Source organism: Anomalospiza imberbis, chromosome 1, assembly GCF_031753505.1.
Source record: "Anomalospiza imberbis isolate Cuckoo-Finch-1a 21T00152 chromosome 1, ASM3175350v1, whole genome shotgun sequence".
Taxonomy (NCBI): Eukaryota; Metazoa; Chordata; class Aves; order Passeriformes; family Viduidae; genus Anomalospiza; species Anomalospiza imberbis.
The window spans coordinates 4,313,347-5,466,779 of record NC_089681.1 but is presented as its reverse complement, the minus strand read 5'-3'; the positions used below and the strand labels follow the sequence as shown (position 1 = coordinate 5,466,779).

Below are 1,153,433 nucleotides of genomic sequence, written 5' to 3'. Positions count from 1 at the left end.
AGTTGTTCCTGAGCCTATTTATTTTTGTTTCTGTCTTGAACAGCTACAGGAGCTGGCCTTTTATCCACACCAGCAGAAATAGATAAATTCAGTAACAGACATCCAGCAAGAAAACATAAGAACTTCAGAAACATTCTGGAATTTAATCAGGCTGAATATACACTAATAAATTAAAAATGCTTGGGTATGTTTTTTTTTTCCAAACTGAAGCCAGCTATTCAAAGTGCACCCTGACAAGCCTGGATTGCTGATCACAATGGGACTGGAGAAAATTCAGTTATACAGCCAAGGAGAATGTCTGTTGTCACTAATGCCACCGGAAAGACCAGTGCCCTCTCTCTTCTGGTTTGAAGAGTCCGTGATCTTAATCTGAGGAGACTTTATTGGTTTTGTAGGGAAGTGTTTTACAAGAAGATAAATGACTATCCAATGTTTTCCCTATACACTATTTATTCTGAAAGGTCCATCATCTTCCCTGCAAATAAATAGAGGATGTATCATCCCTTCTGCTATGGTATCCACCTTCCTCATCCTCCACTGGTTAGGAAGATTACTCTGCCATAGATATGGAAGCCAGGGGAGCTGCAAGAATCTCTGAGTAGCAGCAGATGAGCCTTGACTTTTAGCAATAACCACCATAAACCACGTCACTCCAATGTGGGACAGCACAGAAAGGATCATATTCCATAATATTCCTCAAATTATGACTCTGAAGAGTAACTTAAGTACATGTTCCTTCTGTCTGCATATCTGTCTGGGAAATTCAGGGCGAATGATACTTTTGTTTTTGGGCATTTTCATGCAGGAATGAAAAATTCACAGCCATACCAAATTCTAAAGGCCAGCTTCAGGCAGTTCACACACCCAAACACAAAGGGCAAGAACAGTTTCAGTACCTGAATGTGCAGCTGTTGGCTGATGCAGCCCCCAACCTTCCCGTGGTCAAGTTGGCCACCAGGATTTCATGAAAGCTCCTGGGTCCCATCATGCTGGGCACAGTCTAAATACCAGTGAACATCAGCCTCTCAAACATTTACATCCCAAATAGAAAATGCAGTCTGGGAGAGGAAGTGGAGGCAGCAGAGGGGAGGTGATCCACACCAGTCCCCACAGGAGGTTAATTGCAGCCATTTGGGTAGTTCAGCTTTCCAGCTCCCTGGCTGGTGTGGGCTGTGTGTTTCTAACCCTTTGGACTCTGCTTCTTTCTTATCACAAAAGTATTTTTCTTTGGTTTGTTTTTGTTTTTTTGTTTTAATTATTATTTTATCTTAATTGAGCTGGATGGCACATGATAACCTTGGAAAATGCAATCCTGAGCCAGCCCTGCCTCCAACGAGGAGCTGGTGCTCCTGAAGGCTCCCAGGGCTTTGCTCTCCCAGAAAGACCAGAATGATTTCCCCAGCTAAGTTTTAACAGATCCTTCCAGACAGTGATGTTTAATGGCTGTAAAGATTCAGCAGTCCCAGTGTCACTTTAAAAAAGCAACAAAACTGGGATATATGAGTTTTCCGGAAATAAAAATCAAATAAAATGCTCCATTTTGCTGTTAACATTGTGATTTGAGCTAAGCACAGCACTATGAAAACTAGCTGTTTAAGATACTATGTTCTTTGCTACAGGACTTTTTATTTACTTTTCCAGGGTCCTTTCCACAGATAACAGTTCATAAAACAAGTTCTTCAACCCCCTTGAAAATGGGCTATTGATTTATATTTTCATTTAAAATTACGTAGTTTTTAATCCTTGATGTGTTTTTCTGTTTTTTGTCCAGAGTTCACTAACTCGCACTGAAGTGAACAGATGAGAGATATGTACTTACACTTTGGCAGAGAAGTGCTGAGGTGGGGAGTTTTCAATAGCAAAAAGAAAGATGGAAATGCCTAAGCAGTTATTTTAATCAATTGTTCTTTCTAATGAGAGCAGCTCGGGGGATGAAGTAAGCAATTCAACATTATGTATTAATGTTTAAAATTCTACTAAATCAAAGCTTGGAACACACTCTGGATTGGAAGTCTAACAAAAATAATTAATATATGCCAATACATTTTCACCAAAACCTTTTGGGAACCCCAGCTTGTGTAGATTGCCATGAATGTGCAGATTAACATGGATGTGTAAATTAAATTTATCTCTTTTTTTTTTTTTTAACACAGGCTTTAAAATGTCTGAAAAGCATTGTGGAAACAGTAGTCAACATCTCTGGGTCAGTGCAGAGGGTTGCTGAAGGATTTACCTTTTTACATGGGCAGATAGTGTTGGACAAGGGGTAGAGGTTTAGATTAGGTATGTGCTGGGTTAGGTCCTAAAAAGAGGAGAGGTTTAGATTAGATATGTGTTGGTTTGTGTCCAGCCCAAGATATTAGGAAGAAATTCTTTACTGTGAGAATGGTGAGGCCCTGGCATAGGTTATCCAGAGAAGCTGTCACTGCTCCATCCCTGGAAGTGCTCAAAGCCGGGAGCAACCTGGGATAGTGGAAGTTGTCCCTGCCCATGGCAGAAGGGTTGGAATGAGATGCACTTTAAGATTCCTTCCAACCCAAACCACTCTATAATCCTTTGGTTATGTGATTCTTGCTGACTCCTCTGACCTGCTTCAGAAATATCAGCAGTAAAACACTCCCTCAAGAGATAACCACACACTCACTCTCTTGCTTATGCTTGTGTGGACACACACAGAGCAACAAGAGCTCAGATACATTTCAGACTCTCAAGCCTGTGCTCTGTCCTGGTTTTTCAGCTGCCTTTGAAAATGAAAGATTCAGAAATTGACTCAGGCACAAGTGGGAATGTCTTTTGAAAGATTACTTGGGGAAAAAAACCAAGGCTTTTGCGAGACAAGTTAGAAAGCAAAAAAAAAAAAAATTCAGTTTTTTGAAAGAAACATTATACACAATCTTGTTCTAAAGTATATGTGAGGAATAGCAAAAGACAAATTGCACTGAAAACTGAAATACAATGGAGATGGGGTAATCAGCTTATGGGTTGCTTTCATACAATAGAGAAAACCATGCATAATTTTCAGAGACACCTTCAGATCTCACTGCCCTCGAACAATATCCTTATGTAGGCAGAGGCTCTTCAGAGCAGACCTAGTCTGTTTTTTGCATTCATTTGCACCTTTACAGACATCAGTGACAAATCCGATCAGAGTTCTCTATTCTCATGAAAATAAGAAATAATTTCAGCTGCATCTGTTACACTCTGCATGTTAAATTACAAATTTATCACTGTCTGCACAAAAGAAGTCTAGGTGACCTCTTGCTCCTATGTACAATAATTATGTTAACAATTATGATATATACACAAATTCTCTTTTACAGGCAATGACAGTTTTTTATGTGGGTTTGACTTCATGAACTGCTTGCACAAGGAAGGGGCACTTATTCTCCTCCTTTTTTAAAAACTTTGCTCCTGCTGAAATGTTGCTGAAGAGAGAAGTTGAGAACCTTGAAAGTGGGTGTGAAGAGGAAAAGCAGAGGGCACTCTCCTTTGCTAAATTCACACTTTTATGGTAAATAATAAATTAGACAGGAAGGTAGCCCAAAATACCAACAGTGTCTGCACAGGTAAATTTTTGCTGGCTAAGACTTCATAAAAAATATCGCCATTGCCCGGAACAGACAGATCAGATTTAATCTCCCATACAGTCTCTCTCCAGAACACTGCTTAACTCACACGTCTCCAGTGTGAGGCCCAGGGAACTGGAAAAGAAAGAACTAGAAAGAAGGAACCAGAATGCTCACTGATACTTTTTATAGATTGATGATGGACTTCTAAGCTGTCCCACTCAGAGTCTTGCTATGGGAGAGGAGGGAGCATACCTCACAGGGACATGGAATTCTATTACTCCATTGTTAATCCAGTCAAAAATTTTATAATTTAAACCAAAACAAAACTCCTTTTTAAAATATTTGTGCTCATTCTATCAATGGCTGTCTATCTCATATGGCTGACCCTCTCATCCTTACTCAGGAAGAATGGGAGGTGTGTTGTGACATGTTAGCAGTACCCTGAGATGTCTGTCACAGGCAGTATAATATCTGTGGTGGGGCTTCCTTCTTCTCCTTTGGGAGGTGTATGATGCTAATGCTGATACTTTGCTCTCCCTCAGTTTTGGGTCTGCTGGGGTTTATTTTTATAAATTTTCTTAACACTTTTTTTTCCTAATTATGCTCATTATGCAGCTTTTCTCTTTTTATCTCCAAAACTAGCCTTTACCAGAGCAACATAGGGCTGCATTTCTGCAATGACCACTGACTGATCTTTAATATTTGTGCTTACAGTTTGGGATCTCTGTTATCATCCTGTACCTGTAATCTTTCACACCATGTTTTATTTCAAACTTACAGGCTGTTCAATTTGCACTGTAACTCTTTTTTATCACTGTCAACTGAAGCATATCTAAAACAGACATGGACCATAATTACCTGACTGCTAGACAATTAGAGTTGTTAAAAAAACAAAGTTAAAGAAATAAAAGAAAAAAAAAATCTACTCAGCATGACAAACTAGCCATCACTCTGGACTGACTAAGCCTTGATAGTAAAGTGCAAAGCCTATGCTTTAACTTGTATCAGCAGAATTCAGAATTACCAGGCTGCAAAGTCTTCCTGCTCTACATATGTCAAGACCTGTCACAGGAAACTCTAGAAGAAGACATTTCTTGGGATGTTGCCACTTGTAGGCCCCAGCCATTTGATAAGCCCTGGCAGCTCCCGTCAGCTCATCTGTGGCACCAAAGCATCCCTGAATTCATGTCAGGTGGCTGCTCCTTGGCTGCTCTCTTGCTGCTTAGCTCCAGTCCCAGGATGAGCAGGAGGATTTTAAAATCTCCCCACTTTCCAAGTGTATGTCTGCAGCCTTTAGTCACCACAAAAGACCCTCTCTAACCTAATGGATTAATCAGGAGGTTGGTTTACCAGAACTTAGCATTGATCTCAGCTTTCTGTGTAACCACCTGCCTCTCACTGCAATACAATTCTGTGGTTACATTTTGGTGCGTCAGTAAATCATAGAATCAAAAAATTGTGACATGGGTTGGGTTGGAAGGGACCTCAAATATCCTCTTGTTCCAGCCCCCTGTCATGGGGGGCAGGGACACCTTCCACTACCCCAGTTGCTCCAAGCCCACCTAACCCAGCCTTGAACACTTCAAGGGGAATCCACAGCTTCTCTGGGCAACCTGTTCCAGTGCCTCACCACACTCACAGTAAAGAATTTCTTCCTTATCTCTAATCTGAACCTACCTTCTTTCAGTTTTAATCATCCCCCCCTTTACTGTTACTACATGTCCTTATAAATTATGCCTTTCCTTGTACTACAAACCTAATAAAATAATACTTCACCTTATAATCCTCTTAACTGACTCTTCCTTCCGTCTGTTTCTGTCTCACTACAGTACTCCAGTCATTGTGTGGGTGCAGGCTGCCATGAAGCAGACACTGACTTTTCAGCAGTTTCTTTCATTTCTATTCATAAATTTGAAAGTGTTACACAGAACAGCTCCCAAAGTCTTTGGCCAAGAAACTTTCACTGAACTGAAAGGTTAAACATCACATACTTTGTCTCACTAACTGCATATAAATTCACAGAATCACAGAATCAAAGAATAAGCTTCTCAGGGTCTGTGGTGTCGAGGTGACCCCAAGATTGTAAAAGTCCATGTTCTCCCAGCCCATGCAGCCAAAGAGGGAGTTGGAATGTGTAGGATCGGCTTCTCAAGGTTGTTTATTTTCTCTTATCGATAACATTCTTTCTCTGACCTGCTGAGCTCTGTCTAGCAAGTCAGCCACAGCATTCTGTCTGCCCTCTAGGGTGGTATTTACATTTTATACTAAAAACTATGTGTACTATGTTTACAATATTGTGCCAATATCTATCATCAGTGTATCTCTACCTTAAATCAATAGAAAAGTGTCACCATCACACCAAGATATGGAGGACAAGAAGAAGGAGAAGAAGGTGAGGACACGCCCAAATCCCTCCATCTTGTCCCCTTGAACCCCATTCTAAAAAAACCCAAAATTCTACTTTTTCACCCTGTGTTAATTCAACTATCACACTATTCAAACCCTTGTGGCTTGTAATTCATCATACAAAGTTGGCAGTTTTTTCCACGGGCTAAAATCGAAGCCACAGGTGTTTTTGACTTCGTGCCAAGGTCTCCGAGCCCCCTGCCAGGGTCTCAAGACAGCCAGGGCAGCCAGAGGGATGTCCTGGACTCCGACATAAGCTGAGTTGGAAGGGACCCACAAGGATCATCAAGTCCAGATCCCAGCCCTGCACAGGACCATCCTCAAGTGTCACACCATGCGCCCAGGAGTACTGTCCAAAGACTTCTTGAACTCCAAAAAATTAAATTTGGTTTCCTGGACCTATTAAGTTCTTGGTACTTTTCTTCTGCTTTTATGAGAGGAAAGTCAAGGTATTAAAAAAAATCCTTAATTGAGACTTTCCATGCCACAGATCAGACCACACAAGCAAATAAGTAAATAATAAATCAAACCAAGCTTGTGATTTGGAAGTTTCTCTGGAACTTTTGGATGAACATACCCAGAATTACAGAATCACAAGAGCTCTAGAGACCATCAGATCCAATCTCCCTGCTCCAGGCAGGGTCAGCTGGAGCAGTTTGCTCAGGGCTGCATTCACATCGCTGCAATGTGACTCACAGCACAGCTCAGAGCTCCGGGGCAGTGGGCATGCTGCTGGGCAGTTTGGCCATGGAAATCCTTCCAAAAATCCTTCCATTCCTTGCATGCTTGATGGCAGTGCTAATATTTAGTTTTGTATATTCTTGTGTGGATACCTGCAGAATGTAGGAGAGTCAACAGCTTTATGAATCCCTGGATGCCTTCACTCCTCCTTTGGTGAGGGGCATGACCTTGCTGTTCCCCTCTGCACAAGGACTGGGTGAGAGCCTGCCGAGCCCAGAGCCTTGTGACACAATGTCACTGATCCTCCTGTGCTGTGACTTCTTCTGACCCAATACTGCACTTTGGAAATATAGCTCTGGATAACTTCCACCCTACTCTAAAAGAATGCTGTCCTTTGCAGTCAAAATGCCTGCAGGACTCTCTGATGTCTGGTACAGTATATGTGATATACTCAGGAGATGGCCTGTTGTCCCCAGGCTTTCATTCTCCTACAGTGCTGCTTTAACCGCTGTGGTGATGTCTCATTTTAGAGATGACAGCTTCCCCTTCAGAGGGCTCACTGAACCACATCCCATTCAGTGTTTTGAGAAAGTAAAAGGATGTAAAAATTTGGCCTTCTTCTGTTTGCCATGTTACTGTGTTGTCTTTTGAAACTGTTACTTGCTGCTTATTATCCTTAGTGCTAATATTAAGACATCACACTTGAGCTAAGTAGTTAGAGGAAGGAGAGCATCTATGCTCTTATTAACTAAAATAGCTAACAAGCAGAAGCAAATGCTCACTTGTCCCAGCTTTCTCCTGTTTTCTGCTATTTACCTGTTCAAATGCTGTTTGGTGGCCTCCAGGGCACAGAGGACTGAAGCTGAACCCTCATCCTTTCCATCTGAGTGTTTTATCAATGTTCACAATGAGAGTACTCACAAACACCCATCCTCCTCCAAATTTCCCACACAGAAGGAGGGTGCTGGGACTGTATGGGCTGACACAAAAAAAAATCCCATATAAAGTCATTATTGATGAGTGTGCAAACAGCAGTTAAAACACTGTGGGGATCCTTGGAGATTTATAACATGCCCCATGTTTGACATCCAGATATTTTGTTCTTTCTTTGTACTTTCTCAAACACATCTTCTGTGATGGCAGTTATCTGCTGGAGCTGTTTTCCTTATCTTTTGTGGAGGGTTGGACTGGATGGAAATCTACAAAATGCATCCACATCTGATCTTTGGTCAGATCTCAAACCACAGTTGCTCATCAACAGGCACAAACAAGCTTTTCCATGTTCTGGAGATGAAAAGTGCATTTATTCTTATTAATTGTATTATGGTCCTCAAAACCAGACATCCACCTTCTTCATCAATATTTTTCTACTCCACTAGAATGGATGGATTAACCTCCAGGTAAGCAGGGCACAGCTTCTCTGTGCCCACCTCAAAAGACCTGAGAAATCCCTATTGCAGATTTTCTCTTCCTGACAGTCTCAACACCTCCAGCAGGGACGCTTTATGTTTTTAGAGCTTTACCTCAATGTGATTGTGTTTCCCACCTGTTTACTTCCTTGTCTGAGTCTAGCTTAAACTGGGTTTTGTTTATTTTTTCTCATCCAATTTACATTCTTGTCCAGATGACTTTTTTTTCCATCTCCTGCGTTTCCTTCACCCTGAGCCTCTGCATTTATTCCTCTTTACTTGTTGCTTTTCACATTGTTTAGACAAAGTGTCCAAGGTCTGATCCCTTAGCAACTCCATTCTGTCATCAGGACAACAGTAGACCAACAATTGATCCAGCTGTAGTTGAATATAAAGAGCTCTTGGCATCTCCATCCTGCCCCTGCCCTCTGCTTTTCTAATTCCAGCAAATCTCTGCTGTCTCAGGAGATGCATAAAACTCCCTTCACAAATGTCTGCACTTTACATACAAAGAAATATACTCTATACATCTTTGAAATTGAAATTACAAATGAAAATCACTATCCATTCCCATTGGACTAATACAGGATTGATTGCTCCACACAGAATATTATCTAATCTGACCAAAAAGAACACAAATGACAGGTGGCTTAATGCTTTTCCTGGGATACTATGACACATCCTGATCAGTGTCTTTGTAAGGAGTTTGTGCTGATAATCAAATTCATGTTATCAGTTTTAAATTCAACCTGTTGCTCTGAGTTATTTTCCGTCGTACAATCCTTAGTCAATTCATCATTTACATAATGAAGTAAGGAGAGGAAATTGTTGGCTCCATTAGAATGTTTGCTGGTTTATAGGTGTCTAATCAAAGTCTCCCTTGAACTGAAGAGTTTATAATCTCTGTAGGATTTAAGATGAGGCTGTTGCACTGAGGACTCATAAAACAAGGACAGCAAATTCATATAATGAACCAAGCTCAAAACCAGGCAAATTATCTTTCTGAAACCTGATGTGTATTGATTGATTATGAAAATATTTACAATATTAAAAAAAAATTGATTCTATTATTTTCCAAGGCCAAAACTGCTATCCTTTTGTGTTTACACCTACACAGTCTCAGTCTCAAGAAGTCCACAGTGTAAATAAAGAGATAAACAAAGATACAGAGATATCCCAGCCTCAACTACAACTTTCCTCAGTATTACCTTTGAGTCTTTATGAAACAAATTAATGTCTTCAAATATCTTAATGAGGAATTCAATCTGGTGTCTAACAGAGTGATCCACATTGAAGCAAAACACAAGTGGGCAACTGTGGGTTTTTGGAACTAGATGATCCTTGAGGTCCCCTCCAACCCAAACTCTTTTGTGATTCTATGATTTCCAGTTATAATAATGAATGATTAGAGTGAGTGATGCAAGGTCACTGTTTCTGTCTTTCTTGCATAAAGATCATCCATTCCCTGAAAACTCACTATACAGATATGCAATTTTACCAGTCTAAGCTCTTAGCTGGGCTGTCCCTGGATTTCAGTCTCATGGTAAGTGGGTGAAGGGTTTGACTCCTTCCCCATATCCCCAAAATGCTCCTGAAAAAACAATGGCATTGCTTTCCTGGGTATCCTTCTCCAGCCCAAAATCTTCCTCATATCCTACAAGTTCCCATTTTATCTGTTTAAATAGGTCCATTAAGTACTTGGACCCTATAAAATTGCCTTTTAGCTGCCTATGGCTGTATAGATCTGCAGTGACAAAAGCAACTGCTTTCAGCACAAAACACTATTTACTTATTCCTTTAAGGTACAAAGTTTTCAGAACAAAGTGTGACAACCACAGTCAGGCTAAGTGCAAGAGTATTAAGTTCACATTCATAAATTCACATCCTTTCATCCTTTAGAGGTGGGAATCTCACTCTGTCACCACACCTTTGTCTCCCTGACTTTCCGTGAGACAGGGAAACTGTGGGCCTTTTACTAACTCACATTAGCCTTACTTACCCAAGCTCCTCCCTTCTTTTCAAGCACTGTTAAAATCTTAGACCCCCCTTTGATTTTTATGTCATTTTCTGCTTTGGAAGAGTAACACTTTCCAGCTGAATGGAGCCATCTAGGCTGGGGAAAATTTCTCCCTGTAATTCATGACCAGCTGTTGCTATGTAAAAGTCCCTAACTATGTACCTGAGCTGCTTCATCTGTGATGGATTTATCTTTCTTACTTGGTACAGTGCCTTTTTGCTTCAACCAGAGTAGAGAAAAGGGAAAAAGGAAAAAACCCAAAAACCATCTTCAAACAGATTATCAATTTGATTGAAATTAATGGTGCAGAGAAAGAAGAGCAGGTCAGCATTAAGTTAAATAATATTTGAGTAAGTGGAGTGCCTGCAAGCCAGGGGGGACTGATAAGCTGCTCTGCAGGGTACATCAGTAACTACCAAAAGGAATCACTGCATTATAAGAGATTGTCTTTAAGATCTTGTGGAGGAAAAGCAACAGAATAGAAAAAAAGAGCAAACAGTGCTGTCATGGAAAGAAAGGTGAAATCCAGATGAGTCAGGCTAACTTTGACGCTTGGAAAGAAAATAGACCATATAATGAAACAGTTGATACATAGGTACCTCAAGGAAAGTGATAAAGAAACATCCAACACTGATTTGTCAAAAACAGATTGCTTCCACCCTGCCAAAGACAGGACAATGTTACTTAGTAAGGAAGGGGAAGCACAGATCTTTGACATTTCTCACAAATGTGCTCCACCATCATTGTTAAAGTTGTAACTTCTTCAGCTTCTCACCCTGTAGAAATGTAGCTACATGACTTTCAGCAACTTCCTCAGGGTAGGCTGTAACTTTTTCATTTAGTCTAAATTTTAATGATTTTTTTTTTGTTCTTTTAACATTTGTAGCCTAATTTCCCAGATTATTGCATTCCTGAGTTAATGTAATGGTGATTAAAGTACCAGTGCTGCTTCCTTGAGATGTACCTGTTTACCCAGTCTGTGGTGCCAAGGGAATGATACAGCCTCAGCATTAAAAATAACTCTGAAACAGATGCATTTCTTGGAAGGAGAACATTTCCTTGTGCACAGAGAAAAAACATGCACATATTCCTGGACAGAAAAACATCCAGAGGCAGCTCAAACCACATTTATCTTCCATGTGTGGACAATGGAGATGAGCCCTATGAAGAACCAACCAGTATAGCAACAGAGCAGAGCAAATGGGGGAATTACTCATTGTCCATGGGGTTGTGCATATTTTTAGTGCTTGGATGATGCCCTGTGATCTGTAAACTGCAGATTGCTTTTTCCAGGCAGGGGAATCAAGGTTATCTCAAAGAGAGGCAGATTTCAGTAAATGTCCTGAAGGCACCTCCATCAGTTAAATTAAATGTAATCTGAGAAATCTAACTTGCACAGTAGCAGAAACAACTCCACAGGACTCTGTGGTTCCTTAGTCAACACAGTCTGTGACTCCTGGCAAGAGATTCAGCTCACCCTACAGCAGACACCAGGGTTCAGCACAGTTGTACCCAGAGACATGAAAAAGAACCTGATGAAAATCCTGCCTGCTGGGACTGGTGTCCAGAGGTGAGGTGATATTCCCTGGGCACCTTCAACAGTCCTGGATGCTTTCCTTGGGCACTCAATCCTTGCCATACCTCTGAAGTGGCTAAATTAAGACACCCTGCTGACAGGCAGACAGCTGTCTGTGGGCACAAATAGGTAGGACTTCATCTGGGCTGAATTCCACCTTTGTTCACAGCTTCACTTTTGAATGAAATCAGGCACTTGCTGTTAATGCAAGCCTGGAGAGTCCCCGCAGGGAACCGTTGTGGAGCAGCCGGAGCATCTACACAAAAACAGATTTCACAGAGTCTGAATTCTGTACTCAAACCCTGTGACACTGCTGCAAACAAGGCACATGGCACTCAGGGACTTCCTATACACCATCATTTACCTACGACCCCTGGGGGAATTACTCACTGACAGGGTGGAGGCTCCAGCAAGAGAACTGTGTCTGGTGCTCAGCACTGCTCTGTGGGACAGAGTTTGACAATTTGGAGGGAGCCCAGAGCAGCAGGAGTGATTCAGGAGCTGAAAATTATGGATGATGAAGAAAGAATGAAATCATTTGGTCGTTGGCTGTGTGTTAATCACCTTCAAGTGTCTTAAAGGTTGATATCCAGGTAATTCTGATTCACTGCTCTCAGTGTCCATGGAGGGAAAGAAAATCTGAGTGGTTTCAAGTACAGCTAACAGGAAAGGGAAAAGAGGAAACAATTTTTTTGACATAAAGGACAGTGGAGTTCTTACACAAGTTGCTCCAGAAGGCAGTAGATTAAGCTAAGAAGCATCTAAGATGTTTTGCAAAATTCTGCTAGTAGTGGCCAGATTTTAATTTTTCTGTAGTGTGCAAAGGTGAATTCTTCTCAACCGTCCCTTCTCATTCTACTTATTTTATAAATGTATTTCAAGCATAGTCGCTAATAATTTAATTTTGTTGAGTTAGACAGATGAGAACACAGAACCGAACAGGGAAATAGGGGTGCTCCTGCATTTCGTCCAAAATAAGAAAATCTTGTTTCCAATTTAATGGTCTTTCATACAGACTCTTCCATCCTTACTACAATTTGGTAAAGTCTTGATAGCACCTATAAATACCTCTAGTGACGTTGTCTTACACATGGTAAGAGATCAGGGAAATGCATAGTCAGGAGAAAGAAGAGGAACAAACAGAAAGTGAAAAGTGGTAAAAAAAAAGAAGGAATTGGTGGAAGGAGAAGTGATGTAGAGATGCAGAGTAAACAATGCAACACAAAAGATGGTAACAAGAAATATCCTGTGGCAAAAGAAAGCAGAGAGAAAGCAAAGAAAAGTGTACAGCAAGCAGGTCAGGGATGTTGCACTAGCACAATGCAGTGTTTCCCTCCCTTGACAGGGAGGGAAACAGGAAGTTAAGCATTTTTTCCATTCAAAACAGGTAGTAGGTACCTGGCCATCCACTGCTTTATTGAGCAAGACAAAGCCTGCAGGTGAAATGTTGTCACTGGTTCAAATGAGAGAGGAATAGCAGAGTGGGAGAGAGCATGGAAGGTTTAACCATCCTATGGGGAAGGGAAGACAGAGGGGTGCCAAGAAGGCAGTGCAGGTGAGCTGAGCTTGCTCCAAGGCCCTCGTGGGTCTCACTGAAGCCCAGGACAGCCTCACTGCCCACAGTGTATGGTCCAGCACAAGCCTGACACCAAACTCACACACTTGTGGCAAGAGAGGATGTTTTTTCCTCCTGCAAATGGTGAGGAAACTCATTTCTGTGAGGCACAAATTATTCATCTCAGCTCAGTGGCTTATATTCCAGCAGGCACTGCTCTCTCCAGGGCAAGCATGATTGCAGGGTGCACCATTCCCATATGCTTTCCAGAAACACATCCATTTTTCCAGGAAATTATAATGCCTGAAAACACAGCCTGTATTTCTGCAGAGTGCAGCAGCAGCCAAAAGTCAGATTGAAAAGGTGACTGGAAGAGAATAGTACCAGGCACTGTGTTGTTATCTTCTGTATATTGGCATGTCATCAACAGTTCAGGTTTGCAACTCCCTCAGGCTACATTAAAAAGAAAAGAAAAAAAAAAGAAGAAGAAATAGAAAAAGGAAACATTATGACAAGGAAATCTCCAACTTGCTATTCGAAGATGGAGCAGTTAGTAGGGGGATGGAAGGTTGTGGTCACCCTCCTCTGCAAAAGTCTTGAGAGGAGAGGTATCAGTACATGAAAAGTCTAACTCTATTAGAAACCATGCAGAAACACAATTTTTTTCATTCTCAAACATTATCCTGCTGTGTGTGTATACTGATCTCCCACTCATGGCAGTATTTCTGTATCAGGCATATGGATAGTACCAGATCATTCTCAATGACTCAGTATTTACGTGCAAAATGTCATGAACATCTGAGAGTGTTTTACACCTGGAATGCTATATTTGGCAGCACTGAGTGACTCAATTTTGCCAGCAATGTTAGCAACAGTGAGAAAAATAAATGGCAATTTTAATTACATTTTATAGATATTTTACAGCAAGAATTTTTATTTTGGCAAATAAAGACATCTGGAGTCTAAATATTTTACCTTCTCTGCTCCCACTGCTTTAACATGGCAGGGAAGGGATTCTATACATTGCTGTTTCCATATGTATTTGCTTTGCTATTCACAGAGACATCAGAAGTGTAACTCCAGTCAGAAACAACAGCAGCTCTGTACAGCACTCACAGGCTCTGCTAAAGGCAGATGATGCTGCAGAGGTTTTTTTTAGGGTGAGGTTAAGCTGTGCACAGGACAGGGAGGACTCATCAACTGCAAGTGATAATTTTTACCTTCCACAGTCCCCAGTGACAAGGCACAACAAGAACAAGAAAAAAAAAAAAGCTATGGTTTGGGGCTTTATTTAAACCATGATCTTTCTAAAAGAAGAGCTCACAATTTTTCTCTCCTTCATTGCTAAATATACTGTGTGCTATTAAAAAAAAAAGTCATTCCATGTGCTGGAGACTATCCATGAGGGACATTACTTTAAATGCTTTCCTATTGTTGCAACAAAGAAACCATTAGATCCCACTGCAGAGTAGGGAGGCAGGGAGGCACACCACCTCCTCTCCTGAATTTATGATCTGGGAACTAATGCTCTGTCTAATAGAAATAGTTAGTGACTAATGAAGAAATAGAGAATGCAGACAAGCTTGGCTATACATTGGGAAGTTCATCAGTATGCATTTTTCCATAATGCTCAAAGATATTTCCCATAAGAAGGCAGGAATCAGGCTGTAAGATATGAAAGCATGAAGCAGATATCTCTACTCCATTTACCCTGAATACTCACCATCACAAAATATCCCTGGACACTCCAGAAACCATAACTTATGCTTTAAAGTCTGAACCTGGAATAAATATTTCATTATGCTCCTAATGTCTAGCTTCAGTGAAGCTGTACTTCAAAATCTGGGATACCAGATTTCACATGGGAAAAAAACCTTCCCTTTGGAGATGTGGATATATAGGTTCATTTGCTTTTTAACCATGGATGTGGGAAGAAGTAGGTCTGCTTATACAGAATACTCCTTTGCAGCTAGTTATGAAATGGGAGACAGCTGATTTTAGCAATGTTCAACAAACTGTGTTAAAGGATTAAATAAATAAATTTTAAAAATACACTGTTCCCTGCATTCAATTAACTGAAATTGGAGGAAGAGACACACATGAATAGCAGAGCAACTAATTTAGTCCCATTTGGCTGAGTCAAAGCCTCAGCAACATCCTGTGTGTCATTTACCTGGCTTGGTGTTGCTAGGAAGCCTTTGGCTAAACCCAAATTTTAGCTGCAAGGTTTCTAAAGCACATCAGGCCACGTAATGGACAGAACTTGAGTTGAGCAGGGATAAGTTAAAGTCTTTAATTTGTTCATTTTTCCCCCAATTTAACTTTTTCTTAAGCAAAACCAGGTCAACCAAACCAGGAATATGCAAACTAAGAGTCACATATCTTAAAAAAAAAAAAAAGTATAGAGCCTTGATTACCTGTCTTTACACTGAAATTCACCATGTCCAGCTGCAGCATGTTTGCCCAGATAGTTTCCCAGCTTTGGAGACTATCCACTACCACACAGCTGAATCCAAATTTCCATCTGAAGGTTTTCATACACACACAAACAATACCAGAGTACAATACAAAGGCCCCTTCTCCAGGCTGAGTGTGAGGTAAAGGTCTGTATCTGTCAGTTAACAGGTCACCAATTATCTCCTTTGAAAAAAAAAAAAAAAAATCCTGTCTTTGGATCTCATAGAAAGGATACTAAAGACCAACAAACCATCCCAGATTTGCAGGGCTAAACTGAAGATGGCCTTGGCAAAGACTTGAACACTGCCCATCCCTGTTTACCTGTTGCCATGATGTCCATCATAATTTTGACAGCCCTTTCCCAGTCAAAGCTGGGCTGACTTTGGAGCTAGCAGGAGCAAGAGATACTTCCAACAAGCAGTTTGGACCGGGCCACCCTGCTCACCCACAGAAGCAAAGCTCAGCCACTCACCAGAAGGCCAGAAATAGCCCTTGCCTTGTTCTACTTGCTAACAGAGATGGAGCTAAGGAGGATGACTGCTCTGACCAGACAGCTAGGGCAGTATGGCTTTGATTCCTCAGTCTGGTAAATGATAAATTAAAACTCTGTCTCTTCTCCCATAGGATGCCGTCAGGAGGCCTCTAGTGTTCCATATTCCAAGTTTTGGTGTCTCAGCCAGCAGATCTTCCCCCACCATCCACTTCTGCTGCCTCTCTTTCCAAGCATTCTATCAGGGGAAGCATTGGCATTGCAGTACCACACTCAGAATCAAAAAGGAGGGCTCAGGGAGTGGAAAGAAGGATGAAAATACTCTGATGTGACTGGACTGGATGAGAAACTGGTAAAGTAAAACCTAATCAATCTTCTGAAACGTGTAGTTGAGGGTAGAGGAGGGGTTAGTGCCAGCGTAGAATAAATCTGTGTAATTTCTCATGCCTTTGCAAAATACTCTCCAAAAGTGCTTAAGGACTTCTTGCACAGACCCTGACTGGAGCCACTCTGGTGCCAAGCAGGCAAAGACCTGCCGTGGGGTTCAGGCTGCTCTGGGCTTGTTTCTCCCAGCCATTCTCCAGAGGAAGGTTTCAAAGTCAAAGCAATCAGAGCATTGAAAAGTGCCATTAGTGCAGAAATATTCCTGGGTTTTTGTGAGCTGCTGCTCTGCACACTGACTCTCCACCACCTTCTAGAGACACTGCCACTGCACACAGGGAAGTAAAGGGAACTGGGAGATGAACTTTGAGTGAAACCCCAAACTCCAGACATCACAGCTGCTCAAAGAATCTGCCGGTCCTTTTAAATCTATTCAATAACCCAAGTAGCAGAGGAATCTATCAAAAAAAGGAGGATTTTTATATATGCAAATGAACTCTTCACTGCATGTGCCCTTAGCTCAAGTGCCCCAGATTCATCAATATTCATCACTGGACATGCAACTCCTGGGGCTCACTGAGCCCCTTAGCAGGATAAACCTGCAAGGCAGGAGCTTGTGCTGGATGCAGATATTCTGTCAAAACACCAGATCAGCCAAAAATGATGGAAATGCAATCAGCCCTGCTCAGATCCTCCCTGCTCTTCCACCACATTTACACTGGGCACAGTATTGATTCAAGCCCATTATTTTCAAGCATCATTAACAGTACAATGAAGAGTGATAAATTATTATTTTAATGGGAATATAATGGTATAAAGATACTTTTGAAGTAATTAGATTCTCAGCTTTCAGAGTTTGGAGTGTCTTTTTCCCAGCAAGCTCATGCAATGCTGAACTAGTGAGGCTTGGGACATGCCAAGGGAGATTGAGAACTGCCTGAAGAAATACTGGCAGAGAAGGGACCAGCTCCCACAGAGGGAGGAGTTGTCTTCAGGATTTCTGCTTGGTTACTGCACGGAAGGAGCAAGGGATTGGCAAGAGGGGAGAGCAGGAGACAAAGTCCTGGTTATAGTATTGGTTAAGTGTGACTAATAGTCCCTAAAACTGTTCCTTATTATTTGCACAGTTCCCTTTCCCTTTCGTGACACAAAAATCATGGGAATGGGTTTCTGAACTGAGGTGCTCATGGCTTTAAACCCCATTGCCTGCCTAAAACAGAGATGCTTATGACATCCTGCTGAGCACAGGCATAGGGCTCTTGTGTGCCTCAGTTTACTAAAAGTGGATGGGACCCTCTAAAATCTTTGCACATACACACTCAAGCCCATTAAATCTAGAGTATTCCTGCACATGAAATGCTCTTCACTCTCTCCAGCACCCAGAAAGCTACAAAGGAAGGTGTAAGCACAAGGGAGAGTTTCCCAGCCAAACCAGGCATGCTGCTCACTCCAATACCTCTCAGGCCCTGGATGCTGCACTGGGAGAGAGGTAGTGCCTGGGTAGGCAGAAGCCAGGCTGCTCTGGAGGTCAGCATGCACTAATATGATAAATAACCTGATGACCATGAGGCTCCAAGTTCAGGGTGCTGGTGTCACCAAGTGCTTTTCCGTTTTAAACAGGAATAGAGCATCAATCAGGTCAGGGATGGGAAAACTTAAAACTCATTTCAGTAAATGGCTCCAGAGCAGACACCTTGTACAATGATAGGAGATGTTCAGGTAGAAGGTGCTGTTAAAGCAAAACAAAGTATTATTAAAAAGTCTAATTGTTTAGCTGTGGGGATTCAGGACATCAAATTGAGTTCCTTCTCTCTCAGTCCAAATTATTGTAAACAGACGTCTGGATTTGACCAAGAATGTCTTCTGAGTTTTTAATCTTCAAAAAATCAACTGCTTTTCTTGTTACACAGTGATTTATGCAAGGATTATCTCCTCTCATTAGTCTCTCATGATGATTAAAGACTGAAGTAATGACCACTAACTCTGGGATTAAAGCTTAAATGTCACTGCCTGAAACCAAAGACAGCAAAAGGTGGCTGCAGGAATACTGGTGTGTCACTCTAATGAAGATGAGGGAGCAGCAGCCAGACAGTGATTAGAACATGATATGGGGAGCATTCTGGGTGGAGACCAGAAGGGACCATGTGTCAATTAATTAAAAATTAGATTGAAGAAGGCTTGAGCTGCAATCTCTTTTCTGTAACTGCAGCAACTGGTTGGCTGAGGAGAATCAGCTGACATTGCATTAAGGCTTGAATTTTTCTAATGCAGAGTCCCTCAAGAACAGCTAATGCAGTTGACTTTTGATGAGATGTTTAATCAGAAGCAAAACCATTTGTGAGCCTAAATAAAGAGGTTTCCCCGCAGTGTAGCCATAGTTTAGCTACTTTGCACCTTTGCAGCCTTACAGATTGTAAGAACAATTAACTGCAAAACAATTCAACCTGTCTTAAAAGTCTAGAAAGGTATTTGTCCAGGTGTCCCTCTGTCCTGAACAGAAAGAGAAGGAATTCAGAGTTTAGGATGAGCTTAATTGCCCTTTGGAGGTCTCTGCACCTCGCCATTGACTTCTCTCTTGGAAGTTCACTTAAGGTTTTAGATAGTTCTTGAACTTAATGGAAAAATGTTGTGGTTGCTGCTTTCATAGAGATTCCAGCTATGGATGCTAAAGAGGACCTCACTACATTTAAAACTGTAACCATATAATTCTTGGTAGTCACCTCTTAAGTTCTCGAAAGCAAAATGGGATGGAGCTGGTGATGTGGTGGTGGTTTGTAACAGGAGAGAGGTTTGCCATGTAGCACTGGCTAGTGCAAAAGAACCACCACACGTCCACAGTGCCCAGAGCCTGTCCAGGGCCCCATCAAATCCTTAGGGGTCAGGTCTGCCAGACTCCATGGGCTGAAGTCAGTCCCTGCACCATCTAGCTCAGTGTTACAACAGCACCTGCAGACTGCAATGCCACTTCCTAGAAACCCTCTGGGACAGTCGGAGTTCTGCAAAACCTGGCACAGAGGGGTCCTGGTACGTAACTGAGGTTTTCACTTGCTGCAGTGGTGCAGAGATCTCCCAGTGAATGTTTGGAAAACATGATGTGGCAGAGAATTCAACACATCTGTTGTCCTGCAGTACATAGGTAGATGCAAGGTCCATAGTGCAGAGGTTCTCCTCTTAAATAACACTTTCACCAATGGGTAACACAATCTTTGCTGTGGAGATCACTCTCACCTTCCCACACAGAAAGGACCTTCCCAGTTTTGCTGCTTGACCCTGTGCTGGAGATGTTTTTTTCATAAGGAACTGGGGGGTTGGGATACAGTTTTTCTCTGGCAAAACCATCTTTTTCTGGACACATTCCCTTTGAAGCTATTTAATAAATACAACACAGCCCTGTCATCTGGTACATTCAAAGTATTGCTTCCTCAGAGGGATCTTTATTAACCAGAGTTTTAAGAACATCTCTAGCAATGAAGGATGACAAATTAATTATATTAACATTTTCAAAGAGCCTGGAAGTGCCTGCTCTATATGTTCAAGTAAATTAATATTTAGTATGATCGAGAAGAAGAGACAAATGTCACCACAGGCCAGGGCATTTTAGAGTCCCACTACTTCTTCACTGGCACTCATGATCTGCATGGGAGTGGTGAACACCCAACTGGATGTGCACAAACTGCTGGATTTGCTGGTGATGCTGATCACTGAGGATTTTCTTTTTCTATGAAATGGAATGGTTCCAATGACAGGGACAGGGAGATGTTAAAGAGAAACAGGGTTTGATTTTGGTTGGAGTTTATTTTATTTTTTTGGTTGGTGGGTTGGTTGGTTGGTTAGTTGGGGGTTTTATGTATTTAATGCAGGAAACCAATGTGAAAATTTCAACGGAATGTAGCAGACAAGTTCAGGACAGTTGAATTTTGTATGGAAGGTACTGTGAGAGTTGGTACAGGTACATGGGGCTGGAAGAAGAACTGTGAGTAGAACAAAAAACTGGAGACAAACATGTTCAGCAATGCAGAGAGAAGCAGCCAGAGCAGGGATGAGCAAGAGCTGTGAGTACACACAGGGCAAGGTAAACAGGTCCTTCTCTTTGCTCAGATGTAACTCCCTGCACAGCCCTTGGCAGGAGGAAGACACATGATCAGCCTTCCATTTCACCTCTGCACACATCATTTACCCCATCTGCAACATGACAGAAATTAATATTCCCCTATGGCTGGGGAAGTGAATTTTTGATTGCTGGAGGATCTTACAGGAGTGCAAAGTGGGTTGCTATGAACTGTGTGTGTGTTCATTTTGTGGCTGACACACTTTCCCCAGGCAAGGCAAAGGAGAGGTGACTGGGTGAGATGTAGGACACAGAGCACAGCAGACATTTTCAAACCAGACCAATGTTGCCACATTTTACTGATTGCTAGCACCCAGGAGAGTGTGCCAGATGCCCATCGAGGGCACAGAAACCTCCTTTCCCTTCCACAGAAGTGCCTGGCTCCTGTAACTTTGTACTTCCCAGGAATTTTCCACCTGCCCAGGTTGCTGGAGTATACACAGAAAAGAGGTATTATGGAGAATTGCTAAGTTAGGATGGGTGGTCAGAAGATGTATTCCCTGCTAGGAAATCTTTTCAGTGACTCCATGAAACAGTTTGCAGAGGCATAGGAAATGACCCTCTCCAAGAGCTCTGCACTCCAGGGTGGCATGAAAAGGTTTGGTGCAAGAGATATTTCTTGTGGCCTAGAGCAGAACCTGTGGTGTCCAACGGGAAAAACATTTTGGGTAATTATAATATTTTGTTTTATACTCTGGGAGCATCAAAGAGACTGAAACGGATCACAGACACACTGTGCCCATGGAAAGGCTCCTCTGTGGACCACAAACTTACTCTGAATATGAGGGCCCAAGCTCTGCAGCACTTCTAGAGTTTTCTGAACCTGGTATTTCTGATTGGGGAAATCCTTCAACTTTTTGAGTGCTTCTCCCCATCTTTCTGCCTTCTGTGCACAGGGTGCCCCAACACCAGGCCCGGGCTCTGCAGGGAGAAACCTCTGACCAGCACTCAGCCTTTCGAGCTGCCAAAGGGCCTTTCAGCAGGGCAAAGAAAATGCACTAATTCAGATTTATATGGCATTAAGGACAGCTTTAGGTGCCTTTGCCATCTAGATTAGAAAGAGTGGAGAACCTTTGCAATGGAGAAGTGGTTTGGCAGCAGCTCAGGCCCGTGGGGATAAGTGGAGGGAAGGGGAGAAACCAGACCAAAACTCTCACCAAAAGGTAAAAATCTGAATCAATAACCTTCCCTCCCTTCTCCCAGTCAATACTTCCCTCCCCAGAGATATCACCTGATATTTTTCAGCTTCTTTTTCAACATCTCAAATCAATTCCTAACTTCTGCCTGGCTCTTAACAGGAATCTCAGAGGTTTTTAGACATAAGGCAAAGGCAAGGCACTCAAAACTGTCCTTTGGATAACAAGCTGATTCACAGCAGCTCCTGCTGAACAGGCACGTGGGCAGCAGTTAATGCTCTTTTCCAGTCAGCAACTGCACTGTGCTTTTGCTTCTGCCAAAAGGCTGCACTCTCCACTACGTGGAGACTTATAGCAGGGCTCAGGTAAATGGAGATGAGTGCTTTTATTGTCTGTATGAAACCATGCAAATGCAGAGTGCAAGTTACAAGGTGATGGAAAAAGGCTTCATTCAACAAGACAGAAGAGCTAGTTCAGGAAGTAAATAAAATGTTAGCACTTTCCCTTGTAGATATGGTGATAGAGGGGGATATTTCCACCTGCGAATGTGGTTTCCAGAACTGACAGTAAGACCCCACAGAAATGTAGTTGCACAAGTTGCAGAAGAGTTTAGTGAGCAGAAGTCCCATCAGAACAAACAGGAAGACTTTAAATAAAAAACAATGGGAAATGGAAAGACACAGTTTAACCCCTGGAGCCCCTTTGACTGTGGTTAAAAGTTTCTGTTGAAGTTAGGTACCAAGGCTCACACACACAAAAAAAAAAAAAAAAAAAGAGAGAGAGAAAGTCAAAACAATCAGACTCTGTGGAATCAGACAATCCAATTAAATAAAGGCATTTCTGCCAATTCCCTGCATTACAGATCAAGAGATAGCAGATATTACCCAGGCTTTCTGATAGATAAGATTGAACTTGCCCATGTAGGAAGGCCTGGGAACTGAAAAAACTTATGATCTCTGGTTTTTATCCAACACGATAAGTACCCCCAGGAACGCTAGAGGAAGAAGGTCAGTGAGGTGGCTAATGCTTCCTTTGAAAATCAAGAGCACATTCTTTTGTAGCTGTAGACTGAGAACCCAAAAACAGGATTGCATTTTGAAGCAAGGCTATGGATGGAAAAGAACCTGAAAGTTTGTTTCTGGAAGCAAGACTCATACAAGTCACCCAGTGACTTCAGCAGGATTGGTCATGTGAATAACCAGTACTCAAAAGCATGGGGTAAGCCTCTGGTTGGATAAAAAGCAGGTTAAAATACCATTCATTAGGGTGAAGAAAGTGAGGTTAATTTAATTTAATCTAAAACAATTTTGTATCCAGTTAAGGGGCAAGAATACATCTCTACTGGCAATTTCCCAAAAGTGTCATCATCAGGGTAGTAGTTTAAGAGATTCATATGATATTATCTTTAGACATAAATAAAGTGTTTAAGGATTTTAATGGAAATTAAGGCATGGTCAGGGATATGAATGAAGACTCCTGACTCTTGTTGACTTGGGCAAGTCGCTAATGCTCAACACCCAGACCTGGTGTGTGATGGGATCACAACCTCCAGAGGCAAAAGCCAATAAGTAAATTGACAACTGAGTAGACACACTAATGATTAACTCCTATAAATGTAGTTAGTTGTGAAGTTATTAGCAAAAATGCCCAGAATCTCTTAGTCCGGCACTTTTAAAGGTAATCCTTGGAACCAAGCACCAAATTGCTTTGCAAATTAGGAAGATTTGGCTATAGTAAATAAAACTAAACTCAGGTATAATCCATGTCTTCTCCTTAAAGCAGGATTGGGTGCACATAAGCTATTCGCACTTAGTATTTGTTCACACTGTTCCCATCTTTCCCAGTTCTTTGTTATCCTTACTGTTACAAAACATTTTCATCATCTAACATTTTTCTGTGATTTAAGCCTTCTACCTCTTGCCCTATATACCCTGGGAAGGGGAGTAATATATTCTGTTACTTTCTGCATCAAGAGTAATTTCTATTTTCAGACACTTTTCCTCCAAGTTGAGAAAACCCAATCAATTTTTTTTTTTTTTTTTTTTTTTTTTTTTGGTCACTGTTCCCAAAGGAAAAATGTAACTTAGAGGAGTCTGGTAATTTCTATAATAAATTTTTTTTCAGTATATGTTTTTTTTTTCCAAATCAGCGGCAAATGAAGAGCAGTAGGAATGGACTGGTCATCATCTTTGTGGCTTCATTCTCTTGTCCTCTCTAAGATGACTCCACTGGCCTCCATGGGATTTGGCTCCTCACTCATTTCCTGTCCTGCTGTCCTTCTGTCCTCACACACCAGCGCAACCATGGCTGTGCCCTATGGACTCAGACCTGGAGAACTTCCAGCACTGCAGAGCTGCTGCTCCCCATGTGTGCTGCCATTGGATCCCTCCTGGCTCAACTCTTAACACAAATTTCATCAATAATTTGGGCTTGGCTCTGCACTTGCCTCCTGGGCACCATCTGAGCTCCAGTGTTCCACCACTTAGCAGCACAAAGCAAACGGGTGTTACTGGAGCACAGACAAACCCAGTTTAACCATTTGCAATGAAGTGCTGACAGAATGAGACAGCTCACCACAAATGGCATTTTTCACAAGCATTGTCAAACAAAGAAATACAAGTTATTTCAGATTTTCCTTTATTCTGTTTTATTTTACCTTGTTATTCTTTTTCCCTCTCCTTCTTACATGTTTCTAGCAGAAGATTTTCATCCATGGAGGTGAGACTCTGAAAATCTTCAGCTGAAAAGAAATGGGATTTCAATAAAACTAGAATCCTTTAAATTTATGAAAAGGTAACAATGGTTTTGAAATACTACAAAGCTTCACAGCTAGTAGTCTGTATTTTATAAGTCAAACATGTCTCAGCAAATTTACAACCACATTTACCAGCCTGATTTGCTGCTACAATGAGTTTAATAAAAAAAAAAAAAACAAAAACAAAAAAAAAAAAACAGCCAAAGCAATGGAAATTCTAGTAAGAAAATACATAAGACCCTTTATATGGCCCCGTGTGGGCTTGCTGAAGTACTAATATTTTTAATTACTTTCACCTAGGCTGACTTGATTCATTATGATTAGCTCAGAAACAGGGCATGATGTCATCAGTGATCCTTCAGGATCAAGAGAACAAACACTTAATTTTTATAGATTCTGAGGACCAGTACCAATTGTTTGCTTCAGTGTTGAGACTCTCAGGCCAGCCACAACATCCCTTGTGCTGCACCATGCACATAGTGACAGACTCCCATGACACTGGTGTGCAGAAGGTGTTTGGTCTCACAGCCCTGAGGTGGGACAGGGTGGGTCAACCAGACACCTGATGTTGAACAAAGCCCATTCCCAGTGCCTGGGGACAGGTTCTCACATTTGTTATTGGATTTCTTATTGGTGCAGCAATACTTAAACACCACAAATCATAGAATGATAGAATCTTAGATTGCAAGAGACCTTAAAGTTCATCTTGTTCCAAGCCCCCTGCCATAGACAGGAGCACCTTCCACCAGCCCAGGTTGCTCAGAGCCCATCCAGCCTGATCTCAGAATGAGAACAAAGGTTCATTGGGCTAGAGAGTGTGTGGGCACACGAAAAAAGATGGAGTGTACCCCAAACAGGCAAAATTAACAATTAACCTCTATATTTCATTACAGGGAAATAACATTTAGCCCAGAGCAGTAGAGGGATCCTGGAACTATTGCCACCACAAGCCTGGGCTTTTATGAGCATTTCACTTCCATCTCAGACCCAAAAAATGACAGAGTTCATTTCCCCACCTCTCTGGGCTGCAGCCCACACCAGCTCCTTCGGCATTTGCTCCTGCCCAGAGCAGAGAAGTGCAGTGGGCCTCCACCACGTCACAGACTTTTCCTTGATGAGATGTAGGCAATTACAAGTGGAGAACAGAGCCTGAACACCATCAGACTGTCATTGATTCCACTTTTTTGCTGGGTCTGTGCTCACTAACCTGGCACTGTGGAGCAGAGACTTCTGACTAATTTGAGGAAGCATCATCAGGCACAATTTATCACCTTGGGGCGAACATGGCTACAGCCAGCCTCCACAGTAGGGGTTGTGCAGAGGAGGCACTGACATCAAGGAATTCATTTTCTCATATGAATTATTGGTATAAAGAGACTCCTACACTGCCAAGGACCTGAGATGAGAACCACAAGCACGATGACAGCTCCTCTGTTATTCCCCAAGGGTGCCATGTCTGCATGCCCAGCACTCACACTGCTGCTTCTGCAATGAAAGCACAACCCGAGACTGGCATTTGCCAACAGCTGTCTTATATGGATATGCTTGGCTTGATCACTTGCACAGTCAGCCTAAGAATAGCTTCCTCTCTAACATCTGATTTCTCTTAAAGGATAAAAATAAAACAATCAGAGCCTGGATATAAAAGAGCAAAGCGCTGAACACTGCACTGCATGCATCTATGTTTAATGAAGGAAAATTTCACTTTACAAGGGGCATGAGTTATTTGTGTCAACCATATCTGGCCTCAAGATCAGTATCTAAGCTGCCACTTCTGGTCTGACAGCTAAATGACTTTTCATATTACAGAGTGCTTCAGCACTCCGATCATCCCTGGCAGTTCAACATTCATCACGACCCCAGTGGGTTTGCAGCCTATGACAAGCTCTCCTAGCCAGTGCCCAGGAAGGATGCAGGGACCATCACAGCCAGGATCATGTTGAAACAGCTTTTTGGAGACAGGCATTTGTCTCAGAGCATGGGTTGTGCCATGTGCTTGACCTCAGTGGCCAACGACAGACCTTGGCTGGTGTTAGTTGTAGCTTGAGAGTCCTGGGGCCATATCAGGCAGCGTGAGGAAGCTGCTTTGTTTAGACATACAAAGGTCATGATGTATCTGTTCAAGAGCACTGTGGATAGCCCAGTTTAGACTTTCCAGTCCAAGTGCTGAGGTCCACTGCTACTGGACAAAATTAGTCACAATACTTAGCCCAGATGAATTGAATGTAGTCTATAAATAGCTCTTGGTCCCTCTCCTTCTCCCCTCTGTATTTGCAAACTTAATTCTGTAAGCACTTCTCCCATACTGAATCCTCACAGGATATCTGCAGTACATCATACCACTTATAAAATAGATATTGTTTTTCTTCAGAAACAAACAAACAAGAAAGCAAACTAGTGGGAAATCAAATGTGATCACCATTTTTCCAAGGACAGTAAGACTGGAGAATTCACAAAACAAGGAGGAAATGCTGAAATCAACATAAATTTTTATTGTTTGGGGTTTTTTATGCCACAAGCAACAGACCTGTCTCTGCTGTGCCAGACCACCTGTCACCTTAATAAGATATGTTTCCTGGTTCAAAAATAGAATACAGCTTGCTGAAGTCAGACACAAATTAGCATGTATGCTGAACAACATGATTAAAGTCAAACCTTCTACCAACTGCTGGGGGGCATAGTGCAAAACTCTGAGTGCTCAGAGCAGGATATATCAGTGTCAAGCTCCTGACAAAACCCGGTCCTGCCACGTGCTCCCTGGCACCAGGAAGGGCTGGGAGCCCTGAAGGACAATCAGCAGAGCAGGTCAGCAGCCCAGCATCAGTTCAAGCTGTAATGCTACAAGACAGGCTTGTGAATATATTGAATATGAATGAAACTCATATTATAGGAGGGGGAATGTGATACTTGGAGATCTGATGATCAGAACCTGGTCTTCGCAGGAAGAGGTCCTATCACCTCTGGTACCTTGCAACCAAGCCACTTTTGCCCCACCAAACCACAAGAAAGGTGCTTCTAATCTTACCAGCTCCTGGTCCTGAATCTCCTACACATTTGCCACCAAAAGTAAATCAAAATCAGCAGGACCCAAAGGTGGAAGAAGGGAATTGTCATCTCCACTTGATTCCTGAGACACTGGACACCAATAAGCAATTTGACAGATGTCACATGAATTGTTTCTGTCAAAACTGTGACCTCGGTGAACTCCTCCTGAGTGCCAGCCTGATCCCCTCAGCAAGGGTCTGGTTGTACCCCTTGAAACGTGTTCTGTGGCAGGTGAGTTTAACTTGATTTTGGTTGGAAATTCTTCTGTTCTTCTCTTTCCCTCTTCTTAATTACATTTGATTTTTCTTCAGAAGAGAATTCTTTTCCACGGTCCTATTTTTATGGAAATTTTAATGAGTCACTTGGCATGACATTAATCACTGAAGTTTTAAAGTGTCTTCAAATTGTATTTTCCTTCCTCTTGAATACCAGCCACACAGTTTTGTTTACACTGAAATGCTAGGAAAAAAAATCTTTCAGCCTATTTTCCTCAGTACTAATTGGGGGTTTATTATTGCTTCATTTGCTTACAATTGAATCAAACGAAAACCTCCATCCCTTTTTCATGGTGCTGCTAATTGAATTGAGTGGGTTATAATGATATTACTGTACATACACAAATTAATATTTTTTAAATAAATAAATGAACATTAAAACTATGTCTCTAAGGACAGAGATTAACTAGTTGTCTGCATACTTTTCTGAAAACTTTTTATATCTTTTCTCAAATAAATGTGCACAGCTCATTTCTGTATTCAGCTTAACACAGAAATCAGCCAAAGGTATTACTGCTGTAAAGGTCCAAGAATGGGATTTTCCAGACAACCAAGGAAGTTGGAATGCCTATTTGCAATGGAATTCTATGGGGATTTTGGCACTTAATTTCCACAGATCTCAGAAAACAGCACTGCATCTGACTTCACAACTGGCTGATCTGAGCAGCCACAGACGGGACCACAGGCTTTACCTTATCAGTTCAACACTTCTCACTAGTTATAAACTCAGCATTTATTTTGTAAAATTGCTATCTCAAACAGCCAGTGTTGCCAAAAACCATTTATGGTATCTGGTGATGATTCGTGGAGCATGTTTTACAAGGTTCTTATCACCGTAGCTCCAAAACAGCATCTTGTTGCTTCATCTACATCAAGATGAATCATTGATGCTGATCTCTCAAGTTCCTCTGTAGGGTGTTGGAGGGGACAGGGATGTGTATGTGGGGGTACATATTTCTTTCGATCTATAAAATTTTTTGTTCAGTTGATTTGTTTTTAGAGACAATATTTTTTGCCAATTCATGGTCTCATTTAATCCCTACTTAACTATAATGTTCTTACCTAGAGTATATTACCTAAATATATAAAGCAGGAATATGATAAAGACAACAGCTCTTTATGGGTGAAAAATTGTACCCATAGCCATCTTTCCGTTTGGTACAGCACTTCTTGGAGAAAAACTATTTTTATCTTTAAATGCACTGCAGCTATTTCATGGACAATCAGTGCCAAGGTCTGCCCTCATATCATCTCCTTTAAACTCCCAAGAACTCCAGGAACAGCAAGAGGAATACTTGAATTATACAAGAGTACACATTTAACAGAACAAAAATTGGGATTGTCCAGCCTGGAGAAGAAAAAGTTTAGGGGAGATCTTATGGTGTCCTAGCAGTGCCTAAAGAAGCCAAAAGAGAGATGGAAAAGGACTTTTGATAAGGGCGTGGAGAGACAGGACAAGAGAGACTGGCTTTAAACAGAAAGATGTTAGATTTAGATTGGATCTTAGGAAGTAATTCTTTATCTAGGGGGTGGTGAGGCACTGGAACAGGTTTCACACAGAAGTTGTGGATGCCCATCCCTGGAATTGTTCCAGGCCAGGTTGGATGGGGCTTTGGGATAGTGGAAAGTGTCCCTGCCCATGGCAGAGGGGTTGGAAGGAGAAGTTGTTGAAAGTCCATTCCAACCCAAATCATTCTGTTTCTATGATTCTATGAAACATGACACCTGAAGCAAAACAAAACAAAACAAAACAAAACCCCCAAAAAAACCCACCAAAAAAAACCCCACCATGGATGGGTAGGAGAAAATTAATTGGTAGTATGTATTTTCTGGTTTTCTTTGTACTAGGTTTTTTGATTAAAACCACCACCTTAAATGGTGAAGCAGTAGACTTAGAGCAAACCAGTGAAGATACTTTCTCAGAAAGCTCATAACCAAATGACCAACTTATTGCCACAGGACATAGCTGTACCTAAAATGGGGAAAATGTCCATGTGTGGTTTACAGATGTTTACAGGGGATTCATGAAGCTGCTGAGTACAATGATCTGGATGAAGTCAGTCAGATTATTGTCTGCTACACATGAGGAGGGAAAGACACCCTTGGCACTTGTTATGTTTGAAATATCCTTTCTCTGAACTTCTCTGGGGCCATGAACCAGGCAGCCCTTTGTCATGGTGGTTCTTATGTGAGCTCTCATGTAGTTTTTATCTTTAAAGACAATAGATGAAGGGCACTCTCTTGAAGTTTATTTAAATGCAGAGGTTCTAGGTCAGTAGCTATTTAATCCAGTCCTCCTGAGAGATTAAGTGTTGGGTTGGTTGGGTTTTTTTTTTTTTCCCTCTTTGAAAGATGTAGCATATTTGCAAAAATGTACCTTGAATATAAATGAAAAATATCATGTTAAATAAATTGCAAGAGGATTTGCTTCATTGAGTTTGTTTGTAATTTACTATGGAATTACTACTGGAGCAAATCTATCGGTGACACTTTATATTTCACTGGAACAGCAATCTAAATAAGATGCAATACAGTACATTGAATTTTTATGTACTTACCTGTAGTTGGATAATAAAGCATGAATTATGACATAACTGTACTTCAGTACTATAGTTAATAGTCTATCATGTCAATTTTAATAACATGCTCCATAGAAAGATGCAGCCTGAGCGCTTTTAAAATTAAAGTATGTTTAACCTAATGTTCCTATATTAATCCCCTAAAAGCTTGTCACTAACTTATTACTAGCCCTCTTTCCTTGGGTACATATATAAATTGTTGTTTAGTTATTGAAAGGGCTGCTCATCACAAGTGCAATGCTGCAGGCATTAAGGTTTCTTTTATACCAGATCTTTAAACGCAATTTATTTATGTTTCTTTAAAAGCAATTATGTACATTTACATTTCACAGCAGTTCAGAGAAGAAACATATTTATGCCACAGGATAAAGACTGACATATGCTTTGGTCCTGGTTTTGTCTTATCTGACCATAGGAACCCAAATCATAGAATCATAGAATGGTTTGGGTTTAAAAAAGATCCTAAATATCATCTAATTCCAACTTCCAATGGGGGCAAGAACAGCACCTACTTCACCAGGTGGCTCAAAGCCCCATCCAGCCTGGCCTTGAACTGAATTGCCCAGAGAAAGGGCCTTGTTGCCCCTGTTGATTAAGGACTGAAGACAGGAAAACAGGAGAAGAAGGTATGAAGCCTCTACACCTCCAAGGCTTTGCTCCTACCTGGATGCACAATTTCCCCAAACCTACCCTGGAAGGGACAGATAGAACACCAGGCCTTGCCTGAGGCAGCAGATGTTGTCTTGTACATTGCTCCAGGGTCTGGGTGTTACAGTGTCTGCTTCTGTTCACCAAAAGGTTGTGTTTATTCCTAAGCATGAAGAATGAGTTATATTAGTGATACAGAAAATGTCACATGGGTAGGAAAGCCTTTACATTGCTCCTGCCTACTCTAGTGGCAATAATTTCACCCAGCAGACAAAAACTGCACAGAAAGCTTTCTCACACTTTTCTTCAAATGATGTGAAGCTGGAGCTGCACAAAGCCAAGGCACAGAGCTGGTGACACAGGTGCTGCTGGCAGGAGGTCCTAGGCACCAGCTGAGCAACTTTTGTCGTGCTCTTTGAAGAAAAGATGCTGTCTCGTTTGTTTTCACCTCCCTTTACTAAGACTAAACTGTTTCATTTTTTAAGGCACCAAGACTCCCTGTCTCCTACTGACTTCAGCTGGAACAACATCTGTGTCTCCCTTCTGGGGCTACAGTGTCACTTCACCAAGGTAGAAAACTAACTGCAGGCACACGAATACACAAACTCTTCCCTCAGTCTCTTTTCCAGTAAAAGTATCAGGCCATAACTCCTTAGGGATCTTTCCTTCCCATAACTGACACCAAGTTAACCTGGACATTAATCACATTAATATTTATTCCCTTGAGCACACAGCTCTAAGACAGGGAATTGATCATCCACTAAAACCTCTGGCCTGGCCAGAGGATCCCAGCACAGTGGCCTGGCTACAGACATTTGGTGTGACATGGATTTAACCACAGGGAATACACGTCTTGTCAGATAACTTGATTTCCCCTTGGAAATTACTGCACTGTTTATACAGATATCAGGATCTGCTTGGAGACACTGTGGGTGGCTGACACTGTGGGGACCCAGCACTGCTGACCATCTCCTTTTTCCTTTTGTTTGTAATTCACAGCAAAAATCCATAACCATGTGAGCTCCATGTACCAGACACCTGCACACAGACATAACTCCTCTCAGTTCTTTGATCATACAGTAGATCCAGAATAGTTCCTCCCATGCTGCACTGCCAAGAGAGTGTGAGGTTCAATGTGATCTCATCAAGTCCCTTTTTGCTCCCAGAAAAAACACCACCTCCCCAAAAGCAAACTGAAGATGCCGTTAGTGTAATCAAAGCTGCAACCAGCAGCTCACTGTGGTTCAGGGCCTTGTCACATTAAGCAACACAAAGCAGATAGATTATGTGCTATGTTTAAATACAAGGAGATATATATGAATAAATAAAATCATTAGTAGCCAAGGCAACTAATTGTGATGGAACTTTTTGTTCATAATAAATACCAAAATAAGCTAAAGAAGTGAAGAGACAAAAAAAAACCAAAAAAAAAAAAAAAAACCTCAACCAACCACCCAGCCACAAAGAACACTGTTTAGTAAAAACACTCCTTAATAGTACTTCCATGGCTGCCCCATCCCAGCTGCAGAATCTGGCACTTGCCCTTGTTGAACTTCATGTGTTTGGTGATTGCCCATCTCTCTGATTTGTCAAGGTTTCTCTATTAAACAGGAAAAAATGCCCAGAAATTCTATTTTTCATTTCTCTTGGAGGTCACCTGCCTCATCCTTTTTCCTTCCTCTCAACAGATTGAAAACTCTGCTGCTGCCCAAGAAGGGGATCTGATATGAAATAGTGGTGAGAAATGTGAATGCTTGAAACAGCTTCATTTTTTTCACCTGCCTTAAAATGTCTGCTGCCAGACCCAGACACAATCACAGCTGAGAGTACAAGAATTCCTCAAAAGGAAAAATAACACAGGGAACTATCACCTGTTTGCAACTATCTGAAAAGGGCTGTTTTCCCTTGGAAAAAGGGGTAGGAACAATTTAAAAAAGACTGGTCCATCAATGATTATTACCCTAAGACTTGGTTCTATCAGACCCCAACCCCAGCTTTCACTGACCTCTGCCTGCCTTCCCACGTAATAATTCCTATTATTCCTCCACTCCTGCTCTGAACACGTATTCCTTCAAATTTGGTGTGGAAAGCTGTACACAGTGCATTCAGACAGTATTTCACCAGCGTTTTAAGTCATAGGGGTTCCATCTGGCTATGGTGAATTAATCCCCTCTTCTGACTAATATGTCTTATCATGTGTGTGCCTTTCCATGGCCACATCAAATTGTTGACTTGCAGCCCAGCTTTACTAGTCAGAGCCTTTTCCCCCTCAACAGGCACTCTTACTGCCTAATTCTTTGCTTTCTTGCTCCTATCTCTCACTTTTTCTCCTTAAAATCCATACTGTATCTATAAATGCAGCTCCAAAGGTGAACCTGAAGCAAACCAGCTACGCTCAGAGCAAGTACATTTCTATATTTAGCAGCAAACATTTCGGCTGTGCTGTCGCAGAGTCTTTTTGAAGAGCTGCACCTTCAAAGAGGTTTTCACAGAGCCACTGAGCCAGAAAGTATTGAAGGGGTGTTGTCTACAACTCAGTGTTGTCAAGCTTTTAATTCTTAAGATTATAGCCGGAGGCAGAGCACAGGGACATTTGCATGGTTATATCGGTTTCTTTTCTTCCTAGAAATTTAAAAAAAGGAACACAGGGTGAAAAATTAATGCCAGAGCTAAAAAAAAACCCCAGTGCTTCCCTGTAATAGCACTCTCTCTCTCTCTCTTTCCCATATATGTTTTTTAAATAAGCACCAAGACACATTTCATGTCCATTGCCAGGACTGGTAGTTTTTAACACCCGTTTGAGTCTTCTTTTCCCCAAATAGAGGTGAATATCTATATCCATGCTACTTATAGCAATGTAAACACATTCAATGGCATTCTGCTTACTTTAAACTGCCCCTGACTCTTCTGCTAGCGAGACCAGACTTTATATTCACTCCTGACTGATCTCACTGAAAGTGCCACATAAGCCCAGCCACACCCTCTCAGGAGAGGCTGTAGATGTTGGAATATGTCTCCTTGACATATGCAGTGTACAAACAGGGTTTTAAACTCTGCCTTTCACAATTTATTAATTTCAATATGGTTCACTGATTTTTCACAGAATTTCACAGAATTTTTCTAGGTTGGAAGAGGCCTTTAAGATCATCGAGTCCAACCCATGTTCTAACACCTCAACTAGATCATGGCACCAAGCGCCACATCCAGTCTTTTTTTAAACACATCCAGGGATGGTGACTCCACCACCTCCCTGGGCAGATGATTCCAGTATTTGACCACTCTTTCTGTGAAAAACTTCTTCCTTACGTCTAGCCTGTATCTCCCTTGGCACAGCTTGAGACTGTGTCCTCTTGTTCTATCTGTTGTTGCCTGGAGAAAGAGACCGACCCCCAGCTCACCACAGCCACCCTTCAGGAAGCTGAAGAGAGCGATAAGGTCACCTCTGAGTCTCCTTTTCTCCAGGCTACACAATCCCAGCTCCCTCAGTCGTTCCTCATACGGCTTGTTTTTATCAGCATCCATGGGGTGTTTGTGAAGATACCCTCTCTGATGTGAGTCCATGAACAGGGCAGTTCTAAACCAATGTTAAAAACACATGATGGCCTCAGCACACTCCACATTGAATAAGATGGAGGAGGAAAGTGGGAATTAAAAATATTGTTAATTCTGGAGACATTCATAGTGCAGAAGGTTTTAATTCTCAGGTGGTTTTAATGTCAATAACCATTTGTATGCTGCCAATTTGCATAGCAGTTGTATGTGTCAGACACAAAAAGCATAAATTGACTATCTTAATCCTCTGAAGCTTAAATAATTTTATATTTACTAGTTAACAGCTAGTTAAAGAGAACAACAAATTTTATATTTTCAAGTAAACAGTCTCTGAGGTTTCTCATAAAGATAGGCATTTGCTTTTTAAGTATCACATATATTTTTTTCTAATTTTATCCCCCTATTTAATATTTACACCATTTTTTACTTCCCTTAAAACTGTCACCCCAAATGTGGATGGATTTGAGCAGAATAAAGATATTTTTACATCTCCCATATCTCAGTGAAGAACCATCTTTGACCAAGTGGCCATCAATGTCAATGAGACCTTTGCCTAGTTAAGGATTTCACTGACATCCCAGGATTTTTTTCACAGATGGCAGGGCACTCCACAGACTTTATAGGCAAGTAGCAGTACCACTACAAAGCCAGGATTATTGGCTCAAACACCCCTTTCTCAAGGAAAAGAGTGTTTCCCTGGGTGTAAGAGCTTTGAGGAGATTTCAGGGGTTTCTGCCCCATTTTTAGCTTTTGCCATGGTTAAGGTGAGGAATGTACCACTCTTGATTGTTGAGAGGTCTTCCAGCAAAAGAAAGATGTATTTGGGGGTCACATGGCAGCAAACCCGCCCAGATGTGTCAATATTCTGACCCATTTCCAGTTGCTTGTCACAAGTGATGGATTATTCCAGTGGCAATGGAGAATGGGCCATGCCAGCAGAGTGACTTGCACTGTGCCTGCTTTAGAGAAGTCCTGTTGGAACCCAGCTGCTTTTCATTTTCCTGTCCTGTTTTCACATGTAAGTCAAAGGGTAGAGAAGGCAGGAGGAAATTTCCCTGTTGTCATATGGATGATTTGTGGCTCTTTCATCTTAAAACCTACACATGACCCCTAAAACAAAGAGAATATTAAGCCTGATGAGCCAATGCTCTAAGCTGACCTGTGTTGTTCTGCAAAGATAGGAATTTGCTGGTATTTTCAAATGCAGAAACATCTGCAGAAGTGGGTGGAAGGGAAGTGCTTTGTCTGCACAGATAATTATTGGGATTGTTACATGATAGATGAGATGATTTTCTCAGTTCTGTGTACAAGTTCATAATGAGTCTAATCCCCTGAAGTGGTGTGACATCCAGTTGCTACAAGTAAAATGAAAGACTGCTCCTGTCTGACTGTCAAACAGAAAATTCAATGGCCTTTTCACTCCAGAGAGGAAAACAAGAACTTTTTATTCAATATTAATTTCTTTTTCCCTGTCCTGTAAAAGATAAGGATCAACATCAGCAAATTTCTGTTCACAAGATAAAGTAGGTGCTGAATAGGATTTATGTGCCTACACCACACCCTTGTGATTCCAGTGTGCTGCTTTTCAAATAATTTCATAAACACTTCAGTTAAAAAGAGGGTTTCTTTTTCTTTATTTCAAGACTTTTTTTTTTCTGGATTATGGGTCTCATATATTTTAAATATTTTGAAAAGAGTATAAAATATTTTAATTGATTTGGTTCTCAGTGGAAGGATATGTATATAAAGTGTTCTTCAAATCCATTACAAGTGAAGGGGGAAAAGGGAGAATTTTCTCCCTATCATAGATCAACATTTTGAGTTCACTGTCCTTGATTTTGTTAAAATGCTTTTTATCTCCTGTTACCTTACTTTTGTGCTTGGAATGAGGCATTATTCCTGAAATTCAAGTAGATAAAGTTATTGAGTGTATCCAGTGTGAGTGGAAAGCATAATAGCAAACTATAAAAGTAGAAAATCTGTTTATATGAGTTATGTCACAGCTCCTCCCCATATCTTTCACCCCTTCTGGAGGACAGCACCAGCTCCAGATTATATCACACTGCTGAATGTACTTGAGCCCACTCATGGTAATAGGGTGCTTGTTCTCCTCCATCTCGTGTAACTGATGTGTTGTGCTGGCATATTTCTGGCATATTTCTGGCATATTCTATGTCCTATGATTCCTAGGAATTTAAGAAGAGGATTGAGTGTTGCCATGTTGATAAAAACGTCCACCAGTTTCACAGAAAATTCAATTAAATTGACATCTGTTGCATCAAGTTTCACAATCAACTCCAGCTCCTCTACAGTAGTTCCAGGTCAATAGTGCTGTTAGAAATTACTTTAGAACACCAAAAAACCCTGTCACAGCAGAACTCCCACATGTTCTTGACTTAGAACCCATGCCCTCTCTTGCCACTTTCCCATTTAAGTTACATAATGTTGATAAGGAGCCAGTTACATGTCATAATGTTCTGGTTTAACCCCAGCTGGCAACTCAGCCCCTCACAGCTGCTCCCGCACGCCTCCACAGCGAGATGGAGGAGAGAATTGGGAGAGTAAAAGTGAGAAAATTTGTGGGTTGAGGTAAATACAGTTTAATAGGTAAACGCCTCATGCACAAGCAAAGTAAAATAAGTAATTAATTCACCATTTCCCATGGGCATGCAGGTGTTCAGCCATTCCCAGGAAAGACAGGCTCCATTACAGGGACTGGGGAAGACAAATGTGAAGTATTTTCAGCATGCCTTGTAAATCAAAAGCATTTTCCTGTTTTTTCCGGAGAGAAATCTTTCAGATTTGAAAACCATTGGTAAGGTTCTTTCCATAAAAAAGATACACAGCATCAATGTTTTATCCAATAGAATAGATCAGAGATCCTGGTGAAATTTTGGCTTAGCCAGGGTGTAACTGTCACTGAATCTTGGCTGTTTCACCTCTTTGAACAAAGCAGAGAAACTCAAGGAGACAACTTATCTGTGGCTGTGGTTCAGATCTGTCTTCACACAAGCTAACAGATAGAAAGAGCAGATTTATGTCACTTTCAGCATTCTCTTATCTCTTTAAGATCCAGAAGAATAAGAGATTCATGCTTTCTCCCACTGGTTGTAAATAACTCCCTGAAATTTAGCAGATCAGAGATACATTTGAAGGCTAAAGTCGCTACACATTCAGGTAGGATGTCCTTGAATGTACAGTTCCCAGATTGTTTTGCATTAAGGCTCCACCAGGACACCCATAAGTTGAAAATTGCTTCCCTCACATGGGAAATGGTGTGCTCAGATTTAACTAAAAGCCACATATAAGGATGTTATCTGCTAAAATTTAAATTCCTGTCATGCTTATATTCAGATATTAATAAATCATATATTTCTTAGAAAATAAATCCTACATGGGAGCACAATCTTCCCCCTTAAATCTATGAGCATCCTTTTAGATCAGAGGAAAATATGCTGCAGAAAAGTTTGCTTGAACCTGCATGGCTCAAAAGCTCTTACTTGGTATGCACCTCATGCACAGAATTTCCTTCTGCTGAGAAGTACATGGAGCATAGGCTGTATCTGGTTTTAAATTGTTTGATAGCACTTCCATTGTTCAAAAAAAGATTTTATGACATGTCCTTTTGCTCTGGTGATGATTTGTTGTTCTCTTGTGTTTCATTGAGCTATTATTTGTAAAGTGTTTTGTGATGCATTGCATGAAAACTGCAATCTAAGCAATTTTATGGGCTGAGGTGACAATTCAGGTATCAACAGGCAAGAATTAATGATGCTAATTATTCAAAACAATTGTTTCTTTCTTTAAGTACTTTGTTTAGAGGGAGGGGTGAATTGAAATAAGTGAGTGGATGTTGTGTATAAGAGATGCAAGCATTTCTGCTGATGGAAGATAAAAGAGGAAATCGAAGAACATGAAAAATAGCTCCAAATAATATCTATTGGAATAAAACTCCTATATGTCATGTAAATTACTTAACAAAATAGGACTCTGCATGCTACAGAGCAAAACTAATAGCACATCCAATAATCCATTTGCCAAATATGCAAAAAAGAGTAAAAAATGCATCCTTTATCACCTTCACCACTGACTCTAAACTGCAGCAGGTTTGCTGAAGTGGACTGTGCTATCCTAAGATTTTCAGATAGAGGAACTTGTCTATTGAACCCAGCTCTGCTCAGAGCAATCTGTTGATAAAGTATTAACCCAGTGAAGAAAACATAGTTACTGGCTGAAAAATATCCAAGAGGTCTCCTGTCTCTGGGACAGGGACAGGCTCTCCAGGACCAATATTACATTGTAATCTATAATTCTGGATAATCATTGTTTCATTGTTCGCAGCAGCATGGTACTTCCATGTTCAGTCAAATCTATAACTGCCAGCATCAAGTGTCACTCAAATGTAAGGTGAAATGTGATATATTTTTCTGCTTTGCTTTGGGGTAAAGGATGCTCCAATGTGTTGTTGTTTATCCTTGATGGTAGGATTCAATCTCTATCAAATCACTTTTCCCTTGAGAATATGGGGTTTTTTTTTAATTTTTATTAATAATGGATTTAATAGATTGTTACCTAAAAGTGCAGGTTCTCTTATTTCCTGCAAAAGAGTGCACATTTAACTACAGAAACCTGACAGAGCTAATGACTTCCAGTTACCACATGAGATACTGTTTACAAGATTAGAACTAAAATAGGCAGCTACCAAGCAGAAGAAGAATCTCTTTTTACTGATCTACTTGCTTTTCTCCCTGTGATTTCCCCTAACAATTTAGGTACCCACCAACTTGATGACAGAGGAGCTCATGCACATTTCAGTACAGAAAGAAAGTACACAAGAGAGAAATTTTTCACTGTGAGGGCAGTCAGAAAGGAAACAGGGACAGGCTGTCTGAAGATGCTGTGCAGTCTCCATCCCTAGAGATGCTCAGAACCAAATCAGACATGGTCCTGGGCACCCTGCCCCACTTCAGCAGAGGAGTTGGAAGAGATCTCAAGAGGTCCTTCTTAATTTCAGCCATTCTGTAATTCTATGAAATATCACTTGAAGGATCTCAGTCTGTAGTGACCTGATTTGAGTGGTGGGCTGCAGGGTGCCCAGGATTCCACAGCTCAGAGATTTATGTTACTGGATATTGTGATTTAACCTCAGTGGGCAACTGAGCACCACACAGACACACACTCAGTACTCTGGTCATGCAATGGGGGACAGAATTGAAAAGGTAAAAGTGCAAGGACTGGTGGGTTGAGATAAATTCACCAAATACAACAAACCCCAGAAGAATAATCCATTTTTTTTTTAACTTTTAGATAATGTGTATTTTGGATTCCAATGTCTGGCACTTTAGAAATACTCACCAGGAGACTTACCTTTTTTTCCCCCTTGTCATCCTGGAATGAGTTCTACATGTATTGTTTCTTTACATGAGAAAACAAGGATAAGATCACACACTGAACTGCAATCTACTTTGTTGTTCAAACTCCCCATTCCTCTGCAGTGGAGTTTTACCTGTGATGATCTTATTTAAGGCAGATGAATCTACTCTCTATCAACCTATAGGACAATAATTCAGAATCAAATGCAAGTCCCCATTCCTGCTTGTGTTTACCTCACCTCACCAAGGTCCTCTGCAGAAGGGAAATGTTTGCACAGAGGATCCCAGTTGTCCTGGCTGCTGCATCATCTCCTGTACTGCCACTAGGATTAGGAGGTGGAGAAAACATGAAGCACTTTCTCTGTCAGACTGTAACTTTAGAAAGCCAAAAGCTGTGTAAGTGAAGTGCCTTCTCCTTGTGGTTTTGTTTATTGCCTATGTTAACCAGATTTGTGGAGACAGCTTGGGGAGATAAACACAAACTTTCTGTATTAGACTACTTCACTTGTACTTTTTCTCTCTCCTGTTAGTTCCCCAGGCAGTGCCTGATAAACCAAGAGGTTTACTGGTAACTGCAACTTGCAAGAAATGTCAGTCTTCTTTACATAAAAAAATGCCTTCAGCAAAGATGTGTATGTTTCCATACAGTGGGAACTTCCAGTTTCACCTGTTTACCCCCTGCTTCCCAAGCATGCATAAGAGTCTCTGTATTTCTGTGCTGTCATGAGAATGATTTCTTCACATTGTTCATTGGTGACTAAATCCTATGCAAAATTGAACAACTTGTGGAGAAGACAAATCCAGTGAGAACACAAAGTGAAGCCCCAGTTTCCTCTCTCTAGGCTTCACATAGGAAAAGAAGATGCTGCTCCACAAGGTAATGAATCCAAAGCATGACCTCTATGTCTGTGATGTTCCACTTTTCTTGTCTCCTATGAGGGCAGAAAGAAAATAAGAATTGAGCTGAGGGACACACAAAGGTCTGACACAGGTGGTTAATTGCCTGCCCTGCTTTCCCCAGCAGCTGTGGGTTCAGCTTGAATATCTCTGAAGTATTGCTGCCTTTTGGAAACCAAGCTAAGTCACAGCTTGTGGGTGCAGGACCGTGGACCAAAGTATGACCTGGTTACTAATAAAATCAGGTAATTATTCCCTGATGGTTAGTGTGTATTCATTGTAATGTGTATCTAATGCAAATTATTCAAATTATTTAAATTGTGTTCTCTCCTCCCTACGCACACTTAGCTCCCATTGACAGGGAGATGAGAACAGGACCCCTCCTCTTTCACTCATTAGCAAGTGTTACAAGGATTATTCTGGTCGGGGAAGGTTTCTGGTGCTCTGCAATGATGTGTCTGACTCATCCCCTATTGTAGCAAGTAGGGAAGGTTATTTTTGCAGTGTTAATATGGAAAAGCATGTGGAAAATGTAATACTTCAAAGAGGTGCCTTCTTTGGGAAGTCATTGCTAATTAGGTGGTACGTGGGTGTCATCTGGATCTCAGTAAACTATAGGTCATGCTAATATTTTAATTCCCCGAAGATTTTAGCGTAATTAGGGGGGAATAATTAGCATTTCACCTTTCATTGGAAAATTGTGATTAACTGTTTACCTATCTTTTTAATGATTTTCAGGTTTTCTAGAATTGCTAAGTTGCTTATTGCTTTCGAAGCTGTTTGCCTAATGACAACCCGAGGGCATGTGGAAATCTTATCGGCTATCACAAAGGGTCTCCATCCTCTGATCCAGACAATTACTGTCATCATCTCTTTATGCTGAAATATCTTATGCTGAAATGTCTTTATCCACCTGAGATGTGAACCATATTGTGCTAAATTCTGCATCTCAATACAGAAAGACAGGTGCCCTGTTTAACATGAGCAAAAATTGGAAAGGAAATAGTAGTTTTAACTATTTTGTAGAGAGTCACTTACATGATAAAGCAGATTCAGGACTAGAGAGCTGAAGGCATCAGACTGACAACACTGTTCCTCCCAGCCAGAAGTGTAAAGAGTATTTTACTCTCTTCCCAGTAGGTTTTAGAGAGATTAATCCCAGGATACCACACGGCATCATTTGATGGAGATACATGGTCTGCACAGACATGGTGAGTACAGCAGGAGACAGGAAAGTGAGCAAACTCTAAACCAGATAACTTAGGTACTTATTACACCATAGTCATAACTCAATCCCCCTGGGGCTCTGGAGTCATCTCATGATAAACTCCTTGATGCTATTCAATCACATGCTCTTTTAGGTATGTGCCCAGAGCCACAGTCACACTTTTGATTGACACAAGTTTTACACATATTATATGAAGCTTTTCAGTTCCTCCTATTGTTGGGTTGTGTGCAATATGAGCCAACCCCAGCAGAGCTGTCCTCTGAGGCTGCTACTCCCTCACAGAGTATCTGTCCCTGTGCTTGTGTTATGGACATTGCTGTCTTGTGATCAACCATGGAATGCAACTTTGGAATCAAAATTCCCTGAATTTTGCAGATTTATACTTCCTGTGAGAGAAGTACAGAATCAGATCATTTTTACAGAATAACAAAGTGCTTTTTTTGCCCTTCACCCAAATGGACAGAAGTTTAACCTCCAAGGACATCTGCCAAGCCATGCAAGAGGTCCATCCATGATCCAGACAAGAGTCCAGGACTCACTGCTCACTCTGATAGACCCATGAATATAAATTCCATTAGAGCCAGGGAACAAAGCCTCTCCACATTTAAAATGAGTTTTTAATAACACAGCTCAGTGTATCCTAACATAACCCAGGGTAAGGATCTGGAACTCCTGAAGCTCCAAGGCATGGCTATTTTGCTGGTATTCATGCATTATAAACCAATCTAATAGTCCTCTTGCATCCTAAGGGGACAAAGAGTTTTATTTTCTGACTTGATGTGTAAAGCTGACAGACACTCAGCAGCAATACTTGTCCCAAAGTAGGATGTGAATGTCATTCTGCAAGAAAATGGTACTGCCCTCATCATGATCTACCATGGCTTTCCTCTCCTCATCTGCAGGCACAGAGAGTACATCATCCTCAGGTGTCACATTTCTGTTAGAAACACACCCTGGTTCCCAAAAGCCTTTGAGTAAGTGGTTTAAGTAGCACAGAGTGAAGCCTCAGTATTTTTGATTCCCTGATGACTTCACTGCTTTTTGGGCTGACTGTGGGATGCCCTCTTTGGGGCACTCCAAGGCACTTTGCTGTGGGGTGTTTCAGCTGGTGCCAGCCAGCAGGACCAGACAAGCCTCAAGTGGCAGTGAGGGACCTGCAGCCATCTCCTGTTCAACGCTCTCTGGAAGCACCAAGGACCATATGTTGTTCCTGGCAGGTGCAATCAGCAAGACTGAACAGAGAATCTGGCAGTGCCCTGCCCTCCCTGAAGCACCACAGAAACTGGAGGAGTTGCCAGCCATTGACAGGCAGGGGATTCAGCCCAGAGCCATCTGTCCACACTCACTTTCTGCTACTGCTCTTGCTGATGCCCAGCAAGTTCCCACAGGCCTGCAGAACGAGCTGCGCTTGACCTCACAGAAAAAAAGCTGGAGCTGAGAGAGAAATGTGACAAGAAGCTTGGAACTTTCAGTTTTCAAAAAGAGGTATGGATGTAGGAGAAAATTAAGGAGAAGAGGAAGAACAACCTGACCACCTACTTTGCTGGAACAGAGATATGTGTCACCATATGTGCATGCTGCAGGGCTTCAGGGGTACTGTGCTTGGAAGAGAGGCGACATCATCATCCAAAAAATTAATAATAGTGGTGCAGATAAAGACTGTGGTATAATTACTGACATTAAAAGCTCAGCAGAGAAGGTAAGTACTGAAGGTGACATGACAAGTTCTGCTGACCTTCCTGGTTTAGACATGATTTTGCTTAAAACTCATCATTGGACTTCCCAGCAATGTACATAAACACATGTGTACACTAGGAGCTGGGATAATGCTGAGGGAAGTTTGCAGGATATGCTGGGGGAGCAGCAAGCCGTTCCCATACACTAAATCCCCCTTTAAAATAAATGCATAGAGGTTTCCATCCTGAAACCCTGACTTTCATACCAGCTTGGCAAAGCAACTCCAAATTTGAGAGAGCAGGAGTTTCAAAAGGATGAGGAAAAGTGAAAGATAAAAATTTATATGTGCTCCATGATAACAAGACAAAGCAAATCAACCCCAAACACCAGAGAAGGAGCCAGTGACTGGAACCATTCCCAGAGGTGGTTGCAGCCCAGGCCAGCTCCATGGAGCCATCTCCTTTCTCTCTACTCAATGTTTCTGTGTGTTTGTGAGAAAATCTCTGAACCATATGGGAGCAGGAAGGGGACACTGGCTCAAACTGGCTGTAATTGTTACCCAGGGACACTAGATGGAGAAACGCCTTTAGTGATAGACAGTAGGTGAGGGGCTGTGTCACCATTCTTACAGGAAAAAACACAGGGAGTAAAGTGCCCTCCACTCACCATTATTGATGCTGTTGGCTTTAAGTTTTGCTTAAAAGCTTTCTGTTTTCAGATCCCATTACAGCTCCATGCAGGCCATTAGTTAATTAAGTTATTCCACCAGAGTCTGTCAAAGCTTGGATCTGTTATTACTGCTAGCTCTCCCAGGTTTCCCCTCACCTCTCTCCCCTTCACCCCTCATCACTGGCAGATTGCAAAATACAATAAAAAGCAAGATCCTGAGTAGATTAAAGAAGTTATTTTATCCTTGATGAGGCTGAGCCAACATCTTCCCTGTGCTAAGTACATCAGATCACTATTTCCACACAACAGTGCAACACATAGCTTTCAAAAAACTTACCAAAAAGATCATCAGAAGTCCTTGCCTAATTTTTGTCCCAAACAAACATGCTTCTGCCTTCCCATGACACACTTCCTAGGAGTAGGAGTTTACTTATAACAAGATAAATCCTCAATATGGAGCAGGCAAGCTATCTGTGCATTGTACCAAGAAGGCACTGACATTCTCCAAGGCTTACAGAGGAAGATACAAATTAGCAAAGCCAAGAAATTACTACCCCCGCCTCTGTTTGCCCTACTTGTGTGCCAACACCAATAGTTTTGGCTGGAAACAATCTCCTATGGAACCCATAAATTCTTGCTTGAGCTCTGGGGTGTCTCATGGTGTCTGAGCTGGTAGAGCTCAGAGTAACTCCAAAAGTGGAAATGATGGACCTATTGAACAGAGATTTTTAGCATAGTGGCCTGCCGGTGTGGATCCCGAGACCTTTATTGTATTTGTGTTCTGCACTGTGCTCTGTCATTGCACCAGCCTGGCTCTACACTTGATTTCTGCCCAGCCCTGTATCAGTTTGATGGCCCTAATGAGCTACTTGTTGATGCTCTAGACTGATTGTCCCAGTGACAGCCTGTTAATTAAAATCAAAGCGTGCAAGAGAATTCTGTTTGTGAGTAGGTATCTACATGTAAAACATGCAGATGGTACTGGTGGCCTCTGAAGACTCTCTAGATGCAGCCCCCAAATGAAGGGACACAAAGGGCTCTGATGCACTCATTGCTGTGTGGAAAAGTGTGATGGGGTGGAGTTTCAAGGCCTGAATAAAGAAATCAGGACTGTTTATTATCATGCACTCAAATAATTGTTTCTATGGAGAGTCATATGCAGAGGATTCTGAAAATCAAGTCAGTCTTAGAGAAAGACCAAGTTACTTTGATAAAGTATCAGTTGTTACTACAGAGAAGAGTGGAGTCGATGCAAATGATGAGGCTTGTACTTGACTCAAGTACAGGATTTTAACAGGCAAAATTTGACTCAGTGTCACTGGCTTGAGGGATATCACAACATCCTCCCAATTCTGGAATAATCCATACAGTTACTCACCTTGCTCCTGCTAGCTGCAGATTTTACTGCTGATAAAACCACGCTGCTGTACTTTTCACATGCAGCAGGCTGTTTGTTCTTCAACAGAAAGGGCATGGTACAGTCATCACCAGGTGATCCAGGTCTCATTTTACCCAGTGCAAAAGCAGAAGCCAAAGGCTGCTCAGCAAAGGGAAGAAGCAAACTGCTTTTGACAAGAGACAACATTTTGTATTTAGACTTCTTATCAGAAGATGTAACAGTTTGGGAATTTGCTTCTTACATTTTCTAAGAGTGTATTTTTAGCCTCACTGACTAACTTAGCTATCCTTTTTCCTTTCTTAATGTGTTCATGGCAAGCCATAGACAGCAAGGATGCAGGATAATCCAGAATTTTTCCCTTATCAGGTGCAAGACAGAGTCTTCTTCATCAAACACCATCCAAGGTGTGGAGGCTTTATCAGTTAACTGCCCTACAAATTCATGAAACTAATAACTTGTGGCTGTAGAGCAGTTCCTCCCAAGGCAGAAAAATCACTCTGTGTGGGTGTGTTTGAGCAGGAGGAGAAAGCTGGAAATGTCAAGAGGCTAAGCAACAATTTTCTTGATTTTCTGAGAGCCAAGTTTTTTATTATCAGCTATTGGAACTATGTCAAGTGGACTGAATACAGACAGGACAATGAAGAAAGTCTGAACTTAACTGAGAACACAGAAAAGGGAAGGAAATGAAAGTTGAAAGTGGCAGCAGGGACTCCAGCTGCATCAAAACTCAGTTCAAGATGCCATAGGACCCTAAAATTCCTCCAGAGTTGATCATGAAGTTGAGAGCAGCCATTGCTGCAGTCCTAAATGTTTAACTGAGCTTGTGATACCTTGTGTTTAAAGAATTAGTGAAAAGCAAACCAGTTTGGAAGTAATCCTTAAAATAAGCTCTTGCAGTGCTTTAGGACAGATTCTTCTTATGTGAAACTACTGAGACTTATCATCATCTTTCTTGTAGGAAAACGGGGGCAAAATGCAGAAGGTCATGTAGACTTTCTCCTTGCCCTAAGACAGCATATGGTCTGCCTAAAATAACATCAGACAGACTTGCAAGAGGGAAAAGCTTGAAAAGCAATACCAAACCTCTGAAACCTGTAGGCTTAAAATTAAGCACTGCATTCGCTCCATAGGCACCACATCTTAGAGCTGTCTGAGTTGGGTGGTATTCAGTGCCTGGACATAGGAAAGGTGCTGTAACTTGTGATTCTTAACACCTCCTGTGTAGCTGCCAGATGAAATGGCAATGGTAAAAGTCTAGGAACCAGCCAGGAGTGCCTCATCAAGACATTTGTCCTACAGCACTGGAAGGAAACATGTCTAGAAAGAGGCAGCTGGATGGAATTTAGCCCAAAGGACTGGACTTGTAGCAAGAGAAAATAGAAGAAGCCAAGTTGCTACACCCCAAAGAGACAGCAACTTGTTCCCAGCAGTTTGGAAGCTATTTGGGACCACTGAGTATCCAAGCTGTGTATTTTGTTTTTCTGTTAATTTGGCCCCATTTGCACTGCTTTGAGTACAATCAGCCTCATGGCACTGGGACAGCAATAATGCTGCAGCTGTGATGAAACCCACCCACGTGGCCACACCCATGGTCACAGCAGGTTGGGCACGTTCTGGGGAATGGTTCACTGTGGTCATAAACGAGATTGGGCCTTATGGATCATTTCTTGGATCCCTATGGATCATACAGACCCTATGGATCATTTCTTCTGCCCCTCCACAGAGAGGCTAAGTGTATTTCTGGTCCTATAAGGTGGTAGTATGATCCATTCATCAGTGGATCAAAATGACAGACATGACTGAGTAGGAAAAGACACAAGTTCTCTTTCTCACTCTGCCAGGAAAACAACTCAGCCTCTTTGCCTCTATTACTGTTTCCATTTTTTTTTTCATCTTCAAAAGTTGCTCTTCTGGAGCAGGTGCTGTTTTTCAAGAACATGCCACTGGTGCAATGGCTCTGAGTTTGTCCCTTTTCCTCCCTGAGGTCAACTACATCTCTCTCCCATTTGTGTCCTGATGCCACCCTTCAACTGTGCCAGTAGAGCACAGGGGGAATGATGAAGCTGGGCTGTGCCAAAGCATCTCCTCCCCTTTCCTTTTGTTGTTTAGTGTTTGGCACATTTTCACAGAAACAGAAACAGCTGGGGGAATGGGGCACTGGTGGCAAATGGTCAGGCCCAGGAGGGGCAAAAGGAAGAGAGGTGGCTGGGGGTTCTGCTGCATGCATGTAACCATGCTCCCGCTGTGTCTGCAGGGCCTGGTCCCAGGGCCAGGCTGCAATCTAATCTGGGACTTCTACTGGTTAGTAACATGGAGTGATGGGCTGTGACAGATATTAAGCCCATGAGCACGTTGATGCTCAGCATGCAAAGCCTTTCTCTGTGAGATGGATTTTCTCAGGCCACTGTGAAAAGCCTGACTGATCTGAGAGTGCTGTGATGTCACCCCAGCCAACCTGACCCCAAATGCTCGCGAAACAAGCACCAAGTGCCCTATTTTGCATTGCCTGTAACATCCCAAAACAGTGTCTGACTTCTCAATTAGTCCGAGAGAGGACTGCAAACTTGAAATCCAAACTGATGGACTGTGAAATCCATATCACATTGTCACCCACAGCACACTTTCTCTGCTCTGCACTGAGCTATAAATAGACTTTCATTATTAGCAAGCAGACAAAGGCAGCCTGGAAGATGTTCCACGCTGACACTACTCCTGGCTTATAGATATTTTTGTTTTCTCCTTGGTATAATAGTGAAGATGGGGACAAACAGGGAGGGGCTGATCAACAGCAACAGTGCTGAAATCACTTCTTCCCCTAACCAAGATTATTTCTGGGCTTTGTTTGGGGTTTTGGTTGTGGTTTGTTTTTTGTTTTTTGTTTTTTTAACATTCTCTCCCCCGGAGCCAAGAGGCTCAGAATACATTACCCAGTACTACAGAATGCATTGCATCCACCTCCTCACTTAGGTCATCTATTTAAGCTCCTGGAATGTGATTATCAACTCCCAAACAGTGCAGTCATTAAGCCCCTAATATTTTCTTTCTCCAAGTTTTGTTTTTTAAAAAAAGTAAGGAAGTTGATTTTTGCTTTAACCATTTCAATATCTTACAGGAGCTATTAACTTGGAAACATGGAAGGTACTTGAATTTTCTGGGAGGAGGCAAACCCTGACATGTCTGTCTCTATCACAAATTTCATCTTTGTGAAGAAAGAACTTGTATGTACCTTTCTAAAAAAAAAAAATAAAACCAAAAACAAATCCGCTGCAAAAGTGTCTGATCACAAATACTGTTGAGACACAGAAGTTGTGACCTGGAGGCATAAATCTGAAGATTTGTGTTCTTTAACCACCATACCTAGACACCTTTTGTGTACCTTTTTTCCCATGGTCCTTTCTTCTTTCACAAAAAAAGGAATTTACATTAGTAGCTGAAATGAGGAAGATGGTTTGCTTTTCCTGCTCATTCATACTTTGAGTCTAAATACCAGTTTTGCCCTTCCCATGCCCTGGTCCCCTCTGACATGCAGCAGCTCAATTTCTGCTTGGTTCCCTGGCATTTACAACAAGGTCAATTAAACAAGACATTGGCCGTCCATTATTTGTACAGTAGGAGTTTATGCCTGGACTAGCACAATGAAACGGCTTGGCAGAAAACCCAGGAGGGTTTAGTTTTGGATCACAGCAGGCTGAAGTTCTGAGATAGCTGTTCATGTTCATTTGTTCTGCAAGCTGCCCTTTTGTATCTCAGCTTTCTTTGAAAATGAAGCAAACCCCCAAATGTCCATAACCCTTGTGTGCTGTGCCTGTGAAGAAAATCTCACTCACAGGGTGTGTGAGGGTGTTGTTCCATTAATTTTTCTTTCCCAGAGCAGAGAAGTTAGGATCTTCCTGGTGCCCTTTTGAGCCCTGCTGGTCTTTTCTTCCCCATGGCAGTTGTTTTCAACTCCACAGCTTCTGCTGAGCTGTTAAAACGGTTTGTGAGGCTTTGCTGGAAATTGGTTCTTTGGGCAACGGGAACAGAGGAGTATGTTGAAGCCAAATCACTGTACTTAGCCTACTGTTCTGGTTTGAAAGCAAAACCAGTGAGACTCCAAGTCAGAAATACAATTTATTGGGAAAAGGGAAAAGAAACAAAATACATGCAATAGTACAAAAGGAAGACCACTGACAAAGTCAGAATACAACCTGACACCCCTCTGGCCAGTGTGTTGGTAGCAGTCCACATTGGAGTGGCTGCAGTCCTCTTGGAATGGCAGATGGGGTTCTGTTGAAGCAGTGGTCCTATAGAAAAGGTGTAGTCGTCCAGTGGAAACCCCAGGTGTGTCCTCTTGGAAACCTGTGGGAAGGCTGCCTGCCTGTCCAAAAATCCCAGAATATACCTAGGTGGGAATGCTTAGCTCCTCCCCGCTGGGCAGGGCATCTCACAATGGGCTGATGTCATTCTCAGTCATGCAGTGAGTCCTTGATCACCTGTTAAACAGAAACAGCTCCTGGAGGGAGTTATCTCTGAGTCATGTGGCAAGACATTGATGGGCCCATTAACAGCAGATAAGGAAAACTGCCCAGAAGACAACTGCTACACAGATAGTGATAGAAAACAACCCGCTTCTCAATCTCAGACACCTACCTGTATAAAATAATCAAGGTTTTAGAAGTTTTGGATTCAGTGATTCAGTTTAATGTATGTCCCATAGTGGTAGCATTGTAAAGGGACAGGACACTGCAGCTTGGGAGCATGGACATATCATCACACTGAAGGAGCTGGAAAGAAAATGCTAGGTATTACTAGAGCAACAACCCTGAATAGGCTTGGAACATCAGCTTAGAGAGAAGTAATCTGTCCAGTCATTTTTAGGAAGTCCTGCCTGAGTGGTTAATAAGCATATAATCAAAATAATTCTGATTCTTCCTGCCACAGAGATGTGGGAGCCACACATCTGTGGGTGACGCCTTCTGTGGGGTGCCTCAGTGAGCAGTGCAGGGAAATTCAGCTAAGAATCTATTATACACTTATTCAAATGTTTCCCCACAAAATCTAAATTCAAGGACCGTAACAAAACTCAGCACTATACCATTGAAACCTGCATTTTTGATTTTTTTTTTTGTGTGGTTTATTATTTGTGGTTTTCTATGGTACTATTCCTGAATTTCCACAGGTGATGAAGACAAGTTTCCTAGTTTCTGAAGGCGTACAAAGCCATGACCAACCATAATAACTTTAATTTGCCTAACCTTTTTTAAGAAAAACTAAAGTCTAATTAAAGTTTATGTGATACAAAGACACTTGGAAACTCTATAGTGCATGCTTGCTGTATAATGAAATAAATATCAGGACAATCAGGAATATTAGCAGAATAACAGATGCTCCTGAGTCATAATAACAACTGTAAAAAAGGGAAGATACTGGATGTTTTAAATCTATCAAGTGCTATTGCTTTGTGTATTGACACAGGTAATGAGTTCTACAGAAAGAAAGCTACACTTGAAAGCCTTTAACACTAAAAGCTTAATTTAGTGTACAATGAATAATACAGGGAGCCCATTCATGGGTCGATCAGAATGGGATGAGAGAGCACCAAAGGAGCAGACAGATCATGTTAATAGGAAGCTTGAAACTTATTTAAAAATCTATACTGTAGTTAAAATTAGAACACAAATTGGAACTTGGCATTCTGTTGCTCAGGAAATTGGTGATGGGATACTAAAGCCTTGCACTTCTCTCTGTCTGGGCCTGGTTGAAAGAGGACAAAGGCGATGACAGCCACAATGTCGTTTACCACAGGAAGTCATTAAAGAAACTACTAACATAAAGAAATCAGCCTTTTCCAGCTATTCACAGTGTGGTGTGTGCTGTATTCCTCTATTAGTCCAAGTGTAGAAAAATATGGCTCAAAATATAGAAGCAGATGTAATTATCTTCTTCATGACTCTTTCAAGGATTGATGACAATTTTGACTTTTCTTTTTCTTCAGGGGTGATTTCACAAGTACCATTCAGCCTTCTATGGCCAGTGGTTTCATCTGGATCAGATATACCACTGAGACTTCTGGGTTAAAGAGCTTTTGGCCAAGCATGATGGGGTCCAGTATCCCTACCAATCAGAGATAAAGGTCAATGGGCAGGGTTTGTCCCTTTCCCAGAGGTAAGCTATTCTTACCCCAAAGTCCATCCTTACACTCAGGCAACATTTTTCAGGACAGATCCTGAAAGATAACAGGAGGCAAGGAGAAGAAAACTGTCTTTTGGAGGGTTGATGCCTTTGAGTTAGGGCAGAGCCACCATCCAGGGGCAAATATCTCACTTCACTGTTACATTTTTCATAATCTTGTACTGAGACACTGTGGCTCTTTCCAAGCCACCCATTTCTCTATATCTGAACCACAAGCAGTGGAAGCAGAAAGCAGTAAAAAGACATTATAAAACCCATTATTTAGGGAAAAAATACAGCGGACAGCAGTCTATGTCTCACTACAAAGGGACCAGAGCAGCTGAGTGACTTCCCCCAACAATCTAACACCCAGGAGAATGATCCCACAGGGAGACCTCAGGAGAAGCAGACCATCAGGTGGATTTATATCCTGAGGAAAAGGTGTCTGGAGATTCTAGGAAACATCCCTGGAGTTAATTTTGGAAATAAACCACAGTAAAGAAATTAACAGTAGTTCTTAGGATAATAATTTCCCACATTCACAGGAACAATGGAGAGTGTTTAAATAACTTTTTGTTATTTTAAAACATATAAAAAGTATTTTAAAATTTTTAAAATCTGTGTTCTGAGCAATGCCTTACGCAAACATAATGATTTTTTTAAAAATAAAGTTTTAACTGGAGGAATAATCACATTTTTTTGTCATTGTTTGATTGCATATTTTTTGCCTGTTGAAGCCTGACTTCCCTGGCTGACAATTTAATTATTAGGGTAATGTGATGGATAAAGGGACTTGCTCTGTGGTGCTTCCCACTTGCTAAACATTTGCTTGCAATAACAGCTGCAAAAAATGCCACAGTTCCTCACAGCAAAGATAATAATTTCCTTGTTTTCAGTGTCCCTAACCCTTACCATATGAACTTTTAAAGAAAAAAGACCTTTGCATCACTAACTGCATCTTATAGCAGTCAGAACTCTATGAGGCTGCAGATTACTGAAAGTACCACCCTTGAGCTGCTCTTGAGTGGCCACGCATAAAACCAATCTCTTCTACTTCGTGGGGATTATTTGAGGGGTTCCAGAAAAGCACTTGAAGAATTTTGATCACAGGTCTACAGTGCCCTCCAAGTAGCATTTCTTCCCAATCATTTTTTTCAACTGTTTGATCTTAAAAAAAAAAAAAATTAAAATAATAAAGTCAGTAGATGTGAGGCTCCAGAATAACCACATAATCAATAAAGACAAAACTGCACAATCAACAGAGACAGCAGCTGACTAAAAATGAAAAATCTTGAGCAATAGGACAACAAACTTTTCTGCAGATGTGATATTACATGCTGTCATAACAATTGCAAAACATTGCAGAATGATCTTCTCATGCTCGGAAAGAAACTGAAAAATAAATTGCTATGTCAATAAATAAATAAAAAAATAGCATGGTGGGTCTATAAAAAAAACACCCAAAACAAACACCTTTGCTACTTGCATTGCCAGTGCAACGTGTGTGTTTCTGGTTATCCCATCTAAAAAAGGTACAGAAGAATTTGAATTACTGAAGAAAGAGTCAAGAGAGGTGATCAAAGGTCAATAACAGCTCTGACCCATGACAGAGTCTTTAGCCTTGAAAAGCAAGAGATTTGAGTCAGCATGGAGTCATTGCACAATAGCTAGTGAGTACCAGATGAGATGATCAGTCAGAAGATTTACTCAAAGTGTTTGCTCACACAGTGTATAATTAAATCATGGAATTCATCACACTAGGATGCTCTGGAAGTTATAAATAGGTTCAAGAAGCAATTAGGCACTGTGGAAGAAAGGATTATCAGGGCCTGTTAAACTCAAAGCAGCATGGGAAAACCTCAAGCTGGAATCTGCCTGAAGGTGGAGGAAAATGCCACAGAAAGAGGGCAAAATCAGCCCATTCCTGCTTTATTTTGGTATTCTTTCACTAGGCATCTTCTATGACCATGGGTGGATGCAGGTTATTGGGCTGAAAGGACTACCATCTGAGGCAGAAGATCTTTGGCATATTTACTCTAGTCCTGGAACTTCAAACACATCTGCACATGAGATGTTACAACAAGAAAGTCCCATTTCAGGCCTCCTTCAGTGGGATGAGCAAGAAAACCAGAATATGTTTACAGTAGGGAACAGCATGTTCTGGAAGGACAGGAAGAAAAAAGGGTTTTGTATTTTGTGTCAAAACATGTGCATCTCCCAGGAAGTTCAGAAGTGGTGCAGGTTTGCTGCTGTGTCCCTGTGAGTATGAGGGACAGCAATGGAAGGAGATGCATCTTCTGTGGACTGTGAATACCTGGAGGAGAGCTTGTAGTGTCAATAAGGAGTATCAAGTGCCCAAATATTTGCTGGGAAAGCGTGGTGGGTTCAAACTATCTGCAACATCCTTGAAATTAATCAGGAACATATCGAACAGTAAAGGAAATTATAAAGAGACAAAGTTTTTTTGGATTTAGTTCTGTCTAGTAGAGAGGAACTGGAAAAGAATCTGAAAAGGGGAGGTGAAAGGTGAAAGGGCTGTAAGTCACTATTCTAAGGAAAAAATGAAAGAGTCCGAGAATTAAAGAGTAAGGATAATGGACTTACAAAAAAAATTTAAAATAGCAAATTTCACCAAGCCCAAGGAACTCTTCTAAAGGGTCTCTTGGGAAGGTAATTTAAGGGATAAAGGAGGGCAGAAGAGTTGTCAGTTATAGTAAGAGAGTGTATTAAAGGCACAATAGCAGCCTATCTTGAGACAGGGGAAGGACAGAGAGCACAGTGAGAAACTATTACAACTGCATCAGGAGTACTTTAAGGGCCTGAAAATAAACTAAGAAAAAGAAATAATGACACAAAAGGGAAAAAATATCTATCATTAAGGATGAGGGATAAAAACCTCAGTGAGGGTTTGGGATTAAATGGGTTGCAGGTTGAAAGGCTCATAAAGAGTAACACAAAAAGGTCTTTAAAATACATTGAAAGTAGGAAAAACCATAGGAAATTACTGGTCCATTACTTTACAGGGAATGAGAATAAATAGTACATGATCCAAAGAAGACTGAAGAATTCAATGCTTTGCTGCAGACTATGTTAAAAAATTATGAACAGCTACTTAAGCCAATTAATTTTAAAAAGATGATAAGAGGACAAAGCTCAAACAGAAAATTATTAGGTTAAAGACTATGTAGATAAGATAGAGTTATTGAAATTCATAAGGTGTCATGTCTTTCAAAGGACTTTGAAGGAGTTCACCAAAATAATCTGTGAACCATTTACAATTACCTCTGAGGACTTGAGGAAGACACAAGAGAGGCCAGAGTACTGAAGCAGAGAAAGGAGAGAACCTAAAGGAGAGCTCCAAACCATGAGGCCAGTCAGCCTCACCTTCATCCTTAAGCTGCCTCTGGAAGGAGTCACTGAACAATCTACAAGCAGTAGTAAAAAACAGTTGGTAAGAAACAGCCATCAGGGATTTGAAAATAATAGATCATGTCAGATCAACCAAATTTCCTCCTTGACAAGGCAGCACAAGTGTTGGATGAGAAGGCAGTGGTAGATTTGTTCTCAGATTACTTCACTGAGGCTTTCTTACAGGCTCATGTAACATCCTACAAGAAGTTGAGAGGAAAACAAGACAGAGAATATTTCTAAAATGTTTTTTCATCATTGTGAATATATCTATCCACACTCCAGATGCTATTTTTTCTGCCCTGAAAATGTCAAACATTCAAAATTTGTTTAGTCTGTCTATCTTAGCTGCTTTGAGGACAGACAGCAGGACACAAAGCTGCCATGAATTAGCTGCTTCAGAAAACCTGGCCTTTTCCTACTGATAAATGTGAGGCAGCTGAAGGTGCCTTGCCCCTCTGTATTTATAATCTTTTGCCTTGGATGAGAACATATAACCTCTTTCTTTCCAATGACAGATCAGAAGATGCAAAAAAAAAAAAAACCCAACCTCCCTTGTCTGTCCCTCTGTATTTAGGAACTGGCTATTGCCCTGGTGAAATTAATGAGTTGTTTCCAGTCATTAAACCTTTCTCTTTAATGAACCCTGTACACAAGGGTGAAGCTGAGATTACAGACATGTCTTGGATTCAGGTAAATGCAGCATTTCAACTGTAAATTGCAGCTTGCTATCAAACTCAGAGAGCATTACAAGGGCTCCTCTGGGGGTCTTTCATGCATGTGGCTCATTCAATATTACCTGTAATACTTTGGATGCTATTATAGAAAAGACACATAAAATTTGCTGATAAAGCCAAGCTGAGAGGTCTTGCAGGGATCCCAGAGGGCAGGACGACAAACAAAAATGGTCTTGGCATATTGAAGAATTGCTCTGATATAAACAAAATCAATAAATAAGTGTTCTGCTTAGGAAGGAGAATTCCAGTGTAAAATAAGAAATAACTGGCAAAGCAGCAATGCTGCAGAAAAGAAGTCAGGTTGAGAGCTGAGTACTAAATAGGACTCAACAATGTGCTGCTGTAGCAGAAAAGGCACATCTCATTCCTGACTGAATTGACATATGGAAGACACAGGAGGTAATTAGGATTATTCTCCTTTATCTTGGTGGTGAGACCTCAGCTGGAGTGTTGTGTCTAGGACTGGGCATCCCACTAAGATCTAGAAAGATTGGAGAGAGTCCACAGGAAAATAGCAAGGATAGCAAGTTTAAAAATGGCCTGTAGGAAAAATGGTTTTCTTTTGTTTAGGAAATCATGACATGATTTATAAATGATAAAGAGAGCTATATCAATGGTCGCCCAGCCCATATAAGGTTATGGAAGAGGCCTATCCAGGAAGGAAATTTTGCAGAGTAAATGTTTTACATTAGAGTGATAGACTGTGCTAATGAAGGGCAGCAGAAATCCCTGAGAAAATTTGGACAGTTCCTCCTACAGAGCTTTTAAAGAACAGGTTAGACAGATACATATCACTGATAAGTTAAAGATGTAATCAATCCTGACCTTTTTAGGAATAAATATCCTTCCAGCCCCCCATGTCTGGATGAAGAAAGGTCCTTTCCCTTCTTTCTCCCTCATGTCCAAAAACTCTATTTCTGCACTTGGGAGGGAACCCTGTAAGTCAAAATGGAGAAACCAGGAAGATATCACCTGGCTGAACACAATTGAAAACCAGGAAAGAGCTGTAACACTTTCAAGGGATGGGTGAAGGCTGGATTCAGAGGGAACAGAGCCTCTCTGCAGCTCTGAATCAAGCAGTGGATATCCAAGATTTTAAAATCCCTTTTGTCAGCATCTTCTGGCTTGCTCTGGACAGCTGAGCACAGGGAAGACGGGCCCCTCCTCACTCAGTATGCTTTGGATATTCTTCTAATCTTCTGGATACTTTATTGTATGTGGCCGTAAGAAATTGATAATTTCTGCACCACACTCATCCCTTATTCCTTGAATTCAAGTCTTGTCACCTTTTTCCTACCCTGTGGCTCAAAGAATAAGTAAAAATGGGAGCATATAAGGAAGTTTTCACACACAAAATTGTCAGAAAACAACACAAAAACCAATATTCAAGGGATATTATTTGAAAATATCATCTTTACTCTGTAAGTAAAGAATTCCTTATTTCTGAATGCCTACTAAACATAATTTTTTGAAGTTTGTCACCATCTTAACTGCTGCTCCTTTCAGATTCCCTCATTTCACGTCCCGTCTCTCCCCAAATTATCTACTTAAGGAGCAAGTAAAACCCATTTCCTGTAGGTTTCATCTTGTCAGCAGAATGGCCTGATTTAAATCATGTACATGAATGGCAATTGCAGTACTTTAAAGCTGTGCTAGCTACTTCTTCCCAGGAACAAACCAGAGGTTATGTTACTCTTCTCTAAACAATGAGAGGGGGCTTTGGACTTGCCATGCCTCTTCTTGTATCTTACCCCAGGCAAAGAATGGAATATATAAGGGTAAAATTTTGTTTTAAATGCTTTTCTTCCCTGAAAAGCCCATCTTTCATTCTGGAGTATATTTAGAAAACTAAATGTCACCAAAGAAAACATTCCTTGAAAAGACAGTTCTAAACAAGCTTTGCTGAAATCAGCTTCCCTCAGATTTCTCAGATTTTGGGACATGTTGGTTCACTCGTTGATAGAGTCAAACTTTAGGAAAAGATAAAACTAACTGTAGCATCTGATGTAGCTGCTCTCCTAGCAGCACATACTGTGTTTTGTTAACCATGCATGGAAGAGAGGGGGAATCTGATTTGAAGACTAATCTGGGGTTCCTGCCTAACACAAGTTCTTTGCATTGCCCTTACTGAATTAACATTTTCTTTTACAGCTTCATGCCCTTTGCCACCACCATGGTTCAGCTGGACCACAAGACTGATCCCTGGACTCACAGGACTCCTGCAGTTGAGGCTGGAGTTGTCCAGCAGTGGGGGAGTACAGCAGATCAGAAGATGGAAAATCTAATCTGGACGGTTGGACTTGATGATCTTGGACATCTTTTCCAACCTTGCTGATGTATGATTCTATGATTGTTGCATTGGAACACCCATGAAAGTGCCCAGTGGGTGCTCAAAAGGGATCATGTCTGCATGGACAATGAGGATTGGTGTATAATCCACTGCTCTAGGACCATTCAGGTTTAGCCCTGGGATGACTAGAGCTTTCATGGTCAACTCTTCTATAGTTCTAAAGAAAATTAAAAATATTGAATAACAAGCTAACAAAAAAACAAACCAAGTAATTAACCTTGTTGGACCCTTCTGATTGAGGATATTCTATGAAATAACTTAGGTGAACATAGCAGACTTGCAAGCTGCACTTGAATGAAGCAAAAGGCTTGGCCAGGGTAGTGAGCTCTTCAGAAAACAAAACACAGTTCAAAACAGTGGCTGGCAAGAGTTGCAATCAACGTGAAAGAAAGAGTTGCATTTCCCAGTCAACAAATCCCTTCAGTAAACACTGGCAAGAACACAGTTTACTCAGAGCAACTGAATTCCAAAGAAACACATGCTCAGGCAGAGTTGGGAATGTCAAATAAATCAGAGAGGAGTTGATTCACTTCTTATACATCATACCAGTGCAAAAACGGCAGAAATTTGGAAAATGTTTTTAAACCGGGAGATGAGAATATTAGGTGCATGAGAAAACTGAAATCAAGGGTTCTGAAACAGAAAGAATCAAGTCTTAAATAATTAGCTCAGGACTTAATTTTCCTTCAAAGCAGGTTTTATATTAATAAGTTAGGTTTAGCTGGATTTCAATACTATTAACTCATTGCCATGACAGTGATTTGCAGTAGTATCCTTATTCTGCAAGGTAACACAAGCAAAAAACTAAATAAGGCTAAAGCTTAATCTTCCTGAAGCAGCTGGACATCCCAGGGGAGCTCAGACCCACAAACATCCACAGCACAGAGCCAGCACAGTCCTGCCAGGCTGCAGATCTGAGCCAGCTTGGGCAGGTCTGGCTTCAGTGGTTTGCAGCCACAGCAGAGTTAATCCATGTCCTGGGTAATCCCCTCACATGTAATTAAGAATTGACCATATCCTGGAACAGCCTGAGGAAGGTCCACAACACCCTGCTCATAGCAAGCCTAATTCTGAAAATTCAGCCACAAGGACATAAGTGCCCTCACTGCAAGGTGTTTCACTGGAGACCAGAACATGCAAAGAGAAAAGAGGGAGAGCCACTCTGCAAAGCCAGAAAATTCTCTTCTGGATGGAGTTAAACCACGTAGCAGATAGGTCTATAGGGCACTTTTAGTTTGCTTTTATTCAGGTGTTCTGCATGAGAAATAACAAGTGTGCTCATCAATGCCATGTGCTCTCTGCATGGCACCACGTAAAAGATAAATATGTATATATCTCTCAAAGATCTGGGAAACTTCAATAGGACATGATGAAGAAACTGCAATTAATATTTAATATGGAATAAACTGGGTCAATAACTGAATTTTTGCTGGTATATTTACTGTTCAATGGATTAAATTCATACAGAAGAAATATTAAAGTACTTACCCAATACCGGATTAATTATAAGTGTCTTACATTCCCTGATCCTACATTTTGGACATCAATGCCTTTACTAAGCAAAGATTCACCTAAAATTCTGAGTGGGAAGGGCCCCAGAATAATCACTGAGTTTGACACTTAAGTGAATAGCCTGGACAGGGACTGTCCCCCAGCCTTGGTGTTATTAGCAATATATTCAAAGAAAAAGACCAAAGAGTTCCAGAAATGAACAATGTTTTCTGGAATATCAATTTTCTGGACACTCAATTTGAGATCTTTCAAAAAGATCTTGAGATTCCCCAATGTATTGAGTCTGCTCACACCTGAGAACAATCAGGAGTTCCCACTCCAGACATGGTTTCAACCAATAAAATGAAGCACCAAAATTATTAGAATTTTAGAAATAATTGGGACCTAAAACAAATAGTCTTTAATTTCAGGAAAAGGAAAACAGAAAGCCTGGCAAACAAAGCTGGACTCAAGTATCTTTTTTTTCCCCAAGTGCATGTCTTCATGAAAGTTTCTTTTTGGAGATGGGAGGCTTTTTTCTTTCTCTGATATAATTCTCAGCACTTAGGAAAGCTGCCAGCAGCTGAGGAGCAGCCACGTTTCACATGCTTACCTTGAACTTCATTTGATAGGGCCCAAACCACTGCGCTCTTTGATTGGATTAGGAGGAGTGTACTGCAGCACTGCATCATTACCAGGATTTAGTTGACCTCTGGGAAAATGTACTTCTGACGTTCCCATCAATCTGGCCCCGTGTTTTTTAGCTCAGGCAAGAGAGATGCAGAGGGAAGCTCCAACACAGCAGCCCAAGCCAAGCCTCTGTGCAGGATCTGTCCCCTGAGTGCAGAGAGCCCAGGCACTGACCCGCTTGCGTGACTTCTGCAGCCACAGGACTTTGCACAAGGTGAGTGGCACCAGCACGGGAGCGGGGAGCTGAACCGGGAATAACGCAGGCAGGCAATGTGCTGAGAGTCATGGAAGGAGGATGGAGGAGGGAGAGGGGGCTGTTGGACTGTGAAGCTATTTGTCAAACACATGAGAGAAGCCTTTTCTTTTCTTTTACACATTCTTCCCCTTACATTCTCAAACAGCCTCCATTTATCAACATATGAAGGATATTGATTATAAAAGAAATATCCAGTCCACAAGGAGATGAGGCTGAAGCCACTGCAGGCACTCAAAACATGCAAGGACACCTTGGGTTTCCACAGCCTACAGCTTTGATCTCACAATCAAGGATATCAGAAAGAAGTTCTAATCCCTCCCCCTTCCTTGTAACCATGGAAGCTTTGGAGTTCTGCTTGAGAGAAACCCTGGGTTACAATGGAGAGACAATCACAGAATGGTTTGGGTTGGAAGGGACCTTAAAGATCTTCACATTCCAACCCCCTGCCGTGGGCAGGAACACCTTCCACTAGACCAGGTTGCTCCAAGCCCCATCCAGCCTGATGGATGAACACTTCCAGGAATGGGGTATCTACAGCTTCTCTGGGCAACCTGTGCCAGGGCCTCACCACCCTCACAGAGAGTTAAAGAATCACTGGAAAAAGCTACTCTCCTTTTCCCATGGGTGTGCCTGCGCTGAATTCCCTCTCTGAATGTGAGCAAGGGGGTGACCTTAGCACTGATGCTCAATTAAATCTTTGTCTATCGAAGATTTTGGTTGTGGCAGAAGGGATTTTGGGCTAGATCTGTAGATGGGTTTGGTTTGGTATTCTTTGTGCTTTTCAGTTTGATGCATTTGGGTGAGACAGGCAGGACAGCTTTGTTTCTAAATGGTTTTAAACAAGTTCATGGTTTGTTTTTAATATAGAAACACATGGTTGTTATGGAATAGGTTCACAATAGTGCAGGCAAACTTTGAAATTATTTTGTGAAACCCTCAGTTTATATAAGATGTGCTATTTATCTATGTCATGAAAATATTTTACTTTTTAAAATCTTTTTAAAAAGTTTGGCAGCAAGCTTATGTTTTGGACTGAGTTCACCACATGCATCTTTGAATGGGATTGAGGAGTGAACTGAGCATTTGTCTATGTCTCAAAGACTTCTGTTGTGGCAGAAGGATTCTTGGGACAGACCTTTAGTTGGGATTGGTTTGGGTTCTTCTTTTAAGAGAACTCTCTTTTTTTCTTCCTGTGATCTTACTCTTTGCACTTGCTTTGCTGTCCTGAGATTTTTTATTATTTAGGACAATTCCCAGGTTTCACAGGGAAGTGTGGCTTAGTGGAGCTGGTTGCAGTAAGGGAGCACAGACAGGGTAAAGGATTGTTTCCGTTTCTCGTTTTCTGAGTGGTGCAGTGCCATGGGAAGGCTGGAGCTGCTCCTTTCTCTCCAGACCAAGACTTCAACTGTGTCACCCCCAGGACCTCCGTAGGCTGCAAAATTCCAAAGAGCTCCAATGTAAATTTTCACAGGATTCCCAGTCCCAGGACAGCTCAGAGCTCATACAGCCAACTTTGATCTGAAATTGGCTTGAAATTGGCTTGAAACCAGAGCCTTCACAGCTATTTTCATGGTCAGACAAAGAAGAAACATAGTGGAATTACCCCAAACCCTTGTAATACTCATTTTGAAAATACATGTAGTCAAATATTCCTTGAAGGTTACCATTAAAGGGTTAATTTATAACTTATCTTTTAATAAGCATTCTGAAATTAACTTTTAGAAAGCACAGCAACCCAATATGTTGCCCACTCCACAGTTTTTCACAATTAAAAAGTGCTTCTTATCCAGGTGCTAGTGTCTGTAAGATACTTATAGAAACAATTAATTATTTACTAAACCTTTAGCTGTTTATAATGAAAAATTCATAAGAAAGTGTGGTCATAAACAGACTAAGCCAGCAAATGCTTCAGTAGATGAAGAAAAAAAGAAAACTAAAAGTCTTTCACTTCAGGCAGTCTAAGTGCCTTTTCACCCACCAGGTCATGGTGCAGAACAGAAAAGTTCCTTTGTCCTACACCAGTGTGTAGGATGCTGCTCCTACAGCATGGAAGAGGGACACATGCCATATCTTTGACAGCACATTCTCGAGTGCATTGGATAAATTTGCATACAGCAGTCAGCTCTGGACAATGTTTAAAACTTTTTCCAAAGCTTGTCACACAGCCAGCAATATCCTGATACTGTGGCATGCAAGAACTTTCTCTTGCATAGCGACTTCCCATACTGATAGAGCACTCCCAGGTATCCTCATTTTTGCAGAGGGTGAAGTTGCTTCATTCTCCCTCCATGACACCACTTAACCAACTAATTTTTGTGACCCTCAGCATTACCCATTAGTGGGCTCCAAGCGATTGTTTTGTTAGGTATCATGTATTCAAAGTCAACAAAAAGTACCAAATGCATAAAATCACTGTGGTTTTTTTCTGATAAAAGTATTCCTTTTATCTGAAAATGTGGGTGTGCCACCAATTCTTCTCTATCATAACCCAGAAGAGACAAGCTACTGCCAAAGCTTTGCTTGACTGCCTTCGTCATCAAATCTGATTTTTTTGTCACTGGCGCTGTCTGAAAAAAGCATCTACACCACATGGGGCAACCCTAAATGAATACATCAGTAGAAGGCTGATGAAAGCTTTGTAAGGTTATTATGAGAAACAGAAAACAAAAATGTAGGAGGTATGTGCAAAAGCAAACATTAAAAAATAAAGGTAACCTGAAAAATAATATTTTTCTACCCTGATCATCAGGCAAGATGTATGAACTTGGTTGATGGCTTTTATAGGAAAAGTACAAGTTTCTTTATCTCATGTTCTTCAAAAGCTGCCAAATTGACAACAAACATCCAGCACCTCTCAGCTGCACCCAGGATAAAAAGAGGAAAGAAAGGCACAGGAATCTGACAGATGTTGAAGTACTGGTGGCATGTACAAATAAAGTCATCAGTCTTGACCATCATAAAATCATAGAATCATTAAGGTTGAGAAAGATCATCAAGTTCGACCTTTCACAAAACATCACCACATCAACTAAACAATAACATTAAATGCCACATCCAGCTGTTTCTTGAGCACTTCCAGAGATGGTGACTCCACCACCTCCCCGTTCCAATGTTTAACCCTTTCAATGAAAAAAAAAAAATCTTCCTGATATCGAACCTGAACCTCTCCCAAGGCACAGCTTGAGGCCTTTTCCTCTTCTGCTGTCTGACACTGTTTGCCTGAGAAAGAGATCGACCCCCACCTTGCTACAAACTCCCTGCAGGGAGCTGTAGAGAGCAGCAGGGTCTCCCTGAGCCTCCTTTTCTCCAGGCTAAACACCCCCAGCTGCCTCAGCTCCTCCTCACAGGACTGACTCTCCAGACCCTTCACCAGCTCCACTGCCCTTCTCTGGACTTGCTCCAGCACCTTTCTTGCAGTGAGGGGCCCAGAACTGCACACAGCGCTCGAGGTGTGGCCTCCCCAGTGCCCAGCACAGAGGGACAGTCACCGCCCTGGTCCTGCTGGCCACACTAGTGTTGACACAGAAGGCCAGGAGGCCACCCAACCCCTTGCCCACCTGGGCACACAGCGGCTTACGTTTGGCCACTGTCAGCCAGCACCCCCAGGGCCTTTTCTCAGCTGTGCCATCTGATAGATGTACTCTGTACCAATCTCTCACTGACTCATGCTCCCAAAGAGCTGGCTTTCACAGCAATAGTGATTTTACATCTGATTCTCCTCAAAATGTTAATCAACGGCTGCATGTTGATGTAAGTTTTACATGACCTTGTTTAGTTGACTAGCCTAAATGTGCAAACTACCTTATTTGTTCTGCCCTTTAGTTCATCTTTTGCAAAGGTATTCACAGTTCTCTAGGCAATGTACCAAGGCACTGGGAGGTACAACCGGCACATGAAACACGGATATTTAAAGCAGTATCACTCTGACTAACTTGTATCCTGCTATTTTGTTTCTTTTTTAAGCCCATATTCTTCATTTGTGAAAAAGAGTCAGCAAACAGAAGTGCTGATATTTCTGCAGGTGGCTGCAAAGACTCCATGAATTATGCTCTCTCTCTCTCTCTTTTTCTTAGAAATTCTTCCTTAAGAATGAAAGACACGTTCTGTAACAGAAGGCAGACCTTGCCACAGATATTTTTATTTTCTATGGATGGGTGAATTTATGATTCCACCAATTTGTGCCCCAGGTGTAAATGAAGAAACTTGGCTCAAGAAAACTCTGTACTCATGTGGCTACGCCGTCTTAAGTGTTAAAGCTCTGCTTCAAATTAAGGTTTTTCACCTTCTGTGGAGATGCCCTCCTCAGTGCTTTGTGTGGCTATTTGGGACAGAGCCATTTCATTTACTTCTGTTGACACTGCTCTGTTTTGCATAGCTGAATTAAGACCTAATGAACAAGAAAAAATGGGAATTTCTCCATAACACAGTAGTTTAGGCAATCACCTGGGATGCTGGACACTTTCTCCTAATTCCTGCTCCAATGAATAATTATTTATGCTAAAATGGAGCAGCTTCAATATGTGTAAATGAGAGAGTCACATCTTCATTACTGGAGAGGCAGAAGTAGCTCCTGGTGAAGGTTGTAAAGAAAATGCAAGTGAGGCACATTCACAGCAGTTTGCCAGGAATCTGCAATAATCTGCCAGCTGTAGTTTGGCTGGATCTTCCTTTTATGTTTTTGTTTTGGACTTCAGTCCAAGAACTGTAACAACTACAGCAGTAGGACAACATCCTAACTCTGTGCAAATCTCTAATAGCAAAAGTTTTTCTTTTTTAATGAACATTCACTCCATGCTTTATTCCTCATTTTCTTTGCTTTTAATGCTATTGCTTTATTCTGTATTTTGAAACATTGTACAAGGACAGAATTAAGATTTTTTTCTTCCATTTCTGCATCTATGACTGTAAACTTCCTTTGATATAAACAGCCACTTCTAATTTATTTTTACTATTCTCCCTTTCAAGGGCTTCTCAGACACCTCTCCTGATTCAAGGTCTACCCTCCCTATCCTCACCCCATGCCTTCTCTTCCACAGCCCTTGATTAGTGTGCCATAAAGTTTTATTCTCCTTTTTCTTTGTGAAGACTGTAATCTTGACTCACACTTCACACTGTCCTAGCTCCTGGCCACATCCTTGCTAACAGTTTCAAATCAGTCTGGTCATTAATGATGACTAGTTCAACATAATAGATCACAACTCTCCTTAGATCTCTCTTTGGACACCCAACCTTCTTTGAAGTTGGAAAATATTATTCCTTCTATTTTTGTTCCTGCATAAAATGCTGTAATATTGTGAAAAGGTAGAACTGCTTTCCCAAGCAGCCAGCTTAGGCTTCACATCTTCACCAGAACAAACTGCACATCCTTCCTCTCTCTGCATTTCTTCTTCTATGATTCTGTGAAAACTTCTGTCAACAGATGAGACATGCTTTGCTCTATTTCTTTTCAGACTCCCTTCTCATCTGACTCCAAAGCCCTCAGGACTGTCCAAGTGCTTTCTAAAAGCTCTCTGTACCATCATCATTCCCTCTCCTGCCATTTTTGCTCCCCCTATTCACTGGGAATTACAATAAAACCAAATGGAAACTCACAGCTCTGTTGGTTTTTGAGAGTCAAATGTTTGCAGAAGACCAGATGAGGCTCTTTCTGCAATCTGGTTCCCCATTCAAATTCAGGACTGTCTCTCTTTCCATGGCACTGAGCCGGCCTGCAGATGCTGCTGTTTATTCCTTATCTCCTTTGTGACTTTGGCACTCAGATCTTACATTCCAGCAGTTTTGTGCCCCTTATTCAGGCAGCATTCTCATCTATATGAGATAAAAACTATATTTATTTCATGTACCTGAAAAATACTTGGCTTCCTCTGGCCCAAATTAAAAAAAAAAAATATATAATGCTAAAATTCCCTCTTAAAATGTTGCAATTTTCAAGACTTTTGTTCACATTCTTTTGTTTAAGCTTCTTATTCCTTTTTTTCTTTTCCTTCTGGACATGCTTATCATTCCTTTTAATATGTTTTATGTCTCTGAAGATGAAAGATATTCAGACATTTTTTTCAAAGTTTGCCAGAAACTGAAAAAAATCTTCTGAAAAAAATCAGAAGATACAAACCCTCATTTCTTTTCTCTTCCTTTATATTTTTATGCCATTTAACTACTTCAAGAAATACATTTCTTACTTTTTTTTTTTTTCCCCAATATCCCAAAAAGCAAAATACATAGACTGGACTGCAGCCCCACAGTCCCTGCTCTGCACACCCATCTTTCACTGTGGTCAGGTAAGGATTTGTAGGAATGATAGATGAGAGCAGCAATCTCTGTATGGTCACACAGAGTCTCCATTAAAACAGGACCTAGTCATGCATTCATTTTCTCCCCAGATGAAAACAATTTGGTCAACGCTGATCCACTCTAGATTTGAACAGGTTCTTCTAGAAGAGAAATGATGGAGATAACAGGACATCCTCTCTTTGAAAAATTATTTGACTAGTTAGTTCCCTTTTTGATCCAGCTGTTTGCTCAATTCCCTGTGGATCTGGCTGAGGAAGGTGGATACAAGGACAGGCTGGAGCAACCCAAACACCCTACACACAAATATAAGTGGCTTGCCTTCTTTCCTCAGCCCTTATCTCATGACATCTGTCAAAGAGAAAACCTTTCCTCAAGCATATTCAGACATGGTGAATGGACCAACATGGCTTTGTTTTTAGAGTGATTCCTTGCTCTTCTCATGCAGAGCATAGGATCTAGACAATACCAGGTACTTTGGCATTTCCTGCTGGTTTGGATACCTTTCTCTGTGCATACATGTTGATTTTCCAGTGTTATCAACGGACAGTGTAAACTCAGAGGATTTTATATGGTTGTCCTGTAGGTCAGAAATCAGACATTGGAAAAAACCCTTTTGTTTTCTTCTTTCTAAATCAGAGTTTTCCTCAATCTCTGTCCTAAGGGGAAAAGTATTCTTCACAGGGCTGGCAGTCAAGCCTGATATCAAATTATATGTCAAAAGTTATACTGCACTCACTATTTTTTTTTTACATGTTTTCATGTCCACATCCCCCATTCCTATAGATGAACATGTACCCATGACAATAAAACACCCAGAGAGCTACAAAATCAAGCACTGAAAAATGAGCAAGTATCAGAAGTGAAGGTTTTTATGCAACCATAATTTCATACAAAATCACACAGATTAGTTGAAGTTGGAAGGTGAGAGGAACCTCTGGAGATATCTAGTTCAATCAATCTGCTGAGTGGAGACAGGTAAAGCAGGTCTCTCAAGGACATGTCCAGCTGGGGATTGAATATCTCCATGGATAGACTTGACCACCTCTTTGTGCAAACTGTTTCTGTATTCAACTACCTTCACAGTATAGTTTCATTCTCTTTTCCAGCTTCAGTGATTTTCCTCCCATCCCCATCTAGTTGTTTCTAAATTCTTGAATTCTGGTGTTTTTAGCAATTTTTGTCTATACCAAGTTACTGTGAATTTTGCCAACCTTCACAGCCACCATGCAGTTATTACATTAATACCATTAATGACACCATCAGCATTGCCTGTCAAATATGCAGACTGTGGAGCAGATTAATCATGCTGATTTTGTTGAAAAAAAAAAGTAAAGTTACCTTAATTCACTAAAAATTAATTAAAAATTCAGGTGCTCATTGCCCAAAGCAAATTATCATGAAATTCAATGTATACTCATCTGCTTCAGACTGGCAGAGTGTAAGACAGTGCCTGAAAATTCTAATAAAGTCTGCTGGTGCCTCCCATTGTGGTTATTCTTTGTGTCCCAGCAGTGTCTGAAGGATCCAGTGACACCCCACATTAATATGCATGTTGAGCACCTCCTACAGCATTAAAATAACTTAAGTGTTGGTTTTCTTGTTAGATCCAAGCTGAATTATTGAAAAATTTTGCATCTGCTCTGGCAATTCCTCCAGGACACACCTTTCTTCAGAAACAACACACAACTAGCAGATGTCCAAGTGCACGTGTCCCTTATCTCAGAAAATTTTTCTCTGTCTACTAAAACCTCACCTCCACAGTTGTGTTCAAGATGCTGCTGTTGGAGTTTTCCTCCTGCTCTGTGACCAAATATGTCACCTCCTTCCATCCCTCCTCAGTAAGAGAGGTCTTGGAAGGATCTCTTCAGTCTCCAGGTCCACAAACCTCCTGCAGTAGGACACACACGTCATCTAATCCATTCTGGAATCCGTTCTGGAAATGGATCAACCTTCCCTTTGAAACAAGTTACTTCTCTTTTTCATACAACCCACATTCATCCCCAGTATGTCCAATTCCTTGAATATTTGTGTGTCAGTTCCCATTCTTTCTTGCTTCATTAGAGAAGTTTGACAATATCAATTCAATCACTACTGAAATCCAGAAGGAGGAAATAGACTTTCTTTTACCAAGAAGGCAACCATCAGGGTTTGCCATGCTTCAGATGCAGATAAAGCCACTTACCATTCATATTTTACACTGGCATCCTTGTCTAATTATTCTTTCCTTTGAATTTTAGAGTGTGATTAATCAGGTAAAGAGTTATTCTTCCATTAGCACTTTCATATTGTATTCATCAAAGCACCGAAATACAAGCCCATGTAACATGTTGAAAATTTCCAGAAATAAAAGAAAAAAAAGATTTCAAGATCAAGAGATTGATGCTTCGCTGATAGTGAGAGCACACATGAATGAATGAAAAGATGAATAAATGTATGAGTAAATTACTACAGTAAGATGTTTAAGTAAAGTGGTAAGAGAAATGACTTAACATTAAACTCATTAATTCTCTGTCTAACCAGCTTCTGCTATACAGGGTGACCAATTACAGTTATTTTCCAGTTCTTAATAGATGATTAATTACATTTTAGTCTGGCTATGAAGCTATTATACCATTACAGACTCCCCTGGTATAACAGTCATGCTATTTAACTGGCAAATGCAGCCTCGGGCTGCAATTTCTAGTTGTGTTAGGTCAGGTAGACCTAAAATGCTATTGAAAAATAAGGTCATAGAGTAAATAAAACACTGAACTGTGGAAGACTTCATTACACTTTTCATTCTGATAGTTCTATTCCAGAAATTCCATGGCATGACAAATGATTTGAATAGGTGTGTCATATAAAGACTTACACATCACCTTTATAACTTTTATTATTTGAAATTACTCTTTTTATGAAACTTTCCAGACTTGGCGGAGCAAAGTGTCCCATCAAGCATTACTGGGGCTAGATGGGAGGTGCTGCAGTTAGTCATTCACAAAATACATTAAGAACAAAGACGCTACAGCTCTAATTATTATGAATGGATCATTAAATCCCTTTCAATTGCAATGGGAAATACAATCTCTGAATAGCAAGCATCTCCTGGAAAAAAAAATCTGTTCTATGAAGTTAAAAAGAAAAGATCCATTCTGATCTGAATGTGAGAATGTGATAGAAGGTGAAGTACATTTTCCTAGTGAATGCCAGAATTATTAAGGCATTAATAGCTGTTAATGGGGGGAGGTCTGGGATGAGAGAAGTAATATTTATAAAAAAGGTAATCTGCAAAAATGAAAGACAGCTGTGGATTGTCAATTGTCATATTTCAGAGGTAGATTTTACAGCATTAAAACTCTTGCGGGCAAGCATGAACAAGGTGACCTTAGGGAAATTTCCAGTCATTTTCTGAAAGTCACTGCTTGGAGAGGAGGACTCCTCTTCCACACTGTAAAGGGAGCTGGTGGAGGCTCCTTCTCCAGCACACTTGAGAAGACATGATTGTGTACATAACAGCAGCCCTTTCAAACAAAGGAAAAACAGCACAAAAGGAAAACGAGCCCAAAGGGAGGAACTGAAGATGCAGAAAGCAGCAATAATTCCCAAAATGCTATAATAAACCTTTCATTTCAGCTATTCTGTTCCAAACTTCAAGCACTAGAGTGAGACACATTACACAGGGGAAAGGCAGAGAATGTCTAGTGGAAGTGACAGCACATGCCAGAGCTCCTGCTTTAGTGAAACTTATACAACATTCCCACACTTAATGTGGACTGAGGAAGCAGTTACACAATGGTTCACATAAACTATTAGGGCCCTATTTCCCATAGGACCTTCTGGTGAGCATAAGCCTTAACAACTTGAATAAATATAACCCCATATTCCACAAGGAACTCTGTTAATAACACCAACCACTGCCATTGCAACCAGTTAGTTCTCTGCAAGCTCTTTAAATACTACAGCCATCTCCATTACTACAATTACTGTGCTAATTTACATTTAAAAGCTTTAGGAAATACTCTTGATGCCTAATTTTTCCATAAGAAAACTACTGGGTAACTTGACAGAATCCTAATCTCAAATCCAGATTGCTTTCTTCATTTCTCACCCTTTATTCACCCTTCATTTGAAATCTATTTAAGAACTTGAGGTTAGATCTTGCTTCTCTTATTATTTTCTTCTTTATTGCTGCTCTTCAGACACTTAATTCAAGATGAAGCATGTGGCAAAAAACACAGGACAAATGTGAGTGCAAGACATGAAATCTGTACTTCTCATTGTAAGAGAGTTTACAAAGAATGTAGGAAATGCAGCCACTCAAATCACTGCCAGGTATGCACAGGAATAAAATTGTGAGGACTGGAAGAAATACTGGGGAGATTTTGACATTTTCTGTCTGATTTCTGGAGAAAACAAAGCTAAAGCCATTGTGCTGTGTAAGTGAATACAAGCACAAATTTGTGTCTCAATTTCCTGACTGTAAAGAGAGCCTTTGAATGACACCCTACCTACTGGTCATTGAAACCTGGCCTCACACTTACTAAAAATTAAGGAATATAGTTCCCCTTACTAATCCACTGGAAACTAGACTTTACTGTTCATCTGCTCATGAAAACAGTTAATTTGACAAGTAATGAAGTTCCAGTGTCATCACATTGATGTGAGTGAGGTCATGCTGGAAGATACATGGAAACCCCATTCAAGTAGAGAATGCTGGACTTCAGCTAAATTTAAATTTGCTCCTGATTGTCTTTCAGCTATGAGTTCATACCTCAGTGCCATAAAGGACATCCAAAAAAGGTTGCCAATTACTTCCAAGTGAATAATTTATTCAACAAATTTAGATACTTTCCTTTCATTAAGTGTTCCCTGTGAATACAGAAGAATTATAATACAATTGTAATTCTTTATGTTAAAAATTCTGCTGCATAATTTCTGCAAATAGTTTCTGATATGAAAAATGAGGACATTCTTTCAACAGTCCAGTAATCATAGTGACCATGTTTATCTCATGATCACCAGGTAACATTCTTCCTGTCTTTGTTATATCCTTTGCTTGTTTTATTCCAAGACTGCAAAAAGCATCAATCTTCTCTTGTTTAACTTCATGCATGACTTAATACAATGGAGCTGAGCACTCTATATCTCACGGTAATATGAATAATAATTCAGGGTATGATCTCTTTTGTCAACACACATCAATCTCAGCTATTATACAGCTCCTCTAAGACAGGTAGCAAAGCACCTCATGGTATCCTAATAACATCCATTAGACACAGGAATTCTAAAATACCCACTTATTGCTGTGGAGGAAAAGATCATGTATAAAAAGATTAATTCAGGCATCCATTGTAATGCTTAACAAGAGAAGAATGTTTTCAACCATCTAAGTTAGGCAGCAATCAAGTCAGTGCAGGTCAACAGAGAGTGTTAAACATCTCATAAGGGGAGTTCAGAGTCAGCTACAGCACTCATGTCTCTCCAGTAATGCTTTTGGGGCATTGCATGGCTGTTGGTGTATCATTCCCAGCTGGGATGAGTTTTCAGAACCATTAATTACTCATTAAAAATACTCCTCCCCCTTCCTCTCTGCCCCAATCCACAGAGGTAAGAGGGATGAAGTGGGAGGAACAAAAAAACTGAAAAAACATCACAGGAAACCTAATGGTGAACCAGAATGAAGGTGGAAATCCAATAGGAAGTTTCATTTTCCTCATGCATTCCTGTATATTTGACTACGTTAGCAAGCAGGCTGGGTCAGGGATAATATTTGCAGATGGACTAGATGATCATTGTAGGTCCCTCACTTATGAGTGAAACAGTCTAGTCTATTCTATTTTAATCTGTAAAGGCTCACAAATTATGGGAGGGGAGGAAATGTGGTTTTGAAAGCAAACTCTAAGTAGCCAGTAAGAATTATAGAGCAGGACTCCACAGGAACATCCTCTGAACCATACCCAGTATCAGCCACACACATGACTAGAACCAAAGTCCCAATGCCAAGCTGAAAGAAGCTGTGGGAAGAAGAGTAGGGATTTATTAGGATCTATAGGAAATTCTGGACAGAATGGAGCAAGCTCAACAGCAAAATAGAATCAACCTGCAAGTACCATAGGGTAGTCCTTATCAAGTGATGGGTCAAAGCAAAAGGCACAAAAAAGATGCAACTGGAAATCATGAACCTTCACTTTGAAATGCAATTGAAGACACAAAACCTCCCTTTCCTCAACAAGATATATCACAGAAATTAAAAAAAAAATAGGTTGTAAGCAACAAACAAACCCAGATCCATCTAAAAACCAGGCAGAAAAACTGATATTCAAGCCCAGCTTAAATAGCTTGTGGTTCTTTGCAAATGCTTAAGTGCCTCTTAAGTGTCAATATTGAGTTAAAAGACACTTAGGAAACAAATGTAATCCTGTAACAAGGTGGTGATGTGCTTGCTTATTCCCTGAAAGGTCTGCCAAAGCAAACACAAAAAGGGATGATCACAGCAGAAGTCAATTCAGCACTTTCTTTCTACAGTAAATGTGCTCAACTCAGGTCCCACAAGTGGTTAGTAGTATTAATACTTCTGAAACTCCAGTAGTGCCTCTGGAGAGATGTAAACAATGAGTACTAAAGCATGCTCATTGGGCTTCCCATTGCATAAATATGGGGACCCATAATATATGTCCAAGGCCTGGCAGTTTCTTCAAGATATTCCCAAATCAGGTCCTATCTCCAGCTCTCATAAAATGTAGAGTGGTAAAATAAAATTATTTCTTGCCAGACAGAACACGTATAATTCTATTTTCACCAAAATATACCAGATGAAGTCTCCAAAAAAGAGCAATTTAGGTTTTGTCATTTGCTTTTTAACATGGAATAAACCCTCCTTTCCTCATTTCCTGCAGAAAGAGTCATTTTGCTAGTTGGTCCTGGCAGCTCCAGTCAGAACCACCTACATTGCTCTGCTCTATCCCACATAATTTCATGAGCCATCAACAAAGTGCTGCTCCTCACTTTGTATTGGCAGCGAAGTGCTAATTACAGCCAGGCGTTCTGCTACTGGTGGGAGAAGAGCACGCAGAGGTTTAAGGATTGCCTCAGAGAAGAGGGAGCAAATGTACTTCTGCCTTCCCTAGAGGAGGATTATTTGCAATCAGCTCTAGACCTTAAGGATGTCTTTCCTGCACTTCCTGCAGGTCCTGCCAAAAGCTGCACACAGAGGTAATGGCTGCAGGAGGCAGATCAGAGAGCCTAATGGCATGGTTGTCCCTGTGCAGAAGCACACTGTGGCTATCCTCTCCCTGCTTGATGAAAAGCAAGGTTGGGAACGATCTCAGACGACCTCAGCCCTCCCTCTTCCAAGCTTCCCATCCATTCTCCCCTCAAGCTCTGCACACAGCTTGGAGGCCATCCAAGGACAGAAAGATTGCATGAGTATAAAACCCACCTCAAACTGATCTAAAGAGTTTGTTTCCCCAGGTGAACAAGAGCTCTACCACCAGCTAATGCTCTATCAGAGGCATTCACTACATGAAATGTTGTTATCACTTTGCATATAATAAATATTCAAGCCACATGTCTCTAAGGCACGAGGTTAAGGTGCTTAACATTTGAGTACACATCACTGAAAAAGCAGGTTGGTACTTTGGTACTAACTCATCTCTATTTTTAGTCTTAACACAGCTATAACATCCCCAGAAGCCTGACCACCCTGCTGTGATTAAATATCATACTTGTACAGTGAACTGCTGCCTAGATATTAGAGCAGGTATATTTATTTTAAACCTCTGATCAGCATAGTGCACCCTTATTTTCATTCTAGGCTATTTAAATAGCAGTGTCATTCTGCTCCCTTTTCATATATAACCATGCAAAGAAATTGCTAATGGTGATTTACATTTTTATTGGAATTAGTGGAAAGACTTACATAGAAATAATTGGGAGTTATGATTCCTGTCACATCATTGAAAGTTGTTGGACAATGAGGAAAAGTAAGCTTGAAGTGCTAAAATATAGTGAGAGGACAAAGATAAGTCTTCTAAAGATTTAAGATCTGAAATAGCCAGACACATCAGGATTTCATTTGGGAGTTTACATTTTGAAACATGTTCATACATCATATTAAACATCATAGCATACAGGACATCTCCAGATACTCATACCCCACCATTTTCTGGCTGCTCCCTAACCACCACTAGTCAATCAAAAGTCTGTCAACCCTGATCTTTTACATGCTGTGAGGTGCTTCAAGCAAGCCAAGGAATTTTGCTGTGACTCAGTTATTTTGAGAATAAAATCCATTTGCCCAAACACAGCCTCCTGACTTGCTTTGGGTGCTGTGGGTCATCCTGCTGCTGCTCCAGAACAGAGCAGCTCCTCAGCCAGTCAGATTTGGTACAACACAATTCCTGCCTGCAGCTATGGTCTGTTCATGCTCTTACCTCACAGTGATTTAACCAAATCTGAATTCTAGCAAAGACAAAAAGCAATGGATTAACAGGATGCACAGTCAGCTACCACAGTTCCAAGAACTTGCAATAATCCATTGTGCAGTCTGACCCTTTCCATCTCCCTGAAAACAGTGGAGTAGTCCAGCCCAAATGACTCCATCTCCTCAGCTTCTGCACCAAGCCTGGCCTCAACCACTCTCCAAAGTGGCACAAACCCTACAGAGAGGCAGGCTATGAGAAAAAACACTGTATGAGGCTGTGAGATTCATGGCTATCACATCAGAGATTGTCTATGCAGAAAACTGGAGCTGGTGTTGCTTTCTGCTAGCAACAGACTGAAAACTGAGCACACAGCTGGGGTGTATTATTGCAGCTTGTGACAGCCAAAAGCTTTTCCTTTTCCCTTCCATCTAGTCCTCCTGTTTGTGCCAGCCAACTTTTATGCCTCATCCATCTAGAAAGAAGTCAGAACCACTCACATGGCTCTGAGTGGGTACAACTATTTACTTCGTACAACTGGCACAATTGCAGATGAGATGTCTGAACACAGACTCTCTTTATATATCAGTTATTACTGGTGGTTGCCCCAGGCACCATCCAACCACAAGTATCTCCACTCAGCCCAGGTGGCCAGGAAGGGCAATGGCATCCTGGTTAGTATCAGCAACAGTGGGACCAGCAGGACCAGTGATCATCCCCTGGACTTGGAACCAGTGAGGCCACATCTTAAATCCTGAGTTCAGTTCTGAGCCACTCAGTTCAAGAAAGGCTTTGAGGTGCTGGAGCATGTCCAAAGAAGGGTAACAGAGCTGGGGAAGGATCTAGAGAGAATCTGAGAGCACTGAGAGTGTTTAGCCTGGAAAAAATGATGCTCATGGGGAATGTTCTTGCTCTCTACAACCCCCTGAAATGCGATTGTAGCCAGGCGGGTGTTGGCCTCTTCTCCCAAGTAACAAGTGACGGGCCAAGAGGAGTTGAGATCAAATTGTAACAGGGGAGCTATCAATTGGATATTGCGAAAAATTTCATCCCTAAAAGTGCTGTCAAGCATTGGAAGAGGCTGCCCAGCAAGGTGGTTGAGTGACTGTCCCTGGAGCTATTTAGAATGCATGTAAATGTGGCACTTATGGACATGGTTTAGTTGCTGGTTTAATAATGCTGGTTTAGCAGCTGGACTAGATGTTCCTAAAGGTCTTTTCCAACTGAAGATGTTCTATGACTCTAACTAGGTATTAATGAACACTGGACAAAGCCTCAGGAACACCAGCTGCTTTAAACACCAGTTGTATTTTTTTTACAGTAACTCTACCTAGTCTCTCTTCCTTTGCTCTAAACATTTAAAATACAATGCGTCTCCAGTGCTGGATGGAGGGTGGCTTGTGTGATGGAAGTCCTCTGATTTTCTCATTCTGTTGCAGATGTTCAGGTCAAATATATAAGCCAGAATGCTACGGGCAGTTGGTAGGCAAACAAACAAACAAACAAACAAAACAGTAATAAAACCCTCTGATTTTTCAGTTGCAAGATACCAATCACAGTAAAATACTGGCCCAGTCATACTGGCTTGGCAGAAGCTCTTCCCCTTGTGTGTCTGCATTACAAGCAAATGGTTGGTAATGATTTGTGTGCATGCAACACTTCTAAGTAATTAAAACAAACCTCTGTCTGCTGCAGAATATAAATGTGCCAACAAATTAACCCAACCAAGCCAACTTTACCCAGGCTCTGTAAATTTAATGCACTGAATATTCCCTTGTAATGGCCAATTGCTAGGAAGCCAGCTGGGTAGCCACTTCTTTAAGGACAAGTAACTCTGGCTGAGATAGCCCTGTGTGTTACCTGCTGTAGTGAGTGCTTGAAACATGGGACTTGGGTTTTATATTGATTCTATCCATCAATTATTGCTTGTGAGGGAAATGGAAATAGTAACATGAATGGATCTAGCAACAGTACCTTGAACATCTCTGTTCAATTCCTTCATCTCTAAAATGACATCACCAAGTTTTCTTCACTGGAAGGAAAAGTGATATAGGTGAAACATCCCTTGTGATGGTCAGAAGATGAAGTTTGTGATTTTCAACCTTGGTGAGAAGAGCCCACTCTCCAGTGAGGGATTGTATCACTTCAGCTGGGACTACACAGAGTTTGTGACAAGGTGAGGGCAACTGAAAAGCAATGGTATAAGGTTTTGTTTGCTGGCTTCTGACACAAGAGACAACCACTGCTATGAGCATCTGCCTTGGGAGAGGGTAACAGCTGATATCAGTATTGCAGCCTGGAGATACCAGTAGTTCTTCCATTGTAATGGTTTGCATAGGTCAGTGTGGGAGGTAGGAATATGCAGGTGAAGTGTGTGACCTCTAGAAGAAGCAAAAAGTCAAAGGCCATGTGTCTTAGGTTGGAAATGGGGGTGTGTTTTCTATTCCTATCTGTTAGAGGTGGGGCAGTTATCTTCTGTTAATTGGGCAGTTTTCTTTACCTCTTCCACAACCAATCTTCCCTCCAGGAGATCTCTTCTGTTAATGGGCCATTGAGTCTCACTGCATGGCTGATAAAATTGCATCATCCCACTGGGAGATGCTCTACCCAGAGGGAGGAGCCAAGCATTCCTACCTGGATAGAATTAGAAATTTGGAAGACCACAGCCAGCCTTCTCCACTTGGTTCCCAGAGGAAGACCAGGCCCATCTACACCACCATTGGACCTTCAGAGGAAGACTACACCCTTCTACAGGACCACTGCTCCAGCAGAACCACACCTGCCACCCCAGGAGGACTGCAGCCACCATTTAATGGGACTGCCATCAACACCACGACCAACAGAGTGTCAGGTCTGACTCTGTCAGTGTTGTTTTGTATTACTGCATTTTTAATTTTATTTTCTTCCCTAATAAAGAACTGTTATTCCTGCTCCCATATCTTTGCCTGAGAGCCCCTTAATTTCAAAATTATAACAATTCAGAGGGAGGGGGTTTACATTTTCTTTTTCAGGGGAGGCTCCTCGCGCCTGGCTCTCGGTGGCCACGGGATGGAAGTTGGCCGGCTCGCTGTCCCACTTGTGGCCGCAGGGCAGATACGTGTATGGCTGCCTCCAAGTCTCTGCCGAGACTGCTGCGTGTGGCAGTGATTGCTGCGGCGTGGGTAGCACAGCAGAGGCACAGAGCACGAGGAAACCGAGGCAAAGGAAGAAGTCTGAGTCTCCAAATATTTAATGTAGAAGTCGGGCAGAGCAAGTGACAAATATGAACCTGAACAGATTACTTTTATAGGGTAGAGGGAACACGGGGATGACACAACCTTTGACAAATCAGAGGGCATTAGGGGAGGGGTGCAGGGTAAGGGCTGCCCAGTAGAAGCCAACATGGGGAGGGAATAAACCTTACAACCCAGTTCTGCTCCGAGGAAGGGATGAAAGACAGGGAACACTCAGGAACCAAAGGAGTGTGCTATCTTTGACAGACAGGGGTAAGACAAGGGAACAACGGAGGTATACAGGTGGATTGACATGTGGATTGACATACATTTTGGCTAGGAAAACTGTGGTAAACAACACTGGACTCAACCATTAGGGAAGCCAAATGGGGTACATAGAATGAACCACTATGAACTTATAGCAAGGAATATTAAAACATACTACAGAAGAACAAACTGTAAAATAACAGACTACCACCGCCCCTGCCTTCCTTAGCAGACACCTGTCTTTTCAAACCAAGATACCATGCATGTGTGCACTTGTGTGACAGATATTTTCAAAGTAACTTTGAACTGATTTTTGGTCACAGTTAAGAAAATAATTCTCCCAGACAAACAATTCCCTGCAGAAATTAAATAGAATTCTTTAATCTGCATGGCATGGCAGAAACAATACAACGTTTAATGATCTTTGCTAAGAATCACTGTTCCTTTACATAAGAAAGAAACATTTTCCTTTTTTTTGGTATTTGCTATTGATCTTGCCCCTTGTCTTTTTGCCCAATTTGGCATGCATTTGAAATTGTTCATTCGTGTGTCTCACAAGCTTTGATGTCTGTGTAGTTTGGAGGAAATTGCAAATCACTGTTGTAAGTGCACTTTCTGTATTGTAGTAATTGCCTCTAATTGCATAGGGGAAAAGGGCCTCAATCCATCCCACCAGTTGGATGCCAGTGCCAGCAGGAGATTCCCAGAGACTGCAGAGGTCAACAGAAGGGCCCCTGAAGAGCAGCACAAAGGAATTCCAGCCACCCCAGCCAGTGAGCTGGCCCAGGGAATAAAAAAGAGGGGTTAGAGCTGTGCACAAACCTGTAGGGCTGTGATCTTATTGGCACCACAGGGACATGGTGGGATGGCTCCTGTGACAATGGAGTGTTAGGATGGAAGGATACAGGTTCTTTAGGAGGAACGGACAGGGGAGATGAAGAGGCAGTGTTGTCCTCTATGCCAATGACCAGCTGGAGTGCAGGGAGCTCACCTGGGGATGGATGAGGAGTTAACTGAGAGCCTACAGGTCAGAATTAAAGGGAAGGCAGGGACAGGTGACATTATAGTGGGATCTGCTACAGGCCACCCAAACAGGAAGATCAAGTAGATGTAGGAGAAGCCTCATGTTCACAAGCCCTGGTCCTCATGGGGGACTTCAAACACTCTGGTATCTGTTGGAGGGACAACACAGCAGGGCATAACCAGCATAGGAGGTTCCTGGAGTGCATTGGAAGGGCTAGTGGGGAACGTGAAGTTCAAGGGCCAGCCTTGGCTGCAGTGACCATGAAATTGTGGAGTTCAAGACCCTTAGAGCAGCATGGAGGCTGCACAAACTCACTGCCATGGACCTCTGGGGAGAAGACTTTGACCTCCTCAGGAATCTGCTTAGTAGAGTACTGCGGAATAATACCCTGGAGGGAAGAGGAGCCCAAGAAAGCTTGTTAGCATTTAAGGATCACCTTGTCCAAACTTGGGAGCAACACATCCTGATGAAGAAGTTGGGCAAAAATGCCAGGACACAAGGATAGATCAACAAGGTGCTCCAGAACAAACTTAAACACAAACAGGGAGCCTGCAGAGGGTTGAAGTGAGTACAGGTAATCTGGAAAGAATACTGAGAAATTTTCCAAGCAGACAGGGATTAGGTTAGAAATAGTAATACTCTTACAGAAATAATTCTGGCCAGAGATGTTAAGGGCTGTAAGAATCATAGAATCATTGTACAATGGTTTGGATTGGAAAGGACCTTAAAAACCATCCAGTTCCAACCATCCTGCTGTGGACAGGGACATCTTCCACTAGACCAGGTTGCTCAAAGCCCCATCCTGCCTGGCCTTGAACACTTCCAGGGATAGAGCTTCCACAGCTTCTCTGGGCATCATTTTCCTGTGTCTCACCATGCTCACAGTAGGAATTTCTTCCTAATGCCCAATCTAAACCTATTCTCCTCCAGTTTAAAGCCATCACCTCTTGTTCTATCCCTATATGCCCTTGTCAGAAGTCTTTTTCCATGCCTCTTGCAGACCCCCTTCAAGTATCCCAGAGAAGTTGGAACTAGATGATTCTTAAGGTCTCTTCCAATAAAACCCATAATTCTGTGAATACACCAGAGGACAAATTGCAGAGTTTTGAAGAATTCAGCACCTAGACTAACATAAGAAACAAGCGTGGGTTTATAGTAAATGTAGTAGAGGACAGGTAGCTGGTTCAAAGCTTAATTTCTTAAAATATATATATAAGCTTCCATTTCTCCTCAGAGCAAATTTGTTGAAAATTAGGTAGCAGCAGGTTTGTATCTTTAAGAAACATTGACAGAAAATTAGAAAATAATGATTTTCATAAACTTAGATGAAGTGTTCACCTTTCAACTCTTCCAACACACATCTTTAACAGGACTTCTCCGAGGCACACACTGTCGTTATCAATTCAGTTCAATTGCCAAAGAAATCACTTGCAAATGTAATTTATATGTTGAATAAATATCAAGGTTATTATACAACTACAGAAATTAGGTTAAACCACTGCCCTCGTTCTTCTCTCTGTAGGAGAATTTCTCACATCTCCCTTTATATCTCCCCATTTATTCACACATTTTCCTTTAGATATGGCAAGATTCATTTCAACTACAGCCACTGAAAATCTAGGCTTGTAAGATTGCCTTGTATATTCTTGCTATTTTCAACAAAGAAGGACTTAGAAGAAGATAATTCTCTTCACAAGATAACTCACAGAATCATAGAATCACAGAATCACAGAAGGGTTGGGGTTGAAAAAGACCTCAGATATCACCTAGACCAACCCCCTTGTTAAGCAGGTTCACCTAGAACAGATTGCACAGGATAAATACCCTGGTTTAACATGCTGCTGTTTTGGTGGAATGAATTGCCCTTTGAAAGTGCTGATTCCTCTACCTTGTCTACAGGGTGAACATAAAAGAGTCTCTTAAGCCATGTATCTACCTCCTAAATGGGTAAATTAATTCCAGTCTCTGGCTTTCTCTCTAGCCAGGTCCCAATTCTATGTTCTGCTTGGCTTTTTTCCTCTTCCCTCCACCAATTATCCATCCACTTAGGACCTGATCTCCTGGGTAATCAGTTCCAGCCCTCAATCATCACAGGAAGTCGTGTCATATCACACTAGTTATGCATTTATCAAACTCCCTCTTAAAATTAGTTATGTGATCTGTACCTGCTACTCAAAGAGAACAACCGATCTGCATTAATCTCCTTCCTCCAAGGCTGCTTCTAATTCCCTGCCTAACCATATTTATGATCAATTTATACTCCATTTGTCCTTTGGCTTCTATCTCTTCCTGGAATTTACCTGCTTGTAGATATTTATAAGCAACAATTACATCCCTTTCTAGCTTTCATTTTGCTAGTCAAAAGAAGGGATGCTTTTAGATATATTTTTTTAACATAGTATCTCTATTCTTCCATCCTAGTAACCATATTCTAAATTTATTAACCCTCTTGAGAGATATTCTTTTGAGAGATATAAATTATATTCCAGGTCAGTTGTAATGGTACTAAAATTTCCCTCTGGATATAGAGAAATCCCATCTACAACATCCCAGAATGTTTTCTCCTGGCAGCCTGGCTCTGGTGGGTCATAATCATTGTGAGACAATTAAAGGTGTGCATCTTCCCTCTCTTTTGTTTTCTGCTGTGAAGACTTGGTTTTACAACAGACCTATAAAACTTCTAAACCTTTCTCCAAATTTCATCCTATGGCAGTTTTTCTAGCCTTCATGAGAAGAAAATTCTTTTGTATTTTAATCCAATGCTTGATAATGAACCCTAGCCATTTTGTCACCACTTACTTCTGCTGATGTGATCTTATTTTATTTTATCTTTGGTAAAAACAACAGATGCAATGAGCTGTAAGAATTAGCTTTGAATGGCTACAGAAATAATCTTCTTAATGTAATGATTCTCTTTTAATTATAAAGTATAAGATGTAAATTTTAATTATAAATTATAAAGTTCTCAAATTCCATTGCAATAATTTCCTAGACCTATTAGTTCCTTTAAAAATCTTTACCTCCCCTCCATAGTTTTCTATCCAGGCTTCTCAAATGTCTCCCTGAGGTTCTCTTCTGGGAAGAATCTGGCCTTTGAGATTGCCAGACCCTGTTTACTTAATAGGCAAATTCTTCAAAATGTTTTTGCAATATTTTAAGTGTATTATGCACTGAATTTTCCCGAGAAAAACTTTAATATGGAGCCTACAACCACTTAGAAAAGGTACCTGGATTTTTTATGTGCTATACTAGAGAAAAAAGTTCAAATATACAACATAGGAGCTCAGGCATTCCCAGTGTGTGACAGAGCTCAATTCATTTAGCTGAGCAGATATTTTTTGTTGAAGTTTTTTTATGCTCTGGTGACTGGAATAAGAGAGAATGAATAAATTTGTCACTAGTCATCCAAAACAAGATTGGATATATATCTTTCACAGCCAAATAATAGGACTGCTAACTTAGGTCTAAAATCTTGCCCTCACACTTCAATCAGTTTCTCCAAAAGACTTTCTGAGCAAAAAGAACTACATCACTATTCATAATTTTATTATTGCCTCCTTTTGTCATCAATCAGTTGTCTCTGAAGTCCACTCAGTTTTAATATCTCTTGAACAATTTAAATCTCTTCATTTTATTATTAATTTTAAATTATAAGCATTGAGACAATCCATTCATGTATTTTCTACAGAAGAGTTTGTTTTCCTTTGCATTTGGGGGAAGGCTGCTGAGTTCTCCCCCTCCAAACTAAATCATATAGCTAATCGATTTTTGGTAACAACTTTATTCTAACATTGTCCAAGCTGGCCTACAGAAAATAAAGTATCACAGAATCACTGGTTAATTTGATTTGGGAAGGACCTCTGGAGGGCCCTAATCCAACCTCCTACTCAAAGGTGATTAAGCTAGACCAGGTTGTTCATGTCAAGTTAAGTTTTGAATTACTTCAAGCATCTATCATGGCCATGAGATCTGTGAGATGTCCTATTCAGTGAATCTCAAATAAAAGCATAGTCATTAGCTAAATAAAGAAAGAATCAAAAAAAAAAATCAAAGGAAAAAAACACTGTTGTAGAAATTTAGAGGATGCTGGGACAGAGAAGGTTCAGTCTAGCTCTCTGTTGGAATATAATGACTACATATGTACATATCACACACATCACATGGATATGTATATAAAAATTACAAAAGGGAGATAATTGAGCAGTAACATGAGGGCAAAAAAAAATTGAATCACTGCTACTCTGCATCTAAAACAGATTTTGCAAAGTTGATTGAGTTAAAACAGATTTGCCACAGAAGACCCTTCCTAAAAATGTATGCACCAGAATCATGAATCTCTCTCCCTTGTGCTGCATTAAGTATGGTGTTTTTTATGATCTCTCATTTTTTTAAGTCTTCATTTTACCTTTCATTAAACATTACAAAATGTGTCTCATCAGAAAGCATTGCTTTTTATGGCAACATTTCAAGCTCAGTAACTGAGGAGACTTTAATCTGTATCTATTTTTATAGTGCAAGTGCATAAACAAATAAGAAAGCGAGTAGGCAAGGATGCTTAAGGTGCTTTCATAAGAACAAACTTCATTAATATCCAATTTTCAAGAGAAGCAACTTGAAACCTGTGTAAATATTTTATTTGCAGACATTAAAAAGAAGCTATAGGGCAATTAGCAAGACCTTGGTTCTGGAAAGATAGTTTGGAGTCTATTACATTAGTTTGAAATCAAGCCTTCCATCAAATATTTCTCCCATGCAGCTGTTGAGGGGAAGTTTGTCAAAGTTTTAGCAGGAAGAGAAACACGGCTATAGAACTCAAATCCAAAGATGAGGCTCAATAAAGAGTTTTGGCTGACTCTTGGGAATTATTAGACCACAGAGTCTCTGAGTGATGGACTTGGGACTTGAGTCTTACCCTTACTTTAGACAGTCATAAAATCACCCAGTTTTTCAATAACAGCAACAATGAAAAAAAACTCAAACCACCAAAATACTGAAACCCAGCTGCAAAAAGAGCTACAATATCTGTCAGTTTAAAGTTGATGATCCCACATGCCCTTGGTCAGGATACAGCAAGGGTGTCTTTAAAGCAACTGTCTTGTCTTCCTCATGTGAGCAGACAGAAAAGAGGGAATCTACAGTTTCTCCCATCATTATACTCTTGACTGAGGTTGAGTTGAGGTTGAATTGAGTCCTCCTGTGGCTCACAAAGCCTGCTGGGACTTTCTCTGCATATCTCAACACAAGTGTTTGTTAACAGCCTCGCAGGCCACTTTTGTCTCCTTTAGCATCCAAAGGGCTACAAATATGGTGAAGGGCCTTGAGGGGAAGCCTCATGAGGAGTGGCTGGGTCTGTTCAGCCTGTATAAAAGGAGACTGAGGGGACACCTTGTAGCAATCAAGAGCTCTCTAACAAAGAAAAGAGGAGGAGCAGCAGCAGTCGCTCCCCTCTGATGACCATGGATCAGAATCCAAGGAGTCCAATCCTGGCACTGAAGGCTTGCATTGGATATTAGGGAAAGGTTCTTCACCCAGGGGAGGGTTGGGCACTGGAACAAGCTCCCCAGGGCAGTGGTAACAGCACCAAACCTGACAGAGCTCAAGAAGTGTTTGGACAACACTCTCAGGCACAGAGTGTGACTCTTGGGGACTTTCCTGTGCAGGGCCAGGACTTGGATGATCCTTGTGGGTCCCTTCCAACTCAGAATATTCTATAATTCTCTGGTTCTATAATTTCTATAATTTCCCAAGAAACTAGTTTGAAAAGGAGAAATTTTTCCCTTGTTAGCATCTTATTCAAATGTAATAAATTCCTCTCTCTTAATAGGAAGAGTTTATTTGAATAACTTTGAGTCCCATTTCTTCCATTATTCTGTGGTGAAGGAGACTCATTTTCCTCCAAAGAGCAGCTTTGACTGTCTTGGTCCTTATCTTTTCTCTCCAAGCTTTGCTCATCATCCAGAACAGTCATTTCACTAAATTATCAGTTTCTATTATACATGAGCTACTTCTACTTGGCATCAGAATAACTTTTTTTTTCAGTAACTAAAAATTTTAACTGATCAAATGAAAACACTGAGACAATTATTTGAAAAGAATAACCAAAGATGACAATAAAATCTGGGCTATAGCAATCAAATCATGATGTAAGTTGACTCCCAAGATAGGACTGCATTAGCTTATATGGGAAAAAAATGTTTTCAATATTAATTACTGGTGCTTTTTAACAAATTTGGCAGTAAATCCAGTTTTAACAATAACTAACTGCACAGTCATTAATTCTGGAACTTAAGCCAAATGTAGTCTTCCATACTGAGGACATCTGTGATTGTGTCCTTTGGAATTTGTTCCCTGTGCATCTTATATAAGTGCATCAGAAATATTCCAACTCTCATCCCTTTGTTTTATTTACAGGACATGAGAAAGCAGACTTGGAAACCTATCAACTGAAGCTGAGAGGGAACAGTGAAGAGGAAAAAAAAAATTAAAAATAGTTCTGATTGACTTGTTTCACTGAAAAAAAAGGAATAGAAAAAAAAAAGAATCATCTTTGTAGTCTTCATTTGTACATGAATAAAACAGAAGACACAAACATGCAAAATACATTCAGAGAAAAAAGCTGCTAACAAGGATTTGCTAACTGTTGGATATTGCGGTTTATTGGAGCAATGAGAGTCTCCAAATTCTCTGCTCCTTGCAGTTGAAAGAGCCGCTTCCCAAAATAGTGCTTCTTCCCCAAAGCTGCCCAAATCCTCTTCCACTTCCAAGAAACCACCCCCAGCTCACAGCTTCTTTGAACACAACCCAGATCCTTGATTATGTATGTCAGTACATACTGATTTATTTGGATATTTTTGTTCTGAAAAAGAGGAGCAACCTCTGCTTTCAGGCTGGCTTACCTTGCCCTCATCATGCTTGGCTTAATGGTGAAGCAAAGGAATATTTTTAGGTACTGAGGAAATGAAGAGTGAAAGATTATGCAGGATTTCCACACTATTCCTTCCTGAGTTAATGCCTAAGTGCTTCTCAGAAGCCTGCATAGATCAAGGTTTTCCACTTACACTTGTGCTGTTATGTCTTCTATTTACTATAGTATATATAGTTATTGCCACAAAAAAAAAGTGCAAGGCATCCAACTTCAAAAGACCTCCTTAAATGGTGCTGACTGTGTACTTTACTTGCAGAAACCACAAAGTGGAACAAATAAAAAGGGCTGTTGTAAGACTTGCTAAAGTGGTTCAGGTACTTGCCATAATCATTTTGCAGATGGAGATAAGCCTGAAAGAACATTAAAGTTTCACAGCAGAGATGTGATGTGGAGTTGAGTGTGTCAAAACGTTAAAAACATTTTGGATTTTTTTTGCTTATGTTGTTTTGAGACTAGGTTGTGAGATATGTATAAATCATTCATATTCTATTAAAATAGAGCCCTGATTCACTTATTGAGGATTTCAACAGATTACCATACCAAAGCACATTTTCTGTCCCGCTTCCACTCTTCAGCTATGTGTCTTCTGTACTCTGTATCATCCTCTTCAATACGATCGCAACATCATTTTTGAAACCTCAGCAGTTCACAACTCTCATTTTCTGGTATTATAATATCTTCCTTCTTTTCAAGCAACTGTCAAAACATAATTCTTACTTTCTGAAATCCTTTTCCTTTTTTTTTTTGTTGTAGAATTTTTATACAAACTGATTTTAGTTAAAAAAATAGCAAAAGCACTACATAAATGCAGTTCTTTTGATAATTTAGTAAATTTAAATTTCTTCAAACAAACATATGCTTGGTATTCCACATTATCGTCATTACAAAATTATTTTATCAAAAGTATTTGTGCAATTTATGAATTAAATTAAATGACTGAAAGATAATGAAAATTAACAAAACTCAATTACATCATTATAGGCATAAAGAAAATTATAGTTTCACATAATAAAACCTCCCATATTTTAGATAGATTTTGATTAGAATTAATAACTTTGAGAAGGTACCATTTAAAATAAATTCAGAGCATGGTGCTGGGAATCGAGGAACCTGGTTCCAGTTCTGGTATTCTGTAAAAGTGTGGTTAGGGAAAATTTGAATCTGGTCAGGTTAATATTTATTTTAAACCTAACGTAAGTGAGAAAGACACCCATATGCTTTGATGCTGTTGGATTTTTGTCTTCAAACACCTTCACTGGTAAAGATTATACATCTCTGTGGTGTCAGATATTGCAATAATGAAAAATGCTGATATTGTTCAAGGGCATAATATAAATGCAGAGAGAAATCCAACCACATGAAGTCTCTGCCATTATTTATACTGAACGCTGAAATTATTTCTATCTTGGGTCAGGCCTACCTTTTTAAATATTTCACTGAGTACTTTTGACTAAGTAAAATATTCATGAATGTATTTCAGAATAATTGAATCTAATTTAGGTTGTAACTTAGAGCTCTTCTATTCAACAAGTCTCCCTCTTCTCCTGCTTAGCTGTGAATTAAAGAACTGTTTCCCAATCTGAAAATGTTTCTGAATGTTAAACAGATTGCACTGAAAAAATTCTGCTCATTATTTTCCTGTGAATGTGTCTCAGACATCCAAGCAGGTTGCAAAGAACCAGACCATGTGAGCTTACACATATGATAAATAGTGATGATTTGAAAGGAGCAGTTTGCAAACAGTGCACAGATTGAAAAGTTTTCATCAACGGTATTTAGCGAAAGGTTATAAATAACACAGATATTCATGAAAGTCAGGAAACACATCTGAATTAAAATGGGATTTAAACATATGAAGCTTTCAGCTGGAATTTCATCTTTAAAAGGTTGTACCTTTAACATTGTGAGATCTCTGTGCTCTTTGTGGTGACTAAATATTATCATTTCATGCCAAAGGGTTAATTTCCTTTTATGTATAGTATAGGGGAAGGGAGAGTGATTGTACAATGCAGGATATCCCAACATTCTGGTATCAAACACCTCCTTTTCTAATGGAAAGCACATGGACCTCCTAAATGCCAACAGAAGGAAACAAGTCAGAGCAAAAGACAGTGTGCATTTGTCTTGGTTTGGAAAGACAGGTGTCTCCTAAGGAACGTAGGAGCCTCCCCTGAAATGGAAAAATGTAGACCCCCTCCCTGCAAATTGTTATAAATTTGAAATTAAGGGGGGACATCAGGCAAAAATATGGAAGCAGGAATAACAGTTCTTTATTAGGGAAGAAAATAAAAAGATAAAATAAACAATGCAGTGAACCAAAACAACACTGACAGAGTCAGAATACAACCTGACACCCTGTTAGTCAGGGCATTGGCCGCAGTCCAATTGGGAATTATGGCTGCAGTCCTCCTGGAGTGGCAGGTGTGGTTCTGTTGGAGGAGTGATCCTGTAGAAAAGGGTGTAATCTTCCTGCAGTGGAAGAGGCAGCTGTTCCCCTGGGAAATCCAATGCAGGAAAAGCTGTGCTGGTGTTCCAGAAACTCAGGATTATACCCAGGTAGGAATGCTTGGCTCCTCCATCTGAGCGGAGCATCTCACAATGGGATATTATAGTTCTTATCAGTCAAGCAGTGACATTCAATAGCCCATTATCTGCAGATGTCTCCCCTGAGAGAGGATTGGTTATGGAAGAGATAAGGAAAACTGCCCACTTAACAGAAGACAACTGCCATACAGATGGCAAATGGAATACATCTGGCCTTTCAATCTGGCACAGCATTACAGGTTTGTGTAGCCTGGATTTTCGTAGAATCTTAGAATCATAGAACCATTTAGGATGGAAAAGATCTCCAGCATCATCAAGCCCAAACCATAGCACTAAGTGATATGTCCAGTAAATTTTAGGGTGAACTTCACACCACTTCTCTGGGCAGTTCTTTCCAATGCTTGATAGCCTTCTCAGTGAAAAAATTCTTCCTGATGTCCAACCCGAATCTCCCCTGGCACAGCCTGAGGACATTTCCTCTTGTCCTCCCACTGGCTTTCTGGAGAAGAGGCCAATTCCCAGCTGGCTGCAACCTTCTGTCAGGGAGTTGTAGAGAGTGACAAGGCTGAGTCTTCAAGCAGTGTCAGGAGCCAGCCATGACAACACTGCAACAGGCAGCAACTCTGGGTACACACAAGTCCCCTTTAATCTTAGGGTTTCCTTCATTGCCTGAAACAGACCACTGAGGTTGAAAAACAGATGAGTGAAGGCAAACAGCAGCTTCACAGGACATAAGTGGTGATATCTCTTTCATGTTAAATTTTGCTGTGCTTTCCCCCAGGCCCAATGCTGAGGAGGCAGGATCACACCAACGTGCCAACTCCAGCATCACAGACATCCAGGAAGCAATTAGGCACTGTGAAGAAGCTGCAACAAACAGCTGGTTTCAGCAGTTTTCCAACTTGACTTTCATTTCAAGGTGAAAGCAATGAGCTGGGCTCTGTCAGAACTGACTTCAGCTTGGTTTCACAACCATTTGAAGACTGATGTGCCAACAGTAATGCTAGCAGTAAAACTGGTAAAACATTCAAGGGCTTCTAACATTGTCACAGTTTGATTCTAGAGCCCAAATTAATTCTTACTGAAAAGCTGATCAGAAAATACTCTGACTTTTTATTAGGCTTGGATAATATCTAAACAGACTGTAAATGTATATACTATCAGTTGACCAGACCTCAGATGGGTGCACTTGACCCCTTTAACCAAAAAAGGTAGTTTGGTACAGGCTCCAAAGGAGGTAAAGCCTGACCCAGAACCAGGCCAATAACTCCAAGAAACACACAAAAGAACAGGGAGACCCAGACAGCATTGATGAATATGAGCTTGGAGCACTGATCCTGAGATTAACACATGAACAGCAGGTGCATCTCTCATTTATCAAGGAACAAAGACAGTTGTGGGTACAAAGACAGTTTTGGGTACAAGGAGTCTCATGGATAACTTTCCATTGGACACAGTTTGAGTACAACCCAACCACTTTATTCCATAAATATGACATCCTTCACAAGGGCAGCAAACCAGCCCTAGAAAAGCTCAAAGTTTTAATCAATGGATGGAATTTGCCTAAGGCAACAGGAGTCAGTGTCAAAGCTGGCATAAAAGCACATCTGTAGAAAAAATGTTTAGAACTTCTTGCAACAGAAATTTGCCATAGAAATTGTCAGAGAACTCAATAGGAAACTTTGAATGGATTAGTTCCTCTTCAGACTGGGACACAAATGGTACAACAAGGTTGCCATAAGGTTGCCTTAATTCATCCCATAGACCTTGTTGTGGTCGTTTCTCTCCACATGTGAGTATGTTTATTTTCCTCATGTTTTTTTAATATCACTGTTGGCTTCATGTTCTTGAGGCTTCAAATCATTATTTATGAGACATTTTTCAATTTAAGATTAAAATTTACAGAGCAAATTAAACACTGGATGAATACCTCCTGCTTCCAGAAAGACCTTCAATAGATACATACATATGTTCACATTTCCAGGTGGTAGAAATTAACCTGGCTTCTGCTAAACTGGTTAATTTAAAATGCATAAAACATTCCAGAAGCTCAGGAGAGAGCAATGTAATGAATGTGGTGTTATATGCTCAGTTTGATTCTTCATCAATATTTATTTGCTCTCTCTACCTTGCCTTCTCAGACTAAAAAACTTTTAAAAGTCTTTTTTCATTTCAAAGATGAATCTGAACCAAACTCCCACCTCAAATGAGAATCTCTTTCCTGCATCTACTTTCAAAAGTTTTCATGTCACCGTCCTTCATTGCATAGAGGAAAGCAAGTGGAATGTCTGTTGGAGACATTCTAGTAAAATCAATTTAGCTCACACAGAGTGGCTGCAATAAAATAAATGTTTGTTTGTGGTGTTAAAGGATCCATGAGGAATTGTGTCTCTAATTTTCTCACTTCTGACCTTCTCCCTCTGCCTTTGCACACTTAGTAGCACAATCATTTCTTGTGTGTTTGAAAGCTTCTGATCTTTAACACCTTTCACATGCCTGGTCCTGTTTTCTCCTCTCCTCACCTGCTTGAGGCCCAGTAACCTCTACCTCTACGTTTATATGTTTCTCATCATTCATGCTGAGAAGGTTGCATTGATACGACTGCAATAATATTTTACAGCTGGAGATACTGTTTCATGTTCTGTCTGTGCATTTATGATGAGTTCCATATCCCTAGAATCTGTACGGCCAGGACCGTCTTATTTTTTCACATCATTGCCACAGATTTTGGGGTCCACAGGGAAGTTCCTCCTGTGATAATTTTGCATCAAGTTAGAAGAGCAGTTCTTATATGTCTGTCCCATATGTGTCATGGTATTTGGGGACTGAAACTCCAATCACTTTCTCCACCAAGATTTGCACAAGGCCTGATGTCTGCCAGCCTTGACTTTCATGCCCAAGCCCCACCTATGGGTTTGGGCTTTATGGTTCCCATGGGCTGAGTCCAGGCTTCAGACTCATCAAGTTGGTAAAAATCACTAAGAAAAGAAGTGAGAACAAGACAACCTAAATGAGACCAATGCCTTTACAGACATTTTGAGAGGATGATGCCTCTTGTTTCTGAGCCAGTGGCTGCGGATGACCTTAACACCCAGTTTTTCCCTCTTCTGGGAGCACATCAGGAATTTCCTAAACTGGGAAACTCAGAGCATAAGTCATGCTTCAAACAGGACATGCACTCAAAGAGATATGAGATTTTCCAAGCAGCAATTAAATAACCCTTTCAGTCAATAAGGAGACAATTCCCTTATACTCTGCTTATATTACACTCTTTTCCTTTTACTGCTTATAGTTTCAGGATTGCAAAATAATCTCTCTTGTCCTGGAAAACACTTCCATGGCAGAGTGAAATCTCAGACAAGAAAACAATTTTCATACACCTCTCCATTCAATGTTCCATAGCATTCAGAAAAAGTGGAACATTAGCATTTGTCACCATTATCAGAGCATTTATAAATTGGCTTTTCTGATAAGGTTGCCTAATGGTTACAACCACCTTGTAATGAAGGTGTCTTCACCTTCACTGTAATGTCTTTAACTCCTTGTAATGAAGGTGTCATAGCTCTTCCACTATGGAGAGCAGCCATAAACCCCTTTGAAGGCCTCTTGCTGGGTGAAGAAGGACAGTTTGACAGACCTTCACTCCAGGTAAGTTCAGGTTTACAAAAGGAGAGGTCACCCAGAGTCCTCCAAGGGCTGATTGAAATTAAAGCTCTGGGATGCTGTCACTCTGAATTAGACAAATTGTCTAGAGCAAAATCACACCATGTATCATGGAGGGGAAAACAGAGACAATTCAACATAGAAATAAACTGCAGGACATTTCCTTGTTTCATAGATTTTGGTTTCAAGTTTTCCATCTCCTGTCCATTTTCAGAAGCTTAACAAAAAAGCTTCACAAAAAAGGGCATAATTCTCTCTCTAAAAGATAAGAGATTTTCTACTGTTAAAATATTAAATAATTAACTGATGACTTAAAAAAAAAAAAAAAAAGACTAATTTCTCCTAGAGTAGCTATTGTACAGCAATCCCTGGATAAAGTTTGAAGTACACCAAGAAAAAAAATGAAAGAAAGGAAATTGAAAATACTTTGAATGAAAAAAATCTAATTACTTTTTTTCTATGAAAACTCTCTTTTACTCCTCTTACAGGCACAGCAATGCTTCAAAGAGAAGTCTATCATGTAATGAGTCACTTGGCAGCACCAGCAATCTCTCTCAAAGCAGGAAAAAAAAATCAATCCTCTCTGGGATTTTAGGTCAAGAAACTTATACTTTTATTTTTAATGATTCCTAGGATTTCTTTGAAAACAAAGCAATGAAAGGGGGAAAAGTAAAAGAGAAGCCAGGCAAACTCTTGTCTGGTCCTCACTGGTACACTTGTGCCTCAGCTCAGCCTGATACCTCCCTGCCATGCCTTGGTGATAGTGCTGGCACCAGCCTGTTTGCTTCTGGGTGCCTTCCCAAGCACATTCTGCCAGTTTTGCCCTTGAATTGGATTGCTTCTAAAGCCAGGTGAGACAGAGCCTGGAGACTGTCAGACACCCGTGTGCTGGAGCCCTGCTGCATGGGTTTTCTTTCCAGCTACTAAGGCTGGTTACATTCAGCTGCATTACCTCATCTGTCTTGTTTGTTTCTTGACTATATCCAGAGTCCTTGGGTAATGTTTTACAATTTCAAGAAGGTGGTGTCGGAGCGTTGGTTGGTAGGACAGTTGGGACGGAGACGAGAGATCTCTGAAGTCAGGTCTTGGAACATGCAGTTTATTGCAAAGGGCATGGGTGCAGGGGCCCTGCTTAGAGCTGCCAGCCGCAGCTCGGAGCAGGCCCGAAAGAGCAAGAGAGAGAGAGAAGCAAGAGCAAGAGAGGGCAAGAGTAAGAGTAAGAGTAAGAGTAAGAGCGCAAAGTTCCCATTGCAATACAATAAATCTTCTTCTATGCTGAATATTCTAATTTTCACTAACCAATCTAGTACAAGATACAAATCCTATAGCATTTACATACAGCCTATAAGAATCATGACATTACCATACTGTGTTACATTTTAAACCCTAAAAACTACTCTTTGGACCCCTTCTCCCAAGCTAGTAGGGTCTGCTCTGACTCTTGGAGCTGTCTGCAAGCAGAGGGTATTTTTTCATCAAAAGGGGATTACCTTCAGCCGGTCATACCATTGTTTTCCAGTTGTTCAGTAACTAAGACTTGGTATCTCAAAGCTTGCTTTCATTTCAATCTCGCTTATAGTTTCTATATTCTCAAAATCTTTTGCCAGGCAATCATATTTATAAGGCTTTCCTGTTTCATCTTCTCCAACAGGTGGGAAAAAGGAAAAATTTTCTTGTCTCCCACCTAGGGCTCACAAATCTTCATGCAATATTTAAAAGCCCAAGAATGCAAATTTTGACTGAGTTTCTCACATGGTATTTGAAGGTCACAGTAATACCATGGTGTGTTACATCCATAGTGTCTCCAAGCATCCCAAAAAGGAACAATCACCTCAGGTATTCACACTGGGAGGGTTATATAGGAGCAAAAGTCCTCAGAGGAACTGAAAGAGCTGCTGCTCCTTTCATTGCAAATCTGCAGCTGCAGGAGATATTTAAAAACATCCTTTCTGATCAGAGCTGCTCTTGCAAGTTGGTGTAATCCAAACTGGTGCTCCCAAACTAGAGTACATGTACCTCTCCCAGGTCCTGTCTGTGTATATCACCATTACTTCACAAGTGGAGAGGAGAGGCCCAACAGGTCTGAGTGAGGGACAACTCCCCCATTGCTTCAGGTCCTTGCTTCAGGTGCATCAAACCTGCATTGCCCCACTATCCTCTACTACTGTGGAATCAGTCTCTGTAACCTGCTCTGTCATTTTTTTCCCAGGAAAATATCATTGATCATAATCCCCAACAGGAATTTCACTGGTGCTCGAACTAGTCCCAGGTGTTTTTTTATGACATAGGAGTAGTGTGGTGGAGGAACAACAAAAAATTCTGAGCCATTGATAAGACAATTTTCACTTCCAAAGATGAAGCTTAGTGAGCAAACTGCAGTCACCAACAGAACAGCCTTTCCTCCAGATTTATGAAAAGAGATGAGTATGACATAGTGGAGTCTGTAACTCCCTTCACAGCACTGTAAAACAAGCCATTTATTCTCTAACATCCTCTAATATTAATTCCTTTAATAACCAAATTGCCAACAAAATTAAGTATGACAGGTCCATTTCCAATCCCTTTAATGATCCTCCTGTTTTGCCATCCACAGTTGCCTGCCTTTATCACTTTCTCTCTTGAGCCTTGGCTCTGACACCTACAAGCCTCAAAGGCTTTATTTATGTTAATTATCAAGGAAGTTTCCTTCTAAGTGAATAGCTGGATTATCTGACTTTTGATTTAATGGCAGAGTCAGCTTTATACACTCTGATTCACTGTAAAAAATATGATCCAAGAGAAAACTGGTCTTCTGAAATGCATGAGCTGACAGCAGTGCCACTCTGAGCTGGGATTTTCAGTGCTGGCTGATGTCACACACTTGAAGCAGGTACTGCAGCTTTGCAGCCACCCATTTACTTTTTCCATTTACTTTCAGGTTTTCTTTGCAGTCCTAACTCTCTTTGTGGCATTACTCATTTTTTATCTCCAGGGAGTAACTTAAGGCTGCAGCTTGCCCCAGAGACATGATGCAAAATGCAGCTGATGTAGTTGTTTGTGTGTGTGTGTTTGGAACAAAGCAGAAAGAGAAAGGAGCTTGACCAAGTAATTTGGAATTTTATTGAGGGACATATTACAGATTTAGCCAAGCTTGCCCCTCTCATAGCCCTGGGTGTTTCCTGCATGCTATCTGCACGTACTTCAGAGTACATGCTAGAGGTAGAGGGAGGATCTGAAGAGTCAAAGGGGACGCTCAGAAGTATGTTAAAAGCTGAAGGCACATATTAAAGGTCTCCACAAAGACTCGACATGCACAAATCCAGACACTGCAATTTAACCAGCATGCAGTTACTCATCCATTACTCATTCACTGGCTTCTCCAAATATATCATGGCTGAAAGTCCCTCCATTCCCCTTGTATAGGAAACCATGCTCTACTGATATATGTGCGAGGTTTTTCTGCTGCCTTCTACAACTCAGCCATACTAAACCACTCAGCCCTATTTCTTAGGCAGGCCAGTGAAGGTAGAGGTCCATATTTGTTTGGACCCATTTTTAAGACATGAGACCCATTTACTCTCTGTTGTATGCACAACCCTGACATTTCCTTCTCATCCCTCCGTTTCCCCCACACAGCCAGATGGCCCTGAACAACAGCCAACTGAGTCATCTGTAGAAACATCAATTAACACCAACACCTGGAAGTAAAGCTTTAGCAGATTAGTTAAGAACATTGTGAAGGTCGATGTACATGACAACTTGTGTGCTCACCTCCCTCATCTTCCACCAAAACCATCTTGATGAATTTTCAGCACAACATTAGGACATGGTAGCCAGGTTCTCTGGTAATGAACACTGGTCAGATGTCCAGTACTTTCACTCAAGTCTGCTTTTCATGGTGCTGTTACAGACAGCGTCATTGCTTCTGTTTCCCTTGCTCCACTTGTATTCCTACATAAATATATATAGATATATATGGGAATTTCTATGAGGGAGGTGTCACTGGTGTACAGGAACCACTACAATGGAGGCCTCAGTAAGTGCTTAGCAGAAAAGGGAGGCTGCAAGAATGCAGGATGTCTCCAGGAAATTCCAGTACATCTGGAATGCCTGTCAAGAATGGGTAGAAAAGTTGAAATATCAGAGATATGGTCACCCTGAATATTTCTTGCTTACCTAACAGATAACATTGTCTTAATTCATAACACCACTAAGCAACAGCAGAGGTTCCAGCTTCTCCTAATGGTATATCTCAGAACAAGCTGTGTTTTTCTGAGCCTCTCACAGAGAGGTCATTGCCAGTGGACAGAAAATGGGCATTAGTGATTTTGAACATTTTACCAGCCTCTCACAGAAGTGCTGCATAAGTCAAACAATGACCTGTTTATCTGTGCTGTGCCCCTGTATGAGAAGAGCACCAACAAACTGGAACATCAGTGCTTGGAATAAGAGAATAACTTTTAAATTATTTATGATTTAAGCTAGAAAACTTGCTAGTCAGATGGATCTGCAACTGAGCAAACCAAGGCTGACCTGAGGCTACAGAACCTGTGTCAGCACACTGCAGAGGTTTTGTTGGAGATTGATTGTACTATTTCATTGCCACAAAATCATCTAGTAAATTCTTAAGATTTTTTTTTTTTAATTATTATCACTCAGTCCAGACATACTCTGGTCACTTTCTTATCTGGTGCTTATATATCAGCTTTTGGAGTTCAAGACTTCTAATAACTTGCCACAAGATATTAAGCTTTATTAAGCATTTTTTGCTTTTGAGAACAGCAGGCAACTTTTCCAAAATTATGGGAGACAGGTAGCAGAATAAAAATACCAATCATAGGACCACAGAATCATAGGATACTTTACATTGGAAAAAAGCTTTAAGAACATTTAGTCCAACCATTATCCCAGCTCAGCCAATCCCACCACTAAACTGAGTCCCTGAGAGCCACACCTACACATCTTTTAAATACCTCCAGGAATGGTGACTGAGCAGCTGCTTCCAGTGGTTGACAACCCTTTCAGGGAAGGAGTTTTTTCTAATATCTAAACCTCTCCTGGCACAACTTGAGGCCAAGTCCTCTTGTCCTGGAATGTGTGAGCTAAAGGGCTCATATCCCTCCTCATTAGTGTATTCCCTGATAAGTGATTATTTTTTTTTTTTCTTATGGTATCCTTAAAATAAATTATCTTATTTCAGCATTACTCTATTTACTCTAACTCTGCTTATAAATTGTACCATTTCATGTCTAAGTAATAAAAATTTCAGATGAAAAAGTGTCAAATAGCAAATCCAATACAATTGTTTGACTTTCAGGGCAAAGACCCTGCTTTACTCACAAGTCCTATTTTACTTTCCTGAATATGGTCATCTAAATGAAGACCCTTTTAATTACTATTCCCAATCATTGTGTATTATAAGACCATGCTTTTAGGTAAACTGAAATTCACTGGAGAACTTGCAATCATTTTTTTTGGCAGATTCAGGGTGTGGAATCCCAGATATTCCTGTCTGGTAAACACTGGACCACGGTGTGTGTTCACATCTTCTTTGCTAGACATAGGCTAAGCTGATTGGTTTCTTGTGGATTCTAGCGCATCAGCAAAATTTTAAGAACTTCAGCACTTTCTCTTACTTCAGATATACAGTTTTCATCATGTAAACTCTCCTACCATGAAGTCCTCACCAAGCAGAATTTTCTCCTAGTTGCTTTCCATTCCCTAATGTCCATCTAGGCTGTCCTTATCAAGGTCAACTTTAATTGGTGACTGAAGATTGAGTACTTTCATTAATCATCTAGAAAAGGGAGCAAACATCATATTAATGCAGTGGATTGTTGACATGAGGTGGGAAGAGGTCACACTCAAAGGAGAAGGAGAATTAAATGCTAAGGAGAACAAAGAAATCATTTGTCTTCATGAAAAATACCCCTTTTTAACTCTTCTCCAACCTTTTCTATCTACTTTATTTCTTAGGTTTATTTTCTAAATCAAAAGGTCTTGTTAGGCATAGGTCATACTTTACTTTTTATCCTGAAATACAATATTTATAATCCTAAAATCTAATCTGGAGCCATTATGAGGTTTTTTTTGAGAACAGTGAAGCCACTGGCATGGTACTGCATTTAACCAAGTAACCTCTCCTGAAGGGAGGTTAAAATTGAAATTGGTCTCATTTTACCCCATCTTTTATGCAGGTGCAAGGACAGATCAGGCTTATATGGAAAAATGGATTCAAACCAGAATGGCATGGCAATTTGAAAGCAAAGCTTTTGGATTTCATTTTTGTTCCCCTTATAGGGAACTCATTCATAATATTTTAAACCAGATGTAACATTTTGTCACACCTGTTTGTAGCTTTTCACACAGACCTTACAAATAAGAAGAGACAAACTGGAGAACAAAGAAGAATTGAGTCTAACATATTTCACAGATTACCTGGAAATAACAACCAGTGTCCCCTTGGAATGAAAAACTGCATGGAAATTACTGCTGCTACAACATTTATTCCTGCCTGTATTGCAATTTTAGCACCCAATTTCTATGCTGACTATCATAACTATATATTGTATCAAGTCCAAGAGAAACAGATAAATTACCTCTTTAGTCTTCAAAAGAGGGCATCTTTGGAGACCTTCTAGACAACAAATCAGAGGAAGATGAAAGGAGTGTTTTACACACGTAAATGAAAGTGCAAGAACGGGTCAGGGTTTTTTTAATGGTCTGCTTTGTACAGTTACTCTTCGATAATGTTTTCCAGGTCTCAGTTGTGTGTCAGTGGTAAACACAAAGGTATCGTATCAGGGTACAAGTGAGACAAAGGGGAAACATTGCCAGATAACTAATTGCTTGGAGGGTAGGAAATTCACTGTAAATGTGTATGAAGCTGCAATTTATTGCTGTAGCCAAGCGGATATTCTGAAGATGCATCTTTTTCATACATTCCTTTGAGAGAAATTTATAAAAGACTAGTTTTCAAAAGACAAGAGAAAAGAAAGCCATGAGATCCTTGACACATTGTGACTTATGGTTTTGATTTTGCAGCCAGGCTTTCATTTTCCTTCTACCCTTCCCACATCACAGCACATGTGTTTCAAATGGGTCTCAAGGACAAGAGAGGAACGGATATGATAACAGCTACTAAATTTCGGGTTTATATTAACAAGATTGGAGATAAGCAAGTTTACCATTTCATGTAAAAGTAGACTATCTGTGTATTACACTGCTAAGTATTTCACAGATCCATCAAACAACCACAACAACCTTATGACTGATGCTGTCCCACTTTTTCTCCCTGTACATCCCTGCTTGGTGTAGTTAGAATTGCTTTCTGGTAGCAACATCCCTAAGTATTTCAGGGGACACCCAGCGTTTTCCATGACATCTCCAGAGATCTTTCCTTTCATACTTAGCTTAGACTTCCCAGCAACTCCTCCTAGGAATATATCCATGAATCTTACTTCAGTAAAGGCTGTTGTGTAACTTGGTAGTTTGAAAGGTCTTTTCATTGATCACAGGTACTCCTCTTTATCCAATTTTCTGCTCAATACAATGACTGGGGTGTGCTCTATCAGACTCACTCTAGTGAGGTGCCTAAAGATTCGTTGACCCCTGCAGCACTCCCAGCTGGAGGTAAGTTTGGTTTGGAATGAAAGGCAATTAGAGAAGAGAGTTCCACCCAGCTTTACCACAGGTGATTGGGTAAAGAAAAGAAAAATGCCATTGCAAGTGTTGCTTGTTTGTGTTTTACTTTTTCATCACATTAACCTATGGAGGGAATGTAGATCCTCATCCTGTTTACACAAAAATTAATTTGTGCAGCACCACAGCTGCCAGCAGAGTGGGTCAGGAGCTTTTTCAGAGATGAATTGGGCAGATAGAATCAAGTCCACCACAAACTACTTAGACAGCAATACAGCTGAAATCCCTGAGATGCAGCAACCCTGAAGTTTTTTTCAGAGAAACACCCTAAAAATCTGTTGAGAGGACTTTCCTTCAATGCACAGTTCCTAAACAAACAGACTCCTTTTCCATACCATTCTTCTCAACTGTTTGGAAGAATGTTTGGAATAAGTATTTCAGGTTTTTTTTTTCCTGTTTGTGTTGGGCTTTTTTTATTCCTATAGGTCTTTGAAATGTCTTAGACTCTATGCTTATTCAATATATACTTTTGGCTGTTGTCAGAAATGATATATCAGAGCATTCTGGAGAATGTCCATGACCATGTGATATCCTAATAGCAACCTGAAAATGTGAAGGCCAAGACTCATATGTGGCTCCAGAGGCATAAAGAAACTTCGTAATGCTCCTCCTGCCTTTACAATACCTTCTATAAGGTATAATACATTTAGCATTTGTAGCTAAAGGAGGCCTAGACATGATGTTTCAGTATTATTTTAAGCCAGATCCGCAGAACCATCCTGCATGCAGTGGATCAGCTTTTGCTGGAGTGAAAACCAGAAAGGAATGTGTATCACAAGCTCACAAGGGACAAGATGAACATCTAACATCAAGCTTGAAAGATTTATCTCAGGCTTCACATAATTTATGGGGAATTTCAATAGATACTTTTATGGCATTTAACCTTTATTTTTATTAGATACTTTTACTCACAGAAACTTGGAAAACCCCTGTGCTTGAAGATGATAGTTTTCCCAATTACTTGGTTTTGAGAATTATCAGATAAAATCAAGTCCTTAAAGCAAAAACTAGCACTGTCTGAACTTTTAATTTGATACTCTTGTTATTGTAGTTTAAAATTATAAACTCAGTGTAAATTAAAATAACATCCTCTATTTGCTAAGTGGCATAGGATAAAAGCCAAATGCTTTCCAGCATGAGTCTACAGAGATTCTGGAGTTTTTTTTTCTGGATACTAAAAATCTTTAGTCCTCTTTAATTATTTTTTTCTTTGGCAGATTAAATACAAGTTTTCATGTGCAACTGGGCAGTACAGAGACCAAACATTTTTTGCTTTCCTGACATAAAATAAGTTTGTGGCTCATTTCATGTTTGCTCTGTTTTAGAAGGCACAACCTGGCAACTGAGGCACAGCCTTGGATGCCCGGTGGCAACCAGATCTCCAGAACAGGCACCTGCACTTACCATAGTCCTAATGGCAAAAAATGGGTGTCAGAATTTCCTATTCTATCATCCTCACCTGTTTCAAACCCTAATGAAGAACTGATTTACAAAAAAGTAGAATATTACTCCCACTTACTGCTCTCATTGTCTTGTATCCCTTGTCCTTTGGAAATCCTTGGATGCTCTATTGACAGAAGAAAACTGCTTAGAATCAAGATATGCCAAAATGAAAGAGAAGCATAGTCCAGATACACAAATTATCTTTTTCTTTTTAATTTGATCCCAAATTGTTGTCAATCTTAAACAGAATTCCTATGGGGAATCATAGAATCACAGAACGGTTTGGGTTAAAAGGGACCTTAAAGGTCATCTCATTCCAAACCCTTGCCATGGGCAAGGACACCTTCCACTAGACCAGGCTGTTCCAAGCCCCAACCAGCCTGGCCTTGAACACATCCAAGGATGAGGCAGCCACAGCTTCTCTGTGCAACCTGTGCCAGGGCCTTACCACCCTCACAAAGAAGAATTTCCTCCCAATATCCAGTCTAAACCCACTCTCAATTTAAGCCCATTCCCCTTTGTCCTATCACTCCATGCACTTGTCAAAAGTCCCTCTCCACCCTTCAGGGGGGACTCAGCAGAGCAGAGCAGAGGGGCAGAATTCCCTCCCTCACCTGCTGCCCACGGTGCTTTGGGTGCAGCCCAAGACATGGCTGGATTTCTGGTCTGCAATAGCATGGCTTACTTTGCTGACAATGATCTTAGTCTTGAAAGTTATATATTTGGAGCATTTAAAAGAGCTTTCTGGGTTTTTTCACCCTCTCCTATAACCACCTCCAGACCCTTAAGTTACAGGACATATGACTTCTTGCTTTAATTTTTCCATTTTTCAGCATCCCAATGGCTCTCCTCTATACTTTCTTCACTCAAGAGGGGATGTATTCAGCAGAAAAGTTCTTGTATGTAGAAATCACTTCACTGCAGTTCCCAGTATTTAGGGAAATAGGCAAATTACAAAAGCATAACTGTCCGTTCTAGGCTGAAAAATTGAGAAAAAAGAAGTTTGTGAACACCTGGTAAAATTTATAGTTGTGGATGCTTTAGGGAGTCACAGTACTTTAATTGCAATATTGGAATAAATGTTGTGCCTAATATTTCAAATATTCCTCTTCTCCAGCTGAGTACTAATCTTTCTCACCTGTGATGATGGGTAGGAATTGAACATGTTCATGGATAATGAGATCTTTGATCACGCAGACAAATGATGACTAAAGTCTGCAGTTGGACAACCAAGCTAGGCTGAGACCCACAATTTAAACACAGAAAGATTGGAATAGCAATTGCAGAGGATTCTAAAGCACTTACAGCAAAATCACAGTGACCTGGAAACTATACTATCTTCTTCTAACACAGATAAATTCAGGGAGGTCCATAGGTGTCTACTGCACCACAGATCAGGCCACCTGAATATAATGGTTCCTTTGGATGTTTTATGCTGGAATCTGTGAGCCTGCAGTTGATCCTATTCCTCATAATAATGTATAAATGCATAAGTTTAGCTCCTTGTGCTCTGTAGTGCATGATTAAATCAGAAATGCCAGTTATGATGCATGCAGCTATGGTACTGGAAGGGGAGAAAATTCAGCCTGTGAGATTAGAATCATGGTAAAATAAAGAGGAAATGTTCTCCACTACCAGGAAAATCAATAATTGGAATTTACTCTGAATGCTTCATTGATTACTACATAACTTAAATCACTTTTTAAGAACACAAATGTGAATGGGGAAAATAAGTTAGGACTCCTCTGGAAAGTGTCATCTTGTCCTGCTCCCCTGCCTTGGTAAATGGATCTGATTCCATTTTGCACTTATATATTTGAAATCCCTTTCTATCCCGAAGGATAAAGCCAATCTGAATTACTACTTAACAGAATTGCTACAAGAGTGGCATGAATTTCTCTTCCACTGAGTATGAGAGACGGAAAAAATGAGCTGCCATTTATAGGAAGGATGTTACTTTATTTGAAATATAAGTGATTCTAATTGGTTAGACTATGATGTTATTACTTCTTTATAACAACCCTCTGAAGTGTTAAAATTCCTTTTTTCATCCAGTCTGATGAATCTGTTGGAAGAGGAACTTCTAGGAGACAGACTCATACAATTAGTAACTCTGATGTACCATGTTTGGAGGAACTGCTCATTTGTGCTATCCTCCAAGCATTTCTAGGCAGTTCTTACCAACATGATCCCATAAAGGACATAAAAATTCAAGTTGAAGGAAGTGTCACCTTCACCCCAGGTACTCAATCTCTCCAAAGAAAAATAAATCTATTATAACAATGCCAAAGAGGTTTCCACAATCAGACTGAAATCCCTTCAGGAAGGAGAAATAAATGTTTTCCCTAACAATTGCCTTGAAACCACCACAGATGGAACATCCCTAAGCAGTGTACACTGCTCTCCTTTCCAACAGTGAAAACAAGATGAGCACCAAGCAACATCTAGACACATTGTGCACTGTGCCTGGCAGTTTTAAGGTCATGTAGAGATAGCGACTCATTAGAAGCTTACCTATTAGTCCTCTTAAACTCTGTTTTTCAGAAAGTGCAAAGTCATTTACAGTGAGGAAAAAAAAATCTCATTAGTGACAACCAAAGCAGGACAAGTGACCTATCCTTGGCCTTTTGTCCTTGTAAGCATAGGTGCCCCAAACAGCTTCCAACTGTTTTCAAAATATGTGTGAACAAGTAACCATTCCAACATCTATTTTTGAAATCTTTGGCTCCACAAAAAAATTAGCTACATCCTGATTTCAGTGCCTTTGTAGCTGAGGCTAATGGTGTGTTATGAAATGAAGGTTGTCAGTCTTGGGGAACTTCCAGATGACAATCTCTCCAGTCAGTAAGGGGTATCAATAAGTTCCTTTCCAAACAGCATATTTTATGCTCTTTGGTTTCTGAATAGTTATAAAAGGCAGGAAGGAATTTTGTAGAATAAGAAAGATATGTCTATAAAATCTTATTGGGTAGCTGATGTGCAAATTATTAATATAAAAATTACAGCAATAGGCACATAAATCCTTTCAATTAGGATATGAGTTATTGTCAGAGAGTAGGACAGAATTACAGAAAATTTCCCATCATCAAAAAGAAGCTATTATAGGTAAAATGATATAGAATATTGTTTGGAATTACATTAAATTATGCTGAAATCTTTAGATCACTTTCCTTTTACACTGAGTTTATTTCTTACACATTCCAATATGTAATTTTTGAAAGTGCAGCTTTTTAGAAAAGAAGATATTGCAAACTGAACAGGACTAAAATTTAAAAGTCGCAATATGTGCAGATATTTTATTTTAACTGGTGGCAGCTGTTTCACAAAGTGAAAGGCTGATCAAGCCTGTAATGGAAATAAAAGTCATGAAATGCAAGTTAGTGCCATGGAAGGGAGAGGAACAAAGCAAGGGACTCCGAGTAGGATGAGCCTCAAGTGGCCCCTGCTGTAAACATAGATTTAGCTAAGCTGTATGAAATGGGGAGCTATTCACTCCTCTCACCAAAGCAAGAATTAAGTAAACCAAAAGTGTGCTTAAGTTTACAGAATTTATCAGGGTCCCCATTGTGCTGGCCTGTATCTGATTACTCTATTTTTTATTAGGATATTAACCCACAGTTTCTGCCTTGTTTCAGGGATCAGGAAGGATCTGGTGAGAGCAAACCAAGGGAAACCTGTTCTTTCCACCAAGAGACAGTGCCTGAAGGGCACCATGTAACCTTTCTTTTTCCACTTCCTCTGACTCCAATGTGCAAAACAAAGTTAGCAAAGCTTCAGGTCAGAACCCAGTGTGAAGCTTTCCTGCACAGCAGACAGTACAGATTAAATCAAAAAGTTAAGGTAGGGACCAGAACTGAAGAGACTGGTAGCTTCTGTGTGGACATGGATTCTGTTTCATTCAAGCCCTAATTGAAACATTAATCACAGTTCATTAAATGTCTTTGAACTGATATTTCTCAAACATTCCAGTTCCCCAAATTTTCCACGTGTCATTGTTTAAAAATTTTAATTTCTTTTTTGACTGGTTGCCACAGAGAAAGATAAATGACTAGCCCTGGAGAAGGATCCCATGGTACATTGCATGCTGGGACTTTCACAGCAAGTTTCTGCTCCAGGGATCATGGCAGACACAGTGAGCTGTAATTATTGATGGCACGTCTCTGCCTCCCCTTATGTGTTCCCTCTACAGAATTATCGACAGATATTTGGCATTCTCCATCCCCCAACCTCCTTGTTCTGTACCAACAGAAAGGGCTTTCCACCCCCACAAAGATGATTGTCATGCTTGGCACCTGCTCCACACTGCCATGAACCAACCAGATTTACTCATTTTGAAATCTAATTAAATCTCTTACTGCCTTATTGGATGAATCATTTCATTTTTTTAGTGACTTGTCCTAAGTTTCTTGCAGATCCTTCTAATACAGAGAGAAAAATAAACCAACAAACAAAAACATAGAAACAAAAGTACTGGCACTGAAGTTTTGGGTTCAGTTTGAGCCAGTGTCTTGTAGTCTGACCTTGGGAACACAGTAAGAAATCTGCCATTTCCTCAGCCTTGTTCCATCATCCAACAGTGAAGGTGATCCTAAATCCCTTTTCTGTGACATTGAAGGAATGACTTAAAATCTGTCAAATTCATACAAATGTTCAATTTCACTTTTCATGCTTTGGGATTGGGCCCAAAGGCATCATGGAACAAGAAAAAAATTCCAAAGACAGTAACATAGTTCCAGTATAATGTCCACTGAAGTCTCAAGTCTTTTGGGATTTTATTTTGTTGGTCTTTTGGGTTTTTTTTTTTTTAGGTTTATTGGTTTTTTTTATATCCTGAGTTAGAAGGCACCCACCAGACTCATCGAATCCAACTCCTTGCCCTTCACAGCACCATTCCCAAGAATCCCACCATGTGCCTGAGAGCACTGTCCAAACACTTCTTGAACTCTGTCAGGATTGGTGCAGTGACCAATCCTGGGGAGCCTGTTCTGTGCCCATCCACCCTCTTGGTGAAAAATGTCTTCCTAATAACCAACCTAAACCTTCTTTGGTGCTTCTTCTTGGCATTCCTTCATGTGCTGTCACTGGTCACCAGAAAGAAGATGTCAGTGCTGCCCCTCTGCTTCCCTCATGAGGAGGTTGTACCTGCAATGAGATCTCCCCTCAGTCTTCTCTTTTCCAGGCTGAACAGACCAAGTGATCTCAAGTGCTCCCCATTCCACTTCTTTACTCTTCACCACAGTGCTGCTATGCGAAAAACATTGACTCAGACACCTAGGAACAGCCCACCTTGGAAGAGCCTACCTTTCCTTGTAATTGTCACATAGATGGGTTCTTTGGAAATTGCCAACCATTTTGTCTTAGTTTGTCTTAGTTAACCACGTGCACAAAAAACCTATAGACAGACTAATTACTTATCATCCAAAAATATTATGGAATTTGCATTGTCTACTCATACTGAGTCCTGGGCCGATACTTCATTCCTCAAGGTGTGAGGGAGGCCCTTTGCCTGTGAGGAGACACAAAATATTTGAAGTGAGTATTTCACTGACTTCCAAGGGGAATTTTCCACAGGTATATTGCTTGCACTGACTCTTTATGTCTGTGTGCATAAACTTGTGCATATGTTATAGCAAATCTGGGAGAAATTCTGCTTTCTTAGATGTTTAAGTACCTTGGATGTTGAAGTAAGTTAGGCCTGTAAGAAAGCTTGTCTTATGACTTAACCTTACTTAAATGCTGCTAGGTGTCCTTCTTTTGCTAAGTTGTTATGTTCAGCATAAGTTATAAGTTATGTGCTTCTAAGTGTTGTTCTTTTGTTAAGTATTAAGTTTGACATCAAAGTCATAAGTTAGGTTAAGTGCTGTTAAGTGTTATTCATTTGTTAAATTGTTAAATTATAAGTTAAGGTATAAGTTATGTGTTGGTTCTTTGTTGAATTGTTAGGCTTAAGGTTTAAGTTAAGTTAAAGTACTGTTAAGTTTGGGTGCTGTTAAGCTTTTAGACTACATTTCTTTTTATCCTTATTTTCACTGTCCTTGTGTCATAGGCACCTAAACACACCCACACCCACACCCACCCACCCACCCTTAGATAGTTCTCAGTGCAGTTCTGCTTTGATTGCCTGGATTTTATTTGGTTTTGTTGTTGCTTGTTTTTCCTTACTGTGCCTTAAACCTCCTGTAAGTTGTTGAGTGAATCTTATCAATGAACTTTGTTGTGCTGTCTTTTAGTATTAAATCTGGTTTTTACTCATACCTTTGCCAATGATTTTTAAGTGATCTCAAACACTCACTTGTAACACTCCCATTCCATAAACTTCCATGTGTCCCCTGTCACCTCTCACCTCAAATCTTAGCTACAAATACTTTCCAGCACTACTCTAAATTTCCCTATTTTTTACTTTTTCTTTTTCAATACCAGGTCTCTTCCCTTAAAGTACTAAGCATTATGGAGTATCATTTGTATAAAAGGCAAGTTTCTTTAAAGTTATGTCCAATTTTTGCTTTTTTGAAGATGGAGGTGTTTTATACCCAGAGACTCATGGTTTGAGGATGGATGTAGTTTAAAAGAGGTAAAGAGAGCCAGGCACACAGCCAGTTTTAGCCTACTTTTGAGAGCAGACACCAGTACTTAATGCCAAGTTTTTGGACTAAATATGAACAGGATCAGACTTTTCAACCTAGCAAATTTCAATGAGGTATATTGACTACCAAATAAAAAATACTTGCTGCACCTAATATCTAAGTTAGAAATCATCTACTGTATCAAATGTTGAAGACTTTGCCTGGGCAGAGCACATAGAAATCATTTGATCGTAAGTAATACAACAAAAAGGAGTTTTTAAGATCTGGGTAGAAGTTAGGCCATTTGTATAGAGGGCCTATATTTGGTAGGGCTCATGGGCAACAGTGGGAGTTCTGATCAAAAACCTGACAAAACACCAGAAGAATTGACAGAGGGAGAGTGGTCATGGGGGTGAGAAAGAGTTGGAGTCCAGCAATGGGGGACTTGTAGGGAAGCAAAAAGTTCTGCAGAGCTTTGAAGAGAATGACAAGAAGGTTTAACATGCTGGACTGCTGATTCAGGAGCTGACAGCCATCCTCTGTTGAACAGGGTTGTGTTGTACTTTCTCTTCATTTTCAGCAACAATTGTCACTGTTCATCCCTGCCACTGCAGTGCTATAAAAAGCTAAATATTGTTATTTAAACACAGAGGGAGGGAGGGAGGGAGGGAGGGAGGGAGGGAGGGAGGGAGGGAGGGAAGTCAGACAGGTTTAGAAATCCACTGTTATAAAACCAGAAGAAACAGTGCAGGAGAGAGAGCCTAAAGGTGAGATTGTTCCCTACTGTACAAAAGGCTCCACCTGTGTCATCCCATCCCACTTGAATTCTTTCTCCCCAGCTTAAACAGAGCTATTATAGGGCTATATATAACCCCAGTGCCTGCATAATAGTTCATTTTGGTAGTGCTGCACCATCATCCTCATAGCTGTTTAGCAGCACAGGATATCAGTCAAATATAACACAGGAAAGGAGATGATTTGAGGATAATGCATGAAATAGATAATACAATTGCAAAGCTGTTGGGACTTAATTATGGGATGCAAGCAACCACTGCATCTGCACCACAGCCACCTGGGAACACAACAAAATGAATTATTTTCCATGTGCACGTCATATTGATGACTCTTTTCTATTGACACTCTTGATAGTGGCAGCAAATTAGATTTTTCCCATTCCAGTACATGCTAACTGAAAGGTAATTTCAAGTCTGTGCATATTCACAGACTAAACTACAATCTGGCAGCTTTGAACAAAAGGAAGGAGAGAAGAACAAAGCTTTTGGCTTTTTTTAAATGCTACTGGCTTCCTTGTGTAACAGACTGTTAAATCCTATTAGTAAGTTTCCCCAGGAGTAGCTACAATAATTGAGGAATGTGACACTCTTGATTGCTGCGATGCTTAAATATCCTAACATTTTGTTTGAGGACAATATTTTAACATTTTTAGATAAAATCAGTTGGAAAACAAACTGTACCACCCTTGGGGCTTCTGAAGCCACCGAGTCAGACCAAACCCTTGGATGCTCTTGTGGTCACAGAGCCTGATCAGACATCAGAGATGTCAACGGACAATGTCACCTGACAGGCTTTCAACAAAGCTTCTCCACGTTTCACTTCTCTTGTTATTTAACCTACTGGGAGACGGAAAGTCCCTGACAGGGGAGCAAAGAAAATCCCTCCTCACTGATGATTGCTTCTGTAGAATTGGCATATGCCTGTGTTTTGGAGGTCCTTCTAGTTGTAAACAATGAATCACACAAGGAAACTCTTTATTTAGCTCTTGACTTGTTTCAGCCATGACCTGAGCTCTTCTGTTTTAGTGCAAAAACATTCAACATTTTTTAAAACGAGTGGTTTGGCTTTAGCTCCATCTCTAGGGGGAAAAATAAAAGGTGATCAATTAAAAAAAAGTGTTTCATACTGACCAATTCAGTTCTTCTTCAGTACCAGAAAAGATATAGCTTTCTAAACCAGGTTTTCATATGTGCTCAAGCTGAAGTCAACGCTCTGCTTGCGAATTCCTTTTCTATAAGAAGGGAGATATTAATAAGGATTAAATAAGAGATGGTGTATAAAAATCACTGTAGACATAAAAACCCACTTCAGCATCATATAACATTAACAACTATTCATTGAACTGGGGATATTGAAGCAGCTCTTAATTTTTCTGAACCTAAAATTCTTCCTTGTATAAAAATGAACACAAAAGAAAGGCAGCAAGAAATTGAGCATGATTATTTTCCAATAGCCATTCATTCAAAAAAGCATAACATCTAATGGCATTGTGTTGGAAGAGCTGAACTAAATTGCTTGAAAAGACGAAGTGCTGCTTAGAGAGTCAAGGGTTTTTGACGGTCTATCATTTTGTACTAGTTTAGCTCAGCCTTGCTTAGTTTAGAGAGCTGCCAAAACTCAGTTTGGCAGTGATATTACTGAGTTTGACAAGTTCTCCTTTTTCCTTAGGCTTTTAACTAAGTAACTGTAACTCACTGATTGTTTCTACCAATGTGGCAAGCTTAAAGATTAAGTATTTTCCAGTAATGGATATGAAGGGGAAAAAAATAAAATACTGATTACTTGCAAATCTAAAGTAAAGATTAGTCAGGCAAGGGCATAAGGAAGAAGAGAGAGCTACTGTTCTGTTGTATTAGAAGAAACATATATAATTTACCTAAACTGTAAGCACCTAAACATGTGTTACGATCCACCTGATGGTAACAAAGTCTGTCAAATACCACCTCTTTCAATATGTTCAAAATATCATAGAACCCTATGGTATAAAGTGAGTTAAAAGTGACCCACAATAATCATCAAGTCCAACTTCTGGCACTGCACAGGACACCCAGGAATCCCACCATGTGCCTGAGAGAGTTGTCCAAATGCTCTGTCAGGCTTGGTGCTGTGACCATTCCCTGGGGAGACTGTTCAGGGCCAAACCACCCCCTGGGTGAAGAACCTTTCTCTAATATCTGACCTGAACCTCTCCTGACACGACTGCAGGCCAGTGAGCATCTGCCCCTCTGCAAACTTATATTTAGCTTCTGTAGTGTATAGTTATATTCAAAATAACCACTTACAGACATTGTTTTCCTATGCATGCTTTCATAAGTGTGGTTTTCAGTTGATGTTTTCAATTTTTCCATATTTTTTCAGACACTTTTCAGTATTTTATAGACACCATTAGTGTGTCTGAACCTCACTGCACATTCCAAGTTTTCTTCACAAAGTATACTACAGTTAGCTGAGATTAGTAAATTTTATTTAGTCTTCCAGAAGATCCATCTACCTGGATATCTATACCCGAAATATGCCAGCACCTCTGAAGGCAGTTATGTTCAGGAAAAACCCCTCAGAAGGCAAGTGAATATGTAATATCTCCATTATATATTATTTTTATGAGTGATAGAAAGTGCTCAATGGGCAAGGTTTGAACTTGAGCAGAAGCCCAAGCACAAAATGAGTTTTTAAGGAAATGTTTTCCTCCAAAGACAAAAAAGATCAAGACCTCAATCAATGAAAGCAATTTGGAATACTACAGCCTTGCTGAGGGTTTTTATCACACCTGGGAGAGCTGAGAAAGTGTGCTGAAACAGAGTGAATCTCTTCAAGGTGAATAAATATATGTGTGGATATTCTCAGTTCAGTCAAAGAGAAAAAGAGAAGGTTTTTTAACCAGGCGAAGAGCCTGAGAGACAGTTGGAAAGAAATATAAATAATCCTCTATCTTGTTGTTCACATTTTTTGAAGATATGTTCTGCCACTGTGCGTCATTCACGGCACACCAATGGTGTGAGATGTTTTTACTCTAGGACCAATGAAATTAGTTTGCACGATGCTCTCTATAAATAGAGCGGCACATTTGAAATAAATCAGTTCATTCTCTTTGCCTTTGATTTGGAGTCTTCTCGTTACCGTCCTGCTCTACAGCGACATATATGCACAGTCATAGAAGGACTCCTTATTTTCCTACATTGTTATTGTATAAATTATTAATTCCATCAGTACATATATCCTCAAATTTTACTGTAATAAATGTCTGGGGTTGAGGGTTTGCAAGAACGAAGCTAGCCAGAGAAAGTTTTCCAGAGAGATTTGCAAAAATAGAAATGGGAATGAATCCTTCACCCCATATCGAACCAAGAGATGTCAGAGGTGTGCTCCTCATCTGGGAGCGTAGGCTGCGTCCCAATGGGACATCATTAGCCAGGGCATGGGACAACTGAATCCCTCTGAATGTTGTGACAGTCCCTTTGTTTAAACAGGTATCATTCAAATGTGTCTTGGTAAAGTCTTCAGCATAGCCCAGAGATGTAGCTCATATTTTTGTGTATGCCTCAGTTAAGTTTTGATACTAGAAGACAGTGATAGTGAGAAAGAAAAATATCTGCATTTAACTTGTTTGACAGCCCTCTGCCTTATTACAACCCTCAGGAATTTCTGATCATTGCAACGATCATATTCTAGTAATTTTTTAACACTGGTAAATGCTGATCAAAGACATGCTTCAGACAGAGAATGTCTAGTAAATGAAGGCAGATTTGAAATGTTCTCTAGAGCTCACAGGTTAGGACTTTTTCTATATGCTTCATTGCAGCCCTTCAATAACACACACACACAAATAAATCAGGCAAATCAATCCCTAATGTGCTGGAATTATGCCAGTAATTAATCTGTTTGACTACTGGGACTGAAAGAACAGTTGGGAAAATGCATCCCTTTTCACCTGAAATAGCAATGTTGTACCTTAATTTCACAAGGCTCTAACGGCTCTGTAAATATTATTTTGTAATTTAGTCATGACAGCTGTAGTTCTAGTCTTTGTACTTGACCTCTTCCATAACATGGGATGATTCATTGTGCTTTAGTCCTTTTGAAACTTTTATCTGAAAAAAAGGACAAAGCAAAGGGAAACAAGGGAAGAGGCAACTGTGACTTTTTAACCTGGAGAAGACTTCCTATTAATGCATATAAATACCTGAAGGAAGGGTGCTAAAAAAGATTTAGCCAGGCCCAGTGTCAGACTCAGGGACAATGGGCATAAATTGAAATGATTGAGGAAGTTCTCTCTGAACATAAGAATACATGGTTCTTACTGGTCACTGAGGGTGACCGAGCACTGGCACAAGATGCCTAGGCAGGCTGTGAAGTCTCTGTCCTTGGAGATATTCAAAAGTTGATTGGACATTTGCCTTCTGGGCAACTAGATTTTGGGGGACCTGTTTGAGCTATGGAGTTGGACCACATGATAGTCAAAGGCCCCTTCCAACATCAATGATTCTGTGAGAAAAGAGAGAATGGAGGAAAAAACTGAGAGAGAGAAGGAGGGGAGAAAGAAGGAGAAGGAGAAGGAGAAGGAGAAGGAGAAGGAGAAGGAGAAGGAGAAGGAGAAGGAGAAGGAGAAGGAGAAGGAGAAGGAGAAGAAGGAAGGCTGGTTTGTAAAGACACAATCAAGGGCAAATGCTCAGTTGGTCTAAATCAATCAGAGGAACTTGTCTAATAGTACCTATTTATTTTCTCTTCAGCAAACGCATTCTCTGTCACATCATGTGGGAGCTCCCACGCAGTTCCACATTTCTCCTATTCTGATCAAGGATGTATCTCTCTTTGCTTATACAAGGCACTGACTGTCTTCAAGATACTAAGCAACCAAAAAGAAAACAAATGATTAAATGGATCTGCTGAAGTAAAAAAAGAAATATTACATTTAGGACCATCTGACCCTCCATCTCCTAGCAGTTAGAACATACAAACTATTAAAAACCCGGGCTAGTGCCTAGACCAGCTGATCTCTGTTCCCCATGTTCTCTCAGAAATTAAAGTACACATCCTGCAAACTAGACATTCATCACCTACCATTTAAAACCCTATTACTTTATTCTGATTTATACTTGATCAGTAAAATAAGAAGTACATTAACAATGAAAAAACACATAAATGTCTATTAATTTCCTATTAACCCATAGCTGTAAGAACGTACATCACACTGCAGCCTATTTCTAATTAACAAAGCATTAGGAGTGCAAGAGAAATATAGCAGAACACCTGATCATTAAACCATGATGATTACAAACTATTAATGCCATAATGACCCATCTTCCTTGGCATTAAGGAGTTATAACTATGGTAATTCATCTATCCAAAGATATTATACTTAAAAGCTTATGAAGCTATGAATGGTCATGTTTTTCATATACATAGAAGCATTATTGGTTTGGGTAGATCTTTGGAATGTGAGTGACAAAATTAAAACATTTTCAATCTGTTGGTTCATATTGGTTGCCTCCAACCTTCTTAATAGAGATATTTGTCCAAGCATTATTCTATTTATTTTCAAAAGTATTTTAGAACACAAAGAAATTTCCAATGAACTAGAGTAAAATTCTTATGACCCAATATTTTAAAAGAAAAATGTGATTAACAGTAATTGCAGTGCTAAATTTTTGTCTGACATCTAGCCAGAGGGAAAAAATAGCCTGAACAATATGTGAATTGATTAATCCGAAATTTAAATGGCAATATGTAAATCAGAGAATCATAGAATCACAGTATAATCTGTGTGGGAAGGGACCCACAAAGGTAATCAAGACCAGCCCCTGGGCCTGCACGGGACAGCTCCATGAGTCACACCATGTGCCCAAGAGAATTGTCCAAACTGCTTGAACTCTGCAAGGCTTGGTGCTGTGACCACTGCCCTGGGGAGCCTGTCCCAGTGCCCAACCACCCTCCAGGGAAGAACCTTTAACTAAGAGTGATAATAGATATTTTAAAATAATATAGTGTATTTTTTTTTTCGTAAGACAGCAGGCTTGGATGAAAGACAATAGTGTCAAAACAGTAGAAATCACTATGGTATTTGACTTTACACCAGAAACAACATGTACAAGAACCAGAAGGATATGAAATGAATATGTAGATGCTGAACTTTTTACCACCCGTTGACTGATAGTTTTTGACATGAAATTGCAAACAGAGTGTATATTTAATTGGGTTTCTAAGCAGAAAATATTGAAAAGAGAGGTTACTGAGACACACAAAAAGTGTGCTTTTATCAACTGTCAAGCTACTTATGAAAGAATAAAGAATATATTGGCCCCTTTCCTCTTGGAAGTTAGTAACTTTGGAAAAAATCATGATTTTTGAGTGTAATATAGTCAGAAATGATAACATGACTGTTGGATACATAAATTTGAGTATTTCTGAGTGCAGGAACAAAAAATACACAGGCTCTCGATTTGATAAAGTATCACAGGTGTAGGATTGCTCCTTCTAGTTCAGGTCTCTACTCATCCATTTCAGGGTGGTTATCAAAGTTTTAGAAAGTTCACATGGGTAACTTACACTGCCCACCAGTTATCACATACAGATCTGAAAAGTGATTTAAAGATTCCTCTATCTTTCAGGTAATCACACAGAAAGATCTAACCTAGACTAAAAAGCTCAGACAAGAAATAAGTCATGAACTGTCAACAGGTGAAGTACTTAACCATCAGAACAACTTATCAACAGCTATGATGGATTTTATATCCCTGGAAAATTTTAAATAAATAGTGAATGTTTTTCTGAAAGGTCCATCACAATTCAAGGAGAGTTAATGGTCTTGAAAAAGGAATCACTTAACGTCTTATGGCTTGGTTTATGCATTTTACACTGGATAATTACTATAGTTTCTTCTAGCTTTAAAAGCTGCTACAGTAGGAAAAGAGCAAGATATTCAAGAGTTGAAACTTGGGTTTGAGGGCTAGAATTTAGCATTTTCTTATTTACTTGAGTGGATGACTTGAGTGTCCATGATGAGACAGTGACTTGTGAATTCTGTCATATTTACTGTTTCCAGTATGTTTAGACAGGGAGATCCATCACTGCTCTAGCTTATTTTACATTAGTAACCTGATGCTGATTTTTTTTTTTTTTTTTGAAGGCTGGAAACCAGAATCCTTAGTTTCACAGAGAATCTTGACTATAACGTGAAGTCATGGTCCTTCAGCTTCTCTTTGAAAGTTCTGAAAATGGTCGAGGGAAAGCTTAACCATCTGTTCAAGCATTCTCTGTTACAGATATTGACATTTGCTAAAGGCAGCTCTTCTTTTCCAAAACAGCTCCCTGCTGTCCAGTCATTACCACTCCAAACCAACGAAACCTTGTGAAACCTGGTTGTTTAACTCATCCTTTCCATATAATTTGGATCTCTGTCCCAAGTAGCCATTTTTGGTTTTCAGAAATATCCTCTGAGACCATGAGAAAAAGGAAATTGTACATTCTCTGCTACAAATGCCCAGCTGTTTATCCAAACTCATTTCACACAGCTTCTACCTGCTTATCTTTACTACTGGAATGGTAAGGTCTTGGCTGTAAAGACAAATTAATCAATTAACTAATGCAGGGTATCTTATTGTGAGGACCCTGATTTAATTTATAGACTCATAACATTGTATAAGTTGGAGGGGATGTTAAAGATCATTTCATTCCAGGCCCTCTATGATGGGCAGGGACACCTTCCACTGGACCAGGTTGCTTTAAGCATCATCCAGCCTGGCCTTGAACTCTTCCAGTGATGGGGAATCCACAACTTTTCTGGCCAACCTGTGCCAGTGCCTCCTCACCACTCTCACAGGGAAGAATTTCTTCCAAATATCCAATCTAAGTGTATCCTCTTTCAGTTTAAAGCCATTCTCTCTTGTCATATCATTACATTCCCTTGCCAAAAGTATCTCCAGAAATCTTGTAGGCTCCTTTTAAGTACTGGTAGGCTGCAAAAAGGTCTCCCTGGAGCCTTATTTTCTCAAGACTGAATAACCCCAGCTCTCTCAGCCTGTCTTTGCAGGAGAAGTTCTCCAGCCCTCTGATAATCTCATGGCCTCCTCTGGATTCACTCCAGTAGGTCAATGTCATTGCTATGCTGAGGATCCAGGTGGAATCTCACCAGGACAGAATATTGGGGCAGAATCACTTCCCACAGCCTGATGGTCACCCTTCTTTTGCTGCAGCCCAGGATTCAATTGGCTTTCTGAGCTGCAAGTGTACATGGTTGTTTTGTTTTATTGCCAAGAGTCAGTAACTTATCAAAGTTCACGGGACTCACACTGTGAGAAATAACGCAGAGCACATTAACATATCTTTTTTCCCTTAAGTATTCATTTAAATCAAATAAATCCACTCTAAAGCCTAATTTTGACTCTGTCAGAGATCTTTTATTATGTTATTATGATCACATGTAGCAGCATGAAATCAGTGATGTAAATCTATACATAACACACATTAGTTAATGGTTTTGTAAGTGTATTGAAAACTCAATCTGCTTCCAGAGGTTTATAGTGCTTCAACATTTAAATCTGTATCAAAGCATCCTTCCCACAAGCAGTTTAATGATGACCAGTTTGGTCAAACTTTGCTGTACATCTCATCTACAGTGCTCAACGTATTCTAAAAGGCCAAGAATATGCCAAACAGGAATTATTAAATATCACTAGTCTAGGTGCAAAAAAAGCTTTACAGAGATTAATAAAACTACAATGGTAATAAAGCCAAACCTTTCAACTCACGGGAAAATAATTCCTTTTATAACATTTCTGATATTAAGGGTTATTGGGGCTGGAATTACTTTGTCTTAGTTATTGATTTCCAAGCCTTTGTGATTACTGTTCTTTAAACATTGCAGAGTCATACTGTGCTTTGCTGCACACTCTAAACCATCAAGCAGCTGAAAGGCCACTGGAGTCCCAAAACCACAGCATTCCATGTGAGGTCTTTTTTCCATCTTCAACTGACACATGAAACTTCTGTTTAGGCCCCCTTTCTTTATCAAAAGAAAAATTACATCCCACCTACCTACCTCCTTCTCTCCCTCCCTCCAGCTTGCTATTCAGTAGTTATTATCGGTCTTTGTAGACAATTATTTCTTCCTTTACATTAATCAGTAGGAACACAGCGACTCACTCCACCAACAAACATGAAAGTCCCGCTAAGTCATCTGCCCTTCCCTCCACTGGAGCAGAAGGTAGAAGCCTATGCTCAACTGGCCCAGTTCTTGATGCTCAAATCTCTCTATCTCCTCTTTTTTTTCCGACTAATAGGCAAGTTTTCATGGAATTTTCTCCTTAACTGAAGATTTAGAAGCTCTCATTTTCACTTCTAGAAATGGATAAATGAGCATTTCAGAGAATCATGATTTCACATAGATGAAAACTACACTGATGAAAGACCCTTCTGTATTGTCAGGGTAGTTTCAAAGACAGTTTTGGTTTGTCTTTTCAGCACAGTAAGAGTCAGGCTCAGAAATCTAAAACTGTCACAACGTCCATTAGGACCTGGTTCTCATAAAGCCAGAGGCCGCAGTCTGGCATGTGCTGGGACCATGATGCCCATTTGGAGCAGGGAGCTGCACCAACATCCTACACACAGAGAGACATGGAGAACATGGCACAGAGAGTAAAAGCTGCAGAATAGCATCCAACACTTTTTCTTGTGCAGAAAGCAAGAGTTTGCCATCTCCAAGGCAAGAATGCATGAAATTCCAGCTGTGCTGCACTCTGCACATCAATTCTTCCCATTGCCCTTCAAACTTGAGAAAAAGGAGATTTTTGTTTGTTCTCCTTCAAGAGCTATTCTCTTGATTAAGCAGCTCCTTTGCCTCCCCTGAATGAGGCTACACTTGGACAGCAGGTAAGGGGATACTGATTTTACATGAAGCCTGTGACAGGGAGATCCTTGGCCATAAAGGGCATAGAAAGAGCATAATAATTATTATGGTCTTTTCAGTGGTCATTACGCATATAGAATAGAAGAGAGGAAACTGTGGTATCTAATGTGGTAGAAAGAAAACTGAAGCCATTACAGATATCTTAATTTCTGCTCAGTATTTCGCAGAAGAGTCTTACCATGCTTCAGCCTCTCAGTCAGGAGAAATTACAATGCCCTATGAATAATAGATGAAGTGCTATTTTGATGATGTAAATTAGTATTAATGCAGAAGATTATTTTAATAGTGTGCATAAATGGAATTTTCAGTGCTGAAAGGAACCCTAATTAAATCTGATTCTTTCAACCATTTGCTGCTACGCCACTCAGCATTTTGGCAGGGGGGAGGCTGTTTGTTTTCTCTAACACTTATTTCTGTCTCCTCTTTAAATCATTTATTGTTATATTTAGTCACTACAATCAAAAAGTAAAATAAAACCCTAATGATGAAGTCAAACAAGAAGCCTTTAATAATGCAGAGCACGCCGTACCAGAAGGAAAACATGCCAGTACCTAGGGAGAGTCATACTGGGGACAGGCATGCTTTAATGCTAGGAAGCTGCAGAAACTACTTTCCATTCCTCTTGTTTGTTTGTAACAAAACTTTGGAATTTCATCAGCACAGAACAGCCAAGAGCTGTTCCTGCAGAAAACCCAAGGGATTTTTCTGCCTTGACCTTTGCTTTGCCCGTTGCACACAACACATACAATGTGTACTGCTTAGTGATATACATTCACCATTACCACATAATTGGAACACTACATTAGATCTGGCTCGGGAAAAACAGACAGTCACATCACATCTTTCAAAGTTTTTTTTGTCCCACAGGAATTTCCTACTCAGCAGGCATCTGCCCAAAGCCCTGCTCGTATAAAGAGTGACTTCCCTATTTGGACTGACCTTCTGCAAACTCAAGTGCTTCTAAATAATGTTTTCAAATCCATGTGCAGGAAAAGAATTATATCAATGAGATTACTGTACAACCTGTCACGTGCTGTGCTAGTCTTTTGAGTAATATTTATGACCATGTATTGTGCTATAAAACATAATGAACAATGACAAAATATCAAAGGCATATTCATCTGAAGAATCATTATTTATATGTTTTATGACAGGGCTGTTCCATAATTTATTGTAAAGCTGCTTGGTGATGTAAATACATTGTGCAATAGTTTCTAATATATGTTCACAATATGTTATTGCAGCACTGAGATTAAAATCAGGTGTTTATTACTGAGGCATTTTTAATCTGGTACAAATCATAAAGGAAAAGCCAGTAGTGACTCACCAGCTTGGTAAGAATTTGACTTAATGCAATACTTACATAAGAACAATAGTTGTTGTCAAACTGGAAGGCCATTGACAACAGACTGCAGAGCTTCTGCATTTAGGACACTATATGAGGCTTATTTCAAGTTCATTTCATTTGCTTTTGTTCTGGTGATATGGATACAGATATAAATGCCCGTTTACAGATAAAAATAGTTTTTTGAATCACTCCTCTGGATAAAGAAAGCCATGAGGAATTTAAGTTTTTGTTGCTCTCCTCGGCCTTCAATGACATCTCGCTCAGGTAGGAATAGAGGTTATCACCCCTGCATGTCCAGGCTTTCCTCCTCCATAGATGCCACTGGCTCCTCAAACGTGTCAGCAGAGCAGATGGCATCGGTGCACCTCACGCAGGTTCTGAAGAATTGAGAGAACTACACACACAGGCCATGGAAAAAAGCAAAGAGGGGAAAAAAAACACTGTGATCAAGGCACAAGTGCCTTGTGTTGTACATATCTATGCTCCAATCAAGTCATTCCTGTTTCTCCTCCTGAATCACATTTTTCTACTAAAGAGAACATAATTTTGAAGTGTGCGGTCACCACTTCTGTCTCCTCCAGATCCATCCCGCCTTTTCAAGGATGCTCACAAAATGTGCCCCCTGACCTCTTGATGGCCAGCTCAGCTTGCTCTGGGAAGGCAGCACTGCTCACTTGGCTGACTTGCCACAGCACAGGTTTTTGGGGATTCTCCCCACCACCCCCTTGATCGCATCTAACCACAGAACTAGACAAGGAGAACAAACAAATTAATTGACCAAGTGACACCTGGGTCAGACTTCGGTGTAAACACAGCATAAAGTGTATTGCAGAAAAAAAGTTCCCTGAGCAAACCAGTTAAACTCACAAATCCCAGTGGGCTTGGGAAATGCCATTTCAGGTCCATCACCAATAAATCTGTTTCAACACTAATATCTGTGGTCACATTTAATTTTCTTCTATGACTTGTGTTGTATGAATGGGTTGTGCTTCCTCTGTGATGTTCTTCAAGGGCCAGCACCAGCGTGAGATTTTTCAGTAAGACCTCCACCTTGCACAAAAATGGGAGGTTAAAATAATATGTGGCTAATAATTAACTCATCTTTTCATAATTTTAAATTCCTCATAACACCATATTAAAAAAGAAAGTGCAGTCATAGACCTAAAGGTATATCATTGCCATCAGTGTCATAAAATTGCCCTCAGAGAAGCAATGATGAGAACTCCAGCATTGCATATTCTCAGCCAGCTTTCAGGATTTGTAATGTATCACTGCTAGTTGTGTGCAGTCATTAAGGAGGTCATCTGACAAGACAGACCTGAACTTGGACTTCAATATTTTCATCATGGAAATTTAAGCTTCACTCAGATGCGTTGACCTGAAAGAGGCACTCAATCAAAAGGGATCTCTGCTCTGAGAGAGAAAGCTGAGGTTTTTCCAGTAATGGCTAAAAATATGGATGTAGTGGCTGTGCATTTAATTGCACATCTGTTTGCAAGGTTTTTATTTCCATTCCAGTTCACTGACATTTATTTTCAAGACACTTGCAATCTGATTAGAAATCTAGCAGTCACAAAACCAGGAAAGAGGTGTGTTGTAGCTGAAGATAAAAAGTGACATCTTAAAATGCTCCTTAACATTTTCCAAATACTCTGAGTACATCATCTTAGGAAAGCTTGTTTTTTCTTTGACTTTCTTTTGAAATGTAGAGAATTTTTTTTTTAAACTAGGCTAACTTTGAACTTCATATCTAAAGCACTCACTGATGAAATCATTTGTGTCTGTTTTACTTTCACCTTGAATTTCAAGATTAAGGTCTTTACATTTGTATGTTAGCTCAAATATTAAAGCCAAAAACCAGACACATATAGAGGACCACTGAGCCCTTCGTACTGCTCACCTCTCTCATGCAAGTAGTGGCATATTTTTGGAAGAAGATTTTTAAAACTTGTCAATGTTTTTTATTGCAGTATTGTGTGGAGAAGGTGGGCAGCTGTAATGTGCACTATTAAAAGATAATTTTGAAAATGTAAGTAATTAACACGACAGGGATTCAATTTTCTGTCCTTAGGATGGTCTGTGATACCAAAGGAGTGCTATTAACCTTAGCAGGGAATTAGGGGTCCTGGAAAGATATCTCTTTCCAGTCCAGTATCCTCATCAATCAGGCAAGAGAAAACCACCAGATGCTGCTATTGGAACAAGCTGAGGAATGAGCATTTTCATGTCTTCCATTTACCTTGTGAATAGCAAGAAAATGTTTCCTTTCAGTTTCTTTTGTTAGAGTTTTAACTAAAATTTCCATGGACATCATTCAAGTGAGTTCTGGGCTGTGTTGACAGCAGCTGATGACTTGTCTAAGAGGAAGACAGTAAGCATGGACTATCCAGTTTTTTCCAATTTCTTCTCAAATTTTCCTCTTACAGCTTCAATTTATATTGCTGTCAAACTCCTAGAAATATGAATACCATGCATAAAAGTCAGAATATATATTTATAATTTTCAGACAATAAGTTTGCTGTTGCAAGATGACCCTCTTCTACCAACTCAATATCTTCATTACATTTCTTTTTGGAGAAGATTTCTGGTGGAAGGTTGCAGCTTCACATTAGATTCATAAACATGAGTAGGACCAACACCAGCCTCAGATCTCGAGGTAAAGCAGTTCTTCCACACTGGCTGGCCTCCTGGCTAGAGAACCTTCCTCTCCACACATCTTGGTCTTCCAAACAGCTCGGAATGATGCCATCTGCTTCCTTTTACTCATGATGCAAAGTGGCAGGGCAGGGGGCACAGCTATCCAGTTTTTCCTCCCCTGACACCTAAATTGGAACTGCTTATTTTGTTTTTCCAGATCTCTTTCTTTGGCCTTATTTGTGCACCTTCTGTCAAAAGAATGCTGGACAAGCCTCTGGAAAACCAAAAGGCAGGTATCCTGAAGTAGGCACATTGATGGATACTCCAGAAATTACTTGTCTTTAGCTGTCTGCATTTCTAAAATTCAAATAATGATTGTTACTTACCTTGAGGGCATACTGGGAAGATTAATTCATTAATTGTGTTGAGAAAGCAGAACAGTATCTTTTGGCTTCTAATTTAAATTCAGTAGCCAATGTTAAGTTCCTTAATCAATATGTAGAGATGTGAACAAAAAAGATTTGTCTTTCAAAGGAGTTTGTGTCCATTCATCTCTCAGCAAGAACTCTCCTACTCTCTCTACTTTTAATTGACTCAGTTGAGAATTGGGAACCAAACCTCTGACCACTATGATCTAAATTTGTGGTTTTCAGAGGAAAAATTCAGCCTAAATAATGTGGCTATTATACTCCCCACAGCAGCGGCTATCCATGTTAAACTGTTATTCTCATTAACTTTATTATAAGCCTCTGCAATCAGAAGATACTTCACTAATGGGAGCTTTCTGAGACCACCTCTGCTCTGATTAAATGTCTTTTGTGCATATTTGCAATTGCAAACATGCATACATATATATAAATGTTACAAATGTCCATGCCATACCCTTACCTCTGCAGAGCAATGGAGTAATTTTATCTCCTCATAAAACAGACAGTATATTGTTTTTTCCTTTCTTTTATTTCCTCCCCATTTTATGGATCATCTGACATAGTATTTTCATATTATAGGAGGACTGGCAAGGATATGGACCTACATGTCAAATGTAGCTTTCCCCACTCCTCTTATTCTCTCATTTCTGTTTATATGTCAGCTTCATTCCTTTCATCTTCCTCTGAAATACTTGATGCTTTGAGGTGATGTCATTGGTTTAGAGCATTTTAGAGTGTGAAGACTAAATTGTTAAATATAATTGTTAAATAATCATTCTTCAGGGTTTCTGCCAGCTGCCTAGAGAAGTGATGAAAGAACTCCTTCCTTCTTAGGTAAAATTTTCCCTTGGGATGTTTAGAGGAAGATTTTGCCTCTCTCTGAATCACTCCAGATTCCTACAGACAGACATAGGTGATAAGTTATCTCAGAATCACAGAATCACAGAATCATAGAATCAATTAGGTTGGAAAAGATCTCTAAGATCTACAAGTCCAAACTTTGACTGAAAACCACCATGTCACTAGATCATAGCACTGAATGCCACATCCAGTGATGGAAACACCACCACCTCTCTGAGCAGACCATCCAAATGTTTGACAACCCTTTCTGTGAAGAAATTCCTCCTGATGTCGAACCTGAACCTCCCCAGGCACAGCTTGAGGCCATTTCCCCTGGACCTGTCACTGGTTTCCTGGGAAAAGAGACTGACCCCTACCCAGTTCCTGTCAGGGAGTTGTAGAGAGCAATAACGTTTCCCCTGAGCGTCCTTTTCTCCAAGCTGAGGTCCCCCCAGCTCCCTCAGCTGCTCCTCATCAGACTTGTGCTCCAGACCCTCCCCCAGCTCTGTTGCCCTTCTCTGGACATGCTCCAGCACCTCAATGTCCTTCCTGAACTGAGGGACCCAGAACTGGACACATGATTGGAGGTGTGGCCTCCCCAGTGCCCAGCACAGAGGGACAGTCACTGCCCTGGTCCTGCTGACCATACTATTGCTGACACAGAAGGCCGGGAGGCCACCAGCCTTCTTGCCCTCATGAGCACACACCAGCTCATGTTCAGAATGCCCCATGCATCAAAGTGGTGCAGAGTGCTGGAGTGGGATTTTTGCTTTTGTACATATAATTTTGCATTCCCTGCCCCCTATAAGTACTGGAGGATGTCAGGCAAAGCCTTTGGTCTGCTTTGCATACCATATTACAGCACTGGCTATTGAATTTTTATTATAAGTCTTATCATAGAGTGTTATAATGCTGTATTGGCCTGTGAAGGCATGTGGAATAAATTTTTATAGACTTTTCTGTACTACACATTTATTATACACATGTTAATAATTATAAGGAAATGAACTTGTTGAACCAATGAATCCAGTCCAGCATTTGCATGTTCACTTTGGTGTGACCAGTCTTTAATCAGCCAAACACTTCCAATGGATTTTTCAACTCTCCTGCAATTGATTTGTGAGCAAATACAACAATTTGGACAAGTCCAAGTGGTAACCACTTGTTGAAGTGGTGAACTTGCAGTACAGTCTGCACTAAGCTAAGCCACTTGAGTCCAGCTGTAGAAACAATCCCATTTCAGGGAGCATTTAAACACACAGAATAATTTCTTGAGATGACTGGGATTATGATGGATTTGCAAGGATTCCAAGACAAACAGGACACTGGGATAATGCAGTCAAGGCCTCCCATGTTTACAATTAATGGAGCACCAAGGATCGGCGTGACCAAAACTTCTCTCAGATACATCAGAACATAGGGAACTCATTAAGCAACCAGGCATAGATTTACTAGGTGGAAAAGGAAAAGCACTACCTCAGAAAGCATTCTACACTCCTGGCTGTGGTGTAACTCCAGCTTACCATCTGATTTGATGAATTGACAGCACAGATGGATCTTGCCCCACCCCAGGGTCACTTCCAGTTGTGTTGGGGTTTTCCAGACTCATTCTGAAAGAAGATCTTTTAATTTCTATGGGTTCCATAATGCTAAAGGTCTAGCGGCTTGGAGGATGGTCTTATTTTTCCTCACTGTGTGATACCATAGCAAGTCTCTTAGTTTCTTTCAGTTCTATTTTTCTACACTATGAAATATCACACAACTCTACCCACCACCAAGCTGAGGTAAAAACAAAGCAGTTTGTAAGAGTAAAAGTCACTTTTGTTTCTAAATACTCCCACACTTCATATATTGTGGAGGGGAAATGGAAATTAATATACCAGGCATTTTTCTTGGTTTCTGCTAAGATTTTTACACTGTTTTTAACCCTTTAAGGTACTAGGTTAATATCTGGGCAACTTCTGGCCAGTGAAGGTACTAGGTTAATACCTGGGCAACTTCTGGCCAGTGGGAGACTTGAATCCACAGCATTATTAGAATGAGCTGTAGCTCACTTTACCAGAAAACAGAAATTATTAAGAAGCAGATAGGGCACAAGCAAGACTAACCTTTTTATACTCCTTTACTGCCAAAATATTGTTCTTGGTAGCATCTTTCTCATGCTCCTCTTTATTTCCTCTTGTATGGTCAACAGCAGAAGCCCAGAGTGCAAGTCAGGTGATAAGATTTCTCAGCAGGGTCTGAAGTCAAAAAAGATCCAGAATCCCTGGAGCCAAAGCTGCAAAGATCTGCCAAATCTGTGCTTAGCCTAGCACTCCTACAGGAAATTACTACCTGCCCTTACACCCTGCTTTCCATCTGGCTTCCCTTTGGTTCCCTAAGCAAAAAGAAATCAAAGTTCTTCACTTATAATCGTATAAGCGAGATGTCCATGGCACTTTGAGAATTATACTGTATTAAGTAGTCCACACACTCCTCAACAAAGTAGCTGAGAGGAAAGATCTTGAAAGGCTTTGTATTAAATATGTGAAGACAAGAGGAACACATCACACTAGATGCTGATAAAAAAAGGCCATATCTGAACATATGTCCATTTGACATATGTCCATTGTTCATTTGACAATAACCATTGTCAAATGATTAAAGAATCACAATTTTTTCACTTTGGAAGAATGGATAAATAAATGATGTTTAAAGCTTTAAACAGTAAGATCTGTGGTCTCACCTTTTATTTATTCAGGGGCTATTTATCTCCAAGTATATTTCCCTGTAACTAAAAATGGTTCCTATTAGATTCTATTCCTTTCAGAAAAAAAAAAAAAACAAAAAAAAAAAAAAAAAAAAAAAAAAAAAAAAAAACCACAAAAAAAAACCACCAAACATATCCAGCCTGGGAGGAAAGCCAGAATGTTGAAAAGATATGATGAATGAGTGTAGACATTAGCTGAAGCAGGAACACTGAACAAAAAATGCCAGGCATTGGCATGATACTGTTTTTATTGTCACTAGAGAATCTGAAGGCTGCTACTGGTTAAAAGAGCTTATTTTTTTAATTTATTTAATACTTAATTCCATATAGACTGGATGCTGGCTATTTTTAATTGAATGTCTATCGCTGTCACACCAGTACCCAAACAAACAGGCTGGAACCCACAAAAGATACAGGGGCTGGTTTTGGTTGGTTCCTGAGATGAACAAGGGAGCTGCTCCATACTGGCTCCCAAAACAGGAAGCCAACGTTTTCTTTTTCCCCATGCAAGCTGAAATCTGCAGTCAAGAGAGGGTAGTGGAAAGCTTTTCCTCACTGGAAAATTTTCCTGGGTCACAAATCCCTTAGTCATTCGAAACTCAGCTCCAAAGCACAGCAAAGTTTTTTGGTGATGTTTCCATAGAACTTCAGGTTTTGTTCAGTCCTGCAAACATTGCGAAATACACCACCACGTCCTTGACATTCAGAGATCATGTGGGTCCTGGGGGAGACTCACAAGCCAATAGAGGCCAGGTGGGATGTGCCAAAAAATCTAAGATGGAGCTAAGTACTGAAGTTTAAGCAGTGGGCATGAAGTGAATTACGAGCAGAGTTTTGTCACAATCCCTTCATGCTGCCCATTCCAAATAAAAAGCAGCTCCTTCCACCAAATAGCAGTAAACAAAATTTGCTCTGTCCTGCTCACAGTTACCTTGATACAAATCTATTGCCAGGCAAAGGTGTGCAACTGTGCTGGTACAGTGCTACAGCAGGAAAATCAGTCTCCCAATAAATCCATTCACAAGCTCATAGATCCTGGGTCTGACACACATGTGGCCACTTTGATGCCCAGCCAGTGTCAGCTGGACTCTCCCTGTCCATCACTCCCTGTCCCTGGTATGAACAGCAGACATTTTCTGTAAGAGCTGCCTGCCTGGAGCAGAGAATAAATTCCTGCTCACCTTTAATCTCAGAACTTCAATTCTGAGCTTGGGTGATATCTGTTAATAGCAAGGCTTCTGGAAGAACTTAGGTGGATCTGGAGGCACATAAATGTCTCAAGCTTGCTGGGTGCTCTTTCAGCAGCCTCTGTATCTCCATGTCAACTGCAACTGTACCTGAGTGGCCTGGGTTCTTTTCCTTGGTCTTGCCTTCCATCTCTGCTCCTCCAAGGACTCACTCATTGCTATAATTTCATTTATCTGCTCTTTATGCAAATAAGAGATGTGTTTTGCAGAAGGGTGAATTGTTCCCCCTTTTTTGAGGAGTGCCTTAACAACACTGTGTTTAGACAGGTTTCCATAGGAAGGATGTCCCCCCAAGGAAGTATGAGAAATAGAAAAACTAGTGAGACTAACTACAGGGTTTTTAAAGCATGCATCTCTGCTCAGAATGAAAGATGCATATAGATTATAGCTATAAACAGAGCTCTTCCTGAGCTTGTGCAGAGCTCAGGGCAGATCTGACTCCTCTGCAGTTCCTTCAAAAGACATGGCAACAGATCTATCTGCTCAAAGTGTCCTATTCAATTAGAAAGGGGGTAAATTCCAGCATCAAGGGGATAAATTAATTTTGTAATGGTCTATATTTTGTTTTTATAAGCACTGTATCTGAAAAACACCTGAAAAAATACCAGGAGCAGAATTTCTCTTAAGATCTAAACCATTAATGCATGGAGCTCAACACAAGCCAGAATTAAAAAAAACTGAGAGGTTTTAAGATCCGTGGCTCCACTGAAAGCCCAGGAGCTGCTCCTGCATACCTGTGCAGGGTTATTAATAAGGCAAACATGTCCAGAGCCATTTTGGCTGATGCCTGAGCTGCAGAATCACCACCTGTCAGCTCCATGACCAATGTGGCCCCTGATAGCAGACTCAGCTCAGGCACACTTAGCTCACTGTCTGGGATGCATTTAGCCTCTTTGTTTTCTTTATGAGATGAGGATTTGCCAGCCCTAGTACTTCTATATACTGACAGCTTAACTGCTGATGTCAGATTTTGCTGAGAAATGAGTTAATTTATGATTGCATGAAATGTTTGTCAAAAAGACAAACCACTTGGATCTGTTGGCAGTATATAAAACTATAAATACTAGAGAACATAGTGACAGGAGCCAACATTTATTAAAATTATGGCCTGTAATGTTTTCAATAACCACTTTCATTTGATTATTATTATTATTATTATTATTTCACATTGGGAGGTTTCTAACTCTGTATGATCCAGGCAGGAAGAGCATGCCTAGAATACAGGTGGGCAGCAAGTTCCAGCATGAAGGACTCAGAAAACAGAACATGTAGAGATGGGAGAGAAGTCTGTGTTCACACCTAGTCAGACTTCTCCACAGGTGAGTTCCACCACTTCTTCTGACAGAGGTGCTGCTCCTTATACAGGGACTTTCTGATGTCTTTACTGCAGATTCTTGGATAGTAATCACGTTGGAGTAACACTAAGAAAATGAAGAGTAGGATGTCTTCCTCCTGACCTTCTAAAGCCACTCTGCAGAACTGAACCCTTCTTGGGTTTTTGCCAAGGGTCACAGATGCATTTGCCAACCCCAGACAACTCCTGATCCATGAAGTCATTAGGGATCTTTGTGCAATTAATAAGGTAGGCACTCTTTATGACAAACTGTTCTTTTTCACTCCCACCCTCCTCCTGCCTGTCCTGCCTCCTGTTTTGGATCCCAGATCACCCCAAGAAACAGACTTCCCTTCGGCTGTGCTCTGTCCTTGCTGTTTTTGTCACTGATCAGGACTCTGGTGGACCAGTCCTCAGACTTCTACACAAGAGGGGCCTTGCTGTAGTGAATCTCACACCTAATGGCCCTTAAATAAAGAGCAGAAAAAGAATTAGATGTCTAGAGAAAGCAAGTAATTTCCTTGAAAGGAAATTATGGCTGAACCGGTGACAGATATTAGGTATCCTGACATAAAACTTAGCTCCATGTCCACTAATCCTGCCACTTGGTCTTTTTCTCCCCGACCTCACATGTCTTCCATATTCATTCTTCTTGTATACTCTTCCCTTTTCACCTGGGCCTTTCTCTCACTCCTAGGGAAATTTCGACTGCGTGCTCTTCTACCTTATTCTCTGCTTCACTAAAGGATTTTCCTGCTCCTGGCCCCCAGTGAAAATAATACTTTGGATTTCATTTCCTCACATTTTCTTTAGAGTTTGCATATTTCAAGCTGCCCTTGACCATTCTTGTCCAGAGCACAACGAGGAATGAACCACCAGTATGAGACTGGCAAAATTCCAGACAGACAGCATAGCACAGTCACTCCACTGTCAACACGTGAGCCTTTCCACAGTATTTGCTGCAATTCTCTGTTTATCTTGACTTCAAATAGATTGTCCAATCATTCCTTTGAGGGACTGTAGCATATTGCTCAGCACTAGACCTTTGTCATCTGTTGATACAATCCTCTTTCCATGCAATATGCAACTCCAGTCAGGCTCCTCTCAAATCCCATTCATGGCAATGTCATGAAGATATTTCAATTATTGAGATTGCTATGAATTTGTGTATTGAACAATACTAACCTCTTCTGTTAATCTCAATATTAGAAAAAGCTTAGAACATTATTTCTTTTACACTAAAATTTTAAAGTGGAAGCATGAATTCTAGGGAAAGACTGAGTGGAAGATATATGTTTATTTTCTACATTTTGAATTGTTGGGCTCAATTCAGTTGCTCAAAATTGTGTAGTGGCTTTTAAGATGCCATTGACATCCAGGATTGCTGCACAGGTATGCCTCAGGAGCTACAAGACAGGCAGGATGTGTTAGGAACTCTGAAGTGGTCCTAGATATCTTTCATCAGGCATGGTGGCCCCTTTCCTGAGCTGAGCCTAAAACAGGAGTGTAGCAGGGCAGAATTTCAAGCTTGGCTTATCACATTTCCCAGTCTCTTATCTCCTGCATAGCTGGCAGGGAACAAACTGACATCACTGAGACCCCTCTGTCCCTTAGATCCTCAGTTGCCCTTAACTTCTGCTGCAGAAGAGGAGCAACAACTCAGCATCTTAAAATATCTTCTTTAATCCCTACAGCCAGCTGGGGTAGAGATCTGAGCAAGAAAAACCTGTTCTGATAGAATGTTTTCTAGGCTTTTCAGGAGAAATACTGGCCATCACAGATCCTTTTCTGGCTTGCAGGGAGAAATTAGTAAAATAAATGGCCAGTATAATGATGTGGTCCCTTGATCTTGAAAGCATGAGCAGTCAGGTATAGAAATTGCATTAGCATGAAACAGAGAGAGCTGCAGCAGTTAACCTCTTCCAGTCCTTAGAGGGTCACAGTAATGCTAAATATGATCTCCTATTGTGAATATTGTCATGAAAGAGCACTCTGAAGACATCATAGAATTTGTAAGACTTCCCAGAGATAGTCAGACCAGTCAGATCCTCAGGGGTATGTCAGTCACTCATGTTTTCAAAAGCATTTGTGATGCTAAACATTTCTCAAGAGGTCTGAGTGTCTCTCTACACAAGCTGCTTTACCAGCAAACTTTCACTTTTCCTGAGGCTTTTACCTTAATACAGCAACAATCTTCAGTCATTCCATTTTACAGCACTGGGGAAATGGGGTTTTGCTGCCAACAGGAGCACCAACACTGAGCAATTCTACTGGAGTTATGCACACACAATCACAAGGAAAGATATTGCCTAACAAGCAAAGAAAATTAATAGGTGCTCTTAATTACATGATAGATTTATCACGATCTGTCAGATTAGCCCTAGCTAAGGGCTTAAATTCCACCCTGTTGCTCACTCCTGCTCTGCCACTGCTGCCTTTGGCCCTTTCCAGAACTTGTTTTCCCCCCAGCACCCCCAGACTGGAAGAGGTGGAACCACTGGAGCCCAGCGGGACCATCTGTGTCTGATACGGGGTAGCCCTGGACTCTCCTCACAGAGACCCCCCTGACCTCCCTGCAGCCCCAGAGCCAGCACCTGGGCTTGTGCACCTGGTACACATGAGAAGAAAAATCTTAAAATAGAGCTAAGACATTTCAAGTTTAAGGAGAACTCTGGTTGAGCTTAAAAATAAATTATAAGAAAATGATAGTAGCAGAACAAATTGAAGGAAAATTATATAAATAACGAAAATTTACATTTTGTGGGTCTTACAGGATATTCATAACTTCATTGCTTAAAGACAGGACTGTAGGGTAGGTTCAACTTCATCTCTTCAAACTGTGGTCTCACAGAGATGAACTCCAGAGGTTCCTTGTTGAGTAGAAAGTGCAATGGCAGAGCTCTGATCATCTTCAGTGGGTGAAGGTCAGGAAAAATCCATGAGAGCTTTAAGCAAACACAAATAAGTATAAATTTTCTTCTTTACTGGGAAATGAGCCTGCTGCCCTTCACTAACCCCAGCTCAGTATCAGAGTATGGCAATGAGGCAAGGTAGGCAACCACTGCACAGCAAGTCCTTCTCCTTATGTGGACAAAGACTGCTTGAACCAAGCCACAAGGATCGGTCATAACCTCTCAGCTTGTTCCTCAGAGCAACTGTGAGTCAGAGCCTTAATTTGGTTTGCCCAGTGTTTGGTTCCTGCTGTGTTGCTGGGGCTCAGCTGAGTCGGATGCATGGAGAGTGGATGAAGTAGTTCTCAAGTGGAGAAAAAGCAAGTTTAAAACATGGCAGAGTGAAGAATACACTTTTGACAGTCAATCTGTGGTACTCCTTGCACCTGGAAGCCCTATTTGATGGGAGGTAATAGATTGGCAGAACACTTTAATATCACAGGCAAGCTGGGCGTCATCAAGAAAGATTCCAGATGCTGAAAGCAGAGGGAAGGAAAATGTAGCAATGGAGTAAGTAGCCCAGCAATGCCTCCTTCCTCCCTCAGTTTTGACAACAAGGAAATTAGCTTTGAAGGTTTTCAATACCACAATATGACTGAAACTCAAAGAAAACAACTCTCCTCTGAAATTTATCACAGTGTTTGCAAATTCCCCGCCCTGGATAGGGCAGGCTTCATCTGCCTGCTCTATTATCTGTCTCCCGTGCAACTGTGGATATAAATTCTGCTTTAAAAAAAAGAAATAATAAGTGTTTTAGAACTTGTACTTCAGCCAAGATTCAATGTACTTTTCAATGTCAGCAAATTGGAAAATCTCAGTGTAAGTTGAAAGTTGAAATAAATGAGCTCTGAGATCTCTGCTTCGCTGGGAGGATTTGTTTTGTCTTTTCTTTTTCTTGGCTGCTTGTATTTTTTTTCCTGAGATTTCTTGCTTCTTTCCTTACCATATCATGAGCAAAAAAAAAAAAAAAAAAAAAAAACAACAATACAGCATTTGATGGTACGGTCTGTTAAGGAAGATGGAGAAGAGGGCAAACTGACTGCCCGGGTAAAGGCATCACAGATAAGCACTTTCTAGTGAAAAAAATGGGAAAGATCCAGCTGCCTCTGCAGGTTCCAAGTCCAAAGACTCATTTCTAGACACAGGAGCCTGGACTGCTTACAGAGACTGCATTGTGAAGAGAAGGCATTAAATTCTATGAGGCAGCCCACAGGAAAAACAAATTACTCCCCCCACCTTCTGCACTGACCCTCTGTCTCCAGCCAAGATCTCCCAAAGATTCATTCAGCCACTGTGAGATTCAGAATGGCAAATTCCATTTTGGTGGGTGGTTTTATAGTAGAAACCTTGTACTTGTTAAAGTCCTCAGGGTGTCAGCACAGGGAAAGGATTTTTTTGAAAGGGATCGATAAAAGCCACACATGAAAGCCAAGAGCACACACGCTAGGAGATGGGAAATGCCAAAGGCAGATTAAACCCTCTCATCTTCAGGATCTAAGTGTCTAAGTGCAATACTGACATAACCACCCTCCTTAAGATAGGAGCCACCTTTCAAAGAGACTGCTGGCAGTGCAAGGCTCAGCCTGGAATGCAGATGTGGAACCCCATGTATGAAACCTCTGGGAATGCAAGCCAAGGTGGATCCCAATAATTTTATTTCCCTGTGAGCCATTTTTTCTCAGTATGATCTTGTCCCATACTGTTCCCCTCTTATGAAAGGTGAAGAGCCCTGACTGGGACAGCACTCAGGATCGTGGAGTTAACACCAGGCTGAGCAATGCCAAAATCTTATCAACGGTTCCAGCAATAAGAGGATGTTATTTTGAAACCGTGGGGGGAAACACACATGGAAAAACAAGTGATGGTGATGAATTTCAAGGAGTAATTTAGTGCTACTTATAACAGGAGAGCACAGTCACTCAGACTGATGAACAGTTTAATTAAGAGTAATTTATGAATAACAATTCCTTCTAAATAGCCTGTGTACATGTGTGTGCGTGTGTTTGTGCAAATAGTGAATCTGCTTCGGCTCTTGGTAATCCTGTGAGTGCTTTGGCAAGGGGGCTAATGAAACATTAAATACAGAGATCCATATGTCTGACAATGCTTCATAATAAGAACAGGAAATGAAGTGTAAAAAAGGGATGGGATATAAATGCACTAAATGTTGCTTGTTTTTCTGCACTCGTATGAAAAGAGTGAGCCTCCAATGAGTGGAATTGTACCCGGCAGCACCAGAGGTGTTTCAGATGCATTCTTTGATCAGTCATGCTCCTGAAGCAGAGAACATTTTGTCTTGCCTTAGTTTTAAGTATCACACACCAAATTCCTTGTTGCAAGATTATTAAAAATATTTTTATCTGTCATAGCAAAAGTTATGAATTCCCTGAGAGGAGAAACACAGAAAAACAAATCCCTCCTATGATCTGTTTTAAAGCAGTGGTTGCAAACCCAGCATCAAGTTTTTATCTATTTTTGTCCCTGGCTCTTATCTCTTAAACAAGTGTTTCTAAGGAGTATTAGATTTATAGTGCTGATAATGTGTAGAGCAATGCTTCTTGGAAAATTGAAGAAGGAAACAAAGGAAGAAAACACAGTGGGTTTAATTTTTTTCTTTCTTTGCAAGGAACACTCATTAAGAACTCTGCTGAGAGATTACAATGGTTTGGTCGGTGTATCTTTTTTTCCCCCCACTCAGATATAAGATGTACACATATGAGAACATAAATAGCAGTAGAACTGAAGAATTGCATATTTTTTACTAACCCTAGAGGAACCACTACTGCAGTGCTGAGTGCAGTTTTTTCATCTGCATTCTAGGATAACTAGAACAGGGGCTGACAGATATGACATGGAGAAACACCACAAGAGAGCATCTAGGGTGGGCTTGGAAGTCAGGAGAGGCTTCTGTACAGGTTACATGAAGACTTATCCCACCTTCTTTTACCTCTGTTTCATATCAACATCTCCCACTTTCTTTCTCTAGTAACTTGGGAACATCCAGTTTCACTTTCTTCAGTCCCACTTTCTTCCACACAAGTAATTTGCACCCTCTGGTTGCTCCAGACCTTCTGTCCTTCAGCCATTTATCTTCTTGTGACCATGTGATTTGTTTATTTCCTCCCCAAAAAGACTTTCAGCCCAGCTTCTTACAAAATAGCCTCTGCTAACACACTCATAGCCACACTCAAGTTCCAGTGCAACATGCAGCAAGAATTCCTATGGCCCTTCACTTCTCTTACAGCTGTCCAACCTTTCTTCATTTCCCACCTTCAGAGCCATCAGAGCACTTTTGCCAAGCTGAGCGTGCTCAGCTGCACAGGGGTAAAAGAAGATGGAAATGGGAAGAAAATCTTCCGTGAGCACTACAGAGACACTCAGCCACTCCCTTCCAGTGGGATGGGGAGGGAATCGGAAGGGTGAAAGTAAGAAAATTCATGGGTTGAGATAAAGACAGTTTGACAGACAGACAAAAACTGTGTGCACAGGCAGAGCAAAATAAGGAATTTGTTCTCTAAGACCCATCAGCAGGCAGATTTTTGAATTTCCAAATCATGTAATATTCTGAGTTGGAGTGGGACCCACAAGGATCCACAAGGATCATCGAGTCCAACTCTTAAGTGAATGGCCCACACAGGAATCACACCCACAACCTTGGTGGTATGAGCACCAGGCTCTAGCCAACTGAGCTCATGTCAGCCAGTTCTAGGAGAGCACAGCTTCCTCTCACATAATGGTGACTGAGGAAGACAAATGTCATAACTCCAAACCACTTCCTCCTCCTTCTTTCCAGCTTTATATTCTAAGCATGATGTCATATGGCATGGAATATTCCTTTGGACAATTCTTAAAATCATGGAATCTTTCAGATTGGAAAAGATCTTCAAGGTCATCAAGTCCAAACACCACCTCGTCAACCAGACCAGAGAATTGAGTGCCACATCCAGTCTTTCTTTATACACCTCCAGGGACAGTGACTCCACCACCACCCTGGGCAACCCATTCCAATGTTTGACCACTCTTCCAGTGAGAAAAAGTTTTTCCTGTCCAACCTGAACCTCTTCTGGTGCCGTTTGAGGCCATCTCCTCATTCTCTCCCTTGCTGCCTGGTAAAGAGCCCACTCCCGCCCCTTTTGGGTGGTTGTAAAAACTGATAGTTGAGTTTATCTCTCCTGGAAGTTCAATATCTTATACATCACCGTGTAACCTACACTCTTGTTATCACAAATCAAAAACATGACACCAAACCAGCTACTGTGAAGAAAACTAACTCCAAAACAGCAAAACGCACAATAATGAGGTTTCAGCCTATCTTCCCAGTTAAGTGACACAGATGTTACACGGGTGTGGAAGAGGAAGAAGCTTTGAGGGAGGTAAACAGAAAGAAAAGTGCAGTAAAAATGCAAAACCCACATAGACTTTTATCACAAAAGGTGTCTATGCATTTCATAGAGCATGAGAGGAACAGGTTCTTTACTTGTAACTTAATGATTGAGAATGATTAGGCTAAAGAAACATCCACTAGCCTTTATTTTCTTCAAAGGTGTAATTAGGTAGCTTCTAAAGACCTTTCTTTGGCATTGTTTTCAATTATTTTTCTTGGGTCTGCTTTGGTTTTTTTCAGTGTCTGAGACTCAGGCAGCTCCATAAAGAGATACAGACAAATACAATAATAAATCTGACTTCACTTAGTCCTCTATCTAGAGAGTTACTTTCTTGAATAAAATGAATCAAAACTTTTTTGGAAAACTGATTTGCTCTACCAAGTATTCATAATATGAGTAACTCAGATTTATTTCTAGCCACATTCTTCTTTACAGCTGCAGTAGAAGATGAGAAACAAGAAAAGGCAATATATATATCTACCTGTTCACATGCAGTAGCTTTGGGTACTCAGCAGTAGCGTCCAAAAATAGCCCACAGAATGGGGAAAGATATAAATATATAGATATACAGATGCATAAATACATCTAAAGCTTCAGAAAAAAAAAAAGATTCTGTTATTTCAAATAGTGCATCTGGGAAGGGAAAAAAAAAGGATGCACCTACATGATTTATGGATTCAGACTTCTCAAAAGTAGAGAACAGCTGAGTTCTGAAGTGCACATTTTTAAGGGAAGTGAGGAATAGAAATGGCATGATGAGAAGATGTTATAGAAAGAGGCTTCAGTGGCTGGGTACCAGCTTGGAATTTTGTTGGATAAAGTGAGAGACAGTTCATATTTCACTGACCCCAGAACAGAACATAGACAGGGAATGCTCAGTATTAGCAATGCCCTGGTGCCTAAAGGCCTGCTGGCATTAGTGGGATGATAAAGCAGTTTACAGAATGAAAATTCTTCTGGGGAAATATTGATCAAAAGCATCTGCTGTCCTCATTGCTTATTGCTGAAAATAACTGCTTGCTTTGTAACCAAGCAAAGGAATTTGGTGAATACAGGATTGCATAAGGTCTACAAAGGCATATTAAATGTGGGATAGGTACTCAGTATGAGCTCCAAAAGAACCGAAAAAGAGAATTGTAAAGGATTAGGCACTCATCTTTCTTTGGTTCTTTTGCAAGTGCTGTGTGGCACCCTTACTCTTGTCTGTATGCAGAAATCCCTTAAGAAACACCCCAAGCTTTAATCACAATCTTTTAAATTACATTTGAACCTTAGATTTCAAGTTTGAAGATTGGAAATGAATCATGAGCAGAATTTTCCCTTCATTTTTCAGCTCCTCTACGAACCTTCCCTTCCCCCATCTCAACACCTTCAGTGAGACACAGGCTATACTTGCAGAGAAGAAAAAGGTACCTTTCATTTTCTGGAGGAAAGCAAGCAAAAGTGAGCCACCGAGGCAGGGCAGAACATGTTCACTGATCTTACACATTTTGGCTGATATCTTTGTCCCTTGTGTTTCTGCCTCAGCCTTCTCTCTTTGTCCTCAACTTCCACTGCAATCAACAGAAAGTCTCTTATCACAGCCTGTTATTTGCAAACAGCAAACTTGGAATGTTTAAACATTTTCCCTTAAATGTATGTTCTGATTGTGGAAAAGCCTGGTCCTTAGGAAATTTCAGCAAAATTGCTTCTGCTGTTTGAAGGAATAACACAAAGGGAAGAAGCAGATATTAAGTATTTTAAAGGAAATCTAGGGAAGTAGATCTTCCATAGACTTAAATTATTTCACTGTTTTCATGGCAATTCTCTAGCACCCTCATGCTCACCTCCACACTTCAGTCTACCAGCAGTGTCCTGTCCACTCTCCTTGTGCCTGGTGAGCTGCAGTTTCAGCACAGTAGATTATACAAAGTCTTTTGGTCCTTCCAGAACTTTCAGTCTAGCAAGGACACTCCATCCCAGGTTTTGAGTCAATTTTTTTCCTGAGGTTTTTTCTTTTGGCTGGTAGGGACAATTATGGGACTGAAAATAGGTTGACACCCAGGCAGCCAAGAGGAGCAGAAGGGCCCAGAACGCAGCTAGGAGTGAAAATGTGATGAGGTGCCAGAGGACTGTAAGGAAGGAGAAGGAAAAAGCACTGGGATAAGCAAAAGATTGATTTCAGGCAGTGCTACAGTCCCCAGAACAGCAAATACAATTCTCTGAGCCATAGGATTGCCCTGGGATCCTGCAGCTTGCTGTCATAGTCCCAATGAAAATGGGACAGAAGGGAAAACATGCAGCCCACCTGCCACATCATCACCAGCCCCTGCAGAACCCTCACAAGTGTATGCAGGCTGGTTCTCTGCCATCCCACACAGCCAAAGGTGAATCTCTCTCTTCTCCTGCGAGACAGAGGGTCGACTACTTCAAGAAATATGCCTTGAGGGCTTCTGGAAAATTACAAATGAAGTTCTCAGATTGACAAGTCTGTAAGAGACACAGACACAATCTTGTGCTGGGAGAGAATGGCAATAAAAAGCAATCATGCTTTTATACTGCTGAGCAGAGGCAGTAGGCATTAAAAAAATGCTCATCCAGCAAACTGAAATAGCGAAACACATTTTTTGTCAAAATTCAAACCACCTCCAGAAGTAAATTAACACTAGCCAGTCCTGAGCTCCTCACCCCATCAGAAATGGCAGTGTTGCCATATTGTTTCAGTAAGCTTCAAATACTGGAAGAGAGACCCCTTAAAAGTAACCAGATAATTTAAAGATGTGGTGGTTGTAAGTGCATGAGTTGTGTAGATGGGGAGTTTTTTGCCTGAGCTATTTTTAAAGACCATCAGAATTACTCATCTATAGTTAGCACTGCTAGAAAAATTATCTGTCCAGTATATTTCAGACAGTATATTTCAGTCTAAAAAGGAATCTGAGCACCATGGAGAAAGTAATGAGTGCTATTTTGTACTCCACTCTGTATATCAGGCTAATATTTGATCCCACCTAGTCAGTGACCAGTGAGAATAAAGATTTCTTAGTAACGCTTGGAAATCTCAAGACCTGTGACAGGTAAGTTATGATTGCACTCACCATGGAGAAGGGTAAAAAGAAGCCCTGAGGAACCACATTGCCAATGCCAGAATGGAAAATAAAGGTTGTCAGAATTTAGAATAAAGATTGATGTCCAAGTGTTCTGCCTGTGGGTGAAGCTCACTAACTCTGCCTTCAATATGAACTTCAGTAAGCCAGAAGAACTGGTTTACTCTTATTATCCCAAGAAGCACATGCTTGACCAAGTGCATATATTGTGAAAGAGCATTATGTTGAAAACTAATATCACCAAGCACAGAGCTACTGCAGGAAAAGCAAGTGTGTGCCAAAGTCTTCCTTTCACCTTCTTTTGTGATCTGAATGGAGGTTCCTGCTTCCTTCCTTGAAACACATCCACTTAGCATTCCTGCTTTTCCTATGACTACCAGTGTAGAAAGAGATCTGGGGTATTTTTTAGTCAGCACAAAAAATTCAAGTTCCTTAATGATTATGTTGATTCAGGCCAGGATAGAGTTAATTTTCTTCATAGTGGTGATATATTTATGATGAAAACGGTGTCAATAACCCAGGGGTACTTTACCTATTGCTAAGTAGTGATTGTACAACATCAAGGATTTTTCTGCTTCTCCTGTAGTCCTGTTGTCCTGCCATTGAGTAGGCTGGAGTGCACAGGAAGCTGAGATGGGACACAGCCAGGATAGCGGACAACAGCTGACCAAAGGAGTGTCCCACACCATATGGCTTCATGCTCAGCAAGCAGCAGCAGACAGAAGAATCTTAGAGCCATAGAATCACAGAATATTCTGAGCTGGAAGAGACCCATCAGGATCATCAAGTCCAACTCCTGGCCCTATGCAGGATAGCCCAGGTGTTACACCATATGCCTGAGAGCATTGTCCAAAGACTTCTCAGGTTCTGTCAGGCTCTGGGCTGGCACTTCTCTGGGGAGCTTTTTCCAGTGCCCAACACTCTGAAAATTTTCCAGCCATCCAACCTAAACTCCCCTGACTCAGCTTCATGCTGTTCTGTCCAGTCTTGTCACTAGCCAAGAGAGTGAGGTAATCAGTCCCTGCCCCTCCATGTCCCCTCGCGAGGATGTTGAAGAACATAATGAGGTCTCCCCTCTGTCTCCTCTCCTCCAGGCTGAAAAGACCAAGGAATCCCAACCATTCCTCATATGGCTTCTCTTCCAGACCCTTCACCATCCTCATTGCTCTCCTTTGGACACTTTCTAACAGCTTAATGTCTTTTTTAATATTGTGGTGCCCACAACTGCACGCAGGACTCGAGGTGAGGCCACACCAGTTCAGAATAAGGAAGAGAATTTGGCCATCAGGTTAAAATTTATAGGGGTTAGAAGATACTGACTAACAGTCAGTGTGCCCACACAGACATCTTCCCTACTCATTTCAGTATAAATTCAGACTAAAAATTAAAAAAGGTGTCACGATTCCTACCTATTTTCCTCATTCTAATTTAGAGAAACTATTTTTGTCAGGACACAGAAGCTATCATCACTAATATCCAAGATCCCCTGGGTATCTTTTAGAGAAAAGTGACTGCAAACATCTGTATTTGGCATCCCTGGAGGCTTAGAGTCCCACGAAAGTCAATACCCAGCTCTCAATCTGTGTGATCATATTACTCATTAGAAGTTAACCAAAAAGGCAAGCCATGGGCCTAATGAGCCACGAATACTGTTCTAAATTGTTTGGGAAGAACAGCCATGGGACAGACACTTCTGGTTTTGTTTACAAACTTTTTCTAGGTGCATTTTGCAAAAAAAAAAAATCCCCAAAAAAGAAAACAAAACAGCAGCAAATTTGGTTTACTTTTTATGCATAGGGCAGTGGAATGAGGAAGACACTAGGACTCAGCCATCTACCCTACTAGCAGTGCTGTTCACAAAGAAATTACTCTGTTCTCACAAGATTATGAGCTTGGCTTTTAATAACAGCTTTTATGAAGTGGTGGCCCCTTTTCCCACAGGAAGGGACCTCCATTCATGTAAACTTTCCTTCACAACAGCATGTGCTAGGAGTATTTGATTTCATCTTCTCTTTTGCCTTTTCAATTGAAGGCTGATGATGCCAAGTCTTTGCTGTTGATTCTGTCAGCTGGGACTTGCTCTAAGAAAAGTCAACTAATATGTGACTCACAACTGTGTGACAAAACTTCTCAGGAATACCAGTGCTGTCTTCCAGCCTGCTTTGTTCAAGTAGACAGGCCTTTTTTGAAGACATTGGGAAGATGTGTTTTCTTCTTGTGCCTCCATTTACCCTAAACTAGACCAGACAAGACCAGAACATGCCATTCTACATCCAGTCTTTACAATTTGGTCACCTGGTTCCCCCATGCCTGAAGTACATTTTATTACCATGGAAGACCTCAACCCAAATACAGAAAATATTCAAGAAGTGACTGTATATTAGCTCTGCTGAAGGTTTTGATTAGGCAATTCATCATGTTCTTAGCAAAAAGACCCATCAGTGTGTTCTTGTCAAAGAGCTGCCAGTCCAAATCCTTGCTTTCATAGTCCTCTTGTATTATGAGGGTCTCGAAATCTTTCTGTCATATCACAGCATTAGAATGCACAAGATCTTTCTAGATTTAAAAAATGCATTAGTACTAATCTCTCTCTTTCCCTTCCAGTCTTTCTCTTTCCCCTCACCTGTGCAGTTAGCCAGATGGTAACTAAGGCAACCTGGATTTATAGTGGGATGTGCAGACCATAAAGTCTTTTATAACTCTCTAACTCATAATATTTCTGCAAGAAGCTGTACATCAACAAGCCAGGAGGATAAGTGCCATTCATGAATAATACAGCTATTCTCCATGAAACCTTTACTGGGTTACATGGAATCTCCAAATCTTCCTCCAGATACAGACTTCACATCTCCCATCTCCAGAGATAGCCTAACTTCAGGTTTGCTATTTTCACCTCATTCTGCCTTTAAACAATGAGTTAATCTCCAAGTAATTTATTTCCAAAATTCTATTTTATCATTGTCAAGCAAATATCTTTGGAGAAATCAATTGTGTTTGTTATAAAAATTAAGCCCCACAAAATTTGGGATGTCATCCCATTGTTACCTATTATTGGACAAGACTTTCTGCAAGAGGTAGTTTGAAGTCTGATGTCTTGCACAGCACTAACACTAGAAGACAGAGGTGGGATCTGCAGGAGGTGGGAAGTCATCCTTGCAGGGATTCATACAGTTGTGGATTATATGAATAAATTGGGTCTCACAAGCAGAATATATCATTCCCATGTCCTGAAGCAGTGGAGTATAAACATCCCATGAATGCCCAAAGCAAAGGAAGACAAATTCATGTCAGGAGTGCACTTGAGGCAAAAAAATATTCATTCTGTTCTTCTCCTCAATGCAGCTTTTTTGAGACCTGCTTCAATACATCTTATGGGCCACAAACAGAGGGAGCAGAAACAAAGCACGTGGTTTCCATTATGCATCTGGACAGCATCAGCCTAGAACTAGAAACACTTGTCTTCTTTTCAGATTGCAAAATTAAAAGACTCAAAAGCGGGCAGAGAGCACCCTGGGAAAGGTTATTCAAGGTTGTCCAGCTTTGGAGAAGGAGATTGTTTATGCAAAATATTGCAATGTCCTCAGCAGCTAATCCAGTGTCGACCTGAAGCCAAGGCAGTTGTTGAACTCAGCTCAGCAGTGTCTGCAGGTGACTGCACTCAGTAATGTGAGGGGGCCCTGAACACCTGAAGGGCCTCATACAGTCCTAGAATTCCTGGGTGCAGCAAAGCTCACATTCAACCCAAATCTCCAGAGCAGCCTCAGTCATTCTTCATCTGTCTGCTCCTGCCTCATGTTGCTCTCCCTGTGATTTATAGTCACAAGATCTTTATAACCAAATACATCTGGTGCTGTCTTGCAGTGCTAAGCATTGCTTCCTGCATATACAATACAGATTTTGCTTGTCCTTACCCTGGAGAAAACTCTGAGAACTGAAAGATATGCGCAGTGCCAGGGCATGTCTGTGTAGACAGACTTAGCCACAATTTATCTGCTGCCCTTCCAGATTGTTCCCAGGGTCACTGTTACCACAGAAGCTTGTAGAGCACCAAGGGTCATAGACTCAGAACCACAGAATGATTTGGGTTGGAAGGGACCTTAAGGATCATCTAATTCCAACCCCTCTGCCATGGGCAGGAACACTTCCCACTAGATGAGGTTGCCTAGACCCTCATCCAGCCTGGTCTTTCTTCTCAGTTATCAGAAACACTCCACCAGCAACACATTCCTTCCCAGGCACTGCAGCATCCACCTGCTGACAGCAAGAGACAGTGCAGGTCATCACCAGCACACTGAGGCTGTCTTCCAGATGTTTGACCACTGTACTAACCAAAGTGTGTGTATGGATGCCTGGATGATTCCCATTAATGAATGAGAACACCACCTTGCAGAAAATACTGAAACAAAAACCCTGCAGTCAAGAAGCCTCCTGTTTTTATGAATGTGACAATATCCTTTCTATTCAAAAACCCCTTGGCTGAATGTTGTTTGCAGAGACACCAGAGCTGGACAGAGCTTTGAACTCTGAGATGTCGATCGACGTCAGCAATGGTTTGATGATGAAGTCTGCAGATGTGATGCTCTGTGAACCAGGGAAATAAACCTCCTAGGATCAGGCATAGAGATGAAGCTGAGAAGTTGCTTGAGAAGCAGAGCAGTCAGTAGTGTAATGACTTGAAAGCCTGGAGATCATGCAAGCGATGATGTCTGTGCTACACACAAGGAATTCAATCCCTTCTTCCAAATAAAGGCCCTTGACAGACTGTGACAGAACATTATGGACAGAGAGATATTGTGCATCTGATGCCTTCTCTTTTATTGTGCCCAGGATTATGAACGGTAAGTCATTTAGCCCACTTTAGATAAGCATCACTTTCAAATCGGATTATAATTTGCAGAGGCACAACATGTTCAGGGCAAAACCATGTCAGACATCAAGATAAGTACTCCAGGAGGCTCTGCTGCATGGTAGCTTTGCAGACAAGGAACTAGGGTACTGGGAGCATTGTAGTAACACAAGAACTAACATAAGAGGCCCTTTTTAATTCAACTGGAGACAAAGGTGAGCTATTAGACCTCCCAAGGCAACTGCCACAGAGAGCTGGGGAAAGCTGTGCAACATGCAGCTCTTCATGGTTGCTCATGCTGCTTTAGCACACATATACATTATTAATGCTGCTATTTTTAGGTTTTATTTTCCCTTGTGCTGTGTGGAAATCTAAGCCATTCTCCACTGTGCCAGTAACTGTCCTTTGAACATATTTTAATTTCCCATTTTCCCACATGAAGCATTTGCCTATGTCCAGAAGAACAAATAAAGTGAAGAGCTGCCAGCTCTGACTCAGAGGGGTGGGGGATGCCACAGGCAGCTTCCCACAGGAAGCAAAGGTGAATGTTTCTCTCGCACGACATGCAGGCGGTCTCAGGCATTCCTCATCAGCTTCACAGAAATTCTGGAATATTAATGAAAGAAATGCAGGTCTCCCTCCTGCCCCTGCTACTCTCAGAGACGTTGATGAATGAGTCAGTGATGAGCTGCTGCTGCCGCTGCGTCATCACTGTAATCACTGGCGAGAATCCCCAGTCACAGGGAGAAGCTTTAAGCCATGGAGCTACTCCTCACCAGAGTGCTGAGGCAGGCAGGGCAGGATGACATTCAGCACTGGGCTCAGAAGCAATTCCCTGCTAGGATTAAGCTGCTTTGAAGAAGAGGTCTCCCCTTCCCCTGTAGGGTCTTCCTTGCCAAGCTTTGCATCCACAGCCTGATAAGAAAGGAGAGTTTTGACTGTGGCATTTAAGCCTCTGATGTCGTTGAAAAAGAAGGATGGAGGTGCACAGACTCACAACCCTGGTTCAGTTTTATGCCCAGGCAGATGTACAAATGCAGGAAGATATTGGGAGATTTGGATCCAGTTATTTGTTCTGCCAGAGGTTTGATTGACTTGGTTAAACCAATGGCACTCATTTCTTAGAATGAGAATCACAGAATTATTAAAATTTAAAAAGACCTTGTCAATTAAACCATGGCACTAAGTACCACATTCAGTCATTTCTTGAACACTTTCTGCGGAGTTGGTGACTTCACCACCACCCTGAGCAGCCCATTCCAGTGCTTGACAACTCTTTCCATAAAGAAATTCTTCCTGATGTCCAACATGAAGCTCTCCTGGGGCAGCTTGAGGCCATGTCCTCTTGTCCTGTCACTAATTTTCTGGCAGAAGAGGCCAACAGCACATGGCTATAACCTCCTTTCAGATGGTTGTAGACAGTGATAAGGTCTCTCCTGAGTCTCCTTTTCTCCAGGCTATGGAATGTGTTTACAGAGATCTGCATGACTCCCATTAATGGATGAGAACACCATTTTTCAGAAAATATTGAAACAAAAACCCTATAATAGAGAAGACTCCTGGTTTTATGGCTGTGACAATATCCTTTCAATTCAAAAACCCCCCTGGCTGAATGTTGTTTGGAGATACACCAGAGCTGGGTAGAGCTTTGAACTCTGAGATGTTGATGTCAGCAATGATTTGGTGGCAAAGATTGCAGCTGTGATGCTCTGTGAACCAGGGAAATAAAACTCCTGGGATCAGGCATAGAAACAAGGCTGTAGAAGATATTTCCCCATAGCCTTGCAAGCACTCTTAACTCCCGTTCAATCACCAACATACTGAAAATCACTGATCAGGTGTCGCCTAACCTATGTGCCTTGGGAATGCAAGTTTCCTCAAGAGACGTGGTCCAAAAAAACCCAGTATTTGTCCATTAACTTCAGCTGGTGATCCACCCACAGAGCCAGGCCAAAGCAAGGCTATGGAACTGGTGTCTGACACCAGATTTGTTCATCTCATCCCTAGGTTTGAAGTCTGGTTATGGAATTATCTTTTTGAAAGTCTTACAGCACAGGAACACTGGTGAATGTTTAGGGCTTTTTGTAGGTACAAAGGGGAAGAGAAAAGGAACATAATTTGCATCATCTGCATCTTTCTGAACTCCATGGAGTTATTCTGTGGAGCAGGAGACTCCTGCTTCTGGTGTTCTGGTGTCTTGTATTCCTAAGAGGAAATGCTCCAGGGCTTATTATCTGACTAAGTGGGGTCTTTTATTATTATTTGAGCCAGGATCCTTTTCCTTGACCTAAGTCCCATTTCACTTTGGCACCTGCACTTGACTATTGAATTTTTCAAGGATTCTCCATTTCTCTATTGATTTATGAGATGAGAGGGAGTGACAAACCTGACTAATCACTGTGTATTTCAGTCTGCAACATCAAACTTTCAGAAAGGTCAAGGAGGCCAAGAGAGTCATGGTCCCCTAAGAATTATTTTGACATGGAAACTGAATTTATATTAGCCAACTCCACTTACAGCAGCTTGAATTCCTGCCTGTTTCAGTTTCTGGCCTTCTGGTCCACCAGCAAGCACAGAGTCCAGAAGCACAGATCCATTGTAGTGAGTGTTTCTTCATATTGTTCCTGAATTGAAAAAACCTCCTGTTTCAGTTCATTGCCTAAAGCTAATTTCTTCTACAGTCCTGAAGTTTCCTGGGCCATCATAAGCAGAAAAGAAGACACAAAGGGGTTTGTTGGCCCAGTCTCCCACTCTGTGTGAGGGAAATGCTAATCCTCAGCCTTAGGGTACTGTGAGGGGTTCATTAGATCATGTTTACTTAGTGCTAGGCATTAATTATTAAGTCAAGCTGCCATTGAGGGGAACAAAAAGCCTTGGCTTTTTGAATAATAGGGCAAGCATTTCTTGGAAGACTCCCACTGCCTCTTTGACAGATGCACAGTGTGACATGGCATGTGGGAAACTGCAACTGTGTTTTCCTTTAAGTCACATAACTAATTAAACTCATGAGATATCTCAAGCCTCACTGAGTAGTGTGGTGTTTTGGAAGGGATGGTGCAAAGCTTTGTGAATAGCTGAAACTCTGAATGTGAGGATTGACTGATGAAGAGTAGAAAGACAACATCACTAGGAAGCAAATGGTGAGTATTTGTCTTCCAGCAATTTTTCTTGTGTGTGTCAAAAAGAGGAGACACAAAGAAATCAATATTTCCCTTTCATGAAAATCCCTAAATAAAATTAGGATTCTACTGATTAATTTATTAAGCAATAAAAAAACCCCAGCCCCTTTTCAGTACAAAGTCAGTACCTTCACTCTGTAGCTGAAGAGAACATGGCTGCAGGTTTCCATTTGCTTCACAGATACCTGGTAACTTGTTGGATGAAACCTTCTCATGACCAAGAACACCTCATTACCCTAAAATTTTCTGAAGACTTTCCTAAAACACAGAAACAACTGGGACTGTGCCATACCAGTAGCTACCATTACTGCCCAGTTCTGGGGTTATCTCCTTTAAAGTGAAAACAATGAGTATCAGGGGTCAGAAAAGATCCTGACCTGGCTGTTCTAAGTACGCACCATTTCTCAGCACAGCAGGTGACTCAGAATACTGTAAAGGGCAATGTTTTACAAAACAGGAGTATATTTCAACTTGGAAACACAAGGAGCTACCAAGTAATTGCCTATATGGGCATCGTTTCTGCTCTGAAAATTTTAAGTGATCTTCAGAGACATATTTCACATCTTTGCGAACATGGATATGGTCACAATTTTATCACAAACTCATATGCTCTGATGCAATTGCTTACTGCCCAGCACCACCTGTCTCATCAGGTTATTTATCTTCACACACCCGCCACTCCACCCTCTTCAACCTCATTTTAAAGGCAACCCCACAGCAAAGCTCCAAAGTGACACCCCCAGAAACCCCTGCATGGATAAACCACAGCCATCAAAGATGGTGTTGGGCAGACAGTGCCATTTTTTTTATTCTTGCCAGGGGAGTTCTAGTGCTCAGGAATAAGGTGGGAAATGTCTTTACTGTGATTATTGCTTATTCTTTTACCACTAGCACTACTGGTTATGCTGTATCACTTGTAGTAGTGGTAGTATTGGCATTAGTAGTAACAATAGTAAAAGGAGCATTAACAATAGTAAAAGGAGCATTAACGATAGTAAGAGGAGCATTATTCTTAGTAGGCAGAGCCATGACTTCAACTTTTATCTGAAAAATAAATCTCTTAAGGGATCTCAGTTCAGTTGCACTGGCAAAGCCAGTTCAGTCTGAGGAGGGGGGCTTGCTGGTGATGCATGTCTACCGGAAGCTACTCTGGCATCCCTGGCACATTTCTCACAAGTACCAGAACGCTATCATACAGCAACAGCACTTAGTCAGAGCTAACCCAGCAACATCAGAGATGGAAAAACAAAATGCACTTCAACAAGTAAGGGAGGAGCACCAGGAGGCCCTCACTTGAAGCGTGCAGGCTCTGCTCAGATTTACTGTCACCAGTTAACTGGTTCTGTAAGGCACCACTTATGTGTAACTGATAGGTAGTAAAAAGAATTATTTGATGATTATCCCATTGCCTTTCCATTACTGGCCTGACCTGATAAGAAGCAGCTCCCCTATCCATCACAGTTGTGACTGTTCTAACTGAACTCATTTTTCAGACCACTATCAGTCAGCCTCAGCTATTTTTACTCATAGATTTATGGGGCAAATTCATCCCCCAAATTCAATTTTCTTTGATTAAAGCTCTTCAGAATTTTTCTTTTCATCCTTTCTCCATTGTCTGTGAGTTATGCTTTACCTCCTCTGTCCTGGGTGTAAGTCCCAGAAGGTTATCTGCACCTGCAGGGATATTGCATTGCCTTCCTATATTTCTTTTTAACTATTGAAGTTATTATTTTCAGAAATAATATTTTTCATTCAAATGTCACTGTAAGCTCCAGGAAGCCCTAAAACAAGGAAGAATCTATGTTTATGTATGTAGGTGGGTTTTCCTCCTCCCCAGTAGACCTTGGACCAGCTGGTGATCTGGGAATTTCTGCAGAATTGAGGACATCGGTCAATTACATGCTGGAGGATGCTCCCATTCACTTGCATTACTGCTTCAAGTATCCATTAATACTTGCAGCAGGCTTGGATACTGATATCTATGTTAGACACTTTGCATCAGTTTAAATAGCAAGTGAAAAAATAACTTCCACAGAAAGGAAGGGAGTGCTTAGGGGAAAGAAATTAAATTCCCCAATAACTCAAACACCTACTCAGTCAGAAAGGTCCCATCCTCCCCATCCCTGTCAGCCCTATGCAGGGATGTTGCCGCAAGCCCATTTCCCAGAGCTGAGTTTGGTTCTTTGGGGAAAATTTATCCATCTACTAGTGCAAAAGCTGAATATTTATCTTGCAGAAGGGAGATAAACAAGGTGAAATGCACAAGTCTGGGTGAGGCACATTATACTCCTTGGACAGCCTGTATTGCATTTAAAAACTAGACCAAATCCTGACAGGGTAAAAAATAATTTTGAGGCAGAAAACTCAGCTCTACCCATAAAATAGTCACTGAGCAAGAAAAATCCAATATAGTCCAGAATTCCACATGCCCAGACACCCAAAATTTGATTTTGGCTATGAGGTCTTGGTTTTAACTCCCCTCTGCTTACAGTGCTGCTTGAATTATTAAGTTAAAGTGCTTTAATGATTTTGAGTGTTGCATTTTACTCCTCTCAGGCAGCTAAACCTCAGCACCTTCAGTAATTCGACAAGCATTCAAAGTAAAACACATCTCTAAACCCCCTTTGCACCACATAATGAAGTGGGGAAACTGAGGAGGGATGTTATCCAGTGCTGCCAACCCTGGTATTCAATGGTTTGGAGCCAGACCCATCTCCAGGGAACAGGCTGCTGAGTCTCCTCTGCTATTTGCATGGGTATAGGTGACTTGAATCATAGGGACAGATCAGGAGGTGTTAGTTTCTGTAGAGATGTACAAAAATCATGTCAGACCTAGAACTGGTGACTTGGAAGTTCTCTGACACCAAGGAATGCCTCTGTCCATTGAATCTGCAGCTGGTGTTTGGGGTGGGTGGTGACCCCCAGCTCAGCAGTGCTGGGTTATGTGAGCATTGACTGGACCCCAGGAGATCTGGCTCTGGCTTTTGTCTTCAGGACCAAAGGACCAGGGTCCCACGTGGTTTCAGGGGAAGCCTGTAAGGTAGAGATTTATCCTCTCATTAGTGCATTTTAAACTAGTTTATTTTATCTAGCCTTTTTTCCTCAAAGGAGTAGCTTTTGTTTTGATTTTAAACACCATAACTGCTTTTAAAGGAACAAATCTCAAAAAACTCCATAGAGTAATATTTCTCTACAGTGGCCAGATAATTCCTACTTCCATAGCAGATCTTAATTCTTTATAAAACTCATTGTCCAGTGGTGGCTGAAGACAGCAGTAGAGCACCACCCCAAACAGTCACTCCTGATACTGTGTCATCATAACGTGCTGCTGTGCTGAAACACAATAATCCTCCCAAATCCTCCCCACCCAACAAGATGTGGCTGCAAGATGGACTTGTTTTAAAACATTTACAGAGGTTTACATGTGTTATGCTGATTCGCCTCCTCCACATGGCAGCAATTTGGTGGTAAAAGCAGTGACTTTGAAAGCAGCTGGTGGGTGTGGGAAGTGGGGAGAAGAGCAGAAACCCTTTTGCCAGAGGGCACAGGTAAGTGTTCATAGTGATACCACACACTAAGAAAAGGCTTGAGGTAAAGGCTTTTCAGTGATGAATCCAGCCCTTGCACAAGGGCCCTCTCCCCTGTTCCTTCTCCTCCCATCCCAGCAGTGCAGAGCAGGGCTGGGTTATTCACCAAGGAGCTTCCTGAGCAGAGCCCACCCAGCTGCACTGGCAGTGAGCTGCTCCCCACCCAGAAAGGGGATGCTCTGGGTCTGGTACATCCCTCCCCTTGTCCCACCCCCATTCCCACTCATCACCTGTGTGCTGAGTCCCACCCTCCCTGCCCTGTGTGAGAAGAGACAGACATGGAGCCAGTTCATAACCTCTCCAGTGCTCCATTTCCCTGGGGAATGCTGCTCAAGGAAATTATTCTCTGTGCCAGCATATTTGGTTCACTCCAGGGACAGTTATCTGCACATCTCCTGAAGACCATGGGAGCTGGTTTCTCTATTCTGCAGTGCTGTGGACCTTTGCTAGGACTAATCCTCTGCACTGCACTGATCTGTTTCTCGCTGAATTGGCTTTGACTGATTAAGGATGTAACTGTTTCTCGCACTATCATCAACCTTCTTAGCCTTGGCACCAAGAAATGTACAGAGACACTCAGGGAAAGAGCTAAAAGTCTCATAGTATGTGCATCCATAATCAGGACTGATATATCTAACTACTTTTGTTTTAGTGGTAACAGAATCTGCTCCAAAACTGCCTTATGGAAAAGCAAGACTGTCTCTGTGGCAGGTGCTGCACTCACTGACATTTTTTCTCAGACAAATTGAAATAAATGAACTGCAGCCTCCCTAAACCCAGACTATTCATGGGCTGCTCCTGCTCCTTGGGCTCTGGGCCAAGCTACTCTTCCCAGGAGAGGACCATGCTCCCAAAAAACTGTTTTAGTGGAGTGAATCTCTTCCTGCTGTATCAGCCTGTTTTCTATGTCTCTGCAGTGTGACCTTAGAGCCCTTGCAGACTCAGTGGTCCCAACACAAAGCTCCTGGGTCTGCTGCACATCAAAGACCTTCTGGCTCCCTGGAGGCCATGAGAAGATTCTCCCTTCTCCCGTGTACAATGCTGCCAGGCAGCCTGTGGCAGGTGAGGAGGGCTACATTCCCATTTTCTTGGGATTTGCCATGAATTGAGTACTGTTAGACCATCTCAGTATTTTTATTTTAAGGCCTGGCATGACAAAAGGATGAAAAGTCTTGGTATTAGCCCATTATCTCTAAATCTCTTCATTTCAAGCTGCACTAAGGTAAGAACAAATAGTAGTAATACCAGACATAGTGTGCAGTGCAGGAATAGATAATGCAGTTCACAGAGACGTTTCTATAAATATGCTACTTTCTAGTCTAGCAGGTTTCAAAGTTTCTTTCACACTCTGTGATTCAGCTAATAAGCTGAAAGATGCTTCTCAGGCTTCTTATTCAAGGACTTGCACAACCCATTCACCATCTGGCTGCCTCACAAAAGGCAACCCATGCATAGATCCCCTTGCTCTTTCATAATTTAAGTTTCCAGTTTCTTCAGATGCAACACTTTCTTACTCAATCAAGAGGAGTGTTGCAGCATCCTATCCCCACACCACGGCCTGGCCCCACTAGCATTTGGCAGACTAATGTCTTTTGGATATAGCCTAGTGTGACTTCTGTTTGCCCAGATGGACAACACAGTTATTTAATGAATATTCCTCTGGTCAGGGGATAAATTATTAAGTCACTGTAGAAGAAAATTGTCTCCTTCCCCCACAACAGCTATAGTCAAATGCCAGAGTGAAGCCTCATCATTCCTCTCTAGACCCCACAGGGCCATGTAAATTGAGGACCACATTTTATCTAGCTAAATAAATGTTACTGATGTAACTGATAAATGTAACTGATGTGCCCTACGGTTACATTCTGATCAAGACTGCACTGAGCTGTTAGGGAATTTGTGATTAAATGATCCATGAATTCTAGTTTTGAGGGAAATCAGCAGAACAATTCTGGTCCCACCCTACCCCCCCACCCTCCAATCACATGGCAGCCCAGCTGGTGACATTCTTTTTGGCAAATATGAGAATGTCATCAGAAACTACTGGGTCTGAAGAGAAACTCTGACCAGAACTCTCACTGGACAAACTTTCAGTTCTTTGAACATTGAGTGCAGGTAGCCCATTACTGTCTCTGTGAGCATTACTCCTTCCTTTGGCATATAAATTGCAAATGGACAGCTTATATCTTACCTCTTTCAAAGTGTATTTATTCTCTAAGATCTTGGACATTATTGTCCATGTGCATTTTCAAAAGCTCATTTCTCTAAGTCCATAAGATAATGCATCATGATGCTAAAGGACTTTGCTCAAGACCATGTCCCTTCAGATTTTGAATACCTCCAAGGATGGAGACTCCACAGACTTACTGGGTGACCTGTTCCAGAGTCTATGCTCCCTCAACTTTTCCCTCTTTCACAGAGAAATATTTTCTCTTACATTTAAATGGAATTTCCTCTATTTCAGTTTCTGTCATTTCCATTTGTTCTGTCCCTAGACACCACTGAGGACTTCTTGGACACTGCAAGATGGCTCCATCTTTTTTATTTCATTTCATCAAATATTTATACACATGAGCAAGATTCCCCTGAACCTTCTCTTCTCAAGGATGACTATGTCTCTCTTTCTGCTTCTATGTCAGGTGCTCCAACACCTGACCCATCATTTTGGCCCTTTACTGGACTCACTCCAGCATGTCCACATCTCTGCTCTGCTGAGGAGCCCAGCACTGACACAGCATTCCTGGGGTTCCCACCAGTGCTGGATGGAGGTGAAGAACCACCTCCCTTGATCGGCTGGCAGCACTCTGCCTAACACAGCACTGGAGGCTGTTGGCTTTTTCTTTTTGTTGCAAGGGCACTTTTCCAGCTCCTGTGCAACTGGGACCTCTGTGTTTTTTTCTGCAAAGCTGCTTTCCAGACACTCTCTCCTGGTGCCTGAGGTTATTCCTCCCCGAGGGGTAGGACTTGGTGTTCCCTTTGTTGAAATTCATGAAGCTCTGTCAGCCCATTTCTTCAGCCTCCTGAGGTCACTCTAAAAGGCAGCAGAACCCTCTGTTCTCTCAAATTTAACTCAAAATTTTGTGTACATAATGTAGGACACCTGTATATCTCAACCAGGACTTCTCAATTCTACTCCTAGAGTCAGAAGAGTGAAAATTAGATATCCCACAATGTAACTTCAGGGGTCTAAATTCCTTATTAGTTGTGGTTCTGAGAACAGCTCTCCCTGTCATATCTCATTATCCTCCAATGCTCACTGAAAAGACCATATTTAAATATCAAAGCCCTGGTGCATACATTTTATTTCAGCCTCTGTGTGTGTTCATATTATTAATATTGAAATTATGAGATCTCAGCAGAGATGGCAAAGGTGTCTCTCTGCCTCACACTCTCTGCACAGCCCTCCACTCACATGTCATTGCTTCTACAAATATGAAAGCTCCATCCCAGTCCTCCACATGCCACAAAAGTATACCAACAACGAACTTTGAAAACAAGCCACCTTGCAGCTCATGTCTTTTTAAAAAAACTCTGTTTGGTTTTGTAATTGTCTAATTGGCTTGGCTCACTGAATGAGATTAATCTCTGAGAGAAGGAAGAGAGATTCTGCTTCTCCCTTTACAGCTGGAGGACAGCATGAGGGCAGATGAGTGCTTTTGTGAATCTAGGACACATTTCTCTTCCTCCTCTGCCCTTTGCAGGAGCTGCTCTGGAAGGACCTCATTAGGAATTCTTACTCATGGCAGCTTCAAGCCATCTGTTGCTACAGAAGAAAGTGTTTGCTGCAAGCATTTCTTTTCCTAAATAGTTACAGAACAGTTGGTGCTGTCTGGTGTTTGGGGTACTCCTGGAGGGTGGTCAGTGTTCAAACATGACCTGTCTAGCCAGATACTTCCAGTCTTTTTCCTAAAACACACCCAGCCTCCAGACCTGGATGGATCACAGTGAATGTCAGCTGAATCTACAAATGTCTTTCCTGAAATCAGAACAAACTTGGGCTCTTTCTAAATTTCTTTTCAACAGCTAAAGAGGTCTCAACCAAATCATTTGCAGAACTCAGATATTGCCAGTGACATGGATCACTGCCCACTTCAAAAGCTGTGGTTTTCTTTTGCACTAGAGATGAAGACACAGCTGCTTTATCATGAGATAGAGCTGTGCCAAGTGGGTTTCAGTCTCACTTTTCTGATGGGTCATTCAGCAGACCAAGAATTTGTTCTGCCCTCCCGGAGCTTTAGACCCATGGGGATCCTTTAGTGATAGGTTAAAAGCCTTAGCAGGACCTCAAACCCCAGCTAGTGCCTCCCTCTCTGGAAAAGTGAGCTCATATTCTACTTAAACTACTCACTATAATCAATGTCATCATTTGTTTTAGGAACCCCTCACAAAAGGAACCATTCCCAGCCTGTGTCAACTTTTAGGTAGAAGCACAGGGAAGGTGGGAGCATCCCAACCAGCCTCTTCCAGGATTAACTAAAGAAGGAAACGAGCTCAGTAATCAGAGTCACTGTTCAAAGCACAAAACAGTGGCTGTTTCATGAGGGACTGATGGGAATACAGCAATGAAAACATGAAAGTAATAAATTAAGTACAGTAAGAACAAAAACAAAGGGAATGCACCAGACTTTTTGGGACCCATAGCAGGACAGACTTTGACTTGTAGAATTCAGAAAATCAGCTACTTTTCCTCTTGGTAGCCAGTTCAGAGTTACTATAACAGGTGGCCTATCACTATAGGTGAACTTGTAAGGGCTGAGTAAGATCTGATCCAAGGACCTCACTGTGAGGAGAGAGCTACAGATGGCTTCACATTGTGATGTGGAGATTTTCATTTATTTATTTGCCCCCACATAAACACCACATCTCCCCACTGAAGGATCCTAAGGTTCTGTGAATGCTGCTGGGGCAAACCTGCCCCTCAGAGAACAAAAACTGTCATTAGAGAGAAGAGAGGTCTTAGCTGTAAGGAACTGGCCAGGGATTGAGGGCAGTGTGAATGTTTCCCAGCTGTGTGATAGGGATGCATCTTTCAGAAATGGCATGTAATTTGTGATTTTGTAAAATTATTATTCCACTATACTTATTTTAATGTTCATTTTGTTTATTTTCCCACCTAGATTATAACAAGGAATTTTTTTTTTCTATCTAAAGGCTTAGGACTTCAATGCATACTACTACCACCACCACCACCAACAGATCACTACATATATTTTCACTGTTACTGCAAAAAACAATCCAATGCCTGTTATAACTCTGATCCTCTGATTCATTGATTCTATTCTACACCCTTTCCTGAATCAGTGAGTCTGTATAAATCAGCTTTTACCATGTCCTGTTCCAGGCACAAGGCTGGACTGGATGGTCTCCTAAGGTCCCTTCCAAAGTGAATTATCATATGATCCTGTTATATTGCTCAACTGGTTAATGATGCTTGGGTGACACATTTTATCAGAAGAGGTGACACATTTCTGGGTTTTTTGGTATCAAAGGCCTCCAATTACTGAAGTAAACAGTAAATACAGAGCTCAGTCAGGTGCATTCTGATGTGTCAGCCAAGGGCAACGTTAAATCTGAGGAGAAGGGAGCAGTGGAGAAATTTGGCTTTCCTATAATTATAAAAAATCTATGAAACAGAATGATCTGCAAAAGGATGCAACAAAAGTAGGATCATTTAATTTACCTTTCCTACAGACTAGGCAAAATATACAGTGTGAAAGGAAAAAGGAAGCTTCTTGAAGTGCTGTCGTGGTTTGACAGGGAAGTGAATTCTTTCAGGAAGTTGGGTCAAACCAATCAGTGGAATCAGTGGTCAAGTTTGGATATTGGCACCTAAAGTGGCCACTGAAGGTGTGGATATGCCTCTGAGAACACAGGGGGTTAAAAGCAAAAACTCCCAAGAGCTCACTCTCTTTGGTTCCGGTCAGGGTGCAGTGCAGATCTCCCCTGCCCAGCTACGGGCTGGGTGGGGGAGGGGAAGCCATGCGGCCTGGTCGAGGTGAGCCGAGGGGTAGAAGGACCGGAACCGAGCCAGCTCCTGTGGACAGAAGGGTGGAGAGAAGCGGAGATGCCTTTGTCGTCGTCCCCCCCCCCCAGAGGGATGAGACAGAGAGTCTGGACAGCACCTGTAATTTTGCTGGCGGAGGAGAAGGAGAGGAGAAAACGCGCTCAGCCTTGGCCTTGAGAATCGGCTGCTGGGAAGAGATTTCAGCCATCCAGGGAGTCTGAACTTTTAACCCTTTCCTGGGAAATGAACGCTTTGTAAAAGATTACTCCTCCTTGATTTGAAGTAGAAGAGAGACAGTCTGGGATCCGAGATGATGGAAGAGGAAATTTTTGAGTTGGAAGGAGATGATGGAGTGGCTTGTGGCTGGACTTTTCTTGTTAGCCATAGACTGAACCAAATTCTCCTGACAGAAGCTGCACTTAGGGGGGTGCGTTGGTGAGCCAGGAGACCTGTTTCAGTGATTACCAGCAGAGGAGTGGAGACAACAGAGGAGAGTTGAAGAAGGTGTGGAGAGGCTCTCTGTCTTCGAGGAAGAAGAAGAGGAGAAGAAGACCTCTGTTCTTGGACCCTCGGCCCTAGGGGAAAATGGGGGGAACTGTAGTCCTGAGATGAGAAACTGAACTGTTGTCTCTTTTGGTCCATGGCAAAGCATCCTTAAAGGAACCCTATGAGCAGTCTGTCCATGCACGGTGGTGAGAGCGCTGTGACATGGAAAGGAGAGTGTCACCATGGCAGATTTTCTCTGGGTGGTTGCCATGTGTGACATGGAAACACAAGGGTGGCAGTTGTGTTTCCTGGGGGGTCTGTGGCACAGGAGAGACTCCTGTCTCCCTTGAAGGACTGAGTATTGATTATCTGAAGGGTGGCAACTTGATCAGGATCCTGGGTGGTGTCTCACTGTTGGGTTTGTTTGGAAATTAGGTGGGAGGAGGAGGGGTGTTTTGGAAAATCTTTATCCAGGATTTAGTGTTTGTGGTTTTATAGTAGTAGTAGATTAATAAAGTTCTTTTCTTTGTTATTAAGCTTGGGCCTGCTCTGCTCTGTTCCTGATCACATCTCACAGCAATTATTTAGGAAGGTGTATTTTTCATTGGGGCGCTGGCATTACGCCAGTGTCAAACCATAACAAGTACCCATGACAGGGAAACATAAAATAATGGAACAATTTAGAGTGGAAATGGAACCTGATCATCTAACCTCTGAATAAAGCAGAGCTAACTTCAAAATTAGATCAAGCTGCTGAAGAGTTTTTCCAGCCAGACTTTGATTATTTCAAGGTTAGCACTGGAGCAACCTGTTCCAGGACTTGGCCATTCTCCTTGTGAGGCCTTTTTCCCTGGATTTCACTTTCTGTTGCTGCTCATCCTTTTGCTGTACAGCTCCAGCTGGAGTCTGGCTCCATCCAACCACCCATTCCATGTGGGAATGGTCCCATCTTTTTAGTGCTGGTACAGCTCTACTGAAAATCAATTGAATTGCCATGGTCTAAATTAAAGGGACAAATATACCTTTTCCTTCTGTGGATTCACATGGTGTTGAAATTTTCTCCTCCTCTGTGTAATAATTCTACAGTGTCCCCATGTCATTCCCAGCTCGCTTTTCTTTATGCATCGATCTCAGCATTACCTTCCATGATGCAGACAGAAAGAACTGTTTAATACCTCATATCCCAGCATCTACTGTTGGTACCTCACTGGGATATTGCCATGGAAACAAGGGAAGTTTGAAATAAAAGTGAATACACTCACTTTTCTTATTTTTCAGTAGGGACTTCAAAATTTACTGCAGTGTAAAAAAAGCCGTGTGCCATCTGCTTATTGAAAATTGAATGCAAATATTTCTTTTCTTTCTTCTAGAGTAATAAATCACTGCCACGGTGTATCCCCTCAGAAGTATCCCTAGAGGTGGTGATGAGTTTTTGTGTAACTTCCTGTCCAGAAGTTAAGATAATAAGAAGCATCTTTGTCCTTCAGCCAGGGATGGAACAGATAAAGAACAGACTGAACCCAAATGGAAGGCAACATGTACTGGAGACAAGCAGAACTGTGAAACCAGCTGCTGGAACAGAATTTAGGCTCTATAAGTTACACAACCTCATGGCTATTTTTGGGGAAAAGTAATTTTTTACCTATGATAGGACTATGTAGGAGAGTCTTCACAAACACATCAGTATCATTTTTCCTTCTGTGGTCATTTTTTCTGTGTATCATTTGAGACAAGCACCACTGAACTGGAGGGCTGAGTCTTCTGTTTGCAGCAGAGTGAGGCTCTCAGCTCTCATGGCAATGATTTATTCGCACTGCCTTCTAATAAGTGGCACTAGAGTATGGTTCTTGATAAAGTCAATGGAGATAAGGAGCCATAACATTTAATTCAGCTAGCTGGAGAAGATGATGGGTCTGCGTAGGGCACCATTTCTTCCTGCTGACATCTGTACAGGATCTCAGATTCCCTTCATGTTAGTGCCACAGCAGAGACCTAAGTCCATGTCAGGAGGTGGTTGAAGGAAGATCATCTCTTTTCACATTCTTGATCTCTCTTCTTGTATTGAGATTTCTGCTGAAGAAAACTTTTGTCAAAATTTTGCATATTGGTTTTATGACCCAGACACTTGCCTGTCAACAACCTGTCTCTCTGAGGTGGCGTTTTGCTCTCTGAATTGTCATCAGTGTTTTGCTATACAAAGGAAACTTCCTGTCACTGGGGGAGATAGTCCAGACACACCACTGAACCTCTGACAGCTTTCCAGGGGAGAGAAAAGATGTGGCAATGCTGATGAATGCAGTTCTTTCTTTGCCCCTTATCTCAACAGCCCTTTCCCCAGTCAGTGGTTAAAGATATAAAGATATAAAGTTATATATAAGTGGTTAAAGATATAAAGCTTATATCTCCTTATGAATTTCCATGGGCTCAGGTTGGCCAGGAGAGGCTGACTTAAAACTTTTCTTTAGGTACAGGGTCCCCACTTCCTCTAGAAGCAGAGGGAGCAGCACAGCCTCCTAGGTCTTGCACTCTGCATATAACTCTGCTTAAGCAGCTCACGGTGCTGCAGCCTTTGCAGGGCCATCCATCTCCTGTCTGACTTTGCCTCTCCCAGAGCTGTTTCAGGGAAAAGGAAGCAGTTGCAACGACTGTGTCTTCTGTTGCTGTTTCTCTGGTAATCAGACAGCTACACCAATAATCATGTCCTTACAACCCTGGCTCCTGCTTATCACAGGCTTGTCTGGGAAGGAAAGCCTGCTGTGCCCTGTTCATTCAGCCATCCGTCACCCGGCCGTCCTCAGTGATTAATGTCTCCCTACCTGAGCCTGCACAGCTCTCCCTGGGAGGCACTGAAGCTGCTGCATTTGCAATGTTTTGGGCCCACTGGAAGATGGGTATGAATGATCATTACTAGGTAAGTCTAGGGTGCTATGAAAATGTCCATAAATGACTAAAATTTACACAAGATTTATTTTAAGTGTGCTTAGATTATGCTTTTTTTTAAGCTTCCTCCTCATTCACAGACACCAGGTCAAATCTTCCACCATGTCCATTTGGAGAGACAGATCCATTGCGTCTGGAGAAGTGTTGTTGATACTGAAAGACTATATTTAAGTCATTGCTGTTATATCTATGGGATAAGTCTTGATTGCAGGTGTCTGCTTTGTGTTAAACTGATTCAAACACAGAGTTCCAGTCTTGTTCAGGCTGGGAGGTATTTCAAGAGGTCTGTTGCCCAGACTCTGAAACAGAGATTTTTGGAGTTCACTTGAGTTAACAAAATGAATTAAGCATTTAAATTTTAGCTTGTAAAATTATGTGTTGAATTTTAACCTTTTACTTAAAAGAAACCTCTGCCATGGTACAAAGGGCATAGGAAAATGCAAATTGCTGAAGCTTCTCGCATAAAGAACAATACCAGAGGAGGCAAAGTACCCAGATAAAGGGGCTCCTCTGTCTCCAAGCCCATCAAGACTGACAGACATACTCAGATAAGCACCAAAGGACCAAAAGCGCACGCGCAAAGGAGAAAAGTTCAAAAGTTCAGTCATGAGGAAGACCACCATCTTCAGCCTCAGAGACCACCGAGAGACCCCTGCGCAACCACCACAGCAAACCACGCAGGCCCAGAAGGGCATGGACCTATTTAGCATGAGAGGCGAAGACAGGCGGGGCCAGGGGTTGGATATGCATGGCAAGGTTGTGCAATGTATTGCATATAGAACACCTTTGGGAATAAAGGTGTGGGTCAGACTGAGGCTTGGGGCACAGGTTTTTGGAGAGATATCTCACTTGTGCCAAGCGCTGACAATACATACACACTTCATAACTACACCAGGTTGTGGAGTCTATTTATTTATTCCATGTATCGCTTCAACTCCTGCTTAAAATTGGAACACCTAAGTCAGACCAAGTTGTTTACAGCTGTTCCCACGTGGGTGCTGAGGTGGGTTAACCTTGACTAAGAGAAAAACTCCCACTCAGCTGCTCTTCCACTTCTCAACACGACACAATGCAGGGAAAAAAAAGCCAAAATCAAGATCCAGAAATCTTGTGGATTAAAATGAAGACAGGGAGATCACTTATCCCTTACTGTCATGAGCAATGTAGACTCAAAACAAGATAACTAATTTCTTGCAAGTTAAAAGTAAATTTGGATTATGAGAAACAAACTGAAACAGCACCTTCCCCCCATACTTTTCACAGTCCTGCCTTCACCTCTTCATTCCCAGCTCCTGAGGAGAGGAATGGGAATGAGGCTGAGGTCAGTCCTTCACTTTAGTGACCCTTCACTCCTCACATTTCCCTGTTAGAAACCTGCTGGGTTGGCTAAACTGTCTTTAGGTTATCAGTCTGTGTAAGGATGGACACTGTGAAAAGGTCTTTGAAGAAATATAATTTCTTATACACCAATTTCCTACAGAGGATTAGCTGGAGTACAGCAGGTCATGTAGCTCCCTAGTAAATCTGAGGTAGAATAAATGCCTCTATGTATTTGTCCAGAAACACACACTCCATCAGAACTGACTGGAAACTCCACACAGCACAGCCATGGGCTAAGGAGAGACCTGAGTCCCAGTTTACAGCTCACCTGCTACACAGCAGCTCGGTAGGACCCTGACCTCACAGTGGATGTGAGCCCTTGTGCTGTCTCTCTGGCTGTGGGACATCTGGAGGGAGTTCAGGAACATCTCCAGATCATCATTTCCTTCAGCTCTTCCATTAAAGGCCAAGATATACAATTTTTTTTTTTTTTTTACTGCAGGATGACTGAATCATTCTGTCTCTCCAACTCAATCAGCCCTGGATGATGTCAGATTATCTAATGAAGCACAGGGAAGAAACGGCAAACTTGAAAATTCATCTGCTAAAAGAAACTACATGGTCACTCAAAGGTGAGACCCTTGCTCCCACTGTCAACATGGGATGGATTTAAATGATCAAAGGCAGGCTAAAAGCATCTTGAAATTATCCAAGTGCAATCAATTGTATTTGGGGTGCCACTACCCAAGGACCTCCCAGAGCTCACTCTTTCACTCAAACAGCATCTGGTCACCTCTTGCTCTTCTTGTTAGCAGATCTGCCAGACTTGACTGACTTGTTTGCATTAGGACTCATGACAAGACCAAGTCTGGCAAAGCACTTTTGGCCTACAGGCTGCTGCAAGCAGGTGGAGGATGTCCAAAGGACAACAAACACTTTGTGATTTGTGTTCTAGATTCCTCCCTCTCTCTCTCTCCATCCCTCTCCCTTGGGGGAGCAGACACTAATCATTGCCTGCAGCTCTGGGTGATTAATTTAAATGATTTAGCACCTGGGGATTAACCTTCACACAGAGATCGATGTTTTGGCTGTTTCCTACATTATTACCCTTACAGCAATTACCTCCCACAGATACTTGCTCTTGTGCTAATGAGCCAGAAGCTATTAGAATCCACGTCTGCTATCTACATGTTTTATAGTTGCAGGAGGGTTCTTGCTTGGTGACCACAACTTCTGAATGGGTCAATTTACAACATAAGTAGAAATTACTTTTCTGAAGACATTTCTGGAAGGAAAAAAGAATAGGGATAGGCAAAATCATATTAGCATTATGAAGAGAATGTGTCATGAGCATGAAATCAGGGCCAAGGAGAAGAGAATCAGACTCTGTTCATTGCTGCCCTACCACCCCCTTTATTTTTTACCACATCTACATTCAGCTGGGTCCTATCTCAGTGGTGTTGGCTTTTACACTACCACCCATCCGTTTGTCCCATAGCACCCCACAGGCTCTTGCACCAAAATATGGATTATCTTAACCCATCAGTTCAAATATTCCTATTGTTTACAATAAAATAAATTTAATTAGTTGCTATCAGAATAACTGTGAAATGCAGAGCCCATACCATGTCAGTCAGAGCCCATGTGCAGCACAGAGAAAAACCAACAGACAAATACAAACTGGGATCACTTCTACCGTGCAGTGTTTCACAATGGCAACATGAATCTAGAATTGAGAGACATTGTCTTCCTGCTTCAGCTCTGCTCCTTGTCTCCCTTTATCTCTTGGTAAAATTATTTCAACTGTCTTAGCAGCTCCCTTTTTATGCATGGAATTTATTACATTTTACGAAGTAGAAATAACAAAAGAAAAGCACAGTAATAGTTATGCTCACTAAATATGAGCCATCAAGAAGCATAACTCATAGTTTGTGATCAAAGTCACTTGGGTTGTGAGTTGGACTTTTCCCCTCTCATTTCTGTGTATAACAAAGCAAACCTCTGTCCTAAAACTCCACAGATGTCAGCATCTTGCAGTTTGCCTCTGCATCCAACTATTCAAAATGCAGCTGGTAACACTCATCAGACACTACAGCAGTGAAATGGATAAAAGCTGTTGCTCCCAATCCACTGGGCAGCACAGAACACCAGAGGATGGAGTAAACTCTTCTTCCTTGAAAAATCAGCTGCTGGCTTTTGTGGAGAGAAGGTCCACGACATACCATATGTTCTCCTTTTATTCAAACCTAACTTTGAATATTGCAGCTGTTGGTTGCTCCCTTTGGAAATACTAAGTTCATTCATATGACCTGAATTTCCAGAGTGAAACTGGGGTCTGTTGAGACACAAGACCATTACTGTAGAAGGTATGTAGGAGCAATATTGATATTAAAGTAGAGGGTTTTCTCCTGCCTCTCAGCCTTAACTAGAAGGTAGAAGAGAAAGATTAACTCAGTACAGACTGGGGTGGTATAGGTTAGTAGTTTCTATCTCTAGCATTGCCACCTTCTTAGAAACCAAGTGACACATTCCTACCTTAGCCAGACCTGGGAAAAATAATCCTAGACCTAAGTCAGGACAGGTCATCTGAATCTATGACAAGAGTTAAAGCCAAGAGTTTTCATCAACAGCCACTATGAGTGGCACAGTGCATTGGCTTTTTCTACAAGAACATTTTCTTCCTTTTCTTCAACAGTCAGCATTTCCCAACAGTAAAATGCTGGAGGCCAGGATAATCTGAATATAAAGTCATGAAATGGTTGGGTTTGAAGGCACCATAAAGATCATCTAATTCCATCCCCCCCTGACATGGGCAGGGACACCTTCTGCTATCCCAGGTTCCTCCAAGCCCCATCCAACCTGGCCTTGAACACTTCCAGGGATAGGACATCCAGAGCTTCTCTGGGCAACCTGTTACAAACTGGTTTAAACCCAGAAGAGCAAAGAAAGCTAAGCCTCTGTGAATAAAATGGATCAGACCCAGAAAGGTTTGAAATATACCCAAAAAATGTGATTAAAACCAAATGAGGTTAGATGTTGGTGCCAAAAAATGAATTTATTTGATTTAATAGTAAAAGAGGCAAAGAGAAAGAAAAAGAAATAAAGAAATTGGGAAATAAGTGTGCATGGGGGGTGGGGGCACAAGGAGAGAGTGACAAGGGTTAGGTGGAAGCATGTCACCCATCTGAGGGTCCCAGCAACCTCTCGTTGCTCTTCTCCATCTGGTCTTGGTGGTGGTGAGGGTCCCCTGTCACTGCTGCTGCACCGTGCTGTGAAGTATAGAATCCCATGGACTGATATTCATTTTGGGCAGGCAGGAACACCCAGGTGCCTCCCTTAAGGGGGCTGCATTTGACACTGTCCCTTGCAACATTGGGGGTCTGTTTCATCATCTGAAATGCTCTGGTGCAGGGTCTGGGGACTCCTTTGGAGGGGTCTTTGATGGGCCATGACACCCCCTCTGCTGTGGATAAGCTTCTTCCTGGGGGGAAGGGACTCCTGCAGCTGAGCTGGTCTGCACAGCAGATGAGAGGCCACTGGGCCTCTGACCAGAGGCTTTTCCACCACACACCCCAAACCTCTTCCCTCCACCTTTTGGTGGAGGGTTTGTGGGAGCCTGGCAGCTGATTGCCCCAGGGCTGTGGTCTCCACCCCGAAGGTGCTAAGATTGTGCTCTGTGAAGGCATTCTTCTCCCCCAGCCCTGAGCTGTTGCTTTATCTTACCTCCATCAACCAGCAGTTCTCAGTCAGAAGGCCTGTTCAGGGTGTGGTGGTCTTCTCTGCTGCTTTTGTAATACAATTTTGCTATAATAGGCAAAGGTCCTTCATGAAGATATTTAAGCCACAAATTACAACATTCAGTTTCTGACACAACCTCTGCTATGGCCTCACCACCCTCATGGTAAAAAGTTTCTTCCTGATATCAGTTTAAATCTCTTTCAGTTTAAAGCCATTCCTCCCTGTCCTATCACCCCCTTGCTTCTCTCCAGCTCTTCTGGTAGCCCTTTTAGCTGTGGGAGAGGCACTTAAGTCTCCTTGGAGCCTTTTCTTCTCCAGCTGAACCACCCTGAGTCCTTAACCTGAATTCACAGCAGAGGTGTTCCAGCCCTTTGGCCATCTTTGTGTCCTCTGGACTCACTCCAGCAGGTCCATGTCCTTATGTTGGGTGCTCCAGAGCTGGACACAGTGCTCTAGGTGGGGTCCATGAGAGCAGAGAACAGGGGCAGAATCGTGTCCCAGCAGAAAAATAGTCTTTTATACCTCTTTCAGTGGCTGAATTTGGACTGACACACTGATTCCAGGTCTTCCAGAGCTTTTGTTTCCTTTTAATCAAATAACAGGTTTTTTCCTGGCTCTGAAGATCCTAGAAATATGTTTGGTTTTTTTCTTTTCTTTTCTTTTCTTTTCTTTTCTTTTCTTTTCTTTTCTTTTCTTTTTTTTTTAATTCCTAAACATATTTTTTTAATAATAGAAATAAAAATATTATCTTCTCTCAGTTCTTAATGTTTTATTTTCTGTTCAATTGTATATTGCTTTGTCCTGGGAGAGCAAGAGAGCACAACAGGGAAGAGCTCATTTATCTCTTCTCTACTACTCATTGTTTTGTATACTTCCAGCACAATTCCCTCATTTGTTCCCTCTTAAAAGTCACTGTTTTTACAGTGGACAAGCTGAACTAAAGATATTGCCTTAGGTGAGAAAGATGCAGAGATTTGGTCACAGCATGATTACAGACACAAACCTGTTTTCAGTGACTGAAATATGTGGTTTGCTGTCAACCAGGTAAAATATGTACTGAGCAGGCTCATGCATTTTGTTGCAGGATGCTTAATTCCTTCCTTCCTCTGAGACAGGACCCACGCACATGGCAGCAGCCAAACCCTAAAAAATCAGACTTTTATTCAAATTTATAAAAATATCTATAGATTAAAAATTGAAGCTTGTTTCTCTCATTTTTACTTCCATTCCCTGAAGTCTGACATTCCTGTAGCTGTTAAGCTCAACATGCAAAGTCCTCTTCAAATTCTCCTGCATTACCTGGAACCCTTTAAAATATTGCCTTCTAGTCTATATTATTGATTGCTTAATTAATTATTCTGAAAGTTTTTTGGAAAAGGAGCAAATGGGGTTCAACACTACTTCGGCTTTTCTGTGCATAATAAAATATGTTTTCCAATACCACTCCAAAAAGAAAGAAATAGTTGAACTTAACAGCTAATAGAGACGTTCATAGATTGAAAAGGACCCTAAAGGTCACCTAGTTCCAACCCCCTGCCATGGGCAGGGATGCCACTCTCCAGACCAGGTTGCTCAGAGCCCCATCCAGTCTGTCCTTGAACATTTCCAGGGATGGGCCACCCACAACCTCTCTGGGCAACCTGTGCCACTCACTACTCTCCCAGTAAAGAATGTTATCTGATGCAGCCCCCAAAATCATGTGAGATTGCTTGGGTATCTTTCTCTCTCTAGTTACTGCTGGTTTTCTCCTTTCTATGCCATAAGTACTCCTGTCTTCACTAGAAAAATGAAGACGTCACATGCATTTTTTTCATTCTTTTAATGTAGGCCAGGCACTAAATAAAAATGTGTAGAACACTGACTGTGTACCAACACACAGGACTTCTTGGCTCTTCACTCATTTGTAAGTGAGACTCATAAACAGCAAAAGCAGATGAAGGCTATGACAACAAACTCATCTCACGGTTGCTGTAATGTCTCATTATGGTTGGTGGGGAGGCCCTGGCACAGGCTGCCCAGAGAAGCTGTGGATGTCCCATCCCTATAAATGTTCAAGGTCAGGCTGGATGAGTCTTGGAGCAGCCTGGTCATGTGGAAGGTGTCCCTGCCCATGGCAGGGGACTAGAATGAGATGATCTTTAAGATCCCTTCCAATCCAAACAATTCCATGATTATATCGGAACACATAGTTGGTCAGTGTTTTATCACTGCTTGTTGTGGTAAATTTGCTACAACCAGCTTTTTATTCTAATGGTTAACTAGTCTCACTGTTCATGTAGTTGTTTCCTTTCATTAAGGCTGCTGGAAGGAAATATAAAACCTCTCACTCTCTGTCACTGTGCAGCTGGGATCAGTTCTGGCCACAGCATCAGCAAGAAGAAAAAAATGGAATTAATCCCATTAGTGAGATTTTTTAAAAATGTGAAATATTAACTCTGGCAACTTTTAAAATCCTTCCATTAGTAGCAGGGTGTAGTGAAGACCGTGTAGGAGCAGTTGTGGTGGTGCATCTTCCCCCAGACCACATTACAATCTGAGAAAAGCTCATCAGGCCTCAGTATTGATGAACAGCACCTGGGATGAGCCCTCTTGAGTTTATCAGGAACACGGTGTGCTCCCAGGAACTTTTGCTGTCTAATGAGCCCCTGCTTTTTTTCTTTTTTCTTAATGAACAGCTTTGGAAAAGTTTTTTTTTGCCTAAGTGGGATGATATCATTGTTCTCAGACTTTCAAAGAAAGACACCAATCTCAATTGCTGCCAGGATGAAACACTGTTATGACCAAAGCCCAAGACTTTCTTGTGGCCCAATAAACAGCAGCCCAAAGTGAGACCCTTTGAGCTCTCCTGGCCCACAGAGGGCTGTGACCAGCACCTCCCTATGAGTGGACACCTCTCTGAAACAGAGACCTCTCAAGTTTGCTGCACTTGGGGGATTACAGAACAATGACAGATCCTGGCTTGATACCCCAGTTCCTCAACCCTTCACCTGCTGAGAACATACAAAGGCATCTGAAGTGAGGATTTTGCTCCTTTCAAGGGGAATTTTTCACAGGTGCCTTGTACAGGCTCTTCATGTCTGTCTGCATGCAAGTGTGCATGTGCCATAGCAAATGTGGGAGAAATGCTGCTCTTCTGGATTCTTTGATACTTTGGATTTGTAGGTGAGGCCTGTAAATTACTGTTGTGGCACAGTAAATCCTATGTGAATGCTTTGCTGAGTTGTTTAACTTAAAAGTTAAGGTGTTAAGGTGCTGTTAAGTTTCATTTAGGTACTATTAAGCTTAAATACCGGTACTGTTGGGCCTTCAGGCATATTCCTTTTTACCCTTACCTTTTCTATCCTTTTGTGTCACCCCCACCCCACCTCCACAAGGATAGTTTTGGGTTTATTTTGGTTTGGATTGATTAACTCTGGTTTTTTGTGTGCTTTCCCTCGGTGTGCCTTAATTATCTAGGAAGTGGCAGAGTGAATCTTGCCAATGAACTTTGTCGTGCTGTCATTTTATATCAATCCTGTCTTTACTGATAGCTTTGATGGTGATTCTTTAAGTGATCTTAAAACATTGGTTCACAATAAAATCACATCATTAGGACAAAGTGAGGGCCTGTCCCTGGCTTCCCTTTTGACTTACCTGGATGGCAACAACAGCATGAGCTGCCCAGTGCTCCATCCCAAACAAGGAGTCATCCCTGTGCCTCAAGGCAATATCTGCCAGCTAAAATTAGCACTGAGACCAACTTCCCCTCTTTTATTAGGCAGCACAGGATTAATCGTTTCATGTGCAGAACACTGATCTCCTTAAGTCAGAAGAAGTCACACTTTTCAGTTTGATGTCCTAAGATCCTGCCCTTTAGCTCCACAAAGCTAAGATGGGGGGAGTCTCAACAGCTGACTCCAGCCCACCATGCACTGACTCTGCCCTTATGCCTCCTCTAAGCCATTTGTTTTTGCTTATTCTGAACTGCAGTCATGTGGGAACAGCAGCGTTGGGTATTTGATGAAGGTTCATACTTCACTCTGCACGTACTTTTGTCAAAAAAGCTTTTATTGCAATGCAAAATATCTTCTGTATATGACATCTTTCTGCCCCCAACCCCCTTAAATTTAATGAGTAATCCTTTCTGGGTTTGTACATTGTGATTCTTGTGTGTATGTATGAATATATATACATATCTATATATCTATCAATCTATAGATATTATATTAATACAGTCATATATAAATCTGGACCTATATCATTTTATATATACACATATCACTGGATATATGTATGTGTGTGCATATACATATACATACATTACATATACACTATATACACATATATGCACACACATACATATTGTATAATCATAAACATCTGTTGGTTGTCAAGGGACTTTTCTTTAACAAAATAAGTTCCATCAGTGGATTTTACTTCTGTAGTGCAATTTTACAGGAAGTTAACATTTCCACATTCAATATAAAAGAAACAATATACATTTGAAAACGTGCCATAGGATTTTTAATGAAAAAATTAGAAAAGTGCATTATTTTACAACACTACAGTAAATGATTCTTTTTTTTTTTTTCTCTGTAAAGACATTGTAAAATATATACAGGGTTGCGTAGTGCATTCATTACAAAAAAAAGATGCAATCCCTTGCATAAATTACATATTGTACAGGGGTTCGCTGTCTACTTGGACTTGTAAACATTTGTGTGATACAGTTTTCATTCTTTAAGTAAGCTGCAATACATCTTATTTTCCTTTGACTGTTGTTGCATTCTGACTCCAGTACGGCATTCTAAGGCCATGTGTGAAGGCATCCTCTCCCATGACGGAGAAGGCCAGGAAAAGAAATGAAAACACAAAAGAGTCTTTAATTTGGTTCTTTGTAATCAAGTTATCACTAGTTTAACAAATCACATCTTGACGCCTTATGACCTGATCGCTCTCATTTGCTAGGACCAGCTCAACAACTATGGTGAAGTTTAGAGGTCTGAAATGAGCAGAGAAAACAGCTTCCAGGAGGTAAATTCCAAGTGCAGTCTCCACAGCCAAGCAGCTCCTCTTTCTAGATGGCCATGCCCCTAATGCTCTGTGTGCTGCACAGAAAATGTATCAACCAGGGTAGAAATTTAGATTTTTGCTCTATCTCAGGCTGTTGAGGGCCTTTAGAATGCCGTCAATACACTGTCGGTAAGTCCGCATATGCACATTCAAAGAAGTACAAAAATGCACCAAAAAGTGTCAAGAGATCCAAAAGAGACACAGCATCAACACACACTCACAAACACACTCATACACGCACGCTTCTGTCTGAGCAGGAAGGCTCAGTCTCCAAAGTAGGATTCACTATTTAATTTCAACATGTATGTGTGTTTGGAAGAAATCCAAGAATTTCCATATAAACTCCTTAGGTCCCAAATTGAACACTTTTATCCCTGTTTCTCATAGATGAACAGTTTGTTGAAGTAAGAAATTGCACCTTGAAGAGACAGTATCCACATTCTTTTGGCCTACTGGAAACAACTGTTAAGCCCCCCTCCCTTTCCCCATTGACCTATCCAGCTCCAATTCATTTCCTTTGCCACCATGTCACTAGGATCAAAGGTTTTACTTGATAATCCTCAATGGCAACAAACTACCACACAAATCTTAACAAGTCAAGGGAAGAAGGAAAAATAAAGCATTTTTTTTTCTTCCACAGTTCACTCCTGACCTTGCCAAAAAAAAAGAAAAAAAAGAAAAAAAAAGAACAGATGGATTATTGGTTGTATTATAGGCAATGTGCATTCTGTAAAAGAAAAACAGATTAGGTTTGCATTCTAAAGAAAGAGCCATTGCCTCATAATTTCTGCTTATTTCTTAATTGTCGAAGGTTTGTAGTAGATAGGATTATTTCTGAAGCATATATTAGCTTTTTTTTTTTTTCAGACAAGGTCAACCCAACAGTACTTACACCCAAATGAACTTTCTGTGCATTAACCAAATTTGTCAAAGTCCTGAAAAGCAGTGTTCAGAATGGTACCCAAGAAATTACTTAATAAACCCAGCTGCTAGATTAACTGTCTTAAACCTCTTATGACCTGGACACTGGGTTCCCTCTCTTGTTACGCAGGTATTACACTTGTCCTCCAATCAGCTGAATAATATTCCTGCACTAAGAATTTATACAGAAACTATCTGCCACAGTATAAATGCTGCTGAACAGTGGAAAAAGAGGGAAATTGCCATGAGAAGATCATTAAGTTGTGTTGAGCAAATTAGTTGCGTTGGTCAGTGGTGACCACACAGGATTTTGCTCTTCCCAAGAGAATAAAAAGGGCACAATATCAACAATCAAGAGGAATTTCCCATTGCTGTCTCTGACTGCAGTGCCTCTCTAGGTTGGGCATTGAGAAGATAGGCTAGAAAGGATATTTTTCTGGTAAACATACATGGCAGTAATGAATTCTTCAAAGAAAAAAGAAGTCGCATGGAAATATCAGGCACCACAGAGCAGCTGAAGCTTCAATGCTGAAAAAATTGAAAGGAATGTACAGTGAAGATAAAAAACCCAACTAATTGCATTGCTAGAAGGATCTCACATGCATATCTTTTGCCCCACTTGGCCAATCTTTTGGGAAGACAGCAGCTGCTAGAGAAATTGGAAGAATTTGACAAAGTTTTGGTGGTTACAACCAGAATGAATTGCTGTGACCTGGCCCCCAGATCCATTTGGATGACTGACATAATGAAGACAATGGTATGTGCCCACTGCTGCATGCTGAACAAGAAACTTCAAACCACCCATTTCACCATTCAGAAGGGGTTCTGAGAAGTGCTTCAAATCAGAGAGGTGAGATAAAGGTGGTAGATACTTCACAGGAAGCATTAAAAGAAACAGCTGTAGATCTGTCTGAAGGCACTGCCACCCAAGTTCCATGTCTTGGTTTCTAAGGAGAAACCTTAAGGAGAAACCAGCCCTGAGCTCTTGCCCAGTGTGCAAGTGAGATTTCAGCCCTGAATTCAGTGGGAATTAAGAGCCTCACTGCATTGGTGCTGAGCTAAAATCCCTTCCCCAGATTCTTCCAACACCAGCTCCAGTCAAGATGCCAAGATGATGCCTGTCAGTAGGGCAGCTGAGGCATGACCCCCATGTCAGAAGTGATATTATCAAATAGGCCATTTGGAAATCGTTTTGTAGAGTTGCAGTTTCAGGCTCTGGGAGGCCAAAATCACTTACACAGTCTACTTCAGATTAATTAAATACTTTTATCAGATTAATTATCCTCTGAACAATAATTATAATTAAGGAGTTTCATACCCCCTCTGCAAGGAGAGCCAGCAATAATGAATAAATGTTACTTCTCTAAAGGTCAGTTTTGATGACATTTTGACATGTAGAAACTGTCCAAACATGGTCAATACAAAGAGGTTTCTTTGCTATATTGTGACCTCCTGAACTCAGCTAGAGAAGATTAGAATTTCCCACATATTCCTATGGCTCTGGGGAGGTGCTATCAAAGACAGACAAGAATACCACAATTCAGGTCTTTTGGATTTGCTGCAGGCTGCAGGAGGGTTGGCGTAACTGATCTCTTCCATGAAATAGGAGAGGAACGGTGCCCTAGGAGACACAATTTTCCCTACTTTCCCTTTGACACTGGGGTTGGTAAGGTGGTCTCACCACAACAATCCACTCCACTATGAACCAGCCCTGGTCCATCCTTTCCACACCTCCTGCCACTCCTGCGTGGGAGGATGCCTGCAGATGACTGGAAAACGAACTAAAGCCAGAAGGCCATGGCTCTTTCTTAATCTGAAACTATGCCATGAAACTCACCAATGACCTACAGACAATGAGCCAAACCACTGTGGCTCTTTACCTGCTCATATAATTTGTGCTGGCTATTCTCCTGAGGGCCTTCTCCCAAACAAACACACTCCAAAATTCTCCTCATAGGCTAATGCATTGCATCCCAGCCAGGGAAGAAACAGATCTCACCCATTCAAGGTTATCCACGTTGTGTTTCCTGCTTAATTCCCTACATATTGCTTTTAATCAATTTTTAGTAGATTTCTTTTGTCAGTTGTAATTAGAGAGGAACATTTCCTTCTCCAGGGTGTAGTTGTGTAGCATAATGCTTTTCATTAATAGATGAGGGGGCAGAGCACAGAATGTGGTGATCTTGGGCCTGAACATACGTCCATGAAATGGCAAGCTAATGAGTTAATGTCTGAGTGGGAAAGGGGGGAGAGGGTGTAGAGAACGCCAGAGGGTGGCTGTCTGTGAAATGGATCTCTCTTCTAGCCTCAAGTGTAGTGCTCTGGATACAGCAATTACTGCAAGCTGTTCCACAGGCCAGATAAACAATGAATCAAAGCCAGGATGGTGGTATCAGAACTCATGCATGAGAAAGATGCATTATGGAGCATAGTTTCAATTATTATATTTGCCAGCTCCACTTGTGAATTTGCCAGCTATGATAAATGTTATCATCCTGTTGTTTGCTCTGCATTTCTCAAAGTGAACTAAAAGACAACGCAGCTTGGAACTGTGAATATTAATTACCAATAAAATTGCAGCATTAATCTTTCCTCTCCTACCCCTCCCTTTTTTTTTTTTTCCAATCTGTTGTGGATGTTAATACATGGCAGCACTCCTTACCCTGTCAGAAAGCACGGTGAAGGAGGGCTTTGAGATACTTATTAATTACAATATTCATGGAAGGAGAGACAAATGAAGGCTGAAGGCTCCAGGGATAGTATTTCCAGCCTAAAATTAGCAGGCAGCTTTGAATTGACTGGCAGCTTTGAATTGACTGGATTCCATAAAGCAAAATACAGCTGCATAAAATATACAGGTTGACTGCTTTCCCTTAGGTTTAGGAAAGATTGTTCATGGTGAGCAGTAGTTGGAGGCACTGATAGAGTATCTAGCAATAGACAGAAAAAGGGTTCACATTCCAGTATCAGGAAAAGGGTATAAATAAGGACTCATTGCATGACACCCAAATCAGTTGGTTTTAGAGGAAGGCCCTGCCTACCCAGGCTTTAGAGGAGGAGAGAATTTGCTCATGTTCTCTTGTACTTGGGAGCACCAGGAGGAGGAAATAGCATCACTAATATAACATTAGTTATATTGAGACCAGCACTGCTTAGGATGGGCTGGCTGAATAAAATCTTGGTTTAAATGGAGACAGCAGCAAAAACCTGACTGGAGAGACAGGAAGTCCATGAATTGCCCCATCAGCAGTTATCAGTGGAACACTGGGGTAGGCTTTGACTGAGTAGAGGACAGTCAGTCTCCCAGACTGATTCTACACAGATGAAAGCTCAACAGTCCTTCAGCATCACCTCACAGCCATTTCAACTGGAAACAACAGAACTACTCCTGCTTCTGAGAACAATTTCTTGTTTTCCCAACTTTTTTTTTTGCCTTCCTACTACTTTTTTGGGAGTGAAAGTTGCTGTGCCATATTCATAACATGCATCTTAAATACCTGAAAACTGCATTTTGGCAAAGGATTTCATCAGTTTTTCATGGTTTTAATTCAGCCTCTGAGCTCAGACTAACTGGCATAACAGTCCCAGGGCACCTTCCATGCATAATAAATTTCTCTGTGTCCAATGTCATTATTCCGTTTGCTTCAATTTTGGTGAATTGTTATGATAGCCAATCCTTTTTCTACAATTTATCTTGCTGAAGTTCCCAAAATAAAGTTTTATATAAAAAGTTAGATGACAGCAGGCTGGTCAGAAAGGCATTATTTTCTTTTTCAGTTCCGTGAGTGTTACACACCTCTGGCTGATGAAAGTAGCAGTGGTGTGATTCTCATGGTAATTTGTGCAATATTCCAGTCAGTAATAGTGTCTTGTTGAAATATGCATGAAAAAGTCCATAACATTAGTGTAATGGACACACTCCAACACATCTCTCTCATCCAGCTTCCTCATAAAGATTTTAAATGACTGTCTTAATTAGATCTTAATATTAATGGGAATATTACATAAAGCTAAATGAGGACATAAACTTCAGCTGAAAGCTAATTCTACCCAAACCTCCGCCCTCTGGTCTGCACACACAAAAAGGTTTTGGAACACTTTCATGCTCCATCTTGGTTCTACTAACTGCTCCTTTTTAAGCTTTTAGCAACAAATCAAGCTTTATTTTTTCCTTAACAAAAACTTCCAAATCTGTCAGAGAAAACAAGGAATTACCTTGCTTAGGTCAGATTCACAACAATTTTGATAACTGCCCTGGCATTTCATTGATCAAAGCACTAGGGAACTAATGAGAAAATGTACAATACAGTAGATTAACTTGGTCACTTCATTCTTTTTCTTTTCTTTTCTTTTCTTTTCTTTTCTTTTCTTTTCTTTTCTTTTCTTTTCTTTTCTTTTCTTTTCTTTTCTTTTCTTTTCTTTTCTTTTCTTTTTTTTTCATTTCTTTTCTCTTTTCTTTTTCTTTTTTCTTTTCCTTTTCTTTTTCTCTCTTTTTTTTTTTTTGTTTTTTTAAAATAATGTCTATTTCCTCCTAATGAGCTGTTACAGAGAGTTCAAACAGAAGTTTATTGCTGGAGGTCACTGGACATCTTCTCCATTCACTAACAACTAAGAAGCTATTTTGGACTCTCCTAGGAACATCCAAACACCCCTTCTGGGGCTGCCCCACTACAGGATCCCTGTAAAGCAGGTGCATGTACAAAGTTCTGGCAAAGCAGTGCCTGTTAGATCAGTCAGGATATTCCTTACACAATAATGAAGACCAAGTGGAGATTTGTGCCTGCATTGTTCTATTAAGTTTCCTCTTGTTTCCATATCACAGCACGCGCAGTCAAAGCTATTTTGGTGCTTCACTGATCAAACTGATTTTTCCCTTTGATGATAATATGAAATATTATAGCATAATAGGGTTGTTATATAATCAAAGTCGACAGCAGGGAGCTAAATTTGTGTTGTTTTGATGAAGAGCACATTAGTGTGACATAAATAGACTAATATGATTTATTATTATTATTTCTAATGCTTAATAATAGGGAATGGTAGGGGAAATGAGACTCTGGGGAATGAGAGTGCATCACAAAGTGATAGCAGACTTTAGGATGTCTAGTCATAAGCAATACCACTACTACCTGCTCATAGCTGAATTTCAAAAGAGCAAGTAGCAAACAAGAGAAGTTGTTCTGAAAGAGATAATATCTTAAGTGGAATAAACCCAATAATGTACTAGCCAAAATAGTCTGTGAAAAGCAGTTTTGTGAGAAGAAAACATGTAGGGCAATAAGAAGTCAGAGACAGAACTGACAAAAGTCAGCTCACCTTTCACTGACTGGTTTTTCATGTTTAACTGAAAAGCTGGGATTAACCTTGGACAAAAGCTTCCCTTTCATGATTCAGTCTGTTCCAGTTCCAGACAGCCCAAGCCATTATTCACACATCAGTCAAGAACCATGAAAACAAATAAAGAGAGAGGCAGATTTTGCCTCTTGTTCTGATGTGCACATATGAGGGTTCTTGTGTCTGGCTGCTCGCAAAGCAAAGTCCTGCAAGAGTTTCCTTGCAAATAAAACATCCTGCTATTTCAAAATCCTATGTGTGGCAAAAATATAGGTTGGACAGAACTGTGGGCTCTTCAGCCAGAAAATAAAACAAATAAGCTTATTTGAAAATCACAATGAATGCAGACACATTCAGACAAAATATTTTCAAACATACACACTCATTATAGCTTTTAAATTTAAAAGTATTTTTACGGACATCTACTCTGGCCCCTTCATATCAACATACACAGATTTCTTGAACTACATCTACAAACTTCAACTAAGCTAAAGCAGAGCTATTATAAAGCCATTAAGTTTAAATGCAAAGATTTTAAGTGGCAGATAACCCATGATATGCTGAGGTAAATTTCTCCCCGGGTTAAACACCCTGTGTATTAAAATTGACTTTTCATTTATGGTTCCAGAGGGAAGATTTAGTAACAAATCAGCTAGAGTATGTAAAGATTTCAACCTCTCCAGTTCAACATGTTTTATAGGACATTTAAGGATGATTTTTATATGCAGCAGAAATAATAGTTTCTTCCTTTCTTAAAGGAAAAGAAAAAAAATCTGTGCAATGTTTTATAAGTTGCAACTGCTTTTTTTCTTTTTAAAGATTTTTCTAAATGTCCTGTTACCAAAATTCTCCTTTGCCAGGCACAAAATTCAACTCAAATTCTGCAAAACCCCAAAATTTTCCTGCTTCTCTCCAGTGTCAAATACACCCAGCAGCTGTACATGATATAGAGGTGCATATTCCAGGCATACTTCTTATCTCCATAGCAGGAAAAGAGACATACTTTTTTTTTCCACTTCTGGGATAACAAACAAAGACGAAAAAAGTGAATTTGGAGAGCACTGTGAACCCTATGGGCTGTCGGGGGAAGCAGCTTTGAGGTGTCAAACACTGAGGTGGTTTAACACATCCTGAAACTGCTTTTTTCGGTATTCTCGCTTTGATCCTTCTGCCATCAGCATTTGCCCTAGGACATGGTACTGGCGGCACAGCATTGATGCACCCAGCTTGCGCCACACATTACTCTGAAAAAGTCCATCCTCATCCATCCTCATTAAGAATCCTGTTAGTTCTTCACCAATCTTAATGGAGGATTTCATGCCACAGCAATTTCTAAACCCAAAGGAAGCTGCATAACGGAGTCAAAGTCATGGATAACTTGCTTGTCATTTACTCATTGAAAGACAGATGTGGAGAACATGAACATATTTGATAGTTAATCATGTAAAGCCAAGGAGAAGAAAACAGAGGAGGAATGACAGTCCTTATTTCTCCCTATTAATGCTCTTTATAAATGTCTCTTTGAGAAGGTATCAACATCCATCAGCACACAGAGCTCAGAGCTGGGCACACACCATCTAGTTTTAAGAGTAAAAAAAGGATTATTGCTTTTACATTGAGAGCACAAAATGGTAGAATCAGCAGGAGGTGATTAGTGCCAAAAAGAAATGGGTTTTGTATGGCAAATTAACACAGAAAGCGATTCAAAAGACAGAATTAAATCAGAGACAAAGGTGCAGGTTCATAAAACTCCCAGTCCTACTCTTGTAAAATCAAAGATAAATCTCCAAAAGCACTAAATCCCATGTAATCACTGAAAATTCCTATTCTCTTAAAAGGGAGCTGGATCAGGCCTCTAATTAAGTTCTGTAAAGTCTGTTTGGTCCAGATGAACAACTGAGAGATGGACAATGTCCAAGGAACAACTTTATGACATGGTCTCAACATCCTCCACTACAACTTGCCAACACAACTGCTCGTGCTGTTACCCTTCAAACACTGGAGTAAAGCTATTTTTGCCTGTTACTGCTAAATGCATTTTGCCTTTTCCTAGCAAAAAAAGCAATATCACATCTAATCTCACAAGTTCCCAGTGAGCCAAACACAAGATACTGTCCCTTGAATTCTTCCTGAGACCAACAAAGGCTTTCCATTATTTACAAATCAAAAGCATTTAGAGACAATCATCTGTATTTTTTTATTTAAAACAAGGAATGCCATGTCACTATTATATAAGAAAAAAATATACATCCTCCTATTTATACCCATCTTAACCAAGCATTCCAAAAAATATAAATCCTATTCATGCAGGTAATTGCTGCACAAAATAATAATAGTAATAATAATAATAATAATAATAATAATAATAATAATAATAATATATAAATAAAATTCAAATAACAAAATACACTCTCCTGTTCCAACAAATTTTCCAATTTATCCTAGGAATTCTCCTTGCAAATTGTTGGAACAGTTGAAAATTATAAAATTAAATATAGTTAAATTAATATGATTATTTGCTTTTGATTATTAGTTCCATTGCTAGTTTTTCTTGTGTTTTTATTATGCATACCAGTTTTACAAAGTGCATGCTTTATTTTTTTTTAATTTTGAACTGGCAAGCTAAAATGATCCATCTTCTCCTGCCTTTTTTTTTAATGTTAATACAATCTAAAATCTAGCATTAAAAAATTTACCATGATACACCTGGTATATTGACTGCTTATGGCGCATGCTTCTCTTGGCAAAAAAAAAAACAAAAACAAAACAAAATTGGCTCCCCTCCCACCCTCCCTGTTCCTTTTGGAAGCAATCTAAAAAAGCAGGCTGGAACACAATTGCTTCAAGGGCAAAAGAAAAAAATAATTCCTGATGCTTTAATTTTTGTCACATGGCACTGGTAGTGGAATTGCACGCGCGCACACATGCACACACACCCGGCACTCACACAGGCACACGCACACACACTGCAACCTGCTCGTGAGGAAAAAAAGTTTGTTAAGTCAGGAGTGCCAGTGGCACATGAAGGCTCCCAGCTGTGTGTGCAACTTTGGATTTGGTACCCACTTCACGTCACCTTGAATCCTCTGATATCCACCAAGGGGGTAATGTAAGGCATACTTTGCTGGAACAGTAATAATCCATGCTTCATGCTCAAGAGCTGAGTCTCAGAGGAGGACTGGCTTGCTCTACTCCCTTTGGCCTCGCTCCGTCTCACTCGAACAAAATACCCAAAACAACAAAGAACTGGGAAAAACAAGGAAAGCAAAATAAGACAAATCCCTTTAAATGGACTTTCGCCGTTTCATCAGCCTGTGGTTATCTGTAAAGCTGTGCAACCCAGGTGAGATGGAGCTGACAGGAGATGGGAAAAGGCTGTTTTTTAATGTGCTTGGCGAGATCTCCTCTATCTTGTAAGAGATGGAGTGAAAGTACTGGGGGTTCAGCTTCGAGCTGAACGAATTTTGGTGGGACACCACCCGGCTGGTGTACTCGTGGGACCTGTAACACATGCAGGAACAAACTGACTGAAGGTCTGTTACTTCGGCCTTGTACCGTGGCCGACCATGCTGGGAGTCCTCTTGGATGTGGATAATCATGCTGTTGCGGTTCCCTGCCAGGGACGCCCGTTCCTCGGCATCCCTCCTCTCATCCTCACTGTTCATGGTCAAGAACCTGAGAACAACCAGATTTAGAAATGCCCCAATGACTGTCAACCCCACTAGAATGTACATAAAGCTAAAAGCCACGTAGAGAGGCTTTTTTTGAAGGGCCCCTTTGGTCTGGAGGGCCACATAGTCTCCAAACCCTATCGTAGTCAATGTTATAAAGCAGTAATAGTAAGCATGGAAAAAGCTCCATTCCTCGTACTGGGAAAAGGCTGCTGCTCCAATGCAGAGTGTCCCCATGCAGGAGAAGAAACCCACAGTGACCATGTTTTCCATGGAGACCTCGGTGCTCCTCATGCCACAGCACTTTTTGATGCGTTTCAAGAGGTACTTGACGAAGGTGTTCATGCGCTCGCCCAGGCTCTGGAACATGACGAGTGTCAGTGGGATCCCCAGGACTGCGTAGAACATGCAGAAGGCCTTCCCCGCATCCGTCCCTGGGGCAGCATGTCCATAACCTGGGAGGGGGGATGGAAACACACGACACTCAGTAGGGCAGGTGATAGCCATGGCTCCCCCATCACGCAAAGCCACGCAAATAGCTCTGACGCCACAGCCAGATCTAGAGCTGAAGGGACACAGCAGTCACACCATCTCCCCATATCTCCTCACCCACACCCTGTGTCTGAAGTAAACAAGGCACAGAACAACAACATTCACGCATTTGTGGGAAAGGTGAAAGAATGAGCAACACATTCTACCTCAATGTTATACCTCAACAATGCTGAGTCTCCTAAACAAGGTTATATCGCATTGATTAACTGAAGAAATTTCATGTCTGTTCAGTGTCACAGGCAAAAGTGGAAACTTTGGAAATAGATGGACTTTCCCAGTGTTTTTGAGAGTAGTTGGTGTTGCTCTGTCACAAAACCAGAGTATTGTGATGGCATTCAAATTTTGTGTCTATTGACAGCATGGAGTTAACAACATCCACAAGGACCACCAGCCAAAGAAATTCCTTTTCAAACTCTCCCATACTAAATAGGTCTTTCTCCTAGACACCTAATGAAAGTGACTCATTACTGGAACACCATAGGAATTTAGGGATTTAATGCCCATTCTTCCATTACTTACTGAAAGAATAAACGACTTACCAGCTTGTGCCATAGTTTTACAGCTTTGACAGTTAGTATGGCAAAGGCAATTTCATCAGGATATTAAACTAATCCAAGAATAGACGATGTACCACATTTCATAGCATAGTTTTCAGACAGTAAAATCATGGCTAAGCCTTTATTCTAAATCAAACCATAAGCGAGGGGCTGTTTTGATTTTATAATTATACCTATTCAGATTACATTGCTTTAAAAATCTACATTTCTTACAGCTGAGATTTTAAAAGACTGTATCAAAGTCTCCAAAATGAGATGGCTGGGACACACTTGGCCTTTGTGTCCATTCACCACGTGGGTACCACTATCTAGAGCCCCTTTACAGTCAGTGAGTAGAACTACGTACTTCATGAGGGCAGTTCCTGTCGTGAGATGACAGAGATTTCTAAAACAGGTCAGTGAGTTATTCTCAGGAGACAGCTATTTCTCTACAATCATTATAATAGAAATCTTGGGACAGAACTCTGTTCAAGATTGATATACCTACATTTATTTATCTGCATGTGTTCTATGTGTCCAAACTCCTGTTATGTGGTAAAATGTTGCTTGCCACACTGTTATAGTCAATAAAAATTCTATGAAAACAGCCAGTAGTGAGTTATTTCACTGACCACCCAAGTCTGGCAAGATGAAATGACAGTTTTGACTGTTCATTGATCATGTTCATTAGGTCCCCATTAGACTGACTAGACATCTGTTGACTACAGAAGAATTTGGGCACCCACAGCACTGGCAGACAACTACCTGTAAACAGCCAAATGAAGATATCCTAATCATGATAGTCACCTTGAGTGACTGTCTCCAGTGTAGGTTCCTGCATTGGAGATATTGAGGGTTTAAATCAGTTTTCCAGAAAGAATAATCTAGCTTTATATGAGACCCCTGAGATATCAGGATACCCATAGGTGGCTGGCAGATAAAACACAGGGCATTCAGCAGACCCACACTCATACAGATCTGAATCTGGAGGACAGATCTGACATGAGATACCACTGAAGGAGGACCACTGAGGAGCCCTGCCCGTCACCTTTAGACTCAGGTCATGGACCTGCTGCTCTGAATTTGTCTAATTCTTTTTCTAAACTGTTGACACTGCACATAAAAAGCAGTTTCGAAATTACCTGGAAAGGCAAGTGTCTTCACCAGATTGATGCTGGGTTAGTTCCACCTGATGGTCTCTCAATAAAGGCTATAATTGCCTCTCATTACTAAGATCAGCTTTTGAACTACAGGGGTGTTAATTAAACTAGGGACGTCTTCCTATTTTATAGCTTTAGTTACAGATGATAAAGAGAAGGAAAGTTTCCAAAAATGTGATTTTCCAGATGGTTGCAGACATGGCAGTTGGTGGAAACAACTTTTACTTTGGGTTCTAAAAAAATATTTGGGGTGAAAACAAGTTTCTTTTGCTCTCACTATATCCTTCTCATTAAATATATCCCCAAGAATCAGTTTAGGGACGTAATAAAACATTAATATTATGTGTTTGCATGTTATCTCACAGTTTAATTTCTAAGATTTGTCACAGACTCTGTAATTATTTATCTTATAAGATACAAATATATTCATATCCCTGTTTTACAGATAGGGAAGCACAGACACCAGCAGGCTTTAGTTTCCCTCCAATTCACATATGGAGATAGAAAAATCCAGAAATTCTGACTTCTATTCCGCCCCAAGTCATACTCACATTCCTCAATATCAGATAAATGTCTCTTACTGTATTTTTACCATGAATATGGGGTAAAGAAAAGACTTTATTCATGAAGCTGGAATAAGACTCTACAAATAGATTAATGTATAGAGGATTAGAGTCACATATTTATCCTATACAACATGGCTTCAAGGAATTACCATTGCCTCAAACACTCTGAAATGAGGGGTATGAAAATACACCAATGACAGACCTAACTCTCCATTACTTAAGCATTGCAGAACCTATCCAGCACTTTACAGAGTAATACATGGAAAGGAAACTGCAGCAGTGCATGTTCTCTGAAAGTCAGTATTTTTCAAATCTAAAACAAGCCATTGTCTTCTTAACATCAGAGACTGCTTCTGGGAAAAAGGGGAAGGTGAATAATTGCCAGAGGAAGAGGGGCACAAAGGAGCAATAAGGCTGGAAAAGGACACAGGTTACAGAGTCAGTCTCCAGGTAGTTGGGTTTTACTTGCATCAAGTAAAGGCAGAAGCAGAAGCAACTGCCTTGGTAGCAGATTCCAGCTACCAAAATTCTTCCTGATCTCTACACGAATGTCACTGCCCTTAGCAGAGTACAAAGAGATGACTTTGTGTCATGATTAAGAAACACAAGGATTAAAGAAAAACAGAAATGTTAATGATGACATCAGGGCTTCTCTCTCTTCTGTGGTGAAGAAGAAAGATCAAACAGAAGACCTTAGTACTGGGTGCAGGAAATACATCTCTTAACAAGCCACAGAGCTGAGGTAAGAGTGAGAAAGGTATAGATGGAGCTTGAACCACACCTGAACAAACATTGCCCATCTTACTCTAGTATAGTAACTGGTTTGCTGAGGTACCACAATACAGCAACGTGACCACAGCAGGCAGCTTTGTCTGGTGTTTAATGAGATATCATTTGAATGATCAAGGAAAGTCTAAATAACTCTCACTCTGACTGGAAGCAATGTCATTAATACTCTCCCTCACTTTCAAAACCCCTCCCAGCTGCTTAGGCTTTCAAGACAGAGATCATCTGGGCTGGCACCAAGAAGAATAGCTTGGTACAAAGAAATGTCATGTTTCAGTGTTACTCCCGTTCTGGACTGTGAAGCACTAATACACCACAAAATCCATCTCCTCCCAGTCATGGAGCAGCTGGGCTACAGACACCAAGCAGAACTGCAGGAAGGTGTAGGCAAGGAAAGAAAATAATCACACTGTAAGAGGTAGCTCCAAATCAGTACTCTGTTTGGATCTTCCCTGCCTTTGGTTTTTCCAGGCCTCGTCCATTCTCTGATAAAAACTCTCAAAAACATGTGCACCTACATGGAATTCTAGAAGAAAAGAGGAATTTTATTTTCTTCTTTGCCAGAGTGTAGCTATAAAGGTCTGAAGAAAACCACTTAGAGACTTCTTCAATACTAATTTTTCTATGGTGCCTTTCAGATGAGACACAGAGAGAAACCACTCATTACAATCTCTGTGAGGTCCAGCTGGGGACAACCCCAGTATTTTTCTATGGGTTTTAAAGAGACGTTGTCCTGGTGTACCAGCCCACAACCAGAACACGCAGAGGAACTCTGTGCACAGCTACCAACAGTGACCACAAGCACATGGCTGAGGAAGAGCAGTGTAGGAATGCTATAATTGCATGTGAGTTTTCCCCCAAGAATTTATGTACCCAGCTTCATTATTTGGTGCTCAGGGATTTCTTAAGCCAGTTTTTGCTGGGTTTAGTAACACAAAATGGATATCTCTTCCATGAGCTTGGGCATTGTCCCTTCCATGTCTCTAACATCCTGTGGCAAGAAGGTTCATAGAACAACCATGTGCTCTCTAAAAAAATTGCCATTGCTCCTTTACTTCCCTTTCATTACTATCATTTGATGGCAATGGTATCTCCTCCTTTTTGGAAGAGACCAGGAACAATTGTTCCCCATTCCCCTTCTTTATGTCACTCATGATTTTATAGACCTTTTATTCACAAAAATGCCATGTTGCATTCAGGCCCCAAGCAAGTACCTCTGGCAATTTGCAGCCTCATGTGGACAGAGCAGCTTGCTTAGATCTAGATCAGTGATTTCTGCACCACACTCAGTTGCAGGGTACAGACCGGTCTGTAACATCTGTCATGTCCTCCAACACGAATTCCCTGAAATAACACTTTGTTTCTAGAGCAAAAAGAGTCTTAAACAAATGCATGCCATTGTAATGATACAGTCTGCTTGGAATAAGTAAATCCATAACAAAAAGAAAACATTATGGGAAAAATCCTGAATATATTCAGTGTGTGGCATCTACATAGTAGCCGTCTCCAGCACTGCTAGGCAGTATCTACTCTAGCAAACTAAACTGGGCTCAAGTTCTGCCAGGGGAGCTTTAGCTTAGATACTAGGGGAAAAAAATCAGTGAAAAGGAATGTAAAGCATTGGAACAGATTGCCCAGGGAAGCAGTCAAGTGTTCAGAAAACATGGGAATTTGGTACTTGAGGACATGGTTTAATGGTAAACATGGTACTAGTGCTGGGTTGACCATTGGACTTGATCTTAAACATCTTTTACAACTTTAACAATTCTGTGATTCTGAGGACAAATTCCACCGCCCCATGATGTCCATGCTCTATGATCAGCCCAGCCCATTATGGTTTTCCCTGGAATAATCAGCACTGTCCCAGGCAAAGTCCATGCCTGGTCCACACATGGAGGTTAACACTGGCCAGAGTCCACTGGAATCAAGCAGTGGTGCAGTACCTGTGTTTATCTATTTCTGGCACTCAGTGTGACATCTCTGTTGGCCTCTGTGTCCTACAAAACACAGGTTCTGCTTCACTTAGTAGCACAGATAGAGCCTGCATGGGTTTTCTGAATGTTTTTCTGTGTTGGGCTCTGTCAGAGATTGAGAGAGGTTTGTCTCTATATGTGCATTGGTACCAGGCCAAGTACACGGCCAGTGTTAAAAAATAAAACCTGTGGCAGTGGTGAGTTAGTTATAGGTTGTGCTCAGGCCAGAGTGTATCTGCAGAGCAGCTTAGCCTCATTCACATTCACACTCACTGTGCAACAAGTCTTAGATGTCTTGAATCTCAAAGCAATGCTCTACATTATTCATGAGGGATGCTCTATTTCTCTTAGGTGGAGGTTTCTCTTCTCATTCATCTACACATCATTCATCCCCATGATGAGCATTTGGGCCAGGAAAGGAATTAACTTCTCCATCCCTGTGACTCAAACCCTTCTTACTCATGCTGGCAGCAGCCCAGGCCAGGAGATAAAGCAGAGAGGATAATGGCACCTGTTCTTCAGATGGGCAAGTGTAATTCAGATTAAAACATCTTCCTGATGTCACACACTTCACTTCAGAGGTTCATCTACGTCAAAGGAACCGCCACAAGGATCAGGCTGTGTCTCTGCCGGATTTGCTGCTTGTGCTTTCAGCTTTCAGCAGAGAGAATAAACAACGTGGCCTTTATGGTGCAGATGAAAGAGATTTTCAGGAGGGATCAGAGAGATACTTCATCTAGCTAACTGGTAGTAACTCATTCACCAGGACAAAGACTTTCTCCTGTAAGGTAATCAAGAGCTGCTGTTACCTGGATGAAAGTTGCTGGCACATGGGCACCACCCTCCTGGCACATGGGCGCTGCTGACTGCTCCTTCTTCTCTCTCCCATGTCTGGCCTCTCCCTGAATCCTGCTGCCTTTCTCTTCAAACACCTCCAGGACCTCTTTTTTTCTTTTATTCCCTTGTCAGCTGGTCTCACTGTAGACTTCAGCTGAACAATCTCTCTTAGTTTTGCACATCCCCTTCCAACCTCAAAGACATCATCCCCTTCCATGCTCAAAAGACAGTCTCCAATGTCAGGATAAAGCATGGCACATGTCTCCCTACAGGAACACATAGCAATACATGATAACATCATCTCCTGTTGTGAAAACAAGGACATCACAGGGGAGGAAAAAGAATCTGACATGCCCAGATGCAATCTCAAAGCCTAAATCCTTCAACAAATTTGGCATAGCCTCTCATCCTGGCTCATCCCTGGTCTGTTACAATTGCTTCTATGTCTTGGCTGCAGAAGTAAGGCCATGCCACCTTGGAGATTGCACTCACTGCTTTGTTTTACATCAAACCTGCAGGTCTCCTATTCTGAGTGGCAGGGATGCAACAGGCTTCCACTGATTTTTTTTTCTCCCTACCACAAGGACAGACTTCTTTTCTTCTTGATCTTGAAATCAAACTTCCAAGATGTTCAGGGAAAACAGCTTCAAAATTACTCTGATAGGAAAAGCAGGCACAGGCAACATGCAGCAAGGAAATGAGGAAGAAAAAGAAGAAATGTCATCTCTCTGTGATCTCTGGGATCTGCTGAGCAGCAGGTGAAGACAAAGGCAAAGCCTGTCTTGCAGGTAGAAGGCCTTTCATGCACATCGTGAAGTGGGACAGACAAGAGTTTGTCCTTTCATGCACATCGTGAAGTGGGACAGACAAGAGTTTGTCCTTTCATGCACATCGTGAAGTGGGACAGACAAGAGTTTGTCCTCAGGGACTGCTTCTGCAGCAGTGCTTCCTGTGAACTCATCAGGGATGCTGAATCTGCTGCCTGTCAGCACAGCCAGCAGCAGACCTGAAGGACTCACCCAAAACTGATGAGACTGATAACTACTGCTGCCACTCATTCTTCTGCCACATTTCCTCACTCCCTCTACTATTCTGGTCTGCAGCCATCCCACATTGTTCTTTTAAAAGTTTTAAAGTCCCTTTAAAAGTTTCCTATGCCTTCTGATGTTTGCATATTTCTACTGGAGTCCTCATGCACTGTTCATGTAAATAATGATTGTTTTGCATTCTTCTTTGTGGGAGGAGAGAATTGAAGGACTGTTGGTTGAACCAGTGTGGTTGGAGAGGTAACAATTTCATCCTCCAATCTACTGTCACTCTTAGAATTCTATATATTGAGAGGTCAGAAATAAAAGTTACTTCCTTTTGCTGTTTGGATCTTAGTGTGCGTGTGTGATCTATTTTGTGTCGTAGTGCAACACCACATTATCTCCTTCCTTATGGAACCTGAACCTCCTGCTCTGGAGCATTAGTGGCAGCAATTTTTTCCCATAGCTTCTCTTCCAGCCACACCAAGTTGCAGTAACTACTGGCATGGTAGATGCTCTGCATCACCCCAAATGCCTGTTGGCATCAGTTCCCAGCCCTGACCATTACCAGATGTGGCTAAACTATGTTCCATTTGGAAGACTTAACTCTAGGAAAAGTACCAAGAGTGCTTGGGCAAATGCTTAAGAACACAGCCCTGAATTCTTACAGCCTCAATGGAGCAGGAACTGAAGCTATCAACTGTAACAGCATTCTGGGCAGTCCTCTTGAGGGTGGAACTTGGGAAGACAGTTATGTTTCTCACACTGACTGACTATAGGGATCCGAAGGCAGAAATTTAGTGAAACACAGCCATGCTTATTTCTGATTCAGGGTAGGAATTAGGACTTCTGGTTTGGCTGGTTTCAGCTGAAGATCACATGCAATACAGTCAGGTGTTCTCTGTAAGAAGTCGACCCTCTTGAAGAGATTTCCTTTGGATTCTCAAAGGATCAAGGCAAATAATGTATCCCAGTCCCTGCAAGGCTCTTAGTAAGGTCATGTTCATGAGACACTTTGGAAAATCCTGTTTCAGAGGTTCTCAGACTGCTTAGACTGCACTTCCTTCCTTGTTCCCTGCCTGGACTCCACCACTAGCATGTACAATGGATGGCCTCTCCTCTTCCCTGCTGGATGCCTCCCTGGGGAGGTGAGGACACAAATCTATTCAGTTCCTTGGGGCAGAGCAGTTGGAGGTGCTGCTTATTCAGCACCCCTCTTTTCAGAGACTTGTGCCCAGGTAGTTTCAACATTCCCCCAGGTGGAAAGAACTAGGTACTTCTTTGCTTCCTCTGGAAGAGATCTTGTATTCCTCCTGGACTTAGACCCCAGCAGGACACAGCTCCCCTCCTTTGAGGCCTATTGTTTCTGCAGAATGCAAAAACATATATTTGGTCACATTTGGGCCTTTCAAATACCCACTGGGTTATGGGAGTAAGGAATAGTTTTATGGGTTTAAACCAAAGCTTAAAAAACTTTCATTTTTCTAATTAGTTCAGTGTTTTTCTCATTTCATGGTAAGGATGAGCCATCTATATCCATATCTCTGCCCATCTGTTTTTCCTCCACGATAACTTTGAAGCTGCTCACCAATTTCCACCACTTAGAAGAAACTGTAATATGAACTTGATAGTGATCTGTTCTGCTGGGCCTGCCATCTGGCCAATCTGTGAATACACATAAAAGGGCCTAAAAATCAACACACACATAGTGCAGGCTCACCTGCAGCTGGGATCAGCTCCTTCTCTGGCCAGTTACTGCAAAGAAACAGGAGCTGGAGGTCCTGCAAGGTGGGGTGAGATGTAGAGGCATGGGAGAGAATGCAGGAATAAGATGTCTCCATCACCTTATAAAACAGCCTGTGATGGAAATCTGCCTGCAAGGATGAAGATGCAAGTCAGGGTTCAAGAGAACTGGGGATGTTTTTGAGTTTACAGGAAATCAGGCTTGACTACCGCTGCTCATCAAGGAACATCTTGTTTCTCGCAAAAGACAAAATTTGGAAGATGTTGCTTTAAAAAAAAAAACACAAATATTTGAGACATCTGTTTGCTTGTATTTGTTATTGTTTTACCTTTGAATGTGAATATTTCCCTTTTTTCTGTTTAAAATTTACACTACAAAGGGGTTTACTAAAAAAGCAAGTAAGAGAAAGTGGAAAACTTCAAATGGCCCCATGAAATCACAATCTTCTTGCTCATCTATCTGATACAGAAGATCTGATTATCTCAAACCTCCTCTTGTTGAACTTAGCCTCTATTTTTACTTCTTAGATAGGAGATGTCTGCAGTCCCTGGCAATTATTTTGAATAAGGTAACAGAGCAGTTGAGGCAACTTCCACCTGGTTTACCACCTCCCAAAAAATCAAAGATGCCAACACTCTTCAGTTCATTTTGTAACAGAACAGTATCTCAGCTAATCCCTAAAATATCCTCTACTTCAGTAAAGAGGCTGGAAAGAGAGAAGAGGTTCCTGTGCAGCTCTGTGAGGAGGCAGCCATTTAAGCAGCAGTGATTCTGGTATACCAGATTTGTGTCTGGTGTACCGTTCCTGACTCCTCCCAAAATCAACAGCAGCTCTGTGCTGGATTTCCAGCTGGGCAGCAGTTGACAGTTGACTTCTGAGTCAATATTTTCCCATTAGCTCTATTTTTGCCTGTCCCTGCACCCTTTTTCTCCCCTTCCTCCTCTCTGTTTGGTTCTCTGAATCAATCAGAGGACTGACCTGAGGCTCACATCATATCTAGTCCCAATACAAATCATGCCCAGAACAAGTTCTCAATCTGAAGAGAATCGTTGCAACCACTAGGAAAAGACTTTATCAGGTCATGTTATCCATTCCCAGGGGATGGCATATGATTGTTCCTTACAATACATTCTCCAGGGCTTTGTCCAGTTTTGTTTAAATGATTGAAATAACAGGGTGTTTGCTCTCTCCCTTAGGAAATTTTTGCCCTGTCCAGTAGATCCAGCTATTAGGAAGCTCTTTTTTGATACACAGCCTGTACTTTTCTTGTTCTGTGCTCCTTTTTATGACATTGTTCTTTTGTAGCCCTCAATCCAACAGCCCCATTTCTCTCCATCATTGCTCACTCCTTTATACTTCTTGGAGGTAGTCACAGCTTCATTCCATAGTTAATATGAGTTATAAACAGAGCTCTTGGAGGCAGAATCATGCAGCAAGAAAGACAAGAGGCATTCTACAACACATACACACGTACATCTATGATTCAGATTTTTTCTCTTCAGAAGCAGCTGCTTATATGATCACTTTTATTGTACTTGTCTGTGACCACTCGTGCTTTTCAAAAGCTTTCAGGATCTTTGCTAGAACTGTGCACAGCCTTTCTAGCTGCAGAACTGTGGTATCAGGGTTATCAGTTCCCTGGACTGCAAAATATTATCCTTTTTGCATAAGTAGATGTGACTGACTATCACTGTAACATTATGTCCTCACTGCATAGCAAACTTTACTTGATACTGTCATTTCTTTACAACACAAAGGCTTTTTGCACTCCATGGATGTGGTTGCAAAAAGCATTTTTTCCTTATTCTCCTATATAAATTGACTTCTTGGGCAATTTTAACAGTTTTCTGTAGCTGATTTTTGTTGCTTAAAGTTTATTGGCAATGATCCGAATCTTCTCCATGACGGGGAGAAGACGAAGGACTTGCCACCTGCAAAGCTGGGAGGATGATCCAAACAGCACTCTGAGGGATCCGGGGGAAATACATCAGGAAGAAGCACAAGGAATAATATCTTAACAAAAGACCAAAAATTAATGGGTTTCTTCTATGTTGTGATGATAAAAAAGAAGCATAAGAAACCTCTGATTCCACTTTATTCAAAGAATTAGTTCTTTTCAAACTACCAGGTCTGAGTCTTAGTAGGGTTAACAGGATCCTGCCCTCATCTCTCAGTCTGACACTGCCAGGGCTTGAGAAGCTGTATCTGAACAAAAACTCTATTAAACAAATATTACCAAAGGCCGGCACAGAGCAGTGACTGAGATCATTAATGACATAGCACCCACGTCCTCTGAAGCTGTGATGTCACTGTCCAGTGCAGCTCACAGAGTAATGTTCGTAAATCCCTGTGACATCAAATGCTGCCAGGTCTGGTAAAACACAGCACACCCAATAAGAGACATGGGGTGACAGGAAAGTGGTTCAGATGTGTCTGCATTGAAGTAAAAACTTACATTTTTCCTTCGACAACTTTCCCCTTTGTGCAGCTAAGAGACACACAAGAGCACAGACAACTTGCCATGAGTTTGCTCATGGACCTGTTTCAATTTTGTGCTGTTCCTACTGCAGATTTTTCCCATGCAGAAGATAAAAAAGGAGTATTTTTCCAACTTAAAAAAATATTAATAAGTCCATGGTATTTTAAACAGATTTTCCTTTTTGCTTTTGAGAAACCAGGACTTTTCCCATCCTAAAGGGAAGCTAAAGGGAGGGTTTGTTATTCCCACTGTGCTTTCTTGCAGTCCCTGCAAGAAAAACATGCCAGCAAATCAATTTAGAGACATAACTTTGTCTAGATCAGAGCTTTCTCTATTTTAGTCAAAGTTATACAGATACAAAATCATTTCTTCCAGGGAAGTCTCTGTGTCGGCAGATGAACAGCTGAGTCTGAAAGAACTAAAAATTCCTCTTCCCTCTCCTTCGCTTGTGATTCTCTGTCCCTTATGACCACAATAAGAAATTAGCCAGAATGACACAAGTTTTCCTGATTCTAGAACTTTGCAATCATAGATTTCTTTACATCAGTTACAGCATTTATTGTACCCTTCTCTGAAGAAAAGCATACCCAAACATAACTTCTGAATCTGGCTGGCTACAGTTTTGGCCAAGGTTATCTTCCCTGCAGACACTCTAATTTTGCAGCGGTTTTATCAATTGAAACCTGGTTTTAATGATCTAACAGCAAAAGTCAGTGGAATCTGTTGTAATTTCTCCCATTACATCACATATAGGCTGAGCAGGATTCAGTTGGATTTATAGATAGATTTCATTGAAAGCACTACATGGATTTCATTAAAAATAAAGAAAAAATAATGCTCAAATGCTTTGGCTTCAGTTTCTTTTACCAACGTACATGTTTTGGTTTTTTTTGTATTTCTCTTGCTATTTTTCCCTGCCAAAAAACCTTATGCTTGAAAATACAAGCAAAGAGAGATGCCCCAATTATCCCCTACAAATTTTAAAGTCTTTTCTGTCAGTTATCTTTGAAAAACTCAAATCATTCAACCAAAACTTCTGTGAAGGAAGAAGTTCAATTCTAATTGAGAAAGCAGTTTTGAAGCTGAAACCAAGAAAGTTAGTGGAAATATATCGCCCAGTGGTACAGTCCTGTCCAGCTTTCCACTGAGCCAGTACTAACTTTGAGACTCACCTGCTCTTGTACATTAAGGACAGAAGAGGTGAGCTAAAACATGAAGGTCAAAGTTTTGCAACGTTGTTCAGCTTTGGCTATGGGAAGATTTGCTGGAATTGCTGTATCAGGGTCATTACACCAGCCTAACTCACTGGGCTGGCACTTTCAAATGAAGCAGCCTCATACATTTTTCTGATAGCAACTTTGATCTCGCAGAAGCAAGGACACACCAGGAGCATAGAGACCTTGGTACCTTTCCCCAACAAGACAAAGCCAAAAGCAGTTCTCATGGGATGCTGTTCCAGGCATCAGAAACTGCCCAACTAAAGTCAGGAAATCGAGCCTAAGAGATATTAAACCCAGAACTTGAGCTCATTGTGCATTGAAAATCTCCCTCCTGAAAAACAGAGGTACACCTCAGGGCTCCCATCTCCACTAATCAAGCTGTAAGGCTGTCCCTAAACTCACTGCTCTTACAGCTAAAAGCTTTCCTGTTTTCAATCCAAACTTGTTCAAGGTCTGATTCTTCTCATGAAAGTTTTCAGCTCAAACAGCAACCCACCCAATTTGCCTTTCCTACAGACTAATAAAGATGAGCCATATCTCACCAGCCTGGTTTGTTTATTTGTTTTTTCCAATGAGGAATAAACCAGTCACAGCTAGTCTGTTGCATTAGACAAGGTCACTTTGATAGCATTTTGCACCTTTCCAGCTTGAATTCAATTTTCTTGGACATCAACAACCCAAATTTAGATACAGAGCCACAGAAATTCAATGCTGCTTTTGTACAGACTTCAAATTGTATTTCATACAACTTTAGACAGCTCTTGTATACAGAACTGACACAAAACCTGAAATGAAGTACTGCATCTCAAACCAACCTGTCCTCAGTTTGTAGCTAAAAATCCATAGGATCTTATTTTGTCTTACAGTGATGAAAATAGAGTAATTTTTCTTGGTGTCTGTGAACTCACAGCACTGTAACTCAAGTACACATGATTTCATGATTTAACCAGAGGCAAGCATGAGCTAAGTGAGCTAAGCTCCGTGTAGCATTAAACAGATGGATGCTAAAAGAAACTTTCCATAAACTGCAAGCATCTCTTCCATGAAATGAACCATGAAAAGCAGAATGGGGTTCATGTGCAATATCGAGTCCTGAGGCTGACAGACATATCCCAATTAGTTATTCTAAAAGTGGATCTGTTCAAACTTCTCAACACATTTCCAGTGCCCAGAAAATCCTTTTGCTGAGACCAATCTGAGCTCTTTCACCTCCCCTTTTACTTCTTTGTTGTTTGCAGACATCTACCTTTTCCCCACCAGCCCTGATAAGCACAGCAAGCAGCGAGATTGCGGGAGGCAGTAGAGTGAGACACCATTTAATGCACCTGATTAGGCATAATCAGAGCCATCCATCACTTCAGTTTTCTATTCCCAGCCAACGGGAATAGTCAAACTGAGTGGGAAGAAATGGGAAGTCACTTAGAAAAACTTCTTCAAACCCCTCACCATTTATCTTCTGCTGGGTGGAAAACAATGACCAACTATATTATTTTAATATCATAACCAGTGTTTTTTATTTTATTTCATCACTGAACTCCTCCATAAAAGGTGGCTCAATAAATCAGACTGACAAACTACTTCATGGAAGATTTCTGAGCAGTCATAAACATCATTTGCACAGTTTTTATACCTGAGAACTTCCATTGTGATCCAAGCCCCTGCAGTGGTAGGGGCTATATAAATGACACATGAGATGGTCCCTAACTATTCACAATTCTGCTCTGACGCACCGAATTACCATCTGCACTTTCCAAGCATGGATACCAGAGAGGGAGAAGGCTTAGTCATGAAGAATACAGATCAGTCTAAGAGTTTAATATCCCCACAAAGAAGGGTTTTGCAATGAGAGAAGTTATTAGTCTATTCAACATGAGAGAAAAAACACTTAGAAGGGTTATTTCATAAAATCACAGAATGGTTTGTGTGGGAAGGCACCTTAAAGATCATGTTGTTCCAACCCTCTGCCTTGGTCAGGGACACCTTCCACCAACCTTCCACCAACCTAGAGCAAGTTCCACAGGACTCCATCAAACCTGGCCTTCAACACTTCCAGGGATGGGCATCCACAGCTTATCTGGGCAACCTCTTCAGTGCCTCACCACTCTCACAGTGAAAACTTATTAATATCTAATCTAATCTATGCTCTTCCAGTTCCCTCTTGTCCTATTTAAAACTTCATTGACTAAAACATTCTCCAGAACTATACCTGTTGTGATTTAAGTCCCTATTTCAGCCTCATTTGTGGGCTTTGAAGCTTATATAAATAAGGAGCAGCACTGCTGAGGGTCTACTGAAGACCTAAAAGACATAATGTCCCTCCACTTGTTCCATGCATCTCCAAGGGGCCTGTATCTACAGTGGGATTTATTTATCATCTCACTCTTGTCAGTCTGGGATTTGAGCTGCAAACATATGCTCAATTTTGGAGTATCTCTAATTTTATTAGAACAGTTTTGTGGAAGTCAAGTTTCCTCAACTGCACATTTCTGGGAATGAATATATATTATTATGCGGTGGGTTGACTTTGGCTGGCCACAAAGTTGCTTTCTCACTTCTCCTCAACAGAATAGGGGAAAAAAGTAGGATTGAAAAATCTGTGCCTTGTGAGGACAAGTTGATTGATTAACAGTTACATTCATGGGCAAAACTTGCTCAGCTTGGGAAAGAGTAATTTCATTTGTTGCCATTTATTCTCTCACAAGGTCAGTGAGAAAAAAGGCAAATCCAAAACCCCCTTATCCCTACTTCTTCCTTCTTCCCATTCTCAACTTCAGTCCTTCATTCTCAACTCTTCTCTCTCCTCCTCCTCCTCTCCCAGTTTGACAGGAGGCATGAGGATTGGGGGTTTTCATTGGGGGTTGTTAAGTTGGGGTCAGTCCATAACACTTTGTTCCTGCCATTCCTTCTTGTTTACACTCTTGCCCTAGCACAGGGTCCCTCCCATGGGATATGGTCCCTACCAAACTGCTCCAGCGTGGGTCCTTTCTCTGGGCTGCAGTTCAAGAACTGCTACAATGTGGGTGCTTTCCACAGGGCACAGACCTTCAGGAACAGACTGCTCCAATGTGGGTGCCCCATGGGCCACAGGTCCTACCAGCAAACCTGCTCCAGCTGGGCTCCTTTCCATGCCATTCCTGCCAGGAATTCCTGCTCCTGTGTGTGCCTGCCAAGGGCTACAGCTTCCTTCAGGGCAGATACTTCTGCTCCAGCACAGAGTCCTCCAAAGCCTTCAGGGTGGGTTATCTGCTCTGGGGTGGTTCTCCAAGGGCTGCAGGTGGATCTCTGCTCCCCCATGGACATCCATGGTCTGCACCAGGGGAATCCCAGCTCCGGGACCTGGAGCACCTCCTGTCCATCCTTCTGCACTGACCTTGGTGTCTGCAGAGTTGCTCCTCTCTCATATTCTCACTCCTCTCTCACAGATGCTGTCTGACATTTTTTACCCTTTCTTATATCAAGGAGATGTCACCAGCATTGCTGATGGGCTCAGCTTTGGCCATGGTGGGTTCCATATTAGAGCTGGCTGGAGCTGACTCTCTCCAACATGGGGACACTCCCCATGTTTTCTCACAGAAGCCAACCCTGCAGCCAAAACCTTTCCACATAAACCAAATACAGATCAATAGCTATTTTACATTTGCTTGGTTGGTTGCTTGCAACTCTTGTAAGTAACAGCTTCACTTTCAGACTTGCTACCTCATTCATTGATGGGTTTCAATTTGCCTTGCAAAGCCATAAACAGTTTGATAGAGCTGTTGTCAGCAGCTTCAAGTGCTCACACTGAGTCTGAAGCTGTTCCTGAGTCCTGAAGACCTCTGACTCCCCGGCTGTGTAGCAGTAGCAGCAGCAGCAGCAGCATTATTATAAACCTGGCAAGTTTTATCTCTGCAGAGGACCAGCTCTCAGCTTCAAAGAATCTGTCCCAGGGAGAAGACTCCAGTAAGAACCAGCACTGCTACTGGGTAACCAGGCAGACAAGGACATGGCCTAAAGACACAAGCTGAACATTTCCTTCAAAACAACATCATCAAAAAAGTCTTCGACTACACTGAATCTCAGACTTCTGTACTCATTGCCTGATTCTCCCATCAGTTCCTTTCAATTTCATTTCCACGCTTCATCCATTTTGTTGCTCCATATCCATTCCTCTTCCTTGCCTGCTCCACCAATAGATCACTCCATTGCTGTTCTCGTGCTTTCACCCTACTTGTTTTCATTTGCTGTTATCACCTTTTTTTGGTTCTGTTTTCCTCCTCTCTGTCACCTACTTACTTTCATTCCCATCTGCCCCTTTTTCATTCTCCTCTGTCTAACTACAGCAAACACCTGCTTCCAAAGGCAATGCACAATATTTAAGAGAACTCCATAACTTGTGACCACCCTATGCAACAGTTCTGTGATGATAATTGCCAACTATAAACCATCAGCCTTATCTCAGCCATCAAGTTAATGCTGGCATGGGGCATTATGAAATTAGCCCTTCTTGGCAAAGCTGCTGGCCTTTAGCTTCCACAAGAACACAATTAAATGGTATTTGTGCAGTCAAGCTACAGCAAAGCTAAGAGGAGACAGACATCAGGAAGTTATTAGATTAGGAAGTAAAACAACTACTTCTTGGTTAGATCAAGCATTCAAACACATTATATAATATTTCAAAGGCAATGCAGGCAAAACAAAAACCTCTCAGGCACTTTGCCTCCTTCCCTCCCTACTAATCTAGGCTGTGAGGAAGCACACATCATAATAGCAAATGAGGAAAGTCATTACCAGACCTCCAGATTTTGGGTTTGTTCACAAGGTTACTTGTGCCACGCTGGGTTAACTCAGTGGGGACTCCAGAGCACAGTCACAGCTTGAAGTCCTTCCTAATTAAATACACACACATACACCATAATCAGAGCTCTTTCTTCACCCCAGGGCAGGATCTTTGGCTCATATAAGTCAGCAGAATGCCCTGAGGAGCTACTTTGATTTATATTGGCTAAAAATCCAGTCCTAGAGCCTCTGTGCATAAGAGGATATTTTAGAATAACTGGTGAGTATCTGAGCTTAAAGAAGCCTTCTCACACACAGATTTACACCCTGCAGACAGGCACTTGTATGTGCATCATGGTAGCTCAAGTTTTACCCCTTCTTGATATCAGCTTTTGATTAGAGATGGGCAATGCTCTGAAGCTGGTGTCCACAAGCTCCATCCTGCTGGGGCAACCACCCCCTCATGAAGTGATACAGTCCAAAGGAAACAAAATCAAGCAAATTCGCTGGGCATGCAACTTTGTCTTCACAGATGTCACCCTAATCATTGCATTTGGCATGATTTTGGAGGAAAGCTATAAAACACAAACCAGTTTCTACTCCCGTATTTTTTTCCACCAGAACCTGTGACAGGGTTTGCTCATGTAAATTAGAAAAGTTAAACAATTGCTCAGCACCTTCTAAACACCTGTGCCATGTCAAAAGTTAAGCAGTAATATCACCATCAGGGAAACAGGGATCTTAATGAAGTTCTTCTTTAGAGGAAAGGAGGTGAGAAACACCAGCTTTAGGGTAGGATCTGCAGTCCTTTGGAGTCTGTCAAGGCCAAGTGTCCCAAGCACTCAAATCATTACACAGTGAAAATACATCCTCTAGGAACCAGGTTCAACTTCTGACAACCCACACAAGGTTTACATGTGAATCCTGCTCACGACAGCTCTGTTTCTCCACCCACCCACAGCCAAAGGAGCAGACAGTCTTAATTTACTGCTCTTTAAAAACAGATGCTGGCCTTCAATTTATCTCCATCAAGAGAAAAAAAATACCCAAGCTCCTCAAATGAAATGCCCTGCAGGATTTTGCCTGAGCAAATGTGAGATGGAGATTTGACAATAAAAAAGACATTTCATTTGTCTTATTAGTGGCTGACTACTGTGGAAGGTGTTCAATCAATTAGACTGATCTTGGCCTCCTGAATTATTGATAGAGAGAGCTGGATTACACTCTAAAATGCTTTTAGTTTAATTGCCCAACCCATCATTGCTTCATTTTCCTTTTCTTATGTATATAAATTTTTTGTTGTTGTTGTTTTGTTATTTAACCAAAGCAGTTTGCCAGCAGCTGACTCTGGCACTTTGCTGCTGTTGGAGGGAGTGAGCGCCGAGGGTGCAGCAGGCAGGGAAAGGTGCCAGCATCTCCAGAGATCAAGTGGGACCTGGGGGAGAACAGTGGCTTCCCATGATGAGAGAGACATGCAGGGGAGTCAGGGGGGCTCCTCCTTCACCTCATGCCCATTCTGTGCATATTATAACTCTTGGTCCTTTCCCATTCCTTTATCTTCGTACACTGGCTCCACTTCACTTTCTGCCCACTTTCCTTCCCTTGCCTTGCATGCAGAATACTAAAATCACTGATCTTGGAAAAGATCAAATCCTACCTTCAACTAAACACCACAATGCCCAGTAAACCCTATTACAAAGTAATGCATCTATTTGTTTTTTGAACACTTCCAGGAATGGTGACTCCACCACTTCCCTGGGCAGCCTGTTCCACTGCTTAACCACTCTTTCAGTGAAGAAATTTACACAAATGTCCAACTTGAACCTCCCACTCTCATGCAATTTGAAGCAACTTCTCCTCATCCTATTGCTGGTTGCGTGGGAGAAAAGCCCAACTCCACCAATTCCCATCAGGAATGCAATTGAGCACAGGACTGTCTTGGCCATGGCACTATCCCCAGCACCATTTGGGTGCCAAAATGGCGCTTCTTACCCCATCCTGACCATCATGGTTCCCCCCAAAATTTCTTAATTTTCTTTGCTCATTACCCCTTTCCACCCTCAATATCTTCCAGCCTCTTCTTGTGCCCCATTCCTCATCAGCTCTTAGACACTGCTCTCCATTTCCCAGGCTGTGCACATCATCTCTTGCTGAGGCACCAGGACATGAACAGAGACAGAATCACTGTGTTCAAGAGTGCTCCATATTTTATAGACTAAGAAGAGGTTAAATGCCTTTAAAGCATGATTCCCTGCTACTCTTTTGCAGGCTAATGTAGAGTAGCGAGAGAAGCACAAATGGAGTTATAAAAATATTGAAGTTTTTTAACAGTGAGAGAGGAAAAAGGGAAAGGAGGGTGGGGAAAAGAGCATAATGAGATGGGAAAGGGTATAAAAAAGAGATTAAATGGCCAGACCAAAGAGGGGAGAAAGAGAAAGGAGGATATGAAGAAAGAGGAAGAAAAGGGAAAATAAGAAGGGAATAAAAAAGATGAGGAACCTTGCCCACTGAAAATGGCAGATATGCAATGTGGATGTTTGGAAGAACAAGAATTCTAGGTACCAGATGTGAAAGAGTATTTTTGTGACAACAGGAACATGATATGGTCAGTACACAGGCTGAGGGATATGATCTGAGAGGGAAATAAAGGCAGTAACCACAAGGCTGCAGAGCAGGTGAATAACACAGGTGAATAAACCTCATATGGGTTTAAAAGATGAGACCATGCACATAACAGGATCCATCTGAATATAATTCCTTTACCAGGAAGTCATTGCAGATCTCTGACAGTAGATCCAGACATGACACGAGATCTCTTGGAAACCATTCAGAAGATAAATTCTGGAAAATGTGTCATTTTGTGTTTTTCTAGATGGCAAGTGAAGAATTACTGTTATGATGATATTTTAGCTCAGCCCTTTCTGGATGTAATAGGCAACAGATATTTTCCCCCTAAAATAGCATCAGAACAAGCAAAAAGCAATTTTATTTTAGACTTGGTTTAGATCAACAGTGAGGACATTATGGAAAACTGTTTGATCAGATGTTCACTGCTATTGTTGAAATTAAAAGAAGATTAAAACCAGGTATCAGAGCCCTTAATTTCTGAAGCACAAGGGTGAAGAATTAACAAAGGAGCCTGAGATTTCTCCATGACAAATTCACAAAGAATACCAAGATTAGAGTATAGCAATGTTTATTGCAATACATCTTGCAACTTATTGCAATATTACAATAATACTTATTGCAAGGGAAGAATTGTCAGAGACATTTTAAGAGGAGTGGGAAAAGGATAAATCAACAAATCCATGTCCAAGTCTTTATATGTAGGAATAATATGACAATAGTCAAATAAACATTCAAACAACAGAAGAGGGCTCTTTAGATAAGTAAGGAAGGAAAGCATCTGGGTGACAAGGGTAGGATGAGTATGAGCTATACATTAGAATAAAGCGTTGTTTTTGTTTCCAGCAGAAAGAAATTTAATTATTGCTGGAAACTGGTAACAAGTTCTGAAAAACTCCCCATGTTCTAAAATGTATAACCTAACTATCCCTATGAAAGAAGAAAAAAAGAAAATAAAAGAAGAAAAGAGAAAAGAAAAGAAAAGAAAAGAAAAGAAAAGAAAAGAAAAGAAAAGAAAAGAAAAGAAAAGAAAAGAAAAGAAAAGAAAAGAAAAGAAAAAAAGAAAAGAAAAGAAAAGAAAAGAAAAGAAAAGAAGAGAAAAGAAAAGAGAGAAAGAAAGAAAATTGCAGGTGTGTTTCTTATTGTACTTCAGTGAGATTAATTAACATGCTCCACAGGGAATCCCTCATGAAAATGAGGAATCTCAGATCTCAGCAGGCTGCAGACAAGGGACAGTGGTTGGGCAACTGGCAGAAGTGCCAAAGCCTTGCAGGAAAGAGGTCCCATCCCTGCAAGCACATGTGGAGTTACTCACAGTGGGGCTGATTTTAATTAATATTTCCATTACTGGGACAGAAGCAGGATGCCAGGGATGAGATGAGCCAGATAGCAAAGCCATGAATACTTGTGCAGTGAAGGAAGGGTCTGTGGCTAATATCACCAAAAAGGGGAGCTGGAGCACTGGGGAAGTTTGCCTGATCACCAAACACCCATGCCCATACAGAAGATGTCTTTGGGGAGCTGCTAGCCCCTTTCCAGGGGGTTCCCACAAAAAGACAAATCATGTGGAAAAAAGGAGATGCTTTGCTTACATCAAAGCATCCCAGAGAAGGATTTCATTCATAGTAAATCTCCCTCCGCAGCACTGGCAGTTCCAAGGGGCTGTTTTTGCATTTAATCCTCTTGATTGCCATTAGTCCCATTTTACCATGTTTTAAGCACAGAACTGAGTTCAAATGTCCTTTGAAACTACTGCAGTGTCTCATCCTGTCTAAACTTGTCTCTGCCTGAGTTTGATCAGTGCTGGGACACATCCAGAGAGATTCAGTCTCACACTGGACTGGCCAAGGAACATGCACCCTGGCAACACCACCAGACTTGGGTTAGCCTCAGTCTTTGTGGTCCTGTTATACCCCAGGTCTCAGATCCTGGTGTATTCCAAATTTTGTACATTCTTCATGGCAGAATTGCAGAGATGCCAATTGCCTTGCCATGATGAAAATTCCTGGAAGCAGAACAGTCTCTGCATTCTGAATTTGAGGGGGGAATGTAGGTATCTGTGGGACTCAAGGCATTTGAGATTTTTGGGGAATATTACATTATAGTATATCTGATACATAATATACATATAGTATATAGCATATCACATCAATTTTATATAGTAGATAATGTATTATATATATTTGGGCATAGTATATCACAGCTTGGACAGGTGTGCTCTTTTCTGGGTAAAAAATTGACCAGAGGGCTGGGCCCAGAGAGCAGTGGTGAATGGAATCACATCCAGTTGGAATCTGGTCACTAGTGGGGATCCTTGAGGCTCAGAACTGGGGCCAGTCCTGTTTAATATCTTTATCAATGATCTGGACAAGGAGATCGAATGTACCCTCAGTAGGTTTGCAGATGAAACCCCATTGGGCAGGAGTGTTGATGTGCTGGAGGGTAGGAAGGATCTGCAGAGGGATCTGGACAGGCTGGATCAATGGGTTGAGGCCAACAGGATGAGGTTCTGTCCTTGTTTCAGCTGGGATAGAGTTCATTTTCTTTCTAATAGCTGGAACAGTGCTGTGTTTTGGATTTAGTACAAGAATAATGTTTATAACACGATGATGTTTCAGTTGCTGTTAAACAGTGTTTGTCCCAAGTCAAGGACTCTTCAGTGTGTCGTGCTCTTCCAGGAACAGGTGCACAAGAAGCTGGGAGGGACCATAATCAGTACAGGTGACCTGAACTGGCCAGAGGAATATTCCACACCACAGAACATCATGCCCAGTTTATTAATTGGGGGATATTGACTGTGAGGCACTGGTTGCTGCTCAAGCACTGGCTGAGCATCACTCAGTGGGTGGTGAGCAATGTTGTTGTGCATCACTTATTTATACCGAATGCAATTTTTTTCTTCCTCTCCATTTCATTACAATTACAATTGTAATAATTGCAACCACATTACAATTTTTATTATTGTAGTTGTTCTTATGATTTGTGCAATTACTATGTTTTATTTTGTTTCAATTACTGAAGTGTTCTTATCTCAACCCATGAAGTTTACGCTTTTTCCTTGATTCTCTTCCCCACCAGGGTGGCAGGAGCGGGGGTTAATGAGCACCTGTGTGGTTGCCAGATGGGGTCAAACCATGACAAGGTTCAACAAGACCAATGCCAGGTCCTTCACTTCAGTTACAAGAAGCCCCTGCAGTGGCTCAGGCTGGGGCAGAGCGGCTGGAAATCTGCCTAGCAGGAAAGGCCCTGGGGTGCTGGCCAACAGTGGCCAAATGTGAGCCAGGGTGTGCCCAGGTGGGTAAGAAGGCCAGTGACATCCTGGCCTTCTGTGTCAGCACTAGTGTGGCCAGCAGGACCAGGGCAGGGATTGTCCCTCTGTGCTGGTCACTGGGGAGGCCACACCTCGAATTCTTGGTTCAGTTTTGGGCATCTCACCACAAGAAGGACATTGAGGTGCTGGAGCGTTTCCAGAGAAGGGAACAGAGCTGGGAAGGGTCTGGAGCACAAGTCTGATGAGGAGCACCTGAGTGAGATGGGGTTTTTCCACCCGGAGAAAAAGGAGGCTCAGGAAGGACCTTCTGACTCTCTACAACTCTCTGACAGGAGGCTGTAGCTGTAGGTTGGTCTCTTCTTCCACCTAACAAGTGTCAGGACAAGAGGACATGGTCTCAAGCTGTGCCATGGCAGGTTTAGGTTGGGTATTAGGAAACATTTCTTCACTGAAAGGGTGGTCAGGCATTGGAAGAGACTGCCCAGGGCAGTGCTTGAGTCACCATGCCTGGAGGTATTTAAAAGACATGTAAATGTGGCACTTGGGGACATGGTTTGGTGTTGGGGCTTGGCAGTTCTGGGTTAATAGACTGGATGATGGTAGGGGTCTTTTCCAAATTAAATGACTCTGTGATTGCATTAATGTAGTGATAAAGGAGAACCTGAATGAATAAATGAATATTTGGTTAAAAATTACATAAATTTTGTTTTTATTTTAAATTGAGATTTAAAGAAAATGAACCACATTCCCCCGAGCATCTTTCAAAATCGAGTATGACTTCCTTCTTACTGGTTTGGGGTTGAATAATTTTGTATTATGGGGGAATCCACACACAAATATAAATTCTTTTTTTTAGCATTTAATTTGCAAATTGAAACCCTGGTCTTGGCACAGTGCTCCAGCAGAGTTCACTAAAGGATCCCTTTGCAAAGCCAGGTGTAATGAATGCAGTTTGGTGTCACCACGGGGCAGTGTAGCCCTGTCACTGCCACACCTCCTCACTGACGGAGCCCCCCAAACACCCATAGCCACAGTCTTACCCTGAGAGCACACAAAGAAGCCTGACACAGACCTAAACTCCTCCTTGTGCTTGAAATATCAGGACAGATATGCAGGAGAGGTTTTCTTACACAGAGCTACTGCCAAGCATTTTCCAACACATACCTTCATATTACTTTAACTATTATGGCCATGACCCAAGGCTTTTCCTGGGGATCAGAGAACAACTGAATGTACTGAGCACACAGACCATTAATCCCAGACTGACAATGGTCAGTTTGAGCATCACAGCATACAAGATTCCCTACATCCTTGGTTAGGGTCTCCAGGTGCTACCACAGTATATATAAATACTACAAAAGCTCCTTTTGCATAGGCAAACATAGAAGAAAAAAAAATGTAGAGGGGAAAAAAAAAAGAAAACAAATGGCACCCTCTACTCCTTGTGGGGAAAATGGGGGATGCACAATGGATTGGCATTGGGGAAATGGTGCAAAGGGGCATCAGGACTCTGGGGAAGGCCCAGGATTTTTTTCAACATCCATCCTCTGCTCTCTCACAGCTTTGTGCTTTGCCCTCCCGGGACGCTGAGGGAAGCAGGCGTGTGCCATGAATGGAAGCCACCTGGGACCACGCTGGGCTGTGCTCCTTCAGCTTAATAGTCCCTGTCACTGCACTGCCTGGATGGGAAAGCTGAGTTTGATGAAGTCCCAGTGGCTGAGATGAGGTCTTCTCCTGCCAGCCTTGGATTTTTCACTTACCTTCAAAGTAGATGAGTGGAAATATCAGAGAAGTGAATCTCTTACCTGCACTGCTCAATGAGGCTTTTATGATATTCCCTATTCCCCTTGGAGAGATGCTTAGTACACTCTGGGGTGTTGAGGTACATTCATTTCCATTTCCAATTTTCTTTTATTTCCTATCCATCTCCTGGATGCTATAAGCACACACTCTCTTCTTTCTGCAAACAAAAAAAACCTTCCTCCCCAGCCATTTCTTCACAAAATGCCTTCCAGTGACCCCCAGCTGGCTGCTCCAAGTTTCATCAGCACACCTGGGGTAGGAATGTAACTTTTCAGATTCCTCTTCCTCTCCTCCAGCACCTCGAACAACCTTGCACCTACTCGTACTCGAGCACCTTGTATCTCCAGAAAACTCTGCTTCCAGCCACCTTTTCAACAGAGATATGGTTTATTGTCCCCTAAGTAGCCCTTCACAGTTCCTCTTCTCAATCAGCACTGGGTAATGGTTTCCTAGGGATCATAATACTTAGCAGCACAGTAATTGAATGATATTATTAACAGCAGTAGCATCTGTGTTGTCTGTTTAATTAACTGGAGAGCAAATGAGGCCCTAAGAGTCATTAGTCTCATCCTTTATTGTTTTTCTAATGATGTGCTGCTTCTTACTTGATAATTGGCTAAGGATCCCCTTTACCAAAAAATTCACTTTTAATAAAATAATAACAAAACAACTCTCTACACTCCTGAATGACAGATATTACTTCTTTCAAGCTACAGATTAAATAACTGTAAACTTCTGCTCTAAATACTCCAAGTCCACCACCTCTACTACTCCCTGAGCAGCAGAAAGGAAAGAGGAGAGACCATCCCATGTTTCAAGGAATGAGAGAACAAAGCTCTAAAACACATTTTACTTCTGAGAAGCTGATAACAAAAGCAAAGTTCACCCTGTGGTCATGCCTCTCTGTAGGGGCTGAAGGAGGAAAGACCAGCTTTGGGGACTGCTGGACAGAGGAAAAAAAAAATAAAAGATACAATATGTCAGAAATGTCAGAACTGATCACAACATTTCATTCCATCTCTGCACTGAAAGGGATGAGGACCAAAGGAAGCAGACGTCCTCTCTATCCACAATTGGGCTGAATTAATGGGCAATCTGGCAACAGCATTTCCCATTTCTCCACTTGGAAGCTTCTTGCATAGGTGGGGCAGCCATTCCACAGCAGCCCCAGCACTCATGCAACCCTGCCCCCACACAGACGCAGGAGTCAGATATGGATGTGGAATCATCATTCCCTCCACACTCATCTCACAGCCATCCTGTTTGGGCTGAGGTTCATTGCTTGACAGCTGGTTATTGGCTTCTCTGCAAGGGGCACATGGAAATTTCCATGAAGATGATCTCAACTGCAGTTATTCAGCTTATCAGGAAGCATGGGCAACTGGCTTTAACCAAATTAGGAAAAATCCCATCTCAGACAGGAAGGAGATCTTGCTCCTTGCATGCCTAAGATATTTGCTCCTGCAAACTGTGTAGGTTAAGCTGAACAGTAAAGGATGTCAGATTCAGCCATATACAGGTCTGGGGACATACAGATGTGTGTTACAGATCCTCTTCAACAGCCAGGTGTGAGAGTCTTAACATTATGTAGCTTTTCTTTAACTTTACCTTGTGTAGCCGGCTAAACTCTGCTCTGGTGGCCACAACACCAACCACCAACCCCCACTCTGCAGCAGGTGGCTCATGGAGGCTGCAACTGAATGTCTGACAAAGCCTATCTTCACACCAGCATCACACTAGCACCTTTGTATCCTCATGGACTTAGGGCCCTGGCTCTCCAGCTGCTAATTTGGAGACCATTGTGCTCAAACATGGGCCTTATGGAAGACAGATACTGCCTCCTTTGATGTCATCAGTCAGCTCCACCCAGATGGAGAGGAAGGACTTGGCTCTGTGGTTTAGTTCAGGTTTAGGTGTGGTGTTTGGGAGGTACTTTTCTACTGACTTTTGTGGGTCTGGGAACCAACATGGGACCTCTGAACATCAAGTCTGTGCTTGGTTCCGAGTCCCAAGTGCATCTCAGTGCACAACACCACCAGTACCAAGAGGACAAACCTCATGAACATCACACAGCAGTGTCCCTCACCATGCAAAGTGCTCCAAGAGCACCCCACTTGAGCAGGGATGTTGGACCAGATGATACCACTGGTGTCCCTTTACACATCCATCACTCTGCAATTCTATGTTTAGGACCAAGGATGAGGCTTTGAGTGCAGCTATAGAAGGAGAACTGCCTGTAACTCCATGATCTCAATGCAAAATCCTCTAAGAGTCATTGCCTACTTATCTGAATTGTCATTAAGGAGAAAAATAAATGCATTTGCTCCTCTGATGGCCACATTTAGTTCAGTAGTATGTTTCATCAACCAACTTCTTCTTGCATATATTGAATAAATACTGAATGAAGAATGAGCAGAAATGGATCCTGGGGTGTTAGAGAGATTGGGAAAATGACTGTGGCTAAGAATAAATACGCACATCAAATGAGAGAGGAAAGAAAAGAAATTGTAATGTCTCTTGTCACCACTGGACCTATTCATCTCAGGACAAATTCACAGCTACTCCAAGATTTGCAGATTTAAAATGGTTTTGTTTCTCAGGAAATTTCTCTGGAGCTCCAGGCTGACTCTTCATGAAACCAACTTCTTAGTTAGGAACTACTTTTTTTTTAACAGTTACAGATATTTCTGTCTCTGACTTGTTCACCTGGAAATTTTGCTTCTTGCTCACAAGGGACTTATTTGTAATCCCTGATTTGCTGCCGTTCTCTCAGTCCCCGAATCCTGATGCAACAGCTGTTGGCTGACTCCTTCTCAGTGCATGAATGAAAAATAAATGAATGAACACATGAACTTGTGGCTTTCTGTAAATTTAGAATACAGCAGCTCCTTCATACTGATTTTAACAACAGGCACCATAAGAAGCCAAGAAATCTGCTGTTTGTTTGGAGCTGCTGAAGTGACTGCTGAAGAGACCTTAGATATTTCTTCAGTTGGGTCTGAAGAACCATTACAATGTCAAATACTTTTGAAAAAGTGTGAAGAATCTCCAAAGCTGTGAACTAAATTTGACAGGTACAATATCTCTTGTGATTCAGATGGAGAGAGAGACCCCCAACCATGAGACAGCTTCCCAGGACTTCCCAGTACTTTGGGTACAGCAGGTTCCAGTACTCATTGGAAAAGGATAAAAAGGAAAAGGATATAAATTGTATATGTATATATGAACTTCAGAGATGGTACACTTCAGACAAAAGCCTAATGTTAAGAATAATTTACTTCAAGTCAGTCACTAACAAACTAAGTGACTACAGAGAGTCTTGCCTTTCCAAATCTTCTGTTTATTTTCTCCATAAATTAAGAAGAGTGGTGTCTGTCCATCAGTTAGTGAAAATAGTTGTGGGATCTCTGAACAGCAAGCACTAGACATAAAAATGCTCAGATAAACCCTGCTGATTTGTGATTTTTCTCATAAGAATCTTCCTTGTGATAGCTGCTTGGAAAGCCATCCCACTGGATTCTCTCAGCTCTTCTGTCCATATTATTTATGGGCAAAGTACCCAAGGTTCTCACAACACAGCTTCACATGCATTCATATCCCACCAGACTTGCTCACACAGATTTCTTTCTCCAGGTGTCCATTTGCCCTCATCCCTTCTGTGCACTTACCTAGTCACACACTGCCAACCAAGTGCCACACATCTCCATGGGAGCTTATTCTTCCAAGTAACACATCTGACTGCAGATTTCTCCTGTACTCAGCCTGGTTTTGTTTGAAATCTTCCATAACTCTCCTCCCCACCCCCATTACTGCTAAGCCAAATAATTTCCCCCCTTTCTTTGGTTTTTACACCCATTACATTTTTGTAGCTAGATAGCATAAGCCCTTTAGCTCATCCCTTGGACATGCTTTCCAGATTTAATCCCTAACTAGTATTTTACAGTGCCTTCCCACTGTTTTTTTTTTTTTTTTTTTTTAATTTTAATTTCCTGGTATTTCCCTGTAATTCCAGGTTTTTTTTTTGTTTTTTTTTTTTTTTTGGTTTTTTTTGTTTGTTTGTTTTTTTTATTGTAATGACAAAAGAAGGTCCAAATATCTGCCCTTACTAGAACTATAAGTGAGGACCTCCCTTTCTTAATAGGGTACAACACCTTCAGTGTCATCCTTTTTTATTCCCAGTGCCTGTACTGGTGGTTTCATCTCCCCATTCTGCTTGTGCCTGCAGGGAATATAGCACATTTTATATCCTGGTCTGAAGCCATCTACTTCTTTCCCAGCACCTACAGCATAGCTGGAAGTCATGCCAAGAGTCCAGGGGGATTCACATACAAGCTGGAACCTCTAAATTTATCTATGTATCACCTTTCCATTCGCATTCTGCAGAGTTCAAGGCTAAAGCATATCATGAAAGGAAATGAATAAACAGTAAATAATCCAGCTTTGTGGGAGGGATCCTGGACAGTCCCCTAGGAAGGTGCTTTCAAAGGAAGCCCCAGTTTCCTACCAAATAATGAAACAGGTGGCCATGCCACACACTGTGGAAGAGCCCAGCCGTTGCCAACAGACATTGCAGGGAACCAGAAATCCTGGCTCACAGTCTCTGCTCTCCACATGAAGCCACTGAGCAAAACTACATAATCCACTTAAGCACAAGTCTCATTTTATGATCTCTGAATGTAACAAGGTAGAGATCAGTGGCCTCATTGCCCATTTTTGAAAGGTGCGTGGGGAAGAGCGGACTGACAGAGTTTTAAAGGGTGCTCCTTGCTGCATTTGTTGAAAGTGATCATAATAAAAATGAGGAGAGAGCAATTCGCAACACAAGAAATACATTAGGCACCATAAACACTATACTGGAATCTGCAGGACTTTACCCAGCTGGAGGTTGAATTTTAGGTAATTGACTTCCTGAAAACCTGTTCTTTGCAAAAATTACTATTTCACTGGCTGTTATAGGCAAACAGATAATTCAGCATATTTAGCAGATATACTCAGGTGCATCTGTGGGCAAGGGGACCAGTAGGAAATAACCACCCACTGATGCAGATCAGGGCTGAGCCCCTAACTGTGGCAGTGCCACCGGGTGTCACCTCCCATTCCTCACGTCACCAGAGCTCTTCCCAACTGACAAATTAGGGACAGTGCTCTCACATTTTCTTGTGTTTCATCTGGAGGGCCGTGTCACATTCCTTGCTGCTCCTGGCCATGCAGGACATGGCTGTCACAGCCTGTCGAGCCCTTCACTCTCTGGCTCCTGGCAGCCTGATCTTCTCTGGCCTTTCTCAGAGAGGGGCTCCAAACCAAGCGAGGACAAAGTCTGACTCAGGGTAGGGAAGGTCAGCCTCTGTCGTGCCATGCTGATGACGCTGTGTTGAAGGCTCCTGGGATGACATTAAATCAGTCAGCTTCCTATTTGTTTTTCCAGAAAGAAATGTCTGACAAGGAATAGCAAGGATGTTTTGATGGCTGAGCATGATCTCTGCTTCTTCCTGGCATGTTCTGGCTAGCAGGTTTGGCCACCACTGATTCCAAGTCTGGCCTGCATTTGCCCTATCCATTTTCTCACTCCTGCCTCTTTCTTTCCCATCTTCCCCTCCCTTCCCCTTCCCCTTTTCACAGCAAGCTGTGTGCTCCTAGAGTGCTTTCCATGCACACAAGACAAGCACAATCGACTTTGAAGTTCCTGAGGTAATTGTCCAAAAGGTTTCAGCCCCTCCAAGGTGCTGCAGGAAAACTGGCCAGTTCCAAAGACCAGTTCTAGCCCCTGTGCCCCTGATCTGTACTGGCTGCTGGGCTTGCACGGGCAAATCCTGAATCTTCTCACATGCAGATCACTGACTAAGATACTTTGGCATAAAACCTTGAGGCAAATACTGCCTTTTGAGTAGATCTGACAGATTGATCTATTGATTGATTGATCTATTGATCAATCTATTGATTGATCTATTGATCTAATAGATTGATCTATTTTCCCAGTAGGGGTGTGTCACATTCCAGGTGATTTCGAAAGGACCACCATTCTGCTAGATGGGCTGATTTCCCTACTCAAAATATCACCAACTCCTTTTTTACAACAGTTTGCTTTTACAAAGCAGGCACTCTCAGCTTTTGATTTAGCTTGTCGGAGACCCTGGTACAGCTTCCCCCATGTTCTCTCCATGGCCACCCAAAGACACCAGGAGAGATCAGGGTGAAGAAGATGAGGCTACAGCTACATTCCTATTCCTGCCTCCTCTACCACCTCCAAAAAAGCACTTCCAAGTCTGTGGTAACCAGAGACAAAGATGACAACCTTACAGCTACACATACATACATACCTACATTCATAGCTATGTAAATACATATATATACATATATATGCATAAATAGCTATAGATACTGTAGGAACCAGCCTTGCCACCAGCATCCTTCTCTCAACAAAGACATGACTGGTGTTGCAATGGGCTCAAAGTCTACAGTAAAACATTTTGCTGCCCATACAGCCACCCCTGTATCTCAGCAGCTCTGAAGCAGGAACAAGGCTGTGGAGGGGGGAGCACTGTCAGTGAATGAAGGAGTCTGAAAGCCTGTGGCCAAGTCAGGAGCAGAGCCCAATCTGACAATTTTGCTGGCATTTAAATCACACAAGCATTTCCTTCTGTTTAGCCACAGCCTAATTGTCTACTAAGCTGGTTAGCCTTGCTTTTTGCCCATGTCCTGACTCCAGATGACAGTCTCTTGCACAAAGCAACAGCATCTATCCAGCTTGTACTCAGCTTGCCTCCTCTGTGCTGTTCTTTAGGCAGCTCTCAGTGACTGCTGATCTCACACAGATTTACCGAATCATTTTGTAATGCTGGGTGCTCTTTGCTTGGTAACCTCACAGCTGTCTTGGTGGGAACAAGTCCTTAATCTTTGCTGATATACAAGCAGTATTTTTCTAAGCCCAATGCAATGAACCCCGTTGTCAGCCACCAGCCGCCAGGTTCTTTATAACAGAAGAAATGTCTCTCCAGTGAAAAGCAATCAGTTTACACATAAAGTCCCACCAAAAAACTTAGCTATATGTTACCATAAGGTAGATTTGGATTTCTACTCTGCCTCTACACAGGAAAAGCTGTAGTCACCTCTGTGCAGCTCCACCTGCTTAGGTACCTGTTAGCACTATCTGTGCCACATACCACATCAAGGGTGGCCATAAGACAAAACTCTCAACGTTCAGCATTCTTGCCAAAATCTGCCAAATATTGGTATCAACAGCCATGGAGGGCCATGGCACACAGGCTGTCACTTTTAGTCATTTGTTTAGCAATGGTCTCCAAAAGCCACAGGCATAAACCAATGCCCTTTAGGCCTGGGGCTTTGTGGGTGCTAAAGCACGGCATGCTTTGGATTAAAACACATAAACTGTAACTGGCACACACTGACAGATGTTGGCAGATGAGTAAAGAAATGACTACTGTTTTCAAAGGAGGAAATACATTTTCCTGCTTTTAGAAAACTTGGGCCAGCTAAATCAGTCAACAATAGTGCTGTGTATGAACTTTCATCACAGAATCACAGATTCACAGAATGATTTGGGTTGGAAAGGGCCTTAAAGATAATCTTGTTCCAACTCCCATGTCATGGGCAAGGACACCTTCCACTAGACGAAGATGATCCACTCCTTATTAGCCTGGCCTTGAACAGCTCCATCATTAAATGCATAAGAAAGGTTTAGGGAGCAGTATTGCTGACTGAAAGTTAAGCACAGGATTAACCTGCCTGGGCTAACACATTCCCATCACAGTCCCATGTTTTTGGACTTTGAAAAGTGCTGTCACATGTTCACAAGGAAGTAGAGACACAGTATTCACATATTGTCACAGTAAATGACATGTAAGGAGGATAAGCCCCACTAGGCTGTAAACTGGGTGACCTCTCCTGAAACCTATGGAAATCAAAATTTTGCACAAAACACGGAAAAAAAAAAGGCAGGTCTGCTTCATCAACATACTTCTAGTAGCACCATTATCTGATAGTACTGAGAAGCTGTCTTTATGTAAAAACACTTCCATAATGGGTAATCAATATTCTGTCTGGTAAGCTGCTTTTCTTTATCTATGGAGAAAGCATTTTATGTTCCAAAATTGACTTGTGGATGCCCCGTGCCTTGAAGTGTTCAAGGGCCAAGTTGATAGGGCTCTGAGAAATGTGGTCTAGTGGAAGGTGTCCCTGCCTATGGCAGGGGGCTGGAACTAGATGATCTTTTTAAGGTCCTTTCTGACCCAAATCATTCTATGATTTTATGATAAATTCATAACCAGAAATGTTATTGCTGGCCTAGAAATTAGCCAGCTATAACTCTCAAACTTGACCTCATCCACCGAGCAACAAGCTGATCTGCATGCCCATCAAAAGATGTAATAGGAGGTAACAGATCGATTTCAGCACCTACCATGACAAGAGGACAACATTTAATTTCCCTGACCTCTGATGAGCCAGATTTCTTTCCCTGTCATATAATCTGCAATAAATAACCCATCAATCCTTTTGCCGGGTGGCTGCTGCAGAGCTGCCCAGCCTAACATATGCACTTGACTGTCCCTGTTGTATCATTTCACATTAGTCCACATTTAAAAACATATATTCCATTGAAAATCTCACTTGGAAAAAAATCCCTCACATCTCAAAATCTACATTAGCCACCGTCACCACTGACTCATCCCCCTGCAGCAAACACAAACTTGTCCTGGATAATCCTGTCTCATCTCCCTTTCATCTCCATCACTGTGCTCCACTGCCCTTCTTGTTAACCACTTCACTGCTGCCCTCGGAGTTAATTTTTGAGTGTTAGCTTGAACAGTCTCTCAAAATTGGTTGAAGGGTGGCATGAGTCAAAATAAAAAGTCAAAATTTAGTATTTCAGCAGAAGAAAGGAGTATCATACCAGCCCACTGTAGAACTATAGAATGGTTTGGGGTTGGAAGGGTCATTAAAGATTATTTAGTTCCAACACACCTGCCAAGGGCAGGGACACCTTCCACTAAACCAGGTTGCTCAGAGCCCCATCCAGCCTAGCCTTGAACACTTCCAGGGATGTCATCAAAGCAAAAACAGAAGCAGCTGCTCTAAGCACTGCTTTAGGCAGTGCATAAGGAGAGCTGCGCTTCGCTTGACCAGGGAAAAGAAACAGTCTTTTTTTTTGCCACCTTTGAGCAGTTCTCAGGACACAAACATTTGGGATCAGCATTTGGGAATCCAAAACTCATTGCTGCATTTCTATCATCTTTGATTTTATCAAATATTATTGTTTTATTAGAATAGAAGTATAGAATGAAATTGATAAATGATCAGAAATAGAGATATTTAACTTTTGAAACAGAGAAGGTACTATTTTACAACTTGCACTTAGCAATTTAAACTGATAAGTGCTGAGAGTAATCCAGGTTCCCTGCCAGGCAACCCACTGAATTTGCCTCTAAACACAATCTAATTTCATACCAAAATTAAATATTACTTGACCACTTCCATGCCTGCAACAGATGAGGAGAAAGTGGTGGATGAGCAGCTCTACCTCCCATAGACCCCTTCAACAGATCACTTATCTCACACTGCATGGAAGACAAAGATGGCAAAGTACTCACATTTCCCTGCAGGCATCAGATGCCTCCTCCAGCCCCTGGAGCCCTCCCTGGGCAGAGCAAGGAGGTGGGGAGGAGTGGGAAAATGTGCTCTCCTTTTTGGAATGGGCATAAACTGAAAAAAGCCTCCTGGCAGATGAGTACATTAGTGAAGCACAACTTAGCAAGCAGGGGAAATGCTTCACTGAGACAAATGCAATGTCCCTGAACCCTCCCTGAGAGTAAAGCAGCCAGCACCAGGAACAGCTGTTCACACCAAAATGTTTTTCACCTTTACCCTGGGTAACCTCTGGGTGATCACTGAATCTTGCCTTGATGCTGAGAGAGGATGTAAAGGCCAGGTCCAGTACATTGTGCTCTACATGACTGATAAGAGACTTCCAAATTGTCTAAAGTAGTAATTTGGTGATAAAAATCCTAATAATATCCTGCTCCCTTCAACCTCAATACACTATAATCTTATTTAATACATTGAGGGGAGGGAAAAAAAAGAAAGAAATCTCATAGTGAGCAGGCACCAGTGGGAATGTGGGCTAGGAAAGGATATTACAGTATCACTTCAGAGAGCACCATAAATAAATCTTCACCCGAGATGGGTGGGCAGATGAGCACAGTGCTCCACACAAAATTGCACTGCTCTACACGACAGTGACTCATCAACTTCTCCACTTCTGATAATCATTCCAACCAGGCTTTCACTGCAGCAAGGAAAAGAAGCCAGAGAGGGGAACCATCTCTGAGCCTGGCTAGAAAGCATGGTCGGCTGTCAGAGCCGAGAGCTGGGACACACAGGTCTGGATCCTGCCTCCTTTGATCATTTCCTGATGCATAATGTGGATGGTGTCCAAAGGACAATGCCTGTGGCCAAGCTCTCCAAGGCTGGGCTCCACAATATGAGAGAGACATGGGAAGACTGGAGTGAGTCCAGCAAAAGGCCATAAAGGATGGGAGTATCAGGCACAGAAGAGGCTGGGAGAGCTGCAACTGTTCAGCTTTCAAGAAGAGAAGGGTCAGGGAGAATCTTTTCTATGTGTATTAATATTCGACAGGAGACTGTAAAGAAGACAGAGTCTTCTCAGTGGTGCCCACTCAGAGGGCAATGGGCACAAAGTGGTATACAGGAAATGCCATTTTAACATGAAGAACTTATCTACTATGAGAATGGTCACTCCTAGAACAAGTTGCTCAGAGACTCTCCTTCCTTGGAGATATTTAACTTCTACCTGGATATGGCACTCAGGAGCCACTGTCTAGCTGGCCCTACTTGAGCTGGGGACTAGGTGGTCTCCCAAGGTCTCTTCAAGCCTCCATGACTCTGATTTCACAAGTCTCACCCCAGTTCATTGGCTGTTCAAGATTCTTAGTATCACCTACATATGGAATTAGCTGCTTAAAAGCAGATATGAGTTCAAATACCTTGTGGGACTCAGTAAATGCAAAATCCAGTGTATTTACTCAGGTGTCCATAAGTTTCTGAGTCAATGTCTAGCCAGCAAAGCTACAGAGGCTGGGTGTGTAGAGCTCGTTTTATTTGTCTCAAAAGACATTAATTCAGCCTATGAATGAAAGGTTTCCAGTGAGGACCCCTTAGTCCCTGTAGGGGTGTTCTCTGGAGGCTCTCCATCTGGCAGAGACCCTCTCAGACCGTCACTCTCCCCACTGGATTGCAAATTGTCAAGGATTCCATATGAACACTTTCTATAGTGCCTATCACCATAGTAACCAGGCATTGTTCAGGAATACATATGCAAAGCAACACCCTCATGTACATCATGGACCATTCTGATTTTCTACTGTAGTTATAGAATGCACCAGGTATAAGATACATTCACAGAGAACCAGATGGATTGAAGACTCCCAAGACAACCTGCTTGTTTTTAATTTATTGCCAATTTAGGTTTTCTCCCTTCTATACAGTTCTAACAGGTCTCAGTTTTTTGACTCTATACTAGGAAGTTTTTAGTTGTTTTTTTATTTATTCTCCTTTACCTTTTGGCTAATGAATCTACCATCTCCTTGTAGAACTGGGGCTGCCTCCTCTGCTCCTTGTACTATTTCACATTGCTTTTAAACTCAGGTTTGGGTAGGACTGCAACAGGCAGAACCAAGCCTTTAATCTTCCTCCTTTGCAGACTCCTCCATGCAATTCCCCTGAATGCATTATTTGGGTTGGTTTGTTTGTCTGTTTAAGTCATTTCCCTTAAGAGAAACATCACTGTTTTGTCTCTCCACAAGCCTAGACAGGTAATTGTATCTCCACAGAGCCCAGGATAAATGTGCATTCTGCAGCTTTGCTATCATTTTGTTTTCCTATTTCCACAATCTTCTGTTTGCTTAGAACAAGGAGACACCGAAGCCAGTTGGAGGCTTCCTATTGATTTCCAAAGCCGCTGGGTTAGGCCTCCATTTCCCAATAAATTCCACACTCCAACTATGCACCTCCTCAGGCTGAGAGCAAAATCCAACCAGCCTTTCCCCATATGTCTTTTCCACCTTTTTCTCCCCCAAGATGACAACTTTGCAATTAGCCTGCCAACACATAAACCAGAAAAGGACTTCAGGCAGCCAGCCCCTTAATTGGCAGCTTTTCTTCCCCAGAAGCAGCATTGACCCCAAGGCTCAGGAGGTTCCCGGGAGAAGCAGTGCTGTGTGGATTAAGGGGAAAGCTACAACTAGGGGCCATCCACCCTGTTTATAAGCATCTGCTGGCTAAATCCCAGCACCATAGCAGGGTGAGTGAGTTTTGTGTTATCCATGCTCCCTTTGAAATGTCTCTCTGTACTCACCACCTAGAACCAACCTGTGGGGTGTTTTATGGCAGTAGGACCAAAAACCAGGACTTTGGCTGCAGCAAATCCTCTGAGCTCGGCTGAGGTTATGCAGTTACACCACCCCACGCCAGCTGAAAACAGAGCTTAGATTTTAGCGTGGCTTTAAAAATAATTGCTCTACTCCACACCAGGGAAATTATTTCCCTGTGATGGGAGTTGCCAGGATAACACTGAGGATTACAAGGACATAGATACATTGTGATGTTACCCCTCCACCACCTTATCTGGATACCTCCAGTGACTACCATTGATTATAGGTTTTTATCTTTGTTTCCTTCCTTTTTTTCTGTCTCTCACACAGCATTTCTTCTCTCTTGCCCACTTGCACCTTCTACTAAATGGAGAAGGGGAATTTGACCAGACAGAAGTATGTAACACAAACCCTGCCACTCCTGCTGCCGTGCTCTTCAGCAGAAGAATAGGGTAATTAATACTCAGGGAAAGAAAGAGCTATGCACAGCAATACATATCACTTGCTCTGGAAATTAGGAGCAGCATTTATACATGCAGAACAGATATTTAAGGATGTTCACAGAAGCTTTATGGTTGTCTCCAAATTCTGGAGAGCTCAAGTCATGATAATTAAAGCACCTGGATTTCCAGGTGGGAGGATCCTAACCTAAATCCAGTTTTAATACCTTACAGCTCTCTATAGTGTATGCAGAACAATTTCTCTGTAAGAAAGCATGTACAGTATGAAATTTAGATTATGGGATACAAAGAATTCCTCAGCAGACATTTTCATTCTGCAACTCTAAGCCCCATGCAGTACTTAACCCATGGCTCCCATAAACACTTCTGTAGAACCACCTTGGATCTTGCATGACATCCAAATTAGGATTATCAAAGGATAATTTTAAGTCAAATTAGTCCACCAACTCTGCCAGTTAAAGGTTCTCTTCAGCAAAGGCAGGGAGAAAACAGGTAGAGAGAAGACCCAGGCAGACAACCCACACGAACCCCAGGGACAGCAATAAAAGGCAAGGGGAACTGAGCCACAGGAGGACAGAGACAAGAACAGGAATGATCTACAGGCTTTGTGCAGCATGAAGCAGCGCATGGAAAGCCAAGGAGCTGCTGCTGTTTAGCTGCAGCAAACCACTGCAACATCAGTTGGGTTGTCCCAAGGGATATGGGGAAGGAGGACGACCATCCTGGTACACTGATGTTGAAGGGGGCAGTTTCATGTCACATCACCAGAGATAAATCCAGTTTAAAAGATTTCCACACCTCCATCACATATTTCTGCCTGCCTGCCTCCATCCCTTTTCCTGCTATAAGATACACCACAGTTCCTCTGTTCAAGCACCCACGCTTTTAGGAGGATAAGTAAACAAACATGTTTATAAAAACAAGTCAATCATACCACATGATTTCACCATAACCTACTTACCTTTCCCTCACCTTTAAGCACATGCATATGCATTTTTAAGCTACCTTTAGCTAAAAGCTAAAAGCTAAAGCTATAAAAAAGCTATATATTAAAAGCTAAAGCTATATAGACCACATCCAACCAACACTGGACAGGCTAGAAGAGCAGTAAATTTCCAAATTCAGCTCTTGGTTTGGATGTTCACTTGCCTCACACCCCTTGCTTTTGAATGGTGTCTATCTAGATCAGCTTTTCAGACAAGGAGCTTTCTCTTCACATCACCATGAAACTTGCTTGCCCTTCAGCAGGGGCACAAAGGGAAGCTCTAACTCTCAGTTATGGGTCTGCAGCACGAGGCCATGCCCCCCCTGTTGACATTCTTGTAAATGCAAGAGAGAACTGTACATTACCACAGAGCAAGAGTTCAACCCTAAGGCTGCATTGCCTTGGAGGGATCTTGCTTCTGTCTGTGGGGCAACCTTGGAAACTGAAGGAAAAGCCAGAATCAGCTGCTCATGCTGGATATTTAGTGTAATCATGCTGCAGGAGCAGGAAGTTTTGCATCCTTGGCCCTGGGTCTAGGGCGCTGCACATTGGGACAAACTCTCAATTCCTGGTGAAACACATTCCAAGAAGGAACAAAGGTTTTCTCTTGGTAATTCCACACCTTCCTACTTCTGACTTACCAAACATAAGTTGGTAAAATAACTACTGCACAGGTGGTCAGGGCATCCTATGGGAGAAGTATGAATCAAAGTGCCAGGAACTCCTGAGGGTAACTGTGCCTCCGTGAAATAGAACTGAGCATTCACAATGTCAGCACTCTAAGGAAATTATCTATGCTTTTTTTTTTTTTTTTTTAATTTCTAGATTGGCAGAATGAAAGACTAGGAGATAGTAAGGAAAGACCAATATTAGTTGAAAGTTTTACATGCCTGGCAGTGAGGGCACATGCACATGTGGCACATGTGTGACTGCTCTTGTCTCTCTGGTCTGGCTCAGTTATGCCCCTTCTCAGAGTCCAAGCACTTTGAGGCAAACATCTCCAGCCAGATATTTCCTGGATCCCTCCACTGACTACACAGTGCCTCTAGGACAGACTCTGCTCCTCCTTTTTCTTCTAGGCTTATTCAGTAGGCCCACAGCAGCTTTATGCCCAATTAGCAAAGCAATACCTCTGCAAGGCAATGTGGTCAAGCACAACCTCCCCTGGCTTTCTGGTTTTGCACAATTCCCTGCAGTTTAGAGTTGTACTTCAGAGCAGTTCAAAAGCCAGGGGTATGCTAAAAGTCCCTGCCCAAGGTGTTTCCAGGGTGCTCTATGGTGGGTACAAATTCACTGCGTCCTGGCCAACTCTGGCTGCCCCAGAAACCCCCCAAAGGTGCAGCAGAGTGGATGGAGAGGTGCAGTTTCAAAATGCCCAAAATCTCCCAGTGACCCATCATCCTTGGGTCACTGACATGGTCATTACAGCTTATCAAGTCAGTGCATGCCTAAGGAAAGGTCTGAGCCACACATCCACACACACCAGTGAAATCTGCAGACAAAAACCACCTTGATGTGATTAAGGCTGAAGAGCAGTGACTGCCTTCAACCAGACTCTCCTTTTTTCCTAAGGTTTTCAAATTACACACAGTATTTCCAAAGTGGTTTTATTAAAAAGAGAGACTGATGCCTTTTAAAAACATATTTAGGGACATTAGAAAGTCCTTATCATTATTAAGAGAAATGTACGTTGGAAAAGAATGTGCTTGATTCATTTTAGAAATTATCCATGATTAAGGATTACTATTTTTGGATCATTGCTGGCATGAATTTTCATAAAAGCCCTGAAGTAAGGCTTATTCCCTACAGAGCACCCCAGAAACACCTGACCTGTCCACAGCACGTGTGGATGTTAATTCTAAACACAATACAATAAGACACAGTGACAAACAGGCAGGAGGGGGGAAAAAAAGCCTCTTTGAAGAGTCAGGTTTCTGCTTTACAGCTGGGGCTGGACTCCAGGAAAGCTGGAATCAGCTGCTGTCATTGAAGTTTGCCATGGTGTGACCAGGAAATTTTCTGTGCCTCAGGTCCCCAGTGACAATTGAAGGCTGGAGCACTTCCCTGCCTTCTCAAGCAAAGGGGAGATGCAATCCCTGTGTCACATTTAATCAGTGTCTTAAGTGCTTATTTAGCATCCAGATAGCTCTTCCTGGTCCTGTTTGCTACCTCTGCCATTAAGAGTGCTGTGGAAAAAGGAGGTAAGGCAAGAAGACAGCAGGTGACTTCTCAGCACCAGATGAAGGACTCCAGTTAGTGTAGGGCTAGGCCAGCAAGCACCATTATGGGAAAACAGGCAGATCAGGTGCCTCAGGTGATCGCATCTTAACATGAACATCAAGTGACTTCAGCAAAAAAAATAGAGAGCACACGTTCAGTTCTCCAGCAACTGATCCCCACTGACGGCACAGGGCCCTGACACCTCGCTCACAGCAGCAGCTCTACCCATCAGTAAGCACCTCACAGCTGCCTGGAGCTTGCTGCCTCTCCCAGACCAGCCCATGTGTGCACAGCAACATCCCAGCCTGTGCCACCACACCCAGGAGTGTCAGGTCACAGGCAATTTCTCATGGCATTCTTCAACTTTGCAGGGATTTCACAGTTCTTAAAAAAAAATTAAAAAGAAAATCTGAAGTTTTGCTGCCTAAGAGATGGGATGAATAGACCTGTCCATGTTTCATTCCCAGCTTCAAATGCTTCACACTGAATGAAGACTGCAGTCACAGACAGGCAAAGCCTCACACCCCTGCCCAAGCATTTCAGATTGGTCTGGGACACCACACTGGGCAACTTCAAGACAGTCTGACCTAGAGCCCCAAACTGCCAACAAATCTGAACCCTTTGCAGTTTGGAAGGAGACAACCCATGTTACAATCACTGCAGAGTGAAAATGATTTTGTGCAGAGCAGCACTCGTGAGCAGGGTGGTATTTCCACAGCATGACATCCCCTTCCATTCCCAGTTTGAGATCAGTTTGTAGCTTGAATGTTCACAGCCCAAGACATTTCCTTTCCTTTCAAGTACTTTCTAGATCCTGAAAGTACTAAATCCTTAATTTAAAAACTACATATATATATTATATTATTATATATAGGCATACATTACAAAAGTATACAGCTGCCACCAAGAAATACTTCCTCCACTGAGGTCCACAAACTTAAAATACAGCCTCTGCCATGCAGCTTCTGAACAGTTCTGTGAAACAAACTGCCTTTTACTGTCTTTGTAGTTTTCTGTACTCATTACTTCATAAAAATGATTAAAATACAAAAAGCAAAACCAGAAAGTGGCAGACAAGCTCTTCCCTTTGTGTATTAACCCTAGAAAATACTTCAGGTCTAACTTATCTTCTTTCCCTATGGATTAAATTGCAACATTTTCCCTCAAGCCTGTAACGAAAAACTACATGTTGCTGATCACTGTCATTTTTTTCCTATTTGTACTACCAATCACTTTTAATCATTTACCAGCAATCCTGGCTAACTGGAGAGATCCCAGTTTGCTGGAGGTTAGCAAATGTTGTGCCCATTTATGAGAAGGGGCAGAAGCAGGATCCAGGGAACCTCAGGCCTGTCAACCTGACTTCAACACCAGGGAAGACTATGGAGAAGTCCATCTGGAGTGCCATCATGTGACATGTACAGGACAACCAGGTGATCAGGCCCAGCCAGAGTGGGTTAATGGAAGGCAGGTCCTGCTTGACCAACCTGATCTCCTTCTATGATAAAGTGACTGCCTGGTGGCTGAGGGAATGGCTGTGGATGTGTCTACCAGGATTTCAGTAAAGCCTTTGACACCATTTCCCACAGCATAGTCCTGCAGAAACTGAATTCCCACAGCTTGGATGGACATGGTCTTAACTGCGTAAAAAACTGGCTGGGTGGTCAAGCCCAGAGAATGGTGGTGAACGGTACTACACCCAGTTGGCAGCCACTCACTGGTTCCTGCTCCCAGGGCTCAGTGCTGGGGCCAGTCTTGTTTAAAATCGTTATTGGTGATCTGGACTAGGGGATCAAGGGCACCTCCAGTAAGTTCACAGATGGCACCCAGCTGGATAAGAGTGTCACTGTGCTGGAGGGTAGGAAGGATCTGCAGGGGGATGGGGACAGGCTGGATGGATGGTGTGAGGCCAGCAGGAAGAGGTACAAGAAGAGCCAGGCCTGGGTCCTGCCTTCATGCCCCAAGAAGCCCCTGCAGTGGCCCAGGCTGGGGCAGAGCGGCTGGAAATCTGCCCAGCAGGGAAGGCCCTGGGGTGCTGGCCAACAGTGGCCAAATGTGAGCCAGGGTGTGCCCAGGTGGGTAAGAAGGCCAGTGACATCCTGGCCTTCTGTGTCAGCACTAGTGTGGCCAGCAGGACCAGGGCAGGGATTGTCCCTCTGTGCTGGTCACTGGGGAGGCCACACCTCGATTTCTTGGTTCAGTTTTGGGCATCTCACCACAAGAAGGACATTGAGGTGCTGGAGCGTTTCCAGAGAAGGGAACAGAGCTGGGAAGGGTCTGGAGCACAAGTCTGATGAGGAGCACCTGAGGGAGATGGGGTTTTTCCACCCGGAGAAAAGGAGGCTCAGGAAGGACCTTCTGACTCTCTACAACTCTCTGACAGGAGGCTGTAGCTGTAGGTTGGTCTCTTCTTCCACCTAACAAGTGTCAGGACAAGAGGACATGGTCTCAAGCTGTGCCATGGCAGGTTTAGGTTGGGTATTAGGAAACATTTCTTCACTGAAAGGGTGGTCAGGCCTTGGAAGAGACTGCCCAGGGCAGTGGTTGAGTCACCATGCCTGGAGGTATTTAAAAGACATGTAAATGTGGCACTTGGGGACATGGTTTGGTGTTGGGGCTTGGCAGTTCTGGGTTAACGGCTGGACTCAGTGCTCTCAAAAGTCTTTTCCAGCCTTAACAATTTCACAATTCTTTGATTCTACCATTCTTTTTCTCAACAAAAGGGTGATCAGACTCGATACAGCAGGTGGCACAGATGAAGCATTAGTTCATCGGATTATTATTAGACACATCATTATTATTGGACACAGCTTCCTCCATTCATTCCTTAACTCAGCTGAGCAGGCTTTTCACTGTTGCAAGCCCTGCTGTGTGCTGCCTAAATCCCTTCTTTCAGTTGCTAGCAATTATGTCCCTATGTCTAGAGGGTTAAATTGAATGCAAAAATCATCAGAGTGTATGGAACCTTTAAATCAGTCCTTTTGAGCAGCACTGCCTTCTGCTTGGTTATACTGAGATTCACGTTGGCAATTTTAATGGTTTATTAGGCTTTTATGGAGTTGCTTTTATTCCTCACAAATCTTCATGAACCTGATTCTGAGTGGAACTTGTTATTAACCTCTTCCCATGCTGAGAATTGAACTCTTGGCCCTTGTCTTTCTGTCCCTCCTCTTCACCACTGCTGAAGCTGTGCCTCTGCCTTCCTTCCTCCTCTATACTCACCAAATCCCATTAATAGCTTCTTGTAATGCATTTTTTTCAAAAGCATCTTGAAAATCTAAATTAACTGTATTTGCCAGTCATCCATTATCTGCTCTGCTCTTAATCTTCCCAAAGAAATTGAGGGGTTACTAACAGCAGACACGTAACATTATTTGCATTCAGGTGCTGGAGCCTTCTAAGACATCACCAAAGATTAGGTGGCAATGTGCTAAGCTCTGCTTACACCGAGTGAAAGCCCACATCTCCGTTCATGATCTTAGTAGATACAGAAATGCCAGTGAAGGGAGTAATCCCTACCTTCACCAGGATGGGAATGAAAGAACATGTGATTTTACCCTTAAAATCCATGGAGTTTTGCCACTTTCAACTTATATTTGCCCTGGTGTTTTACTGCCTGTTCTTTACTTAATTTCTCAGTTATTCTTTCAGCAGTTGAAATAAGACTGAAAAGTCTATGATTCTTTGGATCACCCATAGTTCATATTAAATAGATGGATACATTGGCCTCTCTCCAGTTCTTCCTAGTCAAATTATCCATCATAAATAGTATTTATTATGAATAAAGCCCAGTTTTGGTTAGCAGAATGTTTGGGAGCCATCCTGATTTTCTTTAAATGTATTGATTTTTTTATAAGCACTTGGCAAATAGACTAAGAGATATTTGCAAATAATTTCCTTTTACTCTTTACTTTTAGTAAAGTTCCTAGTTGGTTCCTAGTTGGTTCCCAGTGTCTACAATCTTTTGTAACAGTTTTATCAGAGAACCAACAAACTGCAGTGGAAAATCATTGATCAATGTAAATTGATTGAAAATAATTTAAACTGATAAATTGAAGACTGGAAGATATCTTCCCAAATCCTTTGGGGCTCTCAGCATACTTGCAAACAACATTAATTGAACTAAGCAAAGCATAGTGAAATCAGAGCTCAGTCACAAAAACCCAAGCCCAATATTTTAACTGCAGCATTATTTTGTTTCTCCAGCTGCCTTTGATGCATGGTTGTGCATTTTCCATGTGATACTGAACTGCTCAGCTCTTTCAGAACACCTCAATTTTCCCCACTGCCCTGATCTGTGCTTCTTTTCTGGGACCTGGCCCTTAGGAACCAAAGCTGCACCCAGCCAACTTCACCAGGGTACAAGAGAGAAGTGCCCATGATGTGCTCCCTACTGAGCAGCAGCCTTAAAATCCCAATTTGTCCCAGTGCCATATTGATTTTGGCTCCCTTTCTCGGTCTCTCTGTTGTCCTCCCCCTCTAATTATCCTATTGGCAAAGCATGAGCAAAGAAGGAAAAATTCTACAAAATGGGATCCTGGATTACCTGCAGCCCCAGTGTCAGGAAAGTCTTTTAGTTGCTCTGATGTGATGCACTCACAGGGGAGACACTGTGTCAGAAACACTCTGCCTCACAGATCTCTGCTTGTGGGAATAGTTCAATGACACTCAGAAATTAAAACTCAGAAGAGGAAAGGGATTCCCTCCCACACATCTCTTCTCACCCTGTCGCCCAAACCCTTTCCAATATGAACACAGCTTTGGAGTGAAGATTGATGCAAACAAGTGATTGAGCTCCTCTGCAGTCTGTGCATTGCCCGTGATCGCCTCCCTTTCACCTTGACTGTCTAGTATTTAGTGTCACCACAACCAGTCAGTGACTGGGAAGAAGGAGATGAATCAAGTGTTTATTAACCCAAGCAGGAAATTATTTTGAAGGCTTCTCTTGGAAGAGATCAGAGGTGATCAGACTTCTTTACGAGAAGCCTGATCAGCCCTGCATGAATGAAGCCAGTAGGAGGGGTCCCCACTGCAATGGAAAAGGGATCTGTTGTTTCTGGCTGCCTTGCAACAACACTCCAAGTCAGCAGCAGGAAGGCTGGATTTCACATTCATTTTTATACATGAATTCACCGATAAATTGGGGAGCACATTACCACCTTCGATTTATTGTTATCGTAAATTTTGTGGCTGCAGAATGGAACAAAACACAACAGTTAGAGTCTTCATCTTAGGAAAAGTGATGTTGTGCAGCCTCCCTCAGTACTCCCATATGGCAAAGCACAAAAGCTGAAGGGAGTGGGGGAGAGAAAGAATTATGGAAGAAGGGGAAATACTTGATCCTGTTTGCACGATGTTCACTGCCCCATAAAATCTAAAAATTTTTCAGGCTCTGATTTATTGCCACTTTATGTACCCAAGTTTTCCCCTGACTTCTATCAGTAAAGTCTTTGAGGTTTCTGGTGACACAGTTCAACAGGAGCCAGACAATCCATGTTTTATTAGCCAGTACTCAATCAGCATGTGTTAGGAGAATTTTCAGCTGGATGTCTCACAACTAGCTGTCTGATTTACCCTGCAAGCAGATGCTCCATCTTTCACAAGACAAACAGCTGCCTGACCATTCTGAGGGTTGGAGACCACTAATCAGACCCCAGCTGACTTGGGCTATCTCCTTTTCACCCATTACCCTTCTGTCAGGCAGCATGGCCCAAATCTCCAGTGCTAGTGCCTTGCACACAGTTGAAGGACATCAAATTCTCAGCACTGACAGCTTTAATTTGCAAGCTTTGGCCCCAAAGCATTGTCTGGATTTGGCTTTTTGTGTCCCAGCTTGGTGATGCACAGGTGAGACAGTACATGGTGGAGAGGGTACTGGATCTCAGAGAGGTGGAAACAACCTGTATCTCCAAGAGCACAGGAAGAGGTGGGCCCAGAGATGTGGGACAAGGAACTCCCATTGCTGCTACTTTCATTTTATCAGGGAGAAAAGGGCTGCCCAGGGGCCAAGCTCTGAAAAGCCTGCCCAGGTTTCACTCTTTACTTACTTACACTGTCTTCAAACTGGAAATCTAAGCAGGTATATGGGGAGGTCAGCTCTCCTCATGTCTCTCACTCTGCTTTTGTATAAGCAAATTTATATCAGATTAGGTTTAAAATAAGACTGACATATGGCTGTCATGGGGGTTACAGCTCACACAGGATGGTGGGTTGTTAAAGCGGTGAAACAGCACTCAGCCTTTCACTGAAGGACTTCCAATTTCTATAAACACCAGGCAACCAGACCTTCTGACACCAGGGAAGGCAGTGAGCTGTTTTGGAGGGGGAGAAATTACCTCTACAACCATCAGGGCAAGTCAGGATCAGAAGTAAGAGGAAGACACAGCTGAGATAAGTCTTAGCCTGGTGCTACAACCAGTCTTTCCTCTTTGGGACTGGGGAGACTCCCAGTTTTCCACTGAGCACAACATGCAGGGCTATGAGAAGACACATGGTATAAAACCTGCATCTTCACATGAATTTTTGAAGTCTTTAGGTTAATATTCACCTAATGGAGAAGAGCTAGAATATTCCCTTCCTTCAAACAAAAAGAAGCAAACTCAGGAATTTTATGAAGAAGGAAAAGCATCAATGAAGAGAATGAAATGCTGAACAGTTACAAGGCCACTGCTATGCCAAAGAGACCCCTACCTGATGTGAAACTGGACAGATTAAGGACCTTTTAAGATTAGATGCGTTCTTCATGTTTTCAGTGAAGCCCTCAGCTCTGCATTTTGAGAGCAAACAGATCCAACACCCAGCCGCATTTGGGATGACACCGAGTGCGTGCAGAGATCAGCAGATCTGAAAAGAACACTGCAGGGAAAGCTGACTGACCATCAGCACACAATCTCATCTTCTGCAGAGACTCAATGTCCCCTGCCTGGCCATGGCATGACAGGCCTAGAGGACTGAGGTCAATGTTTTGCAGTCTGACAGTGGCTCAGGATGTCAGCTTGTAAATTTTCCATGGCCTATCAGCACCTCCACCAGCAACACTTCACTGGCCTGGCCTGCATTAGCCTCTTGACCTAGAAGGGACTTTTGTCTTTGCTGTTACCCTCCCTCCCATCAAAACTCATTTCCCATTATTCCACTGCACTACATGGTGTCAGCAGTTCAGATCTCTCCAGGAGAAGGAGACATCACTGGAATTGCAGATATTATTAAGCCACTGCTGGGTCAACTGCAACCGTGCAGAGTGTTTCAGTGGTGCAGCAAATGAGTCAGACATGTTGTGCTGCTATTTTGGGTGCACTGCAAAGCTCCAAGCAAGTCCACATGGGATGGAGGTTGAGAGTCTGTCCCTCGGATAAGGACATAACTACCCAACCTGAGGTGCTGCCAGGTTCCCTCACTGCAGGAAACTTCCTCTGTCAAAGCCCATTTACAGGAGCAAAGCACAGTGAAACATCACTTCAGAGATCCTGTAGCTCATCTCCAGCCTGCACATCCTCGTCTCATAGTCTGGACTAGCTTCATGTTTCCATGTGGAGCTCTGGAACCTGAAATATCCTCTACCAGAGACTACTTATACAGGAAAATATTGGCATGGTCATACACACCTGTAGTTAGATAGATGTAATTCCTTTTGGTAAACTGAACCTTAATTTTACAAAGAATCATAGGATGGTGGAGGTGGGAAAGGACCTCTGCAGGTCATCCTGCCTCCCCCCCTCACAGGACCACCCAAAGCCAGCTGCCAAGTCAAATGGCTTTTGAACTTTGCCGAGGAAGTTGGCAACTCCACAACCACCCAGGCAGCACTTTGTCAGCATCACAGTAAAAAAGGCATTTCCTGATGTTCAGATAGACCTTCCCATAGTTCTGTCACTGGGCACCACTGAAAAGAGCCTGGCTCTGTTCTCTCTGTATCCTCTCTTGCTGTGTTTATACACCTTGATGAGATTCCCCCTGAGCTCCCAGCTTTCACAGCCTCCTCATAGGAAAGAACTCCAGTCCCTCAATCACAATTGTGGTCCTTCTCTGGACTCTCTCCAGTATGTCTGTGCCTCTTCTGTACCAGGGAGACCAAAAACAGACACAGGATCCCTGAAACTACCCCCAACCCCAACTCAAGATCAGCCCCGTTTGATTACCGAGCAGGGCTAAATGAGCAACTGACCCCAAAGAAACTAGTATCATCTCCCACTGTAAAATATTCCTAAATCTTCCCATCCCTTCATCTCTTAGAGACAATGTTACATCCTCTGGCTCACAGGCTTTGAAGAACAATTTGGTATGTGAGTCAGAGGATTAGAAAATTCTCTTGCCCCCATCCTGCAGCTTCAAGTGAAGTTGAAGTTTCTGAGGCAGATTCAGGCATCTTTGTGCTTTGCATTTACCAGTTTCTTAGAGTCACTTTAATTTTGCTGGCTGAGACCTTGGCTTTGATGTGGGTACCAATTCTTGCACAGATGCTTATTTTAAATAAAAGGGCACCCAAGACGTTGGCAAGTCTATAATTCTGTCATCTGACATTTAAATCAAAATCAATCTTTCTCTATGCTCGTTAAAGATAAACAGAAAAGTCCTAAGGTTCTCCAAGTCTCTAACCTAGGTGGGAGGAGGAGAAATCATGACTGTCCTTGCTTTCAGGAGCATCAGCTAACATTTCCCCCTCCAGTCCTGGCAAGCTTCCCTCTACCCGAGGAGGCAGAGGTATGACTTTAATACTGAACCCACCCGAGGTACTGCCCAGAGCCACAGGCGAGGCTGAACGTATGGACTGGATTCTGTTTCCATGTTAGCACACATGAGGGTTAACCTCAGCAAGCTCACAGAGAGCCTCAGCTCCAGCAATCACCTCCATGCAGTTACTTGATGGGATACCTAAAGCACCAGGAGGAATTACAGCACAACAAGACACCGGGCCTCCTATGGGAGAGGCAAACCCTTCCCAGAGCTGTTGCAGCATAAGAAGGGGTGAGGCATCCACAAGTTCAGTCACAGATATCAGTCTGTTCATTTTTGCACTGGATTTGGTTCAGGTTTTGGTATGGATGAAGCTATGTCTGGTTTAGACTCCTCTCATTTTGTTACATCAGAGAAAGGCAAAAGAATTAAGACCTAAGACTTAGGTCTTAATGAAAGTGCAATGAAATCCCAGTCAGAGGACCAAAACCACAATGGTATAGGTGCCAAAACCAAAACCATGGTATAGGTGCCATGGTGGCTGCTTTCACTTTTTCCTGTCCAGAACATTGGTAAAATGCTATTATAACTAATCAGCTGTGTGATTTATACCACCTTTTGTGCCTGTGAAAATCATGGTACAAGATGAGAACCAGGTTACCATGCACTGACTCACAAAGAAATCTCCCTTGATTGCACAAAAGATGGGAAGCTGCTCACAAACATTGCACTAATCAACAACCATCAGATTTATTAGTGTCTCTGAAGGGTCTCTCATTTTGCCTCACCATGCATTTCACATTTCCCTTTTTCCTGGAATCCTAAAGCCTCCAAGAATATTACCTGTCACTCACCTCACATCTATTTCCCCATAATTCATGGCTTCCTCTGTCCTTTCCTGTAACCCCAGGCAGTTCAAGGTTGAATTCTGTAATAACTCTTCTCTAGTCTGAACATGTCTGACACCTTAGTGTTGGTCTCAGGTTGGTTACATCTGAATAAAAATGTGTTCAGGCACATTACAAAAAGGGAGGATTTGTGAAAAATACATGATGTCTAGAACAATGACTTTTGGGGGTATGTCAATGAACTGATCTGATAGCAGAAGATCCCTCTGAATTCTTGTGAAATCCATGAAAATAATCATGTTATTGCAGAAACATCTTATCTGCAAGCACCTCTCTTAAGTAACAAAACGTGACACTTTTCATATGCCCAGAAGTTTGAGGCCCACCAATATCCTGTAGTTTTACCCCTTACCCAGACATCTGACCCTCCTGGGGTTTTAAGAGATTTTCATTATTTCTTTTTTCCTGTGAAAAACATTACAGATCCTAAACAAAAACACTGTTTTGCAGAACTACCCAAATTGTCCTGTCCAAAAAGCACAGACAAAACCAAGGCAGCAGATGACAGTCTGCATAAATATTTCCATCCATGGAAGCAGTTTCTGACATATTCTTAAAGATATTGTGGGGTCTCTGAGGGTCAGGACTAAATCTGTCTATCTCCAGAGGATCCAGCAGTGGACTCCTGGCTGCTGAGGATGTCTTTGTCAGACCTACCAACAGAAACACAGGGCTGAAGGTGTTTTTTAAAAGTCATTTCAGTGGTGTTTACTGAGCAGAAATCCAGGGGAATTGACTTCAAGAAACTGGCACAAGATTTGTGCCTTAGGATCTCAAATTGTGCAGTCCTTCCAGAGATGGACTAACCAGGTACCTCTGGCAGAAAGGAGGCTGAAAAAATGGCCTGAGACCCATAACGTGCTAGAACTTGAGTATTTATTTATCCAAGAGTAAAATATGTAGGGTCCTACTACAGATCTCCACAGTCTGCTCCAAAATTAATACATGTGTCATACTTTCATTATTAAGGAAAGCAGATAAACTATTCTCTCCTGGTCTGTCTCCTCTCACATATGCTATTTCTTCTTACACGATTACAGGGAATAATCTTATTATGACATTTCGACTGAGAGTCTGCAAATCTCACAATCTCTAGTTACAGAGTGTCAGCAATTAAAAAAATGGCATTCAGTTTCTCTGGATATCTTTTACACATGCTGAACAGAGAATAAAATAATTTATTTGGTTGTAGGAAGTAACTCCATGAGGGTAAACAGCCCCTTTCTCAGCCCCAACTCTGCTCTGGACTGTCTCAGAGCTGGTCCTGGGTCAGTATGGCAGCACTCAGGGAAGACAATGATCAGGAGAATCTCTTTATGGCAGACCTTGTTCTCCCTTAGCAAAAGATTTAATTCAGCTTCAAGCCTTCCCTTGGAGCTCAATTAAATCTTCACAGCCTGAAGCAGATGAACTGCTCCATTTGCCCGTGAGTGTAGCTGTGACAACATCCTTAAAATCTTCACAGCAACTGTTCTTGAAAGAACAGACCATGTTCCTCAGATTACCGGGGGGGATCAGCTGTGGGCCTAATCCCTCTCTTGTAGCAGCAGCCAGAGGGCTGAGACTGCAGAAGCCCCATCACAGGGGTCACCTCACAGTGGCTGGAAAAGGCTGCTACAGAGAAACCCGACTGTGCAGGTCCCTCTGGTCAGGAGCCAAGCTGGAGCTCTTCCAAAGAGCACTGTGCAGAAAGCTGGGGCAAGATGGGAGTAAGGAGGAAAATGATGGGGGAAAGGTGACAGACCAACCTTGCTACTCTTACCACATGCAAATGACAGAGGTGGTTGGTGCTGCTGAGTACACTAAACCCCTGAAGACAGTCAAAACCCCAAGTCTCAAACCCCTGCCCTGTCTTCAAAGGACAATTAATCCCACCTTCAAGCTGGAACAACCTCTGCCCATGCCTGACACTGCTTACAGCCATGCAGCCAGAGGAATGGGAGCTGGAGACGTGATGGCAAAGCCACTTAAATAGAATAAATATCGTTAATATGCAAAGGAAATGGTTGGCAGGCTCCGAACAGGAGAGGCGTTCTCGCATGGTAATTGGGCTTGGCTGCAGCTCACAGCATCACACCCAGCCTGCCTTGCTCACAGAGGCTTTGCTGGTGCAGATATAATGCCTTCACTGTGCAACACTTAGCAATACCCCAGGCTCATAATTCAATGGCTGATAAACCCAGCTAAGCAGGGCCTTGGAGTGAATTGTTCTGAACATCAGCTGATTTTGCCACTGGCCAATTAATCCAAATGCAAAATTGTTGTGCACAATTATTATACACACAACAGCATTTCATTACTTGAGTTAACAGCTAACACTTCTGGAGGTATTTCTTCACTCCCAGCAGCAACAATCATTAACAATCCTCAGCAAGGATTCAGGAAGGCAGGCAGTAGGTACTGTTACAGAGAAGGAAACAGGCAGCAGTTTTAAGCCAGTTGTCTGGAATGACCCAACAAAACAAAGGAAAGAAGGAGGTAATCTAAAAGGATTTCCATCCCAAATCTACCCACTGAACCAGACTGTGAGGTCAGAGTCTGACCTTTCAGAAAGGTTTGCCTGTCCTTCTAAATGTTTATAGAGAGAAAGATAAAGACAGGATAAGATCAGTGTGGCTACTCTGGCAGTTCTGACTTCTCACATGGCTTCCAGGAGAAACCTCCTCCTTTCAGCTTTTGAGAACAAGTTTTAATTTTGCTGCAGGTGCCGGAGGCTGTTTTTATAAGGAGGACAGATTTACCGGAGCACAGAGCTGCTCTGGCTGCCCCCAGTCTCCTTTACTAGTCCTCCAGTCCTGAGAGAGGACTCCATGGGGTGCAGTTGAAAGGCCTGTGAGGCTTCCTGAGCTTGGCAGGTAGTGCCAAAAATGAAGATGGTAAGGCAACAGTGAGTTAGTCACCCATTTGTGTAAGAAGTCATTCTTATTGTATATAAATTAGGGAGCTGGGGAGCAGCTCTGCAGAAAGAGATTTGGGCTGGTGGCAAATTGAATGTGAGTCAGCACTGAGTCCTGGGAGTTTTTCATGGACAGGGTGGTCAGTCATGGAACAGGTTTCCCAGGGAAGTGGTCATGGCACCAATGTGTCAGAGTTCAAGGAGTGTCTGGACAATGATCTTTCCTCATATGGTTCAGTTTTTCATAGTCCTGAGAGGAGCAAGGAGTTGGAATCAATGGCCTTTGTGAGTCCTTTCATAACTGAGAGTCTTGAGTTTATTCTAAGATTCTGTGTCAGTCCTTCTAGGACTACTGATCCCATGTGTCAGACTGGTTCCTACTGAGAACATGGGGTGGGAGTTAGAACATGACTCACTGATACTCCTAATTGAAAAAGCAAACTGCAAGATTGATTTCAATTTCAAACATATCATAATTTTCACCTAACATTGTAGTAGCACCCTTACTAGAAAGAAAAAAAAAAAAAAGAAAAATATCAAAAGTCTTTGTTTGTCTTTGCTAGGATTCACTATTTAATTTCCTCTTCCCACCAAACATCATTTTGCTGAGGATACTAAAAGTGGTCTCTTTTGATTATGATAAAGTAGCAGCACTTCTGAATAGTCAAATAAAAGGAGAAAAGGAAGAGAAATGAATCTGTTGATGAAAAACTGAATGATTCAGACAAGGGAATTGATTATTTAAGTCAATTCCATCAGAATGTGAATGTCACTGTTGCTCTTCAATTTCTCTTCAATTTTGCTTTCTTTTATTGAAACCTTATTGTCTGTAAAGTAAAAAGAAAATCATTATCTTAACAAAATATCAATAGAGACTTAATTCTGGATCATTCCTGTGGATTTCTTTGGTAATTTTGAACACTTTTTTACTACATACTTAAAAGAAGTACTTCAACATATATTTTCTCATGATTCTTATACTAAAACCTCCTTGAGTTAGAAGCAGTGTGTCTATCTAAAACATAGTGTTTTATGCTTTTTACAGTCTTTGAGATGAAAAGTATTAAAGCATCATTTTCTTATCCCATTTTATTAAACATTTTTAAATTGGAATAAAATATGATTTATACTTACACATTCAATGAGGTACAGGAGTTGGGAGGTTTTATTCATAGTCATTACACAGGCCAAGTTTAACTAGATACTGGCTAACAAACAGCACTTTGTGAAGATAACACATTATCATGAATGAGTTCCATATATACTGAAAAGCTTTTACTTGGTATCATTGTCCTTTTAATCTAACACAGCATTGCTGATTATGATATATAGATGTTGTCACCACAACCCATTTATTTCTTTTTTACACATCACTGCCTGAAAGTCTGTTAATTTTTTATCATTTACCAAAATTTAGAAAATGTACTTTAAAGAAGAAAAAGCAAGGCACTCCAACTCCATCCCCACTGAGCTCCATGGTTACAGAGGAGGTGGATAAGAAATGCCAGACCAGCCAATTTCAGATCAGTTCTGCTCCAGTAGATATTTTTCTGCAACAGATGTCAAAGCCTCTCTGATGTCCACCAGCATTATTCTGCTGTCCAGTAGCTGCAGTGACCCCAGGGCACAGCCTTCAGGGGGCTGAACTGACATCAAAAGTAGTGGCTGAAGAACACGGTCCAGCACTCAAAATTCCTACAAAACTCCCACTGATTGGAAAAACATAATGTGTCTACTCTTTCTTCTCATGCTGATGGAGAACGTCCCAAGAGCATCTTGGAGATTTGCCTTGGGTGGCACGCACAGCATGGAGCTCCACCAGAAAATATCTGCTTGCCACGTGGAACATGCAAGTGTCCTGAGAACATTTTTACTGACAGGGTTGCTCATCACAGCTTGAACTCAGACTCCCCAGATGGTCTCACACTGGCTCCCACTCTCCCTCAAATTTAGATTAAACAAATTTACTATCAAGTGAAGAAACTCCTCACTGGACAAGAAGAAACCACCTCAAATGCTACTCCCTGCCCATTAAAAGCATTGAAGTGACTTAAATCATATTGGGTGAGAGATTTCAAGCCTTTGCTCAAGCAGGACAGGCACAGTCAGACTGCATAAAATGGAGAGGGAAATACAAGAAAATAAACCTTGGTAAATACACAGTCCATTGTAAAAATCTAGCCCAGGTGCCAAAAACAAATCTAATAGAGAATCCATCAGTCTGAGCACGTCCCAGCTGAATACATAGCACACTAAAAAGGAGGAAAGACTGTGTCTACAGCAAAGCAAATAGAAGCTGAGAAAGGAAAATGCCACCATTCTGAAATGGGAGCTCTTTACAAATAAATTGACACCCCCACAGCTCCTCAGCTGCACTTTGCTGTCTGCTCACTGATGTACCAGGGCTTGGCCAAGGCCTTGCTGACAACATAGAGATTTCTGTTTTCTCCTTCATCTCAGCAAGGCCAGTGACACCATCTAAATGTCACTCTAATGTTAACCAAACACAGTAACACAGGCTTGGGAGATGAGTTCTGACAATGGATTAGCTCCTCCTCCTCCTATAATCCTTCACATGAAACGTGTAATTTGAAGACCTACAAAACACCAGTTTTGTGGCTGTGTCATCCCTCTCCTCCACAGCACCCACTGGGTTGCCGAAAAAAACCCTCAAGGCTGACCCCACAGTCCCCACACTGCAGTGTAACTGATGTTGCTATTCTCTGCAGCTCGTTTTTCCTTATCAAAATAACCCATCATTTTGGGGAAGAGGGAAAGAGGAGTGGGATGATAGGAGGAATTGATCCAAAATTCCCCAGCAAATCCAGAAGAAAAACACAGGCTTAATCAATCACATCCCTCAAACCTGCAGAAATCCTAACAACACAGCCAGAAATAAGCGTTACCTAGAAACATGAGAATGCACTCCCAAGAAGTGGGAGTTTGGTTTGGCCAGGAAACCAGAGTTAATAGGAACATCCAACAGGAGGACGCACAAAAGGACTAAGCACAAGTGTCCCTCCTGCCTTCTATACCCTCCCTTCAGTGATGGCTTGTACCGAACCAGGCAGCCTAAATGACAAGTGTCTCAGTCACTCTCAGCCACTGGCAAATCTCTTTTAACCTGAAGCTTCTCCTAAAAAAGCCAACACCAAAAATAAAGCAGATAAAATTGTTTAAGATACAGTTTTAGGCATTTTGTTTCCTTTCCTCTTTTTGTTCGTTTGGGTTTTTTTCCTGCTATCCCAGAGTCCACAACAGGTTTAACCACTGATTGACAGAGAGTACCTGGCACTGCAGGTTTTTGGTTTTGTTTTTTTTTTTTTTTGCATTGCAGGTGGTAATGGACACTTTATTCTGCAAATAAAACCCAAAATAATCTGTCAAAAAAATTCTACAAAGCACCCATAGAGAGGGGAAACAGAGAAGGGGGCACATTTGTGCTGAAGATCAGAGAATATTTACTAACCTATGGCTTTACTGGGGAGAGAAACAGAGGGAAAAGAGGTGGAAAAAATAAGAAAAGAGGCTTTGAGAGGCTGCCGGTGCAGGCAGTGAGCGGGATGCTGGCGAGCCTCTGGGGGGAGCTCGGGAACCGCGGTTCCCCCCCACGGGGCCGTCTCTGCCGTGAAATTAGGAAAGGAGGGGAACCTTCTGCCCCTTTCCCTCTTGCTCGATAAAAAAAAAAAAAGCATCCTTTTCCCCTGGAAATTCAGTTTGCAAACGCAGGTATCTGCTTGACAGCGTTTTGTCAGCTTGCTTGAAAGAAATAGAAAAAGGAGGGCTAAGCAAACCCCAGGCAGCCTCTACAATGTTGCTCTCAACAACAGGGTCTCTTTTGGGTTGTACCAATTGTGCCTGTGATTGAGACCATGCACAAGGGGACTCAAAGCTCCCCAGGGCATCCCAAGGCACCTCAAGGCACCCCAAGCACTGCCATGAGTACCAGCCGTGATACTGAAGTTGGTGGCACATTATCCATCAGCTCCTGTGTCATCTCTCAGAGCCTCAGGAATTTTGAACAGCTTCTGAATTAATCAATCTCAAAATCTTCTTCCCTCATCAGTCGGCACCCATCCCATCTAATTCCATCGGTATTGTCACTGAGGACTAGAGGAGTGTGTTCATTTGCTTCTGTGACACAAAGTTCCTCGAACACCTCTTGCTCAGAAAAGTCTACAGGGAATATGCATTAAGCATCCCCTCACAGAAGGGAGGAGGTAAACCTGTGACCCTCCTATCCCCAAAGTCCTTGCCAGTCTGTGGGATTTAACTCTGATGGTCCTTGATGCTAGTTAAACTGAGTTTGGGAAAATCCATGCTTCCTAAAAGCAGAGGAAAACAGGAGGTTACAGGCCAGTATGTTCCTCCTCCACTTCAGTCTCAGCTACAGACATGGCTTCTGGTTCCAGAAGCCCTCCATTCATTGTGGAACTTTCTGATGTAATTGCACCACTCTTGCAATCACACTTTCATCAAGAAAGGCAAAATTAAAAACTTAAATCACTGATGAAATATAACCAGCATGAATGTCCTGGTGAAAAAATGAGAGGCGAAATGCTCGTTTGTGATTGTTTATCCAGAGTACTCCCTGGCCCAGAAAGGGAGGATAACAAATTGAATGAGAAGGAACTCCAAAGAAAGGCATGAGCAATTATTTCAGCATTGGAAAGAACTGGCTAACAAGGGGAGATTAAATCAGCCAATTACACATATTCTTGTATTAAATATAACCTATGCTGAGGATTTACAGCAGCCCCTATATGTTGGAAACATGCAAACACTTTACTAGAGACAGTAAAACCACCAAGAACTGATGGAATTTATGAAATACAAAAGGCCAGCTAAAAATTAGGAGCTGCCTCCCAACTCTTGGTTTATACATCAGTGGAACAGTCTGTCGAGGAAAGCGATCTTTCCCAGCAGAAGCAAAGATTTAATTTAATGAAAACGTAGTCTCTAAGAACAGTCTGACATCTGCGAGGATTCAGCCGGAATCAGTGGAGGAACCTTCAGACTCCAGCGTGCAGCTTCACACTCGCTGCTTAACATAGCATGTTTGCAAATTGTAATGCTGCTGTTACAACTGATACTGTGCAATTTTTCAGCAGCTCTACACTAAGGGAGGAAAAAAACATCGCTCCAGCTACAAAAGTGACAGATCCCTCGCTGAATGCTTTTCATTCCTTTTTTCTAATATTCATCCACATGGATTCACAGTCCCTTTCTCCTGCCCTTATGATCCTCTGGAAGGGAAAGGGTTGGAGACAGTCATTAGGGGTCCGAAAACTATCATGGCTGGTTAGGAGGCAGCTTTGCAGAAAAAGATCTGGGGTCCTGGTGGACAGCAAGTTGAAGAGAAGCCAGCAGTGTGCCCTTGAAGCAACTAAGGTTGACATACCAGTTGCATTAGTAAGAACATAAGGGGCAGCTCAGGAGAAGGGAGAGCTGTATACTCAGAGGTGCACTGCAAAACAGGAGGCAATGGTGACAAATTGCAGACAGAGAAACTCAAGTTTAAGGATCAAAATCTTTACAACGAATACTTGACAGGGGCAGAGAAGCTGTGCCATCTCAGCTGGGTAAAAATCTGCCTTGGAGATGATCAAAACACAACCAGATAAGGCTCCAACCTAACTCAGGATTTGGGCTAATTGGAGGAGAGGCTTGGACTGATGCCCAACAGGACCTTCCATCTTACGCCATTCTGTGGTTCTACATAAGGAGCTCACTCGAACCAAAACAGAGCAAAATCAGGAGCAATTGCACTCAGAAGCACAAAATGGATTTAGAACTGCATCAGAAACAACCCTAAGAAATCATTCTCCTTCCCCTCCCCGTGAGACTGTTAAAGACTCCAATATCCACCCAAAATCTCAGAGGCACAAATGGAAATCTAATGCCACCTTTGCATGCTCACCTTTGAGAATCACTCTCTGAGCTGCTGCCTTCAGGACACAGCACTTCCCAGCCTAAAGATTCTGTATCATATGAGTGGGAATTCCATACAATCCTCCAAAGAGAGGAATAATATCTACAGACATACAAACAGGAGCTTGCCTTCTTTACCACAAAATAGGCACAGATGCATCAGCATCGATGACCCACCATGGTAATCTTTAAATATGAGTGCAGGAACCAGGAAAAAGCAGGTAAGCCAACAGTTACCACCATGTCAAAGTTAAAAACAATCCTTTTCTCAAGGTGGCAATTCATTCTTCTGATTTTGTTCAGAGGGACAGGTTTTTACTATCCTTAAGGCCCGTAAGGTCACTGGAGTGGGGGGGAATGAACTGGAATCTAAGCTGGCTCACGTATCACCAATAAAGATGCTTCCCATGTGCTGATTGCAGGATATTACTGGAGACAACAGTTGTGAGGGAGAAAGCACTGCTTTATTTCCAGAACCCAGCTAAGTTTATGTGGTTGGCAGTAGGGAAAAATAGCATCACTCCTGTTGTCTTGAAAACAGAGCAAACCCAGCCTCTAGAAGTCATTGAGAGGGAATAAACTTGGAGTCCCAAGATGCCTTTTAGAGAAGAACTTTATAATGGATAAACACACTTTGGAATGAGGCATTTTTCCCACTCCACCTTCTTTGTGTCGATGTTATGTTTCTACCAGGAATAAGGAACTTCCCACAGCTTTTTTTTTTTTTTTTTGGTCAGTTAAAGAACCAGCTTTTGCTGAGTGCCCTCATCCCTACCTCACCAGGGACACTTCTGGAATCCTTATGGCTTGAAAGCCAACTAAGAGTAAATGCCTCCATATCATAACCTGGTCCCAACCCATCACAGAGGTGAACTGTCAGACTCGTTCAAGTTGGCTGAGTCACAACATCATTGCTTTCATCTTCGTGATGAGTATCAGGGATAAAAGAAAAAGCACTACAGTTACATTATTCCTGCTCACAGAATATTGGAAAGTGTATTACATTACTTCTCACTGGCTGAAACAGAGTACTTGGCTCCCTGAAGATTTTTGTAATGAAGTTCCTACTTCAATAGCCATGGGTATGTTCTGGGGAGTCCTCATCTGCTCCTCAGGTCCCACCTGCCTCCCCCAGTGTCCAGGATGCCTGCCACTGATCCACAGCCTTTAAAACAATTTCTTAGGCTCCTTTCAGGGTTGCCCTGGCTTACAAGTGGGCACAAAAGTTAACTTCCTCAAGCAGATGTAATAATGAGACATATTCAGATTACCTTCTGGGGCAGCTCAGCAGTAATGACTCTTCCAGGAGCAGTCATTGTCCTGCCTACATCTAAAGCAAATTTGTAGGGACAGACCTGTTTCCATCCCTTGAGCTGTACAAGGCATTCACTCTTTTTCTTTCTGCCTGCTAAGATTTTACCAAAGGATGCAGAACTCAGGGTGCACTTCTGAATTCCCACTGCTTTTCAGGCAGTGAAGGAGCCTTCACTCATTTTGGGAACAAAATTGACTGCACTGGGTTTGTACTTAAGTTTAGCTCTAGAAAGAGTTGCTGCTTCTGCTAGGAGACACACAGGACACACAGCTGGATTCCCTTGCAGCAACAAGGACAGATATTGAATATACAGCCATTTCACAGTATTTTTTAGTTAAACTCTCAGTTCAGTCCTTGCCCCCCCTGCTTAGGAACACACCATTTTTGTCACAGAGCATTCCTTTGGACCAGCATGAAATGTCAGGCTGAAAAGCACCATCATTAGATTGAGTTCCATTCACAAAGGACTCGATCCCACCATCAAGCTTCGAAAAATACTATTTCCTTCCCTATCCCTTGAACTTGTTCCTCACTTTGCATCTTACTGAGCCATTAGCAGAGTGATAACATGAATCTCACCCAAGTCTGTCTTTACTACCAGACTGGTCCATCCACTCCTGTTCTCTTTGGAATAATGACAGGTACAAAGAAGGATCATGCCAGAAAAAGAGACCGACATGAAAACCGAGAGAAACTCATGCAAAAACCATCACAACTGTGCTGTCAAAAACAAGCAGCCACATTCTGCCACAGTCCTATTTCCTATTTAGGAAAATAGAACTTCATTACTCAGGAATAAAGAGTCATAGGGCAGGAAAAGCATTCTTATGCTAGGATTAAATACTCTCAGTTGTCTGTGAAACCTGAAGCCCAAGTTTTTCTGGGAATATTATGAATGTCTCAGGCTAGTGGCCAATTTTAGAGGCTATTGAAGAGTTCAAGCAAGCATTAAGTGGCACTTATTTATAGCCATAACTGTTCACCTACTATGTGCTGTATTAACCCTTCAGCATCACAGCATCAGGTAGAAATTCTATGAAATTCATGCAACATAGGCTAAGGATCAAAAAGGCAGACTGGGACAGTGGAGGGTTTGGAGGGTTAGAAGGGGAGCAGTTGGCTTGAGATATAGTTTAAGAAAAAAAAAAAGTTATGCATGGGGCATGAGTCTGTTAGTGAGTGCTACAGCAAGAAAAAACAGCCTGCAGACCACAAGGCTACATTTTTTCCAAGACTGGTTCAGACCATTCTATCTCCTACTCTACAAACTACAGATTCTTTCCTTCATGCTTTGTTAAGCAGGATGATTTTTATGGTGTTTTCTTCCTGAACCACAAGCCAGCATAAAGAATAACTGATAATAAGCTATCTTTTTGATTATTCTGTTGTATAAGCTGGAGATACTATTAAATAAATGCCATTTATGACCTGTTTGTGGCCACATGAGAGACCAGGCATTTCTCTGATGCAAGAGAGCTTCCACCATGCTCTCATGCAGAAGACCCCCATTACTGCCTAGCACATAATGGGGCATTTCTGGCTCTACCTGATACCAATCAGCTGCACTATTCCAGACCAGCTGCTTCCTCACAGCTCAGAGCACTTTGTAGTGTAAGCACTAACACAGTAGAGCAATAACTTGAGATGATAATTTAGGTTGCTGCTCTTTCTTAAGTGTCTGGATTTTTACAGGCTGTCTACCTTAATTCTCTCTTTCCCATTAAAACCTCTTTGGGGAGAATGAGCATGAATTTGTAAAAGAAAAAAAATCCAGGAATTTGGAGAACAGTAACAGGTGCATACAGAAATTGAAATAACACATTAGTTCACTGGATTTGAGTTGGGCTTCTAAATCCCCAGCCAAGCATCTATATATTATGTGCTCCAAAAATGCAGCACAAGACAAGGAAAGGATTCATTCTGAGCGTAGACTGCACATGCAGGGGGAGTAGGAGGCACAGATAACTATAGCACTTGTAGGAAACTCAAATTAAGTGTAGAAGCAGAATAGTCCTGTGGCACCAGGTACAGAAATGTACATAGTTTTTGTCAAGTTTAGAGAGTAAAACTCAAAACCTTTTCTCAGGGGCTTGAAAGATGTGGTTGCCATGACTGTCACAGTATTTTATTCAAATTTAAAAATCGAGAACCAGTTCAGGGTACAAAAACCATCAAAGGCTTCCTCCTCATCTGATCACCATTCTACAGCATCCCTGCTCTCTCCCTTCTCCTTTCTCTTGCTGGATCCTTGCCGATAGAATGGCTCATTTTTAACAGCAGAGAAAGTGCTCATTCCCCACCTTCTCCTGCTCCAAGTAACCTCTGTTTATGATCCTGGGGATGCCTAATGTGTGTTAAGTGTTGAGTTGAAAAAGGAGTGTTGGCTTGGCTCTGCACACATGCCAAACTGCAGCTGTTGTGACTGGAAGAGCTCAAAAATTCACGAAAATTCAAGGAAAAAGAAATTAAACAGCAGAGGCACCAGAAGAGTGTAGGTAAGCTTACTTGAGCAGCAAAGAGAGCCAGCCCCAAACATGGAGACACATCACCTACAATTCAAACCAGCAACTGCAAGGACACATTGATTTGTCTTTATGGCAGATGGGAGCTGGGAAAGGGAACTTGTTGGGAATACCCTTCTTTTCCTGGGGTATTATGCCCCAGTTCTGCACCCAGGCTCCCAGAGAGTTCTGCCACCGATTCCAGACCTACTCAACCCCTAGGGCTGAATGAATATTGAATTTGACTGTGCTGTTCCACCCACAGCATCTCCAAGTCCAGGAGAAGAGCAAGCACACACCTTGCCCATGTTCTCGATGAGTCCTGTAACTAATGTGTTCCCTAAAAAGTCTCTTTTCCCTTTTCCCTTCACATTTCCATTGCAGCTGGCCATGTGCCACGACAGGGAAAAGCAGCACAGGCAGCAGCACAGAGCCTGTGACAAATCACTGCAGAAGCAACGCAGCCCTGAGATGCCAGTCAGCTCTGCCATCTCCAGACAAAAGCAACAAGGAAGACAAGCACTGAGATATTTCTATTCCACTTTTGATTTTGCCCTGGGCACTGCAGACTTTTCATGGACTCACAGAGATTGGTCTTTCCCTTACCAGCAACAGGACTCATCTTTCCAAGCTGGTCAGCTTGGTGTGCCTTTTGCAAAAATAACACCACTAGAGCAATTAACATTTCCTCTTTACCTTTTTAGTCAAGGTAAAAGCATTCAGCCTGAAGAGTGTGGCTGCCATCATAAAAGGCTGTTGTGCTTTTCAAGGGGCAAAGAGGATCCTTGAAATAGCTGAATACACACAGGCATAGCAAAAGCTTTGTAAGTAACTCACACAGTGAGGTATGGAAGGCAGCACATAAGCAGGACCAGATTGAGGATCCTGGCAATGCACATCCTAAAAACAGGTGAAGGGGGCCAGCAGCAAGCCATGGATTTTCCACCCAGGAGCTGAAAAGGAAATTGTAAAGTTCCAGGCAGTACAAATTAACCATCTATTTTTGAGCTGCTAAATTTGTTGCAAGCCCTGAAGCTTTTTGCCTGTAACAAAACAGAGCCAGGTATGGAAAAGGTGAAGAAGCATTGTGCTACAATACCCCAAGATGAATTCCAGGGTCCTGATATATTTGGCATAGCATCCCCAGGAGAGGTGTGTGTCAGCACATCCAAGACAGCAGCCATGCCATGGTCCTGTCAGGAGACACTGCTGTGCCTTCTAGCTGGCCTCTTTTCAGCACGATGAAAAGATGATGCCACATGCCAGGCGAAACCAGTCATGTGGATGGCTAAAAGTGTCTAACACATGGGGATCACGTGGAGCGAGATGCAAAGGAGCAGCTACAGGGGGAGAATCAAGAACACAGCCAACCCTACCCTCCACCTGCAGGGCTGACAGTGCCCAGCCCAGAAGGCACTCGGTGGAGCATGAGGAACTCTCCATTTCTGCAGAAGATGCTAAGGCAGGTGGGATCATATGAGGAATAGATAAAGAGCCCTTGGCACGAGCCCTGGAGGGGGGCTGGGTGAGAGGGTGACTTTGAGCAATGTGAAAACCTGTCTGCCAGAAGTTGGACTGAGATCCACCAACTCATTCCACACAGCTCCCCAAACAGACACACTTCCTTTTCTTAGAAGCACAGATGCCTATATATATTTAAATCACTGCTCTAGTCAGGGGTTGTACTAGCTGTAAATTTTGAAATTGGGGGGAGGGGAAAGGCACTGAATATTCCAGTATGTAATTTTCTTTTTTTTCCTCTTATTAGATTATACCCTTGTTTAAGAACTAACTGTTCTTTTAGTTGGTGTCCTTTTGGCAACCATCTCTACCTAGCAAGACGTGGGTGTGTGCACTCCTCCAAGTTCGCCTGTACTTGCATAGCAAGTTCAGATGAAATACAGCACAGAAATTGTATTCCTGCAGTCCAGGAGCAGGAGTATTTAGAGCAATTAATCACTAAAATGAAGAAAAGGCAATGACTGGCACGGTAGAGGAAGAGAAAAAAAATGTTAACTTAGAGCACTACTGAAACGTGCTCAAAATACACAATCCAGGGAGGAAGCAGCACGTCTGCCTCAGCACTGCACTGACGGCAGCTGAACATCACAGGCACTTTGGAGTTGTGTGCTCACCATCAAAATTCTTCTCCGGGGCGATGCGGCCGCGAGAGCGGATTTGGCCGGTTCCTTCCTCCCCAAGGTAACTCAGCTCTATCTGGTCACACAAGAAATAGCGACAACATTTGGTGCTCCCCGAGCGTGGTTTAACCTAGAGAACAGCTCCAGAAAGGTTTGTGTGGCCCTGCCCCAGGCTGAAGATAGAAGCATCAGCATGTCTGCCACACATTGCAGCAGCAGCAGCTTCCCTCCTTAGAGATCTGTTTCGAAACACCCAGAGCTGGAATGTGGCCACAAATTCAGGTGAAGTCATTAAGAAACCTCTGAGGTTGGAAAATTAGTATTGCAGATTATTGATCTATGGTTTTAATGACATAGGTCTAGCATTTCCATATTATCTAATCCTGCTGAGGCATAACTGTTCCCAAAGCCAAATACCTCTACAGGTCAGAACAGCACAAAGAGTTTTATGACTCTCTCAGCAGAGTTTTAACCCCAAAGATTGCTAAAGTGTTGGTAATCATTAAAAAGAACTTTGCTACTAATGAGGCTGATGCTAAAAGCAGAGAGCACACAAAACCTGTAGGTTCAGGCAAAACACTGCTGGGATGCTTTGATCCTGCCTGTATTGGAACTTTGTGAGCTGTGTGAACCTCTTATGTTGTATGAGGCCATAATACAGATAGCTGTGCAGTGCAAATAGCCTGGGGACTTATGGTAGTGATTATCTCTGGAGGCTTAAAAAATAAAATACACAGCTTCAGACTCTTTCAGAAAGGACAGTGCATCCTGCATCCAGATCCCTACAATCATACATGACATAAAGAAAACCCTCAGCCAAGTCAAATTACCACCACCAGGGAAGGTCAATCAAGTTGTGCCTGTTCTAAACTGCACTTGCATAAGCTGGGATGTTCTATACCTGCAGGTTACTCCATTCAGGGGGGATATCTTGGAAAAACTTTAAAGGGCAAGACTTCAATTTTGAGCAGCACAAAACCTCAAGAACTTTCCCCTTTCCTCTCTACTAACTTCTCATTTTCCCACATCTCCAAGCTTTTTATGACCACAAAACCCTGTCCCATCTTTCCCAGTTCTCTTTTCTCATCACCCACTTTCCCATCTGCAATGCCACTTGTGCCAGCTGTGACTACAATTTTTTGGTTTCTTCAAAACACATCTTCAGGCATTTTTCCTCACAGCATCTTGGATACAAAACATGTCCCTGAACTAACCCACAAGCCCAGTATCTTTCTTGGGATAAATTCTTTATCTGATCAGTGATGGTGGCAACTAAGAGCAATTAACAGAATATAACTGTTATTATTTTCCTCTCCCTTCATCCTACTACTTGTTACACTCATTTGTGACCTGTCTCAAAGTAACAGAAATTTTTCTAAAGCATAGACTTACTCCTGTATTTTACAGGTATTCATCAAGTGAAAATCAATGTGAATTGGTACCTCATGAGTCAGCAGGCAGAAAGAGCAGTTTCAGTGTCTATGTACAAGAGACAGTAGCTTTCATTAATACTCCACATGCTGACTTACTTCCTCAGGTGTAACAGGAGAAAAAATCTTCCCAGGGATGTTTGTGTGACAGATAGCTGAAGAAGTGGATTACCAAAGGTTTTGGAGTTACCAGGTACCTGTACTCCTTTTTTTATAAACTGTCCTGAAAGTCATATTTTTGTAATGTTCTTCAATGACTTCACACTCCAACCAACCTGTTTTCTAAACCTATATTTGGCAGGTATGAGGTTCCTTGGCTTGGAAAGCAGCCTCCTAAGTGCAAGAGCTACTTTTGAAAATGGAGCTTTAGTTCTGTGGTCTCCTAGACACTTTTTTGAAATTACTCTGAATTTCATGCTGGTAGGGAGCCCAGTGCAGCAGGGCTTGAATCCAAGGACAGGACCAATCATCATGACTGGCTCTCAGTTTCAATGAGTGGCAAATCAGAAGAAAACTGACATCAAATCCAATTGCACATATAGCTGTGCTATTGTCTCTGCCAAGTGGTGAGGCACATGATTCAGCACATAGAAGTTCACCTTCTACCCAGGTGGGTCTTACAGTCTGTGCTGAATGTGAACCACACCAGCAGCAACCCACTTCAGAGGGCTACATCTAGCAGAGGAATGGCTGCAGCATGTTGTGATTTTGGAGTGAAGATGCACTCCAGCACCTGGAAGGCTTTAGAAGAGAGCACACAGACACAAAGGACAAAGTTGCTTGTAAGGTGGGTGCCTGCACTGAGTTCCCCATGTCAGTGGCCCCCAAATTTTTTGAAAGAACCATCAGTGATGCCAGATTTGGTGTGACTGTCTCACCTTTCCCAACACATGCTAAACTCCAGTCCACTGCACCACTGCTTCCCTACCCTTTCCTGAAACTACTGTGTTGAAGAAGTCCCACAGCTTGAGCTCAGATGAAATTAGTGGTGGGTGAGAAAGAGGTGGCACTACACACATAGCAGGGTGACAGCTTCTGCCCTGATACACCCTGCCATTATTGCTGTCATGGTCATGGCCACCAGCCATGGTGCTACCATGCAACAGCTGGCCCCTGACTCCAATTCGTGTTGCACTGGGACCAAAGCAGAACCAGCAGCCAAAACTGCACTATCTCGAGTGCTGTCATGTCTCTGCCAGGCCCTTGTGCCCCAGACACCTGGAGGCCTGAGCTTTGTGACTGTGCTCAGCTCCAGTCCTCCCAAATCCAAGCCAAGTCCCTTGTACACTATCCATGACTACCTCCTCACTCCCAAACTTAGGAAACATTCTCAACAAATTTTCCCAAATAAATGTCTTGCAGTCTCAGTGAAGTGGCATCTTCTAACAAAAAATACTTTATCTCCAGACCTCCATCCAGCTCTGAAAAGCAGCTGTGAAAAGCAGCAACTGATTTCATGTACTGTTGTCCAGCTGGATATATAGAGCAAGTTGATCTTGGCACATGTTTTTTCCCCTTGCTAGGATACATGTTTCAGATTGGTAAGTGGACTCAGTCACTAGCCTATTCTTTCTGGCCCCTGCTTTGTTTTTTCTAGTTATTTTGATCCTCTGCTTCAGTACAACAAAGGAAGAGAGTGGAAATTTTCCACTACCCCAGTGTCTGGTCCTGAGCTTGAAGTCTTCACAGTGACATGAAGATTGGAGGATGCTTTGCAGCTGAACAGAGACCTCTGTTCAAGCAAAGGTTGGTCCTTCATTAGATCAGCCCACGGGTGAAATGAAAGTGTGGTGACATTAGTGAACACCCTACTAGAAGCAAAGAAAAGACTGCAGACCCACAGATGAGTCACAAAATCTGTCTGTTCCAGTGCTCTAATTACATTGCTCATCCAAGAAAAGCCTCTTTTGGAGCCATTAGGTCAGAATCTGTTCTCCCCTAGCTGTAAATCCCTCATAACTTGGTGAAGTCAATCGATTTGTATTGGTGTAAGCAAAATCAAGCACAGTGCACTTGCACAGCCTTTGATCTTTCTGTCTCTCTCTCTGAACACAAGCCCATAGAATGCCATTAAAGAGACAAGAAACCCAGGCCCCTGGGTCTCATGCATGCTGCAGGCACTCTGAGCAGTGAGATCAACATCAAGCACTGCAGGGAGGTGGAATAGAAGGCAGAGGAGAGACAAGAACCCTCTGTATCCCCTTCAGGATGAAAGGCTGTGAACCTCTCAGAGGGCCTATGGACACTTTTTAAAGTGTTGGAGCACATCGCATTAAAAGAAAATAAATTATCTGTCCATCTATCAATCTATATTTCAAGTAATGTTATCTTTCTAGAGGAAAAGCAAACACAGGGAGGCACAGCTCCTGTGGGTGTCCAGCACACTCAGCACAGCTTTGCTGATACATGGCACTAAAACTCCAGAAGACCAAAGGCCACCAAAACCAAACATTTCTCTTTCAGGAAATCACCTGAGTGTAGGATTCCAAGCAATGGTCCATTTTGTCCTAATAGTTGTTTCCAGCTTCTTCCTCTTCTTCAAAGTCTCTACCAATGTCCTGTGCAGGAAATCTTGCCAGCCCCTCCTTGCCAAAGAGCTCTGCACTGTGAATGGAAGCAAAAGTCACCATCCAAAAGACACAGGATGTTCCCTCAATATTAAGTGTATTATACAGGCAACCAAAGAATGACACTGGTCACAGGAGCATTTCCTCCTATTAAATCTCACACAGCTTTTTCTGAGATGTGCTCTTCTGGTTAGGAAGAGCATCAACCATCTGCTTAGTCTGCAGCCTCAACTCTTGCTTCCTGGATATATAAGAGTACCAAGTTCTCAAGGGAACAGGAGAAGAGGGAATGCTTACAGCAGCCAAGGGCAGCTTGGCTTGAAGGATTTCAATAGGGAAGCCCACAAGAATAGCTTGAATACTACTGATTGTTTTGGAAGACATGAAGAGCAAAGGAAGGCTGTGAGGCAAAGGCTGGAAAGCATTAGGATATTTCTGTCTCTCGGACTCCCTCCAAGCAGAAGAGCAGCTAAGGAAGACAAAGCTTTTAGAATGCAGAAAGCTGAAAGGCTGTCCCCTCCTCTTGGACATCCTGAACCTAACATTAGTTCTCACAAAGTGATTTCTTTAAGTTAGTGGAGATGACTAAAAAAAAAGGAGTTTTCTTCTATTAGTGTTGCAACACCAATTAATATATATTGATTTTGTATTTATATTTACATTTCTTTGACTTTTTTAATGTTCTTTTGGGTTCAAGGGGAAAATCTCTTCTGTTATTTAACATAAATTTCTTCCAGGCCTTCTATCCCAGGCCTTGCCTTCAACACACCGTGTCCAAGTTCTGAAATTAGGTCCCCTGGGTTCTACATTTTCCACAGCACTGAAATGTGCACAGTATGATGTAGACAAAGACAGAGATATCTGTAATGGCTAATATGGAACTGTATTGATTTTGTTGGTTATATGATCTTTGTTTACTTTTTTAAGCCCTGTTTGAGAACATTTTCTATTCCTTTCAGGCTACTGACATATTTTCCATTTGCTACAAGAGCTAATATCGATGCTACACCATGTGTGCGTAAATTTGTTGGGTGAGTAGGAGGAGATGCTTCCTTCAAAATACAGGCTCTCCAGACCACATTCTGCACACATTTATCTTAGTTTAAAGTCAACAAATGCACCAAAACAACCAAGTTTTGCAGGATTTACAGAGAAAAATTGATCGGAATCTGTTCCAGTCTGTCAGGATCCACCATTTTTTGTCTGTTGGGAAAGCCGTGGGTGTTCTCTCCCACACTCTGTTGTTGGAAGGGGGTGGGAACACAATACCACGTGGGAATAAAAAAGCAGCTTTACGGTGAACTGATATATGAACAGGAATTAACAGGGTGGTGGGAAGGGGATGAATCAGCCAGTCCCAGGGAAGACAAAGAAATTTTTCAGACACTACCCTGGATCTCACCCACTCAGACACAGCATCTTTTCTTGGCCCCTGTGATACATCACTTCTTCCTCTCACAAAAACCTAGTATTGCAGGATCAAGAAAACCTATGAAAATGGCCCTGCTAGGAGCAAATCAACTGATCCTACACCCAGCCAGTGGTGCACAGTCAGGCCATGAGTGCCAAGTCAGCCCAAGGTAACCAGAACTGCTTCTGTGTAAATCAAGTTCAGCCCAGTGCTGACGTCTAGTAAATATGAAACCCAACAAAAGTTTGGGCATCTGCACTTCCAGAATTAGGGAAGCATTCATTCCAAGCTATGGAAGATAGAAGAAATACATGGTCATTATCTCTGAGGTTATCTCAACACCAGGTATCTATGTCACTCTTATGGTAAAAGACCCAGACTTGAAGGCCATGGAGGGGGAAACAGATTTTGAAATGCAAAAATGGAGGCTGTACAAAGGTTTAGAGGGTTCTTCTGGGGGGAAAAAAAAGTGCATTTGGGCTGAAATCTATGTGGTGAATTATCTGTTCTCCCCCTGGTGCAGGCAAGTTATTCCTCTCACTTTAATGGACAATTTTATGGCTGCTAATAACATTTGTAGCTTAGATAATGACAAGGATAATCAAATCTCATGCTTGAGGGCATAAACTGATTGCTGAGGGGGTTAGCAACAAAATCGCCATTGCCATATATTGCACAGGTGTATTATGGGATAGATTTCCTTCCTCCAAAGTAGAAAGGCATTGGTGTCTGCCAAGATAACAGATTGGATGATTGTCTGTGCCATGGAAATTTCTAGTTTGTATGCATGGGATTTAGGGAAAGAGGAGGAACCTCTTTGTTTCAGCATTACAGAATATTCAACCCAAAATGCCAAGTGAGCAGGGGCTGCAAGATGAATATTGATGCCTGTCCTAGCAGAACAGCTCTCTTAAAGCTAAATTCAGCCTTGACCATCACAAAGTCCACTGTCAGACAGTAAATGCTGCTGTACATTCAGCACAGCATTTAGAAACATCCATTGAGTGCATAATCCCAGAAGCTGAGCATTGGGGAAAACCTCAATAAACCATTTGACCTGTTGCAGGATACTCAGATCCTTAGTCCATCACTTAGGGGTTATTCAACTCAGCAGGCAACTCCTGTAGAGCAGCTCTCAGCCACCCATTCCTAGGAATACATGGCTGGAGGGGCCTCAAAAGGTAACTGAGCCCTTTAGAAACAGAGGCAGGCTGAAGTATACCAAACCCGTGTGTTTTGGACAATTGTTTAACCACTTCTGACAAATATCCCACTACTGGCACTCAGGAGATTCCTTACAGATCATGTTACAGCTGTTTTCACAGATGAGGATCAACCTACATCTGGGTATGTATGCAGAAAAAACGTATCAATGTCCTCTTTACAACAACCTTTCCCATGTTTGAAGCTGTTATTATTCCCCTCCTTCATGTATTTCATATAGGCTAAACAATCTCTGTCCACTTCACACTGAATACAGGTTAATTTTTCTTCCACTTAAAACACTGGGTGCCCAAAACTGCACTCAGTTTCCAGGCTGAAGCCTTACCACTTTATCAGCATGATGTTGTAGTACTTGCATCTAGTCAGTTTATATCATTTTTTATATGTGTCTTTGATATTTTCTTCTTCAGTGTAATTCTGTGCACTTGACTTTATTGAATTTCATCATATTGATTCCAGACCATTTCTCCAATCTAACAAAATCGTTTTGTATTCTGCTTCTGCCCTCACAGTGCTAGCCACCCCTCACAATTAATGTGTGTACTCTCTGTTCTACCAGACAAGCCATTAATGGGAAACTTGAATAGTACCAGCCACAGGACAGACCCCTGTATGACTGCATATGTTATGTCCATCCAATCTGACAGAAAACCAGTGATAAATATTTCTGCATGTTTATCCTACTGTAAAATTATCTGGTGGCAGATTTAGCAGATCTGTGGGTTTGTATTTTGTGCCCCATTTACACCTGCACAGTGTATGTGTTTTTCACACATACTGATAAGCCCAGTCACTCTCCAGCCTCTGGTCCACAGTGTGTGTCCATCCACATTTTGCACCCACCTTGCAGCTCAACCCAGTCTAGGATTTTCTACTGCAATTATGAGAACCCAGTGCTATTATCATGCCACATATGTAATAAAAGTCACAACCATCAGCTATCTGCTGGAATAAAAACAACCCAGAGAAGTCCAGTGTGAGTTACTCAAGAAGAACTTGGAGTTGTTCCAGCTTGTCCCTTGTTATCCCCTAGGTACTTTCACACTGATTAACAGCTTGGTCAAATATCTTTCTGAAGATCAAATTTAGGTTGACTGAGCACTAACTGCCCATGTTCTCTCCTGTCCCTTTTTTAAAGATAGGCAGCATGTTTGTTTTTCCCTGCAACAGCCACTGGTAGGGCTGTTCAAACAGCAGCCATAAAAAGCTGGTGACACTGCTAACACCGAACAGTTGCTGTTAGAGAAGAGGTTTGATTCTTATCCTGCTATTCAGCTGGAGACAGAATAGTAGAATGCACTGATAGTCCCTCAGGGAAGCCCAAACCTTCAAAAAAAAGGACAAGATAAACATACATAGATCCCAAGCAAGATCCAAGGCAAACTTCAAACAGCCTCTGTGTGTAGGGAACCATTAAAAATGCAGGACAAGGAGGCCAGTCCATACCTTGCCGCAAGGCAGGACAGAATGCACGGGTCATTCCTGACAGATGCTTGTCCATCCTGTTCTGCAAGACCTAGCAAAGAAGAGCCCAGAGCACCCCCCACCAACACATTTCTGTTTCACAAGTATCACTGCTAGAAAGGTCTTTTTTCTCTGTTGCCACTCTAATGCTTCCTCGCTGTTAACATTTCTCCTTATTCACTGTGCCACACTCAAGGTCCTCAGGAACAGACTTGGAGTTTTGATCAGATTTGAAATGCTCCACAGGCTGTATTCTTGTCAAAGAGACCATGGAAATAGTTTTTAACTCCTTGTCACCCCACCTGCAGTCAGGTTCCATCTAGTTATCCAGTTCAGGACCACACATGCCCAAGAGCCAGCACCTTTCACCATGACAGCTATTGCTGGATACTCAGAGCGAAACTTGCATCCTGTGCCTCCTCCTCTTCAATACCGCCAGCCTTTACTGTGTGTGATCCATCTTGGGAAAAGAAAAACCTCCTCAAACCTTTAAAAAGAAATCTATGTTACACCAAAATGCCAACAGCATACCAACATCATAAGGATACTGATTTCAAACATCAGAGAGCAACAGCAATGAAGCAAGTCTGAGACTTTATAAAAATTGTCTCTGGTGCCAGTCCAGCAAGTCAAACCAGACCTGAATGCAACCCACACAGCGTAAACTATCACAAGTACAGGAGTGGTACAAGGCCTTCTGAAAGAAGATATAAAAGGGGGTGGATATCTGGGGAGAAAATAAAAAATAAGCCATTCTGAATCATACCTAGTGCTTTCTGCTCATTAAAGTAAACCACTTGGATGGGCAGCACATTCAGTAACTGACTTGTAGCACTGCTAATTTGCCTGTGTTAGCCTACATCTCTAGGTATCAGCTCCTGCTCTCTCCTCTGACTGCCAGAGTGCACTCATTAAGGCAAACACATTGCTGCTGAAGTACTAATTGTTTTGAAAAGTGCCCTTTAAATAACAGGCATTTCACTACTAGGCAGGATGTGTTTTAAGAGATTAAGCCTTTGTTGCCAAAAGACTGGATGATCATTTTTTGTCAGAGAAAAATACCAGAAATGAACAAAAAAGCTGATAGGGCATCAGTACAGACTGAACTGCAACCACCTCCTTCCTCTTCTTGGGATCTTCATTCCCACATGGAGCAGCAAAAGAGGGGAGAAACTCCAAAGTAGAGAGGTTGGGAAGATCATTGAATTATCAATATATCAGTTGAAAGGTCAACTGAAGTGTTCACATCAAATCACTGGGATTTCCTGGTGCTTCCAATGGCACAGATCCAGTGTTGCTGTTTTAACTATCAGTTGCCTAGAACCAGCCCTATGTCATTTCTAAGACTTTTAAGTAATACTGAAAAAAAAAAAAAAAAAAACAAACCAGAAAAAAGAGGAGAGGAGAGGAGAGAGGAGAGAGGAGAGAGGAGAGAGGAGAGAGGAGAGACAAACCAAAAAACAAAGACATATTTGGTGTCCACAAGCAAACGAACAATAGATCAGGAACCTTTTTAGAGGCCATGTCAAAGTGATGGTGGGTAGATAACTTTAAATGTTGGAAGAGACTTTCACTCCCCAAATGTTGATCTCCCGACTACCACATTCCAAAATATAGGGGTTTTTTTCCTCTTTGGCAGTCTGAGGCAATCCAGTTTTTTTGAAAGCTTAGTATATGTGATGATCCTGAATAATGCTGAAAGAGGATCCTTCTACTGTTTCCAGTTCTCAGCAGAAAATACAATATGTTTTATTCTGTAAGGAACTCTTCTAAAATTCATGGTTTACTCTGGAAGCCCAAGAAATCCCCAAAGGCCAGAAAAAATGTGAGCAAGCATTGAGACTTCAAGGCACCTCTAAAAGTATGAGATATTTTTCTGATGCAAGATTGTAATGGAGAGCTCAATTATCTTTATTTCATTAACTGTTTTTAAATATTCTTGATGAAGTATCTTACATGACACAGCCTGCATGCAGAGCCTTATGGTCAAGGCTTCACGTACTGCCTGGTGCTGGAATTCATTTTATTGCAGTACAGTATGTTATATGTATCCAGAGCAAAGTTAAATTAAGCACCAAACTGCAGATTTTTTAGAAATTATTACTGCTGCAAACACTGTTTGCACTGAGTGAAGTCAGCCTTGTTTCACCATAACAGTTCAAACTACTAGCAACTAACAGCAACTATTCATTAGTTCAAGTAATGGAGATATATACTTTTGAAATAGGAATATTTGACACTTTTTCCTACTATGTCTGGTCCTGAGAAGTTCCATATGGGTGTGAAATGCAGCAGAGTGACAAATCAAAACTCAAGTGGTTTAGGTTTGTTACAACATTTAATTTCTGACACAGTTCCCATAGCCTGTGTTGGTTTAAACATAGGAGGAGGACATCCTCTCCAGAGGACAACAAAAGAAAAGAGAGTGGAAGAAATAAAATATTCTATCTCCACCCAAAACACCCCTGTAATGAGTTAATGGCAGCTGAAATTGCTGACATTGCCAATTGCCTTGGGAGTGAATCTCTTTATTTCTACCTTCCCTTCAATATGTCAAGAATATCCCTAAATTGGAAGTCTATGAGCATTCCTTTAGAGCTAATCCCCTGCACTACACAATTAGAGAGAGCTGCAGCAGGTTTCATTCATCAATCTCTGCCCTCAAGCTCTCTGAAATTTTTCTGCTTGAGAAGGAAGGTTCTCTTCTATGATGGGAAAGCAAGGAGACAATCAGCTTCCCATCAGTTACATTTTAACCCCACTACTTGCCTTGGTTTTCTCTGAAGCTCTTTTTTCCTTCTGGTGCAGTGAATTGAAAGGACAAAGCAGTTTGCTCCCTCCTAATCATCCTAATAAGTAACAAATACATGAGCCCTTAATAGAGAGATTCCTTTCACTGGCGTGCCCTAATCACCTCCATAATGAAAGCAGTTAAAGAGGATATTGAACCCTTTAACCAACTGATAACTGCCTAAGCCTCCTATGGCAATTGGCCAGGTATTAATAAAAAAAAGTCATTGAACTCCCTAAAAAGAAAAAACTGCTAAGAAACTTCAGGGATTCTTCCCCTGAAACAGAAAAAAATATAACTGCACGTTACACTTAAGGAAAAAGAAGCATCTCAGTGGATCAGAAGATGATAGACCAGAAGAAGTTGTTAACTGTCTGGGAGTCATGAAAGTAAGGAAAACACACAAACAGCAAGAAAAGAACCACACATCACCAAAAAAAAAAAAATTAGAATAAAAACATCAACATTCTTCCTCAAGATTTCTCTTTGCTCAAGTTTGAGGTATGCAGCAGACATGTAACTTCAGCCTTTTGCTTTCAATTAAAAATACACGAATCAGCATAAATGTCAAGTCAGCTTCATGACTAAAATGAGTAAATCTGAAAACTGCTTTTAAATACTTTTCTATTAGTTGGTTTGATATAGAATGTAGCTCCTTGCATTGGAGAATTCTTGTCAAATAATGGCCTGATCCAAAACAACTGTGACTCAAAATATTTTCTCTGTTACTTATAATAAACCTTGGATCAGGCCTTTATTTCTGGGTTTGGGTTTTTTGGTTTTTTTTCTTTTTTTTTTTTTTTTTGCCAAATATTCTTTTATAGAGGAGGTGTCCATAGACACTCTCACTTTAATCAAAGGAAGTGCTCTAGCTACAACACCAACAATATCAATTTTAGTTGTACCTAATCAAGTCAGAGATACCTGGTGGGTATAGGTAGCATGGAAATCTACCTAAAATCAGCAGACTCCATGGACGATAATCCTGAGAAAATAACAAATTATAACTAATTTGCATTGCAGCAATGCCCATGGGTGAAATTTCTGAAGGAGTCCATGGCTTCATCCAAATTATCCAAAAAGAGGAGAATAGACCTGCTACACAAAGCAAACATCATTTGCAAGTCCACAGTAACCTCTCGGTTCAACTTACAGGCATCAAGGACTCATTAATTCTGCATCACCAGTAAATGTCTTTGCTAGTATCTGTAGAGGGGAAGGGGATCTTTCATGTGGCCTCTAACTATATCCAGCCAAGGATCTTCAGTAAAATCCATAGCAAGTGGATACCTGATAACCTAAAGAGCCTTTGACAGAAGACACACAGTAATAACAGAGATAATTAGCCAGAATAGCACATGAACCTTCATGAAATAAAGCTCCAGGTTCTGCTATTACTGCATGTCAGAAGACCTAGGCTGCAGGGGTTTGCCATTATCACCTTATGGATCTCTGGAGTATCCTTATGGATCTCTGCCTTTGGTTCATCTCCACTGTTCCATCTGGCTGTAAACTCATGCCATGTCGTCCAAAAGAGAGAGAAGTGAGCAGTTTGGCAATTAGAAATAGCTCCCAACCTGAATCTTCAGTAAATAATTTTCTCTTCTTGTTTCTAAACTGAGGATAATTTTTACACAGAAGTGTTGTGAAGATGAATCACCTAATGTCAGTACAGTATTCTGATTATAAAGTTCTGTGCAGCTCCAGCTCAAAGCCATGAGAAAGGATTTCAGCATTTTTGGGGGAATATGCTCCAACACTGAAGGAACTGAGCATCTCAGCTCACATGGCATTCGAGGAAACACAACAGCATTCTCGGCTGTCCTTCGTGCCAGACCAGCAGCATCTGTCCCAAAACTCATGGTGTCCAACAGGGAAGCTCTCCATTAATCAGTTTTCCTTTGGTCAAGCCTCATAGTTGTGAAGCTGTCCCAAGAAAAAGCAAAAGGTTTTTATTATTTTTATTTGAAGCAGGCATAAGCCCACTGACAACAGCTAAATTTCTTTCCTTATTCTTAGTCAAAAATACCTCTTTCACTCCCAGTTCTGCCCGGTGAACCTCTGCTTGCTATCCTTGTATCAGCAGGATCATCTTCTCCTTCAGCTAACTTCTTTCCCAAAACACCTACCAACACGTGTAGATTCTAACCTTGACTGTGGGCTAACAAAGATATTTCTATTCTGACACTTGCAAGGGTCCATAAATGGGTTTACTGGCTAGAAAAATAATCAATAAGCAAAAGAGTGGACATAAAGTGGACAAAGAATTTCAAATATCTTTGGTTTTTTTTTTTTCTCAAGAAAAACAAGTTAACCCAAGAACTACTAGGTCTCAAACAGCAGGGGAAAAAAGGACAATTCAGAAAATCATAGAACATATGGCTGATAAAGACTTTAAGAGGTCAGCCAGTCCATTTTCCTTCCCAAAGGCAAAAGGAGCTGCAACTTTTTCATTCCTGGGAAATTTTTGTGTTATCTCTTTTTAAAGCAGTCTCCTTAAGCAGTCTCTACCTGCACACAACCATCCTGATGACAGGGAAGAGTTTTCTTCGTGGTTCATCTAAATCTCACTTGCTTCAGGTAAAGAAAGAAGTTATGAGTAGTTAGGAGGAAGTGAAAGAGCACCAAATCCTTAAAAACTATAAGAAACTAATTTCTCCAGTGTTGTTATATTAAGGAAATCTTCAGACACCTACACCTAGCTCAGTGGCCAGAGGTTTCTCAACATTTCCCCAAAACTCTTACTATTATGTTTACACTGCCAATAAGCCATACTGTGGGAAGTTGCAGCTCAACATAATTCTGAGCTGTAATTTTTACTAGTTTGTCAGTGATTTTCAAAAAGCTTTTGCCGAAGTGCCTCTGGCAGGAATCTGAGGAAACATTGCAAAACCAGTTTTCAAGAACTCAAGAACTTTATCCACAAACATGAGAAAGTAGCCTCAAAGTCTCCTTTGCTGCCAGAACACTATTTTGCATATTTTCTAATTTTCATCAGACAAAGAATATAGTGTGAAACAATCTTCCAGACTATTCTAGTTTTGCAGGGGAGAAAAATCCTACACATAGTCCATCTTCGTGGGGTTCACTGTAGCAGACCTCCTTCTTGCTTTGGAGATACCACCAGCAGATAGTCAGGTCCTCATCATCCATTATTCTCCACTAAAGCTTCAGATGGCATGAATGAAGTGGTTTGTTACTTCAATGTATCTACAAGCATTTGTCTCACCAGAAAATCTTGCTCTCTGCTTTCACCTGAATTCATTAATAATTGATTGGCTCAATCTACTCTCTGCTTGTTTGGGTTTTTAACAAGATATGACCTTTATGGTCCTGACAAGTCATGAATGCCACAGTTAATTGACCAAAACATTTCTGTCTTTACTCTTAATCTCTTCCCTTACATGCCTTAAATTCTTCCTTTCTTTTCTTTCTTTCCATTGCAGGTTGTCCATCTGCCACAATTCCCTACTCAAACCTTTTCAATGGAATGGCTCTAAATATTACCATCCATCAAAAACCAAGAGCAGACTCAAAACACCAGAGGTTACTATTAAAAGAGAAGCAACAGACAAAATAATTCACTTGTGAGAACACTTCAATCTTTTTTAAACCCAAATTAGCGACATCATTGTCCTACCAAGTTGGTGTTTTTACACCCATTTTATGGAAGGGTAAAATGATGCAGAGAAAGAACACGGAGACTCAACCGCTATCCCAAAATGGATTTAAGCATGTGTTTGCTTAGTTCATTAATGCAGGTTCAAACTCCCTGTCAGGACACCATCTGCCAGAAGTATGAAATATCCTCATCTGGATGCAGACAGCTCCTGAGTGTTTGGCTACTCAGCAGCCAACCAGCTGTCAATAGGTGGATGTTCCATTCACCATTACAGGTATTGCATGACATTCTTAAAAAAAGTATTTTATCTGAATAGTTCACTCACTGCTTATAATAGGTTCTGAAAATAGAGGCCTAAAAGCTAGAAAAAGAGACTCATAGTTCACAGCACAGACTGCCTTAATTTTACTCCCCTTACAGTCACTTCTCAGGAAAAAATAAATTAATAACAATTTTCAATCTGTTTGTTGTTTCAGTTCATTTTAGGGTGACACAAGCAGCTTTCAGTTCTTTACATTCTGCACAAGCCTCCAGAAATATTGAGTGTTTACTAGAGTTTGGTAATGTTAAATCAAGTACAACTATCACCCTTTAAGGCCTAAATGATAAAGTGATATCCATATCAATAACACATTTTGACAGTGTTGACACCTGCTACAGAGAAGCAGTTTAATGACCTATAGAAAAGTGCATTAAAACTTGCTAGAAATCCTAGAAATAACCCTTTATTTTTGGAAGGTTGTGTTTTCATTCATAGTATCAAGCCTTTTGATGAACTCTGTGGCATATTCTACATCTTGAAAAGACAAATAGCTGGATGAAGAACTTCATTAAACCAGTCTTTTTCATCATTTTGACTGTGTGAGTGGAAATGGATAGGAATTCATACTAGCTCACTCTGAAACAAGAACAATCCTGAAATGAATGCAGCACCTGGTGAGAGCCAAGAAAAGCTTATTAGCTGGTTTTTTTTTAATCACCTAAAAACTTTTACACAATTCAAGCATAGCCAAAACTTTTTAAAAGCTGGGGGAGAAGAAGGGGAGGGGGGAGAGGATTTTCTGCTAATTGACTTTAAGAGCAGACTCATCGAATGTTGTAGCATCTGCTGTTGTCAACCCTTCCATTGTGATGTTGGTTTAAAAGAAAAGGAAAAAAGAAAAGGAAGGAAAGAAAGAACAAGAACATTGCACCTGAGGAGTAGAAACACATGTTTTGCCCCAGGTTAAAAAAAAAACAAAAAACAAACAAAAAAAAAAAACTGTTTGCATACACTTGATTAGCTCTCACCTTTTTATTTAATACTCAGCTTAACAAGTGAGCAACAACCCCCAACCACCCGCCAATAAAACCTAAGTACCATAGACTAGAGGAAATGAGAGTCTTGACCAAATCTCAGTGCTTTGCCTCACACAGGAGATTTTCAGGTTTTCATGGTCCCTTCCAAACAGGTCTTTAATGATGCGTGTCCACGGGAAGCAACAAGCTGCAGAGCTTGCCCGAGGAGGGGAGTCCGGAGCTGCGGTGACAGGCAGGAGCCGAACCGTCAGCAGCACAGCCCGAGGGCTCCGCCGGAGCTGTCCCTCCGGCACTACGGACTGGGGACACGGCCGGAGCTGTCCCTCCGGCACTACGGACTGGGGACACGGCCGGAGCTGTCCCTCCAGAACCACGGACTGGGGACACTGCCGGAGCTGTCCCTCCAGCACCACGGACTGGGGACACTGCCGGAGCTGTCCCTCCAGAACCACGGACTGGGGACACTGCCGGAGCTGTCCCTCCAGAACCACGGACTGGGGACACTGCCGGAGCTGTGCCTCCAGAACGACGGACTGGGGACACGGCCGGAGCTGTCCCTCCGGCACCACGGACTGGGGACACTGCCGGAGCTGTCCCTCCAGAACCACGGACTGGGGACACTGCCGGAGCTGTCCCTCCGGCACTACGGACTGGGGACACTGCCGGAGCTGTCCCTCCAGAACCACGGACTGGGGACACTGCCGGAGCTGTGCCTCCAGCACCACGGACTGAGGACACTGCCGGAGCTGTGCCTCCAGAACGACAGACTGGGGACACTGCCGGAGCTGTCCCTCCAGAACCACGGACTGGGGACACTGCCGGAGCTGTCCCTCCAGAACCACGGACTGGGGACACTGCCGGAGCTGTCCCTCCAGCACCACGGACTGGGGACACTGCCGGAGCTGTCCCTCCAGAACCACGGACTGGGGACACTGCCGGAGCTGTGCCTCCAGAACCACGGACTGGGGACACTGCCGGAGCTGTCCCTCCAGAACCACGGGCTGGGGACACTGCCGGAGCTGTCCCTCCAGAACCACGGACTGGGGACACTGCCGGAGCTGTCCCTTCAGCACCACGGACTGGGGACACTGCCGGAGCTGTCCCTCCAGCACCACGGACTGGGGACACTGCCGGAGCTGTCCCTCCAGAACCACGGACTGGGGACACTGCCGGAGCTGTGCCTCCAGCACCACGGACTGGGGACACTGCCGGAGCTGTCCCTCCGGCACTACGGACTGAGGACACTGCCGGAGCTGTGCCTCCAGCACCACGGACTGAGGACACTGCCGGAGCTGTGCCTCCAGAACCACGGGCTGGGGACACTGCCGGAGCTGTCCCTTCAGCACCAGAGCTGTCCCTTCAACCCCACGTCTCAGGGGCAATGGGGCACCTGTTCCATGGTCTGGGGACACTGTTGGACTTGTCCCCTGGCACTGGAAGGGAAGCGCCAGCCTCTTCCCGGCTACTGATGGGCCATAGCCAACCATAAACACCTTTGATTAAATTAAAGCCACAGTAGTTGAAATCAGCACAGCAAAGAGGTAATCGCTCCAGACATGTTGCTAGCCTGGCAATATCACAAAGTACAATTAAGTTAGACATAAATTAGTCTGCAACCATATGCATATTGCTCAACTTTGTGGTCCACCGATTCCTATCGCTGTTTTATCTGAAGGGACATTTTGTGGAGATAGAGGTACCCTTCCAGATTAGGCAAGGTCTTTGTTCATTCTCTTTTAAAGGTCAGCCTGCAATGATATTTAAGACACACTTTTGCAGGAGTACGTACTGAGTACAGCAGGTTCACCAATGCACATCTCACTGTATGTGCTTCTGGAAGTCTGTCCAGAAGGTTTTAGAGGGAGAAAGATATATATCAGAGCATACACAGAGATTTGAAAATAAATAACCAGCACAAAATATTAATATTACTATTTTAGATCACTTTCCTGTACAAGAAACATAGATAAGAACTCTTATTTTTCTAAGACATTAAATGAAGTCGTGTTTTGGGGTTTTTTCCATCCGTGAGACAAATTAGTTCAGGATAAATAAGAAATTAAAGAAAAATCTTCCATGCTTACTTTTACAGACGAGCAGTAGATCAGATAACATCATAAAGCTACTTTAGTACTGAAGAGATGGTACAAAAAATAGAATTGCATTTGGCAAGATGAAGAGAGCAACTATTAATAAACTTTTGAACGATGGATCAGATATCCTCCAAGAGCACAGCTTCTCAAGTGAACAATTGTTACAGAACATCTGTAACTTTCTGCACCATTCTTTATTATCAGTCTTCCTCCCAGTGGTTCCCTGTTGCTATACATATTTTTAAATTTAAACCATTCATACATCCCAAAGCACCTCTGCCTACAGAAATGCATTTTATTCTTTGCATGCTGAGGTATTCCGAGCTTCCTAAAGAAATCCCAGCCCTCTGAAGGAACAAATGCTACAATTTCCCATGCAGGTTGTACTTGTTTATGGGTACAATACCATCAAAACAGCAAACTGCTGTACAAACAGCCCTTTCTACCTGTCACCAACAGAGCTTAAGAATGCAGCAAGTATTGCAGGCAGCTCCTAGACAGGAGTACAGGGCACCCTGAGTACACAGGCATGTGTGTGGAAGACTTGTAACACAGAGGAGCACAACAGAGCAGTATTCACTTAGCACACACAAGAGGCACGAGACAGGCTGAGGAAGAGAGACTCAGTGGTCAAAGGAGGAAAGTTCTGACATTGTAACAAACAGCGGGAAATACAAATCATCAGCCAAAGTTGCATTCTACTTTATATTCTATAACCTGATAATATATGCATTTGTATTAATATATCTAATAACAGAAAGGTAGAGGAAATTAACCCTTAAACATCTTATCTTTGTAAGGGCAAATAGGCTTTATACTGTCAGATAGTCTTTCAAAGGAAATTTTTACTGCTCCAGGTAGAATATAGTCAAATATAAACATAAGCAGACACTTTTCAAAGGGCAGTGGACAGCATGTTCTGTTGAAAACTCAGTATCTTTCGGTGGCAGTGTGAAAATTTCTTGTAACAATCCCTACATGGCAAAAAGAACAAGTCCTTCTGTATTAAGAGAGCTAATTTCATGTCCCATTATGCATAATGCATTATCAAACAGTCACTGAGTTAGAGGGGTCTTTTCAGACCTCCACAGATATTAGAAGTTCTGGGAGAAAAACATTATTAACTGCCTTAGTAAACCCACCTTAAGGAACACAAAACCAGCATGAGTAAAGCTGCTGATCCAGCCAAAGCCAGAGTTGTAGCACAGTTCTCTGTGCACTCCACAGCCTCTAATCACCGTGGTATTTATTTTTATGGCAGAGAAGCAAACTTTGTGACAAATTTTCAGTTTTAGCTGTGGGAAGCAGGGAAGTACAAAATGACAGCCTGTGGCTGTGTCCACTGACTGCCCCTTAACTGTCCTGGGAAGCAGGACATCTGGGAAGCTGGGTAGCATGGATGTGACAGCGGGCATCATTTTGCCTGTCAGACCATGTGCCCACAAAGGGGAAATGCAGACTGTGACCTGTTGTCACATCAGATGCTCCAGTTGCAATAAAAACTCCAGGAACACATTGTCAGTGCCCAGGGTTTGAGCACAGCTGTGGGAACCACCACCACTGCCCTTGCCAACTGCAAAACAAAGTTTGCAAAAGCAGGTCTATCCATGCCTGGCTACATTAAGGGCTTTCCCAGCTGATCCAGTTCCCATGCCCTCCTCATTTTCATTCTCCTCCAGCTGCTTTTTGCCTAAGTTTTCCCTGTGTCTTTTAAGGTGGAAGGAGTGCGACAACAGGGCCCTCTTCCTGAAGGGAACCCCAGGAGTGTCACTCTGCCTCTTCCCTATTCCTCCCTCTCCATCCAAGCCACAGCACCATGGTAGCCACCTGGCTAGTGCCAATGCCCTCAGCCAAACCAGCCACACTCTTCTCCAATCACACACAAGAGACAGAGAATCCATCTCCAGGAGAAGAGGTGCGGGACACCGTCAAGTCCAACAAGTGCCCAAGAAGAGCATTAAATTACGTAAAATGGGAAGGAAGAAAAAGACTCGTCCAGCACAGACACCTTTGCATGCCACAGCCTCCCTGCCCCTCTCCCTTTTTTCCAGCCCGGGAAGTTTTTGCCCCAGCCCCGGCCCTGGCCCCACAGGGGAGGGGAGTCACTCACCGATAGTCGTGATGACCGTGATGGCAAAGTAGAAGGAGCCGGCGAATTTCCACTGGACTCCGGCGCGGTGCGGCTCGGACTGCATGATCACCAACTCCAGCTGCCGGTAGTCCTCGCTGGTGATGTTGTACTTTCCTTTGAGCCGGATCTCCTCGGCTTTGAGTTTCTCCTCCTCCCGCATCTCGTTGTCGGACTCCAGGGCATCAAAGACGGCAGCCCCGACCAGCAGGTAGGTGAACGTGCAGATGATGAGGGACAGGGTCCGCACGTTCTGCCTCTTCATGGCCGCCAGCAAGGGGCGAGTGAGGGGACCATGTCCCCCCCTGGCCGCCCGGGGTTCCGACAGGCCGCAGCAGCTACAGCAGGGGAGCAGCTGCCGGGGGGGCCGGCGGCGCCCGCCGCCGCTGCCGCTGCTCCGGGGCAGCTTGTGCTGCGGCGGCGGTCGCTCCCCGCCCGCCTGCTCGGGCTCCTGGGAAGAAGAGAGGCACAGGAGGCTGCTGGAGCGCCGGGACCAGGTGCCCTGAAGCCGGGAAACTCTGCGCAGGACCTGCCCAAACCAAGCCGTCCCAGTGCGCAGGGCCATCCAGGGCACCCCCCGCTCCTCCCCAGCACCGAGGCCAGGGGCAGGGGGTCCCCGCCGAGGGGCCGACGGCCCCGGCACGGAGTCCTGCGGCGGGCGGGTCCCCCCGCGAAGTTGGAGCGGCGGCGCGGGGAAGGGTCGCCCGCAGCCCGGGCGGGGCGCGGCGGGAACGCGGAGGCCGCCGCCGTCCCAAGTTTCTTCAGGCGGAGCGGCGGGGCCGGGGGGAGCCGGGCGGCGGCAGCGCGCCCATCCGCGGAGGAGGAGCGGGGCGAGGGTAGGAGGGCTCCCGGGCTCCGGCCGTCGGGAACCCGACCCGACCCGGCCCCGGCTGCCTGCGGGAGCGCCGGCCGGGAGGGTCGGGACGGGCTGGGCGCTCTATTCCTTCCGCCGCGGTGCGCGGAGGGCGGCGGGGAGCCGGGCAGCTGCTGCCTGTGCCGCTGCTGCTGCCTCTGCTGCTGCTGCTGCTGCTGCAGGTGGCCGCGGCGTGGGCAGCGGAGCGGCGTCCGGCGCGGCGAGGGCGGCGGCGGCGGTGTCAGGCGGCGGGCGCGGAGCCGGGGGCAGCATCCCCGGGCGCGCCGGGCCGCGCCGCCGCTCGGGCGGGAGGCGGGGGCGCCGGGCCGGCGGCGTGGCCCTGGCGGCGGGGAGCCGGCGCTCCGCGAGCGGGAGGAGCGGCGCGGAGCCGCCCCGGCCGGCGGGCGGGGAGGCGGCGGCTGCAGCCGCGGACCGAGCACCTGCCCGGGCAGCGGCGGAGTGGGACGGCGGCGGGCGCTGGCTCCGGCCGCGGAGCGCCGGGAAGAGAGGAGAATCGCCGGCGGCTTCCCCGGGGAGCGCGTGAGGGCAGCTCGGCCCCAGGCGGACACAAAGACGGAGGCGAGAAGAAAAATAAGACCAAAAAAAAAAAAAAAAAAAAAAAAAAAAAGGAGGGAAAAATGAAAATGAAAGGGTACTTTCACGGCTGCTACCCCGGCGGTCGGGGCCGGGGCTGCTTTATTTAGGATGGTTGTTTTAGAACAAAGCCGTTAAGAAAAAGAGCAACCGTCCTCCTCCTCCTTCTCCCGGGCTCTTGACATCATCTCGGGGAGAAGAGAGCCCGCGCCCCGCAGCCATCGCCTGCGCGCGTGTGTGCGGGTGTGTGTGCGGGTGGGTGTGTGTGTGTGCGTGTGTGTGCCCGTGCCCGTGCCCGTGCCCGTGCCCGCTCCGGCGCGGGAGGCGGGATGCGGGATGCGGAGCCCGCCCCGACCCGCCGCGGGGAGCGCCTTAACCCCCTCGGCGCCGCCCCGGCAGGGAGCGGCCGCGGAGCTCCCCCGGTGCGGCTGCGGCTCCCGCCCCCCTTCCCCGGGCTCAGCCACGCCCCGGCCGCCGAGCGGGGCCGGGTGGTGGCGGGGTGGGCTTGTGCCGTGCCGGCAGGGACAGCCCGGAGCCGGTCCCACCCTCGAGCCGAGCCTCGCGTAGTGGCCGGGACGGATTTGTGCCACCTCCGCCGCCCCGGAGGACAGTGGCTCCGTGGACCCACGCACAGCTCTACCGCACCGCGGCTCCGCGCACCGCCGCCCCTCCAGAGACCGCCACGTACAGCCCCGCACGCCACCGACACACACAGGCAGAGCCATGCACACCCCGAGCTTCACACCCCATCGCCCTGCACATCCCGCGTTGCACACTGAACACGCACACACACAGCCCTACACACCCCGAGTGTCACACACCATGGCCCCCATGCACCCACCTGCACAGCCCTACACACCCCAAGCGTCACACCCCACAGTCACACACACCACAGTCACTCACCACACCTGCACGTCGTGTGCTGATACTCCACGCACACAGAAATCCACACATCACAGTTCCACTCAGGCACCCCACACACACTGACCTTGGCACACCAGAGCCCCACACATCAAAACTCCCTCAAGGTCCCCACCCAAATGTGCCACAGCATCACACACTCCAAAACCTGCCCACACCACGTCCCTCCACACAGCAAAGCCCCTTCCCCAGCCTCAGCATATCCCCCAAAACACAGGCACACGCTCAGACCCATCTCAGGGGTGGAACTGGATGATGTTTAATGTTCCTTCCAACTGAAACCACTATGTGATTCTATGCTCATTACATACAACCTCCATGCACGCAGCAAAATGCTCCCAGTGGTTCAGAGGAGCCAGCCTGGCTCCACATGGTCCATCTCCAGCCCCATGTCTCCTGAGTCACCACTCTGTGGAGGCTGCAATCCCTCAGGTCCTCTAGCCACATCCTTGCCTTCTCATTCACCAGGTTTCCAGCAGCAGGTGTTACCACAGGAGCCAGAGGCTGCTTTTATGTACTCTCTGAGACAAAGCTGACCCTGCTGGTGTTGCCTCGCTCATAATTGTAGGCATCCTCCTGCATTAGAGCTTTTCAGCCTTACCCAGTGAAGGCTGAGCTGATCCTGATTTCTCTGAGCCTCAGGTTACATTCCCTTGGTTTAGGTCTTTCTCAAATCCTAGGACCACAGGGCCCATTACTGTAATTCTCCATCCATAAAAGCAACTCTGTTTGTCTCACTCCTGGCTATACATTGTCTAAAGCTTTTGGATACCCTTCCTGAGATATGAGGGGGCAAAGGGATCCCCTCAGTGCCTTGTAGGTGGATCAGATCAGAAGTCAATCTCCAAGACTGAAGCCCTCTGAAATGTGCACCCCAAGCTGAGTGGATGAGACCAGTCACAGGGCCCTTTGGGAGTCTCCTGGATGCAGGGAGGAGGAAGAATTCATTTAATCAATTCAGCAAACAAGAGTTCACCCAGGGCAAATTCTGAATCACACCACCTGAGAGTTACCAGAATTGTTAAAGCACAACATGGAACAAGGTCTCACCTGCCAAAAGAAGTGTGTACAGATCAGCAAAAAAGGGAAGTAGGGGAAAGGTGGAGAAAAGAGGAAATATCTAGTTTCGATCAACTCCTTAAATATAGAAGTCTGATTACCTTTGCCCGTTTCTGATTCCTCAAGGGAGAGCCAGAGAAGAGGAATCTATAAATAGTTTGCAATGCACAGAATCCTATAGCAAAGTTGCTGGGAAAGATCAATAGCATGATTCAAGGAGGGCTCCAAATTGCATCTCAGGGGAGGGAGGTGCTGAACAGAATTGATAAATGAGTTGCAAATGCTGTGTGTGTTGTGTGTATCTAATTAACAGAGGGTGACTGGGATCAATAGCAAGGAAGGAGATGGTCTAAAAATAGGACTCAGGCAGGGACTGCAACCTGCGGGCAACAGCTTGGATGGAAATGTCCCCTGGAGTAATTAACCTTTAGCTAAAAGTGATGGTTAACATGAGGCCAAAGTGGGGCCTGTGGGCAGCTGAGAAGGGATGAGGGCTCCGTGGGACTCAGGGCACAGAGCAGGGTGACATTGTGGGGGTACAGGCACAGCCAGGAGCTCAGAGCCTTCCTTTGGTCAGGTGACAGTGACAAGATGCTGACTGGTGTGGTGCTTTCTGGAGAAATATTTGAATATTGACGTTTTACTGGGGTTTTGGAATAGAAAATGCATGCTGTTCTGTGTACTCACAAATGTTTCAACATTGCCTAGAGAAAAGTAACAGTCATTTTTTTAAACATCTATTTACTTCCATAAGAATCTTCAGTTTTATTCTTTTTTGCTGACCCTGTTACCAAGGAAGTACCCACCACTCTGAGGACCAGTCTTTGCTCATCCAGACTCAACACCATATACATATTTGAGCCATAGAGAAAATAACTTGCAAAGGGGAGTGTCCTTCAATCCTTCCATCTACAAGAGAGCTGTCAGGCAAACTCCAGGGGAAAAGGATTGATGTTGGGCAGGATGCTCTATAGCTCAGCTTACAGGCTTTGCTGGAGTGACAGGCTTCAGCCAAGTGAGAGGCAGAGACATACCCAGGAACAGAAAGTTCATTTGCAGACTGAGTGCAGGATTTGGACCTGGGGTGTACAGCATGACCAAAAGAAAAGGAAACTGTAAAGAATCTAGAAAATATCTCTGGCAGGAAATATTTGGGAAGGGGGATAGGTGGTGAGTGAAGAGTTTTTCTTTAATATAGACAGAAGTGACTAAAATTCCTGGACAATAGTTTTCTCCATAAGATTTAAAAATTTTTAAAAAAGTATTTTATTCTGCTGCAGATGGAGCTACCAAAGGAGTAAACTATGTTTAGTCACCAAAAGGAAGGTTAACTCAAAGGGACAACACATAACTTAGCTCCTCTTGGGTTGTGTCTAATTTGTGGGAGAGAACACAGGTTGGAAGACAGCTCTGAGATGTGCAGTGGATGCCCAGGCTGCTGACAGCTCTGCTATCCCAAAGTTGCACCTACTGTCTCCACAAAAAGCCAAGTAGAATTTGAAATTTCCCATGTTTTAGCTAAGAGGATATGGGTGCTGTTATGTCACAGCAGCTCTCCTGTTTTACCTTGAGTTCACTCTGCAACAAAGGCAAGAGCCAGCCTCAAGGCACTTGGATTGGGAGTCGCTCTCCTGTCCATCCTTTGGACCTGACAGAGGTTCTCCTTGAGAGAAATCTAATGTCTCTCTGTGCAAGAACAGGCTGAGACATCCCAATCCATGAACCATCTTCCAGATGAATCACAAGAGTGACAATGAACCAGAAAAAGAAAAAAACCCCCAAAACAAGAAAAATAACTGAAAAAAATATGATCAGTACTAGAAAAAAATACCTAACCTGCTTATTTTTCAACACAGGTTATTAAGAAACCATTTTCTTTCTCTGAAAATGGTGGCATGAAGATGACCAGAACAGCAGTTCTGATTCAGACCAAGGTTCGTTGAGCCCAGAGGCCCCTCCTCCATAGAGATTGTACAGGCACAAGGGAGAAACGCAAATGGAACAAGTACGTGCAGTCCTTTTTCATCTCCTTAAATACTCTCCCAACCTCGGACTACCTTAAATCAGTGGATTTCTGAGCTCTCATTTAGTCGTTCTATCCAGTGACTCATGACAGATCTTTTTCCCAAGCACTTGTCCTCCCTTTTCCTGAATCCAGCTGAAACTTTTTGCCTCCTCAGCAAAAATTCAAGCTAAGGGCAGGTTGGATGAAGCTCTGAGCACCCTGGTCTCATTGAAGATGTCCCTGCCCATGTCAAGAGGGTTGGAATGAGATGATCTTCAAGGCTGCCTTCCAACCCAAACTATTCTATGGTTCCATGAAAAATTCTCATCCTTCCCAAAGATGAATGGATCGATGGATCTGTTATTCTGAGCAGTGAGAGTGCTTCCTTTTATCTGTTTTGTCCAAGTTTCCTTCAGTGGTCCCCAGGCCCCAGGCTGGAACACACACTGGAATTTCTCCATGCCATCAGGGCTTGGTAAAGACTTTGAAGTTCAAGAAGGTAGCCCTATTTTTAGCCACTCTTCCCTGTGCAGAGCCATAAAATGACATCTCCATGTGGCTCTCCTATCTCTATTATGTAAGAGGAAGAGGGTCCGTGTGTACAGGTGAGCAAGGCAGAGGTGTAGCCCTGGCTCACTTTGCCCTATAAAATGTCTCTGGCCCTTTGGGGGATTTCTTTGAATTACTACTATAAAAGAGTCACTGTGTTGAATTTTGCTGTGGATGTTGTTTTAAGTGATAATTCACAGAAGGTGGTCACACACAAGGAGTAGTTGTTTCCATGCTGTTCACATGAGAGGAGGGCCGCAAATCCGTAGCAATTCCAAGATCTAATGAGACTGGCAATATATAAGAAAGACACTGCAATTCAGTCATTAAGGCTCACCAGAGGTCCCCCATAAAAATTCTTCCCTGCAATCTACAAAATTCATTCATTAAATCATCTGGCCATGAATGAAGTCTGTCCTTTACAATGCAGCTGCAGCAGTGAAGTAAACATTGCAATTTTAAGAACTGGGAAGATGCTCAGTTAAAAATGCAGTGTCTGACTCAAAGCCTGTCATAGCTTTTCTATCAGTTCTGGTGGCCTCTGGATCAAGCTGTTACCAGGAATACAAAGATTATGATGACAAGTATTAATAACTGGATTGTAAGGAATCAGACTTCCCTTTAGTTTCACAGGCTCTGTTCATGTCCTTTGCTTCCGCCAGCTGTGTGCATTTGCACAGTCACTGAAGTGTTTGTGGACCATGGACTCAGTCAGCTGAGTGCAAGAGGAAGCTGAGCTCGGGTTACTGGGTGAATGCACCTGTGTCCTTAGAGCAGTAGCTCAGGAAAATGATGGAGGAGGGAACCTTCCCTGTGCAGCTCTCATTTTATTCTTTGTATCTTCCTCCCATTGATGTTCAAAGGAGTGCAACCTCTGTTGGATACACTCGGGCAGGACTCACATGATTCAACAGCGTTCCTTTCTCCAGGCAGTGTTTGTGCAGAAGCAGGTGGAACAGGGGACTGGGGCTTTAATTCTTGCCTCCATCCCCCCTGTGCCTGCAACATGACAGTCCTCTTGAAAGTAATCAGCAGTGACAAAAAACATGCACAAAGAGTCTCACTGACTTAGGCAGAGGGTGCTTGTGTGAAGCAACTTCACACGTGGGGAAAAAAAAAGAATCAGACCTACGCTTCGTATTTTTCCCACACTTGTTTCTTTTCACAGGGAATTCGCTAATATTAAATCCACCTAGGTGGCAGGAATGTGAGCATCTGGTCCAACCTAAATAGTCTCTTCGGTTCTATTTTTATCCCCATGTATCATTTTTATTCTGCAGAGCCTGTACGTGGCAGAAAGGGTGAGTTCACTTCTCAGTGTGCAAGCCAAAGGTCTCTTCCAGAACTGCTGTGAGGGATTTGGAAGATATTTCACTCAAGCACAGAATTTATATATAGGAACAAAGCTTTCATTAAACATGAGCAGCCACGGGGACAGCATCAGTCACTGATGGTAATGTATGCACGTCTTGTAGGCACACTATAGAGAAGTGAGCTGCTCGGAGAAATGAATGCAGCAAAGGTGTTGAGTATGGATGCATTTGTTACTGAATCGACTCCATCTAAGTTTCCTGAGCCACTGTGACTTCCAGGTCTATTTGTAGATTACCAAATGCTCACACTGTGACTGTCGCTTTTGCATTTACTGCAGCTGATGCCTCAATGTGATATTTAATGCATATTTTAAATGAATAATTCCCATACCAACCTGTCCCTGATGGAGAATAAGTCTTTGAGGAAAACCCTGGCAAGGTAAAAAGGAAGATCCCTGAACAGGTACAGCCCTCACTGTTGTCACCAGAGGTAACTGAGCTGCAAAGATGCAGAGCTCTGGGAGAGACATCTTCCTGCAGCAATGGGTACTGTATTTTGGTGCAATAATTTCTGAATGAATTGGTGGAAAATGTGCATTTCATTAAAATCACCACTGAAGAAGCAAAGCAGTTGCGGAGGGGGCTTGCAAGCTAGTGCAATAAGCTGCAACTGTTACTAATGGAATGCCACAGTAAAGGCAAAATAGGAGCTGTCATATATATTTGCTGTGGAATTGTCTTTTTCTGCCCAGAAAAAAATTGCTTAGAATATTTAAACAAAGCTGAATGAAATGTGAATGAAATTTTCTGGTTTATATTACTTCTCTCTTTTGATTGTTTGAGCAGCAGGATCCAGCCTTTATCTCCTTGGAATAAATGGTTGATGTATACTCATCTTTTTTATTTGGAAGAGATTGAGTGGGGTCTTCCACACCTCCTTCTATTTATTTTTTTTCCTATTTGAGGACACATGAATGCACTCACCCTTCAGTTACCTCCATAATTTCCACAGTGCATTTTGTTCTAATGTATTTTTTCTGGCCTCTATTCCCATTGTTTATTACCTGACTGCCTCCCAGTAATGGAAACACTTTTCCCGGCCAACGTTTTCCTCCTGCATATACCATTGTTCAGGTAGGGAGCTGAGAGTTTCACCAAAGCTGCACAGAAAGCCTGTGGAAGGTGAGGTACCCAGCTGCAACCTTAGCCTAGATCTGACACAATCTTCCATGGCACCTGGTGGGGTGTCCCCTTTGCCTCCACTTGCAGCTCTTGCCAAGCTGCCTCAGTGGTCCATGGCCTGAATATTCCAACACAATCCCTGAATACTCCAGTTGTGGATGCTACTTTGAACTCTACCTAGGATGCCTTAAGGCCAACCAAGCCAATCTGTTGTAGAGCAAGTGGAAGAAAAGCTTCTTCCCTCATCTCCACAGACATGCTGGAAGTGTCAGCTTTATCTCTACAAATTCAGACAGTGGTTGGACTGACTAGCAATTAAAAAGCTGGTGCTAAACATTGTTACTACTGTATGTGACTGTGTTGAAATGGAAATAAGACCATAGCAGCAGCTTAAACCTCAGCTAATTCGATTACATTTAGCTGTGTGAGAGTCTCTTACGGATATTTTCCAAAATAAATTCCAACCTGTATATACACAAAAAGCTGAACTGTTTCTTTGAAAGGAAGATTATAGTGTTACTGGTAGAGATCAGGCAGGATATTTACTGCAGTGGAAACCTTTCCTGAGAAACTCAGAGTCAGGGCAAAGGCGGTACCAGCTCATGGAGACAATTTCCCACCACCTCATATTATCACTTAGTTTGAAACTGGAGGAGGGAAGGAAAGTGAACCTTTAATAACTGCCCAGATCTAAAACCAATTTCACTGCTCAAGACAGCTTGTAAACACACAATATGCTTTAAAAAGGATTGATGCTGTGCACATTTTCCTGCTGCTGAAGTCAAACAAAGCTCTTAAACAGCTTCCATTTTTGAGGGTGTGTAAATGGCTACATTATTAAGAGCCTTCCTCTGTCTGAAGATGAGAGATTTGTTTCTTAGCTCTCTTACACACATTTAAGTCAGGAATAACCCACTGAGAATTGACCTGGTATACATTTGTTATGAGAAAAGAATAGAAAAAAGAAGTCCTGTATAAAAAAATTCTAACAAGCATATAAATTATGATGATTTACACTTTTGGGCCAGGAGTTGAGATTCCTTTTAAAACCACAATTGATTGATGAAGCCTCACAACATGCCTGTGATTCAGTAAGTACTACACTCAGTTTGCAGATGGTTGCTCTGAAGCACTGCATTGTTATATGGTTACAAGCCCAACAAATGAATTAGTGGCAGAGCATGAACCAAATGCAGATTTCTATATCCTGATTATTACAGAGCACTGCTTTGGGATAGCATTTCTTCCTTGTGGCTGCTCACAATACAGCAAGAATTTCTGTGGTTTTGTGTCTCTTGGCTACAAAAGTTGACAACTTAGCACGGTACTGCTGCCTTTATAGCTTCATGGTGTCACATCTCATCATCCTGAGACATGTGGTTTTTTTTGACAATCCACAATACCCCCAGGGGTCTAATACTAGGCCTGGTATTTTTTAACTTAAACCTAAAATACTTGGATAAGGGGCAGATGCCTCCTCAGCAGGTTTGCTGATGACACAAAGCTGGGAGCAGTGGCCAATACCCAGAGAGCTGTGCAGCCATGCAGAAAGACCTCATCAGGTGGGAGAGATGGGCAGGGAAGAACTGTCTGAAATTCAACAGAGTAAATGGATCCTGCACTTGGGAAGGAGTAATCAGGCACCAGCACAGGCTGAGAGCTGATCTGATGGAAAGCCACTCTGCAGAGAAGGACCTGGGGGTCCTGGTGGACAACAGCTGTTCCTGAGCCACAGGGCCCTTGTGGCCAAGAAGGCCCATGGGATCCTGGGGTGCATTGGGAATAACGTTGCCAGCAAGTCAAGGGGAGGTGATCCTGTCCCTCTACTCAGCCCTAGTGAGGCAGATTCAGAGTGCTGTGTCCAGTTATGGGCTCAGTTATGGGACAAGAGAGACATGGAGCTCCTGGATCTGGGCCACTGGAGGACAGCAAAATATGATTAAAGGACTGGAGCATCTCTCTTACGAGGAAAGGCTGAGGGAGCCAGGACTGTTCAGCCTCAAGAAGATACAGCTGAGAGGAGACCTCATCCCTGTGTGCCAGTGTCTGCAAGGAGGGCTCAGAGCAGGGCCCAGGCTCTGCTCGATGTGCCCAGCAATGGCACAAGAGGAACGGGCAGGAACTGATGCCCAGGATGTTCCACCTGGACATCAGGAATAATTTCTTTCCTGTGCAGTGACCAAGCACTGAACAGATTGCCCAGAGAGGGTGTGGGGTCTCCCTCAGGGGATATTCCAAAACTCTCTGGACACAATCCTTTGCCTGTGCTCTGGGATGGCCTTGATTGAGCAGGGAGGTTGGACCAGATGAGCCACTGTGGTCCCTTCCAGCCTGACCCATTCTGTGATTCTGGGATTCTGTGATTCTGGGATTCTGTGATGAGTCTGTGATTCTGTGATTCTGTGTAATGCATTTAAGTCACTGAAGTAGAACTTTAAAAACTGTGCTTACTAGAAGGTTTAGAGATGTTCAACTGCCAACCAGGCTTCTGTAAGTCCATCCTGAAGGACCAGTCAAGAAAAGGGATGGCTGCCACTGATGGCTCACACTATAGATGTGCAAAACAACAAAGATCAGTGATAAGGGCAGAATTCACAAAGAGAACAAAAGAATTATAGCAAAGGTCATCATACAGGGAATCTAACCAAGATGGGGGGAAAAGCAGACTGGAATGAAGATGTAGGAGATTGAGAAAGGAAGTGAACAGAGAAACTGGAGGCTGAGGATGTGGGGCTAGGAGGGAGATGGTACAATCAGTCATTTGACACTGGGCAGAAAAAAATTGTGGTCAGAACTCAGAAAATGTTTATCAATGTCCACTTCAGCTGTGTCTGCAGCTTTTCCAGCTGTCTGGAGACTCTGGATGAATCCTCTTGGCATTTTTTCTTGAAGGCAACAAAGTAGAGGAGGGAACAGATAGCACCCGCATTTTATTTTCCTCAGGGGGACAGGCAGTCTGTCATGCAATGTTCCAAACCCAGGGGATTTTTGGGAAAGGCACATTATGTCCAGTGAAGTTATCACTGGCATGGTACTGGCATAATAAAGTGGACTCTCAGACTCGAACTCTGTCCTGAGCTGTGTGCCTTGAAGATTTCTGAGCACATCTCTTGCTAAGGCTTTTTCTTGCATGGACATCACACTGCAGAGACTTTTGCCTGTGCTTGGATGTCAAGAGAAGATATGTGAGAAGAAAAAAAAGAGCCAGATCTCCACCAGCTCTTCAGTTTTCTGTTTCCAGTCTGCCTTAGTGCAGCTGAAGAACTCTTGTGTGTGCCAATATCTGGGGGGCATTAAAGCTAAAACACCTCCCAGCCATTCTCCTGAAAAGACAGTTTAGGAGGGAAACTTGCTGTTTAAACAGACATTCCCTGAGATTAATTTTATGTCTGCAGTGGATTCATTTCTCTACTGCTAAACTATAGTGGAAAGTCATCTTTGCAAGTGTCTGCAGACGCCTGCCTGCAAAGCAGAGCTTTGCATAAGTTTAGGAGCTTTTCCCCACCAGCAAAGCAAGCTGTCTGACTGCAGACACAGCTTCTGCTGGATAGCCACACTGCTTTTAGGACTTGGTGCCAGCTTAGCTAGAGAGTGACTGCTCACACCTCCCCACACCCCGGGGCAATGTTGCTTGGCCAGTGAAAAGGTTGTGGTTTGTGGTGGCCAGACAGCGTGACTGGTGCTGGCCCTGGTTCTCCAGTGTGTGCTCAGGGCACTGCTGGGCTCTTCCTCACTGAACCTGCTCTAAAGTCACATGTAATAACCCACAAGAGTTGCAGGTGAAAAGTTTATGAGACAATGGCAAATGATATTTTTGCATTGCTGAGTCATGAAAAGGAGATGGGGAAGGAGGGGCTCGGGACTTTTTGGTTTTCTCTGAAGATCAAGCCTTGGCAAGGTTAAATAACTTCTGACAGATTGAAAAGACCCATTGGGCAGATTTTAAAGTCTTGAAAAGGCCTTTTCTGAGCAGACTGAAAAGGCAGAAATCTGAGCTCTGAATATGAAGCTGCTTGATAGCTTCATAAGACCACTTACTATCAATCTCATCCTCTTAGCACAGCAGAGGATGAGACAGCAGGGCACATGATTGAATGTTTTTCATATATTGTGAAATAAACTGCACTCTACTTCCTACTGCAACAAGTGTCAGGTGTGCAAGATAAAATTGGGGCTGAGGTACGCTCCAGACCGTGGCACATTCTGCATTTCAAATATACACATCACCATCCCTCCACAGGCTACACAAGATTGAATTCATCACAATTTCCAGCACACTGCTAAGTAAAACAGAAGACTGGTACACTACTAATAGTTAAGGCTTCTTATAGCAGCCTCATCTGTTATCACATCCTCCGCCATCGTTCAGCTTCTCCTCCCACCTCGCAGTTACTCTGGCCCTCGTACTCTGTTTATCTTGCTCTTCCTCTCCTGACTCCATGCCTCTTTCCATGCTTCTCATTTTCCTGGATTCAGTTTGCCTGCTGATCCCTGATGCCACCAGCTCACACAAATCCTCACTTCTGTCATGACACAAGACAACAGCTCAGGACAACCTCCGTGTTCCGGGCTCTGTAGCATGGGACAGATCTCTGCAGTCCTCTGGGCTACAGCTTCTTCACTTATGGGAAGAAGAACCTTACAACCTTACTCAGGGCTTGATTCTCTGTGTGTCTTGATGTCTGGAAAATCAAAGCCTGGGTTTGGTGGAAATGACTGGTTTCACTGGCAGTTTGCATGCGCAGAGAGTGAGAATGAATGAAAAGACATTTAGGATTTAGCCCAAAGCATCTATTATGAATATGTCATTAAATCCATCCTAGCACAACTTCTGCAGTTAAGGAATAGCGTAGGAGCTCCAGGCCTGACCTGGAGCTGAATCTAGGGGATCTGAGGAGAGAGGGAGAATTTAATTCTCTGTAAGATCACTATTAACTGACACACTGTCATGATGCTCTGGAGAAGAGAGAGGGGATGATTACAGAGGGAGAGCAGGAGCCACAAAACAGCACTTTTATTTTTCAAAACCTTCACATAGCTTGGCAGAACAAATGACAACAGAAGTTAAAACAGCACTTTTCAATTTTCCATTCTTTATTTCCACATGATTCTTCTGTGGAACTGCAATTGGGATATTTATTTCCCTGTCTTGTGCTTTTTCAATGCAGAATGTCAAATGGTTCAGTAACAGATAGAAAAGCATGGCACTTATCTCCCTATAAATATAAGAGTGCATCTCTGCAGGACTAAATCCAGGTATTCATGATGCTCATAGTCACCATTGCCCTATTACCCAAATGCCTTGCATTAATGGATTTCTCCTTGCATCACTTGACTGAGGAGAAATTCAGTGCTGAATTACTGCCCTCATCTTACAGACAGGAAACTGCATCTTAAGAGAAATTACAGTATTGCCCACAGGAAACCTGTGCAGATCAGAAACCTCAACCAAAAGCAATGCAGACACAAAGGCCAAATCTGCTCCCTCCAGTACCTATCCAGCACTTATGGGAACCAGATTTCCTTGAGACTGTCCCCCAGTTAGGCCCACACAAACAAGATTTTAAACCACTACATGATAAACTCAAAACCAAACCAAAATGTTTAGCTGACAGAAGCTGGACAAAATGCAGCTTCAAAGCTGGCAGCAGTGTCATTTACACCTGCTGGGAATTTGACCCAATCCATTCACTGCATCCAATTACGCAGACGATAAACCACTGAAATTGTCAGATATTATATTCCTTTAATGGAAGAGCAAAGCAGTCCTCTAGAATGTAAGATCTTGGGGAATTTCTCTCTGCTGGATTGGGAAGAAAAAAATTCTCAACATGAGGCAAGTATTCTCTTTTTGCAATACTGCTAATAAATTTATTAGAAACAGGGAATTTCTTTTGTAAGGAAACGTTGTCATGAGATATTTCTGATGAAGAAACTTTCCTCCAGCTCTGAATTCCCATCAGATACCATTGAGGATCTCCTGATGAAGGTGCTGATTAACAGAAACTTTCCCAAACCCATGTTAGGTCTGTCTAGGAAATGGCAACACTGGGCCCCAGTTCTTATGGTGACTTGAATGCCTCAGCTTTTGGGTAAAGGTGTTGACACAGCTCACTGCAGTCAGCTTACTTCATGATAAAGACAAAAAATGGTTGAAAAGAAAAAAAAAATTGAAAATCTGGCTCTGCCATAAGGTTTATAAAGCAGAAGTTCATCCACCTTCAAACACAGCCAGGCTTCTCACAGCCCCATGTCCATCCAAGTTCTAAATGAGCACCAAACAGGGAGTGACTTACACCCCTGCCAAGTCTGGGCACCAACATTTTGGCCTTCAGTGAGACCAGTGTTAAAATTTCTGTGTCACAAGTTCACTTAGGGAATTTAGATGATTCATATAAAGTTCACACACCTCATAAAGGGCTAAAGCAGACAAAGAACTCAGCCTGTGGAGGAGGAGGTACTTTGGTGCCACAATGGTTTGCAATTGCAGTGCTTTGGTAATTCTGCCCAGCCTCTGGTATTGAAGGGACTGTGTAATCCTATTTTCCTTTCTCTCTTAGAAACCTGTTCTCTGCTAACAGTGTTGGAAGCCTGTTGTAGCTGTTAGCCTGTCACAGTGAAAGTATGGCTTTATTTATTTAAACAAACCAACAAACAAAAAGACAGTCTGGGTCCCTGCTTCTCTTCCTGTAGGAATTTGATCAAATTTAGCTTTACAAATGCAGAAATAATTCCATTCAGAAGAGAATCCAGAGATACTGTTGTTTGTAAGATATCCAATGCTTTGTTTCAGAACTGCAGGAAATAGAGGCTCCATTTTTCAGCACCGAGATTTTTCCTGACTAAAAAAGCACATGGAACCTTTTCACTAAACTTTTCATGTTCTCCCAGCCTGAAGGTTTTTCCAGCCCTCTCTAGCTCCAGGTCATGTCCTTCTAGTGTCTTGTCAGCTTTCAGATTGTCTCACCTTTTCATTCCTATTTTCCTTTGCATTTGCTCATTATCTCTCCCTTCATTCTCAGCAATCTAGTCCTTAGTTAAAGTAAATGTCAACTTTTCTCTCTACTGGCATGAAATGATATTTTAACATTTATGCTCTTGCTTTGCCTCAACTCATAATTACAATGATCAAATTAGCTATTTCATTAAAGTCAATGGCCAGACTGTTAACAGAGCCCCTCTTTCAGTATAATTTAACATCAGCATACAGTGCAATGAAGGTGCCTAGCACTTAACACATGCCAGCTGGAATAGTTACCAGTTAGCTCTGAACCTAACTGAAATAATTTGTCACCACTGAGCCAGAAGAGAATGCTTTACACTGGTTGCTGTAGTTTAGCATCGGGGGCCAGGTATTCCAGTGCCTCCATTCAACAACATCACACAATTTGTCTTAGCTCCTGTTCCAGATGCCTGAATTCATCACAATAACTGATAGGAACCAAGATTGCTTTAACCCACCTTCCTGCCCTCCTGGTCCACATGGTGGCCCTTTGTCTGGTCACAGTGTTGGTTAAAAGAGATTCAAGGTCAGTAATGGAGATCCCACTGTCCATGAAGGGTCAGCACCCAGCACTGCTCTGCCTGTGGCCTCCTTTTCCCTGTGAGACCTATCACAGACCCCTAATGCATGATCTGGATAGAGCAGTCAATTTAAAACCACTTATTGACTCAGTGCCTTGGAGAGATCTATGAGGGTTACAGAAAGATGCTAAAACAGCTGTACTCTAATGAGAATGGGTCTGATTAGTGACACACATGTGCCAAAAATTTCCTTGAAGAGCTAGGTTAGCACACACAGGAGAATAAGGGCTTTGGTATTTAACAGGGTTTTTTAATCTTTGCCTATGCAGAAATGAATCACTTGATACTTGTTTTTTTTCAGAAATTAACATCTCAGTACTGATAGCAATAACAGAACTGAGTGTGCTTTCTGAGACATTTAGTGTCCTTTTCTGAGTGTGTCCCATAAAGGGTAAAATTAATTTTACACCAACAAGTCTGAATATTAATGATGAAATTGAGGTCTTGCTGTTCCCAGTGTGGGAAAGGGGAGATGGGACAGAGGGCTGAGAAGTCCCTTGGACAGCTAAACTTGGTGTTCAGCTGCCTTCAGGAGGATGGAAATCTACCACCTCAGTGCCCTACAGCAGCATTAGCAAACCCTGTGCCTCAGAGCTTCAGCGTCAGCCAGCAGGCAGAGTGCTCTGCACCACTGGCACCATTAAAGCCCATAACTCTGTAACTGTATATCCCCAAAGTCTGTGCTAATCTCATCTGAAAAATCCTCCTTGGCAATTACAAGCATTGTAGGGACTGCAGTAAACCACTCTGAAGTTACCCTGCTATCACATTGCCTTTGCTATGGCCCGTGGAGAAGATTTGCTTCCCACAGAACAAAGGCACTGCAGTTTCAGTGGGACAGGGTGGGTTTTTGCTTCTTTGTCTGTGGTGGTCTATATGGGAATCTTTTAATGCCATGGTAGTATTGGAAATTGCAGAAAGTCAAGGATATTTGAGACAGGTTCTGTGAGGATTGCATGTGCACACAGTAGTGGCGTTGGGGTGAGGGTATTTTGGAGAGGAGAAGAACTTTGCTGCAAGAAGAAGCTTTAGAGACAAAACTATACCGTGCATTAAATATGTCTGTTTACTCTCTTTACTTTTATGTTTTCATGTGTCCTATCAAAATGGCATCTGTGCTGATGAATTTTGCCACTGGAAGCTAGGATAATATCCCAATGATTAATTTTATAAGTAGCTCTCATTCTGACATAATTTTATCCAGACAGGTATTGCTTCCAATATTCCATATTTGCTTTTATTGAGGCCAAAGACTTCATTAACTCCTGGTGTGTGCTTATAGAAAGGATAGAGACAGATTCTTTTCAGGGGTGCAGAGTGAAAAGATGAGAAGCATTAGACACAGGTTGCAGTAAGAAAAAATTCTGCTATTTGCAAGAAAGCATTTTTCACAATGTTCCAGGTAAGCACTGGAATGGGTTGTCCAGGCAGGCTGTGCTTTCTCTATTCTTAGAGGAAACTTACAAGCAAACTGACCCAGATATAAAATGAGTCTTAGAGCATAGAGCAGGAGGTTGACCTAGAGGCCTCCAGAGGTACTTCCTATTATACAGTAATCCCTGATTCTAAAATATATTTACAAGAAAAATTTATTTAATTGAAGAGTGTTTAGGCAAAGAGCAATAGTAATTTTAAATTGCATGGAAGATGGATCTGAAGGCTTCTGTACTTGAGCTCATGATTTTCTTCAGCCTTTGAGATGAAGAGTTACCAGGTTCCTTGTGAATGACGTCTTTTGGAATGCAACGTGTAATGCACTTCAAAAAGCTTAGACAACAAAATATAATTGAATCAATCAGCAGACAGACTCGGAATTTGGTTTCAGATCTGTTTTTCCAGAAGATTTTACTCTTAGATTTCCTGCCAACCAATGATGGAAAAGAAACCATACACATAACATATGTGTGTAGGCAAAGCTACTTGACCTTAGTCAATCATACATTCATAGAAAAGAGTTCATGATAGACACAGTGGCAGAAATTGTTCATCTTCAGCACATAATTTTAGTCATAACCTATTAATCGACAATTTGTATAGAAAAGAAAAAAAAAAAAAGAGAAAGGAACAATAATCAGAGAAATTATTGATGGCAATTTGCTCTCCCAAAACTGCCTGTTCTATATCCTCCATTAATATTACCCTACCTCAGAGCTTGGAGAAAGGAAGGCTGATGTATATTAGCCAGGCTACTATGTTAGCTGTCACTCAACAAATGAGGAAATAATTGTATTTGCAAACTCTGCAAGCAGATCACTGTAAGCAATCTTCAAGAACATGCACTTTGAATTCACTCTCAAATAGCTGTTGCCATGTTGGCAAATAGAAGTGGCATGGTTTAATTTAAAATTTGGTTTATCATTGCTTTGATTGTGGACACACGTGTTTGCCTTTTATTTTTTTTAATAAAAAGCTAAATTATTTGCTTTTCACTTAAGTCTGGACAAATATTTATAATGACATCATTAGGTCATTAAGGCCTAAATAACAACTAAGTTCAGACAAAAACTATAAACAAGTTTGTATTTGTACTTTAAAAGCACCTGTTCTATCTCAGCCATGATACATGAGGACTTTGCCCCACTCTGCCTTCCTCCAAAACTTGATTCTATGATTCTAATGTTGGCAGAAAATTAAGTTTTACTCTGGGACACATAGGTTGCACTGTGATTTAAAGGAGAACTGAAAATACAGTTAAAAAAGAAGACACTCAATAAAATTTCTTCATTGGATATATGGATCAGACAAACATCTGGATGTGAACTCTTTTCAACAGAATTTCCTCAGATGATCCTGGTTATTCCTGAGCTTCATGACATTATTGAACAGAGAACTCTCTCTCTCTCTCTCTCGTCATTCACTCACAATCTGAACATTAGTGTCTTCGAATATGCCCTTAGCTGAGCTCCAAAAATTGCAGCAAAGTATTAATCTATTGGACTGTGTATTCACAATTCTGCCAAGAATTCTGAAGGGCTCACTGTGCAGTTTCTATGATTTCCAACTCAAGCAGAAGTAAGCAGTGCTCTGAGAGCTGATCTGGTACTCCTGAACTGTATTTCTCATTAGTGGATCATTGTTATCCCGTGTTAGCACCTTCTGCTCCACATTCCATGTTCAGCCTGTCTCTCTCACAGCTAGATCCGTGCACAAGTCCACTTCTTTTCCGGAGGCAGCAGCTTTTTCAGGTGCGACCCAAATTTACTTCTGCACATTATGCCATTCCAGACATTGGACAGAAGAGGATTCCTAAGAAAGAACTGAGTCAGCATGTGCTGACATTTGCCCATCTTCTGTGACTTTTCATCCAGGAATTCCTCAACAGGCATTGTGTGTGTGCATTTAATAGTCCTTAGCACGTTTTCCTCTATGAATCTGCCTAATCACATCATGTGGTTTCTTGAACCCACATAAACTTATAACAGTATCCCATGGGAAGAAATCTCACAGCCTAATTATATATTACACAAGGGACAGTATCCTCTTGTTTTTGGCTCTGAACTTTTAGCCTGGTGGTTTCATTATTATCCCCTAGTTCTGGTATTGAAAGAGAACATGAAATAAGCTATAATTTTCTCCATACCACTCAAGTTTTAAAAGGCCTCTTTAAAATTCCTCCTCTGCTGCTCATTTTTAAGGGAGAAGATTCTTAGTCTTTTAATCATGCCTCACACAGTTATCCCTTTCTGTGTCACCCTTTCCATGAAATTCAGGTCTACTGCACCTTTTTGAGATAGATGGGACACAACTCCATACAGTCATCAGGATGTAAATAATGTGGGGTCACACCAGTACAATGAAGTTCTCTTTTATGATGTCAACTCCTTTTTCCAACACATTATTTGTAATTTTGACCCTTGTGGAGCAGCACAATTATGTTTTCATGCAAAGTATTCCTCTACTCCCAAAATGTTGCTTCTAAGTGAAATAACCAACTGCTCTGCATGCACTCAAACACTTCTGTATCTCTTTTTGTCTAAGCCCTGCAGATTTTCCTTCACTTAGTTATCCTAAACCTGACCCAGTGGTTATTCCTGCATGTTGATCCCCCATAATCATAAAATCACTGAATGGTTTGGGTTAGAAAGGGTGTTAAAGATCATCCAGTTCCAATCCCCCTGCCATGGGCAACAACACCTTCCACTATCCCAGGTTTCTCAGAGTCCCATCCAGCCTGGCCTTGAACACTTCCAGCTTCTCTGGGAAACCTGTGCCAGGGCCTCACCACCTTTACAGAAAAGAATTTCTTCTTAATCGAAACCTTCCCTCTTTTAGTTTAAAGCCATTCCCCCTTGCCCTATAACTGCAAGCCCTTTTCAAAACTCCCTCTCCAGCTTTTCTGCAAGTCCTCTTTAGCTACTGAAGGAGGTAAATTGTGTCTTCTGTTCACAATGGTGGAGGATTGCTGTGTTTTTGCATCTACAGAACTCCCATATATCTGTAGTTAGTGGAATATTTTCTTTGCACAGAAAAAAAGTGAAAGCTTCCAGAAGTGCTGCTTCACAGAGGGGCTTAAAATTTACTGGCATGTTATAATGGAAAGGATGAAGCACCACCTGCAAAACACACACAGAAATGTTCAACTGTGTGAACCAGAACTTACATTATTTCTCTCTACTGAACATGTGTATAAATCAGGTTATTGCACACCATCCACCACATGGACATGCATTTCTGAGAAGTGCACTTGCAAGACCTGAAATGAAATTAAATGAAATTAATCAAATGAAATATGGATTAATGATTCATTTGCCAGAATTTTGTATGGTACATAACAGAGAAGGCACAGACCAACATCATCCATGAAAGAATCAGAAAAAGCAGATGTGCAAGCAACCAAACAGAAGTATAACAAGGTCAAGCTTGTTTCTCTGTCTCCCTGCCCAATGGCAGCAGTGGGAATGAAAACATATGTGAAAATTCAAAAATGTAGAATTTTTGTGAGAAAAAAAACAACAGTAAGGCTACCCAGGCTGAGTGAGCAGAATGGAACTCTGGATGCTCTTGAACTGAGCTACATCTTTTATTTTCTTCAGCCACTCTGTTTTGTTCAGTGCCCTGTTTTGTTTTGGGTTTTTTTGGGGTTTTTTTTTTTGGGTTTTTTTTGGTTTGGTTTTTTTTTTGGTCAAATACTGTTAAAAAAGATGTGGTATAAGCAGTGATGGATTCAGTGAACCACAAAGCAAGGTGACCACCTGAGAGCCCCTTCAGTTACATGACAAATATTAATGTGGTTAATTTTGAGCCTTCTTTAAATGCATGTCACCCATCATTTCAGAACATCTCTGAGCCCTTCAATCTATGGAAAACAATTTTTTAAATCATACCATAAAAACAGAATCCTTGAAAGGTTACCTCTTAAGCTTATTATCCAGGCAGACATTTCAAAGTTTTGCAGAAGTGTGTTATGTATAAGGCTCTATAAGACCTAACCTTAGTCCTATATACAAAACAGACTAGTGCTTGACCGAGAATTCATCTAAACTGGCAGATCAAAAGTGGAACTAGAATTCTTCCTGATCTCCTTGACTATCTTTGTGTACTGTTCTTCAAATCCAGTTTTTGCTGGAGTATGCAGAGGTTATGACAGGGCAGCAACTATGGATACGAATTTGCCACCGACCATGGGGAGTGTGGCCATTCTGCAGATGGCTCCAGCTTAGACCATGCTGGCACTGGTAGTTCTGTGATCAGGAAATGGGCAGAGTTCTCTAAATGCACATTTTTTAAGTGAAAAGATTATTTTTCTCCTAATAATTCTTCAATACTTCATTTAAATAATGATTTTGGATAACACTGGGGAGCCATGAATCTCAGTGTCACAGAGATTGCAGACCAGCCTTCTAGATCTTTCAACAGAAAGGCTTATCATCTTTCAAAACACCTTAGATCCACAAAATATTTCTATTTTGTGGAGTTTGTCTATTTCTAAATGTGAGGTTTTCTGTCTGCATCTGATGAATGGAGAAATTAATTTGGTGAGCTCAGAGAATACTGGAGAAAAAAATCCGTGTCTTCCAAACCCCCGAGCTGGCAAAGAATTTGCTGAGGACTTCAGCAATTTGCAGCTGGCCAAAGGCCTGTTATTTATCTAATTTATTGACAACAGTAATATTTTCTTTCTTTAGGTATCAAGCTGAAAGGTATCATAGTGTCCTTGGGCTGTAGCCCTGTGAAAGAGAGCAAAGATTGGATTTGCTCACCCCATGTCTTCCACAAAACTCTTGACAAGAGTTTTCCACTTACCCTAAAACCAAATAGTTCTGGGAGATATAAATACTTGGTTACCTGGTTTAATGTATGCCTGGAAGTTCCTCCACACGTGATATCGGACTTTGTGTCCTTGGAAATTCCTCTGGGATCTGACAAGTAAAATTATTGCAGAAATTCTGAATTCTGTGAAATGAGCTTGGCTAGATATTAGCCAGTCAGCCAGAAGAAACTGAGGTCCTGGAAAGCTCAGGCAAGTATCTCATCCAGCTATTCAGAGAGCTTACTGAATGCTGGAAATCTGTGCTCACTTCTCTCTTCTGCCTGAGAAAAGAACCAGACTGGAGGTCATGTCTGCATAAATGCACCTTTATGACTTCTAGTCTTTGGGTAAGCTGAGGGAGCAGCTCCATCCATCAGCTCTGTTGAAGTTTTTTGTACTGTAATTTAAAAAAATACACTCAGTACAGGGACAAGAATGAAAATGAATCACCATTGAGTGATGAGTGTATTCTACTGGGAGGGAAAGAGTTTGAAGATCCAGCTCTTCTTCAGAAGGCTGTTTGTTTTATCTATTTGTGTGATGGACACTTCATCTCACATCCCAAGGCTTCCTCACTCCAGCACTGCACCAGTTACCTGCCAATCAGACTATCAGATTAGTACACACACTTTTTTTGGATGCCACCTCTGGTTTCCATAGGAACTGTTTTAAGCCTCATCTTCTCTCTCAATTAGAACTTTTTATAATTTCTCCACCCTTATGAAATCATTTGTGGTTCCCATGGTAATCACTGAAAATTTGTTATCGCTCAAGTACTGCTTCTTAATCAGAGGCTTCACCAATGGCAATGTCCTGCTGGAGAAGTAAAAGGTACAAGAAGGTTCTAATCCTCTTTTGGATTAGAACTCTTTTGGAGTAGTGTGTCCTTTGCTCATCCTTAAGGCCATGCACCATAGATCCCTTCTGAGCCTCCTAACTCTGACATCAAGGTTTTGGTCACAGTGGAGTTCACTACATTCACTGAGTGTGCTGCTCTGTCCCCATTTTATTGATTGCAAGGATGATGGGCACAGACTTGCATTCACTTTTTCCAAGGTGTTTCCATAGGTCAGGTTGTCTCAACAAAGCTTGTTGGAGAATTCAGGTCTCCTTTGCTGAATTTACCTCCCATCTAACTCCCTTTTCACTGGAGCACCATGCACCCTCCTATGGGACAGGTGCCAAAAGTCTGAATGCCCCATGTACATTCATTTCATGTTCAGGTGTTTAGCACACCAGATAGTCAATACAAACCAAATTATACACACACACACACACACACATACACAGACTTCATTTGTAGCACATTTTATTCACTCTCCTTCAAGCCTACAGCAATTCCAATTCCCATGACTGTAAATATGCTGATGCATGATAATGTCCTACCACAGTCCAGACTGAGGTTTGCTTTGACACTAAAAGCAGAGGTGCAGCTGATCTCAGTCCATTTTTTTTTTTTTTTAATCAGCCCATGTTGATCCTTCTCTACAACAGCTCTTCTTGGAGTCCTGCTCTGAGCCTATTATCAAGGTTCAGAAGCAAGTCCCATGGATGTTATCCTCTGGCCTTTCTGACTCAACTCCAGCATTTTAGCAGCTTCTATCTTTATCCATCTGGGATGATAGCAGACAACTTTCTGTCAAATACTGGTTGTACTTGCCTCTTACAGCTGATTCTGGACTTCTCCCTGCACTGAGTCATAACAACCAAATTAACTGTGTTTCAAATTTTGGTTTAATCTAAAAAGCAGATATGTGTGTCTATATCTTCTGGATGTACAAGGCATCACTTGATGTGGTAAAATCCCACCTCCATCTGTTCTAGTGAAACCGGGACCTCACCCAGGAATTTCAAGTTGAGAGGGCTGTAACCTTCTCAACTCAAGTTGAGGGTTAGTCCCTCAAGTTGAGGGACTGTAGCCAGCTATTATAATTTCCAGCCAGCAAACACCACATTGAATTTCTCCTTCCTCTTTGAAATAGGCAATACTTTTTGGAAAGATAGCCAGTCTTGACTGAAAAAATCAAAGTCAAAGGACACCATTTTTCCTGTACAGTAGTTACTGTAACTACAGTAGTTACTTGCTGGAGATTCATTTTTTGTTTGCAGTAAAATATGCCACATGAGACACATCCATCTTGTAGAAATCACTATCTCGTGTATCCCTGTGTATTCAATTCCCTTTTGGTCCTGCTCCCTCAGCACAGTATATCAGCCCACAGAGACATATCAGACTTTTTTTTGGAAGAATCCTATTGTGTACTTCAGATGTGGAATTTCTTTCTCAACTGACATTAATCCGGGGTCTGAGCTGGTGGGATGTGATCCTGATGTGACTATGTGAATATCACCATGCACTGGAGATTGTGTTTGTGCTGGGACCTCACCTCTGAAAGGGGGAATGCTGTCTGCAGCACTGTAGAAAGGGTTCATTGATGGGCAAGGTGATAAATAACAACAGCCTCATGGAGAATTGCTCCATTTTCTTCATCAGATCAGGTTATTTCCTATATCCATAGAAACCCAAGGTTCACAGTCTGTTCATGTCCCAGGTCAGGACATGAAGCTGTTGGAGCAAGTCCAGAGGAGACCACCAGGATGATCAGAGGGATGGAGCAGCTCTGCCATGAGGAAAGACTGGTCAAGTTGGGATTGTTCAGCCTGGAACAGAGAAGGCTTCAGGGTGACCTAATTTCAGGCTTCCAGTACATGAAGGGAGCTGACAGAAAAGATGAAGAGGGACTTTTTACCAGGGCATGCAGTGACAGGACCAGGGGGAATGGCTTCATACTGAAAGACAGTAGGTTTAGATTAGATTTCAGGAAGAAATTCTTTACCTGGAGGATGGTGAGGCCTTTGCACAGGGTGCCCAGAAAAGTTGTGGGTGCCTCATCCCTAGAAGTGTTCAAGGCTAGGCTGGATGGGGCTCTGAGCAACCTGGTTTAGTGGAAGGTGTCCTATTGCAGGGGGGGTAGGAAATGGGTGATCTTTAATGTCCATACCAACCCAAACAATGAAATGATTATATGATTCTAGGACTAGTACTAAGCAGGGTAGGATTTCATTTTAAAGCCATATATAGTATTTAAAACAACAGAAACTCAGAGTTATTAAGACACTTCAGAATTCAGAATAAACTTCTGTAGCCTTTTGTATTCAAAAAAGCATTTGTGAAGCATTTGACATTTTGGTGTGACAAAAAGGTTAAATGAATACCTGATAATCATGTAGCTGAACACTGGCATCCATTTGATAAAAATATAAAGGCATTTGGAAGCTATAGCAGATAAACAGCACCAAAAAACATTTCATTTATATGTTGAAAGCCAGTGTGATGTCACACTTTTCAGAGGCCTTGCAAACAATGCCTCAGAAGGAAAAAAAAAAATGTTGCAAAGGCTTATTAGCAGCTTTAGTAGACACTAACAGTAACTCCAGCTTGGAAAGAAAATGAGAATAATAAATAAAATAGAATTTTGTTGGCACTGCCCGAGAAAGTCAGTAACTCATTAGAAAGAAAATTATTTTTCCAAAAATATCAGAGTTGCGGGTGGTTTCAGCTGAGTCTACTGTCTCCCCCTGAACAACACATTTTACTGAAAGAGCATGTGTCAAAAAAAAAAAAAAAAGAATTAAAAATCTCAAAAATCTCTTCCAAGTGCTTTGGAGGCTCCTGAGAAATACTGGAATGCTGATGGCTCAAACAATTAGGGGGTAGCTAATGAAGTACAAAGTAACAACCCAGGTGCAGAGGATACAGCCCCACCTCCACCTGGGGCTACAGCTGGGTGTTGAGCAAGGTAAGGGAAGAGGCTGATAAGAGGCAGATCTGATGCTTTTTATCATGCCAAATTCCTTACACAAATGGCTCAGCTGTGAAAACTTCCCTCTGGGAAAGTGCACATGTAGCCTGAAGGTTCTCCCCCCTTCTGATGGGCCACCATTGACTCAAACTCTGCTGCCTTGAGAGGCAGCTGTGGCACCTTGGAGGGCATTATGGACCGTCAAAGACTCACAGATTGTTCCCTGATCCACAACATTACATCATCCAGTTTGCACTCCTTGCATTCCTGGGCATTCCTACCTGAACCTGAGTGTTTATAACCCATGGAACTTCAGTGTTCCCTTGGTTTGCTCCACTCCTGACAGATCGAGTCTGTGACCATCACTTTGACCAACAGGCACTGAAACTGCAACAGCCAAATCTCACTGTGAGGTCCATAGGTAGTGAGATTCTCCTATTCGTTATACATTTCTTAAAGAGATATTTTTATGCTTTTAGATTGCCATATTACTATAGATAATAATAACCAAAATGGCTACATAACTGAGTTTCATTGCAACCAAATTGTTCTGAAATAAACCCTACATATAGATACTTACAAGCACCAATCAGTGTTTTTTCACTCTAGTCCACCTCAAGGGACCTATTAACAAGAACCTGGTTTGCCCTTGCCTTCAGGGGTGGGTCACAGCAGCTCTCAAGGCCAAGCTCTCAGAATCAGAAAGTTTAATACATTTATCAGTATCCTGGCCCTGGGAGATGGGGAAGGGCTCTGTATACATGCTGTTTGTGTGAGGATATGTTTCACAGACAGTGATATAAAAAAAAGAAATACCTTTGTAATGGAAAACCTTGAAGAAGATCAAAGGTTTACCACATTTCCACATCTTCTCTTTTCCACTTTCTATGTTCATTTCTTTGAAAATTATTGTCAAAATTGACCTGTTGACACAAAGGGAGCTGATTTGGGCCCACCACAGTGTGATGTGTGTAGCACAGCCATCCTGCTTCCACCCCACTGTGCACTGCTTATTTCTACCTCACCCAGCCTTAGCTTTACCCCCTCAGAAGTACAGCCCAGACTGATGCAGAAAGAAGACAAAAAAAATCCCTAGAGGTTGCAAAATCAAACTTTTAATTAACATCTAAAATTCTAGTGGAGTGCTAGCATCTTAAATTGCTGGTGCTTAACAGCATAAGCAATTTCTGGTGCCTCAGCAAGGTTTGGAAATAAGAACTGGCAGAGGCAAATGGTGCAGATGAATATGCACCTCATTGACATGAAAAAAGGATATTACAGCTATTTCTTACCTAGAGGTAAGTTTTTCCAAGGCTGAATTAACAAAATGACAGTGTTCTGATTAGATTGCCCTGTTAGTTTTGCACTAAGGTCACTTGTGAATCTCAGGATTTTTCATGAAAATTCAGGCAACAAAATTCCTGCTTGATGTTCAGAATCCCAGATCCAACAGGCAGCACTGATTCCTTGCTTTCATTGTTTTTTCACTCAGCACACAGTGGTGAGGGGTTCTTCTGTCTTCTCAGAACTGAAAGCCTTGAAGCCCCCCAACCCTCCCTGAAGAAGCAACATAGTCCATCATCCAAAAGCCATGGACAGGGGGTTCTTTCCATTTTAAAGCAAAGCTGGAGCTCTCACAGATGTCATGCTCTTTAACAGAGGCACTGGGATCAGTGTTTTCCTCAAAGCAAGATGTATCTTGCCCTTTGTGTCATGTCTGTAATTACAAGCTTCAGAAGAAGAAGTCTTCACACCTATTGTCAAAAGAAGAGGGGGCACAGTCTTCATTGGCCTGCTGTGTAAAAGCACAAGAGGACTGGTCTGCTCTCATTTCAGGAGGAAAGGGGAGGTCTGAGTTCCTCTCACTGCCTCTGTGCCTGTTAAATGTAAAGTGTGTGATAAGTCCTTGCAGGAAGATCACAACCAGATCTGGATCCCAGATGGACTTTGGTGCAGATTCTAGCAGCAGAGCAGAACCTGGAAAACATTGCTGTAAAATAGCCACTGATAGATGCAGGTGCTTCTAGGGTGAGTTGAACACGGGATTTGAAGCTCATAATTTTGGGCTTGGAATCTTGCCTTCCATGTTTATATACCTACTGCAAGAGTCAACTCCAACTCTTCACTGTCCAATAGTACCTTCTGAAGTCAGTGAGTCTGCTGAAAGAGCAGATAACTTTTTATTCAGATCGACTTCTGAACGGAATCACCAGGCAGCAGCCAAGGAAGAGGTGAAGTAGGATTCCAGTCAACAGCCTTAAGTCAGCTTGGGCTTCACAGGTCTGATGAATTTCTCTGGAGGAAAACCCATCTCCACTGGATTCTGCATTGTCTCAGCTGTAGCTAAAATCCCAGTATTGCAAATCCCTGCTGTAAAATTCCAGTTGCAAGAATAAGTGTGCATTTACTTCAACAGAGCATGAGAGATTCTGCTGAAGATTTTACAGGTGGTTTTATTTACATTTGTGTCAGGGAGGTCAGAATCTCATCCAAAACATTCTGGTTTTTGTGTTGACTAGCAAAAATGTTCACACTAACTAAATCTATCATATAAATCACCTTGACAGTCCTCATAATTCAACATAATAGGGTTCTTTGCAGAAAGAAATGTCTCTCAGCTGATGCAAGAGGATGGACAAGATAACCTAAGAGAGTTCTATGTCTATGAAAAATTAAATTCCTGATCTTTTTCTAATTCCATTGAATTCCACACATTCAGGAGCAGTTATATCCCAATCATTACGGAGATTTCCCTCCATTAGCTGTCCCAATCTCTTTGCTACTCAGTAAGGTGCTGCAATCTCCTGCTCAACATTTTCTGTCTTTATTTTCTTTGCTCCAAGAGTCATTATTCTACATTTATCTGCACTGAACTGGATTTGTCACCTTTTTGCCCAATTACTTAAGTGATCTAAGACCTTCTGTGTCTGACTGCATTGTTCTTCATGTTTACCTCTCCTCGCCCACTCCTGTCACCCAGAAGTCTTGCTTTCAATAATTTCCAGTCATGTCTGCAAATAAGAAAGCATTTAAAGAGCCACAGTATAACACTCATAGTGAAATGCCTTCTCACTTGAAACACAGAAAACAGACACAATTTCAGTATGTTTTACACATCTTAGTCTGATGCCTTCCTGTCACTCTCTGCTACCCACAGCCTTCAGATGCAAAAGGCAACTTGAAGCTGCCAATGCAAACATTAATTTATGAGCTGACTACCTCAGGGTCATAAATCAAAGGAATATCTTCCACCTAACTGGACTTCCTAGGCTGTAAAATAACCCTATGGGTACATTGGTGGCTGTGAGGCTTAGTAATTATGCAGATCTTTTCTGCCAACTTGAAATGGTAGGGAAAAGGAGTGATGCAGTGACTTCCTTCAGAGCTGCAATTTCCCACTCAGCTAGAGAGAACCCCTTCTCCTCACTGGTATGGCACATTCTAGGATAAAACCAAGTTGGTCAGGTCAAGGTTTTCCTCATTCTCAAGGTAACATCTCTGCAAATCTTCTGAGAGAGATGTTTTTGAGTGCAGAAAAAAAATGTTCAGATTTTTTTCCAAAAAATGCATCAATATCATTTATATGTTGAATTATCATTTATGTGTTAAATATCATTTATATATTGGCCTGGAAAAACTTATTGGAATTACATTTAGCCACTCACCAACAACAGATCAGTGCAGAATTATTGCCTTGCTCTTTAAGAGTTTAAACAGACTAGGACAAACTTTGGACAAACAAGAAGAAGCCATTAGAAAAGCTAATAAAAAATAAAGCATCTGTCATTACAGTATTATTGCTTCTAAGGTGTTTTCTTCCTTGGCCCTGTAGATATTTAATACAGAAAATCCTATAACATCTTAATTTCTAATTTTCTGCTCCAAAAATTCCCTTTCGCACATAGGTCAATGGTGGGTGAATGAGCCATTAGAAGATAACTTACCTCCCAGTTTGCTTCTGGATCCTGGTCTTTAGATTGTTCACAAGGCAGAGCTTACCAAGAGGAGAGACAGAGGAGGACCACTAGGTTGTGTCCCCCCACCAGAGTAAGGGTAGGTAGCTAAAGAGAAGCTGAGAGCTCAACAAATTTCCTCGGTAGCTCTGTTTGGCCACTTCTGCCCTAAAAACCAAGCAACTGAGATGAACAGCCCATATCTGGAAACTTATCTGGCTGCAGGTTTGGAAAGTCTGGAGCATCTCTTGAGCTGAACTGTATCAAGTTTCATAAAAATGTGACCAAGCACAAGAAGCTTATCTAAGTGAGAAACATCAGGCCACAAGGCACCTGAGTTTCAAGACAGAAGAGATACCTTCCTGATGTATTGCCAAGAGAACCTGTTTTACAGTTTTAAAAGATATACTCCAGCAATTACAGCTCCTTGAGACCTTCAGGACTGACCCATAACACATTTTACAGTGCCTTTTATAATAAAATAACTGGAGACTATCACCTTTCTACTGGAGTAGTTAAGATGGACATAATGGATTTGTCCACATTAGAGTTGGAGTGGAGATCAGGATTTGCCTTGGAAGTGAATTTCTCAGTCACACTTGCTGCACTTCCCTACACAGAATGGAATTGCACCTGAAATTTATTTCATTTTAGATTAAACTGAACCAAAAGAACTGAACAACCTCAGGCACTTGAGCCACAAATGGTAATCTATGAGATCAGTCTACAGACACATTGTACTGTGTGGATGTCAGATATCCAGGCTGGGTTGCTTATTATTTTATTGCTATGCTGGCAGTTTGGATCTGAATTACATTTCCCAAGAAAACACACCTGCTTACACCTATAAGGTCATTGCCACCTCCTGATGGTTTTTATACTGACATGCAAAAAGTCCCTGTCAGAAAACACCAGTGAGGACAGGGTGGTGTGGGAATTGTGCAGTCTTGTGAACTCTGAAAAACATGTGAGAGGAGCTAGGGAAGGATGTTGCTACTGGAGAAAAAAAAAAGGTTAAAGGAGATATAGGGAGGGACAGTGAAGTAATGAAGAAAAGTTTAGAGTGTGAAAGTGAGGTAAACAGTAGAAAGCTACAGAAAAGATCAAATGGCAGATAAAGGAACAAGTTGTAGGCTGCTAGAGAAGAGGATACATTTTAAGGTAATTTCTGTTCCATGCGGATGGACAAAACCAATTATTTTTAGATTCAAATGAAATATCTTGTTTTGGACATGGACAACACTGTCTTCCCTTTTCAAAAGGCATGAAGAATATAGTGTGGGCTAGCCAAACTCATTTGTTTTGGATGTCTGTTTCATGGATGGAAAGGAAGGAGTAGCACAAACACATGGACACACACACAAACACCCAACTAACTCACCACAAATTGTGAGTACACCTCCTCCTATTCTTCACTCTGCTCACTGAGCTTTGTATTTAAATCAGGTTGCATAGTCTTCCAGTGTAGAAATAATTTCAAAACTATTACTTTTCTTCCCCTGAAACCCCTCAGCATATTTTTTTCAGCTTTAAAAATGAACAATCTTCACTTCTACCTGTGAATCTGAGAGCAGGCAAGTGTAGTAGAGAAGAGCAGAAGTCTGTGACACATCCTTCACTTGTGGTGATCAATAAATGAGATCTTTCACCATCTGCAGCAGTTCATTTCAGTCTTAATTCTTCCTCAAGCTTCCAAGCTTACAATGCCATGGATGAAAGGACCTCAAAGTAAAATGTGTGAGGAGATATTTTCCCTTCCTTCCTTGACACCCTGCACAAACTCGCAAAGCCATGATGATTGTTTGCATCATTATGAGCAGCAACATTCAAATGACAAACATTATAAAGCTACAATGAACTTGTTGAGGCTGCTGGAAATGCCTAGAATTGGCCAGTGCTACTGAATCCTAAGTCAAGCCTTTTCATTTGTTTTTTTTAGGGCAAACTGTGGAGATATTGAAGGGATTGGCGAAGCCCAGCATTTATTCACAACTGAAGACTCTTTCCCTCCTTCCCTCCATCCTAATGGGGAAAGGAAGCCAGATCAAAGCCCTTCCCCTTGGTTCCCCTCCTCTCTTTTGCAGCCAGGGCTGGTAGAAGATGCAGCAGAGCCATGCTGCACCCAATTAAGGGTTGTAGCAGTAAACGGACTCTCCAGCAGCACCAGGGATTGTCATGTTCTCAAGGGCAGTAGCTAACAAACAGCTGAGAAGTTTCTGGATGAGCAGCAGTTCACAGAGGCTGCAGCAGAGGTTATCAGTTTGGTCAGCACCACTGTCTGTCAGCAGAGCTCTCTTCTCCCAGGCTCTCACTGCTCTGCAGTTGCTGCTCATTGAGAGCCCAGGTCCCCCAGCACTGAAATGCAGACAGATGAAAACCAAGAGAACAGGGGAGCACAAGCCATGTGTCAGGAGACCAGGGAATTTGCTGGTTGTGGATCTGCATCCCCAGTCTCTCACAAATTCACAGAACTGCCCATTTTTTATTGTTGTCCTTAGCAGATCTTTAGGAAGTATCTGTGTGGATTGACTGTCCTTTGCTCTTTCATTGGATTTTGGAGTGGAATATCCAATAACAGTTATTTCTTGTGCTGAGGGGGTCAGAGTATGTACACCTCTAAAGAAACAGGACTTAGCAGTTCTTGCTTTCCCTGCCTGTTGGAGAAGAGAGGATCATCCTCATGCTTAACTCTTTCTGGAGCTCACACAGAAACTGGGGAAGGAACTGAATTTAATTTAGCAGGCTTGGGAGAAAGGATAAAGTAGAGTCTCGAGGCACAGTTGGTTCTTCACCAATTACCTCTGGAGTGCCATTTCAGCCTTTTGAGCACTGGGTAATGCCCATCCTGAACGCAGATGGGGTAGGGAAGGTCAGTGCATATGCAAAGAATGGCTACCTGCAGGCTTGCCTGCTGGTTAATAAGGCACATCCAAGTTAATTTAACAAGCCTATTAGTTCAGAGCATCAGCAGAACTTGAATCTAGGAAGTCCAGAGTCACAATATAAACTGATAATTGAATTTGTCATATTCCATTTAGACCTGTATTTTAACTGTAGGCAATCCCATCTGAGTTTATGTAAGTCCAAGTCTTATATTTCCCCCTAGAAACAATTTCTATGAGTATTCTCAAAATATTTTAACTCTTAGCTTTTTTAAAAAAATACTCTTTTTTTGAGAGATAATTTTTGTCTATCACAGAATTTTTTTCTATCACAGAAATATGTGTCCTTGTTTAAAGGTTTAATTTTATATAGCATTGTATATTTTTCTCTTAATCCTTGCAACAGTAAAAATTTTCCACTGGCACTTCACTGCATCTGGCTAGCTTGATGCTTTCGGAGGTTTGCAGTTTCTGTCTTCTTTTGTTTATTCCATTAAAAAAGTTGGAATTGGCCTGAAGTCCCTAGTAGCTTGAGTTAATTTGGGAAGAAATAATGTCAAAAATTCCACCCAGAAATGATGCTAAACAAATGTTCAGGCAAGAAATTTCTCCCTGTAAATATTTCATCATGACAGATTCCCAGGACACGTTCCTGCTCAGTCCCTCCAGTACTGGACTAATCAGTTACAAAATTCAGACAAAATTCATTTCCACTAAGTTTTCCTGTTCACAGTGTAGATGTTTGCACCCAAGTGTTTGATCTCCCATGGAGAGCTCGGGGTTCAGGGTAGCTCTGACCAAAGATGATCATTGCACCAAGAACAGTGAAATTTATCATGCCCTGATCTCCACTGACCATATGGGACAGCTCTGCACTACCTTCAGAGGACATGGGGCTTGCTCAGGTGGGGCTGGAATGGCTGAAATGCAGAGTAACATATTTAGCCATGTGTATTTTAGGGAATTTTACACCCAGTGCAAGAGAGGAACATGCTCAGGGTGGGTGGCATTGTAGCAGGCAGACTCCAACACATCCCTCATGAGGATGTGCAAACACATTTCAGCAGCTAATAATTAAAATTAATGGAGATGAATTTTAATAGCAATAGCAGAAGTCACATTCCTGGCACAAGGAGGATATCATGTCTGCTGTGGAACATCTGGATGCTCCACTTCCCAACAAATCCCAGGAAACTAGGCAAAAAAGCAGTTTTTCCATTTACTCCTTATATCTTACAGACAAATAATTTTTGCTAAACTTAAGGGAGAGGTTTTTGGGGAAATAATATTTTAAAAAAACCTCCAACTAACAAAATAATAATTAAAAACAACAACAACAACAACAAATCAGAAAGTCATATCTCATAAATAGACAGACAGAGTATTTCATTCAAGGCAGTTAAAGCTATTCCATGGTTGTACAAAAATCGGACAAAACTTTCAAAAAGAGGAGTAATACAGAAGTGGCAGTGTTGGGAAGCATTATGGGCTGCACTGTGAGCTCTGACTGTAAAGGCTCAGCTAAGATTTAAAGCCTCTCATTAAAACTGCTCCCATTTGCTCCTTCATTTTGAGAGGGACTTTTCCATAGACAAGAGGTTAATAATAAGATACTGGAAAGGGTTCAGGAGGTGATTGTGTGGCTTAGGTTAAACAAAGATTTACTGTACACAATCATTTGCTGCTCTAATTGCATCCAAGTGTATCTATGTTTGATTACCCAGGTTTTCTTTCACAGCACCTTTAAATTGTTGTTCCCCTACATGTGAAATGAATGGGATTTGGTATCTAAAAACACTGTATGCTGTGCAAACCACTAACAAGGAAGATCTTTTTATTACGTATTTAATGGGATAAAGATCAACATAGGTTATTACATAAGAACCTCCCTTAGTCGGAAAGAACATAGCTTTAAAAAAAAAAAATAGATTTTTCTGTGGAAAAGCCAGCTTCTTGGATGTTTGTGGAACACTTTACTTACAAATTGAACCCATCTAGGGAACCACTGTCTTTAGTTTTATTTAGCCCTGAAAGATCTTCTCATTCCAGGATGGGTAGGCAGGGCCTGACATTAAAATATGTAAGACTGGAGGGATACTGAGTCCTCTGTGTCAGTCTGTGTGGCATTTGGTTGCATAGATCCATCCCTCTTCATTGCACAGAAGTCATGAGAGCAGATGCATCTGATTTACTTGCTTTCCCTCCAGAAGGGCACATCTTGGTGTGGAATATTGTCCTTTTTTTTTGCATCAATCAGGATGTTGCTGTAAGAAACAGCCAAGGACCTTGAGACAATTACTAAATGAGTCTGGGAAGCTGTTATGTGTCTCATAATGTTGTACCTAATGATGCTCTCCATGGCAATTAATAAATATAACAACTTTTTTTTTTTTTTTTCAAAAAGCTACTATTTTTAGAACTGAGAGACCCAAAGCTTGATATCTACTTACCAACATTTAGTCTGTACCTGAGTGGAAGTGGACAGAGGTGCAGGACAAACAGGGCTGACAGACACATTCAGCACACTGACCACTACCTGAATAAGCTGAGCCACAAGTCCAGTGCACCCAGAGGAATGCCAAGAGGAGCTGCAGCATGAAACCAAATGGTTTCTTTTCAAAAAACCCCAATGTAATTATGGAGCTCCACAAGCTCTAGATGAGGTCTTGCCTTTTTAAAGAACTCTGTGATGGGGAAAGCTACAGAGGGAGCAACAGGTTAAATGAACAGGCAACAGCAGCTAAAATGCAGCCTGAATAGATGAAAGGTATCCCATGATGGAAGCGAATCTCCACTTTAAAAAGTTTAGCCCTAAATATGTCCTTGACTATGTCAAAGAACTTTATAGAGCCAGAAGTTTTTCCCCTTCAACATCTTTCTTTTTAGCTAAAATTATACCAGTAGTGCATCATTATATTATCACAATGGTGTATTTTTTTTCTTTCCCTTTCTCTTCTCTCCCATACACAAAATCAATAGAAAGAAATATTGAAAATGCCCTATTTTCCGTCTTTTATTATAAAGAGACTTCTGCAGCAGCCAGAGGTTGTGGGGTTTATGATTAAGCAACACTGTTAACAGGGCCTAGACAGAAAGGAAAATGAAATACGACAGAAGGTTGAAAATTATAACTGAATTTAGGGCTTTCTGAGCCTTGATATTTCAATATTGAACCCTTTTTTGAGTCTCTCATGGCCAGTGAAACAAGTTAATGGTGCTAGAAAATGAAAAGTCCCTTTTCTGTTTTGTCTTTCAATAATTTAAGGGCACCTCCAGCAACCAAAACAAATATATTTATCATTGCACACAAAGCCTTTAGGCATGAACTTTAAAGAGGAACATTAGTGTCAATGCATCTGGTACGCTGTCACTTTCCAGTTTAGTTTAACTCTTGCTTGCCCTTTTTTCCTGACACTTGTGTCTGAAGAGACCAGTTTGATGCTGGTTTTTTTTCAGAAAAGAAAAACAAGTTAAATAAATATTATTTATATAAAAATACACAAGCATGCGAAAATCTCTTGGCAAAATTCAACAGTTTGACTATGCAGAAGGTTATATTCAACAGTAATAATGGATGCACTGGATCTAAGACCTGTGCAATAACATTACCTCTTCACTCCTCATCAGTCTGTTTGCATGTGGGCAGGGTGTTTCTTTTCACTATAAAGAAAAAGATTGTGCAGATGAACGACAAAATAACCCCTGGAAGGAATTTTCCCAGATTAATTAATACATGAAGGATTAGAGCAGCAGCCGTTTGTAGACAACAGGACTGCAAGCTTAAATCTGGAAGGAGTGAAAAGATAAAACCATGCATATCCATCCTTGTGTTTGATATCCCTTCAGAAGCCACATTTCATGGTGGAATTATATTATGGGGATCAGGCAATGTTTGCTTTGCATCATTACATCCAGCAGCCCACTCTAGATCATGAAGCAAGTCAAGCCAGCAGTAAATGGGAAATATTACTCCTCTGCATGTTACCAAACAGTCCTGCAAAGGTGGATCCCAAAGTTCACAAACCCATTTCTACCAAAGGAAAAATCAAGGCAGAGCATCTGGGACAAGGTCATGCAGTAAAGTCATTGCTCAAGGCAGAGTGAGATGTCAGCACTTTTGGCTCCCAGGGCTGTGCTCTGAGTAGTGAACCAAACCCTCCCATTCAGCAAGAAGTGAAATGTTGGTGTCTGAGGAGCGGGGAGAGTTTACCTTGGCACATCAGCAGCCCTGCAGGTTAATCAGGGTAACATCAGCACCAGTGGCACTCCCAGAAGCCAAGGGATGCTGAGCTGCAGCTGCAGTCTTGTGACAGCCTGCAAGGGTCAGAGAACACCCAGACTATGGGAGCCAGCCTGACCCAAAGTGGGTGGCCCACAGGGGAAGAGCACATCAGCATCCACAAGGAGTCCCTCCCAAAAGCCAGGCTGATCTGTGGGGCAGAGCAGTCACCCCAGCACATCCTCACTTCCATCCAACAGACATTTGTGAGCAAACCCAGTGCAGCCAGTCCTGGAGCCAAAACATGCCTGGGAGCACTGATTTTGCTGTCTTTAGCCTTAGTTTCAATAATCAGTTCCCTTGGCTTCAGTGGCATCAGCCATTATTTACCTTACTGTGAAAGAAGCAGCAACACAGAGGAGGTTTTCAGTTTCCCACTGGAGCTTCTGTCTTGGACACTGTCTCGCAGCCAGGCAGAATTATCAATCTCTTCTCCCAAAAGCTCTCCTCTCAGGGCTGGAAATCTTGAGATGCTGAAGGTCAGGAGATTTAAGGTACATTGGCAGAGCTCTATATCTCCAGCTTGCATTATTCTGGGTGCTGGCCAATGCTATCAGTCTCTTGCCAAAAAGGAATAGCTATTATGGCATTGATTTTCTGCCACATAAAAAAACAGACAGAGTGACTTCTAGTTACATGCAACAGTAGAAAATGCTCCAGCCTTTTACTGCAAAAAAAGGCTGTGTCTTGGTCTGTGTGTCTTGGTCTGTGATGGCTGAGTCTGGACTAAAATGTTTTCAACACCAGTTCTGCACAGAGGAATTAGAAAGTGCCAGTAGAAACAATTGGTATGTAAAAAGCAGATTTTAGAAGTTGGTACAGATAGATCCCAAATACCAGAGGTTCCCAGTGACAGCAAGAAAAATTGTTATAAAGCTAATATTTTTGCTGGAATGGTAACATTCCACGGCAGGTTCAGATCTGTAGGCTGTATCCATCATAGATAGATAGGGCCACACCACAGCAGTGATTTTTTTCAGTGTTTCTCTGTTGAAAATTTTATCTGCTTATTAACAAACACAAGCCCAGTCCAGGCAGCACCAAACACTTCAGCTTTAAACAAACAAACAAATTCCATAGTGACAATAAACATTAGTCACTAAGTAATTCCTAAGCTTTGTTGACTATCCAGACCACTTGGCCTCTGAGAATATTTTTTCCTGCTGAATTTCTGATATACTCATCCTGTTTTGGATAAGAACCTATATAATCCAAGTTTTTTGTTTTATTTTTGGCATGTCTTTTTTTTTTTTCCTAGGACTTGGCCAGAGTGCAGAGGAAGAAAAAGTACAAAAGAGATGGAGAGAGAGAGAGAGACTTGACAGTAAAACACAGGAGATATCTAACCTGCTCTGAACCTTAAATAATCATCTACTTCAATTCAGTTTGAGCCATTGAGGACATGAAGGGTCATGTTTTATTCTTATTTCTGCAGATTCAAAGAAGTCAGTGATAGCTTAAGCTCCCATTATACAAGCCGAAAATTAACCTGAATTCATTGCATCCAAAAGCAGCCTAATCCATTAAAAAAAAAAAAAAAGAGGAGCTAATTAATTTAAAAATTCACAGTGATTTCTGCTGCTTGTGGTTTGCAAATAATGTTGGACCTGTGCCAAAGAACAGAGAAAACATGAATACAATCAGCACTTTAATTCACAGCAGCCCCAGTTTAGGAGGGTGCTTCTGGCTTTATCCAGGGTAGGTGAAATAACCTTCTCTTAATTGCTTTAGTTAATCTCAGACAATCACGACAAACTGTTTCCCAGCTCTTTTACTCTTCCAAAGGAAATTCAGTTTCATGCACTTGGTGCATTTTTGGAGTCGTCTTCCGCAGGAACAGGGTTTGGACTTGCTGGTCTTTGTGGATCCCTTCCAACTCAGCACGTAGTATGATTCTGGGGTTGGTTTGACCCTGTATTTTCACACAGATCTGGTTCTCACCATCTCCCTGGTGGTACCCACAGCAGCACTTGCACTGGGAGATTAATTCAGCTGGAGAAAAACCTTCATGAATGACTGTGGGCAGCTACAGATACTCCTTCAAAACTTTCCACGCATCTAAGCTCAAATGTATTTATCCTTTCCAGCAAGCCTGGCAAAGGGTGGGAGGAGTCAGTATTCCCAGCCCCAGCATCCCCTCATGCTTGGGCTCTCAGTCCCATGAATGTGCCAGTGTTGAGCCAGTAACTCCTCTTTGAAATGTAAAAACGGGGTGAGGCTGAGGTCACCACCCCGCTCTGTGCAGAGCCTCACACCTTCATCCACAGGAGCTGTTTCTCAGCCACAGCTCCAAAGGTTGGCTCCTGAGCTCACCCTGTATCTGTGACTCATGCCCTCAGCCCCAGCAGCTTTTAATTCAATCCCAGGTGTGCTGAGCACTGGCCATCATCACCGATATATGTGAAATGGTTGTATTAATCTAGTTACAACATACGAAGGTAGAACAGAGTCGTTTTGCAGTAATGAATCACAGTCATGGAGATTTGAACATGGGGATTGAAAAGGAAATTAAAGTCAGTTTTCCTGTATGGCTCATTCTCCGGCCCAGCATTGCTCAGACAGGAGAGGGATTTCTTTCTGTTCATTAATAGCAGGGGCAGATCTAGCACTGCTTCCTGTGGACTGTACTCTGTCCTGGACACGATGCCACTCAGGATTGGTGTTGGAAGTTCCCCAGCTGCTGCTCTGCAGTGCCTGTGGCACCAGTGTGTCTTCTGTAATGCAGAGAAAGCATCAGCTTCTGACTTCAGGTGTAATTATGCACAAACCTAAGGACTTGGATGAACCATGCTTCATTATAAAATACTCAGTGAGAAAGAATCCTGAGTTAAACCCCATGGATCCTACCTGGTCATGATAGAGAGGGCTCTTCAGGGGTCCTGATGCAGGAAGAATAAGGATATACCTGAGCAGCTACTTACATTTGTAAGAATATAACAATTTTTGCTTTTCTAGACCTCTGAATAATGGGCAACACAGTAATCATATTAAAAAGGACTTTAAGGGCATGACCAGCTGCATTCAGTGTCAAGCATAACAGCCCTTGGAAGTGCATAGTCATACTTTAACTCCTGCTATTATTTGCCAAGCCTGTGTTTAACTCAGACAGAAATGTACCTTTTTCTCACCCAGTGCAATATTTCCATGTTTAACCATAACTTCCCACAAGAGCAGAAGGGCAGGTTTTGCACCTTCTTTCACTAATGCAAAAGACACAGGCTGATAAAATTGTCTCAAGGTTTCACATGATTGTTGCCTTCAAAAAGCCCAGAGCCAGCTTTTGCACAGATGTACCTCTGATACTTTAGGTGGAGAACTATCCTGGAAAAATTTGCTTTGCTGACTACTACAGGACTCAGGAGCTGTAGGGACCAATAAAGCAGAGAGATCTCTGGAGAGTAAACAAGGTGAAGAAAGAAATACAACAGAAAGATGAGAGAGATACTCTTGCACATGCCACTGAAGGGTGACAGCTCCTTTCCTAGATAATGTCACTTAGTCCTAGCCAAGGGCTATTCTTTTGATCTTACAAGGCTGAAGAGGTAGAATGAAGCCAACAGATCTGGGAAATCACAGTCCTAGAAAGGGGGAAGACAATATTAGATTAACACACCCAAAATAGATTGTTGACATCCAGAAGAGTTCATATTAGATTCATAAATAACTTTATGCAAGGCAAAACTTTATGAAAGGCAAAACTTTAGTGTCACCGTATGTTTACAGTCTTTACTGTGTAAATCCCCTCTGCTCTGAAGGTTTTTGTTGCTCTAGCAACAAAATGGAGAAGGAGTAAAAAGAGAAGGGGGAATAAAAAGGAAGGAGCAAAAAAAGATATTCTAATTGATAGAAAGTTTAGAAAATCAGAAAAAAGGACAAATAAACTGAAAGAACTTGTGAAGTTTTTTGGAGAAAAATACAAATATATATCAAGAAGTAGAGCTGCAACTTCTCAAAAATATTAAACACAATAGCTTTCAAATTAGTGTTTTCACAGCTGCAGGCTACAGAGTTTATTGCTTGCAGTATGAAACCTAATGATGTGATGAGAAAAAAGTCTGAAAACTCTTCCATCCAGCCCTAGACAGACTGACAGCCCTAGAGATCAATGTCCATTAGTAAGTTGCTGACTTCATGCACAGCAAGGCAGAGCATGAAGTTCTCTGGTTCTCTTCAAATTTGGCTTAATTGGATCACCTACAGGATGAGAGGATAATTTAGCATGCATGGTCAGCCACATCTTCATTGTACCCCTGAGCCTAGAACAAAGGCTCTAGCTAGGAGGGTGTGGACATCTAAGCAGTAAGATGCCCTGGGACTATCTGTCCATGTCTTGAGTCCCTCTGATCACACAGGAGAGGGCAACTGATCCAGTCACTATTGGTCTGAACTGTCTCCAGTCCTGTGGCTTAGAAGAAATGCCCATGTCAGACTCCTTTCAATGAAATCTTAATGAGACTTCAAAGGGAAAGGACCAAGCTTCTACCTCCAAAACATTCTCCTTAGGGATTTAACCTAACCCAGCTGGAAGTAATGGGAGTTTTCTATAGTTTCAGTTGGTGCAATATCGAATCTACGTGGTCAGAGACAGGTTAGGGTCACAAATCACAGGTTTTGTGTTTTCTTCCCCTTATCATTCAGGAACCTTGTCCTTACACAGGAACATCCTCTATCAAAGTCTCTTACTGGAGTTTGTGTCTAGAAAATTAAAAGAGGCCTTTGTTTTTTTCATGATTAACAAATCATGCTTTAAAAAAAATAAATTAAGCCATCATGTGAAATTTCACAGATTTTCATTCGCTAAAGTAACAAGAAAAGCTACAAAGAGTTTCAACGATCATTCAGAGGGGATAAGAAATTTCATGGTTTAGAAACTGGTTTCTCAAAGGAGGAAAGAAGCAGTTCTATCATCCCATCTCATCTCAGAGAGACCCAGGGTCACTTTTATCCTCTAACTGCACCCCCACCACCACCCACCCCTGCCATGGTTTTGGTCTCTGGCTGCCCAAACAGATCTGCTGGCCCCTGTGCCTCAGTCAGTCCCTGCAGACCCTCTGGCCCCACCTCCATCAGCTGCTTCTTTGAATCTATTGACCATGGTGTCAGAGTAATGAGGCAGGAGTTGTGCAGCCACTGACTCCATTATCTCACACAATATCAGGAGTGAAAAAATGGCTGCTGGGTTTTTTAATGGTCTGCCAGAAGAGCCTTGTCGATAATAATTCTTTAGTTGGGTTTCCTGGAAATTACAGCTGTCTCCTCCGCTGCAGCATCTTGCAATTCTGTGGGAAATAGTTCTGAAACAGCTTCTCCAGCCTTAGAAAAAAAAAAGAATAATGGAAAAAAAAGCAAATTTGTCGATGTTGAACATGTCTTCCTCTCTCTTAAGCAACAATAAACGAGACTCTCTGGTTTCCTATCTCTCACTCCTGCCTTATTATTTAGGAGTCAGTACTAGCAAGACTCTCTCTGGTTCTCACTTACAGTTTTGGATTTATTTGACTGATGCCAGCACACTCCTGGATCCCTGACTGCAGCTCACTGAAGCACATCTCAGCAGCACCCTGTGACATGGGGCTGTCTCAAAGGGACAAGCAGCTGAAAATCCTGATTCTGTCAGGTTCCCTCTCAGCCCAAGTAAGCACAGCATCAGCACATCCTGCCCCCCACAGAGCCTTCCTAGGTCCCATGCAATGCTCCAGAAGCCTCACACAAGATGCAATAATCGCCTAAAAATCCCCGCCCCTGCTGTAACTGAGCCTGTGCTGGGTTCTGTCCTTGTTATGAGAATTCTCTGTAGCACTGTTAGCAGCTTTTTTCCCCATATTATTCTTGTACAAAAAAAAAAAAAAAACAACAAAAAAAACCCCCAAAAAACCCCAAAAAAAAAAAAAAAAGAGAGAGAGACCCTGAGTCTCTCTGCTGGCTTGTTTAGTGCAAAACCAGTCTCATTTGAAGCTTGTATGAAATTTCTTGGGCAGAAGAGACTCAGCTGGTTTGAATCTGAGCTCTTCCTTTGACTTCAGTGGACTCATGCCACATTACACCAACTGCAGCTCTGATTTGAGGTATTTAACTAATTTCTTCTCTGGATGTTGTGTTGGCCATCTCCTGAGATATTTCTTGCAAGTTGTCCTTTAGTTTGGGTTCCAGGGAGTAAAAAACTCTACCTTCTATTATTTTAATTACAGGGAAAACACTTCTAGGCATTTCCCACCACTAATCAAAAGAGACAGACTCTCTCTTACCTCAAAATCTTCGGTAAAAAACATGTCAGGTAAAGCTGGAACTGCAAACAGTGTGTCAGTGTGGTTGCCTGGTCATTTGGCAAGGGCAGGGTCTGAGGGGGAGGGGTGGCCAAACTCAAACGTGGCACCTGTGTTGTGGGTCTCGGTGGTGGGAAAACAGGGCTGCTTTAGACCTGACAGACAGCAGACAAAAAGCCCTGCATCACCCCTCAGCCAGCTGTGCAGCATGATATATTCTATTCAAGGAGCAGCTGTGAACCAGGAGGAGCAGTCTGAGGGCAGAGCACCTACAAAACTTCCAGACAGAAATGTTAATATCATCAATAGGATCCAGGGAACTCACTGATTGGACATTCTGTGAGAAGAGAAAGAATTTCTGTATGGCTCGAGTCAAAAAAATGGAAAATGAAGGCAGAAAGCATGCCAGTAGGATGGCCAGGAATCATGGAATCATAGAACAGACTGAATTGGAAGGGACCCACAAGAATCCTCGAGTGGCTTTACAAAGGACAGCCCCAAGAATCACACCATGTGCCTCAGAGTGTTGTCCAAACACTCCTTGAGCTCTGTCAGGCTTGGTGCTGTGACCACTGCACTGGGGAACCTGTTCCAATGCCCAACCACCCTCTGGATTTTCCAATATCCAACCTAAACTACCCCTGACACAGCTCCAGCTGTGTCCTCGAGTCCTGTCACTGGTCACCACAGTGAAGAGATCAACATCTGTTCCTCATCTTCCCTCTCAAGGAAGCTGTAACTGCAGTGAGGTCTCCCCTCAGTCTCCTGCTCTCTAGACTGATCAGACCAAGTGTCCTCAGCTGCTCCTCACACAACTTCCCCTCAAGGCCCTTCACCATCTTCATTACCCTCCTTTGGACACTCCTTAGTGGCTTTGTATCTTTCTTACATTGTGGTTTCTAAAACTGCACACAGGACCTGAGGGGAGGCAGGGAACACTGGGAGAGTGGTTTTTGGGTGGTGCTTGGGGGAAAGGAGTGTGGGATACATAGGAGAGCTACAGGAGGGAAGCAATGCTGAGTCCTTAGCTGGTGTTGTGTGTCTGCCATAGCAGGGAAAGGCATCCAAAAAGTGGCAAGTAGTGGAAGGTAAGAGGAACCACAAAAGAGGGTGAGGGAGAGGTGATGGGGAAGGGATTCAAGATGGAAAAAGCAGATGGAGATATTTGTTCAGAAAGAAAATCTCCACCAATGCTTAGGAAGACAAGAGGAACCACTTCCAGAAGAAAAAAAAAATTAGAAAACAAGATAACTTCCTCTGAATCACGGAGCTTTTAGAGAAACTATGAATGACAGGACTCAATACAAGGTTGATTTTTGTGTGAAAACAGCAGCTACTTGCAAGGCTTGCCAACCCCTCTCTCCTGTCCTCCAGCCAGCAGGCCAAACACATCATGTTTGATGTCATCTCAGTGCATGCAAAGCCAGAAAGGGCTAAAGATCTACTGTCTGTAGATCTCTAAACATTGACCATCTTTTAAACTTGACAGTCAGTCTGTTTTAAAACTGGTAGCCACACAGCAAATCTGGGAATTCTTTGCCTCATCTTTAATTCTACATTTCTTCCTGTTTTTCTCAGATGGGGACAGACCCCTCACTGGTGAAGTCTCCCATTTACTTCCAAGCATTCTGTCCTGGATCACAGTCCCTTAAAAAGGGTTAAACTCAAACCATTATAAAGCAAACTGAATTCAACATGCACATATTTGCCAGACAAATTGAATTTGCTTTCACTCAGTTAATTAGGATAAGCATCAATTCTCACATCAACCGTTTTGCATTCGTACACAGACACAGCCTCCTCTTCTTCTCCCTGCAATTGCCAGCAGAAGGCCAGCAGATTTGCTGACATACACCTCGTGGCTCCTCTGTGGCTCATTCAAAACCATCTTCTGGTTCTCACAAGACTCCTCTTAGACTCTGATATCTCACACCTCCAGGAGAAGGCATCTCTGTTTTCACGGTCACATCTCAGGGCTTCAAAAGAAAAACCTACCAAAAAAAAAAAAAAAACAAAAAACCAAAAAAAAAAAAAAAAAAAAAAAAAAAAAAAAAGACCAAAAATTGATCAAGAAAGAAGAAAGTTGCTAAAAAAGAAAACTTTTTTTTTTTTTTTCCTTCACCTTGACCCAAACAGATGGCTTCAACCCTCTTGTAGACCAGCATAGATTAGTTTAGGAAATCAGGAACAAGAAGTGGCCTAGAAAAGACCCATCCTAGGACTTGGTGGTGCTATGGTTGTTACCCCATCGCAGTGGCAGGGATAGTCACATGGACCTGTCTTTCAGTGTCCTTCATTATATGCCAAAGCACAGAGCCACAGGACACTATTAACTGATTGCACTATTAATTTATCATTATTATCATCCAAGGTTTCCTGTTTGCTGTATCCTAAGGCACTCCCAGAGAATGGTATTCAAAGAGGGGAGCTCAGCTCACAATGAACATCTTTCTTTTTCAAAATTTAAACATTATATCAAATCTTCACCTTTTCTTCCCCTTCTCCCCAACACGTTCCAGAGGCCTGAAGTGCAATATTATTGCTTTTAGCTTCACTAAGATCTGCAGAATAAGGCCAAATTCACTCATCTACCCTCATCGACTTAGCCCAGTTCTTCTAAGATAGATGCAAGCACACAGGAGCCTAAAGCACTGCAAAAGCTGAATCTTAATCAGAGATATTTGGTTATACCAAGATTCCAAGAACATCCTTACCTAGCGGCAACCTTTGTCTTTCAACCCTTCTTCCATGTGTTTTCTTTAGAATCTAAGTCCATGCAGCTTCTTAATCAAATCACAAAACAATCAGATCGTGATCACATTTTAAGGGATAAATAGCACATGGCCAGCATTAATCACTCATTACACCCCATGTGGGTGGCTAATTCCCAAGGACTTCCAATAAAATCTAGAAAGTGCTATGTTTTCCCTAGAACACAGTAGCCTTCATCTGAATCAAATGGAATTTTTCTATCACGTCTGATTTGTTAACACTGTAGAGCTCAGAATAGATACTGGCAATGCTGCTAATAAAAGCATTTTAAAGGTATTATCCTCATTGAAGTCCTATAGGATTTTATTAAAGCTAATGCAATTCCCCCAGACTCTAATGGTTAAACCACACTTTTCAAATCATCTTACAGGTGTATGATTGCCATTACTGTACTTATTGGTTTCCTTAAATACCAAAATATATCAAGGAGTAAAAAGAGATTCTTTAAGCAGGTACATTTCCCACAAAACATTGTATTAACCACGCTCTAGCATAGCTCTAAAATCAATAGATTTCTATCTGGGAGACAAAAGCAGGAAAGGTCAGGGGGTGGGTTATTGTGAACTGGTTGGTGATCAATCCTGCCTGAAGACATGACTTTCCAGTTCCCATACTACAGAAAACCCCAGCCCCCACTGTATTTTGTTGTGTTATGCTTTTCCCATTATGCAATGTAGTTTTAAGAAGAGCACCCTACAGATTGTGACTGCTTTGCTAATATTCTCATCAAGCCAAAGTGTTCAGTTGCTGCAGCACAGTGGGTGGAGGGGGGGGGATATAATCTTTAAAAATAGATCCTAAAGTCTTTACTTAGACTGCAAAAAAAAGTTCTTAAAAATATTTAAAAGAAATCCAAGCTACCACATACTCCCCCATTCATCTGAAAGTGATTTGTTGGCAAGAATAGAAATTTGGTTTCCAAGGTACAGTGAAAGAGCATAGAGACAGCCTGAGGAACGGGATAAATATGCCATATTTCTCAGTTACACAAGGTGCTGTAGCTAAGGGGAGAGGCAAAGGGGGTACCAGTATGAAGCTGCTTGCCAAAAACGCCCCAGAACATTTGCATGTAATGCCTTGTGTTGGAAAGTGGAGTACAGGTGTGACTCACTGCTGAGGCAGCCGTGCCAGCCGCTCTGCACAGACCCTGCAGGGCTCAGAGATCCTTTACAGCTTGCTCAGACAAATTCCATGTGCCAGCTGCTCCTTGAATGGGGACAGGCTCCCTCCAGCTTTCACAGAAGGACCCAGTGACACTTGCATTGCTTGTGATCCTTCAATGGGTCTGAATCCTGTGGGAGTTTCTGGCAGCACTGGTGCCTTTGCTGCAAAACTCAGTATTTAGAGAGATGCAGCCCTGCATGGCCCTTTCACAGGCTGCCAGCTCTCCTTGCCTGCAGAAACACAGCCAGACCTGCCAGATGTACCAAGGGACAGGGAGGGTTTCCATATGCACCTGAGGCGAGGAGAGTTGGGTGTAGGGGCATGACAACCAGATCCTTGGGGTGGCTGCTCCCTACAGAGCCCCTTGCAAGAAAAGGGGGATTTAACTCCACCTTAATTTGCACACAGCTCCGAGGCTCCTGCTGAGCCTGGGGCAAAGCAGCAGAGGCTGTGGGAGAAGGGTTTGGCTGAGCAGTCACTTCACATGCTGAGTTGCTTTGTGGGAGTCACAGCCTGTGGTGGGATGAGTTTCACTAAGACTGGAGAGTTCTCAGGGCTGTTTTCCATTGAGATGTCTGTTCTCATGCTCAGCCTGCAGACCAGAGGCTCTCAGGTGGATGCCCACTCATTGTTCAGGTGCTGGGCTCCTGTTGCAGCTTGGTTTCTGCCAGTTCTCCACACAGGGCCCCTTTTGCTCCTGTGCACCCAGAGGGTCCTGGAACCCAACTGCAAAGGGTACACTGCCACCTCAGATGGCAAGGTGGACTAAACTGGATTGTGAACGAGTCAAAAATGAGAGATAAGAAAACAACACCAGTGCTGGAGAGGAGAGAGCAATGTGCTTCAGGCTGCCATGGCTGGAGTAGCCTGGGAAGGCTCCAGTACGTGAAGTAAAGACCAGGCTAACTGTGCTGACCTCATTGTGAGGTTCGCTTTGTGACCCAGCTTTCTCCAGACACCAAAAATTGCTTTAGCTATCAATCAGTCAATCAATCAATCAATCAATCAGCCTCATTGATGTTAAACCTCTACCCTTTGTGGAATATTACCTGGAAACTGATACAAAACAATGGATAGTGGCCATTCAATTTCATTCCAACTTCTTCCCTTCAGGAGTAAGAGATCTCAGCTCTGTCTTATGCAGAGAAGTCCCTCAACTCATATTTCCCATTCCACAGCCCATGTGAGCTTCTCCTCAGGCTTAAGGTGATGTGAAGGTCAACCAAGGGCAAGGATATGCCCTGGATTCACTACAGAGAAAACACCCAAAGACACTCATAGATACATATTTTCTTCTCCTGTGAAATACTTTTGCATTCCTGGTTTATCCCATGAAAACTCCCAGCCCTGGACCCTTTTTCCAGGTGGGCCCAGCTGGAAGCATCTACAAACTCCTGTGGTGGGGTGGGAAAAGACAACAAATTTCTGTGTGTCCTTCCAGCCTGTGAGAATGCTGGGGGGAAGAATGAAGAGTTTGAAAGATAGCAAGACCCAGACATATCCTTCTGTGAACTGCCTACAGTGTAGCCAAAGCTTCTTGCAGGTTATTTTGAACTGCATCCTGTAAGTCAATAAAAGAAAAAAATAGACAGAGAGAAGACACCAAGCACACTTCTTGTGCCTCCACCTGAAACCATAGCACAGAAATGTCCCAGCTCAGTGCTGCTCTGCCTCCTGCATGGCAGTGGGCTGAACAGCACTGATCTACCCTTTGGGCAGAGATATTTCTCAGGGTTACTTTTTGGGGCTGAGAGACCCCTTACCCAACACCTGATATCTAGAAAGAGATAATAAATATTTCACATTGGGCTTACAATATATTGTATGCTAGCACCATACATCCAGCTATAGATTAAGTATTTGAAGTGAAGTAAGTAGCAGAGTGACCACTTTTTAAATCACTTTTGGAATCGTTGTCAAATCACTGTCTAAACTATCAAATAATCACCGAAATCACCATTAAATATCTGCCAAATCATTGTCAACTCCTTGTTAAATCACTGTTTCACTAACATTCAATTATTGCTTAATCACCAATTGATTTTCAGTCAATCACCAATTAATTTCCATCTGATCATCATTTGATCATTAATAAAAACTTTAAGTTAGCCCCATAGCTATGCCTTCTCATAATTCTCCTCTGACAGAAGTCTCAAGGAGACATGGTAAAGTAAAGCAATTTTGGCACATTTAGCCCCAGAGTCCCCAGCTGTGCCCAAAGGTCACCTCACTGAAACATCACACTCCCTGTGGAGCATGGAACTCTATTGAAGCTGAGCTGGAAATGCATATGATTCATAATACAGATAGCATCTAATGGTTGGGTTATTTTCCTTTAATAAACCTTTCCTGAACCCAACAATTTTTCCTTTCTGTGTCCCCACCCCTCATCCTGCTTCCGCCAATAAAGGCATTTCCTATTGCAGCCACAGGAATGCTCCATCACATCCATGCCAAAATTTCCTACAGCCTTCCCAACATTTGTCCTCTGAAACGCCTGAATCTGCATGAAGGCTTTCACACAGCTGAACAGTTGTTCTCACAGAACAAGTAGGAGAAGAGTTCAGCAAGATGTTGAAAAGTCAACCACAATCAACCAGCAGGTAGCTGGGTCAGCTCTGCTCCTCCTTCCCTGACAGCATTTGGTGTAAACCTCTGCAGGGAGTGTAAACCTCTGTCTAACCTGGACTCAGCCATCACAAGTTTCAGCTCCAGGCTTTTGTTTTGAATTCCCTAATTTTCATGGTGTGCTTATTGATTTGAGCCAATAAAGCATTGGGTAGATCAAATAGCTTATTAACTTTCAGGAGAGTTACATTGCATCCTGCTTCCATAATTTAGATATTTTTTTGCAGAGCTATACTAGGTTTGGGTATTAAACCACCTTTTTAATTTTTTTTTTTTTTTTTTTTTTTTTTTTTTTTTTTTTTTTTTTGTAATGAGTATGAACATGGGTTATTCCTGGGTGGAGGAACATTATTGTTGCAAGCCTGGACTGTGCCCAGTCTCACCTGGAACATGGGAGAAAGGTGTAGCTCTGGTGATGTGGTGGGTGCTGTCATTTGTGTTTTGCTCACTGGAAAGGTCCCACCCAAGCCCTGTTTGCACTCAGTGAGCATGAGGTGTCTCTGCTGTAGAGATAAGGGGGGGAATGGGTGACATGGGGATGGCACTGCAGGACTGGCAGTGCTCGTGTGGCCCAGGCTGCAGGATCTGGCTGGAGGTATCAACACAAGTAAGATTTCAGGCTGTGCTGTGCAGCTCCTAGGGGAAAGAGCAGCACTGCTTTTCAGAAAGATTCTTTTCCATTTGGTTTTTACTTTTTCTTGCCAGTAAAAGATTCCTGCAAACACTGAGCTTTTAAATTAAAGGGTGTTAATGAAAGTGTACCTGTGGTAACTGTTACCAGGTCCCTTGTACATTCAACAGTCGCATTAAGATGATTTCTTATTATCTCTAAATCCATTCCAGAGGTATGTTCTTGCTGTTACAGCCCTCCTGTGCACCATTGCAGGTGCAGGTTTGCTGCCCAGCATGGCAGATAAAATACAGTCCAACTGTGTTGCTACAGCCCTGGCTTGCTTTTCAATTTCTTTTTTTTTTTTTTTTCTGAGACAGAGGAGCTGGGGCTTACCATGAGTCCTGCTCAACCTTGCCTGTGGATAAAGCATGTTCTTGTATCCACATCCCCTGGGCATTCCTAATGCAAATGGATACTTCACCTAAAAGGAGAGATCTTTTGTTCTAAGAACAGCAATGCAGTTTTCAGCTGAGACTGTGCTGCGTTGTATGAAACAATATTAAACAAGACAGAAATGGAATATTATTTTGGTATAGACAAGGCTGTCGCAGCCTCTCCAGTCCCCTGAATGGATTAGGCAGGGTTTACTAGCAAGGCAGACTGTCCAAAATATATTTGGTGCATTGTCAGTCACAGGCAGCCCATGAAATACACATTTTCATACAGCAGTTGTTTCATTTTGATTGAACCAGGCTTTCGTCCCTGAGCTCTTCTCTCTGATACAGATGGGGAGTTTTGCCACTCTTTTAGTTTTGGTCCAATCCTGAGTTATTGATTGTTCCTAATTCACAATGCCTTGGCTTTTCTTGAGGGGGATATTTATTTACTGAGTGGTCAGGTCAAATACTAGAAGCAGCTTCCTAGAGAACTGGTCAGTTCCCCAAGCTTATCAGTGCTTAAGAATTATTTGGATAATGAACTTAATAACTTGTTTTAATTTTTGGTCAGCACTCAAGTGGTCAGGCAGTTGGACTGGATGACCATTTTAGGTCCCTTCCAACTGAAACAGCCTTCCTTCTCTTCTCTTCTCTTCTCTTCTCTTCTCTTCTCTTCTCTTCTCTTCTCTTCTCTTCTCTTCTCTTCTCTTCTCTTCTCTTCTCTTCTCTTCTCTTCTCTTCTCTTCTCTTCTCTTCTCTTCTCTTCTCTTCCCTTCCCTTCCCTTCCCTTCCCTTCCCTTCCCTTCCCTTCCCTTCCCTTCCCTTCCCTTCCCTTCCCTTCCCTTCCCTTCCCTTCCCTTCCCTTCCCTTCCCTTCCCTTCCCTTCCCTTCCCTTCCCTTCCCTTCCCTTCCCTTCCCTTCCCTTCCCTTCCCTTCCCTTCCCTTCCCTTCCCTTCCCTTCCCTTCCCTTCCCTTCCCTTCCCTTCCCTTCCCTTCCCTTCCCTTCCCTTCCCTTCCCTTCCCTTCCCTTCCCTTCCCTTCCCTTCCCTTCCCTTCCCTTCCCTTCCCTTCCCTTCCCTTCCCTTCCCTTCCCTTCCCTTCCCTTCCCTTCCCTTCCCTTCCCTTCCCCTCTCTCTTCTCCCTATTGCTGTTGCTGGACCCACAAGCACAAGCTGAGGGTGCCTGGTCCACGCTCTCCCTTGCTCGTGTCATCGGGGTTGTTACACATTCTGGCTGCCACTGCCTGCAGCTCCAGAGCCTCCTTTCCTAATGTGAGCTACAGTATCCACAAGACAAAGGCTTGATAACAGTTTTAGGAGTTGCCTTTTTATCTTCAGGTGGAAGTGAGAAAAAGAACTGCTGAAGTGTTTCCTCCTGGGAAAGACTGTGGAATAAAAATAAACTTTGGGTCAAAGTAAGCAAAGCCATTACTACACACGTGTGAGACAGTTGTCTTTCACTCCCGAGCTCTGTGGGCTGGTCTGAGGAACTCTGTCCTTCTAGGCAGCAAGAATCTTCTCCCAGATCCCATCCCTCCCTCCCCTGGACACAAGCAATATTTCGGAAGTTCTGAATATGGCAGAGAGCCACCACTGCTTTGGACTGCCATGGAGCTGGGGGGTGGCTGTGCCCATCTGTAGCGCCAGGGCCTGATGTGCCCTTAAGTGTTTGGAAGAGGAGCTGGGAACCCCATCAGCAGTGCTGGGTGAGATGTGGCATTTAGCAAAGCTAAACTTGCTGCATGGCAGCTTCACATTCAGCATTTCACATGTGGCACTGGGACCGAGTACAAAGATGTTGTCACTAAGCAACAAAACAGGGATATTGCAGGAGATAGTGAGGTGATACTAAACCTCCTCTCCTCCTGCCTCCTCTCCACTGCACCAAGGCCACCAGAACCAGTCTTACCTCTGTGGTGGTGGGGAGCCAGCAGTAGACAAGAGTGTTGTGGATTAATTCAGACCAAATGTGCCAGGTGTGAAGGGAGAGCCCAGACAGGAGTCTTAATGTTCTCTCAGTGCCTGACCTTGGAATCAGGCAGACAGCAGAGCAAGGCAGGAGGTGGACAAGCCCTGAGATGCACTTGAACACAGAAAGGGAAGATTCCATCCACAGCACAGGACTTGAGACTCTCTCTGAGCATTCCAAACCCAGAAACCCAGAGCTTGAATGAACAGGAAAAATGGTACAGTCTACTTGCAGAAAAGAGACACTGACAACAATGAGGGGCTATGAAAAAAATAATTCTGATGTCAGAAAAAAATACCCTGACACTAAAATTCTAAAGAAACTAAGGGAGAAAGAGGTTTGGAACCAAGCAAGAGAGAACTGAGCAAGACTGGTGCTGGGGCTTTTTTGGTATTGAAAGCTGACATCTGCCTGGTCTGTGGTCTGTCCCCAGCATTGCTGTCCTTTGCATTGCCACCAAAACGACCAGCCAATGTCCCCAGCATGACAAGAAGAGGCAAACTGACCTCAGTGATGGTGATGCGTGGCACATTTCCATTAGTGTCCTGCATGTGCAAACAGAGCGTCACCTCCCAGCTGCCAAAACACTGCTGCCTTATCTACAGCACAGCCAGGGGTGCAGGGAACAGAGAGAGGGAAAATATGACCATGCTCATTCAGGAACAGCTCAAAAAGCCTCTCAGCTGAAGGTCTCGTCAGGGCAGGTTTGCACAAAGCTGAGATAAAGCTGCAGCAGGTTTTCCTCTTCCCCCGGACATTTCACATGGGTGCCCCCCAGGAGAGCTGTATTTCCCCATCATGTGGCTCCTTGCTGACAGGCTGCCTGGTGCCCTGCTCACCCACAAGGTCACCCTGCACCTGGCCCATGGTGGGTGTAATGAAAAGGAAAAATACTGGGAATAAGACATATTGCTCATGTTTGTACCACAGAGCCTGAAGATTCCATGTTTAAAAACCTGAACCCCATGGAACTGCATTATGGATGGGGAGGGAAAGGGGTTTGGTTGGTCTCATCTCCAAAGAAATGAGTCTCCTGTGCTCAGAATTGGGGTTCACAGGTGTGTCCCTGGGTCCTTTGAAACTTTTAAACACATTTGCTAACTTCATCCATGTTTGATGGGACAGGACATAGGGATTTATAGAACAAGGGGGGATGGCTTTAAACAGACAGAAAATAGGTTTAGATTGCTCATAAGGAAAAAAATTCTTTACTGTGAGCATGGCGAGGCCCTGGCAGAGGTTGCCCAGCAAAGCTGTGGATGCTCTATCCCTGGAAATGCTGAAGACCAGGCTGGATGGGCCTTTGAGCAACCTGGTCTAGTGAAAGGTGTCTCTGCCCATGGCAGGGGGCTTGGAACAAGATCCTTAAGGTTCCTTCCAGCCCAGATCATTCTGCAGTTCTGATTTATCTCATCTGAATGCACTGGTCAGATAAGTGGATGTCTCCATGTCAATTTATAACCCTGGCCTCTCTTTACAGCCACTGGCAAAAACCAGGCATTTCAGGTTGGAAACTTTTCTGATGCAGGATGGATGTTTCTTTACAGAGCCCCCTTGCCCTGTGGATTTTTTGGGAAGCACAGATCTTGTGGCTTCTGTTCATATCCACTATTTTTTAATAAAGAGGTTTGTGTTAAGGACATCACTGATCCCTCCTGTTGTTTCTCTCAACAGAGCTAGTATGACCCCGAGACCCCAACATGGACAAGCTTTAGAGGATGTGATTTCATATTGAAACCAACAGCAGCAACATTTGGAGAACTACACAAAAGGGAAAATATTGGTAGATTCAGCCAATACTTGTGTTGAAAATAATATTCCAAAGCATTTGCACCTATTTTGTCTTATTTTTGTGTGACATTTAAATGCACATTATCCATGGGCTTTGTTCTGGCACCATATGCAAGTGCCTAATATTGATACTCGATTCAAATACTCCAGAGCTGGGCCAGGTCCCAGTGCCATCCTGAAGAGACTTGTGAAGACACAGCCCTGGCCAGGACTTCAGCCAAGAGTGGAAAGACAGGAGCATCTTCTTTCTCTTCCACTTGTGAAAAGAGTCTTGTGAGACTCAGCTCTGCACAGGAGTGAGAGATGGCATAGGATGTCATCAATGGGATGGGATGGGATGGGACGGGATGGGACGGGACGGGATGGGATGGGATGGGCAGGCTTTATGACTTACTCCAGGGTTATGGAGGATGCCATGCTAGGGAAGGAAAATTCTTACCTGGCCTGCCTTGTACTGAGGGTCTGCAATGCATCTTCTCTGGTGACATCTTCATCTGGTGACATCTGCCGTGTAAACAAATGGCCAGAGTTGGATGTAGGGTTCATTTTAATAAATTATCATGTTCAAGTCTGATTTCATGGCTCTTCTGTTCTTCTCTTTACTTAATTTACATTCACATTACCTTTGCACTTGTGCTTTCTCCAGGGATCTGCAGACACCCTGGCTGGCAAGGTGACATCCTGCTGGGGTGACATCCTTCTGCATCCCTGGAGTCCATACCCCAAAACACACTAAACACATTTGCAGCAGACACAACCACATCCAAATACTGTATGTGTTCCATAAAACATTTTAATTCTCAGGAGCCTGTGCCCTGTCTCAAGCCAGAGGTGAGGAAAAACAATCATTATTAAACTGGTGAATTGAGAGTCCGAGGTGGGGGAGTGGTGGGTGGGGGAATCGGTGGTGTTGTTTTGTTGGTTCGGTTTGGGGTTTTTTTTAGGAACAAAAAAAATCTGAAAGGGGAAAAAGTTCCCTGTTTCACAGTTCCTAAGGTCACACTTCATATTAAGGTTCCATTTAGAAAGAGTACATAATTCCTTGATACATGTTGAGGTGATTAATGAATCCTTTACAGTGTATTGCTATTGAACTGCTGGTCTCCAGAGCTGTGATTTAACCATCTGTAATACCTGCAGCTGCCATGGACACGGCCATCGATAATGCTGGAACACAAAGTATTTGTGTGCATAACGTGCTTACCACATCTAACATTTATGAATGCTTTATAAACAATTTATAGATGAAATCTTAATATACAGCATAACCTATTTTTAATGTTGTGGCAGTTACATAACCTGTTTCACCTTGATTCATCTCAGTTAACTGCAGGCACCAGGAGGTGTCTCTCTCTGTAGCCCTCTGTACCATTTCCCTCTGCATTTTTTCCCCTCCCTTCCTCCCACTGCTCATTTACCCCTGTTCTGCCCCAAAAGTTCTGGTCTGGGATGCTGCAACCTCACAGGCTCCTGTGTGATGATGCAGCTTCACATCAGCAACTCACTCACGTGCGCATACACTAAAGAAAAACACTCTCCTGCCTTTTCTTTGCCCTTTTCAACCCAAACCCATTGCATGGGTTCAGCCTTGTGTGGCCACACAAAGAGGTGAATCAGGCAAAGGAATGGGGAGGGAATGGCATCTCTGCTCTGGATGTGAACTGTTGGGAAAGGTGCTGGAAAGAAGATGCCTTAATCAGACCATGGCATCACTTCAGCCACTGACCTGGCCCAGTTTGTAAGGACATGGGCAGACCATGGAAAGCAGAAGGGCCCAGTTTCTGACACAGATTAGTGATGACATCCTCATAGTCATTAACAAGATGCTCATTGTTAAACTGTTTCAAAAGTTGGCCTGATTTCTCTCTGGCAGTGTCTCAATTGCTTTGTTCAAGCTGAATCCGGGCTGAAGAAGGGCTGAAATTGCTCTTCTGCAGCCACAGCACCAGAGAATGCTGGGCTGTAACAAGTTCTCCACAGAGCATCCATTCCAGAAATGGTGCTGAGCTGCCTCATTGTTAACACATGCCTTCCCTTACGTCAAGTGATTCCTGAGCAGCTCCTGAGGAGTTTTCCTGTGGCTGTGAAGATGGAGAGGCTGGGAGGATGTGCAGGTACCAGCCCTTGGAGGAGAAACACTTGGAAGAGCAGCTGCAAGCAGGAGGTGGCTGAGCACTGCTTTGCCTGGGGCACAGTGCTGGGGACAATGTGGCTTCCCAGGCAAGTTGTGCATCTGATTTACACCTCCAGAGTGCATTTCTGTGGTTTGTATAGCCACACACTGAGCACATATTGGCCTGGAAGGACCTTCTGCACTCTCAGACTTGTACAAATGCAGTGCCAGATTTTGGTGAGCTGCCTTCTCCCTGTGCCAGGGTTCCAGGGAGCCAGTGGTGATGGCCCATGCAACACAATGGCATGTGGACCTCCATGTCAGATTTGCAGGTTCACATGAAGATTGCACATCTGGGCACAGGGTTAGCAAATTTCCCAGGGACTGTGTGACTGAATTAGCTGTCAAAAGAGGGCCTATTAATGTGTTATTAATGTGTTTTTATTGATGTGTTTAACATTAGGCACATGCTTGGATATCTGCTGAATCAGGAACACAGGGACAGGAAGTGAGCAATGTGTGTTAAATGGCATGTCACCTACACACAAAGTCCCACTGGTGTTATGGAACTGATGCATGGTGAATGCAGTGGCCTAAAGTATCCTTCCAACAAGAAACATCAGATTGTAACAAAACAGACAAGATCCTGTTCAACTGAAACAGCTCAAGATGCTTTAAGGAGAGCATCAAACTCCAGTTTAGTAGCTGAAATTGGGTTTGAAGCATTTTTTCCCCAACATGAACAAAGTGTTAGAAGGGCTCTAAGAGTGATGCAGAGGAAGGAAAAAAAAGAAAGGGACAAGTTGATCCTTTCTGTTGAGACCAAACAAAGAAAAACAGAAAAGTGCAGTGAGTGGAAGAGTCAGTGGGAAGGATGAGCTGAGAAAGAGCAAGATGAGAAGCTGAGAGCTAAAGAGATGCTAAACAACCCAAGAACCCTGACCTAACCCCAGAAGGAAACAGCTATCATGGAACACTTGACACAAAAATTTTGTTCAGATCTTTTGTGTCTTCTGTATTAAGAAAAGAACACAAGTGTTTGAAAAGCTCTGTAATGCAGCTACCTGCAGGAAAGCCTTCAAATCCTCCTTGTATCCACACAGCTGAGCTGCAAGCTCAGAGCTGCAGAAGGTTTGGTTCCATCCCAGGAGCTGGCAGCCAGCACTGCTCTGGGGTGTGCAGTGAAGCAGGATGGATGCACAGCCCCACTCCAGGGACAAACAAAGTGCCCACACCCAGGAAGGGAGGCAGAGGACTCAAGGAAGGGAGGGTGCAGCTGGCTCTCACTAAGGAAACCTTAAGAGCTTCTAGACTGGGCATCCAAATGTAGGAGCCCCGGGACTGACAGAAGGAGCTCAGACAAGGCTGGGCATCAAATGGTTTTTAAGTGCTTGCAGTCAGTCTTCCAAGATGGTCCTTCCAGCCTTTGAGCTGTTTCTTAAAGGATGGAAAGGGTGATAGAATCATAGAATGCTTTGGGTTTGCAAGGAGCATTTACAGGTCTAGTTCCAATCCTCCAGCAATGAGCAGGGATATCCTCAGCTGCATCAGGTTGTTCAGAGCCCTGTCCAATCCAGCCTTGAATGTTTCCAGGGGTGGGGCAGCCACCTGGACAACCTGTGCAGGGCCTCACCACCCCCAACATCAGTACTGGGACACTAAGGCATTTCACAGTCACAGATTAAGCCAAATCGGAAGGGATCCACAAGAATCAGCAAATCCGACTCCCACCCCTTCACAGGACCATCTCCAAGAGTCCCACCATGTGCCTGACAGCACTGTACAAACACTTCTTGAGCTCTGTCAGGCTCTGGGCTGTGACCCCTTCCCTGGGGAGCCTGTTCCAGCACCCAGCCACCCTCTGAGTGAAGAATCTTCACCTAATATCCAAGCTAAACCTCCCTGGACACAACTTCTGGCCATTTGTTGCCTTTCATGTGAGTGCCTCTCCCTCTCCTCAGTGGACAGTGAATAGGCACTGACACAGGAGCCACACTATGGAGCAGACAGGGCTCACCACCTCTGAGTCCATCTAGGAAGAGAAAGTTTGAGTGAAGCTGAGATTTCAGTTCCAGGGTCCACCACATTCTTTCGGAGACACAATACAGAATCAAGAGATATGCATCATTATCAGCAAAAACACACAACACAACCAAGAGCTACAGAGTAAAGAGACTGGCAGAGGTATAAATAACAAGCCACAAGTATTTATTCAGTTAAAGTTACATAACTTATGCTTCTCCAGTGCATTCATATATGGGACCAACATCTGCTCTCAGCAATGGCCATTTAAATTAGGAATAATTTATTGCAACCACTGGTTCATATGAGATTTACAATGAACAGTTCAGCTCATCATGTTCAAAATAATTGCTGGGTGTTTCAGAGAAAGAAAAAGAAATTTTCAGTACCAAGAAAGGAAAGCAGATAAGAAAAGTATCATCCTTCTTTCAAGCAGTACAAGGACCAATCCTGACGGCAACCCCAGTGATTTTAAGCACCTTTCCCTCAACCTTTCTCCAAACTACACTAACCCTTAAATATCTTCCTTCTGGACAAGTTAAAAGTGATCCCCAGAAAGAAGAACTTCTTGTTTTTCATCTCCCTCACCAGGACAAGTAGAAGTCTGAGAAAATTGGGGAAGATATCATTAATGCCAAAAGCAACTAAGTGTCCAAGTTGACAAGGGACAGAGTAGTCTGCTATATAATGAACAGATAGACCTTTAAGGGTCAGCTCACACATAAGAACTTACATTTATGCACACATGTGGCAGATTTATAATGGCATATTGGATACCTAAAAAATATGCAGCCAGCTTTTGTTATAATAAAACCTGTTCCCATTCCAACAGCTTCAGTGGGCTGTAGATAAGGATCCTTTATAAGTAAAAGGCACAGGAATGTTGCATCCCAGGACAGGCTCCACAGAACAAGACCCTCTCTTCTCAGAAAACACTGTCAAAAATTGGAGAACAGTCCCTTAGCTGGATAAATCGAAGCATTCTGACTGCAACAGCATCTACTTTACTATATTTTTATTTCAATGTGGTCCTTATAAAGTCTTAGTTGTATTCCTAGAATCTGTAGATTATCTTCTGGGAGAACTGAATAAAACCCAATTTGGATTTTACTGCAACAGTGTTGCGCAACATGGTACAGACACTCATGTCAAAACCAAGGTTTTACAGAGAAGATGTACTGGTTTCAGTTCCTGCTCTCTTTGGATCTTATTTTTCTGTGTGTTGCCTACCCAGTGACAGAAAATTCAGCCTCACGGCCCAGTCTGGTCAGCCAAGCTCCACCAACACAGAAAAACAGGCCCAACTCAGGTGTGGGACCCTCCTTCCAGGGGTGTCTCAGGCCCAGAGCCAGTGCCAGTCTAAGGAACAGTTTTGTTACTGGACCTCACTGACAGAGCAGTGAATCATTGCAAATAAATCTTCAGCAGGGCTCAGATTTTCATCCGGTCAAGACCGAAAACTTCCACTTTCAAGGCTGAGTCCAGAGCCACAGCTCAAGCACAGACACAGAGAATAACACTGCCACAACACAGGTTTTTAGAGATAATACCCTGCATACACTGGAAATGCAGCTACCATGCTACAGCCATAGTTCCCTCTGGTTGGGAATATATTTAGGATGAACAGTCACTTGCAAACATGCAATGAATGGTGTTTGGAGCACTGGCTTTCCTGTGGAAAACACCAGTCACATCTAAAAGTACCCCTGGGCATGATGCAGAGAGCCAGAACTGAGCAGGAAGGGTTAGGCCAGGCATTCAGTGGGGGCCCATGTTTGCATGAATTCTAAAGAAACAAACAATCTGCAAAGAGGTTGTGCAAGTAGATTTAAATCATGTAGAGCTCACCTGCCACATCTTGGTGTATCCACCCCCAAAGCATACTACCACCAAATTTTACTATGTGTTTAAGAAAAGACTGAGATAGGTTTTAAACATATGGTCCACGAAATAATGTATTAATCATACAGCTAAGACATCTCCCTGCTTTACATGGGGTAAAAACATGTCTCACTATACCAAATTGGTTAGATTATCAGTACATTCAACAACTACTTTCACATTCAGGAATTCCATGGCCTTAACTGCCTAATAATTAAACTTAAAAAAAACCCCAAACTTTAGGAAAACAAAACAAAACAAAACAAAAAAAAAAAAAAAAAAAAAAGGAAAAAAATTCAGACATTTTAAAAAGCAGTATATTTGTTTGAAAAATCTGATAAGAAGAGTTTGCAAAAACTCACAAAAAGTTATATTAATCTCATTAATTCTGGTGGATCTTTAAGAGTCTGCAAATATTTCAAGTGACTATGACTGTGTAAAACAGAACTGTGAAAGCCTAAATTCACAGCCAAGCCTTAGGCAGCCCAAAAGTTGGCTTATTTATTCTCTCAAGGACAAAACTCTTCTGCTCTTCCTCACCCTCTCTCCTTTCTAGTTCATAGATCTGCCAAACTAAAGGCAGTGACTTTACCAGGAGCAAGTGGCACTGGGCTCAGGGGAGGGAGACAATAACTGGAGGCTATTCTTACTTTCAGTAACACACTAAAAAGCACCACTACTGCTATTTGATACCAAAGACACCAAATTCTCAGCAAACAAATAAACAAGAGCAAGCCAGTGAACAAATCTAGCAGAGATCTATATCCCAAGGGAACATGCCATGGGTCCAGCATAAATCAGGAGGAATTTCATACAGATACACAAATCTTATTGAAAAATGATCAAACAGGATTATTCAAACAGGATTTAAGACCTTCAAACACATTGCAAAATTCAGCCCTTCAGACTCTTTCAAACCACCGATATCAATGGAGTATATTGAAGTATAATGCATATAGTTTCAAAGGTTTTCTGGAAATAGAGGAAAACTTCAGCATAGTTATAATGTCTCTCTCTCTCTCCCTCTGAAATTAGCTAAAGCAGCTGTCCAAATCAGAAAATGTTGAGCTGTTCCTCCAAAGTAGAGACTGTGTCCTGGGGTTGGACAGAAACAAGCTGGGGTCAAGCAGAGGATGTGCCAAGCATTGCTGTGTGCTCTGGGTAATCAAGTAGCACACACTGCATTTACAGCCTAGCTGGGGCCACGGGCTCTGTGGCACGGATGTGGACACTGGGAAGGCAGAGCCAGGACAGAGGCAGCTCCCTGCTGCAGTTGTCTTCATGGAATTTGATATTCAGGTAGAAATCGCCCGTGTAGAGGAAGAGAAGTGCTCCAAAGTACACAGAGTCTTTGGTTGGCTTTACCTGGCAAAGAGAGTACAAAAATCAGTAGAAATAAACCATCAGCAAAGCAAATTAATTGCAGTTTGCAATTCATTAACTCCTTCAAAGGATCTCCGAGTACTCCAGATTCACATCTTAATAATGCTTTCATACAAAAAGGAGTAAAAACGTTACTTTAAAAAATTAATCCTGTTATTCACTCATGCAGTAGACCTGTGCCAGAGCCCAAAACAGAATATGAACCTTTAGGAGTCACTGATTCCAAAACACAATTTGTTTAAGGTAGAGATCACCCTAAATCTCTCCTTGAACTGTATTTACCAACATCTCTATTAAAGTTTTAAATCACATCTCCGAATTAATGTTAAATACATGTTTTAAACACCATTTAACAGATTAGTAATAAGTTCATTCTCACTTATTACTGAGACACAATCTGACTGCAAATTCTAATCAGGAACTTAGGTGACTATCACTGAAATAATGAAGCTTAGCAAGAAACTTCCCAGAAACAGTAGCAATCCTGATTTTAGTTGTCCAAATTAAATATACAGAGTTCACACTGCTTCTACATTTATGTATCTTCCTTCATCACAAATCCATCCACAATCCATATCTTCACAACAAATAATATATCTCAGTCCATCATTTCAGCAAGACACTTCAGTAATTTCTAACTTTAACACTCCCACCACTGTTCAGCATGTGATAATGTTTGAATTAGTATCTGCTTCCACAAGATGTTAAATCCAGTTTCAGGATGCCTAGAACTGAGTTAAAGTTACACGAAATGCAAAACACCAAATCAACACAAAGCCATTCCACTGGATGGAATTTTTCCAAAAATTGTGAAAAGGCAGCTTCATCTGAGCAGAAAAATCCCAATAAAGGCTGAGGCTCTGAGACAGGTGATCAGGGCTGTTGCCCACTACAAAAAATTTCATTATATGGTAAACTGGGACATGAACAATGGGGTGTGAACTGGGATATGCTTATGGACACCCTTTGCTGAAGAACAACTTGCCACTGATTGGGAAGACCAGAACAGGGACGATGGGAAAGTCATGGTGGGGAAGAGGGGGAAGGCAAATGATCAACAGAAGATTTCAGGGGTGCAGGGAACTCAAGAATATTTCAGAGAGCTGAAAACTTCCAGTCACCACCTTCCACGAGGCAGATTCTCTGTAGCTTTCAGAAGTGAAGGGAACGAGCTGTTTCCATTTCTCCTGTTCTAGCTGTTTTTTGGACTTTCATTACTGGGTTCTTTAGCCAGGAGACATGCGTCCTGTATAGCCCCCTGGGCTATCAGTCTGCTTTGTTGGACTTCCCTAAACTGGAAGAAGTCCAGAGAGGGGCCACAAAGTTGCTAAAGGTACTGGAGCAGCTTTTCTATGAAGACAGGCTGAGAAAGTTGGGGTAGGTCAGCCTGGAGAAGAGAAGGTTGAGTAGAGGCCTCACAGCACCTTCCAGTATTTGAAGGAGCTACAGGGAAGCTGGAAAAGATTCTCCATCAGGATCTGTAGCGACAGGACAAAGAATAAGGGGATCAAATTTAAAGAGGGGAAATTTAGGATACATATATGGAAGAAAATCTTTACTGTGAGGGTGGCAAGGCCCTGGCACAGGCTGCCCAGGGAATCTATGAATGCCCCATCCCTGGAAGTGTTCCAGGCCAGGCTGGGTAGGGCTTGGAGAAACCTGGGAGAGGGGAAGATGTCCCTGCCCATGGCAGGGAGGCTGGAATGAGATGAGCTTTAGGTTCCCTTCCAACCCAAACCATTCTGTGCTTCTATGACTCTAAATTGCAGCTCCTTCAAGGGCCTGTCTGTTCACAGACAGCAGCCACATCCTCAGAGCTGGAGAGCCCAGGCTCCCTTTGGTTTTGGTGCTGAGCACTTCTGCTGACCTACAGCAAACTTGTATCAGCATCGTGTCACCCACGTGAAGGATCAGAGCAGCCACAGCTGTTCCCCTGACCCCGTCCTTGGCATCTGCCCTCCTTGCTGGGTACAAGCTCCTGCCCTCTGGCACTGCGTCTGGACACGCAGAACAACATCCAGCCATGTCCCCCCTTGCTCCCTTCCCCTTCTCCCAGGTCTGCCTGCCTGATTTCTGCCTCACTGGAACTGATATGGACTTTCATCCAGAGGAGGGCAGAGGCAGGCACTCATGCCAGCAGTGGGTGCAGGCAAACAGCAAATGAAGCCTCCTCTGCACCCTTAGCTGTTTCAGCCTCCTGGTCCATTTTTCCTAATCTCACTGCACCATGAAGGAATGTCTGTAAGAGCACAGCTCAGAGCCCTTGGCAAGCAGGAAGGTGGCTTCAGGCTCATCAGCATCAGCACCAAACACCACATTCATGGTTTGGGCTCTACCCACATCTGTTGTGCCACCACCACTCTATCAACACTTGTGGTTTGGAGAAGAAACAGGGAAGCAAAATGAGCTTGAAACCTTCGTCTTGCTCAAGTGCAAGTGGCTCTGCAGAAGTTACAAGATAGACTCCTTCAAAATAGGAACCAACTTTGGAATATAAGGCTGTGTCTCCAGTGGGGCTGCCTACAAAGATTCCCAAAAGATCAGACATTCAGCTGCAGCAGTCAGGTCAGTAGAAGGTCACATCCAGCCCAGCTGCTACACCAGGCACAGGACTAATTTTGAGGTTAAACCTACATTTAGGAGTCCAAGGTATCCAAACTCCTACTACAAAAGGAGGATACCTCATCAATGAGACAGTGGAGCAGGCACAGAATGGTCTCCCTAGGCAGCCAGAATAGAGCTGCCTAAACACAGGTAATGTGATGGCCTAAGGCACCGAGACACTTCCACAGGAATGGGAAGATGCCCAGGATGTCTTACAGGATTTCTGGCAGCATCTGGTGGCTGGTAGCATACCCACAGAACCTGTGTGATGGCAAACATCTACTTTTAGGACACTAAATCTCAGCCCTGTGTTAATGAGCCAGGTTCTACCTGCTGCTGACCACACCTCCATGGACTCAGGGGAGCTTAGTGGGCCAGCACCCCTGGTAACAGCTCCTCATTCAGGTGTCTCAGTCTGGAACTGAATCCACCCAAATGCCTGTAAAGTGGATGTCCACATCTAAGCCCGCTGTTCAACACAAGGGCTCACCTGATCAAATGCAGAATGAGGCAAAATGTTCCCTAAACTGCATAAGCTCTGATGACTTGCTCAGCCACTCAGAGTGGCCTGTTCAGGTGGTCACCTCCAGAGCTGGCAGGACACACCACCCCACAGCCTGCAGTGCCTGACCCAGCTCAGCTATGAGGAGCACGACTCGTGCCTGACCCAGACCAAATTCATGTTGTCCTCCAGTCCAGCAGCACACAGCTCTGGTGGTGCCACTGCCCAGATCTGTGTGTGTTGAGCCATTCATCAGGATGCTGACATTCCTGAGTCAGGACAGAGTTAAAACAGGTTTTATTAAAATTCCACCATTCATGGAAACAAAGAGAAGCAGCTCGTACCTCAGAAAATAATGAAAGAAAATCAAGGAAAAAAGTCCACATTACTCCTTTGTTCCACCAAGATAGAAGAAAAATTAAGTTTCTGGCTGCATCCTAATCCTTCCCTGATTTAGACTACCATGTGGGACTGCGATTGCTTAGAACTAATTACTACTTATTTATACTGCTGTAGTACTTAGGGAGCTCAGTTGGAGATTAGGGCTGGTGCCAGCTACTGCTCGCTGCCCCAAAGAGTTTACAGTGTGAATAAAACAGTGCCAAGAAAAATAATTTGTTCCAGATGGGCCACAGAGGACCTGCCAGAAGTGAGCAAATGTTCACCATGGCTTCTGAGCTGATTCAAAATGACCATCTACTAATGAATTTCTCCTCATCTCCCACTACCAATCACTTGAGCTTGTGCATGATAACACACACAGGAAAAAATCCTGCTTGAGGATAAGTAATGGCACAAGCAGGGAAAACAAGAGAGGATGGATTGCTGGGAGTTACAGGATTCTCCACAGAAGGCAATATTTTAGGTTTTAACTTGGCAAAAAAAGCAACTCTGTCTGATCAACTAATTATTCAACAAAAAACAGAGGTAAGAACTAAGAAAATTTAATAATAGGGCTAAAGATAAACTTTATGTTGTGAAGCAAGATAAAAAAATAAATAAATCCACTGCATTTTAATGGTAAGTTCCACCATGTTAACTCATATTTCAAAATCACGCACTGAATAAAAAATGTCAAATATTTAAGTCATAATGGAGAAAGTCACTTTTTCTGTCAAATGCAGAGAAAAGTAAGGTTAGCCAAATTAGAAGTTGTGCTTAAAAATGCAGACTTTACTTAATTTAAAATGCATGGAAATAACTCAATATCCTTCAAAATTTTCCAGAAAAGACTTTACTTTTTGAAGGAGCATATCCAGCACACACTTTGTGACACAAACCCAGGCTGCTCCATCGAACTGAGGTAAAAGCAGAAAGAGGTGAATAAGCATCATTACATTGCTTCCAAGATAAATCTTCTAATTTGGACTTCAAGCCACAAGAAAGGGAAATACAAAATTGTGTGACTTTTACCCTTTCAACAATTTATATTCATGCTGCAAAGTAGCATGTGCATCCTGAAAATTCCTGTATATGTCCCCTGTCTTCCAGGTAGCAGCAGAAACTGCTTTGAGACTTTTTAGTCTGGAATCAAAAATAACAGCGAATTTTTGAACATAAGACTTAATATGAAACTAACATTTATGAAGGCAGAGGGATCTGTTGGGGGTTTTTTGGTCCCAATAATGAAGTTTCTGCATGACAACAGAGTGAATTCTCAGGTTATGAGGAATATCTGCCCTTGCTGTAATACCTGATGCTCCCACTCGTTCTTGACCACGCACCAGTGAAACACCAAACCAGACTTGATTCTCCATCCTTCCTCCCACCCAGCTCATCCCTGCAATAAATCATGTCAGCATCCCTGTGCCAATGTCAGTGTGAAGTCAGCCCAATTAACTTAAACTGCTGACCAATGTAGTTTTTGCTAAAATGGACAACTTTGCACAAAAACAAGTGCTCACAGTGTCTGTCCTGAGGGGCCTGCAGGGGGAGAGGGGAGCATCTTTCACAAGCAGCTGGGAAAGGGCAGCACCTCAAGCCACTTCCACTAAAGAAGAAAAAATAGTCAAATGCCCATGACCTCAGGTTAAAAAAAAGATGGGGACATTTTTAACAGCTTCCATACAACAGCATTCAGTTGAAAACCAGTAGGGAATTGGGTCCAGTATCTCAATTTTTGTTTATAAAAAAGAGAAACTCTGGTTGTCTTTCATCTCACGCAGCCATGAGCTTCTTTGGTTTTTTAACCAGCTCCTGTCTGACTTTTGGCCAAACTCAGAGCATAAGCACAATTCTGAGCATGGTGGTTCTTCCCCAAACCATCAAATGCACAAAACAGGGCTTCCCCTCGTCCCCCCACAAACAGGTGGAACTTTCTGAAATCTATTTTCTATTCCTAAATTAGTTATTATAAGGGAAGAAAGGGCCTCTGGCAGACATAAAGGATTTTCCTACAACCAGGGCTCGACGCCCCAAAGAACGTGACCAAGCATTTTCCCTAGGAGCCTGTGTAGTCAACACTACACACAGTGAAATGTAACACTTCTTGCCTAAGAGTCAACATTTTGTTCATTTCACCTTTTTGTATGGAAAGGAGGACAAGCAGCAGAAAACAATTCTATTTTTGACTTCTTGGGGATTGTGTTTACAGGAGAAATGTCAAAATACTGAGCAACGGGGCAAAGGCAGGGACCGTAACGTATGAGAAGGCTGCCTGGGCAGTAACCAGAGATGTGACCTCCTGACTTTTTGCCCCATAGGAGACTCAATCAGAAGGTAAGGATACATCACACTGACATCTCCCTTTTCCCTCATTAGCCTGGAGGGTCAGGCCCTTTGGCAGCTGGGCATCCAAACACCACCACTCTGATTAAAAACTCCACATTGTCAGAACCAGAGTCAAAGAAAGCCATCCCTGGATGATTTCTGTTGGCATATTTAAATTATTCAGCTACCAGAATGCAGTTAGCCCCCATTAAAAATCAAGCTGATGGTATATTTCATGCTCATTACCTTTTAGAAATATTTTCTTCTGTGATGTGTAATTGAAAAATATGCATGGTGACTATCTCTGTGATTAACCTTTAATTTCTTTCTAACTAAGGTTCACTTATATATTTAATTTTGACAGGTACATTTTATTACCAATCTGAAGAGCTGACCTAAACAAAGGTTCTAAGCACTATCTCAAACACTCACCCTATTCTTCATGTTTATTTCATGAGTTACCAGAAATGCTGCTCATTCCATTCTGCAGCATTGCCTGTGAATTTTCATTCCAGGTATATTGTTGTTGTATTTTTGGGAGGGAAGGATGTGGGAGAGAGTAGTGTTATCTATATTTTCAGCGTCTTGCCTTAGAAGCGAAAAGCTCCTAGACTTGAATTTTCTAGAGAAATTGAGAGAAAAAACATAATTGTTTTAAAAAGGGGCACTTTTTTTTTTTTGCCTCCTTTTATGCATTTCTTTATGGTTATATAACAGTGTGCTAAGCATCCAGGAAATGAACCAGCTCATCAGATTGGCCATTAATGCTTAGCATTTTCTTTTTGCAGTCTGTTGTGTTTCCTCAGGACCTGACTAAAACTGATTTGCTGAGTTCCTTGGCTCAGCCTGGGGAATGTTTCTTATGGACTAAGGGAAAAAAAAAAAAAACAAAAAACTATATTTAAAATCTATTACTGCAGGCTGCGCTGGGAGACTCAAGGGACTGGCAATATGGTATTGAACATTCAATCTAGGATAACCTGTTCACATTCAGCCAGATCTGGAGTGACCAGAAATTGCTGCCTCTGATAATTTACTAGTGGTGGTTTACATGGTAGGAAATTGCAGTCTTAAACCATTTCTGAGAGACCATTCCAGATGAACACAGCGGCACTGTTGGCAATAGCTGCCATAATCATGGGGGCTTTCCAAAAATTAATCTGCTTTAAAATGCACCATAGAGTAATGAAGCCCCTTTCAAATGCACATAATTCAAAATCCTGATACTTGTGATCAAACAACTCACAGTGTCGATGTAGAAGGTGTTGGAGCCCACGAAGGTGATGGCATCCTGCAGCTCGTAGTTGTGCACCCCATTCTGGTAATCCTGGTAGGGCATCATGGTCAGAGCAAAGGGCCCCACACTGTGCTTGCTCCAGTTGGTCAACTTCACCTGCAAGGGGACAGGGTCCCCCACCTGGCAGGTCACCACAACGTCACAGTCACAGACCTTGCCATCAACCAGGATGTCTGCAAATCAAGGAAACGAGTCCTCATTAGGCTGGACACCTGCTTCAGAAACAGCATTAATCTTGACAGGAGGCTCAACAAGGAAAAAGTAACCTCAATGAAACCAGGAGTGTGGGACAGTTCATTCTGGAAAAGAAAACCCAGTGTTGTGCTGTTGTGCAGGGCACCTACTTGAGAAAAACCAGCTCATGAGGGCCAGATATCTGTCCACAGCTGTTGAAAGAGCTATGAAAAAAACCCAATTATGATCTATACAGAGGCACCAGAAGATATTTTTTAACCACCTCCCTTGAAGGCCAAAGCCACAGATCATTTCTCATGGTTCTGCAAGTCAACAGCATTGTGGTGAAGGGAAATACAAACAGGAACCATCAATACAAACAACAGCTAGAGAGATCCAGGCCTGGAGGCTCATGTTCATGTGTTACAGCCAGAATAAATCCTTCTGTATGGAAGTGAGCTTTTGGAGCAGGACAGACATTGGCAGAATTTGCAATATAATACATAAATTAAAGTACAAATTATAAGGAAAAGAGGGGTTTTAAAATTATACTGAAGTACTACAAGCTTTTTCATTCTTTGCACTTTAAATCACTCTGGGATTTCTATTTTTAATTTTCTACTTTTCTTTCCCTTACTGGGACAGCAGAAAATATAAAGCCTCTAAATTGGTTACTGCTGGGACAATGACAGCCAGAGTAATGTGTCCATTAACCTTGCCCATTTGCTTATACAGAACCAAAATGTTTCATTACCAACACACTATGAAATTGCCAGTCCAATTCCCTGCTCTGAAAGGGTTCCCAGTTGTGCAGCATTACTGTATTTTTCAGATGAGGGTTATCTCCAATGCACTATTAATACAGGAACATTTCTATTTCACTATGGGTTCATGTTCAGAGATAAGAGAAAGCCCTGGGCACATGTAAGAAAGCATCCTTTGTGTGAATACCTATCCCCACAATTTCATATGCCCATGAGGCATTTCCATCACTCCTGCTCCTCGTCAGTTGCTTGCCTTTTGACATATATAATATTATTCCTCTGCATTGGATTTACATTAGTAATACCCTCTCTTCAAGGAAAGACACTATTTTTATACTTCAGGAGTTTTCACAGAAAAAAGAAATTACACCAAAGTGATTTTTTTAAACTTAGTTTTGTTTTGTTGCCTTAGACAAAAATTACAAAATGATGCATGTTCTGGTAATGTTCTTTAGCCTGGCAAACTGAACAAGCCTCAACACAGCCACTGGATAAAAAACAAACTAAAGTTATTGCCATAGAAGAAAAAAGTTCAGAAAGGTACATTTATTCCAGAGGTCAGGCCAGCAAAGCTTAGGTACCCAGATGAAAACCTCTCCTTGACCAAAGCTGCCCAAATGCAGCAGCATCGGATACAAGAGGTTTAGCAAAAAGAGCACAAAAAAACCCTTCAGTGTTCAAGCTGAAGCTACCCAAAACCAGTGTTGGTGTCCCAGCTGGAACAGCCCCTGCTCCAAAACTTTTTTTCTTTTATTTTTTTTTTTCTTTTTTCTTTTTTTTTTTTTTTTTTTTTTTGACAATTAGAACACTGTTGAATAGTCCTGGAGTGCTGTGTCCAGTTCTGGCTCCTCATTACATGGACACACTGGGGAGACTCCAATGCAGGGTCATGAAAAGGATTAAGGGATTGGAGCATCTCTCCCATGAGGACAGGATGTGAGCACTGGCACTGCTCAGGCTGGGTAAGACTTCAGGGGATCTTAAAAGTGTGGATGAACACCTGGAGGGAGAGTGGAAAGAGGACAGAGCCAGGCTCTTTGACTCAGTGCTGCCCAGTGGCAGGATCAATGTGCACACACTGAAACACAGGAGCTTCCCTCTGACCACCAGGAAAGAATTTCTTTACTGTGAAGGTGACCCAGCACTGGCACAGGTTGTCCAGGGAGGTTGTGGAGTCTCCATCCCTGGAGATACTCAAAAGCCATCTGCACATGGTCCATGGCAAGTGGCTTTAGGTGGCCCTGCTTGCACAGGGATAGGACCACATGATTTCTAGAGGTCCCTGCCCATCTCTGTCATTCTCTGAAAGGAAGTGGTAATCACCACTGCATCTTAGGGAAGGGCTAGAAAACCTTTATGGCATTGGATTTCTTCTGCAACAGCACACTCTAATGCCATGGGCTGTCCTGCCCAACATGATTAATCTGCTTCTTGCAGTATTGCCCTAAGATCATGGAGGTGAAGCAGTAGTTATAATAGTATCCCATTATCAGGGATTAACTGACTTGGGTTTCCCAAAACACAAAGAATGTGTGTTTGTGGATAACCTTTGTGCTTCCTCATCTCCCAGCACAGAGCTGAAGTCCAGTTGCTTCCTTCTAAAGCAGTGCATTTATATCAATTCATACTTTATATCAGTTCATGTTTCCAAGCTTCTCCCTGCAAGGTGACTCCTTTCATTAACTAAAAAAAAAACAACTCACTTGTTTTCTGCTTCCTCCATCCAGTGGGTTTTACTGCTATACAAAGGATTAGATCCCCAGACCAGCACAAACCTTTGCAAATACTCCCTAAGCTTTGTGGTTGAATCTATATTTTCAAGCTGCTCATCAATTGCCTTTTAGCTTCAATGGTCTGCTGTAGGAATTGTAAATGAACCCTTTGCCCTCTGTCTCTACCTTTGTATCTAATAATAGCTCAGACCATTTCTTTCTAGTATCTTCATGAGAAAATAGAAAATACAAACAAAAGGGAAGCATTTAAGTCTGGCTCAATCTGATTAGTTTTTTTTTTCATTCCTAAAAAAAAAAAAAAATTCAATTCTTTTAGATTGATTTAAAGGGGTGTGTGTGTGTGTGTGTGCACATGTTTGTGTACATATTGAGAGATGATTTCCTTCTTTCCCAGAACACACTTCCCTCCTGCAGTACCAGAGCCAAGGATCTCAATGAGACGTCAGATGAGAGAGCACACATGGCTGGCGTGCAAAATACTATGGAAAGGAGTGTTTAAAAACAGCCCCCTTTCATCAGGGAGAACAGCTTGGTTTGACAGGCAGCTTTACTCCCTTCCTGACACAGAAAACATCTCACGGACCATACGGATTTGCTTTAATATTTTCATCCATGAGCAGAGGAAAAGCCATGTGCACAAGGTCCCATTTCTGCAGATTCAGCTCACTCACACAGATGGCATATAAAAGCTGAGACTGCTCACACCACTGCTGTGAGAGTGAATCATTACTGGCTTTGGAGTACAGGAGCTCTGAATCAGAAGATGCAGTCACTAGCACAGAAATCAGTCATGGCTGTATCTCCATCCTACAAAGATTCAGATACGAGAGAAACAGCACTTCAGAAAATTAGAAGGACCAAGTTTAATTCCAACTGCCAACGTAAATTGCATTTTAAAAGTGGCAGCATAAAATATGGATGACAGAAGAGGGAAGGGGGGAAGCATAAAGACCTAGCAATCTCCCAAACTCCTTCTAATTAAAAGTTAAATCATTTCTGAAGTAATGCAATAAGCCAATGGAATGCTGTCCTGCCCACCCCTTTTCCTGTTCATTTACCTACAATGCCCACTTGTGTTGGCATCCTTGGGTGCCAGAATTACCCTGCAATGCCTGACAGCCAAGGAAAAAGGACAGACCTTGTCTCTGCCACACATTAATGAACAGGCGCAGGACATGTTCTCTTTTCCCTCTAGAACATTTCCTAAGTGATTATTGTATGAAGGGAGAAAATGTTATCCAGCACATTTTGGAAGGTGGAGGATGAGGCTGCTACAACCACTGAGAAGGGTGATTGGAAAGCCTTGCTTTTTCATTGACAGCCTTTGACAAGCCTTTTAGGATCTCCATGAATTAATCTTTAAGATGGAAATCTGCTTCATGGCCCAGCTGATGGGTGATGCTTATTGCCACCACAGGAAGTCTGTGACAGACCATTATGTAAAAATAATATATAGGTAGTCTTATAATGTCTTTCTTTCAGGACCTCAGAACTCTCAAGAAAAGGGAATGAATGTTACTATCAGGAAGACTGTGACTATTCCATAAGAAAAACATCATTTACCATCACCTGACAGGTGCACTTCTGTCTACATCACCCAAAGGAGCTGCTTGGAAATGAACACCAAACATGAATAATATTTTGTGTTATTTACTCTTCTCATATTAACACACAGTAAATTGTTCTTGCCACTTTGTCAAGTTCCCATGCAAGAACTCACAACTTGTTGGTCCCCCTGTATATCAAGAGTCCTGAGTCATGGCTAATTGCATTTTCACACCCAAGTCCCTCTTTGCCACTGTCAAAGTTTAATTTTGGAAAGCCAAATACAAATACATTTAATCCTAGTGGAAATGCATATTCCAGCAATGTTTTCTCTCCTCACTCATTTCTAAGCTGATTTTACAAATCAGGCTGCAGAGAAAGGCAGGGTGGTTTTGCTGATCCTTACGGGGGGGGATGGAGAAATTTCCATTGGATATTTCCCTTTAAACTGGATGTTGAATCCCCAGCTGATGCACTTGCACTGGCCTCTGCCATTCTCTGCAGCTGGGAACTTGGGCCAGGACTTTGAGCAAACACCTCACAGAGGAATGGCTTTGCACAAACAAGTTGGCCAACAAAACACAAGGTGTCAGATGTCCAGATGAATAAATACTGCTCACACAAAAGGTGAAAGAGATCTTTAAAACCAGAAAAGCAAGTCATGTTTGCTGTTATAGTTAGGGTACTCTGTCAATCAACCATTGCAATTGTTAATTTAAAAATATTAATTTTTCTCATCTTGGTCTGTGAACCAGGAGAGCCATGGCCTGGGATGGGAGAGGAGCAGCAGCATCACTGACATCTCTGGATAATGTCCATCAGGTACTTTGATGGAGGAAAGTCAAAGACCCAGAGCCCATGCTAGAGTTGCTGCAATGAAGATCTCATGGAATGATTCTGTTTTTCTGTGCTCAAAAACTCTAAAATGGTGATTAAAATGTTTGTCCAGGCCAGCTTTCCTTCTAATTGCCTTAAAAGAACAAAGAAAGGGCCAGTCATGGTGTCTGGAATAACTTCTCTATATTTATTTTCTTTCCCCTTAACCCTTTTCGCAAGAGTATTTGTTCAGGACTTTGAAAGGAACTTAACATTGAAAAGGGAATTCTTTTTGAAATCATTTATTTGGAAATAGGCTTAATCAATTCTCTCTATTCCTGATCTTACAATTTATGCAGCTGCAAGAAAAGCTCAGAAAGGAGGAAAAAATCTGTACTCTCTGTGCAGAGCAGTTCCTGCCTGTCTCCACACAAGCAAGTTTCCCATCCCTCCCCTCATGCTCTGTGTCAAGTCAGCAACAGATTTATCAGTCTGGTTTTTGGGGCAGTCCAGAGAAGCAGGTGACATGTGCCATTCTATTAAGACAACATGATCCCCGGATTTTCTTGTGTCTCCTCTAAAGTATGAACCTAAACACTGTTTCTGTTTCCCCTCTTTGCACTTGTTCTCCCTAGTGTAGACCATTTTCCCTTCATTTTCCAAACCGTTCCTGCAAATTATTTGCACACAGAGAGGCAGATTTGGTTACATTCATTTGTGCATGATGAGGTCCTGCAGCACTTTCAGAGCTGAATACATCCATACAAAAGATATTTCTATGAATATAAAGACTGTGTTCCCTGTCACTTTCATCAGGAAAATGCTGAATGGTTATTTAATAGCACAAGACCCTCTTAGCTACCTGCATTAAACCTTCTGTCTATGATTTGGACCTGCTCCCTGCACCAAACCTGAACACCTTAATTTGGAATATCATCCTCATATTAATTCATTGTTATACTGACACAATAGTGAGGCAAATCCAGCCCCTGCTGAACTTCCCTGCAGTCAGTAGTACCAGAGCACAGAGGTATGCAGATGTTTGTGTTGTAACAGGGTCAAACTACACAGATATCTCACCTTGTCAACCACTGCTAGTCCTGTCCTAAAAACTGCCCTTATACTTAGAGCCTGCTTCTCCAAACCCCCTGTGGACCTGAAGAGTTCAGCTCCTCTTTGGGTCAAGGCCCTTGGATAGCAATGAATGAAAAATACAGAAAAGGACATTAATAAACTATTGCAGCTTCCTGCAAGTACCAACAACCCAGAGACCTTCAGCCAACATCAGGGCATGAACCAGAAAACAGGAAAGTTGGCAGAGGATGGGATAACTGGACATGCATATAGGCTGGTAAAAGAGGCAATTGCTTTCACAAGACCTCTGAGCTGCCCCGTTCCTGGCAGACTTCCCATTCCCAAACATTTTAGAATTAAATTAAGGACACTTTTTTTTTGCTCCAAAAGTAATTAAAAAGAAAAACACATTTAAAATATAGTTCTAGCAACAATGAGCAATTAGTGTTTGATAATTGTCCATGTCTTCCTATTTAATCACTCTTGTGCAGTGCCCAGTATGCTGATGACAGATCCCAACTGGTCCCATTATCGCTCTTGCCAAATTGTTCCCAGTCTGTGTCTGTTCTTAACTCTATGATGGCAACGGGCTGAGGATGCTACAGCATCCCCTGAGACTCTCTTGAAAAAGAATTCCTCAACTTTGTCATTTGTCCTGAGTAAGATTTCATCCTCCAAATCAGTGCAATGTTTATGTCTAATTTTAAACTCCAAGACATGTGACCAGCATTCTGTTTTAGCACTACTTGATCTTGGCTATGAACATCTACATGTGGTACAACCTTCTTCCATTAACCCCAAAAAAAAGGGTCACGCTGGCTGAGGAGGGAAGCATGAACGTGACTCGTGCTCTGGGGTTTGACTGCCTCCAGCTTCTGCTTGGGATCTTAAAACCTGAATGCACATTAACCACAGATTTATTTCAGAAATGTGTCAGTTCAGTTTAACCTCCCTGATTTTGGTGGGAGTTATTTTACTTCACACATGCCTTTTATGACAGACATTCCTCCTTCCCTAAGAAACTGCTGGCACATGGATGGCACCTGCTTGTCTCATCCTCTGGCAGCCAAGATAACCTGTGATTTGGTGCTTTGCCCAAATTGCTATCAAGTGAAAATCACTTCAGAGTTTATACTGCTTGTGCCCAGTCCTAATCTAAATGCACAAGGGCAGATCCCTAAGATTTTAAGATGCTCAAAGCTCTGTGTTTTCCAGTAAGCCTGAGCTGCTTTTGACTTATTTTAAAATATTCCATGACATGGCCCCAGCTTGCTTAAATAGTCTCATTTATGAACATGGGCCAACCCTTTTTTGTCTGTTAATCACAAGCAGGTTTGACAAAATTTCTTATTGTCTGCTACACAGCCTGGAGGTCAGGCTGGCATACAGTGTGTGTCTTGTGTTTGAAATGTCACAAGCCTGGGATTTGCATGTTATTTTAAGTTATTGAAAACTTTATTTCTATAGCTTTTTGGTGTCAGGACTACTTTCAGAGCATTCTTTTCCAGCCCTGTAGGAAAAAAAAAAAAAAAAAAAAAAGAGAGGGGAAAAAAGCCCTATAATACATTTAAACAAAACAAAAACCTATTAGGAAGTATTGTTTAATACTGGTAATGGTATATTGGCAGCTTTGTGCAAAACCTCTGCAGGAACTGAACTGAATCATAGAATACCTTGAATTAGAAGGGAACACACAAGGATCATTGAGTCCAACTTCTGGCTCTGCACAGGACAAACCTAAAAATCACACCATGACATGACTTAACTCATAGTTTACTGAAAGCAAATCACCTCTTTCCTCACTGCTTGCTTAATGAGACTTTAAATTTTCTTCTTTTTGCCTGTCATTCTGCATTATGGATGTTGGACAAACCCCTCCCTCTGTAGAAGAGATTTTGAAAAGCCTCATGCCAACTTTGTCAGAGTGTCTGACTCGTGACTGCAAAAGTTAATGGCAAAAAAGGAGCCAATAGCACTTTGTGCTGTTTTGGGAGCATGTCTCAACCTCAAAGCAGGTTTAGTCTAGACACTGGATGGATTGCAGACCTCCAGGGAGTGTTACCTGCTCTTCAAATGAGTTACAAGGGAGGTGATTGTGGCACGTTTGCCATGGAGATGGCAGTGAACTACAACTGCTCACAAGACAGGTAATGCCTGTTTAACAGCAGAGACACAAAACTAGGCCCCTATACTCAATTTTGTGCGTGTAAAGTCAAATATGTGAGTTCAATCACACAGCTTACTTACCCAAAATCTCATGGAATTAGGCAATATGGAAGTGGATTTTTTTTTCTGTATTTTCAACCATTTCAAGTGGAAACAGTATTTTCTGCATTACCCATTCAACAAGCACACAGTGGTGCTCTGGATTCTTACAGAGGTAACACCTAACAGGGAGGATTTTGGGGTTTTTTTTAAGTTTCCGGCTAAACTAATCCTATGTGTAGTATAACTGTCTTTTTTGTGGCCTGTAGGAAGAGATCTGTGAGGTACTGTCTAAAGCAGAAGGAACTCAGTTGCAGGTGAGAAGAGAGATGAGACAGCAGCATCTTCAGATGCACAGTCACCAGTGCAAGATGTTTCAAGTAAGTAAAAAAAAGTTATACTGACTATTTGAAGAAAAACTGTGGGTCTGTGACTCATTTTCCATACTTGTCTTAAAAAATAACCATGATACACTGCATGAGATGTCCAGGCCATAGGAATTTTTGTGTCTTCGTAGATCAGCCACAGCCTGGTACGAGATAATGTATAACCCCCTATTTACAGGCAGGTAGATGATTTACCACATTTCAGTGCCTGTGTAAACATGAGCAGGAGGACACTGAGCCTCACAGGCCTCCTTTAGCCCAGCCACGACTGAAATGCACCGAGCTGAGCTAAATGAGGGCATCAAACAAGGCCAGGCACAGACACTGCCACCGCGGCACTCCGTGCAGGGCAGGCGACGTGTGGGTACAAGACCACCTGTGCCCAATGCCCACACTCTGCGGGTGCCCACCAAAATGAACACATTCTCCATGAAGTTTCTTTGAATTTCACTCACAGCGTATTTCAGTCTGATGACTCTTAATTGCTTCGCTTGCCAATGGAGTGTCTTCATTTTTTCCCATTTTCCTTATGTATGATTAGTCCACTTTTGCATTAAGGCATGAGACAATAATCCAGGCAGATGTGAGCTGGAAACCCTTAAACCCTACTATGAGATCTTTATTGTGATTGCATCCTGCTTCTATATCATGACCTGTCTCAAATTCCAATTTGAATGAACAAAAGAACTGCAGTAACAGATATGTGTAGATGGAAGTTTACAGTCATCCTCTGTGACACAAATCTATATTTTTCCTTGCTAGATTGGATATGAACACTCCAATAACAATCAAGCTTAGAGAAAACAAGAAATCTTTAAGCCTAGAGTCATCAAACCAAACTACTTTTGGCCTTCCTCGGAGATATTTCTGTTAATAATTTACTACTTCTAAAACTGAACATGCTCAAAACCTAGCTTCTGAATTTTTCATGAAGTCCTTTTCTCCCCATACCTGTCTTAATTTCAGAAATAAAATCAGATTCCTTCCTGCCAATCTCAGCTTCCACTTTGACTTGATATCCTCTCATGACTCATACCTCCACAGCCTGTGATTAAATCCTGATGCCATTTTCTAGAAAACTTCTCCAAGACTGACCTTTTTGCTCAGCCTACACTGCCAAGCCCTCCTCTGAGATCTAACTGGATTGTACACCTTAAAAATTAGTGTCACTTCATCTCTGCCTTTGAGACCTTCAGACTTTCTATTCTCCTGAAGCCCTTGCACCAAATATCATCCTGTAGGTCCATGGCCTGGCTATGTCCACATGGCACCTTGCATGGATCTCATTCCCAGCTTTCTAGGTATGGCAGTAAAGCTCAGCCCAGGCTAAATTCCCACCTAATGACCCATCTTTTCCTGTGCCAGCAGAAACCCATTGCTGAGGTCACACAGCAATAACCACAGAAACCTGGTGATTGCTGCAGAGGTGACAAATTGCGCTCACTGCTACCTGAGGGCTACAACCTGTGTGCAAAACTACTCCTCTCTCATTACTCTGTTATATTATTTTTCCTATTCCTCCTCCCTGGTCACTTTTTTTTTTACATATACCATATACATCTTCATAGCATACAACGCAGACATACATATTTACATGTGTGTGTATATATCTATATAGAGATATATAGATATAGATATAGGTTAGATATAGATATATAGATATATAGATATATAGATATATTGATGATATAGATATATAGATGATATAGATAGATTAGATATAGACATAAAATGCTGGACTGTAAGCATTCAGGGAAAAAGACTTATAAGCTCTTAGGGATCACAATATTCATGCTCCTAATAGCTTAGCAGAACAATTTGTATGGCACCTAGAAGTACATAGACCTAATTTCCTGGGATTTGAAGATGGCACTGCTAGAAAATCATAAAGAATTAAATAAAAAAAACCCCAAACCTAACCCTAAATAAATAAAAAAAATATTTAAGTATCTCACATCTCAAATCTGGTGGGGCAAGGAAGTGAGCACTACACCAGGTTTGCATGTGGGGATAATGAGACATTTTAGGGAGGAATTAACCTATACTGGGAAGTGAAGTAAGGAGTTCTCACTAAGCAGAAATTAACTAATAAGCTACCAGATAGGACTAATACGGGAAGGTAACTTCCAGAAGATAGAGAAAAACATCTTAATTGTAAGTCTTCAAAATCCCCATATTGGCTCACTGAGGTACCAGCTCCTTATGGGAATAACTCTTACACTAAACCAAATGTAAAGCCTGAGGATTTACAGGACATGCAGGAAGAGTGCAGAGAGGATAAAAGAAAACCCAACCACAAGGAAAAGTAAATTGAAATAAAAATAATGCTGTTTAAAGGAGAATTCTCTGAGAAAAGACTTAAAGTAAGAGCCTAGAAATCCTTTCTTTCCCATCACTGCATTTTGTGGGAAAGAAAACCTCAAATATCAGCACAACAGAGTGCACAGAGGATGAAAATTTTGTGTTTAAATAAAACTGCAAATATGACGTTGTGGGAAGAGAAGAAAAGAAACACTGAGTTCAGCTAGACAGAGTAAAAAATTAAATCCTCTCCATACTCAAAACTGCAAGGCATGCCTTGGGCTTCATCTGTCAAGTGCTGCAAAGCATTCCTGCAAACCCCTCTCCTTTCCATTGACAACCTGGGTGCCAAAACCTTTTTCCTCGCTCAAGCCCTGCAACTGTGCTCCAGCCTGGAGAGCTGCTGGGAAAATGAGCAATGAGCAGGTGTCAAATTCTGTCCTTTTATCTCTGGCTTTAAAAGACAGACACAATTATGTGCAAATCAGCGTAGTGCGGCAGCTGATTAAGTCCCTTTTCTAAGAATTATTTTCCCAAGGCTCTGTGCACAGGCCAGCCAGAGTTATCAGCTCATCTGCAGACACAGTATGGTGGCTGCTCCACCTTCTAAAGACCCACAGACATAGAAACAGAGACGAGAAATTATTAATTCCTCACCCTCCACGTCAGGCAAAGAGCCCTGCATTGTCTGACAAGGCCTCTCTGGCACAATCTCTTCCTGGTTTATGTATTTTGAGACGATGTGGGTACGTTTGATACACATTACTAGAATGCCTGGGAAATGAAATGAGTTTGTAAAGTATAGGAAGTTAAGAAAGGTGAAAAAACTAAAGGTGAAAGTCTTCAAAATTCAATGTATGGAAAGACTTTATGGCTTCTTCAGTCTATCTCTGAAGTCATGTATCGTTCTGTGATTTTACATGTGAAGTGCAAAGAACTGCATCGTGTTTCAACCTCCAAAACAGGAACAGAAAATCCTCCCAAGCCCTATCACCTGCTGAGACCAGATTTTTAACTTTATAAAAAATCCATGGATTTACATGACTTAGGGCTCTGGCAAATGGCTTTTACTTAGCCATGCTGGAAAATAGTGTTGGGGGGGTTAAATTAAAAAAAAAAAAAAAAAAAAAAAAAAAAAAAGGGTAAAAGGATAAAAGAAAAATAGCTTTTGATGGTTTGAACAGACCTAAGAAAGGAAGTTGCCCATATCATATCAAAAGGAAATTTTCCTTGAGGTTTTAATACAAAGCCTGAGTGTACTTCCAGGGATCCTGATTGCCAGCCCAGCCCCAGAAGTTGTGTCCCTGGAAGGGCAGTATTACATAAAGCCTCCTGATGCCATCTACATCAGTGCTGCTGTTTGCATAAGCACAGCTCCAAACTGTGTATGTGGGATATGCCCCTCAGTGCTAACTTATCATCCTTACATCCAAACCAAGAGAGGCTTTATATGCATCCTCATTATGCAAAGAGGAAAGGAGAGAGGATCATTTTGTCCTGATCCTTTCTAAACAAAAGAAGTAGAAGTTCTCAGTGCCAGGGAAATTTTTTTCAGAATTTTTCAGGTCTCTAGCAACACTTTAGCCTATGTTTTTCCAAAAATATCTTTGAAGTAAGAGCGTGTAGAGAAGCTCATTAGATGCTTGGAAAGTATATAAAGCAAACAGTGACATATAATGGAAACTGTTCCCAAGAGCATTTGGATTTCAGCAAGTACATGGAGCTGGGAGTTAACCACTCTATTATGTGGGTTGTCTTTTCCAGCATTAATTTGTGAAAAAGTCCATCTTTTACACACTTGCAATCCAAACAAAAGAACAAATTAAGAGAACCAAGCACAGAAACCATGCTGGGCAATAGAGCCTAGACAAATGCTGCCAGTAATCTATATTCACATTGTATTGCACGAACTGACCCAGAATTAACTATGGCTGCACTCTCTGGAAAACTCTCTGGAACAAATGAAGTTCTCTCATCCATTTCCATTAATGGCATTAGCATGCTTGGTGGCAAGACCACAGCAGAACAACTGGATAAACAGCCACAAGGAAGCAGTAACAAGCGACAATAGAACGGAACTATTTTTACACATAGGTCCTGAATAGATATTCCAGTCCCTCTTGTAAAGCAGGGGTACAACTGAGCTCACTCAGAGAATGCAAACTGTGCTTCCTGGCTTTAGGCTTTAAAATGGATGTCAAATGTCAGGATGGGAGTAGGAAGAAAACATCTTGCAGTCAATATATAGAAGTTCTTCACATTTGGATACCTGAGAGCTTTAGGAAACTTCATTGGAGATCTTAATCTCCTTGAGGTTCACTGATCAAATACGACATGAGCCCATGAGCTCCAAAGGACTAAGTGCTGGCTCCAGGCTCAGCAGATCATCCTGCTGGTATGTCTTTGTGCACATCTAGAGAGCTCTTTCTTCACTCTTCAAATAAAGATGGAATTCCCAGAACAAATGAGAATGGGCGAGGATGTTACTATGAGTCAGCAAAATGTCCTGACCCATAGTCTCAATGTTATTGCTAGAATGGAGGAAGGGTGCAGGTGGTTTCAGCCTCCTACCCACAGCTACATAATCACCTATTAGGAAACCATTCATAGACCTTTCCTCTGAAGGCATTTTTTGGTTGACCTCATTCAGTAAGCAGCTCTTAAAATCCTGTCTTGAGAAACAATGGCATAAGATGATAATTTTGGAAGATCACTGGCCAAATCCAAGTTATTACTTCTTGCATAAATGTATCACTGAGTCATATCTAGTGATAAGAGCACAGAATTACATGCTAATATTGTAGAAACACAGTGAGATTTCATTAGATTTAGTTATCAAATTGATCAATAGAGTATCCCTGATCAAAACAAATGAAAGGAATTCACCTTTCATCACCTTCATGAATTAATCACCTTCATGAGAGGTTTGACTTTGAAAGCATTTTAAAAATTGCATCAATCCTAAAGATCCATCAGAGTAGAATAATCTGTTAAATTAAGCATTTCATTCAAAACTACAAAGTTCAGTTCAAGCATTTTAGAAGCTCAGTAGTAAATATCTACAAATGTAGATTTTGCTAAATGTAGGTTTTACTAAATTTTCTTATTATTTTCCTCTTTATCCACATTGTTCCTGACCATTTTTAATGTCTCTTGCATTTGCCTCTGACAGCATCTACAGTGTGCCAGGCCCTACATGAAAACAGGCAAAATCTGTGCCCTTAAATAATCCCTTTGTCACATAATGACCAGAGAAATCTCCATGTATGCAATAAGCCCTTTCAAATGCCACATTCAATCTGCCTCAATGAGAAGTAGCTGTAATAGGAGGCAAATGCTCCCCAACAAGTTTGCCAGCTGTTGAAGCCAAATCCAGATGTTGTGCTCACTGATCTCCAAACACACAACCTTTCAGGAAGACAGAAACTCATTCCCTGTCTTAAAATTGCTGAGCCAAGACCTTTATCACCATAAAATGCAATAAATTAACTCTGCTCCTGGGGTTCCTTCACAAGTACAGAACAACAAACTCACAAAACAAAGCACCAAAAAATTACAGTAAAATAGAGGAGAATTGCGTTTGACAGGAACGATCAATTCCAGTTGTCTTTAATGACCTGAATGATATAAAACTCAGCTGTAGCATCCACCCTCTTGATTTCCCAATTCTATTTGTAGCTGGGCTTCATTTTTACCTTCCAGAGCATGGCAGCCTCAAGGAAAAAATGCTTTGTATGAGCAAAGGTTTATTTCCACTGACACTTTTCTTTGAAATCTAATATAAATAAATATCACTATCTCCTCTGTATAAAATACTAATAAAATTGTTAAATTGCTTGACAATCAGGCAAGCTTGAGCTACTCTTAAACTAATCTAAGTATTTCTCTAAGAAAAGAAACCCATTTCTGCCACAATGTGTCAATGCTTGTTATTAACAACAATCTGAAAATGAATTTTTCTTGAAGGTGTGGCACTAACAGGAACTGAATATCCTCTCACATCAAAGAACAACTACCGGTAAAGACCAGCAGGAGGTCTGTTGGCATTTAGAAGTTTTATTTAATTTTTAACATCTCAAAGTCATTCAGCAGAATGGATTGCTGTCTTTATCATCCCAAAGCACCTCATTAAACAAGTGAGTTAATCAAGTATATTCTGCTAATGAGAAAACATGATTAAAAAAGTTCAGAGAAGTGGGAATGAGGAACAAAATGCACAAGAATAAAACATCCTTTCAACCCAGAAACATGCCCATGGTTCATAAAATGAAGCTGCAGTTTGGTTAAAAAAATATAAGTGATAATTATGTCTTCTGTGAGTAAACAGTAAATAACCTGGTCAAAAATACTGGAGAATACTTTCTGATAGGAGTCCATGGGGATAATTTCTGTCCTGACTATGGTTTGATGGTGTAGAAAGGAAGAGTCTTCCAGCTTTATGATAAGATTCTGTAATTAATATACAGGACTGTATACCCTGTATGGCTTTGGCATTTGGGCTATTTGCATTTATTGAAAATTGGTATTAGGACCTTGCTGAACTCCTGATAGGTATAATTATCTGTGTATGCACCTAGTAGGTTTACAGGGAAATACAAGTATTCACACATTCCAGGTATCAGATTCATTTTTAATATAGCTAATTGATTAACTATCAATAATAGTTCATAATTGATTAATAGCTGGGAGCTATCTATACATAACAGCTACATCAGGCACATTTAACCATGGCAATTTCCTTTGCCCTTTGACTACACATTTGAGAGTTGCTGTAGCATTTCAGATCTTGGGAGTTCTCATACATTCCTTGCCCATCCCTGTCCATAGCTCACTAAATATAGAATTTTCTTCTGAATTATGCCTGTCCAGAAGGACTCCTTCCTATTCCAGTAACAGCTTTTCTATGCCTAAAAGTACAAGATCTGGTAATACCTGGAATATTTCTACCTGATACCAAGATAGAAAAAGGTCTTTATTTGCTCAGTCTGCCTTTCCCCTGCAAATGCAGGAGTATTTCATGCACGTATTTACTCATGCATTGTGAATTCATGGACTCACAATAACCCCAGCAATATATCTAAATATTTGAAAGCAACTGTGGCAGAATCGCTTTGGAAAATCCTTCTGAGAATGGCATGATGTTCATTTTCTTGCAGCCTGCTGAAATATTTACACAAATCTATGTTCTGTGATGCTATTTGCCTGTTAATAATACTGAGCAGCAATCTACCTTGCCTAGACTTCTCAAAATGGTCCTAAATACTTGAATCCTGTAATGAGAATATGCATTGTCTGGAACTTTAGACTGTAATGTTCTCTTGGATCATTTGCAAGCATGGCTTTATTGCTTGGCCATGGCATGAAATGCCATCAAAGCCAGCAAACACCATTTCCCTGACTGCCCACTCACCAAGTTCTGAGCAGAACAAAAATATGACACAGGCTGTACTGAGAGCCCTGGAAAACCACCTGCCATCTTTGGCTCTGGGAGCTGAGAAATTTGTCCTTTGCAGTGACAGGAATGGCCTTTCTGTTTAGATTTCCAGGAGAGAAAAATACAGCTGTTAATTAATAAAACAGCCAAAGTTTATCTGCATGTTGTTCCACTAATAAGCAGAGCCAGTATTAAAATTGCAGCTTTTTCAGCTTCTCTGCTGACTTGCAGAAAGAGACCTGGAGCAATGAAGGCAACAGTGATTTTATGAAGTGTGTCCTAATGCTTCTGAAAGAGTTAGATCAGATTATTAGATTCAAAAAGATCACTCAGGTTAGGGGGAGATAAAAATTCCTTTCTTCTCCAAAGACTAAAAATTTGTTTAATTGTCTGGTTGCTTTCTCTTATATTTCTCTCCTTTATCTTCGCTGCATTGCTGTCACAGGTCTGTTAAATTGGAGGACCCAAAAGATGCCTCAGGAAAGAATTAATCCCTACTGAAAGCAGGTATCACATTTCTAACACACCAAAGAGTAGTGATCACAACACAAGGGCTCAAAGAAAAAGACTCAAAAGTGGCAAAATAGCCTGGCTTTATGTCCTGGCCCATCATTCTGGTCATATGACCCTGTCTTTGGATCCTGGCCCTGACTGCCTATGTTTCATTGAAAAAAAAAAGTCACAGATGCTACTTAGAATCACAGAACTGTTTTGGTCTGTAATGCTGTGCCCCCATCTCCATCCATGACCATGGCCTTGGTTTTCCTCACACTCTGCCCTGCCACCAATTGGTCTCAAATGCTCTCCAGCTTCTCCTAAAATACCTGTTATCAAACCCAGCTCTTCAGAAAGGCACATACCTCAAATGAAGAATCAAAATTCAATTTTATCGTCTAACTGCTGTCAATACAGACATGCAAAGAAATCTCTTATTCTGCATTCTGCATATTTTATCTCAGAAAATTTTGTTAATAATGGAAACAACTGGTCTTATTAGCTCTTTAGGGAGCAAGGCAAAGAACAGGCATAGCACTGCTCTCCCCAGCAGGTAGAAATGGAGAAAAGGCAGAGCTCTGGTGCTTCTCAAATATACTGGAAAAAGCTACAGATGTCTTTTGCAGTGCAGCTTTCTCAAGTAATCTTCTACAGAAACACAGCAAACTTTCTTCCCTGTAAATTCTTTCCAGTCCCACCGAATGAGCTCGATAAAGCAAAGGAGAAGAAATAGCCAAATTTGAGATTGAAAAGACAGGTAATCTCCAACTGTAAGAACACTATGATTGCTCCATGTACAGTAATTCTTCTGAATTATCCAGTCTAGTTTCAATTTAAAAATGATGAGACTTCTGCCATATCCTGCAGAAAATACCTCCACAGTTCAATAGATCTTACTGTCAAGGCTCCTTCAGTCTCAGTCTAAATGTTCCCATTCTAATTTTACCCCATTACTCTTAGTTATAGTCCATATTCTGGCCTCAAAGTAATTCCACTCTCACATGGTGTTGGTATCCTAATATTTCTATCCTCCTCCACCCTCTGGCAAAGGAAGACATTAGAAAAATACACTAGAATAAATTAAAATTGTCAGAAAAGCCAATGAATGCCAGATAATTTTAAGATAAATACAATTAGAGCAGTTAAAAATGGAGGATGAGTATTAGATTACCGAATGCAGCCCTGAATACAGGATACCTTAAATTAATCCAATATTAGATGTGATCTAAGACAAAAGGTCAAGAAGAATCTTGCTTATCTTCTTTAATTTAGAATTTCCTGGCCTTTACACAATATCTAAAAATACTATACAGCAGCACCCAAAGGTGTGTTAATTTATTTCTCAGAAACCCACTTAATTTCTTTTTAAAAAATGATGCACTTTGTCTTTCAGCAAACTTATCTCCAGTGGGAAGACCTTGGACAGGACTTAAGTTGCCTGTCAAGCATGTGCTTTCTCCAAGCTGAGTGGGAAATATTTCTGTGCCTGTCCGCAGTCAGGTACAACTGCTGCATCCAGTCTCATTTCAGCTGCAGTTTCAACAAACACACATGGGAATGCGGTACTGGAAGAATATTTAATTGTGTTTGTTTACCAACAGTGTTGATGCCAAGCAGCTCTGCCTGGCAAAAAAAAAAAAAAAAAAAAAAAAAGGATTAAATTTGATTTTTAATAATTCCACAACTCTGATAGGAACTGTGCTACAAGAAATACCATTTCAGACATCAGAGGACAGATGGTCTTAATGAAACAGCAATACATCAAAATCGCAAACCTGTAATTCTTGTGAAAGTTATTTTAAAGGGAATAATAAACTTAAACACATATTCCCAAAGTCAGACTATGTACCATGACTGTGATCACCAGCAGTCTCACTTCAGTTTAGTGTGGTTTTTTCTAGTTTAGTTTTCTTTGTGGTTTTACCTGGGTTAGTTCAAGATACAAGGAATTTCACTTTTTTTCAACATAGGAGCCTCAGGCAAGAACATTAAAGTTGTTCCTAAACTTTTTACACTAATAAATCCCAGTCAATTTCCAAAATATCTAGCAGGCTTCAGTGTGTTACAGTCTGCCTTTACTTTAAACATTTTTCTGAAGGACTGAAAAATTGCTTTGGAAACATCAGACAGCTCAGTCCAGAATGAACTCTGTTCCTTTGAATGACATTGATTCAAATATCTAGACTCAAGAAAGCATTTTCATGTAACGAAACTTTTCATTTTGGGGTCAATTAAAAATAGATTCAGGAGCAAATAAGGTTCCTTAGCAACTTAAACAAAGCAGGCAAAACCAGCCATTGCTAACCACCAAGGGAAAACCAAAGTGTCTCATCTCTTTGCTAAATTACCTTCGTTTATTTCATTAGCCGCCTCTTCAGGCCTGTTGTATGAGGGACATTTGTTGCCTTGTGTCATGACTTTAGAAAGGATATTTTCATTCTGCTAACCAGAAGGAGGAAGCCAGGCTGTGCTCAGGTGTCCCCTTTTTTGTCATTGGGGTGACTCTGCCCTTTGCTCTCGTGAGACCCCACCTTGAGCTTGGGGGTTCCCAGCACAGGAAGGACCTCGACCTGCTGGAATGAGCCACCAAGTTGAGGCAGGGATGGAGCACCTCTGCTGTGAGGAAAGGCTGAGAGAATTGGGATTGTTCAGCCTGGAAAAGAGAAGGCTTTGGGGTGACCTAATCGTGGCCTGTCAGTACCTGAAAGGACCTTACAAGAAAAATTGAGACTTTTTACAAGGGCATGGAGTGACAGGACAAGGGGGGATGGCTTCAAACTGAAGGGGAGTAGGTCTAGATTAGATATAGGAAGAAATTCTTTACTGTGAGGGTGGTGAGGCACTGGCACAGGCTGTCCATAAAAAAATGTCCCATCCTGGGAAGTGTTCAAGGCCAGGGAGGGAGCTCTGAGCAACCTGGTCTAGTGGAAGGTGTCCCTGCCAATGTCAGGGATTGAAAAAAGGTGATCTTTGAGGTCCCTTCCAATTTAAACCATTCTGCAATTCTGTGTTTTTCTTTGTGCTTCTTTGGCATCTCATTCAAGAGGTCATTGCTTTGCTATTTTGGTTTTCAGGCACTATGAACACCAAGCACTTCAATAACAATACTCTGGTTTGTGTGGAAAAAGTAGTGTATACAGCAACAATTAAGACACCTTTTACTTGGAAACTGCAGGGAAAGAGATCTGATAGACCATGAATAAATGAAAAAAGCTTTTATTCATGATGATAAAAGCCTGCAGAGTCCAGAATATCTTTCTCAAAAATTTCTTTCTTCTCAAGATATGTCTGGTAGACTGTAGCTGGAACCATATGCCCCAAACACTATTTGGATTCTCACTAATCTTTGGAAGGTCAAAGGGATCAATTAAGATTTTCAGAATTTTAATCCAGGGCCAATTAGTTTTGCAACAAACTCTTAAACCAGGTCTGACTGGCATAATTTGGATATCAATTACAACTCTTTTGATTCAGATTTTGCAAATAGCCTCCTGAGTCATAGGCTGTGTTTAAGAAGCTGCACTCACTGTGTTGCCACACACTGCAGGAAAACATACTACTTTTTTGGTTATTAATTACTAGTTAAGTGATTGCTATTTCATATCAAAGTGAGAATTTAAAAGCCTCAAATATGTGTATGACCTTACAGACTTAGACTTTAGAGAGAATAACTGGCAAAACCAGATGAGAAAGGCAAAGAGACCACAAAGCACTGGGAAGAAACCAGCCACAACTCCCTGTTTATGACAATCTATTTTAGAATCTCGCAAATATTTATTTTCTCTTCAGCTGGAAAGACAGGTTGAATCAGGTCAAGGGTTTATTATTTATGTTGATACTATGAAAAAAAAAAAAAGCCCTGCTAATAAACCTCAGCTCTTCCATCCTATATATCACAGTGACTTCTGTCTGTGAGAATGAGAAATTTCCTTGAATTTCTTCCTCATCTTTCTTAAGAGAGAAAGGTGCCTGAGCCACTGCCAGCAGAGCAAAGCAGAGATGTGCTGCTGATGTTTGCCTCTTCCTCGAGCAGCGTGCGCCAGCTTTCCTCCATTCCTATCCTGCACCCAGGCTGAGATTTTGGTGAGCAGAGTAAATCCACTGAGCCCTGGAAATGACAGCAACATTTTCCATCACCTGCTGGCTAAAGGAAAGGCTGCTTTGCCTTGGTGTCCTTCTGCAGTATTTTGTATCATTAAATGTTAGACCACAAGGACTGGTAATGGAGAAGCAGGTGGCTCATGCCCTTCTCCTGTCTTTCTACCCATTTTCCAGGGGATAGTTCCCTTTTTATCCTCCTCCTTAGCAAAATAATTCTGTGTGTGCCTCAAGATTCAAGTAATTTTTAGATGCTACATCAAGGCACTTACACTAAGTAGCTCATCAAATAAAGGGTTTAATAACTGGTATGAAAAAGGTACATAAGTATCACTCCAGACTTAGAAGACCAGACTTTGTTTGGTTTTTTTCATCATCGTAGCAGAAAAGTATCACCTGCTAAAATAACAATTATTATTATTAAGCATGGCTATTAACATAAAACTAAATTTCCTTTGCTTGACTAACCTATGGCTTCCTTTTCTCCAGCATTTTACCTGCCAACACAAAAAGGCCATACACACTTCACAATCATTTTAAACTGATACTTTCAAATTTTTACACTATTTTAAGGATCAAATTAAATTTTAGCCATGTAAAGGTGAAAACTCAATGAAAGTCATAAGCCAAGTTGCATAGGGTCTGATCATGACATAATGGGGAGAGCTCAGGGAAACACTGTGCTGCAAAAATGTGTCCTTTTCCCCCCAAAAAGGCCTGGGCACTGTTGTTGCAGGTTTTACATGGAAGACATGAAGCCAAGAAGCTGCAACTGTTTTTAGAAAATCATAGAATATCCTGACTTGGAAGAGACCCACAGGGATTATAGAGTTCAGCTCCCGGCCCTGAACAGGGCAGCCCCAATAACCACCAAGAATCTACAATTAAAATTACAATTTTCAAGGGAGAAACAGAGTTGAGGGGTGGAAGAAACCCTTTAGTTTACCTCCACTTCAAGCTGGATAAAGCAAGCTTTTCCTCCCTCCTAATCTGTTTTGTAATAATGCTTACACAGTGCAGAGAATTATTTAATCCTGCCCCAGCAGCCACTGTGCTGGACTGGCACAGGAAATGCACATCAGTGGCCAAAGGGAGGATCAGATCACAGCCCCCAGGTGCCTGAGGGTTTATCCCTGAACAAGCACCCCAATTCCTACCTCCAGATAAACATCCCATCCCTATCCATTACACAAAATTTGGAAGGGAGATGCTCCTAACATGAATAGCAGGGCTAAGGCAATATTCGCCCCTACCACGGTGTTAGATGAAGGGCAATTTTCCCATTTCTCCCATTGCTTCCAACATTTGCCATGAACACTAATCCTGAGGGTGGAACATCCTAGCTGTTAGGGCTCTCAAATGCTGACTAGCCTGCTCATTTTGACTAATAAAAATGAAAGCAAGCAGCACATTGAATGTATCCAGCCATTCTATATTGCTCACAAATCCCCCTGTATTAACATCTCATCTACAGTGCAATGATCTACAATTTTACAGCTTTCCAGCAGCAAAATAAGGCACTGTTTGGAACATTCTGTAGAGTTATTTCACATCAAAATAATGGTACATTTGCAAACTGTTTTTCAATCCCTGGATAAGTTTTATCCATCTACCCCTGAAACCAATCTGTCTCAATTTTTTTTAGCTGATCCTCACCTATACAGCAGTATAACAAGCTCCAGTCTTCTACTTGCAAAATGAGTCTGTGATGAGGTATAAAGTTACAAAGGTACAGAGGAGATTTCCATACCGTGGCATAGGTAAAGAACGGGGAAGAAAAAAAATCCCATTACTTCTCATATTCAGCTTTTTTTCTCCTTCTCTTAAAATATCCCCTGATGTGCCTCAGGAGTTGCAGGGAGAAACTCGAGTTGCACAAGCATGGGATGTACAACTCAATTACCAAGATCTGAAGGAAACTCGTGTCCTCAGACAGCATCTCTGAGGTTCCACCATGAACACTGCCTGATCTAATTAGGAAACACTCAGCATCTTCATGGCAATTACTAAAGAAAATAATTATGACATGATATGACCACTGTCTTCTTTCAGCTGGAAAAACAGCATAAAATGACAGGAAATGGAAGTCGGACAGGAATTAATAAAACAGCCTTGGCCAGGAAAGCAGAGAAGAGATGATTCCATGAGAAGGTACAGGGTTTTTTGACTGGAAAATGAGGAAAAAGTAGCACATTGCAAGCAAAGGACGAACAGAAAAAGAGTCCATTTAGTCATAAATGAGCCAGGGACTCACCATAATAAAACACGTTATGCTTGCAGACAGATGCCTACCACAGCTTGTCATAAGAAAAGAGCTTTTATGGTGCCACAGTTCAGTTCATGGCTGTCCTACTGTCACATGCTTGCCCTCAAGAGATACCAGGTGACAATGCACTGACAATCCTACACCCATGAATGGCATGAATTAAATCTCTCCCAACACAAAAACCAATCTGAATCATTGAAAATACTTTGAAGTCTCCACAGGAGTTAATCTGGTGGTTACAAGGGAGAACTGGAAAGCAAGATGCTCTTAAGTGTAGCTCTAATTACTGATCTGCATGAATTTTATCACGTGAACTTAACTGCCCTGCCTCAGTTTACTGATGACTACCATAATAAAGGGTGGCTCTGAAGTAATCAAAATATGGCAGACACTTTCCAAAACAATGCAGTTGATCAGTGCAGGGCTCGTGCAATGCAGGGGTGCGAGTCTTAATTAATGTTTATAAAGTGCCTGAAGAACCTGAGAGAGCTGGCGCCGAGGGAATAGAAAGTATCATTACACTTATTTTGCAAAGAGGCATGAATATGTGATTATAATTTTATTACCCACGCAGATTTATAAGGAGGGTTTGAGCACAAAAGAAATTAAACTTTTTTGACACTTTCTCTGCAGCACGGGTTCATTATCAGAGCCGTGTATCGAATTAAAAATGTAGATTTAACAACTTACTCTTAAGATCAACTGTGAAATCATACCCAAACCTTCACTATCTTCAAGCGATGTATAAGCAAAACACTGTGTGACAAGAGTGTTTTAAAAGTCAGGATTGTTATTTGCTTACAGCATGACACAATCTCAGTACTTTCAGAGCATTCATTTACTGTAGCAGCTGTATTTTCCCCTATATTTTGATTATCTTGACATTTTCTAATCATGAGAGTTATAAAATTTAAAATTATATGGCAGGCTTGATAGGCTGCAGATTCACAACCTCAAGTGAAGTTACGTTTTTAATAAATGTTAAATTGCATTTCTACAGAAGGAGAGCTGTGTTTTGGTTAATTTTTGCTTTTTGAATGCTACCACAAATTTCTTCTGATAATACAGTGGTCTGAGTGACAGCAGAGAGATTTTTCTTTTCAATAATGCTTGTTAAATATTGACCAAAGATGCCAGTTCTGTCTTTCACCATTGAAATGAATTCATTTTGGCACAGTAACAGCACGGATTTTTTTTAGTATGGTTCCTAGTATGACTCAAAAGTTTCTAATCTGATCTTAGAATTTCCACAGATTTCTTTTTCCTCAGCAGCTCTATCAGTTTCAGGCATTTTAGGCAGGGTCTGAAATTTGGCTGGGGAGGTACAGCTGCTTTAATGTAAAGCACAATGATTTTCCTCCTCAACCCAAATTCCTATTAATAATACTCTCTGTAAAATACTGTCCTCTGTATTTGTAATCAAGCATTTTTATCCAGATGCCCTCCATGTTCCTTTTACTGAGCAGTCCCATTTCCAGTACCAGGTTTCCCTCCCAAGCTCCATGTCCAGCCCAATCTCTAAAAGCTGCGAATCAACTTGAAGGCAACTCTAAAACTCCTTTGCTTGCAGACAGATTTATGGCACAACTGAAAACAATTCTTTAGCATGACCAGATTACCTACCTCTTACCCTCTGTTCCTTCTCAGAAATTATTTGCTAATAATATTGGTCTATCACATGGTTTCAGTTAGGAATTTAAACTTTTAGTTTAACTTTTGAAGAGAGAACACTATCAAGCCTCACTTCTTTACAGATATCATTTGAAATAGTATATTTTTAAATATTTATTTAACTGCTTAATAAATAGACATAAAGGATTAAAAAAAAAAAAAAAAAGAAAGAAATATTACTGAATATCCTGGCAAAGAAACATGCCAATGTGGGATTACAGTACTCTGTCCTGAATCTACAGTTCTACACATTGTACAATGGTGTAAAAGACTTCTATGTTTTGACAGATAAAATGTAAAGATGAAAACATATTCCAAGGCAGTACAATTCATAGGTTTTCAAACTGTAAATGCATTTTGGCTTTGAACCCCCCTAACATCACAGGGAGGAATGTGACCACTATTAGCCCTAGAAGCATGATGTGAATTTGGATTTGAAGCTCAGCTCTCAAAAGTGGTGTTTGTGTACAATAAAGTTTTATTGTCTCTGCTTAAACAGCAAATAAAGTAGGTGTAGACATCAGGTGGATAAAAAGGACTGAGATCTTCAACCATTTCTCAGAAGACAACTCTTAGCAAATCTGCACTGAATACCAACAGCGAGCTTAAACTGAGATTAAAGCACTGATTTCAGTGCTGAGACTCATGCCAACCCTTGCAGCAAACACATCTGAAATATTATTCCTTAGTCATATTTTCCAAGAGATCACAGGTTTAGTCAAGCTGACCTACAGCTCCTCCAGAAAGTCAATGTACTGAGAAGTCTATTACTTTTACTCATCTATGTCGCTCCCCATGGATCATCTCAGGAAAAGAGGTCGCAACGCAAAGTCTGCATTCTGCATATATTTACAGTGACCAAGCTCTTTGTTTAGACACAGAGTTTCACTCAAAATATAGCTATCTCAGAAGGCAAACAGCAAGGCAGAAAGGGAAAACAGATTATCTCTATCTCTGCAGCAGAGCCGAGTGAACTCCCTAAAATACTTAACCCATGAATAAAAGTTCTGATGGAAACATCATTACCCAAGACCTTCAGAGAGACCATCGTGGGATGACCAAATGGTTACAGACACAAGGAGCTCAAAGTTAGATTGCCTTTGAAGTAATCTGATCACATCACTCTGTACAGTAATAAAAATGCAATGCCTTGGAGAAATAAAGGAAGAAAAGGACTATTTTTCATTCTTTTTTGGTAGATCCTGTGGTGTCCTAGTAACAGAACCACATCCCTTAAACTAACTGTAAAGCTTATGGTGCTGAAGCCTCTCAAAGCCACTGCAACTACACATGTTTTGTAGCATAGCAGAAATAACCTCATTTTACATTCTGTAAGGAGAGGAAGGTGGTTTAGAAATACATCCATTTATGTACACATTTCTATTCTTGGCAATTTAAAAAGATCTACACAGTCAAAAGAGGATGGTGGGTAATAGAAGAAATATCCTCTTCTACATATGAACAACCAGCCACATAAAGCATAAAAATGTGGATTGAGCACCAACTCCTGTTTTTTTGGATTCTTAGGTCTTAATATTCCAGCTGCAATGCTTCAGGCTGACTTTGGATATACATAGATGTGTCCTCTCCTAAATTTTAAAAGAAGCTTTCAAAATATTTTGCTGTGTAATAGCAGCAGGATATGTACATTTCATAGCTTGGATCTCCAATTAGACTGAAAAAGCTTTATGAAGGAAAGGTCATTAGCCCTACTTGATCATGAGAAACAGGTACAGAGGGGGCAATCAATTTGCTAACAGTTGCACCACCACTAAATCTATGGGTGGGAATAGGATCCCCAAACTCCTCAGCTCTGTCCCCTCTGATACTGCCTCTAACAACAAATTTTGTCGTCAACACACATAAGAAATAATTGTTCCAAACTTCAAAAAAGTAAAGAACTTAAAGCTAGGTAAAAATAATTTTATTCCATTTTCTGAAGAATGTCACCTTTTGAGGTTTGTTTTTATTTCATTCGTAGTTTATTCCCTTTCAGCATAGCAACCAACAGACACATCACTCCTTTGAAGTCACTTTCCCACAGTGGCATTAGCTACATAGACAATTCTTATCTCCCCTTCAACAGGAAAGGGTGAGCTGTAGTAGAGCTGTCTGGAATAGATTTAGGCTAATAATTGCTATGTCTCTGTAAATACTGTAGTGTATCTACTTTCACAGCTAACTTTCAAAGCAACACAATAAATAATAATGGATTTTCTAGGAATCATCAAAGTGGAGACAAGGAAGTACAGCCCTGCACAAAGCACACTTCACGAAATGAAGCTGACAAGAAAAAAAGGAGAAGTGAGTGAAATTCTGATGTCAAGGTGAAGAGAAGTAACAGAGAGGTTGGAAGAGTGGAGCCCCTGAAATGATCTTCCAGTTGAAGGCCAAAGAGGTTCCAGAGGGAAAGAGAAAGTGGTCAGCCTCTGTCAGCAACAGAGTAATGGGACAATGAAAAATAAGCAAGGTTAGAAGGAAACTTTGCTGGCCATCACATCAACATTGGCCAAATGTTGCAACTGGATATACCAGAGGTGGGGATGAGCCACCATGCATCCTTGAGGCATTTGCACTCTGTGCAGGAAGAGGGAACAGACCAGACTTTCACTGGGTGAGTGGCCGTAGCTTTGCTGCAAACTGGCAGAACGTAAATGGCACCTGCCAAAACCCAGCCACAATCTCTCATCACTCCATCACTGGTGATCCTGCACCCCAGAGGCACATCCTGGACAGCAGGAAAGAACTGATCCCCTTTGTCTGCAAGGCAGCTCTGCAACACTTGGTCAACACTTCTGTTTATGACAGCTGCTCTGGTCAGGTCTCTGACCGTTTCATCTACCATCCAACATGCTCTGACTGACTGCTGGTAACTTGGACGAATTTTCAAACTTTGTTTCTGCAGCTGCCTTCAGTCCAAAAAATGCTTTACTTCAGTTAAACAAGTTTACCATGACACTGACTTTCCCTTTGCTACTATTTCTGATTTAACCAAACAACTTATTTTTCTGTTGCTTGAATCGTCCTTAAAACATTCCCACAAGTGTTAAACCTACCTATCCTAAAATATGTTTAAATTAACACAATGTATGAATGACTGAAATTGAGTACTTAGAAAATTACCTACATGGAATACAATTTGCTACTGAACTACATGAATTCGTTACTCATTGCTGCTCTTTTCAGAATAAACGTTAAAGACCTTTCCAAAATATTGGTTTATGAATAAAACCAGCTATTGTCTGACTATGAACCTGTGAAGTCTTTTCTATTGTCCAGTTTGAGCTGAAATCCAGATTTTTACCATCCAGCATCTGCCTGGTCATTCTCTTCTTTCTTTCCTTCCTCCACCTGCAAGGGCATCACATCACTTAATCTCTGCCAACTGTACCAAAATGCTGTGGCCTATTCTGTCTCTGGACGATTTCCAATACTTTCAGAAAGCAGATTGCAGTGTACGAATAATTGCAGTTAAAAAGACTACATAGCTCCAGTAGCTGTTATTTATTCATTTGACATTCTTAAACATACACTTGGAATACCTACAGAGTTTCAACAAAGCTTCAGTGAAGTCTACACCTGCACTTAGTTTTTCATCCCTGTAATTTGCAGGTCGGTCTTGTGGTTTCTTTTATTGCCAATAATTAAGTGATTCAAGGTAGATTATTTCACTCATGAAAATTTACATTTTGCTCCAAGGAAACATGCCCTGGGAAAGTTGTGCTGCAAATCCTTCCCACTTGTTGTCTCTTCATGGAAACTCCAAGCACATCCCCAGAAAACAAGTACCTTGTTCCTCACGCCTGTGTGCTGCTTCATCAACATAAAGGAAAAGAAGGAATGTGTTTTTTTACAGAGCTGTGGAGTCAGTGAGGCTGGTAGGGACCTCTGAGCATCATCCAGTCCAACCTGTGCTCAAAGCAGGGTCAGCCACAGCAGTTTCCCAGGTTTGAATAGCTGCAAGGATGGTGAGTCCCCAACCTCTCTGGACAGCCAGTGTCAGCTTTCAGACACTCTTATTTATAAAAGATTTCTTATGTTTAAATGGTATTTCCTGAATTTCAATGTGTGCCCATCACCTCTTGTCCTTTCACTGGATAGCACTGAAAACCTGGCTCTGCCTCTACATCCTCCCATCAGATATTTATACACATGAATAAAATTCCCTTCTCTGGGGTGGCTTCTTCCTGCTGTCCAAAGAAGGCCTCATGTCCTTCCTTCACTATCAGTCTGTGGTAAATGTTCACCACTGCACCAGCTGCATTGCTCTGTTCTCTCAGAGTGACCCAGCAGCTCCCAGCTGATCCATCATCCATGTCAAGGCAGAGTTCCATCAATTCTTCCTCCACACTCATGCAAAGTGCAAAACCTGCAGTGGATCCTTGCTACCCTACCCTGCCATTCCTGTTCCTATTTTTTGCCCCACTTGGCCAGGCAGATGCTGTTTCTCTGTAGCCACCTTTGATTCCCAAAGAAGATCCCACTGTCATGGAAGCTAGATCCTCATTGCTGACAACAGTGCTGACCTACAGAATTTGTCCACTCCTTCTCTGGTCCTCCCCACTTAAGGAGAAAACAGAAAACAAAAATCTGAGCTGCATATGCTCAGTCACAGGCTGTGAAACCATCTGGAAATACCTGCTATGCTCCAGGTTTCCTTGAGTGGATCACTGGTGCCCACTTGGAAGTGGACAATTGCCCAGTGGCTGGACAGGCCTCAGCAGTCTACAACACCCTAGGACTGAGCCCCTGGTCATCAGAAAACATCCCAAGAGTGGTCAGGCTGAGAGATGGGGGTTACAGCTCCCATGGGAGGGAGTCACCTGCTGCTATCAGCCACCCTGCTCTGGCTCAGATGCTTCACTGGACAGAGCTCCCAGCCCTTCATCCACACCCAGAAGCTGCTCTGGAGCTGCAGAGCTGCAGGTGGAGCAGGAGCCTTCCTCCAGAGGCCAGAAGTCACAAGTTCCTGAGTTGTCATCAGAGAAATCTTTATTTCCCACTCTGATTACCAGACTCCCAGCACACCTCTCAGTACTGTTGGGAGCTCAAGTTTTTTGTATCTTCAGCATCTTGGAGAAGAACCAGTCACAGTCTCTCTGGACCACTTCTGAACCAGCTGCTGAGCTGTGCTTTAAGGCCTGCAGCTAAATGGGCTTCCCCATAGCACCTGCTGAAAGGGTGCTTGATTTTCTCCAACCAGGAGTCAGCTGGAAAAGGAGAAACTCAAAGCACGCGTTGATCAGGAATGGCTGGAAGAAGCTGTTAGAGTCTGCTGGAAGTAATCCTTTCCAACCAAAGCCAGCACTACAAAAATCCTTGAAGAGCTCCCAGGAGACCTCTGAAAGCCCTAGAGGTTCCCAGGAGACCTCAAAGAAAGCACAGAAACTGTTCATCTGTTGGCTGCCTCTTTCAGCTGCACTCACCTCCTGAATTTACTGCTGAAAGCATCCTTTTTTTTATTTGGAAATAGAGAGAAGAGTACAACTTTAAGGATAAACAATACAAAAGCCATCAAGTGGAACCTTCTTAGCTTGTAGTGGAATAGCGTTGCTAAATCCTATCCCATCGCTGGCCCAGACAGTGAAAATTGACATTTAATCAGAAATACTGCAAATTTCTAGATTGCTTTGACATTATCCATTTTTCTTGGTGCCTTTATTTTCCTGTGCAACCAACAGCTGTTACAAATCTCTGTGTAAAAAATAAAATGGAAATACTTTAATGATTTTTTAAATGTGATGTGGGAAACAGAGAAACAATTAAGTTTGCAATGTTGCAATTATTTAAAACCCATCTACCGAAACTCAAACTTCCAAACATTAAGGAGCCACTATGGTAAATCAATGAGGCATTACATAAACTCTACAAATGAGGTGCTGATTGGAAACTCCACTAGAGAAAACAGTATCTGAACTTCCCATGGAATAGACAATGTGGGCAGACAGATGACTGATTTCTGTTCTATAATGCTGACATCACTAGTCGAGAAAGAAAGCATTTGTAGTTGCTCTTGTAGCAATGGTTGTTACTCTCCTAGGACTACAGGTGAAAGTAGAGATCAGTGCATTGCAGTGCTGTATTTATGCATGTCCTGGGTTGACTGTATGATGCTTTTATCCCCAGTCGTCTGTTCCGTTTATGCTGAATAATAAGTTTTGCACCTTTAAGACTTGTTCCAGGAGTGAAGGTGGGGGAGAAGAAGCGCGGAGTTTGTTTTAAGAAACGGCACTCACTCCTCCACATTCCTTCTCCTGGACTGTGTTGTCTGCGGACGGATGGACAGCGGGACAGAGCTCTCCTCTGCTTTTAGTTAGTTTTAGCTAGCTGAGGCAAAGAAGTTCCCTGGACTGTGGCTTTTCCTTTTCTTTGGATCTGCTCAAACCTGCTCTTGGCTGAACACCCAGAAGAGCTCCGGCAGCTCACACCTGTGGCCCAGCGGGCTGGGCCTGGGCCACGGCATTTCCAGTGCCGGAGGGACTGAGAAGAGACTGAGTGAGCCGAGCTACAGCCCACGGAGGGGACTTTCTGAGTTTGTCTCTCTTTTGGAGCGGCAAGAAGTTTTATTGTTTAATATTGTTTAGGTTTTCTTGTTTAATAAATGGTTTTTTCCACTTTTTTCCAAGGAGGTATTTTTCCCAAACCACTGGGGGGAGGAGCCGATTGAATCTGCTTCCTAGAGGAACCCCTTTGGGGGTTCTCTCCCAAATTTGCCCTGACCAGGACAATGCATTTTTGCAGTAAGTGAAGAAATATCTTATTCTCATCCTTCTATCTTTCACATTTATAAAAGAAAAAGTAATTTCAAGGATACTGATAACCTACAGCTTCTTTTTCTTATGGTTGATTGACTCAACATCAGCTTCTTTTGTGAAGAGGAGGCTAAGGGGGCTATAATCTCAGCCTACCACTATTCCAAGGGTTTGTAAAGATGATGGAGACAAGTGCTTCTCAGTCATGAGCAGATCACAATTTGGAGATTCAGACTGGAATATCAGGAAATGACTCTTCACTTGCAGAGCAGTGAAGTGCTGGAAATGGTCATCAAGGGACCAAATCTGTTCCTTGGTCAAATCTCCAGCCTTAGAGGTATTTGAGACTCATTACAGGCAAAGCTGACCTGATACACTTTGGACTGCAGGACTTCCAGCAGCCCCGTCCAAGGGACATTCTCACCTCCTATAAAAGGGGCTTTGTGGTGCCTGCAAAGGTTTTTGCCCAAACTGCAACCAACTCATTAGTGCCTCTGCCTCATTCTCTTAAGTCTGTCTCCTCTCCTCCAGATTTCACAAATTTGCAAGAATTTCATTGTCACTGAAGTCTCTACCTCACTATCAAATTGCATAAAAAATTGGTAAGCAAATTCAAAAGACAATTGGGGAGACTGAAGGAGAAAAGAAATTCAGAAATGCAAGCACACTTGCTCTTTTTTCCAGACAGGAATGATCACACATTTAGTTTTCGTTTTGCTCTCACAAAATGGTTCCAGGGGCCAGTGCCTGCGGTAATTCCTGTCCTTTTCAGGATGTCCTGAACACAGATGTATGAAGGCACAGAACTACCATTCATCTTCCCAACACATGTAAAGTCGTACTCTCCAGAACATTTCTTTTTCTGAGACCTATGGTGCCAACTCTGCCAGACAGGATCCCAGACAGGGCAGACAACTGCTCTGACCTGCTATTGTGATTCCTGTGTTCTGGCTCCCATGTGACATTTATTTCCACAACCTGATCTGCAAATCCAGATGAGGATATAGGGCAGGACAGAGAAGATGGAACAGCACGTTATGACCTCCTGGTGGTGTTTCTCCTCATGTAATGACTGAGTCAAGAAAAAAAGTTACAATGTCAGACTGCAAAATGCTGAAGCTGAGATCAAAGTCAGCAAATAAAAATGTCAAGAGAAAGATGTTCCTGTGCATCACAAATAGCAGCACTGTCAGGCAGTGAGTCCAGTGGGACAGATCTAGCTGCCCATGTTAGGAAGTTGTTAGGACAGAAGCTGGAACACTTCATGCTTCATGTATTTAACTGGTCATTTCCACACTTAATGATTAACACAATGTGCACCCACACAGTGCATGAACGATGCCTGAAATACCAACCCCTCAAGTGGGTTGAGAAAAGACAGTTTTGGCTTGCTTGGAAGAGATTAATTGTCCATTATACACTCCCAGGGAGAGCTGCTGTCCCAATTGCTATGGGAAGAAGACAGACAGAACTCCAGTGAGTCTTTTGAGCTCTGACTCCCTCATAAAATGTCTTTTATTTACCACCACCTTTCACCAAAACCTCCTCAAACCTTCCATGTAAAAAAAAAATACCAAAAGTCCTTTGGGTTTCTTAACAGCAACCTCTGTCCTGATAACAACCCTAAATGAGAGAGAGTTGTTTGATCTCTCTTTTCTTTCACTATTTGACAAGGTTGGCTTCTGCCTGGCAAGTGAGAGCAGCAGCACTGCGAATGCCTTCATTAATTTCTTCTTTTGGAAAGAAGTTCAGGCCAATTTCTGAGTGATGGTCAAGGCTTGTATGGGCACCATCTGTCCACAGTCACATCCCAGAGGCAGATCTCTGTTGTCACAAATTCCTCGCCAACAGCTGAACATGTCCAGAGCTTTCTGACCCACCTTACTCCTTCCATTTACAGAGGAGGAAATCAGAAGTTATGTTGAGCCACTCAAACCAGGCAGATCTTTTTATGCCCATCTGAGCCAGTGGGATTTCAAGAGACTGACAGCATTCATCTGCTTCACCTCAGACGTATCTGATGAGGTTTCCCTCTGGATTTGGGACTCTGTATTGTGTATCACTCATCTTTTCTGCGTCTTACTCCTCTCTCATTTTCATTGTTCTAATTATTCCTGTTTTTGTTGGTGGGATTGCTATTTTTATTATCATATTTTACTTTTTTTCAATTATTAAACTGCTTTTATCTCAACCCATCGATCTTACCTTTCCCTGTTTTCCTCCCCATCCCCCCGGGGAGTGGGTAGTGAGCGAGTGCTACACAGTTAAACTGCAACAGAGATAACGACAGTACTTTGCTCATATTCTTTAAGACTCAGAGTATTAGTCAGCTAAAACCCATTAGAAAACCACCCACAAACTTTCCTTTTTTTTTTCTTTCTTTTTTTTTTTTTTTTTAATTGGGAGGCTAAAATCATCTTTGTCAGAGATATGCAAGAGAATTGTGAAATGCATGTAGTATTCTGGTTTTCTTAGCTTTTCCTATGCTTCTGAGCTCAAGCATCCCCATTTTCTCTATTCTTTTTCTCTTATTTGCACAAGTTTTTTTATTCACCCATGAAATTCATTAGACATTATTGAACACAACTCTAAGCACAACACACACCAACTAACGAACAGGGGAAAAACCCAAACAAGGATGAGTGAGCATAATGACTCACATGGGACAATTAAAACGTGTCTGTAGTTATTATTAGTGCTGAAATTTTACAGCATGACAATGAGTTAAAACCAACAGACTAAAAAAAAGCAAAGCCATGCAAAACCACCTTGACAACAAGCAACTATAAGAAAAAGATAAAGAGCAATAGTGAAGTGAGTTCTGCTAAATATGTTAATTAGCTTCACCATTATCAGCTAAACAAAATCCTATTTGCAATAGAAGACCTTTTTTTCTGCAGTTCATTTCACTTATGTTTTGCAGGTTCCTGACTGAACACAGGATTTTCCCATTGTGCATGACTCAATCCTTGCCCAGAAATATGCATGGGCACTGGGGAAAGCACCATTACTTCCTATTTTTCCTTATGTTTTTTCTCCTAATTTTTACCTTGAAGTTAACCAGATTTTCATGTTCCTCCACTGCTATTAAATTAGGAAATCATAGCCAAGCAATGTGCACACTTCCATCCTTTTGGGTTTCCAGCTGTTTCAACAACTCTTTTTTGTTAAACTATACAAGAACTTCCTTCCATTCCTAAATTCAGGGATTTATTCAGAATAATCTGCTCCCAGTAGCTAATTTAGGCATCACAACTGCTCTTCTGTACTGACAGCACAGCCAGCCTGGTCTGGCAGCACTGGATTGTAGGTGGCCTGAATCACTGATCACTTTCTCAAATTCAGATGCTAAAGATAGGCTCCTGTAGAAAAACAGTCTGAATATGGCCCCACATCTCTGCCAGTTTTTCTCCCATGATTTGTGTTTGCCCAGCCCTGAATCTCTCAACATCTCGTCAAGGATGCTGCAAGAAACACTCATCACTTCAGTGTCTCTTTCCTGGAACTTGCACCACAACCATGTCTCTGCTTTAGTGTCTATCCCTCCTTCTTAATGCATCCCTTTATTTAAATTATGCAATCCCTATTTGCAAATCATTTGTAGATCCTGTTTATATTCTATTTAATAAAATTTACAGACTGTTTAATAAATTAAATAAAATTTACAGACCTGCTTAGAACGAGGCTGGTGCTGCACAAAGCATTACTGACCATGTAATCCAAATGCCCTCCCAATGGGACAGAAATGCTCTCTTATTCAAGCCATCATCTCTAGTTGCCTAAGACTTTTTTTTCCCCTTAGCATCTCTTCAAACTTTTCTGATTTAGTTGAGCTGACTATTAATTCATCTACTTTCTATTTGCCAAGCTTTCTTGCAGTCAAAGCAAACACAGTCAGGTGACTGACATGAAATTTGGTCTGAAATACAAATGGCTGTGAGAATTTTAGTGCTTGATTCTGCCAGCCTTCATTCTAAGAAGAAATCCTGATTTATAAAAAAGGTCACCTTTGAATGAGCAGCGGCAGTGCTGATAAAAATCTGCAGGACTGAGCCTTATAAATGCAATTTTTTGCAGGTTATTTAGAGAGAACAAAAACAAGCAGACAATCAGATTTAGACATCTGTTTTAAAGACAACTCTGCAAATTGTCTGGAGACCAAAATAGATTATTAGCAGGAAATGGAGTTTTCTTAATATTGAATTTGATCCTGCCCTACTGAAAATCAATGGAATTTTGTTGCAGATTTTCATGTGAAAGGGACTTAACAAGCAACATATACAAAAGCAGAGGTACAGGAACTGTCAAGGAGAAAGCTCAGTTAGGATAAACCTTCAATTTCAATATAAAACTGTTCCTGCTTGAGAATGAAAGAGAAACATGGGAAGAGATAAATGTCTGATTTGAGTGGAATTGCTGAATGCAGTAGTGGAACCATTCAGCTTTCTGCATAATCCATGAAGTATAAAAACTGGAGGAAAGCAAAGAAAATCCAAAAGACTTAGGTCCACAAGAGTGTGGTTCCATGCAGAAGTGTTCACATGGAAAGCACCTGTGCTTCCCTTAGTGATGCAATTTTCATTTTTGTATCTTCAAACAAAAATATCAGAATATTTTACCCATGTCAATTAACCCAGAATCCTTCTGGGACACACATCCTTATTATACCCATTTTTACAGACTACAATGACACAGAGTTTGACTCATTAAAGGCCAGAAAATGAGTCAGCAAAGGAAAAGAACCCCAAAGCCCCAGTCATCCATTGTCTGTGATAACCACTGAATAACCTCTCTCTTCGTCACTACTCAGCCTTGGGAATAAAGTCACTTATCTGAGAAATAAAACTATTCCTTACTTGATGTTTGCCTTTCTCTGTATGTTTGTTTTCCGCTATGATTGCCTCCCAACATTTCTCAGCCTTGCACACAGACTGATGCACTTAATTTTGACAGATACAAAATCCGTCTTAAATCTGCTGCAGTGTTTATACTGGGATGCATAAAAATGACTTTGTGAAACAGAGCCTTGGAATAGAAAATGAGATTAAAAATATTTTGCACAAGAAGACTTCTCTAGGCTATGAGAATAAGGCTATACAAACTTTATTCTCCTTCTCCAGATTGCCTAAAGGGGCCCCTACAGCAGAACTATTATCTTTAATCTTGTTTTCGCTTTTCAGCATGTATTTTATTTTCTTCTCTCTGCTAACAATACTCTTAGCCTCTTAATAGCTCCTGAGTTCACCTCCTAAAAAGATATTCTAGGATAAGCCTCATCAGTATTAGATTTGCAAAGGTTTAGAAACAGCTTGGGTTCTCTCTGCTAACAAACACTTAGTGATAAATGCCTTCTCAAGGAGTGTATTGCACAAGTGATTTGGTCAGTGTATGAGCGAGTTTGCTTTACAAGCATGAACTTCCCTGGCCTGCCAGTATTACTGCAAAATAGAATCATTTTCCTAAATGGTTTCATTAAAGGGACATTGTGAGGCTGAATAGGAGCTATTGAATGAAAATGGACAGAGTGCATTTTTAGTCATGCCAAACCAACCAGTCTGTGGCATCAGTCACAGAGGTTTCACTGGGAAAAAAAAAAAAAAAAAAAAAAAAAAAAAAGGTCTCCATCGCTTTATTTGGAGTTGAACTCATTTGCAATGATCCTGAAAGATTCACTGCCACTGTGGCTACAGAGCCCTCATCAGCCATCATTGAGCCAATCTGTCAGAAGAACCCAGGATGAGTTATTGTCTGACAATGCCAAGACTTTCATTTGCTGTGGAAAATCATAATCTTCCCTTTCCTTCAAACAATTCCCATTCAATTGCCCTCCCCCCCACACCTTATTCAACCCATACAAAGCCATGATGGGAATATCAAGAAGGAAGAGCAAGCCACACAGAGCAACCACAGCCTCTCCTCGAAGGGGTGTCACTCTGAGCAGCAACGAATTCTGCATTTTAATGAAAACCAGGAAGATGAGGGCCAGGAGAGCATCATGTGAGACAGCTGTTGCTATTTTTAATGTACAGCAATGCTGGAGCACAGACTGTCTCCCATGCTTTGGGATTTTCCAACTTTCTCTGGAAGATGGGAGGATGGGATATCCTGAAAGAACTCCACCTACAGAGAAATTTAACATGGCCCACGGGCATGGGCACCAGGATTTTTCTTGCTTCTTTTTCTGCCTGAAGCCCACATCTGAATTTCTGGAAGACTGAAACATATATCCCTAATGTCTTCAGGCTGGTAATATTGTAGTTGAGTGACACTTAGTGGGCTGTGACAAAAAGAGTTGATGATCTGAGCTTCATTTCTGCTGAATCTCTGTGTGCACTTCCACATAGGAGGGTTTTTTGGTCAGGTACAAGACACTTTTTCCTCAGACCTGTCCCATAAAACAACTGCAATTGCAAAGTCTTCCATATAAAAGCCATATAAATGAATACAGCCATTCTCATCAATAGGATTCATCTCCTCACACTGCAGCTGTGCAAAAGCAAGATCCTCGCTAAGTTCATGGAGATAAATACAATTCCAAATGTATTTCCACTCCATCTGTCCTGGGCAGCTCTTGTAGGTTGGGAAGAACTGGCCTGGGACTGTATATCTCACTCCACTGACAGTGGACAGAGCCTGGACTTTCAGGCATTTCAAAGTAAAGGAGATTAATATCTATACCTATACCTATAGTTCACAAGTGAGCTAATTATGCACAAACTCCTACAGCCACAACCTTAACAGTAATTCAGTGGGCTGCTTTTTTTATTGTTATCAATATTTTGAAGGTGTTTTTCTAATGCCAAATCCATTTTCAGATAGCACGGGCATAAGAACAGTTGAGAAATATGTAGGTGTCACAAGCGTAGGTGGGGTTTCTGTAATTCATCTTGCTTCATATCCACTGTAAAGATAAATATCAATGCATGGAAATACTCTTGGAATTTGTTTATCTTGCTGCTGATTCATGGCTTATTGGTCATTAAAGGGAAATCAGTGGCATGAAGTTATATTTCTGTGTAAGCAACAAGCAATGCCAAAATATAATGAGGACAAGCAGATATAAACTTTCAATGGCCTAGGGAAAACAAATGATTTAGCAAATGCATGGTGTTATGCACAACATCCTATAAAATAAAAGGAAGAAGAGAAAGAAATAAGAAAAAGGAAAGAAAGAAAAAAGCTGCCTTATTTCCCTGGACTCTCAGCCACCTTTCCTTCCAGCTTGCTCTACATTACAGATCCCACATGCATCTCTGTCAAGACAGCCTATGTGAGCTCACTGAAAGCTCGTGTCATCCAAGCTGGAGCCTGAAACAAAACTGAGAGACCAATAAATCATGCTACAAAAGAGAAACTCACACACCACATAGTGGGCTCTTATCTCTTTCCTCTTTTGATTTCCCAGTGCTTTTTTTTGGTCTTATGTGATGCATCTTGCAAAGGCATTCGGCAGATCAACAAAGCTCATGCACCAAGACAATTAATCCTCACCATCCTTAGTGTGACTTGTGCTAGCCATCTAAATCTAAGATCATTTTCTTTGTGAAATGGGATTGGATCAAAACCCTGATATCAGAAAGCAACTGAATTTTCCAGAAGTTCACCAGAGTGAATATTCTTGATATTAAGAGTTCCAGAATATGACCTCAAATATTTATTGATGGAACCTATTCATTCCACAGATTGATTGAACCTTCCAAGTACTGTGGGATTTTTTTTAAGACTTAATTCTGGTGTTACCTGCAATAATAATATATTTGTGCAACAGCTGTACATCTGTGTAGTTAATGAATTAACAGAGCTGTATCAGGCCAGTCATTCACTGTGTCTGCTTGTCTAGATACTGAATTTGATAATAAACTGTGCTCTTAGCAACAGGATGAGTATTTCAGGATGGATATATTATGAGAAAAAAAAATAAACAACTAAATGTGATGACTACTGACTACAGCACAGTCAGGGGTGGGAGAAGGACTGATCCTTGGAGAGGGCTTTAACTGAGCTAAGCAGGAAGCTTTAGCTACACACAGGGTATATTCATAAAGAATAAAATAAAAACAAATTGGCATATTCTACCCAGTGTTTCACTCCTGTTCTTAACAGATAATGATCAGTTCTAAAAATACATCAGAAAAAAGGCAGTCTGGGTACCCAAAGGTTTCTTACATCCACAGAAAACCTTTCAGAGGAGCCTCTTTGCTGTGGTGACAATCATCTCTATGGAGGATTTCAATCTCCAGCATTTCCAAGAGAACAATCTTAACCAATCTTAACAATCTCAAATGTTCTCTTCCCATGCAAACCATCACTACCACGGCAAAACCCAAATTCATCTCTGAGCAAATATTCAAGCCATTTTGCTGTGCTGTTTTTTGGGGGGGGTTGTTCGTTTGGTTTGGTTTGGGTTTTTTTTTTTGTTTGTTTGTTTGTTTGTTTTTTTTTGTGGTGATTGTTTGCTATTTTTCTTCCTCTGTACTTCAAATGAGTTGCCCGAGAGGCTGTTCAGAGCAGAGTACCACACTCCTTACTCCAAGTCCTGTGCTGTCAAATTTCAGATGTAATTACTCCACTCTGACCCCTGGAAGTGAGAGGAGTGGGCAGAAAAATCTCAGTGAAAAACAACTCAGAAGTGGGTGATATTTACAGGCAAACAGTAATTTGCCAAACCTGTGGTTGGGAGGCAATTTCACACATTGCTTTCCAGGATCCAAGGGCCTCTGTACCATGTTTTATGCAACTGCAGCTGAAAGCCTTTTGCACAGTGTGAACTGCCCAATTTAGTGCAAATAAGTTAGTTTGCCTCCTATATCAATACCTGCCAATGTTTTAGCATAAAAAGAAATGAGGATATTATGGCTATTTCTTTTTCAGACAGCATCTGGTTGGCTATTGTGAAAATGCTAGGGTAGTTGTTCACATCCATTTTCCATTTAGCCTAAATTAGCCTTTTAAATTTAAAAATACCCTAGATTTCCCTAGTTTATAGTTTTTGCCTTTGACACTATTTCTGAACTGATGGAAACTTCAATCAGAATGTTCTTAACCTCTGACAAATTGAATATTGGGAGAGAATATTAAGAACACAAAAACTAAATAGATTTTTGGAAGGGTGGTAAAAGGCCAAAAGTAAACTAGAATAAAAGATAGTTGGAAAAAAAATAGGATTGATTTGTCAGACTGAGATCTGATTTAGGGCCAGCACTCATTGAGAAAGAGTACCTTCTGTTATAACAAAAAAAGAGGTAATGATTAATGTTAAAATAATAGTTTCCATTTCAATTTGTGTGGGTACAAGTAAGTTTAAAAAATGTTATGCCTTCACAGTGGTAAATTAGTGCATTTTGCCCACACATATCTTTAAAAAAAAAAAAAGACAAAGTCATAAAAACCACAATTTCCCTTTTGCAATGCCTAGTCACTGAGCCAGGTGCAAAGTTTTAAGGCTCAGGATTCTCAGCCTCGTGTTCAGACCCCAGAATTAAATGACATCATCTCTTCTTTCATTTTCTTGAACTCAAATTCAAAAATACCTTCTACCTCAGGGTGCCTATTTCATACAGTCACAGATATAACATTTTTACAGGTTACCTGCTTTTAAATCCTCACTCTGGCTGAGACAGGGCTACAAAATCGAGCTGACCCAGACAACAATTATTGATAATCAGAGAGTTTCCTGCTTTCAGATGGGATGGAAGAACAGCAGTGACAGCCTGTGCCATGGCACTTCACTGTCTGTCTTTCCATTTGTGATCTGAATCTGTGTGTAATGTATGTGATTCAAAGATAATGGAAAATCTGGCTTCAGAGAGAGATCACTGAAAATGTGGTATTTATTTTTCTAAAAATATTTCAGTGAGATGAAACCCACGAGGGTGAGCCCTGAGATCTAGACAATATTTCCATTGAGAATTTAATTTTGAGGAGGAGGGGGAAATAATCTAAAAAAATAAAGGTAAATTAATTAAACCTAGAAGATGCTACTGATGATTTGGAGCAAACAATAAAATTCAACAGGATTTTGATGACAGCCCAAAAATCAGCAAAATGCAACTCACTGAAGAGTAGGACAAAATACTAATACACAAATCTTTGAGAGATTTGCAAGAGAATGCAAATGTAAAAATCTAGCTGCTAAAAAAAGAAACTACCCAAAAAGCTGGCTTGGGGACCAGCAGCTCTGGTCCAGACTGGGTAACCAGGCACAAGTGGCTTGTAAAGCAAAATACCAGAGGTTTCTCTGGGCTGTGCTGATGCTCAAGAGAGTCTGGGAGAGATCACTCCATCCCAAGCAGTGCTGCTGGAGTTCCAGCACCAGCACAGCTTTGGGTTTGGCCCACACTGCAAGACTCAGCAGAGGTCAGTGGGAGAAGAGGTCAGAAATATGGTAGGAGAGGTAAGAGGCTTTCACTTCACCAAGAGGGAGTGTGTTTAGTTATGCTAGTGAACAGGAAAAAGCTGTGAGGGGGACGCCAGCTTCTACCAGAAAGGCTTTTAAACAGGATGTGAATGGAGACCACAACAGGGCTCAAATGTCTAGTGGGAATCTGGTGTTTATTACATCTTGAAAGTCTGTTTCAGGTAAGATTGTAATTAAATCTCAGCTCCCAGAGAGACATAAATTCCTGCTTCTCATATAAATTTTTAATGCACTTCCATTATTAAAGCAAATTTTATTCCAAGGAGCTTTGCCTCTAAAATTAATCAAAATATTTTTGTTGTACTCCAGATGAAGCAAACGCAGAATTCCAGCAGCCTAACATTGAAACCAGACTTCTATAAATAGACTGTGTGGAGCCTGATTTGCTGCAAGTCAAGGGTATAGGTCACATATCACATCTCTCCAGGCTGATCAGCATCGGTCAGGTATTGCTTGAAAGGCAGCCCAAGATGGAAAGCAAATAGATTGATTCAGCACCGAGCTCAGAAACACACACTGCTATGAAACGAGAGCTGAAATTATATGAAATGCACTGATTTCTCTACACATTTGAAAACAGAGTTTGAGGTGTCTTTTTCCTCCCCTCTCTGTTTATCATTCTGCACACAAATGCTGAAAATAAAGCATGTTGGTTATGAATAGGTGGAAGTTGTATCTCCATTCCAAACAGAAATACATCCTAAAGCATCTCTCTTGGTTCTTCCCAGTTTGGGCAAATTAATTCCTGTCCACAGCAGAGGTGTTTTGCATGGCCAAAAACAACGAGAGCTCCAGCTGGGAGCACTAAACCTAATGGGCCATGCCCATGGTCTACCCTCTGTGCTAAGGCAAAGCCCAGCAGAAGACCATGGAAGGGGATTTCTGATTCTGGAGCCAGTGTCAAGGCAGAGATGTTCAGCACTCAGACATGGGCAGCAGCACTCAGACATGACCCACTGAAGTGATGAAGAAGGGATGAAGATCTAAGAGATGCAACAGCAAGGCACAAAAAAAGTGTTTGCAGATACAGAGAGGCCTTTTGCTTGCCCCTCCCAACTGTTTGTGGGGTTACACAGAGCAATGCTCACATTCATGAATTTCATGCTATGGATTTTGTTGAAAATAGGCTTAAAAATACTATCCCAATCCTCCATCCTTTTATTTGGTACGTGAGAAATAGTCACATACCTAAATACAGAGCAAGATGCCTTTAGTGAGAAAATCTTTCTCCTTGAGAGAAGGAATTTGGTCCAAAAATCAATTTTCTCATTAATTATTTGTATCAACAGAAATGCTGACACATCAAACAATTTACTTGGCTTCTTGTATATTACCCTCAGGTGACAGCCTTTTGCTCAGTGCCCAGAAAAATATTTCAAAGATTTCAAAGCTGGTACTTTTGGGGACCTCTCCCCCAACTGCAGAGATGAAGCAGTTCCAGGCACCTGGCATTCAACCACTGAGCTTCACTCGCTGCTTTCACATCCTTTTCTTTCAACCACACACTCAAAAAGGGCAGAGTCATTTTCTAACCCACTGCTTCAGAAATGGAGAGGAGAAAAAAGAACATTCATAACCTTTGCTTGAAGGTTTGTCCCACAGAATTTCTTTTGTGAGACTGAGAGAAAATGGGAGAGTAAAAACCTCCATGGATGCTACTTTGATCTTACACCAGGAGCCCATAACACTCTCTGTCTGACTCCATTTTGGCTAGACAGGACTGGCTTTCCTCAATGTAGGAGACAGTAGAGGAGTTAGGTCACGTGCTTGGTTCAATTCCAGCTTCAATCCAAAGTTGCTCTTGACACAAAACCAGAGAAAACTTGGCAGCATCATCTCCCAACCTTGGGTTGAGTCCCGAGCAAAATTCCAAATGAAACACAAGGTCCCAGATCTGCATGGAGCCAATGAGAGAAAATGCTGGCACTGATGCTGGCAAGACAAGCAGCCAAGTTTTGCTGATATCTACATGGTGCTTCTCTTTCAGCTGCCCACAAAGAACTAATATGGCTTTGTGTGGGCTATTTGCCCTGTAAATTGGGATCTAAAGCCAGTGAGAGGGATGTCATGGGAAGCAAAACTGGTGTCAATCCTTGTGGCAAGGTCATGATCTCCCAGGCCACCAAGAGATTGGAGCCAACCTGCACCAGGCAGTGTTGAAAATCCCAACAAAGAGAACCAAAAGGAAAATTTCAAGAATGACTAAACAGTTGATCACATCAAAAAAAAAAAAAAACAGCTGTGTTTTAGCTCATGAGGATGGATGGATGGATGGATGGATGGATGGATGGATGGATGGATGGATGGATGGATGGATGGATGAATGGATGGATGGATGGATGGGTCACTATTCAAATTGTCTCTGTGTAAGACAGAGGACTGGGGGCTGATCTTTCCGGAACATTTCCGGCACGATTAGGCCAAAATCACCAGAACTGTGACATCTTTGCTCACATCAAGCAGGACATTTTCACAGGGGTTGAAACAGTGCTCAGAATGAGTAAGGATGCCAAATTGCCACTTGATGCTTTCCATGATTCAGCCCTACCTGCTCCCCGAGATGCAAGTCAGGACTGGTAACCACCCAAAGTCAAAGCAGCCCTGCACAGGCCTAGGTGCCATGAAATCATAGCACAGATTGCACTGCACAGACACTAAATAAGCCTGTGACCAGCTTTTTCATCATATACACTCACTTTTTCATTAGCCTAAACTAAATGGTGCCCACAGAATGGAGTCAGACCTCACGGACAAGCGCTCAGGAGGACAATGTTCTCAGTGCATTACAGACTGGGAGGAAATTTTTCATTCCCTGGAAGTGCGAAGAGAATCAATAGCTCATTTTTCATGTTATGGTTATTATGCCCAGTGCTTCACAGGCATTGTGTCATATACAGCCTCTATAGCAACGGCTCAGATTCCTCACTCCTGTTTGCTCTGTCAGTGGCAGTAATTGCAAAAAATCCCCAGGGCTCAGGAGTGTTTAGCTCCAACTGGGAAATACAATAGTGGACCCAGTAAAAGTAAAGTAATAAAGAGAGGCCACACAAATATGAAAAGAACTGCAGCATGACACCTTTCCAGTTCCATTAGAGTGACTACCCCAGTGGCAACCCAGGTCCTCAAAGAAAGTGTGTGGTAAGTGGTTGGGGTTTTATTGAAAGTGCCTTTCACCATTCTACAAGAATTGCTCCTGAGCACTGTAGCAACATCACAACACTGCACACACTGCTTGTAGACATCCCCTGCATTCCTTGAGCAGGAGGAGGGCTGGGAAGTTGATAAGAACATGGAGCATGACTCTCCCCTCCCAAGCTCACCTTAAGGCCAGGGCAGGGCAACCTCATCTCTGTATTCAACTTTAATCAACCTGTGAGTGCAGAACGGACATGCCATGAGTATAGAGCTAGGAGTTGAGGGGAGGGAACAAATACTGTGTGGTGAAACACACCAAGCTATGAATCCCCCAGACACAGAACTGAACATACTTTTGGTGTTGGTTTGCAAAAGAGCCTGCGACCTGACAGCTAAGAGAAATATTAAGACAGCAACACCAGAAAAAAAAGCAAGCAGCTTGCTAAATACACCTGCAATGGGCTTGTCTTTCAGGTAAGTGAAACATGGCATTGAGTATAAAATGGTTCCTTGGTGGCAAAGACTTCTAAGCCAGTTCAAGAATTGTAGAATTGCTTGGGCTAGAAGAGACCGTTAAAGGTTACCCAGTCCAACCCCCCTGCAACGATCAGGGACATCTACCAGATCAGGTTGCTCACAGTCCCATCCAAGCTGATCTTGAATATTTCCAGGGATGAAGCATCCACCACCTCTCTGGGCAACCAGTGAAAAATTCCAGAAGCTTGTGGGTCAAGGGCTGATTCCAAGAGTACAATCCAGGGACTGGACCTGCAGCCCCCTCCCTGCACTGAGCAGGACTGAGATTGCAACAATGCATCATCAGTAGGTAAAACCACCCTGTCTCACAAAGACCTCATCCCGGCTCAGAACGATCTAATCTCAGCTCACATCCCCTATGACAGGTGAGCAATGCAGTGCTGGGTGAATTCTGCTTCCCAAGGATAGGAAGAGCCAATATGAAAGGATCAAAAAGCAAGGTTGGTATGCGCAGTTGGCTGCCACAAGCCAGTCCCCCCTGTGGTAACCTTCCTGACACCTCCTGCTTAAACCACCAAAAGGCAGAAGAATCATGAGGCCTCGCTTTCATGGGCTGTATTTGTACTGAAAATGGGCATGGAGTGAATTTTTGCCCTTGTGCTCCATGGGAGAGCTCTGTCCCCAGTGAGCTCCCTCAGGACACCCACGTCAGGCTGTGACAGCTGTACCACCCCAGTCACACCCCAGCCTGCTCTGTCCCTGCAGCAGGTCCCTCCTGCACGTGCCAGGCTCTTGGTGCCAGGGAGGAGCAGGAGGCAGTAACTTCTCTCACTTCACTGGGGAAGTGAAAAAACAATCTGAATGAAGAAGGTGTTGAAGAAAGACTCCCTCACCTGGCTTTCTTCATCTTCCACTGACTGCCAACTTCTGTTCAGGGCTTCCTTTCATTCAGTTTAGACTTATAGAGGAGATATATAGAGGGATATATAGAGGAGAATCCTTTTTTACGAGCTGCCCTGCAGAGACAATGACAGGATACACTGCCACTGTTACCCCTCTACCTTCCATTCCTAACCTCTATAAAAATTCCTCTGACAGCTTGTGTAGCAAATAGAAGTCATTTGCTACACCTTCAATTCACAACTATAAAATTCCAGAATTTCTTATCTCTGCAAAACATACATATTCATATATATATATATATATATATATAGTCTTATAAATATCCTTCAATGTAAAGAAAACAAGAATATTTTATTTTCACCCAGATATACAGTAGGCAGGTTGAAGCTAGATCTAACAAACCTTTGCAGCCTAAATGGAAGTTGCCTGGTTGTATTTACAGGAATGTGGAAAACATTTTCATCAAATTCCTTATAGACGAGAAATGAAAAGCACTGATGATTGAACAGCAGAAAAAGAATGAGAAAGCTGGTTAGACTCTCATTTTCTCCTGACTACACAAGCAAATGATCTATCAATAAAACTAAAAGATAAAATTGATAGGATGAAGCAGCACACACAGACCCTAATTCAATTAACCTGCAGAAATCCCTGCCAAGAGTATCAAACCAGGGCTGATTTTCATGTGTATTAATACAGTTTTCACTCACTAGATTTGAAATGTCAGAATAATTTATAGCACCAGAGCGCAAACTGATGGCTGTCTCTGATCAAAAACCTGCAGCAATGTTCCACCACTGTTTACAGTATTTACAATTGCTGATACACGTTTGTCTTCTGGTACCAATATTTAGCTTTGGCCACTGCTGGAGCAAAACCAATTTGGTCCTGAAAAGATATTCTACTATTTGCTTTATTCAGTGTCTCTAAAAGGGCTATCTCTGCATATAAATAAAGGGTATTTGATGAAGGTTTTGCAGGCTCAGTAGTGGTTAGTTTTACCATCAGCCTGTGCTGAAGTGGTAATACATGTGCTCGACCCAAGTTGTGTTGGGCACTGTATTTCCAGGCAGTGAAAGGGGCTGGAATGCCAAATTTCATTAATTCACTTCTTCCAGCAACTGCTTTTAAAGGATTTAGCATGAAAAGCAGAGCACAAAGCTATCAGAAGAACACTGCATGAGTAAATAGAAATTGAAGACAAATGAGTTCCTTGTGAAATACTGCAATCACTTCTTTAAGCAATAAAGAGGTGGTTTGTTAAATAATAGACTAGAACAAGTCCAATAAAATAGAAACTGTCAAAGTACCCTTTTCAAAGTTGCTACATAATCTTCCAATTTTGCTTTCATTAGTAAACAGTAACAGATGATCAGATTCTGTCATCTTGTCTGGACAATATCTTAGCAGCATTTGAATACATTACAAAATGAAAGAATACCAGCAGAAGAAAATTTAATGTAATTACCACTTTCTGAAAATAGATTGTGCATAACATTCACTTAATATAGCTCAAATAAAGTGAGAAAGAAATCAAGGATGGAGAAACTGTTTCCTATTTAAGACCAGATACAAACAGCTTGTCCTAACCATCTCTTCAGCATCTACTTCCCTTCCCTGTGTGTTGGACCAAATGAGCAAAAATATTTCTGCCAAAAGTAGCAGCATGTTACTGCCTGACCAGCAGCCTCAGCCTCAATCAGCCCAAGGATACTCTGGCTTCACTGGCTGCAGACCTTGAGTCAGATGAATCCTCTCCCACAAACACTTTTTCCTTCACAAAAATAGAATGAAAGGGCAGAAAGTGAGAAATTTGCAGTAAATTGTGTCCCAGTGCAGCAGCAGCTCTGCCCTTGCACAATGCCCTCCCATGAGCACACAGAGAATATGTTTTCCTGGAAGCAGGAGAATAAAAAATGCCCAATTTCCCTCAAAAGCTTATGATTACGGTCGCATGTCCTGTCCCTGGCTCCCACCCAGTCTCTTGTGACCACATCAAGGGTACAAGAAATCCTCTCTGTCCCACTGAGATCTTTACCTCTGCCAACTTGTAGAACATAATTAGTTTCTGAGATTTCTGTCCTGTTTCAAATACTGTTGAAATCAATCACTAACTTGAAAAATTACTGGGGACAGGCATACAGACAGCATTGCAGATACCAATTTCCTTAGGAAATAAAGCTAAAAACCAACTTCCTGCCTGTACTGCCAGACAGAAATCCCCCTTCCTTAACCTCATGTGTCTCTAGCTCTACCTACAGCCATCCTAACTTACAGCCAAGCTAAAGAAACAAGGCACAGCCTTGGTTACATCAATCATTAACACCAGAGCAGCTGATAACGAAAGTGCACAATGTCCATGTATCTGTTAATCATTAGAACTGCAAATATCCTTTGGCCTTTTTTTTTTTTAATTCTCAACCAGCAGAGAAAAAAGGCACAGTTTTGAAGGAAGAAGTACTACATGGGGGCCTTTCTCAAAGCCCTTTACCCCTGATTACAGAGAATGTTTTTTGACCTTATCTCAACTAGTTGGGCACAAACTGAAAGGCAGAATGGAAAAAAATGAACCATCACCTGGGTCACCATATCTGCTCAGGAAACTGATATTAGAATCTGCTTTCATTTAGCTGACATTGAAAAGGTGCTCCACTCTAGCAAAATCAGCATGACATCCACTGGCAGAGGCTAAACCTAGAGGAATTAGAATGGGAAATTAATGATGAATCATAGGGATGTCTGACTTTTAAAGGACATGGAAAATTCAAAGCAAAATATGGTATTTGTCTGAAAATCCAGTGGCACATCAACCAGAATTTAGTGGGTCCAGTACAGAAATGAAGAAGTTAAGTCGTACATCTGTGATATTTAGGAACAGAATGGCCACAGCAATTCTCCTTCAGACCCAGTCACCAGATCTGTGAAAAAGAAGGAGATAAGAGAAGCAGGATGCCTTAAAGAAGAAGAATACACTGGTCAAGAACTCTGATACCAGGTTTTTGCAAAGAGATTTCACGCACAGTTTGTCATTCCAATATTTCCTTGATGTTTCTTGAACAGACATGGGCAATTTTTGACCTCCCTGTACCTCAGTGCAGATGCCCATGGCACTGAGAGCACCCAGTGACACAGCAGAATTCTGAAACCCTGCATTTGGGGCAGAGCCATGCCACGGGTGTGCTGGGTGCTGGGCAAACTGGTGGCTCACTGTGAGCTTTGTTTTTACCACCTGTCAAGTGTGAAGGATGCCCTTGGGGGTTTTCTGTTTACTGCTTCAAGGTCTACTGCTGAACAATATTTCAGCAAAGTCGTGTTACATTTAACTCAGGAAACTTTTTCAGGGGTTAATTGTAAATCTTCAATACAAAAGATAAGACTGTCATTTTTTCCTAAAATAATAGGCTCACACTATAGCAGGTATCTGCTTTGGAAATTAAACACCTTACTCAAAGTGAAGGCAAAATCCTTTGAAAAGAGAACAAAAAGCTTACTTTTTTTTTTTTTTTTTTTGACTGCTAAGTTCTTTCAATGCTTTTCTTTTACTCCTCTGCTGAAATCCAGAATTAAAACAAAATTCTAAATTATGTATCTCCAGTTTTATCAATTGACACCTTTGATTCTTGTTTGAAAGGTTGCTTACTTGTCACCCCCCATCTGAAAAGAATATACAAGATTTCTGCTGCATTGATAATCTACATGCCTATTGTTAGGAATAAATTTCAGGAAAGGTTAGATGACACATAACTTATTGGGAACCACTCTGTAGGATTGCAGGCAAGGTTACAGTAATGTCCTTTCAACAGGATAAATAACATATCCATTCACTACGAGCCAACCCTGTCATGTTACTTCATTTTAATCAGCCCTTTTATGATACAATATTCATGTGGAAATTGGGCTAAAAATACCCCCTGCCAAGGTGATTGAAGAAATAAAACTGAGAACTTTATTTTGCATATTTTAAGATCAGGTTTTGTCCAGAAATAATGTGGCACATTAATTGAGATTCATGTGGGGAAGAGAGGGAATGAAAGCAAGGGGAGGGAAGGAGGAGATGGGCCAGGAGCTATTGCCTGTCCATCAATGATTAACCAGCCCAGGCTAAAGCTAACACCATCTTCTTGCACTCCTCAGAAGCAGTCATCCAGCACCTGTGATTGCATTCAAACAATAAAAATTACAAAGCCAAATGCTGGGCTTGCAGGCTGGACCATGACCACTCAGCAGCATCCACAGAAACACAGGTGGCCAAGTCAGCCCTCGAGCTGGTCCTGGGCGGGTCGGTGGGCAGACCTGGCACAGATGTGCTTTCCCAGGAGAGGAAAATATTGATCCTGGGGATGTGCAAAGGGAGGAGGATTTCCTCTAGCTCTAATCCCTACCACACACACCAAGAGTCAGCTGCCCAGGGAGTCATTAAGAAGGAGAAAACAAATCATCTTGAAGAGGTTTATGAAGGAAAGGGAGAAGCAGTGACTTTGTGTATGAAAGCCACGCACAGCCATGGCATTCCATGGTCTCAGAGCGATTCCCCCAATGGGTCTCATTCTCTGCTTGCTCAGTTTACAAATCAAAACAAGATATTTCATGTTCAGCCTGCAAGCCCAGCCTGGTGCACTGAAAGATCAGCCAGTGACCTTTTCCCACCAGTATTCCATCCTCATCCCTGTGCCGAGGAGTCGAGAGACACAACCAAGCTCTGCTTGATCCTTCACTCTCATATTGGCTGTGTCACGCTGACAGTAAAGAAATTTGTATCTGTCAGGTTATTAAATTGATCTAAGTGAAAAGAATCACAGGGGACTGAGGCTCTGATGAGGTAGTTCTCTCCACAGCCACATGCTGAAAACTCCTTCTCCTTTTTCCCCAAATCTTTCAACCAAGCACATGCAAACTCCTGTCAATCAAACTCATCTGAGGCTCAGTGTATTCATCTTCCACAGGCAAAAGGACACATCAATATAATGGAGACCAGGACCAGCCCTGGCAGTTCCATACCAGTGGTTCTGTGAAGCTGGAAGCTGTTTTTTAAATAACTGCAGCAGTAATTTTGGCTTTTTGCAGCTGAACTGAAATATATGAGAAGTAACAGTACACCAATTAGATCAAAATTGACTATCACACTGCATACAAAAATTACAAGATGATCCTTTTCTGCTTTTTTATGTAATAATTCCACTCTACTACATTGTCATAATACTCTGCAAAGAACATTCTCATTCAAATAGCCCCCATCTGACATTAAGAATTGGACTTTTTCATTTCAAGTAAAAAAGAGCCTCTGTTTCCTCTAGTTATTTTCCTTTTCCTTGCACAGAAAGAAACCGAGCATAACCAGAGTGGTGCTTCTGAGCATGAACTTTTACAGGGTTTTATAAGGGATCTTTCTCAGGGGTCAGTGCCACAGCTAACACCATTTCCCATCTACACTTGGCTGATCAGATGCAATGAGCTCTCAGCAAGTTTGCAGATGACACCAAACTGGGGAGGAAGAGCTGTCAAGGTGCTGGAGGATTTTGCTGCTCATAGGGACATCCAGAAGCTGGAAGAATGGGCTTCCAGAAACTGCACAAGGCCAGTCCTGCATTTGGGAAGGAACAATCTCAGGACAGGTGTCCAGGCAGCTAAATGCACATTGGATGGCTGCCCTGAGAGCCCAGTCTGCAAGTTCTCTGCTCAGCTGCTTCACCTGGGATACAATGTCCAGTCTTGGAATGCCCCCAACACAAGAAGATGTTGACAAAGTGCAATGAACTCACATGGCCGGGGACTGGAGCACACAATGGATGTGGAAAAACCTCAAAAAACTGGGAGAGGAGGCTCAGGGGCTGCTCACCATCAATGCCCTGACAATAAGGGGAGCTTACACAGAAGGCAGGGTAAGATTTTCTCAGAGATGCAGAGAAGGAAAGGGGAAATGATTAAAAGTTTTAATGAAGGAAATCTTGATCAGAGATATGGAAAAAAAAATGCAGACCAGCAGAAATCTCCCTATCCATGGAGATTTGCTCAACATGCTGGTGCTAGCCATGCAATATGACTTAACCTTGGAAGTTAGAGCTCCTTTGAGCAGTTGGCTTCCAGAAGACCCTTCCAAACAAAAGTTTTATACGGTGCTCAATACCTAAATCTCCATTCTTGAACTTTTATTTTTTTTATGATGGCTGCTACAGGAAAAGGCAGGCAAGAGATCAGCATTCCACCACTGCTTTTCAAGAAAAGAGAAGTAAGGGTACAACTTAGACTTGGCACAACTTATCCATATCTTTAAGGACTTCAGAAATGGAGAGACAGAAAGAAAGCCAAAACCTACTGGTTTTAGAGATGAGGTGACCTCCCTGTTTCTTCTGGTGTTAAGAGAAAGAACACCTTCAGCTTCCACACCACCAGGAGATCTCAGGCTGACCAAAAGCAGTTGATCTGCTGTGACTCAGTTCCCAGTTTTCCCTCTGAGGGAATGAAGAAATAAAATCCAGAGGGCAATAGCAAGCACAGAGACAATTATTATGTTCTTCACAACAGTAGCTGTGTCTCTATTTCATTGTGTCATGCTTAGATCACTTTGAAAACCAGCACCCCTGCTATGCAGCCTGCTGCACACGGGGAGCTCATTGTCCAGCAGCACAACTTCAGCAGCCAAACAGTGGCAGAAAATCACTCCTGCTTTTCAAGTTTAAAAATTAGAGATCAAAGAACAGGGTGTTTTCTAGGTCATGGTGTCAGATTCCAGAGCTCACAGTTAACCACAGGCTTCCTGAAGAACAGCACAAAGACACAAACCTGCACAGTGGTTTTATCTGGTTAGTCCAGAGAATAGTTTCTCTACAGGCTGGGCTGGGGAACAACAGCTCTAAGTGTGCTGAAAACTTCCTATCTTGTACTTTTAATAGTAAGTAGTTAAGCATCTGCACGTTTTGCTAAGTCAACAACTTTTTGACAAAAGAGACAGCTTTACTCTAAGAGCAGTAGAGCATGGAAAGAAAAAATGTTCTTGGGATAGTATCCTAATTTTAGTATTTTGCCTCAAAAACAAGTGTGTCTTAATGACCTCAACAAAGGTTTAACAGAGAATTTACACCTAGCAAAATTATTTTAAAATTTCCTGAATTTAGACTACATGGAGTTAGATTAATTCCATTAAAATATTCAGGAGGAACATAAAATCATTGTAGAAATAGTCCCTGACAGAGTTCTGGTGATCAGGACAATAAAAAAGGAAAAGCAGCTATTTGAGTATCTGTGTCTCTTCTCCTATGACTACTGATTGAAACAGTAATTGGGCAGCAAAAGTAAAATTACTTTTTCTTTTTATTCATAATAAAGTCACTCATATACTGGTATAACAACACTTATTCTGCTCTGAGCTTTTAAGACATTTCCAGGGCATTAAGATGATGTATGAAATACAAACTCTTAAAGGGAAATTTTAAAGCATAAATAAATAAAATAAAAAACCCAACAAAGCAAAATGAAACACCTACAGTTTTAGTGCCTTGCAGCATCCATCCCCAAAACTTGAAATTAAGGAAGCAGCAGCCGAACTAAGAGTTGACCATTTCTTTGAAAACTTTCAATGCTGGGATCATAGATCAAGTTTCATTTTTATGGAAGATACGTCCTTAGCAAAGAGGCATACCTAAATTTAGGCATTGAGCCAAATTTACCAACTGGAATTGCTTTATTCTATTAAGCACAATATACACAGGCCTTCCACATGGGATCTCTAGTAAATAACTCCTAAAGAGGCAGTCTGGAAACACTAAGAAGGAAAAAAACACAGCTTCTTTGTAATAACAGAGCACCCCAAGGAAAGGTATTTCTATACAGGTAGCAGAACATTGAAGGAAAAAGGAAAGCATAAAAATGAAATAGAAAGTTTCTGGTTAATCTATCAGAACTCCTTTACTAATTTTAACTCAGTGAGTCAGAGAAATGTCATTGCTCTATTGACTAATCTGTTTGGAACATCAAAACAGCTTTGCTTCTGTTATTGATTTACTTTGTTAAGTGATTAATTAGTTGGGGTATTGCATTCCTCTCTTTTCCTCATGCATTATCATTTTATTAAGATATCCATGGGTGCAAAGCTTCACAGAACCCCAGAATATTCCGAGTTTGAAGTGACTCTGCTCAGGGCACCCCAACAATCCCACCCTGTGCCTGAGAGCATTGTCCAAACACTCCTTGAGTTCTGTCAGGCTTGGGGCTGTGACCCCTTCCCTAGGGAGCTGTTTCCAGTGCCCAACCACCCTCTGGGTGAAAAACAATAACCTTTTTCTAATATCTAACCTAAATTTGAACAAGAGAAACTCTTTGGGTTTTTTATCTCTGGAAAGACATTTCTGATAACTCATTGCCCAAACAGCAATATCTAAGTGAACAAGAAATTTAGGAAGAAAAATAACATTAACATCTTCAATTACTTCCTTTAAAGCTTTGAGACTAGAACTAGACATGCAGTTCTCAATAAATGATGCTCTAGCACCAATAATGTTTTTAAATTGCTTGGGTGAACTGAAGCAATTAAAAAAGGGTAAAAGCATGGTGCAGTTCCTTCTCCTGTGCACTATGTGCACTATTTTCTTTCCTGTACTCATACACAAAGAAGTGTGATAACTTCCATTTAAACTGAAGGATTAACAGCACCATGGAGCACATATTCATTACTCAGGAGAAAGGATCTTTGAAGACAAACTAGCCACCATCAATCTCAAAACCCAAGCTGACCCTAGTTACACACACAGACTTTGTCAGCACCCCTTTATTTCAGAGTTAGAAAGACTCATTCTCTTATTAATATGATCAGGCAGGAAAGTTTATATCAAAGCTATAAAAAGTAACATTTTTAAGAAAACAGAGGCCTATGAATTTTTCCACAAGCTAAAACAGGCCTTTAAAGCACAACCCAAAATCAGATATACTAGGTACTACTTTAATCATTAGTACTCTGGGCCCCCTACAAAATATCCAGAATATTAAGAAAATTATCCTAAAAATTTAAAATAGGAAAGTTGTCAGTCATGCAGGGGGAAAACTGGCAATGCTGGGTTCAAAAGGGGGAAATTGGGGAAGAGAAGAAAACCTGTTATTCCTGAAATGAAACTTTAGAAAGCAATTTTTTCTCTTCCTTATTTCCTGCAGAAATAGCTCTTCAAAGGCCATCTTCATGCTCTTTGGGTGACCTTTCTGCCATTACATTTCACTGCCTGCCCTGAAGGATATCTTTTTAATATCTTGTTAAACGGGGAGGGAAACGTGCAACGAGCAAAACACTCTGAAATGGAGGCACTTCTGCTTCAGTAAATACTTTGAGGATATATAAAGTGCAAAAAAGGGTCTCTTCTTTCCAAAGGCCAGAGATATTTATAGAGTGCTTTTTATCAGTGTGTAGGGAAAGTGGTTCCTATACAGTAAAAGAAAACTAAACAAGTGAGGGTTTTATTGACTGCTGTACATACTGTCAATGAGAATATCATTATTAGTGCAACTAAACCCATCATTTTAAAATAAACCAATAGTGGCCAATCCCCTAAAGTCTTTGAACACAGCCTGACATTTTATTAGGGATTCCAGAATGCAGGAGGAGAGGCATTGCCCTGATCAAGCATTAAATGAGATACTCGGCTGGGATCATCTTTCAGTATTTCTATGAAATAACACACCAATCCCATTCACCTATAATGAACAGAAAAAGAACTTCTTCAAAAACTTATAGATGATATTTCCTTTCTTACCCTCATTTTTCCTGCAGTGAGAATTTGTTAAGCTTTTGTCACCTAACAATGGTTCCCCCAGTTCCTCCCCTTCTGTGGGACACAGAAAACTTGAAAGTCTCTTTTGTCTAAAAATTTTGTGCTACATTTTCTGCAAAAGACACCAAATTACCTGTATTCAGATAGACTGCATTTCATATGTATCTTTTCTTTGGAAGAAAACCCTGGCTAAGATTAACAGGCAAGCAGAACACTGGTTACTATTTTAAGGGCATTTTAAGGGGACAGAAATCAGGCTTTGACATTAGAACACTGCTCGAGTCAGAAAGTTTATTTAAAAAATAAAATGTTGGGAGAAACAACAATGCAAAATCCCAAGGTCTTTAACAGAAAAGATTTCTAATTCTCCACTTTCATCCTTTCTGATCTGTTCAGCAGCAGCAATTGCCTTGTGTGGTCCCTTCTGCTCAAATGTGCTTGACAGGAAGGTTGTCAGGTTAAAAATTACCTTTTTTTAAAAGATAACTTTAAAAATAATTCATTCCCACAAATCATTGGGACAGCCAGGGAAGAGAAGCAGAAAAGCAAAGAGGGAGAATTTACCACCCTCTGCACTCATAAAATGGATACTTAGAATCATCAGGACAGTAAATGTCTCCAAATTCTCCACTTCGTAGTCTGGGGCACCAAGCCCATGAAGCAAACCAGAGTTATGAAATCCAAGACCTCTGCAATTCCCCTCCAGCATGGCATTTCTGGCAATGTGCCCCCTGTAATCCAAGGCACAGCTCAGCCTAAACCTGGTGTGTTGCCCCAGGCAGTTTCCAGCCAATTTGCTGATACAAACCTGTATTTCTCTGGAAAGTGCCCAAGAGGTGCCTGAGCTGAGGCAGTGCTGTTAGAAAAAGCAAATTCTCTTCTTGCTCATAATCCTCCACACCTGGTGATCATTCAGTGATCAGCCTTGACTCCCTAGAACTTACTGGAAAGCTTTTGGGCTTAAAACTATGTTTCACTTCCCTTTTTCAACATGTCTATCAAGTAAAGCTTTTTAAACTGCCTAATGCCTTCATTCACTTGGACATTATCAATTTAAGCTTTAGCTCTCAACCTTAGACCAGACTGTAAAATAAACTTGTAAAATATTATTTCATTCTCCTCTAAATCAGCACTGGAATAAGAGGTAGAAGAATGCAGCTGACAGGAACTGCCCAGGACATCTCATCAAGTAATTTAACAGAGATTCAGTGATAATCACTGAAAAAGTAATTTACTAAGTTATTCAATATTATGCTATTTATGAGTTACTGCTCAAGTATTTATAAATACTGAGGATAGTTCATCAAAAGACATTAAAATCCAAGAGATGCATTGTTCCCTTGAGCAAAATACCCATTCTATGTATTTTAACATCTTTATGCTAACATTGTCACTGAATCTATATATCCTTTTGAAAATAAAAATATCTTCTGCTTTCAAATTACAGCTCTCCCCACTGACGTGATTTTATACTTTCAATAGTATAAATTGCAACTTTCAATAGTCTGAACTTAGACTACAGATTTATTTTAGGGTTTTCAACATATGCTTTGACACACAATTAATTAAATTGACATTCTTTGCTATTATCCTTATACTGATGTGCTGACAAGTAAAAGCAAAACTTTTAGCACTTAGGAAAATATACTACTGGTATAAAGAGACATTTGTTTGGACTAAGAAATTATATCATGTAAATTAGATGGTTGTGAAGAGTTAGAGAATTTCGGTTTCTAGCAAAACATAAGGCTCAGGTTTTCTCTCTGGGACAGGCGTGTTCTTTTACTAGATTTTACTGCTGTATTATATTTTGATGGGAAGGTCATTCTGCACCCAAAAAGTGAATTATCTCATCTCTGGGCCTAGAGTTTGGATTTATATCTTGAATTATGTCATGGCTGATGGACACAGGTGCCCAGCTCCAGAGTCCTGGTTCCCCAAAACCCAAACCAGGGTCCTCTTGGAGTGCACCATGGCTCCCTTGCTTTTTGCCACCTGACTACTGAGAAATATAGAATACAACTCTATGACAATCATGAGATTTAAAATTTTTATTAGTCAGAAAGCATTTTTGAAGGTGACATTTGAAGACTCCATTTAAAGCTTAGATGTACACGAGATTGTCAGAGCAGAGTTGGGCATTTGGAGATTTTGTAGTGACAATACAATGACTTTAAATAAGCAAATTTAAATCATTGTCAAACAACTGCAGTATGAAAGTGTTGAGATGTTTCCATGCAGTTCTGTGTGAAGTATCATAAAAACTATTTCACACACACCCCTCCAGCAGCACCTCAGCAGCTGTTCCAGGCCAGGTTGGATAAGTTTTGAACAACCTGGTCTATTAGAAGCTATCCCTGCCCTTGGCAGGGGATTAGAACAAGATGAGCTTTTCTGTCCCTTCCAACCCAAACTGTTCTGTGATTCTGTTGAAGGAATCAAAAAAAGTGCTATTCCCTTACAATGCTGTGAGACCAACAGAAAGCACTCACACAGTGTGTAGATGGAACATCTCCACACTCCACATCTTTAAAGTCCCATCTGGACAGTTTATTTAATCTTCATTTTTAGTGCAGCATAAAACCCTGAAAAAAAGAAATGCCCAGAATGGGGGCCCTGAGGAAGCAGCACAAACTGCCTGTGGCTAGAACGACTCATCGTTTAGACCACGGAGGGAGGACAGAGATGGAAAGCCATAAAAGTGATCCATGAGATCGAGTCTCTGGAAAACAATGTGTTCCTACAGCAAACCAGGCTTTCATCACACAAGATGTATTTCAGTATGTGCAAAGCCACTCTGAAAATATTGCTTATCCTATTGAGCAATCAAAGGGATTTTTTTTGGGGTGTAGTTGCTCGTCATTTCTGTTCATTGTACAGATGGTGGAAGCACAGCAGACCTTACCCCATTGTTAAGTGTCAGCTTAACGTTGGCAATCCTCCCCATCAAACCCTGACTGCCACACGAATGCACCTCACCAGGACATGAGGCTGGAAAAGTGAAACCAGAGATTTTAGAAAGCCCTCACCAATGTACTAATGACCTCTCCTCTCCCCAGAGGACCAATCCTCTATCAGTAAAAGGAGATATAATATTATGGCAGACCTGAAGAAAGAAAAAGTCTCACTTGTTTTTTATCATTTGTGACTTACAGATTAACATTTGTTGGTCAAGGAAAATGCAACACACTGGAGGATCTAGCTGTACATGCAGAATAAGCTCCCATCATTTGTGTTAAAAAATTTGCCTTCCTTACCCCAAATTTGTCTTCCTTTTCTCTTACCCCACTATTTCAAAGAAAAAAAATATATTTACCCCAAATTTGTCTTCCTTATCTCTTACCCCACTATTTCAAAGAAAAAAAATATTTATACACACATATTTATTTATTTATTTATTTATTTATAATCTTGCTACCTGGGGATACCCAAAACCTTATTTAAATTACTGGAGTTATGTCCAGAATGCCAGAATGCATAAAAGTTTGCAGAGCCCAGCTCAGAAATGAGTAAGGGAGATTGCTGCAGTCTTCATTAACATGCTGCATTTCAGTTTTTGTCTTTCCCTTTGGGTAGTCACAGGCACAGCATTTTCTTCTGACTTCATTAATTTTTGCTGCTATCAGGTTTTGATTACTTTCCTCTAAGACATGCTCTTAAAGCCAACCAATACAGTCACATTCTAGCAAAATCAGACCAACATCAAAGAAGCCTGTGTTTATGCCATGAAGTCCACACAATCCAAAATTATCCCCTCAGTGACAGCACCAAATCATCACACAGGGAGACAGGAGTTTCTCCGCAGCACGGGATGTCACAGCAGGGTTTTAATTTGCCCACTGGAAAATCCATTCTCAAGTGTTTACACAAAAGTGGAAAGATAATAGATGTGAGACACTGGAGACAGATTGTATCATCTTTTCATGAAATTCATTCATATTCCAGTTCCTCCTTGCATTCAAACTGAACAGTCTCACAAAGCTGTGCTGTGACAGCTGTCCCTGCTCACAGCAGCAGCTCCCTGGATGTCTCACCCAAGTGCCCGTGCCAGGCCGTGTGTACTCAGAAAAAAGAGCAGATTATGCTCATCTTTGTCATCTCCCTGCTCTCTTTACTGTCAACAGCTGGAGCCTCTTTTTTGGTGTTTAGATGATAAATTTACTGTATCTTCTCTGCATGCCATGTCTACTGCAATAAGTCTGGGACCTGTACAATAACAGCAACACCAAAAAAAACCAAACCGAAACCCAAATCTAAAATATGTTCTGTAAGACTTTCACTGTATTATTATTGCACTATAGCCCACAATTATTGCCAGCATAGGACTATACACAAGTAATGTTTGCTAGGTAGACACTTTTCCACTATGTGTTTTTAAAAAGTTCAGATAGATATAGGAGTGTATTCTAAGAGAGAAACAAGTAACCACATAAATCATTAACTGATTTATTTAGGAAGGGAACAAACTCCCAGAGCACCAGGCAGAAGTTAGTTCATCCCCTGAGATGAATTCAGCTTCCTGAACTATGTAATTGTCTTTATTTGTCACTATAGAAGTCTTATTAAAATTCAATTCAAACTTCTATTAAAATTCAACTAATCATGACATCAAACACCACTGTCTGAATTTATACAGATGCCTAAAGGAAAGATAAAGGCTAAAAAGCCTTATCTCCTTCAGTGTTAGACAACAGCCTGTCAGTCAGTTCACAAGTTTCTCTCAAAAGAAGTTCATCCCCTTGAAAAGGGCAGTTTAGTATGTGAAGGGAGCAGAGAATGAGAAACTCAGTGTAAGAAGTCACAATAATTGACTGGGAAGTTCTGAAGAGAACAAAAAAAAGCAGATTTTTCTTGTTCCCTCCACTGATTAAGCAACAGAAATGCTGTCACAAATCACTGGTGCAGCAGGGATTTACAGGAGGAGGAATCCTTCCAGGTCAGATATTATCCCTGGAAAAAAGTAGAAAAAGGAGTGAAGTCTAGCACAGTTTCCTCCATCACTCACATTTCCATATCTTCTCCTTCAAGACTTCTTAACTCTTCAGGACATTAAAAAAAAACCAAAAAAAAAAAAAAAAAAAAAACCAAACCAAAAAAAAAAAAAAAAAAACAACAAAAAAAACCCAAAAAAAAAAAACCTCTAAGTGTTCTTGAAATCCAGAAGGTAATTTGTCCTTCAGTAAGAATTGATATCATTCCTCTATGTTATATTAGATATTCCATCATGCAGTTCCCCTCACCCATCCACAAAACACCACCCCAAAATCTAGCTGCTCTTTATAAAATATGCGTATGGCTACTGTTTCTTTAAGGTCCTGATGAAGACAAAAGGTTTAATAGACAGCATTGCAGAGGAGTTGTAGAGGTAGCAGGAAAAAAGTCTCAGAATACAGTTATACTGGATTTAAAGCAAGGTCAGAGACTTTAGCTGTACAGAGAAATTACTACATATTTTGCAAAATTAAACAGAATTCTGATTAGTAAGGAGAGGAAGACAGGGCTAAAAATGCTTCTTTAATGTCAGCTACTGAGGGATGGTAATGAGCAGGTCTCTGAGTGTGCTGAGACACAGACCTCCTTGCACAACGTCCATCATTTGGAAATGTGCACCCATCAAACCCCAGCACTGGGGAGCAGAGAGCAGCATTTCCCTTAAGGCCGCCTTTGAAAGGCATCTTCCCACAGGCAGAAAAAAGCAGAAATACCATAAACTCTCTACAGCTTACAGACCTTCAGTATAAAAGGATTGTTCTGGCACTTTTAATGAGATCTCAGTATTTTTCAGATGCTTGAGGCCAATTGCCCAAGTAATGTCCACACAGAACAACCAGAAGCTCCCTAGAGATGGAGAGCTTGGAGAACTTCCAAAGACAAAACTGTTCTTACTCAAAACAGTGAGTAATCCAGAATCATATGGATTATGGTCTGGATTATCTGGACCTAAACATGCTACTGAAAGGGCCCACCATGATGGACAATTACCATGTTACAGATTCATACCTAAACTTAAAGAAAGCAGCCTCTGAAGTTGACATAACCCAGGGAAAATGGGAAGAACAGGAGGGCTGAAGCTCCCTGAGAAACATGTCAACAAAAATGTATCAATAATGTCTTACTCTACTGGAGGTACAAAAGCCTGAGATACTGTGGAGCCCTCAAAGTGCCCTTTTTATCCTCTTTGTGCATCCTTCAGAGTAGAGACTCCCTGCATGGTAATGGAAGGAGAGGCACAGCATAAGGAATTCCAGATGAGCTCCTGGATGGGTAATTTGCTATAAAAACCCAAATCCTGCCACTGCCTTGTTCTGACAGGACACCCAGAGAGAAGTGAGAGGGAATCTTTCAGCTTGGACATCTTCCAGTCAGTCAGAAGATATTGCAGAGCCAGATCTTTTTCCCTGCACAGCGCAGAGCAGCCACATCTGGGGCTTTTCCTCCATCCACTCAACTGGGATTTGAGAAGCCCCAGTTGCCTTCCTAGAGTTGGATGCAAACAACAGACAGGGTGAAACAGAGAGGCCAGTTTGTCCATGGAAAGAATGCAGCCTGGCAGGAAGAAAACCTGGAGAGCCAATGCCCTGCCCTGCTGCTTTGGAAGCAGCAGCACAGGAAAACCCTTTGGCCAAGATGATAAAAGTAAATTAGCATTGCCTACTTCGTGTTTCCTTAGCTGGACACCTTTCCACCACAAGCACCAGAGCATTGGAAGATTATTTCCTCTTGCCACTGGAAGCTTCTACCTCTTCAAGAGCCTGTGCACAGCCTGCCAAGCAGACCATGCAGACTCCTGACATTACAGATTATTGGTTTTCCCACTGTTTGTTTTCCATCTCAGCCCTTCATAATGCCATCAATTAAAGGCTAAATTTATAACTGGTGTGTTTTTTTGTAAAAGAAATTTACTCAACACTTCTCACTTGTAATGTGATTATTTTTTCTTACGGTCTCCTGAAGTGTTTCATGAAATTAAAAATTGCAGTTAGCTCCAAGACAGGAAAGAAATGCTGCAGCTTATTCTAAGCAGCATGGCATCAGCCCCCAATTACCTTAAAAAATATTTATTTAATATGTCAAGGCTAATTGTGGCAGCCCACCCAACACTTTCAAATAAATAATTAACAGCTGAATTTGGAGCATGAGGTAATCAAGTTATACACGGCATATGACATGTTAAAAATGTATTGGTTTTATTTGAAAAGAGAGGAATCTTTGCATGAAGAGTATGCTATTTCTGAATGTGAATGTATATGTATGAGACAGGAGAGGGCAAAGCTGGAGGAAGAGTTATTATTCACTTATAGCCCTAATTCACAGAAATTTCAACAGAGAATTTATAGATCAAGTAATCTACTTTTCCTCTCCTCCTAGTAAACTAGAAGTTAGGAAAGTAAGAGAAAAGTGGGAGAGCATGTCTGATTCTCTGTTTCTACTCTGATATGCATTTAGTTGCACCTAGGAAAGTTTAAATCAGTCCCAGTGAGGTCCTATGTAGGAAATAGTTTATGGTTAACTCTGAATTTCTCACAGCATCTATTCTTTTTCTGTGAAGTAACACCCCAGCCTATTCTCACTCTTAAATTGGCTTATGATTTTGGATTAACAGACTAATTGGTTATTCCAACAACTCAATGTAATACAAGAAAAGTTAAGTTCTATTTCAATGTGCCAAGGAGGAAAACCACCTTCTCAAAATGCCAAAGTCAATACTTGGGACTGTATTGATATTGAGATGCAGCATCCATCTGGATTACCAAAAATTACTTTATGAGAAGTCACATTAATCAAAAAAAAAAAAAAAAAAAAAACAAATACAAAAGGCAGGGCAGGTTCATAGGACACTACTCCTGTAGCTCATGATTAAATGATGCATTAAAAAGTTGTGCAGATCTGAGAGGGGCTGTCGAAATACTGAGCTTTGTGGTTTCACACACAAGTCCACAAGTCAAGCTTCCATTCTGTCATCCTTGCTAGAACTGGTGAACCTTTACCTTCCCCAAATACCAGCCACAAATGTGTTGGAAGCCTCATCTTCTCTCTTCACTCTGGCAGAGAGTTGTGGTCAGTCTCTAGGCACGTTTTTCAGTGTATTGCAGGGATTGTTCCAAGTTTCTACATAAGATTACTCCAGGTTTTGTACAGGTTCTCATTAAAGGGACCTAGCCCTATTTGTATCAGGATCATAAGAGGCAAACACAGCACAGAACATGGATTATTATATGGAAATGTCCCCATTATACTCACAGGTACTGGAATCTAAAGTCTGTTTAACACAAATCCTGGAGGTGTCCCAGAAAGCACTGAGTGACCCAGGGGAGGATACCCCCTCTTCAAGACTGAAAAAAACCTGCTTCTCTCTAAGATTTTTGCCTGATTTCCTTTTGGAATTCCTTGGGAAGAGCAATCAGCACTACACTCTCAACAATTTAACAGACCAGTGCCAAGCCATTGTCCATTACTTCCTGTGTTCCCATTTTAATTAAATTTATTTTTGTTGTAATAGTAGAATACAGAGCTGAAATAACTTGAATTTCACTCTAAGATTCTTTTATTCTTCATTAAATATTTTGCAGGCTGGTTTTTTCAAATTAACACCAGCGTCATGTTAAAAAGCACTCCACCACTGAAACCCTTTTATGCAATGCTGTTGCCTGAGGAGACCAAACACATGGAACAGGCAACTCATTCAGGAGGTGACTTTGTGCCAGTGTGTGACACAGCCAAGGAGGGACAAGATTTGCTTTTAGTTTTTTCTAACAAGAAGTTCATAATTGATCCTCTCCACATGAGCCAGTGTTTGAAGAGCTGATCTTTCCACGTTGAAGTGAACCCTTGATATTTTATATGGATAAGAATGTATTTTAACTATGCAAAATAAAATATTTCAGCAACAGCAGATCAGGGGGTTGAATTCACCAGAAGTCACGGAGCTTTCCTAATCTGCCTCCCTAGAAGAGAATTCAGAGAGTTTTTTGTCAGTATAAGGTACAGCAATCCTTTACATTAGAGGATGGTGTATATTGCCCCATCCTTGGAAGTGTTCAAGGCCAGGCTGCATGGGGCTTGGAGCAACCTGGGATAGGAGAAGGTGTCCCTGCCCATGGCAGAGGAGTAGAATGAGATGATCTTTAAGGTCCCATCCAATCCCAACCATTTTATCTTTTTTATCAAATAGGTAATTTTCCTTCTAATGCCACACTGCATTAAAAATTGTGAAATACATAAACAGGCGATAAGCAGAAATGATTAATTTACTTTTGCATTTGCCATTGGTAACATTAAACCTATAACCACAATGCTGTTCTGATGTCAGAACAGAATGCAGGATGGTAGGGATGCAGAAAAGGGGGAGGGGGGGGAAACCTTGAAGGTTGGTTCATTTTCAGTAACAGACTTTAAAAGCCTAATCTGTTTAGTTTATCAGAAAGGTTGTAAAAATTACTTGACTAGGAGTTTCTCTGTGGAAAGAAAATTAAGAGCAATAAAGGACTCTCTAGTGGGGAAAATTGTTACTAAAAGTAAGGGCTGGAAGCTGGAGCAGAAATTGAAAATAGGCAGGGAACAGGAGGATTACTCCTACCCTGACCTCTTCTTATAAAGACCAGGGCCTTTCTACAACCAAACCTAAGCTTCTGAGCACAATGTATTAGCAAGGAGGGCCAGATAAGCTCCCAGAACAAGGAGGAGATCAGATTGAACGGCACCTTCTCACTGAAGATGTTTATAAATCCCATGGAGTCAAGCAGATCCATTTGCAGTGGTTAGTGGGAAAGGAAGGAACGACAGCAATGAGCTGGGGCTTAGAATGGGATATAAGAAAGTCTCTTGTCAAAACTGGGGAAAGAATCTGCCAAAAAGTGCACTCAGCAGCTGTGAAAGGCAAGGCTGGGAAGCCTGGGTGGGAGGATCAGGAGTGAAGGATTTGAAGGGTGAATGCAAATAACTGCAGCTCAAGCAATTACTGAAGGGACACAAGCAGGGAGTGACAAGAGCAGGATGGTTTCTTAAATCAGGGAATATGGGGGATGAGCCCCTCTCCTGAGACAGGGATTCAATCCTTCATGGTTTTGCTTATGTTCCTGCTCTTTAGTCCCCTTCTGGGGTGAGCAATGGGGGAGGGCAGGAGTTGGGGTAACACATAAAGATGGAGGCAGAGCAGACAGAGACAAAGCAATAAGCCTAAAACACAAATATAAATTTCAGCTTTTCTAGATATCATAGATATAAAATAGATAATATCTGAGTTGGTTTTGGAAAAGCAGGCAGTGTCTGACAGGGATCTAATTTTATTGGGTCAAAATAGCCATTAACAAAGAGTTCTCTACAGAAAAGGAGATAATTTCCAAAGATGATCTTAAATGCAATGCTTTATAAAGAGACATCAAGTCCATATTAGCTTGTATTGGATGTAAAAGGGAGGAAAGATCCAGTCAGAGGTCTGCAAGAACTAGGAGTTTTTCCATCTTCTTGGACTCAGAGCTTTTCATAAAACTGATTGACTGTTCACCCTCTCACATATTTATTCATTTGGCAGCCTGGTTTCCCAGAAAGCTATCTCAATTCAACAAGGCCTGTGGAGCAGAGACAAAACCTGGAAACAGGGAATGATGGATGGTTTGCTGGTATGGCAGTGTAAGAATGGAATGGTAAGGGCCTCATCCAGACATGCTCACAAACAAATAGAAGAGCATAAAAGTATTCACTACCAGCTAAAAAAGAAGGCAGCATCAGAAAACAAATGGGAGCTAAAGGAAGCCAGGCAGAGCAGCCTGAAGACAGAGGAGATGAGGAAGCAGGAAAGGGAATGTCTGAATTGGTGCTAAGCACAAAGATGTCATCCCTCAGAAGACAAAAGCAGCATGTTAATCTTTGGATCATGCAAGAGGCAGAAGCCAAAACCAGTCTGCAGCTCCTTTGAGCAGAGCATGGGCATGAAGGCATTGTTGCTGCCCCTGCTAAGTGGAACTCAAGGTGCAGCCTCCTATTCCATTTCTGTGTTATGCTTCCTGTATTGTTTTATGTCATTTTATGTCATTTTAAATAACTACACCCAGTGGGTCTCAGTGCAGGCTGGTCTGTGGACCAAGAGATTACACTAACAGCTGTTTCCCTCATTTTCCTTTTCCACATAAAATCATGTTGTGTGAAGTTATAGCTCCCCATGCAACTCTGAAGAATTTCTGGGAGCGACTTAGCAGTGGGCAGGGGTGAATTAGTTAACACAGAAAACTTTCTCCAAATTTCTTCTTGGACTGTGAGCAGTACCCAAGAATACACATGGGAAATACAGGACCATTAGGCTTTCTGAAGCTTTGTTGTGTGAACTAGAGTCTGTCAGATCCTACATCCCAGTCCACCTCACGGCCCAGTTCTGTAGTCCAGTTTGTCTGTGCAGATGTTATGGGAAACTGTGCCAAAAACAGCTGTCCTGAAATCCAGGGCAGTGAAACCACCATTTTTCTCAACTCCTCAGAACCTGAACTCCACCATCCCATGGTCACTGCAGTCAAGGCTTCCCTTGACTTTCACAGCCCTAACTTCACAGCCCTAGTTCTTCTCTGTTTAAAGGGTCAGGCCCAGGCAGATCATGCCCACCCACCAGCTCCTCAATCACCTGTGTCTGGAAGCTGGCACCAATGTACTTCATGAAACTCCTGAATTACTTTCGTCCTGCTCCGATGTCCTTCCAGCAGTTTTTGGGATGGTTAAGGTGCCTTGTGAGGAACTTAACCAGTGTCAGTGTCAGTCCAGGTGAGGCTTCTTCCAGCTCCTTGCATAGGGACACCCAGCACAGAATCTGCCCTCTGAACCTGACCCAGCAGCTCCCAGCTGTCTCTTCACCAGTTCATGTTTACATCCTTCTGTCTAAACATATTGCGCTACTTACAGCTTTGTTTTCTGTTTGGGATTAAAACCAGAGAGTGACAAAGTGCTCTGGTTTATCTTTCCTGCTAGCAACATTCCGGCACTTACCAGTGGCACTTGCAGGGATCCTGCTTAAACTACCTCAGCTCCACATGGAGAATAAAACTAGAAAAGGCTGCAAAAAAATATTAAGAAAATATTTAGAAGGGAATCACAGATGGAGATGTTTCTTGGCCATTGGTATTGTGGAGTGTCCTTGACCTCACTAAAGTTCCTTCCTTTCTTCCAGGACCATTCGCTGTGAAATCAGCACATGTTTAGATTTGCATCTCTGTAGCCAAAAGCATGCTCTTGAATGTCTTTATTTTCCGTTGCTTTGAGAAATTCTGCAAATAAAGTGTTGTTTTAACAGTTTGCATGAAAACACAGCAGTGACTAAGATCCATTACACTACATTTTGAGCCCAGACACCTAGAGAATTAGCTAAATGTGCACAATCTACCTCCTACGTAAGTGAAAATTATGGTTAACTCTCTTGAAGTCAATGCAGTTAAGTCAGTGTAAGGTAAGATAAGCAGGAGTAAAGTCTACAGCATTATTTTAAAAAGGAGGAAATACAAAAAATAGAAGTAAACAGACCACAGTCTTTCTGCTAGAAAGCACAAACAACCACCTACACGAAGAAACGTGGAGTAGGTGTGTGTTGGCCATTATTGATATAATTAGGATCTGATTTTAAAAAATATGTTTTTACAGAGGAGAAGTTACATAGTAAAAATGTGTGTCAGCAAGTTATGTCATTTTAGTTATGTAACTGAAAATTAGGCTTATGTACATGACATTTTTTTCTGTAGATAAATCTCACAGGATGCAGAAGATGAATATTACAAAATTTAATGTTGCTCTTAAAGCTATAATTTCAACATTTGACATCCTAAAAGTTACAAAAATATCAGAGCTTTATTTGAAAGAAGACACTGTTGGACCTTGCTCACCTTTTTTAAGGTGTTTTCACCTAAACAAGGTAAACTGAATTAAATAAACCATTTCTTTCTCAGATAGCTGTGTACATGAAGAAGACTGGGATGAGCCCTGGAAGTTTTGAGGCAGAGCTGGTGGGATGGAATGGGAAGGGCTGAAGGAAAGAAAGGTGAGGATCAATGGAGGCTGCAGCGGCCGGCAGGCACTGAAGTGCAGGAGCAAAATGTGACCAGAGTGGCCAATTAAAAGAGATGAAAAACTGCTGGAAAAAGAGCCATGCATTAATTTAAAAAGCCTGACTGTGAAGTGAACATATTCTAAGCTAGGAATGAAACTAAGTTTGTGGATAATAAAAAACACTGTAAATCTTATTAAGCAGGAAGTCTAAAGAGGCTTTTCTCTAGTTTTGTACCTAAGAGTCTGAAAATCATTGCATTAATAGATTAGCTTACAGAAAGGTAGTCATTCAATATCCCAGTCTTATCCATGGGGAAAAAATTTCTTGAAGAATAAGATTTATAAAAACCACTGATGCCAAGGCCTATAATTGGAGAAGAAGGATGGTTTAGCCCAGAGTTGGGATAACAAATGCTAGCCCAGGGAACTCAGACATTGAGTTCAATGGGGATTATAAAGCTTAATAAAAGGCAATAGTAGTCAGCTCTGGCTCATTTTTTTCCCAGCATTGAGACAAGAAGTAGTTGCAAGTGCTGGCTGCAATTGTTCATACTCATTGAACAGTTTCTCTCTGGCCCTAATCAGAGTCAGAGGAAATGTCCATACCTAAAATGAGCTCTCACTCCTCGGTCCAAGTGGGACTGAAAGGCTGCATGTAAAGAAACAAATCAAGAAGGCAGTTCACAACTGCAAGATTTAGTCACATTGCTCTAGTCAAGGACTTGGGGGACCCAGGCTTCTTTCCCTGCTCTGCCACAGTGTTCTTGCACACCTTGAGGCATGCCATGAATTCTCTCCCCTTGCTTCTCAGCTGCACAGCAGAGATAAAAGTTCCTCCCTAATTTAGGAGAGTGCTGTCAGCCAAACAAAAAAAAAAAAAAAAAAAAAAAAACAGGGGGTGCTCAGACATAACCACACTGTAAAAAGTCAAATCTCAAAATTAAAAATTCAGGAAAGGACTTGTATTCAAAACAATGTTAAAGTACAAGCTAAATATACAGGTTTATTTAAACCACTGTGGAATAATTAAAAATTTAAGGGCACTTCAGTTTCAGCACATTTTTATTCACTGTCCTAAACAACATTTCGAATACAGCCAAAGCATGTTCATTAATTCCTAAAGATACACACAAAATCCTGAAACTGTCAAAAGAAAAATTAGCTGAAAGGAGTCCAGGAATTCAAATTCCAAACTACTCTGGCAGAGTTAGCACAGCAGAAGCAAGACCCTACTGGGAAGTAAGAGGAACTTTTGATTTCATACAATTTTGTACCAAAAATCCTCTAACCTATAAATCAATTTACCAGCTCAGTGTAATGCAAGCTGCAAACTTTGTCAAGTCTTAATTATTCCTAAGTATTTAATACTTAAATCAAACCAAGCATAGTCTCAACTACTGTGACTCCCTCAGATGAAACAGAAAAAAATCAGTTTTCCAAACCATCACTATATTATAATCAACCTCCTTTTTTTCAGGTGTTGAAGGATAGTCTCTGCAACCAGATATCAACATGGAGAGACAGTTAAATATTTTTCTATCTGCTCTTCACTGCTGAAATTTAATCTCATATGCTACATGCCAGCCATGAAGGTATTAGAGAGCTTCATGTCCATCACTTTTTAATCATATGCCTGTTGTCCTTTCAACCTCTCCTAGTAAAAAACCCCAGACATTGGATTTATCTTAGCAGCATTTTGGAGTTCTTTTTGGTTATTTCCTATATATCAGCAAACACTGCCTGCCAGGTTGTTTGTCTGATAGCCTCGATAATCTTAACAGTTTTATTTTCTCTAATGTTATGCTTTGGTTTTGGTTAGCAGAGCTGTTTTCTACAACTCTCTGTAACATCAAACATGATCAAAACAGGGAAAAACAAGTGGACTTTAAGCTAGTAAAGAAGCCTTAACCAAACTGATATACTGGCTTCAATCTGAAGGGTTCACAGATTTTTTTAAATTATTATCACAGCATAAGCTCTACCCAATATCCCACATACACTCAGCACCTACTAGCAGAGACATACACCATTTTACCCTGCATTTACAGAACAGCAATTTTAATTGACCAGAAAAGAAGCAGATTCAAGCACAGGATGTCTGCACCAGTCTCAGTGGGGTGTTCTCTTGAAGTGATATTGGTACAAGCCAGCAATGAAGTCAGAGGGCACCTCTGTGTCCCCATTTCTGATGCTGCATCGTTGGCACTGGCTGAACAAGCTCCTGTAGTGTCAAGATATGGAACAATTCCATATTTCTAGAATTTAAATGTAAAACATCCTTTTTTATCTACATTAAAAAATAGGGGGGAAAGGATAATATGCCGTTTCCTTCTGGTAATATCCTTTTTAAGCAAAACTAATATATTCCTAGTTGAGAAGTAATTACAAATTTTTGCTGGTTCCAGATTTACTTAAGTTCCTCTTATTTCTCATTACCCAATCTTTGCAGATATTAGACTTATTGTCATTGATACCTCTCCAGAGGTTTTCTGTCAATTTCTGGTGAATTACCAGCACAATGAACAATTTCTCTGTACCATTAATATTACAGAACACAGAATAGTTTGGGTTGGAAAGAACCTCACATATCATCCTGTTCCAACCATCCTTGCATGTGCAAGGACACTTTCCACTAGACCAGGATGGTCAGAGACTTTTTATTATAATTACCATTCTATTTTAAAGGAAGCACACAATCCATACACTGCATAACTTCACGTTGTAGAAAATATTGAGGTTTTTTTCTGGTTGTTTTCTATATGCTGCAAAAGGCTGATTTTCCTCTGCTGTGTCATTCTCATTAATTTGCCTCCCAGGTTTTCCCATTTATTAACAAAAGGTCTGAATCACCTGATTGTGAACAGTCAGAATCCCTACAAGAGGTTTTCTAGGGATCCACCAAGTCTCCATTCCTAAACCACACGATTTCAAAGAATGTTTCCCAGAGATAATGACAGTTACAAAATGAGTTTTGATGTACTATCTTGGGATAAGTGGGAAACGTTCTGGCACCCCCTAAAAATACATTTTTGTATCAAGAATAGTAATGTCCTGGTAACAGCAACTCTAAAACTTTTTCCCACATGAATCTCCATCTTCCTTCAGCTGTTGTTTATATCTTTGTAGTGCCTATGTTGCATCCTTTGTCATGTTTATAGTCCTTGTAGACAACGATGGAGACCATAACTATTTAAGGTATCAAGTAAGGAGTTATTTTCCTTTACAAGTTTTAAAATTGAAGAAGTTCTTGAGAGCCTTGGATCCCCTTCTGGCCCCAGTGGTTCTTGGGTTTGTACTTTTTGTTTCAAATGTGTAGCCTAACATTGAACCCTAAGCTGATCAGAGATGTAAATCAACATATTCTCCTGAAATTCTCTTAAATTCACAGAAGTCTTCATTCAAAATTGGAGAAAAATATCCTAGCACTGACTGAAAGCAACTTCCTGGTGTGGTCCCTTTGCACATTAGAGCATCTCAAGGCATTGTATCAAGAGAACATTTCTTCCATAATTTTATTTCTGTGACTACCAAGGTTGCTCCAAGCTGTTCTGAGTGATTATCTAGCACTCATTTTCACTTTCTTAATAATAAGTTGACAGCATGCAGCAGATAAATTGATTCACACAGCCACAGAATTGATAAATTCTGAACTGGAAGAAGATTGCTGTTGCCATGCAAGTCAGCAGGAATCCTGAGTTTGCATGCTTTCCTCCTCCTCTCTTTTCCACAAGCTCAGGCAGAAGGGAGTTTGTCAAGAAAACTTTGAGAGGGATAAGAACAATTAACAAAGGCACAAAATGCTTTCACAGAACAAATAAAAGAACAACTGTGTGTGTATATCCAGGGAACAAAAAAAGCTGTATCAAGTTTTATCATCTAAAGCTCTTTTAAGGACCACATCTGTAGTGTGTCCATTCCAGAAGGGAAAAGGACACTGCTCACAAGGTCTCAGCAATGGCAGGAGTGGGAATAAAGCAGGATGGCTGTCAAATGTCTCCAAACCTCCCTCAGGTGCTTCCCAGGAGTCCTGTCAGCTTCACATAAATGTGGCTTTCCCAATAGATTCCACATCTAAGATAATGAAAGAAAAATAAGGAGACCTCAACCAAAATATGTTCACATGTAAAAAAATAAGAATTAACCATGGTAGGTCCCACATCTCTATTTTGAGCCAGGCCATTAAGTGGAACCTATGAAAAGCTTCAATGTCCATCAAGATTCAGAGTCATACAAGAAGCCTTAATTTCTCCATTTCCTGACTCCTTAGGGATTTGACTTTGCCATTCAGTCTTGCCTTTCCTGGCCTAACCCTCTTTCAGCCTCATTTTCAGAAATCAGAGCCACACACTGACTCCAACAGCAAACTGGCTTGGGGGTGTCTCATAACCAACATGTTTTGATGATGAATCAAAGAAAAGCTGACCAAGAGCCTCACTGCTGAGATTTACAGCCACACAAATCAGGGCCTCACCTTGAAACTGTCTTGAATAAAGAAACTGAAATTCTCCTTCCATCTGCACAACCTGATATTGTCACATTACAGCTGAGGATCCTGTGCCCCACTTTGTGGAATAAAGACTGTTTTCAAGCAAAATGCAGCTTTAGACTACTGTGGTATTTTTAGTGACTAAGAAAAACTACCAAAGGGAATTCCCAAGCAGTAATGCAATTTAGCAGGCTAATACTCACTTGTACTTTGAAAAAAAGCCATTAAATTATGTCAGTATAAAATATGCTGAAGAAAAATTTGTAATGGGTGTACACAAACAACTGACACAAACATATTTAAGGAAAGCTGCCACGCAAGGAGACAGTGTTAGGGTTTAATTTCAAATAAAATCAATTTAAGGTACTTGATGTGTCCATACAAAGGCAAAGGCTTTTCGTAGTGAGAACAGAAGACAAAGTATTGGGAAGAAACTATTCACTGTCAGGGTGCTGAGGCCCTGGCACAGGTTGCCCAGAGGAGCTGTGGCAGCCCCTGGATCCCTGGAAGTGTCGAATACCAGCTTTTATGGGGCTTGGAGAACCCTGGGATAGTGGAAGGTGTCCCTGCCCATGACAGAGGGCTGGAACTGGATGATCTTTATGGTTCCTTCCAACCCAAACCATTCCATGAATCTCTTTTTATACAGCCACTCTCAAGGAGCTGATGTTCCCAAGGAGTCCGTCCATACTTTCTAATACTTCCCTCACCTCTCAGACTTGAAGTGAATCTTAATTGCTTCCTAATTAAATCAGGATGTTATTTTTCCCTACATTTGTCCTGATTTAAATATTTGGTTACATACTTTCTAATTAAGACAAGATATTATTTATATGAGAAGTCTGATACTTCATTAATGATGCAAAGCAGAAAGCTGCAGCTCTTTCCCATGGAGCAGTCTCAGATCACAAGGTTTTCAAAATTGTAACTTAAAACCTGAAAGCCTGAGATTTATTCCCTCCCTGTTGACCTTAATAAATAAAATCTAAGAATTTCAAAACTTGGTGTCTGGAGTGAAGGAGCCTTTCTTCTTCAGAATATTCCCTCTAAAGATTACTTTTTTGAGGAAAAGCTGAAACAATTTCTGAAACTGTGATGGGTTAATTTTCCAGAAATGAAGCTGCACTGAAAGCAGCAATGAAAATTGACATTTGACAACAGTATTACATTATTTAGTGCTGATATTAAACAAGTAATATCTTTTGCTGCCACTGCAAAGCTTTATATTGCATCTATCAAGCACTTTTCAGGTTTCCAATGCAGTTAAAATGCTAATCAAGTTAAATAGTTACTGGGCACATCCTGATTTAACGTTTGCTTTGATTTCAGTACCGGCAAACTTCATATTTCTTTATTGGGCCTGAAGTTCAAAATACTGCATGGTGTCAGAGAGGAGGACAAGGGCCATAAGAACCCAGTTATCAGAAAAATGAAGCATCAGCAATCAAGGGTCTAGAAATCAGCCTATTTGGACCCAAGTTAAACAAAAAGCCAGAGGTAAGGAGAAGAATGCTAAACCACACAGACTTCCCATTTGCAAGATTAAATAAAGATAATGAAATAATGATTCTTCCTCCTGCACAAACTAAGTCAGCCTCTGATCTCTGAATACTAGAATACTATTGTTATTATGCTGCATTAATATGCAATATAATACTTTTCCACTATTTTGAACACTCTGCAGGAGTCTGGTGGTTAATATTCCATTTTAGAGAAGGCAACTCTGTGATAGGGATGGCAAATAGCAGGCTCTAGACCACACAATAAGACAGAAGCATCTATTAAGGTAATTGTTTCATCCTCAGGATATTACAGCATGCTAACATTTCCCAATGAAAATTCAAAGTCTCAGCCCAAACACAGCATGAAAATACAGTGCCCAGCCCTAGCTCCTGGACAAACATCACAAGCAGCATTTTGCTTGGATACATGCAGAAACCACACAGACTCTGGAGTGGCCAGCAGTGCCTGCCTAGTGAATCATTCCATTTTTGCAGGCTCTCCAGCTACAACAGCAAGAGCCTGAACCACCTGTTTGCAGTATAATGAGCTATTAGCACCTTTGCTTCAGCAATTCGCCGATGAGAGGTGTCCCAGCACAGCTCTTTGGGGCTGTAAATGAAAATCCTGCAATTGACAGATGCTACCACTACAGGGCTGTCTGCTCCCACAGCCAAATATGTTGTTGCCCTGATTATTAAACTCTATAAACCCCACTGGGGAGAGTCACGGCCATCTAAGCAACCCCTATAAGGATCATCATCTATTTTACAGCTGATTTGTGTGTTCCCTGTTGAGAAGTAACACCATGCTTTTAACTGCAGCTGCTTGCTTGTTGATCTCACCCACTCAGAGTGTGGGTGTAAGAGGAGGACTGGGATGAGCCAGAGGCCCTGGTGGGAGGAGGACACTGCACTTGTTCTGACCAACCCTTTCTTTTGTTTCTTTAATCAGTAGAATCACAGAATCATTAAGGTTGAAAAAGACCTCCAAGATCATTGAGTCAACTTTTGACCAAGCACAACCATGTCAACTAAACCACAGCGCTGAGTGCCACATCCAGCTGTTCCTTGAACACCTCCAGGAATGGTGATGCCACCACCCCCCGGGCAGAACCTTCCAAAGCCTGACAAACCTTTCAGTGAACAAATTCTACCTGATTTCCAACCTGAATCTCCCCTGGTGCAGCCTGAGGCCATCCTGTCACTGGTCACCTGGGAGAAGAGGCTGATCCCAACCTGGTACAACCTCCTGTCTGGGAGTTGTAAAGAGAAATGAGATCTCCAATGTTCACATAAAGAAAAGAGTCAAATATTGAAGACAAGTGTGTCTAAATATTTGAGATAATCTGGCATAGAAAGTATTAACAGGAGTTTCTTCAGTAGTTTCTTCCAATAAGAAAAGGCAGCCTGAAGGCAGAGACATGCTAATCAAGGTATTTAATGAAAACTGAAGAAGGGGAAAGGCTGCTGCAGAGCACCTCTCGCTGCCACACAGCAATCCACTGTCCAGCCACAAGAAAGGAAATAAAATCTCAGTATTGCCCAGGGGATGAAGATATGGTTCTGCTTGAGGGTGGAATAACAGACAAGTCATATTTTGGGAAAAGGTGGCGAAGGGAGACAAAATCCATCCTGAAGTAGGAAAAGGAGATGCCACTTAAAACCTATTAGAAATAGTGAAAATCAGTGACTATAAAAATTTCTCTGACATTTGGCAGGGAAGGAAAGCTCCCCAAGAGATCTTATAACAGCTGAGAAACACAAACATGCCTACATTTGGTAAGATAAAAAATTTGAGTCCAAGTGATTAAACTGATTTGCCTCAGGCCATATAAAAGTTTCACAAAACCTGGGTGTCCACATAGAGACCTCCACCAAAAGCCAACCTCTGCAGGGGGAACTTCTCTGGCTTGGTCTGCAAGAACAAAGTAGCAACACAAACTTTTTCTGATCCTCATCCAGATCATCACACTACACAACAGAGTAACTTTCCCTGTGAAAGGACTGGTACCTTCACTTGTATTTTTTGGAGCTGATCTGATCTCCACTGATCATCTTTTTTTTTTTTTTTTTTTTTTTTTCAGTAAGAAAAAGTCAGCAGCAAAAATAAAATGCAATGAATTTGTAAGTTTTATGTCATGATTTTTTTCTATTTTTTTCGCCTAGATTATGATTTTGTCTGTGACCCAATTCCTAAATATTATACTCTAGATAACCTCTAAATTTTTCCTGGAATATCTGTCTTCTTGATAACTATAAAATAAAGCATATCAAATACAAGACCAAATACCAAAAAAATCCTCTTCTTTTACCAGATCCATTCTCATGTTCCATAGATATAAATAGAGAAGAGATTTATGTTTTCTCAGATAAAAAAAAATACAAACCAAAACCAAAGAATAAGGTATTTTTATGATATATTTTGGAAAGAATTAAAAAATTACAAATCAGTGGTTCATGTTTTAATTGTACATCTTTTCCTGATACTTTGAGAATACATTAGCTCAGCAGTATCTGTAGTTTACAGTAGCAATTAGCATCCTGGGGAGTCAGCCACAAATAACAAATTCATAAACAAAGTAGAATTAATCAAGGGAAAAATTAAAATAAGGAGGAGCTTGCATAATCTTAGGATGACAGAACATCTAAGAGAAGCCCTTGCTCCAGGCAAGGATTAGTCTGTCAAAATTATGGTCAAATATTTAAACATTCTTCTTTTTCCTTAATGGTTTCTGAAGTTAATGCAAAGCAATGATATAATTAAATAATAACTGTATTATGGCCTGTCTAACAATTAAATTCAAACCATAATCACCTCGCTAAACTTCAAGATGTCCTTGCAAATTTTTCATTTCAGTAGGAGAGGGTACAGGGAGATGCTCTTACCCATCAATGCATAGGCAGAGAAAATAATGGACAGCAGTGAACAAAATCCCAAAGCTAAACTGTTCCTAAATGGAAAGATGTGGAAGAAATGTCTTCTGCCATTACATGATTAGATTATCAGACCTACAGCAAGTAAAAATCAGCCCATCCATTATTTCATGTACACAAGATGGAAAGGGGTGCTGCACGGGAACAGCACAGAGCTGCAATCTCACCTCTGCCAGCTGAAACCTGCCCTTCCTAAAAGGGAACACCAGGCTGGCTTTGGTCAAACCAGACTTTTCTCAGGCAGTGCCCCTTCACTATCATGTGCTGGATATCAGGCTACAGCAATAGACACAATTCCCACATGGACTTCTTCAACTGCAGTGAGGGAAGAGGATGGACAGAGAGAAGGCAAAAAGGTCACTTTTCTCATTTACCTTTTCTTACAGGTAACAATTCCCAACAGAATCTAGAGCCACAATTCTGAAATCCCAGTCATGCTGCTGCATGAGGCGACCACACACTTCATAGTCTGCTAAAATTATCTGCCAAATCAGGCCAAGACCACTGGCCAGCCCTTCACCTGGCTCTGTGCTGGAATCTCAGACTGGACAGCAATGCATTTCCACTGATTCTTCTATTCAACTATTCATATTATCAGGGGATAATTTCACTGGCAATATGTTGGGTTTTTTTTTTTATTGTTCCCAATCCATGACAGTCTGGAAAAAGCACTCTTTAAGGAAGATATTTTTAACAAAGCTGAGCACGAAATAAAACAGAGATGGGGCTACAGCACTTCTGACCAGGAGACAACTCCCCCAAGAACACCAAGCTCAGAGATGTTTTACCAGCAGCACACAGTCTACAGTTTGGGTTTTTGTTTTCTTTAAGCTTACCCATACTTTGTGTAACAGTATTTAACGTGCATTTTTATAAGGAGAAAACTCTTGGAAGAAGAGTCCATGCAGTCTACTGGAAGGCTTGCTGTGGTAAATCTAATTTAGTGCTGAAGTACTGACAAAGACAGAAACTTCAGGAAAAAAAAAGCCAGAACCAGAAAGAACACAGACAGAACAGAGATAGAATCATCCAAGCTTGTCAGAAAGGCAGGAAACACTGTCTGTCTTGGACACACTTTACTTGAGTATACCTTACAAACTTACAGGAAAATTCACAAGTGCAAAGTTACATCCTTAAACAACAAGATGAGGCATTATTGAAGTGCTATGATTTGTTTTGCATCTCTGTCTAAAACAGTTTCCCTTTAGAACATCCCGTTGAAAGGCAGAGAAGGGCTCTGAAGTGTTATTTTCCTAACATTTGTGAGAAAAAGCCTTTGTACTTAATATTGGTTGAGACCCACAGTATTTTAGCATTGGAAAGCCCGCTTAGATTGCCCATCTTGTACATGAAAGCCTGAGAACAATTCAAAACCAGCAGAATTAATACAGTCTTAAAAGAGAAAAATCAATGCAGCATTTGTACTTCTTCTTTTTTTGCCCCCTTGAGCACCAAAACATTCACTAATTAGACTTCATAACACTGCTCCTGGCTAGGTAACAATTATCACTTCCATTTCACAGGTTGCTAACAAAGGAGTTTTGCTCAATTAGAAGTGAAAGGATCAATATCAGGCCATACCACATCTCAAAAGGACAGAGGCCACTGCAAACTGAAGTGCCTCAATCCACTGGGTGACAAGATAAGGTGCAATTAGTTATGCATTTTCTCTGATCAAAGAGAGAAATTTCTAATGGACTGCCCTGCTCTGGCAGAATGTGCCACTGTCTTTCCTTTTTGTAACAGCAAAATTACAGTGAAAAGAAACAATTTTCTACAAAGCAAGTCCCAAACACAACAGAGCAGAAGCTATTTTGGCAGCTAATGCTCAATGTTTCGTGCTGCCTTTATTCTTAAGGCAAAGGATACACATTTCATCAGCTGCAAGCTGAGAAGTGGATCTGTACACAAAATTAAGACATCCCATACCTTAACAGAAAGGAAAGCAGATGAGTCACTTTAAATTAGAATCAATGGGAACAATAATCCTACAGCTAAGTCTTGATATTTCTCAAGTGCTTTCATAAATTTTCAGAAGGGGCATTTCTACCACTTAAACTTATACAAAGCAAGGGATCAATATTACAAGGGTTTCTGTATTGCACCAGAGAGATTTGAAAAAATTCAACTTGCTTCTGTGCTTCAGCTCTTCCTATCTAAATTCTCTCTGTTCCCACTGGCCTTCGGAGACACACAGCAATTAAATGAATAAGCTCCAATTTTTCAAAATATTTGCAATATTTTATTATTTGCACCATTTTATGCAAGTTATGTATCTTAAAAGTGTTTCAAGGATATTTATGAGCTCAAACAGAACTGATGCAGGGCTGTAAATCCATGCTGTCCATGAGGACCTATTTTAATTTCCCAGAGCCTTGTACTAACCAGGGCTAGTTTACAAGGAGAACTCAGTACTGGGCAGGTGTTTCAATTCTTGGCTACAAAAATACTTCATCTTCCTGCTCCTCCCATTTCTTTCAGTCTCTGGCCTTCATTATAAATTTCTGCAAGGTCTTCAGAAAGCAGAGTTGGTCTGACAATCAAACAGAAAGCCTGAAGCTCTGTGGAATGTCCTGCACAGTAAAACCTCCTGTGCATTGTTACAAGAACCACCTTGCCCCACAGACTGCTCCACTCAGTGTGTCTCTCTCACCACTTGGGACAAGACCCAAAAAGGCAGCTGGGCCATCCTGGCTCCAGCAGGGAGGTTGTCATTGCTGTCAGCTCAGGAGTCTGTGTTCCAGTCCATCATCTGGCCAAGACTGTGATGCTCTTATAAACAAGGAGACAGATTATAAACTGACTTGATGTAGTGTAATGATGGAAGTGACATACGTGGAAACAACACTTTCTCTCTTCTGGCTGTGTCTCATAATCTCTCTCTGCCTTCCCCCATGACTTGATTTTTTCTATTTATTCTCTTCCATATGTTTCTGTATAATGGAGAAAGCACAAATAAACTACAAAGTACAAAAAGGAGAAGAGACATCTCACTATAATTATAAATCTTGTTGTGTGATGCTTTGTATCTGTTGAGCATTTGGAGAAACAGATTTTAAGAACAGGTTCTATTAACAATAATGGGACAAGTTTCCAAAGTAATACAAGCTGGTGCACTTCACAGGACCAAAGGCTTCCATTATAGGCTTCAGGCAGTTTTTCCCTTTGCCGTGCTAAATCACTAAATCTAAGGAGTAAAATCTGCAGCTTTTGCCTACTTCCATAGTGACAAATGCTAGAGAGTAAAACTGTCCAGGCACACCAGTAGTGTTGCAGTGAAATAATAAACTGTACTGCTTCCAAAGCAGAGTCAAATTCTTGATCTCTAACACTGTTGGTTCAGTACCTCTATAGGGTGTCCACTAAAGTGCTCAAAATAGGCAGAACTACCCCAGAGAAGTTAACTGATGTCCAAAAGCATATTTAATTTGGCATAAGCAGAACAACAGAGGTGCATGTGAACTATCAGCACACCCAGCTTAGTTATTTCCATGAAACAACAGATTGACAGTAATGGGTTTTATAATGCTTCTCATTAAGGAATTCTTTTGGACCTCATGAAGGAGTAGCTGTGCACCTGTGTTCATGGGGATTCCTGAAGCCAATGGAAAAGATAACCCTGAGGTGTGAAGGGGAATGTGAAAAGATAACCAGGTGACCTTCTGTGATCCCTTCACACCTCACCCATTCTGTGATTCTGTGGTTATGTATTTTCCCCCTCTATCCAATTAACCTGGTGATCATTTTCATGTAAGAATTTGCAACCAGGCTCTACTTTTAATATGCAGAGTGCTAGAAAACACTCGTGCTAAGACACTTTGCTAGATATATTTCTAGTTATGCATGCAAATCTACTGAATTTCACAGAAGCTGGTGTACCAAACCTCTGCTTTACCAACATACATCTCCAATGCTCTTTTTTCCCTTAGTTCTTTAAATAATTTAACATATGAAATTGGAAGGTGCTGGTTTTTTTAGTAAGTTAGAACTTCTTCACAAAGCTCAAAGATGCTCTCATGACATTGGATGGGACAGCTGGAAGCCAGCAACAAGCATTGCTGCAGCTCTCTCTTAGCAGGCACAGAGAAGTTTTCAACACATACTGAGGATGAAGCAGATACTGCTGTTGAAAAGCAAGTGCTTTGCTTAAGTTTGCTTGGTAAATTTCAGAAATGTTATCATTAAAAAATTGAAATTAACTTTCAGTTGCTTGGGCTCTATATTCTGTTTCAAGTGTTTTAGATGCAGTGGTCTGGTTTTCATAAAAAAGTCTAAATTTTTGCTTCAGGATGTTTCTGTATGATTGCCAAGTCTCCCTTTAAACTAATCTCCCCTCCCTTCCCGTCTACTGTAGCATTTATCATTACTGCACTTATTAATTTTTAAAGGCTGCCCTTCTTCACAAGAGCTAAATAGGAAAAAATGGGAAGGTGGAACCATGACAGATAATATAAATCTGGAAAACAATTTCCTTCTCCATTCACAGCTGCCAAAACTCAAAATACCCCCCTCTTTATGACTTCATGCACTGCTGGTGACTTACAAGTGAAGAAGAATTAGTTCCCTTGCATTTCAACAAATATGAGGAACAGCAAATTGGCATGGATGCTTCTTTTCAGTAGCAGTCATCTTGTCTGGCCAAATGCACTTTTTCCTCCTTCTGTGGAGACAGAGAGATCTCCTGGCTGGCCCCTTTCCTACAGAGCAAAGCAATACAAATCCAGACGAATCCCGTAACTTCCAAGCATTTTGTCAGTTCTGAGCCTCCTGCCAGTGATCAAACCCAAAAGGTTTCCTGCTGAAAATATCACCTGCACTGAGCTAGGGATTGTGCTTTTCCAAGATCTGCCCCAGTTCTTTTCCACAACAAAACTGTTGCCATTTATTGTTATAACAGTTTTGTTATTTAGCAAAAGAAATTCCTGGACCAAACCCCTCTCGGTGCTCCCCTAAGGTGGTACTTTAATATGGATAAAAGAGGCTGAATAGTCTCAACAGAAATTAGAGATTGGGTTGCTTTTATACAAACCACTATCTTTGAGATCATGTTGTGGCCTACAGGACATGTGGTGCCATTTTTTGATACAAAGCAGTTGCTAAACTGCCGAATTTCTACCCAAAAGTCTTTTGGTTTGGATTGGTTTGGTTTTTTCACATGCAGTCACATTTGAAATAATAGTTTAAAACCCTATATGTTTTCTCTTTAGTCATAAGAAAACTTTCTTTAAAAGAACTGCAAAGTCTAAAGCAAGAAAAAAAATATTACAGAATCAGAGAATCACAGAATGGATTAAGTTGGAAAGGACCACAGTGGGGTCATCTGGTCCAGACAAATACTCCAAATTCTGTTTAACCATTTAAGAGTTAATTTATCCCTTAAAGTTCCCTTAAAAATAATTATAAATTATTAAAGCCTCTAAATGTATTCAAGCTGTGGTTGATGGTGCTCTATACAACCAAAGATATAACCTGAGCTGTGAGATCTATTTGCTTGTGCTTATTTAATAGTAAGAAAAATACTATTTCTGTCTCCCATTCTGTTCAAAAGTAGATGAACAAGTTTTATTCAAAGTTGAAAAGCCACGTATTAGTCTTCAGGCAGATACCAGGATGAGAAAAAATTCTCCTCAGAGGAAAAATTCAGAAAGGTTTAATGTCACAGTCAAAGAATTAGGATGGAAATATTCATGCAACCCTAAACGTGAAGATTTCTGCAGCGCTTTTTGTAATCAGTGCGGATGTATTTAGGTAAAATCTAATTTTGTAGGGAAATCATAAATGCCTCATTTTCCCAAGAAGCCTGAGGGAGACTGTATGTACCAGAGATAACACAGAGATTGTATCAGAAGGCAATATCTTTGGATATAAATAACATGAGGAAGCACAGATGCAATTTCATCAAATATCACCTCCCGGGAGTACAGACAAGACTCAACCTCTTTCCTGGAGCACATTGAGCATCATCCCGATGCATTTAGAGGGCTCTGGATAGCAGGATTCACAGCTCTCCTGTTGCCATGTTTCAAAATGTGCCCCTCACCTGCCAGGTGGTGTTGGGATTTCTCTGGGTACGCTAGGACAGGGCTAAAAACAGCTTTGCAAAAATAGGAAATGGTGCTGGTTTCAAAGTGTTTTACAGCACAGGTCTGTATCCCCATCTGCAGCCCAGTTCATCTCTCCAGCTATGAGGCTGGATGCTTTAGCTCTTGGCTGGGAAGAACCACAATATCTGCAGCTTTTCCTAATATGGTTTTATTTCTCTCAAGAGAGGACAGAAAAAAAATTGCCATAATTTGGTAATTGTAAAATGCTGTTTGGCCCAAAAATTACAAGAGAAATGCAAATATTTCCATGTTTTATGAATACTAAAATAACAACTATTAACCAAGTAAAAAAACTGGCATTTTATCCATCATTAACAGGGATACTCTCATTACTTGAAATAAAATACTGATGTTTCCTCATTCTCCTATTTCAGAGAAAGGCTGCAACGCAGCTGTTCTAAAAATACTCTTTCTTTTTAATTTTTTTTTTTTTTTGCTGAATCTTCATGATCACCTTTAAAATTTGTAGCCATAACTTCAATTTAGGATGTGGAAGAACAGGACAGTTCTGAGTACTGTTTCAGATCCTGGCAAACATCTTGGAAATAATAGATGAGCATCCAAAACCACCAGCTGAGGAAGTGGTAGAAATCCCATTGCTAGATCTCAAGAGTAGATTAAAAATAAATACAAAGAAAGAAGTCAGCTTTCCACAGAGATGCTGGAATAGGCCAGGTTTTGTTTGAGTCTCAAAAGTTCAGGTCTCAAAACCTGATAGAACTCTAAATGTGATTCCTTACATTAATATCCACTCTCCAGACACATAGAGCTCAATGCCCACTGGTCTCCCTCTCCTCAGGACACTGGTAATGTTTTTGTGAACCAAAACACATCTACTCCAGGCCCCCTGACGGGACCACCCTACACAGAGCACTTTGCATATGCAGGTACATGACCAGCAGCAGGGCTGGGCACTCACCCAGGAAAAGAAATTCTGATTTAGCCCCATGTGCCACTGAGTGTTTCTTTAACACAGGCAAATCTTGTTTTCATTCTGCACAACATTTTAAAGACCAAACTTTCTTTTTGTTGTTCTGCTGAAGAACATTCAAATCATATCAACAATTTGTGTCTTTCTTTTTTCTGCTTTCCCCATCACTATGTTTCTTTTAAAAAGAGATTAAAATAGAGTTTTTCTTCTCATAAGATCAGTTTTTCACAGGGAACTTCCCAGCTTTAGTGTTTGGTCAGGCTGGCTCTTTCCACCTTTCTCTCTCATCCAACAGAGACTCAGGAAAAGAACATCAGAAGTCAAAACACAAATGGAATAAAGTCCTCTTCTGGCCAGTTGTGCTGGGCTGATCCAGTCTCACCCACACGTAAGGCACCTGCCCAGCAACTTCAGAGAAATTTACAGGAGACTGAGCAGAAATTCTACCCCAGTCTCCTCAGACCTTGGAGATGCCCATCCTTCACTGCTGCCAGGTTTAATGACTGAGACAGCCCAAAAAGCAGTAATTCATCACAGGATTCCTCCAGGGCATTTAGAGAGGGAGATGGAAGAGAGCACTAGGATCAATGTTGAGAAGAGACCAGTTTCACCAACACTAGAGTGATGAGCCACCACAGAATCCAGATGGTATAAAGTCAGAAGAACTGGATTATCTTTTAATTGTGGCACTTGCAAGCATCTCTCTTGCAAAGATGCAAAGTCATGGCAGTTTGCAGCAGTGGTTTCTAAACACTTCCAACCACAAATTCTCCTGCCTGAGCAATGAACTCATTTTCATTTACTCTGCCAGGGTCTTTCTCCTATTCTGAGAAATGCTGGTCTAATGGGGATGCACAACATAACCCATCACACTCAACTCATTTCTGGGATGCTGTATGACCTAAAGGTTCCCACCAGACACAGGATGGTTTGACCTCACCTCTTCTGTGGAGATCAGAACCATAACTTAAATCAAATTCTGATGACAAGGCCCTAACCCGAGGTAGAACACATGAGTGTGTGTGGGAGAGCAGCACAAATACTCATTGGAACGTGGTTTCTCTTTTTAATATTTTATAATTTTTTAGTGGATTTTTGCTTCCCCTCAGCAACTGACTTGCCATTAAATAAAGTCAAATATTATTATTCTCCACCAAAAATTAAGACCTCAATTGTTTGCTGGGCACTGCAATTAAAGCAAGTCTAAGCAGACAGAGCAGCTCACAGTGCTCTGCCTTTCCTGCATCCATTTGTTAAGTGTGTCTGATTAAAAAAAAAAAATGAAACCCCCAAATGCAAATTTTACCCATGTGAAAACACCCTACATTGACACCAACTAGCTGATTAGCATTTTAGATGCAGTAAAATCGAAAGGCAACTTCATACAAGTCTTTCAAACCTATTTCTCCAAAGTAAATCCAATGGCTCAGTAAGACTCTATAAACTTTCCTTCCTCTACCAAAGGAATGGGTTATTATTTCAATTAATAATGAACATGTGGTAGAGATGCACATTTTTACCTTCAGAGAAGCAGGTGAGACTGTGGGAGGGCTGTGGAGCCATTTTGTCTCTTGTCAAGTATTTTCAAAGATGCTTGACTCCAGGTGTGTTCAACTCAGCTCAGAAGACCCAGAGGAGCCTGGCCTGGGAAAGGTGAGTGGCAGGAACCACAGGAAAGCTGGTAGGACAGATTTTATGTTCCTGTTTCATTTTACATCTATTGTCAATGAGAAAACAGAAAAAAATGGAGGAGCCAACAACCAGATTTTATCAAGGTTTATTGCCCTAATCTTACTTTTGAATTTTGTACTCACAGGCAACACAATAATGAGGTGTGTTTATTGGTGGAAGGGAGACTGGGCTCTGTTTAGCACTATAACAGACTGAGAGACATTGCAGTGTTATGTCAGGAATGCTTGGTAGAGACTAAAATTAAAAGCAAGCCTCACTAAATCTTAAAAATGGGATTGCTACATCAACAGCTTGATGTATAGCTTCTATTGTTGTTCACAGATAATAGTTATTTTCTGTACCTATGAAGTGCTTTCTGTATTAAAGTACTCCTGCCATCATAAAACACTTGTGAAAATTAACAGCCAACTTCTCTTCTGCACTGAATATTAATTACTGTATGAACATTTCTTGCCACACAGCTTTCAAAACATCTTCTCTCCTAGGATATTTAATTTCATGTGGAAAGCAATTTTTCATCAGCCTACACAAATTAGTGAATGGAGAGGACATGGTGCATCTGACTGCCTGTTTGAACTCCAAGCAAGCGCTCTCCCCACTGCGAGTAACAGGGCTTGAAATGAAACATTAATTATGTTTTTTATTTATAAACAGGAATTGATCAAAGGACAGATATGGAGTGGTAATGGTAGATGTCAGTGGGTTTATCAATAAATGTTAGAGCTGTGAGGCAAATGCTGGACCTGGGTTTAGTTAAAATGAAATGTTTCATATATGTCACTGGAGTGAGCATTGTCAATACTGTCAAAATGGAAAAGGTTAAAATACAGGTATGAATGAATATAGAGTGATCAGATTAGAGTTACAGCAAGCATGGAGGTGAGAGGGATTATTATCAAAAAGATGTTCAGAAGGAGAGAAAACTCTTGAAAGCAACAACTCTAGAGCCCCCAGAGAACCAGTAGACAGTAACTCAGACACAGCCTTAAACTGGCCAAGACAGCAAGGTCACTGGCTGCTTATGGAATACATATATTAAACCAAATTAGTTATTCTTGTTTGTCACAGAGGACTTCACATCAAAACCAGTTCATACACTTCAACACATCTCAGGGCTGGAAAGGTTCAATGAGATTTCTGAGCACAGTCAACATTAATCATTCAAGAGCTGAAGTGCCTAAATTAGTATGAAAGATACTGCAGCAAGTGCAGCTCGGCCAAATAATAATTAAATTACTACTGTGAAGAAAAGAAAAAAGACAGAACGACAGCACTGTACAAGTACTTGGTTTGAGGAAGGGGGGCAGGAGCCAGCAGAGGTGCCTCCTGCTGCATTTCCTTTTGAACATTCCTCTGTTGGATACAAGGTGAATTAAAACCTCTACTAGCTATTTTCTCTTTTTATATTTAGCCCTAGAAACATTTATAAACAACACTAAATCTTTGCTCCTACACATCCAAGTTGAGGTCACTGCAAAAATGTTTCCAAGATCAGCTTTCTCCTACCCTACTGAAACTTTACAAGGGATTTATAAATCTGTTCATAAAGCACAGTCTAAAAGTTCATACCTTATTTCCCTAGAAAAAGCAATTGAAATGATGCTCCATGCTATAAACTAATTAAGTTGTTGCTTCCTTTCACAGGAGTCAAATACTCAAACCTCTCATATTATTTTCATTTTCTTCCTGCTTCTAATTGCTATCAGATAGCCCAAATAAAACATTTTTTCTGGTCAAAACCTTAAAGAAAGAAAAGGGAAAAATATATCAGCTTATTAAGTTGTTTTTATATAAAGACCCTGTCTTGTTCTTGATAGTATGTCTATAAATAATTAAAATACATGAACAGCAATAATAGCAAAATATTTTTCTTATAAGGCTTGAACTCAACTTTCTATCACTATGATGAGCCTCTATTTATCTTGCCTGTGGTAATACTTTATAATGATTACACAAAGAGGTCTATTTTAGGGAGGTTATATCTTTGATCTCTCTTTATATACATAGAAATCACTTGCAGCTGACAGATCCATTACACTTACACATGATACTCTTTGCCTGCAAACAAAATACTTATGGAATCATTTTGTTTCGTGTAGTAAATTGTTTTCCTGCTTCTCTCAGCACATGTAATGGAATCATAGAATGCTTTGGCTTGGAAGAGACCTTAAAGATCATCTCAACCCACCCCCCTGCCACAGCCAGGGACACCTTCCACTGTCCCAGGGTGCTCCAAGCTCCATCCAACCTGGCCTTGGGACACTTCCAGGGATGGGGCAGCCACAGCTTCTCTGGGCAGCCTGTGCCAGGGCCTCACCACTCTCTGGACAATGAATTTCTTCCCAATATCCCAACCAATCTTGTCCTGTGTCATTGTGGAGACGTTCCCCCATGTCCCATCACTCCAACCCTTTTCCAAAGTCGCTCTCCAACTCTCCTGCATGCACTAGAATGGGCTCTAAGGTCTCCCCAGAGCTTGTTCTTCTCCAGGTTAAACAACCCAAACTGTCTCAGACTGAGTCAGAAATAACTGAAAACACACTGTGAAAATCCAAGACAGCACTGGTTTCTCAAGCAAGCATGTAGAATTCATCACATAGATGTGTGTTATTTAGACTTTTTTTTCTAGCAACGGACACATAAATACATCCATTTTTAAAAATCCTGCCTGCAAACAAGGCATTTTTAAGGCTGGTAGAGTTTGTTGGAATTTTCTAGAAAGCAGAGAAAGTTAGAAAGGTGAAGGTGGCTTTTTTTAGTTTGCCTTATGGAGGAAGCACACAGCCAAGCCCTTTGGAGCACAGGACTTGTTACCAATACTGCTGAACCCATATTGCCTCCAACACCACCTTTCCCATCATGTGCTTCACCCCCTCCTTCTGAGGTCTTGTCTTATGTAAGATCATTCAATTCTTCATGTATTCTCAGTCAACTGAAGAAGTTCCAGGAATTCTGGACCAAATAAATTTCCAGATGCTTTTCCCTCAAAGTCTTCAGTAAATGCCTTAAATAGGTCATGTTCATTATGTGCTTCGCCTGAAAATAGTGACAGTGGTAGTGACTGGACCACAAGGAAGACACACAGGGACAAAGCCAAGATGCCTTGATGTCTTCTATCAAATTTGGCCTACATATTCCAAAGGAAGAGCAAGGTCAAGACCACTGGGAAAAGGAGTTTCACAGGACCCATGTACCAAGGAAACAGTATCATCTCAGTTTCTCATCAACAAACCTGTCCATATCTAAGTGTCAAAAAAAAAAAAAAATTCCTCTGCCTTGAACTTTGATTCCTGAACAAGAACAGCTCATGGGTTTCTCGTGTTTCAAAGGGTTCTGGAAATGCTGTGCTGTTTTATCTTTATTTATCCCACACAAAATACATCCCCTGATTTAAGTCAGATTTAAACATGGTATTAAATGGGGAGAACTGCTGTTAGGATGACACAGGCTTATTTACATTAGTCCCAGATTCATCCCAATGATCTGCAAGCAGTTTCCTCTGATTTGATGAGCAATATTGACAAGATAGAATGAATGCTGCAAAGCACTTATTTATGTGCAAATAAATATGCATTTGCCACCAAGACTTTGTACCATAAAAGCTCTAAACTCCAGAGACAGGGAAAATATGTGCCCCACTGGGGTACAGGCTCTCTGCTAGAGTGTGACTACATCTACTCTGCTGGCAGAACTAGATTTAATAACGTTCTTCTCCCTCCCAAGAATGTTATAAAGCTGCATTAACATCCTCAGGCAAAAGTCTCCACAAAAATGAAAAGGAATATTGTTTCTATTTTAGAGATGTGATAAAACCCTATAGCCAGCCACCTACATAGTAAGTACTTCCATTCATCTTTGTAGCTGAAAGCCCAACATTCAGATCACTTCTAAGTTTAGAATAAAGTAGTATGGGAAGTTAAACACTTGAGCAAATTCAGGATTGCAGTTACCTTAGTTAAAGTGCAATCCTGATTTATCACCCGATTCTTACTAGGAATCTTTCTGTCATCTTTCCAGAATGAATACAGATGACTGCACAGAAGGCTTAAGGCATATAGCAAATAATATGTACCACATGGATTTTGGAGAAGACATCCTTTCATGCATATATCAAACCCTAAACACTTCATTAAGAGACAAATCCACATCCAGTAGAATGGAAAAGAAACCACCAGAAAAAGAAAGGTAAAAAATCATTTCAGCACAAGGATTCAAACAAGCAGACCCAAACTGCACTTCCCAAAATAATTTAAATTTGTATTTACGACACTGCTTTAGGTCTCTTTGCTAAACTACCTGAAAAACAGACCACAGAGTTCATGCACAGAACTTTCAGCAAAGCTCTTATTTTATTGCTAATGTGGAATATGAAACAATAACTCATTGTTCACAACCAGATACTATGACAATGAGCAAATTTAAAATAGTCTCAGCACTGGTATCTGCAGCAGCAAGAACTGGGCACGTTACCAGCACTTGCTGTACAACTGCTGCCTTACAGTTGTACTAACACTTAATCCTTACCTCTTTCACTTATCTGTTACAAAGCCTAAGTGTAAAATGGCACTAAATGCAGTGTGAAAACACAGTAATTCCCAGTTGTCTTATTAAAACATTGACAAGGTTGCAGTGAGATGTGCTGGAGAGGCAGCTCTGCATTGTAATAATTATGTGGTGGAAGGAAACCTTGTCTAGAAAGTGAGTTCATTGAGATGATATCTTCATATTTCTTCTGGCTGATTACCTGTTCAATAAATAAATATATTCCTATTTTAAATAAAAATGAAATTTGTAGTCTCTTTCATTATTACTTAATCTCCACCAATAAAAGCTTTTCTGTAAAGGAAGGGCACAGTACCGGGCAGAGATTCACCAAAATCTTTCCAAATGCTGTAATGTCATAGTGGCAGCACAAACTACCCATAAAAGCACTTAAGCTGCCAGTGCCCAGAACAGCACATAAAACCCAGGAAACTTATGGGAATTACACTGGTACTTACAGAAAAGCTTACTACACAGACAAATTCCTAACAACATCAGAAAGCTCCATCACTGTCACCAAGCTGGATGCATCATGGACAGGGCCAGTGTTTAGGTGACACTGTACAAGCAGGAATAATCCACTTGAGTGACATCTTAATTAATGGCTCTTGAATTGCTGGGGAATACATGCATTTTTCAGATACTTCAGAATTTTTAAATAATGTGGTGAATCCATTACAACAACCTGCCTGAAGTTCCTGCAAGTCTTTGAAAAGTTCCTGTAAGTCTTTCTGGTTACTGCTGTGGTCTTTAATGCTGCACTGTCCCCTACACCCTTGGCAGACAGCAGCACGTAGGCAGGGGCATGGCATTGCTGGGAAGCTGGAAGATGCTGTTCTTAGCAGAAAAGGAACATGGTGAAGTGGGTGAAATGAGTAAAAATGCTGGAACTGATTTCAAGCTGGAGTTGCAGAGCAGCTGCATCTGCATCTGGTCTCCTGTCTCCTCCATCCAGACCTGGACCTGACTCCTGAGCTTCCCGGCTTGGCCCTTGAGCTGTCTCCAGGCTGTGGATTTCCTGGGCTGTGTGTGATGCTGAGCAGAGCCTCTGGACCCACTCCTGGCTCAGTCTCTGTGTGCTTTGCCATCACCTGTTCCAGGTGGAGCCACTGGCCACCACGGCACCCTCTGGCCTTTGGAGCATCACTCCTCAACAAGAGGCACTTGAAATCCTCACAAAGCTTCCTGAAATGCTGCTGAGCACAAAGCAACCCCAGGGAAGGCAAGTTAGGATCATGATGTGACACAGCAGTCGGTGCCTTGTTCCATGACTAAGGGCTGACAGATGTTGTCTGCTCCTTCACAGTGATCTCATTGGAGTAACACCGCAAACCTGGAGGTGACATTAAACACTACCTGTGCCCACTCCTGGAACAAAGAGCTATTAACTGGAATTCTCATTCTTACTAACAGCAGCATAATTCTAATGTGAGGATGAAAAGGTCCATGTTCCTGGTGGTCCTCAGGTTTGTGTGAGAGGCAAAGACCATCATTTCCCAAAACATTTACAGTGACAAAACTACCAAGATTGTAGAAATTAAAAAAGGCTTTTATTATAACTATCATTTTGTTATTTTAATTCTCCAGACAAATTTGGAAGACAAGTTATACTCTGATAAGACTTGTATAATCCTTTTTGCTCCTGGCCTTGTCACCCATCCTGACTCAACCAGCTTCCCAGGAAAGGAAGCAATTTACAGTAGGGACATCGTTCCATGAGAACAGGGGTGGAACCATAACTGTGAAGTTTTTTGAGAAGCAGCACCAACATGGGCACATGTTATCAAGTTATCCATGTGCCAATACAAAGATGAATCCACTTTTTTTATCTTTTTATTTTACATGTGGTGCCGGGCAACAAAGATGGAGATCCTGCTGTAAACTTGTATCCGAAATGGATTTTGAGTTGTAAAGTACACTTGGACAATGGGAAAACTCGGTGACAACTGTGGTTCCTTCAGACTGTTTTTGCTTCTAGCTCAAATGTTTAACCTTTTCCTGTGACCAAAAGGGACAGTAGAATGCCCTTGCCTAGAAAAACATAGTCTAGATATAGAACATGCAAAATTCAGATGCATCTCTGAGATAATATTAAATCCACAAATTTATTTGAAAACTAGATTCCTTATTCAAAGGATAATTCATAAATGCCTTCAAGAATAATGATTCAATGCCATGAACATGGAATTAACAACACAAATCCATTGCTCATTTGTGACAATTACATGGTGAACAGAGATGAAATGTCTTCCAAACCAAAGAGAGGATTTTTCTAAGATTAAAAGTAATATGTAGCTTTAAGTGGGTTAATATTTATGTTAGAGCAGTGTAGCAAATCTAAATACACAAAGAGATGTAACTCAAGCTTTAGAGAAAACTGCAATTTAAAAATGAATTAAAATCAAATTAATCTTTGCCCTGTCCCAGTGTAATGACTTAATTGCAATTATGAAATCTGTAGCAGAAAATAATTTAAGTGAAGAATAAATTACACATATAACTGAACAAAGGCAGAGAAAGCTAAAGGAGAAGTACAGCAACTCAACAATAAAAGGGCTTTGCTTGAGGTCAGTGCTTATTATTCGCATTAGAGGTACTTGGGAGTCAGCTGCATAGCAGAAGAAAACAATTTTATAGCAAACTTATGAAGTTTTGAATGAAGTAGACAGGCATCTGGGAAAGGATATTTCCATAAACAAATGTTGACACGTGACAGATGGATAGAAGGGCTATTTGAGGACTACTGTATGCATTCATGCTTTTCATACCACATTTCTCTTTCCAGGCTTCCTAGCAACAGAATTTCTAACTAAATCCCTCAGAAACCACATGTTCTCTGAAGGACTCACTACCCTCCCCCTAAAAGAGCATTTGTGGGGGGAATTCAAGAAAGTCATTCAAGAAAAGTATTAAACAAATGCTCCTCCTGGTTAGCAGAGAAGTACACGAGCGATCTGAGGTGGTTGAGATGGAAAATTTTTAAAAATATCTTCCAGACAGGATTTTTTTCCAATTATGCCCCATTTTGTTTTATTAAAGCTGAGCCCTGAAAACATTTCCATTACCCAGGAGAGGACAAACCATGCATGGTGAAGGTGTGATTCCTCAAAGGTTTTACAGGGAGAATTCATGCTCTCAGGGCATGAGCCAGGTAACCACTGGCAGCAATGCTGAAAGCTGTGAGCACCTGTAGCTGTAAGCTCCTTGTTGGCCTCTGTTTCGGCTTTTACATTTCCTCTGTCTGTCAGCAATGCTGGAGATATTGTCTGAGAATATCGGCTCAAACATCTTGAGGTTCAAGACCTGAAAGTGACATGAAGCAGCCCTGGAGGACAGGGCAAAAGAGAATGCCCAGGGAGTTGACTATGGAGCAGGAAATTTAAAATAATCAAACCACACAAGGTCTTCAAGGCATTAGACTACACATTTCCCCAAATGACAAGCATATACTGCTTGTCTGCAACTGAAAAATAAAATTCTGTAGAAAAAATCACTAAAGGATGATGGTAACTTCATTTGCCAAAGGAACAGTGAAAAATAAAAAGCCAAACTATTCTGCTACAATCTGGTATTTCTGTAATTTTTTTTTCTAAATTTCAGAATGAAAGATGTCAGAATTGCACTGGAGACAGTCCTAGTAAGCTTTGACCCTGACTCCATCTCACATTTTTAACACATTGCAGCAGATATACCACTTGGAGCCATTAATTCAACTCAGAAAGAATATTTGGGAGTATCCAGGACAATGAAAACAAGATAGGAAAAAGAGTATTATTGTTAAATGCATTTTTATTCTGGGTTGTTGCCTTGGGGTATGCTTATTAATATATTTATCTGTTTTTTCCTTTTTTTCCCCCAATTGAAGCCAAGTAGGTTTTTATGGCATCTCAACACACACAGTTCAAATAGGGAGACACTGGATAGGAACACATACAAGTTAAAATCATGGTCTGCCATTAATTCACTAACAGAGAGCTACATGATTTCCCAAAGAGCAAGGCATGCATTTTTAAGCCACAGAGTGTGAATTTATCACGGATTAATCTTGATTCACTGACATATCATACAGATCCTTTCATGATTTAACCATGCATCACATATGTGAACTTGCTCAAGTGCCAAATAGTCCTATTACCTCAGCATGTACTTCCCTAAAAATCTTGAAGACACAAAGATGTTCCTAATAAACTCCTCACATGTGTCTCAGGCACCTCTTCAGCTTCCATTTTAACAAAGACATTTTTTTAGAAGGCTCAAATGCCCTATTTGATTGTCCAGTTTACACTGAAAACTTCTTATTTGCCACATAGCAATTTGTCTGGAGATTAAAACCCTTCAAATGGATAATTAGCCCTGTGCTTGCTCTTATGTCCACTCCGGACATGCTTTCTACAGAGTCAGGGCAATGCTTCAGCCCACAGCCAGTTCCAAAGCCCTTTCTTGGCACATTCCTGTTATTTTAATACATACACCAAGAATCCGCAGGCTGTCAGTTTCTCTCAGAAGACGCAGGGATCAAAGAGAATATTCTTTTCCCTCTAATCAAAACTAACACAGAGAAAGTATTATGCTAAAGCCTGTATTGACTGTAGTCTTTTTGAGTATAGTCAGCAAAATGTGGAAACACAAATCCCTGGAGGCAGCGTGGACACCGATGGCTGTGGGAGCACAGCACATCTTGGACCATTCATTTACCCGAGTTCTTGCTCAACATCTCAACCTCAAACACCCCATTTACTTTCATTAGATTCAGCTCATTTTTTATGCTCTAGTTTCAATAATTCATGTACTGGTTTTGATATATTATTGGGCATGTTGTCTTTTTTTCTTTTTTGCCATGGATTTGGCCGTGTCCTTTTATTGCCATGGGACTTTTTGCCATATATTCATTATGATATGCGTCATAATTTTTAGAGAATCTATTACTCTATAGTTCACTGAGATATTTCTTAACTCCTGTCACAAGGAAAACTGTAAGTGTTAGCATTTAAAAGATGCAAAAATCCTCACAAACTTCTGGAATAATTTATTGGATTTATGCCACTTGGTGCTTTTAAATCACAGGGCTGATGACGGATGCATTCCCCTCCCAAATAATGACTGGGCTCATGACACAGAGGTTTTTCATCTCAGACTTCCAACATCACAGCATTTACAAAACTAAAGACATCTCTCCATCCATGGTCACTCCCCTGGCAGACACCTCCAGCTATGTCAAGTCTCTCTGCGGCGATGTTTAACTTTTCCTTGGGTTTTTATTATATAAAAACAACTTTTAGTGAAGATGTATTTGGCTACTTTACCACTGGGAAAGGAAAGCAATAAGGAATGGTGCATTCTTGACTGCTGCATACCTTCAGGGATCAGGTTTATAAGAACCACAAATTAAATGCAACAGATAAATGAAACTCCATCTGCTGTTGAGAAAACCAAGTCTCATAGCCCCGAATCCCCCAAAAGAAACTGTACAAATTTGTCTTCTGAATTAACATCAAAGGTTGTGGGGAGCAGACACGTACAAAATCAAAATATGAATGTAACACTGACTTTGCTATGGTTCTACCTGGTAAACTTTTGGGGGAAAAGAACTGTGATTTATTTTGCTGAATAGTAGGGCATAAAGTGATGCTGTTTGGGTTTTGCCTTTTTTACTAAGTTCTCTGTATTCTTCACACATATATTTGTAGCACTGTAGCCTATTGTATTAGTGACTTGTTTTCCTGTACTTATCCTTGGTCTTTCCTTAGGCAGAAAAATAAAACAAATTCCAAAACTTCAAGCTCCAGGAGGTAGAAGGCCCTCTACTAATTTGGTTCTTCCTGGGAACTAAGCCCAAGAACAACTCATGGACTTTGAGATCCATTCTCACGGACAAAGTACAGCTAGTGCTGAAAGGGGGCTCCAGAGAAGGGGCTTGACCTGGGTGGAATTGCATCACTACTTGTTCTCCTAACTGGTGCTTTTTATCAATTCTGCTAATTCCCTAAAACCTGTAAAAATCTACTTTCCCTGGGGGAAAGTGGGCATTTGTGGACATCTTTCCATAACTGCCCCTGAAGGCCTTCATTAAATATCCCCTTATATATTACTGCCTTACTAAAATTATCTTGAGTTTCATTTTCACGTGGGGCAAAAGGCAGCAATAGCAGTCAAAAAGACCCCAGTATGTCCCCAAGTAGAACTTCAAAGACATTAAATCAGTGGCTTAGTTTTGAGTGATTAAAGGAAAACACACGAAATAAAATGTATTTGATGTAATACTAATAACAGCTGCAAGTACCTGGATGGTGAAATTCAGCTTACTGGCAAACATTTGAAAAACTATTCAAATTTACTCACCTATGTTTATCACAACATTCTGAACCAAAATGTCAATCCCTAATTTAATTTTGCTGAGGAAGAAATCAAGTCACAGTTCAATGGCTCTTTCAAGGCCCAAAAGGCCTCAGTGAGAAGTTCCCATTTACAATCTCCCATCACTGGATAACCCATTTCCTTAGTAGGCAGCTCAGTAAAGTACTTTATTTAATTCCCTTCTCATTCAAAATATCAGAAGCTGAAACTTTGCTCTTCATTTTGTGTTACAGATTAGCACCTTAGTTTTTGCTCTCTTTGAGGGAAATCCCAATTATGTTTTATTTCCCAACATCATAAATAAAACTGCAGTTTCTTACTGTATTCCTTTACTAGTTTCCTTTAAGCTGAACTTAAAGTTTACAGCTTGGCTGTGAAAAATGTAACTGGAGTAATTTCTTCCTGAGGTGACAATTGGAAAAGAAGAAAAAATTACAGAGGAGGCACATGGACTTTTAATTGACTATCATGACAATTGTGTTACACCAGAGATAGTCATTTAAAGAGAGAGTCCTGGCAAAAAGACATTAAAACAACTATATTTTCTATGTCTTGGGTATCTTTCATCAGAGTTTCTCAGTGCATCTGCAGTCATTTATTAATTAAACTGTAAGAGCTCCCAGTGTCATCAAGCAATTACTGCTTATCTCCCTTATAAATACCAAATCAGGGACTGGGACAGTTAACTCTAGGAAGATTTTCAATATGTCCTTCCCATCTGACATTACTTTTATAAATGAATTAGGTTTCCTAGGTGGATATTTGAGGTACTGATGAGTTGTATGTGAGGCAGAATGAGATGTGAGGGACAAGCTGGTGCACACAAATGATTGAACATCCCAGGCAGCTCAGAGCCAAAAGCACTGCAGAGAAGTGAACTAAAGGAGTTCCAAGATAACTCCAGCCCTCCCTACCTCAGAAAATGCACAGCAGCCCCAAGGTCCAAAGTTCCTTTACAAGGAGAACTATAATAATGGTTGAAACTCATAATTTCATTGATTTACACAACAGATTACATCCTTATGTACCTTTTTTGACTTCCCTGAACAATGCTTTCCTCAGGATTTTGGTCAAGATTTTTATTTTTTTTTGGACCCAGATGCAAGCCTGTCATAAGATCTTCTTGTAGCAGTAATGTCACACCAAACTCTCTTGTAGAATCAAAATGCAGTTCTAACACTAAAAATATAAAGTCCTTCCTCCTTTAAATAAATACAGGGCATGAATTCTCCTCCTGTCTGCTCCTGTCTGCTAATAGTCACCTTTGTAAAGTATTTTAGATGCAGTTTTTATGCTGGACTCTACTCATTATGCTTTTAATGTCCAAGAATTCTGAAGCCCTTGTAAAAGCCTTATGGTTTAAATAAGAATGTGTTAATTACTTCAGTTTAACTTTAATTAGACCTTTGCCACAAGTCAGAATTAAAAAGAGGAGGCTGCCTTCCTCTGTCAAGTAGGTGTTTTAATCACCCAGAATGAGCAGAAGTATTTCTTTGGGGCAGATAAGTACAATAAACATTGAGAGGTTCCAGGGCACAATGGTTTGCATATAATGCAACAGCCTTTTCAATTCAGGAAGCTGAGATTTGTATCTACATAGGACAGCAAAATTAATTTGTAGGCCTCAGTGTAGCCCTCTTGGACCTAATCAACATTCCAAACCTCTCTCAGAAACAGTACTTGAGTAGTTTCTTAAATGAGAACCCAAACAAAATAACTCTGTAAAGCCTGAGGTGACAAAGCTCAAAGGGAACAGTCATTTTGGTTCATGATTATGTTTTCTATAGAAGAGGAAACAGAAATGCATATTAATGAGAATGAAGGGTTTGGAGAGAGATGACCTCTTCTCACAAACTTTATCTCATTTATTTCAGTAGATATTGAAAAGAGTCAGGCCACCCCTTTTAGCACTGTTCTACTATTTGCTCCAACTTTTCACCACCTACTTCCAGACAACAGTGAAGATAGAGAAACTCAAATTCTGTTTCATCTTCAGTGCTTAAAAGATACTGTGGATTAAGATCTTTTACCAGCACTAAGCAATGCATGACTCAAAAATGAGTTCCATAAACATCATCCCTCAGCAGGCTCCAGAGCAGATCTAAAGCCATTGGTACAATATGATACCTCAGCCTCCACCTGCCTCTTTATGGAGCCCTTTAAGTGGTACAGATAAAGAAAAAAAAAAGTATAAAACATGTTCATACTCACAATTTTAATCAAATGAAAATATTAAATTGGGGACATCAATCCCCTTGTTTTAGGCCAAGAGAAACCATGGTCAGAGTGTAATACCTAATGAAAATGAAGTTTCTTAGAAACATAAAGAAACCTAACCAAATCCCATGTTCATTCTAATTCTCCTTGCAGTGTTTGAAAAGGACATCTGAGAAATTTCACTTGTGTAAGTTTGATGCCAAGCAATAATCAGCTGTGCAATGAATGGAGCAAAAGTGATAACTTAGCAGAGCCCAAGTGAATCAGCGAGGTGATCTTGTCTTAGCCTTTAGCCTTAAGCAGTCACTTGGCACATGCATGGGATGAGGCCTTTTTCCCATTTCTCATACAGAACAGAATTTCCTCCTATCAGCAGAAATGCACATTTCTCCATCCTTTAAAAACAATTTCCTTTGTGTCTCTCTATTCTGTGTGAGCACACTAAAAACTCCAACAGCAAGACAACAATCTCTGCTCCTGTAAAATAAACAGCAGGAAGCTTCCTAGCTTCTCACATTCAACAGTAACAAATTTATTTTAGTCCAGCAGACCAAAGACACATTCCTGCTAAAGCGACCCTTGCTCGATGGAACAGCAAAGCCATTTTCAGCACTGCTGACTCCTATTTTGAGCTGCATTGCATCAAACTGCATTATGTGGGGAAGCAGCCTACAGAAAGCACAATAGCAAGCTGGTCTCTAGGGCATCAACACCTGGCTTTTCATGGACCTCCCTAATGAAGAGTGTGGCACATATGTGAAGGCAGCATGAGAAATCATTGTGTTACAGAGGCTTGCTGTGAGCCAGACATCTGAGCTACTTGAAAGTCCCAGAGAGTCTTTGTCTGAGAAAACAAGTAAATAGCTCTTTTTATATGGCCTTTATTGGAATAATTGATGTTGCTATAGAGAACACAGTCATAAATTCGGTGATCATTCTCTCAGAAAACCAAAACAATCTTTCTAAGGAATAGTGTGAAAGCAAGCACAGTAATTTAACAGATGGATTAAACATGACCATAACTGCAGAGAGAATTTACCTTGCAAATTAAGAGCCTACAGGTCTAAATCTATACATTTAAAATGGTACACAATGCTACCTTTCCTCAAAGGCAGTTCCAAATATCAAGTGAAACCAGAACTTTCAGATATCATACACTTCAAACATTGACTTTTGACAGTTTGTACTTACACAGGAGAAAATCATCCCAAAGAACTGAGGTTCCAATTAAATCTCAAACTTTTTTTATCTGAGAATTTAGTGGCCAAAAAACTCTTTCAACTATGGGCACAGGAACAGAAGGGATTCAGGATACCTTTTTTTTCCTACCCAAAATAACTTTCAACAGATTTTCACAAAACTCCTTGTTATCCATCCTTTTGAGTACAGATGCCAGTGACTCCATGGGGGGGAGAGTTGGGAAAGCACCCTTAGAGGCACTTTTTGCCCTTTTCTTGCCCTTTCTTGCTTGAGTTCTATCTTGGCAACCACTTGTTTTTCTCTGAGTAGTGGACTAAGTTCACAGTTCAGAAAGAAGGCAGCTTGCTCAAGGCATTCTCCATTGGGGAAACCATCCACAAGCTACTTACACTCTCTCCCCCTCCTGATAGCAATTAATTTAAAAAAAAAATACATTTAAAAGGACTCCAGACTGCAAGGTTGAACCCATTATTATCCAGACAAAACCACTTCAACTGGAGCTTTCAGCTGGTTCTTTAAAATCCCTTCTCTCAAGATGGGAAGATGTAACAATTTTCCCACCAGTATGTCTCAGAAGTGTGAAATTTCACTCATCTTTACATCCTCTGTCAGAAGGAATCTGTGGCTTCAGAACACAAAACATCAGCAATGTTATTTTATGGAAGTTCATTTTTGTGGAGATCAGATGCTGAATTGCATTTGAGACTCATGTAGACCAGCACTGCCTCTGCACCAGGTACTCAGAAGGAAAGGAAAGAGCTTCATCCTCTGGTAGAGTGGAAGGGGGAGAGACAAAAACTGAGAAACAAACTCTTTTAATTCTTCTGCCATGGTATCAAAAAACCTAGCATTTAAAAAACCCTTGAATTTTCCAACAGAGGCTGGAAAATGGTACTAAACTTTTTCAAAAGTTTCTTCATAAAACACCAATGAAATAGAAAGTGAGTACCATTTTTAAAGTAAAAGTAACTTTACCCATTTCCCAAAAGTTTCTCAGTTTTCTGAAATGCCACTCAGGTCAGCATAAAGTGATTTAATGAAGGTTCCTCTGCACCAAGGCATTCCTTCCCAAGCAGCAGGGAGAAGTTGGCAATCACCCCCTCAGCATGCCAGTGGCACAAAATAGGATTTTTATGGGTCTGCAGACAAGATCAGACAGAAAGAAATAAATTCTCCCTGGATGAGCCAACGGGAATTGCATGTCAGCACTTTATGAGGAATCAAATTTCCTTCATTTACTACAAATCACATTATATTCCAGGAATTCCTATATGAAATAGTCATTCCTCAGGCAAGGTCTCCATTTACTCTTGCCTGAGGTAGACTCTGAGTCAGATCTTCAGAGCTGGGCTCCTGGGTGTTGGTGACACACGGGCAGGGGGAAAAGCTTCTCCCAGCCACAATGTCACATGCTGATGAAGGGCAGATCCCCTTAATTTCAACAGGAACAAGGCTTGGGCCCATCACTTCTGCCTTTTAGAACCAAAATGCACAAATAAGCATCTCAGGGAGTACTTTAATTGGCAGCTTTCTCTGAAGAGAAGCCCTGATCTGTTAGTAAAGTACTCTTGGTAAAAATTCTCACATTTCTTTACTCTTAAAGGGTAGAAAATCGAGTTTGTAGCTCTAGTCTGGCCTGCTTCCAAAACTTGAACATCTGCAAACTTTAAATCCCTGTTTTTCTATAAACTCAAAACAGGCTTAACCAGGAAAGAGTTTGTACTGATTATTGAAGCCAAAACAGTACTAAAAAAGAACGCTGAAAATTAAAACTAAAATTAAAACCTGAAATACTAATTATTAGTTTACCCTTTACTGAAACAACAATGCTTTGTAAGAACATGAGCAAAAATAAGAGTAATACCCAAAAAATTACAATTCTGCTTCACATTTTGGGATTTTGATTTGTCAACAAGGCCCTTTGACTTTAACAGATTATTCAAAACCCAGGAAAAAACCAAAACAATAACTGTATTTCCTGGGGAACTTGCCCAAAGTTAAGACATTTATAATTTCTGCATTTTAATGAAACAAACAAGACAACCTCATCTATTTTTCAGGGTGTTAGAAAGAAAACAAACAAAAATTCTCCACTGCCTTAAGCTTTCCTTAGTCTGTCCAAAAATCATGTTAGATACCTCTTCACTTCACAGTTAACCCTTGAAAGGGAACACTATTGATAACAACTATGAATATTCAAGACCTTTCCTTTTTCCTTTCCTTTCCTTTCCTTTCCTTTCCTTTCCTTTCCTTTCCTTTCCTTTCCTTTCCTTTCCTTTCCTTTCCTTTCCTTTCCTTTCCTTTCCTCTTTCCTTTCCTTTCCTTTCCTTTCCTTTCCTTTCCTTTCCTTTCCTTTCCTTTCCTTTCCTTTCCTTTCCTTTCCTTTCCTTTCCTTTCCTTTCCTTTCCTTTCCTTTCCTTTCCTTTCCTTTCCTTTCCTTTCCTTTCCCTTTCCTTTCCTTTCCTTTCCTTTCCTTTCCTTTCCTTTCCTTTCCTTTCCTTTCCCTCTCCCCTTTCCCCCTTCCCCTTTCCTTCCCCTTTCCCTCTTCCCCCTTTCCCTTTCCCCTTCCCCCTTCCCCCTTTCCCCTTCCCCCTTTCCCCTTTCCCCCTTCCCCTTTCCCCCTTTCCCTTTCCCCTTTCCCCTTTTCTTATCATTTGGGGTCAAAATCAAACAGATGCTGAGGATCATCAATTAACCTGAATCACCAAAGGCTGGAATCAAAGGACATGCACCAACCTCCTAGAGGTGATGTGCTTTATGCCATGTTCTGATATTCATACCCTTAAAAAGCAAACCTGAAGAGAGATGGAGTTTGAAGGCTCAAGGGGAAAATGGACATCTACTCTTTTTCACACAACTATTAATGATCAAAATGTTTGGGGCTGTGTGCAGGAAGTGTTCCTATAGAATGTCCAAGGCTTAGAAAGAGCATTATCTGGCACAGAAACACACTTCTGGTGACAGAAACCCAAATTTTACTAGCAAAAACCTCCTCAACAGAACCCTAAATATAATGTGGTGGAAGTAAAAGATAATTTCTGAGAAATTATTTCCCAGTGGCTTCCACCAGAGAAAGGAAAGCAAGATAACTGAGAACAGAGCATACAGACCTGCCTTTGCTCTAGTCCTGTGGCAGAAAGACATACATTATTCTCAAATTCAGTTTAACTTATTTTCTGTAAGTTCTAATTACCACCAGTACTTTAATTACTGCATTTTGCAGAAGACCCCTACAATAACCATTGAAAAAAGTCATTAAAGCTAATGAAAAATTCAATTCCAATGACTTCACTAGGTTGGCTTCCAAATTCAGCTTTTAGAGCCTTGGAATAAAAAACTTTGACAGTTTACATCGTTAAATAATTGAATGTCATATAAATGTCCTCTTTTAGTCATCATTCATTTAATTATCTCCACTGTTGAAATAATGCAATAAGCCCATGCTGATCAGTATGACTTAGTACTTCCAAGTCCAGATCTAAGAATACAAAACTAGTTATAGTATTTTTCCTCCAGAAAGGTCAATTTCCATTTCAATGTATATCTTCTAATGTACATGATTATTAGCTCCTACTGTTGGGTTCACCATTCAACTCAGACTATAAGAGAAATATATTTTTACATATATAAAAAAAATGAAGAGGGTAAGAACTACTGAAATAACTGGGGATTGAAAAAGAAGGAGATAGTAAAAGCCAGATCAAACATTAGGTTTTTTTTCTCTGTATGCTCTACAAAGAGATTATTTTCCCTTTTCCAGTAACTTGTCAACCTTTTGTCCCTGGAGTGTAGTTGGTATTTCTTGTTTAAAACTCCATGGTAGCAAACTGATCACAGCCCAGATGTGGGATTTGAAGGTAGAAATACTGCTATAAATTTTTTTTGAAGTGTATGTGTATTAAAAGTCCATATTGGAGTTTGTAACATAGTGGTATCTGAGGTATTCTTAAAATACACAATGTACAGAAAACAAATATTTTGTGTTCTACTGATTAGTACAGATCAGTAAATGTGTATTTTATTATGATTTATTGGTCAGTAATAATTTCCCCATTTAATATAATTTCAAGTAGCGGTATCTCTCTATCACATCCATATACCAAAATATTTCAAACTACATTTAGAGGAACTCACAAATATGGATATATTTACATGTGTGTGCCACTGCTACACGTTTCTGTCTGCAAAAGGGAGATGCTGTATGTGAAACACAGGTACTGTTCCTCAAGGCTGTAAAGTCACTTTTATTCACATTAAAAATAATCAAGCACGTGCTGTCTACCAGGAAGAATCCTCAAGCTTTTCCAATCCAAAAGGGACATTTCTGCTTCTTGCAGTTGTCCACTTGCAACAAAAGAAACCTGAGACTTAAATCACCACCACTTCCTTTTAAGTATTTAATCTTCCAGCTTCATTCATCCCATTCTCTGAATTGTTTTCAGCAACTATAAAATGCAGAGTAACAACAATTTTTTAAGGAGAGCAGCTTCACTGGAAGCATGGAATCAATAATCAACCACGAGTCTGAGCCTTTGTGACATTCTTCCAATATTGTACTGCCTCCAGTGAGCGATGAATGAAAAAAAGTCTAAAGGAATCCTACATCCTTCTCTTTGATCACTGCAGACTTGTATCGAAGGAGATCTCAATTTAGAAAGAAAATAAAACAGAAAAAATAAACCAAATCTGTACAAAAGGTCTTGAAATATAACAGGCACAATTCTTGTCATCAATAAGCATGGACTTCTTTAACCTTCTCTGGAGAACTCAGCTTGTGGCATTAAGCTTGCACTGGGAAAAAAATGCAAACTGTAGCATTCTTATTTTCAATCTAAATCATGCAATGGGATGAATCATGTGCCTGAGAGTGGAGCAGAGAAGCTTGTCACTTTGAAAAGTCACTACCTAGGTATGCTGGCTAGAATGATTTCCCTCCAGCACTACTGAGTAATGAGAACAACTGAACTTCACCTTCTCTCATGGCAGAGCAGCGACTGCTCCTGCCAGTCTGCCTACTACACATAAAGGACCTAGGGCAAGAGGAATATTACCAAAAAAATTCAAGAATTCAGAGAGCGGTCCCAGCCCTGAGGAGACCTGGCACCAAGGATGGTTGAGCCCATCCAGAGACCAGGATGTCACTTCCACAGGCTGCACCACCTCTAACACACCCACCTGCCCCAACTCAGGGAGAAAACAGAATTTCTCAGAACTTGGAGTGTCACCTATACAACACATGCCACCAGAATCCTCCAATTTATCTGTGCTCACATGGGAACAACTTGTAGAAAACCATCAGGTGCTGAGTGCTGGTAAATCCAGACTCTTCATGTGAGTGCCCTCAGTGATTACTGAGTTGTTCTCCCTGTTCAGAAAAGCAACCTGGTTCAAGTCTGACATCCAGCTTCAGGAGCCAGTTTGGTGGATCATTTCTTTGTCACCACCAGGTTTTTTCTACAATTTTCCAACTCTACTCCTTGAAAAAGACATGCAAAGATTGTAACCAACAGCCCAGATCCTTGTCTTCCTACAACAAAATACACTGAACTCCCTCCCAATCCTTTTAACACATTTTTCTAGCCATCTGAGCATTTCTGAATCTCATTCAATTTTTCAAAACTATTGCTATTTTTCTTTATATCAACAAGCTAGGTGTGACTATGATGGTCTAAAGATGTAAGTACATCAACATCTGCTCACGTGTTGGGAGCCCATATAGCTTTAACATAACATTTAAAAATCTTTATTATAAAAGCATTACTTGAGAAAAAAGGAAACATAAAAATAACCTACAACTGAAAATGTGCAAAGAGTATATATAAAATGGATATATATAGATAGATATATATATTTGGATTACCATATTCAGGTTTTATCCAGATTTCCATAATTCTGTTACATAAGATAACTGGGGAAAGACTGAATTCAATGCACTGTACATGATGTCTGCTGCTTTTAACAATTAAATCTTGCTGGTTAATGCTCAAAGGTTTCTTTGTAAGGAACAGGCCCAGCTCAGAGAAGAGGAAGGGCATAGACCACCTCAGCCTGGGAAACTGAGAGCATGGACAGTGAGGTAAACCTCTAGGAGATAACAAGTCTTCCTTTCCATGCAAACACCTAAGAAAAATAAAAATGTCCACAGTCTATCATGACAAATTTATAAATAATTCTTATTCTGGGCTGGCAAGGGATAGCTGGTTAAAAGACACACATCAAACACATGCAACTGAGGCAGTGTGACACACCATATGGGTGTAGACAGCCTGCAAAACCTGCATTATTCCATGATGCAAATTTCTTTCAAATCTAAAACATTTCTGACATTGAAGTATTTGTCCTGCTTTAATGGTAATTTCAAGTGAAGAGCTTACAACATGACTACAACAGCACAGTAGGAACCAATTGGAACCTTTTGACTTCACATTTTGCAGGAGTCATGTAAATTAAGTAACTGGTTATCAGTCTCATAAGCAGCTCTAAATTCACTGATACCTGAAAAATGCTTCAGGTAATCAACAAGCTAAGTGAAAATATTTCTGTTTTATAGACTTAGTTGCTCCCAGATTTGAAAATAAGCATTTGGGTGCAGTGAAATGAAAGAGGCAATTGGAAACCAATTAGCTGAACTGAAAATGGAAATGGTTTCAGCCCCAGATCTGCAATCTGCATTGAGACTTGCATCAGTGTTCCTATTATATCTTATGCTTTGAATTGCGCTTCATGTGATGAAGAGCTGCAAACACTCCCTGGTTTAGTAGAACTGGAGTATTTTGATATTTATCAACAATGGCAGCAACACAACCACCACCCACCTTTTGGGTTATTTGCATTCCTAAGTTTACAGCTGTTTAGGCAGGTGGGATTTTATCTATTTAGAGATATCAGATTCAGACTGGGCATTTTCACCCAAGGCTGCTCCTCCACACTGTTAGAAATAAATTTACCAATGGGATTTACCACAGCTAATACAGCCAGAGAGGACACTAAAGAAAGCCTCCCTGGGCTTCCCACTTCCCTGGAACAGACATTGGAAAAGCAGATATTTGGTCACAGTTCGGCTTAATACATTGTGTTAAGGGGCAGCACATGAAACACAATTATTTTTTTGGAGCTGCAGAGACCTGTTAATGAGACATGGCAACGTAGCCTGCTTGCTCTGACTTAATGAACTTTGCTGTAATGGTAACTGGTGAGTGATCTCCCATTCTTATTCCACCTCTTACTCTCTTCTATCCTGTTGAGGTAGAGGAGCAATCCATAGGCTGGGGGGACATCTGGCAGCTGGTTACGGTCGCCCTACTACGCACCTCCCCCAGGAAATGACTGCTCATGTGCTAGATAAATTAAATTCTGTGTGTACATCCCTTCAACACACATCTAGAGTTCCAGTGTCACAGACTTCATCCTGAATGCACATGGTATTCCTCAGAGACTATCATGTGGCTACAGCCAGACAGAAATACTCCATATGGTGTTGCTACTGTACCTATAAAAAGTCTTTAATGAATTCTGACTTCATTCTGCCACAGAAGAAGTATGGAAATGTAATGCCTGCCACATTTTGTTGCTCTCAGCCTCTCCTGCAGTCTGTCCTCCTGTGTCTTTTCCTCTCTCGTTCTGCACGAGGAGGCTGTGCTCACCTCTTGCAGGCATCTAAGAACATCCATTGCCCATCTGTTTGAGTTTAAATCAAGCTTTTTTCTTCAATCTGTTGCTCATGCTGCCCATTGGCTCTTGGAAGAATTATTCTGCTTTATCCCCTCCTTGAAGCATTTCCTTGGCTTCACAAGGGTGGTGCTGTTGACATGTTAGAGATCACTGCCCATTGTGGTGAGCCACAGCATCTCCTGGTTTTCTTGTGTCCTCCCCAGCTCATTCAGTAATTTCCTTTCCTCTTTCACACAGATGGTTATTTCTGGACACAATCTCTTTTTTTTGTCTCTTTGCTTGCAGTGCACCAGTTATTCAGCAGGATTAGCAGGATTTCTAGGTTCCATGCTTGTACAAATAAGAAATAATAATTAACTGATTAGGAGCTTGGGAAAATAAATAAGCAATTTTTCCATTTTTATAGATGGTATTTTCTAATTTGTTTTACAACTTTAGCACTTACTAAAAATGCTTTCAAAAAAGATATTTTATTTTAGGTTTCTCTTTATTTTTCCTCTTTTTAAAAGAAAAATTATCCTAATATTAGCACTAAAACTATTTCTAAACATTAGAAAACTATCCCTATACATTAGACACAGACACATGGAAATACAGTCTAGCTTGAAGATACCAAGGGGATTTTCATTGTTGAATAGCAACAATTTATATCTCTGGCTAGTGGCTGGCTTTCCAAAATCCTCACCAGGATTCATAGACATGGACAGAAAAAGCAGCACTATTTTAGGTTGCTGGAAGAAGGCCATTAGTCACCATGAACACTTTACAGCTGGTGTGCATTGCAGGGGCTGTTGACCAAATGAACCTTTAAAGGAGAGCAATTTTAAGCCTACTAAATTCGGACACATGCCAACTCATGAGGAAAAAAAATCTTGGGAATTAAGGAGAAAAAAGCTCTGTTAAATCCTACAACTTCTTGCTCAACATGTGCAAGAATCCCTCCTACAGCCTCAAGAATATGGAGAATCCCATGGAAGGGCAAGTTGAATATTGTCCATTTAGAAGGTGCTAATGAGCTCAATCAGTTCTCCATACATAGAATAAAGGGAGTTAGGATTGTTGATTTTATAACTGGGGGTTTTTCTAAGTTTCTGGATGCATAATTTCAGGTGATATTTTACTTGAATTGTCTGGTGGCCAAATGTGTCATGAAAGACATTCAAGCTTAGTGAGAGGAGTAAAGGAATTCCAGGCTAAGCAGTCAACAGGAAACAAGAGAAGGAAGTTATGAGGCCGAGGCAGTTTCAGCTGAATATTTCATTTTGGCGTAGGAAATACACTGAGGAGTTCAAGCTTATGAAACAGAAAAGGATTGGTCTGTATTTTCCCTTTTTTTTTTTTTCTTAAATAGTGACAAAGGCCCTGCAGTGATGGGACAACCACAACTTTTCTTACAAGATACAGAATTTTCCTTTTTTCTTTGGCTTTAAATTACATTCCTTTGCATCACATAAAAATTCATGGTCTATACTGCTGAAGAGCAAAACTGTAACAATAGAAAGTAGGTATTGCAGGGGAAACAAAGGAAAATTGCTACTATATTTACAGAAATTCAGTATAATGCATTACAGCTACCTTTGGCAATGCTCTAGAGAGAGCCCTACAGACCTGCCAACAGAGGCTTCAGCTCAGGAGATCTCATTTGTTTTGAAAATGATCTCTCTTTATCTGAGTAGCATCTGATTTCTGGTCTGCAATTTAAAATAAAATATAATAAAGAAAGTTACTCGACTCCAACACCTCCAAAGACCAAGGGAAACAGAAAAGCAAACAAACAAGAACAGTTTAGTAGCCAGTTTCATTTACTTTCACATTTTCAGAAAACAAATCAGTGTTTTAATATTCCAGGGGCAAACTACAGTAGTTGAGCTGTCAGATTTCAAGACACACTCCGAAGCTGTTCCTCCTCTCAATTTTGTGTATTAAACATCCCATCTGGTTTGGGTCTGATCCAGTAAAACTAACCTGCATCCTTCAAATATCCTTCAAATGCTGCATGCTGGAGTTTTAATGATTTTATGAATATAATGTGTATTCTGCTCTTCCTACTCAATGAATTGAGAGCTTGCTCATATTTCGGTGTTTAGCAGTTTGTGTGCTCCTTAAATCCTGCCCTCAGACACATTTAGGAATATTACAGAGCATTCCAGGTTTCCCAGAAGCAAATGCCATTCTGAAATTTTATCTGAGATAATAAACATTCCCTAAATTACTTTAGTGCACAAAGCAACTATTTAAGTAGAGTTCTTCAAATGGTATCACCTTTTGGTATTACTGATCTCATCTCATTTATAGTTTATATGCACAGTGCTTGCACATTCCCTTCAACATTTAAATATTTATATACCAGTACTGCTCTGGGAGGGAACACATGCCAGTGGCTGTTTGCAGGATGTAAAGCAACATTTGGATTGGTAGTTAGTGCAAACCTTGCTTGACTTCTTAATAACTATCCAGATTTCATCACCATGACACCCTAAAGCACGTGGCATGGCTGGAGCTGTTCCAGTGCCATGTTCTGCAAGTCACAGAGCTGGGGAAAAAAACCCCAAACTTAGTTCTTTAATACAAGAAGCAGAGCAGAATTCAGCTGAGCAGAAGTAGCTGGGATTCAGCAGTTTTACACCTCCCTCTGCTCCTTCAAGGCTGGTGAGGGACACAGACATTCTGACCTAGACAACAACACAGGCCAAGCAACTCCAACCTTGCCAGTGCCTCTTGCTACACATCCAGTATTAAAGGCAGCCTCATAACAACAAGATAAGTCATGGACAACTACACAGGGTAACATGAATCTTGTCCTTACTCATTCTGTTTGAATACATCTTCCTTTCACCAAATATCACCTGAGATAATTTTAAAAATACTTTTTTTTTGATGTTTATACAAACAAATGAAGAGTGTCTCTAATGAATGCAAGGTTGCTATTTACTTTCTCCTTCACTACTCAAATCACAAATCCTGCTTTGAATGGAATAGATTTGTTGATTTGTTGGTTCTCTTCCACAGCCTATAGCAGCCTTTCTTCCAATAACCCTGCTTTGCACCTCTGATGCCAAATGGTGGTTTGGTTTTGAGGGGTTTTTTGTTGTTTTTTTTGCTGTTGGCTAGAAATGGAAAGGGAAATAGTAGTGTGTCATAGTATACCTTCATCAAACAGTAAAATGTGATGCTAACCCTTCATGCAAACTTTGGGCAGACCAGGAATTAGGAAATTACAGGCACGATCTTCCCTCTTTTATGGGTTTCATGGAGCTATGCAGGTCAGTGGGAAAAAAGGCAGGAACATTTGTAATTTCTGCAAAGATAATCTGAGATTTCAGGTTCTTACATATCAAGTGAAGTGACTTTGCTGCTGTTCATGGTGCAGAGAGGCCAAACACCAACCCAGCAGTTTGGCTTAGAATAAATTCAACAGGGAAGTTGCTCAGATTTATGAATGTTTCCTAGGGGAGTTTGTCCCTGATTCACAGACATTACCACCAACAGGTAATATTATATCTTCTTCTCTGACCTCTTGTATGTCCCAGGACATATAATTTCATTTCCTTCTCCTACTGAAACTTCGGTCCCTTGAGTTTGGACACAAATCTCCCCCACAGGTTTCAGGAGATAAAGTTTATGGTTTTACCTTTCCAAGAAGGCACAGATGAATCTCTCCTGAGAGATGCTGGAAATTCAGCCTTTTAAAGGAGCTCCAATGGCCTCAAACACTAAATTTGTATAAAGAAATAAAGCCTGACCAGGCAGGTAAGAGCCATGGCAAGTCTTACTGGGTTAAACTCCCTCCCCAAAAAAGTACATCCTCACAGCTCCTATTATTCCCTTTAAGGCTGACAAATTGTATGATTTCTGACTGCAGAACTAGAAGAACTGCTGGAGAGATCTTTACATACATAGATACTCTATTCCATATTGTCCTTCCCATTTTCTCCTGAAGGAAATGGAAGACAGGGATGGAAGGGGTGATACCTCAGCAGGAGCCAGTTACTCTGGTTCTCTTATTTGCCTCTTGTATCAGCAGAAAGCTAAAAGAAGTCACTGTGGCACAGGGTTAATGGCTCAAAATGGACTCATGCCTTTGATTTTCTGGCTTTGCTTCCTGAAACATCTACTGGCAAAAAAAAAAAAAAAAAAAAAAAACACAAAAACAAAACCAAACTTTCCTGAGAGAGCTCAGCAAAAGGACTATGCAATTCCAGGTATAATTCAGAACTAGAAAAACACGCTGCAGATACAAATCATTATCTAGAAATAGTGATTTAACTGTTTCAAAGACAGGAATTTTCCTCTAAATGAGAAGAACTAGCAATCAGGAGTGCCAGGAAAACTGATGGAGGCTCTAAAGACCTGAAGTTGAATGGTAGAAGCAACACAACTTCCTCCACTATGGTCCATAAAAGAGTTGATTTATCTTTTTAAATATGAGCAATATGTAGAATGCTACAAATGAAGTTATTTGATGCAGTTAATATCATTAATAATAGGTCATAAAGTACAATAGATTATATACTATGCTATTATAAATAAAGCACAAATCCAAGGGGGTGGGAAACCATTTGACAAACTGAGTAACATCCTTGCTTGGTTCACAGTAGAGTAAGGAAGAACCACACTGTGGTCACTTCTGCAGGGAAACTTCCTGCATGGCAAACTAACAAAGCAGAATCTAAAATGGGAATGTCTATGGGGTAGTAAGAAGGAAAAAACCCCAGAATCTTTATAATAATTATTTCTTTGTTCTCATTCCCCTCAGTCCTAATGTTGTTTTTATGCAACTATTTGCATTTATTAAATTATAATTTATTTCAGATCAAAAGGAAAACAAACATCTGAACACCTTGTTCTGAAAGAGAAAACCAATATAACAAAGAAAATTACTAATATGATAAAAAATTTATATCTATCCAAGGCAGAATATCAATCCTGCTGCTTCTGGCTTACATTCAATCTCATGAAGAGGCGGAATGAAAAATTTTAAAAATATATTAACAGGTAACACTACCCCTGTTAAAAGCAGGATGCCAGGGCCAAAGGAGCCTAAACAAAAGCACACTCTGAAAATTTTGTAGATGCAGGAAGGGTAAGCGGAGTAAATATCCATTTCCTCCCTATTTACTTTTACCAATGAAAGTACTAATGGACAAAAAGGAGTCAAGAATAGCAAGTCCTTGGGTATTTATTCATTGCATTCATAGCCAGTGACAATCAGGTGCCTTAACTTGGTCTCATCGTGACTGGCAAATGGTCACAACCAGCTGACAAAAAAAGCAGAGAGAGAGCCAGGAAAAATCTCTCACCTCCCCAGATTTCAGCAGCTCCAGAATCACTCCCAGCGTTGTAGATCACTGATGTGACTTGTGGATGTTCACAGCTCTGCTCCACCCCCCCAGCACAGCTACAGGCACGACACGAGCGCTGCTCTCTGTTCTCAGAGCCAGCTCTGCAATGTGCACAGAACTTCCAGGGCAATTATGTTACACGATGCTCTCAAATAAATTCAATTATTAAACAACACCATATGTCACTCCCCTCCAGCTGGAAGCACAGCATACACTTACTTTGGTAAAAAGTCAAAACCTGCTGGAGGAAATAGTATTGGGTGTGACTGAAAAGCCTCATTCTCTGCTGTGGGATGGGGTGACAGTGTGATTATAAGTTTGGGTAAACTTTCACCTCCTCTCTGAGCACTTGCTCAATTTCTCTTTCATTTCACTCTCCCACCTGCAAAATGTTTGCCTATGTAAGTTTTCACCCCTGCTGTTAAAATTACCTTCCTAGCCTGATAGTCTGGAAATATCCTTCCCTTCCTCCTAAGTTACCTAAGCTATTACTGCACAGAGTCATCCCCTCCACCCAACGTGTCACCTCTAAAAACAGCACGTGCATGTTCTCGGCTCTTGATCCTTGCTTTGTATCTTGGATTTTATTCCTTCTTGTGGCCCTTTGCTCCTTCTTGAAGCCACCAAGCCCACAGCCTGTATTTTCTCCTCACTTTTGTTCTTATTGTTTTGCTTTAATCCTCCCCCAGTTTTCCACAAATGGAGCTGAAGAGTATCTACTGCTGCAAGGTTTTCCATTAAAAGACTTTTCATTACAGGAAAAGCTCAACAATTTCCAGACAAATTGTATATAAACAACTATAAAAATCTGAAACACTTAACATGTTATAATCTTAAAACCAGTGCTTTATAACAAGAACAAATTTTGAATTCTTAAAACTATATTTTCCTCCTGTGCAGAAATCATTACCTGCAGAAGTTTTACAATTTCCTTTGGGGTTTATAAGGATACATATTATGATAATAAGGAACAGTGGCAGCATGGATTGGCAATTTAAAAGCAAGTTCAGGTACTTTAAAGTCTGTAAGACACACATACTCTGGTATTAATCTTTTACAACAGCCTGTTAATTGCATCCAAATAGTTTTTTTCATTTCTGAATTTGCCTTTATGTTTAAATTGTTACAAATCTAAAAAGGATGAGGAACACTAAAGAGACCTAGAGCCTAGAGTGCCACTGCTTGATGCCAGAGTTTGAAGGTGGACAAGTCAAAATTTTCCAAAAATACCGGTCCCTGTTCACTCCCTACCTGTACTCTGGTTGTGAAAGAGACACTCCATGGAAGGGAGGAATTACCTATGCTATTCCCAACAGAAATGCCCAGGAAGGTTCACAGCTCTGGACACCACATGGGATTTGGCAAATAAAATAGAGTGGCTCAAGTGGGAAACAGAAAATGCAGAGGAGATAAAAAAGAGCCTTTACAAGGGGAGAGGCTCCTGACAAGCTGGGATCAGAAATCCTATCTCCAAAACTGAATCAAAGAGGCACTGCAAGTACAGGCTTTATGCCAGAGATAAATGCATTTACAAGCTACACCTAAGACAAGACCAGTAAAATAAAGATTATTGTAAAAAAAAAAAAAAAAAAAGTGCCTTACAGAGAACATGAAGAAGAAGAAAAGCTGTGTGTTATAAGGTTTCCAGAGGAGATATCCTATTAAATATTAAAGTAAGCCCATTATCCCCTTCTGCCTGCTAAGAAATACACTGAACACTGTAGATACAAGATCACCCACCAATTTAAGGTGAAGAGGCTGGAAATAAAAAACAAGCAATAACCTTAGAGATTCAGACCCTTAAAATTATGAAAAATTTCTCAGAACTGGAAGAAAAGGATAAAGAAGAAATACATAAAACCCAGAACTGGCTACCAGCATGGCTATGATGAAAAACACCCTTAATTGATAAAGCTTCCAATCCTAAAACCCAGGCACTGAATGCTATCTGACAAAAATCTCATTAGCCCTGGAATTTAAACACAAGGAGATCTAAAACTTTAGAAAGAAAATAGGGGAAGGAGAAACAGCAAAAGACAAGGTAAAGAAAACAGTAGGATGCTAAGTTTAAGGGGGAAAATGAACAATGAAGCCATTCACTTCATTAGGAATAGCAAGAAATATCTGATAACTAGTTCAGAACAAACAGTGAAAGTTTTTTGGACATATTTTATAAAGGATTATGTGGAACAGATACATCTTCACATAAAAGACAACCAACCCTGCTTTGGATTGACATCAGCTTCAGTAAAAACAAGAAGGTGAGAGGATAAGGCTGGATAATCCAGTTATACTTGAGTTCATATCTGAAGTTTACATGCTTTAAAAGAGCTTAAAACATTTATTAGTAAGTCTCTTTTATAAAATCTAGCAAGTAAAAACATTTCCTTCTCCCACAACTAAGGAGAGTTGTACACAGGAACTGGAACAACAGCTTGTTATATAAATCCGTTGATAAAAAAGTTGATGCAGAAATGCTTACTAAAATGCCAACAGATGTAATAAACGCTATACTAATTGGATTTATGCACTTAGAAAAGGATTTATGGTAAACAAAAAAATCCACAACTGCAGGTAATCATAGGAGGTCCTTTAGGCTGCCTCAAAATATGCATTAAAAAAATCACTCCCTGTGATACAGGCACTGAAAAGTACAAATGGTTTCAAAGACTAATTAGATAAATCAGTCTGAGAAAGTTCAGCATGACCTAATAAACACAAAGCTGTGGACCCAACCTCTACCTCAAAAAGTGCCCAGGATGCAGTTTTCTAAAAGTAGAAGGGCACTCATGTTGCTTTAGGCTTGACATTTTATTCCCTAAAAAACCCTCAATGCTACTGGCCACGGTCAGAAGAGGGGCACTGGGTTGGGGGACACCTCTGGTCTCATTAAAACAGCTTTTGGTGTGGCTGCTCTTTCTACACCCCAAAAAGCTGAAGAGAAGAATTGAAGTGCTCTAAGAAAACGTTTATTTTTCAGTTTAACCTGTGGGCACCTGTTTTTGGTTTGTATGAAGGCCTTACACCTGCTGCATGGAAACACAGGAGGGTCAGTGTGAGACTTTCTGATATGCGACATCCCACAATCCCAGACACAGGGGATGCTACAGAGAAGTTCAGCAGTAAAATGCAGGAAATGCCTTGTTATTTATAGGTAGGCACCAGACAGAGAACAAAAGGGGCAAAAGAGCTTCTCAGGTCTGAAAAATTCAGATCACTCTGTCTAGAAAACAAATGAAACCCCAGTTATTTTCCCATATGCCTTCACTTCCCTGCCTAAATATAAGAAATTGTCATCTTCTCCTACTAAATAAGAGTTTTAAAGGTGGTATGATCTGGGTTCCAAACCTCCCTGGTAAAGTATAAGAAATCTTACTAAGAAAAATATACAATATCCCAATTTTCCAGTGTTCTCCAAAGAAAAATGAGAAATAAATATGAAAGAGACCTCTGCTGACCCCCTTTTGAGGGACTGAAATGCACAGACCAATGGTTATTTTTGATTGCTTCTAGACTACGAACTTCTCAAATGTGGAAGGGATGAGCTTCTTCCCTTTCTGAAAACTTTCTGTGTTCTAAGAAATCCTCGAGCTAAAAGCAGACTTCAGTTCCACCTCTCAGAGCAGCCAACTTCCTAGACTCTGTGTTGCAAAGGCTGAAATGCAGCCCTGCTCTGTATTTTAAGGCACTTAGAAAACATCCAAACATGCTCGGGGTTTAAATGTGTTTGCCACCTAACACAACAAGTATCAACAGTAAAACAATGCATAAAAGCTATCATTTGTCCTCTCACACCAACATTAGTCTCTACCCATGTGGCCTTACAATCTCCCCTGTTCAGCCTCAAATTATGTACACTGAAAAACATGGAAGTTTTCTATTTCTTCCCCAAAATGCACTATTATGTTAAATATATCTGCTGATGAAGAACTCCATATTTTTTTCCTTTTTTGTCTTTTCTCCTGCTGAACTTCCAGCATCACGTGACAGCTTCCAACAACAGCTGGGCCTCTAAACTTTGGGAATAAATGATTTCTTTGGTGTGAGTAAGCTTTCTAGAAGAGATAATCCTTTTGGGTTAGACCAGCTACCTTGGCTGGCTACCACAGGTGTCCAGAGCTCTTCCCCACATCCTAAAGTAAAGTAGAGCAGTGATAATGATCCCATGAGTTAAAGATTGGCCTCATATTGAAAGGCATTGAGAAAGCAGATTCTACCAGGCTCCAGAAAGTGATGAATCCTCTGTAAGGACATTTTCACCATTGGATTGGGAAGGTGTCAGTGAAGCCAAAGAGGTGATCCTGTATAGAGGGCAGCAGACATTTTCTTAAGCTTGTGACTTGCCATGATGCGAATCTAGGACCTATGTTTCTCAAGACAACAACTGAAAGGGCTTTTTTTGGCCTAAAATAAGAGAGTAAATCCATAAGATTTTCCATTTTGTATCCCAATGAGGAATAACTGAGCGACTTCCAAATCACTGCTTCCAAAATACGAAACCATTTGAGATGGCCTGATGAGAAAGAGGCCACTGAGTGACCACTAGCCCCTGACATAAAGGATGTACATCAGAAAGAAATGGGGACAATGACACATAAGATCAACTTGCAGTATAGCTTGTCCAACTATGGTATTTCTTTTTGCTTTTATTTGTGCTGCAGACAATCTTTATTTTACTCAAATCTGCCACATGCAACCAGGCAGTGGCTTACCCAAGAAATGTGCTGTACTCACTGCTTAACACTACAGGACAAATCATGTGAGCCACAAACACATTTGGATACAGGACTGATACACCTCACTCTAAAGATTGTCCTGGGCTCTTCCAGTCCTATCCCATAGCCATGTGCTGAAAAGCAACCTGAATTCACCCCAGCTTGGTACCTCTGTTTGAGGTACCTCTAGTTGAGGTGTCAGGGAACAGGTTGGACTTGATGATCTTGAAGGTGTCTTCCAACCTTGTGATTCTGTGATTCTGTGATTCTCTGCTGTGACAGCCAAGATCTGGAAGTTACTGCACTGCCTATGGCAAAGCAGAGCTCTCTGCTAAGGCACCCAAGCAGGAACCTTGTCCAAACAAAAAAAACCCACATCCCCCTGACAGAAACATTTTGACAAACACCATTTACACAGCACAAATGTGTGATTTTAGGGGTTTCCTCCAGGCATTGGATGAGTCAGCTAACAGAGGCAATTCTTTTTTGGTGGGAACTTAATTCTGTTCTAAGCCCTCTATACCAGACACCACAGCCAATCTTCACGACCACTGGGTGCTGGTAAATGTGGTCAGTCTAGACTTACATGTAAAAATCTGCCTGCAGAGCTACTTGGGATAAAAACATATTGCTGTTAATCAAGACAATGAAAACAGGGCAGATTTTGCATATAAATTAATTATTGGAAATAAAAAAAGGGGTACGGGATATTATAACTTTTCTGCATTTTTTAGTCATTACCATTTATTCAGTGACATAAAAAAGCTTGACTTCTACACCTGGATATTCATACAGCAGTTGAAGGGGTCACCAGCAGGGGCTTCCTAATTGCAGTGAGAATTTCTCAACCTGTAGAACAGAAGGGACCATTTCAGATCCACACCTTGCCTTCTCCCAGTCCAGGAGTTCCACTAATAATTCCCATTGCCAGACATATTTTGCTGTCATGAATGAAGCAAGGTCAAAATGAACCCCTTGAATGTGGGTTTCCTTCGGAATTTGTATCCAAACTGATGGGGTACACAAGTGGGAGAAAAGCAATAGCAAGGATGAGACATCATTAAACAAACTATGTCCTTCAAGGCATGACACTGACACCAACATAGGTCCTAAAAATTGAATTCTGTCACTTATGAGCAAAACAGAGTACTCCATTTTGTAAAAGGGTACTCAGTAGTATTTAACATCTAAAACAGTTTGACTGCAGCACACACAAGACTGGACACATCAAGCACCCAAGATGTCACCCAGTGAGGGCAGCTTTGGAAAGTCGAACCTGTTCGCCAAGTTTGATAGGGAGGAGTTGAATCCTGGCCAATATGTTCTCTTCTCTCATCATTCTCTTCTCTTCTCTCATCAGAAAAATTTCAAGAGTCTCTCTGTATGCCCAGTACAGCAGTGCTTTGTTTTCACATCAAACCCATAAAAGGGTGTGAGAGTTGTGGTGCTCAAAGCTTGTTTTGAGCTAATTCAAAGGACACAAGAGAAAAGGCTGCAGAGATTATAAAACTCTGCTGGTCATTTTCAACCAGCTGTGAGATCTGGCAATTGATTAGAAACCTTAGCTGAATATCGATGACTGACTCAGGAAACAGAAGAAGGAGACAACTTTTAAAAAACTGGAATTTCAGAACATATTAAAGAAACCCTCTTTTTCTTCCACTTGTAAGTTTGAGGCCTGGAGGTGACCCTTCAGAACAACATGCTGTACTTACAGAAAAATAAAGTTTTATATTTTTATATGAGGCTAAAACAGATCTAAGATTGAAAGTCTACAAAACTGAAAGGAAACATATGGCTCTTTTAAACTGTTATTAGCCTCATTCAACTTTATCATTAGCTCAGCTCAGAGGTTAACACATTACATATTTCAACTTAGCCAGTCATATCTGCTACAGGCATGCTGAATAAATATCATATAAATCACAGAGCCTGACAAGACTTATTAAGAAAAGCTGCTAAATTGACCTATAAATATAATGTATTACAATGCATCAGCTGGTGTTGCCACTTTCTTGGAAACAGTGGAAGAATTGGGATAGTTGTCTAATACCCTCTTAAGAGTTTTTTTACATGACTATGGGATGAATATTCAAAAACTTAAACCCAGGGAAGTAATCCCACAATCAATGTTTTACACCTGAGTTAGTCTTCAATAATATGTTTAAATTCACAGCAAGACTCCAACACCTTCCCCTAATCTTCTCTGATCTGTCTGCAGCAACAGTTCACCTCTTTGACAAGTGCATTTACAGTTATTTTAAAATCACTTTTTTGAAATCCAGCAGTTCTGCAAACCCAATTTGCTTTGAATCTCATTCCCTCTTTGCTGGGGGAAGCAGAATTTAATATTCATGATCTGTGCTCCTGTAAGGAAGTATTTGCAATTCTTCTGATACATGTTACTGGGTTAATCATATTTTCTTTCTTGAAATGTATCTTTTGTTCCCACAAAGGTAATGAAGAAGAGTTACTCATCTCCATAATGAATCTTGAATTTTAATTAAACCTATTAACTGAACATATCAAATGTTTGTCACTTTCAAAGCAGCACAAAAATTACACTTAGCAATAAATATTACTTATTCCCATATTGCCCTGGATTACATTGCAGCCACAGTATCTATAACAAGATCCTTGTGCTACTTTATTCTATATTAATATGATTTATTATGTTATAACAATGTATTTTATTCACTACTCTGCACCACCAGCCGCACAAGGATAAATTGTGTTGTAGAACATGCTGGCATGTTCTGTACAGTACACCCTGAAATAAATGAGTCTGCAATGACAGACTTTCATGGGAAAGGCACACTTTCCCTTATCTCCCTTAACTTTGCATAACACGCTCAAAATGCATCTCCTATTCTGCAACAAGTCTAGGCAAAAGAACAATCCACATGAATAAACATAAGGATGTAAGAAAGCATTTCAAAGATCAGAGAACAAATTAGCAGGGTTGGGATATCCATTGCCATGGTACCTGAATATCTGATAAAAGTACACAGTTTGAAGGACGCTGGAGATGAGAAGCAGACACTGCTTGGAAAAGTACTCCTAGACTAACAGCCTTTCCATGCTGGGAATCCATACTGCCGTGCTTAGCACAACAACTCTGATCTCCTCTAAAATCTGCTGCTCCGTGATCAGCCCAGGATCTAAAACTGATCTAAAACTGATCTAAAACTGAACCTGTGTTACTATCTCCTCACAGAGCATCACCAACAGCAAAGATCCCAGTGCCATCAACACCAGTTAATTAACACAGCCTTACAGTTCTTAATGCCTCCAAGGGATCTGCAGACACCCAAATTATCTCCAAATATTCACCTTGGGGATAAAAAATCCATTCCTCAGGTACAACAGGATCTGAAGGCTGAAAAAAATGCTGGCCATGCCCTCACATCCCAAACAGCTTTGCCTTTGCTAAAAGAAATATATCATGTTAATGCATTATTCACTTAACTAGCTCCTGTATTTCCTTACATCCATTTTTTCCTTGGAAACATGGCAAGAACACCAAGAATGTTTATAAAGTGAGACGTCATGATGGATGCAGTACAGGTAACTGCATCAAAGGGAACAGAAGAGCATGTTTGCAACAATCCAGCACAGCCCTTTCAGGAAGGCTTTAAAGTCTCATGATGATGATGCACAGGCATTAGTTGGCTGTCTCTGGTGAACTGCCTTCCAGGGTCCCAAGGAATAAAAGCAGAAAAAACACTTTGCCACACAACTCAGCAAAAAAAAAACCAAAAAAACATAGAAACTACATAGAAAAATCTACAGAGCCATGAGCAAGCTTTGAAGAGTGGCAAAAAGTTCCTTTCTAGATAGCTCCTTTCTAAGTAAAACTGGGAAAAAAAATCAGGTTGTTTTATTATTATTGTTGTTATTATTATTACTATTATCTGATAACTCCAGCTGACATAAACACAGTCAGCTTTCTGCACATTAATATGCAAGTGTGACAATGTCATTCTAGTTTTCATTACTATTTGTCTGTAGGGCAGGAGAACAAAGCACATTAGCATTGAGATATTTAGCTGTTAGAAATCAGTGCTTTCACTCCTGTTTTGATGTGCTTGGTGGAAATGTAAATATATAAGTGTTTTAATCAAGGAGGGGGATGATATGGAATATTCCCTGTAGGTACAAGATAAATAAAAATTAACTGCCTTCACAGTGGGCTTTAGATTGTAGCATAAAGCACCCTGGTTTACTCTGTTAAAACATAACACAAACAACAAACAGGACTCTTTACCTGGTCTCCCAAGCAAGAAAACATCACATGAACCATCTCTTTTATATAATTTTTGTCAGTCAGCATCATCCCAGCCTTCTGAAGGGCTGAAATACAGAACACTAAACAACATGAGAGACACTACCATAATTCACAATCGTAGTGGATATATTCTTGTTCCATTACACCAAATATTGATTTACTCTGTATTATTACAAATATTATGGAAGCTGCTTGACACTGATCTGCTTTGCATGCTGGTAATCAAAGAGAAAGAAGTGTATTGACCAAATCTATAAAGAGAAACATTTTTTTTGCAATCAGATAATTGCCAGAGCAAAGTATGATGATGCTAAAGTTATAGAGATAAGGACAATCATGGATGTTCATATGGAAAAAAAATCCATCTAAACCCCTTTCTCTCCTGATTGACTAAGTGCTAAAGCCAAGGTGGTCACATGGAAGCACTTGGAATTATTTGGAATTTCAGTGATACCCATAACTTGCAGAATTACAATAATATGCATAAATAGCCCTTAGAAAGTGACTGAAACAGTAGAATTAGGAAAAAATACACAGGCAGTGCCATTTATCTAGATGAGATTATAGTAAATGAAAAGAGAACAAGAGTGGTATTTAACACTAAAACCAGATGAACATGGATGGGGACAGAAATAACAAGTTTTGGCCAAAGGGAGAATCAACCTCAGGCTGGCAAAACTGAGATTTCCTCTGCATTGTCAAATGCACCGTGAACTCCCTGGTTCAGGCTCCAAGTAGTAGAAATGACAGAGGATAGACCTGCAGCTGTTATGGCAAAAAACCCCGAAGGAACTCCAACAGGAGACACTGCTGGAGACCAGGGGAGGTGGGAGGGAGGGGAGGAACCAGACAACTTCTGCCAGATGCCTTGGGGAGACTTTCTCGCTTGCTCCAAGTGACAGTCACACATCCTCAGCTGAGCACAGAGGCACATTACACATCTATTTCCATGGATCTCAAAATGATCAACTCCAACTTCCAGCCTTACATAAGTGCTTTGCCTCCTTGCTCTCCAACATTCCCAAAACGTCCTCTAGGAGGTTGAGTGAGTTGGTCAGGAGACTCCACAAACCACTTTTTCTCAGTTATTTAATCAAGCTGACTGTGGTCTTCTGTGGCCAGTCCAGCATATGCATAATTTCATACAATTATTAAATGGTTTGGGTTGGAAGGGACCTTCAAGATCATCAAGTTCTAACCCCCTGCCATGGGCAGGGACACCTTCCAGTAGACCAGGTTGCTCCAAAGCCCAGTCCAACCTGGCCCTGAACACTCTCAGGGATGGAGCATCTACAGCTTCCCTGGGCACCCTGTGCCAGGGCCTCCCCATTCTCACAGGGAAGAATTTCTTCCTAATATCCTGCCCTCTGTCAGTTGGAAGCCATTCCCTTTGTCCTATCACTCCATGCCCTTGTCCAAAGTCCTTCTAGAGCTCTCTTCTTGCTCCTTTAGGTACTGGAAGGTGTCCTAAGGTGTCCTCAGAGCCTCTGCCAGGCTGAGCCCCAACTCTCTGAGTCTGTCCTCACAGCAGAGCTGCTCCAGCCCTCTGAGCATCCTCGTGGCCTCCTCTGTACCTGCTACAAGAGGTCAAGGTCCATTCCATGATGGTGGCCTTTGAGCTGGATGCTGTGCTCCAGGTGGGGTCTATTGATATACAATAGATACAAAACATCTTTTCAGCATCTTAACAACACACAAAACACTGCTCCACATAATCATTATGTGGGTACGTTTCTACTGACTTTTAATAAACATCTTATATACAATTTGATAATTTCTACAGCAGTAACAACCCAGGACAGTCTTTGGAAACTCCATCCAGGCATCCAGTCAATGCTGCTGGGCACTCAATTCAGACTAGACAAAGCAGGATGATCCTCCAATGAAAAAAAAAGGCCAAAATTTGGCTACATTTTTGTTACAGCTATTAGACAGTCAACATGCAACTCCTTGCAGCTGATAGGTTTAATTAGCCATTGTCTGATACAGAGCCAAAACTATTTTAATCATCTGTTTTAAATAATTTTTTACAAATTTAAAAAGTACTCTGATCACAGAAAAAAAAAGAAGGTACAAGTAGCATTCATTCTCAAAGCATCTAGAGTGGTGAAGGAAAACCCCTCAACTCCTGCAGGAAGAACGATTTTTTTAAGGACAATAGTTTAGACATGGAAATAGATCAGAGCAACTTCCCAGGACTTGCTCTGTGTGTCCAAATATAGACTGCCTTGAAATTCATCATGATACTTTATAGCCACAGAACTGATTTAGGAAATTCATACCATTCTGTCTGGAAACATTTGGAGAAAGGAAGATAAAGAGATAAAATCTACAATTACAGCCAAAAAGGAACAAATTATTTTCTGATCACTGTGCACATGAAGTTATCAACTGAAATGCATGCAATTACATTAAAATAATTCATATTAAAAAAAAAATAGACCAAAACAAAAAAGCAAAACAAAACAAAACAAAACAAAACAAAAAAACCCAAACGAGAAAGATTAGATGACTGGAGTCTCCCACTAAAGATACAAATTCAGAGCAGTGTAAAACTTCTAGGAACAAAGATTTCTCCACATGTCCATGCAAGCCAATGTGTGGAGAAGCACATCTGTTTCTGATGAACTGATAGCAAGGATGTAGAAAGGATGCAGTTACAGATCTTCCAGCCTTATACAAATACAAACCTGTATTGCTTCTCTTCTTTTCCCTCTCCTCTTAAATATTCATTTACAGTAGGCAAGCAAACACTGTAGGCTAAAAGATGCTTGTTTTATTTTTCTCTACAGAAGACACTGAGCAAGGATGCTACAATGATGATTCACTTCAAGAAAGGCAGATGGATGTTTTTGGTCTGATGATCTGATGTTGCACCACATACCAATGTTGATTAACTATTACTGCTTAGCATATGAAAAGACAGAGTCCAGAAGCACAGCCCATTCATTACTTTGCTAGTTCACATGTACTTTAAATAAGTATTTTAAAATGCTGCATCCTATCAGTGATGGATACAAAAAAGTGATCATCAATGCACAGGCCTAATTATGCTTAATTTTCTAGAAATGACATGAGGGGTAGAATTAGGGAAACATTTTTCCTCCGTGCACCAAACCATGCAGAAGGAATTTAAACCCAAAGAAAGCTGCTCCTTACTAATCTGCCTTGTAAAACAACAGGTCATCCATCCATACATACATATATACATGCATACATACATACAGGCACCAGAAATGATCTGAAAACTGTTTCTCCTCTCCCATTTCTTTGTCTTCCACAATGAAACTTTTCTGTTCTACATGAACATCAAAAGGTTTGCGTTGGAAGGGACCTTAAAGGTCAACTAGATCCAAGGTTACTGCCATGGGCATGGAAACACCTGTTCTGATAAAACTTCCCCAACATACACAGAACTCCCTGTGTGTAGTTCACAGCTCAGCTCAGGCAGGGTTCACACCAGAACAGACACTCCACAGGCCATGGAGCATTTTTTGCTTGTTGTGTCAGTCTGAATTTCTGCAGTGTGCACGTGCATTCTATTGGCTGACAGGAAACAGTCTCAATGTGGGGTGTCCACCTGCATACTCAGGGACTTCTCTTTCTGGCAATGAAGGCAGAGATGAGACAGAAGTGGGAATTTTATGTAACGCAATAATAAAAGAAAAGCCTTTGGTAAGAATATAATCAGATGAGCTATATTCCTCAGGAAACCCTTAAACCTGAAGGATTAAAAAGTGTAAAAATATGGACATATTTCTTTGGGAGGAATCAATATGTGCTTTGCTGTAGCTGAGGATTAATGCACTGCCTCACTTTTAATTAAACCTATTCCACCCAGACAAGTTGATGTACCTTTTGAGCTTCAGTTGGTGCAGAGGACAAAAGGAGCCACAGGGTGTTACCATGATCCTTTAAAGTGGACAAAGGGAAAACCACATTCAGGAAACCACAGAAACACAAAATGGCTTGGGTTGGAAGGGACCTTCAAGATCATCCAACCTCCTGCCATGGGCATGGACACCTTCCACTAGACCAGGTTGCCGAAAGCCCCATCCAGCCTGGCCCTGAACACTTCCAGGGATGGGACAGCCACAGCTTGCCTGGGAAACTTGTGTTAGTGCCTCACTATTCTCACAGCAAAAAAATTATTCCTAATATCCAATCATCTCTTGACTGAATATTGGATATTGATTGGTAGCCTCTTTTAATTTAAAGCCATTCCTCCTTGCCCTATCACTCTGTGCCCTTGTCCAAAGTCCCTCTCCAGCTCTCTTGGAGCCATTTTAGGGAGTGGAAGGGGGCTCCAAGGTCTCCATGGAGCCTTCTCTTCCTCAGACTGAACAGACCCAACTCTCTCAGCCTGTCTCCATTGCAGAGATGCTCCAACCCTCTCATGAACTTTGTGGTCTCCTCTGGGCCTGCAGCACAATTTTGGGGGCCCCAGGGCTGGATGGCATCCATATAAACAGGGCACTGTGATTAGGTATTACAGTCCTGCCTTCAGAGGTCCTTTATTTTATAGATTTTGATGGCTTCTGCCTCATGAGCTCACTAACATTTTAAATCTGTGCCTTGTGAACAACACAACTTCCACAGACCTTGAAAATACACGATCAGTCCTGAAGGGCCAAGTGCTCCCCACTCATTCTGTGGCCCCTACATAAATGGTATTTTGAGTGCTTAATTCCTTGCATACCAAGCTGATGTGGAGAGCAGGAGCACCTTCTGAAGATGACTCAGCATTGACTTTCCAGGGAAAGGTGTTCTGATATTGTATAGTGATGACAACAGCACCAAGTGTGGGCACAGAGGTATTCACATCATATACAAGAGAAAAAAAGTGAAGCATCAAGAACACGATTAAATGAATAGATCAGACAGCAGAGTCTATTTTTAAAGTTCCAATAATAACCACCTATGATAAAAAAAAATAAAAGTGCTTTAGGAGATCAGCCCTAACATCAGCTGCCCAGTGTGTTCCTCAGCTTTAGGGACACAGACAACATAGAATGAGAATATAAAAGCTATTTTGGTCATAGTTTTATGTACTTTAAGTTCTTGCTTTCTTGACACAATATAAATCATCCATTGACAATGTAGTTCTGCTGCCATACCTTTCCCTATCAGAAAACATTTGCTTGATTTTTTTTTAATTGATTATCCTGAGAAAGTTCCAGGACTGTCTGCCTGATTTGGGATGAGTTTGCAATGCACTGAGATGTAGCAGTTTGATTATAAGGTGTAAGAGCTAAGAGGTGTAACCACTGAGCACACAGCAGTTACTCTTCCCATGGAGCAGTGCTATGGATGTTATCCAACTGCAAGTACAATCTAACACATGAACTCTACTAGTTGTAGAGTCTGCAAGCCTAAAGGAGGGTCAAAACAAAAGATTTTTAAAAAATAGTCTTTCCTCCCTAACTGCCAAATTCTGAACTTCTGTTTCAGTTCCTTGGAGACAAGCAGTAGTATTTCTGGGTTTGCAGAAGCAGCTCAGGAATGTGTGAAATATAAGACATGACTGGACAACATCCATGCAGCTCCATGCTGCACTTCAGTCTGCTGCCTCTTCCATGCAGAGCAGAAGAGCTTTTGCAGAGCTTGGGGGAGGGTGATCCGTGCCAGGCCAAGTGCAAACCTCTCCCAGCCCGTGACATGAGCTGAACACATCACTGGCAGAGCTGCTGCCCGAGCACCGAGCGCAGAGTGCTGCCTGAAGCTCTCTCCTCCTCTTCCAAATGGATTAATTTTTAAAGATAACTTGCTTTTCTCTTCCAGCAGGGAAAGAGTGGGGACAGACTTCCAAAAATAGGCTAGCCTGTCACAACTGCTAACTGTCACACAGTGCTGAGATTGGAGCTGATCTCTTGGGGAGGCGGCTGAGAACAGAGGGGAGTAAGGAAGCAAAGAGAAAGAGTAATTTCTCTTTCCATAGCCCAGCCAGAATGAAAATGAATAGGCAACATGTAATCAATCACAAAAAAGTCATAAGCCAAAAATCAGTCATTCTGAGTAATAATACATAAACCTATCAGTTTACCAGCATTTATTAGCACAAGTGCTATATTCTGCAGCATCAAAAATGATGCCCAAATGTACTTTCTGACCAAGGTCTCACCAGGAAAAATACAAGATTATTGCCCATTTAAACAAATTGATCCAGCAAATTAAACAAAAATGCTCTCTTTAAATTCAATTTTCAAAATGCTGTCCTAAAAAGGCTCCTGTACATGTGACCTCTGCAGTACATAGACACTGAAGTCACAAGACGACTAGAAAAAATTATGTTTAGACATTTGTGAGATGAAGCTCCATTCAAATTACACAAATTGAAAGCTTATTTAAAAAAAAAAATTATAATAAACCCACTTAAACCTAGGCAGAATTTGCCCAGTACCAAATATTTAAAGTTAGAAGTGAAGGTAGGAAAAAACTACAACTGCATCATTATTAAATGGATGAGAACATAATCTCATTCAACAGTGATCTTAGCTCTGTGCATTCATTTTATTAAGAAGTCTGAAAAGGAATATTTAAAAACAAAATCTTATTAAGACAGTCTTCATCATCCTTGCTGATGTTTTTTCCTTCCCACAGCATGAAAGAAATGTATTTTTTTTTCTGTACAATCTTTGCCAATAACAGACTAATTGTTTTTCATTGCCTGCCTTCGTCACATGTTGTTGTGGAACATTAAGTATGCACTTAGTTGAGCTGCAACACCAGGTGTTTTCTGATGCATCTGTGTAAGATGCTAATCTCAGCATCAGGACAAAAAAGTAAAAGATGACATAAAATTGGACATCATCACTAATTCATGAATTTAATTTCCCTTTTTAGGTCTAAAACACAGCCCACTTGTCTGCAGACAACAACAGCCTTTTGTTGTGTAGAGTCATGAAACACTGATTTAATAAGACAGAGATAGTGACTGAAGAAGATTATTTGATTTTTTGAATGATGACCATACCTAGAGGCCCTGGGAATGACACAGCCATGATTTCAGAGGCTGGGTACAAACCGTGGGCTCTGCCTGACAGACCCTTCTTTCTGTGTGCTCACTTCTTTATTTGTACTTCTGAATACCACTCTCACAAAACAGAACAGGCATGGGAGCTAAATTTTATTATTATACTTCCTGAATACTATATAAAACATTGCTCTGCTCCAGACATGAATGTGCAGTGCAAACACCAAGTATTATCACTTTCCATGGATAAACACTGTAGTGCTCCTACAGAGCTGCACACCCAGGGGCAAATCCCATGCCCAGAGTCCAGGAAGGGACAAGAGAGCAACAGCTTCAATTCCTGCTCCTCAACAGAAAATTCTTCTACTAATTGTCTATGATAACCTAATAAAACAAGGTTGATTTGATAGGGAACACAGACGAGTAAGGCCTGTGATAATGCACACCATCATTACAGTCATCATAGATAACTGAGGGCTCTTACACAGGTGTATCACAGCTTTGTCCTCCCCTCCAAACTTCAATTACCAAATTAAAAGCCTACTTAAAGAAATAATAACCAGTGGCATTTTTTTTCCTTAATGTCAGATATAAAATTAATTCCAGTAAACAACACTTGAACTGAGAGTCTGAAGAACAGCACATAAAAAACATGACACACCTTTTCAACAAGCCCTCACTGGGAGCCCTTTACTCTCACCCAGTGTTTATGAGAGGTTTTTATGAGAGTTTCTGTGGGGCTCATCCCTACCAGAGCAGACAGAGCGATTACTGTCAGGGAGAGTGCTCTAATAACACACGTGGCACCACTCTGGGAGCCAAAACATCGTGGCAAAATATCAGCCAGATCACAAAACAGCCAGATAGGAACAGAACAGCAGCTCCCTCTGGTACAGCAGGAGAAATCATTCTGCATCGAGGAGGTGACTGGAGTCCCAAGGCAATTATTTTGTTATCTAAAAGTGGCTTTCAAATTCAGACATTCTGCCCCAAGACCTGAGCAAAAGCAGCGTTTAGGTGGCTGCATGGAGGTTCGCCACAACAGTTTTCAATATTAACTCTCTTCTAGTACAAGTAGCTCAGGGAGAGCCAACAGATTTTATGTGTATCACTGACTCTTTGATCACCTCCTAATGGAAAACTAGACCTAACTTGGATCTTCTCTTTTTGTGCGAAAGATACCCATGAATTATTGGTGGGTTAATAGAAAGAAGGGGGGAAAAGGCAAATATCTCTAATAAAGTAGTTATAAAAGACCATGGCTTTAAACCAACGGATTCTGCACAGAATAAGGCATCTAGAAACAATTACTGGAATTTCTTCCCTGATCTGAATCTCCTCAAAGATAGTTCTTTCAAGCAGATGGCAAAGAAAAAAAACACTGAATGTACAACATGGCCATTACTTATCTCCTGAAACACCTTGGCAGCCTCAAAAATTGGCACATCCCATAACTCCAGCTCAGGGACTGACCCTCACTGAGAACATCCATCTTATGTAGTCATCCTAATGAATGAGCCAGTGTCAAGAAGCAAACTTTGCACTGCTGGGGAAAAACCTCTCAATTCCACATTTCTGGGTGCGCGGGCAGGATGGAAAAGATAACTCTTCGGGGCACACAAAAAAATCCTCTTCCACTTATTTTCTCAAGTCAAATCTAAAGGCTTGCCAAATTGCTTGGACACTAACATGCATTTACCAAAGCAAAATACTGATTCATTGCCCTCACTGGAACAGAATGATGGTTAATACTTTTTGCCAATTATCTGTTCCTACCTTTCCATTACTGAGATGGCAATGCATGTATCACAAAGGGGTTTTGAGTGTGTGACAAAGAGTTTTGGCTACTGAAAAATAGTGCTGCACAATTTGCAAACTCAGAAGGTTATTTCAAGACAAAATTGCCATGAAACACTGTCATTTAAATAATGAATGGCTATGCTTGCTCGCTTGATTTCTTTCTTCTAAAATAATTTTTCTTGCTTTCTGTCAGTTGGCAACAAATTCATCTTAACATTTGCATTTCAAGCAAGAAGAGAAACCCAGACAGTTGCTCCAAAAGGACTGGAAAAAGTACTCTGAACTCTGTATGTTCAAAGCTATCAGCGCCATCCAAACTTAGCCATTAGTAGTTTGCCAGGAATTCAGAAGGAACCTCAACTTTGCTTAGAGGATTTGGAAGTTGCTCTGCCCTCCAATTTGAAAAAGCTTTTCAGTCTCATCCCAGTCTGCAACATCCATTCATTCGGATGAAAACGGGCACCTCATTCTGATCTCTCCCCATATCCACAAAAAGAGACACAAAATGTCCTTTGCATAATTTATGAGCAAAATTGCTCACATGGGGTCATGTTTGTAGTTGTTGCACTGGGATTTTTTTGGTGGTGCTGTTTTGTCACCAACAGTCACCATGGAAATCACAGGTCAAGTATTCAAGAAAAAACGGCCATCCAAGAATCATCAACTAGGTCCAACTCTCATTATTATTCAGCAATAAACAAAAAAAAATGGACTCCATTGCTACCAGAGCTCCTGTTTGCAACAGTCTACCTTAAGCAAAAGAGAGATGTGGAAAGAAAACCTATTTCAATTGCTCACACCACTACAGAGAGCAAGGCAATTTTGGGCAACAGATTTTAGCCCTGTTAGAAAGGAAGAATACAAAACTAGAGCATTTGTTTGGGCAGAATGGAAAATAAAATTAACACCTCCCCACCAGGTTTTGTACAAATATTGGCTATGAGATGCCTATGAAGCCAACTGGTCAGCATTTTGTCTGATAATTTGAGTTTGCAGCCTCATGGACACAAAGCATCTCCTTTAGAAGCCATCTCAGCTACTTCTTTGTGCACTGTGGGCATTTGTCAGAAGTCCCAGGCTGAAAGGCTGCAGCCTTGGCACGTTCCCCCTCAAATGGAAACGAGCACAGAACAAGTCTTCCTAACCCTAAATTCCAGCCCAAAGGCAGCCACACCATCCTTTTCCTTGCACAGACAACACTGATCAGGAATAGCCTGGGATTTTTTTTACTCTAAGGTAATAATGATGTTAAATGTATTTACTTCACTGATTCATTACCACATCAGAATTCACCATACATAATTTACTGTGCATATTGGCACTTAACTAATGGTATGTAACATTAAGAATCTGACTGGGACCTGGACACAGGATTTATACAACTTCAGATACTCACACACGTGTATAAATGCATTTAGAGAGACAATAAAGATCTCCACGCACATTTCCACTCTTGACTCTCAGCTTACTGGGTGGGATGCTTTAAAAAACTGTGTCATTTTATATCTGCCTCTAAGACAGCTTCCTTGTGAAGAGAGAAAATAATCAAAGGGTTTAATTTTTTTTAATCTTTTCCTGAGCATTCAGCGATCCCTCAGTGAATTATTTTCACTGCATTCAAACAGGCAAAAAAATCCACCACTGGATAACTCCTAACTCCCTCCCACCCACAAATAAATCCTAACTGTTGCCCACTTCCAAACACAAAAGAATAATAAACAGCAACACCACAGACTTTTAGCTTAAGCTGAAATGAAGAAAGATGTAACATTCAAAACTATTTTAAAATATGGGCAACATAAAAACCACAGAAGAAAGAAGCAAGATACAGAGGCACTTGTTAAAAGATATTTCACTGAGAAGTTCTATGAAAGATTAGCATTGAGGAAATGCAGATGTGAGAAAACAAGAAATTTCTTATCCATATTATTTTAAATGGTACAATATTTTTGTTATACACAAATATATATATTAAGACTGGTGAACTTGTGAAAGCAGAGGGTGGGTGAGATGACCTCCAGAAACTGTCATCTTTGGAACTAAAATTATTCTATGGAAAGGAATAAATGACTTTACAGGATAAATCCCTGTGGAGAAAACATCTTCCTAGGTACTTGAATAATTTATAGCAGCATGGTGCAATGGTCACTCCTGTGACCATTGCTGTATTCAAAGAGTCCACAATTCTGCTGTATTCAAAGATTCCACAAATTCAGAAGTTTTAATCATTTTATATATTAAATTCATGTCTCTGCATTAACACAGCCTTTCAGAATTAAAAAGGTTTTCACAGTAGCATATCAAGTGGATGATTTTAATGGTCTTTCAAACACAGTGCCAGGCAGAGACTCGAGTGACACAACTTTGAGGAGAGAAAGTGAATTTAGAGGCAGCTATTTATGTCTTCCTTATACTCCACTTTATTTCAAAATATAACACTAGTTCTGAGGGATAATAAATGCAACAATTTAACATTAATGCCTATTGCTTGAGTCTCTAATGAAGAAATTAAGCCCCAAATCCATTTGCAGCCTCATACACAATTGCCCTTTGCATTTTTTATCCATAAAGATGCTCTAACTCAGAATGACTTTTGGCTACATTTTTTCTCAAAAACTAAAATAAATACCAAGAGAAGCTAGCAACATTCAAAACAATCATCCCTGAGCTGAAAACACAAAGATAACAACCCCAGACAACAGTTATTAAAGAAAATAGGCAGAAAGCAGTCCTGTCATCAAAACCTGGAGGGCCACAGCCATCATCACAGACAGCTACAGCACCCAGGAGGTGACAAAGGTGTGTATGAAACCTCTCACAGCTCTGAGTGTACCCAGCACCTCCAGCTGCCCATAACCAAGCAGGAAATAAACAAAAGCTAGGTAATAAACCCTGCCTTAGGGTACAAAACGTGGTGCAACTTTGTTCATGGGCATATTTATACATGCACACCTCATTAGACAAAAAATCCTTCCAGTTTCCAAGATGTGCTCTACAACCACTGCTCACTGTCACAACTTCCGCTCCTTTCTGAGATGTTGCATTTTTTTAACTCCTGTGAAATAAACTCATGGACAAGAACAGTCCAGATCCAAAGCCAGTTTTTACCTGGCTACTGAGAAGTCTGGTAGGAGCTCAGCCTGGAGCCAGAACTTTGTTTGAGATGTTCTGCACAGAAGTGCAGAGTTCAGCACCTTCTGCATCAATGTATCAGGACCCATTTTAGCCTAAAATAAACAGCTGCAGGCTCCCAAATCAACAATTCCAGCAACAGCCTGGCAAACCTGGCAGTCGGATTTCAGTGATCGCATTCCCATCTTAAAATACTCATCTCTGCTGTGTTTTACTATTTGCAAGGATATTCCTAAGACTGAATATTTGGTAAACCAAGTGATAGAAATTTCTTCCTTGGGTTTTTCTCTGTGTGTTCAGATCATTCTGCACACTGTGTGTAAGGATGCCTTTAAACTCAGCAGCAGAAGGGCTCATCTCTCATGCACCACACTGCTCTGAGGAGACACAGCTTTTTTTTCTTCGGGTTCATAGGACCTACTGGTCTCAGAAGGACAACTTAGGCACAGACTTTAAATGTGCCATTCATTATCTCACAAGAACATAGCCAGTGATCAGGACCTTGCAGCATGTTAGCTCTTCCCCACACAATTTTCTCTATTTTGTTACCCAGAAAGTAATTCACTGAATGTACTGATTTTCCTCTTGGAATCGGCATTTATTTTTAAAAAACATGATTAATGGGTCTTAATGTAGCAGCAGCTCTCACACTTGACAGAAAATAAAAACTCAACCCAACATGCTCAACTTTAAAAAATGCATAAGGGTAACTAGAGCAAAAACAAAGTAGTTATCTTCTACAATGGCATCTCAGGTCTGCTCCCAGAAAGCATTAGCAAACTAAGATATATTTAGTAAAAATTAAGGTGGCATTATATGTCTGATTTATTCAAAAACCTCAGAGGAACTGAGGGGAAAAAAAAACTTTTACTTTCATCCCTGCTTTTGTGCTTCCTGAAATGCTAGCAACCATGGCTACCAGACGTCAGTGTGCTCTCATTTTCATCACCATGAACTACCAAAAAGCAATACATTCCCACTAAACTTTTTTCCCCTCTCTCTCTTTTTTTAAAAAATAAGCTTCACATAGTTCAGTATCAGCACAATGGCAAGGTGACCCCACATATGCTACCCTTTTTGCCTAAGGACTTGTGAAATCAGCACTCCTTAACCTGCAGGGCAGATTAAAATCAAAAGCTACAGTGGTAAAAATTCACAGAAACATAAAATCATAGAATATCCTGAGTTGGAAGAGATCCACAAGGATCATCAAGTCCAATTCCTGGTCCTGCACAGTACACCCCAACATTCCCACCATGTGACCAAGAGCATTGTCCAAACACTTCTTGAGCTCTGTCAGGCTTGGGGCTGTGACCACTGCCCTGGGCACTGATCCAGTGCCCAACCCCTCTCTGGGTGAAGAACATTTTTCCAACACTCAACCTAAACCTCCCCTGGTTTAGGGGAGCTCCAGCCATTCCCTTGGGTCCTGTGACTGATCACCACAGAGATCAGTGCCTGCCCCTCCTTTTCCCCTCATGAGGAAGCTGCAGACCAAAACTGGGCAGCATCAATCTTAAACAACCTTAGGACATTGGTCTTCAGTAACACCTGGGCCAGCATAATCTACTAAAAGAACAATGAAGCTCCTTTTCTTCAGTGTTCACTTACTTCGGAGACAAGAAAATTAATAAACAAAACATGTAACCCCCTGGGAGATATGAACAGTGGTTGTACTTGCTGGGAGGTGAATTTTGATTACCTTCAGACACATCCTGGTTCTCCCATCCCAAGCAGCAGCAGCATTTGTGGGATAAGAGGCTGCCTGTCTACTCTCCTCCCTGAATAAGCATCTGCAGCAGCTTAATTATCAAGTTACAAATAAACATATTCAGCTTGGTGCATACATTCAATTACAGATAATGAGCTCTAGACAAAAGCTATTGAACTATAACTGAAATTCTATGAGCCGGTACACAACAAACCAAGATTAAATGATATGGACTAAGGACAAGGAAAAAAATATTCTTCCCTTAAAAAGCATGCAAAGTAAGGAGATTTTCTGGGGAAAATCTTACAAAGAGGTAATTGTCAATACCTATTATTTTCTCTAGTCTCATCCATTTTTCATAATGTTCCAGCAAAAGTTCAAGTGGTACTCAAATTCTTTCACTCTGACTGTTGCTGTTAAAATGAGATGTTTACAAATAAAACCTTAGTGTTTGCTCAAAGTCCAACTTTATATTACCATCAGGATGAACCATAATGTGCCACAAGCCTGCAAATGAAAGCTAAAACAAAGTGAAGCCTGAAAGGCACATTTTGGAAATTTCTGTAATTGTAAACTCTGTAGAGATTCACCAAATAAACTCCAAGTATTAGAAAGTTGGAAAATTCAGACATAGAGTTTACTTTAAAGGAAATGAAAACATCAAGGGTTCAGACAGGGAGAGATGAAGTCAGTGGAAAACCCTGACGTCTGTCCAATGCGTCAGGCACGGTCAGGAGCTGCACAGATTAATTTTCTCCAGCTTCAAGACAATTTACAAATGTACATAGAGTTCTTTGAACACATTATGACTATAAATGGCTATGAGAATATTTTGCTCTCTCAGTTTTCTGACATATGGGAGTGTTCTTTACATTGGCTTTTTTCCTTATAAACTGAGTTTTCATTTGCAATGGAATGAAGATTCTAGGATTCTGCATGCAAACCTTATCAGAAATACAGTTTCTTTATCTCTTCAGAAAGGGTCTGTTGTAGTGTTCCATGTGAAAGGTTTGCTGTAATCCTTCATCCTGGATTTAGTTTATTCAGATTCTAAATATAAAATAATCTGGAAATGCTAACAATTGCTTCTGCTCAGTATCTGTCCAGTGGCTGCAAGTTCATCACAATTTTTTTATTTTGGACACGTCAGTTCAGACTGCACTCTCCTGATAGCACAAAATTAAAAGCTCAAGTGCTGCCTCTGACTTCCAGCATAGCAAACCCAGACACAGACAAGCAGGATGATTACAGATCACAGAGGGCTTTTGGAAGAGGTGTTTCACTTTGCTACCTATTGCTACAGAAAATTGATTTCTCTAACCACAACCTGTAGCAAGCTTCCACAAGACTGCAGCTATGACCTTACAAGCATCCCGGTCAGCCCCTGGACAACCAGGGAGGGAGAGCAGGCAACACTGAACAGATTCCAAAGCTGACTTCTTCCACATCAACAAGATGCTAAGAACTTGCTACACAGCAAGAAGAGAGAGGTTTTCCTCCTTTCCAGGGTAACTGCAAATTAATGTGATCTGCCAACAGCCAAGAAAAGTTCCCCACATACAAAAGAACATCTTCCAGTAGACCTGGAGCATGTTACCCTGACAAAACCCAGCTGCTTTCTCATAACTCAGCTGTCAGATGGCCACTGTCTTGGAAAATATTGCTCTGTGAAAATACCTGCCTCCATAACCCACTGTCACAGTATTCCATATACAGTGTTTCTGCATCTCATTTGGAGCCACCACACTCTGCTGTTAGGGCTCTGAGGTCACTTTCTTCCCCTCTTTAGTGTTACATCTGAGGACTGGAGTTGTATCTGGAAGTGGCCACAAGCCTGGCAGAGTTCAGGGAGTGTCTGGATGAGGCTTTAAGTCAAGTACATATGGTTTAGTTTTTGGTAGCTCTGAAAGGAGCAGGACTTGGACTCCGTGATCCCTATGGATCCCTTCCAACTTGAGATTTTCTATGTTTTTATTATTCTATAGAACCCTTTTTCTGTTATGCAAACTCCAAAAACATCAACTGACTCCTGTCATTCAGGACTTACTGTAGGGATGAATAAATTTTTCTCAGAAGATTTAGTCTGAATGATTACACAAAGTGAGAAAAACTGGGCTAGACAGCAAAAACAGAACAAAAGAACACAGAGATTTGGGTGAAAAGGAGTTGAATTTGCTTCATGTTCCTGCAGCAGCCATTGGCTGCTGCATGGCAGTACCCAATGAATCACACTTTCTAATGAGGTGGGAGTCAATCTTTTGCAAGGATAAGCTTTGGATTTATTTTGTCAGGTATTTTTACAGCATAGGCCATGGCTTGTCATTTCAAATGATCTGGTTCTCTCTCAGCTGTATCAATTCTTCTGCTCCAATCTTGGCACTGAGGCACTTGATGTTTATTACTCAGTGCCTGGCACAAACTGTGTGTCCTGAAAGGTGAAACAGTCACACTCTGTGTGCAGCTAGCCTCACACAGTCTGAGGTTAAACTCAGCAATCAGTGTCAGCAGCTGAAGAACAGATCATCCAGCAGCTCTTCTAGAGGGTCAGGGATGGGTAATTGGAAGGATGGAGATCATGGTGCAGGAACTCCTGAGGAGACAAAGCTCCTTGAAGGACAAGTGACATCTGACCTGACCCACTGTTGGCAACACCTCTCTTTGAATGGGAGATGGGACTCACGACCACCATGGGGTCACCAAAGTGTCGGCAGCTCAGTGGAAACCGAAATTATATGAACATTTTATAAATACCCAGAGAGAAAACTTCTTCCAGCCCCATAAAAAAGGCTGCTCTAAACAATGTAATATTGAAGGTCAGGAAGACAAAGCAATCACTATAAACACAGAGGGGATTAACCAAACAGATCCTCAGGCTCTGTTGTTGCTGTTCCCAAAAATACTTTCTGCCCCAAGATGATGTCTAAATCTTATCACCAGGCTGATTAAAACCCATCCTTTTTGGTGAGCCATATTTAAATCTGTTTTACACATCAAGGTAATTATGGTGTCTCCATGTCTCTATGGTATATTTCTGAAAACTATTTTCTACTTATGACAATCCTGTTAGAAGACTCCAAAAGAACACAAACCAAAAAAAAAAAAAAAAAAAACCAAAAAAAAAAAAAAAAACCCAAAAAAACCAACAAACAAAACCAAAAAAACAACAAACCACAAAGTTGCTACTTTAAATATTGTGCAAGCACACCAAGCAAAAATCAATACCTAGACATGTCTTGGTTCCATTACAATTGATATGTTCTTTTAAATAAACTATTATTAAGACATAATTCTAGGAGTACTCGTGCTTCTAACAATCTCTGCTCCCAAAAAGGCTGCACAGCTTTTTCCTTCCTCAATTCTTTCACATAACTTAAATAAAACAGAAAAGCAATATATCTGCTCAGTGAAACTACACGGTAAATTCCATTAAATCTTCCAAAAGCAAGACAACAGATAAGCACATGAAAGCTCTAAAGTAGGAAGAGACATTTCCTGGGACAGGCAGCAATGGGAAGAAATTGCAAAGATTCTTGTTAAAAATATTTTTCTTGAACTTAAATCTAGTTGTCACCAATGATCCAAGCTGAGAGAATGCTGAAAACTCTTCCCCTAGTCCCACCAATTATCTCCACTTCATTCTATTTATAAACTGTGCTCATTTGTGCATTTCTTGTACAGAAGAAGAAGGGAACTTGAAGAAGCCAGAGATGGTCAGAACCATGGCAAACTAATGTGGCATTTATTCTGCTATGAATAATATACAGTGATGAACAGAGACAATGAGTGCCAAAGTGCCACATCTTTGTCAAGAACTGAACTTCCAGCTCCTGGTCACTGTCGCATTTTCAGGATGCAATTTTAGAAAGAATTTTATGTTATACTTGTAAAGAGTTTGAGAAAAATCACAATGCAGTTTTAGAAAGAATTCCCAGTAGTAACATCACCATTTAACTACAAAAAAATCTACAAGATTAAGTCTTCTGCCACTGCAACGTGACAATGTCTGATGCAAACACTTTAAGGACGAAGCAAATTTATAAATGAGCTTCAAAACCTCCGAAGCTCTCTCGAACAAAAAGCAGAATTGAAACACAAAAGCTGAGGGCCAAGGCACACAAACTAAAGAGAAGTGCAAGCAAATAAGGTTTGGTACAGGATTTTCATGGAGTTACAGTCTGGTCAACAGAGGTTCAGGAAATTAAAATCATCCTTTTAATATGAATTTAAACAAACCAGTTCTGATAAGGAATCTAGGTGATCTTAAATGTGAGCTAAAAGTGCCACAAAATATGTTAGAGGCCACATGAAGAAAAAAGAGGGCAATTTGCTTAAAAGCTGAAAACATTAAAGGAAAGCAGAGAGTGTGGAACTTGATTTGAGAGGTGAGAGCCACACAGTTTGGAAGTGAAGCCAAAGCTCTTGCTATCTGATCAAATGAAGAGCTGGAACCCATGTGTGGGTGTTTGGTACAGTCAAATACACAAGTGAAGATGCTCACTGCAATGATTTCAGCTCACATGGTATCAGAAGGGTACAAAGAGTGTCAAGAGGGTCTATTAAGAACATTTATGAGAAGCTGAAGGACACTGCCACAAATCCCTCCAACAACCTGAATTCCCCAATGTCTTTTGCATCCTGCATCCAATGCCTGGGCATGACAGTGGCTGAAATAACACTGGGTGAAATAACCCACAAGGGCACCTTAACATTAAAAAAAGGCCCAATTCAAAATGCACTTGTGAAAGAAGCTGATGTTACTCCCCTTGAACTGGATTTGGGGGATGCTTGCTCTGCTGTGGGGAAGAAGTAAAATTCAGACAGCCCAGCTAGTACACCCCACAGCCTCTGTCATTAATGTACACTACAGTGAAATTCTTAAATAACTAACATTAAATGCATTTTCTGCATTTTCTCTAAGAGTCAGGTAAGTCAAAAAGACATACAGCAAGTAAACTACAATAAAGTCATACCCCCAACATCTTGAAATAATTGGTTTTGATGACTATCTCACTGTCCACATTTAATTTTTTTTAAATGTCCAAACAAGTGAAAAATAGAAGAGGCAGCACAGTGCTGTTGTTTGAAGTAATACTTGGAGGCAACTATAAACAGATCCACGTTAGAGTGTTTCCTCCCATCATCTAATTTCAGACTGGCTGGAGTCACACACCTGAATGGGAAGTGTGAAGGACACCTGGGCTGGTGAGCTGCTGCTGCTGCATGGGCCCCACAGATCCAGGGAAGCTCCAGAGGGGGCTCAGAGCTCACCTGGGGGGACATGTGGAGGTGATAGGTGCATATTTACATCCTACCCCTGACTGAGAGCAAAATCCTTTCAAACAGCAGGGAAGCAGTTTTGTTTCACTGAATGCCACAATCCTAATTTGTCTTGAGTGAAATGCAAGTGTCAGCCTTCCTGAAGAAACAGTCACAGGGTAAAGAACTGGTTCTGCCTTTCTTGGATACTCCTAAAATGTGGGAATCTGCTTCTTCCCCTGCCCCCAGCATGAAAAATCTTTATCAGAACACCACGTTTCTCCCACTGTTACATCTTTGGGACAAAAAAGTAACAATTACACAAGAAAAAAGGGAAAGACAATGAAAATGGCTGTGATGCTCTGCATTGCCTTCCAGGTAAGATCCTCCAAGCCAGGTATGCTGAAGAATCTCTACACTGTGGCTCATGATAACAATTTTGCTTTTAAACACACATGGCCAGTCTTCCAAAAAAATCATGCAACTGGTGTGGTTCACCATTCCTGTAACAAATCACTCCTGCTCCCATCATTCAACAGCTTTGTCCAATCTTCTCTTTATCACTTCAGATAATAATAATAATAATAATAATAATAATAATAATAATAATAATTCCTCTGCATTTTTCAGAAGTAGTTTGGCCACAAAAATATTCACTTAAATAATCAGCAGTGTGATCTCTCCACTGGTACACATGTATTATTCATTACTACGTAATCTAAACAGCTTGCTCCACATGCCTGGGGCTTCTTTAACTTTCCACAAAAAGGCTGACAGAGAACTTTTTCCCCATTTTTAAGCACCCACAAATTCAGTTTCGTCTATATGCTAAAGCTTTTCTGCTTCCTCTTCCCCCAGCTCCTGAACATAACAAACCACAGGAAAATCCATCAGGAAAAAGTTTGACTAAATGATTTCTAAATTCATCACCAGACAATAATTTCAGTCTGTTGTTGGGATATGAGTAAACCTGACTCTGTTTGCACTCTTCTCCTTCTATGTGAGTAAAGGACAAAGCAACTAAAATAAAATTTTGACCTGTTTTCTGCACAGGAATTAAAAATCCCCCATGTATGATAGCAAAACCACTTTTGCTTCAAGAAGCAGAAATTTAAAATGGGTAAAATCCTTACACAAATACTTAGAAAGTGAGTAGCACCCCAGGAGAAGGGGAAGGACAGAGAAACATGAGGAACTTCATCCTGTTTAGGACAATCAAGTTGGCACAGGCATCTTTTTCAGGGAAACCTCTTGAGTAAAAACAAATCAGTATGACTCACTAGATCTCACTCACCTTGTAGTCACCAGATGCCTTTTCACTGCTGAATTTTGGAGCTCTCAAATGTAGATTCAAGCAGAGTAATGAGTGTTGCCAGCCTCAGAATAGCTTATTTCTACTTGCCACTAATTCCTACAATCGTTTCTTCCTGAGGTAAACTCATCATATGAGCTACACTGAAACAACTCACCAGAATACCTTCCCCAAAGCTCTGCAGTAACTGATTCCTGCTATTGCAAAGGAAACCGGGCTGCAAAGCAGGGCTCTTCTTGAGAATGAAAGCCATTTTTTTCCTCCTTTCCTTACTTTAACCACATCTTTATCTTCCCCAGCTAGGACCATGTGAGTGCTGGCCGTCAGCTCAGTGACCTTGCCATTGCAGTGTGCCACGTTATTTCCCCAGGGATAACATGCTTTCTTCTAAGCCCTATGGGATGAAGGATTCTGGGCTGCCACCTCCAAAAAATTCTTTTCTTTCCCATCCCTTTTCATCATTGTCCAGTAGCTCAGATAGAAGCCAAAACAGTATTTCCAAATAACTTTGCACATGCTGCCAATCTGTCGTGTCCCAGTGTGGCTGAGCAAGTGTGTGAGGATTGACTCTGCACCTCTAAACTGCATTTAGTGTTCTCATACACCAGTCAATAAGCAATTCACTCACAAGCACATATTAAAATGACATTGATACAAACCTCATGAATGTGATTCAAAAGCAATTGAACAGGTGAACAGCCAGGTGCCAGCTGTGTGCAGCCCATGAGAAGAAACATGAAGCATCTTCTCAAAAGCCTAAGTCTGGATTCTACTGGCAAATGGATTTACAGGAGGTATTTTGCCTTATGAATTTATTTCTAAATTCAAAACAGCTATTTTTGATTAGCCATCAATAATGCAGGATGCCTCAGAAATAACAGTTATTCTTTCCATTCCACTATGAAAAGTGCCAAGAATAAATCCTTCCATTTTTTATGATAACCGAGTAATGGAAAAATTCTACTAACCCAAAGCATATTGCACTGAATCTCACTAACTCACTGATTCCAGCAAAGAAGCCTTTCAATGACAGCTCAAAGTCATATGGCCAATCAGGCAAGAAAAACAAAGTACTTCTAAAAATCAGAGCCTGTGTTTATGGTCTGTCAATTAACAGATGACCAGGTTTTTAAACAGGCATTAAGTAAATATTCTGACTTGCTTTTAAAACTAAAAAGACCTCTTGTTGATTATATTAACATCCTCCACTATTTGACATACAGGCTTGAACAGTGTTTTACCACATATGACAGTTCAGGTCAGGTCCCAAGGAAGCAGGTTGTGAAATTCACATCGGTGACAAAAATAACTGGGTCTGTAACACACCTTGAGAACTGCCAGAAATGCATGATTCTTATGAAGAAGCGTGATCTTTTTAAGCATGACTTTTGATGTCGTACAGCACTGCCCCATATGTCCAACCAAATGCCATTTTTAAACCCTGAGGATATATTTAGCACAACATACATCATCCTACTGTCGTCATTCCACTGAACAAAGCAGAAGACAGGATCGTGCTAAATGATGCAGCCTCAGCTTGTGTCAGGAGCACAGCAGTGAAAGGACTGCAATACCAACGACGGCTAAAACACAGCCAAGGAAGCTGAGGAAATAAGATGGCAAGATAGATATCAATGGATTTGAATTGTGAAGTCAAGAATAAAGAATGGAAACATAAAACATGCTGACATACGAACTGTATCTGCTCCTGACTAATCTCTGCTCCCCTGCCATTTGCAGAAGGCACCATCTGATCTTTCAAGTTTCTGCATGCATGATGAGCTCTTGGCTACAGCCTGGGCTGGTACAGCCAAATCTTTGTGATTCCACCTGGGCAGGACAGGATGCAAGTTATCACTTCCGACTGGCACCATTTCCTATGCCCAGAGTGACCCTGCACGACAACTCTATGCCTCATTACACCAGCCAAGAAATTAATGTACATCACCAGCCCTGTAAAGCTTACTGTCTTCTCAGCAGAAGCTTGAATTCTTTGCCACAATTCAGAACAACTGACAAGTTTTTTGTTGGGTTTTTTTTTTATTTTTAAGAGCAACATTTAGTAGAGAATAAAACATAACTGTTTTGGAAAAAAACCTACAGATATCTTTTGTTATTCTGTACTCTATGTCCATCACAACAAATCATTTGTTCATCTCATCTTCCTGCTAATAAACTGCCTTTCTGATGTCTTTGGAGCCTCATCAATCACTTTGTACTGGTTTGTAAAGGATGAGACCCCCTTTCCCCAAAAAACAAAAGGAGTGCACAATCCTTTACTGCACAAAGGAGAATCAAAAAGCAAAGCCAACTAATTCAGCCTGCACTGAAGGACAGAAGCAAGCAAAACAGCTCTTGGCATGTACCTGAGTTTTAAAGTAGGTTTTAGAATTTGAGTTTTGTTCAGTTTTTAGGGAGGTATAGAAGGTACTTAGACACACTTCGGAGGGATACTTCACCATCAGATACTGCTGATCAATCCTAAGGGAATCATTTTGGTTTTACCATTTACCCACAACAAAAACCAGTCTTTGTGTTGAGCAGTATAAACAAAAATATCATCTAGCAAAGAACCAGCAGAGTGAAGCAGCTTTAAAATCAGGAGTTTGAGAGGAAAGCAAAGCACAGCCAGGGCCTCGTGCAGGAGTCCTTGATGCACTTCAGGTGTCCACACCAGACAGCTGCTATTTCCTACACCTTTTCTCCAGAACTTGCCTTAAGACACAAAATAACTTGTCCAAGCTGCTAAAAACCACCAGAGCAAACAGGAGAAAGGCCAAAGGGCGTGTGTGCTCTGCCCCTCCATCCCCTCCATCACAAGGTCACCTTCACTAAGCAAAAGCAGTTAAGCACTGGGGTAAATTTGGACCTAGCTGCTGCCAAAAACAAAATCATTAAGGTTGGAAAAGACCTCCAAGATCACTGAGTCGAAACATCAGCCTAGCAATTCCAGGTTCACCACTAAACCATGTCCCTAAGCACCACATCCACACCAACCAGCAAATTCTTCAGATTCTTCCCTATATTTCAATTCAACAGCATTTGGGGTCCTTTTCTTAACATTTTTGTAAATCTGATAGATCTTTAAATGACATTTGAGTTCTCCTCTATTTTTAAATTTGGGGTTGGTTACCTGATAGGTTAAAATGTAAATGTAGTGAGAGTGAACAGAGATAAACAAAAGCCTAATTCCACAGGGATCAGTCAAAACATACTAATAAATGCAGGGAATAACAAGTGAATTCATAGTACAGGTGTGCAAGAATGGGATTCTGCTCTCATCTGAGATGATTGCCTAAAGACTTGACATTAAATGAAATTTCTTCTCACATAAATCACTTCAGTCAGAAAACACATGCACCATTCCAATATTTGGAAAGGAAGTAGTTAATTTTGTTTTATTCCTTGAATGTCCCAATTAAGACATTTCTACTAAATAAGGAAGGCATTTTCAGTATTGATTTGGGGGATTATTGTCAGCATTAGCTTGATTAGCTTGAACACAGTTCATCCAGTTCTTCAAATCCAACACTATCAAGGTTAGACTAAAAGCAAAATTCATAGGTAGACTTTCTTGAATCTCTACTGTACCAAGGAAGTGAAAATGTTTCTCTCTTTTCTCCCCATGACAGGCACATTATTTCCCTTGTGCATTTTCAGAGAAAAAAATAGAAAGAAAAAAAATGCTATTTTCATAGAATTGTCTAACATAGCAAGCTCATTTTGGAAGCCCAGCTTTGCCCAAAGGACAAGCCAAGGCAAGCCACTCACCTGCTTCTCTGGCAAATCTCTTCTCATCACCAAGAATTTTCTGGTCCATAACAGATTATTGTGCTGTGTCAATCTAGGAGATCATGGACTCACAGACTTTAGAATGGTTTGGTTTGGAAGGGACCTTCAAGATCACCTAATTCCAACCCCCTGCCATGGGCAGGGACACCTTCCACTACCCCAGGTTGCTCCAAGCACATCAGACAACTCAGGGAACGTCATGATTTCACAGGACTCGTGTCTGCAGTGAAATATCCCTCCTTTCTGGCCTGGTAGTTTCCCTTTGCAAATACTAGGCCTGCACTTGATTTTTATGAAGATTTAGTGCTCAGCTCTCCCACAGTTTGCTCAGAGTTCATGAATCCTGAAACTTTTGACATGCATGGGAGATCATCCCTGAGGGGCAGGTTACCCACTAGATCCTGTGCTACGTGCTGCTACAATTAAACAAAACCTCAGTTTCTTCTTCTCAGCACTTGTCTTGCAGAGTTTGCTGGGCAGTGGAATCCCCAGAGCTCCCACAGCTGCTCATTCTCTGCCTACACCTCTGACACACCTCAGGGGACTTTGAACAGTGGTCTTCCTATAAGTGAGAGAAAACCCCAACTACCAAAAAAACTTCATATTAATACAGGAAAAAAAAAAAAAAAAGCCAGAGTGTGAAGATAGATGAATCCAGGTTCTCAACCACTGAGAGAGATGACTGAGAACTGCCACCAGTGCCCAGGTCTCAGCACACCTGAGGTTCACATGAAGGTCTCCCATCTCAATTCACACTTAACATCATCTTGGCAATCTCTTTGCAATCTCTTCAAGGCTTCAGGGGGTGAAATATCCAAATTCCAATTGGAAGAAGATCTACAGAGTAAACAGGGGATTGAAAGCAGGACAAATGGAGGAAAATCTCTAATAAAGTGGGAATGAGAGGATAATCAATTTAGAGACGGGCAACACTGTGTACCAAGTAGCTTGTCAGAAAAACCACCAGTGATAGCAGCAATTGCCAAATATTCCAATTATTTCTGCCAAAATACGGCACAAATAACAAATGACTGAAAACTAAAGTAAAGAATCAAAGCACAGAAATAATCTCCTGGTCATGACAGCCAGTTCCTACAGATAACAAGGGCTGAAAATTTCAGGACATGAGAATAATTTTTAGGGAGTCAGACTGACACCTGGGACTTTAAATAGGGAATATATTCACATAAGGAAGGGTGGAAGGGCAGAACACAGCTGACAGTCTAAGTCACACAATTTTTTTCCTGTAGCACAAATATTTAGATATGCTACCCAGAATGCCCAGACCCAGAAAAACATTCTTTATTAAGTGTGGCTTGATTTACTCTGAATCCAAATACATTTTCTCTTGTTATGCTATAAAACTGAATACCAAAAATACAACAGCACTGCAAGACAAAAGCACAAGTACTGCATGTACCATTTACCTTGTGTATATACATTGCCTGTGTGTACCAAGATGACATCTACTTTTTCATCTAATTCCAGGAAGTATGAAATATTTAAAGCATGGTCAATCCTTCCATCCTAACTACAGCAAAATGAGATGTCCCGTGAAATGAACTTTGCCCTCCTCCTATCTGTTCTTTTATGACACCTTTGCTGAAGAAGCTTCCAAGTCCTTAACAATATCCTTTCTGAAGCACCCACTCCTGTTTGGAGAAGTTCCAGGATTCAGGGTAGCATTGAAACATGGGGCATCACTGCTTTGAGAGTAATGTGCTGAGATGAAACACTTCACCTGTGTTTAGGCAATACTTTTATTTAATCACAGTCACTCAGAGCTGCCTGTGCCACAGCAGTGTGAAAGGCATCACACCACTGATCCTGATTTTTGACGATGACAATATGTTTAGCAAGAAGATGTGTGAGGAAATGTTTAGGCTGGATATTAGGAAAAGGTTCTTCACCCAGATGATATCTGAGCATTGAACAGGCTTCCCAGGGTAGTGGTCACAGCACAAAGACTGACAGAGCTCAAGGAGCATTTGGACAACTCTCTTGGGCACATGGTGTGACACTTTGGGGTGTCCTGTGCAGGGGCAGGAGTTGGACTCAATGGTCCCTTTGGGTCCCTTCCAACTCAGGATATTCTATATACCAGCCTTGCTTCATTCTACATTTATCTGCTGCTCAGACTTTGCTGGCTTCCAAGTCTTGTTCCATGCCTTCAGAAGCTTTTTTTTTTCCCAGTACAACACATTCAATTTTTCCTCTTGCCCCTCCAGATGTACATGCCATCAGATAAGGACTCTTCTTTACCATCTTCTCAGGCCATTGACAAATAAATTAATGCCCAAATTCTTACATTTTATATGAACTTTTACTGGAAACTGGTTCTGAAGCACTTCAAAACACTTCAAACTGATTGCATAAACTATAGAACAAATTCTGCCCTTCCCTTCATACGTAAAAAGTTCTGCTCCTATAATAAGAGACAGGGCATAAACCATGGTGATATGATGACTTTCAAGGCTTGGATGCAAAATGTAGAGGATAGTTAGATGTCTGTGCAGAAAAGACACCCTCATTTTCTCTTGGGAGCTCTCCTGTGTCCCCAGGGGAGTTAAAACAAAGTCTACTTACTTCATTCAGTCTTTGCTGAATAGTGGAACACATGAAAAGGTTCCTGGATAAATTTTGAGGAGAAAGTCACACTTCTCTGGATGTTTAAGGACCTTTGAACTGTCTTGTTTTGGATTCCTGACTTTAAAAAAAAATCACAATTTTAAAAATAAAATTCAAATGAAAAATGAAAAGGCTTTGGTTTAATTATTAAGGATTAGATAAATTGCCTAACAGTCTGAAGTGCTGAGCATCCAGCAAATCCCAAAATATTGTTTGGCACTGGACTGACCATAATTTCTACATGAATTTAGGAACAGAACTGCATGGGGTTGGGTTTTGGGTGAGTTTTGTTCAACTCCCTGGGCAACTTCACAGTACAAAAGATTTTACCATTCATAATTCAGCACTACAATATTGGTAAAATTGATTTGCATTAATCTATTTGTAAACCTAAAAAATCCAATGCTACTAGTGGAGCCCTTATGAGTAACACAGTAGTGTCATACTTATGGAATTGCTGCCTTCCATACTTGAAAATCATTCAGGCAAAGCCAAATAACACAGTAACATCAATATTACAACTGGGAAAAAAAAAAAAAAAAAAAAAAACAAAAAAAAAAACCACCAAACTGAGACAAACATCAAACCAGAAATAAATTGTACATGATTACCAAAAAACCAGTAAATAGCCTATAGAAATGGAGGCTCCAGGGGATGCTGCCATCTACAAATTGCTTTATTTAGGATTAGCTGATACACAAAAATGACTGAAAACTTGCCTGTAGAAAGGATATTTTAAATGGTTTTAACTAGCCATGTGAACATGTTTTGAAAAGCACCAGCTTGTGTAGGAGTACACATGAGCAATATGGCAATTTTGTGGTTGGACTCAATGATCTCAAGGGTCTTTTCCAACTTAAATGATTCCATGATTCTATGATTGGTGGTGTGCAGCTATGGTGCTTCTCGTCAGATGGAAAAGACACAGGACCAAAACAGTCCTTGGCATCACCACTTATGGGAACAACATCAAAGCACAGCAAAGACAGAGACACAACTCTTAATTAGCTCTGTCTTACTGTCCTATTAACAAAGGTGATGAGCCCCAACAGGGCAGAGAAAGGAGCTGTTTCATACAGGTACATATGAAAACTCTTTGGCTCCTTGCCTGGCACCTTGGGGCTCTAGGCTTGTCCCACATTTAAAACTCTAATTTCAAGATTCTGAGGATCATTTTTAAGAAGTTTCAACGAGCTGTATTCAGTCCTTAATTTTTGGCACTGATGTGAAGGCTCCATTTGGTGATGCATCTGCAGTGCCGGGGAGGTGTTTGAAAGGTGGGAGAGAGGGTGATTTCCCTCCTCCAGCATATGCTGTGATTATTTGGTGATTTCAATACACATTCCAAACACCAGCTGTGGTCAACAGGACCTTCTGTTTCTGTGTGTGTTGTGTTTCTGTGAGAATCAAAGAACGGTTTGGATTCAGAAAGGCTCTTAAAGATCATTGAGTTCCAGCCCCTTGCCATGGGCAGGGACATCTTCCACTGTCCCAGGTTGCTCCAAGCCTCATCCAGCCTGGCCTTGGACACTTCTAGGGATAGGGCAGCCACAGCTTCTCTGGGCAACCTGTGCCAGGGCCTCATCACCCTCTCAGTAAAGAATTTCGCCTTAATATCTGATCTCAACCTCTCCTCTTTTAGTCTGAAGCCATCCCTCTTGTTCTGTCACTCCAGGACCTTATCCAAAGTCCCTCTCCAGCTCTCGTGGAGCTCCTTTTGGGCGCTGGAAGCAATTGTAAGGTCTTCCTGGAGCCTTTTCTTCTCCAGGCTGAACAACCTGAATCCATAGTGAAGGTTCTGTATCACTCCCTGATCATCTTTGTAGCCCATGCCACAAAATGCAGCTGATCTCTGTGTTGGAACATTGTCAATGGGTGGAATTCATCCTCAGATACACAGATTTTTGCAAAGCATGTATTTTTTATCATCCACTGCACCTTATGGAACTTTCAGGTGTAAAACATACCTACAAATGCTCCTTTCTAATTTTAAGTGTTTTTTATGGTCTGACTAGGCTAATTACCACTGAACAGCATAGCAGCTATGTCCTGGAAAAAAACAGGTAAACTTTTTTTTAATCTTTAGGCCCAATCTTCTTTACATGCTTTTGCTTCACTTTGTTTCTAAATAGGCAAAAATAAAACTTGTCTTTTCCCTTTTTTTTTCCTGGAAATTCTGGCAGAAACTTTATTCTGTTCCCCTTTGTACTAAATACTGTAGATAAATAGCCTGAGAACAAATAAAAAGAAATAATTCATCCTGTGATCCTGGATTCTGCTGACACCAAACTTTTTCTAAGAATATGCATTTCCTACTCACAGTACTGTTAATTCCTGCAGCACTCTCATGTTTTGTTCATTAACTTCCTTTTAGCACTACTGTAGAGTCAGGGAAAAATATATGCAAATGGAGCAGAAAACAGAACAGGGACTACAGAAGTTTGCTAGTTTAACATGAAGCTCCAGGAGCAATAACATTTTCAAACAAATGCAACACAAAATTCTCCCACACTGCAGTGTAACAATCAATTTGTTTGCCCAGAGAACTTCTAAAGCTCTCATAAGAGAAGAAAAATCTGAGACATACACCTCAACAATATCAGGAGATGGAAATCCGTAGCAAAAGCTCCCTACAGCAAACTGTAGGCAAAAAAGAAAACTTCCAACGAATAGACACAAATTCATTTAAAAGCAATATGTCCTTATTTCAGTAACACTGACCCCTTTTACATGAGTTTTCATGCAGGGAATGCTCAAAATAAAGTACCAAAGTTGGGATTATTTTGCAAAGGGAAAAAAATACTCAAAAGGGAAGGTTTCTGGGAAAAACTGGAAAGTCGTACAAACATGGAATGCTCCAATAATACCTTATTTCACAAGCAATCTACTAAATCTCATCACCAATCCATGAACTGCACAATAAAACTGTGAATAAAGCCACGCTTCTATGAATGTGCCTACAAATTTATCCATTTTCACAGAATACATGAAAACATGGACACATTTGAGAGGAGGGAGAGGAGTTCATAGAGATACAGAAATAAAGTACAATTAAGCCATGAATGGTGAAAATACCACCTCTGATATTAGAACCTGTTTCCCTTAAATAAAACTCCCTGCAAAGATGTATTTCATTATAAATTCTAGAAGTTTAAAATAAATGGCTTCCCTGAAAGAGAAATCTTTAATAAAGACAGATGCTCTGCAGATGCATTGGTGCCTGTTCATTTTTCTTCCTTCTAATTAAAAGACCATTTTAACTCCTGGTTGAATTTTTTCCCATCCCAGTGCAGTGTATTCCAGAGGGCTGAAATAACACAACTTCACACACCCATCCAAACAGGATTTCACATCTGCCCAACAGGAACTTTGCCTCAGATTCCAATTTACTCCATAATGGATTACATGGCAGAGATTCATTCAGCTGATTTCCATAATGACAACAGTAGCTGAAAAGAAGTACTTGCCCACTAAATGGAAATGTGACATCAATATTAAAGTAAACATTCGAGTCTGTTGAATACTTTATTGGCAGACGCACTATTTTAGCTTCAAAATAAATTTTCCCCAATAGCAGCTTTTATTTCATTTCAAATCCATCAGCTCTTCTGGCTGCTAATTCCCAGAGCTGCCCCTTCAAGTTTTTAATCTTATCTTCCTAGTGTGAAAGTGCTACAGACCAGCACTTTTAAACACAACAATGCAACAGTTTTTGAAAGCTATATAAATCGTGTGAAAGACTATCCTATTAATTCCCTTTCTTATTACCATTTTTTCTCTTTTATTTACAGGGCTTGGGGACTTGAAAATTCAGTTACTCTGAGGTAAGGAAGAACTTCAATTTCACTGGGACCTCCCCTCTGGCTCTTGACATTTTCAGAAACCTGTGGGACAATACCATTCGGGTCAGCCCAGACATGGAAATTATGCTAAGCCTAAACCAGATCAATTTTAGTTTGTAGCTCTCAGATAACGACTTTGTGCTCAAGGCATTTTACAGAGACACCAGCAAAACAAGATATCTACCTTCAGAGTATCAGACTGGTAGTACTAAGAAAACCCTGGCTGGAAAACAGGTTGGTAAATTGATTAAAGAGCACCAGAGGGTAGAGAGGCAACTGGTTGCTTTATTCTGCTCACAAGGACCAGAATCTTTGTGCCAGGTACGAAAGAAATTACCCTGTGAGCTGTAAATAGACAACTTTCCTGGTTTAGATGCAAACATCTGCAAGTAACAGACACAGAGGAACTGAAAACAAATATTTATTAGATAATTACAGAGTTCAAGCCTAATGTTTTATGAGACTTTTGTTTTTTAAACATTAATTCTCCAAGGAGATAAAGGATTAAGATGATGCCACATGCCACTAATAAGCCACTGCTGAAATGTTTTATTTATCTCTCTTTGAGTTAGAAGGATTGATCTAAGTATCTGGAAGTTATGAATATTAAAGATAAGCTAAAAAACTTGTCTCTAAGGTAGCAAGTTCTTGCTGATAATACAACCTTTTGCACCACTCTAATCTGAGCCATAAAATTGCACCAGCCATCTGGATCAGGATCTCCCTAGACCAGCCTCCTTTTCCCTCTAGTGGTGCAGTGGCAGCTGGAAGCACTCTAAGAAAAGATTTGCATCTCTCCAAGCCCCTTAAAGGAGATGCCACACATGAAAACTCTGTGCTTGCCTACTCCAGATAAAAAACTGAGCTTGCTGCAATAGATGATCCTACAAACATCAACATCTGCCTGGTCAACTCACACCACCAAATGACCTCCACCAGCTCACCCAACCTCTTGAATACCCATTTGAGACAGTGCCCCCATCCCATCCATCTCCCTGAGCTCAGACATCGATGGCATTCTGTGCCACCAAGACACTTCTGGAATTTCACAGGCTCAAAAGTTTCTTGCCTGCATCCCATCCAAAAATAAACCTTCAAAGATATGAGTACCCTTGAGCTGTGCTCAATTCCTCCTTGTCACACATTTGGTTTGCTCAGAGAATTAATTGGCTTTGTGGAGCATGAAGAAACAGAAATGGCAATATGTACCTCAATTAGACTCTATTTTTAAAATAATTTTTAAACTTCATAAATTATGAGACTTTAAGGACTTTAACAAGTTTGCTTGATTCACTTTGATCAAACAAGGTTAGGGACTCATTATACCATACATGCAGCTGTTTAACAACGTTAAAATACACCATCAAGTCAATCTTTCTCTAAGTGACTTCGCAGCACACAGCAAGCAGATCTAAAAAGCCCTGTCATTTGCAACTGGCAATCATCATTCTGGCAGCACTGTAAGAGGCTTTCTTAATTCCACTGGTGTTTAAATTCATGAGCCAAAACTCATCATAAATTGTTTTTTATGGCTGTCAAGAACAATGATGGATATTCTCTTATTTAGCCTTTTGTGACTTATTGGGAGCCTTTGAGTGCCTGAGAAGTGTTTGCTACACTGAACGGTAGATTGAGACTCTCCTATTTTTATGTTGGAAAGACACAGCACATAAAGTAACAACCTTAGAGCCTGCAGTCAGAACCCACTGGCTCTTTATAAGCAGACTTACATCAGGTCTTATTTATTTTTATAGAAATTCTATTTATTAGAAATGTTTAGCATGGCGAAAATAGAGGGTGAATACTCCAAAAGAAAATGCCACCTTCTGCCAGAAAACTGAGGCTGCTTTGCCATGCTCTGCCAGAGCCTAAGGGGAATATAAATGGACTGAGGAGGAAACACATGATGTGTCACTGATAAAATAATCTGGCATTACAAAAGGACCAGTAGCTACGGCTCCACCAAGAGATCAATAAAAGTGCAAATAGCAGCCTCTTTAGAAATCATTGCTTTCCCTCCAATATGTGGTGACAAACTCTGTGACAGCATTTACTTCATGCTATCAGCCTCATTAAATAAAGCAGGCTGTCCTCATCCACCCACAAGGCCAACTCCAGAACTCTATGGAAAATATTGATTTTTCTTGACTATGTTCAGGTCAACGATGCAATGCAATGAAACAACTTAAGACAACTATTCCCTTTCTGGCTCATAATTAGAGACTTGAAACCCCGTTTCTTGGTCTTGGTCTGAGATCTGTTATCAATTCACTTTGACCTCAGGCAAGCAAATTTCAACACTGGGGAACTTGCTGCTTGCTGTAAAATGAGCAGAGTTAACTTCTGTCAGAAGGCTGGTTTGCTGGCTTTGAGACTTTTTGATCCTTTAAGGTTTAATGATGTGATAAAATGCATTTCAGTTTGAGTTTGTTAGATAAAACACATCCTCAAGTGAAATCATTATATGTGAATAATTATGCACCCGAGGATCTGTGCCAGGAATTGAGCCTCCCTGTATGTCAAGGAAGAGGAACAGGCTCTCCAGAACAGAATCTCCAGAGACACCCTGCACCATCAGAGCAAGGAGTTTTTTCCTGCATTCCCACTCCTGGGAGGACCCACAGATTTTCCTGAAAAGGATGAAGTTTTGAACAGCAAAGAGACACTGTGAGAGAATTAAATCCAGAAAACAAGAACAAGAAATTTGAATTTCTATGTTTAGGTAAGACACGGAACTATTTCCCTGCTATTGCATGGACAAAAATCAGCCTTATCCTGCTATCTACTCTCTATATATCCTATATATACTGCACAAAGGATGGAGTCCTGAGGAAGCAGTAGAGATATCAAAGCTCATCTTGCCAGACCTTCCATATGGACCCATCCTAAAGGAACGAACATAGAACTTCGTAATTTTTTTCTATTTGGATTATCTAATCTTTTTTTGATTAGTTTTACCATTAATAGTGGGCATGTATAAGCACCACATTTTCTTAACTCCACACAGCAGCTGATAGCTGGGGTAGGTGCACCCTGCAACAGCTACCAGAAGAACCCTTGAGTCACACTCTACACACACAGAAGGAAAAAAGTAATCTTCAGGTTCTGAAATATATTAATATGGAAACAGTTCAATGTTATAAGAGAAGAAGTGGGAAAAAATTGCTGGCCTCTTCAGCAGTGTTATTTAGTCTTTTATTGCTCTGCAGATTTAGACAGAGACCTATGGGGGATTCCTGTGTGATTCCAAAGAATTTGGAGGAGAATCCTCTTCATCCTAAAGTGCTCAGACAGGCCTCAACAATAGAATCAAGCGTTCCCATCTTTCCAGACTAGGACCAAGCAAACATTGGTTATCCACATTATAAATTGAACCTGTTTCCCTTTCTTTCCTCATGCTGTCTGCTTCAATTTTTGAAGGTGACAGCATAAGAAGAACCTGAGTTTTGTGGCATTTCATGACGTTATAACCTCTTTCTAGTTTAGGAGCTGAATATTGAAGGCTGTACCTTGCACACAAAAGATACACAAAAGATACACAAAATCATACAAAGTCCTTGAGACATTTGGAGTTTGAGGCTCAGCTTTGAAGCAAGAAGAGCTACCATCTTGTTTCCCATTTTTGAGAGTACAGCCCATAACAGCAGTGTGCTGACTGCTCTTGCTTAACTCTGTGATTTCAAGGTGATTTACTTTTCTTGGGCACTGCACACCCACCTGCTGAGAGTTAAACAAAATTTCCATCTTTCTGTACCATTTGGATGATCACATAGCTCTCAAAAGAACTATGGTGCATATGTACCAAAACTATCCATCCAATCACTTGAAAGTAAATCTTGTTCCCTCTCTTCCTTATGGAAAACAGAGTAATAAAGGGACAGTTTTTGAGTCCAAATGTTGGTGCAAACTCTATGTACTTTTTCAGTTTTGGCTTAGTATTTTCCCAGCAGCTGCATCCCAAAAATTGTGCGCATGAGCTACACAGAATCTCAAAAATATTTCGTATTGAAAAATGCTATTTAGTAGTGAAGTATCAAAAATACTGAAATTTAAATCTTTAGATATGATTTTTGCTAGATGGCATACAAGATGCCCATTCAGGTTGTTAAACTGCCTCTTCAGGATATATTTATAGGATTTGTATGAGCAAAGAGCTCCATAGAGGCAGGGAGCTTGATTCCCATGGAAGAACACCTGCTCCTTCACCCTGCAGAGCAAGGCACTCACTTGGGCTCTTACGAAACCTCCTGGTCAACATTGGGTTGTCACCAACTCATTTCATACTTTAGGTCAAGGCCACCATCCAAAAAGTGACAGGAATCCAATACATAAACAAAAATAATAGAGTGGTTTGGATTGAAGTGACCTTAAATATCATCTCATCCCACCCCCCTGCCACGGCCAGGGACACCTTCCCCTAGACCAGGCTGCTCAGAGCCCCATCCAACCTGGCCTTGAACACCTCCAGGGATGGGGCATCCACAGTTTCTCTGGGCAGCCTGTGCCAGTGCCTCCCAACCCTCACAGGGAAGAATTTCTTCCCAATATCCCATCTAAACCTTCCTTCTGTCATTTGAAGCCATTCCCCCTTGCCCTGTAATTTCATGCACTTGTCCAAACTCCTCTCCAGCTCTCTTGGAACCCCTTTATGCACTGGAAGGGGCTCTAAGGTCTCCCCAGAGCTTTCTCATCCCCAGGCTGGACATTCCCAGCTCTCTCAGCCTGAGCCCCAAAGTCATCTTTAACCTTGTCACCAGTACCCATGCCGGCCACAGTGGTGTTGAACCATAGGCTGATTCACCTCACTCTCCTGGAATGATTCAATCACAGCATCAGCAAGAGCACACAGGCAAGAACTCCTTTTCCATCTCCAAACCACAAGTGCTGTCTGAGTGTGGCCTTTAGTACCACTGGAAGAGCTCTGGGTGATCCATCAGAACTGGGTTTTCTCCAGCAGTGAGAAGACAGTCTGGGAACACAACATCCCATTGTAAAGGAAAGGCTTTTTGGTTCCTCACCCCACAGGTACTTGACACCCGCATGCTGTGCAAAATCTTTATGTCCTGGTGCAAACAAAACCACTTCAACTTACAAAGGACATGAGATTTAAAATATAGGACTAAGATTTTTGTTTTTTAATGTTACAAGAAGCAGCTCTCAAAACTGTTCAGAACAGCAAATGGCCACCAGCAAAAAGAAAGCAGAGAGATAAATAAAACTGCATCACCAAATGAAAGAGCAGCTCCTAAGTCTCTCCTTTTTTGGGTGCTTTCACCATAACTTGTTGCCATGAGCACACTAAGCCTAGAACATTGTTTTCATACTGATATGGAAAAAAACTGCATAAAGCACTACTCATAATGCAATGACAGTATAGCCAGGTTATTAAAACTGTCCTTTTATTTAGCTTTATGAAATTGAAGGAAAATTAAGAGGTCCTGAATACAAATACAGTTCCAATGTACTACACTGCATGCAGGAGAAGAGCAGAGGCAAAAACATGAACATGATGAAACATGAACAAGCTGAACTTCTTTTTTAAAGCCATCAGGATTTGAAACTGATCCAAAAAAGTTAGTATTTGATGAAATTTGAAATAGAAATAGAAGCTTTTAGAAAAGGCTGGTATATAGAATCTCTTCTTTATTTGCCTGCAAAAAGCAATAGGATTTTGTGAAGGGCCCCTGGCTCACAGTGTTGGAAGGATTTTTATCACTATCCTTTTCCTTCTGGTTTGTTGTGTTATCACACCTAGTGATGCTAAGTGGCTGTATGAAAGCCATGAAGTCTGGTATATGGGGTGTAAAAGTAGACAAGAAAAATGAGGAAAATAAGAATGTGATGGTTCAGCTCAGGTCCTCCTATCAAGGCAAAGCATCAGCTAAATATAATAACAGCAGCCTTAATTACAATAGTCATCTTCAAATATTACACAGCTTGACAAAGCCAACCAAGGGACAATCAGGGGGGTCAGCATCAGAGCTGGAAGCAAAAAGACAACTCACTGACTTTTAGGAAATTTTAAAAAAAGCAAGTGTTAACATGCAAAACACTAAGACTATTAAATATTTCAAGATCTTCTGTATTGTCATTTGTCACTCAAATGCAAGCTGCCAGAGATGTGGCTGTGGTTGATCTCAACAAATCTTAAGCTATTTTTTGAATGAACTTTTAAAACACTTTTTGGAACATCTCTCAGGTTGAGAGATTAAATTCCAACCTGATGAGGTTGGAATTTAAATTGAATTCCAACCTGATGAGGCTTTGGAGTTCTTTGTTTTCCCATTCTCCCATTTATCCTTAGATACTTCCCTGTTCCTCAGCATGTGGTTTCTGAAGAAAGGGTAAAAATGAAAACTTTCTATTGCTCCTTTTTCTATATTCTGCAGAACCTTAAACATAACTTCACCATTTTAAAATTAGATGTTAAATTTGTAAAGCTTACTACACATTCCTCCTTCCACTGCTAATTAACAGCTTAAAATAAAGACATTCATGTTCTTCAGCTCTGCTGGAACACAATTATAGAACAAAACACTGTAGAAATGTCGAAGTCACAGAGACAGGCTGTTACTAAAATGCAAAACCTAGCAGGAGACTAACCAGCAATGTCAATTTGTCTATGAAGAAAATACTGGACAATTGAAACTTAGAAGATATTTTGGGGACCAAAACCAGGATATCTATTGGAAGGAGAGTAAAAAATAATTGGAAATTGGTAGCAAAATTAGTCAAAGCAAAGGAACAGCTCTTAACAGCATTAAATTTTTGTACTTTACTTCAGTCCTACTGTACATAACAGCTACAAAAAGCAGACTGAATATTTATAAGTGAACTGGCAAAGCAGCAGTTTTGCTGTGTCTTTTTCATTTAAAATCATCACAGTTCAAGAAGTGGTTCAAGGATGGAAGAAGTCTCATGAAAAGACCTAAAATCTTGGAAAAGAGGCAAGAATCAATCCGGTCATCCTAATGGAAAATGTTAAACCCAACAACTTTCAGGCTGATAGTTCTGACAAATATTATTTATGTGCATAAAAGTAAAAGCTGTGTCCTTTTCTGTATGCAGCAATCTCAGAAACAAGTTAGCACTACAGACTCTGGGCCAGGGTGTTATACTCGAGGATTGAAGGACGAAGCACCTGGCAGCCCAGGATGCACCTGAAGTGACAAGGTGCCTCAAACAGGGGGAAAAACTACTGATATTTAGCTGCATCCATCCAGTGAGGGCTCAAATTCCATTACATAGAACTGCTGTACTTTGCAATGTTTGAACCACAAGCCTACAGAACATTATCATTAAGAGAGAGCTCCAGTAGTTTTCATACAATGATAAAATGGTTTGGGTTGGAAGGGACCTCCCATGGGCAGGGACCCCTTCCACTACCCCAGGTTGCTCCAAGCCCTGCCCAGCTTGGCCTTGGACACTTCCAGGGATGGGGCAGCCACAGCTTCTCTGAGCACTTTTCAGTTTACCCCACAGGTCTGAAAAACCAATCACTTCCCCTGGCATACAAATGAAACATGAGGAATAGGTAATCTCTAAGCAAGTGAAAAGGCAAGTGTTTATTTTGGTAACTGATGCTCCACACAAAGAGCTGGGCGAAAGAAACCCTCTAAGACTAAGCTCAGTGTTTCAATATAGACATTTTTTTTTTTTTTAAGTTTTAGTTTTACCTGATTTGTGCCTGTACAGGCAACTCCCTCATTTCTGGAAAGCTGTAAGACAACACTGGGCTACTTTAATATAAATTCAAAGACAGGCTTCTGTTATTTTTTCTGAAAGTACTGCAGCATGTACCCAGATACAAAAAATCTGCTATTTGACTTCTTACATAAATTGAATAATAACAGCTAAATTATTTCCAAATATTCCAAGAAAACTTCCCATTGTCATTCAAGACAGTTTTTTTAAATGTCTGAGCATTATTAAATGTCTCAGCATCTGCTTTTGATTTTTTGGTTTAAAAGCAAGCTTCTGGTAATGTTATATTCACATGTCAAACAGTTCTATGTGTTGTTCTGTAATTAAGCACAATTTAATATTGGGTAATTAAAATACCAGATTGCTAAGAACTGAGCTTCTTCAATATCTTATTTTCAATTAAATTGAAATTCTAAATAAATTCTTAATTGAAGAACAAGCAGTAAAGAAAGCCAATTTTTCACTCAGCACTTACTTTTCTAAAGTTTTTCTAAAACAATGCCAATCTGATTCTGAGGCTGATATACTTCCAGTATAAACACTGCATCCTCTCTTACAGTTTTCAGATTTTAAAAATTACATATCACAATTAAAAAGCAGACCACTGAAGCTGAGTACAACACAGGCCCTTGATAGATCAGTGGTTTCTGGTATTATGTCTCCACCCTTTTTGCCAATTGCAACCACTCAATCACACATAAGAACACCAAATCCTTCCAGAAGAGAAATGTGTGTTTTCCATTTTGCCTATTGTTACAAACTTTTGCTTCCGGTAGGAAGACAGAAAGGTAAACATGGAGGGAAAAAAAGAAATCAGTCAGTATTCAACATGTTTGTGTACATGAGAAGCCATTGTTTTAGATTTTTTCTTGAAGTACTATTTCTCAACTCTGCTGATGGAATCAATAGCAACATCTCAAAATCGTGACAGATTTTTAAACAAGTCATTGATTACAAGGTTTTTATGTTTTTTCTTCTACATTAGAAAGATACGACTAAGGAATACTAAAATTCAAAACAAATATACTAATATGAAAGTAAACATTAATTTGAGAGTGAGCTATTAAACATACAGGAAGCCAAGGAAGAAGTTCTGGTTATTAACAAAATAAAATATTAAAAGGAATAACCATATTATCCTCTGTTCCACCCTAGAATAATACTTTATCAGCAGTAAATAAAAAGGAAACTGAGAAATTTTCAGCCTTCTGCTTGCACAGCTTTAGTTAGACACAGAAATCAAGGTGTGGGCTGAATTTCACTGAATCAGTGAATTTATACTGACATAAAACTGCAATGAGACAGAGCTGAATGGGAACTATATTCCTGCAGGCTCAGCTATTTCACCTTCTCTAATAATACCTGTAGACCACTGAGCTGTTGACATATTTTTTCCCACTAGTAAGAAATGCTGATGGTAAGGGTAAATGTGTGTATATACATAGAGATGAAAAAAATTGTAATTACTTCCATCTATATCACTTCCTTACATTTTTCTCTTACATTATGACACCTCTCCTGCAATTTTAATTCTTTTTTTTTTAAAGCTCATTTTTTATTCAGACTGACTGCACCTCTTCTCAAAGTTGGTTTTTTCTTTTTTTTGTTTGGTTGGTTGGTTGCTTGGTTAGATTTTTTTGCAAAGGGATATCTGCAGCATGAATATTGTTAGGGCTTGGGCCCATTGAGTTATCTAACTTTTTTATATTCATAGGGTACACACAGGACTAGAGATGATCCATTCTTGGTAGCACACTCGATGTATCACACACACATAGCATCAGAATATGGAATAACAACAACCTCAACCACAGTTTTTCATTGTTATTCACTACATGTGCAGGGAATCCATTTGTTTCAAATTCTTTATGAATTCAACTCAATATGTTGCAAAACAGTCCTGAAAAAGCCTCAAGTCAAATTGCCTAAAGTAAATAAAGAAAAGCAAATTACTTTAAATTCTTCACCTCTACACTTCCTGCAAAAACACAAGGTTGTGCATATTGCCAAGCATCTTTTCACAATAATCAGTTTCAGAGAAATTGGAGATAAAACAAGATTAGCAGACTCTTGCATCCACTCCCCTGAAATATTAACAGCTTCTGCATATTTTCCAGTGTTTTCAAGCAGAGGAGAGAGTCCCACACGTTTGGGCACAGAGACCACTGCTAAAGGTGACTTTTCATGGGCCAGCTGGTGCCTTCCTGCCAAAGTGCTTAATCAAAATCCTGACTGGGGGTAGGATCCAGCTCAAGAGCAAGACATCTAAATTTAGTCAGCTGCAGGTAGTTTGTTCACATGCAGTTGGCATTTCCAGCCCCATGGAATGGAGATGGAGCTACCAAAGCTAGTGATGTGCAGGAGGAGGAGGAGCACCACAACAAAAACTCCTGGGAAGTGCTCTACCACCTCCAACCTTTCACTGTTTAATATCAGCAGGCACCCAATCACACTGAAAAATCCCTTTAAAAATATCATACATATCATGCAAATTTTTGCACGCATATTATAACAGCATAATCTACCATATGCATTTGAAATTTCTTTGGTAAATTATAAGACATTTTCATGTGCTCCAGAAGTATTTTATTTCTGGCAACTTCTCCCACTATTAAATCTGTAGATTGATCAACATCAGGCAATAAATTTGGACAGTGTTCATCAAACATAAGAAAAAGTCCAACCTGTTTGGATTCTCACCTGGTTATTCTCTTGTTAAATGTAATGCTAATTAACGTACCCCCCCTACATCTCACATTCCAGGTTTAATAAAAACACCTCCCTTCCCACTCTTCCACTTGCATAAGAGGCCACAATTTAATACCCTCAAAGAACAGCTGACACCTTGCGGAAAACTTAAATAAAACATTCAATTTTGAAGGAGTTTTCATCATGTCATGTATGAGTTTTTTTGTTGGCTTGTTCATAACATCAAAATACTTGTTCAGGCAACACCTCTTTTAAAAGTCCTGTTCTCAAAGAGAGCAGTGGTTTCTACAGCAACCAGATGTGAAATCTTAAGTCCAAGATTAGCACATAAATAAAGCCAAGTGTGAAGGAAAAGGTTCCTTTCTACTATAAAGAACCAGAAAAAAATAGCCTCAATGAGGTCTAGTGAAAGAGCTATACATAAATATGAAGTTTCAGGAACTTTATCAGCCACATCAATTTACCAAAAATTTCTTCAGCAGTTATATTGAATCATAAACATCCTCATCCTGTGTGCAACAAAAATTCTCAAAGTCTGCTCTTGTATCACATTTATTTCATGGATGTTCATAACTCAATATCTTTAATGTCTTTTTTCCTCTATTCTCCCCTTTTTGGCATAACCAAGCAGAGTCAAATCTTTCTGGAGGCTCCAGTGTATAGCAGTGTGCAACATGGAAAAGAATCATATTTGGAGGAAGACCCAACATAAGGAGCACCACCGGGGCTAGAAAGATGGCTTTATCAGAGGAACACACATAAACTAAAAAGGTCCATGTGTCTGGACAATAACTGGAGCATCAAGATGTGGATGAGATGACAGCACTGAATGAGAAGAGAGCAGGGAAGGGTGCTAGGAACATTTGCAAGGCAGTCATGGGGTTATACTTTTAAGCAGAGATTAAGCAGCTAATTAATTGATTAATCAAAACAATTAGCTAGATGTCAAATCACCACAGCGGCAAATTTAAAGTCAATTAATTCAAATATTCAAAAGAACAGCAAATAATTAATAAGGAATTAAAGAGTTTGTTAATTATGTGGCAGTAGATTAGTTATGCAGAAAAGTAAGTGAGAAGCAATTAATTAATTATGCAGAGAATCAAATGAACCACAAAATATTTATGCAAAGAATCCCCACAAATGGGCAGTTTAAAAGCAGATGGTGGGAAAATGCTGGGGTATGTTTAAAAAAAATATTTAGTAAGTTTCAATTGCTGGCATCTGTAGTTAGCTGAGCTATTAAGAAAACTGTTTGAAACAAGAATGGAAGTCAGGACAGGAAGCAACTGACTGAGGAGGATCAGGTTGTGAAACAGATCTAGGGCAAAGACTCATCGAGACTCTGGTTGTTATTGACATCTCCAAGGGGCAGGTCTGTTTAGAAACACAGGACAGTGAAACTCAAATGGATACTGGAAGTAGACCTTTGTCAGATTATTTTATTATCATAATGCCACCATATGCTTTGCCTCTCCCCTTTGCTCACTGCCCCAGTGCTGCACCCTGCACTGTGTTCAGTTTGGAGTAGAAGTTAATTAGGATTCATGCCTTACATTCATGTGTAAATTGTCATGCATACAGCTGTAGTTTCAGACAAAAATAACACACTGCACGAACATTATCTCTAAAATTTAACTCCCCCAACATGCCTTGGTTAAAATTGTAAATGAGCTGCATAAGGGAGCTGAGAAAAAGGCTCTGTTTACATCAGTAAAAGGGAGTGGGATTCACATTGTGGTGTCAGTGTAGCTGGAATGGAATTTACACAGATGTGATGCTACAAACTTATCTAATACTAGGCCTCAGTAAGATGAAATGTGGTGTCTACTGAGAAGAGATATTTCACTTCAAATGCCTGATTTATTACTCAGAAGACTGAGATGAATTTTTATCACTTCAGCTAATGCTGACTTATGGGGAAAAAGCCCCACTCAGATGGAAATGATCACAGGGCTGGAGCACCTTCCTTATGGAGCCAGGCTAGGAGAGCTGGGGGTGCTCATCTGGAGAAGAGAAGCTCCAGGGAGACCCGAGACCCCCTTCCAGGGCCTAAAGGGGCTCCAGGAGAGCTGGAGAGGAACTTGGGACAAGGGGTGGAGTGACAGGACAAGGGGAAATGGTGTCAACCTGAAAGAGGGCAGGGTTAGATTAAGTTTTAAGAAGAAATTCTTTACTGTGAGGATGGTGAGGCCATGGTACCATTGGCCCAGAGAAGCCATGGCTGCCCCATCCTTCCCAGACAGCAAGATAAAAGCTTTTCAAATGGAAAAAGAACTGCTAGTATTTTTCCATACTTAGAAAATCTAGCCTGAAAATTTTTGTTCAGAATTTTAAATTAAAGAAATCTTTTCAGGAAAAACATTCACCCCGTTCCGCTCACACCCGCAGAGTTTTGGAGAAGACACCGTAAAAGCCTGACCTGAGGTCTGGAGCTCCAACATTAAACGCTTCAGAAGTTGTGTGAAATTTGGGATAGAAGCACTATTTGTTAAAGAAACATTTCACATGTTCAGGAACATGGTCAGAAACAACGCAGAGTTTTGCAGATCTGTACAGAGCAAAAGTGGAATAAATAAATGGGGACAATAAACCACCATATTAACCTCTTTTTCATTTAAAACTGACCCCCACTATCACTTCAAGACAAGTCTCAACAGAAAGAGACCATCACCATAGCTGAAAAGGCCATTGTGCTCGCTTAACAGCTGCAATGAAAATCACTTTTAGGAACCACAGCTTTATCACCTGGATGTTTTCTGGAAGTGTGTTTGTCATTTAGGGTGACTACCAGACAGGTTATATGCACTGCAGTGAAAAGCAAAGTAATTTTTATGTTTCTGACACACACCAATTACTGAATGATGTCATATTATATGTCATTTACACATAATATGTAAACTCATCTTGGTATATAAAGGCATTTAGCAGAATTGGAAGGTATACTTTTACAAGTGCCCTCTCTCTCAGACTTCTCTCCAGGCACTGTGGTAGCCCCTTGCTCTGTGAGATGCTCAGTCATAAACAAGAAAGAAAATAAAACCAGTAAATGATACTTAAAATTGTATTAGAGATAGAGTGGAATGATATTCTTGCCAAGTGGGGGAAAAAAAATCAATATTATTTAACACATTTCTAGATTGCCAACCACCACAGCACATAGGAGCTTACAACAATAAAAATACATTTCAATACAGTACCAAGAGTGAGCAGCAACAGAATCGATCAAAAGCTAAGTAAAATGCATGAGGCTTTGGTTCCAGCTGAGAAAGCTCTCCTGTCCTCCCAGAGGAGCCTGCATAAAGGAGAGTGGGCTCTGGCTAGAAATTCTCATGGTTACAGCAAAACTAAAGAAAGCCAGGCTACAGCCAAGGTTTAGTATCAAGAAAAAAAATTTATTAAATGGAAGGGAAATAACTGAATGCACAGTATTTCAAAGTGACTCAAAGGTAACAAGAGATGGAAATGCACCCCAGTTTTATTTTCCCAAAAATAATTCTGAATTCATTGCAAGACTCCACATTTAGAGCTAAGAATACATATATTAGTGAGGGACAGTCACAAGAGATTTTTTTTTCCAGGAAGAAAAACCTAAAGCATTCAATGAAAAAGCCTATTGACATCAAAGATCTTAGAATACCACTTTACTCTGCCTAAGGAGTCACTTAGAGCAATGAGCATTTCCTAGATTTACAACTGAATTTTAAGTGAAAAATTACTTTCTTCCAAGTGTTCATTCATTAGTAAATGAGAAATAAGAAAAAATGTCATTGAAAGCCTTCTCATACAGTGCTTTATCTGACTGGGTAATTATTCAGGCAAATACAGCATTTTACACACATCCTTAGTATCCCCCACACAAAATACATGTCCACATTGCTGTGACTCTTAGCAGCTCTGAGCATATGAGGAAAAGAGGGAGGCAGCATCAACCTTCTGATTTAGATAAAGGCTGATGAGGTTTTGTCAGCTATCTCTGCTAGGAAATGATGTTCAGACAAATTCTGAGGTATTTTTCCAGATAGCTGAGAGGCAAGTCTGAGCTACTGAGTCAATTTGGGTGTCCAGAAATTCAACCCCCAGTGCAGGTGCACATCAGCTCCATAGGCAGGAATTCCACATAACCCAGCAAGCAATGTCCAAAAGCGTGTGCTGATGTTGCCATGAAGCCCAGAGACCTGTGAGGGAACATGCAAATGCCACCCAATGCACAAAGAAATTTCTCTCCAAGAAAATCCTGTAGAGGAACATGCAGACATGTGCTAAGCATCTGATACATACATTGCAGCTGTTCCCCACCTCCTGTGCAGCCAGAGGCTCTGCTGCTCTCCCCTCTGCCTCTTGATGGTTGCAGGACGAACAGATCTCCACATGGTGCAGAGAAATGCAGGAGGGCCCCAGCATCACCACAGAACAGCCAAGGCGAAGCACAAGGTTGGTACCACCAGGAAGATAAGGAGAGAGGCAGGGGAGGAGGGCTTTTAGCCTGGGGAATCTGCAGCTGGAGGTTCACAAACCAGAAACTGGAACCCAGGCAAAAATGGCCTCTATCCCATTCTACCCGGCCACAGCAGTGTTTTAATCAAAGTTAAGCTCCTCAGCCCAGTGTCTGATTCACTGGATGAAATTAGGTGCTTTCAACCCTCAAATTAAACAAAACTTGATGAATTTTAGTATTAGGCCTGGCAGTGTGACACTACCCAGAGCAGTGACATCTTCTCACAACCCAAAACCTGGCTTTGCAATATGCAAAAGCAGAACATCTCACATTCCAGACCTCCAAGTGGCCTCATGCCTTTTCCAGTTAGGCAGTCTTTATTAATATTAATAGTACAAAGAAACATATGAGCCAAATGCTTTTATTGCTTTCCTAATCACCTTTATTGATATTTGCATGGAACCTGACTGTTTTCTCAGTCCGACTGTTTTCTCAGTCCATCTGTTCCTGCTGCTCATTTATAATGTGAACTCTTAATTCTGCCTTGTTAGAAGTGGCTCATATGGAGGTAATTATGTCAGAAAAAACAAAGGGTTGTGATTTCTAGGGGAGATTGGGAAGCAGAAGCTACTAGGCTTGCTATTAATGGCATTTCTAATAATCCTTAAATAGAACTGCTTGTGCATACAGACCTTTTCAGGATGTATCGACTGTATAAAAAAGTCAAATAAATGTTATGGTAAACTAAAAAGCTAATCTTTTTTAAAAAGAGTAAAAATATTATCTCTTTTAACCTTTCTTGAATGCAACCAGAGCAATAAGCAGTAAGAGCTATGGTATTTAGAAGACACCAAGCTAGCTTCACTACCTATGAAATGTTTAATTACACTAGCCAAGAAAGAATAATTTTTGACAGGATAAATTATATCTCCTCTATACCACCATGGGAGCAGCCCATTAAAACATTTGTAATGTAGACTATTGATCATGTGCTTCGTTGTGCCACAGTAAATCTGAGATTCAAGCCTGCTTCACACATCCTAATCCATATGTCCAATTTTATTTTTGAAATAAATATATATGAGAAGGACCTGCAAATTCCCTGAGCTCAAATCAGGCCTATTCAAGAATCTATTTAATTAATTGTAGTTCATTTTTCACTGGGAAAATAAAATGATATGTGTAAGATATTCACTACTTCATTAGCAACTTTCACATATTTCTAGTTTGAAACTCATTTCAATTTGCCAAGATAAATGCCTTGATTTTTACTCTCTGCTTAGTAACAGCATGCAGGGTAATAGAAGCTGGGAAAGGCAGCATTTTCCTTTGAGCAAATTCTACTCAGCAGGATCCAAAACCTTAACTGGAGAAAATCACCATAATTTGTTGAACATTCAATGCTCAAGAAACACTGAGCCCCACCTTTCTGAGAAGTTCTGAAAAAAACCCAAAAACTCAAACAAACAAAACCTGTACTTTTTTTTATTAGTGTGTTAGCCTGCAGAAGTTAAATTTGATTAGGGTAGTCAATAATGCTTGGAAAGGGTGATACATAACCCCAAAGAGCTCTTTCCTAGAAAACTGAGATGCAATGAATGAACCAGGCACAGCCGCAATGCAGAGCTCTCCCAACAGCCAGAGCTGAGAACTTCCCTACCAATCCTCCAAACAGCAGCTGTGATTTCTTTTTCTAATTACAATTCACTCCCATCTCCCCCCACCAGCCCAAACTAATTTTAACCTAGCTTCTTGTTAATTAACTCTGTTAATTGCTAATGAATCTTGGCAGATTTAGGAAGTTTCTGCAAGCACTGGCTCTAATTTCTGTGTCTAAATGCACAGTCATCCTAATAAAATTAATAAAAAATCCCTCCCTCCAGCCTTGACATACTTCTAATTCAAAAATCTATCTTCTCTTTACCTGAAATCTGGCTGTGAAGTCCCAGAAAATTCTGAGAAAATCACTGCTGAATATACTGTAAGCCAGAAATTAATTGAGCACACCCCACGCTATAAACCTCTGTTCTTCAGGATATTTTCTCCTGAGGGTCTCTGGATACACCATAGTTACTAATTTCTGAATTTATTAGGGGAAGAAAAATAACATAAAAGTGCAAACTAATTTCATCCAGCCCTGTAAATGCATTACTAAGTACTGAATCTTCTCTGAGATTTGGAATTTAATGAATTTAATCACCTGTAATGGCATAGAGCTGAATTTAGCCGCAACCATTATTGAGTCAATGGAAGCCACTGGGATTCTGCTTCATTGAAAGCTGTTTATTTATTTATGCTTTCAATTATTTGTTTACCCAAATAGTTGTTACCGAGCTAACTATAGATTTCAAAATGCTGGCTTTTATGATTTTAAATTAGTTTTTAAACACTTATTTGTACATTACAGCAAAGCAGCCAAAGGATGCCATCGCAGTGATGTTTTATCAGGATTTTAGAGAAGGGAATCTTGCATCATCTTCCCTTTAATTAGCCAGGATCTCCCACCCCAAGAAGCCAACACCTTGCACTGAGAAAGTGCTGTGGATACCCTTTATAAGCAAATGCTTGTTGAAAACAGTTGCAGAATGCTGCTGCACAACTCAATATTCAGGTTTTGTGCTTTGAACAAAGGTACAGAAAATAAAATTAGTAGACAGTAGCATCCTCCCCACTCCTGTCTTGCCCTCCTTCCTCGTTCACTTTGCACACCATCTGGAGCAGGACAAAGGGATTTTAGGATATTACTTTCTAGAGAAGCACATGCTTTCCTGACATACTGTTCACTGCAGGGATGATCCGGCACTACCTAGAAACAAGTGACCTCCCCCAGAAGTGTGGAAATCACTCCAAGCTGTGATTCCAATTTGTGCTAATAGGTATATCCAGGGGAAGCCATTCCCCCATGCCTCCTTGCTGCTGTTCTCAGTACAGGACCACTTCCAGTGTGTTCTGCAATGAGGTTTGTTAACCACAGCTCTGCAATAAGATTGGTGAGAAAGGAAAAAAAAATGAAAGTATTTGAAAGCAATTTTAGAGTGAATTCTGCACCCACATAATAACAGCACTGGGCCCTGGGAAACAGGAGCTGCCAACTCAACTAGAAGGTAACTTAGTAAATAGGAGAGTGAAATTGCTGGAAAATAACTGCTAATAGGACTGGGAAGAAAAGTGACAACTTCATCTGTACCAAGACTCACATCCACAGGAACATGTATGTCTGACCTGCAGCAGAACAAGTAGTTCACAAGTCTTAGTCCACAGGGTAATGAAAAGCTCTAAAAGCTATAAAATTTTCACTCACTCATTACAAAGTGACAAACATTACAGTGTCAGAAAGGTGTCATCACTAATTTGTCTCTGCACCTCTTTGAAAAGATATGTTGTGATTTTAATGTATGTCTAAAAAATACACTGTGTTTGTCCTCTCTATTCAATCTTTAAACCCAGTTTTCATGATTTTGTGTACTGTTTCAGTTTTTCCTAGTGGAGTTCAGAAACAATACTGAAGATTTTCCCCCTCAAATCCAGCATAAACTCTTCTTTCAGAAGCCCTTCAGAACTGAGAGACCACAACTTCCAGAAGAGAAAGGACTGAACTAGCATTAATACAAGGGGAAGAAGCAATTGGGGAATAAAACCCACTCTAATTCAAAACTGTCTTCTGAAGAATCTTCTTCACAGCTCATCAGTCCAGAACCCTGCCAAGATTCTTCATTCTCTTAGATCCTAATCTCCAGCATTGGGAAGAATAGCCAAATACATCAGCAAACCAAAATTAAGTGTGAGTTAAAGTAGCAAGTAGACAGAAGCAGCTCACAGAATGCATCCTCAACACAAACATGAACAGCAGCAGTTGGGATTTGCCAGAATTGTCACAGCATGTGACTCCTGCCAGATTCCCTGAACAGTTTTAATGTACAGCCATAGAAAATTACATGTCATTTCATACTATAAGAGAGCTCTCAAGCTTTAGGTCCAATGTTATATTAACTTAATAAACTTCAATATATGTATTTCCACAGTGGAGTTTCCTCTGTACCAAAACTCTAATAAATGTACCAGTCATCAATGTACCAGGTGGATTTTGGTCTAATTACCATTTAAACTGAACTTTTTTTTCTGAAAAAAATATTTCACACACTCATTTTTATTATTTTTCCTTTTGGCTACTTCCAAGAAGATATAAATTCAACCCTTAACACTAATAAGCAGAGTCTCCAAGGGTTCCACTTACACCTGCACAAAAAGTATCAAATAAAAGTCATTGTATCCAGCTAAACTTCGCATCTTGTGTGAGATTCTTTGAATTTAAGTACACATGGTTAAGTATCTGTTAAGTATAATAAAACAGCTTACAAATAATGTGCTGGTTTACTGCTAGCCTGCCCCATTGCAGGAATACCTTAATTTATTACAGAATCACAGAATTATTTGGGTAGGAAGGGACCTTCAAGATCATCTCATTCCAACCCCTGCCATCATTTCTGTAGGAACTTTCCTCAGATTGACAGAATTTGGCTTTCTCTTAAAATAAAAGGCAGAACGACAAAAACAATAAAAAAAACTGCAATCTGAATATATCAATGCAGCTGGTAAACAGCTCACATGATGACCATTAAAATCTATCACTAGAACACTACTGAAACTATTGTAATATAAACTTTTGATACATTATGCTGTCTAGAGTTTTGTTCCACCATGGCAGCATACACTATCGTACAATTTAAGAAAATACAGCAAAGGATATTAAATACAGCAGCATTGATCAGACAGTTCTGCCATAAAAAAAAGGACCATAAAACTGAAATATGTAAACATTACTTCATTGTGATGGCCAGCCTAGGGCCGTAGAGCAAACCAACAAAGGGAAATTGTACTTATGTGCATTTAAATATGGGGACTATCAGATGATCAATAGTTACTTGCTTGCTATTTTTCTGTCTAAAGAATCATAACACAGTAATGGCTGCAGAAAGAAAAAAAAAAAATCATTGCACAGCTTCATAAATTTTCCTAAAAGAAAAAAAAAAAGGCACTTTTCATTTATGAGCAATGCCTCAAGGCTGATGGTGATTCATCCTTAAATGTCCATCTAATCTCAAAAGAGGGGCTGAATCTCTCCCAGCCAAGGCACTCGTGAGCCTCCCTCCAAAGCAAAGAAGGTGAAGGGAGTTCCCTTCAGCACCTGCTCAAGTCCCTGCTCAGTTGTAACTTGGTGGTGCAGAAGACCAAAGACCACCAAATTCTTTGCATGCAGTTCACTGGAAAGCTTCGAAAAGAGACGTGTTTGGATATTGCTGGAAAAGAATCCATAGCTTTCTAAAATTATAGCTCGCTTATCAGTTCTCCACAGCAGGGAAACACACAGGGGACCTGTGGATTTGAAAAGATTAACACGTGATCTGGAAAATTATTGACTAGCATAGGGATGAAGTTTGCTGTCAACAGAAAATCATTTGGAATAATCAAAATCAAAAGTTTGCTGCAGCCTTGCACAAGGCACCCAAGCGATTGGGAGATAAAATGAGAGCCCCAGATGCACTGCTGGGGGGGAGGAGATAAAGGATATGAGAGTGAACTTAAGCCCAAGAAGAAGGGAAGGGTAGGGGGAAGTGTTTTAAGACTTATTATTTATTTCTCATCATCCTACTCTGATTTCATTGGTAATAAATCACATTTTTCCCCCAGTCAAGCCTGGTTTGCCCATGACAGTACCTGGTGAGTGATCGCTCCCTGCCCTTTTCTCACCTCATGAGCCTTTCATTATATTTTCTCTCCCTGTCCAGCTCAGGAGAGCAGTGACAAAGTGGCTTTGTGGGCACCTGATGTCCAGCCAAGGTCAACCCACCTGGATAAAGCACCTGAGGGATGGGTGATGAAAGAGCAGCTGGAATGCAAAGGCAAGCAGACAGCTCTGGAGCATGAGGGAAGCACTGACAGCTTCTTACTCATCACCACTCTGTGAAGCAATCTGAGCTACATGACCAACAGCTCTGTGAGAGCCACAGCACACAACACAAAACAATTATTATTGTGAGACAATAATAAAGAGAGCAGAAAAAAAGAAAACCAACAAAAAAATAAACTCCCCCCAAAAACCCACAGCACTTTCAACATGAGAAAAAAGCCAAGCATTTTCATTATATAGCTGGTAGAACAGGAACTGATACAGATGTATAAAATCAGGAATTACAAAATAAAGATGACAAGGGACTAATTCTTCCACAGTTCCACATGACACAACTGGGACACGAATAAAGTTATCAAGTGACAAATGTAAAGCAAACCCTCAAAAATACATTTCAGACAGCACAGATGAGCTGTGGGACTTTACCACCACCAAATGCTACAGGGGCCATGAGTCCAGAAGCCCACAGAGACATCAATCTCACTTCTGTAGCATCACACCATTAGCAGCTATTAATTCACTGTAGCTGCAGATGAGAAAGTCCTGAACGTGTCATTCCCAGAAGCTGGGAATGTAAATCCTGGACATGCATTTATGGGAAAGGATCATATAGCACTGTCCCTGCTCCTTACACTCCCTTCTGAGCCACCAGCTGGGATTGGAAGACAACTTGTGCCATCAGAAGAAATAAATCTGTGTCCTCCTCCTGCAGGGCTGCTCCTGTGGGCAGGTGAACAAACACCTGCTGAAAGGCCCAGAAGGTGAACTGGAGTGTCCCAAGGGGAACACAACTTAACTGGGAAGTTGAAAGGACACTTTACACAACCCCAGCCTCCCAGCATTGAACTGGAGTGTCCCAAGGGGAACACAACTTAACTGGGAAGTTGAAAGGACACATCACACAACCCCATCCTCCTCCTCCCTGCTTCTGTCTGCAAAGGAGAGTCTGATTTTGATGTACTGAGTAGTCACTTCACTGTTCCTCCCAGTTTAAGTACTCCAGTGCTGTGGGAGCCTTTCACTTTCCTATTCAATTTACTGAGCCTTTAATATCACAGATCTATCTTCCTGCTCCTGGGGAACTTCAGGCGGTCACTTCTTCCCCAAGAGAATATATAAGGGCAGAAATGTGGTTTACAATACCAAATTGTCTAATGTTTACAATCTGTTTCTGTGTAAAGATGATCATTTTTCCAACCAATATTAAAGGAGAAATACAACAGATAGCAAGGGCTGGAAAAAGTCTCCTCTCTCAATTTAAAATCTACAGTATTTTACACAAAAGAAATTTTAACTGAAAGGAAAATCTAAGTGCTCATTCATCACTGGGCAGAAATGCTGTTATGAGTCTCCAAGTCTAGGAGCTGAAGCTGTGAGAGGCTGTTCCAAACAAGTTAAAAATGTTTTTTTAAAGTACTGATATAAAATTCTGCTGCTTGGTATTTCCATTATGACAACTTCCAAGAAAATTTTAAACCTGTGATACATATTTAATAACATGGATACCTTACACATCAGTAGCTTCTGCTGACACTTTATCTTTTCCCCTCTTTTCCTTTAATAATATTTAAATTACAGAGGATGATTTTAAAGTATCATTTCCCAGATCTTAAGAGTACTACTGTTATTGTCTAATGGGTTTGCCAGCACTATTCTGATGAGATTTTGGGGATGATTCCTACTGTTGCAGTTGAGTTTAGACATTTGAACAATCTGTAGGTAATTTGTAGGCAACTACTTCAGAAAGATGACAATTAAAAGACAGTTATTTGGAGAACACTCAAATTCCCATTATTTTCCTTTTTTTTTTCTCTTTGTAATCAATATGCAAATGTAGGCATTTAAAACCAGATGAGAAATAGAAAAAATGGTGCATGTATAAATAAAACAGGCACTGTGATTACACGCCCCTTTAAAATAATGAAATGCCTACAAAATGCACGGTCATAGTTTGTCTACAGTTTTGTCACCATCATAATGGAAATAAATCTTCTGAGGGGATCTGAATTTTACAAGGAGAGTAGGCATGGGGCTAGTTAGAGATGAAATAAAGACAAAGGCAGATGGTTAAGCATGGAAAAAAGGCAAGAAGCTTGATGTAACAGAAGTGATGGACAGCGCCTAAAAATCTAGAAACAAAGGGACTATGAAAAATCAAAAAAATCAAAGTATATGTAAGAATAGTCTGTTCCAAACAAGACGAGAAAAATATTTGAAAGCCAAGAGAATATAATTTCTATGGCAGTAAAATGAAAATGAGAAACATCAGAAGCAGACCTAAAGCCTCCATCTGATGATTGAAGCTGACATCGTGTTTGTGTGTCCAAGACCACTATAAAAGAATTCCATTAAGTGTTTAAGAGATAATAAATTAGAAATATCTCTATCTAGTAACACAGAAAACTTATTTCTAATCACATAAATCACTCTATTGTTCAACACATCCAGTACCAGTTTATTTTTATAATACGGTTGACTATCTTATAACATGGATAAGAAAAAAGACATTTTTGAAGCCTGTATTATCCATTACTACCATAATTCTGAGTACAGCTTCCAGCTTGAACAGTTACTTGTTTCAACACTCTTTATCATATAATTTCAGAATTCATTTTATCATCAGTCTTCAATATGAGAATATCAATCAAGATGCAATTTTCACTGGAATCACTATGAATTATGCACTAAAGGACTTGCCTATAATAAAATTGATGACTTCAAGAGTTTTTATACTGCTAAAAGATTTTAAACCACAAGTCTTAAAGTTTTATGCACACATTGGGTGGCAGGAGGTTAAGTGCCTTTGCTGACTATCATGGATTTATAGTCTCACAAATGCAAAACAACCAGCTATGAAAAGACTGTTTGCAAGGACTGATACCAAACAACTACATCCTAGTCAAAAGGGGAAAGTCTCTTACACTTGATTAACATAAGTAATGAGCTAAAACAAAAATAAAATCTAAAAAAAAAAAACAGGCTGTCATATCACCTCCAGGTGCAGTTTTATCTAAGTGATCATAAGGACCAAGCCAGTTCTCAGTTACAAAGGGCAAGAAAAGCCCTGATGTACAAGAAGAGATTGATTGATTGATTGATTGATTGAATGATTGATTGATTGATTGATTGATTGGAGTTCATGCTATTCAAAAAGGGACATTTGTAAGTAATGTCCCTGCTGCTTGGAAAATGTTGGAAAGTGCAAATTCTCCATCTCAAAACAGCTGTAATGATGCACATTTAAAAAGTCAAATCTTCTCTCCAGAGAGAGTGCACAGAGACATTTTAAACATTTACAGAGGGAGCAGAGATTTCCACAGCAACCAAACAGTGCCTGTTAATGAAGAAATCCTCAAAATCCCAAACATTATTTGAAAAGGAGTGTAGTTTTCAGAATAATCAAGTAATAGCTTGCAGTCGCTTTGAAATCAATTTTTATATGTCATTCTGGAATTGCATAAACCATAATTTCAGAGAAAACAGTGTAAGACTGTAATAATTTTAAATTTTAATTAAGAAAAAATACTAAATATAACTTTTTCCTCTAAATCCAGGAAACTTTAATTACATGACCTGAAGGGCAGTTCATCTGAAGATATGACTTTAGAGGTAAAATTCTTGTTGTCACTCACCCAAAAATTAAAATCTTAAGAACTGAAGTAAAATCAAGATTTATCTCTGAGAACTTAAAACCACACCCATGGCATGGATGATATGTTCCAGTCAGGGAAACATTCAACACCTGTGGAAGCACCTAGAAATACACTGTCCAACATTCAAATGGAAATTAAAATTGCTTCAGGAAAATATTTCCTGGGTTTTATTCACATGGAGGAGGGAGCACTAAAACTCAGCAGCATCAGTTGCTGTATTTTGCAAAGATAAAAAGAAGCAGCAGAGTAAAGTTCCCCTTCACCACAGCTACAGTTGAATGTCTCCCAGAAGTACAAATATTCAGTAGTTAAGAGGATCTAATCAGCTCCCAGGACCCACCTCACCATTTCATTTTCTTCAGACTGCCAATAAAGATGCCAATTACAGCTAAATATAACAGAACAAGATATGCTCTTGTGAAGTACAAAGAAAGATCACATCTCATTTCAAATTGGTCATCAAATAGCTAATAAATTCTAATGGGCTTTCATTGCTTTGATTTTGATTACAAGAGAGTAAACTGCAGAAAAAAGCTTTCAGAGCAGTTGTACCACAACTCAGCCAACTTTGCCAGGTCTGGGAATGTGATAAATACATTTTTTTTTTCATAGAATTAGAGAATCATGAAGGTTGGAAAAGACCCCTAAGATCAACTATTAACATAACACTGCCAGGTTCACCACTAAACCATGTCCTAAACACCATAATGTGATTTTAAAAGATACATATGTTGAATTTCCTAACTTTCCCCAACATAGCAAGAGTAGGGTTGATAACCCACACCATCCTAAATGAAACTGTGAAAATTGAAGTAAAATGCACAGCATTTCATTTTTTCTCCTTCAATCATCATGGTCTGCTCTGAAAAAAAAATAACAAATAAATAACACCCTACACACATTTTACCTGCTCTACTTATTGCCAAAAGTAATCCATCTTTACACAGTGGGCAATTAAATATTGAATATAAAAGGTACTGACACCATTAGAGCTTCCCCCCCCCAGCTGAGTAGCAATGTGCAGAGCCTGCAATTTTATTTTTACAGAAGGAAGTCATATACCCCTTAAGGCTGCCATAGCACAGCTGCTAATCTTGAATACCTCTCTTACATCTGGATCAGTAAACTCCAAATGGGGATGAATAAACAAGATAGGTGGAGGATTTTTAAAAGGCAAGTGAAACAAAAATAGAAGGATCTTTTTATAGTAAGAAAACCCTGGGGGAGATCTCACCACCTCTTCTCTCTGCTGAAAAATGCTATTTGCTTTTTAATTAAACCTTCTTCAGTCTCTTTTTGCAGCCCAATTTTCCCTGAGCACCAGCACGTCTGAGGAGATGAAAAATGCACTGAGTAATGAATTTTAGATTTGAAGAAGTCAGCTCTAGAAATAAAAAAGGCCTCCACACATAGCCAAGATTTGAAGGTGAAGTGATTTAATGGCTGACTCGACTTATTATAATTATCATTATTCATGTTGTGGTGCCACCCAGAGGCTTTGTGTTAGGTACCATACCAATAATACAATTTCAACAATAAATCTGTTTGCAGAACTGTGCAGGGCTTGAAGACACCGGGCAGACTTCAAGCAAGAGGAAGAGCAGAGGCATGGCTAGAGGTGGGAAATGAAGCTCCAGCAGGTACCAGCACTTTATCCAGTATGGGTTTACTTGTTAACAGGAAATCAAACACTTCTAGGGAAAATCACCTGGCACAGGTCACTGTCCCTGGGAGCAAGGGAGAGAGGACACCAAGAGTGACAAATATTGCAGCAAGACACCCATGATAGAATGGGATCCACCCACCTCCTTCTCCTGTGTTGGGAACCTTAGCATTTCAATAGGTATGGCAGGAACAGCACAGGAAGAAGAAAATACAGTGTACATTGCAAGCTGAGGGAGGTGGAAGGTCAAGAAGAGAAGTTAGGGCCAAAAGGGAATAAAACCAGAGATGGCATCATGAAAGGCACCAGGAGCAAGGGAGGTGGCTGTGGAGCAGATGTGAAGGGTTGGTATTATGTGGATAGTTTATAATGAGTCAAAACAAAACAAGAATGCATGGCAATGTTGGTATAATGGAATGGCAAAAGGCAATTTGATGCTTCAAGTGATTATCTTTAGGCTTTTTAATTTTAGATTATTCCTTGCCCAGTGGCAATGCTACACTTTCTTCATAGTGAATTTAGCAAAACTCTTGGTGGACAGCTTCCCAGCACCTTTCTTACACAAGAAAACCCACTCTTTATATAACTCTCCAAATTAATAATTAAAAATAATTATGTATAAATTCTGATGAGACATACCTAAACAAGATCAGAGTTGTAGGATGGGGAACAGCTTGAAAATGCATGTATAGAGGAGAGGGAGGAGTCAAGTTATTGTCAGTCAGAAGTGTTTATTTCTATGTCTCAAATTATCCAGGCCAGACCCTTCACTCTGCCAATCACAGAGCTCATGTAAACTTCTCACCAAAATTTAAATGCAATACAAATGACATGAAATTCAACTCTGCTAAATTGATAGAAATCTGACCTTAACTGCAACAACAGCAAAAAATAAGTCAGTACTGTTCTACGATGCTGTGCCTGGAAGCTCTGCAAGGTTTACTTATGTTTAGTAGCAATCCTCAGACACTTTTCAAAGGATATTCACATCTGTGATGATGACAACTGTAAAGAGGTTTTGACCTGTGTATTCATCAGATCCAACTAAAGGAAACAATAGTATCACTAAAATAATTCCAATTATTATACCAAAAATCATGCTGTTTCACAAGTACCTTCGGACTTGGCTGTGGGACTGTAAAGCAAAATATTCTGTATTTGCCATGAGAACCTAAAATCAGCAGCAGTTATATTAATGTATATTTTCTGCTTCACTTCCTTTGACTTTATTGCTGCTCATCATTCACAGGGTTTTTTCAGTCCCAATTTGTGCAATCAGAAGGTTATCAAGCACCAAAAAATGTTTAACTGTGTTTATTAAAGACAGGTGTCCATTTATTCTCACAAGCACTACTGGTCAAATAAAACATAACTGCAGCCACTAAATCCCAGCCAGCCCTGTAAGGACACAGAGTCAATTATTTCATCCTTGTAAATTAAAGACTGGAAACAGCATACCAAACAACTAAAAGCCTAACAAACAGGCTGTCTTCATTACACTTTGTATCAATAACAGTTGTCAAAATGAAAAGAACCAAATTCAAGCTTCATTTGCTTCCCACAAGCCATTAGGAAATGTGTAAGTTTCTGTTTTGATATGTGAAGGAAGCCTTTATAGTCTCATAAATGTAAAAATAAAAGAGCTAATTTATGCACTCACCAACAATGGAGGATACAGCTTGACAAGTTTATATGCCTGAACACACACCCACCAATTAAAACGGTGAGGATGGGTGATCACATAGATTTCTGGTGTACCACACAGGGCAACCTCACGAGGCTGTCATGAAAATCAGATGGTCTAGTTCCTGGAGAAGACATCTGCTCCATCTCCTTTTCCCACATGAATGTCTTGCTACACCTAATGATTTCTGAGACATTTCTGTCTTTTTGGACCTCAGAGGCTTCCACAGTGAAGCCACCACAGCCTCCCAAGACAAGCTCTTCCCATAACTTTATGTTTTTTTGGTTTTTTTCCAAACACACTGTATAAAAATACACTTTTCACAGAACTGTACTTCAAACTTTCTTTTTTTTTTTTTAACCAGGAAAACAAGAAATTTGTTATTTTTGTGTTGTGCTTAACCCTAGCCAGCAACTCAGCCCCGCAGAGCTGCTCACTCTCCCCCCTCTCCGGGATGTGGGACACCTGGAAGGGTAGAACTGAGAAAACTCATAGGTTGAGACAAAGACAGTTTAAGAGGGAAAGCAAAAGCTGTGAACACAAGCAAAGCAAACCAAGGAATTCTTTCACCCTTCCCCATGGGCAGGCAGGTGATCAGGAAAGCCAGGCTCCATCCCACAGAACGGTGACTTGGGCAAAAAAACATCACTCCTTCCTCCTTCTTCCCCCAGATTTTACTGCTGTGCACAACCTGACAGGGTTTATGGAATATCCCTTCGGCCAGCTGGGGTCAGCTGTCCTGGCTGTCCCCTCCCAACTCCTGGTGCATCTCCAGTCTCCACTGGCTGGGCAGAGGGAGGAGCAGAAAAGGCCTTGATGCTCTGTAAGCAATACCTAAAACATCCTCATGTTATCAACACTGCTTTCACCACAAATACAAACCACCTTACAAGCCACTGTGAAGAAAATTAACTATCTCAGCCAAAATCAGTACAAGAAGTAACATATTAGAGGGCTGTCATGTACATCCTGGTCTTCTGTCAAGTCAAAAAAAGATTCTCTCCTTCTGCTCTGAGATCCCTCTGTGCAGATATCTAATCAAAACCGTGACTGAACTCTGAATTTTCTGTGTACCCTGCTAGAAAGGAACACCAGAGAATCAACAGCGGCTTCTCTCCTGAACTCAGGAGCTCGTCCTCGTTCCTATAAAAATCCTTACATTTTTCACTCTAGTTCTTCAAGTAATTTCTCTCCCAGCTTTCCTGTATATTTAATGTCTTCTAGTCCACCAACAGGGCTGGTAATGAAAATACTCATCAGAAAATCTTTGCTGAGCTCCATTCCACACATCCTGCCAGTCTCAATGAATCACTCATAATTTTTCTACAGGTGGTTTTCCAAGGAATTCCACATTCCTGTACAGAAGAGTAATCCAAACCATGTGTCTTCAGCTTCAAGTATCATGAGAAGGAATGCCAAAAACCTTACTAAGCTCCCCAAAATACATAACCTGGTTCTTCTCTCTCCATAGAGATTGTCACTTCCTCCTGTAAAACCAGATTTTTTTTTCTTGATCATTTCCTGCTCATTAATTTTATTCCCTTGTTTGAGGGTATTAATGCCTTTAGTTGGTCTTTTTCAACTCAAAAGGATAACAACAATTTTCATCTGTGTAGAAGTTCCAAATAATGAGGTGGACATACCAACACATCAGAACCTGTATTACTGTCAGTTTGAGGAGCAGCACACATACAAAATTCACCAGAAGTGCCAAAAAACAACTCCAAGTAGAAAATGCATCTGTTTGAAAGAGCGGAAAAATGGCACACATCATATTCTTTACATTCCAGCCATTGCAAATAGGTTGTTGCCCACTTTAAAGTGTGAGTGCAGTGCTCATTCTTGGTGCACTCCTGATTTACGCCTCCTTTTGCACAGAGCACTGTGGATCTGCTATATGAGACTATTTCAGAAAGACAGTAAAAAATGGCTTTATAGGAAAACTGATATTTTTTTGACTCAAGGTTTCTTGCCTGGCAATGGCTGCAGATTAAACTGGCTGAGTGTGCACTCTAGCAGGCCATTTTTTCAATTATGTACCTTCACAAACCCTCAGGTTGATATAGGTGTCATAAAGAATGAACACAATACACCAAACCTAAACAAAGTATTATTTAAAAAGATACAGATTTATGTTCCTGAACAAACACTAGCAAAAACCAGCTGCTTTTTAATGCCATATTTTAATCAGATTCTTAGTCTGATTAAGCTGGTTGTTTTGAACAGAAAATCAAAGGGAATGAGAAGCAGGAGTAGCACAAACAGACACATTCTAGTTCAAAAATTGGGATTTCCCAGGTGAGTGAAGCTCTACATTCACTATAGACAAAAATTAGCATGAGAATATTAAGGAGAAACGGGGAATGTTATTGCAGAACTATTTAAAAACTTGGTTGTACACCCATCATTTCTGTGAGCAGGCTTTGTAGAAGTGCAGGGATTTTAGAAAGCTGAGAGATTTTAGAAAATGCAGACTCCTTTCTGATGGAAAAAGAATTCCTTTCTGCAGAAATTCAGATGAAAGTGAGAAGAAAAGCATTTTTGTCCTGCATTTGTAAATTAGAATTCACACTTGTAAGAGCTGAGCAAACAGGAATTTTTATACTCTCACATCACAAGCACAGGTCTCCTTTAACACAGCTCACTCCTGGAGTTCTCACACCAAAAAGGAGAGGAAACTTTGGGGTTTTGTTCATGAATGCTGAGTGAGGTGCTAAGAAAGTATATCTTCAAGACAACAGTTTTTGACGGAAAGCTGCTCAGCACACACTTCCCACTGCATGGGAAGGACAGAGAGAGGCTGGAAAAGCAGTGAATATTGGTCCCCAGTTCTGGTTTTTCCATACTTATTCCAGAATGCTGAAGAGCCCAGTGGTAGCTCTTAAAAACCTCATCTTACAACAGTAAGAAGTTATAAATATTCAAGGAAAATTTCAAGAAGGTCACTCTATTTCCCTGTCAACACAACAAAATGCCAAATGCACTAGCCAGAATTTCAGAGGTTAAAATTTTATCAGGTAAACTTGACAGGTTTGATACAAAATTCAGAGATAACCATAGTGACCCATCTTTACACATCCTTCTGCTCCCAATCGTTTCATATACCCACGACAAAAATTGCAGCAAAAATAGAAGTAGCAACAGTTTAAAACTGCAAGACACCAATCCTTCCTTGGATTAGCAAGAAAGAAATAATTTGATGAATCAGTACTTGCTTAGGAAAACCTGTGATAGAGATGTGCTTCTCATGTGTGATGATTAATCTCATCAGGACAGATGAGAAGAAAGCCTTTATTGATAAATAATCTTTTTTTTTTCATCAAAAGTTTTGTGGTGAAAGGAAGCAGACCTGAAAAAAATAACATATCCCATCTGGTTTAAAGCATATGGTTATAATGCTACTGTAACAAATCTTGCTTAGATCCAAGATATTGCACACTTCAATACTTCTCCCTGTGCCGTAGAAATTAGTTCCAGGAGAAAATCAACTGACACAAAGTGCTTTTATAGCAGGATGACATTTATAAAAAATTTATGTTCTGCTAATTTATTGGCTGGGGCAAAACATGGAGCAACTCAGCTGAGTTTGAGTTTGATGGCAATGCTTGCAGAGTGGAAAAGGCAAAACTCTTTGTGTATCTCACTCAGATTTGCTCAAATGTATCAGGTTCCATAATAAAACAAGGTTTAGTCAATCACACCGTCTCCAAATTAAGTTGTCTCTTTCCAGTAACTTTTTTTAAAACACATTTTATTACTTCAGCCAAATTTGACAAAATGAGCAGAGTTCTTAAAATATAATATTCTGAAGGGCTTTCTCAAAAAACTAATGTTATAGAGGTGTGGAACTTCACCAGTTCTCAAATTAAGCTACATGAAAGAAGAAATCAAACACCAAAATTTTAGCTATTACCTCCAACACTTTCATTTTCAAGTATCCTCCTTCATCCCTGCCTACAAAGGAAAAATGACATCAACCTCCCTGCATCTGCAAAATGTCACCTTCCAAAATCAGGCACACCACAGTTCTGCTCTCCCAGGATGTTCCAACATGGGGCTGGGGAGACACCTCAGCATCATTTGTGCAGAACACTCTGGCAAGGTAAAGCAAAGATAACATTAATGCACACAAAAGCTGTTACTTGCTTTTTATTTTGCTTTCCAAAGTGGCTGAAACAGAAATGGGAGATATCAGAGTTGGTTCAGTTATGAAACATCATCTGAGAGTCCACAGCAACTTTTGTGTTCAGTTTCATTCTTCCACTCATGGAACAAATGCAAAAGAAAAATAGTATTGTTTTTAATTAATGGAAGAAATTTTCCTGTGTCATTTTAAAAAGCAGCATATCAACATCACAAAAAAAAAAAAAAAAAGTCTCTTGAATCTCTCTCTTTATAACCAACAAAAAAACTAGAGACAAGATGTGGGAATTCAAACTTTTCATCTGCTGGTTTCCAGCCAGATGTCTCCTCCTGTGCTGGAATTAGAAGTAACTAATACCTTCTATTAGTTATCAATTTTAAATCTTGTCCGGTCATTTGGGGAGTAATTTTTAAAGTATTTATAAATGCATTTTATTTCAACTCTCTCTTTCATTTTTCTAAGGATCTAATTTGCATTTCTTTTGTCATTTCATCATGACAAAATCCCATTTATTTAGACCTCTATTGCCATGAAAATGACAAATTCAAAATAAATTTACTCAGCTAAGTTATTTTAATTAATGAACACAATTTGGACATTTTTTTAAGCAGTCTTAAAGAAAATACTTCAACTGCTCATTCCAGCAGCAGTCTACAATAAGCAGGCACATTATTAAAAGCAGAGCTCCAGAGTGAGGTTACCTTTGCCAATATTCTGCCTAAATCTGGGAAAGAAACCTTGCAGAACTTTTGATTGATAATTTCCCTTCCAAGGTGATTGATGCTGACCTTTCTGCCAAGGTCTGAGGTGCCATTTTCAAACCAGAGACTCCTTCCCTCAACATCCAGCAGTTAAGTTAATAATAATATTTTCCTGAGAACTAAACACAGCATCCTGTAATATTTCATATTTCCAGCTCCAACTCTTTTTCCACCTTATGACATATTCTCAAGTCAACACTTTATGCTTTCCCTTTTCTTTTTTCCCCAAGAGGAATTCATGATGCTAATGAACACTTGGAAAATAAAACCCACATATTAAGTGCTCTCTCATCCCACCAATAAAATGACAGCTCAGAGTCACTGGTTCAGCATCCTGGAAATACTGAGGGATTATTCCACTTGGCACTGTGTAAGTGTATTAGACTTCAAGCAATACAAATAATGGATTTAAACATAACAGAACATAATTTTTTTCTTTGTTTCATCTACACAAGCCAGGGAAAACTGATGACTTCCAAACCTGCAGATCAGACAAGGCCACTCTTATTTCAGGAGCTAAGATTACCAAATGAACTGAAAAATTTGCAGAACTGTGTGTTTCCCCAGAAAAAAACTGTATCACCAGCAAAAGCATCCACCAGCATTGTTTCACCACCTCTCAAAATTTGCCGTAACTAAAAATAATGTTAAAAATCCGTACTTCAGAAAACAAGCTGAAATTAGACTTTCTTCTTCTAGTTCTTAGGAAAACTGATTTTCAAATAAGGAAGTAAATACTGTTTTCCCTAAGCCCATGACACCCTTCATACCAATGACACAATTTGCAATAGGTCTGCAAGGCTGGAGCACTGCAATAAAACTCCCCTCAGCCTTCCCTAAATATCTGGGGTTTGTCAGAAGTGTTAAGAACTGGACTGCTTCCTCAAGAAAACAGGATTTCTTTATCTTGTCCGTTCCTGACAACTTAGGATGCAAAGAACACAGTGGCCTCTGCAATAATCCCTTTTTCTGTGCTATGCAAATGCAGTCACTGCTTTCCCTCTGACACCCCAGACTGAGACATGGATAGGATTTTTTCCTGCAATTTTTTTAAAACCGTGGTTGCATTTGACATTTACTTCAAAACCAGGAGCCCTCTCAGTCACCCTCTTCCCCCTTAGCTCCTGACAGAGCCCCAAAGAGAAGGAGCTGACAGGGGAGCTGAGGAAAAAGTGAATTAATGCATACAAGAACCACCTGCTTTGTCTCTCCAAATCTCTCAGCTTCATCAGAGCCCAGGGCAACACTGCTTAATGTCAAAATTACCCACTCCCTTTGCTACCAAAATACATCAGTGCTCTGAAACCAGTGAATAAAACCCATTTCTATTATTAATGTATATCTCATTCATTTTTATTGCCATCAACATTTGAAAACTTTTTGCTTTTTACTTTTCTCTCCTTGCAGGAGCACACATTTCCTAGGAGTGCAAACACTGACAAATTTAAGGTAAAAAAAAAATGAAAAATAGATGAACACATAATATAATGGAACATCCACTGGGATGAGTACAAAAAGATTTATAATTTATTTATATTTTATGAGAAAGAAGATTTTGCTATTTGCTTTGGGAATCAGGAGAAGCACTTAGAATGCCTCCTAAACCAGCACAAGTGAAACAGCAAGAGCCTGAAGCAGCTCCCACATTCCCACTCTATCCCCTGACTTTACAATATATTGTTTTCACTTCTACTGATGCTTACTCCAGGTAACATCACTTTAAGCACCTAAAACAAAATACCACACACATGTTAACAAACTATGCACCTTCCAGTGTAATTATGAAGGAATTCTCAGACTCGCATTCCAAAGTTAATATCTTATTACTATGGCTTCATAAAAATTAATGTTTAAAAAAAAGAAGAAATTAATATGAAAAAACAGATGTTAAAATACATACTATTATCTACTTTTAAAAATTTCTTCTTGATTGGCAGTTCTGCAGGCACACAGTTTGATGTGTTCAGGGAGAATCATCCCAAGTCTCTGCAGCTGCCACTTGCAGGCATGAGGATCGTGCAGCAGTGTGGGAAATCCATCCTGCTGCACTGAGAGAAGTGCCAGGGTGTGATGGAAATCAGAGGACCTGTCACTGAGGTCAAAGCTCTGGTACATAAATTCAGGAACAGGGAAGGCAGCCAGTACAGTACAGTAATCTAAAGCTGATTTTGTCAATATTTGGACAATTTTGGATTTTTTAGAAAGCTTTCAACTACTTTGCAGACATTGACAGAGAACCTTGTACATGTGTTGTATTATTGTGCCCCTAACACTAGAACAAATCTGGGAGTGATCTTCTGACAGTGGTGAAACTTTAAACCTGAAAAGAAGAAAACCACTTGTTTTAGTGGTTGAAAAACCCCCTTTTTTCTACATTGCCTGTTGAAGGAAGGCTAGACTTTGTGCCAAGCCTTCTGAGCAGGGTATAAAAAACCCAGTAAAACACAGTGTACAGGGACTATCCCCACTCAGGAGGCCAATCTCAGAATGCTCTCATGGGAAACCACTGGTTGGATGTGAATCCATCAAAGATACCCCTGGCAAGACCAAATTTCAAAGCTTCAGCTGTGCATGGCTGCTGCTAACCTGCAGTTCTGAAGAGAAACTCTGACATGAGAACCATTCCATTTTTCCACACTGTCAAGAAGACAGAGACTACACACGCAAGGTTTAAAATATTGACAGTTCTATAAAGGTTTCCAGCATTAAAAAAAAAAAATTCCTGAGTACAGGCTAGGATGATTACTTGACATCAAAACAAAATCATCTCTGATTTATTTCCCATGTTGCACGGCACATCAGCAACGACCTCAAAAATTCAGTATTATCCACCTAACCTTCTGACCAAAACAAAGGAACTTCAGACACTACCTGAGATATTGTTGAAAGGAGTTAAAAAGTAACTCAAAAACAATTGATGGATGGCTTTGTGAACTTCTATGATACTTAAATAAGGATAGATCTTGCTGGAATTCTTCTCTAAAGTGAGGGTTGTTTTGTGCAAGGGAATGGACTGACCGCTGACCATAATAGAGAGGAGAATCCTTTTATTTTTATTTTTATTCTTTTCCTGAAAGGTTCATGTTAAATTCCTTGTCTTGGATAAAATATTACTGTATCAAATAGTGAAATTGCAAGAACATGCTGCAGTAATAAAAGCCCAGTTTGCTGCAGGAGCTAGCAGGGAAAGGAAGGACAAATACAATTGGAAAGGCTGAAGTGAGACAGGACAGACACAACCCTCAGAACTTCTGGTGGAAATAAGCACCAATTTTCCTACAATTTGAACCAGAAATTTTCTTTGAATAGAATTTAGATTTAATTTGAGGTCCTTTCCAAACCAAAACATGCCATGATTCCGTGGCATTGCAGGGTCACTCTCACACCAGGGTCTGTACATTGGCCTTGGCTGCAGATGCAGGTGACCGAAGGAGGTTATCACTCATAAAGATTCTGAATGAAATGAAGATGTTTCCAAACAATTCTAAATGAGAGCAGGGAGCCTGTTGCTTTAACACCAGCATGCTCTGACGGTGAAATAGCTGCCCTTTGCTTAACTTTAAAAATGAGGTAGAAATGGAATGTTAAATTGAGCATTTTATATAATAAATATGATTTTGTTCACTCCAGCTTCCTGCAGTTAGGCAGGTGCCTAGATTTATGCCCTGGATGAAACCACTACATTGAACTTCATTTGATAAATGTATTAAACTTTAGTAAGTTTGATGGAAAAAGATAGAAAAAAAATGCCAAATGAGGTGAGGATTAGCTGAAAGTTGGAGTTTGTATGTAATCACCTGCTCCTTCACTCCACAGGCAATGCAAACTATGGTACAGCAGAACCTCCTTGTGCCCTTTTAATCCTTACACCCCCTACATGATCACTCATGTGGTTTGTAAAATATTTCAGTATGAACTGATTCTTGATACTACATATATTTCCACTTTCAACTTCTGTTCTCTCAATTCAGTTCCTAAAAGATGAAGAATGGGGAAAAAAAAAATCCACATAGGCATGGAAATTATTTTTAGTCTGGCCACAGAAAGCAGTAGTGCAGAGAAGATAAGCTCTCCTGGTATGTCATGAAAGAACTGGGTGCAGACAGAAAAATTAAAATACACAGCCTCTAGAAATACCTTTTTGATAGCTTTGCTGCAGTTACAGCCTGCCCAGAGCCCACTAAAAAGCCCAAGACAACTCAAGTCAGAGCAGCTCTGTGTGCAGCAGGAGCATCCCTAAGAAAGAAGAGCTCACTCAAGTGTGAGACTGTTTCTGGTTTTAATTCTGATTTTATTATAGGTCCCCTTTAGGATCTGTCTCTTCAGGTCTGTGTCCCATTTGCGCACAGGGTAAAAGGAACTGCACTGTCAAAGAGGGATTTATAAATTAGGGAAGTAGTGGGAAATTTCCTAAAGGTCGACTTTCCTGCAAGAAATATAAAGGCAAAAGCAATTTTTCCAATGAAATGAGAGAAGGGCTGGTCTTGCAGGATAAGGGGTAGAATAAGGAGCTGGCAGATAAGGGCTCTACTGCTCTGCTCCTGATTTCTTGGAGCAAAATTTGGGAAATTTTTGACACAGTGTCAGAATTTTCCCTTAGAAATATCAGCAGAACCCCAGAAGGACTCAAGGTCTGGATATTTTTGGTTTATCAACAAGGCTGATGGAGACACTGTGTGACCTAAAGGGTCTCTGGCAATATTGGATTGATGCTGTACAATTATTAAATGAAAACTGCTGCATCATTAAGACATCTCTCAATATGAAGCATTTTTAAATGAAACAAGTATGATTTTAATTCACTTTCCATGGTATGGCTTGCAGTAATATCTGCCAGGTGTGTTTGACAGCCAGAGTGGGTAAACAACTGAAACCCAGTAAAATAAACCTAAATTAAGTCTGTGCTGGGGTACTTTTTATAGAGAAAATGGCTTTTTTTCACTTGCTTTCTTAGGCAGAACAGGAACTACGTAAAATTAGAGGGATGTAACTATAAAAAAGCCACAGGGGAACTTGGCTCAGTGTGTGTATCACTTTACACTTGGTTTTTAATCATTATTTTGTAAAACATGTTCTCACTGAAAATTATTTTTCTGAATACAGTTTTACATTTCTTACTTTCCTGGAACCACGCAATGAACTTCAAAAAATACTGGTGCCCACTCACTCAGCCAGAATTGGTGTAAAGTTAAATATAAATACACAGTGAGCAGGGGAAAATGCAGCCAATCTCCTCTTCTGATACAAGACTCAATGACTCTAAACTGGAATGTATAAGCAAAAATAGTGGAAAATAAAATTGTTTAGAAAATAATCAAAATAATTCATAACTATAAATGCATCATATTTGGTTTTTTTTAAGGCATTGTAATTTTTTTTAGTTCTGTATGAATATAAACATGCATAATATCTCATTTAAAGAGAGCAGTTTAAAATATGTATAATGATTACTGGAGGGAGAAAAAGTCTTCAGAAAAAAAGTCTCCTTGGGATTAAATGCTTGTTAATCAATTTGATTTGTATTTTCAAAAGCTCTTGTGCTAGCCATCATGTACAGATGCACTGCCAAATTGAAATAAGAAGTTGGTTAAATTCAAATGGATTTTTGCAATTAAGAGCAAAGAAAATTAATTAACCCAATACATACAATCCTCAATATTGTTCCAAAATACAGAGATGCAGCTAATAAATTTCCACATTCTTCTTTTCCAAACATTTTTTAACTCGTGGAACTGCAATCCACAACTGAAATTGGCCCATAAGGGAAACTGTGTCAATACATGAAAACTGATTTTCCATAATCTCATCAACAGGCAAACGCCACAGCATCTAACACCAGGAATAACCTGACATTCCTGAACTAAAATCAGATCACTTCTTGTTTTCCACCATCATCATCCCCACTGAGTTCCTGAGCAGACAAGATGAGCTACACAGAGTATTCTTCAGGCATCAAACCGAGTAAAAATCAACTTGAAAGTTTACAGTCAAGAAAGCCACCCTCTTCCTAAGCACAAACTTCTTTTCAGGCTTCTCTGCATCACAGGAAAACTGAAAGCAAATTTTGCAGCTGAAGTCTCACTCTGAAAATCTTAAAATAAGATTTGTAATTTGAAACTGGTTCTTATGGAAGGATTTGGTTAAGGCTGGTGAGTAGAGTTTAAAACCCTCCTTGTAAGCCTGAAAGGTCTTGGATGTTCCCCTGCCTAGAGATCAAAGGACTGGGCCAACCTTATCAGCTGCTGCAGAACTTTACATTTCTGTTGAAATAAGCAACTGTTGTGGTCCTCCAGAGCAGAAAGAAATCTCTTAGAAATCTGCATCAAAACTCAAGTTCTGGATCTGCTGCTGGTCACACTTGGGCTGAAAAGGAGCATTGTGCATTAAATTATATTGAGAAGGTAAAACCTGGGGGTTCCAAGCTTAATTTGGAAGGGATGTTAAAGATCATCTCATTCCAGCCCCTGCCATGGAAGGGACACTTTCCACTGTCCCAGACTGCTCCAATCCCCATCCAGCCTGGCCTTGGACACTTCCAGGGATGTCACCAAAATGAAAACAGAAGCAGCTGCTCCAAATGCTGCACTGGGAATGCACAAGGAGAGTTGTGATTGGTTTTGACCAGAGAAAATACATGAATTTTTAAGATTTTTTTTTCCCTTCAAAGCAGCTTTCAGGCCACAAGCATAACAGCATGTGGGAATCCAAAGCTCATTGAGGCATTTCTGTCACACCTGATTTTATCAAATACGGTGATTTCATTATAATAAAAATATTGAATGAAAAATACTGAATTCCCTGTCTATACTACAGAGATTTTCAGAAACATCTAGAACAGAATTTTTACTTGTCTCAAGTTCATATCTTTCAATCTAACTTTTAAAATTTAATCTGAAATGAAAGGAGAATGATTTTTATTTTATTTGCTATTTTGTCAGGGATTTTAAACCTGTATAAATCAACCTCTTCTATTGTAATTATCTACACTCACCTTAAAGAAGAATTACCCCTTGGGATTTTTTTTCCTCCATTACAAATGATTTCAGATTTCATAACAACTGGAAACATTCAACACTTTTCTTTCCCTCCTATTGCAACATCATACATTGTTGTCCGTGTAACTTTCCTATTTTTCTACTCGGGATTTTTCTTGTTAAACCTTGTGGAGCTGATTTTTGAGATTAGGCCTATCCTGAGATGAGCTGTTTTTTCTAACAGCCTTTGTCACTGAAGAGAACAGAAAAAAATTCACCTCAGAGTAATTTGGAACAATGGAATTAAAGATCTACAAAACAATTTCAAGGGACACAGGTCAGCACAAATGCCAGTATTATGAATGGCCAAGAAAAATAGAATGGGGAGAAGGAGATGGGGAAAGAACAGGCCCTTAATTCTGGATTGCAACGAATCATTAAGATTCTTTCTGTGGCGAAGAGGGATCCCTGCTTGTTCACTGGGGCTGATGAATGCCACCAATTTTGGTTCAGCTTCACTTTGCTAAAGGGCTTGAAGAAAATTTCAGTAACAATAAACAGAGCAATAATGTCATTATGGCTCTTTTCTCTTTCTGAGTTGGAAAATCACAAGTGTGTATAATAAAATTCAGCAAAGAGGGATGAAGGGTACTCCAGGTGACCTGGGGATGATCATTCAAGAAACAGGTTATTGGAAAGCATTGTACTGCCAGCCTTTGCAGTGCATGCATTATTTAGATAAATTCACTTTATTTACCTCTAAATGTTATGCAATTCCTGTGTGCAGCACAAGAATTTATAAGCTAATTTGCTGACTTTATTTGTCCCTGTTTGCACTGAAAGGACCACATCAGTTTGTTCACTCACAGATTCAGAGTTTGGGAAGAAAATGGTTTCAGGAAAAGACAGTAAATTATCCTAATTATTCTATTTTTAAAATACTAAAATTTGTTTTCAAATCCAGTAGAAATCCCTTCAGCTGCCTGTTGCCAGTTTAGAACTCAAGGTCCATGTTTCTGCCCTCTTCAGCATTGCTTTCCCATTTATCCTTTGTCACACAATTCTGGTGTGCTTAAGAATATGGAAATATCACAAAGACAATTCTAACAAAAATATGAAGTCCCAACACTGCCCAAGGTTCCAGTAATACAAAGAGCTGTTTCTTTACAGTGCTTCTAACTTCCTATTTAGTTTTGAACAGTTTTATTAATTCTCAACAGCCATACATCAGACTTGGACAAAGATGGTGTGTGTGTACCTTGTAGGATTTATGAATTACTCTTTACGAAATGTTTGTAGAATTCAGTACAAAGCTTAATTAAGAAATACAGAAGTTTAAAGCAAACACATTATGAATTGTATACATTTGCAAAACAGCTAGTTAGAGCATATTTTCATCCCTTAAGGATCTGCTTATTGCAGAGTAACCAAAATATTCATGATACCTAATTACTTCCTTAAAAAAAAAAATGAAGACCCAAAAAAAAAAAAAGTGCTTCATTTGAAATATTAATTAGTTTCAATATTTCTTTAGGGCTTTTTTACCTCTTTTTTGATACTCTAGATTGCTCCATTTAGTGAAAAGCCAGAATGCAACAGCAACAAGTATATATGCAGTATCTGGCCATACTCTCTGTTATCCATCTGTACCTACACTTACTTTATGTTTGGTCAGTAACACTTAAACACACAAGATGTGAACTGAAAGGGCTGCTCCCTCCTCAAACATGACTCAGAATACTTGGTGTCCACACAAGGTCCTGAGGCTGGAGATGCTTCACAAAACCAGCAAGTTAAAACTACAGTGAATCCTTTTTAAATTCTCTTTCTTGTATTTTTCCCTCTTTTTTTTTAATATATGGGTTTAATATAACCATATTCAAACTTTAATTTGGTATGCCTGGGATGGTAAATAGCAATGCACCATACTCAGCTGTTATTATGAAGAATGAGTTGCCCATAATCTGTGTAATAGAACAACTCTTGCTAATCCATCAAGCACTTTGCCAAGGACACTGCAGGGAAACCACAAGCCCCAGTCCCTGGATTTCTGCTCAGGATGGAAGCATTTGCTGGGATAAGGGAGAATATAATTTGTTGTGATTAACATATTTCAAATAAAATAAAAGTCATTCCACAGCAAAGCTCTTTTCTGTCGATCATTTTTTTACCACTGTTAACACTTGAAAGCTGTGAAGTTTGCTGGGCCCCAGAGTAAGTTCCTCCCTGAACTTCAGTTCTAGACAGGCAAATCAAGAATGGATGATTTGACTGGAATGTGACACTGCACACAGGTCTGAGTGGAAGCTACAGAAGGGCACAGTCCACCAAAACCACACCTTGTCAATCAGCTTCTCAGATTGTTCTGAAAATCTTTTCATTTGCCAGCACCAAATTCTTTCAGAAATTCATTGAGAATTTACATTTCTTCCCTCTTTGAATTCTGCAGGAATTGTCTTCAAGCAATAAAATCATATTGCCTGCCAGAAAGGCAAAAAAAAGCCCCACAATAAACCAAAAAAAGCAAAAAAAAAAAAAAAAAAAAATCCCAACAACCCAGCACTTCTATACTGCTCATAGCACTGCAACATTTATGAACCAGTGAGCTTTAATGAAAGCTGCAGCATTCAGCTTTTCCATGAAGCGTGATGAGCTTTCCATAAATTGCAGCCACGTTTCTCCTAGAGAGATATGAATAAAGTCTATTTATGGAATATTCAGCAAGTGGTTGCAGGGTGAAAATATTACTTGTTTCTTCAAAAAACTAAATTACCAAATTTCTGTATCCTGGATTCTACAATCTTTTCTTCCCCTCCAAATCTGAACTTCTTTTCACAAATACACACTAACCATATAAACTAAGCTGACCCACATACAGCCTTAGTGCATTTTTTGTACATGCAAACATGCAAAAAGTACACTATAAATACAAACACATTAAACTGTGTCTTGAAATATAAACAGCAGCAGACATTTTATGGAAAAATGTGAAAGCAGAACCAGAAAATATGGACATCTGTGAGTGAATACCAGGATGATCAGGGTAAAGGAACAAAGACCACTAAATCTTGAAAACTCCCAATTCACCTTGGCCAATTTGATTTAGGTGACAGGTATATGTGCCATAGTGTGACAACCACAGGTAATAATTATCCACCCAGAATTCATTATGTGGTAAAATCCTATTTCCAAGGAAATCAGATATGCATTAGTCTCATGTTTTGCTTTAACTTGATATATACAAAAGTTGTATGTTCCTGGACAAGCAGGGCGTAATTCCAAAATTATTTTTTCATAACTTATACAAAAGAATGGGTATAATGAGGAGCCAAAAGCCCTTTTCTATAACATCAGACATTTGAGTCAAGCTAAAAGGTAAGAATAACAGTCAGCAGTGTATTTAAGTCAGGGATCCAAATATTGCTAATGTTGAAACAAATGAATGACTGCCTTCAACAGACAATTAAAACTTTAAAAATCACCTGTTTTGAAAAGGTCTGAGGCTGTTAAAATTCCATGTGCCTTTTCTCTCTTGGAGTGATAAATGCAGCCATCAGCTGATAGGATGTTCTACCATAGGTTCTATTATTAAGCCATGTGAAGAGGCATTGGCAATTATTACTAATTTTATTTTAGGCATCAGTACAGAAAAATAGCTGGAAGAAGTTCTTTTCAAGAAGTTCTCTCAGTCTGTCCAGACAGATAAAATGCAGCCATCTTCCCAAAGAAAATGTGTGAGGTTTCAATACCTTGAAAGGTCAACCATTCTCACAAAATTAAGTTCTTAGAAGTTCTGGTGTTATTTCTTGGAAGGAAAACCTAAATAATAATAGCATAATGAAGTTAGCTAGGCAACAAGCTTCCAGGAAAGAACTGACTTTCTAAAGAAAATATTAGAGAAAAATTGTTAAAATCTCTAAGATGGAGATTTTGATAGAAAGCATTCTCAGGGTGCCCAGGAAAAAATGGGAGTAAAAATATATAAAAAGCTATTACATGTACTACAAAACTTATTTATATGCATTAATAGCAATAAACACCCCAAATCTCAGGAACAATGAAAAATACAAACATGTAACTGTAAATACCACAAATTTGCCCAATGGGTTCAAGTTAATCTGGATTATTTTCAGTATATGTGCTGATCAGGATAAACACTGGACACAAATACATGCTGCTTTCAATTAAAGCTTATTTTGTGGGGTTTTTTTAAATAAAAATCATGTTGTCACACTTCCAAGATGATGCCATATACTTTAGCAGATGAAATTACACAAGGAGAAAACAGTTGTCTATGAACAAGTTTTCCTGTGTTAACCTTGCACCTTTTTAACACCTTAAACTAAGGCAACAGATTCCGAGCTCCCATTCTAGAAAAGCTTTTTAACCCTCACAACTTGTTTTTCCCTTTCCTCTCTGTAACCCTAAGTCCTTCCTCTCACCTTAAATTCTAAATATAAATAATGTAACTACTGAAGAAAAGATTCAGTGCATGTAAGAGACCTCAGCAAGAGATCTGTGAGGGAATTAACTGGGAGTGTTGGGGTGGAAACACGGAACCAAACCTGGCTCTAGCGCACATGTTGGGGCTGGGAAATTACAAAACAAGGATGGTACCACTCCTTTCCAAAGCCTGGCTTGGCATTTCTTTTTAATAATAGGACTGGACCTTCTCTGAGTGGGGTCTGGAATAGCTGATGGCATAGCTCCAGTCCACCTACATTCTTTAAAACTTCAGCAGCTCACTCACAATACCCCTTTGACAAAATTAAACCAAACCAACCTCTCCAAAGCATCACAATAGATTTACAATAAAGGTGGTAGACAAAACCAGATATTCTGAGAGTTGAAACTTCAAGATTTTTCAGAAATTTATTCCTTCCCTTTCAGTCCTTCTTATTTAAGGGCCTCCACCTTTAATCTAAATGCTATATTCTGAAACTCTGGGTTTATGTATTTAGGTGTGTTCGCAAAGCGCTTCAAAAGTGGAATGTAACTACCAGGAGTAATTTTATAACTATCCATGTAATACATGGCATTTTTCATTTCTCTTTATTCCGGTTCCAAAACATGCAGTGACAGTGTTAAATGAAAGGTGTTACGGTGCAGTCTCTACACAACACAGAGAAGAAGGTTTAGATCAGATATTAGGAAGAAATTCTTTACTGTGAGGGTGGAGAGGCCCTGGCACAGGTTGCCCAGAGAAGCTGTGGCTGTCCCATCCCTGGAAGTGTTCAAGGCCAAACTGGTCAGGGCTTGGAGCAACCTGGTCCAGTGGAAGAGATCCCTGCCCGTGGCAGAGGGGTGGAATGAGATGAGTTTTAAATCCAAATCCAACCCAAACCATTCTATGAATATATAATTCTACAACTCTAGGAAACTAGAAACAGTATAGATACTAAATAAAGTGTTTCCATCTGTGATTCAAAGCAAACTTCATACACAAATAAGAACTACACAGACCTCCATAACCTCCCACATCATTATGTGGGTATCAAATTTAATTCCAATTCTGTATTTCCAATCCTCTGGGACAAAGCAGAAACATCTGTCTTTATTTCAGCTGCCAGTCTAACAGTATGCTTTAAGATAAATCACCCTCTATGAATAATTAATACTGCTTTCTCAGTCAGATTTGTGATTATTAAGTCATTATTTGTTTGTTTTCAGTGATGATTAATCTGTTTTCCCTTCTCATGCTTAGTCATACAACTCTGGAGGAAAATGAAACCCTCAGATAACTTGCAAATTCTGGTTAGAACTGAGCAGTGAGAAGAGCTTTGTATTTCAAAAATCCAGCTGAAAAGGTACACAGCCCAAAGGGTATTCTGCAGAGGGGTTTCCTGTGCACACAAAAAACCCTGGGTTATAAATTGCTCCAGCACTGGAAGATGTTGAGGTTGGCACGCTGAAGCCCAGACACACAGGCATCGACCATAAAACACAATTTTAATGAGGATCACATAAAGAAGGGTTGGGATAGGAATGAAGGGAATTTCATGTCCTTAGCAATCCATTTCCTGTCTCTTTTTGGCATAGGATGATCTGAGTCTGCAATTGTCAAAGCAATCAAGACAATCATCCCACCAACCTTTCCAATCACTGATTCCATAGAAAACCACTGGCATTTCTCACTGGGTTTGTCTTCTGTCAGACTGGTCTGGTAGATCAGTACAGAATATCTGCAACAAATCAGGTAGTAAAAATACACTAAGTAATTGAGGAAATAATCTAGAGGAAGACTTGGCAATGATGGGTGAAAACTCCTTAATTTGCCTTACCTGGCATCAATACAAACAGCAGAGCCAAAACTCAGTACACAGCTGGGAAGTGGGGGATGGACAAAGACTGTAGCAGTCCTCATCTTAGGACAATAAAAAAATTCTCCTCAAACTACACTTGAGGAAAGAGAAGGAAAGCAGCAGGTTGCAGGATCAGGAAGACACTGGGTATTTGACATCCCATCTGAAGTTCCTCTGAGCCTCAATAATGGGCTTGGAATAAACTGAGCACAGATTTGTGGATCCTCTATCTGCAACTAAAAATAAAACCTCTTCCTAGAGGTGGCTTCTTGCAATTCCAGGATCAGGAAGGTCTCTGGATATAAATATTGCTGTGATGTTGAGGGAGATATTCAGAAGTCCTCTCAATTGGAAGGACAGAAGCCTAATTCCACCTCATTGCCAAACCAGTGACAGGCAAATGCAGCAACAAAATAAGATCTGCCAAAAAGGCAAAACCACAACTGAAAGTCTTATGCTCTGAACTAAAGATACTGACAGCAAGTCAGTACAAAAAACATTTGCTTTGCTTATTAACCAGGGATGTTGCCAGAAGCAAAATACAGTCACATAGTTTTAGTTTAATTTCAAAATGGTTGTGAAAGTCCCAGGTTATTAAAAACCCTGAACAGGACACTCTGTTCTGACCAATCATTTCCCGAGCTTTATTCACCACCATTCGCTCCCAGGGCTTTTTTCAGCCAGTATAATGAGTCATTCACTGGTTAAACCAGGAGGCTGTGAGACTGAGCTTCCCACTATATTACTGTCTTATTTTGTAGCCTGAGGCAAAGTAATGATCTTTTCTCAGCCTGTCTATATGTAATATGCACATTATGCTTCTCACAGGGATATGATATGTTCACTGTTGATAAAAAACATCTCGGCGTCCTCAGAAAAAGAGCATCATAAATCCACAAGAGGGAAGCAACAGGGGGAAAACAACTGTCTTCCTTTACCAGTGCAGCTGGACAATTTAGAAGTTGCAAATAACTGTTTACTTAGAATTATACCATTCTACAATATCAAGTTCTTCAATTTTTAATTTTTTTTTTAATCTTCCCAAGAGAGCTTCCAGCCTTATTAACATAATGTTGGCCAGAAGAAGAAAGTCAGAAGTTCATCCTGCCCTCAGAGAAAGATACTCATTTGACCATTCCAGGACTTCTAATCTGGACCCAGAAGGGATGAGATCTTCCACATCATCTCATGAATCCTGAGAGAATGGGAACAGCAAGATTTGAGCTCTGTCAGCTCAGGAAAATCACACAAGCCCAAAAAAAAGATGGAGATGCTGTAGAGCATCTCCAACAAGCTGAGTTGAAAAGCAGGTGTGGGAGAAGGAGTTCAGGAAAGCAACCAGATAAAATGGTGAAGATAGACTTTGCTTCTGCAGTTAAACAGACTTGCTCATTTATTTTATCACCATTCCACTGGAGCCTTGGTCAGCAATGCAGTAGCAGAGACTGATAATGACATTTCGTCAGAAAGGCACAGCACGAAAGAGGAGTTCCAGCAGTTCCACAGGAGAATTTTGCAACCTTTTTTTTTTTTTTTTTTTTTTTGGAACTAGTTAGACACTTGACCTATCAAAGATGTTATTTGCTCATAATCATGTTTCATGTTTCTAGCTCATATTTCACTTTGTTCTTAGATGCAAAGCATGATGTCCAAATTAGACATCTTCACAGGCTGTGCTTCCCCACACCATACCAACATTCTCCTTCCATGGTTTTAAAAACCTATTTGAATTATTCACTGCACATTTCTGAAGCTCAGAGTTATTGGGTGAAAAGGCAAAATTATCCCTTAGTCTTTAATTTTTACTACCTAGGAACAGATTGATTATGTTAGAAGTCACAGGCATTCCCTTCAGAAGCATCAAGGAATGTTTTGAAAGGAATTGTTTTGGCCTACCAAAATGCAACTTGGCAGAAACACAGTTCTCCCTAATGAAGTCTTGACTTATTTATTTATATTTGTCTTGAACACAACACAGAAGAATTCTCTGAATTAACAAAACCAGTATATGTTTCTATGTAGCTGCATAGGCCCTGCATGGAAGAAGCCTGAAAGGTGTATTTATGCAACAAACAAATCCCATATGTGGGCAGGCAATAGTAACAGAACCTTTTATCACATCTTATCTGCTTTTCCAGCATGTCAATGGCACACAAGTGAGAATCTTGAACAAAGAGGAAGATTTTACACTTAGACATACTCATTTAATCAACAACAAGAACAACAAAGTTAATTTCCAGCATGCTTTACTCTTTCAGTATCCCAATTTAGATTTTGGCAACGTGAATTGCATTGGATCCCAAATGCTGAAATGCCACATAGAGAAAGATGCAGCCAGACAAGGCAACCTTACAGCTCTTAATTCCTTACAAATCGTGAATGACACCCAACCACAAGCAGGAAACCACAGCATAAATGAATCTTAAGACTCTTCCAGAGATTCATGAGAACTTTAAACAGATAATAAAACACATCAGCACTTACCATCCACCAGCAGCAAGTCATTAGCTGCAAATGAAATACATTCACTTAACAAATAGGACTGGAATCACAAGTCATCCTGGCTTTGCATGAGGGACACAGCATTAGCATTGACAAGACTCCCAAAATGAGCAAATTTAAAGGACAGGACAATTAAAATGTTAACCACTGCCTGCAGCCTTCTTTGCAAAAGTGTTTCCAGCATTGCCACCATCAAACAACTGCTGCTTCAGATGGGAGTGAAGTGCCAAGACCTTGCACTTTGTTTTAATTTGAACTGGATCTGCAGCATAGGCTGGGTATATACAATAAACTGAAGTCACAGATTAACTCAAGTAGATAAGCTGAACTCTCCAGACACTGCTCTGTAACAGCCAATAAAGTGAAGTGAAAAGATGACACCCTCAGCAGTACATACACAGTTTTGCACCCTTCCCACACCTCCTGAAACAACTCAATCTGTCTCTAATAACAATCCTTGATATTTCAGATATTGCAATGAGATTTAAACTGAGAAGCCTAGACTGGAACTTCAGCTGTGTCAGGAATCATTAATCCTTTTATAGAGTAACCAGGAGCCAAATCCATTTTGTGATGACAGACTGCAAATAAAGGGACTTGCAGGGCCATCAAACATGCCAAGAGCATCACTGCAAGATGCAACGTAGGTATATCAGGTCAGAACTATATCATTTCCATATTTCATAAGGTTTGCCAAGTTCCAAATTAGAGGCAACCACATAAATCTCAAAACATGACAGCAAGAAGATAAAAATTCCCCTTGGTTAACAAACAAATGAAGACAAGAGTATACAAGTCTCAGATAAAGCAAAAAGAAGAACAGATGAAACATCCCTCAAAAAGAAAATCATTCAGATAACAGTAATTATAGGCAAGTATTCTTGTCTTCACTACAGACACAGCTTTGACATTTCCACTCTCTCACAAAAACTATGTATTTAAAGTATGAAACCAGTAAAAGACAACTGCCAACTGCTGCATGTCCACTGACTCTATGTCAGTACAGGCTGGAATTTCTTTATTATATTCAACCTATCTCTGCACAGGAAAGAAATACAGGGGAGAATTTAATGATTACAAAGTGTTTTAGCAACAGACTTGTATTGAGTTTTTCAAATTTACAGCAAATTTGACTGTCAGTAGATACCAAATTTACCAGTCTTCAGTTTCAGGCCAAGGCACAACCAAGCAGGAGCATTTGCCCACTGGACTACAAAAGACCTTTCTTTTTACTAACCAAAAACACCAATGGTAAAAAAATAAACACCAGAAAACCCAAAACAAACAAACAAACAAACAAACAAACAAAACCACAATAAAAAAATCCCCAAACAATTTTAAAAAAGCCCTTTGTCTCAGAAATATTTGTCTAATAAAGGAAACTGGGTGCTATGTGAACAGATAACTGTGAAAACAGCAGCTGTGGGGGAAAAAGAAAAGGATGTTATAGTGATTGGAAAATTTCAACAAAGACACAACCACTAAAGTAATTACAGCCAGTCTATGCCCTAACAGGAGTGAAATAGTCTAAGAAAGCAAGAGAGATTGCAAACATGGGATTGCTCAGGACTAATGAGTATGAAAAGCATCAAGATTAACTAGAGAGGTGGAGGAAAACTCACATACAGCAATACTCTAGCAGCTAGAGCACTAAAATCATATGCATTTTCACAGAAAATAAACACCATTTTATTTTATTCTAGTTCTATAGTCTGTGACCTAGAACTTACTTTCTTTCCCCACAACACCTGGGCTGTGAAAGGTACAAACCTATGAAGCTGTAATAGATGTGAAAGCCATAAACAAATAACTTATTAATCTGCAGTTAAGATCAGGGATTATGAATTTCTGTCATTTTTTATCACATTCTCTGCTGATTCTTTTGGCAGTCCAAATGAGCCTCTCTCCACCTATGGTTCCTGTTCTTCTGACTGGCTCCTTTTTCACATGATGGCAAAGTTGAGTTAAGAGCTGCCTCCTGTCCTCCTGTGTGCCCATCCCTGGGGGTGCAGGACACACTGACCCAACCTCCCAGCCTGATCCCACCCCAAACCACAAGCTACTGTTTTTTTTCTGGTTCAGTTTTCATTTGTTTTTTCCTGCTGTTTTAGTGAGTTGAATTGAGTCACTGTGCCATGAAGTGACACAGCCAGAAACACCTGAGTTTCTTTCACATAAGAGAAAGAGATAAGAAATAATGTGACTAAGCAACATCTGGCAGTTTTGATAGGAACAACCCATTACTGCCTTGTCTTTTCACAAAGCCAAACCCTCTTTCCTCTGTCTTTCCCTTCAGTCAATGCCCATTTACCTAAATCTCATTCAATTATGAAAAAAAAAAAGTGGAATTGAGATCCATTCAGTTTCCCCAATTCTTTTTTGACAATTTTTCAATTTTTTGGTTTATTTAAGTAGTGAGGACAGGAGCTGTCTGTTAATGTGTGCTCACTCTGTGCTGCTGCCTGGCACAATTCTTGCAGAGGGAACAATTTATCAGTTATAACCACATGGATTTAGCCAAATACTGCATATACAGAAAGCTTGGCAAAGACAGTGTTAAAAACTGGTTTGAGTATACAGAAAAAGTAGAATTAAAATAATTTCCTGATATGAAAGAAACTGTTTTAAAAGGTATGGGATAATGGACTCCATGTATCAGAAGATAGGGACCTTCAGCAGCAAGACCTTGAATAAATTCTCAGAGAAGTACAAATTGATTTCATTATACCCTGAGAAGAAAGTATACCCATTGGTGTATTATTGTACTCATACTTTTCCTATGCTACATATTTGGTGAATAAAAGGGTTACACATCAGCCTATTTTTATTAAAATATGATTACAGTGCCTGTGTCTCACCAAACAGGAAAAAAAACTCCAAACTCATATCCTCAGAAAAATCTTTTCATTTTTATAAGCCATCTGTCAACAGGCCATTTCTTCTCTGTCTTCCCTTTGATCATACAACCCTAATTTTCTCATTGTGGCAATTAATCTTTTTCTCCCTGATTTTTATATAAGGATATTAGAAAATCCTCTGAAGCCACCACACTGTAGTCTCAGCTAATATATGCAGACTGGTATTCCTACAATTATGCTTTTTTTCCCCCCACTCCTTTCTCCCTTCTCCCTTTCACATATCATCTATCATACCTTGTTTCAATAGGACCACATGATCTTTTTGTGCTCACTCAGTACCTACCCAGCGAGCTACAAGCTGTCCTGTGCCAGATATAATCACCCACCACCCACAATTCTGCTCCTCAAATTACCAACAGAAATGTCCAGGCTCTTTTTCCTTTGGCAAACTCCACACTGATTTTATGCCTCCCGTTCATGCACTGCACTGCTAAAAAAATGAATGGTGTAGATGTCAAGCAGAAAAGTGTGTGCCTGAAATCCTTCACTACTTCAGCAGATTGTCTTTTGCTCACATTAGGTTTTATCTAATTTAATAAAAAAATAAATTAAAAAAAATAAAAAAAACCCAACTTTCCTAGAATGAATCTTTTGAAGAACGGGTATTGAGACAGTCTTTGGGAAAATAAAATCATCCTCCTAAGAAGAACATTTAATGTGATTGGATACATCACTCCCCAAGCCTTCATTTCATGCACAAAATCCTTTTGATGCTTTATACCTTTGGTGTCACAATAAAAATATCTTCTTATTACCGAGACACGATAAGAGAGTAAACAGCAGCTGTGTGATAGCACTGATGTAGCAGAACAAATCCCCCTGAGGATCCTTGACCTTTCAGCCTTGCTTTTCAATGCTGCACCTAAAAATAGCTTTTCTCCACTGACAAACATTACAGCTCCATGCTGCAGAATAGCAATGAGGAGCTTTATGCTCTAATGGCTTTGCTATAAATAGAATCTCTTCAATGCTAAAAGCTCTTCATTAAAAGGATTAGTGACTACAACACACAACAGGAACAGCCAATACCAAACCTCAGGCTTTGTAGCACAAGCTGATTTTAAATTTACTTGATTTTAAGGTTTATGAAGTGACTGTGTAATCTGGTGAGTAAAACAGAATGAAAAAGAACCCCCTCCCCCATTCCAGGCAATGTTTTGGGGGCTGATTTTGATATAAAATTAATAGTTTGAGGAATCAGCTTCCTACTATTCTTGTTTTCTCCAGTTCAATGCCAAATTGACTGTATAATGCAATGTCAAAATGGAGCCCAAAGTCCCAACAAAACTGATGTCAATGCTTGAGCATAACAAATGATCAGTTCTCTGCTAGAGCAGAAAAATTCCCATTCCTGCCTGGCTTCAAACAGGGACACAAATTCTCCCAGGGCTGGGCTGTGGCTGATCTGTGCTGCAGCAGGAGTCACATTTGGGGACTGAAGCAGGAGGGTGACAAAGGCAGGGATGACAGGTGAGCAGCAGAATGGGAATCCCACTTCCCATGTCAGGGTAAATACTTAACAAAGCCAGCATTAGGGGGTTACTTTGAGATACACTGGCAAATACCATTGGTGATGCCTCACAAACACCCAGGTATGGGAAGAAGACCAAAGACAAAATGTAATTATAGCAGAAATAAGGCACATTTTTAAAGTGACGAGTTATCCCAACATGGCAACAGTAAAATGCTGACCAGCAAGTCTGAAACTGCCAGGAAAAAGATAAACATTACTTGCCAAATGCAAGATAAACTGACCATCTACAAATATTAGAAGAAGACAAGCTTGTCAAATACTCTGTTAACAAAAATGTGTCTGAAGCCTTCAGAGGTTTTTAAACTTCACTGATACAAATGGTGGTGAATGTGTAGTCAGTCAAGGAAACTCAACCCCCCTGAGACTGATTGTTTTTGAAGATATCCAGTAACTTTGCATATCCACTGGAAAAAGGAAACTATCCAATTCCCAGGTGCAGTTTATTGCTCCCACCTTAGCCTGGCCTGCAGAGCCACCTCTCCATGAGCCACACCAGCCATCCACCAGCAGTGCTCACAATTAACCTCACAAATGGGCAACTGCATATTCCAAGCACTGGCCAGTCCTGGGCCCATACAAGCAAGACTTCAGCCTCAAATAAAAGGCTATTTCTTGGAGCACCTCCATGTGTACTGGACATCTTATCCCAAAACATCCATCAGATAGAAGGTGATTGGAAGATATTTACTGAATATCAACCCACTGAGCTTCTTAAGGACAGGAACATCTGTCTATGGAGCCATTCCATATTTTTAACTGACAAACCAGTGCACCATCTGATTGCCCATCAATGAATTCCACTCATGGGTCTTTGATTTTTTTTTTCCTAAGGTTCTGCAAACATGGTCTTGCTTCAGTACTTTTAATTTGTTTGAATTAAAGCAGATGTGGTAATGTTATTCATTTTTTTTTTTTAAATAAAAGCCACAGATCTAAGTAGTTGAAAGCAATGGCACATTTAGCTATATTCTGGGTTTTCCTCTTTTATATTTGTTTACTTTTAGAGAACAGAAATTTTATCAAACATAAGCCAAATTTAGATCACTAAAATAACTAAGGATGGCTTTTCCCCCTCTGACATTTAGACAAATAGGACATTTTGATTGCCTGCAAAAATTGCTAATAGGCAGAACTGCATACTTTTTTTCATTTAAATTAGAGGATTTGCTACTAACATGCCATATGCTGCGTGATATGTTTAACAGAATGTTACACTTCTAATTGCATACCAATCAAGGCCTCATATTTTTCAACAATTAGCAGAGTAAAGTATAAATTTCCTCGTGTCGTTGGTGCTTTCAGGCATCCAACAACGCCTACAATATTTTAATCCACACTTCTTCGAAATCACAAACATGATTTCTCTTCAGTGAGAGACCTCCAGATACAGGAGAATGAAAAGGAGAGGAGGGGGCAGAGGAGAAAGAAAATTGTATTTCTACTGACAGCATCATCCTTCTGACTTCCCAGGATTTCCCACAAAAGTCTAAGATATTCAACCCCATAAATGGGGAGAGGATCTTAGCTGGGGTTTTATGTGAATCTGTTCATAATGTCTTGATTGGATGATGTTTATATATATATATATATACACATATGTCTGTACATATATATATAAGTAGAAAGAAGCCCGCAGCTATTTTTGACATCTTAAGGATCTTACAGAATGAATTTATCTGTACATTCAAAAATCACCCATTTTCAGGGGTGAAGAAAACAGATGCTCTCTAGTCTTGGCAATTACACCTAGTTTGAGTGGAGTATAGGAATGGAAAACTCAGGAAACAGCTCTCCAGGTAGATCTTGGTAACCTTCATTTTTAGGCAGCAGAAGGTATCCAATCCTGATTTTCACCATACAGTTTTCAAAAATTTCAAGACATTTTATGCTGATTATAACTCATTTTTTATTTGTATCTATCAACTCACTTGCTGATACTCAAATTTCAGTAACAATGATGAGTCTCCCCATCACATAATTTAGTATTTTAATGGAGCACGAGTGAGCTACCTAATGAATAGTAAGATGGCTTGGATTCATTTTAATCCCTGTTTCAAAACAGAAAAAATCCCCAATGACTTTTCTCGTAGACATTATCACAGATAAGTGAAATTTTACAGAGTAAAATATTTACTTGTGTTTATTCCTGTGTTTGCAAACTTTAATAAATTCAGTTTTCCATCAGAATATGAAGTAATAAAATTAAAGACTGGATAATCACTTCTTATAAAGGTTGCTGTAATGTACTATTACTTGGCACATACCATGTAAACAAATTTAATTTCAGTGGAATGCTCAGGGCCAGTGGAAACTTTAGCACCAGAAATATTTTAAGCTGCAAATGTATCTCCTGTTTCATCACTGTTATCTCGGAAAACTTCTTCACACAGCCTCCTCTCTAGATTTTTACCTGCCTGGAAAGGCATAGAAGTCATCACAGTATTATTTCAGTTTAAAGCTTCTTCTCAAAGGTGGTTCAAAAACTTAATTACTGCAAGTTTATGTATAAATAGTACCATCCAACAGTATTACCTAATGGTATACTGGGAGCAAATATGAATCCTCTTAGCATGAACTTCTGGGAATAAAGACAATAACTGAACACTCAAGGGTCACATTTGGAACCCGTGCCACTGAGAAATCTCCACAATCCATACAGAATACAGCGAGGTTCTAATCAGAGGAGTAAACTATAATGTGAGATAATTGATGAGACAGCCAGCCTGCTTCAAAAGCTCAAAGGAGCAATGTTTTAGAACCTACAGGCCACTAAATCTGAATAAAATGTAGTTCCTGGGCTAAATGACATCTGTGGTTTTCTGCAATTTTTTGGTCCCTTCACCTTTAAATTTAGACACGTAACAATTTTCTGCTGAGTTCATACCATCAAAATAGCCAACTTAACTTAAGGTTTGCTGATTATTATGGTATATTGGCAAACAAACAGCTCCACAGTCTGAAATTTCAGTTGAATGACAGAGGTAAATGCCATCTGTGGTATTTTACATAAATTAGGTAAAATGACTGGATTTTTACCAAGTTGCCAGCACCAGAGGAATACAAAAGACATTTCAAAGGATAATGAGAAGGATTCAGAATGATGTCATACCATATATCAGAGCTGTTGGTAATTTCACTCAATACATAGCCTAAGAAATTATTTATTACACTAACAGAAGGGTTTGTGAAGGTTAATTCTGCATGATGAACAAGTGGCTGGATTTGTTTTACTCTTTTAAAATAACAGAAGAGTTTCATTGTCTGCCACCGTGCCTTCTGAAGAACAGCTTCCAGATTATCAGTGCCAACCTCTATTATGAGCTGCCTCCTCTATCAGATGTGTATCACTTCATGTCACACTCCTGCTCCCTTCTGCTCATTTTTACTTGTCTGATTCATGCACAGCATTCTCAGAGGTACAAAACCATGTACTGTGACAGCCACAAAGCCAAAACAATTCCTCACAAGCAAACAATCCTGTATTGCCTCTTTGCCATTCCTTGTGTCATTCCAGATTTTTTTTTAACCTTTGTGTAGCATCTATTTGTACTGCAGGGAATTCTGAGTATTACTGACTCCAAACAACTGCACTACAACCTTCCCAAAAATGCAGTTATTGTGTAAGGAAAACTAACATAAATTTGAAATTCACTTGCACATCTGGGGTTGCTAATAACTGTTAAATTTCCAGCCTGTAAGGCCGACACTGTTTTATTACACTATTGGTCATGGTGCTGAGTACTTGAAACTTGAAATTTAATCAAAATTAACTTCTAATGATTTTGGTGGTTTAATTATTCTGTATTTAATCAGAGTGACTACATTATTATCCATCTTAAACATTCAAGATCCTCCTAGAGATACACAAGAGAGACACAGCAGCAACTTGTCAAACACTGTGCTGTAGCCAGGCACCAACAATTCTCACGTTGGTCTTAATTCACAAACCTTAGTATGAGCCAGAAGGTTTAACAAGCTGGATTTACTCCATCATTGCCTGTTTCAAACTCCTCCTTGTGAGACAGGCAGTGTTGGTTTCAACAGCTTCCATCATGTTCTGTGAAATACTAAATATTCACTTTAACTTGGTGGTTAAAGAAGGACAACAGAGAGCCTTGGAAATGATAGCACAGATTCACTTTAAGGTGGATCATTAAGGAACCATGTCAGGAATAATGCTACTGAAGATCTAAGCTTGTCAAGCAGATCTAAGAAAACAAAAAACACACTTTATACCAGACGCAGACAAAGGCTACTGAGATAATTGTGGGGTGAGAAATAATAATTAAAAAAAAAAACCTCTGCTATCAAAGAGACTGGGAGAGTTAGTCCTGACTGCTGTCTCAAGATGCACAAAAGAAAGAGCAAGAGCGATAAAAGGCAAACATAAGAGACTGAGAAAAGCTATTTCAACTAAAGAACAATATTGACATGAGAACAAAAGAGCTGGAAATGAGTCACAAATAAATTTAATCTTGAAATTCCTATTTGCAGTAAGGATCTCAGACAGAGCTCAATAAGTTTACAAAAGGCTCTCCAAACAAAATTATATTGAGACACCTTCTGCAGTCTACTGAATTAAATAACATGAAGATGTATATTTCATGTTATGAGATTAATTTAAAGCAATACGAAGACAAAGCACAATCTACTAAGCACTCAAGAGTAGAAATCATCTCCTTCAAACACAGCCGAAATGTTCGACAAAAGCAGTTCATAATTAGCGAATGGTGAGCGCATTGCTGATTAATACCTTCATTAGGAACAGATGTTCAGAAACACACTCGTTGATCCAGCAAAAATACATACAAAATTATAGTTGCTAGGAAAACAGAAGAGGTCATTTTGACTCTAACAGGCAAAAGTTCAGGTTGTTCACTCCAACTGACAGCTGCTCACTGACCTTATTTCCATCCCAGCCTCAGATCTGAGATCACATTTCTCACTCATTTTTATTTTCTGTGCTTCACAACTGCTTTTTGACTATTTGGTTAGTGAGATAAACCTGGATGTTTTCTTCCTGGAAGTGAAGCATGTATGGGAAAAGAGAGCTGATGCAGTTGTTGGGAGTTAAGCACCACAAAGGAGCTCAGTGGACAGGCCAGTGTGGACACCCATCCCTGTGGGGTCAGCTCCTGTTTTGGGGGATTTATGCCTGGGCCTCAATTACTGGGCACAGCGAAGGAGCTATAAGTATGTCTCATTTCAGAGAAAGGTTCCAAGTGGCCTAATGCAGAGCTGCAAAGTCGTATTTTACCCAGCCTGAGCTCTGAGTAAGGCCAAGCCCCGGCCAAGAAGCCCTGCCAGGTGGGGGCTGCTGATTACACGCCAGCAGGTGAAATCTCCAGCTGAAATCTGCAGCTTGTGAGCAGCCTCAAAGCAGCTCTGAGGCTTCATGTCCTGCTAAAACAAATTTACTAAATGCTTCCACAGCTGGGAGCACTGATGGAAGGCTTCCCACCAGAACCACTGAGGCTGGTGGCACCTGCTTCTGCTCTCAAGTTTCTGATTTATGGTCTCCAATGCTTTTCATACCTGGGTTTTTCCTTTGACTTGAACAACTCAACCCCATCTTTCACTCAGAAAACTGACAGTTGACTCTTTATCAAAGCACAGAAATGTAATTACCCTCTGACACATCTTTTAATTATTGACTATTGCTCCTGCTACCTTTTTTTCTTTCCTGAAGTTTTCACATGAGGCAACCAATTACTTCTCTGCGTAATTTCAAATACTGTTGAGATATTTTACCCTTTCCATATCCTACTAACATTTTTAATTGAGTCTTCCTTATTTCATCTCATGTGTCTGGCCTTGATATAGAAATTCTGTAACAGCTCTGTATGTGTCTGGTATTATTGAGCCACAACTTCATATGACACTATGCAAAATGTAATGAGTAATAAAAACCAACTTGAGTATCATCTGAAAAAGCCCTTTTGTACAAAGCCATCCTAGAGAATGCACTTGCTCAGCTTCCCTTTTATATTCTGAGATGGAAAAAAAATGTCTCTTCTCCTCCTGTAACTTTTTCTAATGTGTCTACAGGTAATGAGAAATGTTACTAAAGTGACCCTGAATTTATGCTTAGTAAGGAAACAGATATTAAACAAAAAGTCCAAGTTCCCTAATAAGTACACATTATGAACAAATACACGCAATTACAGCTCAGGAAATATTTTCTGTTTCACTGGCTTCTTTTGTAAAATCAAATCTATTAATTATTCAAATCAAATAAATGAAATTAAGTTTTATTATTTAAATTAAATTTATTAAGTATGTTAATCTAAAGGTCTGGGATAGAAAATAAAAAAACCAAAAGTAATATCTAGTTCTGATATTCTTTTACTAAAGGGACAACGGGGAAATGAAATAGGCTAAGAAAAATGGAGGAAAAAAATCTCATATGCTAAAAAATAGACAGCTAGATGTCAAACTTGAGAGAGACTGAAAAGGAGAAAATGAGAGGACATGAAAGAGAGCACTTCAGTCGAAGCGTATGTTTCTTCATACAAATCTGTCTGCTCTGATCTCTGTTTGTGCTGCTGAGGTTTTGACAGTTGGAAGCCATTAATTTCAGAATTACAAGGCTTATTGAGCTGGATTTATGGTCTTTGCAGTTGGTAATTCACTTCTGCTTCCTTGATGAAGCAAAGGACTACTTCAGAATGAACAATGAAAATGAAGCCAACTTCCCTCTCCTCAAAACATCTGGAGAGCTTCTGCTGATGGAAGGTTACACAGGCCTTAACCAACGAGTCAAAATACATGAGGTGAGGGAAGAACTCGTGGAAATACTTGGAAAAATTTGCTTTTAGTTTAAAAAAATAAGAGGGAAATGTTCCATTTATCTTGATTAAGTACAAAATTCAAAGTACAGCAAAGTACATGAGCACTTCTACCGAGAAGACGTCATGGCCCAGTCCAATAACAAATTTTCTTGGTGAAAAAGGACCTGATCCCAAGCACAGCATGGCCAGTGAGGCAGCTGTTTTCATTTACAGCATTCCTGGCTTTCAGTGCCAAGCATGTTCAATGGGTTTTTAAAGTGAAATAAAACAAAAGCTGAGAAGTGTCAGCAGCCAGAGAAGGAAAGCCCAGTGTCAGCCTCGGGACCGAGGCCTCCCCTCCTGTTTATTGCCCCAAATCAATCTCACGTAAAACCCGACCTACCCAAGCTGTTCAGAGTAGTCCTCCACTACAATTAGCATATTTTCCATTTCTCATTCTCTACACTCTTAACTGTACAAATGTTGGGCAATTAAAATCTTGCCTGATCAAAGCATTTTTTCTTGCTTCTCTTGTTAATACACACATCTTCTGATCTAATTTCCATTTTTACAGTTGTCCACAAGCTGAAACATATTTTTTCTAAATTTTTATTCAAATGGTATTTTCTATATTCATCAAAGTAATAGAAATCTATTTCCCTGCAGATTCACTAATATTTTTTCATCAACTACCTTACAAGACAGCTTTTTTGTCTTTTCAATCTTCTTCCTTACAATTATCTTCACACAGTTCTTTTTGAACATGTAACCCATTGTCATAATTATTACAGTAGCTTTTCATTTTTTAATTTGGATGTTCATTTAATCTATTATTCAATTTACTTCTAACAATACCTAGAAAATGAAGTACCTTGCATAACTGCATGACAATTTATCATCATTATGGTGTTTCACCTGTTATGGCTTAACTGAAATGTTGTAAGGAATACTCCTATAAAGAAGTAAATAAGGCACAGCTGCTCTTTTTTTTTTTTTCCTTTAAGAATATAATGGTCTTCTAAATTAAATATTGAACATAGTCACTCAACACAAAAAAATGTATTAGGCACATTAGGCATGATCAAGCTTGAATGAGTTAGTTTTCCTTCTTCCACAATGTCCTATTTCTTTTTCTCTTTTTTGTATCTGATTAAACACCAGTTTTTGGTACTTTCTTCTCCACCAGTATTTCTACTGGAAAGTTATTTTGAAACCCTTAACGTTGTGCTGAAAACCACCTATGCTCCCATGCCAAAAGTTGCCCTACTTCAGCAATTTTTCTGCTCTCCTGGTCTTCTGATGGATTCCTGGAGAACAGCCAACTTTTGATTTGGCTAATTAAAAAACTGCATCTCAGAGATACTGCAACTCAAAGCAAGCAGACTGTAGATTTTCTAAGCAGTGAACACAACTCACTCACTAGATTTTCTCAACTTTGGAGAATTGATCCAGTTTTATTCAGTGTAATATCTTTGTAGTATAAACCTGCTAATAGTCTTCATTCCTAGATCACCTCTGAAATTTTACATTTTCTTGTTCTGGTTTGATTTGAGCTCTTCTGCTAAGAAATTTCATTGGATGTTTGGACAAATGTCACATACATATTTCCTCACACCTGAATTACTCTGGTAGCTCAGAGTGACACCTAATTAAATAATTTCCAATTACTTCAGACAGCTGAACATGTAGCAGATTTCTGTGTCACTTGTCTCTGAACCTTTTTTGGACTACATTTCATCCATTTCATTTATGGCACTTGGTTTTTGAGATTACTGAAATATTGTAGAAATTCAGAGGGAGACTTTTGACCAAGACCTGGTGGTGAGACAGTGGAACAGGTTGCCCAGAATATCTGTGGATGATCCTAGACCAGTACTTAGACTTCTCCATTAGTAATTATAATCTCATTTTTCTTCCCAGTCTTCTCATTGCTTTGTTAGAAGTGGTGGACCTGAAGCTCCAGCTGCAAGTCCCTTCAGAAATCTGATATGAAGTAACCACTGGCACTCACACAACCTCTCTCAGGCCACTCCCTAAGAGGTTTTGTTGATTTATTTTCACTTCAGGGTGCTCTCTTTATTCTTAGCATCTTTCCTTTGCAATCTCTACCGATCTGGTTGTATCTGAAAACTTTTCTGTACGAGTTTGTCTTTTCAGTTTTGAATAATGAAGGCTTGGGTAGGAATTAGAAACAACAGCTGCTTCAGAACACATCACACAATAGTGTGTTTTGACATGAGAGACCATTATTCCTGTGCCAGATGCCCCGGTTTCATCAAGTTAGTCCATTTTTTCTGAGTACTACCCCAGTACCTCAACACTTCCCAGGAACTAAAGCATGTTGCTTGCTTGACATTGCCAAAATATCCTCCAAAACAGCCTGCACACAAGCTGCTAAGATATGAAAGTATTCCCACCTCTCTTGGATCTTAAAAATAAAAATGAAAAACCTGAAGATTTTTCTAAATGGATGAGAAAGGTTGGTTACCTTGCAAAATCCATTTATCACCAGATTTTTGGCTGTCCTGTGGATCAGACTGTGATTTTCTACCTTACAGACAGCTTACTCTTGAGATTTCCTGGCTAATGCTCTTGGTTTCATCTTTCCAATAATGACAATGGCCAGACTACCTAACGCTAAAATAGAAATGATCATAGAATATTTTATTTTGGTGAACAAACACAGTAATATTCACCATTTTTCTCAAGGGCAGGCCCTTATATACCCTGCTGATTAGTTTGCATTTCCAAGCCTGTATCTATATAATATAAATTTTCCTGTCTAGGGCCTAGGAGGGGTTTGTTTATTAAAAGAGAAAGTAAAACTACTTCCTTACAGTTCCCCATTAAGTTCAGTCTTTGAAAACATATCCAAGCCAGCCTTGGAATTTCAAATATGGAGCAGCAACACTGTAGGACTGCCCTGGCTAAAACCAAGTCTAAATAATGGTCATGTGTGCAGAGATCTGGCTCATTTTGAATAAGCCCATGGGGACAAGATTGTCCAAGGGACATCCAAAACACAGCTTAGAGGTGCATCATTTACTCACTGGTAGACACTACAAAATATTTTCCTGTGTATTTGGGATGCAGTGATCTCACACTGCTGAAATCCCTTAATCACATGAATTATGGAAAGAAAGATTTAATTATTGTCTAAGGTCAGGCTTGAAACTACAAAATAAAATCGGTGTGCAGCTTCAGTAATTAATGTTAATATCTGCAAAACATAAAGCTGTGAAAACTGATTATGATCTGGTGCTAAGACATACAGTTAATTATTAAGATAATTTATTTTTACAGTAATGCTTCCAAAAGATGCTTTGTGAAACTTAACCAGACTGAACTTCCAAACAAGCTGTCATGAACCATATGTTCATAAAACATTTCAAAAGACTTTTAAACCAACATCTTCTATTGATTCCAACTACCTCCAAGGAACAATTTAACACCACCTTCACTTTTGAGTTTTTTAGTTTTCTCTAAGTACATTATTCTTACATGCTGTAGGTAGGCATAGAATTTATTGTAGGCCCACAACAAGGTGTAGCATTTTCTACCAATAAGCAAATAATCAAGACTTTGTCTACTGCCCATTCCTTTTCTTATTTATGACCTGAGCAGCACCCAGCAGCGGTGACTTTAGTTCTCCTGTAATCACACACTTGGAAATAAAATGCACTGCATTATGAAAAGGCATCCACGTACATTTAAACACTAAAACTGTACTGAAAATCACTTTTTTTTTTTTTTAAGAAGAAGGGATGAATAAATGAAATTAATGAATGAAATAAAAGAGTGAATGGAAGCAAAATCTATTTCTGGACTTTTTCCAAGGTGAAGCTTGACAAATGCATGTTTCTTGGAAAACTACTGTTAGTAATATTAGAGTTCATGTATGATCATTGATTTTCAGTTATTCATTTAGTTGCTATGGAGAAAGAAAAGCATTTGCTTGATATATTAAAACCTCTAGCAATTTTCAGTGTCTACAGTTCTAAGTTCCTAAACCAATTTTCTCCAATAAATCTTCCCTCTTATACACATGAGGGTCATCAGGGAAAGATTTCTATACCCGGTGCTTGCAGGCAGTGAAGGAAGTTAAGTTTATTTCTGTTTATGTAGAAGAATTCAAGAGAAGTTTCTGTTGTGAAAATTGTTTACAGCATATGAAGTGTCAGGAGCCTCTTGTTTCAGAGGAACTTCTCACTGAATGCAGGAATATCCTAAGCCCAGCCTGTTCCAGGGTCAATCAGGAGCCACTTTCAAACTCAGTTCAAGTTCAAACTCTACTTCAAGTTCAGTAAAATCTCTTGAGCACACATTTGTACCTAAGATAATTTTGCTACGGAAATCAGACGAGCACCATCAAAACTGAGAAGTGTTCGGTCCAGGGATTTTGCTTGCTTGCAAAGTCAGTGGCATAAATCAAATAAAGATTGAAAAAATCCTGCATGGGCAGCAGCTACAGATGACTCCATCAGATCATTTCCAACCCCAGCATGGCACATGCCTTTGAGGAGGCTTAGTTCTCCTCATTAAACTTTGCAGGCTCTGTTTCCTTGATTTGATGGTATTAATGTATTCACCTCAAAACCACATCTATGCCTAAATTTGGTTTGTTGCCCAGCTGTGAAAAGAAAATATGACATAAATTTTAGAGAACATTGAACCTGCTGGTGTTGAGCAAGATGATGCTTTTCAATTACATGTGATTTACTCACCTGCCTCACAGACAACTTCATTTTAGAGAGATGTCCTAAATCTTAAAATCAATTCTAACAACGCATTAAGAACTCTCACTCCAGCCTTTGAAGTATTTTCTTTTTTATGATTCCTCATGTCTTAAATATTTTTCCCTTCCCCAGTCATTAAATCATATGAAATCAAAATAAACTCTTCACTACAGATCACTTTTTTCCCCTCTCTATGACAAATTTCAAAGGTAACTTCTTACTCTCAGACCAGAATTTCAATGTCACCGACTTTTGATTCTACTCTTTGCCTTGTATTTAATGAAAAAAGGACAGGATTGTCAAATTTACATGAAAAATTGTTCCAATATGCTTTCATAATTCTAGAGATGTAATATTAACTCTTATATGAATTAAATATGCCAATTTTAAAAGGACTGTTGGAGTACCAGCTTCTACAAATCTGAATAAGAGCCAGTAATTTTTTTAATCAAAACCATGTTAAATATTCATTCATGTTTCACTGTGAGCACTTATAATACAGTAAACCCTTCAATGTGACCATAAGTATAGCAAAATCCTTGAATAATCATAGAATCAATTTTATTGCATAAAACTAAGCTAAATTTTTAGCCAATTTATGCAAAGGCTATGTCACAATGATGGCCGGTAGCAAAGAATTCATATTAAAACACAAATTATTGTCAACATATGGAAAAACAAAACTCAAAGCAAAGCCAGGTTGTAAATACAAGCAGTGTAATGATTAAAAGAAAAAAAAAATCCAGCTGATACTACAATATTACAGTATTTTAAACTCTTAAAATGTTTCCATGCCTTTAAGAATTGAATAGGAAATACATTCTGGCACTGAAAGAGAATTTAAGTCCAAAAGACAGTGTGTCACACTGTCTAAGTGCATGTTCAAGGCACACACATCCCCTGGCTGTCCAAACATTTCAACAGCTCCTTATGACTCCCACCTACCAAACAATAACAACGATCTCTTAATTTCTCCTGCATCCCACAAATTATTAAATAAAAAAATCATTCTGTATTGACTGGAGGGACTGCAGGAGCTGCAGGTAGGGTTACCTGGCTACAGCATTACCAAAGATTGAACTACTGAATATTCAAAATTATGGTGAACTAAAAGAAGCTAAAATGTCTCCATTGTCTTTAATTTACAATTTTTGCTTTTGTTTTCAAGTACAATCAGGCATTTAACCAAAATGTCCTTTTCAATAATCTCTGCAGTAAACTACAGCTTCCACACGGACATACTTTGTGTGTTATACAAAATAGTATTCATTAGCAATTTAGGACTGGGAAAAATTAAACAAAAAATGTTAAGTAGACTTCTGCAAAATGGAACTTTCTACCAGGAAATATCATATGTAAATGGTGGCAAACCAAGCATTCAAAATCCCATAGGATCTCCCTTTCCCTGCTTTGCTTAGTGTAGAAAATTAAAATGTACAACACCATCAATCAACAGACTGTACTTCAAAAGATTTTGCAGATATGAAGCAGAGAATATCACAAAGTTTTGGCTGAAAACTCAAGTAACTGGGACTCTTTAACTGAATTAATCAGCAGCATGAGAAATAAGCAACTCCACAGGAGATTTAATTGTAAATCAGTGCTATGATCATGTTTTTCAACCAGTGCATCAAAGATCACTATTCAGGCAGGAATGCCAGGCACAATTCTATGATTCAAAAAGCCTCTTTTCCTAAGAAAACAGTGGAATTTGGCATAGAGAGAATTAAAAGGAGCAAACCAAGGGTACAGGGAAAGAAGAAAAACACATTTTTCATCCTTGAAGTGATGTCCTGTGCAGAAGTGCCAAAGGAAGGCTTTCCACCACAGAGCCCAGGTTACAAACCTGCTGATGGTCAAAGCCACTCTGCAGAGCCAAGAAGTGACCACTGGGCTCACAACACACACCTGAGAGAAACCACTGGTTTTACTGGTGAGGCCCAGGGCAATCATGGCCAAAACCCTTCAATCATACCAAAAAATGCTGCCAAATCTTTGAATTCTCTGAAGAACTGAAGCCAGGTAAGCTTGATTTCAGAGGTAGCTGATTATGGCTAAAGTTGGACATACAACAAACTACTTTAAACCATTTTTGATCTTCTCATCTGTAAACAAAGTGCTCACAGGTTTTAACATATGAGTTGAGGGCGGTCAACATGCTTGAAAAAGACCAAACAATTAAAAGAGTACACAAATAATGGAGTCTGGGGTCATTTCAATTTTAATAGTTAACACAGGCAATAGTGATGGATCATTGTATCTTAAATTTGCTCCTCATTAGGTCATCAAAGTATTAAAATAGAGTTAAATAGAGCATAGAGTTAAATTTGCTTTAAAAGCAAAGGCTTTGGCAACAATTTGCTGATGACCTGGGGACTTTATCTGAAATTTGCAACTCACATGGAAGTGTTGGGGATGAAACATCCCATGTTCCAAAGCCTCTGAACAAGCCTTGTTGAGAACCTCAGACAGAAGTCACATTATTACGACTCTTCAAAATTAAATTAATTTAGTTTTTCATTGTGGGAACATCATTCTAAATGGAAAATTAAGGCAAGTAATTCTTCCCTGCTACCCAGAGTAAAAACATTTTCTGCACCTCAAAAGTTAGTAATGCAATTGTCTGGACTATAATAAGAAATATATCACAAGGACATTACCATTCATATGAAAAAAAAAATCAGATCAATTACTTTAAAAACACACACTGTAAGAAAAAGGGGAAATTTAAATAGCAGCCACCTCTCCTACAAGACAACTAGGACTGAAAATTACAGGAAGAAGTGCACAGTCAGGTTTCATATTTACTATCAACGAACAGTGGTACTTAAAATAAAACAGATATCAATTCTACATTTATCTTCAGCTAAGGAAAACAGCTAAAGGAAAATAAAATTCCTATCAAATCCTCCACTATCACAGACTGTCAGTAAATGAAAACATTATCATTCTCATGCTGCTGAAAATTACGAGCCAGTAGATTCTCTAAAAAAGATCATCAATCCATTTTGACACCACTCACCCCACTGGAGAGGAGCCAACTGCAGATGCTCCAGGACCAGCTGATTAAGAACCCCTTCCACACTTGCTTCCCCTTCACGCTTCAAGGAAGGGTAAATTGGAATTAAGGAAAATTTTGTTTCAGAGAGGAAAAGGGCATATGATATGCACAACTTTTATTATTGCAAATCAAAACTGCAATCTACAGATTCATTAATGTGGTTTATTAATCCATAAATTGACAGTCAGTAAAAGTACAGCAGTCGATATCTTCTGAAAATAAAAATTTAATTCCACTGAAGAGTGTTAAAGCAAAGGTAAAATATACTTGAATATACTTGAACCATAATAAAACACAAGGGTAAAAAAGTCTGGGAGCTGAAAAAATGCAAAACCTTTAAGTATGTGGTGCAGGATGGGAATTCATTATGATAAATTAGGAACAATCTGAAAACAAAGAGGTTAAAATTTGATAGGGCAATAGAAAACAGAACAAAATTGAACAGGACAACAGAAAACAGAACAAATGTCTGCCAGGATAGTCCTGACTGCTGACTTGGTGCCAGTTCCATGGGGGTGCAGGGTACTGTGACAGTGTCACTACCAAGGGCAAACATCAGACCAGAACCACAGACACAGAACCTGCAAGCTTCCTTTTCTACCCTGCATGAGCTCAGAAACAGGCCCAGATTGAAAAGGAACAAATTAGGAAATAGTTCTAACTCTTAAGGACAGCAGAGCACTGAAATAAACTGTTGTGGACAGAAGAATCCCTTTTGAAAGGGCTTCAAAACAGGTTATACAAGTGCTAAAACACAAGCATAAACAATATCCAATGTCATGCAAAGCCAGTATTATCCATTTAAACAAATTAGTAATAATTTCATGAGATGAGTCAATAAAGATAACTTTTATTTGCAACAGCAAGAAAACTGGATTTCTTTATTTTAATTCCCTGACTGCAGAAAGGCACTGGATTCACAGGGCTTGGAAGCACATGCAGATGTCAGCACCATCTTGTATCCAGGCATGTGTCCCACCATAATTAAGGAATGAGCTCCTAGTGAGATTCATCAAGATTTCAACCAACTACTCCAAAAGTACTGGAGCCCTGGTCCTCAAAAATATATCAAAAAATAACAGAATATCCAAGCTTTTATCAACAGCTTCTAAATGTGATCAGTCCCTTTTCTGTAAACTCTGGAGAGGGACACACATCATCTGACTGCTGAAGTATAGACTCACCTGAGTCAGTTAAAAGAAAATTAACAAGCACTGCAGATAACTAATTTCTACCACAGGACATAATCTTGCAGGGTCTCCAGGAGATTTAAAGAAAAGTCTTGAAAGTTCAGAACAAAAGCAAATCTAACACTGATTGAGACTCAAGAGCTCAGAGATGATAGAAGAGGAAAATCAATACCACATACAGGATTCTTGCCATCATTTTTAAAAATATTCTCATTATACCCTGAAAAATGTCATAAATAGCACATTTTTTTTTCTCTCCTAAAGAGACCACCAATAAAGAATTCACAAAGCCCAAAGAGTCTGAAAGCTGTAAACATCATTAAAGAAAGCATCTATTTGGAAAACCGAAGGCAGCAGAATATCACCTTAGAATAGTGCTGCTGCTGAAAAATGAGACTCAGAACACCAGTGCAACTAAAATAATTTCCATAAAACACACTAGAGGGTAGAGAATAATTTGAATTACTTCACAGATACAGCAGATAAATAATTCTGTTAACTCATCTTTAATCTAAAGATTGTAAATGAGAGGAAACACTAATAAAAAGGCAGTATTTAAAAGATGCTTTAAAACAGAGTGGCTGCCATTAACTGTAACATTAAACTAACTTTTATGTAATTTACTCACAACAGACTCACAGTGGTGCCTGGAATATCACAAATTTTCACTGTTTACAGCTTCGTGGAAAGCTTAATGTCTCGACTAACACTATAAAGTTACTACAAAACAGGTGATTCTTTATTGTTGGCAAATGCTATCAAAGCAGATCCATGTATTCAGAGGTAGAATATTCCTCCTGGAACAAAAAACCACAGGAGGCAGTGAGGCACATCTGGGGTGCTGTGTCCATTCAGGGCTCCTCAGGACAGGAGAGATGTGGAGCTCCTGGAGCAGGGCCAGTGCAGGACAAGAAAAAAAGGATTGGAGCATTTCTCTTGAAGGGAAAGGTTGAGGGAGCTGGAGATGTTCATCCTTACAAAGAGAAAACTGAGAGGAGACCTCATCCCTGTGTGCCAGTGTCTGCAGGGAGGGCTCAGAGCAGGGCCCAGGCTCTGCTCGGTGTGCCCAGCAATGGCACCAGAGGAACGGGCAGGAACTGATGCCCAGGAAGTTCCACCTGGACATCAGGAATAATTTCTTCCTGTGCAGTGACCAAGCACTGAACAGGTTGCCCAGGGAGGGTGTGGGGTCTCCCTCACTGGAGATATGCCAGCACTGTCTGGACACAATCCTGTGACACAATCCATCCTCTGGGATGGCCCTGCTGGAGCAGGGAGGTTGGACTAAGTGACCCCACTTTGGTCCCTTCCAGCCTGAACCATTCTCTGATACTATTGGTGGTTTTCTGGTCACACATTTCAGGAAAAAAAAAAAAGTTAGAAATCAAACTGAATGGCTCTTTGCAAAAGCTAAAAAATGTAAAAAAAAAAAAAAACAAACCACACACAAACAAAAAAAACCCAAAACCAACCCACCCAAAAAGCCCAAAAAAAAAAAAAACAAAAACAAAAACAAAAAAAGGGGGTGGCAAAAAACAAAACAAAAACAACAACCCAAAAACCCCCATGAAACCAACAAACAACAACAAAAAAAGAAACTCACCAGAAAAACCTACAAACTGATTAACAGAGAATATTATGCAATAACCCAAAAGCTGTTTAAGCTCTCACAGCCTAAATTTTCAGATAAATAAACTTCCTTATTCCATCACAAGCACCAAGCTCATTTTTAGCACACTGCTTATTGTCACCTAGCGGCAAAATAAATTCTATAGACAAGAAATAGCTCAGTGAGTGTTCTTGTGTGTTAATCTGGAGGTTCAGGGTCTTACTTTTTTATTTGTCAATCTAATTGATGTATTGGTTTATCTTAGATACATGGGCATGGATTGTAGAACTGATGAGAAATTTCAACTTTCACAATTCTATGTGAAAGGAAAATGTAGCATTTAAGTGGTCATTGAATGAAGCAGCAGAAAGGAGCCTGGTGGCGAAGGAAGGAAAGGTGCGATTGAGATGCAACCAAAAAAATGAACTTGTTAAAACATAAAGGAAGAAACACATAAAGGAATTATGTGTTAACATGGACCTTCAGACAGACCTGGATCATGGAATTCCATCTCACTGATCTCTGTCTCCTGACTTTATTATCAGGCAATTCCATAAAATTGTTCATTATAGGGCAAATACGAAACTGAACAACAAACTCATTACCTTGGAGATTAAAAGTGACCAAAATATGCAATAAGAAAATATAACAGGAACAAGAGAGAAAAGCTTAGCTCCAGAGTTTGCCTAAGACAAAGCCTTTAGAAGTCAATGAAAGCAAATTAGTTGAACAGGGGTTGCCAAGATTTCCTTTTATTCTTAGCTCAAAGTCAAAGCTGATAAAAGACACAAGTATAAGATCCAGGACTTAAAAGTCATTGAAAAAGACTGCACAGATAAACACGAGTACAGACTGCCAAGGTTAAGTCTGACCTTGCAGAATCTATCTACTTAACCAAATCTCCACACATTTTGCTGAGGTCTCACTGCCATCACAAACCTGCTCTTCTGTTGGAGCCACATAGCTGACCCAGACCTCATTTCCTAAATTTAAATCTTTGTTATTAACAGCACAGGCACCAGACAGGATTCCAACAGTTGACTTCCAGCTTCCAGCACAACAGTTCATATTTAACTGCTCAAGACATTTTCATCTGCACAATCAAATCAGCCCCAGTGGGGCCTCAGAGCTAACAAACACACAACCACCACCAGATGCTGTTTAAAAAAAAAAACAAAACAAAGCAAACCTAAAAACCCAATTTTTCACAGTTGACACCCTTATTTCACGTTTCTGTAGCAACAGATTGAATATGATATAAACTGTTTCATACCAAAAACCTAAATGACAGTCAAATGAACCAGTTATTTCCCCAGGGAAAACTTTGGTCTTTTACACTCTCTGGATTGCCTCATGCGTAGCTGGGTACTCACAATTAGAACACAGTCTGTTAACTAAAACCTACTACTTAAAAAGACAATAGTTTTAAAAAATGGCTTCTATCTGGAAGTTACTCATGTTTTTTCTCCCTACAGCACTCCACATCTTGCATCCTAAAAGAAATTATTTTCAATACATATGTCCTTTGCAAATAAATGCGGGTGGGAGAATACACATAATCATAAAAAATAGCAAATATTCATAAATAAGAATTATACTAATTAAAAATAAATCTACATGAATTGAACATTTTCCTTACAGCAGTTGCCTTATTTTAAGCTTTCTGCTTGATTATTACTGTGGAATTTTAATATTAAAACTAATTATAAGCAGTTACTTAGGGTATTAAATAATAGTTATTTTTGCAAACAATAAGAAGCAGAATAGAAATTTAAAGAAACCTTTACTGATGCACAGAAGTTCCACAGGATGTAATACTCTCATAGCTGATGATTCATATTTATGATCGAGATAAAGTCATCAAAAGTGGAATAGACACAGAAAAGTGAATCTCAATAAGAGTTATCAGTGATTTGCTGTCAAGCAAATGAGATGACTCAAGGTTCTGTCTGATAGATAATAATTTCAAAATTCTGACTGGCTGCTTTGATGATGAAATACAAAAACATTCATAATTTTAATGTATTTGGAAAAGATGTCAGTGTTCACAAACCTAATAAATGAGTGGAATTTATGAAGATCACTGAGATGAAATGATGAAAAGTTCCAAGTACCGCCCTGGAAAAAAATCAACAAATCTATAAATAAAAGTTGGGAATAATAATTCAGCTAGTTATGCTGGACCACATAAACAAAAAAAAGTCAATCAGACAATAGAATTAAAGAATAGTTCTCAGAGAAAACATCATCTTTGAAACCTGGAAGGTACAATTTTATTCTGTGAGAAATTTCACCTGCAGTATTGCCTCCAGCTTTGGATTCCACATATTGAGAAAAATAGACCTGTAGTGCAGGACAAAATCAGCAATATGACTGAAAGAAAATGTGCTTTGAAAGAAATTTTGGCAATTAGGTTTAAATATGGGAAACAAACTGAAGAGAGGACACAAAATACAATTCAAAAAATGTAAGGAAACATTGCAAATAGGACAGACTTCCTATACATCACAGATATTAAGGCTGAAGTAAGAAGAAAAGGTCTAACTATTAGAAAAGTTAAATATGGAACATGATATTTAAGGTGGCACTGGAAGTCTGTCTCACTTTTTTAAAGGTTGTTAGGGCCAGGTTTAGAATATTTTCAAGAAAATGACCCCAAAATGTTATAGTCTCATTTCACTGAAATAGCAATTCCTTCACAGTACATTAGAAAATTTCTCTGGCTGCAATCAAACCTGGGGATAGCAGAAGATGGATGAAGGAAAGAGTTTAGTTTTCACAAGTCATTCTCTGACCCAGCCCTCTGCCCAGCTGCACAAATCACAGAATAATTTATTTTGAAAGGCAATTCCAGTCACTGTCCAGCCCTGTGCTCAAAGCATGGAAAATATTGAAATTGCACCAGGCCGTTCAAGGCATTGTCCAGAGTTTTTTAATGTCTTCAAAGACAGCAATTTTACAGCACTTTTGGACAACCTGTTCCAGTATCTGAACACACTCATTGTGAAAATGAATTTTCCTAGTACCTAACTGGAATTTAGCAGTCTCCTCACACTAGACCTTGCTCCAAGGGTCAGATGAACTTTGTTGACTGCTGTAACTCCCAGGCTTTGAAGAGGCTGCTCCTGGATGCCCAGCAACTCCACTGGGACCAGGGCCAGCATCCCTTCCAATCCTGCCTTCCCCAAAGTCTCCTCTGCTCAAGTCCAGAGTTGTTATCCTGCCATGTGCCCTCCTCACTTCCCTCAGGATATTGAGCTCCATCATCCCAGGACAGCTGCAGCCAAACTTCAAACACTCCAGCTGGATCGTTTGTTCAGGGAGCAGATCTCACACAGCACCTACCAAACCAAACCATCCGACACCTGTACACAAAAACTGCCCTGAAAGTATTTCAGAAATAAGCTCATCTGCAACTGGAAGACTTCTTCCAGTCCTTAAAGAAAAGTTCATCCAGCTTTGCTTCTTGTTTGGGTTGTCTGTAACAAATGCACAGCACCTCACTCTGTTGGACAACTCTGTCCTTGGTCAAAAAGCTTTCAATTGTCTCATCCCTCCTTTCCTAATAATTCTCTGTGCACACTCTAATTTCTCTTCCACATGCTTCTGCAAGTCCTGGTATAAGCATCTGGCGTGGGCCTTAGATCACACCTCAGGGCAGGTTCTGTGACATGACCTCACCTCAGCCCATCCCTTTCCCATGTCATTGCACACAGTCAGGACAGAAAAGTTATCTGGGGAGCTCTAAGTAGTTCAGAGATGATGGATAACAAAGGGATCACTTGGCATTACCATTCAAGAGACTTGCAAAAATGCCTCCTCTAGTAGGAAATATCAGTAATTCTACTCCTTTGTAATTTCGCAAATACTTTTCCTCTCTTGGCTGCACTGAGGCCGACTCCTGAAGGAAAACAAGGTCAATGCAGCTGAACTATCCATCCATTTCTCTTCCTGTCTGTCCATCAGTATAAACTCTGCTGACCTGTGTCCAATTACTCTGATGGGAGAAAAATATCTCAGAAACCAAGTTTCTTAAACTTAGCAGAATGGAGAGTAGAATATATTTTTTTTATTATTATTGACTGGTTCACACCTAAATATGGCTGCAAGAAATAAAAGGATGAAGCCAGAGAGGTTCAGGTAGGACATGAGGAAGAATTTCTTTATGGAAAGGGTGGTCAAGCATTGGAAGGGACTGCCCAAGCAGGTGGTGGAGTCACCATGCCTGGAGGTGTTCAAGAAAGGACTCAGTGTGGCACTAGTGCTGTGGTTGAGTTGATGGCATTTGGTCCAAGTTTGAACTTGATAATTTTGGAGGTCTTTTGAGGTCTTTTCCAACATTAATGATTCTACAATGCTATGACAAAGTCTAACTCTAGTTGGGACATGACACTTGGAAAAGAATGTACACATTTCTTCAAGGATTTTTAAGCACATGTGAAACTTGTTGCCTTTCATTAATTAGACAAGTTTTAGTTCCTGGAACAGAGAGAAAAATCATAGCAAGTATAAAAGAATACAGAAACTAATGTCTGCACTGAATTTAACACACAGAACCCACACAATGTTCTACTGGCGTCTAAGGTACTGACTTTCATGTCAGCCACAATGGTTCTAGGATCAAAACTGGGGTTAAATCCAGAACACAGAATGGATGCAAACAGTGTTGCTCAGCAACTGGAATGAGTGAGGATGAATTTTTACACCTTGATAAAACGATTACAACTATGCACTCAATTCCAGTCTAAGAACTCATCTGTGCTATCACAGAATATTTATATCTTCGCATAACACAGACATTTTCTAAGTGAGTTCTTGTTAAATATTGACATTTTTGCATAAAAGGAGCTCTTTGAAATGTTGCTTAGGGAGTCTGGACTGAACCAGGCATTAGGAATCTCATTTATGTCTCAAGCCTTGCCTTTGACAAATCCTGATCTGATTTAACCATCACAGGATGGTTAAGGTTGGAAGGACCACTGGAGGTCATCTTGTCCACCCCCTGTTCAAGCAGAGTTCTCAGAGCACAGGGCTCTGTCCAGGACAGCTCTTTAATATCTCCAGGGAAAGACACTCCAGAGCCTCTCTGGGCAACCTGTGTCAGCGCTCAGCCACCCTCACAGGGTAGAAGCTCTTCCTCACAATAATTAGTAATGAAACATTTCAGATCACTGGATAAAAGTACAATTAAAAGTACAAACAGATCAAGCATGATTTGATTGCCATTCTTCTCTCATCTCCTGCCACCCCCTATCATGTGAATTTGAGGATGATCTGAGTGAAAAATATATAAATCTCCAGGGAAGTGCTGAGTACCATCACATGGCTTGGGGGACTGTTTACTGTACAGAATGTTTCCTGAAGAAAATCATGAGAAAGTGTATTTTTGACAAGCCAAGCACAAGATTTTTTTATAGAAATCATGAAATTTATAGCGACACCACTGGTTTATTTTAACTCTAAACTGAATGCAATTTCTTATTAATAATCATAAGGCAATATTTTACTGCATTTAGAATTATTGTGGGGATTTGATGCTTAGAAAGACTAAATCATCACACAAGTCCTGTCTAAGCCTTAAAAACACACCTAAGATTAGATACATTACTAAATCTATAAAGAGGACTTGGGAATAAATTATTCTAATATGTTCTAATTTACCCAAATTTAATTAAATATATGCAAACTCTCTAAATCCAGCTTCATTAATTTCTTCATGATTCAGTCACTCAGTGTGGGGGAGAATAGAAAAATTTGACCCCATGAATCTACTACTCAGCAATCCTAACTACACTTCCTCAGTTCTCTAAAAGCTGGGAAAAACACACAGGATTTATGACATGCCCAGTGACTCAGAAAAAGCCATTATAGAATGACCCAAGCATTGCCTAAATAATATACAGCACAATTAACCTTAAACAGTCTATAATTATGATAAGCTTCATAGTTCTAATTACTTTTCAGTAACACTGCCATGAAGTGAGTTGAATTATAAAATAAAATGTATCAGAGGGCATCTATTTATATACTTTTAAACCAAGTATTTATGAAAGGATATAATTTTCCAGCAAATATCCAGCTTGCTGTTAATCTCCAGACCTCTTGCTTGCTGCCTTTCTTCTTCCAGCTGCTTTGCATTCGCCAACAGTGCCCCATCAGTTGGGGATTCTGGGAAGCTCTCAAAATTGAACTTGTCCACTTGGATAGCCATGCTGTAGCAAAGGAAAAGAAAGAAAAAAGCCAACAACATCATTCTTGCTGATATGATTTCCGCAGAAACTGCAGACCACTGTGAACACAGGCACTACAATATCAATATATTGGTTTCAGTGGCAGCCAGTCTGTAATTAATGATATATAAACCATATGGTTTATGCTACTGAAAACAGAAGCCTAAGCCTGTTGATGGTAAAAATGTTTTACAGATCATCAATCAACATCTTAATGACTTTGTGAGTGGTGCACAAGACATTTATTTTGCAGTTGCAAGCAGATGACCTCGTGGTTCTGCAGAGGTTCACCTGCCTCCACTCTTAGTAGATGCTCAAGACTTGCTGAAAAAAGCAACAAGACTGGGCCAAAAGCTGAGGAATATTCTATTTAAAGTTGTTTATTAATACCAAACCATACAAAAGGGAAGAAGAGTATTATAAATGAAAGTGTCTCCTGAAGTGAGCTGTAACACACTTGAGGAGCCCACTGGTTTCACAAGGCAACTTCCTCACTTTTCCCTGCAAAACTCAGGAAGGAAAAACAAAATAACCACAGAAGCACAGCCTTAATGTGGCCCTTGACTTATTTTTAAGGACACACTTCTCTCCTGCTTTGTGCATCTTCATGTATTACAGACTGTATTAATTTCAATATCACAGTAAAATTCATTGGTAGCAAATGGTTAAATAATTGCTTTATTAAATGTACGGTAAGGCATAAAAAGTAATCAAATTAAATATAGTACACTATAATGCATACTAAATACTGATACGTTAAATTAGAATCACTAATCTAATATAAAAGGGAATTTAGACCAGCTCACATCACATGAAATGTGGTTATGGAAGATTTAATATACTATGCTGCCAAAGCAGCTTTAATTTCCTGAATTGTCTGAAATAGAAAAATAATTAGGGAAGAATTAAAATATATTGCTCTTGAGATGACTTTGCATTTAAGGAGACCAAGCAACAGCTTTGAAAACCATTCAGGATGAAATGCAACTACAAACTGAGAAGCAGTCTGGAAAGGACATTTCACAAAACACAGGATTACTATCATCCTTTTATCTATTTCTCCATAAAAAGAGGGAAACATATTCCATGAATGTTGCCAAAAGGAAAACACCAGTAACAAATGTCAACAAGAAAGAGTTTTGAAATCCCTCCAGACCAGAAAATATTTTCTATAATTCTCATTATTTTAAAAGAATCTTGACCCCAAAAGAAACTGGGGTGAAAATAGATGGCAATTACAAGGAATAATCTAGAGCTTGTGAAGTTTGCAGTAGGAAGATGAATTCAAATAGGCTTTATCAACACTGAGCAAAAACTGACATCTGAAGAAAAGCTTCTGAAGTTTCCCCTTCACCATTCTAGTGGAAGGCATCCATACCCATGTCAGGGGGATGGAACTAAATGGCCTTTAAGGTCCCTTCCAACCCAAAGCATTCTATGATTTTATGACAAAAAAGTTCAAATACAGCACTCAGGCAAAGGTTTCTATAAGCTCCCACTTCTGCAGCCTCCATCTTTGCTGATCCTCACATCCCAAAGGCGGAGGAATTAATCTGTTCCTCTCTAAGGGGGGGTTTTGTTTTGGCTATTTTTAATGCAGTAAGAGATCATTAGAAGTTCTTCATTTGCATGCAGCATCCATCAAGTGCTGGGCATATTCAAAAGCTAAAATGAGTTATAAAAGTGGATCACAGTAAATGCCAGAAATAAAGACTATAATGAAAAACACCCAGATACAATCTGAAGAGTGGCTTCTGAAAAAAAAATTACCAGGCCTGAAACTATGACTAACAACATCAATTCTTACTGGCATTGAAGTATGATTTGATTCTGCAATGGCAGGATGGATTTCCTGGATTTTGCACAGGCAATGCACATGGACCGCACAACTGGAATATTTTGAATTTCACAGTCTTTGTTTCCGAGATCACTCCACCCCTCTGTGGCACATGAGCAGATGCAAATCCAGTACTTCATTTCTATGACAGACACAATAATGCTTATATTCTCCCAGAACTATAGTTCGTTTCCTATAGCCATATTTTAACAAATTGTCTTTGCTTCTGGACAGTCAGAAGTATTTAGAATCTATCTCTGAAGGGACCAGGAAAACAGCTCCCATCTAATTAGTGTTGCACTTTTCTAAGTGATTGATATTTGAAAAAAATATTCCTGCCTAACAATATTTAATATGCAACTGCAGCATTCAGATTGAATTCCTCTGTTGAAGGATCATTGCTGGCAGTATGGTCAGTATATTAATTTTTGTCTGGAAATTAAATATGCATGTAAGCACTTTGTACCCCAACAGCCTCCAATAAATCCACATCAGCTTTGGGAATACAGCCTAGATTGCTCTGAACTGTTCATTGTTCATTTCTGCTTGAAGTAACTTTTATTAAGCTCTAACAGGGCTCTCAGTACTCAGAGACTCTACTAAGTTTTCAAATCTTCTAACTCTGTTTTTATTTGTAATGTTTATACTGTATTTAGCACAGTGGCACCTCATGTCACATGAGAAGCTACAAAAACACCCCCAGCGACACACTTGCCAGCTGGAAAGTGAAGAGTCTGAGTAAAAGAGAACTACAGAGAGGAAAATATCCCACAAAATAGTACTATGAACACAGCTCTAGGTAGGATATATGAAAGCAATAAACAAAGATAAAATGTTTCAAAACTATAATTCCTCTCAAAGCAAAGCACAACAGAATTAAATCCTTGCTCTTTTTCTTAAACGTATCTGCCTTTTATCATGCGTATTCTGCTTCCTCTTGGGCTAAAAATATTCATTTTAAGTTTTGTCTCTGCATTTTTTATGTGCAATATTGCTTCAGTATTTTTTCCTCAGCCTATGGAATAGTACATGGGAAGGCTTTGCACAAGAATCAAAACAAAAAATAAATACCATAACCTAAATCAGTCATTCATCCTGAAAAATGTACCCTTACTCAAACCCAGCTTCTTCACTTTCTTTTTAAATATGAAGATTTCTCCCATCTCAAGTGATGCATTTCACCAGGGAGGTTTAATGAGTGGACAAAAAATTCCCAGAGCCAGCTGATGGAATGAGAAAATAGATAACCTGGACAATGAATTACATCCACCAAGTGAAAAAAGGATCTTTTTCAATTTTTAAGTGATCTCTAGAGATCACATGGACCTCACCCTGAGGAAGGAGAGGGCAGTGAAAGGCAACCTTTTGAACATCACCAACTTTGTCACTGGGCTGTGCATCAGAGTAATGAGACTGAAATGTATTTTAGCCAAAGAAGACATTATTTGCTGTCTTCTGCAGTTACTTTGTGACCTGTTTCCTGTCAAGAGTTCTCTGCACCTCTCCCCAAATTTGTCCTTGCTTGTTGTGATATACAAGAATCTATGGATCTATATAGGAAAAGGTAAAAATAGACAATTCAGTCTGAAACAGGCATTCAATTTATTGCAAACAGCCAGGATAATGATGGCTCACATCGTGCAAGGGCACCTGTTTCTTGCCCTTCACAGTAATTATATATCAGGGAAAACAGATCTTGAAACTCAAAAGTTCAGAAATAAACTTGTTTCAGGAAAAGAGACTAGAATTCCATTTTAAATTCTTTGCCTCATGGGGAGCTATTGAAATTTCCTACTAGATGAGTTTTCAATAAATAATGAGATATTTGTATAAAAACACTGCATTATGCAAAAAAAAAAATTAAATATCCAATCTTGCAAATGCAAAACAGGTTTTGTTTCTCTCTGGCCAAAGTTGTCTGAGCAGGAGGAGGAATAAAGCAACAACAGTATTCATGAATAATGAAACAACCTTGTTTTGAAACTACTGGGTTTTGTCACGAAACCAGCCCAAGCTGTTGTGACAGCTCCTCAGACAACTGAGCATCGTTACAGGGATGCAAATTATTCAAATACAAATGAAATGGATGAAGAGGAGAAGGTCAGCTCATTGGCAATGCTGATGATGTGTCTGCACGCTATCATCTCACGTCATCTGTCAGGATGGCTTACAGGGAAAAAAGTGACAAACCTCCTGATGGCACAGCCAACATCTTGATGACAGTCACCTAAAGTCCCATTAAAGTCACACTGCAGAGCTACTAAAGACACTGGACAGCTCATTTCACCTCTTCTCAGAAAAAGAGTTGCAACTTTACTGGAAATCCTACCCTGCCCTGACAACAAAATGTTCAGCAGAAAGGATTTGCAGGGAGGAAAACAACTTCCTGCAAATGACATCACGACTGCTCCCGAGCCAGTGCCTTCCAAATGCCCCTTTCCCAAAGCAGGGCCAGTTAAAACCAAGCAGCACTGACATCTTCACAGAAATGGCAACTGGCAGAGAAAATTCACAGGTGAAAAACTGAGTAAGGGAGCATCGCTGGGCGTGCTGCAAACTCCTGCCTTTGTTCCTGGGAGGACAGTGGGCAGGTCCCAGGCACATCCCATCCACCAGTGACGCACCTCAGATCTTTCCATGTCCTCCTCTAAATCTATAAAGTGAAATTAATTATGTGATACTTTCCAAATAAAACGGGGCTAAGAGCAGGCCTGGTATTAAAAGAAAAGCAGCAATCTAGTCAACATAAGTAGATTTCATCTTTCAATAAGTAAATAAAACACTGCTGCTTAGCTTGGAAGAATAAAATATAGAGATAGTCCTTATTTAATTATTCTTAGGAAGAAACAATATAACAGGAACCCAAAAACTCTTCCTCATAGCTAACTGCCTATTTAAATACTATCATCCACAGAGGAGTTTGCAAGCTGCTTCCAAAATGAAGCTGACAGGAGGCAGTTGGAGACTTTATTCAATATTATGCTTCCTGTTCATGCTACTTTCTTATATAAAGTACACAGTAGGGACACCATGCCAGACCATGTTACTGCCACTTACGCAGAATGTTTATGTGCATGAAGAGTCCCTGTACACTAAATGATTTTAAATTTCAGGAAAACTTGAAGTGATGATGATACTCTTGTTCTCACATTCAAGAGGAAAAAAAAATGCATAAGGCAAGTTTCTTTTTAAAAATTTGCCTGATTCTTTCATTGTGTAATCTCACTTGTAATGTATAACCTCATGTTTCAGGTGCACATAATTCCACCCTAAATACAAGTCCTGCAGTTGATACCAAACTGGATGTGATGCCCCAGTATTTAATAATTTACATGCAAAGAGGGACCTCAAGAATCAAATCTCTTGTGAGGTGAACACATATGTATCATTGGCTGGAAATAATAATGTAAAGTAATGCAAATTAACATATACCTTGTGTTTACTCGTAAATACTTCACAGATTTAGAAGCACAATCTGTATTTCACTCACTACTATAAAATACAACTGTAAAATTCAGTAGCACAAGTGACCCACAAGTAATGGTCTCTCCTCCTGGCCTAAAACTGACTGCAGAAAGAAAAACGATGGCTTTAATATCTCAACCTTGCAGAGCAGAAGATAAATTTTTCTATTAATCTTGAGAAAGGTCAATTAAATTTAAAAATTTGCATTTAGAACTTATTTATTTAAAATAATTGAAGAGGAGATAAAAGTCGAACTATAGTGCTGAATATTCAACAGCTTAGACTTATCTGAGCAACAACATTAAAGACAATAAAAAGTTAAACCAGGAAAGAATTGTTCCACTGGATATAATGTAATATTTGAAAATGGAGCAGTGCTAAGAGATAGTTTGCTACATAAATCTTCTGCTTATATGTGATTATACTATGTGTGCTGGGCATATAGCTTCTTAATTCTTAACTCCAAATCTGAAAACCATAAACTGCAAATGAAGAGGCAGGACAATTAACTTCAACTTGCCTTTTTTTGTACTTGCCCATTTAAATAATTTGGACTCCCATGGCTATAGCCATGCAGCAAAGCTCTTAGCTACCTAAAGAAACAGGAAATTTAAAATAATAATAATTATGGTTATAGCCTACTTTATGAATACACAAATTTCCATAGGGGCATAAAAGACCATTAATCAATAGCCTTTCATTAGGAAATTTGGAAAAGCCCAAGTACAGTAATACTTAAAGATTGAGTTAAATATCCTTCCTTTAACACAGCTGAAATACACAAGGATTTCAAAATTCTCTTTATCCAAAATAATGCCATACTGCACCTCCTACCTCTCTCTCAGTGGAATACCAATAATCAGAGAAATAAATGTAAAAATATATACGTTCATTTTCAGCTGCTCATTTGTGTAATTCATTATTGCCTTCATATGGCAGGAAGTTCAGAAGAAAACATATGCAAATTAAAACCATGGAATTTTGTGCCAGATATAACAAACAAGACCAAAAAAATCTCAATTTTACAGTCATGCAGTTATCACTCCAGTTGTCTGAATATCCTCAGGAAAAGACTGAGAAGATTGCCCAGCCCAAAATACAAACAGCAAAAATAAGAGTGGGATGAGGTCAGTACTTCTGTTCCAAACATCTTTACCAGGGAGCCTCGAAAGAAGGAACCAGGTGCTCACCTGGTGCAAATCTGACTTCCATTCTGAATCTGCTCACGCTGAGCACTGGGGAGACAAAACCACCAAATGTCTCTGTTCCTGGAATGTCCCAAAGAAACCAGAAATGCTGGTCATGAATCACCCCTGGATAGTTTCCCAGCCTAGGCTCTGTCCTGACCCAGCACTGATGGTTTTTGCTGGTCCCAGAACCCTGCAGGATGATCCAAAGGAGTGGAGCTGGGGGTGTGCAGCACCCCAAAACACTCAGAGTGATCTCATAGGCTCCTGCATATGACAAACCTGGAGCACCAATTCACTTTCACGTGAAAAAAAAAAAAGAAGACAAAACTGACAAAAAAAGAAAAATTCCTAAATTCCCAGTTCTCCTCTTTTAAAGGACTATGACTGTGACATGTGGCACCCAAGTGGAAGGTTACTTCAGAGAAGATGCTGAGATCCTAATCAAAAACCAAACTAGGGAGAAAAAACCCCCAGGACAGCCTGTACATCTGGGAAATTATTCACATGAGAGGAGTCCATCCCAGTGACTACTCCAGGGAAAATGCAGAGATACAGAACTTTACACACAACATAAGAAAAATGTAAGTTCTTCACAAAGGAAATGATTCGAACATTTTTTGGGTAGAATCACAGGATGCATGAATGCTCTCAGTGTGCAAGAATACACATTTCACCATGGACTGTCACTTCAAGATAAAATTAGACTTTACATTCATAATGAATTATTAATTTACCATCTACTTGCTTGTCTTCTCTTTTTATACACAGAGGTAATATTTTCCCTTTTCCCAGAGCACTGCAGTAGAAGTTCACCTCAAGATGATTTAGTGTAATAAAGAAATTCTTTTCCAAGTCACTGTTTTCCCAGTATAAGCTGTGTAATTTTATCACACCTGCAACCTTCACATTTTCTGTTCAGAGCACTCACTCTTTGGTGAGTCTCTTGAAGAATCTTTTATTTCAAGCTAACCCAGTCCATTGACTATAAAATATTTATTTTGCCACAGCCATTGATTCTTTTCACCTCCAGAGTTGCACAGATTCTATTACAGATTCTCAAGTCCCATATCCAAGTTTTGTGAGTGATGCCATACTTAAAAAAAGAACTCTAGAATCTCTGCCAAAGAGCAAATCTGGGGGAACAGCCAGGACCCCCTCAGTTTAAGAAACCAAAGCACCAGAACAACAGTGAACATCTCCCAGCAAAGCAATGTGGTCCATGAGGTTCAACCTACAGACCTTATTCTTTAACTAGTGACAGGAATAATGTTCACAGACATGAGTGGGAGCACAAAAGCTTTAATCATGCTCCAGAAATCTCAGCTCACAGTGAGCGTGTGTCACAGGTTCCATGGCAGTCAACTGCTCAGCACTAATAACAGAAATGATACACATCTCACTCACCCACACACAATTTCACCTAAACCATTTTTTTTTTCCAAAAATCACTGTATATATTAGAAGTTTATTTAATGCTTTCACCAGCAATGACACCTGTATGTGTGTTTAGAAGCATGCTCAGAAACAAGCTATTTTCAGAAAACAAACCAGCAGGGATTGTTCACCCTGGAGAGGAAAATGCACTGAGGAGACCTCAAAGCAACCTTTCAGTACTTAAAAGAGGGTTATAAGAAAGATGGGGACAGATTTTTCATCAGAACTTGTACTGATAGAACAAGGGATAATGGCTTTAAACTGAAGACAATAATGGGTAATAAACCAAGGTGCTGCTTCTACTGCTTCTGCTGCTCATTATATTCAGCCTTTGGCTCATTATACTCAGCCTTGGGTGCAGCTTCAGCCACATGCAGAGCAGGGGTTGCCTTCACTTTCATCCCATCGCGTTTATGTTGATTTACCCTCGCACACTTTGCCCCACATATTGCTGAGCTGTGTCTGATGTGCTTTACCAATTTATCAGAAAATGAGCAGAGCTCTAAAACACCTTGTAATTTTAGCCAAAACTCTCCATGTGGAAATCACCATCCCAAATAACTGCCCTGCCAGGTGCCCTCCTACTCAGTGAGCCTTGAGCTTGAGCTCCCTTGGGACAGGGCAGCAAAGCCAAATGTCCACCAGACTCAGATCTGAACACAGCTGGAAATTCAGTATTTATTTAATTATTGTGATGGAATGATACTCATTTAGGAGCAGTTTCCTGCCTCATTAACCTCCCTTGGTCAATTAGGGTGGTATAGAGCACATATTATATATGGAAAATGGGTCCTGCTCACGCGTGGCCTGATGTCCAGGCAGCAAGCAACTCATCTTCAAAGACCTAAAACAAATCAAAGAAAACCACTAAAGTCAAATGAGATCAAGGGGATTTTTACTCCTGCTTCCTGTGGTTCAGAAATAGTTTGAACATAGTGGTCTAAATTTTGGCCAGGGAAATTTCACCTGTTAGCAAAGTCATGCTTGGGAAGCTTTCACAGAATATGCAGCTGTGTAAAGGATCCCAGAGGTAAAGCCAGGAGATTGGGTTCTGTGCCACTTACAAAGCGACTTTTGTCAACTTCATATACACAAATCTCTTCTATGAGAATGGATTTTTTCACTACATTTGGAGGAAGTGAGGGAAAAGGAACTATAAATACTACAAGTCATGAGCAGCCAGCTAATGGTGTCTGCAATAGTCACCTCGGTTTTAAAAATCGACTTGTCCGAGCATCCTTTGTAATCATGGCAAGCACAAAGCCTCCAGCTGTGGAATAATTTAAAACAAAACCCCCGAAATATGACATTTCCATTACAAGTTTACACTGAAGGTATAATTTGAAGTCTGCTACTAAATGTCTTCAGAATTTTCATGATTTTTAGAAGAAAGTATTCTTCTTAAAATAAGGCATACATGATAAAGGAGTGATAAAACTTTTTATTTAAGTATTTAATTCATATGTACTTGAATTAACTCTTTGGAAATGTTTAACTTTAAAAATATGGAGATTTTAGACTAACCTTTATAATGCTTCAGAAACTAAGAAGGGATTATTTCAAGTAAAACATAAACATGGTATTATAGAAGCTTTGGCAATGTTTTAAAATATTTAAATATTGAAGGTGTTCTTTTGTCATCATTTATGTTTAGCATAGAAATTTTAAAAGTCTTTTCATTCACCCATATCTAAATTTTCTGAACTAAGAAACAATTTTATCAAGATTCTGTTATTCTCTATTTATTTGTAATATTCCTTTACATATAATAAAAGTCCAGAAGATGATGGTATCTAAACTTCTGCCAGACAAATTTTCCTTTAGGAAAAAAGGGAAACTGTGAGGTAAAATTTGAATATATCAAAACAGAAAAGAGTGCTTTGCTATCTCTTTTATGAAAATTACACCTACTTTTCACTCATTGACTAGATTTTTCTGACTATAAAAAACACAGGCATATCTAGATTTAGGCATTTATTTTAAACTGAATTCCTGTTTAGGAATCAGATTTATTCTTTACCTTTAAAGAATGGCAAAATGATCACAGTTTCACTTCCAGCTCATGGAAGAGTTGAAATTCATTTTTATATAGATCACCAACATGATTTATCTTAAAATCATGCTGTGCCATCAGGCTGCCAGTTCCTGCAAAGAAGACAGAACCCCCAAAAAACCACAGAGGGCACAGACATTAATATACACAGAGCTTTGGGTCTATTTGACAGTTCAAAGGAAAAATATTTTTTTGTTCTTTTCCATCTACAAAGAGCAATATAACACAGAAATTCCAGACCCAGATTATCCCAAAAGGATAGACTCGTATTACCAGACAAATTGTACCCCAAAATTGTGTAGAAGTTTTTATAAACCTCCCCATCCACAGCTGAGAAGTCACCATGGTTCTGATGCACTGATTTGCCCTGAGTTACTCAATTAAACAGTTATAAATGGATTAGGAGTTAATACTAAAACTGAAAGTACATTATTATTCAAATAATGGTTGTATATATCCTATGCTAAGCAAATAATGCTGTAAATACACAAAGCAAAGATTATACGATCTGCTTTGCTCCCAATATAAGCCTTTCACACAAAAGATTTCCTTTTATTACTTACTATTCTCCATTTCTCTTCTTCCATACAACTACAAAAGAGATGCCATCAAGCAAGTAAATCGAGGAATAAAGCTGCAGAGATTTTTTACTCCCATTTATTCCCATTGAGTCTCCCTCGGGGATATACAAATTGGAAATTGCTAAATTGTCATCTAATAGGCAGAAACAATGTAGGCGAGACCAATTAAGTAAAAGGCAGAAAGTTGTATTACACATGTAATTAAATTAAATTCTTTGACTAGACTACATTAGAATTATTCCCAAAAAGGACAAAACTCAACTTCAATCAGCACATGACACATTGTAGGACACGTCACTAAAACAGTACATTAGGAGTTTGGATATTACTAAAAAAAGCACTTTTCTTAATTGTAAATCAAGTTACTTCCAGGTGGTGGGAAACTGGCTAAACAGCAGCATTCCCTCCTAGGTATGCAAGACTTTAATGATGCGTAATTGAGTACAAAGTCATAAAAAGTAGTTTTCTTCTCTTTTTTTTTTTAGCTGTAATATCCTTCAGCTGGGTACCTACACACATTTTTTTTTCTTACAGAGATCGCTAGAACCCAGGAAAGCACCAGATCAAATCACCACCTTAGCTACCAAATATGAGTGACAATAACTGGGGATAATTTGGCTTGTATTCACAATCATCACCAAAAGGAACAATGCAGTGGGGAAGAAAAAAAGTGCAGTGCAAACTATTCTGACCCACTAGGTTTGGGTTCATCTCTTGCCATTCTCAGCACTGAGCCCAAAACATGCTCGTTGTAGGCACCAGCTCAGCCTTCTCCTTGTGCCACTGCACAACCCCTGGAGCTGGAGCCCAGGCTGAGATGGAAATAAATTCCAAAATACTGGAGCTGCAGTCCAGGCTGAGATGGAAATAAATTCCTGTAGTCCTGGACTACAGGAAGCAGAGGAGGAGAAACAATATTTACCTCTCTCTATGGTGCTTTTCCACACTTTTCCTTCTGGAAACTGGCTAAAGCAGGCAAAAAGCCATCAGCACCCCATTTTGAGAAGAGCACTATTTAGCTAAACTATTAATTGTTCATCTAGATAATAATCAGAATATCAGGAACGGAATGACAGCTCTAAGTACAAACTGCCTTTTGGAATTAAATCAATTCTGCGATTGTCCAGCAACCAAGGGGGGCAAACATTTTCACAACCTCTGTACCCTAAGCCAAATTGGTGTTTTCCTCCCAGTAATTCTCAATAACTCACTTTTTATCTTTTTTTATTATGTTTCTTAGATAATACAATTTCAATGGCAAATCTGTGACTTTGTGTCTAAAGTTCCTATCCTATAGGAACACATTTGCCAGGCAGGCTGGGAAACTCTGGTTGAAGCACTATCATTATTTCAATATTGGAAAAATCAGCTTATTGTTTATGTCATACACATACACAAATTAAAATGGAGACTTGGAAAGGAAAAAAGTGATTTGCTTTCTTGATTGAATAGCATGGAAATGCAGAAAATGAAAAAAACACATGGCTTAAATTGCCTTAGGAAAAAATTAACCCGTTTATATGAAAAGAACAAACTGTTTTTAAAAATTATAGATATTTTTAAATGCTAATTATTTGTATAAACCAGTTCCTGTGCACAAGGGATCAAATATAAGTGAGTTAGTGTAGCTGACAGCAGCAGTGAGAAAAGCAAGAGGCCATGAGAAAGACAAAAACCAGGGCTTGTTTTGGTGAGCCTGTTCTGAGGACAAGTAGTACAGACATAACCCACTGTCTAATGTCACCATGTGCTTGCAAATATCACTGTACAGGAGTCCAGCCTGCACAGCCTCTCAGATAATGTCAGATAAATGGCAAGAATTGCTCTCCTTCAAATTACAGATGGATGATTCTTCCCAGAAAGGGAGACATAAGATCAAAACACAAGAGAGAACACAACAAAGAAGCTGCTCTGAACCCACATGGAACGGCCCCAGAAACAATGAGCACTGACATGAAAATATTCCTCATGTAAATTCAAATTCCATCATTAGAGCCTGTGTACATGTATTTATTGCCTGCTGTCACCATGTAATCGGCATCACTAATCATCTCATAGCTTACTCTCATAAAGTTCTCTATTTCATATTGGAGATCATGACTGAATACTCCGAAGTCCCAGCCTATTTAAGTCCTTGTGATTCAGAAAGAAAATAAGTGACAGCTTGAAATAAGCTGCTGGTGATGCATCTTAAGAGATGCTTTCCACCAACATATCAAGAGGTAAAAACAAAATATTGGTGAAGTGTGATGTGGATTTATTGTGCCTGACATTGTTGGGCTCGGCAGAGTTGTTGTAGGAAGAGATGGGGTAAAGGCTGCTCATAAGTAACACAAAACATAATAATAAGAAGCAGGTTACTGCATTGTTTAAAGAACACAGCATAGCTCAGTATTTTATGTAGCATTATTATTGATATTTAAAAAACATCTCAATGACTTATGCCAGATTTCCCTTTTCAAATTTATTACTTAATGAGTCTAGACCCAAATGAAAAATAGGACTTCACTCAACGTTCATCATGATGCCTCTGCTCTTCTACCTTAAAATTAATAGTTTTGAATTTCTTAACATTCACCTTTCATTTCATTTTACATACATACTGTGCTTTTCCCTCCAGTGGATAATAAATAATATACAATATAGACTGTAATGCCTGGGAATAAATCTAAACTGAATTCAGGGGGGGAAATGAAACAGAGTTGTTATATTCATGTCAGGATGCAAAACCATAAGGTCTGATCAAGCAGCTAAAAAGACAACGCTTGTAACAATAATGGGCATCAAATATGTAAGGGAAAAAAAAAAAAAAAAACAAACCCTAAAGATTTCCAAGTGCATGGACTTAAAAATGGTGAAATATTTACTCAGTCTACCAACGTCACCGCATTCTTTTACTCAAATTTCCTCCAAAAGTCAGTAGAGTTCATAATGCAGTTTCTTCTCTAAGGGTGAATACTCTGATTGTTTCATGATTTTTATTGTCATAAGCCTTTCTACAACAATAAATTACCCTTTCTTAGGACAGCTTTAGGAGAGATGCAGGTTTCATGATGTGAAGGTATAAAAAACATTTTCTGTTTTGATGTACCCTTTTTATTACAGTGGAGAAATCATCTATTCTCAATCTCAACTCTATTAATAATTAAAAAGGGGTTTTCTGCAGCACAAAAGCATTTTCAAAATATTGACAAGTCTTTAGACAACACCTTTGCCCTGCCCATAAATGCTCATTGCTTAAACTGAGTTAACTTGAAGCATAATAACACTTTGTTTAATATGCACTTATATTCTAAAAAACTATCCTAGAGTTTATTGGGTCACTGACTCCAAATCAAATTTATTTTGTTTATCATTTTATTCCTTCCTTCCAGTCTTCTAATCCCCACACTCAGATTATTAAGGTTTTTTTTTTTTTCTATTTGTCACTATCAATAACAAACTTTTCCAAAGTCACTGTTATTCCCAGAAGAGGAAGAAATGCAAAGAAAGGACAAAATTTGGCCAAGGAACAAGAATTCAGTTAAAAGTTCTGTAGATAATGCATGGTCCAGGCTATAATGACTCTCCATATCACACTCCAGCACCCCAGTAGATAATCAGTTTTTAGCATTTATAAATATGAAAATTTATTTACCAAAAATTGGAAGTTCTTTTAAGATGCCCATGTCCACTTCATGTTCTGCTTGCACTCACCTCTGATTTAAGTCACCTTTTTAACATCAGCCCTATAACCTCACTCAACATCTCACTCAAACTCTGATCCATCCACGTGCTGCTGGAAAATCACCCAAAAAAGGGACATTGTAATTCCCTGGCCCCCTCCAGCTTCTCTCAATGTTCAAGCTGAATTCAATATAAAAAATGAGAAAGATAAAGGGAAAAAATCAGCTGAGTATTGCAGGTCTTACAGAGTTTGTCATCAACTCCATCAAGCTGGTTGTTAAATCATTCTCTGGCCTCTCCACCACCATTAAGAGAGGAGTTGCATCTTTTCCTGCTGTCAGTGCCTGTCTGGCTGATTTGGGCTAAATTCACTGCTCAGTTAAGTGCAGAGAGGCTCCCAGACCATGCAATTCCATCCTGAACTTTAGGGCATTTTTGTAAATCAAAAGATCAAACAGCTGCTGGAAACTCATTTATGATAATATGAATATAATTACTGCAGCTTCAGTGAGCTCTTCCAAAGGTATTTTTAATAAGAGCTGGAACTGAGGTAAAGCATCCATCATTAATCACAGCCAGTGAATTAGACACACAGCTGGGCTGGACCAGTAAAGCACCCACAGCAGAATCCAAGCTTTGGTTGGCATCCCCCACACATGAAATTCCAGGTGTATTCAGTGCTGAAAATTAAGTAAACGACATTATTTTTGATGTTACTTCTTCTGTTTGGAACACAGAAATGGCTCAAGGCACATCAAGATGCTTTGGGCTTCACTTTCCACTGTGAGCACTCCCCAGGACCTGGAACACAATGGAGCCCAGAGCTCCAATGCACTTCCACGGAACACAGATCCTGTCTCCTAACCAGAGAAAAACCTAAGCAGGATAAGGGCTGAAGATGAAAGGCTCCTTTTTGCAGATGCTGGCCATGACTCATCATCAAACAAAAAGCATGGCTCAAATTAACTCCAGTAAGTGAAACAGCTGCACAATCATCTCTAGAAATCTTTGCACCTGTTTGAGGTAATGACAAAAAAAGCCCCTTTACTTAACCTGAAGTGCCCATATCCACTGGTGCAGAGACCTCCATATGCAGCTTTGGAGTTACAGAGAATCCAACTATACATCCTGGTACAGAGAGAGCTTCTCACCTATAAAAAACTGATTCCATTTACATAAGAACATGCAAAATATGAAATGCACATCAGCCCTCCCTCCCCGTCCCCCAAAGATGGATGGATACACATCAGTTTTCCCCATGAAGGGATATAATTTTATTTCAACCTCAATCACAATACTTAACTTGAACCACCATTTTCTGACATTCAGAGTGAGTCTCTGTATTCTGTTCTTCTCAAGTGAGAGGAAACCTTGTGAGGAAGACACTGAGTAGTGTTTCCAAGCAGCTTTCACAAATCTTTTCCTAAGGATGGAAGAAAAACTGGCAGGCAAAGCAGTTGTTCTCACCAGCAAAGCCCACCAGTGCTGTCTACACTAGCGTTGAAATACCCATTAACCTGAGGGAAGGTGACAAAGAGCACGGTTCCTGCAAGATCTGGGATGCCATCGTTCCTGCTGTGTTTGAACAACGGCCCCCATGGCACATAAAGGGGAAATACAATCTCCCTGTGAAGCTGTAGATCCTTGCAGGAGCTCCATCACAGAGTCACAGAACTGATGGCAGCTTTTGCAAAGCCAGGTGAAGCCTCAGAGGCCCCCATTAGGCACAAGGAACTGCATCTTTCTGTTCTCCAGCTCCTTAAACAATTGGATTTCTCATTGGCAGAGTGCTTTGTCTCTTTCTCACTTCTGAGAAAACAAGATCTAAGCTTCAGGACATGCTCACTGCACCCACCTGTGACACAGCAGTGACATAGACCTGCCTTAATTCAGCACGTTGGCTTTAAAAGGTGTGTTGGGAATAATGCTGTGGATGGGAAGAATTCCAGGTATCTCAAGGATGCAGAGAGATTATACACTTCCATTAACATAACTGTGTTACCAAGAAAAGGCTTGCAAGGTGTTCGTGGGAAGTTTGGTGGAAGCTTCATGGAAAGACTGAGACTGAGATTTCCCTGGAATTACTGAGGAACAGTGGAGGCTGCAGGAGGCCATTGATGGCAGAAAGGCTCACAGGCACAATCAAAGCTGAGGAAGACAATTTTCCTCTTTGGCTGGAGTTGCTAAATGCAGCTTGACTGAAGTCTGCTCCACCTCTCTCTTTGAACACAGAGACCTTCCTCAAGACTGGGTGTTCTGAGACTTTTGTTGTTTTCATTTGAATAGAGGAAACAAAGGAAAGATCAAACATCAAAAATTGAGTGAGGCCATCAAAGCCTGGCAGCTTCAAAGTCAACACCCACAAATTCAAACCCCCTGTACATATTTTTTGTCAAAGCTCTCATAACACAAGCAAAGCAATATTCTAGAAGAGAAAGCAAGGATAATAAATGCAGCTGCAATGTCATGTTAAGAACGACACAGGTAGATTAATCTCCTCCCACAGATACCCACAGATTTTAAGAGCATTAATTAATTGAGAAGTTGAAGTATTTGGCGACAAGCAGAAGGAAACATGTCCCTGTTAGAAAGAATACATAGGGTGATCACTGAAAGAGGAAAAAAAAAGCCCATCTATATCTATATCTATTTTAACAACACAAAAATGTGTCAAAAGCCAACTACACAAAGAGAACTGACGTAGTTGCTGTAAAGCATTTTTTCCACAGCCAGTTTTCATTAACAGAAAAATACCTGCAGATCCTAGACTTTGATCAAATAACATGTGCAGAAGAAGCACGATATTTTATGAGAATCCATGACAAGCTTCTCTCAATCCCATCAGGGAAAAAACCCAGAAAGAAAAAACTCAAGTCATTGCTGGTGAAACTTCCACTCTACCAGTACCTTGCACATCAGTCTTTCTCTGGGCAGTTTCAATTGTAAATTTATTGAAAAATTAATGATTAATGTGCAGGTAGTTATGTTATCTATTTTTTTCTTCTGGTTTAAATTGCTGATTCAAAACTTAGGCTAGTTTAGGCAAAGCTGGGGCTTGGGTTTTATGCAGTGGTTTTCAGAAATGTCTACAAATATAGCATAAAGATGATACACAGTACAAACTATACCTATTTGGGTTTTTTTAAGGCAGAAAACCACACAACCAGACCAAAGCAGCCAGAAGCTGCTTCCCAGCAAACACAGAGTTGCACTGAATCATTAAGCCAGCACAAGGCTTAAAAGGATAAAGCTCAGCTTTTAAGTGCAAAGTAGAATTCAATTTTAACCACTGAGCCATGACCACTGCCTCTTTAACAATGCTATAAAAGGCTACTTGGCTTTTCAAATTTAAAAAAGTCAGTGTCACATAAATACGCTCACAAAAGATCTAAAAATAACTTTAAGCTGCCCACCCTCAAGGTCAGAAGGAGCAGATGCAAAGAAATAAAGCTCTACAAAGAGCTTCCAATAGGAAAATACTACTGACAAAAGTGAAGGTGCTGCCACTGGTCCACAGCTATTTCTTTGCAGTTCTTCTGTCAACTTCTGCTGAGTTGTACCCATGCAGTTCTCATCAGTGAACAACTCTGCTGGTATTGAGAGAACATTTATTCAAACTTACCCCCTGAAAACAAACTTTTGTGCGAGTCCTTTCCACTCTTTACAAATGATGCACTGAAGGAGAATAAAGATGGATATATTTGAGGTGCATTAAGGCAGAAACCAGCAATTTTCAGCATTTCGATGCAGTACAGAATGGCTCATTACCATGAATGCAGAGGTCACAAACAATGCTGATCCTGCTACATCAGGAAACTTCTCCAAGTGGATCTGCTGATGGATTCCTCTCCAGCTCCTGATGGAAACCAGATCATCACAGCCCAACCATTCCTTTAACACATTTCACACTTCTCAGAGTAGAAAAATTAGAGTGGAAATAGTGGCAGTGATGGGGGCTCAAACTGCTGTGAGAATTTCCTTTTTTTGGCTGTAGCAGGTCCACACTTGGCAGAATGTCCTATCCCAAGGGAGAGAGCTGCTCTTTGTGGACCTTGAAAAACAATCTAACCAGACCATCAATAAGTGTGCTCTGAACACCAGTGAAGTGATTCCCTAACACAACAGTTTAGGGATTTCAGTGATTCTGCTTTGAGCTGAGTTTATGTGGCATGAAAAGATGAAGGAATGAGCCTGCTCTCCTGTGATTTGAAAGTCTGATTAAAGGAATCTAAATATTTCAAATCTGATGTTTCAAGCATGCTCCCATCCCCTGAAGCTACACCTTTTTATGGTTTAATTACTATTATGCCTATTTTAAGCTTTAATGTTTTCCTTAAGAATAAGTACAGAAAGTATTCAATTACTGAAGTAAGAAGTCATGGGCTGAAACAAAGCTGTAAGAAATACTGCAGCCTGCCAAAGGTGGTAAGTGCCTCTGATTATCCTTGACTGCATTCCCTGGGCGCAGCATTTCATTAAATTGCAATGCTCTTTTTTAAAAATAGATTTATCACCATATCCTGAGGGTCTTTACTATTTTTAGCTAAAGCTATGCACAAAAATACCACTTTCCTCACTAATTATATTTGATTTTCAGTGTTACTGGTAAGATTTGTTAAGTTTGGGTAATGCAACCTGAAACAAGTAATGAACATTAAAACAGTTTTTAAACTCATTTTCATGAATCTCCCTTCAACTGGATGAATTAATAGCTTCCTGGAGAAACTACAAAATGCTTTAAAAATAGGTATTAAATTAAATTATGTGAATTTGGCTGTTGCATCCTGGAAGAAGAGCAATACAGTCAACTGTGGATCTATGCCAAAAGAAATTAGTTGAAAGGTGAAGAAATATAGTAGAAAGGGTGGTCAGGCACTGGAGCAGGCATAGCCAGGGAAGAGGTGGAATCACCACCCCTGAGGTGTTCCAAAGACAGGCAAATGTTGTGCTTAAGGACAAGGTTCAGTGGTGGATCTGGCAGTGCTGGATTAACATTTGGACTCAGAGGTCTTTTCCAAGCTTAAAGATTGTGTAATTCTATGAATGAATGAAGTTTTTTTTCACCATGTGTTAACAAAATTCTTCTAGCACACACCAGGTATGTATGGAGAGAAAGTGTTTGAAGCAACTGTTTAATAATGCCTGATGAAAAGCTGTGGTTGGTTTTTTTGGGGTTTTTTTACTGAATATGATATAAGTAAAATAGCTGACTATGTAGTAAAAACATTGTGTATTTATGTGGGTGGAAATCTTAACGAAACATTGAAAAAAGTAAGTTTATTTTCAAAAAAAATTTTTTCTTGATGCAATGGGCATAAATGGTTCTGCTCCATAGAACAGTTTTCTAACTGGGGAAAACCACAGGAAAACTGAATTTATTTAACTGTTAACTGAAACTCAGAAAATAACATTTTCTACAAGCTGTCAGATATCCATTTCCATTCTTCCTTGGCAGAAGATTCATCAAACATCAGTCAAAACAGAAAAAAAAATTAAACAAATACTGTATCTGAGGAGAAAAGTTGTGAAATTCCAGAGATAAGCTTTAAAGTGTGACACAACTACAGAATAATTACTTCTAGGAAAAACACAGAATTATCTCATGTTTCCACAAATCAAGATGTTCTTCTAAATGAAAAGCCTAACTCAAATATTGGTAACTTTTTAATAGTTTTGAAATATTTTTAAGCTGAAAGAGGAGAGATTTAGATTAGGTATTAGGAAGAAATTCTTAATTGGTTGGTGAGGCCATGGCGCAGGTTGCCCACAGAATTTGTGGATGGCCCGTCCCTGGAAGTGTCCACGGCCAGCTTGGATGGGACTTGGAGCAACCTGGGATGGTGGAAGGTGTCCCTGCCAAGGGCAGGGGGTGGAACTGGTTGATCTTTAAGGTCCCTTCCCACCCAAACCATTCCAGGATTCTGTGATCCTTTGAAGACTAAGCACAATCAATGAAAAAGATGAAGATGTGAAAAGAAAGAAATGAGGTTTGACCTGGTGTCCCAAATCAACAACTGACTGAAAATAAAGCTAAGGCCACAAGGAAAAGGAAACTATGTGACAAAAATATTCAGTATTTTGTATTCCCTCCTTAAAATAAACACAGCAGTGTTTTCAAATAAAGACAAGTCCAGCCCAGGGTCATGAAGATGATTAATGGATATGAATGTTTGTCATACAAGGAGAGAACCCAGAGGAAAGAAGGGTCTGAGGATTTTATCCATAAATTCTTGATGGGAGCAAGAAATAAAGAAGCCAGACCCAGGCTCTTCTCAGTGGTGCCCAGTGCCAGAACAAGAGGCAATGGACACAAATCAAAATAAGGGAAATTTCACCTGGACACCTATAAACTTTTATTATTGTGAAGGTGGTCTGACACTGGAACTGCTCAGAGAGGTCTGCAGTCCGTGACTGTGCCTGTGATTCTGTGACCTTGCTCATAAAATTATCAGTTCTGTCTTTAGACTAGTTAGGAAGACTAAGAGGGGAAAAAAACCAGTCTGAAGGTTATTCCAGAATGTCCATCCTCCAATATGTCCCGAGTCCAGATTTTGCTTCCTAATAAACAATTAGAAAGTAATGGGGGAAAATCTTCAATTGAAAAATAAATAAAATATTCCCAATTACTAAAGAGGCTGAAAAAAACAGAACAAAACATTCAGGGGATTGCTCTAGATGAACAAACATGTCGTCTGCAGAAGGACAGCATTTCTATTTATCAGGTGGAGTTTTGTAGAGTTGGGTTGGGTTTTTTTGCATTCAGTACTTGAAGGATTGCTTGCATATGGCACAGTTAGCTCAGAAAACATGTTTAACATAGTGGAAGAGAAATGTACACAAGAACGTCTGGGATCATTTCCTGCTCATTATCCCTGCCCTCACAAAATATGGAAGTTTTCTGGTACAGTCATTTCCTACTGCTGTTTCAATTAATTTCACCAAAATGAATTCTCTGTAAGGAAATCTCCAACCTTCAGCTACTCCCAATGTCTAAACAAAATACTGCCAAAAGGGAGAGGGGGGGAAAAAAAGGAAAATTCTCTTTTGCTTCCAAAAATATGTTTAGTTGAGATAGGGAGCAGCTCAAGGTGAAGGAGTGAGAGAAAATCAGAGACTAAACCAGGAAATGAGTGAGAGAGAGAAGAGGAATGAACTGCAAAAGAAGCCCTCAGGAATTTTATAATTCTGGGGTTTATATGTGGCTACTTAATGCACCCAGAATTGATACAAGGCAGACAAAATACACATTCCAGTTCAGCACCTGATGGACATAGTCTTCAGAACTTGGAACCTTAGCACCCAGGGAAAAATACAGAGAGAGCACAAACCCAGGTGAACTCACACAGGTCCTCTGAACCAGCAAACAGCTCTCCAAGTGAGCTCTGAACTTCACAAAAGAGAGTTTTTACGATGAAGCCCAACCATCAAAACAATTGCAGAAATGCATTTTACTAAGACTTTTATTTACTACAGTGTTTATGGCTGCCAGTTCACTCTACAACAACATTCTGTACCAATAAATCACTTTGTTTAAGGAGTTCTTGATGAACAGGAAACTGGGTCCTAACAGGAATCTCAAGTGCTAAGTTCTGTCACAGAAGGAGGAGGCTGCTGGGTCAGAGAGTTTTAAGGAATATCAACCATAACACACCAGGACAGCTCAGGTGAAACATCATTAAACTCCAGATGAGGAATTTGCTGCAACAGTAAAAGTTTTATTCTCTTTCCATCTGAGAAGGTCAAAGTTAGTGCAGATAAGCTCAGTATAATTTATCTTTTGGAAGCATCCTGAATCACTAACAATTGGGATTCAACATACTCCTTCCTAAATTACATTTCAGGGATGATTTTCTGCAGCATTCAGGGGGGGAAAAATCCTCCTTGATTACCTTCTCAGATTTTTGATTATCTTGCAACAGATTAATATGCGGTGCTTACATGATTTCCTGCCCATGGCAGGGGGGTGGAATAGATGATCTTTGAGGTCCCTTCCAAGTCAAAGCATTCTGTTATACTATGACTTTATAAATCAGTTAAAGGAACTCAAAATAGTATGTTCATTATGTGACATTGATTCACTCTTCATGAGCAGACAGCTCTCCTCCACCAGAACTACAAACCTTCTTATTCTCATGTTCTCTCTCTAGCTCATCAAAATGTTCCAAAATCTCTCTAGCAAATACCTGACTCAAGGATCACAAAAATACTGACAACAGCCAGTTGAGTAGCACAGAAATAGCAATAACAAGAAGATTACCAAAACAAGTAGAGCACTATTCCAGCTTTATGCCAGTATGTTCAAAACAAGTTATTTTAAATTAATTACTACTGGTGAGTAAAAACAGAAAAGAGAACTAATACCCCATCATTAAATCACACCAAATCAGCTCATTTGGGTATTTTTTTAAATTTACTTTCCTTAATTTTTACTTCCTATACTTGCACTTTTATTTCACCAACTAGGAAAAAAGAAAAAAAAAAAATTGTAATATGACTCTCCATCATTATCAGGCCTTTTCTGGCTCCTGGCTGTTTAATTCCTTATTGATTCTTTCTTTTTTTAATCATATCCAAAATTAAACTGATTCTTTGCCTGCTGAGGACAAATCTGGAAAGAAATCCATGAATTTGCTGAGCAGCATAATAAAGACTCTTCTGTGTCACAGACAATGCTCACTGTAGGAGCAAACCTTTCCTTTACCTTGACAGATGCAATGCAAAATGGGGCTCGGTGTGAAATCAAAATATTGAAACTGTCAAATATAATCACTCTTCTGGCACATCATGCAAAATTGAACCTTTCTTTTATGGACAAGAAAGATGGTTCATTTCTTTAGCAGACCAAGGTCTCAGAGATGATTCAGACTCGTGCTGAGGAATGCAGAGCCTAAGGTGGAAGATGAGCACAAAGCAGAGACCAAGCCCAGAGCAGAGAGGAGGAGTTTGCACCTGAGAGGGGACAATTGTCCTGCTGGGCACTGGACAGGTTACAGGCACAAATCTCCTCTTGGTGCTCTTGTAACAAGCACTACAAAAGGAGGATGTTGTGCTTTTTAAGCTCTCAGTGAGACCAACTCTTCTGCCCTGATGTTTTCTGCTGTTTCACTGATCTTCCTGTGGCACAGGAACCCAGGTTCCTATATTCTCATTTCTTTCACTTGTTTTTTTCTTTCTACATATGCACTTTATTAGACTGTGACCCTAGAATGCAAGTTTCTTTCCAGTCTAAGAATTCCCAGTGTCATCTTCTTCATCCCTGGCCAGAATCTCTGTGTAAATCTGAAATGACTGAATGCGGTATACAAACTTGGAAATTTATTTCCCTAGATCAGTTTTTCATCTTCTTCAATCTAATTACTGCTTCTTGCATTTCACAGTCTCAACAAAGATTACAAACACCTCAACACCAAATATGACCACCTGCATCATTATTTCCAGAAATATTTAATCTTTATTTCCAGATCCCAGACATTCTGATATTACTGCTTCTTTATCTTGTGCATGTTATTTATGTTTTCTAAAACTGCTTCTGGAAAGTCAAGTTTTGTTTCCCTCAGGTTATATAATTTATTTCTTTACCATGCTCTGTACTTATTCAAGACCTTTGACAATAATTAGTTTTGCTTTAAACACTAAGAGAACAACACTGGGTTTGGAAACTTGACATATTTATTTCTGACTGAAGCAAGGAAAAATGTTTAAAAAACAATGAAATACATGTGTAACAGTGAAGGATTATTATTAAGAAAAAAAAATCCCAGTCAAGTAGCAGAACACTGCCATAATATGTATTATTTATATTGAATTATTTTAAACCCCTGTAGGTTATTATTTCTGCGCAAGAGTGTAACTTCAGTGTAAATGTACTAGACACCACACTTAGCAGTGAGTTTAATTTGTATTATCTGAACCAGACTTGAAAACTGATGAATTTCCAAGTGATCAGCTCTCAGCATGTTTGTTTCTCAGTGGATTCAGAAAAGCAAATTCGATTCACTATTATTTTTTAATGCAATGTATTTGCAGCCAAGGAATTGCAATTGCACACTTCTCATGGAATCAGGAGTGTTCATAATCAATAAGGAGCTAAAATAAAACATGCAACACAACCAGAGGTACCTGTAAGGCATCACTGATGGATTTGCCAGGTACTGACAGAACTTTTGGGAGCTTAAATCAAAACTGCACTTGTTTCAGTCCAACCATTCAAGGAGCTCATGAGAGTAAAAGGGGTTAATAGAAAATTACAACTCCTTCCTCAGATTTGGTGTCCAAATTCTACTGAAATAACTTCCTACTGCCTTGTTCCATGCAGTATTGTGACTAAATCAGTTTTTAATTGGATCCAACGCGCAGCGAAGGTACCAAGGCTAAAACTCCCACCAAATTCCAGCATGGAAATCAGGAATGCAGGACCTGTTCTTCTTCCAAGCAAGAACTGAGAGCCCAGGACACATTAAATTTCTAAAGGTGCCCAAACACTGGCACTGGGGGATATTCCACACCTAAGAGATGGCAAAAATTATATTCTATCTTCTTCAGTTTTACTTTTCATTCCATTTGCAATCATTTGAAGTGAAGTACAGCACAGAATACTCCATTGGCTTACATCTTCTACTGTGAAGAAGCTAGAATCTCATGTTCACAGAGTAATGCCTGCAATTTCTACCATTTTTATTTAAATAATTCCACAGTACTCCATGCCTAAATGAGATTTTTTTTTTCTTTAAAAATCTAGCCTAATGTTTCATTGCTGTAATTCCTGTATACATTTCTCTGTCATGCAGTTGCTACTTCTCTATCTGAATCAGCTTAAAATAATCAAAATATTCCAAATAAAGCAAAGCAAATAATCCCTCAGTACTCTGTAACACTACACTTGGAGATTATCTCATCTTAACTAAAGAAAAAGACATCTACACTGCTTGTGTTTTCTCAAGCATCCTGCCTGTGAGGCTTAGCTGTAATTTGGATGCCACACAAATATGTTCTTGTAAATAAAGTAATTCTGAAACCTGCTAACCTTTTTAAGATCCAAGTATTTCAGTCTTGATTGGCAACTATTCAGTCTTCATGCACAGATGGACACAACCTATCTGTAGTTTTTCTTCAACAAAAAAAGTACAATATTTTGCCAGAAAAGAGGGTACAAAAAAACCTTAAACCAAACCCAGATTTTCTTTTAACAGTATTGAGATACTGAGGTATCTCTCAGAAGTCAAAAAAGTTAAAACCCTAATAATTTTTGATCTAAGAGCTCAGAGACCCACCACAAGCACTGCCATCATTTTAAAGGGACAAATTTACTTACACTTCATAAATTAACCCTCAAGTTAGAAAACTCTTGATTATTTTTTAATTACTATATGACACTAAAAGAAAACTCTGAACAGGAAAAGCAGCTTCTGGTTTTCTAATATTCTTTCAACACTCCTCAAGTAAAGGATAGGAAAGGTAAGGAATGTACAAGATAAAACTCAAAAGCCTTCAGTGTGAAAATATAATTATGAATTATACATTATAAAATATAATAATGAATACAAATATAAGTCTATAAATACACACACACACACACACACACACACATATATATATATATATAAATATAACAGTTTGCAAAAGAGTGAGGCACCCATCTCTGCCATGGGTCAAACCTGGATTAAAGAGAACTGCAGGAAGCTCACCAGTAAATGGAGATAGAACTTTATTTTAAGACCTGATAATGATGAAAATTCCCCCTTAAGATACTTAAAACCAGTGTATTTGCTAGGGAAGAGAAAACCCGTGAAAGAAGGAGAATGATACAAGTGAAAGAATCTCCAGATATTCTGGATCTAGGCAAAAGGCAAGGCAGATTTCACATCCAATCAACAATGTCAACAAAACCACCTTTAAAAAGGGATAAGGAAAAGGTCAAAGAAGCTGAATGTGATATTGGAACTATTTTTTATCATGGAAAGAAAAAAAAAGAATCAAACAAAACAAACCCTTTTTAAAAGCAACAGATCTGAAAAGGTAAGGCTGAGAAGTCATCAAGCTGGACCCCAGAAGGGCCAGGTTTTCTTGGGACACCACATTCCTTGATCATTATCATTTCAGGGAGGACTTCCAGCATCTCCATAAGTCACTCATCAGCTGTTCTGTGTGGATCCTTCCTACCCCTTTCATCACCCAGGACCAAGTCCCATCAGAGGCAGAGATAAATGCCTGGACTTCTAAAAGTGTTCTTCAAAGAGTTGGGAGCAGAGAGAAACAGCAGTTTAAAAGGAATCATATCTGAGGAAACTCAGTCCTAAAGAGAAACAGTACACTTAATACTGGGATTCTGTTCTTTGTGAAGTTACTGTGCTCCTTACAGTCAATATAACAACTTGTCTCAGGTGCAGATAAAACCTCAGAATCTTTTATTAAAAAAAAAAATAGTAGAGGAAAGCTCAGGAAGTATTTGGTCAAAATCCTTCCCTCTGAGAAATTTTAGCAATTACTACATTCTGTACAGCACACCTGTGCTAGGTGACCCTGCTTGAGCAGAGGCATGGCACTATCTGACCTCCAAAGATCCACTCCAACCTAAGAGACTCTGAATGATGCTATGACAACACATTTCATTGATATTTCTGATGGAGCATTCACACCCAAACCAAAATGGTCTTAAAGTTCCTGAGTATTTAAACTACACCTAAAGCTTGGAATGGCTCAAGCTGTCAGGAGCATATGCTTCATACTTTAATACATGAGGATGGAATTTAATGTAATTTTAAACAAGTGCATTTTTGCTGCAGGTTTTATTAGAGAATTACCCTCCATGAGCTTTCACAAGCCTCTTACTGTGAGCCATTCATAAATGGGATTCACACTGCAAGAAAGTACGGAACTGTGTCAACAGCATGAGCACTTCATTTAGTTTCTAACTCTGCTTAGTTCTCCTGAAATATCCAGGTCTAGAATTTAACACAAACTGCAAAGCAAAATCTGAAAAAAACACCACTGAACACTTCTGGCAGGTCAACTGAAATTCCTTTAGAATCAGGTATATTACTAACTTCTATTAAGACTTTTTCTAATTCCTCCAACAATAACAAAACCAGTAATTATGACTTATTAAATACATTCTGTACATTTAAGTGAAATATATGAGAAAACATTTGCTGCTACAACTTAAAGTACTATTTTCCTCTTTTCCATAATTTTGTATTACCCCTTAATCTTCTGTAATTCCTGCAAAAACAAGTATTCAAAATAAGTACTCATCAGAATCACTTTGTGTCAGGGAGAAAACACACACAGGAAAAAGGCATCCCACTGCCAATGGATCTATGATCAAAATGAAGATATAAAACTGCTGAGAAGAATAAAAACCATAGTCAAAAAGTCATAGTCAACACAATATAAAAGTCAACAGAATAAGAAAAAAACCTTCAGCAGGTGTTCAGCTACAAATTCTAAGCAGCAAATGAGTATAATGCTGCATAAAATTCAAGTTTAAATGCCTCAAAAGCTTGAAAAATTATCACAGCATGTGAATGCTGTTTTATTCAACCCACACTTAATTTCAGATTTCCAACAGGGCTCAGGTATTTCCAGGACAGACCACTGGAAGAAATTCTTTGTCTTGAACAACGTTGCAAATTTCTACATGACTGCAAGTCATCCTTTTAATTTCAGATCACCATTGCTGATGTATTTCAAATAAAAACTTCTGGAAACCTTGAAGATGCTCTATCCAATACCCAGCTCTGGTCCCAGTCTATTTCCATCTCCACTCAGGCAGTGCAGGTTCAGCAGCTGCCAGGGCAGTGAATTCAGCACTCACCACAAACCCAGAGGAGCAGACTGTGCTCTTGCTCTTGGCCCTTTCCTGCCCAGAGTATCACTCTCTCCTTGGTCTCTCAGGCTCCAAATCACACCTCACATCTCTTTAACAACATACTCACAGCATATGGGTAAAAAAAAAACATGTGAGAAGGGCTTTGTTATCCCAGGTCATCTGTTAGATGAAATGGCCAAAGTTTCCAAAAAATGAGCAAAATGCCAGCTCTCAATTCTGTTCCTGTTCAGACATTCCAAATGAAGAATACAGGAAAATCTGGAAAGCTCAACAGTGTGTCAGGAACTGTCGCATCCAAAACCTCAGGGAAGAGAATGAGGGCTCTACAAAGTCCATTGAACTGGCTTCACAGTGACAAAATACAAATTCTGGATCCCACAAAGGTCTGCTAACTTCATTTTAACTTACATGAAAGGCAGACTTACTGTCAACAACATATAAATCCTGTCCATCTCCTTAGCACAGAAAAATCCTTCATCTTATCCTTCATGCTAAAGAAGAATTAAAATTGCTGAAAGCCAATGACAGTGTTCCAGATTTTTTGTTTTGTTTTGGGGTTTTTTGGGGTTTTTTTGTTTGTTTGTGGGTTTTGTTTGTTTGTTTGTTTTATATTGTAAAAGAGGCTTCTGCTCAAAGTTATATACAGGAAAAAAACAATGGCAAATGAAACACAGCCCTGCAAAGCCATTGAGGATGTATGTAATTCCCAGGCCTCCATTATTTAATTATTTTTAATATTTCTAGCTTTGTAGCAAATTGCCATTCCCAGGCATGAAATTACAGTACTTATAAATTTCTGCTGAGGAAGCATAGGAAGAAAATGAAATTGTTCTGAGCATGGGAAGAAAATGAAATTGTTCTAACCAGTTCTAGTGCATGATTCTTGGACTTCAAAGCAATTGAATGCATCATCCTTGGTGCTTCAGAGTCAACACTGAATAAACATCTCTTGTATCTTCTGAGCTTGCCTTGTGCTAAACTTAAGTGCTGATCTACATCAGGACTGAATTGATATTACAGTGAGAAAGCTCAGTGTTTAAAGGTTGGGAAGTTTTTGAAAAGAAGAGTTCTTCTCTTACATTTCAAAAAGAAGGAAAATATCAAGTGACTGCTGGCTGCAGCTTTGGGTGAACTCTGCCACACAGAGAAGGGCTGAGTGCAGAACAGTGGTTGAACATGCATCTGTGTGCTGCACCTCACTGAAAAACTGAGAACTCTTCCTTTCCTTTCCTTTCCTTTTTCCTTTTTCCTTTCCCTTTCCTTTCCCTTTCCTTTCTCCTTTCCCTTTCCTTTCTCCTTTCCTTTCTCCTTTCCTTTCCTTTCTCCTTTCCTTTCCTTTCTCCTTTCCTTTCCTTTCTCCTTTCCTTTCTCCTTTCCTTTCTCCTTTCCTTTCCTTTTTCCTTTTTCCTTTTTCCTTCCCTTCCCTTCCCCTCCCCTCCTCTTCTCTTTCCCCTTTCCACTTTTTCCCCATTCCTCTTCCCTCACTGCCATGGTCTGATGTCCTCTCACTTTGTTGCTTTCTTTAAGGCCACATTTTGTACCCATAACTGCAATCCCATCTCCCTGTTCAGCAGAACTGAAGAGCCTGCCAGCCCCATTCCAGCTCAGACTCCTCCTCTCTGCTGCCCTGGGCCCATGGAATGAGCATCCTGGGAGGGCTCATCAGGTCACTGCTCTCTCCATCCTGGGCCTGGAAAATGGAACTGCAGTCAATCCAGCAATTAAATTTCCACTTCTCAGCCACTGGAAGTGCAGCAGTCATCCTCTAATACACCTACAGGAAATTAAACAATGATATCATCAGCCTATGAATAACTTTTAATTCAACCTGCTGCAGCAGCAGATGCCAGGTAGCTGCATCTGTACCAATATAGCACCTGTCCCAGGTACCAATATAGCTCAGCACAAGGCAACTCTTCTGTTTATTAGAGGCTTACTTTAAATTAGCTTTTCAGCTCTTCGGGATATGGCTTGTTTCCCTCTATCTCTGCTGGTAGTAATATCTGCTAATAAACAACATGACTAATATTTGATAATAATAGTAGAAGTCTGCACGAACCAAACCCGTGTCTCAAGAGCACTGATATTGTTTCATATCAAAACATTTGGAGGATAAATCTGATAACCTTTTAGTTACCACTGGAAGTTACGATTTAGATTCGTTTTTTCACACTAAGGAGCACAACGGAGTTTAGCTGCCAATTAGTCCTACCCTGTAAAGCATTTTCTCACTAATTCTGCTAATTCATTCCACTAAGGATCTGGAACTTAAATGGAGGAGGAGGGGATGAGTTAAAAATAGCAGCAGCAAAAAAAGAAAATTAAAAAAAAAAAAGCCAATTAGTAGGAATTGAGGAATTGCCACAGTAACCTTTGTCAGGATAAATTTAAAGTGTAATGCTCCAAGATAGTTACTATGGTGACCATGGGCCCTTGCAAGGTACCTCTAATGAGAAATGCAGTACCTGTCACACAAGCAAGTAGATGCAGCAGCAGCAGCCCAACAGGCTATTGAAAGACATTTTTCTTCCCTGCTCCCTTTTTTCAAAGAGCAGCAGGAAAATAAACTGCTACTCAAGTAGCTTTAATATGTGTATTTTTTCAATTTTTTATTTTTCCCCACTCCTTCAGCCACTGAACTGTTAAGATCTCAGTGTAAGATTTATCCAAATTGAACAGATTAGATTTACAGACATTACCCACACTTTGCCTACTCTTTGCAAAATAAATTCAACTCACAAGTCACCCAAAAACTCCAAGGAGTGAAAGGTTTTTACCTAGAAAAATTATATAGACACAGGTTTAGAGTAAGAAAACAAGAAAAATGTTTGTGAAATATCTTAATAAATTCTCTTATTTGCCAATACAATGTGCAGTTGTTATCATTAAAAAAATGTATTTTACTAGAAGGAAACTATCTCAGATTTATATTTGGTATTTTCTCCAAATACACACAGACAAGTACTCAAGAGTGAAGGACTTAAAAAATAAGGTTTCTCTTTTTTCTGCACAAAGTTCACTTAATTTCCAGTGTTTACAAGCAAAGTCTACTTCAAATCTGGGCTGTCACTGCCACCACAAGCACCCTCATTGAGGACAAGCTCGGATTAACTTGTTACAGTACACACAAAATGACACAGTTCCCATCAGGACCCTAAATAACACATTCAGGACTGTGAAAAAATAATAAAATGTGTGCTGCAGCAACTCCTGGGTACCTGTCAGAGTGCTGCAGCCAGCTCCGGGCTCCCCAGCACAGGAGAGACCGGAGACCTGCTCAAGGGGCTCCAGTGAGGGCCATGGAAATGCTCCCAAGGCTGGAGCCCCTCTGCCCTGGAGCCAGGCTGGGAGAGCTGGGAATGCTCCAGGGAGACCTTAGAGCACTTTCCAGTGCCCAAAAGGAAGGGAGAAAACCTGAGAGGGAATTTTGACCAAGGCCTGCAGTGACAGGACAGTGGTTTAAAGTGGAAAGAGGGCAGATTTAAACTGGATTTTATGATGAGGGTGGTTCTGGCACAGGCTGCCCAGAGAAGCTGAGGATGCCCCAGCCCTGGAAGTGTTCAGGGCTGGACAGGGCTTGGAGCCAGCTGAGGTAGTGGAAGGTGTCCTTGAGCAGGGATTGGCAGTGGATGATCCTGAAGGTCCCTTCCCACCCAAACCATTCCATGTTTCTACAATTTCAAGCCACTCACTGAATGGAAAGGTTTGTTCAACAGCACCCCCAGCCTCAAACCTGGGCACCATCACCCTTCCCCAAAGCCTGGGCCAGCTGTCAGTGGTAACTCAGCTGTGCTGGAGCACAGGAACAGCCCCGGTTCACACCAGTGTCAGCCCCTGCTGCCACCCTCACTGTTCACACAGACACACTTCCCTGCAGCTTTCCACTCGTTTTCTTCTTGATCAAGTCTGGTTTTCTTCATACCAAACTGAATCTTCATGCAGTAAAATAATCTTATTCATGCCTCTTCTTAATTAGCAATAAATTACTAAACTGCATTTTTTTTTACCTTTCTCAATGCTAAAGAGGCAGCTTCTCTCCCTTTAAACACTGCAAATTAAATACTAAAATCTTTCTTTAAGTAATACATCTAAGCCCAAAGCACTCAGGAGAACACACTGTGAAAACCAGATCAATGGTAGCTTGTGATTTAAATAGGTTAAATGTGGGTTTGGCAACTTTGCAGCCAAGCTTTTGCATTGATATTAGCAGGTGTTAGATCTCCTTGAAGCTGCAAAAGCTCTGCCAACTCATCAGGAGATGCACAACTCATTAACTCAATTTTGATATAAAAGATAGGGCTCAGAAGCTTCCCTGATGAAGTAACCCTGGAAGGAAACTTTGGTGGTGAGTATAATTTATATGTTAGGCCCTCACTTGTCAAAGGAAAAAGTTTTAGCTGAGATAATTCCCTGGCTGGGATTTTACCATACATTTCACAGCCTACTATTAACAAAATTAATATTCTGCCATGTGTTCTGCAGAGCTGACATACATTTCAGGTTCAACTTTTTTTTCTAAAGACAATAAATAAATACTTCAGGAAAAATATTCCTGACCTAGTAAACTATTAGAGCAGGAGTCAGAGAGAAAAATTTTGTCATGCAAGCAATGACTCAGTAGATTCTTTCTAAAAGAAGCTTTGTTTCTGAAGACTAACACAGACAAGAAGAAAAAAAATCCATTTTAATTCTATGAAAGGCACACTAAACCACTGGCCCAACTCTGTTCTGCTACACTGAGTCTATCTAGTTGCAACAAATACCTGAATTTATCCAGATTATAAATGTTTTGTTGAGTCAGCTCTTTCAGCTGACTAAAAATGTTAAAGCAAAGGTTGCTCTCCTGCTTGTCCACTGCCTTCCCCTCTCAGTTAAAGCACAGACCTAAAACCACCTGCTTGGCATCAGCACAATTCAAGGGAAAGAAAACTCTGAAGAGGAGAATAAGCAACAGGGGAGAGGAGAAACAGAGTGTTTGAAGCACCCAGAAGAGCACCTGCCATTGGTGAGGAAAATCTCTATTTCATCCCAAAATATTCTACTACAAACAGCCTCCAACCAGCTCCTCTCCTCAGCAGTGCAAATCCTGCAACAACTGCATGTGTGCGAACACTCCAGAAGCCATCAGGTTAGGAGTCAGGAAAAAATCTGTGGACAACAGCAAAATCTTCACCAAGAAGTAAATAATTCAGTTTGTGAAGACAAGAATCAATAAACCAGTTTCCATTTAACCACTTTAACAACAGTTACACCAACCAGCAGTTTTATCCTGTAATTGGGTGAGGGAAAAAATATACTATCAATCATCTTGGACTATTAAACTTGAAATACTTTCATACTTCATTCTTCTATTCACAATGTGTGCTTGCTTTTATCTTCTCTTTTTTTCCCTCAAGTGTAACACTGGATTCCTCTCTCATAACAGGCTCCCTTTTGCAAATATTTTTTTTTCCTAGCACTTCCTTTAAATAGTTTTCAAGTATCATCTTCCAATTTGGTGAGATCATTTCAAAGAAGTGAAAACATCCTGCCCAGTGCTGATACAAAACATTCTGCTCAAAAAGATGCTTGTTTAGTGTTCAACCACTACTGAGCCAGAGGTAGGATTTTCACAGATGTATTAAAACCTGGATCCAATTCCTAAGAGGTAAAAGGCAGCCCTGAGCTCATCATCCACTATTTAAAGCTCAGATTTTTTTCCACCCTGTTCCTCTCTTTGGATTTATTAAGACTGAAGTTCACCTGACACTTCATCATCCTGTCCTCTCTAACTCCTCACATCAGCTCCCTCCTTCACAGTCCAGTACCAGGGACCTTCGCAGCCCTCTGCTGCTCACTCCTCTTCCAACACAGCTCCAAACACAGCTGAGCAGTTCAGGGCCCAGCCCACATTCCAGAGGGGATCCAATGAGGACCTGAGCTCTACAAGTTATTACTCCCTTTGTTAACTAATTAATAACTTTCCCTTCCTATCCCAGAGCAGCTTGGGTTCTCTATCAGCTTCTGGTGGGAAACTCCTTCCCATGTCAAGAATAACATCAATTAGACCCTGCTCACCCAGAAACCTGTTCATTCCTGACCAGAACTTCAATGGATTTATGAGCTACATCTTCCCTGCACAAAGCCCTGTTAACTCCTTCCTAGCTGAGCAAACTTACTGGATGCAGATGTACACATAAATCTGAAATTAACATGTAAAAAACCTTCTTCAGCACAAGTCACCTTCTTTCCTAAGGGTACTTATTTATTATTTGACATATCAAATCTGGAATGTTTCCATGATGTCAGGATCTTTCATAGCCTGATAGTACCATATAAGATAAGGAGAAATTTGGTAACTGGATATGTGGAGGTTTTAAACACGCCTCCTGCACTAGGCAGAAATCAAGGTCCTACACAACCCAGACTGAGAGCTGCTCTCCCACTGAGGGCCAGGAAATCAAACAATTCCCAGTGATCTCATTTCAGGATTGTCAATGATACTTCAAAAATCCAAGGCTAGAGCAAAATTCTTCATTGTTATGAAGAATTAGAAAGAATGTGCATTTCTGAAAACCTCAAACATGGCAAAGCTCTCACTGGAAGAGTGGGCTGGAGTGGACAGAAAAAGAGGTTGAAGGAGAAAGATTACAGAATTTACATCCCCCTGTTCCCTGCCACGATTAGACACTTTTATAGAGCAAATCACAAATTGTATTCAAACCTAGCAGAATACTGGTTTGGTTATTTTTAATTCAGGACCTATAAATCTTTCCATTATTTCAAAGAAGGCTTCAACCTTTTGCCTGTGATCCCAGTTATTATGGTGGCATTGGTGAGGGGGGAAGAAAACAGAATTTCCAAATCAGTATCTGGTGACACATTTTTAAGTGCAAAATGAAAATGTCATAAAAGGTTGGCTTTCTATACTACAGCATTTACTTAACATCTTTCAGTGATCTTTTCAAATCACTGTTGTTTTAGCTTTTGTTTCCAGTTAATGAGGGCAAAATTAAATGGATGTCAAGAGTAAGAAGTAAATTCAAGCTGATGAAGCACTAATTTTAAATGAGTGTTCTCTTTGAAGGAAATACTCACAAACCAGCTATTTTAATTATACTTTTGATCATTTAAAACAAATTAATAGAAATTGTATATTTTAATTTCCAACTTCAGGAAATCCATGCTGCACCCTCGTGATCTTTTACAGAACATCAGAGAGCAGGCAGGAAGCCAAATCTGGGCAACATCGGAGTGTAACTTTCATAAATCCTCTGGCCATTAAGGCAGACGTAACTGGCAGCCACTCAAGACAATCTTCTTCCATCCCATTAGCGCAGCCACCGTGTCACCACAGCCACAAAACACAGCCAAGGGCTCCTCAATACAGGGAGTGCTGTGGTCTAAATTAATCTATTTATCTACAGATATCGATCAAACCAGGTGTGACCTGGAGCTGCACCTACACCCAAAAGCTCAGTCTCTTACTGGCAGCATAAACAAAAAATGACCTGAAACGTGTTAGGGAGCTTTTCCACAAAAAATAATAATGATGGTTAATTGGGAAATGGACTAAAATTATTCAGTTACCTTCACCACTTTGTCCTGCAATCTCTAAAGAGTCTAAGTGCACCCAGATACTCTTCACTGCTTATGTCCAAGTGTCCCAATATCATAATAAAGCAATTTATTAGACAAATGAATTCCACAGAGTTTTTCATCTGTTAGATGAACATACAAGGCACCAGGTTTAGGTGACAGTGAGCAGAAAAAGTATTGCACCTAACTCAACCTATGGAGGAGGACTGTGCAAATTCACATTGCTCACAATAACGTGCTATTTAAAGTAAGACATGAGTTAGAGGTCAAATCCTTACCAAAAAGTGGCACTAGGCCATCTGTAACAGCAGAAAAAAACAAGGAAAAAAGGCTAAGGAAAAAAAAAATTGTCCTCCAGAGAAGGGTAAAAAATAACCAAGACAGAGTAGGACAAATTTTGGAAAGACAGGAAGTCTTGGAGGACAAAAGAAAGCAACAGAGGAAGCAGTTCCTATGGACATATGCCCATCACACTGCTGGCTTTGGAAGAACAAACAAGTTTACCAATAAGTAGGTAGATTTTCAAATCAAGGAATAGTGTAGGTTGGGAGGTTCCTCTGGAAGTATCCACTCAAACCTGGAAGTTGGCTGTGGAAGTTGGCCATGAAGCCCCACACTCACAGCACAGCACCAGGCAAGTAAATTATTCTTTGCATTGCTGCTCCCACCCAGGCACAGAGCTCAGGGCAGCTCCCCTGCCTGCCCTGCCTTGGGCACTGCATCCCACTGGCTAAGAAAAAATTCTGAAACAACCTCTGCAACAACAATCTCCGCAGCCTGCCTTGAATTCACTCTGCAAGGCAAGTCTGACAGAAATTTGGGCTGTGCCAGCTGTGCTGCCTTGAATTCACACTGCCAAGGCAAGTCTGACAGAAATTTGGGCTGTGCCAGCTGTGCTGGAGCTGCACAAATGCACTCCCTCACTTGTCAGAGCTCCTGTGGAGGGCACCTCTTTCTGCTTCGTGGTTGTCTGCCATCGTTTCACTCAGGACTCCCATGTTTCTGACAGGGATTTCACGAGGAGAGACAGAATATCTCAGGTGTGCTGACCACAGGGCAGGTTTGAGACAAAGCAGAAATTTTGATTAAGTATCCGTCTCACAGAAATACAGACAAACGTGGGGAGAAAAAAACAGTGTTGATTAATACAACTTTCCTTTCTCCTTCAGTGTTCAGAAAATCTACTGGAAAAAGGACAAACCCCAAAGTTCCACGGAATGTTTTCTTCCTGGGAATATTGGTATTTTTGTATTTTGTTCTAGCAGGGAGATTAATTCACGGTGAAAGGTGGATAATGTTCACCTTCATCTCCCACTTTTTTCCATCACCTATCAATGTTGAAACATGATTTTCTAGAACTACAGTCTGAACTTACTGGTTTGAATATGTGTGGATTAAGGGCAAGTACATCCAATTTCCTTCAGGTAAAGGTAATTTTTCCTGTTTAGCTTGTTGCTCCATTGTTATCTAACAAAAGAAACAATTATAATTTTTCTTATATTCTTACTTTTTCTTCCACATTCCTTGCACAAAAATGAAAACCCAATTAAAAAGTATTAGCACTTCAGTCAATTTTTTTTAACAGGCCTGCATTTTCTCAAATGCTTCCACAACTGTGCTTAGCACCCAAAAATTTCAATAAAGAAATAATTTTTTTCAAGTATTGAAGAAATTATAAAAGGAAAAAGTCTGGCTTCTTCTATGTGAAAAAAGGTTGTTTAAAAAAAAATTATAAATATGAATCCTGAAATCAATTACTCTGACTTTTTTTCAAAAGACAGCTTTTGAACCCTGCAAGTCCTACAACCTGTAATCTTCTTAGGATTTAAGGGGAAAATGAAGATGACTGGTCTGGATTTTGAGTGATTTATAGTTCATTTAAAACTGGAACAGCAAACTCGTGCTACATCTGTGTGATATTTTGTATAAGGGCCAAACTATCCAGCCACGTTTATGTTGTACCCTATTAAACTTAATAAATCCTGTCAGAGACAAACTTGGCCTGAGCTCACAAAGCTCCTGTTTCCCCAGCTGCATACACAAAATATTATAAATAGTGCAAATTGGGTCTTCTGAGGCCAAGGCAATGTTCAGAGAGGTCAGAAAAACTGCCAGGCAGGCTAGATCCAGTGAGTTAGTCACCCTTGATTTAGGAAAAGGCAACTGAAGAAGTGGGAAAAGAAAAAGAATCTTATGGAAAGTCATGTAATACCAAAAGAGGTGCCTACCCAGTGCAGTATCCCAGGGTTGATACAATCAACACTGAGTTTTGGGAAGGGATGGAAAAGAAGAGGAGAAATTACCCCCTTTTCTCAGACAAGTCTGAGAAAGCTGACCCAAAGGAAGCTCTTCATACCAGCAGCTGGAGAAGGAAAGTTCAAGTCAAATACACATTTCTTGACAGAAACAAATGCTAAATTCAAATGCAAATCATAGGAAATAGATTTTCTGCACATTCCCTATGGAAATACATCCTAACTGTTCAGAAGAAAAGGATGATATTGGGAACAGGACAGGGAGAGGAACAACAACATATTGCTGTAAAACCTACAACCTGCATTTTTTTTCACCATCAGCTACAGGGATAGAACACTGGAAAAGGCCTTCCAGTTGGGAAGTGTGGCAGCTGCAGGCAGATCTTTGGCAATTCCATGGAGGACACCTCAGTACCAGCCTTTGTGAAGGTCTTTGCCTCCCCTTCTCCATGAGGGAGACTGTCTGATAATGCCTAAGGCCTTGAAATCTCTTCATTTCTAGATGCATTCAGCTCAAAGTTCATTTTTTATTCCTATGTTCCCTTCTCTCAACCTTTATAGGAGAGCCCTCCTCTGTCCCCACCTCATACAATGCATTAATAATGCCTTTAAATTTTACTGCACTTGTCAAAGCAAAGTCAAAGGCTTTTCTTTTCACCGCTCACCTGCGTCTTCTCCCATTTCATCTCCTCTTTGTCCTGCGTGTGTGACCAGAACTGAATATCAAAATTCCCTCCTATCACTCCCTCTTTCTGTTTGCCTCTCCCGTTCTCAGATCACATTTGGGTTTTGCAGTGCAGTCACACTGAGGATCCCTGTGATCAGCCCCCAGCCCTCGCCCCTTACAAAGGGAGGGACGCGACCAGGCAGGGACACGACTGGAAGGGATCTCCAAAGAGCATCTGATTTTCATGGGATGCAAATGGATTCCTTGAGTGCTTCAGCTACAAAGCAGTCCAAAACTGAAACTTCTCTTTATTGTTTCTTCTATTGCTCTTTCCTTTTTTAAATTATTGTTTGTTATTTTGCCATTCTATAGTTTTTGCAGAATCCTCCTGTAGCATCTCCAGTTTTTGCAAAGTGCTTTGAAATAAATATGAACATCATAATTGGTTCATACTATGGACCTGACCAGTGCTAGATGCATCACCCTTTCCTACCCAAACAATTCCTTTACAGTTTTTTTTTTTTTTTTTGTTGAAAATAACTAATCATTCACTCAAAATTATGTACTATGTTTAAAGATTGATTTGGCTATTAGTTGAAAAAGGCAAGCCTTAAAAAAACTCAAAGTGTATGAAACAACTGTCAATTAGGAGACAAAATAAAAACTATCACCCTGACAACAAAGGGTGATTTTCATGTTTTAGTTAATACAATTTGACTTGAAGGTATCTCAGAAATATCCAGCTGGCCATAGATTTAACATGAAGACCAAGGGCAACTGCTGTGAAATTTTATCTTCTCTTGACAGCAGGCAAAGCCTTAATCATAGCAGCTTTGTCTTTAAAACATAAACTGTAACAGCAATGTATGGAAAAAACCATTAATCTCCCATACAGACAACATGCCCTGTCATAAACAGACACACAAATTAAACAGTGACTTGGCAGCTGTGAGAAATAACAATCATCATTTACTTACATATGGGTTATAAATTTATTGGGGCAACTTTTGGTTCAAAAATGGGTCAGAATTTTTAATTCTTGTTCCCTTTGAAAGAGGACTTATTTCAAAGAGTTTTCAAAATGTGCATTGTTAACTAATACAGCAGAAATTGCAGTGTACCACTGCACAGACTTCACAGCTCAATTAATCAACACATTTACATCAAATAATTAAGCAGCAGAAATGGCCCTCATAATTAGTATGCACACAAAGGACTTTTAAAAGATTCTTTCATTTCCATGGATGAAAGAAACAGCAGACTATGGGATAAAAGGTATAAAAGTGAAAATAATACTTTTTTTATTCAATTATTCTTGTCTCATTAGAATGTGACAGAAAAAATCAAACCGGGTGAAGTCAATACACACAAAAATTCACTTAGCAAAACTGAGCAAAATACCTATAATTCTGCTGACTACAAAAAAAAAAGAACCAAAACTTATTGTAGAGTATATGTGTAAGCAAACACACTCATTTAACCCTGTAACCCTGCTAAGAGGCAGGGTAAAACTGCTGACCCAGAAAGGAAGCCTGAACTTCAGTGTTGACTTTGCTACTGCAGTATTTCTTTAGCTTACTTTTAATTAGGCAACTTCCAATTTAAAAAAATGAAAAGGCCAAAATTCCATCATGTTCTTTCACGTCAGCATCCCCTGGGTCACCAGCACTTGTCAGGACTTGTAAATTTTGCAGAAAAGCCTTTCTGATTTGAATTACCAACAGAACTATTTCCTCATTTACCACGGCCTGTCCTGTTTGCTCTTCATTTCTCAGCTCCTCACACCAGTCCTGTCCTGGGCACCCCAAGCTTTAATCCCCATGCTCCTGACAGCAGGGCCAGAACAGGCTGAAAAATCCAATGTGTGAATGTGCAGAGCCCAGGGGTGGAGTGCCACACATGGGGAAGGCTTCAGCAGCTCAGCTGTGCTGTCCCACAAGGACAGAGGAGAGAATTGATCTGCTCAGACCTTCCCCACCATCAATCTTCCCCCAGTGCCCCAGACACACCGTGCACAGAATGGGGATGGAAAGGCAAGGCAGGGTGTGTGGTACAAAATGAGATATCCTGGGGCACACAACGAGATTACATCTATTACCATAAATTATGAAGTGATTTAGGCATAAATGAGGGCTGTCATGAAATTTAATTTTAATGGTTTGATAATCAAGTAAGAAACACAATAATTACCGTACCTAGGGTTTTTCAATAAATTCAGATCACTGCTAGTGGCAACACTTTTTTGTTCACAGACATTAATACAATTCCCTCCCAGAGCTGTCTGCTATATTTTTCCATGTCAGAACAACCTGTTGATTGCCTCGTTGCTGGGATAAACAAGCTCAGATTTCCCACTGATTACATTCAAAACACTTGCACTTCGCTCACTGCAAAACTCCTTTAACAGTGCAGCTGACTGCTTCAGGAAACAGCTTTTTTCTTCCTCAAGAAACTGGAGACTCAGCTAGTCCAGAAAAAAATCTCTGGAGGCTGAGCTTTCCAAAAGCAGACAGGAGAGAATTTGCTTCCCTCATCATCATATGTCATATGTTCAACTGGAGAGGTGGACAAAACATGTCGATACCACTGGGCGATATTTTAAATTAACTGAAGACATTGCCAATGCCTCAGCACCACTCACTGCAGCCAGAACTTCCAGAGAGTAACTTGGCTGACATCTTTTCATCAGGACACCAGGTGTCCAGTGCATTTCCCTGTGGATATTAAAGTTTAAAAAGAAACTCCTGCAGGTGTAAAGCAGCAAAAATTTATTTGAGTTGGAATCTAGCTTTGTAATGAACCCTAAAATTATTTTCAGGATTTCAACAAACGACCGCCCAAAACTCTTGCTCCTCTCTTTTCTTCAACCAACCTCACAGGAGAGGGAGGACAAATCTCCTGTATTTTCCTTCTCTACTCCAAAGAAATCTTGTTCTCTTGTCTCCCCATCATAATCTCGTGGGAAAAAAAGACTTCAGACTAAAACATGTCACTAATTGTCCCACAATGGGATATGAAGGAACATTTCAAGCCATGTGGAAAGCAGAGATGGGAATATGAAGTCTCTAATTAACATCTTGGGATATAGGGGGAAAAAAAAGGCTGATCCTTTCATTTGTTTGTCTGCAAAACAAGCAATGATGAAAGACAGAAAGATAAGTGAACAAAATAATCACTGAGCCCAAATTATCATTTCTGTCTATAAAATAACAGGGAGCAAAATGTTTCTCTATCCTAAAATAGAGGGAGAAGAGTGTCACTTTTCAGAAACACTGCTTATGTGTATCTCCAAGAACAGCTACAATGCACACAGTAAATAATCCCAATTATTGGCTTTAAAAGTACAGCAAATTGTAAGTTTAAGCTTTTCTGAAAGCTAAAATTATAATTTTCACTAGTCAGCAGAATAATCTTACAGTAGAAAAAGGCATCTATTTTCCAGATAGCCTTTTAATGGCCTAAAGGATGTCTCTTTTCCTAAGTAGTGTAATATTAGTTTTTCCTGACATATGCAGTGTTATTGTAGCAGCTATTATTGCCCTGTCTCTAAGTTAATTGAAGCAAACTGCCTTCCTGACCTTAAAATAAAAGTATTGTGCACTACTCTACACATTTGATCCATTTTACATGAATACAAATAAGACAGAGAACAGGATAGGGTTGGAACACACCAAATAATGTGGACATTAAAAAATGGATCCCAGATACTGCCCTTGATGGGCTCAGAAAGATTTGGCAATGCCAGCACTGATCTGCTGACAATCCCAGACTTTTCTGGCATTTCTATTTCCATCTCCTCACCCTTCCCATTGCCAGGACCATGGTCAATTGTACAGCTTCATTATAAATCAAATATATTACTGAGTGTTCTAGGAAGTGCAGCACCCAGGAACTTCCATCAGCATTCCTCATTTTCCATGGGAGCAATGCAAGAATCCCCTGCAAATTCCCCCTCAGGAGGGAAAAACTTACATTCTACAGTGACCACTCTGTAATGTGGAGAAGAGAAGCAACACATCAACACTTCCAAGTTATTTTACTTTCTAAACATCCCAGGTGGGAAGCAAAAGAAGCCAGAGTAAGCAGGATGCAGTATTATCCTTCTTTGTGGGTCTGGAGGCAGTGACTATGAAAACACTTACAGTCCCCAGCAATAACAAAAGGGACAAAGAAAACAATTTCCTGCCGCCTCCACTCTGTCAGGATGGGAGATTTCAAAGTGAGGGTGATGAATGGAGACAGAGTAAATTACACAAGGAAGAGAAAGTGACCAAAGCTGGCAAAAAGTCGTAATTTAAATACAGGTGGAATGAGGAAAACATTAAGAATGAGGGCAGCATCAAAAAAGGTACAGGGAAAATGAAAGAAATAATGAACTTGATTGAAAAGCCTCTCTTGAAATATTAATAACAAAAGATATCCAAAGGAAAAAAGTCCTAAAAGGAGACTCTAAAAGAGGGATGTGTTGAAAAGCTTTGTTTATTTGGGTTGAAAACCTTGGTTCAAAAGCAGATTCCAGGGAATGCCTGCCCTGTATTAAAAAGCAAAGATCTGGAGCCATTGCTTAAAAAGGGAAAATATTTCTCCTTTTTTATTTTTTTTTCTTTTATTTTTCCCCAAAGAGCAACAAAACCCTTTTCCTAGGGGTGGGAAGCTAATTTTAAAGCCCAGTGTATGTCTCACCTGCTTTTCTGTAGTAGATCTATTGGAGTAAAAATTAAAACTCATAGCAACATAGGAGTCATATACACAAGTCTACAATAAAAAGCACTCACTTTCAAGAAATAGATAATAAATGAGTTTAGAAACAATGGCAAACTGTGCAATTTCTAACCAACATAAAAAACTTATTTGGCAATAAGAATAAAAATAACTTTAAAGGTTTAAATATCTGCAACACATATACAATCTCCTTTGATAAATGACTGTTTCAAAAGACTTACTGAAAGAGTTTATATCCATTACAATGTAATGATTTAAGGGTATTTAAATTTAGATTTAAATCCATAGGAAAATAAAATTCAATCAAAGGGATGCAAAGAAACTTTATAATCTGATTTGTAGCTTAATTTCTATCTGTTATATATTGTCCCAAAAACTGGGAATGAAAAATTTCAAGGGGTCTGAAAACTACAAAAACAATGCAAAAAAACATGAGGCATAAAAATAAAATTATAGAACAACATAGATAGGAACAATAATATTTTGGTGACTGTCTAGACTGCTTTTTAAAAAAGAAAAAAACAATTCTTTCCAAATAAAAGGAAGAAGCACTGTATGTTACTGATGTTTTTGTCCACTGCTTGGAAAAGTAAAATTCAACCTGAGTTTGAGTCAACACGTTTCCACTTGGTTGTGCTTTGGGAGTCACCAAGGCAAAAAGCATTCCAAATGTGCTGCTATTTTACCTATTCTGTAATTCTTTTTGACAGCTGCATTCCTTGCAATTAACGTGGTTTGTCTTTGAACTTGATATTCATCCAGGGATTTGCAGACATGAAAACACCTCTCTTTCACCAAGTTTCTCAGCTGCAGGCCTTAAAGAGTGCAGCACAACTCTCCCAGAGAAGAGAGCAGTGCAGGGAGCCCAAGAGCAAGATTCCCTTTTCCACATTATCACCTTTCCAGGATGAAATTGGAATTCAGATGCAATGATCATCTGAAGGAGATTAACCAGGCAACCCTGGGCTGCAGCCAGCAGCAGGAATCTGAGGCAGGTGTGTAATGGCAAATAATGGTTAATAATGAGCTCTACATCACTCTAGTAGGGTTGTAAGAATCAATATCCACAGCAGCCTGCTTGATCTGAAATATATTTTCCCACAGAGATTGGAATTGCTTTTTCTTCAATTCTCTTTTTCTTTCCTGTCGTTTTCTTTGTAGGAAAAGTGAGGAAATGGCTGGGGAACCACGTAAAGAAAATTCGAAACTGGGAAAGGGTAACAAACTACTGAGATCATGTTTTAACACCAGGATTACATTCAGAGCACATGGAAATTACATTCAAACGCTCTACAAAAGTTAAATAAGCTGTACACCTCAGCACCAACTGCTCTGTATTTCATTATTTCCAGGATCACTACGTGCAGAGCCCAAAAAAATTTACTTGAGATATTGCTAAAACTTAGTGATGCACCTTCAAGAAAGAAAAACTTTCATGTCCTTTGACACATAAACAAAATTTAAGAAGAACAACAGGCACCTAAATGTCATCAATTGTGTACAGAAAAATAATAGGGCTAAACCTGGGCCCTTTTGGCAGAGCCAGCACTCACCGCTGACACTCCCCGGCATGCAGAATCAAATCTTCATTGTTCCTGGCACTGATGGTCAACTCATGCTCTGAGGCATTGAAGACATCAAGAAGGAGGTGACACTGCCGGGTGCTGTTCAGATGGAGGGGAAAAAAGCCCAATTTCAGTGATGATATTACTGTATGTTTATCAAAATTAGTATTTATACATGGATATAAATATATATACAAAGAATACATACATTCACATAGAGGTTTTATCTCCTCCTCCAATTCTAAGAACACCCTTATCCTTCAAAAGCAACCTTTTTAAAAATAGATTTTTTTTTTGCTAGAACTAAGCAGAAGGGTACATCCTAAAGAGAAGCAGTCCCATGACAATTCTGACCTGCACAGTATCAAGCCCCACAGCATTTGTTCACCTCTCTATATTCTCACTTTGCAGCTTCCACATTCACTTCTGTGGAGAAAGCCACAGAGATTTTTCAGTTCTTTAAGCCTTCACATAAAAAAAAAGAGTTGTATTATTTTAAATTACCTTGACATTACCTCTTTAATACACAAATTTGCAAGCAAAAATTTAAATAGGTTTAAGTCCATTATAAAGGAGAAATTCCATTTCCATGGCTTGTCGACAGACCAAAACAAGCTGGCAACTGGAGCACTTAACCTTGAGAAGAACTTCTCTGAGAGGGAGAACTCTCTCTTCTCTGTAAGACAGGCAAACACAGGCCCTTCTCACAGAAAAACTGAACATTTTTTGGCTACTGTCCTTCAAATCCAAATTTCCCCAGATGCATTTGATAGAAATACACCAATTGCATTTCTGGTAACCTCAGAAAATAATAGTGACAAAGTTGCAGAATAGAAACCTTACTGCAAAAGTTCATTCCAATAAACGTTTAAAATTATAATTAGTATTTGTACAAAGTCTTATTAATTACGTTAATAGTAATAAAAATAATTTTCTATTTTAGTTACTATTTAATAAAATGAAGTGTTAATATTTTCAATTTTTTTTTTCTTCTAATTAATATTCTGGAAAATTTTATTCTAATTTACAGCCTTTTCTTCCTTGTGAGACTAAGCAGAAATAGCAGCACTGATGATAAAAATATAATACACATGAAAATTTATTGGAACCAGGTACCAAAATGCCAAGTCCTACCAGACAGCTGTATTAACACTTTATCAATCTATGTGAAAATCAAAACTTCCCAAGAGGCTGCTGAACAACCCAGAAATATCCCCAAAAGGGAAGAAAGAGGAATATTAGTGGGAATTGTCAGAGCCATCCTTCAAAGTGCATGAACAAGCTACAGTTGTGTATGTGGGGCAACCAAGAATGTTTATATTATTTATATTTGTATTTATATTTATATATTTATATTTATTTACTGCACAGTAGTTTACAATTGAATTGAAATACTATTCCAAAGGCAATTAAACTCAGAGGTACAAGAGTTTAAGAACTGTTCTACTCTGAAACAGGTTCTCTAGTCCATAATACAACTCTTCTGAAAATCAAAGATGCCCCTTGCAGAGCACACCCAAGAGGAAATGTTTTGCCAACCCTTGGGTCAGAAACACGCCCAGGAGGTCGAGGTTGAGGTCACCAAGTGACAATAATGTCACCTGCAGCCAGGCACTGCAGGACAAGCAAGCACTGCTGGGGTCAGGACCAAATCTCTAAGCAAAAACAAAAAAAGCAAAAGTGGGGGTGGAGGCTTTTTTAATAGATATTTGAAGAGATTTCTCTCTCTTTGGAAAACCCCAATGACTACTGAGTATAGAGGGGGATGCAGGGAGGCAGCTGAGTGCCTGAAGCAAACATGTCAAAACTCAAGAATTTAGAACAAATAAGGAGACGTGGCTCTTGTTAGAAGGTTCCTTCCTCGGAACTCACAAGAAAGAAATAACTGGAAGGGCAGTGCTTGAGTCAGTTAGCAGGAAGGACTAGAAAAGAAAAGAGGGAACAACTTTTATCAGCTTGTACCTCATCTTTGGCAGAGTGGGACAAGACCTGTGAAGTCTCAGACAACCTCTGTATCTCCAGCAGATACAACGTGATGGTCTGGAAGAGCAACTTCCAATGTCGATTAGTTTTAAAAACTTAATATGGAAGGAATTTGTTATTTCTGCCACAGCAAACCCAAACAAAAAACATTCAAGCCTCCTGCAATATCTTCTGGCAGCAGAGCCAAAGCTTTGCAAATAAAACAATTCATGCCACAAAGGACTTACACAAGCAGCTGCCCTTCAGGACTAAACAACATTGATTTTAAAAATTCCTAAATATGAATTCTTGAAAATTATTCATCACCACAACATTTATTTCCTCGTCTTCCAACACTATACAAAATAGACATATAGAAAAACTTTAAGTTAATTCTCAAGGGAAATCTTTAGGTAAAAAAAATATGAAACTTGAAGTTACAGAATTATTACAGTACCTTGAAAACTTAGAAGAATAAGATAATAGTGTGCAAGAACTGAAAGTAACATTAATACTGTAGAAAAGGTAGCACTAGATCTTCCGAATAAATACAGAAGAGGATCAAAGAGGCAATGAAAACCAAGCACAATTAAAGGTTTTTTTGTTTTTTCACAGCAATGAAAACCAAGCACAATTAAAGGTTTTTTTTGTTTTTTCACAGCAATGAAAACCAAGCACAATTAAAGGTTTTTTTTGTTTGTTTTTTGGGGGTTTTTTTTTGGGGTTGTTTTTTTTTTTTAAATTAAAACAGGAAGCTTCGAACAGAAGCTGCATCCAAGTAAGGAAAACAAGAAAGTATAAGCTCTGGAAAATCAGATATAATGCCAAAAAAATAGTTGAAAAAAAGAAACCCTGAAGTTGTTAAAAGAACATTTTGCTGAAGATCTGAGAACTAGCAGGAAGGGTTTTTTTCTTTTTTTTCTTTAACATTCTGCAATCAGTAAGACTGTGTAGAACTCATGATGCTGAGTTACGAAAGTTCCAGGAAACCAAAGAATTAACAAGAAAGCCAGAAATTAATACCAATTTTCCCTCCAGCACAACATAGGAAGGCCATCCTTTGCAAGACAGGAATCAAAGAAGCTATTTCAGTGTCAGTAAAGGAGACTTGAGAGGCAAATAATTAAATAATATTTATGCAAGTGTGATAAAGGAACTCCAGTAAGATTTTGCTGAACTCCTATACCAGAAAATGTCAAACATCAAATTGTTTTAAGGATTTTAAGGCAATCGACCAAATCTTACCCCACTAGAGCTGACCTCAACACTATGTGAATCAGGTTTTTTTAAAGTCTGCCAGCTTACAAAATAAACCCTTAAAACACTCAAAATAGTGAATGGATCTAAAGTTGATTACATGATACACCATCATGGCATACTGACATGTTTCGCAGAGAAACACCAGTCATAAGCCACGGATTTCTGGGACTGGGAAAGACCTGCCCATATACACACAATTTACTCTCCCTTTCCCAAACTATCCACCACCATGTGATAGTTTACACTAAATATTTAATTGGTGGAGGAGGGTGGATTTTCAGTCCTCTAAGATTGGTTAAGTAGGTGTTAGTTACCATTCATCCCAGAGAAGGCAGAGAACCCCACCCCCCACATTTCACACATTCTGAAGGGTCACCACTGGCTTCCCATTCTTTTTTAGGGGTCATTTCATTGTTACCAGCTCCTTTTGAAGGTTTTGGATGAACACATGCAGAATAAATCAGTTTCTGCTTGGGTGGGGTGGGTTTGTGGTTTAGAATGGTGTCAGACACACAACATGAAACCATCACCAGCTGTGCTGGACCATGAACAGACACCAGGATACAGAACAAAAGTTCATGAAAGGGTTTGACTCTTCTTCCCATGTAATGGGAAGAAAGGAAGTCTGGTCCAATAAACTCAGCCTACCAAAAAATCACAGCACCCAAACATTCTTCCATTTTGATAATCTTCCTGATTTGCTCATGATGCTTGCTTTTGAAGAATCTTCCATAAATGTCATGTTCAAATTTTCTTTTACAAGTGACACAAAACTGCAGAAGGTTGTAGAGGCAAAAACTAGAATTTGAAGGAAATATTTTCAGTAGATTGGTTTATCATCTGAACATCTCAGAATTACAAATTTAATCAATGCTGATATCAAAAAACAATTAAGAAATCTTTTTTAATTGAAAATTGAGTTAATTCAACAATGTCTTAGAGATGTAGTGTACAAATGAATTTCTGTTATCATCTACTGTAGAACTGAGAACACAGCACAAGCAAAAGTTAGCAGCACAATGAATCATGCTGCATTTTTAAAATCTTACTATGCCAGTTATGGTTCCAAAAACAGCCACAAAACTAGGGCCATGGGAACTTCAGGCAAGTGACAATGACACTGTGATCTAAAAATCTCTTTCAGGAGGACTGTGATTACTTGAAATGACAGCTGAGGATATTCTTCAGTAACACTGAACACAGAATTAAGCCCCAAATGCAGCTGCAATGATGGCTCACTTCAGTGAACAATCTCTGCAGTTCTGTCTCCAGCTTAGTTTAAAAGTCACTTTAAACAAGAAATTCTCAAGAGGGCTGGCAAGTTTTCTGCATCCTGACTCATCTCCCTTTCCCATCAACTGAAATCATGGAGTATTTTCATATCCACTTATTTTTTTTCTTTAAACAGCCATTGCTACACAGAATGGGACAGACAGGGAAGAGAAGCTTTGGCTCTGGTGACAATGGTGTGACAGATGACAACCCTGTCCTCCAAAATCCACTGACCAACACGAAGAGCAGCACAGCAGAACAACTATCTACACCACCTTTGGTGATGCTCTTGTGTCTTCAGTAGGGTCTCTTTAATTTAATTTTTAATAAATTATCTAAAAATGGAGTTCTCAGTACTAACTTCAGATGATTAAGTCAGTTTCTCCACCTTTCTGGCAAAAGGTCTTTTCACAAATTCCAAGAAGCGTCCTCATCTGACTTCTCCCGGTTGTAAACTTTTCACTTATGCTAAATATTCCCAGCACATCTATAAATATTTGCAGATGTATGTTCTGACATCTTCACGTGTCAAACCATAGATATTTAACATCTGGATCTCAAAAATCAATTCTCTCAATCTGCAAGCTACTTTCTGCTGCTCTTTCATGATCCCACTACAATGTTACACCATTAGCAGAAGTTAAATACCTCTGATTACCAAGATAATTTAACTATGGGATGTAACCTCCCACATGTCATGAGTTACCACTCAGTAGAATCTATATTGAGCTCAATGGTATATAAATAAGGAATATATTTTAGAATGACATCCACTCCTGAGAACATTAATATAAATCCACTGCTTGACAGATTTTCCTAATGATTTGTCAGTTTAATTGCACCAAATGAGAGCTTTATTTGCTTTATTTAGTTGAATTTGCCTGGTTGCCAATTTGACTGACTTTTATTATTAATATTTTTCATTAACAAAACAGTGACTTTAATACTAATTATTTTCTCCGTGTAAAAACATCAGCTCAATTTAAACAGGTCACATCTTAGTCCTCCTCCAAACCAAACAGCTTCCTCTTCAAGCATCCAAAGAGAGGTTTTCCTCCACCTTTTAAAGCTCTATGACATTTTGAACATCAAAATACTAAGAAAAAGAAGACTATAAGCAGCTGCCTATCAGTAGGTGACTGATTCTCATTCTGAATGTAGCAAATGTGAACATTTAATTTAAAAATCTGGCTATATAAAACCAACAAGGGTTTCAGAAACTGCTACATAACTTCTTATCATATAACAAAAAAGTCTGTTAAGAGCACAGCCGAACAACCAATGCTGTTTACTCTTTCCCTTGCATAATTTGTAAATATACAATAATCAGGATTTCTGATCCAAACCTTACATGTTGCAATTTATTGTAGTGAAAACAGGGGCAACCTTGGAAAGTGAAATGGAAATTCTAAAAATTATGTCTGATTTCATTAAGCCTCAAAGTTCTACCCACCCAACTGAGGACTTCCTGAGAACCCTCACCACAGCCAAGTCTTCCCTGTCTCCAAACCCTCAGTGAAACCAAGTTGGAAAAACTGCATCCTAACTTGAAATACAGAACATGAGAAGTCTCAGACGAGGGAGCACTCTGCTGACTCTGCTATGAACTGATGTCTTCTGGAAAAAACCAAATCATTTCATCCAAGGATGTACATTAATGACACAAAGGACAATTACCTTCGACCTACAGTTAGATGAACTGGCATTTTGAATTTAAGTATCAGACCTTCTACTATTCCTTTTTTTTCCCTCTGATTTAAACACAAGAACAGAGTCTAAGGCTCAGCGCTTGCCAGAAGAGATCTGCAGCTGATGTCTCAGCAGCTGTATGGTGGCTTTAAGATTGAAAGGAAATTATTCTGCCCCACAAAAAAAAAAAAAAAAAAAGATTAAAAAATTACCTTATCATCTTGAATTTGTAGAATTTACAGGTAAGAATATAATTACATACCTGGATTCCCAACTTTGCTTAAAAGTTAAGGCACCATCCCTGAGGATTGACTTTATCTACAAATTCTGACTGTCTCACCACATTTGTAGTAAGCAAGATCAACATTTTCTGGCCTTTGAAGGCTCTTATTTAAGACACTTTTGTACTGATGGCACAGTGGCAGGGGACACAAGAGGACCAGCAGGCTCCTCACAGTGTGCAGAGCACATTACGTGAATCCTTGTCAGACCTGCAGTATTTTTTCTCACATTTTTTCATGCTCTTTTATAAAGGCAATAAGGAAGGACATTCAGTGCCCATGAAAACTGGCAGATAACACACCTGAGAGAAACAACAGGCATAAAGAAGATTGTTCAAGACAACCTAGATAAATTTCAACAGCAGACTTGCTTAGAGCTAACAGGATATCAAAATGAGGAGGAGAGTCACACAAAACTATCATCAGAATGTTTCCTTACACTGAACCATCTGCAATCCATCTCCACTGGCAGTCTATGGTCAGATCATGGGAACCTGCTGGGAACTGCACTGCCTGGAGGCCTGGAAGCACAGCAGTGTTTGGGGCTGAGACCTGGTATGGAATTACTTCACGTGGTAAGGCAATGACAGGAGACAATGAGGACAATTGTACTATGTAGATGTATCTGCATTTTATGGTAAATAAGTGGTTAAACAAGTAGATCCCTGAAGCCCTTCAAGATTTCATTGAGCTGCAGGACAGAGTGGAAGAACTTCCAACCCCTATACCCCATTCCAGGGTATTCCTGATGATGCTCTGAGGACAGTCCCCTCCCTGCACACACCAGCAAGCAGAGCCAAGATCACAGGGAACATGCTCAGAAGGAATATTTCCCAGCACAAGGCTGCTCTACCAGCCCCTCTGGGTGCAGGCAGCTGGGGGAGCACAGGGTGACACCCAGGGATGGACCTGGAAGCTGATGACAGGTTCTTCAGGGATGTTCTGTCAGTTCTTCACTGAACATCCTCTGTCCCAACAGCTGGGCTAAGATCTGAACCAGAATTAGGTGTGGGGAGAGCAGAGATCTGGACCAGAACTGGGTGTGGGCAGAGCAGAGATCTGACCCAGAATTGGGTGTGGGCAGAGCAGAGATCTGACCCAGAATTGGGTGTGGGCAGAGCAGAGATCTGAACCAGATGCAATAGCAGATCAGGCACTGCGGCGTGGTAAAGGCTGCATCCACCCCATCTCAACCCCACAGAGCAGCACAGACAAAGGTTAAAAGGATCTGTTGTCATGACTAAACAACTGAAGATATATTTGAGATGTGGTTAATGAAGCTTCTCCCCATGAGGCAGGAACCTGTGCATGAGTGGAAGATATAATTTTGCTTAGATATTTAAAAAAACAAAAGCCAAGCCAAAATCCCCAGTTGTTTCAGTGATATTTCCCATGCATTTCTGCTCCAGCAGCTAAATAGAAGAAATAACAATTAAGTTTGGAAGACTTCTACATAAACCATAATCTTTATGTTACAATGGGGGGTGAAGTGTTTTCATTAACATCTTTCCTGAGGTTTTTTTACTAAAGGCCTAAGGGAAGAATCAATGCTCAAAGTTTTTTTGGTTTGCTTTGACTTTTTAAGCCCAGGAGTTAGTAATCTAATGTTTCGTACTTTTGTGGAGGCAAAAATGTAAAATAAGAACAATAAAATGAAAAAGAAAAGGAAAAAAATTAATCCAGATAATGAAAGCAATGATAACTTCCATTCTGAAATGACAGCTAAGGAAGTAAATTAAAAAATACAATTTCTTGTAATGACTAAACAAAAATAGCTCAGCACCTCAGATAGTGCTTAAGCAATGAAGTCTCAGTTGTAAACCAAAAGGAAATCAGAGTTTTTACCAGAGACAGCAAAAGCAAAAAAAAACAAACTTATAATTTGCTGTTGCTGTGTGTCAGATATTGGCAGAGATGATCAACAGTAAAAAAATAAATTTTGTTTCCTCTAATGATGAACAGTTATCCTTAGCACATTGGGATACACAATTCTGCCATTTTTCACTCTAAATTATAATATTAAATGCCATGATTTCTCCTTCTGATGGAGAACCTGCATAGGGATGCACAAGAGCAAATGAACCGCGTTACAGATCACTAAAGCCAACAACATGGAACAAGCAGTAAGAGATAAGAACACAAAATCCATTCATGACTTAGCAAACAGTATATACCTGAAGTAACAACCAAAATATAAAAAAGCTTTCTGATAGGTCTGGCAAGAAAACATTTCTAAGAGAAAAATTACAGTCTTTTTCTCCAATTCAGTAAAGCTTTTAGGCACCCTTAAAAGCAGCCACATCTTTAACTACATCTCCAATCATCAAACCACTGGAAGTTTCCACTGACTTAACTGATCAGAGTGGTGAACAGGCAAAGGATGAAGCAAAGACACACAAGGTGAGTTGAACTGGAGCCACTAAATACAGCACCAGCTGCCACACTACGTGGGAACACAGAACACACTTCTGCTAACACAGAAACTCTGCCTTTGCATCAGCACCTCCATCTCTGTGAAAGGATTTCAGGATTAAATGCTGGCCCCACATCATGAACTCCAGAGAGCAGATTGACAAGGCAGGGGTAGGATAACCTTGGCCTACACAAAACACAGCTGGGGAAGCCAAGCACAAAAAGCCAAAATCCCAACAAGGGAGAGTCAAATAAAAGCATCAGGTTGCATTTGAAGCTTTTATGGAAGGTTTGCAGCTTCACCACCAATCCACCCTGTAAGGAATTGCAGTGAACCACAGAGTAGTCTGTCCACTAAAAATATACATTTTGAGAGTATGGAGAGCTTTTTTGACACTGAATGGAGGGAACTAGGCATTCAAATAATAAATGAAATCTGGTTATTTTAACCTCTATAATGAGTCTTTTGGAAAACTATATTTAGCTGATGCTGTGGTACTTCCAGGTTGTTCAAGAGAGATCACTTATTCAATCTTGAAAACCTTTCAAAGGCTGAAGAATATGCCATTGCAGGGATGAAACTGAATGTCATTAAAAAGGGGCCCAGAATTTTGCAAACAGTTGTTCTGGATACTGTGTTCTGCCTTTGCCAAACAGCATCAGATTTGCTTTACTTGAGCAATTCATAAAATAATAAAACTATGTTATGTTACACTTTCAAGCAGCAAAATGCTCAGGAAACTTGCTTACTAATAGAGCCATATGTTTCATAAAAGCTGGACACAAATGACTCATTAAAAATAATCTTGTCTCATTTTTGAACATTTTCTTAAAAAAAAACTATTGCAGTGTTTCAGTATCTTTGCCTAACCTAAAATTCTCTTGCTAACTGCAAAGGTCATTATTTGCTGTATCCCCTGTGGTGAAGAACAGAATCCCATCCCTCTTGGCATTAAAAACTCCACTCCCTTGTCAGTCATCTTCCCTTCAGCAGGAGCTGAAGTTGCTTTAAACATATGCTTTAGCAAAAATCCCATCCTATCACTCTTCTTGCTACGGACTCTCCAACTTTTCTTCATGTTCAAGCCTAAAACTTTCCTTGATGCTTTTATTCTTCTGCTCACAGCCCTGTTTTTCAGGCTATGTTGCTGCTACAGGCTGTCCATCTATGTTTGGACACTTCTGCCATGGTATGATACTGGTGACTCAATTCTTTCCTTTGAAAATTAAATATTCACCCAGTATCTCCTAGACTGGCATTTCCTTCTTGCCCATCTTTAAATTTCTGAAGTCTGTCATGAAAGGATCCCAGGCCCAGCAGGAATCTCTTGGATCAATTAAGTTCCCTCTCAACTATTATTATTATTGGTGTTGCATACACAACTGCACTGAAATAATCTCAGAATTTAATCAAACCAAATTCTTGTTCCCACTGTGCATAGAGGGTTTTTTTACAATAATCCTACTAATTATTAAAACTGATTGCATTCAGTGGCTGATAAATTTTACTCAAACAGATTTTGATTATCACAGCATTTGACCACCATCAAGCGTTGCCTTGATTTTAATATTCACTATGACATGTGAAACTACTCTGTGGTTTACAAGAGAAAACAAACACCAAAAAAGAATCTAGTCACAATTTATTTGTAACATCATTCACACAGGCATTTTCAGTAAGACTCTGTTACAAAAACTCCAAACTCTGTAATACACAACACACCACAAGTGCTAAGAGATACAGAAAGAAGTCATCAAATTGTACAATAAACATGAGATTTCCAGTCTGTGCTAAAATACATCATCGTGAGAAAACATCTGAACCTCAGAAGCTGCTGAATGCACATGAATTGCTTCAATAAACTCCTAGATGAGCAATTTAGAAAATTTCTTCAAGTAATTCTTTACCTACATGATGCTGATGATATTAAAAACGTTTCCAATATGCTCTTTAAGTTGTGTTCAATAGAACAGAGCCAAGGAGGGAGGTACCAAGAGTCAGGGCGAGGCTCACCTTGTCGCTGGCAGGGTACTGATGCGAGTGAAGAAAACAGAGGGCTCCACCTCCACATGGAGGCCCAGGGCAAGGTTCCTGTAGTATCCTTCAACATGTCCTGGTCCACCAGAGTACTTGAAATTCAAAATGGCTTCCAGGGTCTAGAGGAATAAAAGTCAATTCCTTGTTAGCCATTTTTCAGTACTGTGCATTTCACAAGTTCAATTAAATTAGGCCACAGAAGTGATTTGCAAATTTGCTTTCCTAACCCATCCATTCTGTTATCTCAGGAAAAAAGGCAATCTAACAAATAACTGCAGCTTAGGCAAACAGTTGCTTAATCCTTTTGAAAACTAAAGAGTGCAGCACAAAGTCAGCTGGACTTCCTTTACATAATTCCTTGCCATATCACATTTAACATCCAAAAAAAAGAAAAAATTGCTTAAAAGAGTTAGGGTTTATTGAATGCTCCACTCCTTCATACTCTTGAAAAATATTCACCACTTCACTATCTAATCAAAAGGAAAAGCTTCAAAGTTTGGAAGCAGATAAAGATTATACAAAGCTAAAAGAATCTGGTCTCTCAACAAGTCACTGCAAACTTACTCTCACGTCCATGAACTAACAACACCTAACTGCATGCATCTTGTCTTTGTGTTCATCTTATAGGAAATGGCTGGTTAATAAATATTAAAAATTAGGATGATGCTCTAGCATGAACCCTCTGCACTCATTGCTCTCAGCAGCACTGAGCCTTTACTTTTGTGAGGAAATTTGGGGCTTTGTGTCTTTCCCCTCGATGAACAGCATGGGAGCAGCTTCCCAGCACAGTCCCCACGTCATCATCATGTTCAAGCTCAGAACAACCCTTTGATTGATCCAAAGAGATTATTCTCCACCTCCTCTTTCATTATGTTCCTGAAATATCATTTGCTGGAAGCAAGGTGGGAATTTGGGAAATGTCACTGGATTTTTTTTATTTTTTCCATTTTTATTCTGGTCCTTGGGCAGCTGCTACTGCCACACCTCAGAGCAAGGGCAGAGGCAGTGCCAGCCCTCCAGCCTGAGATGGACAGCACATATTGTGCTGAAGCCTGTATCTGGAAGGACAGACACTTCTTAAAATGCTTTAGAAACAACACCAATTTTGCCTTTGTTTGGCTTTTAGCTCATTCTTTATAAAAAAGGCAAAAAATGCCAAACCTCAAGTCAACAATTTATCCAGAAAAGCAAATCTATTTGTCAGACACCATCAAGCCTCAGAAAGGTAAAAGCACTCTGCCTTTCAACTGAAGAGTCACAAAAAAATTTATGAGACCTGTTATTTTTTATCATGAGCTCTAAGGAACAATCTAAGGATTTTCCAGCTTACAAAAAACTCCATTTCTGTTTGATACCATTCTGTTTATAAGTCTGGCCAAAGGAAAAGAGACTGAGAGAGCATAATTTTCTTAAAATAACCACATTCCAGTGATTTAACGAATACCAAAATCAAGAGTTTAATGTTCTGTTGCATGTGTGCACTTAACTGTTCTGCCTATTTCCAACTTGCTTTTAAGTGGAATAATTTTAATTCTTAATTTAGTTTCATTAAAATTCATGAGAGTCATCTTACAATACAAATAAAACCCTTCACTGGGCACTCTGGATATACCCATCTACTCTGTTTATGTCAATTCCTAATTTGTACTTAATGAACTCAAGTTTATATTATGTCAGAAGAGCTAATCAATATTAAACACAAAAATAAAAAAGCACAAACCCATTCAAAACATACTTCATCCTAATTAACCAGCTGGACCATTTCAGAAAAATCAGAGCCAGGCTCTGTAAGTGCAGTGATCTGACACTACTTATGTTGTAACGTGAGAATGGACTTCCATTTCAATTAGGGCATGGTGAAAACTCTGTGCATGTTCTGCATTATTGCTGTAATGCTCACAGAGTCCTGCTGGGAAAAGCTCCATGGCTCACTCTGCACAGGACCATGGAAGAAAGCTGCTTCAGCAGGACCAGCCCCGTGTCATTACAGGTAAGCACTCAACAGATTTCAGCTTGAAAGGGCACAGAGCATCACTATTCCAGATTCAAACTCCTTTCCATCCTAGACCAAGTGAAAAACCACCAGAAAAAAGGCTAAAACTACAACCATTATGTGCCACTGATGAGCAGGAGAGTTTAAGGGCACTATCATAATTTTGGTCCCTCGTTGCAGTGAGGAATTTGTGGGGGAAATCCTGCTGGGTGATGCTGTGTCTCCTGAAATCCCACTGGAGAGAACAGGGAAAAGGAAACCCAACCATCTTCTGTTAATTCAGACAGCAGCAGAATATCCCTTCTCACCCAAAATGTAAGATCTAACTGGGCACAGTAAACACTGAGGTGACAAGGGATTCTGACAACTGCAGAACACCCAAACCTCTGTTCTTTCTCTGGCCATGATGATTTGCAGGAGACATGAATGTGTATGTGCACACAAAGAAAATCATCAGGCAGACTTTACATCAGGACTGTAGATGGATCTGTAGGGGAGGAGCATGACTGAAGAAAATAATTTTTTTTCAGGAGCCTTCAGGTGGTTAGAGAAAGTTTCATTGCTTAGGATTTATGTAATATGAACAGAAAAAATATTTCAAAACCCCTCAACAACAACAAAATTCAATCTCCTTTAAAACCTCAAAAATTACTTCATCTATAATATGAAAGATTTTCCATCTCTATGATAGAAAAAAAAATAAATCCTACTTTCATAAACCTACAAATTTAAAATAATTGACCACTCTCTCCCACAGCACCTGCAGAGAATGGCCCAAATACTAGAGCCCCCAATTTAAATAATGTTGTACCCTGACTCCTTGTGAAACCTACAGAAATCACAACCTGAGCTACACATTCTCTTCATCCTTACAAATCCCAATAGCATCACTTAGATTTCTCCAAATTGCAGCACTGCAGAATGAAAAGGAGATGGCAAGGTATCCCTGTGAATGTCATTCTGCCAGCAGATGATCCATAAAAAACAAAGGGAAGGAAGGAGGGAGTACACCAGGCTCTCAGGGCAGGCAGGAAAAGAAGCCTTTTGCTAACTATTGAACACATCTGAAATTCAGAAACCTGTGGACTTTGGGGGATTCTTGTTTTTAAGGCAGAGCTCCATTCTGGAAACTCAACAGTAAATATTTACTGTGATGGCTCTGTCTTGATAAATTTTTTATTATTTCATTGGTCCTTCCTTCTATTGATGAAGAAAAGGAAACAAAAATGTTTCTGCATCTAAGTTCCAAATGAGAGATTCTTATCCAACAGCACCCACTATCAATGACACCTACCAGAAATATTCTGCAGATAAATTATCAAAATTTGCTGGTTTGGTTTTTCATGCATTTTTTCCTCAAAGTATTTTCAGCATAGAGCTGGCACCAGTTTGTTCTCTCATAATAAAATTTAAAGCAAAGTTAGAAAGGGACTGAGGTTTGATGCCACAAATGAAAAGCATATCTGGGCACTAAAGTTTCCTCACTCACTGGCAACAGTCATCGCCCACCTGCCAACACCTGAGTGGTGACTCTGAGCAGCAGCACCTCTAATACTGATTTTTAATGGCCAACTCAATTGCAGTCCACAGCTCAGAGCAAGTATTTCTACTGAACTACTACCACAGTACTTCCTCCACAGAAGCAGAGAGTCACATCTAATGAGAATTTCCACCTAATTCTATAGATTATTGCTCATGAAGAAGCTGGAACATTACTGAGACCAGAAAACCCCAAAACAGGCAATGATAAAAGAAATAGAGAAATGAATGGAGGAAAAGCTGTGTGAAGGGCATTTCTTGTGCTGCCAAGTGAAATGTGGTGCTCAGTTCTTTCTCTCTGCTTGTTCTCAACTGAGGGATGGTTGACTGAATACCAGACTCAAGAAAATTTGCCCCCCTAAAAAGTGCTAAAAGTTCTGTGTGGCAAATAACACTATTTTAGCTCAGGAATTTTCTTAGACCAAGAGCATGTTAAGGAAGTATAAATCAAGGATATAAGGGCCCACCTGCAGAGATGCAATCACTATATGCTCTATGTAAAGGAAAATAAAACTTCCATAGAAGAACACAAAGCTTCATCATAATTTGTGAGCAAGGCTCACATACACTCTGCTTTCAGGTCTTCTCTAAATTCCCTTAGTATAGTAAAAATGACACCAAGTAGATCTCAGCACTTAATAGAAGACGAAATGTCAGTGCTACAGGCAGTTTGCTCCCAAGGAACTGCAGATGCTGACTGCAATGACTGAAGAAATACCAGACTGTAGCACTACAGACTCCTCCTTAAATCTACAACATTTAAAAACTAAGGGGAAAAAAAATAGCATGAACACCAGACTCAAAAATATACAAATTCAGAACATAATCTTTCCATTTTAGTTTCTGAATGGCTTCTAGAACACAAGTCTCATTAATGAGTATAACTTCTTATGCAATTAGGGCTTGAAATTTGAAAAATAATTTATTCTAGGTGTGGAACCTTTCAATACACCTTCTTTGGAAAGGAAAAAAAAATACAGATTACTTGCCCAACTGTAAACATGATTTATTCCCAAATCCTATCCTGGCTCCTGATCTGCTTCTCACCCAAATTCCCATTAGCAGCACTGGCTCCACACATTACTGAGTGTTCAGCCATTTTTTCTGACTTTAGCCCATTTTCTCACCTGTTGCCTTGTGTTTTCTGGTTTGGACGTGGGATTTTTTTCCTTAAACTTACTATAAACCCCAATTTTGTTAAGTTCTCTCTGCCTCCCTCTCTCATTCCTCTTCTTCTCTGGCAATTCCACTCTCATACTCAACTCTGACCAACAATCAGTAAAATCCTTATCAGTAAAAAAAGACAAAAATGTGCTACTTCATCAGTTCCATCTCACAAAAGGCACCAGAGGATCTGTCTCAACAAAATTAATTTCTCCATTTCTTCTATTGGGTGGAATGCTGAAAATCTTTAAAGAGCTTTGTGTAAATAAACCATGGATCAGGAATTTCAGCTGCTGAGCTGTAACTAATTAAATGATCTGGCAGTAACAAGGAGAAAGCGAGTTTCTCCAATTACTCTTTGAGTGTTACAATCACACTCTTTTCAAGGGCAGCAGGTGAGCCTGGCAATGCTCAAGCTCCTGACAACACCAGAGATGTCCCCAAAAACATGCAGTACTGGATCAACCTCAAAAAAGTCCAGTCCTTCGTGCTGCAAGCTTTTAATGCAAGCATGTGGGAAATGCTGGTCCAGGAACACACTTCAGACACAAATACAGGGCACGGGACACAGCTGAATCTTTTTCAAGGAAAAGGCAAAAAAATGAGCATTGGGAAGGAAATGGAGATGACTAAATAGCTGAAACCAAGGAAGATGAGACTCAAATACATCAAGCTTCCACTTTGTAGCAATTTGTGAACACAAGGACTGTGTCTATGTTTAGCACTGAGCTCCAAACCCAGCCATGGCATTTGGAAATGCACACAGCTCTCCCTGTGTATTCATCTGGCTATCAGAATTAATATAGATTAGCACTTTCTTGAGCTTTATTTACAATGGTCTAACAAAAGAATTCCTGTCATTTTTGTTTCTTCCTCTCATCACTGAGTCTACAGCCGATGATTCCACACGATAACCTGACAAAAAATAAAGTCTGTATTTAAAAAAGAGGCTTAAATGATGATTTTGTGTAAAAAGAACGAGGCTTAATAACAGTGTTGGGAGAAGTAAGTGGTGCCTCTATGTCCACGGGCTGAATATCCTCCTGCCCACCTGTTCTCAGGAGGATAAAAGGGAAAAACAAAACACTCCCACACTGCTGAAGAGGAAAAACAGACACAGTTCTGGTTAGCTTCAAATTCTATAATTCTCCTTGGGAGGACAAAACTTCCCAAACTAATAGGAAAAAAAATCTGCCACTTAAATGACAGCAGCATCATGTCTATTCATGCCCAAAGAAAGAATAGCACTGCTGGAATCTGGGGTTTGAGATCTGCACAACTCCTTAGCATGGAGTCTCTGGACCCAACTCCCTGAAGGACTTGGATCTTGATATCCTCAAAACTTCTTCCATGCAGGAATTCACAGCATTCCTTTGCACTCAGACCTTCCTTTACTTAAAATGCTGGTATTGAAAGGACTTTTGGGAGGAGAAGTGGAGTTCAGCAGCTGCTATGAGGAGTGTATCAAGACTTTACACCCCACAAGAGTTAATTCAAGGTGAGTATTGTGTCAAAATTGAAAACAAATTGTTTCTCTCTAATGTCTTTAGTGTCTGGCACAAACTTAGGCTGCCCAAGAAAGGTCCGTATTAAGAAATGAAGATAAGAATTTGAACACGCCAACAAATTTTTCTGCCTGTAGAAAACACTACCTCATTATTATTTAAAAAAAACCTATATTAAATTGAATTTTTACTTGAAAGTAATTGGTGGGATGAAGTTCACAGCAATATCACAGAATTATAGATTCACTAAGGTTGTAAAAGACTTCCAAGATCATCAAGTCCAACCATAGACTTAAGACAGGCAGGGAGAGACCCATCTGCTTTGCAGAAAGAGATTTATTCATTGCAGTATCGGTCTCTTCATTCATGGCTAGCCTTTCTGATACACAAAATGTCCTTTAAGCTTTTTGCATTTTCACAGATGATATGACCGTCCTCTTTTTTTTTTTTTTTTAAACATATATCCTATGTTTTTAAAGAGAAATTTAGCACCCAAGAAAGGGCAGAAACCACCTATACTTTTGTCTGCATGCCAAGCCTGAAGCAAATCTGAATGCACTGAAATACTTCATTGATCAAGGTAAAATTCCTAATTTTGCCCAAGTAAGAAAAGGAGACTCTCCCTGTAGATACTGTTCCTCAGCGTACCAAGCAGTGCAGTAATTGATAGCAGGAGCCCTGAGACATGCATTATAAAAAGGACATACATATGTAATGATCTTGTAGTGCATATGTAATCATCCTCCTGGACCCAACTGCAGCACACACTCTCCATGCTAATTTTTCCCTTCTGTATTCCATTGAAAATACACTTGGCAACTACAAAAGCCAGGATAAAATTCTTAACAACTGATTAAGCAATGAAATAAATTGTGCCTTTGCAGCAAGTCAGACCTTTACATGTACGAATACAAACAAAGCCCACAGTGCCACTCCTGTCAAGCTTCTCTATCAGTCTGACACCCAATTCAGTGATTTGTAGCACCTGTGTTAACAGGTGACTTTACACACCCAGTTTGGTGAACAAGGTGCCTGTTGTGTGCAGCTCTGGTGCAGTGTTACTCAAGTGACTTTCAGCAGCAATTTTTGCACCACACCAGAGTTTATGGAGCTCATCCATCCACATTTCTGTCTAGTTAAACCCCTGAACAATGAAAGTGCTGCATCTCTCAGCAAAAAATAGCACAATGGCAAGTAGCTGAAGCTAAATATAGCTCCTGTAGGCATATACTGGGAATTAAATAGTACATTTTACCCCTCCCCAACCTTAAATCAGTAAGCTTCAACAAGGAATCTCTAGTGAATACACACAGGAGCTCAATAAATCCCCCTTAAGCTTACAAGGCATATTCTGAATCTGTGCAGGCTAAAAATAGCCATGTTTATAATGAGAATGGAGATGTGAGCAGAATAATATTAAGTTTAAAAGCAGGCCTGGTGTAGTCATTCTGCATTAACAAATAGGGTGAACCAGAGGTCGCTCTGACAAACAGATACACAGGCTGACAGATAAAATATAATATCCAGCAATCTTGTACTGAAGAGCATTCATCTCTCATTAAACTCTGCATTTCCTAATTGACTATTGCAGCCACACATTCACAAGTGATTTTGTGCACATTTTTTAGCTGGAATACAAGTTGTTAGTTCCTAAAGACAGAAGGGAGGAATACACAGCATAATTCCCCTGGACAATATTACCTCCCAGAGTTTAAATCCCCTCTGGAAATATTCAGGAAATACATAATTATTTTTGTTGTATTAATCACAGAATTCTGCCTTCTTTAATTAAAGGAAAATTGCACCCAGGCCTCCTGGGTCCCACTATTGCAGCTGGATGCCCAAGGGGCTGATGCCCATTCTCAGCTGCCTCAGAAGTTTTACCTCCCTCAGCCTGGGTCCCAGCACTGCTGACCACAGCTATCACAGCATCTCATTTTTGCCTGGGCTACAGATGAGAGATTAAAAATAATTTAAACACAAGTAACTTTTCTGTGAAACATTCCCATAGAGAGTTTTCTGTCTGCTGACACTAAACTGCAAAACGTGTTGGATAAATGTGCTGGGGAACAAGGCAGCCCTGCATGCTGGTCTTGGAGGATGAGAAGGAATGGAGAGGCAAGTCAGAACACATGTTCCTTAATAGCCTCTCTGATTCTGAAATCACAGAATGGCCTCAGTTGGAAGGGACCTTAAAGACCATCTCATTCCAAACCCCCTGGCATGGGGACACCTTCCACTAAACCAAGTTGTTCAGAGCCCCATCCAGTTTGGCCCAGAGCACTTCTGGAAATGGGGCAGCCACAGCTTCTCTGGGCAACCCATGCCAGGGCCTCATCATCCTCATAGTAAAGAATGTTTTTGCTTTTATCTAAACCAAGCCTACTCTCTTTCAGCTGGAAGCCATTCCTTTTTGTCCTGTCACTCCAGGCCCTTGCAGTCTCTGTCCATCTTTCCTGTTGGCTCCCTGCAGGTACTGGAAGGCCACAATGAGGTCATCCCGAAGCCATCTCTTCTCTTGAAGATCCCAGTTCTCTCAGTCTTTCCTCACAGCAGAGCTGCTCCAATCATCTTGGTGGCCTCCTCTGGACTTGCTGCAACAGCTCCATGTCCTTCCTGTGCTGGGCCCCAGAGCTGGACACAGCACTGCAGGTGAGGTCTGACCAGAGCCGAGGAGCAGAATCTCCTCCCTTGACCAGCTGCCAACAGTGCTTTGAATAAATCCTGCCCTGACTCTGAAGTAGGAAGGTAGAAAGAGAGAATAAATGCAGGGACATATGTTGATGAAAAAATCATAGACATATACACACCCTTCCAAGGGGAAATTTCTCTATGTGGAGACCACCTGGTTCTCCCAGCGATGGCTAGGAATGTGCTGGGTGCTGTAAAGCAGCATCACTGCACGTATTTCCTCACTGAAGCCTGTTCAGATCACCCTCTAGGAAGAGTCCCCAAGAGTAAAGGCACAAATGCTGGCAGATCTCTTCTCACTAAAGGCACACACCAGTCAGAGGTGGATAAAACCAAGATGTGGACATAGCAAAGATACAGCATAAAAACCCCACATGTCATGAAACCCTGAATGAAATTACATATAAACCTAGTCACAATTCAGGAAGAACTTCAGTAAAACTAGAAACAAGTGCTGAAGAAGTGACTCCCAGCTGGGACTGACACCTCTGCTCTGCTGCTGCTCATTCACAGGCAGGTCACCTCTCACTTTGGAGAGAGTGAGCACAGGACTTTCTTTAATGGCTCCACACCACATCTGGCTGCTCCAGACTCGGCAAACAAGCATTGCCTCCCAGAATATATTCCCAGGTTACCAAGTGAGATTTTTACAAAGCTCTACAACACTACTAAGGTCTGCAAATGGTGAGTGCAGGGTGAGTCCTCCTCCAACCTTCCCACAAAAGCAACACGACCAAGCCTAAAGCAACAACCTCAAGTCCCTGGGTAACAACACAAAGTTATTCAGTTTTGTTTTTTCATGCCAAACATTTGTACACTGTTTCACTCTTCCTCAACTCCTTCCCTGTTCCTTCTATTTCCACCATGCCCTTTGTGAGAAAAGAGAGTAAGATTGCACACAAAGAGAGGCAAAGAAAAAACATTTTGGTTTGTTCTCTATTCATTTACTTTCTAATATTCTGTTTGCCTTTGTAGAGCATCTCAAGCTTCTACAAAGCTACCCTGCACTGCAATGATTAATTCAGAGCCCATCGCTGTGCATTTGGAATTAAGACTCCAGATTCTTCATGTGCATTAACTTCACTGTGCACATGTGGATCAGTGCTGATCTTCACCTCAAACTTTAACCCCCCACCCCTATTGCAGGATAAGCCTGTAATCCCTAAGAGCTGGTTTCCATGTGTGCTTGATGATCCTTGGCACATTCCTAATCACCCTAATGCCCAGATCCTTTAAGAGCATGCACAGGCACAACACAATCCCAAGGAACTAGGCAGGAGACCACCCTGCAGTGTGCAAACAAGCCACTTATCCTACCTTGAACCAGCTCAACTCATGATGGGAACTTCACTTTCATCTCACAGCACACTTACCTCTCTCAAAGAGCTTTTTGTCAGAGTCTCTGGGAGTGTTTTAGGAATCAAGTGAGCAGTATCAATGATTTTCTCTTTTTTCAGGAGCTCTGAATATGCTTCAAAGAACTTGGACAGATTTGCTTACCATGATGCTGCCCTTCATTAACAAAACCCATTTCAACAGTACTCCAACAAATGTATCCTATAATAATACCCTAAACCCATAACAACATATGTACCCTAAAACGCAATATAATAACCCTGAAACTCTGCAGTTTCATTTCTGGTTTTACCACGTTTACCAACAGTCAGTATAAAGTAACTGTTTTAATTGCTCTGCTTCTGCAATGGCAACATACACCTTGTCAAAGTTACAAACTTTTGAACCACCAGAGAATATGAAAATAATATTCCAGACTAAGAAGGAAGAATCACATGCATCCCTCTATGGCAACATGGTCTTACAGAGGTCCAGAGTTTCTATTTTACATCACAGAGATCCATCCCATACAAATGGTTTCATGAAGGTTTCAAATCCACTCACTGTTCAAAACACTCTGCTGAAGCCAGCTCACTTCACTATGTGTATAATTTTTATTCAGAATATTATTGTATTACACTGTGAAGAAAAAATATACTCACACCAAAAGATAAAAATCTTCCTCTTCAATAACTGAAGTAACTTTAAAAGAAACAATGCATCCAGCAAACCAGAAAAAAAAAATCAAATTCTATAAAAGATTCTTGGAAATTATCAGATTTTTATAGGAGAGCTCTTTGGAATTCTTGGGTTAAACAATCCTCATTTTTTTCAGGAATTCCTCTGATTAGAAGGGATAAGCCCAATTAGCGAATTTTCAAAAGTAGAACTAAATGAAGAAAGGGGCTTTAAAAGAGGAATGCTTGAAGAACTTTATCTATAGATCTGTTTATTCAGCACAGACATTAACACATAAATATGAGAGACTGAGCACTTCAGATTTTTCAGCTGCTGCTTGGGTTGGAAAAAATTGCTCCAGTAGCACAATCACTTTTAAAATCAAGAAAAGTTACTGAGCTGAATTTATCACTGATTTAATGAGTTTAATGTGGAATGAATAGTGCAAATTCCTACTCCTTAATATGATGATCAAAACTAATAGAATGAGAAAATAGTGAAATTAGTTTTCAAGAACTAAGACTTCAGAAATTAAATCTGTCCTCTAGTCTGGCTAGAAATGGGTTCTTCAAGTTGCAGAAAAGCAGCACTTTCCAGTCTGATATATTTTTCTTCTTTCCCTGGGCAGGCTCTTTGAAAGTCAATCTGCCAAGCAACCAAGCCTTTAGTCACACCAATAAAACACACAGTCAGTGCTCCTATAAACTCTCTGTATGTGCTTGCCTCAAAAGTTTCCCCTCAGGACAGGGAATCTGGACTTAGCTCTTCAGTAAACATATGAAAAATAATTGCAGATATGAGTCAGATATAGAGTTGACATGAAAATTAATTTCCACTCTTCACTGACCCCATTCTGGCACAATTCAGCCAGGTGGACACAGCCTCTGCTGGCTGGCTCCAGTCCCACCTGCACTGAGGATTCCTGAAGGCTAAGAATACACTTTAAATTCTGTGATGTTACCAAAAATACAAATTTTCCAGAGGCAAAGGTCACAAAGCAAATGAGAGGTGTAACAGAGTGCTCTCTCAGAAATACAGATTGATAAAGGACTTGTCAGTGACAATTTGACCAGTCTGCAGCAAGTGTTTGGTGCTGATTTCTGAGCATGGGCTTAGACAATACTTGAACCAAGCCTGTCCTCCAGCTGCCACTACTGACACATCTGTGTTATTCACACAGAGCAATAATGCTCTAAAAATAACAGATCATCCTACAAAAATAACATTAAAGATGGATGGATGGATGGATGGATGGATGGATGGATGGATGGATGGATGGATGGATGGATCTGGATTTTTTGCTTGCAGCAATGCAGAATCCAGTTTTGCTTTAGCAGTATCTGGACTTTTCAGAGGAAAGTTTGTACTAAACAATCACATCCACATGCTGTTTTTCTGCTTAGTCTAGTTACCTGATGTTTAAACCACTATTTTGATTTTATTTAGGATGCTAACTTGATTCCCAGCCTAAGGGGTTAGCACACCCTTAAAACCATTACAAATGCTTACTTAAAAAACACACTGAGTCATCTCTGAGCACTTCATAAATATGCAGCAGGAAAGTCCCAAACAGTGACTCATAACTTCAGAGGTTTAAAACATAATCATGCATTTTCCAACTGTTACTCATACTCAATTAAATCCTAAGCGAAACCCATCCTTGTTCTGTGAATTCCACTTGACCACCCATTAACTTGGCAGAAAAAAAGAGCACAATGGGAAAATACAACCAAAAGCATTAAACTGGGAAGAGTGCTGACTCTTAACAGATCCTATGGAAACACTATTTCATCTAAACATACACTGAATATTCTTCACCTTACAACTGATGTCATGAGTGGCTTTTGTCTTTACCTTATTTTGAATTAATGACTGAGGAAAACAAACAAACAAAAAATGAAACAAATTTGACAAATTTGTTTTAATCTAGAAAAAACAACATGCAACAATCTCCAAGTTTCTTCTCCATAAAATTCTATTTGTATACACTTATTTAGAGATGCAACTCAAGAAACCTGACTCACTCCTGGTCAGACAATGCACTGAGATGCTCTAGCAACCTATTCCTACAGAATTATGATGCTAAGAATACATGCTTAATGAGCTACTCTGCTAAACAACACCATAATACTTCTATTTCATCCTGAAATTGATTTTTTTTTAAATTTGACATAACTAAAAATGTTATTACTGCAAACATTGTGATTTCTGTAAAATTAAGAAGAACTCCTTATAATTTAATTTTCCTAAATCTTAGTAAAATACTGGCTTTGTTAGAAATCATTTCACCAAAAGGCAAGTTAATGTATCCACACTGTAACAAACGCAGAGGTGTTAATGCTTCAATTTACAGCAGCAACACCAGCTAAAAGACAGGAATAATTTTTGGTATGATCCCAGGCAATTACACAATAGTCCGTAGTCAAAAGAAACAGAGTCTCCTATTCTTGAAATATTTCTATAGAGTACTAAGCTTTCAGTCAGAAAAAAGACAGTAGGGAAAAAGGACAATTCAAATAACTATGATAGAACAGCAATTTGATTTTTGAATTCAATTTTATTTAACCAGAATGATGGGTCTTTGTTTTATTTAAAACCAAATTTTTTTTTGTCTTTAGATTGTTTGGGAGATTTCAGGTGTTTTAAGGTTTCTTGGGTGGGTTTTTTGGGTTTTGGTGGGTTTTTTTGACAGGAGTAAATATATTAGAATTAGATTTTTTTAGAAATTAGATTAGTTTATAAAGTGTCAAAATACATAATTTCAGCCATCCAGAATTCATTCTATGCCCACTTTTTAAGCTCAATAATTAGAACACAGTCAGGAATTGTATCATTGAAAGGTCAGGAACTGTTTGACAATAAATTTGTATGACACTCTCTTTAACAGAAGAAAAACAGTAGCCAAAAGTTGCTTTTAAAAGTCAAGCAACAACTAAGCATCAATACTTGACTCCATATTCCTGCGTCTACATGACAAGTGTCACACCCTGCTTTAAAAAATATAATAAGATTATAAAGAATCAAGTTGTTTCTTGTCCATCTCTAAGATTTTAATTTTATCACACCAAATGGTAAACAATCTGTTTGGCAACTTTTGATCTATTTTTACCAGGTAGCAGGAGCATAACTTTTTCCTATTGAAATAAAGACACACAAGAAATCAGTTTAAATATATCATCATCACAGCTTTAATATAGGAGAAGTGTAAATTACTCCTAAGGTCTCTGCTTGAGGGTTGATTGGTAATTGTTTGCCTAAGGCAACCCACCTGCATTCAATCCAGGTCAGAAAGAAAAAGCTAAATGGTTTTAAAAAAAATGGAAATTAACTTTTCTAAAGTAGACAAGAAACCCTAATGAGTTCTGAAAAATGAAATTTATTAGACTTACATGTAATATTACAAATGTTTGGTAATACACTTGTGCCAAGATAACCGCATTAAGCTCAAAATGTTAAAAAGAATCATCCAAGTTTAAAATACCACAGGATAATATGAAGCACAACATTATGATGGGACCTGAAGTCAGCCCACTTCTGGAATAGAAACTGGGCTTCTGTCTCCTACCATCCTCTCTTTCTATCCACTAAAAGTTATAATATTCTGAGAACTGGTACCATTTAAAAATAAATAAATGGAAAATTTAACAGAATTTTTAAAGCTTTGTAAATAAGTTTCCCCTGCCCACTATAATCTTACACTTTTTAAATCAGTTCACCTTGGTGATAATCCACCATGGGACATTATGGGGACACTTTCAGGACTTTGTTTGTCTGGATCAGGAAGATGCTTTTGTGGTCAGTCTCCTCCTTACTCTGATTCTTGTCTTTATTCTTGAAGAATAAAACTAGATCATTTCTGGGTGAATTACGAGGGCTGCATCAGGACAACCACCAAGCAGGGTGATCCTTCCCCTCTGCTCAGCCCTGCTGAGACCCCTCAGAAGAGCTGTGCCCAGTGCTGGGCTCCCCAGCCCAGGAGAGACACAGACATTGAAGCAAGTCCTGCCCAGGGTCACCAAAGGCTGAGGAATTTGACCACCTGAGGAGAGACCGGAGTATTCTGCCCGGATAAGAGAAGGCTCAGGGAGATCACACCCATCCATATAAACACCCAGTGTGATGGCTAAAGAAGATGGAGCCAACTGGGATCCAACAGAAAGATGAGGAGCAATGAAATACAGAAAATCCCCTTCAGTCACAAGGAAGAGCTTTACTATTGTTAGCACAGACAAATGCTAGAACAGGTTATAAAGTGTCCATTCTTGGAGAGATCCAAAATCTGAGTGGACACGGCCATGAGAAAACTGCTATAGTTGACCATACTTTGACCAGCTGTGCTGGGCCAGACCATCTTGAGACATCCTTTCCAAAAAAAGGATCCTGTGATAGCAAATTGGAAGGTGCACTCCATCCACTACCAGACATTCAAGTCCATAAGGTCAGGTTAGAGACATTCTGAAATAAAATCCACCCCTCCTTAAAAGCACTGGCAGCACAGACACCTTATCCCCAGCACTCCCTGCTTCATTTTAAAACTCTGCAGGCTTTTTTGCCACATTTCTTACAAATGTAAATCCATTTTGTCACCAGAGAGAGATGATGATCCAATTTTTGCAGCTCCAGCGAGTGTCCCTGGCTGCTGAGGTCTAACATCCTGATGGCAGAGCTTCCATCCTTTCAGCCATTCCTTTTTCCCCCTTCTCAGTACTCACTTGCTGAATCTCCCCTTGTGAGCCTTCGGATCTGCTTCCACAAACTGAAAATTCTTTCCCTCTCCAGAAGGCTCATGTGGGTTTTCTGCTTCCTCTTTCTACCTCTGTCGGGGTCGGGATTGAAAGCACTTGAGACAATAGTTCGTGTTCAGACTCAGGTGTTTATTGTTTCTTATCAATGCTACAGCCTCAACAGCAGTGAGTTCTGCAGTCTTTCATTAGCAAGGCACAAAATGGCCAAAGATCTTGTTACAAGGTCTGTTAAGGCTAAACTATCCAATTAAGACATGACACCTAAATTATTTTCCCTTTTAACCCAGTAGCTGATCACTCAAGGCCTGCAATATGGACTTTTCTGTCCAATTACAAAACACCACTCAAACTCATGAAGAAGAAGGAAGAAGAAGGTAAAGAAGAACAATGTGTCTCCAGCCTAACACCTCCATCTTGCTTCATATTTATAACTATATTCTAAAACCCCAAACTCTATGTTTTCCACCCTGTGATATTACACACTTCTAACCAACTACACACCCATAATCCCAGTGCTATTAATCAATTTGGAAACCTTCTCCACCACCTCAGGTCAAATGCAGTGCTCTCTTGTGGGTCTGTGCCTTTCAGCACAGAAAGTTTAAAATTCTCAGCATCCAGGGTTCCAACAGTTCAGAACAGGCAGCAGCCAGGACACAGCAGGCAGGGATCTTCCTGCCACCTTCTCTGCCACCCAGGGAAGCCCTTGGAACAAACACAGCCCACAGCTCCTCTTACCTGAACGCCTCTGAGTTGAGCTGTGTAACACAGGTGAGTGACTGAGCATTTTTAAAGGTAATAATAAACTTCACCACTTTCAAAAGTGCTGGGGACAACAGTCTGCACCATTCCAAGTATACCCCAAATTCACAAAAGTAACTTGTTCATGCTCCCAGGCACTTAAATGCAGCTTTTGTGCTTGATTGATGAAATCCATGTCCATCACCACCTTGAGCTTCTCTCCAGCTTTTCTGCGTGCTTCATTAAGCACAAGTAGAAGAACTCCCAAGCTTTTCTCAGCAGGGTTCAGCCACCTGCTTCACTGAGCTCTGATGTGTTAAGAGAAATATACAAGATTTCTTTTATTTCCTAATTTTGCTCTAGTTTAATCCTTTCCAGCTACATAACATAAAGAGATCCAAGGGTAGGACAAGCAAGTGTTCATGTAAGGTTTTATAAAAACACAGTACAGCTAGACAGCATTTCAGCCTGTTTCCCATTTAATATTTCAAATCATTTAGATAGAAAAATGAGAAGGAAAAGTGAGAAGACAACTCTTATAAATTTAAATAAAAATGGGGTTGCTTTTGACATACATAAATTCCACCTTTTCCATTTACAGGATTGCCAGTTGTCTTGAATTTTGTCACAGGAGACTCCCAGTTTTGATAGACCTGTCATGTGCCCTGTCAAACAAACTTACAAGATATTGTAAAATGTGTAGAGGGAAGTATCTTTCTACTGTGGTGTGGAGATGACAGCTTTATGAACGATGTCAAGGAAAAATGTTGTTCTACAGAGCAAATATCTGGCAAGTTGTTATACACTGCTCACCCACTGCCCACATTACTCAAATGTTTCAGGCCTTGCTCTCCCTTTCTTCCTGCTTCAAATTCAAATCTTTTACTTTTTCATAGGCTATTTTAAAAATATAAAGAAAGGCCAACACAATTAACAACTTAAGTTTGGTATTTGGAGAGAGAATAATTAGGAGGTTTAGCCATATAATGGAGATTATAATAGAAACTTAAACTACAAAAGTCCTGTTAAGTTGCTGCATGTTTTCACTGATTCTCTTAAAGCAGTAACACCATGTTATGTGTAGTCTCATATTTTGAAGTGCTTCTTTGAAACATCTGATGCAATAATCAATGCATGAGCATACAAATATAAATCAAAAATAAATCCTGGCTTGCACTAAGAGTTCTAATACAAATCCACTCCCTAAAAAGTTACAAATGAGTACAATAATGTAACGAATAGATGCTTTATACTCCAGATTTCTTGCAGCTCCCATTCTTGCTAGGATGCATCTTCAAAAATATTTAAGGTAGCATGTTTTAAATGCTCATTTGCTCTTCTGTCTTTCAGTTTAAAAAGTACTACATGACATGTCTGAAGTTTTCCATAGTTGGACACCTGTTCACCTGCATTTACTGAGATTCACTGCTATAATCTAAAAGGAAAGAGTCTTTATCCTAACTAAGATAAAATTCACCAATAGCACAGTCTGCAGAGAAAAGTTCTCAGTTCATACTTCTAAGAAATGGCCACATACAGCAACAAAAACAGGATATCTAAAGAACAGTGCCAGAACACAAAATACTTCTCAAAATACCCACTCTCTCAGTCACAAATAGTATGAGATTCCTTGAAAATGATAGGAGAAATGGGTGTGAATGTCTTTTTCTGCACAAAATAAAGCTGAATTCTACATATTCAGTAACCCTCAGTGATCCTCTCTTCTCTGATCCTGCTGAAGGTTTCTCTGAATCCAGAAGAACTTTCACCATCTCCCTCTTGCAAGTGTTTCTTCACATCTTCAAAGACCTCCAGTATGCCAAGCATATGGACTGTGAAGCACTGACTTCAAAAGCAAAATAAAAGCCTGGTCCCCAGTCTATGGGACACACTCATGTGTCCACTAATTCTGCATTACTGTTTCTAGCAGTGTCCAACAGAGCCATCAGGCTTAGCAGTACACTCTGTCCCAGATCTGCAATTCCGAGGAAGTACTGGCATCATGTTTGCCATCTGTCAATCAGTGCACAGGCACAGAGATGGCTGAAAGCAGGAGGTGACAAACTGCAGTTGGCAACTTAAACCATCACAGCACTTCCCAAGGTGCTCAGGGTGCAGAAAGTGATTTTTTTTTTCATTCCCACCACATTATTTTCCACATAAAATTTTTCAGCCTGGAAAAGGGAAGGCCTCAGAGGGACTTAATTTCAGCCTTCAGCACCTGAAGGGAGCCCACAAGAAAGACAGAGACACTTTACAATGGCTTTTGGTGACAGGACAAGGGGGAATGCCTTCAAATTGAAAGAGAGTAGGTTTAGGTTAGATATTAGGAATAAATTCTTTACTGTGAGGATAGCAAGACAGTGGAACAGGTTGCATGTATTCCATGATTTTATGAAATTCTTTGTTATTCAGTGATATGTTTGATCTATTAATCCATTTTGCTTTAAATGTTCCCTGATTTGCAGCAACGTGCCACCTTAAAAAAGATCACTGTGAATTCAGTGAAATGCCCATCATTGTAATGCAGAGGAAATAATCAAAAACCGTGAATTATGTTAACAGAATTTGTAAAATTATGTTCTGCAGTTTATCATTCTGCTAAGGTATGGCTGAGGTATGGCACTAACTTCAAAGTTCAAATATCCACAGCCTTGTCTAAAAGATCTCCTTTTATCCCACAACACAGTGAGTCTTCCTCACTTCTGGAATACCTGTCCTGCACTCATCTCTAAGCCTGCAACTATGTGACAGGTAATAAATTCAGGATTAATCTAATATATTTTAAGTCATTATTAATGGAATTCACTAATCTGCCTATGCTTTTAAGTGGTTGTACCACTTAAAACATTAGGAGAGATGTGACAGACAATTCTTGCATGCAAAGTTCCAGGTTGCTCATTTATCCACACGTGTGGAATTTTTTATTTCAGTCAAGCTAAGAATTTGGTGTCAAATGTTTTAATGTATAGAAAAACTACTCAGAAATTCAGCTTTGTGCTGCTGCAGATACACAGCACCACATGGAGGAGAACACAAGGAACAGGAGAAAGTACTGTAGTTCAATTTCCTGCACCTAAAAATACCTAAAAATCATTATCTCTGAAAGAACAAAACTTCTTCCTTGTAAAAAAGCCCAGTACTCCAAATATGCCTGCAAATGTTCTCACTTCAAATTTTCTGAGTATTTTAACAGCAAATTACTCATTAAATTCACAGCTAAACAAACTTAAATTTGGTTCTGCTCTTAAAACAGCAGTTCCTTTGAATGATCATGATGGATGGTGTAATAAGTGTTTTACACAGCAATATTTTCGTGTTTTAATTACACACACACTCAGCAGAGCTCCCAGGTGTCTTTTCCTGCACCAGCTCACAAAGGATCACTTTATCCACTGTTACTTTGTCCACAGCTTGAGAGTCTAAGGATTTTTATCAGGAATATCTGACAAGCAAAAAGCCAACAAGGAAGGCAAAAGAATCCTCTCACTTTTGGGTGGAGGCTATTTCCAGACCTCGAAGGCTGCAGGAGGAGGGGCAGCCAGCCCAGAGCAGACCCCCCCCACTGCAGCCCAGGGATATTTCCAGGTGGATTCTGCCCCTCTGCTCTGGGATTCCCACCTGGGATGCTGCATCCAGCTCTGGGGCTGCCAGCATGAGAAGGAAGTGGAGCTGCTGGAGAGAATCCAGAGGGGGCCACAAAGAGGCTCCAAAGGCTGGGACACCTCTGCTCTGGAGACAGGCTGGGAGAGCTGGGGCTGTTCAGCCTGGAGAAGAAAGAGAAGGCTCCAGAGAGACCTTAGAGCCCCTTGCAGTGCCTGAAGGAGCTACAGGAGAGCTGGAGAGGGACTTGGGACAAGGGATGGAATGACAGGACAAGGGGGACTGGCTTTTAACTGAAAGGGAGTAGGTTTAGATTAGATACAGGAAGAAATTCTGGGCTGTGAGAATGCTGAGGCTCTGGCACAGGTTTCCCAGAGAAGACGTGAATGCCCCATCCCTGTCCAAGGCCAGGTTGGATGCAGCTTCTGGTTAAGTGGGAGGTGTCTCTGCTCATTGGACTGGGCCAAAATCAACACCACCAACACAGGTGGAGAGCTTACACACAGAAACACCAACCCTTGGCCCTGCACAACAAAAGATTCCCCGCGATTATTCCACTTTCTGGCAGTGTGAAGTCTTGACTCTTGCCTGTTTCTGTCCTTATCACCATCCATGAGCTTTTACATCTTTCTCTGCCCCCATCCTACTACTGAAAGGAAGCCACTGGAGGAGTGTCTGGCAGCCAGCCAAGGTCATCCCACAATACTGGAATTGTCTATAAAAACATAGTTTAAATGTAAATTTTCTTCTTACTAAGCCTCAAATGGGTAATTTTCTTCTCTCTTATAATGGCCTCAGAAAACAACTGCATTCAGTCACTCAATACCATTCTACCATGAACAACTCACTTCTCTCCTGATTTCTTTTTTGATATCATTTGATGTCAAAATTTTGAGCAATTCTTGATAGGAGTCTAGTGTACTTGTTAACAATAAATTATATACTGGAAATAACCTGAAAAACTCAGAAGTTCTGATTCAGGATCACAACAGGAACTCAAAAAGGCTAATCAATAAAATACAGCATGCAGAAACTTAACAATATATTCTTGAACTTGTAAAGACTGTGAAGAACCAAATCTTTCTGGGTCTTCAACCCTATGGCTCATCCCAGTTATTATATTTTTATAACCCAAAAATTAAAGCACTCAGCACTTCATGGATGTCAAACTGACAGATTAAAATTAACAATAATTAATTGGTGTGTTCCAAATAATAACTGCTCTCAGTATTTACTTTAAATTGTCTTTCCTAACATATTGCCATTGAATCCTTTATTTTCTGTCCGTTTCAGATGATTAGTTCTCCTGTTCCAGCCCATGTGTCATCATGGAGAAGTGCTGACTTGGTCTAAATGCAAGCAGCTTGTCAGAAACATCACCAAATCTGAGTTAAATATAGGTGGTGAACCATAGTAAATGTGTCACTTACATTGTACTGCACCCTTACAAGTTCCAAAACCAAAAGAAACTATTCACATTTTATATTTTTATTAAATAGAAAACAAAATGTACAAAGGGTCAAGTTACAGAAGATTTCAGAAGCGCATTTGAGCTGTGGAAATAAAGAAAATATAGTTTAAAAGTCAATAACACAGTCTAAAGAAAGGAAATCCTCCATCTTTAAGAAGGCAGCTCTCTTACTTTGGGACAAGGCAGTGATTTTATATCCTAATATTTAAATACATTGCTGAAAGAATTCTATTTCTGCTGAGACATAAAACCCGATTGTTTTCACACACAGAGAAGTGTTAACCTTCATGGTTTGGAAAAATTTCATTTGGACAATTACATTCCAACTAACTACTCCTGTGATTTCAAATGTCTAAGAGTCACCAGAACAAATGACACCACCTTAGCTCTTAGATCAGAACATGAAGAACTAGAAGGTCACTGGGATAAACAGCAGTATATGGGTAGACAGTTTTAAATGTCAGCAAGGCAATTTGTGTAGGATATAAAATGCAACTGAGAATTAAGCAGCATTTTTGAAAATTATGCTGAAAAGTTTATGGGATCTTTGGTTGAGTCGCAGGCACAGGTTCAGGACTGACTCACTAACCCATGAAACTAAGTTTTAAACAGTGAGTCCTTATTTATTAATAAAAGCTGCTTCTGTGTTAAGTGGAGTTGCTTTCTATAATTTGGCCAAACCCTGCTTTATGTGCATAACATCTGTTTTCAGACATCAGAGAGTGGAGTAAGGATAAATCTTCAGTATTCCTTACAAGGAATACTACAAGCACACAGGAAATACTGGATCAGAGGGAAACAGGTAAACAACAAGCCAAGGAGTTATAAAAAAGTTCATACAAAATAATGACTGACCAAGTGCAAGATTGAAAACATTACCTAAAATAGCCTTGAAAATGGGTACACTCAAAGCAACACATTGCTTAGAACTTATTAGGCAAGATTAAAAAATAGAACTTGCTTGATTTGTTTGAAGACTTAAGACTATAATATCAAAGGTAGGATTTTAGGAATGTTTGAAAAGAGTCAGAGTAGGAAGTGGGTTTTTTATAACATTTATATTTTTTTCATATAGAAACTTTCTCTGTTTAAATCAACTCCATGCATCAAGTATTGGAATGGAACCAAGGTGTTTCAATTGTTTAAAAATTTGGGCAAAACAAAGACTTTGAAATAAATGAAGAAATAGACAAGAAGAAACTAAATCCTCTTTTTGAAATATGACAGGAAAGTTTAGCACTTACGCTACAGTTTTTTAAGATAGCAGCCGTTCAATAGACTATATCTGATAAAAAGAAGTATAAAAGTACTTCTTTTATGGTACAAAGAAGTACACCAGGAAAATAAGACAATATTTTCTGACTAGATTTATTTACTTGAGATTACTTTCAAGACCTTGTATTGCCATTGGTGAGATAAAATATCCTGCTAAAATAAGCTATCACTCCTCTGAAAAATAGATAGAAGCAATGAAACAACACTTGACTGCTTGACATCCAACTGCATCCACCTAGCAAACCACAAGCATCTTGCTGAAAAAGTTTCTGAAGTCCTCTCTGAGGAGTTAATGCACTTATCCCAGAGTAGATTTATAGATATTTTGTATATTCTGTAGTAGTACCTGTGTATCATGTTTATCTTTTGGAATAAATTGGTACCTAATGTAGTAATCCTAAAGGTTGGTTTCCTTTAGAAGGGAAGAGATTATCAGTCTGGTTCTTGATGCACCTCAAACTTACACTACCACTTCCATTTGATATCACAGACATTAAAGCCAGCCTTTCAATGACTCCTCTAAAATTACCCTACTTTTTAACCTTTGATGGTAAATTCACTCTTCTTTAAACATGAAATCCACTTTTTCCTTTCGTTAACAATATATTCCGTAACACTTCATTCTGTTGAACACTTCAGTAACAGGTAAATAAATGCACAACCCATCTTAATCCTAAAATACAAAACTACCTTGTAAAGAAAGAGCTAAAGACTGTAAGCAAATGCTGAATTATTTGTTAGCTCACCCTTAACACTTCTAAAAAATTATATTAGACATTTGCAGCATGACAGTGATTTGCTCTGCAATATGGTATCTCCTTATGAAGACATTTTATATTTTTATTATAGAGATTTTTAAAAAGCTTATTAGTACTTTACTTGTAGTGAATCCAATTCATTCATCTGAACCTCAGAAAACACACCTATGCACTGCTTAGGAAAGAGGAATTTCCTAAATGCTCACAGTCCTCTGTCCAAATCCACTTAAGGTGAGGAGAAGCAAGTTTTGCCTTGATCCACAGCTACAGAAAGAAATTACCTTCTAAACATGCCCCAAAGTGAGATTAAAACACAAACAACATTAAATGTTGGGATCCAAAGCGATAATTCAACTTTATTTTTTCCCATAAAGGAGGAAAGAAAGACAGAAAATAGGAAAGTGGGAGAATGCCAGGAATGATGAGGAGAAGCACAGGAAAGGGTTACCCCCACCATGGCTCCAGCACTGCTCACACAGTGCCATGGGGGATCTCCCTGGGTGCCACTGGGCGCTCCCCAGGGCTGCCCAGCCAGGGAGCAGAGCCAGGGCAGCAGCACCAGCACCAGCGGGGTGGAGCAGCCTCGTGGGCGCAGCCAGGACAGCAAGGACTCCGGGACTTTGTAGATTTTGCAGCACCTGTGCCTGTGGAATCCTCTCCCTCAGGGAAATCCCCAGGGCCTTGCCTTGGAAGAATATATCATCGAGTTTTCCCCACCTAGGCTGACAGAGAGGACTCAGTCCATGGTGCTCCGCAGCACCACTGCCAGTCTACGCTAGATTAGGTCTGCCATTGGCCAGCTGACACTGCCCACCCCAATTACTCATCCCTCATCCCCCCTACAGGTTGCTGCCCTTGGCCCTGCCCTTTGCACCGCCCTGTGCCTCAGGTCATTGGTCACTGACCCCACACTTAAGCCTGTGCACACCACATTGTTTTGTCTTTGTTCCTGATCCCTTCAGTGTGCTTTGGAATAAACCTTTGCTGGAATACATCATACAGAGACCCTTCCTGTCTTTCCTCTGCTGAGCTATCTGTGGCATGTGGGTGTGCATGGGCTCGAAACAGCTGTTCTGGTGGCCTTACTCTGAGCAGCTTCTGAAGGAGACACTTTGAAGAAGGTTGCAGCATTTCTACCACTCTGCAACATGTGGCAGGTTGGGCACTTGCTTATTTTGAGGGCTTTGAGAGTGGCAATGTCACATCCACCTCACAGCAGTAGGATGTTCATGCAGAACTTCCTCTCTGCTCCCCAGAAGTTCATTGCCTACCCCTTGGTATCCAGGCTGAGTTTGCCTGATGGATCAGGAAGTTTACTGCTTGCTCACCTGATGGATCAACTACAGGCTCTTTTAATGATCTTCAAACTGCCTGCCTCATTTTCTAAATAAAACAGTTTCTAAGGTTTTTGCTAGAGGCAGTTCAAAACCTTAACTTTCAGAGAAAAGGCAGTGGAGAAATATTCCTTACTTTTTACTTGTTCACCACATCCCCAAAAGTCTGACAGGTTATTTACAGGAAAGCAGGATCACTGTTTTTGAGGTTCTCATCTTGATACTGAGAAAATAACTTCAAAATCAGACATTCAGTCTCACAGAACTTTAGACTTTGTAAAATACCTTTATGCCTGTCAGTGAGCTTAGATAAAGTTACAAGAGAGCAGAAGAGCCCTATTCTCTGCCAGATCCTCATTCATAAGGTCTTTTTGACCCATTCCCTTAGTACTTCAAGGCAAGGGCATTTAAAATTCAGGCAATGAGAACAATACCTGGAATGTTATTAATGCAATGATCAGTTAAATCTGACTAATAATTAAGCAGGCTAGTGAAAGCGTATCTAATTACATCGCTTATCAAATTAATGTTCTGATGCTGTCACACTGTTTAAAAACTACTTTTCTTCAAAGCAACAGCTTGGTGAGTTTTTTCACAACCAAGCCAGTACTTTAGACCTGGTGTTTTCTTGACCTTTCACATCTACAAACCTGTAAGATCTTGGAGTACAACGAGTCCCAAACCTATTTAAGTTGACTGAATTAGGACGTGGCACTGACTGCAGAAATCACAGCCCAGTGCAATATTGCACAGGACAAAGCCAGGCAATCGTGCAGGATGTTAATGTGCAGTCTCAAAAAAACAAAGCAACTCAGCAGAAAAGAATGCAGGCTCAAATGAATTGCCCAGAATATTGGTTTTGAAACATTACACCTGTCTCCTATTCTCTGGAGAGATATCATGTTATTATATATGACAAAGTCAATGTGAATCTTAAAGGATTGAGAGATGTAATACAATATTGAGACAAAAACAGGATCTGGAAAATTGGGGGTTTTAATGGTTTTGTTAAGCAAGCTCATAGCCAATAAACACTGTTTCCAATAACTGTAGTGGCTGAAATATAACTGAACATCTGTATAACTCCCAATTAGTACTGTCTCAAAAAAAACCCTACTAGCACAAACTGTCAAAGGGACAAAAAAAATGAGAGAAAAATAAATTAAAAGACAGTAAGTACACCCACTGACAGAAACGTTCTTCGAAGTTATGGCCCAGGGACAACTACCACAGTACAGAAAAGGAGAGCAGTGTAAGCCACTGAGCCAGAACAGAAAATTAATAATATATAAATAAAAAGACTTGAAGTTCCTGTGAAAAATCATATCTGGATAACCAAAGAAACAGACATTTTGCAGAAGATCAACTGAATTCTCCATCCCAAGTCAACATAATTCAAGAGGTGCAAAGTCCAGCACAAAAACAGCAGCAAGCATATCTAGGGATTCCCCATCCCTGGAAGTGTTCCAGGCCAGGCTGGATGAGGTTCTGAGGAACCTGGGATAGTGGAAGGTGTTCCAACCCCCAGGGCAGTGGGCTGGAACTGGTCCCTTCCAACCCAAACTATTCTGTGATTCTAAGTACATGGCCTAGACAGGAAAAAAAGGCTCCAGCCTTGAGTATTTCATGGTGCAGAAAAATGTACATTATAAATACACATTAAAGTGTTTTCTGTTCAAAGCCTCTTAATCAAAATTTTAATTTTTCCATAGTATAGCTAGAATCTCCAGCAAGTTTTTATTTGCTATTTTTGCAAGTAATTTAACCACTTTTTGCTCCTTTATGGTAATAACTATGTACCTGGTTATTTCAGCAACGAGAGGAAAAAAATCTAATCAGAAGTGTCAACTGTGAGCACAAAATTATAGCTGAGTCCCCTAAACCCAACTAAATATGACCTTAGAACCAACAAGCTCTCACCATTTTACATCTGGAAATTGAATGAAAGATATATTAATATTACTGTGCACATACTGCAAACACATGGTTACACAGGAAAAAGTGATTTGTTTTTCTAGGTTATCTTGAGTAATTATGTACAGGAATATCAAGAACTGACAAGTAAATCAGGTGACTGCTGACATTTGGGACAATTACTTCAAATAATGCTGAAGACTTAACAAAACACCATCAGCCTTCATATAAACCAAGACTAACTGAAAAACATTTAACATGTGGAAGGATTACACCTAAACACATTACACTAAAACATACAGCTTAGCCTCAAAACTCTGCAGAAACACTGATCTCATTGGCTATACCTGGACAAGTTGGACATCACTAAAACATGCACGGTAATTTTTAAGTATTTCCTCCCTGCAACATTGAACAGACAAAACCATTCAAAAAAGCCAACATTTTCCTTCATATATTATCAAATGATTGAGAGTTTTCATGCTTAAGAAGGTTTTATGCAATATTTCATCCTCAATAAAATTTTCCACTGTTACTATAAAAACCTTTGAAACTTCCAAATTACTGACTTAGGAAGGCAGTTTTGGTCCAGAGTGTATCAGTTATAGTGTCTTCTAAAATATTTATAACTAATAGTAATTAGAAAGAAATGGTTTCATGTGTAGTAAATCACTTAATATATTCTGTGCAAGGTTAAAACTTAATAAAATATCTGCTCTGGCAAACTGAATTATCATCTCCATGTAGATCACTCTGCTACTTCAAATTAACAAAAGGGAAAAATCAGTCTTCTTTGAATTAAAATGTCTCTGTCAATAGTCTGATTTCTACAAAGGTAACCAAACTAGTGCTCAGTGCACTTAAATCTTTCACAAGCAGTAAAAATAAACTTCATAAACATATATACCATGTATAAATAAAATAAATGCTGCATCTTTCCACACTTCTGGTATACACTGCTTAACTTAGCCATGTTCAAATTATCCATAGTCAAAAAAATGAAATACATCTCCATAGGCAACCAATACATTCCTATAACCATTTCATCTCTGCAAGGAACTGCTGTATACAATTTAACATTTCATTTCAACACTATCTAGGATCTTGATAAGGAAAAATAAATGAAGGAAATGGGAGAATGTATTGTTCAATTTCATACCCCCTGTTTAGTTGTGAACTTTTAGAAATTGTAATCAGTTAATGCAGTTGAAACTGATCATGGAAGTTTTTAAAAAAAACAAAATAGCAGAATGAACTAGAAATTATGAATAATTAATCCCTATACTAAAGGCCAAACTATTTATTTAAGGGACTCTGTGCTGAACTGAGTGTCCATGATCAATAAAGTTACTGGTTGTCTTGTCAATATGTCCATTGCATTTCTTGTCCCTGCTGTGCCTGTCAGCATTCTGCACTGTTCAGCCAGGTAATTAACAACAGCTATTGTTAATTTGTTTGTTTTAATTCAGAGTCTTCCACAGATTTCCTACCTTTGGCAGTTTACTGAAAAAAGTTTTAAAAATGTAAGGGGATAAAAAAATATGGTTTTCTTCTCAAGGTCCAATACTATAACGTACATTTATTTTTTTCATTACTTTATTGCTTGGTGACCCATCTGCCATATGGTACTTAAGTCTGTAGCAGCCTAAAGAAAAAAATAAATGCCCTGTTGAATAAAGCCTTAAAATAAATTATAACTGCATGACACCCAAGAAAGCAAAGGCATTTTACACTCTGTACCACAGATGAATAAAGAATTCACTCCTACTTTTGCCAGTTGTATGCTAATGGTGCTCATTACTCTTTCCTTATCATACCTCTTAAAATCCTTTTCTAGAAGAAATATCACAATTGCAGAAATTTTAACAATTCTACTGTCACTATAATCAGTTTTAGTTTCCTGAACTAGTTCATTAGACCTGACAGCTGATGGCAAAAAAGCATAAAACGTTAAGATACTATTCAATTTATAATCAAAGTCATTCTGATATTAGAGATTTGCCAATTCAACCCAAACATTACAGAATGCCAGAAGCTGGTTTAAAGTTTTTTAATCCATGAAAGTTGTCTACTTTTTATATGGACCACAGTTTTTAGTTACAGCATCATTTTTTTAAAATTCAGTTTTGTCTTCCATCTGAAACAGCTTTGTGACTATAAATGAAACCCCAGGAAATGAATTTAGCCCTGCTCAGCCAGATGTAGCAGATCTTCATCTTCAATCAGGTTTTTGCTGAAATGACCCTATTACTTGTCTCTCCGAAAGCCAACAAATAAATTAGTGATGCAGATTTGGATTAAAATTTGGTTATTTCCTATTTAGTCCTTTCTCCTAACTTGTAGAACTCAGAGAGTCTTGACAGAAAACATCAAATAACAGCTATTAAATCATCAAAAGTTCAATGTGCAAAGGATGGGAACAGTTTTCACTGGAGACAGGAAAAACTTGAAGAACTTGCAGAGAAAAGAGGAAAAGCTGCCTATGGTTTCCTGCAATAGCAAGGGCTGGAGAAAATTAAAGGCAGCCTGTGGAACTTCTATGAGCAGATCTTCTTCCAGAAGGGCCGAGGCATTGCTTCTCTGCAACCTTCGAGGGAGCATGATGGAGACTGGATGTTCTATCTAAGTCCCTCCCAACTCTACTTTCTGTGGTTTGTGTAGCATCTCTTATGTAAACATGGACAGGAAAATTCATTAATGGCAGCAGGAATAGTTGTTTAAGAAGTCAGTATTGAAATTGAGAACAAACTAACTGAAATCCTGCTTTTCTCTGGGAAAGCTGCTTTCCCATTAGGTCAAATAGGAAGGTTTCTAAAAATATTATGCTACAAAAGCTTATCATGAAGCAGTATTAATAACTGAAGCTACCTTATCTTAATAGCATACTCATAAAGAACCTAACATTTGCTTTTGGTTAACCAAGAATTTGAAAATAATTTTGGTTTTACTGATTTAGGTCTGCACTGATTTTACTGATTTTAGCTGCAATAAGGACATCAATGTGTTTGCCAGCTACAGATCAGATAACCTCACCTCTCAATGAAGAAAGATGACAGAGTAAAGAATAATGAAAAATATAAAATATAATTTTGTAGTAATGTTCTGTCACATCAGCAATCTCCTGTCTATGATGGAATCTGCATTTTTTCAAGTTCTAAACTTTGTCTGTATTACTATGTTAGCCATTCACAAGATCAAGCAAACACCAGGTACCAGAAAGCATTTCATGAATCTAAAATATTAAAAGAAAACTCTGGTGTTATTGTTAACATTAAGTACCATTCCTACAACTTTCAGAAGGTGAATGACTAATACAACCACCAGGACTAGCGTGCACATTTTTCTCATCAATATTTAAAAAGTAGTATTATTTTATTTTTTAAGGAGTAGTGATCTAGCACTCAAAATAGTCTGGAGATATAAATGCTTCTATATAGCTGAGAGACTGCCTTTTCTTATGTATGAATTTATTACCAAAACCTCTTAGTGCAAAAATGCTTACACATTTTTTAAAATATTACAGTCTAATAATGCTGTTAATAAATACATAAAGAAATAGCCAATATTTGTCTAAAAATTCCTAAGCAAACAGTTCTGAAATATGACACAAAAAATAATACTCTTTATAAAAAAGATAGCACAGCTTTTCAAATATAGGACATTAACCACAGCCCTGCTATCTTCTTAGTCTAAAAGTGCATTTTCACTGTTTTTTTCAGCATTTCAGGTCAACTCTGATCCTGCTTCAAAAGTTAGTTTCCACAGTGCATTCATCTGTGCTTTCAGTTATTTTGTGAATCACAAAGTAATTAACCTTTATTCAGCACATTTCTTGTTCTGTGACAGGCATGGCATTTCTCCCTCAAGCGTTTCCTAAAAAAAAAAAAAAAAAAATTTCTACTCTTCTGTTCCCAAAAATGTATAAAAAGACACACTGCTAAAAGTATACCAAAAGACAAAAATGTAAGAACGGTCAAGGAAAAACTCATCTCTTCTATATGCCTGTAATATTGCTTATTGGTAATTAGGTCAGAAAATATCCTTTACAGAATGTTCTGGTCACTGCCAGGAGGTTCTTGGGAAACAGCTCCTCTGAACACCCACCAAGGAGCAACAGAAGCCAATGGCAGGAGAGGGAACAGAGATCCCAGCCTAAGGGGGCACTGCCAAGCCTGTCTGGGGACTTCCCCTGTACCATGAGCACGACAAAAGCAAGGACATCTCCACCCTGACCACCAGGCCTTACGACCCATGGTGGCATTGTGCCCAGAGGCCATTGTTATGCTGGTCCACACGGTGACTCAGAGGGAAACAAATCCCTGCAGTGGTCACTCCCAGGAGAGCAGCTCTCTGAGGAGGCAGCAGCTCCCCTGGAGGCAGCAGCTCCCCTGGGTGACTGTGGGCAGTGGTCATTAGAGCACTCCCACAATGCTGAAGAGGGAAGAGGTGAATGCCAATGGCGAGCCCTGTGAGGGGCAGCCACTCAGTCCAAGCAGCAAAAGGTGAGGGCCGGGGATGGAGGGACAGCCTGCAGTGGGACCTGGGGGAAGCCCTGGGGCAGAGACAGCCAGGCCTGGCACCAGGCCATGCTCTGTGGAGGGGCCGGTGCTGGGATGGGGCAGGCACAGCAATGGCCCAGAGGCAGCGAGCCCAGCTGGGAACCCGGCCCAGCCTGGCTGCTATGGCCAGCACCTGCCTTGGGGCCAGGCCCGGGCTTGCAGGCACGTGGGGGACACTGCGCTCACACAGCTCCCTCCATCTCGTGCCTCCTGCTGCTTCCCACAGGTGACCCCCAGGCAGCTGCAGGCAGTTCAGCGGGTCACCTGGACAAACAACACGCCACACAGCAGTGACACATGGCCACAGAGACTGTCCGTGTCAGACCTGATGCCTCTCCATGGCCTTCAAATGCCACTGGCACCTCCCGACCAGCTCAGCCCTAAAATGCAAACAGCAGCACTGGCAAGAGTCAAGGTGCCCCATCTGCCAGCAGCAGCAGCAACAGCAGGACCTGAGTCTTCTCCCAGAGGCACAGCACGTAGCAAATGGCCACCAAGAGCTCCCGCTACCATCAACAATAGGCACTTTGGCTATTGGCGGGGACTGGAAAACACTGTCTCAGGCAAGGAGTACAAAAGGGTCAGTGGCAAGGCAAGGCCATGGCGTGCCACCTGTGCAAGCCGCACGTGGTCTGCTGCTCTGCACTGCGACCCAGCCGTCTTGGAAGCACCCGGGGCACTCTGAGACAGTGCAGCTCATCCAGGTGCAGTTAGGGCATGGGGGCAACACCTGCAGTGACCTGCTTGCAGGACTGGGACCCTATCTGCGGGAGAACAGGTCCATCAAATCCACCTCGAGAAACCCAAGTAGTGAAGCGCCTGCCAAGAGCCAGAGGGAATTAATCGGCCAGCCGAGCAAACTGTATGTCGCAAGAATACAGTAGATGATGAGGCTATGATGCATCATCTGCCTAAAAAGGAAGGAGCTGGAGGAGATGGAAGACAAAGTCTACGAGGAGATGTTTAGAGCCGCCTTCTCCTCCCTGGAGGACAAAGAAAGGCCCGTGAAGTCCAAGTGCATCCTCAGCGATGCATCAAGCCTCCCCCTGGAGCCAGGTGCAGGCCCCTCGGTCCTGCACGACATTTGCAGTGTGACCGATGACGCCGCAGAAGAGACACAAACCTGCTCAGCTTGTGTCTCTTGACCAGTTGTTGGCCGAGCTCTGCCCTGTCGTGGACAACTCACTCTCCTGCAGTGCTCTCGTCAAGGACTCCGCAGAAGAGGCAGAAAACGACACGGAGATTGCACATCCTGACCTGCTGGCAGGCCTGTGCTCTGTCTCTGACAATTCGCCATCCTGCGCCTTTCTCAACAAGCTCCTGGAAATGTGGGAGGAAGAGGAGCTCCATGACAGTGCAGCGGCAGGAGAGAGTGACAGCGAGCTGGAGAGCCTGTTATCTCTCCCACTGCAAGAGGAGGAAGCAGAACCACCAGCTTCTCCTGTGGACAGCGAACCCTGCATCCAGCACCGCAGCCAGCCTCTCCCCACGGCATTGCTCGAAGACTCAGCTATGTCAGTGGGTTCTCCCTTGCCTGCTGAGCCTGTGGTGGAGGCCGACAAAGCAGGCACAGAGGCTGGCCATGCCCAGACCGCCCCTCCCCAGGAAAAGCCCTGCGGGGATGAGCCGCCGGCAGGAGCTTGCCCGGTGCCTGCCCAGCCCCTGGCCTGCAGCGTTCCTGCGGGCCCCGCTGGCAGCGCGGCCGTCCCGCAGCCCCCGGCCCCACGGCGATGGCACTCCATGGCCAAGACGGCCCGGAGAGCTCTGCGCTGCCTTTTCTCCTGCAGCTGCCTCAAGGGGCAGCCGGAGGAGTGAGCCCGGGGCCAGCACCGGGACGGTCACCAGACACAGGTTCACCCTGGGGATGCCCAGCTCCCAGGGGCAGCAGCAGCTCCCGGAGACAACGGCACCATTGAGTGAAATAAATTTGATGCACTGAACGGATGGATGGTGCCCAAGGCAACCACTTGCCAAAGATAGGTCCTGCTGCCAGCCCCTGCCCTTCAGCCCCAAGTCAACAGCAAGGCAGCCTGGTCAGACAGAGCTGGCTGAGCAAGAAAGACAGCGCTGCCTTGTGCACTCCACACAAGCTGACTTTAGGCCCGGGATGCCTTTTCAGGTGATATCCCAACCCTGCCCCAGCCTGCATTCGGAGTTGAAAAATACTCCTTCGGCCTCAGCACTGCAGGTAAATGAATTTAAACCCATTCTCTCTTCACATGGCAAATAGGGAAACGCCTCTCTGGATACCTGCAACAGGGCCTGGAGAAAGGTGTTAACCCCAGATGGAACGACCTGGGGAACTCACTTCAACAAGAACTACCAGGACCCCCAGTGCAGAAGCACAGAGTGAGGGAGATAAAAGGAGACTGCTGGAACCAAGCATCATGGACTGTCCTCTGCTTGATCCCTTCCCCACGCCAGCCCTACTCTTTTCCACACCCCAGAAACATTAGGGTTCCCCATCCCACCCCTACTCTTCAACTTCTCTCTGTCACTTTCCTCTGTCCAATCCATATAACTCTACCCCAAAATTCTTGGTAAATAAAATCCCCAAAGTTAACTTCTGTAGATGGTCTCGTTGGCACCTTAATTGGCACACAGGAATCTCCCACTAATCCCATCTCAACAGGGCCACACATCTGCACACAGCAATCAAGGTGTGTTGGGCCTTCCCAGTGCCCAACAGGAACAGTCACTGGCCTGGTCCTGTTTGCCACACTAGTGCTGACACAGAAGCCCAGGATGCCACTCTTCTCCAAGCCCTCTTAGGCACCTGCTGGCTCACACTCGGCCACTGTCAGCCAGCACCCCCAGGACCTTTCCTGCTGGGCAGATTTCCAGCCACTCTGCCCCCAGCCTGGGCCACTGCAGGGGCTTCTTGGAACACAAGGGCAGGACCAAGAACTTGTTACTCTTAAACGTCACCCTGCTGGCCTCAAAGCATCCAGCCAGCCTGCAGAGCCTACCTAACATCCAGCACATCGACACTCCCACCTGCCTTGTTCTCATCACAAATTTACTACTGAGGGTGCCCGCGAAGCCCTTACCCACACCCGCGGGACAGACACTGAACAGGACTGGGCCCAGGGGACACAGCTACTGACCAGACACCCAGTGGATGTGACACCATTCCCCACCACGCTCTGGATGCATCAATCCTGACAGTCCTTAACCCAGCAAAGAGTGCCCCTGCCCAAGCCCTGGGCTGACGGCTTTTCCAGGACTGCGCTGTGGGAGATGGAGTCAAAGGCTTTGCTCAAGTTCAGGGAGACTCCATGCCCCGCTTTCCCCTCAGGCCCAAGGCAACTCCCCCTCAGCCCAAGGGACATCAGGTTGCTCAGGCAGGACCTGCCTTTCCTAAACCCACACTCGCTGGGCCTGATCCCTCAGCTGTCCTCTCTGGGCCCTGTGATCCCCCTCACCATGATCTGCTCCAGAACCTTGCTGGGCCCCGAGGTCAGGCCGACAGGCCTGCAGTTCCCCGCATCCTCCCTGTGGCCCTTCTTGGGCATGGCTGTCACACTGCCACCTCCAGTCATCAGGCACCTCCCTGACTGGCCAGAACTGATGACAATGAAGGATGGCAGAGGGGCTTAGCCAGCTCTTCCAGGGGCTCCCTCAGCACCCCTGAGGGACTCGGGGCCAGGCCCACAGACTTGGCAGCGTCTACGTGGCTGCACAGGTCACTAAAGACTTCCTCCAGGATTGCAGGGGGTCTGGTCTGCTCCCCGTCCTTGTGTGCCAGCTCAAGGGACTGCTTGTCCTCCAGAAACCCATCTGATTGTTGAAGGCTGAGGCAAAGAAGGCATTCCATAACTCAGCCTTTTCCTCAGGCCCTGTGACCATATTCCCCTCATCCTCACATCGATTAAGGAGGGGTGATTTTCCTTGGTCCTCCTGTGTTCCTCAACTTCTCTAACAAAACCCTTTTATTCTCTTTAAAAGGAGTGGCCAGATGAAATTCAAACAGGTTTTTGCCATCTGATGATATTTCTACCTGGGTTTTTGCCATCTGATGATATTTCTACCTGGGTTCAAAGCTGGGACACATGGTGGGCTGGGTGGGAAACACCCTTTGGCACGGCACAGGGCTTCTTTGGGGATATTTAGGGGTGGATCACACAAGGGGGGATGAGAGAGCTTCAGGTCAATGAGAGAAGAACAAGTGTGGGCAAATCGAGGGGCAACGGCCTAAAGGCCTTCGTGACCATGGACATCTGCATGGAAACGGCCAGGCCTCAGGGACCACGGGCGGCCATGCCAACCAGGCCTTTGTGACCCGTGGTGACATCGTGCCCAGAGACCATTGTGACTCAGGTCCATGTTGTGGCCACCGGGGCTATAAATACCCTGCAGCGGCCACTCCCAGGACAGCAGCTCTCTGAGGAGGCAGCAGCTTCTCTGGAGGCAGCAGCTTCTCAGGACGCAGCAGCTCGTCTGTGTGTTTCTGGCAAGGAACACTGAAGATGCGGAAGCAGCAGGAGGCGAATGCCCACGGGCGGCCCCATCAGGGGCAGCCACTGCTGTACAAACGGCATGGGGCAGCAGCAGGGCAGGGCCATGCTATGCCACCCGTGCAAGCCGCATGTGGTCTGCTGCTCTGCACTGCAACCCAGCCGTCTTGGAAGCACCCGGGGCACTCTGAGACAGTGCAGCTCATCCAGGTGCAGTTAGGGCATGGGGGCACCACCTGCAGCGACCTGTTTGCAGGACTGGGCCCGTATCTGCGGGAGAACAGGTCCATCAACTCCACCTCCAGAACCTCCAAGTGGCTAAGAGCCCGCCAGGAGGTGACGAGAATTCCTCGGCCAGCCGAGCAAACTGTGTGTCGCAAGCGGTGGTGCCCGGAGGATGATGAGGCTATGATGCTTCGTCTACGTAAAATGAGGAAGGAGCTGGAGGAGATGGAAGACAAAGTCTACGAGGAGATGTTTAGAGCCGCCTTCTCCTCCCTGGAGGACAAAGAAAGGCCCGTGAAGTCCAAGTGCATCCTCAGCGATGCATCAAGCCTCACCCTGGAGCCAGTTGCAGGCCCCTCGGTCCTGCACGACATTTGCAGTGTGACCGATGACGCCGCGGAAGAGACACAAACCTGCTCAGAGCTTGTGTCTCTTGACCAGCTGATGGCCGACCTCTGCCCTGTCGTGGACAACTCACTCCCTTGCAGTGCTCTCGTCAAGGACTCCGCAGAAGAGGCAGAAAACGACACGGAGATTGCACATCCTGACCTGCTGGCAGGCCTGTGCTCTGTCTCTGACAATTCGCCATCCTGTGCCTTTCTCAACAAGCTCCTGGAAATGTGGGAGGAAGAGGAGCTCCATGACAGTGCAGCGGCAGGAGAGAGTGACAGCGAGCCAGAGAGCCTGTTATCTCTCCCACTGCAAGAGGAGGAAGCAGAACCACCAGCTTCTCCCGTGGATAGCGAACCCTGCATCCAGCACCGCAGCCAGCCTCTCCCCACGGCATTGCTCGAAGACTCAACTATGTCAGTGGGTTCTCCCTTGCCTGCTGAGCCTGTGGAGGAGGCCGACAAAGCAGGCACAGAGGCTGGCCATGCCCAGACCGCCCCTCCCCAGGAAAAGCCCTGCGGGGATGAGCCGCTGGCAGCAGCTTGCCCGGTGCCTGCCCAGCCCCTGGCCTGCAGCGTTCCTGCGGGCCCCGCTGGCAGCGCGGCCGTCCCGCAGCCCCCGGCCCCACGGCGATGGCACTCCATGGCCAAGACGGCCCGGAGAGCTCTGCGCCGCCTTTTCTCCTGCAGCTGCCTCAAGGGGCAGCCAGAGGAGTGAGCCCGGGGCCAGCACCGGGACGGTCACCAGACACAGGTTCACCCTGGGGATGCCCAGCTCCCAGGGGCAGCAGCAGCTCCTGGAGACAACGGCACCATTGAGTGAAATAAATTTGATGCACTGAACGGATGGATGGTGCCCAAAGCAACCACTTGCCAAAGATAGGTCCTGCTGCCAGCCCCTGCCCTTCAGCCCCAAGTCAACAGCAAGGCAGCCTGGTCAGACAGAGCTGGCTGAGCAAGAAAGACAGCGCTGCCTTGTTGAATCCCAGAGAAGCTGACTATAGGTCTGGGCTACATTTTCCAGAAGCATCCCCACCCTTCCCTCAAGGCTTCGTCAGGCGCTGAGAAATTCTCCTTGGGCCACAGCCTTGCAGGTAGATGAAGACAAACCCATTCTCTCTTCACATGGCAAATAGGAAAACACCTCCCTGGATACTTGTACCATAAATTGGAGAAAGGTGTTAATGCCTGATGAATGACCCAAGGGCTTCACCTTCACGAGAACCTCCGGGACCCTCATTGTAGAGACGCGCAGGGTCAGGACGGACCGAGAGGATGCCACTGGAATCAAGCATCTTGGACTGACCTCTGCTTGATCTCTTCCCCTCCCCACCCTAGTCTTGCTCTTCCCTGTATCACCCCACCCTCCATCTTCCCCACGCCATCCTCACTCTTCACCCTCTTTCCTTCTTGCCCTCCTCTGTCCAATCCCTATCTCGTTACCCCGATGTTTCTTGTTAAATAAAATCCCCATTGTTAACTTCCATAGATGGTCTCGTTGGCACCTTAATTTGCGTACAGAATCTCCCACTAATCCCATCTTAACAGGGCCACACATCTGCACACAGCACTCAAGGTGTGGCCTCCCCAGTGCTCAGCACGGAGGGACAGTCACTGCCCTGGTCCTGCTTACCACACTAGTGCCACTGGCCTCACTGCCCACCTGGCCACACACTGACCAATATTTGGCCACAGTTGGCCAGCACCCCCAGGGCCTTTCCTGCTGGGCCAGCAATGCCGTTGTGGCCAAGAAGGTCGCCAATGGTATCCTGGGGTGCCTTAGGAAGAGCATTGCCCTGCTTGATCAAATGATCCTGTCCCTCTACTCAGCCCTATATAGGGGCATCTGGAGTGCTGTTTCCAGTTATGGGCTCCTCAGAACAAGAGAGACTTGGAGCTCCTGCAGTGTGTCTACTGGAGAACAACAAATATGATTATCAACAAATATGATAAACTCTGAGAGCTGTGCCTGTTCAGCCTCAAGAAGCCCCACCTGAGAGGGGGCTTTTATCATTGTCAGGAGGGTGTCAGAGGATGGACCTTCACAGTGGTGCCTAATAATAGACAAGAGGCAACAGGCAGAAACGGATGCAAAGAAGTTCCACCTCAATATGATGAATATTTTTTTTTTACTTTGCAGTGACTGAGCACTGAACAGTTTATCCAAAAAGGGTGTGGAGTCTTCCTCACTTGAGATATCCCAGCACTGTTGGGACACAATCCTGTGCCATATGCTCTATGATGACCCTGCTTGAGCAGGAAGGTTGGACCAGACGACCCACTGTGGTCCCTTCAGACTTGATGCATTCCATGATTCGGTGACATTCTAACACAGACTGGCTTACCCTGAAGTGTACAAAGTCTTATTTAAACAAATCAAAGTCACCTCCCACTCCTTCTAATGGAGAACAAAAAATATTCAGCATCCACTAGGAAGGTAACATTGCAGGACACAAGAAATCCATGACATTTCTGGATTGTGAAGAGGGTAATATTTTGCCACACATCTTGGACAGGCCTGTTTTCTTTAATCTTTTGGAAACTTCCATCCACCTAAAGAAGTACTGTTGCTATATGTCAGATTACTTTTACCTTGGTAAAACACATACTTTTTGTACTGATCTGCTTACCTGGCACTTTAAAGTAACCGGAGCATTCTTGGCTGTTTTTTTGATCAAGAAGAAAGATGGATACTGTTTTGTTAAGGCTATAAAAATTAGTTCCTTGTACTTATGAGTCAGAGCTTTCTGAAGCAGCTTACTCCTTTTTCTCATAATGGAGCATTCAGCTTTCATCAGCAGTGCTTCCACTAACAATCCTAAAACCAACAGCCTAAAAAAAAACATGAAGAGCCCTTACAAGGAGTCTGGCAGCAATAATCTTCTCTTAAATACAGACAGACCAGATAAATGCTGAGCTGGCCACAAATTTTCAGACAAACAAGAACTTGCTAATGATGGATCTTGAAACTAAGAGGAATGGGGCAACTGGACAACCAATCATTTGCAGGATTTCTCTTACAATATAACAGTGCCAAGCTCTGCTAGAAAAAAATGTAGCAGGGAACTCAAGGTTCCTGGAAGAGTGGATGTGGATGCCAAAATTTACCTATCACTATCAGAAGACATTGAGAAGTTTTGAGAACCCCATTCAGTTAACTCATGACCTCAAAGAAATCTGACCAAGTCCATCAGTCTTCTTTAGAAGACCAGGATGAAGAGAAAGGCCTTTGTGATGTTAGGCAGAACATCCAAAAACATGGCCCATGCCTGCATGGTGAGAATAACATTTCTCCTCTTTTCCAAAGACCAAGTTTCAGAGGTTTTAACTTGTACCAAAGCATTCAGGAATTACAAGACTTGATCCCTTGGATCTCCTCATAATTGTCAATGTTCTGTATCAGTTTTTAAAGAGATCAAAAAAAAAAACAAGAGATCAAAAAACCAAACAAACAAGGCATAGCCTGTCAAGGAATGTTTTGCAAAATAAAGTTCCACTTTGTCTAAGTACATTAAAAATTTCAGCCACAGTTTCCTAAAAATTAATTATTTCTATGCACACATGGGGAGAACTCTCGATGCATGACTCCAATACACAGAATTGGTTACCCCTTTATGAAATCAGTAACATTTTCAAAGATTAAGTAACATTTTAGGCTTACTGAGTTTTTGATATAACTTCATATCTCTTTTAAATCTCAGTTCAAATACAGTCTATTTGCTTGAGACTTTTAGGCATTTATTTGCTACCAAAAACATGTTATGCAGAACAACTCAGTACAAGGGCATATGAACTGTTGTCGGCCATGCACACTTGTCGATAAGTGAGTGATGGAAATTATTATTTCTTAAATGGAAAGCAACAAATATGCCAAGCAGAAGATGAATGACAGCAACTCAATCTACAAACCATATCTTCAGAATTCTATCTGTTCTCAGTCAAGAGAACAGGAAACTGAGATACACAAATGCAAACAAAGTTTATTTTAGGACTCCAAGCAGAAATAAAATCCATTCTGAGAGGTGATGCTCTTTGCAAAAGGCTGTATATAATGTGTTCTTTGCAAAACACCAGAGGAAGGTACGTGCTGTATCACAGATACTATCAGTAACTGGAATTCAATACACCCAAAGGCAAAGCCACAAAAATGGCATTTGATGCCACCACCTAAAACCAGTATCTCATAAGTAAAATAAAAGGAGAAAGTTGCATTTAAAATTAGCATTAAGAAATATGACTGGATGCCTCCTCTTCTTCATATCTGAAAAGCAAAAGCAATGTGACCTAAGCCAAGCATCCTATGTCTTAACAACTATACAGCTCCACATCTTCCTGAAGAAACAAATTCTTACCTTTTCATCTTTTCCCCTTAGCCAACCAGTGTCATCTGCTACAGTTAGGATGAGTTTCAGCCAAAACTCTTAGTCAAAACCAGATTTCAGTGACACACTAATCATCTAAAAAACCTGACCATCTGTGTTTCATGAAAGAGAGACGTAAAAATGAGTATTAGCAGCATACTGATGAAACTGCAAACCAATCTGTCACAACCTCCTTTGCAGTCTCACATAAAAAGCACAGTTGGCAGGAATCTAAAAAATTCCATGAGAAAGCTTCTGGAAGAGAAGAAACAACTGCTTCAAATAACTCAGTTGTCTGGAAGAGAATAAAAAAGGGAGTAATTAAAGCATGGAACTGCCGAACACTAAGATAACATGGAGACCTGGCAACCATCTCTCATGGCCAGTGAAACCAAACACAGCACTTGTGCTTCATATCCCCCGTTGGCAATATAATACTACTAAGCAATAAACCCAGTGTGATTTCTGCATGTTTGGAGGAAGTAGATGAAATGTACTTGAGAACTTGACAATGATCAAACTTTTTTTACCTTCACAAAGGACTCCATACCACTCCATAATATAAAGCAGGAACAACTGTCCTTTATTACCAGTGAGAATGCTCTCCTGGCTCATATTAAACTTGGCATCCACTGTGACTACAAAGACCATTTCATCAGAACTTTGCATTTCTCCTTGCGGAACTTCTGAAATTCCTATTGGTGCCAGCCTCAAATTTCCCAAGATACTTTTACACTCAATCTCTACCACTTACAATGTTTACTCAACACTCAAGACTAATCCAGGAATTTGCTGAGGACACATTCTGTTTCACCATCTGGATTTTTCATATATTGGATGGTATCAGCCTCAGCATCATCAAAGAATCAGCCATTTCTGCCAAGACAAAGAGGTCAATCAAGCTTGAGCTGAGGTTGGTAACTCCACACTGATTGTGCTCAACCACGTTCTTCTCTTTCACATATTTGGAAAAGCTCCATCATCTTATCAGAAACTCAACTAGGCTGAACAACTTATGCAACCCCAATTCTGCCTCCTTATCTTTCCTTTAGATAAAATACTAACTTTTTTCAGTCATCAGGAGCCTTCCTGAGTTACCAATCTCAAACCTTTTGTCCCTTTAACGTAAAAAACTCTGTCCTTCGCCAGACTTCAAGAAAAAATTGACTGCATCACTTAAAAAATCACACCTGGATGCCATCACTTGTGGAATGCTACTTAACAATAAACTAATACTTTCCTTCAGAATTCTCCTCTCTACCAAGACACTTTTTCATGCCCTCCAGCATAATCTTTACAAATTTTTTGGGTTTTAATATACCTTCAGATATTTTTTCTTTCTCTTTCTATATGTTCCCAGGACTAAACACCAAGTTTTCCCACAAGAAGCTGGGTATCTGCCTCATTTCTAGACACAATCAGGCACATCACAATTCTAGTATTGAACAAGAAAGAAAACTTGCAGCATGATTCTCATTTCTGGTGCAAAATTTAAGCAAACCCATGAAAAGAATCTGGATTTCTGTTCGTCTACTCCTTACCATCTTCACTATTAGAAAACACAGACCACATGCCTTCGCTGATTACAACAAAAGCTACTGCCAAGCACACCAGTTAAACCTGTAATTGCTACCAAAAAAACCACCTGCATTACTTGAACATTTTTGAGGGTTTTGTTGAAAACAGGGCATAAAGCAAAATTATTAAGGAACAAGCCGTTGCATTATATTTTTTTTAATAAACTGCTCAGCAAATTCATGAGATTTGATAAAACCTGCTTAACAGAACAGCAAGAAGCATGAAAAAATCCTCTGAGCAGTCAAACCAAACAAATTTGGTTTTTGAATAATGTAGCTCTGGGTCTTAATACAGAGCTTTTGTTACTGGAACAAATCAGACATTCCCATAGCTCTGCATCCTACAATGGACAGCAGTACCTGTCTGAGGAGAAATATGACAAGTAAGGCATGAAACAATCATCACTCTCATCTATACTCAGTATCAAACAAGTTTTTAGCACAGACACTGCCTTTGGACCATCTGGACAGCAGGCTATCTAGCAAATCCAGTTTCCTGTTTCTCTTGTTCCATGTTGAACCTGTCTTTTGTCATGGACTTCCTAACATTTAGCAACAATGAATTTTACAATTTTCATTATGCACATTGTGAAAAGAAACTTCCTTTTGATTAGATTAAAATTTCACCACAGCTGAAGAAATCTATTAATACTGGCACCGTCTTCTTCTGAATATTAATCTTACTACAAATCTTCCTACAAAAATAATTTTAGTTTCCATTTTTAGGCAGGTGTGATATGTATTTCATGTCCAACATATAGCAGAAAATGGATACATTCAATGACAATGATGATGCACTAAAAAAGCATACTGATATTTTTATGATTATAGTCATTGTATAAAAATCAATATAGCTTTTTTTTTAATCTGTAATCAAACAAACAAATTTAATGGCAAATTAAAATCTACCACTGCTGTCCATGAATCACAGAAGCCCCTTCCCCAACTCCACATCAGTGAAACCAGACTGGGTCCTCTTTTCCAGCATGGTGGATGATAACAAGTCATCCCAAGCCCTGTTCAACCATTGTTCAGAGCCTATTACTGCTACTCATGACCCCACAGTGCAATTCCCTGCAAACCTGACAGCATAAGCAGAACAAAAATAAACCAAAGATCTCCAAAGTCCTGAAAGCTCCACTACCACACAGGTCTACACTGTCTTCTCTGGTGACTTTTTCAGTCATGCACAGTGCTGCAGTAAAAGGTTCCTTACAGGGCAGGCACTAAAAACAGAGTCTGTTCAAAGGTGGGACCTGATGGCCTCACTCCAGTCACATCTTCAGCCTCCTCCACGCTCAGACAGAGCAAACAAAGCAGCTGAGTCCCGGGCTCTGCATTAATGCTTAGCAAATATCTACCCCAAAGAGTCACAGAGTCATGGAACACTCCCAGAGACGAGGAGTGGGACTAAGAAAGCTGCAGAGGACCTTGAGTCATGTGGGGTTTAGGCTCAAATGAAGGCGCATCCAAGGCTTCCACAGGATACCCAGCCTCAGCCAAGCTGTGGTGCCAGGCAGCCACGGCTGAGGCTCCGCAGCAAAGAGTGTCTCACAAGCCCACACCTGGATCACAACACACAAATGTCCAGCCATGGGAAACCTTTTACATCAAACCTCACCAGAACACAGATGAATCACTAATTTGGTACAATTCTGTTATTTCTCCAAAGGCCCAACACTAAGCTCATCAGCATAATGACTTTCTACAGCACCAAGTGTGTGCCCACACATACTCATGCTGTACTTGGTGTCAATCCATTACCAATCCAACATGAAATAAACCCCACTGAAATCAAACAGCTTAACAATAAACACCAAAAAAATGCAGTAAGAAACCCTCTTACAGTTTGTTTCACACCCAGACTTCAGAATATGTAATACTCAAGAAGTTATTGCAATTTTTGTCTGATTTTAATTTTCATGTGCTTTTCTGCCCGTATCATTTCTTTGATTATCATGTCTAGCTTTGTTCTTTCTTGCAGTGTAAAAACGTGTTGGGATATTGAAATGTTACTAAGTGTGTACAGATGTATAGCTTCTATTTGAGCAGCTCAGGGACTGGTAACCATGGCACTGCTTCCAAGAATAGAATTATCATCTGTAACAGCACTCGTGCTGTGGCAGTTGACAGAATGGTTATAAATATATCTATTAACAGCCTGAGCTGAATCTTTAAACAGCACTATAGGGACAGCAGTTGGCTAAAAATAGCTTGACAATATTACATTTGAACACTTGTCCTCAGAAACACTTTGTCACATCCACAGAGCGAATTTCAATATTTTTTTCCTGTATGAAGCTGAAAGTGAACTTCTGTGGCACACAGGAGACAGACGGTGTGACATTTTTTGACCTCCCTCCCTCCTAGAACACTACAAATAAAAGCACAACAGCAACAATCTTGAAAAGGCTGCTATAAAACATAAAGTGATGCCTAGAATTCGAAGTACATGAAGCAAGAGCAGAATCAAAACTCATTTTTCAAGGAAAAACCACATGGCAATCAAGAGCACACAAATAATCTATGTGAGCTGCTGGAGTTCAGCTTCATTCTAACACACATCCATAGAACTGGAACAGGGAAATGATGGCTACACAGTTGTTACTAACAACTGTATGAGCCACCACTCAATATGAAGAAAGAAAAATTGTCTCAAAACAAGTTTCTAAATACAGAAGATTTCATGAATTCAGACATACATTCTCAATAAATACCTTTTGCTTGCCACTTTTAGTATTTTCCTCATCTTTTTAATCCCAGTTGATACCAGTGCAGTAATACCACTGTGACATTCAGCCAGCTGATGAAAAACAAACCAGTGTCCTTTATTACTCAGGGAAATGCTTGCATTTCTTTAAATTATCAAATACAATTGCTAATTGCCTAATAATCATCTGTACACTGGAAAATGTGACCCATCAAAAAATAAAATGTATGAATGATGAAGGTCTCTACAAAGAAAAAGATGTGCTTACAGAGTACATCATGTCATATAGCATAAAGTATTTTAGCTGAGAAGAAATCTCTGGATGTTCTCTGATTAGCCCCACTCAAAGCAGGGCTAAATTACAGCAGGTTGTTTCACTGAGCCAAATTCTGTAAATGGAGATTCTGCAACATCTCTGAGCAGCCATTTTGTGTCTGAGTGAACAAGAAACTCCCTAATATGTGACTGCAGTTTCTCACATTCCAGCTTGTTCCTACTGCTTGTAATTTGGGCAGTGCCCAGTGACAGACAGTGGGCACAGAATGAAACGCAGGAGGTTCCTTCTGAACATCACGAAACATCCCTCAATGATCAACCTGTTTCAGGCACAAACCCAAACCATAGCCCCACACCAGGCACTATGAACAAAGTTAACTCCACTGCAGCCAAAATCAGGACAGGATGGAGCACTGGAACCTGTTTCCCAGGAGGCTGTAAAATCTCCCACCTTAAATATACCCAAAAGTCAACTGGACACAATCCTGGATGCCTGAGTGCCTGAGCAGGGTGGAACAAAGACACTGTCCAGATTTGTCTTCCAGTCTCAGCCATTCTGCAATTCTGCTATTGTTTTTTCACTGTGTGTTTCCCAGATGAGCCCAGCTCCCTTCACTCTACTCTCTGCCACCAGGTAATGCCCTCAGCTTCCTCCACCTGGAGCTGCAGAAACCTCAGATCCCACCACATCCATTGTGCCCTCACTCCAGCATCTCCTTGTCCATCTTACACTGAGAACCCAAACTGGGCACAGCATTCCCAAGTGCTGACCAGAAGGGAAGAATCCCTGAGCCTGCTGACTACACATTTACTGGTACACCCCAGCTGGAGTTGGTTTTCACTGAAAAGGCACACAGACACTGCTGACTGTTCCTCCATCCATCCATCCATCCATCCATCCAGTTTTTTTCTGCCATGACTTTCAATCCAGTCAGCATCCAGCCTATGCCATTGCCAAGGGCTAGAGAAGTATCCAATTTTCTTTTATTTTATAAGCATAATATATATGTGTGTGTGTGTGTGTATAAAGTTTCATTAACAGTGGGTTTGAAGGGTATTATCTACATTAAAAATAATAAATTAAACACAGCTTAAAATGCACTGAACTTGTGTTCTTCAGCAGTAAAGGTAAGACCTTTGATATATACTTCCAAATTCAAATGAAAACAAGACCCTAGGAAAAAAAAATATCTCCCAGCCAAAACTAAATACAGCTTCTAAAATAGGTTTGAATTACACCTTCCATCTTTCGTGATGATTACTTAAAGATGAACTACAACTTAAATAGACAAGTTTCACATGTTGTATCCTTCTTAAAGCTTGGTTTTGGTAAGGGAATGTAATCCGACATTTAAAACTTAGATAATGAAAGTCAACTCCATCATAGTATGAGACTTGAATATTCAGGGGAGAAAATTAAGCTCTTGGGATAATTAGAATTGCTGTTTTCATAAGGCATATGGATCAACTTGACCATGGCAGTGAACTCAGGCTGCAAGGCAAAAAGAATTAGCACTTCTATTCAAATTTTCCCATTATCAACTACACTTTCTTTAAAGTTTAAACACTTCCAATCTTTTTTCTAGATTTATCACAGGCGAACCAGAACATAGAGCACACATTACAACTGTGAACTTCTGAAAATCTACTGACAGTATTAGTCCACATCTCTCTAGGATTTCTGTGTATCTGCCAAGTGATATTACCACCATGAAGACTTTACTCAACCAAAGTGTGATGCTGAGGACTAAAGAAAAATCATGTCAGATCTGGTAAGATACTTCATCAAAGAGAAAAATTAATGAGAGAACAAGCCTTTAGAGTGAGCAATAGCTTGATTGATATCATTCCTTTAAAACATCATCTAGGTAACTGACTTTACAAATAAAACAAAACTTAGGTTAAACCTCTGTGCAAAGGATATTAATTTTTGTTCCACTTAACTTCAATGTCAGCTACAAAAGTGCTGTTATTCCAAGGATAAAAGCTTTGCTAAGATTTCAAATTAAACCTATACCACAAATGTAAACAGAATAATATCTGACTATAACTTTATGACTCTGTCCTGGTATAAATATTTGGTCAAGTAGCATTTCAGAGGATCACAGAATGAGTGGAAGAGACCCACAAGAATCAGTGAGTCCAACTCCTGGCCCTGCACAGCATCATTCCCAACATTCCCACCATGTGCCCTGAGGGTGCTGTCCAAACACTTCTTGAGCTCTGTCAGGCTTGGTGCTGTGAACACTGCCCTGGGGAGCCTGTTTCAGTGCCCAGTCACCCTCTGGGGGAAGAACCTTTTCCTAATATCCAACCTAAACCTTCCCTGGACACAATTTCAGGCCATTCCCTGTCACTCACTGGTCACCACAGAGCAAAGATCAGTTCCTGCCCCTCCTCTTCCCCTCACAAAGAAATTATAACTGCAATGAGGTCTCCCCTCAGTCTCCTCCAGGCTGAACAGAACAAGTGTCCTCAGCTACTCCTCATGTGGCTTCACCTCCAGAACCTTCACCATCTTCTTTATCCTCCTTTGGATGCTCTCTAACAGCTTTACATCTTTCTTATATTGTGGTACCCAAATCCACACACAATATTCAAGGTGAGGCCACCCCAGTGCAGAGCAGAGCAGAACAATCCCCTCCCTTGCCCAGCTGGTGATATTCCCGATGGCCCCAGGACAGGGCTGGTCCTTTTGGCTTCGAGGGCACTGCTGACTCACATTCAATTTTCCACTGACCAGGATCCCCAGGTCCCATCCCACAGGTGCTTTCCAGCCTCATTCCCCAGTCTGTCTCATCCCAGATTGCAAGGCAAGATGTGTTCAATTGCCATCTGTTAGAGGTGTGGCAGTTATCTTAACTGGGCAGTTTTCTTTATCTCTTCCACAACCAATCCTTCCCCCTGGGGAGACACCTGCTGTTAACGGCCTATTGAACGTCACTGCATGACTGATAAAAGTTGCAGCATCCCATGGGGAGATGCTCCATCCAGAGGGAGGAGCCAAGCAGTTCTACCTGGATATAATCTTGAGTTTCTGGAACACCAGCACGGCTTTTCCTGCACTGGATTTCCCAGAGGAACAGCTGCCCCTTCCACTGCAGGAACATTACACCCTTTTCTACAGGATCACTGCTCCAACAGAACCACACCTGCCACTCCAGGAGGACTGCAGCCATAATTCCCAATTGGACTGCGGCCAACACCCTGACTAACAGGGTGTCAGGTTGTATTCTGACTCTGTCAGTGTTGTTTTGGTTCACTGCATTTTTTATTTTATCTTTTTATTTTCTTCCCAAATAAAGAACTGTTATTCCTGCTTCCATATTTTTGCCTGATGCCCCCCCTTAATTTCAAATTTATAACAATTCAGAGGGAGAAGGTCTACTTTTTTTTTTTTTTTTTCAGGGGAGGCTCCTGTCTTCCTTAGCAGACACCTGTCCTTCCAAACCAAGACATGTCTGTACATCCAAGGCTGACTATCCCAGATGCAGAATCTGGCACTTGCCCTTGTTGAGCTTCCTCTGGCTGCTGATAGCCCAGTCCATTTGTTCAGGTCTCTCTGTGAGGCCTCCCTGCCTTCAAGAGCATCAACAGCTCCCCTCAGTTTTGCACCATCTGTGAACTTGCTCAGTGTCTCTTCCAGTCGTGTGTCCGAGACATTTATGAGATGTGAAGAGCACAGGGCCAAGGATGGAGCCCTGCAGAAGCCCACCAGTGACAGGTCACCAGTCTGATGCCACCGCTCTGTCATCCTCTGTGCCCAATCCCTGAGCCAGTTGCTCACCCATCCCATAATGTGCTTACCCAGCTGGGGGCTGGACATTTTGTCCAGAGGGACACCATGAGAGGCAGTATTGAAAGCTCTACTGAAATCCAACAAGATGATATCAGCTGGCTTTCCCCGCCCAGATGGGAGGGTTGTTGGGGAAGATGAAATAAGAACGCCTTATAGGTACGATTGCCTAGCGGGGGATTTGGAAAGTGCAGAGAATGCAAGCCAGATCGAGATGAAAACGAGCTTTGAGATGACAGACCTTGGTTGCTAAGTAGCTGGTGGGCAGTGGTGTAGCTGGTGGAAGATAACTCCCTTTTTTTGACCCACAGACAAAGCAAAGGGTCAGATAAAGTGTTTTGTCTTATTCCTCAAAAATGTAGAGTTTATCTCACACTTATAACCCTCCCCTGAAGTATGATGTATCTGTAATCCCATGGTCCAAAGTCCTTTTCTGCACCCAACTTCAAGCTCCCTTGATAAGGTGTACCCGAGTAGCCGGGGCCATCATTTTTTTTTCTCTTTTGCCTCCCTCTCTCTCTGCTCTCTTGGACCCCCTCTTGGAACTCTCGCTATCTCGCCCTGCTCCCACTCCTTGGGACCTGCTTCAGGCTGCGCCTGGCAGCTCCGAGCAGGGCCCCACAATAAACCATATATCCTGAGACCGGGCTCTATAGATCCGTCTCCATCTGTCCTGACCGTCCTGGACCAGCGCTCGCCACAGTGGGTGACCTGTTCACTAAAGGTAACCAGGTTTGATAAGCAGGACTTTGCTCTCCTGAAGCCGAGCTGGCTGTGACCAATGACTGCATTATCTTCCAGGTGGTTTTCAGTACCTCCCAAAATAATCTTCTCTATAACTTTACCAGGCACTGAAGTGAAGCTCTCATCAAAATTACTTTTTCTCCTCAAGTAATTTGTCGCATATATTCCCTTAGAAGTAAAAGAAGAATACCAAAAGTTGGCTGAATTTATTATAATTTTATCAGATAGTCCAAAATTAATCATTATCAAGTATCAATTGGCTGGCTCCATTGACACAAATGGTCTTGATTGGATAAAGCACAAGCTACTGAAGCCAACAGAACTACTGAAGTTCAACACAGACAAAAAAAAATAAAAATAAATTAATTTTTAAAAACCCTAGCACTGTTTGATATAACAACTTCAGAGCAAACTAACATTTATTCAGAGCTGTAGCTGACTATATTTATTGGTGCTGTGTTTTATCTCAGTCACAGTGCCATCTGGTGACTATTTATACCCTTATACATTTTAAATAGATGGTATCTTTTAGACTTATCCAACCACCTCATGTCATCCATTAACCTCCTCCTAAGTCTGATCTGAAAGTGAGGACAGGAACAGTTCTCTAGGAAATGGAATGATTCCAGATTTCCATTTTGCATGTTCTTCTTGTGAACTTAGAAGTTCATTAGGAACAGAGTGAACTTTAAGCACTAAAGTATATGAATATTGCTATAAAAATAAAATTTCTATTGCTGGAAATTAAGAGCATGGTCTCAAGAAAGAGATGAATGGAAGGGTTTGCTTTTTGTTTGCTTTTCCCTGGAAATTGGCCTCTGAAAGCCAGCTGTGCAAGGACAAAGAGCACAAACTGCCTTTCAAGCCATGCTGTTAAAGTTGCCACAGCTTTCATTGAAAAAGTGGTGGCAGATACATACATTTAGTGAAGATAAATCAGTATTGATCAGCTTACTGTGTCCACATATGAAAAATTCATATAGACTTCCCAGGCTTGTTACATATTTTATCTCTTTTAACAATTTATAGCAGTTATGAGCCAGCTCTGACACATTGATGAAGGCAGCAACATGGGAGAAAGATTTATGTTGGTGTTAACCTTTATTTTTACCCCTTCCCCAAACTCACAACAAATATTCCCATCACTATTCACCCTTCAACCCTTCCCACAACAAAATAAGTGACAAGATTGTCATATATTGCATATCTATAAAAGAGGAACACGTATTATACCTGGCACTGTTTTTCCTTAATAAAAAAATGCTGAATGAAAAATACCTGATTAGAAGTTAAGGCAGTATAGACAATTCCCCAAAATCCCCATGGCGGGGAGACTGGAACCAGAGGATCTTTAAGGTCCCTTCCAACCCAAACCAGTCTATGATTCTATGCAGCCAGAAACTGTTACAGTAAGAAGGAGGCAGCTATTGGACACAAATTTTAAATAGGCTGCTCTCTCCCCTTCTTTCTGGAATAAAAGGAATCTATGTAATATTACACTTATTTCAGGCTTTCAACAGGCATAACCAAGTTCATATAAAATAAATGTACATACCTGGTGAGTTAGAAAATTAATTAATATTGTTGTTTCTTATGCTCACTGATACTACCTCAATTTCCAGTGCAATATCTATTTTGTTATTAAGCATATTCACATGGAAACAAGGGTATAAAACATTAAATATTCCTTCAGCTGCTACCAGTACCAGTAGTAACAAAATGTTTCAACCATCCCATAATTACCAGGATGCTCAGAGAGAATAATTATTTCCTATTTTTCTGTGGAAGACAGTGTCACATTCCATTTAGGGAAGAACTTTCAGCAAGCCTGCTATTCACTGCATAAAATAGGAAAAGCTGTTGTTCAAAACCCCAAATCTGCTGCTTCTGATAGTTTCACTGGAAGAAACTGCTCTGATTCCACACTTAGTAAAGCAGAACTGTTCTGAACATGTTATGCAGGTCAACAATTTCTGATTAAGTTTTCTTTCCATAAACCATGCTATTAATAATTTTTCCATTATTCACTGTTTTCTAAAAAGCACTCTACCCCCCAAAAGGAAACAGTTTTGGTTTTCAAGGGTAATACAACCTACTCCTGACAACAATGAGCATACACAACTATTTGATAAATTGGAGGGGAAAAAAAGACTAAATCTTTCCCAAGTAATTTTAATTAAACTCATCTATTCTCTTTCATTAATATTCCAAAGTGCCACAGAATCATTTTCTATTTACTTGAATGAATATTTATTACAGAACTGACTGGAACTCGTGTCCACTTCCCTCATGTGCTCATAATTTCAAACAAACTCTCATCCAGGCTGGGCAGTCTTGTAACACTGCAGTGTCCTAGCCAGGAAAGGGCCTGAATTTGTATTTCTGGTGCATTGTACTGAGCTCACAAGGCCTCAGGATTGAGATTTGTTCAGTTTGCTCTGATTGACCTGTCTGCAAATTTATTTTATGAGCTTTAGATGCCACAACAATTTGTCCACCTGACCAGGATACCGTGTCTCATTTGTTTTAGTTGTGTGAGCCAACCAAAGCTTTACACAGAGAGTTGCAAGAGGCAGTTCCTCTATGGAGAATGAGATATTTAGGAACAAGATAATCAAGTGGTGTAAATAAATAAAGGCCCTGTCTGATGACAGACATTGAGAGGTGGTTGCAGCACAGCTGTACAAGCAAAACCCCACAGGCTGTAAATCACTCACCAAGAATCAGATAAAGAAATGCAGGTACACAGCTGGACAAAAACCTGCTCAGGGCTAACAAGAACAAATAACATCTAACATATGCTGATTTGGGATGTAAGGAACCACAGACCAATGAAGAAAAAGTAAGGTGTAAAAACACATTAGAAAGTGTATCCTAGAAAAGAAACCACCTGTGGCAAGTTCCACCCAGTGAAGGACACTTCACCAGCACTGGGAAGAGACCAACCTTACAGCACTGGGAGGGTGGCCATAGCTCCTGCCCCTCTTCCTCTGCTAAGAATTTGGTGTGTAATAATTCCAGCTGTATTCTTGTTCTTCCTATAATGATTCAATCTGGACTAATAATGACTAAAAGGTTACAATTCCAACACTAAATACTGTACTAATACTGAACTGGCTTAGCCACATCAGGTTTTACTTTCTCACTGGCTGTAAAACAATAAAGGGTGGCATTGGGTGACTTCCAGAGGTGCCTCCCAACCTCAACCATTCTGAGTCTGATTCTGTGAATGATGCCTTATCAAAATACAGCTGGATAAATAAGCAGATGAGATTGGAATGTTTCTTGAACTCTCTGTGCTGTGTTCTTCTATCTGACCTTAGACTTATAGCTCTGCTATATTTGGGACAGATACTGTTGTGATTTTTGCTGTACAGCTTCTAGCCAGGGAACACAACTCTGTAATGCAACTATTAATTTTCCTTAATGGATTAGAACCTAAAAGTTCAAATAATTTTCTCCTTTTACTTATGTTTTTCACCCTAACAGTGATGACTGATGTTCAATGTACCTTGCACCACATATTCTCAAGACTTTTTCGTGTACTGGTAAAAAATGCCACAGGAATGCTGCAGTTCACTGAAGAAAAACAGAAAGATGGTAACACAGCTAAAAGAACACAGTTTGATGCAGAAAAACATCTTTCCATATTTTTTTTTATTCAGAATTTGAGCCCTGAAATTCTTGGATGAAAAATGGCATGGAGCAACCCACAATAAAATAGAAAAGTAGTCTCCAAAGAGAGTGCACTGCCCTGAACTGGGCTAAGGCCTTGAAAATGAGACTTTTAATCCAAAATTACTGTGTTAAGATTCTGGGTCTTCTGCAGTTCCTAGAAATATTTATGTCAAGAAAGAACAGTCAACAGAAGTCAACCCTTAAAATGCACTTTTATAATAAGTGAAAAATCTATTCAAAATGCCTTTCCTGCTCGATTCAAGCTGAACCACTCCAAGCAAGTGCCCTATCACCAGCCTATTCATCTGCCTAGCATTAACAGCTTGTTGTAACAAGAAATCTCCTCTTGACAAGAGGAAGTTACAAAATTTCATTCCAAGTGTGACATCCAAACCACCACCTATCACATCCCCTTTCATGATTAAAACATTCAGCACAGAACCTAGGGGTAAAAATTCCGTTCACAGAACTCCAACAGGGCGAGGTTTCATTGAGGTTTTCAGAACTTCACAGGAGAACAGGAGAAAGTGAGAAGAATCTTTCTACATATATATATATATATATATATATATATATATATATATAGACATCCATGCAATCCCTTACTCAGTGGAAATAAAACAGCCCCACATTCATATTAAATAAATAATGGTGGCTAGTTTTAATTCCATTATTAAGTTAAAATCAAACAGAAACTCTGGAAGATGCAGTCAGGTTGCAATTGAAATAGATTTCTGAAAGTAAACAGGCTCAAATGCTTGACTTCAGCTTTCACCTAAAGAAACATCTTCAAAAGTAGCACATTTTCAAGCATGTGTTAAACAGAAACAGCAGCAGTCAACTTTCCATTTTAAATGAACAAATTTGTAAACTTGTTTGGAAAGAAGTAAAATAAGAACTGACAAAAATGACAGCTGAAAGCAGTAGAACAGTCACGGCATTTTTTTTTCTAAATATAAATCAAGTAAGACTGAAATATCTTCAGTTTCATTTATAAAAACAAGTTCTATTTTTCGTTTTTTAAATCTACCTACTTGTATACAATTTTAACTGGCATTATTCAGTTTAAAATTGTTTTTCATACTGCTGAAGTTACAGTTCTCTTTTTTTTTAAATCTCCATGTTTTTATACTATCTTAACTGGCATTAATCAGTTTAAATTTTATTTCATAATGCTGAATGAATTAATTTTATCTTGCAGTTTCCAAATTACTTGTAGGTTATGCGGTTCCAAACCTGAGCCACAGATTAGAATACTAAAAGCAGCAATATATTTTATGAAAGTAAACAATTTTCCAGGGAATACAGGATGGAATTATATAGAAAAAAAAGAAGGGACACAACAGGAGAATGTGAATGCTACATCAAGCACCCATTTCAGCTTAGTAACCAGATAGCCTTCAGTAATATTCCTCAAAAATGAGCAGCTCCATATCCCTCTGCTCCAAACCTAAACATTTGTACTCATCAAATCTCTTCCCTGTGTGCTCACAAAGCCTTGCTTGCTTTGGGGTTTTCTTCCTGCAAACTCTATTACTGCATGTTTATATCACAGATCTTCAAACATTTGAGTAACTAAGGGGTATCACTAAGTGTAGACTACTTGGGCTTACAGGCTTAGCCTGGGTACTAAATAAATGGGGATATTTCAATTCTTTTATGCAATGGAATCTTAGAAAAATGATCTTTCTGAACACTTTTCCATATTATGCAGTCTGAATATTCCCAAATTGGTTTAGTGCATTATATTCCTCAGGTTTTTAAATCTTAGAAATGTAGAAACTCATAAAGGCCTTAAAACTGGTAATTTCAGTCTTTTCCATTAATGCTATTCAAGATCCAACAGATCAAGTACTTTCAATAGAAACAGAAATGTGTCTGCTGAAAAAGATCTCTCTTCACTGTTATTTCTGGAGTTTTCCCCACCATTTCATGGTACAAACCTCCAACACACACACACAAAAAAGCCATTTTATTTTAAATATATACTCCAGTATGTAGGATATGAAAATAAACTACTTTCCACAGAATATGAATCCAAAAATGAAACATTTGCATGTATTTATGACATAGATTTACCATTCACAGCACAATCCACCTCGTGATATTTAACTAATAGGAGGGGATCGTATTTGCATCATGTCTAAATTTCATTCTTGAAATATTAAATTCGTATCGGGAATTCCTGCTTAGATTACACTTCAATTTCTTAAATAATGTCCAGTTCCATGTAGGCAACAAATATTTTCAATTTCCAACAGTCATTTTTCTAGACTCTCTTCAAAATCTATCACAAATTGGTGGTAGGACAAGCAAACTCCAGGTTATAAATCACATGAAATTTCATTTTTGTAAATATCATGAACTCTCAGTCATGGATAACTAGCAAGCAAAAAGATGAGATAATTTACACATGCATTCTTTCGCAGTCACTAATTACTTAACTCAGCTTTATCTTAAACTATATATTGATGCAAAATAAAAATCAATTTCAAATTAAACTCTCTATGAGGAAATGTGGGGAAATTTCATTTAGGTGGCATATTAAATAAAAAACTTAACTTGCAATTAGATTCCTTTAAAAAAAGGTTCAAATTTCAGTAAGGAAAAAAAAGGAGGAGGAAAAGGCAAAAAAGAAACCACCAGAAGTTGCTGGGATGCTGTGATAATTTAAGCTGAATTTTATCCAAATAGCACACAAGTTTGGGTAGGACATAAGGATTAACAAATTTAACACATGCCAAGACTGCCACAACACTGAAATGTCCTCTTGAATTAATTTCAGAACAGGTGCATCCCCACATTTCCAAGAACAATTCCAGCAAGATCCAGCTTGGAGAGGTCCCGTGACAGGGACGGGCAGAGTCCCCCATGGGGATGGGGACACTGCTGACATTTTCACATTGCTAACACAGCAGCCATGCAGAACTCCAGAAATGTCAGAGCCTTAACTCTTTCTTCTAACTCCCCACATGAAAAAGTAAAGGAAAAGTGAAAACCTTCTCAGGAGGAAGCAAGGGAAGCGATGCAATCAAAAGGGGGAACATTGACAATTCCCTTCTGCTTATTTGCAGCTAAATTATTTTGTTTATCTTACTGCTTAAAACCTCTAGCTGCAGAAAATAATCTTAATTCCTTCTAGGAGGTCATAGATTTGTTTTCACTCTGTGCTCTGAATACTCATTAAAGATGCAGGGTGGCAATTTGTAATAAATTATATGATCATAAGCTGATAGACCTGAAGAAGTGGCACTGGCAAGCAATTAGGGAAATTCCTGTGACGGGGGTGGGGGAGGGGGGGGAAACACCAGCAGCAATCACAAATATTTTAAAGAACTTGGACATTATCACACACTGTAAAGGAAAAGGCAAGGAGTACTCAGATTTCAGAGTTTTTCCTGGTTATTTTCCATAGTTATTCCCACTGATTGCTACTGAGCTAAAGCAAGGATAGGCACAGAGGAAAACAGGACCTGAACTGAATACAAAGAGGAGATGGAAAGCATCATCCCGACACTGTTACTCCACAAAAAAGGTGTATCTTTGCCTCATCACAGATAAAGCATTACTCAAATTAGGAACTGTGTATGCCCTGGAGTCAATTATGGAGAAGAACCTCAGCTATTGCCTAATTTGTGTGACAATAACCAAAAAAGCCTTTCTTATTCTCCCTTGGCAATTTTGGTCACTCTGTCCCTTCATAAAAAGTATTTAGACATAAACAATGTATTATAGAAAACAAGACATATGGATATTCATAATCTCTTCACATTAAAATTCATATAAACAGTAGGATTTACTCAATCCATATTCCTTTCAATTTAGAATTCCCTAGAAAAATCTCAGAACCTGGTGTTTAGGTTAAAAAATAGAAATATTGAAACTCCACATTTGATCTTTTCCATCTTTGCAGAGCAGCCACTCCAGATCTGTACCTACTCCCCGAGTATTAAATGCTGCACAGAAACTCTAAACCTGTAGTGTCTGTTTTTCATTTAATTGCTTTCAAATCAAACAGAGCATGAACAAAACCCACGGACAAACCTGCAAGGAAATGCATTGCACTATACAGAGCATAATGTGAAAAACACTGTTTCAAACCTGCTGCTATTCTTCAAGCTTTTCCCAATTCATAAACCAGCAGAAAAATGTAAACCAGCGAGCTGGTGATGCAGAGAGAGAAGTATGGAAAATTTCACTTTATCCTGGGTGATGAGCTAAAATTCAAGGGTTATTTTTAAGGGTCAGAAAAATAATACGCCCACCCCAACTCCAAACAGGTAACCAAGCAAATATAAAGGAATACATCTTTAAAACACAGGAACTAAATGATCAAAATAATCTGTACCTTCCTTCAAAGGAATGCAGCAAGGTAGGGGGAAAAAAAAGAGGGGGAAAGAAAAGATGTCAATGAAGCTGAGAAACTGTGCTGTGATGCAGAGCTCCACGCTGCTCCAGAGCCAGTCCTGCCTATTTCTTTAGGTTAGTCCAAGGCCAATTCTTCAGCCTGCCTGACAAAATTTTAATGAAGAGTTTCACTGTTCTGGAGATTTTAACCCATTTGAGCACAAATGATGAACAGCTCCTCACTTTGCTTGCTGCATTCTGGAATTTTCAACTCCTTCAAAAAAAAAGCTTTTCTTGTCTTAGAGACCAAGTTTACAAGGGACATTTTCCATTGTTTTCCTAATCCTGGAACCTGCAGGTTTTGGTGTCCAAAAGCAAGTTCCACTTCTAGAAAATTCAGACTCTTCTGGGAAAGCACAAGAGCCGTGGCCAAGCAGTTTCCTCTCTTTCCTGAGATACACAGAAAGACTTTCTAACTCTTCTGAAGGCAATTAAACCTTCGGTCACTGAGACAACTGCACAAAGCTTTTACTTTTTAGTTCTTTTTAGCAGGGACAGGAGCCAGATAAGAATCATAGAACTATCAATTCAAGATCATCAAGTCCAACCTTTGACCAAGTATCACCATGTTCACTAAACAGCACCACAAAATGCCACATCCAGTAGTTTTTTGAACACTTCCAGGGATGGTGACTCCCTCAGCTCCCTGAGCAGCCCCTTCCAGTGCTTAACAACTCTTTCAATTAATATTTTTTTCCTAATACACACTGTGAGTATTTTGAAATAGGGAGATTTTGTTGCTCTGAGGAAGGAAGGTAAAAATTAAGATGCAAAATGAAAATCTACCAGAGTCAGAATCACAGACAGACTTCTATCCCCATTTGATGTTCTACATATCCTTAAAAATCTGATGGTCATGGTTTGATTTTTTTCTTTCTGAGTAAGAGGCAAGCCTGTGAGCTGAACAAATGAGGCGAAGAGAGCATGAGCTGAGCCTTACAGACTTTCACACGTTAGGCTGGTACAAGGTACTCAACAGATGGCAAGATTCCTGAAAAAGCCAGCCAGGATTTTGTACATGGCAAAGCAACAGTGAGTAGAAAATACTATGAGAGATGAGAAGACACAAAAACAAAAACCAAAATAAAAAAGGCAGAAAAGCTTCAAAGAGCTCATTATACCATATTAACAAAAGACATTTCTAGACAAAGGTAGAAACATGTCAGTGTTTCAGAGGAGGAAAATCAATGACAGAGACTTTGCTCTTCTGATGTTCTTTGTGCATGGGAGACACTCTGCAGGTATCAGAACTGATCTGGGCCCTTTCTCCTGTCTCTGGACAGCAACAACCAGGAGTTATGGGCAAGCAGAGCTATTTGAGATTCCTGCTCTCAGGCTGTCCTTCTGGAATTATTTTCCATACACTCCTCACTGAAGTGAGCTGGATATTATGAGAATGGACATTAGAGAAACATCTATGAATTTTGTCCAAAATGCAGAATGTATTTTTTTTCTCAAAGCAAAAGAATTAAGTTGATTAAGTTAACATTAATTCCTCCTCCCTTTCTCTTCCAGCCAGTATTCCCTAAATATTTGTTCCTGGAATATAAAGACCCCTATTTATGCCTTCCTGTTGCTCAGGAGATTCAACACACAGATCTAGGAGAGCCTGGTGTGATGAACACTCAGCTCAGCAGCACTTAGCCTGGCACTGCAGAGTGCAGAAAACATCTTGTTTTGCACACAGTTATGTCACAAATTCTGATTTTCAGGGGAAATAAGGTCCCCTGTATACAGTAAACAAAGAGAGAATGTCCACAGGACCACTGTGTTACCTTTTCCATCAGGGACTATTAAAATCAAGTGGCTTTCACAAAGGAGGTGAGGTGAGCAGAGCTGCCACTACACAAACATGTGAGGATTGGATTGTTTGGCTTTTGGGGGGAGTTGAGTATTTTTACTCCACAGAAATCATAGTCAAAGCTACTATTCAAAGTTATTAGTAAAATACAGAGTTATAATTGCACAGATCTGGGGACAGCTTTTGCTTTTCCTCTTCCTCAACTCACCTCTCCTAACTTGAACATCACTCCCAGGAATATTTACTGAAGTGGTGTAGAACATGATAATAAAATTATTTCTACTTTTTATTTATTTTTCAGTTAAAAATCTAAGGATTATCCACAATTTCAACTCCATTCCATCCAGACTTGGAGATCATAATCCACACTTGGATACCAAGTACAAAGAACAGCAACAATTCAAACAATTTTACTTTTTTTGTGGCAGAAAATTTGTAATGGTGAAGTTATGCATTATAGTTGCATGACAGTACCATCACAAAGGAAACCCAAAACGTCAGTTTCAAAACTGAAACATTAAAAAAAATTCTCATCATAATTCACAAAACTTTAAAACTTTTCAGAAATACAGCTTCAAGAGCAAAACCAGCACTTTGAGGGTAATCATGACTGAGCTGTATAATAGTGAAGGAAAAGCAGTGTCCTCCTTCCTTCGGAATTTGACATTTCTGTCATACACAAAAGTTCCGAAAAAAATTCTAAAAATAATTGGTCCCACATTATCTCATTTACAATAAGTAGAGAAAAAAGATACCTAGGGCAGAAGGCCCTTATTTGCTTTAAAATCCAGTAGTGGAAATTGAAGGTAAGACAAATTAGAGCTGATGGTAAAATGCACTTTTAAAAGGCTATTTCACCATTACAGGAACTGCTGTAAGGATGGAGAAAGTTTTCTGCCACTGCAATATTTCCATAAAATTGGCTAACTTCCAAAAATGCTTGCTTCAGCTCAGAGTTCTTGGCTTGATGCTGAAACCTCAGAGGTAAATTTATCAGGATCAGATTAGATGGATGATCAGTAAAACGTTTTCCACCAAGGCTACAAGAATAGATTCCCAGCATTTGGATAACATTCCATCGTTTTTATAATTTAGATCATTTGCTCTCCATTTGCAGCTATTCCCCTCATTATTCTAGCCTGGAGCACCTATAGTCTACAGGAGATTACCAAGCAGACAGAGAAACTCAGGGAGAGGATTTGGATTGCCAACAGCACTGCACTGACCAACAAGAGGTAGAAAAACAAATGAAGAATAACACGGAAAAATTAAAACAAAAAGACACAGACAGCTGCCCATAGGGAACAAGCACCCTGCAAGGGGCAAGATCCAGAAATGGCTTTTGGTAAAAGATCAAGGTTCTAGGCAAAGAAAACCTGATGTTGAATTTCTCCAGCAGTGAAGAATGCAGGATTTCAGATGATTTTTTCATATTCTTAAGAAACAAGATTACATCACCTGTTTTTCACCCTCTTCATGGGATGGAGCATTTGGTGCTTATTTTGACAATATTCCCAACTGTACACCTTGTGTGACCTTGGGCAAGTCATTTATTCCTTGTTCTGGACTGTCAGCTGCTGTATTAAATGACAGCAAGAGTAATAATTGTTTATGACCTGCATTATACAGTAGTAAAAATATTACTTGCATTTGCACAGTGTCTAACCAAAAATTAGTAGAATTTCACATAATTACTCAAGAAAGTTACTGAAATGGACTGCTCACCCTGCTGGGCATTTGACACAAAGATATAACCTAGCTCAAAGTAAACTTGATAAAATTTAGACACATTTGTTACTGCCATGAAGCAATCTAGAAGCTTCCTTGCTCCAGAGATTCACTTTATTACAAAATATGTATTTTAATTGCTTCTTGTCATTTGTCTTTTTCTCTTCTCAGACCTATTTCAGCTAAACCAATAATGTTTTAAGAGCCCCAGGTTTAAAATTAGCAAGTCATTCTGAGTTCTCCACTCTTACCAATCTGCAATGTGTGATGTATTATGCTCACTGTATTTAATAACTACAGACAGCTGAAGCACATCCAAGTCACTTAACACTAATATTTATACTAATTTATCATCAAACTACACACCTCTAAGTGGTGCGGCAAATACTCCACACAAAAACAACATGCATCAGTGGAAAGGATCATTTTCCCAATGTAATTTCATAGTACTTTTGATCTACTACTACCAGAGAATGTGATTTTTATTCCATTTAAACACAAGAACATTAGGAATTTAATTCACTCTAAGATTACACCTACAGAAAATCAGGTCTAAATGAATCATAGAGAAACATCTAAGAAATGACACTCTATTTGATCAACACCCTCAAATTCCTACACTTTTCCCTCTTCACATAACATTTTTTTCATCACCTGCTTTCCCCTCTCTCACATAATCAGTCACTGCAATACACAGCAAAATCAGCAATTTAATGACAACACAGAGAAACCAATTTCATAAAATGGCCAACAAAATATGAGCTGGATCTGCTTTATCTAACACAATATTAAATGCTGCATTTATTTCAATCTCAAGGTTTTTTCCTCTTTGCCTTACAAATAATTTCCTCTCCTCTACTTTTGCTAATTTTAGATAATTTTTATTGCTTGGAAATTCCAGTATTTTGAAGTCAGTCTTGTCCTACTCCCCCTAACAAAGAGTCAGCCTCTGACTGATCAGTGATAAATTTAGCACATCATCATTATTAGTACTAAATTAAAAAGCTTTAATCACACTTGTAAATAAATTGACATTCTCTTAAGCAATTCCTCTTCCAGACCATCTTACTAAAAACTAGCAATCTAGGACATTTAAAACCTGGTTTACCCATAAACATAAAATGTGGAGCTTGCTGGGGTGATTCTCCAGTCACCTCCCTCAGTGAAACAAAGTTGGTAAAGCAGATTCTGAGGTGCCCTTTCAAAAATGCTTTGGCATCATTTACAGCCACCACAGTCTACTCTTCCCATTTCTTCTGAGCAAAACTACAACACCGGACCTACCCTTGTGGAGGCCCCACGGGGATCAATTACTAAACTTCATTCTCCTTCTCATACTCCTGGGGAAGGCAGCTATTCAAAATGCCACTTCTAGCTAAACAGAACATTCACAGTCTAAAGATTCTACTTTTCTTTTATCAAGATGATCTTTATCTCCTTGGCCAGCTGCCCAAAAATGAGAACAAAACTCCAAGACTTACTATGATCTGCCTCTATGATTGAGGAATTGAAAATATTTCAACAAAAAAAAAAGTTATTTGAACTATTAAGAAATTGCCTGCAGATTTATTTATTTATTCTCAAATGGAGAGAAAAAACTATGGCAGTGTTTATCACAGCCTACAGTACAGCTATGCTTCATTTCTTGTCAATGCACTGAGTTTTGTGGGTAAAAGACCACAGAAAATTATTAAATCAATAAAATTTATGGAATTTCAAAAAAGTTCCATCAAACATTTGGAAAGACAACACTATCATATGCAGGATGAGCAATATTAAAGTAAAAATGCAGCACAAGGCTTACACCAACTTCAGCAGCAAATGTCTGGATCTACAACACAAGCAGTGTAAATGTGCACGGGTAAGAACCAAGTAAATAAGGGACCTGAAATAAAGAGTGGTCTTTGACCCAAACCCTGTCTGACCTACCTCATCTGTTCTCATTAAAAGAGGAAAACTAATCATGCAAGAACGTGCAAGTGCAGAATTAATGTGTAAAACCCCGAAGGGATTCTGAATTTGTGACACCTGACCATGGAGCACACAGCAGGTCCCATTCTGAGAGCTCCAGGCTGCAGGGGCTCTCTGACCTCTGGAAGAACATTTTGAGGAAATTTATCATCCAATGCAAGCAGAGCATTCCCACAAACATCTCAGTTTCTCATTATTCTTAAAATTTCTTACAGAGCTGACTGGACTTTCACCCTCCTGTTCCAGATGTTTGTTCCAAACCTCCCTCCCTCTACTTCAAATTTCCAGCTCAGCAGGTCTTCACATGAGCCCATCTTTATTATTTCTCCATTATTCTAACCCAGTAAACTTCCCCTCCTCTTCTCCCCTCACGTTCTATTCAGCCAACACCCTCCTACAAAAGCCAAACTCAGTATTAAGATATTTTTCCTGACTTATCACAATGTCATTATGGATGCGACCACCTCCAGCTGTTCCCATAAGCTTTGTTCATTGTGTTGGTGTCAACTTTCATTTTTCTTTGTTCATCTTTAGACAAGAAGGAGAGGAAGTGTGGTTTATACAGGAGATTGCACCTGCAGCTACTCCTGATGAGAGACTGTCTGGGTATAAACAGGGTATCATCACTTGTTTTCTGAGTGACAATGCCCCAAAAAAAAAAAGTGCTTTTGACAGGCAGACAGTGAATCCATCCAATCTTTTTCTATTAGTGCTTCATAAAATTTTTAATCCTCCTTTCATGTCAAATAAAATGGGAAAAATAGCAAGTTCTAAAACATACTGCATTGAAATTGTAGATGCTACTGTGATAATATCAAACGTAAAATACAAGATAAGCTGAATGAATTGAATTTATCCAAATCCAAGGGGTAGTAGGGTTTTTTCCCGCTCCTGGCCCTAGGGAAAAGGTTTAGTCAAGTATTTTCTTAGTGCTCTGAATTACAGTCCTCTCTAGGGCACAACAGATCATTCCTTTCTTGAGAGACCAATTCACAGAAGAAGAGAGGAAGAGGAGTGGAGAGCAGAAATTGTGTGGAATACTCTACTATTTATAGAACTCCAGGGAAGGTAAGCAATGCTGAACTGGGCAGGGAAGGAAAGTTAAAAGCATTTATTCCCAGACTGCTCAAAAATTGCCAGCTTTCATCCAGATCTTAATCAAATTTTGCCAGACAGGTACCAACTGCCAAAAACCCATCTCTCCCTTGTTTTTTGCAGAATAACTCTATTTTTATAATCTACTTTGTCTCGAAGAAAAATGTAATTCTTGGCCAGGAAGGCAAGAAAAACCACCTTGCTGACCTGGCAAAGGTTGATGTGGCTCACAGCTCCAATCTGAGCAGGTTTCAGGAAATGTGAGTGGCCTTCTGGCACTCACATCAGAAACTGCCAATTATAAAAAATAAAATACGTATTATTTTGATTAAAAATCAGATTGGGAAGTGAAAGAGCTTTGTTTATTTTTTATCTTCTACTATCTTGAAAGTTATTAGGGAAAAAAGAGGTAGAAACATAAGATTTGACATGTTTAATACTGAGGGAGAACTCAGGGCCATAGAATTTACTAGCATAGTAATGAATTCCAAAATAGGACAGTGGGGAAGTACAACATTTAAACTTGACTACATATTTGTGCCTAAGATCTCATTCCCATATTCACATTTCTTCGATGAAAATAAATCTAAATTTCAGTTGTGTTCTACAGACTCGACATCTACTCTAACTTCAGCAGCATCCAAAATTATTTTAAAATAATAAAAAAAATTCCCACTTGTTCTGTTTAAGGACTTAAACTTAGAATAGATATAAGGCTTATGAGTAAAAGGAATTAGAACTTAAAGTATCAACAATATAAAGTTTATCCCTATTAGCAGCACACTTTCACTTAGAAGAGTAAAGCCTGAGAACTGAATAGAAAAAAAAATCCAATTATGGCCTCTATCTCATTTTAATACACTGCTGAGTAAATCAGAAAAGATACATTAAAGACAGTGTGTTAAATTAAATTAGCTCTACATACTGTATTTTAACACTTCCTACCATTTACTGAGAGTGCAGGAACAGAGCAGTTTTATGAGAGTACTTAAATCTCTCCAGCTTCTGCAGCTGAATCCCCAGCATTACAGCTCATATTCAGGATGCAGAGGGAAATTCTCCTGAACAAACAAGTCTCAAAACAAATAAAGAAGTCAGCCAAATCTCTTATAAATTATAAACCAGGCCTGTCTGCCAAACAACTGGCCAGTAAGCACTGGGAATGTTTAACAGCTTAAACCAAGATTTTAAAATCTCACAATATGGTTTCAAAGTTTTCATCACCCAGCTAAAAGGGTTCTGCATTTCAACTCTTCATTTGGGTTGGACTGATCTCTAAAGCTCAAATCCATATGGAATAAGGACTGAAGTGCCAGTTTGTTTCTTCCATCTGACAAGAACTAGACTACACCACATAACCTCAGCTTCCAAGTATGAAAAGCAGAGCAGAATCCCCCAGGTTAAAACTAACACTGTGTTTGCTGAGAGATTATGGCATCTGGTTAAATTTCTCACTGCAGCTTTTTCATGAAGACATAGAATACTTGAATATCTGAACACACTGCAGTGTTACTCAAAAAGGAACAGATTCAGCCTCAAACCTGACATTCACACACCACAGCAATGGTGAAAGGATGAGTTACCCTAAGCAGGGTAATTCATCCTTTCATGCAGATGCACCCTGGAACAACCAAGGAGTTTAGACAAGGCTCAGCACAAAAACCCATCACTGAACAGCAGAAAAGAGTATCTGAACATAATATTCAGCTTGAGAGTATAAGCAAGCTTTATGATGAGGTCATAAAGCAATTTTTACACTGAATTTATGAGCTCATTGTAACAGTCATTTCCAGAAGCCAGTGACTGGTTTATTAGTAGACAGCCTTCAGCAAAATTGGAAACAGAGATTGCAGCGAAGCTCGACTGCAATATCCAAGACTGAAGCACAAAATATGTAAGGCAAACAAGTAGGGAGGGAAGGTTTTTAAGTATGAGGCTTATAAATATCTGAACAAGGACATTTCAGAATCAGCAACACGAGAAGCATTAATTTACACTCACTTTCATTTGCAGAAATTCACTTTTATTTGAAGATGACCTTATGCACAGCATGCAGGATTGAAAAATAACCACTACCCCTGAATATTCACACCAGACACCTATTGTTAAATCATTAATAAGTGACAGCAGAGTGTTTTCACCACAGATACAAATTGTTTAAGATCCATCTTGGTTCTTAACTTAAAAACTCCCACTTGCTTCTTACATTAGTCCTTGCCAAACCACTCTAATTGGCACAACAGTAAACCAAATGTAACCCAGAGCTCATCCTGAACTGCACCGTGAGGGACAAACAGCCCACAAACCCAGATGTGCTCTGCTGCCACAGGGAGAAACTCAAGGATCTTTTAAGGAGGTTCTAGGGAACTCATAAAGGTTCATAAATATCAAACGTTTTGAGACTCAGCATCAAAGAGAACCTTGGATCATCTCTCATGTGCAGATCCCAGCTTGTTTCATTTCAGACAGCAATGTCTGAGCAAAAGCATTTGACAATGAACATGATTCATGTACTCAAAGACACCCAATCTAAACCAGAGAGACTCAAATCCAAAACTACAGCAAATTCCTCAAAACTCAGCCAAAAAATTGGACCACAGCACATTCTAATTATATCTATAAATTCTAATTTGACTGGATTGTTTACAGTAACTCCCTGTATCTATGGTTTGGAATTTATCTGGCTTTCATTTTAAACTATTGGTGGTTCCTATGCTGCTTCCTACTAAAGAGCAGTGTTAAAACAGAAGTCACAAGCAAAAATCCACATTTTCACAGAATGACTGCCTAAAGAGGCAAATACATCTCCTCAGTTATAACAGGTAATTTTTTCTGGTCATTTACCCACTACCCACTATGTCTGTCCCTATACATGGAACTTAATTATGTGCATAGCCCAGTGAATCAAAAACCATTTTTAGCATAGTTCTAAATAGTTTTGAGCTCCATAGGCATTTTTAATCCAAGCAGATCCAGTTATTGGTTTATAGTAGTTTAATTGGTACAAACTCCAGGCATGCTACAGGTGCTGTACAGCAGTGATGCACATCAGGCTCAGGACACAGAGACATTTACTCAGCAAAGAATCCCTTGATGCTGTTGGAATGTGTATTCCGTACTCAACATAGTTTTGATCACCTGAATGGTTATTCCATCACGAAATACCAATTAAATCCAAATTCATTCCATGAGCCTGGCAACAGGATCCAGCACATGCCTTCCCACCACACTGTTTTGCTACACATGTTAAAAACCAAGTTTCTGCTTTACAGCCCTCCAACATCCTTCTAATACTATCACACAGATCACTGCGAACCTGCAAGTTCTTGGTTGCCAGGACAACTGATTGACAAGCAAAAAGTGCACCAAAATGCTTTTTTTCTTCATGTCCTTGGTGCAAAGTTCTGCATTTCTATATTTTTTAGTCCTATCTTGAAGTAACACTCCCATTGCCACTGTGAATGAGAAGTGTCTATAGGTCAGACATTCTACACAAAACTCTGAACTTAAAAATTAATGCTGGACATTTTGTTCACTTAAATAGCATTTTTTTCCTCAATCATGATCATTTATATTTATAAACAATTGGGAAATACCTTGCTATGCCATAAAACACAAAGGCTTCAGTAATTTTGCTAAGACCTTTCCTATGCTGCAGTCATGTTTTCTGTGCTGCAGAATCAATTGCTGATGAATTAGCAGTGCTACTGGTCCAAAAGAAACACACTTACAAATTAACAGCTTCATCTGTTTATTGCTCAGATAGAATTGTGAATATTCTCACTGTGAAGGAAGCAAATTCACAGGCAAAGCAAGTCACTGAGAAAAGCAGAGCCTGTGTTTGCTTCTCAAACACATGTGAAGCCAAATTTTGCCACATGCAACACTCACTCTAATTCCTGACAGGATGAGCTGATGCAGAACATGGATCTGAGCAGGGAATCTATCAAATACTGCACACAACACAACATTCACCAGAAGCTGGGAAGAGACAAATGAAGTGCTGCAGTCCATTATTTACAATCTTTCTTATTTTCATCTCAAATTTTACCTTCTTCACATCTGGCCATTATGAAGCTAAATTTATTTCATGCTCTAAACAACAACTTTACACCTTCATCAGGTAAGATATTCCACAGAAAAGCAAAGAGCAGCTTAGGCCAGGGCAGACTCTTGGTAAGCACAGTGCAGCTTCCACCTACACAACTGTTCTTCCACCTACAATACTGTTCGTCCACCCTGCTACTTTTATTTACTTTTTCTTTGACTCTCTCAGCTATTCTGTTTTATTACTTGTATGAACACCACTAAAAAACCTCACTGCAAGAAAGCCAAGAACTCACAGAGAAGCGCCTTCTCACAGAGTAAATAGCATGAGAAGGTACCATGAGGTGAGCTGACAGCTCCCCCAGTACACCACAGGGACAGCCAACTCTGCAATTTCCACTCTTAGCCTGATCTTTCTTCACCTTTTTTGTTTGTTGGCTCTAATATAACAATCCAAACACAGAACATCAAGCTGTGCTAAAGGAAACCAAAGGGAAATATTTATGAGACTAGGAAACCTTTTGTTTTTCAATCACACAACAAACCATAGCACAGTACAACAAAAAACCACAGGATTTACTTATTTTGATGTCATTCCCCTACCTTGACATGACTGAAATCACCAACTTTGCTGCTTTCTTGGGGATTAAGAGGTTTGGTCTCCACTCTTGGTTTGACAACCTGCCGGAAAGGACTGGAGAGTGGGAGTCCACTGACACTGATTCCATCTGGAAAAAGAACAAAGAGAATTACTTTTGCTTGTCTAATGCTAAGTTTTGTTCCAATTAATTTATATCTGTATTATCAAAGGGAGAGAAAAGACACAAAAAGTAATATTAACCTTTTACACAAAAAGACAAAACAAAAGACAAAAATTATTTGGCTAGAAAAAAACAATTATTCTGCCAGGACATCAAAAATAATCAAACTTGAATGCACCAAAAACTTGGTGAATATCACAGGGAAGGATGGAAACTGCATTTGAAATATCACAACAGAGATGTCAGAGTTAATAATATAAAATTAGTTTTAACATTTACAGTACTAAAATAAAAATCAAAGATTGTGGTTTTCCATGACAGTGTGATCCTATCAGCTCCTTAGGATCCTTATATTAATTTCTAGTACAAGGATTTCTTTTTAAAGTACATATTGTGGAAAATGACAGAAAATAGAGATGTCATGTTTTGTACATCTACTAATACAAAAATAGGTTAAATAGTTCTCAATTATAAAGGAGTTAGAATGGAAACTTAAGGTTTCCATTGTAAGAGTCAACAAAAAAAAGCTTAAAAACACCCTGAGAGCAATGTCTCCAGTTTGGTGCTTACTCCTAATCTGGGTGCTGGCACACACAGGATGACAAAGACACAACACAACAACTTAGCAGTTTCTGTTACTGCCAACAAGGTGTAACTTGAAGGTAAATAAATGCACTGCAGCACTTTGGGGCTCTCCACCCAACCAGGGCTACGCTCTAAGCACAAACTTAAAATGTTTGAAAATTACTCCTGAATCAAAAGAATTAGAAGAACAAGAGAATTGAAATAAGGAAGCCTTAACAAACAGTAAAACTAGATTCACTATTTGCTATTATTTAGACTTACATCCAAAGAAGAGAAAAGATTTTGTTCCTTGATGCTGTGCAGAGCAACTGCAATCCACAAACACCAACTAAATACAAGCAAAACCTCATGTACAGCAGCAGAGACATAGAGCTGAACACACAGGAAAAACCAAATTGTTACACAAAATCCAAACATATTTCCTAAATTGCTCCTATGAAATCTGGACATGTTGAGGATACTTTCCTCAAAAGAAGAAACCATAAGAACAAGATGGAACATGAAAGGGGTTTTGCTTCATTAAACTTCACAGGTATCCAAATGAGAAAATAAAGGGAGTATTCCCATATTCCCTTACTTGCAATTTCCTTCACTAATTAATTCTAAAATGCACCTTAGCACTGAATAAATATCCTGTTCTATCAGTTCCTGGGGGAGAGCAGGACAGGAGGGCAGGACCCTGCCCATGCAATGCAGCAGGACCATGAACAAGACAAAATACAGAAATAAATACAGAACTACATTTTATCACAGGCTTTGAAAGCTGCTCTTTCAAAATGAAAATTATAAGTTTTAATTGAAGAAAAATATTCTTCTCCAACTGATGAATGATTTTCACTAGTTCTATATTTAGAACAAAAACTGACACTGACTGGTGCATAAAATTGCAAATTAAAACATGAAAAGAACCAAGTATTAAAACCTGCATGGCATTAGTCAGATTTTTCGCTTTGTATATGGCATGAGCTTTATTTCTTTGAGAGAAGAATAGATAATACCTAAAACAACATCGCAGAGATGCAACTAATGCCTTTCTTAATTATTTAATCCTTTAAAATCCCATTTTATTTTTAATTTCTAGAGTGAGGGGAAGAAAAGACAATAGTTTAAACATTTTCTCTAGAAAGTAGAAATTTTTGACTCTCTAATTTGTATCTGAAAAAGGAGGTTTTCTAGCAAAGGAGACATCAGGATGAAAGGGAAGTCCAAGGTAACTTGTTAGTGGATGAACTTTCTGCCTCAAGTTTGTGGCACTCTCACAGAACCAGTGCCAGGCACTTCGTTATGCTGCAAATGACTCAGCCCTTCACATCCTGGACTGCTCAAGGCAACTTCTCTGCCAGAGGACAAAAAAAAAAAAAAAATTCTACCACAAACAACTATTTTTTAAAATTATTTTGTTTCTTTTGTTCTTTGATCAGGCAGCAATGGGGGAAAAGACCTTGACCAACTCCCTTGCAATACATTAAATAGGCAGAATGGGAGAAATCCTGTTAAAAAGTCTGGTAGGCTGCAGAACTTGATGGCAGGAGAAAACAGTGAGCATCAACAAAGCAGTTCTTCAGAAGTTTAACATTATTGATACTTATATTTTTTGAGATTTCATACATTTTATTTTCTCCCATGAAGTTTAGGGAGATGAAGATGCTAAATCCTCCATAGTTTTCTTTTGTCAATCCCTACTGTCAAACACTGAGCAGCCTTGCAGTATAAAAAGTATAATTATCTTTCTACTCTGTCCAGAAATTTTCCTAATTTCGACAATCCACACTGAATATTTCCATGGTAACAGCATATGACCAACACTTTTTCCATGGTAACTGCAAAAACACAGCTTGCCTTTCCAACATCCCAGTCACTGCTGTCACAACAGAGCAAAATCTCTTACCAGCATTTCCTCTCTCCTATCAAATGTTAAGTAAATTGTCAATTTAACTTCATTAGCCACTTTCCCAGCACACTGCACAGAAGAATCCCACAAAATTTCTTACTTGAATGAGGGAAAGTGCATTCAGGGAGTTAAACCTGTAGATTTACAATGCAGTAACTGAGCACAGAAGGAAGAGGTGGCCTGGGACAGCTCCTGTCCCGTGTCACAATGTGCTGTGCAAGGATCACTGGCCTGACCCAGGGGACAAAAATGGATCCACTTTTCAACAGATACATCGCAGCGATGGAGGTTCCAAACTCCACAGCAAGAAAACACTTAAAAACTGTTCCACTGACACCACAGAGGTTGGGATTCCGAGGCAGCGTCCAGGCAATTCAATGTCACATGAAATGGAAACAGTGGAAGGTTTTAGGCTGAAGTGCTGCTTCTTTCCAGGACAATTCCATACAATCCCACAGCAGTGCAGACCTGCTTCCTGCAGCTTGCTAAACAGCAGCACAGGGACCCCGAGAGGGGCAGGAGGAGGAGGAATTCCAGAATCATTCAGGTTGGAAAAGGCCTCAGAGATCGCGGAGTCCAGCCTATGACCGGCCATCACCACGTCAATCCAAGTGGCCTGGAGCAGGATCCCCTCCTGCAGCCCAGGGATGTTTCTGGGGGGATTCTGCCCCTCTGGGGAGATCCCCTCTGCTCTGGGCAGATCCTCCCCAGACTGTTTTGTCCAGCTCTGGGACTCCCAACATCAAAAGGACGTGGAGCTGCTGGATAAATTCCAAAGGAGGCATCAAAGATGCCCAAAGGGCTGGGATGCCTCTGCTCTGGAGACAGGCTGGGAGAGCTGGAGCTGGGCAATTTGGAGAAGAGAAGGCTCCAGAAAAAACTCAGAGTCCCTTCCAGGGCCTAAAAGGGATCCAAGAGAGCTGGAGAGGGACTTTTTGCAAGGCTATGGAGTAAGAAGACAAGGGAGGGGTGGCATCAAACTGACAAGGAGAAATTCTTTATCCAGAGCATGATGAGGCCCTGCCTGGCACAGGTTGCCCAGAGAATTTGTGGATGCCTCATTCCTGGAAGTGTTCAAACCAAGTTGGACAGGGCTTGGAGCAACCTGGGATAGTGGAAGGTGTCCCTGTCCATGGCAGGGACGTGGAATGACATGATCTTTAAGGTCCCTTCCAATCAAACCATTCTATGATGCTATGTCACAGAATCACAGAGTTTTTGGAAAGTACACAGCTTGATCATAACTTATGAAAACTAAATGCCACCTCAACCCATTTGTTTATTTTGTCAATTCTTGCCTGATTGAAATTTTAAAACAAAAACCTCCTGGTAGGCAACATCTCATAAGAATACTGTAACAGCTTTGAAGTACTTTAAACATGCAGAAAAATACAAAAAAAAAAAACTCGAGACAGAAGAGAGACTTTGCTTGCTGAACTTGAATGCCTTTTCTTTTTTTCCCCCTAGAAAAAGAGAACTGTATTCTCATGATGTGTGCAGAATTCTAGAAACTTGCTGTGTGCAGCAACAAAGAGCAGAATAACACGAGAACACAGTGAGTCTGAGGCAATATAATCCACCCTCCACACTTCAGGTGGGACTGAGATGCATCTCCTTCCCTCTCTCAAAGGTGTGCTCAGGACCATCACAGGAGGGACCCCAGGCAGCAGCACTCCAGGCAAAGTTCCTGGGAATGCAGCAGCTCTCTGGCTCCCAGGAGCAGGGCACAGCCAACATGTACCAGACTTGAGCTCTTCTTAGAAACCCCATTACCTTTGAAGACAATAATTAACAATAACAAATGCACTGTAAGCAAGGATTTATGTCCTGAGGTTGTTGAACTAAACTAAAATTGGAAGATAAATTTACAGTAAAGGTGAATGCAATGAAAAAGAACAAATTAAGTGTAAAGAAGTTCATAATAAACACTACAGATTATGTATGCAGATTACATTAGATGCTAAAATAAAGTGCCTCAACAAAGGAACAGCATAACAGGATGGCAGGTTTATTAGCCTGTATGTGCCAATAATCAATTTATTGTTGTTTGTCTCATGTCTGCCTTAGTTATTTACATTGTAAAGATTTGGGGTCTGAAACATCAGCTCTCTGTGTGGTTGTGTAGTGGCTGGTAAAACTGGTATAGGCTGAACTACTATGGCACTTACATACTGTTAAAAAATCCCACCCTATATTAGTCAAATAATGAGCAAGATGATTTATCTGGTTTAAAGTGCAGTTGGAAGAGAAAAGGGCACCTTATCATCCATAAGTACTAAAGCTGTAATTCAAGAAGAATTCTGTAGCTCTCAAAAAAATTAAGAATATTTTTTAAAGTTACACAGTGATGAATAGTCCTTCACAGTCTGGAGGACACAGAAGCATCTGTATTTAAAAAAACCGAACAAAAGAGAAAAAAACCTCATTTACTCATTTTAACAGTACAACCAAACATATCTTCAAACTGCAGAGGCAAAAGAAAAAACTTCTTAGAAATGAAGTCACTTCAAAAGAATACTCATAATAATTAAATGTTATAAAGGCTACCAAGCAGAGTAACATGGAAATAATAATACTGCAACATCTCTGAGGACCCCATCATCATCATCATCAGTGATACCATTATCCTAATAGAGTCCTCCAGGCTACTTAGTTTCTTGGAATAACTGTCAAGAGAACATTTAAATTGCAAACCAGGTATCATTCCAACAAAAAAAAAAAAAAAAAAAAAAGCTTTGTCTGTACACAATTTAAATACAGGGACATTTTGAAGTAGATAAAATCTGACCATTAAAGCAGAAAAACAACAAAGTGACTATGAAAAATACACTGGTCTTGCATACCAATGTTAAAAAATATTCAAGATTAGTGCTCCTAGAAATATGATATTGTTTCTCTGCAACCCTTTTCCCCCTAGAGCGATGCCTAAGGATTTAGCTTTCATGTTTTCCATATTCTGTATTGCATTAGTGTGTAACTCTGAACTTCATATAAAGTGTTAGCAAGTTGTCCTCACAGTTCACTCAGACAAAACAATCCTTTTCCAGCCCGAGAACCAAGGACACAGTTGCAGCTTCTGGCCCAAAAAGTGCAAACAACAGCAAACTGAGGAGAGCAAACTGGGAGGGTGGGACTTCACAACCTGAAGCTGTAATTGGACAATTAACACCAATATGTCAATAGACCAAACATATAAAAGTGTGAAAACTCCTGACTCGGGTCCATCTTGGGTGGAGCCATGGCCAGGCTCTTGTACTGCCCAAGGTGTGTCCTTTGAAAGCCTTTTTAATAAATACCTGCTTTATTCCTCTAACACTGCCTAGCCTCTGTTCTAGGAGCCTCTCCAAGCACCAAGAAAAGGGAAGGAGAGACTTAAGGCACAGATTTGCTTCTCTCTCAGTGTGTAATTAATTAGTTCCTTTGATGAGTTTATGAATTTAAATATTCTCACATTTGTCTTTAGGTTCCCTATACAGGGAATAAATGAATGTTAACATTCTACATAATGAAGTACTCATTGCAAATTAATTCATTAACTTTGCAAAACACTGTCCCCACTTAACAGGAGCGTTTTTAAAAGCCTCCAACAAGTCACCGTGTCCAATACAATCCAGAAAGAGCAGCTATTGTTCGCACCCCATTCAGTGTCAGGGAAATGCTGAATTTCAGAAACTGCAGTATAATAGCTGGAAAGGGGAATTCATTATGCTCATAATGTGAATATCCTGTTGACCTTTTTAGTCACCTTAACAGGTGACAGAGATGTCACTGCTTTAGCTCCTTGCAACTGGCTGTACCGAGCAGATCAAGGGCTTCCCCTGCCTTATCCAGTGTAACAACCTCAGAATCAAATTAAATGCCCATGCTGACCTTCTCGGCCAGAGGAGGAACCCTAACCATCCAGCTGAGGGACAAGAGATCCACAATTTCACTAAGATTTGCTGCAAACGTGGATCTCCCTGCATGGATCTCTCAAATCTTGGTTAACTGGCTTTAAGACATGGAATCACAGAATTGTTAAGGTTGAAAAAAACCTTGAAGATCATCACTGTTCAACTCTCAGCCCAGCATCACCATCATGTTCACCACTAAACCATGTACCCCAAGTGCCCAACACTTTCAGGGCTGGTGATTCCAGGGCTGGTGAACAGGGCAACCTGTTCCAAGGTTTCCCAACCATTTCAGTGAAGAAATGTTTCCTAACATCCAATCTAAACATCCCCTGGTGCACCTTGAGCCCATTTCCTCTCATCCTGTCTTTTGTTATCTGGGAGAAAGACCGACACCCGATAAGATGTCAAAATTCAGCATAATTAAATGGGGGGGAAACAATCCTAAACTTACATATGCAGTAAGAGGCTCTCAGCATATAATTTCTGTTGAGAAGCAAGATCATGGAGTTGTGGTTCACACATTCATGAATCTCCCAAATCAATGTTCAGCAAAGTCAAAAAAGCAAATGATAAATTGTGCATTACCCCACGATTGTATGGAGAGTAATATAAAACAAAATAAAGAGCACCATTAGGTCATTACATGAACACATAGATCAGCTTTGAAATAGTGTGTAGAGCCTCCCTCAAACAGACAGATCTGAGAGCTCAAAAGGGACAAGGCTGACATGTGGAACAGTTCCCGTAACAGCCACAACTGAACCCTCAACAGTTAGAAATCCCCAGTGTGCTGTGACAATACCCTGGGAAAATGCATCAAATCACTGCAGGAACCATGTTTAGAAGATGTCCTGTTGCCTCTCTCATGCAATTAAAAAACCTGGGAACACAAGGCCACCAGTGAGTGCAAAGCTGCTAAAAAGAAATGTAGCTGTGACTCTTCTTGCCACGGCATCTTGTGAAGTGCTGACAGGAAGAATGAAGAATTTTAGGAAGGAGAAACCCACTAAGGATGAGTAAAAGTGCCTAGAACCAGAGAAACCATATTCAGCCCTGGAAGCTCCTAAGCTAACAACAATTAGAGGCCTAGAGAAAAACAGAAGTATGTGCACAATTTTTCCTGTTTTGTCCCACTGGAATCTGCCCTTAGCCACTGTCACAGTTAGGATATTGGCTGGATGGTCACTGATCTGATCCTGTGCAGCCACTCGTGGTTTTGCTTCCTCCAATCTGGAAAAACAACCAATGTGTTTCTCTGTGAGGCAGCACACCATCAACACACCTCAGCAATTCAGATTGGTGACTTGGTTTACTTTCCAATTGAATAAATGTGTATCATCAAAAACATCAGTAATTTATCCCTTCTGCACCATGTCCTGATTATAAACACTGCAAAAGGAAAAATGAAAAAACATGGATGTAAAAACTGTCCTACTAAAGACATTGCTTTTAAGACACAAAAGTATTTTGATCATCATTGTAAATGTGGTTGGTCTTCAAAAGAAAAAGGTACCACAGTACCCTATGATTAAAAGTCATGTCATAGTTGCCATTGATTTTTCTAGCTCTTTACTGTTCTTCCCATCAGGCTCTTACCTCCTTTTTGGAAACTTTAGCATCTCTAAAGTTAAAAGCAATACATAAAAAATAAAGTAGCAGCTAAATTTTCAATATACTTAGCATCCCTAATAACACTTTCAAAGGACAGGGAGTACACAGCACCCACACATACCAAAGTTCCAACAATGCAGTAATGGATCCTACTCCTTTATCATACTAAATGAGGAAAGGTGGAATTCAGCTACACAACCTTTCAGAGGAGCAGGAGGTAGCAGTAGGGTAAAAATGGTGTTCAAAGGTTTTGTTCATCTGTGGTCCCATAAGAGCTGGATTCAGGTAAACAGAGGCCAAAATCCAAATCTCAAATCCCACAAGTGTTCAGTGTCCATACCAAGAAGTAAGTTATCTTCACCTCCTACAGAATACTTGGGGTTTATGTTATTTCATCAGAAAAGCTCCTAGACAAGTGCAGCTTCAGAGCATTTTGGACACTGGGCAAACGAAGGAAATTTTATATGTATTTGTGCGTATATATCTATATATACATATCTACTATGAAATCTCCCTTGCTATCAAGGGGCATCATATATATCTATATATACATATCTACTATGAAATCTCCCTTGCTATCAAGGGGCATTTCTCAAAGTCTCAATTCCCTGGCATCTGTGTCTTCCCAATGTCAGGGTGTGCTCTTCCTTCACTATCAGCATTTTCAACAAGCTCTGAACTGAACTGCAGTGTAGCAACACTGTAGGGTGTAGGGTTTGTGCAGTAAAGTCCTAAAATATTTTTAAAGTATCTTTATATTTTACATTAGGAAGGTTTCAAAACCAAAATCTTTCAATCATTACTAACAACTACTATAATTTTTGTCTAAATGCATTTGCAAGGTAATTCACAGAAATCATTTCTATTCAACCTGAATAAGCTCTGCATGTAATTTTGTTGTATTTTCCTGTACTGAAAGATTACTTATAAAGACAATGCATACCTGCAAGTGGATCCTGGGAAAAAATCCAAATAACAGAGAATTTTTAATACAGGCATATCTTGTTTTGTCAAGGTAATTTAATCAGTGTAAATATATCAGACAAATGAAAAAATACAGAGCAGAGTAATTACTCCAGAAAGATTGTGTGTTTATTATAAAAATGAAATCATTATTACAAGTATCTGGTACTTGTAATTCCAAACAATTCTAATAGAAGCAAACACTGCAGCTTCCTTTTCTTCAAAGTAAGTTTAACCACACAGCACTTTCTCTGCAGTACAAATATTAGGGCAATTCTGCCTTAAATTTCAGTCTGTCATTTTAGGTAAAACTGCACTCAGCAATTATTCAGAATTCTTCAATCCTGGATAATTAAATAATCAACTCAATGCTATTTTTCTTTAAACCCCACTAATGTTTGTGAATTATTTTTCTTTACCCTCATAAGGTAAGGATACAAAGAGATACTTCCAAACCACTGTCAAAATATATTCTAAAAGACAACAGGGCAAGTCTCATGATGGGGAAGCTGGGCCAGATTCTCATGCCCAGCTCTCTCAAAAATTCACCCTTCAATCTGTAGAGCTCAGCCAAGGGTTGTCTTTGTTTTACAAGACACAAACACTCAAACACGTAGCCACATCAGAAATCAGTTTAACACAAAGGGCACAGCAACTAGAAAAGTGTTTCCAGCAGCACATACAACCCTCCTAAGCAAGGAGAAATGAAAAACTCACCATCACTGAGATCCTGCAGAAGGTTTTCTTGGCAAGAAAAGTCCAGCTTCACTTTAATGTTTACAACCAATGTTGCAACCTTTCCAGGTTTTAGAGGAAACTGGCAGAGGGTGTCTTCTAGATTCCAACTCAAGAAATCTCCATACAGCTTCTCTGTATCAAAATAAGTAAATATTTCATAAGCATAAGCCCCACATTAAGGAAGTTTCAGTTTTGAACTGCTGTAGAGAGTACTAACCAATCTGTCACGTCCTGTTTAAAACCTAAAATATTCAGAATTAATGTATTAAAATTAATGTAGCACTAGAAAGATAGAGAAGTTACTGGGTACTGACACTGACCTGGAACCACACAGATCACAAAGCTCAAAATACGAATTTAAGTGAAGAAGATCACCACTACCAGAAGAAAAAAAAAAAAAAAAAACCTGCACAATAGGCAGCATTAAATATAAACTTTAAATATAGCCTGCAGGGGTTCTAAATGTTCATGTAGTTTTGAATCCTACACAGTTCAGCTCAGGAGGTGTCACATGAATGCAGAGCACTTTTCATCAAAATAACCCAAACTTAATGAGCTGAAATTCTGAAACAGCTGTAACATCATTCTTCAGTTATTTACTGAGCAATAGAGAAGGGTAAGAAGACTACTGGCTTTCATCTTTTTATAAAGTCCTTTCTTAAAGCTGAGAAACAGCTTTTTATAAGACCCAGTCATTAAGGATGCCAGACAGGATTAGTCGGTGACAAAAGAAAATTTGTTTAATAAATTTTTTGTCATTGGTCTACTTGGTATATGGAATCTGTAATTATTAAGTCCTCCCTCCTAAGCCTGACATGCCATAAAATTATACAAGGGGGAAAAAACCCAGAATTTACTGTTCATCTACACTGAGTCTTCAGTTCTGGCCAGGGTCAACTCACCCCATCCATAAATTCATTGCTGTATGCAAGACCAGACAATGCTAAATACCACAAGAAAGTCTATGGTACAATAAATAAGCATGACTGGGAGAGTCCTAAAGATATGTTTATTGATTTATTATAGTAATGCATGTTATCTCCAAAGTATATTGGAGAATTCTTCTAAAAGCTCATTTAAACACCTTTTGAGCACAGCTTTGCATAACAGGGACCACTGAAAGTCACACAGTTCGTCTCTACATCCTCCCAGGCTACCTGGCAAGAACAAGGTAATTAAAATCTGCTGTGACTTAAGAACCTTTCCAAAACCACCATCTAAGATCCACCTGTGAGGGAACAGGGTGGGCACACTGCCTCAACTACTGCAACCTGGAATAAAGGATCTCTCAAAAGCAGTAACCAGAATTCCAGATTATGTCCAAACCATCTTAATTTGCACAGGAACCTTTGGTTTCCCTTTCTAGGAAAAGGAAAAAACAAAGAGAATATTTTTTCCATTAACTTCTACCTAAACAATAAAAACTTTGCCTGAAAGATATTCTTCTCACAGAGTACCAGATGTTGTCTTGTGTCTTTCCCCACCACATCAATAGTACAGATTTCTTTATAAAAACAAAGACAAGGTAAAAATTAAAAATCCTCACAAAAATTATTTCCTTAAACTCACCTCCACCTCACCTAATGATATAGCTGGAACCATATCACCATTCTGAGCATTTTCTTCTACTTTCAAGGAAAAAAAGTAAGTTAATAAGTATGGCAATCTCTATCCCCTTTTCCCGTTAAGTAAAAATCCAATATGCTCAAGGAGTGTTTTCACTCAGTGTACACAAAGAATGACATATCCCAAGCACTGAAGCAACAAACTCCTTCCAAAACATGTTTTCTTTAAGTAAGAGATCTATTTGAAGACATTACAAGTGAAAAGACTTTTAAAGTGAGAACAGCCCTTGCAGATACTTTCTCATTAACACCAGTAATTACGACACAAGATCTAAATGCTTGAGCTAAAAGCTAAGCTGCAGATGTGGAGAAACAGCTAATTTATATTTATCTGACACTTGGTTATAGTTTAACAATGCTGACTTTGTTCAGTAATCAGCATTACAGTGAATTATTCTCTGGCTTCAGACCTCTCAGTTCAGTGGAAGGCTGAACTGGGGCAAGCCTGCATTCAGCTCTTTCTCAAGCCCAAAATCTGTGTTTAGCAAAAATCTTAAGTTACAAGCAACTGTTCTCAGGAGTTGTAAATAGCAATCTGTTTCATTTTACTGGGGACTAAATCACTAAAATCCTAACAAATATCACGTAAAAGCTTACCCAGAAACTAACTTTGGGTCATCTAGGCCAATCTAACTTTTAACAGATTTTAAGGTCTGCCAAAGAAAAAGTCCACAGTGACATTTTGCACAGAGAAACTTGATAGAAAAGTCTTCTGAGAATACAAGAACCTCCATTATTTTCAGTCTTAAATCCCCTGGTAAATCTGGCATTTTGCTATAGTTTATTTATTTTTTATTTTTTCTATATTTATTTATTACAGTTTATAAATTCAAAATAACTATCAGTTCTAAATGCACAGGCATTGGCATTCACACATTTTAACTTCTCCTAGACCTGTTGGATAGAAATGAACCTGCATGACTTGTTATGCTCTTTCCGAAGAGATAACACATTTAGGAAGGAAAGAAGTTATTGTATAGAAGTAATTGTGCTCAGAGCAGAGTGAGAATATGTGAGAGGAACAACTCTGCAGACACCAAAGGTCAGTGGAGATGAGGGGTAGGAGATGCTCCAGGTGCCAGAGCTGAGATTCCCCTGCAGCCCAGGGGAGCCAGGGGAAGGACTCCTCACCCTGAACAGCAGCAGGACCAAGGTGTGATGAACTGAGTGCAACCCCCATCCCCCTCTCCCTGTGCCACTGGGGGAGAGGATGGAAAACCTGGGAAAGAGGGAGTGGTGGGGGGAGGTGTTTTCAATATATATTTTACTTCTTATTATCCTGTCCAATTTTGTTAGCAAGAAAATTCAATTAATATTAATAAAACAGGTGAGTCTGTTTTGCCTGTGACAGTGACCAGTGAGTGATCTCTCCTGGTCCTTAACTCATGTTTCATTGTATTTTCTTCTCCCTGGCCATCTGTGGAGGGGAGTGACAGAGCAGCTTTGATGATGTCTGACATCCAGCCAGAGTCAACCACCCCAATAACCAACTCCCATTTGAAAGAATTTACAAATTTTTCTTTAGCAAAAAATGGTAAATAGATCTCGTCCTGGATATTCACAGATCTTCCTGAACCTCAAAGCAGATTTTTCATTTGTGGTCTGGCAGATGTGTTCAAAGGTCATGGGAAGAATGCAGCTGGACAGGTGAACTTCTTTCTCTACATTTAAATTCCTGAAATCTGTCACTTCTAGGAAAGATGAGCCAGGGTTTTGCTTCATCCAGGTTCATTCCATGTATGTAGCTGGGCTCACCACTTGTGCTAAGACTGCCAAGTGGGCTCTTCTCAAGTCTCAAGTTTGAAAACACCAGGGTTATATTAGCTCCTCAGTGGATCAAATAGTTGGTTTATCACAGCCTTTGGACTGCTCTCCCTTATCTGAGACACAACAAGCCTCTAACAAAAGCTGACTGGAGCCAAAGGGAAAGCATCCAGCTCTGCACAGGTCATCTTTCCAAAAAAAGGATTAAACTGTCTGACCCGGTGAGGGACAGTGTAAGGTGACACAGAGCTGACCCTGACAGCATGGACATGTGATGTCCAACCTACAGATGCCCCAGCCTGGCTCAGGGGTGCAGTGAGACACTAAAAGCCATGACAGACATGTCTGTTGTGGCAGCATGACAAGTCCCTCTTGCTGATCTGCCTCGGGATCTGTTCCATAACACATGGCTGCTGAAGGACTCAAAACCCTGTGATGTCCTTCATGAACTGCACAGGGGGAGCTGCAAGTTCTTAGGTATCTGAGGGCCAGAGCAGAAAACCCAAAGAGTTGCCCCTGATGGTGACAGAAGAGAAGTAAGGGAAGGCAAGTGTGAAAGTCTTACCTCCTGAGGTTCTCATTAACATGACACCACTCACAACAATGCCAGAGAAGTTGGCTTCCTCAAGGACAGTGACTGGCTATAAATCCAGCAACAGTAAAAAAGAGAATGTTTGCCATTTACAGCACTCATCTTTGTGCTAAAAGCTGTGGCTCCAGAAACAGAAAGTAGGGAAATGGGTCAGGCAGGCAGCTGCCGCAAGAGATTCACGAGCAACTGCCAAGACAAAAAGAAGCAAAGGAAATGGGGTGTAACAAAAGATGACTGAAAGCTCTTTGTGTTTGGCTGGAATTGGCCAAAGCTTCTCATGGGCTCCTGAGCTGACTGGTAAGCTGTGCTCAGGCAAATGAAGGTGACCACCAGCTCTCAAGGAGACCTTGAGCAGTCTGAACAGGCATATTTCAGTGAGCAGTAGTACAGAACACCCAAGGGACAACTTCTTAACACACTATGGACACCTGCACATGCTCTAAACTTGATGTGTAACACCAAGAGTTTGTGTGGCTGTCAGAGATGGTTTAATGTCCTATCCCCGTGAGTTCCATGCATATATTCACTGACCAAAAGGAGCTGCTGACATTACAAATCTTTGGTTGCTTGTTGGCCACCAGAATCCCATCTCACTGGACTGTCAGCCCAGCCTCATGCATTTGTATCAATTTAGGGTCATAACAAAAATGGAAGAGAGCCCGTGAAAAAAGGCAAAGGTCATCCCCAACACAAGAAAAGACCTGTTGGAAAAAGTCCTCAGGGGGCCACTAAGGTGATCACAGCACCTCTGCAATGAAGACTGAGAGAGCTGGGTTTGTTCATCCTGGGGAAGAGAAGGCTCTGGGTAGGTCTTAAAACCCTGTCCAGTGCCTAAAGGAGCTCCAAGAGAGCTGGAGAGGGACTTTGGATAGGCCATGTAGTGACAGAACAAGGGGGGATGGCTTCAAACTGACAGAGGACAAGTTTAGCTTAAGAATTCGGAAGAAATTCTTTACTGTGAGGCTCTGGCACATGTTTCCCAGAGAACCTGTGACTGCCCCATACCTGGAAGTGTTCAAGGCCAGGCTGGATGAGGTTCTGAGCAATCTGGAACAGTGGAAGGTGTCCCTGCCCATGGCAGGACAACTGGAAGTCCAAGGTCTTTAAGGTCCTTTTCCACCCAAACCATTCAGTGACTGATTCTATGACACTCTGCAACACCTCCATGCAATCACATTTGAAATAACATAATTATTGTATGCTTAATGTGGACTATTAGTTCTTCTAATTAGCCTTTTCCAGTGCTTTATATTGTTTCCACAGCACAGTCATTTAAAATGTCACACTTAAGTTTCTTTTTTTCCTCCAATAACACAGTTCATCTCAAGCACACAGCTCCAAATACAGGGGTGCATTTCACTCCTGTGAGACAAAGCAAGAAACTGAACATTCTACTTGACAGGACCCTGGATCACCTTAAGTTCTGTTTTCAAAAGAAGGTTAAGATGATTTCCAGAGGTTCCTGCCCCCACAGACATTTCTTATTGCATGATTCTGATGGCACAGTTCTCACACCATCAGAACAAATATCATTCTCAAAACTCACTTCTGTTTTTCTGAGATAGGGATTTAAGTTGCATTTTTTGAGTATGCATGCTTATAGCTTTATCATCAGAAATTTTCCTTGTCTGATAATTATCATGCCTTAATACCATTAAAGACAGTGTCAGATACACAAAGGGGCTTCATTGCAAACATGTTCAACAGAGAAAGAAAAAATAAGATGAAGTACAATTAAAAGTTTTACTGAACTTAGAGGTGAGTATATCAACTATTCTCCTTTTTCCCCACTGTTTTTAACAAAAGTTGTCATGGAGAGAAGGCGCTTTTAAAGTTGGCATGAGTCTCTTTTTCAACACTGTGAACCCATTCACTGTAATGTTACGTACAAAAATTCTGATTAACATGTGATTTACAGGTCCACATATTCCACTATTTAATACATAAATTTCTCCATTTCACCTGAGTATTTCTCTGTTTTCACCTGAGTATTTCTGCATTTCACCTGTATTTGGCCTCCCCATTCCATACATGCAGCCCTTACCCAGGAGGAGCAGGTTGGAATTTCTGAAATAAGAACAATACATCATCATACGTTTCAACTCCTAAAATTATTCCTTGTAACAAGTCTCAGACCAAAACTGTATTTTGAGATGATTGGCAACTCCTATTCTCTGAGGTTGTGGAGAAGGGGATACTCTGTTATAAAAAAATCACGAGCTTGAATACTGAAATGAACAGAAATCACAAGGTATCACACTGAATTTAAATGCTCTGGCACTGACAGAATAAAACCTGTAATAAAATAAGGTATTTCTACTGTCAGTAAAGATTATGCTGCTTGTCATCTGCAGTACTTCTGTTAAGATCATTTCCATAACAATCCCTCAGAGGACAAACCAAAAAAAAATAAAACATCACAAAACAAAAGCAGGAGTCACCTATCAGACCACTTTTTAATACTAACATGGACAGAACATTTCACGATAATTAAGTGTACACAGGGGATGTGCTGTATTTCATCCAGAGCTTCAATTATTGTTTTAACTCACAATAGCTTATTTTATTTATTGCCTTGTCTTTTAAAGGCTTCTCTCCATTTTTTTCCTACTGCTCACTGAGTAAGATAGAAACAGGCTTATTTACTTCCACTCCCTCAAGTAGGACAACATTACTGCTAATAGCAATTTATTTAATGAACTAATCAGCATATTTAGACATAAGGAGAAAATAATTTAGACCCAAGATTCTTCCTCTTTACCAGTAATTGCCTCAGGATTTTTTCCCCAAGTAACACTGCAATTAAATCTAGATTTTTAAAAAGCAGGTGACCCTTTAACACAGAGATGGTTCTACAATTTCCTTCATCTTTCTACATTTTCTTACATTCTCTTTCATTTCTATATTCCTACAATAAAATCAAATTGAATTATTTCAGCTCTGTAATGGAGACTATGATACTTAATCTAAACTGACCTAAAAGAAGTATAACACAAATAATCTCCCTTTTAAAAAAGAAGTCAGCATGATTATTTCCATCAGCATACACACCCTTGGTGTTGACTGTTTTTGCTGTCACCTCCAGTTTCTCCAAGGGTTCTGTTCCAATATTTTCTAATTTAATGATGAGCTGCTGGGTCTCTCCGTTGTACAGCTGGACAGACACATTAGTGGAGATTTCATCCCCTGAAGAAGGCTGAAGTGTATGAGCAGACCTACAAAATATGACAAACAAATTATGATGATGAAAATGTTAAAAGCCTGTCCGGGTTACTCCATTCACTGTTCTTGGAAGACTCAGAAACTACTGCTGAAGACACTAAATAACATTTTCCATTCCCATTTTTAGAACCATTGAGGACAAAAATTAATAATTTATGCATAAGACAAGTCAGATTTCAAGCAATATAGAATACATATTCTAACTCTGAAAGCTTGCTAAACTACCTGCAAAAACTGTAAGGGAAAAGGAAAACAAAAATCAAGAGCAGGTCGCTACAATGAGCAGGTTTAGTGGACAGTGCAGGGCATAAACCTCACAGCAGTGGGTCCTGGGAGAAATTCCCAGTGTGAAAGGTGAAACACTAACTAGAGATGAACTCTTTGGAGCATGAATGAGGGAAGGAGGTTGCAGATCAAGACAGGTGGGCACAGGTTCCATTCCTGACTGTACTTCCTGTGCTAATGCAGAGTGGTCAGAAGGCATCAAGGATACAAGGACAGAAGTTACTGAGATTAATGACCAATAATTCCACTTCTTTTTGCAGGTATTCCTGCCATCCTTCCCTCTGATCCTGTCCTTCCTTACCACAAGACAAGAAGCCTCCACAAACAGGAGCAGATTTCAGTCTTTCAGAACAGATTTGTGACAAGGACTTCAACCAAGTATTTTTTGATCATTCAGGATGCACTGTCACGTACTGTTCGCATTTCAGGGCTCTGAAATTTGAGCAGTGGAGTGAAAGGGAAGAAGGAATTTCTTTTTTCCCCCTCATATTGAGACAAAAGTATCATGGAATTGCATACGAAAACACAAAACAAATTATGTTTTCAGTTACTTTATAAATGTACATTAGTGATTCTTCTTCTGTATCTTTTTCTCTCTTGTTTCTTCTTTTCTTCTGTGATAATTGATCTGAATTAACAGTCATGCCTGGACTGGATTGTTAAGATATAAACAGTGAATCCTTGGCTTGATACATCCCTCTTTGCCCAAAACCAAAGTTTTGAGCACAAAAAATATTGCAAAATTATTTCTGCATATTTCTGTGAAATTCCATGATTTCAAGCAGTAAAACAAAAACTTCAGATTTGTATTCTAAAGCAAATAATGCAGATTTAGATTATGTCCTGTTTTACTCAAACATTGATTATACACTCAGGTGGAAGAGCTTTAAATCAGCATGTGACTAACACTTAAATACAACAAAGTAAAATCATCATTTAATTTAATTTTTCACCTTGGAAGGGAGGTGCTGATCTGCAGCCTTGGCAAAGCTGGAATGACTTCAACAGTGCAGCCATTGGTCTTCACTCCTGGCAGATTGTCCAGAAGGCAATCACTGAAGACTCCAAAAACTGAGGTATGATAACCTGAGTTTTAGAAGAAAACACCAGTTATGTTGTGAACTGTACTGTTTTCTGGCAGGTCTGAAAGTACTAAGTCTACTGGCCAGATCTTGTCAACGTATCTGCTACCCAAATCACCACCTTCTCCACAGGAAAATCTTCTCAGGACACATAAAATGTGCAGGACTTTCAAAGCCCTGAAATAACGACATTAATAACTACCTGACAATGTACAAACACACATGGTCACCTCTGCACCTGTGGCATGTAAAATAAAAGAAACTGCAAAGAGCCTCTGATTTCTACAATGCATTACAGTAACTTCTGCAGAATTCTTTACAAGATCAAAATCACAAGTCATAGCATGGACACCATTTTATACCTGTCACCAAATTCCCTGGGGCACATAAAACACGTCAACCTTCAACATACATTCCCTATTTCCTCAGAAAAATGTTTACGGGAAAGAATCTCAGCTACATCCAGAAGGATAAAAGGATCCTAAAGGAAATTATTAATGGAAAAAATATGCATGCATAAAGACAAACACCTGCCATGAAAGACCACAACTTCTAAAAGTTCAATTTAGTGGAAAAATATCTCTCCACTGATTCCTTACCAGGCAATATTTATGAGTTATATCTGAAGGAAAATTTGATACATTGACACACAAAAAGCTGCCAAGTACAGAAATCAACTCCTCTACTTGCAATACATTTTTAGTATGTGGAACTCAAAAGGAGACAACTACAGTACAAATGTTCTGAATGCTTTGATGCTATTCTGTATTTACTGAAATAGTTTGAGGAAAAAAAATCACATGGAAAATTGTTTTATGAGCAGACACAAAAGCATTTAAGAAAAACTCAGTGAGAACAGAGTGTCTTCAAGTTCAAAGCCATCTTCTTTTAGTGCTTAGCTTTACTAAAATGGTTCTTATCCTGTATCCTAACTTTGTATTCCAGGAAGACATATTTAAAAATCTGATTTGGTAAGATGATTCACTCCTACTACATGCAGAATCCATCCTCTCCAAATATGCCTCCTTCTCTGGGTCTGCTAGCCTTTTGTAAAAGCTCTTTAATTTTCTTCCTTACTACAAACACACTTTTATTTAGGCTTATTAATGAAATGATATCTTGACTGCAGCAGGCCATACACCCTGGCTAAATTGTTTCCAAGGAAGCAATCTGCAAAAATTTCTGTAATCTTACACGAACACGATTAATTAAGGAAAAAAAAACTGCAAGATTATCTTCTGCATTCTTAAGAAAAAAGTTCAAGTAATCCTCCTCAGAAGATTTCCAAATGAAAGCATTAATAAAGGGGAGCTGGAGTTCATTATCCTCTTCCTCTCACACATGAGATACTCCAGGAATGTGCTTGTTACTGCTGCTGCAGCCAAGTGATTCACCAGGCTGTTTTTAATGAAGCCTGGTACAGGGAACAGATTCCCTGTGTTCCTTTTTTCTTTTGCTTACTGAGGAGAATTCAGAGTGGTGAACACACACGTGGCAAACAAAGCCATGCAACCCACAGGGCTGTAAAACTCAGGTTGTTCTGCCAACAAGGAGCGAGTGTCAATCCCTTACCATTGACAGTGATCTGCCCTGTGGTTTGGGGAACACCAACCAGAGTCACGGGATAGAGCCCAGATTCTGCAGGGAGGGAAAGGGCAGCAGGAAGAGATTCAAATTCTACTCCAGTTGTCAAGAGACCCTGAAAAAACACATTACACAGATAAAACCATTTATGATATACACTTACATTTTTATGCTACATACTTATATTTTAATCCCATGCATTACATCAGCCAAACTTTTATGATTTATTCCCATTTACTCATAGCAGTTATTCTGGGGTTTGAGTTGCAGTGACTGCAGCGTGCATCTAGAACTACAGCAGGATTTGTATTCAGCGTGGAAACATGTTCCAGGAACTGAGCTGGGAATGACGTATGAAAAACTAATAAAAATTTACACCCAATCACAGTAAAAAAAATCACAGATATCATCTGCATGCTGCTGTTTTGTACCTACATCTAATTGTACCTGTGACTTTAACTTGAACATTTGATAGATAGTGGAAATCAAACATCAATCACAGATCTTGCTTAGCTTTAATCACGTGCCCAAAATATGTTTTCTAAGAGGAAAAAAAAATTGTATTTGCAGATAACAGGGCAAGTCTAGCTTAACCATCCAACCTAAACATTTCAGTGAGTTGGAATAATGCATTCATTTTGCTGAACTGATCCTCTCAAGCCTAAATGCCTGCAGTTACTCCCTTAGTGTCAGAGAAATCTTTTAGCATTCTAAATTTTAAACATGGGACAAAACGAGAAATGAAGCAGAAAAAAAATCACTGAAGAAATTTCTGAACACAGCATTACTGTTCTTAGTAGACTGGGGGTTTTCTTTAAGCTTGGCTAATGAATTGAAGATGCCTGAGCATAGAATGTGCTGTTAAAAGTAAACTTGATTTTGGAAAGCATATAAATCCAAGTTACCCGTTGTTTTTCTATACACATATTTATTTTTATTTTTGAATAAAGATGCTACAAAGACCTCCATCAATAAAAGCATTAAGCACAACTCCATTAAATCTCAGCTCTGTGTGGATGCTTAATGAGAACTGAAAACACCGTTAAAGAGGAACATACTTTTGTGAAGAGAGATAAAAAACACATAACATTCCTAAAATCTGTAAAATCTTTGTTCTAGCAATTACTTCTTCATAGACTTGACACTCTTGAGACAGCACCTAATACAGCCAAAGCTACTCTGGCTTTGTGGAAAGCTGCATTAGAGAACTCTGTCCTTGAGACTGCACAAAATTCCATTTCACCACTGTACTTGAGTTGTAAGTAAATACTCTGTCACACCCTCATTACTACTGAATTTTTATTTTCCTCCCATTTCACATGCAGACTTCAGCTGTCAGAAACCATCCACAAAAACACAAGTAAAACCTAACTTTGTCTTTCTAAATATTCACTACCCAGTGTATCAGAGCACTGAACTCTTTGATTCCCACATTAATCCTTCCAGTGGGATTCACCCCACAGAAATGGGATGAACATTCTCTCTTTAACACTGATGTAGCCTCAATTTTCACCACAATTCTGCTGCTTTTGCTTTGGATGAAGCAAACTTAGAACACAAACAAAAGCTGACGCCAACACTCTCCAGAACTCACTTTTAAAACTGGTACAGAAGGCTTTTAAACTTTATTTTAGTCTCAAAACCACTTGGCCTAATATCCAAATACATCTGAATTATTCAGGATTCATCTCAACTAAAAACTTTCATCCAAGGACTTCAAGTCCTGCAAAATTGTGATAAAAACCTCAAAAACCCTCCAATGTCTTGTTTAGTATCAGCTGTAGCAAATGTAAATTAAAAAAACTGACAGAGACCCCTAAATATTCTCTAACATGTAGTGCAAACCTTGAAAACAAAGGGATTTTTTAGAGAACAAACACAATGCAAATGCCAAAACACCTGCACTAAGCACACACTACACCTGGACTAGAAATTGAAGAGCTTCAAGTGCACTAATACAAAAAGAAGAAAGCAGCAGTCAATTCCCCCACTTTCAGAGTTCTACTGTTCAGTAAATCTTCAAAGTTTTGAAAAGACATTAAGAAAGCATTAAAATTCATCAAAATGGGGGAAAATCAATATAAAAATCACCTAGACTTCAGATTTCCAGATATAAACTGAAATCAAGATACTTACCCTTAATACTTAGGCCACTCAAGTGAGTTTCAAAAGGCACTGACATATCTTAGAATGCCTGAAAGATGATTTCAAGAGCACAGCTTGCTGAATTGCGCAATTCTGCAATATTTGCCCTACATTGCCCTCTGGTGCCTGAAGTTTTGCAGTTTAACAGTGAAAACCTAATAAAGGCTGAAGTACTCTCACATCCATTAACTAAAAAATTTCAGCCACACCATCAAAAGTAGGGAAATGTGTCACATTTCTTTTCCTGAGAGTTATTATTACATTATTTCAAGTAGTAATATTTCATAATCATTTAGTCACCAATTGGTAATCATGTCTCTTTCTGACCCTATGGGAAAAGATCATCCAAATCCAAGGTTTCCTCCAGGGAATATATGAGTCATGCACATAAAAAAAAAATGTTTACATTTCTTTGTATTCTTATAAAACAATTTAAATTGTCTTAGAGTGAATGTATGCATGCTTTTATCACAGCATGTCTTTCAATCACTTCAAATCTCATTTTAGTTTTAGAGGAACAAAACCACTTGCATGTAAATGGCAGCATTTGGGGATGCTGTTAAAATAACATGAGTATGTAACTGCTTTTTTTAGGCTTTACTTACCAATCCCAAAATGCAATCATTCTTTTTTTAAAGTAACACGACCTTCAAAGTTAGTTTCCATGCTGAACATACTTGTATACCATGTTGTCAAATACTTTACAAAAAAACTGTCAAATATTTATTTTAAAGGAAATTTTCCCTGCTATTTCTAATATGGTTATTTGAGGCAGACCTAGAAAAACACCAAACACAGCCATTTTTATTCTTTTTCCCCCTTCACTTTTCTGTGTACATTCTTAACTAATACAGTCTCCACTAAATGTAGTGTAGCAGTAATTAAATATTCTCTCAAGACAGCAGAAACAGCAAAAGATATGAACTCAGGAAAGAGCAGTTCATGGAAACAATTTAAACTATCACAAGCAAAATTGTGGAACTGATTATACATTCAGATTTACCAAAATTTTAGATGCTCTTTTTAAACATTAACATAGAGCTCTTGACTAATAGCACAATTTAAAGCATCATTAATCAAAATACCAGACCTGATTGTGTTCAAATAAATACACGTCCCAAACAGAAGGAGATTCACAGAACAAATACTTAATTCTTGAATAATAACTAAGTATTATAAATTATAATATTCCAATGGGTTAGGGGGTAGCATTTTTTTGTTTCTTGATATTTATTTCTTAAATACAGTTTACACTGTTTGTAAATATTGTCGATTTCTTGGAACCATGGCTGTATTTTCCACAGCAAGAGCAGAGAAAATGCTTTCCCTCAATACATAACATTACTTCAAAATGTTTCAGCTTTATTTTTTTCTGCTTTTAATAGGAAACTTGCTAAAAAAAGATTAAAAAGTAGTCAAAATCTTAGAGAACTTAACATTTTGCACTGCATCTTCATATGTAGTTTAGTAGTAGATCTCCCCAGATTGTACTATTAGCTGTTTTTTGCATTTGTCTCAAGATACAAAACAAATCCACTGGAGATTTTCCAGAATTTTTTGGATTTTTTCGAAGGCCTGAAACGTGAAGATCATATTTTCCTGCACAGAAAAGTGCAGTAATGGCAGAAACTGCAGAACAAACTGTAAAAGGGCTGGAAGCCATCAGTCACAGACCTGAGGAAGGCTGAACAGAAATCAACACTCCTGGCAGAAAAGGTGAAGTGGTGGCACAGATGTACAGCTGAACCTCCCATCTCCAGGTGACCTGCACCCCAGCACCAGCATGGCAAGAATATTCTGTCTAATCCATCACAGCCAGTTGTAGTTGGGCTCATTTTTGTCTCTCATTCTGCTGATTTAAGGCACTTGCTGAGTTTAATTAAAGCATTTGTTTTGATCAACCCCAAGATCTCTCCTACTTCACTTTATTGACTCACACAATTGTGGGAGCTTATCACTGCCATGCTCCACGATTGAACATTTTCATTTGTCATTTTAAAAACACTACTGCACTTTCATTGGAGCAGCCTTCTAACTATATGGACAAAATAGGAACATGAAATAGAAAAAAACAGAACATGAACACAGAAATAGGACAGGAATTAAGAATAGGTACATAATTAGAGTCCCAAATTAGGAATATTCGTGACAGGAAATTAACAGTAAAAACAAGAAAAATGGGCCAAGATCCTTGAGAACAATAAAATAAAATAACTAAGAAAATCAATTGTTCAGGGTTTATCATCAGAGCAACACTAATCAAAGTCTTGTGTCCACAGTCTCACATCAAGCCTAGAAATTCAATGCCTTTTACTTAAGCACACCTCAATTAACCTACACGGACTCAGCATTAATACTTCAATTAATGAAAAAGCTCTGGAAGCCTATCCATGGGGAATCATTCTCCTTAACAACCTGTGCTCAATACTAACTTGTTTACCATCACAAGACAAATTCAACAAACAGAGACACAGTAGGAAAAGTACCATGGCAAAAGCTTGGATTTCATTTAACTCATGAAACGAGTAATTTATCAGAACAACAAATCTAAATTGAGGGAAAGGGGAAAATTTTACAAAATAAGTAAGACTGTAGATTTTAGTACAGTTATGTATTGGTGAGTGGTGGAGCATGGAAAGGACAAAAAAAAAATTAAACCAAGCAATGGAGAACTCAAAGATGATTGGAAACAAGCCTGAATGATCTTGCAAAGGTGAGGTGCTAAGTCAGGCAGGAGGAAAAAATTTGTGGGAAAAACAAGTTGAAACTGCCACTAAATGCCAGAAAAGGATACACTTGCTATGAAACTGAGTCTGTGAGAGTAAATAATCTGAAGGAATGTGATATGTGATGAGAAATCAGACAAGAAAAGGGTATGGAGACTGCAGACATGAGTACATGTTAATAATAAAACACATAATTTTTAAATATTAACCAGCACTCTGAATTATTAAAATGTAAACAGTTATGATAAAGTAATGCCTATTCCCACGATCCATAAAGTTCACAGATGAGACTGGAAAATCAACTACTTAGCTTGGAAAGAAATTGTAGAAGTCATCTTGTTTAGCCCAGTGCTCGAAACAGGGATAACTTTGGTGATAGTTTAGGTTTTTCACATCCTGTTCACTCAAGTTTTAAAGATTTCTGAAGATGGAGGTGTCAGGTTCTCTCTGGATAACCAGTCCCAGTGTATGATCCCCTCGTGCTTGGGAAAAGGGAGTTTTTATTAGGGAGGGAGGTTTCCCATGGCTGCAGCTCATTCCCTGACTCCCATCCTTAGCTGGGCACCTCTGGGATGAACCCAGCTCTGGTTTTGCTGCACTTTCCCATTTTGGGATTGAGCAGAGCAGTAGGAATTACACCAATATTCTTCTCCTCTACAGCCTGAACAGATGTCAGTGGTTTTGTCATTTGGGGAGCTCCAAACTGGCCTCAGCTCCAAAAGAAATTGTCTCTAAAATTCCAAATCAAGGGGAACAAGCACTTTCCTCAACTTGCTACAGTCTTGATAAAGATACACATCTACCAAAATCAACCAATTTCTCCAAGTGAACACATTAGTGAGGAGCAGAATTTCTCAAAGCACTGACTAGAGATACATTAATAAATGATTTGCATCTGGTTGGCAAATTAATTCCTCTTGTGTTTTCCATTGGAACTGGAATTCAGTGTTAATTCTAAGACAGAACTTTATCACGACAACAGTAAACAGAAGCATTGGTGCTACTACAATTAATTTGCTCAGGGAATGGAGCAGATGTATTGTGCAGATCTACACAAATAACTGCATTCTGAATTCTTGAGTGCATGTAAGCACTCAGAAGGAATTTCCTCATTAAGAAATTTTCCAAGTTTTTTAAATATATAACCACATCATTACTTACACAATACAAATTAGACTGTAACTCAAAATGTTCTTAATCAATTAATTCCCACAGAGACTCTTCTGATGTGCAACTTTACAACTACTTTGTCTATTAATCCCTAAAAAATTTGAATACTTCTGTGAGGGTGAGTGAAAATGCTGCTGGAGAAAGCTGCATGTTAGCTTCCAAGAATTAACTTTATTGTGCTATAAAAAAAATCTTTGGGCACATTCGCTTCCCATGGAAAAACACTTTATTATATGTGGTTTATTACCAGTAATTTAGGTCAACTTGTTTGACTAGACACTGCAGTAGACATATCAATAAAAATAAAACCCAAACAAAAATTATGAGCAAATAAAGGTACACTGATTCAATGAGCTTGACAGAACAAAGGGCTCTAAGAGATGTCATTTATCTTTAAAAGCAATACTAAAGGTAAAAATATTTAACATAAAGGAAAACGCTGGATTAGGACTGAGTGGATATTAAGTTGGTCTGGTAGTTACAGAACTTTTAACCTTTAAATGGATAACAATTTTTTAAAATCCTGTTAGCTGGAATAAAGAAAGAAAGAAAAAAAAAAAAAAAACATGATTTCCTTTTTTTTAGGATACACTGCAAGCAGCCAGCTGAAGTAGTAGAGAGCTTGGGCTTGATCCTTCCAACCTCACATATTTCTCCAGTGGTTTGGCCTTTTTTTTTCACTCCCTTGTGATCCCTAATGATCATCTGACATTAGAGTGTTTTCAAATAACAAAAATCAATGGGAACAACAAATCCATGAGCTGAAGTTTTTATTAAAACACAAAGCTTCTCAGATCTATTTTAGTTCATCGGGTTTTTAAACCGTGGTCAAAATGGGAATTTGAAAAGCAAGGATCAGTGTGGACTTTTAAACAACAGTAGCAAGCATACAATAATTATTAGGTGTCAGGTATAATTATTACTTGAAAACCAGTCTATGCAAATCATGTAGCAGGAGTTTTACTCAATGCAGAAGTGTACAGAACTGATTTATGGGTCAGTGCTAGTAAAGCATTTAAACACTGAGTTGTAGAGATTTTTCTTTTTAATACCTCATCACCAAAAATAAGAGAAAATTGATAACAACACACAGTTAAACTGAGGTTATGCTGGCTTAAACCATCTTTAAAGAATATTTATACAAAAATATATTTGAAAGTCCAAATGAGATTCTTCTTCAGAAAAACAGCAGAAAGAGAAGATTTAGAAAGGTGCATACCATGTTTTCTACTCGGAGCTCAAAAGGCATAGGGTTGTACACCATCAGCTGGACTTCACACACATCTCCCTGGACCCACTGGAAGTCTGCAAGGAATAATCACAGAATTAAGGCAGGAATTACCTCATCATAGGGTTATAAATAAACAGCAGCAGCTGAGCTGTCACATTGCTATAATGCTTAATATCTCTCTGTAATCTCCACAGCCCAAGTCCTGCTCAAGAGCACTGTGACACCAGCTGTAAGTCCCAGGCAAAGCAATAGGTGAAGGGACTGAAGACATTCATTAACACAACAACAGTGGTCTAAAGAGCCAGTGCTTCATTGGCAGAATTAACTCAGGCATCAATTCAAAACATTACTTCAACACATCCTTCATGTTCAAACACGTTAAGGTTTCCATACTTGGAGTTATGTAGAGTACACATGGCCTTGATATTGGAGACCTGGAGAAGAATCAACCAGGTAAGAAATGAACACAACAGGAAGAAGGAAATCACAAGTCCTCATACAGGCACAGCTGATTATATGGAGTAAATAAACAGACAGTGAAGTAAAGTGGGCCAGGTAAAAAGATGTACTTGCAGTTTATATCTTAGCACAAGAGACAGGTCAACTTTAAAGATACTTCACTCTGCCAATTTTCATTTTTTTTTGAGTTTTATAATTTAAGCAGATGAGGCTGGACTAGTGGAAGGTGTCCCTGCCCATGGCAGGGGAGGATGGAACTGGATGATCTCTAAGGTCCCTTCCAACCCAAACCATTCTGTAATTCTATGGTTCTTGAGAGATTATGGAGAACAGCAGCAGAGATGCAAATTCTGAGTAACTGTTCAATGCAAAAAAATTATTTTATATTAGCACTTCATAACCTTTTCAGCCCTCAAGTTCCTGTTTACATTCCAAATTTCTCACAGTGAACCACATGCACCTGAATTCAGACTTTAAACTGAATGTGGCAAGATTCTCCCGGCAAGCTGAGGATCTGCAGTCCAAGTAAACAAAAGGTGGCTTAATTACATTTGTTAAATAAATCATGATTTTAAGCTAAATTATAGCATACATAGATTAGTTCTTACTAGTTTAGCCAATGATTTTAACATACATTGCTAACAGTTTTTACTAGGATATTAGGAAATGTCCAGTAAAAAACCTGGATAATCAATAGTAAGACTTTAATGCACAGTTGAAGCAATCTGTACTCTAATTGTACATTCACAATCATTTACTTTCTGATTACATTTTGCAGGCAATATTACAGAGCTCAAGGGAGATGTACTTAATGTAAATGTTTAACTCAAATTAATGCTAGTGGAAATTAAACACATACATCCACAGATGTTAATGGGTTATATTACTGTGAAACCTGAAAAGCAAAACTTGATTAAAACAAAACATTCAAATTCATAGTGGTATGAGATGTTCCCTGCATTTTATATTTAATTGCTTATTAGTGTCCATGATGTCTTGTGCATTCTGCAGCCCCCAAAACAGCCTGCACAGGTACAGAGTTAACCACTGTGGTTTACTACAGCAACAGAGGCACGTGCAATAGCACAGCAGCTCTGCAGTCCTGAATCTCCACATTCTATCACCACACTGAGGAATGTCTGTTCTGAAAGCACAACCACCCAACAGGGCTCTCCAGGCCCAAGACTCAACCTCAACCCCCCATGATTCACTTATGCCAATGATGTCAAACCTCTGGGCCTGGGCCAAAGCTTCCAGCTGGTGTTTGTTCCTCATGCTGTGGGCATCAGGGTAGAAACATTTCAGGTGTGGTACTTTGTGGCCAACACCTGGTGAAGCAGATTGAGGGATCCCATCAGGATCCTCCAGGTTTGGCACAAAATCCCGCTGCTTATCACTGGGGAGGCTGCTTTTCTCCCTTTCCCCCTTCCAAGCTAGTTCAAAGCTCTGTCACCAAGCCCCACCGCTCCTGTGCTGGAACTCCTTTTCCCATCTGAGAAAGGCTCATCCCATCAGGTGTCAGCAGGCCTCATGTTGATAGATGGTCAAAAAACCCACTTTTTTTTCCATTGACAACAACCTCAGAGCCACGCATCAATGGAGCTGCCCGTTCCTATAAATATTATTCCTTGCTTCTGGAAGGATCAAGGAAATCACTCCCTGTGCTCCTGATCCCTCCACCAACTGTCCCAGGGCCTTGAAGTCTCTTTTGATTTGCCTCGGACGTCTCTTTGTTGTTTTGTTTCTGCCAATCTGAACAACCAATAGCAGATAGTAGCAGATAGTAATCAGAGGGTCTTTCTAGACTGGAATTTTCCAGTGATGTCCCTTACCTGAGCCCCTGGGAGACAGCAGACCTCCCCTGAGATGGGCAGGTCTGCACATGGGGCCCTCCGCTCCCCTTGGAAAGGAGGAAGTCTCCAACAAGGACCACCCTTTTTCTCCTGCTAACAGAGGAGGTTGTGATGCAGAGTCTGGGTGGTCTTGGTTTAGGAGGTCCCTCTGCCCCAGAAGGACCCTCTGCCCCCTAATCAGTTGTTTGGCCTTCTCATTCCAGAACCTCACTCCTGCGGTAGAAGGTGCAAGTTCTACTTGTCACATTCTGAGGAGAAGGATGAGGAGGAACCTTCCTCCTGGTACGTGCAGTGACCTGGCTCCATCCTTCCTCTGTAACAGACCCGTGACTGCCAATCCCTCCACTCATCACCCTGCTGGGCTCTGAGTCCATCTGCTTCTCCACTGCAGAGACAGAGAGGTGACCACTCTACTCCACCCTGGGCTTGTCAGGCACAGCTGTGCCCAGTTCTGCTCTCCACAGCTGGGAGGGACACAGACGGACTGGAGAGGATCTCAAGCACCACAAAGGTGATCAAGGACTGGAGAGGAAGGAGTAAAGGAGTGAAATATCCTCTCTGGGGTGAAGAGAAGGTGCAGGAGCAATGTCATCACAGTATTCCAGAACTTCAAGGGCTGCATAAAGAGGACAGAAGCTCTTTCCTCACAAGGAGCCACAGGAAGAAGACCAAGGGTGATAGACACCAGTTGGACTGAAAGAGATTTTATTTTCTTACTATTTTTTTTTGTTTCAGTAAGAACAGTGATTCAGTGGAACAACATCCCCAGGGACATGGTGGAGTCTGAATCAATGGAGGTTTTTGAGATGAGTTTGAAATCCCCTGTGAAAAATGTGCCAGGGCAGTGCTACAGATTTGTCTCCTTTGGGGAAAGGTTTTGAAAGGAAAGGTAAAATGAGCTATATTTGTATCAGCTAATACAGGTATGACAGAGCTGTTGGATTTACTAACAGAACTATATTATATATTCTTCCTGCTTTAGACTACCAGCATTCAAAACCAACAAAACATTTCATGTCAAAAATCAGTAGGTTTATTTTTTACAACTAGCATGCTATTAAAGCAATTTAACTACAATATAATTATCCCTGTTATTGTTTCCAATCAGAAAAGCTTATCAAGTTGAAAGCTGAAAACATTTCAAGACTTTCTAAATGGGTTTTGTTTCCCTTTGATTTGTCAGCAGTGCTTGATTTCCTTTGCTGTAAAATAACAATTTAACCAAAATATGGAGTACTATCTCCATGTAAGAAAAACAGTTCATTTGTTATTGTTGGTTTTAATTAATGTTAAATACATGCCATTAAAATAGTCTCATTAATTTTTAAGTTAATAAATTTCTCGGCATATTTCAAAGGAAGTATCTGCTTTTATTTTGTATTTTCTTTTGTTCACTAAACTTTGAAACATTAGAGGCTTTTAGCAGTGACTGCATTGTTTATATACTTCAAAAGACAAATGCTGTACAGGATCAGAAGCAATCAGACATCTCCTTAGGCTAAATAAAACCCTAAAAGAAGAATGTTCACTGTAAAATGTAAATCTCCTACAGTACACAAAGCACTGAAACAAATCCTAACCAGTTCAAAAATGCAGGTTCCTTTTGTATGCATCAAGAAATGAGAATATTGCTTTATACAATTATGAGACAAAACTGGAAATAAGGTTTTATTTAAATGAAGAAAACATGACACGGTATAGCTAAGAGATTAAATGTTGAAAATTTAATAGTAATTAAACTTTCAATAAATTAATACGAGAAATCAAGAGAGCACTTTAAGATGTTCCCCGACATGCACATTTTTTCAATTTATCCTTTAACTAATTCTTCTTAATCTTTTTTTTTAATTTCTTATCTTTTCTCTTTTGAAATCGAAGTAGTGCTGCAGCGAAGTCACACTGAGCCAAGTGCATCCAAACTGCCAGATCATCATCCCTGCCTCTGCACATCCCAGCTGCTCCTGCTTCAGCTGTTTATGGAAAATACACATCACCATAAACCCAACTGGAAAATGCGCATGTTCTCTCAGGGTGAGGGATTCCACCTTACTCATAACCAGGGTCCTCAGCAGGGGCACAGCTCATTTTTGTTGGAAAGAGGAAACCACAGAGATTCTTGGAGAGCTGGCCCTGCAGGAAGGCACAGTCCAGATGAACAAGGAGCCAAGTTAAAATATCCTGCAAATTTCTGAAGTTTTCACAGTGACTTCTTCCACAGTCACACAGAGCTTTTTTGTGCTGACATGGATGCCTCTGGCAAAAATTATCATGTACATGATACACACAAAGGCCACAAAAAGAACTACCAATATTTGTAACTAATCCAGGATTAAAACAAACTGCTGATCTTCTTCCAATGGCACAATTACTGCACTGAAAGGCTTAATAATCTTTATAAAAAGAAAATTACTGATATTCCTAACAGGATTTTAAAAACTTTCTTTTGTCTGACCAGCCCTCGAGTAAAAGGGACCAATCAGACATTTCATCACTCTGAGTTTATGTAAAATCAGAATAGGAAAAGGAAAACCACAACAGTGCATTTTCCCCAGGGCACTGAAACTGTGGTGGCTGCCAAGCAGAGCGTGTCAGAACTAAGTTTTCCCTGAATTCTCCTTTGTTTGGGAAGGAAATAAAACTAGTTTATCTCTTCTGAAAAATCAATATTACCATCTATGAGACTTTATTTCTCTTTTGAATATCAAACTCTGCCCCAGAGAAAGAAAGATTTGTTCCTTCAGGATTTGAGGCTAAAAAAACTGGTTATCTCAAATAAAAGCCAACAAAGTACAGGTTTGCTTTCCTTGACCACAGAAAATTTCTAATTTAACAAAATAACAGAAAATACTGTAAATCATTCTTACCTATTTTCTTATTTCGTTCTTCCCCACGACTGTGTGCAATAATTGGAGAATATATGAAGGGGCTTTTGGTTGACACATTCTGACCAAGTAAACTTTTCATTTTGTGAGGTCGGAGACTAGTTGGGAGGTTCAAAAGCTTCACAGATCTGTTGAATAAAAGTAATTTCTAATTATTTTATTTATTCTATTTTGTAACAGGTGACTGTATTAAAATAAAAAAAAAACCTTGATATATATCAAATATCAGTCTGAGAATAAAATATACCTGAAATGCAAAACTTGAAGCAAACATTTACAATACAAAAGGAAGAAAATGAACCTGAGGTTTCAGAAAGCTCTCAGAAAATAAGTAACAAAGGAGAAAAATCTTCTTTAGAAACCAACAAAACCAAAACTAGCCAGAGCAGTGATTTGAAATACAGCTATTAACTTTTGAGTGCAGACTGAACTAAAACTCCAGTGCAGAAAGCAGCCAAATATTTCAGTTAAACCCAAACTAAAATCCAGAAAAGATTTCACTGGGCAACACAAATAAAGAAACTTCTCCACAGTGAATAAAGCTGATTTTAATACAGTGAAAATGCAGAGTAGGTGCTGGAAGGAAGAAAACATCCCAGAACTTTTGAGTTGGTTTGTTAAACAACCAGAAAGCAATTACAATGATTTAGTAGATTAAAATGATTTATTAGATTGCATCCCTGCTAGACCCAATTCCCTACAATGCCAGGCAGGGAAATCAATGCTCTTCCAATGCTGAGGGGAAAGTAAAGACTAAATTTTGGGCAGAAGAACAAGCAATAAATTGGTGGATATTCAGTAAAATCAGCAGCATTTTAAAAACCTGTAGGACACCTAATTACCTCAAATCAGGAACTCAGCACAATAAAGAACAGATATATCAGTATCACACTAACAGAAAGTAGACACACACAAGAAACCAAGATAATGTGTTTCTGCTGAAACATAATGAAGCTGTAAGAGTAACACTACACAGACAAGTTCTCTCTGTGAAACAAAGCACCTGATAAGAAATTACTAAAGAACACTAAAAGTAGGTTGAACAAGAAATAAATCACATTCATATGTCACATGTTGATGATGCTTAGTGTCAGCATCAAAATCATATGCAAAATCACAGGCAACAGTCCTGGGGAATAAGAAGGAAACTGTAAGAGACCCCTGATATTTCATATTTTAAAACCTCTTCTGATAGAGATTTTTACAAATTAGAATGCAACTTAAAGCAAAATTGGGAATTATACTTATTTGAGGAAACAAACATTGAATTTGATACAGAGGTAATAAAAAGGAATTTTATTTGATATACAGAGGAAAGTGCTTTGGCTCCTTCTGGTTATTATATAGATACTGGTGGATAACCTGCTTTACCTGAATGCATGACAGTGGAAGGAATGCTCCTCCAACACATATCAGAGAGCTGTACCCTCACAGGTCAGACACTGAAGAGGGCAGATTTTTTAATTCCTTTGAGTGAAAAGCTTCAGTCATGTCCCCTAGCCTGACAACACTGAATGCAAATGAGTGACAATTAAGAATTACTAACCGATTTCACTAGCTACCCAGAAGATCAAAATCCTGTATTTGGAAAATGTTAATTAAAAACAACCTTGCTTAGATGGAAAAGGATTTTTTTTTTTAAGAAATCCCACTATACTAAGTAAACAGAGAGAAGGGGGAAAATGGCACTGAGTCAATTTCAAGTACTAAGGAAAGTACGTAAGGACAACTAAAAGCAGCAGTGGTGAAAAGAAAGAAAATTTTCTGCTTTTAAATATATTAGTAAGACAATTACCTTTAACATAGGTAAACCATAAAAATGGGAATAGTGGAATTTTTATCTGAGAAAATACCAGATGATGATTTTATATTCAATATGAGTAATGGAATATAAAGATTTTGACTTGCCAAATCTCTTCTATTGCTTTTAAAGTACTGGGGAGAAAAGGTAACATTGCCACTGTGTTCCTATTTCACTGTGGCATCTCCATGTCTGACAGTATTTTGATTAAGAAATCCGCATCCAAAATAAGCACCCCATATTAAATGGATTAAAACTCATTAGACCATGAAATGCCAACAGTAAACAGAAGTCATCCCCATCAGTAAATGTGTGTTTCTAGGAGGCTTTAACATGGATTGAATCGTAAGCTGAGGTTATTCAACATTCATCAAAATGACATTTCCACACATTTATAATTGATATCACAAAAATTAGCACGATTTAGCTCAGAGAGTTCTGCAGTCCAGCAGCACAGCTGGTTCCCAGTGGGCTGGGCAGCTCTACAACACCAGATCTGCTGGGCAGATGTAACTAGAGCCTTTGTATCTAAATTCAACTAACATTTTATTGGAGCACAAATTTTTATTACTATGGCTTTTATAGAAATTTTTACAGACAAGAAGGAGGAGGAAAGGAGCAGCAGTTCTTAAATGTTAAATAAAGTTGATGCTGGGTTCCTTGCCCCATGGCAAAACAGAAGGAGCTATTCCCAACATTCCAAGCACAGTCAGGTCAAGACAAGCTGATAATGTGTGGATATGTTTGTCCCCTTCTCTCAGCATACAAAACATTTTCATTGACATGAAGTCTTTCCCACTGAAGTCTTGGGAATCTCCTGCCAGAGTTCTAACCGGCCTCTTCTTCCAGTCTCTTCTCCCAGGTAACAAGTGACAGGATGAGAGGAAACAGCCTCAAGTTGCACCAGGGGAGGTTTAAATTTGATCTTAGAAGAATTTTTTTCATGAAAAGGCTTGTCAAGTATTGGAAGGGGCTGCCCGGGGAGGTGGTGGAGTCACCATCCCTAAAAGTGTTCAAAAAATGTGTGGATATGGCATCTGAGCATATGGTTGAATGGTGAACATGGTGGTGGTGCTGGGTTGATGGTTGGACTTGATCACCTCAAAGGTCTTCTCCAGTTTTACCTATACCATGGTTCTGTGATGCTATGACTAAATTCATGACTCCCATGAAGGAGGATTCAATCAGCATTTCCCCCATTTGCTTCACTATTCAGCATACTTCTTCTGAATAGGAATTATCTTTCCTTCAAAAGAAAATATTTTCTTTCAGTCTTCTATTACTGATACCAAGAGGCTACTTTGTCTCTTTCTGACTCTCTCTAATGTTTCATGCCAGGCTTCAGCCTGAGCAAGTTATTATTCATTGGCCTGACTGCATGATGTGCCTGAATGGAACTAAGATTTAGAACAGGCCAGTGAAGGTGCCAGCTTGAAAATGCAGCATCTGGAAAGGGAGAGGTACAAAAAGCACCATTTCCAGGTGAGTTCCAAGCTCTGTGGATAGAGACTGAATCCAACTCCTGGACCTTCAGTATTGAAATGATCAAGTATTCAACTAAAATCTCAGCTGCAGTAAAATACCTTCCTTCAATTGAATAAGAAACTGTTGAAGGACAGTTCTTAAAAAAACAAAACTTCTCTCTTTCTGAAACTAAAGGCCACAAAGTATTTTCTGGTCAAAGGCTCTATTTTTGATCAAGAGCTTCTCAAAACAATTTGACATTTTGACATTCTTCCATGTTCCTGTGATCCACATGCATAAAGTGAAATGACTGCATCCTTTCAGTATCCTTTAAAATTTGACAGGTACTGTGAAAAAGTTAAAGACTGTGCTTTGGTCTTACTTCACAATAGGCAATTTGGTGAAGGGAACAGGAGGTAGCTTCAAACCATCTGGAAGAGTGATGACTTCCATTGTCCCGGGGCATTTTGCTGTGTAGCTTTCCAAGCTCTGCGTGACATCTTTCTTTTCTAGAAAATAAAATTGGAAAACAATTTCAAACTCACATTTCATTGAGACTATAGCCTTTTTTTTGTACAAAATAACTCAACTGGCATGCCAACTAATTTCTGCATTCAGCACTTGGAGTTATATTCAACCTTGACAGATGGATCAAATATAATTAAGTGACCTTAAGCAAAAGAGTTTTATAGATTCCTCAGAATTTTTCAAGTGCCAGGCTATACCTACTTTTTGTTAGGGTTTTTTATTGTCAAAATACAGTTTTTTACAATTCCACCTATTAAATCTATATAGACAAACAAAACAATCAGCATCACACATATTAAGGTTATTAATAGTATTGTATGGGAACAAGGACTGCTCTGAAACATTCAGTTAAATAATATCAAAGGCAATGAAGAGAAACAAATAACTTTTGATGTTAACTTATGTGAAAACTATCTAATCCTCAAAATAACTGTACTGTGTTATGCTACTAAATCATAACAACAGGAAAGAAAGATTTTCTTTGGTTTTGCTTATAAATACAAGAACATTCAAACAAATATATATTATTTGGGCTATCTTCAAGAATGTACAATGATTGCGTATTAGTTTTATCCAGCAATTATTTTCAACAACACATAAAATTGTGTCTCCAGGGGAAAAAAAAAAGTCTATTTGGAAATATAAAGCCTCAACACAAAATTGTATTTGATCTTTATGGTGCCTTCCAACCCAAACCTTTCTACGATTCTATGATTCCACACTTCTCTGATGAAATGGAAGTCTGCAAACAGAGAAAAGCCTGGCAGTGTTTGTTGAGAGGTGAGAATAAGGCAGCTGAAAAGACCTATATTGTTTTAAAGTGAATATTCATAGACTGTTGGAAGGAACCTTAAAGCCCAACCCCGCTGCCATGGGCAGAGACACCTTTCACTAAACCAGGCTGTTCCATGTATGTGCTGCCAATAAAAATAATTATTCAATATCGAAACTGTATCTAGAAAATACTTAAAATATCAAAATACCAATGATAAAACTAAATAAGAATGGGGAGGGTGATAACAAGTAGTTATCAGTAGTAGTACTACCAAAAAAACCTGCTTAGAGAGGTGTACTGGGTTATGCATCCAGGTTTTGGTAGTAAGGAGTGGCCTTTGGGAGAAGGCACCAGGGTATCTCCATTCCAGACAACCCCAAAACAAACCTGCTGCTGCCCAGAGCTGGGCCAGTCAGTTATGCTGGTGGCACCTCTGTGAGAACATATCTAAGAAAGGGTAAAAAATGCTGCATAGCAGCTGTGAGAGGGAGGAGTGAGAAAAATGTGAAAGAAACATATCCTGTAAACTGTGCCAAAAGTACCAAAACCTGCCCAAAACACCATCTTGGGCCTTGAAAAGCACAAACATCCAGCAATGCTTGTGCTGCCCACACCAATCCAGCTCAGTTTGTGAATTCTACAGCCACAAGGAATACAACACTCCTTCAAAGCAAATCAACACTGATTGTAATCCCCTCCACTATGGAATTAATGGCACATAACTGACAAATTGCCTTGCTCGTGTCTGTGTTTCACTGAACAGTCTCTTGAGCCATTCCCCACATTTTAATTGCCTGTAGGGAATATTCCCAAAACCACATTAATTAGACATCCATATATACTCGGAGCAGCACAGCACAGCCAGGAGTTGTAGTGGTTCAAGGATGAGTATTGCCATCAAACTTTCAGGTTATTTGCCGTATTATGAGCAAGGGCACACAGTGCAAGCAGAATCCACCGAGATGGAAATCTTCACAGCTACCAGGAATGATGAAGGTAATACTACAGCATGTGCTTAATTGTGCTTGAAACCAAAGGTCTGCCACTCCAGAGCACTGCCTTTCATTCCCTAGTGCAAAACACCGTCAGTTATTGTTCTCAAAGAAAGCAGGCTGCCATTTGCAAGAATTTGTTTACAGATTTTTGAGTCACATGGTTATTTCCTGGCAGCAGCTCCCCACGCTTTCCATGAGAAAAAAGCCAAACCAAACCATTTTTCTATGTCGATGTGGTGTGAAGCACAGCTTTAAACATGCTGCTGCCAGGCCAGCAGCTCAGCTCCTTTTTCTTAGCACCACATCTCAGCCAAGATGCTGAAGGAATCCACATCAGCAGGACACAATGGGAAGCATTCACAATGCAAAAGAGCTGCTGGTCCTGCCCAAGAGCCACTTCTGAAAGCAAACACTGGAACATTCTCCCTGGAGGAGCACCTCAGCTCCCTGACCTCTGTGGCCCAATGGTAGCCAAAAACCTGCTACAGCCACTGCAGCACTGAATTCTCACTGGCAGCTCTGAATTCTCAGCTTCTGGCTGCCTGAAATCCTCTTCTGACAGAACCTCCTGGGAGGAGCCACTGAACTCCTCAACCTCCCTCCAGACCCACAGTTAGGAGATTTCTGTGACTGTTATCACCAGCACTTACCTTTTTGAAAAGAAGAGACAAAAACCAGCTGCTCTTGGAGGTCTTTACCCACCTGGTCCTTCATGCTTGTACAGGTCAGCAGGAAGGCAATCACCACTTGATCCTGTGACCTGTGAATTCACCTCAACAGCTTTAAAAACCCATCCTGCAGCTGGGAACACTGCTGGATACTCTTGTGTACGTATTAGAGACTCATTATCGAGTGAGGAGTGACAGCTTATTTTCTCATCTGGATTAACTATGTTCACAATTTTTTTCCCCTCACTTTCTCTCCAGACTCACTGAAAGACCAGGATCACAGAGTGGCTGTAACCAAAGAAAGCTGAGCAAAGCCTCTGGCAGCACTGGCACGTGAGCACATTCCGCTCAGTTTGTTCAGTATAACCCCACTGTACTTTCCCCATTTCATACCAAATGGGCTTTGACTGCTTCTGACAACTGAAAATTTTGCAAGTCCACCCATACTCTTAGAATTTCATTGCTCAACCAGTTCACCTCAACATAGCAAGCATTGGTTTTGCGTCCAAGCTGCTTCAAACCTTTTAATATGAGAACACAAAAATCCGAGAGCTTCAGATGCACGGTCAGAAGCCATTAGTGATTGAAAGCTACTAAATGTGAAAAAGACAAGACTTTCTTCTCATTTCACAGTCATGTGGAGCAGTATTTCACCATAATGGAGCCATTGAAAAATCAGACCAGGACAGGACAGAAGGTCAGTTATAGACTAACATTTTTAAGCACTTTAGTAACTGCGATTTAATAGTGTAACACAAACAGCAGTTCATGTCTTGGCAGATAACACAGAAAATGAGAAGAACACAATTCCTATAATTATGCTCTTTAATATTTGAAGAAATTTTAAGTAGCTGTACTCGGGTTCAGTCACTACCCATTGAACACTAAGGCAAAGAATAAAAACACAACATTTATTCTTTGGCATCAATTAGTTGATGTTGTGTTGCTCAAGTCACAGTGTCCCCTGCAGAACAATCTACAGCCAGGTGGAATAAAGAAAGGGAACATTTCCTGTCTGACCCACCAATCCCACTGGAACAACTTCATTTCCTTATGGAGCTCACTAAAATACTGAAAATAAATAGCCCAACACCTTTTGACTCCAATTTTACCTCAGTGATAGGCCCAGAATCAACATTTTAACAAAAACCCTCATTGCCCAGGTGCTTTGTGCTGGCTGAGCTTTCTCCTTCTGCCTAGAAGACATCACATAATGGTCACAAAGGAGAAGTCTGAGGAGAGCTCCTGCAGCAGTCCTGACCCAAGTCTCTCAGGACAGACTCAAACTTATCTCCTCAATGAGTTCACAGTAATATATAACAAGACAGAAAAGGCAGTCTAATGACAGAAAAAAAAAAAAAAAAAAAAAAAAAAAAAAAAAAAAAAAAACAACCAAGAGAAAAAGCAGTTTTTGCACCCATAAACATAGAAAGGCCTTCCAGTGCCGGGAGGGAGCATACAAGAAAGATGGAGAGAGACTTTTTACAAGAGCATGTAGTGACAGGATAAGGGGAAATGGATTCAGACTGACAGAGGGAAGGTTTAGATTAGGTATTAGAAAAAAAACTATTTTCTGAAGCTGGTGAGGGTCTGGCACAGGTTGCCCGGAGAAGCTCTGGCTGCCCCGGCCCTGGAAGTGTCCAATGCCAGGTTGGATGGGACTTGGAGCAATCTGGGATAGTGGAAGGTGTCCCCGCCCACAGCAGAGAGAACTTTAAACTGGCTTCCAACTCTGACTATTCCGTGATTCTGTGATATTTCCATCACACACCCTCACAAAATAAGAATTGCTTGGTGAGCCCTAGAGAAGAGAAAGTCCATGTCTGCTTCCAGGGGAATCTTCAGTCTCACTCTGCCATGAAGATGCAGATTCTAGTTCAAACTAAAGAATTTCAAAAAGGCCACAAAACACATTAAGACCCTCACAAAAGCTGCAGTAGAAATTGATTATTCACAGACAGCAACCACTGCACACCTTTTACTGTGCAGTTAATCACAGACTGCAGGGGGTGTGCAAAGCTCCTCAGCCTTTCAGGCAGTGCCTGAGCTCTGGTTTGGGCAGGAAGAACCACATTTGTGTATTCAGGGCATCCCCCTTTCCCAAGCACAGCCAGGCCAGAGGTGTGAGCAAAGCACCTGGGCAGGACCTGCAGGATCAATCCACTCCTGCATCACCAGGGCTGGAACTCAGCAGACAGAGCAGCTCCTGTCCCCTGCAGGCAGCACCCTCTGCTTCTCCACCCCATTAACTCTGACAGGGATTGGGTGACGGCACTTTCCAGTTTCAGTAACAAACAGCACCACTAGTATTCTTCTGAAAAATACATGGAGCAGGTAAACACAGCTTCAGACTGCTCAGAAAACTCGTACTTGAACAAGCTGCTTTGACAGCAACACAGGAACCCTGGGTGTTTACCCCACTACTGCAATAAATGGGTGTGTTCCCCACAGACTCCAAAGCTGTTCTTATAGAGAAAGGCACTGGCAGTCACCACAGAGTAAGAATTCCCTTTTTTTAAGAAATCAAGCAACATAAAGCTCTACATAAATACAGCAGAGACTAATAAAATTCACTGTTTGACAGAGAAAAGAGCAGAAACTAGAAGAAAATAATTAATCTATGCTATGAGAGAGTTAGACCCACTTTAATAAACAGAGCATCATGCGCTGTATCAGAGACTGACTCCACCCACACAAAGGATTCAGTTATTTGCTGTATAATAGCTCATCTTTGAAAAATAAGTTCTCAATTTACTACTAACTTTGCAGGAAAGGGGAAGAAAATAATATTTTAGACACGATTAAAAATAGCTGTCTTTTAGAAGCAGAATGTTTTCTGCTTCTAAAAAGATTGTCACAGAGACAAAGAATAGGAAGAGACTACTAAACACATCACAGTCTTCCATTACAACATTTTTAATGATTGTAAAAAATGTATACATATGAAGTCCCAGCCAGTTTGCACAAAAATATTCCTATTTAAAACCTGACTTAAAAAAATGAACACAGCTGAAGACAGTTCATAAAGACACTATTAAAATTTCAGTGTCTGATTCTTTACCATATCTCAGAACTTCAGATGTCTGCATACTTTCAATATTAAAAAAATATATTTTATACACACAAAATCAGTATAAAAACCACTGAAATCAATACTAATTTTTTCAGGCTAAGGAATACCAGGAGTCCTACCTTTTAGACACAGGTAACTTCTATAATGATAAATGAAGTTAAAGACTGCTGCAAAGCTGCTTATGGGCAAGGCAGGTTTTGTAAATATTCACAGATACAATGGTGCAACTATTAAACACATCTGATCCTGGATTTCACGTGGAAGAAGCAGAGGCAGAGGATGGAAAGAACACCACATTGATTTCTGCAGAACATTTTCCCCAATATACTGTTATGCAATATCACAGAAATTTGGCCAGAAAGATTTATCAGGATTCAAAATTTCAATGCCTCCACCAGTGATGGAAACTTGCTTCAGAATAGGATGGTTTAATTGTTGAAAAAACTGGGAAACTGTCTGAAAACTTAAAACATGTCAGCTCTCTCTTCTAATGTACAGTTGAGTTTTCCTATCCCTCTGTAAAAACATCTCTTCAGTGTCACTCCCACTCATCTTTCCTTGGCACGTCCAATCATGCTCAATGGACATCATATGGGGAGCTCACTAAGGTACATGGATGATCCATTTTTAAACATGGAAATTTCTTGTTCCATATAAAGTGCCAATTTCAACAGCAGCCTTGATTCCAGTGCTTTAATTTGAATTTAGGGTGAGAGAGCAGTATTGAGTCTCTGAAATGTCATATAAAATTTATCTGAATTTTAGTAATATAGCACCTCCTAAAATAGCTTCCTTTAGTACAAAAAAATTACCACTTAATAATACAGCACAAATTCTTCATGTCTTCATCTTGCCAACTGAAGTAGCTCTTCCCCAAAGGAATTTTTTTTTCCCCTGGAATAAAAACCTTGCAATGTGCCTTCATTTGCACACCTATATCTTTTCCCTCAATTAACTGAAGGAAATCACACTTCTTCAAGATCAGAGGTACCTACACGAAGACAGCAATTTTGGGCTAAAGCTCAAAGACTTCATTTTGTTCATGAGTGACCTTAAAAAATTAATAGGAAATTTTTGCCATAAAAAAGCCCTATTTTACTGTAACAATTGATCAAAGCCTAAGAATTTGGCAAGGGCATTGGCTGGAGTTTTTGTCTTACCTCACTGATGCACAAGTCTAAGCAAAGATAAACCATGTATGAGACTTTCAGGCTGGCCTGTAATGCTAAATATTTGATTCACAGTACATTATTCTTGTCATATAACAAATAACTTAAAAAATTCATTGAAGTCTGAAAGATATATAATTCAGGTAAATAAATTACACTCTCTAAATAAAGCAGTTTGAGCAAATTTATTTAATAAGTTGGCTTGTCTCTACAAAACACAAATTCCAGGGAGACATTCTAAAAGTGGGGGGTTAAAAAAAGCAGGAAGAAGTGTAGCAGGAAGATAATAGTGCTAAAATTTGATAGCACAGAACTGATGAAAACACAGAAGCAGATGAAAAGCAGCAGAAGTCACAGTACCATGATGAATAAGACTTATCTGGCTTCTAAGGAGTCTCTTTCTACTTCATAGAAAATCTCCCAAGTCTTTTATTCCAACCCATCAAAAAGCATTTCCATTCAGGCTTTTTTTAATATATTCATTCTTAGACCACAATGTGCCACTGCTATACATCAAACAAAGGTGACAAGTCAGTTTAATTACATTTTTATACATATATACACACACATACACTTATTTATATATAAGTACACAGGCAAGATATGGCATTAAGCTGAAGCTGTGAAATATTTCAAAGTAATGGCTAAGAACTACCCAGGCTGCTATAAATATTCCCTGGTAACTATACTGTAGATTTCCATCTTCATCCTGAAATCAGTTAATTTGAATATTATAAGACCAACCAAAGCAGCTCCCTTTTGAAAGGTTTATTGGTTGGTCAATACCAACTTGCAGGTACTTTGTCAGCTAAAATACAACACAGTGCATTAAAACCAGTTCATCAGTGTCAGTTAAGTAAACCTCACTGCAACTCTGAAGTTTACATCAAGTTTTAATTTGCACTAAGTTCTCTGTTCAGTCTGACTGAAGCATTAATCTTTTTAGCCCTTGCAATCAGTAACGTTTACCTTTCTAAAAATGAATTTACATACTACAGATGATATAGGAGAAATGCTGCCCTAATTTAAATGCAATTTAAATCATTTCAAGCATTGCAGCACAAAAGAGAAGCTACAGAGCAAAGCAGTTGTGCCTTCATTGCACAGCTTTGGAGATTACCTGTGACAGCATCAGCAGACTCGGGAAAAGCAGGATTCCAACACAGGATCTCTTATCCTCCACTCTCAAGAAACATTAACACAATGAAGTCTACTCTAGAAATTTTTCCAAATAACCTTGGCTTAGCAACAAATTGTGATATTGTCACTTTTGCCAGTTTCTTAATAGGTGACATCTGTTTTGATAAGTGCTGCTTTGGGCAGGGGTAGAGTTAATTTCCCTGACAGTAGCTGGGCTGGGGCTGTGTTTTGGGATTTGTGCTGAACACAGTGTTGGTAATACAGGGATGGTTTGGTTATTGCTGAGTACATGACTGGGAATCTCTTTCCTCAACACCCTAAACTCATTCTCTTATTGTTTTTATCTCTTCTAATCATTACTGAACCAACATACCCACATATGTTTTTGGTTTTTTGGGGTTTTTTTAAATCCAGGAATACTCTAGCAACTAAATCACGCTCATTTAAATGCTCCATCATTCCTTGAAAATAAACCATATTTCAAAGATATTCTAACCTCTTCCTATTAAATCACAATTATCCACACACCTACTATTATTTACTAGAGCTTCTTATAATGCACCCAGTACTGAGGCCAAATGTATTGAACTCCAGAGGGGTTCAAAGGATGGAATTTGGTTTACCTCACTTCAAGAGAAGCATCCACGACCAGGGTCACTTAGTCAGTACTGAGACAGCCATAGATGTGTAAGGGGAATGATGAATCTTGTAAAAAGAATCCCTGCTGTGGCCAGGGTCACTAGGAAGACTATGACATAGATATATCAGTTGGAAGAACTTCCATCCCTCTTGAACTCTTAAAAAATACAGCAATGCACTTGCCATTTGTAATTTTAAAGTGAAGATAAAAACACTATAAGAAATTAACTGCAACTGTAATTCAGCTGTTTAAAATTAAAAGGCTTTTAGTGCCTTTGAACCTTATCTGGTACCTGAAATTTATTACTGTTCATTTTACAGTTCAGATCACTCCCCACCATAAACCACTTTTAATTACACTTCAAAATAATTTCACAGATTTATTCTTTGTAGAGGAAGAACCAGCCTTGGAATCTTCTTTCCTAAACAGAAAACCTTGATCCAAATTTTCTGATACAGCTCAATCTTCCCTGAGAGTGTCTCTTTCCATACCTCAATTATCTTTCAGTTCTGGCAGGCTTCCTGCTTCTGTGTGAAGTTATTATTTTTCATGAGTTGAGCAAGTTACACCTCAGAATCTTTTTTGGGCTTATGTCTTTATTCGTAATATTTATAATCTTGTTTCCTCTAACCTAAATATGAAAAACAGGAAGAAAAAAAAAGAAGAGCAGCATTATGAGAATAGGCAGGAGAAATGGCAAACAGAAGGGAGAAATGGTGAGCAACCAGCTCAAACTGAAATGAGCTGAAACTCTCAACAACTCTGGCTACAGCTCTGAAAACATGGGGAAATCAGAAAGTCACAGCAAGACTTGGACAGGAGAGCAGGAGGCAGTGAGGTGAACAAAGTTACAAGCTGCTCCAACAGTCCCTCAAAAAAAGATGCCATTTTAAATTATTCCATGGCCAAAAGTTATTTATAGGCTCACAGGTTATTCTTATCCCCCGCTCCAGTGAAACCCATTTAGCCCAATCTCTGTGGGGAGGTAGAACCCACCAAGTGCCTGTGCAGCTTCACTTCATTTTCCCAGGTTTGGATGGAAATTCAGGACAACGTTACACGTTTAAGTAAAGATCCTCAGAAACTGAGTCTGGTCCTTACTGCTGCTTGGCAGGAGGGCTACAAAGGGTTAAAGTCATTTCCACATTCACTTGTGGCCTAGCTGTCAATTTTCAGGAGCCCAGTTTAATATTCCTCCTTATTTTCCATACTTCCACATAGCCATTTGAAATTTAAATGACACTGAGGGAACGCATATGCAATCTGTTCCATAAATAAAATGTCTAAGATACTGCATAATTTCCTCTTTCAAACTGCAAGATGGAAAGACATATTTTAAGAGTTGTAAGACACCACGTCTGACATCACCAAATTACAATCAGTCCAGGCTTAACCATAATTTCTGAAGATAAACAAGGTTTGGGGTTTCTTTTAAGACCAAGCTCATCACTTCTTTGCAGAAGGCACAACCTCACCCTGCCAGCTGACATCTCACTCATCACCTGAGCACAGCAGGCTTGAAAGGAAAAGGTTCCAAAAGCGCTCTCACATTAATGGTGTGAAGTCCCTTAGCTATCAAGAAGTCCAAGCTATCAAGGCATCAAGGTGGCCTGCCCAGCCAACACTGACAAGTCCATCTCAACTCATCTACAAGATGAGGAGAACTGAAACAGCATTCAGGAGAAATTTTGGGAGAAATTCTTCACTAGTCACAATGATCTCAGTACAGGCTGAAAATAAACACTTTGTTAGTATCCAATGATTTAAGAAACAACCACACAGACGAAGGACAGACACCAGGATATTCTGGGAACTTCTCTCCATCACCTACTGTCATCTCAAGAACAAAGACATCCAAACCCCTGGTGAACAGATGAAAAATTACTTCTGCCTTTTTAATTCAGAATCATCACTGAGTCAGTAGTTTCATTCATTAAGTACATGACAGAGCAGTTGAGAGCTCAGATGTGAAGGCTGTCACCTCACCAGAAGACTGGAAAGAACTCAAGTGCAGCAACAATAATCACAGGACAGGAAAATCTTGCTACACTGAGAAGCACTGAGAAGTGCACATTATTTCCCAAACAACAAAATAGATGAACCTTGTGGATCTTAAAGGAATTAGCCCACCAAAAAAAAAAAAAAAAAAAAAAAAAAACAAAAAACAGAATGGAACAGTCCTATCCTAGTTTCATCCCATGCTATACATGGTGGGTGAGAACACATCACCTCAGCACATTGAGATCCCTGCCACCAGAATCAAACAGCAGGAATCCTGAAATCCTGGAAACCTGCTGAATGTCTGAAAGAACATGAACTTGCAGGGTGAGGGACTGTTCTGATCTACTCAAGCTGAAGAGAGACAAGTTTTGCCTTGATCCACAAATGCAGGAAAGAATTAGGTTCTGAACATACCCATAAAGAAGATTAAAACACAAGCGAGGTTAAATGCTGGGATCCAAAGCGATAACTCAATTTCATTTTTTCATAGAGAAGGAAAGAAGGAGAAAATAGGAAAGTGGGAGAATGCCAAGAATGATGAGGAGAAGCACAGGAAAGGGGTTACCCCCACCATGGCTCCAGCACTGCTCACAGAGTGCCATGGGGGATCTCCCTGGGTGCCACCAGACACTCCCCTGGGGTCACTCCCAGAGCTGCCCAGCCAGCAGAGCCAGGGCAGCAGCACCAGCGGGGTGGAGCAGCCTCGTGGGAGCAGCCAGGACAACAAAGACTCCAACACTTCGTAGACCTCACAGACTTTTGGCAGGTTGGGTACTTGCTTAGAGAGGGTTTTGTGAATGGCAACCTCACGTCCAGCTCCCAGCAACAGCAAATCACTGGTGACCTTCATCTCTGCTCCCCTAAAATCCATTGGCTGCTCCTCAGTACCCCAGGCCAAGTTCACCTGATATACCCAAAGGTTATTGCTCCCTTCTCTAAAAGATCAACTGCAAGGTCTTTCAATGGTCTTCAAACAGGGTGCCTCATTTTCTAACAGTAAGCAGTTCAAAGCTTTCACTTTCAACCCTCAAATCTTCCAAGAGGCAATGGAGAAACATTCCCAACTCCGTACTCGTTCACCACAGGACTGCCTGGTGAGTGGACAGTCACATTTCCTTAGCAGCTGTTTCCAAAGAGTTCCGTGTTTAGAGAGGCTGTAACAGATGAGCCAACTCAGAATTATTTGCACTCAATGCAAGTCACAGCCCTTTAAAGAAGTATGAATATTATCAGTGAAGTGCCACAGTAAAACAATGACTTTTTTTTCCAAATACCTGACATTACTCAATTCAAATTCACTGAGCTGTACACACAGTTTTGTTTCAAAAAGCATTATGCAAAAGACAGGTTCAATTCCAAGCAACTTTGCAACTGCACATTTTAATTCTTATTTAAAGAAAGTGATTCTTAAGGGCTTGTTACCATTAAAACTTAATAGCTTGAGATTTGAGGTTTTACAGAGAATTTAGTACCTCTTTTTGCTTAGCAGAAGACTGCATTTTACATATTTATGCAACTAAACAGCTTAATTTTAAATCAAACTTTTAGCTTCCATGTTGTTAAAATAGTGACTGACATCTCCCATTTACTTGATGATACTCTTTATTTAGATTTGCCAGGCTTCACGGTTGGAGATTCAAGTAAACATAGACAAGCTGTATTTTAAAATGCATCATTCAATTCAAACATTAAATTTTGTTTTAAACACAAACCAGTTTTGACTATGCATTTGTGTTCCATTAATAGAAGCAAGAGTTTCTAATTAATAGATCTAGATTTCATTGGAACAAATAAATCTCAGCAGCTGAATTTCTACTTGGAGAATAAATATTTTTTCCCTCTTTTCTGAAGTTCCAGTTTCCAACTTGAACTGAACTAGTAAATGAACAGAATTAAATTTTAAAACTATAAAATGTTCCTTTTCTGTGTGTAGAGGCAGCTAATCCTGAGAGAAAAAGGGTTAGAAGGTCAAGTTCCAGAGCCAAATGTTTAGCTGGTGACTTCCTCTCAGCTTAAGACTTTTCATTTCTATTTAGTCTAATTTTAAAAATGATCTGCAAACTACCCAAACTTTAAAGACGAGAATAGGATTTAGCAGATAATCAGTAACAAGCTTTAAAAATATGAAGTTTATTTAGGAAAGAACACATTCAAGTGCAAACTGACTTTTCAAAAGAGTGAGTTTTCCTCCAACCTTAGGAACTGGTGACTTGCTGTGCAGCACAGAAAAATAGTAAAATCTGAGCACTCTTGAACTCCAATACCACTGCATTATTTCTGTTTTCTAATAAAACCTTCAATTGATTAACAAAACCTGGACATTTCAGTCATGGGGCATCAGAGAGGAACACTAATGACACCTTTTTACCAGTTTTAAGGGAACTGTTCACAGCAAGTAAAACAGTAACCGAATTCTCTGCCTTCTTCTCTTGCTTTTGTGCTTTACTACAACTCAAGACTGAAGGGGTTTTGTTGGTTTATTTTTTCCTTATATTCCAATACTTTTAGAAGAACTATAAATTTCAAGTAATTTCTATGCTAAATGGTCCCTTGCACAACATCAGGTTGGACTTCATGATCCTGGAGGCCTTTTGCAACCTTAATGATTCTGTGGTCACACAATATCAATCTCAGCAGAGTTACAAAAAAAAACTACAGGCCAGAAATACATTTCTGGCATTTCTTATCAATAGAAGACACCAAACTCAACAGCAAGTTCCACTTTGGATGCATTCAGGAGAGAAGGGAAAAAATACTCAACTGTTTTTTAAACACATGGGAAAATATTTAGTTTGATTTTTTCAAAGGCACTAAACATCACAGTTATCCTAGGTCTTATGAAACTGGAAGCTTTATTCAGACATACAATGTCTGAAGGCAAAGAACAGAGTTTCTTGTCTTTAAGAGTTCAAACCTTTTCAGGATTAGGGATTAACAATATCACATGTGGAAATGCAGAGTGGAAGAGTTTAAAACCTTGTGTTCAGCACAACTTTCCATATCAACAAAGCTTCACTTTAAGTCCTGGAAAATCCAGGGACCTTTTGACAGCAAATAAGATTTACAAGCAGAAAGCAAATTTATTCCAGTTTATCAGTTCCTCTTCCTCCTCCAGCACTGATTTGAGCCACTAAACAGAAGAAATAAAGTAGGCAAATACCTAAAGTCTGCCAACAAAGTTCTGTGCTGCAGGAGTCACTAAGGGGAGACATTTGGCCTTAACAGAAGGGGAAAAGAAAAAATCTACACATTACAACCTCCATGCTCTTTATTGTAAACAAAGGAGTAACTGGGAAAAAATGCATTTTTTACCTGGCTTACTAAAAAGCAAAACGAATTTTTAAAATCTTTCAGCACTCATTAAGATCATTGGTCTCATTAAACTGGGTGATAAACAAGTCACTATGGAATATTTTTCCTAAGAAACATAATAAAAAATAACACTTCTCCCTTTTGGCTTTTCCAGGTGATTCTGTAAATGCTGCATGGTCCTATCCCACACAAGGATCCTCACACATCATTCCTATTGCTGAAAATCAGCCACAGACATATTTATTGTATTGTCAACCTTTAAATCCTGTTAAAATATATTGCTGAATAAGAAAAAAAAAATAAACTGCAGAAATATAGAGGAACTTAAGGCCACTGTCCCAGCTAAACACTGCTTAACTCAGGTCAATCACATTCAGCTTCTAAAAGTTAGAAACACAGAATGGTTTGGGTTGGAAAGGACCTTAAAGATCATCTAATTTCAACACTCTGTTGACTGACTACCATCAACAACCCACTCAGGCATACAAAGAATTCCCCAACTTCCCTGCTCTCCATTCCTTCCCAAATTAATTCTATTTTAAAACACAGTCACATTATTTGACTGTGGGTCAGAAGAAAGCGCAAATATCTGCTTCTTTAAAAAGTCCTACCTTGGTCAGAAAGGAAATCCAGCATGGTCTGGAGCAGGAAGGAGAGATGCCTGACACACAGGGCAGGATTGCCCATCCTCCTGGAAGCATAGACCAGCTCATGGAGCAGACGCATCTGCACTGCAGCCCATCCCCGGTGAGTTCCTGGGAAAAATGCAGGTATTTAATGTACTATAAAGCTGGAAATCATCACAAACACATTGGTTTTGGTTTTCTTCACATGCTAAGCAGTAATTTTAAGGCACTTAGACCAATCACCCAATGGCTGTTACAAAATCCAACCCTTGTACTCAACACAAAAAATAGGACCGTTGTATTTGCTTGAATACTTAAACATGCAATCAAGTTTTGTTTTATATGCTTGTCTATCAACTAATAAATGTACAATTAAAATTCTGAATATGAAGTTAACACTTCCCCAAAACCAAAATAATGCACAAAAGCTTTAAAGTTTTATATATATATTTTTTTTTAATTCTCTGGACAATGCACGTGAGGTTTCATACAGAAACTGAAATCATGGAATCACAGAATGGTTTGGATTGGAAAGGACCTTAAAGATCATCTATTTCCAGCTCCCTGCCATAGGGCAGAGACACCTTCCCCTAGACCAGGTGGCTTAAAGCCCCATCCAACCTGGCCTTGGACACTTCCTTGGACACAGTTTCTCTGGGCAACCTGTGCCAGGGCCTCACCACCCTCACAGTAAAGATTTTCTTCCTAATATTCAGTTTAAACCTACTCTTTCAGTTTGAAGCCATTCCCCCTTGTCCTGTCACTCCATGCCCTTGTAAAGAAAAAAAACTACCTGGTAATTCTTAACTCTGTTTAAAGATCAAGCAAGAGATATTTTCCCTAAATGCTTTCCTGACCAATAAAAGCAATAAAACTTCAGAACACAAGGCACATATCCTGATTTTCAGTCTTTAAGTTTCAGACTATGAACTACTCCATATTTGTAGAGTATCTATGGGAAGAATAAATAGATCATCTAAACATAACCTTCCGTTCAGAACCATAATATGCAGCACTCTTCATGAAGCTTAACCTGCTTTTAGTAGTAAGCAACAGCAATAATTTTTAAATAACAGATATTTCAGGATGTGCAATACTTCATAAACTTCAACAGCCTTCCTTGTAATATCACCCATCAGCATTTGGCAAACTGTTTTAGGAATATTTACTGCAACCAAACCTTGAGAGTTTATATTTTGAGAGTCTCATTATTTTTCATGTGTGAAATGTCATTTCTATCTTAGAGTTTGCAGTGATCTTTCCATATGTCTCTGAAAGAGCCATTTCGGGGATAGAAAACGAGACAACGCACTTCAGTGCAACATGAAGGTAAGGTAAAAAGGAAAGATAAACACCAATCACGTCCTTTCTTTGCTTTTTTAATTATAATTTCTTTCAGAACTTCTACAACTTCTCCCAACACAGTCCTATCCCAGGTCACAGCGTATTTTTCCCAGCACATTCCCTTTTCCTAGATTCTTAGCATCTTTCCTCCCAGTCCGCTTGGCATGTGCTACCTCCTCTCACATATAATCTGACTGCCAAATCACACCAGTTTTAAAAAACCCCAACACTAACCATCCACAAATACAGCTCAGCCCATCACTTCCTGCTCCTCTCCTGCAGCTACAACATTTAGGGAATGGACCCCAAAATTGCTGCTGTATAACACAATGCAAGGCTTTGGAAAGGTTTACTCAAAAGGAGCTGCCAAGCAGCAATTCAGCTGGCTCTGATCTCACTTGTGGGAAAATATGACATATTTGACCCTATTAATTACATTATATGTATCTATATATAAAAATATGTAAAAGGATTTTTACTCCTTCCTTATAAGATCAAACAGCCACAAAACTAAAAGAAATACAATTTCTGATGGAACAGCTGAAGGCACTTTAATTGAAAAAATAATCCAGAATAATATATGACCTTTTTATGTACTGAAAAGCATATTACCAAAACAAAGGCATTTTTGAAAATCGTAAGAAAAAAAGTTTTCATAAACAACCCATAATTACTTCCTGCAACCAGGGAACCACAGCAACACATTCAGCAGTGGCTTGCAGAAATTTGAAATTATGGGAACACCACTAATAAAAAGTGAAGGTAGTGTTGACCAACTGCTTTATCTGCTGCACGTAGTTTCAGCTTAGCAAACAATTTAGCTCCAGTATGAAATCTCTCAAGGAAATTATAATGGAAAGCCAGCTAAGTGGCAATCCACACTGACCTTTGCTGAAGTCCTGAGGGTCCAGGGAGAGGCTGTAGCCAGGCAGGGTCTCCAGCAGCAACTTGTAGCAGGCCCTCCAGCCGGGCTCGGGGATGCTGGGCGCCGCGCACTGCATGGCCGCAATGCGCTTGAAAAACGCCGATTTGCGGTGGAAACCGATGCGCTCGTACAGCTCCGACAGGATGCTGTAACGCTGGATCTTCTCCTCTTCTGAGAGCTGCAGTTTGAAGGGAAAAGAGGAAAGGACTGGCTTTTATCAAAGATTTAAAGTGCCGAGTTTTAAAAAACAAACAGGAGGAAAGACACAGTAGCAGACATTGGCGCTGCAGAAGGCCAGGGATTTGCACACAGCCAGGCATGACAGCTTCTGCAGCCAGGAGCAGTTAAGCTTGGTTCAACTGTTAACAAAAACTGCTAAGATGAATTTCTGCAGCTTCAACTTTATTTGTCAGTGGTACTAACAAGTAAACAGTCAAAGCAGTCAGTAACAGCTAAACAGCTCCACATTGTATGGAAGACACTTAACATGATATTCGTGTGAATGAAAGGAGTGCAAAAATATGCCACTTCCAAGACTTATTGATTCACTAAGATTTTCATCCATTGAAGATTAAATCTAATCTTGAAATCTCAAGCTATGAAAGCAAGAAACTACCATCTCGATTTTTATGTCTCTAATCTTGTAAACCACAAATTTTTCATTCCATGAAACCGTACTGGGATTTATACACTGTGAGATTGAATCACAGAATCATAAAATGGTTTGGGCTGGAAGGGACCTTAAACATCATTTTGTTCCAACTTCCTGCCATGGGCAGGAATGTCTTTTTCTAGACCAGCTGGCTCCAAGCCCCATCCAACCTGGCCTTGAACACTCCCAGGGATGGGCATCCACAGCTCCTCTGGCAAACCTGTGCCAGTGCCTCACCACTGCCTTGCACGAAGCAAGTTTTGGAGGGCAGCAGTGAGTTCAACAGGAGCTTTTCCCAACAAGGTACAAAATAATGCTAAAGTAGCAAAATGTCATAGAAGGACACAGACCCAGATTGTTTCACTGAGTCAAGTATTGGAACAGCCTGCCCAGGGACATGGTAGAGTCACCATCCCTGAAGGGCTTTAAAAGATGTGTAGACGTGACAATCGGGGACATGGTTTAGTGTTGGGCTTGGCAGTGCTGAGTTAATGGTTGGTCTTGAGCTCTATTCCAACCTAAACATTTCCATGATGCATTTGCACACTGCCAACAAGTGAGGTGGAATTTAAAGTCCTGTTAGTCTTAAAGTTGAAACCAACTCGATAAGGAACTACCACCAAGTGCTTCTTTAGCTTATCGGTGTATTGGCCTAAGTCCCAGGTAACTTAATTCTTTTTGCCTCAGGCCTGAATGATAATCTTGCTCTGGAGTCAGCCAGCCACGAAGAAACTGCAACAGAAACTGTGGATGATTCCTGCACGGTGTCCCAGGAACCAGCAGTGCAGAGCAATGCTGACACCTAGTGCACAGGATCTGGCACAATCAAAAGCAATAACAAGTACTTGAAATTACTCTAAAGCTGCCAACACGTTTTGCAAAGGCGCTTCAAGTGACAAACGTCACCCAAAAATAGCCCTAAAGGACAGAAACAGCAACTCATTCTTCAAAACTGGAAGTATCAATCAGTGTACTTAACTTCAGGCACTTAAAGGATTGGACAGTCAAAGGGAAGCTGCTCACCACACTGGTTGTTTTTTACAGAAAGGATTAGGTCTTGTAAGCAGAGCTTCAAAATGTCTTTTAGCCACTCAAATCCTGATGTAATTACAAAAAGCAGTCTGTTCTCAAAAGTCACTTCTAATTTTGGACATAGGGATATGAGACACACCAAAGAGGAGTTATCAGAGGGCACCACAACCTTACCTGACAGTTCAAATTTTCATACTTCAGGATATTAAGAAACACACAGAGTAACAAAGCATTTTACAAAGTTTCAGACAATTTTTGAAGCTGAAATTGCTATTTTTTTCAGAACTGACAACAGCACTGACCAAAGCAAAAGTATCGCCCATCCCTAAGACCAAGCCCTGTATCACGAGTTGTGAAAAAAGGTAATTGCACCGGGTGAAAACTTTCAGGAAACAATGCAGCTGAAAAAACCAAAAAACACAAAAGGAAAACACAGAAAAATTTTGGAGAAGTTATCATAGTTCCGAAAAGCAATCACTCAGAAAGAACACGAGGTGTCCTACTGAAGTCAGCTATTTCTGCCATTTTTACAGGTTAGAACAATAAAAAATATGGAAGTAGGGCACAAGCACATGATCAGGAAATAAAGCAAAAGAGCTTTAAAAACCCTCTCAAAAGCTATTCCTTAAATAAAAATTCTGACAATGTTCACTAAATTCTTTAAGATGATAAAAGACAGGGCAATGCTATATAGGTAGGCAGGAGCACTCACTAATAATTGGAACAATTACAAGAGAGGCAGCAGATTCCCAGAAAGTTTTATTTTCATAATATCTAAGTTTTTGCCACTGTTACATAACTTGTTGCTTAATGGTTGTCCCCAAAGTTAATCAAGTATTTTCCTCAGCTGCAGGAAACTTTTTTTTTTATCACCACAAAGACAGCAAAACTGCATTTTCCTGAGCACAAACAGTTATGTGTTACCATCCAGGAATTTAAAAGAAGAAAAAATGAGAAAAAAACCCCACACAGATACTCCAGGTAACTAATTCTGGGAAGATTGCAGCAGGCACTCTGCAGGCCATTGGTGTAGCACCTACAAACATCTTTCCTGACCTTACAAATTTGTAAAAGCTTAATGCCTGTAAAGTGGCTGCAAAACAGCCACCACCTGAAGCACAGCATTATTTCCACCTGGTTAATTTTTATTTGCCTTCTCTACCAGACAAAGCTACAACTGCAGATGGAAAGGCTGTAGGTCACTCTTCAGGTAATAGAGCCAGTTTTTTTCTCAGGCTTGTTTCAAGTCAGGCTTTCAAAGAATGCAGCTTTTTATTTGTTTTTTAATTATTCCTTACAACATTAAAATTTTATAATCTCACTTTCTCTGTAATTATATTTTACAATTTATTCCTCGTAACTGGATGCAAAGTTAAGTCTTATTACCCTGCAGCTCATCAGAAAATACCAATTACATTATATTACTAGACTGAAAATGAAATTAAATTTATGGATACGAACTAGTTTTCCTGTTTATAAGTCTTACACTTTAACCTGTGAGGTGGTTTTTCTGCTGCAGAATGTTGGTTGTGCTAATGTCCTATTTACCTACAAATTAAAGGCACTGTCCTACAGTTTATTCCCTCAGCTATCACAGGATGACTCCTCCTCTGAGTTAGTCCAAATTATAAATAAAACTCTTATTTGTTTCCATGCTTTATACATTAAATCTTAAAAAGCTGTAAATACAATTCCCAGACATACCTCTCTTTATGGAAAATGTATTTCTCAGCCCTGGGGAAAGCCCTGAAAAAATTATCCGACTGTTATTTCACATAGTAATGCCAAGTTGTTCCCCAGCCATGCAGAGAACCCAGTCTGTACTGGTTTGGGCTGAACTGGTTGCAGGTTCACTGGCAGCTTAGATCAGGATGTTTTTCATGTTCCCAAGCTTTGTGCTTGTGTATTATTAGGCAATACATATTAACTGTTGAAGGGGCAAGTACTTTGCCATTCACTGGGTGTTGGGCGTTAAGATTTTTCCTTTTGGAAAAATCTTTCCTTTTGGTTCTTTCTCTCATGGAATTTTGTCCCATCTGTTGGGAGGAGACAATAACAACCAGTACTTAAGAGTGACCAAAAAAATGGCCAAGGTGTGGAAGGGTGCAGCTGGCTCCTCTCTTATCTGGGGATTTCTCTTTGGGAAGGGCAAAGATACCAAGAGATTTTGGCCAGGGGTGAGGGGCTGGGCTGGGCTCCTCTCCGTCTCAGCACTGGAGGACAGACAGGCTGCGCTGGCTGTGGGAAGAGTTCACCACCACTGCGGGGCTCTGGCTCCTGCTGTCCTGTCCTGCTCTGAGGGGAGCTTTGCTCCTTAGATCAGCTGTTGAACTGGAACCTTATCAGCACCAGGTCTGTCTGGAAAGGACCCTCACCATGTCCTCAGGAGAATCCAGGAGAGGAGCCCGACCCTCTCCCCCTTCCCGGGAGTGCGTGTTCGCTCCCGGCCGCTGCTGCTGCGGAGCCCAGCCTTGTTCCACACACCAGTGCAGAACTGTGACTCCTTTTCCCAGGTCTCTGCCTGAAAGCCCCAGATTTTCAGTTATTTGGAAAAAAAGGGGTCACATTTTCTATTCCAAGGGAGGTTCCTGCCTTCATTGTCAGACACCTGTCTTTCAAACCAAGATGCTGGGTCTTACAGGTTTCCTCTGATAAGAAGTGAAAGCTGCAATATCAGTGGTGCCAGGGAGAACAGGGTATTCTCTTAATAGCACTAATTGCTTCCAGAAAAGGAAACAACAACAATGTTGGAGTTTGCAGGCAACTAGAATAACAGCACCAGAACAAGAGGATGGGTGAATAACAAAGGGTGCAGAACTGCCAGCAAAAAAACTGGTTACAGAATTAAAGAGAGGGCCTTTAGCACTACAAGGATTATGGCAATTAAGGCACTCTCTAACAAGACTGATGGTTTTTATGACAGCTTATCAATTAATTATTGCCTCATTTATGTTTTGTTAGAAAATTGATTCCAGAGAGAGGATTCTTTGCAAGTGAAAGAAAGTATTCTACCTCCCTCATAAATCTGCTGTCCCTGTCTGGGTCTAATAAGGTCAATGGCGTGGACTTAAACTGCTCATCCTACCAAGATGTAATGAGCAAAAACCCAAAATCAATATGAAACCTAACAACTTTTTATTATTTCTTTCAACCACAGCAATCTCTCTGTGAGCAGTGACACCAAGCTTAAGACACTGCTCAAGTGTCAATGTTTTTTTGTGGTGATACTGAGCACTTTCCACACACTGATTTCTCCCCTGAATTCCTTTCTGGTTTGGCTTAATTAAGACTTTGCACTAGACAACAAAAATTCAGTTGATTAAGAACACTAATCAGACCCTTCAGCTCACTCTGCAAGAGGCCATTCCTGATTTGCTCAGTTTCATTGAATGAGATGCAATCAAGAAAATTTGAAAAATCCACTGCAGAGCAGTCCCAGGCAGATGTTTTTCCTTAGTACGGCATCACAAGAGAACAATGGGATTTTTTTTTTTACCTTCACAAGGGAGAAGAAGCATCAGAGTTTAATCTCAAACTAAGTCCTCATGTTTTTAGATGAACTCTCCAAACCTCGTTACCCAGACTCACAGATGTGAAAATCCCCAGAAGTCAAGCTCTTGTCAGGAGGAAGGCAGTGGTACAGAAAATAAACTGGAGTCTACTGAATCCAAGTAGCTTTCAGTTTATTCTGTCAAATTACAAGAGAAAAAAACCTGGACTTTCCAACTGACCTGCCGAAGGTTGATATAAACTGCATTTTGCAGAAATTCAGAGGCTTCCATGCTCCTCTTCTGCATTGCCAGGACTCTCACAGCCTTCACACAAGCTTCCAGCTCAATCACCCCAGCGTTCTTGTACTTGGAGAAGGAGAAAATTAAAATAATATTGAAGTATTGCACCTGTTAGATTTTATAAGCATTTCTGCTCAACACATAAATCAGCTGTCACATCCTCCAAACCCAGCAATTCCTTAATGCTAATGACTACACTGTTAAATTATCAACATATGCACAAGTGAAAGTGAAGGTCTCATCTAAAATATTATCGTGCAAAACAGCTGTTTTCAGCCTCTTCACTCACTGCTCTCATTTTGAGACAGAGCACAGCTTCAGTCTGAGAGTTCAGGTGAGGAAAAAATCTGGGAATATTAGAACCATTTGGGGAACCCTCATGAATGGTTGGACGTGGGTGCTGTGTCTGCAAATAAGTTCTACCTGTACAATGCAAATATTTTTATTACTGCATCGATTTTCTCTTTAGTTAAAACAATATTCCTGATGACAAGAGAATTAGAAACCAATCTGAGTGTTCTAGTATTTGTCTGCAAAACCTTTGCTGTAAATGACTGTCCAGTGATTTAGCTTGCTTAAGGAAGCTAAGGAGACAATGCAGATGTGCACTGAACTGTTTGTGCTCAGATAACAAACAGGCAATTTTCTAGCCAGACAATCTGGTCTGGTGATTTCCTCAAACAACACTGATACTGGGTATTTGATTTGGACCACCTCCTGCTGAAGGTAAGCTCTCTTCAGGTATTTGTGTTTGAAAACTAATGGGGGAAAGAAAGCTCAGTAACAAAAAGCAAGAGTTATGCCAGCAAAGCTGTCCCATATTTCTCTCTCGTGCATTTATATTAGCAAAAGCAAATCAGTGGAGATTGAATCTATTTTAGAAGGTGCTACAAAAATTTTTTTCATCTGAGTGAGAACATAAAAAATATGCAGAAAGTGCTGCTTCCTCAGCTTTAGAGCAAGGAGTTACTCTGTATGTCTGGAACAGACTGGAGGTAACTGTGCTTGTCTTGAAGGGTTATAAATCAGTCCTGACACAAAACCCTTTGTTATTTCAATGAAGCTGCAGTGAAGCACAGTTATTACTTGCTGAGAGCATAGTGCATATTATAAATAATCAAAATATAAATATCCTGCCTTAAGCCCAACTAAGTCAAATGATTTTATACTCCTAGAGACATCACACCCTTTCTAGATGAGCAACATACCCTTAAGGTAACATTAAAAAGCTGAATGCATCCTTGACAGTTATTGTTTTACTGATGGATTCTAATTTATCTGACACTGTGCCCAGAACTATCACCTTTCATTGCTCCTGATCATAAATTAACTCATGCACACAACTGAAATTGTTTCACTTGGAGAGTCTCCTTTCAACATGGACATGAAAATGCCTGTAATAAATATTTATAAGCTTAGTCTAAAGATACTTTATCAAACTAGAGAAATACCTGAAATTAAAAAGTGATTCAATAACTCCACTGCAGTATAATTAAACTTATCTTTAGTGTTGATGTGGATACTGAGCCACTATTTTCACAGTAAAAAACAATTCTTTTTCTTTTCTTATTATGATTGCAGACATTAAGCTCCTTTTCCATCTCAGACTCTGAGCACTTGCACAAAAACCTAAAAACTGCTCCAGTAGAACTGGAAACTGTTTTACAAACCTCACTGCCATGCTTTAAAGATCCTCCAAAACCAAAGCCTCAGCAGTTCACTATTGAAAAGGTGAACACCTTAAGGTGTTTATTTTAAAATAACCAAGACTACCTTGCCATAGTAAGAAATGGCTTCTTTATATTTTTCTATGATGTCTTCAGGACTCAGGCAGTTCTTGGCACGTCCTATCTCAGCACTGGTATCTGCATTTATCCCATTGGAAGTCAGAGCACCTAGAACAGAACAGGGTCAGAAATGAGCACAAGGACTCTTGGCAAATGCTAAATATCTAAAAAGCAAGCTAAGGTATGCTGTAGGTTTGACACAGAATACACAAGGTACACTTGCCCTATCTAGAAAGAAAGGAAATAATCTTTCCCTTAGTAAAAAGCAAATATATTCATGATTTTTGGCCCTTATCTGAATGTTTAGACTATGAATAAAATATAGATTGCTAAAATTCTATTATGGCCACATCTGAATAGACAGTTTCAATCTTTGAACTATTCTTTCTACTTTAACACTGTGCTTCTAAAGCACACCTTAGGAAAAAAAAAGGCTCAGACAAAACAGTAAAAAATTGGTTTTCTTATATAAGCAAGAAGGCAAGAGACAGAAAGGGTCTATATAAGGGATAGGAATTTGAAATAGATGCCAAGGAAATCTGGGTTATTAGAAAGAACATGAAAATTTTATTTTAGGAATCTGATTTTATTGGAGTTAACATCATAAAAGTGGAAACATATCAAAGGTTTGGCAAGGCCCAATACCATCTTACATATTACTTAATCTGTAGCATTATACTGTAATTTATTTAGGATTACACACTAACTGATTTCTCCAAGAGGTTTCTCTGCAAAAATGGCAAAAAAATCCCTGAGTTTCAGAGCTGGCCCTAACTGCCACTAGTCAGTTAAAAACTACTGTGAAAGGTATTTCTGAATTTACTGAGGGAGCAGAAAGAATGTTTCCTTACATACTTAAATGCTAAGGCAATTTTTTAATATGTTTATTAACCTTAAGGAATCAGACCAAGCACATCTGGAGATTAAGAGCACTTTTATGGAAGTGAAAGATGTTCATGATGGCTGAGGGAGCACCATGACACTACAGAACCACATGTGACCATTCAGGTCGGTCACTTCAAAAGTATTTTAAAATCCTCACTACTCATGGAAACAAATCCTGTTGATTAGAATTTATTGAGACACAATCACGGAACTACAGCATTTATTTTGTGCCAGTTACCCTTCAGTCTCTGTAATTTCTCAAGATTTATAGCCAAAAACTGAAGCATCAGGGATCACTACTAGTTTTGGCAAGTGGCAATAACTATCTATACAACTGGAAAACACATCAAGTAATACAAGAAAATAATTTGGAAACATGCAGGAAAATAATGTACCTGGATCAATGAGAACTTCTTGTGCCCCTAAAAGGAGGAACAAAAATGATTTTTTTCAGCCTTAAATAGAGCCAGCAAAGTAAGTTCTTATAATGTTTTATAACATCAGGCTTGAACAAAATCATCAGATTCATCAGGATTATTACTGCTGTTGTGAAGGACTACCAGTTATAATTCAAGTAGTCCCCATATGTTAAATTTCGTTTTGTTAATAAATAAATGTAAAAGTCTATAAATTTGCAATGAGTTCTAAGACACACTAAGAAGAATTTCAGAATTTTTAGAGTATAATTTAAAGCCACATATTTTTTCCTTTATCTTTATTGTTTTGGTTAGCAAGTTTCCATTGCAGTCCACTTAGTATTAATGCCAAGACCTACAGTACTTAAATCTTCTTGTGGGAGCTCATTTAATCTGTACAATACTTAGAATAAAATTTCCAAGTAATTTTATCCCTTTTAATTGTCACTAATTTCTCTTCATCCGATTTCCTGAATAATTGAGTCATGTCAACCCAATAAGCCAGACTGTCCATGTAAGAGCTGCCAAGAATACTGCAGAGTTGGATTACCAGGCATGGAACATCTCATTGCCTTAAACTTTGGTTAAACATGGCAATAAAATTGTTCATATCAAGGGTTAAGAAGTCAAAAACAATTATTTCATCAGCAAGACAGACCCTCCCTGCAGTTGACTTGCTCAGATTCCAGACAAGTGAAGCAGAGATTTAGATCTAGACCCAAATATACACCAACACTTCACTCAGGTGTCATAATTCCGCCTGGGGAAAGAGGAATATCAACAAAATCAACATCTTAGAACTCCCAACAAATAAAGTCCAGTGGAGAAATCCAAAACAGCCGGTGCTAAGCATAAAGCAATCCAGACTCATCTTGTTTGACACACAAATCCCATAACTGACAGACCACATCCAGATTTCCTGGCCAGGAGGAACTGAGCAACTCAGAATCTTCCTTTACACTGAAGGCTGCAGAGACACACCCAGGGATTCCAGGGGACGAAGCCTAAACCTGTCCTCATACAAACAAAAGGGTTTAGATAGCTGAGAAGTCAAAGCACCCTTTTCACAGAATGGCTTGGGAAGGGACCTTAAAGACCATCAAGTTCCAACCCCCTGTCCATGGGCAGGGGCACCTTCCACTGGAGCAGACTGCTCAAAAACCCCATCCAACCTGACCCTGAACACTTCCAGGGATGGGCAGCCACAGGACAGAGCAGAAGCTCATTGGTATTTTGGAGCTTTCTTTCCAAAGTTGCTTCAACATAAAGCAGACGCCACATTTGCTGAGGAACCAGGTCCTGTGCTGTAGCCTAAAAATGCCAAATGATGGAAATCACAAGGGATTCCAGAGGAAGATGTTTCTCTTGGCTGGATCTGGGCAGGAAACATCATCTTGTGAAGGCTGAAGTACAGGCACAAGAAGAGGTGCAATTCCAGGTACAAGAGGAAGCACTAAAGGTAACTCTCACATCTACACGCCTCAAAATCAGGCACAAATTTCAGTTCCAAGTGTGGCATTTCTTGATTTGTGCAGAATTTGGAATCCTTTTTTTTTTCCTGGCCTTATCCCACAGAAAGATAGAGTGGAATTTGTTCCCCAGATTAAGCACTGTCCTCACAAAATCAATTACAGCCAAAGACACTATAACCAAAGGTGCAGTTTGAAAGGATTTCATATGAAAGGCCCTGCAGAGTCAGGAACAGGAAATAAAAAGAAACTTTTGTAAAACTTTGTAGGAAAATGACATCACAGCAACAGCTGCTGGGCCAGAGGGAGCTCAGCAGTTCACACCTCAAAACACAGAGATCATAACTAGACTTAAGGAACAGTATCTAATGGGCCACAATGTAATATTTTCATCTGCAAAGGATGACAAAAAACCTGTAATCAATTTTTCTTCACAGAAAAGTCCTTTTAAAAATATTTTCATATGAAACTAAAACATTTTTAAAATACAACTACACTAACAAGTTTGCAAACTGGACATTGAAATACAAGACAACTTAAACTGAGACCCAGCAATAATACACCCAAAATATATTCAATTATTCTGATAGCTGTGACTTGTTACCTTCCTTATTAACCAGGAGTACCTATGGCAAACAAACAGATTGCAACATCTCCTGATAAATATTCATTGAAAAGTAGATAAAGGTCACTATTCAGGTGAAATTGTAACAGCCAATGTAAAATGCATTCATAGGTCATGGGACCAAATACATAGATTTTAATTACTAGGTATTATATAAAAATTAGTATTCTGTCCTGAAATAAGGTAATTTTACAATCTCAATTACCGGATTTCAATACACACAGTTCATAATAAAGGTAATATAAAGCCAGTGTTTACTAGATTGTGACTTATAAAATAATAAAGATGGGTGGTTGCTTCTTTTAGATGAAGGAATTCATTTTAACCACATTGCACACAAGAGAACACCAGCACTTAAACCCAGCTATGTTTCAGTCCTGAGTGAATGCATACACAGCAGCAGCTGTGCTGGCTTAGCCCAAAGGCCTGTGGTAGCTCACATTAATGTATTTCCATTTTCCTACCCCAGCCCAGCCTCTCCTGAAAGCCACAGAACCTTTCAGGAGCTGTAACACCATGTGACAAGTGTCAGGTTATGTGACAGGCTCATCTGCACAACCACAAAGGAGTGGAGAGGATCAGTGACCCCCAACAACCAAATCAGAGCAAACAGAGCTGTGGGGGGTGAAGCTCAGCTCAGTTACACCTGCAGCTCTCTGGATCCCCTTACAGACAGACTGGGAGGTCACTACCTAGAGGAATATGGGGCTCACTATAGGGAAAGAACACCCTGGGATTGTTCCAAGATTGCTTCTGGGGTGTAGGGGATGAGCCAAAGGCAAGGAGGAGGAGGGACTGAGGCCGTTTAGGGGAAAAGCACAGAAAAACAGAGGGGAAGGCATGTGTGTGTGCTGGTCTAAGCACCAACAGCTGGAATGGGCTCTGGCTCTCAGCCTTGTGGGTTGAGGTGCCAGCAACTGGTGCAGTGCAGTGGCCAGCTCCTGGACAGACTCAGGCTGTGTGTGCTCCCTGTGTGCTCTCCAGGCCTGCTGGGAATTCCTGCTCAGCCTCCTGTCTGCCGGGACCTGGGGCCATGGAGCTGCAGCAGCCTTGCCTCTCTCACACACACCACCAGATCTAGTAACTCTGAATGACAAGGGGTTCCATGTCATACCTGTAGGCTGGATAAAGAGTAACTCCTTTCATCTCCTTTCATCTTCTCCATCTGCTAAGCTCTGTTCGATGTCCTCCAGTTCTTCTCTTGAAAGAACCACCCAACCTTTGATCCCTACCCATCCTTTTCACAATGTTCACTGTATTACAGATTGCTCTCATATTTCTCCTCAGCCAACTCTTTTACAGTCCAAGAGTTTAGAAAAACTATATTAGATCTTAAAAATTCTGCTGGTTTCTTGGCATTTCATTTTTAAAAATGTATTTGTTACTCATTGGCTTTAGAATAGCAAAAAAACTGAATAAAATGTACCCAACTTAATTCTTTTTAATATATGTAACTCTGCCAGATCGTATTTTATGAAAAGTGCCTGCATCTCCTCCAGCAAAATTCAAACTAACAGACACTACTAACAATCAGGTGAAGAAATCAAAAGCTTTGCAATTCCATGCAAAGCACATGTGTTGATATTAACACCAAAACAGAAAAATAATTGCAAAAATCTAAAATAAAAACAAAACAAAACAATAAATTCTTCCCCAAACCTCCCTCCTCTGATTAATGCTGTCATCTGTATAATTTTACAGAGTTACGACACAGGGAGAAGTTTTCAGATGTTTAGTGGTGGCAAACAGAATAAAACAGAAATGCCATCCTTACCTGGCCTGTGCCTGTTGCCTGCCTCAGCAGAAAGAGAACCTCCTTGAGCCCTGCGAGACCCAACTTTACCCCCAGTGCCACCTGGGTAGTGATAGATGACAGATGCTGAGCACAGCCCCTCAAGGGCAGCTGCAGAGAAAAGTAAAAAAAGCCAGCATATTAGTGGAGACATTTTCAAGAAGTGAAGTATCCTGTGGTAAAGTCCATTTACACAAACAAAAATGTGCCTGAAATTAGAGGTCTAATGACAAAGACCATGGAAAATTCTGAGATGTGCTTTTCATCTCTCAGAGCCCCCATTGCCCCAGCCCACTGAAAAAACGTGCAGGAGTAAGAACTTGTCACAGCAGAGGAAGCTCACATGAAAAGGACTTAATCCAACTGGATGCAATTCCACAAAACAAGGTAAGATGCCAAGAGAGCTGACCAAGGTAAGACCCCTCTGTCATCATTTCCAACAGGTTCATGCTCACTGGGGAGGTTTCTAGTGGCTGGAAAAATGGAAAAGTCATCTTCTTTGAGAAGGAAGTACCAGCACAGATAGATCAACATCAGCTCCCTGGAGAAGCTACACAGATCCTGCTGGAAGCACATAAAGTGAAAGAAGGTGTCTGTGAACAGCTCACATCCATTTACTGAGGATAAATCAGCCTCTGGCAACCTCACTGCCTCCTATGAGGAGATGCTGAGCTCAGTGGACAAAGGAACAGCAGTGGATTTTGTGTATTTTGGCCTTCAAAACATCTTTGGACAAGGTCTCCCACAGAATGCTTGCAGCCAAATTGGGAAGACTGGGATAACTGGCCTATAAAGTAGGTGGAAAATCAGCTGGGCAGCGAGACTTGTGATCGGCCAAATGGCTGCCTGTGACCAGTGGTGTCCTCAGGGAGACAATACTCATGCCTTCATTAACTGGATGATTGCATAGAGCACACCCAGAAACTTCCTGGGTGACACCAAACTGGGGGGAACAGAAGGGCAGGACTTCAATGCAGAGAGAACTTGCCAGGCTGGAGACAGAGGCTGGCAGGATCCTCATCCCAAAGCAAGCCTGGTGGGAGGCATTCAGATGGGTTGGGGGACTGGAATTTCTGGCATATGAGAAGCAGAGAGAACTGGGTTTGCTCAGCCTTACAGAGCAAGAGGCTGAAGGTTGGTGCTCCTGCTGCCTTCAAAACACCCAGTGGGAAGGTAGGGAAGAGATGGAGGCAGGAGCTTCGCAGAGGTGCAGTGACCAGATGAGAGTCAACACAAGTGGACACAAGAAATTCTGCTTTAAGGTACGATCGATTTATGTTTTGTTGTTGGGTTTTTTCAAATTATAATCAGCAAAATTTTAGAAGAGGTTTGAGCAGGTTTACTGCTCAAAGACAGTAAAACTTCCATCATTAAATATAACTGAAATTCAACTGGACAGGTCCCTGAACAACCTGATGTAACTGGACATGATAAAAGCAGGAGATCAGACTTAACAGACTTATCAAATTATTTAGATTGGAAGAGTCCTCTGGAGGTCTCTAAGTAGAATTTGAGGAATCCTGAGCCATTTAAGTTTTTGGAATTGCAGAAGGAAAGAAGTGGGAGGTCAAAAAGTGTTGAGTTTTTCATGGTATGTAATCTACAGGGCCATTAGGAAGATAAATGGTTTCCAGGTGGAATGAGAAAGCTAAAAGCAGAACTGGAGACAGTGATTGTCCTGAAAGGGTACAAAACTGAGAAGCAGAAATTGTGCTCAAAGACCATTTGAGCCAATAAATAACAAAAAACAGGCATGAAAAAAAGAAGGAAAGGATGGAGAAAAGGCAGGGGAAAAAAGCAAATCCTAGGACCTTATATGAAAGGAAATTGTGCCAGGGGAAGTTTAACACTTGCAGCTTTGGGAGATGTAGAGGCAAAAATATATTCCTAACAGTCCACAGTGGACACCCACAGGAAACATTTTTAAAACACCTATACAACCCAGTGAATAAAAATCAAACACTTTCCAAGAAATCACGAAAAAATCAGACACAACTTTTTTTAAGTACATGCTTTACTACAGTAACACAACTTATCCTGTTTAGGTTTTGCTAAACCCATTCCTTTTTCACGTCTTATTGACCAACTTTTGCTTCAACTTCATTCTTACTCACAGCCAATAATCCAGATTTTGGACACTAAAATCATCACTACTTTTCACAACGCCTAAGGAAATTACCGAGGATAGTTTGGTTTACTTGGCTTTACAACTACCACCACCTAATCCTACCTCCAAGCCACAGGAAGTCGTTGACAGAGCGCAGCAGCTCCACTGCCATGTGATAGTGCACCAAGGAATCCTGCAGCATGCCCGCCTGCAGACACAGGTCCCCCACGTGCTTCCGCATCCGGCCCTGGCAGCGCTTCTTGTAGTGTCTGCAAAATGAGAGGTGCACTTCAGTGACTGGCAGGGAATGCCGGTCTGGGCTAACAAACACCTAAAGTCAGTTTTCTTTCCTCCCTAACAGCAGATCAACACTGATTTACTCTCTGCCTCTAAGCAAATATGAATGCTAACTAATGTAATATGTGAAAGGACTGACAATTTGAAGATAAAGTGGAAAAAAAGCAATGTATCACGTTTTGGCTACACAGCATTTACACAGCTAGAGTCACATGCCCTGAAAACCTCCAAAGCAAGGCTCCTGCAGACTGCAGTGAGTATTTGGCTGCCTGTCAGTAGCTGCTATGCTGCTTTTTTGCTCTTCAGTACACCCAACAGGTCATTGTTAAGCCAGAGTGGTCTCTTGTTCTGCCTTTTTCCTTTCCCTCATTAGGGGATGGACTGTTCCTGTGCTTCCAGGAAGCTGTTCATGAATAAATCCCACAAGTCCATGGATGCTTCCCATGGAATCCCTTACATTTTGGCTCTGAGCGTATTAAAGGCCACCTTTCCAAAATCCTGCTCTGGGCCTCTGTCTCCTCTGCTGGGACCCTCTTCACACACAGCCCAAATGTATCAGGGCCCAGAACCCCCTCAGACCCCCCCAGACCTCAAAAACCTCCCCCTGCTCCTAGCCCCTTCTTTTAAAGTGATGATGAGTGGAAAAGCACCATCACTTCAGGCAACAGCTGACAGAGTCTCTCCTCCTACTCTTCTTTACATGTTAAAATAAACGGTTATGTTCTTCCCAAATGAACAGACAAAGCCTGCTAAATATATTCAACAGACACCTTGGTACAGCTGAAAAGGCAACTTGGGCATAAATCTGTGTGACAAAGGCACTAATCCTACTATTTTGTTGGTTTTTTTAGTAGGTTTCAGCTAAAGAAACGTAACACATGCAAAGCAAGACACACCTGACTTGGAAAACACCTCATGATTGAAGTGACAGTTCAGAACAACTGTGCTCTCCCAAGTCAGTGAACTATCCCCTTGTTCTCCCTCCTGCAAAAGTATTCCCTGGCCAAGAATGTCCTTGCACTGTAACTATAAACTTTTTTTATGAGGAAGAAAATTAAATGTCAACTGAGGTATTTTATTAATTTATCTATGTTGTTTTCAATAGTAGATTGTTGTTCTAACAGTGTCTTCTAAGTACATCCAGAGAGGTATGAAAGTTTACTTTCCACACGTCACACCAAGGAAAAATAGACTCTTTTATATATATATATAGTTTAAACTAAAATAAAAGTCAATCAAAAAAGAAATTTTAATTAGAAGAACTGCTGCAGATGTCACTCTTTGTTGTATACATGAAGTCCAAAGAATCTGGTAAAACTACAAAGAACCATCTTGGATTGACACAGTTGTAAACTTTGAGCTTTTAGGAGAGGTAGTGATACTTTTTCATTTAATTAATTTAATTTTAATTAAGTTGAACAGGTTGACCAGAGAAGCTGTGGCTGCCCCATCCCTGGAAGTGTTCCAGGCAAGGTTAGATGGGGCTTGGAGCAACCTGGGCTAGTGAAAGGTGTCCCTGCCCATGGCAGAGGGGCTGGAATGAGATGATCTTTAAGGTTTGTTCCAGCCCAAACCAGCCTGTGATTTTTTAAGAAGTTACTGAGACTATTTGAACTCAGCAACTTGAAACAAAAAAGAAACCCAAAAAAACCCCTAAGGTTACACCCACTCTGCAGATGCTGAACTCTTATCCCTGGAGTGACACCAGAATGTAAGGAGAATGCCAATGTTGTGGAATGAAACCAGGTTTGGAGCAGTGGGGTGTTTTTTTTTTTTTTTCCTTCAAGTGAGGAACTTCCCAGAGGACCCTAGAGATGAACTGAAATGTCACTGAAATAATCTCCATAAGGCATCTGAACAAACTGTCTTCATGAAGTCTGTAATGTAGAAATGACAAAAGGAGAAGAGGCACAGAACATATGAAATGTAAGGGTAGGAATAAGGACATTCATTTATTTCCTTTAGATCTGAAGGCAGGAAGGAGGAATGGCAAGAATCCAAACAATTCCATGTCACTGGTTTATCAAGGCTATCAGTTTGGCTTGGGTAGTTTACACCACAAAGAAGCATCTTTGCAGCCACCAAATAATGTCTTATTCCTTGCAGTCATTTTGGAAAAAGGAGATGAAGATAAAGTAACTGATTTATAGGGATAGGGGACAGAAATTGAAAAACAGAAGGTATACAGAAGTACAGACAATAAAACCTAAAAGAGAGAAGCTATCAGAACCAGTGTTATTGTCTACAAAAAAAAAAAAAAAGGAAATAAAAAAAGGAGACAAGCAATAGGTCTCCATCTAAAAAGTTACAAATAATTCCTATATAAATGTTTGCACTTTTCTGATCTAGCACACCATATTCACAACTGATGTGAAGGTGTTGACATTAAAAGAAGCTCAATACAACTGTTGTTCTTTATCTTTCAGATGTGTCAGGAATTGAAATATTTGTCTTTTATTTTTAAACAAGCATGTATTTTATAGATCTTTTAAGAACAAAAATGCAAGAAAATTCAAAGTGAAACCTAAAGCTGCTCTGCATGAACAATGGATGGGCACCAAATCTTACCAAGATTCAGTTTAAACTTTGAGTTATAGAAAAATAACTCCATCAAAAAGCTCCTCCGTGATCTGGAATCAGCATTGCACAGGAGAGTTTAAATTGCTTATAAACCAGATTTTCCTACTCTCTGCACTCCAGAATGAAAATAACATTGTAAATGTTATATTGCTTTAACTTTTTTGTTTGTTTTTTTTACATAAATAGTGGAATTGGAGAATCACTGTTTCCTTCACAGCTATAATTCCTCTCAAAGATGCCACTGCTTCCAACTCCATCTCTATGCTTTCAAGCAATCTTTATGTTTATGAACAAATTAAAGTTCTTATTCTCTCAAAACTGTACTTTATAAACATTCTTCCAGATTTTCCAGCTAGCAGATGATAAAGTTCATAAATATGAGTCATACAGCAAAGGAAAAGAGACGATGCCTGACTCCTAAATCAGGACCTTATACCAGAATAGTTTTGATCACACAGCCTCACCACCAGCTCTTCCTAACCTAATTCTGCTGCTGATTTATGCCCATGTTATATCTGAAGTTTTAAGGCATTTATTCACCCAGACATCAATAAAGATTGCTCATAAAAACACTGTTCTTTGGGAAACTCTCCTCATTTATAGACAAACAGATAATTTATTCCTGGTGATGAAGAAATTTATTATTAATTCTTCAAAAAACGAATTCACTCCACCTATTTTTAGGCTCTTCAAGGTATTGTCAAGACAGGATTCATCTACTACAGTCCCTGCAAGTCACTGTCATCCTCTTGGAAAATATTTTCTCACTGATTATGGAGTAAGTTTGTCCTAAACAAATGTATAAACTGTCTTTATTAGGCAGTCACAAATAACTACAGTGAATTCAATTACTTCAAGTATGTCCAAAAAGACAAAAGGCAAAGACTTCATGGAAACGAAACCCACTCTCTACAGACAGCAAAACTTAATTCACTTCCACATTTGGGAAGCCTCTTAAAAAAAAAAAAAAAAACAGTATCCACAACATCAGGCCCTTAAAATCATGTCCTATGGACTCATTGTTCCTTCTATGCATCCTGGGGTGCAAATTAATTGGGAAAAATATCCTACAGCATATATATTCACATATATATACATATATATACACCTCAGTATAAAATTATGATTGCTCATTTTAACACCGAGTTTTGCTTCACAGCTTTAGCTGAAGAACCTGAAAGTGAAAAGCTAAAGGATAACTTCTCCCGGAATTATTTTTTATTAAAACACTGTTTAAATATTTCACCTCTCTCCTGCTTAATCCTAATCTATCTAGGGACAGGAAGCCCATGTGAATTAATAACTACTTCCTCTAGATAAGAGGACAACCTCTCTCCAGGCCAGTTCCTTGCAGCACCCTACTGCCAAGAGCAGCTCCTATTAATTTTTCCTCTAGAAGATCATTTACAACATTCAATTTCAAAGAGGCACACAAAGTCTCCCCCTACAAACCCCTTCCTGAGTGTGATGCCCTCAAGAGCATCCCCAGGGAAGGCAGTGCCACTTCTTGCAGGACCACCCATGGAATGCTTGCTTGGTGTCAGTCACCCTAACTCGTCTTCTTAAGGTCCTCACCACACAGAAAAATTCCATTGACTACAAAACTAATTTAAAATCTTATTTTCGAAAGTTAGTTGGGTTAATGCTCTACCAAACACACTCTTATATTCAGAGGAATCACCACAATCATGACCACTGACCACTGCTACCACTTCAAAGAGGAGGACAATAAATCTATTCCAGGAACTAAGAACTACTTGATTTCCATTTCTGCCTTCTTTGCTCTATAGGATATGTGCTTTATTCTTTCATCTCCAGCTCTTTTCTAGGATCCCAGGATAATTTTATGGAAAATTTAGTGCAACAGTGTTGTATTTCAAGACAGAATTTATTTTCACTACAAACCATCCAGAAACAAGTTTGACGGAATTTCTGGATCCTCAAAATTTGGCTAAATTTACAAACAAGAAACATGCAAAATCAATTCTCAAAAGTGTATTCATGCAAAATGCTCCAACAAAAATTTCCATCAAGTTCTACTAATTCCAGTTAGCATGCAGAGCTATAGATATCACCAATCATAACATTATCCAGACTTCAAGAGACACAGCTATGGCATTGGATCAACTGCCACAACTTTTGAATTTGGAAATCAAACACAGGCAGCAACAGCTTCATGGCTTTGGAGTTTAAAAAATAAAGCAAATTCCAGAGGCCAGCAGCCACCTAAGCAGACTATGTGTGTCCTACAAAAAAACTCAGCATTGCTACCAAATATAATTGCCAAATGCGCCAAAGGGGGCAACTGCAGTGGTGAGGCTCCAGGCAGCAATTATTTTTGTGTGTACTGAAAAAATAAAGATAAAAAGCAACACTAAAATATGCAATGAAGGCCAAGTGAAGAGGCAGGACATGGGAAAAAAAGCTAACTATTTTCAAAGATACACAATCACATCCTACCTTTTTAGACCCAACAACAAACTCACAGGGCAGTATGAGAGAAGAAGGGGGGGGGGAAACAGAAAGGAACAAAACAGAAATTAGAAAGACAGAGAACAGAAAGAAAATTAACATACACATACTGAGATCATCAACTTTGATAAATCAGTGCACAAATCCCAGCTATGACACATCTATAAACAGGACCCTACATCCTCATCCCTCCAGGACATTAAATGATGCCACTATTAAAAAAGAAAGAACCTAAGACACAAACTGATATAAACAACATTAAAATGATCTTATCCAAGTGGATTTAGAATCATACCCAAGTATGTTTATTTTTAGCTGAAAACAGAAATAAAATAGAAAACTTAAAACAAACGGGATTTTCAGTATTTCTGGCACAGATGTTTCCTAGTTTTTAGTTTGTAGGAGGTTTCTATCATCATGAGAACATGTGTTTCCATTGTTCTTCATCAATCTCACAGCCTCTACAAATAACTATCAAGTGCAACTGATTTCAGAAACTTTTTTCAACTATCCTCAGCAGCCCTGTGACCACATAAATATTTTATCCAATTTACAGCTGAAGAAGCAGAAATAAATCAATTTGCTAAAATCCCTTCTTGGCTGAATGCTCCAGGAATTAAACCAAGCCTCCCAGTCCTACAATGTCTGTTTAACAGGACAACCTTTCTTCAAAACATTTTAGGACTTAACCCATTATGTTTCAAACACATAGTTTTCTACCAGCTAAAAAAATTTCTTCTACACACAAAATTCAGTGAGTTTGTGTACGTTGTCATCTCAGTCAGCTCTGGGAATGTGCCTCTTCTGCTCATTACACAAACAACTTGCAAAAGACAAAGACCATCCTCACTTTTCCCATGAATTACCCTATTTGAAATAATAATTCATCTTCCTAATTTATGAACTTTGCATCTTAAAAGAAGCCAATCACTTTACTTCCATGGCAGTTATCATGCAACCAAGCTAATGAGTGTCTTCTAACTAGGTGAGGGAGATGATCAGGTTTATATATAAAGCCCTGATCATCACATAAGTATTAACCTTAATATTTGACCATAAAATACTTGGAGAAGAATATCTTTTAAGATACAAACTATGATCAATAGTTTTAATTAGTCTCCAAATCATGTGATCAGAATTATGCAGCCCATGTAAATTCTTAGCATATTTTCCCTCAATCTATCATCCCAATAGCTCCAGGTTACAGCTGCAGCACACATTTAATTACACCTTTGCTACACACTGCCATTTAACTTCAATTTTAGAAGTTATAGGAAAAGATGTTTGTTTATCCTAAGTAGGTATCCACAATTACAGCAGCAGAGATACACCCTCCGTTACAAGAACAGAGTGTGTCTTCTCTGCCATCTATTTAACAGAGAACATTTGTGTTTTCAAATAATTGATTACATACTGACTGGGACATCAGGGTACATTATATACAAAATTTGCAAACAGACAAAAAGTATATAGAAAAGATCAAGGGACTTTCTTTGCCTTTAACCCTTTAGAAATTTTCATCTGCTCTAGAAGAAGCTGCTTCATTTGCCTCAATATCTAAATGTTTTTATTTCTTTCTGTAAAATCATTATGCTGACAGACTCAAAACCAACAAGGTAGCAAAAGCTGTTCTACCAGATGCATCCACTTCCTCCATTCAAACAACCTTGAGCCCTCCCAGAACAGAATTACACATCCAATCTTGCAAAAACAGAAACTGGTCTCTATTGAAGAAGGTCCTTCCTAGCCCTGTCTCTCCCTGGTATGCAGTGCTTTCCCTTAATTAGTCAATCTGTCACTACAGAAGGGAATGTGCTAAAATAAAATCCTGTGAACTGTAAATCAAGCACCAAAAAACTCACAAATAATAAAATGGAATGTTACTATCACCAGCTCACATCCAAAGACTTTGGCCTGGAAGTGTAAGTTAGTTTAATAAACTGATCTGAGTTCAACCTTATTCCATGGACCTGAGTTTGTGTTTTAGAACAGAGGGCAGAGATGTATCAGGCTACATGAAAGGTACCTAGAAAGGCTCCTATGCAGAGAAGCCAGAAATAGATTTTCTTTCAGCTTTCTGAAGTTTTAATGTATAAACCCTAAGTTTTATAACAATCAGAAATACTAACTCCACAGCAAAATAGAACTGAAGAACTTTCTTACTATTGAAGTGAATATTTAACACCTTCTCCTTGAGCAGTTTGGTGCAGCAAACATTTCAAGTACATCCATTGATCCAGACTTACTGAGAACCTGTTTGGTATTCAAACCTCCCAGCAAGGGTGTGTGCAGAGCTGAGCCAGTGATTAACTCTGGATAAACCCCTGTGTCTGCACACAGGGACACACACCTTCCATTCTGCAAAGAACTGAAGCACCACACTGAATCTGTTTGAACTTCTCACTGCAACAGCATCAAATACCTGCTTGGAGATGTGTGGGCACACATTCTGCTGTCACTCCAGCTCCCCACCAGCTCAGAACTTCACAAGGAGTATTTCCCACTAGTAACAACACAGCCATTGCTCAGAAGTAAGTCATTCATCTAAGAAACCAATTTCCAAATCACAATTTTTCAGAAGACACAACCGAACAGCAGAATTTATTCTGAGATTCTTGGCCAACAATTATAACTTTCTACCTATTTGGAACAGGAAATTTTGATTACATTCAGCCAAATTTTATTCAAACTGAGTAAAAGACAAGATTGTAAAAAGGCTTGTCCAGTCTTCTCAACTTTACCACCCACATGCAAAAAGTAATTCATATTGATAACTGAACAATAGTGCAGGGACAAACAGGGACCAACAAGTCACAGGCAGTTCAAGTGCTCAGCAAAGAGGAGCAGGGCACTGGGGTACTGATGGTCCTTTCAAGCCACCACAGATAATTTAACAAAAGACTGCAAACTAATTAGAAACCTGAAATGCTTTCTTCCTGTTTCCAAGGCCAGGACCAACTATGCAGGCAGAGCTGATTAATTTGATCTAAAAGCTTCACAAAATTGCCTGGACACCTCTGAACTTTTACACACAATAAAAACCTCTGCTGGTATTCCTACAGTACAACACAGATATGAACACCACTATTTCCACTCACACAGCCTGAGTTTTCACAGGACTTCCCCACCTCTGCCAGGACAAAAGGTGGATGCTATCCCCTGGATTTGACTGCAAACAGCAGAGTCAAACAGATTTTGTACCTGCCTGTAGCTATCAAGCCAGAATTACTTATCCCCTGCACAGGAACAATGCAACACTCAAATCTGACAGATGAGTATGCAAATGAGGAGGAAGGAAAAACAGGGGGAATAAAACTCTAACCTGCAAAAAAACAAACAGGTAGCAAAACAAGACAGGTAAAAAGCAATAACAAATAATTACATTAAACAAAGAAGGACAGGGAAAGATGCTGGACTTCATCACCAAAATAAACAGTCACTGTCTCATAGAATGAAAAAGTAGACAGAGGTTTAAAGGGAAAAAATACAGTAAGTGTCATTAGTCAAATACTACTCAACATGACATAGAAAGAGTTTCATTGATGCCAAATGAATTTTTTTATTAATACTGTATATCTATAAAACACTGAAAGTTTTCCAGAAAAAAGTCTCATTACAGCAGAATCTGTCAAACCACTCCTGTGACTTCTTCCTGCTATTTTGATGAGCTTCATCAATTAAATGTACATATAAAACAAGCTCAGAACATCAAATACGGTGAGACTACACGTTAAATTCTCTTAAAACTACAGCAAGCAAACACAGAAAGATCAGGGCACAGCCTCTGCTGGAACAAGGCTCACCTTGTCCTTTCTAATAGGCTTATCCTAAAGGCTGGCAAGTGCCACAGATCTGTTTTTTTAAGAGCTGACAAAAGTAGCTGCTTACCTACTATCGGTGTCCAGACCTACAAAATCCTTCTTCTCAAAAGGAACACAGAGCAGAGGGATCTTGTCTCCAGACTTATCAGTGGCTCTGTCAAGACGCTTGGACTCCAGCACTATGAAGAGAGACTCGATAAAATCTTCTATTCTCTTCTCCACAGTTTCACACTCATCATAACTGGGATAAAACGCCACATCTGTGCGGGGCTGCTCTGCAATCTCTCCTTGAAGCCCAAAGACAAACAACCGGGAATCATAGAGAGTAGAGCCATACATTTCCTTCTGAAGATGGAATTTTTCAAAAGTCTGAGGCCATTCCTTTGCTGAAGAGCACTCTGTGATAGTGATCAGCCCCACGACTTTGCGGTGTGTCTGAAAATCCCCCCACTCGTTGTTCTCTGGGGGATAATGGTGCCTGTATCGGATGTAGAGCACTCGCTGCGAGTCGCGCACGTTAACCTGGCTCACGGCCGAAATCCGCTTGTAGATCCTGAAAAAGCTCTCTTCAGGTACAATGCCAATGGGCTGAACCACGACCAGGAGGGTCTGATGATCCTCAGCACACTGCATGTAGTCAGGAACACTCATTTTGCATCAACTGCAGGCTAGTAAAAGAAAAACGCATATTATTTTTTTAACCTTCAGAAGTACACGGGGTTGCTGAATCAAACCAGGGCTTCAATGCTAAACACTTCTGCAGCCTGAATTTATCTGCTACAATACCACTGTTTGTTTCAATATTTTACTAAATCTTCAACCATGCAACCTACTGATGTTACACTGTGCACAAGGAGTACTTTTAGTCACTTATCAAACAAAAACCTGTAAATAAGGGCTTTCCAAGTGAATCATACTCCCTGTACAGCTACACAAGCCAGCTCACACAAGTCTCTACCACAGCCACTGGGCAGAAACACCAGCTCAGGAGAGCCTGTCACACTCAGGCTCTTCAGTCCCATTTTCTTGGGGAAATATGCAAAATTGTGTGTGGCGAGATGTAAACAGGCACCAAATCAGGATCACCAAACTTTACACACCTGTCAATGCTCACACATGGCCAAGCAGAGGAAAATCAGAAATAGAATATCTATTTTTGAGGAAAAGTGAAGTCTTGCTTTCTCAAAATACACATAGGTAAGGACCAGGCAATGTTTTCTGCCTTTACATTTAAGTATTTAGAGTCCCTTTTCTCCTGAGCTCTCTAAAACCGATTACTACAGCTGAGTCTTGAATGAAGATGCATATCCCTAAGTCCTTTCATGTCTGAGACCTCCGGGACACCACAGATTCCCTTCATGAACTTCAGCTCCAAAGTCCTGAACCGTAAATGCCACCAAAAAAACACAAACAAAACCCCCTATCTCCACAAAAACAAACACACGGACAAACCAAACTAAACCAAACCAAACGCAGCCCAGCTTCAGACTTGACACCATTGGTTTTACAAGCAGAACGACGAGTTCCGAGCCCACGGGGACACAGGTGACAGAGGAACAGCTGTCTTGAGGAAACGGACTCCTCAGAACTATGGACTGTAGCTCCCTTCTCCCACCGCACTGCCCGGGGTCTGCCCAGCAGCCCCATTCCCAGGGTGCAGCCCCATTCCCAGGGTGCAGCCCCATTCCCAGGGTGCAGCCCCATTCCCAGGGTGCAGCCCCATTCCCAGGGTGCAGCCCCACTCCCAGGGTGCAGCCCCACTCCCAGGGTGCAGCCCCACTCCCAGGGTGCAGCCCCATTCCCAGGGTGCAGCCCCACTCCCAGGGTGCAGCCCCATTCCCAGGGTGCAGCCCCATTCCCAGGGTGCAGCCCCACTCCCAGGGCAGCAGCACCGTCCTGACACCTCCCCCAGCAGAGGCCGCAGCGGGTGGGAGCTCTCCCCTTTCCCTGTCCCCGGGCATACGCCACTTTGGGCCGGCAAGTCCAGCAGGGAAAATAAACAAAACTGCAGAAGAGCGAAGCGCAGCGGAGGCGCGGCAGAGGCGCACACGCCGCTGAGCCCCGTCAGGGGCAGCGAAAGGCGCGGGGGAGCTGCTCTGGGGGAGCGGCTGCCGGGTGGTAACCGGGGAAGGGGCACTGACAGCCCGGACAGGAGCCGGTCTTTGGGCAGCGGGGGCAGGCGGTAACCGGGAAGGGGGCACTCACAGCCGGGACAGGAACCGCTCTAGGACAGGGGGACGCGGCTGCCGGGCGGTAAGCGGGGAAGCGGCACTCACAGCCGGGACGGGGGACGCGGCTGCCGGGCGATAACCGGGTGAGCGGCACTCACAGCCGGGACGGGGGACGCGGCTGCTGGGCGATAACCGGGTGAGCGGCACTCACAGCCGGGACGGGGTACGCGGCTGCCGGGCGGTAAGCGGGTGAGCGGCACTCACAGCCGGGACAGGAGCCGCCCCGCTGCCGCCGGAACTGACGGCAATGGCCGCTCCGCCCCGCCCCGCCCCGCATGCGCGGCGGGCCATGGCGGGAGAGTCGTGAGGGGAGCGCGGCGATTCCCCGCTGTCGGTCGCGGTGCTGCCCCCGGGACTTCCACGGGGACTGGAAGCCTCTGCCTGTGAACACGAGGCATTGCTCCAAGAGGAACGCAAAACAGGAGTGGATGGATGACTGATTCACCCTGGGCAGTGTATTCCAATGCCTGACCACCCGAACAGTAAAAAAAAATTCTTTCTAATATCTAATCTGCATGTCCCCTCTCTCAGTTTAAGTCAGTTTCCGCTGGTCCTCACACCGTTGGCACAGCAAAAGATGCTGGCCCCAGCTCACTACAAGCTCCTCTGAGGTAGTTGTAGAGAGCGATGAGGTCCTCCCTGAGCCTCCTCGAGAAAAGGGAGATCTTCTTCTGAGAGGATTTCTCAGTCATGTAGCTTAAATGGCAAAAGTTTGAAAACTCTGGAAGTAGAAAAACTCCCAAAATATGAGCCTTGTACGAGAGTTCAGGTGGATTTCTGGTGGAGGGTGTGGGAACCTTAATGATGTAGTGAGGCAAAGTGTGAGATGCTGCACCTGGATGACCAAACCCCAGTATCAACACAGGCTGGGGAATAAATGGATTGAGAGCAGCCCCACCAAGAAGGACTTGGGGGTGCTGGTGGATGAGAGGCTGGACGTGAGCTGGCCATGTGTGCACTTGCATGCAGAAAGCCAAACATGCCCTGTGTTGATCCCACAGTGTGGGCAACAGGTGAGGGAGGGGATTCTGACCCTCTGCTCCGATCTGGTGAGACCTCGCCTGTAATGCTTCATCCAGGTCTGGAATCCCCAGCACAAGAAACTTCTTGGAGCAGATCCAGAGGAAGCCATGGAAATCAGAAGGCTGAAGTGCCCCTCCTGTGGAATCAGCCTGTGAGAGTTTGGGTTTCTCAGCCTGGAGAAGGGTCCAGGGACATCTTATTGCAGCCTTTCATAAGGGGCCATGTCATGACTTAAAGCAGTGGCACTCCAACAAAATAACTTCAATAGAACTCAGAGTGTTTGAAAAATTTGGATGAACAATTGCATTTAGGTAGAATCATAGAATCATTTAGGTTGGAAAAGACCCTTAATACCATCAAGTCCAATCTAGTCCTGCCAAGGCCACCTCTAAACCATGTCCCTAAGAGCCCCATCTACACGGCTTTTACATCCCTCATGGGACGCTGATTCAACCACTTCCCTAGGCAGATGGTACCAATGCTTGACAATCCTTTTGGTGGAGAAATTTTTCCTAATATCCAGTCTAAACTTCCCCTGGCACAACTTGAGGCCATTTCCTCTTGTACTGTCACTTGTTACTTGGAAGAAGATACTAACTCTCACCTGGCCACAACCTCTTTTCAGGTCTCCTCAGCCACTGTGGCACAAACTGTGGGCTGTAGGCAGGTCTCTCTGCTCCTCTCGCGTTTCCCCAATTTGGGAGACTTGAAGAAAAATAACACCATAAAAGGAACTGAACAAGATTTAGCCTTGACCTTCAGTTATCTTCCAAAAAATGGACATTTCCCAGAGGGAAAGGAGCTGGAGAGATGGCAGCACAAGCTGGCCTCAGAGTCTCAGACAGAAGCTGACCAAGCCCAACAGCAGCACAGCCATAGGGCCAGAGAGGGATGGGGAGTGCTCAGCCCGGTCACTCACAGCCTCCCTTTTCTCCTGCCAGGGCCAGCTCCTGCTCCCTTTGTCCCTTCTCTGGGAGAGGAGACAGTGGCTCACAGAGGCAACTACACCTGGCCAAGCTCTCAGCTGGCAGAGGGGAAAAGAGCGGCTCTGAGGAGCTCAGAGGGTCCTTCACCTGTGCCTTCCCACCACCAAGCACAATACCCTCAGAAATCCTGGTAGTTTGATGAAGGTTCATTTGTATATTGAAATTTCTTTCTCATGAAAGACCCCAGTAGTATTTTTAAGAAATTCACTGCTGGAGTAATGTCAGCTGTCTCCACAAGATGTCACAAGACAGTAAGGATCAAGAAAGAAACCAATCCTTCCCGACATCCAGGCAGCATCCCAAGATATTTGTGCTTCCTTTCAGATATACACACAGTGGCCTCACATAAGATGTAATCTCAAGAGAATTATACAGCCTAAGAGATACAGATTATCTGCAATAGCTAACCATAAATTATGTCCCCAAGTACAGTAATTTTGGAATTTATCATATACTGTTGCTATACTTGCACTTCCAACTGCTCATGATGCTATATTTTATTAATAAATCAGGATCATCTATAGCCTTGGCCTTATGTACTGGGCAAATTCTGTATAAGATAGTAACATTCAGTCAATAAACTCCCTGTGTTTTCCATTTTAATGATTCTTCATGGGTACAGTCCTTTCTCCCCTAAATTCCAGGTGAATTATTTTTGTGTATTCTGAAAAAGCTCCTGCTTTTCTCTCTCATATTGAGATAATTTAGTGGCCTTAGCAGATTTCTTACCAATACAAAGCATCAGGCATGTTGTTTGTAAAGCATATTGGAAACTTTTGGATTGAAACCATTAATGAATTGATGCAAACGACGTGTCATCACTTCTGGAAGTGCTCGCTCACCCTGCAGCTCTTACCCAAACAGGCACAGGCAAACTTCTGGAGCAAACATTCCCAGCATCAAAACCCCAGCCACAAGCATGTTACAACTTCCCTATGCAGCAGTCCCACAGTGTAAATGTGCGGAATGTGTTAATAATGAAGATGCAGCCACATCATCACTTCATAGTTTACACGTGCCCTCCACACCTCCCCCACAGCTCTGACAAATGTCAGGATGACCAGACACATTCCCTGGGACTGTACTACAGCTGCAGAGGTGTTGAGCAGCCTGTAATTACAGTTTGGGTTAACAACTTTGTAGGCAGTGGCCTGTAATCGGGATACACACAGGAGATGCCCAGTTGCCATTAAGAACAAGCTCCCCAGCCTCCTGTGCTAGCCTGGAGCTGAGGAGCCATGATGAGAGGTGAGGAAGGGGAAGCCCCAGGGCTGCTCCTGCCTGTGCTGGGGCAGCAGGAATCCGCCCAGGTGGGAAGAGTGACTGGAAAGCACTGGAGCTGCTAAGCACAAAATGACCTGGTGGAAAAGGACCTGGAAGTGCTGGTTGACAGCAGCTGAGCCAGGGTGTGCCCAGGTAGCCAAGGAGGCCAGTGGCCTCCTGGCTTTCTGTGTCAGCACTAGTGTGGCCAGCAGGACCAGGGCAGTGACTGTCCCTCTGTGCTGGGAACTGGGGAGGCCACACCTCGAGTGCTGTGTGCAGTTCTGGGCCCATCAATTTAGGAAGGGCACTGAGGTGCTGGAGCATGTCCAGAGATGGGACACAAAGCTGCTGAAGGGGCTGGAGCACAAGTCTGATAAGGAGCAGCTGAGGGAGCTGAGGCTGTTTAGCCTGGAGAAAAGGAGGCTCAGGGGTGTGACCTTATCGCTCTACAGCCACCCGGTGATCGGTCACAGGTTGGACTCGATGATCTCAGAGACCTTTTCCAGCCTACTTGATTCTCTGATTCTATGAAAGGACTTGCAGCCGCCGGAGCCTCAGCGCGCCCGGGTACCCTCGGGCCCGCTGTCCGCCCGGCGGGGAGGAGAGAGCCGGCGGGGCCGGGGGTGCTGCAGCGAGCGCGTCCTGGAGGCGGGTCCCGGTGCTGTAGGGAGCTGCAGTCCCGGTGCTGTAGGGAGCTGCAGTCCCGGCTGCGGGCCGGTCCCGGTGCTGTAGGGAGCTGCAGTCCCGGCTGCGGGCCGGTCCCGGTGCTGTAGGGAGCTGCAGTCCCGGCTGGAGGCGGGTCCCGGTGCTGTAGGGAGCTGCAGTCCCGGCTGCGGGCGGGTCCCGGTGCTGTAAGGAGCTGCAGTCCCGGCTGCGGGCGGGTCCCGGTGCTGTAAGGAGCTGCAGTCCCGGCTGCGGGCGGGTCCCGGTGCTGTAGGGAGCTGTAGTCCCGGCTGCGGGCGGGTCCCCGTATTGCAGGGAGCTGCAGTCCCGGCTGCGGGCGGGTCCCGGTGCTGTAGGGAGCTGTAGTCCCGGCTGCGGGCGGGTCCCGGTGCTGTAGGGAGCTGTAGTCCCGGCTGCGGGCGAGTCCCGGTGCTGTAGGGAGCTGTAGTCCCGGCTGCGGGCGGGTCCAGGTGCTGTAGGGAGCTGCAGTCCCGGCTGCGGGCGGGTCCCGGTGCTGTAGGGAGCTGTAGTCCCGGCTGCGGGCGGGTCCCCGTATTGCAGGGAGCTGCAGTCCCGGCTGCGGGCGGGTCCCGGTGCTGTAGGGAGCTGTAGTCCCGGCAGCCGCCGCCTACAGCTCCCGGCGGGCCGTGCCCTCGCTGCCGCGGGGACGGGCTGAGATGGCGGCGGCGCGGCTGAGCGGCACCGAGAACCGTCTGGTGTCGCTGCCCCTGTCGCGGATCCGCGTCATCATGAAGAGCTCCCCGGAGGTCTCCAGCATCAACCAGGACGCGCTGTTCCTCACCGCCAAGGCCACGGTACCGGCTCGCCCTGCCCTTGCCCGGCTGAGGGGCCTGTGCCTTCGGAGCGCTCCCGCGGCCCCGGGCCGGGCTCCCGCTTCCCTTCTCTGTCTGCATCCCGAGGCGGAGCTGACCTTAAAACTGCCCCGAGTGTAGAATCATAGAATGGCTTGTGTTGGAAGGAACCTTAAAGAATATCTATTTCCAAAACCCTGCCACGGCCAGGGACACCTTCCACTGTCCCAGGTTGCTCCAAGCTCCGGCCAGCCTGGCCTTGGGCATTTCTAGGGATGGGGTGGCCACAGCTTCTCTGGGCAACCTGTGCCAGGGCCTCACCACCCTCGCAGGGAAGAATTTCTTCCTAATATCTGATCTAAACCTACTTTCTGTCAGTTTGATGCCATTCCCCCTTGCCCTGTCACTACATGCACTTGTAAATAGTCTTTCTCCATCTTTCCTGTAGACTGCCTTCAGGTATTGAAATGTAATGAGTGTCTGCACTGAGTGCCCAGTGTATGTGCAGTTAAATATGGTGCTTCTGCCTTTAGATAGGGATCAGTGATATATGTGAATTCTTATTCTGACTACACAGTTTTCTTTTCATTTTTTAGGAGCTTTTTGTTCAGTATTTGGCTACATACTCCTACAAACACGGCAGAGGGAAGGAGAAGAATGCTCTGACTTACACTGACCTGTCTCATACAGCAGAAGAGTGTGAGACCTTTCAGTTCCTTGCAGGTATTGATAACACAAGGGTAAATCCCTTTGGAAAATGAAATCTTGCTCTTTATGCTCTGTTTTGTGAGGACCCAATTCTCCTACAGGTCATTGATCTCTTGGTTAGCATTTAACTGGAACTCATGAATTACTTTCCTAAAAAAGTAGTTTCCTAAACTATTTCTCTGTGAATAGGAATTGTTCTGCTGCCTCTAAATTACACAGTTATACTGTATACAGTTCTCAGGATATTGCCTTAAGCATTTCCTAAATTTCAGCAATTCCATCTGAAAGCTTTCAGCCTGTGAAAGAACATCATTGCACATCTTTAGGTAAGACATTATGTGGACCAAAAATGACACATAGGAATCTATAAGTTTGAGAAAAGAAGCTTCATCATATGGTCCCTCTATGCTTCTACACACACACAAACATGTTTTTATTGACACTTGGATTTTATATCAGTGGCTCATTGGATCTAAGGCAGTTGGGCACTCTGTTTACATCAAATAATTCACATCAGCAGACAGTAAAAGTTGCCAGTAATCAGTCACAAAATAGAGTCCTTATCTTCAGTTACTTTTACCATAAATGGGTAGCTCCCTCCTACTCTTACAGCAGTGTGTGGGTCAGGCTGACTTACCTGGTTATTCACCTAAGGTTTGTTAAAAATATTAATACTTCTTTTTGACTTAATTTCTTTAGTGATTTGGATGCAACAGTATTAATGAGGCAATACAAGTATTCAAACTGACTAAAAAGGCAATAATTCTGCCTTTCAGATATCTTGCCAAAGAAGATCCTAGCTAGCAAATACCTAAAAATGCTTGAAAAAGAGAAGCGAGATGGAGAAATGAGGGAAGACGATGATGAGGCTGAGGAGGAAGAGGATGAAGATGAAGCTGTTGGTGGTGGTGTTGGATCTTAAGGCCAATGGAGAATTGTTTCACAGTTGATCCATTTTCTATTGTATAAAGGAAGCTATTTTTGTGACTGAGAATCCAGATGCTGGATGTATTTATACACTGAGCCATCTGCTTTTGCTTTAAGTTTAGAAATTTAACTTTATACTCATTGGAGAATGGAATTCTTCCCTCAGAAACACAGTGGGCTAGGAGGAGACACTGCAAACCTGACAGCAGAGCTTGGTCAGATGATTTGAAATGACTTTGTCAGACAATCATTACCCAAATTTAAAATTTCTTACTGGCAGCTTTCAGTTCAAAAGCTCCAAAAGTGGACCAAGTCCATTAAAAAGGTCTTTAAAAACAGCCATGTGGGCACCTAAACGGGATAGGAGGAGATCTATCCCAAGGGCTAATGGTGGTTCTGTAGCTGTGATGGTAAATGGGGTAGAAAATTATGTACATATGTGCATCCAGAACCCTCTTCTTGAATGAACTCCACTTCTGCAGTTTCTCTTGCCAAAATGCACATTGAAGTCTGTTAATTGCGGGTTCTTGAGAAAGAGCAGCTCCTTTACCATGTGAGTGACAGAGATGGATTTTTCATGTGGTTTTGGTTTGCTTTTCTTTTTTTTTTTATACAGAAATGGCAGCCGTCCTGTGTAGAACTTTACATTCAACTTTTTAAAATAAATGTTTTTTATGAAAACTTGACAATGGATGCAGAACTTCCTGTAGTTCTCTTTCCAGTTTCAGTCACACACATCATCAGTGTGGCAGTGTCAGAGAGAGAAGAGACCAAGATCTGTCCCCAGGGGTGAAAAATGCCCCTGGTGAGCACAGGAATGTTAACAGGGAATAAGAACCTCCCACTCCAAAGAAGTTGGGCAGCAAATCAGCCAGGAATTTGTCTCGAGCAACACCCTAATTTGGAGGGCATGGTAAAGAGTTACCAGAAGTGAACAGCTGAACAGTTTCTCTTGGGTTGAAGGCACAACCACACTCAGCTTCTCTTAAAACTTAGCAGGGAGCTCCAGCATATCCACAATCCAGCACATTCCATATTCTAAGAAAGCCAAATGGAGCTTAGGCAGGTAGGGTCAGGGACTAGCTCAGGGCAGAGCTACTGAGCCACAGCAGAAATGCTCCTGCTATTTTACCAGATCAGAGGATGCTGCACTGTAAAAAATGTTCCTGAAATAAATTGCCATAAATGAAAATCATATTGTACCAGGAATTCTGCAGTGAGTGCTGAGTGGGGCTGGATCCCTGGGGAAATTCCCAAATGGGTAAAGGCAGAACTAAACTATTGTTCCAAGAGTTGGTTTGTGCTTTTTTTTTTTAATATTATTAAAAGTGCATGGAGCTGTGTGGAAAATTGAGTGTGGAATGCTGTTTGAGGGGAGGGGCTGCCAGTTTTTTGGGAAGCAAAAAAAGCCACCAGCACAAAATTGCACAGTGAATCTCTGGCAGAAACAGGGATGAGGGCAACAAGCAAATACCTGAACCATGGATGGGTCACAACCAAAGAGAGGAACATCCTGAAACAGCTCTGGCAGGGCTCTGACCACAGCCCCATCCCCACCCCTGCACCCTGGGGAGAGGAGGCAGGAGAGGGAGGGGGAGAAGGGACTGGGAAAAGGTCCACCTAATTTGTTCAGTAAATTATATAATTTTCCCTCCAGTCATATCTGTTTTGCCCATCACAGCAACTTTTCAGTGACCTCGAGTCTGTACCTCAGCCCTTGAGTTTTTTCATCCTGTTTCCTCCCTTTGTGCAAACTGCATCATTTAACAGGAACTTCCTCAAAAGTGACCAGGTATCTTGACCTGTTTAAGGCGTTGAGGGATTTTAGGCAGTGGAACACAGGCCAGGGGACACTTTTGGATTCATTATTATTATTACAGACTCATTTCTGTCTTCTTCCCCCCACAACACCAGCTTGTGAGACCCTTCCCTACCCAGCCAATGCTGCTCAAAGGACATGAAATTTACTAAACTTGTTAAAATGACTGAAGAACTATGGTTACTAAGTGTAAATCACCACATTTCATCCCTCTTAGAAGTTTCCTGTGGGACCATGAACATATTCTGTGAATTCCTGAGCCCAGAAGAATGTGCACACCCTTCTGGATTCATTCAGCCAGAATCCTCGATGGGGACTTCAGAGCTGCCAAAATTTGCCACAGCCCTCTCCAAGGCCCTGCAGCTGCCAAAGCTTGTTGCCATCAAACCAGTGAACGGTTATTTGTTTTCCCCAAGAGCCTGACACAGAGCAAAACCTCGTCCAATTCAAAGTGGTGTTTCAAAACACAAGGGAAAACATAAAAGGAAGAGACAGCTCTGAGAGTATTTCTTATTACTGAGAAAAACCAATCTGTGTTTGCAGGGTTGGGCTCCCAAAGGAAGCTCCTTGGCATCCTTGCAATTCTGTTGGATGCTTTATAGTCACCACCAGGTGCTACATTTTCTTCATTTAAAAAGTGATCACTGTAGGGATTCACTCAAAAAGAAAAAAAAAAAAAAAAAAAGAATTGCAGACATGTGGTTTCCAAAATGTTCATCTTCCAAAAACAATTTCAAGATTATAACTTGTAAGCAGTTAAAGCAGCACGGATTGTCTCTGGCTGGGCACGGAGAGGGTGGAAGCACAGGGAAACATCCAAACACAAACAAGGGCAGAAATGCAAGGGAGGGCAATGGACCAGAGATTTTGGCAGAGTCACAGTGCACAAGTAACTGCAGAAAACAGCCAAATATTAAATGAAAATACATCAAACAATATCTTGTAAAGATGAGGAATTTTATTTTATTGACATACTATGAGGCAAAACAAAATCGACACCATACAAAATAACTTTATAAAATATCATTCACATCATTATTTTGTCAGGAATTACAGCATTCTGAGCTTGTTACAAGTCTTATGTTTTGAGGTGAAAAACACTATGCTAAATCTTTAGTATTAGTTGTATATATACAGTAAGAAACCAGAACAGAACCTGTTAGGTTTTTCATGAGTTTATTGCAAAAGTAGTGCAAACTATTTTACCTTGCAAGCTGTAAAACAAACTTGGAAAAGGACCCACCTAAGCTTAAAAACATGACAATAAATGCTCAGTTTCACAGCCTTTGAAGCTTCCTTCAACAGTTCTCAAAAAAAATTCCCCATCTCTGCACATTTTTAGATTTTCACTGACTCAGAAATGAAGGAGTAGAGGGTGGACCTGCAGTAGGGAGCAGGCAGAGAGCAGGAGGGTCCTGCTCCAACGTGGGGCACTGCTCTTACCCATGGATTTGGGGAATCACCCCCAAAACACCCACCAGTGGGGCAGGTTTGGTCACTGTGTGCTCCCATTAATCAACTGCTCCTTTCCACACTCGGATTTGAGAAAAGAGTTAAGAAAGCAGAACGAGCCACAAAACCCCCACAATCCATAATCAAGAATTAGGAACATGTATTGTCTGTTTTAGGAATATAGTATCCTTTTCCTCCTTTTCTGAAGTCTATAAAGCAAATTTCCATGGTCCCCCTCCCTATGTGTACACACTGCAGGGCACATCCCACCCCAAACTCCTGCATGATCCCAAGGCAGGATACTACATTCTGCGAGATCCAGAGAAAACAACGGCTAAAACACTACTGGGGTCCCCCAAAGCAAACAGGTAGCTAAGTTATCTCCTACAAAACCAGAAAAGCAAACAAATGCTACATGAAAAATGTTAAAGAAACAAAATGCAGCATATTCAGGCTCTTTTTTTTTTAATCTTGAGGTACCTATATAAATATTACCTTCTGCCCAAAGTACGATTGGTTTTGTTAAAAAACTAAAGTCCTTATCACGAGCCAATTGCAGGGCAAACATTATTACTGAGAAAGTGCAACCATGCTGATCATTTATCTGCAGCATATTAAAGGATGATTAGGCTTTAGAAAATATAGCTTAAGTCTAGACCTGATGGAGCAGTTTTATAAAAACACTGAACAGAGGCATTTTCCTTTTGCTTGAGTCTCTCTGCAACAGAAAGCCCTAGGAAACAGCTGGGAAGTCCTGCCATGATGGAATGCACTCTTACAATCCCATATACAGATTTTTTTTTTCTTTTAATATTTAAACTAAATACAATTTTACAGCAAAGATTTTCCCCTCTGTAGTAGGTACTGGTAAATAGTAGATTTTTAAAAAAATTTTTAAACTTCAAAAAATGATAGCATATCACAACTTAAAGCTTTCCAAAAAGGAATTATTTTTGAGTAAAAAAGGTTCACACAGTAGAAAAAACTTACACATCGTTGTAAACTGTTACATACAAAACTGTGGAAAGGTCAATGATGTTTTATTCCCTCACTCTTACATGTGTATCCCTTCATTTTATATTTATATATACACACACACAAAGTTGTGTGCTATGTGCATATATAGAGACACAGATGTAGAGATCTGGGGTTAGGATTAAACATTTCCTAAACCTTCATTATTGGGTATTTCTCTTTGCCAAGATCAGCTGTGATACTCGATTTTACAACTTGCTACACTTTTTGCTTCAGTTTTTTGTGGCGCGGTTAAAAATCATCTGCTGTTTTTAATCAGGAAGATGAGTTTTGATTGTTGTGCACTGGGGAAAACAAACTCAAAGGCACAAAGAATAGAATTCAAATCCAAGATTGTTGTTTCAGACCAAGAAACCCGAGGGTTTGGGCCGTGGATGGGGTCGGTTTGGTCGCCTTTGCCAAATCTCCTTGACAATTTGAGGAATTAGCACCCAACTGGTTACATGAGGTAGATCCAAATTGGAAAAAAAAATAAAATAAAAGCAAGCTGGGTCCCCAACACTTTTTTTTTCTTTGCCTCTATTGAAAATGTTTTAAGGATCCTATGTCAGTCATAAGAAGTGGAAGCAATGGCACCTACCCGAAAGCAAGCACGGAATTCAAGAATGGCTTTTTTTGGGATGTAAAATATGAAGTGTTAAATCACAATCCTCCTTCAGGCAGAGATTTGCTGGCAGGGGAAGGGAGAAGAATAGGTCTGACAACAAGGACAATAAAAAGCTGGGATTTGGGAAAGCCTGTTTGGGGTCAGCTGCCAGAGGAATGCCCGAGACAGCCAGCACCCAAAGAGGCATCACAGTACAGACAGCTACAGGTGTCCCTTGTTTCTGCCTTTACTAACACTGAAGCTCTACAGGAACATCCTCCTGTCCTTAAACAGTATTTTGCATACTCTGAGAGAGGAATCTGACACATTTACCATTTAGTTAAGGCTTAGTTTAAAGTGGCGTGGCCACACAGCATCACACAAGTGCTCACCTAGGGCAGCGAGAGAAGCAATGGATGAATTCCAGCCCGTGACCCCCCAGCACTGCCAAGTGATGCCACAACCTCCATGGCAAACCCTGCAGTGCCAGGGATGCCCTTCAGAGTCAGCTGAGGGAAATTCTGGGCCTGGTTTTGCATCACAAGTGCTACTCCCACCCAGCCAGCACCAGTCATTTCTATACTGCAAGCACGAAGTTCCACAGAGATGCAAGACACAAACAACTACTCAACACACATTTAGTACCACTTGGAACAACCTTAACATCATCTTTCTTTTTTCCTCAAAAAAAAAAAAAAAAGAACACACAACAAAAAAAAAACTTTAAATGGTCACAAAAACATTTTGATTGGAAGGAATATTCACAAAATGAAGCTTCTGGATTGATTTTTGGTTCTTTTTTTTTCAGTTATTTTATAAAAAATAATTTTAAAATAATTTTTGAAACTATTACAAGATTAAAACCTTAAGAGATAAAGTCAGTTAATTTTGCAATGTACCAAAATTAAAGCAAAAAAAAAATAGATTTAATCAATACATTCTGTTTTCCATCTTGCCCTCCCAAGATCAAGTCAACCACTCTGCTGCACAGAAATCTGGGGCTGGATCTTTACTTACCATCTGCCCTGAATGTTGAAATCTTTGTGATTGTACAATAAAATACTGCAAAAGCCAGGGAAATTGTGCTTGTTATTTCCAGCCACATACTGCCTCTGATCTTTTACAGACAGCCTATACAATGTCCCCTGTCCTGTCACACACACGTGTGCACACACACAGATCTAAAAAATCTACTAAACTTTACCAACAAATTACAGAAAGGAAGTGGTAACACTCTTCAGGATGGCACAGAACTTCACCAGATGTAATTCCTCATTGCACGTCATTGAAAATTTGATTTTCCAAGATAAATCTAAAGCTTACTCCTTAATGTTTTTTTTTGATGGGTTTTTTGGGAGTTTTTTCTCTTATTTTCTTTAAAATGCAATTATGAAGCTGTCATTTGTAAATGAGATGAGCAATTGAAGGGCTCAGTCGTTAAGTTTCATGAGAAAATCTATCAGGAATGACAGACTTTGGGTCAAATCCTTACTTTTTAATAGCATAGAAACAGTGCTACAAAACAGTGAGGTTTGAACACCTCACAGTTGAAGACCTAACTTTGGTGAAATCTAGAAACAAAATTCACTGCATGTCATGTTGGTACAGGAGAGGTCTGATCCAACCCCCAGCAGCTGAGCTTTTGGGGTGCCCATAAAGCCCAGACAGGATCTGCTTTGAATCAAGTACATATCAGGCAAAAATGTGCAATTTCACAAAAACCAGCACGACCAAAGCTTCCTCTATTCATGGCTTTAAAACCAGGAAAAGCTGACAAATACAGAAAAGAGTCCACATTATATTTTCTTTTCTGACAGGAAATCTAACCTAACAAAGCAAACACAAACAGCACCAGCCAGGGGATTAGAGATTCCCAAGCTTGGTGACAACCTGGTCACCATTCATGCTTGCCAAGCACACTCAAAAAAACCCCCATAAAATGACCAGAAAAGTTTAAATTTATATTTTCGGGACAACTCCAAGGCTTTTTTCCAGGTCAGACAGTATTTTCAATCCCTGCTGATAAGCAGAGAGCAGCTGTTCCAGCAGGTGGTTTAGTTGTGCTTAAAGAAGGGAGGAAAAAAAAAAACAACGTTAAAGTCCATGGTTCAACAGCACATTCAAAATGTGGGGGAAAAAATACATCTAGAACCTGTGCACTCCTGAGAATCCTGTGGAAAGGATTATTCCCTCTGATACAGAAGTGCCATGCAACCCAGGGCTCCTCAAACCACACTGGGAGGTTGGGTGGTTGGTGGAAGAGCAGCCACAGGTAGGTTTACCATGGATCTGCTGAGGCAGGGCATGGACAAATCCAAAGGAACTGCTTTTCTGGGAGATATTTAGGTGGGAGGAAGGAGCAGCCACAGCCTGCATCTGGTGCTGTGGGTTTGTAGGGCTGTCACATGCAGAACTCCCACAATTAACTCCTGCCAAGCTCTCGTTCCTCCAGAGGGATCAGATCCAGCAGCGCCCCTGGCCCAGCCCCAACCAAGTCAGAGCTCCCTGACACCACAGATCAACTTGGGGAGCTCCCTGCCAACCTTCCCCTTCTGGGATGGGGCCAGCAGATGGGTGCAGGGTGGAGGATTCCTGAGGGGCACTTGCAAAGAAGCCAGAAGGAAAAGTATTTGTCACCTTAACAAATGCTTAAACTGGCAATCTTGAAGGAAATGTCTCCCCTCACTTCCTCTCTCATTGCCCCAAGGCTTGGGGTACCCAGTGTTTCTCTTCTCTAGGGCATGAGCAACACCCAGCAGGGAGCTCTTCACTCCCTAAACTTCCTGATGATCCCAGGCCTGCCTTGTCTGGGCAACACAAAACTCTGCTCCCATCAAGGACAGAGGAGCTGTTCAGCATCTCTGCACGATGCAAGTGCTGCCAGCAATAGTGTCCACGATCTGCAGTGCACAATGTAGTGAAACATCTTCTCCAAAGCAGCCATTTACCCTGCACTTCACACTTTTGGGGGGCCTTTGTTAAATCATGACTGAGAACTGAACCAAACTGACAGGATTTTACCACATTCAGTTATTAATGAGCTGGTTCAGAATGGTTTATTCAGTCACTTGCAAAATCTGGGTTCCAGAAAATCAGGACATAAGCAATCCTCCTGCCATGGGTGAGCTTCATTAGTGTCAAGACCCAGAGATTAAAGGAAGGAAATTGCAGGGAGCAGAGAATCCCAGGAAACTCACTCTGACAGGCCAAATCCACAGCAGAAAGCCCAGTTACTTGTAAATAAAAATCAACTTTAACACTGCTATGAAATCACACCAGCAGACTGTGCTCCAACAGGTATTTCTGTCAGCAGAGTGGTTTGTTCTGAGATGAGGAAGCTTGTTTGGAATAATTGTAAACAAAACACGATGTATTAACACAGTTTTCTACAGTTTCATTTCAGGTCACTTAAAGTACCCTCAGTCCATGTGCACTGATGTCAAGGTTGAGTTTTGGCCAAGGCTTTGCACAGAACTAACACCAAACAGTCCCAAGATGAACATACTCAGGTTTGGGGTTGTTTTTTGGTGTTTTGGTTTGGGTTTTTTCCCCCACATTTTAAAGTCTATAATTTTCTGAGCAGGGAATAAAGTATTTTCATTCTTACAGTCGCACATCACCTTACCTAAAAAACACATTAAAAAAACAATCCAATACATATTTTTTGCCTCAGACTCAAAATATATTTCAAGCACCTTCATGTCATTTGCAGAGGAAACCTGACATTTTCTGGCCAACAGGTAAAGTACAGAAACATTTTTCATTTGGAAAATAACAGTATAGAAACTCAAGTGAAGGGACAGGTCACAGAGGGAGCGGCTGCTGTGGAGTGACCCTGACCAGAAGCAGATGTGCCAGATGTGCCATTTGCCAGCTCTGGTGCCCTCTCAATACCCAGGGATGCCTGTGGAAGACAGAGGGAAGGCTGATAAGCCACCCAGGATCACAGTATGGCACTGCCCAGTAAGGAACAGACCAGGACAAATCCAGTCCCTCTGGGAGCATTTTGGCTGCCTAGTGGGAGGTTCACTTCAATTAATTCTTCCATGAAGGAATACAGGAGGTAGCCTTGAACTGCACCTGCTTTGTAACTAAAGATTCCCACAAACTCACTTTTGTAGTGATTTGGCCAAGCAATTACATTCAAATTAACACTTCAAAGAAACGACTCTGACAAAGCAACTGAAACACTAAATGGGATTAAACAGATTCCGTGCCACACCAAGCACACACAGCACCCCCTTCCTGTACAATTTGGATTAAACCCTCTCAGAAATGCATCCTTCCAGTCATTAACCCTCAGAAACAGAAGGCAGAACTTGCTGGTTTGCATCCTAACGTCAGACAATGGGGCTGGAGTTGGGGTCTGTCCTGTCCCTGAGGGTTCTGGAAGCAAAAGGCAATTGCTGATGGATGGATGGGAGATCCATGGATGGGAGATGCATGGGCAGCCAGAGGTGACACCATTCCTTAGCTCAGAGCACTGAAACATCCTCTGCCCAATCCCACACCATGCAGGGACAGACAGCAAGACATCATAACTGGATCCCAAATCCCTGTCATTCCACTAAATTCTGCCACATCCACTGATTCTGCTTCTACAACACAAGAATCAGACAAGCAAGGAAAACCTGTGAGAGCTACATCTGATAATCCTAATATTACATTAATGTCATCAATCATCAAACTGATACCAAAATTGGCATTTGAACCTTGTACAGACAATGAGCACAGTGAGAGCTGAAAAACTGCATCTCTGTGGTCTGGGAGAAATGTGCACAGAGGAGAGAAGGAAGAAATGTTTTACAAATTCAGACAAGCCCTAACTATTTCCACTGTGATACAGCAACTGTGCCCTTCCTGGATTGATACCATAATGCACACAAAGTATAACAGCATTTAACCCCAAAGCTCCCATCTCAACACTGGAAAACATGGCAGTATTCTGGAAAACAGAACAAGGAATGGTATTCCCAGCATTTCAGTACTTGCTGTACAGAGCACTATTTACAGTATTTTCGAACAGCTACAGCAGATGCAAAAAAAAAAATCTTACAGTAAAAAGGGAGTTTAGAAAACCCAAAAATCAGTGCAATTACCTTCTACTTGAAGTTTTCCTTAAGAAGGATGGCATGTGTGCATCAAGAAGCATGTGACCAAATGGAATATAAAAGTAAAAAACAAAAGACTGCCCTGCATTAGCAATGGGGAAAGCCACACAGAGAGATACTATGGTAGGAGAAGAGTATTAAAAATATACGAAAACAAGTGAGTTTAATTACACTGGTCTCAAGTGTGAAAAATACTGAGAACTCTTCTTACATTCCTTTAGTTAATGAGTAAAAGATATATTAAACAAAAAAAAAAGTCCCTTATGGGTTATTTATGCCACCAGAGATGCTTATTTGACTGAGTCTGCTATTTAATCTAAAGCCTTTGGGCACATACACGAACAACTTTAGTCAGAAAGAAAAACTTAGAATCATCTTAGAAACTTCAATCTTTTCAGAAAAAAACCCCTAAACTCCTCACACCTACCCTCCACAAGTTTTAATTTGATAATCCTTGTGGAAAAACCTCGTCTTATGTTACAAAAATGATCCAAAACAAGTACAAGACTGTTACAACAAAGGCTGCAGGAGTTATTGAGAGAGGCAGAATTAAAGCCAAGCCTTCACAACCTTTTTGATTTTACAATCAGGGAACACTGCCTGGGGGCCTGGATGGAGATCAAAGGTATTTGTTACCTGACAGATCAAGAAACAAGGGAATTCCTGTGCCAAAGCCTCTGGAACATGGAAGATCGTTGATTGTAATTCACAAAGTCAAATATTCTAAAGCAAGCCAAGCCAAAATACGGAGCTCTAATAAAACAAGTGACCTCACTCTGTACATCAGTGCATACACACACACGTGTTAAATTGCATAGGGCTGTCTTAAATGCCACATAAAGGCAGAGACAAATCCACCTCCTTCCAGCATTTCCCAACAGGACATTTGCTCCTGAGGATCAGCTCAGTTGTTTCCTGGGGGCTGGAACAGATGGAGTGGACTCATTACAGCACCGCAGCTGAAATCTCCACCACCAAGCAAACCTCACTGTTGCATTAGATTTTGCACATCAGGAAAAAAAAGACAAACTTTTAAGTACTTTGTGTCTTCTGATAGTACTTGTCACCTCCCAAGAGAAACATTTCACACTTGCTGATGCTGTTTTTGGGGGGCTGTGCAGTGGGACTCCTTTGGACGGGCTGGAAAATGCTCCAAGTGCCCGAGGGTGGCAAAAATTTGGTTATTGCTGACCTGACCTGCACAATAACCCAGACTCAGAGCTCTGACCTCAGCTGGCACTTCTCCACCAGCAACCTGGGGGAGACTGAGACTTGAGCTTTGTGCTGACCTGAGATGTTGCTGTTCTGTACCAGACATGTGGGAGGTACAGAATAAAAAATAATTATAGGATTTTATGTGTTTGCCGCAGGTTTTTTTGGACAGGAGACATTCTTGAATATTTATGTTAAAAATATTCCCAGAAAGAGAGGTGCTGGACTGCCAGCATGCTGTACTTTACAAAGTATATACCTAATCAGTATTTTTTTTTAATGCTTTAAATTATTTTCTAATTCACCACTGATGGGAGGGAAAAGGAGGGAGACACAAGTGAGACATGAGGGTTAGAAATTAATTTGCCCATCACCAAATAAATACAGACCTACTTTACCACTTTATCAGTTGTGGAGTCTTTCTGCCAATCACAAGGCATAAAAATTAGCAGTATTAGAGGCTTAGAAAGATCTGTAAAAGGTAAAAATGTCCTGAAATGCACATAAACATCCCAAGTTCTTCATATTTAGGGAAGGAAAGCTACATAATTTCTGCTCATTCCAAGAGGATGCACAAACAACAGCTACTCTCAGATTAAGGGCCTGCCTAAAACTCCTTTTCTCACACAAGAAACATCTTAAATAGGATGCAGTGCAGTCCCATGCTGCTTCAGAAATGAGATTTGAGGTCAAGACAAATCCTGCCCTTCTCACCCCATCTGACCACCTGTACAATTCCATTGTCGCAGATCTGTATGGAAAGAGGGGGATGAATTTCACATCCAAGAGGTCTCTGCATAACAGACAGCAAATAAGTTAAATGATGTCTTAAAATGGATGATCTTTATCCTATTTGATAAGAAGAATTAATATAAAAATAATTCTCATATAAAACTCTGCCAAATGAATATCTTCACTGAAATAGGAAAGCTCTGAAGGAAACACAGAGAAGTGCAACACACCCACCACGGGGAGGATCTGCAGCTTAGGGGTACTTGAGGGGAGGTAGGTACAACCTCGCTGGCACACAGCAAGACAGACAATGCTACCTAGGATTTGCTTCAAATTTACAGAAATCTGAATTTATAGAACTATGACCAAGAAGACACTCTGAGCCAGCAGCCTAATTACCCAATTAGAACAGTACAAATATGATTATTCCATTAACAGGTTTTACATTTCACCTACAAAACACCGACAACCGACACACTGCTACAAGGTGAAGATCTGAACTGGAATTATGTACCTAAAAGTCTTTATGCAGCAAAGGTTGGGCATTTTCTAGCTTATCCAACACCACCTGGTTGCAGCTGACCTGCTCTGTGGCCCAGAGCTCTGCATGGGTTAAAGCTACTTGCCCATCCCAGTGGCCAGAGGTAAAAGTGTCCAAACAGAGACTGAGCAGCTTCTGGGAGAAAAGGGAAAAGACAAAGCAAAATCCATCAGTGGAGGAGAATGAAGGTTTTCCAGCCTGCCTCTCAGCATCTTATTTCAGTTATCCCATGGAAAAACAAACAAGATCAAGTCAGCATAAACAACATTCCTGGGCTTTTTCCATTTTCTCCTAAACCTGCTCGTGGCATTGTCATTAGTGCAATGGTTTACATGTGTGTTATGGTTTTTATGAATCCAGTGTGCAAACTAACAGAAGCATCTGTCTCATAATTATCAGTTTTGATTAAAGCTTCTCCTAAGAGAATGGCAAAACTCTCACGTTTCCTACAGATCTTATGCATAATGAAGAGAGTTTCACCTCCCTCCCTAAGTAAACTTCAGTTTCCTAATTTTTATCTTTACTGCATAGATTCTCTGACTTCTGCCCAACTTCCAGCGAGCCACTCTCCTCTAGCAGAGCTCCTGCTTCACCACTACTCAACATATAAATAAAATACAATTGTTTTGTCTTGAATGAATGTAGGATGTTGGTCTTGTGTGCGTCTGAACCACAGAGGTAAAACCTGCTGTGTTGTGTGCACATTGAAAAAGCCTTTCTGCAAATCCCAAGCTACAACAGACACTGGCTGCATCTCTCTCCTCTCACCACATCAATTGCAATTTTTTTTTTTGCATTTGAAGAGTAATGTCCCCACAAAAAGGATTTTACTTTCTAAGTTCAAAGCATTCTTGATATGTTAACAGAAGTATAATGAGCACTCCTTAGTAAATAAAAATAAATAATAGCATCTAGTCTATCACATTAATACTGTGAAACATATATAAAATTTACATTAACTCAAACAACAGTGAAAAAGGATTGTACTGTATTTATCACCACAGACCCGTATTCTTTAGAGACTTTGGAAAGTAAGTGTCACAGTCCGGTATGACAAATCCTAAAGTTAGCTGTCAGTATGATTTTAAAAAAAAATCTTTACAAATTCTTTTTAAATGGCACATTTTCTTCTGCCAATCTAACTGGAGCTATTAAAAGCTTAGGTACAGGTTTACTATTTTTCTTTTTTTTTTAATTTATCTTTAGTCTATGAAAAACATTTCAAAATGCAGCACAATAAAAAACATTCAAGAACAAGCTTCAGAAAATACAATTGTCCTTAGACACACAGAGAATAATCTGAGAATAATCTTTATAAGACAGTTAGAAACCAGAATTTTGTCACGCTCTTATTTTGAAAATAAAAATTTTGTAAATGCATCTAGAATAATCAAGGCTTCATAAATACTCAAAAAAATGCTTTGCTTTCCTTTGTACTAAAAGCTTATTCAAAGTGTTTTAGCTCATCAAACCTTAGTATGAATTAGATCTTTTCAAATTATCAAAAGCAACTCAATGAACAGCAAACTGAATGAGGAGTTTTGTGGGTTGGGTTGTTGGTTTGGTTTTTTTGTTTTTCTTCCCTAAGCCCTGAGATTGCAGCTCTTGATTTAATTATAAATCTGGGTCTGTTTTATACCAAGCAGCTCAGAGATTTTTGGCAAACCACATTTCTGACAACAGTGGGGTTTGGTACAAGAACGCAGTTTGTGATCAAGTCTGAAATTCTGGACGGAAGGCTTCCTTGCAAATGGGAAAGAAAGGAATAAAGATGCATCACTCATTGCTGGCTGTCCCTGGGGTGGGGCATCTCTTGGTCTAAGTGCAGCTGGTCTGCTGTGAATCCAACTCTGCCTTGTCCGGAGCCGCTGAGCATTGAACCACGTCAGGCAAAGTACATCGTGCGCAGCGTGTCCTGGTGCACCTGGACTGCCTTAGCAAGTGCTTGGTGGTCTCTGCCGTTGCTCTGGCCAGAAGTGTGGCTTCCTTCAGCACTGAAAGAGAAGGGGAGGGGAAAACAAAAACCAACAGGTTGGGGGGGAAAGAGAAACCCTGTTTAATCTGCCTCTCCTTGCACATGTTTCTTTATCATTAGTTTCTTCTGAACAGAATGGTCAAACATTAATTACCCTTAAAGCACCACCGAGGTTCTGAAACAGAAAACAGCACCTACAGGAACAACTTCTGCTTTGTTTCAGCAGCATAATTCAGTGGTGAGAGCAAATTCACCCTCAAACAGCTGAGGACACCACTGATCCCAGAATTAACAAGCCCACTGCCTTTCAACTCTGCAGAAATGCAAAACTCTGAACTCACCTATCGTGCTCTTTATCCACCAGATGGTACCTGGCTCTGAAGGCCACCAGGTGCGCGTAGTACGCCGGCGCGGGGATGGAGACGGAGCGCGTGCAGCGCACGTACGTGTGGCACAGCTGGTAGGTGAGGATCTGCAGCTCGTCCGACGAGAAGCGATTGTCATCCCAGAGCACGTGGTAGTGAGAAGGTCTGCTTGTTCCCTGGAGCCAGACCACACAGCTCATCAGCACTCCCAAACATCTCCTGAACTTCCACCTCTGCTGGGAACTGCAGCAGAACAGCTGCTTCCTCAAGAGCCACAGGCAGCAGGTCTACGCATTTCAGCTAGTTTTTCCTTTAAAAGGCAAAGATCCTCCTTCCTTGCTGCCTATCAAAATAAACCCTTCCCCTTTTCTGATAGGACTGTGTTTCTCAAAATTTCACCCCTGAAAGGAAATGATCACACTGAAATGCACTTTCATCTTGCAAACCTCAGATCTGACAAAAAGCCATCAGATAAAGAAGCTCTAGTACAAACATTAACAGTTAAAGTTACCGTGCCACACAAAATGTCTTACCTGAATCCCAGCATGACTACACAGGTAGAAGTCAAACTCTGAGGGGTGGGTGATTTTTGTGTCCACTGTGGTACCAGCTGGAATGTTTCCACTTTTTCCAACCTGTGTAAACAGGAAATGAAAAGACACTGAGGCACAAACCAAAGGGGTTTTGTCTTTTCAGCTGTACAACCAGGAAAACAACCACAAGAAAAAGATCTATAAAAAACAAAGTGAAGAAAGAATGTGCAAAACTGAAATTTTGTTCCAACTGAAATTCTGGAGTCTCTACTATGGAGAAAGAAAAAAAAGAGACAAGGTGCAAAATCTTAGAAATTACCTAAAAAGATTTGGTTTTCTGAATAATGTAAAAAAAAAGTTCCTGCCACTGAGTTGTCAAATTCTTTTCACCTTCCAACTCCAGGACAAGAGTAACTTTTCCTGTTTATACCTGCAAGGGGACAATCCTTCCTTGTCAGACAGGTCACCTCTTCCCTCAAAATCTCTTCAAAGCAGAATGTGAAAATACTCTTTACTTTCAAACAATTTAACATCTGTAATCACAACATTTATTCATATAACAACCACCTTCATGTCAGCTTTGGGAGTTACTATCTCCCACAGAGAAGCCTGACAGAAGGAAAAAGAACATGGCAAGCCCAGTCTGTGAGCAGAGCTTTGCCACGAGGAACTCTCCATTCTCAGCAGCTGTTCCATGAGGAACAGCTCCATTCCTGCTCTTGGAGTCTCTTCTTCCCACAGAAAGTACCAAAAACCAACTTGGGGAGTCTGATCTCCACCCAAAGTACCACAAATAAACAGGAATTGCTGACTTGGCTGCCTGCTGGGCGTTTGGGGGTCCCAAGCAGAACGTACCCGTTCGTTTTTATCCGTGCAGAAGAGTCTGGTGTGGTGCCTTTTCTGCACCACTATAAATGTGATGCCAGGCTGATAATCCTTCTCCAGTTTAATGCAAGCCTCCCTGATAGCCAGCAGCTCGTGGTGGAGAACCTGAGCCACACACAGAGAGAGGTGTGATCAATGTGAACCATTGCCATCATACAAATTCCTCTTATTTATCTACAGATTTCTTCTACTTATCCACAGATAATTTATCATGTTCCTTCTTGTACTGTCACTCAGAGTAATGAGACATCAAAGCTTTCAGGACCAAACCTTAATTTCTTCCCCTGATGAAGGCAAATTACATCAGCAGTTTCCTGAGCCAGGAGAGAGCTGCTTCAATATTTGTTCAGCTCCAAGCACAAGGCTAGGACTAATAACCTGCATGTCCAAATCTCTTTAACTACCAAATACAAATGAACAACTAATTAGGCTGCTGAATACAACAGACTAATTATATTCCAGACCAGAACAAGGGATCAAGTCCAGAAGTGCTCAGCTGCTCTTTCCCAGCTTTTGCAGTCCCATGCAGGACTACAGACACCAATAATAAGGAAAGTAGAACAAACCAAAAAGCAATGATTTGGAATATGGGTTAATTGCACATTAAAAATTCAGTGAAAACCAGTGACAATTGAAAAGAGGATATATCAAAAGTTCATACAAAGATTATTTTATCCATTCAAGTTTAGCAAGTGACCTTTCCTCTTTTCCCCTGGATTTTGAGAAGCTGACTCAATTATGTATCTTTTATTTACATACACAAGTACTGGAAATAAGAGTTTTTAAAATATATAGAAAAATATTTCATAGAATATGGTACTAGCAAGCAAACAAAATAAATATGACAAAGGATCTGATGAGTTTTATCAGAATAAAAATTACTGTGAAAATCCAGTATTTATTAATCCTCTTTAAAAAAAAAAACCACATAATTTTTCTTTACTGCCCAAGTTCTATGGGATACAGTCTGACTAATTTATCCTAAATAGGAAATAGATGCGGAACATAACTTGAGTGCTAAAACTACACTTTTCACTTATAATTCTATAGGGGGAAATATTTTAAAGGGGAAAAGTACTTTCAAAAGCACATGAAAAGTATGCAAACACTTCTCCTGCCTAGGTTAGAATCCAACAAATTTGTTGAGGGAAGATTTGTTGAGGTTATACTTCTTGTAACTTCAACCACATGAAGGTGGGATTTTAAAACTCCATTACTACCACAAAACTACACTATCAGAATTTCAAGAAGACAAATATCACCTGTTGGAACTGCCCCTCAGAAACACCATCCCTGTAGAAGATGATGCGAGTTGGTTTGAATCTCGTTGATTTGTAGAACTGGATAAGCAACTCCCTGACCATGGCAGCCAAATCCTGGATGATTTCCTGGCGGTGCTGCTGCACCCGCACAGTGGCACAGTAACGGTTGGGATGAGCATCCATGCTTCCTACAACCTGGGGAAAAACGCTTGCCATCAAACCAGAGAGCACTTAAATGAAGGTTATTTCATGAGACAACTGCACTGTCTGCCACACTGAGTGCTTGGCCTGGCAAAGACGTATTTGAAATTAAAATGTGCTTGGAAACAGCTCTGGGTTTAGTTCTCCTGTGGCAGCACACCCTGCTGAAAGAGAAAACTTGTTTTAAATCTAAAAGACTCCTTTCCTGTTTGCACCTACAGGCACTTAAACACAGTTTGGAGCACTGATACCATGAAGCCATTGAGACGGTTCAGACTGCAGCACAGGAGCTTGAACTCTGGGACACCAAGCCTGTCTTTGGATCCATCAAACTGAAATGGTGATGGGCCACAGAAATATCCACACCCTTTATCAAGGGCAGGGATTTTTCTGTTAATAAAATGTTAGCATCCATATCCTGTAAAAGTGGCATGGGACTTAAAAATAAATAAAAAACCTGAAGAAGTGAGCACATCTCCACCTGTTTTTTCCTGGACACACAGGTGTAACTTTTCAAAACAGATACATAACTTCACCAAAGAACTTCATTATTAAACAATCCTGAGCAGCCACTACAGGTGTTTGACATAACAGAAGTTAAAGACCATTCCCTGTATTTACGACGTATATTTCCAAGAGATTAATGCACATTTTGTGTTTTCTGGAAGCTTGAGTCCCCAGAAACCACAGTTGAGCAGCCTAGTTCCCTATGAGCAATGAAGAAATTCTGAACATTTCTAAGTGCTGAAGAAGCAGATTTAATCATGCACCAGCTCATTATCAGGCTGCTAATAAATATCAGCTCCCAGAAAAGCTCCTCTGTGTATCAGCAACTCAGGCATTTTACAAGCTAATACACACATTTAAGTAATTAGCATCAGAGCAAGCTCTCTGAAGTTTCAATAAATTCCTGCAGAAAAATAATTTATAATGCTATAATTAGGCAATCAGAAGCAATGGACCACAAAAGGATTGAAAGCAATAAAATGCGTTAGAGCAGAGCAGCAGGAGGGAGCTGGGGGCAAAGACCAGGACACAATTTACTCACTGCAGCAATGGAAGGCTTTTTCCCATCCCCAGCTGGTGGGTGAGTTACATCTGCACCAAGGAATATGACAGGCTGTTGGAATACTGGAGGTCTGGCAAAGAGAAGGGAAATTTGTAAAAACAGCAAGATTTATGCTTAATAAAGTACATTAAAACTCAAATAAACAGCACTCTCTACTCCTCCAGTGAATTCATCAATAACTGGCACTTCATCAGAGTTGGTCACTTGTCCTGTGGTAGTAATTAAAAATCCTGATTAAGGTTCTCATGCTAAATACTTAGGCAGATTTTTAAAGCACAGCTAATTGTTGCTCTTAATTAAGAATTAATTTTAAAATGTATCTAGTTTTTTCTAACTTGAAGAATTGCAATTTTTATCAACTGGACCAAGGAAAGGAGTAAAAGTTGATCCCTTAGTAACAAATGGCATCTGAGAAAATTAAAGGACTGTGCACATATGCAGACCTTCTTTAAAAGAAATGGGTAGGTAATGTCAGGAATTAGGGCTTTTTGGCTTTTTTCTTGGTTGTGGCTACATTTTTCCCATTTGCAGCTCCTTATCTAAACATGGATCCCATGACTAAGGCTACAGTGGCTGTTACCCAGTTTGCACAACGGGTCAATAAGGTGAGCAATTCCTGGATTTTAAACTTCCTCTGGAATGTGGACACGTGGCTGTACAACTACCAGAGGCTAAGTTCATGTCTGTGAGGTTTCATGAATAATGGTGCCCACTGTGAGGAAGCAATACAGGGGGAAGATTTTCCCCAGTCCTTCCCCCACTTCTTTGGATGTACCCCAGCACCTTTCAAAGGGTTCAAATTCTTTTCTAGATGCTGACATCCTACCATGGCTGGTGCTGCTGATAGGCCCAATCTATTCAGCATTTAGAGATAAGGTGGGACTGTCTTGGGTAACCAACCTGCCATCTACCCCAGAGACTAGGGATGCTGCCCAGGGGCAGGGGCACTGCCCCACAGCCTGACCCTGCCCCGCTGCCCATCTCAGGAATGAAGCACCCAGACTGGATGGGGGTATGGGAGGAGACAGGCCAGGTGCTGAGGGAATACTGTTCCCCAGCTGGTGGGAAGCCCTCTCTCTCCCTGCCCGCAAGAGGGAAAGGCTGATGGTGCAGCCATGGAACCCACAGACCTTCCAGCTGTCCAGGCTCCAGCTGAACCATCCCTGACCCACGACACAGGTATTGATTGGGCATTTGAAGGGAGCCAGGGCCCCTTCTTCTCTGGGAGCAGCTTTTAATGAGGAGAGGATTGGTCACAGAGACAGAATGGAGGATCACAATCACAGAATGCCGTGGCAGACCACTGAGGAAGGGATCCAACAGCTGAGAGAAGTGGCAGTACTAGAGGTACTTTTTGGGAGGGATGGACAGCATGGTAACAACCCTGACAAGGTCAGGTGCACAGGGCAAATGTTGTGAGCCTGGCACATCCAGGGCCACCCCAGTACCCCACCTTCATGGCAACACTGAATGTGGAGGACACCTGAGAGCCAGTGGGTTCCACAGCCAGCAAACTCAGGAATTTTGAGAGCACAGTCCATGGCCTGATGCAGGCTCACGTCTTTGCTGTGGTTAAGAGTCTCAAAGAGAAGAATGTTGACCAAAAGAAAAGACACTGCTGTTCTAAGTGCTCTCTGTTTTTGAAAACTCAAGGCAAATAGAATATTAGATTTTTCATTTTGTGACAGTTGTGTACTTCAGTGGTCAGATATCATTAAAACAATACTTTTATTATAAATTTCAACAGAAACAAGTATTCCTCTCCTGTTTTCATAGCCTAACTTTTGCAGGACTATTTACTAGAAGCCAAAAGAGAGTTTGTCTGAAGAGTCACTTAAGCTACAGTGCTATGGCTGCAGATAAAAGCTCCCAGTTATCTCAGCATGACGCACGTTCTCTTTGCAAGACAAAAACCTCTTCCCTTTGAAAGATGAACTTACCTTCCCTGTGGCAGTAGAATGTTATTTACACCTCCTAATTTGACGTTTATTTTTAAGCAAAGGTTGGATAGAGTTTGTGGTGTTGTTCTTTGGACGTTTTTCATCTGCACACACTGAGTGGCCATGCCCAGCACCGTGTCGCCAACGCGCTTCACCTCCGCTACAGAATGAGAAAAACAGAAAAAAAATATTTTCAAATTGCAAATCCAACCATGGAGGAGACTTGAATTTGGTGCCAATTAACCACACCTGGAGTTTTAGCAAAGTGGTGCTCAAGCTTAAAGGAACACAATAAAACTTACCCCCTAAACCCACCCAGCCTCCAGAACCTCTCACAGTTCTGCTCTGCTCCACCTAACTGGGTCCTAAAGGCAGTAACTAAAGGCACTCTTGGCTTATATTAACTTAGAAATTTTAAATTAATTCTTATTTTAGAATTGTAACATTATATCATCAGCTTTGGCTAATGATGTGGGCAATGTGGATAATATTAGGATATTGAGCACTTGTTGCATTATTAAACACTGGAATAGTAACACAAACCTAGCAATAGAGTGCTGAGCAATATTCAGCCAAGCAGTTTATCAATCTTCACTGCAAGTTTATCAATTGCATAGAAAAGTGGTCAGCTTAGCAGACAATGGCCCACAAAAACTCCAAGAAACTCATTAAGTACTGTACAATTCCAATAGTTAAATCAAATCCTATCGTTAACAACAAAGTTGAGACTTCAAGGTTTCAGAGACCCACATACTCTTACACTCAGGGAAGAAATTTAGGCTCCAAGACTGGCTCGGAGAAGATGAACCCCTCTCTTTGGCAGCAGGAGAGGGAAAGAGCAGAGTGGGAAGAAGAGAAAAGACAAGACTGTTGGTATAGGAAGTGCAGGGTATGGAAGAGCGTAGGGAGAAAATAAGGAGAGATGATTAGAGGGGGTAGAAATAACTGTAATTAAAGATAATGACAAAGAAAAAAGATCAGACTGGTACCACATCCTCTCAGTGGTTAAGTAGAGGAAAAGAATTCCCTTTTAATGCCAAACAGGAATACTAAAAATGTCATTTTGCACCAAATTCCTATTGTACAAATTAGAGACGAGCCACTTCCTTTGCAGGCTGAATTCAAGGGGCAAAAAAGTACTATTTCCTTAAGGTTCCTTGCTTAATCTCTTTTCATCTTGTAAGAGATAATATTACAGTTGGAAAATTATTTTGTGCTACATTAAAATGGTGAGGGATGGGATAAAACAAATCTGCAGCTGCTTGGTAGATCTGATCCACCAGAGAAGAGTCCACATGGCTATGGGAGAAAAACAGTGGCTGCTGCTCCAGCTGGGCAAGCTAAGTGAAAAAAGGAGGGAGACAGGACAGGAAAAAAGCAGTCCTGCCTACAGGAAGAGCTTGAAAATGCATGGTTTATGTAAAACATAGTAAAACCCATGTGTGTATGCCATGTAAAATGTACTGGTTGTCACTGTTTCCAAAAAACCCATTGATTTTGCTGAATTTTCACTTTCTGTGCACCCGTATCCTTGCAACCTGAGTTAAAAAATTGAAATAATAAGAAAAATAGACAAATCTCCTTCACTCAACATTTTTTTGCCAAAGGGAGATTGTGTGAGTAAGCAAAGGTGTTCTAAAAGTGACAGAGTTCTTGAAGTCATTACTTCTTCAGTCACTTGGAATTTTCAGCACACAAGTTTCATTAAGCATATTATAATCCACTGCCTATCAATGTCAATCTCACCAAAGCCCTGTGCTGGCTTTCTCAAATCCAACAGCAGGGAGAATGGGGAAAAACAAATTAAAAGCATAGAAAACACACTGAAAATACTTAGGTCTTAATATAAAACATCATGCAGCACAAGAAAAATAGTAAAATTAGTCTACAGCCCATTCCCTAACTGGAATTTACAGAGTTAAACCAGCATTAAACCTCTCTCCTTTGGACAGCTCACAAAAAACACACAAAACTGTGACTGAAATGCACTGTTTCCACTCACTGACCATAGACTGGTGTTTTTCCTGGCAAAATGACCACGACAAGCTGCAGCCCAGTGTAAGTGTTCTTGAGGTGTCTGAACATGGGCTCCACGCTGTCGGCTCCCTGGGCATATTTACAGAAGCAGGGCTGCCCCTGAATTGGCATTCCAGCATCCCTGGAAATCTTCCTCAGCTGCTCTGTGAAGGACCTGGGCAAGGCACATAAATACATTACATTATCAGACAATCAAAACCCATCTTGATTTTTGATCTTATTTTTAATGGAACAATCCTGTTAAGCTTGCAGAGCTGTGCCATCCAAAAATCTAGGAATTTAACCCCATGTGCATCTTTAATTGACAATGCCTGTGTAGTCACTGAAGGCAAGACAGGAAATATGCTGTATAAATATGCTGTATAAATAACACCATTAATAAAAAACCTCATTTCCAAAGCAAATTCTACCTTATTTCTATGGAAATACAGGATAAAATACTTTCTGCAAAAAGACTGCAATAATGACAATTTGGCATAGCCTGCTCTAATGTAATTCCATCTGTTACCACCACAGAAAGGGCTGGAGTTCTTCTCTTTTTTCTTCATGATGAAAACAACCAACAGAAATTACCAGCAATTGTCTCAGTGAATTACCAGCAATTGTCTCAGTGAATTGCTCTAGCATCCATAACAATGCACAATTTCACAGATACCAGAGAAAATGTGTATCCTGGAGGTGATGGGAAACCTTCTCCTGGTGAAAGGCTGGTGAAAAAAAAGTCACCCTTTGATGGAAGTGATCAGATATGGAGACAACCTAATTTCTTCAGAGGCTTTCACCTGAGAGTCTTTTTATCTCACTGATAAAAGCTCTTTTTATTAGGTTGGAGTGGGTACCCCCCTGCAGTTGTCTAAAACATTGCTCATCTCCACCACAGGGTGCCAGGGTACCACTGACTGAGAGGGTGTGAAGATTTAGCTTCTTCCAAACCTGTTGTTAACTTGCATGAATCATAACAGCCTGTGAGCTTCAGCCCTGCAGCCTGAGGCTCCTTGCAGAAAATGGGTATTTCCTCTGGAAAAACAAGCACTCCCTACAGCACAGTCAGGGGCAGAACATCTCCCCATCCCTGGCCAGGCCGGATAAGGCTTAGAACAACCTGGTCTAGGGGAAGGTGTCCCTGCCCATGGAAGAGGGGCTGGAACCGGATGATCTTTAAGGTCCCTTCCAACCCAAACCCTTCTGGATTTCAACATTCAAGTCTGAAATAAGTCAGGGTTTGAGTACAGTGCCTACAAGGAAAGGTTCTCTCTGTTCCCAAGAGGTAGAGCAGGATGAATTTGAAGACTTTTAGAACATTTGAAGGTGTTTACTCTGATGAATCAGCAGCATTCGAATTCCAATTTGATCAACAAGATGTAACAAGAGGCCACAAGATGGAACAGGATGCAGACATTTTTCCTGACATGAAGTGATGTCCTTTCATGGTAAATACAATCTCATTCTAAGCCATCCAAATAATTTTATTTTGGCTCATTATGTTGAGGACTTCTGCCTATTTCTCAAAACTGAGTAACTTGGCTTACACAGCATTTCCACTAGAAGCAACGTCATGGAAGGGAAAGTTCTCTGGCAGCCCAGTTCTTGACTTGTGCCTGGAGAGAACAAGTCCCTCCCCTCCTCACACAATGGGCAGTAAAAAGATTCCCACTGTTTGCTCATCACTTGTTAGGGAAAAATTACCAAGCTGTTTGGCAAACCATCTGAAGGAACAGTGCCATGGCAATGCCACTGGTGTGAGCAATCCCTGCCTTGCATTCACCTCCCAGAGAGCAGCTGAGTCACTGCCAGGGCAGCTCCACAGGCTGCACTTGTCCATGCATGAAGGGAAAGCAGCTGCATGTGGAAGGAGGGATCAGCCATGGATCTGGGCCTGCACACCTTCCCTGAGCCAATGGCAGATGTCACTGTACAATCCTGTCCCATCCAAATATAAAGAAATCAAATCTGAAAGTTTCATTCAAACACTTAAAGCCAATAGAACAACTAGTGCTACTCATCTGGCAAATACAGCAACTTGCACATTCCAGAAGCTCTGAAAAGGTTTTGGACAAAAAATTTCCTTTTAAAGAAATTCTACATGACTAATTCTACTCTATATAACCAGGAAAGGAACCTAAGAGAACACATATCTTAGCTGTCACTCTTGAGAAACACTTAGTGGTAAAGACCCATCATTACATCATTTCAGTTATCTTAAACCCTGTCCTAGGGCCTCACAGGTCAGAAACCTGCCATAAAGCATAGATGGCTTTTGTTAAGTCTGATTTGGAGGATTTCCTGATGCTGGCATTGAAATCAGACTGGCATCATTCAAAACATGAAGAGACAGAAGATGTATTGCCATATGTTAAACAATTTAACCAGAAATATGTTCTTCCTAAAAGTGAAATCATGACATTTGCATCTTTAATTAAAAATAAAATCACCACCTTACACAACACACTTACTTAAGATGAACTTCAGTGCACTGGCGCTGGGGAGCAAAGCAGGCAATTGCCCAAACCTTTATTTCAATTCCAGTGTGAAATTGTTTATTCCTCATGTCCCAGACACCTTGCACTGGTGTAGCAATTGCTTTATTCTGGAAGTGGAAGGTAAAAATTAAACATTAATGAAAAACTTGATTGATGCTAAACAAAAATTAGCTTTGCTTCTACTTCCCTCCAACTGGCAGTTGATTTATACTCTCAGGTCGTTCTTTCCCCTGTACAAACATCCATCCATCTTACAATAATCATTTTATCACTGTAGCAAGACAGCTTCTTAGCCAGGTGAAAAATAAAACTCACATTGTTCGTTTTTATTGCTGATCATTGCCTTTGTTTGTATTTATCAGCAGCAAAGAGAAATTATATATGGAAAGTAAGATTCATGCTTGGTATGGAACGTTAACAAGAACCTACATTTCTACAGTGACTTTACAAGGGAAAGTTAATTTAGGTACTATCAATATTTTACACATCACTAAGTAGAGACAAACAGTGGTTCAATGTCACACAACTCCAGAAAACATGTGAACAAGCTGAGAAAGGTGATCAGTTATTCAAAGTGGACCAGCCCAACACTTCTATTTCTCCCACCTAGCAGATATTACCGGGATGGATTATCTAGAGGACAAGGGATGTAATAAAGCAGCTGAAGTAATTCTGGTGATGTTAACTACCTTAATAAATACTGACAGATGCTTCAGACAAGTTCCCATGATGTCTTCCTTCTCACCTAGCAGCAACAACTAAAGCTTCCGGGCATTTCTCAGGACACATACATGAATCTGATAATGGATTTTGCAAAGAGCTGTGTGTGCTGAAGGCAGTGCCTCTCCCACTATGACTTTCCAACATTCATCTGCCATTAAGTTCCCCCAGCCTGCTGGTGCCAGAATAGTTCATGAAAGCAGTCCCCTAATTAGGGTCAGGCCTGGGGTACCTTAACCTGCCAGTGAAGGGAGCTTTCAGCTAATTTGCCTGAGTCATCTGAAGAATTCTAGGCAGGAAACTCCAGATCCTCTCCCATTATGGGTTTGGAGGCACCAGTCTGTTGTGCACAGGGACAGAATTTTATTCAGCTGGCAGTGCATGATCTGAAGAGATTCATCAAAAGCTTCCAAAATGAAATTATCCCAGCTATTAAAGCTTTCATCTTGCAACAAGTCCCTGAAGGGAAATCTGGTAACTGATGGAAAATCCTGTTTCTCAAACTTTTTAAAAAGATATCACAGGAGAAAAATTATGTCAGAAGGGCCATCTGAAAAGCCATTGTGAAATAAAAACCTTTGGGTAAATATTCCAAACAGGAAGTGATGGCTCTGCGGAAGGGCATGCTGATAGAGATGATACCTCAAGACAGCTGCCCTAAACACAGTTGCTCCACCCAGAATATTCAAAACCAACCAGAAGTTCAGGAATTTTTCAGCATATTTTCAAATATATACAGTGATAATTGAAAGAGTCTTTGCTCTTCTCCATACACATTGATCTGAGCCACAATTTGCAGGCTGCTTCTTGCAACACACAATGAAAGAGTGTTTGAGGCAAAAAAAGGCATTTTTAACCGAGCTTAACTTTCCAAAATAAAACAGCAATTGAAAGTGATGCAAATTGGCCAATACATTTAAGGACTTTGAGAACCTAAATTTAAATTCTCAACAATACACCCATGGCTGCTCTCATTGCAGACAACACAATTAATTTAAAATAATCACATTACAGAGGCCATCACAGCTGGTGCTGGAAGCCACTGCAGACTGCACAGAAGCCACTGGACATACCCTGCCTCCATAGAGGATTGAGGGAGGCTGCAGGACTCTGCCAGTCACATCTGTCATTTCATCCTTGACCATGATCCCAAACTCTCGGACGTAAGGGTCTGTGTTGAAACTCGCGCTCCGCATCTGAAATCATCAAAACGTAAAAAACCAAGCTCATAACCTGTGTGCAGTGCACAAACACATCAGTATCTGCTAAAGGTGAGCAAATTTAAGCCCATTCCTACACCTGCCTCATGTTTGACACAACACTCACCAATTTGCTGATCTCTTCCTGCCGGTCTGGGGCTGATCTGGCAGTGGCTCGAATCATAGTGGAAGTTTGATTGTCAGTGAGTTTCTTGATGCATCTTTGTCCTGCCACTATGTTGCACACCTGAAATATCCCCACAGAAAGAAAATGAAACACTGTCCAACTGGTTTTTTTGGCTTGTAGCTTTTCTTTCACTGATGCACCACAGAATTTCTCAATATTTTGGCTGCTCAAAAAACAGTTTGCCATTATTTAAACCCTTTTTTTCCCTCTGACCCCCTTACCCCAGCCCCAAAATACAGAATTATCTACGAGTTTACTTGCCTCCAGAGGAAGGTATGTGTGTTTCTGCTCCTGTCCAACTTGTAAACATGGAAGGTGAGGGTAGCGTAAAACTAATTTATGCCTGTCCTTAAAATACTGAGCTACAGTGCATTCAACTGTTTGTCCATTCTCCTGCTGAAGTGGGAATCTGTTGGAATGCAAACATGGAAAGCAGCTATTACTTCAGGCAAAATGCATCCCCCACAGTTCCTCAGTACATTTCTTGGCACAAGTTAAGCTTATTGAAGGAGGATGAAACAAAGCCCAAACAATTAAAAACCAGATTCAGCTACTGATCAGTTAACTTCTTGTAAAAAGCTGGTATCAGCTTTGTTTCCTTATATTGCTTCCTTAAAAATGGGAACCACTGTCTCCATATTCAAGTTATCTGCAAATCTCTGGTTGGTAGTTAAAAAGAAACTTTTTTTCCAGAGGAAAAAGAGATTGCAAATAAGCAACATCAGGAGGCTGATCCCAACAGGCATTACTTTTCTATTCCAGTTGTGGGAAACATCAGGCTACAAATAGGACACCCTGTTCTTCCAATTTTAAAGAAATCCATAAATAACAGAAAAAAATCCCACCCAAGCTAAAAACCTCCCAGATTTACAACAGAGCAATTAGTTCAAATGCTATGATACTCACTATAGTATAAAAATAGAACAAAAAGAACAGCAAAAGTGGGAAAATATTTGAGGTATATTTAAGGGTATTAACCAAAGAAAGCATCATTTTTCAAGGTAGCTTTTCCCACCCCAGTAAGGCAGGCAAGGTATTTTTCCAGCCTGAGACCAAACATATTTCTAAAAAGCAGAAAAATACTTTACGTTTGGTGACTTGCTGGTCGTCTGGTGACATTGCACACTCTGTACTTCCTTTTCATTTGTCCACAGTGTGTTATCTCCACCTTCAGACCTAAAAATTGGACAGCACAAATAACCATTTCTCTAAAATCAAGGTGTCAGCCCTAAACTGCTACACAAGACCAGTTAAACAGTCTATTTAGCTAAACCATTCTATTTAGCCCCAAAGGGTAGCCCAGACAGAACTCAAAAAGCAATTTACAGTCTTAAAATTCAAAACTCCTGAGCTTTAGCCAAAGTTCAACACAGAATTTCAGAGACAAGACGAAATCCCAAAGCCCCCAGAGCTGACAGATGATGCTGAGCACATTCTGCAAATTCCAGTGCTGTACCTCTAAGGAAGGCCAGCATGGGGAAAGGACAAAAAGGGCACACGAGCTCCTTGAAACAAAACCCCTTATTTATACTTTCTGTCTAAACATACAGGGTCTGTAAGACCTCCAGCTCTTGCAGCCTTGCCTGAGTTAATGAACTGGGGGTGTGGGGGGAGTGGAATCCCCAAACAGCCTCTCTAGGAGCTCATGGGAATGAGGCCACAGTGAAGCAATTTGGTGCCTGATTATCCTTTCAAAACACTTACAACCAATGCAAACGCAGGATTTATTTCTACTTTCCTTGCTAACTTCTAGTTGTGCAAAGATAATTTTGTTGATGTTTTTTGGAAACACAAAAGGAAGGTGCAGGATGGATTTATGGATTTATTCTTTTTAAAGTTGCTTGCTTTCTGCCAAGAGTATCAGGAGGGAAGGATCTCCATTTTGCAGAGGAAGCCTTCAGTGAACAAAACCAGTAAGATTTCTTCCTCCTGTTCTCTTTGATTCAGTCACTACAACTAGAATTACTTGTTATTTACTTCCAAGACAGTATGTGCAAGACAGATGCCTAAGTATGCAAAACACATTGCTAAATTATTAGTAAAATTTGAAATATGAAAAATCTGATATTAGTAATTGGAAAAATTTAAGATTGGGTAATTAAAAAAACATGAAATCCCAGTCTTTGTAAATACTTTGAAATCAGATTAGGAATTGACATATTTTTGTCAGGAAACTGGGATTGGTACTACTGATAGGTTTCAAAAGCAAAAAATATTAAATTTTATTCTCCCAATAAGACAAACTGCTGTAGAAAATATTTAAAACACATAGTGGTAACCATATCAGACAGAATAAAGCATCTGTATACAATTTCCTTATTACCTTTTATTTCTTTGGTAAACTTTACCCTTTGGGAATCTGTCAGAGGTTTTTGTTGCTCTTCAATACTTTTGAAGTCCAGAACTTCACAGACAAACTCAATAACTGGTTGTGCTTTGTAAAATGCAGTTGCAGACACTGCAGAAAAAACATTAATGGTGTGTTACAACAACACAGAGGAAATTCTTAGGAAATCCAAAAAACTGAACTAAAATTTTGCCTTTCCATTAAGAAGAAAGAAGAAACAAGAAAACACTTCCTAGTACCTACCATCAATATTTAGCATCATTTTCCATAATGAAGGTCTGACTGATTGATGGAAGCCAAACCAAACTTCTCTGCCACCACCCAAAGGATTTGAGCACCCTTCTGATGCTGTAAAGAAAGATCTCCCCACAGGAGTATACCTGCAAGAAAGCAAATAAATTCACATGAGAAAACTAAAGCAAAAATCGCAATAAATCCATAACGAATGCAAATTCCTCTTTACAAAAACACAGAAATGTCAGTGTTTAAAATTACCAATAATCTGAGATTCCTGGCAAGACTCAGGTTACACCTCTCAAAACCCAGCTTGTTACCAGTTACTTGTTACCCAGCCAGTAAGAAACTGGCTACTACTCAGGTTTAAATTCAATATATCTACTAATTCCAGAAAAAAAAAAAAAAGCATTAATAACTTTTTATTTGTCTTCTATTAAAACTTCAGCTGTGCCTCCATAAGAAAATAATTAAGTCTCCGCTATTAAAACACCAAGGTAACAATCTCTTCCCATACTCTGAATTACAGACATTATCTGAGGGTAAATAAGTGATCTAATAAATATTTCTGATCCATCTTTCATCTTGATAATTAAGTACTGCGAACTTAATAGCAAACAAATCATACCCAGAGCCAATGGCTCCTCTGAACAAAGGAATTGGACATTGTGGGCTGTTTTCTGTGCTGTAAAACCTGATGAAAGTAATTTTATATCTTTTTATCCTAAATTTGAGGATAAAGTCAACATAAGGCTATTTTAAGACACATATATTTAACTCATATTACCGGATTAGAGCTTCACTATGGGAAAGTTCAGCCCCACTAAACTTTGTTCTTTGCTTTCTAATTAAATATAATTTGCACAGTGGTCTTAAGTGGCTTGTGTCACGGCAGCAGAATTAAGCCCAGTATCTCTTGGGTGTAACTGAAAATGCTGTAGGTCCCACTTGAAAAGCAAACAAATAATTTCCAGGTTTTTCTTTCCTATCAAAATAGCCACACAGGGTGACATTAGTGTCCCCCTAGCACGGCAACCTTCACACAAAATTGGCTATAAACAGCTGTCAAGGACACACAGGAACAGGGTATGAAGTTGTTTGAAATCCACCCTTCCACATCTACTGACCTCCAAGCGCTTCCCACTCGGAGAGAGCCTCCTTCTCCAAGGCTACAGAGGGAAGAGGGAGATGGCAGAGCCTCGCTGACCTGAGACACACAACCGTGGGCCAGCCCAGCAGCTCCAGGGAAAGGCTCTCGTGACCAGGCTGGAGGCTCCAGATCCCACCAGGGAAGCACCAATGGCCCCTTGCCTGAGCCTGCCACTGCCACACAGCCACGACTGTGGCTGGGCTATGGCAGCACAGACTGCCCAAAGAGCCACCAAAACACCCGAGTCACACCGAAAGCACCTCAAGGGCTTCCCCTCACCTCATGGAAGGCAAGTGCCTCATGACAACATCCAGGGCCTGGATGGTCTCAAACGGGACACTCGGCAGCCGGCCAGAAAGAGCATCGTGTAAAGCCTGCAAGCTCACACAGGACATCCACTTGATAGCCACCTTAAATATCCTGTCCTTTCCTTCTCCTGGCAGCGTGACCTCCAGCTCCACCTGCAACAATGCCAAACAACAAACCAAGATGATTCTTTCCATTGGAAGGGGGCAAATCAGAAGGGATAATGGATTCCTCTGAACAATGCCACGAAGCAGAGGAGGAGACAAAAAGCAGGGATGAAGCAACAGCACGGATTAGGTACAGCCTCTTTTTACAGCTCCATCTTCCCAAAGGGGTATTTCAGAAGCCTGGAGTGCCTCCCAGCTGGCATCTACCTCCTCTGTGAGGCAACACTGGAACGTGGAGGCGCTCGAATCAACGGGGAGGTCCCGGCGAAGATCCCATAACCTGATTTCAGATCCCTAACTCGTCCCAGCGCATCGCTGCTCGTGGCAGCTCCTGCACGCCCAAAATAAAGCATGGGGTGTCACCTCCTGCCAAGACCCATGAATTTCTGCTATTTGCTCTCGAGAGCACCAGAGTGCTTTACATACTGCTGCTGCAGACACAGCTCAAACGAGGGAAGAAAGGAGCTTTAAAAGAGGAAAAAAAAATATTAATCATCCAAACAAAACAGAAAACCCACAAAAGCCACCAAGCCAAAACTATTACTTTTAAAGTAAGAAAAGAATAAACTACAACCCCCAATGCCAGTGATGGTATAAGGTAGGAAAGAGGGGCACTTCTTTGCCATGTTATGCCCTACTTTGAATTTTTTGTCTAAAAAACAGTGGCAAACTGATGATTTCTCCTCTTTCTTAAAACAAAGGAAGTCTGAGCACCTAAGTTTTTAAGACGACTACAATTAAGGCTTGTCTGAAATGATCAGGAGGTCTGGGAGTGACTACAAGAAATAACAAGATCAGAGTATCCTTTGTGCTGGATACAAACAAAAACGTTGCATTTTGCCCTGTTAGGGAGCTTGCAATTTAAGTCTAAAAGGCATTCACTTAACAGGCACACTGCAATTAGCAAAAATAATAGGTGGCTAACAGCAAACTAATATCTGCCAGCATCTGGTCTCTTGCAACAATTTGCTTCTTTAGTCCAAAAATAGGAAGGAAATATAAAACACAAATAAGAAGTCTTCCCGTGTGCCCCAAAAATGAGTAGACCATCTACAGCAGGCACACAAAATTAATATTACAGCTGAATCTCTCCTCAAGCACAAACATCATTCCCCAGGGAGACTGGAGCAGAGGAAGGAGCTGCACAGCTGTCGGAGGGCAATGGGAACCGAGTGTAATCCTGGAATCACTGCTGTGAGTCTGGCCCAGGTCAACCCTGCTGAAAGCTGTGCAAAGAAACTTTGCTGTGGTCTTCAGCTCACACATGCTGGAAAGTTTCCATGAGGTCTTTTTATCACCACACCATCAGAGAGTTCTCAATTTGCATCTCATTTACAGCAGATGGAAGATGTCTGCCACACCTGACCTCCATTTTCCTTTAAACCTCTCCTCCAAATCAAGTTTCATCATTCCTGCTTGAGCAACCTGGCCCAGTGGAAGGTGTCCCAGCCCATGGCAGGGGCTTGGAGCAGGACGGCCTTTAAGGTCCCTTCCCACCCCAACCACTCTACACTTATTCCCAAAACTGGTAATACACAACTCAGCTGATTATTGAATGCTTTAGTGCCTTTAATCTAAAAAAAAATTTCACTTTACTTTTTCTCCTCTTCTGGTCTCAATTTACAAAACTCCTTCACCATCACAAAATGAGAGATGAAGAGAAACCTGTGTTGCAGCACCCTTGTCCCTGGTGGAAATAAAAGGCCCAGGATTGAAGAATTTCTATTCCAGGTACCCAAATGCAAATACCAGTAAAAGTTAGCAGAGCTGTGACTGCTGAATTTGGCCCAAAACAGTTTTTGCTGCTGGGTCTAACTTCAAATGAGTTCAATTAGGAGTCACAGATAAAATAAGTAAGATTTATAACTAAAACTTTCCTATGTTTCTTTTTTTTTTAATTAAATATCTCACACTATTTAAAAAAACCCATGCAAATATTAAAAAAAAAGTCCCTAATTCATAGCCCACATCCAAAAGTTCATGTATATTTTTAGGCACTGCTAATCAGAACCTTTCCTCTCTCAGTAATATTTTATTTATCCTACTCTGTACTTTTGAGGACAAATGAACACTCTCATGTTTGGCAAAGTAAGCAAAATATGAAAAAAATAGGACAAAGTAGTTTTAGACGGGAATTTTACTATGTCCTTTACTATTAGGGATAAATCCTAAAGCAAAATACAAGATTTGTTTATTCTCTGTCCCCAAATTAAAAAAAAAAAATTACAATGTCAGGATGCTACCTGGTTGACCCACTGCTAACCTGCAACAGAGTTGACAATTTTGCAGCTAAGAGAACAAAATGAAAGGGATTTTACTGTCAGGATGTGAAAAATCATTCAGCCTGTAAAAGAATTTAAAAGCTATTCTTAAAAAGAATAGGTCTTGAAGCTGATGTGGCCTGAATGACTCACACAAACCAGCATTATCACTGTTTAAAAAAATAAATAAATAAACCTGACCATGCGTTTTAGAGGAATTCTTAGTATTTCTTCTCCTCCATAAAATAAATGCAACATCACATGATTATTTTATCATGCTCTGAGCATACAATGTACCTTTTCTCTATTAATCCAAGAGCTTTTCCTGCCCAGGGATTCAGAGGAAAACAGATTAACAAACTATGGAGGTAGGAAAGAGCTCTGCTTCTGTCATGTGCAGAGTCTTTAGCAGTACTTCAGAAAGACAAAGTCAGAGGAGCAAGTTTGTGGCCACAGACAGGATTAACATTTTCCTTCTGGAAAAGGGAATAGCAGCAGGATTTCTGTACCAAACTGCTGCTCTGTTCATTCCTAATTACTGTTTTTCTAATAAAAGACTAATGAAGATGTAGGCTAAGATAGACCAGTTGCTCTTGAATCTTGCTAGGTGAGAAAACTTCCAAGTTTAGGTAAAATTAAATTCCAGCTTTTAACTGTAGAAGGATATTTTAGGGGAATACACAAGTAAAGCAGGAATTGAATACAAAGCTGCTGTTAGAGGTGACTTGGGTTTGCTGTGTAGAACCTAAAAGGAAAGAGGAGACTTTTAATATCTTCCTACCTCGACAGTGTCCTAAACACTTATTTTTTCTTCTCAATGTGTACAAGTAAAAACTAGGAATATATCATGCTATTATTTACATATTCCATATTTGTTCTAAAAGGTCTAAAAACATGAAGAAGTTAAAGACTGAAAATAAGGTACACAAAGGAAGGAATGGAAACAGATTTGATAAGCATGAAAGCCAAGCAGAAAAGTACATAGAAGAAAAAGTTATAAAAGAAGCAGAGCTGCCAGCAAGTGTAAAAAAACCAAGCCCAGAACAACCACTACCAACAAGAGATGAGGACAGAGTGCATTAATTCGTTTAGAAGAGCAACAGGAGGGGAAAAAACCTTAGCAATTTGGTGTCAGCCCTCTGTTTAGCATCAGTTTTTCTATTACCAATGCATACTGCAAGTCAATTAAGATCTTCTACCTAGATTAATCACTGTATGTTCATTAATCTTTTCAATATGATCCTAAATATAATCAGATGTGCAGGAAACTTGCTATATTTGCTATGTACAGAACAGTAAAAAAAAAAACCCACCAAAGAAAGCTAATCTAATTATGCTGGAGGAAAGTCCTAATACCTAAAAGCTTTATAGTGGTTTAAATCATGCTTAAACCAATTTAGCACCATGCAAAAATTTCCTTCATTAAGCTAAATTTCCCCACATCTCATTTAAAACAGCTCAAGATTTATCTCTGTGAGCTCTTTCCTCCAGGATAACATTAATATATGTGAAGCAGAACAAGTGACAAAGCCATATAACCATGGGAAACAGGGGAAAAATAGGAGTTTATTGAAAGTGAGCCTAGATGTGAGCCACAGATGAAACCACCTGAAACTACCTCGTGCTAAACTCCACTACAAACACTCTCCTCAGTGACCACCCACTCCAAATGATGACTGCTCTGGCAAGACAGGGAATGGATGAGAGGATTTCTTGGATGAGATGTTCTTTCTGTGCCTGTGCCTGCTGACCAGACAGGACTCTATCCCTGATGCTTTGGATTTTAAAGCCCACACACACTAAAATATACATGGTGAAACTGAAGTCTAGGGACAGTGTGGCAGCAGGAAATGCTCCTGATGCCCCAATTCCTTTGTGTCCGTGCAAACCAACAGTGTAACCGACACCTGGGAAAAGGCTGACTTGGAAGATTTTGTTAACTCTGCCCCACTCAAAATGGTTATCAGAGCTGGGAGGGCCAACTTGCATCTCATGAAGTCTCAATAGATCTGAGGATTAATTTGATCCCTGTTCATCATGTATAAATAAACCATTTCTTATTTAGCTTTATTTATTGAATGAGGAAGCTCATACTTGTCATAAGGTACACTGTTATTCATCCATAATTTGTAAAGTATTATAAGGCAACTCTGCATACATCCAGAGTTGTTCAAAGCCCTAACAGACTCTCATCAAGTCTTCTTCCACCTTTGCAAATAATTTGCAGTCTTGTGTGTCAAACCTGTAGGAACTGGAATATTGTATAGGAAAGCAAAGGGAAAAACCACTAAGACTTCTAGTGATTGCTTTATAGTTTTCCCAGACATTACCTTATCAGTTAATGAAAAGTAATTAACACCAGAGTAGAGTCTGACCTTTACTGCATGGCATTCACTTAAACAGATTGGGAGGAAATAAAAATTGCACATATGAGATTAAGAGCTTGATTCAGGTAGAACTATTAACTATGTCAAGCACTGCACAGGCACCCAACATGAGACAGCAAACGACAGCCTGAACTATTCTATAGCTGCTGAATTTCAGAGGGCACGAATGGTTCCCAGTTTCCACATTTCTCTGTATTTCTCTTCTCCCGTTATGTTTTATTTTTGTCTGAAGTTGTAATCAACTCCCAGGAGATAGAACAGTCCCCCTGTAACTCTGCACCCCTAGCAGAAGGGGACTACAGCAGTACCAACCAGAATGACTGTGCCCTCCCTCAGGGACTCACCTGAATGAAGAAAAGGCACAGAAAATTCAATCTGGTATTAGATCACAGATGCATAGGCTCAATTATTTTCTAGGGATTATGTGCCAGCATGTTCCAACAGAGTCCCTTCCACCCCAGCAGTCAATGGGCACAGGAGCAGCTACAACCAGAGCTCAAAGAGGTCTCTGCCCCACCAGGAGCTGGCAAACACAACCCCAGTCCTCTCCAGCTGCCCCAGGGCAAAGACTGCAGGTCTTAACCTGTGCAGTGTAAATTAATTTGGCTCTCAGTCATCAAGGATTAGGGAGGAGAGGTTCCAATACAGGCAACAGAGAGATGGAGGAGCTTCCTTCAGCTACTGATAGTGAGAATAAGCTTAGAGTGGGCCTTGATGAGATTAGTGAGGTGACACAACAGCTTCTTGGTGCCCAGAGCAGTATTTTCCCTCCTCTCTCCCACACTCATCTGTGCTCTCCCTTTTTCCCTAGTGCCACTCTGGAGATTGTTTGCTGTCTGGGGCAGCTGTTCCAGCTCCCTAAAGTAGCAGAAACCACACCAGTGGGGAGAAAGAGAGGGAGGAATGAAGGGATATAGAACAGGGAGTGACCACTGGGATAGCAACAAGCTCACACTTGTGTCCTGGCAAAGCACACCCTAAGCAGAGTGGCAACGATAGAGACATCTATTCCAGAAACAGAAAATCAGAAACAGAAAACCGGTTTCTATTAGTTATTAGAAATATTCTGAAAATACCATATTAAAATCTCTAGAAATTTTTCTATTTAAAACTTACTTTATCTCTCCCAATAGGAAGTGGCATAGCTGTATAAAGGTTTTTTCTTCCATCAAACACTGGTTTGCGATCCCCAAAAATCTGGGTTTTAAAGTGCTGAACCATATGCTCCACTATTTCTCTGAAAATGCAAAAAGATTAAGTTAATCCAACTTTTTACTTTGAATTTTAAGAGGCAGACAAGTACTAACACTAATATTTACCAACAGAGGCATTAGGTAAATGAAAGGGCTGTCCACTCCTGTCTATTAAAGGCAAGATCTGTTTGACTGATCTGAACTGAAAGCAACATTTTCAGACTAAACTGTTCTCTTAAAACTGCTATCTTTAGGTTTTTTTCAAGTTTAAGCTGTTCTTCCTCTTTTCTGTGACCTACTGGAAGTGGTAAAGTGAAAGCCTGTGCTCTCTCAAGCTCAAAACAAGAGGTGCCTGGTAGATCTGGGGTTTCAGCTCCTCTGTTCTACAGCCCTTTCTGCAGAGGACCCTGGACCAAAAGCTCAGCAGCCTGCAAAGTTTTCAAAAATATCATTAACCTATCTTAGAGCCCCAATGTCAGGACAGCAGTTTATGCTAACAATGACAGCAAAATGTTTTGCAGCTCCCGGAGAAAAATAATTTTTAAATGCATTTTTTTTCATACACACAACAAAACTGGGATCCATCCAACAAAACTGGGTATATGCACTCAGTGGAGCTGTGAATATTAAAAATACACATTCATTTCAAAGTAGCTGGAGTTAGGTTCCATTTTTGCATAAACAGGGAAACCACTCACACAGCTCCTGTCAAACCACAGTGTTTACACACTGGTCATCCAAAGCAGCTCAGCAGTCAATGAGAGGTCAGCTGGAATAATAACACTTTTTGATGCCAAAGGACTTTTGGTTCCAGTGTCCCAGAGAGAGATCCTTCAGTCTACCTGTACTACCCAAAACCCATCAGCAGGCTGCAACCTTAACACACAGTCAGGGGCAAAAGGGCATTAAGAGGTTAAAGTGGCCCAGAAAGGAAACCACTGCTCCTCCAGCACTGCTGACAACCAGCAGCTCACAGATGCTGCAGGTGACTGTTCATGCACCCTGACCTGGCAAGGTAATTAACCCAGCACTCAGGTAGGTATTACAGTGCTGCAAAATCTGAGACAAAACTGAACTCACTCAAGGAAAAAATTGAGACTGTTGTAATTGGCAATTTCTTTGCTGTGTCCCAAGGTTTACCTTAAAATAAGATGTGGCCACTGAGAGAAACTCTGACCTCCTGCAAAGCATGAATCAAACTTGACCCAGAAATATCTGCCTCAGGTCTGCAGGGTGTGACTGAATAAGTACATAACTGGGAGGGTAGGAGGAAGGAGGTATTTTTTAACCTTAAGATTGAGCATGGAAACCCCACTCTCTTCCTGAGCAAGTTCTTCCGACTGTAAACTGCTTTATATAAAAAATGAACACTTCCACTTGATTTATGTTTTCAAGCTTCAAACCACATCCACAATTAGCAATGGTGCTTCTCAGCTGTGGGTGGAGATATTTTTAAGAAAATTAAATTATTTTCTCCAGGCAGAGTTAAAAGAAGAGTTATTTACCACTTCACTAACTTCAGCCCTTTGAGACGACTGCTCTACCAAGCTCATGCAAGCTCACCAAGAACCCTCGGCTGGCAACTGCAGGTAGAGTTCACCTTGAACAAATCCTCAAAAATTCAATTGAGAGCACCCACAGTGCAGAACTAAACTCACATTGCCCACTCTGCCTGCCCAGCTACCCCAAAAGACCCAGCCTTTCTGCCACATGTACAGAATTGTAGCCAGACTGTATTAATTCAGGAGCACGTTGTCCCAGCTGTGTGTTTTCCAGTCCTGCTCCAGCTCATGTCTCAGTGTGGAACTTGCATCTACAGTGGATACACCCTGCAGTGGGGTCTGCAGGGTCACAGTACACACTGGAGTAAAACTGAAGAACAAAGCTGACACAGATGAGGGAACAGAGCAAAAAATAAAATTTCTCTCTCCTTTCGTTATACCATATAAAGCAATGATAAGAACTACTTACTATATACATGTGAATTATATAACCAAAATACTAGAAACCTGTAAGCTAGCGGTAAAAAAAAAAAAATCATTCAGAATTGGATTACATGTGCATCTGCATAATACTATTTTATATATATATATATATATATATATATTTGCACACAAAGAAATACAGGCATAGACATAGGAAACAGCTCACAAGAACTCAGGTGAAGGTGAGTACAGGTACCTCTACAGAATAGAGCAGTAAGCACTTAAAAGAATAAAACCCTTCAGTGTGTGAATCCAAATTGTATTCTTACCACACTGCCCTGAGAAGCATCCACCACACCACTGCTGAATTCATCTATGGCATCTCTGCTTATTGCAAAAGGCATTTCATCTGTGTAGGCCTGTACCTGCTCCTGTCACCACAAAAGAGGAGTGACTGAGCTGACCAAGCAGAGCAGGTCATTAGCAGGCACTGGAGAAGAACTTCTGAACTGCTACTGAATAGAATCTGCCTTTCCAGTGAGAAAAACTGCTTTAGGTTTTGTGGCAAGCACCCCCACACTGGACTGTAAGGGAGGGGCTCACACAGAAAACACACAGGAGCTGTGCAGCACTTGGCTCCCAGAGGAGCTGCAGAGGCAATCTGGATCAGCCAGCAGCAGCTGGCAGAGCTGGAGTGGTGGCAGGGATAGCAGTTCAGGAAAGCAAAGTTATCACAGCTCCCCTTATGAAAAAAGTGACTGCTCCAAGAGTTTTGCAGTGCTCCAATGCAGGAAGAGCATCTCAGTGAAATCAGCAGCTGCCCTCGGGCAATCAGAGAGTTCAGCTTCATGCACTTAACAACAGTGTTTGCTTTTAAAATTAACCTCAGCTGAAAAATTAAACTAATAATAGATCACCACAGGAAGTAAAAAAAAAAAAAAAAAAAACAGGGCAGCAAAGCACAGTGATGCTGCTCTGTGAAAACACTACCATTACCAACTCCTCAGTGTAACAATGGAGAATGCCCTCAGGTTTATTAATTCACATCAGGAAAACCATGGCTTTCAGGTGGCTTTTTTGACTCCTCACTGTTTACTCTCATGACAGCTTGTTCCACCCATGTCACCTTTTTTAACAAGGAAAGGCTTTGCTCTTGAATACATAAACAGGTCATTCCAATCCTCTACAGTCAAGGTGTAGTTATGATGATGACACTTGCGGTTTCCAGTTGGTGCCAAGTCTCATTCTCAAGTTTCACTTCTGGCAATGCCGCATCTTTTTCAAGTCAATGAAGTTGCACACTCCAACAGGTCACAGATGCCAAATGCAAGACCTGGCTGCTTGTTTCCCTGGACAGCTGATCCGTGTTTTCACCTTGCTATCTGTTTCAGGGGCATATTTTTCCCTTATATAGAATCTACTGATGAAGGATAATTTCTCACCTGCTTTAGTAACTCCATAATCCTCTCCTACAAACAAATGGGTTTTGCCTCCTTTTGTGAGCAGGGAAAGGTGAGAAAACAAGCTGGTAACACCAGCTCCCTGCTGAAGGACTTCAGCCAATTACACTCCAGTATTTAACCAGGTAATAATAAATCACTTTTATCAAGTTGGCTTATATTGACCCAGCTTCAACAGAGCTAATACAGTTTATCCATCTGCCACCAGTGGCTTCAATCAGCAGCATCTTAAGATTCTGACAAAATCAATCCAAGTAAAGACTTGGAAGGAAAAAAAAAAAAAAAGGATGTACATATCCTGTTAATGGAAGTGATCAGTACAACCACTGATTAAAGCCAGACAACTTTCCAGACATCAGTGGGAGCACCTGGCTCCAGCTTTTTCAAAATAAAACAAAACTGTACATAAACTGAGGAAAAGCAAAGTGCAGCGTTACCTGTTAACTCTTCTAGGACATTTTTCTGGCTTTATATCCAATTCATAATGGTAGATATCTATTTTAGGAATGTCCATTTCAAAGAAGTTGGCCTGCAGTTTGATTGTTCTCCCAGAAGTGCCAAAATCTGGTCGAGGAGGAGGTTTAAAGGCATATCCCTGTATTGGTGGTGGCAATGGGGGAGGAGGTGTGAGCACTGCAAAAGAGAGAAAGCACAACTTAGCCATCAGCTGTCTCAAATTGACATTTCAGCAAATTTACAGGCTATTGGACCAGTGAAGCCCAGCACATTTAAACCATTACTCTTTTTAAACAACCTAAAAAAATGAAAAAAAAAAAAAAAAGTCCAAACCCTGCTTTCCGGAGACCATGAATCCTGTTTTCTCTTTCTTTCTCATGCTGGTTCATAACTTGATGTATTTCCTAGCCCCAGTTACTGAAAAAAAATCTTAAAATCAGTTGCATTTTCCTATACAACAAGTCAGCTGGGTAGGAATTTCACAGGCCAAGCAGGAAAGCAAGAACCACGTTCTTCTTTGCAGGGAAGAATCTTCATTTTAAAACAGATCTACCCACTTTTATTTGAGCAAACACCTATGAAATGGAGTTTCCATCACTTTCCTCTGTGCTGTAGCTCTCTGCAAAATCCTGTATTAGAACTAAACTATATCCTACTGCTTCCTTCACACAGGAAACACAGCTGATACTCTACTGCTGCTGTGCTCAATTCCTGAGCTCAAACATCAGCTGTTGCTCAGACAATGGTGAGGCAGAAGCACAAAGGCAGTTTGCTGTGTTTCAATCCAGAATAGTCCATAGAGAAGTTTCTAAGGTAACAACTTGAGTATTCAAACCTTCTGCAGCCTCAGTGCTCAGGTGCTCTGTGCTCTGAGGCAACAACTTGCAGCAAAATCTTCACATGTGAAATAACCCAGGAGGTTTCTCATTACTTATGTAAGAATCCAGGTGTGGTTTCTTAAGATTATCAAATTCAGTTCTCTGCTAGCACCAGAAGCAATTCACAGCCCTTCATTAACAAATCTGACACCACTTGTCCACCCTGGCTTGCTCTAATGCTCAGAAAACATCCTTCCATTTTTATTTATTCATGGCAGGTTATATTCAGTGGTCTTCATACTGAGTACTCCTGACTGTACTTCTAGATGTAAACCAATACCCATTTAATACTAAATTCTAGGCTATGCTCCTTCTGTTAGTCCCTGGTCATAAATTAGGCTTCATCATTCTCATCCTTCCAGTCATTTTTCCTGGAGAAGACTAAGTGATAACCACACTGGTGCTTCCATCTCTCCACTGGAAAAGGCAGATTAATGAGCCCTAAACTGCTTTTGCCTGCTGTACCACTGCCTTGTAAAAGGCCATCCAGAGACCACTCAGGGCACATGCACCCATTTCAGTTGCTTATTACCAGCTCCCAGTTCCCTATGAACTCCCAGCTATATTGTCTTTAATATATCTACTTTTCTAATCCATAATTATTAACCTGCTGCTTTCCGAATGATGCTCAGATTCTCCTTTTCCTGTCAATGCTTCCTATACCTCTTGATGAAAGTTCACATACTTATTCCTAACATTTATGCAATGTTTGTTAATAATAAGACCATTCCCAACATTAGCATCAATTCCCCACTTTACCCCTCAACACTTCCCATGGCAAGCTTCCCACTCATGAGTATCTCCCTATTTTTACCACCCTCGTAACAGTCAGCACCAATTCCCCATCCACCAAATACTTAACCAGATTTGACACTGGGAAAACGATAGAGGGTTTTGTTATTATTTTTTGAAAAAAAATTCTTTCTGATCTTGTCTCCCAAACATATTTTATGGCATCCACACTTTTAATTCAGGCTACTGAAATTCAATTTCCTTTCCCCCCCCGCCTTTTATAAACATTTCCTTCAAAGACTGTGGAAAGTTAGTGTTTCCAACACTAACTCAATCAACACACATAAAACTTCATGTTTCAGTACTACAGTTTTGCCTTCAATGGCAATATAGCAATTTTTATTTGAGTATTATTCATCCACATTGCTCTTGCAGTGTCAACAGCTGCCCTGAGAAATGGAGCCAAATATCACCTTAGCTCTTATCTGTAAACCAGTCTTGCCACAAGCAGCCCATCTGCCTCTGCATCTGACCTTACCCACCTCCATCCCTCAAGGCAAGACAAAACACAGCTCACTGATTCTGCTCAACCTTTGGCTTTTTATTTTTGCTCAATTCCTACACATCCTGACTTCTAAGACATCAATTTTCATCTTTTCCCAACACTTCCAGGCCCTCTGCTGACTTCACGTTTTCCTGACGGTGATTAACTTGCTCAGGTGTCCCTGCAGTCACCATATCCCCTGTTTGGTGTGACAAGTCCCCACTGTCTGCGTCATTCAGCGGAAAGAATCCTCTGCTGTGGGCAGGACACCTAACAAAGTTATTGACAGCATTAGCACTACAGCTGGGAAGTAGCAGAAAAAATACTCCCACAAATATTTGTACTTGCGATACACCAAAGGTTTCTGTGATCCACCTCCAAACCTGAGCAAGAGGATGTGCACAAAGCAGCCACCTCTACTCCTCCAGAATCCTGTTTGCCATCACTCCCACCCTCCTCCTCCCCAATTTTAAAATAATCTGTCTCCCACATACATTTTCACTTTGCTGCTGAATCCTTTACACATCACCACTGCACACGTTTTTATTTTCATCTTTCTGTGACAGAACATTCCCATTTGAAAATTATGTCCTAGTCATCAACTTTATTCTGCGATTTTTGTGTATTTCCATGATTCCTGTAACACCACCCATTATAAAATATTTTAATTTTCTGTCCAGGCTCCTGTATTTTAACAGTTCCATTTCTTGTTATCCACACTCTGCATTCCACACTGCCTTACCTCTATTACCTGGCCAACTGTTATCAATATATTGATTTCCCTTCTCTTTCACAATGATTTTTATGCCTTCTAACATTTCTGTATCTACTGCCACATCCTAATTCCACTGTCCTTCCTTTTCTGTGCCATACTTTGTACCTCATGACTAATTTTCTAAATGACAAAAAAATTAAACTTAAAAATTGAAAGTACAAAGAGAAGCATGATGGAAGGGGACACACATCCCCACAAGCTATTTATGCTGCCAAATTAAGAAATCCTGTAATTAAGCAATACATTCTCCCTCTGTTCTAAAATGGGATTGTTTAGTGCCTCACAGGGGCATAACAAAGCCATATCTGTAAGTGTTCAGGGATCAAAATGGACACGTGTTGCTCAACAACAGCACTGCATTCCTCCACTGGAGTTTTAGTGACAAACAGTGAATAAAAGTGAGGGTTCAGCCTCCTTTTTGAGAATAAGGTGAAACGCTGAGAGAAGCACAGATTCCTTGGGAAAGACGTGAAGGCAGTTTTATAACCTGCATGACTCACAGAGATAAAAAAGCACCAAGCTGCCCAGAAAGCAGGAGCACTGCCACCCTCTATTTTCATCCTAAACAATTTTTTTCAATTATTTGGATTTTACTATCCAATTAAAGGAAAAAAAAAAAAAAAAAAAGGGGGGGAAAGCTATTTCTGGCTCAACTCCCAAGGCAAAACTTATTTAGGGCAGGGTGTTGCTTCAAGGAGATAAGTAGTGCTTATTAAACAGCAGCAGTGACCCGATAAGCGCTCAGCCTACACTTCTGCCACCCCAAACAGACACGTATGTGTCAACTACAGCACCCAGGGATGGGAACTGAGCTCCAGGAGAGAAACACTAAATGCTGCAGCCACTGAACTGCATTCACTTCTTGGACTACTGCCTCAAATTAAGAAAGCAAAATCAGACTATCTTGTGTAGAACTTATTACAGCAAGCAGCTGTGAAGGGTAGAATGACAAAATACTGGATTTGGTGCTGACAGAACAGAGAAATAAGGCTTGACCTTTTATCAAGACATGATAGATGCCTTCAGCCTTGATCAGGAGGCACAATTGCTGCTTTCAAAGTGATCCAGCTGCCCCAACTCCCTGTTCAAACACCCCATCATTCATTGACTTTTAAATGTGACAGAAGCTGTATCAATACAGAAATATTTTCCTTAGTGCCAAGGTTCCTATGAGGAAGCTCTTGCAGCCAGGTGAGGTGTGCTACAGAGGACAGCACTGGACATCTGAGCTGGAAGTGATGCTCTGCCCAGGGAAATCTGCCAAAATTCATGCAGAGACAGCTTCATGAACACAGATAATGCTTCTGGAGACAGTTTTCAAAGCATTGGAAAATCTACATGCATTCCTGGATTTTAGTTTTAAAGTGCTGTCAAGGAAAGAAGGAACTAGAAAAAGGATGAAAGACTAATAAACAGGAGCAACCATGTGGTAAGTATTGGAAGCTCCTCACTCATTTGCCAGATGATAAAATGAATAATGAGAACATTTCAGCCTTGATATGATGATTGAGACCATCAAGAGCCCCATTTCCAAGGTGTGAATTAAGGTGAGCTGGGTATGGAATAATGAGGTGCCCACATGATGTCTTTTAGGCTTACTTTTATCAGGAAAGAAACCAGACTTCTTATTATAATTCATCCAATTCACATAAACAAAATGTTCATAGCTATCAATCTTAAAAGCAGCAATTTCCACCAAAAAAAAAATCTGGAAAAGACAGATATCAGAAAAATAATCTTGTGGCAGTTTTATGAAATAAAATTAGCAATCAAGCAAAATTACTCTGTTAAAAGACTGGGGGGAAAGGTGGCAGTAGGGAAACCTGGATAATCACAGAAATGCTGTGTTAGTAAAAATAATTTTTGCCAATTGAAAACTATTGTGAACACAAGGCTGGCTGCTCTTACTCCTGCACATTACTGAGGATCAAAATCAGAGATAAAGGTGACTCAGGGAGTGAGCAGGCCAAGACACTCCTTGTCTATAAAAGGTGTGAATGAGCCACACACTTGGACAAGCTTCCACTCTACAATCCACACAATTATGCAATGATGGTTTTTCAGGACCATGTGCTCCATTAACCATCTCCCAGACTCGGAGCATTCATTTCTTTTGTCCGTCACCATTTTTTAAAGCTTAACTGCTGGCCTGCTCAACATGCTGGAAGTGCTGCCAGTCAGCATTAAACTTGCACATTGGAGATTTTTTAGCAAAGAATTATGCAATTTTAAGGTGCAGTCAGAGGCCTAATGAGTTACTAAATAAGAAGGGGCCAGATGAGTTGCATGGAAGGGCTTGTTGACACAGGAAATCATCTGAGCATAATTACACCAGTGCAATTATATCAGTAAGTTTCCTTGTGTGGCAAGTCCTAACTCATATTTAATAACCAGGTGATGTTTTCACAAGTCTCGGTAGGTTTTAGTATTGGGCTCATGCAATCCACATTTGCCAAGGGGAAGACTCTCTAAAATCATTTTTGTTAAAATATATAATCTCTAAATGAAACTAAGGTGAAGGAAGCTTTATTTGAAAGCATCACTTTGGGTTAAGGTTCCAATATCAGATAATGGAGCTGCTCTTCCAGATCATCACTAAAGGTGTTTTAGGTACAACCACTGTGCACATTCACTGCTGCCTCCAGGTCAGTCTCTGATGCCATCGCACAGATCCAGAGAGGACGCATCGCTCCTTGGGCAAAAAAAGGGATTTAATAACTTGTCCTCAACTACTGAGCAGCTGTTTTGCCTCCAGAACTGTAAGAAAAAAAAATAAAATGACAAATGTGTTCATCACGACCAGGTTAAAAAGAACCAAGACTGGCAAAGGAACACCCTCCAGCAGCTGCTGCAGAGGAGCAGAGGACTGTGAACACAGAACAACATAGGTGGGAAGAGACCAGGCTGACTTGTCAAGTTTTGAATATCTTAAAGAACAGAGTTTCCACAACACCTCTTACAATCTGTTCCACCCCCACGGTAAAATAAACTTGCCTTCTACTCAACTGGTGTTTCCTGTGCTCCAGCTTCTGCCCTGCTCTGGTGCACCTGCCACAAGACTGGCTCCATCTGCTCCAAAGGTTCCCCTCAGCCAGCTGGAGAAGCTGGAACATCACTAAGACCACCCATTCCCCTCCTCTTCCTAAGGCTGAACACACCTGATTCCCTCCACCTCTCCTGCTCTGCCACATGCTCCTTCCCCCAGTGCCCTGTCACAGGGCTTGCAAAAGGGTCACGTCCCCTTCTGGAAGTGCTCTTTGAAGTGGGAGAAAGGGAGACTTGGAAAGGGGACACCCCACACCAGAGGAAACAGGATTTCCACAAATAGTTATTCAACTACCAGTAACAGAGGAATTCAGAAAGAATGTGGAAAACACCCAGTACTGATCCTTGTCAGGATCCGCGCAGAGTTTTTATATATTTTAGTCATACATAAATAGAGCAAGAAAAAAAAAAATACAGGGAGTTCAGCCTTTTCTTTTTAGGACTCAAATAAAGAAAAACTTGGGGCTCTCTTCAGCTTTTCTGACAGTCTGGGTTTTATAAAGAAGTTTAACTTCTGGCTTTCTGTTAAGAACCGTTAGGGAACGATAGGAGAGAGGCTGACAGTGTTTTCTGTGAGATAAGGGAAAGTCAAAGCTGCAGCTCATAGTCCCTTGATATTTTGGGAGCAGAGGAATCTATATGGGACCTGTAAGTCTGTCTGCTGCTCATAAAGGATGTTTTAGAGCCTGGAAACCAGAAGCTCTTCAGTCAAGCTATAACATTCTTGATTAGATAATGCACAACAAAAAATGTTACAGACATACCTATTAATCTCCAAGAACTCAACAAGCCACAAGGAGAGCGGAAGAGATGATATAATCAGATTTTCAGTTGTCATTTTTGTCAAAAGTCCACTCTAAAGGTTCTTCTGGTCTCTCAGTGAGCAGCTACCACACTTTCTAACCACAGCACATTGCATGTGCCAAAGTGGGCTACAAGCAAAAGGGCTGGCTTAATAATGATGAGCAAAAATGAAGGAGCTGACCTCATGTTTGGTCATAGCTTAAGGCCCTTGCAAGACTACTGAGATGCTTGATGCTACTCTGCCAGATTGCTTCCAGTTTCTTAATGCTGTAGTATGAAACTAAATACCTTAACAAAGAGTGAAAGTATTAGATAAACAGCACTGCCTTCATAACTGTAATCTCATTATGTTCAGTGGACTACTCCAGACATCATTTTATTGACTAATGGGCACTTCCTGTGAAAGAATCCATGCAAGATTAACTTTCAAGTCAACCCTTTTACCTACTGAAAAATGTCCCTGCCCATGGCAGGCAGGTTGGACAGGATGATCTTTAGAGGTCCAGCCCAACCCATTCTATGATGATTTTGTCCGGAATAAATGATCAGTTACAGATCTGCAGCTCCCTTGGTTGCCCTGATGCCTTTTTGACCTTCGTAGGATACAGACACGACCTTTTCACAGTGCCAGAAGTGATGTGATCACTGAGAGCAGAATCGCTCCCAGACACCAACAGTGTGAGCTGCAGTTACAGAAAGACATCAATCCAGCCTGCTTTTAAGTCAGGACATTTCAAAGAAGAATATGTAAGAACAAAAGAACTAAAGAGGAAGAGATCAATGCTCCAGCAGAAAGCAGGATGGTTCTTTCCAACCCACAAGCTGCTTCTGGACAATGTCAACTCGCAAAAGACACCAAGCGTTAGTACTTTGCTTTCCTCCCACATTCTCCTTGCAGCCTTGACCTTCGAAGTCAACCTCCAATTTTTTGAATACAAACAAGCTGCTTTTCACTACCTACAAGTGGGGTGAGCAGTGGCAAAGCACCAGCAGAGCACCCAAAGTGCAGAACTTCCATCCTCACTGCTCACAAACCAGGTGCCTTAACCAATCCCTGCATGTGGAATTTGACCAAGTCCTACCACGAGCCTTCTTAAGGGCCACAGAGAAATGCTTTTAATTACAAGCTGCAGCTTGAATTAAGTCATCCAAATAGCAAGCCTCAGCCAAACAATGGAGGGATGCTTACGGCTTACCCACAAGTCAGCGGCCCAGTTTGAAGTTAAATGTGAATTCAAAGAACAAAATAACTCCATCTTCAGACAAACCTCTGCTCAATGAAGGGGGAAATGGAGAACATTCTTAGTGCCATTTATCACATTTGACCACCAAGATTCATTCCCTTTTCCATGCCTTAGAAAATGATGCTGAACTAATTCCAGATGTCTTTCCTAACAATTAGAAATACAGAATATAATGGTATTTTCCGCATTCATAAAAAGTAATGCCTCCATTCAATACAATCTCTGTTCTTTGTCATTTCAAAAGACCTAAAGTGAATAAACACATATTTTAAGAGGGAACAAAAAAAACCCAACCCACCTACATGCACCCATTGCTCCCTTCAGGCTGCTTCTCCTCTAAAGAAGGTAAGACCAGAAATTCCATATTCATCATCCCACACTATGCTTCCCTTATCCCTTGTTTGCATTTAGGTTAGGAAAGAAATGTGGCTCCCCCTCCTTCTGTACTACCTGACACTTGGAACTGCTCAGGTTTGTAGGAATCAGCCTAACCCACCCTTCATTGGGTTTAGTTGTTTTCATTTTGAGTCAACACAAGGCTGGTAAAGCATGACTTCTTCATACATCAGGACTGACCCTCACAAAAAATTTAACACACAAACTGAAGTTTCCATCACTACTTGGTGTGAACATGAGACAGACAAGCAATTCCATTCAGTCCCCAGGAGCCACAGTAAATCCAGCTGCTGGCAGGTGCAGAGCTGAGCTCAGCGAGGGGTACACGGCCCCAGCCCCATCGTTAGGTACTTCAGCACCTGCACACCCCAGCTGCCATCACACAACACCATGAGAGCTGCACAGCTCATTTTGACACTCCATTACCTCCACATCTCAGGCTTTCCAAGATTATTTTTTTCCTCCTCAGCAATAGTAAGAAGTGGTCTCTGCATTAGAGCCCACAAGAGGATGTTGGATAGATTAAATCCCCCGAAGCAGAGTCAGAGTTCTCAGCAGTGCTGCTCCCCCAACACTTCTCCTTTCTCCTACCATCACACCCCATCCTCTCCTCCTGCACTTCCAGAGCCATCAGTGCCCACATGCACACCAGCTTCACTGACTTCATGAGTTCTAATGGCTCGGGCTCCATTCCATGGCCACTGGCATGGTTTTTCATGTGCTGTGCCCCACCAGCTGGGAGCTGGTGCCACAGAGGCCCCAGATCCACGTTCCCTGTGGGATCTGCATTGTGCACAACTTAATGAAACACAGAAATTATTTGTCCTCAGCTAACTAAAGAAAGAAGTTGGGATGGTTCTGCTTTGAGCTGTACCTTTGCAAGTACATGTCATACCCACACAGACTTTGGCTGGCAGTGTCTTTGTGCAAAATCTAAAACTAAAAATTAAGCTGTCTTCATTCCTAAACAGTTTTTAATATACAAAACTCAACTGTAGACCTGCAACTCAGAAATAGTTATGCCTTCCTTGGGGAAAAAAAATATTTTCCCATGCCCACACTGGACTAATCTACAAAGACATGAACATTCTCGTGGTTGAGCTTCAAAATAGAGCAATTCCCAGCTAAGATCCGAGGTTATATTTTATTTTATCGTTTCAGATAGTGAAAGCAGCTGTAGCAGCATCTTCAACATGTAGTAATATCTCTTGTGGTTTCCAGAGATAGGGCTGTGGTTTTCAGCATCACTGCAAAGAGGACAAAATGCAGGTTCCTAATAGTGGAATAACTGGGATATATTACAGAGTGTAGGCTGGCAGCAGAAGTCCCCTATCAGAATTTTTTCCTTCCATTACACCTCAGGGTATTTTCCTCCACCTACTTCTTGTAAACAACTGATGTTCTTATATTACCTGATACAAACTAAAACTCAGCTACAAAACATAAAAAAAGACACATAAAAGTTTGCTACAGAGAGGCCCCCCTGAAATTTGATATTATGGGAATTTGCAAGTCAAAAAACTAGGAAAAACCCTCGACTACTGTGTTCTTATCACATAAGAAGACCCAGACAACAAAGCTTCATTTCCCTGCCCTGGCGGGAAGTTTCCTCCTTCTGAAAGAAGCTCTGACTTTTAAACAACACACCCTTATGCAAATATTCCGAATCCCTATGAGTTATTCCTAAGCATTCCCTCATTAAACACTGAAGCTCTTCCCAAAATGAAATGCATTGGTTCACCAAGAAATTAATTCTTCTGCATTGTCATCTCTACATGAACCTGGATTTCTGCTCTATTTTACTTTTTGTTTTGCTTATGGTTTGGAGGGTTGGTGGTTTTTTGGGTTTTCTTTTTAAACCTATGTCTCTCAGTAGAGAGAGTAGTATTACTTGAGAAACTGTAGGTTTCACTGGCAGTAAAAAACCACAAGCAAGAGAAACCGCCTGCTCTCCCAAAGCCTTGTCCTCCATGAGGATTTCAGATATGATGGAGCAAGAGTGTAAAACCAACAGAGAAACTGATAAAAAAAGCCCACAAAAACCAGTAGAAAGGGAGCATTCAGTGCAAACTACAAGCTGTATGAAAGGACAAAGAAAGAAGTTCATTATCAAAGTCAGGAACACAGCAACATTTAGACAGGAATTCACCCTCTCTATGAACAGACGCCTGCCCTTTAATAGCAAACACTTGCTAAACAAGTTTCAGAAGGCATATAATGAGGCCCCAGTAATAATTATGTTTTAAAGTTTTATTCATCTACATGACAGGTTTAACTTCAAACAATTTTTTGATTGATCTAGCTAAGCCGGTGAAACCTCTACTCTTGGGAATTCTCCTAAAATTGGCTTATTTAAAATAAATCTAAATTAGTACATCCACACACACTTCCTACTACTAAATTAAAATTTCATTATATTTTCACATTAATAAGCTCTTGTGTAAATTTCATGACTAAACTAGGAACATAAAGAAAGCATTGCTGAGACAAAAAGTTGCAATATTCTGACATGAGCAGCTCAAACAGAGCCACCCACAGTGTCCAACACTGCCAAGGCAGCTCCTCAGTGGCCACAAAAGTGTTACTTTTTTCCTAGACTATATAAAAAATCTTAATTATCACTTGATACACTTGATAAGTTTCAGAAGTGTATTTTCAAGCTTCCCAAGATAACATGCTGAGATTAGTTTACTTCTCAAAAAAATGAAAACTTCAGTTTTGCTCTACATCTCCTCTTGTCACACCCAACACAGGCTGGAAGTGACACAAGACAGTAAATTCATGTACTGTTTAAACAGTCTTCAGACTTACACATATTTTATTAAGAATATTCTCCACCTTCTGATTATAAAGCAGCTTGTACAAGGGAATTCAATCAGGATGTGCTAGGAGAGCTTTTGGGAAAAACTGCAGAGCTCAAAACTGCACATGTAGAGCCCATAACTGGAGTTATTCTGCATCTCTGAAAAGTTAAAATATTTTAATGTTTCTCCCAAAGACAGAGACTTGCATGACTGCAGACTTACTAATGTTGGGACCTGGTCCCCAACAACTTCACTGCAGATGGCAATAAACTCCCATACAACAAGACAGAACACAACTGAGCAGCAGTACAAAAAACAGGAGAAACAAATTACAATAGGAGAGAACAAATTACTCTCACCACACCTGTGATTAAAAAAAAATAAACAAATCCCTTTCACAACCCAAACAGTAACAAAATCTGGTAGCACTGTGGACAGCTCAATGAGTACCCAATTCAAAAGAAAAACCTCAAAGCAAGCTTTGGACCGACTTGATTATGCCAGGATCCACAGTACTTTCCCATCTATATCAGTGGTTTGCTTCCACCTTGGCTGTGTCCGGTTTTGTGAAGTCATACAGTTAAAAAAAAAACAAACAAAACTTTCCTTCCTAGAAAGCCTGGATACCAGGTGCCACGTGGCTTCACAGCTGCAGCATAGCTATAAAGCAGGGTATTTAGGAGAAGCAATTTTGCTTGATATGAAATGCAAAGACAGAGTACAGAAACCAATTCAATAACGCTCACACAAAAACTTTTTATTTGAAAGCACCAAATATTTTTCTGATAAGAGAACAATAAAAGCAAAACAATTAAAATAGAAAGGTTAAAATGAATTGCACTAATCTGTGGTGATCACTGAACAGACTAAAAGACGCCACTGATTAAAACAGTCTGAGTATATAAAAATACAGGCATCACCTCAGTCTCGAGGATTTAAAAAAACTCCACTTCCTGGACAGTACTAGAAAGTCTCTTCAAAGCACAACTTCTTAGAAATGGCTGCCAAAGGGACTCACTAATTACAGCTCTGGTGTAAAACATGAGAGACACTACACAAATTCAGTCTTCCTGGGGCTGATACTATCCAGGTCTGTCTTTTCCAAATTTCTGCAGTACAAAATGTAAAATGAAATTTTAAAGTTCAAATTTGTGTATTACAATATATGTGGGGAAAAAAAGCCCCAATCAAAAATCTCTTTGCACTGAATTCAAAGGGCTGTGCTTCCCTAGCCAGTAGGATAAGAGATATTTTACATTCTAGTGGGCTGCTTTGTGAGTACTTCACAGAGGAAGCAAGATACTAAAACAAATTAATTGGACAATGCATGGAACAGATCCCTACCCACAGCCACTACAGTCAAAACTACGTAATATTTTCCACCAGCTTTTTTTTTTCCTCTAGTTCATAACTTACCAAAAATAAGATACTGGAGGCTGGCTTTTCTTCATTTAGAGGATTTAGTAATAATTTCTGGTAGGCTGAGTATTAGAAACTTCATCACCAAAAATAAGACCAAGTATTTTGCTTAAACATGAAGTAAGAGAAGCAAAACACCAAAATTCTGACAGAACTTACAAGTTCTCTGAAGCTGTCATCAAGACAGGCTTAGCCAACATGAACAAAGTTTCATCAGGCAGGTAAAGTTCCTAATTAGTTAAAACTATCTGTGTTTGCAAAGCCAATTTAGCAGAAGTTTACTGTGCTCATTGGCTGATCCCTGCAATTTCTGGAAGGCCAGAAGTGTTTAGAAGGGCTGGTTTCTGAAATGGAAAAATCTCTCCCTCCTATACAGTTCTAAGGGGTACAAGAACATCAGATGATCATCTAAGGAAATTTCTCTTACTGAATTAAAGCATTTATATCCCTTTTTCCACCCTTCTGTGAAAGAGAGGCAGACTGGTGGTGGTAGCAGTGAAGGAAGGGCTATGAATTGTGAAAAAATAGCTTTCCTGGAAGTCAGGAAGGTTTGGGTGTTCCTCTGCACTGCTTCTGTACATTCCAATGCATTACTAAGTACATACGAGCACATAACAATTCTGCAAAAGTGAAAAACTTCAAGATGAAGTAAAAATAAGTGCATAAAATCCCATGTAACTGCAAAGTCAGCATGAGAATCACTGCTGAAAAAGACATTTCACTTTTCAATAGCAAATAGCACAGTACAGTTCAGCAAGGACAGGAGAAAGTTTGGTGTCACATCTGACACCACCAATTATCTTTCCATCAAACCACCTCATCTTTAAGCCACCTGAAAACAACACAGTTAACTGAGGCAACATAATGATACAGAATTTTTCTTTCATTAGGAAAATATATTGCTCATGACAACAACACATTTGAAAAAGTCGTGCTGTGTTTTGTAGGCTGTAACTTTGTCAAATGCAATTTCAATTTTAGCAAAAAAAAAGAGAGCTGAGGCTGTATACGAAGTTTTCATTCCCTCCTCTTTGTGTGGCAGCTTATAAGGAGTCTCAGCATTAATTTATGGTCTAAAACTAAGCCAAAGAAACTGGATGACTCTGTGGTATCAGCAGCAGAGTAAGACCAGGTCCACATCCACCCCCAAGAGAAAAGAAAAAGACTTTTTAAGAAGAGAAGACCTTTAACAGGATGTACAGGGGAGCTTTTGCTGCCACTGAAACACAAGCTAAGAGGACGCTAGTGGATTAAATTCAACCAGATGAAGATACTGCCATTTGTACTACCCCAGCTAAGGCATGAGCACACCCTTCCCTGCACCACATTCTAAGATTGAAGACTCCCAAAGAGAATCAACAACTAACATCGAAAATCTTCAAGAAAATATATGGAAGGTAAAAACAAGTACCTGCACTGAAAACCAAAACAGAATTACAAGTTTCAACAGTCTATTCACAGTTTTTAAAGGGTAACTCACAACTACATGACAAGAAAATAACTTCAGTTCCACTAATTTAATAAAGTTGGTTTTTGTGCTAGGGAAAAAAAGTTGGTATTCCACACACAAAGCTATAATCAACTTCACACTCTTTTTCAGACAATTGCTGCTTCAACAATATATTAACAGCCTCAACATCAGGCAAAACCAAATATCCTTTCAAAGAACAAAAGAGAAATTTGTGGTGTGCAAAGTTTAGAATTAATAAATACATTAAGACTTAGAAGTGCAGGTTCCAGCAGTTTAGGCAGCTTTTAATCAAGTCTTTCTGCCACTTTGACATTTTTCTGTCCTTCTAAAAAAAAGTACACCACAATATCAAAGCAGTATCAAGATTTTTCTGCAAAAAATAATTCCTCCTCAGATTTCCAGATTCTTTAGTTTTCACACTTTCTTGAAGCTAATAAAAAAAGGGTATGGACACAACTTTGCAGCAAATTCAACACCAAGTCCAGAACTCAGACAGTATTTGGTAAAAATCAAAAAGGGATCATTAATTTCCTAATTATGGAAACAGTGATTTCCTGAAAACCCCTTAGTGTATAAAAACCCACCTTACTCCTGACATTAACAGCATGTTTGAACAAACTTTCCACCGTTCACCAGCAACGTTTTGAAATCAGTCAGAAATGGCCTCCTAACTTGCTTGATTCTGTTTCCAGAAACAGAATTAAGACTAAAATAGCAAACCCTGGGGCAAATTGAGCGGTTCCTCTGGCAGGAGGCCAGCACCAGGGGCACCCTCCGACGGGCTTGGCCGCAGAGTCCAGTCTGGACGCGGCAGCCGGGAGAGCGCAGCAGCTCCTGCGCACCAGCAGCGGCCGGAGAGGGCAGCGGCTCCGGCGGGATCCGGCTAGAGCAGAGATGAATGGAGCCTTCCCCTGGTGTCAAGGATGTGCTGACAGACCTGGAGAGGCTGCAGCTCTCTGCTGTGTCCACAGCAGCTCTGGCTCGGTGAGGGGCTGTAAACCACGCTTGTGCTCTCTCCTCCGAGCAGGATTTCACACACAGTGGGTTTGTAGTTTTCAGATTAACATGTGGCAGGGGACTTCACAGTCCCTGCTTCCAGGCTGGTTCACAGAACAGCCACGCTCTAATAAAAATCTCCAAGATGCCCTGCCTTGTGTGTGGAGTAGAGCAGGAAGCTGCCTGGGCTGCCAGAAGCCACTGAGCTGCTGAGGCTGTCCGTGGATGATTTCACAGGAAGGAAGCAGAGCCTCGCTCACCATGTGGAGAACAACTCGCAGCTCCCACCCCGGCACAGCCACAGGCACAGGCACTGCCCAGCGCCGCGCACGGGGAGAGGGCTGAGCCGCACTGATAAACTCGGAAGTAAACAAGACACAAGACGAGCTCGGCTGGAGGCAGCGGAACAGCAGGAGCCCGAGACACACACCGCTGACAACACACGGCCACCTAGAACTTGGTGAAAGTACAGCAGTGTCGGCAGCCCGAGGTTAGGAGGTTGTTGTTCCAGGAAGGTGAAAACATTCCTTCACATCAAACGTGCATCCCCGATGGCAAACAGCAGCCACCAGCTGGGAGATCATTCCAAGTGAAAGGGAAAGTGGTAAGATCGGATAAGAGAGTAAATAAAGATAAAGAGACTCCCACACATGAAACTACTCTCAGCCCATATGCTGGTAATATTTTTAATTATTTGTCTCCTTAAGCACAATTTCAAACAAGATCTATCACCACGAGGTGAACGTAGCAACAGCCCGATGTTGAGCTGCCATGAGCACCTGTAAACTGAAAGTGTACGTGTGCCTGAGCAAGGGAACCCGACACCAGAACCCACCAAAGGATTACACCTACAACCTACAGTTATCAGCACTGCAGTGTGCAAATGATGTTACACGTGAAAGCAAGATCTTGAACACCAGTCTGGGGACACAGAGCTGCAGAGACCGGTCTGCCTGCTGTGCCAGCAAGAGCCCGGTGAGAAAGTAAAAACAGAGGAGCTGTATTTCAAGAGGAAAATAATAATCCTGGTTGTCTTTCCTGATTATTGCCCCTTCAGGAGAACCAAGTCAGAGGGGAAAAAAAAGGAAAAAAAAAAGCCAGCCCCTAACTGTGGATCCCAAGATATGAATGCTTTTACAGAAGCATCTGTAAGAGGAGCACTAAAAGACCTCAGTTACAGGTCCTGTATTTCCCTACACCAGTCCTTGCTAGATTATCCCTCTAAGGGAAGAATTTTTGTGCAAAACAATTGGAAACAGTGGCATAAAATAAAGTTCCATTTATTCTGAAACTTTTCTAGAAGAAAACTAGGTGCCAGTCACCCAAACACTGTTGTTTCTACATAAGAATTCTCACCGCAGAAGCAGCCTAACGCTAAAAAGGAGAAAACATTGTCTTACATGAACTGTACAAACTCGCACAGTATTAACCTGTATTTCCCCGAAGTGATACTAAATCTCCCTAAGAGAGTTGCTAACCCTTCTTTGCACGTCCACCTTTCCTTCGCTCCCAGATTTGCTCACACCACAGAGCGAGCCTGAGGACACCTTAGGCTGCCCCTCACCTCTCCCAGCCCTCCCGACCTGCGGACGCTTCCCGACCTGCACAGCACAACTATCGCAGCGCGGCCGCTGACGAACACGCGGCCAGCCGGGAATCCCGGGATGGAGCCGGGAGAGAGGAAATGGAGACCCCGGTCCGCAGCGGGAGCTGCGCCAGCCTCAGGGCTCGGCAGAGGGAGGGGGCAGCGGGGCAGGGAAGGCGACCCTCCCCTCAGAGGGGCCTCCGGACACGCGGCCCTGCCCGAGGTGGCGGCGGCGCCCTGACCCTCCTTCCTCCCCCGGCCAGCGCGGCCGCCGCTCCAGCCAGGCCCGAGCCGGGGGGGGCGAGGCGCTCCCGGGGCTCCCCACGGACACGGACCGGGAAAGCCGCTCCGGGGGGAGCGGAGGAGGGAAACAAACCCGGGCGAAAGCTCACCGGGTCCGGCGGAGGGGGCTCCCGGGTACATGTCTCCGTGTGTGCGGCGGCGGAGGCGGCGGCAGCGGCTCCAGGGGAGGGCACGGGGGAGGGAGCGAGCCCGAGCCCCGGCTACGCTGTCGGGGGAAGGGGAGGAGGAGGAGGAAGGGGAGGGGGGAGGAAAAGAAAAGGGGAGAGGAGGGAAAAAAAAAAAAAAAGAAAAAGAAAAAAAAAAGAGGGAGGAGGAGGAGGAGGGCCGGGAATCCAGGTTACTCGTCGGCACTGAGGAGCGGGGAGGGGAGGAGGAGGAGCCGCGGGGTCACGGGGAAGGGGCGCTCCGCCCTCTGGCCGGGCGGGCGGGAAGCGGCCGCGGCAGCAGGACGGGGATCGGGAGCGCTGCCGAGCCGAGGGGCCCCGCTCCCCGCCTGCAGCCCCCTGTCCCCGCCTGCAGCCCCCTGTCCCCGCCTGCAGCCCTCGCTCCCCGCCTGCAGCCCCCTGTCCCTGCCTGCAGCCCTCGTTCCCTGCTGCAGCCCCCTGTCCCCGCCTGCAGCCCTCGTTCCCTGCTGCAGCCCCCTGTCCCCGCCTGCAGCCCCCTGTCCCTGCCTGCAGCCCCTTGTCCCTGCCTGCAGCCCCCTGTCCCCGCCTGCAGCCCTCGCTCCCCGCCTGCAGCCCCCTGTCCCCGCCTGCAGTCCCCGCCTGAGCTCTGCCCGCGGAGTCACAGAATCAGCCAGGTTGGAAAGTCCTCGGAGATCACCCAATCCAATGCCTATTACTGGACATCACCACGTCAACCGGACTAGAACACGGAGTGCCATGTCCCGTCTTTATCTTTAAACACCTCCAGGGATGGTGACTCCACCACCACCCTGGGCAGCCCATTCCAATGTTTAATCACCCTTGCTGTGAAGAAACTCCTTTTAATGTCCAGCCTAAACCTCCCCCGGCACAGTTTAAGACTATGTCCTGTCATCCTGTGGCTTTCAGTGAGACCTTGGAAAATGACTTTGTGCCTCTAGCACTTTCTCCACTACCTCTCTCTGTTACATGTTTGAAAGGTATGCTGGAATTGTATCAGTATTGCACATACTGCTGGATCTTGAATTAAATTTGGATTTGTTTGCTTATATTCTTTTATTCTTCCCGTTGCTCTGAAAACCTCAGCTCAGTTACCTCATGGATTCCCATATCCACTTCTAGTCATATCTATGAAACCCTGCTGTGGTGGAGGTTGCCTTATTGTCCTTGTCAACCAGATAATGTCTGGTACTGTACACATGTAAAGTTTAGTACAACCAGATAATGTACTTGAGAAAACAAACTAGAAAGGATATGAAAGAGGCAGAGTACTGATCAGTATGATACACTGAGAGCCTGGAGATATCCCTGGGGGAATTTAAAAGACACAGATGTGGCATATGGGGACATGGGTTAGTGTTAGGCTTGGCAGTGCAGGGTTAATGGCTGGACTTGATGATCTTAAACGGATTTTCCAACTTAAACAATTCTATGATTTCACATCAGAGATGACAATTCCTGCAGGAACTGTCATCCTTTTGTAGTCACCTAATTAGTACCTCTTCTTTTCAGAAGAAAGTAGGGAAAAATAAACCTGCTAAGGAGGCAAAAAGCGAGTTAATGATGCTCACTTCCATTGGAGTTACCTACAGAGTTCCAGCACAGCCATGATCCATACTTTCAATCACTTCCTCCATGTTGATGTGGAAGCCTTTAAAAATTTCATGCAGTTTTCAACCCAGAACAGTCAAGCCCCGTTAAAGTCAACTGAATTCCTTCACCAAGTATTATCTGCCAAAGAGCAAGGCAAACATACAGCTTGTAGTGTTCATCAAGCCAATTAATAGCCTTCTTCATCAGTTCATATTTCAAGTGATACAGAAGCATCTCACTGTTCCAAAGCATTTATTCTCCCCTTTGGGTCATACTTGCAGATATTTGAGGGCTGCTATTAACAGCTCAGCTTTCACTTCAAGTGAACTGTTCCTGAAACCATTGTCACCACTAGAGTTTCCACTGGAGTGATTTTGGATTTGTCTTCATTCCATGCTTCTCAAATTGCTGGAAAGTAAAGATTTACCAGTAACTATAAACAAATAAAGGACAAAATTATGGGTCAACTTTAGTTTTAAAGTAAAGCTAAGCAGGTCTAACAAAAAGATAAACAAAGGAGCTGGCAAAGTGGTTGCTGTTTTCCTCCCTATGAGGAGCTGGGTAACATTTTTTCACAACTACCAATAATTTCTGGTATATAACCTTACTAGAGGCTGAAAAAGAGGGTGGATGGGGAAAAATACCCAAAAACAAGAGCCAGAAGAGGCACATTTGGCCTTTCTGCTGAGGTGGCAGGAGAAAAACATGCAGTCTCTGTATCCACATCTAATTTTTTGATGCTATATTTAAACCAATCTCTTCAACCTGATTAGGAATATAACTTTCTCTAAGATTAGACATATTACTGTGCCTGTTAGGTCTGCATTTAAGAAAGAAAAGGGCATAAAATACACTGATAACTTTCTGGAAATGTTCACTGGACTAATTTGGTCGCCCTGGCTATCAGCACTGCCTGATGCTGAAGCTTCAAGTCCACTATGGTACTGTGGTAGCAGTTTGAAAATGACAAGCTAACAAGCATCAGAAGACAGGGGGGTTTTACAAAATACTAAACACTCATCCCACACTTCTTTCTGGCTCCACTGGATCCTCGGCAATTGATTTCAGAAGTTCCCTGAAAAAACAGAGATCCTGAAAATGGCAGTTAATTCCTCAAACATCCTAAAGTGCAGCATTCTTGTACCGATTTAAAGCTGATTTCTCTGGATTTAGCACTTAATAAGCAAAAGCATTTGTCACTATTTATACCAGACTGTAGAACTGCACAGGCAGCTAAATGATAAAATAAATTGCTTTATTTAAGCATAGTTTCCCCATGTGGAAGTACTGATGTTCCTTAGGTTTATTTTCATGGTACTGAGCACTTCCAGCAGCATTTCTGTGCAGCTGAGGAAAGAGAGTTCCAGCTCTCTTCCACCTCTCTTCACACACTCATTTTGGGCCATGTCACTTGCTTTATTTCCAATGCTTTCTGTCACTGACAACTGCTGTTTTGGAGCACAGTGAAACCTAATTATGTCTTACTGGGCCATTTCACCCAAAAAAGGCTTCAGTTCTTGAAAAGGTTTGTTCTGAAAGAGAGGTCTGAAAGCTCTGTAACAGCATTCTTTTAAGCATGGTCTTTATATGCTGTATTAACAATTATATGGTAGTGTAAGAACAGCTGCTTAAACACTTAAAATTAGGTTTTTCTAAAGAAAAAAAAAAATGAGTGACTGTTGGGCACAATACCTTTCTTAACTGCTGAATTTCAAGATGACATTTCCCAGAACTGATATCTGTCACAGTAGAAATTATTAATTTTGGAAAAAAGTGCGTTCTAATAATTCTGGAAGCAAAGATGGTATTTAGGAGCAGCATCTAAAAATCATTTATAGCAGCAGCAGCAATCTAGGGAAAATATTTTATATACAAATAGGCCAGTGACAAATGATACAGCTTTTCTTTTTAAAAGAAAACATACCCTAAGTAACAATCAACAATTGAATTAATTTTAAACCCCCAGAGTTTATAAATGTCTGACAGTCATTGCTTACAATGATACAGTAGCAAAACTTTTCACTCAGAGATGAAAGATGTAAATTTTATTATTGACTTGGAAGGGATTTAGGTTTATATTTGTCATCTCTCAACTGGCCTAACTTTTAAGATGTTATCCTGGAGTGCATGCATTAGACCTGTCACATATTCTGCATTCTGCTTTACATAAGAATTTAAAATCAGAACCAAAGTGAAGAAGTCCATGGCTCTATGCCCTAAAGTGTTCACATTTTATAAAGACTTTGAGGGTTCTGGTCCCCTGCTCAGGAACTGTTTGTTATTTTAATAATTAAATATTTAACCACAATTAATCCATGGTGGAGGGACCAAAACATGATTTTTGTCTTTCTATAATCAGATAACTGTCCCAACTACCAAGCTACAAAACTGCATTTATTTTGTCGTATGAATTGCAATAATAATTTATATTTTAAAAAACCCCAAACAAAACAACTAATTATCATTAGATTATTAACTTCAGTTCTCTCAAAAAGACAGTTTTTCCAGGTGATCAGGGCCAACAATGCAACAATTCACCTTGATGGAAAAGATGTAGCACCACCTATTGGGGATGTGTTGCACTCACTGGTTGCTACAGTTTCAAGAAGTACCAGAGTTTTGTTCTTCATTGTAATGACCTTGTTACAAGGGGAAGAAAACCAACCAACCAACCAGCCAACCAACCAACCAAAACCCAACCAAAAACCAAAAAACCCGACTAGGAACAAAAAGGACTTTCCAAAAAGAAGATAAAAGAAGTAAATACTGTACCTGAGACTGTTCACCAAGAAAAAAAGCATGTCCCTAAGTGCCACATCTACAAGTCTTTTAAATACCTCCCAGGCTCTTGGCTCAATCCCTTCCCTGGGCAACCTGTTCCAATGCTTCACCATCCTTTCCATGCAGAAATTTTTCTTAATAGTGAATCTAAACTTCTGTGAGCACAACCTGGGGTCACTTCCTCTCATCCTAGCATTATTGCCTGGCAGAAGAGACCAACCCCCACCTGGCTTCAGCTTCCTGTCAGGCAGCTCCTTCCCTCACCAGCTTTGTTCCTTTTCTTCAGACAGGCTCCAATGTCCTTCTTGTAGTGAAGAACCTGAATCTGAACACAGGACTCCAGGTGTGGCCTCCCCAGTGCTGAGTACAGGGGGACAATCACTGCCCTGGTCCTGCTGGCCACACTTTGCCTTTGGTCACTGAGGAACTGCAGCCTTAAAGCTGAGAGAAGCAGCTTAAGGAGAGAAGAACTACCTCAGGAAGGTTATAAGCAGCAACAAAATGGTATAGCAAGGACAAGAACAGAGAAAGGAACTATCAACTTCAAGTCTCCTTGGTAAAAACCTCTTGAGTCTGACCACTTTGATGACCACCAGTGGCCTTGGTCATGTTCTAACTCTCAAGCATCAGCTCTCTAGTGTTCACACAGCTAATTCAGGGTGAGGTGCTAAGGGCTGACTGCTTTGTGTATGACAATGACAGATCTTGCTGATGTTTTCATCTTCCTTGGCAATGCACAGGCACCCCCAGCCAGATCTCTGCCACTGCTCTTCACCATCCATCCTCCAAGTGTCAAATATCCACCTCAGGGAAGTTTCATAGCCAAGTTACTTGTTTTGTTTATCATGAAGACAGCCCTGCAGGATCCTGCACCAGCTTGCTAGTACGCAGCTGTATCATCATCCTATACCCGGAAATAACTCACTACCCTGGAATAGCAGAATACACAGAAGAATGTAAGGGGGTTTGCTGGGGTTTTTTTAAGCCTCCATCTATTTGCTGTAGATTCATCCAGAACAGACTTCTGCTCCAAAAGGATGGTGATAGACAGTAAAAGTACAGACAGTTACAGGATCAGAGGTGAAAAGCACACACCACTGCAAATGTCTAGACCCTTGGTCTGCTTTATTATCCTGCTTTATTAATTAAGCTTTATTAACCAGCAATCCTGATCACGTACCTAGGCTTCCAAAAGCTTTAGGAAGCAGCAAAACTGGGGTTTCTTTTGGTTTTTTGCTTTCTTTTACACAGTGATTTGTTTTCATCACAACTTTATTCTGGGCTTCTACAGAGCAGCTTTATCAGTGTCACTGAATAGATGCAGCAAGACAGCCATGAAGCAAGGATGCAGGCAGATCTCATTTAATTAACATCTTTGCCAACCAAAGCCTAAACTTATGCAAATGTCACATTTAAATTTTAGGTCTTCATATTTGGTTTTTTAACAATCCATCAGCATTTCTAATAATTTTTAGCTTAAGGACTGTTATAGCAGAACTGTTACAAAACCATGTCTATTAAACATATTATTTTGTTGACTGCCTGCACACTTCCAGTACTCATCTCCCAGGCCAGCAACATTTGCAAGTTTATTTGATTGAAAAGGAATCTTATTTCTCTGTTGCTACTTTCCAGTCAGATCATCATCTCATGGACCACTGGGACAGCTCTGAGGGCTTTTGCACAGGAGACCCTGGCAGCCCTGGAGTGAGGCTCACACAAGTCCCTGTGAAATCCCATCCTCAAGCACCCAGCAATGACAGAGGCTCCTGGATATTTAATCTCACTAGAAAAGTGCATTTATTTGCTGCTTTGAGTTAGGTATAAAAAGGTAGACAATTGTCCTGTGCTTTGAATAAGAAGTTTAGGTAAATGCTTAAATTCAGAGCTGTTGGCCCCCTAATAGGGATAACACCCACAAATTATGCACTGCATCACTGTGCATTTATCATCTCTAGCAGTGAGATGATAAAGATCTTTGTTTAGTGAAATTCTCAGTTCTCTGTGATCCTTAGGAAGGGATGGATACAAGAGGTAAAGTCCCTCTTGCCTACCTCAGTTTTCACTTGTCTAATAACAATAATGGTCTAATAAATCCTGAGATTTCTATAACATAGGACTACAAAAGCAGGCTGGATACACTTTGCTGGTAACAGAAAGTTGTCATTTTAGGATTCTAAAATTTCAAGCTTTTTTCAATTTTTTTGAATAATTTCGTTTAAGCTTAATTAGTTTTACTTATTTGGTTTGGGTTGGAAGGGACCTTCGAAGGTCAGATAGCCCAGCCCCACTGCAAAGCAAAGGAATATCTTCACCTAGATCAGGTTGTTCAGAGCCCCATCCAGCCTGGATGGAATCCCATCCCTCAGGCATGTCAGCTACACCACTCAGCTTGGAGTTATCTGCAAATCTGCTGAGGGTGCACCCGATCCCCCTGTTCATGTCTTTGATGAAGACTTTAAATTATAATGGTGCCAAATGGACCTGAGGGACACATCTGATCTTCATCTGGACATTGAGTCAATCACTGCACTGTGTATGTGACCATCCAGCCAATTCCTTATCCACCAAACAGTCCATCCATAAAATTCATCTCTCTCCAATTAGACAGAAGAATGTTGTGTGGGACTGTGTTAAAGGCTTTAGGGAAGTCCAGACAGGTGACATCCATAGCCCTTCCCTTGTCCACTCCATGTGGTCACTCCATCATAGAAGGCCCCTTGGTTGATCAAGCAGGACTTGACCTTGATGGAGCTGCGGCTGTCCCAAATCACCTCCCCGTCCTCCAGGAGTGCCCTAGCACAGCTTCTAGGAAATCAGTTCCATGATCTGCCCAGCCACGGAGGTGAGGCTCATCAAATGCACATCTGTCAAGACAAAAAATAAAACCCAGAGAACATTCATTTTTCACAGTCTGATGATACCTGTGGAGCAAAACTCTGGAATTTGCTCAGGCTCATGGGAATCACAGAATCCCAGAAGCACAGAACGATGAGGCCGGAGGGGACCACAGTGGGGTCACCTGGTGCCACCTCCCTGCTCCAGCAGGGCCATCCCAGAGCACAGGCTCAGGATCGTGTCCAGACAGTGCTGGGATATCTCCAGGGAGGGAGACTCCCACCCTCCCTGGGCAATCTGTTCAGTGCTTGGTCACTGCACGGGAAAGTTGTTCTTGCTCGTGTTCGGGTGGAGGAAATCAGGCTACAGCTCTGTACCAAGGACTTATTCTGCGCCTTTTCTTTCCGTTGTAATACATACAGAAAATGGAGTGTTTTAGCGAGGCAGCGGCACCCGACGTAGTTCTGGGGAGGAGGGCTCGGGTCCTTCAAGCTGTGCCAGGGAGGTTTAGTTTGGATCCTGGGAAAATGGCTTCACCGGAGTTTTCACCCAGGGCAGTGGTGGAGTCCGCACCCCTGCAGGGATACAAACGCCGTGGGGATGAGGCACTTGGGGGCACGGGTGGTGCTGGCAGTGCTGGGGGAGCGGCCGGACCCGGCGCCCAGCGCCGCGCTCGCTCCCCGGGCTGAACTGTTCCCCGTGAGGGCGGGGAGGCACCGCGGAGGGGGAGGGAGCGCGCGCGGGCACCTGCCATGCGCGGCGGGTGACGGGGTGACGTCACGGACGACGTAACGCGCACCGCCATTATAAATGCGCGCCGCGCTGCGCGGCCCCTTTCGCTCCGCGGCGGCCCAAGGTGCTGAGTCCTTCGTACGAAGCTAAGGCCGAACCACCCGGCGACCAGCACCGCGCCCCGCCATGGCCTCCGTCTCCGAGCTCGCCTGCATCTACTCCGCCCTCATCCTGCACGACGACGAGGTCACCGTGACGGTGAGTGCGGCCGCACAAGATGGCGGCGGCCGCGCGGCATGGCCGCCTGAGGGGCCGCGCCGGGCCGGGCCGGGCGGGCTCTGAGCGCCGCTGTCTCGTTGCAGGAGGACAAGATCAACGCGCTCATCAAGGCAGCCGGAGTGAACGTGGAGCCTTTCTGGCCGGGGCTTTTCGCCAAGGTGGGCGAGAGGGGCCGCGGGCCGGGCAGGGGTGGCGTGTGGGCTCCCCACCGCACCTCCCGCCCGTGTTGACAAGGCTTCGCTGCCGCTGTCGTTCTCCGCAGGCGCTGGCGAACATTGACATCGGGAGCCTGATCTGTAACGTGGGAGCGGGCGGTGGAGGGGCTCCGGCTGCCGCCGCTCCCGCGGGTGGTGCCGCGCCCGCCGGCGGAGCCGCCCCCGGTAAGTGGCGGCCGTGTCCGACCGGGGCGCGGGAACGTGGATCCATGGAATGGCTTGAGTTGGGAGGGTCTTTAAAGACATCTCTTTCCAACCTCCTGCCGTGGGCAGGGACACCGTCCTCTAGACTCGGCTGTTCAGAGGCCCGTCCCACACGTGCAGGGATGGGGCAGCCGCAGCTCTGCAAGCACCGGTTACAGGAGCTGTTGGCATGTGGTTTCTGCCATGCAGTGTGTGTGCGAGTGTTCTTGAGCAAAGCACGCCCTCCCCTTGAGAAAGGCTGGCGTTGCACATGAAGTCAGTGTAGAGGATTAGTGTTCCCACAGAATGAAAACTGCTTTTCCTGTGTATCATCAGGATCGTACAGAATATCAGCATCTCCTCTTGAAGTTTTTCAGTTTTGATAGAAATTAACTCTGAAGTCACAAAACCACTTTGCTTATAGTACAAACACTATTCTCGGGCTGCTGGCTTAGGTCGTTAGGACTGCTCAGGTCTTAAAGCTTGATGTTAGTCATTGCATGTGATATGTGTTGTGACAAGTGACTTCTGTGAGCTGATAAATTGGAAGATAAATCCTGTCTCATTTCTTCTCCAGCTGAAGAGAAGAAAGAAGAGGAAAAGAAGGAAGAATCAGAGGAATCTGATGATGACATGGGCTTTGGTCTTTTTGACTAATTAGTTTTGTACCAGCCTGTAATAAAGAACATGCGCTTGTACTCATGTCTCTCAGGTGGATGTTTGTGGAGGGTGGCCAAGTTACCTGCACCTCCTTGTCATGAGTGCTCAGCTGGGGCTTTACAACTTCCCCCGTCAGTTTTTTGGTGTTTCACAAGAACAGTTAAAGCTCTAAAAGGCACCCACAGCCTCTGGACAGAGGGAGGAATGACATTCCAGTGAGCAGGGGATGTGGTGACAGCCTGGAGCTGCAGGATGGGGTCCTGTTCATCAGAAGGGCTGAGGCTGGGCTGGTGCTGCAGCCTCTGGTTACAGCAGCAGTGCAGCTCCCATGGCACCTGTGCAGGGGCAGCTGGGGCACAGCAGAGCCAGGGGCTTTTCATGGTGGGGAAAAGGCTGCCATTCTCAGGTGAAAGGCTGAGGTTGTGTAAGGTACAGGAGGTATTTACCTGGCCAGAAAACTGGTGTGAAGGGTGGGTGTGGGAGGTGATGTAACACTGCACTGCAAAGGGGCTACTTAAAAGGCATGAATTCCATAAATAACCTTGGAACGGGACTTCTCCAGAGCAGTTGAACAAGGAAAGGGCTGTGTTCCAAGTGGGTATTCCAAAGCATTTGAGGCATTACAGAATTCCAGGTGCAAGAGAAGGGTGTCCCAAAGTTGTGGAGGGGGATTGTTCCACATCTGGACCAAACACTGATGGGACTCTGCACTGTCCCATCTTTTACATTTTTATAACAACTTTATGATAGGATGGTAGGTATTTGTATTATCAACTCATATTTAAAAAGACAGAGGTAGCCAGGGAAGAATTCTTTTGCAGTGCACACACATGAAATAAAAGAGACAAGAGTTTCACTGGTAACACCTTTTTAATAGGTCAAAGTAACTGTACAGTTCATTATATTCTTCCTGAGAATAATTTATATCCCTCAACAGCAAAAAGGGAGTGTGGTTTTTATTTTAACAGAACAGATGGCATAACTGGAAAACCAAGGAAAATCTAATTACACTGCTCTACTGTAACTCCTCCCAGGCAAGATAGACAAAAGGATGGGTTAGTTAACTACAGTGGGTTTAAAATAGTCATCATGGCTTTAATCTGTCTTTATAAATTATATAAAAATGGGGGGACATGAATGGTTACAGATCTCCTCTAAATGCAGCTCTGAATTGCTCTGGTACAAAGCAGCATTTTCACTTCCAAGGAAAACAACATTGCTACAAAAGAACTGGCACGTTATCCTGCTGAAAAAGACAAGTGTTCAGTTGTGTCCTACAGCTAGTTCCAAACAAATGCTTCACACAGTCACGTAAAAGTAAAAGGCAGGAAGATGAAGAGGGCTTTAGTTTGTCTCGAAATGACTGAAGTCTTGAAAATATAGCTTTTTATTCTTTCTCTGTAAATCGTGATTAGCATATTGCGACGTAAGTGTTCTAATAAAAAAAATTCCAGTCTGGATAGTTCATATACTGTGGGCAAGAATTCTCAGCCCTGAGGTTTCCCCGAATTCTTCACTTCACAATATCTTTCTCCCATCTGCTGCTCCAACAGTTTTGGCTCTGAGACCATGACCCAGTGGCAGCTCAATGGTGGCAGCTCAGTGCGAAGCGTGTCCCATGCGATGGAGTGAGCTGTCCTGTGCCCCAGCTCTGAGTGCCCGAGGGCTCCTGTACAAACCACATCTGCTGATAATGCCACCTTCTGAATCCCAGCCCAGCTCGGCTCTACCAGAGAGACTTGGTTAAACTGCTGCAATGAGAGAACCCGAGGGGTCAGGTCTGCTGAAGCCAGAGGCGCTGGAAGGCCAGGACTGCACTGGGTTAATCCTCACTGCTGGTGGAAGGTGAAGGAACATCCTGTCACAAGCAGAATTCTGAGGCTGATGACATTCTTCCCTCAGTGCTTAGTGTGGTCTGGACTGGCTGATTTTCAGTCTGGCTTGATCGATAACATCCAGCAGGTTTTTGGCATCCACAGCCAGGGCGTGAGCAGCCGTCAGCATTTGCTTCTTGTACTCCTGCTGCAGGCTGGTCATGACGTACTGCTGGGCCAGCTTCATCTTGTTGATGAGCTCGGCCAGGTCCGAGTTCAGCAGCTTCTGTGCCATCTCAATCTGCAAGGAGACAACCCCGTCAGCCCTGGGGGGTTTGAAACGCTGCGCTCACAGCAATGCCCCAGAGCCACAGCCCCTGCCTGATTCCTGACTGCAGCTGGGCTGTTTGAGGGTAACACGTGGAGCAGCAGATGGAATTTGGCACCTGCTGAGCCACCCACTGTTAAACAGCACCAAGACCCAAGTAGTGGATTTTAAACCACAACTTGGCATTAACAGCTTGTAATGGGTTTTCAGGCTCTTGTTAACTTTACTCTTTTGACTACTGAAGCAGTTCTAAAGCATAGAAGCAGCTCTAATAAATGAAACAAGAAGGCAGATATAGGTTACTTATAGCCGTGTGTTAGCACACAGCTAAGTCAGCATGAACCTCTGAGATGGCACTGCCAGAACCATTCCATGGCTTTCTCAGTAAAAGCCAAGGTTTTGGAGGAAAACTGTTTCCATTATGAACTTCATTGAAAGCTCTCAGTCACTGCTCATCCAGAACTACAGACAAACTTCCAGCTGTACCAAGCTCTGCTCAATTACCTGTTCAATGACTTAGTGTGCAAGCGAATGACAGGTGACATCTGCACTAAGAACTAACCCTCCGCTGAGTCCCTGCTGTGGAATACTGGGGTTTAGGTCACCTTCCTATGGGTGACACTTATATCCAGTTGAAGAATCCTGACTAATACCAAACCTAAGTTCATGCAGCAATTTTAATTAAATTTATTTAATACAGAATTATAACCCAGGAGTTCAGACTGCTCAGGGAACCAAAAAGGCCAAGAAGGGAGCACCAAAACCTGTCCCAATGGGCTGAGGCTGACTGGGAAGGCAGTGGCTGAGCAGCAGGTAAGCAGCGCTCCACGTACCTCTCTGTGGGTGCTTGCAGGGAGCACGGGGAGGGTCTCATCTACTGTTGCCAGTAAAGTTCTTAGTGCCAAACCAACCTCCTAAGAAAAAAAAGATTAAAGAAATAAACTTCAAAGACTTGGAAGAAATGGATGAGAGAATTTTAGAAGTGCAAAAGGCAGTGGATACATTTAATTGCTCATCTGGATAAGGAGAGTTGGAACATGCCTAAGGCACTTCACAATCCCACCTGCAATTGTGCCTATCACCATCAAAACAAGATGCCAAAGGCTTAATAACAAGTTTTTTCTCATAGAAAGTGAAAATGTGGAGAAGACAGCACACTACTCAGGACCCTGGACAAGCACAGGCAAGCTGGGCATGAAGCACTGCTGTCCACAATACTGGGCATGGAATCAAAGTTCCAGCCTCTGACCACAAGTCACCCACCCTATGAACACAAACAGCTTTTCTACCTCCAGCTTTCCAGAAAATTTCTCCTACACCACTTGAAGACCTCATTCAGGGAAGAAATACAGCCCTTCATACCTTCACCATGGGCACGTACTCCTCGGGCGGGGCCGGCTGGATTTTACTGGACATTTCTATCACCGCCTTCACCAGCCCGGTGACGTTCTCGTAGACTTTGTCATTGGAGCGGTCCAGGTTGGCCGTGGGAGGAGGGCTGATCTCCTGCGGCTGAATCTGCAAGTAGAGAGGGGCTGTTGGACCTCCCGTCCCCAGCAGATGGGGCTCGGCCACTTCCCAGCCGGGAAGGGCTCCGGTTCCCCGAGCTCCCACAGCCCCTGCCCGGCCCCGCTGCTGCCCTGAGCTGGCCGAGCACGCTGGCTCCGGGGATGAAGGAAGTTTCTTTTAGTTATTCTGACTGCACCTGATCTATGAAATGACACTGGACAACTTTTACCAGGGTTTCCCTGAAGAGCTTCCAGTATAACACTCTCAACAGAGAAGGGAATAATTTGAGGCTTGAGAGTACTGAGTACTTAACATGTCTCAGTGGTTCAAGTTCTACTGTGAGGGCAGCAAGTATCAGGTCCCTCATTCCAGAAGTTTTTTTTTTGTGCTCCAAAATAATGTCAGAGCACACAGTAACATACTGATATGTTGAAGAGAGAATTGGAACGAGATCATCCTTGAGATCCCTTCCAAGTGTAACTATTCCACGATTCTACGATGTTTTTCTTTTGTTGGTGAAAATCTACAGCAGGTTAACAAAAATGGTGTCACCAGTACAGGTGGGAAACATGGAATGCTTTTAGACAGTTGATTTCCAAGAGATCAGAAAAAAACTTGTAACTCGTGTGATCTTGACTCAAGTAAAACTTTCAACAAGTCAGATATGTCTGGAGCTAAATCCAAGACCGACTGAAATAAGCCCAGGTCTGAAATGAAAGAAACTTTGCAAACATCCTTTGTAAGGTCCTCAGTATCTCAGAACTGTAAAACTACCAAGCATCCCAGTTTCCTGCAGCTATTCCCTACTACGGGATGCCCAAGCAACAACTCAATGTGAATAGAAAGTTTAAAAATTCCTGATTTCCTCCTGGATCTGAGATGGTTCATGGCACTTCAGCTCCCTACACTGGGTTACTGCTGGCTCTCAGGACTGGTCCCATCTCCAGAAATGTTTCACTGCAAGCCCCTGATCCACTGTCCTGAAGAAACTATGGAATGCTTTGATGAGATTTCCTCTAAGGAAGGAGTGTAGGATTCAGTACACAGTGATTCCATTTAGTAGTATTTCATTAAGTGGATACCAACAGCTATTACAGAGATTCAATCTAGTGCATTGATCAGAAAATACCTTAGGAAAAAGAACACTGTAATTGCCTCAATCAGCAGGGGAAGGCTGTGATTCGAATCAGTTTCAGCAATCAAGAAGTTAAAACAGTCATTTAGCAAAGTCACATGCAAAGACATTTTGGAATAGGGCACGTACACACGCTCACGCACTGCTTACCCTCCATGGCTATGGTTGAGCAGAATGTGGGGGGAGGTTAAAGAAATTTACCAAAAGAAGGGAAAAAAAGAAAAACAATATTAATAAAACTCAGCAGGAAAAAAAAATAAATAAAACCAAACAAACCCAAAACATGTGTAGCAATCAGAGACCAGTTAAAAAGCCTGCAATGAAAACGCATCCTCACCAGAACCGGCAGCCACTCATGTTAGCTCTGGGTCCTGTGTGACAGAACGGCTGCTGTGCACCCCTGTGGGCAGTGGAAGGGTTTGCCATGCACCCCATGCTTCTTCCTGACTAAACACACGGGCAGGAGATCATGCAAAGCTGGACAGGAGCAAGCCAGTCTGGCGAGCAGCAGAGTGGTGAGTGGAGCAGAGGGCCTGGGAAACCTGTCCTGGGAACACTGCTTGTCCTTCTGCACAAACAGGCCAGGACTCAATGCATTTAAGAAAATTTTGTATTCATCTTTCTGAAACTTTTTGTTTAGGTAAGTCATGATGGGAAATACAAGGTCATTTAACTGTGCAGGACTTGTTCACAAGAACTCATCACAGCCATGGCCAGGAACTACCAAGAACTCATTCCAGATGATTCCCAACCCTTAGAACTCCAGACCCAAACCTTTCAAGGCTATGGACATTGTGTTTCTCAGCCCTTGGTTTCTCTTTGTTTATCCCCAATATCAACACCACTACTCTGCAGAATTTTGAGTTTCTTTGTGGAACTGGCTGACTGCCTCACCCAGGAGCTCTCTGGAGCCTGCCCTGAAGGCTCCTGAGGGCAGGCAATTCCAGTCCTCTTCATCTGTGTTCTCCCTGAAAAGGGAGTCTGAAATGAACCCTAGAAGCATCTTCAGTTTAGGACTGCAACCATTAACAACAAAGCTATGCCAAAAAGTAATGGGCTGTTTTCTTCAAGGGGCATAAAACAATCCAATTCCAAGAAAATTTTTGACAGGGAATAACAAAATCAGCCCTTCTTTCCTACTCAAAGAGCTATTTAGTATACAAATCCTGTTCACTTGTCACTACTGACGTCTCTGACTGCTCAGGTTTGTTTGTTGTCAAAAGGATGTATTTCAAAAGCTTTTTTTCATGTTCCAGCATCAGCATTTAGAAAGGAAATTTTAGAGAAGCCAAGTTTAGTAACACATCTGTAACTGCTTTTTGATGTTTTCTGAGGCTTGGCAGCTCATAAAGCACTGGCATCAGTTTATAATAAATAATCCTGCTCAAGTTCACCACTGCTGGCTATTTACACTGATTCTTAAACATTCCAATAATCCCAGAACACGAGCAGGAGTGAGACAGGCTGGCAGTGGCTGAGATCAAGTTGTGCTGAACACACTGCTCTGACGGCAGGTTCTGAATTTTATGTTCAGATGAACTAGGCTTTTTTTGTATTTCCTTAAATCACCTAAAATCCACCACACCATGGATTCCTGTTCTTTACTACAGGCCTGGCAGGGCTGTTTCCTGGAGATTAGAAAGGTGGCAGAGTCCCACAGTCAGGGAGCAGCACACAAAGGGACGATTTTGGGAGTGTCTGACATCCTTAGGAGCAGTTCTGTGGACACCAACTGCAGCAGGGGCAGGACCCTGCAGTAGCATCTCTGCTACAAAACCACTGTCAAGTTTCAGTTTTGGCTTTATTGCTATTTATGGGAAATGAAACAACACATCAGGAAGTATCTCACTCCCAGGTCAGACAGCCCATTTCCCCTCTTCCCTTGTTCCCCAGGGCTGGCAGGGTTTGAGGAGCCCTGGTGCTGCAGCAAGAGCTTTTTGAGCACTGCAGGAGAGGTGTCACCTCTCTGTGACCAAGGACAGGAGACTTTGGTACCATCTGAGTAACTGGGATCCCTGGGCATGCTGCATCCTGCTCAACAGGATGGGTCCATTTGGCACCTCATCATTTCAAACTAGAAATAAGCTCACCTGGGCAGCTCTAGCTGAGGAACACACTAAATCACAGCCAGGGAGAACCTGAGTTCCCTCCCCACTCCCCTAGAGTGCTGCCAGGGCGTGTTTGCCCCATGACATTATTTATTCATGAAGTTTAGTCCCCTTTGCTTTCCATGGTCTCTACTTCAGGAACACCAAACTACCTCAGAGCGGTCATGTTTGGTTTGCTGGGGCTATTTCACGTGGCCCTGGTAATGTTCCATTTGCTGGGGGTGTTTCCCCTACCTTCACACCCTCGTTGTAGCTGTCCACGGGGCTGTTGAGGCTGGCGAGGCTGCCCAGGTGCCCGGGGGCTCCGGGGCGCGGAGGCTTCTTTGGCGGAGCTGCGTGATCTGCCCGACAAAAAAATTTGTGTTTTTAGAGCATAACGTGTCGGATGCACCTGGTACCCTCCTGCTCTGCACTGCACAGGCTGCACCTGCTCTGCTCTGCCAGAGATGGGACATCTTTAGGCGTCCTGCAGTAAATGCACTGTTTGTGGGAGCTGCATTTTATGAGAGCAGGATTGTTTTAGTTAAATATTTGAAACTCCTTTTGTGGGATAACTGCTACTGCTCTGGGCACAGCTACCCCAGCCCTGAGAGGACATCACCCCTGGTACCACAGCTGAGTGCCAGCATGCTGTGTGTCTCTGGGAAACTGGACTTCTTCCCAGCTGCAAATTGTGTGATTCACTTTTGAGACCAAGAAACCCAATTTTAGGTGTCTACTGCTGTTTTACATGTCTGAACTCCACCCTGGGTGAATTCCCACTCTGATTCAGTTTCCTCTAGACATTTCCTGCTTGTTGATCTAAACACATCCTTGGCTTTGCTGACTGCATGTCTGGGGCCTGCATGGGGAACCTGAACACACGCACACAAACATCCATTTGTAGTACCTGGAACTGAATCCACTCTGTATGGAAATACTGCCATGAACTTTTGTTGACTACTGCTGCTACAAGACTTGTAATCAAATACTTAAAATGTCAGTATCGGCATTGACTGCTTACCTGGTTTTCCCACAGGCTGATATATGTGCTGGTTACCAGCCTATAAAATAAACATATAAAGTAGTTATTGCAGTGCTTGCAGCTTTCATCAGCACTATCTCAATCTCAAACAGCAAGAGCAGCTAGCTCTCAGCACATTTCCCACCAGCTGAAAATACATCCCAATTCACCATCATCAGTCTCTCACTACAGGTCTGTTACTTACAGAGCAAAAAGAGAATTTGCATGTATTTTGTACTGCTCACAATAGCCCTGGCCTCCACATTACAGTTCTTCCTTCCTTATTACTCAAAAGTGGTGAGACAGCCACAGGCCTTTTCAGTCTGTGTCCACAGATCCAACTGTAGAGGTCATGGTGGTGAAGGAGAAATGGCAACACAACAAAAAGACTCCAGAACTTCCTGCTGAAGGGCTCTGTAATGGGAACACACTTCGAAGCTGGTTTGCTTTTTGGTTTTGTTGCAAAGCTCTTAGTCAAGACCCATTTGCTCATCCACTTGGAAGAATTTAGTAACAGACTGAAGTGACTTTCCCTGGTAATTGCATTCTTCCATCCTTCATACCAACCTCATCACTGCTGTGAGCAGCCCAAGTGTCAGCACAGTATTAAAGAATATCTCTGTATCAACTGCCCTGGTCCTTAGCGGTAATTTTAACTTCCCAAAATCCAATTGGGAATATCATACAGTGGACACAAAGAGGTCCAGGAAATTCCTGTGTAAGTAACTTCTTGGTGCAGGTATTAAGGAAGCTGACTGGGAAAGGTGATTCCTGGAATTGTTGTTTGTAAACAGAGAGGGATTCATGGGCCAAATGCTGAGCAGTGGCTGCCTCGGTCATGGCCACCACAAAGGAGTTGAGCTTCAAATTGTTGGAGGTAGGAGAAAAAAAATTCCAGCAAAAACTTGGCTATGGAGAGAGTGGACTTTGGGTGCTTTCTAGGAAATAGTGAGGTTCCCTGGGAATCTTTTGAAAGAACTGGAGTCCATGGATGTCAGGTGATTTTTAAGAGCGATTTTAAAGAGCCCAGAGGCAGACAATTCCAGAGTGCTGGAAATCAAGCAAGCAGGGCAGAAAAGGGCCTGGAAGAGCAGGGATCTTCTAGAACTTAGGTGGACAAAGGAAGTGTACAGACTTTGGAAACAGGGACAGGTGGCATCTACAGAGATGCTGCTTGCCACTGCAGGGAGAGAATGTGTGCTGACAAAGCCTGACTGCAGTTTCAGCTGGACAGCACCACAAAAATGGCTTTTTTAAAATGTCAACAACAACAAGAGAACCAGAAATTACATTGAACTGTTGCTCTATAAGGTTGGTCACCTCACAAACAGGGACACAAAGTGGAGACATTCTGTCATATCATTACCTTTGATTTGTGCTGTTAACCTAAATATTTCAAATCTGTTAACTCCAGGGGAAAAGAAGGAGAGGAAGAGAGAGGCAGAAGAATGTTATCCCACTAAAACAATTCTTGCATTTTTACTTCCACAAAATTGTGTATTGAAAGTACAGGTCAAAAGAATGTGATCAGACAGGAACTGCCAAAATGTGGGTGGTAACTTCTCATTTGTACCACTGCCCAGTTTCTCATCCTCCCAGTCAGAAACTCAAATTGACTCACAGCAGCATTAAGCATTTCCCACTGCAAATGAAGTCAGAGTTATGTTCTGAATCTATGGAGAACTACAAGATCAAAATCTGTGACTAGAAATGTAGCTACCATGAATTAGAGTCTCTTTTAAAACCCATTTTGTCCAGGACTAGTTTTTTTTCACACTCTTTCAAATGGGGTGTGGTATTAGACCATCTCATCTGGGTGACAGGACTTCCCCTGGACACAGTTTGGAATCTGTAACCTGTGACATGACCTGAAAATATCCTGGGCATCTCAAAGCATCTTCATGAGCAGCACAAAATGCAGCAACACTTTTCTTGCTCTTATTAAAGATGCAACAACAGCCAAAGTCTAACTGTAACTAAGAATCTTCTCCAACTTCATGGAAAAAAAATCTTAGGAGCTTCCAGACATGAATGTCTCCAGAGACTGTGCTGCACTGTGTCATTGATACACTCATTCATGACGGTCTTGGCAGCAAATGCAGGAAGAATCCCTAAATTCTTAAGAAGTGAAGAAATGATGAAGCCAAAGCAGGAGTTTACAGTCGCATCCCAAACGAAACAGAAGGGTGGATTTAAAATACCCACTACTTTCCTGGGGAGAAACAGTGGATGAAGCACCAGGTTTGTGTCATTAACAGTCCCTAGCCTAATCCCCCTTTTTCAACAGTATGATCCAGAGATTCCAATGGCAATTAAACAATTGAAGAGATGGTTTTAGAACACTCAAGCTGCAGCTGCTGTCTGGGAATAAAGGAATGGCTGTGGGGTTTATTCCAATTGTTTCATAGTGGATCATTTACCCCAAACAGATTTCTGGGTAATACAACAGCAACATTTACATTCCTTGTGGGAAAACTCTTCAGATATTTAAACAACTGCAAAAGTTACTTTAATCCTGCTTCCTGTTGACAGAACTTGCAGAAAACAAATCCCCATTTTTAAATAAAAGGCCCAATTCTACAGCACATGAGCACTTGGAAATTATTGTAACGTATTTGTGGAAACATTTTAATATTTGTTTCAAGAACAGCTTCAAGGGGAAAAAACCAAAAACAACCAACAAACCCCAAATTCCCCAAACTGCTGCATGAACCACTTTGCTGTGGCTGCAGTTCCCACAGAAGCTGAGCCTCTTGGAAAGCTGTATCACCATGTAACAACAGTGGAAACGTTTAGCAAAACCTTTAAATCATCTCCCACCCCCAAGCCAGTGTACAGCATGTTCTACCAGGAAACTGGAGGAAGAGCTGGGGGAGGAAAAGATCCCCCCACACTTACAGGGCCCTGGAGACCTCCGTCCTCCCGGTCAATGCTGCCTCTGGAGTGCCTCATGTCGGGTTTCTGAAACAAAAATCCAACGATTCACTCTGTGCTCTGCTTACCCAGTGATGTGCCCTTGGCTTAGAGGCAGTGTGAAGACAGGAAAATCCTGTTAAAAATGCACACTGACAAATCCAGATGTCATTTCACTCCAATCCCTGCGCCCCCGCTGCCGCCACCGGAGCCTCGCCCGCTCCTCCAGCACCCTCCCTCAGCACAGGAGTCAAAATGCTCTGATAAATATCCAAAGTACCACTGCCCTGACACAACACTGGAAAATCTGCATTTTAGTTTTCTCAAAGGCAGCAAAAGTTGGGTTTTTTCTGAAAAAAAAAAAAAAAAAAAAAAAAAAAGAGCTTGCTTCCCAACAGCAAAATCCCAACCACAGGATGAGAAACGCTGCACATTAATTCCTGCTTCCTGCCCCAGGATGGCTTAAATGTACTTGGCTGCCTCTCCAAGCAAATGGGGCCAATTACTGGAGCTCTCTAAACACTCCATGTGGATACAGCCAGCCAACAAAGCCATCCAGGTGCCCTTTTCTTCCCATACAAGCAACAAACAAATTTATATTTCATGTGTTTTCAGCACAATACAGGAACCTGGGGCTTGGTTGGTTTTTAAAAGCAAAAATAAAACCACACCAATTTTGATTTTTTTTTTCTTTTGACACACAAACGAGTCATTTTTCTCACAGAATATCCTCAGTTGGAAAGGACTCACAAAAACCACTAAGTCCAACTTCTGGCCCTGCACAGGAAAACCCCACTAATTTCCCCAGCAAATCCAGGTATGTTTTATTTCTTCTTCAAGGACAACGTTGATTACATGGAAAGACAAAGGAACAGTGGATGTGGAGCCAAAGTTAACACTGATCTGAAGACACAAGCTCAGCAAAATTACAGTGTGCTTCTTGTGCACAAAGTCTGGCACTTAAAAACAGGATTTATCTGATTCTGTCCTACGAGACTGGATAGGTCTCAATGAGATAATAACTCAAGGGATAAAATGGTCACAGACAAGATAAAAATAATATTTTTTTATTTAGAGAAATGTAGGTGTAACTAAACACAGTGCCACTAAACTGACTGCATGTTCTTACAGGGTTAATTTCAGGAGACAAATACATCCTTTTCTTGTTTTAAAGCTATTTGAGATTCCTTCCTCCTGTAAGAATACTAAAGAATAATTCCAACTCACAAATCCTACTAAATGACCCCAAAAACCAGCAGGGCAGAAGGAACCTGCAAAAACACACTAATATTGATCTTCTGTCATTAAAAATAGTCCAGTTGTGCTGCCAGTCTGTCAGGAGGGCTTACATTTGGGATTTTCATTCAGTCTTCTGCAGACTGAGTGAGGCACAGCCAGAGACAGTCACTGCCCGAAAGAACATGCAGATTAAAAACAGAAAATCCCATCAGACAGGGAAACATTTAACACCCCCGTAAACGTGAAGAACTGAAACAGACACAAGTGGTCTCCTCACGTTTGTCCAGGAATTTGTGACAAATTTCAAGATGAAACCTACCATTGACTCATCTCCAGTTTATTTCCTGAATACAATAAAGGAATTTTTTTCTGATTAAAGTCTCACTTGATATGAGTGTATCTGAAACTTCACTAGACAGGTAAAGTCATGATTCTCATCGTATTCTTCAGCTAAATCACATAGCTATCCTTGTTAAATATCCATATAAAGCAAATGACAAACTACATTTCTATTACACTGATGCTCACAATTTGCCATCATTTCATGTTAATTTCTAGCCAGGGAAGTGCCCAAACTCTTTGGAAATAACCAAAGACTATTTTATCACAGGGGTCTTTAATGCTCTTTGCACTTATAGCAATTTAGTACTCAAAAAATGCACCTTAAACCATAGAATGGTTTGGGCTGGGAGGAACCTTAAAGATCACCTTGTTCCAGGCCCCTGCCATGGGCAGGGACACCTTCTCCTGGACCATCTAGAACACATCCCTCAGACCAGACTCCAAAGGCAACGTAACACTGAGCATTGTAAAAGAGTCAGAAGCACAAAAATGCACACTAGTCCAAGTAACAGGACTTTTTTTCCTAGTAATATAAGCAAAAAGTTAAATTAGCAGACACAAAACCCATCTCCTCTCCTTGTCTTGCTGAAAAGGTCCCTCCTTCCAGCACCCAAAGGCTCCAGTCACAGCAACAATTCCGTTCCCCCGGTCTCCACCAGCAGCCAACGTGCAGCACACTGAGTTCCCTCCAGGACACCCATACATGGACAGCACACAACCCACAGCCCAGGAACTGCTGCACAGAAAAGCTGAAAATGCTCATCAAATATCACAAAAGTGGTCATTATTGACTTGGCCTCCACACAAACAAAGCTGTGAGGGCAGTGGTGCTGCCCTGGCATCTCCAAGAACCTGATCCTAAAGTGCAGATCCCACATGCCGGGGGTGATGGCAAAGCTCAGGGACCCTGAGCAGCTGCACCCCCCTGACCTGCACAGCTACAGCTTAGAAATAAGGAAAAAATCCTTTAGCAGGACAGAAACTTCTTTCAACTTCCACAAGCATTCTCCTCTGCCCCATCAAAACCTGGGTAGTCAGGGACACATGGAACAAAGAAGTGTTCAACTTTTGTGCCCAATGACTGAGAAGAGTTCCAATTATATATTTACTGATTTTAATGCTCTTATAAATTCTAACAACTCCCATTTGACTAAATGATTTTCTGATTTATTCTTCTGTGTAGATGTGGCAATGTCAGAAGGCAAATTATTTTACAGTAAAAGTGATTTTGATGATCAAACTCCCATTGTATTTTAAAATATTATTCAGCAGCAATCCTTCCACTTCTGCAGTTGCAAGAGCTTTGAGCCCCTCATGCTGCCACAACAGCAATGCATTGCTGAATTTTTAATACTGAGATCCTTCAGCTGTTTAATGCAACGTTCTCTAGGTCAACAATCAGCCTCACACCAAACCTGTTCTGTACTTCACACAACATTTCACAGCCCCAAAGAACACCCTGCCACCTTTCCAGTCCCTGTCATGGCCCTGGACCTCCCGAAAACTACAGAGAGAAAGAACTGTATGTGGTTAAAGTCTTGCAGAAAAACGAAGTCCTTCAAAAGTAAATGGATTGTAAAAAAAAATAAATAAGCCTACTATCTGAAATCTTTGGAAATGTCAAGAGGAATTTTCAGACAGGATGTGTATGTTGACAAAGTGGGACATAATCCACTTTATTTCCAGTATTTCTGGTTACTTGCTAATAAAAGAATATGTAAGCCTTGGAGTTCCCAGGACATGCTGAATTGTAATGTCTTGGTGGGATTTTCTCAGGCTTAAGATTAGAATCTTATTTTAGCAACAGTTCACATCAATTAGACTTGAATTGCAGTTCTCAGTGTCAAAATAGGACAACAACCACAACTATGTGGGAATTTCAGAAAAAAAAACAACGAACCCAAGCATGATAAGGAAAATATGTGAGTTATTTCTTCTTAAGCTATCCCAGAAGGGACTATAAATTTCTTTGTACAAAACTGTTCTGTCTGATGAGGAGTTACTAACAGGCATGCACATATATATCTTTATTTATCTGATTAAAAATAATGTACATAACATCAGCACAGCCAGAAAGAAAGTTTCAAAATGGAAACTCCAAATAAAGGAAGGAGCAGGCAATTGAATAGGCCTAAAAGAAGAGATGTGTAAAATGTTCAGAGATAATTTTTGATTGTTTTACATGGTTTGTAGTGCAGCCATTTAATCTTCCACCTGAATGTGCCCTGGACAGAGACTGTGTCCTGTAGTGATCTCTATCAAGCTTTAGGTGCAGTAATGCTTTGTGTCTCCACTTCAGCTTTCTCAGAAATAATTCACCTATTTCTGTCCTTCCTGGAGATGCTCATCTCCACAGAGCGTTTATCAACAGAGCATGAAAATTTAATCATCACAAGTTTTAATCAGTGTCCATTAAAGCTGGCAGACCTGAAGTGCTGCCTCCCCTCCCTGTCAGGGGCTGGGAGGGAGTGTCAGTCCTGGATCCCCCAAAATCAACCCCTTCACCATTCTCCCCTCACTCTCCAATGAATGTATTTGGTACAATTTAAAATCAAACACTTCTTTACTCCTCAGTTTTTACACAACAGATTTATTTTCGTTTGGGAGCTTCCCACGAGGAGAGACCTGTTTGTTTTCTCTTTTTACAGCAGAATTTCCAGAATTCTGGATTCTGCTAATGCTGCAGCTTGAAAACAACATTTTTATCCTTTCAAGTACTAACTAGTCCCACGTTCTCCAAGGACCAGTTTCAGGCAAACTGCTTACACTGATAACAACCTCCCCAGAGACCAGCACATTTCCATTTCAATGCCACTGCACTGAATTCCCCATCTGGGGAGTCCCCTCCAGCAGCATCAGTGCTGTTTATCCCTGTACCAACGTGCTCTGAGTTGTATTTTCTCCCTGCAGAAGCAGCAATAAATTTAAAGTCATGAGCAAGTTGGTGTTCCTCTGGGGAAACAAAAATTGTACTAACAGAAACCCACAGAGGATTTTCCATCTTGTTGCAGTGTCTTACAATAAATCATTTGCAGTTGCTCCCCTGTGAGTCCAACTCTCAGTAGTACAAGTGGGATGTTCTGTAGAGCCTGAGGACTGGGTAAATAGAGCTGTTTTTGGAAGCAGACAGTTTACACTGAGAACACTACACATGGTTACAAAGTTAAATATTATAGTTAAGTAAGTTAAATATTAAAATCTGGCTCTACTCTGTTGTTCTCTGTGCCGAAAAGGAGAAATATTATTTGAAACCTGCCTAAAGCAGGCAGGGGAGGGCCAGATTTCTTCTCCCTAAATCACCTGGAATGAATATAGGGGAGGCCCTTCTTCCCAGAGCAGAAATGTTAATTGTCACTCACTAGAGGACATTGACCAAGGAACATGTGTGTGTAATACCTGGCTTATTTCTATGCTGGACAACATTATATGGCCTTAATGCCTCAATAAATGGCTTCTTTTCACATGTTTGGACTCTCATGTCTGAATTGTGGATATCTTCAGGAGACCTGCAAGGCTTCCAAAAGTGACTCCCCACAATGACTTTTCCACATCTTCACTTCCTCAGGGCTAAACCTAGAAACTCGCCACACTCCTTTTCCAAGAAACACCCACCTATAAACTGAATATTCTCCTGACACACATCCTGCTACGGGCTCAAAGGGACCCTGTGGCTACCAGCAGCTCATTTAGCTCCTAACATGGGGTATACATTTGTAATAGGCATCCAAGGGTGAACCTCAAAGTCTGTACAGTCAAAATGTTTATGTGGAAAGGAAAAATAATTGAAGTCTCTTATGGATTCCAATTCCTCAACAGACTAGGTTCAAGAGAGATGGTGTCTCCTCACAACAAAACTAACACAAAATGGAAACACAGCAAATCTGTCCCAAACAGATGCTATGAGTGTATTACAGATAAAAGAAAAATCAGCAAGTTCCTTCTCAATGTCAATTTGGGGGATGATAAACATCCTACACTACAAATAATCATCATTTATTCTATACAAAAAAATGAGAAAGTTTTCTGCAGAAAGTTCCCACACAACCTACTGCCACCACCTGCAATGTCAATGCCCCATTCCCAGAAAGCTGATCCCACAAAAAGTTCTTTACCATCTTTAAAGTTTTGACTGTCAGTGGGATGAGTCTGACCTCCTGGGCTGTGCAGGTCACAAACAACTGGTGCCACACAAGACTAGAAAAGGTAATGCCTAAATTAGGGAAGAAATTTTCCTTTCCCCTCCCTCTCTTCAGGCCAAGCAATCTGGGCACAGTGGTTTGTTTGCTGTCATCCCAGTGGGAAACTGCAAATTCCCAAGGGGACTTAGAAGGAAACCAGTTTTAACACCCATTAATCAAAAGTCACTTCTTAGCTCAGGCACAACATGGATCTCAGCTAGAACATGTTCTGGACATGGGGGCATCTACCAGTAGCTCCAACACAGGAGACTTCCAAACTGAAACATTCCTTGAAATATGCCTAAGGTCAAGCACAGGACTGTCTGTCACAACCCACACACAGCACTGTAAATTATCCCCTGTCCCGTGAGGCTCAGGCACCCACAGGCTCCTGGTAACATTCTACTCCCACCTTCTACTCCATCTGTAGCCATCATCCTGAAGCAGGAGAAATTTCACACTCAACTTGAATTTTGACAAGTGGGAAGCCAGAGCTGAAGCAAAAAAAACATACACCAGTAGCACTGACAGCATTTCTCTGTGGAATTGCAGAGAAACAGCATCAGAACATCCCATTACCAATGATTTCTTCTTCCTGCTCATGAAGAAGTTTTCCCCTCCTCCCAGAGCTCTCTCTTATATTATTTCTTCCCACTAACATGTGCCATTATTCCTCCAGAGCAAGACTGGGTACAACTCTTAGCACAGTCATGACCCTTAGATGGCTGGTGGTTACATCTTTTTTAGGGGTAGAGTTCTGTGTAAGAACAAACAGGCAGCCTCCAGATGGACACAGAATTATACCCACAACTTCCCCCACACAAACACTCAACTGGATAAAATGAGATTCACCAAAAGCCACAGCTGTTCAAGATACCTGAAATACAGTTCTCACTAGCCAAACACTTATTTTAAAACCTGTTTCCAAACCCACATTTTGGGGGTCCTGTATCCTGCACATTTTCTCATTTCACAGAAGTGACCAGTTTTAACCAGCTGCAATACAAAACCAAAAATCAGAAGGAATTAAGAAGCTCTGTGAAACAAAGGATTACCAGGAATCGTTCTTCTTTTTCCAGCCAGCGCTGATCTTCCTCCATCTCCTGCTGCTGTCGTATCAACCTCTCCTCCATGAGGTGTGTGGGTAGAACCTGGCTCATCCCCCGGATGTCCAAAGTGCCTGAATCCTACAATCCACAGGAAGTTTACTCAGTCTCACAATTTAAAATTCCTATGAACAGGTGCAAGAACTTAGAGATTACAAAAGGAAAGTTTTTTAGAAGTCAATTCTCAGCAGCAGTCAAGCAGTTTCTTCAGCTTCTCCAAAACGGAAGCAGAGCAGTGGAAGAAACTCCTTCCAACCCTAAAGTTTTTATCTGCCTTGCTCTTAGTCACTGCAACCAAAAAAGATTTGAAAGATTGTGTTCTGTTTTTCAGCAACATTGTCACTTCCTGTATTGCACTTCATTTAAGCTAGACAAAAAAAAAAAATAGACTAATCGATTTTGTTTTCTTGGTCTTGAGCAATAATGTAACCATCCAGTTGTTAAAAGCTGAAAGATACATTTTTTTAAATCAAAACAAATATAGCGTTCAGTGTTAGCCAACAGTGGCAAAGCATGTCAGAATAACATTTGTAATGAATTTTTGACCAAATATTTATGGCTGCCCTAAGCTTACAAAGTATGTCACAAAAACATTTTTTAAATGATTTTTTGACCAAATATTTATGCCTGTCTTAAGCTTACAAATACTCCACATACCATACCCCAATGCTGCCTGGAATCATTAGGAAATAATGTATAAATTGTATTTTTAAAAAAGCCAGGGGAAGTTTGGTAACAAAGTTCCCTGTATTTCAGAGACCACTTAAATGTTTATCAGGAACACAGGGAATACAGCTCGTTAGAGAAGAAAAAAAATTTAAGACATAAGCTGCAGAAACCGAATCTTTGTGGAAGGAAAAAATGGAATAAAAATGTGTAGAACAGTGGAGAACAGAAAAAAAAGACAGAAGGTTAAAGGAGGAATTAATTTGATGTTCCTCAGCAGCTCAGTGCAATTATGACAGGCTGGAGAGCACCCAGAAGGAATTCAGCTCAGGAACAGACTTTCAGACCATTTCATTTTCTCTTCTGGGTCAGTCACAAAGAAGCCTCAATCCTTCAGCTGTGCTGGGTATATCCCAAGAGGTTTTTTTTACATGAGTGTTCCCATCTCTGTGAACAGCAGTAAGTTCCAGTAAAGCCTTCTCTTAACAAACAGCAAATATTTGCTATCACTCAGTCAGATAAGTAGTAACAACTTCATCCAGAATTCATGTGAAGTGACACTTCATGCCCAGCCTCACATAGAAGGATTTGTTTAAAAAACAATTCCTGATTCCCAGTCCACTGCAGTGAGGTAATTTTAAAGCACCAGAAAAACTCAGTTTTCCTGTAACAGATCTACCTAAATAATAGAAGTAATACAATTTCTAATAATAAAAAGTGCATTGAACTGTACAGAACACAGTAACAAATGTGTCAGATCTCATACCTCCATGTTTGGTTGCCACACTGATATTTCCTGAGGCCGATGGTTCCAGGAATCTGCTTGATCCAGGAGAGAAGCCTGCCCAGGATAAATGCTGCCTGCCATGGCTGGTATCCCATGAGAACCAGGGTAGCCAGACACCTTTAGGGGGCAAAAACGAACAGAAAAACAGAGATATTAGTAAGACCTGTGCTTCCCCATAATGAAAACATCTCCTCCAAGACAACAAACATGAGAGCACAGAAATGACTCAATTCATGCAATTACTGAGAGAAAGAAGGGGAAGCAACATCAGAAGAAGGAAGCTGAGCCAAAATATAACACCTCTGTTTGAAGTGTTTGAGGATGCCCATCATAAGAGAACTATTTTAGAATAACTGCAACAGTACAAAAATACAACTTTTGAGGGTATTTTATGGTGTCTATCAAACCAGCAGCATCAGAGCATGTTCCAACCTCTGCAGTCAAGGAGATCAAAATCCTCTGAGGGCAAAACTCAATCTATAGCTACATATGTAAGAGCTCATGTTCCAGATAATAGGAGCCTGCAAACATCACCCTACAGAGCCCCATAAAAATGTACCCCCTGCTGTATCTTGCAGGCTTAAGGCTTGAGTGGCAGCATGTAATTAGTGTGCTGAGCTGAGTGGCTTGGGAACTTCTCCACAGGAAAATCCAAGTAGTTTTAATGAGACTGAAGTACTTATTAAATCAATGAAAACCTCCCTCTCTTCATGGAAAAAATCCCCGTGACTGAGACAGCTGTAATATGGCTGTAGCCTTGAACAAACCTAAAATTGCTCAAAGTCCTTTAAAGACAACATTTCCTTCTGAATTTCTTCATCAGTTTTAGGGAGAAAAACAAAACCTGTGAGTATACAACACGGTAGAGCTAAAGGCAGCAGCTATAAGGACACAGAAAATAAAATACCAATGACCCCAAGGAAAGGCCCCCAGTTAATGCCATTTTATAAAGCAAGTGATTTCACAGCTCAGCACAAATGTCAACATGAACACCAAATTCCCTCAATAAATATGGAAATGTCTGATGTGTCTCACTGCAGTTTCAGGAACATGAGCACCACAGATGTGGAAATATTTGCCATCTGGAGTAAACCTACCAGGTTTTTTTACCTATGTAAGAAAACCCTCACTGAACAGAACTGAATTAAAATAAACCATGTAAGAAGTGCATCAATCCCACCAACGGCATCTAGGACAGAGAACCCACATTTGTAAAAAAAAATACATGCATGGTATTAAATGTAATACCTGGTAATGATTTGGCTGTACCATATGCTGTGGGCTTGGATAAAACCCTTCACTGGATCTGGGGCTGGGGTATCCAGGTCTACTGGGCTGTAAAGAAAAAGGAATTTTTAGAATCATTAAACACCCACAACTACACCCAGAAAATTATGTTTCAGTGAGACAAACATTTGCAGGGTTGGCAAATTTCAAAAAAACTCCAAAACAGATTTTCTGTAATGACAAACACTTTTTTTAAAGAAGTAAAATTAAGTTTTCCTTCATTTTTGCTTGGCAATGGATGCAGCTCAATTGTTTGCTTGGTATGTCAATAAATATTCTTGCTCTGTGAATTCTTTGTGTTTATTCAATTGCTTGCACTCAATGACCTGCTCTGTTCTGTTCAACTCTAGAGAGAACATCATCTAAGAACCTAAGTCTTAAATCAAATTTCCAGGTGCAATACAGCCTTGTTTCCAATTTTTGCTGTTAATCTGTTGCTTTTGTGACTGTTCTCAAAAGTAAATTATTTTGCTTCAGTAAGACTAACACAAACCAAATGGATTTATTTGCATGGCTATTTCCATGTGGTATTCTGAGGTATAAAGTTAATTCTGATTATTAACTTCTGTGTAACTAATTACCTCAACATGGAAAGTGCTTTTGATCATTTTCTGAATCTCCAAATGTATAGTTGAGGGCTTATTTCTGAATAAGGAACAGCATTGCTGGGTATTTCAGGAGGAGAAAAATTAAGCAAAGAGGGAAAAAAACCCCAAACTTCATCATTCTGCAAAGGGCCTTCTCAGTCCTTCTGGCTGTTAAAGGCAGCCACATTAATTGGAGACTGCAGAATTTATCACTGCTTGATGAAAAAATTCATTCTCATTCTGGACTAGGCTGTTTTCTGTCTTAGTGTTCCAACAGAAATACCACTGTGAGACACAAGTGACTTCATAGTACGGATTTCATAGTACCATAGTGAGACCTGGTAATTGTTTGAGGATGTGCAGGAGTTTTAAGACCTGCAACAATCTGTAATGCTTACATTGAATCAGCAGAAGAATAAAAAAAATCAGTTGTCACATTAGAAAATTAGATAATAATTAAGGAGACACTTAAAACCTAAAAAGCCCTAACGTCAGAAATACAGTGTATTTCTACAAGGACATAGCAACCCCCTCAAAACAGATTCTCTCCGGTGGAAGAATTAACTGCATTTTTAACACACCTTTGGTCAAGTGTTTCAGTTCATACATCACACACAAAAGTGCTCATTTCAAATTAAGCATTATATTGGTCCAATTTATGCAGTTTATCTCCTTCTGTAACTTGGAGTATTGTCTGTTTAGATAAACACCCAATCCTGCTAATTCATCTCAGATAACTAAACAGGTCGATGGATTGTTTGTTGTTTCTCACTCTGAAATGAAAGCAGCAATTCCACTGCCCTCATTTCCTGATTGCCATCAAGGCATCAAAATGCAGAACTAAGCTCAGAAATCTGATCTATCAGGCAACAACCTGGAAATGGAGAGAAAACCACCACAAAATCCCCAAACACACACAAACCCTCCCTCTTCCCTCAAACCAAAACCAACCAAAACGAAAAAGCTGCCTTTCTCTGAGTGCTGGGGAATGTGTGCAGCACAAGGTGCCACACGAGTACTCCTGGAGTTATCATCAGCTCCAAAACCTGGGAGCTCCAGGAATTCACCACAAGCTATCAGGACACAGACAATACAGTGTTGACTGCACAAAAATTGAATTCTTTAAAATACAGGCTCGAACTTTCAAGTAACAACTTGCAAAAATAATTCTGAGGGGAAGCAGACTGAGAGGGAATTGGTGAGGTTGGACTCCCACAGCTGCAGAACCCATCAGTGACATCCAAACAGGACAGAAATGAAGTGGAAACTAAACCACGTATGTTCCTTGGAAACAAACCCCTAATTTTCTGCCCAGAAGAAGGAAAATGCAATTAGCTGACTTCTGTCCTGTCACTAATGTGTTATAAATAAACTTCATGCTGGCCTGAGAGCTCATTAGCCAACAATTTACATGAGTGCTACAAGCAAGAAGGAAAAGGAAAAGCCAGGAGACACTTTTGTGGCAGCTATGGGTGTCTTTTACAATTTCAAGTAGAAACAGAAAATATTTAAAGCAGTATCACAGCACAGATCAGTTCTAAGCATAGTTCAAGCAGAGCTGGGTCATTTCAGGCAAAGATTCCCAGATGGGGACAGAACTGGCCAAAATGCCGTGGTTTGAACCAACCCAGCAGAGCAGGCTTTGAAGAAATAAACGGAATAAAAGAAAAGTTTATGTTTATTTTTTGTTAAACACATGCAATTTGCAGTCTTAGCTACCTTGGGAGGAGCTTCATCTGATCCTCCTGAGTCCCAGGACACCGTGACTTGTCGCCTGGATTCCATTCTCATTCGTTCCTCTTGCTGCAGCTTCTCTTCCTCCAGTATTGTACTAAGGAAAACATATTGCAATCAAGCAAAACTCCAGTTTCAGTGACTAACAAACCTCTCCCCATAGCTCCTGCATTTTTCAGACTAATAAACAGTACTAACTTGACATGCTATAAAATTACTGAAAGCCAAACCTATTTTACTTACACTGGTTTTGGGTCTCAAAACCAGTATCAGGAAGAAATATTTCTGTAGGATTAGCAGGGTGTTTTTAACAATGAAGACAGCATCAAATTTTCAGAAAGCTGTGGTTGATCTCACACACAATTTTTTTTCCATAACAGTTCTTTTTATGTGCAATTACACAGAGAAGTCCTCAAAGACAATCAATCAAGCACTTACTTGCATGAAAGCTTAATCTTCACAAGAAAATATTCTACTGAACTGCTGCAAAGGTTCAAAACAAACTGAAAATGATCTTTACTGAAACTCAAGAGCTTCAGATCACTGGGATTTCTTTTTCTTTTTTAAAGAAAGCAGTCAAAAATACTTCTTCAGCTCTTACGTTTTAGCCTAACCAGGAGCACATTCAGCAAAGCAATTTAGCAAAACAGAAAGATCTGACAGTATTCACTCAGCTTCTAAGCATTCAGGTCAAAAGGCTGCATTTTCACAAAGTACAAGACAGTAGTAAAACCAGTTTGCTACTTACCACTGTTCTGACTATTAAAAAGCCTGTTTGAAGCTGAACGTGCTCCTGCTGCCCCCACAGCCAGCCTCCTCCCAGCTCTGCTATGTGGCTTATTAATGTTGGATATTTGCCATTTGAAAAAGACTCAGAGAGAAGCTTTGAAAGAGGGAGCTGCCAATTCCTTGGAGCCGCACGCTACGCGGACAGTCTGGAGATGTGAGCAGGGCAGATTATTTCCATATCACTGTCCCCAGGGTAAAGACAATCCTGTAGAGGAGCTACTCCAGCTTCTTTATCACTCAGGAGTTTCCAGAAACAAAGCTTAGTTCTGAGTTTATAATCTCCTGTTCAGTCTGCTAAACAACCACCCAGAATTACTCATTCAGGGGATGAGATCAACTCCAGCAATCTATTCTCATCGTGGAACTTCACTGCTTATTTCAAGAATAAATTCCTGCTGGAGACAAGAACTTTGCTTTTCCTTACTCAGCCAAAAAAACCCCAAACGATGCCACTTCTAAAAAGCAGAGAAGTCATCTCGTCTCACTGCAGCTAAATCAAGTTTATAACTATTGCTGCAATTTCAATCCATCATTGCTGAAGCAACACAAGAATGTGGAACAAAAGCAAAACGAGACAAGTTATTTGCAAAAGTCACCCTGCTAGAACTACCATGGAAACACAGTTACAGCCCAACAGAGGGAATGAAGAGAGAATCCTTCTGTTTTACCTCTCTTTTCCTTCAGAATAAGGAAAATTCAAGATTTCTTGCTTGAACCCATGAAGAACTGGCACAAAACCCCAGCTTTAAAGCTATCTCACACTTCAGGTATCCTGTGTTTTTATGCAGCATGAGAAAGCAGCCAACATGCAGCCACAGCCATGAACCATGATTATCACCTTTCAAGACAAGACCTCAGGATTAAAAAACCCCACAAACAACAAAACAGGACCCCAAAACAACAAAACAGGACCAAAAAAAAATTGCCCAGATTAATGAATGAGAAATTAATACAATGTAGGTTTTTAACCAAGCTGTTGATACAGCAGTTGCTCTAATCTGAGCAAAAGAATAGAATAGAGTTGGCTGGTAGTAGCTGGCTAAATTTAGAGATGGCTTATTGACAATTTGGGGCCATGTGTGGAATTTGTCACAGCACAGTCCTGGTTTTCCATAAAAAGGAATGAAACCCCAATACCTCTCTCTGCTTTGCTATCCAAGCCATTTTATCTGTGGTGCCCCAGTGTGCAATACTATCAGCTTGTACCACCAGAAATGACTAATTTCTTTTGAATTTACTTCTTTTTCTTAACACAGGCTCAGCTTTTTGCCTTACAACTGAAGTTCATCCTCCCTGCTCTCTCACTGCCCGTGCCATCAGGAGGTTCTTTCCCAGCAGCCCAGAGCAGCCTGGCCAGAGGCTGATGGGCTGCAGCAGCATCTGTACTTGGATGCCCTTGATTCTGCTGACAAGAATATAAAATAGAAATGCCTCAGAGAAGCACTACTCGAAAAAACCACAAGGAATACAAATGACTCACAGAAAGGTCTTTGTTTTCACAAAGGGAAGACCGGTCTGTGGATGAAGTGAGAGTGTGCCAAGAGATATTTTTGACGTTTCCTCAGTGCAGCTGCTCAAGTTCTCTGAACAGTTTATTAGAATTTGCAGAAGGTCAGGAGAAGTCAGATCTAGGCATATTTTCCCAAACTGCCCATATTTTTAGCAGCAAAAAGGAGCAAGCAGAGAATTCTATCCCTAGCAAACCTTGAGGTAGCAGAGACAAATTTAACTCAACTTCTCAGCGAGGTGAAGGCTGAAGAAAAATCTCAACTATTAAAAGTTTGCATAATTGATAAACTTACTTAATTTACAAAGAACTTTTTTACTGAAACTGGCCTGTGACAGCAAAAAAAAAAACACATTTATGGGGACCTTCAGTGTAGGAACATTTAAAATACTGAACTGCATCCTCATATTCCAAAAGGCACAGCAGCACCAGTGTCTCCTGCTACAGTGGTGTGGGAACCTACATTAAGTGCTGAGCCCCAAAAAGCAGCTTCTTTCTTTCCCTCTGCCACCAGAAATACAAAGTTGGATGCAGAGGAACATACTTGCACATATTGTTCTAAAATGAAAGCATTTTTATATGGATTGTGGACTATTCTTAATGGTCACAGGCAAAGAACAGAAGAATAGCAAAGCATTTTGCAGCCTCCATCATGGATTTGAAGTATGTGATACAGTCTTTTTTTTGTCAGAATGCCATAAAAGAAGACTCAAACTGCCCTCACCCTTACCAGCTTTCATTTACAAGGAAGGTTTCAGGATCTACACCAAATGCAGGGACAAAAAGGCTCAAGTCCAGCTCTCATCAGTTAATTATCTGACTGTTGTCATAAAACCAGACTTTAAAAGCACAGTATCTGTCTCTTTTTCCCCCCCATTCTTTTTAGAGCTGTTTCAATGTGATCTGCAGCCCCAGGATGCCAGTGGGGTGAAGCATTCTGTAAAACCTGTGACCAGCAATGGGCCACAGTGACACTCTCACCTCTGCAATGACACAACTGCTCCTTGTTTTGCTATTTGTAGCTGAGCAGGTTCATGAAAGGTACTTTAAACAAAATTTGTTCCAAGACACAATGAAAAATGTCATGAAATGACATTGATTTGAAAGTTTAAAGTTAAAATCCTTTTATATTATTTACCATGTACTGCAAGACAAAAAAATCTGTTCTACACAAAACCAGCAAGGCAATGCGCACTTCCCAATTAAAAAAAAAAAATCCTATATTCTAATTCTGACCAAGCCAGAATTGCAGGAGTAGCAGGGTAGCACCTCACTGCCCTGACCTAATCTGACTTTTAACCCCCCTCCACCACTTGAAAAAGGGACTTGGAATGCAAGGATAAATTACATTTGGAAATCCACAATCCACCCATTTGTTTCTGTGTTTGCTGGGAAGACTGACTCAACCACATCCACTTCAGACAGATCAAATGCTATAAAATTACTACCCTAATAACAGTACTTAAATTCATATGTAGCAACAAATAACAGTGCATAAATTGTGCAGAAATCAGCACCTTTGCCTTGCACAATCAGCTGCAAATTCAGTTTGGGTAAAGCAGCTGTTACTATGAAACGGGAAAAGCACCAAATAACAGAGAGCACATGAAATGCTTATGCTCCCATCAATGCTATTCCAGATGCAGAAGATTTTTCCCAAAGCCATGGAGTTTTTTTTCATTAAACCAGAGAGGAATGAATGCTGCAGTGCTGTATCTGGCTCCAAGCAAGCATCCAGTCTGCTCTCAGCTTGAAGAGACTACTCTGGACAGCATCCAGAATGAGCAGCAGCAACACCACAGGGAAAGGCCACCGGGGAAATAGCTTGTTTTTGCAAGTTCATGGGAATTTGAGTTCTGAAACCCAATTCTCCCTAGCTGCCTGAGACTGCCTCATCATCAGGGAATTGGCAACCTTTCCAGTGAGAGGCTGGCTCTGTCTGGAGCAGCCCAAAGCAGCCCCAAGCACAACCATGCTGCCTAAATTTGGGAGATAAAGGTCACCAGTTTGGTGTGGCAGAAAGTTCCCTGCTTTGGTGGGAACAGAGTGAAAACTGGATTTTAGGGTTGCAGTGACCCCAGGAGACAGGTTGCCATGTAAACAATGCTTCAAATCTCCCAGCATGACCAGAGGAGCAAACACCCCTCCACACCGGGTGCACTTTTCATGCAGAATGAATGAGATGGAAGGGGTGCCTGGAGGTCTCAAGTCTCATCCCTTGGTGAAGCTGGGCTCCCTGCACAGCAAGGGCCAGGTGCTCTGAGCCTTTTCCAATCAAAATCTGAACGTGTGCCAGCATGGAAATTCCAGAGTCTTTCTAGGTGACCTGTTCCAGAGCTCACCCAAGCACACAGGGAAACATTTTGATGTGGAACCAACTAGACCCTGCCTTGCTGCATGCCCTGAGTGCTGGTTCTGAGGAGAGCCAGGCTTTTCAGGCTCTTGGGCACACTCTGGATTTACTCATCCTCTTCCCTTCCTGGTGAGATACTCTCCCTGCTTGGGTTTACACACCACAGCCATCTTCCAGCCACTCGTTTAAGGGCTTCATTCTCATCTGTGCCAACCAGCTTTAAGTTAACAGTACAACCTGGCTGCAAATTATCCTGTACTTTCAGAGACAAAAAGAGACAAAAAGCAAGTGAATTGCCAATTTCCACCTATTACCCAAATCACACAACTGTGTCACATCTTTTTCTTGCAATCCCTACCCAGCCCTGACATTCCTCCCTTTGTGTTAACTCCACACAGTGAAGAGGATGAGAAGTTATCTGTGAGAAGGGTCAAGTCTTTCCTTAGTTCTACAAATTATTAGACTACACAGGAATTCCCCGAGTAACAGATGGTGCAACTGCATGAAATTTTAAGAAATAGTTAAAAACTTTAAGGTCTTCCAGTTTTCCATACAGAAGCTCTGAGATAGCATCATAATTACATTTAAATTTTTTCTCATTTTAACCACCAGTGAATTATCTTAAACCATGAACATTCAGTGACAGCAAAAACATAATACTATGAAAATAAAACATGCCCCAAAGCTCAAGTTTGAAACAAAACCTGAAGTAAAACCAAAGATTTCAACAATGAATTACAAGAATTCCCAGTGTGGATTGTCCGTGAGCAAAACCTAAGTGTTACTCAAAGCTTGTACTGACTTATGCAAAATACATCTTGAGCAGTCATGAAATCCAAAAGTCACAACTTTTGTGACCCAATTTGGTCACAAATATCAAATGTGCCTGCACATTATCTCAGTGATGTTTCAAAGCTTAAATATCCCTCCCACTTTGGGGCTGGTGAAATGGTGATAGGAACACTGGAATATATTACTGCAGAATAAACTAAGGTGTGAATTTAGACTGGTCTGCAAGGTGTGTGCTCATACTCATTCCAAGATAAACACAAAGGTAGTTTATATCCTGGTTTACAAAAGGCAGAGGAATTTCTGTCTATGATGCTGCATTTACTGCAGGCTCTGCAATTGCCCTGTGACAGTTGTGACTGTGCAACTACTGTGCTACATGTCATGAAAGTAAATTCCAACAGCATTCACCTGATGCTTCATTTATTTAAGATACACCTCTACCCCAAAAGCCCACAGAATGTTTGTTTAGATAATCACTCTAAATTCTTTTAACCTCCTTTCCCAAGGACTGTAGCTAAAATTAGAAACAAATTGCTAGTATACATAAAACATGGAGTTTTTCTTGGGAGAGAAAGGAGGTGATTCATATTTCCAGTTATTTGAATTTACTGCCTAATCTCATTTTCTCTACCAGATAAAGCCCAGTTTTCCCAAATACCAGCAATAACCTGGCCATTTGAAGATAAAAACTCCAAACACCATGCCTCGTGTTTTCCACAGAACCAAAACACTGTAACAGATTAAGCGAAAAGAAATATTTCTGAGCAAAGGAAATGACCTGTCAGAAGTCAAACCCTACCTGAGTTGTGCTTTAAGTTCAGTAAACCTGGGTCTCCTGCTGGGGTCGTAGGCCCAGCACTTGGTCATAAGGCTGTAGAGGGTGGGAGGGCAGTTTGGAGGCATTGGGAGCCGCTCACCGTTCTCGATCCGCCCAATCACATCATTGTTCTTCACTCCCTGGAAGGGCTTTACCCCATGCATGAGGATCTCCCACATACACACACCTGAGGAACACACATAAAACACATCCTCTTCACTCTGAGCAAACAATGAGAGCTGTCAAAAGAGAAACAAACCCCAGTTTTGTACTAATCATGCAATTTCTTCCAAAATGTATAACCAGGGACTTGGTTTGAACTTACCTGCAGCAGAGGAGTGACTGCAGCAGGATCACACACACAGCACCAGCCTCACCTACTGATGAGGCAGTGACCCACAGCTGGCTCACACAGTCTTTACCTGCCCTAAACCACTGCTTGCTCATATTCAAATCTCCTCTCTTATGAGGTAGAATGTGTTTGCTTTTCCCTCTGACTCCTTCTGCCAACTTGTTCTGACTTGTTCTGACCTGTAGAGTGCATTTTCACTTTGAGGGTTTTTAGGGTTGGCATTGATCCACATTTTTTGTGCTGAAAATGTGTAATCAACCAGTTTCTATTGAAACTGCATTAAAAGAACATGGTCTGTCACTTTAGAATTGGCCAAAATGTTCCATAGGCTTTATTTTTCTAACTGCCAGTACTAGAGTTTTCTTCAAACTATTATAAACCCTTCACTTAAAAACATTCAAATTCTAAATTGCAAAGAAGGTGAACTCTTACTTGACTGTCCTGTTCTTATTTCGAGTCTCATCACTCTTGTTCCCTAACACAGTTTGTGTTCTATCTGTACAGGCCAGCAGTCAGCACCAGCTGGAGCACAGGACATCAGATTCATATAAAATGTTGTATATTTGGGAAAAAAGACCGAGGTTTCAGGATATGTCCATTTACCCTTATTTTTAATGAGCTTCTGGTTGTATTTTGTAGGAGGCCAGAAGCTATAAAAGACAAGTTAAGTGGGAATCTAGAATTAAGGATCTGGAAATCGGGTATCTCATAGGATGATTGCACATTAAGCAAGGAAATGTATATCAACATAAGGAAAAAGTCAAAATATAACAGAGAAAGAGCAAATAATAATTGTATAACAGAAAAAACCCAAACTAAAACCAAGAGACAAAAATAATCTCTGTCATAACTATGAACTAATTTCCTTGCACCTTCATTTCTGACAGCTTCTTACTAAGGTAAAAAGGTCCATGAAAATTCAGGCTTATTGAGCAGGAAAAGGAAAGAAAAATACAGAGGTGGAAAACATGCTGGAAAAACTGGATTTTCAGAATGCACAGTAAAAACTGTGACAAATATTTGGAAATTATTCATTTATAGCAGTCAAAATCAACTCTGGACTTGTCCAGGAGGACACAAAGAACCCTCCTCACTTGGTTTTCACTTACCAAACATCCACACATCACTAGCTGAGGTAAACCGTCGGAAATTGATGGACTCTGGAGCCATCCATTTGATGGGTAATTTTCCTTTGGAAGCTACAGGGAAGGCAAGAGAGAGGAGGCTGTTATCCCCACTACAGAGCTCAAAAATAGATTCTGTACCCAGTGAATAATTCATAGGCAAAACCAATCTCCAGTGAAGTACTTCAAATATCTATACATAAACTGTTTGGGTTTACATTAAATGGAAAATGAACCAACAAAACCCAAAATAATAATAATAATAATAATAATCATCATCCCCCCAAATCTGCCTTAAAGACCCCAATAACAAATCCCAAAACACACCAAGAAATGATCACGTCAAAATTATTTCCCCTCTCAGCAATTAAAGATATAAAATGTAGCTCAGCAAAGTGAGACAAATAAAATGAGGAAACACAACAGAGTGTAAGAGGACAGATAATGGATAATTTAAAATACATGAAACCAGAAAAATATTAAAGATGAGATTTATGTAGTCATGGTTTAATGATATACACCAGCCTTGGAATGCTACTGTGGAATGCTACTGTTTGGTACCCAACATGCAATCTTAATTTTCCTGCTGCATTTCCCATTTCCCATCTATCAGGCACTGCAGGACATCTCTCAGCTGCTGGAGACACCAAAGTTCAGTATCCATCCAAAATGAGGCAAAAGCAGGCTTCAAAGGGAGATTTTGTACTGAATCTCCCATGTCCAATGGCGTCTGAAGCATGCAGCATACAATGACAACACAAACTCAGCATTCATCTGTACTTAAATGTGAATTTGCTACTTTTTGCACCTCAAATCACACCTTGTGATCCTTCTTCTTAAGCACACACAGGAATTTGCTGCCATTAATTAAGTGTTGAATAACTTGCCTTTTTATACAAATGGCACCAGCTAAACCAAGGAAATCTGGTTAATTCCTCAACAATGTGAGAAGCAATTGTGTTTTCAGTGGCCTGCAAGAGGGATCCAGAGGTCACCTCACCTTTGTAGTAAGTACTGTCTTCCATGTATCGGGATAAACCAAAGTCACCCAATTTCACACAGTCAGTGGTAGATACCAGCACATTTCTAGCAGCAATATCCCTGCCAAACAGAAGAAACAGTATTTCTAGTAACTTTAAAACATGAACTGGTGAAATATCATCACCTGAATAAAATTTATCTCCTGCCCTGCAAAGGTAAGGAACTGGTTTAGGATTGCAGTCCCATAGGAGGTTTTCTAGTAAGGAGCTCAAGTTCTCATTGCAACAAGATCTCCCCTGAACCTCCTTTTCTCCCCCTTTGTTATTTACATGTTGTAACATAAATATCTATGTATCTATGCATAGCTATTACTTTACACGCAAGTGTTTGCTTATACATTACCACAACACATATACAGAATTATATAGTCAGTATTTAAACACAAGTGAATTGCTTAAGTTTAAAATTAATTCTACTTCATAACTGGAGTTTTGTGAACTCTTTGTTGCACACAATAAGAGGTTGAAGCCAGTCTCTTCTCACTAGAAACTCATGTTCACATTCAAGGGAGTAAAATTCAAAACACACCATGAAGGAAGTTTAGGTTCATTTTCTGGTTAAGCAAGTACTTGTATTTTATAAATATTTTATTTCCCCTCCTCCTTACTTAAGAAGCCATCTGCCCTTGTTTTGCTTTTCTATATTTGAATGATTACAGTTGACTCACAGCTTGAAAAAATACTGGAACCACAAAGCAACAACTGAAAATGATTCCGACTGAAATCTGGCACCAGCTCCAAGTCAATCCAGGCATGAACCAGCAGGTGTCACCCTTGAAAAGGGTGTAATTTTAGTGGAAACCTCTGCAAAAATGACACTCCCTAAAATTTTAAGAGCAGTGACATATAGAAGTAGACAGGTACAGATAAATATGTATGAAATCTTACCTATGTACAAATCTTTTGCTCTCTAAGTAGGCAAGAGCTGTGCTAAGCTGGTAAGCATAGAGTATCAGAGAGGCCAGGTCCAAGCTGTACTTCCTTACTTGCAAAAACGACCTCAGCTTTTTACACCAAGGAGGAGAAAAAAGAAAGAAATTAGGAGAAGAAAATAACAAAGCTAAAAAGGCATTTTTCAAATTGTGAAGTTTTCATGAGTATCAGTGGGCATGATTTCCTTGCCTTAAAGGTTGGATGAGGAAAAGAAAACCACTTCCCATGAAGAATTGTGACTCTGCCTTAGAATGCAAGCAGTTTTTCTACATGAAAACTGTTAAACAAAAAACAAAACAAAAAAATGTAATTTTGTGCATTCCTTTCAGTCTCCTTTTGAAAAGCATCTGCTGTTGCTATTCCAGAGTGAAACACTCTTGGACATTTTGTTTTTTTCTATCCTTGAGAGCAGTCTCTATTTATGGCCTAAATCACTTCAGAACTGAACAGGACCTGGCAACCCAAACATAGTTTGATCAGTATTGTTTTAGAAGCATTAATTGTAGTAATTAGTTTTAACCTACATGTGCTAAAACAATTGTATTTAGTTAGCTCAGAGTGGCCAATCTCAGTGCAGAATATTTGTCAGCTCTATTCCCAGTATAAGGCAGGAAGAACCTACTGGAAGGTGGCAATAGAGTGTCCTTATAGATCAAAACAAGGCTTTGAAAAGTGATTTGGGCTGGATTCCTGGAAAGGAAATCTATTGACAGAAAATGACTTCTCCACTATTGGCTTTTCTATCCATCCCTCCTATTTATTTTGGAAAATGTACTGCAGTTTGATAACTGCAATGACAATTATATAATGTTGCATAGAAATATCACTGCAGCTCACATTTTCAGTAACGCGGCTCAAATAAAACAAATCAATTATAAAAAGTGAGATCTAGTTTTCTTTAAAGCATTCATCCAAAAAACATAATAATGAGGGAAGTCATCTTATCTAGAGCCCCTGCTGCAGATATTCTACAGAAAAAAAAAAATCCAACATAAGAAATTCAATGTTTCAAGGGAAAATGCAGCATTACTCAGGAAGAATGAAAGATGTACAGTTTACTTCTGGAAGGTATGTTTGCAAATGCTGTTTAACTGATTATCACATTATCATCATCTTGACGGAGGTCATGCTCTCACTCTGGAACTGCAATTGAAAATGCAACTGAAAACTCTGACTAAATCATTCTGGAATGAGGTGATGCAGTTCCCCTGGTGGAGAAGGTCAAAAGCTGCCACTCCTGTTTCTGTGTCCATAACTCTGCAAAGGAGTATGATATCATGCTTGATAGCATGTGTTAGTATTGTGAAGTATTTTTTCAGCCTTTTCTGTGAGCTGAAAGGGAGGAAACCAGAGCTGCATGAGCATTTCTCATACCTCTCCAAGTGTACAGAGCTCCATGATTATCCAGACTGGGTTTTCTGTAATAACCCCAATGAGCTTCACAATGTGAGGGTGATCAAACTGACGCATTGTTACTGAAAGGAAATCAAAGAATTCAGTGCATTACATAAAACCTTTAAAAAAAAAAACCAAACAAACAAACAAAAAAAAAAACAAACCAAAAAAAAAAAAAAAAAAAACAAAAAAAAAACAAAAAAAACCCAAAAAAAACCCCAAAAAAACCCTGTTGGTTAAGGATTTAGCCCATGAACAGAGAAGATAATCACAGGACTTCAAACTATTGCAAGCAGTAATTTCTGGTCATTCTATTTGCTGAAGGCAGGTAGAAACACGGATTTCTTGAGCTGTGCTTGTTGTTCTAAACTCACAAAAATGCAAACTGCTGTGGAAGGTGGCAGTCAGGTCAGGCTCTGCCTCTCAGCCCTGGGTCTGGTTATGGACATAACCTAAGTTAATAAAATAACCTGTCAAACCAGTGCACAGCCAGGTAATCTGTGCCTTTCTACTGGAAGAGGAGGCAAAAACAGTCTGTATAATTCAATTACTGGAAAAAACATGTTTGCCAGATTATGATATAGACAAAAATCTTATTTAATCATTACATCATTTTATTTTCCATGGAGTTAATTTCAGTCCTGGCAGCACAGCCACAGTATGTTTTATGTAGTATGACATATGAATCACAGAATGGTTTGGGTTGGAAGGGACCATCAAGACCAACCAGTTCCAATCCCCCTGCCCTTTGGGGGAGGTGGGGGGCAGGGACACCTTCCAGCTTGCTGGCCCCAAGCCCCATCCATCCTGGTCTAGAACACCTCCAAGGATGGGGCAGCCACAGCTTCTCTGGGCAACCTGTGCCAGGCCCTCACCACCTCATCAAAGAATTTATCCTAAAATCGAATTTAACCTGCCCTCTTTCAGGTAAACCCATCACCCCTGGTCCTATCCCTGCCTTCCCTGATAAAGAGTCCCTCCCCATCTTTCTTGTAGGCATCCTTTAGGCACTGGAAGCTGCTCCGAGGTCCCTCCAAAGCCTTCCCTTCTGCAGGTGGAACAACCTCAACTCTCCCAGCCTGGCTCAGAGCAGAGATGCTCCAGCCCTTGGTCTTGCTCCAACAGCACCAGGTCCCTCCTGTGCTGGGGATCCCAGAGCTGGGTACAGCTCTGCAGGGGGGTCTCACCACAGAGGAGCAGAATCTCTTCCAAACATGCATGGCAAAACCACCCTTCCTGTATCCTTGACAAACATCCCTCATCTGACCCTCCAGCAGCATCTCCTCCACACTTGCAGTTTGTAGTGCCAGCAGAAATACACAGGAATTACCCAACTGCAAAGTCTGCTTCAGTCTGCCTCAAGTTAGGCAAGAATAAAACCCATTTTCTGCTTTACACCAACCACAAGCTAAAACCAGGAGGCGTTTTTGGATTTTCATTCTGATGAGCTCTGAATTATCTACTTCTGCACATGGATACACAGCAACCCTCCAAAAATCCTTGGACAATCATGTTTATAACACCAAAATTTATAATAGTTTAGTAACATATCTTCCTGAAAAGAAATTTTATGGGAGATAATGTATTCTTTAAAATGTTATGAATAATACAGGGAAAAATGTAATAAAGCAAACATCCCTACCACTGACATAGCTTAAAACATTACTAAAAGGGAATAAATAACATGGTGAAATGTCATACAGGCAATGACAGCTGCTAAATCTTTTTCAGCATTAAAAACTCCACCACAGGCAAACCTCAAAATATCTTAATATTCCTAATATTAAAATATTAGGAAATAAATGTATTAATTCAGTGAAGTAAGCAACTGTTCTGAGCAAATTTGCAATCTGAACACAAGACAAAGGCAACAGATGGGAATTAGAATGAAAAAGAGGAAGAAGGAATGGCAAAACTACTAAATCAAAATTGAAAAGTACTATTTATGTGTCGACTACAGCAGCATTTCCTAATCTGTCAGATTTGAAGCATAATAAGAAGCATTCAATGAACAATTATTTTCTACATTGCCAGGAGACAGCAGCCTACCTTGTGACTGCTGAGTTATTACTGTAAGCAATGGTATTTACTGTTCCAACAGACAGAAATGCAATGGAAAAAATTACAGTAATTTAGAAAAAATCTGACATCCAAAAATGAGAATCCATTAGCTATTAACACAGGTCTTCTGAGCAGGCTGAAAAAACTCCTTGAATAAAGGAAGGGTGAATAAAATATACTGTAACATCTGACCAGAACCAATTACTTTACTGATAAAATACAATACCTTCACAACATTTAGAGGTACAAAACAGCAGGGAATAATAGGCAAAAATTAAGGCTTAAGTGCCATATCTTAATTTGCTTGCAAAACCAAACGATAGAGGAATCAGTAACTTTAATATTCTTTAAGAAGTTTATGTTCCTATTCACCCCAACAAAAAGCCTTGCTCCACTCATGAAATGTGCTGCCTGGGGAATGCAACATTGTGGGCAATTATTTAGAAAAATGGCCTATTCTAGCATAGATTTTAATTCAGATTTTCAAAGCAGATCTCTCTTAGACACAACATTTCTAGCAAGGACAACTACCTGACCTTCCAAAGCAATAAACTGGAGAAAGTGCAGTGTTTTTAAATTCATTAAGGAAAAAGAAGGAAATAGAAGATCAGATCTAATGTTCCAAAACTGATTCTAAAGCCCTACAGGAATCAGACATCACCACTCAATTTGGAAAATCAAAGAGCCCACACCCAATCACGCACATGGGCCATGCAAGGATGTAGAGCAGTCCCCTGGCACATGTTGTAGGAGGGGAAAACATCAGGCTATATATTAATAAAATATTTACAGCAGTGTAAGAATTTTCTGGCACAGGTGGCCACAGTCTTTGCAAGGAGAAGTTACAGAAATGATCCCAAAAGAAGTTGCTTAATACTCACAGGCTTCTTGTAAGAATTTTTCTCTAACACTATCTGAAGTGCAGTTTTTACACGTTTTGATTGCAACAGCCATAGCTGGATTTTCCTGAAAAACATTATTGAGAAATAGCTGAAATACAAACCACCAAAAACTGCCCACCAAAGGCTGGCCTTTAGAATTCTGGCAAAACTACTTTGGAAAAAATTACTATTAAATAAAATGCCTTTAGTTGAGAAATTACATGTGGAAAGTTTCAGTGTTAAAATACCATTATAATCAAGACACCTTGCATACAGCATTTATATCTAATGTGTCTTGGAAATATTTAATCTGTTTTAAATCATGTTAAATTGTGGAAAAATTATGACAAAAGATGGTAAGCTTAACTGAATAGTACTGTAAACTTTTTGTGTTATTGAGGACAGTAAACTCCTGACAATATTTAGCAAAAAATAGAAGAAAGATGTGTGCCTAAAAACCACCCTTGGCTTATACAAGCATGCAACCCAGAAAGCCAAATTAAGGACTTTTTGTGGCTCTTTCAGAGGAAATACTGGCTGTAATTTTGAACTCAGCCTACAAGGGAAAGTAAACCAAAGATTTTTACATATTATCTTCACAGTCAGTCGGATTAAGGCTTTAAAACCAGGTTCAGCAGAACCACATGTATTTAAAATCAAATGGACTTTCCCACCTGATTTCTCATCCTCTGAATACCCAAAAATGAGAAGTTCTTGATGGGTTGAGAGCAGCTGAAGTATTTTAAAACTAAGCTTCTACATTAGGAATGGGTTTGTTCAAGGACCTGTATGTCCTCCTTCCAAGTGGGAAACTGGGAATTGTCCATTGTTTAATGGGCAATTTACACATGAACCTTTCCTCAAAATGCTCCAGCACTCATGAATATCCCCATCCAATTTTTAAGGCCAGTAGGAAATGAAGATTCAGAATTATGTTCCATCTCTGCTCATACTTGGTCTATTTTAAATCTATTTACAGACAAAAATTACCAGAATTAGAATAGTAATTATATTTTGCAGGATGAAGTGTCTTATTTTCGAAGTTGCACACAAAAGAGATCTTCAAGTTGACTTTGAAGGAAAATAATGATCTAATCCTTTACCCAAACATCAAATGCCCATAAACTAACTGAAAAGGCTAATGGTAAATCATGATTTTATTCCCTTATGAAACCAGGATTGAATAATCAGCCTGGGGATGTGACCTCTGGATGCCTGCCAGACCCATCCTTCTCCCAGTGTTAAACATCAAATTTTTGAAATATCCTTTAACCAAGAGGAGCATCAAAGGGAAGAATCTCAGTGTCTGCAACCAGCAACTGGCTGGAAATAAATGTTGGCACAGGCCTGATATTGGGCTTTTGTTGATCTTTTGGTTTTGGATAAGGAGACAAACCAGTGAGAATGTACTAGACTGGACACATTTTCTGTACTGAGCAGGAAATGTTTTTTAAAATGACACTTTGGGATTAATTCCACAGTTAATCAGCCTTTAAAGATAATCTTCCTAGGATTGTTACAGCTGAGCAATAGGATGCTGTACCTATAAACCCATTTTCCATTCAGTATCCTACACTTGAGCCTGGCTGTGACCCTTCAGGAATACCTGGAGAGGTGGATGCTGAATCAGGACTTTGCAAGTGCAATGAACAGGGAAAAATGGAATTTTTGAGATTCAGCTTTGAGCTAGCAGAGCAAAAGGCAAGGAATATCCCCTATATTTTTGCACTCAAGCTGAACATATAAAAGGGTACACCACCATGTTATTAGAACTAATCTTACATTGATTTTAAGATTTCTTCCCAGAGTGTAAGTTACATTCTGTGACCAGAACATTAACATTTAATGGCATCACTGTTCTGTTTCACCTTCACATATCCCAGTGCCTTAAATTAAGTACATTCTTATTAATAAAATAAATCCACTGTGGTTGTTTAAAAATCTCAACAAAGAATGCTTGAGTAAAATCCATTTTCCAATGCTCAAAAAAGAATGGAGACAGCTAACATTTTCAAAACAAGAGCCCAGAAGAAAAGGGTCTTTAATTAGTTTTACAGAGCTCTAGACTTATCCACCATGCCCCAAGTAAGCGAAGCATTGCTCCTCCTTACTCCTGTTAACTTGAACACAATTAAATGAAAAATAAGAATCTCTCTCAATGTGAAGTATATCAGATGTGCTTTCTAAATAAGGGTATCAGACCAGACTTCAAACTCTCCTGAAACAGAACATTTATCTTTATTTACTTAAATATTGCACTGAAGATTATTTAACCCACCGAGCCCAAGACCCTAACCAGCTGTTTCTGAAGTTAGAACTAGATTATTGTCCACAAGAATTCTTGTATAATCTATCAAAAATTCCAACAATTTATTCTAATATGAAATATTTATTTTATTATGGGCCTTTGTTGAAATTAACCTTTTTTTGCAGTTTTCTCTTGCTATTTTACACAATTTTTAAAATCTATTTAAACTGAAATCTTAAGTCTTTCTAGAAAAACTCATGAGCACCATCTTAAATTACACAAGTCCTGCCAACCTCCCTTGTTTCACTGAGGTGACTCGTGTGCATTGGCATTTTGCTGGATCAGTGTCCAAGTATTTTGTATTTTATTTAAGAAAAACACAGGAACTTTATTAGGCTTTGTTGTGAGAGAGACAGCAAGATTGCCACTGGACCAAATTTTTATTTGTTCTGGAAGACTCAGACCAAGACCTCTAAGGAATACTCTTTATTTTTTTTTTACCTAGCAAAGTTTTGTTGTTCATTTTTGTTTGAGAAGTGATGCTTACCGGGCTCATGTAAACTCCTTGGTGCACATCTCCAAACTGTCCTTCCCCAATGCAGCGCCCCAGCTCAATCCTCTCCCTTTGAATTTCATAATCTCTGGCTACAAGAATATAACGCACTTGAAATATTAAGTTTCTGCTGAAGGGCAAGGAAATAATCCACAAGACACAAAACTCAAAGTAAGTCACTCAAATGTCTCACATATGAAAAACTAAGATTAACATCTGCTGCACACCAACCTATAGAGATGCTGCACACACACAGTGGAGACCTCTCAAACCTCTCAGAAGTTTGAACCAAAGCAATGGGAAAAGAACTGTGAGGTTGTTAAATTAATCACAATGCACTTATTTCAGTGCAATAAACATAATTAAATACTTTTTAATTACAGCTGGTGAAAGACAAAGCACACAAACGGTTTAAGGCAACACCAATGATGTTAAACTCAGCACACATCCCTTTGGCTGTTTAAGAGGACTCCACCATGTGCAGTTTTAGATTTTGGAACCATCAAAAAAGCCCAGAGAACTTTTAAAGAGGCAACTGCAAGAAAAAAATACAGGAACAAGAGGATGGCAAATAAAGACAAAATGAAAGTGAAATTTTGAGTGCACTACACCTCTGCCAGTGTGTAACTGAATAAAATTGAGATGTTTGGTGGCCTTATGCAATTTTGTTAATGTCACACTTTAACAGGCTGAGAATATTACTGATAAAAATGGCTCAGCACTTCAGCAAAACATGTAATCAATTGCAATTGAATGATTTCATTTGCAATTTAATTTCTAGCAGACATGGAAAAATATTTCAGGAATAGCAGAAAAGCATGCACAGTATATGTTTTCATCTCTACTTGTATTATTCGGAGAAAAAATGAAAACCAACCAGCTTAGAACTTCATAACCTTTACTTTGACATCATTAACACTACAGAAGTAATGTCATGTAGAGCTGGCTAACAAGGTGATAAATGCCTTTTTAATCTCTTATTTTGAGTACTGCATTTTCCTCTTTAAAATCCCAAAGCTAACTGGTTTAACTACAAATAAATAATGTTTATTAAATGAAAGTGAATAGTAAGCTTTAAAATTCCACATCATTCCAAACTGCAAGCATACAGGGATGGGTAAAGGGTCTCCTGTTACCTTCATCTATTCCATAGCTTTCTGCAGTGCAATTAAGAGAAAAATCAAATGCTTACTTAGATAGAGCTTCTTAAAATCAAAACAGGACAAACATTTTTCAACATTAAAAAAAGAAAAAAAAAAAGAATATACTGATGCAATTTAAAGTTTACACTAGCAGAAGTCACAGGCCCATTCTTGTGATCTTTACTGACTCAGACCTTTGGGAGCTGAACACTTGAGTCCCCTTCAATCCAGCAAAGCACTTAATGAATTTCCCTCCACAGCCCATCTCATGGGTTTTGCACTGAAGCCATATTCAAGTGTTCAGCACATCCAGGGCTGGGCCCACAAGTAATTACTTCCATGAGAATTTAAATAAAAAGGTGCGGGAGGGAGGGGGAATAAATTATACAAAGTTAATCTGTTAACAAAAATAAAGGACATAATTTGATCCTGAAACTATGTTAATAGAATACATAACCACTTAACTGCAAGACATTAAAAATGCTCAGTTTATTTCTGGAAAACATATATTCTTGCTTTTCAAATACTGATGTTCAAATATATATATATATATATGTTTTATAAAACATATATTCTTGCTTTTCAAAGGTTTTCCACAGCTGTGGAAACAATGCTGTGAACACTGAAGTGATCATGAAACATTCTGCCCCATGGTGAGCTCAGAAATCTACAAAAGTTCATGGTCCTTCAGCTCAGCACCATCCTCCCCTCTCACACTGCCCAAACCTGATGTTTTTGGCAGGATTCTGCACCAATGGATTGTCTGCTTCCAGAGAAATCCTTGGTTGCCCAAATGCAACTGGAATTTCCCAGATGCAGCTTTTAAAATCAGAATATTGGATTTTCACATTCAATGAATTGGCCTTGACAGTTTAGGTTTATATCATAATTTAAACAGGCTGTAACACAAAATCCTTGTGGTGGCTACAGCACCACTGTTTTTACTTCAAAGATGAAGACTCAGCAGAACTCTGAATTTCTACTTTTGTTCTTGGAGTCTTCCATCTTTAACAAAATTGCATGTGGTACAGTTGAGTGTTCCTTTCTCGTGGAACTGGAGAGCACCACATCTGTCACAGAGCAAGGTGAGATACAGTCAGACAGCAATCCACAGAGCTTGCCACATTGTTTGCTCACATCACAGAGATCTTATCCAATCTTTAAGTGTTACGTTCAGCATCAGAATCCAAAAAAAACCCACATTGTGAGACCAAAAAAAAAAAAAGGATTTCACTGTGAAATCATAGATAGCAGGAAAGCAGAACATTTTCTTTGCACATTTATTAAATAAGGCTGAAATAGTTCAGTCCCTGCTAAACCAAGGAAGCTTTTGGATAGGAAAGTTCCCAAGTTAACCATGGCACTTACTTGAGGGCATTGTGTAAGTGTCTTCTTCATCTATAATCTCTGCATAGTCATCAGTCTCTGCAAAGGGAGGAATTGAAGAGTGTCGGGAAAAGCAGATGAAAACAATTCTCCAGAACAACAACTCCAATGTACCAAGGCTGGTATGTCCCAAACCCCAAGCTCAGCATTGCTGGGTCACATTTAATACAGCACGACTAAAACTTGCTCATGCATAATTCATGATATGATAATGACCTCAGTGCCAACTGCATTGCATCACATAGATGCACTCAACAAAGAAGAAAAGGAAGATTCGTTTGTATTCAAAACAGTTCAAGTTTTGCAACTGGGACCCATCTAAACTGTTGATTTAAAATCTTTTTAACAGCAAATTCCATTGCAGTAAAGAGAAAAAAATTATGAAGGAGTTAAATAGCTTTACCTTCAATAAAGTGTGAATAACAGTTTGCTATTTTTTACGTCAAGCAGGCAGAAGACACCAATGATGTTCCAGGGCAGCTTCCCCCTACTGTCAGTGTGGCCAGCTGAGTTATTTACCACAGAATTTTCTAGAGCACAAAGACCTTTTTAAGCCACACTCTCTTCCCCATTTTTCTTACAATCTTTCTTGTTTAGTGGAAATTCACCACTAGTTTTGCTGTCAAGACTCAAGATTTCATGGACAGGTTTTGGAAAAAAACTTCCCAAAATTTTCAGAAAAATGACAGTACACTTCTTCCTCAGTTCAAAAATTGCAACTTTTACATCATCTGTTCTCAAAATGGTTTAAATGGTGTCAAGCCATACCAGAAGGTCCTCTCCTTGCCCTAAAGAACTTCCAGTGTGTGCAGGTCATTTCCTAAAGGGCAGGTCAACTCCTCCAGGGGTTTTAAAGCCAGTCCACAACAGTGGGTTCATTTTTTCACTTCAACACTGTCAAATTCTACTCACCAACTTTAAACACAAAGAGAGGTTCTCAAAACCGAGTAATTTCCAAACCCACTGTGCAGTTTTTGTGGTTGATTCCAGGTGATCACACACTGGAAAGCCTCTGGAAGTCATGATTTCCTCCCTCTTTTCCCCCATCTGACCTGGAGCACATGGATACATCCCTACAGCTCCCTGGCATCATTTCCAGAGCCATGGCTTGGACTGGGACAAAGCCACAGTGAGTGGGAAGAAGGATGGGATGGTCCCTCAGCTGAACCCTGCCCTGAAACCAGAGCAAGGCTCATCAGTGTTACACACACAGACAAGCAAGAGGCTCAGTTTTCAGGCAAACTGAAAATTCAACAATTAGGAAACTACAGGTTGCCTATAGTCTTTGAAGTTCAACAAACTTCAGGGAGTAAGTGTAATTTTATGATCCTGGTTTCTTACTACTTAAATAAAATTAAAACTGTTTTTTCTTTTGAACTCCTGTAGGAATATGCCAGATAAAAGCAGAATTGGGAAATTCCATGTAATTTTAAATTTTGCTAGGCAGTTCCTATGTGGGACATAGCAAAACACAGTCACCTAATGAAAATGCAATAAATTATAAAGACAGTGCATAATTCTGAACAGGCAGAATACTCCAGAAGCACTTATCTCTTTTTTGGTATTTTATTTTCTTCCCTACATTATAAACGAATGTTTTTGTAAAAACAACCCTCAGTTTCATTTTAAAAGAAGCTTTTAAAAAAATCCCCAACATGATGGAGACAAATCACTCTGTTTCCCTCCAATATTGTGATAGGATTTTGTTGAAGATGTCAGAAAGTTCTTTATGCTAGAAAATGGACTGGATGAAAAATATTGTAAACATACCTAAGAAAAAATTTTGAAGTCTGGAAACCAAACTGATGCCACTTAAAAGACCCCAAACTTTCCACACTAGGTTACAGAACAGTGCTGTAAGAATGTGATCAATGGCAGGGCTTGTTCGTCTCTCTATTTTAGATAAATGAGTTAATTCATACTAAAAGCATTCTTAGAACTGCAAAGAGCACTTTACATTCTTTTGATACATTGCCCAAAACCATCATGAAACCAGAAGTCTTCATAATCAATCCAAATAAATTAAATGTACACAATTAACTACACAAATATTTCTTGTTCCACATTTAACACTCTGGAGAGGAATATATAAAAAAATAATTCCTATGTATGTCTGGCATTGTTTCTGGGAATTAGAGGAAAAATCAGTCCAGGCATCAACACTGATGGGCTCAAAGTGGTCTGGAACAAAGAGAACTGACCTCCTCACAGAGGGGCTTGGGCCCAGTATTAACCACAAATTGTTACCAAATCTCTCAGAACTGTGTCTGCTAAGAGATATTCCAGAACCTACATGGAGCTTAAAGGAAATCTGAGCTGGGCAGGCTGCTCCACAAAGGAGGATGTGTTACAGCACTCTCTGGAGCTGAACACATTCAGCAATTCTAGATGTCCGTGGTAAGTCTAGAAAAGCTCAGATTTAATAAGAGGGCTCGCCATGCTGCCCTCCTGCACTTTTTAAACCCAGCATCATCATTTGTTATGATTCTTGGAGATGGCAAAATTAACAAGTTGCTTTCAGGAAAAGGTAGTGGTGGTCACATGCATGAATGAGCCAGTCTGAGCTTTACTAAATCTGAATGCATTTATTCAATGTAGGGAGAAACATCCCAGGGTATTAAATCCATAATAGCTAATCTATGACCTTAGGCACATGTTTGAACTTCCCTTTTTCATCATTTTTCCCATTTATAAGAGCTTGTAATTTATAAAAGAAAGTAAGTTCTAATAAAAAGCTACGTAGGGGTAGTCTCTGAAATATAATTTTTAAATTTATGACAGAAAAAATGTCTTTTTGATGTTTATGAAAAGGAAGAAAATTGTGTGGTATTATCTTTAGCTTATATCTGAAGGAAAGGAGATGAAAAGTTAATACATCCCCCTTCACATTTTACTGAAAGGAAGGTTGCAAGACATGATCTCTATTTCGTCTTATCACCCTTGTTTGCATATTGCTTTTATGTCCTTTTAGTGCCTCCTACTTAGAAGAATAAAGGTACACACACTATCAGTAGCAGCAGTTTGATTCTTTCCCAACATCAGATGGAATCCTTTAGAAAAACAGTCAAAAATCTCTTTTAAAAAACCAAACTCCTACTTCTTTTCAGAAGAAAAAAGACTTTAAAAGGCCACAGAAGTTAAATATTTTGTATTAAGTTTCAAAGTCTTTAAAAGGAAACCCCAAACATTAAAATCTGTCTTTAAAATTATTAGTTTGAATAGCTGAAACCTGGTTAATATTCATGTAGTCAATCTGCATTTATCTATCTTGTTCAGCTTCTTTTAATGCAAGGAGCACTTTGATGCCTTTAAAGCATTACTCAGTAGACTGTTTTCTCAGGTCTTACATCCACTGATCTCACCCACTGACCAAATTAATGATGATGTAACCATTTCAATCAAACTGGACACTTGCAAACCTCTAAACCTTCTCTGCATCATGCCACAAGCCTCATTGCAAACACATGCACCACCACATCCCTGTGTGTTTGAAATAGAATTTTTCCTTTTCCAATTCCAGTTTAGCAGAAAGCATTAGCTGCACAGCCTGTAAAGCACAGTATTTATCAGCCAATACCCAAAGCAGACCACTTTTTAACACTAAAAGCTGTATACAATGTATTACTGAAATGTGCATTAAGTGGTGTATGGAGATAAGAGTTGCATATTGCACGTTAGTAACACACAGACTAGAAAACATATTACCGTCCCCACTAATTTCATCTGCAGATCCAGGTGGCATGCAAGGAGAGAGAAAAAAGAGGGGGAGAGAGAGGGGACAGAGAAGGGGGAGGGGAAAATATACTATTAAATTCATGAGTAATCCAAAAGTATTCAGACTGTATTTATCTTATATACCTGACTCAAGAGAAACCAGAAAAGCAGCAGAATTTAAGACTTCTCACCTAAAACCCAAGGGACAGAGATATGTTCTAAGAAGCTTTTATGATGAAACAGAGTTAATGACTTTCAAACACAAAGGTACACAAAAATTAAATTTGGAACTGGAACCAGTTCTTTTAGTGCATTGTTAAAAATAGTCAATTTCTGGGTTTATTCAATACTATAAAGCAGTTCTCCTACAGCCAGATGAGTCGGCTCAACTTGACTCTGCACATACACTGAGGACTTTGGATAAGCAGAGTTGGTGTTGACCCTTCCAGAAGAAATGCACTCCTGAGCTATCACCAAGACATGAGTGAGAAATGGAACCATCTAAGTTTTAATGACACAGAGCATTGTGCATTGAACAAGGCTGAAATTTAAACGAGTGGCAAAGAGAGCAACTCTACAGAGAAGATTTCAAACAAACACCAGATTCCACGTGTACTGCAGCAGCCCTACTGCACCAAACCCCACAGCACAAGCTAAGGCAAATATTTTAGACAGTTTTTATAGATAACAGGAAATTCTTCTTACCCCTGATAAAGCCAAACTGGTCTAGATCAGTGCTGGACCAGTACGCAGCCAAAAGCATCGCTGTAGTCCGTGTTTAATTCAAAGTGATCTCAGCTGATGCTTATTGTTGCTATTCTGTTTCATCTATAAGCATGCTGTGTCAGGGGTCCAAGAATGAAGTCAAAATATATTTACAAATAAAAAAAAAGATGGCAGACAAGGGCTGCATGACTGTATAAATAAGATAATTTAATATGTTTGTCATTGTAGCATATGATGCTAGAAAACACATTCCCCCATAAAAACGGGGATCAGCAAGCTGGTGATGCTGCACGAAAATCCAATTCAACAGCAGGAAAACATAATGAAATTATTCTTGGAACTCTGTTTACCTGAGGCTAAAGTAGTTTACAAACAGTAACTGAGTTAGTATATTCAGCTTTTGGGTTAATAAGGCAGCCTAGACAAAGAGCAGAGCAGTACCCTTGGGCGGCGACTCATGGGCACAGAAGACGAAAGGCAGAAAGCGTCTAGCTTTCTTTACTTTATGCTGACAGTGATTGACTCCTTTACAAAGAGGCAAGGAAAAGAAAGAGAAAAAAAAAAGAAACAAATTATTTGGAAATAAAAGAAAAGAGACTGAAGAGAACATCTACAACAAACGAACATAAAAGTAAAGGTTTACATTAAAATTCTGTATACCCAAACGAAAATACAAATGTCTCTGAAACTCTAAAGCATTTTTGGTACTTTCCTTCAAATTCCTTTCTACAGTAATTCATATTTCAGTTTTTAGAAATAAGACTAGAACCCATTAAAAAGTCAGATTATGCCAGCTATGTACACCATTCATTAACAACAGAAAGAACATTTATCCCAGAAGTGCAACCTGCTTTTCCAAGTTTGTCATCTAAGTTCTGTCAGACTTTCGTGACGGCTATATTACAGCTAAAGTGGCAGTCACCAGACTTAAACATGTATGTATTGACTCTCTGAACCCTTAAAACAACACGAAGAAGTATTTCACACAGCAGGGTTACAAAGAACAAGGGAAAACATGGCTTCCCTGTCTCCTGAAATACAGCACTGACAAATTTTAGGATCTCAAATCTGCCACCAGAATCTTATTCCCAGTGCAAACCTGCCTTGCCAATGGATATTCCAGCTCTGCAAGGACCTCTGGGTGAACAGCCCATGGCACCCTCACTAGCCCCTTTCCCAGTCACCCCACTGCATGTTTTAGCAGAGTGCTTATCAGGACGAGGGAAATTCTGGAGTAGGAAAAAATACAAAGAAGACACACATGGTGAGAAAGAAGGACTCAAGATGACACAGAGCACCTGAGGATATCTGCTCCTTTTATTTCTCTTGTTACCTGTTTGCTCCTCTCTGCTTTCCCCTTTTTCCTCTCCCCAAGGAAATATGAGAAGTGGTTTAAAAAGCCAATTATATAAAAAACCTGCATCCTGAGGCTGGGCTGCTCTTCACAGCCAAAACTGAGGAGTGAGGTCCAGACACCTGGATGTTACACAGGCTGGGGATGCAGTGTTAAAAGAGAAGCCCAGTGCCACAGCAGTAGCTACAGGGACAGTGAACCAGTCAGTGGTGGGAGGAGTGCAGGAATTGTAGAAAAGGAAAATGACATTTTAATAAAAGCAACTTCTACAACCAACAAAAACTACCATAATAAAAACTGCTACATGACTGAGCAAACAGGAATCATTAATCTAGTGGGAAAATGCACATATCAGAAAGAAAGACAGAACATTAATCAGATTCAATGCCAAAAACTAAAAGAGGTACAAGGAGAGGGGAAAATTCTTGACTAAGTCATTGTATCAGTATTTCCATTTGTCTTGGTTTAAGACAATTTAAAGGGGAACACTCTGAGTTCTCCCCCTTGGTACTCCTAAGGGACTTCTCTTCCTGACATCACATGACAGACAATTTTCAGCACTGTCACTCTAGCACAAACCTCAGGTAACACTCATGAAAAGCTTCAGACACGCTATGAAAGAAAAGGAAAAAAATACTGCAGCTGGCTTAAGCAACTACTGAAAAGGTGTTGACATGAGAATGAGGGAACCCAACACTCTGTACTGAAACAGAAGAACAGGTATAGAGTCACTGCAGGCAATGCAAGCCATCTAAAAGGGAAGAGATGCTTCAACTCCTGACCTGCCTGCTCAGGCTACAGAGCTAATTGAAGCCTGAAGTGCTGAGATGCTGCTCACCCTCCCACTGATAGGTGGGTGGCACAAGCTGCTGAAACCTGACCAAACCTATTTCAAATGAAGGACACATTGCAAAGGAAAAGGTGGTTTTAATTCATGTGCATGCCCTGGTGCCTGTGATGGTCCAACTCTGCCCTTGCCTTTCAAACTCTGCCTTTATGATTTGCTGTCTGAAGTTTGTTCAACTGTTCTGCCACACTGAATGGAAGATGCTTTGTCTTAAAATTAGACATCTGCAAGTGTAGCTACAAAAGGAAGTTGATTCTAATGAGTTGGTTTTAAATTTTAAAAACCAGAAGTTCTAACACGTTACCAGGAGTCTAGAGAATACCATAAGCACTCCACAGCAGCTTCCAGCCAGGATATCACTGAATGCTGCTGAAAACTGCATGGGACTTCTTTATTTATTTAGTTCCTCTACGCAGTATCCACTAAAATTATTGTGAAAAAGATTTAAAAAGGCAAAAATAAGGAAAAAGATCACTTGCTGTGCAATAACTATGTTAGAAAAAAAGAGACCAGGCTTTTACTGCCCTTTTTTTACAGGGCAGTTACTACTGGAGCTCCTTGTATGGGCAGAGATCAAATTCTGGAAGGCTGAACCTGATAATATCCCATTCTATTTCGTTGTACATTCTTGAACCAGTCTGAGGAAAAACTCTGAAACAAACACCTGTAGAAAGAATAAATCTATTGATTTTTCAGCTTTTGAACTCAAATTAGCACTATGAGGTTGGCACATCAAGTATGTTTCTACATAAACAACAAAACCCCAAACCTGCATGGAATATTTCTCCAGTCACACCACACTGTTACTATTTGCACAGAAGTGTCTGCTCAAATCCAATGAGAGGCTCACAAAGGAGGACCACAGGAGAGTAAAAACTCCTTAACCAGCACCACAGGCTGATGGAATCAATGCAGGAACTTCCTGGACACTGATATGGAAGAAATCTCTTCAGACTGTCACCACAATTCATTCTGGTCTTTTTATGCATGAAAAGAAGCCTTTTAGTCAGTCAGGCTAAAATAGGAAAAGATAACAGCACCAGTCTATTCAACTGTAATGGGAATCTGAAACACTGCAATTTATTAGCATTAAGGGCATTTTCAACTATATTATCTTATTAATCAGTGAAAAAGCTGGGTGAGTTAAGAAGCAACTCCCTCCTCCATGAACCTGGAGATTAATGACTTGCTCAAGGTTAGTAAAATTAATCTGCAGTAAACTTTAAGCTTGAATGTCTCCCAGTGCTGTGACCATATGGCAGAGCTACAGCTCTAACAAAGTCTTTATATTCCTCAAATTACTTAATAATTACTTAATTTGAATTAATAACTATGTCATTTATGGCCAGACTCTTAGCCTTTCTTTTCTGAAGTGAGCTGTGTAGTACATCAACGCTGAGCTGTGACACAATACTAAGTGCTCAAGATACAATTTTTCATCTAAAGATTTACATACATTTCTCAGCTTTGTCTTTTGGAGTGTCTTGACAAAATGGATGTTAAAAAACTGCCAATAATTTTTGAACCTCAAGCAAAGGCAACCTTTTTCCCCACCAACTAACTCAAAAGAAGCTAAGAAACACAAGTCCTGCACAAGAAACTCTTTCAGACCTGGGCACAGGGCAGACCTTCATGTGGAAAACAGGAATCATGACACAGAGCCTGCACTGTGCTCTGCAAGCAGAAGTGATTCAATAAAATTGAGTTTGTTTTTCCATCCTGCTCACAGCTTTGCTGGTGATCAGCCTCAACCCAGGGCACACAGGTCCTTTCACAAGCCAACATCTCCTTCATTTAGAGCACTCTGAAGTGGTGTAACACTGACATCGGGGTTTTTTTTTCCCCTCTCCTGTTTGCTGTGTTTTCACATTTGGCTTCTGCTCTATAGAAAAGCTCCTGAAAGTCTCTTTTACTCACAAACTATACCATAGAGGTTTTTTTCCTTCATGATAAAATCTCACTTAAATCAGGCTTACCTCCTTCAAAACAGGATCTTTTCCATTCAAACTGAAATTCCAGCTGAATGCCATGACTAAACTGGCAGCTCCCTCAAACAGGATCTGGTCCTAAGCAGCACCTTAGAGAAGAACTCCCATTTCACTGCCATGATCAGGAGTTAATCACAGTGATTAAAATTTAACATTGTTATGTTACAAATTCATGATTTTAAAGCAGAACCTGGAAAGTTGCTGAGAAGCTCCTTTCAGGATCCTAAAATCCTTCAGCTCCTATATAGATATTTGCTCCAAGAGATCAAATCCCCCATGGAGCACGTTATTGAACATATCTAAACCATGGGATAGAGAGGCAAAGGCACAACCAGAAATATTAGAAACTCCTGCCATCCATTAATGATGAACATAGAGCTGCACCCCTTTGAGTTTAAAATGCTGCTTGTGTTGCTGACAGCACCTGCACCAGCTGGGGAACAGGATAATAAACCAGTTTCTCTTTAATACACTTATTTCCCTCTTAAAGGTTTGTGTCCTGGGGTTTGCTACTCAGGTGCCTTCAACACTATGCTCTATCAGCTGAAAAAGGGACTATATTTTCAGAGAACTTTTAATTGCCTTCACCAAATTAGCTCATATTAAAGCTGCAAAACCAGCACCTGCTTTAAGCAAGACCAACCCTTGGGACATCCTAGAATCCCCTTCAGACACATCCCTTGTGCTGGCTATTGCAGCTCATCTCTCCCTTCCTGTCATCTTCCCACTCACAGCTCCCTCCCCACAAAAACACTGTTTTACAACAGTACCTGAATATCCAAATGCCAGGAGGGACTGCTTGGAATCCCAGGAGCCTTTAGGTTGAAAAAGACCCTTAAGATCATCTAATCCAACCATTAACCCAGCGCTGCCAAGAACTTGCCAAGACTTGTTCAATCCTCTGCCTGTCCAGTGCTCACTGAAACACACGGGCCTGAAATGCCATATTCTGTGGCACTGCATGGAAAGCAGCATTTGAGCTAGAATTAAAAAAATCATGAATTCTCTAGGGCAAAGGAGGCACAGTGATTAGCCAAGCGATGCAAAAGCATATTTATTCTTCCTAGTCATATTTACATAAGCAAGGAAGGGGCAGAAGAAACCAAAGAACTCTGTGTCAGGAGGAATTTATGTAAAAAAGGAGCAAGCAGCTACTGCTGTACTGACTTCATTTGATGAAAAACTTTTTATAATACAGAATGGACCAGAGAAGTTATTATTTTTGGAAATATGTGTATCTGGAAATACAAGATCACCTTACCAAGGCTGATGTTTGCTATTTAAAAACAAACTGCTGGCCAAAGTAAGTTCCTTTACACTAGAGCAGAGCATTTCAATAAGGTGTCTCCAAGCCAAACAGTGGAAATACAGTCAATAAAATTAGAGTTAACTGGTGTGCTGCTTCTTACACATTTGATATACTATTTGCACAGAGCAAATAGTTTAGCCTTACCATTTCCTGAGTGTACACCCTTGGCTAAGTACAAAAAACTCTTTTTTTAATGCAGATGCAGAGGGAGGAGGAGGTAAAAGCTGCAATTCCCTATTAGCTTTGTTGTTTCTGGTGAATTACAGTAATTTCAGCCAAAACCTCAGATGACTACCAAAGAAATCTAAAATCCAACTAATTTGGTTTAGTGTATTTACTTATTATTTACCTTATTTATTTATTTGGTTTAGCTTAAATTTAGTAATTTATAATCTTACACAAATACAAATGTGTTGAGGCATAAAATCCCTATACTTTTTAAAAGGAGGGCAATCTGGCAGGCATCTTAGCTACACACAAAGACAGTGTCCACTGCAAGGAACAGAGAATTTGAGGAATCAAGATAGACAACACCAGAAGAAAGAGAAGCAGTAAGAGGCAAGAGGTGTGTGCTGAAACCTGGTTCAGAGACACACAGACTCCCAGATCCAGCAATTTGATGCTTTGGATTCCTAAAACCAACTTCATACCTCACTAGCTTGAAAAGACCTTTATTTAGAGGAAGGAAAAAAATCAAGAGTATTTACAAAACTTTTATCTTTGTGTGCTTTGGAATATTGCAGCACGTAGAAAAGACCAAGTTTTCACTTCACTAGACCAGAAATATTCCAAGGCATGTTTGTAAGTACTTAAAAAAGACAAGCTGTCTTTCTTTAACAGGTTCCTCTTTAAACCTGAAAAGCTTCAGACAAATACCTGAACTTTCAAGCCACCAAATCATGTTTCACACTGGGTTTTGCATATTGCTGGTTTATCCCAGTTTTGGTGGGGAACTCACTGTGAAACTCCCCTTTCAAACTAAGTGTGTGAATAATATAGATGTATCTGACTTCTTAATTTTTTTGCTGAATCTCTGTTTTAGGTTTTTGCTGTTTATCTTTAGTATTGGGAGAGGTCTAAACAAAGGGGAGCAGTGTCAGTGAAATCAAACAGCAGAGTTAATTTGCAATTCAAACCATCAAAGGTGTGGAGCAGTTACAGATGTCATTGAGCTACAAAAGCTCATCTTATCTGAAACCTCTGGCTCTGAGCCACTGCAATGTCAGCAGAGAAAAGTTCCTGTTCTGCACCCACAGCAGCACCCCCACAGCTGGCTCTGCCCTGGCTGCTGTCAGGCCCTGCTGACCTGGGACTGGGCTGGGCTGAGCATCACGTACAGCTGGTGCCTCCCTTGTCCCAGGGATGGATGAGTTCCATCTGACAACAGCAGTGACACTTCTCCACAGCCACATCAAGCATCACTTCATTTATAGCAAACTGATTCCTTGGGGGATTCAAGAGATTCTAACAGAAAGCAGCTCCTGAGAATAACCCCTGTCATGTGGGTTCACCTCAGCAGTCTGCCTCTGGTTTAAATTTAATACGATGACATACTCAATGCATTTCAACTAATTTTGGGGGGAAAAAAACAACAACAACAAAAAAGTATTTATGTGTTCTGTGTCATAATGTTACAAGAAGAACAAACCCTTGAGACTGAATATTAAATGCAATGGCTTAAACTATTCCAGCATTATGTCAGCCTTTCTAGTGGTTTGTAATATGGTATTAAAAAAAGCATTGAGCACAAAAATTTTATTGTGGAAAGATATAAAACATTCCTACAATACAAGAATAATACCTAATTAGGTTTTTTTTGGGTTTTTTTTTTTTTTTTTTTTTTTTTTTTTTTATTGGCAAGAATGAGGATGGTATTTGCTGGTTTAATTTTACTGCACTGCTCAAAGCAGACAGCTTTGCAGTGTCCCTGACATTCACCTGAACAACCAGCTCACCTCCAGCACTGCTCTCATTTCCCTCTCATCAACCTTCATGTGATACCCTCAATTCCAGAGCTGGGGGTAGTACAATTCACTTCCTACACTAATTTCAAAATGCTACTTTAAAAAAGAAGAGTTTATGCTCTGAAACATCCGAGAACTTCAGCAGAAGATACCTAAATTTGCAAAGTCAGTGACAGCAAGAAAAGATCTTGAAGTCAGCATTTATTATTGCTTTTATTATTAAAAGTATTATTGGCATGCTCAGAAAAACTGAAGGAGTGAAAATTGGAGGCTGCAGATAGCCTTTTTTGTCCTGAAGATTAGCCTTTTTGAGGGTGAGTGAAATAATTAAAAAAGCACAGAGCTAATCACTTCAGCAATTTTAACTTCTTGTAACAGCTAAAATAAGCCATACAGGTAAGAATCAAAAGAGAACATGCTGACCATGCTTCTTATCTACCTGATCTAGCATGCCTGCTTGCCAGGCACTGAAGGAAGAAGAGCTATTTGACTAGTGAAGCTCTATCACCCCACTGCAGCTTTATCCTCATTTTAACTCAGATCCTCTCACCTGTTTTCTTGCAGTGTCTATTTGGGTTTCCTATGCCAAGCGGTGAATCTTAAATAGCTTTTAGAAGTGGGTACGGGTGGGGAAAGGAATCTGAGAAGTAGGAAATGAATTAAATGTCTACATTTATTTCCTCCTTACTGTATGAAATATGTTAGGGTTTTGAGTATTTGCCACTAAGAGCTCACATAAATGCTAAAGAAGGGCTGAAGCCTCCCTCTAAGGGGAGGGAAATCCACTGAGTCACAGTATTGGTTCTTCAAGTTTGTGAATACCAGAAACCTACTGAAACAGATCATAATATAAATATATTTTGGCATTAAAATCCCCTTATAAATATTATGTATACTGATTTAGAAATACATTTTCTACTAAGACACTCCTAAGAATCAATGCTTCAAAATTATTTAAGATTCTGTAACAGCAACATATTTTCTCTCAAGCATAAAAATTCCATGTTAACTTAGAGAATTCTTAGAAGCCTATAAAGAACAGAAACAACATATATTACTTCACATACCCATCCTTCAATTAACTTGTCATTTTCAATAGCAAAAATTAAATGCTTTTATCTAAACAGCTATAGAAAAACAGCTATTAAGTTTCTCCTTTCTGTAAAGCAATGATTAATATTTAATTGCCTATTTTCCCTTTTCAAAGCTGCTCCCTCACAATTAGCACATACTCAGGTAATTTCAGTTCCAGCCAACGACATTCTACTTCATCACAAAGTTAAGTGGAAATTCTGGCTTTGAAGTAACTGCACAGAAAACTGTGGCTGTTGCATAAAAGTTTCTCTTTAGAAACTGCTCTACGAAGGCAGCACAGCTCCAGTTTGGGGCAGTCAGCAGTGAGTGGAAAAGCTGCCTGCCCCTCTGCCAGCTCCAGAAATAAACTCAGCTCCTGGCTTTGGATGAGCCTTACCTGACACAGAGACTGTGTGAGACCTCACTCCTTGCTTCTCATTGTTGGCCAGCCTGGAAAACAGAAGTTGGAAGTGCTGAATGCTGGACATTCTTCACAGACACTGGGAATTCATCCCAACAGGCACCTACTGTCATTAGCAGGGCTGAGCCACCTCCCCAGCCACAGGATGAGCAGGGGGGAGAAGTCAGAGAGGAATCTACCACTTCATCCTGTCTGGGGGAGTGAGAGTGGCTTTTAATCAGCACAACAAGTCACAGAAACCTGGTGAATTGGAGGAAACCACAAAACCTAAACTGTGCACACTTGTAAGATGTGTGTAACCTGACTGTGTTTATACTTTCTGTGTGATCTGAGGGAAATGGAATATGAATTGAGTCTCTGTCTGTAAAAAGACTTATGCTGTACTATTTTGAATTAATTTACATGTCAAACATAGAAAACCAATCAAATTTAAATGTAGTTATTCATAAATAAACACTGCAAACTGTTTAGCATTACTCCTACAATTATATTTACTGATGGATTCAAAAGAAACAGCCTGAACCCCAGTCAAGTCTCTTCTAAAACATCCTGGTTTTGTTATTGTCAAATATGATGGATGCATTCATTATGCATTTTTGTTCTCTGATTTTCTTTCTGGTCTCTTTGTACTTTAATACTACTGTGAGCTTTTTATGCCCTACCTGCTATTTGTCCTGGAATCCAAAAGCAACAATAAAATGTACTGTTATAAAGAAGTTCCAAAAGCATCACTATTTTTCAAAACATTTTTTTTTTTAATTAATGAGAAAAGAAAGCACAAAACTTACTTTGGTATGGATGGTAAAGCTCTTTCACCTTCTGTGTAAACAAGAAGAAAACAGGATTAAAGCTTTTGCACATTTTCAAATAACCTATCTCAAAGTGAAATATATACGTGCCTGAAACAATAACCATCACAATCTCTCAGGGAAACTGAGAGAACTCAAAGAATGTTCTATAAAGAGCAGCATTATCAACAACTTCTTCTACCCACTCATACAGACCTTTAGGCAAACTCTCATCTGAGGAAACAACGTACACAGAATATAAAAGCTGGTTTTTATTCTTAACAAACAACTCCAATAAATCACTTGCAGAAGGTGTGACACTATCTCATCTCTCTGGCAAGAAATGCTTTTCTTTTATCTCCAAGATGTCCTAAGTTCTAACATATAAATGAAACAATTGAATCCAACTTGGATTTCCAAGTAGGACAACTGAAATAAATCATTAAAGCACATATTATCATACTGATTTCACACTGGCTTGAGACTATACAATAATAATGTTTTGTGCCAGAGAGTAAGTCAGCTTTTTGTACACTATATTCAAATACTTGCCAGTATTTGAAAAGTATACTTGCCAGTATACTTTGAAAATGGTAGTGTGTGTGAGCTTGGATGTACATACTCAAGGGTTTTTTTTTTTTTCCTATTGGATTTGATTAAACCCTTGGCAGTCCTGTGGGGAAGTTATTAATCCCTTAGCAAAACACCTTTTCAGTAGATTGGAGTATGCAGGGAAGGAGAGAAGATGGGTAATAAAGTGTTTCACTCTCTTAATCAATGTAGCTCTGATAAAGTGACCTGAGAGAATGGCCACACCTGCAGAAAATGGTGATGTACACTGTTTAACAAAATAATGTAAATTCTCATTTGTTTTTCTCCCATGTTAACATTTCCAGGAATTACAGGTGTAAACAACAGTCTCACCTTTGTGTATTAAGGGACTGGTGAAATGCCTGGTACCCCAAAGCCACGTTCAACATGGCAAAATACACTATTTTGGTTCATTTTCTCTGCTGTCTACAGGTAGAAAAGCATCATTTGGCCCAACAACATCAGTCTGTTTTGATCTGTCTGATGGAGGGTGCTGAAAAAGAAGTTGCAGAAAAGAAGGGAAACCAGAAGCTGCAATTTCAAAGCCCTGGAGCAGCTCAGGAAGGTGGTAAGAACAAGCACCTGGAACTGGGTGGGCAGAGCAAGGCTAGTAAGATTATATAAGCAGGTAGGAGATAAAGGTACTGTGATATGTTAGGGTAAATGATGACTTTTGGGAAGGAAACAAAAGGCACAGATCCTCAGAGATAGTGTGGAATAACAAATATGAGACCAATGGTGTGGAGGTGCAGCCTGGCAGTAAAAGACTGGGGGGCAGTAAAAGACCCAAAAAAGAAAATGTAATGGGCACAAGAGGTTCAACCTGGATGAAACTGGGCAAAAGACACCAAGCTTGAAGGAAGAGGCACAGCAGTCCTGCCCACTGCTATGCAGGCCCACCCAGGGCTGTAAAGAACACTCTAAAGAACCTTAATGTTTACATGACACCTTCAGCTGTCAGCATTAGTTGTGAAATCATCCTGGGCTCTGGTTTACCCCAGTTTATGCTGCTACTGCTGGTTGTTCCAATGCTGCTCTTACACTTGGCAATGGATCCAAGGCTTAGATGGTGCTGATTAATCACACATGTTACTGGTGGAACATAGAGTCTTCCTCTGCTTTAAAAGAACTTCACTAAATTGCACAGTTAACCTTATTGTTGTGTATTTTTAAATCAAGGTAATAGATGCACAATCAATAAGCAGCTACTCAAAATAATTCTCCTTGCTCTTTAATATGTAGCTCCATTGCATGTTAACTGCATCCTATTCAAACTGCATTCTAAAGATGGAATTTTAATTTCGTCTAGGGCTTTATTTTGGTAGAGTGTCATATTTGGGGACTTCAGAAATATCAGTGAATGATTTCATTAGACTTGATAGGAATGATTTCATAACACCTGCAGGGCCACAATGCTTCATATGTTCAAGGTACTGAGCTCAGATCAGATCTGACTTTTTCCCTCCTCCAACCTCCTAAGAAAGTGAGAAATACCACAGGTGGCAACTGCTAGTGTGTGCGGAAGTCAAATACTGCCTATCAAAGAGGATCTAAAGGAGATAAAGACAGAATCTGACTTTTTACCGTGGTATTAAATTCCCTTAAAGAAGAATCTCATTCTGTTCCCACAAGGCTCCATTCCACTTTCTGAAGTTTCCTATCAGTGCAGAATGCAAAGCAAGGATCATAATAAAATGTAATAAATCATAACAAAACAAAATCTTGATTCCATTGTAATAGCCAATCCTTTCTCAGCCCTTTGTGAGATAAGGAGAATGTAAATAGAAGCTGTCTTACAATGTGAGTAGTAGGATGATGTAGTCAATGAGTTTAAAAAACAAGAAAAGAAGTGAAGAAAAGGTGAAAGGATTGAAGGGAAAGTGAAGGAAAAGTGAGAAGAATTGAAGCAGTCTGGAAAACTGTGAGGAAAAGATGGGGATAGACAGAGAAAAGCAGAGACTGACCCAAGTGAAATGAGTATTTGCCTCCAGATCCACTGGGAAATAAAGCAGCACACATGGGTCCACCATACCCAAAACTGTTCCATCTGATCATCCCCCTTTTCACTGTCCCCTGCTGAATTCCACAGGACATAACTGGCTTTGTGCTCATTTGCATCAGAGCAAGAGATCTGGACCCTTGTCCTCTGCTGATGGAGCTGGGAGATGTGGACAAGGCAGGCTCAGCCCTGGGAAGAAGGAAGGAGCAGCCAGAACTGCCTGGAAGCCACAGCCTGGTGCCTGTAGGGACTGGCTACAGGGACAACACATCCCACTTGTGTCCTGGAGACACGTGTCAAATGCAGGGCTAAATGGACTGGGGAAGCTGGAAAAGCAAGTAGATGTTCAAGAAAAAAAAAACACACAAAGGTATCCAAGCATCAAAAAAACCTCATACACTATTAAATAGTACCAGAGGTGCACAGGGGTTGGAACAGATAATTTTTAAAGGTATTCTGTGCCTCCTCTATCACTGGATATAAATAAAGAAGAAATAATCAGCATGGAACTCCTGATCCTGCAGACGCCTACATGCTCTGGATACAAACTGCTCACTTCAGGCACTGGTGCCCAAGCTGGTGCTCATCCTTTTACAGTTTATATCCCAAATAAAATACCAAATATTCTTCAGTACCCCTGCAGGTCTGAAGTCAAAATTTCTAACTAACAGCATCCCAGTTAAGGCATATGTTGTTTTTCACAAGTTGAAACCCACAAGATTTTTGCCCAATTCTATATTCTTTTAAAGAAATGGGATATGCATGGCTGTACTGGGTTTCCACTGCATTGTCCAGGTGTTTCCACTCTGAGCAGAGGTCCATGCTGGACACAGCAGAACCCAGCAGCTGCAGTGCTCCCAGCCAGGCTGGCGGAGCCTGGGGGAATGTAAATTGTCCTCACCTGACTGAAATTATTGTGAGAGCAAAATCAGTGAGGGGCCAAACAAAAAGAGGTAACAGTACCCTAAAAATGGGAACACGTGTTCCCAATCCATTAAAATTAAAATCATGCCCAGGGTAAATCTGGGTGAAAACAAAAAGCACTTAAAGTGGAGAACTTCACCAACTATTAAGATTTAGTATTCTTGAATACTTCTCTGGGCAGCTTGTTCCAATGCCTAACCACCCTTTTGGGGAAGAAATTTTCCAAACATCCAATTTAAACCTCCTCTGGAGCAACTTGGGACTGTTTGCTCATGTCCTATAAATTGTTACCTGGGAGAAGAGACCAACCCTCATCTGGCTACAACTTTCTCTCAAGTGGTTGTAGAGAGTGATAAACAACCCACAACCTAAAAGCTGGTATCAGTTTAACTTTTTAATAATTTTTTCATTTGTGCTCTTGGCATGTAAGAGGTAAGTGTGATAATTGAAATAAAAATATTAAGTGTAACCTTTCCACATGGGTCTAAAGGGACCTGTTGATCAAAATATTTATGAAAAATAAAACAAACAGAATGGAAAAATGCCAAATATTGTCCAGGTCTTAAACATTACCAAGTGCTCTCCCCAGATTAAGAAGAACTGGATCATTAATGGACAGCATGACAAATATCACAAAACCAGGCTCTGTTAGCAATCAAGAAGGACAATCTATGAGGACACTTGCAATAAATGTAAATTTACAACAAAGAGGAGATGGGAAAGCTCAAAAGGGGGATAAAACACATCTGTGGGATCAAGAGTTGCTCCATGATTTGTTTCTGATGAGTCTTACACAATCAAAGCTCACTGTGGAGGGATCTGGGAATGCATATCATGCTGGAGACAGCTCTCCTATGAAATGTTTAATGAATATATTGGGTATTGCTACGAACTTCAAAAAAGAAATCTCAGACAAAAGAAACCCAGAATTTATTTTAACTAGAGGGGTTTTCTCCATGTGTGCATAAAGAGGAGTGTTCCCAAAGTGCTACATGATGTTCCTGTTCAATCACTGCTCATTTGCTCCATGTTAAAATTCTGTGTTATAAGAATAGCACACAAATAAACATTGCATTAGAAGCATTGATTTATCCTGCATTCACACCTACCAGAAACCTCAGTGCAGGGCACAGAAAAATCAGAGATATTGCCCCTCAGAGAGCTCAGTCAGCCTAGAAGATGCAGCAGCGGATGCTAAGAAAGTCAGGTAGGAGCAAGACAGGAATTAGAAAGAAAAATTGCAAATAGAACAGATCAGTTTTGATGGGCATCACCACCAGTGTGGAAGTGGCAAGGACTGGACAAAAGTCCACATGTGCCCCTAAAGGGAAAGCAAAGACAGAGTCAGAGCCATCCATTAATTCAGGGAAGAGGTCATGTTTCATAGACATGAACAATTTTAAATATCAACTGTGGCTACACAGTTCAGGCTGGAAAACAGCCAATCCACTGGCATTAGAAGGAAAGTTTTGGGAGTGAATATTAAGGCTTGTAGCAGACCCCAAACCATGATTTCTCAGAAAAGAAGAGGCACAAAAGACCTCAACTCATGGGCACACACTAGTCTAGTGACATGGAAATCTTGGATCGTGATGCCTATTTTATTTTTAGAACAATAAACTATTATTATCTCTGATGCTAGCTTATCCTTTCAGTGTCTGATTTTGGGGCCAATGGTTTATCATCACTAAGCTGTGCACCAGAGCTGAGTTTGTGTTGAGGGAAGACTTTCATTTGTGTGGAGATAAGGCTGCACAACTCACACAGGTTCTAACAAAACTGCTTGTGTTGGAGCTAAAGGTCACTCACATACTCTAAGGGTCAGAAATAACAAAAAACATGCAAATTTAAGAATAATTTGAAAAATTACCATGTGCTGTCAAAACATCTAAGACCCTAAGATCACATTTCTTTATTAGTGAATGCCCAAGTTTAAGTCTGGGGATTTTTTGAGCCAATCACAGGGAGGATGTTATAGATGGACCTGGAAAGGACCTGAATTATATTAACAACATCACCCCAGGGAAAACCTGGGGCAGAAAAATGCAAGAACGTGGCTAAAAGAGACTCAGTTTCATGTTGGACAGAAGCTGGGATAGCTTGTGTACTTTCCTGTACTACAAACACGGAAGAAGAAAATAATTTATTGTTTTAGAAAGCAAGAAAGTTGGATGAACTTCCATGGGTAAAGATGAGAACAACATGAAAGAAGAAAATTTCACTCTTAAGCAGCTTTGCCTGTATATTTTTCAATAATTAAATCTGTGTAAAACTGGAAACAATTCTAATGAAATTTAATCAAATTCTCTCTAAAACAAGGGGTACCTGCAACCTCGTCTCACTGCTTGCAGCTTGCAAGATGCTACAAAAACAACTGATAGCCACTATAAAATGTATCTCTGCTTTAGTTCTATTTTATGAGAGAAACTCATGAGACCACTCAGCGTTTTTATTTTTTAAATGGAGATATTTGAGTATCTAGGAAAAATGCAGAAACTAAAAAATTGCCACCAGTCAGAACTTTATCCAAATGCACCCTAACCAACCTCACTGATTTTCCACTTGTATATTGGGGAATCATGTTAGAAGATAACATGAGTGTTAGGAGTGCCTTTAATAATTACAATTCACTTCTGCCAGTTAAGTTTGGAATTAGTGTGAAACAGTGATTGCTGACATCAGTCTAAATTCTCAGCCACTAAGCAATTTTTGATGCAGTGACAATTTACTCAGCGTTTCTCATGGCTCCTCCCTGAAAGAAAAGAGCCTCCAAGTGAGGGTTTTTCTGCTACCTCCTGTCTTGTATTCAAATGCAGAATGACCTGTGAGCAGCTCTGAGGATGGAGGTGTCCTTACCTTTCTGAGGCCTGATGATGAAGGACTGCGTGGCCCCGTTCACCAGCCGGCAGTAGCCGTCGATCAGGTCTGCCATGTTCTCTGCAATGGTTAAGGATGGTGCTGTCACTGTCAGAGGCTACAGAAAGGAAAAAAACAAGGCACCAACAAAGAGGAATTATTGCAGTTGCATACACTGAGTGGAACAGCTGTGTCATTGCATCAGAACTTTACACACGCCCGCAAAGCGTAAACAGAAGATTGTGTGTGAGCAGGGAGATTCTTGTTTTAACTTTTGTGCAGCAAATTTCAAACAGGAGGTTCAGAAAGCACAGCTGGTAAAACCCTCCACCTAATGTAGTGTTAATTTGGGCTTATGAAGTGTAAACCACTGTTGAATACAACTGTTAAGACTTTCAGGGTTATAATTAAGACAATTCTGAAGAAGTTGCTTATTTCTTAAAGCTCTCACAGGTGGTATCTTTTTTTCCCCACCCTCTGCAGCAATTTGTTCTTTGCCTAAAAACAGCCCTTCCCAATTTCAAGAAAGATTTTTAAGAAATAAAATATGTGCAGTGGAAAAAGAGATGAGAGACATACAGGCAAGCTATTAATTTCAATACCACCATCATTCCTTATTCTCTGCACAGGTCTGCCACCCTCCCTCAATCCTGCTCTTCCACTGTTTTCTGGTGCACTGGACCAAGGAAAAGATTTGATTTCACTTCTAGCCCTGCTTCCATGTAATACAAGGGAACAAATTTTCCTTGTTTCATATTTCCTCCTTATATAATAGTGGAATTGCTCTGTTTCCTCTCTAGGATGCAGTACATATGCACAGGCTGCTATTAAATTGCATTTAAGAGCTACTGTTTTCATATTAAGCTTCTTCTATGAATATCAAAGTCTATAAGCACCAGATGCAAAAAATTAAACACGTAATGAACTTTAAATCTATTTTAAAACCAAACCCAGAACAAAAGTCCAACATAGAGAGTATCCACATTAGGAGTATGTTACACCCCACTCCTTGCAAGGAAAAATAAAGTAGCAAGTTTATCACCACATACAATATCAATAACATACCTCAGGGGCACCTGCTATCTTGAGTTGCAACATCCCTTTTCTGTCCTTATCTTCACTGTTTGAATACTGGATGGTTTGCACTTGATTGAAATCTGCCAGATGGGTTGGCTGCAGAAAGACAACACCAAAAAATGAGGGAAAAAATTCAAAATTACAACAAAATAGCCTGCCTTGATCCCTGGTGTTGCAAAAGCACAGGGAGACTTTGATCCCCAAACTACACGTGCAGAAATCTGTTCTCGGTTTCTTCCTAGAGTTTCATTACCACGCAGAACACACACAAACATCTGGAAAAGGAAGGCAGCTCCGCTGTGCCCACAGAGGTCACTGTTGAGCAGCGCCAGGCACACACTGAAGTGGGAACAACCTCTTGGGTGTCAACAGAGGAAACTCAACAGGCTAAAACCACATGGAACCTGCACTGACACATTCCCAACATCCCTCCTGACTGCTGGAAAAGGTTTGTTCTTAGCTCTGTGTTCCTGATTGCCCCATATTTTCACTGCTTTTGAATTCATTTCAATAGAAAGCTGGACATGGGCTCAGCTTAAGTTGTGACTGTAACGTTCCCAAACATTTTGCTGAAGCATCTGTCTGGACAGAGCTCACTTGCACCATGGGGGTGCACAGGAAATACTGAAATACAGCTGGAATCAGGTAAGGAATCAAGTAAGGAAAAATCCAGCTGAAATACAGCTGGAATCAAGTAAGGAAAAGGCTGTGAAGGATATGAAGACAGTCAATAAGCAGTGCCTGCACAGATGTGCTCACCAACTGGTTAAACAAGCTCTGTATTTACACATTCCTAAGGAAGAGACCAACTCAGTATAATTCACATTTCATAGGTAAAAAGTCCCCACCAGTGCTTCAAATTCTGCAAGTGAGCACTTCACTGGTAGAAAAGCCAACAAATGCAATGCTAAAGCTGACACAGTCTCTGTACCTAACACCAGGGCCTTTCCTCTGATCCCAAATCACAAATTAATATCTGACTAAGAGCTGTACATGCTGAGAGCTCCCAGCCCTGCTGTGTTTAACCCAGAGATCAGACTGGTCACTCCCCTTTCTGTGACATCCAGTTCACAACAGGTCATGGCTGTTAACAGAGTGACTGAGAAAAAAAAAACCCACAAAACAGAAGTAGACTTACATTTGCACCCTTGTCTGTCAGGTAACTGATTCCTTCTTCTGGGCCAATTGCCAGTTCCACTGAAATAATCCAGCTTGACTTGGGAGTCAAAGGAGAAAGACAGGGCAGAATTTCAGTAATAAGACAAGACCTTGCTATGGAATACTGTAATCCAATGTGGTAATTACAGGTTTTAATAATTAGTATCTAGAAGCTTTTCAACTATTCAAACAAAATTATATTCAAATCAAGTAATTCTGTAAGTGGCAGCACCCCTCATGACTGGTTTCCTGGGGATCTCTGCTACTTAAACTGAATTTCCATGTATTTTATCTTAGGTCTACATGAGAACTATGGGTTTCCTTTATTTCCTCTTCTCATGAACATTGATATTCAAGTTCTAATTTCTGCTGGAGTCTCCATTTTCACAAACCTTCCAAACCTGGGGCCCTTCTTCAAAATTTGCTTGAAATAGGAAGAGATTAACAGGTATTAGGTGAAAATTTACCAACGGAAGTTGAGAAGTTTCATTTCCTTGGGGAAACAGCTGAAAAACTGCTTGACTTTCACAAACAAAGCAGCTATAAAAATATTTTATTTTACATACAATTCTTACCAAGTAATGAATTTTTTTAAACAGTCAATGGAGAAAGTTCTAAATAAAATCAGTAAATACCATTTGTTGCTAATGAAATCCAATTGTCTCTACATGAAAAAAAAAGGACGTAAGCAAAACATTATTGCAGAACCAAGCAAAAGCAACTGCACTTAAAACTCCAGAATGTATTCTAGTGACTGTCACATTCCTCTACTTACACCAAGAGCACACTTGAAGCATTCCTTGTCAAATCTGTACACTGGAGAGAGGATCTCAAAGAACTTCAAAATACTTTCTTCTCTGTTGAGGTTGGCAAATTGTCGAAATGTTTGTTGGATTAATTTCCGTAGTGTTTTGGCCTGTGTATTAAAACATTTGGAGAACAATTGTTTTAAATCTACCAGCTGAGGGATATTTTAAGATTTTTGGTCACTTAGTAGTACTAACAGTGTCTTTATCAACGAAATGCAGAAAATTCTCAAGGAATAAAAAAAGCTTCAAAATGTAAGCAGCAGTTCTGCTTTTTGACTTCTGTTTAGGATCAACATTATTTCTGCTATATCACAGAGAGGATATCTAACTAATAACATTTTGAATAACTTATAACAGAAGACCACATGCTAACCCTTCCAGGAATATTTGTTCTAAGTTCCTGATTTCTTTCAAATTCTGAACTGTGTCCCAATATAAAAAAAACCCAGAATAATTTATATCTTCATATGAACTTTTAAATCTAAATCACTCTTACCTGGCAATAACAAGCCAGCTGTAGCTGTATCTTAATTTCTGCACACAATAACTTAGACTACCCATAATAAAGTGGATTCTTTCAGTCTGATAATAAGAAAAAAAAACCTTCAATATAAAAAGATGAAATTTAAATAGTAGACTGAATGTAAAAAGTAAACCAAACATTTAAACAAAACTATATTAACTATGTTGTCTGGCACTTTATTACCTGTTTTCAGGGTACAAATAACCACTTAGAGCAGCACAAAGGATAGCTAAACTAACACTTTAAAAAATGAATTACCTGCCTGTACATAATGTAGAATCCCTTGAAGGCAGCCACTCATATGAAAATAAAAGCAGGGCCTGAGAAGCAGTATCTCTAAGATGCCCCCAATCTGAACAAGCCATCAAGAATAGTGAATAAAAACATCTGTCTAAAGTGACTGAATGGCCTTAAAAACTCCATTTCTAATACATCTTCCAACTAGCAACAATGACAGAAAGCAAAACCATGCTTATCTTCACAATATGTCAAGGTTAAGACAGGAATTACCACTGTTCCTCCATGCAAACATATCTGAATGTCCCATTTTAACAGCAGTAAAACTCTTTATTCTCCCACACTGCCTGTTAACAGCCCCAGGCACCACACAAATATCAACTTCCTTTTGTCGTTAGCACTTCCAGGCAGATCAACACTCATTCTTAGAAAGTCTTTACAGAACGTTCAGAAGTCAAAATAGCCAGAAATGTTTCTCTGGAGTGTTTAGCAGGAATTACTCCAGCAGCAGTAATCCAAGGGTGCTGCATATGTACAAAATGATCGGTTTTGCAATGATGCATACACAGGTTGGAAAAAAAGCCCTTTCAGCACACACTATACTGTCCAATTAACAAAGGAATCTGTAACTTTGGTGTAATTTCAAATTCTTTTGTCAATTTAGCAGAACCAACCCTCAGGTGGATCATTAAGGAGGCTGCAGAGCCTTTGGCAGTCAGGAAACTTCCTTCCTGCACCCAGAGCTGCCTCAGGCTTTGTTAGGACTCAGACACTCTACACTGGACCCCCCTGTTATCTTTATTTTTACAGAGAAAACCAACTTCAAGGCAAGTGTAAACCACAGCCTTACCTTGTCACTGGCAAATACCAGGAGCAAGACACAACAAAATAAAAAAACATTTGCCAGCTCAAGGTGTCCCAAGTATTTCAGACACTCAGTTGATGAAAGATACTTTATTCTGCCCATGGATTGTTTTCCTGACCAATTCCACCATCACAGCTGCAGCCAGGAATACTGGCTTATGTTATATGGCTCTTTTCAGTCCACCAAGAAGAACTGGTCACTTTAAATTTTAAGATCACAAGCAAGGTGTAAAGATAGAAAGTCCATCAGAGTCACAGGCTGGTTTGGGCTGGAAGGGACTTTAAAGCCCATCTTGTTCCACCCCCCTACCATGGGCAGGGATGCCTTCCACTATCCCAGGTTGCTCCAAACCCCATCCAGCCTGGCCTTGGACACTTCCAGGGATGGGGCAGCCACAGCTTCTCTGGACAACCTGTGCCAGGGCCTCACCACCCCCACAGGGAACAATTTCTTCCCAATATCCCATCCAGCCCCACCCTCTGTCAGTGTGAAGCATTCCCTGTGTCCTGTCGCTACATCCCTTGTCCAGAGTCCCTCCCAAGCTTTCTTCCAGCCCCTTTAGGCACTGGAAGGAGCTCTCAGGTTCCCCCAGAGCCTTCTCTTCTCCAGGCTGAACAGCCCCCAAAACCACACCTCTTCCACAACAGAAGCATCTATCAGAAATATCTGCAAATAGCAACTTCAAGCAATATACACTGAAAACTTGCTCTTAAAAGTATTTCTAAGAACCATTTTGTTCCCCCTCTGTGTTTGTTCAAAGCAGAGAGAATAGAGAGAAATAATTAATTTTAGTTTTCACAGCTATTGGGATCCCTCCTTTGCCTGTCAGTTCAAATTCCCTGGTTTCCCCCAAGTGGAAGAGCAATTCAAGGATTTAGACCGATCCTCTACTATTCTGAATAGGGATTTCATTGTCATTGAAAAGCAGACACACTTCTCCTTCCCTTGTTTTTCTTTTTCATATGTCCAATATTTTTTTTCATATCTTTACAAGGTTCCCACTCAGCTTCACCTTCTGGCAACTCTTGCTACTTCTTTCTGCTATTCTCCCCACCTCAGGATATCCAAAGTGCAGTTTTCTTGGTCAGTCAGTTTTCTGGCTCCATAATATTATTTTTGAGACAGTTATTCATACTTTTACATCTGGAGCCTTTCACCACAATTTTTCCCGTTAGCAGAAAATAGAGTTTCAGATAATTGCTTAAATTAAAATGCAGAGGGGATTACTTAAATCCACTTGACTTCATTAGCTTCTGATTTTCAAAAGTCTTTTGAAACAAAACCTTGTCATGACAGACCTTTTGTGTTTACCCATTTAAATTACAATGCAGATTCTTTCCAAATCTCAAGCTGAATTCTATTATTTCTACAAAGCTCCACTGCTTACCAAGACCAGCTCCAAAGTAGCAATTTATGATTTATACTTTCATGTATGAATTGTAAGAGACATTTTACCAGGACATTCATATTGAGGCAGCTGTAAATGTAAAATACTTGGTGACCATTCTTAATCCCCCTTTTCAATATACGTTGAGAAAAATTTGCATTTTTTACTCTGAGAACATATGGACTTCAATGGGAGCGAGATTCAAGTAACGTTTATAGTCTTAGCTAGGATTAACCTAAGCAGAAATTACTGGAAATCTTCCTTGAATAAGTTGGATACACTGAGCAAGGCAGGCATCAAGTTTATCAAGTTCCCAGTAAAATATTCTTTTTTCTTTCATATTTCTTTCCTCTTTCTCCAGAAGTCTCATTTTTATTTTTGGGAAGGGAAAAAAAAAATTTGATCCAAGAGGCTCCTAGGGCTTGTTCTGCACTTTAACCCCCAAGGTTTGAGAGGCAGAGCTGTGCCCCTCTCACAGCAGCTCAGCAAGGCCCTGTGAATCACTTTATCCTTGTCCTGCCAGCTGCATGACTGGGATTCAGATCCCACCAATCCCACAGACAGCTTGGGTGTTTTTTTTCACAAATCAAAACTGCACAGCAATTCCCTTAGGACTGTACAGTGAAAACAACAATGCAATTTTTAGATTTCTGACACTTTACAGCAGTATAGGATTGACTGGGACCGCAATTACCTTCACTGAATCTAGTAAACTCTTCGGGAAAAACCGTCTCAAGCCAACATCTTTCCTGAAAGAAAAAATACACGCAGCATTAATATCAAAAACATTGTGCACTATCATATTTCTCTTTTCAAGGTGGTACTTTGGGTCCATTTTTTGTTTTGTTTTAACTAGCATATACGATTACTAAACCATTTACTAACAAGGTCCTTGAAAACCTCAGAGTAACAAACAGACTACCATTCAAATTCTAACAAGAACCACTCCACATCAAATGTGGCACAGCAGCATCTTCTCGTTTAACTCCCAAAGGATATTGAGGATATTGCTGAAATTTTAGAAATATTGTTCTATTCCTACTATTATTGAACCAGGTATCTGTGTGGGAAGTCTGTTATTTGAAATGGTGGCTTGGGCACAGAGGAGTTTTGAGAATAAAAACTGTTATTTGTACATGTTTTAATAATTTCAAGCATATAGAAAAATATTCTTAGAGCATGTAGTCAGGTGAGAAGGGAACAACATGGAAGTGGAAAACCCTGATAAACCTCTATTAGAATGGAGCAGAAGATATAAAAAGAATTATAGAATGGTTTGGTTTGAAGGGACCTTAGTGACCATCCAGTTGTCATGGGCAGAGACACCTTCCACTAGACCAGGTTGCTCAGAGCCCCAATTTGGCCTAAGGAATCCAGGAATCCATAAAGGAACACTCATGATATCACCTCACTAAGCATGCCGAGTGCAATTCCACTACTGTTTTACCCTTTGAAGCACTGCAATCGAGGGCTTGTTTAAATTTCTACTATTATCTTTTCCTCATACTGAGCAAATTAAAATTACCAACTTTTCTTGCAAGCAGTCTCACTTTTTGCCACTATAACACAGGTGACTGTGAGCTCAGAATTTTCAAACTGCATTTACCAAGCTCATGTTCACATTTATAAATTGGGTTGTAACCCTGGTTTGAAAACCAGAGCCAGTAAATATTTCTATGCTCTGATGTGCTGCACATAGCTTACGTCTGACATGTGTTTTTGTCACTACTACTGAACATCAGCTCCAAAACAAGGTGCTTGAGAAGTTGCCAATGACATTAGTGCAGAAGACACCACTGTACAACCAAGTACAAAAAACTCGCATGTAAAAAAGGAATAACTAAGAGAAAAATAGCAATAGGAAAAGGATTTATAGCTCCAAGGTATTATTGACTTTTTTCCTTTAAATTTAGAACGTTACCATATCTTTCAAACATTCTTATCTGCTTCTGGAGCAATTATGAAAGTGAGCTTTCCATGAGTGCATGCTTTGAACATCCACAGAAACACATCTGGAATTGTGACACGTGGCAAAGCAAGGAGAAGCCGTTAGCAAGCAGAGATATTCAGGATTTATTTACTGCTACCTGACAGCACAAGAACAAAGCCAACAATAAAGTCAATAGAAAAAGCTCACTCAGAAGAATAAACCAGGGTATTTTTAAAGCTCTCTAGAGATGAGTAGCATACAATTTCATACTAAAAACATCCTCAACCAGGAGGAGAAGAATGTTCATGTGCAGCACTGGCATCTGTGCAGTGACAGTAAGCTGCAGGATTATAAAACTTCATAAATGTTAATTCCTTCCATGCATTTCTTCTCAAATGCAAATGATACTTGGTTTATCATCCCACAGAGTTAAATGAATCTAACACACTATTACCATCTAAATAATATGCAAAGACATTTTGACAGGGATATATTAGTCTAACATTAAGCATTTCAGAGAGAGTTGGTGCTTCTGAAATGAAGCACCTCCCATAACCCTGGTATCCCTCATCTGAACAGTCCTGCAGCACATGGCTGCCACAGCCTCATTTGATTCATTACCAGGACAAGCTGTAGAGCAGCCTTTCGTACAGATCTGGGTGCAACAAACTGAGAAGGAATTCTTATGCAGAGTAAAATAGAGCACAACTCTTAACAAAACTTGCTAATAAAGCATTTCCTGTGTTTAGCTGAGACAGCAATTTTTTTTTTTTTTACTGGAGGAGAATTTAACAAAATAACCACACAGATTTAATGTCCTGGCCAGTAACAACTTATGGATACCTATAAATAAGAGAATAAGCACTGGAAATTAGAACATACAAATAGTTTTACACAAATAACCCTACAAACTCCTTCTCAGCTGTGCTGGGTGGGGGTGGAATGGCCAACAAGGGAGACAACAACTCAGGGCTCTGGATGAAGGACTCAGCCATCTGGTTTCTGATTGCCAACAAGAGATAACCAGCACTGAGAGCCTGCTTCTTACAGTTCTGCTACAGCTTTGTACTTAACCTCATCTACTCCAGCCTACTTGTGGGCTTAAATCTGAATTCAATTCTTTTAATGTACAAACTTCAATTGGATTAATAAAACACCAACTACAGACAGGTGATACCACTTGTCTTACAATGATAAGCAGCTTTAGGCAGCATATATCATGTATTTTTCACCTCAATTCAAGTTACAACAAAAAAAGTAACATTAGATTAACATAATAGACTTTAACATGCCTTTTACCAAATTGTGGCTGCACCTGTTCCTTCCTACAGCTCCCGTTTCTGTACTTGTAATTATCCCTGTTCTCACTAACAGGCTTCACATTTATTATGAAGAAATTCTTCTTTCACTCCATGAAGGCCCAGCTATTAAAGGCTACTTAACAATTTGATCTCATCTACCATTTCCCATCTAGATCTGTCCTCATATGACAATCTGATCAAAGACAAATATACATCAAATAGACATCTGACAAAGGCAGCCAAGGAGCAATCACACCCAATGCAAAAAGGGGACATTTAAAAATTGCTCTCAGCTGGTTAAGTGCCTCATGATGTACTAAAACCAGCAATCCCCCCACAAAAAACACCAAAAAGCCTCACTTGAGCAATAAATATTACTTGTGCAGTTAAACATTTATGGACTATTAAAGTGGTAAGATCAAATTAATGCATTTTGGGGATCACTGGCATTTTTTGCAGACCCTTTCCAGCTTGTAATTATCTATAGTATAGTCAGTTTAAGGTGGTTTTATCCTTCATCTCTCCTAGCTAAATCCCATACAAATTACATTTTGGTTCTCAAAAAATAAAACACTTTTGAAATGCACAATTCTCCACATCCAATTCTACATGGCATTAAGCTGTTACATTTTGCATATAAGGGTTTTGCTTCACTATGCCTGTCACAGCAGCAATTTATTATTCCCTACCAAAGCAGTCACTGTTTGGAAAACACAAACTGAAGGAACGAAATCACTGTTAAACTGAAAGCAGCACCACACTGGATCCTCCTGGAACTCTCACCTGTTACAATTATTAATTTATACTGTGTGTGTCCTGTTATGACTCTGCTTTCCTTTGTCTCACTGTTTCCAAAGTCATTAACCTAATTACTAATGCTTGTAGCTTCTGACTTGCTAAAAAACTGAGTTAAAAATATTTTACTCAAGTTCTTACTTGAACATATGTATGCAAACTACACCAACCATAACTCACACACTTTCAAATCTTTTTTATATCCCCTTTTAGTCTTGTCTATCTGCTCATGCCCTTTATTTTTATTAGTCTTTTATCATTTTGTGATGTGTTTCCTCAACCAGAATATTTCTACTAATATTTCTATAGAAATTACAATATAATATTCTATAGAATATTTTGACAGAAAAACCTGAAGTCCTTAAAAATAAATTTAAAAAATCCCTAATTCAAACAAAACCAAAGGTTTAAAAATCTGGATAAATATAGAAGCACTACAGAAGTACCAAATAAGGAGGATATTCATCAGTTATCTTTACCTAGTAATATCACAGATCCCTCAAAAATCATTGTAAACTTATTCATTGTTGTATAAAATCTTACCTTCCTCCTACAAATGCTCTAATTTCACATCTCTAAAAGTTAGCACCCATTTGTCATTAAAAATAAGATTAAAAATCGAGACTTCACTGCTGCAACAACCTTTTATCTCTATTTTTTGTTAAACTGTACAGGATATTTTCACAAGGGTAATCAGTAGAGATGAGCATATAATTGGTGCATGCATGTCTGAAACTTTAACCACTATATAAATACAAATAAAACCAGTTTTCAGGTTTTTGCTAAAAAGCTGGAGGACTTTGGCTTGTTTGAACTGAAGCCATCTCCTGTACAACATAAGTAAACAAAATATTTCAGTACAAGGATGCTCCTTGGTCTTCTTAAAATTTGTGACATTCAGATAAACAATAACCTTGTTAATTGCACGGTCACATCTCAGAAAATGCCCACAGTGAGCAAACAGAAACAAAAACAATACCACAAACATTTTCAATTAACTCAAACTTTACCACAAATGAGTCACAGCTGAAGAATGCAACTGGGCACAGAAAAACACTGAGGAATAAAATCACCTCACCACCAGAGTTGGTGAATCCCATAAACATTAGCAAAATTGCTGAAAACCACAGTAAGCCTCCTGATCAAGTTTAAGCTACTCCAAACCTGTTTCTCTGGACCAGAGTTAAAGGCACTTTTCTTACTTCTACATCTCAAGGGGTTTCATCATCTTTTTCTTACATTAAAGCATCTTAACAACCTTGATGGAATAGAAAAATTGCAACAGAAATGTTCTGTCATTGAACTGAATTTATTGTTCCTGATGCAGAGAAGGGACAGTTCAAACCTCAAGCTAGAACACAATACTTACTCTAACACTTCATAGTTGGACTTCTTTTCTAATGCATTGCCTCTCATCTCTCCGTAGGATCTCCTGAAGTCAGGAAAAATATTTGAAAGCAACAATTATTGGATAATTCAGCCTAAAACTACAAGATCAACATAATCAAAACTTCCACTCAGCATCAGAAAACATTGGCAGAATGAATTTAAAGGTAAGTATTAAGTACATTATTATCCTACCTCAACAGATCAGATTTTTATTTTATAAATTAACTGCATTTTCAGAACCACTTTAAACCACTGCTGCCACCAAAAGTGACCTAACCTGGCCTTCAGCAGCTCCTTTCTACCTCACACCGCACTTCCTCCTGAGAGCCCTCTGTGCATGGAACAGGGAGAGCCAGGGAAGCAGGGAATGATGAAAACTGCCTCAATCCAGACATGTTCACATTAACAAGTAAATGAATAAATAGGGAAGCTTTGTTAGGAGAGGATGAGATCATCGTTGTCACAGAAAAAAATGGACCAGAAATGCTCATTCTAAGTTTCAGAAGTTCATCTACAATATCTCATCAAAATGCTCTGAAGAGCCACAGCTTGAGAAGCAGGGAAGGCAGGACCTGGCTGACAACATAATCACAGATTATTACATTCATCACATGTTTTGAAATAAGGCACAATGATTTTGTAAGTGCATAAGGAGTTTGCAGTTACACAAAGAATTTTTGTTTTCTCTGGGGCTAACAGCAAAACTTACAACAAAGGCATCAGGTTCTCCTGTGATACCTAGGAAATTTCATAAACCTAAATTTTATTTTAATTTGGAAAGCACTGTTCAAAGGACACTTTTATTCTCTCCAAACAAGTTTACATTTGTCATTAAATTCTAATCAATTTTACTTCTTCCCTAATCTCTCTGTGTGAGACATCAGCATAACTAAAGCAAATGTTTCAGGCTGAAAATTGTCCATAAATTAGCAAAACCCAACACATGCATTTCAAAGCTGGGAACTCTCTCAAGGATCTGTTAATCTGATATATTTATCTTTATTTTCCAGCTGTCTATACAGTTGACAAGAACACCAAAAACACCCAAAAGGATCCTTAAGATTTAATCATTTCAAACAGCACATTAAAATTTGAGTAAATACAGAGAGGAAAGGTAGCAGTATTTATCTATAATTACATTCTTTAGCTGCAGGATTTATATATGCAGAATCATAAGACTATTTACTAAATAACACCACAGATGCATTTTTTTTAAACATACTTCAATGTACTCTACAGGCCTTTGAATTATTCAGATGAAGAATTCACCCGAAAGGCAGTATCAAGATGTAATTAATTAAAATTTTAAAATAATGTTAATTTAAAAATTACTAGAAATGAGTTACAATACAGTCTATTCAGTTTTTCTTCAAACTGCTTCATAGCAAAAAAAGGTCTTATGATGTTTTATTCAATTCTACTGGTCAGAAATTGATGAACTTTAAGCAGTTTCAAAATTAATGTATATATTCTGTCAGAAAGATGTTGAATAATAAATTAAATTATCAGCTTACCGGATTTCAAGGCAACCTAGTTTCAAAGCAATTTCCTGGTCCACTTGATCTGCTATTTCTAACATATAGTCATTTTTCACCTACAGCAAAAGAAGCAGGTAGGCATCACAGAAAGATCAGTTCAGTGCCAACACAGACTAAAATACTCCCCAACAACTTTCAAATGAATACATCTTAATTTTCTAGAATGACAATTCACAGTCCAAGAAGAGAAAAAAGAATTTGTGTTCATATTCTCCACAAATGAGCTGCACTTTTGTAAGAAACACATTTTGACCACAATGAACTTGATTGAAAAATGTCTTGTGTATGTCAATATTGCCTATGTTTTATTAAATATAATCAAAATTCACAGGGACTGAGCACGTGGGTACACCTGCATTCCAGCTGGGAGAAGGCAGGCTGCGTTCTTGAACCATCCTGGTCAACAGAATTTAATTGTCTAGGCAGATCTAATCATGCAGGTAAAACTGATAAATGCCTAGGAATTACAGTGAAAATAAAAATAGAAGTAAACACAGAAGAATGTACAAACTGTACTGCACACTACCATAAAATAATGCTGAACTAGCAAGAAGAACCAAGAGTGAAACTGGATGGTGACCATCTACAGTAGAAAACACTTCAAATCTTCATCACATGTCCTGGACTTGTTTTATTTACCAACATGGATGTGGGCAGAATCCTATTTTTCAGATAATACTTCACCATATTGGAGTAAGCAATTTATACAGTAACTAACAACAAAAAAAAACTCAGGCAGAAAGAGTGAACAGAACCAGCACCCAAGAACTTCGCTCTGCAAATCTTGCACCATCAGTAAGAAATCTCGACAGCTTTTCCTTAACAGCTCCTGTTATTCTCTTATGAAAACATCAAGTTCTAGTGAGATCCTAAAGTTGCAGCAAATCCCAAAATCCAACAAAAATCCATGTGATTGACTTGTGGATCAAAGAGGAGATGATGCGCTATGAAAGCAACACACTTCACCAAGTGGGTTTGGTGAGTGGTGATAAGCTGTGAGACCATCTAGTTTAAACTACTACTGCTATGAAATGCAGAATTTAGCAGGTAAACAAGTACAGCAGTGGATCCAACAGCTGGAGGTGTTCTCCACTCTGCATTCTCCTCAGAACACATGAGCATCCACCTCAGCATTCCCTCAGCACCACAGCTGCTCCTGCTCCAAACTACAGGCAAATCCCTAAAAACGTCCTGGATCTGAACTGCATGAAAAGTTTTGTTATTGAAAGACATGAAAGAAGAAATATAATAAACTGTGCAAGAATGAGAAAATTAATTATTACAATAGCCGAAACATGAGAAAAAAGCTTTAGATTTGAATTCATACAGGCACTCAATATGACAAAATAATGAGCTTTTAACTCTTCTCAATTCAATTCCTACAAATACTAATGAGACAGGAGAATAATTGCCCTTCAGCGTCATGTAGTGTGCTATTTGTACACACATATGGAAATAATAATTCTGTATTCCCACAGTAATAGGATACACAATATGAATTAATAACTCTGCTCTTCATTATGCTCACAATTTAAAATAACTGGATTTAGATTGGATATTAGGATGATTTCTCCACTGAAAGGGTGGCCAGGGATTGGAAGCAGACTGTACAGGAAAGTGGTGGAATCACCATCTCTGGAACCATTCGAAGTATGGCTGCAGCCCTTGGGGACATGGTTCAGCTGTGCGTGTGGCAGTGCTGGGCTAGTGCTTGATACTCCAAGCCTCTTACAACCTAAATGGTTCTATGATCCTATAAACCCAAAAATGCAATAAATTACACTAGGATCTCTTCTCATGAGAAAGGACTTTGAACTGCTCCTGCACTAAAACTGTCAGACAGGAGCTCAGGGCAGGTAACTCAGGAATGGAGTTTCAGGCTCCACCAACTGCCATAAATGACCTCCGCAAACACACGTGGGCGGTGAACAACAGCACAGCCCTCCTCACCCTCAGGTCTACCTGGGGAAACCTCAAAATGAAAAAAAAGTGTTGAACATGAGGTCAGATCCTATATGGATACCCAAATTCCAGAAATTTCCCTTGTCCTTTTTCTGAGAATTTGCCGTTATGTACGTCCTAAACTACTTCACCTACCAAGAAAACCTGTTCACAAAATCCCTTGGCTGACCTGCCCTCCATCCACCCAAATCAAATACCCATTGACTGATCAATTATATTTCATTAAACTTCTTTTTTTTTTCCCCCTCAAACTTCAGATTCATTTTATTGAACCATTTCAACAATTTTGCATCACCAGGAAATTTCAAAGCCATTATCCTCCTATTACTTGAGGTATTCAGACACCAGGAAGAACTGGCTGTAGCAAAGTAGCTTTTCAGTCCTGACACACAAAACCTCCACTCACAGGAACGATGCTAATTTAAGGCCCTGTGTATTATGATCAAATGTGGATTAATTTATCTTCACAGCTCTTTGCCTTTGCTCCAGTGCTCGATTTGTCAAACTAAACAGATAAAGAGCATCTCCAGTTTCATGCAAACATGATTTTAAAATGCTGCTAGCCTCCTACTCCATAAATAAATACGCAACATTACCCAAATATTTAAAGTTTGGGGTCTATCTCGTCTTGCCCTGCAGCTTGTGAGCTTTCATAAATTCCAGTCATGTTCCCAGTTTGACTCTGCAACTACAGATATCAGATATTGACTAAGAAAATGTAAAAGACCATCCCCCATTCCAACAAAATGGAACGGGGAAAAAGTATTTTACATTATATACACCTACTTATTTTAGTGTTTAAATTTTTTGAGTTATAAAAATATTATAAGCTTCAGGAAACCTGTGGTGAGAAACCAGTGGCCTGGATTTTTAATGATGTCCTACTATGGATAGCCAAAAGTGCTTGGTTTTCCCCTTTTTTCATAAACCTGCCTGCACACATTCTACTTTCAATTTCAGCAAGGAAAAAAAAAACAAAACATATTCAGTTTCTACTCCCAGAATACCAATGAGAACTTCTCTTTATCAACTTTAATTTTGCTTGACTATTCTCTTTGAGATGGCATCAGATCAGTGCATGAACTAATGCCTGTGTAGAGATTAGATAAGAATTTCACAGGAGGTTCAGCACAACCTCCTAAGGAAAAAGCCTGAGCAAATATTAAGTGGAAGAGATATAAGAGATAATTTAATGGTAATTAAATGCACTGTCACAAGGCAATTGAATAGTTTTCCAAGAAGTCTTTTGTGTTTGCTCAATTATAACTTTTATTATTATTATTGTTAATATAATTAAATGAGAGAAATGAGAATATTTTCTGGGTTAGACAAACAAAAGCTCCATCTTCAACAACACAAAGACTATATACACACAAAGGCACAAAAACTGAACTCTTAGAAATCTAACAAAACCTATCAGGTTTTTTCTGCTGACTACAAATTCAGAAGTATGTTAAGAGAGAGGATGAATCCTTCCCTGTGGAGTTTGGAGATCCTGTTATCTGTGAGCTTGTCACACTCTCTGGCAGTGTGTGCAGACCTTTGGCTGCACCTCCTGTGGCTTGGAAATTTAACTAAGTGTGCAACACCTGGAGAAGCTGAAGAATACATCTATCTATATATATACACAGATAACACACTCATCCTTTCCAAGCAGATCAAGCACTGCTGCCATAATCTCCTCTGCAATTTCATTGTTCAGAATGGGATCTCTCCAAATGCCAAACCACTAAAAAGCCCTGTAGGATGCTATTTAATACATCTTAATTTTATCTCCTTTGTAAGACAAAACTGATTAAAATAAACTTGTCACACCAATCTGGTTTTAAAAAAGCCACCCCAAAAACCCAAGTGGCCAAACAAGAAATCAAAACAGCAACCCTTGATCTCTTTCTCAAGCTCAAAAAAACCTTTAAGATGCTCCTGCTAAACCTGTGTGCCCCTACATCATTTACACCCCATACTGGAGACCAGATGCTCTGGCAATGATAAAATGACATGAAGTCTGTATTTATCTCCAATACTTTATGGTCACAATGTTACAGCAATAAAAATGCATAAAGATCAACAAGGCAAACACTTGGATTGACACCAGGATTAAGAATTCAACTGTCAACACTGCTAAAATCCTGTGTACTTTTTATTTGGTAACAATCAAAACCCAAAATATGATGTCTGAAGTGAGTCACTTGAGTGGTGTATGCTGCTTGTAACGTATTTGCTTCCACTGACTTACGCACTTTGTATTCCCACACAATGTGCTTATCTCAACTCCCTGAGAAAATATCTTGGAGAACAGTTTAAAGGAGGAGAAAAGACAAAAGTAATTTATTGCTGCAAACTGCTGTGTTGATTTCAAGAACCTTTTCCCTTGGATTTTTTTTTAGTATGTTCTAACAAGTTTAAGTCAGATTTACAGTCAAGCAGGTGCATGCTTTGGGGGGAAAGGATTAGTCTACTTAAGTTCCATTAAACATGGAATAATGGAAATAAAAACTGCTTCAGGCTTCCAGGCAAGTACTACTGCAGTGCCAATGTCAGAGGAAGCAACTCTACTGAAATTTGCTCATTCACAGGGTGGCAAATCAGAATTAAAGTGTGACCTAAACTTCACATTTGGAGTTGACTTCTTGGCCACAACAGCTACAAACAGTCTGATACAAAAAAGGGCTGCAGTGGGGAAAATAGGAATGCCAAGCATAAAGGCACCTCTCAGAGGTAAGAAAAAGAACTCTCTCACTTGTTCTGATATAATAAAAAATGAAACAAAATTGTCATTGTCCCCACATACAGAATACACATCACCCAGCATCAGTGAATGAATGCTTACAAAGGGCAGTAATATCCAAAGAAAAAAAGGATTTTGAAATGCAACACAATCCTACACCAGATTTCCTGATTTATTCCTGATTTATTAGTGCCTTGATATTCAGCAGAAATTCACTTTATTTAAAATACTTTTTTATTCTTAACAATATTTTTTTTTTATTACTCTTCTTCTTTTTTTTCACCAGAACAGAAATCTGTCTTCTGTCTCCAGTATTTTGGGCATTAAAAGTTCAAAGATATTCCTAAATCACAACAAAAGAATGGAGGTGAAAACAATGTGAACTAAAAGACTTTTCCCACATGGAAGAATTGGGCACGTAAACACAAGCTCAGTTTTATTTACGATGTCAAGACTTAAAAAATATTTGTTCTTTTACTTGAATGGGGAAATTACTGACAGTGTCACTTCTAACTTCTCAAAATTTACTAGAAAATAATGGGCAGTTTCCCAGCTACAGAAATGGACAGCCAATTCCAGATGGAACAATTTAAAATAAAAATTGAAAACACAGGAAAGCCCATGTTTGTGAAGATGGAGAAATTAGAGAACAACCCTATGCTATGATTTAAGGAGAAATCTATCACTGGCCTCGTATTTTCTATACCAGCTGCTACTTTCAAAAGCCATCTGCTTCATTTTCCTGCACATGAGTTTTTTATGCAGCTGCAGTATTTCAGAAGGTTCACCCAGGCTGACAAGCAGTTCATAAAAACACCATGCTGGATTTAGATTTCTTTATAAAGAACAACAGTAAAATAATTCTGAACTTGGCAAATGCTTTCCAGTTTAGGGATTTTTTCAAAAAAAGCTATTAGATACTGTGTCTTAAAAAGATATTTTAGGTTTAAACTTGTTTACAGCCTTATAATTTATTGCATAAAATTATCAAACTTGACATTGAATTTTCAAGCATAAATACTGTGGAAATTCTTTAGCAACAGTATTATCAAATGGTGTCTCATAAAGGGCAAATACCAATAATTAGCCACTACTGGCTTTCCCAGCTTAATGTTACCAAGAAATTTCCCACAGGATAAACTCCAATTTTTCAGGAGGACAGTTTAAAAATAAGCAATCTATTTCTCTTGCTTTTCTCTCCATCTCTATGACCTACTTACACAGCTTAGTCCTCTTTTATTTCTACTTTTCCCCAAATCTTCACTGCTTTGAACACTGCATTTAAACAACCCTTCAGTGACTAAGTTCCCACTGAAGAGTTAAGACCATACCCAAAAAGAATCATCCCAACATATGAGATATTTAGATAATCAACCAAACAAAGAAAATGTCTTCTGTACTCCATTCAGTACATAGCACACAAACAGGAATTACAACCATTTAATGAAGCATGAAAACAAAGATTTATATTACATAGTTTCCTCATTATCCACTTGTTCTACACATTTATTTTTAGCTGGTGCTTTTATATATTGGGAAATTATGTACTTCCACTTAGTTGGTGAAATTTGTATTTTAAAAATACAACCTGTCTCTTAATTGTCCTGTATAAGCAATAATTTATTTATTCTCAGTTATTTCTCTGGATTTATTTTTAACAGCTCAGATGTGTTCTAGCTGCTGCTTTTAAATATTCAGGTCTCTAACTCCGGAAGGTAATTTGGTGTTAGGTTTTGTATGTTACAGTTCACCCTCAGCCACCACAGAGTTCAACCAGATCTATCTTTGTTTTACACCAACACACAACACTTCTGGTGATACCCATCCCACCAAAATCCACAGAAATTATTCCTGCAATTTACCAGTTCCAGCTTCTGTAATGAAAGACCAGAAGATCTCAATACATCCATGAGAAAAAGCTGATCTTCAGCAACCACTTTTGCGGCCAAGACAGAAATCCAAGCATACAGCTCATCTGTTTTCCCCACAATTTCCCATTCAAAATGAAGGACGTTGCTCTGTTCTGCACCTGCAGCAGGTACAACACAATTCCACCCCAATCCATGACACAATTCTGAGCTTCCCACCAAAAAGAATTATCTCAGATATTCTCTGCTTTTAGCTGTATTGCTCCTTGTAGTGTTAAAACACACCACAACACATGATTGGGTTAACGTGGAACAGTCACCCAGTATAAATTCTGACATCTGTAAGGACCAAACTGCTCCTCCATCCTTCTTTTCCAGGTTTACACAGAACACCAAATTTTCATCACTACAAAATCAGCTGGGAAGAACAGGGTCTCAACCCTCACTATTACAGCCTCAGAAATCTGATGCAGCATTAAGCCTGAAAGATTTGTGCCTCATCTGCTCTGAATGAAGCCCCATATGCACAAAAGCCCAATGTCTGCTTCTAATGTCATCAGTATTTTTAGGAGCCACCTTAATGATCGTAATGGTAGTTTTTAAAATACACACAGGAGGGAAACACATATGTGTTCCCACCCCTATTTACCCATCTGATCGTATTAAATTTGCTATAGGAGATAAGTCAATATTAGGGAAAATTAGGGCTTTGGCCTCATCTAGGGGAGTTAAAAGCCCAGCTCCAGTATCAGGATAACATTCATCTGCCATCTGCCTTCAGCTGCTCCTCCTCTTCGTGTCCCAAGGTCACAGTCCCTATATTATCTAGGGGTGATCTTTGACATCTCTAACTAATTTTGGAAGCTCCTCTGTTAATAATAAGGGCATTAGAGATGGGCTGGGGGAAACCAACTTCTGACAAGGCATTGTTAGGGGCAGAGCAGCTAAAAATGATGCCGTCTGTCCGACTGGGCCGAGCTCCAGATGTCACTGCAAGAGACGCTGCTGCCTCACAGCCCTTGCACAAAGTAGGACTGGACTCATGGGAGCCATACAGAGCTCAACCTACTGAACAAGCCTTGCTCCCAGCTCATTTCATACTTCTCCTTTCCAACACACAATTTTGAATTTCCAGATCAAGAGAGTCCTAGCATCAACGTAAATCAACTTTTTTGTGGGTTTCTTTTTGTTGTTATATGCAACTTAATCTGTTAATTGCAGTAGCATTTTGTTCTAGACTACTAAAGAGAGATATCCACACATCAGTCCACGGAAACCTGGCTCCAGCATTTTCAGTGTATCAGGCTGAATTATGAGCTATTTGAGAAAAGCCCACAAGGAGGATTTTCACTGCTCTGGCTGACAGGTGGAAATTTTAAATCAAAGCAACCCTTTCCATTTGGCCTGAGCATGACTGACCATTTAGGAGGTGCTAAGGAATACAAGGAAGTTTCACATTGCTACCACACAGCACTAAGGGAAAGCAGACACTGGGCACACAACATTTGTAGCCAAAGCAGCTCCACAACTATACAAACAGCAGAGCCTAAAACAAGAATGCCAGCATAGTTTTGAGGGTGTAAATCAACTTTTACAGGACAAAATAAGTACTTTATGGGATACTGTGAATTTCAGCAACTTCAGAAACCTACCCCTGTCAAGGAAATCTTACTTTTAATTGCCTTTTCCAAGCTGTAAAGAGCAGACAGGAGAGGTGCAGATTCATTAATATTTGTATCAAAATATATACTTTTAGTATCTTTTCAATCAGCTGCAGTTCTTATATTGCCACCCCCCTGTAGGGCACAGTTTATGTCTCAGCCTATAACTCTTCATGAAAGATCTGGTGGGTTTTTTTGTTTTGTTTTGTTGAAGGTTTTATTGTTTTAAACAGGCTGCCAGCATCAGGAACAATGCCAGCTTTTCTCCCAATGTCCTTGATTTCCTTCAAAGCTTTTCCTGTCAAAGTCATTTGCTTTAGGTCTCCTATTTTTTTAGGGTGTAAGAGATGTTGTTATTTAATTAGGTTAAAGAGTCTAATTCCCAGCCTGCATTTCAAATTACATCTCATGCACCTAAGCCTTATAAAACTTTAATCATTAAGTTATAACACTAATTGCCTGGACTTAAATTTTCCTACATGTCAGAGACAGAGTTATAAAAATAATTTAATTTGCATGATGTATTTATCTGCCACAATATAAAGAGATATTTCATGTAATGAAACTCCTTTTGAGTGTGAACATAATCTTTACAGACACTACAGAGACAGAGAAAAGAAGGGCCAATTGTCCACAATAAACTTTTCCTGCACTTTTTCAGAGGATGTTTTTCCCTTACTTTTTTTTTTTAATAAGAAAAAGTATAATTTTTTCTCTTTTCTTTTTGCAAAGAGTTTTCTTATGAAAATGAACCTGCAGTGTACTTGTCTGGTGAGATACAGAGCCCTCAGAATTCAGCCCAATTTTTTCAGGGTATCACTGACCTGCCCTAACTTCGAGATCATCCCCTGCTTGCAATTTCTTCTTACAGAAACTTTGGTTAATTTTAAAAAGTAAATTCAAAACAAAGTTCAGTTCTGTGGTCTCCTTTATTATACATCTTAACATCTCCAGGGTAGCTCCACACTGCAGGCTAAACAAGGCAGCAGAGAAAAATTCAACACTGATAAAAACAACCTTTTCTTGTTCACTGGGATCGAAAAAAACCCCAAAAAGTTACTTTAAAAGTCTTCTGTTTAAAGCACGAGCACAGCAACAATGGAACAGCTGATGCCCAAGAGCTGCCCCCACCCCCCATACAGATGCTTACTCCCTTTTCATCAAGGGATAAACCATCTCCAATTACTGCAGGCTAACATGTTATTCAAGGATAAATGTGTGCAGGCTCTTGTCCCACTATAAAAGGAAGGCAATTCAAGTAGCTTACGTCTGATTCTCATTACATTAATGTTTTTAAAAGCTGTATTCTATCTTGATTTGAGATATGGCTTTCGTTCCTCACTCGGCTACTAAGGCAAAATAGAGGAGCCTGTCCCCTTTATTTCCACTTCCCAACAGCCATGTCACTGGAACACAGGGGAAGGAAGACACTCACTAGGAATTTCACTAACACTTATTTAAAGCAACTGAAAATATTCCCAAAAAGGACAGGAAAATGGTGAAATCTTATCTCATTACTAAAAACTTGAGATTTTTAATTCTCCTTTTGTACCTTTATGTTTGTTTTCTCTGAAAAACGTTAAAAATCGTACAAAAACCTAGATATCTTCACTAGAGATTTATAAAACAGTCAACAGAACACACACACACAAAGGATGCCACTTCTTGATAAATCTTAACTTACAGCATTTTTATTCACTGTACTACACCTTAAAGGTTTTGGGGGTGGGATTAGAGCTCACTTTGGCTCAGATTTGGGTATTCAATAGCACAGGACACAACTGAAGGCTGGCACATAAAACCTGTGCAGGGAGCATCTGCCAACTGTGGAGACAACCATAAATCTGCCTTTTCTTGATTTTTGAATACTTCAGCCTCACCCCTCCAACAGCACTGGGTGGGATCCAATTTGCCTAATTTGGCTCAAACTGTAAGCAGCTGGGCCCAAGGGAGTAATGCAGTCCATGCAGAATCACCACCTAAATGCTCCACAGATTGAAAAAAGAGAGGACACCCCTGAAGTCCTGTCACCCACTACCTCTGACACCTGCCAAAGAGAGCAGTAACAAAACAAAAAGGCACAGTTTCAGCATTAGTTTGTTGATCAGAGCTCTCAAATGGAATGTGAAATGACACGACTGGAACACACAGCTCCTCCAGTGAGGGGGAATGACCTAAAGATCAGCCTCTCCCCATCTCTGCCCTCAAAGCTGAGGCACAGCCTGAGCACAAGAGGCACCGCATGGCATCGTTAGTGGGACTGATTCTGATGTTATTAACGAGTTGTGTGGTTTCCCCCTGCTCCCACACACTAATTTTAATCCCTTGCTGTACAGATTGCAGAATGAAAGGTCTCATTAAGTGCCCTGCTTTACACTCCCAATTAAGAGCAGCTCACGCCCACCGCAGATGGCAGAACGAGCACCACGATCACAGCACGTCAAGCCACAAACAGTTCTGGGCACAGGTTCTTGATTTGTTCAAGACTCTTGAAGATGAAGAATGTTCAAAACCAAAGAAAGGTCACAGCATCTTTAAAACAGTCAAAAATCAAGGAGAAAATAGTGATTTCCCATATCAGGCCCAAGCTGAGAAGCCTGAAATGCAGCGATTTGCACAGGGCAGTGCACTCGCTGCAGTGAATGGGAGTAGTCATGCATGTGAAGGCACAAACGCGTGCCAGCTTTGGGTTTAACAGCCTGGTAATTGTGCTTTGGGTGAGCTGGATGAATAAACCCTGTCTGTTGACAGTGATTAAAGTAACATTTTGTTATCTTTACAAAACGTTCTGTACTTTTCCATAGGATGAAGATCACTTAAGGATTTAAACTTTCTTTTTCGACAATACTGTAGCTTGCAAATCAGATTCAAGAAAATAATTAAAATTCCAAAATCTGGGTGACAGAGGAAATCATGTTTCTTCTCCTTCTCCATGAACTTTTAAATTTGTTGCTATACATTTTTAATAAGACAAACAACATGTTTGGATATTACCAAGTTAGCAAAAAGGCTCCCAGTCTCATCCTGACCAGAAAGTCACAGGCATCTGGTCCTCACAAAAATCTTTTTTACTCATTCGTAACATATAAGACAGCAATGTGTTTGAGTTTCACATTGAGAAAAGCCAATTTGACAACAGAGGCGTTGTTTCTGTCAGATTTTTAAAATATTTTAACTGGTTTCTACACTCCTTATCTCTGACAGTTGCTTCTGTGCAAAAAGCTCAGGATATCTATGTATGCATGTAGGAATTCTGTACATTCTGTTGTTCTTGCCTACACACAACATGATGCATCTGACTGAGAGCAGTGGTTAGCAAAAGAAGATGTTAAAATGTTGCAGGAATGACACTGAGATAGAACAGAATGTGAAAAATCATCTTTCCCTGTTTTTTTTATCCCCCTCTCTGCTGTAGGCCTGGTTTATGATGCAGTGTTACTGCTTAAATTCTTCTCTTGCCTTCTTTTCATACGTCACTGCTGCTGCCTTAACACTTTACCACATGAAAGTTATTGTCCTAGTTTATCCAAGAGGACAAGTGAAATGTATGGAGCAAAGCAGAATCATGGATACAGAATGACAGCTCTGGAAAGTTCTGCACCTGATTTCCATGACAACGGAGACCCAAATACCTTACAGCACCCCAAAACAAAGAGCAGTAACTTTTAAAGAACTGGATGCAGAAACACCTCACTGTAAGGTGAAAAAGAAAGAAGAAGAGAAAATAAATGGGATGGTGTGCAGAGCAAGGAGACAAGAACCTCTGATTTTCATTTCATAACAGCACTGGGATTCAGGGCACTGTCACATACAGACAGCTGTCAGCTTTGCCTATTGGTCCCAATGACCTTCAAAAACCTTCTATTCTGAGCCCTTTGTATCCGTTTGTAATGATTTCTCCAAATTTAGCTAGAAGTTAACAAATATTCCTCTGGCATTTCAAACTCCTTGCTTTAAAGAAACAATTCCCTGAGGCAGAAATGAGAGGACACTGCAGGCTTGCCGGGTGTTGAACAGGAAAGTGATGAAGTTCAGTTATTTTGGAGCTCATCACCCACTTTTGCATCATGGGAAACACAAATCTCCTGTGTTTAAAGCCAGTACAAAGTAAGTTCCTTGCTGCTAAAGGAAAAAGGAAACCAATTTTGTTGTACAAGAACCCCTGGCAGTACTACACTAAAAACTCACCAAAATTCAGACATTTTAGGCTGAATCCAGCATATCACACAAATCACTTAAACTAGAATGTGAAGTCCAAGGAAGCACTGCAGGACAAGTGTCTTTTCAGAAGTCAACTTCATCACAAATCAATACAAAAACTGCATCACACAGTAAAAAAAAAATTAAAAGTAATTTACCTAAGACAAGAAAATTGTGTGCACAATTGTGCTTGCTGGAGTTAGGGTAACCTTTTTAGTCCTGACTCCCCTAAAAAATATCCCCAGGAGATTTTATGTTGAGCTTGTTGATGCAAAAGCAGATCAAAATAATTTACCTGAATAAAATTAGAATTTAGTGTTTAATTTATAGAAACTTTGACTATTACGCAGTTTTAGTAATCCAGAAGAGATTTTAAACCTAAGAAAATAACCTAAGAATGTGAGTGGAAAAAGCATTTGATGGTTTGTAGTGAAATTGTCACTTACTTACACTTGCAAAAATAAAGAAATTCATCTGTTTAATCAAGTGTGAATTAACTGTAAGAAGCCAGTTGAACAACAGTCAATTTTATCTGAGTTAGGACAATTATTACCTGCAGAATCACCTTGGTTTTGGAACATATTCCTCACCACTTCTCAAGCAGAAAGATGCCATGGGCTTTGTGCCCTTTTTGCTTTATATAAGCAACCTTAAGTTTTTTTCCATTTTTCTGTTTCTGCAGTAATATGCTGCCCACATAAACAAACCCAGAGTTTTCTAAATTCAGCAAAAGACAAAGCAGAATAACTGAACATACCTGCTGATAGAAAAAATTTAGAGTTGGTTTGTCCTCAGTGAATTGGTTTAGAAATCCTTTTGGCAAATACCGAATTCTCAATTCATATCTGAAAAGCAAGAAAAAGAGACTGTTGAGCAGAATTAAAATTAAGATTTCTTCCCAACATTCTTAAAAATATAAATAAACTCAAAATAAACTTAGAAAACTAATGGAAAACTTCCTTTTTGATTGCTCAAGAGAACTAAACTAATTTATCTGTAACAGACATTTCACAGAGATTTTTACAAAGGACCTTTGTAACAGAAGCAAACTTAGAGCCTTGCTGCCTTCTCAGAGCTCCAGAGGGGACCGAAGCATCAAGACTTGGAGCAGATAAGGTCCAGATCCATGGGAAGGGAGGCCCCACTTAGGTGACAACAGATGAGCTGCCAGAAGCACTGACATGACCCCTGGCAACAGCTCTTATCTCTGCTTGTCACAAGCAGGGACTTAAAACGCTGATCCTGCTGCTCCAGGAGTGACAATCGGTGTCACTCACCAGGGAGCCACATCCTACAGGAGAGCAAGGAACACGACTCTGCTCCTTCTCTGACCTATGGCCCAATATTCACCTCTGGATTTTCCATAGGTTTTGAAGGGATTTCTCTGCAAAAAGGTTCTCTGCTCCATTATTCATCATCAAGACACATGCAAAAGCCAAACAGCTTTGAACCTGACAGTCATATTTTTAATGTAATTGTGCACCAGAAGTGAGAGAAATTCAGAATGAGCCTTGACCCACGACCTACACCAAATCCGTATCACTTCTCAAACCTTAACTTATGCTTTCAGCCCCTAAATTTAGCAATATTTCTTGTCATAAACTTCTGCTTTCAATCCCTAAATTTAGTATTATTCGCTTGTCCTGTGGTAACAGCCTACGGTGTTTGACACAGACTGTTTGCTTCCTCCTCTGACACATTCCATCAATGAAAGTCTGATAATGAATGTCTCCATTCCTTGGGCTGTGCCAACACAGCATATCCTAACACACACTCTTAACAGTACTTCCCAAAGTAAGTATATTTAACAATCTGCTCATGATAAGAGCAAATATTACAACATTTTAATCAGTTGGTTTCAGCAGGACAAGAACTTCTTTTCAGCAAGTCATTTGGCTGCCTGTAATCAAGATTAATGTGGGGATTTGGTAAAAATTTACTAGGGGTAAGTGCTGCCTAGGTTTCCACTGCAAGCAGAACTTGTAATGTCCTTATTTACTTAGAATTCATTGAAAATACACTGTCCTGTTAGAAATCATTAAAATAAGGGAAAAAAGTAATTTACCTAAGTCAAGAATACAAACACCGTATACAAACAAAGAATACCAGAATGATGTCTGGTTGTGGTATGGCAATACATTTCATAATTCCTGTGCACAGAAAACACATTGTTAAATTAAAAAGTGAAATGCATGCAGGAGAGGCTGAGAACACCTGACAGAGAGTAGATTTACAGTGGATACAAGGGAGAAATGTTTTATTCTGAGTGTGGTGAGGCCCTGGCATAGCAAGCTGAGGCTGCCCCATCCCTGGAAGCATTCAAGGCCAGGCTGGATGGGGCTTGGAGCAACCAGGGATAATGGAAGGTGTCCCTGCCCATGGCAGGGGGTTGGACTTGGTGATCCTTAAATGTTCTTCTCAGTCCAAACCATTCTGTGACACAGGACACAGATACAGATAAACAAAAAACTCAAAGTCACAGTTAAGACAAACTCTCACAGATGACTCTCATATGTAAGGGAACACAAAATCACCTTCTAATGCTGATCAGCCTTTCCATTTCATGATCCCCAGCAGATAACTGGTTATTGACTAGAATTTAGGTGTCAGCCAAATTGTACCTCCAGATGTTTATGTGTCAGGGAGAGAAGGCAGCATGAGCAGACTGTCCAGAAAAGCAGAGCCTCTCCTGTTTTTTTATTCTGCCATATCCACTAAAATCTACTGCCAAACACAATTGCAGAACAATTGCAAGGAATAAAACAAGTCTGTGTAAAAGAGTTCCTTCCTTTTGGGGGGCTCTAGAATCCAGTGCATTTTAGAATGACAGAATCGTTAAGGTTGGAAAAGACCTTTAAGATCTTCAAGTCCAACCATCAACCCAGCACCACCACCATGGTCACCACTAAACAGTGTCCTCAAGTGCCAAATTCACACTTTGGAACACTTTCAAGGATGGTTATTCCATTGTTTCCCTGGGCAGCCTGTTCCAGTGCTGGACAATCCTTTCCGTAAGAATTTTTTTTTAATATCCAACCTAAATCTCTCCTGGAGCACAAATATGGTGAGAGGCAGCTGAGGAAGTAAAAGATGCTCAGGGGAGACCTCATCCCTCTCTACAACTCCCCGACAGGAGAATGTAACTAGGTAGGGGTCAGGCTCTTCTCCTAAGTGATAGAGTGATCACTCCATCCTAAGTGATAGGATAAGAGGAAACCATCTCAAGTTGCACCAGGAGAGGTTTAGACTGAATTATAGATCAGAAAATTGGATATTCAATATCAGAACAAATTTCTCCATGGGCTGTCAAAGACTGGAAGAGGCTGCTCAGGAAAGTGGTGGCATCACATCCCTGGAGGGATTTAAAGGACATGTGTATGTGGCACTTGGGGACATGGTTTAGTAGTGGCCTTGGCAAAGTTGGGTTAACTGTAGGGCTTGATGACCTTAGAGGTCTCTCCCAATCCAAATGATTCTGAGATTCTAGGATGCAGAACGCCATTACTCTCTGGGATTATAAAAACCAAAAAACAAAAAACAAACCAACAAACAGAGGAGAATCAATCTCCCTCCTTTACAGGGACGTGTCTTCTTAACTGATCAGCCATGAAAGTGCTGCTTTTTGCAACAGGATCTCATGAGAAAATCAGGTAAGGCAAAGCAGCTCAGCTGGGACAGTCACCCTGAGTGACCTTCATTAGCTATTTATAACCTAATCTCTGCCTGGGCCTGTGGGAATGAAGGAGCCGACTTCCAAAGGCCAACACAAGGATGGGCTCAATTTTCAATATCCTCCACATTTACTGGCTTTGAAATGCAGCCAACTGACAAGGATGACATGTCCCTTTCTCACAAACCAGAACTGCTTTCGGAGCAAGCATCCCAGCTGATGATCACTCCCCTTATGTTTGCTAAATTATTGCTGGAAGATCACCACTCTGCTTCTGCTCTGCCCCTCCACTGGGGCTCAGAAGCACTGACACACCTCAGAAAGGTGAGCATCAATAGAGCTCACAGGTTGTGCAGTGAAGTGACCCATCCACAGCAGAATGAACACCACTGAGCAGTTCTGGGAGCTTCCCTGTCAGTAACAAGCACTACCAGGGCAGCTGGTGGAGCCAAAAGAGAAAGGATAATCCAACTCTTAATAACCTGTGCCACTGAAAGAAATAATCTTGCCAATCGCAACCTTACCTCCAGCAGGTTCTGATTCAGTTCACATCAACAGAAAAGTAACCAGAACAGAGAAGATGAGAACCAAAAGGGCAGACAAAGGGGAAGTCTTGTGTGAGTTTAATGAACTGAATCAGCTCGCTGCAGGCTTATATAAGTATGAAGGCTTACAGAAGGAAAGGAAAAGGACTGGATAACGAAGCCAGAGAAGAGAGAAGACAGAGTGCAGCAAGGATCTGTTACATCAACTTGGTCAACTCACTAAACCATCCCACACATAATCTGGCCTTGTATCTGTGCCAGGGCTTTTGTATCACAGCTACCAAAACTCACAGTCCAGGACTGCTGAGCACTGGGGTGTCTCCTACCTGCCAGAGGCCACAGCATGGATGTCACCTGGTTACAGGGACCTGCTTCACAAACCCAAACTACAAAGCTAGAAGGTGTCTGTCGTGTGGGGAACAGGGTGCTCCAACACACACAGCTTGTTACGTGAACCTCTTGATATTCCTTTTGTGTGACACAAAACACCAGCGAAAGGAACAGGGCTCTGGCACAGAGCAGTTTTGTCAGAGACATGAAGGACAGAAGCTGTGCCTGCTGTTCAAGGCTCAGTATTACACAAAATGATGAGGGTTGGTGTTATCTATGATTTAAGAGCCCTACATCCTGCTAACCCTGGCTCGCCCAGCTGGGTGATGGATTTTATCCTGGTAACTTTTGTGTGCAACCTAATGACAATTCATGTAACTTCTAGTACCTGGATTACTCCAGAAGAATTCCAAGATTTAATTTCTGAACACTGTGAACACACAACCCCTTAATTTGGAAGATAAAAAAAAAAACAACAAACATGTGAGATATTGAGTGGTTTACTAACATTATAGGAAGTTTTTAATTTAAGAACCATTCCAAGACTACTTCCCCTTTAGTAATCTAAATATTTCTACAAGTACTGTCATATGATCGTAGACACTTTGTGTTTTGGCATTACAAATATGACAGCAGCATTTGATTACACACAGCAAATCTCTCTGGGTTTAAAAGGTATGTCAGGCTGCATGTATTTGATAACACATTAAATGACACTTGGAAAGGTATTGAATAATTTACACCTTATCATAGCTCTTTCATGAGCATTTTACACAATTCCTTTCCACAAGCTTCAAAACAATATCTAACTTTGTTTTTAAAACCAATTAAATGTGTTCTGCAATGTGTACCATGCAAGTTGTACTGCCTTATAAAAATGGAATTGACACTGGTACACTAGGTAACAAATTTCTACAACATAAATTATTCACATCTCATCCACCACTTGATAACACCGCTAATCACAGAAAGGATTCAGGAATCTCCTCCTTTCTAAGGTGTGATTTCACAATATTATCAAGGAAAATACCTGTGTAGATAACAGAATCAATAAAATATAACATGCATAGAAGAGAATATGCAACATTCCTGAAACACAGGTTTTAAATATTCCTAATTTATTTGAATTTGTGGAATTTGTTAAAATCGGGACCCTGCAGAGAATTTACAAACTGAGTATTACCAAATGTGATATCTGCTAGAATAACTCCACCTGTGAGAAATTATGTATAGACTATTTATAATACCTTTGCAGAAGTTAATGTGCATCCTTTAAAACAACCAGCAACTTCAGCACAATTGTGGTTATGAACATAAACCACAAAAATAGACACGCCCCTGCAGAGAACAAGGAACAACAGTAATCTATTCTTTGGTTTAATCTCTATTTGGCTTATTGGTATTTTACAACTCCGAGCTCCCCATTTTCTCTAGTAGACTACTGTGTCTTTCTGCAAATAAATTTTAGCTTCCTCTTGTCTTTCTACCAGGAAAGTGGAGAGACTTTCCTTCTCCTCCAGAGTGGGCATCACCACCTTACCCTCCTAAAAAGCTGAAGAAACTTAGGTTAAGCCACTTCTTTTAATCAACTAACTAGCATCATGAAAAACCTCAGCAAATGTGTCCAGGCTATGAAAAACCCACAAAACTCTGCAGTTATTTTTCTAGTGTTCATTGCTCTTGGTGTAATTTGAGAAGATCACAGTCAAAAGGAAGGCAGATGTCACTTACTGCTCTAGGTCTCAATATAATGAAGTTTAACAACTGAAAAGTTTTTCAAAAGCAGAGGGATAAAATTATTTTTGACTGCATTTCACTCTTTTCAAATCACACTTCTACTGTTCAGTCTATAAATTACAACCAGTATTTAACAATATCCTTTTGGCTTTATTTAAATAACAAGATTTATCCTTTTAAAACTGCAGCCACGTGTTTATACCACAACTAGGAAAACCACTCTTATCCTAAAACTTTTAAGTATGACAAAACTTGCAGATTTCAGCACAAGTGACTAGGGGATTTCTGTTCCTATTTCATGTTTCCTCTAAATCCCAGGTTTCTCTTCAGTTTGCAAGAAACCCCTGACAACAACAAAAACCCCTTAAAGCAAACAAAATATTGCTCACAGCTTTTAGAGAGATGTTTGGTGGGTTTATTTCCCCCCATTCCACCAGCTCTATTCCAATACAAGAAGATCTTTCTTAGTAAACCAAATTACAGAGTATTTTTTACAGCAAGGCAGGAAGACTTATATGACTGACATTGAACAGACTTATATTCTTACTTCCATTCTTCTGGAGGGTGGGCTAGTTCAAATTTCTCTCTCACATTGGACACCCCCATATCCAGGTGTAGCCAGTGAACTTCCTCAGACTGCAGGTGACTGAGCCGTAATCCATAGCAGGCCACATTTTTCACTTTGTGACAGTCCACAATCTTCTGAATTATGCCCTAAAACAGAGAAATACACACTCCATATAAGCTGTAAAATACAATAAATATATACATATATATTAATTTTAAATATTACCATGTAATACCCTACACAAAATACAAAGCAGCACATAGGGAGCGACGTCATTAAAAATACTAAACATATTTTATTGTAAGCTACTCCTTCACACAACCAGTTACAATTGCTGAGGTTTTACCAGCACAACTTCAGAAAACATCAGTAAATATGTCCCATGCATTTTATCAGATTTAGACTAGTATTTCCTCTATGTAAAACACAGTAACATAAAAGCCAAAATTTCAAAAGCAGGTTTGTGGATGAAAGCAAGATGTATTAGTTCAAAAAACCCACCAGCAGCCTTTAAAAGTCGCTCTCCATCAAGAACCAGAAAATCATCTTGGACTTTCATCCACTTCAGTGCCCCAACAGCCAGGATTTCATAGGTCACACCACAGCCCCTTGGCTTCCTTCCCCCCTCCTCCCCCGGCTCATTTGAGATTCAGCAGAGATTCCTTATAAAACCAGGCAAGAGACAATTATTTAGGAGCATTCCCAAACACAACAAATGTTGTTTGCCCTGAGATAAACTTCAGAAGATCTCTTGCCCAAGAAAGAACCTTTTACATAAACCCGCAGCAGATTGCAATGTCAGCCATCAGAAAGGTCTGACATGCAGTACGTAAAAATCAAATGTGTTAGTGGAGCAGGGATGAGCACCCTTTCGGGTGCAGCATGCCAGGCTGTCCTGCTCTCATCCCGATTAGGGAGCCAGCAGGAGCTCTGCTGCCTCCTCACAGTCCTGTCCCAGGGAAGCCATGTCTCTCTGCAAGGCAGCAGATCCCTGCTGCAGGAGCTCAGAGCTCAGCAGGAGCCGGGGCTATCGCTGCTCCCAGACTCTTCTCTCAGGCACTCACAGGCCTTTGCTTCTGTGCCTGGAATGGTCTGAAAAATTCCTGCTGAAAACTCTCACACAGCTACACACAAACACAGATGCATGCAGAGATGCACAAGTGATTCTTGCTCAGAATTCCAACAAAACATCAGCACATAATCAGTGGAAGTTCTACAGGAGCCAGAGTGAGTCAGGTGAGAGGATTTTCTATAGGATGGTACTGTCAGCCTGGAGAAAAGGAGGCTCAGGGGGGGCATTAATGTTCTCCTCAAGTCCCTGACAGGAAGGTGAAGCCAGGAAGGGGTCAGACTCTTCTCCTACGGAACAAGGGACAGGATGAGAGGAAATGGCCCCAAGCTGCACCAAGGAAGGTTTAGATTGGGTACTAGGAACAATTTCTTCATGAAAGGGTAAAAGCCTTGGAACTGGCTGGCCTGTGGAAGTGGTGGAGTCATCATGCTTTGAAGTGTTCAAAAACCACGTGAATGTGGCACTTGAGGACACTGTTTAGTGGTGAACTTGGTCATGGTGCTGGGCTCATAGCTGGATCAGATGACCTAAGCAGTCTTTCCCAACCTAAATGACTGTGACTGCTTCCCAAAATTTATTGTTTTATACCCCGAAGAAATTGTTTAATAAAACCCTGATTCTGCAAATTAAGCAAGCAGAAAACTAACTGCAAAAAAGAGAATTAAGAAAGCACTAAATCTGAATAGAGGGGGAAGATGACACATGTAGGAGTGGAATCATGCTGTTGGTGAGGTGATATCAAGCTGTTAAATCAGCTCACACATCTCCTCAAACTGCAACCTTTAAATAATCTCTCAGAAGCAACACAGTGCACAGAGAAATGTAAAACAAAATTCTTTCAAGCATACAGGAAGGAAACACAAGCCATGTTTAGTAAGTTCACGGAGACTGAGTTAGAAGAGGTTCCATCAAGCCCAACAGGACCCTGTGTCCAAGAGCAGTAATGTGAGCACCCTCAGAAGCATCTTTTTGGTTCAGGGCCTGCAGTGCCCCAAATTTCCCTTGTCTCCCATGTCCTGGGGTTGGACATCCAGTGCGAAGTGGATGGCGAGCCCAGACCCGAAGGAAGATGGACAGCAGCAAAGCAAGCAGGAGGCTTGCAGAGGCCAGTATTGCGTGGGAGGGAAACTTCACAACACTGTGGGCAAATCCAAGCTTTCAAGCAGCTGGCAGCACCACAGACTCACCAGCCACAGCCTGTCCCCACAGCCAGAAGGTGCCCGAGCTGCCGGGAACAAAGGTCTGATGCAAACGAGCAGCTCCCTGCAGGCACCTCGGTAAAACAACTCAAGGAGGAACCAGAGAGGCCACAGATGGGTGCCAGGGGATGAAGCAACACCAGGCAAGCACAAGGGAACACTTCCCCCAAGTGCTCTCCTAACCTCAGACTATTTTTATCCCAGTGGATTTCCCAAGCCAAGTATTGTTTATGTCATTCATCAGCCTTCAGTGAAACTCTTCCAATTACTCATCCTGTCTCCTCTAAAGGCAGTTCATTTTTGCAACCTTCCCCAGCAATTCCAAAGGTCTATTATCAGGTCAGTGAACAGGTTTTAAATCTGCATTTAATGTAAATTGTTTAAGTTTGTTTCTTGCCTGCATTTGAGGCTCTTTGTATCACAAACTACAAAGGAGAACAGTTGCCTGTATCCCTGGAAACACTCACCACCACCAAGTACTCTCAGAAGAGACAGAGGCATATTTAACCTCTTCTTCACCCAAAGGACAAGCTCTGCTTAGTTAGTAAAGCCTAACATTTTGGCAGGCGAGCTCTCATCCCAAGGGAATAGTGCCAGCTTTTCTCTATGCAAACAGAAGAGATTCACTCATTTTCATCCCTTCCTGCACCCTGCACAGAGCATGCAGCATACAGCATTACGTTTTGGAAATTCACCCCTCCCCCCATCTCTGACACTATCACTGGATAATGAAAACGGAGGTACATGTTCTCAGATGATAGTTACTCCTGCTGTGATAAGAAATGGCTTTGGAAAGGAAAAAATTATGGTAAAATTATCTACGACCACGAACTACTGAGGCTACTGATGCGTACGGCTCAGCTGAAACCATTAGTGCTTACTCAGGAAAGAATCAAGATGGACATCTCAGACCCTCTCTAGAATTCAGGCTGGGATTTCAAAAGGACTGAAGAAGTCAGATGTCCTAATTCCCACCAAAATCGAGCAAGATTTTAAGCCTCTTTTTTGTATCATCAATCAGGTCTAAACCTATCACAGAATCAAAAATAAAAATGGACATATTTTCTGATTTATTTAGGAATGGTGAAGTATGTGGCAATGTAGTTGTTTGTCAGCCCAAGAAAATAATTAGCAACAATTAGTACATGCTGCAACTCAAGAAAAAGCACAAACCCTAAGGAGACAGCAGAACAGGAGGTCAAGTGCAAGTGCTGGAAAACATATTCTAAAAAGCCATGTATTGTCAGGAAAGAAGAAGTGGTGCTTTGTATGAAACAAACACATCAAGAGCTTCTCTTTGCTCTTGTTCAGGAAAGCTGCAGAGCTCATTCCAGGTGCTATCAACTCACAGTCAGAACCAAAAACTGGAGAAATAAGGAAACATGGTGATTAAGACACTCAAAATGGCTGGTTTGCAGTCTCAAGTAAAACACCTATTTGCTTATATACTTTCTTATTAATAAACCAGAGGGTTTGAATTTTAAAACATTTAGAGCCACACGTCTCATCAGGAGAACCCAGCACAGAACAGGGAGGCTCATCCAGCCCCAGGGACTTGCTCAGCCCTGGCTGCTCTTTCCAAACATTCCAAGATTAATCCCCAAGGCTTGCACTGGCACTGCAGCCAGCATCAGGTCAGTGCATTTAACTCCCATCAGTAGTAAATAACATGCTGAGTCTCCTCAGGTCCTGGGCAACCTCCACAGACCCACTGGAGATGCCTGGAGTGTCCAACAAAGCCACTGCCATCACTCCAGCATGGGTGACAGCCTCTGTGCCTTCCACAGTGGCTCTGTGAGGAGCCCAGCCAAAGCAGCCTGACATTCTCTGTGGCAGTGATGAGAATATTTAATCAGAAGTTTCCAGACAAACAACTTAACTGTTTAACCACTGCACAATAGCAACTACAGCATCCTGCTGAGACATGTCACCACAATCTTTTAGCTGGAAGCACGGCCAAAGAAATCTGAAATCTCTCCAGACTCTACTGCAACCAGCCTTTCAGCTCAGGAAACTCCTCAGATGGATTGCTGAGTGAAAAAAAACAGGTAAGGACCATCAGTTTCAACCTGGACCACAAACTTCTGACCTCAAATTAATCACAGCTAGAAGTACTTGTTGGAGAGCTCAACTCCAGCAGAAACCTGCTCCAGAATGAGATTTCACTTTGGGTACACGGGATCCCTACATGAATATAAATTCCTATGAGGAGTTTTCATGTGTCTGTTAGCAGCTCCCTACAACTGCAAGGCAGTCACACAATCATCTGCCACTTGAATGCGGTTCACTGTAATCACATTGATTTTAATTAAGTTTCTGAAGCTGACATTTACATCCTGAACATAAAATAGACTAGTACAGCTGAGCAAGAGACACTGGGAAGCCTTCAGAGGAATTTATTATCAATAACAGGCAAGGGATAGGTGACCTTTCCCTCCCTTTACCCGAGAGAGAAGAAGAAAAAGCTTTTTCTATAGGTAGAAAACTGGATAGCACTAATTTTTACTCATTTATCTAAAGAACCCACAGATATGCATCACAGTTAATTTAAAAAACAGATTAATATTTGCCCTAAATTAGGAGAATGTGCCCAAAATTAGAATTTACAGTACAGCATATTTAGGAGAATGTTGAAAAATCAAGACAGACCAGAGAAAGGCCGAAAGGCACACAGTACCCTTGGCTCTCCCAGTATGTATCAATAATACTTTGCTTCTGTAAATGAGTGAAAATTAATTGATTGCTTGTAAATTAACAAGACTGATGTGCTACTATGAATAAATTGAAGACAGAATGATATACTCCCAGTGTGACTACAAACCTAATTTCCTTATTTAGTTGGAAGGAGAAAGTTTCTTGCACCAGAAAAAGTCTTTAAGTAGCAGCTCTGACATAAGCACAGCATGCTAATGTTTGTGCAGCACTTCAAATATGTCAAACACTATTTATATATCAAGTATTGTAACTCCTGATGACAGATTTATATGGGGGGGGGGGGGCGGCTGAAATGAAAAGCTGAACAAAAGTAAATGGCAAAGGTCTGATGAAAATTAATTTATAAGTTCCATAAAGGAGAACTCTAGAATGTGCCCACTACACCAAAATCTGGGCTGTCCTCTGATAACACTGTCTGACAGTCAAAGCACAAAGCCCACATTCCTCTTTTTCTCATTACTGTGCTTATCCAGCACGCACATTTGTGTATCACATGATAAACAAGACTGGGAAACTGATGAGGCTGCACAAGAACTCTGCCCCTGAAGCCCAACAAGTTCATACTGAAACCACAGCCTGAAGCCAGGCTGTCCTGCTGGCCAGGATTCTGTCACCATTCCAGAACAGAGACACCTCAGCTCAAGCAACACATCCACCTAAGTGCCTCAGAGCCTTTCATATTCACCCAGACTCAGATCTGTCATCCCAAATACCTCTCCACACCCACAGAGAATTCCACAAGGAACCTTCCAAGCACACACTGACAGCACTGGCACAGCAGAGCTGGTACAGCCCTGCTTTCCAGTCTTGGATTAATCAGCATTTTTTGATCCTATTGCACACTTCCCAAATTAAAGCAATGGTGTTTTAAAAGCTGACAATAAATTTAGCTTTCCAGAAGCTTAACATTCAAAGCAGTGTGGGCAGCAGGGTGAGGGAGGGGATTCTGCCCCTCTGTCCCCTCCGGTGAGACCCCACCTGCAGAGCTGCATCCAACTCTGGGGGCCCAGCACAGGAAGGACATGGAGCTCTTGGAGCAGGTCCAGGAGGCCACCAAGACTATCAGAGAGATGGAGCAGCTCCCCCATGGAGCCAGGCTGAGAGAGTTGGGGCAGCTAAGCCTGGAGAAGAGAAGCTCCAGGGAGAACTTAGAGCCCCCTCCAGTGCCTAAAGGTGCTCCAATAGAGCTGGAGGGGGACTTTTTGCAAGGATATGAAGTGATAGCATACAGGCAAATGGCTTTAAATAGAAAGAGAGAAGGTTTAGGTTAGATATTATGATGAAGTTTTTTTACAATGAGGGGGTAAAACACTGGACCAGGCTGCCCAGAGATGTGGTGGATGCTCCATCCCCAGAAACACTCAAGATTAGATTGGCCTCTGAGAAACCTGATCTAGTTGAGAATGTCCCTGCTTGTTGCAGCAGGGCTGGAATAGATAACCTTTAAATGTCCTTTCTAACCCAGATTTTTCTGTGATTCTATATTTCACTACTCCCTATTCTCAGATGCTCTGGCAAAGTCAAAGAGCCCCCTTGGATCCAGTTTTTGTACAGTTAAACACTGATGCAGAATGTTGACGTGAAGCCATCGACAGATCTAGATGTTTTCAGAAAAATGTCAAAGGGCTACTGAGATTAGGTTTAAAATGTTATTTTGCATGTGTGTCTCATCTAAGGGTATCATGAGTATTTTGCAAAAGTAAAACAGGCATCCCAAAGCCTGTTTTGGAAAGGTTCCAAAGGATACTTTTGTCTTAGCATAATGATTATCACTATACCATACAACCTTTTGTTTACATTTCAAGATCCATAATTTTGAATTCTTGCTACCTTTCTCAGGTTCTCAGAAGGGAGGCACCTACAAAATAACAATACAACCATGCCTTGTTATCTGGCACAATTCACGCAGGCACACAGCAGAGAAAAGGAAGGGAAAAAAGGTAAATCACACCAATTTTCTAGCTCTTATACTCGACCAGGAATGATTTTATACATTTTTACACACATCTATTTGATGTTTGAATTGCTGCACTCCAGTCTGCTTCTATACATCAAATAGTTCCACTGCCTCAAAGCACATATATCAGTGTACACCTGTAGAAATAAGATTTGAATATGGAACCATTGCTGTAAAGAGCTGACTTCACAAAAAAAAATACTAATCCAGCTTTGACTCCTGCCAGTGCTCGCAGCCTCTTTCCACAGAGCTTTGTGTGACCAAGCTGCTGCCCTGTTACTAAATCTAGTAAGAATCTATTTTAAATCTAGTAGGAATCTACTTTAAAAAAGAAACTCAGGAGATAAAAACTCATCCAATGAATATATTTGCATCTCCTTTAGATTGCAGTAGATACACCAGAACAGCTCCAACCCATGTCCATTCTCCTACAACTCTTCAAGCTTCTGGCTTGGGAGGAACTGAGCAGCAGTAAAGCACATTTACTGGGTAGCAACAGCTGGGTAGCAGCGAGTTCCAACTACTGGCTACCTGTCAGTCAGTCAGGATCAGTACTGTGTAGCCCAGATCTGTTCCAGAGTAGCCACAGTAGATGTCTGGCACCTTTTGTCCAGAACTGGCTCTAAATAACACGGGTTTGAAAACGAGGGAGAGACGTGGAGGTGAGCGGGTGGAATCACATCTGGAACTGAGGCTGGACTGACAAGCCTCTTGCCCTTTTTCAGAACAGACAATATCCTTCTTGGGAAACGTTTGGAAACCAGGAATGCTGCTGTGGATGACAAGGGATGCTCATCAGTAAGGCTTTAATACTCTGTCCCCTCGTGGTGCAGTAGCAGCACAGTGCCAGCATAAACAGGCATCTCCTTTCTCCCCCCCAGCCTTCTCAGCTGTGTCAGTCTGCAAGACAATGCAGCTAACAAGATTACAGAACTGATCTGGATTTAAAACAACAGCAAAACAATCATTCATTTTAACTTGGATTGAGTTTGCCAAAACAGTCGCACCACCTATGCCAGCACAGCTACGGTGTCAGCATGAGAAAACAAACAGCAAGAAGGAAGCTGGCAGAGCTGCCAGATGAAACACGTGTCTTAACCAGCACAGCATTTGAACTGCAGACCTTTGCACTGCAGGATCTTTCCATCCCTCCACCACAAACGGGATCTCCAATCAAATACTCCGCTCTCTTGCAATAACAGGTGAAAGTACAGCCTGGATTGAGTGGGAGAGGCAAACAGGAAAGAAGATGAAACACATAGGAACACAGTAACACAGCTCAATTAACTGCTTTAGTGAAGACCCAGCTGAATGTGCTTCAGCCCTTCCCCTAAAGCACTCAGCTCCGGAACACACCAGAATACACGACCTTCCAACCTGCACACATGCCTTCTACCTGTGAGGAGTAAGATCTTGCAGGTGGGTAGGGAAGCTGTTGAATTTGCTCTGGTCTTTTCACAAATGGGATGGGATGGGATGTAGCCAATGCTCCTTGCATTTAGGTGTTTGGGTTTTTTTAAGTTAGATAATATCCTTCCCCTTAGCTAAGGATGCACTTTTTAAATTCAGCTTTTTGAGCTCTTATTCTGTCAACATTAAGGAAGCTGACACTTCAAGGTGGTACTGAATAGAAAAGGAAGAAAAAAACATTTGAATTGTGAACAGGTTAAGAAAATCCCAAACACTATCTTTATTTGTTCAATAAAGAGCTCTAACCATGCTCCTCTCCAACTACAAAAATAAGGACTAATCTGACAGGTTAAAAGTTTTAATGCTATCTCTATCCAGCTTAGATTTTAGACAGTATAACAAAATTGGAAGAAAAAAAAACCAAAACCTTTCTGATATTCAAGGTACGACACATGTCTGGCAATAACCTGGCTTGAGATTTGTGGTTGTTATTTCCACATAAATAATGTCTTTACTTCTCACAATTACTTGTTAAGAATCAAGGACAAGCTTTAAAGGCTAGAAGTTTTAAAAAAGGTGTAATCAATGCAAGCTGAGCACCTCTGGGGTGGAGAAGAAGATCTGCACTTCACCAAAGGTCACCTGTAAGGACTCACACAAGGTTTCCCAATGCCTGTTTTCTAAAAATTCCAGATCTTCTCTACCCACTCAATTTGCTACATGCATTGCAGTATTTTTTTCTTTTTCTTAATTATGGTTACAGTTCTGCTTCAACCACACCTGAAAACAGAGGGGATTTTCTCCTACTGTTTGGTGCTGATCAAGACCCAGTGGCAGTGTTTACTTTCAGGGTGCACTTGAGACCAAAAAATTCCATCTCAGCAACACCCACCTCCTCACATGCCACACCTGAGGCTGTGAGCAGGGCAGAGAATGCCCTGCATTCTCTCCAAGCCCGAAGCCTGCAAATCCCTTTGTGCACAAGCACCTAGACACCACATCCAAACAAGTCATACCAAGATAAACAAGGAAGATAAACAACTTTTCTTCCCCTGGCAAATGCTTGGCTGTGTCTACATACACATTCACAGGAGGAGACTACTGTTTGCACATTCATAAAAGCCTTTTCTTTCTTCTGGAAATGAAGCATGCCTTTAGTATAACACCAAAGAAAAAGAGGGTAATGAGAGCATGCCAGTTCTTTGAAATCCAAGCATGCACTTCCCAGAATTGAGAAGCTGCTCTTGCATCCACTGCAGAGCACAGCCTTCATTCTTCTGAGGAAACAGCAGTCTTTGAGGGACTAAATCCATCCAGAATAAGCAGAGGTCCAAAGCCCAAAGCTCTCCTCAAAGCAAAGCCTTCGTGCAGCCACACTGTTGTCTTGGTGAAAGATATTTTAAGATTAACAGCAAGGAAATCACAGTCCAGCCTTTTAAGAGACTCCTACAGCAAGCTGATTTCTGTTCATATGAGCTTAAACACTTGAGTTTTAATGAAAAGTGTTTCCCTCTATGACCAAGGAATTTTGTAGAAGGTATGCAGCTAAATCACTGTTTCTACTCTATGTTCTAGGATATAATTTTTTCTCTCTCTTTTTTTTTTTTTTTTTTGAGAGGAAAAGACCTTTCCGTCGCTGCTTTGACTGTCAAACACATCCTTCATTCACATAGGCAAACCACACTTTGTTAGAAACAGAAGATGTCAGGAGCCACAAACCAGGAATGAAAATTCCAACTTTACTTTTCCTGGGTACTTTCCATAAAGTCCTTTGGCTTTAGCAGCAGAAACACCTTTAATTGGCTCATCTGGAGATTTCAGACCAAGTCTGACTTCTAACACTGGAAATGTACCCCAAATACTAAAAATGTTCCCCAGCCATCACCCCAGCAACTGTGCTGACCAGGGAGTAGTCTTGGAAGACCTTATTTCTTTTCCTTTTAATTGCAGAACTCTCTCAAAGACATTCACCTTTGAATATTCCTTCAGAGCTCCTTGGAAACAAACCCAGCTCCAGTCTCCTCCCTCAGGCTGTAATTCAGAAGAAATGGCAGACATCTCCTCCACAAAAGGAGGCATAAAAACCTTACAGGCTATTTTAATCTTAAATTATTCAGCTTGGTCGAACAGCAGTCATTCCAATGGAATGTAGGCTTGTACTCCAACAAGGGTTTACTGTTTCTAAAATAAATGTCATGGTAATACATCAGTGCTAGACCTTTACTACCTGCACATTCACATTCAAAAGTCACTGTCCCAGTTGAACAAAATAACAAAAGAAGGACATTTGCTAAAAGAAGGAAGTTTAACAGCTACCCCTCAGAACAATACAAAAATCCCATTCTTTTTGGAAACATCCATCCAATTAAAAGTACATGTAAAATTAAAAATTAAGGCAAGCATCAAGTAACTGCTATGTGCCTGTTCTTTTGATCCTACTTTTATAAAAAATGGCATAGTCTTGTTTTAAAAAATGATACATAACTGCCAACTGAACTCAGCACTGAATTTCTTAGCAACTCCAAGTTTTGTATCCTTAAAGCCCATAACCACAGGTATTCCTGAGCTGGAAAAAATCTCTGCTTTTGTTTTCCAGGGTTTTACATACTTCTCTGGAAAGACAGTCTCCATTTCAAGTACCACATTGAGAGCCCTGGACATTTATCCACATGAGAGGTTTGCAAGGTTAAAAACGTACTGAGACATAGTTTTCCTGCTCTTGTACCAAGTAATGCACTTTATGAAACAAATCAATCAGATTAGAGATAGCAAACCATTAATACTTAAGTCATGGAGGAAAAATATTTCAAGTGGCACCCAAAAAAACTTTACTCCATGTAAAAAAAATGTATGCAGTTGATGATAATGACTTTTGTTGTTGAACCTCTGATCTGTCCACTCATCACATTATCCCCAAACACAGACAGGAGCTTATTGAATTGACAAGAGATAGATTTTCTGATCATCACCAATGAAAATCCCTGGATTTCACAGGACTGTGTTCAAGATCACAAGACCTCCTCCACTGAGAATGCTCTTGGGCCTTTGCACATGCAGCCATGCTAGGAAATAAACAGTGGGAAAGGGAGATAAACATTCAAAACTCTTAATGTTTTTTTATTTCATTTTCTCTTGCACAAAGGAAACTTAAGAGAGGACAGAAGGAGAAAACAAGTCTCCTTCACTCCATGACAACTCTCCCCAGCAGAATCACATCTTTGCAGTGGAATTTGAAGAACTGTTGGAAGGAAGGAGCAGATGGGGACCTGCTTCCACAGCAAGTACCTCACAGCAGAGAACAACCCCACACACCACCTACCACCCTGCAAGATTCTGCTCTTGAAGGATAATTAAAAAACAAGCAAACTACAAAAGCATTTGACATGTTAAACTGGGCTTGGTTACAGTTTAGATACCACAATACCTCAAAAAGTTAAAGGATAAATGCAGAAAAGGTAAGATCTTAGCATTAGAGAGGATGTAAGTTCACAATAAAGTATTTTCATGCATATATAACATTTTCACAGAACTCTAAAATTACATATATTTATTCTTTAAAAAGTCAGAACCTTTGGGTTTTTTCCATAGATGAACTGAAGGACAATATTGTAAAAATACAAACAGCAGGTGACTAGCAGGGGGAGAGGATGGACAAACAGACTGTCTGGGGAGAAAAAAGGGCCTCTTCATAACTCCATTTTCCCCCACTATAGGAGAGTAAGTTTCCAAACAGTATTTCTTTCCCTAAGTGATGTACATATATTTAAACATTTTAAGCACATGAATACACACATCTTGCAATTAAACACATTCATTTCTTATTATTTCTTTAAAACATGCAAAATGTCATTTAATGTCACTTTCATCCCAGCTCTCATTCCTCCCTTGAGGTGTCATACAGGTTGGTACCACTTAAAGTTCCTGAATTTACTCAAAATATACAACAGGTCAAGATTGGCTTAAAATAAACCATGAAACTTTTGTGTTTGTTTGCCTCCAGATTTTTACCTCCCATTTTTAAGGTAACACTTAACCTAAGGATGGCATAAGACCGCTAAACAAGGGACTTACTCGGACATCAGTAGCGTCTCCATGCCGGATAATGCTGGCCCACGTGGTCGGTTCACTGCTGTTTTCGAAGTAGTGGAAAACCTTCAGGACTCGTTCCATGGCCCCTGGGGAACGCTCCATCCCAGAACTGAGGTGAGTCTTTGCACCTGAACTTGGGGTGTGATTCAAGTTTGGGTCAAGGTAAGCTGCTGCCATGGTTTTGCTAGATGCTAGGTATCTGTCATATTCTAGGGAAAGGGAAACAAGAAAGAAATTAATTTTAGTTACGCATGAATCTTATGCTTCTTCATACAAAGCATTTACCAGAAAACCATGAAGATTCACTTCCTTTTCTTGAAAGCAACTAAAATACTTATGTATCTACAAACATAAAAACCTACCCATATGACTACCAGAGAAAATGCAAGCCCCTTGGAGCTAGTGATCTGAACTTGAACACCACAATTATTTACAAAGTGGTATCTTTAGCAAAACCTCTTCCATGTGTTTCTCAGTGACTTAACCCAGGTCTCTGACAACGCCTTCAACACCAAATACCAGCTTTCAGTTCAAACAGTTTTCATCCCTAGAATCTGCCAAGTCTGGTCTTACAACAAGCCTCTAAAGAGGCATAAGGAAACCCCAGCACTGAGCTGGAGGCTCTCCAATAAGAAGCCACACACCGACACCAGGCTCTCCTATTTCAAGGTTAAAACAATGAAAACTTCACTCCTTTTGTGCTAGTTTGGGAATCAGTGGGACACAAAATCATCCAGATCTAAGTTCATTAGTCAGTGGGGAACCATTAAGAACACAGCTATCCCTCCTCTAAGCAATTCCTGAGCAAGTGTCTAAGTTTTATCTGCCACCAGCCTGATTTCAAAGTCTGATGGCAAAGTGGTATGAGTCTGCATGTCAAAGGAGAAAGAAAATTGCCTCTTGGCTACTGCTCCTAATTAGTCAGCCACAAGCAGATGGTGTCTGTGAAATCAATGCAGTCCAAGAGAAAAAGAGCAAAGAGCACCTCCTCCCTGCCTGCCAGTCTAGAGCATCATTCCAGTCTGCTGGCTGCAGAGAGCAAAGGACTGCAGGGCTCTGCTCCAGGCTTTGGACAAGTGCACAGAGCTTTCCCTACCTCCTCCTCCGCACAGCGAGCAGCCAGTAGGGAGGCAGTTTTGAAAATGTGAAGTTAAAAATAAACTAAACTTGATCTTTTTGGCATAGTGCTCTGAACTACTTTCCTGGTAGTAAACTGAACACTTGAGCCCTGGTTTACTTCACTGAGAGGAACAAGAGAGACCCCTGCTTCCAGCTGAGTTCCTGTAATGCCTGGCCGCCCCTGAGAGCTTCAGCCATCGCCCTGCCACCTGCCATGGTGCTCTGCTGACCCCCCAAAATACTGGCTCAGAAAACTATCGGTGGGGGTGGGGGGAAATCAAAACAAAAACCCAGGAGATTTGGTTTTCAGGACTGGCTTAGCTCCATGCACGGCTGCCTGAAGCTGCTGAACAGGAAGAGAAGCAGAAGCAGCAGCCTCAGGGTGAGGCAGAGCATCTCCCCTCCAGCAGCAGCTGTGGCAACACCAGCCACGGTCAGAACAGGCCATGAGCTCAGCTAACAGGAATTAGCGCCAGCAATATCAAGGCTTGAAATCTTCAGATTGGAGATAACATTTGCAGGCTAAAACCGGACTGGAAGTCTTAAGCATCTATCTAATTCAGACCCACCAGATAAAGAAGAAACAACAGCCCATCTGGGCAGGATGTCTTTACCTCATGAATAAATGGCTGAATTGCATTCATCCAAAGGAAGGGAAGGAACTTACACAGGACAGACAAAAGGCCTCTCATGTCCTGCCCTCAGGGAAGATGGCAAGAGAAGCCAAGGAGAAGCTTCTCCCAACACTCCCCCAGTGTCTGACCCTTGAGAGATTTCCCTCACCTGCCAGAGTTTCCTATCTCTGTGAAAACTCAAGAAATCACTACAGCTTTATTGTTCCTCTTTTCTGGCCATCAATACAAACGAATTAATGCAATCTTAAGCCCACATTAAAGCCTCTCCTCCTCACCTCTCACAACAGACCCAGACCTGAAAATGCTCTTTGACTTCTCCTCACCAAAGGAGCCTGTGAGCTGTTTTTACACAAACATTGACTTTAAAGCTGAAACAGGCACCTAAATCTCCCCTCGGGCACACTAACACCAAGACAACAAGACGCTGCAAGCTCCAAACTGCAGGACTCCTTTCCTGTAAGGTTAAAATAGCCATTGCTAAACCCCAAAGGTCCGCGGGGTAGGGAGTTTCACCAGGACAAATTCAGGCAGACGAAGCCCAACTTCCAACTGTTTGCAATGAAACTGCAGTTTTCAGGCTCAGACAAGGCCTCTGCCCTTGTGCAGGATGCTCTGCATCCTTCAGAACAACACACCCTACACCTCAAGGTCACTGGTGAAACTGCCGAGCTTTATTTAAAGTTTACATAAGCAGACAGCAGGGAGAATTGCTACAGCACAAAGCAAAAATGAGTCATTTCTTCACAGAGAACCAAAAGAATGCCTGCTTTAGTATTAATTCACCACACTCCATCCACTTAGTACATACATTCATCAGGTTTTATGTGGCTGAAGAACAGCTATCAAGGGAGAAAAGCTATTGGGGAAACACCAAACCAAGCATTTAGATGTCTAGCCATAGGCTTAAATATGGGCAATCTCCACCCCTTGGGAGCAGCAAACAGGAAAGCAATACAAGACTGCAGTACCTACACACTGAAGTGCTCTTCCAAGGTGTCATTTCAATGGACAGGCACAACACAATTATAATGTTTCCATATTCATCAAAATGTGGAATTAAGACATCAGACTGACAGTACTGGATATGGGGTCCGTTTTCACAAAGTTATATTTCACAGAGGTTTTTCAAAGTAAAACAACCCCCTCCAAAAAATTAGAATAGCAGTTTTCCTTCAGAATTTGATCATCACTGGCTCCTTACATCTTCTTTTAAAAAGCCCAGCGTTTACTTTATGAAGCAGCAATAAATCTGATAGCTCCAGGTATAGAACCACATGCCATATCTCTGGTTATGGACCTGTTAACATTCCCATTAAAACCAGCCCCTGGGTTTGAACTTGTAATGCGACTGTAAAACTCTGCCCCAGGCCAAAACTTTGTAAAACACAGCTGCTGTTAAAACAACTATTTTACAAGAGCAGCCAGGTTGTTTTATGATACAAAGAAAGCTCAGATACCAACACCGGGATGCTTATTTGGGCTGTTCTAAATTCAAACCAGACTGGTGTGTAATGCTGCAATTACACATCTCAGTTTAAATGAGCAGCTTTAATCCTCTTGGTATTAAACAGACCGGTAGGGTAGTGTGTGCTACCATGGGCCAAAAACAAACTACAGTCAACTAAAAGAAGGCAGATTTAGATAATATATAAATCAGAAATTTGGGACAAAGCAACCTGGTCTAGTGGAAGGAGCTCTTGCTCATGGCAGGGAAGCTGGAACTAGATGGTCTTCAAGGCCCCTCCCAACCAAAACCATTCCATAATTCTATGACTTAATTCTGCTGTATTTTATTGGATCTTGTGGTGTAAAAAGCTAATGGTCTAAAGTCAAGCATGGTCAAATTTCTTTGTATGCAAGGCTCTGTGCCAGCAGCACTTAGAGCTTCCAAGAGGAAAGACTATTGTTCACCCAGTGCTTGCACTTCAGAGAAATCCCTGTGATTTCTCAGTAATGTCAAGGACTATTCCAAGACTGGGGGAGGAGCAAAGCAAACCAGCCCCTGGCCTGGCGATACTGAGTGGGTCTGCTGAGATGCTGCAGTTGTTACCAGACTACAATGCAAGAGGTATTATTGCTCAGATGGTTTTCTTTACTGTGGTGGGAGTACCTGAGATTCAGGCAAGTTGAATCTGTCTAGAAGTCATTTCCTCTCAATGTGACTCCTCCTGACACATTCCCACTTTGCTGACTATATCAGAAACAAAGTCAGTGTTATGACTTCCAGAAGCACAATCAAAGTTCTAAGTCACGTTTCACTATGAGCTTTGAGTACTCAGAAATTAAATCATTTCCTCTAACGAGACAGTCAAAAGTCATTAAAAAATATTTAAATCAATTAACTGCAAATTGGTTAATAAAGTGATAGTAGAGTCATCTCACAAGGAAAATTGTTTCAATGCAAATAATGTCTTCAACATCAGCAGTTTGATAATAAAAAATTATTTAAAAATAAGCAACACTTTCTCTTATTAGTCTTGGCTGATGGCCAACAATGCAGTGCTAACAAGTTCATGTTACAAGGAACCAAGCTGTAATTATTCTCATTATTCACACTGTGACTCCACGTTGTCCACATTGTTTGTAGATACCATGAAATCTCATTATTCTTTAACCTCCACACTCTGATCCCCATCTTAGGCCTGAAGGCATCGACATCTATGAGCTGAAGCCCCTTCCAGGTGGCATTTCTGCAAAATAACTTGGTCCATCTAAATTCAAACCTATACAAATCTGAAAGAATCTATAAAAGCTATTAGAAAAGTTAAGAATCTATAAAAATACAGTAAAAACTCAAGAGTTCATTTTGTTCTGTGGTCCTGGTGTAATAATCCTTCTGCAAGACTTAAAATACTTTCAAATATTACAATTATTAAAGTAAATAAAGGCCTTAGATTGCTTGCACCTTTGACAAACAACATTGCTTTTCTGGACAGACTGACTGGAAAGCAGCTTTCCAGAGGACCTGGATGTCTTGGTGGACAACAAGCCAACCATGAGCCACCAAAGTGTCCTTGCAAACACCAGGCTCCTGGGCTTCGTTACCATCCTGACAAGAGACACGTGGACATTAGGGACACAGTCCAATGAAGGACCACAAAAACAGTTCAGGAATTTGAGTGTCTGTCATACAAGGAAAGGCTCAGAAAAATGGGACGTTTTGGCCTGGGGAAAAAAAGCTCAGGGGGATCTTCCAAATGTGTATAAATACCAGTAAAGATGGAGCCAGACTGCTCCCAGTGAGGACGTGAAGCAATGGACATGAAGGGACAAAACAGAAATTCCCATTTTAAGTATTAAGAGAGAGTTTTTGCACTACACAGGAGGCTGAACACTGCAACAGGTTGCCCAGAGGTTGTGGAATCTCCATCTGTGGATATTCAAATCACAGCTGGACACAGTCCTGAGCAACCTGCTGTAGGCTGACCCTGCTCTGAGCAGAGGCAGAGGAGGATGAATCTCCACAGGTGCCTTGCAACCTCTGAAATTTTGTTACTTGGAGATAAAAACTAAATTAAGAACTTATTTCACACTCTAAAATCATAAATTATCCAGAATACATCTCACATCAGAGAGTAAACATCTCGTGCATTTCAAGCTCAATCCATTTTCACAGCTTGTATTAAATCCTGCTGTAACTCACCCTGCAAATATTAACTTGACTATCTCAACCTCACAGACAGGAAAGGTGTCAAGAACAATTTTAACTATGATCCCCATGACAAAGCCTGTATTTCTGGGGCCTGTGTTTAGAATCAGCACATTGCTGACTTTTGGTATTCCATCACCTGATACAAACACATCCACACTACAGCAGAGAAGGAGAAAACGTGCCAGGTGTGTAACAAGTCCTTTTTGCATTTCCTTGATGTCAACATCTTGTTGCACATTTAAGGATGAAACCTGGAGTAAACCATTAGGTTTGTGATTTCAAATTAGGGGCATATCCAGAAAAAAAAGGAGAAGGGCTATTTTTTCCTTTTATCATCACTTTAGCCTTCAAAGACATTCAGTAATTTCAGCTATTTCCATAAGTCACGTTGGAATGTCCCTGTTTGTTCCCTGCTGAGTTTATTTTTCTTGTACTTCTTCTTTTAGCTAATGCTGATGTTCAAAAGCAGAAGAAAAAAGAAGCAATCCTTTGTTCCACTTTACAATGCCTTTCAGCTATGTTCACTGGTTTTGGTAATATTTGCTATGACTACATCCAAGAACACATTTATTTATTTATTTATTTATTTATTTATTTATTTCTCTTGCTGCCTCTTTTTAATCTCTTCCTGGTCACTGCTTTCTCCCTACTCCTCCAAATATATGCACTTTTAAGTGTAGTATTTGTAGCCAAAAGCATTTATCAAGGCTGTCAGTTCAAAGTATAAAGTCAGATACATTAAACAATTTTAAAATCAAGTTCTTAGTACCTATTTTAGCCTAAATCATCTCACCAAGTACTTCACTGTATCAGTATGAAATAGAAAAACAGTACTGGCAATTCCATTTTTTTCCCCTCAGGGAACATTGCCTGAACAGTTACTAAATCTATGTCTCAATACAGTTCAAAGATAATACAGACCAAAGTCAAAACAAGTTTAGCAATACAAATTGCCAATATAGGAACATTTATTTCAATTATAACAATGTTTCAGGAGATTAAACGTTCAAGGGAGCATGAAGGAGGAATTCAGAGACAGCATGAACTACAAGACCCACATGAAGCAAAGCAATATGAAAATCCTGGGCCTGTAAATGTAAGACTAGTATAACTCACTACAAATCAATAATAAAAATATAAAGAAATAAATGTGTCACCTAAATTAAATGAAACAATGGCATATTCCCTGTACAGCTGCTATGGACAAAGGCTGCTGAAGAACTCAAGAGTGGATTTTGCTGAGTGCCAAAGAAACAGTAGCTGTTACTGGGGTAGCTGCACCTTGGGATGAAGGGACTGAGAAAGTTTCAGGGGACTGACCAATGGTTAAACAATTGTCCTGTCAAGCAGCAATTTTCCAAATGTCCCAAGATGTACTTGTCTACCCTGTGTTCAAAGCACCGCCCATCCTTCTCACTAAAAATCTGTCAGGGTCTGTCCGAAAATCCCTCATGTTTGCCTCACGACTGTCTCCAAGGACTGAGACCCCAGGCCCTGAAAGTAGCTCTAGCCTGGCTGAGGTGGAAAGTCTGCCAAGCCTTAAGGACTGGTATGCAATGCCATGGGAACTCAGTGCGAGAACAATGGACTGGTCATGGTGGACTGAGCCCTAACCAGTTTGTCCTGTACCCTTGGTCCTGTACTCTTGGTCCCGCACCGATGCGACGGTTGCAACTGGTTCCCAAAACAATGAGTCCGCACCCACCGTGTAGCCAGGAGAGCCGCCGCTTTGGCCAGATGCCACCCGCTTTGAGGAACCCTATAAAAGACTGAAGGAGTTTTGAGGACTTTGTCCGGACCCCACCTGGAGAAGACAGCCTCTGAGCATCTCGTCAAGCTCCGAGGGCCTCGTCTCTTCAGACTGGTAGCTATAATCCCCTTCCCCTCTTTCTCTCTCTTTCACTCTATCTCTTTATTTCTCTCCCACTATCGCAGTTGTTGGCACTAAATAAAAGTGCATTTTGTTTAAGCAAAGTGGTGTGTCCCCTGCTGTGTCTTTTGTGCTTTGAGATCTCCAAAAAGAACCTATCAGGGACCCTGCATGCATTTGCGGACCCTGACATTAAATTGGCGTAGTCAGCAGGATGTTGATAGACAGATTAAGGGTTGCGGGTTGTATGTAGTTTGTAACAGGGGAAGGACCCTCGCTTCAGCCGCACCTAGCACGCCACGTCCAGTGAGCGCTGTCTAGAAAGCAAGGGGGGGCGAGTGGAATTTCCCGCAAACTGCATACACCCAGGTGAAAAGCATCCCCTGTCTTCAGGATTTTTAAGAAGAAGATCTCATTTGTACAAAAGATGGGACTGTGTTGTTTTATTTTTTGTATGTGTTTTTGAGCTGTTTGGTGCAGTTAAGGAGACAACTATTTGTAATTAAGGAGTATCTCCCAAGCAGTTTTTGTCCCCTCACCCACTCCAGGGAAGCGAAGGGAAACACAGTTTTAGCTGTGCTTGTGTGTAACTTAAGAGTACCTCCCTGAAAGTGGTTTTGGTCCCTTCACAAAATGACTGAAAAAGATAAAGATACATTTTTTGCTTTGCTAGCAAAATATGGCACTAGACCCTCTCCAGCTGGAGAAGGATGGGCACAGGATAAGTGGTTTAGCTTTGAACACATCGTAGATAGAATATATTCTTTGCAACATGGTGCCAGATATAAGCTGGGCAGAAATAAAACAATACTTTGCTCAGTTTTGGGTGCTTGCCTATCGGCAGCCATTGAAACCCATTTTAAACGGGCGAGTGAAAAGAAAGCAGTCATAGACTCCCTGCAAAATTTAGTAGAAATCTTGCAGAAAGAATTAGAACATGAAAGGAGTCTTAGAGAGGAGAGAGATAAACGGATGAGTGAAGAAAAAGCAGTAATACACCGATTCCTATGCTGTATACAAAGGCTGTACCGAATGGTTGCCTTTCTGGCAACAGAATGATTGGGAAGTTAATAGAATCCCAGTGTGGCAGAAAGAAAAGTGGCAAGAAATCCTACAAATTGCAAGTCAAGGGAATTTTGCTGTGGGGTGGGTAGCTTCTCACCAGACAGACGGGAATCCAGCAGGAGAATGGAATAACAGAGCTGATGAATTAGCTAAACTGAGCCCCCTAAAAAAGGGTGAAATTACTGAAGATTGGGAACATTTGTTAGAATGGTTGCATGTAAAAAGACAACACACAGGTGCAAAAGATTTGTACAAAGAAGCTCATGCTCGGGGTTGGCCTGTTACCAGGGAAATGTGCAAAACTTGTGTGTCAGCCAGTGAGCAGTGTCGCAAACGGCTAGAAAGACATCCTCTAGAGGATGACCCACTACACTTAAGAAAATGTAAAGACTTATGGGATGCATGGCAGGTAGATTATATTGGTCCTTTTAAGCAATCAGGAGGCAAGCATTTTGTGTTAGTGGGAGTTGAGATAATATCTGGATTAGTCCAAGCCCAGGCCTTCAAAAGGGCTACAGGAGAAAGCACTGTTAGAGCATTGCAGATATGGTTTGGGACTTTTCCAAAACCACAGGAAATACAATCTGATAATGGGTCCCACTTTACTGCTAGAGTAGTGCAAGAATGGGCAAAAGGTGAAGGAATAAAATGGACATTTCACACCCCCCATTACCCTCAAGCCAACGGAATTGTAGAAAGAACCAATGGTCTCCTAAAAAGACTTCTGAAACCACAAGAAGGAGGCTGGGATGGTCGATTGTATAAAGCTGTACAAAGTGTGAATGAAAGATGGGGGGCAAACGGATGTCCGAAAATCACCGCCTTTTGCCCGAAAGCTCCAACTATAATTCCGTCATTAAAGGGGCCAAATGATCCTAAAAATCCAGCTCATTATCCTGGACAGCCTGTCCTAGTAGACCTTCCCACTGTTGCGGAGGTACCACTAGTGCTGAAAACCCCTTTGAATAAATTTGCTTGGGTAGCATCTGATGCTCTAGGAAAAGAACACCGGATAAGTACCCGCTGGATAATTCCCTCTTTTTAAATGTTCTGCCTTTAGATGGCAGATTTTTCTGTGTTTATTACAGGAGAACTCCGAGGGACACTCTGAGTGATATGAAAGTCAGATAACCATGTTAACATTATTAATACTTCTCTGCATCCTGCCACACCATTATGGCCAAGATCCCGCTGAGTGGCCGTGGTCTGAAGCTACCCTCAGGTACACCAGTGTCCAAGGATCCTACCCCAGAGATCGTCGCCCAAACCTAGCGACTGTAGTCCTGCATGACTCAGAGGTATACCGTCGAAGTGAGTGGGGCTGGGACCGAAAAGACTGGGCCAGAATGCTAAATGGGACAATTGGTGAAATCATTAAGGTAGGATGCAGAAAAGTAGAAGGACTATCTCACGAGAAAGCTACTAACATCGCAGTAGCTGGAAACCTTTTAGAACCAGGTATAACAAGCAGTTTGCACCCCAACATTACAGCAGGACTCTGTCCCACTACAACATGGAAATGCAACAGGCAAGCTCCCCTTTTGTTGTGTTGTCGTCAGAAGAATGTTGGAAATTATACATTAGACCCTAGCACCAATAATGTTGAGATGACAAAGCTTTGTAAGAATGAACCTACTGATTGTTGGTACAACTTTACTTTAACTAAGTCAATTTATGTGACATGTAATTGGCAAAATGACCCAGCAGATCAGTCAAGTTTGAAAGGTTTACTTTACAGGTTTAAAATTAATGCTGTGCCAAACCAAACTGGGAAAAGGTAAATGTGAATGACCACAAATTAATAACTGATGCACTTAGTGTTGCACAAAACAACATTTCCCTGGCCCTTAGCTGCATCCAGGCACAGCTCTGGATGCAGACAGTTGTTGCCTCAATTACAAGAGAAGGTGAAGAAGGCATTTTCCCTACTGAAATTGGAAAAATAATTTGGGACAATGCAAATGATTTTGAAAAAGAATTCCAATCCTGGTGGAACTTGGTGAACTTCACTTACAGCCCAAGTACAAACACAGCCACAGCTTTTGTGTTAACGATATCTAATGCTTCAGTGCATTTGATTTTCCCTATCACTGCATTAGGACTGAATCATGATGGAGCTATTTTCTATCCTTCCGAGCATAGAGAATGGGCCCGTCAAATTGGTAAGAAATGGCAAACTGTAAATTTAGAATCTTGTATTGTCCGGGAGCAACAAGGTTTTATTTGTGAAAGCAATGCAATTGTAGCTCAAGATATTTGTTTGGACACAGAGCAGAATATTTGCCATTTTGAAGTTCACCCTGATGAGACTTCTGCAACAGTATTAGTGTACATAGGTAATGGGTGTGTGTGTGTGAGGACTGCTTGTGATGTAGTGTTTATAGAAAATGTAGCAGTGAATCCCAAGAATCATTCAAATTTTTGTGTTTGTAACTTTACCACGATCACGGATGTGATTTTTCTTATACCGTCCCAGTTATGTCTTACCACCTTTTACAATCCAATTTTACACTAATTCACCAGATATTGCCTGCCTCCATTGGGATGAATTTAACTTTGATTAAGCAATTGTTGTTTCACCAGGACTTAATGGAAATTTTAGAAAAGGTCAAGAAAAATGGGCAAAAGACCCTGGTAACAGTCCATCATGATGTGAAGGAGATACATCGCGTTTTAGAAAGAGTAAAGAAGGATTCTGAACACAGATGGTGGGATACTCTTTTTGGGTGGTCACCTACTGCTACAGGCATCCTGAATGAAGTGTGCCCTCCCATTGTTGTTCTTCTGATTTTGGTTTTAATTTGTTTTGTTTTATCAGCCATTTAATACATTTTGAATTGGAAAATGATGAGGCAGCTGACCCAATTGACATCAATTATAGATGCACACAGTTTAGTCAAAACCCCTTTTGCTAAAGACATTCCTAGAGTTATTGACACAAGAAGAACTACACAAGCAGTGAAAATTAGGCCTGCAACAGCAAATTAATTAGAGTTGTTTGTTGTTTGTTTTGATTAGTATTGTTTGTTTTAATAATGTTATACTGTGATTAAGTTTTTGTTTGGAGATTTTGTTTAAGAGATTTTTAAAATAATTTTGTGATTTGTTTTGATTGTTTTAGAAGAAATTGTTTCAATTTATAAGAAAAATTGTTATAATCAATATTGATCATTATTTCCTATTTTATCTTTTCTTAATCCCTGTCCTTGTTTTTTTTACTTTTTCCCTCTTTCTCTTCGATATCTTTTCCTGTTTCTGTTTTTCTGGGATATATGCTGCCAAACACTGATGAGTCGAGCCCTGAAGACTTTGTGACAACGCTGCAGACCTTGCTGATGGAGTACTCTTGTCGCCAGTCGTGAGTCACGGGGTGGTGTCAGGGTCTGTCTGAAAATCCCTCATGTTTGCCTCACGACTGTCTCCAAGGACTGAGACCCCAGGCCCTGAAAGTAGCCCTAGCCTGGCTGAGGTGGAAAGTCTGCCAAGCCTTAAGGACTGGTATGCAATGCCATGGGAACTCAGTGCGAGAACAATGGACTGGTCATGGTGGACTGAGCCCTAACCAGTTTGTCCTGTACCCTTGGTCCTGTACTCTTGGTCCCGCATCGATGCGACGGTTGCAACTGGTTCCCAAAACAATGAGTCCGCACCCACCGTGTAGCCAGGAGAGCTCCCACTTTGGCCAGATGCCACCTGCTTTGAGGAACCCTATAAAAGACTGAAGGAGTTTTGAGGACTTTGTCCGGACCCCACCTGGAGAAGACAGCCTATGTATGAGCATCTCGTCAAGCTCCGAGGGCCTCGTCTCTTCAGACTGGTAGCTATAATCCCCTTCCCCTCTTTCTCTATTTTTCACTCTATCTCTTTATTTCTCTCCCACTATCGCAGTTGTTGGCACTAAATAAAAGTGCATTTTGTTTAAGCAAAGTGTTGTGTCCCCTGCTGTGTCTTTTGTGCTTTGAGATCTCCAAAAAGAACCTATCAGGGACCCTGCATGCATTTGCGGACCCTGACAAAATCCCACAGGATTAAGTCCTAATGTACCTTTAAATACTCAGTTTAACCCAATTTTATTGTAGCATTACATAATCTGTGCTATCAGCAATTCCCTTTGGAGTTAGCACTGTTTTCTATTTTTAATATTAAAAAATTAAATAGTGAGGAAACATCAGTTGTGTTGGGAATACAAGAGAATCAATGTCTGTACAAGCTTTAATTAGAACACAGTATCCATTTAGATACTCGCCTAATTTCTCAACAGCACTCTGAACTTTCACTGTGGTCCCTTGGCACCACTGAAATTCAAATAAACACTAATCTCCCCTTGCACTTTCTGTTGCTTGCTTCTAGCAAGCTCTAGAGAATTAGAGGGGTGCAGTTTTATTTCAAAAGGCACCAGAGAAATGAGCAAGTAACAACCCTGCCATTTTAAAATAAAGATTTAAATTAATTTCTATGTATTTTGAAGCTGCAGTACTTGTTGGCAGCAGCTCTTCCTACAAATATTGAAATAAGAGACTGAAGGAAGCTGTCCGAATTCAAATAATCTTTTCTAATACTCCTGTCTGAAATACTGCTCCAAGAAGGACCCACATAGCCCAGATCTTCTTCCAAACAGCTTCAGAAGCAAATACAAGCAGGGAGAGTTTACTGTCCTTCTAGAATAGTAAAAATGAATGAGAATTGGTGATGATTCAAGTGTGCTTCTCCAGAATTAAAAATCAGAAGTGCCTGGAACTAGAGGCAGCTGAGGAGAGCAATGAAGTATCCTGGCTATGCACCATCAAGGCTTAACACATTTGTGTTTGGCCACCATTTGATTTTACCTGGGATTTCCTGGTTTTATATTACTGAATGACACCATCCCAGCCTATAATTCAAAATGTTCCAACTATCTTTTAATGTTTAACCCCCTTTAATAATTTTAACCGTCAGATAAAAGGCACTTAAGTGCTCAGGAGGAACAGCATGACAACAGCCTCCAATGGCCTATGACAAAATTCAATGACCCGTAAAAAGTTTTGTTTAGGCCTATTCTGGCTCAGGTGTTTTTCAAAGCCAGTAACAACAGCCTCCGGTACATTGGTAGAAATGAAAAAAAACTTGATTCTTTGCTACATCGAGCTAGAAGCAGATAAATATACATTGTATGGACCATTTCAAGATTTTTATTAAAAATAAAACAAAAACCAACAAAACATAATAAAGCCTTAAAAAGACAATTTAAAAAGCAATTTAAAACACCTCATCCACTCCAAAGAGATCATCAGGGCCCTCTTCAGAGTTCTGAGTCAGCACCAATGATTCCATTCTGCTTTGTATCAGAACACGATTTATGGATTCCCTACCTGTGCTTTCATCCCAGGTGGATGCTCCTGACATGCTGTGTAGGGCTGAATCCAAACCCAGGACTCACCACCTCACTGCAGCTGGAATTCTCCCTTGGACATGGTTCCCACACTCTCCAGAAAAATAGGGACTTCTGTACTGTGCACTGTGCAGCTAAAGGGAAGGGCATTCAATGCTTTTGCTCTTTTTAATTCCGATGAAGCTGTGAGGTTTCTGTGAGGTTTCTTGCGGGGGTTTTCCAGAGAATGCGTCATTAAATCCCTGAATGGAACCATCAACACTGAAAAGCTCTGAAAATTGGCATCATCCAAGAAAGCACCTTTGGTGTCCACCCAAAGCATTTTTCAGTCTTTTACCTTCAATCTACTAACACAGGGCTACTGAAACTTCCTTGAGTTTAGATTAATTAAAGCATATCTAATATACCACAGGTCCTGAAGTTCGACATTTATGCTGTACTGAGAAATAAGGAAATCACAATTTTAAGGGAAAGTTCTCACTTAAACAACTCGATTACAATATAAAGTGGGTTCAGAATGTGTGTTTTGGGGGTTTCCTCAACCTGCAGTAAAGAGAGAGGAGTCAGACAACAGCTCACCAAAGAATTGATGTTAGAAAAACTAATTCATTTTTCCTAGAACCATCTCCAATATGTATGTCTAAAAATTTGGCTTTGCATGAGACACAAATGACCAAAAGGGTTAAAACTTCTGAGCTGAAGAAGGTAACAGCAGTAATTAAACCATTCTACTTCTGAGTGACTACTTCCTGAAGTTTGTAAACTAGGGGAAGAAAGCCATTCCAACTGGTCTTAACCAGTTGAAATACATTTAATTTAGGGCTTCCTTCAAGAGAGTTCTCTGAAACTGGAATTTAGTACTTAAAAGGATAAAATATTTGGTCTGTGGTAGAAAAATTAATTGGAACCTGGAAGAGGTGGAATCAATCCCCCAAAGCAAGACAAGCTTCAGTACAATTAAGCTTCCTCAGTTTTGTCACTTCCAATTGTGGAAGGAATCATGCAGGAACACCGCAAGAATAATCAATCATGGTACATGTGGCACTATTTTCATCTCCTCTCCAACCTCCCCTGACAGGAGTCATCCTGGGTCAAGACCTCATCATGCTTTGCAACACATGAGTCACAAATACAACAAGCCTGTGCTAAAACCCACACCAGCCTCTTCCACTAAAGCAACTGTTTGGGTTGCTCCACCTAGTCCATCTCATCCCACCTGAGATAATCCAGACATTTATTTGTTACTGGCAGTTATCTAATTTCAAACAACAGGCAGTGGGGTCAGAAATACCAGAAATATCTAATTCAACTGCTACACATTTCAAAACCAGAAGTAAAATTGAGTCTTTGCAGGTTCTGTGACAGCTCATCCGTGGTGAATTAGCACAGACACAAGCTCAGACCCAGCAGCACTGAGGTCCCAAACCACCAGCGTGAGCGTATCCTCATCATGGCAGGGGAGCAAAGGAGACAGGGGCAACTGGTTTTACATCTTCATGGTGGAGAAATTCAGGCACTACTGAAGGCATCAAGTCAGCAGGTTTCACTAGCCCCACAAGAATTTACTGCACCTTTTTAGAATCTATTTGATCATGGACAGGTATTAAGTAAGAAGCTCATAAAGATGCAACTTACTTTACAGTGCATTTTTCTTCTGTTCAATTACTTCCCTGGAAACAATAAATCAATTCCCACCATCACAGTGATGAAACATGCAATTTGTGTGCGACAATCTCACCATTTGCAGCAACAGCAGGTGGTAATAAATTAAGTTGGTGTTACACAAACAAGACACCTCCATAAGCTCACAGCACACACATAGAGATTATCAATCCATCCCCCTTCACGTTTCCATTAGAACATACAGGAATATTAACTGGAGAGGGAGGGATGCACTTGAACACGTGCAGTTTTTAAATGCTGAATTGACTTGGCCTGAGAACACAATCCAAAAAGATCTGGCAATTAAAACACCTTTGCACATGAGCTTAGGAAGCAGAGATCTTACATATTTGCAATCTGTGCTCCTAATATGCTTGAATTTATTTTCAAATAGATACTTCACAGTAGCTAGAGAGAAAATAGAAGAACAATCTCCTTCAGCAAGGAGTGCGTGTGCTTTAATATGTACAAAAATATTTCTGTACAAAACCTGAATGTTGTTGTGACAATACACCTTCAACACCACAAACGTGCACAAGTCAGAAGTATCTGGGTCAGAAGTACCTGGAAACACTTAAAACCCTACACAAAATGAACAGGAACAAGCATTAGGAAAAACTGTACAAACTGATAATATTATGAAATATTCGAAACAAATACAATATTTCATCAGATTACTAATTTTAGCCTGAAATTGGGTCTTTGGGATCTTTGTGACTTAGAAGACATTCTGTTAATGCATACTAAAGGCAAGGGGTGGGTGTCTTCAGCATCACACAACCCCTTGCCAGCAGAGAATTATGGATTAAGTTTTTCCTATTTTAGCCCCAAGGTTCAACAGAAAAGTCAATGGAATTTCCAGAACATCTTCTGCACTGTCCAAAAGTCCAAAGATGCGCAACTAAAATAGAGCAGAGCAGGAGCCTTGTGAAGGGAGCCTAAATAAGGCAGGACTCCAGATGAGAGCTTGTCAGTATTTACAAGATCCACGAGGATGGATAAACTGATATTAAAAGATTCTCTAAAAATCTCTAATGCAGTGGATAATGAAGAAACATAAGGACAGGCTGTAGACAACAGCCATGCCCACACAGTCTCCTGAGAGAGTCACAAGTAGGAGATGCTGTCCAAAGAGACTGAATCACTGATGGGTTAAATTATTTTTACACTAAGAACATCCATAAAAGCTTCACTTTTTGCCTCTGTTATTGAAGCTGAAATACGGAATTATGGAATGGTTTGGGTTGGAAGGGAGCTTCAAAATCATCTAATTTCAACTCCTGCCATGGGCAGGGACACCTTCCCCTAGACCAGGTTGCTCCAAGCCCCATCCAACCTGGCCTTGAATGCTTCCAGGGATGGGGCAGCCACAGCTTCTCTGGGCAACCTGTGCCAGGGCCTCACCACCTTCACAGGGAAGAATTTCTTCCTAATAGCTAATCTAAACCTCCTGTCCTACTTCTTAAGGTGGTTCCCCCTCATCCTGTCCCTCCAGGACCTTGTCCTAAATCCCTCTCCAACTCTCTTGTAGCCCCATCAGGCCCCTTCCAAGGTCTCCCTGGAGCCTTTTCTTCTCCAGGTTGAACAGCCCCAACTCTCCTGGTCTGTCTCCATAGCCAAGGGACATCAGCCCCATTATCAACTTAATGGCCTCCCCTGGACTTGTTCCAAAGGTAAAATATAACCTTTGGTGCTTCCAAAAAGTTCAAGTGAAAATACAGATACGCAGCTTTGGCAGCTTTCCCATAGACTACGTTTAACAAGTCAATAGATGCCAAGGCAAGACGATGATGTCCACCCTTAGAAAAGCCTGAAATCAAGTCAGGAAACTAATAGAAGTCAAATAATAATTTTATTATAGAACAAATCAGAAAAATAAACAACCCTATAAAATAAGCCCATCTATGAACACATCCAAAAAGCCTACAGTGTATGTTCTGATCATTTAAAGGGTTCATATAACTATGTTTTAAAAAAACCAACAAAAACGAAGAAAATTAAAGATGTCCCATCATTCAGGCCTTATTTTTCAAGTTTTTAAAAAAAAATATTTTCTTGCACACAGTTTCTCATGTATAGTTTAACATCCAAATGTCATTAAAGGAATTTGTCTGGTTTCTCAGACACACCTGTATTAGAAGCTACAAAACTGATATATGATCATTTCTGAAGAGTGTATTTGTACAGAGGTTTGAGTTAATTTTTCAGAGGCAGGTAAGTTGTCACCAGAGACTGCTTCACCAACTTAATAATTTGTCCTTGCTGCTTCCAAAGCTGTAGAACTTGCTACCTCCTTCCTCCCTGCCAAGCACTTCCTCATCTACTCTTCCCAACCATGGAGCCCTTGCTTCCCTCTGAGTCCTCCTGCTACTGCTGCGTAAATGATTTTTGAGCTGCTTTTACACATTAAGACAGAATAAATCAGTCTGGGCTTATTTTTCTGGTTTTGGTGGGGGTTTAGGTTTTTTTGGGATTCTTAATCTAAAACTGACACTTCTAAGCCTCTGCAGCTAAACTATTCAATAACATTTACTGATTTTCAATACCTGGTCAAGACAGAAGTGAAGAGGAAAGACAAAGGGGGGGCACAGAACAGGTAGGAGACGAAGAAGAACTATTCCATTGCAATGCTTAAAGAAGGCAAAAATAATTTGGTGAAAATATCAGTATTACCAATTCAAGTGTAATTTCCAACTTCAACCTTCCCTTCTCTTTTTCCTCTTTTTTTAAAGCCATTTATCAACTCTTAGCTCGTACCCGGACAAGTTTGACCAACTAAATGGACAGATGTGAACAAAAAGACCAAGAATCTTTAACAGGGGCAGAAGTTGATGGAATTCTCGAGAACAGGATAGACAAGTAAGGCTTGTTTGCATCTGATACAAGGAAGCTGATGAGCACCTGTAATTTGCACCAAAATCAACAAAACAGCTGATCATTGACTATCATGGCACCATCCACAGGTCTCCAGCCAGGCACTGGAATTTAAAGAGGTGATAGGAACTTTTAACATGTAATGAGATGCTTCTTTTCCACCACAGACCAACTGAACAAACACATGACAGAACAAGTAACTACAATGAAATGTAAAGGAAAGGTTAATTTGAGATATGCCTGGTGCAGTCAACAGCAGCATAAGCACAACTAACCTCTAATTATTTCCCATTATTTTGCAAATGTCAAAGTGAGGTCTTTAAAGATGCTCAGCATTTGTCAAAACATGATTTCATTACATTTTAATCAGCTGCAGAATATTTCACTAAGCAAGTGAGTTTCATGGCTGACAGGAATTCGACAAGAAAAGCTCACTTAAAACACAGGGTCAAAGACAACACCACTCAGAAGAAAATCTGAGACATTAAGAGTTAATACAATTTGCTCTGAAGAAATGAGCTGCAAATGATTTTCACACTCCAGAAGGAAATTAGTTTTCCCACTTTAAGAGGTGAACAGAAGAATACTTTGCTAATACAAAGAAGAGTACAGAACAGCATACTTGATGAGACTTCATGGTTTACTCTACCCCTTTAGGCAAGATAAATAAATTTTAAAAAAAACAGAAAAGATAAAGCCCCTAAACAAACAGCCCCAAGTCATTATTTTCAACTTACTGCAATGCTACACATTTTAAAAGTTTTAAGAAAGAACAAATTCTGATTCATTAATGGGCAAAACTAATTCCTTATTTAAGATGCCTGTTAACAGCGACTGAAAACATCCCTGTTCTACCCTTCTTAGTGGAAAATGTATTTTTCACAGCAAGAACTTGAGCTGCACAGACTGTGTGTGACACTTAGAGCAGAAGTGAGACAGGCACAGAAAGGGTAAAGCTGTAAGAAAAAACCCTCCAGGAACAGATCCCGGCAGCACAGCCCAGCCCCATTTCCCCACTCACTGTAATGATCCCCTACCACGCTCAAGGTCAGAAAGCTCCACTTCTCTCAGGACTTCTTCATCAGACTTGAGGGTTCTGGGGCCAACTCGAACTGTGGAAGACTTCTCAACACCAATGCACGCTCATTTTCTTTTTTTATTTTAACTAGACAACTCAAGATTCTTCATTGTTTTAATTAATCAAAAGAAACTCAGAGCATAAAGATTTTGGAGACCAAAACTAAAGAAAACCCTGGTTCAGTTTCTATTTCCTTCACTTTTATGATATACAAGGTAATTTATTAAAAATATCTTTTATCCCTCTTCCCTTGGTTATCGCAATTCAGTCACAGCATTTAAAAGCACAGGACTTAGAAAAAGTTCAATTATTTCCCTGGTGTGTCTGCTTCATTGTTCAGTTCTGTCACCTGCAATGTCTGATATTAAAAAAATCAACCTAAAATCATAGTTGTTGCTTTTATAAACTGGACAAATGTCCAGGAAAAAAAGCTAAATACCTTTTTTTCCTCATTTTACCAGATGTACAACATAAATTTAAAGCTGGATTTGTTCTTTCAGAGTCTTAATTATAAAAAGACAATATATTGCTATACAGCATATATTAAACATACAGATTGATCTTGATGCTTTAAAAGGCACTTAGCAAAGATGTATACCAATATAAGGTATTTACAAAGAAATTATTTTGAAGAGAATTTGTTCATTCTTATAGGACATCTTGCAGGAGAGGCTTAAATTCCATGTTTATTTATTTCAATGCAACAAAATTAAGATTAAAGGGAGATAACAAATTAGGCTGGGAGTGCGACTATGAACATGTTGTTTTGACAGAAAGCTCTGAACTTATAAATCAAGTTATTATAACATTTATACAATCTTCTCTTACATGCTAAACAAAACAGTTCACAGTGATAAAACAAACAGCACCTCTCTAGTCTGAAATGAAAGAGAAAAAGAAAAAAATACAAAGTAATAATTAAAGTAAAAAAATAATAGTCCATCTAAAAATTCAGGGCCAAATTACACTGTACCATCAATATCAAATAAAATACAGGCCAGAATTAACAAATCCACAACCTAAAGTGTTCCAGATTCAGTTTTCTTCTTCAGTTGGGCCTTAATTCTGCAAAGCAATGCCCACCCCTATGGATTTCCAGCAGACTGGAATACACAAATGTGCTGGTGGTGAGTGCTGGAATAGCTGAGTGCACATGGATGAGGAAGGAGGAAGCATTCAGCACCTGAAAGGACCCAGCCCTATAAAACCTGCCCAGTCAGTCACAAAGGACACATTTTACGAGCAACTTTATTGCAGTGCAGGAGGCTGTCCTTGGGAGAACAGAAAGGCACAGCTCACACCCTACCTACTGCCTGATCTGGGAGATACTTTTCCTAGTAAAGAAAAGAGATAAAGCAGCACATTTTTATTCCCATTTACAACAGAACTGAAGCAACATTAGTAATGTGAGTGCAGACTGGATATACAGAGCAAGGAAAGAACTAAAGAGAAGGGAAAATATTCACGAATTTTATGGAAATAACATATGAAAAGTTATAGATTAACTACTGCTTTGTATGATTATTGTAGGGCTGAAGCATCACGTGTACCACAGACAGAAACAAAACAGAAATTTACGATAATTCCCACATCAGGGAAAGGGAATGACCCTCACTTCCCAAAATGCAGCATTATTCCAAAAAATCACAACTTCTTGTTTATGTTCCTACCACTGAACAGGAAAATACTCACTAGATTGAGACATCAGTGACTGATTCATAAAATAAAATTATTATTCTTGGCAGACATAAAAAACTATTTTAAGTTGAGGTTTGGTGTTCTCCCTGTTTATTTTATGTCTCCAAATACTGTGCTCATACTAAACTTTCCTGAATTTCCCAATACCATGCTGAAGAAGGACAGAAGATTTGTGACTGCAAGTTTCAAAGATGACTTCATTTCTCATTCTTCTGAAGATGCACAAGCCATTGCAACCACACAAGTAATTTGAGACACCTGAATGTAAAAATCCTTCAGCCGGGATTTTTGACCTCTGTGAACTCTATAAATACAGACCCAAGTATGATCCCATCTCACAGTCAGTTTCAAGTATGAGAGTTTCCCCCCATTTTGATGGTTTCTTCTTGTTCCTGAGATATTTATACCCAAACTCTCCCACTGTGGTTTATTCTGGCTTGACTGTGATTTTAACATAAAAAAAACAAACTACAGATAAATCTGGATTAAACAGAAGTGACTGGTTGCCATTGCTTTTCTCTACTGGATAAATATTAACTGTGTTTTAACTTGCCTGGCTTTTCCTACAGGACAGAACAGGAATGATGAACATGACCTGGCTGTGTATCCAGGAGTATCCAGGGTGTGCTTGTTCCTGATTTCAGATAATTCCCATTTCCAGCTCGTTCTCTCTCCCATCTCCAATAGCCATTGCTCCCTCCCAGAACAGACCAGACACAGAAAAAGCACAACTATTTTCCCTTCAAATTTTAGGAATGAACAATTTCAGAGATTCCAGACTGATTTCAGCAAAAGCAATTAAGGACTTGGATAATTCTGAGTAGAAGACTACCTGAAGGATGGTTTATCACAGAAATTATTTGGCAGCCACAGCAAGTCCTCCTGTTCCCACTGCAATACCTTGGTTTTCATCAGTGTGGGACACTACTTAAACTGCCCAAATGTATCACAGCCAGAGCTGGGAAGAGAAGTGAGATGTGGCAGATAAGAGCATTACTCAAAAAGCATTTTTAATGCACCTCTAGACTGAAAAAAATATTTACATTACATTTAGATGTGCAAATTTGGTACTTCAAACATGAAGTCCAACACTACTGATCAATACAGGTGACAAAGCTTGTTACAGGAAAACTAAATTAATGAAACCAAAACCAGCAAAAAGTTTATTCAGCATCACATAAAACCAGAACCTATACAAACACCAAAATTACTCTGGAAGGAAGAAAAGTAATGGGTATTTTCCTGCCAAAGACCTGATGATGCCTTGTATTCATATATCCAGTTAATATATCCTGTAACTATAAAACAGTATATAATATACTTGATATTTTATATTAGAGACTCTATATGAACTACTATGTGTATGTATTTAAAAACATATAAAATTATAAACAAAATATTGAAGGGGCAAATCTTTCATTTCAAGGACAGAAAAGGAACAAGGAAGAAATTCTCTAGTGTGAGGGTGGTGAGGCCCTGGCACAGATTTCCCAGAGAAGCTGTGGCTGGACCCATCCCTGGAACTGTTCCAGGCCAGGTTGGACAGGGCTTGGAGCAACCTGGGACAGTGGAAGGTGTCCCTGCCCATGGCTGAGGTGGTTGGAATGAAATATCTTGGAGATTCCTTCCAACCCAAACCATTCTGGGATTCTATGGCATCCTCCCATCTCTGTTTAAGAAAACCACAGGCAGTAAGTCCTCACAATTACAACCAGAACAAAATTCCCTTATTTTTAGGTTCAGAAACACATGCAGAAAAGTCCACCTTCTGCTAAACCTGGTTAGTTGATAAAACATTAAGTTATTGACCTGACAAGCACCACTCTCATGTGCCCATCCCACTTCCGTGCCAGAGGACACTGATAGGAACAGCTCGGCACGCAAATCTTAATTTCTTTGCCACTCTTATTGATAAACATGACACAGGAATCAGCCATGAACTGGGAACAGATACACAGCTCCCTGTCACCTGAGCAGTGCCTTTTCCTCCTGGGAAGGGGCTGGGATGGATATCTGCAGCACACACATGCTTCTATTTGACAGGTACAGCTATATACAACCATAAATCAGAGACCTTTTAATTCTGCCAGGATGAGTCAAGACTGCTGCAATCAAACACCTGAATGGACAAAAAGCTGCTGTTCAAGTACCTGGCAATGCAATTTGTTGCATGGGAATAATTTGTTAGGATCAAATTGAAAAGGCTGCTCTACTCCAAAGTATCTTTGTTGCAATTCTTCAGATTATCTTGACCAACCATCGTGACACATCCGAGACAAAATCCCCTTTGAGCTGAACACACTGAGATTTCAGGAACATGATTCCTACTATCTCCCCATACCAGCAAGAACAGATCACTGCTGAGTTGCAAACATATTAGCAGAAAGGTTGTGAGAACAGTTTAAATCCTATTGCCCCTTATCTTCCAAAATCAACTAAGAAGCTACAGAACACACCCAGTTCCTTCCCACTCTCTTTCCCAGAAATAAAGATGTAACAGGACTGCAGACCATTGCTCACCCTGCAATCACTTATGATGAAAATGTTCCTTGCTTCAATGACCTCTACATGGATGTTAAAGGAGAAAACTCAAACGGTATGGGAATCCATGACCAAATACTGGCAATTTAGTGATTAATTTTGCTCCATCAAGAGGCATTGTTCAAGTGAGGAAAGTCTGGTTTTACCTTTAGTTCTACAGCACAGCCAACTGAAGTAAAAAATTCAGCTTTGAGTCTCAAAATGCCACTCTTCAGTTCACTACCCTCATCCCCTGCTGATGTGACCCTGCACAGGACATCACTGCAGTTGCTGTGAGCCACTGTCCCAAATCACAGCAGAACTGAAGCACACACTGATTTTACTCCTGTATTTAGTCAAGATGAGGAGACTTGGGCCATGGAAAAAGCTGTTTCTCCTTAGACATTTCATTGGTAAAGCAAGGGACAACAGTTCACTTGCAGATTCCAATTTAAATAGAAAGTACAAACCCCTAGTGCTTGCTGTTATGGATCTGAAATCATTGGCAGGAGAAACATTACTTCAGAAAGCAGTGACAGTGCCTGGGGAGAGAATTGAGCAATCTCCCTTCTGGCAAAGTAACAAACCTCAGTTATCAAGTCCATAAAGGAAAAAAGGGAGTTTGTTTACAGGTTATTTTCAATAAAATGACTCAGCAGGATTGAATACACACAGAAATGCTTTTCTTAATATCTATGCTAAGCTACATTAAATATCAGAAGAGGACAATCCTACCCTCTTTCCATATGCCAATAAATACAGAATCACCCAGCGCTGGGCAACCACCAGCTAAGCTCCATACCTCAGCAACCCCTCAATTACCTCCATACCTCAGTAAACCCTGTCCTTGACAACCCACCAGGGAGAAGTGGCACTTCCCAACATGGATTCAACAGGACATACTGCAGGGATCTCATTGCTTTTGCATGATGATGAAATCTTCATGAATGATATAATATTTCTGTAACTCCTCTAATCAAATACATTTATTGTCCTGTACTTAAGCTTCTTTTAATGTAATAGTTACAAAGATAGTTCTTTATGTCTGGCTTTTGTTTGTTGTGCTGGGTTATAGAATTCAGCAGCTTGTACAGGTTTCCCTACTGTATTGTTACAGTGTATATTGATCTATAATGTCTCAAGTTTTTAATAATTCTATTAACAAATCCATATCAGGTTATGAATTTTGGAATACTAGTGAGGGCTTTTGCCCCAGACAATTAATGAAAAACACATACTCTTTACTGGCACATCAACATTTTTACAAGATATGAATTTGCAACTATTCTATTTCAGCAACACTACCGCAAGTGAAGGATCGAGACAACCTAATACATTTCTTACAAATATAACACCAGTCACAAAAGCTCATTTCAGTACCACAGTCCTGCCAATAAAAGCTTCCAAAAGAGACACTGCCCAATGAATTGCATTTGCTAAAAACACTAAAACAAGTAAGAGATAATTTTTGGTATCTATTGCTGAAATACTTCAAGTGTTGCCAGGCCAATTGGGCAAACCAAATAATGCACATGTCTGTAGATGTATTTTACATACAGAAAATAAATATACACAAACACACAATGGGAGTTGTGATAAAGAAATTTCAAGTATAAACTGAATAAGAAAGCAATTAGGGCTATAAACTCCTGGTTAACTTTTCTGCTTAATGCATCATTTCCAACAATGAAAGAGTCACCTGGCTGCCAACTTCCACACTTTGATCTTATAGGCTTGCTTTCCAATGTTTCTTTAAAAGGATATTTCAAACATTTTGTTTTCCTTACTGAAGTTTTAGGTTTTTTCCAGGCAGCTCAGAATTTAATTCCAAGCTGGTTCACTGGCTCATTACCAGGTGCTACAACTGATAAGATCACACATCTCCATTACCCAGGGAACCGCCAAATGCTCCCTCAGCCCTTAAAACAATCACTTTCCTTTCTTGTAAAAATATCTCAAGCTCCATCTTCCATTCCAGTCGTCTTTGAATACGGAGCAATCACCCCAGTGGGAATGCAGCAAGCTCCCGGAGCTGCATAGTTCCTGAATTTTTAAGAATACTGAGCTACCACACGCTGTGCTGTAATACTGAAGGGGAGAACCCCCCTTGCTTTTCCAGATTATCTTCCACCTTTAAATATATACAGGCATATCAGGAATATGATACTCTGAGCAATCCAATCTAGTGGAAGGTGCCCCTGCCCATGGCAGGGGAGCTGGAACTAGCTAGATCTTTAAGGTCCCTTCCAGCCCAAACCATTCTGTGATTCTATGAACTTTTTGCCTTTGAGAATTAGTGGTTTGATGAGATAAAAGTTATTTTTCTTCTTTCTACAAAAACCTCCCAAAAAAAAACAGGAACTGAAGAGATGCTCTTCATGGTTTGCAAGCCTCATAGCTCAAGACGCTACAAAGTTATTACTAAGTTTAACTGAAGTTTAGGCAAGATCACCATTCAGAAGGAAATTGCCAATGTAGTCCACGTGGTTAGTCAACCACAGACAGTCAAATGACAGACCAGACTTCTCCCAGCTGTTTTCCCCTCAGCCACCAAGGGAAAAACACCTAATGTCACTCCTAAACTACACCTATAGAGCAAAGAAAAAGTGCAAGAGCAGGTGCTTCCCTGCAGTCACTTCAACTGAAGCTCACTGAGAAGATGCAGCAGAGCACTCATACAAACAGAATGGCTTTTTTTCCTTTCTATACACAAGAAAAATTATATTTCCATGTTACATATACAATGTCTGTGTCGAAGAAGCAGAGTATCTTGCTTTAGAGATTATTTACCTGCCTACAACCTTCACAGTATCAGCAATTTCCCTGATTCCATTTTCTATAACCACCTATCACCTAAAAACCTAAGGGCCTGGTGGATTGAAAGTTATCACTCTGTCAGCAAAACAGCAGAGATTTATGACATTGAGATGAAGGAGGAACAGCTCTGATCTCTTCTCTTATGCATCCAACAATCTTGCTTATATTCAACACGTGACCAGCAGTTCCTATCTGAACACACCCCATTAATCAGCAGGGCTCAAAAAAAAAAACAAACCCACAACATTTAACTTGGAAATGCTTCTCTCTTTAAAAAAAGATTGCAACATTTGAGATAGGGCAAATATCCTTTTCAGCAGATTAAATACATTTCACAACACAGGTTAATTTTTTTAATATTTATTCTAATCAAGGTCAGCTTTTTAACTGAATTTGGCTTAATTATTTTAAGTCAGTATAGACTTTCCATGTTCATTTGAATGGCTGAGTTCAAGGACCGTGATCACCCTGCAGTAACAACTCACATGGCACACTGAATTACATCAATTAATTGTTCATAAATGACTAAACAGAGCTCTTCTGGAAGATATTCAAGAAACTTCCTCCTCCTTGGGGTGGATAACTCACAGACCTATAGCAGAGCTGCCCAACTACCCTTGGCTGTCACGTTCACACTGCTTTCACCCAGTTATTGTGTAAGGTTAAAATGGCAGGAATTCACAGGAAACACAAGAAAAAAGTTCACTAGCAAAAGTATCTAGGTCGAAGTGTAATACATTATACTATTAATGATTTTAACAAATTTCAGAGATGTTAGTGAAAAGTCTTTAATGATCCATGACTACTTTCTAGCCTGTTTTTACAGGCAGAAAGGAAACACCCCTGAATGATACCAGCACAAAGTTTCAGCACTTAGCTGGGAAAGGAGTGGTGACTGCTCAGGGGTCAAGACACCCACTTTAACATCCCCCGAAGTTGTAAATGAGCTTGAGGATGATTAGTCCACAAGACCTGACATCAAATTACTTAATGAGAGGGAGGAAGCAGCCAAAATTGTCTTACTCCTATCCTGACTAAAGTAATACAGACTTACTGAGAAGAAATACGCCAGCAACAAAGTACACGCTTCCTCTTCATTCATCCATCAGAATACCCTAAAATCTGGAGTGTGCAGATCCAGACTACATTATTCCATTCAGTAACACTACTTAGATTAGATTTAGAGATGTGGAGAGGAGGCAGAAAACCAATAACACAGATTTACACAAATACTTTCTAAGGCAAGCAAATACCTTCTTCTCTGCAGCAGTCCTACAGACAGAGCCACAGAATTGGCTGCAATTAGGTCATCCCACGCTATCGCTAAGAAGATTTGACGATTTCAGATTTAAGAACGCTAAAAAAAAATGTGTATGAACACAGACTCACTGAAATATTTCAAAGCCTTTTCAAAGAACAAACATTTGCTGAGATCACACCTGGTACAATGAAAGCTCAATCTGTCCCACTCAAAAGAGAACAGAGCACTTAGAAAGAAGTTATGGATAATAAAACATACACATCAAGATCCCACTGTAAGACATTATAAAGTACTTAAAAGTTTTATCAGTTTTTGCTACAGGTAACCTGACACTTCAACAGAAAAACCAAAGAGGCAGAATAAAGACATCAGAACTAAATGGTTCTCTCATTAATATATTACCTTTCTTGGACTGCAGATATCTCACAGCCCTTATCAAAGTAGGCCAGATCCGTCTCATTTCCCTAAGGTTAAGCCGGTGAACAGTACACAAAGTAATCATCGACTAAGGCACGGCCACCATTCAATGACAAATATAGCTCAAGCTATTTCTCATCTGTCCTATTTTTTTGGGAGGCTGTGATGAAGCTTTTTCTAGAAATCATCACAACTGGCAGCTGTGAAGATCCTGGTGCCTTTGTCCTCTTATGCAACCCCTGGTGTCCCCCTTCTCCCCCCAACAGGAATAACAAGAGATTACAGGGCTGCTCTCCATATTTTGGGGCAGAGGGGATGGACAAGCAATCTCCCCTGAAGTTATGTTCTGAGAACACAGGCGACCAGAGGAAGAGGTGGGATCATTTTTCATTCATTTTAGTTGCTGGAATGGGTGGGGGGGAATCAATACCTTTTATCGTGGCCCAATGCAGCCATCCCCAGCCCTGCTGGGGCATCCTCTGGGACTGGAGTAGCAGGGAGAAATTGATACCTCAATACTAACCAGCCTGAACAGCAGATGGCAAAAGCTTGCTTTTGCTTTCAGAATATTCTTCTTCCCTACTTTTTTAAAAGTTACTTTCTGGGAGGTACCTTCATCCTGACCCCACAACAGTCCAAGGAGATGAATCCCAATTTCATCTAATGCTTCTGTTATCCAATTTATGACACACAGATCTGGCATTGTTGTTACCCCTTTACGGTAAACAAGTTCTACTAAAAGCAAAGGACACTCTGCATTAGCTTTGTTTCCAGCTACCGTTACTCATTGTTTACTAAATATCATTCCCTAGTGAGCCGACAGGTTCTGCACTTCATGAAACCAGGGTGTGGTGTTCCAACTTCTCCCATTTTTAAGTAATTTCTATTCTATGTGCTATAATATGTCAATATGTGGCAAGAACTAGTTTAGCCTGAATATTTCTGAAAGGTGCAGAAAGCAGGCAAGACAAAGACAGTGATAAATGCTTCTTCGTGTGCCCTCCTAATCACTAGACAATAAAAATTGCAAATAAATTTAATTTGTTTTTCAAGACAACTAATCAGCAGCTATGCCTATCAAATCCTTAGTTCGGATACGTTTGTCCTGCACTTCTGAAGTAACAGGCTGTCCGTGATCCAAGATTACAGTGACGCAATACTTCACTGCCAGTTTCTCTTCCAAAAAAGAAAGTACATTGAAATGAAAGCAAGCAAGAGGAAGGTTATGCTTACAACCAGCAACATTCAACTTTTTACAGCTGCTTTCCATCTAAGGAAGATTTGATTCTTTGGCTACTAACAGAACTTCGACCTTAATCCCTGTACACTCACATCCACAACTCCAGTATACAAGTAACGTCCAGATGATAATACAATAAATATTAAAGTCTTGGGGGGCAAATTAGATTAAGATTATCACGTGAATGACTTTCCCATGCCCATCTAACTATTGTTAAGCATCAATTTCAGGTCCAACCCTCTCATTGTAATAAATTTATGCTCTGTGGATACTTATTCTATCAGTTTAGGGGTGGATAATAGGGGTGGCAAATTCGGAGACATCAAGTAAAAAGATGTAAGTCTTCCACTGTAAACGCTCCCTACGATCAGGATCAGACACTTAAAAACTACTTCTTCTAAAAGGTGAGTGAAAGCAGAATCACCCTCGCAGCGGTTTCAAACATACAAAGATCACAAACAAAGACGTCAGATCCTCACATCAGTGCAAGTACAAACCAAACAGCTCAAGCACTCTTTTCATTTCAAGTCATTCTTAAAGGCAGAGAGAGAGAGAAAAAAAAATCCCGAAGCATCCCAGCTGTCAGGTGAAGCAGCTCCTGCAGAGGGGCAGCTCCGCACTGCAAGCGCATGACCAGAATACTTATTTTCTCGCTTGGCTTTGATAGGAAAGAAAACATAGAACCACAGGTGGTAAAACGTTAAATTAAGAGGGAGAAAGAAATGCATACAGATACATATATATATATATACATACACACGGTTATATAAAAATAGAAGGTCGGAGTACCTTTAGCCCAGCACATGGGGAATGGGCTGCAGCCGCTTTTCTCCATGCAGCCCGCACCTGCCCGCCTCGGGGGCTGCTGCCCGGCCACCTCCAGCAGCCACATACACAGAGCGTGCTCGCAGCCGGCCAGCTCCGGCACACAATGTCCCGATTCAGCGCTCCGGGCTCCTGCGGGGGGAGGCTGGAGCCGCCTGGACGTGCCGGATCCCGGGGAGAGGAGGGAGCCCCGGCCCTCCCCGGGGCGGTGCGGCTTCACCTGGCTGCGGGGGGAGCGCGGTGCCCCGGCCCGCCCGGGGCTCCAGCGCGCTCCGCTGCGGAGAAGCCGCGCCGCTGCCTCATGTCCCCCCGCCCAGGAGCATCATCCACCTCCTCGTCCTCCTCCTCCTCCCCGGGAGCGGTGCCGAGGCGGAGTGAGCCCTGCGGAGGAGGGCGGGCAGGGGTGGGAGGCGATTACCCGGCTCCCATTAATATGCTAATCCCCGTCTGCTGCCCGCGCCCGGCAGTCTCCAGTTCACCCTCTGCGCAAAGACAGAGCGCTGGAAATGCCGCCCGGCCCGGCTGCGGACCGGCCTCGCTTCGCCGCCGCTGATGTTCCTGTTCCCGGCTGCCCCGCACCGCCCCTCCCCTGCCGCAGCCGCGTTTTGCCATCGCTTTTACACATTTGCTGTGTCCGCTTACCGACACAAGCACCAGGCGTCCTAAAAGCGCAAAACTTCCCTCTAAGCGCACGGAAACTTCCCTATAAGCGCTGGAGAACTTTCCCAAACTTCAGCAGGAACTGGGGTCACACCCTCCATCAGCACTTGCCTCACTCCACGAGATTATGGATGGAAGAAGCCTGGCAGTGCTGCTTTGCCCTAAAGAATGAATATCGCAGCCCACGCCAGTCCTTAGTCAGTGCCACATCCAGCCCCCTCTAAACCCGGGGCTCCTTTATTGCCTTCTCATCAGAAGGCAAAGGTCACCTCAAACATTTCACCCCAGATGGTGAACGGCCTTTGTTTCTTCTTAACTTTGTAGCACCTAACACCAAAATTGCTTACAAACAGTTTTCTTTTAAAATGGTGAGTGTAAATTCTGCAAAAGCCACTGTTTATAATAATCACACAACCAGGCAGAATGTGTATATGGAAATACAGCAAAAATCCATTTTGCAGCAAAGTATTTCACAAAAATTATAAATAACTGATTCTGCTAGAACACGTATTAAAATCAACAGGAGCAAGATTCGCACTTCTCATTAAAGCTCTTTATATATTCCACGGTAATCTCTTCTCACTCCCAGCCCTCAGCAGTAAGGCGTAAGGCTTATCCAAGACTAGAACCAAAAGGGAATTAATCTAAAGCCAGCAGCCTTCAACTTAACCTATCTGCCTACTTGTAGCAGCATGCACTCGTCTAGAGCATATGTTTAATTACCATTCTTTACTGCCATCTCATTTCTCAATATACTGACTGGCCTTGCAGAATTAGTGGTGTATGTCAAAATTCTTGATAAAAAAAAAAAGAAGAAGAAAGGAAGCAGCAACTGCATTTAACTATTGTCTGTTTCTCTATTTAAACGAGAAAAAATATTCACTGGGGAAAAAAAAAAAAAAAGGGGAGAGAGAGATTAGGCCACAACCAAGCCCATCAGATGTTCTGCATCACTGCTCAGGCACAAAGCTCTTTCTGGGGCTGAAGAAAGCCAAAGGGAACTGAAGACATGCCTGGGTGCCTTCCTCCCCCCACCACAAAGTTTTCCAAGCCCCTCAGTGCTACACAGAGAGACAAACACTTCTAGCGACAAGGTCGATTATATTTACCTTCAACAATAAAGCAAAACATGCCACAGTAATATTTAAACCCCAATTATTGTAGTTGTGTGGGTACAGAAGGGGCACAGACAGGCTCGGTGGCTCTCTGGTTGACGCTGCAGCTGGCAGGGCAGGAAAGCTGCTTTCACATACCCAGCTCTGCCATGGGCTTCCTTGGTGACCTTGAGCAAGTCAGACTTGTTTCCTTAGAAAAAGGAAACTGCAGATACTTCTTCAGTTTTCCTTAAGTTGGTTTGATCTGTGCTCTAGGGTGTAAAATATATATTTTTTAAAATGTGCTTCTTCCATGAAAAGAAAATGTTTTCCAGAAAAGCAGATAAAAAGTATCAAGAAGTAAAAAGGGGAAGGTCTAAATTAAATTTTATTTATGAAAACAAAACCCTTTAAAAATCAACTGGTAAGTGCATTGCCGAGGAGAGTTTTAATAGACAGAATGCGTGGACCCTGTATTCTTTACACTTTTAACAGATGAGGCTAATACAGATTATCAATCCAAGTGTCAAGAGATACTGCCTGCTCATATAATAGTATGAATGAATAGTATTATATTCATTCTTCTCAAGGTCTTACCTTTCTTTTTTTATATTAGGCTACAAAATGAAGGTGAAAACTAAGTACTTCATAACATGAGAATTTTTAAAATTCAATTTTAGAAGCTGTCTAACATTTTACACCCTGAAAATGTATTTTTCCCTCAAACCAAGTGCTTCTTTGACGCTTTTTTAAAAATACTTAATACCTATTTGTTACATACGCTCATTCTCTTCTTTCAAATAACATGATAATCTTTTTCTGCACAAAAAAAAAAAAAGGCCAAAAGCATAAAATTTATACATCTGGAGATGTTCAGAGATCCCAAAATTCCAAGCTGCAGGAAGGAAGGCAGGTAGGGATGCAGCAGCAACAGCAGACAAGGCACAAAGTAAAAAAACAAACTTGAGAAGTTAAATACATCTCCAGTATACTTAATATTGAGTACTTACAAAATTTTATAAATACTGCTCATCAAGTAGGTATCTGAGTAGCATTTATGTAAAGTAATCTGTTTTAAGTAATGCCAATCAGATTATACCATTTACTGAGGTAAGAAACATCTGCCAGAAATCAGGGCTGTGGAACAGGAGCGTTGGTTCTTGCATCTTGGCAAGATGCATTTGCTGACACAGACTGATAGTATCTATGTAGTAGTTTCTGTGTAAGCAATGATGATAACAACTATCAAAAAAAAACCCCAAAAAAGTATTTATTACAAAATGAAGAATTTGTAAGTTTTTACTAAGAATATGTAGAAGCACAGGCCACTTTCCTGAAGCACACATTCTAAGCAGAAAAAAAGCTCAGACTACCCCAATAACAAGAGACAGGCCAAGGTCAGCTAAGAAATGGCATTCTGCCCCAAGGAAATTCAAGTTAAGACTTTTCTGCTATGACTATGATTTTTGTTGCTCAATTTCAGCCTGCTTTTAAAGACTACTGATTATCAGCTTTTGGAAAGCAAGAGGGGAGGAAAAAGTCAGAAGCATTTTTTAAATTTTATCAAGGTATTAAGTTTTTAAAATTTTCTTTGTGGTGCTGAGCCTGTCTCCTATTGATGTCACCTTCAAAAACCAAAAAGCTCTGGGGAACAAAGGGTTAAATAACAGGGTTTTGTTTTTTACAATTGTGGGACATATAAATGGTTGTCTATTTTTTTCCACTCAAGCTTATCCAAACAAAAATAAAGATCAGGCCCATCAGACAAACTGGAAAACCTCGGCTTTCTCCATGGTCATGTCCAGAGCCGGAGCTCCTGGGGGTGTCCCAGAGATCTCATCAGCACAGAACTGACGCCAGTTTCTCCACCAGTAAATGGCATCATTAGAACGCTCTGCTATTCAGCTAATTTTTGTCACAACAGCTAATATCTCTATTCAAATTTTGATCAAACTGGCTGGCAAGTTGGAACACTATCAGGAAGGAGACCAGGACAGATCCAAACAGGGAATACTTGTCCAAGTTCCACTGCGCTGAGAAATCAAACTGAAATCAGGATTTGGAAACTGTGAAGAGAACAGACAGATCGGTACCAGGGCAGTGCTGGAGAGCAGAACAGAAATTTGCTTTTCAGTTCCTCTCCTGCAACACCTCAGCCACCAGATGAACAGCACAGCAACAGAGATCTCCTCCAAGGGAGAAAAGAGCAGCCCATTCACTTGTTATAACAAAAATGAAGAGCTACAGCCCAGAGCACACCCATGACATCAGCATTAGGGCTGGAGACACCTCTCTTCTGGAGACAGGATGAGAGAGTGGGGAAAGTTCAGCCTGGAGAAGGCTCCAGGGAGACCTTAGAGCCCCTTCCAGTGCCTGGAGAGGGACTTCTGACAACAGCACATGGTGACAGGACAAGGAGTAATGGCTTTGAACTGAAAGAATGTGTGTCTAAATTATTAGGAAGATATTCTTCTCTATGAGGATGGTGAGAGACATCCAGAAAAATCATGGATGCCCCATCCCTGTGAGTGTTCAAGGCCAGGCTGGATGGAGCTTTGAGCAGCCTGGGCTGGTATAAGGTGACTGTGGTAACACTCCAGTATCACTCTAGGCATTACTAGAAGCTGATGAACAAGGGCAATGTTTTGAAGGAGATCTGCATATTCCTGTAGTAGATGGAAGAAGAGTTCATTACATTCATCTAGCTGATTAAGAAAGTTTTCAAACTAAGTTTACCCTCAGAACAAGTGCAGGATATTTTTGGTAAAGCCACAAATGCTTTCTACCATGACAATTGCAGCCCATTAAGTTGAGAGTGCCTAATGAATGTTCTAAAAATTAAAACATGCTTATTGATCAAGTGACAATCTTCTGCATCCAAATTAATTTGTTTTTCCACGTTAGCATCCAGAATTCCCCAAACATGCTGTCCAGACACTGCACCATAATCTTCATTCATCTTCATTCCCTCAAGTTCGCTCTTTGTGTGAGTTTTTTCTAAATATTCAAATTATTCTTTGGGTGTATGCATTATTTAAAAGTGGAAAATATTATCTACCCTAAGTTTCCTCTCAGCCAAAGTCAAACAAACATCATCTTTGTTCACAGGAACTACTGAAAAATGGTGCATTGTAATTATAACAAATCCCAAATGACAACTCCCAACCTCTGCCTTACTCTAAACTCAGATTTGCTAAGGCTGTTTTGGAAATCTGCCTTGGATTACCTGGTCTCTACCATCCTTGCCCCTAAGCAGCCCCTTTCTGCTCCACCCACATCTTCTCTAGTTCAGTTTCCTCCTGAACACCCTTTGCCAAAGGCACAGAGGATAAGAGGCTGATGGGCTCCAGGACCTCCAAGGGTCTCTGCAGACTGAGAAGCTCTGTCATCATTATCCTGCCACCAGGGATGGTCTTTCTTATTTAACTCTGAGCATTCTGACAGGCAGAACTGAAAGAAAAATGATATTTTACTTTAAGTGTCAAAATCCAAGCCCAGTTTTTCAACAGAAATGATACAGCACAACTGAGAAGCAGCATCACCTCTGTGATATCATTTTAGACTTTGCAATATGAGCAAACTCTAATTCTATGCTCCAGACTACATTAGACCATTTTTATCCTGAAGAGGAAAGATAGAGAGCACTTACATAAACTCATTCTAGAATATAAACTGCTGAGGATCTCTTAAGACATTCTTTTGGCAAAAAGTCAGTACAATCCTGAATTTATTGTTATATTTCTCCATTTGGTGACCTTAATAGTAGGATAATCTTGGGTATTCCCAAGAAGTTTGGAGTTTTAAAACAATACTTTGTGACCTTCTGAACCAAGGTCACCTGTTTAGCCTTAGGATCATTTGAGCTACATTTTAAAATAGTAGTTGACAGAATTCACTGGTTTTCTTTTCAAACCCTAACCTACTGGTAGTAGTAAGGTGGGGAGCAAAACAGATCAGGGTGTTGGGAGAGAGCAGGAGGAATTCCGTGTTAATGAGGTTTCCCATACCTCCCCTTCCCAAGGGATCCTGTGATGCTGTGCAGCAGAGCAGGCAGCAGTGCAGCCTCCCAGCCTATGCTGTTAAGACAACAGATGTTAAAAGGGACACTAAATTAACTTTATTTTTATTATTCCATAAATAAAGACTAGCCATTTTTTAAACCCATATGGGTTGTATTAGTTTTCAGGCATGAAAGTTGTAGCAGATTTCCTTGTGGGTGGACTAAGCTGCTCATCTTCTCCTACTTCCTTCCATTTACTTTTTGAAGACTTTACTGCAGAGAAGGATAAAGTCAATGCCATGAAAGCTGGAAAAGGTTTAAAATTACTCCTTCCTTAGGACACTGATTCAAAATCTCTGCTCCTTCTTGTTCCAGGCTATTTACAAAAAAAAAATCCACCCAACAAAACAATTTCTATCCTCAAGACATCTTTGAGAAGTTCATTCACTATTCCATTGCTTAAAGCTAAAATCTGCTTCATGGACACCTGGAGAGAAGAAGTGAAAAAAAAAAGGAGAAAAAGTGAATCCTACACATGCTATTCCTTATTTTACTGCAAAATAAAATCTGATCATTTTGGTCTGTGACAGATTCACTGTGCTTATCAGTTTGCATTGCACACCTTCAGCCTCCACTGTGGGCTGGCTGGAGAAGGAGTGAGACAAAGCAATCCAAATGGTCACCAGAACCTTTCTTGACCTTATAAAGCTTCCCTTTTTTATGGCAAAAACCTTCCATTTATGAAGTAAACACAGCAGAAAGTATCTGAAGGAGAAGGACCCCAGCCCTTTGATGCTCTTTAAAGGAATTGCATTCTGTGAGGATTACTTTTGTTCAGTGGAGGGGATCCTTGGGTGGATCAGTTGACCTTAGAGATTCTTAAAATCCACCTTTATCAATTCAAGGGAAACCTAGAAATAATTAGCTACATCTTCTAGGAGGGATATAGGAAAATGAAGTTGCTTCTGGGTCAGCAAATCTCTTCAGTGTCTCATCGTCTCTGGGCTGCTTTCTCTCCTATCTAAGGACCAATTAAACAAAAGAAAAGTAAGAAAGTTGTGCAGCCATGTAGGGCCCAGTTATTTACCAGAAATGGTGTCACCTGGACGTGTCTTCCTTGTCCTGCTTCTCCTCCAGGTGCCAAATACAAAGCTAAAACAACAGCTCATCAAAACACTTTTAGTGGCAAACATCTTTTTAGGAAAAAGTTGAACCTGACTCCCAGTGTTACATGAACCACAGATATAACATCAGCAACTCCTCAGACTCCCAAGCTATTAAATGCAATTACAAACTGAATAAAACAGTAATCCATGACCTCACAATAATGCAGTATTTTTCTATTTATGTATGAAAACACACTGGTGGAACAGTTCATATTGTATTTCTCAGTGAAGGATGAGCATAGCATAAATCCCTTATATATAAACAAACTCTTATAGGCTAAAACAAAGAGCTATTTAAGTTTAAAATTCCAGTCACAGAATAAATCAACAAGCCAATGCAGATACCCTTCAAGTCTAAGAAAGCAGAAAATTAAAAATTAATTTTTTATTTTAACAGAACATATTTTTAAAGTTTTATAAAACAAACATTAATGCTGTTCTATTACCAAGAAAATTCAGTGCCTAAGCTATCAAGCAAAGAAAAGCATATTTTAAAAATTAAAAAAATATTGTTAAACAGGCACAAATCCCCCTTCCCCTCTGTAATTAGCAAAATTTAAAAAAATAGTTTGATGCTTTGTTTAGGAGAACCTCTAGTAGAGGCTAGGTGTAGCTGAACCTCTAAGCCACAGGAAATTCTATTCCGATTCACTTTAATCAGCCCCTCTTCCTATTTTGTACCAAGAAGGGACATTCACTTTTCAGGAACTTTCAGCTACACTGCTGATCCATGAAACCAGCAATAAACTTCCAAGGAACTGGAAGGAAATGGCTCCTCAGGCAGTCATTTTATGCTGCTACAGGGACTCAAAGGTCATCCTCAGCTAACACAAAATCTTTTCTTCAATGCAAAATCCACCACCTTAAATAGTCTCATTTGCTCCTCCAATTACACAAGACTGCACAGTTCTGCTGAACAAGTTCTGTTTACCTAGGAAAATGCCTGCAGAATGGTGTCAAAGATCTCCAAAACAAAAGAACTTGTTGCTTCATTTTAAAAAAGGCTTCCAGGAGCTCACCACCAAATGCAGCTCAGGTTAGTGGAGGTAACCAGCTGTTCCAGGATGGAGCAGCATTCAGTGTGTCAAAGGCAGCACATATCCCCTCTCTGCATCCTTTCACAGCAGTAAATTGATGACCGATGCAACTCTGTAGCTCCAAACTCAGCTGAGCTTTAAGTGTAGTAAGCTTTACCCAGTGACTTGACAACTTCAGCACAAAAGGCTTTGATGAAGCTGAAAACAGATGTGCAAGAATGCTGATATAAAAATGAAAATAGGCAGGACCAAGATGTACAAAACCAACTGATACAGCTGGGAAAGATGTTTGGGCACAGCCCTTCTTCAGATCTGAAGAAGTGATGTTAAATAAGTATCCTATGTCTTCAGATGGTAAACAAAACATCAAAAAGCCAAAAAAACTCCTTTCTGATGGCAGCCTGAATGACCTACTTTACCAAACATCACAGGGCCAACACTGTCAGCATGTAACAGCATCTGACAGGGCCAAGAGCTCATCTCTCGCACAGTTCTGAGCTGCAGAGCACAGCTTCCAAAAAAATCTCTGGTACTGCTCTCCACAATCCCATTTGATGCATTTCAAGACTCAGTACTCAAGCTTTTAAGTGAACATGAGACCAGGACAAAGAAATATCAGTGACTGCATAAACAGAGGAAGAATATAAACCTTGTCCTGCCACTCAGACATGAAGAAGAAACATCATAAACTTAAACTGTCAGTAGGAAAGTTCAAGGACCCTGAAATAAATGCCTAGTAAGAATTTTTTAATTGCTGAAGAAGATGTGAAACTGTCATCTAAATAGGTTAAATATCTTCAAGGAATGACTTGAGTCACGTCTGCCTTGGGGTAGGACAGAATTCCTTCATCCCTCACGTTTTGAAGTCATTAGACAAAGCCTGATCACTGTCCTTAAAATTTCTACTTAATACTCTACTTTTAGAAGTTCTATATAAAAATCTCAGTAATTGTGTGACTGATGTTTCCAGAACCTCAGTGGTAGTCACTCTAACACCTCACTGAATCACTTGGCTCCCTCACCCTTCTCTATTGCAAAGCCTCAAGTTTCAATAATACCTTTTACTCCACCTCTTGGAGGGCACATAGATGACCAGGGAACAGTCAGCAGGAATTTCAGTGCTGATCAGTAATTTTTTTTTTTACTGGGACTAAAAGCCTTAGTAGCAGTCTAACCTTTCCTTAGTATCATAAAATACCCTGATTTGGAAGGGACCCACAAGAATCATTGAGTCCAACTCCTGGCCCAGCACAGGACGACCCAGACAATCCCACCACGTGCCTGAGAGAGCTGTCCAAACACTCCTGGACTGTCAGGAGTGGTGCTGTGACCATTTCCCTGGGGAATCTGTTCCAGTTCCCAACCACCCTCTGGGTGAAGAATCTTTTCCTAATATCCAACCTAAACCTCCTCTGACACAGTTTCAGGCCATTCCCTTGGATCCTGTCTCTGGTTACCACAGAGAAGAGATCTGTAGTGGAGATCAGAGATACCAGTTCAGCTGCTTTTCAAATCCATGAAAATTGGCTTCAATAAGACATCTGAAGACAATGTGAATCACAACATAAAGTCTATTAATCCTGGAAATACAGTTCCAGTATTTTTCTGTATTAAGCCTTTCACAAAAAGAGTAATCACAGATAATTCTCCTCGATTGTCATGGGAAAAAAAAATCAAACCACTGAAACCATTCCAGTAAGTCATCTGAATGGACAGTACCGAGAAACTTTAAAGATCTTCTTAAAGGAATAATTAGTGCATAAAGATATAATCTGGGAAACATCTCTGTGCTAGAGTTAAACAATGTAAGAATTTCTTAATAAGTTTCCCATCTATCTCAAGTGTAATTCCAGCCCACTAATAGAAGCACAGGTATTTAATAGCCCTCTTCTGTTATCCTGACCCTTTTTCAGAGTAAAGTCCTGAGGAAAAATGTACTTGCTACAAGAATAGACTTTATTGTGGTTAAGTCTGACCCCTCCATACGAAAACCTGAAGAACATCAGCTTTATATCTGACAAAATATTTTTTGCAGTTTTTCATATTCAAAGTATTGATCCCCAGGGAAAAGGCCTGCAAGACACACCACGGCTATCATAAGGTGATGGGATATTTTCTTAAATATTTTCTTATTTTAAATATTAAATTTAATATTTTCTTCTGAAAATAAAAAAGGGAAGGGAGGGAGCCATAAGTATCAATTTTTGTTCTCATTTCCTTTTCCCAGTCTTCACTGAGCAAACAAAGCCAGAACAAACAAGTTATGAGCTAAGGACACAAGGAGAGTGTTCAAACTATACATTAAGGATGTAAAAATAAACCAAAGGAAAGATCATATAATCCTTTATTTATGGTCATTTTAGGCATAACTTCGAACAGAACATTTGATTAAAGTTCACCATGCAGTGTTTTTCCTCTTGGTTCACTGTAGTCAGTGATGTTCCTCTTCAAACAAGCTCATGTGTATTTTGGGAGAAGATCCCAAGCCACTCCCAGCCCAGGTCTTGCAGAACAAAACACACACTAATAACTAACATTTTGTAGAAGCCAACTACACAAGATCCAGCTTGATATTCAGATTCTTTCTTTCAGTCACAGTGTTACCCCCACCATTCCTTTACTCCATAGCTGTTGCTGTGAAGACCCTGGGTAGTAACACACTCCAACACTACAGCAAGGGGTTACAGAAATTCAGAGAAGCTGCACTTCCTGTGGAACAGTTGCATAAAAACAGTGAATGCATCATGAGCATCAGCAGAACAGACTAAAGAACACGTATTTAGGAACCATGATTATTGGACTCTTCAGTTTGCCAAATTTCATCTTCTCCTTAAGTAATTCTGCACTAGAACAAGACACTTTCATTGACTGCCACTGAAGGTTTTGTGCTGTAAAGGAGCAGCAGAAGCTGATTCCCAATATCCTGATGCCCTGATTACAGCACACTGCCCTCCATGTGCGAGGCTGGCTCTGATCTTGGATATGTTTTTTTCTCCTGTAAAAGAATATAGATGAATTCTCCAATCACACTTAGCAGATACACATCCTCTACCTTGCCTATACAAAAACTTTTACAAACAAGAAAAACCTGCTAAGGCAAAAGTAAAAAACAATCCTGAAACCCCTAACCACTTATCAAAAACCCTTTAAAAATCCTTTTAAAATGTCCAACCACCCAATGTCCTATTTTTGTAACTTTGAAAAGAGTCCAGACAAAATTTTAATTCAGATCTCCAAATACATCATTAGAATAACCCTTGCCAACATCCCTCCAGCTGTTTCTGTACAGCCATCACCAGCCAGTTTGCCAGCAAGAACATCCATGTGGCTGTACAGAGTGCAAAGAACTTTCCTCACTTAGGGAATGCCTCAGCTGAGTGCGAACTGCCAGGTCCTGCATATCCACCCATACTTAATGGCACAGAACCCACAAGGAACCATTTTTGCTCTGTATTCCTTTGACACCAAAACAGGTAAATCTTCTCAGAGTACATAAGCATCCTGTTCCAAACAAAACATTACTACAAGTTATTTGTTTTTTTGACAGCATGTAGTACAGAGCTGAGTTCCTCTGCAATTCCTCTGATACTGTACCAAGAAAAATCTGTAGTTCAGATTCAATAGTTTCTGTCCAAGGTGTCCCTTCCCCTGCACAAAAAAATAAACCCCTAAAAATTTTCAAGGTTTTCTTCTTTTATATTTTGTCCAAAAGCTCTGTAACTTGCCTTTTTTTTTTTTAAAGAAGAATGCCAACTGTTAGTATGTTTAAAATAAAGCACTGAATGATTCCCACTCCTTGCACCCTTAACTAGACAAGACAAACTAGACACCTCTCAGATGGAGCACTGACAAATCTCTCCCTGGTAAACCTGGCTGAGGACTGTCACCAGGTGCCACATGACACTGAGGCTTAAGTTTCTTGTCCATCCTCAGCGAGAAAATAAATACTATCTCATTATTTCTAAAACAAACTTTCCAAACTAGGAATAAAATCATAAACGCTATCTAAAAGAATGAAGAGTATTTGCAGCTGACTTCATTCGAAGCTGAACTGCATAACTGTAATTCAGGATATTTCAGGTGGAGCAGCCACACCTTTTTCTGCCACTTGCAAAAAGAAGTAGAACAATCTTCCCTGGGAAAAGTATCCTTATACCTCCAAACAGCATAACTCCTAAAGATGTAGCCTGCAGTATAAATTTCTGAGGAAGCAGATAAAAATTTTCAATTTGTTCTAAATGAGAAATTAATTAAAACAAAGAAAAATATCTTAGATACTATACATTCAAGTGATACATTTGCATATGATGCACCCTTCACTGCTGGAATTCTTCCATTTTGAGATGACTGCCCAGGAAGAAGGCAAGAACAATCCTCACTGCAGTGTGGATATCTCCAAAACCAGGGGAGCCAGAACTACAGGAAATGATAGGGGAATGTGCTGAACTGCTGATTTTTTTTGTTTATATTGTCAGACTTTATTGATCCAGCTTGTTAAGATTCATAGGGACATGGGACAGGGGACTTGAAGGACCTTTCATGTCATCAAATCTTACTCCCTGCCTCCTTATGCAACCATGTCATAGTCCCATCAAGTGACCAATATATCAAATTTCACTTTCTTTGAGCATAAAATCAGTCTAGAGCAGCTACCAGGGGTGCCACATCATTCCCAATAAACTTGGTTTATGTCCTGATTTTTTTTTAATACATACTCTCAATTCTCTATATTGAAACTTCTTTTGTCCTACCCCCTCTTCTCTTTTTTCCTCTATCCCTATACCCAATCCCAGAAAAACTATGTTCTGCAGCCAGGGCAAGTTTCTTAACTATAAATCATTTCACATGCTGCCCTGGCAAATGGGGGAGGTTCCTGACAGCTGGAAGAAAACAAATGGAACTTGAAGAGGGGAGGGACAAAGTGATGGAAGTAACAACACTGGAAGCCATTTCGAAACAAATGAGAACAATAAGGTGATTAGAAATAGCAAGGATTTATGAAAAGGGAAAACATGCCTGATCAACCTAATGAACTTCTTTGATTAAAATACAAGCTTGGCAGATGAAGAGTTGTCATTTCTCTTAACTTCAGCAATACTTTCAACACTGTCTCCCATAACAGCACCATAATAGACAAACTGATGGAGTTATGGACTGAATAAATGGACAGACAGATGGCCTGGAAACTGTCTGCACTGTCAGGCTCAAATTTCTAAGGGAAAAACACTACAATTTAGCTAACTTGCAGTTTCTTGAGGTGTTTAATACATCTCATCACCTCAGTATTACTACACAGGTCAGCCTCACTAATAAAAATGTTTTTCTTACCAAATCATGCTGTTGCTCTTGCCCTGTGTGGGCAATTAGCTATAAAATAGAGATGGCAATGCAGGGAAGAGGGCAGTGTCATAAGCACAGCCAAAATAAGCCAAGAAACTTTCACTGGAAAGGTTGGCAAATACACAGATTTCATGTCAAGGTCTAAACTGTCACTTCCCCAAGCCTTCAACACAAAAACATGAGACACTTAACAGTGACAGTTTACAAATATAAATACACTGCTTTTCCTAGTATCAGAGGTATATAACAATGGGAAAATGCATTTTATGAGGTATAGATGATTAACTTTTTAAAACTACTCAAAAAATTCTAAAATAGGAAGATGTAATGCACAAATAACAAGAGAAATTTCTTCAAAGTGACATTTAAGCTCTGTCAGCAATAACCTCATCCAGTAGTAATAGCAGTTTCATCATAGGCAATTTGGAAATCTAGCAATAACACCTGCCTTGCTGGTAGTGAAAAGAATTCAAGCTACAGGCCACACTTGCATCAAAAGAAAAGTCCTCTCACATTTTCAGAGCTCTACAAGGCATGCAGGCAGCTATTCTAACTTGACAGCACTAATATTTCATAAACTGTTTTCAGTCCCATATCATCACACAAACAAAATCATTACAACCCACGCCATTACAAATATATGAAAACTAAGTTTACTGTTGCTTAAAAATCAGAATTTTTAGTAACGTTTGCAAAGATTCCTAGGAAAAAAAAAAATTCCTGATTTTCGAAGGGATTACTGAAAGCACAGCTTTCAGAGAAGAAGTACAGGTTTCCTTGTGCAATCCCTTCAGCACCATGCTAGGGATTCTAAAATGAGAGGAACTGTTCAGTGTTAGTGCAGCTTGTATTTAATTCTTACTTAAAACTGAAGTGACAAATTAAAAAGCCACTATTTTGTACTTTTTTTACTTCTGCCTACACAGTTGGTTACCTTTCCCCCCCTTTAAGCAAGGATATTAACAACAGTTCTCTGCTCATGCTACTGAGTTTATTCTCAGCTGCATGAATAATCGTTGCATAATTTATTACCCTCTGTAATACATGTGAACATTTATTTTAAGAGTTCTGCATAACCTCAATTCTGTCAATTCTTGCCTACTGCAACTCTGGCAATACCTCAACCGATTTTTAATTTTCTGTCTTTTAACATCGTAGGAAGAACCCAACCCTTTGGGGCTTTTGAAATTCTGGTTGTTGTATTTAAGTTCATCACACAGCCAGGTGTAGGTTTAGGATAAGGAAGATCTTTTGCACAACATAACACTGAACAACCCATCTCCTGCCCAGTGGGTAAGAGGAAGGGGAAGCAGGAGGTTGTTCCAAGGTTGTTGAAAGCGCCAGGAGATGAATCTGATTTCCTTAAGTGGATCATGAGCAGGCCCTGTGTAAGCAACAAGGCCAAACACACCAAGAGACTGAATGAGGACATGCCTTTAATTCAGAAACATCTTTAGGTTGAGCTGAAATTGTGTAGCTTTTTTTTTTTTTTGTCCTAAATGAGGACTTGGAAGTAAAAATATTTACAAAACCATTTAATATTTCAAGACAACAATGACAGTGTGCAAATGGTGCTTACCTAAATTGTACACTGTACAGCAAAAAGTGAACACAAACCCATCAGACTTAAAATATGCTGCACATCTAAAATAAGACCTAGGCAAAAGATGTGTATTTCCTATTAATTTTTTGATACTTTATATTAGGAGTCAGCAAGATTTTATTTGACTCACTAGATATTATCTGGAGGAGTCATTGAGAACAAACAACTGTACCTGAGATTCAATTCTGGCATAATGTTTTCTTGAATTTTAAACCAAAAATACAGTATATGCTTGTTTCTTACATTTATTTTCCTCTAGTTCTTTGGTACAGTTTCTTGCTTCCTTACTATTTCTTCATTCTGGTAATGGAGATATATTTTCACTGCAGGATCAGGAATAAAGGACCAGCTCTTAGGAAGAGTCACCTACATCACACAGATGCTAGAGCTGCTTTAAATTCAGAGCGAGACAAAATCCAGGAGGGACTGCTTTTAATCCCAACAGTGTCCACAGAGAAAGTTTAACTGCATTTACCAGAGGAAATCAGTCTTTCATGCCCCCAGGCATGCTGTGAACACACTTGTGTTGCAAGAGAACTTCATTTATAGACATAAGAACTGTGTTCTCTACCCACCTTCAAAATTATATTTTAGCAAATTGTTCTCAAAACTCCTCCTGGTTGACATTCCAAAAATGCTCTATGCTCATCTCCATAGCCTCAATTACAAGGCAGTAAAAACCCAAGTTACCCATGAATTTCAAAGCAGTGATACAGATTAATTCAGGATAACTCTCCTGAGTAATGGTTTAACTAACAACCTCATCAACTAATGCTTTCTCCAGCACAGAAACAATCCTTCCTTACAAGGTTTTGCTATGAAATAAGTGTTCTGGATGACCTCAATATACCACTGCCTATATCAAATTTATGCATAATCCAACCTCAAACAAGACACTACAACAATGACACCACCTGAAGTAGTATCCTTACTGCAAAATCTTCAAACACTGCAAAAGCCCCCCCTCACCATATTATGATGAAAGTTTAGAGCACTAAAACCAGGTGGCAAAAGTGAGAACATTTCTAGTGACATCTATTGTTCACTGCTGAAAGTGGCACTCAGGAGAAAAAAAGTTCTTTAAAACTCTAAATAAGAAAATACCATTATTTATTGCAAAGATGAGTTTTGATGATTAAAATTTCCCATCTGAATGTAGAACCTCATGTTTATTCAATTATATTATATCTTTTATCCAGGCTGCTTTTTCAATTTATCAAATTTCTTTTGAATTTTAATCACATCATCCAGTGTGCTCAAAATTCTTTTTGTGTTGGTGTTACTGGCAGATAAAGACAAATCAAGTCCATTTTCATGGTCATTAATAAAAACACTGTAATACCACAGGACCTCTATGAGACTCCAGCCTTCCCTTCTGACAATATTTAAAGCATGTTTTAGAAAAAGTTTCCTTAGTTTCCTTACCAGAAGGTACTGCCTAATCTCTGCTACAGGTAAGCCATGGTGTGTAGTTTTTATATCCTCTCTAAAGTGCTCTTGCCATGCCATGGGAAAAGCTCATCCTTTGAAATCCTGGGAAAACAACTGCCCTCTATCAGTACTTGCAAGACACAGTTAAGGAGTACAGTTAGGACACTCCCACACACAGACTCAAATTGAAAAGAATAATCTCATTGTGACTCAGATTCACACCAAGCAAACTCTTCAAGTCCCAAATATAAACTCAGAAAAAGTTTCATCGCACATCCTTGTCCTAGAAGCTGCAGAATAAAACCTAACAACAATCCTTATCTTCCTGTCAGCCTGACCTAAACTCTATGTATTTATTCTTCCAGTATTTCCCCATAAGTGTCTGCTTTACCAGCACTCTCAGCACTCAAAATAATTTTCAAGATGTCATCCTGAAAAGAAGACTTCCACATTTAAGCTTCTCTTCACTGCTTCAAGAAAACATGATTTTTTTTCAGAAGAGCCGTTCTGAAGTTCTTGTGGAAAAGACTACAACATATCAGCTATCAAGCTTTTAACTGAAATTGCCATTTGATTCCAAGAGAAAAGAGCAGCTACCTTCACATCAGGTGTTAATATCAGCAAGAACAAATGGAAGAATGGATACACAAGCAAAATCACCAAGGCAGAGGGCAAGGATAAAAGGCAGCAGGCCTAACAGCAAATATCCAATCCCTTGATCAATCAGGAGTAAAAGTGCACTTCAGTCAGGATTCCAGAATTCACATTACAAACAGGGAACAGATGGACGAATTCTCCCTGCCATGCAACAGGAGACATCATCACTCTGAGCTCTGCATCACATCTCCAGCCCACAGCACAAACGAATGCATGAATTTTAAAACTTTGTTAAAGGCCAAATGTAACAAACAATAAACAAAAAATGCTATTTTTAAAAATCAGATCAGCGGGGTTGTTTTTTTTTTTTTTGGTGGGGTCTGTGTTTTTTGGGGGTTTTGTTGTCTGTTTTTAGGTTTAGGGTTTTTTTTTTAAACACCATTGATAGAAGAGTCCAGTAGAGCAGCTCAGACAAGTTGCCTGTGACCCCAGCCAAGTGAACACCTTCCCTACTAAGACCTGGGGAGAGTCCTTCCATCCATAAACCCCCCAAGCCCATTTCCTTGCACTCTGCCCCTCTGAACCACCATTAATACCGTTTGTGGCTGCTCCTGATCTGCTCCCCTGCCAGCTGTATCCCACCTTCTGCTGAGTTGCTTTAAGCATTAACTATCTCACACATATATTTAACAACTGCCTATAAATACACCTCAGTTACCTCCTCCCCTTGTCAAAATACACCATTTAAATGGAAAAAAATCTGTACCTCAACAGGTTTTGTTTTGACCTCAGATCCCCACATGACTAAGTACCATGATAGTGCCAGTAAGAAACAATATTCTGATTATATAAAAGCATGAGTGTATTGTAAGCAAGTCCTTAAAAGCTGCCTGCTGTCACATCAAGACATAACTAAAAAAAAGAGAACTTACCTGCTGGCAAGGGAAGGTTTGAAATATCTGTAACAATAAAGAAATAAATTTAGAAACAGAAGAAAAAATAGAAAAAATAGCTCTACAACTGCAATGACCACGTATTTTTTCTGCAAGGCCATACTTCTTTACAAAGCAAATTATCTGAAACAATTTGCTGGCTGCTACGAATGCCACCTGCAAATCAAAAGCATTTTCCTTGTCTCACCCTGTTCATTAACAGGATTATGCTTTGCTCACCTAACTGAAGGACAAAGATTATATTGAAGGCAATGAGTGTAATTACTGCAGCAGAATACAGGTCACTACACACAAATGAAGTGTTACATACAAAATTCACCATCATCACCTACAGAACTTCAGAGCTCAAAGTGTCAGGGATAGTCTTTGCAAATGAAGAAGATTCTACAAAATGTTTTCTTTATTCTTAAATCTTTAGAGAAGAAGTAGCCACGCTTGCAAGCGGATAAGCATAGAACACAAGAAATAGTATTAAAGTAAGGACACTGATTTTTGTCACCAAGGCACATTAGACACAGTTGCTGAACATTTTTATAGTGAATGCTAAGGCTGTCTTGAGCTGCAAACAATGACCCCACTGTCTCAGAGCCTAAATAGAACATATAAAAATTATACACTAAAAAAACAGACATTATATTAAACTGTAAGTCATTACACTGTTCCTGCCTGCTTTTCTATTGTCATCTCAGTACACATCATCATGACTGGGACCTGAGGTGCCCATCAGAGTTCAGAATAGAAACTAGAACCACAAAGAACTAGAAAGAAGTAATTTCTCAAGTCTGTAAGGACGTGGACTGGGGACACACATCACAGGGTTAACGAAAACTGAAATAAATACAAGCTGGGGGGGCGGGGGTGTGCAAAACGGGAACCAGTAAAATAAATGAGAGAAAAACTGGACAGAACCTAAGAAAAGGGTCTGCACAGTTATTTGGTTAAAGGAAACAGCAAAGTTGAATAATAAATTGTCACACTGGGTACAAAATCCACATGGAAACTGAACTTTAACCACAGGTGTAGCAGCTTAAACAGATGCATAGATTATTGGGGCAGATGGTCACTGCTTTGCTACCTATTAGAAGATATAATGAGGTTTAATAAATGTATTAGCCCTGCTCTCACCAACAGATTGTTAAAATTCATATCTGTGCCCAGAAAACATTATGAAACTTGAATAACAAAGAGAATTACACCTAAAGTTTAAAGTCTGTCTATGAAAAATTTCAAATATTAATTGCACTACTCTGAGGAGAAGATGAAACAGCAACACAGAAAGTTGAAACACACTTAAAGCGGGAAATCAAAGGCAGACAGGACACCACAAAACACCAGAGAAAATACTAAATGCCTTAGTCTGGTAGAACACAATATTTAAAAAGATAATAAATTGCAGTTAAAAGATACTCATAATGCTGTCTGCTTAGAAACAAAACCATCTTACATGTAAGATATGCCTTGAGACAGGTGATGCAGCCAAGGAGACACAGGAACTGCAGGAAGCAAAAAACCCAACAGCTCCTGCACAGAATTCAAATCAGCACATATGGAATGGAGCTTTCAACCATCAGAAAGAGATTTTCAATGAAATTAATTTGGAAAGTTACATGAAGATAAATGTTGCATCATTTTTTGTTTGTGTATGTTTAATTATTTCCATGCTCTTTTTTTATGAAGTCACAGAAAAATTCCTGCTTGCCACTAGGCTATGCAATACAACTGCAGCCACATGAGTGAAGCATTTAGAACTGTGGATTAGAAAATATTATTTTTGATTTTAATTTTTCTACAGTGACAGAAATGTATGTTTAAATTCAATTTTTAATTAACAACTATTGAAATGTTTAAGTTACTACAAACACTTTAAAGTGCATTAAAATATTTTCATTTTTGTATATTGGGGATGTTTTATCACATCATTTATTACTTCTGAAGCAGACTCTTTAGTTAAATGTGCCTACACAACAGACGTCAGGAAAAATATGTTATTACTGTTATTATATACACACAGGCAGAAAACAATCACTTACATCTCAGAATTTAAACAGGGAAAAGCTCTGCAGCTAAGACACACACAGAGATTTTTAACCTCAAGAAAGACCTGATCATATCCCAGCGTTTGTCCCTAACACCTGAGCCGCTGTTTCCGCTGTCACCTCTCCCTGCCAGTGCTCACACAGATCCTGTTACTGCACCAGGACCTTCCCAAATGGGGCACTGACACCATCAGCACTGCTGCTATATTTAAGTCAAACATTGTAAAGATTTCTTACTTCCACGTTCCACTGCAAATTAGTCCCACAAGTGCATTAACTGAAGAGATGCTGCACCCCTGGGACAAGTTTACTGAACAGCTTCCTGCAACTGCACCTTCTTCTATTACAATGTAGTGCAAGAGACTGTTTTCTACCATTAACTGACATACATTAGATCTAAAAACAAGCTGGACAGAAGAAATTGAAGCCTGAAGGTTGTATCAGTATTCTCAAAAGTGTATATGTGCACTTAGCAGGTTACCTGTATGGTATTATGCAATTATTTCCATTAAGCACAAAGTCTTCTAATTTTAGCAAACACCAGCCACTACAGAAATGTCAATTCATAAATGAAATAAATATTTCACAATTCCAAAGATAACAGTAACAATTAAATTCCTTTGTATATCCAGACACCACAAAAATAAGTGAAATGCTCATTACCTTCAGGTGTTCCTACAAGTGTGGAGTCACTTTAGGAACTTTCTTATCATTTGCTTATTTGCTAATCATTATTATCATTTTCTTATGAGTTTGCCCCATCTCTCCAGCTCACTCTCCTATTTTCTGGCTTGAAGCCTCTTAGCTTTATTTGCAAATATGGTTTTTCATTTAAAATTTAACACTGAAAAAAGATGAGTGGATTCTGGTCGCACTTTACAAACTTCCTTCACAGAGAGGTAAACTGAGAGTACACACTCAGGTAACCACTCGTTTTAGGTTACATTTACAAACTTGCTTTCCCGGCTGTGTAAAACTTCCCGTTCCTGAAGCACACTACAGCATTTCAAACTCTAGAGAGGAGAAATTCAACCAGCTGAGATTTGAAGAGGAAAAACCCTAAAGTTAGGGTTTTAATCTGGTTTGGGACTAAAATGAGAGGCTTGAGAGCATTTTGGAGAGCTGTCCTGTTGGGAAAGATTCTCTCACATCAAGGAGACCTGGACTGACTTTTCTCCTACAACTCAGTTTCTGAGTGCTTGGAGTGCTGTCATACAAACCACATTTACAGCAGCTGTACAACAGGAACCAATCTTACTTTATCTGCTCCAAAGTAGTTCTTCAAAGTGAAATCTAAAATGAATCATATTTCAAGTGCTGCTGCTCCTACTGATCCTTTCAAGGGATCACTCATGTTCTGCATTTATATTCTTAAGTATCTCCCTGTGCTACTTGGCAGGGAGCAAACTGCTAGTTTGAACAGGCAGAAAGAAAAATTACTTTCACATCATATTCTTTATCATACCCAAACTTTTACATACTTTGTAAAGGCTAATCAGTTCTCAGAGAAAATTGATTTTATCCCATGTAGATATTGGGAGGATGGAGCAGATGGCCTGAAGAGCTCCTTTCCAAGCAAGGTTTCTGTAATATTGGACACAGATGATTGTAACAGACCATGAACAAGCTGAAATGACATTAGAGGTGCTAAAAAATAAGAAAGTTCCTCAGCCAAAGAAAATTTGCCAAGTAAATCAATTATGTACATGAATTCATCAAGGAACAGAAAGGACAGTATTTTAAAGAAAGAATACTATTATTGCTCCTATATGCACTGAGATGGTTTTGGGCACTACAGTCCTCAAACACTTTGTGCATCCCAGCACCAATAGTTTTTTCTGATTTATGGACGCCCTGAGGACCGGATCTCTCTACCACTGTACTTGCTTTTATAAAACTGCATTTTACATTGCAGAGTTCCAATGAATGCTTTCTTAAAAATGGAGCTGCAACTTTAAATCTTCCTTCCAAGAGTAACATCTAATCATCAAAAACAGGAATGTTTTGTGAGCTTCCTATTCCTGCCTCAAGGTAAAATGAGATATGGCTCCGTGGACGACAACTGAGGCTCTGACTCTGCCCCATCTGCAGCACTGATCTCTCTCCAGAGCTGTGGTAAGCAGCAGACCACAAGAAATTGAATCCTGTTCTCCTGCAGCAAGAGCTGGCTGACTCCAGCCTAACAGCATTCCCTTGAAATTAATTCAGATATTCAATTCACAAACCAATCTCTCTTTCCAGGGAAGAGTGAAGGCTTGCAGCACACAAGGAACCACAGACCACAGTCTCCAAGAAGCCAAGCAGTACATGTCACTGGACAACAATCCTTGCAACTAAATCAAGAGTATCACAGACTGAACATAAAATGCAATTTTCCTATTTAGCCACGGTACCAAAATAATTTAGGAATACAGATGCATATTCAGCTTTTAGCCTTTTTGTAGCTGGTCCTAAAGGACATTGTCTTAGAGGCTGAATCTAAACACCTGGAAGTCACCTTTCCTATATTCTCTAGCAGGCTAAAAAGGAAGTCCCTCTGGTCTTCAATGAAATTGAGATCTCATCATCTGTGTAAAAATATTTTTCTTTTTTTTAAAGATTAAATAAGTAAACACAAAACACAAGTCATCTTTCAAAAAAAGTGCTTTGTAAAATTACATGTGTTGAGAAACTCAAGGATTTATCCATGACCCTCTGATCTACTGAACAAAGACCTTGGAGACACAATGAATTCATCCTGACAGCACACCTATTAAGGAAAAGCTATTAAAAAGTTTTACAGTATGATTAAAAGATTGTATAAACCACCAGCTGCATTGTTCCATATATGTATTTTCTTCCCCTTCATCATTAAAAGTGCATCTCATTTGTAACCTACATCTGACCTACTCCTAATTTAGCAATCTGCAGGGCTGAATGTTAACAATCTTTTATTATATCACTTCACATTAAGGCACTTTTTAGGGCAATTTTCAATGCAACTCAATAAAATCTTTTCATTTACTAGCTATGTAGAATGAGAGGCAGAAGTACCTCACTACAAAGGACCATTTTTCCTAAACATTTAATTATTCTTACAAGTCTTTAAATGCTCCAACTGCTTTGGCTTTCAGTAGCAGCCCCGATTTGCAAACACCAATACCTGACACAGTATTCAAATGTCAATAATAACAGCACTAAAACCACCATTTGCTTACTCAGATTAGAATTTTTTCCCCCTTTTGAGATATTTATTGCATTTGCCTTAGGCACAGCAGCAGCTGAATAGCCAGTTTAGCTGCAAATCTTCATCTGTTACCCTGGGGAGAGATGGGAGGGGGGACAGTTATAAGGGGGAGACACCTCCACGCACTAAACCTGGCAGCAGTTCTTTTGTGCTTTAGCCAGATCAGAAGAAATTCAGCATTACAAAACCACGCATCTTCTGTTTACAGCCCTACTTCACAGGAGATCCACGTGGCACTGGAGTCCCTTATTATCTTGGTTTAAATCTTTGCTTCAGCTGTGAGTATCAGCAGTAATGATTTAATGTTCTCATTTCTGTCTGCTGAAAAGGTTAACGAGCAAGCAGCCGACAATGAACCGCTGTGACACCCTGCAACGTGCACAGCCTGTGCTGTGCTTTTGAGAAGTTCTCTTTAACCACTCACTACTTCTAAGGCAAGCTGCTGCCTCTGAAACACAAAAGCCATACAAAATTTAGCAAGGAAAAATGAGATGACCAACTGAAATACTGCAAGAACACGAAGAATTTTTTCAAAATAAGTGTTTGGTTGATAAAACAGGTACAAGGACATCTATGGTATGATGATCACCACATCTGACATACCTCAAGTGGCTTTAAATACACAAAAGCTTAGCAGCGTTACACCAGTACAAGCAGCAGCTGAGTCATCCCACACCTCAGGAACACCTTCATTTCATATCTACTTCCATAATTCCTCCACTTGTTGTCAGTTCACTGTCACATTCCTCTCACTACCCCACTCTTATGAATGTACCTGCTTTCCTCTTCCTATTTGAAAACAAAATCAGTATTGAGTCTCCTTAGCTTATAGCACCTACACCAAAAAAAATCATTCAACAGTTTCAAATCTCAATTTCCCCTGTTCTACTCATACTCCTTCAAAATCATTCTGCTTATGCTTCTTAAATACTAGTTTTTGAAATTGAAAAACTACAAACCCTGATTAAGACCATTTGAATAATCCACCTGCGTTTTCCCCCATCTCAGCTGAACTCTGCCCTGAAATCTGTATGCACCTTGACACTTCAAATTCATTTACACCACATCACTGAGCACGATCACTGAGTTTAGATCACTGGTCTATACAGCCACCAGGAGCCAAATTTTCAACCATGCACACTGAACAGTAGGATATTAAATGAAAAGGTTCTCGTGGAAGTTACATTTAAGGAGATTAAGAAGAGCAAGAGAAATCACTCAGTCATTATTTAGGGCAGGTGGGATCAATCTCATTACATACTGAGTTACAGAACATGCAGTATCTAAGCAACTCAGATAAAGAATTTAGTCTCAATATCTACATAAGTGCTATATGCACCTTTTGCCTATGGGGAAGAGACGTTTGGATAGAGAAGAGGATGGAGTAGCTCCCCAGTAACTGGTTTTATTCAGCATCACAAAATGGGTAAGTGAACTCTGCAAATCTGCAGGTTATATTAAGCTCTTATGGCTCAGCAAAAGTCAGATCAATGAGGGGGGAAAAACCAACAAAATTAAGCAAGTTGCTAAGACAGCAGCTGCACTTCAACACAGGGCTGTGATGTAATGCGTCTGGGGAAAAAATTCTGAGCAATACCTCCTTAACCAAGTAACACTTGCACTTTCTCCAGTTCCAACTGCGGGAGGAAGGCTGAGTCACTGTTTTCTCTGAAATCATCAGCTCAAACTGGAGTAGCATGCCAAAGGCAATGAAACATTGTGTCTCATTAGGAAGGGTACTGAAAACATGGCATTCAAACGTATTACTGTGCAAAACAGAAAAGCATCAACATGTTGTGTCCAGTTCTGGTCTCTGCACCAGAAGGAGACAGAGATGTCTAGAGCTGGGCAGCTGAAGTGATTGAGGGATAGGGCAGCTGCCAAGGAAGCGCAGATTACCAAATCTGGGGCCTCCTCAGCAGGGAGGACATGAGGCTCAGGGTGAACATGATCACAGCACAAGTGGAGGGGGTAGGGGAAGAAGAGAGGAAAAAATAGAAAAACAAAAAGCAAATCAATGCAGCACTATGATTCACCAAATCCTGCCAGTCTGAGCATTAGGGAGCATTTGAGGAAATTACTGGATATTAGGTTCAAACCAGAGTGCCTTCCCAACAGCTGGCACTGAGCTCCCTGCAATTCCTGCAAGAGAAAAGTGTGGAGAGAGGTGCCACCAGCCACTGGGCCAGGCATGCAAACTCTATGTAAATAACATTTTCTGCTGCCATCAAGGGCCAGTGCTGGGCTGGGCAGTCATTGGTCTCATTTAGCAGCATTTCCTATATCAGCAACACTGTGGCCAGTGATTGTCCCCATGTGCTGGGCACTGGGGAGACCCCAAGTCAAATCCTGTGCTCAGATTTGGGCCTCTCATGACAAGACAGACATTGAGGTACTGGAGCATGTCCAGAGAAGGGAACAGAGCTGGGGAAGGGGCTGAAGCACAAGTCTGATAAGGAGCAGCTGAGGCAGCCGTGGGGCTCAGCCTGGAGAAAAGGAGACTCAGAGGGGATCTTCTCTCTCTCTACAACTCCCTGACAGAAGGTTGGAGGCAGGTGGGGGTCAGTCTCTTTCCCAAGTAACAAACAATAGAACGAGGGGAAATGGCCTCCAGTTGTGTCAGGGGAAGTTTTTAGCCTGGTCAGGAAGAACTCTTTCACAGAAAGGGCAGTTAAACACAGGAAGAGGCTGCTGGGAACATGGTTGAGTGGTGGCCTTGGCACTGCTGGGTTAACAGCTGGAACTTCCAATTTTAAAGGCCTTTTCACACAAAAATGATTTTGTCATTCTCATAGTCTTAAACTCCCTATTGTGGCTCTGTGAGCTTCAACATCATCTATAAGAACACCTACTCAATCAAAAGTACTGTTTTAAGAATATCAGCCACATTACAGGAATATTCTTACCCTTTAATGGTTTATCACAAAAGCAGATGTGTTTAAACAAGCCCAGGAAACTTTAAAAGCATTTAAGATGTTTAAGGAGGGACATGTGTGTGCTGGCAGTAGTTCAGATCTATCAGGAATATCTCTAGAACTATGATCTGTGATCACATAATCCTGATGGAAATACTGTGACACTTTATGAACATAACAATTCAGGCCCTCAGGCAGGCTTAGGGAAAGCTGTAGACATGTATTCTATACGTGTGTAGCTACCCCCTATTTGTACTACAGAGTGCTTGTTCTTCCAAGTGATAGCTTTAGTGAATGTTTTTCTTTCAAGAAACATTGTCTTGACATTGCTTGCTATGATTGAAGCTCCCTTGTCATTTTCCGTGAAGGACTTGTGACACACAATGTGCCACCACAAGTCACCCACGTCTTCAAAAGGTGACAGGATTGTGTAGTTCCTGCACTGAAATACAAATTAGCTCTACCTGTCAGTGCAGGTTGGTTTGTGCTTTGGTATGACAGGAACTTAGCTCAGAGCACAGAGGTGTTCCAGAATGTAAAATAAATGTGTTTCTAGGTACAGAAATGAGTTGTGCCAAGGGCACAACCAGAAGGGAAGAGAACGAGGAGGAATTACTTCAGGCAAAATATTAAAAAGCTCAAAACAGAGCTGCACATCCCAGACCACAAAGTAAGAGAAGACTGTTTTCTTAAGTGTTTCTTTAGAGAGGGTCAAGTGGGAGTTTGGTTTTGGTTTTAAAACAGTAACTAGCTAGAAGAATTTAGAATAACAGATTAATGATGTAACAAAAAAAAAAAAAAACACCCAAAGTTTCTTTTTTGGAATATTAGAACAGTATTTTTCAAGTTTTGGGTGGTTTTTTGTTAAAACACAAATTCTTAGAAAGTTGGGCGAGTCACTTCCTTTCATGTTTCACCACTGTAAAATTATGCTGTTTCCATGGTTCTGGCCCACACATGGATTCCATTGTGACAGCAGTTTTTCAGGAGCTGGAATTAAAGTTTTAAATTTTTCTTATTTGAAGTTACAGATGAGTGAAAGAAGGTTGAAAATAATCCCCACAGAGTGGGGACAAAATATTTAAGAGTTTTCCAGTAAAGAACACACACACACACAAAGTAGTTTGTCAGAAGTTTAAGAAAAGATTATCAACTTTGCACACACATTGTTCTTACCTAAAACAAGCAAACAAACCAACCCACAAAAACAAAACCCCCCCAAAAAAGGGGGGGCAGGGTCTTAACACTTCCATCCATGAAAAGACTGACATAGTGCCTAAGAAATAACATGTTTTATTGCTTACAATGGGATTACTCCAAAGTGTTCAGAGAGAGTTTCAGAGCAGCTGTACAAGTTTTGCTCTGTACAGAAACCTGCCTCAATAAATAAGATGAAATTTATTTGTAATAAGAATACTGGGATTTTCTTAGCCCAAGTGTGACACCCTTGGATGGAGAAAGAATTTGCTTCAGCTGGAGCTTGTTTTTAAAGTGAAGCACAACATCCCTTCACAACAAATGGGCATTTACAGCCAGAGCTACAGAGGCTGAAATCAGTTGTGCAGTGAAAATATGACAGTTTTGAATCTTAACCATGTAAGAAATAAGACAACTAAGGACACTCACTGTGATAGAAAAAGTCCAGAAAATTCACCACTGTATGCATGGGAACAACTCCTTTAATGTCATCTGGGTGTTTCCACAAGTCTTACACATCCTTCCAGGGACACAGATTACACCACTTCCAACTACTGTAGTGTTTGGAGACACAACATGCTGCTGAGTGTCATTCTGCTGTGGGGAGGTTTTAATAAAAAGTCAAAAGTATTTCCAAAACCTTTGGATTACAAAGGAACATGGACTCAAGAAGCACCTAAGTCAAGTAAATTATTTGTCAAACACCAGAGCACACATGAAGCAATGAGAATTAGCAAGGAGATAAAACCAAATGTTATTTCTGTCATTTCACAAGAATACAGAGTTCTTCATAAGCCAAAAAGACACAGAGCCTACCTCAGAGGGTAAACAGGAGTTTAGGGGCAACAGAAGAAAACAAATCAGGAAAGAGCAGAAGAGACATTACAGAGCAATACATTATGTACTCATCTAAACTGACAAAATTCTTTTTTTCTTAATATGTTACATGTTAGCAGTAGTTGTGTTAGGCTGGTTTCCTCCTCAGACCACAATGCTGATGCACCAGCAGAAATAGAGAAAAAACTTTACCCTAGCTTCTCCTCTGCTTTCTCTGTCCCATTTTATAAAGTTTTCCAGATGGAAAATAGACAGAGAATTAATTAAGACAGCAAAAAAAGATGACAAGTGAGGCAGGGAGGAACCATGGGCACAATTTACAAAAAAATATCAGGAAAAGAAAAATACACACATACATCAGGACAAAGAAACCCAAAGAGAAGACTGACAACAGTAGATTATGAAGGTAAAGAGGGGGTAGTGGGGGAACAAGAGTGCAGACAGAAGAACTGCAGCACACAACATGAGACGGGCTTTCTTCTCCTAATTGGTTCTGTCGTGTCGCCGTCGGAGAGCGGCTCAAAGACAGCGCTGCTGGTGTAACAGGAAACCCCAAACACGTCTGTTCTCTGCAAGAACCTGATCAAACAGGAGACCCAGTTAGCTTGACAGAACACAGCACACGTGCAGCTCCCATATCCCGCTGGCTGCACCTTCCCAGCTCGGCCATTTCTCATCTGGGCAAAGGCAACAAGGCAAAGAGTTTGTTTCCAATGCGGCACCGTGCAAAGTCAAGCGTGTATGATTAATGGATTCTCATTTCCACAAACCCACTGAAAAATTTCAGCTTGGCATCATTAAGATTCTATCAACCCTGAATTGCAATTTAAGATAGCATTTTTTGCCTTAATCTGCTGCTCTATTTAATCAATTTAATGCACAGTAAAAACTTAATTTGACAAAATTGAAGGCATTATTTCTCCCTGCCTCTGGCATGAAACAGATTAAGACCACCAGAAATACTTGCAGAAAGATTTAAGATTCATTACATATTGAGTGGCAGATAAATATTAGATATGCTATAAACTCTAAGTCTAAAAGCTGTGGGTTTTAGTTAATGCTGCAATTACCCCCTAGCAGCTAAACCGAGTCATGCTTCCTACACAAGGCATGACTGTGATTTTTGAAGTCAGATCTCCTAAAATACTATTTTGCACCATGCTGACAAACTCCACAGACAGTAGGGAGAAGGAACAAGGACAGCAAAGACAACTTCCCCTGTGTAGGCTTCTGGCCAAACCTAGGCTGGATAAAGGCACAGGTTAGAATAGAACATGTTCTAGGTCCAGGATGAAATAACAAATAGCTTACACCCCTACCCAAAATTCAATTTCATCTAGTTAGATTATCCACAGGAGGTGAGAAGACAGTGACAGAAAGCCGGCACATAAATATGTTTGGAGGTCTCTACAGACAGTCGGAAGCTCCAAGATAACTCAAGTTACAGAAGACACATCCACAGTTCAGTCCCAGAGCTGCAGGTACCCAAATGGTCCCAGGGTTGGAGCTGATTTTCCAAGAAGCAGCTGCTCTCATCCCGTGGCCAGGGCTACAGCACCATGGCACAACTTGTAATGTGAATGGAACACTTCTGCCTTCAGGGCTGTCAAACCAATTTTCCTCATAAATAATTAACAAGCCAATTTTATGGGCAGTGGCAGGGAGTGGAATCCTGATGGTGTGCTGTTCACAAAGCACACTCATTACTTTCTTAGCTAAGAATCACTAAGTCCCTTAGAAACTCTGACTTGCCTTGTAAGTATTTGAGTATTACAAGTTTATTTGAAATGGATTTTAAAGCTATGATTTTGTACCTAGACATGACTTAGAAAAATCAAATACAAAATGCATCTACTGTTAAAACAGTCTGAAATGTATTATTCCTGCTGATGTTAAGAAACAGTGTTGCTTCACTTGAAAAGTACAAATATTTCAGTAACAGCTTTTTCCATTTATGTCAAGGGATTGCATAGTGTATATACTTGTACAATTACATCTTACTTCAACTTGTTTTGTTGATATATAAAACGTAATACTAATGGTGAATACCTTCCCTGCTGATATGTAACAATTCCTTATCAGCAAACCAAGCTAGCTGGAGCATAAAGGAAATCATGATACAGTCCTTTAAGAATAAACAGAAAAGAGCCACAAATATCCTAATTATAGAAGGGTATTTAGTACAGTCCTGTGTAGGCTGGACTCAGTGAACAAATATTTTCTGCACAAAGATAAGAATTCAAAACACAAAGAAGTGTACAGTATAAATGTGGCTTTTGCCTCAGCAATGAGTGCTGGGAGGCAGAAAAACGTAAATCTTTTGTACCGCAATATAATCCGTAAGAAAGGACAGCAAGAGTAATAAAGCCTAAACCAAGAAAAACACTGTTAAGCTTTCAAAATTCTTCACTGATACTGCAGTTTATTCCTTGCCCCACCATTTCACAGGAATGAAAATACATCAGCTCACCTCTTTTGTTATTTCAAACAAGGATATATTATCTGAGACTTATTCTCTAAAAGGCTTTTCCATTTCTGATCATTCATTACGCATGAATACAGGGAAGATAAGCAAAAAGAAACCTCTCCAGCTTTCTCTGCTTGTGATCCAATTTGGACAGTCAGATGCCACTGAATCCCACCAGAGTGAGAACAAAGAACTGAACTTGGTCACAGTGACAATCCAGAGCAGAAATGACAGTTGTTTCATGCACTTCTAACCTCAGTAACAGGAAGAAGGTGAACATTTTTTTAATTACTCTATAATCTAGTTTTCAATTTATCATGTATGAAGTGTCATGTACCCCAGCACACTACATTATTTAGCATACATTCTAACTGTATCTTCTGCCTCTCATAATGTGCAGAATACATATGCAATGCTTATTAAAAATTTTAAATTAAAATTTTGAAAAAACATTCAGTTCATCAAGGTCTCTAGTTCCTCCGACTTCCCTCTCCAAATTGCTCCTGAACATACCGTAAGACTCACCCTGTGAGTTCAAGCTTGAGGCATAAATGAGAATGAAAATGGTCCAAATTAAAAACCTTATCCAAATTTCCAGTAATTATTAAAGAGACTAATTTTCAATCCCTTAAAGATCTAATCAAGTTCAGAGTGGACGCAAACTTAAATTTGCTTGAATACATTAAAGTAATTCTGCCACAAAATCAGGCAGGTACTGCACAAGGATGCCTGTATTTCAGGAATTTCTGAACACATCTTTTTCACTGATATGAAGAAAGAGATCAATTTAGAGAACTGCAGGGTGTACTTACGCCAGTGTCAGCTCTGGTACAGTTAGTATTTACTTAATCGTCCTGCAAACTAAGCAATTGTGACAGTACAAAGAAATTTCAGGCTGCATATGCAAACAACTTGTCACAGAATTGGAGCTGGAATAATTTCTACTTGTATTTGTCTGCTGCAGCCCCACAGAAGAAGAAATGCACAAGGTCTTAGTAACAGGACACTGAAAGCTCAGAGCAAACCACAGGAAGCTCAAAGGACCAAAAAGAATTATTTTCACCGAAGTGACAGGGATGTTAACTCTGCTGCCACATCAATGCAATTTAACTAAATCCATTTATCTCCTTTTTCCCCAATTCCTGAATCACAGAGTAACAAAAGTCACGAGGCCCTAAGGAAACCTATGAAGTATGTCACCATAGCCAAGATAAAAACCACAGAAATCCTCTGGAAGAATTTGGGGTAAACTAGCAACTCTGACCTCTGAACTCCTCAGGTCCCTGGAGCATATTTGGCTGGATTAGGTCTGTCAGGTGCCTAAAGCATTCCCCAGTAACCCAGCAAGGCTGGAATCACAGAGTGGTTTGGGCTGGAAGGCACCTTTAAAGGTCAGCTAAATTCCAACCTGTCCACCACAGGCAGGGACACCTTCCCCCAGACCAGATAGCTCCAAGCCCCATCCAGCCTGGCCTTGAACACTTCCAGGGATGGGGCAGCCACAGCTTCTCTGAGCAACCTCTGCCAATGCCTCACCACCAACACAATTTTACCTTCCTAAAATATTTCAATACATTGCTAAGAAACGCCAAACTTAAATTTGAGAAACTTTTCTGAGTAGATTAAGAAAGCATTATTTACCACACACCCTTATATTCAACACCATGGCAGTGTTCAGAACACCCCTGAGCAAGCAGAAGGCACCACCAGCATCACTGTGGCCCCTTTATCCAAAGCCAGCACAGTTCTGAAACTCACCTGACCCCCCACTCCCTCCTTCACAGTGCTCTGGATGGTTCAAAGTTCCAAATGTCCCAAGTTTGGAGGACATCCAAGGGGAAATCACAGAATCATCTAGGTTGGAAAAGACCTCTGCAACTGATGATCTCAGAGGTCTTTTCCAACCTAAATGATTTCATGGTCCTGGGTATGAATGCTGCTGTCGGCAGCCTGAAATCAGCAGCTCCGTTCAGCTGTGGTTCAAAGCTTCTGCCTCTTGCAGAGTTTGGTAGGAACCAGTTCATGATCAAAAAGTACATGGGGGAGAGGATAACAGAGAGATGGCAAGCAGCACAAGCTTTGTTATTTAGGAAACCAAGGTAACAGCAGACAATACTGTCATTAATAACACAGCCATAGAGAGATGTCGGGGTGGTGACTTGCCATGGTTTCATCCTGTCCAAGGGAGCTTCTGTGCTGGGAACAAGGGCAACATCAGGTCCAAACTACCTGTGACAGAACACAGACACTAAAAGGCTTAACCCAGTGATCTATGACTACAGTGTACCAGCTAACACTCATTTAGTTCACCTCACAAAAAGCAAAGCCAAAAAGGATTTCGGGTATTTCCCACACAGACTTTTCTAATGAAGACATTGTCATATCTGTCAGTAGACATTAGAAAATGTCAACAGGTTGGTAATTACCTACAGCTCTAAAATTTAAACACTGTTAGACACTGTTCCAAAAATCATGAAATGCAGCTTTGAGGTTCAGTGGTGACTTTGCCACAACTCAACTTAAAAGCTCTCGCCAAAGCAAGAGTGCAATGAAAGACTGCTGAGTTTCACCTTCCTGAAGTGTCTTACGTCCAGAATGTCTACTTCTGTAAAGACTGGCTTTTGTAGAAGTTAATACTAATATAATAAAATTCCAACTCCTCCATATCTTCCTCAAAGTACAAAAATATTACGATATACTGAGAAACAAAGGACTGACTTTATTCTTCCAGGACTTAAAAGTTCCAGAGGATTTGACTTCCTGTTGTCTCCTTGGCCTCTATTCCAAATCCTAAAACTACAATCATTCAAAATGCAAATATGTTGGGTTTTCCAGTGAGGATAAGCAAATACAGACTTTTTTTCACAAAATGATGCTCCCTTTCATAAAGATCATGAATAGATACATTTGTCTCTTTATAAACTGCTGGTGGATGGAGCTACAACTGTTGTCCTCTGGCCATCTCTAACATTATTAAGAACCAAATTAAAACAAATCCAAACATTTTTAAGTAGCATAAAATATTAAAAACAACTTATATGGCCTCAGACAGCAGCCACAAAAATTTATTTTTACGGACAAAATCCTCTAATTCAAGAAAAACATGACAGATTATGAAATTTATTTAGTTCCTGTGTATTAAGTTGTGAGACTAAGTGACTGGAAACCTATTTGGGGAACACTCCTGGGCTGGATTTGTAGCCCTGAGAAATGCCTAAACACTGATAATTTGTGACTGAAAGCTCCAGAAAAATCTAGGTCTTTTGGGGTCTTTGGGAAACTGAATGACACGAGAGGGACGTCAATGGTAAGAATGCAGAATTTTCAAAGATTTTACATGCAATTAAAATTACCTTTGTATTAAAAACTTTCCAGCAGTAACTTGTTTCTTATTTTGTTCTATCCTTATTTTCCTTTCACATTTACAGGCATTTTGAAGAGCAAATTGCACAAAAAACCTAGTTAAGTTTGTGAAACTGGTTAGATACATGAACCATGTGTGTAGAACACACAGTAATTTATAATTCAGATGCCTTGGTCTCAGAACCTCCATGTGTTAGTATGGAGTTGGAGATCAATTAACCACAACTCATAAGTGTTTTGAAGCTCAAAACCCAGCAATGCACAAATCAATATTTAATTTGCACTGTGTAGAAGTTAAAAATTTATCAGAAGCTATGTACAAAGTATATATTAAAACCACAAAATGAAATAAATTCTAACATGCACTACACCAACAGCCTCAGCAATTAGAGATGAATATTTCAATGTAATTTCTTTTAATGCCTCCTGATTTTAACAGAAATTTGTGAACAACCAACCCATTTAAGTTACAAATGGTTCATGTGTATCATTATTTGCATCATCCAAGACCATATTTTTCCTGCATATTTCTCTTTCTACCAAAAGGAATATTGTAGTACTGGAGAGGTTTTCTTGTCCTTGGGCTGTTCACATCCCTGACTCCACCCTGCCTTCAGATTTTTGTATTCTTCAGAAATCTGAGATACAGTGGGCAGATCAAAACATGCCCTTGCTTCAAAACACATTTTAGGCAATTTTAATGATATGAGAGAACTGTAAAATAAGAAAATGCAAAGTTACCAGGATTTCCTGAACAGACTGTGTGTGACATCAGTTAGCCCTCAGATCAGCTACAGAGAAAACATGGATGCTTTAAAACATGAAAACCAGGATTAACTGAATTGGGCCAATGTGCAGAAATTCGACATTGCTGCCACTTAACAGACCTGAGAAGAACAATAACTCTGCCACCCCAAAAGCAACCAGCCTTTTGTTCAGTTTCTGTAACCTTCTAGAATTAACTAGAAAAATTTTAGCCCTGAGGCCGAACTTTGTGTCCTTCCTACAAAATGCTTTTCAAATGTTCACAGATTCACAGTCATTTATCTTGAAAAATTATTTCAAAAAAACAGGAAAAAAGAGTTACATACTAAATCAACAAATTTAAACTCCATCTAACTCATTAAAATTATATAGAAATTGGATTTTTTTCTGACAATACTTCACGGTTCAGATGCAAATTGCGGAATAAAATATTTTCTTGAAAAATATAAACCAGGTGAGGAATTTGAATGAAGTGACTTTATAGAGGCACCCAGTTGAATGCAACACTCCTTCCCTACCTTGCCCACTAAAAATTAGGAAATGCAGAACTTACATCAGAAAAGCATTAGATGCCAACAGAAAAATTAACTCTGCATTAACATTTCAGCTACTTTTTCAATGTGTGATGCTACCCTGAATGTAACAATCACAAATTTTCTTTGATTCTTTAGTGGGTGTTTTAGTCAGAAAAGCCAAACTGGCATCTTCTCACCTCCATTTCTCATGCTCCTGGTACACAGATAATGCAGCATTCTCTGGACATATGGACATACGAATACAGAGACCATCAGGATATTAAGCAATGTAAATGACTGTTTCCCTTATGTCCTTCTTTCTCCTTTATCAGGAGAGAGCTGCATTAGGTTATGTCTTCAAAGCTAACTGTTTATTATCAAAAGTAACACCAAAATCACTAATTCTTTATATTAATATCAAGATTCAGTGATTTTTATGTCACTCTAACTCTGGATTTATTGTGGAGTTCTTACTTAACCCTTCCCTTCAAAAAGCTGAAGAGTAGCTGGTGGAAGTTTCACACCACATATGTTTATACACACACACCCCCCCAAAGAAAATCTTCCAGGTAGCTTTGGCTTGGCTTCTCTTCAGACTTTATCAAGAAGAACACTTTGAACTGAAGCCCAGATTTCACCATAAACACAAAATGTTTTATTCTTCATTGAATACTTATATGAATACAAGATCTCCTAGAGAAAGTAAGCCTTGAATTAAAAACAAAGTCACCAAAAAAACTGTTCCAAAAGGATGCAGAAGTCACTGTTCATTTACCACCTTCATTTAGGGCCACTCCTGTTTAGGATTTAGCATAGAGTAGAAGCACAAGGCTCAGACTGGATACAAACACATCCTATGCCTAGGAATTTTTTTTTAAGGTATCAAAGAAGGATTCATACAGAGCCCCTAACGCCATACAAAAAGGAGGTGCAAATTAAAATCCTGCTTGCTTGGGATTTTTTCCAAACAAAAAATAATTATGCAGAAGCTTCTAAGGTAAATTATTCACAATATTAAGAGTCCAATGCAAATTTGTATGTAGAGGGATTTATAAGAGTCAGCATCAGTCACATTAAAGGCATAGGATTACAGCCTGAATTGTTCTGTTTAAAATAACTATGATACAATACAGTTTAGACTACCAGGAATATTACTACTAGCAAAGAACCACAAAAAGCCGTTCAGAAACAGAAGGAAGTATAACACTCATGTATTTTTACTATTAGAAAAAGCCTATCACTCCTTTTGGATATTGCTCTTAACAGAGATCATTTAGAATAAAGGAATGGGCTGAAGGAAGAATTCCATGATTACAGCTGCCCCAATTCCTTTGGACCTTAAAACTCGCTACAATTCTGCCAAGCTTTTACCATCCTCTCCTAAAAGTTCAGCTGAGTAGACTGATCCTGAAAGAGGGAAATGACAACACAGCCACCTGCTTACAATACATACAAAAATAACCTGGAATGCTAAACTTGGAGTCCTGTTGACAACCGTGACTTTTTATGTGCCCTTTTGCTCTGCACAATCTAAACCCTAAAATAAGAAATGACCTTTTTTTTTTTTAATGGGAAACCTGGTTAGCAATTTAAAGACTGCACCTTCCACAACACAGCTGGGAGTGGATTGCTAACAATAAACTTTCCACTTGTTAAAGGGCAGCATTTCAGTGGCACCCGAACAGCTATTAACTCCTGCCAGGTGATCAAGGCTCCCTCTTGGTACAGAAGATTTCATCTCCTTTAATGCATTCATTTTCAGGTGCAGGTATGGGCTCTTATTGCCTCTTTGTGTACTCTTCATCCTCCTTACTAAAAAAATGCTGCCCAAGCTGCATTTGTCTGGACTCTTGACAGGGAATTCAAGTTGTCTGCTTTACCTCTTGCCTGGAAAAGAGAGTACTGATACACAGCTGCTGGTCAGAAAGAAATAAAAGAAATCATATCACTTCTCACAGTCACCTAGTCTACACACAAGACAGCAGTATGTGTGGGCAGTACACAAAAGCATAAAAAATAAGTCACTACTTTTGCTAGTTGTTGTTATTGAAAATTGATTTAATGAAACTCAAGTGCATGAAAACACTGCATTATTTCAAAAACTCAATAGTTGCAAAAGAAATTGGCATATAAGGAATTGTGATGCATCAGGAAGACTGATGCAACATCTCAAAGGAGCAGAGAATAACCAAAGCAAATTATCTACAGGCATCTAGGCACAAAGGGGAGTCAGGCTGATTTAAAAGGCTTTACACACGGTATTTGCATGTAACTGATGTGTCTTAGAAACACATGAGTCACATCAGAGGCTTCCAACATCATCCCATGATTCCCCACCAGCTTTAAAACTAGGAAAGAATAACCAACCCTGCATAAACAAAATGAGATTACAAGCAAGACAGCAATACCAGAGAAAACAGGGAGGGTTTAGCAAAGCAAAAGTGAACAAGGACTGTTGGCTCAGTTGTTCAGGGATTGATGCTGATAAAACCAAGGTTGTGGATTTGGTACCCATATGGGACATTCACTTTAGAGCTGGACTCAATGATTCTTGTGGGTTTCTTCAAACTCAGAATATTTTGTGATTCTATCAAGACTACTGAGATAAAGGGGGAAATAAATAAAAAAGCAGTATTTTGTTAGTACTTGTGAACAGGGTGTGCCAAAAATGAGGAAGGTAAGTAATGGTTTCACTTTGTACAGTGCTGATAAGGGCTAGGCTAAAATACCAGGCATGAAATTCCCTGCCTCCCAGGCACTGCTAATTAAAACACGTGTCAGGAAGTGCACTTGAGCCCACTTCCCTTCAGAGGAAGTTCTCCATGAATGTCTGCCAGGAAATAACCCAGATCCTACCCTTAACACAGCACACACAAACCAACCTTGGCAACCCCTGGGCTTGCATTTGCTGGTCCTGCTGCCTATCAAGCTGGTCTTTCATTTTTTTCCAAATATTTTATGACATGTCAGTACATTTGTATCCCCTAATGTGCCTTCTCTTGTACAGACACTCATTACAATCTGCCCCACACTACAACTCGAGATGCTACACCACTAACCAACACTGCCATAAAGAGAACAGGAAGCCTGGAAATCTTCACTCAGTTTTTAAGTAAAAAATAGAAATTTTTAAGCCTTGAAAAGACTTGAATCCATCTGGTTTGAATTTTGGTATTTTTATGTTTTCAGAAAATTCTCTTCAGGTTTTCTTTCTTATAGACTAAGGTATATTTGGACAAGCAATGTTGATAGGGAGTTGATTCACTAAGTATCTGAAATCTGGATATACTGGAAAGTTAAGAAATCTACCACCTAGCAGTGAGAAGCACATTATCACTGATTATTTTGTATAACAATGGTCTTGTTCAAAGATTCAGAATATCCTGCTGCTTTTAGAAACTTTCCTAGGGCAACATTAAACATTTTTGTGCATTTCCTACAGTAAACAACAGCCAGTGTGGACTTCAACACATTAACCAAGATGAAGGATCAAAGGGCAATTATACATTACCACTGAACAAGCTAAGTGTTCTCAAAGTAACAGAGCTACAAACTTACCTCAAATAATAACTAGAATATCATTACTTATACCTGCCATTTAAACAGCCTGGAAGAGAACAGCAGCAGCACTGCATGGCTATCCCTGGCATCATCAGAATGTGCTGCTCCAGGCTCATCCAAGCTGCATTACACAGCAGTACTATTTACAGAGTCAGACTGTTTTCTGCTAGATGTTTCCCTATTCACATTTACAAGAGGGCTAACAACCAAAACAAATATTTTGTTTGGGACACAAAAGACCTTTGGCACCTCCAGAGGGAAAACTGAAGCTCTACTTCATTCTATCTCACAACATATTCCAAGCTAATCCAGACAGACTGAAGTTTTATTGAACTCCATGGAGGGATGAGACAATGCAGGACAATACTTTAAACACTGAAACCTATTTTCCCAAGCCCACTGAATCCCCTGTAAGAGACAACAGTTGCTCTGGGGACAGGCTCAGGAGTATCAGCTGTGCCAAGCAAAGGCCAGGACAGGGCTCAGAAAGGCATCAGGCACCGCACAGAGTGGTTTGTGTTCCTTACATCCAAGCTCATTGCTTTGAAAACCCTGGTGGTGCCTGTCAGCACAGACAGAGCACAGAGCCCTTGGAAGGGCCCAGCCTGAGAGAAGAGGATGTTCTGTACTGAACTCGCATATGTGCAAGCCCAGCCTCCCTGGAAGAAGCTGAAGTTTATCCTAACCTTGGTGGCAAAGTAAATCTTTCTGCAATGACCCAGAAGTCCAGAATAACAAACCAGTCAGAAAGCCCAGCAAAATTCCACTTCCAGAAGCCAGGAGGAGCTATAAGCATGTCGGTCTTCCTGGCAAGGAGCAACATCCATTAATTAGCTTTACACTTGAGAACAGTGGTTGTTCTTTACACCTTCAAGTGCCAACTGAAATCTTTTGAAACAGATTTTATGTCAAGAGAAAAGCCCTGAATGTATTAAAACAAAATTAAATGCATAACATCCAAAATACACAAGAACACAGATCTCTGAGATTTCACTAGGGAAGTAGTTCTAACCATAAGACATAAAAAGGGACATTAATTTCTCCATCTGCAATACTGTATTTAAACAAGTGTTATGCTGGATACAACAAGGTTTCTCATCCAATACTAGTTTAATTCCACCTGTAATAAAACCATAAAGTTGGAAAGCACCTGAAGTCACTTGCAGTAGAGATACAATCCAGAGAACATCCTTTGGAAGCTGCTCCTCAGGTGGAAGGGCTGGCAACACCTACTGTCAATGGCTGTGACTGGTTTGAAATTACACAATAAGTACATGTAAAATGACAAATTTTTAACTACACAATGCCTGCACCAATACCATACTCAAACAATGGCCTGAGGAGTAAGTCAGAATTATAAAGCTAAACAGAACTGCTGCTCATAATCCCTTCCTTTTGTATGATTTGTGTCTTCTGCACTCATTATCTGAGAGTCATAGTCTTATTTTGGTTGGAAAAGACCTCTAAGATCATTGAGTCTAAGCATCAACTCAGCACTGCCAAGGCCACCATTAAACCATGTCACCAAGTGTCACATCTATGTATCTTTCGTATATTTCCAGAGACAGGGACTCAAACAGTTCCCTGAGCAGCCTGCTCCAATGCTTAACCATCCTTCTGGTGAAGGCATTTTTTCCTAATATCCAATCTAAATCTCCCCTGGAGCAACTGGAGGCCATTTCCTCTTGTCCTGTCCCTTGTAACCTGGAAGAAGAGCCCGATCCCCACCTGTCTACAGCCTCCTGTCCGGGAGCTGTAGAGTACAATAAGGTCCCCCCGAGCCTCCTTTCCTCCAGGCATTCAGGGATTCTGGATGATGTTAGCAGAGTCAATTTGTCAAGTTTCTTGCTTTTCTTTCATGGCCTTGATACCTGGTGAGTTAAATACAGAACTGCCAAGCGATTTCAGTGCTGGTCAAATCAGCGAGTGATCTGCTTTGAGTGTAAATTTTAAATGTTACAACAAAAACAGGCATGTCTGAGCCCAAAATTGAAACCTTTCATCCTAAGTTCTGTGACTCCATCCAGTACAAATACTAATAAAACCATAGGATGAATAGGTGAAGGCAGCACTACCACAGCACACTTGGAAACTCCATCCTGTAAGAGGAGGGCTTGAATACTGCCATGAACAGACAAGGGGACTGGAGAAAACAGGTCATAAGCCTGTGGAACAAAGTATGTGATCACATGATGACAAGACTATCATGGTACAAGTAACAGCTTGACTTTTTGCAATATGTACAAAAAGTAACAGTTTTAAAAGCAGCTGGATAAGTAAGAGATGCAGTACATTTTTTGTCACTTCCACTGGAAATGTTTTTGCAGTATTTGCATACACAATACTATTTCAAAGAGCAAGCAGCACTAATCCCTTCCTCTTACCAAATCCCCAGCCAGAAATTAGAAAAAAAATTCAGACTTCAATAGAAACCTGACAAGTCAAAAGTACTTGCAATCTACATTTAAGATTTTTCACTGTTTCCTCTCACTCTACATTATATTTCACAGCCTTGCTATTCACTGGGCTGGTTTTCTATAAAGTCTTATCTCGGCAGGTACTGCAAGATATTTACCTAACAAACTAATAAATACTTTGTTGTCATGGCTTTACCAGGATATGACTCATTAGAACCACATATTCTAGGGAACAAATGGCTTCAGTTCAAAAAACATACAAGTGCACTTTTTTGCTTGTAACATCACGACAGTCAGAGCTGTTCCTTTCAAAAGGTCAAACAAAATTAAAGGAAGCATTAAAAACCCCCTGAAATCACAGATCTGATTTGCAGGCCTTTATATATGATAAAATATTTTGCTCCCACCCCCTTGCCCTTGTTTTTTGATTTCCCACACTATTAGTTTTCCATGTCCAGGAAATATTTTTCAAGTGTCTGGGTTTCCATCTGAATTGTAAGTCAGACTTAACATGAGGCATAAGGCTACAAATTTTGATTTTAAATGAGAAAAATACCAGTATTGTTTCAAACTGAAATACTTTGGGTTTTTTCCAACTCAAGTGACAAAACAGAAGACTACTATTTTTTGAGCCATTCGAACTTTTTCTTTGGAGTGGTAAGAGTAGATGGAATTCCTTGGAAAAAACTAACTGCATAATATAAACAAACACCATCCCATACCAGAAAAGGGAAAGGAGAAATTGGAGAGGAGAAGCAAATATTCATCATAAACTTGAAAACTGAAGTTTAAGAAAGGCTGATGACATCCAGAAGTAAGCTACTGAAGAATAAAGACATCAATCCCTGGCAATTTGGATGGTCAGGAGATATTAAGTGACCCTCTGCTGATCCCTGAAGATGAAAATACATGTATTATGGATCACAACCTGAAGTCCCATTAGGGGTCTGCTCCATGTGAAATGCAAGCAGCCACATCTCCTTTGTTCTCAAGTGTATCACAGTCCAGGCAAGAACAGAGACTAAACCAGGTGATATCAAAGTTTTAAATAAGGGTAACTACATCCACAAGTTAGATTCAAAAGTGCTCCTGAAGTAGCAGGAGATGAATTTTGTTACCTGCCAAAACCTAACCTATAGAAAAAAAAATTATTTAATACAGGCTCTCAAACCACCAACCACAGGGAAAGTTGTAGAAAGGTGGGGGAAACCAAACCACAGAGCAAAAATAAGGATCCAACAAGTTATTCTAGCCACACTCAAATGTAAGAATATTCAGACATCCATATATACAAGCAGCAGTAAAGGCAGAAGTCAGAAATACCAACTATACAGAGGAGTAAAAATGAAATTTTCAAATATAACCATTCACCCTGCAGACAGGGGGTGTCACAAGCAATCAAAAATATTCAGACTAGAAATAAATTCCTATAATACAAAGAATTCTGTGGCTGTAACTTCTCTACTCCTGCTTTCAGCTAAACTTCTTCAGATTAGGTCATGCACCCCCTACAGCAAGGATTTTGTTTTATTAAGACCCATTTCTTCTATACTACAGAAAAGCAGAACATAAGAATAGAGAATTATTAGTATTTTGCTCCAAAAGGCAGTACATGGGACTGGTCAGACAATTTGCAGCCAAATGGCTTTGGTAGGTGAGAAAACACTTTGCAAACTCCTCCCATATACAATAAATTGATTGCTGCACAGGTCTGCCCACCTCTGTACCCTCGGGCTGAATGGAAGGACCATGAACAGGCTGTCAGAGAAAAGCCAATTCCAGGAGGCTCAGGGAAAAAAACAAACCAAGAAATTCTGTTTTAACACCCACTGTTTAATAATCAGGATTTTCAACAATAATTACAAGGAAAAAACAACAAGAAAATCTCATCTTGACCTGCTTTACCCAGAATAAAACTCAGTGTGAAACTGAAATCATTAGCTGTTGTACATACCCTAAGTAGACTTTCCAGCTCTCAGCAGCAGGTGCTCAATACAGGATGAAACATGAAATCTGAAACAAATATTTAAAATTCATTAGGGTATTTTCTTAACAAATGTCAAAATAGTCTAACATCTAAAAAACTTAGGAGCAAATTAACTGATATTCATGTTATGAAGACAAGATAACCACCTGCAGTACATATCCTATTTTACAAGTGCAGATTATTTAGCTGGAAGACCTTAGGAAAAGAACAAAAAAAACCCAACCTAAAACATAACGCAGAAGAAGTTTGTAGAAGTAGAAGCCAGAGACTTGTACTTGAACTCAAAACAGAAGTTGTCTAAAATACTGTTGGTCCCATGAAAGCAAACAAAAAATTTCCCAAGTTATATGGATTTGTTATCTTGAAGAAGGAGGAGAGTTAAAGCATCACGAAATGAACCTTTATTAGTGATGATATACATTAAATAGCAAAAACAATTGAGTGCTGAAAACTGCGCTGAGTGATTCAAAACACTAGCAGCATCCAGATCCAGAATTAGAAAGTGCTTCCCTGGAAAATAAAAAGTGTGTGGGAGGAGCTAGTGAAAAGCATTTACCTCCTCAGGGTATGTGCATCACAGGGCAGCCGAGCCAGCTCTCAGCTGAAGTAACAAATATATAGATATTGCTCAATACATACATAACACACAGAAAGTTGTGGGTTTGTTTCTTAAAGAAAACAATTGATCTATAAGAATTCCAGAGCCAAGTAATGTAGAGAGTTGAGTTTATTACTTTGCTAGTTGTTTTTCTTCTTTCCCTTTCCAACAAATATATACTATAGGGACAAAGTCAGTACCAGTAGAAAGTCCAAGCTTATATATTATGCACTTAAAACTGGATTTCTAAGAACTGTTTCCCAAACTGTATTCATCTTAGATACTTAATTTTCCACACACATAAGGGCCACCAAAAGATTTCCACAAAAAAATCTCATGAGATAAAGTAGCATAAAAAGTTCAAATAATCTCTGCACAGTTTCTCTTAAGTTTTCATCTAAGCTATAAAAAACTACGTGTCGGGGGAGAAGTAAAATACTTTAATTTCAACATGAAAACAAGAAAAAAGAGTCACAGACATTTACCTGAAACACACATTCATACCATAAAGAAAAAAAAATCAACAAGAACTTGAACTGCTTTGATGATGCTCCATAAAATGAATGGCGTTGCCTCCAAACCCTGATTTTATGGTTCACACAGAATCTGCTAAGTCAGGCTGTCCCACCACCTCTGCCAGACTGAGTGGCAAACAACAGCTTTCCCCAGAATCATGCCTGCTCTGAACATTTTTATGGAATAAGTCATGATATGGGACAATTTGTAAAAACACTGATAATTAACACAATGGGAATGGTATCTTGGCAAGTCTTTTATGAAAAGGCAAATTGCTCATTAGACTGTTTCTCAGAGTGAGAAACCCATGCAGTTATTGATTTAACTGAAGATGTTTTCTGATAAGGCAAAAGCTACTTTTAATTTCCAAGGGCAGTAGTAATGACCTTTCCCTACTCTGGGAAGTTACATCAGTAGGATCCTTAAAACACTAGTTGAAATAATTGTTTGTGTAATGCCATGGGACTTACATACAGCATCAAAAAAGCACCAAATGCTAGAAAAATATTATTTTAATTGCTGAGGCATCAATAATGCAAACACTTGCAGACATGTTAAATTTTCCACACAAGTTCTCTCACTGATTTTCAATAGAACCACCCACATGTGTAAAATTCAGTGTACAAATGCATGGCACTGTGATTTGATTTGATGTTGGAAGGCAATCCCAGAGGACAGATAAAGGGCCTCTCGTTTGTTCATTAGCTGCTACAAGTAATGCAGTCAGGACAATCCAAACATGCGATCATTTCTCCCTTACACCAAGAGCCTTTTCCAGGCACACCTTCCCATTATTTGTTTTCACAGGTTACTTACTGATTTACTTCATTCATCAATTACTTAAGAAGCAAGTGGTGACAAGAACTCTCCTATGCTAAACTCAAGTCCAACCAGTTGTAACACTTCTTAAAAGACCAATAAGTCTCCTTCTAATAGGGATAAAATGCTGAAAGCTTCTAAAGTGGTCAATATGAGATTAAACATGTAAAATGGTTTGGATTGAAGATCTGTGCTTTTATTTTGACTTTTTGTAAAAGAAAAATTTAAAAACCTATGGATCTTACAAAATGGTTTCTTAAAAATAAAACAAACCCAATCAAGTACATCTGCTCAGGGGAAAAAAAATTAGAGGGGAGGGGTATTTTTCATAGCTTTTGAAACTTCTCTACCTTTTCCCACATGGGAAAGGTTTTCAGGAAAGGGGCAATATTTAAATTTTAAATTTAACACTTTTTGTGGTGGAAAACTATTCCCTTTTAGGCTTTGCCCAACCAGCTGCAAGTCACCCACTTGGTCTGGTTTTGCTTCCTTATTTTTCCTTATTCTGTTTTATCTACCCCTGTAATCCCTTACTCTCCTCCTAAAACCAACACAGAATTCTACCTATTTGTAATTAAAAGATAACTTATGTGTAGATCTACATGTCCACATACAAGACCTGAAAGTTTAAGTTTTGTCCTCCAATATCATCCTATTCCCTCTCTAATTTGACTCCTTCCCCAAGGACACCACAGAGCCATTAGACAATTACCAGTATCCAGGAGTAAAAATCTTAATTTATCTTCTAAGCATGGAGCTCCTTCCTCAGTTTCCTTATGTTTCCAGCTACCTTAAAAGCTCTTTGATTGTTCTCTTCAAGAAAATTTGTCCTCTTCACTCTTTTCACACACAAATACCTCTCCTTCCAACCCCTTTCCAGATTCTCCACTTCATTTCAACACAGCAGTGACCTCAATGACTTCAAATCTCCACAAAGCCAAAGATGGACCACTAAAGACCAACATTGTTTGTTTCACTTCCCTCTCCTAACCCTGTGTAGTGGTTCCACAAACTGATTCACAGCAACAAAGCAAATGAACAACTTTATGCACTGCAACATTTTTATCTTTACAGAACAGTTAATCTGGTTTCTGATGATGCCCCTTTGGCTCTACAGTGAGTCAAAGAAAACTCCACAAAGATCACAGCAGACAGGAAAGACTCTTGTCAGTGCAGGGAAAGAACAGGAACAGCAACTGCTGGGCACAAGTAATATCTTCTTTAGCAGAGATGAGACAATTATAGCCAAGTTATCTGCAACATTATTACTCCTGTGGCTGTACTCTCCTCTATCTTGCACAAACCACTGAATCAACTGAACTTTGGCAGTCACTGAGCAACCACAACAAATTTCCATCAGTGAACTGTACACTGTTCATAGGGAATTATTCTCCAGCCACTAGTTTTAAGGAGGCAGAAAGTATCTAAGATTTAATGTTTTAACAAGATAGGAAGGGAAGCATTCCATAGGTCTTTTGAAAAAATGTAGTCTGTATGAACATATATATTTAGGACACAAAAAAAGGGGGATGAAGCTGCATCACAGGGAATTCAGATTGGACATGAGGAAAGGTTCTTCACTGGAAAGGGGGTCAGTCACTGGAACAGGCTCCCCAAGGAAGCAATCATGGCACCCAGCCTTAGTTGGACTCAATGGTCCTTTTGGGTCCCTTCCAACTTGTACATCCATGCAACCCTAGATTATCTCACCACTGCCCCACACCTCAAGCAGTGAACTGGGCAGCAGACCTGCCTGGAGCACTTCCAGCAGCAGCAGCAGCAGCAAAAACAGACCCATGCAAAAGAATAATTACAACATAGCCCTGAGTATAACCTATTAACAAATGACCTCAGAAGAAACCTCAGAACAGTCAGGGCAATTACTGAATTCTAGACCGATTCAAAAGCACTGTTTGCACAGACAATGCTGTGAGGATTTAATAGTCTTGTTTCAGAATAACTAGCATACAAGCACTAATTTCATCTCACTATTGCATAGTGGTTTGGCCACCAGAAGAATATAGTCCATGAAGCAGAATCTGGACACCTCACTGGACCTAAACATAGAGCCTAAGCACATCACCCCAAAACACACCCCCACTATGGCACTGTAAGCTGCACTACCAGTACTTCTCCAGAAATTTTTAACCAGGTTGCTGTAACTTAACTGGGGAAAGAAGTACAAACTTCAGTAAGAGCTCAACTCCATATCATACTAAAAACACACACACAAAAAAAGAGTCCATACTTACTATAACTTCCTATTCACATGAGCCATCAGATAAAATCAGCTAAAAAGACAGAGCTTTAACAACATAGAACACAAGTTCAACATAACACTTCAAACTGCTGTAACACAGACTCAGTCCAAAAAACGATCATATTTCAAGCGACAGCTGTGCATTAAGTACTCACATTATATGCACATGGGCACCACTCTCCCCCTCCCCACTTCATTTTGACTGTGCTCCAAATCCTTTCTCAAACTCACCACTTTCATCTTGCCTTTCCAAAACTAATCTCAACCCAGCTACCCACAAGGTCTTGCCTTGTTTTTTAACTTCTATCAACTTCAAGAGTAACGTATTCACAGAAATATGTTTTATATACATTTATTTTCACAACTTGTGCAGTCCTCACCCTTTTTGTACTTTCACTCTGTGATCTCCTCCTCGGCATAATATGACCAATGTTCCTACTCCCACCTGAGAATACTGGTGCTCAGTATCTATTTCCACAGAGGTACCAAAGGCTTTTCAAATTGAGAACTTCAATGCAATCCCCATTTAACACCAAAAAGCCACACAGATAAATACATTATAGAACTCCAAAATCTGTTTCCTAGGAAGGGAAGCTCTGTTCAATACTCTCTTCAGATTGTGAAAACAGTTTAAAGGTTTTGTTTGCCTTTAAGAGAAGAAAAAGCTGATTCAGTTGTAAAATGAAGCCAATGTCAGACACACCTCTCTTGAAGAATTCCCTCTCCTCTTCTGATGAAAGGAGAGCAAGGCCCAACACTGGCTGCTGGAAGCCCTAGAAGAGCATGAGAGGAGCACAAAGAAACCCTCCCTTCACTGAGCTGAAACAGCAGGGGCTGGGAGCCTGTGACACAACTCAACTTTGGCTTCATTCAAATCCCCATCTGAGGATTTATCGTGTGCTGCACACCAGCTTCCTCTAAAGGGGCCTAATCTTCCAAAAAAATTCACTTGGTTATTTAATAAATTCATGTAGGAAGCAAATTCCCCGAGTACCAAAGCACAATTTCTTATACAAATGAAATACTGTCAGGAACTCCAGGCAGGAAATGGAACAGAAGTGAATTCAGTGTTACATCCCACTCCTCCTTTGGACTCCACTCTTTGACTAAGTTTTACAGAGGTTCTGACTGATTTTTTTTTTCTATCCACAACCCAAAAAATAGAGGGACTAAACTCAACCTAATATTCACAAAGCATTTGAGAAGAGACCAAAACAGAATATTCTCCCAAAAAAACACATCCCATATACTTTTTTCCACTATTTCTCTTATAAATTTCAATCTTCAAATTATATCACCAAAATACATGGGCAAAATAAAAATAGTATTTTTCCCCTATGGAAATTGATTGATTTTTCCTGATAACCATTGATTAATATGTATAAAACAATGTCTGTACATATTCACTAGGGAATATAGTAACTGCAGTCCTCCTCCTTGGTGAAGATTCCCCTCAGTCACCAGTTGAAATCCCACAATTTACAAGACAATTCCCACAAAACAATCCTAAACAAGAAAACCAGTTTTTAGAACAGACTGAACAGGTTTTAATGCAGATGACAAGAAAAAGGCTTCCACACCAATTCAGGGGTTCTTAAATTACCTTCATTTCCCCAGAACACAGCAGTTTACACTAATTCCCACACATTGCACAGATACACACTCTTAGCTTCACCTTTTAGCCCAAAGGCACAACGAAAACTCAGATGCAGCACTGAAGTGTTAATTTCAACAGCTTCTTCCTCTAATTTTTAATTTAATCTATCCTAAGGATCATCTCAAATGCAGGCTGCTCCATGAGTTCCAGCTTTCAGCAGCAGCTGTACCAGGTACAGCCACCCAGGATTACGTTTTGTCTTCACACACATTTCCACTAAAGATTACTTAATTTTGCTTCCCAATCTCAGTAGCAACTTGTTCCTTCCATGCCAAAATACAGATAAACATTCTGACTCGCTTTAAAACAGATTCATGTGAGTTATGATTAAGACAAAGCCTAGTGGTAAAACATCAAATACAAATTATTATAGTGAAGAGTGAAAGACTGACAGAAAAACAAAGAAAAAAGTCAACAGAAGTTCCTATTATTCTGAAAACAAAGCTAATCTTATTATTATAGAATAATCTATTGTAACTAATTAAAGGGCAACACTAAAAGAAAAAAGAACAGTCATCCTAAGGCCACTTTATCAACTTGTTTGTACACTTTAAAAGTCTTGCATGTTTTCCTCCTTGAAACTGGATAAAACAGCAGCTAAACGAATTGTTGTACCATCAGTAACCAGTTTATAATGCTGTTTTCCAAGTCTTGTGTAGGCAACATCTGCAGAAGAACATGACAGTTTCATTTGCAGAAAAGTTTGTCTCCCCATGACCTTTCCAGCCTTCCACAAAGGAAACACAACCTGCTTTGCCTGGGACAGGCTCACATCAAAGCTGCACAGTCTCAGGCAACTGCAGAGATAACAGAGAGCACAGGAGCTCAGAGAGGACTCTCAGCTGCTGGGGTTACTGTCAGCTACCTTTTGATTACCACCATAATTCTGCATATAACAACCCCACATTCTTTACCTGCTCTCATCACTAAAATCAGTGCTGGATGGGATTCAAGAGGTCACCTTGTCAGGCTGCCACTCCTCAGATAGGAATGAACAGCATCTCCTTTCTGACAGATGCCTAATTTGTTCTTGAAGATTGTCAGGGATGAGTCCCTTCCCTAATCTATTCCATTGGTTTGTTATTCTTAGAATCAGAAGTCTTCCTCCCCAAGTAGCAACCCAAGTCTCTGGTCCCATTATTTAAGTCAACTAATGCTCATTTTAGTCCCTGTAATCCCTTATCATCTTTATACTCGTAGTAGCCTAATGCATGGGAATAACTTCTTTTCTCTTGTTAAGTCTTAGCATCTTAATTTATTCAGTTCTTGGATGTCATATTCTCAGGCATTGGCTACTAAAAGCATCTGAAAAAAAAAAAAAAACCCTTCTTGATGTCCAGTGCCCAAAACTGAACAGAATTCTAATTAAATCCTACCAGTGCTGAATCCAGCAGAAAAATTATTATTTACCCCCCCTGCTACACCACAGCAGAACATTTCTTTACCTGCACCAGCAGAGGTTAATCACAAACTGAGCACTCATCAATCAATAACCTGCACATCCCAGTTCACTCACCTCTTGCAGAATTTTAAAAGCATATTTTGAGCAGAACATTTGAACAACAAAATTCAAAATGCACTACACACAGAGTAGTAACAGAGGCTATAGAGCTGAACAAGTGCAAAAAACAGCCGGCTTTGTGATTTATACAAACTGAAGTGGAAATGACAAGATAATTAATAAACTAACTGAAATCTAGAAGCCTCTAGGATATAGTGCTTAAGCCTGAAATAGAAAATGAGAGCTGATAAAAATTCAGAATTACTTCTTTAGCCATTAATTAACAGTGTTCCCATAATGGAGCTGTTAACACCAGAGTAAGAACTGAAACTGTAATTTGTAACATTTGCAAAGAGCTTCACTGAGAGCGAGAGACCAACACATGTCAGCAGTCTGTGAAGGTTTCCTGGGTGAAAGCTGGCAATGGAAAACAAGTTTAAAATGTAACAATATTAAATAGTTTTTGATATAATTAAAAATGGAACTCTTCAACTTGTGGCTCATTAATTGGGAGCTACAATTCTATATATACATTATCTATCAGGCCTGCTTCTGCCATACTTGTAAAATGAAATTTATCTTATTTAGCAAATACAGTTCTGCATCAGGCATGATGAGGAATAAGGAGCACACTGACAAAGATGAATTAACTGCTATGGCCATGCCAAGGTTCATTCCAAACTGTAAGATGGCACCTTAAATTAACAGCTTGGATCCAACATCACGGTTTGTGTTCTCCTGGTGACAGGCACTTCAAACCCTCCACAGGAAGCACCTCAGAATTGAGGTGGTTCTGTGCCAGGGCTCGCTGTCCTTATATTAAAGGGAAATAAACAACAACACAGCAACTGAATTAATCTGCCATTGAAAGGAAAAGAAGAAACCACAAGAGGAGAAATAAAATTAGTCCCAACTTCTGATACTGTGACTATGTTAGTGGTTCCCAGCTGCCTGCACCACTGCTTGACAAAACCAACATCATCAGGCATGAAGGGTCCTAGACAACGGCAAAAATACACCACCACCTCCACCAAGTTCTGGAACTTGGTAGGGGAAAAGGTGAAGAAAGAGGGGAAAGGACTTATACCAAACTAAAGTATGAAGTTCACCTCTTTACAAAAAAGCTAGTTCCAACAACTGAATGACAAAGGTACCTGTTATACATCCATTTTGTGCCTACACTGGGAAATCTGTTACAAATTAACTCTGCCTATAAAGAGCTTCCACTACAAGAGCATCAGTAGAGCAGCAAAGGGGATGCAGAAGACTGCTAAAACCTGAGGTACACCCGGGCATAAAAGAACCACAAGAGAATTCAGCCACTAGCAAAAGGAATTTCTGCTTGAAAAGTGTATTAGAATCAGCAGGGGGGAAACCGGTAAACAACTTGGTTGATTAACCAAAAATAAAAAGGAACTGTACTCTTTTAAACAGTAACTTTATTTTTCTTCTTTCTGTATTAACCTTTCCTCAAAAAAAGTAGACAATAAAAATACCAGCATACTAACCCAGAACACAGACTATTTGCTCCTGTGAAGACAGAAAGACTGGAACTGCCCAGTTAAAAAAAAAAAAAAAGAAATCAATAGCAGATACCTGTGTGCAAGTAAGAAAATGGTGGCAGATTTTATGTTTTCATACTATCTTTCATAGAAAAAGAATTTAAAAGATTGCCTGAAATCAGTAAGAGGAAATTCTCTTTTGATGATCACAGAATTTCTCAATCTCAAGGCTGTAGAGTATTACTGAGAATGAACTTGCCTCAGTATTCATGCTGAGCATAAAACCTACAACAGACAGGATGAAACAGGTATTGATTGATGTAAATCTCCACCACTGGGTGTAACTCAGACATTGGGATTTCTAAGTCTCTCACTAGTACCTTCAATAGAGTAAACTTGGATGCACTGCTAGGAGATTACCTATGAAATGCTGATGGAGCAGAGACCTTACTGGCTACTATACATCTCATGGACTGTATCACTGAAGAGTCCAAGCAGTGCTTAAGGCCTGGGAAAAGAACTGGATACCTGGTTAAAAAGGTGCATTCAGACACATCATTTAACTCATTCAGAGCCTCTGCTAAACTAAACTTCTTGTATCGCCCTGAAACCTAATTATTTACACAAAGAAAACAGGAAACAAGATTAAAAAAAAAAGAAAGGAAAAAGGAAAAAAAGAGAAATAATCTGCTGTTTCAAATCCTTCCTACAAACTTCAATGGGACTACAGGAAAAAATTATCTTTGCCTTCCAAAGACACTTTAGAGGCTCAGATAGTCTGCTCCCTCTCTCCTCCTCCAAACCAAAATAAAACAAAAGCAGGAATTGTGAATTTCTGTATGTGGGTAAACAATGCAAGGCCCAAGCATGGCAGCAGGAAGCAGGAGCAGTTCAGAGTCAGCAGAGCCCTCTGACCCCTTTCTCACTGTCCCAAGCACTGGAACAGCTTCAGCTCAGTCACTTCTATCTCTACAAAGGCAACAAGTGCCTCATTTAAGGACCCCTGACACATACACAGGCTAAATCTTCCAAATTTATTGTTCAGCATAGCTGGATTGACAGCAGTGGCTGCAGGACACTGATGCAGAGGGTTTGCTTATACACTTCTGGGCAAAAGGAAGGAAATTACTTTAGGGTCTTGAAATGAGTTAAATTGCAGTTCCATGAGCAGAGAAAGAGCCAACATTAGAGGGATTAACTCTAAACTGACCTATACTACACTGTTACCAAGTTGGAACTCTGCAGGAAAATGAAACAGAGTTGAATGATTGTCAGGTTGCCTTCCCAGAAGAAAAACGAAAAGTAATGCTTCCATGCAAGAGGAAGCTAACAAAAACTACTTATAACTTCTTTCATATGCTCATTCTGCACTGAACATGACAAAAAGGGGCAGAGGAATAATGCAGAAAATCAGAGGAGAGGAAAAAATCTTGAAGTTATAGGCAAAAAAGGAAATCCAGTCCAGGAGACTTCTGCCAATTCAGGCATGGACTGCTGTAGAGCTGAAGAACATTTAAATTCACCCAGAATTCAGACTACTGCAAGTGAATCACACCTCCTCTAACAAAGCCTGCTGCATTCAGCACTTGTTAATTACCTCTTCCATTCAGATTTTTACTTGACAGAAGTTGCCTTCAAACCCTGTACAGCAGATTTCAAAAACTATCTTCCATTTGCTTCCTAATCCATGAACCACTGACACCACCACTGAGCTGCATCTCCATGTTTCAAGCACTGTCAGAGCCAGAGAAAAATAAGTTTCTGTGGTTCTCCTGTCACCTCAGAAACTTTTTCTTCCACACATGATTCCCCGAGTCAACTCCCTCCATCCACACATCCCTCTGATGTGCTGAAAGGTGTTTTGAACTGCTGAAATTTGCATGGGGATGCTTGAAAAGCTACTACACACCTGGGTAATCACAGCTGTCTCTCTTGTGTCTGCTTTAATACAAATCCAGAAAACCAGATCAAGCCACACAAAGGTTTTGTGCTTTTGGTTGTTTGATTATGCTTTTGTGGTTTTTTTTTTTTTTTTAATAAAAGCCCTAACACTCAGAAGTCTGCCCAAATACAAGATTTTTATCCCAGCATCAGGAGCACAATGCTGGACAAGCAATAAACTCCTACATTAGGAAGCTTACACAGTGGAAAAAACACAGAAGTTATAAAGGAATGGGATAGAGAACATAAACATTAAAGGCTACAACCCCAAACATGCAGCTTTTAAAACTGTTCAGCCCCTAAATAACCATTTCTTCAACAGTTTTTCTTATTAGCCATCAACCTCTGCCTGAATATGGAGAGCAGGACATGAGGAATGAAAGCTTTTACAAAGATCTACTCTATCATCTCCATAGAAGTCCTTCCTCTCCTACACCCAAAAATCCCCTATTTAAACCCAGGTATCTATCTGGATACCATGTTTGCCACTTAATTTCCCATTCTTTCAGCTTCCTGTCTTTGTGACAGACACAATAAACCACATTCATTGAACACTGGTGGAACATACAACTTTCAAGGCTTTTAAGTGGCACTATATACAAACCAAGAGACTCACTTCAAATTACTAACAATTTATAAACTCTGCTGTTGCATTAATCTGCATCATGGTTTTAGGTTTGTTTGTTTTTTTCCCCCCAAACACTTAGAATAAAAAAGACAGCTTTTAGCACATATGTATCCTGCAAAAGTTCAGGGACACAAGGATCACTGTAGTTCAGGTGCTAAATAAATGCATTCTAAATTGACTTTTAGAGTGGTTTTTCACCATTTCTGCTCTTATTCCATACAGGAACTCAAAGTGATGCAGTAAGGATTTCTTTGTTGCAGTTTTTAAAATTCTGACCTGTAATTAAAACCTTTTCAAGAAATTAAGTCACTATGTCCAGGGTGTCTGTGGTACTTGAAACTTTAGAATTACACCAACATGAGATGAGAGGAAACACACATTTAGTCTGGAAACCACATCTGATGGAGCTAAATATCAGTCACACCAGGAAATAAAGCTGGAATATGAATCCAGTACAAATGCCTTTTTAAGCACCTTCTGCCCAGTTACTGACATTTATCCAGAATGTGAAAATACACTTTAGGCAGTAATCTACATAAAATATAAAGGTACAAAGGTCCAATTTAAGACAAATAAAACTACATGAGACTATTCAAATCTTGTGTGTTTTTATAGAAATTTAACTGCAAAATTACAACCTATTTATAGTTACCAATATTCTTCAAAACTACACTTTGAGAAGATAGAAAGTTTTTTTTCATAGAGAAAAGCACTTTGATATAAATCCTAAAAGATGTAAAATGAATGGGAAAAGCCTGTATTGTAATTATTAGTATTATATCAAAATAAAGACCATTGGAGGTCTACATACAGCAGTGCCTACCAGGGAAAAAAATAATTGTTATACAAATGGCAAGAAATAAATTATTAATTCTTTAGTTACCCTTCTAGTGGAGGAAAAACCAACCCACCACATTCATAGATGCGTTAAAAAACCAGAACACTATCTCCTAAACCATCAAAGCCACCTCTTGTACTACTTAATCTCTAGAAAACACTCCTGCTTTTCTCTCCTCCTATCATCCTCCCCAAAATATCTATTAGCTTGTTTGAGTTCAAATACTGAGAGCCTCCATTCAATTATTACTCATATGGCAAACCATTATATTACAAAAAAAAAAAAAAAAAAAAAAAAAAAAAGAAAAAAAAAAGCCCTTTCCACAACAGGTAACACACTCTGAAACAAAGTCACATCACTAGATATCTTGAAAGAATTTTTAAAGCTATTGAGCAAATAACACATTCAAGACATGAGTGTTATTCTAATATTCCTTTCTGGATGAAGTATTCTAATAGGCTACTAGTTAACTGCTGCGTCCCTACATATGCTTAGTACCTTTAAAACCCGAGGCTGAGGCCAAAACCAGCATAGAGCTTTTGACAAATAAGCACTATGTCATTTTCCTTTCATGTATACATTTTAACCTTCCTGCAAAACAAAAGGTCAACCAACACAAACATCAACCCCAGCCATGTTCCATGAAAATTGCATTTGAGACATAATCGCACAAAAGACAAATTAGTTTCAGAACTGTTTTTCTCTTGTTGTGTTACCTGTAGAGTTTTACAGTACTGTGAGAGACAATTTGTCCAGCAACCAGTGTCTCTTCCCTTTTTGTTCTGTTAAGAGGATCCCAGATTTTAGGTCCATTAAATTTCCTGCATGGATTGATCTCAAAGATACACACACACATACTGTACAGAATTTCAGCCACAAACCCTACTTTAAGAAATCCAAGGGTTGTGCTCCCCTTCCACAAATCACACCACACAGGCAAAGGTGTTCCTACAAAAGGGGGCAGGGTAACAGCCTGATTTCAGGGGTAACAAAAAAAGGGACAGGTGGAGAAAGGAAGTGGAGGAATTTTGGACATGGACAACATCAGTGAGACAACAAACTGTTCCAAATAGCTGTGTAACATTTAATGTTTTCTGGCCCAAATCCAGTTGCCCTCCTGACCTTACCCAAGTTTAACAGAACGAGAGACGATAAAGGCAGATTAGCTTCGAGGAATGTGAGACTTTTCCAATTAATCCAAGAGGGGGAAAAATATATCAAACAACCTAATGCCAACAGAGTGTGAATTTTAAAGACACACTGCAATACCACTTCACTCTTACACTAACATTTGCATTAAACATTTCAATATGAATTCCCAAATGCTTCTCTTTACAAGTGAACTTTTTGTTTAATGCCTTTACTACAGCACTGCTCTTATCCAGTGAAACTGACAAAAACTGGGCTCCAGGCTGACGCTGCTCCAGTGCCAAGGCCTGCAGGATACGCTGCTCCCATAGCACTGGAATAGGACTGACTGCGAGGCAGCTAACACAGAAATAACACTGTTTCAGCCAGAAAACAAAAAAAAAAAAAGAACGGGACAGCAAAGAGTAAAGTCTACCCCTTGTCCCAAAAAAGCATCACCAGTGCACAGGAGGTCTGGGAGGAGAATAGATGTGAGAACTGGACACGCACAGCATATGCTCCACAATTAGTTGCGGGGATTTGAGGTGAACGATTCTCTGTTACAGCTGCAATTCTCACTGTACTCCAAAATCAGGTTTACAACCGGAAAAAGAAAAAAATATCACATTTCTCCAAGCAGCGCAAAGGCTTCTGTGTGTGATCCAACTTCTGTGGCACCACCGGGCCGACCCGAGCCGCGCTGAAGGGACGCCGCTCCCCTTCCCCGCCGCAGATGCCGGGGGCTGTCCCCGGGTCAAGGGACCGGAGCGCTGCCCCGATTATCTCTGGATCACACGGTCCCAGCGAGCGCAGTACCAGAACAAACCAAAAATAAACCCCCAAAGCCCACACACCTAAAAAAACCCCAAGCCCTAAAGAGAAGAAACCTCAACCACTTCCCCTGCCCTACCGCTCCGGCTCCAAGAGGCAGCCACGGATTTACGCGCTCGCCTGAGGTGGGGAAGGGGCAAAGCCAGGGGGCCCGGCTCCGGCAGCGAGGGGACACCTCCTCCTCCCTTCCCTTTCCCTTTGTTTACTTTACGGACCGTCCCGCTCCACCTCGCCGCCTCCCGACACATCCGGTGGGACCGGCCGGGGCTGCGGGGCGGGCAGGGCGCAGGGGGCGGCCGGATCCCCCGGGGTGGAGGACGGGGCAGGCGGGCCACAGATAACCTCTCCTCGCAGCCTCCTCCTCTGCCATCCCCTTCCCACCCTGCCTTCCCGCGGAGGGAAGCGGCTCTGCCCGGAGAGACCCCCAGCCCACCGCGCGGTGCCTCCTGCGCCCCGGTGTCCGCGGCAGCCCCTCCCCGGGGACACAGGAACGGGCGGCACCAGGGACAATCTCCCCTTCCCTGCGGAGCCGCCGCCGCTCCCCGAGCCGGGGGCTGGGGCGGGGGACACGGAAGGAGACGCCGCTGCCCCCCTACACCCGATCCCCGTGATGTAAATCGGGGCCGCTTCGCCCACCGCCTCCCCGGGCAGCGCTCGCCACCGGCACTCACCGCGCTGCGGGCACGGCCGCCTCCGGCGCCGCGGCGAAGAGAAGCCGCGGTGGAGGAGGACGAAGAGGAGGAGAAGGCTCCGGAGGGTCTGCGCGGGCAGTGCCGCCTCCCTCCTCCTCCTCCTCCTCCTCCCCTCCCTGCCTCCGTCCCTCTCTCCCCGCCCTCCCGGCGCGCTGCACCATGGGATGCGGCGCTGCCCCCCCCAACATGGCTGTGGGGGGGTCACGGTGCCGCCCCTCAGGGAGCGAGGCGGGGGAGGTGGGGAAGGCGCGCCCGCCTCAAGGGCTCTCCCCTTCCTCCTTCCCTCCCTCCCTGCTTCTCTCCTTCCCCGGGGCAGCGCAGGTCCTGACGGGATCTGGAGAATTTGCTCGGGAAGAGGTGAAGTTTAACCCCTTGTCCTGGCTCAGTTGTTCTCGTGTTCGAACACTGGGATATTCCAGTTGTGGGGCCTCCCTCCCTGGAGGTGTCCCTGTGCCTGTGCTCAGGGATGACCCTGCTTGAGCAGGTTGGACCAGATGGCTCTGGGCAGAGCCTTGGCTGATAACGCCAAGCTTATGGGTTCGGTGCCCGTGTGGGCCATTACGAGTTGAACTCGGTGATCCTTGTGGGTCTCTTCCAACTCAGAATATTCTGTGTTCTGTGACCTACTGTGATCCCTTCCAACCATACCCATTCCATGGTTATGTGAGTCTGTGATAATCTCTTTCAAGGAAATAATAGGAATTTACTTTAAAATGACCACAGCATTTGAATGCACATGAGTCTTTGTGTATATTTAATTAAACGTAAGTCTTAAATCACAGGATCATGGTATGAGAAAGGTTGGAAGGCATCAAAGTGGGGTCATCTGGTCCACCCTCCCTGCTCAAGTAGGGTCATCCCAGAGCACAGGCACGAATTGTGTCCAGACAGTTCTGGAATATCTCCAGTGAAAGAGACTCCACACCCTTCCTGTGCAATGGTGGAACTTCCTGCCCGTTCCTCTGGTGCCATTGCTGGGCACACCGAGCAGAGCCTGGTCCATGCTGTGGCCCCTCCCTGCAGACACTGACAGATAGGGATGAGGTCCCTTCTCAGTCAAATCTTCTCAAGGCTGAACAGCCCCAGCTCCCTCAGCTTTTCCTCATAAAAGAGAGATGTTCTAGTCCCTTCATCATCTCTACTGAACCCACTCCAGGAGCTCCATGTCTTGTACTTAGCAGCCCAGAGCTGGACATTCCAGATGAAATGTGGAGTTGGCCTCTTCTCCCAGGCAACCAGCAACAGGACAAGAGGAAATGGCCTCAAGCTGCAACAAGAGAGGTTCATGATGGACACTAGGAAGAATATTTTTCATGGGAAGCATTGTCAAGCATTTGAACAGGCTGCCCAGGGAGCTGATGGAGTCCCCATTCCTGGAGGTGTTCAAGAAATGACTGGACATGGCACTCCGTGCTGTGGTTTCAATACATGGTTGTGTTTGCTCAAAGGCTGGGCTCAATGATTTTGGAGGTCTCTTCCAACCTTAATGATTCTGTGATTCTGGGAAAGAGTCATTTTAAATGTCTCTGTTAATCTTTCCCTTATCTCTCGTGGCAGCTGAACTCAGTTTTTGCTCTCCTGCCTGTCCCAGGCAGCTGGAGCTTGAGCAGATCCCAGATTTCCACCTCTGGAAGTTACCGTGTGTCTGGAAACTGGAGGCAGGGCCACAGAATCATAAAATACCGTTGTAGTAAGCACATTTCTCTCTCTCAGGATTTTTCATAGAGGTGCACAGAGAGAAAGAAAGAGAAAATTTATATTTCTGCTTCTTGTTTTACCTATGTGGAATGTGTTTGGAGAATTGTTTACCTGGGGTGATTGCTTGATTGGATTCTGGTGAGGATTGTTTGAGCCTGATGGCCAATCCAATCCACCTGTGTCTGGACTCTTGCAAGAGGGTCACGAGTTGTGAGTTAGTTAGATATGGTAGTTAGAAAAGCAGGTATGTAGTTTTAGTATCTTCCTTTATATAGTATATTAATGTATCATAGCATAGTTATAATAAAGAAATCATTCAGCCTTCTGAACTGGAGTTGGACAACATTATTTCTTCCCACTGGGTTCGCCTGCATTTTACAATATATCCTGAGTTGGATGGGACTCACAAGGGCCATAAAATCCAGCTCCTGGACTGCATCTATCAAGGATTGATGGAGAACTACTCAATATAATCAATGGTATTTGGAATGTGAATTTCACTGATAAAATCTGGGCAGTTTACTTCAGGGTAAGACAAGTCCCACTCTTAAACTTACCTACATTTATTAGTTTACCAGGCACCATAAGGAAACTCAAGGGGCATGTGGAACAAGAAGGGACCTAGATTGTAAACACAGTTTTTCAGGTGAATCCCACCTGAAATGTCCCAAGCCCCTGCAGGAGCCAATCCATTAGGTAAGCTCTGAGCATGGTACAAATGCACTGCGCACCATATAAAAATGATTCCTAGAAACTCTCTTTTAAAGAGCAGTCCAGTATTCCCATCCATCTTTTGCAGAAATGCTGGGACATAACCAGCAGGCTGTTGGATATCCTGGAGACAGGTTACCAAATACTCTGTACCCTTTCTACTGAAGTTGGATCACTATGCAGAAATTAAGGAAGGAAGGAGGGAAGAATTATTTCAGTTATTTTATAATTATTGGTCTTGGGATCACTGTTGGTGCTCTTGCCAGAAAGGGTAGAAATGTGCAAATTAAAATTACCGATGCCAGAAAGTTGGGAGACTTCGATAAGGATGATGTTCATGGTAACACACAGGAAAAATCTGGTGCTCCTAAGGGCTAGAATGGTAAAAATGGAAGGAAATTACTGAGAGAAATAGGAGCATGTGTTATGATTAATATACACAGAAGGTGTGGTATAAATACTGGAAACAGAAAATGAAAGGGAAAATGGAGTTTCATAATTTTTTTATGATACAGTTGTTACCAACAGCATGGAATTGCACTAAATGACCCTTCCCAGCATTTGATCCCAATTACTCATCATTTCTCCTCTGTCTTTGCTTTCACTCAAAGATGTCAGAGTGCTGTAGCCTCTGAGAAAACTTGTGAAGAAGATAGTTATCCCCATTGTTCACACTGGAAAGCTGAAACAGTATTTGAGTTGCCAAAAACACAAATAATTCACTGGATGAACAGGCCTAAAAGCAAACAGCTCCTCTCCAGGGCTGTATCCCATGCATTCAGGACAGCAGCAATACCTACTTTCTGTCATGCACTGTATGTCTAGTTGATTTCATATAAAGGTTTAATAAACATTCTTCATTTAGGCATTTTTTAAATGTCCGTGCATTAATAAACAGTCATTATTCCTCTATTTTTAGAACTTTATGTTCTGCAGATTCTCTGAACAACATCAATGTACCAATTCTTTCCAATTTACAGGTGGAAAAACTATTAAAGAGTTATTTAGGTGATTTATGGAGGAAAGAGAATAAATCCAGAGCAGTGTTAGAGCTGTGAATCTGATTCTTACATTCTGTTCTATCTTCTAATAGTTTCACTTTTTCATATGGAAAAAAGGATGTTGTCTGAAGTCCCTGGGAGATTTGGCTCTGATGGGATGAAGGCAAGCCCAAAATAGTCTATCAAATTGATGGTTTGTAGTAAATCCTGAGCATTCTGTTTCAGGTCCTGGTGACGAGTTTTTTGTTGGTTTGTTGTTGCTTTCCTTCATCAGAAAATTGCTTGTAAAAGCAGAAGCCTTCAGCAACATACTGACTTTGATAAAAACGTGAGGGAATCTCTCTTGTGTTATAGAATCCAGGTTTCCGTCAAATGAGAAAGCTCCATAAAAGCTGATGATTTGAGCTCTCAGCTGGGAGAGGGGAGCTGTGGTGGTGTCCAGTGAAAAGTTTTTTTATTATCCAAACCGATAATCTCGGCAGGAACTCAGGAGGCACGAGCAGGATGATAGTCAGGGTTTCTGTCAGCACTACAAGGCACCCACATACAAATCCCTTCCTTCCTTCCTCCCTCCCTCCCTTCATTCTTCCTTATTGAGAATCCAACAAATCACTGTCTGATTACCCCTATTTTTCTCAATTAAGTGAGGGAGAGCCCTGGTAATTAGCCCAAATCTTTACTCAGCTAAACTTTTTTAAGTTGTGACTTGTTCCTTAGTCTTCTAAGATGCTTGTTTTCTTCTGATTCTTGAGAACTTGTGTAGAAATGTAAAATTATTTTCTCATCCACTCTGTCTACACAGGAGTTGATGATAGGTGGAAAAGGCAACTGTCCCCTATAATTTATTATGGAATGATTAATATGGAGGGAAGACATTTAGTTTAATACTACTGCTATTATTTGAGCAGTCCATGCCATTACCTCATTTAATTTAGAGGGCTTATTAAACCTGGTATAAACAAAAAAATAGGAAATTTCATTATAGTGTAGCATGTATTGTCTTTCCTTCTATTAAGTGACAGAGCTGGGGGTAATGGCTCTGAAGAGAACGAGTTCTTTCCGGTGTTTGGGAGCACAGCTGCAGCCAGGCATCCTCCACTTTTCTGCAGGATGGTAAATATTCATTAAAGGACCCAGAACAAGCAGGTAGCTCTGAACTGCAGGGCTAGTTCAAGCTGTGCTGATGAAATAGGGATTTGGGGGAAAAAAGAAAAGAGAAAATGGCAAGATGCTAAATATTTTACATAACACACAGTAACATCCTTTATTGTAAGAGGATTTTTTTTTAATCACCTAAATCAACCTCCAATGAAGAAGTCAACTGCATATGTAAGGAGTCTACGTAGTACTCTGGCATTGGTCAAGGAAAAGTACATAGTAAATACCATTAAAGGCACCAAAATCTGAATGTTTATACATCTCTGCTTCTTTTTGGATTTAAAAAATATATATATAAAACATTATATCAACATTTCTGGGCAGTGCCTGGAGTGGGAGCTGAATGGAAAGTCACCAGTGCAGTTTTTCTAATTTATTAAGCATAACAAAACACAAAGAAATTCTTAAGAAAAACTACAAGGGAAACTGGCAAACCCACACAAGATAAGGAAGGAAATTTCAGGTAAAAAATCTGGTGTGAAAAAAATAAATCAGCAGCTGGGGGACCCACTTGATGAGTTGCTGTTATTAACTAAGACCTCCACAGCAAATGTTAATGTGTTAATTAGAGGGAGGGTAATAACCTCCTAGATTTCCCAGTGGGAAACAAAACAAAACAAAAACAAGACAATTTCTGTTCTGGATTTAACTAGCTGAAACCAAACATGGCATGGAGGGAACTCTCCCAGTACTGAGTCTGCATTTTCTGATGTGGGTTTGCAGCATCACTGCCCCAGTGGTACCGTACAACACTTACCTGACCCTGCAGCATGACCAGGTGCAGTTATGGGACACAGGAGTTTTTTTATCTTTCTAGAAAATCAAACAAAATCCCTCTCCTGACTGGTAGCTTTGATTTTCAGAAAGAAGGGAAAGATCCCACATTGGCTTAGTGAGACTGGTTCCAAGGAAGGAAAGAAGTCAGGACCCTCTAATGTGGAGCTTTGATGTAATAACAAGGGAAGTAAAATTCATGATCTATCCTGAAGGGCTGAAATTCCCATCTTAGAGACTTGTCTTTGCATTTTATTTTGGCTTCCAAGACTGAAGTCAACTTCTTGGGTTTTTTTCCCTCTCCCAAACCAAACCTCAGGCAAATTTGGTGCTGAGCCAAATCAAACCATGCATTTTAAAAATTTCATTCTCTTGAGACCCAGAAGCACGAAGGAATGGAGTTCTTAAGGATATTTAGAAACATGTGAATTCTTTGACTCATAATCTGCTGTTTTCTATAATTCTGCTGCCTTGAGCTGTGGTGCCCACTGTTCCCAGGAAGGCTTGGGAGGGAAGGAGGGTGTTCAGGACTGTGCCCAGTCAGTGGAGCACACTCCTGGGACAGCCAGGATTGGAGCCCCAGGGCTTACATTCCAGGATTGCACTTGGTGGCTTTCCCAGTAAAGACACAGCCTTTCAGCTGGTTCACTTCTGAACCAACCCCAGATTCTTTTATTTTTACTTATTCAAACTGCTATCAAAAATCTCTTTTTTAAAAATGTATTTTGTACTTATGCAATCCTGGTTCTTTGTCATTAAAATATCGAGTCGGTTTTTTGCAGGAATGGTGACAGTTGCATCATACTCTGTCAATCCCTCCCCAAATCCCTCCAGCTGCTCTGGAAGCTTACACTTTTCCTAGAGCCCCTTGATGTGTAAAATGTGTGCAATGTTTTGATCAAAGGGGTTCTTGTACTTAATGCAAATTTCAGCACACATACAGCAGTTGGATGTGAGTGTGTGGATCCAATCCTTCCATCTCCACTGGGCCCCCAGGATATCAATCCAGCAAGGAGAGCAGGGATGACTGGTGCAGAACACTTCTGCTTCTTTATTTTTAAATCTATGTTAAGCTTGCTCCGTATATGATAATTTTAGCTAATATTCTGAATGCCCATCAGCTAAAAGGTTACAATGACCACATCTGAAAAAACTTGTCTTTTCCTCTCACATTTTTTCTGACATCTGAGCAAACAGCATAATGAAAGATCTCCTTTCTGCAATTCTTTTAGACTCTTCAAATGACATTTTAGATACCAGAGAATCATTTTCTGAAAATATTTTTTCAAACACAGACCCAAGTACATTAAGTAGAGAGACTGTTTTCTGTGGGAATTAGTGGTCATTGCTGATCAACCTCACACTTACTGAATGATTTGGAGTGTATATGAATATTGATCCTTACAATGTTTTCTTTATTTTCCAGTCTCTGTTTGTCCATCTGTGCTACCTACAAATTTCTTTGTTAGTTTGAAGCTAATCCCCCTTGTTCCTCTTAGTACATGCCCTTGGAAAACGCCCCTCTCCAGCTCTCAGGGGTGAGCATCCCCTGTTTCAGAGAAAATCCTCCTGCATTACACTTCCCTCTTGGTTAAAAGAGTTACCCTAAGTTATAGGCGAGATGCTGCTGACCTGTGTGAGTTCATTTTACAATGGCTTCATAGAGTCCCTGCTGTCCACATGAAATCATTACTTGGGAGCCACTGAAACAGTGAGTTCATAAATTTAATTCAGCCAGGACATAGAAAGATTTCTCTCATTCCTTTGGTTTGTTCATCCTGTGCTGCTTTGACAGGTGGAATAAATATGGAATAAAAGAGCATTGTAATTTTCTTGAGTTCTTTAGTCGCCTAATTAAAAATTGATCATTTATTCTCATTCAGGATTCTGTAGAAAAAGGATACTGCTCTTGCAGTAAAACAAAATTCTTCAAGAGAGTCTCTGGACCACATAAAGTATGGAACTAAAAACCATATCAGGTGTGTTTAGAAGACATTTCTTTTCCATGTTACACACAATTCTGCGCAGGGTCTCTCAGTGCAGGCACAACAGTTTTCCGAAGTGTTCTGTGAAGTGCCTTTGTGTCTGACTGCCTCAATACCCCACCTGAGTTTATTTATTTTGTAGGAAGAATATTGCACACCAAAAACAATGGTGAGAGAGAAGAAGACCTGTGGTTTGACTGAAAATCACAGACTCATAGAACATTTAGAGTTGGAAGGGACCTGGAAGATCATCTCATCCTGCCAGGTGCATTTCAGTTTGCACTGAAATTTTGCTCTTTGGTGCAATCTAACATTCTTGCATTAACGTCACCATTAGGCATAGAAAAGTGAATTGATAGCAGGTGTGTCTTCTATAATACAGCTTTTAATAGGAATTTGTTCTTGAAATGTTTCTCTCTCTGTGTTCTTGAAATGTCACCCTCTTTCTTTAGAAACATATTTTTTTCACATCACAATATTAACTTTGTAAGAATGTTACTTCTCAGCATAACAGATATACAGGATTTTAACTGTCACACTGTTTACAAGTCAGAACCAGCTGTGCAGTGTTAGGTCTTTTTATCTGCTCTGAACTTCATGTAGTTTTTAATGTCAGTGTTTTGATGCCTCAGGTTCTTATCCATAAAACTGGCATAGCAATGTGATCCTATGGAAAGATACCAGGGGTTACAATTAGGAGAAGTTCAGAAAAGAGATTGAAGTTGCTGAACACTGAAAACAAAGTGTACAAGCCAGATTTTTTCTCTTTCTTCCTACAGTTGTTGTTTTCCCAACCCTCTTATCTGTATCTTAATAAAAACCCTCCTACAGTTTCAGTGAGGAACTGGAGCTGTGTGTAACAGAGAGCAAAGATTTCCTTACTGTTTTGTTTTGATGTTGCTAGATCAGCTCCTGCGTCAGACTTTTTTAAAAATCTGTTTATGTTGAGCTAGTTACAGACTGAGCTGCTTTGTTTATTTACCAAGCAGGTGCAGCAAGTGTGGAGATTTTTTTATGCTCCTGTTAAGTGTTGTCTTACACTATGATTTAAATCAGATTAATGTGACCAAAATGTAATAAAAAGAAGCAATAAATATGTTACAAAATATGTATAAATATGTTTAAAAAATCCTGTTAAGACATTTGGAAGATTTCATGCTTTAAATGCAAATTCTTGTCCATAGATGTAAACATTCATAGAACCATGGAATCATGAAATGGTTTGGGTTGGAAGGGACCTTCAAGATCATCCAGTTCCAACTCCTCTGCCGTGGGCAGGGACACCTTCCACTATCCCAGGTTGCTCCAAGCCCCATCCAATCTGGCCTTGAACACTTCTGGAGATGAGGCATCCACAGGCAACCTCTGCCAGGGCCTCACTACTCTGTGAGTAAAGAATTTCTTCCTAATGTCCAATCTAAACCTGCTCTCTCTCTTTCAATTTAAAACTATTCATGGTATAAATTAGTACACTTATTATATAAAAATGTATTAATAAAAATACTTCCTGATTTTCCAGTTGTTATTTTCATCACAAATGCATGTATTCACTCTTACTATTGGATTTCTCTTTGTGAGTTGAAAAGTTTTAAAGCAATTATTTATGTTTTTCTTAGGTAATTGTATCGCAAAAGAAGTCTAACTTATTTTGTGCACAGGGTTGCTTTCTTACACAAGTTCCTTTAATGTGGTACCTGAGAGATTTAACCACTGAGCTATTTGAAAGCAGTGTGGTTGTGGAAAGGTAGAAAAGTGAATTTTACATACATGAAGTTTGGCAGTGGAGCTTCTGGAATTTCAAGTTTATCTGTAATTTTCCTGCAGTAGAGACTACACCCTTTCTCTAGGGCTGGAGAAGAGTTGCAGCAGTTTTAGTTACATCTAGTAGAAATTAGGAGAAAGTCCTCAGCATTGGTTCTTCTGTGGATAGATCCAGTCCCTGCCCCACTTCAGTCAGTCTCTGCCTGAGAAATACTTCACAGGAAACAAAAATGGAAAAGAACAAATTCAATAGCAATAGGAGTGTTATTTTTAAGCTACTGTGCTGAACAATGTCCCCTCAGAAAAAATAACACAAATGCATGACTATTGACCACAATAAACGAGGAATTTAGGCTTCTGTTGTCTTTCTTATGCTGCAGCTGTAGTATGAAGTATTAGAATTACCGGAAAGTCACCTGTGGAATATCTGACATCCTTAAATACAGGCTTGATGATGTTTATTTTTAAGCACATGGAGCAACAATCCTTCATTATTTTGCCTTTTCACTCTGAATTAAAGTATTTGTCTTGAATTTCAAGAGACAACTTGATACATTCATGCATGAGCTAAAATAAACCTCAGTGAGCCCACAGAGGAAGAGATTCTATAGGAGAATGGCTTTTACTCTGTTAGACTGGCCAAATATTTGCAGCTTTGCAATGACTCATCCATTTTCCTCTCTTCTTCAGCAGAATTTTGGAAGAAAGGACTAAGGAAAGAGCTAATGATACTCCTAGAGGAAAAGAAGATCAAATCCTTTTTTTGATGCTTAATTTTATCTGAACCAAATCCTTCTTTGCTGTAGTGTGACCACAGAAATGAGCAGAGCTGCCCTGTTCATCCCAGCTGAGGAACAAGCCTTTAATCTTCTGCTTTTATTGATATTTATAACTTATTTTACAATAAATGCTATGATTTAGCATCCATAATTATTTTTATGCAAGGAAATACTCGGGATTGGGGATGTATCCTGATAAAAATTTGGCAGCACATAGATTGGGTCATCCTGAATGCTGGAACTAAAGGGAAGCTCATAAATCATCAGTGCAGTGTCCTGCTGCCACCAACTACCTCATGGCATGAGCCTGATCCTGAACTGGAATTCAACCATAAAGCAGTCTGTTTGTGGTGCTGTGTTTGCCTTTTCCCTCAGGTTGCAGGTTAAGCAGTTCTTTTCTTCCCCTTCCCTTCTTTTCTCCTGTTCCCGCCCTCCTTGGATAGGGCTGGGGTCATTTGCTGTGGCAGATACATTTTGCACCCTTGTGGTTCTCAGGCCTGCAGTTTCCTAATGGCACAGGCTTTTGGGACAGAGTTTGGAAATGTTAAATCCTCAAAAGCAATAATCAATTAAAGTGATCTCATTTCTGGCTTGTCACTCCAGTCCAGTGTCAGTTAAGATGCTTGAAGGACTGCGTTGGGAACTGGGCTATGGAGCCTGTCTGGCAAAAAACCATATTGGTTTCTCGACCTTATAAAATTGTAAAATATAATTAAAAGTTGGAAGGTAAGTACCCACAAGTGTGCATATCAATTGTATGAACCAGAAGGAAGGAGAAAACCCTTCAGGTTCACTTCCATTTATTTAGTTTTTCTCTTACTCACAGTTAAAGGGATGAACTGTTTTCTAACAAAATTAAGGAATACACACAGAATCATTCTGCCTTGGTTTAGAAGGGACCTTCAAGATCATCCAGATCCAAATCCCCCTGCCAGGGGCAGGGACAGCCTGCATTAAACCAGGTTGCTCAAAGTCCCGTCCAACCTGGTCTTGAACATTTCCAGGGCACGGGGAGCCACAGCTTCTCTAGGCAACCTGTTCCGGTGTCTCAACGCTCTCACAGTAAGGAATTTCTTCCTAATACCCAATATAAACCTGCCCTCTTTCAGTCTGAAGCCATTCCTCCTTGTCCTGTCACTCTATGCACTTGTAAATAATCTCTCCATTTTTCCTGCAGACTCCTTCATGTACAGAAAGGCCAGAATTAGGCCACCCCTAAGTCTTCTCCAGGCTGAACAACCCCAACTCTCTCCCAGCCTTTCTTCACAGCAGAGCTGCTCCACCCTTCTGATCATCTCTGTGGCCTCCTCTGCACTGGCTCCAACAGCTCCATGTCCTTCCTGTGCTGGGCCCCAGGGCTGGAGGCAGCTCTGCAGGTGAGGTCTCAGCAGAGCAGAGCAGAGGGGCAGAATCCCCTCCCTCACTCCCTCCCTCATTCAGGCCACGCTGCTTGTGATGCAGCCCAGGACATGATTTGCTTTCTGGGCCACATTCGCATTCCTAATCCCTTTCTTCATGCCTAAAAGAAAAAAAACACACTCAGACTTTTGTGTCCAGAATGCACCAAGGACAATTGCACACAGGCAATCGAGGCTGTGAGAGACATTTCCAGAAAGACTTTTTCAGTGCTTCTACCTGCATGTTTCAGTAACACCTGCACCACTGTGATGTGTCATCTGAAGAGCTCAAAGCACATGATAGGTTCAGGTTTAACTAATGGATAGCAGTCACTGAAAGAAGGAGGGATTCCCATCTGCAGGCACATCAGGAGGTACCTGAATGGATAAAATGCCTCACTCAAGGTCAGACAAAGAGCTGGTGGCAAAACTGGAGAATACTGAGAGGTGAATTAATATGTCCTGATGGCAGCCAGCTGCCTTGATGCAGCTGTGCTCAGAACATTGATCTGATTCTTGTGGATACGAGGGACCTTCTCTAGACAAAGGATCTCTCATAAAATCAAACCATTTATCAGCCCTCGAGAGGAGTGAACTGTGAAGTGTTAGGCTGTCACCTCTGTAATGCAGGCAGCAATTTCTAGGCACTAAAGTGGTCATGTTTTCCCTCTCCCTCCTTGATACACGTTTCCATAAAGCCTTGGTCCTGTGGAAAAACTATTTGCCAGACTCCTTGCTTGGTAAGCACATATTCTGGTCACAGAGTGCTTCAGCCTGCAAACCCTTCACTGCTCATGCTCCTTTAAAATGCAGAATTCAAGGACTTTGTATTTTGACTTGCTAGTCATGTTTCTGGAAGCAGAAGCACCTAAATTATAACTCAATCCCCAAAGGCCTGAAAAGAAATGCACAGCTTCAATTCTCGTGACACAAGTGGTGCAAAGAGGCAATCTGCAAACTTGGCAAACTAAATTAAAAACCACTAAGTTAAAAAACTTCAATCAATGTTCTTAAGATAAACTTTAACATTTGGACAACCATGTATTGATCAAGTGGTTGTTCATTGTAGGTCCCCTCCAACTGAAGTATCCTAATCTTTTTTTTTTTTTTTTTTAATAATAGTAAAAAAAGAAAACCCCAAGGTGTGGAGATTATAGTATAAATCCATACTCTTTTCTGCCACCCATCTACTCCCACTGGAGTTGTACAGTAGCAGTAAAGAGAGAGTAAAAACCTCAGCAAGGTGCTGTGCACATCTCTGATTCTCCCAGCACTACCTCAGCTGGTGGCATTCAAAGGAGATAACAAAACAAATCAAAGCTTCCTTCCCAGGTGGGTAAATATTAAAACAACTGCAGGAAGGGGTAAGCAGTAATTCACTGCCCTCCGCTAAAGCAGAGATACCCCAATCTCCTCTAGCTCCAGGTAAGTCTTCATGGCAGAGCCAACAAACCCATGAGGTCACATAGGGGAATGTATCAAAATGAATAAATCATCCAGTCTGGTGAATACTTCAGAGAGTGAAAATTTATTTCCCCTTGGCTGATCCTTGCTTTTATGTCATCTTAAAGTGCCTTTTTTTCCTCATCCTTTCTTACAGAAGACCACAAGTACCTTTGTCTCCCCTGCAGGGACCTGAACATATTAAAAGGTCACTGCTAGATCAAAATGAATATGCTTTTAAAAAGCATTTCCCTCAGTTCCCAATCATGCCACAGTAAAGCTGTAATAAAAACCATGCACGGTTCACCTGCATGATTTTTATCATTTATCAGAGCATATTGAAAAACAGTGTCATTCTTCTTCCACCAGTCACTTGTTCTTGCTAGTTTTACACTCACTTAAACAGTAATAGTGCCAGAGCTTGCAAGGAAATATTTAAACACTAATTAACTTGCTAATTCTGTGTGTGGGCAGGCCCCTTGTTCCCTCTGGAGCACAAGTGATTTTCGAGATATTTGTTTGGGATTTCAGGGTGTTTGCATATTGTGTATGGCTCCTGTGTATGTGCTGGTATGTGTGTGGGATGCCTCTGGCTGTATTTCCCTGCAGCTGAGCCTGCACCACATTCCCCTTGTAACAGGAAAGTTTTCCAATATGAAAATTTAAACCCCACACCAGTCCTCTCCTATTTTATTTCAGCCACTGGATAAAAGGTGACAGATCACATGGCTCTTCCATGGAGCTGTGTTATGGTGGCACAATAAATGTGTGTCCCTCTGCTGTGGGGTGCTTGGGGAGATCAGTTTTCAGCATCTGTCCAACAGCAGTTCAGCCTGGAGCAGTCATGCACTTCAGAGGTTTTCCTGTTCGATTTTTCCAATAAAAGCATGGTGCTGCTAACACCAATCTGATTTTTCTTTGGGAGGTGTTTAAGCATGTGGCTAGAACTTGTATGAACAGTGAATAACAGTGAAGCAAATGCTTGTGTTTCCTTGCTCCCTTCCCATCCTAGTCTAGTAGAAGGTGCCCTTGTTCATGGCAGAGGGTTGGAACTGGATGATCTTGAAGGTCCCTTCCAACCCAAACCATTTGATGACTCTAAAAGTCAGCTCTGCTATGGCACATCAGAAATGGCTGGGAAGACATTATTGAGACTCTGCATTGAACCTGCATAGAAAATACATCCAGACTGTATGTTTCTTTGTGTTGCATGAGAAACCTTGCCAGAAAATAAGTTCTTAATGCAAAATTCAGCCCTCAAAGCATTAAAAAATATTGGTATTATGAAAACATTTTAAAATGTTTTGAGCAACTGTGGCAATGGCTGTGTCTCAGTAATCCAGTTTATGATATGGCCCTTCTTGTCCGAAAGCTGCCTGGACAGAACATGGATGAGATACACCTTGTGCACACCATTTATAGTGGTTTCTTCTCACCATTAAATACCAAGGCACTTCCAGAGGGAAAAAAAGGTCATGGCTTTGTAGCCAGAAATCATGGAGAAGCTAGGGACATTCATGCACAGTTCAGGCGGAATTGCTGTCACTGAACTTTAGTTGCAATAGTTTTATTTCTTAGTACTGGGGGAAGGACTTTAGATGCTTTAGGGACAAGAAGGCTTTAGGGACATGGGAGGCACCTGTGGTGCAAAGAGCTGAAGCTGAGAGAGGTAAGTCCCACCCTTTGGGAATGAACCCCATTTCCAGCCCCAAGGAATGCTGAGGTAGCACTGAAGGACTTGTTGTTTCATGCCTGCCTGACAAGAGACTGGAGGCACATGAAAGTAGCTCAAAGCAGCCCAGCAGCTGTTTTCTCCTTCAAGTATCCCCCAGAGCAAGAGTGAGGTGCTGCACGCAGCCACCCGCTCTGCTCCTGCAGCCTCCTACAGACACTCACCCAGATGTTTCAAGGTACAGATGTGCCCTTTGCAGGGGAGAAAACACCCACCCATGACTTTTAAATCAGTTTTTCCTTTGATTTGCTTCCTTCTGGGGGGATTTGTCATAACACTTCCAAAAGAACCACGTATGTAACATGGGTAAAGCCGAGCATTAACCTTAAATGTTTTTTCTCCTCGTTACGTTGCCCTTAATAGTGCCCAGTTATATTCCCCATGTGCTGAGAGCAGGAATTGCCCAGTAAATGTCAGCAGAAGCTAATGTTTAGGCTTTTATTATCACTTGATAAACCCATGTAAACCCCATTAAGGCTGATAGGAGTTCTATGTGTGTATCAGGGGAAAAAGGGACCATTTGCTCTCAAGTGCATGTAACTAATTAAAAATTTAAGAGCATATAGTACATAATTGTATTAGACTGTAGGTTAATGCTCCTGAATGAAAAAGGCAGATGAACTGAAATGCTTGTACAGAACAAGAAACCCTGGCAGCCTCTGTGCAGTGAGCCTGTGTGCTCTCTCTCAATGGCCCCAGTATTCCCTGCTCAGGCTGACTCTAGGTTTGGGGGCTAATGAAAATGGGCAAATCCCCGGCTGTGACCTTGGTCAGGATCTGCTGGGCAGGAAACAATGCAGGGAAAGACAGGACAAACCTTGGCACCTCTGAGCCGGTTTCACATCCTCTGCTGAGCTGGTTTGTGGTGTGGTTTTACTCCCCAGGGCAAGCTGTAGCAGCACCAATGTCCTACTCCCACCTTTCACCACACAACAGCCTCTCAGAGCCATCAGAGAAGCCCTGCTCTCCTGGGAAGATCCCAGTGGCAGCAGAGCCTGAATTCCTGTTGCTATCAGCCTCCAGGGCAGTTCCAGAAGTGTGTGCCTGCAGGAAGGGTGTCACCTTCCTACGAGCATGAAGCCATCAGCCACTAGAATGGTCCAGACAGGATGCTCATGGGGGCCTAACCTGTAGTAGAAAACACAAATCCATTCCTTCTGCTTCCTATATAATTGTGTTTCAATACACAAGACTGGTGTGGAGCTGTGTTAGAGTTAATATAACTGTTAAATGGCCAGTCATCTTTGACAAAGACACAGATAATTGAAATTACACAAAACTGTGTCTGTCCCTGCCCAAACAAAGGCATGTACAGGACACATGGATGGAAAACAGCTTCCATGGAGCTGAAAAAGAAGTCCAAACCTCTGGCACAAAGATGGTAAACACAGTGCCAAGGAAAAGGACCTAGAATTAATTTTTTTATTGATTCTTCTACAGATCAAGGGAAAGAAACCTCCTAAGTTTTTGTAAATAAAGAGAATAAGACCAAAGAAATACCCAGCTCCGCTACAGATTTGACATCAGCTTAGGAAAAACCCACAGGGAATTAAAACCTCGTATTTCAGTTAATGTACATTTCTGAGAATCATTACATTTTACGGCAAAATCCATGGGCAAGTGCACAGTCACACTTTTTAATGTGACTATCAGCTTATTCCCATTTCCTTTCAATCCTTCTATGGTTTCAGAAAGCCCCAGCAACAAAAAACCCAACCTTTAAAGTTTCTGTCACGTGATTTACACCCCTACAGCCACTGCTGATTTAAATTTCACATCTATTCTGGAAGTGAAAGTTGAGCTGATTTATTTTTTTTTCTCTTTTATGATAAAAGAGCAGCCACTGAATTAATAGCAGGTCAGTATGAGATATATTAGAGTGTGGTTTGGCATTTCTGCTGAGAATCTCCTGTCATCTCCACCACCACCCACAGACGCCATAGCAACCACACTGCGGAGGGGCTCGGTCGCACACACTCGAACGTGCTGCTACATGAATGCACTTCTTGTTTTGCCATTGTGATGCTGAATTCATTTCAGCTGCAGTCGCTCCTCCCTGGAAAGCTTCGTTTTCCCGCTGAAGAGAAAATAAACAAACAGCTCCAATTTTGCCCTTTTGGAATGTAGCAGTTGTGTAGGATTCAGCTGAGTGGGCAATTAAGGAAAAAGTCATCAAATTATATCTTGCACTTGCACAGAAGTTTTTAGCACTGCCATAAGAAAGTTGTCTTTACAGTCAGCAGAAGGTTCAACTAGGAGAAGCAACAATTTCTTGAGAAGTTACCACAGAACAATACTTGTTTATTCACCAGTGTTTGAACATTTAAGTAGTTCATGCAATTATTCCTAAGTATAACAGCCTGAGTTTCAGCAGAGCTGGTAAAGCTTGTGCAAGTCAGTAATTTGCTGCAATTAAAAATATGCAGCTTGCAAAATACAGGAACACTGTTTTTAGCACATTCTTATAATGTGTTAAAGACACTTTTAAAGTGTGCTAAAGCATCCAGCTTGTTCTTCAGCGCTTACTTTCTTCACAGTTTGTTCTCCTATGAAAAGCTACCTCCAACGGTGTGGGCTTTTCTCAGCTACTGTTGTAATCCCACTCTGTTACACCCACTTCATACTTCTCCGTAACCCTGTATATCACTTCCAGGCATTAATTACTTATGCCAATCCTTGTAGGGTTCATTAGTCAACTATTTCACTTAAACACTGCCTTACATATTGTCTGAGGACAGCCCTAAATCCAAGAACAAATTGTTCCTGTTACGTATTCACCGTTTTTGTTGTTTTCTCCTCATTGTGCTTCCAGCCATCTCCCAGTAGAGTTGAGAAGAAAACCCCCACACAAAGGGAGGGACTGCAGTGCAGGCAGGATCTGCAGCCAGATGGAGTCATCCTGATGTGAACCACCCGTCTGACCTTTGTGTAACTGTCATGTTTGGCTACTGGCCTTTGAAGTGATGGGATAAGAGGTCCCCAAAAGGGGCAGGTAGGATGGGGGAAATAAATACTGCTGAGGTATGGGCTCAGTAAATAACTTATTTTAAATGCCTTTCTCATGTACAGTGTTCCGAAGTGTTGCTGCTCTCCATCCTTTCCCCTTTTCTCTTGCTCAAGATGGTCAGTGCATAATCCTTCCTGGATTTTGGGGGAAAAGACACAGCACTTTTCTGCCTGAGCCTGCGATCTCTGTCTTCTGGTTTTGCTTCTCTCTTAAGAGATCAGATGAGAGCTTTGGGAGTGCTTGTCCTGAGACCAGGCTATGCCACCAGATTCACATCTCTCAAACAATGCAACATTTCTTTGGCACCAGGATCAGAGCAGAGACAAAAACCACAGAATGAAAAGAGAGCTGGAGGATCTTGGCCCCAAATTCTTTCGCCACATTCATGCTGAAAATCTGGTGTGCAACAGGCTCTTGGTCCCTGGCTGAACCAGCTGGGGGACCTGTCAGAGTGTGCCAAGCTCTGGTTGGAGCAGGCACCTGGACTCCTCTTTGAGAGAAAGGTCAGTGTGTCTCCCTGCTAAGGTGGCAGGACATGGCCAAGGTGTGCACCGGGTGTGGGAACTCAGAGCAAGGCTGGTGGCATGGGACATTCATATTAGCAAGACTAAAGACAACTGATACTGAATTCCTCCCTGGAGGTTCTTGGATCAGTGTCCAGCCACCTTTTAGCTTTCTTTTGACGAGCTAAATGGACCAAGCTCCTTACATGTCTCCCTGCAAGTCATCTGTCACAGACTTGTGTACATTCTTGTGCCTCTTTCTTGAACTGTCCCCATCTTTTCAGCCTCCCACTTGCTTTGTGGATGCAAGAGCAGGGCACAATGGGTTGGCAGCAGTTTCAGGAGATGGGGAATGCCCAGACAACGTTATCACCCTCTTCTCTGGATTTCTTCTGCTTATACATACAAAGATTAGGTCAGTTCATGGACAGCTGATTACTCACCATGACTTGCAACCCTTTTTTGGTCATGACTTTCCAATGTAGAACCACTGCAGCCCCCACCAAGCAAATATCTTCTTTCTCCAATGTTATGACTCAACTTCGTTGTACTTGCTTACCTTCAGATTGCCAATTACCCATTGCGATCAGTGACCTGGGTTCCTTCTTTTTGACCATTTTCCCAGCCTTTTTCATCTGAAAAATGTGTTGATAATGATTTAAAGGATTTTTTCCTAAGTTGTTGATAAAATACAAGAGTATAGAGCCAAGAAATAGTCCCTATGGGATCTGTCCAAACACACCCACTCTCAGAAAATTTCTCTGGTTATAATAATATTTAAGACCTGAAGTTAGCCAATTCTTAATCCATTTAATGTGTTTCGCAGTGGTTTTGTATTGTTTTAGTTACTTCATCAACATTTTGTACTGTTACAAGACAAATTTCTTACAGAAGCCCAACTTCAATTCCCTCATCAGTCAGACTTAAAATCTAACACAAAACTCCCCTGAGCTGCATTAAAACTAGAGTAATGGGTGATAACAGTGTTAAAATGCCACATTTGGTTATCAGCAGAAAGGTAGGAACACCAGCACAGTGCTATAAAAGTTATCTTTGCCCCCACAGCCTTGCTCTTGGCAAGGTGAAAAGCTGCTGCAGACAATGCTGGTGTTTCAGGCTCTCCCTTTGAAAGCTGGTTACATGATCCACTGAGCAATGTCCTGGAAGAGAATCTGATTTTCCAAGGCTAATGCCATCCCTTTGTAACCAGAGAACCTCTTATTTGTAATTCCATAAATGATTTGTAAACTGAAGATGTTAAAAAAAAATTCTGATGTGTTGGAGGTAACCTCAGCCTTCCATTCAGATATGAATAAATGCAGCACCTCAGTGACTTCTCCAGCATTTGGAGGGCAACATGGGTGGAATGAAATTTTGAGACAGGATGTTTTTCCTCTTCCACCAGGGTGTTTGGTGTGATTTTTATCAGGGAATTAGATTTATCAGATTGTCTTTCCTTTCTCCAACTATAGCAGCATCTGACATGAAATGCTCCTAATGTATTTGCCCTGATAGAGAAGGAAGCAACGGGGTTTAGGTCATGGTAGATATTTTAGTGACCTGTGAGTGGTATGTTCAGCACAAATTCATTCATTTCCTTGGGTGCAAAGAGAGTAATTTAAACAATTGTCCTTTTCAAAGACACTTTTTGAACTCACAGAAAGGACCTGTAGAATTTGCTTATCTGCTGCAGGAATGAAATTCATGTGTTTGCAGCAGCTTTGAATGTCTTGACTTCACATAAAGGTGGACAATGAACAAATTATATATGCACACACAAAATTAAAATTAAACAATTGTTATCTGGATTTAGATTTGGGAATGAACAGGATGCTAATGAGATAATGTCTAGGCATCACATGGTCTCACTTCTTGGCACAAGAATGCATAACCATGTCTTCTACACTGTCTCTACTACATTGAGGACAGACTCTAGAGATACCTTTTCAGTATTGCATACCTATTTATTTCTATACATTTATTAGGATTAGGTAATTTATTATTTCAATGTTTCTTAGTCTACCTAAATTCTGATTTCATGCTTTTATAAATATAAAGTTCCAAAGACCATGAGAAAACAGGAAACACTGGCACAGGGAGCTTAACTCAGCAAGGGCAAGGCTGTTTCACTGGGAACTGGATCTGCTGCCTAAAACTGACTCATTTGTGGTGAAGCCCAATAACACTTTCAGGTTCAGTTTGATTCCAAAGCAAGGATTTTTCAGCAGCAGCAGCCAGAAGAGAAACCATTACAGGGATCAAAGAGCAAGGCAACATCTCTGCAGCCAGGCTTTGATTCATGCTACTATGCAATTAGGGGAGGCTGTGATTGCAGGACAATGTGTCTGACCACATGCAAATCTCATTCCAACCACAGCAGCTACCCAACACAAGGTGGGTAATGGATGATCTGAGTTCTTATCAGTCAGCAAACTCTTTGGGGAGGAGTTCATTCATATAAATAACAGAAAAGAAAAGGAAGGTCAGCTTGGAAGCGATGAGCAGGTGAGTTGGGAGATGGAGCAAATCCTCTCCTGATGATCTGGCTACACCTGCAGCTCCCAATGGTGTTCCAAGAGTCCAGCCCTGCTGAGAGGAGGTATCATGAGGCAGAGCTGCATTTTTTTTCTCCTCTCCTGATCTCCGGAAGGGATTGAAAAAAAATTGTTGCTGCTGCTAATCATTAATCACTCTGAAACCAAACCTGTCCTTGCAGAACTAACTGTGCAGTCAGACCCCTGGGAAAACTAGGAGGGGGAAGAAAGTGGTCAGATGGTTTCTAGATGTCTCATATTTGGGGGTTCCCATATTTCATTTCTGTGATTATTTTGTAGTCTCATAAACTACACTCTTGAGAAGCATTTATTTTTGCATGACCTGCATTTTTTTGGACAGTTACATCCAAATATTTAAATTTATTATTTCCCATTCACTTCTGAGTGGGGAATAATAAAGAAATAATAATGATGTCCTGCTACTCTCTCAGCTATCTGCTGATTCAGTCTGTTACAGTTGAGAATGAATGAACCTGTGTTGTGCTACCTGAAACAGGGGAAAAATCCCAGTTGCAAAGCCCCTGTGCTCACCACCAGCTCTGAAGCCTCTTGATCTTCACCGGGACAGACAAGGAGTTGTCAAGAAAGCACAAAGTCCCAATATAAACTGGTGGATACAAACTAAAGGATACTAGTTGGATGCTGAAGTTTCTTTCTGGATCATTGGCTTTTTACAAACTTTCTATCCCATGGTTCCTCTGTAAAAATGTCACTTCATAGGAACATGAGTTTCCTTTTGCTGTTCCCTCTCCAGGCTCCTGAAGACAGATGGATAAGCACATGAGTGGTCAGTGATGCTGAGAAAGGAGCATATTTCAGTCCCACATTTGCTGTCAGAGTGAAGGTGCTGGATCCTCAGGACACAGGCAGCTTGAAGACCTTCCTTACCCACTTCCACATTCAGGTTCAGGCTCTTTCACTCTCTCAGGTTTTCAAAGGTGCAACAGCATGTAGTGGCAGCTCAATTTTCCTGACATATTCCCAGCTAAAACTCCTGAGTCACCTTTTTTAAGATTCCTTTAGCTGTCAGTTTTATACATCTTTTATGCATGTTTTTAGTTTCTCCTTTGGGTCTTTGCACTGGTTAGAGTTGCAGCAACCAGCAGTCATTTGTGGCTGACACAAGCACGTGTGAGGGAAATGGAGAGGAACATTTGTTTGGAGAGGAAATAAAGGTGAACAATCACATGGACCTTACAGGCATGTTGAAACACAATAAAACATGGATGGTTTCAACTTTGGCACTGAGGGAGTGGCATTGTTTAAGCACAGGAATTTAAAGACCATGCAGATAATTTCCAGAGAGGAGAAAGATGATGCTGTGGTCTACTTTGCAGCTTGGACATACCTCCAGTCTAGCAGCAGTCCTGTGTGTAGGACTGCCTGGCCCTTTGCCATCTGGCAGGTGGCTGTCTCCCTGCACTGGCTTGGCTGTGGGATTTTCCCAGCTGATACTTTGAAGTTGGCTGTTTCACCCATTTCTGTGATGTGGCAGTGTATGTTTATAATTTGTGGAGCACCTCGGGGTGAAAGGCCTTCTGTAAATGCTGTTATTCATCAAGGAATAACTGGGTCTATCCTTTAACTGTGAGCTGGAATCATTCCCAAACCCCACTGCCACATTCAGCTGTTTATTATTTTTACTAGAGCAGTGCCCAAGGATGAAGTGGGGTGGGGGTGCCTTGTACTGAATGCGGTGTGAGTATAAATGTCATCTTCTCACTCACAAGAGAGGAAAAGACTGTGGGATGGGAAGTGTTTTATGTGCTGTGTCTGAGACTCTTTCTTTCCCAGCTCAGCAAGGACAATCAGAGGCCAGGTCTCTACATTTATCCTCAGACCTAACTTAAAAGTGAGGCATACAAGGAGAACAGCCCCATCTGAGCAGCTGGATGCCCCTTTTCACTGATGATGGCAAGGATCATCTCAGGGATGGTTCACCCAAGCAGGTTCAGCGCCAAATTTAAGCTGAGATGAACCACATCCTTCCTGAACCTGCTTCTCTTCCGTAATTAAATCATAAACCAAATCCAGATGTAGACACTTATAGGAGAGCTGCAGGCTGGGATGAGAGGAGCACCCAGAGAGAGAGACTGAGTGCTCCCTGTGGTGAAACCCCACAATACCATTTTGTATAAACAGAAAGGTCTCTTAAGACATGTGGAGTCAGCCTTGGGGCTGAGCCACACACCAATCTCCAGCTCCATCCCCCTTTCATTTACTTAACAGGAGATAAAGCAATCAAAGAAGATCTGAACCCTCCCAGCTAGAAGGAGCAGTGTAATGGTGGGAGAATGTTCATCCAACCAGAGCAGGACAAGTAGAAATACTGCAGTGAATTAGATGTTGTGTGTCTGACAAGAGACCAGTCAAAGCTGCAACAAACCTCCATTTATCCCCATGGGAATGCAGCATGTCTTAGAGGATGCCAAGGACAGTATTCATGTTAAAAACAACCAAAAAAAGGTCTTCTGTGTGAATTAGTACTGAGTGTTAGTACCTCACAGAAGGATTTGGACTCTCTCAGCTTTTTTGGGCTGCAGCTCTCTCAGGGCAATTAGTAGCCTTGCTAAAAGAGCACCTGCTTTAGGCCGTGATGAACCATTACGGGTTTAATTCCATGATTAACTAAAATGCAGCTTCCAGAGCCAGCACTTTGGGGCTGGAACTTGTGCACGAACAGAAGTGCCTGTGGCTTCCCTGCTTCCTGGCTCCTACTGATTTACAAAGGTTCCAGCAGAGCCTCTCCTCCTTTTGACATTTTAACACCCATTTTTGGCAGGGCTCCACCATATCATCAGTGTATAAAAATACAGAATAAAACAAACATAACAGAAGGAAGTAATTGTGTGCATCACACAAGGCCCTCCTGATACAAGCACTGAACCAGCTTATTTAAAGATTTCACCTCCAACACTCTTACCAGTTTCTGCTGCCCATTCATTTGGGTTCCACAATGTCCAAGCCTCTCCACTAAGTTGAGACCAATTTCTTTTGAGATGGGCCCAGGCTCTTGGAAGCTGGGCTCTTCTTTTCCTAAGAAAAAATGGAGATATTAGTTATGAGGAAGATATTCTTTGCTCAGGGGGAGATGAAACACAGGGAAATATTTCCCAGTGAGGTGGTGGATCCCTCATCCATGGAACATTAAAGGCTGGGTTGGACAGGGCTCTGAGGAACCTGATCTGGTTGATGTCCCTGCTCATTGCAGGTAGGTTGGCCTGGATGAACTTTAGAAGTCCATTCCAACCCAAACTGTTTTATGATTCTATTAACTACAGTAAGATTTTACAGAATCACAGAATGAACGAGGTTGGAAAAGACCTTTGAGATCATCAAGTCCAACCTATGACTAGACACCTCCTCATCAACTAAACCATGGCACTGAGTGCCACATCCAGTCTTTTATTAAACACATCCAGGGATGGTGACTCCACCGTCTCCCTGGGCAGATGATTCCAGTGCCCAATCACTCTCTCAGTGAATATTTTTTCCTGACGTCTAACTCCTCCTGGTCTGGTTGAGGATTTCAAAGATGCTTTGCTCTGCCAAGAGAGAACTACTCCCCACCAGGGAGAGGGATACCAGTATCTGGTGTAGTGCTTCTTTGAACTGGTCCAATTCCCTTCTTGCTGTAGTTATGAAGAATGTTTTCAGAGACTTTGAGGAAGTTTTGGTTATTTCAGGAATGGCTGCCTCCTATGCCTGGAGCAATTATTGCTACTCCTCCTCTCTGGCCCATTTACGTCTCCCTGGACCAAAAAACTGCTATTGATAAGGTGGTGTTCGATACCACCATGTGTGTTTTTCTGTCCCTACATCCCATGGACCTGCCAGGCTCAGCTTTGTAAGCAAAACCACTAAAGATGCACTGCACCAGGTGTATCACCAATCACAGGCTTGTCCTGCTGCCCATCAGCTTTGCAGCACTAAAATTTGTTGCATCAGGACCAAGTTGCATTGCTTTATTTTCCCATTGTAGTAATTTATTCTTTGGACTTTGTGCTGATATTTAAAACACCCAACCAAATGTAAACACATGCTCTGACTCAGTCGTGGTGTACTTTAAAAGACACAGCCTATAAACATCCTTTCCTGCCGAGGCCCAAACAAAGGCAAAGGGTTTTCCTCTGAGCAGGATGCTCAAAAGGTTGGCTCTGAATGTCTTCTGCAGATGCTGTAGAGTCCTGTGCAGCTCTCTACTTTTATCCTATTTCTTCTAAGAATTTTATTAATTACTCCCCAAATGTCTGACTGACAATGTTTAATAGCACTCCTCAATCACACTGCCTGGTGCAGCAGGGCAGAGGCAGCGGTTTGCCTAAAAGCAACTTCCAAAATGCCACTGGCAGATTTGTTTCATCCATCGAGGCAATTCACTTGCCCAAGCAAATTGTTTAATTTCCTGTGGCTCTATGAACACTTTGCTCCTTTATTCTTCATGTTTCTGACAATGACAGGAATTGCAAATGCTTGTTAATTAAAAGAAATTGGAGATAATTGCCAAAATGGAATGAGAGGAGGCTGATTTGTATGACTGGAGCATTAAAACTGCTGACTACAACCTGTGTGTGAACAGCAGTGTATGCCCAAGAGAAAAGGTGGAAAGAGAAAAGAGACCGTGACCCATTTAGTGTAAAATGCAGAGATATTAAAGCTGTAACTATCAAAGTTGGGGGGGATATAGTGAGAGGTGGGTGTGTGGTGCCTGTAAAGGGGATTACAGACCATGGGTTCACATTAAGAGGTGAGTTGCCCCCAGAGCTTTTATCTGTAATAAATGGAAAGAAATACCAGGTAATGGGAGATTTCAATCATAAAGATGTATGCTGGAAGTCTCATATAACTGGAAATAAATCAATTTGAAGTTCCTCAAATGATGTGTGATCATTTTCTAGCCCAGGAGATATTGCACCCAACACGAGATAACAGTATTTCAGATTCCATTCTGACAGATTGGTTGGAAGCTGACGGTATCTGAGGAACATATGGCTGGGACTCCGTTTCAATAGAGGCAGAGGATGGACCTGCACAGTAATGAATATATTGGGTAGCTCCAAAAGGATAATTTCCTAGGATTTAAGCAGCATAAAAAGAATGAAAGTTGAGCTTTCTATAAGAGGATTTTACCAGCTGACCAGCCACCTTGATTTCACAGTGATGTGAGAGGGCAATTTTGATTAAAATCCCATCCTGCTAAAAAGGCAGGATATCACTCAGTGTGAGATAAATTACTTAATAATCTGATTGGGACAAATAGAATCTACATTAAAGTGGACTGGTGCAAAGATACACTATCCCCACACTGCCAGGCAAAGCTGAGGGGCAGCTCAGGGGGAATTTTGGCCTTTGATGGCTGAAATGCTGCATCCCATTTGTATGTTCAGGTTTAGAAAAGGTTGAAGACTGAGATGAGCTGGTGTTGGTGGAAGGGGGAAGCTGGAGACAACCCCAAGGATCGCCAGAAATGCTTTGTAGCCAGATGTAGGTGCTTTGTGTGGTTTGTTTATCCAAAAGAAGCCAAGGGGTGACATCCCATCTGTGCCTGTGTGCTTTGTGGGGAAGCACCAGGTAACTGGGTTGGGAACAGGGCTAGAGGAGAAGATTGTACTGTGCGCTCTTGGAATTGAGCTGGTGGTTCTTCCTGCCTTTAAGGAATCTCTGAATCTGTGAGTTGCTGGTAAGAACACTGGTGATACTTGATTATACAAAGTTTATTCAGTGTTTCACACCGTTTCCTGGAATGATGCAGCATTGTCTGCCACAGGGAGCAGACTCAGCAGGCTGCTGGATGAGGCTGCTTCCATCAAGATACACTTGAGGCGCAGGCTCTCTGCTTTTGTAAGGAATCTCATAAGCTGTCAGACCCCATGTTAGAGCCAGTAGATGAGAATTTTGGGCCCTGGAGTCCTGGTATGTTACTAGGAAATGGGAAAAATAAGTTCAAAATCAGAAATACATGGAAAAGGAAAAATATTGTGGAAAAGGCTGGAGGTTTGATGTAAAGCTGCCTTTAGCTATGCCACTACATCCTCCTCAGGGGACCTGTATCCTCATCTCAGCTCTGCTGAATGGCAACAGGCAAGTCACACCCTTCCCATGTGTCCATTGCCTGGCTGTAATGTGGTATTTTAAAGACCAAATTGGCATTTCCTGTGCACAATGGCTCTTTAAGTGCTTGCTATTGTGGTTACATTATGATTCCAAAGCAGAAGAAAGCTTCTTTCCCTTTGCACCAATAATTGAACTTATCTAGAATGAGACATTGATGGGCTCTGGAAAGGCAGAAGGAGTGATGTCTAAACTGGCCTGAAATTCAGTCAACAGCTTGTAGCATCTCCATGAGCCTCTGAGTACTTGTTACTATGTCTTCTGTCTTCAAAATCATGAAGGAAATCAAAGAGAGAAATCTGTGAAGTATTTGCAAGGGGTCCAATGACTATTTCTTAGGAGTTCTCTGGTAAACAAAGCTTTCTTATATTTTTCCCCAAATTACAACCCTTTTTACTTGAACTCACATATAAATACTGGATAATCTGTCTCTTATTACAGTGCTTTCCCAGGGAAAGGAGGGATAAAAAGACATTTAGGGTCTCTTTGGCATTTCAGAAGGGCTATTTCCCAGTGGTCAATAGGTCTGTTTCAGAAAACTGGAAGAAAGAGCCTTGATTTTGCTGAAACTCATCCATCTGTAGAGCTCAGTTCCGACAGGCATAGAATTCAGACCTGGAGTAAGACCTTGTGTGCTCACAAATCCCTCATGGCCTCAGTGCAGAAGAGTCACTGCACTGAGGGGCACTGAAATGCTTGTCCCCAGCCACTCTGCCCTGGATTTGAGCGAGAGAAGGGCCCCAGAAGACTGAAAGCATCACAAAGTCTAGCATGGAAAAAACTTGTACAAAAAGTTCAGCTGTGTGTGTGAGATTTAATTCATTTTATCTGCCAGACATGGACAAACTCACTTACTCTGGCCTAACACCACTTCTTTTATTTCTAACACGAGGAGGGCACTGGTGCTCTTTGTCTGTAGTGTTATGAAAGTTGAAAGAAAAAGGGGAAGAATAAACCCCTCCAGCTCCCCATGGCTAATCAGGTATTCACCTTGAATGAGTACTAATGAAAGCAGCACTACATCAAAGGGGAAGCTGGCTCCAGTTGAGAAGGTTATTAAAAAGTTTAGGAGTAACAGGTGGCCCCTGACCACAAAAGTGACTGCATTTCATGTTCTGTTCTGAAGAGAGAAATGAAGCCCTGTGCTTGTCTGCTCAGCTGTCACCTGCTTTGAGGCTTTCACCATCAAAAAGAGGCACTGGGGGAGCTGTCCTTGCAGACAGGGGTGGGGTTTTTTTGCTCAGGGACTCAGTGTTTCTCTTGCATTCTTCATACAGACATTACAGAAGGTAACGAACCCTCCAGTGCTGACTTGATTTTTGATGCATCAGTGATAGCGAGCTCTGTTCTGTCACAGCAGTAAAAATATGTTAAATATACTGAAGAAAAGAACCAAAATGTCCCACTTGCAAACACAGTGGATGAAAAATAAACCTGGTTTTGTGATAGCAGCTCACTGGGAATGGGATACTTCCATTATGGCTTCTAGCTGTACACAAATGTAAGAGGTGAGGAGGGAGTTCCAAGCTGGGATGGAGCTACTTCAGTGCTTGTAGGTTACTTCTGCTGCCACAAAATGGATGTTTGTATCAATTAGGGCTGCAGGCAAAAGGCTCAACCTCTTTGACAAGGGCAAAGACAGAGCATCTCCATATTCCTCCATCCTGAACTGCAGGCTCATGCTCCAGACACACTCTTTTTAAATCAAGAGCACTGAGATTTCTTGGTATATGAGCTTGAAGGAATCTCTATTTCTACCATCACTGGAGAATTTTCCCTTCAACTTCAATAGCATAAATGCATACCTGCAGGTTTGTACACTTGGAGACTGGGGTAAAACTTCTTCTCACATTAAAGGCTTAAAATCCTTAATTTTTCTACTATTTCGGACTTCTGTTTTCTGTCATGAGGCCCTTTAAGTGCAAGCTGAAAGCATTCAGGGTTTTATCTACAAATAATGGCACAGCCACCCCCAGCTAAGTGGTGCCTAATGTTGGGCCATTCCTTGAGTCAAAAACTCCTCTGTAGGGCATCAGCATCCAGATTTCAGAGTAAGCTGATGCCAGCTGAAGCCACAAGAATCTGTTCTGTTGCACACTTGAATCTCATGATCTTAGAAAATGACAGAACTGTCATTTGAGCTCCTGCTCAATTCCCACTGTGGAAGATTCCAGGAACTGAAATGATTGTCCTGAAAGTGTAAGGTCCTTCCCAAGTTACATGGCAGAAGGAAATATATCTACTTGTGGTGGCTGTTTTGGGGATTTTGCTCACTACTATTTTATGAAAATGTCTGCACCTGTGAAATTGAGGCAGAGCTCAATTTCCAGAGCTCCAGAGCAGCAAGAGGAGGCACCAGGCACGACCGTTTGGATGGAAGAGACAAAGTTTCCAACAAAAAAAAGGCACTTTGGCCCTGAGTGACAGGGAGGAAATAAAAATAGAGAGAGCAATGACAATCTCTGCCATTTGTGTCTTGCCTAGCCAGAGAAAATAGGAGTTTAACTACACAAATACACTGAAATGTGCCAATTTTACCTGGCTCCATCACTGATTTCTTTTTCATCCTGAGTTTCAATAACCATGTGGTTTGTATGAACTGAGCATTAGCTCACTTCAGTCTCTCCATGGTGCTGTGGTTTGCGTGGTTCACTGATTTTCCGGAATCTGGCTGAGGTGCAGATAGGCTGCTGCTCTGACTGGGAAAAAAGAGGCCAGTGTGCTTCTAAGTAGTTAATGTATTTATCCACTCATATCCAGTGAGGTAGACAAATGTGTTTTCCATGTTAAAGAGGGGCATAGAGTCCAAAGGGGAAAAAAAAATTTTATTAAGTCTTACAGAGCTGCATAGAAAATATATATTTGTGAATTTCTGTATGTGTGTGTTTTCCTAAATGAGTGGATTTGGCTTAGAAAGTGTTAAAAAATCCCAACAGAACCAGGAAGTCTAAACTGTGGTTTAAAAATTACTTTTACAGAGGAGTCAGATTAGGGCGATGGAGAGAGCCCTTCAGCCCAGGGCTGACCTTGGTGGAAGTGACCTCTCTGCAGCACAAGGGGCTGAACCCCACGGGTCTGAGAGCACCATGAACCCCATCTTGCAGGAGACCTTGGAATTCCTGCCCTGGGGCTTGGTGAAGCAGCTCCCTGTGAAGTCTCACCCAGGAAAGCAGGAGCAGCACAGCCCATCCCACTGACCTCGCCAGGGGTTAAGGGAGGAGCCCTGACCTCCAGCATCCTTTCCCCAGCTGTGTGAGCTGCCTTTGTTTGCGACCTTCATTGTTCAGGTTCTGGAGAAGAATAGGCTGTCCCTGGGAGCAAATTGCAAGAAGAAAATTGCCACACAGGCAAAAGCTGTCCTCATGTCCTGTTTCCAATAGAAATGGATTTTTTTGAGTGCCTGGTTTCAATAAAAAAAAAACCCAAAAAGAAAGAATTGGAGGAGGCATTGCTTTTCATGGAGTGCCAACGAATAATTGCAAAAAGTTGCTTGTTTTTAAAGAGTTGCATGGCCAGGGACAACACAGGGTGCTCGAGGCTGTGCAGACCTGCTAGGTTCTGCACCAGTTCTGGATTACTCTTCTCCTTGAAAACACCCTGACCTGGGCATTTTTCTCCATCTCCCAAAGCTTCCCCTGGTGCTGGACTAGAATGGAAGCATCAGCTCCTTCTCAGCTGCCCAAAGGAGTGTTGAGCCACAGTGATATTTCTGTATGAAATATTGATCCTGGCACTTGACAGACATCACACAGGCATTGGGGCCGGTGCCGATTCCCTTTGGCCACTGCAAGGGGACAGCATGGTCAGGGTGGAATTGCACCAGCAACCCTCCACTTCATCAAAGCTGGGCACTCCCTGTCCCTAACAGCCTCAAAATAACCCTGAGACAAAATATTGCCAGAATATTACAGAAAGTCTTGAATTTATGACTGTAAAAAGTCCAAGCATACAGATCTATGCTATATATAAATCACACTGTGGTTTTTGCCTCATAATTTACCCATTTTCCAGGGAGTACTCTTTGCTTTGAATTTATCTGTTTTATTTGTACAGAGTTAAAGCCTTCTGGGTTTTGTAGTCACCATCACTCAACTAGTGAGTCCCTCAAGCTTTTCTCCCTTGCATCCTGTAGTAGGTCCTGCTAAATTCCATTTGCATGTCTATTCATGCCACAGAAAGTATCACATCTGCTCGTATGTGGAGTGTGTTCATCGTGGGGTTAAGGAACTTAGAAATGTAGGAAATTTTTTTTGTGTTTCAAATGCCACTCTTATTTTGGAGCCCAGATTTACAAGCTATTGACCATGTGCTGACACCAGAAGCATTGGTGGGGGCATTTTTGCCACTGAAACTCTTGTGGCAGGTTCACTGTCCCTGCTAGGTCCTTTCAAGGCTCAGGAGCTCCCATGACAACAGCAGTGCCAGGACAAGGCAGGATGCTGTACCTCACAGGTACAGGATGCTCTTCCTCCATATAAACATATGAGAAGACTTTGGAAGAAATTGCTACCAAATCTCTCTGTTTTACCCTAGAACAGCTGATTTGGTTTTTTTGTGCTGTTCTGCCAGTTTGCTATAGAGACATTGATGTGGAGTGATGATCTGAGCATCTTCTGGATTATAATCCTAGATGAATACAGTTCCTTCTCTGCAGGATCAGCTGAGAGGCTCCTGTGGGTAATGTCAGGGGAGCCTACAAATGCCACGGGCATTTTGACCAGTTTGGGGCCAGATGGGGCAATGCAACCCCCCCAGTGCCAATGTGGCTCTTGTCCCTCTGAGTTCAAAAAAGCTTTGTCAAAAGTTCTAGAAAAACTTTGCAGAGCAGAAGAACAGATAGTGGAGGGAGTGCTGCTGGGGGTCTGCAAAACTATTGTTCCCAGTTGGTGGGAAATTGCCACAAAACATAGCAAAGTCAGCTTTAATACTTTAACTTGAGAAATCTATAGCCACAGGTGCTGCTTGGGCTTTCCCACTCTTGAGCCCATCATGATCCACTCTAGAAAACAAATTCCCTGTTTAGTATGTGGAACAGCATGGGGGGAACAGGAGGGAAACTCCTGCTGCACAGCCCAGACCACAGATAAATAGATATGACAATAATAGTGATAACTAGTGATAACAACAGTGATAAATAGAAAAGAAACAGGGCTGTGTGGCAACCAGCAGCAGAAGACAGCTCTGTGCTTGGCCTTTCCCACCCAGGACACAAAGGAACATGGAGAACCTCAGAGGCAGCATTGCTTCATCTGCTGCTCACAATGGGCAGCCTCGGGGTGTTTTTAACTGAGGGGGGCAGAGTGTGGGAGCTTGGGCAGAATATTCAGGATGGCAAATTACTGAGCTTCTTAGAGGCAATCGTAAGCCTTAGGGATGGTGAGGGTCTTAAAAGAAGAGAAGACTCACAAGGGAAGTTGTGACTGGCTGGAACTCATCCTGCTATCTCCCAAAAACTATGACTTCAGAGAATGGCGTGGGAAGGTGTCCTGCCCTAATAGGAGAAATAAGACAGCTCTGCCTTGAAATGTCTGGGCAAAGATTAAATGTGACTTACTGGATGGAAAAACTGCTGTGATATTGTGCCAACGGGCTACAGAGCTGTTTGTGTCAGGATGAATTCTCTCTGTGAGCAGCATGGGGGCCCTGAGCCTGCCAGTTACGGAGTTTGGGGAATGCATCCTATGCTCCTTCCTGCTCCTGCAGCAAGGCAGCTTGGTGGGGCTGGAGCATGTTCTTCTCTTCCAGAAGCCAGGAACTCATTGCTCCATTTTTTTATAACATAATTTTTGTAGTTCAAAGCAAGCAATACTTGTTTTAATTAATGAATATATTTCTCTTTCCTCGCTTCTTGGCTTTCTGCCTGGTCCCGCATTTTCATGCCTTGAGAATAAAATGTTTCATTCAAAACAGAATCCTCTTTGTCCCTGTGTGGCTGCTGCTCAGAGAGGTGAAGAAGCTGGGGAGGTGGCAGCAGTTTCAGTTTTGGGGTTGGAGAAGCAGAGAGGGAGAAATGGGCTGGATTACAGAAGAATTGCAAAGAAAAGACAAGTTTTGTAGCACTCACCGCACTTAACTCTTCCAATTTTCCAAAAGCCATGGCAAATCCTGCTTATGCAAATCCTCACCTTAGCAGCTTTCAAATATTTTTAGAGCCACTGGTGTGAACAGAAGTGGAAATTGGAAGAATATAATCCCAGCAAAACTCTGTGTACCTGTGGAGTTCATTGCAAAATGTGTGAGTAATGATGTGACATATTTAACTGGTGTTTGGTGACCGCTACCACCAGCATCAGCTGTTTTTTCACAGCTCTGCTTTAGCTTATCAGCCCTCCTCGATATTGGGCTAAATTCCAAATAAAGCAGGGAAATCAGCTGGCAATTCATTTGATGTGTTACTTTTTTTTTTCTCCACACTTAATTGAGCATTCCACTTCAAGTAATCCTCAGCATTAGATTAAATCTCTATTGATCTCATTTTAATGAGCTCACCACTGTGACCAACAGCCCTTTCTCCCATGGCAGATGGAGACGTGGCCATCCAAACATGCAGCAGAAGTACCTTGTTTCAGAGGGATGACTCTTCCTCCACATGGTCATCCTCAGCAACCCATTACCCCAGAGTCTGTGCACCCAAAGCCAGCAGATATGTCCTGCCCTTTGCCCTGAGCCTTTGTGAGGCTCCTACTACAGGGAATTGCTGTATAAACACTGCCAAGAGCTTCCTGCTTAGAGATTTCATTGCTGAGCAGGCAATGTGAAGTGAAGGCAGGTAGCTGAAAGCTCTGTTTGAGCTTTCTGCTGTGCCCCAGGGAAACCAGGAGTGCTGGAGTGCATGCAGCTCTGACTCCTGCTTAAGGGGGAATATTGCAAATTCAGGTCTGGGACAAATCAATCTTGTGAGCTACAGAATTGATTCCACTCTTGCATTTAAATTTTCACTTGAGATTAAACTATAAAATGAAGGAAATTTCCCTTTCCTTCCTTATAACAAAAAAAAGAAAGTGATTAATGAGTGTTTAAATCCTAATGACAAACACATCCTAATGACCCAGCACTTTATGATTTGCTGCACCATAGCATTTTGTAGACTTAATGGATCAAACAATCTCTAGGGTCAGCTAATCACACCTTCTACCTGGCAAAGGTCATGGGCACTTCCTCAGTGATTTCTGCATGCAGTCCAACAGCTTGTATTGGAACTGAAGAGTTTAACCCTTTTTGAAAGACTTTGATGTCAAGATAACCTTGGGGTGTTCTTAGGGAGGGAGTGGGGAGCAGTGTAGTGCTATGGATGAGACAGTTTAATGGAGTCTCATTCTCTCATGGTTTAAGAGCTTGTATCATCAAAAAAAGGTCTTATACTAAGTGATATATTAAATCTATATGCCCAGTTTTTGTGGGTTCCTGCCAAATGGCATTGCCCAAGCACGGCTGAGAAGCAGCAACCAGGGCAGGGACATTGTCTCATGTCTTTTAGCATGAAGTGTGCAGTGTGAATTTGCCAACCGCTGCCCATCATCATTTTCAAGTTTGGTTATTGCTCACTTGCTTTCTTCCTCTCCCTTATCTACGAGAGACAATATGTCTTGCATCAGCAGATTGTGATTAATAGTCATGATGTGTAATGACATTAATTAGCAATAGCAATTGCTAATGATTAATAACAGCAGCTAAGTGAAACCTTGGCTGCAATGATTTATTTTAGCTCTTTTTTTGAGCTGTGCATCTGGCAATATTGGGATGCTGCAGCAGCTTCAAGGAAGAATGTCAGTGTGGGGATGTGAAGAGCTGAGAAATGCATTGAGTGAAGCAGGTGTGTCAACTTGTCCCTCCATATTGCTGCACACAACAATCCACTGGGAAATTTGGGTGCTTTAGTGGGAGGGAAGATGGAAGCTCATCATGCATCATGTCATGAAGCTTCAGCACAGGTCATAGGATCATCAAATGCTTTGGGTTGGAAGGGAACTTATAGATCATCTTCTTCCAACCCCACTGCTATAGGCAGGGACACCTTCCACTAGATCAGGTTGCTCCAAGCCCTGTCTAACCTGGCCTTGAACACTTCCGGGGATGGGGCATCCACACCTTCTCTGAGCAACCTGTGCCAGTGTCAGTAAAGAATTTCTTCCCAACATCCAACCTAAATATCTCCACATTTCATTTAAAGGCCTTCTCCATTGTCCTATCACTATCTGCCTGTGTAAGAAAAGTCTCTCCCCCTCTCTTTTATAAATTCCCTTTAGGAACTGAAAGTGTCTAAGGTCTCCCCAGAGCCATCTCTCTCCAGGCTGAACAACCCCCTCTCTCTCAGCCTGTCTCCAGAGCAGAGAGGCTCCAGCCCTCTGATCATTTTTGTAGCCCCCTCAGGACTCGCTGCAACAGGTCAATATCTCCTTTGTTGGGGACCCCACAGCTGGAAGCAGTGCTCCAGGTGGGCTCTCACAAGGGCAGAGGAGAGAGAAAGAATCACCTCCCTCAACCTGCTGGATACCTAGGTCCCCTATTAACCATGAACTCCAAAAGGGTTTGGCCAAAATGCAAGTTGTGTTGCACAGATTTTTTATAACCCTTTCACAGGGAAATGTTGTTTTAATGCTTTAACTTGTTTTGACATTGGATGGGAGACAAGCCAGAAGCACAAACCAATAATCTCCACCGTTGCTAGGAAAGGCCTAAAAGACATTCCAGCTTGAACATCCCTGCACTTTGCTGAAATAAATTGGAAATGAGAATTTGCAATAGGGGCACATAATTCTTGCCTGCTACCCAGCTGAATGGAATGGAAAGGAACAGGCATGTCTTCAGCATGGCCTTAGTGCTGATTCCACCTTCTGGGAGAACTGAACTTGCATTTGGATTAAATACAATTATTCCTTTTTTTCCTCCTGCTTCCTATTAATTATATGCAATTTACTCTGAAAAGATCTGTTACCGTGCTAATCTTAGCAATTGCTGTACTGCAGCAAAAACATTGCACAACCCTCTACGTCTGCAAGCGCTTCCAACGATGAAATTTCAAATTAAAAAGCAGCAACAAAAATATCCTGGACCACTTTTACAATTTCCCTCTGTGTCACAAAGGTTTCTAAGAGAAACATTTTGCTTTATTTATAGCCACTTCTGCTACCGCTGCAGTTGTTTTTGTGGTCTATTCTTTCTAATTTAAGCTGCAGCATGAGGCAGTACCCGGTTATTTGATTTGTCTCAAATGAGCCACGTAAATGAATGATGCAGGCAGTGTAATAATAGTCCATGCTGGGCAGGGACTTACTGCCTGGGTTGTACAGAAACAACCCACAAGCTTGAAGGAAATGTGGGGCATCAGAGAGCAGCATGGCATGAAACTTTCCAGTGATAAGCTGGTGTCTGGAATGCAGCTCCAGGAAACTGATGGAAAGACCATCCTATTTCTGAGCACTGGGAGATTCCATGGCGTTTTATGCCACGCAGATGAGAAAAATGAGCCTAGAAGGAGATGTGAAGAGGTGAAAACCCCAGAGAGCACAACTGCCAAACTTGGACAGAACTCTGAGTTTTGAGTCAGAAGTGGCTCCTGCAACACAGTCTGACTTTCTCTGCAAGCTTTGCTGGAGTTCCCAGCCAATGCTGTGTGAAGGAACCCTGATCCTGATCTCTTGTGGCCCACATCATAACAATTTTGGGAGCACTGGACTGGCAGTGGTCAGGTAACAGCCACCAACAGACTTAAACAAACAAGATGACTTTCTCCTCTGACATCCAAGGAGCAGAGTCCTCATTGGAACCAGTAACTTGTAAACCAGTTCAACCAACTATTTAGAACATGGCACTGTCTTTGTATGAACTTTGCCAAGTGCTTTGAAGACCCCTACAAGACACATCCTTTTTATTGCCATCACAGCTGGTAACAGTCTGTGTCCTGAGAAGTTCAAAGGATAGAGTCAGCAAATTCTTCTTGGTTAAGGCAACGATCCTGGTGGAGTTGCAGTCCAGCCAACCCTGCCTAAGCAGCTACCACATTCTGAAAACTTCTGGACATGAGATCATAAAATCATGGAATTGTACAATATCCTGGACTGGAAGGGATCCACAAGGATCATTGAACTCCAAGTCCTGTCTCTGCATGGAACAGCCCCAAAAATCACACCTTGTGCCTGAAAGCATTGTACAAACACTGCCTGAGCTCTGGCAGACTTGGTGCTGGGGCTGCTGCCCTGAAGGGCCTGTTCCAGCACCAGGATCCATCTGACTAAGTGTGGATCTACAGGGTGGGTCCTGAGAACTCACACCTTGGTCACTTTTGCAATCAGTAGGCTGAGAGGCACCTGTCAGTTGAACACAGGGTGTAGTTAGTGTCCTGAAGAAGACACCTTCATGGTTTGGTTGAACAATACCCTATACTTAATGCCAATGACTGGACCACTTCTATCTTTGATGAGCACCCAGACCATTAGTTTAATTTAGATGTGGATGTCTTGAGTGACATTAAGTGCCTCAGCAAAGGTGACAAAAGCTCTGCTGGTTGTCACTGCAGAATGTGCGGGTCTCCTGTGTGTTCTGTGTCACACCTGCCAGCCCTGGACAGAGGTTTGGGGTGACAAAGAGTAGCCCATGTAGCACTGGGTGTCCAGTAGCCAGATGGCCAATTGTATCCAAGCCCTGCATTTTGTGAGCTGCTAAAGTGAGTTGAGATTAATCATATCCTGAGTGTCATTGCCTGATCTGAAAAGTCTTCTGCAAAATTCCTCTGAATGTACCTAACCAAAAGCAAAGAGGGCACTTAGGGTGGCAAACCAGCTGAGGATGGCTTTGGTGAACACTGCACTCCTCCCCACAGTGGTGGGGCCCAGAAAGCATTTTGAAAGCCAGGCTGACAGGAGGAGCCCAGTTTGTAGCCCATGTGCTGCCCAGAGGTGAGGTCTTAGACTCATAAATGGGTTGGGTTGGAAGGGACATTAATGATGTTCTGGTGCAGCCATGGGTTTTGTGTTTCCTGTTGGTTCATTCCACAGAACCCCTGGGCTGGTGTTTGTGGTGTCATGTTGTCTGTATAAAATGCCTTGCTCTCCCCAGGGGCTGCAGAAGGATTTCAGTAAAGAAAGCATGTCTCACTGGGCTTTTGCTTCCATGGTGGGACCAATTTTGCTGATGGTTTTGTGGCACATAAAAATAGGCTGTGCCTGGAACAGAGCTACAACCAGAGTGAAAGTTTATGAGGCTGCAGATTCTCTGACCCTAGATTGGTGGTAAATGAAAACAGGAGACAGAACTGAATTTCCATACCACAATGTGGCTGTTTGACTCACTATGGTAATTTGAAACCAACTTTCAGATTTTTTCTCCTCTGCTCTTGGTGCAGCCTGGTGTGCAATTTTTCAGTGGCAGCACCAAGCTAAGTAGGGTCAATGAGGGTTAAAAGGGCTTAAGAAAAAAAAAAAAAAAAAGAAAGTCATGTTTGGCTAGGTTATTATTATCCCAGATCGATCCCTGCAGGATTTATTGGGCAGCCCATGGAATGTAGTACTGACACAACTGAGTGGGCAGCAGGAGGAGATGTTGGAATTACTCAAACTGGCATAGCAGTGAAAATGTTTGCCAGCCTATATCATGAAGGGAAAGGACTCCTTTAAAGTGAAACTCACTGGAGTGACTTATCTATTCACTCACTTATCTATTCACTCACTTATCTCCTACTGACTTTGCCACCTAGATCTCCATCCCCAGTGCAGTAAAAATAAACTAAAAATAGTAGAAAACTGTGTCTTTTTTTGGTTTTGTTGAAAAGAACTTGATGCACAGAGATGTTCATGAAAATGTGTTCAAGACTTCTTGGTAGATAGCATGGAAAACTCTTAGTAAACTCCTCAGTGCAGTTTGTCAGCACAGAGCTGCAAAATGAAAGCTAGAAATGAAAGTGAGGCAAATCAAGACAAAAACAATGATTCGGAAAACTGAGTATCAACACAAACCATTCTACAAGCATATGATTCTATCTGAAATAGGTGATCCTCCATCTCCAGGGACTTTTGGGAACCTAGGAGCTCATGGTTATAACTCTCAAGGGAGCTAAGGTGATTTGGCATCTCCTTTTGCACTAAGCAAAGTGCCGAGCCCCAGTAACTGCAGTTAAAACCTCAGCCTGTGTTTCTTATTACCACTCTGTATGAAGTCTAGCCCCAGTGTAAGTGTAATACATTGAGCTTATTATCCTCATTTTCCAGCACAGCAGAATTGAATGCAAATACAAAGCCTCTTAGAGGTGATTTGACTATGCAGACGCTCTGCAGCCTGATGGTTTTTCAGACACATTTAGCCCCTGTTGAGGAACAGAAATCCTTCTAGGCTGATATTGGAGCCATCTGGTGATGTCTTTTTCAGTCCAGTAAACATTTCTGGGTTCAGTTTAGAGGATGTCAATACATAACAGCTTATTTAAGAGCCAGAACTGGGTGACTATGAAAAGCACATACACCTTGGGGATGATGCAAGTGTGCAGCAGAGATAATTCCTAAATCTAATGGTAGACAAGAGATAGCTGAATCATTTCTCTTCAAACAGGGGTTAGGGGTTGAGTGGAATTTTAGTGGCATGTCTGAAAATGACAGCAAGCCTCCTATTTTGTGGGATGATTTGAATGTCAAAGTGCTTCTGCATTGAGTGGTCTCCTGCTGTACTGCTTGGAGCAGAATAACACCATTGATCCATTGGGCTGCACAATGTCTCTTACACACAAGATTAGGCCATGTTGCTCCCCTGGAGGTGTTTCTTGTCACCACACAAAGACCCTGGCTCACCACCATGCCCAAGGGAAGCAGGTCACCTGGTGCATCTTCTTCCCACACCCTGGCTTTTCTTTACCTGTCCATGATGGGATCAGCTTAACTCCATGGGACTAGCAAGCTCTTGTGAGCTCATACCTGTGTCTGGCTTTGCCCTTGGCAGCTTCTGAACTTTCTGCTTCAGGCCAAGGTAATTTATGCAATCAATATGACTTGGTTTTGGCAGCAATTTAGAAATAACCATCTTCTGATGGTATTTCCAAAGGTCTTTCCGTTACCGGGTTTTCTCTTCGTTGAAGCGCCTCTCAGTAATTTGTGCTGCAGCTGTGACGGTTCCAGGAGCCCGTTCACTAATCGATATGAAACATGCTCACACATCCAGCTGCTCACATCCCTCCCTGTTTCTCCAGGTCAGTTTTTCAGGCAGCAGATGTGTCCGTGTCACCCCCTAGTTTGAGCACTGATTCGGCACGCTTTGCTTTCTGCATCAACGCCTGCAGCAGCACAAGGTGTTGCTGGGAGCCAGGAGAACACTGCAGACCCTTCTCCTTCAGATTCCTCCCTAACAACTGCCCTTTCTCCACTTGTCTCCATGGGCTGAAGCAATAGAAAATGCTTCCAGAAAACTTTCAAGCAGATATTCCCCTTGTCCCTTCACTTCCAGACATAGCAGGTCCCTCCTTCCTGTCTAGCAAAACACTGCACTGTGCCCATGACTAAGCCACATGCTGGTACTCGTTGCCATCAGGAGCTTCACCTGGTGCCCTTCATTTTATCTTTTCTCCAAGGTGGACCTCGTGCCCCCATGCCTTAATGGGATTGCAGGTTCCCCTGGTTGCAGCCCTGCCTGTCAGGCTGTGCAATGAGGCATTTGCCTGCTTTCAGGTGATGTCAAGCCATAACTAATACTTTTAAAATTAACTGCTAAAGGACAAGGTTGTGAGATGGTTCACAGACATTTCATATTATGAGCCATATTTTATGGTGGAAATTAATTCTTACAGTCATTCATGAATGCATGTTCCTTCCCTTTACAGCCCTTTGCTTCTTCCCTGGCATCCACTGCTGTTCTCTGCATGGCACAGTGGTATTAGGAGGCTGAAAGTGAGATTTAATCATTTTTGTGACCCTAATTAGCAGGTAGGTGTTGTTGGGAAGGATGGTCAGGCTCACCAGGCTGCATATTTCCACTAAGTCCTATGTGTTGATCCTGCTGCATGCTGGTGCTGGGAACTGCACCAGCAAAAAACCTTCTGTGGCACAAAACCTGGAGGGCTCTGTGCTGGTTTAGCTCCCTGGACTGGCACAGTGTGAGTCAGGGACATAGCAGTGAGGTGAAAGGGAAATTATGGGATGCATGTTGGGGTCAGGGACAGCATCAGGCAGCCGGACATCCTTCTTGGCAGTACATAAAAGTAGGTTGGCTCCAGTGTTTAATAAAATCACAGTTACCCAGACCCCTATGGAGCTGTGTATCCTGTAGCAGCTGCCCTTCAGTTCCAGTGTGAGAAGTAAGGTGTTGAAATTTGTTTCAAAAATAATTTGTTTCAACGAATGCAGTCTCTTTTCTTCTTCAGGAGATGGTAAATCAGATGGTATTCAGGCTACTTCTGCCCTTCTTAAGGGAATGAGATAAGAAATTAAGTGAGTCCTGAAGTTTTCCGGCCTTCATATCCCATGTCTGCCCTGATCTCCGGAACCTTTGGGACAAACCAGAGGATTCTGGAATTGGTAACCAGACCATCCCCAGGCTGGGAGAAAGAAAGAAGGAATGGCAGGAAAGGAGGACGTGATTCCCTTGGTGCAGGCAGGTGGAAGCTCTTCTCCATGGCAGCAGACAGTGGCTCACACTCACAGGACTGGGCAGCCATAACACAGATCCCTGAGGTCATCTCTCCAAGGTCACAGGGGTTGCACAGCCCTGTGCATCACACCCAGCACGTACGTGCCTTCAGGTGCTGTGTTTGTGCTCACCTGGATTACTCAGCCTGACCAAGGATTGCTTCCTGCACATCTGTGTTCCTGCCAGCAGAGCTCTGTAGCATGAGTCACTCTGCACTGTGGCAGCTGGTTCCCGCTGGTGTCTGCTAAAATCTTTACACCTCTTCAAGCTTCCCAGGCAGGTCAGCTTTGTGATGGGAGCTCAGTGCAATATATGGGAATGGGGTATGGGAAAAAACTCAAAGCAGTACATTCCTTGGACAGCTCAGGGGTCCAGAAAGATCTCTGCAGTCAGTGCAAATCTCAAAAGTGCTGGTATTTCCCTTCATTCAAAAACTCTTCAAACTTAAAGAGGGATGAGATGTACTCCTCATGGGAAGGGAACATGCTTGTTTGCCTTTCTCTGGTTTATTTTTGAGGAAATGACCTTTCTGAGCTGTTTAGCAGCTGCTCTTTCTCCATCATTTATTTTGCTTTCAATATTTTCCAAAATTTAAAGAAGTCATAACCAAACCACACCACCCCAAGAAGGAGGACAGTGTGAGACTACTAAGATGGTTTAGCAAGGCAGTCAGTGCAGATAAATTGATTGATGAATATGCACCCTCAAAACCAAAAATCATTATGGCTATGATCAGGAAATAATTCATGGTCGCTTATTTGATTAAACCAGACTGTCACCTGCATGAAATTCCCGCTGAAAAAGGAGGGAGAGGTTTGTCTATCTGGGAGCAGTGACTGTGCTCCTGATTCACTGCACAGATTCATTCCAACACACTCTAAATAGCCTCCCTAAATTCCCTGGGGACTGACTGCAACCAGCAGCTGCCAGCAACCAACTTGTCTGGTGTTTCCTCCTCTCTGCGGCAGGACTCCCCACTCGCAGGTTTTTTGTGACATGGTGACAAAGAGGCATTTCCTGGCCCTTGGAGGTGCAAACGAAGGGAAGCAGTGCTCATCTTTCAGTTCTGACAATGTGGAAAGGACTGACTACAGCAGGGAATTTTGCATATAAGATTTTGGGGGAGGTAGAGGAATCCTGACATGGGGAAACCATGCTGCTCTTTGGATGTCATGCACTCACTTCTATGCCTGACCAAAATGAAAAGTAAACACTAAGAGGAAACTCTGGAAAAAATATCCCAAATCCTGTGCTTCCGGCACCTGAAAGTCACAGTCTGGAAAACACAGATCCAGTGGGTGCACCTTAGTCCCAGCCCTTCAGCTTAACATGAGTTGTCAGCTCTTCAATCGCATAAGAAGCTGAAGAGCAGGTTGGTATTGTGCTGCTGCTTTTTAGTATTATACACATGTAGCAGTAGGAAGCAGAAAAAAAAAAAAAAAAGGAATTATTGGATGCAGAGGTAATTGTGATCTGCTGTGGAACTCAGAATGGCTTTTTAAAGGGAAGTCCTGCCGTAGTCCCTGGAGTTCTCTGAAGGTGTCAACAAGCCTTTGTATAAAGGATATCCTGTTGATATAACCAGCTTGTATTTCCTGAGAGCTGCAGACAGCATCTCTCACCAAAGGTTTTTAAGGAAAGTCAAGGTGCAAAAGGAAAGGTCCCTGGATGAATAAAAAAGGAATGAATTAAAAAAACAGGAAACAGAGAGTGGGAGCTCATGGTCAGGTCTTGTGGTGGAGGCTGAGCAGCAGTGGTGTCTCCTGGAGGTATGTGCTGTTTGCTTACAAACTCATTCATGAACTGGAAAGGAGTAAACAGTGAAGTGACAAGGTTTAGTCATGATACAAAAGTCCTCTGGGCAATAAAGGTGATTAAAAATTAAGAAGAATTGTAGAATCTCAGTGATGGGACAGAGAGATGATGCTCAAGGGGAAAAGCAGCCCTCAGGTCACAGATGGCTCTGAGCTGGCCAGGAGGGAAAAGCTGGGGCTGTAACAGAAGTTAAATATTTTCAGTTCCATGAAAATATCAGCTAAGCATATTGTAGCAGTCAATAAAGCAAATAAAATGTTGGGAATTGCCAGGAAATATTTCAGAACTCAAACCAAAAATGTTGCTAAATAAATAAATGTTCAAAAATTATATTATAAATTATTGTTAGTATTATATAGGTACATAAATCTACGGCTCTTCTAACTTGAACCCTGTGTGCAGCTCTGGTCCTCTCATCTGAAAAGGAAACCATAGATGAAAAAGGATTCAGAGGATTAAAAGGCTGATAAGAAGTACATAACTACTCAATGTAAGGGAGAGCTAAATAAGTTATCTCTTCAATTTAAGAGATGACCAGGATAAATCTATAACATCATTAACATCATGGAGAAGGTGAAGAGATTGATTTTGCATTGCACTTTCCAATAAAAGAAGAAGGAAGCAGTGATTTTAAGTGGGAGAGGACAAGCTCAAAGGAAAAGGAAGGAAATGACTCTTCATGCCTGTAGTTAAACTTTGGAACTTCCTGCCACAGTGTGTTGTGGGAACTAAAAACTGATGTGGCTTTAAAAGCACCCCTTCAGGCAGGCTCTTTGAGGAAGAGAGAGACTGAGGATTATTAATACACCGAGTCCACCTTTTCAGGAAGTCCCTGAACTGCACATGATTGCAAAATGGGAGTCTGCTTCTTACTCTCTTCACAAAGCATCTGCTTTGGCTGGTATCAGAGAAGCAGTCTTAGAGACAACTGGTTCTTGGGCTGCACGAAATCAGGGAATGCACTGACCATCAACACCTTCACAGTGGTCAGAGTGTTGCACATTTTTCTCAGTGGTGCTGTGCATTTAGAACCTTGTCATGATTTAAGTCCAGCCAGCAACTCAGCCCTACACAATCTCTCACTCATTCCTCCCTGGTGGGATGGGGAAGAGAATTGGAAAAGTGAGAAAACTTGTGTGTTGAGACAGAGAAAGTTTAATAGGGGAAACAAAATCTGTGCATGCAAGCAAAGCAAAAAAAACCCAAGGAATTAATTCCCCACTTCCCATGGGCAGGTGTTTGGCCATGCCCAGGAGAGCTGGGCTGCAGCACATGTAACAGTGACTTGGGAAGTTAAACAGTACTGCTCTGAATGTCCCCCTGCTCCTTCTCCCAGCTTGCTGTGAATGATGTCCTATTGTATGGGATGTCCCTTGGGTCACTCAGGGCCAGCTGTCCCACCTGTATCCCTTCCCAGCTCTGTGCACTCCCAGCCCCACTCACTGGTGGGGTGAGGTAAGGAGCAGAAAAGGCCTTGACTCTGCCTAAACTCTGCTCAGCAATAATGAAAACATCCCTGAATTGTCAGCACTGTTTTAATCACAAATCCAAAACACAGCCCCATAATTGTTATTATGAAGAAAATCGCCCCAGGTAAAACTAGCATAGACCTCAAGGACCTGGCCTGGGAAGCAGACAAAACAATGATCTCAGACATTCAGGTGCTATTTTCCTTTCAGCTAATTTCCATCAGCCTGTGCTCACCATTCCATCCTTTGGTCTATTATTTCCAAATTTTCATTTCTCTTATGGGAACACTGTTTGCAGTCATTAAAAAATTGAGGATTTTCCTCCTATCCACTGCATTAAAAAGGTACAATGATCGCAAAATACATTAATTCTTGGTATATTATTTCAAGTGCTATATTTAACTAAATTATCCCCTCTTCTGGAATTGTTTGTTATTCCTTTGGTGATAGAACAGCATCCTGTTTGCCTGCACATACTGCAGCTGCAGATTTTTAGTGAAATCCTCATGGGTTTCTTGAAATAGCTTTAGAACTGAAACCTCCCAAACAATGCAATGCACTTCCAATTTATTTAACCAGATTCTAGAGTGAACCAACTACTCCTATCATATTGTTGTTCTTCAGAATGCATGACCATGGTGTTTGTTCAGTGCAAGGGCTTAAAAATACCCCTAAATTATGCAATTTCATCTTTACCAAACTATGTGACTCAGATGGGCAAATTCCAGAAGGTGTGTTTGCTCCCATAACTTTAAATCAGTTATACTGCACATCCTATGTGAATAATCCATTGTCAACCACAGGAAATGGGAATCTTCAACTACCACAACCTGACTACAGACAATGATCCATAAACTGCTAGTTCTGAGTAATATGAATCACTTTCCTGAACACTTGAGTTTAGATACACTGATAAATAATTGATTAATTCAGCACTATAAATTTTGAGAGCTTGTGAGACCTAGGTTGTGCTGCTGCTAGAGAAACAGCTACATGTCCTAGTAATATTCCTTGCTTTCCATATTCTACAAGTATTTCTCTTCCTCACAGGGGGAGCCTAAGAGCTGGAATTGCTAATTGCTTTTTGAAGAGGCGATCTTCACATGAAGGTTTTATTTTGTAAATAGAATAGGACTGAGTCCAACCTAAAAGAGGTTTATGGATTAAGGATGTTGGTGTTAATTATACCTAATAACAACTTTGGAAAATCAGAATCTGAACATCTGCTGCTAAATAACAGTGGAAAGCAGAGTTGAAGACCTGGCTGTTAAAATATCCGGGCAAAGTAGCCCCCAGTTAATCCCTGGGAGATGAGAGACAGATTGGAAAAACTGCCAGAGGTTTCAGTCTTCCCAGACACATATCCACTGTCCTCTCTAGCAAACAAGGTTCTGCCATCTCTAACTTAACCCTTTGGTTTCAGTTTAAACTCATTACACCTGACCCACTCCCAGGGAACATGAAGAGCAGTTTACAATCTCCCTTCCCACAGCCACCTTGCCCACTCTCATGTACAATTGTCTGAGCAGCTCTGGGCAGGAGAACTTGCCTTCCTTACAAAAAGAGAAATGAGATTGAAAATGTTGGCTTCTATATACTGTCCAGCATGCTACACAGATCTGCAGAATATCAGCTTCTTGCTCTTTGATAATGATGTAAACCTAAAATTGAAAGAACAGGCATGGCATATCTTTAATCCAGCCTACTCTCCTCACCCAACTTGATGTTTTTCAAAGATATCTAGACGCTGCAATGATCTCCATGCAGAGATCATTTAAAATTGCATCACAAATAAAGTTAATAAAATAGCAACATTCTCTACCTGAAGTCCAGAAAAATGACTAGGAGCACTTGAACTTTAAAAGTCACCAAAGAGCTCGTTCCCTCATGGCACCATCATCATGTTTGGGTCAGTGACGTTGTATTTCACTAGGAGAGCAGAAGGACTTCCTAGAAAGGGAACTAATGATGGTGCCTTCTGCATGACAGATGATCTCACATATGGAATCCATTTGGCCACAGGCAGAACCACCCATCGAGCAGATTACAATGATCCTCACCTCTGCAGCTCTGCACAGCTCCAGCCACTCTGCCAGGACAGACGGCTTTACACCAAGTACTTAAATATTCATTACCTCCATCCAGCCGATTAAAGAAAAAAGAGCAAACTGGAGATACAAGACTCTAAAGCAACAGCTGACCATATAGATTCTTTGCTTGATGCATCTGTTGCACAGATTATGGATAAGGAGTTGTCCTGCTGAGCCACAGCTTTTCTAAAAATTCTGTGTTGGAGGACACATTTTCCATGTGACAGGCTCAAATCCCGCATCTCTTTCAGGGTATGAGGGAGCTGCTTCTGTTCCTTCTGGCACCTTTTTTCAGTGCTTAAAGATGTTGTTTGGGGAGTAACGGTGGCAACCAGAACGGCTGAGAAGGGTGTTAGGTTTCTGCCTGGATACAATTAAGCCACTGTGTATGTGTTCGGGGCACTGTATATATGATACAGTGTATATACAATCAGGACACTGTATATATGATAATCTATATATACAATCAGGACACTGTATATATGATTAGGGCACTGTACCCAGTAGAGATGGGCTTCTCTGTGTTTTCATATATAAATCTCTTGACCTTATCGCTCATCTTATGCTGTCCCTCGTTTTTCTCGTTGTGTTGAACTTTGTGGGTTTTGTGCAGGTAATACTTGGGGTTTTCCCCCATTTTAATGGTTATCACCAGTGACACCAGTGTTGCAGAGCAGGAAAGCCCAGTGAGTGCTGACTTATCAGGATTAGGTGTCACCTATAAGTGGCTGGCAGAGACAAAGCTCAGACCAAACAATCTGCTCAACAATTCACCCTGCACAGCCTGCCCTTGCAGGCTGAACTTCTAATGAACTGCAAATTACACACAAGGTTACCAGCAGCTTATCACTTGCTTCAAGTGCTGAGGATAAAGAAAGGTTGCAAGGAGTTGCTAAAAAACACAGCAAGAGGCAGGAAAAGTGTTCCATTAAAAAAAATTAAGGGCAAGGAGAGATTGGTGGTTTCTGGGGTTACACTAAAGAGCTTTGATGAACGGCAACTCCCAAAGGATGGTATCAATTATCTGCTTCAAGCCTGGACAAACTGGTTACTGTGCAAGCATCAATGCACACTTTCTGACATCATCTTAATTCACGTTAGAGCAGTCACCTATTCCTTCTCTCCTTCCTCAGCCTCATTCCTCCTCTCCTCTCCTCTCCTCTCCTCTCCTCTCCTCTCCTCTCCTCTCCTCTCCTCTCCTCTCCTCTCCTCTCCTCTCCTCTCCTCTCCTCTCCTCTCCTCTCCTCTCCTCTCCTCTCCTCTCCTCTCCTCTCCTCTCCTCTCCTCTCCTCTCCTCTCCTCTCCTCTCCTCTCCTCTCCTCTCCTCTCCTCTCCTCTCCTCTCCTCTCCTCTCCTCTCCTCTCCTCTCCCCAGCACAAACCTTTATTTACACACTGTTTTTTTGACTCATCTATGACATTTTCCTCTTTTCTGACCCTCCCCTTCCATTACCTCTGAATACTCTCACTCCTTTCAACAATCTTCGTCCTGTCCTCCTCTTTCAGTCATGCTGTTCCTGGAATCCTTCCTCTGTCACAGACAAGATCACAGCTATCCAAGGTATTTTTCCAGCTCTTTGGGTCTTTAAGACTGCATTACCTCAGGGAAATCAGCCTTTTGTCAAAAAGGGAGAGGGCAGCAGGTGAAATTTAAGGTTTGTGCTATATAGGACATAAAATCTAGTGGTCAGTCACATTGGCTCTATTTCTGGCACTATTCTCCCTCCACCTTCTCAGAGGTCTTGTCCTCTTCATCTCACAATTTTTTCTCTTACAGGGTACTTCCTGCTGGCACTCCCATGTCGTATCAGAAAGAAAAATGTTGAATTTATTTTCCATCTGCTGCTTTGAACCCTATTCTTTTGATCAGCTCCTTCCCTCATCTCTACTTCTACTGCTTATCTGTAACTGCCCAGCTTTCCTGCATCATCCTTCTTCTTTTATTTCAATTTATTTTCTTTCAATTTTATTTTATTTTATTTTATTTTATTTTATTTTATTTTATTTTAAATTTTTCCTTTGGTTTTTCTTTCTTCACCATCACCCCACTTGGTTCTTAATCAGTTTGTTAATGTAGATGGGGGTTTTAGGACCAGATTTCCAGGGGTACCAAAACCAGGATAACAACAATCTATTTTTTCTTTTTCTGACCATTTGCAGAATAGATGTTCCGTTCACTGTTTCCTCATATTGATTTCCTCAGCAGCTATTCACAGGGTTTATTCTGTGAATTGAGTCAATATTAGGGCTGTGTTATTTCCACATAGTTGGAGAAGTAGTGTGATGCTGTTTTCATTCCCTGCATATTCAAGGGCATGAAAGATCAAACATGAATATCTATCTGATCTTAGCCATTCATCCTGAATGTGGAATGTGCTCCCTATCAATGCTTTCACCTGAAAATGACTTTATGATTTGCAGAGTTATGAACTTAGACATTAAATATAAACACTGACTTTTCCACTGTTATATCTAACATTGATTAAAATTGGAAAGAAATATTCAGAAGCAGTTAGTTTTCATACCATTCCCTTAACTGTAATTGCCTCTTTCTCTAGCCAGACAATAAATCCACAGCAGAGATGACAGTTTCATGATTTTTAGTCCACAGATACTTCCTCCCATGTATGTAAAAGAATTAATAAAAACTGAGAAAATTCTGTGACTTTCTTGACTAAATGAGGTAGATATGGGCTACTGTTTGGATCTCTAGTTTTTTACCTCATACATAATAATCTTAACTATCCTGATATATAGACTGGTTACTTAGGGAACAACTGGGAAGCCCATGTTGGGTTGTATAGGTTGAGAAAGCAGAAATCTAAACCAAAGCTTGTGTTTAGTCCTAATGACTGCTTGGTCTGAATGCATTTACCAGAAATACCTCTGTGGAAACCTTGCCCACAGACAGTCTCCAATTCCACTTTGCCTCTGGGTGGCCTCAGGCTGGTGTGCCACCAGGGTGGCCTGACTGCAGTTGAGGAGGACAGGCAAGCTTCTCACTCTGGTGCTTTCCTCTATCTCTATTTCCTCCACAATTCTCTTTAAGTAGATACTGATATGGTCTACAGCTTCTTCTAAGCTGATCGGCCCAAAATCTTGAATCCTCCTGCCAGTGAAGCAGGATGTTCTTATTAACCTTATTCTATCAATGTGGAAGTTAAAATGGCTCACCATGGCCACAGGTATCAAGTGCCTCACAGAACAGGGCCATCAATTAAACCAGCAGAAAAACCTTTTGGAAATTCTGGAGTAGAAGGCCCTCCAGAGAGAACAGTAATTATCATGATTAATTAAGGTGGTCATGTGGCATGGTGCTGTAACTTTGCCAGCTTGACCAGTGACCATCCCTGTGGGAGTGTGCCTGGGTAGAGGGACACCCCAGTGACAGACAGCCAGAGCTCCGGAAGGAGGGGAGGAGCTTGAGGATTATCAGGGAGTCTGAGAGAGAAACAGACTGCTGGAATCCCACTCTGCCCTCCATGGGACAAGCCTAGAGGTAGACAGGACAGATGACACAGAGGATTACTTGTCCCTTCTTTGCTTAGCTGAACTGAGTGACTTGAGGGACGGGGAGCAGTGGCACTAAACCCTGCCTGGCATGGCAGAGGGGTCTCCTCCGTGACTGCCCCACCTCCCCAGGTGCCCCAGCAGAACAGGTACGAGGCTCTGCACGTGGAACTGAACAATGCCAAGCGTGATGGTTCCTCTGAGTGGGAGAGGTTGCTGAGGTCAATGGTTTCTCCAGGTCAGAAGTGTTGCAAGGGTAAGTCCCTATGCTGTTCATCAAAGCTGCTTCCATAAGGAAATAAAGATGGGTCATTGTCATAGGAGACTCCCTTCTGAGGGGAACAGTAGGCCTAAAATGAGGAGCCTGGTGGATGCAGTCCCTTGGGAGGGACCAGGCAGTATCTCCTTTGTCCTGAAGAGCAAAGGAGACCAGGAAGGCTGGACATTCTTCAAGAAGGAAATCTAAAAGGCACAGGAGCAGGCTGTCCCCGTGTGTCAAAAGACAAGACAGAGGGGGGAAAGATGAGCCTGTCTGGACAGAGAAATTTGGCTGGAACTCAGGGAAAAAAAAAAGAAAAAAAAAAAAGAAAAAAAAAGAGTTTATGACCCTTGGAAGTAGGCAGGCAGCTCCGGGGGACCACAAGGACAGTGTGAGGTTATGCAGGGAGAAAATTTCTAATTTGGGCCAAAGCCCAGCTAGAACTTAATCTGGCTACTTCTATAAAAGACAATAAAAATGTTTCTATAAATAAATGCGTTAACAAAAGGATGCCTAAGAAGACTCTCCATCTTTTATTGGATGCTGAGGGAAACATAAGTGAGAAAGAATGAGGAAAAGGCTGAGGTACTTGATCCTTTCTACAAAAAGGCATTGAGGTGCTAGAACATGTCCAGTGAAGGGCAACAGAGCTGGGGAATGTTCTGGAGTACAAGTTTGATGAAAAGCAGCTGAGACAGCTGGGGGAGCTCAGCCTGGGGAAAAGGAGGCTCAGGGAAGACCTTATTGCTCTCTAAAATTATCTGAAAGGATGTTGTAACCAGGTGAGAGTCAGCCTCTTTCCCAAGTAGCAAGGGAGAGGACAAGAGGAAGCGGCCTCAGGTTGCACCAGGGAAGGTTTAAATTCAATATTAAGAAAAATGTCTTCGCCAAGAGGGTTGTCAAGCATTTGAACAGTCTATCCAAGGGAGTGGTAGAGTCACCATCCCTGGAGGTATTTAAAGACATGTAGGCATAGCACCTAGGGACATGGTTTGGTGGTGGACTTGGCAATGCTGGGTTAATGGTTGATGTCAATTATCTTAAGGGTCTTTTTTAACCAAAGTGGTTCTGTGATTAACTCCTATAATGTCCTATAAGCTAAGGATATAGATTCTGGCTGCACAATTTTGTCATTAGAATTTTGTGAAACCTTGGGAGGCCTTGTAAAACCTTGGCCACAAAATATCTTCTAGAGAAGGATAAAAGAGGTCCTGGTCCAAGAGGCACTGAGCACGCGTAACTCCTAATGAAATCTGTGAACGCTGCAGTTTCTCAGCCTCATGTAGCACAGAGGTCAGGGGGCTGGGAAGATCAGGGGAAAACTGGTAAGGGAGCTGAGCAGAGTCAGTCTGGCTCCATCTCACAGTGCAACTGGAGAACATCTATGTGTTTGGTAGCAGACTGTGATACAGTGGCCAGACATATATTCACTGTTCACTTTCTTTTGGGATGGGTTTGAACTGCCTGAGCTCCCTCTGCTGCTTTGTCAGGGCAAACAAGAGACACCCACCTTGGGGAATGAGGAATCCAAAGTCAGGTACAGCTGCCATATGGCACAAATGTGCATTGGAACTAAGAAAACTGAGCTCAAAAGTCTGGGCAGGATATGAACCAGTATTACTTCCAGAGAGGAGCAATCTGACCCACCCTGCAGTTGCTGAGTCAAACTGAAGTCAATGTTCTGGAAAGCGCTGCAGAGGCTGAGAGGAGCCTCAGCGCTGAGCAAACTCTTTGCACAAAGCTGCCCTGAGATGAGGAGTCTTCAGCATCCCAGTGTTTCCGGGGCAACCAGAGCTGGAATTCAGTTCTGATGAAAGTTCACCAAATCCGAGCTTTTTCAGACATAATATTTTTCACCGGCTGAACTAGCATCTTTGGAAGTTGTTTCTGAACAGTGGCTTTAGTGTGCATGGCCATGTCAAGCATCAGCAAGGGCACAATAGGCAGACGTTACACATTTCTGGATGAGAGGCAGCTTCTTTGCCCTGAGTACTGTTATTGTTCCTTGGGAACACAGACATCACTGTACTGTTGGATCCATGGACATTTGGTGGGATTACTTCTTTCTGAGAGTGTTTAGTAATGGAGACATCAGTAGAGGGTGGAAACAAGCCCTGATACCTCTTTTTTCCTGATGGTGTAATATAATTCCCTATATAAAATAGATACCAAAGTATTTATCCCCCTTCTGGATTTTGGGGGTTAAGTTTTTAGTTTTCAGTTGTAACTGTATATGTTCCTGTTATCACATCAAGATTTCTCATGTTCTGGGTTTTCAGCAAATTCAAAGTGCTCTCTCATTTGTAACTATGTTGAGCAAGTCATGCTGTAAAATCATAATTTGCTATTTCTCATCTCTTTGAATGGCACTTTGCTCTTTTATTATATGAAAGGGAAAACAGGCACTCTTCATCCATGTGTCCTAGACTGTTCATAGTTTGATTTATTACATCTTATCCTTCCTTCCCAGATAAATGGTTCCAATCCTTTAGGTTTTTTGTTTATCACTGTGAGAATGCTGCTTGTCCCTGAACTCCCCAATCCCATTATTTATTTTTGAAACAGACTAACAAGCACTGAAGACCATCTTCTGATGACAGCAATCACATACATTGTGTAACTGAATTATATAACCCTTCATCCCATCCTTTATATAGATTCATCTAGGTTTGCTTTTTGGATGTGGCCACACAGTGAATGCAATTCTCAGCTGACCTTTCTGCAGTAATAGCCAAGGACTTTTCCTGAGTCAGTGCTTATCCTAATTTATCATGGCACAAAGGCACACTGAACTGTGACAGCTCCATGGTATAACTCCCAGCTGTGCACATGTACACCATAGCAAGGCTTTTCACAGAGAGGAGTTATCCCAAAATCTCTGGAATGGACTCCCATGTAGATAAGTCCTAATTCAGGGCCACATTCCAGTCTCTAGAGTCAGTTTGGGAAGAATCACGGAGCTGTGTAAAGGAAAAGGAAATGTACAAGCCATGAATGTTGCCGTGGATAGTGGAGCAGGGAGTGCACAAGGCTGGTGTGACAGGGTGGCTAAATAAAGTGGAAGTGACACAGTGAAAGACCTTGAAACATGCAGCACAAAATAAAATATTTCCCCAAAAGACAGATCACTCAATTAAAAAAGAAAAAAAAGGCCCATTTCTAGGCAGAATGAACTGTAAATCTCTGTGAGAATAGAGACAGCAACGTTGGTCTCAAGTTACAGTGAAGGGCAATAAATCTGCAGGTAATTCTCCAAGCGACCGTTCAGCACAATGATGGACAAAGGTCTGCAGGGCTCTGCAGCCTGGCTTGCAGCTCCTCCTGCTCACAGATCTAGCTTGGAGAATCACACACCAGGTCAGGCTACTGGGATTGCTGGGTACTGTAGGCTGGAGACCACTGCCTCAGCAGGCAAGACCTGTGTACTGAGATACAGGTGATGACAAAGATATGTGCCCTGCCAGTCCCAACAGACCACATACCAGAAATTTAAGAACTGAAGGCTTCAGCTGAAGCATCTCTGGTGAAACTCAACAGAGCTTTGACAAGCACTGAAGCTGCTTTCACAGCATGCTTAATTATCAGATGTAATTTAAATGGCTGGGAAGCTGCAGTTAGAGGGGGAATCAGGGAATCTCACGCAGACAGTGGGGTGTTATTTCCTTCAGATATGCTCAGGACTGAATTTTCCTTAATAATGTTGTTAAACATACCCAAGACTGCTGAAATTTTGTGTTACCATGCTCCTTTGTGCTGTCCTAAGACTGGCAGCCAGATAACTCTTTCCTTCTGTTGTGATTTAGAACCTGTGTGGAAATTCTATTCTTTTGGGAAGATGCAAATAGTGGGCTTGGTCTCTTACATTGCTGTATACTAGCAATGGTCTCTGTGGTTGGGAAAACCACATGTCTGAGTCCAGAGGTGTTGCTGCAGGCCCCCAGCTGGGTAATAATTAGCATTGACTCCATGATTGCAGAAGGCTAGATCAGTTGCTTTATTGTATTATCTTGTAGTATATTATATTATACTTCTATTACACTATATTATAGTAGTAAGAGTTCTCACTTACTACTAACTTGAAAACCTGTGACTCTCTCTCCTGAGAGTCCTGACACATCTGTGGAGCTGATTGGTCATTGAATCTAAACACCATCACTAGAATCCAATCAAGCAATCACCTTGGGTAAACAATCTTTAGAACACATTTCAAGTGGGCACAACACATGAACAGAGATAATAATTGGTTGAATTCTTTCTCCTAACTTTCCCAGGCCGAAGCCAGAGAGAATTCTCTCTGTTCTCTCTTCAACTGAACTGAGAGCTTCCACACAGAGGCCAAACCAAAGAGAGGGGAGATGAACTGATGGACTGGAAGGTTTCTTTATGTGATGTATATCGCCTTGCCTGCTGGGAAGCTCTGGATACAGCAGCACTTCCCTCAGCAGCTGCAGTTATCCCGTCCCAACCCATATCTCCAGCACAATCTGCTCCTAAAATAGCCTGTTCCTCTGCACAGAAGTAAGAGATCTCATTTTCAAAGCATTTCCTCTGCTGGTAGCCTCCCAGCTTTTACTCATGGTGCTGGTATCCAACACTGCTGCTGTGAACGGGCAGCAACGCCCATGCAGAGGGAGGAAGAGAAGAGACCCAAGGAGAGGAAAAAATCACCTCCCTCCACAGTGCAGGAAGCAGGGAGAGGCCATGCGCCAAAGGCCACGCACAAAAGGCAAGGTCTGGTGCTGCCTGGAGAAGGATGGAGGTGGGGACAGGTGGTCAGGCAGGTGCCTCAACACAGTCCATACAGGGTGCTCTTGCAGTCATGTGGCAGTTCACAACCAGAAGCATCAAGTGCTGCATCCTGTCCGAAAGCCACGTGAGAGGTGATGCAGGAGGCTACCAGCCGGAAATTGTTCATGGTGGGCAGAAAATAACACATTTTCACCAGGAATGAGCCCCCATGCTTTCAGCAACAGCTCAGATAGGAGACTGCCATCTCAGTTGCAATGTAAAGGACAGTCATGCTCAGAATCTCCCAGGTCCTGACCTCTTGTCCTGATCCAGTGTCTTCTCAGGAACCCTTACTCAAATCCTTACTTTCAGTTACCTTACTCAAACCCTTTGGTCCAGAGTAATTCATCCTTGACCAGCCCATTTCCCTCACCTCGTATTTCCAGTCCACTATAAAATTTAAGCAATTTAAAGCTATTACAGACCATGCTTGCCATCTCTCCAAAGTGCAAAACTATCTATCTATCTATCTATCTATCTCTCTCTCTCTCTCTCTCTCTCGGAAGGTTCTCATATGTGTGAACATAGTGTTTCTGATTTCAGCCCTGTATTTCAGGAGCAAGTTCCCCAGCACTGCACAGGACTCTTGTAAATGCATCTCAAACAGGATTTATCTCAAGCCCCTAAAAAGCACATGTACACAAATTAATATTCATGTTCTGCCTCTGTGATGATTTATCTTCATAGACCTGGGTTTGGCACTGTCCGCTTCCTTCACGCTGGGATCTGTTCCTTTCTCCCCGCCTGATTAATGTGATGATACAAGGCTTCAGGTAAATGGCCAAACTTTAATTTATCTGTCCTTTAAACAAATTGCTCCTTCACAACTACAATTCTGTCTTTGTTATGAAAGTCTTGTGGTTTTCTATGCTCTTGGGACATCACTGCTGGCTAGGCATTGCCTCCATGTACCATAACACCAAAGAACTTCCTTCTGAATCTGAACTCTCCTGTCCTGGTCCAGCAGGAGCTCATGTCCTCCCTTCCCATCCACCTGCATGGCATGTGATAGACAGTGATGGATTATTCATGGGAAAGACAATGTGAAATTTTGAGCTGGCATTTTTTCTCACTTTCTCTGCTAAAATTATAATTTTAAATATTTGAATAAAACCCAACCTATTTCCCCAGAGGGCTTTTTTTTTTTTTTTGTAGTAGAAATCACTTTGTAGTAAAGTGTGTTTTTTGAAGCTAAAGTTTTGCCAAGCTGTTTAAATGCAATCCAGCTGTCAGAAAACAAACTTCTCCCTTTTATAAAAATACCAAATCCACCACCTCCTTTCCTCTTTCACCGTTCATCTCTGGTCAACATCTGGAAACAGTCTAATTAGCAGTCCTGAACATAACTCAGCAAAATCCTTTCTTGGCAGAATGCTAGAGCTGGACCATAAACCAAAGCCCCTCTGATCTCCTTATTGTAGCCAGATCCTTGCTCATCCACAGATCCTGCTGCCTGGGCAGGGCTGAGAGTTGCCCAGCAGCCTCCTGCTCCCTGTAAAATGTGGGCAGCCTCAGCAGTGAGGTAGCAGCTCCTGCTGGTACAGGAGGGGCATGAAGAATTGTTTAGGAAGTGGTGGGGCTTTCTCATCCTTCTGCATACCAGGTGAAATCCCACCAGGGGTGAGGGGGTGATTTCTTTCCCAGCAAAATATCCTGCTCCAGCTGCAGCAGGGCAGCATGAGGGGTGAGAGGTGGTCACGTCTGGCATTTGTGCATCTGTGGTTTAGCTTGGCTCACAACCTGCAAAAGGAATATTTCCCTCCAGTTTTCTTTCTCTATTGTACCTTGGATGGTAAGAATTTCACAGCAAGGACTTTGTTGCAGGCCCCCACAGCAGGAAAATGTTTTAGTGATACAAAAATAGATGGATGCAAAAAGAATTCCTTTGGATCCTTGAAGATTCCCTGCATTAGAAGTTGACATGGGTTTGAAGAGAATTTTCCAGAACAGAAGTGATTAGTGCAGAAATCGTGGAAAACAACTCAAGAGCTTCTATTTGAAGGGAATATCCAGCAACTCTGGCTTTCAAAATGTAAATAGGAAACAGCCACAAAATCTTATCTGTACTTTGCAGCTAATGAAAACACTAGTCTCTCCTGGGAACCAAGTCTTTGCTCTAATTTTAATGCATTTTCTTAGGTTTTCCTTAGCTGTGACTAATTTGTGCTGTCAGGTGTGCCTTTTTTGAAGTTAAAAAGCATATCTGAAGTGCTACAACCTCTAGCTAGAATATTTAAATTACTGAGTATCCACATCTCAGAGCCTGTCAAGTGAGAGGATGGTACTCAGCTGCCCTCATGCTCTGCTGAGCCATGGGTACAAGCAACCTCTGCTCCCACGGAAGCCGGTAGGGAGTTCTTCCCAGGTGAAGTGCTGTGCTGGCCCCTGGCATTATGTGGGTTGTGCACAAACAGCACTTGGACTGTCAAGCACAGAACATTCCAAAGCTAGATCTCACCAACCTCCTAGAATGTGTCTAAATAGCTATAATTGTGTATATTTAGTTATAACTTCATTATAATATATAACTTCAAAGACATAACCCATCTGCTTGCTCTGGCTGTGTTCATGATTAAACCTGGCCCTGTTGATCACTCTATAAAACCTCTATCCCCAGGCCACAGAACCTTCTGGCCAAGGGTCAGAGGCTTTAGGAGACCCTGGGGTTAGAAATTTGTGGAGTGGGATGGGCTGGAATGGCACTGAACTGTTCCTGATTGCTGTTCAGCTGCTGCTTCCTCTGCTTCAGCTGAACCCTGTGCTCAGCTCTGCTCAGTGATCCAGGGAACAGAGAAGAGAGAGCTGGAGGAAGCCACAAGCAGGCACCAGCCCCAGCTGGGCAGCTCACTCTGCATGGCAGGTGTAATATATAGCTTGGACATACCTATGGTGTCAGAGACAGATGGAATAACAGGGCACCCTGAGTTCAGGAGAGCAATTCAGGCCACCTGCTACCCACAACTACCAGGCCATGGGGGCTAGGATCTGCCAAGGCTGTGTAGGAAGTATCTGAACTGTTTTTAGAAGTAAAGATGGTGTAATAATGTAGTAAAATGTTTAAGTGCACTTCCTTCTGTGTGTAGTTTGGGATCCACATGGCTGTTCCCACCAGTGGGCCTATAAACACCAAAGGAACTATGGTCTGTTACTCCAATAAAACCAAGGAGAGTTTCAGTTGTGGTGTTCTGTACCACCTAATGCTGTACATTCAGAAATGGGAGGGTAGGCAGGGATTTGGACAAGGGCCAGAGATGAGATTGCACATGATTTACACTTAATGTCAGGCATGTGACTTGCTGCTTACAAGGCGAGGAGTTGTTTGCACATCACTGTGTCTGCATTGTCCCTGCAGCTGAGCAGAAACAAATGATTGTGCACTTGTCTGCAGACATTAACTCTGCAGAGTAGGGAGGCTTGTTGCACCAGAGCTGGATCTGCAACAGCCAGTATTAACTCCTGCAAAAGCACAAAAGCTGTGGATGTGTGGATGATGACACAATCAGTATCATGACAGTGAATGTTTTTCTACTGGGAATGCAGCCAAAGGAGGCTTTTGTGTGTCTCCGAAAAGTTGTCAGCCCTTCTCTCCATGCCCCCTCAACAGAACTTATTTTCTCTAAACAGGGAAATAAAAAGCAGATTTTGCAAATTTACCTATCTATCCTTGCTTTTTGACATGAAGATCAGATAAAGACATAGGTGCTTCCCAAGTACAGCAAGCGCATATTCAAGGTGAGCAAAAAATCCATTCAGTGCTGGATTCCAGAGGAAAAGGTTTGGATATTCTGTGCTGCCTAGAAAGAAGCCTGCACAGAGAGTGAAACGGTTGTTATTTTGTACCATCAGAGCATTTTCATTCTGTCTAATGACAGCTGTGTCTTCCTGTCTTTCTCCAATGCTGGCTGGAGCTAAATTCCTTATTTTCTGATTGATTTTCTGTGGAGACTTGCAGAACCATGGCACCTGATGGATTTTCCCATCCTTCCTCTTCTTGCTAATAATATTTACATCTGTTTTCAGTCAAGTAAAACAAAAGGGCAAAACACTGAACAGAAGTTCATGCCACCTTTGTGATACAGGCAGAAAAAACAGGGTAGAAAAACAAAGCACCTGTAAGCATAGCTAGTAAAGTAAAGGCTGCAAACTCATGCATCATTAGAGAATCCAGGTGGGAAGGACATCTTGTAGGTGCTGCTGTTACGGGAAAACCTTCACTTGGTGATTTTGCTTGGATGTCAGTCATCCAGAGCACAAATCTTCAGGAAACCAGGATTCACTGGTGCAGGTGCTCAAAAATTACTTGTGCAGGTGCAGGTACATTACAGGTTTTGTAGGTTGCTACGAAGATTTCTCTTTGTAGCTGGTTTAGCAAAACTTGGTGCACAGCTGTGTCACTGCTTCCTTTTAGAAAAGGCCAACAGTCCACACCCCATGCTGCAAATGCAGTCTGATCTTTGAAATAATTCATGTACTACTTAACAAAACATCCAAATTTACCCCTCTAATCAGAGGTTTGTAAAGCACATAGATTCAAACCCACATCCAAACAGCACACAATGGTCACTGTCTTCCACGCCCTTCACTAAAGATGCCTTCAGTGCTGCTGCTTCTCATACTTGTGATAGTAGCAAGTGGTGTTTGGCTCATACCTGTTGAACTCTAAACCTCATGGGACCAAATTTCATCTGTAGGTTATTCAGGTGTTCATTGAGTGTTGCTTCTTTATGTGAGGACTGTACAGCTCTGCAATCCTCTTGCATCACACAGAAATTAAATATCTCTTGAAGTGTCAATAAATTAATCTTCCCTTGTCACATCTGTACTAGTCTGAGAAATATGAGATTATAGGTTTCAGCTTCCAGGGCCAGTGTAGCCGAGGCTGTGGAAGTTGCTGTGATAAATCATGCTCATAATATCTAAAACTTTGTATATTATTGACTTCCTCAGATGGCAAAATATCCAACAAAATTTTTGACTTCTAAATAATTTTCTGAGATTTTGAATCCTGTATCTGCTTGTGAATTTTCCTGCAGACTTGTGTGGGCGTAAATTTGTCACACTGGACAGTACTTGATTAAGGAAAGTGGTAGAGATCAGGATTTTTTCATCAAGCTTCTCATATTTTCAAGCCTGTTTGGTAACCAGGCAGTGGGGAGAGAGATTCCAGTCATTCTGCAAGTGCCCTGGTATACTTTTCAAAAGTCATTTGGGATATCTGAGCTTTGAAATGGTGAATATCACCGGAGTGCAAAATCCCCCAAGGGGGAACATTCCAAGCTTTGCAAGAATAGGTATTGAAAACAATCAAATGCCCAATGTCATCAGATTTTCAGGCAAACAGAAGGAAAAACATCTATATAAACCCACAGCAATTAACAATCCCAGCTAAGCCATGTTTGCCACCACTCCAGAGTGTTGTGAAAAGAGGACGGGTGAAAATTAAACTGACTCTTTAACTGAAGTGACATCCTGAAAAGAGTTATAGCTACAAACCCCTCCAGAACCAGAAATGCCTACAACCCTCTTTAAAAATACTGCCTAAAGTTTTTGTGTAAGATTCAGCAGAGACACTTCCCCTCCCTCCAGCTCTGCCACTACTGGCTGTCTGTGCTGAGTGTGATGGGATTGCACTGGGACATCGAGGAAAGCCAGACTGGAAGTAGAGCATAAGCTCTAGACTCGGGTCAGGCTGAGACATGTTGAGCCTTCTTGGGCAATCCCAAACACAAGGATGAATGAAGTATAGGTGATTACAGCATCTGGCAGCCCTGGATGGTGTTAGATCTTAACTGTTTGGGCTCAGTGATCTTGGAGATCTTTTTCACTCTAAATGGTTCTCTGACTCTATGATTCTATTCCCCCGACCTAAATTATAAAATTTGCCAGATCCGTTACAGGCGGGAGATGGTCTGAATACGGCTCCTAGTGGTTAAAGACACCCATGACACGTTTTATATGAGCTTGGCTCATATTTAGGAGCTCTTGAGAAATTGGATGAGTAACTCTTCCCTTTCCCTAGAATTACCCATTGTAATCGTCCTTCTTTTTATTTTTTTTTTAATTTGATTTTTCATCCTTACTAGATTGCCTGGACTTCCTGTGTAATGAGAAGGATGACAGCTGTGAGAAAAAGGATGCAAACACAGAAAGATGAATAGTGCCTTGATTCCCAGCTTTTGCAGGATATTTTAAGCAACTCGTTTTGCCTTTCCCTATCTATCTTCCCCATTTGTTCACTGCTGCGCATGTTGCATTTTGGAATTTCTGTCACAGAAAATGATCCCATTGTGACTGAAGCAATAAAAATCTGAAATGAAAAGCTAATCCTGCCCCAAATTGCTTTTGAGGTGTAAGACATGAAACAACAGATGGGTACAGTCACGGAGGGGAATTTAAGGCAACGGTGAAGCAATCCTGATGAGTGTGATAGACATCCAGCACAGGGTATGAGCTGTTGCCAAGGCTTCTCTATTGTTGCAAAAGAAATTTTAATGAAGGATTTGAGAAAAGCTAATGAGAGAGCTCTGTAAATATTTTTGTAAGCCCAAAGCATGAGAGAAAGCGTGAAATTGATTGTTTGAACATCTAACAGTAACTAATTTGTGTAGTAAGTATGATACCCATGAATTTGTAATGGAGGTTATGAAGGTTAATTCATGACCATGTCTAAGTTGTTTAAATACCATTGAAGGGTATTGTTAAATGAATCAGGCCAGGGAAAACTCTTAGAATCATTTTTAAAAAAGGCAGCATGATTTTAGCCAGGCAATGAGTGCAGAAATTGGAAGCTGCTAGGCCATAACCTTTTGATATCAGCAAAGGAAATCATTAAGATGAAAATTGCCAAAGGGATTTTTTAGCAATTGCAGCCTCTGCTGTATCAGATTGGGTTTTATTTTCATTTTCAGTGTCTAAAATACTGGTGGCTACTCTGACTTCAGTACGGTATGTGTTGATTTCAAGCAATAAAAGACATCTCATTGGGGGTGACAGAACTATTTATGTGTGTTGGCATGGAAGAACAAAAATACACGGCAAGACTTAGAGCCAGCACTTTCCTGTCAATGCAGTAAGCCTATCTCAGCACAAGTGAGGAACTGTAATGAAGGAAGCATCATAGCTAAACCCACATAAAATTTGGGTTTGAAACTATTATTTGGAACAGAAAATAACTGTCAAAGAACTCAGACTTTTAATCTCATAAAATTCCTCAGAGGCAATTCCTGACATGGCCCACTGACCCTGAACACTCGTCATCTGCTTTAGTGAAGACAACTGGGAGAACCACTCTGAAATATGCTTTGTATGAAGTTACAGTTATTTGTGACATGTAACTGCATCTTGAATACATTCCCCAGAAAACAGACCCTCCAGGTTTTGTATCCTTTTGAATTACTGCAAAGATTTTCATTTGTAGACAAATGAAAATGAAAATCTCATAAACTTATGAGATTTTCTCTGTCCTAGTTTAAAGAGTTGAATTTGAGGTTGTCAAATCTTATCTCTTTCAAAAAGCCTTTAGAAAAATCTTTCTAATGTGATTTGTGCAAGATAATTCAGGCCCGAGCAAATGTGACCCCTCTGTGCCCTATTCCTTCCTAGACAGAAGCAGTTGCCTGCAGCTGTGTCCATCTTGCCCTCAAAGGATTGTTAAAGTGCCACTTGACACACTAAATGTATTTGAATGAATATTTTCTGTCATTACCAATTGAAATGACTCCTGCCTTCTTCTCATGACCTTTAGAGCTGGAGCCCTTAAAGGAACAGCATTCTTCCTCTTCCAGACAATTATGTGTCTGATCACCCTACACCAAAAGGGAAGTTTATGACATGGGAAGTATTTCCCTGTTCTTGAAGGGAGGTGGTGGGCTAGATTATCTGTGTAGGCTGATGTTAAATTAATTTAACAAGTCCTGAGCTCTGGTTTCAGGCAAGCTCAGACAGGAGCTCACTCTGTGGCTGTGGACACATATGCTGGCATATTTTATAAAGTTAATTTTTTTTAAGTCTCTGTGAAACCTGAAACAGGATTGCTGAGTCTCAGTGAAAATCAAATAGGCAGTTTTCCAGGGGTATCTAAGACTAGGCCTACCAAGAGTTAAGTGGCCGTAGACAAAAGGACCTGGGATTTTCTCAGCTGGAAGACTGCACATAAAAAGGAAGATAAAAGGAGTACTTTGTGGTGGGGGAAACCCGAGAGCTCAGTTATAGCAAACAGTTCTTTCCAAGTAGATCATTCGAAGAAAACAGGGCTTTGATTTCACACACTAGCAGGAATGAATAACTGTAGCTTTTTCTCCTCTGTTATCAGCAGCAGAAGAGAAGGGATGGGAAGTCCACAGTTCAACTGCACTTTATCTGATTTCTGTTTTTTAGAGAAAGGGTAAATCATTTCCCCTGAAGTTTCCTCAGAGATGTCCTCAGCTGCCAAGAAGCCACGTGGCTGTACATGTCCAATTTATGTTGGTTGAAACCACAGTCACAGAGGCAGCCTTTCTGAAAATTTCTATTAAGCTACTTCAAACTCAATATATAAAAACACAGTCAAAACCAGTAGGTACTTTTGAAATTCCTTGCCTCCATTTAGGATGTGCTTACACTCCAAAGAAAGAATAGAAGAAGAAAGTACACTCTTCATCTGTGCCTGAAAGATCTCCTTGTTTATTAAATTTGAAGAGCACTAGCTGAATAAAATATAACAGCGGTAACTACCTCTGTACATCTAGTTCAGCCTTTTACCTGCCTTGTTCTCTGTGTTTCTTTGCTTTGAACAGATGGAGTAAGGTAAATAAGCTGGTTAAAGTAAATCCTGTGGAGCTACTGTATGTTTTATCTGCACAGATGTGAAACAAAGAAGAAGGCAGCTCAGGTCATGAGTGTCAAGGCATGATGGCAATCAACACTACCTGACAGAGGAGAAAGCTGCACACTGATTTTTCCCTTGTGATATTACAGACATGAGACATGATGAAGAGAGGTGCAGATAGAATTATTTTATTTCTAAACAAGAGGAACCAAATAACAGCATTACTGTGCATCATGCAGAAAATACTGCTGGTACTACTCAACACAAGTGGGCTGTCAGGGAAGGAAAATCCAGTTTGTTAGTTTTGAACTATAAACTTTGAGCTAACCTCTCAGGCAGAGTCATTTGTTAGTCTTAGTAATTATTAGCAGTCAAAACAAAAAGGTGCAAAAACCCTCCATAATCATCTGCTTAGTCATTCCAATGGCAGACTAAGCACTGAATGCCAGATGAGTTCGAGGGTGGGATTTTTTCCTCATCAGTTGTAGCTGGAAAGATGCAGACATGCAAATGTTTCTTGAGAAACTAGCAATTTTCCCATATGTATGTATTATTTATTCTTGCATCTCTATACCCTTATTAGAACAACTAATCTGAGATTTACCACAACAATCTTTAGGTACCATCTGAAGTATCCAAGCTGAAATCCAGTCTAAGATCCTTCTGTTCTCAGTGGTCTCATCTCAATGTCAGTTTGAATGCTGGTCTAAGTTGCTCCACAATTGTTACAAGCAGGAAGTACACTTTCAAAACTTAGCAACCATCTTTATATCCTACTGAGTGTAAGCAGTATCTACAGGCCTGAAGCATGACAGGCTGGAGAGAACACTTGCTTTGGCCTGCTAACATATGCTAACATAAAAAACTACTTGGCAGTGAAGCTCAGAAATTCAAATGCTGTTGGACACCCTTACCTGTCACCAGCTTTTGCCTAGTTGGTTACTTGTGGGTAGTCTTGGAAGGTACGTATTACCTGGTTACACAGTAACAACTGTTTTCTTTACCACATTGGCCCACACTACCAGTCAAAAGTGGACCTTTGTTTACAATTCCATGATTTGCATCCAGGATATTTGCACACACTTACAAAGGCAGGCTCCTTCCAGGAAGAGAATGCATATTTACAAGGTGCCACAAACGGCTGTCATAGCTGTCATATAAATGCATCAATAGCATAGAGAATTTCCCCTTTCTTTCCCAGGAAAATCATTATCATAGAATCACAGAAGATTTTGGGTGGAAAGGGACTGTAAAGATCATCTCATTCCAACCCCTGCCATGGACAGGGACACCTTTCACTAGATCAGGTTGCTCAGAGCTCCATCCAATGTGACCTTGAACACTTCCAGGGATGGGGCATCCACAGCTTCCCTGGGCAACTTGTGCCAGTGCCTCACCACCCTGACAGTAAAGAATTTCTTCCTAACATCTAATTGCAAATCTCCTGTGACATTCTTCACTTGGCATTACTAATTCCTTAGCTGTCATTGGGCCTGTAACTGTTCTGCAGCTGCTGAGGTTTGGGAGCTTTGTTTGTGTTTGATCTGCAAGAATCCAGTTTGAAACATTCAAAGCAGCACATGCAAGATAAATGCTGCACAATACTCACCAGTAAATGTGTGCAGCCCTTTTCCAGGCTTGTACTTTCTTTATTCCTTTCAGTGCTACCAGAAGTAATTGTTTTCCTGCTTCTGGAAAAAAAAGTGGACACTAGTGAGAGCAGAGGATTAAAAATTAAAAAGAAAATAGCTGCAGTGGAGGAAGGCAGATAGCAATGACTCCTGCTCACCTTTGGATGTGTAATCAAGCAGTCCTTCAGTTTGAAGTAACTCTGGTTTGCCAGCCTTCAGTACTGCCTTGTTACTGGGTTCTTGTTTTCCTTAACCTGTTGAGAAATAGTCTGTGTTACATGTATCAAGCTTGTATTTATTTACACCAAAAAAAAAATAACAATGCAATTAAGAACTTAAACTGACAATTGAAATAATTTAAGTTAACAACTGAAAGTTTTATTGTTTCTGTCTCTGCAGTGGTGGATTTGACCTTGGCTGGCTGACAAACACCACCCAGTTGCTCTCCCTCCTGCTCCTCAACAGGATGGGGGCAGAAATGAGATAGAAAAGCTCACAGGTCAAGAGAAAGACAGACAGATCCCTTACCAGTTACCATCACAGGCAAAACAGACTTGAGGAAATTATTTTTCATATATTGCCAATTAAAGATAAAGCAGGATAGTGAGAAGAAAAGATACAGCTGAAAACACCTTGCTCCCACTCCCTCCTATTTCCTAGTCTCAACTTCAGTTCTTTCTTCTGAACTCTTCTACACCCCTGCCTCTCTCTGTTCAAAGCAGGGAGATGCAGAATAGGGGTTGTGGTCAGCCCACATCACTTCCTCTCTGCTGCTCCTTCCTCTTCACACTCTTCCCCTGCTGCAGTGTGGAGTCCCTTTAACTCCACACTGTTAAAGTCCTAAAACAGGAAAGAATTATTCATGTACTTCTCCAGGGTGGGTCCTTCCCATGGGCTGTAGCTCTTCAAGAACTGCTCCAGTGTGTGTCCTTTTCATGGGATACAGACCTTAAGGAACAGACTGTTCCAACACAGGTCCCCCACAGGCCACAGGTCCTGGCAGAAAACTCTCCTGAGTGGGCTCCTCTCCACAGGCTTCAGAATTCTCTGGTGTGGATTCTTCACAGGCTGCAGCTTCCTTCAGGGTATATCCACCTGCTCCAGAGGGGTCTTCCATGGCTCCAGGGAGACAACCTGCACAGTCTTCTCCATGAGCTACAGGGGAATCTGCCTGGAACACCTCCTCCCCTCCTTCACTGAACTTGCTGTCTACAGCATTGTTTCTGTCACATTTTTCTCACTCCTCTCAGCTGCTGTGCAGATTTTTTGTCCTTTCTAAACTGTTTTCTCAGAGGTGCCATCAGTGTAGCTGATTGTCCCATTTGTGTTCTGTGGTGGGTCCATTTTGGAATTGGCTGGAGCTGGCTCTGACACAGGGGAGTCCTTGGCGTCTTCTCACAGGCACCACCCCTGCAGCTCCTCCACTGACAACACCTGGACATGGTCACTCAATATAGCATCTCCTATAAAATGTAGGATGAAAGAAAAACTCAAGTTGGAGGGGAACTCTGGAGGTGTCTAGCTTAATCCCCCTGCTTGAAGCAAGGCTAACAAGGAAATTAGACTGGGTGCTCAGGAATGGGAATTTCACCTCTCTCTATCAATTAGAAGGAATTCAAACTGGATGGGTAGATGATTTGCAGGAGGGGAGACCAGAGACTAATTTGCACTTCAGACTTAACCATTACTGAGGGTGGCTGAATGCCACTAAATTGTAAATGTGAAGAGAAATCAGTATTGGCATGCCCACAGTTTGCAGTGAGATGTGTTCACATGACAGCAGTCATGTTACAGCTGCTACTAACTGCTTCCATTCTGCCTTGGGGCAGAATATGCAATGAGGGTGAGGAAAGATAGAGAGAAAACATTCCCTAGGGGAAAGACTTTTAGTTTATACTGCATTTAACAAAATATGGATCCTGATGGCTTTAGGCACCACTGGAGTACAATTTCTAATGACTTCTGTAGGAACCGTTGAGAGTTCCATTTCCAAAGGTAAGGGTCAGGCAGTCTGTAAACACTGTAAATTCTGTACAACTGAAAAACCTGATGACCTCAGCCTCCATCCTGACCCTTTGCTTTGACAGAAACCTTGCATGTTCCCCTGTGGCAAATCAGAAAAGGTCTTGTACATGACAAAGGACAAAATTATTCACTGGGCATTTCCATTATGCTTTTCAGAGGTGCTTTAGCTGCCGGGTGAAAACAACCTTAATGAATGTTGAGCACTGAAACCAGAGGATACTTTAAAAGCCCCTGTTTTTCTAGTGTGCATAGTTCAGGGTTACTGTGATCACAGGCAATCTGACCCCTGTCATCCTAGGGAGTGAGAACAGATGCCTGGCTGAGATTAAGCACTCCCTGGCACAGGAAACAGGATGAATGAGATGACCTGAGCTAGAAATCTCATGGGACAGCTGTGAAGAGCTGGGCATGCTCTTTCTACCTTGAACAGAAAGGGAAAGCAGAAGTCAGTATCTGTTGCTTATTCACTGGCAACCTTTGAATCTTCATCTCATTCACCTTCTCCTTTTCCTTGGTGGCAGCTGGAGAGGTAAGCACACCATGTCAGAGCTTTGCTATTGACTAGAGAGGTAGCCATGGATGTTGTTTTGTCATAGAGTGGGAATATGTTGGAGTTGGCTTTGCTGTCTGAAATGAGACAGGTAGTGAAAGATAATGAGAAAACCTTGTCTGATGATGTGAGATGCAGTTAAAATTAATATGAAAGCAAGGCCACAGACTTTGCATATTTATGCAATCACTTGTCTGGAGGATGTGGCTGTTATATTTAAATTCTGATATTTATTTTAACTAAGCAGAACTGAACGCCATCTGTACTCAGAGAATAAAGACAAAACAAGCCCATGTTGCTTGGCTGTGGGTTCTGTAAGCTCTTCTGTGCCATGGGGCTGTGGGGCACTGAGCATCAGTGGTGTTATAAGCCCATGGGGTATTTAGGTGCTAGGAAAAATAAATTCAGTAGTTGGCTTAGTGCTGAATTACAATTTCCACTCAGTGCCAAAGCTTTAATGCTGTTTATGTTTAAAGTTTGCTTTTTGGCTGTGCTGAAAAACAGAAGGCTTGGCTGTTGCCATTTGACAAGAATTAGAAAGGTCCAGATCACTTGGAAACTCGAGGGTTGCAGTCTCCCAAAACAAAATTTGCTGCTTTTAAAAGATGTTAAATGTGGCCTTTATAGCATATTGTAACTCTATACTGCAGCCCAGTGCCTTGTAGCACTTTTCTTGGTACTGCTTTAATAATAAAGTCTTTGATTCCTTCCTGATTGATCTTGTTACAGTTACTCCAAAGACTTCCATATTGAGATTCAGGTTTTGCTCCACAAGAGACTGAATGTTTCTGGACAGTGCATAAATAAATTACCTTCTTTCCTTTGAAATCTTTATCATAATTGCATGATTTGCAGGGGTAATCATGCATGTCATTATGAAGAGGTGATCGTATCTTGTTCAAGTCAGTCAGCTCTCTACTGGTGCTGCAATATATTGGCAGCAAATCTCTGTAAGAAAGCTTCCATGAAAAATCTTGTTAAATGTGGGAGAAAACCCAGAGAAATATGAATTAAAGAAGAGACTTTTCAGGAAAATCTGTTTGTAGATTCATTTATGAACACCACTAATGTGCTTTCTCAATTAGACAATGCTGCTTTTTTGTAATTATAGCCATGGAAAGATAGGAAAGGCACCAGAAATTTTGTTGAGCCAGCTTTTATGAGCAGCATGTACTGTGGTCATCAAAGATACATGGATTCTATCAGTGTGTGATTGGCTTTTTGACCTATGAGCAACTTGCAGTGCCTGAAGAAATATCTGAAAGGGAATGCCTTACACGACTGTTAGCCAAACTGCACATTCCTAACATGCTCTAAAAATCACCTCTCCTTTGGTGCAACAGGGACAATGCAGAATGCTGTATTTCACAATTTATATTCATGTCCCTTCCAGCCATGTTCGGTGAAGGGGCCAAACGGGGCAATCTGCTGAAAGACGTAAACCAGCTTTCCTTTAAAACAATGGAGAACTTTAACAGAGATACCAGAAAGCAGCTGGTTATTGTTGTGCTGTTTCCGCAGCCTTGGACCGGTGCCCTGCTCTGCAGGATGACTGAGCTCCACTCGGAGAAACGCCTCCCGCCCTCAGGCATTTCCAGTCTCAGGTTGCAATGCGATAATGAGTTGTGTGAGATTGATCCTGAGGAATAAAAGAAAAAAAGAGAGCTGAACGCTTAATTTTAGGAAAGATGCAGCAAGTGAACTTGCCAATACAAAAAATGTAGTCGGGAACAGAACGAGTTAGAAAACGCTGTTATGCCTTCAGTCTGCACAATGTGAAAACTCTAAACAATCTGTTTTTTTAGACAGGACATAAAAGTTATTACCATTTTCTATAAAAGTACTAATAAATTTATTTCTAACTTTAGCTTGGGCTATACCTGGTTTTAGTTTTCATACAAACTTACTTAATACAAACTATAATTCTATATGTTTTTATATTACATCCCTTTTACTCTCAGTAGGTGAACAGCATTGGTGACAATAATACAGGAGCTATGAACAGTGTTTTCTGAGTCACTGCTTCTCTTAGGAGGAAGCCTTCCCAAATCATATGACAAACTCCTTTTCCACTCCAGTAACTGTCTTTGCCCTCACAACAACTCTTAATAAAATAAAAGAACTCTGTTTTTTTTCCACAGTCACCATGAACACTCGTGTAACATATTATAACTTGGCAGGTAAACAAACTGGGCTCCTGGTGCTGTGTGTGCTCTGCAAACACAGAAAACTAAGAGCCACCCTTCAGGAGAATTATCCTGCAATAGGAAGGCCAGATGTCATTAATGGTTTGCTCTTTCTGACACTTGAAAATTGGACAATAAGGTAATCTTTGTGGAATATGAACCCACTTTTATAATTTTCACTCATATCCATTTTATGTCAGTTTATGTTACTTCCTCATGTAAAATGTTATATTTTGGTGGGTTTCTCTTACAGGTGAATCAACTCTGAAAAGTATTCCAACCACCAAAGAACAATAAATTGAAACAAGGAAAACAACACTAGATTCAACTGTGCCAGAAAAGGAAGCCTAAATTGCTCTAAAAATTATTTTAAATATTTTTTATGAATTATTCATCCTGGTGAGTGAGATATTCTCTCTGCTCTTCAACTAACTGGATGCCCCTACAGAAAACTGAAATAGCCATTATGGAGGAATAAACAAGAGCCACAGAAAACAAGACAGTGAGGACACACTGCCATTTAAGCTTTCCAACCCAATATTTGTTTGTTTTGGTGTTTTTTTTTTTTTTTTTTTTTTTTTTTAACATTAGAAGTGCAACATGGAAAACAAGCACAGACTATTGGGTAGTGTTTGTACAAGTGCCCTTTTCTCTATAAAGCCAGTTGTGTAGAATCCTCCTTGTTCTCACTGTAGGAGTTGACACATGATTAACTAGGAGTTAATTTTTATGACATTATGTTCTGCCCAGTTTCAGTCATACATGACACAGCAGCACGTATTTAATTACTATATTTGATATGTCAGGCAATATTTAAATACACTCCCTTTATAGTGCTACGCCAGTACACCTAAAAGTAGACAATATGTTTAGCCATGCAAATAGTTGAACTTTGTTTTCTGTCTGCTGCACTGTTAAATCTCTAAGGAACCTTGGGTGAAAATAAAGCAATATGGGCTTAATTACAGAATCAAAGACAAATGTCGTTTAGAAGGGACCTTTGGAGGTCTCTAGTCCAACTCTTTGCTCAAAGCAACAACTTCAAAGTTAGATCCAGTTGCTCTGCTTCTCGTTCAGCCAAATTTCCAAAATCTCTAAGGAAGGAGGTCACACTGGCTCCTTGGAGAGACTGCTGAAGTGCTTAATCATTCTCATGGTAAAAACCATTCTCATGGTTTTTCCTTGTATTCAATCAAAAATCCCTTGCTGCAACTTTCAACTGTTGTCTCTTGCACTCCCACTGTGCCTTTGAGTGTGTGGTGCTCTTCTTTATGACCCCTCTTCAGGAGAATGGCACTTGGATTCTCCTTAGCCTTCTCTTACGGCCGCTCTGCCCTTCAGCCTTCACCCATGGTGGCATCCACAGCTTGCTGAGGACATCTTTCACCCCATGGTCCACATTCATGGGGAAGATGTGCCAAGTATTTTTAGCCCCGTATCAAACACTGAGGAATGCCATTCACTCAGGTCAGATTTCAAGCTGTTCACCCCAACCCTTCAAACTGATGGTCCAGCCAATTTTCAACCACCTTGTGGTCCATCTGTTTAGTCCACATCTTCCTAGCTTTGGATACAATGATGTGAGATTGTCCTGTCCCTTCTGTGCTTACAAAAGACTTCCATGAGGTTTTGCTCCACAACGTAGGAATGAGGAGTGGCAGCATGGAATGCTGAGAAGTTAGGATGGTCTCACACTACCCACAGCCACTCTGGCTAATACCTGTGAATTCTCTGAATTAGGCTGCTCTAAAGGATACTTGGTCTGTGCTGCTGCCTTTCTGTGGTTCTTCTTAAAGCATTTTTTATCTGGAGGTAAGCACAGGTCACTTGGAAGCTGGTTATTTCACATGAAAAATAAGATGGCTATTCTGGTTGGATCCAAGCTTGGATTCATCTTCTTCAACAGCCTTGTTATGTGAATATTTTAAAATTAAAAACCTTTTCATACATAATGGCTTCACAAGCTTAGAGAAGATTGTTTCTTATATAACAAAGATAATTTTGTTTACGTGTGCTGTTTTTTTCATAACAAGAGTGATGTAAGAGCTGCTACAAAATATCAAGAAGGAAAGTGTTTGGCTTATAATATGCATTGAACTAAAATTAATTAAGGGTGAAGTTTACTATATGGTGCTTTTGTTGAGCTATGAAACTGCTCAAAGATCTTTTCTGAACACAGTGGAGTATCTCAAGAGATTCTCCAGATTCCAGGGAGAAAAAGCAAGCATACTTTATTAAATTTAAAAAAGCAAAAAGAGGTTCATAGTTATGAATGATGATATATATGTTGATGTATTTTAAGGTTTGTTACAGTGATGTATACAAGAAGCTATTACACAAAACCTGGTCTGAAATTTTATTTTCTGTATCTGATTGACAATCACTAATTGACCTCTTGTCTCTCTTGTCCCACCACTTCAGGAATTCTCAGTCTGCATTTCTCTTACAGCAATGCTGTAAAAGAACAAATGTTATGAAATCTTAATGCTACTATAAAAAGCAGCTGCAAAATCTCCTTGGCTGCCCGAGATTGTGCCAGATGGTAAAGAACTGAAAGTATAATAAATGTCATATTAATCCAGTCAGATTTGAGGAAGACGCTATGCATCCCACATAAATAAAACACCGCTAAAACTGCCCCTGGAGTGATGAGATTCAGGAATAAGCTATTCTGTAGCCTCGGGAATATCTCACAGTATCTACAATGCAAAGTGTTTCTAATATTCAGAGCACTCACATTAATCTGGTTCTTTGCCAAGGCCTGACAGCTCTGTGTTGCTACATCTCTCTAGATGTGGGGGCTGTGATAAAGCTAATCTCCTTTTTTTCCCTCCTAGGATTTTCACAATTTTTTTTTTCTTTAAAAAATAAAACTACAGCCAGCCTCCTTATCAGAAATATAGAGGTGATGAGAAATAAGTGCTGCATTGACACCCAAAGCTATTTCCTTGGGACTCAGTTATCCCATCACAGAAAAATTGTGTCCATTTGAAAGGTCATTGACTGTACAACTGGCTGAGGATTTTCCCTGTTTTCTTTGCTATAATTCTAACATCTTGTTTCCTTCATATACAATTTTTTAACCCTCCTGCTGTGTTAGCATACAGAGCCCCTGAGAATGGCAGAATCATCCATGTCAGAGAGAACCTCAGGAGATCTGTAGTCCAACCTCCTGCACGAAGCAGGGTCAGCTGTCTAATCAGCCCAGTTTGCTCAGAGTTTTCTTCGGTGTCTTCTTGAAAACCTCTGAGGATGGAGACAGCACAGCTCCAGGCCTTTGCTGCCTGATTTTAGCACATGCTCTGCCTTTCTCAGAGGTGACAGAGAAACACAACAAAATCCTTCAGCACATGTGGATAAATCACAGGGATCTGAGGTTTAAAGGGGCATGTTTCCCTACAAAAGGTTGAACAGGGGGTACATTTCCGTAGGTCAAGAGCTGAGGAAATAGGAGGCTGTAGGTGACTTCTGCAGCACATGGGCAGGTTCAAGCTGATAACACAAATCCCACGGTGACACACTGTAAAACCTGCTCCATGCTGGCATTTTTCTGTAATGCCAGTGAAACACATCCATGTATTCTTAAAGAGATGCATGACAAATAACTGTCAATGTTGCAGAAAATTTGTATCCTGTAGTACCATAAATGGTGTCAGCACAAACCAGACAAGCCAAGTAAAAAAGAAAGAAGATGCAAATAAAACTGTTAATAGGTGCAGAGATCTCTGAACTGTCCTCCTTCCCCTCTGACATGCCTATGCTCAACCTGGTGACCTCTTACCGAATAATTTTGAGGCCAAAGTCATTGCACTCAGTAAGACAACACCTGCAACAATAAAGAATTCTCATAGTAGGTTTTTATAGCATCATCAAGAATGGCAATAAGTCTCTGAGGCACTGAGAGAGAAATTTTAAATCTGTGCAGAGCCCCAATTTGAAAATCCTGATTTGATTTGCAAAGTCAGTAGTTGCTTGGTTGCTAATTTCAGTGTAAATTTAGAAAGTGAACTGTCATGAATGAAAGAAATGTTAGGTCTGTCAGTAAAGATCTTTCACTGCAGATTCCCAGAAGTCTCCTGATTCATTATTCTGGAAGAAGGAATATAAAATGAGAAATGCTAACATTGGAGAGAATATGTCAACTTGACTCCCTGAGTTTTGTTCAAAATAAATCCCTTGCCCTATGAATGACCTTGATAATAAGAACATAAGAACTGTATTTAGAGATAAGGAGTTTAAAATCCTGAGAGATGGTGTTTTTAAATGGACTTCCAGACTGCAAAGGATTGTCTGATATTTATTAGAGCAGCACAGGTCAAGCTGTGTGTCCTGTCTTCTCTGGCTAGAACACACAGTTCTTACTGGACAGAATGAAGATTTCTTATTTATGTCGTGCTTAGCATAGACACAGAAATCAGAATCATGGAATAGTCTGGGTTGGAAGTGACCTTTAAAGGTCACCAAGTCCCATTCCCCTGCAATGATCAGGGACATCTTCAAGCAGACCAGGTTGCTCAGAGCCCTGTCCAGCCTGACCTGAATGTTTCCATGGATGGGGCACCCATCACCTCTCTGGACAATGTGTCTTCCTGTGAGCCAGGCAGCAGAAGGCAGCAGTGGTCTGAGTTTCAGTTCTCATCTACAGATACTGCTGTGCCACAAGCTTGATCATAATCCAAAGGATTTAACTATCAATAAACCTGCACAACACGAGTGATGTCTGTATTCAGTTTCAAAATGAAAATTCATGCAGACCTTACACCCATCATGGTGAAACTCTGCAGGATGCACAAGCCCTCAGTTAGTCAATGTGTAGTTTTCAGCACTGTTTGGAAAGGGGCACAAGCATGAGTGAAAACCAGACTTCTCCATATTGGTTTTCTGCAGTTCTCCTCTTATTTATCTGTGTGTGTCAGGGGGTGAGGGGTGGACTCTTTCTTTATCTTCCACTTTTGACCAACATACCTGTAAAATCCCTTGACAAATTCAGCTTCAGTTGTGCCTTTGGCTTTCCTGATCCCATCTCTACGCATCTGGGCAGTGTCCCTGTATTCTTCCCAATATACCTGTCTCTTGTTCTACTGCTTGTGCATTTCCTTCTTACACTTCAGGTGGACCAGGAGCTCCTGACTGACCCATGCCATTCTCCTGCCTTCCTTGCTTCATTTCTTACACATGGGAATTAATCACTCTCGCACTCAACTAATTTTGTCCTCAGAGAGCTGCCAGCTCTTTTCAGTTCCTTGAGAGCAGTTTCCCGGGGGGTGCCATTCACGAATTCTTTACAGAGCTGAAAATTTGCTCTCCTGAAATTCAGAGTCCAGACTCTTCATCTGGCCCACATCCTTCAGGACAGAGGTGTTTGCAGTGGAGGTGTCTACAACTCAACAAGTCACTCAGTTATTTTATAAGCAAGATCACATCAAAGAAATACAACTGGTGAAATTATTTTCTCCCCTCAACAGTCTGCCTAAAACAGAAACACTGTATTTGGAAGATAAATCAGATTCTATGCCAAGAGACTCTTTATTATTCAGATGTGGCCCTGTAGGTCTGATAAAGCCTATCCCATGCTGAAGACATATCAAGAACTCCAGTTTTTTCTGCATTCAGCAGCCAGTATCACCTCAGAGAGTTAAACAAACATTTACTGTATTTGTGATCTTGCAAAAAGAAAACACATATTAAAAGCTGGCATTTCTTCCTCAGTTGACAATTTTTTTAGGAAGAAAATTACTCAACTACACAAATTTCTCTTAGCACAGAGGAATTCTTGTCTATGTGAATGATTCTGTCTCTTACCAGTGACCCCATATAGCAGGTTTCCTGCTTCCAGGGTTCTTGAGATATTACCAGATTAACATTAGTACCTTTCATCTTGGAGTTCTGTTTTGATAATAACTTCACCGTATCTTTGCTTTGAGTGCTACATTAATTATGAACAAGAATCATCCAGTATTTATCATTGCAGATAGCAGAGAAATCAGAAAATTATCATGATACAGATTAATTAACTATGGGTGACCTGAATTGCTTAATAGCCTTGGTTCATTTGTAATTTTCTTATAATACGGTCAAATGCTTGGTCACAGTCATAGGTCAGTCAATGTAAGATGTAGGATTGTCATGTTGGAAGTAATAACCCTAAGAAAATTATGTTGCGGTGGATAACTAATTAAACACTACACTCTTTCTGAATGATTCATGTATCTGTCTGTCTCTGTTTTAATTAGGTGGGGATATCAGTCAGAAACAGCAATGTGATTTACCACTGAGCATTCAGCAATACTATAGCTTTGGTTTTGGTGTCCCTGATTCAAAAATAATACTGGAAAATTTTGAAATTTTTGAGAAAAGAAGCACAAAAGTAATCAGGAAATGAGTTTAAAAAATATGAGTTGTATAATCTTTTAGAAATAGAGATTAATAATCTTGAACTCTGCAGAGAGAAATCTTTTAATAGTAAAAAGTCTGTTCAAGCAACAGCCAATGCAACATGATCCAGTGACAAAGAGCTAAGCTAAAAAGTGAAACTGATAATGAGATACCCAGCATTTAACAGTGACTGTTAACATGGCATGGCCTCAAGCAGAAGTTACAGCATTAATACAGGACTCTGATTCTGTGACCTGGGCTACACAGGCTAAACAAGATCATTTTAACAATCCCTTATAACCTCAAAGTTCATGAATATAAATCTTTGAGCCTCTGATCTTCTTCTACCACTTTGGAGAAGTGATCCCTGAAACTTCCAGGTTTTCAATAATTTTTTTTTCTTTTAGTTACTGCTATATGAACAGTTTCCTATATTCTGGATGTGTGTCTTCCTCAAAATTTGAGACAACCAGAGGCTGTATAATTCTGAGCTTTAACACCACAAAAATTCAGATAATAAAACCCCCATGAAATAATAAAGTCTTTATACTTTATACTTTCTTCTTTATGCTTTTTGAGGAAATCTGATTTGACCCCTGAACTAACAAGAAGTTCATGAAATCCTGGAACCATTTAGACAGGGAATGGTTTTGCATTTAAAATACCGGAACACTAGTCCACAAAAAATGTTTGTGGTTGTGATGAAACTTTATCTCATACCACCAGTTTCAGAGAAACCGATCTCTAGTTTCGGGTACTTTATGCTCCGGTTCGGGAGGAATTACATTCTCTCAGTGCAGATCTGCACAGAGCCAATACATACGGAGTGACTCATGGTGTATTTAGATTAAGCAGCTCAAGAAGAAACCTCGGAGTTCCCTGTGCTGTGCCTCTGCTGCTTCAGAAGGGAAACACGGCGCAGCCTGCACCAGCTCTGTGCTTACAGCCCGCTGAAATTCTGAGCCGTGGTAACGTAAAGAGAAAACTCCCGCGTAGTGGCAGTGATACAGTCCCGATGAAGTGACACGGTCCTGCTGAGTCACCTGCAGCAAACAGCAGGGAATGGCTGTGCTTCACAAGGCGCCAGACCATGACATCACCCACGTCTGACAGGGTGACAGGCAGCCCTGAGGCACCTCAGCCCCTGTTGGCCAGCAGCCCCACGAGGGAAACAGCCCGTGGAGAAAAATTAACTCGACCTTGAGTCGGGAAGTGTCTTTCCCAGGGGCTGTCCCGGTGAGACAGTGAAATGAGGTGAGGAGAGAATCACGGAATGGTTTGGGTTGGAAGAGAACTTAAAGATCATCCAGTTGCAAGTCTCTGAGCAGCTTCCAGGCTGCTCAGAACCCCATCCAGCCTGGTCTTGAACACTTTCAAGGGATGGAGCAACAACTGGGGACTTCTTTTGTTTGAGTTAGGTCCTCACCTTGTTGCTTAAAACTAGCAAGTATTATAGTCCTTGGTTATGTCAACGTGGAAATCGCATGACTGTAAATCACAAACCCCATCACTAGTTTTTAACGGGGCCAGTGGTACCTCAGCCCCTCAGCCCTGCACCCTAAGCCCTCAGTCCCTCAGCCTTCAGCCCTGAGCCCCTCAATCCCTCAGCTCTCCCCCTCAACCCTGAGCCACTCCGCCCAGAGCCCATCATCCTCCAGCACTTCATCCTTCGCACTCTCAACTCTCAGCCCCTCAGCTGCCACCTCTTCTCTTCCATCCCTCAGTCCTGAGACCTCAACACCTCAGACCGGAGCCCCTCAGCTGCCACCTCTTCTCTTCCATCCCTCAGTCCTGAGACCTCAACACCTCAGACCGGAGCCCCTCAGCTGCCACCTCTTCTCTTCCATCCCTCAGTCCTGAGACCTCAACACCTCAGACCGGAGCCCCTCAGCTGCCACCTCTTCTCTTCCATCCCTCAGTCCTGAGACCTCAACACCTCAGACCGGAGCACCTCAGCTCCCAGCCCTTCGTACCCTCAGCGCGCTCACCCTAAAGCCCCGCCCCCGCCCGGCCCACCGCACGCATTACCATTCTGATTGGCCGGGGCTCTTAGAGTGACAGGGGAACAGCCAATCAAAGCGCACAGAGTAGTGACGGGCGGGGAGTGTTCCCGTGTGTGGCCCGGGCGCTCCTCCCCACCCCGCGGGGCGGGACCGGGCGGCGCTGAGGGTGGGAGGGCGCTGCTGTCCCGAGAGAAGGAGCCGCTGCCCGCAGGGAAGGAGCCGCCCTGTCCCGGCTGTGCCATGGAGGACGTGCTGCCCTCGGGCCTGCTGGAGATCTGTCTGCTGGTCGGTGCGTCCACAGAGCGGGTGCGGGCGCTGCTCCAGGTGAGCGGGGTTCGGGCGGGCGGTGCCAGTGCGTGGGGCTGGGTTTGTCAGCGCGTGGAGCTGAAATATCCCCACAGAAAGTTGTTTTGACAGGCGAACGCCAGCAAAAGAGGGAGAATTTGGTAGCGGTGTGAGGTAGCTGCACTTTTCCAAAGGTCTGAGTTTAGATGGCGAAACTCTCCGTAGGTTTATAGAAGCAGGGGCAGCAAAACGCTTAACGATGCGATCTTTACTGGGTGTTACTGCACGACCTGCCTTCTGCTGGAGAGAAAAGCAAGAGAATAAAGGCTGCTAACTCGTATCCTCAGGAAAACACGAGATCTAAATCCCCGTGAGCTCAAGTGCTCTGTGTTTGGCGTAATCTGAACCACTTGCATACAGCAGGAGGTGATGGGTCGGTTGCTGCTTTGAATATGTGGTTTATAATTTGTTTATAATTTTCCCATGTGGGCTCACAATGACAGCCCTCTCCTCCTGGTTCTGCTTGGTTCAAGTGTGCTGATGGGTTTATTCCATACCTACGAGCTGCCCTGCAGTGGGAAGAGCAGTGGTGCCAGCACAAAAAAAGGCCAGACAGCTCCCAGGGATCTCAATTGCTCTGCTTGAACTTGAATTTGATTGTGCTCTAATAGCATTAGATAAAGAAGCCTTTGTTGGGCTTGTTGCTTGTTCACTCTCTCAGGAGACGGATTTTGCTGATGTCAGCTTCTTAAGTGATAACAGCCAAGCAGAGGTTCACATTCCAGGATCTCATTCATGTGTACCTTCAGAATGGGAAAATAGTTCCTAAATGTCAGCACCAGACTTTTGAAATCAGTGTTTACATGGTGTTTTATCAGAAGCATGAGAAGTGAACCCAAAGGAAGGGGAATTTCTTATTCATTCCAGTATGCTTAGTTCTCACTGCTTTCTGAAAAAATCCCTGTGGAACAACAAATAAGAAATAACAAATAAGAAATTGGCTACAGAAAGCAGAAGCCATTCTGATATTCTGATCACGCTGCAGGTTCTGAATTGTTTCTTTGCTCAAAATACAAAAAGGTATCAGAAAAGAAAGCAGTCCCTTCTTTTGTCAATATGAACTTCAGTAAAGTCCCTGCAAACTGTTGCATCACAGGGATTTCAGTCACTGTCTTAGGGAAAGCTTACAGATTTACTCCATTTCCTTTTCCTTCTGCAGCACTATCTACATGAGGACAGTGTAATATGTTTATATGGCTAATTTTAGTGATTGTAGAAAGAAAAGAATTTACTGAGAGAAGATAACATTCCAAATGAAAGTAGTGGGTATGTGATGATATTTATAAATTAAACAGTGGGTAAAAATTATGATAGTGCTTCAAATCGTGGTCTTCAGAGTGTGTTGGTGCATTCTTAACTGTACTTAAACATGGAGTAATAAAACGAATGAAATCAATGGGACTGATGTAACCCACCCCCAAAGTAAGAGAAGTTTTGTATGATTGACCTGTTGTTGATGGGGACTCCAGGAAAAAAAAAAAAGTAGTTTTCCACTGAAGCTCCTGAAACAGAAGTTTCTGGGCTGTCATCCATTGCTTATCCTTATTGCCAAGAAAATTGTCACTCTGAGATTTCCATTTGAAAAGATCAAAGGCTGCTATTTTCAGCTAAAGATTTCTTTCTTAGCACTGGAAGTGTGTATTTTGTAAGAATGAAATGAACAGAAGTGACACTTCTTTCCCCTAAGTTATCTACAGCTATAAAGCTGGGTTTTGGTTTGGCAAGCGTGTGCAAGCTGTCCATGACATGTCTCAGGTCTTGGACAGGTTCCATTGGTGGCTTCTGCATCTGCCCACCACAGTCAGTGGTATGGAGCTGCCTCATGCTTTCTGGCCCTGCTGATGCATACATAACCACCAAAACAATTTTTCCTGCTTCTCTAATGCCTCCCTGGCTGTCAAGCTGCCTTAAAGGAATGAGGTATGAGCAGATTGAGCATCAGTCAGCAGTGTGTGCTTGTTGCAGTGAAAAGCACCTGGAAAAGCCCTAGAAGTGAATCCATGGGAACCCTGGGAATCAACAAAGCCAAGTGCAAGGTGCTGCCCCTGAGTCAGGGCAGTCCCTACTACTGGTACAGACTGGGTGATGCAGGGAGCCCTGCCAAGGACTTGGGAGTGCTGGTGGATGAGAGGTTGGACATGCCCTGGCCATGTGCACTTGCAACCCAGAAAGCCAAACGTGTCCTGGGCTACATCCAAAGCAGTGTGGGCAGCAGGTGAGGGAGGAGATTCAACCCCTGTGCTCTACCTGGAGTGCTAATAAAGCTCTGGGGTCCTAAGCACAGGAAAGACATGGAGCTCTTGAGAGTGGGTCCAGAAGAGGGCCACAAAGATTATTAGAGGAGCGCTTCTCATATGAGGAAAGGCTGAGAGAGTTGGGGCTGTTTGGCCTTGAGAAGAAGAGGCTCTGGGGCCACTTTATTGTGGACTTGCAGTACCTGAAGGGGCTCCAAGAGAGCTGGAGAGGACTTCTGACAAATGCATGGAGTGGTAGAACAGGGGGAACAGCTTCAACTGAGAGAGGGCAGATTAGATATTAGGGAGAATTTTACTGTGAAGGTGGTGAGGCACTGTTACAGGTTGCTCAGGGAAGCTGTGGATGCCCCATCCCTGGAAGTGTTCAAGGTCAAATTGGATGGGGCTTTGGGTGGCTCAGTCTAGTGGAAGATGTCCCTGCTCATGGCAGGAGGATTCAAATGAGATGATAATTTAAGGTCCCTCCCAACCCAAGCTGTTGTGTGATTGTCTGATCAGTGACTGTAATGGCCTGCATCATCAGGACTGTGGCTCACAGGCAAAGGGAAGGGATTATTGCTATTATTGTTATTACTCAAAACCCTTGAGTTCACATCTGGAACATTGTCCCACATTTGGGTACCTTTATACTGGAGAGCTGCTGGCAAACAAGAGTGAGACCAGAAGCTGCTCTGAGGGCTGGGGCATAAGGGAGGAAGAATCTCCTTCCCAAGGGACTTCTGAAACTTGACTGGATGAAACACAATGCAACCAGACCTAATGTCAACCTTGTCATTAGTTTGTGCAAAATGTTTCACAAGACTCTGCAGAGATCATCCGACAATTGTTTGGGTTGGAAGGGACCTTAAAGATCACCCAGTTCCAATGCCCCTGCCATGGGGCAGGAACACCTTCCACTAAACCAAGTTGCTCAAAGCTCCATCCAGCCTGACTCTGGACACTTCCAGAGATGAAGCATCCACAGCTTCTCTGGGCAACCTGTTCCAATGCCTCACCACCCTCACAAAAAATAATTTCTTCCTAATATCTAATCTAAACCTGCCCTCTGTTGGTTTAAAACCATTCCCTTTTGTTCTATTAGTACAACCTAATTGTCCTGCCCAATCTAATTTTTCAGAGGCTTCATACTTTCCCAGCCTAATTATTTGTTAAAGAAACCAGTTCTTTCATGACATTCAAAGTGAAATTAACTTCTTCAATGATGGGAAGAGGAGAATGAGGTCAAGGAAACACCAGATAGCTGAAGTCATGCTCTGATTTGTGGTTTCAACACGCTACTGTTCGTGTCTAAATAGTGCAGTCATTGTAAAAGTCTGTCTCGTATCAGTGTCCTTTACAGCAGTGCTGTTACAGGAACACTGTCAAATAGGGATGGAATAAAATCCCCCACTGCTGTTTGTAAGAAGCTATGTACGATGCAAGGAGATTTGGTAGCAAGAATCTACAAAAGGGAAGTATTTCAAAGTGAAGAAGTAACAGTAGCAGCAGAAAAGATAAAATGTTCAAAGAATAGAGAAACAAGTGAATGTTGTTCTGTTGCTGCCTATTCACTGTCCCTGAAGACAAGGAGTAAAAATGTGACTTTGGCTAAGACATTAATATGAGCTGACTCAAATGCTGGAGACTGAGTCAGTGGGTCAGTGACAGTGCTGACAGTGCTGTTCTGTGGGGGAAAATGGTGTTTAATGTCTCTGTAGCAGTTCAAGACATCAAGGATCTGCCATTTCAGGAACTGTTAGGCTGTGAGGCCATTAAATTGCTGGCTGCCATCCAGCCCTGTGGAGCACAGAGATGCCTCAGTGTAAGTCAGGGATTGCCCTGTCAAAGCAACTTTGTGTGGAAACCTCAGCAGGGCAAATCTGCCAAGCTGAGAATGCTGCTGTTGGAGTATGTCTCTGTTTTTCTTGCATAACAGCCTCAGGGCTGAGCCTTAATTCTTAATTTCCTCCTGAAATGTTTAGCTGCATGTTAGTTTGAGGGTGATCATGGTGAATTTATATGTGTTTCCAGTTTCTTCATTGCCTTTGTCAGCTGCCAGCTAAGGAAAAGACACTTGAAGTTCTTAGCATGTGAGGATGTGGCACTCAGTACCCCAATTTGTGATGTGCTCTTTAAAGTCATTGCTATCTTTTGACTATCCCACTGGATACTTACCTGAACTTTTCGTTTCCACACCAATTTACTTTTAATTCAGGCTCTTTGTTCATTAAAAGTGTGTTTTTCCACTTCTTATTTTTAGTGAAGTAGTTTCTTTTGAATATCCTGTTATAAATACAGTGTACTTTATGGAATTTAAGAGACCATAACTAACATGTCATGAAGCATTCCTTCACATTTTTTCTGTGATGCTCAAATGTGGAAAAGAAAACTATTAGAGGACATATCTGCTGGGATGTAAGAGCTGAGACTTCTGTCTCAAAACCTGGACAGGGGAAGATTGGTAACAGAGCTGTCTATGTTGTAGCTATTAAAAAAAAAAATAGAGAAATGATGGGTGAGGCTAGCACTGGTTCGCAGGGAGCATCTTGCATCATATCTGGTGATAAAAGCAGCATGTGTGCTTCACCTCCGCTGACTTTGAAGATGTTTGCAAAAAGTTAAAAACAAAACAGTTTTTTACCACAGTGGGGCTCGCCTTTCCTGTTTCTAAATATCCGTTGGTTAAACAAAGCTTTTGCTTGTTTTTTTAACCTTGCAGGAAGAATTGAAATTGCAATGAAGTAATTGGAAATGCAGCTACTTGGCTCCACTGTATGGTCAAGAATACAAAAAATGCTCCCCAGTATGAGGAAATCTCTGATCATTTCCTCCACAGCTTTTCATTGCAGGGCAGTGAGGGCTTTCAGGCCAGTCATACTTTGCAAAGCTGCCTGTGAAAAATGTTTTAATTTCATACATGCTCTTGGGATGCCTGTTCCACTGAGTCATCAGTATATGGAGGGATTCTCATGGCTTCAGTGTCTTAAAGTTGTGTTTATTGTAACAATGATTGTGGTTTTTAATTGTGCTTTGTTAATTGCCTTATGAAGTTAAGTGTTTTCTTGTGAAAGTCTGTGTTTGTGGTGTTTAGGGATTTGTGTGGGTTTTTTTTTTTTTGGTGCACGTTATTTATTCTGAGTTGAAAGGAAGCTTTTCCTGAAGTCAAACAAAGACTTATCTAAGAGGCCCAGCTGTTTCTCTTTCTTTTCTCTTCTTTTATTTATTGCCTGATTTTTTTTATTGCCAGTGTTTGTTTTAAATATAGTTTAAGTATATCTTAACACTGAAAAGGAGGAAATATAGTATTTGATACCTGTTAATTTCTTTTGCCAAAGGCATAATACTAATATGGGACATTTTGAATGATGGTTTCCTTGCCTGCTAAAAATGCCCATTTTCCTTGCATTAACATGCATAAAACAAAAACTTAAAAGGAAAAATCAATTATTTAGGAAGCAGAAAAATGTAGTTGAAACCCACAATTTTAGAGGTAGAAGAAAACTAGGGTTAAAAATTATGAAAAAAACCCCATATATCAGGATGACTATCAACTTAGTGTTTGTTTTGTTTGTTGTTTTTTTTTCAATAGGGCACTCAAAGAAAACTCAAAAATCTTCCTCCCCTTGATCCAGAAGTTCTTTCTGTATTTGTGCCTCCGTTTATCAGCAGAGATGATTTTCAGATGATTAATGCTGGTAATAACTTGAATAAAAGCAAACGCCGATCCTTCCGAAAGAAAAAAGAGAGACCCAAGGCTGGAAATGTCAAGAGCATCAATGGGGAGCAGAAAGCACCTGACACAGAAGATGTGACAGTTCCAAAGGACATTGATCTTATTGCTTTGCCACAGCTGTGCTTCCCAGGTACATGAGGGTTCACAGTTCACACTTCTTGTTGAGAACTGTTTTAATGTAAATATTTCTTGACCCATAGTTCAGCAATTATTTTTTAGCCCTTGTTGGTAAATCTTGGTTTGAGTGATGGGCAAGCATGCACACACTTGAAAAATTATTTTTCACCCTAAAATGGCTGAGTACTCTCTCACTTTTCATTTGGTGTTTTGATATACCTGAAGTAGTGAATATTTTCTCCAGGTTTAATTGGAGAAATTTTAATATATGTGTCATTACTGCAGACCTTTTTAATGTCTTGGTAAAAAAAAGTAATTTAAACCCATTTATTGTATTTTGTCTCTGAAAATGCAGAATAATTTCATTTTTGCCTCTTCAGTAATATGCAGCTTACAGCCTCTCTAACAACCTTTAGTTCAAGTGGACTGTATATTACATTTTAATCCCTTAAAATGAAACATTTCTCTTGAAATGAAGTGGCAGTGTGCAGTATTTGTCATGAATTGTCTTTCACACAACTGTAGTTAAATATATAATTAAAGATATGCTTGCTGCCTTCATTTCAGGAGGACTTTATGTAACTTCTGAATCAAAAGAGGACCACATCCATTTCCTGGTCTTCACTGATGTCTGTGGTAACAGAACATATGGTGTTGTTGCACAGTATTACCAGGCTATGCAAGTAAGTTATTTAACTCATTCTTCTCTTGAAATATATTAAAATATACAAAAGCAGAACACTTCGAGAATAATGTGGGATTCAATTTATCAAATTAGTTAACAGGTGTGGTTTTATGTTAGGAGGAATACAGGACAAATCATATTTTTATATTGCCACTTTAAATGAAGTACTTTAGAAGACACTGCATTAGGAAAAACTGTTACGGATTTCATTTAGGAGATTTGGATATTTAGGAGCAGACTTTATCCCTTGGATGTTTTTTTTTGGTAAAGATTGTTCTTTCCAAACAATGAAAGATGCTCTTTTTGAATATATTTTGTGCTGAAATTCTTTTTAATACACATTGCTTAAGTCTTTCTGAAGATGTAAAGGGAGATAGACATCAAAATACCTTTGAAATATAGAGGGAATTGGATATCACATCTCTTAAGGTTCTCAAGAAAATATCAGCCATACATTCATGATTAACATAAAGTCATTAATGTGCAGTTTTCTTGCAGGATGGCTCCACCTCCTCAAATGGGCAGGGCCATTGGGAATCTGCGCAGACTGGGCAGGTGCCTGTCTGTTTTGTACCCTGTGCTGTTTGTGTTATATCCAGATACCCGTATTTTAGTGCCCTCAAGGATTGTCTCTCTTGGTAAGATTTGCTTCACTGTGTGTTTCTGCTGGAAATGACTGCAGGTTTTTAATACCTGAATTTGCTTGATGTGCTCAGGAGAGCTGTGTGATGCTAAAGCAGTGGTTAGTGTTATGTTAAGGTTGTGTGGGAGATGAAAAGAAGAAATGCTGTGTCAAGGTTGCCCAGACAGTAAGTGCAAATTCTGTATACCAAGGGTATTAGTTATGATGTTGTCTTCATTTTCTTTGGGGGTTTTTGCTAATGTGTAGGGAATGGATATTTTACAGATATTATTGGCTTTTCTTGGAGTGGTTTTTTCCACTCTTATGAAAATCGCTTTCAAAGCACAAAAAACTTTTTATAATGCACCAAATAAATGTCATAAGAACATGAATATATGTATTAATAAGCAGTTAATGACACTTTAGGGAAATAATCCAAGTCACTTGAGGAAGTAGAGTGGTTACTTGGATGTTGTAGAACTAGGAGAGAAATTCTTAGGATACACTGGTTAGAAACAGTCAAATACTATGTAGTGTAGATGATGTAAAATGTAAGTGAACATGGATCTATCTTATGAAGTAATTTCTCTAATTTGAGGTTACTTTATTGTTAAATTGTTAAGATCTATTTTGTATTAAAACCTTCTCACAAAAGGGGTCTGCCTGGGTACACTGGACATTACTGGGTGTCTTCACGTGCAGACCTGCTGTCCAAAGGTAGAAGAGATTTTCTTCACTAAATTTCAGTCATGATTTCTAGAGTCAAATTTGAATCCAGTTGCAGGTATTTGCTTCTTGTACATAAGTTGAAAGATGTTGGGGTTTTAGGTTGGAGCTTGTCTTCCCCTTTGCTCTGCTGGTATCCTGAGCAGATGAGCAAGGGAGCACTCCCTGGGTACCAGCTGAGGTGCATTCCCAGCCCCTAGCCTGGCTCCAGCCCAAATGAGACCTGAGCACTCATTTCCCCAGCCTATGAACCTCTTCTTCCCTGTGCTGTGGATTTGGATCTTCTCAGAGCACTGACTGGCTTTCCCTGGGATGCATGAAGAGAGCCCTGGAGGAGCAAAGCAGTGCCTTCCTCCTGGGCATTTTAGACATTGACTTAAAAAGGCTGTGAGATCAGAAATTAGTCACTCTGGCAGCCCTTTTAAGGGCATGTACCTCTGCTCTGGCATTTTAAAAGCATTAGTGAAGGGGTTTAATGTGGACAAGGCACTTCAACATTATGGAAACAGGGTGTGCACAGACCAGTGTGCAATCAAAAGAAATGTTTAGTGAAATAAGAAGGAAATGTTTGTTTTCTTTTCTCCTTTCCTGCCCAGATGACTCCCCCCTCCTTTATATTTAAGTGAATTACATCAGCCCTTGGTATTGCAGGAACTGATTCACTGCTGCCTTTCATAAGTCTCAAATCTTAAATCACTGCTAATCTGCATATGGAACTCTTCCAGCTGTGACTACAGCTGTGGCTACTGTTTCCATCCAGCTTTTATAGTGGGATTCCTGCTGCTTTTCTACTGTGAGCTCAGCCTGTGAGAGGGTTCACCTCACATCAGCTTTCCACTGGGTGGGAAATGGATTCAGCTAGACAGTTACAGTACCCATCAGTGGTTTATGTAGAGTATTCATAAGTGAGTAATTTCTTCTCTGAAGTGAGACATCTCTGAGCTGGGAGAAGCAGTCAATTGGCAAATGGATTTTAAAAGAGCCCACTGAGGGAGAAGTGGGAGAAGCTTCAGGACAACCATGGAAAATTCCAGATGATGTAAAAAGTGTCTCTAGTTCTTGTATCTATTTAGAGACAGTAAGCAGATAGAGTTAACCCTCTAGATCTGCTTCTGCCTCTGGGTGGGTATTTTAAACTTAATAATTATTTAAACATTATAATTAAATACCTCTGCCTTGATCACATATGATCAAATAGGGTTTGGCACCTATTTAAAGCATTGATGTCCACAGATGGCTTTTCTCTTTTGAGTCTGTACTGGTTTCTGAGAGGAGTTCAATTGATCAGTAGTGTACAATCTGAGCTTAAAGTGATTTGTAAATATGTGATTAATTATAGGGGAGTTCAACAGGACAATAACCTTCCGTGTTAGTCTTGTGTGTTGTCTTGGTCTTTTAACTGAGGAATTTTTCACACAGCTGCAATTTTTCACACACTCTTCCCCTTTTTGCTGTTGCATCTGTGAGATGGGAGTGTGTGTAACTGGAGGGGGTGGGGAATGCCAGTGACAGAGCTGAGTTTGGTGTTGGCATTTCCCACGGTGCTGGAAACTCAACTGATTAGGTTTCCATTAAATTTTATTTTTTTTTTTAATTTCCTTTTTCTTTATAGTATTTAATGGTTCATTTCAGAATGTCTGCCCTTCTGGTTTTGGTGTCTTGTTTTTTTTTTTTTTTAGAAAAAGTGTTTTACTGTGCCAGAGTACACTAGGGTGAAGGGAAGGGAAGGGTGGAGAGGTACCAGTTTTCCTTATTTTGGTTGTACTACTGAAATGTTTCCACATGGCATGAAACAGCTGCTGGGGTGTGTGCCTGTTCTGAATGCAACATAAACAATTGCAGCCAAAACCTCTATGAGATATTTTGAGTGTAGTGCCCTGTACAGCTGGAGATGTTCTGACTTTTTGGAAGATTACAAAGCACTGACATTGTATTTCTGTAAACCAGAAAGGGAGTTACTGTGTGTCATCAGGTGATCAGTGGGTTAATAATCTAATTAAGTGTTTTTGTTGCTTGAATGTACTCAGGTAGCAATGCCTCTTCTACTTAACAAATAATAACACCTCCAACAGCACACTTGTATCTTTGGTATGCTGCAGAGCTGTTTTGCAGGATGCTTCAACTGATTAATCATTCTCCAGTCAGAACTTCTGAAAGCACTTGCTGGTGGACCTCAAACCACCAGTTTCTAGTGTGTAGCCCTTTCATTGTGATAACTAGTGCAAGAATGCTGTTGGTCCTGGAGATCTCATGTTGAAGCAGCATCTAAAGGGGTTCTGCTTCCATTTGGGATGATTTTTTGCAGCAAAAGGTTTATTTTTCCTCCAGAATTCTGTGCATAGATTTTCTTCAGTACCTAAGTGCACAGAATTGCTTATAGGTGAGGTGGTACTTGTTTTCAGTCAGAACAATCATTAAAAGTATTTTTTAATGTAAGTATTCCTAGATAAAATTCAGGTTCCTAAACTTTTTCAAGTGGCAGAGTAGAAATCACAACTGAAAATTAAACCAAGCTGAGATGCACAGGCAACATCAAGCTGTAAATCCATGCAGGTCCTTTGAACTGCGAAGGAATCTGCAAGCTGTCATCATAGTAATGAAGGTCTTTGTATTCTGTGCCATTAATTTTATAACTAATTTCCATATTACTAGCACTCAGTGCTTCCAAATTCAGAACATTTTGTGTGTGTCACAAAATGTTTGGGGACATGTTTTGTCACAAAAGACATTTGGGGAGTGTCTACCTTTCTCCAGAGCAAGCGGATGTGCACCTAAACGGTTTCACAGCACAGTGGCTGTTGGAGTATTCTCCATTTTTTGAAAAGGTTTGGTTTAACTTGAGAGGTTTTGGCACTTTGCACATGTAGTATTACCTCAATCTGTTATACTGCATGAAAAGTGAAATATTCCTGGCAGTAATCTCCTGGATGAACTCCTGTCTTGGATGGATGAATAGGCTCCATTCAAACAGTAAATCTTCCAACCTGTGTGTTAGTCCTTTCAGCTGCCTTGAGAAAAGGTGGGAGTGTGCAAATAGCTCCCAGCACTGAGGCAGTACAAAGGGCCTATTCTGAGCTGCTCTTGCTTTCTGAAACACCTGTCTGTGGACAGTTAATAGCAGTAATGAAAGGTTCATAAACTCCTTAGCTCTCCACTTGAGTGTTTCAGAGATTACTTCATTTATTTCTGCAGACGTCTGCAGTGCAGAGCTGTCAGCTGTTGTTAGGCTGCATTAATGGGGCACCATGTCCTGAATAAGGAGCTCTGACTGTCCTCTCTGTACATCTGCTGCTTTCTCTGTCATCTTGTGTCTGTTGTGACATTTACTGTCTTGATAAGAGCTTTTTGTCTCAAAGGAAAGAAAAAAAAGGCAGGTCTGCTTACTCTGTTTGGCCAAATCTGAGGCATCCCTAAGTGTGACAGAGTATTTGTTTAAATGGATGTTTCAACTGTCTGGTTTTCTTTGATAATTCTTAAATTCCCCTTTCTCTGCAACCCTGAAGAGCTGATGGACTTTTTGGGAATATTTATTTAACAGCCCAGGGCTTTCTTCAAATAGGAAAATAGTGAATTTAAATATTTCATTTGAAAGGGCAGTAATATATGACAGAATATGGGGTTTTATTTTCTGGACTCTAAATGCTGTACACAAATATGGTGTGCTGGATCCTTATATATCTCTTAACCTATTCAGTTGCTTCCTTCCTGAAGAGCAAGTGTTCTTCTGCAGGAAACCAGTAAAGCTGCAAACTGAAGTAAAACCTCCAGGGAGAAGACAACCATATTCAGTTCCTAGTTTCTCTATATACAGATTTGCAGGCCTAGATTTCTCATTTTGTAAATATTTGGGGGTTTTGCTATAAACATGCAAGTGAATCTTCTATTGAACAAAACACCCTTTGTGACCACAAATATCTAACCTGATAATTGTTACATTTCAGAAATGCTGTGGGAGTTAATAGTTTTCAGTCTTGATTGTGTGTATGTTTAAATGTTCCAGAAATTATTTGATGTATAGTATAAACCATGTGACCTTTGTTAGGGTAATACAGTTTTAAAAGAGAAACATTTAGCAGGTTTGCACAAATGTTCTTATTCTTTGTGTGGGCAGGAATGACAGCAAAGAGCAGTGTCCATAGAGGCCTAAGCCTTATGCTAAATATGGCTCTTGTTTCACATTCCTCTGCAGTCAAACTCGGGTCTACAAACTCTCTTTTCCTCTGCTGCTGTTTTCCATCTCAGAGCTGGTGTCTGATGCTTGGGATGAGAGGAGCACCACGTGTTGCAGCTGTGGGGGTTGGTTCCTCAAGCAGTCTCTAGAAGACACTTGCTGTAGCTACACCTCACCATCTCACCTCACATGTGACTTCCTTTGGCCATCAAACCACTGTGCTGTGTCCTCTGATGGATATAATGCAGCAGTATTTTATGCATGGGAGTACAAAAACCCTCTGCTTCTGACACAGAAGCATCATTAAAATTTAATGAAGCTGCTCAAGTATCTAATACATTAGGAATTAATTAGCTGAAATAATAGCTTCATTACTCCTAATAATTTTTTTCTAGATTATCAGTAGAAAGAGTTTTTTGTGTTTGCATGTTACTATTGATAAGTCATTTCCTATCATTTAATTACAGCTTACTAGTGCAGCTACGACCTTTGAGGGATTTAGATGTCGAGGAGTACATAAAAGAATTTGCAGCAAAGCTGTTTTTAATCCCCAGCCCACCACCAGGATCACTCCACTTGGTAATTATTCCTCCTCAATTTCATAATTATTTTAACATTATGTCTTCTAAGATACTAAGATGCTGTTTTCAATAACTGGGTGACATTCATGAGTGTCAGGTCAGAGATTACTTGGTGATGTGAAACTGATGTCAGTACCTGTGCTTTAAAAATCAGGCTATGCATTATTAGTAGAGAAAATAACAGTGTGACCAGGGTTCAGGCTGGAATGCTGGCATACCAGTCATGTTCTTTAGTTTTCAAAACTTCTCTGGGAAGGCTTTGGCTCATGCCAACTATTTGTGGTCTGTCATGATGCCTGGGCAGGTCTGGGAGCAGCAGAACAGTGTGCAGTGGATGAAATGTTGAGTTGGCTGCTGCCTGGGTAAGACCAAGCTGAGAGGGGAAACTCACATCAACATTTGTATTCAGTGCTGTGTATTTGTTTCTTTCTGACCCCAAATCCAGCCAGATGTCAGCTGGGTCAGTGATTTCAGCACACGCTCTGTTATCTACTGCAGTGGCTTCTAAGGAATCAGAACTTCAGCCAAGGGCTTCTCCTTAGCTGCTTTCCTTGACCCTGGGATGAGGGGTTAGGAGGGGAGGAAAAATAGCATCGCTGGAAAATATCTGAGTGATTGGCTAAACCAGCTGTGAGTGCTGAAATGTGCAGCATGTGCAGGACCTGACCTCCAGAGATTTGAGCTGAAGTATCTGAAACCCTGAGAGACTTCATTCCTTTTGGCTTGTTTTAATTTCTTAGCATGACAATCTCTGCTCATTATTTTGTTGATATTTTTTCTGTTTCCTGTATGCATTTTATCAATAGTTTTGATTTCCCAGTTGTATCTACAAATATAAATTCAATTATTTTGTTATGTTTATAATAAAGCAAGTTTAATTATGTTAAAAGATGTTTTTAAAAAAAAATTACTGGCCAATCACTCAATGAGAATGAGAGGAGACAAGTTCATATTCATCTTTCAAACTACTCATTATGTCTTTTAATATTTCCTTCTCTTTTTATTTTACTTTTCTGCAGTATGCAAATACCTGTCTCCATGCTCTCAATTCAAATTAGTATTTTGTAGTTGGAACTAAAATCCTGAATTAAATGTGCTGTGGGAACAGTCTCATTAAGGAGTAAACAGAAACCATCTGTTGTTACAGGTATTTCATATGAAACCGCTTCAAATAATAATTCCTTCACGAGAGGATCCAGACAGTCCAATTATTGACTTGGATCTCCACCTTCCATTGCTGTGTTTCAAGCCAGAGCAGGTGCTGCAGGTAAAACTAACTCGTATTTGTAAATATTTTAGAGATTGACAGTATTGGTAATTTTTAGTATAGGAAAAAATCAACAAGTTTATTTACTCAAAAAACTTTATAAACCCAGGAATTCAGAATAGTCTTAGTTCTGAATATTAGAGCTATGGCAAAAAAAACTATACCTCTTCTTAACATACTTTGTTATTGATAGACCTGATTAGATTAAGGTATATTACATTTCTTTGCCTGTGGTCCAGAAATAGGTGCTAAATTTCTTAAGAATCTATTTTAAAATGTAACTACCCAAGCCAATTGACAGATTTTATTTTGAATTTTCACTACATGCATTTCTACAAGATTTATAATAATTTTTTTCATGTTTAAGAAAGGGGCCTGTGGGAAAGATTAATGACAATTGGCACTCTCATACAAAAAAGGTGTAAATGGTGTGGAAATACAAAAAGCTATTTGCAAAGAATTTTTTTCAGTGCTTCACAGAGTCTTAGAATAATATTAGCTGGAGTGTCCTTTGTAGGTTTCCTGATCCAATTCCCTGCTCAAAGGCCACCTCTGAAGTTAAGTTAGGTTGTTTAGGTCATCAGTATTATCTGAGCCACTTTCTCTAAGAAACCTCCTCAGTCCATGAGAGTTGGCAGTTCTGTCTTATTTTTTTGGGGGTTTTGCCCACACATGGATGTTATGAATAAAAGTATCTCAAATCCTAAATGTTGCAGCTGATGCATCTTGAAATGGGCATTATTTCATTTTATAAATCATTAAGGTAGCTACTAAGAATGAGAATTTTGAGGTTGACTCTCACAAACAGATGAAATATTTGCATTTCTAGTGTGTTCTAGATACCTCTTTGCAAATATTTAACATTCTGGGTTTGTTTTCCAGATAATGACCTGTATTTTGACTGAGCAGAGAATCGTTTTCTTCTCTTCTGACTGGGCTCTGCTGACACTCATTGCTGAATGCTTTATGTTGTACCTTCATCCCCTTCAGTGGCAGCACACTTTTGTGCCCATTCTGTCCCGGCAAATGCTGGATTTTGTGATGGCTCCAACATCTTTCCTCATGGGATGTCATACTGATCATTTTGATGAAGTGAGCATGGTATGTTTTAAACCATTACCACTCTTGATTTTTACTTGCAGTGCATTTGTCCCCTTCCATATTGAGGCATATTAGATTACTAAATGTTTATGTACTAGGATTAACATCTATTAAGGCAACTGCATTTATTTTTCTTGAATGTAATTGTTTAGTTATCTGTACCATTTTCTACTTGTGGAAAAAATTTCAGTCCCTTTCTGGTTTACCTCCTTGATGAAATTAATTGTCTGAGAAGTATGTAAATAAGAAGTAAATATTTTTACAATAAATGTACAGTCGTTCTATTTTCTTTTGTTGAAAGGAAGGTGAAGATTTAATTCTAATTAATATAGATAATGGAGATATTTCACATTCAAAAATGGTTGAAGAGGAACTTGAGATTCCAGATGTTCCAGCACAAGCAGCAGAAACTTTCATAAAAAGGTGACAAGCTCTTGAAGATGTGTCTATCTTAGAGCATAAACCATGCTTGATGCTCCAAGTTTATTTTCTATTATTTATTATTATAATATTATTTCATTCATTAAACCCCACTGTATTTTAAAAAAGGGCAAATTGAAAATTTCAATTAATTAGTACAGAAGTGGCTTTAAGCAGTCATAATCACCAAGGTATTTTGCAGCCACTGGAATGCTTGTTTCTTTGTTATTATTGATGCAGATTATACTCTGAACTTTACAAAGAAGACTGAGTGCACTGTGATTTAATTGAGTGGGGCTTCCTGGAATCTTGTTAGCTTGTCAGCACTTGTAAATCAATCTTGCACTTCTCTAGCTGTAAGATGCATGGGCCTAAATTACTTTATTTTTTTTTAAGGCATTAAAAAATTGTTTGTGTTAGGATGTAAGTTAATAGTTTTCTTCTGTGTGTAGAGTGGAGGGTCTGCAGCTGCACTTTGATCTGGAGCTCTGCCATCTCCGAGCCAGCACAGACCTTGGTGAGCTCCAAACCCGCAGGAGGGCTTGGCAGCAGAAACTGAACATGGACGTGCAGCAAACCATGTTGCAGTTAATTGTTAATATCTTCAGGTAAGTGGGTGTAGTACTTCCTATTCGAAGAGCTTGTGGTGCTGGTTAAGACACTTTAGGCATCTGTGAAAATATTCTCATTTTGGCTTTACAGATATTTTGTAGGGCTTAGGTTTTGTTAGGGAATATGAGAAGTAGGTCCTGTAGCCTGATGGAATATGAGTAATTGATGTTTTGATGTATATATACATTGCTAGAATATCTTACATAAAACTCTTCTGATTTCGAGCTTGTCTTTTGTAGGAAGATTTTAGGAAGAGAAGTGCAGTCCTTGGAAAAGCTTAGGCCCCAGCAGGGATATCAGTCAAGTTTTGGTCCCATTGTTAGAGGCACATGAATTCAAACCAGGACAGGGTAGAAGAGCTGAAAACAGGAACAAAAGTTCAGCACACCTGGGTGTGTTTGGACTGAGAATGGATGAGATACCTGAAGACTGCAACACCTGAGAATGAAGGAGGGAGAGGAGCTGTTTAAGCTCAAGGGCAAAGTGTTGGCACAGGAAGGGACAACTGGCCAGGAGCTGGACTCAATGATCCTTGTAGGTCCCTTCCTACTCAGGGTATTCCATAATTCTATGGTAAGAAATGTGGGGTATTGGCTGTGTTTGGCATTTTAACAATGATATGGACTCTTGCTAGAGGTGTTTCTTCCCTTTGGATCAGATATTGAATTGCTCACGGGAATTCTTCTTGATACTTTCAGTCAGAAGGAGCTGGGTTAATTTACAGAGTCCAAATACCAGATGTGTGTTATTGGATCAGCTTAAGGAGTGCTTCTGCTGGTGTCTGGACCCTCCAAGAAGGACAGTAGATGCTGGGTGTGGGGACTAGAACAGCCTTTACAGATAGCTGATTATGGAATCTGAAATGCATTTATTTACACAGTGGGATTTTGTGGATTTCAGTGTTTGGCAACAATAATTCCAGACAAAGATGAGGACAAATGCATTTTTGCTTGTAATAGCTTGAACTCTTTAATGCATTAAACATTTGGCTGCAAAAAATGAACAGATGCTTTGCTGTCTAAGAGATAATATGTATCACAAAGGGGTTGATTCTTTTGCTTTCTTTCTCCTTTCCTTCAAACTTTTTCTTTGTTCTTTTTTTCAGCCTTGTTTCTTCTATCTCCTAACTCTGCCAGCATCCAGGAGTGAAGGAAAGTAACTCTCCGATGCAGTTGTGCTGCCAGTTGTTCTGTCTTCAGCAAAGCATTGTAGTGATTTTCTGTGTGTGGAGGTTCCATGTTTAAAGCAGACAGTGCTCAATTGTATAGAATTACATAGAAGTATGTACTTTTATTGACCAGACCTTTTCCTGACCCCATATGGTTGGATAAACTGTTAACAAGATGTACTAAGAACCCTGTTTTTCATGTGCCTCTTACAGATGCAATGTGATGGGACAGTGTGAGGTCAGGTCACAACTTTCAAATTGCCCAGGATAGGTGCCCTTGTCTTTTGTGCTCCAATGGGTTGTGTGTGATTCAGGACCTGTGTATGTAAATGGAATTCCAGGATTGGAGCCTAAGTCATGATTTACACAGATTCTCCTTCATGGTTTACTAAGTCTTACAGAGTGTATGTGAGTTTGGCAGCAGACAGGCTACCTTACTTGTAAGAATTTGAATTCTTTTTTCCATGATTCAGTAACACAGACTTGTTCATTAAAACTGAGTTTGCCTTCTAATACTGCAATACTGCAGCACATTTTTATTTTGTTTCCTGATACTGCAGCATATTTCTAGTAATACCAGTGGGCTGCTGCTCTTGCAAAAGTACAACTTGCTTACAAATCTCCAAGCAGATTTATCTATTTATTTATTTATGTCTCCAGGGAGGTAAAAGACCATCTAAATTATGAACACAGAGTGTTTAACAGTGAAGAATTTCTGAAAACAAGGGCAATCAGAGACCAGCCATTCTACAAAAAGGTAAATTCAGTGCTGTGATTATCTGCTATTAATAAATCTCTATTTTAGGATTAATGCCAATATCTGGAAATTTAAAGGTAACAAAGTAATGAATCCTACAGGAGAAACAGTATTTGTTGGATAAAGCTTCCAATGGAAAGTTGTTGCAATGTGCAAACATTTTTAAAAACAGACGGACTAAAAGGAAAATCTTAATATATCCTCAGGAAAGAAATTTATTGGAACTCTTTTGACCAGGATTTCAGATTAATAGAAATAATTAAAATATTTTCAGCAGTAATTTCTAATGTTATAAATGGAATGGTGGCAATTTTATTCATTGAAATTTAATATTAGTTTAAAACTTGGATGTACATATTTAAGAGGAGCTTTGAGCAGCTGACTCCCTTAAATACCAAATAGCAAAATGGTAGGTTTGCTTTCAAGTGAATCTTAGAAAATACCACACTATGGAGTAGTTAATAGTGTTGTCTGGAATTAAGAAAACTCAAAAAAATCCACTAGAAAGGACTAAGATTTGGAATGTCCTGGACATACAATTGCTAGGAAAATATGCCACCTACTGGAGGAATACTGGAAACTGGGAATCCTAATGCTTTTGGAGATGCTGTTTTACATTGTACATTGCAAGTGGATTAGTAAGAGGCATTTGAACATTTATACAATAGACATGTTGTATTGCCTCAAATCCCATGTTTCATCTTGTTTAACTGTGCAGTGATGAGAGATGGTGGCTTTCCCTCTTTTAAATTCACACTTGGCATTTTTTGTTGTGTCCTCTATCCTAAAAGTAGCAATTTAACCTTTTTAGAAAGTTATTTCTGGATGACACCACAATAATTACCTGAGCAGGGTAGCCCCCAGTTTTGGGGGTTACCAGAAGAAAAGATGATTCACTTGTCTTTTCAGTATGAGTGTGATGACATAATGTTAATTTGGAGTGGCTCCAAATTCTTATTCCAAACCACAGACAGTATTATCAGCACTTGGTTTATGTAGAAAAGATAATACTAAACTTGTAGCTCTGTTTTGCTCAGTATCTCTCATTTTTGTTTGGTTTCACCTCTTGGAGAGCAGTTTGAGATTACTGTTTGCCACTAAGCAAGTATCACCCAAGTCCAGAGGTGAATGGAAACTTAATTAGTTTTCTCTTGAAGCCTTCAATATTTTTATTTTTGTGATTGCTAAATTGGAAGGTCTCAGTTTTGCATGTGTAAAGGTAATAAAAATGAACAAGACATGCTAACAAAAATGTAAGTTTATAAATGATCCACAGTTAACTCCTTTGTGTCTCACAGGTTTTAGAGACCTACATGTTTCACTCTTTCCTTAAAGCTCGTTTGAGCAGAAAGATGGATGCTTTTGCTCGGCTTGACTTGAGTACCCAGTCTGAAGAAGACAGGTAGTTTTTTTCTCATTTCTTATTCTGGTTTAGAATCTTCTATTTGTATCAGTCATAAAAGTCCTTTTAACTCTCTTGGTATGAGATCAGGTCATCTATAAATAAGATTATGATTTTTTTGCTAACTCTAATTTAATTATGATTATTGCAAAAGGTTTACATGAACAGATGGCTGTTGAAATTGTAGATTTAATACAAAAAAGTAAAAAAAAAACAGGCAGCAATTTAGTGTGTATGTGTGAGTTCTGAAACTAGTAGTGTGTTGTTTTTATTTTCCTCAGGTTAGATTTGATGTTTCCCACCCCCAGAAGGCTGACGATAGAGAAAATGGCTTCCAAGCGAATGAGTGCCGCGCGCAAGGCCAGCCGGCGCATGGTGATCAGCATGCCCAACCTGCAGGACATCAAACTGCCCGAGGGCCCCACCAGGAACTCCTCACTTCGAAAAGTGGAAAGAGGTGTTGGTAAGGGAAGATTGTGATGGACAAAGACTCTTCTGTTGTCTTTTGGGGTGACATCACGGAGTAATTGTCACAGAAACACTGTCAGCTCCTCGGAAGAAATGATGGGCTGAGTCACTTTGAGTTGGAGCCTGTCTGTGCTTCCCCTGGCTTGTGAAGTCAGTCTGTAGCCTGCTGGAAGTTTTGCTGGACCACAAAACAGTGATTGGTCCCAGTGGGATTGATATTGGATAATTGATTTCTGAGTCCTCACCCACCTTATGTCCAGTTCTCTACTACCTTTAATTTAAACACAGGCTTAAGCTTATCACTGTTTAGAAAGAACTCCACAAGGGGTTTTTTTTTCCTTTTTTCTTCAACTTTTCCAGAATTGATGTTATCTGATTAGGGAATATTCTCATAATAGGGGCAATAGATACAGAAATGTGTTTGTGTCCCTAGCACAGCTGTAATCCTTCTTGTTTCTTGTAATTGCTTGTTGTTGTGATGGGGATTCTGTTTCTTGTTTGTAGTATTGCTGGTTGTGAAGATATTTACACTTCTACTCCTTTCCCTGGTCAATGTACTCTCTTGGTGTTTGTTTCTAGCTATGAGAACACCCTCCAAATCCATCACCACGTTCAAAATCCCTGAAATTCACTTTCCTCTGATGTTCCAGTGTGTTCACTCCTACTACACAGACTTCTTCAACCACCTCAGCAAAGCTATCAGTAGCTTACCCCCTGAGAACTCTGCGTTGCTGGCAAGGTACTTCTACCTCCGGGGCCTTGTTAGCTTGATGCAAGGGAAACTACTAAATGCACTTTCTGACTTTCAGAACCTAGAAAAAACAGACTTAAGAATTTTCCCTACTGATCTTGTAAGAAAAATAGTGGAGAACCTGCCTCGCTCAGAGCGCTTGCAGGCAGACCGCAAACCTGAGCTCAAGAGGCTGATAAGTCGAGCGATGGAAAAACAAAGGGAAGTTCTGAAAATAGATGACCACGTAAAAAATTTCGAATTGCCAAAAACACACATGCAGCTGGATGATTTTGTGAAGAGAATTCAGGAGTCTGGGATTGTCAGGGATATAGACACTATCCACCGATTATTCGATGCTCTGACAGTAGGTGAGTATAAGGTTGTTGGGGTTTTTTGATTCTTATTTAGCATTGTCACATGAAAAAGGGAGATTTACTCAAACTCTTAGTGTTGGTTGGTCCTAGTGTCGTAGGAGAGCTGAGCCCCTTGTGCCTGACCAGTCTGTCAGTGTTCTATTGTGGAAACCTTCACTGAGCAGCTGCTGCATGGAGGAAGGTTCCACTGACTTGTCCAGGGTCCCCTGCCAAACAGAGACCCCTCTTGGGTATCCTTTACCCACTGCCAGCACCCTTGCAGGACTCACTTTAACAGCTTAAAGAAGAACAGTCTCTATTAGTAAAATTACCAGAGATTAAAGTATGAGAATTGCTGGTTGTAATATTTGACTGCAAAAATACATTTAAAGCAATATATTAATTCAAAGCCTTATATGGACAAGCTCTAATCCCCAGTAAGAGCCAGCTTGGAATAATGATTCAGTGTGCCTAGAGTCTGATTCTTACCCAGCAGGTGATCCTATGGGGGAGAAGACAGGTTCAGCTTGTTGACTGATGCCAGAATTTATATGGAGTCTTCTCTAACTTCTCCCCATTCTTAACTCACTTTTTTACTATTCCTTTACGTTTAAGTGGAGCTGGAGTGACTTTAGTGACACATTTTACGCAGTGAGGGATGGTTTTACCTTCAGCAGGGGTATCTCAGGATAGTGCCTGAGATAACCTTGGGATGGGGACATGTGCCTAAAATGTCTATACTTATATGCACAATAAAGAGGCACAATTTGACAGTTACTGTCTTTCTAAACCCATCTTTCTGTACAAATCTGTGTAATAGTTTCTCACACTAAAGGGGTTTAAATTTTTTTTTAGGACAGCAGAAACAAATTGATCCTGAAACATTCAGAGATTTCTACAACTACTGGAAAGAAACTGAAGCAGAAGCTCAAGAGGTGAATCTGCCACCAGCAGTAATTGAACATCTAGATAAAAATGAATGTGTCTACAAGTTATCCTGCTCAGTTAAAACCAATTGTGGTGTAGGGAAAATTGCTCTGACCCAGAAGCGCTTGTTCCTGCTGACTGAAGGAGGCCGTCCTGGCTATGTCCCAATTGCTGCTTTCAGGGATATAGAGGTGAGCATCAGCTTCCTATCCTCTGGCATGCCTGTGGATAAAGGTTATGTCCCATTCTTCAGAGTGAGCTGGCTCTCAACATTAAGTTTCAGTAAGGAGAGTAGGAAACAGTGCTGAAGTCACTATGTGAGTGGTTAGGTAAAATTCTGGGGGTTTGGACCAAAAATTTCATGACTGAAAATCAAGAGGTTATACCCTCAGAGAAATGTGCAGAATGCAGCACATAGGATGTGGAGTAGATCAGTTTAATAACATGAGCATTAAATGGGCTCATGTGGCTGATGTATCAGTGGGTCGGTTTATATCCACTTTGGAGCCAGGGCTGTATGATGATGTTTAAACTTATTTTCATTAATCCAGCTCTGCTTAATTTGGTGTATGGACAACTGAAATAATTAGCTGTAATTAGACAAAGATGCCCTGTGGGCTGAGTTCTGAATCATCTGTTATTTGGGTACATTCTCTTTGTTTTCTTTTTCCTGTAACTTTCCAGGATGTTAAGAGCACAACAGTAGCTTTCCTTCTTTTGAGAATACCTACTCTGAGGATTAAAACATTATCTAAAAAAGAAGTATTTGAAGCCAACCTTAAAACTGAGTGTGATCTCTGGTACCTGATAGTGAAAGAAATGTGGGCTGGAAAGAAAATGGCATATGATCACAAGGTATAAATATGGGAATTTGTAACCAAATAATATGAAGAATATGCTGTCTTTGTTCTGAATAATTCATGCACAAGTCTTAGAATTTCATGGTGTTTCTTTCCCATGAAGAAAGATCCAGCTTGGAAATGGTTATCCATCTTATGTCTGCTGTATCTTTTCATATGGTTTTGTTTGCATATCCTTTACTAAGGTTGTGTCAGATCTGAAGTATTCCTGTAATAACACTGGCTTCTGACTCCCTGCTCCAAGGCCTGTCTTGGAACATGGGATGTGGGAGTGGGGTCTGCCAGCAAGTGGCAGGAATTTTGCTGCAGGACAGCGACTGCCTGGTGCTTGGGCTATGCATGGCTCATGTTGTGATTTTGAGCATGGTGTCGCGTAAGAGTAATGAGCAATAGATTAACTACAGTAAGACTTCTGTCTTTAGGATCCTCAGTATATCCAGCAAGCACTGACAAATGTTCTCCTGATGGATGCTGTGGTTGGTGCCCTGCAGTCCTCTAAAAGCATCTATGCAGCCTCTAAACTGTCTTACTTTGACAGGATGAAAAATGAAGGTCAGTCACAGCAGTGCTACAAAGCCTGTTGGTGTTGCATCATCTCTTTCTGCTCTTTCAGTGTGTATTTCTGCTCTTTAAGTGTGTATGTTTTCAAACTGGTTATGTGTAGAAATACAAAAAGACATTAGCCTGATTGCACTTTCACAAATGCAATTTATTTAATAGTAAGTAGAAAGTTTAGGGTTTGTTCTTTTTTTTTTTTTTTTTTATTCCCCCCCCCCTTTTATTTTTCTTTTTGGTTTGGTTTGGTTTTTTGCTTCTGTCTCCATCTTGGATGCCATGGTTTTGTCTTGGTTTTTTAGACTCCTTGGGAGGTGGATGTCTCTGCTACCAGAATTCATACAAATGATGTTTGGGCTCTCAGCTAAAGCTAGAGGGAAAAAGTGAGAAATGTGAATGAGTGGTGTAGAATTGCTATCTCATAAGAATTGGAGTTCTGTTTCAGGCTTAAATGTGCACTTCATTACCTTCTAAAAATCTATTTTAGTGCCTATGATGGTCCCCAAAACAACTTCAGAGACACTAAAGCACAAGATCAACCCCTCAGCTGGTGAGACATTTCCACAGGCAATAGATGTCTTGCTTTATACTCCAGGTAAGGTGATGTGTTGCTCTCTTTAGGTTAGCCCAGCTTTAATTAGCCTATAAAGCATATTATCTTATAACAGCTGGTATTATGCCTGCCTATGTGTTCACATTCTGACATGGATTGGTTGTGTGCTGAATACTAAACCAGAAAAATAATTTTAAAAGAGCCGTAATGTTGCATGTTAAGATACTCCAAGGCATAGTTTTCAGTCTTAATTTGCCTTTCTCTGCACATGTGCCTTATCACAGACTTCAATTCTTTGTTAATGGGCTGATTTCTCATTAAGATTTCTGGCTCACTTCCTGAGCCAGGTGGATGGATGGATGGATGATGCTTCCCCATTGATCAATATTCATTGTTAGGTTTTTATTCTTCAGCAGAGTCCTGCAGGGGAGTTAGTTTGAACCACAGTGCAAGGAACATTGGGGAGTGTTGGATTCAGTGGTGCTTTTCTTTCTTCACAGTATGAGAGGCTTTGATGGAGTAGGCAAGAGTGAGTGAATTTATTACTTGTATTTATAGGGCTTAAAAGCCTTACTGCAATCTCAGTGAGCTCAGCTCTTAGTCATCAATGGAAGAGATTATCTCTGCTCTGAGTATCTTTGGAGCATAAGATTAAATTATTGGGTGAACTCAGCAAATAGATGATAACAAGCACAATGCATTGTGAGAACTGTGTCAGTCAATAACTGATGATGTAAACTCCAGAAGATGCATTTCATTACAAACCTACTCTGCCTAATAATGGCTCTCCCACAGGTCTCCAAAAATACTATGTTTTCTTTTACTTCTCTCCTCTCCTCTGCTTTATTTCTAGGGCATCTTGACCCTTCAGAAAGACTGGACAATGCTCATCCAAAACTCTGGTGTGCTTTAAATGAGGGGAAGGTTGTGGTCTTTGATGCCTCTACCTGGTCTATCCAGCAACACTGCTTCAAAATGGGCCGCTCTAAACTGGTAAGACTGGCACAGGATCACAATTCCTGCTTCAGCTGGGTATGGTTTTGTTGCTGTAGCCTGTCTGACCCAAAATCACATAATTCCTTAAAAGTTGTTGAGTTGTTTGGGCTTCAGTTAACCTGGAAATTTGAAGATTTTTGAGAAAAGCAGAAAGGAGGCTAAATGGATTAATAATAAAACAAGTCATAGTGGTGAGAAGTGATGGATTGGATTTGGGAGGACCTGATGGGTTCTTGGGGCAGGAAAGCAGGGTTGAAACAGTTGACGAGAAAGAATAAAAGACAATTAACTCAAAGAGAAGGGGAATCCTAGCAATAGATTAAAATTCACCCATACTGAAGAACTGGAGGTTGGGAAGAAGTGTAAGGAAACCAGGTAGATGCTATTAAGAGAGAGATAGAGCTCTGAAAGAAAGTGTCTCAACCAGCAGGTGAAAGGGAGTGGTTTGTCAAAGATCACCTGAAAGAGTAGCACTCTCTGTGAAAAGGGAATCGGAACCAGGCATGCAACCTGGGTGAAAAAACACACAGAAGAGAGAACACACAGGAAAAGGGATTGGACATGTCACTTGTGTGAAAGACAAAAGAGATTGCTGTGGATGAGTGTGAGAGAGAGTCAGAAAGGGAGGGGTAAAGCTGATGGTGAAGAGCTGGGTAGATGAAAGATGGAATTCCAGAAGATTCAGATACCTAAAAGAAGATAAAGTTGTAAGTGATGGCTGGAGGGAGATAAATGAAGAGTGTGTGATGGAGGGGAAGGGCAATCCAGAGACAGTAGAGGAGACAGCATTTTCTTAAACACTACTTTTAGATGAAGTAGGAAGTGTGGATATATTGGACAGTTTGGTTGGCTTCCAATCCAGAGGAAAGGAGCACGCTAACTTCTGTGGTTCCTCTGGTGCCCTCTGTAACTTTTACTTTGTTTGGGCCAGGAAGCACACTTTAGTCAGTCCCTAAGATTAATTATTAATCCTATTTACTGAAGGATAAACTTTGCAAAGAGATCTGTTATCTCATTTATAGAGCAGAGCAAAGGATGGAACACTGGAGAGCCAAGTCTTCCTCTCCTACAGTGATTACCAGCAAACTGCAGCATCTGAATACAGCCTTTTCCATGTTACATTAAAGATTGATTTCTCTCCTAAGCTTTATTTAACCCTGAGTTTTTTCTCCCCAGACTTGCATGGTCATGGTGGAACAGAGTCAAGTGTGGATTGGTTCTCAGGACTCCATTATTTATATCATCAACACCCACAGTATGTCTTGTAATAAGCAACTGAATGATCATCGCTCTGATGTTACAGACATCATTGTGGAGAAGAAGAATGGAACACCCAGGTAGATCAAATTTGATTTTCCTAGATGTTGAAAGAATTTATTGTTTTAAATGGGAGGGCTTATCCTGCTAATAAAGTCTTCATGTAGCTCATTTTTGTAGCTCCCATATTGTATATGTCAACTAAGAATTTCCTTTTTAAATGAAGAGCACTGTGTAGTTTGGAACAAAGAGGATAAAGGAATGCTCTTTTGGCTGAGGATGAGAACAGCCAGGAACAGCAGCATCCAGTGAAGAATTGATACAGATGCAGTTTAAGGACCACTTCACTTTTGCTTTGAGCATGTCATTGACTACATGTTTACAGCAAGCTTCTGGATTTTTTCCTGCCTGTTTATAAAAGAAATAATACATTTATTGTTCTGTTCAGGCAAAATGCTTTTGATCTTTTGGTAGCACTGGGAAGAGTGTTTGCTGAAGGTCTTAACTTGCTGTCTTCCCATGGGAAAAGCAGCTCCAGGGTCAATAGGTCTGCCAGTGGTGCAGCAGGTGTAACTGGGTTTCAGGAAGAATTTGTTGTTAAGTGTTGTTGGAACCTTCTGAAAAAGGTTTGCTCATTCTAAAACAACACATGTTAAAGTAAAAAGAAACAGGATAGTAGAATTTGTTTTCTCTGGTGCAGTAACAAATGAGAACAGTTTGAGATATTTTTGTTCTAACTCAAGAGAAAATCCATCAGACAACATTGTTCAGAGGAATTATAGGGAATGTTTTGTTGTGCTCTACTCCTCATGCATGATGTAATGTGCTCTCATTCACTGAGCTCTAAGTTAGTCTGTAGTGTTTCTAGTTGATACAGAGTTTGTACAGGATAATATTGAAGATAATTTTAAAATGAACAATAATTTGGATTACTGTAAAATTGGTTATTTTGCAACTAAGTCTCTTTTGTGTGTGCACTCTTTTCTGGGCATGAATGCACACTATACTTCTTAATTGCTCTTAATCTGTGCCAACAGCGAAGCGTATTCCAGCAGTTTAGATGGAATGGTGATTGCTTGGAACATCAGCACTCTGAAAGTGAACCGTGTCTGTCAGCTGCCCTGCCAAAATCTCACCTCTGTGAAGCTTCATAATGACCAACTGTGGTGCTGTAAGTCCCTTCCTCAAATTGTAATAATTACAAAAATCATCTTCACCTAAAGAAACAAGACAGTTGTTGGATGTTCCATTTTATTTTGCTTTTTTCATCCATGTTTTGTAGAGATAGAAGAAGTGGGCACCTCTATTACTAACTCTGTATCTTTAATATTGAAGGTACCAGAAGTTGCATTCTTGTAGTGTCAACTCACGAGTTTCAACCGCAGCTGAAAATCGAGCACCACCTGAAGGATGTGTGTTCCTCTTTTCTTGGCTTCCAGCTCTTTCCAGAGGTATTGCACCTACTCTGGTGATGAGGTTTAAAGGAGGCAGGGCCATGTGGCATTAAAAGACCTGGTTATTTTGATACATTTTCTGTCAGCAGTGCTTAAATGTATCTTTCTGTGCTTTAGAGAGATGAAGTGTGGGCCTCTTATTCTGGGAGTAGTGACCTGTACATTTGGAACACCAAAGACCTTTCAAATACACCTCAAAAGATTCATCTTCAGGATTGCTCTGAGATTACTTGTATGATAAGAGTTAAAAATCAGGTGAGAGACATCTGGGCTGTTTTTGCCTCTTGTGGATTTCTTTACTGAAGTTTTGTTTGTTTGCAGCTGTCATGGGCTGTCATTGCTTCCTCACTGGGTGGGTGCTTAAGTACATGAGATTTGGCATGTTGATTCCTCTTGGAAATCAGAGAAGTTAAGACTGCCTAACACAAATGGCTGTTGCAGGTGTACTCCAAAATGCATGGCAAGCAAAACCCCTCATCAGTAGTTAAATGTCTGGTGACATTTATTAGCCACTGACATTTTCAGGGAACTGTAGAAATGGAAAGTTTAGGTCCTTTGATATTTTATCTCAGGGTTTCTCAGACTAAGCCTTGATAAAAGGTTACCAGACAAACAACAAATGCCAATTAATTGGCCTGTTTTTGTAGATGACCTTTACCTTGATTAGTTACCACATTCCTAATTCAGGATAGACCAAATGAGCCAATGGATTCCTGCCTTGGCATCTTGTGTCCATGTCACTATTGGCCTCTGAGTACCTGCTTTTATGTAGTATCAGGAACTGTGTAAATGATTGTAGTTGTGCTACCACAGGGACCCATTCAAGGTTACTTTGCAAATAAATAGCTAATGTATATCTACTAGGAAAGCAACTTTTAGAATCCTTTTCTCAGATTTTCCCTCCTTCCTTCCTCAAAAATGATTTTATTTTAATGGAATTGGGAGGTTTTCTCTGTATTCAGCTTCTGGTTAGACTTTTGTACTAAAATGGAAAATCATTTTAAGATATTCTTCCCAGGGCAGATATTGACATATTTAACCTCTGTTTCAAGGGAGTGAGAGGATTGTTTGGAGCCCCCCAAGGCATTAAGTTCTCTTTTGCTCTACTGGAGAACTTTGTTCCTTTCCCTTCTCTTCTTTAAGTAATTTATGAATAAGTTAAAAATACTGAGCCCAGTACTGGCCCTTGGGGGACACAACTACTGACAGGCTCCAAGCAGACCCTGTGCCATCACTCACACTCCTGTTCCCTCTACACAGCAATGAGTCATGGAGAGTGAACTTGCAGCCTGGTAAAGGCTGAAAACAACATTGGTAGGGCTGTCAGTCACAGGCTTTCATTAAAAACAAGCTATTGCTTCTCTTTAAGAAACTGGAGAAAAACTCAGCTACATGCTGCGTGTCTCTGAAATAGAATGTGTTCTGTCTGGCACCTTGGCCTGTGTCTTTTATTACCTATTATTTGACCCAATCTCTCTGGCTGTGATTTCATTTTGAACTTGCTGGTGCCACAGTTCCCTGGAGAGCAGCAGGTTCATGAATTTCCCTGCCAGCCCTGTACAGAGAAGTACTTTCTTCTCAGTGAAATGGAACTACTTCTAGTTCCCACATGTCCCTGACTTCCTTACTTTCAGGGTGGAACAGTGGTTCTACATTCAGCTTATCTGCTCTTCTGTTAGTTCATAAACCTTTTGTAAAGGCTTCTTAGCTGCCTTCTCTCCAACCTAAGGAGTCTTGGCTTTTCCATCTTCCCTGTGGGGGTGGTGAGGCCCTGGCACAGATTGCCCAGAGAAGCTGTGGCTGCCCCCATCCTGTTCAAGGCCCGGTGGGATGGAGCCCTGAGCAACCTGGTCTTGTGGAAGTGTTCCTGACCATGGCAGGGGATTGAAGCAAGATCTTTAAAGTCCCCTTCAACCCAAGCCATCTTCTGATCTTTGCTCATATGTCCCCAGGACACAGCTGTTCCTTTCTCTTGGCAGTTTTAGTTGCTCTTCCCTGGATTTTCTCTGCTCTTGTAGTGCAAGGGCACACTGTGCCTTACACAGGGGTGAGGGAGAGCAGCCCAGAGTGCCGGCATGATCGGCAGCTGAACATTGCAGCGTGGGGCACAGGGGGTTTCCTGAGCTGAGGGAACCAGAGGGGAGCAGAGACAACCACCAGGAGCCGTCAGCTCATGCCACAACAGCTGAGGAGACTTGGAGGTGGCCAGGAGCAATAGTGGCCAAGTCACATACTTATAATGATGAGGAAATTTTCAGTGTTTCCCTTTTCCAGACAAACATAAGGGAACATTCACTTTACCAGTGTGCCACATAAACCTCCTTGACTGTGTCCTGGACTGAAATGTGAAATAGTGAAAATGACTGTGAGTTTGTTTTGTTCCCCCAGCTGTGGGTTGGCAGCAGTGGGAAGCTGCAGGGCAAGAGCAAAGGGAAGATCTACGTGGTCAGTGCTGAGAGGAAGAGTGTGGAGAAGGAGCTGGTCGGCCACGCCGATGCGGTGAAGGCGCTGTGCTCGGCAGAGGACAGGTACGTCCTCAGCGGCTCTGGGAAGGAAGAAGGGAAGATTGCCATTTGGAAGGCCGGATAGTCATGCTGTTCCAAATGTGTCTGCCTCCTCTGGAGAAAGACAAAGACCTGGGACTGTGTTTACTTCAGCATTTTGCATCTACTTCAACCACCTTGCCAGTGTTATGTTCTTGTATTTATTGGGTTTCCGTCCCTGTGTTGTACAAAATGGAAATTAAAGCCAATCTTCCCTCACACCCTGTCCTGCTCCTGCACATTTGGTAAAGGAACAGAAATGAGAGAAGACAGGTCACTGTCTTCCCAACTGGACATGAGGTGGTGTGGAGGGTTGGCGTTACCTGCCTGGGGCAGGTCACATTGGGAACACCAGAGCCAGCTCAGTAATTCCATGGGAGCTCTCTCTCAGCGGTGCAAGGTTGCTTAAAAAAAAGGATGTAATGATGTCCTTACAGCCGGTAATAGGTGGAAAAGGGCACTGAAAGGAAAAAAACAAGTGCGCAGAGTTGTCACTGTGATCATCTTTCTGAGCTCAGAGCTGTAGGTGGGCAGTGTCCCTTACCCTTGGTGGGATTTCTGGGGCTGTTTTGTTTAAAATGCAGGCACAGACAGGCTCTGCCCACAGCACTGAAAGCTCCTCCAGCTGAAACAAGGTATTTCCAATGAATATTTTAGGTTTTTAAATGTATTCTTTCTTTGAAAACAGTACACAGCACTTGGCATTTGGAGCAGTTTGTGAAACTGATTTTTTTTTTTTATCTGAAGCATTAATTTATTTAATTCTTGTATGTATTAGACTTGCTTTTGGAAGTACCTCTCAGTCTCTGGGCAGACCAACTTCTGCCCCTCCTCCCTTCAGTTCTTGTTCCGGCAATCAGAGGAACTGCTGTTATTTTGGGTAGAACCTGCTTTATTTTTAAGTTCTGCACAGTCCTGAAACCCCTCCTCAATCCCTGGAGCAAGCACCAGGGGCTGCAGCCTGGAGGAGTCTCCAGAGCAGCATTCCCTGATTGGTGCCTGATCCACAGTGGTTTTTCCACTGGTGACATTTATCTGCAAGTAAAACAATACATCGGTGCAGGCTAGTTTTATCTGCATCAGTGCAGAGTGGGACACAGTGTCTAAAAGACTGTAAATAGAAGGACAAAATGGGCTGCTACTTTTCTTAATGTAAACCAGTGTAGGGCTAAATAGAAGGGTGTAAACAACTGGAAAATATTATGACTAGAGATTTTACGACTCTGTATAATATTTCTGCTGATAAAAGTTTTTATCATAGCATGGTAACAAAAATTTTACTTTTTTTAGCTTTTATACCAATTTAAGAATATGAAACACTATATTGATACTCTGGCCTCTGTACTTTGTTTGAGCACTGACTTGCTCCTCTCTGTGTGCTGGAATGAAGAATTGCCTGGGATTTTCTCTCTGCATGTTCTCCTTTCTAAAACAGCTTCTGCTGTAAGGTGTCTACCTTTGAGCCTCATATCTGTGACTTTCAGGTTTCTTCTTTCCTCCCCTGGCTCAGTCAGACTGCTTGGGGTAAGTGACAGGAATTATTTACTGCATTCAAAGACGCACAAGGGCTGTTAATGAACTTTCCCTGACTGCAGAAATGAACCGGCTGTATCAACCTGCTGCCCACCTGTTGCTGTCTTTATTGATTTTCATTCCTGGCATACTTTTTAGACCTGGTTTTGTCTTCTTAGCTGGTTTTTAGGTGCTCACTGACCATCTCAGCTTTGCTCCAGGATTTCAGCTGTGGGAATGGACCTGCAGTCGCAGCACTGTGAGGTTGTGTTCAGTTTTCAGTAGAGTTTCAGGTACTTCCTGAGGGCCCCTTGGTGGTGGGAAGGCACCTCTGAGCTCCTCAGAGCCGCTCTTTTCCCCTCTGCCAGCTGAGAGCTTGGCCAGGTGTAGTTGCCTCTGTGAGCCACTGTCTCCTCTCCCAGAGAAGGGACAAAGGGAGCAGGAGCTGGCCCTGGCAGGAGAAAAGGGAGGCTGTGAGTGACCGGGCTGAGCACTCCCCATCCCTCTCTGGCCCTATGGCTGTGCTGCTGTTGGGCTTGGTCAGCTTCTGTCTGAGACTCTGAGGCCAGCTTGTGCTGCCATCCCCTTCTCTTCTCTCTCAGGGAAATGTTGCCTGTTTCTTGGACCCCTCAAGGCTAGCGTTTGTTCAGCTCCTTTTTGCTGTGGTTTATTTTTCCTGGTCTCCCAACCTGAAAACCTGAGAGGAGCAGAGAGACCTGCTAGGAGCCCACAGTGCTCTTGGTCCTATGGTCCAGTTTTTGGAGGCACTGTGTAGAGAAGGGAGTTGGACTCAGTGATCCATATAGGTCACTTCCAAATTGAGCTGTTCTGGGATTCTTTGATCAAACCAAGGGGTGGCAGTGTCTGCTTCCAGAAATAACCCATCTGTGGAGATGGGAGCTGCTTGGAAATTCAGGTGGTTGTGTGCTGGCTGTAATCTCCCCAACAGGGCCATGCAGGGAGGGAGTAAACAGCCCCTTCCTCTGCCTCCCAGCCTGTGCTCACAGGCTGCTGGGGAGTTTTAAGGGACCAGGCCCCATTTTCTTTCAGTGCCAGCTGAGTTCTTTTGGAGGCAAATGGAACTAAACTCCATCTTCACCCCCTGATGTGCCTTCCTTACCTGTCTGCATCCGTTTCATCTGCCACTGTAACCTGCAGCATTCCTCCTGGCATCTTGCTTCCCTCTCCATGATGAGTTCTCCGGTGTCTCGTCACAGGTGCCCTGCTCTCTGGAGCGGTGCGTGACCCTGTGCCACCCCAGCTGTCAGGACAGGGACACTGCTGAACAAATGCACAGAATGCTACCACCAGCCACCCTTGTCCCCAGGATTTGGGCCACTGTTCTGCCGAAACTCGTCTCTGGCCCTGCTGGGTGGCTGCCCCTAGCCACTTTTTGAGATATGAAGGGCTGCCCAGCACATGGGACCCCCAGTGTGAGGGGGAGTGGAATGTCACCCGGAAGATTGTGAAATCCCACAGGCACAGCCCGTGTCCCCAGTGAGCTCTGTGTGCAATGAGTGTTCCACAGCCAGGCTGACACTGCTGCGGGGTCTGCGAGTGCATGAGGTTTCGGCTGGGGATGGACATGGGGACAATATGCCACCCCTGCCCCCCAGGATGGGAGATAGCCCAGCTGCTGCACAGCCTGGAGAATGCAGGGGCTGGCCCCACTGGGGCAGACTGGGCTGGGGGAGGTATAATACTGGTTTTTGGTTGTTCTTGGTCCAGACTGGGAAGTAGAGGCAGTGCTGGAGCAGCTCCTCTGCAGGCTGTTCCAAACCACAGGATAACTGCGGGTTATCCTGTAACGCACAACAGCTCAGGGGGTGCCCCAGACCCACTGTCCTCACCCCCACCACAGCACACTCCAGCCAGCCCAGACCCAGCACCCTGCTCGCAGCCCAAGC

The 1,153,433-nt window shown here is 40.8% G+C and overlaps 7 protein-coding genes and 9 long non-coding RNA genes across 55 annotated transcripts; 8 read left to right on the top strand and 8 right to left on the bottom strand.

The window, feature by feature from the left end:
• Window positions 1-180,883: 180,883 nt before the first annotated feature.
• Window positions 180,884-268,634, bottom strand: KCNK9 (potassium two pore domain channel subfamily K member 9). The gene is made up of 2 exons (XM_068180312.1): window positions 267,532-268,634; window positions 180,884-182,204 (listed from the first exon to the last, which is right to left on the bottom strand). Exons 1-2 carry the CDS (start codon window positions 268,112-268,114, stop codon window positions 181,363-181,365), a joined length of 1,425 nt encoding a protein of 474 aa, XP_068036413.1. The 5' UTR covers window positions 268,115-268,634; the 3' UTR covers window positions 180,884-181,362.
• On the top strand, window positions 267,356-322,400 carry LOC137468511 (uncharacterized). Its single transcript, XR_010996003.1, has 3 exons — window positions 267,356-267,764; window positions 317,919-318,023; window positions 322,296-322,400. It is a non-coding gene; the product is annotated as an uncharacterized lncRNA (long non-coding RNA).
• Window positions 286,534-287,605, bottom strand: LOC137474600 (uncharacterized). The gene is made up of 2 exons (XR_010999422.1): window positions 287,331-287,605; window positions 286,534-286,855 (listed from the first exon to the last, which is right to left on the bottom strand). It is a non-coding gene; the product is annotated as an uncharacterized lncRNA (long non-coding RNA).
• LOC137474529 (uncharacterized) lies at window positions 307,434-312,985 on the top strand. Of its 2 annotated transcripts, none has more exons than XR_010999407.1 (2): window positions 307,434-307,701; window positions 312,830-312,985. It is a non-coding gene; the product is annotated as an uncharacterized lncRNA (long non-coding RNA). The 2 variants fall into 2 exon arrangements; XR_010999412.1 differs by lacking the exon at window positions 307,434-307,701 and adding an exon at window positions 311,543-312,127.
• Window positions 322,401-326,712: 4,312 nt separating the features above from the next.
• Window positions 326,713-771,296, bottom strand: TRAPPC9 (trafficking protein particle complex subunit 9). Of its 12 annotated transcripts, none has more exons than XM_068180203.1 (23): window positions 771,211-771,296; window positions 768,894-769,497; window positions 759,780-759,925; window positions 757,532-757,660; window positions 753,643-753,669; window positions 752,349-752,470; window positions 750,516-750,641; window positions 745,062-745,278; window positions 742,817-742,960; window positions 728,287-728,413; window positions 724,622-724,767; window positions 719,434-719,519; window positions 712,162-712,288; window positions 710,461-710,593; window positions 709,052-709,215; window positions 701,999-702,151; window positions 692,181-692,305; window positions 622,987-623,129; window positions 612,085-612,195; window positions 567,084-567,237; window positions 558,188-558,278; window positions 336,873-337,096; window positions 326,713-329,793 (listed from the first exon to the last, which is right to left on the bottom strand). In XM_068180203.1, exons 2-23 carry the CDS (start codon window positions 769,475-769,477, stop codon window positions 329,614-329,616), a joined length of 3,459 nt encoding a protein of 1,152 aa, XP_068036304.1. In that variant the 5' UTR covers window positions 769,478-769,497; window positions 771,211-771,296; the 3' UTR covers window positions 326,713-329,613. The 12 variants fall into 12 exon arrangements, with proteins under 12 accessions (XP_068036304.1, XP_068036312.1, XP_068036328.1 ...); XM_068180211.1 differs by having other exon boundaries at window positions 768,894-769,494; window positions 771,209-771,294; XM_068180227.1 differs by having other exon boundaries at window positions 768,894-769,494; window positions 771,262-771,280.
• LOC137468440 (uncharacterized) lies at window positions 524,499-525,885 on the top strand. Its single transcript, XR_010995943.1, has 3 exons — window positions 524,499-524,737; window positions 524,837-524,878; window positions 525,706-525,885. It is a non-coding gene; the product is annotated as an uncharacterized lncRNA (long non-coding RNA).
• Window positions 695,536-696,626, top strand: LOC137468499 (uncharacterized). The gene is made up of 2 exons (XR_010995975.1): window positions 695,536-696,143; window positions 696,282-696,626. It is a non-coding gene; the product is annotated as an uncharacterized lncRNA (long non-coding RNA).
• On the top strand, window positions 726,398-731,928 carry LOC137468493 (uncharacterized). The gene is made up of 4 exons (XR_010995970.1): window positions 726,398-727,400; window positions 727,779-727,922; window positions 730,927-731,029; window positions 731,129-731,928. It is a non-coding gene; the product is annotated as an uncharacterized lncRNA (long non-coding RNA).
• On the bottom strand, window positions 735,232-742,768 carry LOC137468505 (uncharacterized). Its single transcript, XR_010995981.1, has 2 exons — window positions 739,798-742,768; window positions 735,232-737,523 (listed from the first exon to the last, which is right to left on the bottom strand). It is a non-coding gene; the product is annotated as an uncharacterized lncRNA (long non-coding RNA).
• Window positions 771,297-775,541: 4,245 nt separating the features above from the next.
• Window positions 775,542-777,506, top strand: CHRAC1 (chromatin accessibility complex subunit 1). The gene is made up of 3 exons (XM_068180155.1): window positions 775,542-775,807; window positions 776,401-776,527; window positions 777,289-777,506. Exons 1-3 carry the CDS (start codon window positions 775,670-775,672, stop codon window positions 777,432-777,434), a joined length of 411 nt encoding a protein of 136 aa, XP_068036256.1. The 5' UTR covers window positions 775,542-775,669; the 3' UTR covers window positions 777,435-777,506.
• Window positions 777,507-780,196: 2,690 nt separating this feature from the next.
• On the bottom strand, window positions 780,197-835,888 carry AGO2 (argonaute RISC catalytic component 2). Of its 2 annotated transcripts, none has more exons than XM_068180134.1 (19): window positions 835,752-835,888; window positions 818,648-818,843; window positions 814,749-814,869; window positions 808,791-808,975; window positions 807,371-807,507; window positions 807,104-807,238; window positions 805,869-805,956; window positions 805,042-805,189; window positions 804,721-804,840; window positions 804,468-804,590; window positions 802,648-802,781; window positions 800,164-800,348; window positions 798,158-798,317; window positions 796,197-796,287; window positions 794,948-795,142; window positions 793,656-793,790; window positions 792,801-792,902; window positions 792,244-792,443; window positions 780,197-791,921 (listed from the first exon to the last, which is right to left on the bottom strand). In XM_068180134.1, exons 1-19 carry the CDS (start codon window positions 835,780-835,782, stop codon window positions 791,813-791,815), a joined length of 2,595 nt encoding a protein of 864 aa, XP_068036235.1. In that variant the 5' UTR covers window positions 835,783-835,888; the 3' UTR covers window positions 780,197-791,812. The 2 variants fall into 2 exon arrangements, with proteins under 2 accessions (XP_068036235.1, XP_068036244.1); XM_068180143.1 differs by having other exon boundaries at window positions 808,791-808,972.
• A 1,106-nt stretch (window positions 835,889-836,994) lies between these two features.
• LOC137468432 (uncharacterized) lies at window positions 836,995-841,091 on the bottom strand. Its single transcript, XR_010995940.1, has 2 exons — window positions 839,876-841,091; window positions 836,995-839,137 (listed from the first exon to the last, which is right to left on the bottom strand). It is a non-coding gene; the product is annotated as an uncharacterized lncRNA (long non-coding RNA).
• Window positions 841,092-843,815: 2,724 nt separating this feature from the next.
• On the top strand, window positions 843,816-845,124 carry RPLP1 (ribosomal protein lateral stalk subunit P1). The gene is made up of 4 exons (XM_068180168.1): window positions 843,816-844,007; window positions 844,112-844,186; window positions 844,291-844,408; window positions 845,004-845,124. Exons 1-4 carry the CDS (start codon window positions 843,936-843,938, stop codon window positions 845,081-845,083), a joined length of 345 nt encoding a protein of 114 aa, XP_068036269.1. The 5' UTR covers window positions 843,816-843,935; the 3' UTR covers window positions 845,084-845,124.
• An 813-nt stretch (window positions 845,125-845,937) lies between these two features.
• On the bottom strand, window positions 845,938-1,040,760 carry PTK2 (protein tyrosine kinase 2). 23 transcript variants are annotated; one of them, XM_068180039.1, is made up of 36 exons: window positions 1,040,629-1,040,760; window positions 1,025,706-1,025,764; window positions 1,000,432-1,000,458; window positions 952,453-952,679; window positions 940,008-940,174; window positions 933,936-934,023; window positions 920,736-920,815; window positions 919,202-919,264; window positions 914,501-914,555; window positions 910,761-910,901; window positions 909,966-910,043; window positions 908,816-908,923; window positions 907,751-907,868; window positions 901,381-901,411; window positions 900,569-900,621; window positions 892,077-892,160; window positions 890,901-890,918; window positions 887,178-887,234; window positions 885,804-885,824; window positions 884,662-884,759; window positions 881,867-881,951; window positions 878,904-879,004; window positions 877,485-877,600; window positions 876,557-876,657; window positions 875,542-875,631; window positions 874,063-874,267; window positions 867,808-867,919; window positions 865,463-865,549; window positions 864,194-864,331; window positions 862,711-862,842; window positions 855,882-855,944; window positions 852,984-853,023; window positions 852,223-852,321; window positions 848,591-848,763; window positions 848,062-848,142; window positions 845,938-847,201 (listed from the first exon to the last, which is right to left on the bottom strand). In XM_068180039.1, exons 4-36 carry the CDS (start codon window positions 952,645-952,647, stop codon window positions 846,992-846,994), a joined length of 3,288 nt encoding a protein of 1,095 aa, XP_068036140.1. In that variant the 5' UTR covers window positions 952,648-952,679; window positions 1,000,432-1,000,458; window positions 1,025,706-1,025,764; window positions 1,040,629-1,040,760; the 3' UTR covers window positions 845,938-846,991. The 23 variants fall into 23 exon arrangements, with proteins under 23 accessions (XP_068036140.1, XP_068036150.1, XP_068036200.1 ...); XM_068180049.1 differs by lacking the exon at window positions 1,000,432-1,000,458; XM_068180099.1 differs by lacking the exons at window positions 1,000,432-1,000,458; window positions 1,025,706-1,025,764 and having other exon boundaries at window positions 1,040,629-1,040,752.
• Window positions 1,040,761-1,067,044: 26,284 nt separating this feature from the next.
• On the bottom strand, window positions 1,067,045-1,118,679 carry LOC137468321 (uncharacterized). Of its 5 annotated transcripts, XR_010995876.1 has the most exons (9): window positions 1,118,566-1,118,679; window positions 1,118,092-1,118,329; window positions 1,110,295-1,110,449; window positions 1,106,394-1,106,489; window positions 1,106,214-1,106,314; window positions 1,099,453-1,099,604; window positions 1,070,463-1,070,575; window positions 1,069,803-1,069,963; window positions 1,067,045-1,067,529 (listed from the first exon to the last, which is right to left on the bottom strand). It is a non-coding gene; the product is annotated as an uncharacterized lncRNA (long non-coding RNA). The 5 variants fall into 5 exon arrangements; XR_010995874.1 differs by having other exon boundaries at window positions 1,118,092-1,118,679; XR_010995878.1 differs by having other exon boundaries at window positions 1,067,045-1,067,525; window positions 1,118,092-1,118,679.
• An 851-nt stretch (window positions 1,118,680-1,119,530) lies between these two features.
• DENND3 (DENN domain containing 3) lies at window positions 1,119,531-1,151,166 on the top strand. Its single transcript, XM_068179900.1, has 23 exons — window positions 1,119,531-1,119,698; window positions 1,125,543-1,125,816; window positions 1,126,371-1,126,486; window positions 1,126,987-1,127,126; window positions 1,132,475-1,132,586; window positions 1,133,736-1,133,855; window positions 1,134,738-1,134,956; window positions 1,135,258-1,135,379; window positions 1,135,829-1,135,984; window positions 1,137,817-1,137,913; window positions 1,139,212-1,139,315; window positions 1,139,597-1,139,778; window positions 1,140,363-1,140,884; window positions 1,141,725-1,141,987; window positions 1,142,481-1,142,651; window positions 1,143,079-1,143,208; window positions 1,143,699-1,143,806; window positions 1,144,618-1,144,757; window positions 1,145,937-1,146,097; window positions 1,147,055-1,147,188; window positions 1,147,353-1,147,468; window positions 1,147,589-1,147,726; window positions 1,149,860-1,151,166. The coding sequence occupies exons 1-23, from the start codon at window positions 1,119,615-1,119,617 to the stop codon at window positions 1,150,058-1,150,060; spliced, it is 3,810 nt and encodes a 1,269-aa protein (XP_068036001.1). The 5' UTR covers window positions 1,119,531-1,119,614; the 3' UTR covers window positions 1,150,061-1,151,166.
• The last annotated feature ends 2,267 nt before the right edge of the window (window positions 1,151,167-1,153,433 follow it).

Coding starts and splice junctions, on each gene's coding strand:
- KCNK9 (XM_068180312.1), bottom strand. CDS start 268,114: ATGGCCCTGCGCACTGGGACGGCTTGGTTTGGGCAGGTCCTGCGCAGA. Junction 182,205..267,531: donor CACGGTCATCACGACTATCG/GTGAGTGACTCC, acceptor CCCCCCTCCCAG/GTTATGGACATGCTGCCCCA.
- TRAPPC9 (XM_068180203.1), bottom strand. CDS start 769,477: ATGAGTGTTCCTGACTACATGCAGTGTGCTGAGGATCATCAGACCCTC. Junction 692,306..701,998: donor TCTGCAGGATCTCAGTGATG/GTGAGTTTTTCA, acceptor TTCTTTTTCCAG/ATGGAATCAGTGTCAGTGGA. Junction 337,097..558,187: donor GTTGGCTCCTCTCCAGTGGG/GTGAGTGGTGTC, acceptor CTTGATTTGCAG/ACATCCTGGTTGATGGCAAG.
- CHRAC1 (XM_068180155.1), top strand. CDS start 775,670: ATGGCGGCGGCGCGGCTGAGCGGCACCGAGAACCGTCTGGTGTCGCTG. Junction 775,808..776,400: donor TCCTCACCGCCAAGGCCACG/GTACCGGCTCGC, acceptor TTCATTTTTTAG/GAGCTTTTTGTTCAGTATTT. Junction 776,528..777,288: donor GACCTTTCAGTTCCTTGCAG/GTATTGATAACA, acceptor TCTGCCTTTCAG/ATATCTTGCCAAAGAAGATC.
- AGO2 (XM_068180134.1), bottom strand. CDS start 835,782: ATGTACCCGGGAGCCCCCTCCGCCGGACCCG. Junction 795,143..796,196: donor AAAAGCCTTCCATTGCTGCA/GTGAGTAAATTG, acceptor GTTTTTCCCCAG/GTTGTAGGAAGCATGGATGC. Junction 792,903..793,655: donor GCACGGATAAAAACGAACGG/GTACGTTCTGCT, acceptor CTGTTTACACAG/GTTGGAAAAAGTGGAAACAT.
- RPLP1 (XM_068180168.1), top strand. CDS start 843,936: ATGGCCTCCGTCTCCGAGCTCGCCTGCATCTACTCCGCCCTCATCCTG. Junction 844,187..844,290: donor GGCCGGGGCTTTTCGCCAAG/GTGGGCGAGAGG, acceptor CGTTCTCCGCAG/GCGCTGGCGAACATTGACAT. Junction 844,409..845,003: donor CGCCGGCGGAGCCGCCCCCG/GTAAGTGGCGGC, acceptor TTTCTTCTCCAG/CTGAAGAGAAGAAAGAAGAG.
- PTK2 (XM_068180081.1), bottom strand. CDS start 982,638: ATGTGGCTGCTGGAGGTGGCCGGGCAGCAGCCCCCGAGGCGGGCAGGT. Junction 865,550..867,807: donor CAGATGAAGCTCCTCCCAAG/GTAGCTAAGACT, acceptor TTTTCTTTACAG/CCCAGTAGACCTGGATACCC. Junction 855,945..862,710: donor AAAAAGAAGAACGATTCCTG/GTAATCCTTTGT, acceptor TTTTTGTTTCAG/AAACCCGACATGAGGCACTC.
- DENND3 (XM_068179900.1), top strand. CDS start 1,119,615: ATGGAGGACGTGCTGCCCTCGGGCCTGCTGGAGATCTGTCTGCTGGTC. Junction 1,137,914..1,139,211: donor ACCAGCCATTCTACAAAAAG/GTAAATTCAGTG, acceptor TGTGTCTCACAG/GTTTTAGAGACCTACATGTT. Junction 1,147,727..1,149,859: donor TGATAAGAGTTAAAAATCAG/GTGAGAGACATC, acceptor TTGTTCCCCCAG/CTGTGGGTTGGCAGCAGTGG.